Source organism: Taudactylus pleione, unplaced genomic scaffold (assembly GCF_031769625.1).
Source record: "Taudactylus pleione unplaced genomic scaffold, aTauple2 ptg000082l, whole genome shotgun sequence".
NCBI classification, from domain to species: domain Eukaryota; kingdom Metazoa; phylum Chordata; class Amphibia; order Anura; family Myobatrachidae; genus Taudactylus; species Taudactylus pleione.
Window position 1 is genome coordinate 4,473,190 of NW_028284484.1, and position 996,811 is coordinate 5,470,000.

The 996,811-nt window shown below is 44.0% G+C and overlaps 4 protein-coding genes and 1 pseudogene across 7 annotated transcripts in view; 2 read left to right on the forward strand and 3 right to left on the reverse strand.

Moving 5' to 3' along the window:
- LOC148532179 (1-phosphatidylinositol 4,5-bisphosphate phosphodiesterase eta-2-like) overlaps positions 1-64,048 on the reverse strand; it is a 695,515-nt gene extending 631,467 nt beyond the window's left edge. Inside the window, exon 1 of the mRNA XM_088468220.1 lies at positions 63,968-64,048. The gene's annotated coding sequence lies outside the window, so the exon portion shown is untranslated. The remainder of the gene's footprint in view (positions 1-63,967) is intronic.
- An 82,564-nt stretch (positions 64,049-146,612) lies between these two features.
- PEX10 (peroxisomal biogenesis factor 10) lies at positions 146,613-171,242 on the forward strand. The gene is made up of 6 exons (XM_088468234.1): positions 146,613-146,875; positions 150,906-150,986; positions 153,589-153,983; positions 165,666-165,841; positions 166,675-166,810; positions 170,049-171,242. Exons 1-6 carry the CDS (start codon positions 146,764-146,766, stop codon positions 170,115-170,117), a joined length of 969 nt encoding a protein of 322 aa, XP_088324360.1. The 5' UTR covers positions 146,613-146,763; the 3' UTR covers positions 170,118-171,242.
- An 11,445-nt stretch (positions 171,243-182,687) lies between these two features.
- On the reverse strand, positions 182,688-221,479 carry RER1 (retention in endoplasmic reticulum sorting receptor 1). 2 transcript variants are annotated; one of them, XM_088468199.1, is made up of 7 exons: positions 221,392-221,479; positions 199,937-200,024; positions 192,641-192,745; positions 190,606-190,705; positions 187,002-187,080; positions 184,617-184,752; positions 182,688-183,854 (listed from the first exon to the last, which is right to left on the reverse strand). In XM_088468199.1, the coding sequence occupies exons 2-7, from the start codon at positions 200,015-200,017 to the stop codon at positions 183,765-183,767; spliced, it is 591 nt and encodes a 196-aa protein (XP_088324325.1). In that variant the 5' UTR covers positions 200,018-200,024; positions 221,392-221,479; the 3' UTR covers positions 182,688-183,764. The 2 variants fall into 2 exon arrangements, with proteins under 2 accessions (XP_088324325.1, XP_088324324.1); XM_088468198.1 differs by lacking the exon at positions 221,392-221,479 and adding an exon at positions 221,086-221,299.
- On the reverse strand, positions 215,767-215,885 carry LOC148532182 (5S ribosomal RNA; annotated as a pseudogene).
- A 16,602-nt stretch (positions 221,480-238,081) lies between the features above and the next one.
- MORN1 (MORN repeat containing 1) lies at positions 238,082-973,537 on the forward strand. 3 transcript variants are annotated; one of them, XM_088468235.1, is made up of 15 exons: positions 238,082-238,160; positions 284,707-284,778; positions 304,101-304,199; positions 312,180-312,290; positions 314,062-314,152; positions 346,649-346,736; positions 421,060-421,156; positions 468,587-468,697; positions 539,813-539,936; positions 541,805-541,977; positions 684,187-684,335; positions 717,514-717,593; positions 911,090-911,166; positions 934,934-935,138; positions 973,481-973,537. In XM_088468235.1, the coding sequence occupies exons 1-14, from the start codon at positions 238,088-238,090 to the stop codon at positions 935,083-935,085; spliced, it is 1,497 nt and encodes a 498-aa protein (XP_088324361.1). In that variant the 5' UTR covers positions 238,082-238,087; the 3' UTR covers positions 935,086-935,138; positions 973,481-973,537. The 3 variants fall into 3 exon arrangements, with proteins under 3 accessions (XP_088324361.1, XP_088324363.1, XP_088324362.1); XM_088468237.1 differs by lacking the exons at positions 717,514-717,593; positions 973,481-973,537 and having other exon boundaries at positions 934,934-935,012; XM_088468236.1 differs by lacking the exons at positions 911,090-911,166; positions 934,934-935,138; positions 973,481-973,537 and adding an exon at positions 718,531-718,967.
- The last annotated feature ends 23,274 nt before the right edge of the window (positions 973,538-996,811 follow it).

A 996,811-nucleotide genomic window follows, 5' to 3' on the forward strand; every position in this document is an offset into this window, starting at 1 on the left:
GAAAGTCCATCAGCAGAAGGATGACATTTTGCCTCGTTTTTGGGATCCGAGTCAGGTGGGAAACCCAGAGCCGGACTCGGATCCAGGTCGGATCGGGAAGTTCGGGCCGGTCCGGATTTCTGAGAACTGGACCCGGTCATCTCTCATATATACAATAAAAGATTTACTTCATATAAAGGACTAAGGGGCCTATGGAGGTTCACTACAAAAAATTATCTGCATAAATTTATGTAGTGAACCTATGTACTAAAAGCACAATGCAGGAGACTTCACAGAAATCTCCGGCAAAGTGATAATTAGCGCTGCAGATCGCAGTCCACATTATTATCAATGGGTACTATGATCTAACCCCTGAACTCAAAAAAGCAAACCTTTTCGGAGTTTAGCCCTGGTAGTTTACACCATCTTCAGATGGTGTAAACTACTGTAAGCCTAAGTGTTGCTGTTTGGCCCAGTCATACCTCACAAAATTCACAACTGAAAAAGAGAGACAAATGAGCCCATGTCACTGGTCTGTCACATTGTGACTGGCCTGAGCATGCCATACCCTTTACTGGTAGGACACGCCCCATTTTGCCTCAGTTTTAGTGTCTGACAACCCAGTTTAAAGATAGAACCTTGTGTTATACAACTTCTTCCTCAGCTGGCTATGTTACAATTATTAGGGGTCTATTATGTAAAGTGGACATAGACTTTTGACCATCTGTCTCACCGCTTATCAAACATGGCATTCCATCATATTAAGATGAAAATTGTCACAGGGACAGTCTGTGCAGTAAAGTGCTGTCCCAGCGAGAACGTTTGCACCTTTCTCATCTGCAAACGACATCTGCAACTGTCTTTATTCCACTGCGTTTACGCTGGTTCGGTTTTATCACTCAAAAAGGGTGATAAAATGTGTTGATAAATGAGGCCCTCAGAGTCAGTGATGATTGGACATGAGAGAACTGGCTGGAAGGCGAAGTGGGGAAAAGCATCAAGATATCACCACTTCCCTGCTCTTTGCCACTTCGCCAGGTAAAAAGACACATAACTCCATCCACAGATAGTGTTATCTTCACTTCTCTCATCTAGAATAATGCCGTTCTTGCATGGCCACCATTAGCCACCATTAAAACCAATGGGATCTGCAATATCAGAACAGAGAAATTAAAGGACGGAAACATGGGTGATTCATCTGCATTTTTCTTTTAACTAAATATATGTGATACCCCCTAAGTGAGACTTGCCAGCACTGTAGGAGTTAAAGAATATTGCAGGGGTGAACTTTCTCTTCAGCTTCTGTCACGTGCATAAGGAAGTGGAGAACGTGCTCTGATTGGAGGAGCTTCAGAGTGGCTGTGGGCCTGATTCAGACTCGGACGCTAAGCCACAGATGCACGCTATGGGCGAAGTACGCATGCACGAACCAGTCACTGCGTTTGGGAATTGTGCGCTCGTAGTACACAGACTGGAAACTACTTTGAGTGACAGATAGTGCCGTTTGTGGGTGGTAACAGGTGAAGGTGCTTGTGAACGGGGGAGTGGTGCTGCAAACGCATGCGTGTCTTGGCGTCAAAACGGAGTTTTATGGGTGTGCATAATTAGCAAAGATGTGTCATTGTACACGTCACTTGGTTGTATTTCATCCTGCAGTGATCACAGTGCTTGCGGTGGAGTAGGGTCTACCTCAAGCGCTGCATGCAGCTCCGATGGCTCTTGATGTTACTGATTAATCATACAATTCCTGGAGATGACGTGTGTTAAGAAAGGAAAGTGGGCGTCTTTATACCGGCATGCGATCGCTCTGCCATCGCTCTCTAAGACATAGAGGGTGTCCTTACACCAGACAGTGCGATCGCGGAATTTGCATACCGAACCCCTTTTGGCTGCGAGAGAGTGCAGCTTAGCATCTGGGTCTGAATCGAGCCCTGTGTGTTTTGCATGCGAACACTGGCTGATAGCAGGATTTCTGGGCACAGGAAGTTTGGTGTGTGTGAAGAGAACTGGCTGCATGTGGAGACTGGACAGAGCAAAGAGCTGGAAGGAGCTCTAAGCATAAAGTCAGCACTGTGCTGAGAGCAGCAGGCGTGTGACAAGCCCGAAGGCAGCACTGGGCTGACTGGGAAACAGACAGCAGAGACATCGCAAAGTGGCTGCACAGTAAGTGTAAAACACTGGACTGGGAGGAGCAACAGTGACCTGTGTCAGTAATACAGTACAGCATTACAGCCGGATAATTACCAAGCAACCTTACACAGAATTAAAGGTTAGTATTCCATTACTGCAGCAGTGACTCTGATTAAATATTACAGCAAGGTACCTAGCTCTATTTGTAACACTATATTAGTGACTGACTAAATACTGCAACACTGTGTAGAACCCTGCACTCGTGTTATCATGTATCCTCCAGTTTACTTCTAAATACAAGAATAATCTATATATCTATATATAAATATATATACAAGCCCCCTTCCCGAAAAAAAGATAAAATTTGCAGCGCTGCGGAGCTGCAGCTCCCCCGCACAGGCATAGGAGACTGCTGTGGCTGCTGCTCGCTGTGTGCTGGGCTGCTGTGAGGGAGGGGGGGCGGCACCGGGCAATCTGTACCCGCCCCCCCTCTCGGCGCCCCTGTATACTATATATATATATATATATATATATATATACACATATATACACACACATACACACACACACACAGTCAGGTGCATAAATATTGGGACATTGACAGAATTTTCATATTTTGGCCTCTATTCACCACCATAATGGCTTTGAAATGAAACAAACAAGATGTGCTTTAACTGCAGACTTTCAGATTTTATTTGAGGGTAATTACATCCAAATCAGGTGAACAGTGTAGGAATTACAACGGTTTCTATATGTGTCTTCCACTTCTTAAGGGGCCAAAAGTAATGGGACAAACTAAACAATCCTAAATCTAACTTTCAATTTTTAATACTTTGTTGCAAATCCTTTGCAGGCAATCACAGCCTGAAGTCTGGAACGCATAGACATCACCAGACGCTGGGTTTCACCCCTGGTGATGCTCTGCCAGGCCTCTACTGCAAATGTCTTCAGTTCCTGCTTGTTCTTGGGGCATTTTCCCTTCAGTTTTGTCTTCATCAAGTGAAATGCATGCTCAATCGGATTCAGGTCAGGGAATTGACTTGGCCATTGCATAACATTCCACTTTTTAGCCTTAAAAAACTCTTTGATTGCTTTTGCAGTATGCTTCGGGTCATTGTCCATCTGCACTGTGAAGCGCCGTCCAATGAGTTCTGAAGCATTTGACTGAATATGAGCATATAATATTGCCCGAAACACTTCAGAATTAATTCTGCTGCTTTTGTCAGCAGTCACATCATCAATAAATACAAGGGAACCAGTTCCATTGGCAGCCATACATGCCCACGCCATGACACTACTACCACCATGCTTCACTGATGAGGTATGTTTTGGATCATGAGCAGTTCCTTTCCTTCTCCATACTCTTCTCTTCCCATCACTCTGGTACAAGTTGATCTTTGTCTCATCTGTCCATAGGATGTTGTTCCAGAACTGTAATGGCTTTTTTAGATGTTGTTTGGCAAACTCTAAACTGGTCTTCCTGTTTTTGTGGCTCACCAATGGTTTACATCTTGTGGTGAACCCTCTATATTCACTCTTGTGAAGTCTTCTCTTGATTGTTGACTTTGACACATATACACCTACCTCCTGGAGAGTGTTCTTGATTTGGCCAACTGTTGTGAAGGGGTTTTCCTTCACCAGGGAAATAATTCTTCTGTCATCCACCACAGTTGTTTTCTGTTATCTTCTGGGTCTTTTGGTGTTGCTGAGCTCTCCGATGCGATCTTTCTTTTGAAGAATGTTCCAAACAGTTGATTTGGCCACACCTAATGTTTTTGCTATCTCTCTGATGGGTTTGTTTTGATTTTTCAGCCTAATGATGGCTTGCTTCACTGATAGTGACAGCTCTTTGGATCTCATATTGAGAGTCGACAGCAACTGATTCCAAATGCAAATGTCACACCTAGAATCAACTCCAGAAATTTTACCCGCTAAATTGATAATGAAATAACGAGGGAATAGCCCACACCTGTCCATGAAATAGCTTTTGAGTTGATAGTCCCATTAATTTTGTCCCCTTAAAAAGTGGGAGGCGCATATAGAAACCGTTGTAATTCCTACACCGTTCACCTGATTTGGATGCAATTACCCTCAAATTGAATCAGAAAGTCTGCAGTTAAAGCACATCTTGTTTGTTTCATTTCAAAGCCATTGTGGTGGTGAATAGAGGCCAAAATATGAAAATTCTGTCAATGTCCCAATATTTATGCACCTGACACTATATATATATATATATATATATATATATATATATATATATATATATATATATTGAAATCCATAGTGTTCTGGAAAGTGCAATTGACTTTCATTATAAACGCTTATTAATGGATCCTCAACTTCTTTTGTGTTTGTGTGCTGATCAGTGAAGATTCAAGAGACATCTTGTTACTACTCTACTCAATTTATGGGAACAGTCAGCTTCTTGATAGACGTTTTATTGAGATATGCAAAGTTGGTTATAAATGCACTTATACTATAAGGTATACTGTAATCATTTAATGTGTTGTGATGTTTGTAGGAAATATTTCACTGAGGTTATTCACTTCACTTAGTAAGTATTGATGAGCTCTTTTATGTACATTTTCTAATTTCTGAAAAGTGATTGCTACTGTGATTTACTAAAGTGCCTTATTCTTGAACGAGAAGATATTTGTATACCCCTTGATGGTGATGATCTTTAATGCAAAGATGCATGTATATGTTTTGTTTTGAAACTGACAGTGTACTGTACTATAATGTTGAAATCTGCATATTAACAAAATAGAGTATATAGTTGCTGATTCTTACAGACCAACATCTTCTTCAAATAAACCAGCTTTCAATGAAGGCATCTGTTAAAAATACCTTTTGTGTAGTCCCACCTTCCTTACCTCTCTGAACCGCACCTTAGAACCTGTGCTCAGTGGAGAAATTCAAGTACCAGGTAAAGTGAGAACATTACTGTTTGAAATTACTCTGACCCCATTTACCTGGGTATGACAATTGGCGTCACTACAAACAGGATTCGTAGTCTAAAGTAAGGAGATTGGGAACCCAAGAGAAGATGTCAACAGACCAACCCACACCAGCAGAGCCGTCTGGCAGCGGAGCAGGACCATCAAACCCAGCAATGGTACAGATTAACCCAATTACACTGCCTTATTATTTCGGGGCCCCGTGGCACCCAACTTACAGTGGAGATGTCCATGGCACAGATGGGAACACCCTTACTGAATTCAAAAGTAAAATTCATTTGATGTTCCGATTGTACCCCCTGAGTGACCCACAGCAGGTTGAAATATTAATAGAACAACTCAAAGGATCTGCCCTTCGAGGAGTTACGTCCTGGCCATTGGATGAGAGGCAGAAAGTGGATCAAGTGCTAAAAAGATTAGCCACTCCATTTGAGACACGGACCTTATCGGCATTAAAAATTAAATTCTATGCTTGTAAATAGAGACCGGGTGAAACCTTTCGCAATTATGCCCTTACTCTGCAAGAAGCCTTACGTTCAATCCAGGCAATAGATACAGAAGGAGTCATGAATACGGATGAAGAATTAGTGATCCAACTGGTTGAAGGGGTTAACGGGGAAGGGCACCGATCCCAACTACGAATGCTGAGATGCAACTTCCGAAACACACATTTCAAAGACTTCAAAGAGGCAGTATTCAAGGTGATAAGCACGGTCGCAGACCGGGACATGTATTTTCTGGAAGAACTGGGAGTTCACAAATGTTCACATCCACCTGGGACTACTTGCCTGAACCCCGATCAGACCCTAAAGGGGAAGGATACTGCCTTACAAGGAATACAGACACCATCCATGGATCCTCTGCAAATGCTTAGAAGGCAGATGGAAGATTTGATGGTAGGGATGGCAGAGATGCAAAAAGAAGTACGCAGCATATCACAATCCCAAACACAGAGCTCTACGGAGCCAAGATGGAGAACACAGATCAGAATGGCCAATGACTGCTGGGAACAGTTTTGGAGCCAAGGGAGCAGAGCGACCGATCGCTCTGATTCACAAGGACAACCTATATGTAGAAGATGTAACCAGTGCATTCACACCGAACGCTATTGCACCCAGAGAGAGCCTTTAAACACAGAAGTCCTTAGGCAAGGACCAGCCCTCAGGAGGGACAAGCAGAATAGGTCCATGGATGGAAGAACAGCAGCCCAGAGATGTGAGTCTGGGCTCAATAGTACAGAATCAAATAAAAATTGCAGGCACACCACCTGCAAGCGATGTTACATCAGCCATAGCAAGAAGAGTTTCGGGCAAAGTCGTATGGTTCAATGTGCCACGCGGCCATGGATTCATAAAATGTGATGACACCAAGAATGATATTTTTGTTCATTATACGGCCATTCGAAAGAATAACCTAAGAAATTACCATCGTAGCCTAGGAGATGGAGAAATTGTGGAATTTTATGTCATCAATGGAGAAAAAGGTCTACAGGCAACAAATGTCGCTGGTTCTGGTGGTGCGCCAGTAAAAAGGCAGCAGATATGCAGCAAATTTCAAGTGCTATTGGCACTATCCACATCGCAGAGATACTCCACGCTACTACCAGCAAAACTGCCTATACCGTATAAGTGGAGAGGAGAGCGCGGAAGTGGAAAACGTGGCAGAAAGTGTACATCAACCACAACCTTTACTAATGAGTTGCTACTCTCCATCCATTTCAGAGCGACCATATGAACGCGCACAACTATATCTTGAAGTCTCAGAAGAAAGTGAATCATTGGGACCAATTGATCTGCCGGGGGGTGTTTAAGCTCGGTCCTGCCACTAAAAAAAACAAAAACCCATCGGCTCCTGCTCATCCATCGATGGCAGAGTACCATTGGTTATCTGCCATTAGTGGCAAAAGTAGTTGACTTCGGCCAACAACCATCAATGTGTTGTAAACATCGATAGTTGATTGGTACCTGTACTGTTGCCTTCCCTAGAGCAGAAAGCTGATTGAAGCACATTGTTGTGTGTAACAGTCTGTCCAATTGCATTACATCTCACCCCTCCCACACACACACACACACTTGTATATGTGGCCCTTCCTGTATTTTTGTCTGTATATGAAACCCCACCTGTGGCTGTGTGTGACTACATGTGTCCCTCCATGTATATGTTTATCTATATAATAAGTGAGAAAGTGTGTGTGTCTGTTTATTTGTTTGTCCTATATGCACGGCCAGAGTTTTCTACCTAACGCCCACAAATTTGGCATGGTGGTGTAGTTTGACCAGGATTAGGTTCTTGTCCAGGTTTGAAACACATCAGGGCCACCTACTGTCACACAATCCCATAAACTAGAACACTCTTAAATTACAAAGGTTCTGGGGCTGGCTTCATACACACACTGTCACCCTAATTTATGCCAAAGTGCTGTGTTATATCACTTTTCCAACAGCCGCATACATGAAATATGGCGTTAGTCAGCCCTCTGTGTTTGCATGATAAACTTTGCCTTTAAACAGTGTGCATTATTAGCATTTCACTCAGCGGCACCAGGGTTTTTAGCAGAGTGCCTGGCAGACTCGTGAGCAGCTCAGCACTCAATAAATTCAGACTGTGGCAGACAGCATAATCAATCCACAATCTTGGAGAAGCTTAGCATACAGAGATTACAAACAGCAGAGGAGATGAATCACAGCCTCACAGTGTCACTGCAGGCGGGCCCCCTTCTGTTTGGGAGCGGGACTCCATTTTTGGCATTCATCCCCTGATGGCAGCCCTGCTAGACATGGTCTTCAATGTTGGTCTGCAGAATGACTTCAGGGGATGATTCAGCTGCGAATGCAGTGACAGGGATCATGCAGATTCCCGATTATCAGGAATCTGCGTATGCACCTGACCCGTACTGCGCATGTGCAGCATGGGTCTGCAATCCAGCACACAGTCCGGCAGCAGACTTTCAGTGATTGACAGTCTGCGGCCATTTCTGAGCAGGGAGGGGGTTGCAACAGCCTCCATTTCCCAAAACAGAGGCATTTCACTGGGGGAAGTGGAGTGGCCAGGATCTCCGTCCGCTGACAGAGACTTCATGGCCTCTTTTACTCATCTTCAGTCAAGCCGGCTTGCGTGACCCCATGGTCAGTCAGCCGGCCAAAGGGATCCCAGATGATCTGATGCTGCATTCTTGGATGCAGCTCGGATTAGAAATGCATGCAGGAGATGTGACCCCTCCTGCTGCATTACCATGTTACAGCTATCGCAGCTGCTAACATGCTAGCAGCTGCGATAGCATATCCGTCCACAGGTGAATCACCCCTCTGTTCTGCAGTGATTTCTGAAACTCAAGTTATTTTGGAAGCTATACTGATTTCTGTTCTGTACCCCATTCCAAACGGTATGAGAGTATGCCTGCCTGCACTTGTGGTCGTAAAAACGCAGACGTGTCTGTCCATTTGAACACCATTTTATGGGCGTGCATAAATTAGACACTGCAATTGCATATGCAGCATGAGAGCTCTCTGCGTGCGAGGAGACTTGCAGAGTTTGCAACTGGTCAGACTTCTTGTAAATGCTGCGTGGCTGCCTGTTGTACGTCGATAGTACCAATGTTTACACAGAAGAGCGACATTGGATGGATATGAGAAGGCAGCAGTGGGTGTCTTTAGGTCAGCTGTGCTTTGGCAAGCATTAGCATATTTTTCCAACTGCGATCTGTAGGCGATTGCATTTGCGTCCTTTGCTGAATCAGGCTCTCTATGTGTGCCTCTATATGAAACCCTCCATGTATCTGTCTCTATATGTGACCATCCCTGTATATGTGCATTTCTTTATGTAATCCACTGTCTCTGACCCTGTGTTAAGTAAGAGGGGAAGCAGTTGGGAAGCCGACAGACGGCATCCCGACTGTCTAATCCCAGCAAGGGTTAAATGACTGGCATCGAAATCCCGCCGCCTGTTATTTTACCTACGCCGGGAGCCCGACACTCAGCATCCCAATCAAAGGTAAGTCGGGCACGGACAGCCGCGCATGGGGTTAGGTTAGGGGCTCCCAGGGGGACTCAAGGTTAGGCACCCCCCCTGGGAAGGTTAGGTTTAGGCTAGGGGAAGGGGGGGTTAGGCACCCCCGGGGGGAGGTTAGAGTTAGGCACCCCCCCGGAGACTTAAGTTTAGGCAGCGGGGAAGGGGGTTTAGGTTGAGGCACTTAGCGGTAAATCATACCGATCCCAGTAAGAGAAGAATATAGAAACACTTAGAATATACACCTTATTTGTTAAAACAAAAAAAAACAATGCAAATGAAATAAGAATTAGATCAATTGCAGAAACCAGTATTGATGTAAAAAAAAATATCATAGTAAAAAGCTCAGACTGAGGTGAAGGAAATGTCTGTTAATTTTGATCTTCCTTACATATGTCACTTTGCTACACATTCATTTTCTAATATGAATTTCCTTTACCTTAAGGTGCGTACACACGGTAGGATATCTATGAACAATAACGATATCGTTCAACGATATATCGTTCATATTGTTAATTTTATGCAGTGGACGACCAACGATGCACGCTCCCGCATGAACGATAACGATATCTATGATCGTTCATACATGCAGGCCAATCTGGACGATATCGTCAACTTTGCTTGTTCAGAGATGTGGCAGGAGGACTTCACTGAAAGATATCTTTAAAGTCGTTGGTGGTATAGATTGTTCCGTGTGTACCCAGCATTAGTCTGAATGTTTTATTATAATAAATTTAATATATTTTTATATCCACACTGGTTTATGTACTAGTTTTACAATTTATTGCATTTTGTTTTAATATATAACATGTAGTTTCTATCCACTGCCATGTTCTCCTGGGTTGGGTACGTTGTGTCGACAGTCACTAGGTCCACAGTGTGTCAACATGACAATGCCATGGCAGGGATCCCGACATGGGTGTAATGCTACTAAGGACATTTTGAACTTGTGGGTCTTATAACTTTACACATGCTGTAATAACCAGGGCCTTAACTGTGTGGTGCGACCTGTGAAATGGCACAGAGCACCACAGGGCAGGGGGCATTGTTTGTGCCTGTCAATTTTCCTATTTATTATCATTCTCACTTGTAGCTTCCCCTTCTTTTATCCCCAGCATCTCTTGGCCTCCCCTATCTCTTCCCTGGCACTTCCCAATGAGGCCATGGCCCTTTTTCGGGTGCACTATCTTATGTCCCTATTTGAAAAATGTGGTGGGGGGGGCGCCAAATGCTCTTTCTGGCACAGGGCACCTAAAAGTCTAGTTACGGCTCTGGTAATAACACCCTGAATGTATATAATTTGGTATTTATATCTTGTGCTTATTGTGTGTATGGCACTTTACTATTTTATGTAGGTTAAGTATATAGTAGGGTACAAATTTATCAGAGGAAGGAGGCCCAAACCGGTATGTTGCCCAGGGCCCCAATGGATGTCGAGATGGGACTGCTATATGTGTCCGTGTGTGTGTCCGTCCGTGTGTGTGTGTGTAACAGAAATAGCAGTACAATACAACAATTGCCAATAGTCCCAACCTTTTCTGGACTTTGCAGATTTTAATTGCTTATGAATGGTTTAACTTCTCAGAAAAGAAGTTTCAGCATATTTGAGCAACTGTTAGGTAGACTATAGGTGAGACTAAACAGTGATACGCCTGTCACACTGCAAGCAATAATCCGGGTTATGCTGAACTCACAGCAACCCAGGTTACTGTGCAGTGTGAAAGGGCCAGGTTTAAATAAGCCAGGTCGAGCCACCCGGCATTTCAACCCTGGTCACGATGCAGTATGAAAGGGTAGCCCGGGTCGATGCAACCCAGGTCCCAATCACAGCATAGGAAGAGCCGGCCCTTGGAGATGATCTCATCTCCAAGCACCAGCTAAGCATGTGATGGCGGTGACGTCATCGACCTGGCAATAAGCCGGGTCGGGCCGCCATTCTGAAAGGGGTCTCAGCCTGGTCACACCCGGGATGGACACATGAACAAAATCCTGGGTGCGACCCGGCATTGCCATGTGAGAGGGGTATAATGTTTGTAGATATGGATATTTTTTTAATACTTTTAATATACAGTACTTCTATAAACTCTACCTATGATATATAAGCATTTGCATATATAGTGCATGCTGGTGAATCCATGTAATACTTATTGTGTAAGCCAGACAGTGTAGAAAAGAAAAGAGACAATATAATGCTAAATTAAGTATGTACCAAGTGTATGCAGGCATTAGGGAAATCACACATCACAAAATTCATTCCAGGTGATCGAACATTTTTGGCTTAGTTTACCATGCACATAGAGCATTACAGCTCATTAACATCCCCCCTAATTACTGTTTTCTCATTTTGTGAGCCAAGAAAGATCTCCAATTCTGTATAAGCTCTTCAGATTTGCATATCATATAAAAACTGTCTTTGCTGAGTGTTAGCCAGCGTATACAATGGTCTATGAGAACCACATTCCCACTAGTAAACTGCTTTCGGAACATTATTATTTTTCCTTTCAAATGCCCATGTTGTAAACGGCCTTCAGAGTTTTTGTCCGCAGTTAATGAGCTCCTCAGAGTTTGGTTTGTTTGTTATAGGGCACTGGTGAAATCTCCTGCAGCATCAGCAGTAATCAGTATACACACATTAAATTACACTCTCAACAGAGGGTCTACGGCAAAGGAATCTGAATGGGTTGTTTTCCCCTGAATGCTTTAAAGATGCTGCAGAATAACAGATTCAAGTATCAGGTGTTACCATCCTTTGGAACAAAAGAAAAAATATTTTCACTGCAAGGAATGCAATCTTAAATGCTTGGCAATATCCAAGATTCAGGTCCAGGCAAGTTGTCTAGGCTATAATTCCATTACCTAGTAGGGATGAGGAATTACAGTACTGGAACAGAGGCTGAAACCCACACCTGGAGAGTTAATCGAGCATCTAATAGAAAAGTACAATCTGAATGTTGCTACTTTAAACCATGGAGTGAGTGAACTCATAGAGCCTAATTTACCAAGATTTCCCTTTGGAGGTGATATGACGCTTGATTTAAGCGCATATATTTTTGGAGACACATAGTGGACTGTGTGGGGGAACACACCATTAGAAAAATATAAAATAAATAAGCACGGTTCACTTGGTGCTGCACTGTAAGAAGACATTGAGGATTAGTGACATTTAGGCGCAAACATGGCCGGATTAACGGGGGGGGGCGTTCCTCCCTGGGCCCCCACACATAAGGGGCCCCCACACCCACCCGGGGTTAAAGTGGGCCGGAACAGAAGACTGAACCAGTTCCGCCTTCTCCGGCCCACCTAACCCTGGAGCCGCAGGGAGGCTCCATTTACCGGGCGCCCACTGAGATTTTGTTGCCAGCGGGCGCCTTGCTCATCACACTTGAGCTCCGACTTTCGACTCCCGCAGTGTGCAGTGCACAATGGGAGAGACGTCTCTCCTATAGTTCCGAAGAGCGGCCAGCAGGACTGACGCGGGAGCGGGAGCAGGGCTTAAGATAAGTATTGTGGGGTTTTTTGTGTAAGCGGCTTTACTACAGGGGGCATTGCTACAGGGGGCATTAATACTTGGGGCATTAATACTTGGGGCACTACTACAGGGGGCACTACTACAGGGGGCACTACTATCAGTAGCATTATTACATGGGGCATTACAATAGGGGGCATTGCTACTTGGGCATTATTATTGGGGGCACTACCACAGGGGGCATTACTACTGGGAGCACTACTACAGGGGGCATGACTACTGGGGGCACTGCATAAGGGGCACCACTACTGGGGGCTCTGCATAAGGGGCACTACCATTGTGGGCACTGCCACTACTAGGGGCACTGCATAAGGGGCACCACTACTGGGGGCACTGCATTAGGGGCACCACTACTGGGGGCATTGCATAAGGGGTACTACTGCTGTGGGCATTGTATAAGAGTCACTACTACTGTGGGCATTATGTGTATTAAGGGCACTACTACTGTGGGCATTGTGTATAAACGGCACAACTGTGGGCATTGTGTAAAAGGGGTACAACTATGTGTCATAACATGAATAAGGGACACTACTATTATTTATTACGTTATTTATATAGCGCACAGATTCCGCAGCGCTTTACAGATAATATTTTGGCCATTCACATCAGTCCCTGCTCCATTGGAGCTTACAATCTATGTTCCCTACCCCATCTACACACACATACTAGGGTTAATTTTTGTGGCATCCAATTAGCATGACAGTATATTTTTGGAGTGTGGGATAAAACCGGAGTACCCGGAGGAAGCCCACACAAGCACAGGGAGAATATACAAACTCCACACAGGATCGGCCGTGGTGGGAATCAAACCCACGACCTTAGCTCTGTGAAGCAGTATCGCTAACCATTACTCCATCTATGCTGCCCTATGTGGTATAATGTGAATCAGGGGCACTATATGTGGTGTAATGTGGATAAGATTGCGCAACTGGTGTGTAATATTTCATGCGGGTGCCTATATGTGTTTTTTTTTCATGTGGGTGTATATTATGTGTTTTTTTGTGTGTGTGTCTGTGTTTTTTTTCCATGTGGAGCCCATGGGCCCCATGTCACAATGAGACATAACCCCTTAGCACTCACTAGCTAAGATTAGCTAATCGCTGTTTATCAATGTACCATTTACGAGCAATACGGTCCCCATTGCGCATAACCCCATTTCATCCATATATAATAGGGGCCCCCACATGTTTGTTGCCCAGGGGCCCCCCACAGACCTTAATCCAGCCCTGGGCACAAATGTTCACTTAATCACAACGTCCAATCAGATATTTGCTTTCATTGGTTAACTTGATCTAGATAGATAAAAGCAAATTGCTTATTGGCTGTTCATAGTTAACATCATCTTAATAGCATTTCCAAGGACTCTGCTGCTCAGTAGTTGCCTATAAGCATGTCACATACTGTATGGTACAGTCTAGATCACGGGGGGAATGTATCAAGCCTTGGAGAGAGATAAAGTACCAACCAATCAGCTTCTAATTGCAAATTGCAAAGACAGCCTGTAAAATGACAGAAGCTCTCCACTTTATCTTTCTCCAAGGTTTGATACATGTCCCCCTGATACTCAAGTGTCGGTCCACGGCATCTAGTCACAAGTTGTTTGAATTTTTTACCAGTGGCAAATTTTAATATGAGTGGATAGAGTGACTACTTGGGGCCAGAGCTATCTGTAGGAGGTTTATGGTAGGAGAGAATATATTTCACATATGCTCTCCCCACTTGCTCCTTTTCAAATATTCTACCCTGCCACAACACATACCCTGCCCTCACTCCTATTGTAAGATCTAGGCGATGAAAGGATATGTAGGAGATGAAGGGTTGGAGACATCTATGACAAGGGATGGTGGGGTGGAGATCAACTATGACAAAGAGTTGGAGGGTGTGGGCATATGTTAGTAGAGTGGGGTAATATGTGATAAATGTAGAGCGCGGTAATACTGTATGTGGTAAGAGTAGAGTGGGGTAATATGTGACAAGAGTAGAGCAGGATAATACTGTATGTGATAAGAGTAGAGTGGGGTAATATGTGATAAGAGAAGAGCGGGGCGATACTGTATGTGATAAGAGTAGGGGTAATATGTGACAAGAGTAGAGAGGGGTAATATGTGACAAGAGTAGAGCAGGGTAATATGTGACAAGAGTAGAGCGGGGTAATATGTGACAAGAGTAGAGCAGGGTAATATGTGACAAGAGTAGAGCAGGGTAATATGTGACAAGAGTAGAGCGGGGTAATATGTGACAAGAGTAGAGCAGGATAATACTGTATGTGATAAGAGTAGAGTGGGGTAATATGTGATAAGACAAGAGCGGGGCAATACTGTATGTGATAAGAGTTGGGGTAATATGTGACAAGAGTAGAGAGGGGTAATATGTGACAAGAGTAGAGCAGGGTAATATGTGACAAGAGTAGAGCGGGGTAATATGTGACAAGAGTAGAGCAGGGTAATATGTGACAAGAGTAGAGCAGGGTAATATGTGACAAGAGTAGAGCGGGGTAATATGTGACAAGAGTAAAGCGGGGTAATATGTGACAAGAGTAGAGCAGGGTAATATGTGACAAGAGTTGAGCGGTGTTATATGTGATAAGAGTAGAGCGGGGTAATACTGTATGTGTTAAGAGTAGAGCAGGGTAATATGTGATAAGAGTAGAGCGGAGTAATATGTGATAAGAGTAGAGTGAGGTAATATGTGACAAGCGGGGCTGTCATAGGCAGATCAATGCTGCAGGCATGTGTAACAAGGGTACATGGAGGGACCAGGGAAGAAGTGCATGTGGCAGGATCAGACCAATTAAATGCTGTGTATCGCATGATGTACATTTGCCATGTAGTTTCACATGTAAAGTATAGGCTCACGATATTATGTAGCCCAAGCCCCAGATTGTCTTAATTGTCCACTACCTGCACCTTTGCTGAGCACTATCCCACACACATGGGCTGAGTGAGACATAGCTGTGCTCTTCAAATTGCCATGCTCTGGAGAGTTACAACTGCCGTTCGGCATCTAGCCCGTTCATATTCTCAGGGGTCTGGTGTCCTAGAGGGAAGCAAGGAAGGTGGACCATGCTAGGACACATCATTGCCCAGGTGAGGTGAAGAGAAAGGGATGTATATGATGCCAGATACTTATTTCTATTTGCAGAGCAAATATGAGATTTAATGTTGCCAATCAGACAAGACTCTGGCAGCAGTTAAAATGCACATTGCTTTGCTGAATCTTGTATGTTTGCACAGCAACATGTTTTATAAATGTAGCTAGTCATGTGTATGTGCAGAGCAGCATCAATAATAGTTAATAATAAGCTATGGCTAGCCTATATATCAAAGAATGTCAGATTTCTCATGAATTATGAAATAAGAAGAATTTGAATCCAAATATATCAGCTCAGAATTTTACCCGACAGCGAGTAACATTTAGATGTACCCATGGGCATATCTATAGTGGGTGCAGGTGGTGCATACTTGCCTATACTCCTGGAAGTCGCGGGAGGCTCACGATTTTTCGGGTAGCCCCCCGCAGCCCCGAAAAAGTAGGCAGATCTCCCGCATCCCGCCCACTTCTCAGTGAAGTGGGCAGCATGGGGAGATTTTCCTAGGAATTCACGGGTATGACGGAAGGGGGCGAGGCTAAAATGACGCAAATTGTGTCATTTAGCCCCACCCCCTCCTCCCGGACCCTCAAATCATGGTCTTTTCCTGTGGTGGGCGGGGCCTAATAATGTCTATAGTCCGACCCCGACCCCCCGAAGATGTTTGCAGAATCTCCTCTCCGGGCTGCTCCCGGGTAGGAGTTCTGCAAAGTCGGAAAGTATAAGGCGCTGCTATTGCTATGAGGCCCCAGACACAGGTCATATAGTTGTCTACCAAGTTCCCAAAATGTCATGCTAAGCAATGGATTCTGACTTGTTGCCAGGCCTAAATGGGGCAACATTCCATTTTCACTGAATGATGTGTGTACTGGATGTTATGATGGTAATGTAGGCCTGTAAGGTAGCATGATCTGAACTGGGCACTGTAATGTAGTATAATATGAACAGGAAGCACTATAGTATGGCATAATATGAACTGGGGCACTGTGGTGTGGCATAATATAAATCGGGGGCACTGAAATTTAAGAAATAAGAAATTGGGGCACCACAATGTGGCATTAAATTAAATGGGACCACTACAATGTGACTGTTATGAATGTACCTGCACTATTTGCATGAGACCCCTAGAACTCGCTGATGGGGCTCATGCAATAGGCAGGGATCCACAGAGAATAATTTACCCGGAGTAAAGCAGCAAACAAGGTAGGGGTTAATAGATGCAGATGTGTGCTGGAGTCTGCTGCTGGGAAACTGGCTTGATGGTCTGAAGACTTGCAATTAACTGGCACAGGCTGGAATTATGCTGAAGCAGTAATGCTAGATATGGACTTGATAATGGCAGGCCAGCTACTCAAGAAGATGCAGGTGGGAATACTGTGGAACCTGCAATGCTAGAAATGGATTTGATTGTGACAGACCAGCTGCTCAGGATGCAGGTGGGAGTTTGCAACAGAATCAGTACTTGATATAGTTGAACTGACAGGTGAATGCAGGTTGGAGCTTGTAACAGAATCAGTACTTGAAATAGTTGAACTGGCAGGCAGATGCACAGGTACACGCTGGACTGGACACAAACCGGAGGTGACACAAAAGGTAAGCTGGTGGGTCTTGGCAAGGCACAAACACGTAGCAGGATTGGACACGGGAACAGGCAGAATCCAGCAGGACACAGGAACACAGTTTAAGGAGCAAGGAACTGCACAGTGTGCAGCGACCACATGAACCTCGACTAGGTGCAGGAACTAGTAATATCACCACCAGGCAGCAACTGACTTGAATCCCTAATGAAGGGAGAGGTCTCCTGTGATTGGTCCATCAGGCTGAGGTCAGGTAACGAGACTATCAACAGGTGAGTAGCTGCTCATAGCAGCCAGAGTCCAGGTAGCTAGGATAGCAACTGAGAGCCAATCAGGCAGAGAGCCGCAGTGGCACAGGTAACAGTGACATAATAAGAACTGGAGGCACTACACTGTGACATGATGAGCTGAGGATACTTCAATGTTGCATAATATGTACTGGGAACATTGTATAGCATAATGTGATTTGCGGGCACTGTGTGGCATAATGTGTTCTGGCAGCACTAAAATGGGGCATAATGTGAACTAGGGCACTACTATGGGACATAACAATAGCTAGGATACTACTATAGGAAATAAAAGTAACTAGGACATTACCATGTAAAATGAACAACTGCTGCAAAGAAAGGTGTCTCTCAGTGGCGTAACAACGGCCCCCGCAGCCCCCGCGGTGGCTTGGGGGCGCCGGGGGCCGTTGCTTCCCCACTGCAACTTGGAAAACTGGCCTCTGAAGTGATCGGAGGCTAAGGAAGCCTCCGATCACTTCAGAGGCCAGCGTTCCCAGTGATGCAGTGCGCGGGTGACGTCATGACGTCACCCGCGTGCTGCGGAGCCTGTGCAGCTGCGCCTGCTGCTGAACTAGTTAGATCCAGTCAGCGTGGCAGCGGGAAGGACAGCGGGAGCGATGGATCAGGTAAGTACTGGGGGGAGGGGGGAAACTACTTTAAGGGGCGGAAGTTACTACAGGGGCAGAAGTTACTACAGGGACAGAAGTTACTACAGGGGCAGAAGTTACTACAGGGGCACAACTACTAGGGGCACTGCATATGGGCACTACTACAGGGGGTACTGCATATGGGCACCACAACAGGGGACATTGCATATGGGCACCACTACAGGGGGCACTGCATATGGGTACCACTAGAAGGGGCAATGCATATGGGCTCAACTACAATTGGCACTGCATATGGGCACTACTATAGGGGGCACTCCATATGGGCAGCACTACAAGGGGCAATGCATATGGGCTCAACTACAGGGGGCACTGCAAGTGGGAACCACTACAGGGGGCACTGCATATGGGCACAGCTACAGAGGGCATTGCATATGGGCACAGCTACAGAGGGCACTGCATATGGGCATAGCTACAGAGGGCCCTGCATAAGGGGTACTACTACAGGGGGCAATGCTTAAGGGGCACTGCTACAGGGAGCATTGCATAAGGTGCACTGCTACAGGGGCATTGCATAAGGGGCACTGCTACAGGGGGCATTGAATAAGGGGCCCTGCATAAGGGACGCTGCTACAGCAAGCATTGCATAAGGGGCACTACTACAGGGGGCACTGCAAGAGGGGCACGACTACTGGGGGCACTGTATAATGGGCACAACTACAGGGGGACTACGGTGGCACTGTATAAGGGGCATTAACTTGATACACGCAGTTTACATGTTATAAGCTATGTTCCCAATAATCTGGTTCTACACAGACATAGAATCTGTACAACCTATGGAGGGTTGGTGAAGTAGATCTTTCAGGGTGGGATGTAATGGGCATTACTGTGTGGCATAATATGCTATTAGGGGTATTAGTGTGGCATAATGTGTTATAAAGGGCATTACTGTGTGGCATGTGTTATAAGGGGCATAATGTGTAAGGAGCATTACTGTTTGGCATAATGTGTTGTAAGGGGCATTAAGGTGTGTCATAATGTGTTATAGGGGTATTAAGGTGTGGCAGAATTTGTTATAAGGGCATTACGGTGTGTCATAATGTGTAAGGGACATTACTGTATCTTGAAACCACACACCTTAAACGTCGTCTTTGGGTGTCTTTCTTTTTTGGGCAGGGGGGTGGGGGGCGCCTGAAACCTTTTGGCAGGTGGGAGCAAAATTTATAGTTACGCCACTGGTGTCTCTCTAGAAGTATTAGGGTGGGGGCCCTTTCAAAATGTTGCCATGGAGCCCATAAAGTTCTGGCTTTGCCCCTGAATGTACCTTAATGCCAGTGGCAGAACTAGCAGAGGTGCAGCCGGTGGCTTGCACCAGGGCCCGCTGTGGTGCAGGGGCCCATAGCCACCGCTGCACCCGTTGCTAGTGTCCCCCGGGCCTCACAAGTGTAGTGAGGCCCGCAGTGAGAGCGGTCCGCACTACACAGTAACAAACTGTGTTTCTTACAGCACCCAATGAGAGACAAACAGACTCTCATTGGCTGCTGTTTCCACGGAGGGAACTGGCTGGAGCTCACTCATGAGCTCCGCCTTCCGTCTCCCCCCGCAGCGGGAGATGGGAGAGACGACATGACTGTGTTTTTGTGTTTTTTTGTGTGTGTGTGTAAGGGGGCACGGGAACTGACACTGGCACAGCATAGGGGGGGGCGCTGCTAGGGGTGCTGTATAGGGGGGCGCTACTGAGGGCACTGCATGACTGCATGGGGGGGTGGCCGCTACTTGGGGTACTGTATAGGGAGGACTACTACTGGGGGCAATGCATAGGTGGGACTACTACTGGGGGCAATGTATAGGGGGATTACTACTGGGGGCACTGCGAAGGAGGGACCACTTCTGGGGGCACTACTGATGGCACTGCATAGGGGGACCACTACTGGGGCACTGTATATGGGGCACTACTGGGGGCACTGCACAGGGGGACCACTGCTGGGGGCACTGCATACGGGGGCCCAAAGCATATTCTTGCACCTGGACACACCACTTTCTAGTTCCGCCACTGCTTAATATGCTCTACAGTTTCCATCATGACATGTTCATGAACTTAATTAAAACATTTTTAATGTATAATTTCCTTCAATACTTCTTATAAAGCCTGTGGTAGAAGGGGCATATTCAACTTTCCTTTTTCACTTAGGAAAATGGCTCTGTGCAAAAATGTTTTTGCTTTCTCCCAATTCAATTAGGGGAGTTTTTGCATGGGAGAAAATTGGCTTTAAGGAGTTGGAAGCAAAGCAAACAAATAACAAACAAATAACTTTTGTATCTGGAACAATCCTTGTTGCACAGTAAGGTACATATCCAATTAGACGCAAAAACTTTGCGCACTGTTCGCTCGAATGTGTCACTTTTCGCTTCTATCGTGCAATCCAATTGCAAAAGACGCGATGCGGCATTTGCCCGAAAAATTTCCTTGGCATTAGCTGCAAAAAGTGCAGGTGAAAATGGGGAAATCTGCCTGTACCCCAAAAAAATGTCAAATAAGGTAGGGTAATAGTGTAAAAGTGTTTTAGTGGCCAAAATCAAAGGATTTGGGGTATTTAAATTGTGTCAAATGGCTGTTATATGCATTTTCTCTAACAGTGAAAAAATTATAGTAAGCAATATTTCTGGGGAAAAATAAATAAATTGTATGAGTATCCCAGTATCCCTGAAGGGCAGATGTATTAAGCTCTGGAAAGTGATAAACTGGGGAGTGATAAACTATCAATCAATCAGCTCCTACCTGTCATTTTTCAAACACAACCTGTAACATGACAGGAGCTGAATGGCTGGTAGTTTATCACTCCACATTTATAACTTTCCAGAGCTTAGTACATCTCCCCAATGGGATGCAGTCATAATCCCGGCAGTCGGGCTGCCGGCACTTAGACCGTAAGTACTGGGGTTATGGGGAGGGTTAGGGTCAGGGTTAGGCACTAGGGGGAGGGTTAGGGATAGACACTAAGGGGGAAGGGTTATTAGGGTGCGAGGAGGGGGAGGTTAGGTTTAGAAACTAGGGGGGAGGTTAGGTTTAGGGAGCGGGGAGGAGAGATTATGGGTATGGAGAGAGGCGGAGGGTTAGGTAAGCCTATGTATAATGAAATTGACACTTTACGTCTTTCAGACATAAAACCCCGGCTTTAGGCTGGCTCGGCGCCAGGACACCGAGCACAAACTGAAGTCAGGGTTTTCTGTACTTACTATTGTGCACGCTAGGCTGTTTTAGCAGGGCGCCACGCCCTGTCTGATTTTTAAAGGGCAAAATGCACCCTGCCCCTTTTAGCGGCGCCCAGTGCTAAAACAGAATGGCTGCTGCTGTTCTTCCGCCGCATGAATAGATGCCATGTGCACGGCATCTATTCACACCGCCGTCTTGTCACGCTCCCAAAATTGACGTCAGGGGGACTGCAACAATGACGTTGGCACCCTGCCCGCAACTGATCCTAATGGGAACACTACTTACTCCTTTCATACATGGGTGACGACCTGGGTTATTTCTGGGTCATCACCTTTCACACCAGACCCGGGTCTTCCAGTGACCCGGGTCTTCTGGCTTTCAGTGGATGCTTGAAGATGATGTCATCTCCAAGTGCTCTTGTCTGCGGCCAGTTACTTTCTTTTAGGTGTGACCCGGGTCATCAAGACCCTGGTTGCACCTTTCACACATAAGCCTGGTTGTAGACCCAGGTTGCAAGTCCTGGGAAAAAAATCTGACAGTGACCTGGGATTGTTAACCTGGGTCGACCCTCAGACATAAGGACCTGGGTTGATGCATGTTCACGTGCAAAAACCTGGGTTTTTTGGCTTGTGTGTAAAAGGGGTATTACTGTAGCTGGAAACTCAGTGGGTCATAAGTAAGCCACTGAGTCTCCAGCTGTTTTCTGAAAGCAAACGGCCTCTTGCAGTATATATTTTGGGTGCAAAATGTTTTGGAGTTATACAAAAGTTAATTACATTTCATTAGTTAATGTCAGGTTTTATCAGCATTCCATTATAATGAGTAGACATATATTATCTGAGACCACAATAATTTGTCAATAAAAACGAATTAGAAAAAAAACGTTTGGAAGTGTTAAAGTATTGGATGTTTAAAACACTTTGGATGTGTTCAAATATTGTTTAGCCACATTTCTAGCACACAACAGAAGAAACCCCACAGTAAATACTGCATAAAAGATAAAAGCAACAACAGACAAATACATTTTAGGCAAAATACAAAGTAATCAACATAAATTATAATAGTATAACTTGAAACAAATACATACTAAAATTCTTATTAAAAAGCACTAAAGTAAAGTTGACCACACATGGTCCAATCTAGTTGTTAAATGTTTTCTCATCGAATTTGTTAAGCAAATTGCTAACAAATGTTCCTTTGTAATTAAATGCAGTGGACAAAACGATCATACCCCTTTTCCACCAAAATTCCGGGTCTGGCCCGGAGTTGGAACAGAGTTCCCATCCATACCAGACCCGGAATTTAGCCGGCGTCGACTCGGGATATTCCCGAGTCGGTGCCGCTCACACCGGAGTCGGGTCTGCATAGACCCAGCTTTACCGGCGTGAAAGTGGACGCTTGGAGATGACGTCATCTCCAACCGCCACTGAAGCCGGCTAGCAGCGCACTCCAGGACATCGTGACCCGGAGTGCGCTGTTCTCACAGCAGGGTTTCAATGGCTACTCCCGTGTTAAACCCTGCTATTTACCTGGGTTGGATTGCCGGATCACTCGACCCGGCGATCCAACCCTCTCCTCTTTTACACTAGGGAGCTGCCCGGGTAAACCCTGCAATAACCCGGGTTTTAGCTGCGGTGTAAAAGGGGTATCACAAATCCAGTCGCACTGGGTGGAAATGTTTTCTACAAAAACAATCAGATTGAAACATGTAAATACAAATTATTTGATTAATCTCAAAATATTTATATGCCAGGTGTGCAGAGAAGGGGTAGCGGGTAATGATTACCCGGGTCAGTGTAGGGGTCAGGGATTGCAGGGAGGCATAGCCACCCCCTAACTATGCAGTAGCCATGCCCCCCACTATACTGTGGCCACACTCCCAAAACATATACATTTGAGAGATCTATGGGATGAGAGGATGTAGCCATTCTAACTCCCTTGACTACGCCCCCACACAACACCTGGGCCTGCCAGGAGTCTCTGTGGCCTTGCTTCCACAAGCATGTCCTTCTCACTTCGCTTTTCTCAAATGTGCCCCAGTATAAACTAAACTTTGTTTTCATTGTTGCATTTATTTTGCCCACCTTATATATATATATATATATATATATATATATATATATATATTTATATATATGCCATTTTCCTCACTATCCAGTGATGGATCCCAGCAGGCCAATAACATGAGTGGGGTTCTTGTGACCGCACACTACATAGATGAGCCTAGCTGTAGCAGGGGCAAACACAGGATTTCTAGAAGGGGGTTTCCAAATGCTTGATTTTAGAGCGAGTGTGGCCAGTCCATGAAGAGGGCAGAATTAGTACTTATCCAGCTTTAATATGCATCATACAAAGTATATTGTGTGTCATAATTCCAGCAGAATGTTTTTCTTCAGATGTGGGCATCATTCCAGAGCACTGGAGCAAGTCCGGGAGTCTGGGGGAGCGGTAGAAGAACCTAGCACTGCCCTGGACATATATATGTGTATATTGGTCTCCTTATGTACTGGATAGTGTATTATTATACAGTATTAATAATTAAACCTATTGATGGTCTATAGCAGTGCACCCCTAACAGTGCATGTTTTCCACATGTTATAGTTGGTGCACAGGTTATTTATTACTGGCTGATACATGTTAAAAGATACACAGGTGGTGCTAATCATTTCATTTGTGATACTGAGAAGAACATGCAGCGCTAGTAACATTCTATTATATTACTAATTCTATTGTGGTCATGTTGTGTGCTGGGGAGGGGGGTTTCCAGGCAGACGGAAACCCCCCTGCGTTTGCCTATGTGTAGATATTGGATACTGCCCAGCTGCTCTGACAGTGGGCCTGATTTTGTAAGGGTCGTAATTGCTATCCTTTGCAGATACGGTAATGCAGCAGGAAGCACCACGCCCCCTATGCATTACTTAACCGAGCTGCGTTGTTCAATGCATCATCGGTTAATCTGCGAACCATCGGCTGGCTGCGGTGACCCACAGGGTCCCGCAGCCGTCCGACGCAGTTTAGAGGAAGAGGCCAGGAAATCTCCATAACCCAACGGAGATCCTGGCTTCTTCTCTCTACCCCAACGGTGGCGACATGCCTCTGTTTCGGGTAACTGAGGCTGTCGCTGCCCCCTCCCCGCCCCCAAACGGCAATCACTGACAGTCTGCTGCCAGTTTGCGTGCGGGCTTGCAGACCCGTTCAGCACATGCGCAGAATGGGTCTGTTGCCTGCGCAGTTACCCATACTTCGGGAATCTGCGTTCAGCAGTGCACTAGCATGCACTGCTGATTCAGGCCCAGTGTTTGCATGCTACTCACGTGAAGGCATGGCTCATGCACCCAGTAGCACATTGATTTGTGGATAAAGCTGGTCATCCACCAATCTTTGTGCTAGAGCGGGCGGTCAATGCTATACTGTGTCATTTTACAAATCAATAATAATATATCCTTATTATTACATGTTTGTTAATTTCTTGCCAAAGGACCATATTGCAAAACAATCAGATTGATTAAAAAATTGACTGTTACCTGTATGCACCTTCATCACATAATCTGCTGCCAAACCACAATTCTCATTGGTTTGTACATTAGTAGAAACTATTATACTAATGTACAATGTGCAAGCAATTACTGTATATGTTCAACACAAGTTACATGTATCAAAAGCATAGATTACAATCGTTACAGACTACCAGCGATTACCAGTGTCTAAAGGAATATGTCTAGGTCCTCTGTTAGAACTTTCTAATAAAAAAAAAAAAAAAAACCTGTACAATAAATCCTCTTTATTGCAACTTGTTCAGGTTGGGGATGCTGGGAAGGAGTCTATGCTTCTTTGTGGACACTGCAATGAGACAGGTCTGAATGGTGCTGTATGAATAGAAACAGCTCCACTGCTGAATCCCTTTTGTATATAACAGATTTGGCAAGGAAAGAGCTACGGAGGGAATGGCTAGAGATGAATTCTCATCCTGTTATGGGTCACCGATCTGTCTGCAGATCAAACTTTCTTAATAAGTCTGCTTCCACAGATTTTCCTGCTGCAAAAGTTTGTACACTTTTTATTAATTCTAATTCCTCCTCTAATCTAGTCAGAAACAATTCCCATAATATAACATCCCAAACAATTAGCCAAATCTTTAGAATTTTTTCATACCCTGTGTTTTAGCAATAAATTGATATAACGTTAAAGGCACTCAGAAATTTGTCTGATGGAAACATTTTATGCCAAGCCCTGGGCTCAGCCATTCCCTTTCTGCAGAACATATTGATTTTGAAAGGTAGGAATTTGCAATTAGTCTCCTGTTCAAGTTTCTTAAGTGATCAACCAAAACTTGTGTGGAGTTCAGGATTTCAGGTTATTAAGGTGCATAGACCCATGCTGACCTTCCAAATCACCCCCCACCTCAGAGAGATGTATATCAGTACATACAGGATGGAAAACTTCTAAAGGGGGTATCCACTAGGTGATTTTTGCAAGCGATTGCACGATAACAACATCATTATCGTGCAATCGCTTGCAAATTGCGCATGCATCGGGCATGTTTTGGTCGGAAGCAACCAGCGATGCACGTGCATGCTGGTCGCTTCCAACATCTATCATCGCCCGTACATGCTGGTCAACCTGACGATCCCGTCAGGTTCAGCATGTGCGGGGAGGATGGATGTGCCTGGACTGAACGAGTGAACATTCAGACTAGGCACGTCACTAGATATACAAACGAGAGCACGATTGCAATGTCGTAATCGTGCTCTCGTTTGTATATCTAGTAGTGGATGCCCGCTTTAAGACCACCATTCCAGTGAATTTATTTCAGCAATCTGACACTGCAGATGGTATGACATAAACCTTTAGATTCCGTTCACTTACTAACATTTTTATTGCCCAATTTAATTTTCTATATTAAAAAATAAATAACATTAAAGTAAATGATGGTAAAATTTTGAGGCAAAAAGGTCATTTTTGATTATTACACATGCTGTAACTCTATGGGGGGTAATTCAATTGCTGTTTTATTTTGCACCTAATCTCCTGTCTAAAGTGGCGGGAGCAATAATTAATTGTTTGTGCCCATTACTTATTTCACATGTGACGCCCAAATGTACCGGGTTTAGATGTGTAAAGCAGCTGCTGCTACACCTGTATAAAGTACTGGGCACCCAAAAGCCAAACTTTTTGTGGATTTCTGCTCGCCACCTCAGCACGCTTGCTCGCTCTCCCAGAATTTCCAGGAAACTCTGTATCTTGAGGGGGGAGTTCTCCTTGATCTTGGGAGAATAGTCAACCATTCTGGATCCTGCCCACTACTCCCGTGAAGTGAGCGGTGGTGTAATGGCACAATTTACTGTGAAATGAGTGCTTATGGCTCGCCTCCCCAGCAAATTAGTAGTACAGCGAATTGTGGCATTATGACATGAGGGTGGGGACACAAAAATGCAGTTAGCAGGCACCATGCACCTACCCCTTCTCCTTGGGCCTCATCTTTCCAGAATGCCCAAGAGAGAAGTGGGTAGGTATGTAATGAAACACAGATGTCCTAGTTTCAATCCTAGGTTCTAGACTGAGAACCTTACAAACATCAATTTACTAAGTAAACTTAAGGATCTTAAAATGGAGGCTGCAATTCACGTGGCAGCAATTTTTTGCATAAATGAATGAGCTTTAATCAATATGTACTGTAGTTTCTGTAACAGATTTGATTTATTTTCAATGGTTGCCAATTATTGAGATAGTACCCTGTATTATGATAGAATGCAAGCATCTGAAGTTCTTTCTACACTTAATGTGGTAGTACTTAAAGAGGGAATCCAGCCAAAACTTAAAATTAAGTGTTGAGTAAAGTTCAATGAGTTAAAAAAAATAATAATAATTTGAATTACCGGGTATGAACTGTTTGCTGTATCAGCCAAAATTCCTGATTCCCTCAACAGTCCCACACCACACTACTACATACTGTATAGATGCCAGTGCTCCTCCCTGTAACCCTTCTGTTTGCTGAGGCTGAGCCATAGTCTAGAGAAGAGGCACATGTGACCATGGAAGATGCCAATTGGCTATAATAGTTTACATCTGCTCTGATAATGTACTAGATAAGTATTTATCATATCATGTTATGCGGGCGTGTAGTATAAAGGTACTGGTATAACAGATGGAGCTCAAAGAATGGTATAGGACCAATGCTTTTTTTTCCTGATAGTATCCAACGTTACACAACACTTTTTTTTGGTACAAATTTTAAATGTTATCATTTCTTCTTGCGGGGAAGGAAGACAGACCACCACACCCACGGGGTGGGGGGAATAACACCCAGACAATCCAGGAGTAACCACACTTTAGTTTAAAAATAAAGGCTTAATAATGTTTTTACAATGGATGAGATGAACATTTATAAAACTCATAAATAACTATTTTATTAATTACAATTGTTATGAATTAATTACACTTTCAAACATCCAAATATAACCCTCATTACTGGATGAAGCCCCATCTTTCTTAAATTGCTTTAGGTGAATTATTCTAAATATTCCCTACTAAAACCATTGAATTTTTTTAAACTGGGTTAAAAAAAAAGCTACAGTCAGGTGATAAATATTGGACATTGACAGAATTTTCATATTTTGGCCTCTATTCACCACCACAATGGCTTTGAAATGAAACAATCGAGATGTGCTTTAACTGCAAACTTTCAGATTTAATTTGAGGGTAATTACATCCAAATCAGGTGAACGGTGTAGGATTTACAACGGTTTCTATATGTGCCTCCCACTTTTTAAGGGGCCAAAAGTAATGGGACTATCAACTCAAAAGCTATTTCATGCACAGGTGTGGGCTATTCCCTCATTATTTCATTATCAATTAAGCAGGTAAAAGGTCTGGAGTTGATTCTAGGTGTGACATTTGCATTTGGAATCAGTTGCTGTCGACTATGAATATGAGATCCAAAGAGCTGTCACTATCAGTGAAGCAAGCCATCATTAGGCTGAAAAATCAAAACAAACCCATCAGAGAGATAGCAAAAACATTAGGTGTGGCCAAATGAACTGTTTGGAACATTCTTAAAAAGAAAGAACGCACCGGAGAGCTCAGCAACACCAAAAGACCCGGAAGACCACGGAAAACAACTGTGGTGGATGACAGAAGAATTATTTCCCTGGTGAAGAAAAACTCCTTCACAACAGTTGGCCAAATCAAGAACACTCTCCAGGAGGTAGGTGTATATGTGTCAAAGTCAACAATCAAGAGAAGACTCCACAAGAGTGGATATAGAGGAACAGGAACAGGAAGACCAGATTAGAGTTTGCCAAACAACATCTAAAAAAGCCATTACAGTTCTGGAACAACATCCTATGGACAGATGAGACAAAGATCAACTTGTACCAGAGTGATGGGAAGAGAAGAGTATGGAGAAGGAAAGGAACTGCTCATGATCCAAAACATACCTCATCAGTGAAGCATGGTGGTGGTAGTGTCATGGCGTGGGCATGTAAGGCTGCCAATGGAACTGGTTCCCTTGTATTTATTGATGATGTGACTGCTGACAAAAGCAGGAGAATGAATTCTGAAGTGTTTCGGGCAATATTATATGCTCATATTCAGTCAAATGCTTCAGAACTCATTGGACGGTGCTTCACAGTGCAGATGGACAATGACCCGAAGCATACTGCAAAAGCAACCAAAGAGTTTTTTAAGGCTAAAAAGTGGAATGTTATGCAAAGGCAAAGTCAATCCCCTGACCTGAATCCGATTGAGCATGAATTTCACTTGATGAAGACAAACCTGAAGGGAAAATGCCCCAAGAACAAGCAGGAACTGAAGACATTTGCAGTAGAGGTCTGGCAGAGATTCACCAGGGATGACACCCAGCGTCTGGTGATGTCTATGCGTTCCAGACTTCAGGCTGTAATTGCCTGCAAAGGATTTGCAACAAAGTATTAAAAAGTGAAAGTTAGATTTAGGATTGTTTAGTTTGTCCCATTACTTTTGGCCCCTTAAAAAGTGGGAGGCACATATAGAAACCGTTGTAATTCCTACACCGTTCACCTGATTTGGATGTAATTACCCTCAGATTAAATCTGAAAGTCTGCAGTTAAAGCACATCTTGTTTGTTTCATTTCAAAGACTTTGTGGAGGTGAATAGAGGACAAAATATGAAAATTCTGTCAATGTCCCAATATTTATGCACCTGACTGTATTTCCGTGATACTACAGTATGTTACATTACATTAGCAAAGAGTTACCAACATTAATGAACTAAAGATTCAACTTTTTGATGTTGCTGTCCCAAAAGTTCTGTGAAGTTTATTTTTTTACTACATACTCATATTCCATTTATAATTGATCATTAATATATGCATCTAAGGGCATGATTCAGCAAGGAACGCAGTTGCTAATACGCACGTAATTGGATGATTAATTCGCATTGTGCATGCATATGCATCACAGTCCACATACGCGAACTAGCAATTGCAATGGGAACTGCGATTGCTGAGGCTACGCAAACCCAGAGCAGAGTGATTGACAGGAAGTGCCATTTGTGGGTGGTGACGGGGGGTGGTCGGGCGAACTCAGGCGTGCCAGTGCATTTCAACGCCGTTGCATGGGCGTGCATAAATTAGCCACTGCGATACCAGACACTGCCTGAGGTCTCATAGCGTGCGCAGAAGTTAGCAATTCCTGAGTGAGGTCTGACCTGCCTTAACTGTGCGTATGGGTCCGATGTTACTCGATGTTACAGTTTGTTTTGCAAAGTTCCCCTAGTATATGGATGTGAGTAAGGGGAAGTGGGCATCCTTATGTTAGGAATCGCAATGTGAATGCAAACATTTAAATAGCACCACTGATATTAGCAACCGCGGAGCGTGCGTATAAGCAGAATTGCGATCATTGCTGAATCAGGCCGTAAGTCACAATGCGATGAAACTAAGATGCACCAGGAGACTGTGCTGTTTACATTGATATGTGACACATGTATATCGGTCTAAATCAGCATGCAAAGTGCTACGATGCAGAGGACGCAGCTTTTTTCCACGACAAGTTCTATTTACAGTCTCAATCACACACAGATATACAAGTGTCACATATCAAATTAATCAGCACAGTCTCCTGGTAAGTCCTAGTTGCATTGCATTAGATGCATTTTCGGCAAAAATGATAGCCCGACGCTAGCTAGCACGAGTTGCAGAAGACCTGGCTCACTCACGTTAGGCAAATCGCGCTGCACGTTAGGCAAATCGCGCTGTATGTATCTCAGGGAGGGAACATTATAGGGCTGCATGTGATGTGTTTCCCTTCTTCCCTACTTGGCCCACCCCAAACGAAGAGCAATGTAAGGTTCACGGTGTCAGCAATAAAATGAGATGTACTTACCTTTATAGAAGGGATCTTCCACTCTGGGGTAAAACATCAGGAGTATCACATGTGTATGCTATGGAACCACAACAAAAATGCCATTATAGTCAGTCATGAAATTATTATCCATCCACATAAACAAATTGTGCAGCATTGTGGGTAGATGATTAATTCGTATTATTAACAAAGATCTACATAGACATTGACAGAAAACTATGTTACCATTTAACAGGAACTATATTATATATATATATATATATATATATATATTTATTTAATTTTTTTAATTTTTTTTGGTAATGTATATCACCCATTGTTTTTATTATTGGGTTGGGTATGGAATCCCCATGGTCAGAATTCCGACACCTATTATGACAGTTATAACCTTTACCCTAACACTCCCATCCCACAGCCTAACCCTAACCCTTTTTACATTGTATATATGAGGTGTCCTGGTCATTGGTATATCCATAAGTCAGTACAGGAGGCTGTCTAGGGCAAAAACAGTTCATGTGACCTAGTCAAGTCTAGTGGAGCTAGATTTTGCTTTTGGGAGAACCTCATTAGGGATGGGGTTAGGGTGGGGGATATTACTCAGGAAGTGGATAGATCCCCTTCAGTTTCTGTACCCTGACACATCAGTTACTGTCCAACGTCATTCCCTACTATCCACGTGGGCATACAGGGGGAATATAATCTTGTGGCGAGTGAAGCGAGCCTGCAAGGTGACAAGTTTCTTTTTTTGGTGGATTGTATGGGCAGGGAACTGCACTTCTGCCCTCTCTGCACGTCACTTCCAGGTACAGAAACTGAAGGGGAATATACCTTTCCATATTACTCATTGAGCAGCTCCTTTCCGCTAGAGTGCACTGTGGTTGGTGATACTCCCGAGGTCAGAGGAACGTGTTTTGAATGCTGATTGGTGGAGACCAGCACATGCTCCTCTGACTCAAGCAGAAGGGCGGGGGCTACACAGGATGCAGCACTGCAGTCAGACAATAGAATGCAGACATGCAGAAGGAGGGAGCTGCTGCTTCCCCCAGAGCAAAAACAAGATGGAAATACATTGTTGTGTGCAACAATCTGCCCAGCAGACTGTTGGGTACGATGTAACATCATATGGACCTCTGCAATCTGTCAGGATTCTGACGGTCAGGATGCCAACTACATTCATTATTATTATTATTATTATTATTATTATTATTATTATTTTAATAGCATTTATTTAACTTTTTCAAATGATAGAAAGATAAAAGGAGATTGACAACATTGTTTAAAATTGAATATACATCCACTGGGAGACAGGAAGCAAAATATTGGACAAATATGTAATTCAAAATAATAACCTAAAGGCAATCATCCATTTTTATCTAATCACGATAAAGATTGTGGACATTGTTTAGGTTCTAGTTGTAATGAAAAGTAGAATTATATATCATAATGAAATGTTTGTGTACATTTTAGCAACCATGGAAAAAAAATATGTTTCAGACTACTAGAAAAAAGTTCCAAGTCTCTGCCTGGTATGGTAGACTAGCTGCTATCACTTGTGCTCTATAGTGGTCCGCGCTATAGGATTGTAATTTTACCTCTAGCTGCTATACACAAAAGAGGTATGCCAACCTCATACAGATAAATATTAATCACAAGCAGAGGTGCTAGCGCTGCAAGATAAAACTGTGATCTAATAAACGACTAGATGTTTACACTATTAATTGATTAATGGTTTTCTTACACTGGGACGTATGTATTAAGCTAAATGGTGAATATAAGATATATTATATATCACCATTTAGCTTAATTTACATACGTCCCAGTGTAAGAAAACCATTAATCAATTAATAGTGTAAACATCTAGTCGTTTATTAGATCACAGTTTTGCTTGTGATTAATATTCAGCTGCTATCACTTACCTTTAAAAGAGGAAAAGTGGAGATGTTGATCATAGGAACCAGATCTATCTATCTATCTATCATTTTATAGCATTTACTACAAAAATTATAGCTACAATATAATTGGTCCTACAAGCAATACCTCTACTTGTCCTCTTTAGAAGTTTTGATAAAACTCCCTCTTGGTGTGGTGAACATTTATGGGGGTATTTAATCAGTGGTGGTGTTTCGACCGTTCCTGCAACACTTAGATATACTGCAGATTTTTCTCATAGAGGTGTGATGGAGAATCTGTGACGCTGAAGTATCATAATAATTAAATACCCCTGTTGTACTGTAACTTCTACTGGGACAAGTACTGATGTAATTGATTAAACATTTTCTGCACAGTTCTGCATAATAAATGAAGGTACGTAGGGCAGGATGTACTAACACTAAAATGCGGTCAAACCTCCGAAAACTACCCTATTTGGAAGTTTGAATGCCTTTCCCAAATGTATCAAGCTCAGGATAGTGAAACTTTCCTGAGCTTGCATCTGATAGCATTGGCGTCTTTAGAGAGGAGGGGGCCCATGTGCATTGCCCGTCCGGGGCCCCCTCCTCTCTTCCCGGCGGCCTGCAGCAGACTGACGCAGCTGGCCGGCCACCAGAGCATTAGTAGGCACTAGAGTGTGCCCGGAGTCTACTGCGCATGCGCAGAAAGCCGGAAAAATGGCCACAGTGGCCATTTTTCCAGCTTTTTGTACAGCGCTGAGACCTGGCGCTGGACCACGGAGAGGTAAGTTCTAAATAATATAGGTGCAGGGTGTGCGGTGCGGGCCCCCCCTGGACCCGGTGGCCCGTGTGCACCGCACACCCTGCACCCATTATAGATACGCCCCTGCCTGATAGGCACCTATAGACGGCTTTGCCTAATAGAAGTCTATAAGCTATTTTTCTGAGACTTCCCCAAGAGGGATCCAATAGGAAACTTTCCAGGGTCCCTCGCCCATACGCAGAAGGATTCAAAGTTCATAAAACCAGAAGTCCTCACACCGCAAAAGGACAGCTCTAATCTGAAGAGCTGTCCTTTGCAGATTTAGTTGCAAATCTACATGCATGCTGCATTAAAAAATCGCCGCTATACATGCTGTAAGTGGCGGGATGTATCGCATTCCAAATGTGATGCTTGATACATCCCGCCCTTATAATGATTTTTATAATAATAATAATCATTTAATCTGTTGTGTTACCAAGAAAAAGATAACTACCAGTATGTTGTATCAGAATCGGTATGTAATGTCGGCTGTCTGGATGCCTCCTGTCAAAATACAGACAGCGGCATCCTGATGGTTGGTATGCCGACAGGGGTCGGGTAAGTATACTTACCCATCCCCTTTCTCCCCCTAACCTTAACCCTCCTTTCTTGTAGCCTAGCCCTAACCCTCCCCAGCCTGCACCCTAACCCTCCCCATTAGTGTCTAAACCTAAGTTTCCCCCCTTCGTGCCTAAACCTTTGGGTGCCAGGATTTTTTCAGCCGGGATGCCGCATGTCGGTATTGTAACTACATCCCACCTAAACCTAACCCTCTCAGGGCTGAAACTAAGGGCGTCCCGGACCTACCTCGTTCGGGCTGGCGTCCTTCTGTGTTCCGGTGTCAGGATTAAGATAGGCGTCTGTATTTCGACGCCTATCTTAAGTCCCTTGTTGGGCTTCCCCCGTTGGGATTTAGACCGGCGGCATCGCGGCCGCCGGTCTCATAACTACATCCCATTGTATCAGTTTGCAGTAAAACACTATACACAGGGCCGTTAAGAGCCGGGCCCCCTAGAAATGTTGCAGCGAAGTGGTGAGCCCCTCAGCCCGGCGCAGTACGGGCTGCTGATAGGAAAGAGGGAGGGGGGTGGCATTGGACCCGGGCCCCTGCCGGGCCCCCCCAGCAAGCCCAGGCCTGGGTTATTAGTACCTGCCCCCCCACCCCTCTTGGACCGTTTTATCTTCAGATATAAGTTTTGCTGCATTATTTAGTGTTAAGACCTGGAAATAAACTTTACTTTGAAGATGTCCATATTGGCAATGCTCTGCATGTGAAGTGATTTGAAGGAAACCGCTTTCTGATATCACTGAACTATAGTGTGTGTTTCTCTGCATGAGATTAATATTACACGCAGCTGTCATCTGCCAAACTCTTGTTATGTTGATTATTTCACTGCAACATTTTTTTTTCTAAATTATAAAATAAAATGGAAGATATACAACGTTTATAATAAGGATTTAAGGTAATTAAATTTTGTGTATAGAAAAATGACGTGTTTGTTGATTAACATGGGTAATTTGTACTATTGTAGGAGTAATTAATAATTGCTTTAATGATATGTGCATACCTTTTAGTCATCAGTACCTGCCAAATCCAACAAACAGTAGATGTGATTGTACTTTCCAGGGATTCTGGGGGAACAACTCTACGGGGGGGGGGGTGGTGATTCCATGGAGACACTACATCCCAATAAATTGTATAACCACTTTTTGCAATTAGATCTACTTCATTCTATTTTACAAACCCTAATCGCAGGGTTAGGCTTTGGGTACTTACCGTCTGAACAACCGTATCACCACACAGCCGATTGTCGTCATTATTAGCATATCGACATTTCATCAGTATCGACAATCTCAATGTCTATGTGGTCATGCTAAACATGTCAACATTCTACCGTGAACTGGATGAATGATGACTTTCCAACCATGAACAAAATATACGGAACCCCTACTACACAGCAACTAGTTTTAGGTTTTATTACATGATCTTCTAAACTCTTTGAAATCCTCAGAGATGAACGTCAGACTGTGCAATATCTTCAGCATCTCAAAGCGACAAGAAAGACAAACAGTTTAACTAATTTCCCAACACTAGTATATACTGTACTCTATGCTGTCAACAGCCCGAGAGGTGGACCTGGAGGCATTATCTGAGCAGGTAACGTCTAAGCAATGATTCATGTATTTTTCTTACCTGATGATATTGCTTTGGCATTATGAAAAAACTGACACTCAAAACCACCTGAATTATGAGTCTACCAAGACCTAGCCCTGCTGACATAACCTATGCTTCCTGCTTTGAACAGTGATTACATTTTAAAAAGATATATGATGGAGAAACCCTACCTCCATTCTTCATCACATGTGGTAAAGCTGAAATGCTAACATATAATGCAATAAATAACACATTTGGCAGAATGTATGATGCATCGCATATTGCAGGCCATAGATCCCACCACTCATCACATGCATAGTGGCATTTACTAACGCCGAATGCGTGTATATTACAACACAAAGGGCAGCTCTTCTGATAAGATCTGTCCTTTGCGTTGTGAAGACTTGCACATGTGTAAGCCACAGGGGATCAGAGAGGGATCCTTCGTATCAACCTCATAGGAACGCTGCGGAAAGCAACCCATAGGCTTCTATAGGCAAAGCCATCTATAGATGGGAACAAGCTTCGGGAAGTTTCACTACCAGCATATACCAGCACATCACAGCCCCATAGCATTCTATGGGGACTGCAGAGCCAGCGGGCCGCAGCGGTTATCTCCGATATCCACTGCTGCGGACCACGTTTATGTATATGGGGTTTGCGGTAAACCTCCGAAAACAGCAGTTTTCAAAGGTTTGACGCATTTTTAGGGTTGATACATACTCCTATTTTATGATATTGTAAGCTTGCGAGCAGGGCCCTCTGAACTGTTATTACCTAGTTGTTTTATTTTCAATTGTAAAAAGCACAACAGAATATGCTGACAGCATATAAGTAAAAGTTAAAATATAAATTTTAATAAATATATTCAATATCTTAGTGGGAAATTATTCCCCAATGCATACACTTTACACTTATCATAGAGAACCCCCACACATACTGTTATTATACAAAGATAAAGGCACATGGCATTATAAAGTATGCATTTTGCAAGCATTAAAATATGATCGTGTCAATGTCCAGCTACAAAAACAATTAAACCTGTCTATAAACAGTGCTCCTCACCATTTCCATTAACAACTGTATAAGGGGGGAGACGTTTAATATCCCGACAGGATACAGTGGTCAGAATGCCCACACCTGAATCCTGACACTTATCGGAATACTGGCGCTGACATCCCGACCGCCGGAATCCCAAAGGTAAGTAGCGGGGTTCGGATTGGGTTATGCACTAGGAGGAGGGTTAGGCACTAAGGGGGGAGGGTTAGGGTTAGGCACTGGGGAGGGAGGGTTAGGTTTAGGCACTAGGGGGGAGGTTAGGTTTAGGCACTAGGGGGGAGGTTAGGTTTAGGCACCGGGGAGGGAGGTTTAGGGATAGGGGTTCGTTTAGGATACTTGCCTATCAGCCGTTGGGATAGTAACCTAGTCGGGACGCCAGCATCGGGATTCCGACCGCCGGGATCCCGTACCCAACCCGTATAAGGTTGGGTATATTTTACAAATTAGCACCTTGTTGTTTGGGCGTATAGTTTCTTTGGTTGATTTATACTTGTTTGCTTGTTTACATTTTGCATCATACAGACTTATAAACCTTAGTAAAAAGTGGATTTTTCAATTTATTTATTTTCTTTGAAAAATAACCGTTTTCACATTATCTATTCCCTGGGAGGAGACTAAAGGTGGTGGTGGGGGATGATTCCATGACTGAGAGCAGCACATGATTAGATAGGGGTGTTAGGGTTAGTCACCACCAGGGGGAGGTTAGGGTTATGCACCACCGGCGGGGAGGTTAGAGTTAGGCCCCCCCCCAGAAGGTTTAGGGTGCGGGAAGGGGGGTTAGGGTTAGTCACCACCAGGGGGAAGTTAGGGTTAGGCACCACCGGGGGGAGGTTAGGGTTAGGCACCACTAAAGGAGGGTTAGGATTAGGGGAGGATAGGGGAGGGTTAGGGTACTTACCAGCCCCAGTTGGGTTGCAGAGCCTTCGGTTTTCTGGCATCGGTGTTTCATCCGGCAGCTAATCAGCCGCCGACATTACATACCAATTCCCTGAAAACGAGCAAATGAATAAAGGTGTGCGTCCTAATGTATAAAATAAATACAGCATGCTGCTTTCCAAAACTAAATTGCTGAACTGCATCTCATGTAAAACCACAATCTTTCACGTTTGTTTAAATCAGACTTTAAACTTTGTGCTATTGGGTCCCTGCTTCTTCCAGTGTCTAACTCTGCAGCTTCTTGCTAGCTTCCATTCTATACCTCACATTATCACCTGGCCACTGTCACATTCCACTACTAGGCACAACCTCATTGCCCCTGCCCCTTTTTGCATCAGCTGCTGATCCTTTTGTTATGTAGCAACACCAGTAGGGAGATGGGAGTAGAGGCTTGCGGACAGCAATTTGTGTGTGCAGAGATATTGAGACTGTCCTGGAGGCTTCAGCTTCAGGACTAGCTGTCCCCGGCTGTCATGATGGAGGTGGAGCCAGAGCTAGATGTTTTTATTCAGAGCCACCTGTCACAGCCACTGGGCGGCTCTGCATAAACACAAGAGGCTATGGCTCCGTCGCCATTATGATGGCTCAGCAGATGGCGCCCCTAGTGGAAAATCTGCCACTGTGTACATACCTCCACATCTCCCTATTTTGTCAATATAGTCATGATTCATGGACTTCAAAAGGGATGGGGTTTGCCTAAAAGTTGGTGTTTATGAGTGTGATTGGGTTGATGTGGGTGAAATTTGGACAGATCAGTGGTAGAGCTTATTTTGTCCTGATGTTAGTGTAAATGTTGGAAGGTATGCTTCCACAATCATATTATGGACAGGTCATTGCCTCCCACACTCCTGCTGTTTTGAGAATTCCAATGATTGCGCTATACTTGTCCACTTTCAAATTGGGGAAACACAAGCAGCAGATGAATCATTTTAACCAAACTGTACTCTGGCCATAGTCGAAATGTACATTAAAAATTTGCTATTTACTACACTGTTCTTTGGGGGGGTTTTTTACCTGGGAATTGAGCGACACTAAACATATTAGAATGTAAGCTCTCACGAGCAGGGACCTCGTCCCTCATATGCTTCTCTTTACATTTTCGTCTACTCCTTACTCCCCATAAGGGCACCTAACACGGGACTGCCAACTCCTGGCAGCTTATTGTGAGTTCTTTAATCGCTGTTGCAGCAATGTATATAAGTTGTGTCCTTGTTCTGCACTTCTGCTCCACAAGATGGTTTCTGTCCTCCCTGAGCTCGCCTTAGGACACCTGCTTTACGGTTTGACAGGTGTATCGCCTCAGTCAAACTCCCACAAGTACTGTAAGTTACTTGTTTCTTGTTCACTTACTAGTTTTATGTACTATGTAAGGCGCTGCGGAACACTTGTGGCGCCATATAAATAAAGGATAATAATAATAATTAAATGCAAGGTCTTCCACGCAGATGTAACTCATGCATAAATTAAGAAAGTAGCATCAAATATATGTATATAATAAGTGTCATTATATCCAGCACAGTTGCAATAGGGGTCCTCCGTGATTATGGCTGAGGCATGATTGCTGGGGCACGTTTGGCAGGAGCTTCAATGACCAAAGCAGTTCAACTTTCCCAAGCACTGGGGCATAAAGTAATGTTAGTATGGAACTCACAGTAATACACATCAGCAGCAAAGGTCACTGTGGGAGGAAGCACATACTCCAGGATTGTGCATTAATTCCAAGCAAGAGACAAGTCATTCCTTACAGACGGCAAGATCCATGTACTTTTGTGCCTTCAACAAGTTTAACAAAAGTCTAATGAACCAAGAAAAAAACCCAGAAAAAGAAACAGAACATTTGGCAACAAAGTATGCACAGATCTAACTGTTATATAACATGGGCCAATTTGTGACACTCAATTTAATGCAAAACACACTGGAATGTACGGCTTATAGGGTTGGTGAAGTCAGCAGTCAGATCTCAGCAGGGCGAATCGCTCTCTGCTTGCGTCTTCACACAAACACAAACGTTCCATTCCATTTGGGCATGTTGTGGCAGTAACAGCACAGTACTTAGTGAAGGTCTTGAGTGGCAAACGTCCATAAGAAGACTGCCACATTCTCCTGCAAGGAAGGGCGGTATCATATTACATAATTCCTTCCATGGTAAGTGGCAGAATTCCTCCTCAAATGCTCAATGAAAAGTACATTCCTGTGTGTCAGACAACACTGTTAACATGTATGTAAGATGTATACAGTGCAAGGTACATTGGGCCTGATTCGGAGATGTACGCTGCAGCAGCTGTGTGAAAATATGCTAATGTCGCAGGAACGCATTGAGATACCCACCTGTGGGTTTGCAAATCCAAGCATCTGCGTACAATGAGGAATCAATTGTCTCAGATCCTTCAATAATTACACTACTGATTAGCCCTATTATCGCACAGCATGGCCTTGAGTACTAAGACACCGGAGCCACTGTCACTGCTTATGGGATCGCAGATGCATGCTGTGACATGCCCCGAAAACAGTCGGCACACGCTCTTGTGGCTCTTTTAAAATGCATCAGTCTGCAGTGAATATAGCTGTGATCCATATCGCAGCTCCGAGGATAGGGTCATCGAGATGTATGGTGGGCTCTGGAGATTCTGAGAGGGTGTGGCCAAATTTGTGAGGTTTTGCCAAGCCCCCTACAAATAAAAAAAATGAAAAATACTATGTGCACTGCCCTGACGTGAGCATATGTCCTCCTCAACAGCTGGCATTTGTCCTCCTTGAACAAGCATGGGCCCAAGTTAATAGAACTGCCCCCCTTCCATCGCACCCCTTACCGAGGACTAGATTTGAAACACTTCTCTTTAAATTAGACACAGTAAAATGTCTGACTGCATTATTCATTGGTCTATTCAATAAATATGTAAGCTGCTATTGATGAGGTTCTGGTATAAAAGATAGACAGGAATTAAATAGACAATATCTAGATAGATACCAGATGTTATAAAGGCAATAGGTCGACAGAGACAAAAGGCCAACACAGTAAAGGTCGATATGGAAGAAGGTCAACAGGGTCAAAAGGTCGACGTAAAAATTGTCGATAATTTTTGTTGTTGACCTTTTGCCCTTGTCCACCTTCTTCCAAGTCGACCTTTACTGTGTCGGCCTTTTGCCTCTGTCGACCTATAGCCTGTCTAATATCTGGTGACTCTCTAGACATTGTCAACCTTTTTACTGTCTCTATAGTCCGGATACCATTGATGACTGGCGTTTGTGTTCAGTTACTGATGTTGTGTTTTGATTGGAATGAGGAGGGATATTATTAGACATAACAGATAAACTAGTCATTGTAGAAAGTCAGCGGCTGGCAACCATGACTATACACCATAGCAATCAGTAAGGGCCAGTGGACGCATCTGTGACTTCTCAGGGTTTGATGGATGCGTAAATACACCTCTACTTTTAGATGTATTCTTTGCACCTGGTGTACAGTAGATGTTACGGTGCACCAATGATGATGATGATGACTGGTATCAAACCAAATATACGGATGATAGGGGGGGAGTGAGTACTAATTACCTGGGCCTCAACTTTGTTGAGGGGCCCGAGCCAGGTGTGCAGAGGGAACAATGCCCCCCTACTCGGCACACGCTGCTGTGCAGTGACAGCCCTCATAGTAGTTTTCATTATTATTTTGAGGGAGTGGATCTGGCCACGCCCCATGAATTGGTCACACCTCCCCCATTACCTGAGCCTGTCAGTTATTTCTAAGGCACTGGATAGGGGGCGGGCACATCATAAGATGTGTACAAATCTCCATACAGGTGAATATATACATTTATTTCCAATTGCACAACATGGGATCACATGTACTCAAATTTCCATCCACCACTGCATCTGACCCATTATCTACAAAACAAATAATCTCTTTAGAATACTGTAGAGTACACATATACTGACTACAGTATTATACTATATCAATCTCAACAATTCTATGTTCTATTCTACAGTGTCTGCAACACATATATAACAAGCATTTGATGTTTTCATGAAAAATAATCTAAAATGTCTGAAGGAGAAAAGAATGACCAAAAAACAATCCAATTACATGGGCAAGGCGGTCATTTAAATGCTGAATGTAGGCAAGTGCCCACAGGCAAATGCCCACAGTGTTGTAAAACAACAAAGAGCCTATTGATCAAACATTGTTTTAAACTGGTCAGCATTCTTAAACTTTGAAGAGCTGCAGAAAACTTGTGTAAGAAGAATAATTACTAGAACTATCTACAACATAACTGCAAGCCCTTCCAGCAGATAGAACACAGAAACTGCAGCTTCAGTTCTTCCAAGGACACCCGCAAGTTGCCTACAGCAAAGTCCTAAACTGAGTCAATGTTAATCTTACATGTGTCTATATTTCAGACAGAGGGCTTTATACATGCACTGCTGAACGCAGATTCCTGATGGTCGGGAATCTGCGCAGGCGACGGACCAATACTGCGCACGTGCAGTACGGGTCCTGCGTGATCGCACTCAGAGCGGCAGCAGACAGTCTGCTGCCGTTTGTGGGCAGGGGGGAGCGTCAACGACCTCCGTTTCCCCAAAACTGTGGCTTGTTGCCACCATTGGGGGGGGGGGGGGAGGGAAGAGGCCAGGATATTTCCTGGCCTCTTTCTTGTATCTTCGGCGGCCGGCTTGCGTGACCCCATGGATCACTTAGTCGGCCGATGTTATCGCAGATTATCCGACGCAGCTCGGATAAGTAATGCATGCAAGAGGCATGACACCTCCTGCTGCATTACCATAATTGCAAGGTTGGAATTGCAAAGCTGCTTGCGTGCAGCTTTGCAATTCCATCCTGTGCTACATCAAGCCCTGAGATAGGCCCTTCTCTGTTGTAAACAGGTGTTTTTGCCAGAGATACGGCTTTTCTCCATTTGAGAAGTAGACCGAAATACTTATCAAAGACTTATAAAATTTCACATGTACTACAAACAGATCATTATTTTATGTACTGTAGAATGAATTCCTTGTAGAATATTTTCTTATGATCATTGAGCAACAGATGACATCACTCACATCTGGTGTGTTTAATTTTAAACAATTTTCACTTGGGTTGTATTTGAGTCATTGGACATCCCAGCAGTCGGGATGTCGGCGTTCAGAATGCTGATGCCAGAATCCCAACACCATTCAGAATCCTGCCTCCAGCATCCGCACTGTTGACATGCAAACGGTAAGTATTTTGGTTAGGTTTAGGATTAGGCGAGTTAGGGTTAGGCTGCAGGGGGGGGGAGTTAGGTTTAGACTGCAGGGGGAGGGGGGTTAGGTTTAGGCTGCAGAGAAGGATTAGGTTTAGGGGTAGGGTACTTACCGGCAGGTGTCGGTATTATAACCTTGTCGGGATGCCGGCGTCCTGATTCTCACCACCAGGATCCTGAGCACCGACATTTTGTACCCAAACTGTTTCACTTTATTTGAACACTCCAGCCACCTACTTCTGTGAGCAATGCCCTTCAAATATACATAGAGGACTGGACACATGAATATGTGAATAAAAACTATATTTAATTAAAAAAAATATGTATATAGTCTCATCCCACTAATGCAGTTGCACTCTGCTGTCCCTGTGTGCTCCACCTCATCCATTACCCATCTTCTTTCCCCCAGGTGATGTTCAATAGGGATCTGTATTAGGAGACACCACCTGGCCAGTAGTATCAGTCACTGTGTAATGCAGCATGCCCTGTGTTCCCTTAGCATTCCCCTGAGGGTTCAGTCTTAGGGGGAGATGTATCAAGCCTTGGAGAGAGATAAAGTGGAGAGAGCTAAAGTACCAACAAATCATTTTCTAACTGTTATTGTTTAAACACAGCATGTAAAGTGACAGTTAGGAGCTGATTGGGTGGTACTCTCACTCCACTTTATCTTTTTCCAAGACTTGATACGTCTCCCCCATATTATTTAAGGAACGTCTACCTAGAGGCTGAACCACGTGCAGCAGGAGTATGTATCACTTTGGTTTTGGTCCTGCCCCTGACCAAATCTCCTGTCTGGGAATCTGAAAACAAAAAGGTGGTAACCGTAAGCCCAACAAATAGCCATGTGTAGTGCTAGTGCTACCTTGAGGTTAACCTAGGCAGGTGCATATGGGGACAATGGCTAGGGGGGTACACAAAACACTGAATGAGTGACATAATATCACCATACTTGCCTACTCATCCGGGACTGTCGGGAGCCTCCCGAAAATCGGGTGCCGCTCCTGACACCCCGCAAGACTAGGCAAGTCCCCCGGAATAGATGCCGGCGCCCCGCTAACCCCCGCGCCAGCCGCAAAAGTGGGCGGTGCGGGGGTGTGATGACGCGATTCAGCGCGAATCACGTCATTGTAGCCCCGCCCACTGCCTTATAATGCCAGTAATATTGGCATTATAAAGCGGGGGGCAGGGCCACTATGACGCGATCGCGTCGGCACGCCCCCGCTCCGCCTCTTTGACCCACCCCCATCCTCCCTGCTGGACGGACCTGCCAGCCCCCTCCCGGATTCCCCTGCCGAGATGTCGGCAAGTATGAATATCACTCAGTGTGATATTTAATGCCATAGCAGCACGGTTGGCTGTATTTCCCCTTCTTGTTAGGGACCTGGAAGTGACGTGAGTGAGGGTGGAAGTGCAGTTCATGTCCATGAAGGCCAGCTAAACAAGTAAGTTGTCCCCACTTAAAAAAAAAAACTTGTCCCCTCGCGGTCTCGCTGTGCTCGCCACGCTACTCTCGCCACATGGTTATATTCACCCTCTATGCCCACTTGGATGGAAGGGAATGACGCTGGACACTGGCTGATGACGTCTGGGTCCTCTCCGTGAAGGGGATTTAGACACTACCATAGCAGCACCTCTACATGGAATGCAATCCACCAAAATGTAGGGGAAGAAGCAGCAGCTTCTAACATGATGGGCTGAGAGCATGGTGGTGCTTAACTATGATATCGTAGCCAAGTGTTATACTCCCACTCTAAGGAAGCTCCCACACCCCATCTCTCAACTGCTAAGGTAAGAAGTAATGAGGGTGAGGCGCCCCTTTGAGGTGCCCTTGGAGCTAGCACTGTCCCTCGTCATGTGGAAAACTTGCTCAGAATCCCTTCTCATTAGTATAATGAAGGATGTGCACATATGTGACAGAGAAATAGGCACATTCTTGCAAAGCTAGATGCATTGTAATGCATGGATATGTTATGCATTTAGTAAATGACCCTTTTCTGTTTTCTCAGTGTGACTGTTGTTTTCTAGCAATGCAAAGTCAGACCGGAAACCTGTTCTGAGTGGTAGAGGTATATAAATTCACTGTGTATTTGCCACACTGCTGTCTCCAACCTCAGGGTATAATTATCTTCCGCCAAGATGCACATTTCAAAGTGAAACAGACCTTTACTATACAAAGTCAAGACTCAATGCTCAGAGCAATGCATCAACATCCCTAATTCAATCATTAACCTGTATTCATGTTTTACAGCTTGTTTTATGAAGCCGATAAGAAGACAAACTCCAGCTTAACTCCTTCCTATCATGTAGGGAAGCTAAGTTGCAGCAGTGTCACCACTGTAAAAGACAAGAGAGGTGTGTCTTCTAATATTAGTTATACTGTGGCGCAAACCAGATTTATGGCTTAATAATTAGAATTAGAAGCAAATGAAGCGTCCACAGCATAACAAATTCAATTTACATTAAGAACGTGAATGTACTTATTAGCTGACAAATACTGTCAACCTTAGAATAAATTGTGATGTAAAAAAGCAATCAGTCTAGTTGTTCTGCCGCTGGTTATCAAAACTATGATACTTCCCAGGTTGTCAAATAAGCCATTTAAATCATGGCCAATATAAAACAAAACACACATAGCTACGATGGAGTTATACATTTCACATAGCCAAGACGACAAGGTGATAGACAAAAAAGTGAGTGCTTTATTTATACTTAGTGGTCTATTTATGGGCCAGTGGCAACTGTCATAATGTATCCTAGCATATTGTACTGCCGCAATTTACTATAGTAAGGCTCAGGTTATTGTCCAAAAAGTATTAAGGCATCATTTAAGCGAGGTATGGCTGCACATTTTCCCATGGTCCTGGCAACGCTCAGTTGAAATGGGGTGTGATACGACATCGGTCGGGATGCTGCCCCGTCAAAAGACAGACAATGGCATCTCGATCATCAGCATGCAGACAGGGGCTCCATGAGTACACGTACCCTCCCCCTTCACCCCCTAACCCTCCCCTCCTGCACCCTAACTCTCCCCGCGCACCCTCTCCATTAGTGCCTAAACTTAACGCTCCCCCCTAGTGCCTAAACCTAACCCTTCCCCCTTAGTTCCTAACCCTAAGATCCCCCATGGTGCCTAAATCTATCTTCCCCTGTCCACAGCCTAACCCTATACCCCCCCCCGACGCATAAGAGTATACTTAACCGTTATACCAATATTCGGGATGCCGGCTGTTGGGATTCAGGCATCGGGATCTCAATCTCAAACCGTCAGGATTCCCACTCTGCCCGTGGTTGGGGATTCAGACATTGAGATTTTGTCGCCCAGCATCCGAATTGTGAGAAAGCTACGAAGTAGCGAAACGCACGTCGGCAGTGTTGCCGATGTCTTTAATGTATTAGCAAATAAATTATCTGCAACAGTGCTACAACATCATATTGTCATCTATATGCTTTAGGATGACTCTCAATATATATTCTGACTCACTAGGGACGATGAAACAATAAATTATTAATCTATGTGTTACTCCATGTGTCAGGCAATCTGATAAGGAAGCGGTGTGACTAGTGAACCGCTATTCATATACATTGTAAATATTTAAGTTAAATAGATATATCCCAGTAATATCTAGTTACACCAATACTATCAGCACTGGTGAGACAGGTGCTATATGTGGCAAACTGACATTTAAGAAATGCAATTTATGCATCGACGATTTAACAATATATAAGGTGTCTATATCAATCAGTTCTGTTTTGCAGAGATTATTAGACACTGGAGTTATTGTAGGCAATTGTGACAATAACACTGTGTCAGGATTTAACAGTTATAAGATAGCAAGCTCAATAAGGGATCTAAAGTGTATTACTTTGCAAACCATTTTTATCCCTTTTAAATTGTTGTGGTTAACTAAAGAGTTACTTATGTAGTTAATATATGACATAGAATCAACTGGACACATATGAATCATAACAATCTCTGTTGCTTCTTATGCTCAATTGATATCCCCTTAACAAAATAACGGAGCATTATTAATGATGTATGTGGCACTTAATAATCTATTATCATAAATAGACACCGGGTAACAGTTTTTAAATCACATCTTTATTTTCTTGCACACTTTTTATTTTATTATGATTTTGCTTGCTTCTCATGTGCCTTATGCTGGATAGGATTAAATTTTTTTATTTCAATTCATTATTAAAAGTTATGTTTTAGAACATATATGTCAGGACTGCAACTATTTCAGTACATGAAGATAGACTACTTTTGCCAAAGTTCCATTGTGGTCATTGGAGGAGCTATCCTGCTTGCTGGCATGCTTCTCATTCAGGGGATAGAGTGTGATCATCTGTTTCCCAGGTGTCGTCAGGTTGTGGGATTCCTAGATTGCTCATTATTTCAAACATGATTCAATTTGGGTTACATGTTCTGAAACTTCCTATGGATCACAGACCTCTAGTATAAAGCCTGTTACTAACAGTGTCTCAGTGTCTGTGCAATATTGCTTTCAGGTCTTTTCTTGGACTCCTGCCAGATTCCCGCTATGCCTGTGGATTGCTGTGGACTTTTATATTCCAGATGAACTTCTGATGCCAGTTATCCGCTGCACTACAGAGACCAGCATTCCTATTGTCTAAGTCAGTGATTCCCAACCATGGTCCACAAGGCACACTAACAGTCCTGGTTTTAGTGATATCCATGTTTCAGCACAGGTGGTCAAATCAAAATAACTTAAGTACTAATTGAGCCACCTGTGCTCAAGTGTGGCTATCCTTAAAACATGGACCGTTAGTGTGCCTTGAGGACCGTGGTTGGGAACCCCTGGTCTAAGTATTGCTTTTTTGCTCCATGATTGTGCTTTCATCATTTTGCTGCACTTTACCTGTTGCCTTTTCGTTCCTGTGGATATTGAAGTCATCCTTGTTACAGTTGTCAACTGCACCGTTACAGTGTCATCTCCACATCACGGGGCTCAACCCCGCTCCATACTCTAGCCACACCACAGGGCTCAACCCTGTAACAATCTTCTCCGCATTACGGGGCTCAACCCCACTCCGTACTCTAGCCACACCACAGGGTTCAACCGTGCTACAATCTTCTCCGCATCACGGGCTCAACCCCGCTACAATCCTCTCTGCATCACGGGGCTCAACCCCGCTCCAAACTCTAGCCACGCTGCAGGGCTCAACCCTGCCCTGGAATCTCAATGTCTTACAGGGCTTAACCCTGCTCCGACTTCACTACTCCACAAGGTTCTCACTGCACTGCAGGGCACGGCCCTGTCCCGGAACTATACTATTCTGCAGGGTCCGCTCTGCTCTGGATTTCCATTACTACAGGGTTCTACCCTGGCAAAGGTCCTTAATGTCATCCTGAGGTGTTAGCCTCATACTGGACTCTGTGTTCTCTACCACATTAGTTCTTATATGTTAAAGACTGCATCTATATTTGGGGATTTTCTCCTATACTTATTATTGCATACATGAATCTCTGTGCTGTTTGAGACTTTATATGAGACCTTGCTGATTATCATTCTTTTGTAAATAAATTCTATTTTACTTTTATCCTGTGCTACTGAGTTCCATGAAAAGGTCATTCCTAAGACCACCCCAGTTTATTGTGCCTAGTAGGCCTGCCTCCCTCCAGGAGTCTCAAGTGTCAGCAGCCGTGACAATATATTTTCTACATTACCTGTGTGCACCCACAAGAGATTTCTTTTCCCTCTTCCCCATTCCCATTTGTTAAATCTACACTTTACCAATGATGCCACCTAATGTATGGCTACTCTAAATCTTTCTTAATTATGCTGAATAAAAGGCATTATACAATTGTATGGAAAGCATAAGTTAGCGGAAGTTCTGTATGGAAGTTCTGGGGCTTCTGGATGGATAAGGGTTCTGTGCATGAAGTTTAATCACAAAGAACTTTACATGCTGCTCGTATACAAAAGGTTCTTAATTAGGTCAGTTAATGGGAGCTGCCTGTATATCAGTGTGTTTATTATGTCACCATACTGTCACTTTGGATAAATGGACATTATAACCTACTTTATATTAACCTTCATCTAATATTCAGTTATATAATCTGCCAAATAACTAGAGAAACCCGCTGTACTTGCAAGTATCCATGCAAGTGCCCATGTGTCTGTCCAGTGCAGTGATGTTACAAGGACAGACTCCAACAGAACAGTGCTGGAATGTGGTCCTGTATTTATATGTAAAAGATTATAAATCATAGCACCCTCTCTGGATATCCATCCGTCCATATTATAACTGCCATTAAAGAATAATGGCTGCTGATCAGGCGTTTTCATTCAGCATGCAGTCTGCAATTAGGTCACAATGTCATAAATCTGAAAGCAGCTTTATTAAAAGGGGTGCTCCATGGGACAACCCTCTCCCCTTACAATAAACCCCATGCATCTTTCCCCCTTGGACATGCTCCAAGTCTCACAACGAAAGTATGCTAATCCACTGCGATTGCAATGCAATCTCAGCACTACATAGGGACGCCCACTTTACCTTACACACATCCGTAATGTTTAGCAGGACTGCGAAAGCATCGTTACAATCGAGTACCATCGCAGCCTCACGCACACTTGCACAAGGTCAGACCTTACTCAGATATTGCTAACTTCAGCGCACAATATGAAGCCTCAGGCTGCGTAGGGTATCGCAGTGGACAATTTATGCACGCCCATACAACAGCGTTCAAACGCACTGGCATGCCAGGGTTCGGCTGACCACCCTTCCCGTTACCACCCACAAATGGCACTTCCTGTCAATCACTCTGTGATGGGTCTGCATAGCCGCTGTGATCGCAGTCCTGATCGCAATGGCTAGTTCACACACGCGCACTGCGATGCATACGCATGCACAGAACGCAACAATCAGCCGATTGCATGCGTATTAGCAACTGCGTTCCTTGCTGAATCAGGCCCAAAGGAAGTTCATTGCTGAGATCAACATCGGCACTTAGAAAAAATGGGAGGTAGATATTGAAAGTGGCACCTGATTGGCTCCACTTAACAAAGAAAGAAAGATGTCCTGAGGTTCAACCCCTTTCCAAAAATCTGAAAAATCAATGTTACATAAAGATAAATCATTCTCTTTCTATTTTATAACTTTTTTTTCTTGGCTAAAAAGTCATGTTTGAAATAAAAAGGAACCTAAAAACAGTAACTACTATATTATTTTAATTATACACAGTTGTGCAGGAAATTAAGTGAGTAGTGGTAGAAGAATTTGGAGCCAATCAGAGCATTAGAAGTTTGACAGCAGCACAGAGTATGTTATCTATCAAGTCCTGTGTATCAATGTGAAAGGAAGTGGAAGTGAAGTACATAAACATTCATAACAGTACCCAGTATTGATTCAATGCTCATGTCAAACTTTTGTGGGTAGATTGTGATGTTAAACACACTGCACGGCGTATCAAAGGTTGGTAATATTGTTACAAGATATTTGCTTGCTGTACACATCTTTTTTTTTTTCCTTTCTATTTTTGTAATTTTGTTTTACCATCAATTAAAAAAAAAAAAAGATTTTCTGTCACAGAGTATACTATACATTTACTTTAGCCATAGATAAGAGGGACCTTATTCCCTTGTATGGCTGACACATTCCTACAGAGGCCTTTGTGCATCTCCTAGCATCAAGGTTTTTCTTGGCATAGTCTGCGTGTGTGCCTGTGTGTGTATGTGTAAGTGCTTCTGCTGATAAATACACTCAGCTTTCTGAATCTCACCTCTGCCTACTGCTCTATCTAAACTATAAAAGAACAAGGCTGTGATCACTCTGAACTATGCCACAGGTCTTTTCTCTCTTATCTGAAGCCTGATGCTAGTCAAACCAAGCAAGCATGACCTATACAGTAGCCGGTAGCCGGAAGACTAACCCTGCAAGTGTCAGTTGTGTTCTTTGGAATCTCTGGACCTGATTCAGACCCGCTCGCTAGGATACATTAGCCCGTAGCCCGCGAATTTTCGCATTGTGCGCATGCATACGCATCGCAGTACGAATGCGCGAACCAGTTCAAGAGATCTGGAAGCGTTCGCTCGCTGCGCATAGACAGCCCAGCAGAGTGAGTGACCAGAGAGAGACCGTTTGTGGGTGGTGACAGGGGCTGGCCATTAAAAACAGGTGAGTGGAGGTGCGAACACAGGTGTGCCTGAGCGTCTGAACGCCATTTCAGAGGCGTGCATAATTTATAGACCGCGTCATAGTACACGTCACCTGGCTGGTTTTTACACTGAAGTGCTCACAATGCTTGCAGTACGGTATGGTCAGCCACAAGCGATGCAATCGCATCCGATGGTACTCGATAGTAACAATGGTTGCATACACTTCCTGGAGATGACGTGTGCAAGTGGGCATCTTAAGACAGGCTGATGGGCATCTGCATACACAAAGTGATCGCACGCCAAGACATAGTGGGTGTGCTAATGCCTTGCCGTGCGATCGTCTGCTTACCCAAATTTGCATACGCATCGTGCGAGCAAATGCATCTAGCGAGCGGGTTTGAATGAGGTCCTCTGTACAATCTCTCATGTGAATGACAACATTATTTGTTTATTGGAAACAGTAGATTTGATTTGGCTAATTGACATTAGGATAATTGCAAATAATGCTATATAACCAGCTGTATTATTTTTGTTATTTTTATTGTCTTTGATTTGTAAACCAACCCAGTGTTCTGCAGCACTGGACAGTACAGAAGAAAAGGAGAAACAAGGTAGATAAAATAAATGTGGACATAAAATCACAGTGTAGGCAGAGCCAGTGGCGTAACAATTGCCCCTGCAGATACCCCGTTGGCTTGGGGGTTTGATTAAGAGGGGGTGCGGTGGCAGGGTGTTGATTTTGAGTCGCACTGGCAGCCAGCGCCGCCGTCTTCTAATGTGGCATCGGTCGCGAGCCTATCGGAGCTCGTGGACCTGCAGCCAATCAGCAGTGGCTGCCGGTCCGCGACCTCCGATTGGCTCGCGACTGGCACCAGAATGACGGCGGCGCTGTGTCTCTAGTCTCGAGGGTTGCTGCCAGTGCGATGCCAAATCACCACCTTCTGCGTTCCTATCCTCATGGGAGGGCTGGGTAACAGGCTGCTGGAGAGGGAGGGGCATAATAATGTGTAAAAGGGGCATTATAGTGTGGCATAATGTGTTAAAATGGGCATTACTGTGTGGCATAATGCGTTATAAGGGGCATTTTTCTGTGGCATAATGTGTATGGGGCATTACTGTGTGCCATAATGTGTTGTAAGGGGCCTTACAGTGTACCATAATGTATTATAAGGGCATTAGGTAGTGTGGCACAATGTGTTATAAGGGGCATTACTTAGTGTGGCATAATGTGTAAGGGGCATTATTGTGTGGCATAATGTATAAGGGGCATTACTGTGTGGCACAATGTGCTATAAGGGGTATCAGTGTGGCATAATGTGTTATAAAGGGCATTACTGTGTGGCATAATATGTTATAATGGGCATTATTATGAGGCATAATATGTAAGGGGCATTACTGTGTGGCATAATGTGTTATAAGGGGCATTACTGTGTGGCATAATGTGTTGTATAGGGCATTACGGTGTGCCATAATGTGTTGTAAGGAGCATTACTGTGTGGCATAATGTGTTCTAAGGGACATTATGGTGTGCCATAAAGTGTTGTAAGGGGCATTACTGTGTGGCATAATGTGTTATAAGGGCATTACTGTGTGGCATAATGTGTTATAAGGGTGTTACTGTGTGACATAATAATGTGTTATAAGGGGCATTATTGTGTGGCATAATGAGTAAGGGGCATTACTATGTGACAATGTGTTATAAAGGCATTATGGTGTGGCATAATGTGTTATAAGGGCATTACAGTGTGGCAAAATATGTTACAAGGGGCATTACTGTGTGGCATAATGTGTTATAAGGGTACCTTACTGTGTGGCATAATGTGTTGTAAGGGGTATTACGGTGTGCCATAATGTTTTGTAGGGGGCATTACGGTGTGGCATAATGTGTTGCAAGGGGCATTATAGTGTGCCATAATGTGTTATAAGGGCATTATAGTGTGCCATAATGTGTTATAAGGGCATTACAGTGTGGCCTAATGTGTTATAAAGGGCATTAGGGTGTGGCATAATGTGTTATACAGTTTATAAGGACATTACAGTGTGGCATAATGTGTAAGGGGAATTACTGTGTGGCATAATGTGTTATAAGGGGCATTACTGAGTGTCACAATGTGTTGTAAGGGGTATTACGGTGTGCCATAATGTGTTGTAAGGGGCATTATGTGTTATAAGGGCATTACAGTGTGGCACAATGTGTTATAAGGAGCATCACTTAGTGTGGCATAATGTGTAAGGGGCTTTACAGTATCACAAAACCACATACCGTTTTCGGGAGTGCGTGTGCCGGAGGCACACAAGCACTAATAAATATCTGATGGGGCATTATAGTGAATTCCATAAGTACGGGAGAAGGGTTGCAGGCGGAAGTGAGAGGTGGATACCAGAGACAAGGAAAGGTGCAGCTCAGAGGCAGATCTAGGGGGATGAGAACGAGAACATTTTTAGATAAGATTTCAGATGTATGTGTTATTGAGGGCTTCGTAGGTGAGGGAGAGTAATTTGAATTGGATTTTGGAGAAGCCAGTGCAGGGATTTGCAAAGTGCTATAGCAGATGTATAGTGGTGACTTAAGATAGATAAGATGAGGGGAATGCCAGATAGCAGGAAGTTGTAATAGTAGTTTTCCCCTGTCGCTGCGCTTGCTCCAGTCACATATGAAATGCGTACACCTCTGCAGTGTGCTTACTTGTGTATGCTCCATGCGCAGTGTGAGAACACACGTAAGATACGCTCCACACACATGGGTAAATTTAGCTCAGCATCAAGGTCTATATCAGTAAATTATCTGTTTGCTCCCAGAAGTCTTCAGTTCCTGAGTTTGAAGTAATAGCATGACTACATCTGGATATCTGCTGAGGTCATGGCTCGGCAAAGCCTTAGATAATGTACTGAACACACTTAATTTTATAGTCAAGCAATCACCCTTTGTAAATCTCATTATATTGCTTCTGGACACTTCAAAGTGACAGAGAAGAAGCTTAGTCATCGTGCCAGATAACATATCACACACATCTCACTACCCACCACCTGAATCTTTTTTTCTTGCAATTGTGTTTCCTTATTTGTGTCTGTACTCTAAACGTACTAATAACTGATAATAAGCTGTACTGGACATGAGTAACGACATAGCCCATAGATCACAGGTAGCATGATATTACTTACAGTTTTGACACCACTGATTGCAGTAATAGGCGATTCTATAAACTTATGTAAACAAAACAGAGATATAAGAAAGTCACCAAAAGTTCTGCAACTGTGAAGAAGTACAAATATAATGAGTGCTTTATACCGGGCACATAACTGAGGTCGTGCCGTCACCCAATTCTCGTTATGACATGCTGATGAATAGTTGTGTGAGGACCAGCACAAATCAGGGAGGTTTCATGTCCTTGAAAAAGACGTCGGAAGGACGTTGAAATGCGTAGGTGCAAGCATTATACTTCCCCATGAGATACTAATTACCTTCGGCTCCAGCCAGAAAGAAAGATCGGGATATCTGTCATCCTAAAAGCGAGTGTTATATTGGCAGAGCTGAGCAGCTCCTGCTAACCAAATACTCTTCAGTGTTTCTGGATTTACTGGCTATTTCATCACACGGAACTATGGAGCGGCTCCTCCGTGATATTTTCCTGCTCTCCGCTGTGTCGGGTAGAGCTCAGAAACCTGCCATACGTGGACTAATTCTAGTACCGCTACAGCCTTATCCTGATAATTTTAAAGACAGGTCCAGGTGCAACCGGACCAGCAGGTAAACTTATACGCTGCTACACGCTGTTTTTCCCAGAGACAATTTATTGAACTTTAGGCCTTATTCAGCAGTGCGTGCTAGATTCTCGATGATCGGGAATCTGCGCAGGCTGGTAACAGAGTGTCATCGATTGACAGCCTACTGCCATTTGTGGGCAGGGAGGTGGCGGCGATGGCCTCCGTTTAACGAAAAGGAGGCATGTCGCTGCCATTGGGGGGAGGGAAGAGACCAGGAGCTCTGTCGGCTGACGGAGATTTCCTGGCCTCTTCCTCTCATCTGCGGCGGCCAGCTTCCATGACTCCATGGGTCACCTGAGCCGGCCGATGTTATCGCAGATAACCTGATGCTGCATTGGACAACGCAGGTTGGATAAGTAATGCAGCAGGAGGCGTGATGCCTCCTTTTCATTACGATATCTGCAAGGATCGCAATTGCAAAGCTGCCTTGCTGAATCAGGCCCATTATCCCTAAAGCCTATTGTGCTGCTGAGTACATGCTTCCCCATGGGTTTTCATTATTTTTCTTAATTCGCATTTGGATATTCAACCTGAATCTGTTTGATCTTCGATACAGCCGATATTAGACATTGGGCCATATTCAATTAGAGGTGAAAAGCCGTAATCGGCGAAAAAGTTTTGCCTATTGCCGCTTTTCGCCTGTTCGGAACTTATCTCCAAATTCAATTCCAGCCGGAATATGCCTAAGCGGAAACTCAATGCAATGTAATAGGCGAAAAAGTATCTCCTTTGAATAGCAAAGGGTAAACGTCCCAGAACCTTTGGGACAGTCCCCCAAAGGCCAAATCTGGCAAAAACAAAAACAAAATAAAAACCAAGAACACCTCAAATAAGTACTTTCATTTTTGAGGCGTAAAAGTAAAAAGTGGGGGGACAAGCATAAAATCTAGCGAAATAGACTTTTTGGGGGTCTGCAAGGATGGATCAGGTGTTTTTGGGATTGCAGGTGCATGTAGCAGGTGCATTTTTGATATTTTTTAAAAGTTTACGTTAGAAACATTAAAATATGCTAGCACCCATTTTCAAGTACCCCAAATTTGACTGCACTACTTATTTTCACCAAAAAACACTGCTTTATGCCATTCTTCACTACTTTTGCAAAGACGCTAATAAGAAGCAATTTACACTGCTTAAATGTTTTCACCTCTGAAACAGGCGAAGGAGGCGGAAAGTCGGACAGGTGCAACTTCTCTGACTTTTCGCCTCTATTTGGATACGGGCCAGTATTTCTAATGTATTTTATTATGGTTTATAATTTTGTTGCATATTACATTTCTTATACATTGTAATTGATTTGAGTGATTCTAATTGTTACTTTTATGGTGCATACACACGGTCAGATTTTTCTTCAGATCTGAACGATAAGGATTTAAAAATTGTTCAATCGTTCATATCTGAAGGAAAATCTGACATATCTGACATATCTGTCAGATGAACGATTTGAACAATGCGCGTTTCCGATGGTCAGATAACGATATCTGACATCTGATGTGTTTGCAGTCAGACTTGGACGATTCCATTCATTTTAATGCAGTCAAAAATCGGTCAAATCGTTCAAATCTTTGGTAAAATCGTTCAAATCGTTCATCTGACAGATCTGACAAATCTGACCGTGTGTATGCTCTATAAGACTCTGTAACTGCCCTATTTTCATATTGTGGTTTCAGTGTATCAGTGAGAGTGACTACCTCAGAGCTGCATTGAGTCTGAAAAGATTTCTAATTCTTCAGCACCTGGGTTTTTTATTACAGTTTGCTATTTTGATTATACAAGTTCATGATATTTGCCGAAAAAATAAATGTAAATAATATCGTTAATAATAAACCTACTCGTAATTTCTGAGGAATAGGCTAAAACCAGCAAACCATTGTTGATCGCAGCTGATCCCCTTTCTGCTATGCTAACTAGTTTTCTAGCCACTGCGCCAACTGTGACCAGGAATGATATTGCAGTGTATACGCAGACCCATGGCGGACTGATTGACAGGAAGTGCCTTTGTGGGTGGTGACGGGGTAGGGGGGGTCGGGCGAACGTAGGCATGCCAATACGTTGGGACGGCGTTGCAGGGGCGTGTATAAATTATCCACAGTGATACCAGATACAGCCTAAGGACTCATAGCGTGCGCTGAAGTAAGCAATTCCAGAGTGAGGTCTGATCTGCCTTAACTGTGCATATGGGTCAGATGTTACTCGATGTTGCCGATTGTTTCGCTATTTTGACATAGTATACTGATGTGAGTAAGGGGAAGTGGGCATCCTTATGTTAGGCTGCGATCGCATTGTGTATGCAACATTTACATATCACCGTTGATATTAGCAACTACATTGCGTGAGTATAAGCAGAATTGCGTTCCTTGCTAAATCAGTCCCACAGTGCTGTATGTTAAGCAGCTTGTTCTGTATGTTTCACTGTGCAAATATTTACATTACGTGGTCTATTCGTCATCACTTCATTTCTACAAAAGCAGGTGATAATAAACATTTTCACCTGCAATTGTAGAAATTAAGTTATCGGGCCATTCATCAAGAAGGTAAAGCAGGAGATATCACAGATATCTCCTACTTACCTTCCTCTTACAGAATGGCCCGCTGTCCCTATACACTAGTATCACAGATATCTTCTACTTATCTTCCTCTTACAGAATGGCCCGCTGTCCCTATACACTAGTATCAGAGATATCTCCTACTTACCTTCCTCTGGCGGAATGGCCCGCTGTCCCCATACACTAGTATCACAGATATCTCCTACTTACCTTCCTCTTACAGAATGGCCCGCTGTCCCCATACACTAGTATCGCAGATATCTCCTACTTACCTTCCTCTTACAGAATGGCCCACTGTCCCCGTACACTAGTATCACAGATATCTCCTACTTACCTTCCTCTTACAGAATGGCCCGCTGTCCCCATACACTAGTATCACAGATATCTCCTACTTACCTTCCTCTTACAGAATGGCCCGCTGTCCCCATACACTAGTATCACAGATATCTCCTACTTACCTTCCTCTTACAGAATGGCCCGCTGTCCCCATACACTAGTATCGCAGATATCTCCTACTTACCTTCCTCTTACAGAATGGCCCGCTGTCCCCATACACTAGTATCACAGATATCTCCTACTTACCTTCCTCTTACAGAATGGCCCGCTGTCCCCATACACTAGTATCACAGATATCTCCTACTTACCTTCCTCTTACAGAATGGCCCTCTGTCCCCATACACTAGTATCACAGATATCTCCTACTTACCTTCCTCTTACAGAATGGCCCGCTGTCCCCATACACTAGTATGACAGATATCTCCTACTTACCTTCCTCTTACAGAATGGCCCGCTGTCCCCATACACTAGTATGACAGATATCTCCTACTTACCTTCCTCTTAAAGAATGGCCCGCTGTCCCCATACACTAGTATGACAGATATCTCCTACTTACCTTCCTCTTAAAGAATGGCCCGCTGTCCCCATACACTAGTATGACAGATATCTCCTACTTACCTTCCTCTTAAAGAATGGCCCGCTGTCCCCATACACTAGTATGACAGATATCTCCTACTTACCTTCCTCTTAAAGAATGGCCTGCTGTAGGTCACGTATGTGCACTGTGTGGAAAGATCCACTGCTCTGAAAGGAGCAGTGAAAAAACTTGGGGAGACAGCTGATTTTCAAATCAGCTGTCTCCACGCCTGAGCAATGATGAATTGCTCCGTCGCTCGCACTGAGTTAGAATGTTAATTATCGGGTATGTTTGGACCCGGATAATTAACACAGTGAATAGACCCCTTAAAGAGAGTTAAGTCCACAGACAGCGTAAAATTTTGTGTTTCATGCAAAAATAAAAAGTCATTTGATAAATATTTTTATGTCATCTTTTTACAATGAAATGTGAATGTAAAGATCAACTATTATTTATATACAAATAACATTGGTTAAACAATTCAAACCAATGGTCTGCATTTACTTTAAATGGACAATACTGCTAAAAACAAATTAAAATGATTAGTAGCTCCAGAGTGAAGGTGCGTATACACTAGACGATAGTTTATACGATTCGTCTGATTTCGAGGCATCGGAACGACAAATCATGTAAAATATGTCCAAATCGTTAGTGTCCACTCACAATCAAGATGCCGATACTCGTACCCGTGCCGTACATCGCATCTTCAAATCTTGCCTACTGCGAGCAAGATTTGCCAATCTCATTCACGATTTTGTGTAGATAGATTTTGTGCAGATTGATCTTTAGTCAGATTGGACACTTTTTAGCACCATATCGTCTCCTGGAGTGGCGGGGAGCTCGAGGAGAGTTCAAGGGAAATCGCTCAAGATATCGCATCGTGAGCACATTGGGTCTCATTCAGACCCGGTCGCAAGCACCAATGTGCTCGCAACCGGGCCGATGGTTAGCCCTGTGCACGCGCAGTGGCCGCACTGCGCATGCGCAAGCCCCGGAGCGAGAGAGAAACTCTCTCGCTCCGGAGCTCTCTACAAAAGGGGCAGCTGTCGATGTTGATCGACAGCTCGTCCCGTTTTTTAGGCGGGCGGGGGAGGTGGTGTCAAAAATGGAAGCATTCCTTAATGCCTACCGTTTTGTGGGCGGCCGCACTGTCATCATCAGTGATGTCAGTGGGGAGCTTCCCGCTCGATCAGAGCAGGAAGCTCCCTGGGGCTTGCGGTTGCTGAGACCCAACCTTAGGGTCTCGTCGCAAGCCCCGATGGTCGCGATGGTGTTCACCATCACGACCATCAACCAGGTCGGTCACTAAGCTGTGGGTGGTAACCCACAGCTTAGCTAGCGACCAGGAGGCCGCACTAAAAAAAGGAAGCGGCCGCCCTCATTCAGAGAGAGCGATCGCTTCTTGCGACCACCTCTGAATGAGGGCCATTGTCTAGTGTGTACGCACCTTTAGAGCTTGTGGAAAGTAGCTAGAGAATAGCAACCTGGAAGTGGAGCCTGGAGCAGCCTGGAATGAAAGTGTAGCCAGGCTAATAGAACCAGATCAGGCAAAGACTTTTGGAGGATGGCCTGGTGTAAAGAAGGGCAGCAGAGAAGCCACTTCTTTCCAGGAAAAACATCAGGGACAGGCTGATATTCTGCAAAAGGTACAGGGATTGGACTGCTGAGGACTGAGGTAAAGTTATTTTCTCTGATGAATCCCCTTTCAGATTGGGCATCTGGAAAACGTTTGTCCGGAGAAGGAAAGGTGAGCGCTACCATCAGTCCTGCGTCATGCCAACAATAAAGCATCCTGAGACCATTCATGTGTGGGGTTACTTCTCAGCCAAGGGAGTGGGCTCACTCACAATTTTGCCTAAGAACACAGCCATGAATAAAGAATGGTACCAAAACATTCTCCAAGAGCAACTTCTCCCAACCATTCAAGAACAGATTGGTGACGAACAATGCCTTTTCCAGCATGATGGAGCACCTTGCCATAAGGCAAAAGTGATAACTATGTGGCTCGGGGAACAAAATATTTGAGTCCATTGACCAGGAAACTCCCCAGAAATTAATCCCATTGAGAACTTGTGGTCAATCCTCAAGTGGCGGGTGGATAAACAAATACCCACAAATTCTGACAAACTCCAAGCATTGATTAGGCAAGAATGGGTGGCCATCAGTCAGTATGTGGCCCAGAAGTTGATTGACAGCATGCCATGGTGAATTGCAGAGGTCTTGAAAAAGTAGGTCAACACTGCAAATATTGACTCTTTGCATAAACTTAATGTAATTGTCAATAAAAGCCTTTGACACTTATGAAATGCTAGTAATTTTACTTCAGTATACCATAGTAACATGTGACAAAAAGGTCTAAAAACACTGTAGCAGCAAACTTTGTGAAAACCAATACTTGTGTCATTCTCAAAACTTTCGGCCATGGCTGTAGATTAGAACTACCAACTTCAACATTTTAATCGCAGTGATCGCAAACATTCCTGGTAAATACGCTGGTGGTAGCTGCACAGAAACAGCTGTATTGTTATTGGCTGATAATGCTGCTGCTTTACAATAGCCAAACACACTTTCCCTACCAGCAACTGCAACTTTTATTACACTACCTTATGTATCAAATGTTCCCCACACTTTTCAGAATGTAAGATCATTTGTTCAGGGCATCTTTACCTGGTTTATGTCATTGTATGTAATTTGTTTGTAACATGATCCCCTCTATGGGCCTGATTCAGCAAGGAACGCACGCTAGCAAACACACGCACCCAGCCGCTGCGAGAATGTGCTAATCAATGCATACGCACGGAGACCGCAGCACAAGATGCAGACGCCCAGCCCCATATTAAACTGCCCATCTCCCTTTACTCAAAGCCTGATCAGTACGCAAGATAGTGTAAACATCGAGAACCATCGACCACATTTGCATAATAGTGGTTGACCAGACCTCGCGCAGGATCTTGGCAACTTCCTGTGTGCGCCGAGTCTCATCACTGTGTCCGTTGCCACACTGGCTTAATTATGGATGCCCCTAAAATGGCGTCCCAACGCACAGCCACGCCTGCCTTCACATGACCACACCCGTCACCACCCACAAACGGCACTTCCTGTCAGTCAACATCTGAAGGGATCTGCGTACTCTTAACAGCTGTCACCGGGTAGCTCGCGCATGTGCAGTGCGATGCATACGCAGTACAAAAACATCGGCCAAGTGCGTGCTTCTCTCCTGTGCATTCCTTGCTGCATCATGCCCTCAGTACGGCTCCCAAGTGCGTTCACCGCTGCGATTACGCACGCAGTCTCACTGCGAAGATATGCTTATCCTCTGCGATCACTATGACGTCGCAGCACAACATAAGGATGCCCACCTTACTTTACATACATCCGTAATCAGGGGTTAAAGTGGGCCGGAACAGGGCGGAACTGCGTTCCATTACTTCTATTTGGAGACAGAACCAGTTCTGCCCAACCTAACCCCGGCGCCATAGGGAAGCTCTATTTACCGGGTGCCCGCTGAGATTTTGTTACCAGCAGGCGCCCGGCTCCCTCCCCGCAGTGCCAGATGCCTAGTATTTATGTGCTGAATGCAATATTTTCCTGAAAGGTCAGAAATTTGCATTTGTACCACTTGCATCACAACATTACACATGATTTGTTCACATGTATATTTGTACCCTTTAGCAGGAATCTGGGATTCTGACCGGCGTTGGTATTATGGCGCCAGTAATGTAAGAATCGGCATCTCGACCCCCGGCATACCGAACTCATACCCTTTAGCAGGATTTGATATCATTTAATAAATGAGAAACCACATGAACCAATAATATAGCAACAAACATGTTGATACAGTGATATTGCTAGAGGCTGAAAGGGAATCATCAGGAACTGATGATCTGACCACCTAGTACTGTACACAAAACTAAAAGATGGAGGACATGATTGTAGCCATTAATATTAACCATAGGATTATTGATGTATAAAAAACATCAGCCTTGGGCAAGTAAAGAGCATACAGTAACCCTGCAAAACATGCAAACAAAATAGCATTATGATTGAAAATAAAACTATAAAATAAATTTGGATAACGTGTACATATTTTAACAATAATTATCATCATCAGAAAATAATACATATGTAGCCATGAAATAACTATATAACAATAGTATATATGTGCAGAAATGCTAAAGAAAACTATGTGAAAATATTACATATATCCATATATATATATATATTTATCAAAGATAAAAGCGCAACCATGAAATAACTAATATCTATCAATAATACATGTGTAGCCATGTCAATTTTCCCACCTTGAAATAATATGTAATTTAAAAAGTAGATGTCTGTACTATATCAGTAACTATATAAGTAACCATGTAGTTGTAACTATCAAAAATATTTAGCAATGTAATAATAACATTTCTATAAATAACTGTCTAAAAAATAATGCTTAATAACCATCTGAAAATTATTTTATAAACTGTCTGATATTAATACAAGTGTAGCCATGCAATAAATCACTGTTAAAAAAATATGAGTAGCTATACAATGTGTCATAAAATAATACATTTGTAGTCATGTAATGCATATGTAGCCATGTAATAAGTCACTATTAGAAAATAATGAGTAAGCATGTAATATGTAACTGTCAGAAATAATACAGGTGTAGTCATGTAATACATAAATATCTATAAATAAATTATAATATATGAGTAGCCATATTATAGTAACTGTCTGAAAATTATATATGTAAAAAAATCACTGTTAGAAAATACAGATGTGTCCACTACACTTTGTTCAAATCATGCCAAATAGCCCTTTTTGTGCACCATGTACTTTGCAACTTAAACCACAAAATGCTTTTTTTTTTAAATAGGCTTTTCATGCGCATCACTAATGCAACAAAAGTACAATGCAAGGGTACATTGGCTATCACTGACTACTGACGCTGAAATGTCATGTTCCACTAGGCGCGATTCAGTCTCCAAGCTGGGTAAGAAAAGGCCAAAGACAGGTCCTATACGAGTAACCCACACCATACCTCACGCTAGGTATCTTTAGGCTTAATCTGTGACTTTATACCAATTCCTTTGAGACAAAAATACTAATCTAGTGTGCCTGGTGACTTTGTATGTGACTACTATGCAATAAAGATGGAAACATCAGTAAAAGCGAAATCTCTACCCGTGACAGGGCGTCTAAATTACTTCATGTGGTTCAAAAAATGCTATGTGAATGAGGGTACATCTGTAACATGAGTAGGCATGTAATATGTAACAGCCAGAAAATAATACTTCTGTAGTCATGTAATAAGTTACTGGTACAAAATAAAATAAGTAGGCATGTAATATGAAACAGTCAATAACAAAAAAATCTGTGTAGATATGTAAATAGGTCCCTGACAGAAGAAATGTAAAGCCATGTCATATGTAAAGGTCTGCATATAGCACATAAGTATGTGAATATGAAAATAATACATGTAGCCAGGAATTAGTAAATATCTGAAAACAATATATATGTAGACCCAGTAATAGCTAGCTGTATAAATACGTTAATAACCATCTGAAGGTAATACATGTGTAGCCACTGACTGGGTAACTATCTAAAAATAATACATTTGTAATGTCCACAGGCTGATTGCTCAGCCAATGACAGGCAGAGATAGCTACAGACATAAGATAATGCCGGGAAACTTTTAACAGTGTCGGTGACTTTGGAAGAACCAGGAATAGCAGCAAATCCCCTGCATGTCATTTACTGCTGCAAAGCCAGCATGCTACATTAGCAGTCTGTACACTGCAATATTCCCCTTCACTCTAACAAAAGAGCCATGCAATATCAGACACATACATTACCACTAATGGAGATGTCTGACCTTCTTCACGGACACCGTCTGGTGGTGAACTCCACAAGGTCCAGCTAGGATAAATCCTTCATAATAAATTCTAACCTGACATATCCCAAGGAGAAAGCTGAAGAACAACAAAGTTTCTTTCCTGCTTCCCAACCCACACTGAGCTCCGCTCAGTAATTCAGCCCCTATTCAAACAAGTCAGCTCCAGGGCAACAGCAAGTTCAATGTGGGAGGGAGTGTGCTCTAACGAGGGAGTTACCATCTCCTGTAAGGAAGACCTTTTTTATCCGGATAGGAAACCTGTTCTTCAGGTTAGAAGCTGCAGAAATATATCTGATTCCTAATATATCCATTTTTTTGCTAGACTACAGTGATAACAAATTCCCATTTGCCATCATTCGGAAACCAAAGATTGATTTAGGTAATAATAAAAAAAAAAATTATAGCATTTTTTATTTTTATTCTCATCACTTCCATCTATATATAGGTAACCTGTGGAACTGCATGTCCCAGCAGTTCTAGGACAGCTGAAGAGCAACAGCTTGCAGATCAAGTGACTGGTAGGAGTATACTGTTATGGCTAAACATGACAGAGGCAGGACCAGGCATATTGTGCATGTTTATTGTAGCAATGGAAAACATTACAGCAACAATTTAAAAAAGTTGTGTCATTGTGTTGCTGTGAATGTGTTTTTTTTGTGTAAATTCCTAGGGCCAGGCTCAGTGACAAGGGGTACAGGGGGGACACTGAGCCCTGAGGTTCCTAGGGGCCCTGACCACCCAGGTGCCCACCACTACAGTCCAGGATACTAGTGAAATATTATGACACCTCTGTGCTGCACTCTGTAGAGAGCCGGCAAAGTAACCCCTATTTTAGTTTAGATGGGTGAAACAATGGTGCATATGCACAAGACTTGTGACCTGGACGACGACAGGATGAAGCTTCATTAGATTCAACAATCATGGGGCAAGCATCGCACTGCTGGAACGGACCTATCCTGTCCGAGTGGGGACTTTGGATTCAGGTTCGGTGATAGGGGGTGGATAGTGTCATGAATTAGGGGCATATCTTCAGCTCACAACTTACACTAGTGTTTGAGTACCAGCACGACAATTCCTTCCAAACATTTGTGCTTGTTGGCAGCCTTCTTGGCACCCTTACTGTACTGTGGCCACATCTACACGACCCCTCCAACACATGTCCCAGCCCCTTGGAGCAGGGCGTCACAAGTGCTAAGTCATCAGTGCAAACAGACACACATTGCGAATAGAAGCGCAAGTGCCAAAAAGGCCACAACTTGCATTTACATCCATCTCAGAATGAGGTCCTGTATGCAGTGGCATGTTTATAATGGGTGCAGAGTGTGCAGTACACATTGGTCCCTGGGTCTAGGGGGCCTACACTGCACATCCATGTTCTTCAATACTTACTTCTCATGCAGTGCTGCACAAATCACCAGGAAAATGGCGCAGCCAGAGCCGGCCCTAGGTATAGGCATTCCTAGCAAATGCCACAATGAAGGGGCCTGTAGCCGGGCAGTACTAATAATGAGTCAAACTAACTCATTATTACAGTACTCTGCACAGGACATCCCGGGAGAGTAGGCAAGTATGGGCGCAATCAGAGCCGGCCATATTAATGAGGCCTTATAGGTAAGTGAAAACTGAGTACCATGTTTAAAGAGGTGGGGGGAGAGTGTCTGTAGAGTGTAGTGCGGTAGGCAGGGGCGTATCTATAATGGGTCCAGGGGGGCCCACACCGCACACCCTGCACCCATACTTTCTAATACTTACCTCTCCAAAGTCCCACATTGTCTGGAGAGGCACTATACAAAACACCTGGGAAATGGCTGGCACGGCCATTTTCCCGGCGTTCTGCGCATTCGCAGTAGTAAAGTGGCTGGGAAAATGGCTACCACGCCATTTTTTCCCTGTGTTCTGCGCATGTGCAGTAGACTCCGGGCACGGATTAGTGCCTGGAGTCTATTGAGCCCCTGTCAGCACTGCAGCCGCCAGAGAGAGAGGAGGGGGCCCCGGAGGGTGAGTGAACACGGACCCTCTCCTCTGTTAATATGCTCCTAGTAGTAGGATTATCTGCTAGGGGGCACCAGCCAAAATCTTGCACCAAATTAGTTAGGGCCGGCTCTGGGTGCAGCAACCATTTTCCCAGAGACCTGCACAAGCGTAGTAGACTCTGGCAAGGGCTAGAGTTTACTCACTTGCGCCACTGGTGAGAGAGACTGCACATGGGCCCACTTCTGTCTTAATACACCTCTGCCTGTATGTCTTCTACAAGTTACTGTATTTCATGCATGCTGAATCATGGAACTTTCTAAACATATTAAACTGTATTGTAGTGGATATAATAAAATGCTATAAGGAAGTAAAATAACAGGGGGGAAAAGTGAGAAAAAAATAGCAATATAAGTATGGAACAGCTCCGAATGGCTAAACTAAACCAACCAGCAAGTATGTGGTCTGTCTGCTTGTAGACATATTCATACTAACATTGTACTTCTTGCTGCCTCCAGGCATATAGATGGCAACCTGACTTATTTCATCCTGCTCTGGCTTTCTGAATGAATTATACTTGGCTCAATTAGTTAATTGATATAAACAAGCTTTTTACATTGATTAATTAATCACTTGAGCACAGTCTAATTCAATAAAAAAGTATATGCTAAGGCTGGGTGCACATCCAAGCATTATGTTCTCGCCCGATCCGCAAGTTGGTGCATGCACAGGGCCTGATTCACTACGGATCGCTGTTGTGATCGCAGCTGCAATTACGCATGCAGCCCCTCTGCAAAAATATGCTAAAGAATGCTATCGCAATGCCGTCGCACCTCCAGCATAGAGACACCCACTAACGCTATCCAACATCCTTAATACCTTGCAGTCCTGTGTATACATCGGGAACATTGAGTAACATCAGCACCTCACGCACAATTACAGCAGGTCTGACCTTAAGGTGTGTATCCACTATGCAACTAAGGGAAGACCTGGGTCGGATTAACAATGGGCGGGTGGAGCTACAGCTCCAGGCCCCCAATGAAAATAGGCCCACAGCATGCAGACAGTGCTGACAGAAAATATATATTTTTTCCTGTCACCACCAGCAGAGTGCGGACATCAGGAGAACCCAGTCCCCAGCCTATTCAACCCTGGACAATTCAAAAGCTCCGCCCATCCCGACGGGTGCCCGAAACATTGAACATTTACCTGAGGATCTCCTACAGAAGCCCTGCCCATTAGCTTTGCCCGCTCAAATGTCCCCCAGCACCCACCAACCAGAAGCCCACCCACTGAAGCCATACTCCTCAAAGTCCCCGTTTACCGAAGCTCTGCCCGTCATGCAGGATGCGCAAAATTCCGCCCCCAGCTTTCCAAAGCTCCACCTCAACCACTCGAAGCACCGCCCATTCACCATCAGCAACTTGGCAAAATGAGAGCACTTCCTGTGTAGAGATGCAGAGGCAGAGCTGCCTGCAGCAGGAGGGAAGGAACATGCATGCATTACCAAAAAAACCTTTGCACAGGTCAGTGCATACTTACTGACTACTGGGGGCAGCCAGGTCGGTGAGGCAGGGGTTGTGGGGTGGCAGGAGTAGTCAGTGAGGGGGCATGATGTTGTGTTCATGTCATTATGTCCACACCCCATGGTCCATCAACAGCTCTTCCGGGGATCAATAATGGGAGGGGCATGGCTAACTCAGGGAAATATGGCCAGACCCCCTCCTTACGAAAGGGAATGCTGCATCTTGACTCCTCCTATATGGACAGATAAGCTTTTATTATCTGTGTCTTGTAGGTGTGTTTTTCTACCATTTTTTTCCCCACTGTATTATTAAATTTTGCTTTTAAACCTATATATGATCCTGGAAAAAGGTTAAATTTTGTGGGACTGGTATGATCCCTACAAAGGTTTAAATTGTCCATTTTTGTGTTCAGAAGAACCCTACAGTGCTGAATGGTACACACTATGTTGCTTTTCTCTTTTCTTTGTTTTTTTTTTTTTACATATGTTATCTTGGTGGTCATATGATCGAAGAATTTTCCACCAGATAAGTAGTAGATCCTTTATCATCATTTTTGCACTTTTATGTTTAAATTAATTTTCTGACACTAGTAGGCGCTTCTCTTTTTCACTATTCCCACATATATTATATATATGTGTGTATGTATATATATATATATATATATATACACATACACACACACACAAAAATACTCATGTCAGGTTTCACACTTATGCACAGTATTACATCTCTTACATGGTATAGGCAGGTAGCAACTCAGTTTTTCAAAATGAGCGTGTCCTTTAGGGTGCACTGCAGCCAATAAGTGTCACGGCTGCCGATACTTGAGACTCCTGGGAGGAGGCAGGCCTACTAGGCACAATAAACTGGGGTGGCTTTAGGAATTACCTTTACATGAAATCTCGATAGCACGGAATAAAAGTAAATAGAATTTATTCACAGGAGAAATATAATAGCAACGTCTCACATAAAGTCTCAACAACACTGAGGTCACATAAGCAATAACGAATATAGGAGAAAAAAACCCATATAGTCTTTAATACAGAAAAGTTAATATGGTAGGGAACCCTGAGTCCAGTATGAGGCTAACACCTCAGGATGGTATAGAGGAGCTTCACCTGGGTGGAACCCTGTAGTGATGGAGATCCAGAGCAGAGTGAGCCCTGTGATGCGGTGAGGTCGGAGCAGGGTTGAGACCTGTGATGCGATGAGGTTGGAGCAGGGTTAAGCCCTGTGATGCGGTGAGGTTGGAGCAGGGTTGAGCCCTGTGATGCGGTAAGGTTGGAGCAGGGTTGAGTCCTGTGATGCAGTGAGATTGGAGCATGGTTGAGCCCTGTGATGCAGTGAGATCGGAGCAGGGTTGACCCCTGTGATGCAGTAAAAGACAGAGCAGGGTTGAGCACTGTGATGCGGTGAGATCGGAGCAGGGTTGAGCCCTGTGATGTGATGAGGTCGGAGCAGGGTTGAGCCCTGTGATGCGGTAAGGTCGGAGCAGGGTTGAGCCCCGTGATGCAGTGAGATCGGAGCAGGGTTGAGCACTGTGATGCGATGAGGTTGAAGCAGGGTTGAGCCCTGTGAAGCGGTATAGTTCCGGAACAGGGTTGAGCCCTGCGGTGTAACTAGAATCCGGAGCAGGGTTGAGCCCCATGATGCAAATGAAGGTTGAAGTAGGGTTGAGCCCTGTGAAGCGGTGTGGTTCCGGAACAGGGTTGAGCCCTGCGGTGTGACTAGAATCCAGAACGGGGTTGAGCCCCGCGATGCGGTGATGATAACTGTAATGGTGCAGTTGACAACTGTAATGAAGATGGGTTCGATGTCCACAGGAGTGAGAGGCAACAGGCAAAGTAAATAGTGCAGCAAAAGGTGAAACCACAGCAGTGGAGCAGAAAGCAATACTTAGGCAATGGCTAATCTGAGCTCTGTAGAGTGGCTGGTAACTGGCTTCAGAAGTTAAGCTGGAACATGAGCGGAGATATAGCAAAGTCCACAGCAACCCACAGGGATCTGGCAGGAGTCCAAGAAAGACTTGAAAGCAACGTTGCACAGACACTGAGACAGAGTTAGTAACAGGCTTTATACTAGAGGTCTGTGATCCATAGGAAGTTCAGAACATGTGACCCAAATGGAATCAGGTATGAAATAATGAGCAATCTAGGAATCCCACAACCTGACAACACCTTGGAAACAGATGATCACTTTAACTCTATTCCCTGTATGTGAAGAACTCCAGCAAGCAGGATAGCTCCTCCAACGACCACAAAGGAACTTTGGAAAAAGTAATCTATCTTTATGTACAGAAATAGTCGCAGTCCTGAGATCTGGCTGTGTCGGTCCTCATCCAAACATCGGTGAGTCGCCGCACTTTGGCTCAGCCTCTCCTGGCGCGCCAGCAGGTCTTACTGAGTCAATGTGCTGTGCTGCCAGGATCACCCCCAATAGGTCCCACTAACACAGAGCGGGGGCAAGCCTGTTGGACCAACAGTTGCCTCCCCTTGCCATATTCAATGGGGATGGGAGACTATTGAATTCCCATTGCTTGCCCCAGAAGCTGTGAAGCAGCCAAGGCAAGGCTGCTTTTCCCTCCCCTTTGTACTCCTCAACTTCTCCCCAGTGAATGTTCTTTGTTATTTCTCATTTTACATTATGATGGGACCCTGAAATTTTGAGGTAGGACCTCAAATTTTATAAATGATGGGTCCCTGGGACTCACATACTGTTCTGTAATTTTTGTGTCAGTGCGATCATTGTAGGTATGTATTTATAGATAGATAATGTGTGCATGCGCATTATATATATATATATATATATATATATACATACACACACACACAGTCAGGTGCATAAATATTGGGATATTGACAGAATTTTCATATTTTGGCCTCTATTCACCACCACAGTGGCTTTGAAATGAAACAAACAAGATGTGCTTTAACTGCAGACTTTCAGATTTAATTTGAGGGTAATTACATCCAAATCAGGTTAACGGTGTAGGAATTACAACGGTTTCTATATGTGCCTCCCACTTTTTAAGGGACCAAAAGTAATGGGACTATCAACTCAAAAGCTATTTCATGGACAGGTGTGGGCTATTCCCTCGTTATTTCATTATCAATTAAGCAGGTAAAAGATCTGGAATTGATTCTAGGTGTGACATTTGCATCTGGAATCAGTTGCTGTCGACTCTCAATATGAGATCCAAAGAGCTGTCACCAGTGGCGTAACTAGGGTCTGTGGAGCCCAGGGCAAGTTTCAGATTGTTGCCCCCCACACACACACACACTACAAACATATCTTCCGCGCCGAAGGCGCGCGCCAAAAATATGGGTGTGGTCACCTACCAGAAGGGGCGTGGCTACTGAATATGGGGCGTGCCAACATGACATGACACCCATATTTTGGCACATTCCTTTACATTCCATATGCACCTTACCTCTGCGGTGGTTTCTCACAACGTGGAACCTCTGAAGAAATGTATCCTCCCTGGGACGATGGCGTCTTCAGTCGGTATTCACTATTCATGTAGGTCACATCGTCCGGAAGATGCCTGTTCGTGTGGGAATAATAACAAAGTCATCATCATACAACAGCGGTTCAACCAGCCTCGTGCCTCCTGTGTAACTTCCTTTCCCCTGCGTCTCTCAGCCACACCATCATCCCACTGCATCATCCGTCAGCCACACCATAGCCTCCCCCCTGTGTCGTCTCACAGCACACCATCACCGCCACTCTGTGTCAACTCTCAGCACACCATCATCTCCCCCCTGCCTCATCTCTCAACATACCGTCACCTCCCCCCCTGCGTCGTCTCTCAGTCAGGCGATCAGCTCCCCCCTGCGTCGTCTCTCAGTCAGGCGATCAGCTCCCTCCCTGCGTCATCTCTCAGTCACACCATCATCTTCCCCTCGCGTTCTCTCTCAGCACAGACACACTGACACAGATACACACACACACTGACACATATATATACACACACACACTGACACATGTATACACACACTTATGTATTTATATATATATATATATATATATATATATATATATATATACATACACACACACACTGACATATTCACACTGACATATATTCACAATGACACATATACACACACACTGACATACACACATACATACACACTGACATATACACATACAGTACATACTAACACATAAACACACACTGAGGGCCGTAGGGAGGGTGGTGCGGCCGGTGCCTCCGCACAGGGCGGAATCCTCTAGCGGCACTGGCCACGAACTGCCCGACTCCAGAGAGGTCTGCAGAAAGTGACCTGCAGTGCTGCGCGGCGCACACCAGCGATGCCGGCGAAGATCCCCGTCCTCCACCCACCTCCGAGAGGAAAAGGTAAGCGCTCAGGGGGAGGAGGGGGGTGGGGGTGAGCGAGAGGGGCAGAAGTGCAGCACAGGGCGCACTGCCGTCCTGCTACGGCGCTGCACACACTGACATATACACATACACACACTGACATATATTCACACTGACACATATACACACACACTGACATACACACACTGACATATATTCACACTGACTCATATACACAAACACACACATATACACATACAGTACATACTGACACATATATACACACTGACATATACACATGCAGTACATACTGACACATATACACACACTGACACAGACACACACACACACATAGACACACGCTGATACAGACGCATACAGAGTACAGACACACACACACACTGACACAGATACACACTAACACAGATACACACACGCTGACACAGATACACACATGCTGACCAGATACATACATGCTGACAGTAACACATATACACACATGCTGACACAGATACATACATGCTGACACAGATACATACATGCTGACACAGATACACATATGCTGGCACATGCTGACACAGATACATACATGCTGACACAGATACACACATGCTGACACAGATACATACATGCTGACACAGATACACACATGCTGACAGTAACACATATACACACATGCTGACACAGATACATAAATGCTGACACATATATACACACGCTGATGCATATACACACATGCTTACACATATATACACACGCTGATGCAGATACATACATGCTGACAGTAACACAGATACACACATGCTGACACAGATACATATATGCTGACACATATATACACACATGCTGACACATATACATGCATGCTGACACAGATCCACACATGCTGACACAGATACATACATGCTGACAGTAACAGATACACACATGCTGACAGTGATACACACACGCTGATGCATATACACACATGCTTACACATATATACACACGCTGATGCATATACACACAAGCTTACACAGATACATACATGCTGACAGTAACACAGATACACACATGCTGACACAGATACACACATGCTGACACAGATACATATATGCTGACACATATATACACACATGCTGACACATATACATACATGCTGACACATATACATACATGCTGACACAGATACACACATGCTGACACAGATACATACATGCTGACAGTAACAGATACACACATGCTGACAGTAACAGATACACACATGCTGACACAGATACACACACGCTGATGCATATACACACATGCTTACACATATATACACACGCTGATGCATATACACACAAGCTTACACAGATACATACATGCTGACAGTAACACAGATACACACATGCTGACACAGATACACACATGCTGACACAGATACATATATGCTGACACATATATACACACATGCTGACACATATACATACATGCTGACACATATACATACATGCTGACACAGATACACACATGCTGACACAGATACATACATGCTGACAGTAACACATATACACACATGCTGACACAGATACATACATAGATACATACATACATGCTGACACAGATACACACATGCTGACACAGATACACACATGCTGACACATATACATACATGCTGACACAGATACACACATGCTGACACAGATACATACATGCTGACAGTAACAGATACACACATGCTGACACAGATACACACACGCTGATGCATATACACACATGCTTACACATATATACACACGCTGATGCATATACACACAAGCTTACACAGATACATACATGCTGACAGTAACACAGATACACACATGCTGACACAGATACACACATGCTGACACAGATACATATATACTGACACATATATACACACATGCTGACACATATACATACATGCTGACACAGATACACACATGCTGACACAGATACATACATGCTGACAGTAACACATATACACACATGCTGACACAGATACATACATAGATACATACATACATGCTGACACAGATACACACATGCTGACACAGATACACACATGCTGACACAGATACATACATGCTGATACAGATACATACATGCTGACAGTAACACATATACACACATGCTGACACAGATACATACAGGCTGACAGTAACACATATACACACTTGCTGACACAGATACATACATGCTGAAACAGATACATACATGCTGACAGTAACACAGATACACACATGCTGACACAGATACACTCATGCTGACACAGATACATATATGCTGACACATATATACACACATGCTGACACATATACATGCATGCTGACACAGATAAACACATGCTGACACAGATACATACATGCTGACAGTAACACATATACACACATGCTGACACAGATACATACATGCTGACACAGATACACACATGCTGACACAGATACATACATGCTGACACAGATACACACATGCTGACACAGATACATACATGCTGACAGTAACACATATACACACATGCTGACACAGATATATACAGGCTGACAGTAACACATATACACACATGCTGACACAGATACATACATGCTGAAACGGATACATACATGCTGACACAGATACACACATGCTGACACATGCTGACACAGATACATACATACTGACACAGATACACACATGCTGACACAGATATATACATGCTGACACAGATACACACATGCACATGCTGAAACAAATACACACGCTGACACATATATACACACGCTGATGCATATATATATATGCATATATATATGATGCATCAACCCCCCCCCCCAATACTTACCAGTGGTGAAGCTGCAGAGAAGGAGAACTTTCACTATCCGTGCCGGCAGCAGCTCTCAGCCTCTCAGGATCAGCAGGCCAGCAGCATGCTGTAGAATACCAGGAGGACTGCCTTGGAGGGGCTGCGCGTCTCTGCAGCAGCTCCCCCTACAGTCAGCACCAGCAGCTTGCTGCTGTAGTAACTCACTACACTGTACTGTGTAGTAGATTTCGTCGGGGGAAGTGGGGGGGGGGAGCGGAGAGCGGGCGGTGCGGGTAACAATGCCCTGGCTGGCGCCCCCCTCTGCTGGGCCTGCCACGTCGCCCAGGGCACAAGCCCCGCTCGACCCCCCTAGTTACGCCACTGGCTGTCACTATCAGTGAAGCAAGCCATCATTAGGCTGAAAAATCAAAACAAACCCATCAGAGAGATAGCAAAAACATTAGGTGTGGCCAAATCAACTATTTGGAACATTCTTAAAATGAAAGAACGCACCGGAGAGCTCAGCAACACCAAAAGTCCTGGAAGACCACGTAAGACAACTGTGGTGGATGACAAAAGAATTATTTCCCTGGTGAAGAAAAACCCCTTCACAACAGTTGGTCAAATCAAGAACACTCTCCAAGAGGTAGGTGTATATGTGTCAAAGTCAACAATCAAGAGAAGACTTCACAAGAGTGAATATAGAGGGTTCACCACAAGATGTAAACCATTGGTGAGCCACAAAAACAGGAAGACTAGATTACAGTTTGCCAAACAACATCTAAAAAAGCCATTACAGTTCTGGAACAACATCCTATGGACAGATGAGACAAAGATCAACTTGTACCAGAGTGATGGGAAGAGAAGAGTATGGAGAAGGAAAGGAACTGCTCATGATCCAAAACATACCACCTCATCAGTGAAGCATGGTGGTGGTATTGTCATGGTGTGGGCATGTATGGCTGCCAATGGAACTGGTTCCCTTGTATTTATTGATGATGTGACTGCTGACAAAAGCAGCAGAATGAATTCTGAAGTGTTTCAGGCAATATTATATGCTCATATTCAGTCAAACGCTTCAGAACTCATTGGACGGTGCTTCACAGTGCAGATGGACAATGACCCGAAGCATACTGCAAAAGCAACCAAATAGTTTTTTAAGGCTAAAAAGTGGAATGTTATGGATTGGCCAAGTCAATCCCCTGACCTGAATCCGATTGAGCATGCATTTCACTTCATGAAGACAAAACTGAAGGGAAAATGCCCCAAGAACAAGCAGGAACTGAAGACATATGCAGTAGGCCTGGCAGAGCATCACCAGGGATGAAACCCAGCGTCTGGTGATGTCTATGCGTTCCAGACTTCAGGCTGTAATTGCCTGCAAAGGATTTGCAACAAAGTATTAAAAAGTGAAAGTTAGATTTAGGATTGTTTAGTTTGTCCCATTACTTTTGGCCCCTTAAAAAGTGGGAGGCACAAAATGTAACAGTTGTAATTCCTACACCGTTCACCTGATTTGGATGTAATTACCCTCAAATTAAATCTGAAAGTCTGTAGTTAAAGCACATCTTGTTTGTTTCATTTCAAAGCCATTGTGGTGGTGAATAGAGGCCAAAATATGAAAATTCTGTCAATGTCCCAATATTTATGCACCTGACTGTATATATATATATATAAATATATATATATATATATATATATATTTTATATATATGTATATATATATATATATGTTTGTGTGTGTACTTAAATAAATTACAAAAAATATTCAGTGCTCAATATAACATAACAGGTGGTGCATACTTCATATAAGCGACGAGGGGACAGGGATTTAGGTGGTTGACGGTAGGCAGTAGCTATACCCTCCATGGTGCTAGCCACACCCCACAGTACAGGCCACACCCCCTATGTATACCACACCCCCACATCCGAAATTACACCCCATGCGGCATCATACAATAGGCCCTTCATAAATTTCAGCTCCAGGCCCATCTGGACCTTAATCTGGCACTGGGGAAGACAGTACGATTACGACATCGTAATCGTATCGTCGTTCCCCATCCCCTGCAGGGCCTACACTGAATGATTTGTCATTCAGTGAAGGCACCCTCACTCATCCCCGAACATGGTCAATCTGCAGATTGACCGGCATGTTCGGGTGATGATTGATGTCGGAAACGACTATCGGAAGCACGCATCGCTGGTCGCTTCCGACATTTTAGTGCCCGATTCATGCACGATTAATGGACGACTGAACAATAACGATGTCGTTATCTGCTACTGGATGTGCACCATTACTCAGAAATTGCTAACCTCGTCGCACGCAGTTAATTTATGCATGCCCGTGCAACGGCGTTCAAATGGCCAGGCACCACCCTGTCACCACCCAAAAACGCTTATGCTGCATATACAAGGGACGATCTTTTACCGAACGATAACGATATCGTTCAATGATAAATCATTCATATCATTCAATTTTATGCAGTGAACGATAAACCAACGACCAACGATGCGCATTCCTGCATGAACGATAACGATATCTATGGTCGACCGTACATGCAGGTTAACTTGGACGATTTTGTCAAGATTTGCATATAAAGACATGACTTCACTGAAATTTCTATCATAGATATCGAACAGTGGAGGTCATTCAGACCCGCTCGCAAGCAAAGGACGCTCGCAAGCAGGTCGATGTTGTGCGAATGCGCATGCGCGAGACCCGGCGAGCGACGAGGAATACGTCGCTCAGGGTGTCGCACCAAAGGGGGCATGCTGTCGATGGTGAGTGACAGCACGCTCCCTTTGGTGGGCGTGCCGGGGGCGTGGCTGCCAGACGGAGGCGTTCCCATGGGAATGCCTAACGTCTGAAGCCGGCCCCACTGACATCAGTAATGATCAGATGTCTATCACTCCTGGGCTTGCGGCAACGAGACCCTACCGCAGGGTCTCGTCGCAAGCCCGATGGTCGCGATGGTCTTGACCATCGCGACCATCTTTTTGGCTGCTCGCATATGCTGTGGGTGGTCACCCACAGCAATGCGAGCGACCAGGAGGCCGCTCCATTTACAGGGAGGAGGGCACTGATTCAGAGCGAGCTCTGGTCAGAGTGTTCGGCTCTGAATCAGGCCCAGTGTGTACACCCAAAATTGTTTGCTCTGCACTACAGAAAGTAGGAGGGAAATCTATCAGTGATATCTTTGGTTGTTCAGGTTGTACCCACTCCTCTCTGGCGGAAGCTCTAGCCACAGACCTGTGCGGCGGGCAAGTGTGTATCTATAATGGGTGCAGGGTGTGCGGTGCACACGGGCCCCCGGGTCCAGAGGTGCCCTCACCGCACACCCTGCACACATATTATCTAAAACTTACTTCTCCGAGGTCCCACGTCGGGTCTCTCAGCGCTTCACAAAGCACCTGAAAATGTCCGCAACGGACATTTTTCCAGCGTTTGCACATGGGCTGTGAGGAAATTGCTGGGAAAATGGAGACCATGCCATTTCACCGACGATCTGTGCATATGCAGTAGACTCTGGGCCAGAGTCTACTGATTCTGCGGTGGCCGGCCAGTCGCGTCAGTCGGCTGCCTGGGTGAGAGGAGGGGGCCCATGACGAGGGATGCACATGGGTCCCTCCTTTCTAAAGACGCCCCTGGCGGCCAGCCTGAGCATAAATGTGGCTGCAGATATTCTAGGAGCTGGATGTCAACAAGGATGCAGTGATGCACCAGACAGAGCTGCCGGTAAGAGGGCATGGGAGGCGGGCCCTGGGGCCCCAGTGACTGAGGGCCTGATTCACTATGGATAGCTATTCTGCTTATACACACAAAACGCAGTTGCTAATATCAGTGGTGATATTTTAAATGTTTTCATTCGCATTGCGACCACAGTAACATCGGACAGTTAATGAAGCCCAGACCTTACTCAGGAATTGCTTACTTCAGCACACGCTATGAGGCCTCAGGCATCGAAGTGGCTAATTTAAGCACGCCCCTGCAACGTCATTGAAATGCGCTGGCATGTGTGCGTTCACCTGACCACCCCCCGTTACCACCCACAAGCGACACTTCCTGTCAATCACTCTGCCATGGGTCTGCATATCTTCTGCGATCGCTGTCCCGATCACAGTGGCTAGTTTGCGCATACACACTGCGATGCATGCGCAGTACATAACAATCTGATTGCGTGCGTTCCTTGCTGAATCAGGCCCTGAGTCTGGGGGCAGATATTTGGTGGAGCAACTTCCCAGCATGTGACTGGGCATTTTGTGGTTTGTAGTCCCACACCAGTGGCTGCCTTACAGTATCTTGACTCAAATTCAGTCCTCAAAGACCCCATTTCTGGTGGTTTTCCTTTCCATCAGGGGTATCAGGATGGATCCCCACCCATACCAGGTGGCTTTCACCTCCATCAGGAGAGGACTCTGAGCCTCATGCTAATTGCACTATACAGGTCACTATCTTATCTGTGACTACAGCCCCGTAGACACTGGATGATTTATTTAAACGATATGAATGATATCTTTGAACTATATATATCGTTCAAATCGTCCAGTGTGCATTCACTTACCGATGAATTATGGGACTCCAGTACTGGCATTCCCCACCTCATGGCAGCCCTAGACATGGTCTCCAATGTTCGTCTGCAGAGTGATTTCATGGGGTGGACACAGTGACAGGGATTACGAAAATTCCCGATTATATGCCTGACCCATACTGCGCATGTACAGTACGGGTCTGAGATCCTTCACGCAGTCCGGCAGCAGACTGACAGTGATTGACAGTCGGCTGCCATTTCTGGCCAGGAGCGGGCAGCGATGGCCTCTGTTTCCCAAAATGGAGGCGTGTCGACGCCATTGGGAGGGAGCGGAAAGGCCAGGATCTCCGTCGGATGATGGAGATGTCCTGGCCTCTTTTACTTTTCTGCAGTGGCCGGCTTGCATGACCTCATGGTCACTAAGCTAGCCGAAGGGATTGTGTAATGCCTTCTGCTGCATTACCATATTACAGATATCGCAGCTTCTAACATGTTAGCAGCTGTAATAGTATATCCGTCCGCAACTGAATCACCCTCTCTGTTCTGCAGTGTTTTCTGAAACTCAAGTGATTTTAGAAGCTATACTGATCTCTGGGGGTCATTCAGACCCGCTCGCGAGTGCAGGATGCGCGCAAGCGGGTCGATGTTACCCCAATGCGCATGCGCAGGACGGAGGGAGCTCCGTCGTGCGCATGCGCGAGACCCGGCTAGCGACGGGGTAGCCGTCGCTCCGGGTCTCGCACCAAAGGGGGCGTGCTGTCGATGTTGATTGACAGCACGACCCCTTTGGTGGGCGTGCCGGGGGCGTGGCTGCCAGATGGAGGCGTTCCCATGGGAACGCCTACCGTCTGAAGCCGGCCCCACTGACATCAGTAGTGATGTCACTGGGAGTGATTTTGGCTCTGATAGAGCCAAAATCACTCCAGGGCTTGCGGCAGCGAGACCCTACCACAGGGTCTCCGTCGCAAGCCCGATGGTCGCGATGGTCTTGACCATCACGACCATTATCATGGACGCTCGCTATAGCTGTGGGTGGTCACCCACAGCTATGCGAGCGTCCAAGAGGCCGCTCCATTTTCATGTAGGAGGGCCCTGATTCAGAGCGAGCGCTCTGGTCAGAGCGTCCGGCTCTGAATCAGGCCCTCTATTCTGTAAGTCAGTCTGCTCCTAATATACCCCATTCCACACGGTATGAGAATAGGCTGCCTGCACTGTCATTTAGTCCTAATTTGTATAGTTATACAGGTTATAGACGAGGACAATGTAAAAAAAATGAAGGCTGCAGGTGTACTTCAGGGTCTTCAACCAGGGCAATGCTGGGTTTCCCAGCTAGTTCTTAATAATTAATAAATGCTGATTTACTGAAGTTAATAACAGTGAGAACCTGAGGGGCTTATATGTTAAAAAAAAAAGAAGTTCTTGGCGCATACCATTAGGGTAGGGAAGATAGTGGTGTAAGAAAAGTATAGCAAATGTGAAAAACAAATCTTTTGGGGTTACCAATAATATACAATACACATGATTTTATTTTTCAGAAACAGTTCAAAACTCACAATATAGCCAATGTAATCATCAAATTATATCACTGTATAATGTATGTATTATATCTGGCCAGATTATGTCCAATATAAATGTAGAAATATAGCTGGTATGGTGGGTCCAGTAATTTAAAAGTGCAGTCGACATGGATTATTTTAACAGGTAAAAGAAATACATGATCTGTATATATAACAGTCCTGCAAAGCGGTTAGTCAAAATAGAAAGAATGGTTCCAATTATCATGCAAAGCTTTTTCAAAGTCCCGAGAACTAATATTCCTGTATTCAGCCTAAACGGCAATAAAATTGCTAGTAGGGGTTTCTGATTATATGTTAAGACTAGAATTTTGGACTCATCATTTGCTGGGTTGCTAGCTATTTCCTCTCTCCCCTACCTTCCCATCCAAGGCTGCCATCAGAAATTCTGGGTCCCGGGACTGACAAAATAGGCAGCCACCCTTCCCGTGTTTCTGAAGCTCCAGTCCATTCTGTTTCTCCAGCTCCAGCCAGCCCCGTTCTGTCTCTCTAGCACCCTTCTGCCCCTTCAGCCATCACCCCGTCTGTCTCTCCAGATAGCACCCCCTCTGTCCCTCCAGCCAGCACCCCTTCTGTTTCTCCAGCCAGCAACCCTTCTTTCTCTCCAACCAGCCCCCGCATCCAGCACCCTGCAGCCCACAGACACTTACCTGCTCCTCTTCACGCTGTGGCTGGCTCTTCTGTCAGTGGTGCACCGTGCGTGATGTCATGATGTAAAACGCGTCTAAATAAAAAATAAAAACTTTATTGTACCAGGCACCCACCGGCAAGTGACTGCTTGGACGGACCCCACAGTAATGGATAGGATAGCTCTATCTACAACTGCTCCCTGTGCCGCTGCAGTGATCAGTGGGGTGCAGGCAGAGGTTATAGATGGATCTCTCTGTGCCCCCCTTACAACTGGTGCCCGTAGGGCAATGCTTTCATGGCCTCTGAGAGTTCCGCCACTGTGCAGATCTCCAGTTATTGGTGGTAGGAGCCAGGGGCGCCCTCTCTGTCCGGGCCTGGGTCTCCAGTCCCGGCAGTGCCCCTCTGATGGCAGCCCTGTTCCCATCTCTGTCCCCCCATTCTTACCCCTTTTCCTCTCGTCTCTCCCAATTCTTCCCCCTATTCATTCTGTCTCCCTCTATAATTGCCCCTATTCCTCAACCTGATTCTTGTTGGCTGCTTCTGGATGGTCACCGCAATCTACCGATCAAGTGTCCACGGTTGACCGGTCGATCACGATTGACACTTTGGCCACCCCTATGTCACAATAACCAGTGCTGCTTTACTATATCACATTTCTTAGTGAATCGCCTATTTTTGCTAAATATATTATTTGTCCTGATTTTGTACTAATAGAGGGCCTGAATCAGAGATGTATGATAATGCATTTGCAGCTGTGATCCTGGAAACAGCTGCTGTGCGAAAATATGCTAATGCTGTAGCCGGTGGGAAGTGTATGGAGACGCCCACTTGCAGCATCGCAGATCCAAGCATACACAACTACACATTGTACACAAATATACGCAGCTGCCGTCACAGACCATTTGATAATCAACCACCTGAGTAGACCTATTGCCATTCAGAATGACCATCTGAACTGAGACGTCAGAACCACTGTATCTACATATAGGCTCGCAGACGCAGGCTACAACACACGGCGAAAACGGGCAGGACACATCTGTGTTTTATGCCGCCACTTCCTGTTACATTCCCCAAACTGTCCTTGACTGTCAATCACTTTGCAAAGAAATCCTCTCTGCAAGCAGCATTGCAAAGGAACCTCGACATGTGCACAGTGCAACCGTGATGCATGCGCAATCGATTTTTAATCGCTCACCTGCGTACATATCGGAATAGCGTACATCTCTGAATCAGGCCCAAAGACGGAATAGCCATCCTAAGTACTTTAGGGGTCTATTTACTAAGCAGTGTTAGGAGACAGAGTGATAAGGTACCAGCCAATCAGCTCCCAACTTTCATCTCACAGGCTGTGTTTGAAAAATGACAGTTGGGAGCTGATTGGCTGGCACCTTATCACTTTCTTATCACTTTTCACTCTGTCTTCTAACACTGCTTAGTAAATAGACCCCTATGACATTTGGATCTGGATTACAGACATATGCAGTGATAAGGTATGGGGGAAAAAACAACATTTGAACAGTATAATGTAATCTCCCCAATGAAACTGATACACAGGGTATAATAACATCCAATTGTCTGAAGTCTATTCCCTTGACAATCAGTGTCAGAGGCATGTAAGCTGATAGAGTCTGTGCTAGTGATTTTCCTGTCATCAGTTTCTTCTTGCTGTATACTGAAGGAAAGAATGTGTTTGATACCTGATTTCTCTTTGTAATTGCTAAGAACTTACTTTTGTTTTCATGACCCGTATTCCCATTATTCCCATTTCACAACTATTTTACTGAGGAATTGCTTAACGTTTAAGTTTTGTTTTTATTTCTTTACTGAGCTCCCTAAGCTGTTTTGTGCATATTTAGTTGGTGCTATATTCATTGAAATTTACTTCTGTTTGGGAATTACAAGAAAAGAAAAAAAAATTACATATAGAATTTATCTAAAATTTATTCATACTACCTCCAGGGGCAATTTGGGAACTTAAAATGATGTACACAAGGCCAATGCAACATGATAGGTGGAGTAGCACCTGCAGGAGGATCCTGTCGCAGTAGGTGGAGCTAATACCAGTAGGTTAATCGATTCACTGGCAGGTGCAGCAAACAGCAGACCTTAATCTGGCACTGGGTCTCAACCACTGATATTCACTCACTGGTTTCATATTTTTTGCCTGTCTCTACCAATCTATTGAAAGATATTTAAGACATGGAGCATCCCAGTGACGGCCATACAATACAAGTAGCAACTTAATGGAATGTTTGATCGACAATCAGAATGTCAACAATGAGAAGGGGGACGGTGTGATGACCAAACCGGCATGCCAACATGGTACTAATGTGTAATAAAGCATCATGTTCTCAGAGAACCGAACTCACCCGAACATTCAATTCCGAGCCGAGATCCGAGTTGGCTCGGGTTTTCCCGCCTGACTTGGATCTCAAAACTAGGCAAAACGTCATCATCCCGCTGTTGGATTCTCGCGGGTTTTGGATTGTATAAAAGGTTCCCACGATCGTCACCATTTTCATTCTGGCTGTGGACAGTGAAGAGGAAGGAGGGGGCTGTGGTCGCTGTGCTGATAGGGGCTGGCTACTGATAGTGAAGAGGGAGGAGTGGGCTGTGATCGTTGTGCTGATAGGAACTGGCTACTGTTGTCACTTGTGTCAGGGGCTGGCTGCTTAATGTCCATAGGGGCTGGCTGTTGTCCTTAGAGGTTGGCTGTGCTGATGTGTTGTCCATGGGGTGCTCACTGTTCTATCCATCAGGGGTGCTCTTCATCTTCACCCCCAGTGTGAAAAGAATAATGTTTTTTTTCTGTGTGTGTGTGCACATCAGCCACACTTATCAGCAACGTAGCTGTGCAGGGGTGCTGCCTGTGTCATTTATCAAGGGGCTGCTGCCTCGTTCAGGGGTGCTCTCCCCCCAAGTGCCAAAAAAGAAATTACTAAATAAATAAAAGGGTTTTTTTTCTGTGTGTGTGTGTGCGTTATCCACATTTATCAGCAACATAGCTATCTGCGCAAGGGTGCTACCTGTATTGTTTTATCAAGGGGCTGCTGTCTCATTCAGGGGGCTGTTGTTTATCAAGGGGTTGCTGCCCCAAGTGTAAAAAAAAAGAAAAAAGTTTTTTTTTCTATGTGTGTGTGTGCGCATTAGCCACACTTATCAGCAATGTAACTGTGCAAGGGTGCAGCCTGTGTCATTTATCAAGGGGCTGCTGAGTCGTTCAGAGGTGCTCTCCCCCCAGTGTAAAAAAAAATAACAAATTAATAAGTGTTTTTTTTCTGTGTGTGTGTGGGCGTTAGCCACACTTATCAGCAACGTAGCTAGCTGTGCAGGGATCCTGTCTGTGTTGTTTATCAAGTTGCTGCTGACTCGTTCAAGGGTGCTCTCCTCCCCTAAGTGCCAAAAAAAATGTAATAAATCAAATAAGCAATGTGTTTTTTTTCTGTGTGTGTGCGCGTTAGCCACACTTATCAGCAACGTAGCTGCACAGGGGTGCTGCCTGTGTCATTTATCAAGGGGCTACTGCCTAAATCAGGGGTGCTCTCCTCCCAATTGCCAAAAAAAAAAATTAATAAATCAAATAATATGTTTTTTTTTCTGTGTGTGTGTTTTAGCCACACTTATCAGCAATGTAGCTGCGCAGGGGTGCTGCCTGTGTCATTTATCAAGGGGATGCTGCCTCATTCAGCTCAAGAAGCATCTGTAATGGTGGATTCCAGCGGGGACGAATTAATATTTTGTGAAGAAGAGGATGTACACACTGATGGGGTTGATGATGACGATGACAACATCTGATCATCTTACCTATGTTGTAAAGCCAGTTTGTGTATGGGATCATTGCCACCAATGTCCACTGCGCATTGGCAGCTTGTTTTGTGGGGCGTCCAAACAAACCAATCATTTCAGCCACAAGTGGCAGTCCCTGTCACTGAAGTGATTGGTTTGGTTTGTTAAACTGTGAATGTCTTGTTTCATATATACAACATAAGGGTGGGTTGGAGGGCCCAAGGACAATTCCACCTTGCACCTCTTTTCTTTGTATTATGTGCTGTTTGGGGCATTGCTGCCTGACATTTTGAATTTTTGGTTTATGAATGTCCAGAAATTGTAATGGCCACAGACAGCATCTCCTGCATGCCCCTTTCATTTTTTTTAAAGAAACTTCTGAACCACCAAATTGATCGGGTGGTCATCTGGCTGACATCACCTCTGCTGGAACAGGATTGGTGCGTCCCCCTTTTTCTACTTTGCTGATGTTTTCCTCAGGTGCCGGTGATAGTGTTCACACATGTTTCCGCCGGTTCTGCTGTAAGTCTCCTGTTCAAGTTGAGTATCCTGTTCCCAGTCTGCGTTGTTTTGCTCTTGCTGTTTGTGTCATCCAGGCGGCACGGTGCGCACTTCAATAACTTGCCGTTTGTGTCATCCAGGCGGCACAAGCCGCACCTCGGCACCCAGTTTTTGCAATTGCTGCTTGTGTCAACACGGCGGCACAAGCCGCACATTAGCGTCAAATGTACGCAAGCCAGTGTACTGCTGCCTGTGTCAAACCGGCAGCACAATGGTGACATTCAACCAAGGGTTCTCAACTCTCAAGGCTGCTACACGGCCCAAAGGCCACATCCTACTGCTCAGCCGAAAGGCCACATCCCACTAAGAGTTCTCAGCCCTCAAGGCTGCTACACGGCCCAAAGACCGCATCCTGCTTCACAGCCCAAAGGCCACCTGTCGTCACTCCTCACCAGTCCTCAAGGCTGTAATGGCCGCAACTTGCCAAGAGTTCCAGCCCTCAAGGCTATTGCGGGACTGGTTCCTAATCATAGCTCTGTATTCCACTATTACTCAGCCCGGTGGCTGCATCAACAATTAACTATCAACTATCAATTCTTAGTTCAGCCAGTGGCTGCACCAATTATCAAGATTCAACTCTTCTTACTTCAGCCAATGGCTGCGAAAATTATCAATCCTTCAGCCAGTGGCTGCACCAATTATCAAGTATCAACTATTCTTACTTCAGCCAGTGGCTACGCTAACTATCAACTATCAATTCTTACTTCAGCCAGTGGCTGCACCAATTATCAAGTATCAACTCTTCTTACTTCAGCCAGTGGCTGCACCAATTATCAAGTATCAACTCTTCTTATTTCAGCCAGTGGCTGCTCTAACTATCAACTATAAATTCTTACTTCAGCCACTGGCTGCACCAATTATCAAGTATCAACTCTTCTTACTTCAGCCAGTGGCTGCGCCAACTATCAACTATCAATTCTTACTTCAGCCAGTGGCTGCACCAATTATTAAGTATCAACTCTTCTTACTTCAGCCAGTAGCTGCACCAATTATCAAGTATCAACTATTCTTACCTCAGCCAGTGGCTGCACCAACTATCAATTTCTATATCAGCCAGTGGCTGCACCAATTATCAAGTATCAACTCTTCTTACTTCAGCCTGTGGAATCCGAACCGCTCCGAACATGTGGAATCCGAGTCCACGCAAGCCGCCGCTCGGGTGTTACAGCCTGATTCGGATTCCACTGCGAGGCCGAATGCCATCCTCCTGACATCGGATTCTCACGAGAGTACGTCTCTACATAAGGTGCAGAGACTGGGACTCGGCACCATTTCACCCGCACGCTGTGCACTGCTCTGCTGTCTGCATGCTGATGTATGCTGTGCTATACTCTGCTGATTAAGTGGCTGTTTCCAGAGACTCACAAGTGGCTGTGCTGGCAAAGTGACTGTGTAAGGGGGCACACTGCACACTGATGAATGCTGCGCTATACTCTGCTGATTAAAGTGACTATGGGCCCGATTCAGAGCCGCTCGCAAGCGGCTCGATGTTCTAGCCCTGCACATGCGCTGCGTCTGGTGTGCGCATGCGTGAACCCCACAGAGCGACTGAAGTTCAGTCGCGCCGGGGGTCGCAACAAGATGGGGTGACTGTCGATGTTGATTGACAGCTTGCCCTGTTTTGTGGGCAGGTAGGTGGCGTGGCGGGATAAATGCAGGTTTTCCCTTAGGAACGCCTGGCATTTGTAGGAGGGCTTACTGACATCACTAGTGATGTCAGTAGTGGACTTCCTGCTCTATTAGAGCAGGAAGTCCACTCGGGCTTGCAGCAGCCTAGTTCCTATCCAAGGGTCTCGTCACAAGCCCGATGGTTGCGATAATCGCAACGGTCTCCAGCCTGCTCGCACAAGCTGTGGGTGGTCACCCACAGCTTTGCGAGCGGCCTGGAGACAAAAAAAACACCCACAGACCCAGCAAGCGGCCAGAGGCTGTGAGCGGGTCTGAATCAGGGCCTACGTCCAAACTCACATGTGGCTGTGCTGGCAAAGTGACTGTGTAAGGGGGCACACTGCACACTGATGTATGCTGTGCTATACTGTGCTGGTTAAAGTGACTATGTCCAGACTCACAAGTGGCTGTGTGTGCAAAAAAATAAAAGTTTAAAAACGTAAAAAAAAAAAAAAAAATCAAAGAAAGTTAAAAATTTAAAAAATAAAAAAAAAATGTTTGTGCTGTGCTCCACTGTGTACACAAGCATTGTGACTCCTTGGGCTGTATCCCACTGTGTATACAAGTACTGTCGCACCTTGGGCTGTATCCGACTGTATACAAGTACTGTGACTCCTTGGGCTGGGTCCCACTGTGCATTCAAGCATTGTGACTCCTTGGGCTGTATCCCACTGTGTATACAAGTACTGTGACTTATTGGGCTGTATCCCACTGTGTATACAAGTACTGTGACACCTTGGGCTGTAGTCCACTGTGTATACAAGCACTGTGACTCCTTGGGCCGTAGCCCTCTGTATATACAAGCACCATGATTCCTTGGCCCATAGCCCTATGTGTATACAAACAATGTGACTCCTTGGGCCATAGTCCACTGTGTATACAAGCACTGTGACTCCTTGGGCATTAGCCCACTGTGTATACAAGCACCGTGACCCCTTGGGCTGTAGCCCTCTGTGTTTACAAGCACCATAACCCCTTGGGCCTTAGCCCTCTGTGTATACAAGCACCATGATTCCTTGGACCATAGCCCTATTTGTATACAAGCAATGTGACTCCTTGGGCTGTATCCCACTGTGAATACAAGTACTGTGACTCCTTGGGCCGTAGTCCACTGTGTATACAAGCACTGTGACTCCTTGGGCCATAGCCGTCTGTGTATCTGTATACAAGCAATGTGACTCCTTGGGCCTTAGCCCTCTCTGTATACAAGCACCATGACTCCTTGGGCTGTACCCCACTGTGTATACAAATACTGTGCCTCCTTGGGCTGTAGCCCACTGTGTAACTGTATACAAGCACTGTGACTCCTTGGACCTTATCCCTCTGTGTATACAAGTACCGTGACTCCTTGGGCTGTACCCAAGGGCGTATCTATAATGGGTGCAGGGTGTGCAGGGCACACGGGCCCCTGGGTCCAGGGGGGCCCTCACCGCACACACTGTGCCCATAGCATACTTACCTCTCCAGAGTCCCACATCGGAGCGGGGTCCGGCGCTCTAAAAACGACTGGAAAATGGCCGCCACGGCCATTTTCCCGTTGTTTGCGCATGCAATTAACACAAAAGTACTGTGACTCAGTCATGGTGGTTAGGCAAATCCAAATCCAAAGCTGGACGATGAACTAGAGCCAAATCCAAATCCAGCAAAAATGGACTGGCACACACACTCCGATTTATGTGTTTTTTATGTGTGGCACTACAGGTCCCAGCAGGTCCTGGATGATTTCTTCAAGCTTTAGCATGCTTTTTCAGCCATGGATATGCAGGCACTTGTAGTGCTAAAAGCGCCTGCATACGCAAGCAGTTTTATTTATTTGGCTGGCTGCATTTGTGTGAAAGAGGTGTGTGTGTCTGTGTAGGCTTTTGTCAGTGTGTGTGTATGTGTCTGTGTGTTTGTGTCAGTGTGTGTGTGGTGTGCTGAGAGACGATGCAGTGGGAGATGATGTGGCTAAGAGATGCATGGGGCAGGAAGTTACATTGGGGGAACGAGTGTAGTTGAACCGCTGTTGTAAGATGATGACCTTGTTATGAATAGTGAATGTCGACTGAAGACGTCGTCTTCCCATTGTGAGAAACCACCGAATAGGTAAGGGGCATATGGAATGGAAAGTAATGTTCACAGAGTGATGAGAAATGGGTGGCATGTCATGTTGGCACGCCCATTTTTAGTGACCACACCCCTTCGGTATGTGACCACGCCCATTTTTATGTGCGACAAGGGCGCTCATATATTTTTTCTATATGTGTCTATGGGGGGGCATGCCGTTCTTCAACTTACACTGGGCTCCAAAGATCCTAGTGATGCCTCTGGCTGTTTTTTTTCTAGGGAAGAGGCACACATCCCCCTGCAGAATAGGCTTGGACTAGGTGACAGGAGGACCCCATGCTTTGGGTTTTCTTCTTATCATGTCAACAGCACAGGATCATAACATTGAGCAATTGCCTGGGACTTGGCAGACTCAATTAAGCATCTCGTAAGTGAATGTGAGCCAAATATGTCATTTTTAATCCATTCATAATGGCTACCTGTTCTGCAGGTGCACCCACTGCTTCCAAGTCTGCAGGATCATTGCATTAAATGATGCAGTTGGACAGTTTCTCTTTAAGAAATGCCATCCTAAATAGTTGCTATTTAAAGGGACTGTAACCTTCCATATGTTGTTTGCTTCATTTTCTCCAGCACAGAAGAGTATATATGTTAGAAAACATTTTATATTATTTCAATTTCACCTGATCTCTTTCATTTCTTTGTGTCCTTTCTGGACTTGACCACTTCCCCAATGACATCATGTACCACCGCCATATCCTGCACATCGCCATTAGGTCATAACCTTAAACTATTATGTAGTGTGAAGATTATCAAATCTCAATTCTATTTACAGGATAGTTCTGGGAGGTGTGAAACAGATTTTGGGTGAAAGAAAGCAGAAGACTGGAAATGTAGTAAATGATGAATTTGATAAGCAGTCTTAATAGTACCAACATATAAATTGCACCATGTTCTGTATTAAGATTATTTGAATATATTCATTACTTAATATTTATATGAGAAAAGAAATACAAAGTAGGAATCCCTGTAAAATCTTGACCCGGATTGTGTGCAAACAAAGTTTTGGTCATTGGAACACTTACCACCGCCCAAAGTTATCATATCGCTCCTCAGGTGCCAGTAATCCATATGAGCTTCATAGAAATATTTTATGTCATTCAGAATACAAGGCCTTTAGTGCTTTGTGAGTGTCATGAAATTAACATAACATTTTTGTTTTTATTTTAATTACTTCTTTGTTTTGGTCAGATTTTGTTTCTTTGTAAAAAAATTTGCAAAACATCACTGCATCCTTAATATTTTCCATACAACTCATGTTACCATTGTTGTAAAGGATACAAGTGGGTAACAAAAAAGTACGAAGTAAGACCATATACCTGATTCTGTAGTTGCAGATATACAGTATTTAAGAAGAGTTTATCACCTCATTTTCTTTGCTAGACCTCACAGCCTCTTAATCTTCTAAGAGCCTCCATTATGAAAAAAACAAAGACCACATCAAGCAAAATCTATTTTAAAATATATTTATTATGAATTTTTAGCACAAGGAAAACAACACTTTATTTTTACTCTGCATTGTAAAATAAATTAGTGCCCACGATTAGCCGGAGGCTCTTACAAGCTTGTCCTATAAGAGGACCAAGATGGTGGAAGCCTCATGACCAGGGCCGGATTAAGGCCCACATGGGCCTGGAACTGAAAATGTTCAAGGGCCTATACTGAGAAGGGGAAGAGCTGTGAACGGTGCTGTGTGGGTGTGGTCAGAGTCACCTTGGTGTATACACCCCCTAAACTATGACCACAATGTATCCCTAACTACATAGAAATAGAAAAATTGCATAATTTAGTTTTTTGGGGGGGACGGGGGACTAGAAAAACTATTTAACTACTTAAAATGTATGGCTAGTTAGGCAGCTGGTATTCATTCTGTCATGTTGATGGGCCTATTTTTATTTGGAGGCCTGGAGCTGTAGCTCCATCCGCCCCATTGTTAATCTGGCCCTGCTCATGACTCACAAAGAATCATCCTCCAAGCACTCAGGAGAGGAAAAACTCCCTGTGGAGGAAACCTCTGGGGACCCATGGCTTGGAGGACTGCCCGTCCCTCTGGGCACTAGGAGGCTATGCAGAGTTATATTTCCAAACTTATTTAAAATGTGAACATTTGACACTAAAATGCAGTATACATTTCTCCACATTAATAAATAACATTGGCTGATGTCATTAATGTAGCTCCAGTCCACATCTCCTGAGATTACCCAATTTACATTCCTCACAAAGCTGCACAATTTTCTGAAGAGGATGGTCATCCCCTTTTGAGAAGCACCGAGTTTACCCGAATGGCTACTACATTTTGATAGATGTGCTGTGCTGCTAGAACCTCCAGTTATAGAAATAAACAAGCTCAAGGTCATATTTTAGAGTAGTCAAGCTCCAAGTCTGCAGGCACATCCGAGTGAAACGCCCTTGTCTTTGATGAGATACTTACCTCAAGAGGATATCTTTCCCTCAGTGGGCTGGGTGCAAGAGATGTATTTGGAGTATGTTAATGACAGCAATGATAATGCTATGTCAGTGTCCTGGGCAGTTAAGAGTGGTAGCAACAGTAAAGAGCTACCATTATGACATCACAGCATGACCTCACTCGTGAGATACTTACCTCAAGAGAATATCTTTCCCTCAGTGGGCTGGGTGCAAGAGATGTATTTGGAGTAGAGATGAGCGGTTCGGATTCTGTGGAATCTGAACAGCTCCGAACATTGGGGATCCGAGTCCACCCGAACCCTGTTCGGGTGTTCACCACCTAACTCGGATCCCCATTCGGGGCCTAACTGCGGCCGCCTGATGTCAGATTCTCGCTAGAGAATCCGACATCAGAGCTCCTATTGTGTAGGGCAGACCGCTGTGATAGCGGTCTGCCCTACACAGAACAAACACACAGCCGCCAGCGGCCGCTGTGTGTTTGATACAGCAGCCAATGAGAGTCACATAGACTCTCATTGGCTGCTGCACGGAGGGGCCGGCTGGAGCTCACTCAGGAGCTCCATCTTCCGGCTCCCTCCTCAGTGCGTGGATGCAGAGCGGACAGCGCGGGAGTGGGGATACAGGTACGTTTTGTTTGTTTTTTTACTTGTGTAAGGGCCGGGGGCGCTACTGGGGGGGGTCTGCTACTGGGGGGGTCTGCTACTGGGGGTGCGGGGGGGCCATACTACTGGGGGGGTCTGCTACTGGGGGGCCACACTACTGGGGGGTCCTGCTACTGGGGGTTCTGCTACTGGGGGGGCATACTACTGCATACTACTGAGGGGCCTGCTACTGGGGGGACTACTACTGGGGGGGCTGCTACTGGGGGGGCCATACTACTGGGGGGGGCCATACTATGGGGGGGCCTACTACTGTGGGGGGCCTGCTACTGGGGGGGCATACTATGGGGGGGCCTACTACTGGGGCAGCCTGCTACTGGGGCAGCCTACTACTGGGGGGGCCTGCTACTGGGGCAGCCTACTACTGGGGGGCCATACTACTGGGGGGCCTACTACTGGGGTGGCTGCTAATGGGGGGCATACTACTGGGAGGGCATACTACTGGGGGGCCTGCTAATGGGGGGCATACTACTGGGGGGGCATACTATTGGGGGTGCATACTACTGGGGGGTATTCTACTGGGGGCACTGCATAGGGGACCCTACTACTAAGGGGACTGCATAGGGGGCACCACTGCTGGGGGCATTGTGTAAGGGACACCACTACTGTGAGCATTGTGTAAAAGGGGCACTACTGTGGGCATTGTGTAAAACGGTCACTACTGTGGGCATTGTATAAAAGGGGCACTATTGTGTGTCGTAATATAAATAAGAGACACTACTTTATGGTGTAATGTGAATCAGGCCCTATGTGCGGTGTAATGTGAATAAGATTGTGCACTGTGACTCCTTGGGCCGTAGCCCACTATATAAAAAAGTACTGTGACTCTGCTGGCCGTACCCCACTGGGTGGGTGCACTACTTTTAATTTCTGCCACTGCTGTGTGGCAATGTGTCATAGATGTGCTTTATACTGTGGTGTCTGTGTCGTTGTGCCGCTGCTTTGTCGCTTAGTAACCAGTCAGCTCACTGCAACCTTTGGGCAATAATGTTGAAAACAATATTATAAGCTGTGAGGTGGTCTAAATTGACTGGAAATTAATGTTATTGAGGTTAATAATACTCTAGGAAGAAAAAAATGACCAATTTATGTGATTTTAGCTTTTTTTGTCAATTTTTGTAAAAAAATCCAAATCCAAATCCAAAGCCAGTCACCGCAGTTTGGCAAATCCCAATCCAAAGCCGGACGACGAATTAGAACCAGATCCAAATCCGGCAAAAATGGTCCGGCGCACATCCCAAATTTGGAGTATGTTAATGACAGCAATGATAATGCTATGTCAGTGTCCTGGGCAGTTAAGAGTGGTAGCAACAGCAAAGAGCTACCATTATGACATCACAGCATGACCTCACTCGTGTTCTACATTCCTTAAAGGAGAAGTGCACAAAATAATCTCTACTGATGTGTGATATGTTTATATTCGCCATCACCTCTGCTTCCCATGATATACCTGCCATTTATCACATATCTGTCCCTTTGCCATCTCCTTATTCGCCAAAGTTCTCTTTTACTGCATCCACTCATTGAATCAATCAGTTCCTAGCAGCTCTTTCTCATTCCATTAACCTGCTGCCTCTGTCCAATGTTTATTTTTCAAGACTGCTACTTGGGTAGAAAACAAGCAAGGGATTGATTTAATATAAAAAACACAATTAAAATGAAAATACTCTTAGGATGTTTATATATTGAAATGACATTAATAGCTAGGCTAAGCTAGTTATTTCTGCACCTCTATAGGTGTGAGCAAAGCCGAGCGAGGATTTCCTGCAGGATGACCAGCATTACACCAGCGTGCAATATTCTGATGGAAATGTGCTGCTAATTGAATCTCCCCGATAGTCTCTGTTCCCAGTATAGAATATAAATGGCAATGATGAAGATACAGTGGAGGACCCATTATGTCCATTATACAGTAGACTTTCAGGAATGATAAATATTCAGTTTAGCCTAATGTAACTTGATCAGTATGCAATATATCCCTGTTATTATTGGCCACTATACAGATTAGGCCCACTGTGCTAAATATACGTACACTCTGGGGGTCATTTAGAGTTGGCTGTGCTGGCAAAGTGACTGCATAAGGGGGAACACTGTACACTGATATATGCTGCGCTATACTCTGCTGAATAAGTGCTGTGTCCAGAGATTCACAAGTGGCTGTGCTGGCAAAGTGACTGTGTAAGGGGGCACACTGTACGCTGATGTATGCTGCGTTATACTCTGCTGATTAAGTGCTGTGTCCAGAGACTCACAAGTGGCTGTGCTGGCAAAGTGACTGTGTAAGGGGGCACACTGTACGCTGATGTATGCTGCGTTATACTTTGCTGATTAAGTGCTATGTAGAGAAACTCACAAGGGCTGTGCTGGTAAAGTGACTGTGTATAGGGGGCACACTGCTCGCTGATGTATGCTGTGCTATACTCTTCTGATTAAAGGGGCTGTGTCCAGACTCACAAGTGGCTTTGTGTGCAAAAAAAAAGTTTAAAAATTAAAAAAGACTTTTAAGAAAGTTAAAAATTTAAAAAGTAAAAAAAAACAACTTTTTTTTGTGCTGTACCCCATTGTGTATACATGCACCTTGACTCTGTGTGCTGTATCCCACTGAATATACAAGTACAGTGACTCCTTGGGCCTTAGCCCTCTGTGTATACAAGCACCATGACTCCTTAAACCGTAGTCCTATGTGTATACAAGCACCATGACTCCTTGGGCCTTAGCCCTCTATGTATACAACCACCATGCCTCCTTGGGCCTTAGCCCTCTCTGTATACAAGCACCATGACTCCTTGGGCCATAACCCTCTCTGTATCTGTATACAAGCACTGTGACTCCATAGGCTGTACCCCGCTGTGTATACAAGTACTGTGACGTCTTGGGCCATAGCCCACAGTGTATACAAGTATCATGACTTCTTGGGCCGTAGTCATCTGTATATACATGCACCGTGACTCCTTGGGCTGTAGCCCTCTGTGTAACTGTATACAAGTGCTGTGACTCCTTGGGCCTTAGCCCTCTGTGTATACAAGCACCATGACTCCTTGAGCTGTACCCCACCATCTATAGAAATACTGTGACTCCTTGGGCCATAGCCCACTGTGTATACATGCACCATGACTCCTTGGGCCTTAGCCCTCTGTGTGTCCATAACACACAAGTACTGTGAGTCAGTAGTGAGTGGCAATGTTTCATAGATGTGCTTTAAACGGCAGTGTCTGTGCCGATACTCTATCGCTTAGTAACCAGCCAGCTCACTGCAGCCTTTGGCCAATAATGGTGAAAATAATATTGTGAGCTGTGCGGTGGTCTAAATTGACTGTAAATGACTGGAAATTAATGTTATTGGGGTAAATAATACTCTAGGAACAAACAAAAGCCCAAATTATGTGATTTTAGCTTTTTTTGTCAATTTTTGTAACAAAATCCAAATCTGAATCCAAATCCAAACCCAGTCATGGTGCTTTGGCAAATCCAAATCAAAGGCCGGATGACGAATCAGAGCCAAATCCAAATCCATCAGAAATGGTCCGGCACACATATCTAGTTTATATGTGTTTTTTTCTGTGGCACTACAGATCCCAGCAGGTCCTGGATGATTTCTTCAAGCTTCAACATGATTTTTCAGCCATGGGTATGCAGGCACTTGTAGTGCTAAAAGCGTCTGCATGCGCAAGCCATTTTATTTATTTGGCTGGCTGCATTTGTGTGGAAAAGGTGTGTGTGTCTGTGTAGGCTTTTGTCGGTGTGGGTCTGTGTGTCTGTGTCAGTGTGTGTGTGTGTGTGTGTCTGGGGAAGTTATGTCGCTGAGAGACGATGCAGGGGGAGATGGTGTGGCTAAGAGATGCAGAGGGCAGGAAGTTACACAGGGGGAACGAGTCTGGTTGAACCGCTGTTGTAAACGATGACCTTGTTAATATTCCCACACAAACAGGCATCTTCCAGACGATGTGACCTACATGAATAATGAATGCCGACTGAAGATGCCGTCTTCCCATGGAGGATATATTTCTTCAGAGGTTCCACATTGTGAGAAACCACCGTAAAGGTAAGGTGTATATGGAATGGAAAGTAATGTTCCCAGAGTGACAAGAAACGGGTGGCGTGCCATGTTGGCACGCCCAATTTTTAGTGGCCACACCCCTTCGATATGTGACCACACCCATATTGTTCTGCGCGCCAGAGGCACGCATAAGTGTTTTTGTATACGTATCTAAGGGGGTGCGGGGGGCACGCCATTCTTCAACTTGCTCTGGGCTTCCTAGCGAAGAGGCACACATCCCCCTGCAGAATAGGCTTGGACTAGGTGACAGGAGGAATCCTTGCTTTGTGTTTTCTTCTTATCATGTCAACAGCACAGGATCATAACATTGAGCAATTACCTGGGACTTGGTAGACTCAATTAGGCATCTTGTAAGTGAATGTGAGCCAAATATGTAATTTTTAATCCATTCATAATGGCTACCTGTTCTGCAGGTGCACCAAATGCTTCCAAGTCTGCAGGATGATTGCATTAAATAATGAAGTTGGACAGGCTATCCAACCTCTTTAAGAAATGCCTTGAAAACCATCCTAAATAGGTGCTATTTAAAGGGACTGTAACCTTCCATATGTCGTTTGCTTCATTTTCTCCAGCACAGAAGAGTATATATGTTAGAAAACATTTTATATTATTTCAATTTCACCTGGTCTCTTTCATTTTTTGTGTCCTTTCTGGACTTGACCACTTCCCCAGTGACATCATGTACCACCGCCATATCCTGCACATCGCCATTAGGTCATAACCTTAAACTATTATGTAGTGCGAAGATTATCAAATCTCAATTCTATTTACAGGATAGTTCTGGGAGGTGTGAAACAGGTTTTGGGTGAAAGAAAGCAGAAGACTGGAAATGTAGTAAATGATGAATTTGATAAGCAGTCTTAGTAGTACCAACATATAAATTGCACCATGTTCTGTATTAAGATTATTTGAATATATTCATTACTTAATATTTATATGAGAAAAGAAATACAAAGTAGGAATTCCTGTAAAATCTTGACCCGGATTGTGTGCAAACAAAGTTTTGGTCATTGGGACCCTTACCACAGCCCAAAGTTATCATATCGCTCCTCAGGTGCCAGTAATCCATATGAGCTTCATAGAAATATTTTATGTCATTCAGAATACAAGGCCTTTAGTGTTTTGTGAGTGTCATGAAATGAACATAACATTTTTGTTTTTATTTTAGCTTCTTCTTTGTTTTGGTCAGATTTTGTTTCTTTGTAAAGAAATTGCAAAACGTCACTGGATCCTCTTAATATTTTCCATATAACTAATTTTACCATTGTTGTAAACTAGACATGTGGGTAGCAACAAGTACAGAGTAAGACCATATTCCTGATTCTATAGTAGCAGATATACAGTATTTACTGTAAGAAGAGTTTATCACCTCATTTACTTTGCTAGACCTCACAGACTCTTAACCTTCTAAGAGCCTCTATTATGAAAAAAACAAAGACCACATCAAGCAAAATCAATTTTAAAATATATTTATTATGAATTTTTAGCACAAGGAAAACAACACTTTATTTTTACTCTGCATTGTAAAATAAATTAGTGCCCATGATTAGCTGGAGGCTCTTACAAGCTTGTTCTATAAGAGGACCAAGATGGTGGAAGCCTCATGACTCACGAAGAATCATCCTTCAAGCACTCAGGAGAGGAAAAACCCCCTGTGGAGGAAACCTCCGGGGACCCATGGCTTGGAGGACTGCCCGTCCCTCTGGCACTAGGAGGCTATGCAGAGTTATATTTCCAAACTTATTTAAAATGTGAACATTTGACACTAAAATGCAGTATACATTTCTCCACATTAATAAATAACATTGGCTGACGTCATTAATGTAGCTCCTGTCCACATCTCCTGAGATTACCAAATTTACATTCCTCCCAAAGCTGCGCAATTTTCTGAAGAGGACGGTCATCCCCTTTTGAGAAGCACCGAGTTTACCCGAATGGCTACTACATTGCGATAGATGTGCTGTGCTGCTAGAACCTCCAATTATAGAAATAAACAAGCTCAAGGTCATATTTTAGAGTAGTCAAGCTCCAAGTCTGCAGGCACATCCAAGTGAAACGCCCTTGTCTTTGATGAGATACTTACCTCAAGAGGATATCTTTCCCTCAGTGGGCTGGGTGCAAGAGATGTATTTGGAGTATGTTAATGACAGCAATGATAATGCTATGTCAGTGTCCTCGGCAGTTAAGAGTGGTAGCAACAGTAAAGAGCTACCATTATGACATCACAGCATGACCTCACTCGTGTTCTACATTCCTTAAAGGAGAAGTGCACAAAATAATCTCTACTGATGTGTGATATGTTTATATTCTCCATCACCTCTGCTTCCCATGATACACCTGCCATTTATTACACATCTGTCCCTTTGCCATCTCCTTATTCGCCAAAGTTCTCTTTTACTGCATCCACTCATTCAATCAGTCAGTTCCTAGCAGCTTTTTCTCATTTCCTTAACCTGCTGGTTCTATCCAATTTTTATTTTTCAAGAATGCTACTTGGGTAGAAAACAAGCAAGTGATTGAATTAATATAAAAAACACAATTAAAATGAAAATACTCTTAGGATGTTTATATATTGAAATGACATTAATAGCCAGGCCAAGGCTATTTATTTCTGCACCTCTATAGGTGTGAGGAAAGCCGAGCGAGGATTTCCTGCAGGATGACCAGCATTACATCAGCGTGCAATATTCTGATGGAAATGTGCTGCTAATTGAATCTCCCCAATAATCTCTGTTCCCAGTATAGAATATAAATGGCAATGATGAAGATACAGTGGAGGATCCATTATGCCCATTATACAGTCGACTTTCAGGATTGATAAATATTCAGTTTAGCCTAATGTAACTTGATCAGTATGCAATATATCCCTGTTATTCTTGGCCACTATACAGATTAGGTCCACTGTGCTAAATATACGTACACTCTGGGGGTCGTTTAGAGTTGGCTGTGCTGGCAAAGTGACTGCATAAGGGGGAACACTGTACGCTGATATATGCTGCGCTATACTCTGCTGATTAAGTGCTGTGTCTGGAGACTCACAAGTGGCTGTGCTGGCAAAGTGACTGTGTAAGGGGGCACACTGTACGCTGATGTATGCTGCGTTATACTTTGCTGATTAAGTGCTATGTAGAGAAACTCACAAGGGCTGTGCTGGTAAAGTGACTGTGTATAGGGGGCACACTGCTCGCTGATGTATGCTGTGCTATACTCTTCTGATTAAAGGGGCTGTGTCCAGACTCACAAGTGGCTTTGTGTGCAAAAAAAAGTTTAAAAATTAAAAAAGACTTTGAAGAAAGTTAAAAGTGTAAAAAGTTAAAAAAAAACTTTTTTTGTGCTGTACCCCATTGTGTATACATGCACCTTGACTCCGTGTGCTGTATCCCACTGAATATACAAGTACAGTGACTCCTTGGGCCTTAGCCCTCTGTGTATACAAGCATCCTTAAACCGTAGTCCTATGTGTATACAGGCACCATGACTCCTTGGGCCTTAGCCCTCTATGTATACAACCACCATGCCTCCTTGGGCCTTAGCCCTCTCTGTATACAAGCACCATGACTCCTTGGGCCATAACCCTCTCTGTATCTGTATACAAGCACTGTGACTCCATAGGCTGTACCCCGCTGTGTATACAAGTACTGTGACATCTTGGGCCATAGCCCACAGTGTATACAAGTATCATGACTTCTTGGGCCGTAGTCATCTGTATATACATGCACCGTGACTCCTTGGGCTGCAGCCCTCTGTGTAACTGTATACAAGTGCTGTGACTCCTTGGGCCTTAGCCCTCTGTGTATACAAGCACCATGACTCCTTGAGCTGTACCCCACCATCTATAGAAATACTGTGACTCCTTGGGCCATAGCCCACTGTGTATACATGCACCATGACTCCTTGGGCCTTAGCCCTCTGTGTGTCCATAACACACAAGTACTGTGAGTCAGTAGTGAGTGGCAATGTTTCATAGATGTGCTTTAAATGGCAGTATCTGTGCCGTCACTCTATCGCTTAGTAACCAGCCAGCTCACTGCAGCCTTTGGCCAATAATGGTGAAAATAATATTGTGAGCTGTGCGGTGGTCTAAATTGACTGTAAATGACTGGAAATTAATGTTATTGGGGTAAATAATACTCTAGGAACAAAAAAAAGCCCAAATTATGTGATTTTAGCTTTTTTTGTCAATTTTTGTAACAAAATCTGAATCCAAATCCAAACCCAGTCATGGTGCTTTGGCAAATCCAAATCAAAGGCCGGATGATGAATCAGAGCCAAATCCAAATCCATCAGAAATGGTCCGACACATATCTAGTTTATATGTGTTTTTTTCTGTGGCACTACAGGTCCCAGCAGGTCCTGGATGATTTCTTCAAGCTTCAACATGATTTTTCAGCCATGGGTATGCAGGCACTTGTAGTGCTAAAAGCGTCTGCATGCGCAAGCCGTTTTATTTATTTGGCTGGCTGCATTTGTGTGGAAAAGGTGTGTGTGTCTGTGTAGGCTTTTGTCGGTGTGGGTCTGTGTGTCTGTGTCAGTGTGTGTGTGTGTGTGTCTGGGGAAGTTATGTCGCTGAGAGACGATGCAGGGGGAGATGGTGTGGCTAAGAGATGCAGAGGAAGTTACACAGGGGGAACGAGTCTGGTTGAACCGCTGTTGTAAATGAAGACCTTGTTAATATTCCCACACAAACAGGCATCTTCCGGACGATGTGACCTACATGAATAATGAATGCCGACTGAAGACGCCGTCTTCCCATGGAGGATATATTTCTTCAGAGGTTCCACATTGTGAGAAACCACCGTAAAGGTAAGGTGTATATGGAATGGAAAGTAATGTTCCCAGAGTGACAAGAAATGGGTGGCGTGCCATGTTGGCACGCCCAATTTTTAGTGGCCACGCCCCTTCGATATGTGACCACACCCATTTTGTTCTGCGCGCCAGAGGCGCGCTTAAGTGTTTTTGTATACGTATCTAAGGGGGTGCGGGGGGGCACGCCATTCTTCAACTTGCTCTGGGCTTCCTAGCGAAGAGGCACACATCCCCCTGCAGAATAGGCTTGGACTAGGTGACAGGAGGACCCCTTGCTTTGGGTTTTCTTCTTATCATGTCAACAGCACAGGATCATAACATTGAGCAATTACCTGGGACTTGGTAGACTCAATTAGGCATTTTGTAAGTGAATGTGAGCCAAATATGTCATTTTTAATCCATTCATAATGGCTACCTGTTCTGCAGGTGCACCAACTGCTTCCAAGTCTGCAGGATGATTGCATTAAATAATGAAGTTGGACAGGGTATCCAACCTCTTTAAGAAATGCCTTGAAAACCATCCTAAATATGTGCTATTTAAAGGGACTGTAACCTTCCATATGTCGTTTGCTTCATTTTCTCCAGCACAGAAGAGTATATATGTTAGAAAACATTGTATATTATTTCAATTTCACCTGGTCTCTTTCATTTTTTGTGTCCTTTCTGGACTTGACCACTTCCCCAGTGACATCATGTACCACCGCCATATCCTGCACATCGCCATTAGGTCATAACCTTAAACTATTATGTAGTGCGAAGATTATCAAATCTCAATTCTATTTACAGGATAGTTCTGGGAGGTGTGAAACAGGTTTTGGGTGAAAGAAAGCAGAAAACTGGAAATGTAGTAAATGATGAATTTGATAAGCAGTCTTAGTAGTACCAACATATAAATTGCACCATGTTTTGTATTAAGACAGGGCCGAAACTAGGATTTTTGTCACCAGGGGCAAGACAGTAATTTGGCGCCCCCCATGTAATTCCCCCTGCAGTAGTGCCCATATTGTAATGCCCCCATAGTAATGCCCATATGTTAATACCCCCATAGTAATGCCCCTGTAGTGCCCACCATACAGTAATGCCCCTGTAGTGCCCCACTCCCATATTAATGCCCCTGTAGTGCCCATGCTTTCATAGTAATGCCCCTGTAGTGCCCATGCTCTCATAGTAATGCCCCTGTATTGCCCATGCCCCCATAGTAATATCCCTGTAGTGCCCTTACAGTAATGCCCCTGTAGTGCTCATGCCCCCACAGTAATGCCCCTGTGGTAATGCCCCTGTAGTGCCCATGCCCCAATAGTAATGCCCCTGTAGTGCTCATGCCCCATTAGTAATGCCCCTTATTACCTATGCCCCCATAGTAATGCCCCTGTGGTAATGCCCCTGCCTCCATAATAATGCCCCTGTAGTGCAGCTTATTAAAAAAAAAATACTTACCTTGAACCCCGCTCCTGCATCCAGCGTCGCGTCCGGTCCGCCGGCTGCTCCTTGGAACTATGGGGGAGATGTCATGACGTCTCCCCCATAGTGCCCGTGGGGAGAGCCAGAAGCTGGAGTTCGGGAGAGAACTCCAGCCTCCGGCTCCGGCTACACCGCGTCGCTGCAGAGAAGGAGCCGGGCGCCCGCTGGTAATAAATATTACCAGCGGACCTCCGGCTTGGAGCCTCTCTGCAGCGCCGGGCAGGAGGTCACTGGCACCAGGTACAGCGGCTCACCCGGTGCACGTGCACCTCCAGCCCCCCCCTAGTTGCGGCCCTGATTAAGATTATTTGAATATATTCATTACTTAATATTTATATGAGAAAAAAAATACACAGTAGGAATCCCTGTAAAATCTTGAGCCGGATTGTGTGCAAACAAAGTTTTTGTCATTGGGCCCTTACCACAGCCCAAAGTTATCATATCGCTCCTCAGGTGCCAGTAATCCATATGAGCTTCATAGAAATATTTTATGTCATTCAGAATACAAGGCCTTTAGTGCTTTGTGAGTGTCATGAAATGAACATAACATTTTTGTTTTTATTTTAGCTTCTTCTTTGTTTTGGTCAGATTTTGTTTCTTTGTAAAGAAATTGCAAAACGTCACTGGATCCTCTTAATATTTTCCATCCAACTCATTTTACCATTGCTGTAAACTAGACAAGTGGGTAGCAACAAGTACGGAGTAAGACCATATTCCTGATTCTATAGTAGCAGATATACAGTATTTACTGTAAGAAGAGTTTATCACCTCATTTACTTTGCTAGACCTCACAGCCTCTTAACCTTCTAAGAACCTCCATTATGAAAAAAACAAAGACCACATCAAGCAAAATCAATTTTAAAATATATTTATTATGAATTTTTAGCACAAGGAAAACACTTTATTTTTACTCTACATTGTAAAATAAATTAGTGCCCACGATTAGCTGGAGGCTCTTACAAGCTTGTCCTATAAGAGGACCAAGATGGTGGAAGCCTCATGACTCACAAAGAATCATCCTCAAAGCACTCAGGAGAGGAAAAACCCCCTGTGGAGGAAACCTCTGGGGACCCATGGCTTGGAGGACTGCCCGTCCCTCTGGGCACTAGGAGGCTATGCAGAGTTATATTTCCAAACTTATTTAAAATGTGAACATTTGACACTAAAATACAGTATACATTTCTCCACATTAATAAATAACATTGGCTGACGTCATTAATGTAGCTCCAGTCCACATCTCCTGAGATTACCCAATTTACATTCCTCCCAAAGCTGCGCAATTTTCTGATGAGGACGGTCATCCCATTTTGAGAAGCACTGAGTTTACCCGAATGGCTACTACATTTCGATAGATGTGCTGTGCTGCTAGAACCTCCAATTATAGAAATAAACAAGCTCAAGGTCATATTTTAGAGTAGTGAAGCTCCAAGTCTGCAGGCACATCCAAGTGAAACGCCCTTATCTTTGATGAGATACTTACCGCAAGAGGATGTCTTTCCCTCAGTGGGCTTGGTGCAAGAGATGTATTTGGAGTATGTTAATGACAGCAATGATAATGCTATGTCAGTGTCCTGGGCAGCTAAGAGTGGTAGCAACAGCAAAGAGCTACCATTATGACATCGCAGCATGACCTCACTCGTGTTCTACATTCCTTAAAGGAGAAGTGCACAAAATAATCTCTACTGATGTGTGATATGTTTATATTCTCCATCACCTCTGCTTCCCATGATACACCTGCCATTTATTACACATCTGTCCCTTTGCCATCTCCTTATTCGCCAAAGTTCTCTTTTACTGCATCCACTCATTCAATCAATCAGTTCCTAGCAGCTTTTTCTCATTTCCTTAACCTGCTGCTTCTGTCCAATTTTTATTTTTCAAGAATGCTACTTGTGTAGAAAACAAGCAAGGGATTGAATTAATATAAAAAACACAATTAAAATGAAAATATTTTTAGGATGTTTATATATTGAAATGACATTAATAGCTAGGCCAAGGCTAGTTCTTTCTGCACCTCTATAGGTGTGAGCAAAGCCGAGCGAGGTTTTCCTGCAGGATGACCAGCATTACATCAGCGTGCAATATTCTGATGGAAATGTGCTGCTAATTGAATCTCCCCAATAGTCTCTGTTCCCAGTATAGAATATAATTGGCCATAATAAAAATACAGTTGAGGACCCATAAGATCTCTATTGGTTTATTGCTGATTAATACCTTAAACATCTTTACTTAACTTAACATTTAGCGTATCTAATAAATAGAGACAGACACAAATACAGCTTGGTTTAAAGGTCACAGCTTTCATTTACCAAATAATTAATTCACCTAACCGAGGTGGTCAGGAGATGCTGAATACTCAGTTCTAGCTTTCAAGCTGGAGACATACATGGAGAACGACTGAAACGCTCCCCCTAAAGACGCACTTACGTGGCGAAGGTCTCTCCTCCCTCCTGGGCCTAGTTCGAGCGCTTCCGTACAATAGCACTCGGGTCCCCTCGTACGAGAAGGACAAGCTCGCCATATTACATTGAGGTCCTGCGCCCTCACAATGCTCTCTTGCGCCAGAATAAAGCCACTGAGATGCAGCGTTTTCCCGCCATGCTGAGCATTCCCTGAATCAGGAAGAATAAGTTAGCACAACAAAACACAAGCAGCAAAGCTTTGGATGGGAGGGTGGGCTCCAGAATTGACAAAGAGGCTGATCACATGCACAACCACCTTTTATATACATAATCAAACAGCCACAGTTCACTCCATTGGTCAGATAACCAACCACCTGAAAAATAACTCAGCTAATCTACCTAATAACAAGTCTGTCAAGAAAGCCAATCAGCAAAAAAAACAGGATTATTAATTATTCTCAAATCTATACGGCTTTCGCCTGCTATTATTCCCAATATACTGTAGACCTTCAGGATTGATAAATATTCAGTTTAGCCTAATGTAACTTGATCAGGATGCAATATATCCCTGTAATGGTTGTCCACTATACAGATTAGGCCCACTGTGCTAAATATACACTCTGGGGGTCGTTTAGAGTAGGATGTAAGGCCTTTTTTTAGAGTGGAAAATGTGCTTTTTCAGACATCTCATGCACATGAAAAATGCGCTTTCCAGCGTCCAGTCAACACTCTTTGTGTATCCGTGACTTGTGCATCCTTGAGTCTGGAGATGCAGAATGCGGGAGGGAAGGGGCGTGTACATGCAGGAAAGAGGATTACACTCTGGCGCTGAATTGTAAACCCACAATTAAAATATAGTAGTTTGTTTTGGGTTTACATTCCAGCACTGGAAAGTAACCCTCTTTCCTAACATAACTCCAGGGTCTCTTTGGCAAGTAAGGCAAGACAAAGGAAAAGACATCTGCACTCAACACTATTCCAGGGAAACCCTTCAATCATTGAATAGAAAAGGGGTGCTGCCAACAGACAAAGGAAAATATACCATCCTGACCTGACAAGGAGGGGAATAGAAAAAGAATGTCTATGGTATGGGACACAACAAATGTAATAAAAAAATAACAATCAATCTTTATTAAATATGCACTAAAATGGCCCCACATGGGACATGACCAGCGAAATAGAGGTTAAAAATAGAAAAAGATAATTGTATGAAAATGTGAAAATAGTAGAAATTGGTGTTAATAAAAAAGAAAACCCTAGCTGTGTGACTGTATTTTAATTCTTGAGTCCAAATATGGGTGAAACTCTCAGTCTCTGTGTTACTTGCTTAAGTAGAAAGTAGCAACTTCAGTTGAGTGGCTTTATGGTCTTGAGAAACCACTCTCCTATAGTAATTATTGTAATTGTAAAATTGTGAGATCGTGTACTGTAGTTAATACACAAGCATGTATTGGTCAAAGGTCTTTCCACATATGTCCTTATATCTGGGCAATCTGAAGAGCCTCGCTATTATAGGGGATTTATTACGTACTCCCTTTGTGTTTAAATGTAAGCATGTGTCAATTCCAAGTATATTCATACATTTGTCCTTATATCCGGACAATCTAAAGACCTCACTATTATAAAGATTAATTACTCTCATGTATATAGGAGTTAGCATATAAATGAGCTACTGCTGTTGTAACTGTACTGTGGATAATATAACACGCCGACACAATGTTGCATAGCATAAATTAGTAACAAATGAAGGAGGTTCTACACACCCATTTTGGCTAGCAGAATGTCACAGTCATATTACTGGATATTAGTACTGGAACCGGCGCCCTGTGGAACTATTCGTCACAATAATAAAGTTGGTAGGTAAATAAACTACTGCTGTTGTGGCTGTGCTGTAGATTTGATTGAAGACTATTTTGCATTGTACATAACGCAGCAGAGATGCTAACTGTGTACATCTCTGAATCAGGCCCACAGTACAATGAGGTGTGAAAGTGGCAGGCAGCTGGTAATGATTTTCAACCTTTATCAACTCACAGCACACCGAACAAGATTTTAACATTGCTAAGGCACAACATCAGTACCCCACAGGAAAAAAAAACACATACATTGTCCCCAACGTGGAAAAAATACACACACTATCCCCCACTGGAAAAAAATATACACACATTCGCTCCAATGGGAAAAAATACACACATTTGGCCTCACAGGAAAAAAATAAAACACATTGGCCCCCACAGGAACAAAAAACATACTTTGGTCCCCACTGTAAAACAAACACACATTAATTATTGTCCCAGCAATAGACTTACCTGACCTGTCGGTAGCAGAGAAGGTAGAGGAGCTCTCAGTCCATCCCAGGACTGAGGTAGGGGGCCTGAGACTGGGAGGGAGCGGGGGAGGGAAAGCAGACTGGGATCAGGGAAATTGGGGCTCGAGGAGGGAGGAACAGCAGGCTAGGAGTAGGAGGGATGCTGGGACTTGGAGGAAAAAGAACAGCAGACTGTGAGATGGGGTGCTGGGTCGGGAGAGGGGATGAACAGCAGACTGGGAGATGGGGTGCTGGGTCGGGAAGGGAAGGAACAGAGGCCTGGGAACAGGGGTGCTGGGACTGGAAGGAGAAGTGACAGGAGACTGTGAGCACGGGAGTTGGGATTGGCAGGGTAAAGGACAACAGACTGGGAGAATGTGTGCTTGGACTGGTAGCAGGAGTGCCGGAACTGGGAGAGGGAGAAATAGCAACCTTGGAGAAGGGGTGCTGGGAGGGGGATTCACAGCAGACTGGGAGAAACACTACACTTACAACATACTTACTCTCCCAAATGTTTTGGGTAGCCCCCCGCACCCTCGGAAGAGTGTCCCAATCTCCCGCATACCGCCCACTTCCTAGTGCCGTGAGCAGGATGGGGAGATAATTGGCAGGAATCACTGCTTAGTATGGAGAGGGCGGGGCTAAATTATGGAAAATTCTGTTATTTAGCCCCGCCCCTTCTTACGGTCCCACAATTTGCAGCAATTTGCCATGATGGGGCGAGGCCTAATGACATAGGAGCCCAGCACAAGTTCCTGGACAGCAGTAGGTGGTATGTTTTGCTATTCTATCTTAAGTACAGTGACCAACTGCGACACTGAAGAAGGTCAAGTCGGCCTAGAACGCACCCATCGCTCCAATTCATCCCAGAGGTTCTCAATGTGTTTAAGATCTGGACTCTGAGCTGACCAGTCCATTTGGTCATTTGGTTTACCGAATTTTCTGTTTTTCAGTCCAGCGTCGCCCTGGAAACATGACAGGTGACATTGTCATTCTGATAAAAACATTTGTTGTTTGCATAGAACTGTAAGTGCATGGGCCTCCCTACAAAGTGTTCTTGTCAAAACCGCCACAGTAGTGGCCATTTGGAACTCATGTGCAATGGTGTGCATTTAGCTTGCCCTGAGATGTCCAATCACTTTTGTCTACATAGTGTATTAAGTGGTTAACAGATGTAATAGAATGCCAGTTACTAAAATTTGCACACAATAGTGCTAAAGGGTCTAAATGTAAGTTGAAGTAAAAATGGAGTTAAGGTAATTAAGTACCGAAACCCTCAAATTTTTTAACAGAAATTATGAAAGAATAAGGCCTTCTGGACTTTACATTTTGGACATTGGCCAGTTTCCTCCAGGATCATATGCATCATGGACTTGCAATCAGGAGATTCCATGTCATGCTCCTGAATTTGATATACTCACGCCTCCAAATAACGTCAGGCTGGGGGTAAAGCCCAACCCTCCGTCACTGGCTGGGCTCTACCCCCAGTGGGTGTCTATGGGTGGCGCCCCTGTTCGACTGCCCTGGTGACAATACATTAATAGAAGAAAAACATCTGGAAAGTCTTTGGACTACATTGAAAGTAATGGTCCCCAGTGTTTAGACATATCAGTTTTATCAGATCCCAATATAAACATTTTATTTTATAGGGTACTGAAGAAATAAATGATAATAAAGACATTAAAATATCATCTTTAGAAATGCATATTGAAACTAAAACATGAGATAATCCCAACTCTATGTGCGCTATTTAAAAAAATAAGAGGTTACCCCTTGTTACCCAAATTTTAACCATGCATAGACTTCTTTAATCCAAAAACCTAATAAGGATCTGACATTAATGTCGTCACACCGCCCAATCACCTTGCTAAATATTGATTTCAAATTATTATCTAAAATATTGGCAGATCGTCTTCAAACTTTTTTTTGCAGCTCTACTTACACCACACCAATTAGGCTTTACTAAAGGAAGACATTCAGTGAAAGGCATACGCACTGCAATAGCAGCAGTAATGGCAGCTAACTTACAACCCGTGACTCCCATCTATGCTCTTGAGTCTTGATGCCACCAAGGCTTTTGATATGGTCTCATGGCCTTATTTCCATGCGATTCTGGATAGATGGGGATTTCGTCCGGGATTTCAATCACTTAGCAAATTTTTTTACACACAACCAACAACATCACTGCTTATCAATGGAAGTATAGGGAAAGGAATAACGATGACCAGGGGCACTAGACAGGGCTGCCCACTTTCCTCTATGCTTTTTAACCTGGCACTGGACCCTATGTTAAGAATATTGCAAAGCTGGACATAATTTAAGGGAATTACTGTTGGTACAGAAACTGTCAAAATGACGGCATTTGCAGATGATGTTCTTCTATTTATCTCTGAACCCCGGAGAATGCTCAGCTCGTTAATAAGGCGAATATCGGAAATTGGATCAGTTTCCGGCTTTGAAGTAAATTTTGAAAAATCAAAGGCACTTTATTTAAAAAAGGGCTGTGCAAGGCCATCTTGGTTTAGAGAAACTCCAATTGAATGGACAACTAAATATATTTCTTATCTGGGGATCCAGTTACCTAAATATCTGCAAAACCTATACGCAATCAATATGAAACATATTTTACATAGCATCAAACAAGATATTGAGAGATGGAAACATCTCAACATTTCTTATATGGGTCGTGCCAATTTAATAAAGATGACTCTATTTCCTAGACTCCTCTATCCACTCCAATCTCTTCCTATCTTATTGACCAAAAGGGACACTACATTAAAAGAAAAACTGATGAGAACATTTATATGGAAGAGTGGAAGGGCCAGAATTGGTATGGTGCGACTTCAACAACACAAATCAAATGGGGGTATCAATATGCCAAACATTACTTTGTATGGTCATGCTGCACATCTCCGTTATCTGAGATTGGATTCACAACAAAAATCAATATGCCAACATGACATTGGAAACAGCCTTTTGGGCAATAATAACATTATATCCTTTTTACATCTACATGATGAGGAAATACCGGAATCGATTCAGACCAATCTCCTTTTAATGACTACAAGAAAGCTATGGCACATCTTATGCCACAAACATTCATTAAATCCATATTTTTCTTTACACCTCCCACTTCTACACAGCCCAAATTTCCAACAGGGTAATGCTGGACACCCCTTTACCTTATGGCATAGAGGAGGAATCACTTCTATTCAACAATTGACGGACATCACTTTAAGAAAACCCTTAACATTAACCCAAATTAGAGACAGATACCCAATTGTCAGTTCCTCACCACTATCAAACTACCAAGCACAACTCTACATAGCTCAACTCTCCAGAAAATTAGCTCCGAATGATTATATTAATGATCTAGATACTTTCCTCACTACGGAGAACCCTCAAAATAAAGCTATATCACGACATTATTCGTTCTTACATAATTCTCTAGATTATAATACTCAACACACAGGTTTGGCACAGTGGAAAGAATATTTTCCGTCTTTATCCATAGACCATTTATTACGTTCATTTGAACAATCGGTCAAGCTAGTGCCAGCAACTTCTTATACAGAACTCTTCTTAAACATATTACACAGAACCTATCTCACCCCTCATCGTAGACATGTAATGGGACTGTTGGAGGATTCTAATTGTCTTCGTTGCGGAGCACAGGACGCGGGATTAATGCACTATCTCTGGAACTGCCCAATTATACGATTTTTTGGGGTTTTGGTGGGAAATTATATCAATAGATATTTGGTGACTTGCCTTCCATTAACACCTGAGTGGGCAATTTTCGGTATCACACCTAAGGAAACTAAAGTACCAAGCGGGGTTAAAAATTTACTAATTATTATCTCAGCGGCAGCAAAGTAATGCATTTTGCAGGTATGGTTGCAGGCCACAGTACCTAACACTAACGATGTTTCAAGGAAAACTTTTCCACATCTTTCGAATGGCGTGGTTTGAGGCCCCGCTCCAGAAAGAAAAGTTCACGGAAATGTTCTTTTCCACTTGGGAAAGTTACATCAAAACGTTGTCCCAATAATTGAAAGAACAATTAGAGAAATGTTTTAGAAATACACTTTGGTATGAAACACGTATCTGTGCAAATGATCCCCCAATATCATTTTAACGTATAAAATTATCCCGCTGGGAGTCATGAAAAGATGTCAGGAACCCGGGCTTAAATATTACATATTACATAATACGAATTTGTTAATATCCATATATATATTTATATTGTTTTATTAACTGTATTGCAATGATGTATTGGTGAAGATATTTACTGATCATTTTAATGTATCAGATATCAGATGTTGACTTTTATATGTTCATGCCATAACTATGTAATTGCTTATATTAATATCTATTTTATATGTGTACTTTTGTACTGTTGTACACAATTATTATGCTTCAATAAAGAAACATTTAAAAAAAGAAAAGAAATGCATATTGGGGTGCATAGAGAGTGAATAGAAGGCTTGATTCAGAGCCGCTTGCTAGATGTATACGCTCGTACCCAGCGTATGCAAATTCGACTAAGTGACGGCATGGCAGGCCCACTATGTCCTGGCGTGAGATCGCTGTGTGTTTGTAGACGCCCACCAGCCTGTCTTAAGATGTCCACTTGCGCACTTCCTCTCCAGGAAGTATATGCAACCATCGGTACATCGGTTACCATCGGAATCGAACGCAGCGATTGAGGTTGACTAAACCTTACCGCAAGCACTTCAGTGTGAAATACAACCAGGTGACGAGTACTATGCCGCTGCCTGTTAATTATCCACGCCCCTGAAACGGCGTTAAGATGCTCAGGCATGCCTGCGTTCGTACCTCCACTCCCCCCGTTTCTAGTGGCCTGCCCATGTTACCACCCACAAACGGCTTCTCCTGTCACTCACTGTGCTGTGCAGTCTATGCGCAGCGAGCAACCGCTTCCAGTTCTCTCGCACTGGTTCACGCACTACGATGCATACGCATGTGCAGAATGCGAAAATCGGCCAGCTATGAGCAAACGCTACTTAGCGTCCAGGTCTGAATCAGGTCCATAATGCCTAATCTGTAAAAGCATATAAACGTGTTTACTAGGTAAGCCATATATGCACTGGCGTCACAAGGGGGGTACGTGGGTTGCAGGCCGCACCCGAGTGTCACCATCCGAGAGGTAACACTAAAGTGCTGGCTCTCCCGCAGTGACAGGACCCGGGTGCTGCATTACGTGCAGCACTCGGCTCCTAGCACAGTGAGGGAGCCAGCACCTCACACAGGCTGGTTTCCGGGGGCAGCCTGCACCTCCCCAGTGTTCAGGGTGTGAGGCCACGCCCTCACCTGCGAGGCCACACCACCTTATTTGTCGGCGAACGGCACTGCCACTCACAGTACAAGCTCCCCGCACCGGGTGCAAAGACAGGTAGGGACGCCACTGCATATATAGCTTTCAAATCCTCAAAGGAAGGAAGATTCCCCAATGGGTCGGGCACATCGTTGACAGTTAAGATGCCTTTTTCCTTGTAATGAGAGAAAAAAAGCATTGTCCAAAGCAGGAGGGAAGCAAGGGTTACCACAAAATGGAATGTATTTGGACTGGGAAGTTGAATCTCTAAGAAAATGTTTATGCACAGCCGGATTATGGGCCACATGGGCCTGTAGCTGAAAACAATCAAGGGCCTATTGTGAGAAGCACAGGAGCTGTCATTAGTGCTGTGTGGGTATGACCAGTATCATGTGGGGTGTGGCCAGTGCTGTGTGGGTGTGGCCAGTGCTGTGTGGGTGTGGCCAGTACCATGTAGGCGTGTACCCCCTCTACACTATCAGCCCCAATATAAGAGGAATTGTGTACAGACAATATGGGAGGTTCATCAGATCAGTACATAATCCATTCTACCACATCAAATACTGGTTATTTTACTAGAGGGATCCTTTGTTTGCATGCTATTTCTGTGTGTGTTGAGTACTAGAAAATACCAAACCTCCCAACTTTTGAAGAGGGCTGCGGGACCCTTCGCGCGCCGTAGTCGCGTGCGTCTGAAAAGGGAGTGGGGCTTCCGAAAAGGGGCGGAGCTTCCAAAAAGGGCGGAGCCTCGCGGAAACCCCCATTTTCGTCACTATAGGGGGCGTGCCCAGTACTCTCCAAGATGCTGGGCGCCCCCCAGGCTCTCCCAACGCTAGTGAACAGATGCCTGCCGTGCGAAGTGCACAGCATCTGTTCACCTTCTGCTCTGCTATGTAGATGCAGAGCAGCGGATGTGCTCTCCCCAACTTCCCCCCCACCGTGGGACACTGTGGCCCGCGGGTGGGACAGTCCCAGAAAAACGGGACTGTCCCACTGAATGCGGGACAGTTGGGAGGTATGAAATACCAGTAGCCACGCTGTAATGATCCTGGAGAAACCATGGCTGACATTACAGTGTGTGCTCTTACATGATTATGTTGCATTGCACATAATTTAAGATTCATGGCAGTATTGGTGAGTATTGAACCTATCCCTTTATCTATGGGCCTCTTACCCCTACTTTAGCACAGTGCCCTATGAGACTCTAACATGGGGGAAGCTAATATTACATGAACAACTGCATGTTTACTTTATACTATGTACATTATAAGTAAAGATTCTCTCTCTCTCTCTCTCTTCTTTTCATCATCTTTACTTCTTCAGGTGGTCTGCCACACCGCTATCTCCTCCCTCCTTCCCTCCTGCCTTTCTACTACCCACCTTATAGTAATTATTGGTCACTAAGCAGATCATTTGAATTTGGCTTAAGTCAGATTTGTATTGCTCATATTTGCTACTGAATTTTGTATTCTTTCCACCATGTACTGTGACCTTCCAATAACATTTCTGGAGAAAAAAAGAAGCTTAATATTATCTGGACACCAAATTACTGCTTATAATTGTCCAATCGCAAACTCATATATGGTATTAACTCCTGTCCCCTGGCAGACATTGTTCATAATCATGGGCCTGGGAACTGAACAGCATATTTACTGGCCCAAGTTACAAAGATTCCTCCTGCCCCCTAATCCATGAAGAATCTGTGCTATGGCAGAAAGGGTTAAAGTTGTAACAAACAAGAAATAATGAATGTAGCGCTAAAGCCCATTTGTCCATTCATCTATAGATCATTCTGAGCATCTGATGCAAGTTTTGTTTTATTAAAGAGCAAACACTGGCATGTCTGAAATAATAAGCTCAGCTTTAGGAATGGAACAGTACTGTATTCACGGTTATATGCATTATTAAAATGTGTCAAACTCAGAGGAAATACACTTCTGCTTTCTGATGGTTGTTTTTCTAGCCTCAGTAAAGTCTTATCATAATCCTCTAAATTGTTGTGTCAGGCTGTAACAATGCAGAACAAGTGGCTTCATTTCTGAATCCCTAAACACTTTGCTGCAGAGAATGAGGAAACTTCACAATTGCTCAGAAAATACACAAGATAATCCTTTATAAAACTGCAGCATTGGTAGGTCTGTGTCCATGATCCAGGATTTTTAAAAACATATTTAAGATACATAGAGATGTTTGTTGTAATATAACAATAGACAATGTACAGCAAAGATGCTAATGGGTTGTAACACTGCTATGCTGAGCTACAGTATGAGTAAATACATCATCTTTCACACATTCCCAGATTATAGGGGATATAACATCTATTGTATTCATTCTTTATATCCTGTGGTATCCAGTGAAATGGTAGGCAGTAACCATGTGAACACGGTTTCACATGTCGACAGACATCATGTCGGCATCCTCAGACTGCCAACATGTTACCAAAGTCGATATCTAAAATCTAGGGTCAGGCTGTGTGTGTGTGAGTTTGGTTAGGGTCAGGCTGTGTGTGTGTGAGTTTGGTTAGGGTCAGGCTGTGTGTGTGTGAGTGGGTTCCGGACTATAGACAGACAGTAATTAGTTCGACAATGTCTAGATAGACACCAGATGTTAGACAGTTAATAGTTAGACAAGGATAAAAGTTTGACACAGACAAAAGTCAGACACACTAAAGTTAGACATGTAAAAAGGTCGACAGGTACAAAAGGTCGACATGGTCAAAAGTTCGACATGAAAATGATCAACACAAAAATGGTCGACATTTTTTTGGGGGGTTAGGTTTAGTGTTAGGGTTAGGCACTTACTGGAGGGTTAGGATTAGGCATTTACCCCCACGGTTAGGGTTAGGCACTTACTGGAGGGTTAGGCACTTACCCTCATGGTTAGGGTTAGGCACCATGGGGTGGGTTAGGGTGAAGATTAGGGCTAAAAAAATAATAATTAAAAAATTTGTCTACCATTTTTGTGTTGAACTTTTGACCCTGTCTACCTTTTGTACCTGTCGAACTTTTTACATGTCTAACTTTAGTCTGTCTGACTTTTGTCTGTGTCAAATTTTTATACTTGTCTAACTATTAACTGTCTAAAGCTGGGTACACACTGACAGATATATTGGCCGATCAATTGATGTGTGTACCCGCAATATGTCGGTGAACGTCGGCGTTCACCGACATATCGCATTGGCTGTGCTGCACAGCCGATGGACAGATATGTCTGCAGACATGTAAAGACCGAGTCCGCACTAGTGATAAAATTAGAGTAGCTGAGAAATCACTAATACATAATTATTACCAACATCATGGTTCATCACAATACAAAATTCCGGATGACTCTAGGTTGGTGGTGCGCCCTAAAAATTTGTGCTAAACACATTTGAGAGTACTTTCTGCAAGAAGCAGAAGAGAAAAAGGACAAATATGCCTTTGTAGGGGCATTCTTGTGTGTGATGATTAATTTAAATATCGATGAAAATGAAATGATTAATATAGATAAAACTTAACATTTAATATGCAACTGTTTTTTTTTTTTTTAAAGACATTCTCCCCAAAGGGTGATGTGCACTTTGTGTGATACATAAATATAACAAGGACAAAAAAGGTGATTCGTCCAGTAAGGTAAAAACTATGTTAACAAGTGATCAGCTCCTATGTAGGGTAATGAATAATGTAGTTACCCCTAGTACAATATATAAGGAGACATATTGGATAACACCATGACATGTGTGTCGGCGAAAAATTATAGTAATATATTAGATCTCTGTTAATGATTGACATTTAAATAAATAATAGTCAGTCAAAAAATTCATAAGAACTACACCTTAACAGATAAAAGGAATCACCTGATAGAACAGTATGTCCAAAATGAAGAATAGGGTCATTGGAGTAGCAGCTTTGAAATCTATGTCCCTTAGTAATGAAATGACAAATGGAGATATCTAATGGACTCAAATATCAATAAATATCTGCTGATATTAGTTGCAGTGGCGAGGTCTGTGTCCCCATGTGACTGAGAAACTTGTATTATAGATTATTGCATTTAATCCAAAGATTGTTCATTCACATTAATATTTGGCATTCAGCAAAGTTACACAAAAAAAGGACAGGGTTATGTACCAAGGCACAAATATATATCAATGCACAAATAAATCCAAGCATATGTTAGATATGGAGATAATTAGTAGTTTGTCCAAACAACATTGGTAACATAGAAAAAAGCAGCAATGCATATACTGGATATTGACAGTGTCATCAGTGGTATACAATCGGGAAGCCGGCTGCCTTAATACCGGCAGCCGGCTTCCCGACTGTCATATCCCAGCGAGGATGAAATGTGGGGCGTCTAGATGTAGACGCCTGACATTTCCCCGATGCCGGGCGCCGCGAGTGGACAGATGCGGGGGTGGAGAGTTGGGTATAGGGCACCCTGGGGGGGACTTAGGGTTAGGCACCCCCCCTGGGAGGGTTAGGGTTAGGCTAGGGGGAGGGAGGGTTAGGCACCCCTGGGGGGGACTTAGGGTTAGGCACCCCCCCGGGGTACTTAGGTTTAGGCAGTGGGGAAGGGGGGGTTAGGGTTAGGCACTTAGAGGGGGGATTAGGGTTAGGCACTTGGAGGGGAGGTTAGGGTTAAGCACCCCTAAGGAGGGTTAGGGGTTTAGGTTAGGTTAGTCAATACTTACCTATCGACGATCGGGATTTCCAGCGCTGTCGGGCTTCCGCTGCTGGGAACTCTGCTTTGGTCGGCCAGGCGCTGCCGGGAATTTCATACTGATTCCATCATCAGTGATATGAAAAAAACTGCTGAAAGAGAAAAGTACATGTGCTAAATATCAACAATAATCACTGACATACATGGCATAAATGGGTACATGTGTAACAAGAGGATTCTGCTGAAAGAAGTAGGACGCGTGTTTCGCCAGGAGGCTTGGTCACGTGATCAGGTGACTAAGCCTCCTGGCGAGACACGTGTCCTCTCTGCTATTCCAACAGCATGCCAATCTCTGAACCACCGCACCAGCAGCCTTGACCCACGGACTGTCCCTGTGAGGTATCTTCCTATTGCTCACGTGCGCTCTCTCATCTGCGTCCTAGTCTGCGACTCCCCCTGCAATGCTGGTGAGTAACAGGGGAGAGACTCAGTTCTAATCTCAGACAGCAGAAGCGCTGTCTGTTGTTTCCCCTGGGATTAATGCTGCAGTCACTCTCTCATCCCCTGTTTGATATAGACAGGTGACAGCAGGGGTGACTCCACGTTAGTACATTCCAGGTCTTACTTCTTTCAACAGAATCCTCTTGTTACACATGTACCCATTTATGCCATGTATGTCAGTGATTATTGTTGATATTTAGCACATGTACTTTTCTCTTTCAGCAGTATTTTTCATATAACTGATGACACTGTCAATATCCAGTATATGCATTGCTGCTTTTTTCTATGTTACCAATGTTGTTTGGACAAACTACTAATTATCTCCATATCTAACATATGCTTGGATTTATTTGTGCATTGATATATATCTGTGCCTTGGTACTTGGCACAGATATATACTTGTCCTTTTTTTGTGTAACTTTGCTGAATGCCAAATATAATGTGAATTAACAATCTTTGGATTAAATGCAATAATCTATAGTACAAGTTTCTCAGTCACATGGGGACACAGACCTCGCCACTATAACTAATATCAGCAGATATTTATTGATATTTGAGTCCATTAGATATCTCCATTTGTCTTTTCATTACTAAGGGACATAGGCCCTCATTCAGAGCCGCACGTTAACAACAGTACGCTCGTTGCGTTCCGATGTTGACTAACCGCGCATGCGTCGGTGTTACACTGCGCATGTGCGTACGGCAGATTGCGTTTTTTTTTTCTCTCGTTCCTAAAATAGCGTACAGGAAGTGACATGTCAAATGTGATTGACAGAACAGGGCGTTTTTGGGTGTTGACGGGGGTGGAGATGAAAAAACGCAGGCGTGGCGAGGCGTTTTTGGGGCGTACATACATTAGCAGATGCGAACGTCAAATGTGTTCGGACCGTCTCATACGTCACTGGAACATCCGCTTTACCTTCAAAATGCTCGCACAGCTTAGGGTCAGGATTACTCGGCCACATTGGCGATGGCCTTCTCCTCCGTCCCGGGCCTCAACGATGGTGCTGCGATTAATCGCGGCTGGTCAGTAAAGTAATTAGTGTTGGATTGAAAACCGGCTTGGTATGTGTTTGGAAAGCAGTTAGCACAAAAGCGTACGCAGGTGGAAATCAGAGCTGCTAATGTCATGATTACACAATCAATTAGCGTACATTTTGGGTGTTTTATTTTGGCCACAATTTGTTGGTTATGGCCTATTGTAACAATAATGTCATCATGTTTTAATTAGCTCCCCTTTTTTTTGGTTTACTGTGGAATTTGCATCGCTATGTGATTTTTTAAACGTTCCTTAAAGAGGCCTTTTTTTTTTTTTAAGAGGGTCAGTTTTTGCCTTTAGGGCCAGGATTAAATGTAACCCATTTGTACAATAATGTCACAATACAATGTCAGTTTTTTGTTTTAAATTTATTGTTTAAACACAAACAAATTGGCCTAATATTTTTTGGCCTTTTTTTTGTGGCAAAGATATTTGTTAAAATAAAAATAAAAGCCATAACTGGTAACATAAACGTAAATAACAAATTTTTAAAAAATTCACAAGAAAGGAGAGGGAAGTTTTGACCAGAAAGGAATATGAGCCAAGCACAGAAGGAGTGTGGGCAAAGTCGCCATTGCTGTCACCGTTTTCTCGCCCGTTTGGCTGGGTGAGGGTGGGCGCCAGACCGGGTCCGGGATGCCATCGGGCTGGCCTGTCCAGAGGCAGATGTTGTGGCCTCTGGACTAGGCACAGGGCTAGGCACATTTGGAGGATTGGCTGATGTTGTGCCAGAGGTGGAGGATCCGGATGTTCCGGCAGGAAGGGAGGTCGGCTCCACCATGTGCTGGCGAACGAGCTGCTCCAGGGCATCGGCGATGCGGATGTTGGCCCTGGTATTTTCCGCCAGGGCCTGAGCAATGGTCACGTTGGCCGCAGCATTTTGCTCCAGGGCCTCAGCCACCCGTATCAGACTGGCGTCCATCCTCTGCAGAATCTCCGTATAGAAATCCGATTTAAAATTGAGTTCTGTGAGGAGGCCCACTGCCTGCGAGGGGGCACGCCCTGGACTGGCTTCTGCAGGGTCCTCAGCCGGATGTACTGGTTCCTCCCCTGCAGAGCCAGCAGAAATTCTGCGGCCAAGGCTCCCCTCTGGAGCAGACTCATCCGCCTCTGTCTCTGTTAGGAAAATTGCGAAAAGACTCACATTAGATTCTACATATTGGCACAATAGCATTTCCGAGTTGGTGACATCACAAGACTTACCTTGGCCAACATGAGGAGCCGCAAAGTCTGGCATGTCCGTATCCATGTTGGACACGCCAAACACCTCCACAGCCTGCACACACCCCTGTGCCAGCTCTTCTAAGTCTGTCAACTCCAATGACACAGGGGTGGGACCCCCACCTGTCCCCCTTGCATGCCTAGCCCTGTCGGCAAGTTTTTGCTTGAGACGATATTTGAAGTCTGCCCATCTGTGGAATGAAATTGGAACCATTATCCTTTGTTTTACAATGGGGTTTGTTTATAGGATGGGAAAGTGTTTACTTACCGCCGTTTGACATCCCGGGCTAGACGGACATAATCACCCACCCTATTGACAGCAACGGCGACCTCCTCCCACATTCTCCACTTCTGGCTTTGGCTCATATTCCTGGCTGCCTGGGGCAGGATGTCAACGCACTTCTGGATCAAAACCTCCATCTCCTTGCTTGTGAAATGTGGCTGCCTTTTTTTTTTGGCAGCTTTGGCGGGTTGACTGGGGCCAGCAGTCTCTTCCATGTCATCCTCCTCACCTATTTGGGTAAATATGCAGATTTAGCCACTTCACAACTTGCACAATATTATGTTTTAAAAGAATCATTGAGACAAAATGCATGAAGGCCTTACCGCCGGATTTTTGGCCATTGTTTCCCTGGTCTGAAGCCATGTCTCTGCTTCCAGAATGAAATCAACCAGAAATTAAATGTGATTTCGTGACGTATTTATACATGCGTCCTTAGTTTGCGGCCGCATCATTGATTGTGCGTCCCTATGATTCATCCTTAATTTGTGCGGGAAAATAAACACTATTTATGGCTTGGTGTGTGTGGAGTCGAGGTTGCGTTGTTGGATTGTTGGCGGTTAAGTTGGTTGGATTTGGTTGTTTGCGGTTGGAGGATTTGGCGGAGTTTGTTTTTTTTTGGTTTTGCTCCAGTTGTTTTGGTTTTCCGTTCGCATTTTTTGGGGTTTTTTTTTCCCATCGTTTCCTGATTTGGTAAGTTTTGTGCAGTCTAATTTGTGGCCAATTGGTGTCTACTTCTGGTTTTTGGTTTTATATATTTTTTTTTACACTAATTTCATCTATTTTAGTTTGTTTTGGCTTTCGGACCCAAAGACCTTTTTGTTGGAAATCTTATATATTCGAGTTGGGTAAGTCCATTTTTTTTCTTGCATTTGCGAACTAATTAACGCATTTTTGACTGTTGGTGTAGTGACTTGCATTTGCGAACTAATTAACGCATTTTTGACTGTTGGTGTAGTGACTTGCATTTGCGAACTAATTAACGCATTTTTGACTGTTGGTGTAGTGACTTGCATTTGCGAACTAATTAACGCATTTTTGACTGTTGGTGTAGTGACTTGCATTTGCGAACTAATTAACGCATTTTTGACTGTTGGTGTAGTGACTTGCATTTGCGAACTAATTAACGCATTTTTGACTGTTGGTGTAGTGACTTGCATTTGCGAACTAATTAACGTATTTTTCGAGGCTTATTCATCATGTAAACCAGTTTTGCTTTTCCCTTTTTGGGGTCCATTTGACCCCTATTTGACGTACGGTGTGCAATGTCGTTTTCATCGATGGCCAAATGTGTGTTTCGCCTATTTTATGTGTTGGCTTGCACCAATTTGACAAACAAAAAATCACCCTCTAAATTTTTGATGTCTCATTTTTGGCTTTTTTACAGTTTATACGTATCATGACAATACCCCGGCATGTAAGCAGCTATGGATGGTATCATAAAGCTAAGTTGTTTTATGTTACTTTTGGGGTGGCTCAAAAGCCTTACATTGTAAACTTTGAATTTCAGGTAGATCTGGGGCGAATTGTTCTGGCCCTGCTCCCGGAAGACGACCAACCTCAAACTCGTCCCAGGCGTAGGCATCGTAGGCATGCAAGGCCCCAGATATTTCGAACACGTGTCACCCTTTTTGGAATGCCCGATGATGAGGTTTTAAGACGCTACCGTCTACCTCCCAAAATCATCATAGACACTCTCTCATTAATAGAAAGTGATCTTGAGCGGCAAATTGACAGTCCAACAGCAATACCACCACTGACGCAATTTATGGCGGTGTTACATTTCTGTGCCTCAGGATCGTTTCAAACAACGGTGGGAATAGTGGCGGGCATCTCCCAATCCTCCTTTTCCCGGATCCTGAGGGCAGTGATGGAGGCACTTTTCAAGCACCTCCATCATTTTATTAAAATGCCTTTGGATATGGGTGCCCTTAGTGTGGCCAAGGCCAATTTTTACCAAATAGCTGGCTTCCCACACATCATAGGGGTTGTGGATGGTACTCACATACCACTTCAGCCTCCAGCACGGCTGGAGGCAATATTTAGAAACCGTAAACACTATCACTCCCTGAATGTAATGGTGGTATGTGATGCCTCCCTTCAGATCCTGTCCCTGAATGCTAAATTACCAGGAAGTGCTCATGACTCCTTCGTCATCCGGCAATCAGGGATATGGCAGAAATTAACCAACCTACAAGCTGGTGATGCGTGGCTTCTGGGTAAGTGGAGACCTTTAGTACATAACAATGTTCAGCTTGATACACAGTGTTCCTGATGTTGTCTATTTTTTTTCACAGGAGACAGTGGATACCCTTGCATGTCCTGGCTGCTCACTCCTTATTTGGCTCCCACACCAGGGCCACAAAGTGCGTATAATTCCGCACTTACAGCCACCAGGCAAGTGGTGGAGCGCTGTATCGGCCTTTTAAAAGGCCGATTCAGATGCCTCCACCGCTCTGGTGGCGAGCTCATGTATGTGCCGGATATGGTGTCTAAAATTGTGGTCCTGTGTGGGATATTTCACAACATTGCCATAAGGAGTGGTGTCCCAATGCAGCCAGAGGATGCCTTACCTGAGGATGGCCCCCCCGAGGTTGGTCGTAGGTCAGTATGTGGGGGGGCCATACGCGATGATGTGGTGGCCAGATTTTTTAGGTAAGTTGTAACAAAACTACAGTGTTTATACCTAATGTGTTTGTGTTTGTTTGCGAACATCTAATTTTGTGTTTTTTTTCTCACCATCTTCTGTTTGTTCACATAATCTTTGGCACTCCAACGCTCACTACTTCCTGCTACCCTTACCAAACCTGGATCTGGTCCTTTTGGGCATATATTCTGGAACCCATATTGCAACGCCATGTTTGTGGAATCATGTTGGCATGGTCCTTCGTCAACCAGTTCTTGATTTTTTGTTTTTATTTAATTATTTCTTGGTATGTGTTGTATTTGAATTTATCACTGTGTTCTTTTTTTGGGAGTGACCACTTTGTTTTCTCTGTTATGTTGTGAATAAATGTTTGGAGAGTGAAATGGTCTTCCTTTTTTGGGACGTTAACAGCAAGTGTAACCAGGTTAACACAAGTTACATTTGACTAAGGGGCAATCCAGTACTGACGCCAGTTGAGCTAAACTGAAATATGTTTTCAGCTTCCCAACCCACACCAAAAGGAAGCCTGGCCCAACCTTGGGATTTGTAAGATTGGCCTAAGCAGCTTGCGCACCAACTAGGAACCTGTAAAATGTAGAAATATGTAATTGACACTACACCCAAAAAGGGAAATGACATTGTTACTGTTATGTGTTTCTTGTGTCTGTTTGACATACAAAGACAAAACACAATCTAACTTTTAAAAGAGGGAAATCCTTGCAGGAACAGTCTACTTATGTCATGCTAAACTATCTTGCTTTTGGATTAAAAAAATGAGCCAGAACGTATATTTGTCTGAATAAATTTATTTAGAAACGTTAACAAAAAAAAAAAAACTACTGGCGAAGGAGGCCAGACAGCCGGTCGAGGGCCACCAGAATGCCGATTACATGTTGCCGCATCTGGCCCACACAATCCGCCACCTCTTGCCGACGCCTCTGTTCCTCTGTGGGTGAGAAAAGTGTGTGGGTTAATACAACAATAGGGAATCCACATTAAAAAAACAAAAACACAACCAAATCACTCCTAAACCTAAAAAAAAAAAAAAAAGGGGGTGCTGGCAAAAATACAAGGCCTAGGTACAAATTCCCACAGGTGTGATATGTGTATGTTGAAATCACCAGGAAGAGGTAAAGGCAAACTGCAAAATCACCAAAAGTCAAGCCACAAAAACACGAAGAAAGGCACGACACATGATTACATACAAACAGTTTGTGCTTTAAAAAAAACCAAAATAAAAACATACCGGGAGCCAAAACGGGAGCTCCGGAAATGCCTCCATGATCCTCCTCGGAGGATCCGTCATTCCCCAAAGAATGGGGAGGAGTTATGATGGACTCCGGGGAGGGGGTAATTGGAAGAGGGGTGGGTGGAGGAGAGGGGGAAGTGGGACGGAGGGGAAGGAGGCCCGACATTTCCGGGAGAGGGTCTGGGAAGGATGGGGAGGAGTGGGGAATAGGGGAAAGATTTGGGGTGGAGTGTTGGCTGGGGGTTGGGGATAGTGGCCGGGAACGCCGTCTGGACGGACGGTGACGGCGGAGTCTTGGCTGTCCCCCTAAAATATGTCAAAGAAATTGCGGTTAGTTTATGGACAAATCCGGGCACCAAAACTAAAAAAAAAAAAAAAAAACCCCAAAAAGCCAAATAGGAGTAGAATGAATAAATCAGAAATAGAGGGAAAACATGCACACGCAGATATGAGTACAAATAATAAATAGGACAGACAGGAAAACATGCACACGCAGATATGAGTACAAATAATAAATAGGACAGACAGGAAAACATGCACACACAGATATGAGTACAAATAATAAATAGGACAGACAGGAAAACATGCACACGCAGATATGAGTACAAATAATAAATAGGACAGACAGGAAAACATGCACACACAGATATGAGTACAAATAATAAATAGGACAGACAGGAAAACATGCACACGCAGATATGAGTACAAATAATAAATAGGACAGACAGGAAAACATGCACACGCAGATATGAGTACAAATAATAAATAGGACAGACAGGAAAACATGCACACGCAGATATGAGTACAAATAATAAATAGGACAGACAGGAAAACATGCACACGCAGATATGAGTACAAATAATAAATAGGACAGACAGGAAAACATGCACACGCAGATATGAGTACAAATAATAAATAGGACAGACAGGAAAACATGCACACGCAGTTTGCCCCACAAACACAAACATTACAACCACAATACATAACACTTACTTGCCAGGATCTGCATGCGAAAGCATGCCAGCAAGCGGGGCGTTCGCCGTTGCAGGTCGGACCACCTGCGCTCCAGCTGCCCGATGTTGCGGCGTGAGCCGAAGGACCGCAGGCGGGACCGTGCCTCCGCATACGCGGAGCGCTTCTGGCGGTTGGTCATGGGTTGAGGTTGGCTGGTGATCCGGCGATCCATGACCTCCGTAAGCACCAGCAGCTCACGCCTGGTGAATGCGGAGGCTCTCATGATGGCAATGGTGTTTTTCTTAAAAATCATTTTTGATAAAGTGTGTAAAAATTTTCTGATTGGCTAATGTATTTTGGAAATTAACAGGAGCAATTTTATTGGTTAGTGTATGAGTCATGTGTTCGACAGGGCCAGAAATCTCTGGAGAGTTATGATAGGCTTGATGCAGTGACATGCGTAAGCAAATTTAAATAAAGAAATGAACCCAGGGAAATATGCGGGGATCCACAGCAATAGAACAATTGTTTAATTGTGGTTCACATGTTTTTTGAACAATAAAAGCGAATGTTTCATCCGTACGTATTCTGCGGGTAAACACAAACACGGACAAGAGTAAAGTTTCTTGCATTGTGTTGAAAAAAAACAAACAATTAAGCTAATTGATACATCGATTGGCATGATACGATTGAGGGAGGTAGGCAGAATAAAGGAGCAGGTAATCGACATCTGACAAGGCCACTTCCTGTTTATACTTGTGCGTGCGTTCCTTTCAAGCCATTTCGGGGATGTACGCTCGCTATTTCGTACGCTCGTTAGTTAGAGGAGGGGTCGTCAGAGTTTAGGGAGGAATTTTAGATGCGAACGAAAATACGAGCGAGCCCTTGAATTTAAATATTTTTGTACGTACGCCTAACGTACGTGCGCCCGCTTGCGAGTGGGTCTGAATGAGGGCCATAGATTTCAAAGCTGCTACTCCAATGACCCTATTCGTCATTTTGGACATACTATTCTATCAGGTGATTCCTTTTATCTGTTAAGGTGTGGTTCTTATGTATTTTTTGATCGACTATTATTTATTTAAATGTCGATCATTTACAGAGATCTAATATATTACTATAATTTTTCGCCGACACACATGTCATAGTGTTATCCAGTATGTCTCCTTATATATTGTACATGGGGTAACTACATTATTCATTACCCTAAATAGGAGCTGTTCACTTGTTAACATAGTTTTTACCTTATTAGACGAATCCCCTTTTTTTTCCCTTGTTATATTTATGTATCACACAAAGGCCCTGATTCAGAGCCGGATGCTCTGACAGAGCGCTCGCTCTGAATCAGGGCCGTCCTTCCTGATTTTTAGAGCGGCCTCCTGGTGACCACCCACAGCTATAGCGAGCGGCCAGGAGGATGGTCGCGATGGTCAAGACCAACGCGACCATCGGGCTTGCTACGAGACCCTTGTGGTAGGGTCTCGTTGCCGCAAGCCCTAGAGTGCTTTCGGCTCAAACAGAGCCGAAAGCACTCCCAGTGCCATCACTTGTGATGTCAGTGGGGCCGGCCCCAGACGGTAGGCATTCCCATGGGAACGCCTCCGTCTGGGCAGCCACTCCCCGGCACGCCCACCAAAGGGGGCGTGCTGTCACTCAACATCGACAGCACGACCCCTTTGGTACGAGACCCAGAGCGACGGTTTGCCCATCGCTATCCGGGTCTCGTGCATGCGCACAACGGAGGCGGCTCCATCGTGCGCAGGCGCAATGGGCCAACATTGACCCACTTGCGAGCGCTCAGCGCTTGCGAGTTGGTCTGAATCAGGCCCTAAGTGCACATCACCCTTTGGGGAGAATTTCTTTTAAATAAAAGTTGCATATTAAATGTTAACTATTACCTATATTAATCATTTCATTTTCAGCGATATTTAAATTATTCATCATGCACAAGAGTGCCCCTACAAAGGCATATTTGTCCTTTTTCTTTTCTGCTTCTTGCAGAAAGTACTCTCAAATATGTCTGCAGACATATCTGTCCATCGGCAGGTGTGTACGGGCGGTCGGGAGACCGCCTGTACACACACAGCGGCAGCCGCAAGGAGGGGCGGGACACGCACCCGGCCTGCCGGGACACGCCCCCTGGTCCCTGCGAGCAGGCACAGATGATGGTTGTTCAGTGTGTACGAACAACCATCTTCTGCAGATATATCTGTATAGTGTGTACCCCTAGATTATAAGCTCCTAGGAGCAGGGTCCTCCTCCCCACTGTCTCACAGCCTTCTTCTCTAGCACTTCTATGACAGCCTTCACCTTCAGAGCTGTACTGTGTATGGAGAATTGTGTTGCTAATTGTTACTTGGGTTCTGTTTATATTTTGGTTACTGTATTGTAATTTAATGTTCTGTGTACCCTTTACTGTATGTACGGCGCTGCGGACCACTTGTGGCGCCCTATTAATAAAATAGAATAATAATAATACCCACCTTTACATCTGGTGTCTATCTAGACATTGTCTAACTAATTACTGTCTATCTCTTATACCACACCCGTGTGAGTTTGGTTAGGGTCAGGCTGCAGTGGGGAGGTTAGGGTAGGCTGGGGGGAGGTTAGGCACTAGGGGGAGGGTTAGGTATTAGGCATAGGGGTAGAATACTTATTGGAACACCGTTGCTCAGATGTCCCAGCCAGAACTGATCTGCACGTGACCGCCTGGACCGGTAAGAAGATGCTGAAGCTCCCGGGAGAAGGTAAGACACTAGACCACCAGGGACGGTTTGTGTACAATTTGTCATGTCAACATGTCATCCATGTAGACTTGATGAATGTTGACATGTTCATGTCGACAAGATAACTGTCAGCCAATTATACCATGGCTGGGCCATGGCTTCATGGGGAAGGGCCAGGGAAGAGCTAGGAGAGGCCAGGAAATGCTGTGGATGAAAAAAGAGGAAGCTACAAACAAGAATGATAATAAACAGAAATTTGACAGGCCCAAACAGCGCCCCCTGACCTGTGGTGCCCTGTACGATGGCACCGGCCGCACTACCCTAGCTACGGCCCTGATTGTTGGTGCATGTTACAGCTACTTACTGCTGAGTGCAACTGCTCCAATCCTCTCCAATCTGCCAATCCACTCTTATAGACAGCTGATACATATATATAATACCATCACTGTTTCTTTAAAAAGCATATTCTCAATTTCAGCCGGTGAAAGGCTAAAAGTCTCTCCTTTGTTGGGAATACAGATGTTCTGGCAGCCCAAAGGGTCCTTAGATGCTGCTCCTGTGGGATAAAGAAAGTGACAGTAATCATTACAGATCTGGCACATAATTCTGAGGAGTTGTATTATCAAATTTTGAAGCCGAGATGCCGGGAGATTGATTTTCTTTTACATGGCGTTTCGCTAACAGAATACTTCAAGGAACATATTCCAAGAGGGTTTAGGGTAGAGATGTGCGCCGACCCCCGTGTTTTGGATCTGGATCTACCCTGGTTTTGGATCTGAATCTGGTTTTGGATTTTTTTCCTTGGTGTTTTGTTTTTAGGTTTTGGATCTGTATTTTTTTCCAAATAATTATATAAACAGCTAAAACCACATAATTTGGGCCTGTTTTTGTTCCTACAGTATTATTAACCTTAATAACAATCATTTTCAGGCATTTCTAACCACCTCACAGCTCACAATATTGATTTCACTATTTTTCACCAATATAGGCCAAAGGCTGCAGCGAGCTGGGTGGCTAAAGTAAGCAACAGAGCAGCGGTACAAACGTTCAGCAGTTTAAAAAAATATCAGACATCTGTGAAACATTGCCACACAGCAGTGGCAGACAGGATGGCAGTTTAATAAACTATAATAATGTCAGGCGGCAATACCCCAAATTGTTCCACATGTAAAGGAAAGAGATGCAAGATGGAATTGTCCCTCCCACCAACTCTTATGTGGGATATTAAAAAGGACATGCACAGTTTAACAAACCAAGCACCTTAGCCACTAGGACTGACACTTTCGTGGCTCAACTCCTTGGTTTGTTTGGGCCCCCACAAAACATTTTTTGGAAGGACTACCTTCAATTATTAAGGAGGAGGTTGATGATGAGGGTGTTGGTGGTGGAGATTGCATGTTATGGTCCAACTGCTGGTAGCTGATACTGGACTGCTTGTTATTAATTTACAAATTATAATTTTGTTAAACAAATTGCATGAACTCGCTGCAAATGACGTAACATGGAGGAGATGCCTAGATGGTTAACGTCCCTTACTCTGCTAACTTTGGCTTTACAAATTGAACAGATGCCATTACAACTGTTGTCAGCATTTAGATTAAAATAATTCCACACCCAAGACTTTGCTTTACTGGCTTTCTTTTTATCATAAGCAAGAATTGCTGCCACTGGTGGCTGATTTACACAAACCACATCTTTATCATCAACTTCCACATTAGCGTCAGATAGGACACAAATTTCCCCTCTATCCTCCTTTTGCACTTCCTCCACACTATCATCCTAATTTTTTATTATTTCACCATCTAATACTAGCACAGCCGTCATGGTGTCAGTGATCCGCTGTGAAACTGGGTGACAGCTGTTATACTTACTTCCTCTATCAAAGGACTGTTTAATAGTCATTTTTTTTTTAAATTACTTCCGATCACGAATGAAGATGTTGATGATGATGCAGGTGTTGGAGATCGAAGGTGCTTGGATCCCACAGCGAAGGAGCAGGTAGGTGATACTGGACTTGTTACGTGTTGAGTTTTGGAACTTGGCAACATACACTTTGATATTTGATGAATGCGCTCCAAGTGATGTAACAAGGAGGAGGTTCCTAGGTGGTTTAGGTCCCTCCCTCTACTCACTCTTGCTTTGCAAAGGTTACATATGGCTTGACACTGTTGTCCGGATTGGGGTGGAAATAATTCCACATGTGAGAAGTGGATTTTTTTGTCTTTTGCCCCGGCATGACAACAATGGGCTTTGGCTTTTTCAATCCATGGGCAACAGCTGTTGCCTTACTTACACAAAGGACATCCTTGGCATCAACATCCTCATTACCAACATCCTCATCATCCTTAGCGCCTTCAACTACCAAAATATCCTCCTCCTCCATGTGCAATTCCACAGAAGTATCCTCGATGGCTACGTCTGCAAGATGTTGACTGCCCTTTCCCACATTACAGAGGGCACACAAATGTTGGAACTTGGAGGATCCTCCAGTACACTAGTATTTAGGTCTGGCTCACACATGGCAACTGTGGACACACTTGCACTCTCCTCAGAGATTTGTGATTTCGATTTCTCAGGACACACAGTTGGTTTTTCCGGAGCTGGCTTACTAATTTTAACAACTTTGAATGTTTTAATCGAACTACCACCACTACTACTACAAGCAGAAGGGCTATCAGAATCAGCAGTCTTCGTGTAGTGAATGGCATATTGCCATTTTTTTGTTTATCTAAAGGCAAATTTCCTTTCAATTGTTTTTTCTTAAGTTCGGTAAAAGTAGCTTTACCATATCGTTGGCATGACTTAAGCCCTGGGGCATGGGCCTTCATAGAGGACGAGGAAGTTGACGGCCTTGCACTGCTGGCGGCAGCTACAACATGTGGTTCTTGGCCTTGCTCTCCTGTCATGTGTCAGCCCTCCATATTTTCTGCGGTCTTGAAGCAGTGTCACCAAGCACCAATAGTGTAGCCAAGGTGCGGTTACAAAATTCACACACGTGCAGTCGTGCGCATACACTAAAATATTAGACCAAAAAAAGACAATTAATTTGAAAAAAAATTTCAGCTCCAGAACTTGGGCCCAGAGCAGCGATTGATCACGACTGGAGTGGGGCACCACTAGGTTGCAACTTAACTTGCATTGCTGGCTGGATACACGCACACACACAGACAGTAAAAGATAAAAAAAAAACAATTGATTTTAATTTTATTTATAATCAAGAACTTGGGCCCAGAGCAGTGATTGATCACGACTGGAGTCGGGCAGCACTAGGTTGCAACTTGCGTTCCTGGCTGGATCTTTTGCGGTACTGCGGTTAAGCCTAACACACACACACTCTCAGAAAAATATAAAAGACACTTTGATTGATTTTTTTTTCTTTTTAGCACGGCTGGAGTCAGGCAGCACTAGGTTGCAACTTGTGTTGCTGGCTGGATCTTTTGCGGTACTGCGGTTAAGTCTAACACGCATGCACACACGTAGAAAAATATAATAGACACTTTGATTTTTTTTTTTACTACATATATATATTTTTTTTAGTGCAGAACTTGGGCCCAGATGGACACAGCAGCAGCCCAGATGTATCTGCACCAGCCCAGATGGACACAGCAGACAGCACAGCACCAGCCCAGAATGGATCAGCAGCACCAGCCCAGGACACAGCAGACAGCACAGACAGCCCAGATGGATCAGCAACAGCCCAGATGGACACAGCAGACAGCACAGCACCAGCCCAGAATGGATCAGCAACAGCCCAGGACACAGCAGACAGCACCAGCACCTCTCCCAGCCCTGCACTACCCACCCTCCCTGTTCAGTCTCCACAGCCAGAGTGAAATGGTGTCCGTCGCGTGGTCCCTTATATACTGCATTGATCATAGAGACGAAAGCTCGCGAACCACGAGATATCAGTCTCTGTAGTTTTGCCTCGGTTTGAGATCCGAGTCAGGCGGGAAAAATCGAGATTGCTTGGATCTGCTAAATTTGGGGGGGTTCGGATCTCAGAGATCCGAACCTGCTCATCTCTAGTTTTAGGTACGGAATGTATAGACCAGCTGCGGTGGTTACCTGATTTCCGCCCTTTTAAGGTTCTCCCGGAGACTGTATATATATATATATATATATATATACATACATACATAAATATATATATTCCTGTACTCACAGTACCAGTAGCAAATGTCCAATGTCCAGGGGACATATGTACTACAGTGAGAGTTTTTAGAAGTGGAGATATTGGGCCTGATTCAGACCCGGACGCTATGCTGCGCTCGCTCGCATTGAAAACGGGGGTGTGGATGTGCGAACGCAGGCGTGCCTGTTCGTCAGAACGGCGTTTAATGGGTGTGCATAATTAGCAATGTAGCATCATTACACATGTGACTAGATTGTATTTTAGCCACTGCTCGCAATGTTGTGGTGGGAAAAGGCTACCACAAGCACTGCAAGCAGCTCCGATGGCTCTCGATGTTCCCGATTAATCCTACAACTGCCGGAGATGACTTGTGTTGCAAGTGGCAAAGGGGCGTCTTTATACAGATGCGAGCGCATAGTGCGGCCGCTCGCTATTACTTAGTGGGCGGCTTTACGTGACGCAGTGTGAGCACATGATTTAAATAGCCGGCCCTTTTTAGCAAGCGAGCGGACGCAAATAGCATCCGGGTCTGAATCAGGCCCATTGCCCATAGCAACCAATCAGATTCTAGCTATTATCTTCTAGAAGGTGCTAGTTAAATGTTAAGTAGAATCTGATTAGTTGCTATGGGTAACATCACTTCTAAAAACTCTCACTTTAGTAAATATACCCCCAGGTGCCTTCACAGCTAAAGTCACTAAAACATATGAAAAGGTGCAGTACTCATGGATCCCTCAATAATAAACAATCACAGTGGCATACCTTGCTTAAACATTCCAGTGTCTTTATTTCTTCACACTGTCATCAGGGGTTATAGTGTGAGGTAATAAAGACACTAACACGTTGCCGCTGTGATCGTTTATTATTCAGGTATCCATGAGTGCCGCACCTCTACTTATGTTTTATATTATATTCTATCCCACTAATATACTCTACTTATGTTTTATATTATATTCTATCCCATTAATATACCCCAATAATATTAATACACCCACATAGTATTACTACACCCCCACCCTGATAGCATTTATACCCCCATTATAGTAATCTACCCCACATAGTAATACTGAACCTCCGCCACTCCCACAGCATTAATATACCCCCATAATATTAATACACCCCCATCCCATAAATTTATATTGTTCCCAGATAACATTAATACACCCCACTCACAGACTGTATAATATGACCCCTTCACTTCCCCATATACTTACCTCAGCAGGAAGCAGGCTGTCTGTTTGTAGAGCTCTAGCGGAGGAGAGACCCACAGACACAGAGGAGAGAAGTGAAAGGGGTGGGGACTAGGGGTGGAGAATTACATTAATAGGGAACAATCCAATTGTACACGAAGGATGCGAGTTGCTGTTGCCACAGTGTTTAAACACCGACAGCGGCACCACATCTCACACCCCTCGTGGCTCGCTACCAGCTCAAATTCGCACAATTTTGCTCTGTGCCCTATGGGGCTGCAAGCATTTTTGTGCGAGTTCGGGCTGCTGTAAAGTGTGGCTGTTGCCGCAATGACTCACATCTGTAGAATAGAAGAATGGAGTCCCAACCGGTTGGTAAGTCTCTCTGTAAATTGCTATGCTAGTGTCAATAGCCAGCCAAGAAAGTTATGCTGGGTACACACTTTCAATCAGCTGCTCGATGTGTTTGGCCTGACGTCACAACTGGACGGGCATTTAAATTTGTCTGCCCAGTTGTGATGTTAGTGTCGGCGCTCCCTGCAGCCAGTGTACGGGAGCTTGGCAGGTCACCTGTGCACACATGCAGATGCGCCAATATATCTTTTAAATATATCGATATCGGCTATGTTTCAGGGCCAACCTGATATGTCCGTTAGTCGAACGTACAATATAATGACAAGTGTGTAGCAAGCATTAGGAAGATACTTGTGTTTACAAAATAGACCCAGAGGTCTACCTCACCTCTGCCACATATTTCATCAAGTGATTCCCCCTAGGAACCGCCTGACCAATCTCATTAGAATGCAGGAAATATTTTCATAAGCCATCTTATTTAATACCTCCAAATAAAAAACAACACTCAACGGCATTTTAGAGGTGTGCATAATTAAAAGACAGCATCATAGTACACGTCACCTGGATTGTTTTTACACTGAAGTGCTCACACTGCGTGCGGCAGGGTATGGTCAACCTCAAGAGCTGCGATCGCATTCGATGTTACCCGATGTACCGATGGTTGCATACACTTCCTGGGCATGACGTGCACAAGTGGGCGTCTTAAGTCAGGCTGGTGGGTGTCTGCATACATGTGATCGCTCTCTAAGAAATACTGGGCGTGCTAATGCATTGTTGTGCAATCACTGCCTACGCAGTTTGCATACACATCGTGCGAGGATCACATCTAGTGAGTGGCTCTGAATCAGCTCCCTAGTCCCTTCTAGACTACACAAAATGTGCTCCCATTTCCCGGAGCTGGATATTCTGAAGCTGGGTACACACTGGATACACACTTGCCAACATGTGTACCCAGCAATGCAATACACAACCGCACAATATATCGGACAGCTCCATCCACTATGCCGGCGTCGACATCTGGGTCGTTCCATCAGCCCTACATGCGGGCCGATGGAACAACTCCAATGGAGGCACATGGTCGTGCATAGTGAGTACACACTGGTCAATGTTGGACGATATGTCGGCACGATCTGCGACATAATGCCTAGTGTGTATCCAGCTTAAGGAGAGAACCACTTCATAGGAGTAGCTACCAGAAACCCACCATGGCAGGTCAAGTAGCCCTGAGAGGACAGGTTGCGAGGAACAACACTGATGTCTATGGATTAGAGATTGCACTAACTTGCAAGATGAAGCCAAAGTCTACGGAATGGAGAATGTAGAATGGTGAGGGATGAAATCGATATACAGGCAAACAAAGCAGGACTCTTGAAGCACCAGCAGAGAAACGAAATACTAACTTGCTTGTGCAAATTATAGCTAGTGAGGGTTTTATAAAGTCTGCATACAGTTGAGGTCTTATAAGGTGGGATACTATACGATGTATCGTAATATATATTGTCCGGCGCAGTTCGGAACAATATATCGTACACATTGTATAGCGTGTTCGACCGATCCATCGTTCCCGGCTGTCATTCATTGCATCGTCCCACTGCTGTCCTGCATGAGTTAGGATGGTGCGATCAACCATGTAGTATAGTTTGCGCCATCATACTCCAGATCGTACAGAGTGTACGGCGCGCATGATGTATTGCTGGATCGCACCATCGTATAGTGTGCACTCAGCTTAAGACCTAACCGATTTAACCCAAAGTTCTGATTGCAGTAAGTGAAAAGGAATGTGCAGTTGTCAGTGTTGATGGCGCACTGCCACCTGTCACCTGTAGATGGTACTGCAAGGATTCTCACACCCAAGAACTCCAAATTTTGTTGAAGGAACTCCGGCGTTATACATCAAACTTACAGTATATGCATACTTGCCTACTAACTAGTTTCAGGGAGATTGTAAAATGTGCTGAGCTATTGGGGTGCACACTATGGGAAGGGGGTTTGAAGGCTGCTACTGAGGTGCACACTACATGGGGAGGGAGTGTTGGACTGGCTGGCTATAGGGGTGCTCACAGCTGGGGGGTGGGATGGAAGCTTTCTATATCGGCCCTTACTGTGGGGGGGGGGGGGAGGACTGACAGTATCAGCTCACACTGAGGTGAAAGAGGTAGACTGGCTGGCTATAGGGGTGCACAATGCAGCTCACACACTGTCACTGCACGGGGGTCAGGGAGGTGCTGGGTGGAGGAGCAGGATGTGGAGCCGCGCTGCTGTAGTGACTGGTCTCTGGCCAGGTACAACATAAACAGCCCATGGCTGCAGCAAGTGCTTCTAGGCTGCTTGCCCGAATGCATCGAAAGTGACCCAGCCCGGTCAGCATACTCCTCCTGGTCTAGCCCGCCCCGGTCAGCATACTCCCCCCGCATACTGCATGCTTTGGACAGCGGCCACTGCTATCCACAACCCATACGCCTTGACATCAGGCCCCGCCCAACCAACTCACAAATGCACAGTGCTGGGCTTCGATGGGCCAGTGGGGGAAACCGGGGGATCCTATACACTTTTTGGGGTAGCGGGAGATTCCCGTGGAATGCGGGAGGGTAGGCAAGCATGCTTATATGGTGGGAATGTTCTCTATTTTTGGAACATTGTTCTTGACTTAATCCACCAAATAAAAAATATCTGTATACAAGCTGACGCATCTATCTTATTACTGAATAGACCCATGAACATGCCAATAAATAAAGTTCATAAAGAATGCAGCAAAACCAGAAATCGCAAAGGTTTGGAAATTACAAGGCAAACTGCAAGTACCTATGTCGGATATGGGTTGTATGTTCTATTTAATACCTATCCAGCTTACAGCATAACATAGAGTCCTGCCAGTTTACAGCATAACATAGAGTCCTGCCAGTTTACAGCATAACATAGAGTCCTGCCATCTTACAGCATAACATAGAGTCCTGCCAGCTTACAGCATAACATAGAGTCCTGCCAGCTTACAGAATAACATAGAGTCCTGCCAGTTTACAGCATAACATAGAGTCCTGCCAGTTTACAGCATAACATAGAGTCCTGCCAGCTTACAGCATAACATAGAGTCCTGCCAGCTTACAGCATAACATAGAGTCCTGCCAGCTTACAGCATAACATAGAGTGTTGCCAGTTTACAGCATAACATAGAGTCCTGCCATTTTACAGCATAACATAGAGTCCTGCCAGCTTACAGCATAACATAGAGTCCTGCCTTTCATAAAACTTGGAATCACTGTTAATAAAACTAGTCTCACCAATCCAGGGGCATTCTAGCACACTGCGCCTGTCACAACCCGTGCAGTTCCTCTTTCCTGCCTAGGGTGTCACTCTCTGCTCTGGTGCTTCTAGCACACTCTGGTCTGTATCTTTAGCAGTTTGTTGCATCAGCTGAGTGTGCTAGAACCACCAGAGCAGAGAAGTGATACCCCAGGCAGGAAGGAGGAACTGCACAGGTTGTGATAGGTGCAGGGTGCTAAAATGAACACTACAAATCTTTGCATGGTTTCTCCGATACTAATATGCCTTGCCTCCTTCTGGCACTTTCAGGCACCTTCCCACCCTCCCATCACACTCCCCTACAAAACATGACCTAAAGAGATGTATTTAAAAAGAGCCCAAGTATTGTGTAGCTGTCACTGACCATATCTGTAAGCAGTAATTGGTATAAACCTAAAATGAGAGATGAATGTGATTTATCCTTTTTGTCCATACAAGCTTATGAGGCTTGTGTACCGTTTCTCAGAATTTATTAGGTAAAATAAATGAGTTATATTGAATGTGAAATGCGAGAATTCTGATCTCTGAGCAATTACCTGATCTACTATTTTGTCAGCTTGGAAAGTACCAAGGCAACAAGTACTGTTATTAAAGCACTGGATGGCAGCAAGGACATCATACAGCTACATTGCATAAAGATATTATTTTTAGAAATGCTCAATAGGCCTAATCCAGAGTTTTGACACATTTATATCCAAAATGTAGATATAAAATGATGTGACTCATCCAGTGTTTTGGACACCCTCTAACCATTGTTACCATAGGAAACGCCTAATTTGGTCTAATAGTTGCGCTGGCTCTGATGTATCTTTGCTTACTAAGTCATTTTATTTGCATTACTGGTGGAAAATGCAGGATTGGTGTAATGATCAAGGCACAGAATGGCGATTGCGTTCATCTCTGAATCAGGCCCAAAGTACTTGGGAGACCCAGCCTTGCCAGGGAGCTATAGTTACACCCCCAATAGGGTGTCCACTCAGTGCTTAGCTACTTTAGAGTTCACTCAATGGGATATGGACATGCCCCAACAAGTCCATACTCCATCCCTGTATTGTGCCTGCATAACTCTTTGGTGGGGACCTATTCATGACGAATTAGGTCACTCTTGGCTTTTGCAAACAAAAGTCTGTTTTCTAGATTTTTTCAAACCCTCCCTATTAATACTTCCCAATTGCCAACATTTCAGTGGCGCAGTCCCACTTTTGACGCACTGTCCCACCCGCAGGCTGCAGTGTCCCGTGGGTGGTCAGGAGGTTGGAGGACACTCTGTCACTACTACTTTAGCTGCAGAGCAATGGTGAATGAATGCTGTGTGTATGTGCTCGACATTTATTTAGCATCAGGTGCCCGAGTGCTGGACTAGCCCACAGTGTGACAAGAAACGGGAGGGTGTGACATGTGATCACGCTGCCAAATCATCACACAGCGGCGGACATGGCCTATGGTGCACGAGGCCATGCCTCCTTTCGTGAGTGCAGCTAAGGGGTGTGTGAGAAGTCTGGGGACTGCACAGCAGTATATAGAGGGGAATGCCCATTATATACATCCAACACACAAAAAAATATTTCACAATAACACAGGAATATTATTTTATGGCATTTAACTAAGAATATAATAAACCATGTAATACATTTGTTGTCCTTAGTATCCCTACTTGTGTGGGTTACAATGAAGAACAACCCCATAATGCTTTTTTCTCTGTAGAAAAATAAGGTTAAGCTATATAATGTAATTTGTATACTGTGACTGTATATGATAGAGAAACAAAAATGCTAATTATTAGAAGCATAAATAGCAACAATACTATATTTTGTGCACAATATATGCATTTTGGTCCACAAAAACACATAATTTTCTATGCGTTCAGTTTGAATGCTATGTCTTGGTGCCATCTAGTGGCACAAAAGCATTACAGCAACATACAGAAGGTTAAAGCATTCATATTCAGCAAGCAGACAGCAAAGAAAATGATGGGTGAAGCAAGCTAGGTTTTCTGCAATGTTCATATTCAGAAAACAGAATCACCAGATCCCTAGACTATATCTATTAAAAGATATATTTAACTAAATTGGGGATTATTGTACACTACCAAGATAAGTGAAAATATATTAATATCTATATAATAATGTCGATATGGGGTTTCCAGTATAACAATTATCAACACTGAATTGTGATAACAGCAACTCAATAAATAGCTACTTTAAACTATATTTAATACTGAGTTGCAAATATAAGAATTGAATAAGTGGATGCTTTACATTGTCTCGAAAATATTATTATTATGACAGAGAGAAGATTGAAATCAGATGAAACCAGGATAGTATAAGCTGCAACAGTTTTTGCTGAATTTGACAAATACATCTGAAAATATTAAGATACTTTAGTATCAATCTATAAGAACTAATAAGATTTATATTACAAGAATCTACCACAAAGGTCAGACTACATTATAAAGCATAAAATATTACATTCTATTGAATGAAGTAACTTTAACAAAACAAGCTGGAAAATCAGTTCAGGATTGCCCTTAATGAGAAAACTGTTTCTTTATAACCCTCAGGTTACTCAGGATGTCCTGGGGGATGCCTAACCCTAAGTGTCCTTCCCCCCCGGGGGTACCTAAGTCTAACCCTCCCCATGGCTAACAGCTAAGACGCCCCGTACTTACCTTGTTCGGGACGGCGTCCTTCTGCATTCTGGCGATGGGATTAAGATAGGTAATTTGATGCCTATCTTAAATCCCGTGACAGGTTTTAACCACCAGGATTTAGATGCCGCTGCTGTAATAACTACATCCGAGTGACCATTCCCCAAATTGTGGGTGTGCCGAGGCCAGGGTCTGCATCTACCAATGCAGATTTCTAGGTGCGCTATATAAATAACTGGTAATAAATACATTTACAGGCATTGGCAGAGGAGTACCGTCACCCATTCTGAGAAAGCTGAGACTTACACAGATGGGTGATGACTGCGATCATTGCAGACAGAAGGTTTATGTTTTCTTCAGATGCCTCCTGTAGCATTAGCATATTCTAGCATCAAGCCCTATATATATATATATATATATATATATATATATATATATAAAAGAGGGATTTATACACTGTGGAAACCAATGGGTGGTTTAACAATGAACGGCAATATTGAGCGCTTGCCAAACAGCAGATACAGTTGATATTTGACAGCTGTGGTGTATCTATAATGGGTGCAGTGTGTGCGGGGCACACGGGTCCCCGGGTCAAGGGGGGCCCCACACCCATATTAGTTTAAACTTACCTGTCCGTGGTCCCGCGTTGGGTGTCAGCGCTGCTCAAAACGGCGGCCATTTTCCGGTGCTCTGCGCATGCACAGTAGACTACAGGCACACTCTAGTGCCCGGAGTCTACTAATGCTCCAGTTAAATACTCCGCCACGTCAGTCGGCTGCTGGCCTCCGGGAAGAGAGGAGGGGGCCCCACACGGGGAGTGCACACGGGCTCTCTCCTCTCTTAAGATGCCCCTGTCTGACAGCTCTAACAGTGGCCTTTCTATCAAAGCTGAGTGACATCACAAATGCTGTTTATGAGGGAACAAGTCACAAGGTCAATATACTGAGGGGAAATGTCACCTCCTGCATGTATTTTGCCATTGCTATCTATAACTTATTTAGATTCTATCATTTAGGGTAAAATAAGCTTACACTACATAGTCAGTAGGCATGTTAACGGGAAGCAATCGGGAAGCCGACTGCCTAAATACCGGCAGCCGGCTTCCCGACTGTCTTATCCCGGCATGGGTGAAATGCCAGGCGTCTAGATGTAGACGCCCGCATTTCCCCGACGCCGGGAGACCGGTGCCCACGCATTACGATCATAGTGATGCCGGGCGCCGCGAGTGGACAGCCGCGGGGGGGGGAGGGTTAGGTTTAGGGCTCCCGGGGGGGACTTAGGGTTAGGCACCCCCCCGGGAGGGTTAGGCTAGGGGGAGGGAGGGTTAGGCACCCCCGGGGGGGACTTAGGGTTAGGCACCCCCCCCGGGGGACTTAGGTTTAGGCAGCGGGGAAGGGGGTGGTTAGGGTTAGGCACTTAGAGGGGGGATTAGGGTTAGGCACTTGGGGGGAAGTTAGGGTTAGGCACCCCTAAGGAGGGTTAGGGTTAGGGGGGTTAGGTTAGCAGATACTTACCTATCCACGATCGGGATTTCCAGTGCTGTCGGGCTTCCGCTGCTTCGAACTCTGCTCCTGTCGGGCTGCCGCTGACGGGAATCGAACCGTCGGCCATGCGGCCGCCGGCCTATCATACTCATTCCATGTTAACAGATACAGTTAATAACTGACAGATCTATAGCAAGTCACATGATCAGCGAGTTAATGTTATAAATAACATCTTGCATTTCACTAATGCTATCAATTTAGCTATCATTATTTTCATATAGCATTTAGGTTAAAATAAGCATAACTTACATTGTGACATGTCTAATTAGCAGATACAGTTGATAACTAACAGTTCTATAGCAAGTCAAATTGTCAGCCTATTGAGGTTATAAATTACATCCTACCTGCATTTCTATCTATCTATCTATCTATCTATCTATCTATCTATCTATCTATCTATCATTAGTTTCATATATAACATTTAGGTTAAAACAGGCATACTGTACATAGTGAGATGTCAAATCAGCAGATACTGTTGTTATCTGACAGTTCTCCACATAACGATGACCTTTCTATCAAAGCTGAGTGACATCACAAATGTTGTTTATGATGTAACAAGTCGCAAGATCAGTATACTGAGGGGAAAAGTCACCTCTTGCATGTATTTTGTCATTGCTATCAATAACTTATTTACAATCTATCATTTAGGGTAAAATAATATTACACTACATTGTCAGTAGGCATATTAACAGATACAGTTGATAACTACAGTTCTGTAGCAATTCACACGATCAGCATATTGAGGTTCTAACTCACATTCTACCTGCATTTCACCAATGCTATCAGTCTCTGGGGCTTATTCATCATCGAACGCCGTATGGCCTCCGATGATGAAGTTTAGAACTCGCTGTGAGGGATACTTTAGTATCCAACTCGCAGCGTGGGAAGCCTGACACCGGAGCAATTCATCAGTGCTCCGGTGAGGGGACAACTGCTCCGAAAAGCAGTTGCTCCCGTGGAAAGTATCGCAGCTACATCTGTATCAGCTACTACTGTATCTGCGTTACTTACCTGCTCCCCGTCGTCCCGGCAATGCGTGCGTGATCTCAGGTCACGCATGCACACAGACGCCGGGAAGCTGGTGAGGAGGCGGCGGAGGGATCCTCATCGCATCCCCAGAACTCCTTCCCATAGGAAGCGACACTCGAGTGGTTTAAGGAGAAACATTTAAATGTGTTGGAATGGCCTAGTCAGAGCCCAGACCTCAATCCAATTGAGAATCTGTGGTCAGACTTGAAGATTGCTGTTCACAAGCAGAAACCATCCAACATGAAGGAGCTGGAGCAGTTTTGCCTTGAGGAATGTGCAAAAATCCCAGGGGCAAGATGTGGCAAGCTCATAGAGACTTATCCAAAGAGACTTGTAGCTGTAATTGCTGCAAAAGGTGGCTCGACAAAGTACTGACTTTAGGGGGGTGAATAGTTATGCACGCTGAAGTTTTCTGTTATGTTGTCCTAAATGTTGTTTGATTCACAATATAAAAAAAACACAACTTCACAGTTGTAGGCATGTTCTGTGAATGACATGATGCACACATTCAAACAATCCATTTTAATTCCAGGTTGTGAGGCAACAAAACATGAAAAATACAAAGGGGGTGAATACTTTTATCTATCTATCATGTAGATTTAAATAAGCTTACATTACAAGGTCAGTAGGCATATTAACAGATACAGTTGATAACTGACAGATCTATAGCAAGTCGCATGATTAGCCTATTAAAGTTATTAATTACATCCTACCTGCAACTCATCATTGCTATTAGGTTAAAATAAGCTTACATTACATGGTCAGTAGGCAACAGCAATGCTGGGTACACACTTATCCAATCCATGACAGATCAGACTGTTTATACAATCCTACTGCAGACATGCTCGCAGATTCTACATACAATCCTCGCTACTCATTTGTCCAATTTTTCAGCAGACCTCCAATCTGTGTCTGTTGAATCAGTCTGCTGAAAAGCTTTGAGCTGGCCCTGGTTCAAAAAATACAGGGAACAAACGTGTAAGGGTCCCCCATATTTGATGAACCAGCACCAGGTTCTTGGAGCTGGCACTGGTTCTAAAAATACGAGGAATAAAACAAGTAGGGGTCCCCCATATTTTAAGACCCAGCACCGGGCTCCACTATCAGGGGGTAATGCCACAGCCAGGGGACACACTTACCGGGGTCCCTCGGCCAAAGCATTCATGCTCCCTAACTTGTCAACCCAGACCGTGGGGACCCTCCCAAGGCCAGGGCTGAAGCCCAGGGCTATCCCTGGCACTCCTGGGCTGTGGATGCCGAGTTGATAGTCCATTATTATGTATAATATTGCATTTTACAGATGGAACTACAGGTCCCAGCAAGCCTCCCCCGCATGCTGGTACTTGGAGAACCACAAGTACCAGCAGGTGGGGCATTAAGGGCCCGCTGGTACCTATAGTACCCTTGTAAAATAAATAGTAAAATAGAAACATAACACCAAATGTTTTAATAATTTATTTTGTGCACCTTCACCTGGGGGGAGTGGCGGCCTTTAAGCTCTTTTTCATGGCACCCGCCCATGCAGGACTTCCGCGGCGTCTTCTATCTTCAGGAGCTCTTCTTTGCTCCTCCTCCACCGTCGAACTGACACTCGCTGCCTTGCGCTGGCTTATATAAGCCAGCATAAAGGGGCAGGGCGATGACGCTGCAAACCGTGATTGGCTTGCCGGCGGCAAACTTGAAATGTTTAAATAGGAGGCTACGCCGTCGTCCACTGCTGAACTCTGCAAGGTAAGCCACATCCCGCCGCCGCCTCCCGTGCCAATACCATTTCCGCCGTGTCCCGCAGCAGTGACGGATGGTGCGGGATCCCACACCGTCGCCTCGCTGATGGTGTGTTGGGCTGCCGGGACTGGAGATCGGTCGCCAGCTCCGGTCTCCACAGCCTACACACAACACTGTTCGCCTGGTCGGGTCTCCTAGTTTTTAAGCCTGTGACCAGGATCTGGTCTGCGGATCTGTCAGCGGCGGGTACACAGTTGTCCAATGTCGGGCAGACCCGTTGGTCGGGAGTCAAATCTCTCGAAGATTGGACAAGTGTGTACCCAGCTTTACAGATGATAACCGACAGTTCTATAGCAAGTCACATGATTAGCCTATTGAGGTTATAAATCACATCTTACCTGTATTTAACCAATTCTATTTATTTCCATATATTACATTTAGGTTAAATAAGCATATCTTACAGTGTGAGATGTCATATCAGCAGATTCGGACAGTGCCAAATTAACAATGGGGCAAATGGAGCTCCAGCTCCAGGCCTCCACATAAAAATAGACCCATCATCAGCATGATGACCAGCTGCCTAACTGGTCAGATAGTCAGCCATAAATTATAAGTATTCAAATTGTTTTTCTAGTTTTCTCACAAAATTATGCATTTTTAAAAATGTTTGTATGTAGGGAGACAGTAGGGCTGATACAGGGGCATATCTATAAAGGGGGCAGGGGGGCCCACACTGCACCATACATGCCTACTCTTCCGATTTTACGGGTAACCCCCCCACACCACCGGTAGAGTAGGCAATTCTCCCGCATTCCTGTCCACTTCCTAGTGAAATGGGCAAAATGGGGAGAATTTCCACGAAGATCAGGGGTCCCTGAATAGGGGGCAGGGCTTAATGTTGCGATTCTTCGAGAATCGTGTAATTTGACCCTGCCCCTATTTAATTATGCGCTGTTCAAGGCAATTTTCAGTGAGGGGGTTGGGCTTCATTATTCGAGCCGTCAGGTCGCCCCCCTTCTTGAATACTTAAAAGTAGGCAAGTATGCTCTGCACCCATTTATTTAATACTTACCTCTCTGGCGTCCCGCTGTATCAGTGCTGTACAAATCACCGGCAAATGGCGCGTCTCCCATTTTCCTGGAATTTTGACCATGCGCAGTAGGGAAACCGACGGAAAAATGGCTGCCTCACCATTTCCCTGGTGATCTGTACATGCGCAGTTGACTCTGGCGCAGCACTAGAGTCTGTTAGTGCCAAGAGTCTACTGCTGCGCTCAATGCGCTGCTGGCCACCGGGTAGAAAGGAGGGGACCCTGGATGGAAACTGCACACAGGCCTCCTCCTCTCTTAATACACCCCTGGGCTGATAGTGTATGGGGTGTACACATTCACGTGACTCTGGCCACACCCACATAACATTAATCACAACTCCTCCTCTTCTCACTATAGGCACTTGAACATCTACAGCCCCAGGACCATGTATTAATCCGGCCCTGGCCTGTGCAGTTTAGGACAGAAATTTTGTACATGATCAAAGGTACTGTGCTGCACTTGGGTGTTTGCAGCTGAATTGACTTAATTAACTTCAGTTGACCAACGTCAATGTGCATGCGATGGTGGTCGCAATACTCAATTGAATGGAAAAAGCATTTCCTTTGAGTCGGGAGCATCATTGCATACCTCCCAACATGACCCTCTCCAGGAGGGATACAATGCTCTGGTCCTGGACTTCCCTGGTAAGAGGTGGAGCTGCAGCACAGTTCAAAAGTCAAATAGGGGAACCTCACTAACTGTCATTTCACACGCTGCCAAACATCACTGGCTGGGACTCACTGGCAGTTGGTGTGACTCCCCTATTTGAATTTTGGACTGTGCTGCAGCCCCACCTCTGGAGCCACCACCAATCATAAATTACCGTCGAAGTCCAGGACCAGAGCATTGTGTCCCTCCTGGAGAGGGTCATGTTGGGAGGTATGTCATTGATTTGTGCTATCCCAGGTCATGTTGTCATGGCAACAGTGGCGGCTCTAGGCACGGGCTAGGAGGGCCATCGCCCGGATCGCAGCCCTGCTCCCTGCCTGAGCTTGCCATCAGCTGGTTGCAGTAGAAAAGCCCGTCCTCCACCCTCCCGCTGGCGTTATTGGGTAAGCGCTCAGAGGGGGGAAGGGGCGCGTTTATGCAGCACAGGACACCGACACTGGGCGCATGGAAGCCTAGCGGTGGTCCTGCATGGCAACATCGAAGCCACTAATCAATCTCTAAGTAGCTTGTGGGAGAGGTGTGCTACAGGTACCATTACATCTATAATGGAACGAAGTGGATAGATTCCCTTCAATTTCTGTACCCTGACGTCATCAGTTACGGTCCAACGTCATTCCCTACCATCCAGGTGGACATAAAGGGGGAATATAACCTTTTTCCTATCTTTAATGCGTGTGTGAGGCGCTCCACGACATTAGGGTGTCAGTCAGTCGCTATGGTAACGTTTACCCAGCTGGCGTCATTAAGCCCCGCCTTCCACGCTGACAGACGCAGGGTACACCCGGAAGTGTCACACAGGCGTCCCATCAAAAAAAATTACCGTTTGAGGATTTCGGGTAACCGGGACTAGGGGGATCCAAGCGGCCTCGGGTTATGAGGCATAAAGGAGCCGGCGCCAGAGCGCTCTCCCCCCCGGCATGGCCTTCTCTCCCGCCAACCAGCCTCAACTTATCCGCAGCAGCCAGAAGGATGAGCAGTTCCAGGGCTGCCTGAAAGGCCAGGCGCATGAGGCCTGCCAGACTGTCGCAGGTGAGTGCGGTATCCCAGGGCAGACGCCTGCAGTCCATTTCCCGTGACCTTACCCTATAGATGCATATAGCCGCATGATGGGTGCTGCTTCCCTCTGCCAATCACAGCTGGCATGTGTTACACATGTATAGGTACTGAGTAGCTAGTGTCAATGTACACGTTCTAGGAGGTGGCTTGCTGTCTACACATTGGGGACGAGGGGGGGTGCATAGATAGGTGGTACTCTTATTTAGGTTAGTTTTAAAAGTATATATCATCTATGCACAGTATAAAATAAAGTACCTGGTAGGTGTCTGTCCAGGGGCTTATTTATAATGGGTGCAGGGTGTGCAGGACACACGGGCCCCTGGGTACAGGGGGGGCCTGCACTACACACCCTGCACCTGTGAAACTTACCTCTCCGGTGTCCCACGTCGGCTCGGCCTGTAAAAACGGATGGAAAATGGGCGTCACGGCCATTTTCCCGTTGTTTGCGCAGTTCAGGGAAAATGGCTGCCGGTGACCTGTTCATGTGCTATAGACTCTGGGCACACTCTAGTGCCCAGAGTCTATAAGTGCGGCGCTGGCGCGCACCGCTCAGTGCGCAGCCAGACGGAGAGGAGGGGGCCCGTGTCGGAGACTGCACATGGACCCCCTCCTCTCTAGAAACACCCCTGTGTCTGTTTGTTCGGGCTAATCTCAAGAACCACTGCATGGATTCTTATGCACTTTTCACTATACTATAGAGCATGTGTCGAGGAAGGTTTAGGAGTATGAAACATTAATGTATGACAAAAGGGGGCTGAACAGTGACTATTTTACTGAAGAAAGTCAATGAAAAAATGTACCTCCGAGCGCTTTCTCAGCTTACGCTGCCTAAACTGTTAGCTATATCACAATGATGGCATTTATTTTACTGATCCAAAATTTCAGTTTTGCCATTTTTTTTACTGTTCCTATTTCATTTATATGAAAAGTGATTCTTTCATTTCGGTTCATCTTGAATAGCGAAGATGAAGTCACGCACATGGTGCCTATATATGAAGGCTATTGTTAGTCCCACAAAAAAATCATGAAAAGTCCTGTTTATCTATGGAAAAATCTATGTGGCAATATAGTTTTGTCTGGTGATTCAACTGTTTCCTGAGCTTGATGAGACTAACCGTGAAGATAAGTCTGATACCAAATGGTGGGGTACTGGCTAAAGTAGTATTCTCATATCTCACTGTGAAAAAAGCTTAATAGACACTACAACGTGAAGTGATCTATACACTATCCAAACTTCTGGTCTAAACTTACACTGGAAAGACCCATGAGTAGGTATACCAACTTGGACGTAAAGCTGGCCACATGGGCATACCCTGCCACTTGATCAGGGAGTTCAACAGTGGGATCATGAGTTCACATATGAGTGGCCATGTTGGATATGTGGCTGTTTGTTTCCCGTTGAGCAGACAGATTACTTCTGGCCGGTTAGAACATGATGGCTCTCACAGATAGCTCACGGTCACCTTTTGACTACATTTTCCTCTGATTTAAATGACCCTATTGGTTGCAGTGGGATTATCTATACATAAACACACACGTTTGACCTTACAGTAGGCTATTGCAATGTGAGTTTTACTTTGGCCATGGATAAAGTGCATAACAAGTAATACAGCATACAAAATTACAATTCGTGAATAGCACTGATGATTTTATTAATATAATACAAATTTTACAAGAGGCTAATGGTGCGTAAACACTGGGCGATTAAAGTGGACGACTGAACGATAACGATATCGTTATCGTTCAGTCGTCCACTTTATCGTCCATTTTTAACACAAAAAAGATGAACGACGACGCGCGTTCCCGCGGGTCGTTCGTCATCCTCGTTCATCGGGCTGACATGCAGGCCAACCTGACGACCTCGTCAGGTTGCTGCATGTCAGGGAATGGGTGAGAGAGCCCGGCGCTGAACGATATCGCTAATGATATCGTTCAGCGGCTGTGCTCAATGTCATGAACGACATTGAGCACAGCCTGCCGGGGACACACTAGACGATATCGCTCAGGGAGCATATCGTCTAGTGTGTATGCACCTTAAGGGCCCTATTTACTACAATCCGCATTTAAAATGTGGTTGTAGTGTGATATTTTCACCTAAATTCGCATTACAAATTTAGGAAATATTACAGGGATTTCTCAAAAATCCCTTGCAGGGACAGAGCTTGCGCTACAGCTCTGTTCCTGTGAATCCGGTCAGCTGTTCTCCTGGCTCCTGCACTGTGGCATCGGTCAGCTGTTCTGTGCAGCAGCTGACCAGAGTCTTAGTGCAGGAACTGGGAGACCAGTTGACTGGAGCCCCAGGTGACGTCACCGGATCACCGGTCTCTGGATGCAGGTAATTGGGTTTTTTGGGGGGTTTTTTTTACTATTTTTTTTTTTTTTTCCACCAGTGATCAGCTTGTGGTCTTGTGGAAACCCTGGATAATGGCATCTCCAGGTAGTGTTATTATCACAGGGCTTCCCTGGTATTTTTTAACAATATATTCTTAGTAAATCTCAGGCAGATCATATTTCCCATTACAAATATGGGAAATGCAATCTACATACTAAAAATATGCAAGTTAAAGTGCATAGATTAGTTTTTCATGAAAACTACTCTAATTGCCCTTTTAATAAATTTGTGATACTAAAATAATGTGAAAAGGGTGTGAAAACACCCTTTTTTTTTTCCAATTTTTTTATTAGTAAAAATAATATTGATAAATAGGGCCCTAAGGATGAACTCAGATGTATAAAACACTTTAGTAACATTAGTTTTAAACTGCAGCTTTTAGAATGCTTCCCAGAGATTAGATAAGCTGTTCAAATTTTTAGATCTTGGATATTGGCTGGAAATATTTCTTATCTCAAACAATAAGTGACAAATGACTCGCCCATCACACCAAAGGGTATTTCCAGGCTTCCTGGATGGTTCACAGTCCGAAGAATGCTCCAATGACCCGAGTCCATTTATTTTGATAAAATATTGTCATTAAATAAATTCCATAGGGTTATACCCCAGTTGTGCCTATTGAATAGGCCAACATTCAATACCAAGAGAACCGGCCTCTGTAAAGGGAGATATGCTGAGGGGAGAAGGAAGTTATCAAATATATCTGAAAGTGTGGCTTACGCTGTTAGGGTGGATTTAGCCATGGTCACACAAAGTCGTCTAGAATGGACGATGAACCCATAACAAATCCTTAATAGGAAAAGATTTGGGCAGAGTTGGGGACAGCCACTCTCTAATATGCGTTAATAAACAGGTTATCTGGTGCATTTCCAGTTTTGAGAATGCCAACCCTCCCTCCAATTTAGTCTACTTCAGGTATTTCCTGGCCAGTCTGTCTTCTCTTTTGTAAATATAAGCATTAATAACTGCATAGAAGTTGTTAAACCAGAAATTTGGAAGTATTTTGGGGATAGATCTAAACATTAGTATAGTAATTTGAGAATAATCATCATTGTATTAGCTGCCAACCTGCCCATACAGGAAACCTCATAATCGTCAGTATAGGTTTCATGTTTAGGAAGCAGATGCACATAAACTAATTAATTAAAGCTGCACCGCTGCTTACAGTAAATATGTCTACCATTCCCCTCCCTCTTCATGTAACAAACAATTTTCACTTATTTGCATAATTAAAACAAATAATGCAGATTCTTGGAAAGGTCTGCCTACATCATCAGCCTATACGTTGATGTAAAGCTTTTACGCTCCTTGTAAAGCTCTACTTTCAATATATGTAAAAGTACTAATGTGTCCCTTCCCTTCGGTGGAGGCCATAGCCAATACGTTCAGCCATAAGTAGAGATATAATATATATCAGGGTGGGAGAATTATCACATATTAGAGTTGCTAATAACATTTTAAAATAGGAGACAGCTTTCTTTATAGGCTTTGTTTAGTGGTTCTAAGGACTAAAGAAAAAAAAAATAATGTTATTCAAATGTAGAGAAAAAACAAACCATATGGGTTTTACTAATTTTATTTGGATTTTTTCATGTTTTTTTTTCCTATAAGGTGCAAAAAAGTGGCTGCAGTGGAGAAAGGAGGTTGAGCTGCTGTGTGATCTTGCCTACTACACTCTCACAACATTTTCAGGTAAATAATGCAAGAGGTGTTTCTTATAGGTTGGATACAGGATCCTGGTGGTCAGAATGCCGACAATGGAATCCCAACAGATTTTGGTAAGTATTCTATCCCCGCGGCCGAGCCCTGACCGTTCCCCTCCCGCGGCCGAGCCCTGACCGTTCCCCTCCCGCGGCCGAGCCCTGACCGTTCCCCTCCCGCGGCCGGGCCCTGACCGTTCCCCTCCCGCGGCCGGGCCCTGACCGTTCCCCTCCCGCGGCCGGGCCCTGACCGTTCCCCTCCCGCGGCCGGGCCCTGACCGTTCCCCTCCCGCGGCCGAGCCCTGACCGTTCCCCTCCCGCGGCCGAGCCCTGACCTTTCCTCTCCCGCAGCTTCCCCATCCCCCTAGTGCCTAACCTTAATACTCACCGTCATAATCTGTTGGGATTGTGACCATTGGGATCCTGACTACATCCTGTGTTCTTATGCAGTGTGTAAGGAAGTTCTTCGATAGAAAATAAATGTTTATGTTGGGCTGAAATCAGTTGTACACTACTTGGCAGAAAGCTTTACTAGTAGATGTCCTGAAGAGGAATTACCCCTTAGAAATCTGTATTTAGATTACAACATACATGCAAAAAGACATATGGTTTAAACTTTGCGTGGTATTCCAGCAGGTTATATTTGCAGACCTTAAGTTTTAATAATTGTGGTTCACCGTGTTGCCTGTTTGTGTAACTCTTTTCATTGTGTTTATTATACTGATCTCATGGGAGGTCATGGACCTTGTTGTAGGGTTAGGCAGCTTCAGGCCACTTTTGATGTTAAATATGGTTACCAATAATTTCATACTGTGCAAATTAGGTGCGAAGTGCGAGTTTGATTCTTGAAACTCAGACTTCGCATCGAAGCGCGCTTCCGAGAATTCTCCAATTCAATTTAAAAAAAAAAATTCTCTTCGCACTACTCGCCGCGGAGGGCTGCAAGTTGATTGCTGAATGAGATTTGAGAGAAGTGCATGAAAAAGTGGGGAGACCATCCTGGATCCCCCAAAATGGATTATTTCGTTAGCTGGACCCTATAGAGAAGGCTGTTTGTGGACATTAGGAAGGTACTGTAGGTTCTTAAATTGTGTCAAATGGCTGATTTTGTTTTTTGTTTTTTTTAAATGCAAGAAAATTATGATAAACTTTTTTTTTCTTTTAATCTCAAATTAAACGAAAAATGCAAAAAAAAAAGTAGGAAAAAGGTTATTTCTGGGGTACTTTGAGGGCACCTTGAAAAATTGCAAAAAAAAAATGATAAACAATTGTTTTTCATTAAAAAAATATTGTAATTAAATTTGGGCTGCCTAAACTAACGAAAAAGTTGATTTTGGGGTACCGTATATACTCGAGTATAAGTCGACCCATATATAAGCCGAGGTACCTAATTTTACCACAAAAAACTGGGAAAACGTATTGACTCGAGTATAAGCCTAGGGTGGGAAATGCAGCAGCTACTGGTAGTAATCCCTCCCCTGGTACTGCCCCCAGTAGTAATATTCCCCCCCCTGGTAGTGCCCCCAGTAGTAATACCCCCCCTGGTAGTGCCCCCAGTAGCAATATCCCCCCTGGTAGTGCCCCAAGTAGTAATCCCTCCCCCTGGTACTGCCCCCAGTACTAGCCCCCCAGTAGAGAGAGATGTAATAAAAAAAAAAAAAAAAAAACTGAAACCCCGCTCCTGGTCCCGACGCTGCTACTGGCTCCTCCGGCCGCTTTGCATTATGGGAGAGACGTCGTCATGACGACGTCTCTCCCATTACCCACTGCGGGAGCCGGAAGATGGCTCCCGCAGTGGGAGCAGCAGCAGCCGGCTGCTGATTACAACAAACACACAGCTGCCGGCACCGGCGGCTGTGTGTTTGGCACTTTGTAGTGCTGACTGAACTCCGTCCGGTCAGCGCTACACACGCGGTGCAGCTGTGTCACAGAGACACAGTCTGCACCGCGGCCCGCATGGTACACTACTCAGCTGCGTACCATGCGGGCATGACTCGAGTATAAGCCGAGGGGGAGCTTTTTCAGCACAAAAATGTGCTGAAAAACTCTGCTTATACTAGAGTATATACGGTAATTTGAGGACTATTTTTTTCTTTTATTTTATTTTTGCTTTTACCCCCTAAAAATGACATGTAATTATTGGACTAATTAAGCTAATTGGAAACTTCCAATTGTCTAATTAGCCATTAGGGGGGGTGTCCAAGAGGTTCAGCATAGTGTCCTGACATTTAAACCTTAAAATAAAGATTTTCCTTTCCATCTCTCACCCTCCGGTAGATGCGAATGGAAAGGTGCAAATTCAGTCTGACTGATTCAGATTCCAGTTGCTAATTGGATTGCAAAATGAATTCGGTATGCGAATTCCAAGAGAAAATGGCAACTCGCACCTAATTGGATTGACCCCTGTGTCTGCTATGCTTTTGTGGGTTTTTCCCAAATACTTGCATAAGCCTAACTCTGATTGTGTGGCAAACAGTAAATGACAGTGATGTACACTTCTCGGGAAGTACATTTTGAAAAATTGGCATTTTTAACCAGGTTTCTCCTTTTAGCAGCTCTGCTGTGACTGGTCTGACTGTACCTCTGTTTTCTAGGTTACCAGACTCTTGGGGAAGAGTATGTCAATATTGTCCAAGTCGATTCATCCAAGAGGAAGGTTCCATCCTTGCTGCAGCGCCTTTTACTCATCTGCTGTCACACATTATTCCCTTACCTACTGGATAAGGAGCTGGTACGCCTGGAACAAGAGCTTCAGATTGAAATAGATGGAGTACGGGTATCGCACAGCAGCTCCCAACACCGGTCCAGGATATGGAAATGGGTTCACAGAAAGATATCGGCTCTCACAGAGCAGCAGAAGAAGACTTTGGTGAAGGTTGTTTATGCTGCCAGACAAAGTATCGCCTTCCTCCGAAGGTTTCATCTGGCCACGTTCTATATGAATGGAATCTTCTATCATATTTCCAAGCGTGTTACTGGAATCACATATGTAAGTAGTCCTTTTATTTGTGTAAATAAATAATAATGGTCGTGTTTCAGTACCCCCTCTGACCTCCCTCTGCCAGTACTTCTGTAGCGATCTCACGGTCTTCGAACACCCACCAAGACCAATGACTGTCAGCTCCTAGCTTGTCCATTCTGGAACTAGCTGTTTAGACCATACATTGGATCCCTCCCATACAGATGTAGGGCCTCATTCAGAGGTGTACGCAGTTCATATACGGCTGCGATTTCTCACAGCGACGCCCACTGCAGAACTGCGCAGGTGGATCTGATCTCTCCACCATAGACTCCCTGAGCAGTCCATGACTGGCACACAGCCTCTCCTGCAGCTTTCTGAAAATGTGGCTGCGGTGCTGCAAAAAAGTACGTAGTCATATGCCGAGACATGCCTATGCCACTCCCATAACGTGACCCATGCCACCGTCTCTTTTTGCAATGGGATCGCAAACGCTATCTCAAGTCATATCCAGGTCGCATGCAAATCCAAATGCCATCACGCACATTGGTTGGCGCGTGTGCTGCAAGGGTTTACTAAGCTTTTTGCACATGTGCAGGATCAAATAATCGCTCAGCTGCTCAAACCTCAGAATCGGGCCCATTGTCACCACAGCCACCCTGCAGAGGTCCCAGCTGATGGTAAATGCTGGGTCAATGCTGCAAACTGAGTGCTTCACTGAACTACTAGTTTGCAAAATGTAAATACAATAAAGAGGTTGGATAAAACTCCTATCCAAAAAAAAAATAATCTCCCATAGTAAAATAAAAAAGTATAGTGTAATTCATTGCCATAAAGTGAACACAGTGCTCACCCAACCTGGAAAAAAATATTTTTGAGTATCTGTATATTCATAGGAATCATTTCTTTAATTTAATTCCAGGTCAATTGCAACATTAATTATGTATATAATCCTATTCCAAACATATGAAGGTGTGTCTATATTTGTGAATTTATGTATAAAACATAAAAAACAAACCCAAAAACGTCAACGGTACCTTAAAGTTGGTACACACCTAACGGATATATCTGCAGATGATGATTGTTTATACACACTGACCAACCATCATCTGGCTGGCCGTGGGGCGTGTCGCATCACCCTCCCCGCAGCCTTTGCAGCAGGTACAGTCGACCGCCCTTACACTATGATGCCTCATTATATCTGCAGATATATTGGGCATCGGCTGTGCAGCACAGCTGACGCGATATGTCTGGGAATGACGTTGTTCACAGACATATCGCTGGTTCACACTCGTCGATGCAGATCGGCCAATATATCTTCCAGTATGCACCCAGTATTAGCTCACTGGTGCTAACACAGGAACATACCAAGAGTTCTTTTTGCCAATAATGCACTATCTTGAGGGTTATGAATCCTTCATTGTACAATGCATACTTGCCTACTCTTCTAGAATTTTGGATAGCTCTCCTGGATCCTGTGAGAGTAGACCAGCTTCCCAGATCATTCCCACTTTCCCACTGAATTGAGTAGTCCAAAGTATTGATGACGTGATTTGAGGTGATGTAGTTATTATCCCGGCGGTCGGGATGCCGGCGCTAAGAATACACTCACCGGAATCCCGGTCGCTGGCATCCCAACGGTAAATGTTAGGTTTAGGGTTAGGCTGCTGGGGCAAGCAAAAATACGCAAAAAGTGGGCATGGTACTTCAGATGGGTTTAGCTTCTTTACGTGGCTAAACCTGGTTCATTTAGGAGTGTCAAGCCAAATCATGCCCGCTCTGAGCAACAGTTACAAAGCTCAATTACTAACGCGCGCCCAAAAACAATTGCCCTCCTAAGGGTGGTATCCAATTAGCCCGAAGTCCGGCCAGAGCCTGGCTCCTATCGTGTTTTTTTTTTTTCGAGACCTGATTTTTTTTTTCCTCTCCTCGAATTATTATCCAGAAAAGTGCTGTTTTTTTTAACAGCGTATTGGCGAAAACTCATAGGTCCGCGAACTTCTCAAGGATCCTATGTGTTTTCGGGCGAATTATCCTATTTGTTCGCCCAAAACAAATAGAGGGTAAAAAAAAATCCATTTTGCCTACAACAATTCCCCTGTCCTTCTTGAAATTTAGAGTAACTTTGCGGTTTGTGGGGGGGGGGGTTGTCTTATAATATTGTGGCTGGGAAGAATTATTGTGGTTAAAATGAATGTGTGTATATTTTGCAGGCTATACCAGTCCTATTGCCTTTATGCAATGTTTAATAATATGCATAGGACCATAAGCAATCATCCCCTGAGGATTTCCCTTCCTATACTAAACACAAGTTGCAGTAAGCTTTGCCCCCAATGAATCAATCTTCTTGAATCTATATGGGGACTTCTCAAAGCTCACAGACCCCCAGCTTATTTATCTCCAAACATTTATATTTTATATGAAAGTAGCCGCTCTTCCATTAACTCACCTACTACCCTCTCTGTGAGACACCACAGATTTCCCGCCTGGCAAATTGACCAAACATTTTTGCTTGTAGATCTGAGTCTGCATTCAGTGTACTGCAGTACTCACCAATTTGCACTCCCGTCATTCAACAAAAGATTGCCATTATGGACATTTAAATAGATTAGACCAGAGTTTCTCAAACTCTGCCATTACAGTCCAGGTTTTAAAGGTATCCAGATGGTTAAATTAAGTTGACTGCGGTACTAATTAAATCACCTGTGCTCAAGCATGGATATCCTTGAAACCTGGACTGTAATGGTGGAATTTAGGAAACTACAGTCTGGTGCATAAATATTTGGACATTGACAGAATTTTCATATTTTGGCCTCTATTCACCACCACAATGGCTTTGAAATGAAACAAACAAGATGTGCTTTAACTGCAGACTTTCAGATTTAATTTGAGGGTAATTACATCCAAATCAGGTGAACGGTGTAGGAATTACAACGGTTTCTATATGTGCCTCCCACTTTTTAAGGGGCCAAATGTAATGGGACTATCAACTCAAAAGCTATTTCATGGACAGGTGTGGGCTATTCCCTCGTTATTTCATTATCCATTAAGCAGGTAAAAGGTCTGGAGTTGATTCTAGGTGTGACATTTGCATTTGGAATCAGTTGCTGTCGACTCTCAATATGAGATCCAAAGAGCTGTCACTATCAGTGAAGCAAGCCATCTTTAGGCTGAAAAATCAAAACAAACCCATCAGAGAGATAGCAAAAACATTAGGTGTGGCCAAATCAACTGTTTGGAACATTCTTAAAAAGAAAGAACGCACCGGAGAGCTCAGCAACACCAAAAGACCCGGAAGACCACGGAAAACAACTGGTGGATGACAGAAGAATTATTTCCCTGGTGAAGAAAAACCCCTTCACAACAGTTGGCCAAATCAAGAACACTCTCCGGGAGGTAGGTGTATATGTGTCAAAGTCAACAATCAAGAGAAGACTTCACAAGAGTGAATATAGAGGGTTCACCACAAGATGTAAACCATTGGGGAGCCTCAAAAACAGGAAGACCAGATTAGAGTTTGCCAAACAACATCTAAAAAAGCCATTACAGTTCTAGAACAACATCCTATGGACAGATGAGACAAAGATCAACTTGTACCAGAGTGATGGGAAGAGAAGAGTATGGAGAAGGAAAGGAACTGCTCATGATCCAAAACATACCACCTCATCAGTGAAGCATGGTGGTGGTAGTGTCATGGCGTGGGCATGTATGGCTGCCAATGGAACTGGTTCCCTTGTATTTATTGATGATGTGACTGCTGACAAAAGCAGCAGAATGAATTCTGAAGTGTTTCGGGCAATATTTTATGCTCCTATTCAGTCAAATGCTTCAGAACTCATTGGACGGCGCTTCACAGTGCAGATGGACAATGACCTGAAGCATACTGCAAGAGCAACCAAAGAGTTTTTTAAGGCTAAAAAGTGGAATGTTATGCAATGACCAAGTCAGTCCCCTGACCTGAATCCGATTGAGCATGCATTTCACTTGATGAAGACAAAACTGAAGGGAAAATGCCCCAAAAACAAGCAGGAACTGAAGACATTTGCAGTAGAGGCCTGGCAGAGCATCACCAGGGATGACACCCAGCGTCTGGTGATGTCTATGCGTTCCAGACTTCAGGCTGTAATTGCCTGCAAAGGATTTGCAACAAAGTATTAAAAAGTGAAAGTTAGATTTAGGATTGTTTAGTTTGTCCCATTACTTTTGGCCCCTTAATAAGTGGGAGGCACATATAGAAACCGTTGTAATTCCTACACCGTTCACCTGATTTGGATGTAATTACCCTCAAATTAAAGCTGAAAGTCTGCAGTTAAAGCACATCTTGTTTGTTTCATTTCAAAGCCATTGTGGTGGTGAATAGAGGACAAAATATGAAAATTCTGTCAATGTCCCAATATTTATGCACCTGACTGTATGTATTGGACACTTCCTTTCTCTTTTCCTACGAGTGCCTTTCATGAACTGTCTCCTTGTGTAATAAAATATGCTCACTCCCCCTCAGGTAAGGGAATGATAATGCTTCAATACATTGTTTTGACATGTTAATGTTCCAAGGGTAACCTGAAAAAAAGTAACTTGGGCCCTACTGCTGAGGATGACTGTAGGAACATGGTAAGGGAAGTGATAGCTGGCAGATCAGTTTCCACCCTGATAGAGGAAACCGCCCATACTCTATTAGAAATGTAGACACCGCTAATCCTGGATGTTGGAGAAACTCTGGACAACGAGGAACCCTCTATTGTATAGGACGGTCTTACCTGCCAATCTCAATCTGGACATCTTATTCTTCCATTTATCTGTGTCATCATCTCTAGTCTTCCCTAGTTGTTGTTGGATATTTGCATATTGTAATCTTTGCTTTCTTCTTCAGGGTCTATAGGGATACCATGGGGATATTACGGTTGGAAGTCCAGGCACCAAACAGTTAAAGCTTCAGCTCCTAGGATGCCACTGGTCCTCATAGGCCATAGGCCTTCGTTTGTTCGTTTGGTGCGGCAGGAGGCAGTCCTAAGCTTTTTTTTTTTTCTTCTGTTTTATTTTATTTCTGTGTTTTTTTGGGTTGGCAGTACTAACCGTCTGAATTAAGACTCAGGTGCTGCGACTCGATTTGCCTCCGCTGGGCCACAACACCAGTAACTGGGCTGGTGACTTTGGAGCGTTGTGACTGAGCTTGCTAGCAGCAATGCTGCGCCCCAGACTGCAACCGGACGTACGAAGGTGTCAGGTAAGGCGATTCCTCGCTTACAGGGAATCGTGCGCGGCAGACCTTGCTTCTGATGTCAGATGCACCAGAAGCCGTTGCAGTCAGGGCCCAGGTTTGTCCGCGTCCTCACTACACCACCGGGGTCTTATCGTCTGACGCCGGGGTTCGGCAGCAGACGCTTCTGCTGCCATAAGGCCAGTGTACCCGGCTGGTTAACGCAGCTTGGGGGGAGTAGGTGCTCCCCCAGCATCTCCTCCCCCAACCCAGACGCAGTGCCTACGAAGGGTTTTGCGTGTCTGGGTTGTTCCGCCTACCCTCCACGTGTATATGAGACGCTCACGGTCCACTATCAGTGCACCTTGGTCTCAGGTGGGTTTAGGTCACTCTCAGGAGGGGAGCCCCCTATGCTGGTTTAATGTAAATTGTGTATGGCCTATGTGTCCTCCCAGGACACAATGGATGGTTTGTGTGTTGTCTGTTATAAAGAGCCACCTCACCAGTCCAGTTTACCTGTCTCTGGACAAGAGCCATCTTAGGTATCCTCTTTATCCCAGGTAATGAAGCAATTTGTGGATCATATGGCTGCTCCCACAATGCCTTCTTGGTTGGGATGTCCACAGCATGCTATGTTTGCACCTCTTATGCATCCTTCCTGGAAGGATGTTTATGGCCATTCTAGTCAGAGTATGGTACCATCTAATGTTGAAAACAGACCGGAAGTTACTAAGGCGCCTAAACGCAAGTCATCTTTTTATCAGTCTGCTCAACATATGGATTCAGACGCCTCATCTGAGGAATTGGATGATGCGCAGGGTTCTTCTCCAGGGTCTAAGTTGGTGGAGGAGGCCCATCCGTCCACCGTGGATGTTCCTTCTTTGGTGAGGGCGGTTAAATCAATCCTAGATATTCAAGATGATGAACCAGCTCATAGTAAGGCTCCGATGTTTAAGCACCATCGGAAGGTGGTCAAGACTGAGTTTCTTGTATCTGAACAGCCCACAGCTTATGGATGAGGCATGGAGTAACCCGGATAAATGTTTTTATATGAATTAGAGAATAACATAGTTGTACCCGTTCCCAGCTTCTGTATGTACTAAGCGGGAGGTACCTCCTACTGTGGATGCTTATGTGACGCATTTAATCAGGAATGCTACATTGCCTATTCCGTCAGCATCTTCGCTGAAGGATTCCACAGATAAGAAAATTGAAGCATGTCTTAAGGCAATATTTTCATCATCTGGAGCTGTTAAGGTGCGTACACACTTGCCGATATTTGAAATGACTGAACAATATCTATCGTTCAGTCGTTCACTATATCGGCCAGTGTGTACACTAAAACGATGAACGATAACGACAAACTACCAACGATGACAGGTCATTGTTCATTGTTGTTCATTGTTGATATTTGGCATTGGAGCCAGGGGATTACATGGTTTCCCTGGACTTTCAGGATGCATATCTGCATGTTCCTATTATACCATCCCATCAACCATTTTTACGGTTTGCTGTCCTTCAGCAGCATTACCAGTTTCAGGCTCTACCCTTTTTACCATCTACGGCTCCCAAGGTATTTACGAAAATGATGGCAGTCATAATGGCCTATCTCAGGTGTCAGGGAGTCCGAATTCTGCCATATCTGGACGCCCTTCTGATATTGGCACAGACTTCGGTTGTTTTACAAAGCCATCAACTGACCATAGCCTGCCTACAAAGGCACGGCTGGATAATCACTTGGAAGAAATCATCACTTTCTCCAGTACAGCATATGGTACATCTGGGAGCGTTGCTGGATTCTCTGGCACAAACGGTGTTTCGGCCAGAGGACAAGATTGTGGTGCTGTCATTACAAATACACAAGCGAAGGGAATCCATTCTGGTAGCAATGCAGGTCCTGGGATCAGTGGTATCCACCTTCGACGTGGTCGGGTACTGTATGCTCTGTTCCATTACAGGCCTATGCAAAAGTTGATTCTCTCCAAGTGGAACAGACTGTATCATCTAATAAGGTCTCAGAGGATCATTCTCACTCCAGAAGTTCGTCACTCTCACCTGTGGTGGCTGAAAAAGGATAATCTGAACAAAGGGTGCCCATTATGGATTCCAAATTGGGTGCTTCTCACCACAGACTCCAGTCTTCGCGGATGAGGGGGCAGTGACAGGTCATCACACCTTTCGGAGAAGATGGACAAATCAGGAAAGTCATCTGCCAATAAACATTCTAGAGCAGTGTACAAGGCACTTACCATGGCACAGGACCTGCTCCAGGGCAGGCCGGTCCAGATTCAGTACAACAATGCGACTACAGTGGCCTACCTTAATAATCATGGAGGCACAAGGAGTTACACAGCTGTATCCTCTTCCTCTGCGGCAGGATCTGCTAACGCAGGGTCCCTGCCAGCATGCGGACTTACTTCGTCTGGCTTTGACGGCATGGCTCTTGAATCTTCCATCCTAAGACCAAAAGGTTTTTCTAGTTCTTTAATTCAGATGATGCTTAGGGCACGGAAACCTGCCTCTGCCCGCATCTATTACAGAGTTTGGCATTCTATTGGTCAATGGTATTCCTATAGGAAGTATGATCGTAAGGTGTTCAGGATTTCCAGGGTACTGGCTTTTCTGCAGGCGGGGTTAGACGGCGTTCTCCGTCTGGCTACTTTGAGAGTGCAGGTTCCTGCACTGTCTGATTCCAGACGAAGATTGCCTCATTACCAGATGTTAGAATTTTTTCCAGGGAGTTCTGTGAGTCAGCCTCCTTTTTGCTCCACCGCTAGCACCGTGGGATTTGTGTTTGGTTCTACAAGCTGCCCCGTTTGAACATCTAGACTCTTCTGCTCGCAGAGTCTGATTTGTCAGCGCTTTCTTATCGCTCTCCCATTTTTTATTTTTCACCAGGATAAAGCTGTTCTTCGTACAAGGTTACCTTCCTAAGATAGTGTCCCGTTTTCATGTAAATTAAGAAATTGTAGTTCCAGCTTTTCAGGCCCCAGATCTTTCTGTAGGTGAAGCCTCCTTGGATGTAGTTCGTGCATTCCGTATCGATGTGGAGCGCACAAACTTTGTTAGAAAATCAGATGCTCCTTCTTTTTTTTTTTATATTACAGGTTGAGTCTCCCATATCCAAAATGCTTGGGACCAGGGGTATTTTGGATATCGGAATATTCCGTATTTTGGAATATTTGCATAATATAATGAAATATCTTGGGAATGGGACCCAAATCTAAGCACAGAATGCTTCTATGTTTTATATACACCTAATACACACAGCCTGCAGGTAATTTTATACAATATTTTCAATAATTTTGTGGCTCAAGCAAAGTTAGTGTACATACATGAAATTCATTTATGTTTCATATACACCTTATACACAAAGCCTGAAGGTAATTGTATACAATATTTTTAATTTGTGCTTTAAACAAGGTTTATGTACCTTGAACCATCAAAAAGCAAAGGTTTCACTATCTCAGTCATGCTAAAAATATTCCGTATTTCGGAATATTTGGATATGGGAGACTCAACCTGTATATGGTTTTCACAAACTAGGATGGCCAGCTAATAAGCAGACTCTGGCAAGATGGCTACGCATGACTATCTCTCAGGTGCACACAGGCTGATCTCCCTGTGCCAAGCATGGTGACGGCACATTCTACTCTGTCTGTGGGGCCATCGTGGGCATTTTAGTTGTGGTGCCTCTGCTGAACAATTGTGCAAGGCAGCCATGTGGTTTTCTGTCCAAACTTTTCTTAGGTTTTATGCCTTTGATACTTTTGCCTCTTAGGATGCTTCCTTTGGGCGACGAGTTCTCCTTTCTGCTCAGGAGCGCCCCCCCCACCCTAGGGGAACTGCTTTAGGATATCCTCATGGTATCCCAGTGGATCCCAATGGACCCTGAAGAAGAAAATTAGAGTTATGGTAGACTTGCCTAGATAACGCCTTTTCTTCAAAGTCCATAGGTTCCACAGGGCACCCACCCACCCTGACGCCCCTGGCTGCATGGGTAATTTTTTCTTTCGGTCACAGATTCCCTCATTTTGTGTAAGAGTGTTTCTGGTGTACGATTGTTCTTCCTTCTCCTCTTTCCTTCTCCTGCCGTGAGGCTTGTTAACTAAACTGAAGGCTTTTATGGCTAGGGGCGGGGTAGGAGGAGGAGGATCTGAGGCATCCTGGGAGCTGAAGCTTTAACTGTTTGGTGCCGGGATCTCTCCAACCATAGTATCCCCATGGTATCCCTGTGGACCCTATGGACCTCAAAGAAAAGGAGTTATCTAGGTAAGTCTATCATAACTTTAATTTTTGAGATTGGAATCTCTTTTCTCACTGAAAATGCATTATAGAAAATTTTTTGTGTAATTATATATTTATACAGTACCTTGCAAAAGTATTCACCCCCTTTGCATTTTTCATGTTTTGTGTGTTTATATTGTGAATCAAACAACATTTAGGACAACATAACAAAACTTAAGCGTGCATAACTATTCACCCCTCTAAAGGCAGTACTTTGTCGAGCCACCTTTTGCGGCAATTACAGCTGCAAGTCGCTTGGATACGTTTCTATGAGCTTGCCCCTGGAATTTTTGCCCATTCCTCAAGGCAAAACTGCTCCAGCTCCTTCATGTTGGATGGTTTCCGCTTGTGAACAACAATCTTCAAGTCTGACCACAGATTCTCAATTGGATTGAGATCTGGGCTTTGACTAGGCCATTCCAACACGTTTAAACCACTCGAGTGTTGCTTTAAAAGTATGCTTCGGGTCATTGCTGGAAGGTGAACCTCCGTCCCAGTCTGACTGAAACCGGTTTTGCTCAAGAATATCCCTGTATTTAGCACCATCCATGTTTCCCTCGACTCGAAAGAGTTTCCCAGTCCCTGCTGCTGAAAAACATCCCCACAGCATGATGCTGCCACCACCATGTTTCACTGTGGGGATGGTGTTCTTGGGGTGATGGGATGTGTTGGGTTTGTGCCAGACATAGCGTTTTCCTTGTTGGCCGAAAAGTTAAATTTTAGTCTCATCTGACCAGAGCACCTTCCTCCATACATTTGGGGAGTCGCCCACATGCCTTTTGGCAAACTCAAATCATGTCGTCTTATTTTTATCACTAAGTAATGGCTTTTCGCTGGCCACTCTTCCATAAAGCCCAGCTCTATGGAGTATACGGCTTATTGTGGTCACATGCACAGATACACCAGTCTCTGCTGTGGAACTCTGCAGCTCCTTCAGGGTTACCTTTGGTCTCTGTGCTGCCTCTATGATGCCCTCCTTGCCCGGTCTGTGAGTTTTTTTGGTGAGCGGCCCTTTCTTGGCAGGTTTGTTGTGGTACCATGTTCTTTCCACATGATGATGATGATGAATTTGATGGTGCTCCAGGGGATCATCAAAAACTTGGATATTTTTTTTAGAACCGAACCCAGAATTTTAGTTCTCAACAACTTTGTCCCTGACTTGTTTGGAGAGCTCCTTGGTCTTCATGGTATGATGCCTTTTGCTTAGTGTTGTTGCAGCCTCTGGGGCCTTTCAGAAAAGGTGTGTTTATACTGACAGATCATGTGACACTTGGGCTGGGTACACACGTAAAGATTTTCTGTTCAACCATCCAACTAGTTGATTGGTTGGAATGAAAATCTGGTAACGTATGGGAGTAAATGATGATCAGCAGTGTGCTCCTAAATGCCAGAAAACAGATGAAAATGGTCGTTCAGACAAGTTTGTTTAATGTTTGATCTAAACAATTTGTTCAAACAATAGTTCTTGTTCATTTTCCGGCGTTTGGGACCAAATTGCTGATTGTCATTTGCTTTCATACCTTACCAGATTTTCATTCCACTCTATCAACTAGTTGGATGGTTGGACAGAAAATCTTGACGTGTGCCTTAGATTTCACACAGGTGGACTTCATTTCACTAATTATGTGACTTCTGAAGGTAATTGGTTGCACCAGACCTTTTGAGGGGCTTCATAGCAAAGGGGGTGATTACACATGCCAATTTTCAGAATTATATTTAGATTCTTTTTTTTATATATATTTTTCTCATTTCACTTCACCAAATTAGACTATTTTGTGCAGATCCATCACATAAAATTCAGATAAAAAAAATAAATAAAAATTACAAGTTGCAATGTAACAAAAAAGGTAAAAAGCCAAGGGGGGTGACTACTTTTGCAAGGCACTTTATATGTTCTACCATATGCTTGCCATAGGAAATAAGGATTTGAATATACATATGTGTGTGTATATCTGCAATCGTGGCGTAATGTGCACGGCGCACGCTCCATCTATCACTGCGTGTGCTGTGCACATTAAGTTATCTGAAGATCACCGGTAATGAAGGAGGGTAAGGACTAGTAATGGGATGGGGGGCAGAGCGAGTTGGAATGCTGGGTCTATAACTACTAGGGGTGTGTGTGTGTGTGTGTGTGTGTGTGTGTTATATCAGTCTTAATATAAGGGCATGACTGTGCCCTTATAATTTATTCTGTCACTATTAATTTTACTGGCGTGATTCTTCTGCAGCTACGTGTCCGGGGACCAGTTGGGGAGGACCGTCTTGTGCGCAGGAGTTACAGCCTCCTTGGTGCGGTCTCGCTGGTTCATCTCATGCTATTGCTGTGTGTGCAGCTGTATAACTTTCAGCAGAAGCAGGAGGCTCAGCAGAAATTTAAACTCCATCGAAGAATGTCCTATCAGAGGTAAATACAAAAGGGCAACCATCAAATTAAGATCTTCACAGACTGAGGACCTGGGATAATGTCTGTTGTTAGAAAGTTACTATCCTTTGATTTCTACCCAAATCCTGATAGTTGACTGTAATGCTGGTCACACATGCATGCGTTCCCGAAGCTAAAAGTTCTTTCTCCCCTTCAGACCGCATGTGAAATCTGTAAGTAAATTTGGCAGGTAGAACACACTAAGCTTTCAACAAGAAAATACCCCAGTCTGATTTTATTTTCATTGGTAACACTCTTGGGCACACAATCATATTGGTGCTATACAGGCACTATATCAGTACAAGTTACCAATCTCTGCGTTGGTGTCACTGTGCATGGGTGGCTGCATGAAGCAAGTAGCTGCCAGGTATTGGTTCTTGCCTTTACTTCCTCCTCCATACCCAAACATGGCATGGTGGTCAGAACAGTGACACATTATAACTTACAGCATTGGGACAATGGTTGGAGTTTGTATGTTCTCTTCTGTTTGTGTAGGTTTCCTCTATGTGCACTGAAGTCCTCCCACACTCAAAAAACAAACAAAACAGCTGGGTTAAATGCACACTTATGTATGATGGCTTTGGCTTTATATTGAAGGAAATTTAGAATGTAAGCTCTTATTATAGGAATAATTCCAATAGTCTCTGTACAGTGCTGCATAATAATGTTTGGTTGCGCTATAGATAAATGATAATAAATGAATAAGTAACTTTGGTAGCAAGTAAGCAAATGGGCACATGTATTTATGTGGGAGTGTGGAAAAGGGCAGCCTCATTCTATACTATTGTTTAAAAATTCTGAATCTGTATTCCTAGAGCACCACCCCATGAAAAATCCTACCAGCGGACAGCAAAATGCACATTGTGCCTAGAACTGCGGAGGCACAGTACAGCGACACCTTGTGGTCACCTCTTCTGCTGGGAGTGCATTACTGAGTGGTGTAATACCAAGGTGAGAGCGGGCTACGGTTTAATCAGATTAGTCCAGTGGCTCCCAAACTGTGCGCCGTGGAATCCTGGGGTGCCTCGGGACACTTGCAGGGGTGCCTGAGGTTGGTGGTCCAGCACCAAATGAAATTTTTTTTATGGTCAATGCAATGTCAATATGTGGACAAACAGAAGCACAAACCTGTCCATCACCACATAACTGAGGCTACGGATGACGGGTCAGCACAATTTACTTCAATTTGCTAAAAAAAAAAATTCAGAATTTCTCAATAACAAACTATTGGCTTAAGGGTGCAGTGAAAACAATGCTGATACACCAGGGTGCCGTAATTCACAAAAGTTTGGGAACCACTCGATTAGTCATTTAGTTCCAGCACCTGTAGTCTCTTAGTTAAACAACACCTAAAAAATTACATTATAAATTCTTGCTAGGGACATATGTTAATGCATTTGAGTGCAGAACTGGTTTCATTTACCTATGTTTACAAGTTCTGCGATCTAAAAATTAAGGGTTAGGGTTAGGCTGTGGGGGTAGGTTAGTAGGGATAGATAGTATGTTTCATCTAAAATATATATGGTTTCATCCCAATCAGTGCTGGGGGTCTCTGAATGCATCACCGGACAAACAAACAGACCAATGAATTGTATATAGAAGATATATCTATAAATCTCTTATTTTCCCACACACTGAGATTTAGATTACTTTGAAATGTGCAATCTGATTTTATGTACATGTGACTGTTTTTATTGTAACAGAGGGTACAAAGCCTACGTTTATCTATTTATCATAATGTGGCATTAGTGACTCTTGAATAGTCGCATGGGGTTTGGCTCGGGCTCTGCCTCACAGCCATCTGCCTTTGGCGACGTATGCTAAACAATTATAAAATGTAATCACTCCGGTTCTCTTTTGATGTTAATGAAATTAGTTTGCACTTGTACCAGTTGTTCACAAAACAGCAGGTTCCCTATGCCCAAATCGGTGTCACGTGTGACGACCCTTATTCCCACACACGCATCTTGCAGAAAGCCAGACGTCACAGATGTGTACACAGAATGAAAGTGACACGCTATAGAAGCCTTATGTTCTGCAACAGGACTGTATGGTTTTCTTCATACGCGGTGTGATGTTTACTCATGAATTATGCTGTTACATCAAGAATAGTGTTGTACGCAGAATGTGCTGTAATTGCTTAATTAATTTCTATATGATGCGTCTTGGAAAAAAGAAGTGCCATCTGCTTTCCTGATTTACAGCACTCCAGAATAACACTGTACATTTTCATTGCTTAAATGGATCACTAAAGATAAATTCAACATAACTACTTCATGCTAATGTTAAAAACACTTAAAATAGTAAATTTATAGTTCATTTTCAAATATCTGTTTTAGTCCTTTAATTAGTATGGTCTGATTAGTCATATGACATTTTTGTACTATGAAAATTACATCTTAAGTAGTTTTAAGAAGATCAGTTCTTAAAAATACAAAATTCTGCAGGGTACAAACTATTTCAGCATGGAGCGAGGCTATACGACTGGACGCTCTGTTGCTGGAGGTATCCCTATAAGGTTTCTTATGTGACTCCTGGACATTGGGCCTGTATTAAAGTCACCCATGTATAGGAGGACTGGATGAGATCAGCCACTGTTCTCGGGTAATGAGGTTCTGTTAGGGAAGTTGGAAGATTTGCCATTATGCCTGGTAATGTTTGAATTGATTTAGATACGCTTTTTAATGCGCTATGGTTGATATTGTATGGAAATGACAGGATTGAACAATGGACTGTATGTGGAAGGAGAGGTAAAGGTTACACTGAGTTGAGACTTGGGAAACAGAGGAGAGAAGAAAATGTGACTTTGGCTGGATTAAAGACAAAGATTTCCGATTTAGAAATATTGAGTTTCAGGAAAGGAGTTATCCAGGGGAAGAGAGGTAAATTTGGGTATCGTCGGCATAGATGTGATCATGAAGGCCAAAGAAGCCTGATAAGCTTGTCATGGGAAGAGGTGTAGAGGGAGAAGAGGAGAGTACCAAAGACAGAACCATGGGGACCCTGAAGGGAAGGGAAAATGAAGCGGAGGTGGAAGTAGGTGTAGATAGGGAGGAGTAGTTGAATAAGTAGGAGGTGAACCAGGAGAGAGCTGAGTTGCGAAGCCCGATGGATTAGAAGGTTTGGAGGAGGAGAGGATGGTTAGTGGTGTCAATTTCCGCTGTGAAGTCAAGGAGTATAAGAACAGAGCAATGGGTCTCAAACTCAGTCCTCCAGGTGCACAAGTGTATTCATTGCTCACTGACACACCATTTTAAACGATCCACAGATGGAGCTGATTATTTCACGTGATTCTGTGAGGAGACCTGGAAAGCATGAACTGTTTGGGATCCTGAGGACCGAGTTTAAGAACTGCTGGAATAGAGTTCTTTTGAATTTGGCCATAGAGGGGACTTCGCTGACCTTTAGTAAAGGACAGTTTTGGTGGAATGAAAAGACAAAAAGCCAAACTGGAGTGAGGAGAGGAAGGAGCCCAGGCAATTGTAGATCACACTGTTAAGGCAAAATAAGAGAGCATGGACTTCAGCCCTGGAGTTTGGGCATTCTCAGTGGAGGGAAGTAAAGCCTGAAGCAATAACATGTTATAGTAGATGGACTCTATTTTAAAGCTAAAGTGGAAGTCAAAGAGCACAAAGGGAGGGTAGGAGAAGAGTTGAAGGTGGCTATGAGGTGGCATGGGTTGAAGGACTGGGAGGAGATGAGTGATTTGAATTAAGACTGTTTAGTTAGAGAGCAGAGCTGTAGGATAAGAAATTGAACTAGCTGATGGTAGAGTGTGATGTACTTCAGAGAAGCGAGAACATTTTTTTTGGAGTAACTGGCCAGAGTAGAGTGTCCCGCCAGGGCCAGTCATAAATAAGTAAAGTGTGTCTATAGCACATCTTGTGAATTAAATAAAAAACATTTCTTACTCATTGTTAAATATCCTGAATGCTACAGCAGGGACAGGCGTCCCTCTTTCTTTTTATCAGTGTAACTAGACAAACTGAAGTTCGATTACACAAATGACTGTGGTCCAACTACAGTAGAGATCTGTCATTTCAAGTTTGAATGCTGATCGAGTTTCTTCCAGAGTAAGTAATTTGCTACCACCACTTACTTCAATTTCAAAAGACTGTAGGCAGAATGAGGAAGCTGCATAACACTGTGCTCTTCATGTGATAACTGTTTTAACTCTTCATCTTTTCAGGCTGAATGCCCATTATGCAGAGAGAAATTTCACCCCCAGAAACTGGTCTACCTGCGGCATTACCGATGACTGCTTCTCTAACATCTCTACCCAGTCCGAGGGCTTCACGAGGCATCTACATAAGCAGCTGCTTTGCTTCTCACAATTAGGGTTGATGTGTTCTAACCCATTCCATGAAAGCACAAATACTCCATGCCAAACTAACAGTTTGATGTTTACAGGATGTGTACTGTCAACTTATTGTGGTTACTGGGTAAACTGTCAGTTCAGCATGTCCCAGTACATGACAGGACTCCGTCCATAGGCAATAAATCTTCATTTAGTCTCCAATACCAGATGTGTAAAATGATCATTTTAGATTTCTGGAGTGAATTTGTAAGTACTTTTGGTTTAAAGTACATTTGGTTAGGATATTCCCCAGATTAGCAGGATATCTGAGACACAGAAGGGGGTATCTGGTTCCCATTTCTGTTTCATACTTGGGAGATTGTATTCTCTATATTTAATAAGAGCAATATGCCCAAGTGGATCTGTATAATTATATATAACAGTGTTCTCAACAGCAGTTTGCAGGTAACCAGGCCTCTAACTGCCCTCGGCTGGCAGCTACAGGGCGCTGTGCTCCTTGCTATGTAAACTAGGCTTTGACTACCTGTTACTTTTCTGCTGCAAGAAATTCCAGTATCCACCTGGCCTATCAGCCTTAACAGCTAGAGAACCCCGGAGGGCTACCTGATTACAGTTATTTAGGCAGTACAGCAGCCCCTAGCCCTCGCAGACTAGCATGCTGTGCACATTTCCTAATACATACCTGTTTCTGAGATTCTAGGGTTGTATAATGTTTATATTTTCCTATTTCAGACATAAAAAGACAAAACCTAATTTTTTTTTTTATTTTTTTTTTAAGCAATGTTTTCCATACAGTAATACCTAGAAGTTTTGTGCAGCAACACATCACTAACATTGCTCATAATTTAATCTCCCTCCATGTCTAATGGTAATTTCCAGTTCCACTAATTTTAAATTAAAAAATAAAACGCAGTAAGCAGTTGTGGATTGACAGATGTAGAACAAAAATGTCCTTACCACAATTTTTGGAACGTATTCCATTTTCAGAAAACATCATGTACTTTTAAAACACAGAGGGGTCTATTTACTAAGCAGTGTTAAGAGACAAGTGATAAGTCTGTGATAAGGTGCCAGCCAATCAGCTCCCAACTGTCATTTCACAGGCTGTGTTTGAAAAATGACAGTTGGGAGCTGATTGGCTGGTACCTTATCACTATTCACTCTGTCTCCTAACACTGCTTAGTAACTAGACCCCCAAGGCTTAGTACATATACCCCAGAGTGTTTAATCAAGCTGTAACCAGTTTTCAAATGTGAATTTTTAGTGCAGCTTCCTTTGTACTGAGACCGGAATGAGAGAACATAAATATTTCATTGTCATGTAGCAATATAAGCTAAAGTGTCAGCCTAGAGCAGCCCTGCTCAGCTATAGACCACGTACTGGTCACCTAAACACAGTGCCTCATCGGTGGCATCAGTTCCAAGTGTTCTCATGAATATTGTTACAGCCAACAAATGACTGCTTCCACAGTAAGTAGGTGACAGGTTCACTCTCTCCAGCCTCTCACAAGAGTATCTTTCGCACACAAAATGAATTTAGGGCCGTATTCAATTTGAGGCGAAAAGCTGTTTTCGCGTGTTTTTGGCGGAAACTTTTTGCCGATGACGTAATTTCGCCAGGCGGAAAAGTATCGCCGTGTTCAATTTGAAAGAGGCGGAAAGTCAATGCAATGTAATAGGCGAAAAAGTTTTGCCTATGAATAGCAGGTGGAAAAAAGTGCAGAATTGGGGTTTTGGGGTGCAACGTTGTGGGACCCCCTGTGCAGCCTTCAGACAGTCCCCCAAAGGTAAACTGTGTCAAAAAATAAAACACTTAAGAACACCCCAAAAATCACTTTGAATTTGGGGGCAAAAAGAAAATTTGGGGGGACAAAGTTAAAAACTAGCGAACTTGACTCTGGGGGGGTCTCCAAGTATGCCCCAAGTGTTTTTTTCATTGCAGGGGCTTGCGGCAGGTGGATTTTTCACGTTTTTCTTAAACTTTAGCAACTTTAAAATATGCTGGCCCCCATTTTCAAGTACCCCAAATTTGCTGGGATAAGTTATTTTCTGCAAAAAAACCTTCAGAATACTATTCTGCACCACTTATACAAAAACGCTATTTAGCAGCTATTGAGCCCGTTTAAAAACGCCAAATCGGGGGGTATCATAGATAACCCCCATGTCAGAGCATCTTTTGTGGGGCTGTCAGGCTGATTTCCCCAAAACTGACAGTTCTTTCCGCTTGTGTAAGTTTAGCCGGGTCCCGTTTTCGCCTACTTTCAAATTGAATACGGGGATACGCGCGTGATGCTTTTCCGCCTACAACACACACGATGTAGGCGAAAAGTCTGGGAGGCGGTAAAGTATTGTGGGTCTGCTCAAATTGAATACGGCTCAATTGGGATTCCATTAGTTGAATATGAACCCAGTATATTAATTACTTGGGTTCCGGCATCCCACTAGGACAGTCGATATCTGCTGGCATCCTGTGATACTCTACTCATTTCCACTGCAGTGGTGGTATTGGACGGAAGCATCACAGAGCCAAGGCAAACATCAGCTGACTCCCTGCATGGGTGAAACACTAGAGCCCAGGCTACCACTATAACTGAATGTATATATTTGAGTGGAGTCCTCCATTAAACAACACTTTGATGTTTAACCTGTGCATAAAATAATTTGTATGTCCTGTTGTCACTGTACCAGGATATACACATCATCAATGACTGACTACTGCTTATCTCTGACCAGGCATTGCCAAAACTACTCCTAACTTGCACCTAATTGTATTGTTAATGTATTGTTTGACAAGACTGTTGATTTAATAATGTTTGATTAATATATACAGAAGTTTGGAAAAATGTGATTGATAATTACTGAATCTTTATCGTGTTAAAAAAAGTTTGCAATGGTTTCAAATGTCATATTTTTTTTTTGCAATAACTAGTTAATTCAGTAATGTTTTGCTATAATGGATTAAATAGAATGTGTTCGAATGAAATAATTTTTTTTTTTTTTTTTTTTTTATCAAACAAGGTTAGTGAGCAGATCATGTAAATATTCATGAGCCGAGCAGCTCTGTTTGCAAAGGAAACGATAAGCACAGAGAACTGTTCTTGCTTTGTATTCATTTATAGCAATAGGAGGCTGCAAACCTACAGGTATAACGAGGGGCATTTTTATTTCTTTGGTTTGTTTGCAAAGATTGGCTGCTATTGTCTTTAGCTGTTCACAAGCCAATTTATCAAGGGTAATCTGGGTACACATAGTTCAGCCTACTAACCTGAGACGTAAGTGTACAGCCATGGCCAACGGTTTTGAGAATGAGACAATTATTGTTTTTCAGAAACTTTGCAGCTTCAGTGTTTTTAGACCTTTTTGTCAGATGTTACTATGGTATGAAATGCTTGTAATTTTACTTCAATATAAGTGTCAAAGGCTATTATTGACAATTACATTAAGTTTATGCAAAGAGTCAATATTTGCAGTGTTGATCCTTTTTTTCAAGACCTCTGCAATTTGCCCTGGCATGTTGTCAATCAAATTCTGGGCCACATACTGATTGGTGACCACCCATTCTTGCCTAATTAATGCTTGGAGTTTGCCAGAATTTGTGGGTTTTTGTTTGTCCACCTGCCTCTTGAAGATTGACCACAAGTTCTTAATGGGATTAAGGTCTTGGGAGTTTCCTAGCCATGGGCCCAAAATTTCGATGTTTTGTTCCATGAGCCACTTAGTTATCACTTTTGCCTTAGGGCAAGGTGCTCCATCATGCTGGAAAAGGCATTGTTCGTCACCAAACTGTTCTTGGATTGTTGAGAGAAGTTGCTTTTGGAGGATGATTTGGTACCATTCTTTATTTATGGCTGTGTTCTTAGGCAAAATTGTGAGTGAGCCCACTCCATTGGCTGAGAAGCAACCCCACACATGAATGGTCTCAGGATGCTTTACTGTTGGCATGACACAGGACTGATGAAAGCGCTCACCTTTCCTTCTCCGGACAAATGTTTTCCAGATGCCCAATCTGAAAGGGGATTCATCAGAGAAAATAACTTTACCCCAGTCCTCAGCAGTCAAATCCCTGTACCTTTGGAAGAAAATCAGTCTGTCCCTGATGTTTTTCCTGGAAAGAAGTGGCTTCCTTGCTGCCCTTCTTGACACCAGGCCTTCCTCCAAAAGTCTTCGCCTCACTGTGCTTGAAGATGCACTCACACTGCCTGCTGCCATTCCTGAGCAAGCTCTGCACTGGTGGTGCCCCAATATTGCAGGTGAATCAACTTTAGTAGACTGTCTTAGGCATCGTGAAGCTTTCACAACTATTGAACCTCTCTCCTTGAAGTTCTTGATGATCCAATAAATGGTTGATTTAGGTGCAATCTTACTAGCAGCAATATCCTTGCTGTGAAACCCTTTTTGTGCAAAGCAATGATGACTGCACGTGTTTCCTTGCAGGTAACCATGGTTAACAGAGGAAGAACAATGATTTCAAGCTCCACCCTCCTTTTAAAGCTTCCAGTCTGTTATTCTAACTCAATCAGCATGACAGAGTGATCTCCAGCCTTGTCCTCGTCAACACTCTCACCTGTGTTAACGAGAGAATCACTGACATGTCAGCTGGTCCTTTTGTGGCAGGGCTGAAACGCAGTGGGAATTTTGTTTTTGGGATTAAGTTCATTGTCATGGCAAAGAGGGACTTTGCAATTAATTGCAGTTCATCTGATTACTCTTCATGACCTTCTGGAGTATATGCAAATTGCCATCATAAAAACTGAAGCAGCAGACTATGAAAACCAATACTTGTGTCATTCTCAACTTTTGGCCATGGATGTACATGAATACAAGCACACTGAAGCATAGATGTTAATGTAGTGACTTGCAACACATGATGAACCTTGATGATGGTTTGCAAACACAAACATGAACCATGTCTGCATATTTTCATTGTTTAAGACATTTATATATTTGTGATGGTAAATAGAACTCATACTTCTGAAAAAGCATTTCAGGGAGATTGTGAAAGCAATTTCTATGCAGAGTGTGCTGCTCTGTCCGAGAGGCGTCTCATACAATTTAAATCCAACTGTAAATGAACCCCAAATCAGTTACATAGTTTCACACCATAATGCAGCACAAATCCTTGGGCCCAAATGCCTGTTATTGATCCATAAAATAACATGGTTTATAAGATGAGAACTAGGTCTAAAGCTACCCATACATGGTGTGATATGCACCTTGGGACGTGACGTCCGATCCACTGGCCGACATATAGGGCAGTCCCCACACACTGAGCGATCCGCTGCCCTACATGATGGCACCTGCATAGCGCTGCACGGGATCGTACATCTCATTCCCAGATCAAGTGAACATGCAGTAAGATCTGGAGGTGCGATGTACGATCCCACGGGAGCGTGCACTGGCAGATATCATGTCCACACACGTCGGATTGGCTGCTATATTGCAGTGTATGGGCACCTTAATGGGTAAAGTACAGTGTGGCAAAAAAATATTTGGACAGCCACTGATTGTGCAAGTTGTTGCACTTTAAAAGATGAGAGAGGTCATAGGTACACTTTAACTGTGAGAGACAGAATCAGAACAAAAAATTCCGGAAATCACATTGTATGATTTTTAAATAATTTATTTGTATATTCTTGCGGAAAGTAAATATTTGGACACCTACCAACCAGCAAGAATTCTGGCTTTCACAGACCTGTTACTTTTTTAGGAAGCTCATCTATCCTCCACTTGTTACCTGTATTAATGGCACCTGTTTCAACTGGTTAACTGTATAAAAGACACCTGTCCACACCCTCAGTCAGACTGCAACCTCTCCACCATGGCCAAGACTAGAGAGCTGTCTAAGGACACCAGGGACAAAATTGTAGACCTGCACAGGGCTAGGATGAGCTACTCGACAATAGGCAAGCAGCTTGGTGATAAGAGATCAACTGTTGGCGCAATTATTAAAAAATGGAGGAAATACCAGATCACTGACAATCTCCCTCGTCCAGGAGCTCCATGCAAGATGATCTTGAGAACGGTGAGGGATCAGCCCAGAACTACACGGGGGAACCTGGTCAATGACCTCGAGAGCTGGGACCACAGTCACAAAGGTTACCATTAGTAACACACTACGTCGTCATGGATTCAAATCCTGCAGCACCCTAAAGGTCCCCCTGCTTCAGCCAGCACATGTCCAGGCCCTTCTAAAGTTTGCCCATGACCATCTGGATGATACAGAGGATTGGGATAAAGTCATGTGGTCAGATCAGACCAAAATAGAACTTTTTGGTATAAACTCCACACGCCATGTTTAGAGGGAGAATGATGAATGGCATCCCAAAAACACCATAACCACTGTGAACATGGGGGTGGAAACATCATTCTTTGGGGATGCTTTTCTGCAAAGGGGACAGAACGACTGATTCGTATTACGGAGAGGATGAATTTGGACATGTATCGTGACATTTTGGGGAAAAACCTACTTCCCTCAGTAAGATCATTGAAGATGCAACGTGGCTCGGTCTTCCAGCATGACAATGACCCCAAACACACCGCCCAGGCAACTAAGGAGTGGTTCCGCAAGAAGCATTTCAAGGTCCTAGATTGGCCTAGCCAGTCTCCAGCCCTCAACCCAATAGAATATCTGGAGGGAAAGTCTGTGTTGCCCAGCGACAGCCCCAAAACATGACACATCTAGAGAAGATCTGCATTGAAGAGTGGGCCAAAATACCTGCTGCAGTGTGTGCAAACCTGGTCAAGAACTACAGGAAACGTTTGACCTCTGTAATTGCCAACCGAGGTTACTTTACAAAGTATTGAGTTTAACTTTTTGATTGTCCAAATATTTTTTTTCTGAAAGAATATACAAATAAATTGTTTAAAAATCATACAATGTGATTTCCTGAATTTTTCGTTCTGATTCTGTCTCTCACAGTTAAAGTGTACCTATGATGGAAATTACAGACCTCTCTCATCTTTTAAAGTGCAACAACTTGCACAATCGGTGGCTGTCCAAATACTTTTTGTATGTAAATACTTGGAGAGAAGATGTAAGATTAGTCCAGCCTGAATATATTATATTAGTGTAATACTGCACAAGTCAGCAGTGGAATTTGTCCATTTCAATCTTTATAGCAATGGTCTTGAATAAAAGGTGCCAGTATGTGCTGATGACATGTAGTCATGTATTTGAGTTTAGTAACTTGCTATAAAAAAAATGTACATTAACAATGATGTTCCTGCAGTTGCACATTAAATGAATACAATTGGAGCAGGTGGAAAATTACTCTGACACTAAGCTAAGTGGCAGCACTGTGTCAGGCAGCAGCTGCAGCTAAAATGCTGGGATGCATAAAAAGAGGGTATAAATAACCACAATGTAAATATTGGACACCTCACTGTTAGGACATATGAGAAGTTGAGTGCTGGACAACCTCATTACAGAAAGGATAAATTAAAAAGGGTTAGAAAAGCTTAGTATACTTACTTTGGGAGGGGGGCACGGTGATAGGCACCTTAGAGGTGACCTAACTTAGTATTTATAACTACATTCAAGGGCCATAGAAAGTTTTGTCTTTTCACACTAAGGACTTCATTTATCAACAAGTTTTATCACTCACAACAAGTGATGAAACTCATTGCATATGATAAATGGTGCTCCAGCCAATCAGCTCCCAAGTGTCATTTTTCAAACAGATGACAGTTGGGAGCAGATTGGCTGGAGCATCATTTATCATATGCAATGAGTTTCATCACTCGTTGATAAATGAGGCCCTAAGTGGTTTATGGAACAAGCAGTGAAGAGTGGAGAAGTTGGCCATAGCAACAAAACAGCTTTGAAGTAGCCTTTAGTACAGTCTATAAATTAATAGGAGTGGATTGGTTGCTATGGGTAACTTCTCCACACTTTTCACTGCATGATACCCCAAAGGACCATAGATTAAAAGGGGACATCAACTGCAAATCAAAGACAGTTTCACTATGAGAGTAGGAATGGGTTATTTTACTGTAAGGGTGGTAAATATGCGGAGTGCCCTATCCCATGAGGTGGTGATGGGGGGAGATTGAGCCAGGGACTTTCCCATGGTCATATTCAGTGTCAGAAATCCCCCCCCCCAAGGCTAAATTGACAACTGGGACTTTTATCTTCTTCTGGATCAACACAATTTAAGTTTCTGAAAGAATGAACTTAATGGTCTGTGTCTTCTTCATCCTTCCTGTCAGCAGCATTCAATACAAATCAAAGGGGGCAAATTCCACAGATGTTCTAGTATATTAGAAAGATGCTATTGCTGCTGCTTGAGAAGCCAGAAAATATATTAATGAAAGGTCTGTCAATACAGACCACAAGTAAGATCCTTACCTGAAGTCTTGAAAGACATGAAACTGGCTTTATTTAGAGTACAAGTTACTTGGATCATTGTCCATGATCCCTTATGTTGTCAGTATATGTAAGTAGTTACCATTTCTGTCATTGCCGGTTTATAATAAGCCCCATCATTGTAAAATATACGTCCAAAGATTACATTTGGCAATGTTTTATTTTAAGACATTTCCTGCAGACTTACATTTTTTTGTGGATAATGTCCCGAACATACACAAAGACAAATAATAATAAAAGGTCACAGTTATTAAGGAGCAGTGTGTTTGTTATGGGGAAGATTCATTTTCATAACTTACTGGCACTTTTTCTATTTTCAACCTAAATCATATCCACTGCATCAATAAAGTGACTATTACATTCTCTGCAACCAGAATGAGGGGGAAGGTAAATAATGCTGTACTACATGGATGTGCCCAGAACAGTTTATTACCTAGGGCGGGAGTATGGGACAGCAGCAACTGAGTTTGGTCTGAGAGGCACTTCTCCAAAATTAGTTTAGTTTAAAATTTCTGCACAGCTGCAAGAGGACCAATTTCTCCCTACGGGTCAGGGACAAATAGGGGTCACCAGATGAGACAATACCAGCCATACATGGAATATATAGAATGTATCGCAGCAAGGTCAGACACGTGCATAGTAAAATCTCCACTTATGCCGTGCACATCTGAACTGATTCAAATAAAAACATTGTATATATGGCTTGTATGAAATGTCTGAGCTGGCTACTACAAGCGATACATTATGGATGGTGCAAATGCCTGTATAACAGAGCATCAACAATCATGCACTGACAGCCAGCACCTGTATTTAAAAAAGATACAAATTACTCTATGGTCTAAGTCTATGTCCAGACAGTTTTAGGAGCACATTTGAAGCTCTTTAATGCTTCAAATAGGATTCTCTCCATTTATATGAATGGGATTCTAGAAAAGGTTCAGAAGACTGCTTTTATTTAACAATGGTTACAGGGGGCAGGAGCTAAAGATTGCCCCATTTAATACATATCTGGACATGGTAATATAGTAATAATGATAATAATAATTAAAAAAAAAATTTACAAAAGTGAAATTTTTTTTTTTTTTTTTAAATGCAGGTCTGGATAAAACCTAGATGTCCGGTACAGAGACACCTGTAGGATAAAGATATCCTGCAAATGTGACTGCGGATTTTTTATTTTTTTTCAAACAAATTGTATATTAAGCATTGCAATTGTTCTGATATATTGCAACCCCACTCTCTATACAGTATATCTAGAATGCTTGGGACTCCAGGCTTCCCGGATCACGCAATTACTTTGTAGTCCTCAGAATGACCATGAAGATTGCTCAATAATAGGGTCTGTACAGCATAAAGTATTTACTTCCATGTGGGTTTCTGTACTATCTGCTGAACAGGCTTTTACATAATTTATAACATAGCCATCCACCCATTCCCCTATCAGGTCAAATGTATGTTGTGAATGGGAATTTGTGTGAAAAGCAACTAAAAACTTCTGTAGGCACTTAGCGGGCAAGCCTTATATGGAGATTGTGGACCATAGATAATGGTCAATCAAATTAGATACATATTTCCCTGCCATTATCACCCGCTAAAAAACCCTACATAACTCAACTATCGTCATTAACCAGCCTCACAGCCTTTAATTAGTCTAAATTTTTACCATAATAGCTCTAAAATGGTGGTTTAATATCATTATTACCATATCCTGGGGCCTTGAAACGTAATAATGGATCCTCATGCATTTCCTTCAAAATCCCATTTATTATACTAAATCAAAAGGTGATTAGTTTCTCCCATAGCCAGAAATACAAAGCAAAGTTCATTTTTGGCAAGGACAGATCCCAGGGTTAATAAACTATTTAAAGGTTTTGTATTCTTTTTTAAATAGCTGTTTTACATCTAAAATCATGAAAATAAAGACATGCAAATCAATGTTTTTACAAAAAATAATAATAATTAAAAAAAAAACCAGAATACCCAACAAGTCTGTCCATACCGTGTTGGTACTTTGCACAACACACATGGATTGTGTAAGCGGGAGGGAAGAAAAATAGAAAAATAATCTCAAACAATATTTAAAATAGGGCATCATATATATAAATTTATGTTTTGAAAGTAACTGAAAAGAAAACATTGTTTTGAACCATTAAGAGAAGTGTGTGTGTATAATCTCTTAAGTGTACCAGTTGTCTAAATACAGTAGAGGCAGCCATTTTGGTAACTGAACTAGTACTTGTGGAAATGCAGTCTATCCCTTCACTAGGAACCAGTGCTTTAAGTTTTTTACTCATGAAATGCCTCAGTGATGTGACTGGTTCCAAATGAATGGTGAGGCTCCATTTCATGTATTTAGGGCTTGCATACAAAATGGCTGCTGCCACTCTCTGAGGGTGACAGGCATTTTATATATCCAACAAAGCATTGAAAATAAAAAAGAGGAAATAGAAACAATCACAAGCATCAAACTCTCAGAACTCCAAACGCTGCTGTACCCCCATTAGTGACAGTTTGTCACTAATCTACCGTGTCACCATGTTCACTACAAATCATATTACTATTGTAACCAAACCCCTGCAGTTATTGTGTGAAAAACTCAAAAAAAACTTTATTGCACCAATTTAAGAAAATTGAATCTTATTATCTACTAATTAACAATCATGTTGCAAAATACAGAAAATCAATTTTTATCTACTTACAAGGAAACACTACTCTGAAATTTAAATAAGATATTTGAATATTACCATAGGTGTCAAACAGTCAGCCACTTGTCTATATTAAATTATTTTCTTAAATTATAAAAAAAGTAACCATGATAGAAGTTATAGAGCTGATAAATAAAAGAAAACCTGATCCAATACTGAAAGAATATTGTAGCATTCAGACTTCGATCATGTCAAAATCGAAAGTACCAAACACGATTTATCCGTTATGTGTAAATAATGGTCTTAATCATCATTCAGATGGTTTAAATGGCTTCCTACAATGTCTACAAGTCTTAAAATGATGCTTGGCATACAGAGTTTACTCTATATGAGATCACTAAGCATGCAGATATACAATTTATTGTTCTTAGAAAGAGGACATAAATGACTGAACTAACGAAAGTGTTTATACAAAAAGTCTGTCTGGCATGATATCTGTCTCATTCCTTTACTGACCGTTGTAACTGCAGGAAGAGAGAGTAGCACTGTCTCTTGCTTTCTATGCAGTGTCCAAGTGGTTTGAAGTCTCACTCAGAACAGAAATGCTACAAGCAAATTGGTAAATCTACATACAATCTGTCACTAAACAGATAACATTTTGCCTGGAAATAACTGGCATGCTTTGCCATTTGTGATTTTTATCCAGTTAACCTACTTTCAGCCATTGTCTAGTTTTCAATTTTGGGGTTTATTTGTCCTATAAATAATATAGTATGCCCAAGAAAAGAGGACTTTCACACCGGTTGCCACTGCTTATTGTTCATCCTAATATGCCAGGTAATGTTCATGGTTTAATAATCAATAGCGAACTAACAACCAGTCTAGTTGTTGCAGGTCTGAGCTTCATATTATACCTATAGATTTTAAATGGCCTGATGTACTATCCTCAATATAACTAAACAATATAAATCATTATAACTAAGTATAATATGTTGTGGCTATAACGAATGCATGAACCCAGTAAACTGTGCTATATAACAGTATTTGCTGTTATAAAGGACAATACTGTAACAATGACAGGCCCATCTTTGCCATCTTGTTTTCATGAACTCGTGGAGGAGCCTTCCAGTCTGTCACTAGGAGGTTATGCCGAAAAGAACAGGATGTAAGGAATGCACTGTATGATTGGTGTACGACCCCACCCGCCACAACAAATGCAGCAATTACATTATATAGGGAAATCAGTTGCATATCTGTGAGTGTTTCAGATTACTCTGTCATATCGAATCAGCTTTTACGTAAGTTATAGTTCTTTAAGCTTTGGAAATCCTGCTTTATTTGCTCTTCGCTATGTGCCGAAATACTTTGCCAGCCAAACTTTTCCATTATGTTTTTTAAATTAAAATATAATCGTTAGAACAAACTAAAATTCTGCCAGCATGTCATGCTATATCCCCCAGCTGTAGGTGGATAAGAATTATTGGATTCTACTGCATAGATATCACATTATGAATTAAATGGCTTTCATTCAGCTTTATTACATGTTGCTCTTAAAATATCTGCAACAACTTATTTTGGATTGGTTTACCACGATACTCAGAAATGGTAAGATATAGGTAAGTGGGATATCAAGTGCCACCAAAACTTGGCTACAACAGTCTCCACCAAACGGGCAAAGTCATATTGTTTCTGAGATGGCTACAACCAAAATAAGGGGAGTCATGGTACAAACAACAAATGCCACATATGACGTCTCCTGTCCGATCAAGTAGTCTATTTAAATGGCCTCCACCCATTTCAGAAATATATATAAAATAACTAAAAACACACTTTTCTTAATTTGGGAATTAATTTTCCCTTTTATGACATGAGAAACCCAACCCCTTCCAGTGCTATCAGAATACGTGTCTAAGGAAGCTATCAGCACTGTGAAATGCATGGAATGGAATATACGCCATAACCTGCTAGACAAAGTGCAATTTAAACATCATTCTAAGGTTTGTACCGCATATTGGAAAACTCTCATAAGACTACCAAGTCAAACGAGGCACTGCGGGAATTTGGTTACCAATAGGGTTTTCTGGTCAGATAGATAATCTAACCAAATGATCAAATGTATTGAATTAGAAATATTAGAAAAAATAATAAAGAGCGCTAAATTTGCTTAACGTGAACTAATCAGCTACACACATTGGAAGCAGCCATTTTGTAGCTAGGCCAATACTCATTAGAGCCTACGAACAAGTGACATCACTGAGGTATGAATTGTTTAGATAACAAAATGGATGCCTCCACAACGAGCTGGGCAAAGGTCTACCATGTAGCGGATCCACAATAGTTGTCTGATTGGATTTGTACACAGCGAATCTGATGCGACACCCTGCATATGGTGGGAAGGTAAAAACATCCTTAGCAAGAAAGTAAAGGCGAGCTACCAGCTTTTAAATTCACCTATGCATATGTGGATAAAAAGGCATTGATACAGTGGCTCAAAACTGGGTTTTTTTCTCTTTTTTTTTTCTTTTTTTGTTGGTTTAATTTTTACATAAGAAAGTCAAAAAGAAGGTGACAGTTTCTTTTAACTGGAGAATGGCTTCCCGGTTTCCTCCTTTCCTCTGTATTTCCGCTTGCCATGTGTGAATGGTATGTATCTGTACTTAATCATGTGCTGCAAGACAAAAGAACTTCCTGTTACGTTATAACACTGAAAATTTGAACTTTCAACTGTGCACAGCAAAACGACTGCTCATAGGAACATTTAAGTTACATTTACATTTCATAGAAGTAAACCTAACGGATTTAAAAAAAATAAAAAATAAAATCCAATAGGTAAATGGTAAAAACATAATAGAGGACAGCTCACAGGTCAACCTGCTTTCAGTGTTAGGATGCTTTTAGAAGTCTTTCTAAAGTGACAATTTGGACAAAGCCCGGGGTCTCCTTTGCCCCACATTTACTATGTATCCAAAGTCTTCTTGTATCTACAACGTGAATATAGCAACCAGTGGAGGTTCCAGTGGTGAGGCTGCATCGCAGTTCAAAATTCAAATAAGGGAGCTACACCAACTGCCAGGGAGTCCCGGCCAGTGATGTTTGGCAGTTTGGAATGGCAGTTGGTGTTACTCCTCTATTTGAATTTTGGACTGCTCTGGAGCCACCACTGATAGTAACTGGCTTTCAGTACAGTGGTGTTACTGAGGAAGTACTTTGTTTGATGAACAAGCAAATAGAAAGTGGATATACTTATACAGGACTACCAGTGCAGCATTAAGGTACACCTTCCTTTCTGTAAACGCCAGTTCTGCTTTATTACCGATCTGTGACACAAACTAATGACATATATAGCATTATACTCTGTCACCATTCCGAAACGGTGAGGATTTCAGACAAACATATGGGGTAGGAAATATTACTGTGACCTAGAACTTACCTTTATTTGTCTCTTCATAGTGATGCAGAACAGCATGATAAAATACATGACCAGGATGGGCCAGAATACAGGAACATTGAATGCATCAAAGAAGGTGCACACCATGGCGACAACGATTCCTTTAGTGGCTGAGTGCCTGCAATGAAAAAGGAAATCAGGTTTTCTGTTTCCCACAAATGCCTATTCCTTGTGTGAAATGGTACTAGATTACCGACCAGCTATGAATACATCTTTACACACTCACATTCCAATCTGCTCTATGGGATTAAGAGGTAAATGTATTAATAGTACCATTTAGTGTTCTGATAATGAATCTCCTGCTTCACTATGTATCGTAGTGAAGCATACAGCAATAGCACCAATAAGTAGTAACAGGTTAGCTGTTGAGAGCGAGGAGAGAAAACTCATCTTTCTGACAATCTCAGCAAGTCCTGTAGCTGATCAGCCTAATGATGAAGTGCTACAATATGACCCTAATACACAAGCATAAATGCGCGAGGTAGTCTGGAGCCGGCGGTAAGTAACACATAGCTCCATCCTCAGATAGTGCCATGTGTTAGGGGACAAGTGCTCAGCATTTCATCGCTTATTAAGTACCGCATAACACTTTGCCGGTGTTGGCTGGCTATAGCAGTGGCGCCGGCGGTAAGTAACACATAGCTCCATCCTCAGATAGTGCCATGTGTTAGGGGACAAGTGCTCAGCATTTCATCGCTTATTAAGTACCGCATAACACTTTGCCGGTGTTGGCTATAGCAGTGGCGTTCTTTACACAAGCCAAAATCTACATTTTCTACATGGCCAGCCTTTTCATATATTTTAGAGAAGCGGTAATAACCCAATTTTTCAACAAAAATTCAGAAAAAAAAAGGATGATCACTGCTTGATACATGTAACCCTACATTTTTTCCTCTGTGCAAATTTCCCTCCATATAATTACTTCCTATGAATGTGGTTAACTCCTGCATTATGTATTGTGCTCCAGACAGGCATTTGTAGCTTCATATTTATCTGGAGATGAAGGGTAAGGATTGTATGAACGTCACTTCTTATGCGGGCGCCTCTCTCTGTCAGGAATAACTGATTGGGGTCCTGCTGAGCACATTCATTGGCTACAAAATGCTTGGCACTATTTATGTACTGTACTGAATTGTAAAGACTTGGGTACAGCTCCTACATGTTCTTCAGGTAAGCGATGAGGACACACATACCTCTGATGTATTAATGACTACACAAGCCCAATACCATAGTGTAACTACCTATAGATGAGCATCTGGAAATACCTTCTATGGTACACATCTGTGGTTTGAAGCAATAATATTGATTACACTGGAACCCATGCTTATTAATTCATGCATGAAGAATGGGTCACCAATACTGGTAAGTCAGGTAATACAGTACAATAGTACATTCACAAATAGGGGTCAATTCAATTAGCCAGGAGGGGGCGAATTGCCGCAGAAATGCCCGCATCAGCACCTCCTTGTGGTCCAATCTTGCGGATGTTTGTATGCAGCCCTGTTTATCAAACTTTCGAAGGTGGCCAATTAGAAATATTGTCCATAGCAACCAATCAGCTTTGAGCTATCATTTATCTAGTACAGTCTATAAAATGTTGCAGTAGCTACAATCAGCTTGGTTGTTGTGGACAACACCTCCACTTGTCCTCTTTAGAAGATTTGCTAAATGCACCAATAATTTACTCCTAACTACTTTCTTCACAGAACACAGACGTCTCATTATCACATGTACAGAGCCAATCATATATAACAGTTTACCTTAAAAGTGCTCCTACACACAGAAATAACTTGTACAGCCTTTTTCAAGTCATCCACAAATATATGTATATATATGTAGAGAAATGTTAAAAACTAACGCTAACATACATCTCCTATCCTTATAGAACATAAGTAATATAGACTAAAATCAACAGTGCGCACATTTGGTGGCATTTCCACTTGCCGGAAGCCTCCGCCCCCATACCCAAACCACCCTCTCCACCTCTAATATATAAAGGTCGGTAATTGACCCCACTGGAAGTTTTCCTGTGGTGGGTGGCGCCCAATGACGTCATGGGGCTGCCAGAAGCAGGCAGGGGTTGTGTAGCCTATTGCTGCTGCACAAAGCCCCTTATCTTGGCGCTGATGAATCTGCCTTCTTAATAGGATGCCCCCCTCCTCCGCACCACACTGCTTAATACCATACAGGAGGACCACCACTGACTCCTCACTGTTTGTGTGTCTTTTGCCATCTTTCTTTGCTCCCATTTTATATTTTTGTTTGTGGGGACAACAATGTAGAATATACAATTTGAAATACAGAATTTAAAAAAAACTATTGGAAATTCCCTCTAGAAATCCTGCGCTTGCCCCGGACAACACTTACCAAAATTTAAATTCCGGCAGCCTTCTTATAAATGGACGAAACTCTTCATTTTGTTTTGTGGGTAATGAAGGGCCCTCATCTACAATAAATAAATATATTAAAAGAACAGAAAAGTACATTATAATGGATTAAACCCTGCAAATAAAACAGATATATATAAATATGGCAACACTCTGTCATGTCCTGCAGCTGACACAGACTGTAGGTTCCCCCAACTGTCCCAAATTGTCCTCAATTAGAACTACAGCTCTGTATTGGACTTATTTATGGAAAGACAATTTCCATGATGAGCAATCGGACTGGTGAACAGTTTATACCTCACATAACTAAATTGTATACAATCATTTACATCCCTTGGAAGAGAAGTAAAACAGATAAAATCTAATAGACCAGTGGTTCCCAAACCATGTGCCACGGCTCCCTGGGGTGTCACGACAGCCAGTGAACTAACAAGGACACCCAGCTTTTATTTTATTTATTTTTTTAAATAATTTTTTTTTTTTTGCACATGGGGGGAGGGGTTGGGGCGATATGTGGAGCTGACCGAAGGTGGGGGAGGGGTTGTTGGGAGCCATGAGTGGTCCTGTCAGTGGAAAGCAACAGGCAGTGAATTGCGAGACTGACTGTTGCTGCATGAGGTCCCACAACGCAGTGCGTGTATGATCTCACTTCCTGTGTGATCTGAGGAGCGATGCTGCAGAACTGCACTGGTGATCACAACTAAAAGGTAAGTAAGAGGGAGACCTGGAGAGGGGCAAAGGGAGAGACCTGGAGAGGGGCAAAGGGAGAGACCTGGAGAGGGGCAAAGGGAGAGACCTGGAGAGGGGCAAAGGGAGAGACCTGGAGAGGGGCAAAGGGAGAGACCTGGAGAGGGGCAAAGGGAGAGACCTGGAGAGGGGCAAAGGGAGAGACCTGGAGAGGGGCAAAGGGAGAGACCTGGAGAGGGGCAAAGGGAGAGACCTGGAGAGGGGCAAAGGGAGAGACCTGGAGAGGGGCAAAGGGAGAGACCTGGAGAGGGGCAAAGGGAGAGACCTGGAGAGGGGCAAAGGGAGAGACCTGGAGAGGGGCAAAGGGAGAGACCTGGAGAGGGGCAAAGGGAGAGACCTGGAGAGGGACAAAGGGAGAGACCTGGAGAGGGGCAAAGGGAGAGACCTGGAGAGGGGCAAAGGGAGAGACCTGGAGAGGGGCAAAGGGAGAGACCTGGAGAGGGGCAAAGGGAGAGACCTGGAGAGGGGCAAAGGGGAGAGACATGGAGGGGGCTGCAATGAGACACATGGAGAGGGGCAAAGGTTAGAGACAGGGAAAGGGACAAATGGAGAGGTATGAAGGGGGCTACAATGATATAACAATAAGCCAGGTAGGGCATTATTATTTTTCAGAAACTGCATAATACACAGTAAATTAAACTATAAATTCCTGTAAATTATGTCTGGAAATACAGTCAGGAATAATTCCCCCGCTGTAATATATAAGCAGATATCAGAGGTCAGCTTGGCCTATGCCTTGTATAAAAGCAATCAGCCATGTGTGAATATCTGTAGGACCTATGATGGTTAACAACAGTGTACTACAGCTTATAATAATAGAAATTACATACATTATTTTATATTCTGCTTCCCACTAAAGCAAGTAACATTGAATACTGGCACCATCATCAGTAAGTGTATGCAGCAGTCAGGCTGCCAACATTTCCAGGCTGAAAAGAAAAATCCTATTTCCTTTTTACCTTGTAGCTAAACACCTGCTATACTGTAAAGGAAATAAGCACAATGGTCTATACAACAGCTGGGAGCATTCTCCTACTGTAGTTTCTGCTTTGTCTAATTCAATTCAATCCATCTAATTGTACTATTAGCCTGTTGAAAGTGGGATACAAACCGTCTTTTTGCAATGCCACGGTACTTTACCGCCAGCTAATTGATACCCTGGGCTAATTCAATTAGCCTCAAAGTTGGAACTTATCAGTGTTTGTGGCCCAATTGCGGGAGGCGTTGACACATATAGGAAAAGAAAAACGGTGCTGAGGAGGGTGGCACTGTGAGCCCCTCAGCCAGGGACAAATCCAAGAGAGGAGATTGCTGCTGTTCAGGGCAACAGCCTCCCTGGTCCCAGTGTAGCCCAGTACAGAGCAGCGTGTGCTGGGCTGCTGGCAGGAAGCTGGCACTCATCGACCATTTGTTTCACCTGCCCCGGGCAGGTGAAAACATTTTGCGGATAACCAGCCCCGTTATCGCAGCCGGGGCCACAAACTCATAGGATCTGCATTAACACACAGACCTATGTGTGTTTTCGCCACTTGAAAAATATTTTTTGGTTGGAAAAATGGGAACCAATTGAATTGGACATAAAAAAAATAAATAAAAAAAACACAACACCCCCCCCCCTTTTTCGCACCCCAAAAAATATTGTGTCTAATTGAATTGCTTAGCTGAAAGCTTGATGACAATTAGTAACAATATTCAGCCCCTGTGACATAAACACTACCAATACTGAGGTGCCATACTGGTCTCAGAACACGAACAAGATGCTGGATGGGGAACATTTACATAAAAAAAAAAAAGGCAGATTCACTGCATATTTGAGACTATTTTTTTTTTTGCAGAGTATAAGTGACCAATTTTCTAATTGTCCCCTACAGTATAATACTTTCCATGTGAGGTGGGAATTATCGTACATGTGTGACCCTAGTGCTCTATTTAGATTTAAGCATTAGAGAGCAGAGTCAAATGAGTAACAAGGTTTGGAACCATGGTGGTATTAGAAGTCATGGTGTTGCCCGCTCTGAGGAAAGTGCCCTATATGGGCTGTAGGTCTAACACCCCTTAGCGTCAGAACAACCAATAACAACTATACCCTGGCCATGCAATATAATACATTATTTCCACAGAAAAGGGTTTTCCTATGGCTGATATCACCCTTTAACATTCTGTTATCTCCTGAACTGCATTTAGGGTACTGAAGTGGCTTACTGGAATGGGAACACAGACATAAAAAACTATTACAATTAAATTGTAATTAAAGTTTAAAGCAGCAATCCTATGAATAAATAAGTTTTTTTTTTTTTTTTAAATAAATCACTGTGGTAGGCTTTTGTTATTTACCATTTTCCTTAGGTGCTAATAAAAATAGGTAATTCAGTAATTTCCAAGATCATGACTCTATACTGACAAGCACAGTCACATGGTATATAATATAGTGAGCAGGATGTTTTGGAATGCCCCTCTGAGCATTGCAAAATCTTCCCCCTCCTTCTCACAACAAGCTGAGCCGAGTGTAACTGGCAGCTGTATTTGTCTACCATCTACTGGTTTTGTCCGTGGAGTGGTGCAGAGAGTTCATATAAAAAAAGGTATGGGGCCCATACATCTGAGGATCATTTATCTTGATGAATCAGGGATTCAAAATCCCTGATTTGCTGATTCTGGGTCGGGATCGGGGAATCGAGATCTTTCAACATGTTGAATATTACAGATTCAATGACCCCGCAGTCAGCAGAAGGAGATGTATATGGGCCATATAACTCCATGCACATTTGTTGTATATTGTTTTATCTTTGAAACAATAAAGTATCTAAAAAAAAAAAAAAAGGAAGACTGTACTGTACCTGAATCTTCCATTAAGGACGGGTCTACTTTAGGAGACAAGAATGCTATGAAGAGATTTAGGTGGTAGATACCCAAGGCATATGTTACTATGTACCAACCCTGCAGATGAAACACAAAACAACAAATACAATAAAAACTCAGAAAACAAACTATTTGAAGACTGTATATTATTTGCAAACGTCTTCTGAGCACCTGATCGGTTGCTTACATTTAGGAGTTTAAGCAAAATACTGTATACCTAATCCTGTTTTATTTACTTTTCCACTTAGGGAATTAGGGTTGAAAGAGAAGGCAGCTGTTCTTTCTACAGTTTATCAAAGGAGAATGCACTGGTGAACAAATGTCTGGACCGCATTCATATTTTAAAACTTTATTAGTCACATACACAGATCTATTTCAATTACTATAAAAACTATAATAAAATTAGACCCAACACTTCTCGCTGAGCTTACACCATTAATAGTAACAAATCTCAAAGTTCCCCTCTGAGATAGATTTAGTCATCTTTGTTTAGCAGAATCCAGGTGGATTTTCTGCCTTCAAACACTTCACCCAGAGAATCTCAATGAGGCTCTTGAATTTTGTATATAGTTTATATCTGGGGATTTAGGACAGCAGTAGTCAACATGGGGCTCCTACTGAGATTTGAGGTATAGGGAGAACGTATACACTGTCCGGTCAACGCTCTAGGTTACCTGAATCTCAGTGAGAAATGCATGAAAGGAAAAAGTATATAATTGACAAATTTATTTTAGACGATTCAACTGGGAAGATGAATCTTTCTAGAATAAAATCAAGATACAAGGGTAATCAGTCTCTATATTGGAAGTATCGGTTCTACTCTGTGGGAAGAGGAGGTCATAAGAAAACTCTTTGTGAAAAAAGATTAGTTTAACGAATAAAATAAGAAGAGATCATGATTAGAAAACTTGCACTCTGCCATGGCAAGATTTTTATTATTTATTTAATATAAATGGGAAAATATGAAATTTATTGTCACCATTGCATACATTTTGTTATTTACTTTTAAATATAATTTAACTTTTACTGGGCCGCATATAATATATAAATTATTATATATTATTTTTCTATACAAGCCAATATTTATTTATATAGGTATTTAAATATATGTGTTTATAGGAGAGTAAATATATATAATTATGTGCACAAAGAACTGTAATAGATGGAACAAGATTTCTATTATGGCACTAAACAATTGGAAAAGTAGAAGTTAAAATGGTAATAATCTTGAACCAATGAATGGAGTATTTATCCTATAAAAGAAACAGTTGGGAAAGGCATTCAACTTGAAATAGTCCACAGGAGTGGATGAAACGCGTTGCGGTTGTCATCCTGGACCTAAACACACTGTTCAACTTCTATTTTAACCCAAGTTTTCTCCATTTACAATGATGTTAGCAGACACGATTCTTGGTAAATGCCCGTGTTGTATTCCTGTCTATGGAAAGTACTAGCGAGTCTGGCCGATGGTGTATTTACTGCTATTTGTGTTTTCACCCGTGTTTGCCGTTAGTTAATCTCGGTTTGAAAAACAAGGCAAACTCGCCCATGAATGGCAGTTTGGACAGACATGATTCTTAGTAAATTCACCCCGCAGACTCCCTTGATGAGAACTGCCTGCTCTACTGCAACAGGTCTCCCTCTAGTGATAAAAAAAAATCCAAAAGTATCCCAACATTACAGTTTCTACTAAATCTCAACTTTATTGTAAGGAATAAAAATGTACATAATAACTACATATTAAAAAAAAAATTTACTCCTTGATATAGAATAAAAATGACAAGTCACACTGAAGTTCTGTGTCCTGTGGCCTCGTGCTTTCAGATGCTTATAATACCACTAACTGACTAAAGATATTCTTATATTTTACTAAAGAGGATCTTTAATCCACTATTTGTGACTTGCTTTCGACCTCCCATAAACTAGTGCTTACCCATTAATCATTGTGTGAATATGTAGAAGCATTCGCTACTCCTGTAAATATACTAATTAAAAACAAAATACACAACGTACCTGTAGTATATAAACCCTTATCATGTAGAGTATTCCTAAGCCAAGAGTCACCAACCATCGTACTGATGTGTACGGTGTAGATTTGTCTAGCCATGACTGGTAAATCTGAAAAAAATAGTCAAATATTTTAAATACTACAAGTAAACAATAAGAATACCACTAAATTATAGGACACCTAAAATACAAGTGGTTGTATAAAAGAGACCTACTAATAATAAAAAAAAAAATAACAACAAAAAAAGTCAGATTGTCAGGAACTTATTCAGAATGCCGTCCCTATGACTGCGGGGAAAATCTCTCAGATTCATCCGGTCAGCACTGAACACTGTAAGTGGCCTTTTAGTCCCAGAGTTAGCAACTGAATTCTTTGCAATGTGCTGGGATCTGAGTGACCAGATCTTATCGGACCCAATTACCATTGGATAAGCACACATCATTGGCAGCTTCCAATAAAATTTTAATCTACTGCATATTCACAAATGCTAATAGCAGCTCAGAGGTTTGAAATGTATACAACCTTGTTGTCAATCTCACTGCAAGCTACTGTTATCAGCCATTTTAGGCCCAGACATATTGGAGGCTCTTCAATTCAATGTGATGTGTTGCAGAAACAATCCGGAACAGTCATTAAAGCATTATGTGGTGATGTAACGTCACTCAGTTTTGCCTAATACAGAGGAACGCGTGAAAATGAGCGGGGGTTCCTTACCATGTTAAGCGGGGATGACTTGGCAGCATATCACAAAGGATTCAATTCCCCACTTCAATCAATATAGTCCTCCTTCAATTTTCTTCAACTGCCCTTACACACTGCAATTCTAATTGTCGGCAGCAGTTACTGAATATTACAGCAGTACAGACTTTTGTTGAGTGTATCCGCAGAAATGCGCGGGCTCGCGGTTTTGAAGGGGCCCTCCTATTTTTTTTTCTTGGTTGTAGCAGGCAAGATTCAGTGCTCCCTGGGGTTTCGTTATTTCGTTATGCTCGCAGGGCTACTGTGGCTTTTTTGGTTTCCTTATTAATGGGAGACGATCTGCAGCTTTATCTGGTCTCTGTGGCTTAGGCACTGCAGCTTTTATGCCTGGATTCGTAGGTATGTGTACAGCTAGGAATCACTGTTCTTGATAAATCTGTACACGGTCCTTTTCACACAGGCTCGTAATAGTGGAGCTCAACAGACAGCAGCCGAATCTACAGCTGTAATATCCATTAACAGCTCCTGACACTGGCCAATTAGGAGCCTTCAATTCATCCAAAGAGGCTCCTTACTACCAGAAAAAGGCTAAATGCACCTATCTGTACCAGGACGGTTTTATTTAAAACTAAAAGTTTTTTACGAACACAGTTTTTCTGACAATTTATTTAGGGATATCCAATTAGATGCGAAAGCAAAAATTTTTTTTTTAAATTGTGTGAAATGTCTGTTAAAAGCATTTTTCTAAAACAGTGAACTAATGACAGAAAGCATGTTTTTTGGCCAAAATAAATGCAGTAGTTACATTACACTAAAATGGGTAAATGACTAAATTTTTTAGTCATTTTTGGGCACTTTTACAAAACATAAAAAATACACCTGTAACTGCCACCTTCAATGTTTATAACACCTGTCCCATCCGTACAGCCCCCCAATACACCTGTCCCACTACTTTATACCCCGTTTTTCACCCCAGAAATGACATGTCTATTGGCCAAATGAATCTAATGAAAAAAAATAGTTTTACCTAAATAGTCATCAATAGGGGTTTTACCCAGCTTCTCACCTGCTTCAGGTTATAGCAGCTAATGGGATATTCCCCATTGTGTTTTATAAATGAATGCCATTCATTTCATCCTAATTGCAATGATATTTCTGTTCTAACCTGCGCTTATTCCACTTTCTGCTTACTATTTACCCTTTCAGCGCTGGTAGTAATATACCATTACTTGTTAGCAATTGTTTTCTCATCAGGAGTGTCTAATCTAGTCTCTGCACCAACAGCAGCTGCAACCAAACCTAAGGCACAGAACACAGGCGTAAGAATGACAATCTTACCTCTAATTAAGTTAACGCTTTCAAAAGTGGGTTTATCAGTTCAGTGAAATGAAAGTGGGGGGGGGCGTATTTAATTGTTTTTGTGCACGGCTGTATATTTGTGCGCCCGTTGGAGCAATTCATGTTTCTGCAGATGGCGTAAGTGCATGATTTCTGCTCGCAGCCTCCTGAGGTTGCGAGCAGAAATCGGAGAAAAGTCCCTCACCCTTTCAAAAGGTTTAGCTGCTTTATGCGTCTTTACCAGGTATATTTTTGTACAACATGTGCCACAAACTGAAACAATTGAATATTGCTCTGTCAGTATAGACCGGTGATCGGGAGCACAAAAACAACTAAATTCCCCCTTTCGGCGGCAGCTCTGATACCTACATACTCCAAGCAAGTAACATTGTCTAAAATAAAGTGGTGGTAGTGCCCAAAACCTAGGCCTTTAAAATTATATATTTCCAGAGAAGACAAGTACACAAAACTTATTCTAGCATTATACACAGGAGGCATGGAACAAATCTGCTGCTATAGATAGCATAGTTTAAAAGCACATTCATTATAATTTAAAAATATATATATATATATTTGTATTTACTTAATTAACATTGTAGTCTGTCTTATGCCTCCTCATAATCACCCCCCCATGAAAAAAATTATAATAATAATAAAATAAAGGATTGTTTTTCGCTTTTCTGTACTCCTGTCAGCCACAGATGATAGGACACTTTTACAGAAATGCTTTCTATGGTGCTAGCTAGGAGAGTGATTTCCAGAGATAGTTTATGGCACACACCCGATCCTACCTGCAGGATGACATCGCCCAGTTTCTACAATGGAATGTAGGACAGTATAATGAGTCAGCAATTCAGGTTACTTGATTGAAGGGTAAACTGCAGGGACCAGCCTCACCCTGATTTCCAACTGCTGAAAAGTTTCATTAACGGTGTCGTGCATTTTGGGCAAATACTTCTGGACTCAACATGCCCCTCATGTATAGCAAAGCAGCTGAGAGACGGCTCACAGTGTGCCTCAGCACCAGAAGACTCTGGGCCTGATTCAGAGATGTACGCTAACCCGATGGTTAGGGTACATCTCCGATGTTTAGGGGTCTGCTCAGGCCCAATTCTGCGGATGTGCAGAACAGGCCCTGCGATCTTGCTAACAGTCCCCCTCCAAATGGCGCCACATTATTGACATGCTGCACCGTTTGGGGGGGGGGGAGGGGCATGGCTGACCACCGTTCCCCGTAAACGGAGGGTGTGTCACCCCTGTTTTTCAAGAGGGACAAGGCCAGGGTATGCATCGGTGGACTCAGATTTCTTGGCAAGTGATCAGGCATGGGCCAGGCCGCAGTAAGCATGGTCGCGATGGTGATCCAACCGAGGTAGCGCCTACGGACACTGCACTAGGATCGCAACTGCAATCAACTGAAAATACCACCAGTAATTTATATACAAATGGAAATCAATTAGAAAGGGTCGTCTGTCATTAGCTGGAGATCAGCATGCTTCAAGGTACATAAACAAAAATTATAATAAAAAGTAATATATGGAGAACACTTGTTTTCAAATACACAGCAAACTAAATTCTATATTTTTGAACCTTTAGTAACTATGACGCACAGGTATAATGGACAAAGAGTAACATTTATCATAATGTTGATCAGATACTAACATTTTGTAAAAACTGACCCAAGTTTTCATTATTCTAAAAACATATTATATAAAAGAAAATAACATAAAACTATGCTGATAATCATGCTTTGATAGTGGGTAAAAGTGGGACAAAGGGGTAAATTTACTAAGATGGGAGTTCTATTTAAGAAGTGATGTTCCCCATAGCAACCAATCAGATTCTACTTCTCATTTAACTAGCACCTTCTAGAAGATAATACCTGGAATCTGATTGGTTGCTATGGGCAACATCACTTCTTAAATAGAACTCCCATCTTAGTAAATTTACCCCAAAGTGTCTGGTTCAGAGTTGTACACAACCAGATTGCTGGAGACCTGCACAGGATCCGTACTGCGTATGTGCAGGTCTCCTCCTGAGACTACGGTCACAGTGCACCTAACCCACAGTGACATGCTACGTTGGTTTGGGGTCGGTGAATGTGTGGCGAAAGGGAGTGTCCCGAAAATGAGAGTGCGTCGCCCCATTTTCTGGGAGTACCAAGGTCAGCGTCTTCCGATGCAGATTTACTGGCCTAGGCTGTGCAGCTGCAACAGCCGTTCGGTGTAGCCTTAGCCTCACTCTGATGGCCAATGCCGCCACCAGTAGTCACGAAAAATCACTCGGATCTGCGATGCAATTTGGGGTCTTTTGTCCTCAGACACCTCCTACTGCATTAGGAAATTTTAGCTGCGTATAGATGCTAACAGTGTACAACCCTGTATTAGCCCCAGAAAGCTTATAATGGCAAAAACATACTGTGGGCTCAGAAGAAATCTGTGTAAAGAGTGTATCATTTGCATCTGGACAAACCATGCTGCAAGGCACATTTTTATTTATTTTTCTTTGCATGCAGGGAAAATAACAGCTGCTCTTGAATGTAGCTTACAATTATTAGCCAGCTACACTGCAATGTATAGTTATCTCCCCCTGCAGTGCAACATGGTGTGCCAAACTGCCCCTTATGCTGGATGTTTCCCTTTTGCTAAATGCGGCTCTGTAGGCCAGCTTAGCTAGTAGCAGCATAACCATATAATATGTGCTGGAGGACAGAATAGCTAAGAACCAATTCAAATTATTTCTTTGCGTTTCACAAATGAAAGGGGAAGCCTACATACAAACAACTACAAAATGCACACAATGTCTTATTTGAGTAGATAATGGACCAGTAAACAGATTACAAACATTTCTCCCTCCTAGAAGTTCTCCTGTCCCCTGCCCATTATTACTACGACTGAGCGTTTGGCAGCCATGCCGGAGAAACTATTTCTCCAATCACAGCCTGCCCCATCTTCATCAGCTGTACAAGTCTGTGCAGCTGATCGTTCTCACAGTCCTCCCCCTTCCAGTCTATCAAACAAAGAGGGGGGCGGCTGGCAGTGAGGCATTGGCATAGCAAGAATCTTATTCTGCAGCCCTGGGATGATATAATAGCAGGTGTATAGTTAGTAAAGTGTACAGTAGTTCTAAGATCACACTTGGATTCCATGAGAGAAGTCTTTAGCGTATAGTGGTGGTGGCTGTTGTGAGAAGTGAGCAGGCAGTGAAGTCTGGCCACTGTTTGAACATGACCTAGCATGGTTGATGAGCCTGACTGTTTCTCCTGCAGGGAATTGCCCCAGAGGTTGTTTTCGTAATGCAAATTTCTCTAGGGTGGCGCAGACGTAGTTTTCCACACATGCACCCAGATTTGCCCCATTGTGCAGGAGTTTGGGCTTTATGCAGCGATAGAGTGCCAAGCATGGACTGGGCACTTTGGTGACCCTTGTTTTGTGCAGCAGTGCAAAAAGCAAGTTTTAATTTTGTGAAGCAATATTATTAAGAGGAGATAGATATGGGGTAGAGGACTATCAGTTGAAAAAAAGTGCATGCCACACCAAAACAGCTGTCGGGGCAAAGCTGGGCTGCTAAATGGTGATGGCCTCTGATGGATATGAACATGCTTCATTCTGCTACGTATCACTGTATTTGACTTCCATATTCTCCTAGATGGCTTGTATCTTTTTATATATTGGATGATGGATTAAATTAACCTTTTTGAATGTAAAATGGAGTGCTGGTTTCTCTTCCATAGTTTTTGTCTCTTTGGAGAAAGGTATAAATTATTAAAATGAGATAGATATGGGGTAGAGGACACATTTCCAGGCTATAAGTAAGGGCTCACAGCCATTTCCGCACTCAAAAGGATGTGATTTTTCAACCAATAGTGTTCCCGCTAGGCTGTTTCAACTGGGATCCGCGCCCTGCCTGATTTGAAGTCGCTGAAACACGCCCTGCCCTTATGGTGCGGGGAGAGCTTGGGAGCAGCAGAGAGCTGGGCACGCCCCTTACATTGATCAACAAGGGGCGCGTCTCAAGGACACACCCCTGTTCTAGTGACAACACCCTTTGTTCAGGCGCGTGCACAGAACAGTACCCCTCAGTGACAGCTGCCCTGCTCACCCTAGAAGAAACACCAACTATGCTTTTAATGGGACGCATTTTTCATCAGTCACTTAACATAGTCAGAAAAGCACATTCATAGGTGCACTTTGCTTCAAGCACACCAAATGTAATAAAAGGTAGTCCCTAAGTAACCTCACTCTCACCATTAAGCAGTATTTTAGAGGGGGAACCCCCCCAAAAAACTATCTCCATACTGACCTGCTGCATAGGGCGCTTCTTCCTTTTAAACCAGGGCACACATCTGCAGCTAGTGCACAGGCTTTGGCGAGTCGCCAGTACACACAGGCAGACGTGCCGATATATCTGCAAGATATATTGACATTGGTTGTGCTGCAGGGCCAGTCTGATATGTCTGAACAACATCATTCGCAGACATATTGGGTGTACACACCTGCCGATCCACTACCGACAAGAAGATTTGAGTAGGAGAGGAAAGAGTGGGTAGTCTGAGGGGTTTAGCTGTGATCTAAACTGCTGCAGTGACAGGGGCAGGATGTATAGAATCAGGGATCTCACTCACACACTAAAAGGCTTTGGGCCTGTAGCAAAGGAAATGCTTGCATGAATAAGAGTCTTCAAGCCCATGGGGTAATTCTAGTTAGGTAAAGTGTTATGAGCTGTGCAGACTACTGAGATACAAATCTAGGGGTAATGGGGTTGAGAGGGGGCAAGTAACTTGTACAGATAGAAAAATGTGGGGTTTCATAAGGACAGAGTTACTGGTGTGGGGCTGGTGGGGGAATGTGACCCTACAGCCATTTAGGTCCAGTCCACCACGTGTGGCCCTGCATAGTTCTCCAAAACCTGCTAAGTGGCTCCCCAGTTGCAATAATTGCTCAACCATGATCGTACATAATCTGTGTTCTTTGTAAAAAGGGCCTACCGACTTTATTTTGCCATTACTAGTTGATAAACACATTTGCATACATTATTCTGCATAATGACAGCTTCTCAAGCTATATGCATTTAACAAAACGATCAAGAGCTACCATAACAGTGCCCCTTGTGGTCAAAATAAGCATTATACTGAACAGAGCATCTCAGACAAGCATGATATTACTTTATTTAAACTATACACATTATTTCCATTATTTATTTTATATATATATATATATATATATATATATATATATATATATATATATCTCCATTTCTTTTACCTGCCCTAGCCTGGAGAAGAAGCGATATACCACCGACGGCTTGCCATGTACCGATTCTCCAATACTGTCTCCTTCTGACATTCTGTATCTGTGAAAACAACATGGAAAAGGATTTATACAAAGTGGAGGGAATGGAGCAAGCACTGAGGTAGGGAGAGCGGCACATGCACAGTAAAACCTATTCTGTGCATGCAGTTATGTGTTGAATGGGGCTTCTTGACATATTCGCCGATCCAGGCAGATGGACAAAGAATAAACAAGCACCAGCCGTGACTTTGATATATTGATGGCAAATGCTGCTGGCTTTATTTGATCTTTGGGACTGACATATGCAGTGTGGAATGAGTAATTACTGTATTGGGAAAAAGACAGACACATCAGACCAGTGGCCCAGACTACACATTCTATTGCAGACATTCAGCAGAAATTGAGGTTATACTCTACTTTTTTTCACATCTGGAATAAGCTTCTTTCGGTCAACCAACTGATCTGAAATGTTTGTGCATGGAAAACTAAAACCATTTGGAGGGCTGAACAATTTTCCAGTCTATTAGCTCACCAAGAACTAGTGACATCATAATGTGTCTCATTTCCTAGTGATGTCACTAGTTTCCAGTTAATCTATAAGCTGCATTCTCTTGAATATCAGAGGCTCGCAAAATGGCTGCAACCAGTGTTTATAGGAAACACGTACACTAAGTAACTCCACCTGTATATAGCGCCCTACGTTGGTACTGTTAAGACACTGCAGGATAGAGTGGATCATTTCAGCTAGTAACAAGCTAACGTAGGTAGCCATGAAACAATGCTCTAAACATAAAGCTAGAGTAATGGAAGTTTTTTTCTTGAGGGGAGGAACCAGAGTAACTTCTTTTCATGCGTGTGGTCTTTGGGCTCGATTCTATGCTGCGTGAAGTGAATAGCTCCGGGAATCAGCTCCCGGAGCTATTCAATACACCGCGCTGCTAACCCCGACTAAGGATTTCTTCTCGCACCCCTCTGGGGATCCGACAAAAGTCCAGGCGCGAGGCTGTTTTCTGCCCATCGCGCCTGGAAAACAGCATCGCGCCGGGAAGTTAGGTCGGGGAATGCCCGTTCTCGCGCCTTAACAGGGCGTTTAGTCACGAGAACAGGCATTCTCCGACTAAACACAGCACACAATTGAATAGCTCCGGGAGCTATCGCCCGGCGCTATTTACATCGCGGGCAATTGAATCGAGCCCATTGAGAATAGGAAAAACGACAGACAGCAACATAAAATACCATTAACTATGACAGGTGTAAATTAACTGAATATGCATATATTCTCGGGGCACCTTGGATAAAGAAGACTACAACAAAATAACTTTTTACTGAATAAAAAAAAAGAAAACAGAATAGAGATAGTAACACTTACACATATGGGAACATTATTAAAGCATAACAAAACTAAAAAAAACAAAAAACACAAAAGTAGTTTTCTTAAAACTTCAAGGGTATAATTTTATTAATAAATCCAATACTTTGATGCATATTCAACCAGTTACGCCCATGCGTACAACTCTGCACACGGTAATTATGTATTTAACTTGTCTGTATTAGTCTGTACTCATGTAACAGATTGTCCACTGTAGTCCCATTACCAGAACCCTTGTAGTACAATAAAAATAAAAGATAATAATACAGACAAATATATGAATTTAGTTTTGTGCATGCAATGCTGAGGCAATTACAGCCGCCGTGCATGGAACTCTGCGCTGGCTCCTGTGTGTACGCAAGTCCATTGTGTCTCTACAAGAGCTTCTCACGTGGTCATACTGTCAGCCTGGATTGAGTTGCATGAGCTAACCAGCATAATATCAGCTAATTAATGATAAAAAAGCCAATTACTCTGTAGAGAACAAACTGAAGAGTGACAATGCTTTGTCAAGGAAAAACTACAGTAACCACAACTACAGCTTTCCATGTTGGGAAATATATACAAACAGTAATACAGGAACTATTTACACTAAACACACACAATAAAATAGAAGAGGAGCCGATGTACTGCTATGGTGATACAGACATACCATGATAGCAGCCCTAGCAAACAGCAAAGCCCTGAAACTAAATATTTGTAATATATCCACAAACAAGTTTGGTCTCATGCAAATCTCTGTTTGGCATCAGATCACAAGGTGGGGACGTTTTCAGACTGTATGTAATAATGAGCAGATATACTGTAATATAAATGTTGTCACATACATTTGCTTCTTGAGCAGAGCTTAATAAATGACACCACTATTCGCACAGATCATACTACATATAACGGTATACCTACTAACTGATGCAGCAATGGGCACACAGCAGCCATAGTTCAGAGGTCATTACTAAAGGTGCATACACACACGATTTTTTTGAACGATTATCGTTAACAATATCGTTTATCGTTCAATCGTTGAAAAAATTGTTCACTTTCAGTTAAAACGATGGAGAGCAAAAAGCGCCCTGCCCTCACAGCCTGCGGGTGCCATCTTCACCCGTGGGTCGCAGTGTCCCGTGGATGGAGAAATGTGCGGTGACCCGGTCACCGCCGGAGAATAGACGCCGGGCGGAGAATAGACGCCGGGCGCATGCGCCTGGCATCTATTCTCCCTGTCTGCAGCGCTTGGGGGCCGCCCGGCGTGTCTGTAAGTGCCGGGCACGCACCCAAGAGTGACGAAAAGGGGACGTGTCTTATAGACAGGCCCCCTTTTCAATGACCATGCCCCCTTTTCAGGCACACGCACAAAGGTGCCCTCTCTGGCTCCGGTGCCCTGCCTGCCGCCGGAGCTAGAGTGAACACTATTCATGTTTGTAGTTTGTAGTTCAGTCAGACTGACCAACTGAACGATTTTCAATAAGGGAATATGCAAAATAATTTGTAGTTAAAAAAAAAAAAAATCGTTCATTACACTTTAGAAAATCTGACAGAAAATCGTTGTGTGTGTATGCAGCTAAAGACATGTACACATTAAGATGACCTAAAGGTACCCAAAACACATGCAATGATGATGAATTTCAATCAAAAGATCTTTTCACATTCAAAAATAAATGCAAGATTGTAAGAAAAATCTAATATGATAAAACTTACTGGGGAAATTCCTCTCAACAAGATGGACGCAATGTGCAGGTCTGGCACACTGGGTCCATCCACGTCGCAACTTGTGCCTCGCACCTCATAGAGGTGAGCAACAAAACTTGCAATGTTGTCGGTACTGTAACTGGCCAACTTGTGTAGCCGAGCACTGCCAAAATGCTCGGCAGCACATCGCCTGTAACAGAATTCCCCCCATATACAGAGTATGCACAAAATCTATTTCATCCATTGGGTGGAAGTTAATTAGCTGCGAGGTTTACCCTTGGCTAATTACTTGCGCCATGCAGAGCAATGCTATTCAATGAAATAGCATTTTCCAGCACAGTATATCAGGGGTTAACGCACACTAACCCACTGATTCCACGTAAAGTGCGGAATCAATGGGTTTTCCCCCCCCAGCGTTAAGCCCCAGAGGATGCCTTCTCTCGCTGACTTTTCCTCGCAGCACCAGGAGTCCACCTCTGAAGTTTAACGCGTGGGGTAAACCCTGCTGGGTAAATCTCCCACTGCGGGTAATTAAGACACTGGGCAAAGCTCACAGCTAATTGAATTACCCCATATTGTTTCACCTGCTACACACATAGAAATAGAATTGTTTTCAAGTACTGGAGAATCAATATTTTCAAAGGTAAACAATCAAATGTTTTATTAAATATTCCAATAAGGATCTTACATGTGACATACATGAGGCAAGAACTGTAAAGGCGCACATCCAGTAGCAGATGTGGTAACGACAGTACGATTAGGACATCGTACTCGTACCTCATCCCCTGCAGTGCCTACACTGAACATGACCAATCTGTCGTTATCGGCATATTGCCTGGCATGTTCAGCCGATAATTGATGTCGGAAATGGCCAGGGGAGGATTACATTGTTGTGTTGGTGGGCACTTAATGGTAAGTGATGAGGCAGCAAATAATGCTTCTGATTGGGTATAACTAATGCTTCCGATTGGGTATAACCCCAATCTGCAGATGAAAGACTCTGCAGTACCTGGACTCTCCCTATTTCATTTGGGGGGGCAGAGCTTTTAGCTTTGACTCTCTGGAGCTTACTTCCTTGCACAGTATGAGAGGCCTCCATTCTACAATGCTACAAAAATAGACTCAAGACTCACCTGTTTACTCCTCATGGATTTCACTAATGCCCCTTTAGTTTCTTTAAAAAAAATAAATTCAACCCAAATGCTTAGCTTGTTTTTTGCTGTTTATTATTACTTACGTTTATCATTTTTCTAAATGCTAATGTAAAGCACTTTGAGTCCTATTGTGAGAAAAGTTCTATATAAATAACTATTATTATTATTATCCTCACTTGAAGTGGTGAGCCATTAGGAAACTGAAAGTGATTTACTGTTTAGCCAACTATTAAAGAAGCATTAATGCATTACATCTAATGTACAACCACAAATATGTACTGAGAAGGCTTCTACATGCAATCCAGGTCAGGGGAATGTATGGTACATACAGAGAAGTACTAGAGATAATTGCAGTTATTTTATTATGTTTAGCACAATGGTATGCATATATTTATTGACTGCTACAACTGTGTGGCGAGGGTCAACTATATATAATTAGATAAAGTCAATGGGAACACTTCAAATTAATAGGAAAATACTCTGTGCCTTTAACATCTTACTATCTATAGGGTCAATTCAACTAGGTGGGAGTTGGGTCCTGTGAGGTGTACTCACATCCAGAATTGCATCTGCAATTACATTCCAAACTAGCAAAGATTTTTCGAAGGAAATTCCCAATTTTCTTTTGCGCATCAACGTGTGCAGGAGAAAAGGTAGGGAACATCTTTATTTTAAGTTAAACATTAAACATGTCGGGACAGAGAGCAGAACCTCTGGTACACCCCTCCCAATGAATAATCATGCACTTGGAGGGGATTAAATAGCATACTTTGATCAGAACATACATGTCTGTTTTCAGGTGAATTTCTCTAAAAAGCTCAATAATAGCTGAAAATGATGTGAGACAGTACATGTGGAGGTGTAAATGATGAGGGACAGGTATGGGAAGGTGTAAATGATGAGGGACAGGTATGTGGAGGTGTAAATGATGTGGACAGGTATGTGGAGGTGTAAATGATGTGAGACAGGTATGGGGAGGTGTAAATGATGTGGACAGGTATGTGGAGGTGTAAATGATGTGAGACAGGTATGGGGAGGTGTAAATGCTGAAGGACAGGTACGTGGAGGTGTAAATGATGTAGGACAGGTATGTGGAGGTATAAATGATGTGGGACAGGTATGTGGAGGTGTAAATGATGAGGGACAGGTATGTGGAGGTGTAAATGATGAGGTACAGGTATGGGAAGGTGTAAATGATGAGGGACAGGTATGTGGAGGTGTAAATGATGAGGTACAGGTATGGGAAGGTGTAAATGATGAGGGACAGGTATGTGGAGGTGTAAATGATGAGGGACAGGTATGGGGAGGTATAAATGATGTGGACAGGTATGTGGAGGTGTAAATGATGTGAGACAGGTATGGGGAGGTGTAAATGCTGAAGGACAGGTACGTGGAGGTGTAAATGATGTAGGACAGGTATGTGGAGGTATAAATGATGTGGGACAGGTATGTGGAGGTGTAAATGCTGAAGGACAGGTATGTGGAGGTGTAAATAATGTAGGACAGGTATGGATAGGTGTAAATGATGTAGGACAGGTATGGATAGGTGTAAATGATGTAGGACAGGTATGTGGAGGTGTAAATGATGTGGGACAGGTACATGTGGAGGTGTAAATGATGTGGGACAGGTATGGGGAGGTGTAAATAATGTAGGACAGGTACATGTGGAGGTGTAAATGATGTAGGACAGGTATGGGGAGGTGTAAATAATGTAGGACAGGTACATGTGGAGGTGTAAATGATGTGGGACAGGTATGGGGAGGTGTAAATGATGTGGGACAGGTATGGGGAGGTGTAAATGATGTGGGACAGGTACATGTGGAGGTGTAAATGATGTGGGACAGGTACATGTGGAGGTGTAAATGATGTGGGACAGGTACATGTGGAGGTGTAAATGATGTGGGACAGGTACATGTGGAGGTGTAAATGATGTGGGACAGGTACATGTGGAGGTGTAAATGATGTGGGACAGGTATGGGGAGGTGTAAATGATGTGGGACAGGTATGGGGAGGTGTAAATGATGTGGGACAGGTATGGGGAGGTGTAAATGATGTGGGACAGGTATGGGGAGGTGTAAATGATGTAGGACAGGTATGTGGAGGTGTAAATTATGTGGGACAGGTACATGTGGAGGTGTAAATTATGTGGGACAGGTACATGTGGAGGTGTAAATGATGTGGGACATGTATGGGGAGGTGTAAATGATGTGGGACAGGTATGGGGAGGTGTAAATGATGTTGGCCAGGTATGGGGAGGTGTAAATGATGTTGGCCAGGTATGGGGAGGTGTAAATGATGTTGGCCAGGTATGGGGAGGGGGAGGTGGAGGCAGCACAGACAGACAATGTAATGGTTAGCATTACTGCCTCACAACACTGAGCTTGTGGGTTTTATTCCCACAATGGCCCTAAATGTGTGGAGTTTGTATATTCTCCCTGTGCCAGCGTGGGTTTCCACCGGGTACTCCGGTTTCCTCTACCACTCCAAAATATTGTCTCCCAAAAAAAAAAAAAAATTAACACTAGTGTGTAAGTATGTGCGTGTACATGTGGTAGAGAATATAAATTGTAAGTGAATGGACAAAATATTTCATTCACATTGGTAGGGAAAATATTCCATTTACACTGTACATGTGGTAGGGACTATAGATTGTAAGCAGGGACTGATGTAACTGGAGAAAATATTCTCTGTAAAGCGCTGCAAAATATGTGTGCGTTCTATAAATAACTGGTAATAAATAAATTATGCGGGACAGGTAGGTGGAAGTGTAAAAATTTTGGACAGGTATATGCAGGTGTAAATGATGAGGGACTAAGGCTGGGTACACACCTAAACGACCAGCAATCATGCCGAAGTTCAGGGCAATTTGCCTTCACCCTGGACATCGCATGATTGCCGGTACACTCTTAAAAGATTTAATGAACGACGGAACAATCACTGTTCTGTCCTTCATTAATATGTACAGCCTGACTTGTTATATCGTGTGAGTGACTGTCCAGCACAGTCAATCACACGATACTGGATGCGACCGCATGAGAGCGCAAATCGGGCATACACACTGCACGATATGCCCGATTTGTTTTTCAGTATCAGCCAATCCGGGCCGATATCGTTCAGGTGTGTACCCAGCCTAAGGCTTGCTTCGTCACTCCCAACACACTTAGGGGCCTATTTATCAACAAGTTTTATCATTTGCAACGAGTAATAAAACTCGTTGCTTATGATAATGGTGCTTCAGCCAATCAGCTCCTGTCATCTGCTTGAAAAATTACAGTTGGAGTTGATTTATCATACGCAACGATTTATCACTCGTTGCGTATGATAAAATTCGTTGATAAATAGGCCCCTAAGTGTACTCCTCACCTGCACCTAATGCAGCCAGTTATTGCATTTGAACCAACATTCATGAGAATGGAGTCTGTCAGTTCATTATGTACTAATGACATCACTGAGGCTAATAATACTATATTACTTGCTGAGATACATGGCCACATCAGGCTGATAAAATGCTGGTTCTACATTGTTCCAGACCTGAGGTTAGCCTATAAAAATGTATACCACTTTGGGCAAGTTACAAGTCCATATCAAAATATGTTTCTATTGCTGCTGAGGAAGAGCTACAAAGATAGACAGCTAGTCTAATGCCGCGTATCCACTATGCGACATTACTGAGCGATTACAAGATTGCAATATCGTAATCATGCAATCACTCAGTAATCGTGCACATTAATGTCAGAAACGACTAGCGATGTGCGCTCCCGCTGGTCGTTTCCGACATCAATCATCGCCCAAACCTGCTGGTCAACCTGACGATAACGTCAGGTTGAGCATGTTAGGGGATGACTGATCCCCTACACTGATCGTTCAGTGTAGGCACAGCACAGACTGAGAAACGACTGCACGATTACAATGCCGTAATCGTGCAGTCATTTCTATGTCTGCTAGTGGATGTGCCACCTTAACAAATAACACACACAAATGCAAGAAACACACAGTATATCAACACGTCTCTTCACAGGTACACACACTGCTATATCGGTGACAATCTCCCTTTAAAATAGGCAATGAAAAGGTCAAAATAAATTTCATAGTTGTAATGTTTGCTTAACATGCAACATAGGCCACAAATTCACTGGCGCAAAAACAAGCCCATTAAGAACACAATAAAGCCCCAAAAAATATATATTAAAGTTGTTTTTTTAAATATTTTCTTTTGTGCTGGAGAATCCTGGTGACATGAACCAAATGAAATGAGAACGATACTATAGTTTAGTCCAGGGTTTCCCAAACTCCACCATTACAGTCCACGTTTAAAGGATAACCATGATTGAGTCCAGATGGTTAAATCATTAAGTCACCTGTGTTCAAGCTTTGATCCTTAAAACCTGGTCTGTACTGGCAGAGTTTGGGAAACTAGTCTAGTCTTTCTCTTCCCTTGTGAGTTTAGAAGATTTGGCAACAGTAGCTCAAAACCATGGATACCTGCAATATACTGGGAAATAATTCCCTATTAATCTTCTCAGAGCAACCCACAAGTAACAAACAGGTTAATCCTGTAAGTAACCATTATGGAACTGGCCATTTATTTATTACCAGTTATTTATATAGCGCACACATATTCCGCAGCGCTTTACAGAGAATATTTGGCCATTCACATCAGTCCCTGTCCCCGTGGAGCTTACATATACTTGCCTACCCTCCAGATTTGGTCGGGAGCCTCCCGAAAATCGGGTGCCGCTCCCGACCTCCCGAGATGGCAGGCAAGTCTCCCGGCTGCCGCAGACCCCTCCTGTCCCACCGCCGACCCCTCCTGTCCCACCGCAAGTCTCCCGACAGTGAAGGGGGGGTGGTGACGCGATTCGCGTCATTTTGGCACCGCCCCCCGCTTCACACTGCCTGTAATATCGGCAGTGTGTAGGGGGGGCGGGGCCAAAATGACGTGCTCGCGTGGCTCCGCCCGCAAAAACTTCTCATCTTGCTGGCCCTGCCCCCGTCTGCTGACCACGCCCCCCCAGTAATGCCGATCTGGCTGCTCTCTCCCGGAAGGGGCAGCCAGATAGTCAGCATGTATGAGCTTACAATCTATATTCCCTATCACATGCGCACACATATACACACTAGGGTTAATTTGTGTTGGGAGCCAATTAACCTACCAGTATATTTTTGGGGTGTGGGAGGAAACTGGAGTAGCTGGAGGAAAGCCACGCAAGCACAGGGAGAATATACAAACTCCGCACAGGTAGGGCCGGGTTGGGAATCGAACCCATGACCTCAGTGCTGTGAGGCAGTGACGCTAACCATTACACAGTCTGTGCTGCCCCATGAGAACTGCCTTGAGACAGCCAGTGGCCAACCTTCAGCCATTCTCCTCATGTCCTGCTGTTCTAGGTCTGGGTGTTTTGCTTATTCAGTGCCTTTGTGAAATTAATATCTTCATTTATTTTCCCCTCGATCCACACCTACAGTAGGAGCACTTTTAATTTGTGGAGGTATCTACCGAAAATGGCGTAGAGACACACACCTTGATGTGGGCTCGGTGGACCATCTAGTCTCACCGGGCAAAACCATGGCATTTATTAGTGTACTGTATATGCTTTGTAAAACAGGCACCACTTTCATCACAGAGACATGTCCCTGTGTAGAGGCTTTAAAAATTTTCCTTTTCTGAAATTTGCCATAAAGGTAACTCGGTCCCATTGAAGTTGGCCTTGAATCACTACATTGATGCCCATTAAGATAAATACATTACATTATTTATATATGTGGGGTGGATGGAGGTTCATATTTTGCAATGGCCCAAAGGTCTAGGAAATGCTTCATTTTGGCTGAGTGACGGACAGGTGTATATTGTGCACAATCAAAAATGTATCTACAACATGAAACACTCCATATACTGTATACAGGCAGTCACAATCAGCTGGGTTTCAAGACCTTTCCCCTAAAACTCCATTACATGTGAGCTAGCGTAAACGCTTTTGAGCTCTGCAGGCATCAAAGTGAAGACTTTTCAGAAGGGGTTTGTGTACTTATATTATTTTTTTGGACTGTCAGCGTTAAAGCACATGGATCCTTCCCTATAAAAAGAACTCCTGTGTTTGTGTGGCTTAATATTGTATAGTTTGAAAGTGAAATATGTAAAATAGTTTAAATACGTGTGTTCCTTCATTCATTGGGTGCCAAAACAAGAATGCAACATCGCCAGCAGGATTGCATGACAGTAGCAAGTCATTCTACAACACTAATATCTCATGGCCACGTTTGTAGGTCTATGTCAGGGGTTCCCAACCACGGTCCTCAAGGCACACTAACAGTCCAGGTTTTAAGGAGAGCCATAGTTGAGCACAGGTGACTTAATTAGTACCTAGGTTATTTTGATTTAACCATCTGTGCTTAAGCATGGATATCAATAAAACCAGGACTGATAGTGTGCCTTGAGGACCGAGGTTGGGAATCACTGGTCTATGTAGTGAAATGCTATGTTGGATTGTTAGGTAGGCTTTTAATGATGAAAATAATATTTCAATAAGAACTATACATTCAGTTTTCTACCATATCAATCATTCTCATTATTCAGCAGTGACAGGTATGGATCATGTCAGAAACGGCTTTCTCCAGTACAAATAGAATAACTGTTTAGGTGAGTATCCCCATTAAAGTATATTCAGTTGGGATGTAGTTATCCCAGGTGTCGGGATGCCGGGGTTGGAATCCCGACACCAACCAGAATCCCGGCACCGGCATCCCGATGGTAAGTAGTGGGGTTAGGGGGAGGGTTGGGGTTAGATACTAGGGGGGGACGAGGATGTGGGGAGGGAGGGGTAGGTTTCATCCATGTTGTGATGTCAGTGTTGGGATTCTGACCAGCAGGACCCTGAGCGCCGGCATCCTGTATCCAACCCGTTCAGTTAGTGTGAAGCTGAGTGACAGACACATAAAACACACACATACAAAGAATTAACTAAAAGGTTTCCTGGGGCTCTTTCACTTTTGTTTCTTGGATTTGAAATGTGATGTGCTACATTTTTGCCAATGCATTTACTGTACTGGAGTTATACATGTTAGACAGGTTAGCCATATGCATTAGGAAGTGGCCAGCGACACTGCATATCAAACTTAGGGGGAGGGGATTACAATCACTGAAAAAAAACCTCCACACTATAAGTTTGCTGTGAACTCAAGTTAACCGAGTTGAGTTTTGTTGACAGCGCCTGAAAAAAATGCAGCCATGTGCCACCACATATAGCAGCAAATATGTAAAAGGTCATTGGAGCCATTAGCACACCTTACATTTTTGCATCAAAGGCATGACACCTCCAGGATACACTCCAGATACTATGATCTCCAAGCCACAGGTAGTGAGCCCCTTCCCAAATCTCCACCCTATCTCCCTATCTTTCTTCCACTCTCTCATGACATTCAGAATTTGTTATTGAGAGCATGGCGTTATAATGGGATTTTGGTAATTACCGGTAAATCCTTTTCTCTGATTCCACAGGGGACACTGGAGGTGCTTACGCTGGGGTATAGAGGCGTGGATAACTGGAGCTGGCACTAATTAATTCAAAAGTGTGAAGCTCCTCCCCCTCTATTCCCCACCAGCCCTCAGTTTAGAAAATGAAGACCGAGAGAACAATAGGAGTGAAAAGGAGAAATATCACACAACAACAAAACCATACAACATACGGAACTAACAGGCAGGCGAAGAGCGCTGAGGTGGGCGTCCAGTGTCCCCTGTGGAATCAGAGAAAAGGATTTACCGGTAATTACCAAAATCCCATTTTCTCTTTCATCCACTAGGGGACACTGGAGGTGCTTACACTGGGGACGTCCCAAAGTTTTCCCTACGGGCGGGTGCACTCTGAGGAAACCTGCAGAACAAGGCAGCCAAAACTTGATGCTGAAGCCGCAAACGTATCAAATCTGTAAAACTTCAAAAACGTGAACAGAAGACCAAGTGGTATCACAGCACAATTACAAGGTGGAGGCACCTCTACCGGCCACCCGCGACGCACCCACAGAACGTGTGGAAGGAGCCGAAAAAGACCAAGGAGGCCGACTCATTGTTGACATAAGCCTGACGGATAGTCAGTATAAACCAACGAGCCAACATCTGTTTTGGAAGCTGGCCAAGCCCTCCGAACAGCATCATAGAGAACAGAAAGAGCCTCCGGTCTGCGGAGGGACACCGTCCAAGAAACAAATGTGAAAAGCTCGAACAACCACCAGGGTAGAAGGAACACCAGAATCCTCTACGAAAGAAAGCACCACAATAGGTTGGTTTATGTGGAAAGCCGACACCACCTTAGGAAGGAAAGCGGCTACTGTCCTGAGTTCCGCCCCACCCTCATGAAACACAAGGTAAGGAAGCTTATAGGACAGAACCCCCAATTCCGAGGCTGTGAGCCGAAGCCCAAAGTGAGGAGGAGTACTGTCTTCCAAGACAAAAACTTAATATCAAACATGGAAGACTGACAAGACCAGAGTACCAAGATCAAATAACAGGGTGCTATTGGAGGCACAAAAGGAGGCTGCACACACAAGACCCCCTGAAGAAACGTCTGCACACAGGAATGAGAGCCAATTTCCTTTAAAGAAAATGGAAAGAGCAGAAACCTGCCCTTTTAGAGTTCCAAGGTGAAGGCCAGAATCTAATCCCATCTGGAGAAGAAACAAAAACAGGGATAATCAATAAGTCCTAGACGGAAGGCCCCAACCGGAACACCATGAAATATAAGATCACCAGATGCTATGATAATGCGCAGCCGAAACAGGCTTTCTGGCGCGAAGCATGGTGGGAATAATAGAGTCTGGGATGCCTCTGCGTCTTAAAATATCGGTCTCAAGAGCCACCCCATCAACACAGCTGTGCTAAGTTGGGTTGTGCGAAAAGACCCTGCAACAGAAGGTCCGGGTGAAGAGGAAGGGGCCACAGCTCGTCTGCCAAGAGGGACCAAAGGTCCGAAAACCAATTACACCAAGGCCATTTCGTAGCCACGAGAATGAGTGAGGCCGACTTGTGTTTTATTCTTAGTATACGAGGAAGAAGTGTAATCGGAGGAAACCGGTAACGAAGTTGTAAGTCCACGGCACTGTCAGAGCGTTGACCGCCTGCGGATACAGAGTCCGTGACACGTATACCGGGAGCTGATGATTTAATCGAGACGCTATAAGATCCGCCCGAGAATGACCCCCCCAGCACTGTACTAGAGCCTGAAACACGTCTAGGTGAAGCTTCCATCCCCCGGGATGGATATCCTGACGACTCAGGAAATCTGCTTCCCAGTTGTCTACTCTCGGGAAGAAAGCTGCCGACAGGATCGCCGACTGACTCTCAGCCCACCTGAGAATCTAAGTTACTTCTCGCATGGCCATGCAACTACGAGTCCCGCCCAGGCGGTTGATGTATGCAACGGCTGTCGCATTGTCTGACTGAACTCTTACCAGAAGAGATGTCAGAACTGTGCTGCTTCTATGAGAGCATTGGAAAACGCTCTGAGTTCCAACACCTTTATGGGCCACAGTTGTTGCAGAGGAGGCCAACGACCCTGAAATTGATAGTCGAGGACCACTGCTAAGAGATTGCCAGATTGCGTTCACCAGAGGAGAGATAAACTGGTAACCGGGTTCAAACAGATCAGTAAATTTGAATTATAGTGTCTCGAAGGCAGCTATCATCTTCCCCAAAAGACGCCAAGAAGCATGGACACCTTCTTTGGTCTGAGAATGAACTGAACTAGCAACCGGATATCCCGGGCTCTGTCTTCCGGAAGGAAAATCCTCAGTGATGCCGTATCCAGAATTATCCCCAGAAACAGAAGTCTCTGGGATGGAATGAGATTTGTCCAACCGTGCTGTGATTAGAGTATGATACAGTAAGTCAGTGAGGTGTGGTCCAAGAGAAGAAATTCTGATGGAGCTTTGATTAATAGGTCACCCAAATAAGGAATTATGTTCAGTCCTGATTACCGAAGATGAGCAATCATAACTGACATAATCTTGGTGAAAATGCGTGGAACAGAGGATAATCCGAATGGCAAGGCCCGAAACTGATAGTAATTTGCAATATGGCAAAGCGCAGGAAGGCCCGATGCGGTTCCCAAATTGGAACATGAATCTTTGATATCCAGGGATATCAGGAACTCCGTTGGTTCTAAGCTTGCTATGACAGATTGAAGAGACTCCATTTTAAAACGATACATCTTCAGGTACCGGTTTAAGGACTTGAAGTTTAAGATGGGTCTGACCGAACCATCCGGTTTGGGCACTACAAAAAGGTTTGAGTTAAAACCCCATCTTGATTCACTGGAACCGGAACTATCACAGCCGATACTATTAGAGACTGGCTAGTCTCTTGTAGAACCTTCCGTAGGTATTTGCAGACTCGTAGTGACGAACTGAGCTGGAGGGGAGAATTCAAAGTTTATTTGGTACCTCAGGGAAAGCAGTTTGCAAATCCATGGGTCTGAAGAGGTTTGGTTTCAAACTTGTTGAAAATTCTATAAGCGAGCTCCCACCGCAGGAGATCCCAGGTGGGACGGAAGACCGTCATGCCACCTGTTGCTCAGCTGGCATCGGTTCCCATCTACGTGCAACTGTATGTAGTAGACCTCTACCACCCCTTGTCTGAGTGGGAGCACTTCGGGATCCACCACGAAAGGTCTGTGGCGCACTAAAGGACTGAAACGAGCGTCCTCTGTAAGTTCACCTGGGAACCAGAGCCGTTGAAGGGAGGAAGGAAGACTTACCCCCAGTGGCCCAAGATATCCATCTAATGCCGGCCCAAAAAGCATGTCACCAGAGTGCATTCTGCGTCGGCCTGCCAAGAACGCAACCAGGTAACGTCGGCCTGCCAAGACTCTGCAGCCAGAAATAGCATAAGCGGATATTGAACTGACTGATATACTTAGATGCTTCTCCTAGATAAACTGCAGACTCACAGATGTGTTCTGCTAGTAGATCCAAACCTGAAATGAACTGATCAGTCCAGCAAACCACAGCCTGGTTAACCCAGGCGGTAATAAGCGTAGGTCTAAACTGAGCCCCTGCTGCAGTATAAATACACCTTAGCTTTGACTCCAACTTATGATCAGAAGGGTCCTTCAGCAATGTAGCCCCCCATACTGGAAGCGTAGCCTTTTTTGAGAGACGGGAAACAGACGCATCAACAGGGTAGGGGGTTTCCCACTTTTCCATCATAGATGACGGAAAATAGCTGGATGGGAACCGACGAGGAATTTTGGAACCTCTTATCCTGATGTTTCCAGGCCACTGAAAACTGCTGTTGAAGTTGTTTTGAGAGCGGGAAAACTGACGACCTTTTTGGTGTTTCAGTGAATAACTCACACTCCTGGGAAGCAGGAACAATATCCTCAGGTACATTAAGGACCCGCCTGCTGCCAGAATTAGAGGTTCCACCCCCGTGGAGGTAGATCCTAAGTTTTGACCGACATCATTCAAAACATCCTGTAATTCACCTTCCTCGGTATCCTCATGTGCGAGGAGTACCTCTTACGAATCCTCTGATTGGAGGACGGTTATAAGAGGATGCTTCTGAGTAGGAAGTGAAGGGAATAGTAGCAGTGGTACCCATTTTAAGTCTACAGCACCTGGTATCCCCAGGCGGTCTCCCATCCAAGTACTAACCAGACCTGACCCTGCTTAGCTTCCAAGATCAGACGAGATCGGGCGTGTTCAGGGTGGTGTGGCCATAGGCTAACCTGTACCAGGCTGCCTAGAGACTTGGTTAACCCTGCCACCCAGGGGGGATGAGACTTACGAGCCTCCTTAATTCTGTCATAACACCTACCATGTCAGCAGCCCATGGAGGGGTGGGTGAGTTAGTAATGTCCATACTAAACAAGCATCACCTAACGTGGAGCCCATAAAATGTGGCTTGGTCTGTTTGTTGCTACACTTGGAACAAACAAACGTCTTTTGAGAAGCCTTAGACATTTATACATCACCCACATAGACAGTGCAGAAATAAGGAGACAGTATACTTGTATAGATGCAGACAGTATACAGAGACAGAAGGCTGATTAAGAGAGAAAACACCCTCCCATAGCAATAAATGCCCTGCTCTTTACTAAATGCACCCCAGTAGCACTCACAGCCCTCTTTGTGAAGGATCCTGTAGTCTAGGGATGCCTGGAGCAAGAGAATCCAGCCTTCTGTTACATATGCTGCACACCTCCTGAATCAGGGAGAGATGCAGTTATTCATTGAAGAAAACGGCAGGCACGCTGTTTTACACAGCTGTCTGCCGCGTGTAGAGGAGAGAGCGCGCGCGCTGGCTATGCTCCGCCCCCTTCTACATGCCCTAAGGGCTCCCATTATGGCTGCTATTAGCGGCATTACCTTCCCCCTCCGCGCTACACTGTCTGGCATAAGCGGGGAATGCTAGAGCCGGGAGCCGCGCTGAAGCGCTATTCTAATAACAACAGACACAGCTTATTAAGCTGTGTCAGGGCCGGGCAGCGTGTAGGGGGCCGGGGAATGCACAACTGTTACTCACTGCGTGTCCCTGAAGTCTCTCTCTCCATGCAGCAAAGCCTTCTCTTCTTTAGCTTCATGCTGTGTGAAGGCTTGCTGGGGCGATAAGGAGCTGTCAGGTGCTTTTAGAAAAAGCCCTGTGCACTCCTTCCTGATTTTTATTTTCATATTAAAAAACCAGGTAGCGAAGGGTACCTGTAGTGTAAAAGATGCATAAAATATTTAATAAATAAATAAAATTAAATGTATTGCTGGAGCACAGCCTGTAGTGACCAGCTCCTAGGGCACATTTTCTAAACTGAGGGCTGGTGGGGAATAGAGGGGGAGGAGCTTCACACTTTTGAATTAATTAGTGCCAGCTCCAGTTATCCACGCCTTTATACCCCAGCGTAAGCACCTCCAGTGTCCCCTAGTGGATGAAAGAGAAATAGTGGTCAATTTAATTAGCCGCAAGGAGGCTCACCAAGTGAGTAAGAGCAGTCATATGCCGCACTTACTGTAGCTCTGACCTCGCTGTTTTTGTTCGCAAACGCAAAGTGCTTCATTAAAAAAAAACACAAGTCCGTGATGAGCTTGGGCCGCGAGGAGGGAGAGTTCAGGTGCCGTTGTTTCTGTGCTGCTGCAACATCAAATCGCCCCCTCACGTCTAACTGAATTGACCCCTGAGTCTTGATATGTGTGTGATGTTCACCTTGCATAAATACTGTATACATGTAACTTGTGAAGTTTATGTATGCTCATGCCACTGTACACCATTCATTTGTACTTAAGCAGCCTCAATAAAAACTTGGTTGAAGAGAAAATAAAATCTTAGACTACATCCTGTTTTATCAGAGGGGGTTATATGCTAACCAAGTGCAAATGTGCAGCCAACTATAACCATCATTTGTTTTGACTGATCTAATGCAAGTACAGATGTAAGTAAGTGATGGGTGCCCAAAACAACTGTATAGCTCCCGGTCACTTTAGACGTGAGAAACAATTGAATTCCCCTCAAAGTCTTGTAAAATGCTTTTAAATTTCAGGCAAGATTAATTGCCAACTGTACCAAAATTACCAAGACTGTCAGGGTATTGCACTAACTTTGTGACTTCTGCGTCCCATGACATGTCCTAGGATAGGACAGCACAGACGGTGTAATGGTTAGCATTACTGCCTCACAGCACTGAGGTTGTGGGTTCGTATCCCACCTCGGCCCAACCTGATGGAGTTTGTATATTCTCTCTGTGCTTGCGTGGGTTTCCTCCAGGTACTCCGGTTTCCTTCCACACTCCAAAAATATACAGGTAGGTTAATTGGCTCCCAACAAAAATTAACCCTAGTGCGTATGTGTGTGAGCATGTGGTAGGGAATATAGATAGTAAGCTCCACTGGGGCAGGGACTAATGTGAATGGCCAAATATTCTCTGTAAAGCACTGTGGAATATGTGTGCACTATTATTTACTGGTAATAATAAATAAGGATAGGTGATGATAGATTATAGCACTCACAACCTAACGTCAGATGTACTGTACCCAAGAACAAATCTATTTTGAATGCTATTCACTAGAAAAAGGTCTTTTTTTTTTTTAGTAACTAAAATGAGCGGTTTACCGTCTGATTTGGCTCTTAGTTGTTGAATGATCTTCAGAGGAGTAACATACTAGGAACGGTGTATAGCATGATAAACACCAATAAATTCAATATGCTGCCCAATGATGAGCAAAATATACTAGACACTGCTAGGTGGCATGAATTTAGCACAATATGTAATGTTACTAAGTTAAGCATGTATATATCAATTCACTGCTTTCGTGAAATAAACAAAAATAAAAAACAAATTTTCCACTGGTACAACATCCACTAAGTTAGTCAATTCCCACAAAACATGTGCAGAGCGCAGTGTGCGGGCGTTTAGTTATACACTAACAATGCAGGAAAAAAGTATCCTGAAAATGTTACCAAACGCATGTATTCAGCGACAGAACAACTCAGTGTAACGATATATCATGCGCGTCGTACGTAGTGTTCATTCTATCACCCTGCACCTGTCACAAGCCGTGCTGTTCCTCTTTCCTGTCTGGGTTGTCACACTCTGCTCTGGTGCTTCTAGCACACTCTGGTCTGTATCTCAGAGGTTTGTTGCATTAACTGAGTGTGCTAGAAGCACCAGAGCAGAGTGTGACACCCCAGACAGGGAAGAGGAACTGCACGGGTTGTGACAGGTGCAGGGTGCTAGAATGAACACTAGCACACATACACAATCCGGTGTACAACGGTGTGAATATTGGGCCTGATTCAGAGCCGCTCGCTCTGAATCAGGGCCGGGCTTTTTGCTTTTTTTTTTTCTTAGAACGGCTTCCTGGCCGCTCTAACCGGGTCGATGGCGGCCATGATGATGGTAGCGATGGTCAAGACCATCGGGCTTGCGACGAGACCCTTGTGGTAGGGTCTCGTGGCCGCAAGCCCAGCGAGCTTTTGGCTCTAAAAGAGCCAGAAGCTCTTCACTGACATCACTTGTGATGTCAGTGCGGCCGCCCCCAAACGACATGCATTCTCATGGGAACGCCTGTTTGGGCAGCCACCCCCCCGGCCCACCCACCAAAGGGGGTGAGCTGTAACTCAACATCGACAGCTCGTCCCCTTTGTTGCGAGACCCGGAGCGACGGAGTGCCCGTCGCTAGCCAGGTCTCGCGCATGCGAACCGGCTCCGTCATGCGCATGCGCTGTGGGCCACCATCGACCCGGTTGCGCGTGCTCAGCGTTTGCGACCGGGTCTGAATCAGGCCCATTGTTACATGCTGCATGTAGCAGCATGGTGTCGTTCATTACATCATCCCATCTGTTGTGCAACACACAGCAGACGTGACGATGCGATAAACGACTGTCGTTCACACTTTATACGATCCGCGCCATATATCATTCCGATCCCTGTATCTTATAAAGTGTACCTAGCCAAGCTATATCTGTTTTTCCCTGGAAATAAATGTCACACTTTACTCTTGCAGCAATTTGAAGTCCTGCTATGTAGCTCGATAATATTTCAGATTATGGCCCGTATTCAATTTGAGGCAAAAATCCGCAGAAGAGTTTCGCCGATGACGTCATTTCGCCAGGCGGAAAAGTATCGCCGTATTCAATTTGAAAGACTTTCTGCATAGGCGGAAAGTCAATGCAATGTAATAGGCGGAAAAGTTTCGCCTATGAATAGCAGGCAGAAAAAAGTGCAGAATTGGGGTTTTTTGGCTCAACATTGCGGAAACCCCCGTGCAGCCTTCAGACAGTCCCCCAAAAGTAAACTGTGTAAAAAAAAAAAAAAACACAGAACACCCCAAAAAAATCACTTTGCATTTGGGGGCAAAAAAAATAAATGTTGGGGGACAAAGATAAAAACTAGCGAACTTGACTCTGGGGGGGTCCCCAAGTATGCCCCAGGTGTTTTTTTCATTGCAGGGGCTTGCGGCAGGTGGATTTTTCATGATTTTTTTCAACTTAACTTTAGCAAATTTTAAATATGCTGGCCCCCATTTTCAAGTACCACAAATTTGCTGGGATAAGTTATTTTCTGCAAAAAAACCTCCTGAATACTATTCTGCACCACTTATACAAAAGCGCTATTTAGCAGCTATTGAGCCCGTTTAAAAAACACCAAATACCTTCAGCAAGCCAAATCGGGGGTAACTATTGCTAACCCCTATGTCAGAGTCTTTTGGGGGTGTCAGGCTGATTTCCCCAAATCTGACAGTACTTTCCGCCTGATCAAGTTTCGCCGGGTCCAGTTTATGCGTACTTTCAAACTGAATACGGTGATTCGCGGGCACGCGCGTGATACTTTTCTGCCTACAAAACACCCTATGTAGGCGAAAAGTCCAAGAGGCAGAAAAGTATCGCGGATCCACTCAAATTGAATACGGCTCTAAAATCGGTATCTTTAACAAGGCTATTATAGAGTGTAGATATGCTCTCATTTTTGCACCTGCGGGAAACAAAAGCAACAAGGCTGTTAAGGGGGGGATGTGTATCAATCACGTTTGATTACGGTTAATATGACATATATAGGACATACACCCATTACATATTGGTAACAGTAAGAATACTGCAACTTTGAACATGTGTAGGTTATGAGGATGACCTGACAGCACCTGCAAATGCTACAGCATAAAGGGCAAAAGGGCATGAAATAGTAAAAGCATAGGCCTAGTAGTCTGCATCACACACACATGAAAGGCTGGAAAATAATGACAAGACTGTTGATGAAAACGGGTCTGCAGCAGCCTATGACAGTCCTATGCCTGGGTGGTCCTTGCAGTGACACTACCATACATGTGCCCTCCTGTTTATCTTCCTGGGGCACCCACCTACTAACAATCCAGGTACAGAAGAATGACAAGAATATAGGTCGGTGACATGAATCAGAAATAATAATCAGCAATAGCCTTACCGAGAAATGAACACAGAATAGGGTGATATGAAGCTGGAGGAGCTGGGACTTGTAGTCCTTGGGCCAACGTTACCAATAAATGAAACGGCTGTTAGGACTACAGTTCCCGGCATGCCTAGGAGCTGACCAACTCACTTCCGCCTCTCGCAAGGTATGCCGACGAGGCAGGGCGAGGGTCGCTGACATGGGGTAACGTGGAGTCGCGGCGCGCACAGCCGTCACGTAGCAGCAACAGAATTGGTTATGTGGTGCTGTGTGGCCGGTGCCGTGTGCTCGGTCACCGGGGGAGGCCCACGTTTTCCTTACCTGCCGCCTTCTCTGGTCCGACTCGGAACTGCTGAGAGCTCCTGAAGCTACACGTCACTGTCCCAGCCCACCGGCAGACAGGCGGAAGCAGCAGAGCGTCGAGCGGACGATGAACTCAAATATGGCAGATTACTTTGGCCTGTCAGAGAGATAGTGGTAGTAGTGTGTGTATAGTACAGTGCTATACTGTGAACAAGGTGTCATCTATTTATATAATGATAATACCTCTGCTATTCCTAAAGGTTAATAAACTGTGCATTCCTAATTATTAGGATGAGCGGGTTCTGATTATCGAAATCAGTGCCCTAGTAGCACCCCCCCAAATACAGTGCCCCAGTAGCGGCCACCCCCCCCCGTACAGTGCCCCCAGTAGCGGCCACCCCCCCGTACAGTGCCCCCAGTAGCAGCCACCCCCCTTATGCAGTGCCCCCAGTAGCGGCCACCCCCCTTATGCAGTGCCCCCAGTAGTGGTCCCCATATATAGTGCCCCCAGTAGTGGTCTCCCTATGTAGTGCCCCTTTAATCAGTGCCCCCAGAAGTGGTTCCCCCTATGCATTTCCCCCAGTAGAAGCCCTGCTATACAGAGCCCCCAATAGTAGCCCCCCTTATGCAATGACCCCCAGTAGTAGTCCCCACTATGCATTACCCCTAGTAGCAGCCCCACCCTGTACAGTGCACCAGTAGTGGCCCCCCCATACAGTGTTCCCAGTAGCGGCTCACATAACGGTTATCCCCAAAGTTGACAAGGACCCCTCCCTATACCCCAGCTACCACCCAATCTCCCTGCTTAACGTCGATGTTAAATTATTTGCCAAGCTTATTGCCAATAGAGTGAAACATTTCCTACCTTCTCTTATTCATAATGACCAAGTAGGATTTGTTCCTGGACGTGAAGCTAGGGACAATACCTAGAAAATTATAGCGCTCATTCACCACATCTCAAATACGGATGCCCCAACGATTTTGTTGTCTACAGATGCTGAGAAGGCGTTTGACAGAATAGACTGGAGCTTCATGTCAGGGGTGTTGGGACATCTGGGACTGGGTCCTGTCTGCTTTCTACGCATTCTTGCCTCCTACCGCTTCCCCTCTTCTCGGGTCAGAATTAATGGCTCCCTTTCTGATTCTTTTTCTATTAATAATGGGACTAGATAGGGCTGTCCTCTATCTCCCCTAATTTTTATTCTCTATATGGAGGCCCTGGCAAGGTCAATCAGGTTGAATCCAGATATATCAGGGTTTCGGCTAAGTAACAGCGAATATAAACTAGCTCTTTTTGCTGATGATTTATTGGCCATGATTTCGTATCCAGTTATCTCGCTACCAAACTTAGTTGATGAATTTAAGATTTTTGGAGACCTCTCTAATTTTAAGGTCAACTACTCTAAGTCGGTTGCCTTGAATATTATGGCACCTCCTCAGATGGTAGCAGGCCTTAAATCAGCGTTTCCATTTGCCTGGCATACTTCTCAATTGAAATATCTGAGTGTCATCATTAATAGGGACCTTTCTCGCTTATTTGAGACCAATTTCTCTCTCCTTCTAAATAAAATACATTCTGATCTACATTTGTGGAGGTCCAGGCCCTTCTTGTGGTTAGGGGTTCTCTCCCCAGGATTATGTACGTGTTGCAGACCCTACCTATTAAACTACCATCTAGTCGGTTTTTAGAGGTACAAACGCTGTCAATTTGTTTGGGAGGTAGTAGGCCTCGTTTGAAGTTAGACATCCTGTTCTGTCATAAAGACAAAGGAGGGCTACGTCTCCCTTATATTCGAGGTTACTACCGGGCCTGTCTCCTCCATAGAATTTTAGAGTGGTCCAGGACAGACTCCACTAAACAATGGGTGCAAATTGAAAACCAGGTGCTAGGGTTTCCTTTATCAATAGCTCCATGGCTTCCCTCCCTCCCCAGTTATTATTATTATTATTAAGTTTCTTATATAGCGCAGCATATTCCATTGCACTTTACAATTGTCAACATTGATAGAACAAAACTGGGTAATAACAGACAGATATATAGGTAGGAAGGCCCTGCTCGCAAGCTTACAATCTATATTGGTCCCACTTTAAATTGTTGGAAAACTCTGAAACTGTCTCCCTCGATGTCATCACCCCATTCTTCATTCATGTAATTTCTTTTTAACAAACAATTCCCCCCCGGGCATTGATGGTAAAGCTTTTTATTCCTGGTTCGAGGTAGGACTCTTTAGAATCGGACAGCTGATGAGGGGTGGCAGTTTTATTCCCTTTGACAAAATACGTGAGAAATGGACCCTCTCATTACGAGAACATTGGTGCTATCTTCAGGTGCGCCATTTTATAGGCTCGCTCCTTTTTCAGTTTTTCGCCTACCTCTTACTGTTTTTGAATGACTTTGTGTTGGCTCAGCCCCCCGACACTATTTCTCTAATCTATAATTTTTTGTCTTCAGACTCTAGCCTGCCCTTACCTAATTTCCCAAAAGTCTGGGACCGTGAAATTGGAGAAGATCTAGGCGAAGTTAAGTGGGGAAAAATATTTAAATTAGCCCATGCATGTTCTTCCAATGTTAGTGTCGTAGAGACCCAATACAAGCTCCTTTCCCATTGGTACAGATGTCAGGACATACATCTAAAATGGTAAAATGATAATAGGTGTACCTAATATCTGTTGGAGGTGCTCCAATGCCCCGGGCAACCCTCTCCATATTTGGTGACAATGCCCCACCCTCCAATCTTTTTGGAAGGAGGCTCTTACTCTATCTGCAAAAATTATAGAAAAAGCAGTCCCTACAGACCCTTTTGTTTTAGTTGTTCCATTTATCGTCCAGACCCCTCTCAAAATATAAGAAATCTCTGCTGTGTCATTTGAATAATGCAGCTAAAGCAGTTATCCCAGTAAGATGGCGTTCCTCTTCTCCAACGGTGATGGATTGGTTCCACAGGATAGATTTCTATATGGATATGGATGATATATTGACGTCTGCTGACGGGGGTTATTAATCCAATAGAGAAACCTGGTTTTGTTGGTTGGATTTTAAGGATTCTGCTACCTTTAAGGCTATTCTTTCCTGCTCTCCCTCCTAAATTTTATAGATATATTTTTCAGTGTGTCGGACTATGGCCTTTGTTAGCTGCTATTTGGGCTGTTCTGTAACTTCACTCTATATCTATTCTAGGTTTAAAAGGTTTATGTAAATATGAATTTACACCTTTAAATCGAAAGTGAGTACTTATCCCCCTCTTTTTCTTCCCCTTCCCTTTACTTCCCCTCCTTTCTTCCCTTTGTCTTGATGTCTTTTTGTTTTTATTTTATTTTCATAATGTGTTGGAAAGAACTATTGTTTTTTATATGTATGTTTTTTGTGATTTATTATGTTTTGATAATAGGTAATATGTTAGATACTTTTTCCAGTGGTTCTGAAAACAAACTGAGGGCCTGATTCAGACCCGCTCGCGAGCGCTGAGCGCTCGCAAGCGGGTTGATCTTGCCCAAGTGCGCATGCACACAACGGAGACTGCTCCATCGTGCGCAAGCGCGAGACCCGAATAACGATGGCCAAGCCGTCATTATGGGTCTTGCACCAAAGGGGGCGTGCTGTCGATGGTGATTGACAGCACGCCCCCTTTGGTGGGCGTGCCAGGGGCGTGGCTGCCCAGACGGAGGCGTTCCCATGGGAATGCCTACCATTTGGGGCCAGCCCCACTGACATCACTAGTGATGTCAGTGGGAGTGCTTTTGGCTCTGATAGAGCCAAAAGCACTCCAGGGCTTGCGGCAGCGAGACCCTACCGCAAGGGTCTCGTCGCAAGCCCGATGGTGGCGATGGTCTTGACCATCGCGACCATCATTTTGGCCGCTCCAAATGTTGGGACGGCCCTGATTCAGAGTGAGCGCTCTGTCAGAGCGTCCGGCTCTGAATCAGGGCCTGAGTTTCTCCCCTCTTTTTATTTAGCGATAGATCTGTCAATGTTTTTTGAATGTATGTATTATCTATATTTTGTTGAATTTAATAAAAATACAATTTGCACTAAAAAATAAATTTAAATCATCTGAGGAGAAACGTAAACTTGCCAATATGCCATTTACGAGACACTGAGTGGCAAGGAACGGCTAAGGTCTTTCCCTATGTTCATGACTAGTGGTTCAGCTTCACATGATGATGGAAGCTCTCCCAGAAAAATGAAAAGAGTTAAGCTGGCAAAAGCACAGCAAAGAACTGTGCGTTCTTCTAAGATATCACAAATCCCCAAGAGAGTCCAAGTGTGTCAGCAGTTGCGATGACTGACCTTCCCAACACTGGACGGGAAGAGGTGGCTCCTTCCACCATTTGCACGCCCTCTGCAAGTGCTGGAAGGAGCACCCACAGTCCACTTGCTGATATTCAAATTGAAGATATCACTGTTGAAGTACAACAGGATGAGGATATTGGTGTAGCTGGCGCTAAGGAGGAAGTTGACTAGGAGGTTTCTGATGGTGATGTGGTTTGTTTAAATCAGGCACCGGGGGAGACAGTTGTCCGTGGGATGAAAAAGCCCATCACGGTAATGCCTGGGCAGAAGACCAAACAATCCACCTCTTTGGTCTGGAAATATTTCTATCCAAATCCAGACAACTGTCTTGCCATATGTTGCGTATGTAAAGGTGGAATAAGTAGGGGTAGGGACGTGAACCATCTAGGAACATCCTCCCTTATACGTCACCTGCAGCGCGTTCATAAAAAGTTACTATCGAGTTCAGAAACTGTGGCTAAGACTGTAAGCAGTCCAGGGACACCTAAATCCCTTTGTCCTGTTGTATCCAAGCGCCTGCACACCACACCGTCAACTTCCTCGTCAATTTCCTCCTCAGTCAGGATTGGAAGTAGTCCATCAGAAAGTGTCCTCAGTGGCCTAAAAAATGCGGTTGTACCCAATGTCCACTTAACCACGGACAGGTGGAACAGGGCAGACTAAGGACTATATGACTGTGACAGCCCACTGGGTAGATGTATACGCAGCAACAACAGCAGCGTCACCAGTAGCAGCATCTCAGAAACGCCAGCTAGTTCCAAGGCAGACTACGCTGTGTATCACCTGTTTCAGTAAGAGGCACACCGCCGACCTCTTAGAGGAACTGAGGGAAATCATCGTCCAGTGGCTTACCCCACTTAGACTCTCCTGGGCATTTGTGATATCTGACGTCACCAATATTGTGCGGGCATTACATCTGGGCAAATTCCAGCACGTCCCATGTTTTGCTCACATTAGGTGGTGCAGAATTTTCAGAAAAACAACAAGGGCGTGCAGGAGACTCTTTGGGTGGCCTGAAAAATTTCTGGCCACTTTCGCCATTCAGCTACTGTGTGCCGAAGACTTGAGCGCCTGCAAACACTCTTGAACATGCCCTGCCATCACCTGAAGCAAGAGGTCGTGACGCGGTGGAACTCAACCCTCTATATGCTTCAGAGGATGGAGGAGCAGCAAAAGGCCATTCAAGCCTATACATCCACCTATGACATAGGCAAAGGAAGGGGTATGCACCTGACTCAAGCAAAGTGGAGAATGGTTTCCGTGTTGTGCAAGGTTCTCCAGCCCTTCGAACTTGCCACACGTGAAGTCAGTTTAGACACTGCCAGCTTGAGTCAGGTCATTCCCCTCATCAGGCTTTTGTCGAAGCAGCTGGAGAAAGTAAAGGAGGAGCTAAGATGAAGCGATTCTGCTCGGTATGTGGGACTTGTGGTTGAAGCCCTTCATTCATTTTGCCAGGATTCGAGGGTGATCAATCTGTTGAAATCAGACCTCTACATTTTGGCCACCGTGCTCAATCCTAGGTTTAAAGCCTACATGGTGTCTCTCTTTCCGGCGAACACAAGCCTGCAGAGGTGCAAAGACCTGCTGGTGAAAAGACTCAGCTGAAGCGGAACGTGACATGTCAACAGCTCCTTCATTTTCTCCCGCAACTGAGGCTGCCAGGAAACAACTTAGATATCCTAAGCAACCCACTGGCGGTGATGCAGGGCAGACAGGACCAAGTTTGGACATCTGGTCCGGACTGAAGGACCTGGCAACAATTTCTGACGTGTACCGTCACTTCATATGATGCTGTCACCATTGAAAGAATGGTGGAGTATTACATCGGTGACGGCATCCAAGTAGGCATGTCAAACAGTCCGTACCTGTACTGGCAGGAAAAAGAGACAATTTGGAGGCCCCTGTACAAACTGGCTCTATTTTACCTAAGTTGCTCCCCCTCCAGTGTGTACTCCGAAAGATCGTTTAGTGCAGCCGGGAACCTTCTCAGCGAAAGTCGTAGGAGGTTGCTTCCACAAAATGTGGGGAAGATGATGTTCCTCAAAATGAATAATCAATTCTTCCAGGGAGACCAGCCTCCTGAAAGTACAGAGGGACCTGTGGTGGTGGATTCCAACGGGGACGAATTATTACTCTGAGGATGAGGACAACACTGAAGAGGGTGAGGAATCGGTGGATGAGGACGACATCTTGCCTCTGTAGAGCTAGTTTGTGTAGGGACAGATTAATTGCCAACTTGTTTTGTGTGGCAGACCCTGGCGCTGAAATGATTGGTTTGTTAAAGTGTGCATGTCCTGTTCAACATTAGGGTGGGTGAGGGCCCAAGGATAATTCCATCTTGCACCTCTTTTTTTTCTTTGCAGTATGTACTCTTTGGGGCCTAGTTTTTCAAACTGCTATCCTGTCTGTCACTGCAGTGCCACTCCTAGATGGGCCACGTGTTTGTGCCGCCCACTTGTGTCGCTTAGCATAGTCATCCAGCTAGCTCAGTGCAACCTTTTGGCTTAAAAACAATATTGTGAGGTGTTCAGAATAGACTGGAAATTAATGTTATTGAGGTTAATTATAGTGTAGGAACAAAAAAAAATAAAAAATTCTGTGATTTTAGCTGTCTTTATGCTTTTTAAAAAAAAAAATACAGATCCAGAACCCAAAACACGGGAAGGGTGGTTTTGGCAAAACCAATCCAAATTCAAAATACGAAGAAAGACCCAGATCCAAACACAAAACTACTAATTAATTATATAACAAAATTTGTCTCAAAACATTTATAGGCCTGAATTCATTTAGCTGATTTCTGGGGGTGAGCCCAGCCGAGCACGAGTATTTGCTATTCAATTAGATGCGCACATAAATCCGAGGTGTCTCTCCATAGGAACTAATGCAAATTTTTGTTCCCATCCCTTTAGCAGGTGAAAAGTAGAGGAAATTAACTTAGAGGTTTTTAATTGGCATAATTTTTTTGGCCAATAATTATGTAATTTTTGGGGTGATTTTCTGCAAAAAAGCAGAATAATGGGTTAAATGAAGTGGGGCAGGTATATGGGGTGTTGTATTGATGGGATGGTTGTTTTTAAGCTTGCAGCTGGGAGTATTTTTTTTTAAAGTGGCTTACAATGACACATAAATCACCTTACAGTCCCTTTTATGCACCCAAAAATCATTGGCAGTCTTTACATTGCTGTAAAGCACTTGCTTTCTATAATTTTTTTCACTGTTATTAAAAAATGCAAAAATCTGCCATTTAACACTTCTAAAGAGCCAAAAATACTTTGCTTTTAGCCACTAATACCCCTTTCACACTGAAAATGAAAATCCCGGGTAATTCACTTTTACCTGGTAATTTGCTAAACAACCCGGGATTTTTCCCTGTGTGAAATGGTCATCCTGGGATTAAGGGCCTGATTCAGACCCGGACGGCAACTGCAGTCCGTTCGCAATTGCCGATGGTTGCTAATCTGCGCATGTGTATGCATCGCAGTGCGCATGCGCAAACTACACTGTGCAATCACAGATCCTTCGCTCGCCCAGCAAAACCAGCCCAGCAGCGTGAGTGACAGGAGAGGCCATTTGTGGGTGGTGACAGGGGCAGTCCAGTAAAAACGGGGGTGGAGATGCGAACGCAGGCAGCGTCATAGTACACGTCACCAGCCTTTTTTTCCTCTGTTTTCCTCGCAATGCTTGTGGTAAAAAAAAAGCTACCACAAACACTGCGTTCACATCCGATAGTGGTCGATGTACCAATGTTTTCATAAACTTCCAGGAGATGACGTGGAGCAGTGGGCGTCTCTGCATACGCTAAGGGGAGTCTGCATACACAAAGTGAACGCTCGTACTGGTACGATGGGCATGCTTATGCCTTGGCAAGCGATTGCTCCCTGCCGCGCCACTTTCAAATATTTGCATACGCATCATGCGAACGTACGCTCATAGCGACCGGATCTGAATCAGGCCCTAAATTCCCAGGTCTCTGACCCTGGTTTTTGCATGGTCGTAGACCCAGGAGTTAAGGGCCTGATTCAGACCCGGACGCTATTTGCGGACGGTCGTTCCAAAAAAGGGGACGTCTATTTAAATTGAGCGCTCGCTCTTTGCTGTTTGTTGACGCCTCTATGTCTGAGCGAGCGAGCAAACGAAAAATGCGCTCGCTATTTTGTAAAGACGCCCCTTTGCCGTTTGCATCATACATCATCTCCGGTATTTATTAGATTAATCGGGTACATTGAAAGGCATCTGAACTGCTCGCAGTGCTTGTGGTAGCTTTTTCTTACCGCAATCACTGCGAGCAGTTCAGGCTAAAAGACAACCAAGTGACGTGGTCGATGACGCTGCTTTACTAATTATGCACTCCCATTAAACACCCTTTTGACCGTTAGGCACGCCTGCGTTCGGGTCTCCACTCCCCCGTTTTCAAGCACCTTCCCCTGTTACCACCCACAAATGGTACATTCTGTCAATCAAATTAGCAGCCCCTCGCTGTTTTGCGAGCGCACGATTTCCGACCGCAATGACTGGTTAGCACATGCGCGTTACAACCCATACGCAGTTGTGCGAACATCGCTCAGAGCGAACGAGCGGCTGCTTACCAGCGGCTCTGAATCAGGCCTTAAGTCCCAGGTTGACCCTTTCACACTGGGAGAAAACCCAGGTTGAATAATGAACAATAATAGCCCTGGCACAAATAATGTGTTATCATCAGTAATTTATGTGTGGATCATAGAAGGTGAATACTTTATATAAAAAAAGGTTTATTTAAAATACCTGGTGGATATTCATATACAAGTAAAAAGGATATATACTTGCATATTTATTTATTACCAGTTATTTATATAGAACACACATATTCCGCAGCGCTTTACAGAGCATATCTGGGCGCTCACATCAGTGAGTGTATTCATTGTATTCAATGAATGTATTCATACAATGCTAAACATATGCAGTACTGACAATTCCGATGTTGTTATATTCCACTGTGCTAACCGCACATGGATAATAACAGCAGTTCCTTTAGTATTAATAAAAGTCAATTGGACAGTCCGTTCTCTTGGCCTGATTCAGACCCGGTCGCAAGCGCTGAGCACTCGCAACCGGGTCGATGGTGGCCCAGAGCGCATGTGCACGACGGAGCTGGCTCCGTCGTGCGCATGCGCGAGACCAGGCTTGCAACGGGCTTTCCGTCGCTCCGGGTCTCGCACCAAAGGGGGCGAGCTGTCGATGTTGAGTGACAGCTCGCCCCCTTTGGTGGGCGGGCCGGGGGGATTGCTCCCCAAACGGAGGCGTTCCCATGAGAACGCCTGCCGTTTGGGGGGCGGCCCCACTGACATCACAAGTGATGTTAGTGGAGAGCTTCCGGCTCTGTTAGAGCCGAAAGCTCTCTGGGGCTTGCGATGGGTGAGACCCTACCATAAGGGTCTCGTCGCAAGCCCGATGGTCGCGATGGTCTTGACCATCGCGACCATCATCATGGCCGCTCGCTATAGCTGTGGGTGGTCACCTACAGCTATGTGAGCGGCCAAGAGGCCGCTCCAAAAAAAAAAAAAAAAAGGCCGGCCCTGATTCAGAGTGAGCGCTCTGTCAGAGCGAGCGGCTCTGAATCAGGCCCTCTGTACAGAGTGTAGTTCTTGAGTCCTACGGGTGATTTTCTCCTAGCACCTCGCAGATGGCTGGGTGGTGATATCTTTACTAGTTTATAAAAAAATAAAAAACAGGTTGTTTAGCAAATTACCAGGTAAAAGTGAATTACCCGGGATTTTCATTCTCCTGTGTGAAAGGGGTATCAGACAGAAAATGGTAAAAAAACCTGGCAAGCAAAATTCCGGGTAAAAGCTGGGTTTTTTGCCGTTTTCTGTCTGAAAGTGGTATGACTTTTATACAGTTATCAAATGTTGGCATGTTTGTGGGTACAGAGTGATTTTCCCACACTTAACGCAGATATTACCAGTCGGAATTACTGCTTGACTGTCAGGATAAGAATTTTAAGTGAATCATGCGATTAGCAGGAGCGTGCATACATGTGGAATTCTTGTTAAGTCAACCTGTGGTAAACCAAGAGTTTACTGCGCTAATTGAATTTAATTATAGTTCTTCTAATCCAATAGGTAAGCTTGCAAGTAGGAACCCATTTACCTCTCCATCTGTTATTACCCAGTCTCGTCTTAATCATATTTCGTTCCCAATTGTAAAGCGCAACGGAATATGCTGGTGTTATATAAATGTACATAAATAAATAAAAGCATGAGCAATATTTTGCATACTCAGTTGCCAGCTATCCTATTTTTGGGGAGCTCTTATTAGTTTTACATTTTAATAAATATTAATATCTGCAAATTATTTTTTATTGTTCTTTGAAAATTATTTTATTCCTCATATTAAACAATACAGTAGATTTATTATTATTGCTTGAGTTGCTATTTTTTGGGTTACAGCACATTGTGGAATCGGTATGTTCTCTCCATGGTTGTGTGGGTATGCTTCGGTTACACCAGTTGGGAATTTATACTAAGCTCCAAAGGGGCAGAGACTGATGTGAATGATTACATAAAAGGGAACTGCATACGTCCCAATGGTCCTGATTGGGGACAGTAACACTTTGAGAGCTCTGTCCTAATTGGGATGGAAGGTAGGTGAAGTGATGCTTGAGTACAGTAAGGCATTAATCTTGCAAATGTGTCAAGAGACATGACTTCTAGGTGTATGATTCCTGGATAAAATACCCAGTAATGATGATGATGACGATACTGATATTATGGCCGATGACCTGATGGGCCGGTCCGGCCCAAAAACCTTGCTGAGCATCTGAGTACCCCCGGCGCTCTGCTTAGCCGGCATGCTGAGAAACGAGGGCGCGCTGAGAGGCCATGCCACCAAGACCACGATGCATTAGCTGTGAACATGCCCCTTTTCAGTGCACATGGAGGGAGGCTGAGGTTGTTCAATAGCCCCAGGATGTCCCTGCTAGTGTAGCTGCTGCAGTCTATTTGCATCATTTGATATTTGCAGCTGGTTCACCACAGGGAAGCAGATTTCTATTTCATATTTTTTAAAAAGGGGAAAACAACGGACATTTGTATTTAATCAAATTTAATTTATATCATTATTTTGTATTTCCAAGTGTATTTAATTGTAGTTTACATGAAAAATTTAACTAGTAAATTAATAGCAGACACAGACTGTCTTATGTATATGACAGTATTGTGTACAAATTCTTTACAGTAACTTTAGCATTTTCTATTAACATTGTTCAGCCCGCACTAACTGGCATAAACTAGATACTTATGCTACTGTTGTATCCAGTGTCAACCTGGGGCATATCCTACTAGGTTTTTTTGGAGTGAAATTGGCATATATCCTTCCCTTGAAAAGCAGAACGCATCTCAAGCAAGCTGCGTAAAATGCATTTTTAGGGTCATTTTGAGCAAACATTTTTTTTTGCATTATGAACCCATCTCTGCATTGGCCCCATTGTCTGGCTGATAGTCGCAGACACAGTCAGTTTACTACATACCCTAGTTACCTACTTTCTTGGAATTTCCAGGAGACTCCCGTACCTGGGGGGTATTCTAACTCCCTGGATAAAAACCAACCTTGCTTCATTTACTCGAGAAGAGGGCAGTACGAGGGGCTTCAGAATGTGATTCACTATGAATTGCATTATCGTGGACCTGAACAAGCAATTTAATTCTGCAAATAACAGCGTTATGTCATGGATCCACAATGATGTGATTAGTAGCCCCGGCCAGTCCCACCTGGTTCTTCTGGAGACCATATAAGAAAAGTAGGTAATTATGTTACACACACATAATCTTTCAGAGGTATCCGGTCAATATCCGACAGTCGGGATGCAGGCGCTTAGAATGCTGGCGCCGGAATTCCAACACCTGTCAGAATACTGGCGTCGGCATCCCGACGATAAGTACTGCGGTTAAGGGGAGAGTTAGGGATAGGTACTAAGGGGGGGAGGGGGAGATTAGGTTCAGGCATGAGGGAGGGTTAGGGTAGGGAGAGGGTTAGGATACTGACCGACAAGTTTCAGTATCCTAACCCTGTAGGGATCACAGGCACCGGTGTACCCAACCCCTTTCAGCATGTGATGAGAGAGGAGTCAGAAGGAGGAGGAAAGTGACACTGTACCATTAGATTGGCGGTCTTATAGCCTACCAAAGGGATTTCTACAAAAAAATATATATACAAGATGAGCAGTTCGGTTTTGACTCTGTTCTTTTCACCAAATTAGCGCAAGTTCGGATTTATCTTATTAACTATTCAAAACACGTGAGAGCCGGATAGCCAATAAGATGCCATTTTAGAGATCCGTGTAAAACCGAACAGCTCATCTCTAATATAGCTAGATAGACACACATACACATACTTTTTTTCATGGAAGTGTTGCTTTAAATTAATCCATTTGTAATGTTTTTGGAATTATTTCAAAATATTTAAATATTGACTTGAAATAAAAATATTTAAAAACACAAATTTCAAAGCGAACCTCGAAATGCCAACCGTTCTGGGCCCTTGAATGGGTGATACATTCTCCAGAAGCTTTACTCCTAACCTATGGGGCTGATTCTGAGTAGGGAGCAAAGCAAAAAATGCAAATAACTTTGTACATGGACATAACCATGCTGCACTGGTGGTGGGAGATATATAAAATGGGAAGCAGTTATTAGACCGGTGGACTGAATGCCGCTGGTCTAAATACTGATGCATAAAGCCTGACACGGAACTTAAGATAGGTGTCAAAATACCAATGCCTATCTTAATCCTGATGCTGGAAGACAAACGCCGCACCGATCAAGGTAAGTCTGGTGTGTCTTAACTTGAGCACTGGGAGGGGTGGGGGGGGAGGGTTAGGTTTAGGCACCGCCACCGCATACAATGTGGCTTGGTGGCCAACCACCACAGCAAGCATGCAATGACCAGGCTCCCGAAGCCTCAAGGGCTAATGGGGCCCGGAAACTACATGCAAATAATTGGGGCACACTGTTGCACTACTGCAGATGCTGCAGAGAAGTCAGATGAGCATGTGCTGATCTCTGATTGGAGGAGCCCATCACATGCTCCTCTGACCCATGGAGATCAGCAGCAGTAGTCCTAGGCTGAATACACACTAGACAAGTTTTGAATGATTTGCCTGATTCCGATAGATTGGAACAACAAATAGTCCAGTGTGTACACACTATGAGCGCTCCTGCGTCGTCCATCGCATCTTTAGGTCGGCCCTACATGCAGCTCAATCTGAAGATGCGACGAACGATGCCATGCATGTTGATACGGTGGGGGAACGACATATTGTGCGGCCGTTCATCAGATCATACAGTGTGTACGGACCGCACGACATGTCATCCGTCGCATCTTGGGGAGGGCCAGATTAAGGCTTGTGAGGAACCCTTCAAACCACACGGAGCCTACCCCACCCAAGCCACACGGAGCATACTGCTTCATCCCCGCCACGGCGCTGATTACTCACCTGACCTCCCAGCAGAGCTGCTCTCTAGTCCCCTCATCAGCATCACGGACGTGATGTGTCACGTGACGCCGATGAAGGCACTCAGGAGCCGCTCTGCGCTTTATGCAGCAACGCTGACTGTTCTGCTGCATGCAGAAGTACATAGAGCCGCGGCAGCTGAGTCCCCATCCTGAAACAGGTGCCACTGGACCCTTTGTGTTGGGGGGGGCCCAGGGTGACCACCCTTGTTGCCCCCCCTTAATCTGACCCTGATCGTTGGTCGTGTAATGTGTACCCACCTTTATAGTGGGAACTTCACATTGAGAACAGCAACAGGTAAGTGGAGCTGGGCGGCGATGGGATGTGAAGAGGAAGAGTGTGGAAGGGGTAATTGATAAGGTAGAGATAGATACCCTTCCGTTTCTGTATGATGACATCATCTGCCAGTGTCCAACGTCATTCCCTACCATCCGAGTAGGTATAAAGGGGGAATATAATCATGTGGCGAGCCACCGAGCCCGCAAGGGGCCAACTTTCTTATTTTCGTGGAAAGTGTGGGCAGAAACCTCTACTTCCACCCTAACTCACGTCACTTCCAGGTACGGCTACTGAAGGGGTTTTATACTCTTCCGTTATTGATATTGAGGAAAGTTTATAGTATAAGGGAGTAAGTTGTGCATAGTTTTTATTATGAGGGTGAGTTAAGATGAAGGGGGTCAATGCTTTTTTGGGGGGTTAATTAACATGAAGGGTTAACCAATTGTGAGTGCAGAGCCTCTGTGAGATATATATAATAATAATAATATTATATATATAATTATATTAATTATATAATATATAATGATCACAGCACTCATAAGTAAAAAATGTAACTCTGCAAATGTGACAGAATGTTAGAAATGGACTGCCAGATTCAGAGGTACGTTGTACTAAAATGTCAAACGATCTAGTCTGACCGGTTGGAGGCACTGGAAATTGTCTAAAACAGGCTGCTGTGATCCTCGCTATACACGGATCAGCAGCATCCTTTTCTGTTTGTGTTTGTTATCCCCGCATTATTTTTATATATTTTCCCATTATATGTACAATTATGTTTAATAAGTCTTAGTAAAGTTACTATCTTTTTTACTTTATCATTGTGTTAGTACATTGTCAATTCGACTCCATTCGGGCACCTGAACCCAACTGGGCTTATCCTTGCATTACAGCCGCATTTTTCACTTAACTTTACATTACAGTGAACTAGCACTTCTAGATAAAACAAACAACAGATTAACATTAATTTCACTTACTAACCAGGCTGAGCACTGCAAAATACCCAATTTATTTTGCATAATTAGCACTTAACCAGCTTTAATATGCATCATACAAAGTGTATCGTGTGTCATCATTTGTTGTGTTTCATAATTCAAGCATATACAGCAATCACAATAAGCCATTAAATGCGGCAGTAGGGCCATCCTGCCTGAGCTGAATGTTATTTCAGATGTGGGAACCATTCCAGAGCATTGGAGCAAGTACGGGAGTCTGGGGGAGCAGCAGAAGAACCTAGCACTGCCCTGGACATATATGTACATACTGGTCTCATTATGCACTGGATAGTGTATTATTTTATGGTATTAATAATTAACCCTATTGATGGTTTATAGCAGTGCACCCCTAACAGTACATGTTTTCCGTATCTCCTAGTTGGTGCACAGGTGTATTTATTACTGTCTGACACGTTAAAAGATTGAAAGGTGGTGCTACTTATTTATTTTGTGATACTGATAAGAACATGCAGCACTAGTAAAATTCTATATTACTATATCTATTGTGGGCTGGGGAGAGCGGGTTTCCAGGCAACCGGACCCCCCCCCCCTTCATTTCCCAATGCAGGGTCAGTGAAGTAATGTAGGGTATAGAGGGGTCAGTGATGTGGTGTAGGTTGTAGAGGGGTTAGTACACATGTTCTCAAACTCAGTCTTCAGGACCCCAAACAGTGCAAGTTTTCCATGTCTCCTCGCTGAATCACAAGTAAAATAATAATAATTAGGAGGTGGGGGGGGCATGAAAATTTGCTATGGGGCTCACCCAGGTCGACTTACGCCCCTGGTGTAGGCTATTTGCACAGTTATGAAAGATATGTATACCAACAGTGGAGCCTGCTGGTCTCTGCTGCAAACATAACAAAATAATAAGAGGGGGGCAGTGGGCTGAAGATTTCCCTAGGGTGCCGAGAATCCTTGCACCACCGGCCCTGGTTAGATCAACACAGAGCATGCACAGTTCAAACAAAAAGCAGACACATGCAATGTAGAGCGAGAGACGTCAGGGATCAGGCAAGTATATCGCTGCTGCAGGATAAACATCATATAGAATTGATGCCCATCCCTACTTTGTAACACTCTGGTGTCAGCTACATTTTATACTAAGCAACAATATTGTGAATTCAGGGTCCTCTCCTCAAGCAACCCGACCCTTTGAAAGTATTGATCCCTGTGCCAACTGACATACCCAAAGCCATTGCACCGAAGTCTACTTTATACAGGTGTATATGTGCACTGTAAAATCAGCAGCCTTAAGTCATCTCTGGAAAGCAGCAGTTTATATATAAATATATATATAGATATATATAATGAATAAAAAAAACTGTCTTAATAAGAAACCAAATTGTGACATAAAAAGTTATTGCTCAAAACCATTCACTTTCTCAGTCACTCTTAGTACAGTAAACAGTGATTAATAATGTGTGTGTGACAGTGACTGTGTGTCTTCTAGCGGGATAGTGGTTAACTTATACGCCGCGGCGCGCGCTACCTTGTCTCCAACTATCACGCATGCGTGCTGCGGCTGTTCTCCAACCGGCGTGCAGCTGCTCGCCTGACAAGTGCTCCTGGCTCATTGGTCTGTTACTTCCTTCATAGCCCCGCCCCTTAGTTACAGGACCGGCCCAGCGGCTGGGTTTGGTTGCTAACTAAACATTGCAACGCAAGATGGCGGCCCCCACGAAAGTTACCAAATCTTCTCACCAATATGTGGGTGATGTGAAAAAGCAGATGCGGCACGGTAATAAATGAGAGTTTGAGTAACAACAAAAATTATATATATATATATATATATATATATATATATATATGTATATATATAAATATATATATATATATATATATATATATATATGTGTGTGTGTGTGTATATATATACACATACATACACACAAGTGTGTAGTTTAAGGGTGGTGCAGTGTTGGTTTTGCTATTATAATTGTTTTGTTACTCAATGAAAGTGTATGGTGTAAGTCTTTTTGTCACTTCCCACTTATTGAAAACTAGTTTGCATAATATAAATTATTAACAACTCTTATGTTAAACTTAACACAAGAAGTATTGCCATCAATCCTATAGAAACAGCTGTTTTGGGAGGATTGCCCCTTTACTTACCAAGAGTATGATGAAAAAGGTATATCACAGTTATCTGTTGCGGCCCCTCAGGTATCAATTGCAAATAAATCCCCCAGAGTTTTTATGGGGACTGCAAAAATGGGCAACGTATCAAGCTCTAAAAAGCATAGCGTTAGCCATGGCAAGATCTAAATTCTTGATTCAGAGAGGCACTGAACACTAGCGCATGTTGCGTTGCGCAGTAACTTTGCCGGGTCTGAGCCTAAAAGTAAAGTGATCACGAGTGATCACTTTAATTTTTTTCTCATCACATCAGACTACCAGCGCCGCCGGAATCCCGTCAGCAGTTGGAATCCCTGCTCCAGAATCTTGACCGCTGACATCTTAAAGGTAAGTATTAGGGTTGGGGGGGGGGAGTTAGGGTTAGTCACTAGGGGGAGGGTATGGTTAGGCTGGGGGGAGGGTTAGGGTTAGGCTGCAGGAGGGGAGGGTAATTAGGGTTAGGCTGCGGATTGGGGGGAGGGTTAGGGTTAGGCTGTGGGAGGGGAGGATTAGGGCTATTCTGCGGGAAAGGCGATTTAGGGCCAGGGGAGGTAAGGTGATTGCCGGTATCCCGACCGCTGATACGTTTCCCTGCACAGTAATTTCTTATTGCTTTGATACATCAGGCCCTAAATGAGAATGACATAGGCAAACATGCCATGGCTTACGCAGTTTATTTTTCGGGTAATGTTCAGTTAGTTTTGTTAGAAGTTGTACTGATAATTTTACTAGTCAATGAAAAGTTTATGGTGCCTGTCTTTTTGGCACTCACCACCTATTGAACTGGAAAATGAACTCGTCAGCATCTGCAACACAATCTTATGGGTGAATTCTTGCTGTTGCAGATTGAGCACACTAGTTACTTTAAAGAGATTCAGGCCCTCATTCAGAGGCTGTCGCAAGAAGCGATCGCTCTCTCTGAATGAGGACGGCCGCTTCTTTTTTTTAATGCGGCCTCCTGGTCGCTAGCTAAGCTGTGGGTTGCCACCCACAGCTTAGCGACCGACCAGGGTGATGGTCGCGATGGTCAAGACCATTGGGGCTTGCAACGAGACCCTAAGGTTGGGTCTCGGCAACCGCAAGCCCCAGGGAGCTTCCTGCTCTGATCGAGCAGGAAGCTCCCCACTGACATCACTTGTGATGTCAGTGCGGCTGCCCACAAAACGGCAAGCGTTCACTTGGGAACGCCTCCGTTTGTGTAGCCACCCCCCCCACCCCGCCTACAAAACGGGCCGAGCTGTCGATCAACATCGACAGCCGGCCCTTTTGTAGTGAGCTGCGGAGCAAGAGAGTTTCTCTCTCGCTCTGGGGCTTGCGCACGCGCAGTGCGGCCGCTGCATGTGCGCAGGACCGAAACATCAACCCGGTTGCGAGCGCGCAGCGCTTGCGACCGGGTCTGAATGAGGTCCTCAGTCTTTTATTAATTTCATATCTTGCATGGTTGCAGTGCAATTATATTGCAGGTATGCAGGAAAACGTCTGTATTTGCTATGCAGGCATACAGTCTGCATGTAAAACAATTGCAGTATAACTATGCCATCTGCATATCATGGATCTAATTGTCATGCATACCTGCCTACTTTTGAAAAAGCATTTCAGGGAGGTTGTGAAAGCAGCACCTATGAGCGCGCTGTAAAGTGGGTGTGTACTGCTACATCTGAGAGGCGTGTCATATAATTGACTTACATCCAAATGTAAATGAGCCCAAATGCAGTTGGTAAGATCTATTTGTTGATGAAAACACACAGATACTTTTCAGAAAATGCATGTAGCCATAGGGATCATTACATACTTGTCTACCCTCCCGATTTGGTCGGGAGCCTCCCGAAAATCGGCTGCCGCTCCCGGCCTCCCGGGAAGGCAGGCAAGTCTCCCGGCAGTGCCGACCCCTCCTGCCCCCCTCCTTATTTACCAGAGAATGACCCCGGCAGCAGGGCGGCCTGTGACGCGATTCATGCTGAATCGCGTCATTTTGGCCCCGCCCCCTGCTTCACAATGCCGGGATTATCGGCATTGTGTAGCAGGGGTGGGGGCAAAATGACGCAATCATGTGGCCACGCCCCCAGTTCTGCCCACAAGCGCCGACCACGCCCCCGATTTTGCCGATCTGGCTGCCCTCTCCCGGATTGTCGGCATCTGGCAGCCAGATTGTCGGCATCTCTGGATCATTGTGCCTTATACCCAGTGGCAAACGCAGGATTTCTAAAGGGGGGTTTCCAAATGCCTGATTTTAGAATGAGTGTGGCCAGTCCAAGGGGGCAGAATTAGCACTTATCCAGCTTTAATATACGTCATACAATGTGTATTGTGTGTCATAAATCCAGCATACACAGGACCAGCTATCACAGTAACCCATTAGATGCGGCAGTAGGGCCAACCTGCCTGAGCTGAATGTTTTTATATTAGATGTGGGCTCCATTCCAGAGTCTGGGGGAGCAGCAGAAGAACCTAGCACTGCCCTGGACATATATGTACATATTGGGCTCTATAGCAGTGCATCTCTAATAGTGCATGTTTTCCAGATCTCCTAGTTGGTGCACAGGTTATTTATTACTGGCTGATACATGTTAAAAGATCCACAGGTGGTGCTAATTTTTTCATTTGTGATACTGAGAAGAACATTCAACACTAGTAAAACTATTATTTTACTATTTCTATTGTGGTCATGTGTGTTCTGGAGAGGGGGGTTTCCAGGCAGATGGAAACCCCCCCTGCGTTTGCCTATGATACCCAATGCAGGGAAATGATACTAATTATCCTATTTGTATGTATATCGCTCTGTTTTTAAAAAAAAATATAACAGCTTCATAATGGGGGTAAGGTGCAATGAGAGAGATTGCTGGTCTCTTTATGGAGACTGTTACTATTTCAGGGAGTCTTCCTGACAATGAGGGAGAGTTGGCAAGTATGTTTTCATGGCTGATCTGATAACTTTACATTTATGCCATTCACGCACAAAGTAATGGCCACTTGAGGTTCATTCACAATTTACACTTGTGTATTGTTTCTAAGTTTTCCGGGTCATGCTCATGTGCAGTGTCAGTTTCCCAGGAGGAGTCTTTCAAAACTGTGAAAGACTCCTTTGATATGCCCGGGATGTTACTCGAAGGGACCACGGTTATCACTACTGGAATCTGTATGTAATGCCGGAGGCTGTTTAGCTGTCGGATCAAATGCCGACAGCGGCAGATAAGACATCTAATCCTCCCCTCCCCCCCCCTAACCTTAACCCTCTCTTCGTGGTGCCTAACCCTAACTTCCCCCCTAGTGCCTTACCCTAACCTCCCCCCGTTAGTGCCTAAACCTCCCCCCATTAGTGCCTAAACCTAACCCCTCACTACTAGGGGGGTATCTAACCCCCCTAGTGGTGCCTAACCCTAACCCCCCCTTTCCCTACCCTAACCCTCCTGGGGGGTTGCCTAACCCTAAGTCCCCCCCCTGCAGCTACACACTGAGACACCCGGCTTACCTTCATTCGGTAAGTCAGGTGTCAGGATTTAGTGGTGGGGCTCATGATGGGCTTCGGGAATTCGACACCTATCTTTAGTCCCATGTCGGGATGTGACTGTCGGGATATCGGTGGGCGGGATAACGCCCGCCGGTATCCTGACTACATCCCATCACTGTCCCTGCAAGTTACACTTATTACATAATGGGAATATTCAAGTAAAAAAGTATCTCGGCTACTATGTGCATTTCCGGGATTTTTAATACATAAGCCCCTAAGAGAAGATGTCAGTAGTTCATGCTTGCCTACTCTCCCAAACTCCCAAATTTCTGGGAGTCCTGTCTGGAAGTAATGGGAAGAAAGGATGTAACACATATTACCTAAAACTTCACCCTGCATGTTTTAAAGTGTATTCTCATATGCATACTGTTGTGATTTGCTCATACTTGATATATACCGTATATACTCGAGTATAAGTCGACCCGAATATAAGCCGAGGTACCTACTTTTACCCCAAAAAACTGGGAAAACTTACTGACTTGAGTATAAGCCTAGTGTGGGAAATGGCAACAGCTGGTAGTGCCCCCAGTAGTAATTCCCCCTGGTTGTGCCCCCAGTGGTAATCCCCCCTTTCAGTGCCTCCAGTAGTAATCCCCCCCTGGTAGTACCCCCAGTAGTAATCCCGCCTTTTAGTGCCCCCTGTAGTAATCCCCCCTTTTAGTGCCCCCTGTAGTAATCCTCCCCTGTAGTAATCCCCCCCTGGTAGTGCCCCCTGTAGTAATCCCCCCCTGGTAGTTCCCCCAGTGGTATTCCCCCCTTTTAGTGCCCCCTGCAGTCATCGCCCCCTGGTATTGCCCCCTGTAGTCCCCCCCCCCTAGTAGAGAGAGACGTGATAACAATAAAAAAAAAATAAACACTTACCTGAAACTCCCGCTCCTGGTCCCGACGCTGTCCGCTCATGGTCCCGCCGCTGTCCGCTCCTGGTCCCGCCGCTATCCGCTCCTCCGGCCGCTTTGCATGGGAGAGACGTCGTCATGACGACGTGTCTCCCATCACCCACTGCGGGAGCCAGAAGATGGCTCCCGCAGCGGGAGCAGCAGCAGCCGCTGAGAGTCTGACAGACTCTCAGCGGCTGCTGATTACATCAAACACATAGCTGCCGGCTCCGCCGGCTGTGTGTTTGGCAGTGTGTAGCGCAGACCGAACTCCGTCCGGTCAGCGCTACACTTGACTCGAGTATAAGCCGAGGGGGACTTTTTCAGCACATTTTTTGTGCTGAAAAACTCGGCTTATACTCGAGTATATATGGTATATTATATTTCTGCTGCAACTACTCAGACGTATTTTGTCCCCTATTCCCATGAACTCCATGACCGGATGTTACTATACATCTATAGGCTATTTGATCATTTACCATAAGATTTCACTTTGTCACATGGAACACAAGTTTTCATATATTTTGTTCGTGGGCGATGATCTGGCTCCTAGATTTTACTAAAAAATTATCAAGCCCTGTTCTACATGTGAGTTTGTTATAATTTTTTCATACAAAGCATTGGGAGTTTTCATCGTATTATGGGCCTGATTCAGACCCGCTCGCGAGCGCATAGCGCTCGCAAGCGGGTCGATGGTGGCCCAGTGCGCACGCCAGTCAGTGCGGTCGAAAATCGTTTGTACGCAATATAGCGAGTGCCTGCTATTTTGAGTGACAGAATGAGGCGTATGTGGGTGGTAACAGGGGAAGGTGCTTGAAAACGGGGGAGTGGAATTCGAACGCAGGCGTGCTTAAAGGTCAAAACGGGCGTTTTATGGGTGTGCATAATTAATATAGCAGCGTCAATGACCACGTCATTTGTTTTTTTTTAACTCAGAACTGCTCGCAAAATAGCGGTTGAAAAAACCAACCACAAGAATAGCGAGCAGTTCATATCCTGTTCGATGTACTCGATTAATCTAATAAATAGCGGACATGACGTATGGTGCGAGCGGCCAGGGGGCGTTTTTAAGAAATAAAAGAGCGTATGTTTTGCTCGCTCGTTCAGACTTAGAGGTGTGAACAGACTGCAATGTGCGAACGGATCATTTGAATAGCCACCCCTTGTTTTGGAACGAACGAACGCAAATAGCGAACGGCTCTGAATGAGGCCCAAGGTTTTCCAGATATACGAGTTTCTTATGATGATGAATCTCCTGTTTTCTCCACTGCGATTACTGAGTGTCTCCTTACAGTTTACATGTTGCCATGTTTGCCATAGTTTGTAGATGCATGATGCAATGTCGCTTGTGAATTAATTGCATCTTCTGGGACTGATAGCATGATAATGTCTCCATGCATCTGATTCCTAATAGTGTGTTTGTTTAAACTTAAAGCAACATATTACACTAATTTAATTTGATGGTGAACAAGATAAAGGCAACCTGATATTGTATTTATCCATAGCAGAAACTGTAGTAATAATCTATTTTTCTTTTTAAATTCATGAATATACTAATTTATATATTTTGGTAATGAATTCTGAATATTTAGAATTTAAATCAATATTTGTATAGCATATCTCCCAACAAGACCCATTGACTGACTTTTCTGTTAATTTTCTAATTGAACAGAACTAGGCTGAGTCATATTTTATATTTCTACTTCAGGGTCCATAGGGTATCCACAGGATACCTTGGGTATAGGTGTGACGTCAGTCGCAGGGCACCAAAGAGTTAAGCTTTCAGCCTCCCAGGATGCACTAGGTCCCCCTCCTATACCCCGCCCCCAGGCCAAGGCACCTCAGTTTAGTTTGGTGCCCGGCCGGAGTCGGGTGCACCTGTTGGAGTGGGGGCTAGAAGAGCCCCTGAAGCTTATTCTTCATGCAGCTGTGGCTGCACAACTGGATGAACAGCATGGACAGTCAGTCCTGACGTCCATGCTGTCTTCCCTACACCCCGCCGGTACCAGAACGCCGGTACTGATCCGGGGATGCTGGTGGGCGTCTGGGGTCACAGCTAGCGGTGACCCCAGATGCTCCGGACCATGGCCGGATTCAAGGGGGACAGAGGTAAGCAGCGGGGTCCCGCGGTGGGTCCCCGCTGATCACATGGTCCTAAGTCCCCAGGCAGGGGGCTCCCTGGGGACTGGCTGCAGCGTGGAGCCAGGCGACCAACCTGCGCTTCCACTACCCCCTGGGACAGCGGACCGCAGCAGAGCGGTAGCGCTGCGGCGTCCCAGGGGTTAAATGCATGCCAGGGGAGCGCGCCTTCCCTGTCTCACAGCCGGCGCCTCCCCCGCTGCACACAGCCCTCTCTGCACTGTGCTGACTGGTCCTGTGTCAGCGCTCCTCCCCCAGGCCAGCTTCTCTCTGCTCCTCGGCGGCCATCTTCTCTGCAACGCATGGTGAACGCTGCTGGAAGTCTGGAAGGAAGCATCGTGGTCTGGGTCCCCCCGCATACCTCTCCTCCGCTGTGGCTCAGGTCTGTGTATGCAGCGCTGTGTCCTGCCAGGCCCTGTGTCTGTGTAGTTGAGTGATCAGCGCTGTTAGTGCAGGAATTGTTATTTCTCTGCATTGTATGTGACTGTGCTAGCGCTGCCTGTAACTATTCTTCACTAAACTGTCAGCTTTATTACTGTCCCTGTTCTTTCTGCTAAAGCCCTTGCGGTGCGGTGCTGCACGGTGGTCTCTCGCCTATTTAATACTTAATTGGTGAGAGAGGTCACATACGTGGTGCCATCATGTCTGAAAGTGATTTTCCCCTCCGGCTACAGTGTACCACGTGCAAAGTACCGTTAGCGGAGGGGGAGGGTAGCGCGGAGGGCCTTTGCCGGCAGTGTTGTCCATGGCGCGGCCTATTACGGTTACAGCACCGGTACAGGAGCCGCCCTGGGCTTGTTTCGCTCAGGCGTTAACAGCTTTAGTGGGCCAGTTAGCTCCGCAGCCCGCGTTTACTCCGATGGGTTTGTCCCAGCAGTCTGTGGTGTCGTCACCCATGCAGGGGTTCCCACGACAATTGGTGGTACCCCACAGTCTCCCTATTTCCCCGCTCCCGGGTTCTCAGGAGCCAGCGTGGGTTAACTCCCTGACGAGTTCTTTACAGCACTTGTCGGATGTATTGCAAGGGGAGTCTGTGATGCGGCCTCATAAAAGGCCGGTGGCGTCTCTGTCCGCTCCTTATGAGGATGACGAAGGGACGTCTGATGATGGGGAGATTCTGGATCCTTACGATCAGGAACCTTTCCATACTAAGGACGCTGATGCTAAGTCCAAAGTATATATTCCTGGACTTATTCGGGCGGTCCGCACAGCCTTGGTGATTGAGGACGAAGTTCCCCCAGCGGCTAAATCTAAGTATGCCTTTTTCAAAGATGTGAAGGGCGATGCCACAGTCTTTCCTCTTTCGGGTCAGTTGGTGGACCATTTAGAGGAGGCGTGGAAACAACCTGGCAAAAGATACCAGCCGCAGAGACGCCTGGCGGTGGCTTATCCGTTCGCGGATAATTATTTTGCTAAGTGTGAATCCTCTCCACAGGTGGATTCTCACGTGACCCGTCTTGTCCGTAGTGCCACATTGCCGATGCCATCCATGTCCTCCCTTAAGGATGCTACGGACCGCAAGGTAGAAATCTGCCTGAAGTCCGCTTATTCCCTTGCAGGGGGGGCAGCACGGCCGGCTATGGCCATTTGCTGGGTTGCCAGAGCGATGGAGCGCTGGGCGGATTCATTAGAGGCTTCTTTTGAATCCGACTGTCCGGCCGAACAAGCGGAGTTGATTGGCAATCTCCGTGATTCGGCCACCTACATCAACGAGGCGGCTCTAGACATTAGTACTCTGGTGTCTAGAATTTCTTCAGCAGCGGTAGCTGCTCGTCGCACCTTGTGGCTGCGATCCTGGAAGGCGGACGCAGATCCAAGAAAGGTCTGGAAGCGTTGCCGTTTACCGGAGAAGTTCTCTTCGGTCCGGATCTGGATAAGATTGTGGCCACGCTGGCGGCAGCCAAATCTGCTTGTCTCCCGTCGGCCGCTGCTCCTTCTGGTTCTGGACCATCGTCCTTTCGGTCATCTAGGGCCCAGGGCAGGCCCAAACCACAGTCGTTTCCTCGACAGGCTGGCCCTAAGAAATCGGGCAAGCCCCGGAAACAGGCATGGAGTACCAGACGTCCGGCCCCCAAGCCAGATGACAAGCCTGCGGCCTGACGGTCCGGGTCTCCCCTTGGGGGATCCCAGGGTGGGAGGCCGCCTGCTGCAGTTCTCCCGGTGTTGGTCGTTCACTACGACAGACACTTGGGTTCTGGAGGTGGTCTCTCACGGGTACGCCCTCTCCTTCCGGCACAGACCCCCGGCTCGATTCTTCACCACGGGTCTACCATCAGACCGGAACAAGGCTACGGAGCTGCGGAAGGTATTGCACACTATGCTCCAGGCTGGAGTTATAGTGCCTGTTCCATTCTCCCAGAGGGGCCAGGGTTTCTATTCAAATCTATTTTTGGTACAGAAACCCAATGGGTCATATCGTCCGATTCTCAACCTCAAAGCACTCAACAAGTCTTTGCGGGTCCCGAAGTTTCGGATGGAGACCCTACGGTCCATCATTCTGGCGCTGGAACCTGGGGACTACATGGTGTCATTGGACATACAGGACGCTATGGCGGTCATGGCGGCTTCTCTGCGGCTGCAAGGAGTCCGCATGTTGCCGTACTTGGACGACCTGTTATTGGTGGCAGGATCTCCAGAGCTCCTGTTACACCACTTGGACCTGACCATTGCACTGCTGCAACGGCACGGCTGGCTAATTAACTGGCAGAAGTCCACTCTAATCCCGTCTCGGAGGATTCTGCATCTTGGAGCCTTATTGGACTCGGGACAGCAAAGGATCTTCGTGACGGAGGACAAGATCTCTGCTTTACAGTCAAGGGTGCGCAGTTGTCTGCACAGCCGCCGGGTGTCCTTACACTCGGCGATGAGGTTACTGGGCTCCATGGTGTCGGTGTTCGACATGGTGGAATACGCCCAGTTTCACTCTAGACCTCTGCAGCACCTGATCCTGTCCAAGTGGAACGGGCTGCCTCAGTCTCTGAAGTTCCAGACGATTGTGCTCACCCCGGAGGTTCGCCTGTCCCTTGCGTGGTGGTTAAAGATGACCCACCTCAACAAGGGACGTCCGTTCTGGGTTCCAAATTGGGTCCTGTTGACAACGGACGCCAGTCTTCGGGGCTGGGGAGCAGTTTCGGGTCCACACTTGTTCCAGGGCAGGTGGACACCGACAGAAGCGGAGCTTCCAATAAATATCTTGGAACTCCGTGCGGTCTTCAATGCTCTCCTGCAGGCACAGCGGTTTCTCCAGGGTCACCCGGTGCAGGTCCAGTCGGACAATGCTACCACCGTGGCCTACATAAACAGGCAAGGAGGAACTCGCAGTCGGGCGGCTCTCGTAGAGGTCTCTCGGATCCTGGTTTGGGCGGAGCGCAATCTTCCGGCCATATCAGCGGTCTTCATCCCGGGAGTGCTAAATTGGGAGGCGGACTTTCTAAGTCGCCAGGACGTTCATCCAGGGGAATGGTCCCTGCACCCGGACGTTTTTCAACTACTGGTGGACAGGTGGGGTCTTCCAGAAATCGACCTCATGGCGTCCCGGCACAACAACAAGTTGCCGGTGTACGGGTCTCGCACAAGAGACGAAGGGGCGTCTCTGGTGGATGCTCTGTCCGTCCGGTGGACGTTCAGGTTCGCATACCTGTTCCCTCCGGTCTCCCTTCTTCCACGGGTAATCCGGAAATTCAAACAGGAAGGAGGGACGCTCCTGTTGATAGCTCCCGCGTGGCCCAGACGGCACTGGTTCTCAGACCTTCAGGGTCTGTCCGTGGACAGTCCTCTGCGGTTGCCGCTACGACCGGACCTTCTGTCTCAGGGTCCTTGTCTTCACCCGGACCTGACTCGGCTGTCTTTGGCGGCGTGGCTGTTGAGACGGCCATGCTGAGGTCCTGGGGGTTTGCCAGCTCTATGCTGTGTACCATGTTACGAGCTCGGAAACCGTCTTCCGCGAGGATATACCATCGCGTGTGGCATACGTTCTTCCAGTGGTGTCGACCGAGAGGTTATGCACCGCGGGAGTTTCGTCTGTCTCGGATTCTCGCCTTCCTGCAAGCGGGACTAGATCATGGGCTTCGCCTTGCTTCTTTGAAGGTACAGGTTTCGGCCCTATCTGTCTGGTTTCACCGTAGGATTGCTACAATCCCGGATGTGCGCACCTTTATGCAAGGTGTTCTCCGTATTCAGCCGCCCTTTGTTCCACCTGTGGCGCCTTGGGATTTGGCTGTGGTCCTGAGGACTCTCCAAGGACCGCCGTTTGAACCACTGGGCTCAGTGGATATTAAATGGCTAACAGCTAAGACTGTTTTCCTTCTGGCCGTTGCTTCAGCCAGACGTGTTTCTGAGTTAGGGGCTCTTTCTTGTAGACCCCCTTTCTTGGTTTTTTTCATGGGAACAGGGCAGTGCTCCGCACTCGGCCCGAGTTTCTCCCCAAAGTTGTTTCCCAGTTTCAGGTTAACGAGGAAATAGTTGTTCCGGCCTTTAACTCACCGGGTCTTTCCGTGGGTGAGGCCTCTTTGGATGTTGTGCGGGCCTTAAGGACTTATGTGGACCGCACTTCTTTGTTTAGGAAGTCGGACGCTTTGTTGTCCTCTATGGCTTCTGTAAAAAGGGTTGGCCTGCTTCAAAGCAAACTTTGGCAGCCTGGATCCGTATGGCTATTTCTGAAGCTTATCTTCATGAAGGCCTACCGGTCCCTCCTTCTCTGAAGGCTCATTCCACTAGGTCTGTGGGTCCTTCGTGGGCAGCTTGACGTGGTGCCTCGGCAGTTCAGATCTGCAAGGCTGCTACGTGGTCTTCTGTCCATACCTTCGTGAGGTATTACAGGTTTGACACCTTCGCCTCTCAGGATGCTTCCTTCGGGCGGCGGATTCTCCTTTCTGCACAGGAGCGTCCCCACCCTTAAAGGATACTGCTTTGGGACATCCCCAAGGTATCCTGTGGATACCCTATGGACCCTGAAGTAGAAAATATGAGATATGGTAAGAACTTACCCTTGTTATCTCTATTTCTACGAAGTCCATAGGGTTCCACAGGACTCCCGCCCTGTCGCACCTGTGCTGCAGATGGGCTTTGCTCTGGTCACCGGTTTTCCGTCTCCCTCTGGTGAGAATGTGATTCTTGTATGTGTCCAGATCTTTGTTCTCTCTCTTCCTTCTCCTCCTCCGGCCTATGGCTTGGTAACTAACTGAGGTGCCTTGGCCTGGGGGCGGGGTATAGGAGGGGGACCTAGTGCATCCTGGGAGGCTGAAAGCTTAACTCTTTGGTGCCCTGCGACTGACGTCACACCTATACCCAAGGTATCCTGTGGAACCCTATGGACTTCGTAGAAATAGAGATAACAAGGGTAAGTTCTTACCATATCTCATATTTTATTAATGATCGCATTTTGCAATGCGATCAGGGCATCCAGTACCGCTCATTGCAAAATGCGATCATACCGGCTGAATGTACTATCCGGCACATGCAGGGAGACGGGCTCCGAAAGGAGCCCGTCCCTGCGATGTGGCCGGAGTGCATGCGGGACTGCTGCGCATGCGCAGTCCCGCGGACTGCACATGAGCAGCGCCCATTGCCGGCGGAGGGATCTGGGGGATCCCTCCGCCGGCTGAGATGCGGTAAGTCCCCATAGACTACAGCGGCTAACGCTATCTTCAGATAGCGTTAACTGCTGGGGCCGATATCGGGAATGCTTCGCATTCCTGATATTGATACATTTGGCAGCATCGCATCCCCCATAGAAACCTATGGGGGAGGCGACTGCAGGCGGCAATGGAGGGATCGCAGCAGGTATCTCCGATACCTGCTGCGGTCCCTCTTTTATACATCCGGGGGATACTTAATATTTGAGGGTGTTTTCGGGGAATTTACCTAAAATTAACTTTGATAAATGGGCCCCTTACTATTAGGAGAGGGGTTGGGGAGGCAGACAGTTGGCGTAATTAGGCCCGCCTCTTTCTTGGAAAAGTCTGCGATTCGTGGGGCCACGAAGAGGGGGTGGGGCTAAATGACTTATTGTGCTGTTTAGCCTCGCACCCTCCTCCCGTACCCATTAAATTTCCCCATCCTGCCCGCTTCACTAGGAAGTGGGCAGGATGCGGGAGATCTGCCTATTCTTCCAGAGCTGCGGGGGGCTACACGAAAAAACGTGAGTCTCCCGCGACTTCAAGGAGTGTAGGCAAGTATCGGCTGTGCATTTAGCATCAAATACTTCAGTCTGCTGACCTTACTGCAATTGGAAGATAATACAATCCGCATATTTTAGAGTAAAGCAGGGTACACACTATGCGACTCTTGGCCCAACATGGCTATCTCTGTCAGATAGGGCCAATATTGTGTAATGTGTACACAGCAGCAGAGACTGACGGTCAGTCCAAAACCCATCAGATCGACTTCCGATATAGTGTGTACTGCACATGTTATGTTGTTCACGTCGTTATAGTATCTTTAAGAGAGAGCAGTGTGTACGGACCTCGGCCTGATGTCTGCCCATAGTTTATCATACACATCTTGATTGTGGGCAATTGTATTTAAATCAGCTGTGATGTCACTTCCCTTGGCTTGTCAGCAGATGACTGAGGGCCTGATTCAGTCCTGCTCGCGAGCGCTGAGTCCGGCTCCGTCGTGCGCATGCGTGAGACCTGGATAGCGATGGGCAAACCGTCGCTCCGGGTCTCGTACCAAAGGGGGCGTGCTGTCGATGGTGAGTGACAGCACGCCTCCTTTGGTGGGAGTGCCGGGGGCGTGGCTTCCCAGACGGAGGCGTTCCCATGGGAACACCTACCGTCTGGGGCCGGCCCCACTGACATCACAAGTGATGTCAGTGGGAGTGCTTTTGGCTCTGTTAGAGCCGAAAGCACTCTTGGGCTTGCGGCAACGAGACCCTACCACAAGGGTCTCGTCGCAAGCCCGATGGTCACGATGGTCTTGACCATCGTGACCATCTTCCTGGCCATTCGCTATAGCTGTGGGTGGTCAGGAGGCCGCTCTAAAAATCAAGAAGGACGGCCCTGAATCAGGGCCTGAATGTCATGTCAGTAGCACTGGTGTCACTAGGGGGATGCGGGGTGCGGATGGTGTCACCGAGCAGCCACAGTGCAGAGAAAGGCAGGGAAGAGGCTGAGGACATGAGATGCGGTCACGCCCCCAAGATTGGCATACATAAGGGGGCGTGGCTTTGTGGGATGAGGCCACGCCCCCTTGTGCATGCAGCTCCAACGTACAAGAGTATTGCCTTGCAGCCGCATTGGTTGTCAGATGGGTCAGTTATGTCGCTGGTCAGTAGTGCTGGGTAAGGTAGTATGCAGGACACCATTTGTGCAAGGAATTACACATCTCAGCATGCCTTTCACAGAAACATGTACTGTGGCAGGGCATGCTGGTATGTGTATTTCCATCTACATCACCACAAGTGAGTGCACTCAACTGTGCCCAAGTATTGCTGTCATTAGCTTCACCAGGCACCTGTAGCATCCCCATTCTCTTCACCTGTATCCAAGTATTAATGTCACGTGCTTCACCAGGCACCTGTAGCATTCCTCTTCTCTTCACCTGTGCCCAAGTATTGCTGTCATCAGCTTCACCAGGCACCGGTAGCAATAGCACCCCCCTTCTCTTCACCTGCACCCAAGTATTGCTGTCATTAACTTCACCAGGCTCCTGTAGCATCCCTATTCGCTTCACCTGTATCCAAGTATCAATGTCACGTGCCTCCCTTTTACGATGGCCCACAGTGTGCATACTCCTCCCCCCATGTGAGTGCAGACACCTGTGCCCCAGTATTACTATCATGTACCTCACCATGCATCTATCTGTGTCATCCCCTTCACTTTACGTTTTCCCTTTAAGATGGCCTGCGACAGTGTGCATACTCCTCCCCCCATGTGAGTGCAGGCACCTGTGCCCTAATATTGCTGTCATGCGGCCCTAATATTGCTGTCATGCGCTTCTCCAGGCACCTACCCGTGAGCAGGGGCGCCGGGGGGGGGGGGGGGAGCGGGTACTATTCACTCAGGCCCGGGTCCGGTCATGCTCTCCCCCTCCCTCCCTTACTCCTCCCACCCACACAGCAGCCCAGCACGCTGCAGTGGGAGACTGCTCACGGCTGCTGAGCAGCATCTGCAGCAGTCTCCTATGCCTGTGGGGGGGGAGTGAACACACTGATCGTGCCCCCCTCTGGCTTTGCATTGGGCTGAAGGTCTCACAGCGCCCCTCTCACCAGCACGCAGTGCCGCTCAAAAGTGCTTGTTTTTTCTTTTCTTTAGCTCAAGGGGGTGAGACCACGCCTCCCATAATTAGGCTACGCCCCTTCACCTGGGTCCGGACGGGCTCTCCTAGCCCCTGCCTGTGACGTCCTACTTCACTTTACTTCTTCCCTTTAAGATGGCCTGTGACAGTGGGGCTGATTCAGCAAGGAACGCAGATGAGAATTCGCAAGTACCTGGCCGATGTTTCCGCACTGAGCATGCGCAAACTAGCCAGTGCGAGCGGGTAAGGATATGCAGGCTACACGCAGACCCTTCTGATATTGTTTGTCAGGGAGTGCTTTTTGTGTGCCTGTGCGTTGGGACGCCGTTATAGGGGCATGCATAATTAAGGCAGTGCGGTGGCATACAGAGCCAGACGACTCGATGCACGCAAGAAGTGGCCAAAATCCTGCACGTGATCAGGTCAACCTCCTATTGTGCGTATGGTTCCGATGGTTCTTGATGTTACTGATGTTTCCGCTGTCTTGCAGACTACTCAGGCTATGAGTAAAGGGAAGTGGGCAGCATTGCATCTTATGCTGCGGTTGCTGTGCGTATGCATTGATTAGCATATATTCGTAGCAGCCGAGTGCGTGCGCACACTTGCGTTCCTTGCTGTATCAGGCTCAGTGTGCGTACTCCACCCCCCCATGTGAGTGCAGACACCCAATATTGTGGTCATGTACTTCTTTAGGCACCTGTAGCATCCCCCTTCACACCAGGATATTAAAATTGTATAACTTACAAAATAGAGAAACTAATATTGTGTAATAAATAGAAGTTGTTTATTTTTCTTTCCACTTATATATTTTATAATTTTTAATAATATGATTGGCAGCATAGTATGTTCCATTGAAGTAAATACAGTACACCGTATATGACACATTTGTTTCATAGACCATAGCTAGAAGTTTTTCCAAGCCTTTCAAAATATAAATACAGGAATGGACCACTCCAAGATGCTATGTAGCACAAGTTTTAAAAGTTCACTACCTATGCACCCATTAAAAGGATTCAGTAAGTACAGGGGAGAACAAGTCCCAGGCACAAGGAAGCAGTGTTGCTACAAGTAGAATGCACCCCTTAAAAAGTTTTACAATATAAAGATATACAATAATCCCATTATCCATGAGCCATGGTTTTTATAACATTTGAACAACCCCTTAAAAAGATCAACAATATAAAGATGTTGAATAGGCCAAGTTGTTATATCACACTGTTTTTACAAGCAGTAAGCACCCCATTAAAGTTTATTTATATAAAGAGTGAGATGGGGCAAAGATGTTATGTAGCACTGTCTTTACAAGTTCTATATCTATGCTGAAAAAAGGAGGGAAATAAAAATAATGGACCTAGGACCTGATTCAGCAAGGAAAGCAGTTGCTTATACGCACGCATTCGGCCGATTGTTGCGTTCTGCGTATGCATCACACACTGCATGTGTTCGAACTAGCAATTGCGATCGGGACTGTGATCACGGAGGCTACGCAGACCCATGGCAGAGTGATTCACAGGAAGTGCCGTTTGTGGGTGGTCACGAGGGGGGGGGGGAGGTCGGGCGAACACAGGCGTGCCAGTGCGTTGGGACAGCGTTGTAGGGGCGTGCATAAATTAACCACAGCGATACCATACGCAGCCTTAGGCCTCACAACGTACGCTGAAGTCAGCAATTCCTGAGTGAGGTCTGACCTGCCTTAACTGTGCGTATGGGTCCGATGTTACTGATGTTTAGCTATGTTGCCCAAGTATATGGATGTGAGTAAGGGGAAGTGGGCGTCCATATGTTAGACTGCGATCACAATGCCAATGTACATATCACCGCTGATATTAGCAACTCCTTTGCATGCATATAAGCAGAATAGTGATCCGTGCTGAATCTAGTTTGCTACATTGTTATTCATAATTTAATACCTACACCCCAATAAAAATTCTACATTTCTACTTTGCCTGGGCTATCATTCCTGATGTCCATAAATTAACTTTTCATGCTGTGCAATGTGTACTCTAAATTTCTTATATCTGATTTAATTACTCTCTTGTTCTCTGGGCCTGATTCAGACCTGCTCGCAAGCGCTGAGCTCTCGCAAACTGGTCGATGTTGGCCCAGTGCGCATGCGCACGAGGGAGCCGGCTCCGTCGTGTGCATGCGCGAGACCCGGATAGCGACGGCCAAGCCGTCGCTCCGGGTCTTGCTACAAAGGGGGCGTGCTATTGATGTTGAGTGACAGCACGTCCCCTTTGGTGGGCGTGCTGGAGGCGTGCCTGCCCACACGGAGGCTTTCCCATGGGAACGCCTACCGTCTGGGGCCGGCCTCACTGACATCAAAAGTGATGTCAGTGGGAGTGCCTTCAGCTCTGATAGAGCCAAAAGCACTCCAGGGCTTGCGGCAACGAGACCCTACCACAAGGGTCTCATCGCAAGCCCGATGGTCGCGATGGTCTTGACCATCGCGACCATCTTCCTGGCCGCTCGCTATAGCTGTGGGTGGTCACCTACAGCTATACGAGCGGCCAGGAGGCCGCTCTAAAAATGAAGAAGGATGGCCCTGATTTAGAGCGAGCACTCTGTCAGAGCGTCCGGCTCTGAATCAGGGCCTGTGTGTAAATCTGGTTCCATTTTAGCTTCTAGGTGAACGGATCCATTTCTCCATCGGCACTGTCATCTGAGATTACTATGATGTCTTCAAAGGGGGGCAGGAGGAAAAAAAGAAGTGATTTAAGGCCTATGGAGAATATTGATTTTTTTTTTTTTTTTATAATCTCATCCACATCCAAATGGCACATGCTTACTTCTTCTATATCACATGCTTACTTCTTCTATATCACATGCTTACTTCTTCTATATCACATGCTTACTTCTTCTATATCACATGCTTCTTACTTCTCCCAGTGTTTGAGATGATTTCATGCTGATGCACCTATATAGGGTCTGGTGTTTCAATGTGTTTCTCAACAGTGAGGCAATCATTTGTATTTGTACAAAACTGCAAAAAACCTTATATACAAAATTCATAGGTCTGTTTGTTTATGTGTTTGTCTGGCTGTCCAGTTATGCATTCGGACACCCCTGCACCAATTGGGATGAAACCAATGCGAGGTGGTCCAGTTAGATTCTGGCAGGGTTTTAGTGGGTTAGGGTGCCGGTTGGACCTTCCGTTGGTGTACGTTGGGCAGAACTTTGACCCGGAGAGCCTGTTCTGAGCCTTCCGCTGGATGAATTTGGATGAAAACCTCACAGAGTGTTAACATTGGATCCCAGAAGACATACTAGGGGGTAATGGTCCCGATCAGACCTCCTGTTGGTGTACGCTGGGCAGAACTTTGACCTGGGGTGCCTGTTCTGGGCCTTCCACTGGATGAATTTGGATGAAAACCTCATAGAGTGGTAACATTGAATCCCAGAAGACATACTAGGGGGTAATGGTCCTGGTCAGACTTCCTGTTGGTGTACGCTGGGCTGAACTTTGACCTTGGGATGCTGGGCAGAACTTTGACCCGAAGTGCCTGTTCTGGGCCTTCCACTAGATGGATTTGGATGAAAACTTAACATAGGGGTTGCAATTGGTCTGGGATGCCTAATGTAGTGATTGGGGTCCTGGTCAGACCTCACAGATTTGGACGACATCACTTAATTTGGATGAAAACTTCACAGAGTGATAACATCTAATTTGGTGTAATAGGGGCATGTGGTACAAGAACTCAGGGCTCGATTCAGAGCCGTTCGAGCCAGCGTATGCAAATTCGGCTAAGTTACGGCATGGCAGGCGATCGCACAGCAAGGTATAAGCATGCCCGTGCGATCGCTTTGTGTATATAGACGCCCACCAGCCTGTCTTAAGACGCCCACTTGTGCACGTCATGTCCAGGAAGTGTATGCAACCATCTGTACATCGGGTACCATCGGAAGCGAACGCAGGGCTTGAAGTTGACTATACCCTACCGCAAGCACTGCGAGCACTTCAGTGTGAAATACAAGGTGATGTGTACTATGACGCTGCCTGTTAATTAAGCATGCCTCTGAAACGGCGTTAAGACGCCCTGGCACGCCTGCGTTTGCAACTCCACTCCCCCATTTCTAGTGGCCTGCCCCTGTTACCACCCACAAACGGCCTCTCCTGTCACTCACTCTGCTGGGCTGTCTATGCTCTGCGCGCGACCGCTTCCCGATTTCTCGCACTGGTTCGCACACGCGCACTGCGATGCATACGACAATCATCCAGCTACAAGCGAACGCTTCTTAGCGACCAGGTCTGAATCAGGTCCTCAGTCACAAGTAACCACAGTAGTTTGGTCCAGCAGCTCTTGTGTACAAGGGACCTTCTCTCCCTCCTCTCCTGAGACTGCAGGAAGCTCACTATATCAACCATACAGACAGCAACAACTTGTTCATAATCCATTCTCGCAGGTATAATAACCAGTGTATATATAATAAGCATTTACACAATGCAATAACAATACTGTAATGGTGAATGAATATTGTCCTGCCTCTTCCTGTATTGTCTGTTCATTCCATCCATTTATTCTAATTAAGTTTAAATTTCTAGCCTGAAAGTACAATTATCTGACAGTGCTTACTGAGATACAATATCGGTGAGGAATCGAAAAGACCTAAACTATTATTGGGTAGTGTGTATTATGTATATCGGCCTTTTTCGTGATTGTTTTGGTCGGTCTGAAGGTTTAGTCGTTAGCATCGTTGAGCAAAATCTTATAGTGTGTACACAACTTTACACAAACAGTTCAAATTAGGGGTGAGCGGGTTCGGATTTCTGAAATCCGAACCCCCCCGAGCCCCCCCGATCCGAGGCCGATACGAGTCAGGCTCGACTTTTCCCGCCTGACTCGGATCTGAAATCGAGGCAAAACGTCATCATCCCGCCTTCCGAGTCTCGCGGGTTTTGGATCCTATATAAGGTACCTGCGTCGGCGCCATTTTCTCACTCGGCTGTGGACAGTGAAGAGGGAGGATGGGAGTTAGGGCTGGCTGGGCTGTGTAGTGTAGTGTAGTGCAGAGTAGTGTTGTGCTGTGCTGCGCTGTGCTGCTGTTGTCCACTACTTCAAAGTCCATAGGGGCTGGCTGTGTTGTGCTGTGCTGCTGTTGTTAATAGGGGCTGTGTCCACTACTTCAAAGTCCATAGGGGCTGGCTGGACTGTGTTGTGCAGTCAGTTCTCCATAGGGGCTGTGTCCACTCCAAAGTCCTGTGCAGTGTCCCAGTCCTAAAGGTGTGCTGTAGTGTTGTCCAGGGGGTGCTCTGTCCATCAGGGGTGCTCCCCCCAAGTGCTAAAAAATTTATATTTTTTGTGTGTTTGTGAATTGTGTGCGCAGTAGCCGCACGTGCATCAACAAAGTAGTGCCAAGCGTGCGCCTGTGTCATAAGTAAAGGGCCGGTTGGCTTGACCGTTAAAGGGTGCTGTAACCCCCAAAGTACACTCCAGTCCAAACCAAAAAAAAAAATTATTTTCTGTGTTTGTGAATTGTGTGCGCAGTAGCCGCACGTGCATCAACAAAGTAGTGCCAAGCGTGCGCCTGTGTCATAAGTAAAGGGCCGGCTGGCTTGACCGTTAAAGGGTGCTGTAACCCCCAAAGTACACTCCAGTCCAAACCAAAAAAAAATTTATTTTCTGTGTTTGTGAATTGTGTGCGCAGTAGCCGCACGTGCATCAACAAAGTAGTGCCAAGCGTGCGCCTGTGTCATAAGTAAAGGGCCGGCTGGCTTGACCGTTAAAGGGTGCTGTAACCCCCAAAGTACACTCCAGTCCAAACCAAAAAAAAAATTATTTTCTGTGTTTGTGAATTGTGTGCGCAGTAGCCGCACTTGCATCAACAAAGTAGTGCCAAGCGTGCGCCTGTGTCATAAGTAAAGGGCCGGCTGGCTTGACCGTTAAAGGGTGCTGTAACCCCCAAAGTACACTCCAGTCCAAACCAAAAAAAAAATTATTTTCTGTGTTTGTGAATTGTGTGCACTGTGGCTGCACGTGCATCAACAAAGGAGCAGCGCCAAGCGTGCGCCTGTGTCCCATAAGCAAAGAGCCGGCTGGCTCATTTCTTAAAGGGTGGTGTAACCCACAAAGTGCACTACTCTCCAGCAAAAATAAAAAAATATTTTCTGTGTTTGTGTGCGCTTTAGCCGCACGTATATATCAATATAACATAAATGGAGGACCAAACTTTCTCCGATAAAAATAAAATAGGGAAAGATCAAGAACCACTTCCTCCTAGTGCTGTTGCTGCTGCTGGGAGTTGTTCATCATCCCAGAGAGGAAGTAGGAACATCACTACTTTTACTAAACAATTGACCCTCCAACAGTCCCTAGCGATGAGGATGAAGTACGACAGCAGTCATCCTGAAGCAAAACGTATAACTGAGGCCTTGACTGCTATGTTGGTGTTAGACGTGCGTCCGGTATCCGCCATTAGTGCAGTGGGATTTAGACAATTGATGGAGGTAGTGTGTCCCCGGTTCCAAATCCCGTCTAGATTCCACCTGCATCCTCAAAGCAGCAGCGACAAGCGTGCGTCTGTCTGTTAAAGGGTGGTGACACCCTCAAAGTGTGCTACACAAACAATAAAAATATTCTTTTTTTTTCTGTCTTTGTGAAATGTGTGGGCTGTAGCCGCACCTGCATCCTTAAAGCAGCAGCGACAAGCGTGCGTCTGTCTGTTAAAGGGTGGTGACACCCTCAAAGTGTGCTACACAAACAATAAAAATATTGTTCTTTTTTTTCTGTCTTTGTGAATTGTGTGGGCTGTAGCCGCACTTGCATCCTCAAAGCAGCAGCGACAAGCATGCGTCTGTCTGTTAAAGGGTGGTGACACCCTCAAAGTGTGCTACACAAACAATAAAAATATTGTTCTTTTTTTTTCTGTCTTTGTGAATTGTGTGGGCTGCAGCCGCACTTGCATCCTCAAAGCAGCAGCGACAAGCGTGCGTCTGTCTGTTAAAGGATTACATCGGTGACAGCATCCAAGTAGGCATGTCAGACAGTCCGTACCTGTACTGGCAGGAAAAAGAAGCAATTTGGAGGTCCCTGTACAAACTGGCTCTATTTTACCTGAGTTGCCCCCCCTCCAGTGTGTACTCCGAAAGAGTGTTTAGTGCAGCCGGGAACCTTGTCAGCGAAAGGCGTAGGAGGTTGCTTCCACAAAATGTGGAGAAGATGATGTTCATAAAATGAATTATCAACTCTTCCAGGGAGACCAGCCTCCAGAACGTACAGAGGGACCTGTGGTTGTGGATTCCAGTGGGGACGAATTAATACTCTGTGAGGATGAGGATGTACACAACACTGAAGAGGGTGAGGAATCGGTGGATGAGGAGGATGAGGACGACATCTTGCCTCCGTAGAGCCAGTTTGTGCAGGGACAGATTAATTGCCAGCTTGTTTTGTGGGGGCCCAAACGAACCAATCATTTCAGCCACAGTCGTGTGGCAGACCCTGGCGCTGAAATGTTTGGTTTGTTAAAGTGTGCATGTCCTGTTTATACAACATAAGGGTGGGTGGGAGGGCCCAAGGACAATTCCATCTTGCACCTCTTTTTTTTCTTTGCATTATGTATAGTTTGGGGCCTAGTTTTTCAAACTGCCATCCTGTCTGCCACTGCAGTGCCACTCCTAGATGGACCACGTGTTTGTGCCGCCCACTCGTATCTCTTAGCATAGTCATCCAGCTACCTCGATGCAACCTTTTGGACATAAAAACACTATTGTGAGGTGTGAGGTGTTCAGAATAGACTGGAAATGAGTGGAAATTAAGGTTATTGAGGTTAATAATAGCATAGGAGCAGAAAAACCCACAAATTCTGTGATTTTAGCTGTTTTTATGCTTTTTTTAAAAAAAATACAGATCCAAAACGCAAAACCCAGAACCCAAAACACGGAAGGGTGGTTTTGGCAAAACCAATCCAGATCCAAAACACGAAGAAAGATCCAGATCCAAAACCAAAACACAAAACACGAAAAGTGGCCGGTGCACACCCCTAGTTCCAATTGATGTTTCAGTCACAACCTGATTGGAACAGAAGGTATTGGTTACATTAATAAATTGGTATGATATGCACTGTGTGGATTATACAGTGGGAGGTCCAGAGACGTCATAGCGGAATCGGTATGACATACCGCCGGACCTAAGCCCAGCGGATGAAATACCGACGCCGGAAGTCTGGCAGTTGAAGATCACGACGGCACCTGTTAAGTATCCTAACCCTCCCCTCTCCCCACCTAACCCTCTCTTAGGGGTGCCTAACCCTAACCTCCCCCCTTAGTGCTTAACCCTAACCTCCCCCCTTAGTACTTAATGCTAACCTCCCCCCAGAGATGCCTAAATCCCAGCTCCCTAAACCTAACCCTCCTGGGGGGGTGCCTAACTCTAACCTCCCCCCAGGGGTGCCTTACCCTAACCCCAGCTTTTCCCATAGCCTAATCCTAACCCTCCCAGGGGGGTACCTAACCCCTCCCCCTGCGGCTAACAGGTCCCGACGCCCGGCTTACCTACAGGTACATTCGGTACGCCTGGTGTCGGGATTGCGGCGTGGGGCTGATGATAGGCGTCGGTATTTAGACGCCTATCATTAGTCCCATACCGGGATTTCACAGTTGGGAAGCCGGCGGTCCGCATTTCGACCCCCGGCTTCCTGACAACATACTGTCACAGCAGCTTTATCAGTTCTCTAGAAGCAAGAGTTCTATAACTGCACATCCTGGATGCTTGCAGTCACATGCTCTCTCAGTTCAACATTCATCTGGAGGCTTAAGGATGCTGTGTTTGTGGTACTACTAATACATTTATTTGTTGATGTTATGTTCTCTTGGAATATCACAGGCCCAATGTTCCCCATACTTGCCTACTTTTGAAAAAGCATTTTAGGGAGATTGTGAAAAGCAGCACCTATGAGCATGGCGGTAAAGTGGGCGTGTACATCTACATCTGAGATGCGTGTGATAAAATTACTTACATCCAAATGTAAATGAGCCTCAAAGCAGTTAGTAAGATCTACTTGTTGATGAAAACACAAAGATACTTTTCAGGGTTTGCTCATGTATTGTGTTTTACTGGGAGTTCCATATAAGCGGCCACAAGAATTCTTATATGCAAATGCATGTAGCCATAGAAATCATTGTGCATTAAAGCCAATGCAGGGAAATGGCACTGATGGTCCCACTTGAATGAATATAGCTCTGATTTTCTTTATTACCTAAGTATACAACAGCTAGATAATGGGGTTAAGCTGCAATCAGGGAGATTGATAGACTCTTCAGGGAGTCAGGGAGATTGCCACTATTTCAGGGAGTCTCCTTGACAATCAGGGAGAGTTGGCAAGTATGATGTGGGGCAGCGTGAATATGTTCTTACTTTTGATATCCTTTTCGGCAGCACTTTTTTGCCTTTCACACCACAGCAGAGTGACAAGGACGCTCCCCCCCATCCCCCCACATATAGACAGTAAATTAGGCCAGGCATGTGCAGCAAGGTTTTGTCTTTTATTTACACCAGGGGCAAAATATACTAAGCGGCGGTTTGACGGCGGTTTCTATTCTATTCTAAACCCCAGCGGTTTGGTGGCGGGTTCTATTCTATTCTAAACCCCAGCGGTTTGGTGGCGGGTTCTATTCTATTCTAAACCCCGGGGGTTTGGTGGCGGTTTTGCAGCGGTTTCTAAATTACAGCCCTGTTCTATTCTATTCTATTCTAAAATGTGTTTTGACTGTGGTTTGGCGGCGGTTTTGCTATCTGCAGATTTACTAAGGCCAAAACCACTGCCATTAAAACACATTTTAGAATAGAATAGAACAGGGCTGTCATTTAGAAACTGCTGCAAAACCCCCGGGGTTTAGAACAGAATAGAACCCGCCACCAAACCCCCGGGGTTTAGAACAGAATAGAACCCGCCACCAAACCCCCGGGGTTTAGAACAGAATAGAACCCGCCACCAAACCGCTGCTTAGTAAATTTTGCCCTATGAGTGTGAAGTGGAGCACTTCACTTACATAGTAAATTGGTAAAAGTATTTGGTATAGCAGATAACGTATTTAAATAACAATTTAGTTACAGATGCAATCACTTTAATGTGGAATGGACTACTTTCAATAGTTAACATCTTAACTACGTAATTTACTTTCCCCCCCAAAATAAAAACGGTCAGAAAATGTAATTTAAAAAAAAATTAATTACGTTTACAATGTCTTTTTTTTTTCCATTAAATTTTATATTTTATTCTTCATAAACCCCCATTGCAAAATCACTACTCAACCCCAGTGGAAATAGTCCCCCCATGGCAAAAGATCACCAGCAGTATTATCTCCCACCCCACTAATTGTAATAGATCTCAATGGCCAGTCCCCCCCTGTATTGGTGCTCCATTCCCCTTGTGTAATTTTATAAGCTTCTGTAGATTTTTTATATATCTCCCAGGCAAAAATCTTTCTTTGTGAGACATAAAGCACTCTAACCCCCCCCCCCCCACCCCAGCAGTGCCAAAAGATATCCCCCCTCTCCCTGTGCCATGGCCCTCCCCCTCAACGTATTGCAGAGCAGGGAGAAGCACGAGGCAGTGAGGACTGATGCTGCAGCTGATCTCTGCACATGCAGAGATCAGCATGTCTGTGCTTGGAGGGGAAATGTCAGTGTATCCCCTTCTCACACTTTTGTTACAGCCACAGGATGTTGTTTGTCCAGGAATTCTGGAGAGCGATTTCGGTAATGATGTCGCTGGTCGCAGACCAACATCATTCTCAGTCCCAGGTGGCCACAGTAGGGGAAGGCGATGCTTTCTGCTCATGTGCAGAATGGATTTCCTTCATAACAAACGGGACAGGGGATGTAGCTCTTTGTGCATGTGTGCTTGTTTGTATTGCCCCAGTTGGTTATGGGGGTTGTAGTTTCTGCTGTGTCTGTGCCATAGTAATCCCTCTGACAGGCTAAGACCTAAGTGATAGGCAGGTTCGCAGTTGCAAGGTATCTCACGTGCTCATTGCTGCTAGCTGCTTTAAATAGCAGTTTCAGCACAAGATCATGCTAGTTATAGTGGTCCATGTTGTGTGATCTAACTTTGACTTCTACATGTGCTTTCACACTCTGCTACTTTTATGCCTCTTGGATTATAGGTTGAAGTCCATGTAGCTGGAAGATCACTCTGGCAAAGATCTAGGGGCATGGCAAAGATCTAGGGGTGTTTTAGTGCCGACAGTAGATTATCAAGGCTGTGATGTGGTCTTGCTTGGAGAAGTGATGAACTAGAGAATGTTACCTTGGGAGTTGTGTAGGCCAGCTATGAACTCCATGGAGACATGGATTCATGGCCTCTGTAGAATGGGCATGGCATCAGGAGCCCAGAGGACAGGGTTGTGGCACTGTTAACGCAAGATTTGTCAAAGTAGGCAAAAATACCCCCAGAATTCTCGAGGGCCAAATCAATTGTTTTCCAAAGCTAAGATTCCCAGCTAGTCCTGTCTCTGTTGTAGAACCTCCAGCTGTCAGCCAGGAGTAACAAACCTCTTGCTTTGGCCAGCTTTCTGAGTGCTACCACTTCAATCTGGATTTTGTCCTGCAGCTACGAAGAGATGGTTGTTCCTAGAATGCAGTGAAGAGAGAGTGCTAATGATTGGCTGCCTGTCTATTACCTAGATGAGCATAGGGGACTTATTGGGAGCCATTTGCCTCATGTATGAGAGGTTTTACTTTCCTTTTTTCAAATGGATTACATCAGATCAAGAAGATGTTTCCAGGTAAGTATGTATTCTAGACAGGGGTGTATCTAGGGTTCCGGGCTCCCCTGGCAAAGTAATGGACTGGCGTCCCCCACCCCCCATATTTTCTGAATTACACTCTGTACTTATAACGTCTCCCCAGCTAACCCCCCTTCTGTCTTCCAAACCAGCCCCCATGTTTCATCAGCCAACATCTCCTTCTGTTTAATCAGGCAGCATCCTTTCTGTCTCCCCAGCCAGCTCCCCTCCTGTCTCCCCAGCCATACCCCTCCTGTCTCCCCAGCCAGCTCCCCTCCTGTCTCCCCAGCCAGCTCCCCTCCTGTCTCCCCAGCCATACCCCTCCTGTCTCCCCAGCCATACCCCTCCTGTCTCCGAAGCCAGCCCCCCTTCCGTCTCCCCAGCCAGTCGGACTGGGGCACAAAGGGCCCACAGGAAAATACAGTGGAGGTGGCCCGCTGAAGCAGCATGGGTAGGTGTGGTCATCAAATAAGTGTGGCCAAAGAAATAAGAGCTTAAAGGATTGTGAATGGAGACAAGTGTGTTGCTGATAGAGCCTGTATTCCAAAAAGCGCACAAGAATGGGGGAAAGGGAAGTGCGAGGATAACCAGCAACAAGGAGAAGCGTCAGGATTACTAGGAGGAGGATGTAGTCAAAATATCTATGGGTGTAATGTGGCCTTGTAGGTGGATGAGAGGTGTAGTTAAGAGTTGCAGAATGTAACATAAAAAATGGGGTACCCATGTCTAAGGCTGGAGGGGATTAAGGTGGATGTAAGTGGGAGAAGGGGAGAATGGCTAGTTAGAAAGGAGTGGAGGAGGAAGTAAAGATTTATGTGAGTGAAGTAGGAAAAGTATAGAGAAAGCAAAGTGATGGGACATAGAAGGAGCAAGGCATGGTAATGTGAAAACGGGTTGGGTATGGGATGCCGGTTCTTGGGATCCCAGCTGCCAGAATCCCTACGCTGGCATCCCTAAAGGGCTAGTATACCAACACTTGTTGTTCGGTATGCTAACCCACCCCCTCTCCCTACCCTAACCCTCCCTCGCCATGTGACTGGATGCTGACTACTTCCTTGTGAAATCATAGGTTTGCTAATTCCTAGCCTTGTATACTGATGAGCCTGCATAAGCTGAGGCTTAACCAGCTGGCCGGCGCCGTCCTCGGTCGCGATGTGATTGCAGATGCAGCAGGGTGTGTCAGACACCTCCTTCTGCATTTGCATATTAGCAAGGAAGTATATATACTTGCCCATGTGGGTTTCATTACGTGGGCAAGACAGAGAGACAGTTCAAGGAGCGCATGGCCCAACATCGCTCTGCGATCAGGGCGGCGATCTCCTTGGGCAGTAGTGAATAACCGGTTGCTCGCCATTTTGCCTTGGCTTAACATGGGGTGGCTACTTTACGCTACCCCATGATTGACCATGTTCTTCTTACATTATGGGGTGGCAATAGACCTAAACGTCTGTTGCAATTAGAATCCAAGTGGATTTTCCTATTGGATACATTGGCACCAAGGGGTCTTAATGATTCCTTGGGCCTTAATTGTTTTTTAGAATCTGTACACCTTTTTGCTTACCTTGCTGCTTTTTTGTCACGGTCATTAGCTTTCTGTTCTGTTTTTTTTTTTCATGGGTATAGTCTGTGTCGTCACATTTTGTGTAAATTCTGTTTACCTTAGATATCATGGTATGTTTATTCGTATCATGAATGGGTCCTTTAGTAATTGTCTCATTATTGGTAGGGATCTATTTTGGCATTTTTTATCATGATGTTTATTTGTCATTTGCTTTTTTGATTTTAATTTTTAGTTGTATATTTTATTTTGATTGTTTTGTTCATATTTTTAGTTTGTTTGTATTGATTTATTGTGGTGTTATTGCTTACCATTATATTTCAGTGTTTTTTGTTTTCTTTTTTATATAGTCATCATGCTGTGCATACTATGTTGATGTACAGCATGAACTTGGTGCTTCTTATCGGTATGTTGTTGTCATCTTTGGCATTTTTACTGGGTCACATTAGTTGGTCCGTGGTTGTTGACATTGGCTGCCGCTTCGTTTTGGGTTGCCATGCCAACACTCTTTTCGGATCTGTATGTTGGTGTCGTCATTAGGGGGGCGCTGTCTGATGACTGCCATGGGGTTGCGTCATCTGGTAGCGTATCCCCGTGTGTTACCGGAAGTATGGTCTGCACCATACTTCCGGTAACACACTGGTTGTTTGGGGAGGAGAAATCACGCTATGGTGTCTGGTATTTAATTCTATATGTGTGTAATGTTTTACTGTATGTCAGTGTCTTGAAAAAGGAGGTTCGACCACCGAAACGTCAACCTAATAAAACTGAAGTTTGCTATGATGCAGCGTTTTTTTTCACACCAAGTTCCTTTGTACAGGTTCAGACTCAGGCAGCTCGCCAAGGAAGAGGTGTAGAGGAAGAAGAGAAGGAAGCCAAGGATAGAGTCTTGACAGACCATGACAGGAAGGGGAAATAGAGGAGAGGTAGGAGTGGATGTAGAGGCAGTGAAGGAGCTGTTGGCAAGTAGGAGATGAATCAGGTTAGAGCTGAGTCATGGAGCCCATGGAATGGAGGATATGCAGGAGCAGTGGGTGGTCAACAGTGTTCAATGCTGCTGTGATATTGAGGAGAAACAGAATAGAGAAGTGGCCTTTGAATTTGGCTGTGAAGAGGTCATTAATGACATTTGTGAGGACAGTTTTGGTGTAGTGAAGAGACCAAAAACTGGATTGGAATGGGTCAAGGATGGAGATCATAGAGGAATAAAATGATTGCATACACAATGAGATTAGGATATGTTATATTACTAATACCTCGCCACGGCCGCTTACCTAATTGATGAACAAGGCTGCCTTCAGCTAGAATTCTTTATGTCTCATACTGTAATCAGCTAGTTGAAGCTGAAAGTGAATTCGCTTTCCAATATGGTCCATTCCTCCTGGGCAATATAGGACATTGGTAAGTGGCTTGTGAAAGGGCTGGTCCGGTGGAGAGTGGGCTGGCGCTGTGCTATGTGAAGGGGGTAGTGGCAGCATGGGGCTATGTGTAGGTTAGCACTGCTTTACCTGAAGAAGCAGAACTCTCAGACAGTGGAGCCTACCAGGGATTTCCCTGACACCTTAGTGGGCCAGTCCGATACTAGGTCTGTCAGTGAATCAGAGTACATCTGGAGACCCCACTTCTGCAGCCGCTTTGAGATCCATTGCAATTTGGGACAGGACAGAACACTGATTATTAAAACAAGGTAGCATGAAACCACCTTGTTATGTTAAGAATTAGAGTGTGCAGTCCAGCCCCCCCCCCCCTCCTCTGTATTTGTGTCTATAAAGTACACTTGAAGGCAGCGGCGTCACTTACTTTGCTGACACCCAGTGTGGCTGGTAGGTCAGTGTGGACTCCTCCTAACATGCACAAGGGGACCTGGCCTCACTCCGCACATCCATGCCCTCTTATGTGTGGCAATTTTAGGGGCATGACCGCATGTGACACAGCCCTTTCTCGGCTTACCCAGCCCTCCAGGAGCTGCTGGGGGTAGCCCACAGCCTCTCCCCTGCAACTCTCTCTCGTTGTGGCTGCTCGGTGACGGCATCAGACTGGGTGACACCAAAATAGTAAAGCAGCTCTGCTACTTTGGTGTCACCCCTTCGGATGATGTCATCCGGTGCGGCCCACACCCCCCTAGTGACACCAGTGCTTGAAGGGTATAGACTCCTTTTGTCTGGTACTACCACCCCTCCCATCTGCCCTTAGGTGATTTTAATTAGTACAGGTTCTTGCATTGCTGTCTACATATAAGAATGGGCAGGGCCGGCTCGAGGGGTGTACGACCAGTGTAGTCGTACACGGACGCCACCCCATAGAGGTGCAGTCCTCTCAACCATTCCGATTTCAGCGGAACAGTCCCATTTTTCAGGCACTGTCCCGCTGTTGCACCCATGGGCCGAAGTGTCAAGGTTTGGGCATGCCCCCAAAATGGTGTCACCTAGGGGAGTGGTCTATTGAAATTAGGACATGCCCCCATTTTGGCCGCTAGCTAGGAGGCCAGGGGCACCAAATAATAATGGTACAGGGCGCTGCACCACCTGTAGTTAGCACTGAGAATGGGTACTCTTATAGGGAAGTCCTTGATAAATTGATATACTGTATTAGTATTAGGGATGTTAGGGATCCATCTGATGGGGTTCACCTTGACCTGGTAGATGGACATGCATTTATGGCCAAACATGTGCTAAGAACCTTATTTGTATTCCATGTTAATTGTAGAGTTTATCATAATTTTTTTGATTGCCAGTATTCTAAGTGCCTAGAGCAGGCCTGGCCAACCTGTGGCATTCCAGCTGTTGTGAAACTACAAGTCCCAACATGCCCTACAACAGTTTTAGCATTCCCTTACAGCACAACTGTGGCAGGGCATGCTGGAGACCCACAGGTTGGCCAGACCTGGCCTAGAGTGTGCACGTGCATTTTTTTTTTCTGCATAGCACTACAAGTCTTAGCATGGTACGTAGTAGCACCTATTGTTATATCATACTTGCCGGCATTTATCTCCCTCCTTCCAGGAGGGGACAGCCATGCTTGTACGGCGGAGGAGAAAAGGGAGGGGGGTTTAACCCCCTATTTTCCTCAGCACACTGAATAATACTTGCAACAATATATGAAGACTATATGGTCATAGAAATTCAGAGCTATTGGTTGCATGCATTTGCAAATACATGGGAAGCTGCTAGGCCACGTCACGGCTTCTCTGTCACTAGCAGTCCCTAACACTAAGGGGTTCACGTCCGGGGCGCAGAGCACCCCAAAAAACGTCCAGCCCGGGACCCCCCAGGGCATCACACGAAAATGGAAAAAGAGTGACAGTGCAGTGTAAAGTATACATGTGTGCGAGTAGTTAGTAAGTGTTGAAAAAGAGGTTAAAATATGTGAAAAAATTACATGAATAAAAAACAAACATAAAAGGTGATGTGAAAAGTAACTATGTGTATTAAGTGGTGATTCCCTGTGGAGGCCCAGCCAGAGTAGCTCGGGGGCCCTACGCCCAAACGCTTACCCCAAATGTAATATATACCAATTATAAGGCCTCATAATAAAGGCACATACATAAATGCATCCAAATTGAGAGCCAGCTTACCTGGGAGTCACCCCTGGGAACTCCAACTAGCACTACTATAACCAGCATGCCCTGCTAATGCTGGCTCCTTCATGCATCTCATGACCACAAGCAAAAAAATGGCAGCTGCTCAATCAAACTGGTAGTACTTTTCTGGTGCATGAAAGGGAGGGGTCATGCCAAGTAGAAAAGGTAGGGGAGTTTAACCCCCTATTGATCCTCAGCACACTGAATTATACTTGCAACAATATATGAACACTATATGGTAATAGAATTTCAGAGATATTGGTTGTATGCATTTGCAAATACATGGGAAGCTGCTAGGCCACGTCACAACTTATTTTTGTTTGTACGGCGGAGGAGCATGTCGCAGAGCATGGGGCGTGACCTCGCGGTCTTGGCATTGTGGCCCCGCCCCTCTTCACAATGCCGAGATGAACTGTATTGTGAAGCAGGAGGAGGGGCCACAATGATGCGATTCAGTCCGAATAGCGTCATCCGTCCCCCCAGCTGCAGTGGCTGTGTATGTGAATGCGGGGTGATGTAAGGGGGTGGCGGGAGAGTAGGCATGTATGTGTTATAAATATAACAAACCCTCAATTCGCTAACTGTAATAACAGTTGTCATACACAATTAGAAGTACAATTTGGAAAAGCTGCTCCACTTGTATGATCCTTGCCAGAAAATAGGGAATGGGTATGAAATACCGCCGGCCGCATTGCTGGCGGTTTGATTCCCGTCAGCGGCAGCCCGACATGAGCAGAGTTTGAAGCAGCGGAAGCCCGACAGCGCTGGAAATCCCGATCGTGGATAAGTGAGTATCTACTAACCTAACCTAATCCCCCTAACCCTCCTTAGGGGTGCCTAACCCTAACTTCCCCCCCAAGTGCCTAACCCTAATCCCCCCTCTAAGTGCCTAACCCTAACCACCCCCTTCCCCGCTGCCTAAACCTCAGTCCCCCGGGGGGGTGCCTAACCCTAAGTCCCCCCCGGGGGTGCCTAACCCTAACCCTCCCTCCCCCTAGCCTAACCCTCCCGGGGGGGTGCCTAACCCTAAGTCCCCCCCGGGAGCCCTAAACCTAACCCTCCCCCCCTGCGGCTGTCCGCTCGCGGCGCCCGGCATCACTACGATCGGGATGCCGGGCGCCGGTCTCCCGGCGTCGGGGAAATGCGGGCATCTACATCTAGACGCCCGGCATTTCACCCTTGCCGGGATATGACAGTCGGGAAGCCGGCTACCGCTATTTAGGCAGTCGGCTTCCCGATTGCATACCGAAAATAGATCTGAAATTGAGATACAAAACAACAGGACAAGAAGGCGTTGATTGTGTAGTATTTAAGACCCAATTTTGGATAAAGGTAAGTAATGTGCGTACTTTCAATATAAAGTGATCATGCTTATCTCATTGTGACTCTGCTTGAAGATGTAATGGGCAAAATTTACTAAGCGGCGGATTCTAAACCTCAGCGGTTTGGTGGCGGTTTGAAGTCGGGTTCTAAACCCCTGGGGTTTGGTGGCGGTTTTGCATCAGTTTCTAAATGACAGCCCTGTTCTATTCTATTCTAAACTGTGTTTTGATGGCAGTTTTGCCCTGGTTTTGGCCTTAGTAAATCTGCGGATAGCCAAACCGCCGCCAAACTGCCGGGGTTTAGAACCCGCTGCTTAGTAAATTTTGCCCAGTGGATCAGGACAAGTCCTTCATTGGATATACTTACTCTTCAAATTCAACACTAGATGGCGATGTCTCATAGCTGTAAAAGTCCTGTTTTGATCACAACCCAATTTTTAGTGGTGAATAGACTGAATTTCCTCCACTCCAAAGTCACAGGACTTACAGCAAGGTTGACCAAGCCAGGCTGCAGCGATCTCCCAAGCGGCTGTTTAATAAACATGCAGCGTGTCCGTCAGTGTCCCCACTTGACTGCAGCGGCAATAGATTCATCGGCAAGTGTCAATCCAACAACAGGTGAGTATCCACTGTTATTAAACTGCCGCTTGGGAGATCGCTGCGGCCTGGCTTGGTCAATCTTGCTGTAAGTCCTCTGACTTTGGAGTGGAGGAAATTCAGGGCCTGATTCAGAGCCGGACGCAATTAGCGCTCGCTCGTCCAGAAAATAGGGGTGGCTATTCAAATGAACCGTTCGCTCTTTGCGGTCTGTTCACGCCTCTAGGTCTGAACGAGCAAACAAAACTTGCGGTCGTTTTTTGGATAACTACGCCCCCTGGCCGCTCGCATCCTACGTCATGTCCGCTATTTATTAGATTAATCGAGTACATCGACCAGCGTATGAACTGCTCGCTATTCTTGTGGTTGGTTTTTCCTACCACAAATTTGCGAGCAGTTCTGACTATAAAATAACCCAGTGACGTGGTCAGTGACGCTGCTGTATTAATTATGCACACCCATAAAACGCCCGTTTTGACCTTTAAGCACGCCTGCGTTCTGATTTCCACTCCCCGTTTTCAAGCACCTTCCCCTTTTACCACCCACATACGCCTCCTCCTGTCACTCATATTAGCAGACATTCGCTATTTAGCGAACAAACGATTTTCGGCTGCACTGACTGGTTCGCGCATGCGTATTACGATCCGTACGCATGCGCAGTTGGGAAAACATCGCTCGGAACGAACGAGCGTCCGCTTACAAGCGGCTCTGAATCAGGCCCTCAGTCTATTCACTATTCAATATTGGGCTGTGATCAAAACAGGACTTTTACACCTATTGTATGAGACATTGCCATCTAGTGTTGAATTTGAAGATTATGAGGGGCATTCAATATGAAACATTAACTTCACTGTCGAAGTTAACGTTTCATATCGGAGTTTTTACCTGCGTTAAAGTATCGGGCGCGCTCCCGCTTATACCCGTATTCAATATAAAATTAACGAAAACGGGAAACTCCGAAGTTGGATTTGCGTAAAGTTACGAATTTTTCCTTAAAAAAATTGTAAGACCCCCCTAAAGTAGTAAAAACATGGGGGTTCACTATGGGTACCCCCGTTTTAGCCTTTAATTGAAAGTCGGGGATTTAAATAGCCGCAGCAGGTGTTTTTTTTCCCGACATTGAAGAAGTGAGCCAGAAGAGCACTTAGGTTATTTTTTCTCGTTTTTTTAAGTGGTCCCATCAAATTTGGGGTACATGAAAATGGGTACTAGCATATTTTTATGTCCCTAAAGTACGTTTTTAAAAATTCAGCATTTGTGCACCTGCCGCTATAATTCTATTCTAGAATACACCTGCCGCATACTTGCAGAATAGCCCTGAACCTATTTCCCTATTGTTAAACAATTTTTTCCCATTTTTTTTTTACCCCAATTTTTACATTAATTTTTTGGGGTGTCCCTATTTTTTTAAAAACTTTTTTTGACACAGTTCTTTTTTAAATGTCAGTCCCAGGGGTGCAGGCTATTTTTTTTAAGCCTGAACCCCTAAACCCCAATTCTGCACTTTTTTTCGACGCCTATTCAATGGTGAAAAGTTATCACCTTTTTTTAATCAAAGACTTTTCAAAACTGCGATAAGTCTTTGAAATTGAATACGGTGTAAAACTAAAACCTGAGATAATGACGTCATACCTCCGATATTAACGCAAAAACGATGTTATCGCACCCATATTGAATACCCCTGTATGAGTTGGTGAATCCAATGAAGGACTTGTCCTGATCCATTACATCTTCAAGCAGAGTCATATTGAGATAAGCATGATCACTTTCTATTGAATGTACGCACATTACTTACTTTTATCCAAAATTGGTCTTAAATACTATACAATCAGCGCCTTTTTGTCCTGTTGTTATGTATGTGTTATGTTTAGAATTAAGGTGTGCAGTCCAGTCGTCCCACCCCTCCCCGCAAACCTTTTTCACCAGATACAGATAATGCAGCGCTTATGTTCAGGTGTCCTGGGTGCCCCTCTGTTTGCTCTGTCTCAGTATTACTTTATTGTACAGGTGTCAAAATTCCATGGTGTTGGAGGGAGTTCTCCTAGCATGCCACATGCTATTGTTCCAGTGCAATTTGAACTGCATTACCAATATTCAGTGTATTGAATATGATAATACCAAGCTTTTTGCACGTTAAATTGGAATTAAATCAAGGTACAGAAAAATAGAAATTTTAGTTCAATTGGTCAGTTCCTAAAATTAACAAAATTTTCAGAGATAAAAATTCTAGGGACAAAACTATAAAAGCTGGGGCTTGGAAAAAATGATTTACAGCTATATATAAATTCCATAGACAAAAAAACCTGACCGTTTTACATGTCCCATTAAGACTTCTTACATATTATCTGAAATTTCAAAAAACCTACTGAATTTGTGACACTCAAACTAAAAAAAGCAATGAAATTACGATCATTAAGGCTGACGCCTAAATGGACATTTTCCTTGCGCAATACAGATATGGTATGCCATCACACACTGTGGTTAACTGCAGATTCAGCACTCTCACAGAATGAGATTGCTGTCACTCACAAAATGGTGGAGCTGCTAATTCACAGAATTGTAGGGGTTCCCTGTATTAAGCATAACCAGCACCAGGCTAATCAGAGCCAGTCTTGGTTGCCAAAATACAGGGGACGAGCGATGTAGGGTCCTCTTGAAAAAAGCTGAATTTTCCCATAGAGAATGGTGTTTAAGGGGCTACACCTCAAAAGCTATTAGAGGTACCGTGCTGAAATTTGGCATGGGCTGGTAGAACTGTCGCTCGGTGTTGCATGCAGGGCAAAAACATAAATAATGAGGACTTGGGAGTAATCTAAATTTCCAACTGTCAGTATTTTCTGACACTCAATTAGGACCACTTTTCTACTGTTCTCTATGCGGGCTTTTTGGGAAGGCATAACTTAGGGTAGGGGGCAAATTTACACTTTGGATTTGTTTTATTAGGTAGCTATTGTTCCAGGGTAGGTGCTTTTGGGGTTTAGGTAATTGAGAAAATTATAGTTTTTAAACCTCACAAATCCGCCATTATCGAGATAGGAAGTTTTAACCTGATGCGCAGCCTCAGTAGGAGCCTCCATTAGGTGTACTCAAGGTGGCTTCACTTTGGTGCACCAAGATGGAAAGTCAGTGTGGGTGGTAGTGGCGGTGGGCGCCATTTTTGAAAAGGGCACAGTGAGAAGTCAATGGTGAGAACAGCTCATTGGCTGAGAGGCGGAAGACTCGCCTCTCTCAGCCAATGAGCTCTCCCCACCGGGATTTCTGAACTGAAGTCCCAGGTGGAGTTGTCATTCGGGTAGTAGTGTCCTTAGAGGACACTACTAATGTACCAGGGTCCGCGTTTTTGCATTTTTTTTTTTTGCCAAGACCCTGGATTGCCTGAAGAGGACAGATCCACGTATAGGAAGAGGTGAGTATGGAATTTTTATTACAAGTACTCCATAGGATTATCTCCTGGAGAAGAGGACGGATTGGCTTCAGGGATACTAGGTGAGTATGTGAGATAGTGTGTGCATGTGTGTGTGTGTGTGCATGTATGTTTTAATAAAATTGTACTTTTCTACGGTGTGTGTGTTCTGTGTTTTTTTTAATATTGCTTTTGCTGTGGAACTACAGGTACCAGCAGTCCCGTAATGCCCCGCATGCTGATACTTGTGGTTCTCCAAGTACTAGCATGCGGGGGATGCCTGCTGGGAACTGTAGTTGCACAGCAAAAGCCAATATTTTAACTTTACTTGCACCACACTTTACACAATCAACCCGGCACCCACTGCCCAGGGCTGCCGGGGATAGCCCCGGCTATCAGCCTGGGCCTGGGGTGCCCTGGAAAGGGGGACCCTATATTGGGGGGTTTGTTTTATTTAAACACAGATGCAGGTATTACGGATATTCCGGATCCAAGCCTGCATCTGTGTGCTACTACCTCCCCCGGGTCCTAACGCCTGCTACACAGCCACCGCTAACGCCCGCTACCATCTCCGGTTCCCGGCCACAGCTAACGCCCGCTAACCCCTACCCACTCTCCCCGGCATCCCAGCCGCACGGCCGTGCCCTTATACTACTATTAACATAAGATGTGGACTTTTCTGTCAAAATGAAGACTCCAATAACATTGGGCCTGATTCAGAGGTGGACGCAATGTCATTGTCAAATGCTGAGGAGTGATTTTTTTTGCCACCGTGCATGCGTCACAGCCACACTGCGCACATGCAGCGATCATTTTTGCGTGCAATACTAGCCACTTCCCAGACACCACTCATCACTTTTCCGCAACATGTCTGATACTGTCTGACCTGATAGCCACAGCACCTTTGTGCGCATACTCTGTATGACGCATGTGCCGTAGGGGTTCTCAGTACTTTTCACCATTGTGCAGTTGTAAATAATCTTTCAACTACATTAACATCAGCATTACGTGCAACTCAAAATCAGGCCCCAAGCCTGGTGAACGCAAAACCAATAATGGAGAAGCGATCAGCACTGTATTATCAGAGTGACAGGCAGGGGTGTATCTAGGGATCCAAGCGCCCCTGGCAATGTAATGGACTGGCGCCCCGCCCCCTATGCAGTGCCCCCAGTAGTAACCCTCCAGTAGCAATCCCCCTATGCTGCATTGCCCCCATTAGTAGCCCCCGCTATACAGTGCCCTGGTAGTAGTCCCCCCTATACAGTGCCACCAGTAGTGGCCACCCCCCTAAATTACCCCGAGTAGTGGCCACCCCTATACAGTGCCCCCAGTAGTGGCCACCTCTATATAGTGCCCCCAGTAGTGGCCACCCCTATACAGTGCCCCCAGTAGTGGCCACCCCCCTAAATTGTCCCCAGTAGTGGCCTCCCCTATAGAGTGCCCCCAGTAGTGGCCACCCCTATACAGAGCCCCCTGTAGAGGGCACCCCCCCATAAATTGCCCCCAGTAGCGGCCACCTCCTATTTCAGTGCCCCCAATCTCCACACACACACAAAGAAAAAAAAAACTTACCTGATCCTCGCTCCTGACGCGACCGCCGCTGTCCGCTCAGTCATGCCCGCTCTTCTCCTGCATGGGAGAGACATCATACGTCATGACGTCTCTCCCATCACATGCTGCAGAGGGCGCCGGAAGACGGAGCTCATTAGTAAGCTCCAGCCGGCTCCCTCCGCAGACGATGCAGCAGCAAATGAGAGTCTGTCTGACTCTTATTAGCTGGCTGCTATTACAAACACACAGCCGCCGCTGGCGGCTGCGTGTTTGTAAACTGTGTAGGGTAGACCGCTACCACTGCGGTCTGCCCTACACTTGTGGGGCTGGGGGACATGTCCACCCCTTGGCTATTGGTGGCACTGCCGGATGGCGCCCCCCCTTTGGTCGGCGCCCCTGGCGAATGCCATCCTGGCCAATGGGTAGATACGCCCCTGGTGACAGGTTTTTGTTTTATTCATTGTATAGTTAAATATGTTGGCAAATCCATGAAATTCTTTATACACTTAGGGCCTGATTCAGAGATGTACGCTATTCCGATAATTACGCAGTTTATCAGATGACAGCGCATGAATCAGTCAGTACTAAGGTACCTTTGCAATGCTGCTCGCTGAGAGTATTGCTGCACAAAGTGATTGACAGTCAGGGACAATTTGGGGGAGGTAATGGGGAGGTGTGACACAAAACGAAGGCATGTCCGGGACATTTTTGGGGCATGTCATAGCCTGCCTATGTGATCCAGTACGTAGATAAAGTCGTTCCGACATCTCAGTTCAGGCGGCCATTCTGCATGGCCGATTACACTATACAACAAAGAAATACTTTTAATTGGTTTCCATTTTAAAAATAGTCATACTTTACTAATATGAGGTCAAGAAAAACGAATATGACTTCAGAATGTTTTCATTAGCTCTAGTTGTTGAGCTACACTGCTTGCAATAAACAGTACTACAGTAATATAGTTATAGTGAAAAGCAATTTTAAGACAATCTGATATTTTCTTTATACAACATAAATAACAATTGTTTTAATTAAATCATTTGCAAATAAGAACTAAAAATGAAACATACAGCAACGGCAAGTACTGTCTCAAATAGTGGCCTATTCATGAGAGCACTTTCTCTTTGCTTGTCGCTTGAACTCGTCTTCTGGGGCTTCTCTTGTCACTGTCCTACAGTAGTCAGCACTCATAGAAGCGTCCCACCTACCCTGATATCCAGTGGCGGGCTGGTCCGGGGGGCAGGGTGCCATGTGCCCCCCGGGCCGCAGCGTCATGCGGGCCGCGGGCAGTCTGTGTCACTGTGACACAGACTGCACCGCGTGTTTAGCGCTGACCGGACGGAGTCCGGTCAGCGCTACACAGCACAAACACACAGCCGCCGGAGCCGGCAGCTGTGTGTTTGCTGTAATCAGCAGCCGCTGAGAGTCTGTCAGACTCTCATCGGCTGCCACTGCTCCCACTGCGGGAGCCATCTTCCGGCTCCCGCAGTGGTAATGGGAGAGCCATCGCCATGACGACGTCTCTCCCATAAAGTGTTTTTTTTTAATTAAGTCTCTCTCTACTGGGGGGGGGAGCTACTGGGGGCACTACCAGGGGGGGGATTACTATGGGGGCACTACCAGGGGGGGATTTCTATGGTGGCACTACCAGGGGGGATTACTACTGGGGGCACTACTAGTGGGGTGGATTACTACTGGGGGCACTACTAGGGGGGTGGATTACTACTGGGGGCACTACAAGGGGGGGGACTACTACTACTGGGGGCACTACAAGGGGGGACTACTACTACTGGGGGAACTACAAGGGGGGACTACTGCTACAGGGGGCACTACAAGGGGGGCTACTACTGGGGGCCCTACAAGGGGAGGGGACTACTACTAGGGGCACTGCATAGGGGGGAGGGGACTACTACTAGGGGCACTACATAGGAGGAGGGGACTACCACTGGGGGCACTGCGAGGGACCACTGCTGGGGGCTCTATATAAAGGGCAATACTGGGGGTACTGCATAGGGGGGAGACTACAACTGGGGCCACTATTTAAGGGACATTGCGTAAGGGTTACCACTATTGGGGGCACTGCATGAGGGGGTGGACTGCTACTGGGGGCACTGCATAGGGGGTACCACTATTGGGGGCACTATATAAGGGGCTTACTACTGGGGGCACAAGGGGCACTGAACAGGGGGGACCACTACTGGGGGCACAAGGGGCACTGCATAGGGGGGGTCACTACTGGAGGCCTGCATAAGGGTGTTATCTCCTGTGGCACATGGGGGCACTGCATATGGGCACTACGACAGGGGGCTGCCCCTAATCTTTATTTTTACCTTACATTAATCCCATATGGACCCGCCTCCTCCCTGAAACACATGAGGGGGGGCGGCGCCGTAGCACGCACGTTCTTCGGGCACCCTGGCTACACGCTACTCCTCTGCCAGGGCCGCCTGCATGCATTTGCCCCCCAGGCTAAAAGTTGCCAGCCAGCCCCTGCTGATATCTTCCTTCCATTGCTGAAATGTCTTTGTGGAATCGCTCTTTGTGCTCGTCACTCACTGCACCGCACTTGTCAGAGAAGAAGTCCAGATAAGAGCCAAGAAAGTGTTTTTTTGTGTGACTTATTGCAGCCTACCTGATGATACTTTTCTAGAAGGTTATTCACAATCTCAACATAGTTTCCAGCTCTTCTGTTACCCAAGAAACTATGCACAACACCTTTAAAGGCTTCCCAGGCTGCTTTCTCATTAGGACTCAATCAATGCTTTCATCCTTAAGTTGACAAATTTGCGGCCCAACAAGGATTCCTTCCTAAACTTCAGCATCACTCAGAAGTAGATATTTTCCTCTCAGGTACTTTAAAGCGTCTCCATCTTTGTTCATCCCCTTTAAAAAGTTATTTGTAAGTGTGAGTTTGATGTGTAAAGGGGGCAGAAGAATTTTGCTTCGATCAACCACTGTGATGGACATTTTTTTCCATGGTCTACAATGACTATATGGCCTTCAATGACTACATGGCCTACAATGACTACATGGCCTTCAATGACTCAGCATTCCTGTATTCAGGTTTGCCAACCTATATATTCTCCAGATGCCAAACTTTCCTAGTATTTAACAAAACACCCCTACATCATCATAAATGGGCTATATCTCGGAACCAACAGCTAACTGGGAGTTTTAAATGTCGTATTCGTTCGTCGTCTAGAGAAATCAATTAGAAGTAACTATTTTCATGTCAGAAAGCTAATGCAGCAGGCCTTACATTACATCATGTTGCACAGTGTTGTGGAATGAACTGTGATTGGGTATTTGTACTCATTTACTTGGATCTGCTATGTCGCTGGTGGGCGTCTCAATGAATATCCAGTCTGCTACAGCATTAGCATATATTAGCACAGCGGCTGCATGTGGGATCGCAGCTGTGAATGCATTTAATGTACATCTAAATCAAACATTTGCTTTCATTTTGTAACTCTAATTGACAAGAGGTACTGTAATGTCTACACATGTCTCATCAGTGTTTACGAAGAATGTATAATAAGGTCATGTTTGTAGGTATAAATGTGCACACAGGAAGCCATTCTGAGGACTAGGGGCCGATTTATCATTGCCCACATTTTAGCCCAGATAAACATGATTTCTTTTCACTAAATATCAAGGTAATAAGAAATTATTTATCAGGAAAATGTATCAAAAAATTGTTTTGCAGGGACATGGACTCTGATAGGTCATTTTGTGAATGTTTTAATGCGGTCAAATATGTTCACAGCTATGATCCCTATGGATGGATTGGTTCTGATGGTTAATCCTGCAATGCTGAGGATCCAATGTTTTCTCACCATTGCAACTTTTTTTCCAATGTTCTACTGATATACAGTATTTGGGGGCAGGGGCAGGCAGGCTTGTTTGATTGGCTCCCATCTCCGGCAGCCAAACCTGTACGTACAGGAGATATGTGTACCTTCAGTTAAACCTCCCTGTATTTAAAACAGATAATTCTCAGCATGCTATACACAGGACTTGAACTCCAAACCTCATATACCACAGTCAGACACTTAACATGTGAGCTATTTACTCCTGCAGAGGAAGCCTTGTAAAAGTTAGTTCAAACCATTGTAGCTCTACGATCTTTAGCTGCACCACATAGCTCCGCTTAACTGCAATGGTTTATTATATAGTGTATGCATAAAGTACCATTAGATGCTGTTAGTCTAATTTAAAGTACCATAGCGTCATTTTCTAAAACATCTAGAGAAAAATGTTTTAATATACTTTGTCAAATAAATGACAGATTGTGACTGCTTTACTAAGCCATTTTACCCAAAAAGTTTTCTGTTGAAATATATGATTATAACATTAAGAGGAATGGGCCAAATCAAACTTTGCAGAGCAGATGTTGCATTGTTTCAGCGCAGTCCAAAAGAAATAATAATTACACAGAGAGCACATTGTCCTCTAAATCCACGGAGTCCTGTGAATTCCAATTTGCATGTACCTGCTTATAGAGGCTGACTTCATTCTAGGTTCTAATACACTGCCATCTGATACAGTGACTAAAAACAAGAAAAAAACTTTTAAGACAGCGTGATGTAAACATTCCATCTTTGTCTTGGCCGGCCTTGAAATTGACATTTGGTATAAAAAAACTACCCATGGCTTCATATCAAATTAATGTGAGTTTTCAGGACAACTTCAAGCTGCCATTGTAAAAGTTCTGGGAGAAAACACTGAATGTCAAAATACAGAGACTTAGATTTTCTTTGTTTTAAATAAGTTGAGTTTGACTATTTAATTATTTTTATCAAATTGGGATGACGAGGTTAGTTATATGATATTAATGCATGCTGTGAGATCTGCTCTACAAGAAGGGAATGCCAATGCCCTGTGCAGGACGGGTAATCGTCGCCCCTTACGCCGAGCGTGGCCGAAAATGGGGGTGTGGACTAATTACCATAGACCACACCTCCCGAGTGGTGTTATTTGGGGGAGTGCCCCGTATGGCACACCTTCCGTTAATGTCAGGCTGGTGGTGAGCCCAGCACTACATCAGTAGCTGGGCTGCCCCCAGCCCTCTTCCCGCACTAAATGCATGTGCGCGGCATCCTTTCCTCTTCTCCGGGGCTGGCACCACCGCACAGCTGCGGCTGTGGAGGTGCCCAACCTCCCGGCCGCCCGCAGGACACCTCGTCCCGTGGGTGGGACAGCGGGGCAGTGCCCGAAAAACAGGACTGTCCCACTGAAATCGGGAATGGCTGGGAGCGGTGCGCGTTCTCCATGGGGTGGCGCCCCTGTTCGACCGCACTGGTTGAACATGCCTCGAGCCGACCCTAAATAGGAGGAGCTGCTAAGTGATACAAAGTGATAGTTTTAAAGAGGATTGTAATGCTTTTTATCTTATTTACAAAAAGATCTTAGTGACAAGACATTTTTTCAGCCATTATGATTTCCCACATAGGCAGAAAATACTCTGACCACCTATAATGTATGAGAAAAGTGAGCTATTTCAGCTTCTATGGCTGCGCGCAAATTAAACTGGCAATCTTGCCGATGGTCGGGGCGATTTACCTTCACCCTAGACCATGCGAGATTGCCAGTACACCTTACCTGATGTAATGAATGACGGAACAATACCTCGTTCCGTCCTTCATTACACTGCACAGTCCTGCATATAATATAGTGTGATTGGCCATGCAGCACGGTATCGCATGCGACCCACAGGAGCGGGCAATTACACAGAAGATATGCTCGATATAGGATGTAGTTATTATACCGACATGCGGCATCCTGGCTGAAGAAAGGCGCCTGAATGACACTACCCGGCCAGAAGACTGGCGCAGGATTACCGACAGTTGGTGACATCCCGACACCGGAATCGTGACAACCAGGATGCCGAACGTAAGTATAGCGGGGCTGCTTAGGTCTTAGCCTTGCAGTGGGGAGGTTAGGGTTAGGTACCCCCAGGGTTGGTTAGGGTTAGGCACCACTGGGTGGGTTAGGTTTAGGCAGTAAGGGGGGAGAGTTAGGTTTAGGCACCAAGGTGGGGGGGTGTTAGGTTTAGGCACTAACGGGGAGGGTTAGTGTTAGGATGTAGAAACAGAGGGTTAGCGTTAGGAGGACAAGGGGGAGGGTAAGTATACTTACCTGACCGTTGTTGGGATCCTGAGCATCGGGATGTCGCTGTCAGTATATTGACAGCAGGCATCCTGACTGCTAGGATTTGATACCCATTCCGCTTGATATATTGTTCTGATCCGCCTCAGAATAATATATTGGACGATATATAGTCTAATGTGTACCCAGCCTAAGATGGCAATTGACAATATAATTATTGCTCATCCTTGATTTTGTTGTGACCAAGTGCTTACGCAGCATGTCTTACATTAAATCAAAATTTATATTTGCAATTGCTCTCTTAGGGCCTGATTCTGATTCGCATGCTGTGCCGATATGCACACTATATAATTGTATCATTTTTAAATATTGTGCATGCGTCCAAGCCACACTGCGCATGCTTCACATTTGTTATTGCACGGAGACGTGGGGTGATTCAATCATTTTTTGGTGGCTATTTGTTTTGGGTGCCCGATGAAACAATTCAATTGTTGCTCCATATAGGCGCGACAGCCGCTAGCGCCGGCATTTCTGCTTGCACCCTCTGGAGGGTGCGAGCAAAAATGTGCGATATACCTGTGGTGAGGATGCCCTAACAGCTGTTTGGGTGCCCAAACCAGGACTATAGGCAATTTTAGCCATTTTACACGTCAAAACCCAGTCTAATTTGGTGCACAGAACAATTGAATTGCAACACTGGGCACTCATTAATTATCGCTGCCCTCACAACAATTGAATCGCCCCCAGGGAGTGGAGATTTTAGTAGGCATTCCTGGGAGGTAACAGGGGTGGCTAGGCAGACACGGGCATGTCGCTGACAGCTGCTGCTACTAAAGACGAACAATGGCTCACACAGTATGCCATACTCACTGCACCTGCCACAGGGCTGGTGTGAGTTTCGATGGTGCTTCCAATGGTGCATCTAATGAAACACCTAGACGGTTTACTCCATTCCAAGACATGGCAAGTGGGTGTCTCATTTGGGCCGAGGCATTAGCATAAAGACGCAGACATGTCCGCGTGCTACTCAACATCAGGCCCTTAGAGGCAGTATTATCTTTCTTTTTTCATGTTATAGATGGTCAAGGTATCTTCTCTGTATGAATCTGGTGGAATGTGACTAGAACAGAGAAGAATGTTATCAAGCACAGAACCCCAAAACTCTACCTTCTCCCAGCAGAGCCGTCTGTTCAGTTTAGGCCCAGCTGTAATTATTCAGATCTTGGTTCTTCGGTTACTCCAGTAACTTGAACTCTGGGAAAATCAGAAAATATTGAAAGGTCTCCGGTACTTTGGTTCATGTGAGAATCTTGCTGTACAGTGAGTGCAGGGCCAACTCTACTACCTTTATCACTGGCTCACAGCCTCTGAAGACTGAATATGGATCATTTACATTATGCTAAATGGAATATGTATATACACTGACATTTTACATCATGATGATGGCTCATGAACATCAATAAAGCAAAGCAAGAAGCGTTTGTGGTCCATAGCATTAACACAAATAGACAGTATTGTTTTGGACCTTAGAATACTCTTACTGTTTATTAATTGTTGTTTATGTCTAGGATATGGACTTTACGTGTATGGAAACCCATTTTTCCGTTATGAGGGTGAATGGAAGGATGGTAAAAAACACGGTAAGATTTTTATTTCCAACCTTTTTATATTTACACAGTGATCCATAATATGGAAAAGACACAATGTACCCATACTGACTACCATAGGTTTTAGCAATACCAATGCTGTAGAACAGCGAAAGATCAGTGGACGGCACATTGCATATACTGTAACTAGTTCTGGATGGTGAAGACACATGGGCTATGGGTTAAAGGTAAAAATATTGACATGCAACTAAGAAGTGTATACATACAGTAGCTATAGCTAACATCTATTTGTAGCCATCATGCACTGCTAGTGATTTGCTCCTGCAATAAAGCAACCACCTATGTCATCATTGCCACAGCATTGTTATCCTTCCACAGGATTCAGTGGTGGACACTGGTGTTATAGTTGTTTAGACTGGTATGAACTGGTATTAAAATAAAAATGCTTTTAAGCAGTTCGAAGTACCTTGTGCGCTTCCACATGGCAAGAAACGGTCCCAAAATTCGCCTTCTGTACCCCTTTCTCTCATTCAATGTTCTACATGAAAGAGAATTTAGTGCTCTGCAGATTGGGACATCATCAGTGACTGAGCCTGTACTTTCCTAGGAACACCTTTACTCTGCCTACTTCCTACACTCTGTGGGGCTGATTCTGAGGTGGATAAAGAAGGTCCAGCAGCTGCGCCTGTTGGCGGTCGCCCATCTGCAAGTTTATGCAAATGCCGATACAAAGCCCCATTCCTTGTGTGCATTCGTGAGTTTGAGTGTGCAAGGACTGAGAGGCCCACTTTCAGCGGCTGTACACGCAGTAGTACAGATTGGTGCGTCTTTATACACGCCATCAAAACTTGTGCCAGCCCTATGGAAGGTGCAGCTTCTCTGTGCATGTATTGCCTCCTATGTGAGTGTTTGAGCGACTCCTATAACATGCCCATTAGACGAACTATCTCAGTGCGTGCACTAAGACACCTCCATGTCACCGCCCAGAAACGCCCACTGCATTTTCAGTACACTTCTCCGTGCATGTGTCTGAAATCGCAACTGCGACTCTGCATGGACACAATAGTGACGTTTGCGCGGTGCGAATTAGACACATGCACAGTAGTAAAAAAATCACTTTACTACATCCAACATTGACAGTATGCCCACCTCTGAATCAGACCCTGTGGGGTATATTTACTAAAGTGCAGGTTTTTAGAAGTGGAGAGGTTGCCCATAGCAACCAATCAGATTCTAGCTATTATCTTCTAGAAGGTGCTAGATAAATGATAAGTAGTATCTAATTGGTTGCTGTGGGCAACAACTCCACTTCTAAAAACCCACACTTTAGTAAATCTACCCCTGGGTGTCGTTGTAACGTGATAAAACCTCCTGTACAATCCTTCCTATACCTTCTAAACCTGCCTATACCTTCTAAAATTGACGCTATTTGCATACGCAGTCATACAGTAAAATAAAAGCCTTCAGACCTTGAACATGTGTTTCCAAAGCACAAAGTATATTATTCAACATAAAACAGTAGGTTACACGCTGTGATCTAAAGACAATTTAGCGCAAAGAAATTATACAGACCCAAGGTACAGTTATTACATATGCAAAAAAACAGTGATTAAACTTCAAACAATGAGAGAGAGAGAGAGAGAGAGAGAGAGAGATGTCTGCGAGAGAGAGAGAGAGAGAGAGATGTCTGCGAGAGAGAGAGAGAGATAATACAACCATACAAAGAGAGAGAGAGAGGGAGAGAGAGAGATGTCCGCGAGAGAGAGAGAGAGATAATACAACCATACAAAGAGAGAGGGAGAGAGAGAGAGATAATACAACCATACAAAAAGAGAAAGAGAGAGGTAATACAACCATACAAAGAGAGAGAGAGAGAGATAATACAACCATATAAAGAGAGAGGTAGAGAGAGAGATAATACAACCATACAAAGAGAGAGGGAAAGAGAGAGACAGAGAGAGAGAGATCAAAATACAATGAGAGAGATATAAATGTCTGCTGAGAGCACATGTACAAGATGGCTGGTGAGGGTGTGTGTGTGGGGGGGGGGTTGGGAATGATACATGCCCTATTGTCCAAACCGCATGGTCTCTAGACAAGCTCCATTTTGAAAATAAGAAAAGTCACATTAAGTTGTAACTGTAAATCATTATATCCATTAATGATTACAATTATAATAACTACAACAACCTATTTGACTTATACAACACCAAAACTGGGTAGAATTATAACTATAATAACAAGACTATTCCCAACTTCCATGAATCAAGCACATGTTTCAATGGGGGGTGGAGGGGAGTATCACATGTAATGCCATTGTCTAACCCACTTGCTGGTAGCCATCTTTAACAAAAACTGCAGTATCTATCTTACACACTAAGCGATACTAAGGGACACTAAGTCGGTATTGGTTGTGTAGGGATCGTTCAAATGCTTAACATGCTACTAATTAGCAATTTAGCGCTGTGTTTTGTGTACTATGTGTTTTTTGACAAATGGCGCTGTGTACTCTATTTATAAAATGGAGTCTTGTCGCCATTCGCAAGATGGCATCGCGCAAACCCTGTCTGCCAATCATCCGGCTTTGACAGTGTGTAAACTTCAACTTCTCCGCAAATGCCGCCATCGTACTCTATAAATACATGCAAGGGATCAAAGTTGCTTTTCACTGGGCAGTGGACGGTTTGTAACCGGTAAATGAACTTTTGTATATTCTTTCAGATTACCAAGTGCAGTGGCCACATACATGTGTGAGATTTAGGCTTCATGCATTTTCAGATTTTATTACTGGCATCACTGAGCCAAGGCATGAGCATAGTTAAAATGCTGCTGGTGTTAAGGATTATTGATCCCTATGTTCAAACATGGTGCTCAAATGGGGTGGCAAATAAGGAGAGGCTCCTGCTGTTGCCTGAAGCTGAGAATCTAGACATGTTGTTTATATAGTAAACAAAATGAAAAGATATTTTTTTTATCACTTTTCTAATTGTTTGTTATTTATGTCATTTTAATTATTTCTTATTTCATTAACACTTATTGATTTATCTTTACACATCTATTCTTTACACTTCACTATTACCTTTTTTCCCCCTTTTCGTGTGATACCCTGGGGATAGTCCATGGCTGAAATTTTTTGGGGTACCTTGCTTCTCGGACGTGAACCCCTTAATGTTAGGGACGCCAGTATAGAGGAGCCTTGACGATGGCTTGGGGCTTATTCATATATTTGCAAATGTATGTAACTAATACCTTGAATCTCTATTATCATGTAGGATTTAAGTATTTTTTGTTGATATTGCTGGAGTGAGCTGGAGGGAATCTTTTTTTTATTTTTATTTTTTTATGTTGTTTAGATAGACCTAGCACCTCTATTCTGTTCTTTCGACTCATTATTGACAAAGTCAGTCTGACTGCAAAACACAATAAATGTCAATAGTGCTGTAGCCAGCTTTTGACATGAGGGGGAACACTGTTGGAAAAATAGGCGACCAAGGCCCAAATGTTTCAAAATTCAAGTATTAACATGTAAATACATTATTTGCAACCAAATTATATCAATAATTACCCCTGACATTACATTAATATCCCCCCCAAGGTCGGTGTAGCTACAGTATGTGCAGGGAGTGCGGCTGCTATGGGGCACTGTCATCTCCTGAGCTTTGGCTTTTCTATTCTCACCAGAGTGCTGCTGCAGGGCATCAGCTATCACTGGCCCGGCAGGCTCAGTCTCCCTTTTTCCTCACTGACTGATTTATTAGTGAATCATAGCCTTTTTATATACCATATTATATCATAAACAATAAGGTTTAGGGAGGCTTTATAATTTTTTAAAGTATATATTATTTTGTTTATAATACTTACTATAGGCTAATCACCATTAATTTAATCCTGCATGTCAGCTAAGTAGCAAAATAATTTCTACAGGGGGCAGCCCTGTGAACATATTGCTATGGGGCCCCCATAGGTCTTGCTACGCCCCTGCTCACAGGGATGAATTGGGAGAATAATTGATGACACCGGGATGAATTAGGAAAAAGCATTGATAACACCAAAGGTGATCCTCCCTGAAATTAAACTGCTCAGCTCTCCATTGATAACATTAAATCAAAGAAAAGAAAATACTAGAGATAATAAACAAGAAAAGTATTGTTAAACTGTTACTTTTTGTGCTTATTAACTGCCAAATTCTTCTATTGTAAAGTGTATATATATATATATATATATATATATATATATATCTATATATATATATATATATATAGTTTACACACCCTTATTGACATTGTAGGTTTTTATAGTTTAAAGCCTGAATACAAGATAAATCATATTAATTCAAGAGAAACATAAATAGTCATTTATGAAAAACAAGTGAAATACTCAAACTTAAAATACGCTAGTTTTATAAGTGTTTAGTAAGTTATTTGTAGGTTTTTATTTTCATTTTCTTCCTAAAAATAATAGTGTGATCTTTACTTCAGTTTTGTTGATTATAAGATCACATTAATGAGGAATAGGCGTGTCATGATGGATCTCATTTTCAGGCTTCAGGCCCTGATTCAGTGTTGCAAGCAAACCACTCTATTCTCATACAAAAGCTACAATCCCTAGGTCCTCAGGACACTGTCTTATCCTGATTCTTATCCTACTTGAACCACAACCTCTCTGCTTCCTCTATCATATGGAGTACCACAAGGCTCAGTCCTAGGTCCTTTTTTTTGTCTATGCCACCTCTCTTGGTAAACTAATAAGTTCCTTCAGAATCCAGTATTATATTTATGTGGCATACCTTGATTTTCCCTTTTTCCATTTGTGTACCATACCCAGCTTGATGATCATTCTTTGTACCTGCACCAGCACGCCACATCTGGAGGAGCTGCATAGATATTTCATCTGGTTCTATTATGCTTGGTTAGTGTTCCCTCTAGCTCCGGCGGCAGGCAGGGAGCCGGAGCTAGAGAGGGCAATGTCTTGATAAAAGTGTATATCACTGAAACGTTGACATCTAGCAACAGTTTTGCTGTCAGTTCTTTGGAGTTGTAAAGTCTGCTAGAGTGCCTTCCGTCATTTTTTGGATATTTGCGCTGTTTGCATTTGGAACAGGCACCGGAGCCATACTCACTTGTATTGCGAGTGCCGGGTCTACTGGTATTCTATATATATATATATATATATATATATATATATATATATATATATATATATATATACACACTGTATGAAGGAGGGCCATACATTATGATTGCAAGTACTGTATACGTACTAAGCTAATAATTCTAATATTTATCTTTTAAATGATACCTATACCTTTCCTAACTTGATCAATTTATGCATAATAATTATTATTGTCGGTACCTGTTCTCAATAGATAAATTTATGCATGATTAATTAGTGCTTTCATGTTCATTTTCATTTATAATTTATTATTTTTATATTTTTTTTATTTCTTTTACATGTGTTTTTAACTTATTTATTTAGTTTTATTTATGTAGCTATGTGTACACAGGTTTAAATAAATATGTATTTTAGTTTAGGATTTTATCATACCCCAGGATTCTATCATACTCCAGTTCATTCTCTCTATAGATAAATATATCTATATGCATCTTGTTTATGTGCTGTCAACCTTAATATGAACTCCTTTTATAAATTGTTCTATATATGTATGTTTTATTTTCATCTATAGAATATATATACATTTGGTTGACAAGCTATGTAATTAAACAAATCGGCTCAATGATGTCAAGACTGCTGAATTACTAATTAAATTGATTCATGATTGAATACATGCTGTGGCCAGTGAGGACCGATGTATGCATATATATCAGACACTCAGTCTGAGTCTCAACATGCCTCTGATGAAATGGCCCTCCTGATTAACCAAGAAACGCATCAGGTGGTCTCTGTACCAGGAAGTGCTGCTGGAGCCGTGGAATGCGAGATGCCGGGAGTTGCCGCACAGTGTGTTAAGCTGCAGGATACAGTGTGTGCTCTGTCCTCACCAGCCAGACATCGAGCCGCTGTCACTGACCTGTCCCTCTATGCTGACTGGGACGCTGGTTACAGCCAACAGTAAGGTGACATCAGGTCTATATCTGGGGTATCAGTCCCAAGGATATTTGATCCTCAGATTTGGGTTCAGTAGCCAGGGGGCTAGGGTGGATTGGAGGCAGGAGACGGGGTGGTCGGATGTAGGTCTTCCTCATAAGCTATTCCCAGATATTTACGAGACCTATTCCAGGGTGCGGAGACTAATCCACTCAGTGGTGTTCACCAGTGACCCCTCCAAACGGGATATGGGTTTTTGCGGCACCGAGTGAACAGGTCGCAGCCCCTAGAATAGGTACCCGGGAAAAGAACCCACAATGGTGATTCCTGCCATCGGCAGCAATTTGGGATAAAATTGCTCCTACTCCAATAGAAGATGCATCTACTTCTACAGTAAATGGTATTTCTGTATTCAGCTAGTTGAGGATTGGAGCAGTACAAAAGATTCTTTGAGTGCTTGAAAAGCCGATACAGTGGAGGGAGGCCAGTTAGCAGGATTTGCGCCCTTTTTAGTGAGGGCAGTATTTGGATCAACTACAGTCAGGTCCATAAGCTTTTGAGTTGATAGTCCCATTACTTTTGGCCCCTTAAAAAGTGGGAGGCACATATAGAAACCGTTGTAATTCCTACACCGTTCACCTGATTTGGATGTAATTACCCTCAAATTAAATCTGAAAGTCTGCAGTTAAATCACATCTTGTTTGTTTCATTTCAAAGCCATTGTGGTGGTGAATAGAGGACAAAATATGAAAATTCTGTCAATGTCCCAATATTTATGGACCTGACTGTATAGTTGAAAAATTAAAAATAAATCTTCTATAATAATTGGAAAATCCTAAGAACCGTTGAATGCCTTTTAAAGAATTTGGTTGGGGCCATTCCTTGATGGTGTTTAATTTCTCTGAATCCATTTGTAAGGATTTCCCAGAGATGATGTGACCCAGGAATGGTACAGAAGATTTCTCGCAGATACACTTAGAAAGTTTCCCATATAACCGGTGTTTTCGGAGCCCTAAAATAACTTTGCAGATGATGAGACTTGAGATCCTTTGAAAAAATTAATATGTCGTCTAAATATACCACGACGAAGAGATAATGAACTTCTCTAAAAATGTAATTAACGTACCCCTGAAAGACTGCTGGGGCATTGCTTAACCCAAAAGACATAACCAAGTATTCAAAATGCCCATCCCAGGTGTTGAAGGCAGTCTTCCACTCATCTCCGTCTCTTATCCGAATGAGGTTTTATGCAACCTGGAGATCAAGTTTTGTAAAGATGGTGGCTTCTCGTACTTTGTCAAACAGTTCTGAGATGAGAGGGAGTGGGTACCAGTTATTAGTAGTAATGTCGTTGAGACCTTTGTAGTCAATGCAGGGCCTGAGACCCCCGTCTTTTTTTCTCAACGAAGAAAAACCCAGCCCTGGTAGGAGAAGAAGTGGGTCTTATGAACCCCTTGGTTAAGTTTTCCTTAATGTAGATTGACGTAACCTCAGTTTCCAAAACTGAAAGAAGATATGTACGGCCATGAGGTGGCATCTTCCCAGGAATTAAGTCAATACCGCAGTCCCATATGCGATGAGGTGGTAACCTATCTTCCGCCTTCTCACAAAAGACATCATCGAACTCACTGTATGATTCTGGCAGAAGGACAGAGTTTGGGTTAGGCGGGGAGTTGAGTTCTTGAATACCACTGGAACTGGTTCGTACAGGTAACACTTTGGAAATGCATTTGGTATGACAGTTAGCTCCCCAGGCCACTACTTGCATGTTGGTCCAGTCCAGAGTTGGATTATGGTTTTTCAACCATGATAGTCCAATGACTAAATCATGAGAGCCACTTAATAAGAAAAGAATTTAAATTTCTCTTGATGAAGGGCACCAACACGGAGAAAAATGGGTATGGTCTTGACAGATATGACTCCGGTCTGCAGAGTATTCCTATCTACTCCAGATAATACTACCTTACTCTGAAGGGGTTCTGTAGGAATTTGTAGTTCTTTAACAATGAACTTTGAAATAAAGTTTCCGGCTTCCTCCGAATCGATAAGAGCCAAAGGATTCCTGGTACGAGAATCCACTGAAAGAGAAACTGGAAATAGATGGTCTATTAAACGAGAAGATTTGGAGACAGCCCTTAACCGTACTCCTCTTTCAATGGTTAAGGCTTCTCGTTTCCCGGCAGCAGGGAGCAAGATTTCAAGAAATGTCCAAGTCCAGCACAGTGTAGGCAGAGTTGGTTTGGCATTCGTCGAATCCGTTCAGCGGGAGTCAACCGAGACCTGTTAACCTGCATGGGCTCATCCTGATGAGGAGAAGATGGATTACGAGTGAATGAAGAATAGGTGGACCGGGCAGGTGAGGGAACTTCTCGTCCACGACTGGCTTGTCTCTCCCGATGCCGCAAATCAATTTTTAATACAAAAAGAAATAAGGTTGTCCAATGTCTCAAGTAAATATCTGGAAACTAGCTTGTCTTTCATTCTTTCAGAGAGGCCATGTGGAAAGGCTGCTCTGAGGGCAGCATCATTCCACTGTACTTCAGCTGCGGTCCTTTGAAATGAGACTACGTATTGGCCTACAGATCGAGACCCCTGGTGAAGCTATAGAAGATCAGAGGAGGCTGATATGGATCTTCCTGGCTCATCAAAAATTCACTTAAAAGCTTTAATGAATTCACCGTAGTTGGACACCAGAGGATGCGCTCTTTCCCAGAGAGACGACACCCAATCCAATACAACGCCAGTGAATAAAGAAATAATATATGCAATTCTTGACCTCTGGGTGGGGAAATTTTGTGGCAGACATTCGAAATGGATTTCGCACTGATTGATAAATCCCCTGCAATTCTTAGGATTACTGTCAAAACGGTTAGGATGAACTAACTGAAGACGAGACTGGCAAAACTGGGATTGCGGGAGGACTGACAAAAGGAACTTGTGGAGAAGTCAAGGCAGTAAGCAAGGTCTGAATAGATGAGAGTTGATGGGAGACATCCTGTAGGTGTTGCCCCATATGCTGCTGGGTTGCCTCTTGAGCCTCCATTCGAGTCAACAAATTCTGAAGGATACCTTCCCCTTATGACACGGCGGCTTTCATTCGGGCTGTGCAAACTCTGGCACAGGGATTTTTGATCCTCAGATTCGGGTTCAGTAGCCGGGGGGGCTAGGGTGGATTGGAGGCAGGAGACTGGGTGGTTGGATGTAGGTCTTCCTCATAAACTATTCCCAGATTACCTAGTCCAGGGCGCGGAGTCTAATCCACTCAATGGTGTTCACCAGTGACGCCTCCTAGCGGGATATGGGTTTTTGCGGCACCGAGTGAACAGGTCGCGGCTCCTGGAGTAGGTAAATGGGAAAAGCAGAAGACAAAAGACCACAGTACACTAGGACCAGACACAGGTGGTAAGGAACTGGTATAAGCAGTCAGACTCAACTAGCGATGATACAGCTAGGAGGTATTTGCAAGGTGATCAGTATCCAGATGCTCCATAGCAGTATAACTGGATTGACTCTGGATACAGAGTAGTGATGACAGCCGTTAGTAAATCTTAGACGCTGATTAGAGGTGTTAACTGGTGAGCACCCAGACACTGAATAGAGATGTTTACTGATGAATATCTAGACGCTGAATAGAGATGTTAACTGGAAGCCGTAAGCACCGAAACCGGATAGCAGCATCATGTCCAAGGGGAGGCTTGGTATAGAAGCAGATACCCCCTCCTGCCCGACAGCTGTTTCGGTGGAATCCCACCTTCCTCAAGGGCTTCCCTTGGACATGATGAATATCATGAGAATTCACTGTTTTGTTATCATACTTGCTGTGAACAATATGCTGCTATCTTTTTCAATATAAGCACTTTTTGAAACTTTTATATGGTGGTGTGCTGGTCTCTTTTTGGCTGCTCTGAGTGAGCTGGAAGTTGAATGATCAGATTACTGTGATTGCAGCGCCCAAATGCAATTTAAAATGTGTGCGTTTTTTCTTCTGAAGTGTGTGTGTGTATATATATATATATATATAATACTAATGGGCTGACAGTGACAGTCACTCACTCATTCACGGTGTCAGATGCCGCTCCTCGGTTACTGCAGTGCTGCTGCACCACACAAGCCTCTCCCAGTCCCTAGCCGCCACCCGGATGAGATAGGCTTGTGAGACGATGATCTACTCATCTTGCGAGACCTTCCCAGTAGCTCTTCAGCTGCAAATCGGGGGACGGCGGGGGAAGCATAGTGTCTGAAGCTGGCCACACACATGGTGATGTGCTGACGATCAGCCGATGTGTACGATTTGCCGTGCACTCTCCGCGGGAGCTTCCCGGCAGTTGTGAGCACGATGTGGTCCATAATACTGCCAATTTGACTCCAATCTCACAATCCATCGGATTGTACAAATCGTGAGTTTCTGCTGGATGAATCTTTACTTTCCCAAAACAAGAGAAGAGGCTCTTCATGATTGGTGGGAAATTTAAATATGTGCACATTCTGCTCTGCTACTAGTGAGGCTATACCAGCTGAAACCTGTACATAGCTACTGTGCTCTGCTTTGTATTTGGCTTACCTTTTACAAAGTTTCTTCTACCTGCAACTGTGTGCAACTGCATTCTATCCTTGTCCTGATTTCTGTGCTGATGCATCCCTATCAGTATAAAGTGTCGGTCGCCCAAGCTGGGGTCCAATTGATCCAGGAGAGGGCCCAGCGAAGGAGAAGAACATGCTGGACTAAAGAGTGGCTGCAGTAAAGGGATACCCGCTCTCACTTGTCCCTGCTGATGGAGATCAAGGACAATAACCCGGACGACTTGCGCATGGATGAAGCCACTTTCCAGGAGTTGCTGATTATGGTGACCCCCCCACATCCGGAGGCAAGATACAAGGTGGCGGAGAGCAATCCCTGCTGAAAAGAGGCTGGTGGCTACCCTGAGGTACCTGGCTACAGGAAGGTCATTTGAAGACCTGAAGTTTGGAACACTCATCTCACCTCAGTCGTTGGGCATCATCATTCCAGAGACCTGTAAGGCTATCGTTAAAGTGCTGCAGTACTGGTATTGCAAAGCAAGAAAAAAAAAACACACTAAAAAATTTTTTTTTTCCTTTTTTTTTCAATTTAACTCTTTATATAACTGTCCGAGCCAATAAGGCTGCATAACAAAACCGTGCTACATAGCAGTCATGAACATTTGAGTTGCAAGAACAGTACACCAGATAATTTTAAATATATGACATAAACATGTGTATAAACAGTACAAAAGAGCATTATCACCAAATTTTATCAATCCCAATAGGCAGCATGCTGTTTGCTGTGCGGCGGGTCAGACACCAGATTAGTGTAATCACCACCGTATAGCATACAGCCTGCACCGATTGGGAGTGATGAAATTTGGTGATAGTACAGACAACATAGAAAAAAAAAAACAAGCTATCACCAAATTTTATCAATCCCAATAGGTAGCCTTCTGTATGTTGTATGGCGGGTCAGACACCAGACTGAACAGGCCAATACACACATGGCACATGTACAGATTGTGGCCCCAGCTTCCAGCAATCTGTACTTGCGCCATGTGTGTAGTGACCTTGTCCAATTAGTGTCATCACCACCGTATAGCATACAGCCTGCACCTATTGGGAGTGATGAAATTTGGTGATAGTACAGAAGAAGAAGAAAAAAAAAAATTAAGAGTAACGCGGCAAATCCTCCTCTGACTCCAGCAGAGCATTGTAAACGGTCCTGCTTGTGGTTGTGGTGCTGGGTGAGGGTACTGTTCTTGCAACTCCATTTGGGCTGGGGGGGCTGACCTAGGCATTTGGAACAGGGGAATAAAGCATAGGGTCAGTAATATAGGTGGAGTTGTGCAAATATCTCTTGAGGGATCGAATGAGAAGCTCATAGACGAGCCTATGGAAATTTTTGGAAGTTGCCGCATCCATTTTTCTCACCTGACTATTAATGTGAGCAGGAAAGTCGTCATTATCATTAGGGGCTTTTTGAAGGATGCTTTCTTTTTTGTAGAAACAACTCCTCCTTGGTGGTACCAAGGAGGATGACACTCCTGGTTCAATTGGTGTGGTAATTGTGGTGACGTTTTCCACCTCGCTGTCCCCGATCAAAGTTAGGTCCGGCGTGGTGGACAAATCAGGATCTTGACTGGGAGTCTATATAGGAAAAACATTTTAAAAAATAATAGTCATGTTTTTCTAAAAACATTTTTCCAGTTTCCTAACACCGTGGAAGAGCATCACTGAAGAGTTTGAACAACGTTGGAATTTCCCTAACTGCGGAGGAGCCATCGATGGAAAACACATCCGCATCAACCCACCTGCCAACACTGGATCATATTACTACAACTGCAAAGGCTTCTTCAGCATCGTTCTCATGGCAGTGGTGAATGCCAACTTTGAATTTTTGTTTGTGGATGTCGGCAAAAATGGCCGTGCTTCAGATGGTGGGTCCTTCAAAAAGACTGCTTTCTACCAGAGATTGACCAACAAAACCCTCCACTTGCCATCACTGGATGAGACAAAGCACAGCCTAAATTACGTTTTCGTTGCAGACGAGGCTTTTGCATTACATGAACATGTGATGAAGCCAGTTGCACAGAGGGGCCTGACCAGAGAGAAGAGGATTTACAACTATCGTCTATCACGGGCACGGCGCATTGTGGAAAATGCATTTGGAATACTCAGCAACCGGTTCCGCATTTTCCACACCACCATAAACCTACGTGTGGAGAAGATAGACTTGGTCGTGATGGCGTGCTGTGTGCTGCATAACTTTCTGTGAAGGAAAACTACCCAATGAGGACCAGTCCTAGCTAGGCCAGAAGATGTAGGAGCTCTGGAAGACATTGCCCAGTTTACATCAATGTCTGCACCAACAAATGCAACAACATCAACAGCACGTGCCAAAGAAGTGAGGGAGGAGTATATGGCCTATTTCAACGGACCAGGTGCTGTGCCATGGCAGGAGGGCTGTCTGCGAGATAAATGACTATAGTGGACAACTGTGATTGAGCAACTTACCAAAAATTCCTCAAACGGTGCAATCACTTCTGCCGCCTCCTGTTCTCCCTCTCGCTCGGCCATCAGGACCACTGACTGGCGTTGTGACTCTTGTTCGCTTATGAAACTTATAAGGTCATAGTACCAGAGTGTTGGCTGGTACACGTTGTCACTGCTTGCCCCAGAACTTTTGGAGTCATCCACTTTTCTCTTTTCTTTTATATACATGGTACGCAGGTTCTGTATTTTGTGCCGTACTGCTTTAATGTCAGCATCCGCAGTGAACCTTTTTGTGTACTCCAACAAGACCCCCAAAGCTGACAATTTTGCCGACTTGTGGTGGTACTGTCGACAGGGTATCCGCCAAAGACACTCCTTTTCCTGGAGGATCTCTAGGAATCCGGTTACAAACTCCCGTTCACTATCCACAGACATTGCTAGGAGGAAAAAATTAGGACATTTTAATAATCTACAAATGTGAATTGTTTTGTACATTTTTAATGTATATTTTTAAATTTAAAGTTTTTTGTATATTTTATTTGTTTTTTTGTTTGTTATTATTATATATTTACAGGAATTTAATGTTTTTTTAAATGTATTTTATACTGGTTTTTTTTTACAGGAATGTTCTGTGTTTTTACATGTATTTTATCATGCTTTTTTCCAAGGAATGTTGTGTTTTTAGATGCATTTTAATCTGTTTTTTTCCAGGAATGTTATGTTTTTTTAAATATATTTTAATGTGTTTTTTTACAGGAATGTTTTGTGATTTTATATGTATTTTATCATTCTTTTTTCAAGGGATCTTACGTGTTTTTCAATGTATTTTAACATGTTTTTTTCCAGGGATGTTTTGTGTTTTTATATGTATTTTAACATGTTTTTCCCCCAGGGATGTTATGTCGTTTGTCTATGTATTTTAACATGTTTTTCTTCCAGGGATGTTATGTTGTTTTTTCTATGCATTTTAACATGTTTTTTTTCCAGGGATGTAATGTCTATTTATATATATAGTAATATGTTTTATTTTTGTTGTTGCAATATATTTGTTTATGTTGGTGGCATACATTGGTTTATGGTGGTATATTCAAACATCATAAACTAATGTATCACAGCAACAAAAACAAATTTTATATATGTATTGATGTTGTTGTAATGTTTTAATATTTGTTGTTAAACTAAACTTTTTTTGATCAAATTAGAACATTTTTGAGTGATTTTTTTTTGTGATGTTAATTTATAGGTGTGAAATGACATTGGTGGGTAGGTGGGTGGCACACATTGGTGGGTAGGTGAGTGGCACACATTGGTGTGCAGTGGGAGGTTAATGCATGGCAAAGCCACTGCCTGCTGGAATGAGGCGGGCGGTGGCTGGGCCATGCATTTATAAACACATTGGTGGGTAGGTGGGTGGCACACATTGATGAGCAGTAGGAGGTTAAAGCATGGCCCAGCCACCGCCCGCCTCATTCCGGCGGGCGGTGGCTGGGTCATGCATTTATAAACACATTGGTGGGTAGGTGGGTGGCACACATTAGTGAGCAGTGGGAGGTTAATGCATGGCCCAGCCACCGTCCGCCTCATTCCGGCGGGCGGTGGCTGGGTGATGCATAATAGAAGTGGCTGGCACACATTGGTGGGCAGTGGGGTTGCATTAAATACAGTACCAATACTCACCAAACTGCTGTCAATTCACACTTCACTGTGCAGGCTCTCTCGTGCTTCCTTCTTGTAGCCACGATGCTGCAGAAAATGGCGGTTGGGCATATACAGGGTCCTGTCAGTCAAATTCCCCAAAGTACGATGAATCGTGACATACATCGTGAGTAAAAAAACCTCACAATTTGAAACAAATCGTATCCCAGATTGGCAAATCTGGCCTACAGCACGCCAGATCTCAAGATGCGAGGTGCAACCAGCAGGGGCGTGCATCGACATCGTGATCAGGAGTAGAACTTCACGATTTGGCCATATGTTACACGATTTGTCCTCACAATTCGTCCAAATCAGGTAAAAAAATCGCAATGTGTGTGGCCAGCTTGGGATTAAACCCCCCTCCCCCACCTCGGCATGGCCGCCCACCCGCCGACTCTACCGCCGCTGCATTTTAATACACAGTGGGGGGGAAGGCTGCACAGTGCAGTGGGTTGCTTGCTGGGCCGGCGGGTCCCCTAAGCCGCCAAGCCCCATAGCAAGCGAAACCCCTTGCACCCTCCATAGTTACGCCACTGCAGCTACGGTCTGCCTGCCCACCTGCCTGTATGTATGCCTCTGCTTGGTCCATCCTCTGAGTCAGACCCCAGCAGTGCCTGCACCCAGCAAAAAAACCCATTAGGCAGCCTGTCAGTGCAGTGTCCGGAGGCTGCCTCAGATAGGCACTGGTTACAAGATTTATTCAGCAGGGGGAGCGATCGTTCCCACTGCACCTCCACCCCCTTAGCTACGCCACTGAATGTCAAAATCTGGTCCCCCCAACAGACACACACATTATGTACATAGAGAGGGACAATCCCTTATAATGCTGCACAGAGAAAAACTGTGGAAATGGACTTTTGAGAAAGTTAAATAAAATATTTTCCTTTTATCGGATGACTGGTGTGCAGATGATTTTCTTGCACATTACTTGATCATATACAGGTATTAGCGGCTTGAATCCATTGTTGGCTCCCAACAGTTTTTTGAAGGAAGAGTGCATGAGGACATTGTTGGTGGGGCTTAAAAAAAAGATTCAAACTTGAATAAATTCTACTGTACATCAATTAATCCAAGACAAAGGCAAAACAAAAACTATAGAATAATTTGTCGCTATAACATCATATGGCAAAAACATGCTACTTAATTCCATACATGATAAATTTTTTGGATCAGTGGCCCCACTGTTTAATTTGATACAACTATTGATACAATTCCTGTAATGGTGCATACACACGGTCAGATCTGTCAGATGAACGATTTTTACCAACAATTTGAACGATTTCAGACAGTATTAAAATCGTCAAAATCTGACTGCAAACACAGACTATGGGCCTGATTCAGACCCACTCGCGAGCGGCTGTCCGCTCGCAAGTGGGTCGATGTTATGGACTGAGCATGCGCACGACGGAGGGAGCTGCGTCGTGCGCATGCGCCAGATGCGACGAGCGAAGGAAAGTCCTTCGCTCGTTGTGTCCGATCAAAGGGGGCGTGCTGTCAATGTTGATTGACAGCACGTCCCCTTTGGTAGGCGTGCCGGTAGCGTGCCTCCTTGACGGGGGCGTTCCCACGGGAACGCCTCCCGTCAAAAGCCGGCCCACTGACATCACTAGTGATGTCAGTGGGAGTGATTTTGGCTCTGATAGAGCCAAAATCACTCCGGAGCTTGCGGTTGAAAACCTCAACCGCAGGCTCCGGCTCGCAATTTCGATGGTCGCGATGGTCACGACCATCGCGGCCATCAAAATGCACGCTCGTATAGCCTGTAGGGGGTGACCCACAGCTATACGAGCGTCCAGGAGGACGCTCCATTTTCATGGAGCCCGGCCCTCATTCAGAGCGTGCGCTCTGCTCAGAGCGTACGGCTCTGAATGAGGGCCTATGTCAGATATCGTTATCTGACATGTAGGAACGAGCATCATTCATCGTTGCAGGCCCACATGTCAGATTTTCTTTCAGATATGAACAATTGAACGATTTTTAAAATCGTTATCGTTCATATCTGACAACAAGTCTGATCCTTTGTATGCACCATAAGAAAGAGATCCATTCTGTCCTTACTGCTTCCCTTGGCAGTACTGCTCTCAGTGAGAAATCTCTGGCAGTGAAAACAGGGTTCCTCTAGTTGCAAAGGATGACCCTTGGCAGCTGTTTAGGTCTTCGTGTGAAGAGTGATAAATCTGTGTAGTGTCCATGAATGTGTCTGTAGACATTAATTAGATCACCTCTAAGCGGAATTTAAGTAAACAACCTTGGTTTGTCAAGACTTTTATTATGTTTTATCACCTGAAGCCAGACTCTTTGCAGTCTCTAGTAGATCGATCGCCTTTATATTTCTTATACACAGATTGCCAAAATTGTGCCCCATATTCATATTACAGATGTGTTCCCGTACACTGAGCGTAAAGCCATACAATGCGAGAGGCTTGACGCGACTGAGACACTCCGAGATGAGTGGCTTACCGTATTTCTCTTTAAATTTTGTATCTTAGTCACATTGGAGATGCAGAAAAAAGCCGCTCATAGTGTTCTAGAGATGCTAGACTGCGACTTTATCCTGGTCAGTGTACGCTAGCAAAGCAGTTTTGTCACTTTCACTTGTTTTATCTAGGCAAAAACAATGCACATTTTGAGCAGACAAGACATTTTGTCAAGGCTCTGTCACCTAGAGGGGCTATTTGACGTGCCTGCAGCCACAGTATAAAAGGACACCTCTGTATGTAATCTGACCAGTAATGTGTATATAGCAACATTATATTTGATTTTTTGTTTGACAATACAAATAGAAAATTGCAGCGCTAAATGTACTACACAATTTATTTTAAAAAATATCACATTGAGTATAAAAATAAATATAAATAAAAACAAATGAATTTGTTGCTTGGCAAAATTAAATGTGCAAATATAAATGGCACTTAATAGTTAAAAATTGAACATGCATGTCAAAAAATTAAATGCTCATCAATGCAAGCATACACCCCGTTCAGGTACCGTCACTGTTCATGATACCGCACAAGTTGTTTGTGTATAGGCAGTTCCCTTGGAAATGACAACTTTACCAGCTTGATGCAATTCCAGTAAGTCCTGTATAGATGGTGATCCTGGTATTGGAACCGCACTGGACTTGCTATGAAGGTGAGGATAAATCTTCAAACAGCTGCAGCTGAGAAGTAATCCACAATGTCTTGAGGTAGTGCCGGGCTCAAGATGGAAATGGTCCCAGCCACACTGAATCTGTCTGTTCAGCCTTGAATCAACTGGAATTGCTGGACAACTCAATGAAAGATTCCAATAAGAACAAATTCCAAATGGATAGTCCCAAACACAGTGAAGATGCAGATCTGAAAAGGTGCCTGGAGTGGGGTGCTTCACCAACGCGTTTCACTGCCAAACTGGCAGCTTTTTCAAGGTTTGGCAGTGAAACGCGTTGGTGAAGCACCCCACTCCAGGCACCTTTTCAGATCTGCATCTTCACTGTGTTTGGGACTATCCATTTGGAATTTGTTCTTATTGGAATCTTTCATTGAGTTGTCCAGCAATTCCAGTTGATTCAAGGCTGAACAGACAGATTCAGTGTGGCTGGGACCATTTCCATCTTGAGCCCGGCACTACCTCAAGACATTGTGGATTACTTCTCAGCTGCAGCTGTTTGAAGATTTATCCTCACCTTCATAGCAAGTCCAGTGCGGTTCCAATACCAGGATCACCATCTGTACAGGACTTACTGGAATTGCATCAAGCTGGTAAAGTTGTCATTTCCAAGGGAACTGTCTATACACAAACAACTTGTGCGGTATCATGAACAGTGACGGTACCTGAACGGGGTGTATGCTTGCATTAATGAGCATTTAATTTTTTGACATGCATGTTCAATTTTTAACTATTAAGTGCCATTTATATTTGCACATTTAATTTTGCCAAGCAACAAATTCATTTGTTTTTATTTATATTTATTTTTATACTCAATGTGATATTTTTTAAAATAAATTGTGTAGTACATTTAAAGCTGCAATTTTCTATTTGTATTGCCTATTGAAGAGACTGACTATCTCTTATCTAGTAGCTGCTTGGAGCAGCAACCTTTGTCAGCGCCGTGTTGTTTAGTACCCTTTGATTTTTTGTTTATCTGTTCCCCACTTTAAACACCCCAAGATTCAATTACCTCTTGCAGCACAGCAGCTGATTGACCTCGTGGTCCTACTTAGTCTATTGTCTACTGGCATACCCAAGTATTTTGCTCTCCTGACTGTTTCCCATTTAATGTATAGGTGGCACAATGATTACCATTGGCTCTAAAAACATTGTATCATGCATTTTTGCTTCTGTTTTTATTTAATGTCGTGCTCATTGTTAATAATCTTATAACACTCCTTATCAAATATACTTGTTCTGTCATAGACCTTCTATAATATCATTATTAAAAGCCTCAAAAAGTACAGGGTTCCATACTAATCCCTGATGCAACCCATAAATAACTAGTTTCCTCTACAATACTTCTTGACTAACACTATAGTAATGGACAAACATATGGTAAATTATATAATCAATATATTTTAACATATAATAGAATGAAAGTCATTAGAGCCTGTAATGCTTACCACTTATACATTTTATTGCAGGTCATGGGAAGCTTTTACTTAGAGATGGAAGTTACTACGAAGGGGAGTTTGTGCATGGAGAAATTACTGGCAATGGACTGCATTACTGGGCAACATCAGGTTAGTTCCCATCTCATTAAATAGAAAACAAAAATGTCTGTCATCAAAGGCTCGTCGCTGTTCTATAAATGTGAGGAATCTGTCAGGGCTTCCATTACAAACATGGATTTTCATGGGTTTAATATCTGAACCACTTGAAAGTGTGCCTTGCGTTGAAGTTTGTTATGCAAAATAATTTATGAAGTGCCATAAAAAAAAGCTTTCACAGATGCAACACGAGCAGACTTACAGGAACATATGGCTTCATTTAAAAAGAAAAACAGTTTATGGCACTTAATTCTTAATGCTGATGCATACAGATTTAGTATTAAAATAGTTTTCTATTGGTCTGGCAGAAGTCATTACAGATTAACAAATAAAGAGAAATAGTGATACAGCATGTTTGGAGATCTACATGCACAACCTGTTTCTTATTACTGATGTGTGCTTATTCTAATAGAATTATACATGAATTATACCTGTATAGTCTGACAGCAGACCGATTTTCTTGGCTGCATTTGTCGTATAGATCAGACTGTATTTATCATAGTGGTCGATGTAGGCACAAGCATTGGGCAACACAGTTTAAAGGGTGCAAATCAATAGTATAATGTTTATTTTGTATTGATGTGCTATCATATACAGTGTTATCTACAAAAAATGTTTAACAGTTCAAGCTTAATCACTTATGGTGAACATTACTCACATTATATTGCAGCAGTGTTTAATTATAAAAAGAACACATACAGATAAAAGTGCAGATATTTGGTTTGCATAGTATGTACTAACCAGACTACACAACCAAGTAATACTCTTTACATATTGTAACATGGGGTGTAGAAATGAGGACACAAGACAGACACGTACTCGGTAAGGCAGTGTCTTTAATAGCTGCAGACACTGCACTACAGCATACATGTGCATAGGCCTGGACACACACAGGCACATAACAGAAAATAAGCAACTGAACATAAAAGGTCCCAACACTCCTCGTGCGTAGCAGTAAGCAGTGGCTTGCAGCCACAATTGGCCATGCTCTCCCAACATAGCCTTTGGTCCCTGGCACTACAACACTAAGGCCTACGAACCGGCCGCTAGTCAGCATCAGTGCAAAGAGCATCAGGTGTATGAGAGTTTTAAGCCCTTCCTGTGCTGCTGACTTCCTGCTGGCTGTGGGCGATCTGGAAAATCTGGAGTTCCATATCTCCACTTTGGTCTGTGCAGCTCGGAAAACCCAGAGTTGAAAACTAATATTGCAGCTGCAGAATGTGTCTGTCTTGTTTTAGTCTCCCTTGGAGGGAGCTGATCCCACCAGAATGTGGGCATTCAAGTGAGAGACAACCCTTCTCACCACAATGCATAGTTGCCTACCTTTGGCTTCTCCCCGGGAGAAGCCTTGGTAGGAGAAGCGGGTGGGCTGTGACGGGACCTGACAGTTTGCGCCATTAAGCCCCGTCCCCTTCGTGGCAAATTGTCACAAATGGCTTCTATTTAGATAGGGGGCGTGGCTAAATGATGCGATTATCTGAGAATCGCATAACTAAGCCCCGCCCCCTACACGGGGACCCGCGATCTCAGCTGAAATTCTCCCCATTCTGCCAACTTCACTAGGGAGTGGGCAGAATGCGAGAAAAGTGCCTACCCTTCCAGGTGTGTGGAGGGTTACCCGAAAAATCAGGAGCCTCACCTGAAAACTGGGAGGGTATGCATGTATGCCACAATATGCATAATGTACTGTGCACATGATGCAAACTAACACAAATAGAAAACAAAATACAGACATTTTATAATGTATATTAAACTTTCCCTAAAATAGTCTACTAGGGGTAGAGTTACTAATAATTATGATTGGCTAAGAGTGGTCTGACTACAGGAAGCCTTGTGGGTGACCTGTCAGACTCTGGGGAAGCGATGTATATACACGGCTTCTGTGTCTGTTGGGTTTGGGTAATCGTTTTTTTTTTTTAAAGAAGACCAACCAGGGAGTAGGTAAGTATGTAGTGTGAGTACGGGTGAGTGAGTGATTGTGTAGTAAAGTGTTAAAAAATGCGGTGTCGATGTACTGTATTTTGGTTAATAATTTCATCACAGTGAGGGTACAGGTGCCAGCGGCCTGCTGGCACTTGTGGTTCTACAAGTGCCGCATGGCAGACTTTCTGGGACGTGTAATCCCACTGTGAAGAACAATATTAGTACTAAAATTAACCCATTACCACTGCACCCACTGCCACCAGGGGTGCAGGAAGAGAACTGGGCTTTCAGCCCAGGGCTGGTAGATCCTCGGGAGAGGGGATCCCATTTTATTGGGGGTCCCCAATTTCCGAGGATTGGATTCCTTGGGCTGACCAGTTTGGGGTTTGTTTACATTATGAACAGGGGACCCCACGCTTTGTGTGTCCCTGCTATAGTGCAACCCCCCCTGGCTGGTTCAGCCCGGTGCTGGGTTTAGAAAAATAGGGGGGACCCCACACCATTTTTTTTTTTACCCTTTCTTTAACCAATAGTACAGAGGCACCTCACAGGTCACACTGATCTGTGTAGTGCTTCTGCAGAACACGCTGCTGAGGAGGTTGTGCATTTTAAACTTCTATTTTGTCCCAACTTTGCTCCATTTACGATCATGTTTGCAAACATGATTCTTGGGTAATTCCCGTTGTATACCTGTCTATGGAAAGCACTTGTGAGTTGTTTCAATGGTGTATTGACTTGTATTTGTGTGTTTGGCTATAATTTATTATTATTTATTATTTATTACCAGTTATTTATATAGCACACACAAATTCCGCAGCACTTTACAGAGAATATTTGGTCATTCACATCAGTCCCTGCCCCAGTGGGGCTTACATTCTATATTCCCTACCACATGCGCACACACATACACACTAGGGTTAATTTGTGTTGGGAGCCAATTAACCTACCTGTATATTTTTGGAGTGTGGGAGTAAATTAGAGTACCCGGAGGAAACCCACACAAGCACAGGGAGAATATACAAACTCTGCACAGGTAGGGTCGTGGTGGGAATCGAACCCATGACCTCAGTGCTGTGAGGCAGTAATGCTAACCATTACACCGTCATTTGCAGATAGTTTTGTGTTTTTACACCCGTGTTTGCCTTTAGTAAATCTCTGTCTTTGAAAATCAGGGGAAACACACCCAGGAGTGCAATATGAGACAGACATGATTCTTAGTAAATATACCCTTAGGTACTCAAACAATGGTTTAGCTTTTTTTGTCACCTCTTGGTCACAAATGTTATGGCAGTTTGCAGCCTTTCATTTTGATGCTGTTCAAACAATGGGCCTTATTCAGAGATTAACGCTAATGCAATCACAACTGCAATCTCTTAAGGACCGCAATAGCGAAAATGCTGATGTCTCCAAAGCCTCCCAGAGCATAGGGACGTCCACTGCTGTCTTCTCATATCCATCCGACAACCTGCAACAACGTAAACATCAGGAGCATTGACGTAGATCAGGCAGCCGCGCAGCTTCTGAGTGAAGTCTGGCCTATCTCAAACACTGCGCTCTCCTGGCACGCTGAGAGCTCTCATGCTCTGAAGGAGATCGCAATGGTAAATTTATGCACGCCCATGAAATGCCGTATAAATGGTCAGACACGCCAGCGTTTCCTTAGCCACTTCCCTTTACCTCCCACAAACACTTACTACCTGTCACTCACTTTGCGAGTGATTCCTCTGTGCGAGTGTATTCACAAACCTATCGCTGCGCGTTCGCTGTATGGCTTTCATGCATGCGCAGTGGCTAAAGATCGCTCAATCAGTGTAAATATCGGCATTGCGTAAATCTCTGAATCACGCCCAGTGTTTATGAGCTCAGGGGAGTTTCATAGAGTTATGATTTCCTCCAACACAGACACAGCTTGGAATGTAAACTAAGGGTAAGTAGTCTCTTCAGACCACTGTGAAATGTTAAATGCAAACCGTTCACACTGTTGTCTTTATTATGGTAACTTGATTTACATTTCCCAATTAAAATGTTAAAATAACAGACCTGAGTTAACACGAAACATTTGCTGCATTGATTCTGCTGAACTAAATCTGTAAATCAATGTCATTCATAGCTCATGGGATTAGACACATGAATATATTGATGATGTCTGAGCTGGTGATTTTGAGCTTTATCTTTTTCCCCCAATTGTCAGATAACTTTAAGCCTGCTTTAGTGTAAGTCTAATGGTGCACGTATATCTAATGGTACAGTAGTTGTAAATAAGGTTATCATGCATTCAGAAGCTTAGGTAATGAAATGAATTGACAACATAGCTTAGGGCATGAGTCCATAGTTGTTAAGAGAACTCGGAGGATGATGACAAAATGCCAAGAGAGCAAGTTAAAGGATAATCAATGACAGGCCTAGGACAAGACTGTCAACAAATGGCGTGCATGGGAGGATGCCAGTTGAGCTTAAACACGCGCATGGTGCCAGGTGCATCTCATCTGGAATGTGATGAATATGTGGCAGTAGGTGGTTTTTCAAATATGTTCTCTATGAAATTGAGAGATTACATTATTATCTAACTAAACAAGTAAATTACATCGCAAACCTGAGGGTACCCTTACCCATAGGCCACATTGTGTGTACCAGATGCTTCTAAAGCTAGGTACACAACATACTTGCCGATTAATTTACTATTCCTCCCTGGGAGAAGCCTGGGTAGGTGAAACAGGTAAGCTGAGTTGGGGACGGGGCCAAAGCGATCTCGTCACTAAGCTCCACCCCCTTGCAGGAATTCAGCACGATTATGCATATTTAAACTAGGGGGTGCGGCTAAATGATGCGATCCTCATGGAATCGCGTCATTAGACCACGCCCCCAATGCTCAGAACCGCCGATCCTCGCTAATATTCTCCCCATTCTGTCCACTTCACTAGGAAGTGGGCAGAATTTCGGGAGAAGTGCCTGCCCTTCCGGGGGTGTGGGGGGTTACCCGAAAAATCGTGAGCCTCCCACGAAAACCGGGCGGGTAGGCATGTACACACACTATATGATGTGTGACCCAGCAATGGTGCAATGCATTGTAACGATACATTTGAGCGTGATGTACACAGTGCTCAATGCGTGTACAATGGCTCCATGTGATGTTACATGCTGCATGTAACAGCATTGCGTCGTTCATTGCCTCATCCAGAACAGCAGATGGGACAATGCGACGAACGACCGTCAAGGACGACAGATCGAGCGTACACACTATACGATATGTACAACATACAGTTCCGATCCAAGTCATAACAATATATCGTATAGCATGTATCCAGCTTTAGACTTCATGCCCTGGAAGTTTCCTTTCTTATAGATGGTTCTATACAGTAGATATTTGAATTACATGAACCATATGTGTTTTAAAATCCCCACAAGCTAGTGGCGGAACTCCTGGAGACAATGGAGTCATTTGCTGCCGGGCACCAGCCCTGAAGGGGGCACTCTGCTCCATTGTCACCCGGCCATTCCATGTTGCAGTGCTGAGGAGCCGCATGGAGGATTAGCACCGCTGCTGATCGGCGCTCCACCTTTATGACCTGCTGCTGCCGGAGTGCTCTTTGGTCATGGACGTCACATAGCATGTGATCGCTGCGACCCTCTTGAGCACTGTCCGCGCACGCAGGGGGGTTTCTGGGTAAACCTGAAACAGAGTGTATAGAAAATCCTGCTCATGGACACTTACAATTTAGTGTAGTATTACATAGTTACTCGTGCTGAAGGCATGTTAAGTGTACCTGTCACCAGTAAATTATAATAGTAAATCAATAAATATATTTAGCAAGAAGTTGTGATTGTCATGAAAGAGCACCTAGTTCTCTTATATAGTGCTCCCAGTATGTAAATTGCTTGACTTGAACTCTGAGTTGATCTTGAGTCTGCCTTAACCTCCTGTCTACTGGGCCAGTGTCCCCTCTTACATATAGCTATCTTGCTGTTCTGGTACTCACAAGCTATTATAGGTGCACGCTCATATGCTATTATAGGTGCACTCTCACAAGCTATTATAGGTGTACTCTCACTCTCACATGCTATTATAGGTGCACTCTCACATGCTATTATAGGTGCACGCTCACATGCTATTATAGGTGTACTCTCACATGCTATTATAGGTGCACGCTCACATGCTATTATAGGTGCACGCTCACATGCTATTATAGGTGCACGCTCACATGCTATTATAGATGCACTCTCACAAGCTATTATAGGTGTACTCTCACTCTCACATGCTATTATAGGTGCACTCTCACATGCTATTATAGGTGCACGCTCACATGCTATTATAGGTGCACGCTCACATGCTATTATAGGTGCACTCTCACAAGCTATTATAGGTGCACTCTCACTCTCACATGCTATTATAGGTGCACGCTCACATGCTATTATAGGTGCACGCTCACATGCTATTATAGGTGCACTCACATGCTATTATAGGTGCACGCTCACATGCTATTATAGGTGCACGCTCACATGCTATTATAGGTGCAAGCTCACATGCTATTATAGGTGCACTCTCACAAGCTATTGCAGGTGCACTCTCACAAGTTATTATATGTGCACTCTCACATGCTATTATAGGTGCACTCTCACATGCTATTATAGGTGCACTCTCACAAGCTATTACAGGAGCACTCTCACAAACTGTTACAGTTGCACTCTCACACGCTATTATAGGTGTACTCTCACACGCTATTATAGGTGCACTCTCACAAGGTGTTATAGGTGTACTCTCACAAGGTGTTATAGGTGCACTATCACAAGCTGTTATAGGTGCACTCTCACAAGGTGTTAATGATGCACTCTCACAAGGTGTTATATGTGCACTCTCACAAGGTGTTAATGATACACTCTCACAAGGTGTTAATGATGCACTCTCACAAGCTGTTATAGGTGAACTCTTACAAGGTGTTAAGGTGAGATTCAAAGTTGGTAAAATTAGTTGTACGATTTCCCTTGAAATTCTTCCCTTGAAATTCTTCATAAGATGAGGTCAAATGGTGTACGATTGATCATCAAGATCATAGGATAAGATGCATAGAAGTGTATCAAATCGTACATGATCAGTTGAGATCTCTCTGCAAAACCAACTGATCTGCGATCCAACTAGACAACGGCGGGGACGCGCATCGGGGTCGCAGAAGACTCAAAATACAACTATTTGCAAACGATTGGTCTGTCCAACCTGTAGAAACTGCCAAAATCGTGTTAAAAATCGTCCCGTGTATGGCCAGCTTAAATGATGCACTCTCACAAGGTGTTATAGGTGCACTCTCACAAGGTGTTATAAGTGCACTCTCCCAAGCTGTTATAGGTGCACTCTCACAAGGTGTTATAGGTACACTCTCACAAGCTAGCATAGGCGAAACTAGCCATTTCATAATAGGTGGTCCCAGTTCTAACACCATAACTTATGTTAACTTTAGTGGCGCAGGTTTGAAAACAAAGTAACATGTAGTGTATGCACGCCGAAGGCGCGTGTCAAAAGAAAAAACTGATCCTGAAGAAACTGATCCAGACGTTGTCTTCAGTTAGTATTCTCTAGTCATGTTGGAGATTACAAGGTCCCAGAAGATGCCTGTTTGTGTAGGTAATACCGACGCCTATTTTAAGTCCCTTGTCGGGATATCCTTGTCAATATTGATATCATAACTACATCCCCTTTCACAAGCTAGGTGCACTCTCACAAAGTGTTATAGGTGCACTCTCACAAGGTAGGTGCACTCTCACAAGCTATCATTGGTGTACTCTCACAAGGTGTTATAGATGCACTCTCACAAGCTATTTTAGGTAGCAAGGAGATATTTTTTATTAGTGTATGCTTAGTGTAAAGGAGACAATGTCATAACACAATTCTCAACAATGTTATCTTTAACCTTAAATATAATCCTGTTTCTAATACCATCAATCAATGTTCTGAACTTACTGAAAAGAGAATGTTTTTTTTTTTTCTGAAAATATGTTTCCTTAGATGTTACTTTACAGAGCTTCTGCTTTGTATTACAGGAAATACATATTCGGGTGAATTTCTGGATGGAGAATTGCATGGCCATGGTGTCATGCAGTACAAAGATGGTGGAAGATATGAAGGGGAGTTTGTGTTTGGGATAAGAGAAGGTGAGTAACAATTCCAAGATTAATCACATGACTATTTTAGTGGGGCCACTTTACCATACCCCAGTTATGAAATGTTTTGAACATTTGCAAAGATCTTGTACCCTGTCATACCCAGACATATGAAAAGGCTCGGATTTACATTTATTTCTACCATTGCCACTTTTTCAGCATCAAAATCCTTAATTGTCGCAGCGCCTACTGCGTCCTACCTGTATAAAATAAATACATAGAAATAATTTATTGAATGCTTCATTAGTTTAATCCGTGAATTAAATTTAAACCGAGTGCAACCTGTATATTTGGCTGATTATCTCGCTGGCTCTCATGCACTGGCCTGTCTACAATGGGTTGCGAGTTTTGGGGGGGTTCGTTATGCGCTCAGAATTGAAACAGATGGGTTATTGGGAGCAGCTAATTCAATGAAGTGTCCAACCTCAGAAATGGTCATAGAAATTTAGAGAGAAGGTACTTGCGCTATACCTGAGTGTCTGGCTCCTTCGGTGTATGTGTCTCAGTTTCTGAATCTAGGGTATGGGATCGCGTATGTGCAATGTTGGAGGGGCAAATAATATCACTTATGCAGTGTTGAGTAAATACATGAACCTTTATTGTAGTGATAGAAGTAGTCACAGTGCTCCTAGACCCAATGCACGTATGCTATCCAAACTAGGAGAAAGGATGAGTATAATATAACAGCATGATGATGGGGTAATGTTGCCTGGGATCCCATACCCTAGATTCAGAAACTGAGACACATACACAGACGGAACCAGACACTCTGGTGTAGCGCTAGTACCATCTCTCTCTATAACAGGGGTAGAGTGTGCAGCGGGCCCCGCACCACACCCCAAACAGGGCCATCTTTTGTGTGGTATATTTGGAAAGAATGCCCCAGCGTAGGTGATAGTGAAGACTCTGAGCGCTCGCAAGCGCAAGCGATGTTGGGCCAGTGCGCATGCGCGAGACTCGGATAGCGACGGGCAAGCTGTCGCTATGGGTCTCGCTACAAAGGGGGCGTGCTGTCGATGGTGAGTGACAGCACGCCCCCTTTAGTGGGTGTTCCGGGGGCGTGGATGGCCAGACGGAGGTGTTCCCATGGGAACGCCTATTGTCTGGGTCTGGCCCCACTGACATCACAAGTGATGTCAGTGGGAGTGCTTTTGGTTCTGATAGAGCCAAAAGCACTCCAGGGCTTGCGGCAGACGAGACCCTACCACAATGGTCTCGTCCAAGCCCGATGGTCGCGATGGTCTTGACCATTGCGACTATCTTTTTGGCCGCTCGCTATAGCTGTGGGTGGTCACCCACAGCTATGCGAGTGGCCAGGAGGCCGCTCTAAAAATAGAGAGGGACAGCCCTGATTCAGAGCGAGCGCTCTGAAAGAGCGTCCGGCTCTGAATCAGGCCCTCTGTCTCTATGCCAGAGCCTGTACTATCTCCTACACAGTCGCCATTTTCTAAAAATATCACATGGAAGATTGTGCCGCTGGCAAAAGGTAGGCGGGGTGGACCATGTGACAGGGGATGGGTGAGAGCAGCACATGGTCCACCCCAGGAGTTATCACACCTTTGCTTTCAGGTTCTTCTGCTTCTCTATCGTACTTAGACACAGCCCCTAAACAGTTTTATAGCTTGGAGACCCAGGGGAAGTAAACAAGCCCTCCAATACTATACCTGTAACCTATACAAACACATTTGTAAATGTTTACTTGTAGCAATGTACAAAATCTTTATACTCCTTTTTATGAATCATTTCTTTTCATTCCATGTAGGACATGGGTTGTTGGTGGACAAAGATGGACAGACCTACTCCGGGGCTTTTCATAACAACAAAAGATATGGAGAAGGACAAATGACTTTCCAGTGAGTTTCTTAGTTTTACCCCAAATGTCTCTTTGACAAGAGATCCCAAGTTATTTGTTACATTTATGTGTGCTATATTCTATCACCTTACATGCAAATCTATAGAGCCTGATATTCTAGTAATGTAGTGGCTGTGTGTTAACCTTGGAACACTGGGCCTGATTCAGCAAGGAATGCAGTTGCAAAGATGCACACAATTGGTCGATTGTTACGTTCTGCGCATGCGTATGCATTGCAGAGCGTGAACTAGCAATTGCGATGGGAACTGCATTTGCAGAGGCTACGCAGACCCAGAGCAGAGTGATAGACAGGAAGTGCCGTTTCTGGGTGGTGATGGGGTGTGTGGTCGGGCTAACGCAGGCGTGCATAAATTATCCACTGCGTGGCTATAAGCAGCCATAGCACTGATAGCGTGCGTGCGTGGCTGTTAGCAATTTCTGAGTAAGGTCAGGGCTTGTGCAAGTGTGCATATGGGTCCGATGTTACCGATTGTTTCACTATGTTGCCCTAATATACGGATGTCAGTAATGGAAAGTTGGCGTCCTTATGTCTGGCTGCGTTCGCAATGTGAATGCACACATTTAAATAGCACCGCTGATATTACTAACTGCGGTGCGTGCGTATCAGCAGAATTGCGTTCCGTAGTGAATCAGGCCCACTGTTGCTATATTGAATTTGCCTTCATTACTTTATACTAATGGGGGGGTTTCCATCGGCAGCCAGCATTACGATACAGCAGTTTGGTATTTTACAATACTTTGGTGTTTTAATTAGTACCTATATATGTTTTGTCTTGTGAGATCTTCTGATATCATTAAAACTTTTAATAGATTTATTAAGAGTGCTCCTAAAAAAAAAAAAGAGCGTTTCCCTATTCTCTTTGATTGTTACTGTTGACATAACTCTAAGGGAGCACCATAGGTTTTCTATATTGGATACCAATTATCTATATCAGTTTATATGTATGTAATCACCCTAGTGAGACAGGGTGGGATCTGTGTAGCAACCTATCCCCATTCTTTTGCAATATATAAAAGTTGTCAGGAAAACTATACAGGGTCACATTCTGCCTGTGAGAGGACCTGTTGAATAACATGCACTGAGTGGTGTTGTATTTGATTTGAATGCACTGGTCTAATTTGTATTCACATTTGAGGTATGCAAACTACTTATATTTGGGCAAAGCAGAAAACCTCATACTTAGAGAAGTAAACAGGGCATAAAATGAATATAGATGTAGAAATAATGTGCACCTGTGTCCAGCAAGGGAACTTTATTTTTCGTCTATAAACACTCAGCTTGTGCTGTATGTCATCTAACGCTACATGTGTCTGCCAGTGGGATGGCGTCACACTGAGTGCGTATGGCCTGTAATCTGAAGGAACACGTGTTTTGATGTCATGCATTCCAAATGTGTTTCTAAAGCTCCCAGTGTAATGCTAGCTGGTTTTCTGGCAGAATTCGCTGTACACATATTTACTTTGCCTGGTTACTTAGCTGTTTTGAGCTGGCACAGATCAGACAGCAGGTGTGATCGGGTCTAACACAAGCAAGTGGCACCCATGTGATTTTGTTATCTGAGGAAAGGGATATCCCACAGAAGAGAGAGGGGCTGTGGTTCTCAAATCCACTGGAAGGAACACGTGGGCTAGAGTTCTGTGCAATTTACTGGGCTACACTCCAAAGCAATCACAGAGGACTCCATAACATCGTATATACTTACTGAATAGGGCTACACAGAAGAAACATTGAGTATGTTTTCTGGTTTTAACTTCTCATCCATAATTTTATGTCTCTGATGACTGTCTCTTGCTATGCTGTAAATCTAGATAATGGATCTGCCACCATAAATTATTATTTGCTGATTTAATAGTGACCGCACAATGTAACTTGTAAGATGAGCAATACTGAAATGAAAAAAGTTTAAACTTAAAAAGGCAAATAAAATTTGTCAGTAACACACTTTGCCCCCAATGAATAGAACGGGGAAAAGCACAATACTGGTAACAGTGAGCATTGGGAACTACTCCCCACTGCTAACACTCTCACAATGTTCTATGTTAGGTACAATTTCCTCCATGCCCAGCAGTATAACATGTAGGACCTTAATTAACGAACAATAATGGGTACATACTCATCTTTGCGGCCCTCTGCTGGAGGCGCTGGTTACGCTACTTACGTATCTTCACTAGTCAGTGAAGATACATAAGTAGAGTAAACTTGAGGAATTACCATTCGGCCCCTTGCGGGCACGGTGGATCACTTCGCTCACCACAAGGATATATTCCCCCTCCATGCCCACTTGGATGGTAGGGAATGACGTTGGACACTGGCTGATCTTTAGGCTACTTACGTATCTTCACTGACTAGTGAAGATACGTAAGTAGCGTAACCAGCGCCTCCAGCAGGGGGCCGCTTAGATGAGGAAGTACCAAATAATGTAAGTAGAATCAGACATGACCTCCTTCATTTATCACAGTGTACATGAAGCAAATCACTCCTGATTGGCTGCCCGGCAATAAAGTAGGCGGGCTCACCATTGATGAACTCGTTTGGCATTGGAAGTGGCTTGTGAGTCTCATCTACAGTATATGTTTATGTTATATGTAAGGATTATGGCCCTGATTCAGAGCCGGACGCTCTGACCAGAGCGCTCGCTCTGAATCAGGGCCCACCTCCATAAATATGGAGCGTCCTCCTGGACGCACGTATAGCTGTGGGTCACCACCCACAGCATATACGAGCGTGCAGGATGATGGTCGCGATGGTCTTGACCATCGCGACCATCGCCAGTGCGAGCTGAAGCCTGCGGTTGAGTTTCTCAACCGCAAGGCCAGGAGTGATTTTGGCTCTATCAGAGCCAAAATCACTCCCACTGACTTCTGAAATCACTCCCAGAGCCAAAATCACTCCCACCGGCTTCTGACGGTAGGCGTTCCCTTGGGAACGCCTCCGTCTGGGAGGCACGCCCCACGCCCACCGAAGGGGGCGTGCTGTCAATCAACATCGACAGCACGCCCCCTTTGATCAGACACTACGAGCGAAGGAAAGTCCTTCGCTCGTCGCGTCTCGCGCATGCGCACGACGGAGCTCCCTCCGTCGTGCGCATGCGCAGTGCAGACCATCGACCCACTTGCGAGCGGACAGCCGCTCGCGAGTGGGTCTGAATCAGGCCCAATGTCAGACCAGGAAAAGAAGAATATTTCAGGTAATTATTTGTTATGGCAACTACAAAAATACTCTAAAAATGCAGCAATATCAATAAATTATCAATTGGGCAACAATATTTATAACTGACCAAGTACTTGTAGTGGCACTACAAGAATCCATATGCACTGGCGCCCATGTGCATTCTGTTTAGTTCTACAAGCGCCACCATGCAAGAGCAGTTATGAGCGGTCAGTGCATGCTAGAACTTGTAGTGCCAAAATGCATATTACACTGGTACCCACTGGGCAGGGGCACCATGAAGAGCACCCTGCTAGTTGGCAGCTAGCAGGAAGTTCTGGGGCCCTAGAGAAACGGGCCTAAAGATTAGTAGCCTGGGCTGTTTGAAATGGGAAGGAAGGTTTTTATTATAATTATTTATTTACTTTTAAGTTCTAACAGACAAGATAGCTCACACACAGGATGAACCACCTTGTATTTTTTCTTGCAGTCTGAAATGCAGTATTGCAAACCACACATTCTTAAACGGTTGCATTTGTACAGTATAGTTGCCATTTGAAAAAAGAAAATCAGGAAATCAATTTCAAAACTGGCTATTTTTATGCCTCGCGTAAATCAGATGGTTTGCAGACCATATATATATAAGAAAAGGGGGAGTAGGATAACTGCGCACTGAGAATGGGTATGGTAATAGCGAGCTGCAGTAAATTATAACAGCTGACTCTGTAGATATGGGAATAGGTAATTTGAATTATATATTGCGCTCAGCTATACCTCGTGCCAAACTAAAGAACTGGTCCAATGTGGGCTAATTAAATTATTATAAGGGTATGTATGTTAAGAAAAAACGTTTTAATGGTAAAAGACATACACAAACTAGATATAAATCACTACATATAACATAAGCAAATAAGATTAGGTAGGGTATGGTAATGAGCAGAAATACCATATGATACGAATATATGGAGGAGATCAATATCAAACTGCTGAACTTACAAATGATTGCATATATCAAGATATGGTAATGGTGACTATGAGTGAGTATCAGAAATCAAATTGAGTCACTTCCAGAGGAATAATGATGCTTGCAAAACGGAAATGTAGGCAAAAAGTCTTGTGAATGGGGTTGTAAATGGTACCAGCGGCGTCCCGCTGATACCTGACAGTACTATAATGTAGCGCTGGTGGTGAGATGCCCGGGATGTACTTCTTGAGGAAGGGAGTACGGACTAGTCGGCAAGTAGGGGGTTAACTCCAACGGGCTACTAACACCTCTGGTGCAGGTACTGGCAGTATGCCTGATCCCAGACGCCTGCCATAAATGCACTCCGGAGCAGCTGTTGCCGTTGGTGTGAGGGGATGTTATGGTCGGGCTCTCTGAAGCCAATAACCATACACCCCTACCACACCAGAGACTTACCTTCCTTAACCTCGCCGCTGTCTGCTCCTTCCTCCTGCCGGCTGTGCTGGCTTGTGATGCGTGACTTCCCTTCTTCCTGTCTGGTTCTCCTGGTCTAGTCACATGTCCGTCCCTTCTCCTCTGTACGCTTCTCCCCTGTCTGCGTCTTCCGGGTATGGTCACATGAGGGCGATTGAGTCGTGGGTCGATCCGTTTGTGTGGACAGCAGTAATCCTCATAAAGATCTCCAAAATATAAATGTTTGTGATAGTCCTGTGGTGGATTCTTTTGTCACCAACGCGTTTCAGCCCGTTTGGCCTTTTTCAAGGAGTTGTGTGCCAGTAAAGGAGTACATTTTCTGCAGCATTATATAGGAGGGGTCTTCTACATGGGTTGGTCCTATGTAAATGCAGCATGTCCTGATTGGTCAACAAATTAACTCTAATTCCTCATTAAAACAGGGTATTACAGGTGGTTGAATGCTCAGCTGCATGTTATAAGTGCATAGCTGGTTATATGCATTGGCATCTTGGTCACACAATTAAATAATAGAATTCATTAAATAAATAAGTAAAGAAAGAAATAAAAATGGCAATGGGTGACTAATAATAATAGAATAGTAAGTTATTTTTGTAAATAATAGGGTATTAAGCATAAATAGATTAAAAATAAATAAATGTAATAAAGTAAAATAAAATAATTAAATAAAATGAAAAGGAAGAATTAATTCCCTATATATATATATATATATATATATATATATATATATATATATATATGTGTGCACACCTAAATATCTCAATAATTAGTAGTCGATTTGTCTATTGTATTGAGCGCAAGCACATACATACACAGAACTGTATATATATATATATATATAGATATATATATATACATACGCACATAAACATATATATCAACATGTATAAACACACATACTCGACCGCACACACACATAGTCACACTCCCATGTTGGTACAAATACTAATATGTCCCACAATTGGTCCTATGTCTCACAGAGAGTAAGAAGTATTGTATGTAAGGATTATAACGGTAACGATAGATCCTTTATACTAATCCTCAAGCGAAGGACAGATGTTCTTATTGAGTGTAGCTCTTTAGTCACTTTTTGCATATTATGGATTTTATTTCGTTATCCAAATTGTGTCCTTTTGGTGCGAATGTATTAAGCTCATACATCCATTTCAGCTCCCTTGTGTTAATTTTGTGTTCATAATTACCCCCTCTCCAATTAGGTGTGACTTCTTCGATTCCTAGGAATCTGAGTGTTTTGGGGTCGCTATTATGACAGAGCTTGAAATGGTTCGATAGAATATGCTCTACAACTCCTTTTCTGATGTTTGTGATGTATTCGTTTATGCGTATTCTCAAAGGTCTTGTTGTCCTCCCATTATACTGTTTACCGCATCCACATTCTAATAAATATATTATTCCTTTACTGTGGCATGTGATTCTGTTGGTTATTGGATATTCTTGCCTGTATTGTTGGATTTGAATGTGGTGGTGGGTTTTGTCGTTCTTTGTCCCATATTCTTACATCCTATGCATCCACCACAATAGAAAAATCCTAATGTAGGTGTATTGTTATCAATGGTAGTTTATATGAGTTGTTTTGGTGGAATGTGGTTGTGTTCTAATTTGTATTTCAAATCAGGTGCTTTCCTGTACACAATTTTTGGTTTTAATGGTAAAATGTCTGCAAGATTATCATCCCCAAGTAGGATCGGCCATCGTCTTTTTATGATTTGTTGTATTTGTTTTGCTTGTCTGGAGTATTGCGTAATGAATGATGGTGTTTCCGTGTCTTTCCGGTTCTTATCATGTTTATAATCGAGTAAGCTGTTTCTTGCTAAATGTTCTACTTCCTTGAATGCTCATTCTACTGTATGTTTGTTGTATTGTTTGTCCAAAAATTTAATTGATAATTCCTGTCCTTGTGTCTGGAAATCTTTTAATTTTGAACAGTTCCTCCTTAATCTGAGGAACTGTCCTTTCGGTATCGTTTCTAGCCAACGTGGATGGTGCCAGCTGCTTGACAAGATGAAACTATTGACATCCACTGATTTCCTGTAAGTATTTGTATGTACAGTTCCCTCTTCTATAAATATGTTGAGGTCTAAAAATGTAACTTGTGTTTTACTGTAATTAGAAGTGAAACATAGATGATTGTCGTTATTGTTAATCAAGGTTAGAAAGTTGAGCAATGTTTGCTCATCTCCTCGCCAAATGAAAAACACTTCGTCGATGTATCTTCTCCAGAGTACTAGATTTGCCCCAAGCTCAGATCGACCCCAGATGTTGAGGTCCTCCCACCAACTCATAAATAAGTTGGCGTAGCTTGGGGAAAATCTCGTACCCATCGCTGTTCTTCCCAAAGACATCCAATGGGAAGAACAACTATGGCTTGTGATGACAGACATTACTTCATTATATTCAATAATTGACCATACACAAGGTATTTCCAGCATTAGATACCATTTAGATAAAGACAATTCTTTAACAGATGCGCAACGAGATTTTATAATCAATAGTATTAATTTCATACTCAAACATAATTACGTATGGTTCGACAATCAGTTTTATCTGCAAACCACAGGTACAGCGATGGGTACGAGATTATAATCCTTACATACAATACTTCTTACTCTCTGTGAGACATAGGACCAATTGTGTGTCATATTAGTATTTGTACCAACATGGGAGTGTGACTCCTTCTCCATATATGTGTGTGGTCGTGTATGTGTGTTTATACATGTTGATATATATGTTTATGTGCGTATGTATGTATGTGTGTGTGTGTGTGTGTGTGTGTGTATATATATATATATACAGTTCTGTGTATGTATGTGCTTGCGCTCAATACAATAGACACATCGACTACTAATTATTGAGATATTTAGCTGTGCACACATATATATATATATATATATATATATAGGGAATTAATTCTTCCTTTTCAATTTATTTAATTATTTTATTTTACTTTATTACATTTATTTATTTTTAATCTATTTATGCTTAATACCCTATTATTTACAAAAATAACTTACTATTCTATTATTACTATTAGTCACCCATTGCCATTTTTATTTCTTTCATTTACTTATTTATTTAATGAATTCTATTATTTAATTGTGTGACCAAGATGCCAATGCATATAATCAGCTATGCACTTATAACATGCAGCTGAGCATTCAACCACCTGTAATACCCTGTTTTAATGAGGAATTAGAGTTAATTTGTTGACCAATCAGGAAATGCTGCATTTACATAGGACCAACCCATGTAGAAGACCCCTCCTATATAATGCTGCAGAAAATGTACTCCTTTACTGGCACACAACTCCTTGAAAAAGGCCAAACGGGCTGAAACGCGTTGGAAACAAAAGAATCCACCACAGGACTATTACAAACATTTATATTTTGGAGATCTTTATGAGGATTACTGCTGTCCATACAAACGGATCGAGCAGCGTCTCAATCACCCTCATGTGACCATACCCGGAAGAAGCAGACAGGGGAGAAGCGTACAGAGGAGAAGGGACAGACACGTGACTAGACCAGGAGAACCAGACAGGAAGAAGGGAAGTCACGCATCACAAGCCAGCACAGCCGGCAGGAGCAGACAGTGGCGAGGTTAAGGAAGGTAAGTCTCTGGTGTGGTAGGGGTGTATGGTTATTGGCTTCAGAGAGCCCGACCATAACATCCCCTCACCACCAACGGCAACAGCTGCTCCGGAGTGCATTTCTGGCAGGCGTCTGGGATTAGGCATACTGCCAGTACCTGCACCAGAGGTGTTAGTAGCCCGCTGGAGTTAACCCCCTCCTTGCCGACTAGTCCGTACTCCCTTCCTCAAGAAGTACATCCCGGGCATCTCACCACCAGCGCTACATTATAGTACTGTCAGGTATCAGCGGGACGCCGCTGGTACCATTTACAACCCCATTCACAAGGCTTTTTGCCTACATTTCCGTTTTGCAAGCATCATTATTCCTCTGGAAGTGACTCAATTTGATTTCTGATACTCACTCATAGTCACCATTACCATATCTTGATATATGCAATCATTTGTAAGTTCAGCAGTTTGATATTGATCTCTTCCATATATTCGTATCATATGGTATTTCTGCTCATTACCATACCCTACCTAATCTTATTTGCTTATGTTATATGTAGTGATTTATATCTAGTTTGTGTATGTCTTTTACCATTAAAACGTTTTTTCTTAACATATTTACCCTTATAATAATTTAATTAGCCCACATTGGACCAGTTCTTTAGTTTGGCACGAGGTATAGCTGAGCGCAGTATATAATTCAAATTATCTATGCCCATATATATATATAAGATTGCCCCCCAAAAAAGTGTGGTTTTGCAAAACACCTGGAAAAATGTCTTAACAGCGCATCACTAAAGCATGAATTTCATGCTTTTGCCCATATTTTATCACATCTGTGTGAGCAAGTCCATCAGTTTTACGCAAAACTCATCATACCTTTAAATTACTTTAACACATTCTATTATAAGGTGTCTTCTCATAAGTGTTTATCATAATCAGTTTTGTTAACCATAAGTGGTGGTTTGAAAACAATTAAAAAACACATGGAGGCTGCCTCGGAGCTACACGCAAGTCGGCCGCAAATTGCGGATATTTGTCTGTATGCAAAGTTGCAGCTGCACCGCCTCCTCCATATGCTTGAGAAAGTAACTATCATCACTATCAGTGAGCGTTTGCCCCAGTCATAAACCAGGTGCAAGACATCTATTTAAAATCAGACATAACTCTGCATAAACTCAACTCCGCAATTATGACTACATGCCCATGACATGCCCTCAGAACACATGCTTATGTGCCAACGCCCAGTTGCTACCAGGCTGGGCCCATTCAGCTGCAAGTAGAGATGAGATTGAGATGCGTACAACTTGGAATAGCTAATAAATGCTTATAGTTGTGTAGACTCGGTTACATAGCATACGCGGGATGTAATCGGCATTCCGGCGCACAGAATACCGGGCTGGAATCCCGACAGGAGTCAGAGTCCCAGCTCCAAAATCCCGGCAACTGTGATCCTGAAGGTAAATATTAGGGTTAAGGTTAGACACTAGGGTGTGGGTTAGGGTTCAGCTGTGGGAGGGGAGGGTTAGGGTTAGGCTGTGGGAGGGGAGGGGTAAGGGTTAGGCTGTGGGAGGGGAGGGTTAGTGCCAGGCTGTGGGAGGGGAGGGTTAAGGTCATGCTGCAGGAGGGGTGGGTTAAGGTCAGGCTGTGGGAGGGGAGGGTTTGGATCAGGCTGTGGGAGGGTTAGGGTTAGGCTGTGGGAGGGGATGGTTAGTGTTATTTCATTTCATCCCTCAGGCATGTGATATTTCATCTCTCATCCTGCCTACTGCATATAAACTCTGCATAGACCTTCATGCAATCATGTGCAGTTTTAAATGTATGTGATATTTCATCTCTTGCATAGATTTGTTTTTTCCTGTTTAGAGCTGTATTCAATTTGAGCGGACCCGCAATGCTTTTTCGCCTCCCGGACTTTCAAAACACGCGATATAGGCGGAAAAGTATTGCGCGCGTGCCCGCTTATCCCCGTATTCAATTTGAAAGTAGGCGAAAACGGGACCCGGCGAAACTTAAACAAGTGGAAAGTACTGTCAGATTTGGGGAAATCAGCCTGACACGCCCCAAAAGATGCTCTGATATGGGGGTTCTCTATGATACCCCCCGATTTGGCTTGCTGAAGGTATTTGGTGTTTTTAAATGGGTTCAATAGCTGCTAAATAGCGCTTTTGTATAAGTGGTGAAGAATAGTATTCTGGAGTTATTTTTGCAGAAAATAACTTATCCCATCAAATTTGGGGTACTTGAAAATGGGGGTCAGCATATTTTAAAGTTGCTAAAGTTAAGTTTAAAAAATTGTGAAAAATCCACCTGCCGCAAGCACCTGCAATGAAAAAAACACCTGGGGCATACTTGGGGACACCCCCAGAGTATAGTTTGCTAGTTTTTAACTTTGTCCCCCAACATTTTTTTTTTTCGCTCCCAAATTCAAAGTGATTTTTTTGGGGTGTCCTTAAGTGATTTTTTTTTACTTTTTGACACAGTTTACCTTTTGGGGGACTGTCTGAAGGCTGCACAGGGGTTCCCGCAACATTGCACCCCAAAACCCCAATTCTGCACTTTTTTCCGCCTGCTATTTATAGGCGAAACTTTTTCGCCTATTACATTGCATTGACTTTCCGCCTATGCGGAAAGTCTTTCAAATTGAATACGGTAGAGGTTCCCACAGTCCGCCATTACAGTCCACGTTTTAGGGATATCCAAGCTTGAGTCCAGATGATTAAATCAAATGGATTGAGGTACTAATGAAGTCACCTGTGCTCAAGCATGGATATCCCTAAAACGTGGACTGTAATGGCGGACTTTGGGAACCTCTGGAATACGGCGATACTTTTCCGCCTGGCGTAATCACGTCATCGGTGAAAAGTTTTCGCCAAAAACACGCAAAAATGGCTTTTCGCTCCAAATTGAATAGGGGCCATAGTATGTATTGTTCAGTGAAGCATAGTTTATGGTATACATCTGGCCTGGTTTTTGCTCATACTCAGAGAAAGTTATCTCCTTTGATCAGCATACCATTTGAGTCAGATGTAGCCTGTCTTAATCAAGGATACCACTCCTTTATATTCAGTATAGGGGCAGCTGGGGCTGTTTGGCAGTTGGGGTTAAAAGTACCAAGTGTTAAAGGCACAAAGTGTGATAACATAACAGTTAGTCAAACAGTTGAACAAACATTGACCAACATCTGAGATAATTTCAGATTAAAAAACTGATTTCCTTAAAATTTGTCTAAAAGTAACTTACCTAATATTCACCATGTACTACACATTTCTTTTCATATAAACTATTCTTTATATATTCTCTAAGGATATAACATCCTTAACTCTCCCTCTATCTCACCTCTCTGTGCTCATTGCAGCCGTATTGATTCACTCCCGCAATCTTAAAACTCATGAGCTTTCTTTTCATCATACATTGACTATTACAACCTCATTGTTTCACTATAAAAAAACTTTTACACACCTCCTACAACTATATCTACTTCTCTATCCTTCTGTTTTTATTATCTGGTGACATATCACCAAATCCAGCCCCCACACACATACACAGCGGTTTTAATATGGAATAAATACCCTGCAAACCCCATGTGTCCCCCATCACCCTCCAAATCAATAAATGTGCCTTATGGAATTCACACTCTGTCACAACTTATCATTATTTTACCTCTGAACATCTCTTTACAATAACTACTTTCACCAATTTCTACATTTACCTGAGACTGCTGGGTCACATCTTAACCATACAGTAACAACCATGGCTTTCCACAGACACCTACAGTAACAACCATGGCTTTCCACAGACACCTACAGTAACAACCATGGCTTTCCACAGACACCATACAGTAACAACCATGGCTTTCCACAGACACCTACAGTAACAACCATGGCTTTCCACAGACACCTACAGTAACAACCATGGCTTTCCACAGACACCATACAGTAACAACCATGCCTTTCCACAGACACCTACAGTAACAACCATGGCTTTCCACAGACACCTACAGTAACAACCATAGCTTGGCATAGACACCTACAGTAACAACCATGCCTTTCCACAGACACCTACAGTAACAACCTTCCTTTTCCACAGACATCATACAGTAACAACCATGGCTTTCCACAGACACCATACAGTAACAACCATGGCTTTCCACAGACACCATACAGTAACAACCATGCCTTCCACAGACACCATACAGTAACAACCATGGCTTTCCACAGACACCATACAGTAACAACCATGCCTTTCCACAGACACCTACAGTAACAACCATGGCTTTCCACAGACACCTACAGTAACAACCATGCCTTTCCACAGACACCTACAGTAACAACCATGGCTTTCCACAGACACCTACAGTAACAACCATGCCTTTCCACAGACACCTACAGTAACAACCATGCCTTTCCACAGACACCATACAGTAACAACCATGGCTTTCCACAGACCCCATACAGTAACAACCATGCCTTTCCACAGACACCTACAGTAACAACCATGGCTTTCCACAGACACCTACAGTAACAACCATGGCTTTCCACAGACACCTACAGTAACAACCATGCCTTTCCACAGACACCATACAGTAACAACCATGCCTTTCCACAGACACCATACAGTAACAACCATGCCTTTCCACAGACACCATACAGTAACAACCATGGCTTTCCACAGACACCTACAGTAACAACCATGCCTTTCCACAGACACCATACAGTAACAACCATGCCTTTCCACAGACACCATACAGTAACAACCATGCCTTTCCACAGACACCATACAGTAACAACCATGGCTTTCCACAGACACCTACAGTAACAACCATGGCTTTCCACAGACACCTACAGTAACAACCATGCCTTTCCACAGACACCTACAGTAACAACCATGGCTTTCCACAGACACCTACAGTAACAACCATGCCTTTCCACAGACACCTACAGTAACAACCATGCCTTTCCACAGACACCATACAGTAACAACCATGGCTTTCCACAGACACCATACAGTAACAACCATGCCTTTCCACAGACACCTACAGTAACAACCATGGCTTTCCACAGACACCTACAGTAACAACCATGGCTTTCCACAGACACCATACAGTAACAACCATGGCTTTCCACAGACACCATACAGTAACAACCATGCCTTTCCACAGACACCTACAGTAACAACCATGCCTTTCCACAGACACCTACAGTAACAACCATGGCTTTCCACAGACACCATACAGTAACAACCATGCCTTTCCACAGACACCTACAGTAACAACCATGGCTTTCCACAGACACCTACAGTAACAACCATAGCTTGGCATAGACACCTACAGTAACAACCATGCCTTTCCACAGACACCTACAGTAACAACCTTCCTTTTCCACAGACATCATACAGTAACAACCATGGCTTTCCACAGACACCATACAGTAACAACCATGGCTTTCCACAGACACCATACAGTAACAACCATGCCTTTCCACAGACACCATACAGTAACAACCATGGCTTTCCACAGACACCATACAGTAACAACCATGCCTTTCCACAGACACCTACAGTAACAACCATGGCTTTCCACAGACACCTACAGTAACAACCATGGCTTTCCACAGACACCTACAGTAACAACCATGGCTTTCCACAGACACCTACAGTAACAACCATGCCTTTCCACAGACACCATACAGTAACAACCATGCCTTTCCACAGACACCATACAGTAACAACCATGCCTTTCCACAGACACCATACAGTAACAACCATGGCTTTCCACAGACACCTACAGTAACAACCATGGCTTTCCACAGACACCTACAGTAACAACCATGCCTTTCCACAGACACCTACAGTAACAACCATGGCTTTCCACAGACACCTACAGTAACAACCATGCCTTTCCACAGACACCTACAGTAACAACCATGCCTTTCCACAGACACCATACAGTAACAACCATGGCTTTCCACAGACACCATACAGTAACAACCATGCCTTTCCACAGACACCTACAGTAACAACCATGGCTTTCCACAGACACCTACAGTAACAACCATGGCTTTCCACAGACACCATACAGTAACAACCATGGCTTTCCACAGACACCATACAGTAACAACCATGCCTTTCCACAGACACCTACAGTAACAACCATGCCTTTCCACAGACACCTACAGTAACAACCATGGCTTTCCACAGACACCATACAGTAACAACCATGCCTTTCCACAGACACCTACAGTAACAACCATGGCTTTCCACAGACACCTACAGTAACAACCATAGCTTGGCATAGACACCTACAGTAACAACCATGCCTTTCCACAGACACCTACAGTAACAACCTTCCTTTTCCACAGACATCATACAGTAACAACCATGGCTTTCCACAGACACCATACAGTAACAACCATGGCTTTCCACAGACACCATACAGTAACAACCATGCCTTTCCACAGACACCATACAGTAACAACCATGGCTTTCCACAGACACCATACAGTAACAACCATGCCTTTCCACAGACACCTACAGTAACAACCATGGCTTTCCACAGACACCTACAGTAACAACCATGCCTTTCCACAGACACCTACAGTAACAACCATGGCTTTCCACAGACACCTACAGTAACAACCATGCCTTTCCACAGACACCTACAGTAACAACCATGCCTTTCCACAGACACCATACAGTAACAACCATGGCTTTCCACAGACACCATACAGTAACAACCATGGCTTTCCACAGACACCTACAGTAACAACCATGGCTTTCCACAGACACCTACAGTAACAACCATGGCTTTCCACAGACACCATACAGTAACAACCATGGCTTTCCACAGACACCTACAGTAACAACCATGGCTTTCCACAGACACCTACAGTAACAACCATGGCTTTCCACAGACACCATACAGTAACAACCATGCCTTTCCACAGACACCTACAGTAACAACCATGGCTTTCCACAGACACCTACAGTAACAACCATAGCTTGGCATAGACACCTACAGTAACAACCATGCCTTTCCACAGACACCTACAGTAACAACCTTCCTTTTCCACAGACATCATACAGTAACAACCATGGCTTTCCACAGACACCATACAGTAACAACCATGGCTTTCCACAGACACCATACAGTAACAACCATGCCTTCCACAGACACCATACAGTAACAACCATGGCTTTCCACAGACACCATACAGTAACAACCATGCCTTTCCACAGACACCTACAGTAACAACCATGGCTTTCCACAGACACCTACAGTAACAACCATGCCTTTCCACAGACACCTACAGTAACAACCATGGCTTTCCACAGACACCTACAGTAACAACCATGCCTTTCCACAGACACCTACAGTAACAACCATGCCTTTCCACAGACACCATACAGTAACAACCATGGCTTTCCACAGACACCATACAGTAACAACCATGCCTTTCCACAGACACCTACAGTAACAACCATGGCTTTCCACAGACACCTACAGTAACAACCATGGCTTTCCACAGACACCTACAGTAACAACCATGCCTTTCCACAGACACCATACAGTAACAACCATGCCTTTCCACAGACACCATACAGTAACAACCATGCCTTTCCACAGACACCATACAGTAACAACCATGGCTTTCCACAGACACCTACAGTAACAACCATGGCTTTCCACAGACACCTACAGTAACAACCATGCCTTTCCACAGACACCTACAGTAACAACCATGGCTTTCCACAGACACCTACAGTAACAACCATGCCTTTCCACAGACACCTACAGTAACAACCATGCCTTTCCACAGACACCATACAGTAACAACCATGGCTTTCCACAGACACCATACAGTAACAACCATGCCTTTCCACAGACACCTACAGTAACAACCATGGCTTTCCACAGACACCTACAGTAACAACCATGGCTTTCCACAGACACCATACAGTAACAACCATGGCTTTCCACAGACACCATACAGTAACAACCATGCCTTTCCACAGACACCTACAGTAACAACCATGGCTTTCCACAGACACCTACAGTAACAACCATGGCTTTCCACAGACACCATACAGTAACAACCATGCCTTTCCACAGACACCTACAGTAACAACCATGGCTTTCCACAGACACCTACAGTAACAACCATAGCTTGGCATAGACACCTACAGTAACAACCATGCCTTTCCACAGACACCTACAGTAACAACCTTCCTTTTCCACAGACATCATACAGTAACAACCATGGCTTTCCAGAGACACCATACAGTAACAACCATGGCTTTCCACAGACACCATACAGTAACAACCATGCCTTTCCACAGACACCATACAGTAACAACCATGGCTTTCCACAGACACCATACAGTAACAACCATGCCTTTCCACAGACACCTACAGTAACAACCATGGCTTTCCACAGACACCTACAGTAACAACCATGCCTTTCCACAGACACCTACAGTAACAACCATGGCTTTCCACAGACACCTACAGTAACAACCATGCCTTTCCACAGACACCTACAGTAACAACCATGCCTTTCCACAGACACCATACAGTAACAACCATGGCTTTCCACAGACACCATACAGTAACAACCATGCCTTTCCACAGACACCTACAGTAACAACCATGGCTTTCCACAGACACCTACAGTAACAACCATGGCTTTCCACAGACACCTACAGTAACAACCATGCCTTTCCACAGACACCATACAGTAACAACCATGCCTTTCCACAGACACCATACAGTAACAACCATGCCTTTCCACAGACACCATACAGTAACAACCATGGCTTTCCACAGACACCTACAGTAACAACCTTGGCTTTCCACAGACACCTACAGTAACAACCATGCCTTTCCACAGACACCTACAGTAACAACCATGGCTTTCCACAGACACCTACAGTAACAACCATGCCTTTCCACAGACACCTACAGTAACAACCATGCCTTTCCACAGACACCATACAGTAACAACCATGGCTTTCCACAGACACCATACAGTAACAACCATGCCTTTCCACAGACACCTACAGTAACAACCATGGCTTTCCACAGACACCTACAGTAACAACCATGGCTTTCCACAGACACCATACAGTAACAACCATGCCTTTCCACAGACACCTACAGTAACAACCATGGCTTTCCACAGACACCTACAGTAACAACCATAGCTTGGCATAGACACCTACAGTAACAACCATGCCTTTCCACAGACACCTACAGTAACAACCTTCCTTTTCCACAGACATCATACAGTAACAACCATGGCTTTCCACAGACACCATACAGTAACAACCATGGCTTTCCACAGACACCATACAGTAACAACCATGCCTTTCCACAGACACCATACAGTAACAACCATGGCTTTCCACAGACACCATACAGTAACAACCATGCCTTTCCACAGACACCTACAGTAACAACCATGCCTTTCCACAGACACCTACAGTAACAACCATGGCTTTCCACAGACTCCTACAGTAACAACCATGCCTTTCCACAGACACCTACAGTAACAACCATGCCTTTCCACAGACACCATACAGTAACAACCATGGCTTTCCACAGACACCATACAGTAACAACCATGCCTTTCCACAGACACCTACAGTAACAACCATGGCTTTCCACAGACACCATACAGTAACAACCATGCCTTTCCACAGACACCATACAGTAACAACCATGCCTTTCCACAAGCACCATACAGTAACAACCAAAGTAGAATGTCAGAGGTGTAAATCATACTCCATCTTACTTGCTTACATAATGTAAAACAGGAATCCACCCATCTGTCATCCTAACCCTCTTTTCCATGCTCACTGTCTACCCCATCTGTGTCACCCCTGTGTGTCTGCCCTTCCCCTTTAGATTGTAAGCTATCACGAGCAGGGCCCTCTTCCCTCATGTGCTTTTCCTTCCTTTACTTATATTGTTATCTACACTATACTCCTTATAACAGCACCTAACCCTTGACTTTTGCCATCCTGCTACTGTTGCAGCAATGTTTATATACCATGTACTTGTCCTGCAATGTCTTATACTGTATGTCAGTGGTTTCTTGTTCTGTTCAACTGTTTATGTACTGTTCTGTACTTTGTTTTTGTACTTGTTAGGCGCTGCGGAACCCTTGGGGCGCCATATAAATATTACATTACATTTTTGCATATTAGAAGTATCATGTATTAGCCAGAACTGTCAGGGTTTGGCCTAGGATTGGCCGTTACTCACCACAGCGCCGACTTCTCCTGACTTCTCGTGCGGTTAGACGTAAGGTGCCGCAGCAAGTGACGCGCTGCGGATTATGCCTTAGGTGCACTTTGACATCCATGTGCTGCTTCGTGATTCATTACTGAGGTTGTCGTCATGGGCGCAGCCATGACAGTCTTCATCACCTGACTGACCCTCCGTCCAATGGAAGCATGGTCGTTGTCAGTTAACGCTGCCCTCCAATGGACTGCTACCTTAGGATATTTTATTGGGCTCTGGACAACAGGAAGTTGCCTGTACAACGTCATTACTAGTAGTGTAGCTTGCCGTCACTTCATTCCAGATTCCCTTGCTGTTCTACTCTTGAGTAATTTTTAGTTACTCTCCTGTGCCAGTGGTGCATCTGATACCTTGCCTGTGTACTCTGTACATCCTCTGAGTACAACCACAGCTTTACTCTCCTGTACCAGCGGTGCTCTTGATACCTTGCTCGTGTACTCTGTACATTCTCTGAGTACAACCACAGTCTCATTCTCCTGTGCCAGCAGTGCGTATGGATACCTTGCCCGTGTACTCTGTACATCCTTTGAGTACAAGTAGTGTCACTCTCCTGTGCCAGCAGTGCGTCTGATACCTTGCCCGCACGCTCAGTACAGCATCACAGTACAGAATCCTCGCTAGGGCCTCATTGGTGTTATCTCCCTCCATTTCCACCTGAATTGGGTACTGTGACCTGCTTGCTGGGTGCAGCATAAACCCATATCCCGCTTGGAGGGGTCACTGGTGAACACCTACCAGCAGATTAGGCTACGTGCCTTTGGTCAGGTCTCGCCAACATCCGATACTTGTGGATGAGGAGATCGTACATCCAGGCCCCTCGCCTCCGATTTCTTCCTCAACCCCAGACCTCAGCTTTCAGCTCCTTAGTTGGAGATCCTCCTGAGTCAGTTGTGACAAGAACAGTTTGGCTTGTAATAGAAAAGAGGGACATGGCAGCCAGATATTATGACAATTTAAAAGTGCATTTAGATATAAGGTGGATGCAGAAGTGTTTTTAGTGCCACATAATATATTGCTGCACAGTTAACATTGCCACACAAAATACAATTCCGAGCCACTTTGTTACTAATTTAAAAACTATGTACACATAAAACAGGACCTGCTGTTATTATAATTGCAGCTACTTTGCAGTCATGCTCTGGTCACTTAAAACATTTCAATTTGAATTGCTTGACAATTGTAATGTCAGGGTTTATCTACATTTGTCTTACAAATAGCACATAGTTAAACAGTCACATTTTTATGTATGTTTAGCTAGTTAATATTGATACAATTTATACAACAGGGAGACATCGCTACATATAATATACAAGCAGTAATGATTGTAGTAAAGATTCTGTATGCATTATGAGATAATGAATAGAGACATTTTAATGATTGTAGGTATAAGTCATTTATAGCAAAAGTACAGTGACCAATGAAAGCAAGTATTTAAAACCATAAATTTAGCCAGTACCGTGATTGAAGGGGTACGGTTTTTCAGAATGATTTAAAATTAACTAGCCGGTCGCATCCACTTGTTTTTAAAGAGACAGAGAAGGTCACAAATAGAAATATATTATAGAGCCCAGCATTTATTTTTTCGATAATGCCCCTGTTCCATGTTTGATGTTTGCACAGGTGCTGATGTAACTTTTTGAGGGATTGTGATACATCAGAGGAATGTGCATGTTGACAAAACTAAAAACATTGCCACTAACATTATCCTGCTGTTATTTCATATATGAATGTACTGTTGTAAACAAAACAGACAGTGGACAAAATAATGGATATGCCAGTATAAAGTCACTTATTGCACAGTGACATTGGGTCTACCAATATCTGTAATTGTGTAGGAGAGATGGAGCACCATCGTCCACTAGAAGGGTCCCAGGGCCTGATTCAGAGATGTACGCTAACCCGATGGTTAGCGCACATCTTCGATGGTGGGAGGAATGCACATGCGCAGTAGATGTAATGTGCATGTGCAGCCCTCCGACTGTGATGCCGATCAGTTTCTGATATCCTGCACGAAACCAGAGAATATATAACAATAGTAATTACACACTCTGGGTCTCATTCAGACCCGGTCGCAAGCGCCGATGCGCTCGCAACCGGGTCGATGGTTAGCCCTGCGTACGTGCAGTGGCCGCACTGCGCATGCGCAAGCCCCGGAGCGAGAGAGAAGCTCTCTCGCTCCGGAGCTCGCTACCAAAGGGGCGACTGTCGATGTTGATCGACAGCTCGCCCCGTTTGGTAGGCGGGCCAGGGGGGGTGGCTGAACAAACGGAGGCATTCCTTTCGGAACGCATGCTGTTTGTGGGTGGCCGCACTGACATCATCAATGATGTCAGTGGAGAGCTTCCTGCTCGATCAGAGCAGGAAGCTCCCTGGGGCTTGCTGTTGAACCTTAGGGTCTCATCACAAGCCCCGATGGTCGCGATGGTCTTGACCATCGCGACCATCACCCTGGTCGCTAGCTAAGCAGTGGGTGGTAAAAAAAAGAGGCACCCGCCCTCATTCAGAGAGAGCGATCGCTTATTACGACCGCCTATGAATGAGGGCCTCTATCCTTATCTAGAAGATATGGAGCTCATTGGAGCAGAGTAATTATATCTCAGATGAAACAACATATACCCTTACCCAGTGTAACCAACTTTTCGCCCCTTTGAAGTAGAGATATGTGGGTTCAGTTTTATTCGGTTCTTATCGCCAAATTCTTGCAAGTTTGGATTAGTTCAGATTTATCTTATTAGCTATCCAAAACAAGTGACAGCCGGATAGCCAATATGACGCAGTTTTTGAGATCCGAGCATATCCGAGTAAATCCGATCCATACATCTCTACTTTGAAGCCGTCTTCTGAAAACCATTTGGGCTTCCACACTTAATTAGTGAGATAGGAATTATACATTAGAGACCATTTGAAACGTATTAGCTGCTACTTTACAACATTAACAAATCCACAACGATATTTGTCCACTACAACCGAGAAGTACGCTAATTAGATTATTAACACACATTCTACAAGTGATTCCAATTTATGCCATACCCTGTCCTCCTTTTCCCTAAAAAATTAATTAACTACCAGAAGAAAAATTCTGAATAACTTAGATGAATTTCAGATATTATGACAGAAGAAACTCAATTAAAAAATTGGGGTAAGGATCTATACAAACGTAGGTCCCTCCTACAAAGGTGGATCAGAGTCTCATGGGACATCACTACTCTGGAGAACTATTCTAAACATAAAATCACACCAAAGGGCCTAAGACCCAAAGTATTTCCCACATTCAAACTAGCAACAGACAATCTTGTTAAGGAATGGGAATCCACATTACTCAAATGCTCTAATGATCTCATGTCCATCCTATCAAGCACAACCATCATTAGACAGTTGTGAGAATGAGATTGAGGATCTGGGTAAAAAACTTGAAAATTGGGAGAAAGACCGTGGTTTCCAAAAGAAATTTGAAAACAACAAAAAGAGAACTAGAAACTTACGAATTGACCATCATCAGATGTAAGAAAAACAAATTTAACCGGGACAAAAGGGATTTCCAAATAAGAAACATATTCAAATGGACCAGATCAGAGAATAACAAACAAATGTTTAGACAACAGGAAAACTATACGTCAACCCCACTGACAATTCCAGTTTGATCTTGAACAGGATACTGGATAGAGCCCTATCAGATGGGACAATTCTAAAACAGGAATCTGATTACCTTAAGACACCATATCCTAAGACACCTACATTTTGCCTTCTCCCGAAGGTACATAAAAACATCATAGAACCATCGGGAAGACCGATTGTGTCAGGCATGGGTGGCCTCTCAGAAAAAGTGGGCATATTCATTGACCTCTACCTGCAACACCACGTGCTGGGCTTGCAATCCTACATCCAGGATAAAGAGGATGTGTTACGCAAACTGCATAACATAAAGCTGGATGAACAACATTTACTGGTGACTCTCGACATAGAATCATTATACACGAGCAAAGAACATAACCTGGGGCTCTATGCTGTAAAATACTTCCTTATGATGGAAGGATATAATGATTTCCACACATTTCTACTAGAACTTCTGGAGTTTGTACTAAGTAACCAGGAGCAATTTCACATTTGGGGACCACCACTACCTCCAGATTAGGGGCACAGCAATAGGCGGCTTGTGCCCCCACCTATGCTAACCTTTTTCTGGGCTGGTGGGAGCGAGAGATTGTGTTCAGCGATAACTTCACGCAACATATAACATCATGGTGGAGGTATATAGATGACATAATCATGATCTGGGAAGGTGATGAGGAACTTCTGATGTAATTTATCAGAAGTTTAAACATAAATACAGTCAACCTGAAATTGACACACCTCATAAGTTGCCAATCGGTTCCCTTCCTGGATCTTAAGCTCTAAAAGACCCTACTGGCATGTCCATACGGAATTATTCTGCAAGGAAATGGCTACCAATAGCCTTTTGCGCCAGACCAGTGCGCACTTTCCACCCACCATAGAGAATTTACCCAAGGGGGAATTTTTGAGACTAAGGTGCAACTGCTCTGACAAGAAGATTTTTGAAAACAAATGAATCGAATTCACTGAGAGACTTTTGGAAAGAGGATATAGTAAACGATTAATTAGAAGAGCTCAGAAAACTACATCAGATATCCCGAGAGAGTCAATGATCTTCTCAGATAAATCCCAAAAGAAAAAAAAACCCTAAGAGAAACTTTGCTTTGTTGGTGATTTTTGTCAGGAGTGTATATTTATACATCAATGAGGAAAATCTCCTCATCTAAAGGATTACATACACATCGATGTGGATAATTTCCTCATTTTGCAGGATAATCTACATGCACATACATTGGATATTCTCCTCTTTTAAGGTTAATATATATGCCTACATATCAGTATGGATAACTTCCTAATTTAAAGACAAATGCATATATTCACACATCAATGCGGATAATTTCCTCATTCAGAGTATAATGGACACGCAAACACATCTATGTGGCTAATCTCATCTATAGTATAATGCACATACTTACACATCAATGTGTACAATTTCCTCATTTAAGGATAATGTACACACATATGTATGCATATAATCTCATTTAGAGGATGATTACTCCAACATTATCATTTGAAGAAATACCTGTATTTTCTATTAACCTGTGACTAAACACCGTACCATGCTAACTAATTAAGACCTTGATACTTATCTATCTACTATAGACTCAGAGATTCTCATCTCTGGCTTTCCGGTGGATATACCTAGACTTTCTATTTTCACCCTATCAAATGTTTGTTCACAGGACACGCATGGGTTAAATTTTACTTTCACCTGTTAATGTGAAAACCCTGAGCCTGCACTGATTGGCCATCTAGCACACTTGTGACTAGCCATAGTGATTCACACTGAATGGCCACTGAGCACACATGTGACCTATGAAAGGAACCATGTGACTCATTCAACCTATGGGAGACTGCTTCCCACTAACAGGTGATCAGGACTCAAACCCGGAAGCACGTACTTAAGGTAAGAGCTGATGGTTAGGTCTAGACTTGGGTGGTGCAAGGGACCTCTGACGTCACACCCACGTGATCCACGACCAATGGGGGAGGGCCAAGGATCAATACGGGGGGGCAAAATGTGGCCCCTCGCAGGCTCGCTTCGCTTGCCAGGCTTTGGACACGGTGGCTCACTACGCTCACCACAAAAATATATTCCTCCTCTATGCCCACGTGAATGGTAACACTGGAACAGTCCGGCCTTTCTGTAGCGGTCACTTGGTTGTGAATTCAGAGAGATCCCTTCTCCAACTAGGATCTAGCAGCAACCAAGAGCTAATGCTCTTCTCACTATGCAATGGTGAACAAGTTTCATAGCGGGCGAAACGCACGTCCAGCGGCAACACATGGATGTGGTCTGGCTGGTGCACACACTGACTACCTTCCCCTTCCCTGATATCTACAAAGGGTAACTGTATCACTTTACTCGGACCACTGTGTCTGCTCCTAAAACTACATCTATAGCATGCATTTTTTTCTAACTAGTGCTTGGACTAAATGCTATACCTACTGTAAATAGTAATCAGACCTATGCATATGGATCTAGCCTCTTTGTATATGTGTTCATTATTGTCTGAATTAAACAGCACTGTGGATTTAGCCTTTTTGGATATGTAACAATTTTGTCTTTACTAATCAGCACTATTGGCAGACTAATGTATGATTAGAGTACTCTGTTTCTTGGGATGAAGTCCCTGTGAATCTGTTATATGGGTGTACTATTTATGGACATGATTTTGGAATGATTAGATATCTTAGATGTGTCTGTGAATAGTGCGATACACTTTTTTATCTCTATGTGGGTGTACAATCTATGGATATGATTGTGGAAATATCCTGATTACTGCGAATACCACTCTTGGATCAATGAATGATATATACATCCCTGTGACCTAATGTGTAACAACCCACTTTGTGGTATTTAAGTGTGCTCTATATGATCATTTAATCCCGGTGGACTATGACCTAAATTTGTGAGCACATTATACCACACATATATACTCTCATTATTGTTAATGTAACATTGATGTTTCACTGCTTACAGATTTTCAAGACAGTGAAACAAATCTGCCCTATGCATCACCACCCACGTGTAATAGAGCTTAGTCCATCACTGAGACACCCTCACAATAGCCTACCTATACACCCTGTAACTGACGTAGATCACCATATATACAAATCTGAACCTTTACAATTGATATATACTTCTAATTTCAGTACCAATGAATGTATGTACCTAGGTTCATGAGGGGAACTCTGTAATAGAACAACTGTTCTTTACTATTGCTATATGAAATTTTCACTTTTGCTTTTGTGATTGCCCTTTCTTAGATTTATATGAGTAATTATATACACTAGATGTGACGTCTTCAGTTTTGACTGTTAGTGATACATATTGGATGTGACATCCATGTATATAGGAATCATACTGTATGCTGGTCTAAGGACACATATAAAAATTGTTGTATTCCTATTTCATATTTTCTAGAGAAACATCATTTTAACTGACTTTAATAACAGTTACAGAGCATCCGGAAAGTATTTACAACGCTTCACTTTTTCCACATTTTGTTATGTTACAGACTTATTCCAAAATGGAATAAATTCATTTTTGTCCTCAAAATTCTACACACAATACCCCATAATGACAACGTGTAAAAAGTTTTTTTTAGATTTTTGCAAATTTAATTAAAAAAAAAACAAAAACTAAGAAATTACATGTACATAAGTATTCACAGCCTTTGCCATGAAGCTCAAAATTGAGCTCAGGTGCATCTTGTTTTCACTGATCATCCTTGAGATGTTCCTACAGCTTAATTGGAGTCCACTTGTGGTAAATTCAGTTGATTGGACATGAAAGTCATACACCGGTCTATATAAGGTCCCACACTTGACAGTGCATGTCAGAGCAAAAACCAAGCATGAAGTCCAAGGAATTGTCTGTAGACCTCCGAGACAGGATTGTCTTGAGGCACAAATCTAGTTAAGGGTACAGAAAAATATCTGCTGCTTTGAGGGTCCCAATAAGCACATTGGCCTCCATCGTACATAAAGGGAAGAAGTTCGGAACCACCAGGACTCTTCCTAGAGTTGGCCGGCCGTCTAAACTTAGCGATCGCGGGAGAAGGGCCCTAGTCAGGGAGGTGACCAAGAACCTGAAGGGTCACTCTGTCAAAGCTACAGCATTCCTCTGTGGAGAGAGGAGAACCTTCCAGAAGGACAACCATCTCTGCAACAATCCACCAATCAGGCCTGTATGGTAGAGTGGCCAGACGGAAGCCACTCCTTAGTAAAAAGCACATGGCAGCCCGCCTGGAGTTTGCCAAAATGCACCTGAAGGACTCTCAGACCGTGAGAAACAAAATTCTGTGGTCTGATGAGACAAAGATTGAACTTTTTGGCGTGAATGCCAGGCGTTATGTTTGGAGGAAACCAGGCACCGCTCATCACCAGGCCAATACCATCCCTACAGTGACGCATGGTGGTGCAGCATCATGCTCTGGGGATGTTTTTCAGCGGCAGGAACTGGGAGACTAGTCAGGATAGAGGGAAAGATGAATGCAGCAATGTACAGAGACATCCTGGATGAAAACCTGCTGCAGAGCGCTCTTGACCTCAGACTTTGGCGACGGTTCATCTTTCAGCAGGACAACGATATCAAAGGCGCGGCTTCAGGACAACTCTGTGAATGTCCTTGAGTGGCCCAGCCAGAACCCAGACTTGAATCCGATTGAACATCTCTGGAGAGATCTGAAAATGGCTGTGCACCAACACTGGCGAAACTGCCCAAAGGTAGGTCTGCCAAGCTTGTGACATCATATTCAAAAAGACTTGAGGCTGTAATTGCTGCCAAAGGTGCATAAACAAAGTGTTGAGCAACGGCTGTGAATACTTATGTACATGTGATTTCTTAGGTTTTTTTTTTTTAATTAAATTTGCGAAAATCCCCAAAAAACTTTTTACACGTTGTCATTATGGGGTCTGGTTTGTGTGTAGAATTTTGAGGACAAAAATGAATTTATTCAATTTTGGAATAAGACTGTAACATAACAAAATGTGGAAAAAGTGAAGTGCTGTGAATACTTTCCGGATGCACTGTATATTTTTTAATTTTGTTTAATATACATATAAGAGTGCCCCAGAAAAGAGCCTCCTTTCTCTCCTTTGTACATGTAAAACTTTTGGCTTTAAGGAGCACCACCAACCTGAGTGATTCTCAACCCAGAATTGGGTTCATACATGCTTTTATATGTTGGTAAATAATATATGATTATACTATATGTATAATTTTTCTGTGCGGATTCATATACTTTTTCAACACACTGGAGTTCTCGTCAGACCTAGTTTTATGATGAATCTGGCTGCTTGGGCCACAGGTTGAAATTTTGTAGTCAGTAAATTCCACCCAATGTTGCTCTTTGCTAACGATGTTCCCTCAGAGTTCTATCACCTTACACATAGTTGCCAATAAAACATTAGCAAGTTGATCTGTCTTGATCACTGAAGCTCTAGCCGAATGCGCCTGAAGTATAACCCTCTTTCAAAGTCACTCAGTGCTCCACTTCCAGCCAGGCTAGCTGTCATTATAGGCAACCAGGGCAGTCTGACATTTTTATAATAACCATGACTTTTTTTTACATGTCATTGGCTTAATTTAATGCATGAGCCACTTCTTTATGATAGCCCTTCTGCTCAATAGGTTCAGTGTGCCATTTTCTGCCACCAGAACTTAAGGGAGATGTTGAAGCCCATCCTTTCAAAATGTAAAGCCCATTGACACCTTTCTGTTTGCAACCAACATTTTAAGCTATATAGACAATTTCTTATATTTTTATATTTCTACATTTCTACCAGTCATTAATGCTGTATTATCACTTAGTGAATCTGGAGTCCCAGGGCACAACACTTCCTCTTACACCCTGGCCAAAAATTGGGGATGTAGCTATTGATTGGGGCTTGTGATTGGTCCTCCCATGCACCCCTTCCCTCTGTCACCATTTATTGTTATTAACAATATTGATTTGTCGTGTTTACATTACAGAACTGGCAGAGAGGTGGGACACCATTGTAAAATAATTTACTTGGGTGGTTGTGTTTAATGCTTCTATTATATGATCTCAAAGGTCTGTAAATGTGATTTGTTGTTTCAGTGAGATTTATTGGGCGGTATTCAATTGTTTTCGCTGTCCGGATCTCCCATCTAAAGTGACAGGAGATTGCAGGGCGCTATTCAAATGCTTCACATTTTCGCGCTGATCGCGCCCATATCGGAAAGGTTTAGCCATGTAAAATGGCTGCCTCCGACCAAAGTGCTAGGCGCGATCGCGAAAAGTGCTGTTTGGGCACCCAAACAGGTCATTTTTCGGCCATTTCAGCTCGCACCCCTCTGGGGCTACGAGCTGAAATGGTGCACCGGCAGATCGTGCCCGACAGGAGCAACAATTGAATAGGTTCTGTCAGGAGCGTAAGGGGGTGAAACAATTGAATACCGCCCATTGTGTTGTTAGACCCTTCCTATTTATTTGTTTTCGTGGACAGGAATACTGACGTGAGGTTTGCGAGATAAAAGAGTGTTACCCTCCATGATATTACATGTCTGCAGATTATTGTACAGTGCTTCAGTGATACATTTTCTAGGAAAGAAAAGGCCAATATTTTTATTTTGCAAGAAGAGCTTTACAACTATTTATTCACTATATTATTATTAGAAATAATGTAAAGATTTGATCCTGAAATGTTTAGTAACAGTATATTTATTCCAAGGGCCTCTCTTGGGCATGCAATGCAAATCAACATCAACAAAATAACAATATTCCAATAAACAAATATTTTACAGGATAGAGGCAATGAGAATATTATTTATTATAGTCTAATTGTAGAATTCATTTATATTTTCTGCAATATGCTTTTTTACACTTTACTTTTATGTATGGTGTTGTGTGTTGCTGCCCACAAACCTTCATTGCCTTAACCACAAAAGCATAAATGTAAGCCAAAGGGGATACTAATAAACTCTGGAATGTAGAAGTCAGGTTATAAATCAAATACAATTTTACTCATATGTGCTTTGTTAATGGAATCAGTAGACCATCTGGGCTAGGCTGCTCTTACATGTTCTTAAATTCAGTATTTTTATTATTACCATATTGTACTATATATTTTAAAAGCAGAACATGCACAAAGTTATGTAAATAGCTTAGCAACAAGCTAGGAAGGAGACGTCTCTCTCTAAGTTGTAAAATAAAAATTCATGGTTAGCATGCTTTGTTTCAAAACTGCAGCTATGAGTGCAATTTTATTTGTATTTTTTACAGATTTTTACATATTTTATTTGTCACAGAAGATTTAATGTTTAGTTTTGGTTTTAAATGTACAATGATATTTGAACCAACGCCACATACATTCACGTATATTGTGTCTGCATGAAGTTCGCCATATTGTGGGCAGATACACTTATTCAGAAGTATGAATGACAATGAAAAACAAAACATGGAATGGAGCAGCTCGTTATACAGGTGTGCCCTCATACACCTGGCGTCTATTTGTTATACGGCGCGAGTGACCCGACGTGACTAAGACGCTCTGAGAGGAGTAGTGTATTGTAGCTTTCTTTAATTTTTACATCTTCTTTGCTTCGCCGGCACAATGAAACACCACACAAAGGAGCTCATTCAGACCCGCTCGCAAAGATGCCATCGCTCGCTGGCAAAAAGGGGCCGGATATTTAAATTAAGCGCTCGCACTGCATCGCGTATGAACGCCCACTATGTTTTAGCAAGCTACGACAAAGTGCGCTCGCAAGTGTCTAAAGACGCCCCCTTGCCACTTGCAACACACGTCATCTCTGGGAAATGAAGGATTAATCGGGACCATCGTGAGCCATCGGAGCTGCTCGCAGCCCTTGGGGTTGCCTTAACCTGCTTTAAGCACAGCGATCAGTGCTGGCTGAAATACCTGTAGGTGACGTGTACAATGACGCTACTTTGCTAATTATGCACGCCCTTTAAATGGCGTTTTGGCGGCCTGACACGCCTGCGTTTGCACATCCACTCCCCAGTTCACAAGCACCTTCCCCTGTTACCTCCCACAAACTGCACTATCTGTCACTCAAAGCAGCGACCTGATAGTGGCTTACATGGAACAAAATCAGGTCGCAACGAATGGCTTGTGCACGCGCACTGCGAATTATACGCATGCGCAGACGGTCAAAAATCGCACAGAGCGAGTGAGCGCAACTTAGCGAGCGGGTCTGAATCAGGCCCAAAGTGTACTAGTGACACTGGGCTGCTACTTTAACCACACAGGATTTAGTTTTAAAAATGTCGCAGCTGCAGCACAACGGAACCTGAGGGGAGGAAGAGCAGCGTCCGCTGTATCTGAGAAGATCTTACACAGATTCAGACTCAGCCGCACACAGATATACAAATGTCGCACATTGAATGAATCAGTATCATCTAGCAAAAGTAGTTTTGTCGCTCCCAGTTGTTTTATTTATGCAACACACATTTCAAATGAGAAAGATGCAAAAAAGGGGAAGACAGGGAGCGCTACTATGTGTTGCACTGGTGAACCTAATAAATATTAGAGTTGAATGATGTCTGAATAGCTTAAAATAAAAACATAATTTAATAATAAAAATGAGTCTGAAGAATGATATACATGATTATGTACAATGACACTAATTTATGAACAATTGTATCCACAAAATCAATAATGATAATAATGAATGGATGATGAAACAAAAATGTTAGTACATACTGTCCGAGTAATGGTTACCGTCCTGGTGTGAGCACCTGCTCTAAAATCACAGTTCGTCGCGGCCGGGAGAAGATGATGGTGGTGGAGTTGTAGTAAAAAAGATATATCTCTCTGGCAGCTTATATCAATAACGGTTCACTCAGGATGTGTGGGATATTCAGAACATATGCTGTCGGCTACTGTGAGAACTTCTTTCTCAGATGGAGCTAGCCATGGTGGTGGTGAACAACCGGTTTCCCACAGGTGTCAGGTGTAATATTGTAAGCCACAACTGGGTGATAACACGGAACAGGCTGCCCCGGACAATCCAGCAAGCCGCCCTGGTGAACAGCATCTCCCGCAGTGTGTGCACCGTCCATATAGATGCTCGGCAATGTGTAGCGGTCTCCAAGGTGCAAGTCCTGCAATCGAGCAACTGCTAGTGGCCGCAGGAGTGACCGTGGTGTAGGGACTGTCCAGCCGTGTCCAGCGGACTCCTGGCACATGTCTACAGTTCGGCACTGCCTTGTGGTGGCAGGGGTGATCGCGGTCTGTGGGATATGGATTTAAATGGATCCAGCAATGAAAGTGGTCTTGTAGTGAGAGTCCTAACGCGTTTCTCGGCCTTAAATCACTGGCCGTTTCCTCAGAGGCAATGTGACTTTGCCTCTGAGGAGGCAAAGTCACATAATCATAATCATGTATATCATTCTTCAGACTAATTTTTATTATTAAATTATGTGTTTATTTTAACCTATTCAGACATCATTCAACTCTAATATTTATTAGGGTCACCAGTGCAACACATAGTAGCGCTCCCTGTCTTCCCCTTTTTTGCATTGTTCATTTTATGGATTAGCCTATCTTTCAGGTGAGCTGCTTCTTGTTTGCACACCTACATCACTTGGTGCGCCCTTGTTGTGTTTTTCAAATGAGAAAGACACTCGGTGCAGCTGAGTCGCCCGGGATCTGGTATACCGAGAGGGGCTATTTGCCGCAACTTGAGCAACAGTGTATGAGGACAGATGTGCATGCTGGGATGGATAGGCAAAATTCTCATGACTTCGCAAAATGGCTGCCACCACTGCGTGGCAGATCCCTTTCACAAAACACCTTTTTAACTTATGATGACATGCATTGCCAGTCTTACTGACTGTGTAGACTAGCCCTTTCACTCCATCTATAGACAGATCTGTTACCATCAGCTTATATTGAAAACCCTAGCACTGAGCATTCACATCTGGACTTCTCTAGGCTCTTTACCTTGCAGAGGTCCTGTGCTTGTCATCCTCATGTTTCCACAAATTCAGGTAGGGGGAGTTCAGGGACAGTAATGTCATGTAATAGGATTCCCCCTTTGAAATGGACCATGTTATCCCTGCAGAAAACAAAACATCAGGAGTGTGTTTGTGAGGTTTTCATCTGGAATTCATGCATTTAATCGGTAAACGAAAACTTATACAGTCATACATATACATTGTGATGTAGATGTATGGATGTTTGCCATTAAAAGCTATAAACATCTGCATGAAATATATTATGGAAAGAGTGCATTGCATCTTATTGATGAGTTTGTCTCCTAAAGAAATTCATATGAACTATTCCGTGAACATCAAGTGTATGTCTACTGTCTTTTGCAGTGGCGGTGGCCATAGTTGAGCTTGGGCAGTAATAAACATGTATTATTCTGGATCATTACAGGAATGGGGATCATTATGAGGGAAACTGGGTGCTGGATCTACGTCAAGGACACGGTGTGCTGCACTGTTTAGATGGAACCATTTATGAGGTACATAAATATGCATATTATGTCTCATTTCATGTGTTTTCATCGTTATCAAATATTCTAGAAGATTATTTTTGATTGTGCTCTCACTTGGGGAGAAGTATCAAACCTGTGAGAGAAATAAAGTACCAACCAGTCTGCTTCTAAAAGAGGGTACACATCAGACGATATGTTGTCTAATCTCGTCTGATGTGTACCCATGATTGCGCGCTCCTGTCCGCCGACATCGAGGTCGTCACATCTAATGTTCTGCACAGCAGATGTGATGATCCACGGCTGACGGCATGTCCCTGGATGCGGCCACTGAACGATATATCGTGCGCTATATTTTATTGTGTGTACGGGCGACCAATTGTATCGTTACATCGTTGTCCTGTCTCAACAATCCAGGAACATTTGATGTGTACCCAGCCTAATGTTTGAAAAATGACAGAAGCAGATTGGTTTGTACTTTATCTCTCTCCACTTTATCTCTCTCCGAGGATTGATACATCTCCCACTTTATCATAACATCCTTCTGCATAAGTCTGCTCAGAAATATAAAAAAAATTGTAGAATTTGGAACTCTGTACATTACTGTGAGGCAGGTTTTTATGGATTCGAAATCAACGGATGATGTATTCTGCTATTTGAATATATGTTGTTTTATGGGGTTGGGTACAGGATGCTGGAGCTCAGGATCTCGACGCCGGAATCCTGACAGGATAAGTATCCTAACCCTACCCCCCCCCTAGCGCCTAGACCTAACCACCCCATTGCCTGAACCTATACCCCTCTGCAGCCTAAACCTAACCCCCCCAGTGCCTATACCTAACCTCCCCCCGCAGCCTAAACCTAACCTTCCCCCCTAGTGCCTAACCCTTAACTCTAACCCCCCCACCTAACCCCACTACTTACCATCGGGGTGCCGACGGTCGGGATTTTGACTAAATCCCTTTTTATGTATATACTTGCTGTTAAGGTACTCCTTCAAATAAACATGTATATACTGTAGGTATATAGTGTGAGGCAATCCTCATATCCAGGTGTTTTTGTTTCCTGGGACTGATCAGAGATGGACACAATTCCAACGTTTACGCAGTTGAATGATAATTGGTAATCACCAAATGCGTCAAGCTTCATTTTTGTTGTCTACAGTCAGGATTTATTTGAAAAATGACTGACAGGCAGGGACCATTAGTAGGTGGCAACTGGGGTGTGGCGACTCAAACACGGGCATGCAGGTACCATTTTTGGGGCGTGTCTCAGCTCCGGCGTCTCAATTCCCACTGCCGTTCTGCGCAAACATAGGGTCACTCAGAAGGACAATTATCGACTGATCTGCGACCGAGCTGCATCTTTTTAAGAAGTCCATTTGTGCCTCAATACAAAGCCAGGCGACTGCTAAATTTGCATATTTTTGTACAGTCGCTGCTTATGGAATCGCAGTCGCGATAACATTGATGCCCATCTGTGAATCGGGCCCACTGTCAAAATGAGTTCTGGATAAAGATGGGCAGCGTCTGTTTCTTGAGTACATACAAATGACAGGTGAACATGGCTAGCACAAATAATTGCTTTTCTCTTTTCAAAAAGACACCTAATTAGTCTTTGGTTTAGTATAAAACAGCACTTGGCAACCTCTATGGATGATATTTTATAATTACTAGAACTGAAAATGTAATCAAAATTCCTTTATTGATCATATTTGTTTAATTAGTCGAACTATTTTGAAGGTGATGGTGTGGACCACAAATAGGCCCCACTGTCCTCATTCCTACTGTACCTCCTAATTTTCCCTGAGATATGCCTGATGCCAACTGCACAATTCAAGTTATGGTTGTAGTGACTTGTGTTACATAGAAACATAGAATTTGACGGGAGATAAGAACCACTTGGCCCATCTAGTCTGCCATTTTTTAACCTTTTGGTAACCTCAACCCTATTTGATCCTTAATTCTTTGTAAAAATACTCTTATGCCTATCCCAAGCATGTTTAAATACTGTCTTAGTATCTACCACCTCTGATGGGAGGCTATTCCACTTATCCACTACCCTTCCATTACTGTGAAGTAATTTTTTCTCAAATTTCCTTCCTCCCTCCAGTTTCGGTGCATGTCCTCGTGTTCTAGTACTTCTCTTCTTTTGAACAATGTTTCCCTCCTGTACCTTGTTAAAACCCTTTATATATTTGAACGTTTCTATCATTTCCCCCCTGTCCCTTCTCAACTCCAAACTACACATATTAAGATCTTTTAGTCTTTCCGTAAGTTCTGTGCTGTAGGCCATGCACCATTTTAGTTGCCCTTCTTTGTTCGGTCTCTAATGTACTTATATCCTTCTGGAGATATGACCTCCAGAACTGAACACCGTATTCTATATAAGGCCATACAGTACCAATGACCTATACAGGGGCGTTATTACTTCTTTCTTCCTTCTACTGATTCCTCTAACCATGCAACCAAGCATCTGACTTGCCTTTCTCAGTGCTGTGTTATACCCTTTTTCTACCAAAATTCCGGGCCTGACCCGGAGTCGGAACAGGGTTCCTATCCGGATCAGACCCGGAATTTAGCAGGCGCCGACTTGGGATATTCCGGAGTCGGCGCCGCTCAAACCGCAGTCGGGTCTGCATAGACCCGGCTTTTCCGGCGTGAAAGTGGACGCTTGGAGATTACGTCATCTCCAAGCGCCACTGAAGCCGGACCAATCGGCCGACTTGCGTAGCACTGCAGGTCATCAAGACCCGGAGTGCGCCGTACACACAGCAGGGTTTCACGGGCTACGCCCATGTTAAACCCTGCTATTTACCAGGGTTGGATTGCCGGGTCACTCGAACCAGCGATCCAACCCTCACCCCTTTTACACCAAGGAGCTGACCAGGTTAACCCTGCAATAACCCGGGTCTTAGCTCCGGTGTAAAAGGGTTATTACATTGCTTACCTGCCTTTAAGTCACCTGAAATAGTGGGAGGAAAAAAAAAAATGTGTGCAGCATTTTTTGTTACAGCTACTGCCACACCAGATTCTGCTTTATTTTCACATGTAATTTATGGGATGTAGTTATGTTACCGGCGTCCGGAATGCCGGCCACCAGAATCCTGGCGCGGAAAGCCTGACTTGGGAGTAAAGATAGGCGTCGAAATACCAACGCCTATTTTTAACCCGATGCCGAAATCCTGACAGCCGGTATCCCGAATGAAGGTAAGCAGGGACTGGTTAGTGGTAGTTGCATGGGGGTGGGTTAGGTTTAGGGACTCCCGGGGGAGATAAAGGTTAGGCAACCCCCAGGGAGGGTTAGGGTTAGGGTTAGGCTAGGGCAGCGTTTTTCAACCACTGTGCCACGGCACACTAGTGTGCCGCGAACGGTCAGCTCAGCGCAGTTGTACTGTAGTGTGTTTTATTCCTGTGAAGGCCAATGTAGTGTGTTTTATTCCTGTGGAGGCCAATGTAGTGTGTTTTATTCCTGTGGAGGCCAATGTAGTGTGTTTTATTCCTGTGGAAGCCAATGTGTGTGTTTTATTCCTGTGGAGGCCAATGTAGTGTGTTTTATTCCTGTGGAGGCCAATGTAGTGTGTTTTATACCTGTGGAAGCCAATGTAGTGTGTTTTATTCCTGTGGAGGCCAATGTAGTGTGTTTTATTCCTGTGGAGGCCAATGTAGTGTGTTTTATTCCTGTGGAGGCCAATGTAGTGTGTTTTATACCTGTGGAAGCCAATGTAGTGTGTTTTATTCCTGTGGAGGCCAATGTAGTGTGTTTTATTCCTATGGAGGCCAATGTAGTGTGTTTTATTCCTCTGGAGGCCAATGTGTGTGTGTATTTTTTATGTGGGATACAATGTGTATGTTTTCACTAATATGGAGGCTCCATGATTTGTATATTGAGGGCTTTGGGACTTTTATTTGGCTGTAGTGGCTTGGTGAATTGACTAGGCATGCTGGCCATGCAGGCATTATGAGGGGCAAGTGTGAGGGAGAGTATATATTGCAATTTGCCCATTCATTACTTATGTTGGCCATACACGCTGCAATTATCGGGACGATCCGCCCGATATCGGCGGATCGCCACGATAATTGTAGCGTGGGGGGGGGGGGGGGCGACCGAGGGATAAATATTGCTCGGTCGGGCATGCTGGATTGTCCAGCATGCCCGTCCGATGCGATATTTCCCGGGAAACTGTCGGCCGCATCGGGCAATGTATGCCCAGCGCAGCCGACAGACAGACATTTCCTGTGTTCCTTCCTACGGAAGGAACAGGGAAATGTCTCCTCCCCCGGGGGCGGAGCTCGGATGTCGAGCTATACACTGAGAGATTTCTCTCATACATACAGTGTATGCCGACGAGATCTGCGGCTGGCAGCCGGCCAGATAAAATGTCTGTCGGTCTGACAGACATTTTATCTGGCAGTGTATGCCCAGCATAACTTAAGGTTTCAGCTGATGATTTTAATTTTATTTTATGTTTTTTTTTTTTTTTAATAAACATGCTGTATTCTGTATGTAAACATAGAGTTAAAATGATCAACAAACCTTTCCCTCTAGTCCGCAGCTCTAGTACCTTGTTCTAAACGTGGATGATATAGGCAAAAAGCTTTTTTCATTTTTTTAAAACATTTTATTGAGACATTTAAAAAACAAAACAAAATGCAGAGTCAACACATTAAGATACATAAATCGAAGAAAAAGGGTACATAAAATGCTCGAAGAGTAACAACTGGAATAATAGCAAAACCGCATAATGAATAACAACATACATCTGAGCAAAGAAATGCAGAATTTTAGGATTCTAAATGTGAGGGGTGGGGGAGAGGCAAAAAGCTTTAATGACAAAGCACAGCATCAGTTGTTATTGTTCAATCTGCAATGAGCTCACTGGTTCACATGGACATTTAAGCTTTCTGCCCTATGCCACCCGCCTTTAAGCCATTTTCTTAGTTCTGTGTGTAAATATATCAATATGTACAGAATATGTCTGTTAAATAGAAAGTTACAAACCCGAGCATATATGGGGGGAACATTCAAAGTCTGCACAGATAGGGCTTTGGTCAGAATTAAACCCAGCCAACATTCTAGCGCTACCACCGCCATCACCCAGCCAGTGCCGTCCGCTGCCTCTTACTGATGCCGGCCAATAGCTGCTGTGCTCTAGGATCCAGCAGTTCTCTCCACTGAATTGCGTTCTGTGACATGCGCCTTCTGTGCATGTGCGGCTCGATAGCCGCATCTTTCCTCCACGCTACTGCGCTGCTGAAGAAGAGGAGCAGGCAGACTGTCCAAGTTGAAGGGGCCAGGGAGTGGGTTAGAGCGACGGGGAAGGGGACAGAACGCCGGAGAGACATGAGGTTGGAGTGGAAGGAGGCTGCAATGATGGGGCAGGATGGAGTGACAGGGGGCAGGAGGATGGAGTGACAGGGGGCAGGATGTTGCATTGATGGGGCACGAAGATGGAATGACAGCAGGAGGCTGTAGTGATGGGGCAGGAGGATGGAGTGATAGGGAGCAGGAGGATGGAGTGATGGGGCAGAAGGCTGAAGAGACAGGCAGCATACATGAGTCTTGTTGAACCTCTGTGGAAAGACAGGAGACTGGAGTGATGGGGCAAGAGTATAGAGTGTCAGGGGGCTGGAGTAACATGAAGTTAGTGATGGGGCAGGAGGCTGGAAAGACAGGAGGTTGGAGTGACAGGGGGCAGGAGACTGGAGAGACACAAAAGGCAGGAGGCTGGAGGGGACATGAGGGAGGGGGGGCACCAACGGAACATTTCGCCCTATGCTAGAACTGGCCCTGAATGTAATGTGCAACATTTGTAAACCTGTGTGTGAATGAGTCATCTGAATCTGTGTACAGAGTTCTACGGTGCAGAGGTCGCAGCTTCTTCTCACGCAAATTAAAAGACAAAGTTGCTACACTACACTGCTTAGTTGCATCGGGTGTCTTGCGCACCCTATGGCATACTGAGGCTAGGGGGTATATTTACTAAAGTGAGAGTTTTTAGAAGTGGAGATGTTGCCCATAGCAACCACTCAGATTCTAGCCATTATCTTCTAGAAGGTGCTAGTTAAATGTTAAGTAGAATCTAATTGGTTGCTAATTGCTATGTGCAACAGCTCCACTTCTAAAACTCTCACTTTAGTAAATGTACCCCTAGGTGTGTGAGGACACATCAGTATATTAAATGTGATTCAGAAGCAGCAAAAGAACTTCAGTGAGTGAATGTGTATATGCAGACCATTATTTTGTGCTATAGTCTGTTTCAAGCTTACAGCTTACTTTTAACGCTCTCATGATCCATTAAGTGTCTTCTGACTTAATCCAGCTTTATGCTAATTGTATCCTGGATACTTATGAATAAAAACATTCATTATTTTCAAACTAGGAATCTATCACCAAGCTATGTTAATGTGTAGTGTACTAATATTGGTTGTAATTATCCTCTATTATAACTCAATTAGTGAGCTGCTTTGCTGCTGTTGATAGACACAACTATGTAGCTTACATCTGTGATTTCTCAGGCTTCCGTGAAGGGAAATCATTCCCTTACTCTACAGTTTTGTCAGGGACAAATGCTCTCTTTACTGGCCTGCAGTGTTTGTGGAGTATCCATCATTGTTAATTAAGTGTTGCATTCTTCTCTTCCCGATCAGGTGATATTCTATGTCACTGTGAGAGATGTAACATTTCGCCAAAGCCTTGACATATAGATTTGGTGCATTGTTTTTATTTACTTTAATACACCTTCATCAATATTCTATTGGGTGATTGACAAGTTGTATGTGGGTGTAGATGGAATAGGCCCCCAGGATCTATCATGCAGTCTGAATAACATACAAGTTAAAAGAACAGTAAAACTAAAAACACAAAAGGCCTATAAAGGAGTTACTACTATTTACAACATGTCTTGTCAAAAGTTGCCATATCTTGATAAAACTTGATATATTTGACTTTGTATTTACATTGTCTTTGCACTTGTGTGTTAAGCTGTGTACACACTGAGCGATGTGTATCCATCAGATCATGGGTACACATCACAACGATGTAATGAAGAACGGAACGATCACTCATTCCATCCTTCATTACACTGAACGGTGCCGCATGCGATAACATCAGTTTTGATGTGCAGCACATCAAACCTGAGGATGTCACATGCGACCGCGGGAGCACACATATCGTGTGTACACACTACACTATATGCACAATTCGGAATAACATCGCTGCAGTTTGTACCCATCTTAAGCCATAGTGCAACTGTGAGCAGGAGGCGCTGTCGGGCACAGTTTAGTGATATCTTACAGTGATAGGGTATCACAAATATTCAATTCTTTAAAAACCATTAGCGGTTGTTTGGTTATGTCAGTCCCAACTGCCAAGCCACAACAGGCAATGAATGGGCCTATAAAAGTGATGTAAAATTTATAATTTGAAAACTTATGTTTTGGCTGTCGCAACTAAGGGCCTGATTCAGAGCCGGACGCTCTGACCAGAGCGCTCGCTCTGAATCAGGGCCCTCCTCCTTCAACTTGGAGCGGCCTCATGGACGCTCGTATAGCTGTGGGTTACCACCCACAGCTATAGCGAGCGTCCATGATGATGGTCGCGATGGTCAAGACCATCGCGACCATCGGGCTTGCGACGAGACCCTCCGGTAGGGTCTCGGTGACCGCAAGCCCTGGAGTGATTTTGGCTCTATCAGAGCCAAAATCACTCCCACTGACATCACTACTGATGTCAGTGGGGCCGTACTCAGACGGTAGGCGTTCCCATGGGAACGCCTCCGTCTGGCAGCCATGCCCCCGGCACGCCCACCAAAGGGTGCGTGCTGTCACTCACCATCGACAGCACGCCCCCTTTGGTGCGAGACCCATAACGACGGCTTGGCCGTCGTTATTCGGGTCTCGCGCATGCGCACAATGGAGCTCCCTCCGTTGTGCGCATGCGCAATTTGGCACCATCGACCCGCTTGCGAGCGTCCTGCGCTCGCGAGCGGGTCTGAATGACCCCCTAAATACACTGTCAGCTACACTGTAGTGGCTGCCTCAACTAAACACACTGTCATCAAATATTCTCCTATTCACATTGCACTTCTAAATTGTCTTCATGCACTTTGCTGCATTCAGCTCTCTGTCCTACTGTACTTATCATTGATGATTCCTCATTCGTTTGGGTTCTTTATAATTTCCTTTAAAGCTCTTTAAAGGCATTCCTCTTATGCATTTCATTATCATATACTGGATGCACTAGTCATTTCTGAATTACTGCAGGCAGCCTTCTTTCAACTCAATGCCAAGTACAGGGGGTGGGTGTTGATTACAGATGGCCTCGTAGACAAGACTTGATTAGTAGTGATTTTAGCCTCACACAAGCCCCAGCACTACCTCATTTTCCATGGCAATGTGATTTGTAGGCTTTATAAATAATATTTGCTTTATATACATTTTTGATATTTTGAAGAAATGCAAAGTGCTTGTCTCTGACCTCGTTACAGGTCATCATATGAATAGATTCACTCTTATATTGCCCCAATAAGTTATCTCTCACTTACTGTCTCCTTTTGTGTATACTGTGTGGTTATATAAGCTTAAATAAAGAGAAAAAAGGATTATAAATAGATAAATTCACTCTACAACAGTTGAACAGCGAATCGGCACAGCATCTTTTCTTAAATAGCTGGTGTAGGCAAGGATGTGTCAAATCTGCTACTTGAGGTGGCACCGGCAGTGGCATCCTACTCGCCCCTGACCCAAACTACCATAAACTTTGTTAAAAGGGTTGTGTGCAGCCTCACGGACAAATATTGTCATTCCTAAAGGTGCATACACACGTAACGATTTTGTAACCAACGATTTTTTGAAGTGTAATGAACGATTTTTACAACGATGAATGAAAAATGTTCCTTCCCTTAATGAGAATCGTTATGTTGGACAGTCTGAAATGGACGATGAACTACAAACTACAAACGGGAGCGAGCTTGAACGATTATCGTTCACCGTTATAACTCAGGAATTGAACGATTTTTTGAACGATTGAACAATAACGACGTTAACGACAAATCGTTAAAAAAAAATCGTTACATATGTATGCACCTTAAGTATTAATATAACTACCAACACGGTAAATACTGAAAGAATTTTTCATATTGAAAAATAGCATTTCTGATATAAGATATATTCCTTGTTATGCCCACTACCCTAAAAGCTTGCTGTTTCAGACAGTGGCCTTAGATAGCCCCATTTTAAACCACTGATCGGCAATAGTAATCTCTCTAAGCCTTCTCCTGTGGCCCCTGGCTTCTTTCTGCTTTATTGTCATATTTCTTTGTTATAGCTTGTAACTCTTGTATAAGCTGCCTGCTAATATGATATGACAGACAGGGGTTGGGTACGTGGTGACGGTGCTGATGATGCCAGCGGCAAGAGTCCCGGCGGTGGAAATCCCAACGTATGCAGGTAGGTAATCTAACCCTTCCCCTAACCCACCTTTCCCACAGCCTAACTCTAACCGTTCCCTCCCCCTGCAGCCTTCCCCTAACCCACCTTTCCCACAGCCTAACCTTAACCGTTCCCTCCCCCTGCCGCCTTCCCCTAACCCACCTTTCCCACAGCCTAACTCTAACCGTTCCCTCCCCCTGCAGCCTTCCCCTAACCCACCTTTCCCACAGCCTAACCTTAACCGTTCCCTCCCCCTGCCGCCTTCCCCTAACCCACCTTTCCCACAGCCTAACCCTAACCGTTCCCTCCCCCTGCAGCCTTCCCCTAACCCACCTTTCCCACAGCCTAACCCTAACCGTTCCCTCCCCCTGCAGCCTGACCCTAACCCACCTTTCCCACAGCCTAACCCTAACCATTCCCTCCCCCTGCAGCCTTCCCCTAACCCACCTTTCCCACAGCCTAACCCTAACCGTTCCCTCCCCCTGCAGCCTGATCCTAACCCACCTTTCCGCAGCCTAACCCTAATCCTAATACTCACTGTCAGGATCGCGGCCGTTGGGATTCTGGATCCAGGATTCTGACTGCTGTCGGGATCCCGGCGCCGGGGTTCTGCCCGCCTGCATTGTCTGCGTCAGAATGGTGACTACATTCCGAAAGATAGGTGTCACTTCTTTATATTTCTGTTTTACCTTATTGCAGGGCAATGTGCAGCCCTTTTGAATGGTGCCCCGGTGTGTATCAGGTTGCCTATAACTGTTTTAAACACATCCAATATACAGCACACGTTTAATTATTAACATTTATCTTGTTAAGATTTATTTATATAGCATCAACATATTCCATTGCGCTTTACAATAGTGAACACATTAAATAAAGGAGATTGGGTAATAACAGAGAGGCAAGAGGGCTCTACTTGTAAGCTTACAAACTATAGGACACGGTTAATTGAAAAGTGGAGGGTAAAAAAACATTTTCAGAATACACAGTGTAACTACTGTGAGAGCATAATGTTTTTTCATATAGATTTCACTGTAATTTAATACTGTTCAGTACATTTACATTTCTGCAAAATTGTCTTTTGAGTTCTTGCATTATATCTGGAATGATTTTTCTATCGTTTCTTTATTCAAATCTCTTCCATATTTCCCATCATTACTTCTGTAAAGTCTTGATTAGTTTTTCAGAGTTTCTATGTTCGCTACTCTAACCTGTATCTCAGGTATAGTCTTTGCACCATTGCTTTCTAACATTCTGTTTTGTTCTATCCACTTCTCCTGCTACATTGAGTCATTACTATAATGAATGATTGCACCTCTGCTGTGTGTCTCACTGATGGAATTTGTCAGAAGCCATCTGACATCACTTATAAAGGTCAGGATTTTAGTGTTCCTGTCAACTGGATCTCAATAGGAGAAGTATTAGTTTGATGAGCTGATGACATTTCCAATATTGCTTTGGTTGTGTGTCCTAGTTCTGGTGTTTGATCTCTTGGCTCTTGCTCTCTGCTTTCCTCCCCGAATTTACATATCTACATTAGTTTTATCATCGTTTAATGATATTTGCAAGTGGACTAGAGCTTTGGCTATACCCTGACTATTTACTGTAACTTGGAGTAAGATTGTGGCCATCTAAAGCAGTACTCAGAAATTGCCACTTCTTGGGCAGCTGTAAGATCTGTTTTTGTTCCCCTCAACCCGAGTGACCTTTAATTCCCTGTAGCGAGACTAATGTCAAGCATTGCACCATTACTTACATGTCTTATAGGAATTGTTTTTACTGGATTAACCATTGATGGTGTCTGCATGCTTAAAATCAATAGCATGAAACCATCAACGGAGAACCATCGGTGGAAAACCATTGATGGTGGTTAATCGTCGATGTCCATCCCTAATATCTTGTATAAAAATATTTCTAAACCAAGTGGATGATGGGGAATTGGACCACAGTTTAATTGAAAAAGCCTCAATTTCAGCCAAATGCAGGACGGTAACTATCTTGGCATATGTGTCTTTCAGCAGCAGGATCATGTGTACCAGGTTTACGCGAGGCACATGTCACATATGGGTTGGGTACTGGATGCCAGCACTCGGGATCCCGGCGGTCAGATTCCCGACAGGGTTAGGATACCGACATCTGTCGATCAGTATCCTAACCCTGTCCCTCTCCCTAACCCTCCACACTGCCTTAACCTAACCTCCCTTCCTAGTGCCTAAACCTAACCTCCTCCCTTAGTGCCTAACCCTCCCCCTAGTGCCTAACCCTAGTATCTAATCCTAACCCTCCCCCTAACCCCAGTACTTACTTTTGGATGCCAACTGTCGGGATACTGGCGCTGGCATTCTATCAGGTGTCGAGATTCCGGCACTAGAATTCTAAGCATCGGCATCCCGACTGTCGGTATTATGACCGCATCCCGTCACATATATTTAGGTCCCACTTGCACCTAATCCATGTTGTAAACAATTTGTTTTATGTGCAATAAATGACTTATTAATTTGCATCTAAACTTAGAAAAAACCCTCTTTTGTGATAAAGTTCCAGTCTTGTAAAAAATAAGTTCTTCTTAAACATGCACACAAAAGCATAATATATGCATGAGCAACAGGGAAATCACAGATCCACATCGTCAGCAGAGTTCCAAACAGCCAATCGCATGCGTTTCGCTAGTGCTGGTGATTTCCATAACCGCTGTTTGAAGCTGTCCTGACCACCCACAAGTAATGCACATGTTTCAATTGTGTTAATACACCCTTACTGTACTCAGCCTCTTAGAACATATCCGCCCTCCAATCTCCAAATTTGTATAGGCACATATGCGTGTGCCCAGTGTTCCGGACATGTAGGGCCCTTACACTCAAAGTACGCTACGTCAACTGCCTTAGTACTCACCGTGCATCAGGCCCCAAATCCTTACCATGACAGGGACACTCGTCACCTGAGCTATTGCAGCTAATCACTTTACTCTGGACCAGTTACATCGCTAGGTCTCTTCATGACATCACTGAGACAGTGATATGGCATCACTAAGACAGTAATGTCACTTGTTCTTAATGGATATAGAGGCTGCAGTCTCAAGTATATATGTGCACCCTACAAAATGTCAGTCTCTACTAGAAGCCAGCTATCAAAGCTGCTCTTGCATTATACACTCTACAACTTCTATTTCTCTGTTTTACTTATGTTATGTTGTCATCTAGAAAGGAAATTCCTGTTATGATACAAATGGTTTAAGTATTTCTATCATCTATATTATTACATTTATTTCAATCTGTTGTAAGCATACTTTTCAGTTGACTTTGTTGCATTACTTTCTACAGTGTTGAGGATTTTTTTTCTATATACAAAATAGTTTGCATAAAGAACCACTAGGTGGCAGTGTAAGATTTCTTTATAGACTAATAATAAAATGGAATAGGTTAGATGCTAGCCGAGCTCCCTGCTGGGCTGTAAATGTTTACCACTACAGTTACATTTTCAATAGAAATGTGCTTAAAGGTGGAACAATTTCTTGCTGGGAACAATATCCAACAACACCGCCAACCAACAATGCTAAGTACTCCAGCAGATACTTAGAATGGTAGAGCGTGCATGGACGTCTTTTTTTTTAAAATCCATATATAAATGCAGAAATAACCGTGTACAAAAGAGAGAACTGTATTCATTGGGAAGAAAAGTGCACGTTTTATGATTAATATGTTTCTTTTTCTTTGCTTACTTTATTTGTTACATCCCCATTCCCTGTAGACACTTATGTGCCATTACTGTACGTTTGTAAAGTTCATTTTCATATTATCTAAAACTTGGTTTTGTAGGTCTTGGGGATAACGTCTGGGTATAAACTCCACAAGGGGGTAAGCAATAATGTGCAGAGATTATATTTTCTGCCTCATACTATCTGTGTGTCCCTGCAGGGAGCTTTAATACTGTGTCTGGACTTATGTAATAAAGAAACCCAGGGAAATGTAATTTCTCCATGTATGAAGGGACAAACACTCACGCATGGACCTGTCTGCACTGAAAATTATTTTATTTTGTAAAAGTTGACATTGTGATTGGGAAAAAAGCGGAAAAAATTCTGAATCCTGTGATTGGTAATGTGGCATAATGTATTAGCCTTGCTGTCTCGCAGCGCCAGCTCTTTGGGTTTAATCCTGAAATGTAGAGCCTAAACGGAGCTAAAATGCGCCCTGTGCCATCATAGCACCCGACGTCATGACATCAGGCACATGACGTAATTACGTTGCGTGGAGGGGCGAGGGTGGCAGCTCTGGTAAGTGCAGTGTTGACTGGAGCGTCCTGAGGATGCTCCAAATAGCTGCACAGACTGCAGAGTGACTGTCTGGAGTGTCTAAAGGGTGCTCCTGCGGCGCTGCAGCAGCGATTTTGGCTGCACCCTGTTAGCCATAAGCTAGGGCCATGGGACCCTGAGCTCTGTGCAGCGGCACCGGTCACATACCCCTAGTTAGGGCCCTGCTGACCTGGAACGTGCATATTCTTTTCACGTCTGTGTTAATAGAATAAATGGCGGCGTGAATTGCTTCATCGCACCTGTAATGTGCTGCGATTCTGACAGATTAAGCAAGTATGGGGTAGGTTTACTAAAAGTTCTCAAAAGGAAAAGTGTAGGTGTTGCCCATAGCAACCGATGAGATTCTAGCTACAATTTATCTATTGTATTCTTCATGGTGGCAATATATAAATAGAGACAATAATAATAATAATTCTAATAATAATAAAAATATTATAGTCTTAGTTGGTGAGTATTTACAAAATAGGTAAAATTTATTTCATTGATGTTTTGGTGTGTTTAGTTTAGCAGAAAACAAAACTGCAATTTTGGGCAAATTCTTTTCATAACAATCTTATGTCAAGTGCGACATAGCAGCGTACCTTCCAACGGTCTGTTTAGGCAAGACAGTCCCACAGCTCAGCACTGTTGTCTCCATTACAGGATAATTAGAAGTTATGCCGTGCGTTAGTGGCAGCCACAGCAGAGGAAGGGGAGGGGATCAAATCCACCCCCCCCACACACACACACCTCCGCAACGCATCGGCAAGTTGTCGGCACAGCTGTCAGTAGTAGTATACTAATGAGACTCACAGTGCAAGTGACTCACACTATAAGTGTCATGTATAGTGCTGCTGTGCCAGCAGGTCATGGTGATGAAGGGGTCTGCAGCTAGGCGACCATGTACGCCCAATGGCGGGCCCATGCCCATTCATCACCACAGGCCCCGGTGCTCTGACAGGTTCATGCAGTATTGAAGGGTTGTTTTTTGTATAGAAGGCCGGCGGATGGCGCAGCATCCCAGAAGCAATGAGGGTTAGGTCCCTATTTATTAATCCTTTTTTTTTTTTTACTAAAAAAAAAAAAATTTGAAAGAGGGTGTTTTCATACCCTTTTGACATTATTTTAGCATCACATAAATGTATTAAAGAGCTTTTGGAGCAGTTTTCGCAAAAAAAAAACTACTCCAAGCCCTTTTACTTCGCATATTTATAATGCATTTGTAATAGGAAATGCGATCTGCTTCCAATTTACCAAAGTGAATTGTTAAAAATACTCTAAAGGGGAACCCAGTGATAATAACACCACCCCCCATTTTTCCTACTGCAACTCCCTGCCTGATGTAATAAAAAAAAAAAGGTTAGAATAAAAATAAATAAATAACACTTACCTGCCCCCAGACCGGTGATCGGTGCTCTGGTGAGGTCCACTGGCACTCCGTGCTAGCTAGTCTCTGGGAGTATGCTGTAAGAGCAGCTGACTGGGTCACCAAGCACAATCCTGGAAACCAGCTGACCAGAGTCACAGAGGGCCTCACCAAAGCACCGGTTGCTGGGCAGGTAAGTGTAAGCTTAGCAACGGCAAGGGGGTGGGCGAGTTTGGTGCGGTCGCCAGAAGCAATCACGGGGTAGGGAGGTGAGAGCCGGAACGCGCATGCGCTGTCACACTGTCAGGGTGTTATTTGAGAAACATACCCTGAAAAGTGTGCGAAGAGGATTCGGCAGGGACAGTGATTTCTCTCAAGCTCTGTCCCTACATGCAACATTTCATACATCCTTGTGATGTATTCAACTATCGCATTGCGAATCCTGGCGATTTTATCATACCACAAACGCATCTGAGATGCGGATTGTGATAAATAGGGCACTCAGAGAGGGGCAGGATGACAATGCCCCCATGATAAATAGGCTTTTCCATACTTTGTATGAGGCCCACAGTGTACTAAAAGACTGTCGCCGGTGATAGTTGTCCAGCAAGGAAGCTTTGAAAAATAGGCAGAAGCCCTAAATTAATTGAAAATGTCCAATTGTCACAGTATTTAGTGCGTTTTGATATAGCTAAATAGACCCCTTAGTCTCTAGTGACCATATCTGTGTTCATATGCTCAAATTGTCTACATTGAGGTGACATCTGTGCTGTATATGCAAGTATCTGTGTGGGCAGCTTATACAGCTGTAGGTTAGGGATATACATATCTCTATATGCAGCATACACACGGTCAGATTTGTCAGATGAACGATTTGAACGATTTTACCAAAGTTTTGAACGATTTGAACGATTTTTGACTGCATTAAAATGAATGGAATCGTCCAAGTCTGACTGCAAACACATCAGATGTCAGATATCGTTATCTGACAAACGGGAACGCGCATCGTTCATCGTCCATCGTTCAGGCATGTCAGATATGTCAGATTTTCCTTCAGATATGAACGACTGAACGATTTTTAAATCGTTATCGTTCAGATCTGAAGGAAAAATCTGACCGTGTGTATGCACCATAACCTAATACAGTAAATTTTGTTATGTAACTAATTACTGGGAAAGTTAGAGCTCTATTTGTAAACTAATATTAGCTTCTTTATGACAACTTATTTTATTGCACTGCTTGCATAATAAATGAATGAACAGATTACAGTTTTATGATGACACCTAAATTGTACTAGCTGGATATTTTAACCTTTATTATTACAAGTTTTTTTGTTTTTTCAAACAATTTTTATTGACAGATTGACGAAAATACAAAAAACTATATCAGATACAAATATTTGATATAAAATATCCAATAACATACAAACAAATAAATATCAGTAAAATATACAGCAGAAAGGGGATGTAAACAAATATATGAGTCCCATATAGGAAACTTGGAAATTTGGTCATAAGGCCAACTGCATCATTTAGAAAGGTATTCCTGAACCCAGAACTTCCAATTGCACTACAGGTTTTTTATTGTTATTTTATATCTTTCTAGTATTTCATTTTATGTGCTTTTTTTTTTTTTAAACAAATAATGCTTTTAGTACAAAATAGACATTTTAATAGGACACTCTGGGGTCCTCTTACTGGGACCAGTGAAGACCTGAATGGATTAAACCTAGTCAATAGTCTCAGACTCGTATTGTAAAGGCTTGAGTGCCTGTATTAAGAAAAATACTGTAAAAGGATTCTACAGCCAGGGTGCATTACCAGTAAAAGCTAATAAAGATGGTTTCTGAAAATAGCAGGAATCATACAGCACCTGCACAGAACATAAGCAATAATGCATCTGCACCAACATACCAGTCTGTGACTCCATCAGAGGACATTGCAAGGTTAGTATCTGGCTGTGTCACAGACCCCAGGCTGAACACTGAGAAGCACACAAAATGAAGAATTTTATATATAGCCAGTTGTATAAAGCCTCCTACACATGTCTACAATATTAATACATGAAAAATGGATATTTACTAGCTGTAATTGTATCTGCCATAGACTAGACCGTGAACCGCTAGTTAGTTTCCTGTGTTGGGTCTTTATGATCTAACCTGGTCAAAGGTCTCGCTCATCAAAAACTGGATTATGTAATTGAATTACAGATAGACATAAAAATCAAAGAAAAAGATTACTCCTATGGCATAATACTTCTGGTCTCTATCCAATCAGACTGATAGTGTTACATATCTAAAAATGCAGTAGGATGGATGGGAGAGTAGATATTTCTAGGTTCTATTTTGTCTCTCATATATCAAAGATTTATGGGGATCACAGGACTGCCTATAGCTATAAACTCTAGAAGGCAATAAAAACGTTGTAGAATTTCCAATCCAATATGTGTATTAGATCACAGGGTGTAAACCTGGATGGAAGCAGCATTTTTTTTATATATATTCGTTCTTTTTTTTGTGGTGGTTCTCAGGACTACACAGTACAAGCACCTTTTTTGGACAATTTAATTCTGATAACTAGAATTTTTAATTCTGATAACAAGTTCCAGAAAGAAGAAGAAAATAGTTAAATTATTCTAGAAATTACATTTTTAGTGCTACTAAAAATCCATTTTATATATAACTAACTGGGATACCCGGCGTTGCCTGGGTTGAAGACTGGACCCTGAATTACACCTGCAGCCTTTATTTGTTTACATTGTCCTCACCTATAACCCCATTCCATTGGTCCTGAAAATGACCCCACTGTTTGCTAACAGGCATGCAAACAGTGGCGTAATTACTGTGGATGGAAGGGGTATAGCTGCTATGGTGCCCGAGCTGCCTCTGTGGCCTGCCGCTCCCCCTGCACCCAGTCACGCACACAAGGTGGGCCGGTCCAATCAGGGCCGTTGGATGGGGCCCGGGTGTCAGCGATGTTTATCTGGTGCCGGCCCGCTAGCTGATTACAGCTGGCGCATTGGTAGGCAGTCATGGAGAGAGACAGCGCCAGTCACGAGGCTCTCTACGCCCCTGGTTACACCCTTGCATGGAAACACAGAGGCTCTGGATTTAATATGAGCTTGCGTGGGTCCTCAAGTTTGCTCAGAGGTGAAAAGGATACTTTTGTTGCATTCTCATAAGTTTTTGGCAGACTGCCAATTTCCACTGGATTCAGCCCTGGAACTTGTGTAATTTAAGAGTATCCACATTTTTAGCATTGTATGACAGTGTGGCCCTGACGAAATTCAAACAAAGGCAAAAACCTAATCCTGGTCAAACTACGCCAGCATGCCAAATTTGGTGGAGCTAGGTCCAAAACTCTGGCCATCCATAAAAGACAAACAGCCAGACAAACAGCTTTCTCGCTTATTATATAGATTAGAGTAGAGCGAAATACACCTATATGCTGTTTGAGGAAACTTAACAGACTTCACTAAAGATGGGTACACACTATACGACTATATGAATGTGTGTACCGCTCCACAGTACAATACATCGCGTGCGGTGTACACACTGAACGATCTGGTGTATACCGGCGCGATGTATCATTACATGCTGCACATAACAGCACCAGGTCGTTCTTTGCATCGTCCCATCTGCTGTGCAGAACAGCAATGCGATGAACAACCGATCTGATATACACACTATACGCTGTGTACGATATATTGCTCCGATCTGCGTTGGGTATGATATATCGTATAGTGTGTGCCCAGCTTTGCAGTCAGTAAGGGTCATGCTGCGATTCTGCAATGCTTTGTTGTATGCAGAGGCACCTGCTTGTCCATCTAGGGCACCGCATGGTCCTTGGGATTGTCCCTGAAAAATCAGTGTGCACCTATTGTTGCGGCATTGCATATGCACAATCAAAGGAAAATGTCCAAACTACTTTCACTTTATAACCAGCCCCCATTGTCCATTTTAAAATTTTATTCCCAGAAACAAAAAATTGTTTCAGCTTCACTTATGTCTTAAATGAATCAGAATGAGAGGACATCAGGACTGTGGCCCCGATTCAGAGCCGGACGCTCTTTGAGAGCGCTCGCTCTGAATCAGGGCGTTTTTTTTAATTTATTGTAGCCAGACTCGCTAGGTTGTGGGTGACCGCCCAGAGCTTTTCCGGGCGGCCAGGTCATCGGGCTTGCGATGAGACCCTTGTGGTAGGGTCTCGTCTGCCGCAAGCCCCAGTGAGCTTCCGGCTCTAATAGAGCTGGAAGCTCACCAGTGACATCACTCGTGTCACTCGTGATGTCAATGGGGCCGCCCCCAAACGGCAGGCGTTCCTTCGGGAACGCCTCCGTTTGCACAGCCACCCCCCCTCCCCGCCAACAAAACGGGCCGAGCTGTCAATCAATATCGACAGCCGCCCCATCTTGTATAGAGCCAGGAGCGATGGTGCTGCCGTCGCTCGATGGGGCTCGCGCATGTGCACGCCGGAGCAGTGGGGGACCATCAACCCGCTTGCAAGCGCTGTGCGCTCGCGAGCGGGTCTGAATCAGGCCCTGTATTTTTTTCCTTGTGTAAATTTTAGTCTTTTATTATATTGGTTGAATTGCGTCTAGAAGTACTCTTACTCATAAAAGTGCAACAGGGCGACGCAAAACGAAACCCAATCTCCAGAACCTCAGAGATGGGGAAAAAAAAGGCTGTGCACCCCCTCCCAATCACGGAACACCACAAAAAATGTGACTACTTCACCCCTTTTAGTTAAGCAAAATTTTAATTTTGGATGTTGATGTAAAAGTAGGCTCACCCATGCGCCACATCTATAATTAGCAAGGAATGTCCCCAATCCACCCAATCCCCTCCCATCCGCCATGGAAATCTCTTGCACCCCTCCCCAGGCTCGGCTTTCTGTCAAGGGATCTGTGACCTTCCCAGTAAAACCAGGTACTTTTGTATTAAAGTAGGTGCACAACATCATAACAAAAGCAAATCCTGCAGCATTTGTGGTTTGTACATTACCATAATAAAGTTACACAGAAATGTTTGGCAGGCTATATATACTAAAATCGGAGTTCTGCCCTTATTCACCTCTGTTTAACGTCTATCAAAAACAGTAAGGAGAACTGTTGCAGCATCTGAGTTATTATGGGGGTTATATGTATTCACAATGTCAATCAATGGTGCGTGGATGCATGATGCATGAAGCATGCCTTTCATGTTATCACACTAGCAATTTGCCTGACGTTAGAAATGACTGGTAAGTGCTTTAGCTTACAATCATAGGAAAAGTTTGGGCTGTCAGTATTCTGCACTAGTCACCCTCAGCTTCAGAATGTCATGTCTTTCTGCCATGGTAATGTATGACTAGAATGTTATCGCAAGCAGTCACTGTAAACATGTGAGGTCAACACAAGAGCAAAAAATACAAAATATATATTATACTGTGGTTTTTTTTTATACATATAATTTTGTGATTTCATTTTAAAAATATATATTTTTGTAACCACAGAGTTTCTCAATGGTTACCTATGTATGTGAGACTAAAATGATTATGTAAATGTTCTTCAGCTATAGCAATCAATCAAGTATTGGCTTTAATCATTATAATTCAAGTTATGAAAGTAAATACCTGATTGGGTGGTTGGGCAACAGCAAAGCTAGGTTTTGCCAAGTTAACTTGTTTCCTAGCATTTAATATACAAGAACTATATTCTTTATGGTATCAGTTACAGCTGCCTAACTCCAATAGTCAGCCCTGTGGCAACAAAAAATCCAGACGTCCATGTAAATATTCACGCTCTTTTATAAATGTAAATATGCATACAAATTAGAACTCTGCCAATATCTCCAATGAAAAAAACGACGTGATACAATGTTCAATCATATTAGAGAGAGAGAGAGATATGAAATTGTGTGGTATATTGAGAGAAATGCCACCAACCTGATTGAACACACTTGATTACATGGCCATGCATTATTTTCCAAGAACCCCACACCTCATGCCTTATCTAACTCCTAATGTTGTTTGAACCTCATCACAAAGCCACAGCTGTATCACTCTACAAGTGTAAACAATAATATCTCTCACAGAGACACTGCTCACAGAAAAGCAGCACATCACTGCCTCACTGACAGGAGCATATCACTGCCTCACTGACAGAAATACATATTTCTGACAGAAAAATTTCAAGAAATGTCAAAATGAATGCATAACTCAAAGGACCTGACATTAATCCTTACCAAAGTTGAACAGGACATACTTGAGCAAGCAGTAATATTTGTTGCAGACATACTGGTGAGTGCTTCTTTGTTCATTACCAAAAATACAGATTTTAAAGGGTTTACAGTTTTACTCAGTCTTAATTTCCATTGCATTTCTGTATTATGGTAGCAATAGATGGAGTATGATTTTTAATGACCACAACTTTTTTTTAATAACTACTATAAATGATGCCTTTTTACTTACTGATGTATGGCAGTACTTGTTCTTTACTGTCCTACTTTACAAGCAATTTCTTCTTACCTAGGTTAAAATTGAGATTCATAAAATCCACCCTGAAACCTCCAATCTTGGTTTACTAGATTTTGGTTAATTTATAGTAGAAAAAGGACAATGGTTGAATAAATGTGGTGGCACCATTCACACAATGGAGAGATGCATTGTGTGTCCTGACCAAGACTTCTGGGACTCCAGCATATTAATTACATAAGAACTAGTGCAATCACAAGGACAACAGTTTGTTAGGTTAATCCCAATACACCTGAGAAAGCAGTTTTTTCATATACTCAGACCCTCCAACATGACCAACAGGTAGTAAATGTTCTGCTCCTAGGCTTCCCGTTTAATTGATGATTGCAGTCAGGGGCGCTGAGAGTGTCTACAGGTCTGGGTACTTTAGAAGTATGGCAAAGTCGGGGTGGTGTGGCCACGTCCCTTCAAAATGTAATAGGTGCCAGCGGTTGCACATGGGTCACCTGGATTTATCCCCCTTAGCAGCAGCTGACCTAGTCCCAGGCCCGGCTCCGCTGGTCCCCTCCAAAAAAAAAAAAGAAAAAAAAAGCCCAGGTCTGAGTAATTAGAACACCCCCCCGCCCCCCCCCCCCTTGATGCTCCTGATTTTTAGTTAATTGATATAAAATGTGCTTTTAACACAGGTGACTGTAATCATAAATTAAGTGGGATGGCTAGGAGCAAAGCACTGTGTACCTGGCAGAAGGGGACATGTTGGAAGGGGGTGTAGTTAATAGAATGGCGGACACGGTACTGCTGGTCTAAAACTCGACTCGTCCTGCCCGTCAAGGGACTTAAGATAGGCGTCGACATGCCGACGGCTATCTTAATCCCGACGCCGGAAGACCGACCCCCACCATCCCGATCGTCCTCTGACCGGTGAGTAGAACAGTTAGCCCGGGGATGGGGGGGTAGGTTTAGGGACCCCCGGGGGGACAGGGTTAGGCACCCCCCCGATGAAGGAAAGGGTTAGGCTAGGGGAAGGGGGGTTAGGGTTAGGCACTAAGGGGGAGGTTAGGGTTAGGCACCCCTAAAAGGAGGGTTAGGTGGAGGGGAGGGTTAGGTTACTTACCTCTCCCTGTTGGGAGTTTGACCCGCCGGGCTGCCGCTATTTGATCCGGCGGCTAAACAGCTGCCGGCATTACATACCGATATTCTAGGAATTGGTTTCAAATAAATTGATGAATTGTATTTACCTATGGGTCCTGAAAAGTGGTATAGGCATGGGTAGGTAATATTCCAAAATAATTGCAAATTACTAATCCACCTTAATGAAAGATCTTGAGTTAGGTTGCAAGAAACACAATGTGTTCACTGAATACTTAATGGCAGTTATTTATAAGTCTAACTTATTTTGGGTTAGATTCCCTACAAGATGTTACAAGATGTGTTTTTTACTGATGAACTGTACATGCATAACTTTTCGCTAAGAATGTTTTACACATAATCCCTTCCTATATGGTTTGCAGTCTCATTTTGTTACCATGTAATCCTATGTGAAATGAATCCCCCAGTTGTGATACGCTTCTGGCTTTTGTACAAGTTCAGCTCAATCCCATCTCTGTTACTGTGTTTCCTTCCTGTGTTTAGGGAGGATGTTCTGCTGTTTAACCTAACTGCTAATCACGCTAAACAGGTGTGATTCTGAATGGCATTCCTTCTGTGCAAACTATTACAGTCATCCCTCTCTCATTGTTATTTGTTCCAGAAATCACTACTAAATGACACTGGTTCTGGTCAGGTGACAGCATCTATATATCTATAGCCCAGCTATTTAACTTGTGGCTGGTGCAGAACTGCAAATCCTATCATGCCTTGCCATGGGCTAGGGTATCTATGGGCTGCCTATCATTTCTCTTGTGTGTGTGATTATGTATATGTATATAATGTGTGTTTACAGATATATATATATATCCGTAGCAAAGATTAGAAAGGCACTCTCAGACGTATATGTAAATAAACCATCAACACCGCATGTGTATGCCGACGTTTCAGAGGATTTTAACCTCTTTTATCAAGACATCATCAACCATGAATACAAAAATTAACAAATATATAGTTACTCACCCGTGCAGCACCTCCACGCTCCCTCCGTCCGGCGTCCATGACGTCATCGTCTGCGCCCAGACTCCCGCGTCACGGTGCCAGGCGGGGGGCGTGAACCAGAAGCGTGACCCGTGGATACATAGGCTTAATACCTTGTATCCATATGGGCTTAATGAAACCATGTCTTTTACATGTTTTTTATAATCATTCTAGTCTCCCTTCCTTAACATTTTTGCTTTGCGCTATGTATTATACAGTATAGCTATTTTTTATGTCCTACTGTGCTGGATGTTGGCGCTTTATTTACATTATATGTGTCTTTTTCTGTTCAGTTTCAGGTATATAGCAGTATGTTTACTATATGTCTTTTATGCTCCAGTTATTTTCTATTTATAATAATGGTTTTACATCTATCTACACGCAGGTTCTTCCTTGACCTGTCTTGTGTAGATAGGTTGCTATGGTGACGGGTCACGCTTCTGGTTCACGCCCCCCGCCTGGCGCCGTGACGCGGGAGTCTGGGCGCAGACTATGACGTCATGGATGCCGGACAGAGGGAGCGTGGAGGTGCTGCACGGGTGAGTAACTATATATTTGTTCCTTTTTGTATTCATGGTTGACGATGCCTTGATAAAAGGTTAAAATCCTCTGAAACGTTGGCATACACATGCGATGTTGATGGTTTATTTACATATACGTCTGAGAGTGCCTTTCTAATCTTTGCTACGGATATGGTTACAGTCTCAGGACTGTTGGAAGGAGCACCCAGCATCTATACATTTAATAGGAGTGCCGGGCAAAGGACTGCATATATATATATATATATATATATATATATATATACACACACATACAGTCAGGTGCATAAATATTGGGACATTGACAGAATTTTCATATTTTGGCCTCTATTCACCACCACAATGGCTTTGAAATGAAACAAGCAAGATGTGCTTTAACTGCAGACTTTCAGATTTGAGGGTAATTACATCCAAATCAGGTGAACGGTGCAGGAATTACAACGGTTTCTAAATGTGCCTCCCACTTTTTAAGGGGCCAAAAGTATTGGGACTATCAACTCAAAAGCTATTTCATGGACAGGTGTGGGCTATTCCCTCGTTATTTCATTATCAATTAAGCAATCCCCAGTAAAGGGTGAAAAGGAGAACTCTTCGTTTAGTCCCAAGCTTGTAGATCCAGTGACATTCTTGTTTAAGTAACAGTCTGTGTCAGTCTCCTCCTCTACGTAAGGGGGGTATGTGATCAATGGGTATGATGAGAAAGTCATGCATAGTATGTCCTTCCAAGGCAAAATGTTTAGCCACAGGTGGAGTATTCTGCTCAACTTTCAGAAGTGCCTTTTTTTATAGAGGAGTGGTGCATCGCAATCTTTTCTTTCAAAATACGTATAGTTGTGCCCACGTATATTTTCTTACATGGGCAAATAATCATATATGTGACAAACTTCGTGTCACAGCACATACAATGTTTTAGGTGATAAACAGTCCCATTAATGGATGCGTAAAAGAGCTGCCAATCCTCATGTAACGGCAGTTTACACAACCCGTGCACTTATAGGCACCTTTTTGCGGGTTGAGCCAATTACTGTTAGCAGAGCTTCTAGGACCAATATCTGAACGAGCAATCTGTTCTTTCACATTTCTACTTCGTTTGTAACAAAATAATGGTGTATCCTTACAAGCATCCTTATGGACTGGATCTGTCTGCATTATATGCAATGGTGTAAGATGGCACTTGCAAGCTGGCTTATTTTAAACCCTGATGGTATTTTTCATTAAATGCTTGGAACTTGTTTGCTAAATGGTATGCTGGATTTTTGTCCAATGTGGACTTGGATATAATAATTGCTGGCATCCTGGCACCCGGATCAATATATTCTAGTATTGTGTGCGTTCCACATTGTCCTATATACCTATACGATTTTCATTGTATATTTGGATTGCACCACGTAATTTAACTTTTTTGATGAATTTGTTTGATGGACTTATTTTGCTTTTGATTCATTTTATTATTCGTTTGGAGACACTAGAAGGACTATTTGTTTCTGTCTATGATGTATTCTGATATCAGAGATATAACGGGCACCAAAAGATTCCTAGATAAGGATGTGTCTAAAATCCTATTTGCTAATACATCCCAGCTAGCATTTGATGTAGACAGTCCTGCGGAGACTTTCTCTGATTTGGTTAAATTACGCAAAAGGATAGTTGAGCTTGAGCTTCATGGCTTAACTTTATCCCAATACCATAAAGAGGGGTTGATCCCAAGGGGTTTTAGAATCCGCAATCAACCCACTCTTGGTCGTTATAATAAAGAATTCTGCAGGAAAATGTTGCAAGATTTTAAATCAATGCAGCTTGGATTTAATGGTGTTAGTGGTGCAACAAGTTAACTGCGATTATAGAAAATGTAAAAAAGGACATTGCAGTGTGTGAGTCTGTTGGTATTGACACCTTGAAATATGACAGTAGTGTGGATTGGCTGGCCAAATTAGATGATGCGGTTGCTAAATTTAAAACAGATTTATTGTCTTTTAAAAAAAGTAAATATAAAAAAGTCAAAGAAGACTATAAAGATATGAGGGTATACCCTTGGTTGGTGAGTCAGATGACTAGACTCCCTTGGAGGGAATACGAGAAAGAAATCTGAAATTGAATTTACTGATATTGACACCTCACAGAGCGACTCAGATAATCCCACATTTAACAGAGGTCGTTTTTTAGGGGAGAAAATGTATACACGAGGCACATCAAAAGACAGGAAAGAAGGAAGAAACCCTGTAGGAGAGGGGGATACAGACACGAAAAAATGAGGGAGAGGTTACAGGGGAAACGAGAAATAACTGTTTATAATTTATCTGACTATGTGCTTTCCCAGCATGAGGAATCTGTGCTCTTGAAGGGTCTGTCTTTTATACAGACCTTAGACAACACAGTTTTGACTATGAAAAAGAGCTTTATAGTTTTCATAGAACTCTTAGACTCATAGACTTCTTTGCTAAGATAACTGTGATTATGTTCATAGACCATTTAAGGGTAGTAGTAACTTTTATCCGCCCTCATCTAATGCCTCGATTGAGACTTTCATGAGATTGATTAAAGCGGACACTTTACACTATGTACAAAGGGCTAAAATATCTCATTCTAATCTTACTAAATGTGAAAACTTAGCAATTAAGTCTTTGTATGAGAATACTTCGATTGTCATTCGCCCCGCCGATAAAGGCGGGGTGTAGTGATTATGAATCATAAGGATTATGTTGATGAAGTCATGTGTCAACTTTCAGATACAGTATGTTATAAGTCACTTACCTTTGACCCCACAGAAAATTATAAGAGGGAGATAGATATGATCATACAGATGGGCCATACTAATGGCTGGATTGATGATCACACAGTCTCTTTTCTGAAACAAGATTTCCCTAAGGTACCCCTTCTGTATATCCTACCGAAAATCCACAAGTTGTTAACAAAACCCCCCGGCAGACCTATTATCAGCTCCCGAGGTGCACTCTGTCAGAGTTTGTCCCAACTTGTGGACTATTATATTCAGTCGGTTGTCCAGAACAGTCCATATTTTTTACGAGACACATCTGATTTTTTTGTGTAAACTGTCATCTGTTGGCCAGCCACCCAAAGACTGCTTACTGATGACATTAGATGCCATCAGTCTTTATACGAACATTGACCACAAGGAAGGGATGCATGCAGTAAGGGAGATTTTGTCCTTCAGTCCACAGTATGTTGGTCCTCCAGTTGAGTTTATTTTACTTTTGATGGAGCTCATATTACATAAAAATAATTTTTTGTTTAACAATGCTTTTTATTTACAATTGAAAGGAACGGCCATGGGGTCGACTATGGCCCTATCATATGCAAATTTATTTATGTTTTGTTTTGAAAGATTACATATTATGGCCAATCAAGATTTTTCCCAATTCATTTATTTTTATGTGAGGTTTATTGATGAACTCTTCATGCTGTGGACGGGAGGAGAGACTTCTCTCAAAATATTTGTGGAGTATCTGAACCAATTACCGGGATCTATCAGATTTACTTATGCATTTAGTGCAGTTCAAATTGATTATTTAGATGCATGTGTTAAAATAATTGTTGATCAATTCTCTACGGAGGTCTTCAGAAAACCCACTGATAAAAACACTTTGTTGGCGGCTACAAGTTTTCATTCATTACCCCTGAAAAGGGGTCTTCCCTACTCTCAGTTAATTAGAGTAGTTCGGATCACCTCGGATGAACATAGCCTTTCTGAAGCTTTGGAAACCATTGGCAAGAAGTTCATTGAGAGAGGTTATCCTGTAAGAGAGGTCAAGAATGCAATTTCAAAATGGCTTACATTTAAAAGAGAAGATCTGCTTAAGCCACTTCAGAAGTTGGATGATGAGAAGCGGTTAGTTTTTTCCAGCACATATTCTATTACCTCAGGGTTAATTAGAAAAGCCATCTTACGCCATTGGCATATAATGCAGACAGATCCAGTCCTTAAAGATGCTTGTAAGGATACACCATTATTTTGTTACAAACGAAGTAGAAATGTGAGAGAACAGATTGCTCGTTCAGATATTGGTCCTAGAAGCTCCTCTAACAGTAATTGGCTCAACCCGCAAAAAGGTGCCTATAAGTGCACGGGTTGTGTAAACTGCCGTTACATGAGGATTGGCAGCTCTTTTACGCATCCATTAATGGGACTGTTTATCACCTAAAACATTGTATGTGCTGTGACACAAAGTTTGTCACATATATGATTATTTGCCCATGTAAGAAAATATACGTGGGCAAAACTATACGTATTTTGAAAGAAAAGATTGCGATGCACCACTCCTCTATAAAAAAAGGCACTTCTGACAGTTGAGCAGAATACTCCACCTGTGGCTAAACATTTTGCCTTGGAAGGACATACTATGCATGACTTTCTCTTCATGCCCATTGATCACATACCCCCCTTACGTAGAGGAGGAGACTGACACAGACTGTTACTTAAACAAGAATGTCACTGGATCTACAAGCTTGGGACCATGGTTCCCCGTGGACTAAATGAAGAGTTCTCCTCTTCACCCTTTATTGGGGATTAAAAACTGACATTCTTTGAATTATTTATAGATAGATAGTATACCGAATATTGGTCCAGACTCCAACGGTTTATTACATGATGCTATTGAAATGTATTTATAATGAATTACATCTTTATTAACAGTTATTCGATTATGAAATATTGCTACATTTCTTCATTTGTTCCTTATTTCATTTTTTCGGATGATTTAATGTTTTTGTATGATGGGTGTGCAGTGTTTATTTTTTATTTTTTGGTTTAAGACGTATTATGTTTATCCTATTAATTTTGGGGTAAATATTTTAAGTAATTGTTCAGATTAAGGGTACACTTTGTTTTATGGTGTTTTTGTAGTTATTTGTTTATTGATAGTTCCGTTGTCACATGGTGCACGCTGGCGCTACTTCCGGCATTCGGGAACCTCAGTGTCCTTCCGGGGAAACGCTGACAGCATGGTGGTTCCCTGGGGAAGGGTTTTAGAATCCGCACAGGAACAAAAATAAATTAAATCTGAGTTAATTACTTCTAATAATTTCGTTAACCAGTTTGTTCATCAATTCTAATGGGTATTATCCCCAATTAATTAAATATAACTGGTGGTGCACCAAAGGAAAAGTACAAAGTACTTATATGTGGAGTGTCGAATCACATAGAAATGACTCAACATAGAGAATTTTCCTTAGGTTGGTGCACTCTTATATAAGACATATTAATTTACGTTTAAAATTTAACTTTTAATTGAATATATTAAAAATTCTTATTTTTTACATACACAACATATATGTAGTCAATATACGCACATATATTACTACAATCACTTAAAGACAAGATTAGTCTTGATATTGAAAAAAATCCTATGTATGGCTCATTACATTTATTCTTTGAACAATAAAGTGAAATATTTTAACCACCGAAAAGATCTGTCCTATATCAGTTTATAGTTTGTGTTATAATACCGATTAACAGGTCTCCGTACATATAATTTAAAATTTGATCTACAGAAAGACACTAATTATATGTTTATATATATTTACTCAGTATCCTAATATGTATATAGGGGTGGTTAATATGCTGCAAATTAATCACACCCTCTTAATTAACCCTTGTTTTTTTGTCTAGAGAAAGGAAAATAATTGTTCCTATAAAGAATTCTCTATTTAATAATTTTGCTCCATATTTATTCCCCTCTCCCAAAGATATTATCTGTTATAACTCCCTCTTATATACATAAATCACATTATTAATAGATAATGTGATTTTGTTAAAGCAGTATTCTGTCAATGTAAATACATTAAATACAACAAATTATGGCAACACAATCATTTATCAGGAGTGATATTTTTCACCACATAAGATACTATGTAATAAATAGTGCCCTTGGATCATTATACCATAAATATATATATTAAGAGCACATATCAATTTGGAAATAATATGTATGCATTGGTCTGCTATTACAATTTTAAAAGGTATTGATCATTAGTCTGAGAGAGATTGTTTTAACAGTACTCTGCCTTAATTGGGGGAAGACCTCTCACCCCTATCACCGTTTACCTGATGGTATTGGACGGAGCAGAGGGAGACAGAGACCCCCTAAGTGCAGAGAAGAAGTGTGAATGATGGAAGAGAGGAGAGAGTAGGGCCGGTGTCTGCTGTCCCTGCTAACTCCGGTGTCCCCCTGTTGTGTATATCACAGTGCAGGGCAGAGCCGCCGGGGAGAGCGGGATGAGAGAGCCGGCAAATATAACTTGAAATCCTGATATAGGATGTAGGAAAGCAGCCAAGGGTGGGGTGTGCGGGAGCGATCTCCCGGTGTGCAGACCGCCGGTGACCAGGTCACGTGGGCGCCCTCATGCGACCTGTAATGCCGGCGCTGGCTGATGACGCGCGTTTCACTGGAGAGCTTGTTCACATCGGAGCCTACATTCTCCCAGTGACAGCTTCTCTTTAAATAGCCTGGGGAAATGTATTAATTATCTTATTACTCTCAGGGAATACTAACTCCACACGAAATAAATAAATTTATTAAACTAGCCATATAGTATTATTTAATAATATATGATCTTATTGAAAACAGTTAAATAAGTAGAATTAAAAAGGGATAATGTGTAAAAAAGATTTAACAAGTTGGGAAACCCCATTAATTAACTTGGATATAGACTTTAATTAGCCAATTAGACTTGTATCCTAGTTGTAGACCTATCTCCTCCAGGACAATTATAAACATATAGAGGCTGAATAGTATATACTATAAGTCTGACTGTCTAAAATACATGACAGCGAAAGACATAAAAACATTAAAGATTATTGCAATAGTATCCCTGTTATTGGTAACCACCTAGTAAAAATTTTTTTATATATTGTTATGCTTAGATGTTAGGTGATATTAATATGAATGAAAAAACAATTTTTAAAAGTAAGACTGAATTTAAACATTCTAAAAAATATACTAAAGAATATATAGAATATAAAGTGCTATAATAGTGTATGAAATTTTATTAATTGTATATTTACAGCAAAGTGAAAAAATAGTGCTTACAATTAATTATTGAAAAACAACAAAAAAACACAGTGTATAGTGATTAGAAAAGGGGGAAAAATTAATTTCTATTGAGATAAATTGAAAATAAAGTGTATTAATAGTGTCTTACATTCTATGTATTGTATATATCTACTATAAGGTGAAATATTAGTTTTTTGAGTTTGTGTGTAGTGATAATTTCTATGTGAAAAATACGTGTCTATAAGAGAAAATTTTTTAGAATTTTTTCTATAAAAGATAGAATTATTAAACATGGATTTATAATTATTAATATGGAACCGTTTACATACGTCAATATCACAGTTCCACAAATATATATAAACGTATCTACTATATTTGCAATAGTCATAAAAGAGTTTTTTAATAAAGTAGTACATATAGTACAATAGAAATAAAACTATAAGAAAAAATACAAGTTAAAAGGGGAAATTAATCATGTATCTTATACGAAACATAAAGAAAAAGACAGGAGAGAGAAAAGAGGGTAGTATAAAGCCCATTATAAATCAGGAGTTCACTTGTGTAGAGCAATCATGTTTCTTCTGGAATGGTAATAGATAATCCAAGTAAGGGGTGATAAAAAAAACCCCTATAAAATATTATGCTGGCAGAAAACTTCCATAATTATTGGATTCATTAAGACCATTGGGTATCAATGATCCCATTTTAAAAATCCATTTGCATTCTAATTTCAGCAATTCTTTTGTAATGTCACCTCCTCTTATACCCATAACCAATTTCTCGAGTCCAAAGACTCTAAGGTCTCTGGAATTTCATACACTATTATAGCACTTTATATTCTATATATTTTTTAGTATATTTTTTAGAATGTTTAAATTCAGTCTTACTTTTAAAACTTGTTTATTCATTCATATTAATATCACCTAAAATCTAAGCATAACAATATATAAAAAAAAAATTTACTAGGTGGTTACCAATAACAGGGATACTATTGCAATAATCTTTAATGTTTTTATGTCTTTCGCTGTCATGTATTTTAGACAGTCAGACTTATAGTATATACTATTCAGCCTCTATATGTTTATAATTGTCCTGGAGGAGATAGGTCTACAACTGGGATACAAGTCTAATTGGCTAATTAAAGTCTATATCCAAGTTAATTAATGGGGTTTCCCAACTTGTTAAATCTTTTTTACACATTATCCCTTTTTAATTCTACTTATTTAACTGTTTTCAATAAGATCATATATTATTAAATAATACTATATGGCTAGTTTAATAAATTTATTTATTTCATGTGGAGTTAGTATTCCCTGAGAGTAATAAGATAATTAATACATTTCCCCAGGCTATTTAAAGAGAAGCTGTCACTGGGAGAATGTAGGCTCCGATGTGAACAAGCTCTCCAGTGAAACGCGCGTCATCAGCCAGCGCCGGCATTACAGGTCGCATGAGGGCGCCCACGTGACCTGGTCACCGGCGGTCTGCACACCGGGAGATCGCTCCCGCACACCCCACCCTTGGCTGCTTTCCTACATCCTATATCAGGATTTCAAGTTATATTTGCCGGCTCTCTCATCCCGCTCTCCCCGGCGGCTCTGCCCTGCACTGTGATATACACAACAGGGGGACACCGGAGTTAGCAGGGACAGCAGACACCGGCCCTACTCTCTCCTCTCTTCCATCATTCACACTTCTTCTCTGCACTTAGGGGGTCTCTGTCTCCCTCTGCTCCGTCCAATACCATCAGGTAAACGGTGATAGGGGTGAGAGGTCTTCCCCCAATTAAGGCAGAGTACTGTTAAAACAATCTCTCTCAGACTAATGATCAATACCTTTTAAAATTGTAATAGCAGACCAATGCATACATATTATTTCCAAATTGATATGTGCTCTTAATATATATATTTATGGTATAATGATCCAAGGGCACTATTTATTACATAGTATCTTATGTGGTGAAAAATATCACTCCTGATAAATGATTGTGTTGCCATAATTTGTTGTATTTAATGTATTTACATTGACAGAATACTGCTTTAACAAAATCACATTATCTATTAATAATGTGATTTATGTATATAAGAGGGAGTTATAACAGATAATATCTTTGGGAGAGGGGAATAAATATGGAGCAAAATTATTAAATAGAGAATTCTTTATAGGAACAATTATTTTCCTTTCTCTAGACAAAAAAACAAGGGTTAATTAAGAGGGTGTGATTAATTTGCAGCATATTAACCACCCCTATATACATATTAGGATACTGAGTAAATATATATAAACATATAATTAGTGTCTTTCTGTAGATCAAATTTTAAATTATATGTACGGAGACCTGTTAATCGGTATTATAACACAAACTATAAACTGATATAGGACAGATCTTTTCGGTGGTTAAAATATTTCACTTTATTGTTCAAAGAATAAATGTAATGAGCCATACATAGGATTTTTTTCAATATCAAGACTAATCTTGTCTTTAAGTGATTGTAGTAATATATGTGCGTATATTGACTACATATATGTTGTGTATGTAAAAAATAAGAATTTTTAATATATTCAATTAAAAGTTAAATTTTAAACGTAAATTAATATGTCTTATATAAGAGTGCACCAACCTAAGGAAAATTCTCTATGTTGAGTCATTTCTATGTGATTCGACACTCCACATATAAGCATGGTGGTTCCGCCTAGTGACGCCACTTCCGGCGCGACGTGCGGTGATCTGTGTGCTGTACTCTGTTCCCTGGACACGTGTTTCCCGATGCCGTGGACCCGGCGGTCATGGTGACACAGGTGAGTCGCTTATAGTGTGATTCTTGAAGGGTATTTATATTGCCTGATTCATTGAGCATGTGACAGTCTCCCAAAGAAGGTGACCCAAAACAGCTGTCGGGACCGAGTTGGTCTTTGAGCATGGCTCCCCACACACCAGCTCTGCCACAGGCCCGAATATCTGTCTAATTTTGTGCTGAGTATTTTCATGTATTCTTATACACTTGCAAGATGGCTTATTTTTTATTTAAATAAAAAAATCATACAAACTTAGCACTATATATATATATATTTAAATTGTACAGACTCAGCACTCACCATATTATTCCAAACTGTACTTATAATTCCAGGGAATGTTAGTTCCAAAGTATTGCAATAATTTGTCAAGCTGACCAACCACATCACGGTCTTCCCATTCTGGTCAGTCCCTACGCTGACTTTCAAAAATATGAGCATTTGGCTCTAGGTATCACATAGATTTAAATACACATTATGCTTTTCTAATAGGTTTAGGTGCTGGCTCACTGTCTTAAAGAGCCAGTACCACACCCAAGCATACTACTAACTAATGGCAATTGGCTTTGACCCACGGCACTCAAACATCTGCGGTGCCAGTGGTATGTGACCACACCATTTAAATAAAAAAACTCTCTTTAAGCCAGTGCGCATAATGGTGAGTGCTGAGTTTGTATGATCACATACCACTGGAACCGCAGTGCTCATATTTTTGAAAGTCAGCGTAGGGACTGATCAGAATGGGAAGACCGTGATGTGGTTGGTCAGCTTGACAAATTATTGCAATACTTTGGAACTAACATTCCCTGGAATTATAAGTAAATTTTGGAATAATATGGTGAGTGCTGAGTCTGTACAATTTTTAAATTAAAAAAAATAAATAATTATATATATATATATATATACACACACACACACTTAAGGTGTCCAGTCCAAAAAGTGGTGTGACCATAATAAAAAAAAATTAAGAAAAGGGGTTGGCATAATAGCCACAAAAGTCAAAAAGTCAATTACGTACAGTAAATATAGCATTTGTTTGTCAGCTTCTTGATTTAACGTTACATCCCTAAAGACATATGCTCACACACTGAAACGTTGGCCTATATGTAATTTATTATTTTTTTGTGGCTATTATTAACACACTTTTTCATTATCTAAGCTCAGAGTGCCTTCTCATAACACCCAACTGTTCCACTTTTTGGGGACTGTCCGCTGTCCCACCTGTGGGCAGCATTGTCCCGCATGGGGGAGTTGGGGGGAGCACTCTCACACAGCGAATGCATATGGCATCTTCACAATGTGGGGAGAGCCTGGGGGCAGCCCAGCATCTACAGAGGGGCGGGGGGGGACAAGCCCCCAGGCAGGCCCGTTTTCGCAAAGCCATGCAACTTTTCAGGCGAGCAGGGTGACCAGAATTTTGCCTCCAATATGTTTCTCATCCCCTTCCCATAGACCAATTGAAAGAAAGAGCACACAAATGGTGAAGTATATTTAAACAGTCTCCATTCATAGGGATTCCATACGTACAGCAATAAAATGTATCACATGCATATAAAAACTTATCGCTTATTGGATCTCTGGAAGCTGTAACTGTGCCAGCTCACACACCGGGCTCGCGTCCGTTTTCTCTTTTGACTCAACCCTCTGTCTGGATGACAATGCCATGGCTGTACAGCGCTGATACCTGGTAATGTCCCGACTTATTTCATAGTTTCCAATTTCTACAAAAATCGAAAAAAGTGTGTACTCACCAATGATATTTTTCAAAACAGAAGATCAGTCCTATAATCCATGTAAAAGACTACAATCAAGTTGTTAAATATATATCTGCTTTTAATGCAAACATCGTTTTCAGTTAAAAAATATCAGGGTTTATTACAAGTAGAGTGCATGGTAATAATATCATGTAAGGTCCATACGAACAAGATGGTAACCAGCACACCACAATAACTTAAGTAAGTGCACAAACTTATTCCAGTATTATAGACATACAAAAAGGCAACCTAAAGCTCATCTTTAGGCAGTGTAATTTTATATCAGACTCAACAGTAGTTTTGATACAAGCACCTACATGCAAGGTTGCCACTTAGAACAATAAGCATACAAACATTATACATGTGTAGACATCAAAGATAATCATATAACAAGTTCACAACAAACCTTAATGAAGAGTAAGCATTAACCGCATTAAACTGAGGACCCCCCCCCATAAACTGGGCTCTGCCACATAAACAGAATCTCAGCAAAAAGAACATCAAACTAAGGGACGTATTCAGCAGTGCATATATGTGCACTGCTGTACGCAGATTCCAATGGACAGTTATCTGCGCAGGCGTCTGACTCGTACTGCGCATGTGCAGTACGGGTCCTGCGTGGATGCACGCAGAACGGCAACAGACTGGCAGTGATTGACAGTCTGCTGTAGTTTAGGGGTGGCAACGGCCTCCGTTTCCAGAAACAGAGGTGTGCTTCCGCCTTTGCGGGGAAGGGAAGAGGCCAGGATTGCCTGTCTTTTTTGTTGTAACTGTGGCGGCCAGCTTGCATAACCCCATGGGTGACTTAACCGGCCGATATTATCGCAAATTATCCAATGCTGCATTGGAAAACGCAGCTTGGATAAGTAATGCAGCAAGAGGTGTGATGCCTCCTGCTGCATTAGCAAGGACGGAATTGCAAAGCTGCCTGCGAGCAGCTTTGCAATTCTGTCCTAAACTGAATAAGGCCCTAAGACCAACCACTAAGTGATGAAAGATTGCAGCAAACAAACACGCCCATTCACATTTCCGAGCATCATGTAGCTAAGAAATAGTATACAAAATGGCTGCATTAAGCAAATGTAATGACGTTACTCATAGTAGGGGCAAACGCAGGATTTTCAAAGGCGGGTTCCAAAAGGTTGATTAAAAAAAAAAAGCAACTACTTATTTGTATGTATGTATGTATGTATGTATGTATGTATGTGTGTGTGTGTATATATATATATATACACATACACACACACATATATATATATACACACTAACATACACATGTATGTATTGTGACACAGTCAGATTAGGGGTCCCTCTCCTGGGTAGAGGACTCCTTCCTTACACACACAGCAGCTGGGAAACAGTACGCCAGTCTGGATTCGAGTACAAGCTGGTCGGCGCCAGTCTTTATTGTGCAATGTCAGAAATAACATAAAGAAAACAAACATAAATCCTAGCCCTGTCGGGGCACTAACTTTACTGGTGGTTCCCTCACTACCAGAACCTGGCAGGGCCTAATGCCCTCACCAGCAACAAAGGCACAGCACAACACTCACAGTTTAGGTTTCCAAGTGTCTCTGAGCAAACTCCCTGCCTGCTCTCCCAGGTGAGACACTCAGCCTTAAATGAACTAGGCTTATATTGGCCACTCTCAGGTGGAAACCCTAACAAGCCTGTTACCAGGCTGCGAGAACCAAAACCTGGAGTGGCCGTGGGTGGAGCCCTCCCTCTCCTCTCACCCACAACCCCCAGGTCCCAAACCGGCTTTTCAAAAAGCCAAGACTCAAGCCTGCTACACTGCAGACTTTCTCCTGGGGGTTTTAAAACACATAAGACAGGAATCTGGGACAAATGTACCTGCCACAGACCACTTTACCAGTGATCCTATCACATATCCCCCCCCTTTGTTTCGACCTGTGGGGCGGAACAACTGAAGCCCCCAAACAATGAACGCATGACAACGCGTCTGCATTGGCCAGCTGGCTTCCTGGCCTGTGTTCCACTGAAAATTTTAAAGTTTGTAATGCCAAGAACCATCTCGTAATTCTCGCATTACTGTCCTTATTTTCGGACATCCACTTCAAAGGGGCATGGTCAGTGATCAATTTGAACTTTCTTCCAACCAAGTAGTACCTGAGAGCCTCTAACGCCCACTTTATGGCCAATGCCTCCTTCTCCACTGTGGCATAGTTTCTCTCATGTACATTCAACTTTCTGCTAAGATAGAAAATAGGGTGTTCCTCACCCGCCTTGTTCTGGGACAGGACCGCTCCTATACCTACTTCTGATGCATCGGTTTGTACTATGAATTCCCTTTCAAAATTAGGAGTCATCAGGACTGGTTGGGAACACAACGCTACTTTCAACTCCTGAAAAGCTTTCTCTGTCTCAGGACTCCATTCTACCATGACTTTTTGTTTGCCTTTGGTCAGGTCAGTCAGTGGGACTGCCATGGTGGCAAAGTTGGGTATAAACCTCCTGTAGTACCCCGTAATTCCTAAGAAGGCTCTCACCTGCTTCTTATTCAGAGGCCGTGGCCAGTTTTGTATGGCATCAACTTTATTGAGCTGAGGCTTTATCAGGCCTCTGCCTATGGTGTATCCCAGATATTTTACTTCCTCCATGCCTAGACAACACTTTTTTGGGTTGGCTGTCAAACCTGCCTTATAGATGGAGTCCAACACTGCTTGTACCCTGGGTAAGTGAGACTGCCAATCAGGACTATGAATGACCACGTCATCCAGATAAGCAGCCGCATACCATCTATGGGGCCTTAGAATCCTGTCCATTATTCTTTGGAAGGTAGCAGGTGCCCCATGTAGCCCGAAGGGCAACATCTTGTACTGAAACAAGCCCTCTGGCGCTGAAAAAGCTGTCTTTTGTTTGGCGCTCTCGGTTAACGGAACTTGCCAATACCCTTTGGTTAGGTCAAGAGTGGTTAAATACCTTGCCGTCCCTAGTCTCTCCATCAGTTCATCCACTCTTGGCATCGGGTAGGCATTGAATTTTGAAACACTGTTCAACTTTCGGAAGTCATTGCAGAAACGCACACTCCCGTCGGGCTTTGGAATCAACACAATGGGACTTGACCATACACTATGTGATTCTTCAATAACCCCTAACTCTAGCATATTTTTAATTTCTTTCGACACCGATTCTCTTTGTGCTTCTGGTAACCTATAGGGCTTTAGATTAACTTTAACCCCTGGGTCAGTGATGATGTCATGTTTAATGACCGAGGTTTTCCCAGGTACGTCAGAGAACAGCACCCTATTTCTGATCAGAAACTCCTTTACCTCTTGTTGTTGAATTGCCGACAGGGTTTTTGCCACTGTCACTTCGGGAACTAAGGGCCCTGGATTTACTGGAGGGGCTCGGACGGCTGACAGTACTGTTCTATCTTTCCAGGGCTTTAACAGATTTATATGGTATATCTGTTCCGGCTTTCTTTTCCCCGGCTGGTAAACTTTGTAATTGACCTGTCCCACTCTTTCTAAGATTTCAAAGGGCCCTTGCCATTTAGCCAAAAGTTTATTTTCCACAGTGGGAACCAACACTAACACTCTGTCCCCAGGAGCAAAGCTGCATAACCGGGCATTGCGGTTGTATACTCTCTGCTGTGCCTGTTGAGCCTGTTCCAGGTGCTCTCTCACTATCGGCACTACCGCAGCAATTCTCTCCTGCATTTGAGAAACATACTCAATCACCATTTTGTAAGGACTAGACTGCCCCTCCCATGTCTCTTTGGCAATGTCTAGTAACCCCCTTGGGTGTCTCCCATACAACATGTCGAAGGGTGAAAACCCGGTGGAGGACTGGGGAACCTCTCTTATGGCCAACAATAAATACGGCAATAAGTAATCCCAATCCCTACCATCCTTGTCAACCACTTTCCTAAGCATATGTTTTAACGTCTTGTTAAAGCTCTCGACCAGCCCATCGGTTTGGGGGTGATAAACCGAAGTTCTTAACTGTTCAATTTTGAACAGGCGGCATATCTCTTTCATGACTTTTGACATAAACGGTGTACCCTGGTCAGTTAGTATCTCCTTGGGTATACCCAGCCTGCTAAAGACATGAACTAGCTCTCTGGCAATGGTCTTGGTTGACGTATTGCGCAACGGGATCGCTTCTGGGTACCTGGTAGCGTAATCCATTATGACCAGAATATACTGGTGTCCCCTGGCAGACTTCATTAAGGGTCCAACCAAATCCATCGCTATTCTTTCAAATGGCACCTCTATAATAGGCAATGGAACTAGTGGACCCTTAAAATGTGGCCTGGGAGCATGATACTGACACTCAGGGCAGGATGCGCAAAAGTCAGACACCTCTTTATGAAGCCCGGGCCAGAAAAACCTCTGCATTATTCGCTCAGTGGTTTTCTCTACCCCTAGATGGCCTCCCGTTATATGACCATGGGCCAGATCCAACACTGTTCTTCTGTAGGCTTTGGAAACTATTAGTTGTTCCACAATATCTTCCCCCTTCTTAGTCACCTGATATAACAAATCCTGACACATTGCCATGTGGGGATAGGACAAAGGACTATCAGGGTCTACGGGTTTACCATCAACTACTTTTACATTCTCCCTGGCTTTTACCAAAGTAGGGTCATTCAACTGCTCCACGGCAAAGACCTCTCTTCTGACCTCTAAATCAGGCAGACGATCACCTGCCACAACAACACTTCCCACCTCAATGGGAGGCACATCAGTTGGCGGGCCACCGTCACGCTCCGCATTCTCTAGTTCGCCAACCATAGTAGAAAAAGGGAATAACTACATCGACAACCTTCTCAAATGGATCGGGGTTGTTCACCTCTGGAACAAAACGGCTTTCCCACAACTTCCAGAAGTGAGCAAAGTCTCTCCCCAATATTGCATCGTACACCAGACCATGCACCAAACCCACAGAAACTATAGCAGAGCCACATGGTGTCTCGATGTTCACCTCGGCCGTAACATAATATCGAGTATCCCCATGTATGCAGGTCACACCAACAGTTTTCCCCTCACGCCGCAAGGGGTTCACCAGGGATGCTTTTATAAGTGTCACCAAGCTACCAGAGTCTAACAGTGCCTCTACTCGGTTGCCATCTACAGTGAGTACACACATGTGCTTATCAGTCTCAGCCTGCCGGTCAGCCGTACAGGCTATCTGTGCAAAGAAAGACCCCCTGCGTTAGACATGAGCAGTATCACATTGCATAGGTTCAGTTGTAAGTGAACAATTAGCGGCAATATGGCCGAAGCCACCACATCGGAAACACTGAGTCATATTAATGTCTAGTCGTTTACGGGGCAAGAACCTTCCTGGCCTGGCAGGCCTGTCTCCAGGTTCTACACCCTCAGTCTTAGGTACATTCCACCGCCCAGCACCCTTCTCCCCTGGAACAGTCTTACCAGTGTCTGTGGGAGTTCGCCAGTGCGCCATCGGGGCTCGGTGGGGCATACTTATCAGCTCCTCAGCCGCCACGTACCTCTCCACCAGCTCGACCAACTGGTCCGCGGACTTAGGGTCTGCATGGCTCACCCACTTGCGCAGGGTCACAGGTAATGATCGCAGGTACCGGTCCATCACGACCCTTTCCACGATCTGTGGTCCCGTCAGCGTCTCGGGCTGTAGCCATTTTGAGGACAGATGGACGAGGTCATGCATCTGTGAACGTGGAGGCTTGTCCCTATGGAACTCCCAGCGGTGGACCCGTTGGGCACGAACAAAGGTGGTGACTCCCAAGCGAGTTAGGATCTCCTGTTTTAGTTTTTTATAGTCCTTGGCATCAGCCAGGCATAAATCGAAATAGGCCTTTTGTGGCTCCCCAGACAAAAAAGGTGCCACCAGACTTGCCCACTGCTCCTTGGGCCAACTCTCCCTTTCGGCCATTCTTTCAAACGCGGTGAGATAGGCCTCCACATCATCGCCCGAAGTCATCTTTTGGAGGAAGTGACTGGCTCGTATGGAGTGAGTGGTGGTGGGAGGACCAGTATTAACATCTCTGGGCCGGGCGACCAGGTGCTGTACCACCTCTCTTATGGCCTGGCTGTTTTCCGCTAAGGCCTGGCGGGTTTCCTCGATGGCGACCTGTTGTTGCCTCTGGGCTGTCTCCAAGGCCAACAGTTGCACCCTGGTGGATTCCTGCTGAGCTGCTGTAGCTTCCTGCTGAGCCCTGGTAGATTCCTGCTGAGCTGCTGTAGCTTGGAGCAAGGCCTTAATAATGTCCTCCATTTTGTCCTGGAGTGTAGGTTGGAAGCTGAACCTTGCCTCTCTGAGTATTGGCTGACGCCTCCTCTATGGGACTCCAAGGACACAGTGTTATTTCCACACTCACAAATTGGGTGTCTGTCCCTTTAATTTTTAAACGGAAAGTTTTCCTCTCACTGCAACTTCAGTGTGTGTGTGGGTGCCCGCATTCTCCACCATATTGTGACACAGTCAGATTAGGGGTCCCTCTCCTGGGTAGAGGACTCTTTCCTTACACACACAGCAGCTGGGAAACAGTACGCCAGTCTGGATTCGAGTACAAGCTGGTCGGCGCCAGTCTTTATTGTGCAATGTCAGAAATAACATAAAGAAAACAAACATAAATCCTAGCCCTGTCGGGGCACTAACTTTACAGGTGGTTCCCTCACTACCAGAACCTGGCAGGGCCTAATGCCCTCACCAGCAACAAAGGCACAGCACAACACTCACAGTTTAGGTTTCCAAGTGTCTCTGAGCAAACTCCCTGCCTGCTCTCCCAGGTGAGACACTCAGCCTTAAATGAACTAGGCTTATATTGGCCACTCTCAGGTGGAAACCCTAACAAGCCTGTTACCAGGCTGCGAGAACCAAAACCTGGAGTGGCCGTGGGTGGAGCCCTCCCTCTCCTCTCACCCACAACCCCCAGGTCCCAAACCGGCTTTTCAAAAAGCCGAGACTCAAGCCTGCTACACTGCAGACTTTCTCCTGGGGGTTTTAAAACACATAAGACAGGAATCTGGGACAAATGTACCTGCCACAGACCACTTTACCAGTGATCCTATCACATATCCCCCCCCTTTGTTTCGACCTGTGGGGCGGAACAACTGAAGCCCCCAAACAATGAACCCCCCCCCCCATAAACTGGGCTCTGCCACATAAACAGAATCTCAGCAAAAAGAACATCAAACTAAGGGACGTATTCAGCAGTGCATATATGTGCACTGCTGTACGCAGATTCCAATGGACAGTTATCTGCGCAGGCATCTGACTCATACTGCGCATGTGCAGTACGGGTCCTGCGTGGATGCACGCAGAACGGCAACAGACTGGCAGTGATTGACAGTCTGCTGTAGTTTAGGGGTGGCAACGGCCTCCGTTTCCAGAAACAGAGGTGTGCTTCAGCCTTTGCGGGGAAGGGAAGAGGCCAGGATTGCCTGTCTTTTTTGTTGTAACTGTGGCGGCCAGCTTGCATAACCCCATGGGTGACTTAAACGGCCGATATTATCGCAAATTATCCAATGCTGCATTGGAAAACGCAGCTTGGATAAGTAATGCAGCAAGAGGTGTGATGCCTCCTGCTGCATTAGCAAGGACGGAATTGCAAAGCTGCCTGCGAGCAGCTTTGCAATTCTGTCCTAAACTGAATAAGGCCCTAAGACCAACCACTAAGTGATGAAAGATTGCAGCAAACAAACACGCCCATTCACATTTCCGAGCATCATGTAGCTAAGAAATAGTATACAAAATGGCTGCATTAAGCAAATGTAATGACGTTACTCATAGTAGGGGCAAACGCAGGATTTTCAAAGGGGGGTTCCAAAAGGTTGATTAAAAAAAAAAAAGCAACTACTTATTTGTATGTATGTATGTATGTATGTATGTATGTATGTATGTATGTATGTGTGTGTGTGTGTATATATATACACATACACACACACATATATATATACACACTAACATACACATGTATGTATTGTGACACAGTCAGATTAGGGGTCCCTCTCCTGGGTAGAGGACTCCTTCCTTACACACACAGCAGCTGGGAAACAGTACGCCAGTCTGGATTCGAGTACAAGCTGGTCGGCACCAGTCTTTATTGTGCAATGTCAGAAATAACATAAAGAAAACAAACATAAATCCTAGCCCTGTCGGGGCACTAACTTTACAGGTGGTTCCCTCACTACCAGAACCTGGCAGGGCCTAATGCCCTCACCAGCAACAAAGGCACAGCACAACACTCACAGTTTAGGTTTCCAAGTGTCTCTGAGCAAACTCCCTGCCTGCTCTCCCAGGTGAGACACTCAGCCTTAAACGAACTAGGCTTATATTGGCCACTCTCAGGTGGAAACCCTAACAAGCCTGTTACAAGGCTGCGAGAACCAAAACCTGGAGTGGCCGTGGGTGGAGCCCTCCCTCTCCTCTCACCCACAACCCCCAGGTCCCAAACCGGCTTTTCAAAAAGCCGAGACTCAAGCCTGCTACACTGCAGACTTTCTCCTGGGGGTTTTAAAACACATAAGACAGGAATCTGGGACAAATGTACCTGCCACAGACCACTTTACCAGTGATCCTATCACAGTATGTATATACACCATGCATAGACAAAAATGCCTCACACACCTACATCTATATAGCGTTCCCGCTAGGCTGTTTTAGCGGGGCGTGGTGCCCTGCCCTCTTTCTGGAAGGCAAAAAGTGCCCTGCCCTCCAGAAGGAGGGCAAAAAGCGCCCTGCCCTAACAGCCTGCGGGAACCGTCTTCACCCGCGGGTCGCAGTGTCCCGCGGGTGAAGAAATGTGCGGTGACTCGGTCACCGCCTGAGAATAGACGCCGAGCGCATGCGCCCAGCATCTATTCTCCCTCTCTGCAGGGCTTGGGGGCTGCCCGGCGTGTCCGTAAGTGCCGGCACGCCCCCAAGAGTGACGAAAAGGGGACGCGTCTTATAGACATGCCCCCACGTCTTATAGACACGCCCCCTTTCGATGACCACTCCCCCTTCTCGGCCGCGTGCCCTCTCTAGCTCCGGCGCCCTGCCTCGCGCCGGAGCTAGAGTGAACACTATCTATATGTGCCTGACATTCCACCATGCCATTTTTTAAACAGCAGGCCGCCTTACCTGTCCGTAGAAGAGTGCAGTCACGCCCATGTTAACTTCTGCTATACTACATAATGCATCTATATAAAATATCCTTATTAATATAAACATGCCTATTTGGGGGAAATATGTTCAGTTTTATAAAAAAATATCCATATTGATGCCATATAAGTGTAAATGATATGGAAACATAAACCTATATAAAGAATTGATATAAATCAAATACCTACAATAAATGTTAAGTTTACCATAAAAATTAAAAGCATAAATTTCATACATATGACAATATATAGCAGTGGAAAAATAAAAATCCCTCCAAACCCCTGAAAGCGAGTAGTCTAAACCCCTGGTTAGCATGCCGAAGAAGCGCTAGCAAGCACCATGCCCGCGACGCATCCTGCGCAACATCATCACTGAACAATACATCCCGCTAAAGCAGCGCAGCCGCCAGAACATGAAATGCGCCATGAAACGCCATTGCAAATGTCAATTTGAGCAAATGAAATTCAAATTGGTCCACTCAGCTACCGTTACCCATTTTAGCAACGCAACCAATCTATTCAGCAAACCACCGCACCATCAATCTGGTCAGCAGAGGTCATAGTCGCAGCAACACTTGCAGAGGAGGGAGAAGGGAGAACAGGCACAAAATTCATAGCCACATTTGCAGACGTAGAAGGAGAGACCAAGGGCGTAGCACCAGGACTTAAAAACCCCCTGCAAACCAAAAACGTGCCAAAGCTGACCCGTCGGGGAGGGGGGGGCCAAAGTGTTCTGCAAGTGTGTAGATTAATGCGCCGATGCTGGGGAGGTGGACGTGAACTCCGCTGTCATCAAATTAAATTTTTTGCCTTCTGACTGGCTGTGATGTATTAGTTATGCCTCATGCTCTGCTGCTTTTACCCATGCCAATAAGACCGGTGTTTGATTTTTAAAAATTGTATTTTTATGACCTTGACATAGATTTTTATACGCACGTTTTTAATGTTTTTGTGCAATCAGAGCCGTATCCGTGCTTTACAGATATATTGTGGCAATAGGTCCTATGAATTTATCCATCTGTGTATTTTAAGTAAATTAATAGGTCTTAATTGTGAAATGTGCAATAAATTATAATATTACTCCAGCAGCCGTTTACAAGTGCTCCTAATTTCTATAGTTGTGAGGTAATGGAACCTGTTGCACTACAGGTGCAGCATCACCTAGCGAACGTGGCCGGGGAAAAACATGTGAATTGCATAAATGCGCCCGCCGTACACACAGTGCTGATGGCGGGTGTAGGTGTAATCTAGCGTTAAGTGACCCACACCAGTGTCAAACGAAGGATTTCTAAAGGGGAGGGTCTCCCAAGAGTGTGGCCAGTCGCTGAAGAGAGAATAAGTAGCACTTATCCAGCTTTAATATGTGTCATACAAAATATTATGAGTGTCCATTAATTCCAGCATATAGAGGACCATTAATCATAATAAGCCACTAGATTCAGTAGTAGCGCCATCCTGTCTGGACTAAATGTACATATGTCAGACGTGGGCACCATTCCAGATCATTGGAGCAGTCTCGGGAAACAGCAGAAGCACCAAACACTGCCCTGTCCATAAATGGTGATAATGGGCTCTATAGCAACACATCTCTAACAGTGCATGTTTTCTAGATCTCCTAACTGCTGCACAGGATATTTATTACTGGCTGATACATGGTAAAAGGAGGGGCTATGTATTTCATGTGTGACACTAATACCCCTTTTACACCGAACAAATAACCCGAGTTATTGCCAGGTCGATCTGGGTTGAGGCTCTGGGCCTGATTCAGAGCCGCTCGTTCGCTCCGAGCGATGTTCGCACATCTGCGCATGCGTATGGGTTTTAGTACGCATGCGCGAACCAGTCAGTACGGCCGAAAATTATGTGCTCGCAAAATAGCGAATGCCTGCTAATTTGAGTGACAGGATGAGGCGTTTGTGGGTGGTAACAGGGGAAGGTGTTTGAAAACAGGGAATGGAGATCCGAACGCAGGCGTGCCAAACGGTCAAAACGGGCGTTTTAAGGGTGTGCATAATTAACAAAGCAGCGTCATGGACCACGTCAGTTGGGTGTCTCTTAGCCTGAACTGTTCGCATGATTGCGGTAGGAAAATCCTTTGCCTTTCGATGTACTCGATTAATCTAATAAATAGCGTAGATGACGTATGATGCGAGCGTCCAGGGGGCGTTTTTTTGTTCGCTCGTTCAGACATAGAGGCGTCAACAGACCGCAAAGAGCGAATGGTCAATTTAAATAGCCAGCCCCTTTTTCTGGACGAGCGAGCGCAAATAGCGTCCGGCTCTTAATCAGGCCCTCTGTGTGAACGGCTCCCCAAAAATATAACCCGGGTCGATTTACCGGGCAATCTTACTTGGGTTGAGAGCAGGGTTGAAAACGGGTTGTTCCCGGGTCATGAGGCAGTGTAAACGGGTGCTACCATGCTTATTTGACCCGACTAGCTCCAAAAGATGCTGATTGGAGCTTCTGGGGCACCGGCAGATGATGTAATTTGTCAGTGCCCTGCAGAGAGAGACGCACATGAAGCCATCGCTTGCCTGCCTTACCTCCTGCACCACAGCAGCCTGACCAGCAGCCACAAAAGCAGGTAGGCACACAGCCTGCCACAGCCGGAACTGCAGCCTGACCAGCAGCCACAAAAGCAGGCTGATACACAGCCTGCCACAGCCAGAACAGCAACCTGTAGCAATGCTGTAAGCAGTCCCCACCCCTTTCTTTTGTTGCCTTTTGTGACCATCTTTATCAGACCTTAAAACAGACCATATTCAATGACTTCTATAGAGAAAAGCAGAGATTTCCCGGGTTCAGTGTAAACGGGGCAAATCCGGGAATAACCCGGGTCGGGTTGCAGTGTAAATGGGGTCTGAAGCCGAGTTCGACCCGGGATTGACCAGTGTTCAAATTCCAGGGTCGGACCCGGGATTGTGGTGTAAAAGGGGTATAACAAGAACAGCTCTATCCACTGACACCACCACCGCACTGTATAGCAGGGCGGTGTAAGCCCTCTGGCTGTGATTGGTCATCATGTCACCCATGCATATGGACCTAAACTACAGGTCCAGCCTGGCCTGCCAGGAGCTCCCCTTCGCAAGCAATGGGCGATTGGCCCCGCCCCCTCCCGAAACACCGCTGACCCCCGCCGGGGACAGCAGAGACCCTGCACCAAGTACTGCACTGGTGGCGGGGACAAGCGGAAGCACCGCTGACCCCGCCGCCATCACGTGGGAGGCCTCCAAGGACGCGCCTGCAGCAGCTGCGCGGGCCGCGTCACTCAGGAGCATGCAGCGCGATGGAGCCTGTCACTGCTGCTTAAAACTGCCGGGAGCCCGGGCTGCTAACAGCCTACGGCTCCAGCACAGCTGCCCCGAGCCGTGACTTGGTCATGGCGCGTCACGTGACCGCCAGACGCACAGGGCACAGCAGGTCCCGCTCCGGCTGAAGAAGCCGAACGGGCTGATAGCTGTACTGGACGGTGGGGCATAGCAAGGGAGGGGAAGTGCGCGCAAGAGAAGGACATTTAGGAAGTGAGAAGAACACAGGGAAAATTAAAAGGTAGAAAGAAAGTACATTGAGGGACAGCAGCATAGACTGAGATATAAAGGAGGAAGAAAAGAATAGATTTAAGCATAGAAAAGAAAAAACAAAAGTCAGACTATGCACAATTTATACATTCAAAAGCACAGAGCACTTCCCTGACTCCTGGGCTGGAAATTTCCAGATCAAAGAGGAGGAGTCTTTGGCTAACAGACCTAATATACCCCCAAGGCCACACCCCCAAGGATCCCTATAGGCTAACACTAATGACTGACACTTAAAAGTCTTTACAGGTCTACTGCTCCCACAACTATGGAGTTTAAACTGGCTCAGTCAGATTGCACTTGCGTTACACTGTCCTTCTTCAGACTTCTTTTCCTTTCCTACATTCATTTTCCTCCTGTTCACTCTTACCCTCCTGTCACCCATTCCTCTCTCTCACATGTTCCCGATTATCCTCCTTTCTCTCTCCCTTTTCCTTTTGTTCTCCTTACATCTTCTTTCCCACTCCTCTCCCTGTTCCTTCCATCTCTCTTTCATATGAATCTCTCTCCTCTCTGGCTATCCTCCCTTTGCTCACCTTCATCTCTCATTTTACCACTCACCCTGTACTATTGCTCTCTATCTACCTCGCCAGCCACATGTTTACTCACTTTTCTGCTCAGTGCTATATACATATATTGTAATTTACACTATCACCTCAATATTCCAAGTTGTTCCTTACTTGAAATGTTACCTTTTTTTAACTTGTTACATCTGTTCTTTCTCAGCTTTTCAGCTCTCCAACTTTAACTTTCACACCAGTCATCCCATTAATTTCTTATTTTCTGCTTGCACCAATACACTTCTAGCCCCATGTAAGTGTTTATGCCCTATTTCCCCCCACTCAGCCTTCTACTTTCTGCATAACAGCCCCAAAGCCCTTCCTCATGCAGTTGCCCTCCATCCTACACAGTTCCCCTGTACCACTTTTCCAAACATTTTGATTACTTTACCACCACCCACATAGACCCTTTCACGGTGTCCCATGCAGACTTCTTCCTGCCCCATTTCCCCTACTTGCACTTATCAGCCTGAGAGTTTGCATCTCCCTATCTATTTGTCTGCCAAATTTATTCTCCATCCCTGATCTACTTACCCCAATTGCGCTCTTCCAAAATAAATTATCTCCCTGTACTTTGTATCACTTTCTGCATTTCATTATCTCTAACCTACTTTCACCCATTCACCAAGTTCACTCTCTCATTATCATTTTTTATTTAGAAATAAAACTCTGCAGTGCAGTGTCACCCATTCCTCTCTCTCACATGTTCCCGATTATCCTCCTTTCTCTCTCCCTTTTCCTTTTGTTCTCCTTACATCTTCTTTCCCACTCCTCTCCCTGTTCCTTCCATCTCTCTTTCATATGAATCTCTCTCCTCTCTGGCTATCCTCCCTTTGCTCACCTTCATCTCTCATTTTACCACTCACCCTGTACTATTGCTCTCTATCTACCTCGCCAGCCACATGTTTACTCACTTTTCTGCTCAGTGCTATATACATATATTGTAATTTACACTATCACCTCAATATTCCAAGTTGTTCCTTACTTGAAATGTTACCTTTTTTTAACTTGTTACATCTGTTCTTTCTCAGCTTTTCAGCTCTCCAACTTTAACTTTCACACCAGTCATCCCATTAATTTCTTATTTTCTGCTTGCACCAATACACTTCTAGCCCCATGTAAGTGTTTATGCCCTATTTCCCCCCACTCAGCCTTCTACTTTCTGCATAACAGCCCCAAAGCCCTTCCTCATGCAGTTGCCCTCCATCCTACACAGTTCCCCTGTACCACTTTTCCAAACATTTTGATTACTTTACCACCACCCACATAGACCCTTTCACGGTGTCCCATGCAGACTTCTTCCTGCCCCATTTCCCCTACTTGCACTTATCAGCCTGAGAGTTTGCATCTCCCTATCTATTTGTCTGCCAAATTTATTCTCCATCCCTGATCTACTTACCCCAATTGCGCTCTTCCAAAATAAATTATCTCCCTGTACTTTGTATCACTTTCTGCATTTCATTATCTCTAACCTACTTTCACCCATTCACCAAGTTCACTCTCTCATTATCATTTTTTATTTAGAAATAAAACTCTGCAGTGCCAGACTGGTATCACATAATCATACAAAACAAATTATACATAGTGGCTGACTGACCAGGAGCGAACACTAAACATCAACTTTAATTCTGCCCTTTCCTGTAACCAGACACCCCAGGATACATACTGTAAGAAATGCCGACAATCAAAATGTCGGCAATCAGTATGTGGGCCCCAGAAGTCAGGGGACGGGATTATGTTGACAGTCGTACTGCTGGCACCCATGAAATGCTTTAAGAAGCACTTGCCTCCTGGGGTCCCCTGACATTTTGATTTTTGACAAGCACACTGCATATAAAGAGACACATACATATAGACAGGGTTACATGTGTGACACATACATTCAGACAGGGATACATATAGAGACACATGCATACATACAAACAGGGTCACACGTGTGTGCATATATACAAGCAGGGTCACACATGGGTTGGGTATGAGATCCCGGCGGTCAGGATGCCGCTGGTCAGAATACCGACAGCAGCATCCCAACAGTCAGAATCCTGACATCTATAAGGAAACAAGGTAAATCTAACCCTAATCCCTAACCCTCCCTCCCCGGTTACGTACACCTAACCTCCCCCCTAGTGCCTAAACCTAACCTCCCCGCACCCTAAACCTAACCTTCCCCCTAGTGCCTAACCTTCCCCCTAATGCCTAATCCTAACCCCGCACCCTAAACCTCCCCCTAATGCCCAATACTTAATTTCGGGAAACCGGCAGTTGGGATCCTGCTGCAGGGATCCCGACACTGTCGGGATTTTGGTGACGGCATTTCGTCCATTGGCATCCCGCATGGCGGGATACTGACTACATCTCATCACGCACACTTACATACAGGGTCACATATAGGGGCAGACAGATGTACAGATGGACCTGGGTACCTCTCATCACCAGTAGCAACTCTCCCTCCTCCGTCTTGCCAGGGCAGAAGTTTAACAAGCAGGTGTAGCCCCACCCCCTGCTTGGGTCAGAGGAGCCTATGCTGAGCTCCATCAATCAGGGCTCAGCACACGCTCCTCTGACCTCAGGGTCTTAACATAGGCACATTTATGCTACCACCCTAGCCTGTTTCTCCACCCCCCTCCCTGCCACTGCCGTGATCCCCTCCCCGATCTCTAGTACCTGGCTGCACTGCAGTGATCAGCTCTGGAGGAGGAGGAGGAGAATGGCTCCAGTAAGTTCAGTATGGCACTGTTAGGATCTGAGTTTGTTGTGGACCAGGGGTGGCCTAAACAGATTTAAAGTCCAGAATATTAAGAAGATGGTGATGATTAGAAACTGTAGTGAAGTAATAATAAACAATGTCCGGTTAGTGGCAGAGCTATAAAAAGTCTTTGTAATCCAAAAGGGTTACTGCAAGGCTGCAGACTGGAAAACAGTTACTTGATTGATACTGGTGAGGTGATATCCAGAGAGGTATAGAGTAATTGGATTAGCAGCAGCTGATGAATTGAACTGAGATGGCTCAGTGTAGAAAACAGAGCTAGGTAAATGGAGGCAGTGTAGGTTCAGGGTTAATTGTACACACATCATCCTTTGGCAGTGAAAGGGTAAGTAGAAGGTGCAGGATGGTTGAAGCAGGAGACTGGGAGCAGGCAGAGCGGTGCAGGCTACTTGGAAGCTGGGATCCAGCAGGAATGCAGGTGAGCACTCAAACAGACAGGTTTACTGGGGCACAGGAACTCTCTCACAGCATACGCTGTGAAACATGTTACACTGGCACTATGGGAAGCTCTGAACTCCCTTAAGTACCCAGTGCAGAATCGTGATAGGTCAGAGAGAGCATGTGACATGCCAGGACTGGAGCAGCTAAGTCACATGACCAGAGGCAAGATGGCGGCGCCCATACCAGAGTGGAATGGAAACACCACCAGGCCTACCCTGGCCAGACTGACACAGTGCCCGCGGAACACTTTGCACAGTCAATGCCCGCCGCCAGACACCAGCCCCTCCGCCGGAAGGACCACACCACAGCGCCCTCACAGGTAATACCCATCGTCCCCTATGCTGGGAAACCCTGGTTGTGACAGTACCCCCCTCCTTATGGGTGGCCTCAGGACACTTACCATGCTTCTCTGGATGGGCAGAGTGAAACTTCCTGATGTGTAGGAGTACAAATGTCTTGGGCATTAGTCCAGCAGCGTTCTTCCAGGCCATAGCCTCTCCAGTCCAGAAGATATTGCAACTGACCCCTTCGGACACGGGAATCCAAGACTTGGGACACTTCAAACTCCACACCTCTCTCAGTTTGGACATGGGGAGGAACTGGAAGGACTTTGAGGAACTTGTTGAGAATCAACGGCTTGAGTAGGGATATGTGGACAGAATTAGGGATTCTTAGGTAGGAAGGAAGTTGGAGATGGTAGGAAACTAGATTAATTACTTCAGTAATGGAAAAGGGTCCAATGAATAGTGGGGCAAACTCCATTGATGGAACTCTGAGGCGCAAATTATGGGTGGATAGCCAAACTTGATCCCCGATTGCATTTGAGGCACTTTCCTTTGCTTCCTGTCTGCCTGAATTTTGTAACGTGAGGTCTTTTCCAAATTTGTGCATACTTGGGCCCACATTGAGGCAAACCTCTGTACAGTGTCATCCACAGCCGGTACGTCAAAGACAGGCAGACTCCGGAATTCAGGGCCTCGAGGGTGAAGACCGTACACAATAAGAAATTAGTTTGATTTGTGGAGGAATGGTAGGAAGCAAAATGCGCAAACTCAGCCCAGGGAAGAAATTCAGACCAATTATTTTGGGAGGAGATCCTGGTTTACTCTCTCAGTAGATCCATTGCTTTGCGGGTGATAAGCCGTAAAGAAATTAAATTTCACCTGTAAAACAACCGAGCGCTCTCCAAAACTTCGCTACACTTGAACAACACGATCCGAGCAAATCTCGGCAGGAAGTCCATGGAGACGAAATATGTGTTGAACAAAAAGATGAGCCAGATCCGATGCAGAAGGTAATTTCTTCAGAGGTACATAGTGAACCATTTTTGAAAATCGGTCTATCACGACTCAGATGGTGGTATGGCCATCAGAATTTGGTAAATCTGTTATAAAATCCATGGAGGGGTGTGTCCATGGGCGAGATGGAATGGGCAGAGGTAAAAGTTCACCAGCTGGGGATTGACGAGGACTTGTGCTGTGTACATAGGGTACAGGAAGAAATGAACTCCACTATGTCAACTTTCATTGATGGTCACCAGTAAGATATTCTTAGGAACTCCAGTGTTTTCCGAATGCTAGAGTGACCTGAGAATCGTGAAGAATGAGCCCATGTAGGTAGCTGCTTCCTTAACTCCGGGGCCACAAAAGTTTTCCTAGTAGGAGGTTGTAGTTGTATTGCAGCAAATGCTCTTGACTATAACACTGGAGTACTACGCAAAATCTCAGAATTGTCACAGGACGGGATCTTGACAAGGCATCATCCTTTTGGTTGAGAGCTCCTGAGCGGAAATTCAAAGTAAATTGGAAACAAGCAAAAACTATTGCCCATCCGGCCACATGAGGACTCACGCACTGGATATTTTTCAAGAACAGAAGATTCCTATGATCTGTGAAGACGGTAAAGGGGAATTTAGGCCCTTCCAAAGGGTATCGCCATTCCTTTAATGCCAATTTAACGGCTAAAAGTTCTTGTTCTCTTATGGCGTACTTTCTTTCAGCTGGAGAGAACTTCTTAGACAAGAACCCACATGGATGGATTCGATTATCCTCAAATCGTTGTGAGAGGACAGCTCTCACTGCCTCTGAAGATGCGTCCGCTTCTAACAGGAAGGGTCTATCGAAATCAGATTGTCTTAAGACTGGAGCTGTTATGAAAGCCTGCTTTAGAAGTTGAAAGGCTGTTTCTGCCTCAGGGAGCCACAGAGCAGGCTTGGCATTGTTGCGGGTTAGAGCTGTAATGGGAGCCATTAAAGATGAAAATCCCTTGATGAAACGTCTATAATAATTGGTGAATCCAAGAAGTCTCTGAACAGCCTTCATTGTCTGAGGTCGAGACCAGTCCAAAATCGCTTGAACTTTTTTAGGATCCATTTCTAGACTGGAACCGGAGATGATATAGCCAAGGAATGGTACACTAGGAACGCTGAAGACACATTTTTCCAATTTACAGTAGAGATGGTTCCTTCTCAGACGAGACAGGACTTCTTTTACATGTTTGTGGTGTACCTCTAGGGATGAAGAAAAATCAAAATGTCATCTAGATAGACAACAACTGAAGCGTATAATTTAATTGACAAAACCTTGGAAAACAGCAGGTGCGTTGCACAACCCAAAGGGGATGGCAAGATATTCGAAGTGTCCATCTCTTGTATTGAAAGCGGTCTTCCACTCATCTCCTGCGTGAATACGGATAAGATTATAGGCCCCTCGTAAGTCTAACTTGGAGAATATGATAGATCATTTGACTCTATCAAATAATTCTGTAATCAATGGAAGTGGATATCTGTTCTTAACTGTAATATTATTAAGGCCTCTGTAGTCTATACGCGGTCTTAGCCCACCGTCTTTTTTAGCAACAAAAAAGAAACCTGCTCCAGCAGGAGAAGTGGAAGGTCGAATTAATCCTTTCTTCAGATTCTCCTGGATATACTCCGACATGGCTTTGGTCTCTGGCAGGGACAAAGGATAAGTATGACCATGAGGAGGCATTTTGTCAGGCAGTAGATCGACTGGGCAGTCCCATTTTCTGTGAGGAGGTAAAACATTAGCTTATTTTTCAGAAAAGACATCAGCGAAGATTTGATATTCTTTAGGAATTGTTGGAAGTACTGATGATGCTGTTTTCCTCACAGGTCGTACTTTGGCAAGACAAGATTCCTGACAACTTGTACTCCATGAGAGAACCTGCATAGTGCACCAGTCAATCCTGGGATTGTGCTGACGTAACCATGGTAATCCTAGAATAACTTCATGGGAAGCCTTGGGTATCACTAAGAACTTAAGATGCTCAGAATGGAGTGCTCCAATACGAACCAAGACTGGCTGAGTCTCCTTAGAGACAGTTCCATTTAACAGAGGTCGTCCATCTACAGAGGTTAGGGAGATAGAGTGATCAAGAGATGTACAAGGAATTTGTAGCTTGTCAACAAAACTGGAGGACACGAAGTTTCCTGCTGCTCCAGAGTCTAACAGAGCAGTGACAAAAACAGGTTTAGGCTTAAGATCTACGGCTAAGATCAAGACAGAATCTTTAGATTTTGGGGACAGACTTATTACTCCTAACTTGATGTCCCCAGGACCATTTAGGAATGGGCGTTTCCCGGCTTACGGGAAAAGGAGACCACCAGGCGCCCCTAATCTCCACAATATAGGCAGAGTTTTTTAGAATTCTTCTCTGTCGTTCCTCTTTAGAGAGACGGGTAGGATTCAGCTGCATGAGCTCTTCATCTGTAGAAGAAGGAGGTAGGTGTGTAGTGGGGGTGGCTTGTAACGGTAAGTTCCATGCTTCACAGCCTGGCGTTCCCTAAATCGTAGGTCAATTTTATTGCAAAGAGAAATCATATCGTTAAGATTAGTTGGAAGGTAGCGGGTGACCAAATCATCTTTAATCGATCAGAAAGTCCATACCAAAAAGCCGCGGTAAGGGCTTCTACATTCCATTTGAGCTCTGATGCCAAAATCTGAAACTGTTGGCTGACAGGACGGGTTCCTTGTTTTAAAGTCATAATACTGGATGAGGCCGAAACTGTTCTTCCTGGCTCATCAAAAATCCTTCAGAATGATGTTATAAATTCAGTATAATTGTCCAGAAGAGGGTCAGAACGCTCCCAGAGCAGAGAAGCCCAGTCCAGCGCTGAGCCGGCCAATCAGGACATGATATAGGCCACTTTAATTTTAGCAGAAGGAAAGTTATCTGGTAAAATGCACATCGCACTGATTAAGAAATCCACTACATAACTTGAGACTGCTGTCAAATTTACTTGGCCGTAGGTAGGTGCAACCGAAGAGATGTTCTGTAACCTGTATTATCAGGCAGAGGAGCATGTGTAACCACTGTAACATTTGAAGCAGTCAGAGTAGTTTGCATGATATCTTGGCGTTTAACCATTTCTTGGAAGAACTGAGCCATTTGGTGCTGCATAGTTTCCAGGTTTTCCAAATGGGTTGCTATGCTCTGAATAAAATTTGTTCTGGACTCCTGACCCATGGGGCCAGTGCCAACTGTTAGGATCTGAGGGCCTGATTCAGACCCGGTCGCAAGCGCTGTGCGCTTGCAGCCGGGTCGATGGTGGGCCAGTGCGCATGCGCACGACGGAGCCGGCTCCGTCGTGCGCATGCACGAGACCCGGATAGCGACGGGCACTCCGCCTCTCCGGGTCTCGTAACATGTCGATGTTGAGTGACAGCATGCCCCCTTTGGTGGGCGGGCTGGGGGAGTGGCTTGCCAAATGGAGGCGTTATACACAAAGAAGAAATACAGGTGCACAAATCCAAATTAACTGATTATATATAAATAAATACATTTTGCAGTAAATACAGTAGAGGTTTTTGGCATAATCTTGGCCAAGTTTATGGGCCTGCCCACCATATCCGGGTAACCTCTTGTCGGGCAGGTCCCTAACATACTAAGGCTCAAATCCAGAGCGCAGGACACCCCCAAACTAGCCCAGCTAAACCACCCAAGGCACCACTCTAATAAGAAAAGTGAAGTGTTAAGAGCAGCCGTTGATTGCATATAAAGAATAAAAATAAAAAAGTGAAATACATATATATACAAGACACAGACAGTGAGGTATTAAAATGTGTTAAAGGAAAATGTGTTATACTGCGGTGCCCTGAAGCAGATCAGCAAAGCAATGTAGGGGGACCCACTCCCCAAAAATGAACAAAAGCTGCACTACACAGTCTAAATATTAGCAGGACTTACCTATATTGTGCCCTGACTGGTGTGCATATTACATTGCCAGACTCTATGCTGTAACCAATGTAGTAGAGGTGCTAGTCTGAGTGGGAAGTGGCTCAGGCTTCCCAGGTGTGCAAATCAATGCACTAATTAGTTTACAAAGAAAATGGATCTCAGACTGCACACTCTGGACAAATATATATATAATTGGAGGTGCTACCTGTGGAGACCATTGATATATACACAAAGAAGAAATACAGGTGCACAACTCCAAATTAACTGATTATATATAAATACATTTTGCAGTAAATACAGTAGAGGTTTTTGGCATAATCTTGGCCAAGTTTATGGGCCTGCCCACCATATCCGAGTAACCTCTTGTCGGGTAGGTCCCTAACATACTAAGGCTCAAATCCAGAGCACAGGACACCCCCATACTAGCCTAGCTAAACCACCCCAAGGCACCACTCTAATAAGAAAAGTGAAGTGTTAAGAGCAGCCGTTGACTGCATATAAAGAATAAAAATAAAAAAGTGAAATACATATATATAAAAGACACAGACAGTGAGGTATTACAATGTGTTAAAGGAAAATGTGTTATACTGCGGTGCCCTGAAGCAGATCAGCAAAGCCATCTAGGGGGACCCACTCCCCAAAAATGAACCAAAGCTGCACTACACAGTCTAAATATTAACAGGACTTACCTATATTGTGCCTTGACTGGTGTGCATATTACATTGCCAGACTCTATGCTGTAACCAATGTAGTAGAGGTGCTAGTCTGAGTGGGAAGTGGCTCAGGCTTCCCAGGTGTGCAAATCAATGCACTAATTAGTTTACAAAGAAAATGGATCTCAGACTGCACACTCTGGACAAATATATATATAATTGGAGGTGCTACCTGTGGAGACCATTGATATATACACAAAGAAGAAATACAGGTGCACAACTCCAAATTAACTGATTATATATAAATAAATACATTTTGCAGTAAATACAGTAGAGGTTTTTGGCATAATTTTGGCCAAGTTTATGGGCCTGCCCACCATATCCGGGTAACCTCTTCTCTGGCAGGTCCCTAACATACTAAGGCTCAAATCCAGAGCGCAGGACACCCCCAAACTAGCCCAGCTAAACCACCCCAAGGCACCGCTCTAATAAGAAAAGTGACGTGTTAAGAGCAGCCGTTGACTGCATTTAAAGAATTAAAAAAAAAAAGTGAAATACATATATATAAAAGACACAGACAGTGAGGTATTAAAATGTGTTAAAGGAAAATGTGTTATACTGCGGTGCCCTGAAGCAGATCAGCAAAGCAATCTAGGGGGACCCACTCCCCAAAAATGAACCAAAGCTGCAATACATAGTCTAAATATTAACAGGACTTACCTATATTGTGCCTTGACTGGTGTGCATATTACATTGCCAGACTCCATGCTGTAACCAATGTAGTAGAGGTGCTAGTCTGAGTGGGAAGTGGCTCAGGCTTCCCAGGTGTGCAAATCAATGCACTAATTAGTTTACAAAGAAAATGGATCTCAGACTGCACACTCTGGACATACATATATATAATTGGAGGTGCTACCTGTGGAGACCATTGATATATACACAAAGAAGAAATACAGGTGCACAACTCCAAATTAACTGATTATATATAAATAAATACATATTGCAGTAAATACAGTAGAGGTTTTTGGCATAATCTTGGCCAAGTTTATGGGCCTGCCCACCATATCCGGTAAACCTCTTGTCAGGCAGGTCCCTAACATACTAAGGCTCAAATCCAGAGTGCAGGACACCCACAAACTAGCCCAGCTAAACCACCCCAAGGCACCGCTCTAATAAGAAAAGTGAAGTGTTAAGAGCAAGAGGTTACCCGGATATGGTGGGCAGGCCCATAAACTTGGCCAAGATTATGCCAAAAACCTCTACTGTATTTACTGCAATATGTATTTATTTATATATAATCAGTTAATTTGGAGTTGTGCACCTGTATTTCTTCTTTGTGTATATATCAATGGTCTCCACAGGTAGCACCTCCAATTATATATATATTTGTCCAGAGTGTGCAGTCTGAGATCCATTTTCTTTGTAAACTAATTAGTGCATTGATTTGCACACTTGGGAAGCCTGAGCCACTTCCCACTCAGACTAGCACCTCTACTACATTGGTTACAGCATAGAGTCTGGCAATGTAATATGCACACCAGTCAAGGCACAATATAGGTAAGTCCTGTTAATATTTAGACTGTGTAGTGCAGCTTTGGTTCATTTTTGGGGAGTGGGTCCCCCTACACTGCTTTGCTGATCTGCTTCAGGGCACCGCATTTTCCTTTAACGCATTTTAATACCTCACTGTCTGTGTCTTTTATATATATGTATTTCACTTTTTAATTTTTATTCTTTATATGCAGTCAACGGCTGCTCTTAACACTTCACTTTTCTTATTAGAGCGGTGCCTTGGGGTGGTTTAGCTAGGCTAGTTTGGGGGTGTCCTGTGCTCTGGATTTGAGCCTTAGTATGTTAGGGACCTACCCGACAAGATGTTACTCGGATATGGTGGGCAGGCCCATAAACTTGGCCAAGATTATGCCAAAAACCTCTACTGTATTTACTGCTAAATGTATTTATTTATATATAATCAGTTAATTTGGAGTTGTGCACCTGTATTTCTTCTTTGTGTATATATCAATGGTATCCACAGGTAGCACCTCCAATTATATATATATATGTCCAGAGTGTGCAGTCTGAGATCCATTTTCTTTGCAAATGGAGGCGTTCCCATGTGAACGCCACCATTTGGGGCCGGCCCCACTGACATCATGAGTGATGTCAGTGGGAGAGATTTCGGCTCTGTTAGAGCCGAAATCTCTCTGGGGCTTGCGGCAACGAGACCCTACCACAAGGGTCTCGTCGCAAGCCTGATAGTCGTGATGGTCTTGACCATCACGACCATCTGCCTGGCCGCTCGCTATAGCTGTGGGTGGTCACCCACAGCTATGCGAGCGGCCAGGAGGTCTTTTAAAAAAAAAATAGCCCAGCCCTGATTCAGAGCGAGCGCTCTGTCAGAGCGAGCGGCTCTGAATCAGGGCCTGAGTTTGTTGTGGACCTGGGGTGGTAATAGGAGCAGACACCTGAACAGATTTAAATTGAAAAGTGGGTTTTTTAATGGGTGAATTTGCAGACATGTACACGGATAAAATAAAGTCCAGAATATTAAGAAGATGGTGATGATTAGAAACTGTAGTGAAGTATTAAGAAACAATGTCCGGTTAGTGGCAGAGCTAATAAAAAGTCTTTGTAATCCAAAAGGGTTAGTGCAAGGCTGCAGACTGGAAAACAGTTACTTGATTGATACTAATGAGGTGATATCCAGAGAGGTATAGAGTAATTGGATTAGGAGCAGCTGATGAATTGAACTGAGATGGCTCAGTGTAGAAAACAGAGAGCTAGGTAAATAGAGGCAGTGTAGGTTCAGGGTTAATTGTACACACAGGTCTTTTGGCAGTGAAAGGGTAAGTAGAAGGTGCAGGATGGTTCCAGCAGGAGACTGGGAGAAAGCAGAGCGGTGCAGGTCACTTGGAAGCTGAGAACCGGCAGGAGCACAGGTGAGCACTCAAACAGACAGGTTTACTGGAGCACAGGAACTCTCTCACAGCATACGCTGTGAAACACGTTGCACTGGCAACTATGGGAAGCTCTGAACTCCCTTAAGTACCCAGTGCAGAATCGTGATAGGTCAGAGAGAGTATGTGACATGCCAGGACTGGGGCAGCTATGTCACATGACCAAAGGTAAGATGGCGGCGCCCATACCAGAGTGGAATGGAAACACCACCAGGCCTACCCTGGCCAGAATGACACAGTGCCCGCGGAACACTTTGCACAGTCAATGCCCGCCGCCAGACACCAACCCCTCCACCGGAAGGCCCACGCCCTCACAGGTAATACCCGTTGTCCCCTATGCCAGAAATCCCTGGTCGTGACAGGCACCTCTTTCACTCTGCACAGTGGGCCTGATTCAGAGCCGGACGTTATTTGCGCTCGCTCGTTCAGAAAAAGGGTCCAGCTATTTAAATTGAGCGCTCACTCTTTACGGTCTGTTGACGCCTCTATGTCTGAGCGAGCAAACGAAACATGCGCTTGCTATTTTGTAAAGACGTCCCCTGGCCGCTCGCATCCTACGTCATCTCCGCTATTTATTAGATTAATCGAGTACATCGAAAGGCGTCTGGACTGCTCGCAGTGCTTGTGGTTGGATTTTCCTACCGCAATCATGCGAACAGTTCAGGCTAAGAGACAACCAAGTGACGTGGCCAATGACGCTGCTTTGTTAATTATGCACACCCTTAAAACGCCCGTTTTGACCGTTTGGCACGCCTGCGTTCGGATCTCCACTCCCCGTTTTCAAGCACCTTCCCCTGTTACCACCCACAAACACCTCATCCTGTCACTCAAATTAGCAGGCACTCGCTATTTTGCGAACACACGATTTCTGACCGCACTGACTGGTAGGCGCATGCACATTATAATGCATGCGCAGATCTGCGAACATCGCTCGGAGCGAACGAGCGGCCGCTTACGAGCGGCTCTGAATCTGGCCCAGTGTCTGTACAGCACCGTGCAGCAGCTCTCCTGCACTTTGTCATGTGGTATCTGCTGTGGGCTGGAGCTATCTCGCGGGCTGCTCTGCTTATCATTTCAGATGTAGGGGGGGGCTGGGGAAGCATGTTAAAAAAAAAAGTCCCCCCACTGGACAGGCGGGGGGGACTTTTTATCCCTGTGATGTCTACAGTCAATCCGCCCCTGGATATATTGTTGTGATGCGGATAGCAGATGAGACGATGCAATGAACGACTCAATGCAGTTATATACAGCATGTAACGATACATTACGCCATTGTACGCCAGATTGTGCAGTTTGTACAACAAGTACAATGTATTGTTACTTTGCTTCGCACCATCGCTGGGTGTCACCATCGTATGGTGTGTACCCAGCTTTACACTTAAGAGGAATTCAATTAGCTGCGGGACTTACACTGTGGCTACAGCTCCCAGAGCTATTCAATTACCAGCCTGTTTTCTTGTGGATATCGTGTGGCAACCCATAGATTTCGGGATAAGTTCTTGTAGCTGTTGATTAACCACTCACGGTCAGATGCGTTAAGTCCTGAATGCCCTATCTACTGCGGATTTCTGTTCACACCTCAGGAGAGTGTGAACAGAAATCTGCATTAAGTGCAGCCTACATACTGTAATTGAATAGCCCTGGGCACATGACCCGAGATCTACAAGCCTCAGATAAGTACAATGGGTAATTGAATTTGACCCTTAATCTTGGCTCATCTTGTCTGATTGATCTTTTTGGAATCATAACCTTGTTCAGTCAACCCATAGATTGTAATGTGTCACGGTTCACTAGGAATTCCCCTGTGTGTGTGGATTTACCAGAATGATACAGCACCACTTCAGTATAATTGAACCAGTCAAATTTATTGTCACACACAGGGTACAGTGCAAGTAAGCCAGTATTAGCAGGCTGCTGACACAGTAAATCAGGAATATGAGTAGTAACAATGTCCAGGAATGCACTATTGCATGCAGGTAAATAGGAGGCTTATTAAACCACAGCAGAATACTCTATGCAAATGATGACAAAGGGCCTGATTCACTACCGATCGACACTACCACGCAATTGGCTGATTGTAGCGTTCTGTGCATGCATCGCACTTCCCGTGCGCGAACCGACCACTGCGATCGGGGCTGCGATCACAGTGACTACGCAGACCCATCGCAGAGTGATTGACGAGGAGTGCTGTTTGTTTGAGGTGACGGAGAGGTGGTCGGCGGAACACAGGTGTGCCAGTGCATTCGGAAGCCATTGCATGGGTGTGCATAATTATCTACTGCGATGCCTTACGCAGCTTGAGTACTCATAGCGTGCGATGAAGTTAGCAATTCCTGAGTAAGGTCAGAGCTTGCTTGTGCAAGTGTGCATGAGGCTGCGATGGTACTTGATGTTACCGATGGTTTTGCTGTCTTGCTAAGGATTACGGATGTGTGTTAGGTAAAGTGGGCATCCTTATGTTCTGCGATGGCATAGCGATCGCAATGGATTAGCATACTATCGCAGTGAGACTGCGTGTGTAATCGCTATTGCAATTGCAGTTGTGATCTGTAATGAATCAGGCTCAATGTCCAGGAGTGCACTGGTATATGCAGATAAGCAGGAAATGCAAATAATGATATAGAGCTTAAATGTTGTAGCAGAGTAAGATGCACTTGGAAAAGCAGACTGCTGAGGTAGGGTCAGATGCACTTGGAAAAGCAGAATGCTGAGGCAGAGTCAGATGCATGTGAAAATAAGAATGTTGTAACCGCGTCAGATGTACCTGGAAATGCTGTGCAGATATTCAGGAAAATACTGGAAGTTGCATGCTGAGAGGCAAAGTCGAGCAGGTGTTCAGGAAAGCACTGGGCAAGTCGTACTTTGCCAAAATAGAGAGACCAGCAGTCCTAGGAGCATATCCAGCAAGGTAGGCAGAAGTACAGGAGACAGACACAGGGAATCTCATATTAGGAGTCTGACACCAAGATACATACACGGTGGTTCTGACTGCAACTGGCTCAGATGGGAGTGAGCAGCAAGACTAAAGGGCCTCATACGTCTACTGGGCAATCCGCCGATCCCCAATCAGAGCGGAAACGCTGATTTGCTGGATGGAAATGCCAATTGGCAGCCATCGATGGTCACCGATCCATCGTGGAATCTGTGAAATTCTACATGTTAAAAATTCCTGATTTGCTAATCACGATCATATTTTGATCATGATCAGCAAATCAATGAAATCCAACATGCTGGATTTCACCGATGCTCCGATGTCTGGGGATCGAGGAATTGCTGCAATCCGTCGCTAATGTATGGGGGCCTTAATTAAGGCAGTCTCAGGTGCAGCTTATCAGCCAGGTTGCATGCTTACAGAAACAATCTGCTGCTCTGATGGTGTCACAAGCCGTGGCAGCGGCTTGTTTCCCACCGGCTCGGGACCTACATTGACTCAGAATCCAGTTCCGCTGATTACCAAGCGCCGGGGATGCTACAGAGAGTGACTCATACTCCATATGCTGCTGATTGGCTGCTCCTCCTATTTGTAGCTTCCAGATTCATTCCCCCTCGCCGGTTATAGAGTTTCCTCCTACAGCTCGGTCTGGTTGTTCCAGCTATCCTCTGTGATTGTCTACACTTCAGCCGCTGCTTCTATTTACCACTCTCCGTCTCCCTCCACGCTGCCTTCCAGGCTTCAGCAGGTAGCTCAATTATTCAAGACTGTTGTTCCACTCTGCTCTGATTGCTATTAGCTTGCTGTCTGTTTTCACCATCCACATGCTGTGCTCAGTGTATGCAGACCCAAGCCTTTGGGTCCGTGCTTCCTCTGTATAATCAGCAGCTACAGCTTTCTCAGCCCTACTGTGTGTAATCAAACTGTACATTTACACCTGAACTATTCACCATCCACATGCTGTGCTCAGTGTATGCAGGCCCAAGCCTTTGGGTCCGTGCTTCCTCTGTATAATCAGCAGCTACAGTTTTCTCAGCTATACTGTGTGTAATCAAACTGTACATTTACACCTGAACTATTTTCAGCCTGTGTTATCCTGCCCTCCTGGCAGGCAACTCATCTAGCCAAGAAATCCTGCCCTCCTGGCAGGCAACTTATCTAGCAAAGAAATCCTGCCCTCCTGGCAGGCAACTCATCTAGCCAGAAAATCCTGCCCTCCTGGCAGGCAACTCATTTAGCCAAGAAATCCTGCCCTCCTCACAGGCTACTCTACAAACCAAGTTTTCTTGTCTCATCTGGTGAGACACTTTTCCATAACATTTGGTGGATCGGTCTGCTGACCATTCTGTCATTAAAGTGTGTACCCAGCATAACAAAGGCTACTGCCGGTGATGGCTATGGTTGAGCATCGCTGGCAGTAAGCGTATATGGGATAGATTCCCTTAGCTTTGCAGATCGGATATAAGCTCAGCGAATTCTGTCACCATATAAAAGCATGAGGGTGTAGGCTGTGTGCACAGAAATCTTAGGTCATTTGTAAAGTTATTAATAGTGTACAGTGGGAGTGCACTATTCTTTGTACAACACACATTTTTCTAACATTGGGATGATGCCATTAGAACTATATTATTTACAGGACCTGGTTCATATAGCAGGCAATTCAATTTTCTGCAATGTGCGACGGCTGCAAACATCACTGATAATTATTGATGGTAACATTGCTCATGAGGGTGCAAGGTAAAATTAACAATGTGCCGCTGTTGGCAACACATCGCTAACACAGCAAATAGTTGAATTTCTCCCATAGTAGCCCATGTAGAGATGAATGTACGCCTGCACATGTTCCGGAACCCGGTGTATACAAGTACGGGCAATGATGTACGCATTTTAGTCAAAACTCAACTTAGGACTGGCATACAATGCAGCCATGTGCCTGGGCTGTGATTGGGCTTTCTCAAGTAGAAAAAGTTCAGAGAGGGAGTGTCAATGGAATTGTGGGCTATATAGGGGTGGCAGTGAGAGTTCGGGTACGTTACAAGACGCATAAAACTGCATATTGGCAAATATATGTAATTTTTCAGGTACATGATGCGGGAGTATCTACGGACATGTAGCATTCATCTCTGCATCACACCCATATTAATGTCATTAGTACGGTGTGATTCTGTTGATGCTGAAGCCACAACATTTATTAAAACAAAAAAGAACAAAAGAGAGTCAAAAGAAAAAACTTAACAAAGGCACTATTATTTCACAGTTACATTTATATCTAATATTCAGCGATGGAAATACTACAAGTAGAGAAGTAGTAACCTTGAAGGGGCCTTGCTATTTATGGGCATATTACTGGGCATTCTTACTAGCAGACATTCCAGTGGGCATTACATGCGGCTAATGGGTGTTTCTGTGGGCATTACTACCTACATAATTTCCCTCTCATGCTACATTAGCATGTTGCAATGTTCCCCAGTATCTAACCATTTATTTGACTTCACATCAGAGAGGCATCCCTGTAATTTATTTTCCCATTATTAGCAACAATCTAGAAAGGCAGAAATAACAATAGTGGTTTTCAGGCTGTTTAACTGCTGTGTGTAATAATGTACCGAAAGCCTTTATGCACAACATTTTATGTAGATAAATTTCTTTATAGCTCTGTAGCAGAAATCAATTGGAAAAGTTACAAAAAATGCAGAAGCCTATTGCAGCATGTTAGCATTATGTATTGTTTTGTGCATATATAATATACCATGGGCTGCCACAGGTAATTATAAAAAAAATGGTCTAATCGTGCGAGGCGTGGCCACGCCCCCTTCAAGAAAAATAAAACACAAGTTTTGCTCGGTGCTGTGCGCTGGCGAGGGGAGGCGCTCTGAGCCCCCCAGCTCAGCGCATAACCAGTGGGGGGCACAATCAGCTTGATCGCTCCCCCCACAGGCATAGGAGAGTGCTGTTGCTGCTTCATAGCAGCCACGAGCAGTCTCCCAGTACAGCCCAGCACACAGCAGCATGTACTGGGCTGCCGTGATGATAGAGGGGGGAGCGGTACCGCACCCGGGCCACCGCCGGGCCCCTCCAGCAAGCGAGGGCCCGGGTAATTTGTGCCCGCTCCACCCCCCCCTCTTGGCCCCCCTGGGAAACGTTACCAGGGATCTGTACTTGGGCTAGTGCTTTTTAATATCTATATTGGTGATATTGTAAATGGCATTGAATTTTCGGGGCGAAAAAATTAGGATTTGTTGTCAATTTTTTTTATCATGTATCCTAGGATTATTTGGCCGAAAGCACATAGGATCCCGATAACTGCCGGCGTCGAGACGGATTTCCGGGCTAATTATATAGCACTCAGGGGATCCATTAGCAGCAGTAATTTTCCGCTTCTAATTGGATACCGGCCTTATGCCGGGTACACACTGGCAGATATATTGGCCGATCAATTGGCCGATCAACATAGTGTACCAGTTATATCTGTGAACGACGATGTTCACAGACATATCGCGTCGGCTGTGCTGCACAGCTGATGCCCACTATATCTGCAGATATATTGGGCATCGTGCTGTGTGTATTGGCATAGGCAAACGCAGGGGGGGTTTCCGTCTGCCTGGAAACCCCTCTCCCCAGCCCACACCATGACAACAATAGAAATAGTAATATAATAGAATGTTAATAGTGCTGCATGTTCTTCTCAGTATCACAAATGAAATAATTAGCACCACATGTGGAATTTTTAACATGTATCATCCAATACTATATAACCTGTGCACCAACTAGAAGTTCTTGAAAACATGCACTATTAGAGATGTACTGCTATAGAGCCCAATATGTACATAAATGTCCAGGGTAGTGCTAGGTTCTTCTGCTGCTCCTCCAGGCTCCCGGACTTACTCCTATAGTCTGGAATGGTGCCCACATATAAAATAAATACATCCAGCTCAGGCAGGATGGTGCTACTGACGCATCTAATGGATTATGGTGATCACTGGTCCTGTATATGCTGGAATTAGTACACAAAATACATTTTGTATGACTCTTATTAAAGCTGGTTAAGTACTAATTCTGCCCACTTTATTGACAGGCCACACTCGCTCTAAAATTAATCATTTGGAAACCCCCCTCTGGAAATCCTGCGTTTGCCACTGACGGGTGCCCGTACACTTGCAGCAGAAGCTGTGGGGATGGGGTCGCAGCACGCTCCCCGGCCAGCAGGACCTGCGGTCAGAGACAGATGATGGTCGTTTAGTGTGTATGAACAACCATCATCTGCAGATATATCAATGTTATTCTCTTGTTATTCACTGTGAGATACTTAAAGGACAGCTATGCCCCAGGGGTCTATGTACTAAGCCTTGGAGAGAGATAAAGTGGATGGAAATAAAGTACCCACCAATCAGCACCTGTAATTTTGCAAACAGCCTATACAGTGAGTTAGGATCTGATTGGTTGGTACTTTATCTCTGTTCACTTTATCTCTCTCCAAGGCTTAGTACATAGACCCACCCTCCAGTGAGGTAAAAATAACTTGTTCTGCAGGTGTACCCTTATTGCAAACCATGCAGTGACTATGGGGCTTGAAGGCGATGAAGGTTCCCGTTTCATGCATATGGACTAGAGGCCAGAGAGGGGCTTCACTGCACAGACTCTGGTCCCGGATGCCAGATAAGCAGATCGGGACCCTTGCCGTCTCCCAAATTTTTAATTTGCTTAGTCTCTGGCATCATTGAGATCTGGGGATGGAGAGGGCCAAATTGGAGGTGCAGGGATATGTAGTTACTGAATTACAGCCCTGTGGCAAAATGCAGCAATACTCAGCTTTAGGATACAAAGGGGAAGTCCACGGTGTCGTGATTTATGGAAAAGCTCAGTGTCTTGGCTACCCACCTGCTTCTGCCTATTCATCCAGGAGCCAGGAGAACTCCCAGAACTTTCTCTGGGGCCCTGGGATGCAATCTTAAACTTCTGTGTTAACTTGACATCTGAATGCAGCTCTGTTAACAATTGAAGTATTACCGTCCTACTGCAGTCACTTTACTTGCTTTCAGATCACTGGCTCTGCCCTTGACTATGAATCCACCCATACATACAGTGCATATCTACAGAACATTTTGCTCAATCTGTCCTTCATTGTCTGCTGTGGTAGAGAAACAGCTGCCTCCTAATATTTAGTGAAGTAGAAACACTTCATTTATGTCATGGATATAATCCAGCCATGTAACACCCAGGCTTTGATATAATATATTTTTTATGTTGGTTTTTCTTGTAAGTGTAAAAATGTAACACTGTCTATAGGGGCTGGGTGTGTTCTCTAAACTACAGGGATCGTTCACAGCTATCAATGCATCTGGACCACTGCCCCACCAGCTAGACAGGAGATTAGAATTGTTATTTTTAATTTTACAAAATTCAAGTGAGTGAGGTGTCGGGAAGTGGGTTCTGGGGTGAGGGCAGTAGGCTGAAGCTTTGTCTAGGGCATCAAGAAACCTTGCAGCAGCCCTGCCTACCCTAAACTACCATTGGGCAGCTTTAGGTGGCGGCCACAGGAGGGCGTCGCTGAGTCTACAAAAAAAGGTTGTCTCTTTCAGTCCCAGACAGGTTGGTTTAGTGTGTGTGGGGGTGGTTTTATTGAGTGCTAACAGGGTTAGTGTATGTGTGTGTGGATATAATGAGTGCTGGCAGGGTGAGTGTATGTGGAGGGTAATGAGTACTGACATATATTGGAGCACAGATGTGTGGCATAAATATATTGGAGCATGGATGGTTGGCATACGGTATTGGGGCACAGGTATATGGCATATAAAGAATTTTTTGCACATGTGTGCCATATGTTTGGGGCATTGTTTGGTATAATTCATGGCTTTGTAGCATACAATCACTTTCTTGTCAATTGTGTGGCATATGTGTGGAATATTATGTATTGGGGCAAAAATGTGTGACATATTATGTATTGGGGCACAAATGTGTGGCATATTATGTATTGGGGCATAAACGTTTGACATATGTATTGGGGCACAACTGTATGGCATACTATGTATTGGGGCACAAATGTATGGCGTATTATGTATTGGGGCATAAACATGTGACATGTATTGGGGCACAACTGTGTGGCATATTATGTATTGGGGCACACATGTGTGGCATATTATGTATTGTGGCATAAACGTGTGACATATGTATTGGAGGCATTGATGTGTAGCATAATTATGAATTGGTGCTACATCTATGTGGCATATAATGAATTGTGGAACATAACATATTATGAAGTGGGGCCAGGGTTATGAGGCACAGTATGATTTTGGGGCTCTGCGGTGTTGGATATTATAAATTAGCATCACTAATATGTGGCATAGTATGAATTGGAGGTAGCAGGGGCAGTGGGTGAAATGTTGCCTAGGGTGCCTCGACACCTTCCACCGGCCCTACCTAAACTTGGTGCAGAATATGTGTCTGGAAACAGGCAACGTTGTGCTTATGTTTATCTCTATATAGCCCATAGTTGTGTCGACCCTCCCTCACTGAATTTTACCAGTATGAGAACACCTTGAGCAAATCCAATTATATCTCTTTGCAGGGGTGTATCTATAATGGGTGCAGGGTGTGCAGTGCACACGGGCCCATGGGTCCAGGGGGGTCCACATTGCATACCCTGCACCCATTTATTTATTACTTACCTCTCCGGAGTCCTTCTTTGGCGTGAGCATCACTGTACAAATCGCCTGGAAAATGGCAGCCACAGCCATTTTCCAGGCGTTTTGCACATGCGTAGTAGGGAAATCAACTCTGCATCAAACCTTTAAATCATCATTCTCAATAGTTTATCTCCATTATTATGTGGCTATGAAAATCCCTACAATTTTCAGCGCTGGAACCTGTAGCAATTAGAGAACAGGACCACAAAATGTGACAGTACCACAAAAATAGCCCTCAATTTTCAGGTACAGTATGCTTACAGGTAGCCATTGTTTCAGTGGCATTGTGAAATGTCCTTGTTAGACGGCAGTGCACTTGATATTGGCCCAAGCACAGTTGCTATGCAGCATGGCGTAAGGTTTCACCTAAAGATTTTCTGATTACATCATTATAAAATCTCACGAATAATGACATGATCACATGGGTAAACATGTGTAAAGAGTACTTTCAAGTAGTTGGTTCACATCTTTATTTAGCTGGGGCAACCCCCACCCTTGTTTGTGTGCATGACATTTGGGTTTGGGGAAGAGAAGGTAATGTATGGCATGGTATTGTAATACAGTTTTCTATATGCTCCTTTCCATATATGTGGTGATGACTAATTATGCTAATAACCATACCTCCCAACTTTCAGGTCCCCCGAAGAGGGACAGATCGCACACCGTAGGAGCGCGCGGCCGAAAAGGGGTGGGGTTTTGGGGAAAGTGGGAGGAGCCTGAGAACCAGGCGGAGCCTCACTGCTTCCCCCATTTATGTCACTATGGGGGCGTGTCCAGAACTCTCCGAGATGCTGGGCAGCACCCAGGCTCTCCGTATACTGGTGAACAGATGCCGTGCACATGGCATCTGTTCTCCTCCTGCACATCCACTGCTCTGTATAGCAGAGCATCGGTTTGTGCTCCCCCCAACTTCCCCCCCCACCGCGAGACACTGCGGCCCGTGGGTGGGACAGCGGGACAATCCCAGAAAAAAGGGACTGTCCCACTGGATGTGAGACAGTTGGGAGGTATGTAATAACTAATAATGTTGTTTAGTAACATTGCTGAAGGGGCATATATGTCATAAACTACAAAAACCCAAAGTTGCCTGCTCTCCTGAAATGTCCGGGAGACTTCTGAATTTCTGGAAGCTCTCATTATCACTTGAGGGCCCGTTACAACTGCAATGTATCACCTCTCACATGTTTTGCATTCTGGAACGGATATGACTTTCTAGTCAGTATACTGTCATTTTTGCTGTGCTGAAGATGACCAACCAAGTACATTAAACATAATATTTTTATATTATAAATATGTCTAATGCTCACTTCATATTGACTGTTGCTGTCCTTTATTGTTGTCAGGAGTATGAATTTATGGATTCCAAAACTATTATATTTGTTTTATTATATTTGTACCTATAGCAAAGTACATTTTTTCATATTTTCTTGGGTCTTTACTTTCCAGATGTCAGTAAATATGTCATTTACTCTCAGTAACCTAGAGTGAAAACTGAGTGATGATCTAACAAGTACTGTATAACAATGACTATGCTTCTATATGTATTTGCTAGGACTTGAGCACCTTTTTTTTAAGTCTTCAAAAGTAAGAACACACACACACAGGAAAAGAAGTGAAGTGGGTGGGTTTAGAACAACCTATAGCCAATTGGAAGATTACAAGGCACAGTGGGCCTGATTCAGAGCCGGACGCTATTTGCGCTCGCTCGTTCAGAAAAAAGGGCCGGCTATTTAAATTGAGCGGTGGCTCTTTGCGATCTGTTGACGCCTCTATGTCTGAGCGAGCGAACGAAACATGCGCTCGCTATTTTGTAAAGACGCCTCCTGGCCGCTCGCATCCTACGTCATCTCCGCTATTTATTAGATTAATCGAGTACATCGAAAGGCGTCTGAACTGCTCACAGTGCTTGTGGTAGGATTTTCCTACCGCAATCATGCGAACAGTTCAGGCTAAGAGACAACCAAGTGACGTGGTCGATGACGCTGCTTTGTTAATTATGCACACCCTTAAAACGCCCGTTTTGACCGTTTGGCACGCCTGCGTTTGGATCTCCACTCCCCGTTTTCAAGCACCTTCCCCTGTTACCACCCACAAACGCCTCATCCTGTCACTCAAATTAGCAGGCACTCGCTATTTTGCGAGCGCTCAATTTCCGACCGCACTGACTGGTTGGCGCATGCGCATTACGACCCATACGCATGCGCAGTTGTGCGAACATCGCTCGGAGAGAACGAGTGGCCGCTTACGAGCGGCTCTGAATCAGGCCCAGTGTGCAGTATTTCCTCTGAGTGCTCACACAGTCCACGTTAGAAGGGCTAGCTGGAAATGGTGCCTACCCAAGCCTTTCGCATTCAACAGCAGCACAGAAAAGTCATATGGGGCTATCACACTAGAGTGGCCATGTGCGATGTCAGAGCTTGCATTTGTCAGCAATGAGGGCAATACATCCATCATGTTGTATAATGCAATATGTGTACATTCCAGGTGTCTGAGGTGACATTCTACATATCTGCTTATTTATCACCTAAGATAACAGTAAGGAACACATGCCTTCCTATTACCAGCAGGAAAAAAAGCCTGAAGTAAGGGCCTGATTCAGTACGGATCGCAACTGCGATCGCAATATTGATTACGCACGCAGATTCACTGAGAAGATATGCTAATGTCTGCAATTGCTATGTCATACACAGCCGATTATAAGGACGCCCACCTTACGTTACACACATACGTAAAACTTAGCAAGACTGCGGAACCATCGGTAGCATAGAGTACAATCGCAGCCTCACGCACACTTGCACAAGGTCTGACCTTACTCAGGAATTGCTAACCTCATCACAGGCAGTGAGTACACAAGATGCGTATGGCATCGCAGTGGCTAATTTATGCACGCCTCCTGCAGTGGAGTGTTCGCACACGTGCACTGCGATGCATGCACAGAACGCAGCCATCGACCGATTGCATCTGTGATCGCTGCTGAATCAAGCCCTGATACCTGTGCCTGAATGTAAAGTTCAAAGATGTTAGTTGCACAAAGTGTACACATAACCCAAAAACTCACAAAGTATTTCTGAAAATAGGAGCCTAGTCCTACGAATAGAATGAAAATAACCTTCAATTCCACCTGCTTCTCAGTTTAATTAGTGAAAGACTTCCCTAGGTTTGAGTTTCCCTCTTTGTATTGTACATAAAGGAAGCCTAGACTTAGCCATGTAATTGCAAGCAGTAAGTGCCACAGACGTCTTGGCAGCAGGATAGGGCTGCTGCGTACCCAAATTTTGAAGATGTTTTGTTGTTTTGCAGAACATGTTTCACACTTGACAGATGTATGAATACACATTGTTTTGAAATTCAAATTGCAAAGCAATTCTCAGTGTCAAATTCTGCAGCAGCTGCTCGATAAGAAAACATAGGCAAGAAAAGACAACCAATTACAGCACTTTCTTTAAGGGAAGATATTTGCTTATAAGGTGGAACATTTGTCTTACTGAAACTCTTTTTCCCATCTAATTCTTTTTTAAGGGGTGCACGTTGCATAATCTTTGAATATTGTGTGGTCTGCCATTCAGCTCTGAGGGGAATAGTAACAGGGTATTTCTATCAAGTTGTTCATTTTCTAGGCCCACCCAGTTTGCTATTGAGAAGTCACAGAAGTAATCCCCTCTTTATGAAACAGCAGGCATTGCAGCCCTAATTTAGAACCAATGTGCTTTTTTTTTTTTTGTCATTTGCAGGGGCAGTGGCGAAATGACGTTTTCAGTGGACAAGGAACTATGATTCATTGCTCTGGAGTAATTTATGACGGCCCATGGATCAATGGGCATCCTGCTGGTATGCACGTTATTATGCTATCCAATTATGTATAGAAAAACAGTGTAAACTTAATGCACTGGCACTTTTTAATTAATTATTGTGGGTTACTTTTGGTCTGTGTCTCTCTGGAACTCTGTGACGTGACAACAAGCCCAGTACTGACTGAAACCGACTAATAATACAAACAAAAAGTATACTAAACGCTAACTATAATAGAACAAAATGACACTTACTAAGACTGCATTTTAATACCAAAACGAGTGTGACAAGGAAGCTTTTTAGTTTTATTTCAAAGGAACTGACGCCTTTGTTGCAACCAGTTACAAATCCCAACCATCTGTTGTGGGTGTACAGGATTAGAGGAGACTTAAGGAAATTGATTGTTCTGTAATAATATATATTATTTTTCTCCTGTTATTTGTGTGTAAAAGCCAGGTGTGTAAGGAAAAAAAAGTAGCTCAATTTAATACCTTTTATTTATTTTCACAAATAAGTCAGATATTGGAAAGAAATTTACATAGACTGAAAAGCAGAAACAAATGCAGATATACTTCTTTTGTTGTCAAAATTGTGTTCATTGTAGATTGTAGATACAGCGTTAAAGAGAACTCCTTATGTATTTTACCAATTAATAGGAAGATAATCTGCAATCATTGTTATTACTTTTCTCTTGCCTTCTGGCAGTGGCGGGCTGGGCCGGGGGACAGGGTGCCATGTGCCCCCGGGCCGCTCTATCACCAAGCATCGCGGGCCGCCTCCTCAGAGACAGCAAAGGGCCCTGGTGGTCCAGTGTGCTGCACTGCTTTGTTGCCGCCACGGCTGCATTCCGACTTTGACTGTCGGCGGCAGCCGCAGCCACATGATCTTAATGTGTCCTGCGGGCAGCTGCAAGCCACCACCAGGATAAGGGCTGCTGCTGACAGTCCTGCCCGGGCCGTGCAACTACTGATGATTAGTGCCACTGCGTGCCTTCCAGCGCAGTAAACTCGTGGCATGCAGTAGTTTTTTTTTTTCACAAAGACTCGGCGCGTGTGACGTCATGACGTCACGCGCGCCGCAGAAGAAAGAAGAGGAGCCGAGTGAGCAGAACAGAAGCTTGCAAGGTAAGTGCGGGGACTGTCTGGGGCCATAGAAGATGGGCTGCTGGGGCCATAGAAGATGGGCTGACTAGGGACAAAATGTGCTGACTCTGGATTCAGAAGGGGGGTTGCTGGTTCTAGGGACACAAGGGGGGGCTGCTGGGGCTGGCTATAGACATATAGACACAGAAAGGGGGTTTCTGGGGACACAGAAAGGGGGCTGCTGGATCTGGGGACATAATGAGGACTGCTGGGGCTGGCTGGGGACACAGAAGGGGGACTGCTGGGGATAGAGACACAGAAGATGGGCTGCTGGAGATGGGGACACAGAAGGGGGGCCGCTAGGGATGGAGACAGAAGGGGGGCTGCTGGAGCTGGGGAAACAGCAGGGGGCTGACTGGAGAGACAGAAAGAATACTGCTGGGGCTGGCTGGAAATGGAAAGACACTGCAGAAACATGTAGTGCAGTGAAAGGAGAACATTGAAGGGGTTTTGTGCCCATACCTGCCTAGTGACTCTCTCACCCTGTCACCCACAACATCTTCCCCACATACACTTACCTTATCACCTACTAGATTTGCTCCTGCACACTCACCCTGTCACCTAATATTCCTGTCCCCGCACACTCACCCTGTCACCTATAATACCTGTCCCCGCACACTTACCCTGTCACCTATAATTCCTGTCCCCGCACACTCACCCTGTCACCTATAATTCCTGTCCCCGCACACTCACCCTGTCACCTATAATTCCTGTCCCCGCACACTCACCCTGTCACCTATAATTCCTGTCCCCGCACACTCACCCTGTCACCTATAATACCCCCGCACACTCACCCTGTCACCTACCATACCTGTCGCCGCACACTCACCCATTAACCTATCATACCTGTCCCGGGATGTAGATTATTATTAATATGTACATGCATATATATTATACACACATGTACAAATATACACACTACATAGTGTGACACAGTTAGGTTAGGGGGTCCCTCTCCTGGGTAGAGGACTCCTTCCTTACACACACACACAGCAGCAGGGAAGCAGCACACCAGTCTGGATGCAAGTACAAGCTGGTCGGTGCCAGTCTTTATTGTACAATGTCAGAAATAACATAAAGAAAACATAAACATAAATCCTAGCCCTGTCGGGGCACTAACTTCACAGGTAGTTCCCTCACTACCAGAACCTGGCAGGGTCTAATGCCCTCGCCAGCAACAAAGGCACAGCACAACACTCACAGATAGGTTTTCCAAGTGTCTCTGAGCAAACTCCCTGTCTGCTCTCCCAGGTGAGACACTCAGCCCTCAACACACTAGGCTTATATTGGCCACTCTCAGGTGGAAACCCTAACAAGCCTGTTACCAGGCTAAGAGAACCAAAACCTGGAGTGGCCGTGGGTGGAGCCCTCCTCTCCTCTCACCCACAACCCCCAGGTCCCAAACCGGCTTTTCAAAAAGCCGAGACTCAAGCCTGCTACACTGCAGACTTTCTCCTGGGGGTTTAAAACACATAATGACAGGAATCTGGGACAAATGTACCTGCCACAGACCACTTTACCAGTGATCCTATCACAATAGATATAATATATGGATAATAAATAATGTAAATGTATTAAACATTTATACTCTATCTTTCTATAGTTTTCTGTCAGTTTTTTTTTTTCATTGACAAACCAGGGCCACTTGCTTGTGTTTGCCCCCCAGTCTGAAAGTTGCCAGCCAGCCCCTGCCTTCTGGTAGAAATTAGGCATACAGTAAAGCTGTTTTTAAAACTTCTATATTAGGAAAATGTAGGCAAAAGTTTTAAAGTGAGTTTGAAAAGTTCCTAGTCTTTTCTATTCTAATGCCGTCCATTATTCATGGCAAGAGACTTGATAGCCAACATAGGGCCTGATTCAGCAAGGAACGCAGTTGCTAATACTCATGCAATCGGTCGATTGTTACGTACTGCGCATGCATTGCAGTGTGCGCGAACTAGCAATTGCGATGGGAACTGCGATTGCAGAGGCTACGCCGACCCAGAGCAGAGTGGTTGACTGGAAGTGCCGTTTGTGGGTGGTGACGGGGGGGTCGGGCGAACGCAGGCGTGCCAGTGCGTTTCAACGCCGTAGCAGGGGCGTGCATAAATTATCCACTGCGTGGCCATAAGCAGCCATAGCACTGATAGCGTGCGTGGCTGTTAGCAGTTTTTGAGTAAGGTCAGGGCTTGTGCAAGTGTGCATATGGGTCCGATGTTACCGATTGTTTCACTATGTTCCCCTAGAATATGGATGTGAGTAAGGGGAAGTGGGCGTCCTTGTGTCTGCCTGCAAACGCAATGTGAATGCAAACATTTAAATAGCACCGCTGATATTACCAACTGTGGTGCGTGCATATAAGCAGAATTGCGTTCCATAGTGAATCAGGCACATAGTCCATAAAGCATTCATAGTTCATTGACGATTTTCACCTATTTTTCCCAATCTCAGCCTACAGTAACTTTTAGTATAGGGATCAATAGGTTCAGGAACTGTGGGTGGAGCTATAGGAAAACTAAAAAAAAATATTATATATACTTATATATGGTATATGTATTATATATACATATATTTAGTATTTAAAAAACTAGGCACTCAAAAGCGCCTTTAAAATAAAACTTATGGAAAATAATACTATATATATATATATATATATATATATACACTACCGTTCAAAAGAAATTTCCTTATTTTTGAAAGAAAAGCACAATTTTTTTCAATGAAGATGACATTAACTTAATTAGAAATACACTCTATACATTGTTAATTTGGTAAATGACTATACTAGCTGCAAATGTCTGGTTTTTAAAGGAACATCTACATAGGTGTATAGAGGCCCCTTTCCAGCAACCATCACTCCAGTGTTCTAATGGTACATTGTGTTTGCTAAGCGTGTTAGAAGACTAATGGATCATTAGAAAACCTTTGAAAACCCTTGTGCAATTATGTTATCACAGCTGAAAACAGTTATACTCGTTAGAGAAACTATAAAACTGGCCTTCCTTTGAGCTAGTTGAGTATCTGGAGCATCATGTTTGTGGGTTCGAAATGACGCTTGAAATGACCAGAAAAAGAGAACTTTCATGTGAAACTTGACAGTCTATTCTTGTTCTTAGAAATGAAGGCTATTCCATGCGAGAAATTGCCAAGAAACTGAACATTTCCAACAATGGTGTGTGTACTACTTTCTTCAGAGAACAGCACAAACAGGCTCTAACCAGAGTAGAAAGAGAAGTGGGAGGCCCCGGTGCACAACTGTGCAAGAAGACAAGTACATTAGAGTCTCTAGTTTGAGAAATAGACACCTCACAAGTCCTCAACTGGTTTTCCTCATGAAATGGTACCCGAAAAAAGCCATTGTCAATGTCTACAGTGAAGAGGCGACTCCAGGATGCTGGCCTTCTAGGCAGAGTGGCAAAGAAAAAGCCATATCTGAGACTGGGCAATAAAAGGAAAATATTAATATGGGCAAAAGAACACTTGGAAAGGGGAAGATTGGAAAAAAGTGTTATGAGCAGACGAATCGAAGTTTGAGATGTTTGGATCACACAGAAGAACATTTGTGAGACGCAGAACAAGTCAAAAGATGCTGGAAGAGTGCCTGATGCCATCTGTCAAGCATGATGGAGGTAATGTGATGGTCTGGGGCTGCTTTGGTGCTGGTAAAGTGGGAGATTTGTACAAGGTAAAAGGGATTTTGAATAAGGAAGGCTATGACTCCATTTTGCAACGCCATGCCATACCCTATGGACAGCGCTTGATTGGAGCCAATTTCCTCCTCCAATAGGATAATGACCCAAAGCACACCTCCAAATTATGCAAGAACTATTTAGGGAAGAAGCAGGCAGCTGGTATTCTGTCTGTAATGGAGTGGCCAGTGCAGTCACCAGATCTCAACTCCATTGAGCTGTTGTGCCCATCAAGCCAATCCAACTAGTGGGAGGTGCTTCAGGAAGCGTGGGGTGAAATTTATTCAGATTACCTCAACAAATTAACAGCTAGAATGCCAAAGATCTGCAATGCTGTAATTGCTGCAAAAGGAGCATTCTTTCACGAAAACAAAGTTTGAAGGACAAAATTATTATTTTAAATTAAAAAAAATAATTTCTAACCTTGCCATATATATATATATGTTCTATATAGTTTGCAACTCATTTGATAAATAAAAGTCAGTTTTCATGTAAAACACAAAATCTTCTGGGTGATCCCAAACTTTTGAACGGTAGTATGTATGTGTGTGTGTGTGTGTATATGTATATGTAATAAAAATGGGAATTAAGTGCTTCTATTCAGTGGTGTAACTTCATCCCAGGTGCCCGGGGGCAAGATAGAGTTGGCACCTCCTTCCACTCCTTAACACTGTCGACACATAGAGGGTGCAGAGACTAGGAAACTGAGAGCTGGACGTGTTGACACATCGGGCAGCTTCGGGATGGATCTCTAGCCTGCAGGGTGCCGCTCCAGGTGACATCAGGGCATTGACGGACAACGGAGACAACGCTATAAGTTGCCCTATTTAAGGCCCTGAACATAGAGCATATTGAGAAAGCTGGGTCAGGGTAGAAGACTGCCCATTCAGGGCTGGCACCCAGGGGCAACCATTCTCTGGCACTTCTGCCACTGCTCACCGCCTCTACTGGGTAGAAATTGACTCTGCTTCCTCTCTCCACTCTTGAATCTCATTTAATTAAATATCTCATTGCACAAAACAAAATCTTATTTAGCACATAAAAGGTGTTGAAATAGTGTGGCTAACTTGCATTCAGTTATCAGAGGGCTTGATTCAGCAAGGAACGTGGTTGCTAATACGCACGTTCTGCGCATGCGTTCGCATTGCAGTGCACGAACCGGCCGCTGCAATGAGGACAGCGATCGCAGTGACTACGCAGACCAATCGCAGAGTGATTGCCCGGAAGATCCATTTGTGGGAGGTGGCGGGGAGTGGTCTGCGAAACGCAGATGTCCCAGTACGTTCGGACGACGTTGCAGGGGCGTGCATAAATTAGTCACTGCGATGCCCTACACAGCCTGAGGACTCCTAGCGTGCGATGAAGGTAGCAATTCTGAGGAAGGTCTGATCTTGTGCAAGTGTGCGTGAGGCTGCGATGGTACTCGATTGTACCAAAGGTTTTGCAGCCTTGCTAAACATTATGGATGTGTGGTAAGTATAGTGGGCGTCCTTATGTAGTGCTGTGATGGGACAGCGATCACAAAGAATTAGCATACTATCGCAGTTGACCTGCGGGCGTGATCGCAATTGCATACGCAGTTGCGATCCATAGCGAATCAGGCCTAGAGTCCTCAGTTTATCCACCTTATCGCATTAGAAGATGCTGCATTTTTCACCCCTGCTGCTAGCACCATCTTAGTCAAAAATCCTTTTGCTTTCGTGTATAAATAGTTGTATTAGTTAAAAATTTGCACAACGCAGCGTTTGCACTGTAGGGCCACAATTTTGCACTTTTGTAAAAGACTCGTGGGTAATAGGCTGTTATGATAGAGCATAGAGGGTCTGATCATGAATCGTACACAGTCCACACGGAGATGTAGTCCTGAAGCCGACGCTCTAAATCCCGACCACAGGCTTCTAGACACTGTAATCCCGGCGTGGTACTAATGACAGGCGTCAAACTCGACGCCTGTCATTAACCAGACGCCGGAAGACAGGTGCCCGGCATACCGAACAAAGGTAAGCCGGGCACGGGGGGGGGGGGGGGAGGTCTAGGTTTAGGGCACCCGGGGGACTTAGGGATAGGCATCCCCCCAGAAGGGTTAGGCTAGGGGAAGGGGGGGTTAGGGTTAGGCACCCCCGGGTGGACTTAGGTGTAGGCAGCGGGGAAGGGGGGGTTAGGTTTAGGCACTTACAGGGGGGATTAGGGTTAGGCACTTGGGGGGGGGGGGAGGGAGGTTAGGGTTAAGCACCCCGAAGGGAAGGTTTAGACTTAGGTTAGCGATACTTACCTTAGGACGATCAGGATTTTCACCCTCGCCGGGCAGCCGCTGTCTGAATTCGAACCGCCGTCCATGCGTCCGGCGGTAATACTTACCACACCCTCCACATGCAATGCCTTGTTCATGTAATTGAGCAATTTTTTGCAACTACAGATGCGCTAAAATTTCTGAAAACCTCTACGGCATATGCGTCACACAGTGTGTGCACTCAAAGGTCTGGGAGGTGGCTAGTAGTGCACGCAAAATGGTCCGTTCTGTGGGTGTGTTATGGGAGTGTCACGGACGTGTCAGTGCAAGTGGCTGTGCATACACAGATGCACAGCTGCAGGCATAGGAGCCCTGGTCAGACGGAGAAACTGCTTCTTCCATGCTTCGATGGTGCAATTGATTATGTTGTCTAAGGACGCAGCATTCGGTATTACAGCGTGCACAGATGCTAAAAGTGGCCGTCTCCTTCCTTGCATATTCGGCCGAACGGATATACACAAAGGCAGGAATGTATAGTGTTATTTGCATGAAGTCGCAGACAGGCGACCACCAATACACTCTGCTCCGTGCACTTTTGCATGCAACTCAAAATCAGCACCAGAATGTCTATACTTATGTGATACCCTACAGTCATAACATATCACGTTTATTTTTCTGGTAGCTGCACACTGCAGCAAACTAAAGCCCCCACAATCGTCTGGGGTGCAAATAAAGTTACAATAGGAGAGAGGACAGATGAGTGGGCGGCAGTTGCCTGAAACGATAGTTAAAAACAAGAGAAGCATTAAGACTGTTAGGAGGGGAGCAGAGGCGTCTTAAGAGAGGAGGGGGCCCGTGTGCATTCCCCATCCGGGGCCCCCTCCTCTCTCCTCGGCTGTGCAGATTGCTGGGGAAATGGCACGGAGACCATTTTCCCGGCGATTTCCTCACTGCGCATGCGCAAAACACCGCATGGCGGCTGACATTTTCCAGCGTTTGGGGCAGCGCTGAGACACTCGCCGCGGGACCTCAGATAAGTAAGTTTTAGATAATATGGGTGCAGGGTGTGTGGTGTGGATCCGGGGGCCCATGTGCACCGCACACCCTGCACCCATTGTAGATACGCCCGTGGAGGGGAGGCACCATCTTGTATAGAGTGGAGGTGGGTGGAAAGGCAGCTGCAAAGCGAGGGGGACATCTTGAAAACAGCAGCAGAGAATAAACTCTAAGGGCCTTATTCAGAGCCGGACGCTATTTGCGCTCGCTCGTCCAGAAAAAGGGGCTGGCTATTTAAATTGACCGTTCGCTCTTTGTGGTCTGTTGACGCCTCTGTGTCTGAACGAGCGAACAAAACATGCGTTCTTTTTTTTGTAAAAAACGCCCCCTGGCCGCTCGCATCCTACGTCATCTCCGCTATTTATTTGATTAATCGAGTACATCGAAAGGCGAATGAACTGCTCGCAGTGCTTGTGGTAGGATTTTCCTACTGCAATCATGCGAACAGTTCAGGCTAAGAGACAACCAAGTGACGTGGTCGATGACGCTGCTTTGTTAATTATGCACACCCTTAAAACATCCGTTTTGACCTTTTGGCACGCCTGCGTTCGGATCACCACTCCCCGTTTTCAAGCACCTTCCCCTGTTACCACCCACAAACGCCTCAATCTGTCACTCAAATTAGCAGGCATTCGCTATTTTGCGAGCACATGAATTTCGACCGCAATGACTGGTTCGCGCATGCGTATTACGAGCCGTACGCATGCGCAATTGTGCGAACATCGCTCGGTGCGAACGAGCGGCCGCTTACGAGCGGCTCTGAATCAGGCCCTAGGCTCGGACAGAGAGATACTGGGGTACATTTACTAAAGCTCGATTTTAGATTTAAAATAGATCAAAATCGGTTAACAGCGATGTTGTGTTTCTGAGACTAAATCACACATTTACTAATACTAAAAAAAAACAAATAAAAAATTGGCTGTTAGTAAATGTGTGATTTAGCCCCAGAATCACATCGATGTTTAAAATCAGTTCAAATCAATTAAAATCGACCTTTAGTAAATATACAGTACTCCCTGAGAGAGAAGCAGCTGTCACAATCACAGAAAGCTTCCAAGTGAAAGAGGTGGATGGACAAGTTGCAGGGAAGTGATGAGCTGCAGAAGTTTGGAGTGCCAGCGATTTTCCTGCTGAGGGGAAGCTGTCCCCGCAACATGCTGCTTGGTGAATATTACATGTATCCAAGCTTCACATAGTCACCTACATTTCAGAGACACTAACTAAAACTCGCCAAAGGTCAAACTACTAAGTGATATATTATTTGAGTGACGCTGACACTGTGACTGCAGCCATACCTTGAGAACCAAAGAGGAGTTAACATTGAATCCATCACACACATTTGTTACAGACAGTGCAGCAACTGTGCTTGTTAGTACTGTATGTAGGAGTCTAAGTGTTATTCTCTTATGCTAGCCACCCATTACCGTGTACCAACTGGCCACAACGAGTACTCTAATGTTTTAGACTAGAGAGAATATTTCTTGCTTAATTGTTAAGTTTAATATTTATGTGTAGGATTTAATTGTCATTTATTTGTTACATTGAGGGATAACACTTTGATTATTTCTATTGCGATTGAATTAGGCCTATACCAGATCTCAGAATAAACTGTCTTATTCTTTTGCATCATATCTGTGTTCCTATCTCTGTTAACCTTGGGGATGACCTTGCCTCTCTGCTGGGACGGGTACATCAGTAAATTATTTTTAGAAGGGGACCATCTTACATCAAGGTGCCTCCACTCTGCACGTACTCAGTGCATCTACCCCACAAGCCTCCGGGGTATCACACATACAGTAGGTATACCATTTGAAACTGTTTTCCCAGGACATCTTTTGAAATCTGCAACGTGGACCAATTTATTTAATCTGATTTCAAACTTAAATTGCATCAGAATTGGCAAAAATACTTTGATTAGAATAATGTAATTTTTGCTAAATTTGCCAGCCAAGAAATTAAAGTGTAGGTTTTCTCTTCCAAAAACACTGAGGACCCCTCATTTGTGCTGGGCATTCATATATCTGTAGGTTGTGCACATTTACAATCAGCTAACAAACGTTACTGTATATTCTTAAAACAAAATAAATATACACTTGTTCTTGAATAGCATAATCATTTTAGTATACATAAAACACAGTATTAAATTGAAATGCTAGAAGCCAGAAATTACATCTAAACATCATAGCATTATCAAATTATTTGGGAAGGAGTCCTTTGTGCACAATATGTAATAACAAGAGTACAAGTCAGTTGGGTAATAACGTTGGCACGTCACAATAGGTAATTGAATGTTTTGTGGGCATAGCAGCAAGGTTTACAAGGAGTGGTTACATAAAACATGCCAAACATAGACATATTAAATAAACAGTGGATACGGAACATGGGAAAATGGAAAACAATGCAAGGATTAATTCCCAAGCTTTGGTGACCTTATCATAAATGGAAGGAAAGTTTTCTGTAATTTGGCAGTAAAACCTTACAATATGTTGGCAGAAATTAGATCTTTCCTTTTACTCTTTAATTTTTTACAACCATTAGAATTGAAGGCCTGGGGAACATGAAGCCTAGCTGGTAACCGCATTTAGTCCCTGGTACAGTTAAATGGAGTTATATTACAGCTCATTCATAAGCTTTGAAGGTCAGCTACATTATTGTTTATCTCCCATTAGTTATGACAACTCTAATCCTTCAGTGTTCTTGTTCAGTCTGTCATTTTAAATGTAGCAATCCAAGAAAGTCCATAAACAATACTATGATTACTGAAACGACAATCTATAGATCTGCCATGACTTGGACGGGTGTATGAAGAGTGGAGGGTATCCAGTTTATATTGTATTTCAAGTATGATGCCATTATTCTAAGTACAGTAAGGGGATAGGGGAAGAAAACAGGGTGCATCTAAGGGCAGAGTATTTTTGTATATCCAAAAATCAGCACACTCAGCGTGGTGCCAGTTGTGTTGTATGGCACAATATTGTCTAAAACGCTTGTTGGAAGGAGTTGGGTATGAGATGCCGGCGCTCAGGATCCCGGTGGTGAGAATCTCGATGCTGGCATCCTGACTGATTTAGAATACCAACACCGGCCGGTAAGTACCCTAACTCTACCCCTAAACCTAGACTGGTGTCTGGATTCCAGCGCCTATTAATACTTTATATTAAGCATAGCTTAATATAAAGTATTGTGAACATACAAAATACACAAATCTACGCATGTCAGGATCCAGAAACCTCATTGTTTGAATTATATTGAAATAAACTACAACAAGCAATTCCAGAAACTTAAGTTGTTGGATAAAGCAAAACAAAATCTATTATATAATGTTTATACTTAATGTCAGTATATTGAGTAGGAGGTATAGTATTGAAGAGACTAGGGCTGACAGAGAGTTGTACACAAGTTCAACATCAGTTTTGCAGACAGATCTTATGTGTCTTCTCTCCAGAACTGAGAACATGAACCTATGAGTTGTATGAGTCATATGTAACCCAGTCACATCTCCAATTGTTGGGGAAAGGGCATAACTGGGTGGTAATGGAGCATTCGCTCTTGGCTAAGTTTATTGATGTTGTGTCCACACAACCACGGGCAGTGCAGAGTTAAAAATACATCTGCATCCATGTGTGCGTCTCTTGCCGGTATTGCTTCTGCAGCTTTATATTCCGATATCCAAAATACACCTGGTCCCAAGCATTTTGGATATGGGAGACTCAACCTGTATTACATATTATCACAAGGCTTTATTAATGTGAAGGTCCCGGGACAAAGCTTGTGAGAAAGCTCTTTCCTGGCGAATAAGAAGCAGACGGCTTCCTGCATCTGCGATGTCCTCGTTGCTGGGGGTCAGTCTGCACATGCGTCAATAAGTAATATAATTCTTTCTAACCCGTAACCCATTTTTCTGCTCTGCCTGGAGTCCCAGCACAGCTGATCCCGAAAACAACATCATCTATGATCAGCTGAGCTGCACTGAACTTTCAGTACGTAGGTTTTACATACAGAACGTTAATTGCAGCTCAGCTGATTATAAATAACGGATATTGGCTCTAGGATTAGCTGTGCTGGGAGGCCGGCCAGAGCAGCAGGATCATAGAAAATTCAGTGCAGCACAGCTGTGATCATAAATGGACAGACATCTGCTCCGGGATCAGCTATCCTGGGAGTCCGGGCAATGCTGGGGGGGAGGCACAGCAGCAGAGGAACTATGGCGGGATCTGGAAAGAGGTCATTTGTTTAGAAGGGCTCCTTCCGGGAAAAAAATCAGTTTGATCTGGGTAAATTCGGGCTGATTGCATTTCCCATTGAGCCAAAGTAAAGGTCCACACCGTGAATTTTGGAGGGCTCCAAGTGCAGCATATGGAACTTATATGTCAATAGGAATATCCCCCCTATCAGTGCAAGGATTTGGTAATTATACACTGGACAGTCCTACTTATGACTTATGCAAGTGTTATCTACTGTCATCTGGTAATTATATACTGGACAGTCCTTACAACTTGTGAAAGCATTATTGACTGTCATCTATTGTCATCCACGTATCCAGATGTATTATAGGAACAGGCATTGTGTTTGTGTGCATTCACAGTAGGGTGAAACATTGCTCGCATTTTATTGCATTATACTGATTTTATTCGATTTTTATAGCATTAAAATAACACATGTTGTTTATTGAAACCGTGAATATTTGTTTGTGAATATTTATCATCAAAGCGCTACTATTCATTCTTGTTCTCTTGTGTATATGTATGGGCCCGACTAGCCCTTTACCTATTAGCTGCTTGGAATAAACAACTCACTTCAGTGCCTGTGCCAAACCTATTGGTATTTCCTTCTTGCGTTGATAAATATGCCCCTAAATGTTTTCAGACATTACCTTCCACCACTTTGCAGTAGTGCTAGTAGTTTACTTTGAAAACAACAGGGAGTGAGCAGATTGAGCAATAATTCTGGTAGCCTAATAATGAATGGCCACAACCATCTTAAAGGGCAAGGTAATCCATGCAACCAGCAAAAGGTAAAGCTGACCATAGCCTTCTCCAGCTTCCACTGGTGATAGCTGTGCCATGTTTAGTATGGGACATCCTATTTATAAGGGCCTGATTCAGCAGCGGACGTAATGCCGATATTTACACAGATGAAATGATTATTTGCCATTGCGCTTATGTGTAATTAGCACTACACATGCATCTCGATTGCGTACATAAATTAGACTCTGCGATTTCATTCGAAGAGCTATAAAGTGTTTGTGGCTGGTCTGACTTGCCGTACATGCTGCGTGACTGCTTGATGTGCGACGATGGTACCGATGTTTACGCAGTAGTGCGACATTGGACAGATATTAGAAGGCAGCAGTGGGCGTCTTTATGCCGGCTGTGCTGTGGCATGAATTAGCATATTTTCGCTGCTGCGTTCTGAGTGAAATCTCAGCTGCAATCGCATTAGCATTCACAGACCCTAAGAAGGACCATGGTGGTATACAACTGCTAAACAGCTATCCCTATATTGTTAGTTTCATCTGAGGATGGGCAGGAGAGGAAAAAAAAAATCCATTTAAGTTTACATATAAATATGTTTTTTATTTTTTCCTATCTTCTAATAATGTTAATGTTCTTTTTTTCCCATGTTTTTTGAAGAAGCTGTTAGTCCAGTGCAGGCCGGGCGCATGTGTGACCCAGCAATGATGACTCATGTACGCGCAAAGGGGATCAAACTGGCCGATGAAGCCGCAAGAGTGCTCTACCCGCTGCCAGCCAGTATTGCCGGCCAGCTGAACTGCGCTCAACTAGCCTGCACATTTTATTTTGTTAAATTGTGGCCATAGAAGATTTTTTTTGATCTCTGCGATAAGCGTCAATAGAATATTTGTTTTGTCCTGGCAAATAGATAAATAAATCATTTAGGGAGGTACAGTACAGTGTAATCAAAGTTATAGTAAAACTGTTTTCTGTTGGTAACGGACGATGAGGCAAATCATCATTTGATGATTTAAAGACATCAGTGTGAAAATGATTGGTCAACCTAGGGGACTCATAAAACGTTCTAGTCAGATATATGATCTCCAAACTGGCAACAGAACAAAATGACACAGTGTTGTAACTTGTAACTAGGTGACAATGTTGTAAGTGAATGACATAATGGCATAGCTGAATGACTTGACGTATCTCACTACCTGAATTATATAATGGTGCAGCTGAATGATGTAATGGTATGGATCATTTATATAGTGCAAAGTGCCTGAAGAATTATTTGTGACATCTTTGAATTAGTACTTTCTTTTCCATGGACAAGGCTAAAATACAGTCTTTTCTCCATTATAGTAAGCTCTTAGAAGGGCCCATTATATATTTGTGAGAAGTGCACGGACTGAGCTACAAATTGACTGCTTAAAGGAGTATAGTAATGACTCAATGTGCAGCTGCCGCATCACAATGTACTAACTCAGCTGTATATTTATTCCCAAACATACAGTATATAATAAATAGCACATTGCTGTCTAAACTACAACTATAAACATTCCTATTGATGGTAGCGAACATATGATTTGTGTGTGGTATGTTAGCTCGACATTTATCACATCGATGTACTTAGCATGTCGACAGTGACTATGTTGACATTCTTCATGTCCTACACAGATGACATGTCGACATTTAAGAATGGTGACTCAGCAGTCACGTACCTGGTCGCAGCGGCTGCAGCTGCTCCAGGGTTTTCTTCCAGGTCCCAGCTATAACTTATGCAGCAATTCGACATCTGATGAGCGACGGTTCTGGCAAGTATTTTACCTCTATCCCTAACCCTCCTGCTAGTACCTAACCCTACCTCCCAGCAGCCTAACCCTTACATCATCCCTGCAGCCTAACCCTAACCTCCCTTCACAGCTAACCCTCCCAGCAGTGCCGAACCCTAACCGTTGGCATTCCAAGAATATCGAAATCTCACATGACATAAAACACCTGGATGACACCCTTTGCTAAATAATATTGGGCCTGTTTCAGAGTTGTACGCTTATTGCTGCATGCATATGTGCTGATGCTGCAGGAGACGTCTGAAGGAAAAAGGCACTGTCTCAGATGCGATGCCCATCCCCGACTCTAATCCTAACATTACCCCAAATGCAGCCTAACCCTCACCTCAGCCTAGTCCTGGCTATAAATTTATTTGTCGACATGCACAATGACGACATAGCGAATGTCGGCATTATGAATATTTTTACATCCGGAATGTCGACATTATGGTATCGACGTTCTAAATGTCAGCCTGATGACTTTGTAATGTCCAGTGCTCTTCATTTCTAATATATAGCTACTACATATTATTAATAAATCATAAGTGTAACATGTATAGTAAGTGACTTACCTTCAATGTGGAGGATGATGTCGGTGTCTGAAGGTCAAAATGATGCTTGGCTCTTCCCTCTTTCAGTGATCATTTACTGCTGGAGTTGAACAGGAGCAGGGAGGGGGGATTGGGGGTGCTGCATATGGGGGGGAAGGGTTTGGAGAGAAGAGAAAGCAGGAGAGCAACCTGTGTGGGGGAGGGGTACCACGAAGGGGTGTTTAAAGCTATGGGAGGGGAGAGAGAGCAGGAGAGGGGACCTGTGTGGGAGAGGGGGGTTGCTGAGGATGGAGAGTTTGGAGCTGTGAGAGGAGAGAGCAGGAGCAGGGAGCCTGTATGAGGGACGGGGAGTGCAGCAGATTGGGGGAGGGAGTTTGGAGCTGTGATGGGTCAGAGCAGGAGCAGGGAACCTATGTTGGGGAAGGGGGGTTGCCATGGATGTAGGGGGGGTTTGTTTGGAGCTGTGAGGAGAGAAAGCAGGAGCAGGGAACCTGTATGGGGGATGGGGGGAGGTTCACAGGGTGCCGCGGATAGGGGCAGGGAGTTTGAAGCTGTGAGGAGAGCAGGACCAGGGAACCTATGTTGGGCAGTGGGCTTTCCCTGGATGGGGGAGGGAGTTTGGAGCTGTGAGGGGAGAGAGCAAGAGCAGGGAACCTGTGTGGGGTAGGGGGGTCGGGAGGTGCCGCAATAGGGGAGGGAGTTTGGAGCTTTGAGGGGAGAGAGAGCTGCTGTGTGTCGGCACTGCACTGTACTGTCAGGATGAATGGAGGAGCTCTGTCTCACGAGATGACAGCTTAAGCACAGAGCTCCTCCAAGCCGCGGACCTATGAGAATATCCAGTGGGCTGGCATTGCCTTTCAGAAAAAAATAATGAGTAATGAGGTACTGGGGGCCAGGCCAAATGCGGCATTCAGCCCCACAGTACAGTCGGCCTCACGGGAAACTTCGCGGTGACTTTAATGGGCAATCTACCCCTGGTCTTCTGTGCGGGTGTGATCACATTACAGTGTGCATGGGCACTAGCAAACAATTGTTCAGTCTGTGTAAAAATCACCATTGCATCTATCTCTGAATCAGGCCCAATATACCCTGTATGTCCTGGGCTTCCTGTTGAGTTTCCTCACTGTGGTACCCCTGTCCGTGAACAGCGCTGACTTCCATGGGACTTGCCTCCTGTTCACCAAGGGCATGTGGCTGAGTGGAACATGATGCTGGAGAGGGATCACTATAGCGTTGAGGAGTGGTGGCCAGAGTCTGCCTTCAGGTTCAGCTTTGGGATGAACATCGGAATCCGATGGTTACTAACCATCCATGTTTGTGTTCCAATGGTAGTTTTTTTACCATTTGATGGTAGCAGTCTGATGTTTGCCACCATCAAATGGAAACCATTCAATGATGGTTGTTTTTATTAAATTTCTTTTAGCTAGGCGTCCCCTGGCTACTTCCTGACTACTGTGTCTGCATCGTCTGCATCAGGTCATCTTCATGGGTTTGTTGGAGGCTGTCTCTCACTCTCTGTATGCCTCAGATGTAACCCTGCTCTGCCTCTGACTCCCTCACCTCTCTAGGCTGCTGCTAAGCAACAAGGCACATTGCTATCTCTGATTGGCTCTAACTGTCTCAGAGAGCCAATCAGAGTGCAGCCCTTGACCTGCAGTAACAGTCAGTCACTCACATAGCACAACAGTTTTTTTCTGTTACTTGCTTCATTCCAATCCTCAGTTTCAGATGCTCTCTTGCTCTTTCAGCACCCTGGCCAGCTTCTGTACAGCAGCTTGGTGCAATATTTTGACTTGTTTCACTAAGATTGTCACTGCTCAGCTCCCTTTTTTCGCAGATGAATGGTTCATACCCCTGAACCTTCCTCGGCTAATGCTGTATACACCTAAACATTCCTCGACCAATGCTGTGTCACTGCTCAGCCCCACTTTTTAACAGATGAATGGTTCATACACCTAAACATGTATTGTCTGTGTGTCGTGAAAACCCCATCAAAAACAGTCCAGTGGTTTGTGTATGTACATGCATAAGGGAGCGCCCTTAATGTATTATTACAAACTAGCTGTTGCCCATGGCTTTGTCCACAACCAAATCGCTTCTTCCAACATTTGTTTCATTTGAGGTGCTATAGTTGTATTTCTCTGCATAGCACCTCTCAGCAGCTCTCCCTGTCCCAGCTCCTCTCCTCCCCGTCCATTCCATCCCCGTTCCCTATATATATATATATATATATATATATATATATATATATATATATACTTAGTCCAGCTCTTCTCAATATGGCCGGGTGGCGGCACAAGTTACTCACACACTATTGCAGATGGTGCAGCACTCCATCCACTAAAAAAAACACTGGCATATAATGGTCAGCAATGTTTCAGTGCCTTTTTATTGATGTCATCAGGCTAAAATATACAAAATAAAACTCACCTTAAGTAGCTAAACACCATACACAATGTGAATGCTGATGCCGGAAACGGGCCCTCACCCGATGCGGCAGTGCATAAGCAGTTACGTCATCTCGTCCGATGAGTTACATGTGTCAACCCATCACCATTACAACACCAAACTTTATCAACTTTGGAGCAGCAGAACATTCATTTGCAATATGCAAGAGAATAACAATATAATACTATATAGTTCAATTATATATTGTTCAATGTAGTTCAATTTAAAGAACATAGGCCCTGATTCAGAGCCGGACGCTCTGACAGAGCGCTCTCTCTGAATCAGGGCCGGGCATTTTATTTTTCAGAACGGCCTCCTGGCCGCTCGCATAGCTGTGGGTGACCATGATGATGGTCGCGATGGTCAAGACCATCACGACCATTGGGCTTGCGACGAGACCCTTGTGGTAGGGTCTCGTTGCCGCAAGCCCCAGAGAGCTTTCGGCTCTAACACTTGCTAGCAAAGAACAAAGACATAAATTTCTGACCCGCCGACAAGGGAGGTTGCTCTTGTCATATAAAATACATCTGACTATATAACAGAGATTGAACGACAGTTAAGCGATACGATAACATTCCAAATGTTGGACAAGGACCCTACTACTATCTTTAAAAATCCCTTACTTCGATATTACAACAAGCGGTGAATGAAGAATTAATTACTGCTAATCTAATGGATGTACTCATACCGGCATATCCCATAGTTCCGATTAAGTCCACAAATCGTTACAGAATCCACCGGGACATCCAATAATTGTCGCTACTAAATCATTGTACCAACCAGTAGCAGTTTACCTTGACAGTCTATTCCAACCTTGCATTCAATCTCATCCCAAATATCTACTTGACACTACTATTTTGTTGCGAAAATTGAAGGATTTACCTACAATAGATTTGTTGTCCCTCACAAAATGGGTTTAAATACTATGAAACAGGGGTCACCCTAAATATACAGGTCCTTGTATAAATTTGGTTATGGATTTACTGACAGAGATCCTTACAAAAAAAATGTCAGTTTGATGGGAGGTTCTACCTCCAGTGTGTTGGTCCAGTGTGGCCCCATCATACGCTAACATATTTATGTTAGAGATTGAACAGGAAATATTTTTCACTGACATTTCTATATCAGTGCCACAATAAAAAGGCACTGAAACGTTGCTGACCATTATATGCAGTTTTTACATGTATGTATGTATGTATGTGTGTGTGTATATATATATATATGTATGTATATATATATATATATATATATATATATATATATATTATATAGTAACACAGGGCATTGAAGTGAAGATTCCTGACAGGCTGATATTTTTGGCAGGACAGTGGCTTTTTGACAGCAGCAAACGCTGCACCTTAGCATACGTGAGTTTAGGCCTGCACACATACAATCACATAACATAAAATAAACAAACAAACATAAAAGTCTATGGGGTAAATTTACTAAGATGGGAGTCTTAGTAAGAAGTGATGTTGCCCATAGCAACCAATCAGATTCTACCTCTCATTTATCTAGCACCTTCTAGAAGATAATACCTGGAATCTGATTGGTTGCTATGGGCAACATCACTTCTTAATAGAACTCCCATCTTAGTAAATTTACCCCTATATCTCAGCACTCCTTGAGCTAATGTCTGTGGACCCTCCAGGTCCTGGCACCCTAATCCTAACCTCCCCCAGCCTATCGCCTGGCTAGCCTATCCAGCATCAGGAGCAATGAGTAAGAGGTGAGTGAGAGTTTTAAACCCTTCCTGTGCTGCTGACTTCCTGCTGGCTCTGGGTGACCTGGAAAACAAGGAGTTCCATATCTCCACTTTCAGCTGTACAGCCCAGAAAACCTGGAATTCCAAACTACTATTGCAGCTGCAGAATGTGCCAGTCTTGTTTTCCTCTACCTTGGAGGGAGCTTATCCCATCAGAATGTGGGCAATCCAGGTGAGAGACAACCCCTCTGCCCACACATCCCCCTCTTTTCACTTTTCCAAGCTTGCGGAAGTGCACTTTTCCTTTCACGACAGCCAAGACCATTCAGCCTTCTGAACCACCTTTCCAGGCGTATCTTCTTCATACCCCCTGAACGTAGTGCGTTCTGCCAGAAAAGCAACCATCCTTTTTTTGTGGACACTGGGATCTGCTCTTTTCCGCTGCCCCATAGACAAAGTATCCCTCAAAGAGCCAGTGCGACATCCGTGCGGTCTAGCGAGAAGTACAGGGACTGGACTTTCTTCTCACTGGAAAGCTTGTCACCATGCCTGAGGAATGCGATACGGTCGTTGCATTACGCCAACCCCTTAAGGTGTATTTATCCCGTGCTCTATTAAGGCAGCGCACCCTGGCAGGGAAGAAAACACAACCTGAGTGAACTAGAGCCGCCAAGCGAACTAAAGCGGCCCCCAGGAACCCGAGGTGTGGCGGTTTCCAGCATATCCAAGGCAACATCTGTATTGGGTATGACACCTCTGCAAATATTTCTGTCTGGCCGTAACTGGGCAAAGTGTTGCAGGTTTCTTTCCTCAGACATTAATTGCGCAGAGGTTTGCTCTCTAAAGAGGAAGCTGTGCTTTTCCTCTTTTCCCTTTTCGGAGGTAGGATCTTGGAGACTTTACATTGGCATTGTCTCTGTAGTTCCTTTAAGAGCTCAACAAATCCTGGGAAATTGCATCCCAATATGATAGGATAGGGGAGCTTAGAACCAAAAATGGTGACCACCTCATAAGCGCGTCCCTTCATGGAGTGGCTCACTCACAAAAATGTTTCTGTGGATCCATGAACGCAGAGTACTTCAACTAACCCTGGCATCTTTTCCACTGGCCTGGGCAGGACAGCCTCTGAGATCAGGGTTAGCTCCCTCCCTGAGTCTATAATAGTTGGGAGTTCTTGGCCATTCATTAACAAAAGTTCCCACATTAACAGAGGTCTGGAATCCAGGCGTACCATCATGCAAAAAGTGGGGTACGTAGCGCCCATATTAGCAACCCCACACTCCATAGGGACAGTCTCATCTTATATGACTTGGCTCTCTGCACTCATAGCAAACAAGCCTTGCATCTCCAGTGGAGTTTCCGTGAGGAGGGGTGACAGTCGGGGTCACAGGCCAATGGGGTGCTATCTTAATGAGTCACTCATTTCCTGGGTTCTTTTGTGGTATTTTTGTCATATTTCCTGCGGTCCCATACCGCTCCTATACTGTAATTAATTCCTCTAGATTTTTAGGATCAGCGTGTATGACCCAGCGCTGCATATTCCATCCTAGGGTTCTTATCCACCATCTCTACAATCTAAGCGGCAGTGCAGTCTTCTGGCTGGAGCCAACTCCGCCCCTGTCTGGCCAGTTCTGCAGCATGCTTCAGAGTAGGAAACCCTGGTAATAGGGCACATTCATGGAAATGCTGCACTTTCCCAGAAGGAGTGAGACCTGACCTGGCCAGAATAGCACTTTTGACTAGGTCATATTTCTCCACATCAGCAGAGAACAAATCAGCATAGGCTTTTCTGAACCTCACCCGTGAGACAGGGGGGCAAGTCTTTCAGCTCAAGGGCGACCTGGAAAACAAGGAGTTCCATATCTCCACTTTGAGTTGTGCAGCCCAGAAAACCAAGAATTCCAGACTTTTATTGTAACTACAGAATGTGCTGGTCTTGCTCTCCCCTCCCTTGGAGGGAGCTTAGCCCACCAGAATGTGGGCAATTCAGGTGAGAGACAACCCCTCTCACCACAATATATATATATAGAGAGAGAATTCAGGAGGGGGGAGGGGCATGGTGTTTAAGGGGCTACACCTCAAAAGCTATTGGAGGTACTGAGCTGAAATTTGGCATGGGTGGGTAGAACTGTCTCTTGGTGCTGCATGCCTGCCAAATTTCAGGGCAAAAAACATAAAAAATCAGTCAGTTTTTTCTGACACTCTCAATTAGGACCACTTTTCTGCTGTTCTCTATAGGGGATTTTTGGGAAGGCATAACTCAGGGTTAGGGGCAAATTTAGACTTGGGGTTTGTTTTATTATGTAGCTATTGTTCCAGGGTAGGTGCTTTTGGGGTTCAGGAAAATTAGAAAGTTACAGTTTTTAAACTATTACCTCAAGAATGCGCCATTTTACAGATATGAAGTTTCAACTTGTTGCGCAGCCTCAGTTGGTGCCTTCAGCAGGTGTACTCACTGTGGCTTTACTTGGGTGCACCAAGATGGCTGTCATTTGAGGGAGTTAGCGGCACTGGGAAAGTGGTCCTAATTGAGAGTGTCAGAAAAAACTCACAGTTGGAACATTAGATTACTCCCAAATCCAAATTTTTTATGTTTTTGCCCTGAAATTTGGTATGCTGCACCGAGCGACAAGTCTACTCATCCATTACAAATTTCAGCTCAGTACCTCCAATAGCCCCTTAAACACCATGCCCCCCACTCCGGAATTCTCTATGGGAGAATTCAGTTTTTTTTAGATTCAGCCTTAGGCCCGTATTCAATTAGAAGCAAAAGCTGAGATCCCTGAAAAAGTTTGGCTGAATGTTACTTTTCGCCAGGCGGAAACTTATCTCCGTATTCAATTCCAACTACTTTTTGCGTACGCGGAAACGCAATACAATGTAATAAGCGAAAAAGATTTGACTCTGAATAGCACGAGGAAAGAAGTACAAAATTTTTATGTGGGGGTGCAAAGGTGGGGAAACCCCCCAGAACCCTTGGGACAGCCCCCAAAAGGATAACTACGTCAAAAAATCCCTAAAAACAAAGTGTGTAAGACACCGAAAAAGTACTTTGAATTTGGGGTTGAAAAAGCACAAAGTGGGGGGACAAGTTCACAAACTAACGAAATAAGGTTCTGGGGGTGCTCTAAGAAGGGGTCAAGTGTTTTTGAGATTGCAGGTGCTTTACTGAGTGAGGAACTTCACTTTTATTAAAACTACACTTTAGAGACATTAAAAGATGCTTGCACCCATTTTCAGGCACCCCAAATTTGGCAGAACTACTTATTTTCTGTCTAAAAAAAAAACTGCGTTATGCTATTCTTCACCACTAGTGCAAATATGCAAATTAGAGACAATTGTGAGAACTTAAGTACCCCAAACAGTTTTATTAGGACTACTCGACCACTACCACATTGATCTCCAATGTTTTTGCATCTTTTTGGGGAGGTTCAGGCTGATTTCCCCGATTCTGACAATACTTTTCACCTGTTCTGACTTCGCATGTCGCCGTTTTTGTGTCTTTTGGAATTGAATAGGGCGAATAGCGGGTACATGCACGATAAGTTTCCGCGGCTAAAATACGCGATGTAGGCGAAAAGTCCGTCAGGCGAGACTTTATTGCATACGCGAAGCTAATTGAATACCGCCCTTAATATAAGGGCATGACTGTGCCCTTATAATACAGTACATACAAACATTAGAGAGAGAGATGCTAGAAAACCGACTCAACTACTAATAGCAGATGGATGGATCAGGTAAAAATTAATATCACACTAGGCAATCGTTAAGACCAAGCGAGAATGGTGTGACACTTGCATTCACACTTTCAGTGGTTATATCCCTGTAGGTGACTACACTTATTTGTACAGAACATTTCTGTTACCTATTAGGCCTCTGTAGTGTTGCAGAATGGGGCAAAATAGAAAATGCTTTCTCTCTCTTTCAAGTTTTTTAACTTTAGACTCAAGTTAAATAAACAGCGTGACTTTCCTACTTAGGGTGTATAACGTCTGTATAGTTTTTCAAGCTCTGTAAACTAAAAAGGATTGAAAAACATTTCAATGTTTTTCTATGGGCCGTATGTGCATTTTTTAAATTTTCCTGAAATTCTGTAATTGCTCTTGTATGTTCTTTCTAATGATAAAACATTGTAGGTCTTTAAAGATCCAGAATTTTGTGGAACATGCCAAAATATTTAAATCATAAGAAACACATTGTTAGCATGTAACACATGAAAATGCCTGCGTTTACATACAATAAAATGCATCCAAGTTAATTGCTAGTGGATACATACCTTAAGGTAAGGATCATTTATTGAGATTGGTAGCACATGGTATTCACTACTTCACTGCTTAGCACATAGCTTCAGTTTTAATTAAGAAATAGTTGGATCTGACTACGCTAATCACTATGGGAGTCCCACCAAGCGACTACAATATATTAACTGGGGACCCCTATTTGAAATAAATATACACAAAGAGTATAGAGAGCGCTCAGGGGGATAAACTCGCTTCAATTGTTTCTAGCAAAGCACATGAATATAAATTGTTTATTTAAAAAAGATCACATAAAAACAGACAGAAATACAGAAATATATATAGTACATAGATATGTAAAAAACAATTGCTTATTCTTTTCACACTGAATGTGACTGTAATTATAGATAATTCAAAGTATAACTTTGCAAAAAGAGCAGGTGTAACTTAGTAGCAAGTATATATATATATATATATTATATATATTGTAATAATCCTGTTTATAATATAGCAGCATAGTGTTTTTAATGATGCAAAGTAATCTTCACTTGCAACACAGTGTTCAATGTTCCTCAACTGAGGAATAGACACATTATGATAGAACACTGTATAAATAAATTCCCCCTTGTAAGTAAATAAAATAATAAAATATACTTATATCATCATAAAATGTGTGTATATATATATATATATATATATATATATATATATTACACAAGTAGAAATGCCCTAATTGGAGGAGAGGACACAGTACAAAATACAATTGAAGACGATATAATTCAGAAAATAAAAAATACAAATACGTAAAAAATATAAAATTATGGTATTCTTGAATACATAGAAAAATTCTGGAATTCCCAAAAATATATTGTTAATAGCCGTATATTTAAAAATTGAGGTGTAGACAGTTAATATGTAATTAAGCGGCGTCCTGCTAGATAATCTTACACTTTAAATTCCTAGTGCCGATCAGGCAAACCTTTGACCGCTATGTTGAAGCAGGATCCCCTCCGATGTCAAATGCCCAGGTGGCCTCTGATATAATCTCAGGCTAGGGTGTCACACTGTCCCGGGGGACGTAATCCTTACCGACGAGTGCTGCAGTGTTCACGCTCCCCTCCAGTGTAGTGCCCAGGTATATTCCGATCCGGCTCCTACAGGGGCTTCAGCGTGACCTAAGCAATGCTTGCTAGCATAGGGGGCGATTCAATACAACACGAATTGAATAGCGCCAGGAGCGAGCTCCCGTAGCTATTCAATTCAGTGCACTGTGGGGTTGGAGAATGCTGGTTATCGCACCTTAACAAGGGTATTAACCGGCATTCTCTGACCAAAGTGCAGCTGTTAGCGCCGCGCAAAGCAGAAAAACAGCTGCGCGCCGGCACTTTGGTCAGATTTCCTTAGCGTGCCCCAAACAGCGCGGTGTATTGAATAGCTTTGGGAGTTCCCTCTCCGCCGCTATTCAACATCGCGTTGAATTGAATCGCCCCCAATGTCTTTGTTATTATAAGGCACATATAGTCAAATATAAGATATTGGTACTATGCCAAAATAAAGCACTAATGTGTTTCACCCCGCCAGGGGCTTGGTCAGAGATGATGGGCACAGCTAAAGTTCCGATTTTTTATTTCCCCGACTCATATGAAATTGGAAATCCTGATTGGTTATAAGAATTTTTCACATTATGGAGCCTTTCAGGGTCCTAAAGATCGACCTCTCCTCCATATATGAAATGTAAAATATACAAATGAATAAAGAATAAAAATAAAAATATACAGACATGAAAAATAAAAATAAATTATATAAATAAAAAGATGTATCATCTCCTTTATTTTATTCCTATTCAATGATGGTTGACCTTTGTGGATATCCATAGGTTCTAATGTGCCACACTGCATATATGTACGTTTGTATAAGTATACAGTATACGTGTTTAATAGGATATTGTTTCCATTATGTTTAGAGAAGGTATTATCTGTGTTCTTAATGTAACATGTACAGTATATTATTGAATTATTATAAACTCAAAAGGGGTATTAGGGGTATTGATATTATATGTGCAACATGGATTATATTATATTTTACAGATCTCATACTCTAAATAGGTATGTATAGGGCATATGGCATATAATTATGGTAGGATCAGTTGTGACATTCAAAATTGCAGGCTCCTATGTAACCCCCAAGAGTGAAAACCGCAAGGTTAAAGAACTGACTAATGTCACTATTATCCAAATTATCCAAAAATATGTATTCTCCATATAATATTCCAAGAATGTCAATGCATATATGAAAATATGGACTTTTTAGATTAAAACTTTAGACTGAGGGGCTGATGTGGTATCATAGTATGTTAAAAAGTGATGGAGATAATATAATAAAATCAGATGAACCTTGTCACGACTCTAGGAAAGTTTGTGTATTCTCCTGTGCCTCTAGTCGAGCCGCTAGACTATGCAAGGCATGAGCCCCTGAAGCCTGATCGTGTTCGGGATTGATCAGGCCTGTACAAACTGTCACGACTCTAGGAAAGTTTTTCCTCCTGAGATGGATCAGACTCTGCGGACTGAGACTGTGGTAGCAAGAACTGAGGGGGTTTCAGATAGCTTTTCTTCATAGGAGAATTAAGACTTGAATCTTCGTAGCTTTTGAAAGAACACAAGGTTTTATCGAACAAACAGTGATGATGATGGGTAGAATCAGAACAAAAGTCCAGAACAAAGAACATGAACCTATAACAAGAATACAGCAGCATAGTAGGAGTGGGATGACTGGTAGTGCATGAACTCCACAAGCAGGGCACTAGTTAGATGATGCTGAGTATCCTCAATAGACGGAGGCAGGAATCCTGAGTCCGAGTCACCGGGGTTCACCCAGTAAGATGAGACGGGAATCCTGGGTCAAAGGTATAGAGGTAAATCAAGCTAGACTGTGACGTCATAGGCTTGCGATGAGAGTGAGTTTTATGTACACAATGTTGCGTCGAACTCCAGATATAGTACACTGAGATGTGTCACGGTGATATGAACAAAGTACACAGATGTGCATCAATGGGTGCTGCGGGCTTTGTATCCAAAGTGGCGTCTACGACATGGAGCAGGACACGAGGATAACAGGAAGTCCAAGATCAAAAGATATTAGGATCCAAATACTAGGACTTGAGAAGACATTGTACAGGCACTGAGTGATCATCCAGGAAGTGTTTTTATATGCAGTGCCTGTTGCTAATTGGTGATTGAGTCCCAGCTGACTTGAGAACTAGGAAACACAGGAAGCATCTGGCTACAACAAGATGGCCATGCCCATGAATTGGAGACTCAGTGGGCAATTTTAGAGGAAGACTTCATACAGCTCTAGGGATGCCAGTGTTACGAATCCCAATGCCTACTCCATGTGAGACCACAAGAACCCGGCCAGCGTTCACCAGTACTTAGGCGGCCGCCTGGACTTATGCTCGGGGTAGTAGCAGCTCACATGGAGGTACAAGGGATTCAATAGATTAAAATGTACAGTTGGAACAGGTGCAGGTGATGGTAAGGCTTTAAGGAATTGAAGAGTGGATATTTGACCAATGGTATGATTTGAAGTGGTTTAAAGTAGCACTGCAGCCGATGATGCGGCAATAGTATTGATGGTGCTGCAATAGTGTTGATGGTGCAGCAATTGTGCCGATGGTGCGCAATAGCCGTTAGTAAACAGTCTAGTCTTTGGAAATGGCTTTGGAAGCCAATGATGCGGCAAATGTGCTGATGGTGCGGCAATAGCTGTTAGTAAACAGTCTAGGTATTGGCAATGGCTTTTGGAGCCGATGATGTGGCGAATGTGCCGATTTTGTGGCAGTTGTACCAATGGTGCGGCAATAGTGCCGATGGTGCGTCAATTGTGCTGATGGTGTGGCAATAGCTGTTAGTAAACAGTCTAGGTTTTGGCAATAGTTCTGGGAGCTGATGGTGCGGCTATAGTGCCGATAGTGTGGCAATAGTGCTGATGGTGCAGCAGAAGCCGTTAGAAAACAATGTAGGATTTGACTGTGGCTTGGGAGCTGTATGAAGGCTGATGAGCTGATGACAGCACGGGGGCTGCTTTTTGCTGCTGGGAAGCCGTATGGAAGTTGATGAACCGATGGCAGCACGGGGGCTGCTTGGTGCGGCTGGAAAGCCGTATGGAAGTTGATGAGCTTTATCACAAGGAGAAACAAACAAACTGACCATGCAGCAAAGCCGATGAAACTCACAGACTCTCTATAGTCGGCACAGCTGCAATAGTCCATTGAGTATAAATAGGCTGAAGTCCCAATCAGGTTTGCACTTGTGGAATACATCACTTCCTGAGGCATGCCGATCGCCTAGCAACAGGAACAACTGAAGTAACCCTGTCCTGTCTGGGAAACCTGTTAGAAGGATTCAAGTTGTGGCCGCGACTTGTAACAGCCAGTCAGCATGGAGGAGAAGTCTGCGCCCTGCGACTGGAGCATTGCCGTGAAGAAGTCCAGAAGTCCACGAAGTGGAGAGCAGAGGTAAGTAATGCTGTTGGCTTGGCTCTCCATCGGGACCTGATGTCAGTGTTCCTGACAGTACCCCCCCTTTTAAGGGCGGACTCCGGACGCCCCTTAGACTCCAGTGGAAATCTGGAATGGAAGTTGTGCATCAACCTAGGGGCATGTACATCTGCAGCCTTGATCCAGGACCTTTCTTCAGGGCCATGTCTTTTCCAATCCACAAGGTACTGTAATCGTCCTTGGTACCAACGGGAATCCAAGATCTTAATCACCTCAAACTACTCCCCGAGCAGTCTGCACCAGTGGAGTAATGGGAATCTTGGCATGGAAGCGATTAAGTATCAACAGCTTTAACAGGGAAACCTGGAAAGTGTTTGGAATTCAAAGAATAGGAGGAAGCTGTAATTTACATGCCACAGGGTTAAGAACTCGTTTGATCGGAAATGGCCCAATGAACCGAGGGGCGAATTTCATGGTGGGCACCCTGAGTCTCAAATTTTTAGTTGAAAGCCATACACGATTGCCAGTAGAGAATTTGGGCACAGCAGAACATTTTCTGTCTGCAAAAACTTTGTAGCTATGTGATGCCTTTTTAAGGGATAACTGGATTTGTCTCCAAATCTTTGCAAAGTGCTGTAAAGCAGAACTGGCAGCAGGGACTTCCATAGTGGATGACGATTGGAACTCAGGAATGTGCGGGTGAAATCTGTAGTTGGCAAAGAAAGGACATTCATAGAAGAATGGTAATGGAAGTTGTGGGCGAACTCTGCCCAGGGTATCAAATCTGCCCAGTCATCCTGAGAAGAGGGCAAGTAAATCCTGAATAAAGTTTCCAAATCTTGATTCACCCTCTCTGTTTGTCCTTTTGATTGAGGGTGGTAGGCTGAAGTAAACTATTATTTGATTTGCATAACCATACACGAGGCTCTTCAAAAGCGGGCTACGAATAGGACTCCACGATCCGAGATTATCTCCTGTGGTAGCCCGTGCAAACAAAAGATCTCTTGAATGAATAGTTGTGGCAACGTGGCAGCAGTAGGTAGACATCGTAGAGGGACAAAGTGAGCCATCTTAGTGAAACGATCCACTATAACTCCCGTATGACGGTAAACCCTCTGGATTCTGGTAAATCAGTGATAAAGTCCATCGACAAATGTGTCCAAGGTTTAAATGGAATTGAGAGGGGATGGAGTAACCCTGCAGGAGATCGTTGAGAGTTTTTACGTTGAACACACTTTGGACAGGACCTAATAAATTCTTGCACCTCAGTTTTCATGGAGGGCCACCAATACTTCCGTTGAAGAAAGGAGTATGTTTTCCACACCCCCGAGTGGGCAGAGAAAAGGGAATTGTGAGCCCAAGATAACAACTTGTTCCATAGGTCGGGAGCGACAAAGGTTTTTCTCTGAGGAGAAGTAGGCGATACTTCAGTGGTCGCAAAGGCCAGAAGATTGACAATGGGATATTCTTGCATTGAAGTTTGCTCCTCTTTCTCCATCATGGACCTGGACAGGGCATCAGCTTTGATATTCAAATATCCTGGGCAATATTTCAAGACAAAATCGAAACGGGAGAAAAAGAGTGCCCAGCGGGCCTGGCAAGGATTCAAGCAGTGAGCCGACTTCAAGTATAGGAGATTTTTGTGATCCATGTAAATAGTTATTGTGTGTTTTGCTCCTTCTAACAGGTATCTCCATTCTTCTAGAGCCAACTTAATGGCCAACAGTTCTTGGTCCCCAATGGAGTAGTTTCTCTTGGCAGGATAGAATCTGCGTGAAAATAACCCACAGGATATGAGCTTCCCACCCGGAGATGTCTGAGACAAGTCTGCTCCCACTCTGTACACAGATGCATCCACCTCTAGGACAAAGGGTTTTTCAATGTCAGGTTGTAGAAGAATTGGTGCAGAGGAGAAGGCTTGCTTGAGAGTATGAAAGGTGGTAAGGGCTTTTGGAGACCAATCAGCCGGATTGGCTCCCTTTCGGGTCATAGCTGTGATAGGCACCACAATAGTGGAGAAAGACCTGATACATTTTCTGTAGTAGTCTGAGAAGCCAAGAAATCTCTGAATAGCCTTCAACGAAGTGGGCATGACCCAATCCTGGATAGCCTTGAGTTTCTCAATGTCCATCTGCAATTCTCCCCCGGAGATCACGTATCCAAGAAATGTGATGGTATGAACCTCGAAAACACTTTGATAATTTTCCAAACAGATGGTTGGCACGCAATTGGAGCAACACATCCCTCACATGTTGTCGGTGGGTACTGAGGTCACTAGAAAAGATAAGAATATCATCCAGGTAGACAATTACGAACTGGTATAGAACGTCCCGGAAGATCTCATTGCCGAATTCTTGAAACACCGCAGGGGCATTGCAGAGACCAAAGGGCATCACTAAATATTCATAATGACTGTCCCGGGTGTTGAACGCGGTTTTCCATTCTTCCCCTTCACAAATCCTTATCAGATTAGAAGTTCCTCTGAGGTCTAGTTTAGAGAAGATATGGGCACCCTTAACCCAGTCGAAGAGTTCTGTGATGAGAGGCAATGGATATTTGTTCTTAATGGTGATGTCGTTAAGGCCTTGATAATCTATGCATGGCCGTAACCCACTAGCTTTTTTCTTGACGAAAAAGAACCCAGCACTTGCAGGAGAAGAGGAAGGCTGGATAAATCCCTTCTGTAGATTCTCTCGAATATATTGGAACATGGATTGGGTCTCAGCAATTGACAGGGGGTATGTACGACACCTGGGACGCTCTTTTCCAGGCATCAGATCTATGGGGCAATCCCATGGCCGATAAGGTGGCAGTTTATCGTCCGCTTGTTCAGAAAATACATCGGCAAAGTCCTGATACTGATGGGGAAGATTGTTAGCAAGAAGAGCCCGCAACTCGAACCACTCGATCCAGGCATTGCTGATTTCACTGGGAGCTCCAGGACAGAATCTGAGCAGTAGACCAGTCAATATGAGGATTGTGCTGACGTAGTCATGGCAATCCAAGAACTTTTTCATGAGTGGTGGCTAGGATGACTAGGAGATCTATCTACTCCATGTGTAGGGCTCCAATTTTCATTTTGAGGGCCTTGGTTGTATGGGTGACTATACCGTTATCGATCCGTGTCCCATTGACCGCAATGAGAGTAATAGGATGAGACACAAGGTAAACAGGGACAGCTAGTTGCTGTATAATAGACGAAGAAATTAAATTTCCGGCCGCACTGGAATCAATTAGGGCGGCAAACTCTTAAAAGTGGGACTTGATATCCTCAGCGTAGACAGGAATTAAACAATCTTGATTTGGGAAGTATGCAGCGACAGCCCCTAGTCTGACCTCCCCCTTGCAGACTAGGTTGGTCCGTTTCCCGGCCTTAAGGACACTTATTCAGGAAATGGTCGCGGGCGGCACAATAACGGCAAATTCTGTCGACGCCTACGCAATTTTTCTTCCTCAGTTAATTTAGCCCGATTGACCTGCATGGGTTCTTCATTGATGGAAGTTGAGGTGCGCGGCTGAGGTAGTTTACGATCCCTGAAACAGTCACTTCGACTTTTTTCGACACCCCGTTCACGTATACGTAGGTCAATCTTGACACTGAGGGATATCAGGTCTTCCAGGTTGTCCGGTAGATCCGGTGTGACCAGCTCATCCTTGAGCCTGTCAGAGAGACCATTTCAGTAGGCGGCTTTCAAAGCTTCGTTGTTCCACTGTAGCTTGGCTGCTACTGTCTGAAACTGGACGACATATAGTCCAACAGGACGAGACCCTTGCTTTAATCAGAGAATGTCGATGGAGGCTGCGATCCTCTTGAAGGAACAAATAAATTCTTGGTAATTCGAAACTAGCGAGTCATTTCTCTCCCATTGTGGAGACACCCAATCCAATGCTGTCTCAGTCAAGAGAGATATAATATATGCAACTTTAGCTCTAGGAGAGGGAAGATTCTGTGGGAGAAGTTTGAAGTGCACCTCGCACTGGTTAAGGGACCCACGGCAATTCTTGGGGTTGCCATCAAAACGGTTTGGGGTCGGGAGACGTAATTGAGATTCAGCAGTCCTTGATGTCGGAGAGGCCGACAAAACGGTCGCAGTAGGCAGAGGAGCAACTTGGAGCTGGTCCAAATGCACTGACAGTTCTTGTAAGCATTGGAGTACTCATGCTTGTGTATTCTCCTGTGCCTCTAGTCGAGCCGCTAGACTATGCAAGGCATGAGCCCCTGAAGCCTGATTCTGTTCGGGATTCATCAGGCCTGTACAAACTGTCACGACTCTAGGAAAGTTTTTCCTCCTGAGATGGATCAGACTCTGCGGACTGAGACTGTAGTAGCAAGAACTGAGGGGGTTTTAGATAGCTTTTCCTCATAGGAGAATTAAGACTTGAATCTTAGTAGCTTTTGAAAGAACACAAGGTTTTATTGAACAAACAGTGATGATGATGATGGGTAGAATCAGAACAAAAGTCCAGAACAAAGAACATGAACCTATAACAAGAATACAGCAGCATAGTAGGAGTGGGATGACTGGTATTAGTGCATGAACTCCACAAGCAGGGCACTAGTCAGATGATGCTGAGTATCCTCAATAGACGGAGGCAGGAATCCTGAGTCCGAGTCACCGGGGTTCACCCAGTAAGATGAGACGGGAATCCTGGGTCAAAGGTATAGAGGTAAATCCAGCTAGACTGTAATGTCATAGGCTTGCGATGAGAGTGAGTCTTGTGTACACAATGTTGCATCAAACTCCAGATATAGTACACTGAGATATGTCACGGTGATATGGACAAAGTACACTGATGTGCATCAATGGGTACTGCAGGTTTTGTATCCAAAGTGGCGTCTTTAGGTGCTGCAGGCTTTGTATCCAAAGTGGCATTTATGACACGGAGCAGGACACGAGGATAACAGGAAGTCCAAGATCAAAAGATATTAGGATCCAAATACTAGGACTTGAGAAGACCTTGTACAGGCACTGAATGAAAATCCAGGAAGTGTTTTTATATGCAGTGCCTGTTGCTGATTGGTAATTGAGTCCCAGCTGACTTGAGAACCAGGAAACACAGGAAGACTATGGTTACAAGAAGATAGCCGCGCCCATGAATTGGAGACTCAGTGGGCAATTTTGGAGAGAGACATACAGTTCTAGGGATGCCAGTCAGCATGGAGGAGAAGTCTGTGCCCTGCGGCTGGAGCGTTGCCACGAAGAAGTCCAGCGGCTGCCCAAGCCCACGAAGCGGAGAGCAGAGGTAAGTAATGCTGCTGGCTGGGCTTTCTGTCGGGACCCGATTTCAGTTATTCAAAGATGATGGAAATGGTATACTAAAAACAAATGAACCTAATGTAAAAGAAAAGGGAAGGAAATAATCTGTAGCAGGAGACCCTTTGCTCAATAGGGCATTCAGGTCTAGGGAAAAGGAAGTTTTTTCTATATATTTATTATAGGAAAGATCTCAGATCAGAGTCTGTGCTTCGGCCTAGTGGGTGCAAAATTTTGAGATTATAGATCCACGGCTTCTTCCTTAGATATTAAGGTTATTTAGTCTCCTCCTCTCCAAGGTCTGAGTACTTTTTTGACTCCAGGGAATTGAAGACCAGAAGGGTCACCGTTATGGACTTTGGCAAAGTGTCTGGACTCACTATGAGTGTCCAATTTCTTCTTTACATTTCTGATGTGTGCAACCCATCTCACACTCAGTTTTCTAACAGTTTGACCTGTATACTGGAGGTCACAGGGGCACTCCAACATATAGATGGCTCCTGTCGTGTCACATGTTATAGTTTCTTGAATTTTGACGGTACTGCTAGTGGCTGACTTAAAAGTGGTAATAGTGGTACTGGTCTTCCTGCTTCCTGTGATTTTATATGCTGGGCTTATTTTCAGGTTTATTTAATCCCCTGACAAGATACATATGATGTCATCGTTGTACCTGGCCCAGGTGACAATAAAGTCCTGATAAGGATTGTTGTCCCAGATATAGGTGTTCTCCCATGCTGCAATGAAAAGATTTGCATATCCCGGGATGAACGTTGTGCCCATTGCAGTTCCTCATATTTGCCTATAGTAACTGCCATTGAACTCAAAAGTAATTCTGATGAAGTACGAAAGTGATTGCATACATGATGAAGTTATTCTGGACCTCTTTAAGCCCTGACTCTCGCTGTATGATCTTACCTAACTCTTTGCAGCCCCTGTTATGGTCTATTACGGAATAGAGGGAGGTGATGTCACATGTAATGAGGGTGTATTCTTTTTTCCACATTATATCTTCTAATATCCTTAATTCATGAGCAGTGACCTTGATATAACTTCTTTGTTTCTGTACCATCGGTTGCAAAGAATTATCTATGTACTCTGAAACATTTGAGGTAACTCAATTGATACCGGCCACTACTGGCCTGCCTGGTGGATTTGTTGGGTTCTCGTGGATTTTAGGCAGCTGGTAAAAAAAACGGTATAACCAGGTTGATGTTATATAAATATTGATGTTCCTTTTTCCTTTGTCACATCTATTAGAACTTTAAGTTTTTTATTGTACTTATCTGTAGGGTCTTTTTTTCAGAACATCATATGTCTTCATATCTAACAATAATCTTTCGGCCTCCCTGACAAATGCTTTTTTATCAAGGATAACCAAACTGCCCCCCTTATCAGTGGGTTTGGTAATGATGGAGTTATACATTTGTAACTCCTTCAGTGCTTTGGATTCTGCCACTGACAGGTTGCTAGATTTATTGTTCTTGTGATTTTGCATTTTCTCCAGGTAGGGATAGAACCTAAATGTGTGTGTTTAACCGATGTAGACCCATGTTGCAAAATTGATTTTTTTTATCCATAAAGAACTTTTTTAAAGTCAATTTTCTCACATATTTATGGAAGTGTTGAATTTATTCAACACTGTCAGGGGTAAATTTAATTCCTTTGCTCAGAAGTCAGAATATGTTTACTCAAATGAAAGATACCTTACACTTCTATTGTCTCCTTGTTTTGGGTCTAGCTCCTAAGTTTCTTTCTTCTTCCTCTCCTTCCTCTTTTCCTGTTCCTCTTTTTATGTCCATGGGTGTATTTCCCTGGAATTTGAAGCCCCGTCCTGGAGGATGTATGTATTACTGGGCCAGTTCTAAAAAATTGTCCATACAGTACAATCATCCAGGTTTTGTTCATTTTTAAATGTTGTTTTATTTTTAACAGTCTCAATGTTGGAAAATAATCTTTCTTGCAGTGTACCCATTCTATGTTCTTCTGTTTGGATACCCTCCTCATTGCTTCTCTTAATAAGAGAGCTTCTATTGCTGTACTTTCTTTCTCTGGGTTGGAAGGTCCTTCTTCCTATTTTGCTCTCACCCATGCTGTTTTGATTTATTTTCCACTCTCAGTTTTAATTAAGTAAATTCTTTAGTATTTTCTTTATTTGTCTGTGTGTAAAGCTGGACACATACCATGCGATCCTGTGTTTGACTGCACAATGTAGCTTCACTTACACTATCATTTACTTCTAACTCCCCACAATGGCACCTAATTCTTGGTTGCTTACGCCCTTCTGCTTATTTAAGAGCTCTGATCGCTAATGCGGCAATGTTTATGAACCATGTCCTTGTCCTGCATTGTTTTGTACTGTTAATAACTGTTTTCGGGTTGGGTACGGGATGCTGGTGATTGGGATCCCAGCGGTTAGAATCCTGATGCGGGCATCTCAACAGGGTTCAGATACAGACAGATGTCAGTAAGTATCTTAATGTTACCCCTAAACCTAACCCCCCCTACCTGCACATTAAACCTAACCTTCCCCTAGTGCCTAAACCTATCTCTTCCTGCCTAGTACCTAACTCTAACCCTCCCCCTAGTGCCTAAACCCTAACCCTCCCCCTAACCCCACTACTTACTGTTGGGATTCCGGCACCGACATTCTGGGCGCCGGTATCCTGCACACCGAGTTATAAACTACATCCCCTGTTTTCTTGTGTGCTCATTTGCTTATGTACTTTGTAATGCGATGTGGCATCCTTGCGGTGCCATATAAATAAAGAATGGTAATAATAATAATAATAAAATACTGAACGTAATAGCACTGCGTCGCTTGTTGCATTGTCCTATCTGCCGTGTAGGACAGCAGATTGGACAATGCAATTAACGACCATCGTGAATGAAGGATTGGGCGTATAGACTATATGATGCATACGCTATATTATTTCGATCTGCGGCAAAATTATATATTGTATGGTACATCGTATAGTGGGTACCAAGTTTTAGTGAGTGATGTCACTAAATTTGGGTGGGAGAGAGAAAAAAAAGTGTGTAATCACCTTCAAATATATTAAACAAAAAAAAAAATCAAGGTAGACCGAGATTAAAATCCAACAATCATGATAATATATCAGAACCTTATCATAAGAGGAGGTCCAATAGTGGCTCACCTCCCATGGGATTGAGGGATTTTTTATCCAGGGACAAGAGACTGAGACATCATCAGCATCCAAATCCGTTTACCCCCCTAAAAAGTTACACACCAAAAAGACAGAGACCTAAAGGGAGAAGAGGAAAGTGACAAAAAAAGAAGGAGAAGAAATTACATATAAAGACAGGTGGGTTTAACTTATCTAAGAGTGAGTTCACCAAATTAGAAATTGAAGTGTTGAAAAAAGGTTTAAGTCAGGGGTGGGGAACCTTTTTTCTGCCGAGGGCCATGTTGATATATATAACATTATTTGCAGGCCTGGTTCAGGCCACGCTCCTCCATGTGATGTCACTTGGGGGCGGTATCACAATCCTCGGTGATTACAGCAATGGGAGCTGTAAGGCCAGTGGTGTGACCACGTTAAGCGTCTTAAGGACGCTTCAGCCGGCACTACTGCATAGATTCTGGCTGCAGGGTGCCATTCTAGGCACCTTGCTAGCAAGATGAGGCTAGCAGAAAAAAGCTCAATGGGCCAGACCAAACGATTCTCTGGGCCTTAGACGGCTCCTGGGCGTGAGGTTCCCTATCCCTGGTTTAAGTTATGCACCTAATCAGGAAATCAATTTATTTGATTTATTTTTGGATTTCAATAAGTATACGAGGACACTATGTAGAAAACACTACTTTGCAAATAAATCTCTCAAAACTCTAACAGGAACTAATCATCCCATCTCTTTTAGATGCTGATGATGGAGGGAGTTTATTAATCCTGGAGGAGTTACAATCAGAGTCTGCAACTACCCCCAGGAGAGATGAGCCCATTTATGATGTTCAGAATAACCTAGCCTTCACTAAGAAAAACATATTTAAAAAAGTCATAATTCTTTCCATTAGAACACAAAAGTTCTGCTATTACTATCTTTTATAATAAAACTCTTGAAGATTTTAGAACACTTTGCCAGACTAGAAATACCAAACAGAAAGGAAATAATCTGACTAAATTGGAGCGGAGTGCCCTCAAAAACCTCAAGAATGATGTGTCAGTTGTGATCAAATCTGCTAACAAAGAGGGTGGGATTGTAGTACAGAATCGAGAAGACTATATTACAGAGGGCTACAGGCAACTAAATGATGAAGATTTTTATATCATTCTGGACAGCAATCCCACCCCCAAGTTTCAGACACAACTTCGGAGTTTACTGGATGATGGAGGGTAGCATCACAAAAGATGAAGCACAATTTTTATTTCCTTTACACCCTGTTACACCTATATTTTATCACCTTCCGAAAATTCACAAATCACCGATAGCACCTCTTGGGACATCTATTATTTCCGTTGTTGGGTCACTTCTAATTTGTCACATTATGTGGATATACACCTACAAGGTCACGTCTCCAATCTTAGATCATATATTAAAGACACTACTAATATACTTCAAAAAATGCTAGGACTGAAGTGGACTCCAGGGTGGGGATATTTAACCCTGGATATCCAAGCTCTGTATACTCATATCCCCCCATCAAAAAGGCATAGAGGCTATTAGGCATTATCTATGCTCAGATGATAATCTATCAGTGGGTAGACGTGACCTTGTATTTAATGACATTCTGTTCATTTTGAAACATAATTATTTTCTTTTTGAGTCCACTTATTATTTACAAGCACTGGGGATGGGAGCCAGGTTTGTGCCTAGTTACTCAAATCTCTATATGGGTCACTTCGAAGAAGATTACATTTGGAGCGGCCAATATTTAGATAACCTGGTCTTCTATGGCCGTTATATAGATGATTTTTTCATTATTTGGAAAGAAGGCCTAGGTTTAGCACTTGAATTTGTTTACAATTTAAACACTAATCCTTTTAATTTAAAATTCACTCACACTTTTGATTTGGAGCACATAGACTTTTTGGATGTTACCATCTCCATCGATGAACATGGTGTAGTTGTAGCATCCCACTATATGAAACCTGTAGGAGTAGGAAACTATTTTCACTTTCATAGTGGACATTATCATCCCTGGATAAAAAATATCCCTAAAAATCAGCTCCTCCGCCTTAGACGCAATTATGAAAAGGTGGACGACTTTAAACAATAGATGGAAAGTATGCTTAATGACTTTAGGAGGCAAGGGTACCCTGAAAGTTTACTTGAAGATGCAATCAACTATGTATACCAAACATCTAGGTCAGAACTATTAAGGGTACAGGGTACACCTAGGAAGGAAGATTCCAGCTGTAAGAGGGACTTTTCTACTCAGAAGCGCACTTTCGTACCTAAAACTAGAGAATGTATTCCCTTTACATCTAAATATAATAACAAGTCAGGACAGATTAAAAGGATATTTAAGAAGATGGTTGTTCTTCATCTTTGACTTTATATTTAGATCAAGTAATATTGGGTCAGATTAACAAGCACTGGGAACGCATTAGGACATGGACTTGCAAGGGACATCTGTCGCTGCAGGTCCTATTCTGGTGCGGACTCTACGGCATATATTTCTGAGTGAGACCATTGGAGTCTCTGTGGTCTGTCGTGATCCTATCTTCTAATGACTGATGGTCCCAATCATCTACCTCACTTCATAATAATAAGAATACATCTTATAGTGTATGTGTTTTTGAAATAAATGTTTTTTTATATATAGTCAGAAGAAGCCTTTATTTAATTGGTCTATCAAGCGCCATCACTTAATATATATTTTTCTCACCATTGTAGCGCCGTTTTTTTCCTTCCTTTCTTCAAATATATTATGTTGCTTCTTACTGAGGCTTCATATTTTCTGCCAAGATGAGATTATTATTTATTTTTTAAAAGTCCCTGTCAATTATTTTAAACCATTTTATCTTGACAATTCCATAATTCAACACAAGGAATTAGTAAAGCAAAGTAATTTTGTTTTCTTTTTTATAAGTTTTTGTAAAAGGTTATGATTAATTTTTACACTCTTATTGATTACTTATATATATCTATTTTAAAATATTGTTTTGCAGACATAAGTAGTCCTTGTGCTAATATTACTGTACTTTAGTAATGTACTCTTATCACATTAATTAGATATAGATTAAACCAGAAAACAAATTGATATTACCAGGGGTTTAACTAGCTATTTGATGGACCCATATCAAAAGTTTGTAAACTACAGTTTCAGCATAATTGTATGTAACAAACAGCTTGATACAGTGGTGTAAATTCATCCCAAGTTATAATGTGGTGCTCCCCCCGTCACAGCCGCTGACACTGTAATATAGCAATTCGCATGCAGACAGGCTATAGATAGACAAAGGCAGCAGCTGATGTACTGACATGGAGCTCTCCACTAGTGTATGGTGGCTCCTCAGGTGCCGGGAAGGGGTGCCATGTATTGGGCGGCCGTGACGGTACACTCCGGTTACATAGTTACAGCCCTAAGTGGAGTGATTATGCTGTGGTCAATGGAGTAGGTGCCCCTTCAGAGCTGGAGCCCGGCGGCAGGCACCTCCATTGTCTACCATAGTTCTGCCCCTGGCTTGATACATAGGCCCCCTAGTATCTATTCTTTTCTTTCTCTTGGTCCATAATATAGTCAAACAAACAAACAATACATTTCTTAGTGTAATATTTCAAAATAAAGTAATAGGTCACCCTGCTGTGTACAATAATATTTGAGAAGGTGATAAGATAAAAGTCCAGTAATAAAAGTTTTTCAGTCCAGTATTTAGTAGATACAGACTTACCGACTTTCTGTCTGCCCCCTTCAGGACAGGGCAGCATGGTCAGCTTCCTCCTCACAACAGGGGCTTGGCATCACAATAGTTGGGCAGTGCAGGGGGCATGGTGGCTCAATTACATCATTGTGGCCCCACTGTACAGAACTGATATTACATAAACTGTAAACTATGGGGCGGGGCTATGATGACACGATTCAGCATGAATCGCGTCATCACCCCCCTGGACTGCCCACTTTTGCTCAGGAAGTGGGTGGCCAAGGGGGGAGTGTAGGAGGGTGCGGCCACTTCAGCGGTGGCCGGTTCCGGGAAACTTGCCTAGTCTCGATTTTTGGGAGCCTCCCGGCCATTCCGGGAGAGTAGGCATGTATGAGTAGATAACTAATATGTAATGTTTTAATCACTGTAGTATACCATGTAGCACTTATGTACAGTACAGTAATATCTACCTATGTATCTCTTTTGGGTAGCATGGATGGCATAGTGGTTAGCATTACTCCTTGACGTCATGAGTTCAATTCCCAGTCATGGTCCATATGTGTGGAGTTTGTATGTTTTCTCCATATTTGCATGGGTTTCTTCTTGGTACTTTGGTTTCCTTCCATACTCAAAAAACATGTTGGTAGATTAATTGGATTCTGACAAAAGTAATTAACCTTAGTGCATGTGTTGTATGTTAGGGACTTTACACTTTAAGGGGTAAATTTACTAAAGTGAGAGTTTTTAGAAGTGGAGATGTTGCCCATAGCAACCAATCAGATTCTATCTATTATCTTATAGAAGGTGCTAGTTAAATGTTTAGTAGAATGTGATTGGTTGCTATGGGCAACATCTCCACTTCTAAAAACTCTCACTTTAGTAAATATACCCCTAAGCTTCAATGGGGAAATAACCAAAAAAAAATTATATATATTTTCTGTACAGCACTGCATATATTAGTGGGCCACACACTGTCACATAATCTCTAAAAATGGGGACATTCTTAAATTACACAGGTTCCAGGGCTGGCTCCAATTGGCAGTCTTCTAAAAACCTGTGAGCAAGCTACAAAAGTATAATTTTAACCTCTGCAAACTTAATGACTCATGCAAGTTCATATTAAATCTAGAGCCTCTGTGTTTGTATGCAAAGGCATAACTAGAATTTTGTGGGCCATATAGCAAGATCTTAAAAGGCCTGCTGATTGGCTGCCAGTCTGCGGGCTCTGATTGCCTCACCACCGGCACCAAATCAACATCGCTGACACCCGGGCCCCCCTCAATGGTCCTGTATGGCTCAGCCCACCCTATGTGCACCCACAGTAGTTACGCCACTGTTTGCAAGCCTGTTAGCAAACAGTGGGGTCCATTTCAGGATCAATAGAATGGGGTTTTAGATGAGGACAATGTATCCCAACTAGTTAATAATATCAAGAATGAAGAACGACTGTTCTGGTACAGATTAGAACCGGTGTGCAGTGAGGCCAGATAGGTGTTGTGGATGCTGAACAGTTTGCAGTATTCTAGGTACACAAGGTTTGATTTCTAGTGGATTAGGAGGGACTAAGGAGACCCAACGGTCATGGTACATACAATTACCAATGTTAATGTTAGGTGGGTGATTTCAAAGAACTGAGCTGTAACCTAACAAGGTAGTGTTTTCTGAAATACTTCCTGTGCCAAATGTTACACCTGAAAGGCAGTGAGAGCTAAGAAACAACAAGCAGTAACAGCAAGCATCTGCAAAGTGAATTAAATACTAGAATGCATAAAAGGTGGTTTTAAAGACACATGATGCAAGGTAAACATAGTATTACCACTGTATAAATCACTAGTTCAACGACATGTTGAATATTGAGGGAGAAGTCCAACTGGTTTACAGCAGGTGGGCAAATGTATTAATATAAATTGATTATAAAGAAAGGAAATAAAAACAAAGTTCTTATATAATGTGCCCTCAACCTCATCACTTATAATATCGTGACTCTGGTCCTATTGTTTTTGTTTTGGGATTTTGTCTTTGCTGATGTTTCAATCTGCTACTGTATTTCCTTATGTCATTAGTTCCAAGATGTGTAGTGTTTTTTTTTTTATATCATCTAGTTTTTAGTACCATTTCTGTAAATAGGCTTTTGTTCTTTTTTTGGGTAGTTGGAATTGTTTTCTTGTTATGTCTTTATTTTTTTCAACCAATAATCAATAAAAATACACCTAATTTAAAACTGACTATGTAGCTATGGGGTTTATGTATCAAGCAGTAAAAAGCATGGGGAAGTGGACCAGTGGAGAAGTTGCCCATAGCAACCAATCGGCTCCTACCTATTATTTTATAGCCTGTACTTGATAAATGCTACTTCAGAGCTGTTTGGTTGCTATGGGCAACTGCTCAACTGGTCCATTTCTCAAAGCTTTTCACTGCTTGATACATGATATTCAGCTTACCAATTATCTAAGAACTTGTGACATCACCTTACGCCTCAATGATGTGACTAGTTATTACTAAATTGTTAGGCTGCGTTATCATGAATGTTATCTCACTACCTTCCCACAAAATTACTGTCTCTGCTATGTGTACTGTGACAAGTCCACTTTTCATACCGCAGAACTGAACCTGTGCAGAGTACATAGGACAGACCTTTACCTGAAAGTTATGTTTTATTGTGCTTCTATAGGCAGGAAATATTTGTGTATGTATGTTTAGAATGAGGTGTTCCAGGCAATATAGCTCTCTGTGCTTATAAAATGACCTTAGCTAAAACGACAAACTGTGGCAGTTACTGACTATTATAAACAGATGGCACTTGGGAAGAATATAAATCATTCCTTACTCTTGACATCACTTTTTCCCTGACCGGGGCCTGTAAATCACGTCACTGCTCTAGAACTGTATTTCCACAGTATGTTTCAGTTAAACTGCATGCAGCTCTTTAATTATGTCTCTTCTGAAAGTGACTGATGCACATCACCAGATGTGGAATATTTCCCGGTGCTAGACATCCTCCAGAGACTGTAATTATTATATCCCATGTGCACACTGTCAAAATGCCAAAGTAGACTGTATTTGGAATCTGAATGTGGGAGCCATTTTTTGACTGACTGGAAGAACACATGGAGTATGGCTAAGCATGTCAGTTATCTATATCTGGGAAGCTGTATGCTGGACATGACATTCTGCATACTTCTGATTATGACAGCTATGAAGGTCAATATGTTTAACATTCTCTCTGTGAAACACATGAAAGCTTATTACTGTAAAGTCAGAGATACTCTCTCTCCTGCTGATGTATTATGATCATCCTGTATCTGAGCCACAAGTAGGCAGCCATAACATGGTAACCGTTAAAATAGGGAATTAGTTGTTTTAATTGAAAGGGTTTACTAAGATGATGGTTTATGTGGTAATCACATATTAAATTCCATGCTAACAACCTCAATCATTTCCCAGTAACTTTAAACACTGATGATCAATATAAAGGTCCATGGGTGTAGACATATGACTCTCTGTACCAGTCACGGTCTGCCAAACTTGTTTTTATAGGGCAGAAAACCTCATAATGGAATGAAAACTAACAGCATGTCAGGAGACTTCTGTGCCCCAACAGTGGCTAATAGAAAAACCTTAAAATAAATTGAAAATATGCTTCAGTACAGGGCTCACTTTAGCATCAGGGACGTGTGTGGGTGTGAAAAGGTTAAACAGAAATATACCACCTGTTCTGTCTAATAATGATAAAACTCATCACCAGAATTATATCATACACTTACCATTATATATCCAGTTTCAGAGCTGACACTTTGTCAAAGTCTTCAGTTACTCCCTGAACAATCTCATAGAAGACTCACAACTTAAATTAATTACAGTTACTATTAACCAAACAGTTACTTGTCTTAAATGTAGTGGTATAAAAAAAAAAAAAAGAAAAAAAAAAGCCAGACAGACACAAATTATGTTACCTTTCAAACATTCATTGCAGCTGACCAACCTCTATAAGGTCACAAGAAGAAGTTGTGTGTGTATTCTAGTTTGTTTTATGACCCCTTTATGATAATTATTCAATAGAAATATAATATTAACATCCAGTAAACAGAGTTTACATTTACACACATAAGCACTGCAAATATTCTATGTTATCTATCAGACTGTTAGCTATCATTGGCATATCTGATGTGGTTTGGTCCCTTGCTTATGAATATATACAGAGAGCTTCTCAAATATTAATTTGAAAATGATCAGCTTTGTTTAATGTACCTTCCATTGCAATTAAAAATATAAAGACCTGTGATGAACACATTGCCTCTATCCAAGGCAAACACAGTGTCGGGTGTCCTCACAGCATAAACAATTTGAAATTTAATGGTGGTGCACTTTCATAAAAAGAATATTAGGGGGTATATTTACTGTAAGTAAAGTGTAGGTTTTTAGAAGTGGAGTTGTTGCCCATTGCAACCAATCAGATTCTACTAATCATTTATTTAGCGCGTTTTATAAGATAATAGCTAGAATCTGATTGGTTGCTATGAGCTACAACTCCACCTCTAGAAACCTGCACTTTAGTAAATATACCCCTAAGTGTTCTTGTAATCCTGAAGATAATGTTAAAATACACTGAAATGTTGATTGAAGACTGTGACTCCTAACATCCTTTTCATCAGAGTGCCACACCATAGGATTTCTCTCTCTCTCTCTCTCTCTCTCTCTCTCTCTCTTTTCTTATTTTTATATATATATATATATATATATATAAATGTGTGTGTGTGTGTATGTGTGCAGGGAGGGGGAGGTTAGGTTTAGGCACTGTGGGGGGAGGTTAGGTTTAGGCATCGGGGAGAGAGGGTTATGATTTATGATGCGGTAAGGGGGGTTAGGTTTAGGCACTAGGGGGGAGGTTAGGTTTAGGCACCGGGAGAGAGTGTTAGGGTGCGGGGAGGGGGAGGTTAGGTTTAGGCACTGGGGGGGATCTTTCATGATCATCACATTGGTGTTCCAAATGGTCTGAAGTTAGTGAGAGTTGAACATATTTCTAGAACAAAGAGAGGAGGGGATCATTTTAAAGCTCTTTGTAGACATGAAGTATTTTGGATGTTTAAAATGAACTCTATCTTTCCGGAGGGGCTAAATGATGCGGTTGCATTGAATATGGCTATCTGATTCCTTATATATCCAAGTCTTATCTTCTGAATAGATAAATATCCTATCTATCCCCCCATGTCTTTCCTTCTTGGTTCATTTTTAGTGTCTTGTTATAGTTTGTGGCATATTTCGGCTAATGTATGGCTCTTGGTAATGTTTTTTCTCAGACCTGTGCTTGTCTGACTAGTTAATTTCGCAATTGGGTTAATCTGGTTGGTTGGTTTGTTTTTTGATTTTTTCACACCTAACACGCTGATATGTTTTCTCTATAGGAATAGAGCACTATCTGCTCAATAATAGTAGCATTATGACGTTATGTTTTTGCATTATGACGTGACCTGGATTGTACTATTAATGACAGGTCATGTGATCGGAACGGCTGTGTATTAATTGGATGGTTCTTGCTTACCGCTGTAACCATGGAGCGTTATTAATTATACTCATGTAAGAACACGTAATTTAGTCTTGAGTTAGTATTGGAGCTAACCCATCCTACCCGATGTGTTTCTTTTATTATGTCACGTGACTGGAACCACGGGCTAAATAAGCATCCTTCCTTGTGTTTGTACATGTGACCGCCAGGGAATAATGATGTACTGGCGATCACCTGATATTCGGGTCCTATTATGAGATGTCAGGAACTATCTCCATGTTTACAGTCATAAAAAGAGTGCTGGATTGGAGGATCTCTGTACTCCATTACAGCTATACTTTTGGTTACATAATTAAGATATTAAATAAGTGGGACTGGCTTCTTCATCCTTCATCTGTTTATTTATTTTCTTAGTTTTTATCAGTATATTATTCATCCGTTTTTTTATTTTCGTAGTTTTTATCAGTATATTATTAACGTACACAGGTGCTAATTATCTGCGAATAGAGCAGAGATATACAAGTCTGATTAAGGGGCCCATTTATCAAAGATCATTTGAGATAAATTCCCCGAAAACACCTGTTTTCGGAGGTTTACCTCAAATACTTAGTATCCCCCGAATGTATGAAGGAGGGACCGCAGCAGGTATCGGAGATACCTGCTGCGATCCCTCCATTGCCGCCGGCAGCCGCCTCCCCCATAGGTTTCTATGGGGGATGCGATGCTGCCAAATGTATCAATATCGGGAATGCTTTGCATTCCCGATATTGACCCCAACAGCTAACGCCATCTGCAGATAGCGTTAGCCGCTGTGTCCTATGGGCACTTACCGCATTTGAGCCGCAATGGGCGCCGCTCATGTGCAGTCCTCGGGACTGCGCATGCGCAGCAGCCCGGAATGCGCTCCGGCCACATCGCAGGGACGGGCTCTTTTCGGAGCCCGTCTCCGTGCATGTGCCGGGTCATACATTCGGCCGGTATGATCGCATTTTGCAATGCGATCATGGGCGATACTGCATGCCCTGATCGCATTGCAAAATGCGATCCTTAATAAATGGGCTCCAGAGTTACCTTTGATAAAGCTGCCGTTGTGGTGCAGTGAAACGTGTCAGGAGCACCTTTTTTATGTCACACCCGCTGGAGGAACTTTGGATTTTGCTGTGCAATGCCTGAACCAACTTCTGCTTATATTATCCATATTCTGCTGCTCCATTAAACTGCTTGGCTCACCAGTGACTCTTACCTACAAGCTCAATGTGCTATTTGAGGACTATACTGTGGATATACCATCTCCACCAGACGGTATACGGACTGGTAATTCTAATAGCGCTCGCGAGCGGGTCTGAATCAGGCCCATAGATTGTAAGCTTCACTGGGGAAGAGACTGATGTGAGTGGCCAAATATTCTCTGTAAACCACTGTGTAATATCTGTGCACTATATAAATAACTGGTAATAAATAAATATATGAAAGGAGCCCAAATATGGTTTTCCTATCCTAATTATATTTTAAAAATGTTGTATTTTTATATGTAATCATAATCATACACATTCTTTTCTTTTAATTGTAGATATTGCTAAAAGGATGATTATCTTGGGAGAAGACGTACTTGATATTGTCCAAGGATTACCTGTCACTTTTCATGTACAGTTGCAGAAAGAAGATGGTGAAATTGCTGCAAGTAAGAGATGAATATGAAATGTACTCTGATTATTTTATATTTTGATTATAGCGTTTCAGAAAGGTGAAGGATCCTTTTTCAATAAATGCTACTTGCTTTTAAATAAGATGCTGTTGTAATCAGGACCTGAAAATTGTGACTGCCCTTCCTGAAACACCAATACATTTTTATGCTTACACCCCAGCCCTACAACTATACTTCTAAGTGGTCCTGACTTTCACTATTAAAATAAATAAGTAAATAGAAATAATATTTCCCTAATCTATACACAGTTATGGTTGTAATGTGTAAATAGGTAAGACATTAAGGGACATATTTATCACATACTTGCCTACTCACCCGGAACGGCCGGGAGGCTCCCGAAAATCTCAGCCTCCCGGAAAAGTGAGCAAGTCTCCCAGCCGGCCGCATACCCCCGGTACCCCCCCACCCGCAGCCCCACCCACACAGCCCCTGTGTTCACAATGATAATCTCAGCATTGTGTAGCGGGGCCATATCGATGTAATCGCACGGTTATGCCCCGACTCCGGACAGAATTCCACCTCATGACCCCCGCCATGCCCCCTCCACTTTTCTGCGCCACGCCCCAACCTCCTGCTATGCCGAGCTGGCTGTCCCCTCCCTGGCCTGGGCTCGCCCCCTGAGTTATGTAAACGGGTGCGTGGCCCCTTTTTGGACACACATCAGGAAGTGCGAAGCTCCTAAATCTGAAATAACAAATGTTTGGAGGTATGTGTGCGGGTGTGTGCGATTGCACTGCTCACCCACCCTGGTTCTGCCCCAAGTAGAGGGGCGCATGGCATACTATTTTTCCTCGTTTTTGACCATTTTTTTTTATCCCGGTATCCTATTTGTTCGGCCGAACAAATAGGATTTTTCGGGAGAAAACACATAAGATCACGGATTTATGTGTTTTGGCCATCACAGCGGCGAATACATTGCACTTTTCGGGGATATTTTTTCGGGACACTTCAGGTCCCGAAAAAAATCCCTGATAAGTGTCGGCATCAGCCCGGACTTTGGGGCTAATTAGATAGCCACGGGGGATCCATTAGCACCCGAACAATGTTCGGGGCTAATTGGATACCACCTTTTGTCTACACACAGTGAGTGCAGCAATTTTATAGCCTCTAATTCCTAGAACATAGGATGAATTAATATGAAAATAGCTGCCACTATTAGTAATTAACATGTGACTCCCACCATTCAAACATGCAAAATCTGGACAAAATAAACCCCCATCCCCTTCCACCCCAAAGGTTTACTTTGGGATAAAATGCCTTCCAGTTTTGCATAATCTCCTCCCACTTCAAATTCTATGACACGGGACTATCACACCAAACTTCGCGAGGTTGGGATGTTTGTTATCAATGTGAAATGGAAGACAATGATACAAAAATTACATATCATACAATTTCTACTCCTGGGTCCTTAGGGATCCACAGGTATACCTTGGGGTATAGGCATGGGCTTGTCCATGGGCACCACACAGTTATAGCTGTCATCCCAGGATGCACCGGGCCCCCTCCTATACTCTGCCCCCAGGCCAAGGCACCTCAGTTTCAGCAGGTGCCGGATGGAGTCGGGTCACCGCACAGGGGACGTCCGTGCTACCGCTCCAACACCCCCGCCGGCGCCGACCATTGGTAGTGATCCGGGGAACTCAACAGGCTCTTGGACTGTGGCTGGACCTACGGAGGACATCAAAAGGTAAGCAGCGGGCGTCTGCGGTAGGCGCCCGCTGTTACACAGTCCAGTGTCCCCAGAGCTGGGGCCTCCCTGGCGACGGCAGTATAGTGGAGCTAGGCACTGAGCCTGTGCTCACACTAGACCACCAGGGATACAGGGCTGGAGCGTTATGGAAATGCTCCAGTATCCCGGGGGTTAATGGCCTGCCAGGGGAGGGCGCCTTCCCTGTTCAGTACAGGAGGCCCCTCCCCCCCCACTGCTCTCAGCTCTTTCCACTGAGGTTTGGCTGGCTGAGGCAGCGATCCTCTCCCGGGCTCGCCTCCCTTGATTCCTCCGGCGCCCATCTTGGATGAGCTCAGATGCTAGTGTCACGGTGCGGAGCCTGGGTCCCCCTTACATACCTCTCCTCCATAATTCCAGGTCAGCGTATGTAGCGCTATCACTACCAGGCTGCTGGTCTGTGTAGTTGATAGTGCAATTAGTGCAGGCAATTTCTGCATTGTAGGTGACTGTTATGCTAACGCTGTGTGTCTGATATCTCTCCTGTCAGCCATTTTACTATCCCTATTTCTTCTTCCTGTTCAGTCCTGTCGGTACCAGTACTGTCAGAGTGGGAATTTGTCTCACAGTTTCAAGTGTTAATTACTGTGGGGAGGATCACATACAGTACCTATATGTCAAGTGAGGATTCTGTATACAAAAAACAATCAAATTCTTCAGTGCTCTGTAGTAGGGGTATGTAAAAGGTATGTACCTTTTACATACCCCTACTACAGAGCGCTGACGAATTTAATTGTTTTTTTGTATACTTATTGTGGCCAGTTCATGACAACACTGGTTTAACATTTTTCAGCTGCTCTATTTCCAGCGCTGGTTTGACTCAATCTGCACTTATAAGTGAGGATTCTGTGTCTATTGGTGCACCTCTTCTATTTTCCTGTTCCAGGTGTAAAGCAGGTGTAGGGGAGGGGGTGGTACTTGGGGATGGTGTATGTACTACATGCTTAGCCATTCCTGGTACCTCTGCTGTTCCCAGCACCTCACAGGAACCTCCTTGGGCTTGTTTTGCACAAGCTTTGAATGTCCTTTTGAACAGGTTGACAGCCCCCCCTGCATTTCCCCAACTGGAGTTCGCACAGCAAGCGGTCGTCCAGTTCCCCGTACTAGGGGTTCCAGGACATATGGTGGTGGCGCAGTGCCCCCCTCAACAGGTTCTTACTCCGGCAGACCCTGTTTGGGTGAATTCTGGCCCCCACAGTGCAGAATATTACAGAGCAGGATCCGCCAAGACTTGATAAAAGACCGTTATTGTCATTTCCAGTCACACAATATGATGAGGATGACGGGTCGTCTGATGATGGCGAGATTCTGGATTTGTCTGACACTCCTCAATTAGGGCCGGAGGTTAAATCTAAAATATATATTCCAGGTCTCATATGGGCGGTCCGTGCGGCCATGGTCATTACTGACGACAACCTACCTACAACACCTACCCATGCTTATTTTAAGGAGGTTAAGGGTGCTGCAGCAGTTTCTCCCCTATCTAGTCAGCTAGTAGATCACTTGGAGGAGGCGTGTAAATCTCCGGAAAAAAGATTCCAACCTCAAAAACGTCTGGCCCGTGCAGACCCCTTTGCGGAAGATTATTTTTGGGAATCTCCTCCTCAGATGGATTCTCATGTGACGCGCTTAGTAAAGAGTGCAACAACCAATGCCATCCATGTCTTCTCTGATGGATGCTACAGACCGCAAGGTGAAGGTGTGCCTTAAATCTATCTATTTCCTCACCGGAGGAGCATCCAGACCAGCTATGGCAGTCTGCTGGGTGGCCCAGGCTATGGAAAGATGGGTGGACGCATTGGAAGCATCGTTTACTTCGGAGGTTACCAGTGAACAGGTTGTGTTAGTGAGTAATCTCCGGGATTCCGCTGCGTACATTAATGAAGCGGCCTTGGATTATAGCTTTCTTACTTCTAGGATTTCTGTCACTGCTCCTTGTGGTTACGTTCTTGGAGGGCGGATGCTGAATCCAAAAAGGGCTTGGAATGCTTACCTTATAATGGGCAGGTCCTGTTCAGGCCCGCTTTGGACAAGATAATGGACACACTGGTGGCCTGTCTACCTTCAGCCCTGACGCCACCTGGGTCTAAAAACCCGTACTTTCAGCCCTATCGCCCACAGGGACTACCTAAGGTGCAGTCCTTTTCGAGACCTTCAGGTCCCAAAAAGATAGCTAAGTGGAAGAAACAGGCTTGGAGTATCAGACATCCGGCTGCCAAGCCGTACGAAAAAACCCTCAGCCTGATGGGTTGGACTTCCCCTTGGGGGATCCCAAGGTGGGAGGCCAACTTCTGCAATATGCCCAGTGCTGGTACCAGACCACCACAGACACTTGGGTAAGGGAAGTGGTATCTCAGGGATATGCCCTCTCCTTCTGCAGCAGGCCTTCCTTCAGATCCAGAGAAGGCTGTAGTGATACAGGAGGTGGTGCCCTCTATGCTCCATACGGGAGTCATAGTGCCTGTTCCGTTATCCCTAAGGGGGACAGGTTATTACTCCAACCTCTTTCTGGTTCAAAAACCAAATGCATCATACTGACCTATCCTCAACCTCAAGTCCCTGAACAAGTTTCTAAGGGTCCCTCAGTTCCAAATGGAGACTCTGCATTCTATTATCTTAGCTATGGAGCCTGGGGATTTTATGGTGTCTCTGGATATTCAGGATGCCTACCTGCATTTCCCCATTGCCAGGGCTCATCAGCGTTACCGTTTTGGCCTTTCCACGGCCCCTCAGGTGTTTACAAAGGTAATCGCGGGCATGGCGGCACAGCTGCGGTTGCAGGGGGTTGCCTGTTACCTTACTTGGATGACCTTCTGTTGTTGGCGGGGTCACCACAAGTGCTTAACAACCACCTGCAACTGACAATATCGGTGTTGCAGGCCCACGGCTGGCTAGTGAACTGGAAGAAATCTTCCCTAATTCCTTCACAGAAGATGGTCCATCTGGCAGCATTGTTGGACTCTCAGCAGCAGACGATCTTCTTGACTAAAGAAAAGGTAGCCCTGTTGCAGTCCAGGATTTGCAATTGTCTACAGAGACGCCAAATGTCTCTTCACTCGGCAATGAGGTTACTGGGTTCCATGGTGTCGACGTTTGACATGGTGGAATATGCCCAGTTCCATTCCAGGTCTCTGCAGATGTTGATCCTCACAAGATGGGACGGAATTCCCCGTCAGATAAAGACACAGGTGATCTTGCTCTCTCCGGAGGTATGCCTGTTTCTGACTTTGTGGTTACAGAAGTCTCATCTCAACAGGGGACATTCGTTTTGGATTTCGGATTGGGTCCTTCTAACAATGAATGCCTGCCTGTGGGGTTGGGGTGCTGTGACGGGCCCACACATCTTCCAGGTATGGTGGACGTCAGAGGAATCTGTCTTGCTGATCAATATATTGGAACTTCGGGTAGTGTTCAGAGCGGTGCAACAAGCAAGACTCTTCCTGCAGGGAAAACCCATGCAAATTCAGTCAGACAACACCACCATGGTGGCTTACATAAACCGAGGAACCGAAGTCAGGCAGCTCTAAAGGAAGTATCCCACATTCTGACTTGGGCGGAAGGCAATCTCCCAGCCATCTCGGCAGTGTTCATTCCGGAAAAACTCAACTGGGAAGCAGACTTCCTCAGCCATCACGATGTACTTCTGGGAGAATGGTCTCTTCACCAGGAGGTATTTCAACTCCTAGTGGACAAGTGGGGCCCTCCCGAAATAGACCTTACTCCCTCCAGACACAACCGCAAGCTGCGGGCGTACGGATCGCGAACAAGAGACGCAGAGCTCTCCTGGTAGACGCTCTGTCGGTACGGTGGACCTTCCAGTTTGAGTACCTGTTTCCTCCTTTCTCCCTTCTACCTCGAGTACTTCGGAAGTCCAAGCAAGAAGGTGGCAAGATCCTGCTAGTGGCTCCTGCGTGGCCCAGACGGCATTGGTACTCGGATCTTCAGTGTCTCTCCATCTACACTCCGTTGCTGTTGCGTTAACGTCCGGACCTGTTGTCTCAGGGTCCTTGCCTTTACCCGGGCCTAGGTCGTCTGTCTTTGACGGCGTGGCTCTTGAGATTTCCCTCTTAAGGTCTAAGGGTTTCTCCAGATCTGTGGTAAATACAATGCTCCGAGCTCGGAAACCTGCTTCAGCTAGAATTTACCACAGGGTGTGGCATATTTATTTTGAGTGGTGTCGCCCTAGGGTATGATCCTCAGGTGTTTCGGATATCCAGAGTGCTGGCTTTTCTACAGGCGGGCTTGGATCTAGGTCTGCGCCTCACCTCACTAAAGGTGCATGTCTCTGCCCTGTCGGTGTGGTTTCAACATAGGATTGCTCTGCTTCCTGATATCTGTACCTTTTATGCAGTGTGTCCTTCGCATCCAGCCTCCCTTTGTCCCTCCGGTGGCTCCTTGGGATTTGGCTGTGGTTTTGAGGGCGCTCTAAGGTCCTCCATTTGAACCATTGGGTTCCGTGGATTTGAAATGGCTTACGACAAAGACATTGTTCCTTCTGGCTATTGCTTCAGCCAGAAGAGTCTCAGATTTGGGGGCTCTCTCCTGTCGCCCTCCCTTTCTGATTTTTCATTCGGACAGAGCGGTACTTCGGACCCGCCCTAGTTTCCTTCCTAAGGTGGTGTCTAGTTTCCACATTAACGAGGAAATTGTGGTCCCAGTCTTTAATTCATTGGATCTCTTGGCTGATGAGGCCTTTTTGGATATGGTACGGGCTCTGCGGATTTATGTGGACCGTACCAGTTCTTTACAAAAATTGGACTCTTTGTTTGTCCTGTATGGATTTCACAAGAGGGGTTGGCCTGCCAATAAGCAGACTTTGGCACGGTGGATTCGCATGGCGATCTCTGAGGCTTACGCTCATGAGGGTCTTTCAGGTGCCACCCTCTATCAAGGCTCATTCTACGAGGTCTGTGGGTCCTTCGTGGGCAGCTTGCCGTGGCACCTCGGATGTTCAGCTTTGCAAGGCGGCTATGTGGTTCTCTTTCCATACTTTTGTCAGGCATTACGCATTTGACACATTTTGCTTCTCAGGATGCTTCCTACGGGTGGCGGGTTCTCCTTTCTGCGCAGGAGCGTCCTCTCCCTTGAAGGATACTGCTTTGGGACATCTCCAAGGTATCCCTGTGGATCCCTAAGGACTCTGGAGTAGAAAACAAGAGATATGGTAAGAACGTACCTTTGTTATCTCTGTTTCTACGACGTTCTTAGGGTCCACAGGGCTCCCGCCCTGGTGCCCTGCGCTTCTGTAGGGTGTTGTTCTGGTTGCCAGTTTCTGTCTCCTTTTCTGTGAGAATGTGAATCTTGTGTGTTCCAGACTTTCTTCTTCCTTCTTCTCCTCCTCCGGCCTATGGCTTGCTACTAAAACTGAAGTGCCTTGGCCTGGGGGCGAGGTATAGGAGGGGGGCCCAGTGCATCCTAGGATGTCAGCTTTAACTGTGTGGAGCCCATGGATAAGCCCATGCCTATACCCAAAGGTATCCCTGTGTACCCTAAGGACTTCGTAGAAACAGAGATAACAAAGGTAAGTTCTTACCATATCTCTTGTTTTTAAGCTAAAATAAAGACAAAACCTTAAGTTTTACCTCTTTATCTGAAAATAGGTATCATTGCATCCTGCAGTGGATGCTTCTGTAAACGTAATGATTCTGAATTCTGATGTATTAATGACCTGAAATAAATGTTTCTAAAATCCACATTGTACAATAAAATCCTGTATTTTATACCAGCATCAAGAAGAAAGTAATATTCATGTATCATCTGTGCTTCTCTCCACATTTTTCCTTACTGAGGCACAAAAGGTAATAGCAATTTAAAACTCTGCATTACTTTCATTTATGGCTTTCTTTTTGTTCCATAATAGAGAGCTGTAAAACGTAAAATCTACATTGTAGCCTTATTGTAATAACTGCCTGCATGCTCAATTGTGTTTGAAATCGGCAAACATTTAACACTCTTCACTTTGTCCTCACACACCATTAATAATCTTCACATCTACTTTATTAAATATAAGAAATTAAAAAAAGTCTTAATTTCCACAATGTGAACTTCGACTTTGAATTTTTCTCATGCTGAATGGCTCATGTAGTATACATTTCATGTAATTGTAGATTACCATGGAGGATACTCCAGGCCCTCAATATTAGGCCCTTGAGAGGTTTCAGATACAGTTGATAAATGTACGGTATCCACCTGCAGATTGTCCTCACTGCATTGGAATGTATGAAATCCAAATACTGCACACAGCAAATTTAAATGACATTTGACAAAAAATGTCTTTCAAACATAACCAAAGTTTTAGCAAGAAATTTTGTAATTATACTTTTATTTTGTACCTTTTTCAAATGCAATTGTATCCACTGCAGCTTGTGTTGTCTGTGTCTTGGGCTCCTTGCCATTACCACCCTAGTATCACCTCTGCATATAACTGACTGATAAAGGCATAATATGCTACATCTTTATAAAACATGATAACTGTGCAGGTCTCAGATATTTAATCAATAACTAGTTAAAGTTGACATACTGTATACAGTACAAAAGTATCTTGGTTGTCGTAGCAGTTAACATTACTGCCTCACATCCCTTAAGTCAGGAGTACAATTCCATACCAAGGCTTTATCTGTATGAAGTTTGTATGTGCTCCCGGGGTTTGCGTGGATTTACTCCAATTGCTCCGGTTACCTCCCACACTCCAAAAACATACTGGTAGGTTAATTGTCTTCTGACAAAAAAGTAATCCTAGTATGTAGTTTGTCCATGTGATAGGGAATATAGGCCCGTATTCAATTGGGCGAAAAGTCAGAAAAGTTTCGCCTGTCTGACTATCCGCCTCCTTCGCCTATTTCAGAGGCGGAAACTTTACGTGCGCATCCCCTCTTTTCTCCCTATTCAATTCCTAAAATGGCGAAAACGGAAAGCAGCGAATGCGGAACAGGCAGAAAGTACTGTCAGAATTGGGGAAATCAGTCTGTACCCCTAAAAAAGATACACTTACATAGGGAATCAATGTAGATGTGTACTAATAGCCCTAATAAAAGTGTTTGGGGTACTTAAGTAGTTTAAATTGCTTCTTATTAGCGTCTTTGCAAAAGTGGTGAGGAAAGGCATAAAGCAGTATATTTTGGTGAAAATTAGTAGTATAGTCAAATTTGGGGTACTTGAAAATGGGTGCTAGCATATTTTTATGAAGTGAACCTTTTAAAAATGTCAAAAACGCACCTGCGACATGCACCTGCAATTCTAAAAACACTTGACCCATCCTTGCAGACCCCCAAGAAGTCTATTTCGCTAGTTTTAATGCTTGTCCCCAAAACAAAAGTACTGAGGTCATTTTTTTTGTTGATTTGTCCTTTTGGGGGGCTGTCCCAAGGGTTCTGAGTCGTTTCCCCACGTTTGCACCCCAAAATAACTATTTTGCACTTTTTTTCACCTGCTATTCATAGGAGATACCTTTCCGCCTATTACAATGCATTGAGTTTCCGCTTAGGCGAAATCATCCTGGAATTGAATATGGAGATACTTTTAAAAACAGGGGGAAAGTCCGAATCCGCGGAAACTTATCTCCAAATGGCAATTTTCACCTCTAATTGAATCCGGCCCATAGATTTAAGTTCCACTGGGGAACCAGAGGCAAATGCAGGATTTCAGAGAGGGGTTTCCAAATGCTTGATTTTAGAGCGAGCATGGCCAGTCCATGAAGAGGGTGTAATTAGCACTTAACAAGCTACTGTATAGTCTGCGTCATACAAAGTGCCGTGTACTGTATGTAATATTTCAGTCATATACAAGGCCAGCAATCACAGTAAGACATTAAATGCGGCAATAGGGCCGGACTGCCGTAGCTGAATGTTTTTTTCTGGATGTGAGCACCATTCCACACTGGTCTATAATATAGGCTATAGAGCAGTGAGTCTGAAATATGAACCTTCTCTATCAAACACATTTCTATTATTATAAAATTGGAGCCTGATTTAAATTAGGTTACCAAGCACATTTACGTAATGACTTAATCACAGATTTGACACGTACACGTCACACCTAAAGTGTACGGAATGCACCCCAGCACCCAAAGAGCACCAGGAGAGAAGAGGACCGGAAACAGAGGAGGGTAATTATTAGTACTGGGATGGGAGGGGGAGCAGGCTGACAGAAGGGGGCAGAGAGTAGGAGGTAGAGGGCAGAGAGCAGGAGGGAGAGGGCGAAGAGCAGGTGGGGAGTGGAGGGGAGTGGGCAGAGAGTGAGCTGGGAAGGGGTGAGTGAGACGAGACTGTCAGCCGGCTGAGGTTGAGATCCTTAACCACAAGTAGATCATTTAAATGACATAAGTGGTCAGGAAAAAAGTTAAACATCCCATAATAAAGAGACATACATAATACATTCTCCCACCTCATGTTAAGATGCCTGTCTCTTCTTGGTGGCAGCTACAGACTTGACAGAAGTAGCTGGTGCCACTGTGCATGTGCGGAAGCTTTGTTCTGTTCTTTGTAGTGCATGTTGTGGTGGTAGCTCTAATAAAATCATGTTCTATACTCCTGCTATTGTGGTCATGATTCGAACCATTGGCCAGGGGTAGGGGGAAACACCCCCCATGTCTGCCAAGAGCTTCCACAACCCCAGGTACTGATGGAGGCATGACCTAATTGTGGGAGGTGTGGCTCCTTAGTAAAAATGTTTTAAAAACATATGCGCTGGGGAGGGGGGTGCTGTGAGTCTATCAGCCTAGTGCAAATCCAGGGGGAGGGACGCGATCAGTGTGATCACTCCCCCCTAACAGGCAGAGGAGAGGAGACTGTTGCTGCTGCTCAGTGGCAGTGAGCAGTCTCTCTGCTCCCATTGCAGCCTAGCACACAGCAGATAAGAGAAGGGGAGGCGGCATCAAACCCGGGCCCCTCCAACAAACCTAGGCCCAGGTAATTAGTACCCGCCCCCTCTCGGCTCCCCTGCTCTCCCCCCAATGTTTTCCTGAGGGGTCTGATTTGAGTGACTGAAATATCCTCTGGAAAATTCTGTGGAATATGTGCCCAATGTAAATAAATGTTAATAAATAAAATAAATATACATAGCATGAACGTAAAACATGCTGTCCATTTTTGCTCTTACTTTTCAATGAGGCTTTATTGAATAATAGTTTAATAATTCCCTTCATTGCAAACTCAGCCTTCCCAATATTCCTGAGAGAAAATAAGACAGTTAGGCCAGTCCCAAATTTGCCAACCCCAGACCCAAGCCTTAGGAGTGCCCTAGACACGAACAACAAAAGCAGACCTTATGCTCCCTGATACTGCAATGCAGCCCCACTCCTGCTTCTCCAGTTTGTTCTGTTCGAAAGCCCCAGTACAACCTATAGCAATTTTCTATGGGCTATCTCTAATAGAGTATATATATATATATATATATATATATATATATATATATATATACATTATCATTTACTTGTCTTGAACAGCTGCCATCTTTAAGAGCATTGGTTCTCAAACTCGATCCTCAGGACCCCACACAGTTCACCTTTTGCATGTCACCCAGCAGGTGCACAGATGTATTCATTACTCACTGACACATTTTAAAAGATCCACAGATGGAGCTAATTATTTCATGTGTGATGCTGTGAGGGGACCTGGAAAAATGCACTGTTTGGGGTCCCGAGGACCGAGTTTGAGAACCTGTGTTAAGAGTCTGACTGCAATGAGTTCTCTGTCTATTGGCATCCTCTTCCACCATGTCACAAACTTTGCATCATTGGATTTGAACTATAGATGTGCGCAGACCCCTGTGTTTTGGTTTTAGTTCTAAATCTTCATTGTGTTTTGGTTTTGGAAAAAACATTCTCAAATGTTTTTGTTTTGGATCTAGATTGCTTTAGAAATTGATAAAAACAGCTAAATTATGTTATTAGACCTGTTTTTGTTCCTACAGTATTAACATCAATAACACCCATTCATCCATCCATCCATCCCATACTTGCCCCCTGCACCCCTGGAATAGTAGGCACTTCTCCCACATCTGGCCCACTTCATAGTGAAGTGGGCAGGATGGGGAGAATTTTCTCGAGGAACAGCAGTCCATGGGTAGGGGGCATCTGGTCCCCCCCATCACCGCCCAACTGCTTCTCCTCTCCGGGCTTCTCCCAGGGAGGATTAAGAAAAAGTAGGTAAGGATGCCATATACAGTAATTTCCAATCAATTTTGACTACCTCACAGCTCACAATTTTGTAGTCACCAATATTGGCCAAAGACTGTAGGGATCTGGCTGGCTAAACTGAAGCTGTGTACACACCTAAAAGATATGTCTGCAGATTGACTGATCTGCGATGATGGTTGTTAATACACACTGAACAACCATCATCTGCCATCTGGCCGTGGGTCCCACTGGCCGGTATACAATCGGGAAACCGGCTGCCTTAATACCGACAGCCGGCTTCCGACTGTCATATCCCGGCGAGGGTGAAATGCCGGGCGTCTAGATGTAGACGCCTGACATTTCCCCAACGCCGGAACACCGGCGCCCGGCATCCCGATTGAAGGAAAGTCGGGCGCCGCGAGCGGACAGCCGCGGGGGGGGGGTTAGGTTTAGGGCACCCGGGGGGGGACTTAGGGTTAGGCACTTAGAGGGGGGATTATGGTTAGGCACTTCGGGTGGAGGTTAGGAGGTTAGGTTAGTCTATACTTACCTTAGCGACGATCAGGATTTCCAGTGCTGTCGGGCTTCCGCTGCCGGGAACTCTGCATTTGTTGGGCAGGCGCTGCCGGGAATCGAACCATGCAGCAGGCAGTATTTCATACCGATTCCCACTGGCCGGGGCTCGCGTTGCGCCCCCCCCCAAAGCGGCCTCGGCAGCATGTGTATGGCTGACCGCTCGTACACACAGCTCTATGTGGAGATTTATCTGCCAGTGGCTGTGTTGCAAAAACAACGCGATATGTCTGTGAACAACGTCGTTCACATATATATCGTCTGTACACACTGGCTGATGCACCCACGATATATATTGGCCGTTCAATTGAATGGCCAAAATATCAGCCAGTGTGTACCCAGCATAAGTGACAGGGCAGCGGCACAAACACATGTACTGTAGGTTTATAACACATCAATGAAACATAGATGCTCAGCAGTGGCAGACAGGATGGCAGTTTAGTATACTATATGACTCTATAGAATATTTTCTTTAATCAAGAACTAATAGTCTTAATGTAAAAGCCTAGTAGAAAAAGATATTATATATACTGTAATATATTACCAACACACTTCTCCAACCTGCAAATCAGAAATCACAGGCATCAGGCCAATATAGGCAATTCAAGCCAGAGTAACAGGCTAGTACAAGAAATTTATAATTTAATATCAAATAATAATTATCAATTAAATTAAACATCAGCAGCAGCATAAACACATGGCAGTTAAAAAGCATATAACACATCTATAAAACATAGTGGCACAGCAGTATCAGGCAGGATGGCAGTTTAATAAAGTACGGTATACAACCCTACAGAATGTTTACATTAATCAAAAACGAATAGCCTAAAATTAACAGAAAATATAATATCAATACACTTCTCCAAAGCCACTAACATTACATGCTGCTAGTAGGAGTGAAATTATTACATAAAAAAAATGCATCCCCCCAAAAAAATCAGTAATCAGCCCTGGACCTATGAGCAGGTGCGCCGACAGCCGCGCGGTGCTAGGGTGAAGGTGCGTGGCCTAATCGTGGGAGGCGTGGCCACGCCACCTTAGAAAAATAATTTTTACAGCGTGGCATAGCAGCGCTGCGCGCTGGGGAGGGGGGTGCTTTCAGCCCAGTGCATAGCCAGTGGGGGGCTCAATCAGTGTGATCGCTCCCCCCACAGGCATAGGAGACTGCTACATGAGCAGTCTCCCAGTGCAGCCCAGCACACGGCAGCATGGGCTGCTGTGATGTAAGACGGGGGGAGCGGTGCTGGGCCTCTCCTGCAAGCCCGGGCAATTAGTACTTGCCCGCCCCCTCTCGGCGCCCATGCCTATGAGCCTGGTCTATTATTGGAAAATAAGGTTAAAAAAATGGCAGAGGGTTCCCCCTTTTCTGCGATTACCAGCACTAGACTGAACCAGCTGGAGGGATAATGCCATAGCAGGGAGACACACTCCTGTCATAACATTAACCAGCCCAAAACTGGTCAGCCCACAGCTGGAATTCCTTGGAAAGTGGGGACTCCAAAAATAAAATAACCCTCTTCCCCCCTTCGAGGAACAAACAGCCCTTTTACGCACTCCCTAGGCTTTTGGTACATGGGTAATCGTAAAACAATAGTTAATAATATTGTTCTTTGTACTCTGGGCTACAGGTCCCAGCAAGCCAGCCCTGGCATGCCGGCACCAGTGGAACAAGTGCCAGCATGCCTGGACATTAAGGGCCCGCTGGTACCTGTAGTCCACCTGTAAGGAAAATATTTAAAAAAGCATAGTACCTGGACACCAAATGTGGTAATCCTTTATGTAAAAATCCTTTGGTGGACTCCTCTTCGGTCCATGTGGACATCCATAAGGCACAACTATTGCATTTCCCCAGTGAACCCTTCATGCCCCAATCCGACACTGCTCTTGATGGTTTTTTCTTTTACTTGAACCTACTCCTACATTCTGGCAACATCCCCTCCCCATGTGCAATTCATTACAGAGGGGGGCCCCATAGCATGCACTTGCTCTGGGCACCATGAATCTATGCTATGCCTATGAGGACAGGTGAGATCTATATACATGTAATATATAATGTAGATGATGACTCCATGAATTATGCATCAGACGTGTGTGCAATAGTGCAGTATAATATACTATTTGTGATGTTATTGGGTATACTACATTACTGTACTTGTGTGTAGGTATAGGGTATTCTCAGACAGAGGGCCTAATTCAGAGAAGTACGTAAACCCAATGTTTACGCAGATCTCTGGTGTTTCTAGATCATGTGTGCAGATCAGCACTGTGATGTAGTTCACAGTGTCCCAAGTTTGGGCGCAGCAGCAGGAAGAGTTACAGAAAACGGGGGGGAGGGGGTATCGGCCCCATTTTCTGGGCGTGCCGAAGCCAGGCATCACTGGCCTCGGCTGTGTGATTTAACTATATGCCCTGAGTAACTTGAGGGTTACTTAGATGTCCCATGGTCAGCAGCATATCACAGAGGTCGGCAGTGGGTGTCTTCTAATTCAAGACGCTTCCTGCTGCTTTTGCAATTTTCAGCACAGCTGCTGCTTACAAAGACACAGTGGTGGTACTAACTGCGTCCATCTCTGAGTCAGGCCCAGAGTTCACTATATATAACCTATCATTGTAAATAATATGTGCCCTTTTTCATGTAGATAATCCTCCTATTCCTACTTTGTCACATGTAGCCACCTGGAGAGAGGCCGCAACTTTTTTAACCCATACTTACCGACTTGTAGATCTCCTTTTCCGGGAGCAGCCTGGATAGCTGCTCCTGCAGGCTGGTTTGGGGGCGATGGGCCGGGTTGGTGATGTAATGAGGCCACGCCCATTTCCGGGGAAAAGTCCCGTGATTCGCAGGTCCGCAAAGAGGGGGCGGGGTTAAATGATGCAAATCGCGCCAGTTAGCCCTGCCCCTCCATCACGGACCCGCAAATTCCCCATTAAATCTCCTCATCTAGCCCGCTTCAAGTTCACTGGGAAGTGGGCAGGATGCGGGAGATCTGCCTATCCTTCCGGGGGTTACCCGAAAAATCGGGAACCTCCCGGGACTTTTGGGAGTGTAGGCAAGTATGGTTTAATCACAGCTGAATGATACCTGATTTCCAGGTAATAAAAACCTGGAAGTTATCATTTAGCAGGCAAAACTCCATCATGGCAAAAAACAAATGCATCTTACTAGATACAATAACTCCTGTGTTATCTGGACCTGTATACACCATGGCACTGAGTCTACCAGCATCTGACATTTCAGTGCCACATTTCAAAAAGAAACTAACGTCTAGTAGACGGTGGTAAAATATGCTATCTCTCAGGTTGTGTTTCGGAATATCCCATATATTCTTGATTGGTTTAATCTCTGCAGAATGAGAAGTGCACAACATATGGACAAAATCAGTGTCATGCTCATCAAACTTAGGTGACTGCACATGTTCTTTGTATGGGGGCATGAAGGATGATTCATATACCCGTATCACCTTACTCCACTGCTTGTTACCTTTGCCCTTTTCATTGTCGTACTTGTACATTGCCAGATGTGATAACTGGTTTATAACTGCAGTATGACTATGAAATCGCTATATGGATTTTTTGTTGTGACTCTTTTTTTTTTTATGTTTTTCCCTTTGAGTTCCATGTTGACATCACCTTAAGCTGGTTACACATTAGACGATGTGTACCCAGAATGACATTGCTGGCGTCGGGACCCGATGCCGATCACACTGACACAATTGCTGATGCTAGGTCTGACAGGGGGAGTGATGTGTCATGCTGCATTCTGCAGCATGACATCGGGCTTACGGGGGCAATGTCACTACCCCTGGGGGCGCGCATATCATGGATGCACACTAGACAATGTATCCGATATGTTGCTCTGATCCGTGGGAACGGACGACATATTGTCTAGTGTGTACCTGGCATGAGACCATATTGCTCAATAAACATTAGCAAGTTTGTCACTGAAACTCCTTCCATCCCTCTTTCAAAGAGGTCTGCTCTTCTAGTCATGGTAGCTATAATTATAGGCAGCCCATACAGTCCATCATTTTTTAACATAACCATGCTAAAATTTAATGACCACATGAGTCACACCTCTGGAAGCTCTGACTTTCAATAAGCTTGTTGTCACCTCATTGGCCCTCAGTGTTTGTTATCCATTACCTGTATTTGTATCAAATATATGTACTTGTGTGTGCACGGTATGCAGTCGGGAAGCCGGCGGACCTAATCCCGACAGCCGGCTTCCCGACTGTCATATCCCGGCAAGGTTCTAAAGACAGGCGTCGATATGCCGACGCCTGTCATTAGACATACGCCGGGAGCCCGGCATCCCGACTGAATAGACGCCGAGCGCGGATAGCTGCGGGAGGGGGGAGGGTTAGGTTTATTGTTCCCGGGGGGGGGGGACTTAGAGTTAGGCAGGCCCCCGGGAGGTTAGGTTTAGGCTAGGGGAAGTGGGGTTTAGCGTTAGGCACCCCCGGGGGGGACAGGGTTAGGCACCCCCGGGGGACAGGTTTAGATGGTGGGGAATGGGGGGTTAGGTTTAGGCACTTAGAGGGGGGGATAAGGGTTAGGCACTGGTGGTGAAGGTTAGGGTTAGGCACCCCTAAGGGAGGGTTAGGGTTAGGGGGTAGAAATAGGTTAGTATATACTTACCTTAGGACGATGAGGATTTATTCCTCTGCCGGGATGCCGCTGTCGGGATTCCAACCGCCAGGCATGGGTCCGGTGGTAAATCTTACCGATTTCATGTGCACAGGTATGTCAGCAAGACAGAGATTGACACAATCTCACGCCGATCTGTCGCCCGGCTGATCAACAGCAATACATAATACATCAACTAGGTGGTATGTGTACCACTTTAGTGCTGCCAGTCTTGTGTTCATGACTGTCCTTGTCTCCACTCTTATGTGTCATGACTTGGATTGCAACAAAGACAAGTGATAGTGTTACAATTACCATTTTGAGGCAGTCATTTTTATTTATAGGTTGCCACCTTAGTACTGTACGAGGGGTGATTGAAAAGTTTGTGGCCTAAGGTACAAGTATGTATTTGTAGGCAATTTAATTGCATTATTTTTCAACATAACCCCCTTGTAGATGTACACACACAGGCCAGCATTCGAGGAGCAGCATCTTGTACCCTCAAAAACTGATTAACGGCATCAATTACGTTATCATCCGTGGCAAAATTCAACCACTGAGCCTTTCTTAAGTTTGGGGAAGACGTAGTAGTCAGAGGGTGCAAAATCAGGTGAATAATGTGGGTGTTCAAGCAGTTTGGACCCCAAATTCTGGATGGCAGTCATGGCCACCAGTGACTTGTTAGCTGGAGCATTGTCTTTGTGGAAGAGCACCCCTCTTATCAACTTCCCATGACGATTCTTCTTGATTTTCCTGTCGTAGCTGCTTCAAAAGATCAGCGTAGTATGTCCTGGTGATAAGTTTACCCTCTTCAAGGTATTCGACCAGCAGTACTCCTTCTGCACCCCAAAAGATGGAGGCTATCACCTTTCCAGCAGACACCACTGATTTTGCATTCTTTGGAGCTGGATATCCCTGATGCTTCCACTGTTTTGATTGTTCTTTAGTCTCAGGTTGGAAGTCTCATCCATGGTTACAAATTGCTGAAGAAACCTCTCAGGATCTGCATCAAACAGAGCTCTACTGGTCTTTGCCATAGTGAGACATTCCCATTTGTGATCAACACTAAAAAGTTTTGGGACCCATCGAGCTCAAACTTTTGTCATTCCAAATTTGTTGTGAATAACAGCATGAACACATTCCTGGGAGATACACAGATGTTTGGCAATGTAACACTCTTATTCTTCGATCTTCCAATATCATGTCATGGATTTTGTCAATGGTTTCTTGTGTAGTAACAGTGATGGGCCTCCCAGAATGGGGATCATCTTCAAGGCTCTCCCTTCCTTGTTTGAATTCTGTTGCCCTTTTCCCCACCATGCTGGAAGAAAGAACAGTCTCTCCTAGTGTCATAACCATGTCCTCATGGAGCTCTGTGGGTGTTAACACTTTATGACGAGGTAGCGGATGATTGCGTGATAAGCAACTACGTCCATTTCTTAAAAATCTGTCATCCTGTCCATTTCATATGTCTGTAAAACAAAAACTACAACAGTTATTAACTTGAAACTTATGTAATCCTAAAAGACAATCAATTTTATGTGAAAATAATAACTGTAGCACATTTCACTGTACAGGTTGAGTCTCCCATATCCAAAATGCTTGGGACCAGGGGTATTTTAGATAAAGGAATATTCTGTATTTTGGAATATTTGCATTTAATAATGAAATATCTTGGGAATGGGACCCAAATATACACACAGGATGCATTTATGTGTTATATACACCTTATACACACAGCCTGCAGGTAATTTTATACATTTTCAATAATTTTGTGGCTCAAACAAAGTTTGTGTACAGAAATGAAATTAATTTGTTTCCTATACACCTTATACACACAGCCTGTAGTTCAATTTATACATTATTTTTAATAATTTGTTCCTTAGACAAAGTTTGTGTACATTGAACCATCAATAATCAAAAGTTTCATTATCTCAGTCATTCCAAAAAAATCTGTGTTTCGGAATATTCCGTATTTCGGAATATTTGGATATGGGAGACTCAACCTGTACCTTAGGCCACAAACTTTTCAATCACCCCTCATATAGTTTAAATTCTTTAGCAAAAGAGCATTGATTGACTGTGTCAGTGCTATTGCCATTAGTTAATCAGCTGATACTGTCAATCATTCCAATGGTGATGCTGGAGAGGAGCGGATGGGAAGTCCAACTGTCTACCACTATCTGCGCTTGTCACTTGAAAACAGTAACAACATAAGAAGAGCAGTTTGTCTTTATTGGAATTCAACCAAAAAGTACAGTGGTCCCTATATTACATGGACATTACTATTTAGATTTTGCTCAAGCTGGTGTCAACCTTTTGCTCCTCTCAGAGGACCACTCATTCATTGTCTTTAGCTTACAATGACATTTCAAGATCAGAGTACCAGAACGTAGTGGTCAGACAAAGTATACATGTGCTAGTCAATCTAGTGAACAGTAATTACCATGCATGCAAAAACTATCCTGGTACATAGACTGTGTGAATGCACTGTTCTTATTTTATGACAGAGGCTGTAGAAAAAGCACCAAGAGAAAATTGCTGCGGTCAGGAGGGCTGTATGCACACCGTGTGCAATGTTTTGTCCCGACACTACTGAATATGTTGTTTTGCCTTCTAGTTAAATATCTTCATGTCTGCAATGAATGCAACTATCACCACTTCCCTGATTCAACTCTGTTTCAAAGGATATAGAATGAATGGGTATATTGTAGAGATGAGCAGGTCCGGTTCCCTGAGAACCACACCCACCCGAACTTCCAGTTCCGAGGCAAGAACAGAGGGCCTGATTCAGAGCCGGACGCTCTGACCAGAGTGCTTGCTCTGAATCAGGGCCCTCCTACCTAAAATTGGAGCAGCCTTTTGGACGCTCGCATAGCTGTGGGTTACCACCCACAGCTTATGAGAGCATCCATGATGATGGTCGCGATGGTCAAGACCATCGCGACCATCGGGCTTGCGACGAGACCCTGCGGTAGGGTCTCGGTGACCGCAAGCCCTGGAGTGATTTTGGCTCTATCAGAGCCAAAATCACTCCCACTGACATCACTAGTGATGTAAGTGGGGCCGGACCCAGACGGTAGGCGTTCCCATGGGAACGCCTCCGTCTGGCAGCCACGACCCCGGAACGCCCACCAAAGGGGGCGTGCTGTCACTCACCATCGACCGCACGCTCCCTTTGGTGCGAGACCCATAACGACGGCTACCCCGTCGTTATTCGGGTCTCGCGCATGCGCATGACGGAGCTCCCTCCGTCGTGCGCATGCGCACTAGGGCACCATCGACCCGCTTGCGAGCGCTCAGCGCTTGCGAGCGGGTCTGAATCAGGCCCAGAGTCCGGCTCGGCTTTCCCCGTCTGACTCGGATCTCAAAGCAAGGGAAAATGCTATCATCCCACTGTCTGTTTCTCGCAGATTTTGGATTGTATAAAAGTCCCTCCCCATGGTGATCGGCGCCATTTGCTTGCTGTGTCCCGGGCTGCCAGGGCTGTGCTTCATCCAAGAGGGGCTGCTGTGTCCATCCAGGGGCTGCTGTATCCATCAAGGGCAGGGGCTTCTGTGTCCATCCAGGGGGTCTGCTGTGTCCATCCAGGGGTTGTTGTGTCCATCAAGGGCAGGGTCTTCTGTGTCCATCCAGGGACTGCTGTGTCCATCCAGGGGTTGCTGTATCCATGCAGGAGCAGTGGCTGCTGTATCCATCCAGGGGTTTATGTGTCCATCCAGGGGTTGCTGTGTCCATCCAGGGGCTGCTGTGTCCATCTAGGGCAGGGGCTGCTGTGTCCATCTAGGGCAGGAGCTACTGTGTCCATCCAGGGCAGGGGCTGCTGTGTCCATCCAGGGGTTTATGTGTCCATCCAGGGGCAGGGGCTGCTGTGTCCAACCAGGGGTGCTCTGTCCATCCAAGGGTGTCCAGTGTATAACAAAAATAAAAGCTAATAATAATAATATAAGTAATAAAAAAATAATATATATATTTTTGTGCTGTACCCCAGTGTACTATATTATTATTATTTTTTTACTGTGATGCTGCCGGTCAGACCGCAGTGTAATATTCATACACGTATTGTTTGTGACACTGTAAGTGGTAGCGCAGTGTATAATAAATATTGTGACACTAAGTGGAAAATGCAGTGTATTCAGAAAAAATATTGTGACACTGTAAGTGGTAGTGCAGTGTGTTATTCTTTTCTTATTCATAAAAAATCTTGTGACACTAAGTGGAAACTTCACAATTTTACAATTTAATAACACCAAGTTAGCAATAAAAAAATGCAACTTTTCACTTCTTTCCTCAATCATGAATAAATGCCGACTACAAGCCCACCACAAAGTGTTAAATAAGGTGCATAATATATTAAACATAATTACATCACAAACGCCTCAGCTGATATTCACATAAACATATTTTGAAAAGGTAAAAATAGAGATTATGGTTTAAAAAATGGAATAAAGCAGCTAAAACTGCATTCTCTGATATAGTGTCCCTACTCCCTACCCATGGCCCCTCTACCTGAATTTCAGAGGGGCAACTCCGTGCAACCGTATTCCAGAGTGCGGCTCCTCCTCCTGTAGCCCAGGTCAGAAGATGTGTAGGGGGTGTGGTGATATGGACTAAAATGGAGCTCACATCCACTAAAGTGTGAATCCCCAATCTAACAGGGAGCGCAGCTGTAATTTATACACAAATGATGAGCTTGGGTGCTTGGGTGCTGGTATAATCTGGGGTGATGGTATAGGCTGTGGTAACGTTATAAACTGGGGTTATAGGCTGGGTTGATGCCTGGGCATAAGACCAGAAAAGCCACATCTTGGGTGTGGAATTATTTTAACCCAAATCCTAACAACAGTTGTGAAGGTATCTGTACCATTTGTAAAGCCTAAATTAGTAGAGATAGTGACCTTAACCAGCTAGGAATTTCCACCCTGTTACATCATCCAACAAAATCGTTTTTGCAAAATTCAGAAACTTTGTCTAAAAAAGTAATAACAAGCAGGCCAGCATCAGCTAGCTCCTTTCTCTCTGCTAGATCCAAGCACCTTCCATCTTCACCACTAACACCTTCATCAACAATATCCTCCATCATGAAGCGACTGGTTTGTTTGGGCCCCCAGAATACAAGCTACCGATGGGCAGCTGACATTCCTGGCAATGATCTCTACGTGCACAAACTGGCTTTACAGATGCAAGATGTTGTCGCCATTATCATCATCATCCAATTTCTCACCCTCATCCGTGTATACATCATCCTCTTCACACAATATTAATTTGTCCCCGCTGGAATCCACCATTTCAGGTGCCTCTGTAATTTTTGCACATAATTGATGGTAAAGGTCATAGTATTTGTAGTTCATTTTGATGAACATCTTTTCCACATTTTGAGGAAGTAGCCTCATAGACTGATCACTGACAAGCTGTGCTGAAAACTCTTTCTGAGTATACACTGGAGGGTGGGCAGCTCAAGTAAAGCAAAGCCAGTTTGTGCACGGGCCTCCATATTACCTTTTTTCCTGCCAGTAGTCAAACGGTCTGTCTGACATGCCTACTTGGATGCTATCTTTAAAATTTTTTAAATAGTTCTCAACCATTCTTTGAATGGTGACCGTATCAGATGAAGTCACGGTAGAGGTGTCATTAATTGTAGGGAATTCTGACCCGACCAGATGTCAAAAGTTAAAACTTGGTTGTGTTGACTCATCTCCATTACCAGTGGGTGTTTTGAAAGTTTAGTTTTTTTCTTGGCAGATGCACTTGCTGGAAAAACTGAAGGAGAAGCTATGGCTGCATCACGTGCCACTTGAGCTGACAATTTGCTTACCAACAGCTCTTTACATCTTTTCAGATCTGTGGACCTGATTTAGACCCGGTCGCTAAGAAGCATTCGCTCATAACTGCCGATGGTTTGCATTGTGCACATGCATATGCATCGCAGTGTGCGCGCTCAAACTAGTCCGAGCGATCGGGAAGCGTACACTCGCTGGGCATAGACAGCCCAGCTGAATGAGTGGCAGGAGAAGCCATTTGTGGGTGGTAACAGGGGCAGGCCACTAGAAACGTGGGAGTGGAGGTGTGAATGCAGGCATGCCTGAGCATCTTAACGCCGTTTCAGGGGCGTGCCTAATTAACAGGCAGCATCATAGTACACGTCACCTGGTTGAATTTTACACTGAAGTGCTCGCAGTGCTTGCGGTAGGGTATAGTCAACCTCAAGCACTGCAAATATATCTGATGGTACCCGATATACCGATGGTTGCATACACTTCCTGGAGATGACGTGCGCAAGTGGGCGTCTTAAGACAGTCTGGTGGGCGTCTGCATACACAAAGCGATCACACGCCAAGACATAGTGGGCGTGCTTATGCCTTGCCATGCGATCACCTGTCTTGCTGGGTGTGTGCCAAATTTGCATACACTGGGAACGAGCGTCCACTCCCAGCAGCTGCAGCAGCAGGCATGGCGCTCAAGGATTCTCAAGAAAGACACAACGTAAGACTTAAACCTTAAATTTTGCATTTGCTCTGTTCCACTTGTCCACATATCTGTGCTGGTTAAGTGGACTATGGGTACAACGGCAGTTTGGAGGCCACTAACTTTATTTTTTTTTATGTCCCTGTACAGGTTGAGAAATGCTTTTCAAGTGGAATCTTTGCAAAGGATTATTTAACAGTCAATTGTTTTGGAAAGCACTACTAGTAGTCTTCTTGGTCCCCTTCTGGGATGAAAATCCACACCCCACAGCAGGCAGGGCGCTCAAGGATTCTTCTGGGGCAAGGACTGATGTGAATGAGTAAAATATTTTTTTGTAAATGCCTCCCCTCCTCCACTGCTGCCACTTAGCTTAGTCATCCAGCTAGCTTGGTGCAAATTTTGGGCTTAAACTGGATGAAAACAATATAGTGAGCTGTGAGGTGGTCAAAATTGACTGGAAATGAGTGGAAATTAATGTTATTGAGGTTAATAATACTATAGGAACAAACAAAAGCCCACATTATGTGGTTTTAGCTGTTTTTATAAATTTTGGATAAAAAATACAGATCCAAAACCAAAAAACACGCAAGGGGTGGTTTTGGCAAAACCAATCCAGACCCAAAAACATGAGGAGATACAGATCCAAAACCAAAACACGGGGGTCGGCGCACATCTCTAGTATATTGTACAAATGGAGAAGCAATAAATTGACAGCTTCTATAGAATACAGGATACGGGTTGTAATTCACCAGTGTGGGATGCAATACTGTATGTTCCTAAAACATGATATTATTGACCTCCTACAAACGCCTTTACAATTATCTATGAAAGATGAACAGTGTCTTTTATAGGCAAGATTTGTCCTTGGAATGCTTGTTATTGGGAATCCTAGTCACAGCTGTCCTTGTTTAATGCTACAATGCAGTTGGATTCTAGATGTTCACAAAGAATGATCAAATCCAGCTTACATACAAAAGTCACAGTACTCTGCTAAATATTTTTCTCACACAATAAACAGCATTAGAGAGCTTCCCAGACTATTTAACTATACACATCTTTATGCACTCACAGAAGACACAGCTATTCTCCTATACAAACAGCTGTTTCATTTGATTAAATAGAAGTTATACTGAAAATTTCTGAAATGCAGCTTATTTTAAAATGAATTTATGTTGAGTACCATTTTCTCACTTAATAAAACTTAGCATGAGGGGTGTCCCAGCGCATATGGTCCCTTTCTTGATGATGCGGAGCAGGATGTAATGTCAGTCAGATTGTTATTCCCTTGAATTCAATTTTGGAACCGAAAAGGCAAAAAAATAAAGCAGTGGTGTACACCAGTAGTTCTCAGCCCCAGTCCTCAAGTACCATCAGCAGGTCATGTTTTGTGGGTCACATGTCACTTTCACAGGTTTTGTGGCTGATTAAAAGTAGGTTAACTGGAGAATTAAAGTCAGCCAGCCACAGAATCTGTGTAATTCATATGTGGCTGAATTAAAGGGATGATATGGAAAGCCTATGTACATGGTGCCAGTTGTGTGGCAGTATTAAAACCAAATGCTTATACAAAACAAAAATATATATATTGTAGATGAGGGCATACCCCTGTGTTCTGATTTTGGTCTAAATTGTCATCGTGTTTTGGTTTTGGTTTGGCAAAACAACCCTTAATTGTTTTAGTTTTGGTTTACTTTTAAAATTGATAAAACAGCTAAAATCATGTAATTTGGATTTGTTTTTGTTCCTACAGTATTATTAACATCAATTGCATTAATTTTCAGTAAATTTTGACCACTTCACAGCTCACAATATTGTTCACCAATATTGGTCAAAAGTTGCAGCTAGTTGGCTACACTAAGCGATAGGGCAGCAGCACAAACACAGTTTAAAAAAATATGGAACATCTATAAAACATAGTGTTACAGCAGTGGCAGACAGAATGTCAGTTTAATAAATTATATCACCCTAGAGCACAGGTTCTCAAACTCATTCCAAACAGTGCATGTTTTCCAGGTCTCCTCACATAATCACAAGTGAAATAATTAGCTCCACTTGTGGATCTTTAAAAATGTGTCAATGAGTAATGACTATACCTGTGCACCTGCTAGGTGACCTGAAAACGTGACCTTAGTGTGGTCCTGACGACCAAGTCTGAAAACCACTGCCCTAGAGCATGTTTTTTATTAATCATGAAGTAATATCCTAAAAGTAAAAGCCTAGTAGTAAATATAATGTATTACCAACATAGTTCTCCAAACAGCAAATCACAGGCCCACACCCAGTACAGGTGATTAGAGGTAGAGTATTTAGTAAAAAGTAAAGCATTTATTACTATAAGAAATAGTAAATCTGAAACATGGAACGAATTATTCAAAATCAAGCTTCCAAATGTGAGTTTTCAAATGCAAACTGAATCCAAACAACAAATCATAGGCCTCAGGTCAATACAGGCAATTCCAGCCAGAGTAGCAGCATAGTAGTAAAAATATAATAATAATAATAATAATATAATAATAATAATAATAATTAACTTCTGCGACCAGCAAATCGCTGACCTCAAGCCAGGACAGTTAAATGAAGATGGAATAACATTTTAGTAGTCTTTACACCAATACAGTAAGGTGGGCGAAACACATAATGAAAAGTGGTGAATGATGGAAGGGTCCTTCAGCACTCCCACCCACCCTTATTTTGTAAATTAAAATGGACATGCACATTTTAACAAGACCATGCACTTCAGAGAAGGGACTGCCACTTTTGTGGTTGAAGTGCTTGGTTTGTTTGTGCCTCCACAAATAAAACATTTTGGTTTGGTTAAACCAAGCTACCAATGAGAATTAAGGCTAACGGTGTTAATCATCCACAAAGTTGATGATGTAATCACTCTCATCACTGTTGTTAATATCATTGTCATAAAATCTTTGCTCATCCCCACTGAATTCCACTGTCACAGTCTCTGTTTGTAATTTGTTGGCAAAGATATTCCTCATAGAATTTGAAGTTTATTTTGATTAACATCAGGTTTTCCACATATTTTGGAAGTAGCCTAAGCATGATCGCTAACAAGGTTCTCTGCTGTGCTATAACCTTGGTTGTGCTATACAGTGTGTTATACACACTGGAGGGTGGGCATTTTAAGTACAGATGTGTCCACTACATTTAGCCTAGCTACCTTGCGCATTAAACAGCCCTTTTAGTTGCACTATACCGTGGCGCGACTCAGTAGGGTGGAGCTTCTTTTCATGCAACCTTTTACGTTAAAATGTGTCTTATTTGCAAAGCTGCAGCTGTTTCTGTATATGCAAAATGCTATGTTACAGTGTCACAGACGCTGAAAGTGTAAAGTAGCATTTTGCATGCAGTCGCACACAGTATATAGGCATGCTGCATGTCATTTTAATCAGCATAAGCTGCTTATGCATCCTATTCACATTGCTTTGCTAATAGGATGCATTTTAATGTAAAAAGTCACAAGAAAAGAGTCACATGGCACTCACATGTAATGTGTAACATGACTTGTAGCACACGGAGGATAAATTAATGTGGACATCATAGATAGTATAAGGGACTCCAAATGGCTTTTTTTTCTTTTGAGTATTCAAAGGCACTGTGTAAGATGCTAGTTTGTACATTATCACTAAAGTAATCATCCACCATTCTATTGGTGCTTACTGTATCAAATTGAGTCATGGTTGAGGTGTCAATATATGTCAGCAATTCCTTTAAGCCTAACCATATGTCATAATGTTTCACTCTGGTGTGATGAGTTGACTTATCAGTGGGTCATTTGGAGGAGATATATGTCACTTGAGCTGACAATTTGCTTGCTAGAAGCTCTTTGCATCTGTTAAGATTTGTATCAATTGGAAATAGAAATAATACATAGGACTTAAACCTAGAATCAAACATGATTGGCATTATGTAGTGACCCAATTGCAAAATGTTGCAAACCCTTTGGTCCTAGAGAAGTAAATAAAGATCTTGATTTACAAGTCCAACATACATGGAATTGCTTAGTTTCATCTCGTCCTTCAGCTGCTTTTCCATTCATTTAATTAAGGGTATGACCTGACTCAGGCAGGCTGTATCTAAGCTCACTTCATAGATTAAAATTTCAATGGTTCCAGTAGCTTGCATAAAACCAATAGTTTTCTCCAGTGTGCTGCAGTAAGGTAACATGCCCCCCCTCTCCCTATACTATGGCTTTATGTGTACTTCTTGATGGCGTGTTGCTGTTGCTTCAGTCCATAAGCCTTTAAAGGGTGAAATTTCACCTGGTTACTACCTCTTACTTCAGTTGATGGCATGGCAAATTAAATTTTTCTTGCAGCTGTGCAATGCTTTACATGCAGTTGCTGAATGCCAATACTGCTCACAAATTTTACAGGCCACAGCCAGCATCTCCTGCACAGACCTGTAATTTTTTAAGAAATTCTGAACTTCCAAGTTTATTGCGTGCACAAAACATGGTATGTGTTCAAATTCACCCAGTGGTTATTCCAGTGCCAGATTAAGGTCCAAGTGGGCCTGGAGCTGACATTTAGAAAGGCCTATTGGGTGTGACCAGCACCGCGCATGGTAGGGGAGGGGGGATAGCTAGTGATGTAAGGGCCAGTGTTGTCTGCAAAGGGGACGCGGCCTGTGCCTAATGCCTCCCCTCAAAATCCTCAATCTCCCTCTTGTCTTCACTTAGATAAACAGTGTACTGAGAGTCTAGAAATGAGCAAAAGGGAAACACCCCTTGTTAACGTGAGAGAGACCTTAGCATAATAGCTATGCTGAGATTTTATATCTAGACACTATAGTGAGATCAAATGTAAAAGAGTCACAAGGTGCAGCACACATACATATTGTGTGTGTGTGTGTGTATATATATATATATATGCAAATATATACATACATAGACACATAAACTGCTGTCCAGCACTCAATATACAAAAAAAACCACAATGTTCCCCATTGTCCTGTTCAGATGAGCGTTCCATTCAATCTTGTATAAGAAGGTGACAGTTCTCTGGGACATTAAGGGGCCCATTTATCAAAGGGGATTTGAGGTAAATTCCCTGAAAACACCTGTTTTGGGGGGTTTACCTCAAATACTAAGTTTCCCCCGGATATATGAAGGAGGGACCGCAGCAGGTATCTCCGATACCTGCTACGATCCCTCCATTGCCGCTGGCAGCCGAAGCATTCCCGATATTGGCCCCAGCAGCTAACACCATCTGAAGATAGCGTTAGCCACTGTAGCCTATGGAGACTTACCGCATCTCAGCCGGCGGAGGGATCTCCCAGATCCCTCCGCCGGCAATGGGCGCTGCTTATGTGCAGTCCCTGGGACTGCGCATGCGCAGCAGCCTCCAGCCACATCGCGGGAACGGGCTCCTTTCGGAGCCCGTCACCCTGCATGTGCCGGATCATACATTCGGCCGATATGATCGCATTTTGCAATGCGATCATGGGCGGTACTGCATGCCCTGATCGCATTGCAAAATGCGATCATTAATAAATGAGCCCTTAAGAATCAAACATATATTTTTTATAAGTTCACATAGCACAAAATCACTGCAACGTTTTGGTTACTGATACACCGTCATAAGGAATTGATGCACGCGGTTTCAGTTTATTATCAGTCCTTAATGATGGTGTTTCAGTAGGGGCACTCTTGGATCAATGAAGTAGTGCCGAGATGTCTTCCTTGTATTAATACAGAAATACAGTGTCCATATACACAGAACAGATGGCATTCCAATGGACTTTATAGTGAGAAAATGTTAATTTATTGCTGATGTTTTAAGGTCTAAGTGGCCTTTTCATCAGGGTGTAAAAAATATACAGTATATATATATATATATATATATATATATGGACCTCGGTCACTTCAGCTGGCCCGCCCCCAGAGATGCCCTGCCTCCGATTACCACCCATCCCATTATACTTACCCCTCCTCGTTCCTGATCCTCTGTCTTCATTCCCGTCATCACAGTCAGGTATTCACATGGCCTATCTGTGCGTGTGTGTGCATGTATGTGTATATGTGTATATATATATATATATATACAATCCAGATAGGCCGCACTCCACGCAAATATAAAACACACAGGGATGTGATTAAATCACCACCGACGTTTCGAGCACCTTGATAATGGGGCAATAAAGGGCCCCGAAACGTGCGTCGGTGGTGATTTAATCACATCCCTGTGTGTTTCATATTTGCGTGGAGTGCCGCCTATCTGGATTGTAAACTGGGAGACAACCACGATTGTCTTTCTGTGGAGGGCACCTGCCATCTAATTTATCTTATTTTTGGAAGTGCCATCCGTGGACATTATATATATATATATATATATATATATATATATACACATATATATGTATGTATGTATGTATGTTTTGGTGTATGAGTATATAGTGTGTGTGTATATATATATATATATATATATATATAAAATCACACACATTCACAGTATATCCTGTAACAGAAAAGGCACTCACAAGCGAGAGCATACCTTTTTTATAGCCAGTGAGGCTCAGTTTGCAGCACATCTTGTCCCCGATGATCAGCAGAAGAGCAGTAGGACACTTCATATCACCCAGTGTGGCTGCCTTCACGGAGAGCAGGTTGGTGCATATAGCCTGCTTTTAGATCAGTCTGTACTAGTGGCCGGTGCCGGCGGTCACATGACGCGGTGAAGGCGCCCAGGCCCCAGACACTATACTGTAGGGATTGAATTGCTGGTGGGATGGTGGAGGTCCGGCGGAGTTTGAGTTGGTGGGGCCTTGGACAGAGCTTGCAGGCAGACTGTGACGTGCCGCTGTAACAGTTAAAAAAAAATCCTGTCTACAATACAGCGGCACAGCTTGTCCTGTGGGCCTATTTTAATGGGGTGGCCTGGAGCTCAAGCTCCATCCGACCCATTGTTTATCCGGCCCTGGGTTATTCTCGTACAATGTTAGTTTTATTATTGGAAATTACAAATCCTGAGGAGAGTCTTAACTGGGTAAGCCATTTTGCTAATTTTCCAACAGATTGACACTGGCATGCTTCTTTGTGAAGCTAGAGATACAGAGAGTAGCCTGTCTGTGAATGAGCTTCCATTGTGTATTAGCTACTGCTGCTGAAGGCTATACGCCCACCCAGTTGCTGTCACAGTCATGTAATCTTTAGTTTGACCAGTACCACTTGTCAAAGATCACACACTCATTATCTGATATTAATTACTCATTCACTAAGAAACCCAACCCCGTTACATGCATTGTTGTATATTGTCACAATCCTTTCCCTATGCATCAACCAGTAAAATATCTCGATTATAATATACATGTGAAAACCCTCTTGTTAATGATTTTGTAATTTATGCAACTGTTGTGTATAAAATCCCTTATTACCTAGTACATTGTCAGAGGGATCTGACTGATATTCCATGTGCTAACCCTCCATGTTACTCTGCGCAGAATAGTGGAGGTATTGCTTTAATAAAACCTATATCTGTTTTATCACAAACTGACAGTCTAAGATTATTACTTATCATAAGTATAATGGCATTTTCTAGGCAAAGATTAACTTTTCATTTAACATCCTGATGCAAGTGAGGAACAGCTGATTTACAACCAGCAACAGCAGCTCTACCGTGCAAGGTTTCTTCTTGGAGTCATGGATTGCATTAGGGGAGTCAGTTTTCCTTTGCAAATTGGATGCAGGAGGATTACCTCTGCTCGCTAATGAGGAAGTTGATGACAGTGTTGTCGGTGGAGATTGCATGTGCTGGGATTTATCAATGCTGCTGGTAGCTATTGCTGAACTGCTTGTATATGATTTTTCAGATTTTGATAAACATATATTGATGAAATTGATGCAAATGATGTAACAGGGAGGAGGTGCCTAGATGGTTAACATCACTACCTCTACTTACTTTGGCACTACAAATGCCATGGATGCCTTGTCAAAAGTTCTCAGGATTTGAGTAAAAATTTTACCTCATGGATGAGGTGGCTTTTTTGGTCTTTTGCCTAGGCATGACATTGTGCTTCTTATCACTGGAATGAAGTGTTGTCACTGGTGGCTTACTTAGACACAAACAGCATCAGCCTCCTGAATTTTATCAACTTGTTCTTGTCCGACATCATCATTATTAGAGTCATATACACAATGCTCCCCCTCATTCTGTTACACAGTTACAACTTCCAAAGTTGCATCCTCAATTTATATGTCTACACCATCAACATCATTGCTTTACTACTACTCATCCTCACATTTTCAGAGGGTCCAGAAATGGTGAAAGGAGGCTTCACTAGGATTACAGTGTCAAAATCAGAAATGTCAGACTCACACAAAGCATTCATGGACTCCCTTAGACTTTCCTCAGTAATCTGTGAAGTTTGTGCCCAGACAATTTGTTCTTCAACCTTGGTGTTCTTTTTGTGCATTGATTTGCCTGCTTTAAAGGTAACACATCTAGACTCATAGCGAGAAGGTGTTGAATGCGAGGTTTCAGAAGATCCCTGACTGTTTGGCCCAGGCTATCACAATAGGCATTCTATTGCATGAAAGAGCAGTAGTGGAGCCACAACTCATAAAAAAGGCCATGGCCTGAGTCTTTCCTTTCCACTGCGTTTGATGTATGGCATCAGGGCTGTAACTATGGGTGTGCGACTGGTGTTGTTTCACAGAGTGAAGAGCCCTGTGGGCGGCACTGTTGCTGCCCCATGACCCTTGCTCCTGGCTAGCATATATATAATATAGTTATTATTCTGGAAAAATAGGTTCAGGAACTGTGGGTGGAGCTACTGGGGGTGGAGCTATAGAAAAACAATTATATATATTATATATACTTATACATATTTATAATATTTAGAAAAGAAGGCACTCAAAAGGGCCTTTAAAATAAATCTTATCCTATGGAAAATACATTTTGGCCCAGGACATTATGTCATAGTTAATGAGAGGTTCAAGAACTGAGGGCCTGATTCAGACCCGCTCGCTAGGATGCGTTCGCATGCAGGCATCAGCAGCCTGAGTATGTAAATCCTGCAATTGCAAGCAAGACAATAGCACGCCCACTATGTCTTGGTGTGCGATCACTGTATGTATTTAGACGCCCACCAGCCTGACACAAGGCACCCACCTTCCCTTCGTAACATACGTCATCTAAAGGAAGTGTATTAAACAATAATCGGTAACATTGGACCCATGCGCAGCAATTGTGGCTGACCATACCCTACCGCAAGCACTCCGAGTGCTGCTGTGTGTAATTCAGACATATGACGTGTATGCTGACGCTGCATCTTAATTATGCACGCCCCTGAAACGGCGTTCAGACACACAGACATGCCTACGTTCACACCACCACTCCCTTGTTTCCATGGACCAACCCCTGTCACCACCCACAAACGGCTCATCCTGTGACTCATTCTAGCGGAGCGTCTATGTACAGGGTGCGAATGCTTCCCGATCTCATGGACTAGTTTGCACATGTGCACTGCGTCTTGTACGCATGCACAGATTGCAAACATCAGCAGGCTACGTGCAAATGCAGCCTAGCAAACGGGTCTGAATCAGGCGTTGAGTTCCTGCTGAAAAATATCAAAATATATATATATATATATATATATATATATATAAGTCCACAAAATGAAGGCACTACTCCTTGTTTCAATATTCTTATCACAAAACGTATTTATTCACCACCCAGTAAACACAACACCATCACTGAAGCATATTGTCCATCCATTGAAAAATGCATGTAAAGCAGTTCATATAACAGTCAAGATACTTATGAAATCAATGTCTGTCGACTTCGGTCCACTTCAGGGCCGTTCTAGACTCACAAAGACTTATCAACAATCCAGCGTGGTATACAGGTAAGGCGCAACAAACCCCCATATTAGCAGGACTTTTAAACCTTGGCCTTGATCTAATCATCATCACACCTGTGTATCCGGCTGGTGTGCGTTCCAGCCGTCTGCGCATGTGCATGTTTGGTTCCGTCTCCTCTGTCCGCCCCGTGCTCCCGCGAGATAACAAACCTACAGCCCTCCTCGATGACGCACACTTCCATGTGACCATCAAAACATACGGAGAGCTTGCCAGCGTCACTGCGTTATCATGGCAACTCAATTTGTTAACTCATGCACTAGCATCACTGCGTTATCATGGCAACCCAATTTGTTAACCCATGCACTAGCGCACTTATTCATATTATTAAATAAGGGAAATCTGTTTATCAATCCATAAGTACTTATATCGCTAATCCTTACTACTGGGGGGTTGTATGCCTCACCTATAGTCCAAACTCTAGACATTATAATTATATCACTATACAATGTGAAATATCTCACCTTTTACATTTAATGCTATCACTAAATATATTGAAAAACATCTATTAAATATTAAAAGATATATTCGTGCAAACCTATTAACCAATCTCTTTATATTACCTTAATTATACAAATAATGTATGCTTGAATCCTATAGACCCATTTTCACTTTAGGAACCATTGTTAATTACTACATATACCAATGTGTTATATTCACATGTCTCCACATTAGATCTGGATTAACAAGAAAAACAGACAGAGTATTTTTATAAGAAGCAACGGTAGTTAATGTTCTCATTCAATCCCCTAGGGGCAATCGTATTCAGATTAAAAATCCACCGTGCTTCTTTTTGCAACAAATACTTTTCACGGTCACCACCCCTTTCTAACACTGGGACATGATCAATTAACATGCTTTTCAACATCGATACATGATGTCCCTTTTGCATGAAATGGCGAGCTACAGGTTTATCGCTTCTACCATCATTGATGGCCTGCCTAATTGACATTCGATGATTTGCCATCCGTTCACGGAATGTTCTTACAGTCTTTCCCACGTAATAAAGGCCACAAGGGCACATCAAGATGTAAATAACAAAGGTGGATGTACATGTTAGCCAATGTTTGATCCCAATTCTAATTCCTGTATGTGGATGCGCAAAGTCCTTGCCAGGGATCATGCTGCTGCAAGTCGTACAGCCTAGGCAACGAAAACATCCCAATTTCTTCCTTTGTAACCATGTGCCTTCCATTTTCTTGTGGAAATTTTTTGTTGGTTGCATAAGCAGCTGTTTGAGATTTGGACCTCTCTTAAATGCTACTACTGGCTTCCTCGCCACACTTTTGAACGCCACATCTGTGCCTATTATTGGCCAGTATTTGTTTACCGCCTTTGCAAAACCTTTTGCTCTGGTGTTATACTGGGTGGTTACTATCATTCTGTCACTAGTTGTTTTCTCACTCCGTTGACTTTTCTCCCGATGAATATAACGAGCTCTACTCAAACATCTGTTCACCACTTTTTTGGAGTTAAGTGTAATAAAGGGAGAAAGTCTTACTGTATTTAGCGGAGATAGAACTGAAAAATGGATGGACAAGTTGAATGCAAATATTGAAAGATATAAAAAAGATCTTATAGCATTCAAGAGAAATAAACTTGAGGTAGTACAGAATGATTATAAAAATCATAATGTATACCAGTGGCTAACAGGTGATGGTGCTAGGGTACCCAGACAGAGATTTAGGAACAATAGACGTAGACTGCCATTTTCAGTGGATTCGTCATATTCCTCTTCTGAGAGTGAAAAGAATGGTCGCCTACCTCCAAGTGGTAATACTCCTTTTTTAGGGACCCCGCAAATGGTAGAGGTAGAGAGTATAGAGGACTTTGCGCATCCACATACAGGAATTAGAATTGGGATCAAACATTGGCTAACATGTACATCCACCTTTGTTATTTACATCTTGATGTGCCCTTGTGGCCTTTATTACGTGGGAAAGACTGTAAGAACATTCCGTAAACGGATGGCAAATCATCGAATGTCAATTAGGCAGGCCATCAATGATGGTAGAAGCGATAAACCTGTAGCTCGCCATTTCATGCAAAAGGGACATCATGTATCGATGTTGAAAAGCATGTTAATTGATCATGTCCCAGTGTTAGAAAGGGGTGGTGACCGTGAAAAGTATTTGTTGCAAAAAGAAGCACGGTGGATTTTTAATCTGAATACGATTGATTGCCCCTAGGGGATTGAATGAGAACATTAACTACCGTTGCTTCTTATAAAAATACTCTAGTCTGTTTTTCTTGTTAATCCAGATCTAATGTGGAGACATGTGAATATAACACATTGGTATATGTAGTAATTAACAATGGTTCCTCAAGTGAAAATGGGTCTATAGGATTCAAGCATACATTATTTGTATAATTAAGGTAATATAAAGAGATTGGTTAATAGGTTTGCACGAATATATCTTTTTAATATTTAATAGATGTTTTTTAATATATTTAGTGATAGCATTAAATGTAAAAGGTGAGATATTTCACATTGTATAGTGATATAATTATAATGTCTAGAGTTTGGACTATAGGTGAGGCATACAACCCCCCAGTAGTAAGGATTAGCGATATAAGTACTTATGGATTGATAAACAGATTTCCCATATTTAATAATATGAATAAGTGCGCTAGTACATGGGTTAACAAATTGGGTTGCCATGATAACGAAGTGATGCTAGTGCATGAGTTAACAAATTGAGTTGCCATGATAACGCAGTGACGCTGGCAAGCTCTCCGTATGTTTTGATGGTCACATGGAAGTGTGCGTCATCGATGAGGGCTGTAGGTTTGTTATCTCGCGGGAGCACGGGGCGGACAGAGGAGACTGAACCAAACATGCGCATGTGCAGATGGCTGGAACGCACGCCAGCCGGATACACAGGTGTGATGATGATTAGATCAAGGACAAGGTTTAAAAGTCCTGCTAATATGGGGGTTTGTTGCGCCTTACCTGTATACCACGCTGGATTGTTGATAAGTCTTTATGAGTCTAGAACGGCCCTGAAGTGGACCGAAGTCGACAGACATTGATTTCATCAGTATCTTGACTGTTATATGAACTGCTTTACATGCATTTTTCAATGGATGGACAATATGCTTCAGTGATGGTGTTGTGTTTACTGGGTGGTGAACAAATACATTTTGTGATAAGAATATTGAAACAAGGAGTAGTGCCTTCATTTTGTGAACTTGTTTGCAGAGGTATCAATTGTGGATACTTCCATGAAAGAGCACACCCAGGATGAATATATAAGGACAGTGCATAAGCCTACAATTGTGTATATATATATATATAATAAAGGGATCTAATGTTATTTATAAAACAATCATAATACACCTGGGTAAAATATGCGTACTGAATTACTACAAAGTGCAGATCACAGCTGTGCTGTGTGACTAAAGGATTAAATTGGTGGACACCCTATTTAAACAGATTGTTGAGAATGCCAAGCCAGCCCTTTGACAAAATCTGAATGACGAAACGCGTAGAGACGTGGCTTGGCTTACAGACGACCCGATGTGGAGTAGCTGCTTGCCAGTGGTCGATTTCATGCTTCACAAACTTGCGGTAGTCTGACCGCTCATGTTGGTACGCATATTTTACCCATGTGTATTATAATTAGGGGTGAGCAGGTTCGGATTTCTGAAATCCGAACCCCCCCGAGCCCCCCTGATCCGAGTCAGAACCGAGTCAGGCTCGACTTTTCCCGCCTGACTCTGATCTGAAATCGAGGCAAAACGTCATCATCCCTTCCAAAACCCGCGAGACCCGGATCCTATATAAGGTACCCGCGTCGGCGCCATTTTCTCACTCGGCTGTAGACAGTGAAGAGGGAGGGTGGGAGTTAGGGCTGGCTGGGCTGTGTAGTGTAGTGTAGTGCAGAGTAGTGTTGTGCTGTGCTGTGCTGCGCTGTGCTGCTGTTGTCCACTACTTCAAAGTCCATAGGGGCTGGCTGTGTTGTGCTGTGCTGCTGTTGTTAATAGGGGCTGTGTCCACTCCTTCAAAGTCCATAGGGGCTGGCTGGACTGTGTTGTGCAGTCAGTTCTCCATAGGGGCTGTGTCCACTCCAAAGTCATGTGCAGTGTCCCAGTCTTAAAGGGGTGCTGTAGTGTTGTCCAGGGGGTGCTCTGTCCATCAGGGGTGCTCCCCCCAAGTGCTAAAAAAATATTTTTTCTGTGTTTGTGAATTGTGTGCGCAGTAGCCGCACTTGCATCAACAAACTAGTGCCAAGCGTGCGCCTGTGTCATAAGTAAAGGGCCGGCTGGCTTGACCGTCAAAGGGTGCTGTAACCCCCAAAGTACACTCCAAACCAAACCAAAAAAATATATATTTTCTGTGTTTGTGAATTGTGTGCGCAGTAGCCGCACGTGCATCAACAAAGTAGTGCCAAGCGTGCGCCTGTGTCATAAGTAAAGGGCCGGCTGGCTTGACCGTTAAAGGGTGCTGTAACCCCCAAAGTACACTCCAAACCATATAACAAAATATTTTTTCTGTGTTTGTGAATTGTGTGCGCAGTAGCCGCACGTGCATCAACAAAGGAGCAGCGCAAAGCGTGCGCCTGTGTCCCATAAGTAAAGAGCCGGCTGGCTCATTTCTTAAAGGGTGGTGTAACCCACAAAGTGCACTACTCTCCAGCAAAAATAAAAAAATATTTTCTGTGTTTAGCCGCACGTATATATCAAATCGATATAACATAAATGGAGGACCAAACTTTCTCCGATAAAAATAAAATAGAGAAAGATCAAGAACCACTTCCTCCTAGTGCTGAAGCTGCTGCCACTAGTCATGACATAGACGATAACATGCCATCAACATCGTCTGCCAAGGCCTATGCCCAATGTCATAGTAGAGGGCACATACAATCCCAAATGACAAAGTTCAGGAAAATGACCTTGAAAAAAACATTTAAATCATCTGAAGAGAAACGTAAACTTGCCAATATGCCATTTACGACACGGAGTGGCAAGGAACGTCTAAGGTCGATCCCTAGTATGTTCATGACTAGTGGTTCAGCTTCACATGACGATGGAAGCCCTCCTCCCACTAAAAAAATCAAAAGAGTTAAGCTGGCAAAAGCACAGCAAAGAACTGTGCTTTCTAAGAAGATATCACAAATCCCCAAGGAGAGTCCAAGTGTGGTGGTGGTTGCGATGCCTGACCTTCCCAGCACTGGATGGGAAGAGGTGGCTCTTTCCACCATTTGCACACCCCCTGCAAGTGCTGAAAGGAGCACCCACAGTCCACTTGCTGATATGCAAATTGAAGATGTCACTGTTGAAGTACAACAGGATGAGGATACTGGTGTAGCTGGCGCTGAGGAGGAAGTTGGCGAGGAGGATTCTGATGGTGATGTGGTTTGTTTAAATCAGGCTCCGGGGGAGACAGTTGTTGTCCGTGGGATGAAAAAGCCCATCACGGTCATGCCTGGGCAGAAGACCAAACATTCCACCTCTTTGGTCTGGCAATATTTCTATCCAAATCCGGACAACAACTGTCTTGCCATATGTACCATATGTAAAGGTGGAATAAGTAGGGGTAGGGACGTTAACCACCTAGGAACATCCTCCCTTTATACGGCACCTGCAGCGTGTTCATAATAAGTTACTGTCAAGTTCAGAAACTTTGGCTAAGACCTTAAGCAGTCCAGGGACACCTAAATCCCGTTGTCCTGTTGTATCCAAGCGCCTGCAAACCACACCTTCAACTCCCTCCTCGTCAATTTCCTCCTTAGTCAGGATCGGAAGTAGTCCTGCAGGCCATGTCACTGGCATGACTGACTCTCCTATCCGGGATTCCTCCGGAGGATCCTGCATTGCTACGCCTCCTGCTGCCGCTGCTGCTGTTGCTGCTGCTGGGAGTCGTTCATCATCCCAGAGAGGAAGTAGGAACACCACTACTTTTACTAAACAATTGACCCTCCAACAGTCTTTAGCGAGGAGGATGAAGTACGACAGCAGTCATCCTGAAGCAAAACTTATAACTGAGGCCTTGACTGCTATGTTGGTGTTAGACGTGCGTCCGGTATCCGCCATTAGTGCAGTGGGATTTAGACAATTGATGGAGGAAGTGTGTCCCCGGTTCCAAATCCCGTCTAGATTCCACTTCACTAGGCAGGCGATACCGAGACTGTACAGAAACGTCAGAAAAAGTGTCCTCAGTGTCCTGAAAAATGCGGTTGTACCCAATGTCCATTTAACCACGGACATGTGGACAAGTGGAACAGGGCAGACTAAGGACTATATGACTGTGACAGCCCACTGGGTAGATGTATCACCAACAGCAGCAGCGTCACCAGTAGCAGCATCTCAGAAACGCCAGCTCGTTCCAAGGCAGGCTACGCTGGGTATCACCGGTTTCAGTAAGAGGCACACCGCCGACAACCTCTTAGAGAAACTGAGGGAAATCATCGCCCAGTGGCTTACCCCACTTAGACTCTCCTGGGGATTTGTGATATCTGACAACGCCACCAATATTGTGCGGGCATTACATCTGGGCAAATTCCAGCACGTCCCATGTTTTGCTCACTCAATAAACTTGGTGGTGCAGAATTTTCTGAAAAGCGACAGGGGCGTGCAGGAGACGCTTTGGGTGGCCCGAAAAATTTCTGGCCACTTTCGCCATTCAGCGACTGCGTGCCGAAGACTGGAGCGCCAGCAAACACTCTTGAACCTGCCCCGCCATCACCTGAAGCAAGAGGTTGTGACGCGGTGGAACTCAACCCTCTATATGCTTCAGAGGATGGAGGAGCAGCAAAAGGCCATACAAGCCTATACATCCACCTAAGACATAGGCAAAGGAGGGGGTATGCACCTGACTCAAGCGCAGTGGAGAATGATTTCCGTGTTGTGCAAGGTTCTCCAGCCCTTCGAACTTGCCACACGTGAAGTCAGTTCACACACTGCCAGCTTGAGTCAGGTCATTCCCCTCATCAGGCTTTTGCAGAAGCAGCTGGAGAAAGTGAAGGAGGAGCTAAGACGGAGCGATTCCGCTCGGCATGTGGGACTTGTGGATGAAGCCCTTCATTCGCTTTGCCAGGATTCCAGGGTGGTTAATCTGTTGAAATCAGACCACTACATTTTGGCCACCGTGCTCGATCCTAGGTTTAAAGCCTATGTGGTGTCTCTCTTTCCGGCCGACACAAGCCTGCAGAGGTGCAAAGACCTGCTGGTGAACACACTGTCAGCTGAAGCGGAACGTGACACGTCAACAGCTCCTTCTTCATTTTCTCCCGCAACTGGGGCTGCCAGGAAAAAACTTAAGTATCCTAAGCCACCCGCTGGCGGTGATGCAGGGCAGGCAGGACCAAGTTTGAACATCTGGTCCGGACTGAAGGACCTGGCAACAATTTCTGACATGTCTACTGTCACTGCATATGATACTGTCACCATTGACAGAATGGTGGAGGATTACATCGGTGATAGCATCCAAGTAGGCATGTCAGACAGTCCATACCTGTACTAGCAGGAAAAAGAGGCAATTTGGAGGCCCCTGTACAAACTGGCTCTATTTACCTGAGTTGCCCCCCCTCCAGTGTGTACTCCGAAAGAGTGTTTAGTGCAGCCGGGAACCTTGTCAGCGAAAGGCATAGGAGGTTGCTTCCACAGAATGTGGAGAAGATGATGTTCATCAAAATGAATTATCAGCTCTTCCAGGGAGACCAGCCTCCAGAACGTACAGAGGGACCTGTGGTGGTGGATTCCAGTGGGGACGAGTTAATACTCTGTGAGGATGAGGATGTACACACTGAAGAGGGTGAGGAATCGGTGGATGAGGATGACATCTTGCCTCCGTAGAGCCAGTTTGTGCAGGGACAGATTAATTGCCAGCTTGTTTTGTGGGGGCCCAAACGAACCAGTCATTTCAGCCACAGTTGTGTGGCAGACCCTGGCGCTGAAATGATTGGTTTGTTAAAGTGTGCATGTCCTGTTTATACAACATAAGGGTGGGTGGGAGGGCCCAAGGACAATTCCATCTTGCACCTCTTTTTTTCTTTGCATTATGTACAGTTTGGGGCCTAGTTTTTCAAACTGCCATCCTGTCTGCCACTGCAGTGTCACGCCTAGATGGGTCATGTGTTTGTGCCGCCCACTCGTGTCGCTTAGCATAGTCATCCAGCTACCTCGGTGCAACCTTTTGGACATAAAAACACTATTGTGAGGTGTGAGGTGTTCAGAATAGACTGGAAATGAGTGGAAATTAAGGTTATTGAGGTTAATAATAGCATAGGAGCAGAAAAACCTACAAATTCTGTGATTTTAGCTGTTTTTTAAAAAAATACAGATCCAAAACACAAAACCCAGAACCCAAAACACGGGTGGTTTTGGCAAAACCAATCCAGATCCAAAACACGAAGAAAGATCCAGATCCAAAACCAAAACACAAAACACGAAAAGTGGCCGGTGCACACCCCTAATTATAATTGTTCAATAAATAGCATTTGATGCACTATGGTGCGCCCTCTTTATATTATTTGGTTTTAGAATGATTTACCTGAGAGGTGAATTCGGGTGTGTGAAGGGGAGGATGCCGGTCTTTTCACTCGTTGTGATCTTGGTGCAAGCGGACCAGCTGGGAAATTTGCTGGAGCATTTTAGAGTGGTCTGCATATGGAAACAATCTGAACTGGGACTTGTGGTTCCACAAAGACTTGTGTAAGAAAGACTAGCGTATTGACTTATATTTATATTTATGTATAAATATATAAATTACTGTGGCGACCGGTGCCTTCACAAACACAAAAAGGTACCTGCATACCAAGTGCCGCACAAATATGTTCTTGGTTATACCAGGATATTGAAATAATTTTTTCATTGCATAAGTAGGTTTTATGATTTTTTTTTTTTTTAAATAATGTTATTGGTTTATATTCTAAAATAGCAATTTAAACCACAATACATTTTACATACTAATGAAGTAATATTTTAACAAACTAAAGCCATTATGTTGACAGCATCATTGATGTTTTCCAGAAACCACCAGTAGACTTCATGTGTTAATTGTCCAAAGCATTATATTCCTCGTTTATAGCTGAGTGCATAAGCACCAACTTCATCATTTTCCTTACCTATCATACAAGGTGCACTATTCATATTGTTAGATTCATTCCTTGGGGCACGCATGAGCCATGTAAAACTGAAGGAGTGACACCACATGTTTCTGAATGGTCATACACTATATTGAGCAGTAATTTGCTGAAGCAATCACTGACAGACGCTGGTGCAATTATTGTCTAAAGAGTCTATTTCAAATAATGAAATGACTAAGAGCCTGAAGAGCACTGGAAATATAAAAAGGTTGATGTCTGCAGCAGTGAAAAAAGAAATTGCCAACGTCACATTCAAACCAATAACAGGATTTCTGAGCTGACATAAACCAAACATTGGTAAACTTATAGATATGGTAAACCTATAAATAAAGACAGGCGCAATTGACAATATAAATGCATTTATTAGAAATAGGTTTATAGAACTAGCAGATTACAGATCTGTGATACAGCGTGAACAACAAGCCAAAGTTCCATTACCGCAAGGTTCTTGGTGCTTGTGGCTGGGACCATCTTAATAAAGTTCACTGTGGTGGATGAAACGTGTAGCTGACAAAACCGCCCGTGCGCCCTTTAAGTGCAGCCAATGGGACTTTAGCTTGTCCTTCACATTGTATCACTATTACAATTGCATCTGTTCATCAACTTACTATTAGCATCTTACCTCTTCCTGCAGTACTAACATCAGATTGCTTATTTAATACAATAATTGAGCTGCATGGGGTTGTTTCTCGCATCAAAAAAAGGGACTATTTTGCTGTACTTTTCCAAATACGGGACACTCCCTGCTTGATTTACTAGGATCAATTTATTCCATCATTGTCCCTCTGATTCTTAGAGTCTCCATCAGGACACGTGGTGTTTGTTAATAGTGCATTTCTCATACAAAGTCTTTTGACCAGCACTACTCGCCAGAACGGCACCCTGCTTGCCAGATGCATGGGCTGTGAGGGTGTGACTGTGCTGCCCCCAGGCCCTGCGCCCTGGTCGATGGCACTGCTCTCACACCCCTACCTACGGCCCTGATACCAACCACTGCGCCAATTGTGCCTGCCCAATCATGAAAAGTCGACTAGCAACCTCACATACTGTTATATATGGTATAAATGGTAATACAAATTAAGCAAGTTATTTAATTGTTCTGCCCTGCCTATCCGTGCACATGTAGCATTCATTCAGGGAACCAGTCTCAAGGAGTTCCTAGTAAGGGCCATTTATATTCTTCCCAATTTACTGTTCATATAAGTAGGTAAACCTATGTGTTTATGGTATGTATGTACTCAGCACAATCGGTGAGCCTGATTCAGAGATGGACGCTATTGCAGAACCGCTGCGACTTTGTACACAGCAGCTGTGCAATAATATACTAATGCCAGAGGAGGCGTCTAGAGTAAACAACCGCCTACTGCTGGCATTGCAGATCCGAGGGCTGCGTTCAAGGATGCAGCATCGGATCACTCTGCGTGAACAACGGTCATCTCAGTAACCCTAAGGCTGGTGTTTCTATGCTGCCGGGGTTAGTGATGCTGCATCGGGAGATGCAGACACTGGCCTCTGCACGACATCAAAATCGGGCCGACGCCCCCATTTTCGAGAACGCTGTCCGCCGCTACCTAGTCCCATCTTACAAACGGACTCAGCATGTTAATCATGTTGGCACTGCGAGCAATCTCGCAGAACTAAATCTGTACATGCACAGTGCGAATCATAACATTTGGAGATTTATGTAAACTATTGTGTTTGCATACATCTCTGTTTCTGTTTGGTATGTACAGTATGATCTGTGTATGCTACTCATCTGTAAATGGACTATAACCAAAAGTCCCCCCTGGTGGTATTTTTTGTAAATAGTTTGCTCTAAAGGATCATTGTGTTTGGGGGTCTATAACAGATATAGGATATCATTATTTTTATGAATTTCTACTCTGCCAAAATGTAAGCTATTTTTTAACCACTTAATTAATTTCTTGTACATATTAAGCATAGATTCATATTTGTCTCCTGTTTTCTATTATTTCTGATGCCGTGCCTTTTAGTATTGGAAGTGAAGAAACATGCATACTGAGCTATGGTGCACCCTTGAAGTATAGTTCATATAAAATATATTTTATTCATTTCTTAAAATGTATATTAAGTGCATTGATTATGTATAAACCCAGTGAAATAAAAAAAGAAAATAGAAAAATTAGAATAGTGTTTTAAAGCACCATTAGTGCTTAATCTTGTGTAGACAGCAAAGGTGCCTATCCACTAGACGATTAAAATGAGCAATTGAACGATAACGATATCGATATTGTTCGATCGTTTGATAATCGTTTGAAAATTGTTTGCAGATTGTTTAAAAAATTGATCTTTTAGACATCTATGATCGTGCAAACATGCTGGTCAACATGACAATAACGTCAGGTTCAGCATGTTTGCAGATGATTGATTGTGCCTACATTGAACGATACTCTCTCAAATTACCGTCCTATCTCCCAGCTCCCATACTCCTCCAAGCTACTTGAGAGACTTGTCTACACCCGCCTCACACACTTTCTTAACTCACACAACTTATTGGACCCACTTCAGTCTGGCTTTCGTTCCCAACACTCCAGAGACAGCACTAACTAAGGTAGTAAATAAGGTAGTCACTGCCAAGGCTAAAGGCCTTTACTCACTCCTAATTCTTCTAGATCTCTCTTCTGCTTTTGACACTGTTGACCACTCAGACAAACACTACAATCCCTAGGTATTAAGGACACAGCTCTTTCTTTGTTCTCTTCCTACCTATCTGATCGCTCTTTTACTATTCGTTTTTCTGATTCTGCCTCCTCTTTGCTACTTCTATCAGTTGGAGTACCGCAAGGCTCTGTCTTAGGTCCTCTACTATTCTCAATCTATACCACCTCTCTTGGCAAACTAATCCGCTCTTTTGGATTTCATTACCATCTGTATGCAGATGATACTCAAATCTACCTATCCTCTCCAGATTTATCACCATCTGTATTGGTCCGTGTCACTGAATGTCTTTCTGCCATTTCATCTTGGATGAATCTCGCCACCTGAAACTTAATATTTCTAAAACAGAATTAATTATATTTCCACCGGCCAATAACAGTTACCAACCTGATCTCTATCACTGTTGATAACTTGACAATCCACCCTGCCCCACAAGCTCGCTGCCTAGGTGTCAGACTTGAGTCTGAACTGTCCTTTGTTTCCCACATTCAATCTGTCTCAAAATCATGTTGCATACATCTAAAAAACATATCCAAATTTCGACCATATCTCACACAAGACACTTCTTAACTCATTATTTCCTGCATTGACAATTGCAATAGTCTCCTTACTGATCTTCTCAAAAACAGGCTATCGCTATTACAATCCATTATGAATGCAGTTGGGAGGCTTATCTTCCTTGCCAAACATTCATCATCTGCTGCCCCGCTCTGTCAGTCCCTCCATTGGTTGCCAGTTTTCTACCATATTCGATATAAATTACTTTTACTTACACATAAGGCTATTAACCAAACCACACCAACATACATCTCTTCACTCATCTCAAAATATCTCCCAACCTGACCTCTCCGCTCAGCACAAGATCTGCGTCTCTCATCCCCATGCATTACTTGCTCCCATTCACGGTTACAGGACTTTCTTTGGGCTGCACCCACTCTATGGAATGCTTTACCATGCACAATAAGACTTTACTCTAGTCTCCAATCCTTCAATCATTCCCTGAAAACTCACCTCTTCAGACAAGCTTATCAGATTCCAGAACCGCCCATATAACCTTCATAGCTTCCATATCTAATTACATCCCCTTTCACAGTCCACACATAACCTCACACATTGTCTTTCTTTCACATCCTCCTGATATTTGGCCGACATTCCTGTGTGACTGGATCATGCAGCCTGCCAAGAAACTCTGCATTCTGGCTGGACCAAAATGCAATATATAGCACCTATACTTTTGTATCAAGGCCTATATCCCTCTAGATTGTAAGTTTGTGAGCATGGCCTTCGTACCTATATGTCTGTTATTACCCAGTTTTGTTCTATTAATGTTTCCAATTGTAAAGCACAACGGAATATGCTGCGCTATATGAAAAACTGTTAATAATAATAATAATAATAATAATAATAAATCTTCTAACTCCTTGAAGCACTGACAGCCCCAGCCATCTCTCAGCACCCCATTCTCTGACACCCTCAGCCATCTCTCCAGCAACCCATTCTCTGACACCCCCAGCCATCTCTCCAGCACCACATTCATTGACAGCCCCAGCCATCTCTCAAGACCCCATTCTTTGACATCTCCAGCCATCTCTCCATCACCACATTTTCTGACCCACCTAGACATTGCTCAGCATCCCATTCTCTGATATCCTCAGCCATCTCTCCAGCACCCCATTCTCTGAAACCCCAGCATCTCTCAATCACCCCACCCAGCCATCTCTCCAGCACCACATTCTCTGACACACCCAGCCATCTCTCCAGCACCACATTCCCTGACAGCCCCATCCATCTCTCAGCACCCCATTCTCTGACATCTCCAGCATTCTCTCAGCAACCCATTCTCAGACACCTGCAGCCATCTCAGCATCCCTTTCTCTGACAGCCCCAGCCATCTCTCAGCACCCCATTCTCTGACACCCTCAGCCATCTCTCCAGCACCCCATTCTCTGACACCCCCAGCCATCTCTCCAGCACCCCACCCAGCCATTTCTACAGCACCCCACCCAGCCATCTCTCCAGTGCCGCATTCCCTGACAGCCCCAGCTATCTCTCAGCACCCCATTCTCTGACATCTCCAACCATCTCTCCATCACCACATTTTCTGACCCACCTAGACATTGCTCAGCATCCCATTCTCTGATATCCTCAGCCATCTCTCCAGCACCCCATTCTCTGAAACCCCAGCATCTCTCCATCACCCCACCCAGCCATCTCTCCAGCACCACATTCTCTGACACACCTAGCCATCTCTCCAGCACCACATTCCCTGACAGCCCCATCCATCTCTCAGCACCCCATTCTCTGACATCTCCAGCATTCTCTCAGCAACCCATTCTCAGACACACTGCAGCCATCTCAGCATCCATTTCTCTGACAGCCCCAGCCATCTCTCAGCACCCCATTCTCTGACACCTTCAGCCATCTCTCCAGCACCCCATTCTCTGACACCCCCAGCCATCTCTCCAGCACCCCACCCAGCCATTTCTACACCACCACATTCCGTGACAGCCACAGCTATCTCTCAGCACCCCATTCTCTGACATCTCCAGCCATCTCTTCATCACCACATTCTCTGACACACCTAGCCATCTATTAGCAAGCCATCCTCTGACACCCGCAGCCATCTCTCAGCACCCCATTCTTGGACACCCACAACCTTCTCTCAGCACCCCGTTCTCTGACACTCCCAACTATCTCTCAGGACCCGATTCTCTGACATCCCCAGCTATCTCTCCAGCACCCCATTATCTGACATCCCCAGCCATCTATTGGTACCCCATTCTCTGACACCCCCAGCCATCTCTCCAGCCCCTTATTCTCTCACACTCCCAGACATTTCTCAGCACCCCATTCTCTGACACCCCCAGGTATCTCTCCAGGATCCCATTCTCTGACACCCTCAGTTATCTCTCTAGCACCCCATTATCTGGCATCCCCAGCCACCTCCCAGCATTCCATTATCTGACACACCCAGCCATAATCCCCAGCACCTCATTCTCTGGTAATCCCAGCCATCTCTCTGACACCACATTCTTTGACACCCCCAGCCATCTCTCCAGCACCCCATTATCTGACACCGTCAGCCACCTATCCAGCACCCCATTCACTGACACCCCCAGCACCCCACTCAGCCATCTCTCCAGCACCACATTCCCTGACAGCCCCAGCCATCTCTCAGCACTCCACTCTCTGACATCTCCAGCCATCTCTCCATCACCACATTCTCTGACACCCCCAGCCATCTCTCAGCACCCCATTTTCTGATATGCCCAGCCATCTCTCCAGCACCGACACCCCCAGAAATCTCTCCAGCACCCCAGTCATGTCTCAGCACCCCATTCTAACAATCCCAGTCATCTCACCACAATGTGCTAGACTTGTTCTGGTTTCCTTCCACATTCCAAATATATATACAGTTATGTTAATAGGCGCCTGATTCGTTTGTATATGTGTCTATGTGATAGGGAATAAAGATTGCAAGCTCCACTGGGGCAGGTACAGACATTTTCTCTATAAAGCAATGCATAATATGCATAGTTCTACCTTCATTTTGTTTTTATTTTTTTGAGGGGAAGGGGGTGGCTTTGGTTGTGGTCGAGCCAAAATCATATTAGCTAGTTCTGACACTGTGCAAGCTGGTAGAAATGGACCATCTACAAATTTCTTGCCGGGATACTACTATATTTGATACAGCTTATTGTATCAAGCTGAGCAGTTTGTATACTATACTTTTCTATATTAAATACAGTGTCCTAAATGCAAAAATAGACAGTCTACAAATTACTTGAATGCCAGAATCTACCACACAAAGGGTCTCATTCAGACCCTGTCGCAAGCGCTCGCAACCAGGTCGATATTAAGGCCCTGCACACGCGCAGCGGCCGCACTGCGCGTGCGCAAGCCCCGGTGGGAGAGAGAATCTCTCTCGCTCCGGAGCTCACTACAAAAGGGGTGGCTGTCGATGTTGATCGACAGCTCGCCCCGTTTTGTAGGCGGGGCGTGGGGGTGGCTACACAAACGGAGGAGTTCCTGACGGAACGCACGCCGTTTTGTGGGTGGCCGCACTGACATCTGCAGTGATGTCAGTGGGGGGCTTCCTGCTCGATTAGAGCAGGAAGCTCCTTGGGGCTTGCGGTTGCTGAAATCCAACCTTAGGATCTCGTCGCAAGCCCCGATGGTCGCAATAGTTTTGACCATCGCGACCATCACCCTGGTCGGTCGCTAAACCTGTGGGTGGTAACCCACAGCTTAGCTAGCGACCAGGAGGCCGCACTTAAAAAATCAAGCGGCCGCCCTCATTCAGAGAGAGCGATCGCTTCTTGTGACCGCATCTGAATGAGGGCCAAAGTCCTTGCGTTGGACATGTCTTGCCTTGAAGATAATATACTATTTCCAACAAAGATGGTGTTTGTATCAGAGAAGGTGCGGGAGACTTTCAATTTTTTGGGTAGTCCCCAACAAACCCGGTAGAATGGGCAGATCTCCCACATCCCGTCCACTAGTTTGTGAAATGGGCAGGATGGGGAGATAATACAGAGAATCACGGCTCCATAGTGAGGGGTCAGGGCTAAAATGCTGCAAATTGTGTCGTTTTAGCCCATCCCCTCCTTACGGAGCCATGATTTGTTGCATTTTGCGCAATGAGGGTGGGGCCTAATTATGTAAATAGTCTGCCCCCCCATGTGGCCATTTGCATCTCCTCTCTGGGCTTTTCCTGAAGAGGAGAATGAAAAAGTAGGCAAGTATATGTTGTATAAAGACGTCATGTTCAATGAAATAGTATCATAATTGTGTTATTTAGCTTCAATTTTTCTGTCAAGAATTAAATGGAGATCAAATCACAATTTAGGTCACATAATTACGAGAATATAATTGTAATTGATTCCACTGTGTACTACTAGAATATATTAATGCCATCTTAAACACTTGATGGTTTGCCTCCTAATCCACTTTTTAATATACTAGTAGCTAGTGGTTGAGTCTTTATTGATATATTTTTTTATATATTCACTAGAAAACAGGACTTAGGGCCTGATTCAGAGCCGGACGCTATTTGTGCTCGCTCGTTCAGAAAAAGGGGCTGGCTATTTAAATTGAGCGCTTGCTCTTTGCGGTCTGTTGACGCCTCTATGTCTGAGCGAGCGAACGAAACATGCGCTCGCTATTTTGTAAAGACGCCCACTGGCCGCTCGCATCCTACGTCATCTCCACTATTTATTAGATTAATTGAGTACATCGAAAGGTGTCTGAACTGCTCGCAGTGCTTGTGGTAGGATTTTCCTACCGCAATCATGTGAACAGTTCAGGCTAAGAAACAACCAAGTGACGTGGCCGATGATGCTGCTTTGTTAATTATGCACACCCTTAAAACGCCCGTTTTGAACGTTTGGCACGCCTGCGTTCGGATCACCACTCCCCGTTTTCAAGCACCTTCCCCTGTTACCACCCACAAACGCCAAATTCTGTTACTCAAATTAGCAGGCACTCGCTATTTTGCGAGCGCTCGATTTCCGACCGCAATGACTGGTTTGTGCATGCGCATTACGACCCGTACGCATGCACAGTTGTGCGAACATCGCTTGGAGCGAACGAGCGGCCGCTTACGAGCGACTCTGAATCAGGCCCTTAGTTCTTGAAGTCAAACTATCAAAATGAGGAATTGGTTATCAATGCAGGATGTGCACTGAATGACTAATTTTGGCCCACACTACTAATATTATAATTTTTTGTAAAAATGAGCAAATACACACTTGCCTCAGTCGTACAGTGGGCCTGATTCAGACCCGCTCGCGAGCGCTGAGCGCTCGCAAGCAGGTCGATGTTGCCCAAGTGCACATCCGTCGTTATGGGTCTCGCACCAAAGGTTGCGTGCTGTCGATAGTGATTGATGGGAACGCCTACCGTCTGGGGCCGGCCCCACTGACATCACTAGTGATGTCAGTGGGAGTGCTTTTGGCTCTGATAGAGCCAAAAGCACTCCAGGGCTTGCGGCAGCGAGACCCTACCGCTGGGTCTCGTCGCAAGCCCGATGTTCGCAATGGTCTTGACCATCGCGACCATCATTTTGGCCGCTCGCTATAGCTGTGGGTGGTCACCCACAGCTATGCGAGCAGCCAGGAGGCTGCTCCAAAAAGGAGAAGGGACGGCCCTGATTCAGAGCGAGTGCTCTTGCAGAGCGTCCGGCTCTGAATCAGTGCCAGTATTTCTGTGTTCTCTAATGGATGTGCTGAACACAACAGGGTTCTGAGTCCAGTAGTGAAAATGTTAAATTTTCACATATAGAAAATTGTCATTTTTCTGTGCACAGCAAGAATTTTGTCCTTCTCACCTTCTTAAAAGCATTCTCATTCAGTCGAGGTTTCCTCAATCAGCAAGTAAGATTTAAAATGAAGACTGCCGAAAGAATATAATGTAAAAAAATATTTTCTTTGAATTTTACAAGGTTATTTATAAACAGAGATTAGAGTGAAGTAAGAATGCATTTTCATTATGTATCCAGTGAGAAATATTTGGGGCTTTCTTTGTGTGCTGTCTTGCTTCGTCTTGCTCCACTGGAGAGGAGAAGATATTTGTCACTTGGAAAAAAAAACGAAAAAAAAACCTTTCTGTCTTTGCCCAACACCTCTAATACAAACTTTTACAATGAATCACTTTATAGGATATTGAGGCCTAAAGTGAACCACCACCTACACCTACAGTGGAGGTCATTTAGTAAATGCAGGAAAAGCACTCCACAGCACTGATGGATGATTTTGCTGAACAAGGGGGCACATGGTCATTTTCACTCTGCAGAAAGACACGACTTTTGCACCAGACATGAATTTTCACCAGATCTATGAAGCGAGGTTCATCTCCAGTGTGCATGCCATGCACTGCCTGCTGCTGCCTCTGAGTCTGTACTGTACTCAGCCATCTCCCAAGTCCTGCTCTAGGATCCCTACTTGGCACCCGACCCACACTGAGGGAAATGCCATTTCCTTCTGGATAAGGAGTAATTTAGGCCCACTTAGCACTTGCAGTTGTGGATGGTGCTGTACAATGCAGTAATGTTTCCTATTAGTCATTGCTTACACACATTGGCTGATGCAGTCACCTCTAAACAGCCTTTACTGCCCAGTCCAAGCAAGATGGACTTTAATGGGTTAAGTGTTTTTTTTGCGGGGGGTGCAAGTTTTAAGTTCTAATGGGCCAACATGTATGTGTGGTCATCTTATCACCTTTCAAACATTGCTTTTGTGTGTCATCCTTGTGTCATTCTAGGTCAGGCCTGGCCAACCTGTGGCTCTCCAGCTATTGTAAAACTACAAGTCCCAGTACACCCTCCCACCAATCAGCTGGTAAAGCATGCTGGGACATGTAGTTTCACAACAGCTGGAGAGCCACAGGTTGGCCAGGCCTGTTCTTGGTCATTACTCTTTTGAGGCTGTATTTGTGCTCTGAAGCCTTGATAAATGACATCTTTACGCCAAGGGCACTATTTGTAAAAAAAAAAAAAAGAGGCAAAATTGCTTTTCCGTTATATTGCTGCTTCGCGCAGAACGGTCAGGAGCTGGTCCGAGAGAGAAGAGTCTAGCTGGCAGCTGCGGCTGCCCTCCTTTTCCAGCTCTGCCTCCTACTTACACTGCCATGTAGAAGTATGCATTGACACCCCCTGGACTAACCCGTGAGCATGGCTGCACTCACTCTCAGGTACAGCAATATTTAAGTTGTCTTCCTGAAGACAAGGGTCCCACAACACCCAGTATGCTACTTATATAAAATACTGGAAAGGTTGTCAGGGGGAGATATATACAGTATATGCCTCTTGTTTTTAGCTTCTGTCTGGAAGACAGAAGCTGATTAGCAGCCTTGATTGGTGTGTCGAAAAGGGGAGAGGGTCACGATTGCGGGGGGTTGCAGCGGCCGGTCAGCGCATGTGCGGGCACCTTGTCACTGTATTTTTTTCCGAGAAGAATACAGTGATAAAGCTGCAGAGGGGATTCGCAGGGTGAGCGTTTTATCGCAAGCTCTGTCCCTGCAAGGGATTTTTAACAAATCCTTGTGATACTTCCTGAATTCGCAATGCGAATTCAGTCGGAAATATCACACTACAATCTGCATTCTAAATGCGGATTGTAGTAAATAGAGCCCTTTATGATTATTGTGATTATTGAATGTAAGTGCTGTGCTAAAGACTTCTGCTTTCTGAGAGGGACGTTAGGTGCTTCTACTTTGAGATAAGGAATTATTTTGTTTAGTTAGAGGTGGACAGGCCTTCATTTACTTTTATGTTTTATCTGTCTGCATGTCTGTCTGTACATTGGGCCTGACTCAGAGCCGCTCGCAAGCGGCTTGATGTTTGGCCACTGCGCATGCGCCACGTCCGGCGCGCATGGTCGAGCCCCGACGAGCGACTGAACTTCAGTCGCTATGGGGCTCGCTACAAGATGGGGCGGCTGTCGATGGTGAGTGACAGCTCGCCCCGTTTTGTAGGCGGGTAGGGGGGGTGGCTGCACAAACGCAGGCGTTCCCTTAGGAACGCCTGCCGTTTGTAGGTAGACCTATTGACATCACTACTGATGTCAGTAGTTGACTTCCTGATCTCCGATATCCATGATACATTCATGGGATACTTAATAATTGCGGTTATCCCCTGAAAACGTCTATTTTCCAGGAATATCCCGCAAATATTTTTTGATAGATAAGCCCCAAAATTGCATAACTGATCACTCCCCATTAAAACCTATAGGTGCTGTATCGATAAGAGAAGCTATAAGAAAACTCAGTTAAATCATCGATTTCACAACAGTTTTCTCCTCTATAAATAGGGAGAAGGGAAAAAATGTCTTTTCTCCAGCTGAAATGCTTGAGAAAAGATGTTTTTATGATGACTAAATAGAGCCATTCTTCTGCTATTGCGGGGAAATTGTTATTGTACAGTAGGTATGGCTGGTGTCTGTGCTTTTCTTTTCATTTTTTCAATGTCATGTTAGGAAACAAGAAAACAATGTTTTTATTATATAATGTAGTGAACATGGGATTGGGGAGTTTGGAGTTCATTAGAAAACATTTATATAAAAACAAAATTGTCTATTCTTTGTTATTTATTTCTACAGTTTTGTTATAATGGACAGAGGACTTCAGGACAATTATCCATTACAGTGGGGTCACAAAGCTGAAAGAAGGTTTAACTTTGATGTGTTTATGCCTCTAAAGATTTTCCACCCCTCTGCATATTGAGGTGCACTTTTAATTTGTGAAGGTGTATCCTAATAACAGAGTAAGCTTGTATTGACACATGTTGGGTGGCCTTGTATCACAGTGGTGCAAAACCATGACATTTAGTTCACATCAATTGTTATTTGTATGTTTACCTCAATCATACTTGCCTACTTTCAGGGAGATTATAGACCTGGGGTGGGGAACCTTTTTTCTGCCAAGGGCCATTTGATATATATAATATTATTCGCGGGCCGGGTGCCGGCCACGACCCTCCATGTGACATCACACCGGGCAGGGCCACAATCACCGGTGATTATAGCAATGCCTGGAGCATCCTGAGGATGCTCTGGGGAGCTGTAAGGGCAGCAGTGTGACCATCTGAAGCATCCTAGGCACTGCTGCATAGATTCTGGCTGCATGATGCCATTCTAGGCACCCTTTAGCCAGATGAGGCTAGCTGAAAAAGGCTCAGAGGGCCATACAAAATGGTTCCGGGGGCCTTATACGGCCCCCGAGCCTGAGGTTCCCCATCCCTGTTATAGATGGAAGTAAAGAGGTCATTGTCAGCTCTCACCGAGGGGCGTGTCTATCTCCACCTATGAGCGTATCTATTGCCACTCAGGGGTGTGTCCTGCAGTGGCAGATGAACACTAGTACTGGCCTCATTTATCAACTAATTTTATCATTCACAACAAGTGATAAAACCATACATGCCGACATTTCACTCCCTCCTTCCGGGAGGGAGCTGTCGGGCTTTGTAGGCGGCGAAAAAGGAGGCGTGGCCCAGCAGTGACATATTTGGGGGCGAGGCATGGGGGCTTGACATTGCGATTGAGTCATTGCGGCTCCGCCCCTATCCACAATGCCGTTATTAATGGCATTGTGCGGCAGGGGCGAAGCCACGATGACGCGATTCAACATTCAACGTAATCGGCCCCTCCGCTTCTCAGGATTTTTACAGTAAGTGGAGTGGGGCAGATGGGTCGCTGGTGCCCGGGAGGCTTGCCTGCCTTTCCGGGGGGCCGGGAGCGGCACCCGATTTTCGGGATACAACTCTGTGTATGATAATGGTGATCCATCCAATCATCTCACAGCTGTCATCTGTTTCAAAAATGACACTTGGTAGCTGATTGCACCATTATCATACGCAACAAGTTTTATCACTCGCTGTGAATTATAAAACTCATTGATAAATGAGGCCCTAAGCACAGTACTGGTTATACACTGACCTCACAGCTACATCACATGGCTACACACTGACCTCACAGCTAGATTACACAGCAAGGCTAGACACTGACATCACAGCTACATCACACAGCAGGGCCACATACTGACATCACAGCTACATCACACAGCAGGGCTACATACTGACATCACCGCTACGTTACATACCTGGGCTAGGCACTGATTTCACAGCACCATTACACTGCAGGTTTACATACTGTGATAGGATCACTGGTAAAGTGGTCTGTGGCAGGGACATTTATCCCAGATTCCTGTCCTATGTGTTTAAAATCCCCAGGAGAAAGTCTGCCGTGTAGCAGGCTTGAGTTTCGGCTTTTTGAAAAGCCGGTTTGGGACCTGGGGGTTGTGGGTGAGAGGAGAGGAGGGCTCCACCCACGGCCACTCCAGGTTTTGGTTCTCTTAACCTGGTAACAGGCTTGTTAGGGTTTCCACCTGAGAGTGGCCAATATAAGCCTAGTGTGTTGAGGGCTGAGTGTCTCACCTGGGAGAGCAGACAGGGAGTTTGCTCAGAGACACTTGAAAAACCTATTTGTGAGTACTGTGCTGTGCTTTGTTGCTGGCGAGGGCATTAGGCCCTGCCAGGTTCTGGTAGTGAGGGAACTACCTGTGAAGTTAGTGCCCCGACAGGGCTAGGATTTACGTTTATGTTTTCTTTGTGTTATTTCTGACACTGTACAATAAAGACTGGCGCCGACCAGCTTGTACTTGCATCCAGACTGGTGTGCTGCTTCCCTGCTGCTGTGTGTGTGTGTAAGGAAGGAGTCCTCTACCCAGGAGAGGGACCCCCTAACCTAACTGTGTCACAATACTGACATCACAGCTACATTACATAGCAGGGCTACATACTGACATTAGAGCTACATTTCACAACAAGGCCACATACTGACATCACAGCTACATTACACAGCAGGGCTAGACATTAACATCACAGCCACATTAAACTGCTAGGCTAGACATTAACATCATAGCTACATTACATACCTAGGCTAGCCACTGACATCACAGCTACATTATACAGCAGGGCTACACACTGACATCACAGCTACATTACACAGCAGGGCTAGACACTGACATCACAGCTACATTACACAGCAGGGCTAGACACTGACATCACAGCTACATTACACAGCAGGGCTACATACTGACATCACAGCTACATTACACAGCAGGGCTAAATACTAACATCACAGATACATTACACACATGGGCTAGACACTGACATCACAGCTACATTACACAGCAGGGCTACATACTGACATCACAGCTACATTACACAGCAGGGCTAGACACTGATATCACAGCTACACTATACAGCAAGGCTACATACTGACATCACAGCTACATTACACAGCAGGGCTACATACTGACATCACAAATACATTACACACCTGGGCTAGACACTGACATCACAGCTACATTACATTACACAGCAGGGCTAGACACTGACATCACAGCTACATTACATTACACAGCAGGGCTAGACACTGACATCACAGCTACATTACACAGCAGGGCTACATACTGACATCACATCTACATTACACAGCAGGGCTACATACTGACATCACAGCTATATTAGACAGCAGAGCTACAGTACAGTACATACTGACATCACAGCTACATTCCACGGCAGGACTACATAGTAGATACTGATATCACACTTCGATTACACAGCAGAGCTACATACTGACATTATACTTTATGCATATTACACAGCAGGGCTACATATATAGTACATATAACGTAGCACCTACATTACACAGGATCACTCAGCAGCAGTGGCCAGCAGTGCAGTGCTCCGCAGCCAGGACCCGTTCAGATGACGAGGCTGAAGTGGCACAGGAGAACAGTCTGGGAACGGAGACAGTCCCTGTCCGCATGCACACAGCAGTGGGAGGACACCGCCGGTTCCGCTTCCGAAGGGGCACCCAGCAAGGCTACTAGGAGTGCAATGCCACCCCGTGTAAAGAGTATAGGCGCACATCCACTTGCCGATTTCTATGAGCGATAAACGATAACGATATCGTTCAATAGCTCATGAATCGTGCACATTAATGTCAGAAACGACCAGCGATACACGCTCCCAATATTAATGCACCTGATTGTGTATATATTAGGGGTGTGCACCGGCCACTTTTCGTGTTTTGGTTTTGGATCTGGATCTTTCTTCGTGTTTTGGATCTGGATTAGTTTTGCCAAAACCACCCTTCCGTGTTTTGGGTTCTGGGTTTTGTGTTTTGGATCTGTATTTTTTTTTAAAAAAGCATAAAAACAGCTAAAATCACAGAATTTGTGGGTTTTTCTGCTCCTATGCTATTATTAACCTCAATAACCTTCATTTCCACTCATTTCCAGTCTATTCTGAACACCTCACACCTCACAATATTGTTTTTATGTCCAAAAGGTTGCACCGAGGTATCTGGATGACTATGCTAAGCGACACGAGTGGGCGGCACAAACACGTGGCCCATCTAGGAGTGACACTGCAGTGGCAGACAGGATGGCAGTTTGAAAAACTAGGCCCCAAACAGTACATACTGCAAAGAAAAAAAAGAGGTGCAAGATGGAATTGTCCTTGGGCCCTCCCACCCACCCTTATGTTGTATAAATAGGACATGCACACTTAACAAACCAATCATTTCAGCGCCAGGGTCTGCCACATGACTGTGGCTGAAATGATTGGTTCATTTGGGTCCCCACAAAACAAGCTGGCAATTAATGTGTCCCTGCACAAACTGGTTCTACGGAGGCAAGATGTCGTCCTCATCCTCCTCATCCACCGATTCCTTGGATAAAACAGGAAAAAGGGATTTAGGTGACCCTGGACTGCTTACGGTCTGAGCCAAAGTTTCTGAACTTGACAGTAACTTTTTATGAATGCGCTGCAGGTGCCGTATAAGGGAGGATGTTCCTAGGTGGTTAACGTCCCTACCCCTACTTATTTCACCTTTACATATGGTACATATGGCAAGACAGTTGTTGTCCGGATTTGGATAGAAATATTGCCAGACCAAAGAGGTGGAATGTTTGGTCTTCTGCCCAGGCATGACCGTGATGGGCTTTTTCATCCCACGGACAACAACTGTCTCCCCCGGAGCCTGATTTAAACAAACCACATCACCATCAGAATCCTCCTCGCCAACTTCCTCCTCAGTGCCAGCTACACCAGTATCCTCATCCTGTTGTACGTCAACAGTGACATCTTCAATTTGCATATCAGCAAGTGGACTGTGGGTGCTCCTTTCAGCACTTGCAGGGGGCGTGCAAATGGTGGAAAGAGCCACCTCTTCCCGTCCAGTGCTGGGAAGGTCAGGCATCGCAACCGCCACCACACTTGGACTCTCCTTGGGGATTTGTGATATCTTCTTAGAACGCACAGTTCTTCGCTGTGCTTTTGCCAGCTTAACTCGTTTGATTTTTTTAGCAGGAGGAGGGCTTCCATCGTCATGTGAAGGTGAACCACTAGTCATGAACATAGGGAAAGACCTTAGCCGTTCCTTGCCACTCCGTGTTGTAAATGGCTTATTGGCAAGTTTACGTTTCTCTTCAGATGATTTAAATGTTTTTTTCAAGGTCATTTTCCTGAACTTTGTCATTTGGGATTGTATGTGCCCTCTACTATGACATTGGGCATCGGCCTTGGCAGACGACGTTGATGGCATGTTATCGTCTATGTCATGACTAGTGGCAGCAGCTTCAGCACTAGGTGGAAGTGGTTCTTGATCTTTCCCTATTTTATTTATATCGGAGAAAGTTTGGTCCTCCATTTATGTTATATTGATATATACGTGCGGCTAAGGCGCACACAAACACAGAAAATAATTTTTTATTTTTGTTGGAGACTAGTGCACTTTGTGGGTTACACCACCCTTTAAGAAATGAGCCAGCCGGCCCTTTACTTATGGGACACAGGCGCACGCTTGGCACTACTTTGTTGATGCACGTGCGGCTACTGCGCACACAATTCACAAATACAGAAAATATTTTTTTATTTGGTTTGGAGTGTACTTTGGGGGTTACTGCACCCTTTAACGGTCAAGCCAGCCGGCCCTTTACTTATGACACAGGCGCACGCTTGGCACTACTTTGTTGATGCACGTGCGGATACTGCGCACACAATTCACAAACACAGAAAATATTTTTTTATTTGGTTTGGAGTGTACTTTGGGGGTTACAGCACCCTTTAACGGTCAAGACAGCCGGCCCTTTACTTATGACACAGGCGCACGCTTGGCACTACTTTGATGATGCACGTGCGGCTACTGCGCACACAATTCACAAACACAGAAAATATTTTTTTATTTGGTTTGGAGTGTACTTTGGGGGTTACAGCACCCTTTAACGATCAAGCCAGCCGGCCCTTTACTTATGACACAGGCGCACGCTTGGCACTACTTTGATGATGCACGTGCGGCTACTGCGCACACAATTCACAAACACAGAAAAAATTTTTTTATTTGGTTTGGAGTGTACTTTGGGGGTTACAGCACCCTTTAACGGTCAAGCCAGCCGGCCCTTTACTTATGACACAGGCGCACGCTTGGCACTACTTTGTTGATGCACGTGCGGATACTGCGCACACAATTCACAAACACAGAAAATATTTTTTTATTTGGTTTGGAGTGTACTTTGGGGGTTACAGCACCCTTTAACGGTCAAGCCAGCTGGCCCTTTACTTATAACACAGGCGCACGCTTGGCACTACTTTGTTGATGCACGTGCGGCTACTGCGCACACAATTCACAAACACAGAAAATATTTTTTTATTTGGTTTGGACTGGAGTGTACTTTGGGGGTTACAGCACCCTTTAACGGTCAAGCCAGGCGGCCCTTTACTTATGACACAGGCGCACGCTTGGCACTACTTTGTTGATGCACGTGCGGCTACTGCGCACACAATTCACAAACACAGAAAAAATATATTTTTTTTAGCACTTGGGGGAGCACCCCTGACTAACAGAGCACCCCCTGGACAACACTACAGCACCCCTTTAGGACTGGGACACTGCACAGGACTTTGGAGTGGACACAGCCCCTATGGACAACTGACTGCACAACACAGTCCAGCCAGCCCCTATGGACTTTGAAGTAGTGGACACAGCCCCTATTAACAACAGCAGCACAGCACAACACAGCCAGTCCCTATGGACTTTGAAGTAGAGGACACAGCCCCTATGGACAACAGCAGCACAGCGCAGCACAGCACAGCACAACACTAATCTGCACTACACTACACTATACTACACAGCCCAGCCAGCCCTAACTCCCACCCTCCCTCTTCACTGTCCACAGCCGAGTGAGAAAATGGCGCCGACGCGGGTACCTTATATAGGATCCAAAACCCGTGAGACTCGGAAGGCGGGATGATGACGTTTTGCCTCGATTTCAGAATCCGAGTCAGGCGGGAAAAGTCGAGCCTGACTCGGATCGGGGGGGCTCGGGGGGGTTCGGATTTCAGAAATCCGAACCCGCTCACCCCTAGTATATATAATATATACACGAATGCATAAATGTGAGATATATATATATATATATATATATATTTAATGTGCAAAGGGCCCGGTATATACCTTGCTCCAGGTGCCCTCTGGAGGTGGAGATCCCTCCCCTCTATACAAACATGGCAGAAAGGTCAGCGGCACTCAGGAGACTTCTTATAAGTGAAAAAAAGGTGTCTTTATTTCGCCGTTTCGGGGCAACGTGACCCCGTCTTCAGGAACACATTACCGTATTATCATTGTGTGTGTTCCTGAAGACGGGGTCACGTTGCCTCGAAACGTCGAAATAAAGACACCTTTTTTTCACTTATAAGAAGTCTCCTGAGTGCCGCTGACCTTTCTGCCTTGTTTTTATATATATATATATATATATATATATATACCGTGTTTGTGTGTGTAGATTATATATATATATATATATATATATATCTACACACACAAACACGGTATATATACAAGTCAGGTGAATTTTCATATTTTGACCTCTATTCACCACCACAATGGCTTTGAAATGAAACAAACAAGATGTGCTTTAACTGCAGACTTTAAGATTTAATTTGAGGGTAATTACATCCAAATCAGGTGAACTGTGTAGGAATTACAACGGTTTCTATATGTGCCTCCCACTTTTTAAGGGGCCAAAAGTAATGGGACTATCAACTCAAAAGCTATTTCATGGACAGGTGTGGGCTATTCCCTCGTTATTTCATTATCAATTAAGCAGGTAAAAGTTCTGGAGTTGATTCTAGGTGTGACATTTGCATTTGGAATCAATTGCTGTCGACTCTCAATATGAGATCCAAAGAGCTGTCATTATCAGTGAAGCAAGTCATCATTAGGCTGAAAAATCAAAACAAACCCATCAGAGAGATAGCAAAAACATTAGGTGTGGCCAAATCAACTGTTTGCAACATTCTTAAAAAGAAAGAACGCATCGGAGAGCTCAGCAACACCAAAAGACCCGGAAGACCACGGAAAACAACTGTGGTGGATGACAGAAGAATAATTTCCCATGTGAAGAAAAACCCCTTCACAACAGTTGGCCAAATCAAGAACACTCTCCAGGAGGTAGGTGTATATGTGTCAAAGTCAACAATCAAGAGAAGACTTCACAAGAGTGAATATAGAGGGTTCACCACAAGATGTAAACCATTGGTGAGCCTCAAAAACAGGAAGACCAGATTAGAGTTTGCCAAACAACATCTAAAAAAGCCATTACAGTTCTGGAACAACATCCTATGGACAGATGAGACAAAGATCAACTTGTACCAGAGTGATGGGAAGAGAACAGTATGGAGAAGGAAGGAACTGCTCATGATCCAAAACATACCACCTCATCAGTGAAGCATGGTGGTGGTAGTGTCATGGCGTGGGCATGTATGGCTGCCAATGGAACTGGTTCCCTTGTATTTATTGATGATGTGACTGCTGACAAAAGCAGAAGAATGAATTCTGAAGTGTTTCGGGCAATATTATATGCTCATATTCAGTCAAACGCTTCAGAACTCATTGGACGATGCTTCACAGTGCAGATGGACAATGACCCGAAGCATACTGCAAAAGCAACCAAAGAGTTTTTTAAGGCTAAAAAGTGGAATGTTATGGATTGGCCAAGTCAATCCCCTGACCTGAATCCGATTGAGCATGCATTTCACTTGATGAAGACAAAACTGAAGGGAAAATGCCTCAAGAACAAGCAGGAACTGAAGACATATGCAGTAGAGGCCTGGCAGAGCATCACCAGGGATGAAACCCAGCGTCTGGTGATGTCTATGCGTTCCAGACTTCAGGCTGTAATTGCCTGCAAAGGATTTGCAACAAAGTATTAAAAAGTGAAAGTTAGATTTAGGATTGTTTAGTTTGTCCCATTACTTTTGGCCCCTTAAAAAGTGGGAAGCACATATAGAAACCGTTGTAATTCTACACTGTTCACCTGATTTGGATGTAATTACCTGCAAATTAAATCTGAAAGTCTGCAGTTAAAGCACATCTTGTTTGTTTCATTTCAAAGCCATTGTGGTGGTGAATATAGGCCAAAATCTGAAAATTCTGTGAATGTCCCAATATTTATGCACCTGACTGTATATATATATATATATATCTCGTGTTTATGCATGTATGTGTGTGTATATATATATATATATATATATATATATATATATATATTATATGTGTGAGACATACTCAGCAAACATACAGTACACACACACACACACAGCATTCAGCTCATACACACATGGCATTCAAACAGCATACATACACATATTGAAGCATACACACGCAGCATACTTACTAAGTATAAACACAGGCACACATATAACATCCTAATAGCAGCTTTTCCTACTGCTAGTTGTGGACGTGCTCCTAGATGCCGGGCTGCTGGGCGGCAGCGATCTTCCCTCAGGCTCCCCCCCGCTCACTCTGAGAGGACTGTGTAGAGATTGCGGTGCGCTGCCCGGACCCTTACGGTTTAGCTGTCAGCTCTTCCGTATCAGGTGATGTGAAAGCCACCTGACGCATAAGCGCTGACAGCGCTAATGGTAGCTGAAGGGGATAGTGGGTGGTACACGGGCTGGTGCAGAGACGGAGACAAGGAAGAAACCCCCCATGCATGCACTACTGGATCTGGACATTGGCCAACGGCACCCCCCCCCCCAGTACCTTCGATCTGACGGCGCCCAGGGCACATACCCTGCCCGAACCCCTTTAGTTGTGCCACTGTACTCCACAGCATAGTGATCCGGGAGTCTCCTGCAGGATGCGGGAGGGTAGACAACTATGACCATTGAAGGCAGCTTGTTTTTTGGGTTGAATGAAAAGTAATGAGGATGCAGCCAATCAATTCACTATGATCTAGTGATATCACAGAGGCATGAGCATGGCCACCAAGAGAGGGTGGGAGACTTGGAGACGTGGCCAACTGTTGGTGTCTTCTGCAGAAGCTGCACGCTGTCCCAAATAGGGCTACCTTGATGTTACACCTCTCTGGCATGCCTGGACACCCTGAGAGGCCTGGGTACTTTAGAAACCCCTCCGTGCACCTTGGTATGAGGCACATTTTGTTTGATGCCACTATAATAACAGTAATGTTATTTTAATAGAGTTTTTCTCTGAATAGGACTCAATGTACAATTTAAAAAACACATGATACAAAATACATTTAACTAAACATTAACAGACAACAGCAAAGAGAGATAAACAAGTAAACATTTGGAGGTTTTTTATAAAGAAAATAAAGGGACTTTAATATCTAGTTTGATGGTCAGGTTTAGTGATCATTTAAGCAGTATGGGCCTGATGGCGAGGTGAACAGAAATTGGGTTTTAAATGCTTCTGCATTGCGTGTACAGAAAAAATGTGTATATTGTAGTGTACATGCTATATCTGGGCGCTTGGTTTGCTTTGGGCACTAGCACCAGCTTATACAAATATGATTGGATACAGGCATATATTTGCATACGTCAAACTTTGCTTATGTGAGTATGCTCTGTATATACTTCAGAGTATGTGCAATACGAAAACATGCAAGATAAGGCACATGGGGTTGGGTACGGGATGCCAATGCTCGGGATCCCGACCCTGGCATCCCAACAGGGTTAGGATACCAACACCTGTCAGTAAGTATCTTACCCATATCCCGAAAGCTAACCCTCCTTCACCGCTGCCTAAACCTAACCCTCCGCAGCCTAAACGTAATCCCCCCCCCGCAGCCTAAACCTATCCTCCTCCCTAGTGCCTAACCCTCACCCTAACCTCACTACTTACCGTGGGGATGCCAGCGCCGGTATTCTGACTGGTGTTGGGATTTAAACTACACCCTGGCACATGTATTTGTACAAATAGAAATGTAGCCACTAGCCATACATTTGTTTCTTCCTTTAAATATCTCTCTACCTCTCCCTCATTCTCTCTCTCTCTACACTCATACTTAAATATCTCCCTCTCTCTCTTTCTACACACACACTTGTATATATGTTTTTAGATTTCCTTTGATGAATCCTCTTTGATAAACTGTTCATTAAACAAAGAAGTAATATATGTTTAGTGATGTGAGCAAGATAAGGACCAAAATACAATTCTGTCTTCTAGATGTACTATATCAGTTCATGTTATCTGCACCTGTTCTACAATGGCAGCTGGAATGAAAATTACATCAGGACTCCTGCACAATTCTTATAGTACATAAATATATTTTTACTACTGCCTCCTCTAGCTTTGCAGTGCTCGGCTATAAATAAACAGTCTTTGAAATATGTTTCTCGGACTCTGTACCACAATTCGTGCTATGGTGCCATTTTCAGACTGCAAAAACTAAATCATCCTCTCTCCTTGAACAAAACAGCCTGCTACAGCAGCTCACACATAAATAAGCCAGAGATTTACAATTCCTTGGATGGAACCTGTGTGAACCTTACAATGCAGGCGCTTAAACACTAAATAGGTTTTTAATAAAGTGAATTTCTAGGCGTCGCTCTTTTTTAGACTAGGTTGGAATCAAGGTCAGTGGATTTTTCACACTGCATTCGCCATTTGAAATGCTTTTATGTAATGGAATAAGAAAGCTTACAGTAAGTGGACTTTTCCAATTATATTAAATGATCAGCCAGTACTTGGTTCTGAGTTGTTTCTTAGTTTGATTCTTCGTAAAACAAAATAAGAGCAACATAAAGGGGCTGATGCACAGTAGAACACAAGTCAGTTGTAATTATACCTGCATTGCAGAGCTGTATGCGTCTCTGCAGCTGCACCACCCCTATCCGTACATAACCGTCATCATCATCATCATCAGTGCACACTTGCAGCAGACATATCCTGGTGTACGCAACTGCGATTACAAACACAATTGGCCAATTGTTGCGTTCTGCATATGCGTATGCATCGCAGTGCGCGAACTAGTGAGACTGCGATCACGATGACTACTCAGACCCATCACAGAGTGATTGACAGTTAGTTCCATTTGTGGGTGGTGATAGGGGGGGTGGTCGGGCGAATGCAGGCGTGCCAGTGCGTTTAACGCCGTTGCAGGGGTGTGCATAAATTATCCACTGCGATGGCCTACGCAGTCTGAAATCTCATAACATGCGTGGTTGTTAGTAATTTCTGAGTAAGGTCAGGGCTTGTGCAAGTGTGTGTGAGGCTGCGATGGTACTCGATTGTACAGATTGTTTCGCAGTCTTTCTAAACATTACGGATGTGTGGTAAGTAAAGTGGGCGTCATTGTGTAGTGCTGTGAGGGAAAAGCGATCACAATGAATTAGCATACTATCGCAGTTGAACTGAGGGCCTGATTCAGACCCGCTCGCAAGCGCTGAGCGCTCGCAAGCAGGTCGATGTTGCCCAAGTGCGGGTCTCGTTATGGGTCTCGCACCAAAGGGGGCGTGCTGTCGATGGTGATTGACAGCACGCCCCCTTTGGTGGGCGTGCCGGGGGCGTTGCTGCCCAGACGGAGGCGTTCCCATGGGAACGCCTACCGTCTGGGGCCGGCCCCACTGACATCACTAGTGATGTCAGTGGGAGTGATTTTGGCTCTGATAGAGCCAAAAGCACTCCAGGGCTTGCGGCAGCGAAAACCTACCGTAAGGGTCTCGTCACAAGCTCGATGGTCACGATGGTCTTGACCATAGCGACCATCATTTTGGCCGCTCGCTATAGCTGTGGGTGGTCACCCGCAGCTAAGCGAGTGGCCAGGAGGCCGCTCCAAAAAGGAGGAGGGACGACCCTGATTCAGAGCAAGCGCTCTGTCAGGGCGTCCGGCTCTGAATCAGGGCCAGAGTGCGTAATCGCTATTGCATACGCAGTTGCGTACGGTAGTGAATCAGGCCCACAGTCATATTTCCACATATGCACACCTCTGCATATCCACAGTTCCAATGACACACCCTTGCTAAACTATGTCTATATGCAAACCCAGTTACAACCCTTTCAGCAGCAAGTGGAGATGTGACGCTAGCACGTGCAGTGCGAAAAGTTCCCTCCAGAAAGGTGAGTTTCATCCTACAGTACCGGCTTCAGCCCATTAGTATCTGAAATGTATTCATTTGGAACGTTCTCTTTGAGCTGCTAGAAGGTGCAATCTTGGAAGCATTTGCAGTGCATATTTATTCATATATTTGCCTCGGTGATGTCCAGACAAAGGATTTCATTGGAGGAGGTGATGAGCCATCATTGGAGGATGTTATATATGTTCCTCCTCCTGTACTTACTTTGGAACATGCCTCTTTTTTCGCAGTTACGGTATCTGCCTATCCCACCATTTGTGTTCCGCCGGTGGGGTGGCTCCATCCCCCTATTCACTCCTCCTTACCCTCACCTGTCTTTGTCTTCTAATTGTATTGGGGTATCAATCCAGGAGTCCCAGTCTCTACTGCAGTGTGTGCACTGTAACCATCAGAAAGGAGTGGGCACACTTCATACCCACTGTAGTTTCCATTCAAATGCATTCTTCTATAAAGTAGGTACTACTGTGTGGTATAATTTGTATCACTGGCACTACTGTGCATGGTATAATGTGAATAAGGGATACTACTGTGTGAAATAATGTGAATAAGGGGCATTGGTGTGTGGAATAATGTTATTAAGGGCTCTACTGTGTGGCATAATGTGAATTGTGGGCACTACTGTGTGGAATAATGTGAATAAGGGGCACTGCTGTGTGGCATAATTTGAATAAGGGGCACTACTGTATGCAGTGGCGGAACTAGAGAGTGGTGGGCCTAGGTGCAAGAATATGCTCTGGGTCCCCTCCCATTCCTTGTACCCCTCACCCCAACATTTTTTCACCACCCCTCACTGCCCCTCAGTTATTAAATCCAGTCTGTCCAGCTCCAGCATGTCTGCCTCATTCTCTCCCCAAGCCCAGCATGTCAGCCCCATTCTCCCCCCAGCCCCAGTGTGTCAGCCTCATTCTCCCCCCCAACCCCAGCATGTCAGCCTCATTCTCCACCCAGTGTGTCAGCCTCATTCCCCCCCCAGCCCCAGCGTGTCATCCTCATTCTCCCCCCCAGCCCCAGCGTGTCAGCCTCATTCTCCCCCCCAGCCCCAGCATGTCAGTCTCATTTTCCCCCCAGCCCCAGCGTGTCAGCCTCATTCTCCCCCCAGACCCAGCGTGTCAGCCTCATTCTCCCCGCTAGACCCAGTGTGTCAGCCTCATTCTCCCCCCTAGCCCCAGCGTGTCAGACTCTCCCCCCCAGCATGTCAGACTCAGCCCCCCAGCATGTCAGACTCATTCTCCCCCCCAGCATGTCAGACTCATTCTCCCCCCCAGCATGTCAGACTCATTCTCCCCCCCTCAGCGTGTCAAACATTCTCCACCTCAGCCCCAGCATGTCTCGTTTCCCCCCCCAGCGTGTCTCAGCTATGCGCCCCCCCTCCCCCTCCAATACCACCGCAGTCGCCCCCGATGCCGCCACTTACCTTGTTTCCTTGGCTGCTTCGCCCTCGCTGCTCCTCGCGATCCGCGGCTCCTGTCGATCCTCTCTCTCCAGCAACCCGGCCCCTTGTTATGACATGGCGCGTGACGTCGCGCGGCGTGTCATAACAAGGGGCCAGGCCACGGCGGGTGTGGGACTGTAGGTCAGGTCATGTTGGAGCCACAGCAGCAGAGTGGGCCCGCTCCAGCTCCAACCATTTACTTACTAGGGACCAGGTCGGCGGGCAGCGGCACTGTCGGATGCAGGCGGCCATGGGCCCCTGCACCACAGCGGGCCTCGGAGCAAGGCATCGGCTGCACCGCCGCTAGTTCCGCCCCTGACTGTATGGCATAATGTGAATTGTGTGCACTACTGTGTGGCATAATGTGTATAAAGGGCACTCCTGTGTGGCATAATGTGTATAAGGGGCACTATTGTATTGCATAATGTGTATAAGAGGCACTACTGTGTGGCATAATGTGAATAAGGGGTACTACTGTGTGACATAATGTGAATAATGGGCACTGCTGTGCGGCATAACATGAATTGTGGGCACTACTGTGCATTGTATAGTGAATAAGGGGCACTGATGTATGGCATAATGTGAATTAAGTGCACTGTTGTTTGACATGTGAATTTTGGGTACTATGTGTGGTATAATGTGAATTGGGGGTATTATATTAATGTTAGTTTACTGATTTAAATATAAATATAACTGTGTACATCAGCTTTAACGATGTGTCCAAAATTTTGCCCTTCAAAATTAAAATCTTCAGTGGTCAGTATCCTGCCCGAAAAAATCCTACAGTGAACACTACATTATATCAAAAAATGATGGTCATTCTTTAAAGCCTTTTAATGATACCTTCAGTATTAATACTCCATCATGTCCATATAACCATAATTTTTACATACACAATACATGTGTTCTTAATTACCTGCTCTTCTTTTTCCTGCTTAAAGAAACACAGACCATCAGTATCTTCCTGGTCACTGCTTCACCTCTAAGCTTCCACCTCAGCATACTTTGCAGAAGGCTCAGTTGACAATAAGCTGCTGTTTCGCGAAAAACGGCTTATGCGACAAAATGCTTGCGCAATCCTATTAGCCGCGGTTTTCGTGGGTGGGAATTCTCCATAGCGCATTGACGAGATAATCTAAATTATCGCACGACAAGTTATTGCTTTATCGCGGCTAATTGAATCCCCTGCTATGACTAAATATCCTGCAAAATCCATTGTGAAAGGCTTATTGAATAAAGCCCATAAAATGTAAAGCTTTGCCAGGACTCATTTTATTATCTCTCTATGAGGTTGATCTGGGACTCACATTTTGAAAATAAGTTACAGTATATTAATTTCTATAGGGTACATGTTTTTTGTTTAATTTTTGAGTTGTACAGTAATCATATTGCAAGTAATTTAGTATAATCATTCCAATATCCACTTGTTAGTTTGACTACAAGTGCAGTCGTATTGGTGCTCCTGCCAAAAGGCCTGATTCTGATGTGGAATGATTTAGCATCAATGCTAACATATGTAAAAGCAGCAAGTGGCGTCTGTAGTAGAAAGATGCCTCCGGGTAAACTTCAGTGATTCACTGTTGCGTGCGAAGATGCAGCCATCGGATCACTTGCGTGAACATCGGACATCTGAGTAGCCCTCAATTAGAGATAGTCGCTTCCACTAGGAATTGCAAAAATGTAAAAAAAATTAAGTTTTTTTTGTATATAATTGCACTATACAATATGTACAGGTGACCACTTATTGTAAAAGTAAGACTACCCATATTTTTAGTGTTTCCTTACAAAAATACACTCCAATATACACTCCAATAAGCAGTGTCGGACTGGGGCGTGAAGGGCCCACCGGGGCCTATGCTTAAGGGGTGTGGTCATCCACCAGAGGGGGTGTGGCCAGCCACCACAGATGCTTGGCTAACCATTAGGCAAATCTTGGTGCAGTTTCTATAAAAGGTAACCAAGTCCCATGCTGCTCAGTGGATCTGCTCCACAAGGTAACTAGCTGTCTAATAGAGTAACAATCTATAATTTGAGGTCCGGGACCTGACACCTAGAGGAGGTGGTGGGCCCACAGGCAGTGGGACCCATCGGGCATTTCCCCTGTACCCCTGTGGGCCAGTCCAAACCTGCCAATAAGTGATACCTAGCAATAAATGTATTGCATTGAATAGTTTTCTATTTGTAGTAACAATGGGGTCGTGATGGCTTTGTAATGAATGCCTTAATAAATATTACTTGCCCTTTACAATTTTGTCATTTCATGAGATCCTTAATAAGCACTCCTTTTATACTGTGTACATGTATTAAAAAATGTAATGGATTATTGATTATAACAAAATCACCTGTACAGTATTAGTATTTGCTGAAATAATGGGGCATATGTATGAAGTGATAAAGTGGAGAGTGATAAACGGCCAACCAATCAGCTCACAACTGTCATGTTACAGGCTGTGTTTGAAAAATGACAGGTGGGAGCGGATTGGTTGGTCGTTTATCACTCTGCACTTTATCACTTACCACAGCTTCATACATCTGCCCCATTATCTGAAATATGTTTCATTGTGTTTCCATAGATGAAAATGGGCGCGTTTTGAGAATCAGTGCAGGAATAAAATACACACCACCCAGCAAGCATCAGACTACCAACTTTTTGGAATTGATTGAAGATTTTGAGGAAAAGCCAATCCTAACACCATTGTAAGTGCCATAAAATAAATAAATATGTAAAATAATATTTAACATGATAAAGTTGAGATTTATGAAATAACTGTAGAAATGATGAAATGTATCACAACAAACAACCCAGCAGCACTGGGCTGCTCCTGGTACTCCTGGCCAGTGGGTATTAGGGCAATCGTATCAAATTAGAATGCAAGTAGTTCTAAAGCTGCAAGTGCCAGTATGAACAATAGGGGTGGGGTACATTATCCCGGCGCACACAATGCCGTCGGTCAGAATCCGGCCGCAAGAATCCCGATGCATGCAGGTAAGTCATTTAACCCTTCCCCTAATCCTACCACTAATCCACCTTTTCTGCAGCCTATCCCTAACTCTCCCCTCCCACAGCCTAACCCTAAACCTAACCCTAATACTGACTGTCAGGATCGCAGCCACCGGGATTCTTACTCCTGTTGCGATTCTGGCACCATTTTGTGCGACGGGATGCCGACTACATCCCCTGAGCAGCACTGGGCTACTTCTGGTACTCGTGGCCAATGGGTATCAGGGTAATCCTATCAAATCAGAGTGCAAGCAGTTCTAACGCTTCAAGTGCCAACATGCACTCACAGCCCATGACTGTTCTTGCATGCATCACTTGTGGAAATACAAGTTGTCTTTAGGTGCAGCAGCAGGATAATTTTGTGGAAGCCAGTTTTCCGCATTCAGCAGAGGGCGGCCCAGTGTTGAGTAGGCTGGGATTTTAGAAACTGAAAGGAAGCTGGGTTATTTTGTTTTGGGGGGTTGTACAACTGTATTTATTCATGCAATTTCTGACATGCAAGATATCTCTACCCACATTCTCTTTGAGGCATCCTGCCTGGTTTTTATTTTATCATTTTTGTATTATTATTATTATTATTATTATTATTAACTATATAGCATTTGTAGGCCATACGCTTAGTGGTTTGCATATTTACCAGGAGTAAAGTAAATGAATAAACAGGTCTAGTAAATTCGCCTTGTGCACAGACCGCAAATCATAGTGCCATATCCATACAGTTTTGCAAAACTAAACTTTAGTAAATTTCCCCCTAAGTTGTCATTCATTACTATGGGCAACACCACCTTTTATAAAGCTGGCCACACACTAGATCAACTTTCATCCAACCATCCAACTAGTTGGCTGGCTGGAATGAAATCTGGTAATGTATGGGAGTAAATGATGATCAGCAGTTTGCTCCTAAATGCCAGAAAACAGATGAAAATGGTTGTCAGAAAAGTTTGTTAAATGCTTGATCTAAACAATTTGTTCAAACAACAGTTTTTGTCCATTTTCTGGCGTTTGGGAGCAAATTGCTGATTGTCATTTGTTTTCATACCTTACCAGATTTTCATTCCAACCAATCAACTAGTTGGATGGTTGGATGTAAGTTGTTCTAGTGTGTGGCCAGCTTTAGTCAACTATGAAATACTTTTCATGAATGCCCCTCTGTAAATCCTATTTTTATGTGCAATCAAAACGTGTCCAGTTCTTAAAGGAAATTTATCATGGGAAAAAGTTAGTTATAACATTACAATCAAAGCCTGGCTATGGAACACTGACATCCTATGAGACACCACTGCCAGATTCGTACCTGCACTATTTACCCTCTCTTCCCCTGTCCTCTCATGTACCATTTTCAATTGATTCTTCTGACTGCCCTTGTCTCTGTTACACAGAACTTTCTCCTCAGGAACCCTTCTTCTAATTTCTAAGGGTTTGAAAATAACAGTAATCAAATACAAGCCATGAAGTTACAAAGTAATCTAACTGGGGATTTATTTTTATTAATTACATTTTGGGAACAAGGAGGGAGTGATTTGTTTTTTTTTTACTAAATAAATTGCAAACTTTGTGTCTACAGTGGCTATGAATGTATGAAATATCCTCTGTCATATTTTAATCACGAGAAGCAGCTGCTGGAGACTAGCTGTCCTTTAACAAGCCAATCTGGCATGCAGTCATCTAACAACCAGCTCCTGACAGCTGATGAGTCTCACCACGAGATTGCCGGGGATCTCTCTAATACGCTTGATGGTGAGTTAATGAAAGACTCATAATTGTGATATAGCTGGGACAATTAGCATTTTATGACTTACCAATGTTGCTGTGCATTGTTTAATATATTCTTGTATTTATTGATTTTTTTTAATGTTTGAACATATGCATATGCAATGCTTTAGTATAGTGTTTATGGTTAAATATTTTTGTATTCAAATATTCTTAGCATACAAAAAATGTACACCAAAGGGTTCAGTTGAACCCAAATGCATCCAAATGTTTTAAATATTTTCCCTGCACTTGCTCATGACGGAGCCGCCAATCTGGATGAATTTACCATAGGAGAATGTCCAGGGGAAAGACTGCTCCTTATAGCCCTTTGGCAGAGCAACATCATAGCAAGGATGTTTTTAGACCTTAATCTAGGTTGATGCTGAGTACTTGGTTTTGGACTAGGGCTAATGTTTAGTTTCATTTAAATTATATATTTTTCTGTGTGATAATTTAAATAGAATTACAAAGAAAAAATACATATATTTATTATCTTTGTATGAAGTCCTATTATTTATGACATACATGGTTTTAGAATTACAGTATCACTAGGCAATTGGTGGTATCCAATGTTATTAAGTCAATCACCAGCAAATGGCATTTGTAAAATGCAAATATGTTAATGTGTGGTGACCAAATTGGAAACTTTTTGTTGGGTAAAGCTATTTATTTTTTACCTTTTAGTGTTGAACCTCAATTAACCATATCTTAGATGGTTTCCCTCTTCATTCAATTTCCATGTTTTGACAACGTGCTTATTTCATAGAGCAGTGGTTCTCTACCTAAACAATCAAGTATCCCCAACAGGTCATGTTTTGAGGATTTCCATCTGTAGAAGCATGTGGGATAATCACTGACCCTGCAAAATACATGATCTCACCTGTGTCTGATTAAAGAAATCCAGAAAACATGATGTATTGGTGGTACTTAAAGACTGGAGTTGAGAACCACTGTCATTTAGTATAACTACAGGTTGAGTCTCCCATATCCAAAATGCTTGGGACCAGGGGTATTTTGGATAACGGAATATTCCGTATTTTGGAATAATTGCATATCATAATGAAATATCTTGGGAATGGGACCCCAATATACACACAGAATGCATTTATGTGTTATATACACCATATACACACAGCCTGCAGCTCATTTTATACAATATTTTCAATAATTTTGTGGCTCAAGCAAAGTTTGTGTACATACATGAAATAAATTTATGTTTCATTTACACCTTATACACACAGCCTGAAGGTAATTTTATACCATATTTTTAATAATTTGTGCCTTAGACAAAGTTTGTGTACATTGAACCATCAAAAAATCAAAGGTTTTATTATCTCAGTCATGCCAAAATTATTCCGTATTTCGGAATATTCCGTATTTCGGAATATTCCGTATTTCGGAATATTTGGATATGGGAGACTCAACCTGTACTGTATTACGTAAGTAAATGTTATGAGACTTTCATAACTGATAAACCTTAAATTTTATGGCTTGGTGTAGGGGAAAAATAAACCAAAATTTTAACAAAAAATATATAAATTACATTGTTCTTCACTAGTTGAAAGTGATCGCTGATTATTAACCCAAAATATAATCAATTAGTTTTCACATGTATAGATATACCAATTATCTATACAAACATTTTACAATGACAGACATCTTATAGAAATCTGCATTTTAAGATTTTGTTACCCTCATGTTGCACTGTCACTCCATATGAAAACATATGTACATATATATATATAATACAATACCTATATTGCGCTACATCAACCAATTTATCTTACAATTCAAATATAAAAAAAATACTATATGATTCGTTAAAAATTCTTTTTAGTAGAGACTGCTTCCCCAAGTGCGGTCTCTTGCCAGTATGAACCAGAAGGGTTCTACGGAATAGTGATCTTGGGGAGTGCCAATCTCCAATTATGCAGGTTCAAATTCTCTCTTGATATTTTCTGTTTTAATGTCCATTTAAAGGGATGAAGACGAAGAAGGGATCCACTTTCAGTTTCTACAATGATACCCTCAACCAGAGTACACCCAATGACAATCAATCAGTTTCTGTTTGTTTTGTTAACATTTGGTTTTATTTAAAACAAATCAATGTAAAAATTAATAAAAACTTACTTATCGTGGCCATTGTGGGTTGGATGTTGTTACTAACTCACTGTCACCCCTTAATGGTAATGCTCCTACCTTAAATAGCAACATCCGTACCTAGATTCGTGCATCGTAGCCGGAAGTGGGACTGCTCACCTGGACCAGCGGCGCATTCTGAGTGACGTCATCACTCAGATCATTCAGTGGCTGTCACCATAGTTACTGAAAGTAACATTAACAAACAGAAAAGAATATTTGTAAAAAAAACTATACATAAGCAGCCAAGAAAGTGAAATATACTTTAGGCTAAATACGTACCACTAAACTGGTATGCTGTAAATTATGAATTACCTTAAATATGCCCTAATGGCTAAATAAGTTGCATCTTAATTGTAAAAAGATATCTATATCATATTATATATCAATATAGAAAGTAACCAATATACCTTATACATAACGCAAACTGATTGATATGTTATATTATTGCAAGAGGGGATAAGAATACATCCAATTAACCTGTTATCTATTAGCATTTGTGACATCCAGTGTAAACTGTAAATTGATCCTAGTATATAGCCTATTGATGATAATCTATTCGCTCCCATGTTACAGACCATTATAATATCTATATAGTGTCAGTCATATTTAATAATAATCTTCACCGGTGTTTATATTCCTATTCGTGGACATCTACCTTCAAGTCGTATATTACAATCTAAAGTAATGGTATAGCTTCATAGACTAAGCTATCCTTAACTTCATAAAAGTCCCCAATCAGTAGATCCACCGGCTCTCTAGCTGAAGTAGTTTAAGGGCTCGGTCACCACCCCTAATCATGTTAGACACATGGTCAATCATATGGTAGCGCAATGCATATAATGGGTGAGGGGCTAAACAAAAATGTCGGGCTACCTGCTGATCACTATGGCCATTGAGTAATGTGGCCCATATGGCGGACCAATGTACCACCATATGTTCCTTGAACATACGCTCAGTTTTACCTATATACGATAGGCCACATGGGCATATAATTTGGTAAACCGTGTATTTAGTATTACATGTCAATTTATAATTAATGGTGTACTTCCTCCCTGATAACGGATGGAAGAAAGAATCACCAGAAATCATAAAACTGCATGTAGTGCTCGTGCATCTGATGCAGCCCTTTTTGCTGTAAGAAAATTGCTAGTATTGGGGCTCTTGGGTCTAGTTACATTAGGTTTGTCAAATAATTCCATAGATTACGGCCCTTCTTATAACTAGCCATTAGTTTAACCTCCTGTAAATTGAGATCCGAATCTGATTGAATCATTGACCGCAATTTTTTAGACGCCTTATTGATGTTAACGCTAGCTGTGTTAAACTGAGTGACCCATGGTAATGCTTTAAGTTTACCATTTAAAAATGTTATTTTGTTTAGATAGTAACTCAATCCTATCCATTTTTAGTACTTTAGATTTGGCTTCATTCAATAGGGACATATCATATCCTCTCTCGTGAAATTTCACTATCATCTGGGCTAAAGCCATAACACGATCTGATGTGATGCATTTGATATGCAACAACTGTCAGAAGGGGATAGGGATGGAATCTTTTCATGTGCAAAATGTTATTACGATCTGTAGGCTTTGTATATAATGATGTCTTTATACTGCCATTCTCCAGTGAAATATTAGCGTCCAAAAATTTAACAGATGTTAGACTAGTATTATAGGTAAATTTAATGGGATGGTCCATCGCATTATGCTTGTCAATGAGCTGACTGAACTGTAATTCGCTACCACGCCAGAAAATAAGTAGGTCATCTATGTAATGACTGTAATAAACAATATTATTACTGATGACTGGGTCCTGAAAGAACACATCCCTCTCCACCTCAAACATAAACATGTTGGCGTACAATGGGGCCACACTGGACCCCATCGCACAGCCAACACGTAGTAAATAATACTTACCATCCAACTTAAAAAAAATATTAAGTATGAGGGAGAAGAGGTCCAGAATCAAATCCATGTCAGGTCCCTTATAATTGGGATGTTCCGTACCATTATTTTAGACAGTAGTATACGACATGAAGGTAGATGTCCACGAATAGGAATATAAATGGCTGTGAAGATTATTATTAAAAATGACTGACACTATATAGATATTATAATGGTCTGTAACATATGAACGAACAGATTATCATCAATAGGCTATATGCTAGGATCAATTTACAGTTTGCACTGGATGTCACAAATGCTAATAGATAACAGGTTAATTGGATATATTCTTATCCCCTTTTGCAATTATATGACATATCAATCAGTTTGCGTTGTGTGTGAGGTATATTGGTTACTTTCTATATTGATATATAATATGAAATTAAGATGCAACTTGTTTAGCCATTTATTTAAGTTAATTCATAATTTGATTATTAATTTGTTTATTATGTTGTCTCTATTACAGCATATCAGTTTAGTGGTATCTAGCTTAAAGTATATTTCACTTTCTTGTCTGCTTATGTTTTGTTTGTTTTTTTACAAATATTGTTTTCTGTTTGTTAATGTTACTTTCAGTAACTATGGTGACGGGCACTGAATGATCCAGGTGAGCAGTCCCGCGTCCAGCTACGATGCACAAATCTAGGTACAGGTGTTGCTATTTAAGGATGGAGCATTACTATTTTACTTTAGCCTGAGGACAATGTTGGTTTAGAGGCACTGAAACGATGCTGTGTACATGTTATGGATTAAAACTGAATTCAAGTACCATGAGTGCCGCGTCTGGTGGATGAGTATATACTGTAATATATATATATATATATATAATAATCGAGTTTTGAAAGGCATATACATATATCCCTAGTATCATTTAGACCAAAATAGGATCCAAAAGCATTTGACAATTTGCATACAGTATATCCCTGGTATAGTCATAGATCAGAATAGGATCATAATGCAATTAACAATATAAAAATGTATATGTCACAAGCCGCCGCACTGGAATTACTGTGCGAGGTGAACGCCGGGCAAGCGTTCGCTGAATCTCCCCCTACCTCCTGTCCATCATGCTGAGGATCAGTCCGGATTGGCTCCTACATCTATATCCTGCTGGCGCTTACACTTCTCCGATGCCGGTGATAGAGTTTTTGTGTTTCCGGTTCTGGCTTGGTCTCTTGTCTTCCAGTTGAGCTCCAGTTTTTCCTGCCTCCTATATTGTTGTTCTGCCATTTGTGTCATCTAGGCGGCACAGTTTTGCATATCATCATGTCATCCAGGCAGCACGGTCCGCAAATCTGTCCCCTGCCGTTTCTTTCATCCAGGTGGCATTGACAGTACTCTGTGTCTGGAGTATGCATTACAGCGTCAGCTTCTTGTGTCAACCCGGTGGCACAGGCTGCACTACAGCGTCAGCTGCTTGTGTCAACCCGGCGGCACAGGCTGCACTACAGCGTCAGCTGCTTGTGTCAACCCGGCAGCACAGGCCACACTTCAGCGTCAGCTGCTTGTGTCAACCCGGCGGCACAGGCCGCACTCCAGTGACTTTAGTGCGCAGTCCTATGCACCAACACCAGTGACTTTGTTACAGCTACACTTTGCTGCCGCCGCATCTACCTAAGTCATTCCAGCCCTCAAGGCTCCTACATGGCCCAGAGGCCGCTTCACATTCTGTGGCCCACTGGCCACAGCTTGCCAAGTCATACCAGCCCTCAAGGCTGCTACACGGCCCAGAGGCCACTTCTTATTCTATGGCCCACTGGCCACAGCTAGCCAAGTCATACCAGCCCTCAAGGTTGCTACACGGCCCAGAGGCCGCCTCATATTCTACAGGGTGAGCTGCAAACATGTGCCTTTGGTCTTCCCTCAGCTAGCCCTGCACTGCTGACTGTTGAAGGATTCTTTGCCACTTTGGGCCTCCTCTATGATGACCTGGACAAAGCGGCAATGGCAGAGGCTAGTGTCAGGTCTCTGAACAGAAAAACAAAGCCGCAGAGGACTACTGTACAGAGTTTTGGAGATGGGCAGTCGATTCTGGCTGCAATGACCCAGCCTTGCAAAGCCAGTTTCGTTGCAGACATGAACCTGGTTATTCGCATTGACCAGCGGCTACGTGAACGCCGAGTTGAGAATACGTTGCCTTCTCTGCCTCCGCGATTTCCGTTATGGGTAGCTCTGCCCGAGTCTGAAGAACCAATGCAACTGGGAGCGTTACGTCTTCTGGCCCAAGAGAAATGGAGAAGAAGTTTGTTGGGTCTGTGCCTGTACTGCGGTGGTAGAGGACATATGGTTTAGCTTTGCCCACTGAAGTCAGGAAAAGGCAAGGTCTAGATGAGCTAGGGGAGGTACATCTAGGCCGTGCATCCATCTCCCTGGTAAATTTTGTCCCTATTACCGCAGTCATCTCTCTTTCTAACGATCAAGTCTCCGTTCCTGCATTCATTGATAGCAGAGCTGCAGAGAATTTCATGGACGTAACCTTTTTCAAGACCTTGGGCCTGAAACCAGAGCCCTTATTCACAGCTGTGTCGTTTATTGGTCTGGACGGGTCAAATCTCTCCAAGCTTCCAGTCATCTGCCGGACCCCTTCATTGCAATTTGCTGTTGAAGCTCTGCATTGGGAGGAATTGTCATTTCTACTACTTCATTGTCCGCTGGCCCAAGTTGTCCTGGGGTTACCCGGGCTGAAAAAACACAACCCCGTAATCCTGTGACAAACTGGTGAAGTTCTTGAGTGAGGATCGACTTGTTTCTCCGGATGTTTTCCTGTCCTGTTCATCTTGCTGCCACTGTCTCAGCTGAGTCCACGTCCATTCCTGCTCCTTACGGAGATATGGGCGAAGTTTTTTCTAAAAAGAATGCTGATGTTCTGCCGCCTCATCATCCTTTCGACTGCCCCATCGATTTATTACCAGGTGCCAAGCTTCCTAAGGGCAGATTATATGCGTTGTCTATTCCGGAAGATAAAGCCATGTAGGATATATTCAAGAGGCTCTGGATAAGGGATTCATTTCTCCTTCTAAATCCCCAGTGGGAGCGTAGTTTTTCTTTGTCCAGAAGAAGGGTGGATCCTTCCGACCCTGCATTGACTTTCGCAGACTGAATAAAATCACAGTCAAGAATACTTATCCCTTACCACTCATCTCCGTCCTCTTCGACCAACTGTGTGAATCTTTTCTAAGGTTGATCTTAGAGGCGCATAGAAACCTATCCTCATCAGAGAAGGAGACGAGTGGAAGACGGTATTTAACACTCATTCGGGACACTTTGAATATTTTGTCATGCCGTTCGGCCTCTCCAATGCCTCAGCCGTCTTTCAAGATTTCATTAATGAGGTGTTAAGGGATGTCTTGGTAGTCTTTGCAGTGGTCTATCTAGATGACATCCTTAACTATTTGAAGTCCATGGATGAACATCGTAGACATGTGAGGCAGGCCTTACAAAGGCTACTGAAGAACAGGCAGGTCGCGGCCCTTTGGACAGGTGTCTCATACTGTGGGAATAGAGACAAATAACCATTGGTCCTGATGGTTTACAGTACTTCTACAAGAAGTACAGAGAACTAGTACTCGTATGAGTAAGGAGTAAATGCTTGAGGCACTGTTGGTCCATGGTTTGGCACCAGCAGCTTACACTGAAGGAGTGGAGTAATACACACAATTGGGTCAGTAGATGGCAGAACAACACACTCAGGCAAGGTGTTAGGACGATCTGTTGCACAATGAGTAAGTGCTTGAGGCACTGTCTGGTCACAGTCTGGCACTAGCAGCTTATACTGGAGGAGTGGCAAAAGATGCACAATTGCATCAGCAGGTGGTAGAACAATGCCCAGGCAAGGGTCTCTAAACTTCCATCAAGGATTAGGGTAAGATAGGGTCAGCCACCTGCAGCACTGCACTATAGCAGTGGGCACCCAAACAACCCAAAAAAGAGCTTAAACATTTCACAGTGCACCATTTCACTGCTGTTTCATTTGTTTTATTATTTCATAATTTTCCACTTTTTCTGATCTTCTCTTCAGGATTTTAAGAATGTTTGTTTACACATCATCCTCCAACCAACCTCTCCTTAGGCAGGCCTCACGAAAAGTGTTACAAACTTCCCCATCAACAGTCCTAAGGTCTTCAAAGGAAGTAGGACCTGTAACAGTGTAAAGCAAACTTCGGAGATAGAAGCATTCAAAATTTGTAGGCTGTACATTGTAAACACGGCCAAGAGCTTCTGTTGCTCTGATACCAGGATGACCATCTACAGCGACTCCCTGTTTTCTGTGCAGAAAAACTTTTGGAGAAGCATTCCATGTGTAATATTTTGGCAGCTCACAGTACAGCATGGTCCTTGCAAAGTCATCATTTTGACACAGTTGGAAGAAAGAAGTGAATGTTGTTGCATAATTTGGTATAATCAGAGAGCTGAGAATGCTGGCAAAGCCTGCTAAAGCTCTATTTGATAATAAACATTAAGGTCATGACAAAACATGACAACACAAAATGCTTGCTCCGAGGCCCTACCCATATTCCGTGAGGCCCCACAATGAGCGTCCAGCAAAAATTGTTTTTTAATTAATTAAAAATTAACAGTAATTAATTTCTATTTAAATTTTTTTTAGTTGCCTCCGCCGTGTTTTAATACGCTTGTGTGTAAAATTTCACGATCTTCACTTGTAAACTGTGGATTTGTATAGAAAGACAGAAGTACAGAAGGACAAATTTTTGCTTTGATATAGTAGAGAAGATAGAAAAGAAAAAATAGTAGATAAGCTAAATCCTTTTCTAATTCCGTACCTGACCTATCAAGGACGAAGGCTATGCAAAAATTGTGATTTTTCATTAATTAAAAATGAACAGTAATTCATTTCGATTTAAAAATTGTTTAGTTGCCTGTGCCGTGTTTTAATACGCTCGTATGTAAAATTTCACGATCGTGGCTTGCAAACTGTGGATTTGTATAGAAAGACAGAAGGACAAATTTTCGCTTTTATATAGTAGTTAGCTGGAGTACCCGGCGTTGCCCGGGATTTTAAAGATGTTTGTTTACACATTATCCTCCATCAAATCTCTCCTTAGGCAGGCCTCACGAAAAAAGTGTGACAAATTTCCCCATCCACAGTCCTAAGGTCTTCAAAGGAAGTAGGACCTGTAATGGTGTAAAGCAAACTTCGGAGATAGAAGCATTCAAAATTTATCGCATGTACAGTGTAAACATGGCAAAGAGCTTCTGTTGCTCTGATACCAGGATGACTGTGTACTTCCTGGTTGCTGGATCGCACTATGAAATGCACAGCAACTACTGCCAGTTCGTTGTGCAGCTGTTTCTGGCATTCAGAGTCTCCACGGTGTATAAGATTCATCCAATCGGTTTTACCCTTCAGGGGTTGGCAAAGGAATGAACCTGAAGTAGCCTCTGTGCGTTCCATAGTCCAGCAACCAAGGAGTTAGACAAAAAAGTTTGGTGGCCACTGTTGCCACCATCTAGTTGTGTTAGCTCACGCATGAGCAAGTTTAAATAAAAATTTGTGCTGCAGAGCTGTGTTTTTGCATCCCAGTATAGTTGCCATCTTTATGGGCCTGATTCTAAATCAGATCCATCTCTCCTCATGGATGCAGATAGCAATTTGTACCATATTCAGACTCATAATAAGACTGGCTTAATATCAATAATGGTTATAAATTCATACAGCATTTAAAAAGGTACTGTAAACTCCACGCGAGAGCCATAGTAAATGATGTTCAGAGACAGATTATATGCAACAGAATAAAATTCCATAATTCCTTAGTATGTAGCAAAATGCATGTTATAAAATCAAATTTTGAAATTAAACAAAAATAACATTTTAATATTTTTATTATTGACCTTGCAGATGGCCCAAGAAGAATGGTGTCCAAATCTGCATATAACAATAAACCAAACAGGACAATGCTTTTATTCTTCTTTGGTGATTTAGGTGTAGAACCATGAGAGATCTTGACTTGTAAACTGTGGCTTGTAAACTGTGGATTTGTATAGAAGGACAGAAGGAAAAATGTTTGCTTTTATATAGTAGATAGTACAGATAGAAAAGAAAAAATAGTAGATAAGCTAAATCCTTTTCTAACCTGTAGAGGGCGAATGCTATGCAAAAATTGTGGTTTTTAATGAATTAAAAATGAACAGTACTTAATTTTGATTTCTAATTTTTTTAGTTGTCTCCGTCGTGTTTTAATATGCTCGTATGTAAAATTTCACGATCTTGGCTTGTAAACTGTGGATTTGTATAGAAAGACAGAAGGACAAATTTTCACTTTTATATAGTAGATTATTTATTATTATTATTTTTTTTAGTGGTCTCATGTTGAACGCTTACCTAATTACACACCTAGAACACATATATTGCAGCCACCATATACAATCATTTAGTATCAAAATGCACACACCATTGTAATTATTCTCAGTATTACATAACTCCTCCTCGAAGCGCTTCCCGCATATTACACATTATACTTTCTATTTGTTAATAAGAAACACGGAAGCAGCTCCAATACATTAGGTGCGCTTGTATTATTATTTTATTTGCACACAGGCAAGATGTTAGGACGTACTGTTGCACAAGGAGTTGGCACTTGTATTACACACAGGCAAGGTGTTAGGATGCACTGTTGCACAAGGAGTTGGCACTTGTATCACACACAGGCAAGATGTTAGGACGCACTGTTGTACAAGGAGTTGGCACTTGATTCTCGGAATAGGGGTTCAGCAATACACAGGGTAGCGACAATGTTGCACAGGCAACTTCCTTCCATCCGGAGACTGGCTTAGCTAGCGACCAGGAGGCCGCACTTTACACCACAAGCGGCCGCCCTCATTCAGAGCGACCGCTTGAATCTAGCGATCGACTCTGAATGAGGACCATGGTCCAGAGGAGCGTTCCTGGGTTCCAGAAAGATCTTTGCATGCTCCTACGCTGCAGAGAAGATCCTTTGAGATCTTTCCAGATAAACTACGCTCTAGGGGTTCCTTGACCCCTTGTCAAGGGGGGGCTACTGTCACAAGCCGCCGCACTGTGAATACTGTGTGAGGCGAACGCCGGGCAAGCATTTGCTGAATCTCCGCCTACCTCCTGTCCATCATGCTGAGGATCAGTCCAGATTGGCTCCTACATCTATATCCTGCTGGTGCTTACGCTGCTCTGATGCCGGTGATAGAGTTTTTGTGTTTCCGGTACTGGCTTTGTCTCCTGTCTTCCAGTTGAGCTCCAGTTTTTCCTGCCTCCTATACTGTTGTTCTGCCGTTTGTGTCATCTTTCTCCTTTCTTCTTTTTTCTTTTGCCTGTGCAATACTGTATATATTCTGCCGTTTGTGTCATCTAGGTGGCACAGTTTTGCATATCATCTACCTGCCGTTTGAGTCATCCAGGCGGAATGGTCCACAAATCTGTCCCCTGCCGTTTGTGTCATCCAGGCGGCATGGACAGTACTCTGTATCTCGATTACGTATTACAGCATCAGCTTCTTGTGTCAACCCGGTGGTACAGGCTGCACTACAGTGTCAGCTGCTTGTGCCAACCTGGCAGCACAGGCCACATTACAGCGTCAGCTGCTTGTGTCAACCCGGCAGCACAGGCCGCACTCCAGTGACTTTAATGCAGTCCTACGCACCAACACCAGTGACTTTGTTACAGCTATACCCGGCTGTCCCGTATCTAGCCAAGTCATTCCAACCCTCAAGGCTGCTACATGTTCCAGAGGCCGCTTCATATTCTACGGCTCACTGGCCACAGCTTGCCAAGTCATATCAGCCCTCAAGGCTGCTGCACGGCCCAAAGGCCGCTTCATAAGCTACGGCCTTCAGGCGCACCTAGCTAAGCTTTCTATCAGTACTCAAAGTGGTTGCACAGCCTCATCCAGCCAAGAATTCCAGCACTCAAGGCTGTTGCAGGACTATACTCAAAAAAGTCACGCACATGCCCTAACAGTATATCTGCATATATTACTGGTATCATTAGATCAAAATGGGACCACATAAAAACAACATTGAAAATCATTACTGTTAGTCAACTATAGGACTCCTATATAATAAATAAAAAATGTAATAACTTACTTAATTTAAAATGTAGGAACTATGTAGGAACAGGATGGCATGTAGTACAGTATGTCCTTTAAACAGCACTTGTTATAAACATCATTAACCTTTTTAGCTCACCATATTGTGGTTTAATTTTAAAACATACTTTTAGGTGTGTGATACTTAGACTAAGGAAATTGGCTGCTCCTAATACAATATATATTTAGTTTTCAGGTCAAATGATGAATGACCTATCCAGCCTGATGTTTCTTATTGTCTCTATTTAAACAATAGACAATAAGAAATTTATATCTGCGTACCAAAGGATGATTTCCATAATGTCTATCAATAAGGCTGGCAGAATTCTGAACGAACTGTAACAAAGGGCTAAGGCGAATATTCTGAATCACACTAGATTCCTTATACAATTCCCATGATTTAATTGTATCCGTTTATGTTAAAGTAAAAAATAAGAATACACAATAGTGTAAATTTAGCAAGTACAGTAACTGTAAACACACTAGATTTTCCGTACAAAGGCCCTCATTCAGAGCCGTACGCTCTGAGCAGAGCGCACACTCTGAATGAGGGCCACCCTCCATAATTATGGAGCGTCCTCCTGGACGCTCGTATAGCTGTGGGTCACCACCCACAGCCTATACGAGCGTGCAGTTTGATGGCCGCAATGGTCGTGACCATCGCGACCATCGCCACTGCGACCCGGAGCCTGCGGTTGAGATTTTCAACCGCAAGGCCTGGAGTGATTTTGGCTCTATCAGAGCCAAAATCACTCCAACTGACATCACTAGTGATGTCAGTGGGCTGGCTTCTGACGGTAGGCGTTCCCTTGGGAACGCCCCCGTCAGGGAGGCACGCCTCCGGCACGCCCACCAAAGGGGGCGTGCTGTCAATCAACATCGACAGCACGCCCCCTTTGATCAGACACAACGAGTGAAGGAAAGTCCTTCGCTCGTCGCGTCTGGCGCATGCGCACGACGGAGCTCCCTTCGTCGTGCGCATGCTCAGTGCAGACCATCGACCCACTTGTGAGCGGACAGCCGCTCGCGAGTGGGTCTGAATCAGGCCCAAAATCCAATTATACATGATTTTCAAACACCACTAAAGTATTGCACCAATCTAATAAAGCCATAAATCTGCGACCCAGAATACTAAATATCCCAGCTGATCAGGAGTCTGAGCACATTTCCATATCCAAAAAGAGGTAAAACCCCATATGATATAGTGTGTTCCATACAATTTATTAGACAATGAAATAAAAACCATAATGCTCATCCATAAAGAATTAAAGTATAAGCTTATCTGAATAGTCAAAGTGGAATGGACCAAGTGGCTTTTAGAGGAGAGGGGTCCAACAATCTCAATGCATTTTGTCCCTGTATTAAAATCTGGACAATAAGTACACACCCCATAATTATACTATACTATATGCTGTAAAATAGCGGACTTCTCGGGGCCCCGTTCTCTGATCCGAACTAAGTGCCGCTTTTGTGCAGGTACTGCCGTGGGATTAGCCGGCAGATCTCTATTGGAGCGATGTCTGCCGCATGATGCAACCTAAGTGACATCTTTGCAATTCTCAGCTCTCTGCCTCTTGATCCGGGCAGTGACACGCTGCCTGGTTAACATGTCTCCTCATGCCAGTGCTTTGTCCACGACCTGTCACAAATGCGCTCCGTAATGGAGCAATTTTTCAGTGTCCACAGTCTCTTGTGAGGAAGAGAAACAACACAATTTGGTGGGTATATTGTTGTGGAGATAAGGTCCAGTACCCTAACGCGTTTCTTCCCTTATGGGATTTCTTCAGAGGGATATGCAAAATTTGGGAAAACTGTGGCATTTAAATGATGCTCAATTGATATTAAGGTACTTAATGTGCACCAAGAAAACATTCAAAGAACAAGAAAGAAGAAAAGATGAGTCGTTTCGGTGCACTCTGGGAAATGATTCACCGTAATGATGAAATAGTAATTCTGGAGTGTCCTATATAATAAAATATAACTTTTATTAATAATGTTCTAAAAAAATGTTTGAAATAAATGAACAGGCGAAATAATTAAAAACTATATATTGAGAGTGAATAAAGTATAGAAAAGTGAAATAAAATAAGTAGCTGTGACCAGGTGTGTGTGTGTGCATTCATTAATCAAAACCTGTTATTGGTCGTGGATATTCTCAAATTGAGAAAAGAGAGGAAAAGTCTAAATCTAATATGATATATTGATATATAATGGGGTAAGTATCCGAGTTATTGCATCATATAATATTACTTGAATCCAATAGGCAGCAACTCAAGAGACAAAATGATTACCCCTAGTGTAGTATATTCCTTTCTGTCGGATGCCGAAATAAAATTAATGTAGATTCAATGGAATCAGTTATTAAAGGGCTTTATCATGAAAAAATCACTGTCTAGTAATATTTATTATTAGGGCTTATTACTGCCCGATTTTAGTATCAACCCAAATCAGGTTGGGATCCCTGTAGTTGCTATATATCAGCTAATCTCATAAATATATAGACCAAGAATATTTTATCAGGATACAGGAAGTAACTGATATGGATAAACTGCAAATCATTAATCTATCAGATAGAGTTTTAAACACCTCAGAAATAAGTGTCCTTTCTAGAGGACTCACTTTCTCCCCTACCAAGGACATGAATAGGTTTGATGTTGAGAAGGATTTGCAGTTATTCATAAGAAAACTCCTTTTAAAGAAGTTCTTCAGTCAAAAATCTACTCAATAGTAGATATGGAAATCCTGGAAAAACAAGCACTACAAGATCTAGAAGATTTAGAGGAAGAATCTATCAAGTGTCAAATAACTAAGGATTCTCGCCCGAAAATGAAAAGAAAATCGAAATTTACTCCACCTCTTAATATTTGTCCTCAAGTACAAGTCTTCCAAAATTTAGTCTCAAGAGATCTAGACAATATTATAACAACAACATCCAACAAATTTAAAAAGATAGACAATTTAAAATATGAAGAACAACTTGCTTTGAAGGAAATAGAAACCTGGAAGGAAATCATCATTAAACCATCAGACAAGGGGGGCAACATTGTTCTATGGCCCCGGGAGTTATATCTCGCAGAGATACATAGACAACTAAATGACAAAGATTGTTACAAGCCTCTGATCTTTAATCCAACAGCTAAATTTAAAATTGAATTCCATCAAATAATTAAACAAGCATTAGATAAAGAGATTATCAACCAGGATGAGTACAATTTTTTGTGGGTTGAAAATCCTAAGGTCCCTACCCTATATGCCTTACCAAAAGTGCATAAGAACAAAAAGTGCCCACCAGGTAGACCTATAGTCTCTGGGATAGGAAGCTTGACGGAAAATGCCAGTCGTTATGTAGATGCCCACTTACGAGATTTTGTGTTACAATTACCCTCTTATATTAGAGATACAACCAATATTCTTAATAAAATACAAAATTTGACTGTATCCAAGGAAACTTGGCTATGTACATGTGACATGGAATCGCTCTATACCAGTATTCATCACAATATTGGAATAGAAGCAGTGAGATACTTTTTGAGTATGGAAAGAGAAAATGATCACAACATATTCCTGTGTGACCTGTTGTAATTTATTCTAACTAAAAACTATTTCATTTTTAATGAGAGTTTCTTCCTACAGACCCGAGGTACAGCGATGGGAACTACGTGTGCACCAACTTACGCTAACCTGTACCTCGGGTGGTGGGAGAGAGAATATATTTTTAATGACCAACTGGAGAGATAAACTAAACATGTTAACGCATTGTATAGATATATAGACGATGTCCTCATAATCTGGGAAGGACCACATGATGAGCTTTTTGAATTCATAGCGATTTTGAACAACAATTCTCTTAATCTCAAGTTAACGATGGATACAAGTCAGAAACTAGTGACCTTTCTAGATCTTCAAATAATGATAACAGAATCAGGGGAGAAAACCACAGATTTATTTCGTAAGCAGACGGCTACGAATAGCTTACTACACTTTGATAGCTTTCATCATCCAGCCACTAAAAAAGGAATCCCAAGGGGTGAAATGCTCAGAATGAAAAGAAATTGCTCAGAACAAGAAACTTTTGACATGAGAGCAAAAGAACTAAGTAATCGCCTTCAACATAAAGGGTACAGCAAAAAGATCATCAAAAAGGCATATAAAACTACCAAAAATAGAGACAGAAGAGATCTTCTGACCCCCAGGACCAAACCAAGGATTCCAGATAAAACCAGATTTATAGGTACCTTTTGTAACCAGTGGAAAGATATAAATCATATTTTACAAAAACACTGGCATGTCCTTCTGTCAGACAAGGATCTAGCAAGGGAAATAGGCGAACAGATGCACATTACCTGGAGAAAATCACCCAGCATTAAGGATAAATTAGTACATAGCCATTACTCAGAAACATCCAGCACTTTAAGAGAGAAAATAAGTGGATGTTATCCTTGTGGGCACTGTAAAGCATGTACTTACATCAAGAAAACCAAAGTATTTGTGGACAGATATGGACGAAAAAATAACATCATGAGCTACATTAACTGTGACACTACAGGGGTGATTTACTGTCTAGAGTGTAGTTGTAAGAAAAAATACATCGGTATGACTAGTAGAAAATTAAAACAAAGACTTTTGGAACATATAGGAAACATCAGGAATGCCAAAAAAGATCAAGCCAAATTTAAACAACTTACTAGTGTGGCAAGACATTTCTCCAAAAACAACGGATGTAATTTAAATGACCTTAAAGCCTATGGAATCGAAATAATACAATTAGAAATAAGAGGGGGAGATTTGACACAAGAACTCATGAGGAGTATTCTTATGAATACCTTTACTCCGAATGGTATGAACGATAATAAGAATTATACAGCATTCTTAGAATAAGTTTTTTGGATCTGAGATAGAAGGAGAAGAAGTATCAATACAGACTCACTCAAACATTAATACTTACCTGCAGATTATCCACTTTTGAACCTACCAGCGATATTGGACATAAGGAGAATGATATTGAAATAATGAACACATCATATTTCATTTAGATATTAGTACAACCTACTACTTTATGATTAATATAAAGGGGATGTAGAACTCTGGATAGATTCCATTAAACATTTGTTCATGGACTGTCTATGAGTAATAAGACTAGGTGTCACACTTGTACGTAGAGATATTCTCAATATTAATATTCTCAGATTCCAGGATAGCACTATATTTTTTATTTATGTTAGGATGTTTTTTCACTACATTTTTTCACTCACCAGTTATATTTTTTTCACACATATATGGATCTTTGATGATCCTCTTCATTTTATTTTATCTATAGATCATTTTCTATTTTATTGGGAACGTGGTCACTGCACTTTATAAACCCCATATACACTGCACTGTTTCAATTGATGAGATTTATTATAGATATTATATATTAATTCACTAAATACACTGCACTTTTTCAATTGATGAGAATTTTGGTAGACATTATACATTATGATGCACTTATTATTTTATTAATATTACTTAATTTTATATAGTCACATATACATTTTTTAGTTCACTACACAGTAAAATATTTCTTTTTAATATATTGTTACTATTGACTTTAGCGATGGCTTTTATGATATATAAATATTTAAATATTAATATAACCTAATGATATGAGATATTATTTGATTTAATTTTATCTTAATACATCCATCCACTATCAGGAATAATATAACCCATTTTAGGATAACACTTATATATACTTTAATTAACAACTATTAATTAATAGTAATATGTTAGTAATATTAGCTGAGATATGTGTTCTTAAACTAAATATATTAATATAGGAATCATTATTGGGTCTTTGAAAATAATAACAATCATTTAAATATTATTATTAAATAATAACAACAAACATTTAAATATTACTAATATTACTATAAACAACGCGGGTATATAAGAATGATATACATCATATGAGATCTGAATACATCCGATTTATTCCATTCCTGCCTGAATAAATATACCTACCAATGAAAAGAATGAATCCAGACACACCCCTATGACGAATGCGAACAAGAGTACTTAAACCGGATCTGAGGTAACAATCGGCTTACCTTGATAAAGCCTAAGGGCGAAATGCGCATCGGGACCTAGCGTGCCACGTGTGTGTGTGTGTGAAATTGGAAAAGCCTTCTGTGTAGTAATGCCGATTGTATAACAAAGTTATGCCGATTATGTAACAGTGTTACAATACACCATCAGCGTTTGTAGTGAACTAACAATATTCAATGGTGCCACATAGTTTAAAAGCACCTCCGAGCAGGGAATAGATAACACAGCCCCTGAATAATTTTTAGAGCTGCAATATTCAACGGCGCTGTAGTATTTCCGACTAGGGAACAGAGAATACCAATACATTTATTAGAGCCGCTATATTTCAGCAGCTTTCCTAGGAGACTATCTATGTGTGCCAATACTGCGCTATTATCATGATTCCATGTCTAGCAGGGAGTTTTCAACACGATTCCTGATTACCTGATATTATCCACTCATTCCACTAACCATTTAGGTGACTGATACATATGCTTTATTAAACATTACCAGTACGGAGGATTAAAGGGATAATTTATACACAGTACTTACATCATTAACAAAGTGAACACTATCTGTTAGAATTTTTTTCTATTGTTTATTAAATTTGCCCTATGTTTCACTGTGTGTCTAAACAATTAATAGAGCCGCAACATTTCAGCGGCGATCTTAGAGACAGCTAACCTATATCAAAGCTGTATTATTAGACCATTTTGTTTGCGGGGTTCACAGTTTCACCTCCAATTAATATATATCACACATTTGTGGAATAGGTCAGCTAATCTGGACTATATGCACATTTAAACATCAGTACAGTGCATGATAGAGGGAGACTTAATTCTCAATACAATGGTAATTATTATCAGATGATACCCTCCCTATTGCAGTGTTCATACACTGACTACAATTAACGAGTGGTTCTTTAGGAATCATTATCCTGATAAAATATTCTTGGTCTATATATTTATGAGATTAACTGATATATAGCAACTACAGGGATCCCAACCTGATTTGGGTTGATACTAAAATAGGGCAGTAAAAAGCCCTAATAATAAATATTACTAGACAGTGATTTTTTCATGATAAAGCCCTTTAATAACTGATTCCATTGAATCTACATTAATTTTATTTCGGCATCCGACAGAAAGGATTATACTACACTAGGGGTAATCATTTTGTCTCTTGAGTTGCTGCCTATTGGATTCAAGTGATATTATATGATGCAATAACTCGGATACTTACCCCATTATATATCAATATATCATATTAGATTTAGACTTTTCCTCTCTTTTCTCAATTTGAGAATATCCACGACCAATAACAGGTTTTGATTAATGAATGCACACACACACACCTGGTCACAGCTACTTATTTTATTTCACTTTTCTATACTTTATTCACTCTCAATATATAGTTTTTAATTATTTCGCCTGTTCATTTATTTCAAACATTTTTTTAGAACATTATTAATAAAAGTTATATTTTATTATATAGGACACTCCAGAATTACTATTTCACCATTACGGTGAATCATTTCCCAGAGTGCACCAAAACGACTCATCTTTTCTTCTTTCTTGTTCTTTGACACAATTTATGAGTTTGGTAGCACCACATCCCAAATATGTAGATAGATTATCAATATATTTTGAACAATTGGAGAAATATATACTCATCAATAATAGGGATTGGAAATATATCACCTATTCTGTGCAGATCTTTCATTCACTGAAGATAGACCAAGAAAACATTCCCTACACTATTATACCACTACCACCTGGAATCCAGTCACATTGTCGACCGTTACGAAGATGACATTCATAATGTCCACACCACAATGTAGACGTTAGAATGTTGACATGGATCAATATGTCAACAGGCAGCATATCAACATCCTCAGAATATCGACATATTCACAATTTCTCCATGTGAAATGTCGACATTCTCATGGATGCCGATTGGTTAGGTTTAGGCACTGCCGGGAGAGTTAGGCTGCGGGGGAAGGGGGGTGTTAGGTTTAAGCACTAGAGGGAGGGTATAGATAGGATTAAAATACTCACCTAAACCACTCCGTGAGAGGTCTGCCCCGGTAGTGACGGTCATATGACTGGCAGGACCCAGAATCAGCATTGGGACCAGGTAAGTGACAACTGGGCCTCCTCAGGTCTAAAAATTGTATAATACAAAAAAAGAAAACAAGCAGGATTGTGTCGGTATATGGAAACCAAGACAGAAACATGCAAAAATTTCACTTCATGCACATTTTCTTGCTGCAAAAACCTGAATCAGAGCCAGTTTAACACTTCATAGGGAATTTGGCAAGTCTGGGGGCCCCTCGCACATCCCTGCAAAAAAAAATTAAAAGATAAATTGTACATAAACTGCAAATGAAGGCAATTCTTAAAACATATTACATTAACTTTTTCAACAACACATGAACAATGGGGTCAAAGGATCCTATTGGAAGGGGATATGGAAACATACACAATGGTGACTGGGGGGACAATGACCATGGAGGCATACTCACTGGGGCCTGAGGGGGGACATGGAGACATATACACTGGTGACTAGGGGAAATAGGAAACTGCCCTCAATCAACACCTCATAGTTATCTGTGGCTGTTAATTAGCAAATGTAGATTTATCTTAATTGGTCAATAACATTATTTGCGGTAACTGATTAATTATAAGATGAACACAGGCCAATTCCAAATATTTGAGTGTGCCTTGTCAGACTGATGCATGAAAGTCCCACCAGGTGAATACAGTGGTAGGGGCGCATGCTTAAGGTGTGTGGCCATCTACCACAGAAGCTTTGCCAACCATTAGAGAAGACATAGGGCCTGATTCGGGTTTACATGCAAACACAATGTGTACAAATCCGATGTTTGGGGATCTGTGCATGCACAGGACCTGGTCTGCGCATGTGCAGAACAGGTCCTGCGTGATCGCTCGCAGTGCCCACTTAGCTGCAGCATAATTGACATACTGCGGCATTTGGGGGGTGGAGCTGGGGGTGGAGATTGGGACTGTTCTAACAAACGTGTGCATTTCGCCCGCATTTTGTAAGCATGGCTGGCCCAGGGACCCGACTGACCAATTCCGATGGCCATTCTGCGTAAGCTTCGGCGTACACAGAACAGCCGAAGGTTACGACCGCAGCACTCGGATCGTGGAGGCATGCAGAAATGCGTCTGTTTCGTAAAGACACCTCCTGCTGCATTTGCAGTTTAGCTGCATGGTATTGCACAGCTGCTTCCTTGCGGTTGTGCAATACTGTAAAAATCTGAATCAGGCCCATAGTCTGCAAACAACATGTATACCAGTGCAGAGGCTCTTTATAAATATATGTAGTAAATACTGATAGTTCATGCAGTATAATCTACCATAATCTATATATGGTGTATAATATTAGGACCATAGTGCTGGTAATGCAAGACAACATTAGATCTGTTAACCCAACCACTAATGTTGATTGGCAGGAGGGCAAATATTGGTGTACCCACGTTCATCCATGTTCCTGCTGTACCAGGTAACTGACCCTCTAATTGAGTAACAATGTTTAATTTGAGTGCACCATCTGGAACCTGACATTAGAGGAGGGAGTGAGGCTCTCAGGCAGTGGGTTCCTCCAGGGATTTTCCCTGTACCCCTGTGGGCTAGTGGGCTAGTACGACCCCGTGAGTGTTTTTGCCAGCATTCATATAGTACAGATAGTGTGAAGAAGAGAGCAGTAGATATTGTGCTACCTCATTGTTTGGAGAGATGGGGCTCAGAACAACGGAATGAGACATCAAACCCAGACCTATTCCAGGGGCATGAATATGTAATGTGATCAGATATGATATAGCCTCAGACATATGCTATAGTAAAATGTTTCTCATTACCTGGGCACGTTGGAAACACCCATAAAGGAGATTGTCTGGAGAGCTCTAAAGGATATTGAAATTCCACATATGTTGTAGAAATTCTTTCCAGTGTTCTAATGCATTTTATGTATTATTTATTTAACAGATTGCATGAAAAAGTAAATCTCAATATTATGATTCAAAATACACCATCCCCTAGGTATATTAGTGCTTGAACTTCTGGTAGAATGAATAATAGTTTGCATCCCTCGAGCATGCTGCTGGTAACATGGAGTAGAGGTATTATATAAATAATATATTACCAACAGAATTGAAAACAAATATATTTGTTTCTTGGGAGGGAAACGCAAACATTTTAATTGCACGGCCAAATAATAGCAGGATAATGTAGTTTCTGAATTAATTTTGTTTTTAGATTAACCGCATAGTGACAAAATGTGCAGCTACAGTTCTGCTGCATTGTGATGGGATGTGCGGCAATCACCAGTGAGCAACAAATCACCATTTACTGTACACCCACAAATGGTTAATTATGACCAAGTAAAATTCTAGTGTGGACGGGGACTTTAGATTTAAGTGTTCTGTGTATTGGTAATTTTCTTTAGACACTGGGGCCAAATAATAATAGAGTATGTTTATTATTTAGCAGGATTTAAACCAACATTTTTTTTCTTAAAAGGAAATCTAACCTGCTTTTGCCTAAAAACAAACAAACTAAAAAAAAAAATTTGCACTTTTTCAAACTAGGGGCCTGATTCAGACTTGGGAATAGAGAGAGATCTCTCTCTCAACTGATCATCTTGGTGAAACCATGCTGCACTGCAAGTGTGGGAGATTTAAAATGTGCAGAGAGATTTAGATTTGGGAGGAGTGTTTCCAAACTGACATCTAAATTGTAGAGTAATAATAAAGCTGTGCAGTATTTGTGGGCTACATGTAAAAGCAGCCAGTATTTACCCTCCATGCAAATTTTTTTTTAATGTATTTACACTATACTTACCAACATTTCACTCCGTCTTTCCGGGAGGGAGCTGTCGGGCATCCTCGGCGGGGGGGGCGGATCGCGGCAAAAAGGGGGCGTGGTCAGATGATGACGCAAATTGGGGGCAGAGCATGAGGGCGTGACATCACGATTGCATCATTGTGGCTCCGCCCCCTCTTCACAATGCCGTTATTAAAGGCATTGTGTGGCAGGGGGCAGGGCCGTGATGATGCGATTCAGCACGAATCGCGTCACCGGTCCCACCTCTGCCGGGATTTAATCTGAAAAGTGCAGGGGGGGGAGACGGATCGCTGGAGCCCGGGAGGCTTGCCTGCCTTTCCGGGGGGGCCGGGAGCGGCACCCGATTTTCGGGAGGCTCCCGGCCGAATCGGGAGGGTAGGCAAGTATGGTTTACACCCCTTGCATTGCAACATGGTTTGTCCAGGTACACAGTTAAGTGCTATCTCTCTCCCTATTCCCAACTCTGAATCAGGCCCTAGGTCCCTATTACATTTGGCTCTGTGTCAGGATTATTATTATGGGCTTTTTTTTAGTATTCAGATGGCATTTTCTTGATTTAGGATAATTGCGGAGAAAAATCCTTTTCACTCCATAATGGCATCCAGACTACTACTTCAACAGCACATTATCATATACGTGTAGGATATTATTGTCTGCTTTAGTTTGCATCATAGATGTATAATCCATTTAACTACAAGTCTCCCCATACCAGCTCTTCTTGGTGGATATTCCGCAATGTTATTGTTCTTACTGTAAAGAACCAATTCTACAGCTGAGATTACATTTGTTTTCTTCCAGGCAGCCACATGGGATGACAGTGTGTCCTCTGCATGGACTGTGGGTCTGATTCAGCAAGGAACGCACAGGAGAGAACGCACACACTTGGCCGATGTTTTTGCTCTGCGCATGCATATGCATTGCACTGCGTGTGCACGAGCTTGCCAGTGCGATCGGATTATGGTACGCAGACTACACGCAACATGTATGCAGACCCTTTCGTAACTGATTGACAGGAAGTGACGTTTGTGGGTGGTGACGGGGGGATGGTCAGGCAAATGCAGGCGTTATAACACCGTTACAGGTGCGTGCATAATTATGGTAGTGCGGCGGCATACGCAGCCATAAAGTAAGCTGTACACAGGAAGCGGACAAATTCCTGCGGCAGGTCAGGTCAACCACTATTGTGCGTTTGAGTCCGATGGTTCTCGATGTTACCGATGTTTATGCTATCTTGCATACTGATCAGGCTGTGAGTAAAGGGAGATGGGCGGCTTAGTATGGGGCTGGGCGTCTGCATCTTGTGCGTATGCATTGATTAGCATATTCTCACAGTGGATGGGTGCGTGTGTCTGCATCCGTGCGTTCCTTGCTGAATCAGGCAATGTGTACTGAACAGGGTGCCAGACAATTTTCTGTATGCATTCCTTTACAATGATCACATCCCCATCCCATAATCCTTCAACATATTCTCTTTAGTGTAAGCAAACTTTAGCATCACCGTCAGCCACACTTAAGTCTACTACAGTATAATTCTCCTAATTTTCAGAGTGCTGTATTTTTCTTTATTAGCACTCATTGTTTAATGATACATTAAGAATTAATGTTATCACTATTGATAAGTCGTCATTCTATATACTGTATAGAAGAAAGAAAATCTAGTTTCACATGTGCAGGTTAATTAGCAGCATAACTCAATATTCACTCCTCATTTCTGCTCATTTTTAATGTACTAAAATAGTGCCATTGCACCGGTGTTGGAATGTCTGCAACGCCACACCAAATACCCCCAATTTACCCCCATTTTTTCCGAAAAACTAATATTTTTGTTTGCAGCTCCATAGGGGTGCATACAGGGCGGGTGCTAGGTGTCTCGGCACCCAGAGCCATCCCATGTTCCCCCTCCGCTCCTTCGCTCACTGCGCCGTCCCCCTGAGCATAACATAATAACGGCAGCAAATGGGTGGGGATCTTCTCCAGCTGGACCCCGGCCGGCACCCCTGTGCACACACGGAGCCGGCCCTGAGTGCAGTATATTTGTGCACCAGATTGTGGGTATAGCCAACATCGCCCGAAATTGACTCGACCCAACAGACTACTTGTAAACTTTGATTCCAAGGGTTACACCTTAAAATTGTTAAGATACACTAGAATGTTCTTGTACATCGCTCTTTACTAGAATTTCATTATTTCTGCTACTGTGATATTCTTAGCTACCTCATTTGCTATTCCTCCTCCATGACAGACATTTTGTCTGAGTCACAGGGTCGGCTACCTACTCGCAAACTGAGTCACAGCTTTGAATCTATTGTCAAGAATACACAAGCATTCAGTATTCTATTGTCTCTATGAAGCTGCTCTTGCAGTTTGCATCTGACAGTGATTCACTGTGACCCTGCATAGCACACAACAATCATATTGTATACTAAGCACAGACTCCTGCAACATGCAGGCTGCAGGGAGGAAAATAGCATTTACATGATATTATTGCAGTTTCCACACAGGTCTTTAACCCGACTAGCACAGAGAAAATCTATGGATCACTTTCTATGCCGATGGTTACGTTTTATCTTTATCTCAGACTCAAACACTAACAGGATTCCATTCATAAAGTGTATTGTTATTAAAATATTCCATACTGTAGAGCTAATGCAGATGGTGGTTCTGACCCAGTCATTTCCCCACTGAGGTGAATATCAGCAAATTGTGTTTCTGTGCCATCTGTGATTTCAGAAAGAGATGGAGATTTGCATTCCAGGTTATTATTTCTACAGTTGCCACCCATTGCTTGCTTTTCACACATTGTAAAAGGTAGAGAGACACGCTTTTGTATGTGAAAAAAACCCAATACATACTTATGTCATTTTGGAGGAGCCTCTGTAACTCAGCATACAGGAACGAGCTGCCAATGGTTTTTCTGTAGGGGGGGGATTAAAAGTAGCTCAGACTCTTCTAGCAGCACACCACAATGGGAAGACGGCATTGCCACAACCCTGTGGACTTAGTTTATCTGTCTATGGTTACAATCGGTCAGTGGCGTAACTAGGGGGGGTCGGGCAGGGTCCGGCCTGCCCTAGTTAGCCACAAGTGTAGCTCCGACCGCAGTGATTGCGGTCGGCGCTATACATTTACACAGGACCGGCGCTAGGCTTCCAGCACCGGGCCTGTGCTGCACACCTAAGCCCGTTCCCTCCCCCTGAGCGCTTGCCCAACAGCGTCAGGCTGTGCATAAGGCTGTGCATAGATGTGACGACGTCTCTCCCATGCAAAGCGGCCGGAGGAGCGGACAGCGGACAGCGACGGGACCAGGAGCGGGAGTTTCAGGTAAGTGTTTATTTTTTTTTTATTCTTACCACGTCTCTCTCTACTGGGGGGGGACTACAGGGGGCACTACCAGGAGGCGATGACTACAGGGGGCACTACCACGGGGCGATTACTACAGGGGGCATTATCAGGGGGCGATTACTACAGGGGGCACTAAATGGGGGGATTGCCACTGGGGGAACTACCAGTGGAGGATTACTACAGGGGGCACTACCAGGTGGGATTACTACAGGAGGGGATTACTACAGGGGGCACTAAAAGGGGGGATTACCACTGGGGGAACTACCAGGGGAGGATTACTACAGGTGGCACTACCAGTGGGGGATTACTACAGGGGGCACTAAAAGGGGGGATTACCACTGGGGGTACTACCAGGGGGGGATTACTACTGGAGGCACTGAAAGGAGGGATTACCACTGGGGGCACTACCAGGAGGAATTACTACTGGGGGCACAACCAGGGGGAATTACTACTGGGGGCACTACCAGCTGCTGCCATTTCCCACACTAGGCTTATACTCGAGTCAATAAGTTTTCCCAGTTTTTGGGGGTAAAAGTAGGTACCTCGGCTTATATTCGGGTCGGCTTATACTTGAGTATATACGGTAGTCTCTGGAAGGGCAGGAGTACTAGCAAAAGCTCTAGGCTAGCCGCCCCTCCCCCTCTTACCGACAAAAGCTTGTCTCCCTCTTTGTGTGTGACCCCTGCACATAATGTATCTCTTCAGTAACCTAATACTTGTTATTTCAGCTTTTTATAATCTACAGAGAAATGTATTTGATATTGCTAAATATGATCTCATATGTTGTTTGCCCAATATGCTTTTGTGCTAGGTGGCCTCAGCTGCGCCCCCCAGATGCTGGCGCTCTAGGCAGCTGCACACTAGACGATTTTTATGAACGATATGGATGATAACAATATCGTTCAGTGTGTATGCATTGAACAACCAACGATGTGCGCTCCCACGGGTCGTTAATGATATCTTTTGTCATCCGTACATGCATGCTAATCTGACGATATCATCAAGAATTGCCTGTTCAGAGATGTGGCAGGATGACTTCACTGAAAGATATATTTAAATATATCTGTCAGTGTGTACACCCAATATTGTTTGTCCTGCACTGAAGAAAGTTCAAGGGAAATCATTTAGCAATATCATTCATACAGCACATCGTCTAGTGTGTATGCCACTTTAAGATGCCTAATGGTAGTTCTGGCCCTCAGTACGAGGCATCTACATGCTATAGGACTTATAGAAGAAGCTAGAGCTTTAGTTACATCTCTACTGTCATTATAAAACATTTAAGCCGCGTATCCACTTGCCGATTAAACAGAGCGATTGAACGATAATGACATCGTTATCGTTCAATCGCTCATTAATCGGGCATGAAAATGTCGAAAACGACTAGCTGGTCGTTTTTGATATCAATCATCGCCTGAACATGGTCAATCTGCCGATAACGACAGATTGGGCATGTTCGGGGATGAGGGAGGATGCCTGCACTTAACGACATATCGTTCAGTGTAGGCACAACAGGGGAAGAGGAATGACTGTATGATTACACTGTTGTAATCGTACTGTCATTCCAAGATCTGCAAGTGGATACGCACCTTTAGAGTAGGGATATAATTTTATCGAAACTATCGATATTCCATTACGGCACACGTTGTATATCGCATGGATTGATTCTACCGCGATTATATCTTTTGGAGCCCATAAACTGCCTGTGCCAGGACTACTTTGTGAGAATTACAGCATGCTATTACCCTTGATTTGCTGACTGACATCAGTAGCCACTCACTATTGACTTGTGTGACTTGTGTGCAGTAAAACAATGATTTAATAACTTGTGGAGTGAAAAACTTAATAAAAAATCTAATAATGTGTGCATCGCTATGCAGTATGTTTCGCTAAATGATAGAAGCGGCTGCAGGACAGTTTGCAACTGCTCAAGCGCAGAATATCGACAATGCAAAGCATCAATATTATTTCCACAATTATTACTCTTATTCGATTTGCATGTGCCTATACTGTATTGAGTCGTATGATCAATTTGGCACCCACGATTGTCCATCGGTAATTGGGAAGAATAATAAAAAAGAAAAGAAAATGTAACATTTACTTACATGATTGGCTGATTGGTCACCCAGCAAACATCCCAATCTCAGCCAGCAGACAGCCACTTGTGTCATCATTCAAGCTAAGCACTAGGGGTCAGAGGAGCATGTGTTGAGCTCCTCCATGTGCTGAGGTCCTATATACAATCCAGAGAGCAATTATTTTTTTATTTTTAATAGTAGAGTTATCTTACAAAAACAATATGGGGGTACAAAATTAAAAAAGGGTAATTGGCATAGGAAAAGGAACAATGTGTGTGGGAGAGGGGGTGGACAGGGCACACCAATGCAGATAAATAAACAACATGTTATATAATGCACATAAAAACACATAAATCAAAAGGTACATGAAGCACATTTAAAAAATAATGGAGGACAGACAAATAGATACAAACAATTATTAATTAGCTAGAGGGTCAACTTCGGGAGTTTCATTCATGTTAAATGGTGGAGAAGGCATAATGTAGTCAGATTTTTGTTATGGACGGCCTCACCCTCTGTTACATATTTATGCCATGAGAACCACTTCAGGAAGGGAGAAGATGGGGTCATGGAATACGAGACATCTCTGCTTTCCATTTCAAAATGAAATTGGGTTTTGGAGAGGGGGATTTCCATTGTTGGGTGATGGTAGCTCTAGCTGAAATGAGCAGATAAAAAATCGGCTTTAGGCTGTTACGATTCTCACACAAGATGAGATTCATAGGACTGCTGACCAGAGACAAGGCTAGATGGAGATGTGGCAGTCCTTCCACTACTGGTACTTGTTGGAGTGAGGCTGCAGGTAATAGTACTAAAACAGGTGTAATGGACAGGGTACACCAGCAGCCATAGATGATGGGTCTCAGGAATGTCTAGGGACTACGGTGCAGCTAGGACACCAGACAAAGAGTGGCTGGATAATAATAACTAGCTGCTAGGCAGGAGATACCGGGACTGTGGTATTGCAGATTTTCAGACTGGACAAGACAGGACTGGCAAGGTACAGAAAAGGACTAGACAGGCAAGATACAGATAAGGACTGGACAAACGAGACACAGACAAGATACAATGATGAGCCAAGAACACTGGCAGTAGTACAGAGTTCAAGGTGTGGCCTAGCAGGCCAAGGTGTGACTAATGAGCCTAGACGGTAGCAGACTGAGACTTGAAATAATGGAGTGGCCTTGAGGACCAATGTGCGACTGGGACACACCGATGAGACCTTGAGGGCCAAGATGTGGCCTTGAGGGCCGTGTGTGTCTGGAACACACCGATGCGGCCTTAAGGGCCAAGATAAGACAGGAACAAACAGAGCGACCTTGAGGGCCGTGTGCAACTGGAACCAACCAATGCGGCCTTGAGGGCCGAGTTTCAGCTTTGAGAGCTGAGGTGTACTTGGCAAGATGCGGCCTAGTGGCCGAGGTGCAGCTTTGTGAGCTAATATGTACTTGGCAAGATGCGGCCCAGTGGCTGAGGTACAGCTATGTGAGCTGAGATGTACTTGACAAGATGCGGCTCAGTGGCCAAGGTGCAGCTTTGTGAGCTGAGATGTACTTGGTAAGATGTGGCCCAGTGGCCGAGGTACAGCTGTGTGAGCTGAGATGTACTTGGTAAGATGTGGCCCAGTGGCCGAGGTACAGCTATGTGAGCTGAGCTGAGATGTACTTGGATGTGGCCCAAGAGCCGAGATGCGGCTATGATAGCCGGGATGGAGTTGACTAGGATGCAGCTTAGTCGTCATGATGCGAATGAGACAGCCGAGGTCCGGCTACTGAGCTGTGATAGTACTAACACAGTTCAAGGAGCTAAACGGCAGAAAGGAGTACTCAGACGTGGCGGGAACTCAAACTGGAGGCAGCAAGGTGGAGAACACTGCTGGCAGAATAGCTGGGAATAAACGGACACGGCTAGATGCAGGCTGAGGTGCAGGAACCAAACAGCAGACAGGTGTACTCAGACATGGCAGGAACATAAACTGGAGGCAGCAAGGTGGAGAACACTGCAGGTAACATTAGCTGAATGCAGACTGACATAACTAGACAGGACTGTGGTAATAATACAGCAGGGCTAAATACTGACAGGATCAGGCTACCATAACAGTAGAACTTGGTAGACCGGCAAGAACTCAGGTAACTGTGAACAGAGCAACATACACTGGTAGTCAGACAGTATAATGGAATGGAGTGCAGGGCTGGCTGTAACTTATGAGATGTAGGATCCAATCAGAGCCATCTCCTGCAGAGAGCCTTCCACTAATTACAGGCTAGTGTGCAGCTGGGTTCAGTACACAGAGAGACAATTAACTAGTGTGCAGCTGAGGTCTGCACACAGACAGACAGGTAAGATTATAGCTTAGAGCTGTAAACAGACTAGACAGGATTCCGGCTGCCTGCAACAGCCAGACATGGCAAGACATGATGCAGTGTCCCAGTCGCAACTATGACTGGGAACTGCCACCAAGAAGATCTGCTACTACAGATCCTAACATAGGCACTGCAAAAGGGTACCAGTGAAGTAGGATCCAGAATAAGCGATATATTCTACACGTTGTTTATATGATTTTAAACACTTATACCCAAAAGGGGCGTAGAACAGGGCCCAAAGAGCAATTCTAATTACAGCTATACAATACAAGCAGCATTGCAATATATATGTGTCATCTTATTTGCCAAAATACACAATGGGGGCGATTCTATTCAGCGCAATGCTGAATAGCCCCGGGAAGGAGTTTCCAGAGCTATTCAACTCAGCGCACTGTTAAGTCCAACTAAAACCACTTAAGTTGGAGAATGTTGGTTACTGCGTCTTAAGCTAGGTGTTTGGTTGTGGTAACTGTTTTGTTTGTATGCTTGTATATGCGTTCATATGGACACTGATGCATGGGTTACAACTGCTTTGCTTCTTTATTCAGCCATTTGCAAACTATCGACATACTGTACACCAGACTACACCCACTTCCCAGCATTCCCCATGGTCCTAGGGACCGTCACTGAAGATTCAGGCTTTCAAATACAAGTTAGGGAGTGTCTACAAACATAAGACATATCTAATGCAATAACATCACATCCTCTTTTCTTTAAAGATAAGCCCTGTATCCTTTAGTGCATCAATTCAACAATGTAATATGTTAAGAATATCATCTAACATGTTTCAATAAGTCTCTTACGTCTGCGATTTTCTCTTTTGGATCATTCATACACAGTCTGTGTTTCATCAACCATGTTGGACCTTCCTTGAATGATGGTTTGTTCACCGTTATCCAGATTATCATACATGTCAGATGAAGGATATTATTCAGTCATGTTGTCTTCATGTTGGTTAGGTTGAGATCTTAAATCCACCCAATTTCTTCTTACTTCTGTTCCACACTTTGTGTGTTTAATATAAGATCTTGGTGCTACTTGTGCTTGCACAGTACCTTTCTGCATCCAAATGCCTTTCTAATAGTCTCTGAGATGGACAGTTTTTGTTTCACCTGTTGTCGTTCCTTACTCAGTCTGACTAATGTTGAACTATGCGTTTTAAGTAGTTCATTATGTATTGGAAGATTTGTTGTAATTCTCCTTCCCATCAACATTTGTGCTGGAGAGAATCCATTCTGCAGAGGTGTACTGCGGTAGATTAAGAGACTTTTGTACAATTCTTCTTTACCTTCCTGTGCATTTTTTATGAGACTCCTTACAGTTTTTACTGAACTTTCCACCAATCCATTTGAACGTGGATAGTGGGGACTTGACATAGTATGGACAAATTCCCAATCATCAGTAAATTGTTTAAATTCAGCACAGAAAACTGAGGACCATTGTCAGCGAACACCTCCATAGAAACACCATGCCTTGCAAAGATTGACTTCATGCAATTGATTACAGCTTTACTAGTAGTTGTATGTAGTGTCTTCACCTCAGGATAATTAGAATAATAATAATCAGTCACACCAATGTACGTCTTCCCATTACAATCAAACAAATCTGCGCCAACCTTCTGGTATGGTCTCTCTGGCACTGCATGAGGACTCAGCGGTTCGACTTCTTGCTTTGGTCTATACATAAGACATAACTCACATGTAGCTGTTGTCTGTGCTATGTCTTGGTTCATTCTTGGCCAATACATCACTTCACGTGCCGTCCGCTTACATTTTTCTTCTCCTAAGTGGCCTTCATGTATCTTGCACAGCATAGTTTTTCTTAGTCGTGCAGGTATGACAAACCTATTGCCTTTGTATATGATGTCATTGACAACAGTAAGGTCACTGCGGTACATCCAATAATCATGAATTGACAGCGGACAAGCATTTTTTTCTGCTGGCCATCCTTTCAGAATGATGTCTTTTAACACTTTAATTTTGTCATCTGTCTCTGTTTCTTTTCTAATCTGTTCTTGTGTTGCAAGAGACACTGGGAGAGAAGCTACAATCAAAACCACATATGCTTCTATCTCTTTGTCCATCAGACTTCCGGAACCTTCACTTTTGTCCACAGCACGAGAAAGTGTGTCAGCAATGTACATGTATTTACCGGGACAGTACAGCAATTGTACATCATATTTCTGTAGTCTTATAAGCATTTGTTGAATTCTTATGGGACAGTCATGTAACGATTTAGTCTTGATAGCTACCAATGGCTTGTGGTCAGTTTCTACTGTAACGCTTGACCATACACAAATTGATGAAATCTCTCACATGCATAAGTGATTGCTAGAAGTTCTTTTTCTATTTAAGCATACCTTGTTTCAGCACTCGTCAATGCTCTAGATGCATAGATTACAGGTTGCCATGTATCTTCATTTTCTTGCAACAATACAGATCCTAGGCCAAATTGAGAAGCATCTGCTGAAATTCTTATTCTTTTTGCAGGATCAAAGAATCTTAGTACCGGTTGCACTGTAATGGTCTGTTTCAATTTTTGCCAACTTTCTTCTTGTTTATGTGACCACATCCACTCATTATCTTTGTCCAATAACCATCTAAGAGGAGCTGATTGTTCTGAAAGTTGAGAAATAAATTTTCCTTAGTAAGTAATCATTCCTATGAATCTTCTGACATCATCTTTGTTGTTAGTACGTTCCATATTCACTATCGCTGATATTTTCCTTGGGTCAGGCTTTACACCTTGATCTGAGAATACGTCACCCATAAAGGTAAGTGTTTTCATGCCAAATTCACATTTGTCCTTGTTTAGCTTTAGATTCACTTTTCTGGTAAGTTCCATCACTTGTCTAAATCTAGAATCATGATCTTCCTTTGTAGAACCCCAGATAATAATGTCATCCATCATTGTTTTAACACCTGGAATATGTTAAAAAATCATGTGTATTCTTTTGTGGTATACTTCTGGAGCAGACAGTGGGCCTCATTCAGAGGCGGTCGGAGGACGCAAGCGGTCGCTCAGAAACTGGGCGGCCGCTTGCATCCTGACCGCCTGCCTCTGTTTCGGTCGTTAGGCTGTGGGTTTACACCCACAGCTCTAACGACTGCTAGGGTGATGGTGGCGATGGTCAGAGACCATCGCGACCATCGGGGCTTACAACGAGACCCTAGGGTAGGGTCTCACTTGTCGTAAGCCCCGGAGAGCTTCTGGCTCTGTCAGAGCCGGAAGCTCTCCACTGACATCACTAGTGATGTCAGTGGGGCCTCCCCCAAACGGTAGGTGTTCCCATTGGAACGCCTGCGTTTGGGCTGCCACCCCCCCGACCCGCCTTCCAAACGGGGCGAGCTGTCAATCAACATCAACAGCTCGCCCCCTTTGGAAAGAGACCCGCTACGACCGGCGCTGTCGGTCATAGCGGGTCTCACGCATGCGCACGAAGGAGCCGGCTCCCTCGTGTGCATGCGCACTTGACAAACATCGAGGTGGCCGTGCAGTCTTGGACCGTACGGCCGCCTCTGAATGAAGGCCAGTATCCCATATGGTAGTCGATGAAATCTGTATCGACCTTCTGGTGTATTAAATGTACACAGCTTTGAGCTGGTTTCATCTAGCTTCATTTGCCAGAATCCTGAAGATGAATTTACTGAACCATTTTGCTCCCGCAAATTGCGACATGATTTCATCTCTGGTTGGTAATTTGAAATGTTCTCTTTTAATAGTAATACAAATGGATATCAGAGGCGCTGTCTAAGCTGCAGGTCCAAAGGGGGTAGTCAGCCCCCTAATAGATATACAAGTACAAGAAATATGGTGAACCGCGCTATTATCAAATGGAATGCTTCAATATCTTTCAACATTAAAAAATAATATGCATATTCATAAACATGGGTAATATATTCATATAGAATATAAATTGTTTAAACATACACAGCGGCTTGGTTGAGTGTAATCAAATGGTTTAATATCAAATAAAATCACATAACAAATTGGAAAATGTAATAAAATCAATGAGGATCACCTCATATATAGTAAGCAAGGTTCAGTCCAATGCAATGGTGGGTCCAATAAATTATATTGGCATGAAAGGGACAGTCTTGTGACAATCATATGGTTCAAGTTAATTGTAACCTGTTGTATACAGACATGAGTCACTGTTCAATCCGGATTAATGTCCAGCAATAAATAATTACCAGCCTCCAGTGGAGCGTCACGTCCTGATAAAGTCCAAAACTAGGCAGTGTATTATGCGTGGTTCCAGATACAGGAGTGGGCTGGAATAGATGTGTTAGCCGGTCCGGAATCAAATTAGTGATATCCCAATTGGAATGATGGTGGGGGGAACAGCCAAACGCGTTTCAATGTGGAATAACCCACACCTTCTTCAGTAGCAATGTTCCCATATCTAAAATGAAGGTCTTATATACCCTTAATTGATTACAAACGTTATGCAGCTGATAGAAACAGACTGCATAATCAACCAAGCCGCAATGCAGATTCAACATAAACATCCTCCATATCATTCAGAATATTAAATCATGCATATAATCTAGTCATAATATTTAAAAATTGGATTAGAAGGAAGAAACATACCAATATATCAGTATCATAAAGCTTATGTCTATGATCGAGTCCCAGGTCACGTGATGTAAACAAAGACACGTGGAATTTCCTGTCCAATAACGTGTTCATAAGGATCGACACTAATGTCTGGTATCACATGCTGTCGATCTGCTGTTCATCTAGACAGCCTTGGATTAGTAGTTTCCATAGTAGAAGTGCCTGACGTGATGCGCATTATATTTCCGGTCACGTGATCCTATTGGTCACGTGAATCGGAGCTTTGTTACAACGTCATATTCGTAGCTAGGTAAATCATGTGATTTAGCTGACTGCATATTTTAAGTCACTTGTATAAACAGTGTATGATACCCAGATCATCTAATAACATAGTAGATATTAATCCATAAATAAGAAATAATGTATACACGATCAAATTCATTATAGTTAGGGGTTATTGATTTCTCCTTTAAAGTAAGATAATCTCACATATCAAGATATTCATAATAATATTGTAGTATACTACATAGATAGAAATATGAGATCGCAACAAGATATTAAAATCAAACCTAAACAAATGTGGAAGAAAAAAATAATTAAATATTTAAAAATAAGATATTGAAACATTATATATGTACGTATTAATTATCTATGTATATAAGCACATTTATTCAGATATTCGATATTAATCCCCTGATAATCAGATTAGCTTGAGTATATAAATTTAGATATTAAGCAGCTTGCATGATAGATTCATAACAAAAACCTTTGATGGCTTCATAATAAACACATGGGACCAAGTATTGGGATAAACCATAGGATGGGTATGGTAAGGATCCTATCTTTCTGTATTATTCCATCATATAAATGTATTCAATTCAACTGCTTCATTAAGACCTCCTGGATATAATGAATTGAACTTGAACATCCAAAAAACCTCCTGGCGGCAAAGGATCTTATATCTATCCCCGCCTCTTGAGGTCGTCTGGATCTGTTCAAGCCCCACAATTTTAAGAGATGTGGGATCACTATTATGTATATGCAAATAATGGGATGACAGGCTATGGGTGGAGACCTTATTCAAAACATTGCGTCGATGTTCCATAACTCTCCTCTTGAGCGGTCTTGTGGTGCGGCCTACATAATGCAGACCGCATCCACAGGTAATCAGATACACAACGTAAATAGAGTCACAGTTAATAAAGTTGGCAATAACATGTGAGTCTTGTCCATAACCCAAATCCACCGAGGTAGTCTTCTTTGGTATATAAGTACACATAGTACATCTATTTTTACCACATCTGTGGAAACCTGATGGTCTTGAAGGTATCCATTGTTCAACATTTTTTAATATAATATTTGTATTTAAATGTTGAGTGGATTTGAGATGACTGGGTGCTAGGATCGTTTTTAGAGATCTATTTTTTCTATATACAATAGCAGGTTTCGATGGTAAAAGTTCTCTCAATACATTAACATGTAACAAAATCTTGTAATTTTTTTGAATAATATCTTTAATTTCCTTATGACGGGAATTAAATTTACAAACAAAAGGAATTGCTCTATTCAACTGTTCAGAGTTCGCATCATTGATATCTACATTTTGAGATCTTTTGGTCTTTTTATATTGAAGTAAATCGGATCTTTCCATCAAACTAACCTCTTCAAAGGCTTTAGAAAGAATATAATCAGGGTACCCTCTATTTTTGAAAGCAATAAGCATATCTTGCGCTTGTAGTTTAAAATTATCCATTGTCGAACAATTTCTGCGTAATCGCATAAGTTGACCCTTTGGAATGTTGGTCTTCCATGGGTGGTGATGTGCGCTTTTGAAATGAAGATAAGATTGAGTGCTTACTGATTTTATATAATTAGATGAAACAATATGACCATCTTTGATTTCCAAAGTTAGATCTAAAAAATTAACATGATCATAACTAAATTGATGAGTAAAGGAAAGGTTAAATTCATTGTGATTCAGTGAAGAGATAAATTGTGAGGCAGAGGAAAGATCACCATCCCAAATAAAAAATAGATCATCAATGTAACGGCCATAAAAGACCAGACTCGCGCCGAACCCGCCACTCCACACTTGACAGTCCTCGAACTCGCCCATGTAAAGGTTGGCATAGCTCGGCGCAAATCTGGTCCCCATAGCCGTCCCGATGATTTGAAGAAAATAAGTGTCCGAAAAAAGAAAATAATTGTGAGTGAGAATAAAAGAAATACAGTCCAAGAGAAAAGTCTTATGTCCCTGGCTCAGATCTCCATCCCGAGTAAGTGCAGAAGATATACTCTGAATCCCACGTAAATGTGGGATATTAGTATATAGAGAGGAGACATCCATGGTAAGAAACGCATACTCTGAATGTTAGGCCGCACCACAAGACCGCTCAAGAGGAGATTTATGGAACATCGACGCAATGTTTTGAATAAGGTCTCCACCCATAGCCTGTCATCCCATTATTTGCATATACATAATAGTGATCCCACATCTCTTAAAATTGTGGGGCTTGAACAGATCCAGACGACCTCAAGAGGCGGGGATAGATATAAGATCCTTTGCCGCCAGGAGGTTTTTTGGATGTTCAAGTTCAATTCATTATATCCAGGAGGTCTTAATGAAGCAGTTGAATTGAATACAAGCTAATCTGATTATCAGGGGATTAATATCGAATATCTGAATAAATGTGCTTATATACATAGATAATTAATACGTACATATATAATGTTGTTTCAATATCTTATTTTTAAATATTTAATTTTTTTTTTCTTCCACATTTGTTTAGGTTTGATTTTAATATCTTGTTGCGATCTCATATTTCTATCTATGTAGTATACTACAATATTATTATGAATATCTTGATATGTGAGATTATCTTACTTTAAAGGAGAAATCAATAACCCCTAACTATAATGAATTTGATCGTGTATACATTATTTCTTATTTATGGATTAATATCTACTATGTTATTAGATGATCTGGGTATCATACACTGTTTATACATGTGACTTAAACTATGCAGTCAGCTAAATCACATGATTTACCTAGCTACGAATATGACGTTGTAACAAAGCTCCGATTCACGTGACCAATAGGATCACGTGACCAGAAATATAATGCGCATCACGTCAGGCACTTCTACTATGGAAACTACTAATCCAAGGCTGTCTAGATGAACAGCAGATCGACAGCATGTGATACTAGACATTAGTGTCGATCCTTATGAACACGTTATTGGACAGGAAATTCCACGTGTCTTTGTTTACATCACGTGACCTGGGACTCGATCATAGACATAAGCTTTATGATACTGATATATTGGTATGTTTCTTCCTTCTAATCCAATTTTTAAATATTATGACTAGATTATATGCATGATTTAATATTCTGAATGATATGGAGGATGTTTATGTTGAATCTGCATTGCGGCTTGGTTGATTATGCAGTCTGTTTCTATCAGCTGCATAACGTTTGTAATCAATTAAGGGTATATAAGACCTTCATTTTAGATATGGGAACATTGCTACTGAAGAAGGTGTGGGTTATTCCACATTGAAACGCGTTTGGCTGTTCCCCCCACCATCATTCCAATTGGGATATCACTAATTTGATTCCGGACCGGCTAACACATCTATTCCAGCCCACTCCTGTATCTGGAACCACGCATAATACACTGCCTAGTTTTGGACTTTATCAGGACGTGACGCTCCACTGGAGGCTGGTAATTATTTATTGCTGGACATTAATCCGGATTGAACAGTGACTCATGTCTGTATACAACAGGTTACAATTAACTTGAACCATATGATTGTCACAAGACTGTCCCTTTCATGCCAATATAATTTATTGGACCCACCATTGCATTGGACTGAACCTTGCTTACTATATATGAGGTGATCCTCATTGATTTTATTACATTTTCCAATTTGTTATGTGATTTTATTTGATATTAAACCATTTGATTACACTCAACCAAGCCGCTGTGTATGTTTAAACAATTTATATTCTATATAAATATATTACCCATGTTTATGAATATGCATATTATTTTTTAATGTTGAAAGATCTTGAAGCATTCCATTTGATAGCGCGGTTCACCATATTTCTTGTTCTCTTTTAATAGCTTTGTTTAAATCTCTTGGATCTACACATATTCTGAGTTGTCCATTTTTCTTTTCCATAATTACTAAGGAGTTCACCCATTCAGTAGGCTCATCAACTTTTTCTATCACACCCAAAGCTTCCATGTGGTTGAACTCTTTTTGTAGTTTTTCTCTCAGTTCAAATGGCCCTTTTCTACAGGGGTGTATCACTGGAGGAACTTGTGTGTTTTTATTTATCTTATGCTCACCAGGCAGACATCCTAAGCCTTCAAATACATCACTGTATTCTGTAAACACTGATTTGCACTTATATTCTACTTGTGATGCCACTATAAAAACTTTCTTTATCAAGTTAAGTTTCTCACAGGAACTTAGGCCCTCATTCAGAGCCGCTCGCTAGCGGCCGTACGCTCGTTCCGAGCGATGTTCGCACATCTGCGCATGCGTACGGTTTTTAGTACGCATGCGCGAACCAGTCAGTGCGGCCGAAAATTGTTTGTACGCTATATAGCGAATGCCTGCTATTTTGAGTGACAGAATGAGGCGTATGTGGGTGGTAACAGGGGAAGGTGTTTGAAAACGGGGGAGTGGAATTCGAACGCAGGCGTGCTTAAAGGTCAAAACGGGCGTTTTATGGGTGTGCATAATTAATACAGCAGCGTCATTGACCACGTCACTTGTTTTTTTTAAAATCAGAACTGCTCGCAAAATAGCGGTTGAAAAAACCAACCACAAGAATAGCGAGCAGTTCATACGCTGTACGATGTACTCGATTAATCTAATAAATAGCGGACATGACGTATGGTGCGAGCGGCCAGGGGGCGTTTTTATCAAGTAAACGAGCGTATGTTTTGCTCGCTCGTTCAGAGGTGTGAACAGACTGCAATTTGCGAACGGATCATTTGAATAGCCACCCCTTGTTTTTGAACGAACGACCGCAAATAGCGAACGGCTCTGAATCAGGCCCTTAGTCCTAAGATTGGTTGCACATCTCTATCCACAATCAGTAGAGAGGTTTTAAACTTTTGTCCTCTGTATTTCAGTGTCACTAGGCATATACCTTTTACAGGAATTTTCTCACCAGTATAGCCTGCAACTGTCACATTGGCTGGATGAATTTTAGGTTTTACTCTCAAAGTCTTATAGTCTTGAAAAGATATTAGATTAACCTGTGCGCCTGTATCAAGCTTAAATCGAATGACAATCTTGTTCACTGTTAAAGGAACAATCCATTCCTTCTTATCTGCACTGCAAAGTTCAATGGAATCCACAAAAAAACTCTTCATTCTCAGCTTGTGTAACAGTGTGCACTGTGTTTGCTTCACTTTTGGTTTTACAGCATTTGGCAAAGTGATTCCTTCTACCATATTTCATGCAGGTTTTACCATTAGCTGGGCACATTTTAGGATTGTGATTATTTCCACATCTATTACACATTTCTCTGTTATACTTATACAGCTTCATTTTAGAGAATGGTGTTCTGTTTGACTCTGTTTTCTTCACCACATGTACAGCACTGTCAGTTACCTTGTGTAGGGTTTCAGCTTGAAACTTTGTCATTTCTGCAGATCTACACATACTGTATTCACTGCCTTATCTAGTGTTAAATCTTGTTCTCTCAGCAATCTCTCTCTGAGTCCATTATCAGGTATTCCACATACAATACGATCTCTAATCAGTGAATCCTTTAAATCACCAAACTCACAGGTTTTGCTGAATGATTGCAGTTCTGTAATATACTGATCAAATCCATCTTCATTCTTCTGATCACAGGTGAAAAACTTATATCTTACATATGTCACATTTTTCCTTGGTACAAAGTAGTCTTCAAACTTTTGCATTATCGAGGATAAAACCATATTCTGCCCTTCAGCAAACTGAAAACTATTATAAATGTCCAGCACATCCTCTCCTATCACATGGAGGAAAATGGATGCCTTGGTTTTATCTTCCTCGTTATCTGCTCCACATGCAGTAAGGTAAATATTAAACCTTTGTTTAAATCTTTTCCAGTTTTTAGACAAGTAACAGACATTTGCATGCCTGTTGGAGGAGACAGCTTATCCATTGCTACTCACAGCTTGATGTGACAAGAGCACAAGGTATAGTTTTCACACACCAAGTATCACAGCTTTGCAGACTTTTGCAGGATCATCTCCACTCTAAGCACTAGCAGAGTCCATTTACACTTCTTCTGACACCAGTCTTCAGGCAATGCTTGAAGGTTATGAGACTAGAGAAAAGTCTTCTTGTGCATGGGAGGACATTTCAAAGAGTGGGTGCATCCCAAAAACAGTCCTGTAACCGTAAATGTGAGCTGGTGATGTGTGAAGATGAGAGACGCAGATCTTGTGCAGAGCGGAGACGTCGGGTTGGGAGATATTTTGAGATAAGTGAAGAGATGTATGTCGGTGTAGTTTGTTTAATAGCCTTATGTGTAAGTAAAAGTATTTTATATTGAATTCGGTAGAATACAGGTAACCAATGGAGGGATTGACAGAGCGGAGTAGTATTTATCAATTATCAGGCTTCAGATCTGAAAATTGTAATTTCTTATCGTCACTATTCATGACAATAAGAAATTATATACTGCCTCAATGTATTAACATTCACATGCAGGGACAGTGGCTTTAGAAGAGCCTCTCCCTTTAATGTGTTTGGAGTTACAGCATCAGCGGTCTCTTCACTCATCTTTCGGGACTCCTGTGCATTCGTGGTCTACTGGCCATGCATGTGCTGCAGTTTTGCTGGGGAGGATCCCTCTATAAAAATTAGGGAATTAGTAGTTCATAGGCTACTATAAGATAACACAATCTGGCAGCTATGCAGCCCTCTTAGAAACCTCTGGGGGCTGCAGCTGCTGTCAGAAAAGGAGGGACCTCAACATATATGGTTCATTCAGGAGATCAGGGGTTAAAGTGGGCCGGAACGGAGTGGAACTGAGTTTTGTCACTTCTATTTGGAGACGGAACCAGTTCCACCTCCTCCGACCCTCATCAGCCCAGCGCCGCAGGGAGGCTCCATTTGCCGGCCGCCCACTGACAATTTGTTACCAGCGGGTGCCCGGCTCCCTCCCCGCAGTGCCAGCCGGAGGCTGGTGCTCACTCCTGAGCTCCGGCTCCCACAGTGTGCAGTGCACTATGGGAGAGGCATCATGATATCTCTCCCATAGTTCAGAGGAGTAGCCAGGTAGATCGGATGCAGCAGACGCAGGAGTGGGGATTAAGATAAGTATTGTTTTTTTGGGGGGGGGTTCGCGTAAGAGGCTTCGCTATAGGGGACATTACTTCTGGGGGCAGTACTACTGTGGGCATTATTCAGGGGCCATTACTACAGGGAGCACTAATACAGTGAGCATTACTACAGGGGGCACTACTACAGGGGGCATTACTAATGGGGGCACTACTACAGGGGGCATTACTAATGGGGGCATTGTATAGGGGCACTGAATAAGGGGCACCACTACTGGGGGCACTGAATAATGGGCACTACCACTATGGGCACTGCATATGGGGCACTACCACTACTGGGGGAACTGCATAAGGGGCATTACCACTACTGGGGGAACTACATAAGGGCTACCACTACTGGGGCACTGCATAAGGGGCACTACCACCGCTGGGGCCACTGCATAAGGGGCATCACTACTGGGGGCACTGCATAAGGGGCACCACTACTGGGGTCAGTGAGCACTGAGCACTACCATTGTGGGCACTGCATAAGGGGCACTACCACTAATGGGGGCACCACTATTGGGGGCATTGAATAAGGGGCACTATGACTGTGGGCACTGCATAAGAGGCACTACCACTGTGGGCACTGCATAAGGGGCACTAACACTGTGGGCACTGCATAAGGGACACTACCACTACTGAGGGCACTGCATAAGGGGCACCACTACTGAGGGCACTGCATAAGGGCCACTACCACTACTGAGAGCACTACATAAGGGGCACCACTACTGGGGGCACTGCATAAGGGGTACCACTACAATGGGCATTGCATAAGGAGCAATATTGCTGTGAGCATTATGTGTAAGGGGCACTACTGCTGTGGGCATTGTATAAGGGGCACTATCTCTGTGGGCATTATGTGTATTAAGGGCACTACTACTGTGGGCATTGTGTAAAATGGGCACCACTGTTTGTCATACATGAATAAGGGACACTACTATGTGGTGTAATGTGAATCAGGGGTGAATCAAGATTGTGCTGCTGTGTGGCGTAATTTGAATTGGGAATACTGTTGTGTGACCAAGCCCCTTTCTTTTGAGACCACGCCCCTTTGTTCGCCTCGCGCCTATGGCATGCGCTGTCCCTTTTTTTAAAAAAAAGCGCCGTGGGGGGGTGGTGAGTTCCACCACTTCTCTAAGATCACTTTAAGCACTGCAGGAGATACTTGATATTTGCGGGTTTCCCCCGAAAACCGGTGTTTCGTAGTTTATACTGCAAATATAATTTGATAAATAGGCTCCTAAATCTCTGGCGAATTTGAAATACAGACCCACAAAGCTGTTGACTACACAATCCTGATCTTTCCCCAATATTTGATGTCTATACAATGCAGACCCACAAATCTCTAGTGACTTTACATGTGCAGATCCTAGTTTTATTATGGCTACACAGTGCAGACCTCCTAAATGTCTGGTATATGCAAAGCTGCACCTACTCACACTCACACACATTGGGTGGCATCGTAGCCTAGTGGTTAGCATTTTTGTGTCGCACAGCACTGAGGCCACGAGTTAAGTTCCCGACCAAGACCCTACCTGTGTGGAGTTTGTGCTTGTGTGGGTTTCCACTGGGTGGCCTGGTTTCCTCTCAAACAACATAATGGTAGGTTAATTGAATTCTGCAAAATAAATAAAAATATCTACTTCCCTGCACAATTCAAATCATGCTGAATTGAATCGCTCCCTATGAATTCCGCCACATCAAACTCAAATGACCTGAAATTCCTATAAAACTTAGTAAAAGTCACAATAACTCAATACTGCCCTAGGTAAAAATTCTACATTAATATTTTCAACCTTTCATTAGACCCTATTAAACACACAATGATATGCAATGTTAAAGGTCCATTCAGGAAGTTTTACTTCATAGTCTGGTCTATGTGAACTGTGCATAATGAGGGATGAATGGGTAAACAGTTTGGTTGGGGGGTATGATGTAGCATGTACTGTATATAATAACTGAAAAGTATTTCCTGTTTGTAGCTTCTGAAACTTTATGTAATGTTATGTCTGGTCTACAACAACACAACCATAAAATAGTGATTTATGTGTTTGCAGACTTTGCAATTAAAATGCACCTTGGGCATGTCCCGAGCCTGCTGTTTATATTAGCCTAACAGGAATACTTAAGGCACAGCACTAATTGTGATGAAAAGGGTCTGAATGTGTCTGAACTGTTTCCCTATTAGCTTTGTTTAATGAGTCTCTAATTCTCAGTGCAATATGCAACATGTCATTGCAGACACTCAGGTATGGCTATAATACAGTAAACCAAATGTAGGGGATTCCAGTATTATCTATTTTTAAACATACAAAGCTGTTATATGGCATTATGCAGAATCTATTTTTACATAGCCATTATTGTGCAGAAGATATAGTAAAAAATGTTAAGCTTCACATGAGCACACATTGCACCTTAGATTTCACCTTAAAGCTGGTTCTTGGCACTGTAGAACTCAATCAGTAAATTTTTTTTGTAATAGATTTTTATAGAAGCTCACTTGTGTTTCCACTGTGCAATATAGAGTTAGCCAGTTCTTGGCTGCAGGTAACAGAAGGGGCTATATGGTGGGGTCCTATATGTTGCGAGCATGGTCATAAAAAGAGGGTGAGAGGTATCTGGGTAGTAGAGCTGGTGCTTACAAGGTAAACAGGCCTACTGTAGGGTTCAGGTTCACACAGACAAGACAGCAGGGAAGATACAAGGGTATATTTACTAGATTTTAAGTTAGCAATACAATACACTGCAATGACAATAAATTGCAACTTAATCAATTGCTAAGTTAATAAACAAAACACCTATACTATATATACCTGGGAAACAGGGCTATACACCCTGTGGGCTGACAGATGTAATTCATATCCACTACGCCCACCCACAGACAAAACTCTCAGGTGCAATGTTCTGTAAAAGCATGACTGAGCTTCTTAGTCCAGCAGGAGTCTAATTCCCCAACGTCTGGAATTTGTCCCATTGGTGAATTTGTACCCCAGTCTAGCTGGTATCCTGGGTATTGGATCTGAAGTTCATCAAGCTCCGAAATACTAAACTTTCAGAGCTTGACAGCGGGAATCTATGCCATGTTCAGATGGCGTTTGTTCCTGGATACTCACTCCTTCCTACAGGGAGGAGGTCCAGGTTGCGAAAAGGGATCCTTTTACATCCTCCGCCCCTGTCTGACTCCCTCTGCTGGCCATTGGGAGCTTTGTGTGCATGCGTGAACCCCAGTTCGTGCATACACCGCTGAGTCAGATGGGGCAGCGCTAAGTTTCACTGTTACAAAAGTAGCAGCGATAGGGATTGCGGGGACAACTGATCTTTGGATCAGCTGTCTCCGCACTCAAGCAATGTTGATTTGCTCCAGTGTTTTAGTATCCGCCGCTGCAACTCCGCAAGTGCTTGATAAATAGGCCTCTTAGAGAGAAGAAGAAGAAAGTAGAGAGGATACACTGCCACATATGGACTTCTTGTAAAACTGTTAGTTCACCTGATTACATTCTAGAAACAAACATAATTCCACACAATGCACAACACTCTTATACATTCTCCATATGAAGCTAACACCTATCACCCCCAATTCATGCTGATAATAACCATACACATCTCAAAATCAGAGAAATTGCACATATGCAATTACAATTTTTACAAATTTCCAGCATTGTGACATACAAAGCAAATGTTGCCACTGTAAGTTATTTCCTTAAAACAGGTTTATAAGATAATGTGTAAAATTCCTAGTATATTCTTAGATAGTTGCCATCCAGTTCCTATACTTCATTTGTTCACTTGTGAGTTAGAATGATTAATGATGGTTGGCTTTTTAGGCAAGATAGGGTCAGTGTCACACTTTTCACCATTTGGGTGGCATACCCTCCATACATTCCTTCCCACCTGCCCAGTTTACACAAAGTATCATTAATCAAATCAAGATTTGAATAGTATGTAAATTTAACAAAGAAAAATAAGCAAGTATTTGGTTGGGTAACTCTTTTAACTTTTAAAATGCATTTTATATGGTCTACCAATAATTTTGCTTACCACTAAAGAAACTCCCTATGCACTAAAGAAACTTGCCAAATTAGACAGAACCAATACAATAATTAATTAAGACTCTATTACCATTTCAACTGTCTAAAATATTATATTGTCAAATTAGAAAGAAGCAATATAAAAAAAAAATCAAGACTATTTTACAATTCCAGGATTTTTTTTTTTTTGTTATTGTAAGCTTTTATTATTTTGTTTTTCTGTCCACCAAAATATATTTACCATTCAAAGAAAATGATTTATGATTAATGTTAAATTCAGAACACTCAAGTTTTCATTAATCTAACTAGCAATTGTAATTTAAAGCAGAGTTATATACTGCAAAAGACCATTTAAAATTCTGATAATGATGAAATTAATATCTGTACGAGTTAAACTAGTTAAACTATTTTTATGACTTTACTTAAAATGCCCACTTTTACTTTACAATAAAGTTACATTTATTCTATATGACATTATTTTTGGAGAAAATTGCAATACTAAATAAATATGTATTAAACCAATATCATAAATTTGTTAACATGAAGCAACAGGTGTTTTTGTTTAATATAAGTGGTTTTAGTATATACAATTATGATAAAATATGCCAAGTTAATGTGGAATATAATTAATTCACTTCCCTGATTGATGTCAGAAAAGTAAATAGACTATTTTGTTTTTGTTTTTTTATTATTTTTGGAATTGAAAGAAAGTTATCAGTGGAATATCTGTGAATTTATTAATGTGATATATAAAAAAGTTGTCAACAGATAATAAATTAAGATAAGTTATACAATAAATACATATATATTCCAATAATGGATGTTACCAAAATCAAACCCAAATATCATGAGCATGAATTTTCCATTTATTAAAATCATGAACTCTGCTGTCCACCTCATTTTCCTCTCTCAGCGCTTGAATGCTGCTGCTCCCCTCTGTCAGTCACTCCACTGGCTCTCTAATCCTTTCAGAATCAAATTCCAGCTCCTCCTCCTCTGCTTCAAAGCTGGTAAGAAAATGATAAGTTCCGTTCTACTGAATAAAGTATAATAGAGAGCAGCTCTATCAATTAACATCTTTGGAATAAAAACTATAAAATAAGCTCTTGAAAATGTAAGTGTATAAATTGTGTATTAGCGCAATACTTGTAAAAAAAAAATTTAATTATTTTAAATGTTTAAGCCTCCTTTGCACATGTAGACAGTCCATAAAAAAAAGCAAATTTTTGGGGTTCCCAAATATGCCAGTTGAATATATGGTTAGATTTGGCTGCAGGTTGGTCTAACTGACTCTCCCTGTCTCTGCCTATCTTTCTCTTGCATCATATTTGCTGCCGCTGGCTGGTCCCCTTGTACTGCTTGAGAGATCCATCTGTGTGTACACTCCCTACTCGGGTGCGGCGGATGGAATATGCCACGATGGTTTATTTTCGCTTGTTGGTGGTTTTTAGTGCACTGAAAATACGCTCTGCTTTCCTGCACTATGGCGGTGCAGGCGTGCCGAGATAGATGCTCCATCTTTCTGTGCTGCTGGTGTTCAGTCGCACTGTGCAAGCGTTGTAACGGAATTTCTGTTTATGGTGTCCCAAAGATACTGTAACTTGCTGCCTACTCGTTTCAGGTTATGTGCCCTTTACCAACGAAAGCATATAGTGTTATTAATCAAAAAGGGAAGTGCTGCTTAGCACTTCCTGTTTAAAAAGGCGGGTACCATGCGACTTAATTCTTACATGGTACTGCCATAAAAATAAAAGGTATTGCGCATAACATTAATTATGATGGTGAGTTTAAAATTTAAAATGAAATGATTAAAGATTAATGTGTAAATAAAATACATGTAAAAAGGAAATAAGAATAAACTATATGTTAAAAGTATGTTACTAATGGTCAAATATATAACTTGGAAAATCTTCGTAGTGTTATAAAAATGCATTCATTTCTATGTCTATATTTAGACCCTTAGGTTGAAATGAATGCATAGCAAAGATCCATTCTGTTTCTTTCCTTCATAGTATTTCTGAATGATTTCCTCCTCTCCAATTATTTGGAACTTTTTGGATTCCTATGAATATCAAATTCTTTATTGTGGTGGTCACAAAAATGTTTGGATACGCTGGGAGGAAGAGAATTTTTTTTAGTAATAACCCTTATGTGCACAATATAATTTGCTGGAAACGCTACATAGATGATCTGTTCTTCATATAGGATGGTCCAGAACAAGCTCTTAATGCATTTAAAGGGCACACAGCCTGAAACGCGTAGGAAGCCAGTTACAGTATCTTTGGGACACCATAAACAAAAATTCTGTTACAACGCTTGCACAGTGTGACTGAACACCAGCGTCACAGAAAGAAGGAGTGTCTATCTTGGCACGCCTGCACCGCCATAGTGCAGGAAATCAGAGCATGTTTTCAGTGCACTAAAAAACCACCAACAAGTGACAATACACCATCGCGGCAAATTCCATCCACCGCACCTGAGTAGGGAGTGTACACACAGACAGATCTCTCAAGCAGTATAAGGGAACCAGCCAGCAACAGTGAATACGACGCAAGAGAAAGGTATGCAGAGACCGGGAGAGTCAGTTAGACCAACCTGCAGCCAAACCTAACCATATATTCAACTGGCATATTTGGGAACCCAAAAAATTTGCTTTTTTATGGACTGTCCACATGTGCAAAAGAGGCTTAAACATTTAAAATAATCTTTATTTTACAGGTATTGCGCTAATATACAATTTATACACTTACATTTTCAAGTGCTTATTTTATAGTTTTTCTCCTTCAAAGCTATCAATCATACTCCTCCCTACATCTCCAGCCTCATTTCCTCACATACTTGCTCACACTCTCTTTGTTCTTCTAATGACTGAGGCCTCACAACCTACCTGATTACTTCTTCCCACTCTCGCATTCAGCACTTTTCCAGGGCTGCTCCCATCCTCCCAAATGCCCTCCCACATGTACTTATGCTAACTTTACACTATAATTATGTATTTATGTGAAACTGTTAATAATTGTACTGGGCTGTACACATGTAAGATATTATCAGTTGTCCTGCTCCTGTTTGGTGTTACGAAACCTTGTGGTTCCTTATAAATAAGCTCTAATAATAATAATACAATCTGCTAACACAAGACCACCAAGTTTGTTTTTTCTACCTCTTGAAACTTATTTACATACAGTATACCTCCAACAGGAACTCTTTTTGTGTGCCAGAGTAATTAGACATTATTCTGGGGCCAATTGTGGTCCCAGAATAATGGTGCACAGACACTTAGGAACAAAAGTGCATGGATGCTTAAGTTCAAAAAACAAAAGGCTGCTTGGGGTCCCAGAACAATGGCACACAGCCACTTGGGGTCCCAGAACAATAGCAGAAGCTTCTGGGGATCCCAGAACAATGGCGCACAAATACTTGGGGAACTAGAACAAAAGCACACATCTTCTTGGGTTACCATAACAATGGCACGTGGAAATTTAGAGCTCCACATCAATGGCTCATGGATGCTTGAGGACCCAGTTAAAAACAGGCTATGATATTATCTGTGAAAACCTGCTCTAAAATATAGTTAATTTATGACACAAATGGTGACAAAGGAACATGAGCATTTTTGCATCCTCATTTTTTCCATTTACAAATGATATCTGAAGACTAAGAAAATACTCAAATTTTAAAAATAGTCCGGAAGTCTTGTGGAGCTCACAGCAATTAACACTCTATGCAGCTCACCAACTCACAAACCTTTTAGCTTATCGTATATTCATTCAATACAGGCCTAATAATTAATAATGTATATCCTTACAATTTCCAGAATAACTGCAATATTTAATTACATCTTCACTACATGAATAATAATGCAGAACATAAGTTGTTGGTTTCTTTCTAGTCCACAACAGTTATCAATAATAGAGGTGATTTTTCAGGTCTTTATATACTATATACTTTATAGTATAATATTAGTTGGCGACTTTGCCAGAGGCTTAGATAAAATATTGCACATGGTATATAGTTATGAAATTACTTTTGTAAACTTAACAGATCAACTTGAAAATAAACAGCAAATCAATATTTTCTCTATGGATTCTTGTCCATGGGTTGTTATAACCGAATTAAATTGTCCCTATGATTGTCTTAGTTAATTGTATATTGGCAACTAACTGTCATTGAGCAAGTATGAAAGTTCACACTATTTTTTAGCAGTATTTTAATAAAAAAATATTTAATTTGTAACAAACAGTAATTGAAAGGGAAATGCATTACTGGTGCATATCTTAACCTTTTAGACCTTAAGCTAAGTTATAGAAACCATTTATGTTTATGACATGACTGGTAATTTAAATAGTCTATTAATGATTCAAATGAGAGATAATATATTACTACTTCATCATTAAAATTCATTTTGTTGATATGATAAAATCATAATTACAAATCTTTGTAAATATACAGTTTATGTGAAACTTGGATGCATAATTATAAATATGCCCTAAGAAGGTGACTTTTGTTTTGTACTAACCACTGCACTGTGCAGCTTTTCTAGTTCTGCATGCTGGGTTCAATTCTCAGTGACATTTGTTGATTCATTCTATTAAAACAAGATTTATTCAGGGTAAGTCTATTAAACATAGTTAAATTCCATCAGTATTAACCCTATTGGCCAGGATATTCAGAATGTACTGTCTTATATACACCATTTGTGTTTTGCATAACTTATGTTTAAACTTTACATTTGAAATGTAAGCTTTTGATTTGCATTATATTTTGTTAATGATTCTCTATACTACATGGGAATTGTGTAGTATATTGGGCCTTTAATACAGTGGTTTATTGGTTTACGGCAGTATGTCATACTGCCACTTTTAATTTTTCACTTTATCCACTGCTTACATAGAAATAGTACACTGTATACGTTCAGTATATATTAGGGGTGAGCGGGTTCGGATTTCTGAAATCCGAACCCCCCCGAGCCCCCCCGATCCGAGGCAGATCCGAGTCAGGCTCGACTTTTCCCGCCTGACTCGGATCTGAAATCGAGGCAAAACGTCATCATTCCGAGTCTCGCGGGTTTTGGAACCTATATAAGGTACCCGCGTCGGCGCCATTTTCTCACTCGGCTGTGGACAGTGAAGAGGGAGGGTGGGAGTTAGGGCTGGCTGGGCTGTGTAGTGTAGTGTAGTGCAGAGTAGTGTTGTGCTGTGCTGCTGTTGTCCACTACTTCAAAGTCCATAGGGGCTGGCTGTGTTGTGCTGTGCTGCTGTTGTTAATAGGGGCTGTGTCCACTACTTCAAAGTCCATAGGGGCTGGCTGGACTGTGTTGTGCAGTCAGTTCTCCATAGGGGCTGTGTCCACTCCAAAGTCCTGTGCAGTGTCCCAGTCCTAAAGGGGTGCTGTAGTGTTGTCCAGGGGGTGCTCTGTCCATCAGGGGTGCTCCCCCCAAGTGCTAAAAAAATAATATTTTTTGTGTGTTTGTGAATTGTGTGCGCAGTAGCCGAACGTGCATCAACAAAGTAGTGCCAAGCGTGCGCCTGTGTCATAAGTAAAGGGCCGGCTGGCTTGACCGTTAAAGGGTGCTGTAACCCCCAAAGTACACTCCAGTCCAAACCAAAAAAAAAATTATTTTCTGTGTTTGTGAATTGTGTGCGCAGTAGCCGCACGTGCATCAACAAAGTAGTGCCAAGCGTGCGCCTGTGTCATAAGTAAAGGGCCGGCTGGCTTGACCATTAAAGGGTGCTGTAACCCCCAAAGTACACTCCAGTCCAAACCAAAAAAAAATATATTTTCTGTGTTTGTGAATTGTGTGCGCAGTAGCCGCACGTGCATCAACAAAGTAGTGCCAAGCGTGCGCCTGTGTCATAAGTAAAGGGCCGTCTGGCTTGACCATTAAAGGGTGCTGTAACCCCCAAAGTACACTCCAGTCCAAACCCAAAAAAAAATGATTTTCTGTGTTTGTGAATTGTGTGCGCAGTAGCCGCACGTGCATCAACAAAGTAGTGCCAAGCGTGCGCCTGTGTCATAAGTAAAGGGCCGGCTGGCTTGACCGTTAAAGGGTGCTGTAACCCCCAAAGTACACTCCAGTCCAAACCAAAAAAAAAAATATTTTCTGTGTTTGTGAATTGTGTGCGCAGTAGCCGCACGTGCATCAACAAAGTAGTGCCAAGCGTGCGCCTGTGTCATAAGTAAAGGGCCGGCTGGCTTGACCGTTAAAGGGTGCTGTAACCCCCAAAGTACACTCCAAACCAAAAAAAATATATTTTCTGTGTTTGTGACTTGTGTGCACTGTGGCTGCACGTGCATCAACAAAGGAGCAGCGCCAAGCGTGCGCCTGTGTCCCATAAGTAAAGAGCCGGCTGGCTCATTTCTTAAAGGGTGGTGTAACCCACAAAGTGCACTACTCTCCAGCAAAAATAAAAAAATATTTTCTGTGTTTGTGTGCGCTTTAGCCGCACGTATATATATCAATATAACATAAATGGAGGACCAAACTTTCTCCGATAAAAATAAAATAGGGAAAGATCAAGAACCACTTCCTCCTAGTGCTATTGCTGCTGATGGGAGTTGTTCATCATCCCAGAGAGGAAGTAGGAACATCACTACTTTTACTAAACAATTGACCCTCCAACAGTCCCTAGCGATGAGGATGAAGTACGACAGCTGAGGCCTTGACTGCTATGTTGGTGTTAGACGTGCGTCCGGTATCCGCCATTAGTGCAGTGGGATTTAGACAATTGATGGAGGTAGTGTGTCCCCGGTTCCAAATCCCGTCTAGATTCCACCTGCATCCTCAAAGCAGCAGCGACAAGCGTGCGTCTGTCTGTTAAAGGATTACATCGGTGACAGCATCCAAGTAGGCATGTCAGACAGTCCGTACCTGTACTGGCCGGAAAAAGAAGCAATTTGGAGGTCCCTGTACAAACTGGCTCTATTTTACCTGAGTTGCCCCCCCTCCAGTGTGTACTCCGAAACAGTGTTTAGTGCAGCCAGGAACCTTGTCAGCGAAAGGCGTAGGAGGTTGCTTCCACAAAATGTGGAGAAGATGATGTTCATAAAATGAATTATCAACTCTTCCAGGGAGACCAGCCTCCAGAACGTACAGAGGGACCTGTGGTTCCAGCGGGGACGAATTAATACTCTGTGAGGATGAGGATGTACACACTGAAGAGGGTGAGGAATCGGTGGATGAGGAGGATGAGGATGACATCTTGCCTCCTTAGAGCCAGTTTGTGCAGGGACAGATTAATTGCCAGCTTGTTTTGTGGGGGCCCAAACGAACCAATCATTTCAGCCACAGTTGTGTGGCAGACCCTGGCGCTGAAATGATTGGTTTGTTAAAGTGTGCATGTCCTGTTTATACAACATAAGAGTGGGTGGGAGGGCCCAAGGACAATTCCATCTTGCACCTCTTTTTTTTCTTTGCATTATGTACAGTTTGGGGCCTAGTTTTTCAAACTGCCATCCTGTCTGCCACTGCAGTTTCACGCCTAGATGGGTCACGTGTTTGTGCCGCCCACTCGTGTCGCTTAGCAAAGTCATCCAGCTACCTTGGTGCAACCTTTTGGACATAAAAACACTATTGTGAGGTGTGAGGTGTTCAGAATAGACTGGAAATGAGTGGAAATTAAGGTTATTGAGGTTAATAATAGCATAGGAGCAGAAAAACCCACAAATTCTGTGATTTTAGCTGTTTTTATGCTTTTTTAAAAAAAAATACAGATCCAAAACACAAAACCCAGAACCCAAAACACGGAAGGGTGGTTTTGGCAAAACCAATCCAGATCCAAAACACGAAGAAAGATCCAGATCCAAAACCAAAACACAAAACACGAAAAGTGGCCGGTGCACACCCCTAGTATATATGCACTACTGTGTACAAACATCTACATCTTCTGGTGAAATGACCTGTGAAATCTAGATAATTGTGGGCTCAGTGCACTTCATATTGTGGCCTCATGCATAAAAAAAAATTTGTTTTGCCAGATTTGATATTTAAATGTTACTGTATCCAGGGGTGGAAAGAAAACATTTATAGAAGTGTTCCTGAGTTACCCACAGAGTATTTTCCGCCTGAAAAAAAAATAAAAAATTTTTAAGTGTCTTATTTTTATTGATTTTGAAAGTCATCCAATGATAACAATTGAAAATACAACAATACAAGCCATGTACTGTACATTTGTCATGCATACATGACAAATGTACAATACATGGCTTGTATTGTTGTATTTTTGTACATGGCTTGTATTGTTGTAGGAGGCTTTCAACTAAGCCTCACATCAGATTGGACAGCATGGTTGGTGTAATGGTTAGCATTACTGCCTCACAGCACTGAGGTCTTGTATTCAATTCCCACCATGGCCCTAACTGTGTTGATTTTGTATATTCTCCCCATGCTTACGAGGGTTTCCTCTGAGTACTTTGGTTTCTTCCCACAATCCAAAAACATACTGGTAGGTTAATTGGCTCCTGACCAAAATTGACTCTAGCGTGTATGTGTATGTTTACATGGGGTAGGTAAAATAGATTGTAAGCTGTACTGGGGTGCTGCGAAATATGAATGTATAAATAAATAAATAACTGAAGTTGTGTTATGACATTAATGTGCAAGAATTGTGTTTTGTATTAAGCATTGATGGTTGTAGATATTGCACATTGTTGCAGTTATTCCGATTAACATTATTGCTGAAATATTAGTGTATGGTGTTTCCAACCAAACATTCCATATTTTATCAAAGTCTCTATTTAGGTATGTTAGTTTTTGAAGGGATATGCATTGATTAATCATTTTGGCTGTTTCTCATTTAATGAAATGTTATATATGTTAATGTTATAAATGTTTAGCCAAGGCTAAAGGCCATTATTCACTTCTAATTCTTCTAGATCTCTCTGCTGCCTTTGACACTGTTGACCACTCTCTTCTCATACAAACACTACAATCCCTAGGTCTTCAAGACACAGCCCTTTTTTGGTTCTCATCCTACGTATCTAATCGCTCTTTCACTGTTCGCTTTTCTGATTCTACCTCCACTTCGTTACCTCTATCAGTTGGAGTACCACAAGGTTCAGTATTAGGTCCTCTGCTTTTCTCAATATATACCACCTCTCTTGGCAAACTAATCAGGTCTTTTGGTTTTCAATATCATCTGTATGCAGATGATACTCAAATCTACCTATCCTCCCCAGATTTGTCACCATCTGTGCTAGTCCGTGTCACTGAATGTCTCTCTGCCATTTCATCTTGGATGTCATCTTGCCACCTCAAACTTAATATTTCTAAAACAGAACTAATTATATTTCCACCGGCCAATAGTAGTTACCAACCTGATATCTCTATTACTGTTGACAACTTGACAATCAACCCCACCTCACAAGCTTGCTGCCTAGGTGTTATCCTTGATTCTGAACTGTCTTTTGTTCCCCACATTCAATCTGTCTCTAAATCCTGTTACATACATCTAAAAAACATAGCCAAAATTCGACCACTGCAAAAACTCTAATACACTCATAATTTCCCGCATTGACTATTGCAATAGTCTCCTTATTGGTCTTCCCAAAAACAGGCTCTCCCCGCTACAATCCATTTTGAATGCAGCTGCGAGGTTGATCTTTCTTACCAAACGTTCAGTGTCTGCTGATCCACTCTGTCAGTCCCTCCATTGGCTGCCGGTCTTCTACCGTATTCAATTTAAAATACTTATACTCACACATAAAGCTATTAACCAAACCACACCAACATACATCTCTTCACTTATCTCAAAATATCTTCCAACCCGACATCTCCGCTCTGCACAAGATCTTCGTCTCTCATCCCAGCGCATTACTTGTTCCCATGCACGGTTACGACTTTTTTCGGGCTGTACCCACCCTGTGGAATGCTCTCCCACACACAATAAGACTTTCCACTACTTTCCAAACATTCAAGCGTTCTCTGAAAACTCACCTCTTCAGACAAGCTTATCAGATTCCTGGACCACCCACCTAACCTTTTATAGCTCCCTATCTAACTCTCTTCTTATAGTAAACACCTATCACATGTTCTCTGTCTTCAATTTAACATCATCCTAACCCTAGGCCAAATTTCCAGTGTGATTGGATTATACAGCCCACCAAGAACATCTGCAATCGGGCTGGACCAATTTGCAATATGTAGCACCTATCCTTGTGTATCAACACCTATTTCCCTATAGATTGTAAGCTTGCGAGCAGGGCCCTCTTACCCTTATAAATGTCTTTTATGTATGTATGTCTTTTACAACCCAGTATAATGTTAAATCAAATTGTAAAGCGCGACGGAATTTGTTGCGCTATATATGAAACTGTTAATAAATAAATAAATATACAGTACTTGCATGCAGTGCATAGGACTTCAGCCAGGAAAATCTAGGCAGCGGTATCTGTTTCAGGTCGTCTTCAAGAACCAGTATACAAATCCCTAGGCTTTTTAAGAGCATTAGGGTGTTTGACCAATAAATCTCAGTTTTTGTGCAAGCCCAGAACATTTAGACTAGATTGACTCTCTTCGAATGCATGTGTCAAACAATATGAATGCTTTAACTTCCATTGTATATAGTAATTTAAAAGTACCGTATAATATGTTGTGTCCAAAATTTTCACAAAAAAGTCGATACTATCTACTTGTTCTCTCCTCTCTAGTTTTGTTGTTGACATCTATCACCTCTGAGATACATTTTCCCAATTCTTTGATAGCTTTTGTGCCTGGCTCATTTACTTTCTACCCTCTGGCCTGCCTACTCTAATACTAGCCTATTTCTATATTCCCTTTGCAACCCTACTATCTCTTCTGCCAAAATGCTTATTTCTCTTACTTCCCTCTTTGATGGCTACTGGTGGATTCCATTTCCCACCCACTGTGATGGTCACTCCCTAGCATTTGTCTTCTCCTGATTCTTCTCAATATCTAGGCCAGTTTGGACTTTCTGCTATCCAACCACAACCTATTCTACTTCAGCCACATCTTACCTTATGCTCCCAATCTCCCCATGACTACCCTGCTGCCTACCCTGATCAGGCAGTTTCAACACACATCTCCTGCATGCTCCATTGACCTTTCTGACACATTTCTTCTTTGATTCACTACTTGGGCCTGTTTCTAAGTCGCACACAATGTCGATATCAGGTGCAGTTGCATGTATCCAAGAGTCACAGTTGTGATTGAAATGTCTTTAAAATGTAATGGAAGTTCCTACCCAGTGAGTGGGAGGTGGTTGTGATACATCTTATGGGTGTTGAGGCCATACTCTGCCAGAGAGTCTACACTTACTGTAGCATGGAGCTGGTGCAAGTTTCACTGGTGCATATAAAGGCACACAAAGTGGTATATGAGTGTCTAAAGATGCCCAAAGTGGGCGTCTCGGTCCTTGCAAATCTTGCAAAAGACACTCAGACACTGCAGCTTGAAAATCAGAACCAGCCCCCTTATCTGTCAAGCCCCTCTTTTATTGTTTCTAATTGTGCACATCCTCTGTGTGGGTCCACTATCAGTAGCAGTCCCGCTTATTCTGTTCTCAACACTCTACTTTTCTGCTACTTCAGCCTACAGTACCACATCTACACTGACAACACCCAAATCAACCTCTCCATCATACAATAATTGTACTACCTTGTGTAACCATTACACATAGATATCCCAGTGCTATCTAAAAAGCTCAACATCTCCACAACATCTTTTCTCCTCCCAGAGTCATCACCTCCCATCAATCTCCCTAGTCGTCAATAAATGCCACAATTTCATCAGTCTCTCTAGCACGCTGCCTTGGTTTTACACTTTATTCCATTCCCTGATTTGTTAATCTAACATCCAGTCCAGTCACCTCTATCTTAGATACATTCAAAGAATTTGCTCATTTCTGACCCAATATGCTGCCAAAACTCATATTCACTCTCTTTTCATCTCCCCCCCTTGACTACTTTAATCTCCACATATCTGACATTCCCGTCACTCATCTATCCCTGCTTCAATCCATATTGAATCCTTCAGCAGGACAGATCTTCCTCTCTTGCTGCTCCACCTCTGCCACACTACAGTTACAAGTCCCTACTCTGGCTCTCTTTGTCCTCCAGAATTTAATTACAGTAACACTATTCATCTTTTCCTACAAAGCCCTCAAACCCCTCCACTCCTTCCATCATCTCAAATCTCATCTTAAAATGCTCTCCCTCTTAGATATACTGTAGCTCTGACTTGCATCTCACCTCATCTCTGCTACCCACCTCTCATTCCCACCTACCTACCTTCTGCGCTAGTACACACTTATGGAATTACTTATCACACCTATTCAGACTCACTGACAGCCTTCACATCTTTAAAAATTCTCTGAAAACTAATATCTTTATTAAAACTAATCCTACGCCCACATGTAATCCCCACACTAATAGACTCTTACAACTTTCCCAATCTACACTCTGAGCTACACTTGCTTATTGTTTCATCTGTGTTCTTTACCAATTAGATTGTAAGCTCTTTAATGAGTCTTCACTGTCCTGTGTTTCATGTTTGCTTTTTTTTGTCTATTTTGTATGTCCCTGTTTTATGTTTGTCCTGTTTTACCCACTGTCCAGTGCTACAGAGTATTGTGGCCGTATAAATCTACAAAAATTAAAATAGTAAAATTCTAATTTGCATTACTTGCTTATTTCTATCTATGGAATTTTACCTAGGCTTCTACAGGTTTATTAGATTTCTTTATATCCCTCAGTAATACCTAACACTCCCATTGCATTTTATAATTACCAGGGTTTATGCTTTGACCAACCAACTTTTCAGAACAACTTAATCATTGTGGTTAGAGTAGTCTATCTAATATTATAAATGTATTAGATAATTTTGCCATCTTGATGCTTATTTCTATAATGGCCATCTCTAATAAGCAATCACTACAATTAGCAGATTGTTGTTGTTTTATCATAGTATATAAATACATATAAAAATTAGGGAGCCTACCCTTACTCTCTGGATTTTGCTAATTACTTAGGCTAATTATTTGTGCATCATTCCTCCACATAAGATTAAGTACATGTTTAGATTAATGGAAAGTATAATGAAGGATTAAGAGTATTGGGAAATGCACCATGAAATTTAGTAAGTATAATCATTTGATTAGAGTTAAGATATTTCAATAATGTGTTGCTATTTGAATTCTTAAGTGGCTATATTCATCTATAAAAACTAAAGTGGTATCAGGATCTAAATTTATTTAGCCATTGGGTACAGAAAAACAGAAATGTTTTTCTCACAATTCAATTTTTCAGATATTTTAAGTATTTTCCATATTCATAATAACCTCAAGACAGTGAAGTCCCAAGGTCAACCAAGTAAAAGACCTTGGCCCTCATTCAGAGCCGGACGCTATTTGCGGTCGTTCGTTTAAAAACAAGGGGTGGCTATTTAAATGATCCGTACGCACATTGCAGTGTGTTCACACCTCTAAGTCTGAACGAACGAGCAAAACATACGCTCGTTTATTTGTTAAAAACGCCCCCTGGCCGCACGCATCCTACGTCATGTCCGCTATTTATTAGATTAATCGAGTACATCGACCAGCGTATGAACTGCTCGCTATTCTTGTGGTTGGTGTTTGCTACCACAAATTTGCGTGCAGTTCTGGCTATAAAATAACCCAGTGACGTGGTCAATGACGCTGCTGTTTTAAATATACACACCCATAAAACGCCCGTTTTGACCTTTAAGCACGCCTGCGTTCGGATCTCCACTCCCCATTTTCAAGCACCTTCCCCTGTTACCACCCACATACGCCTCATTCTGTCACTCAAAATAGCAGGCACTCGCTATATAGCGTACAAAGGATTTTCGGCCGCACTGACTGGTTCGCGCATGCGTACTAAAAAGCGTACGCATGTGCAGATGTGCAAACATCGCTCGGAACGAGCGTACTGCCGCTAACGAGCGGCTCTGAATGAGGGCCCTTGTCTGCATATAGAGTACTGATATATTTTCTATGGGCAGCCCTTCCTGAGCCCCTCAGTCTCCACATGAAGCCCCAACAATCTTTGCCATCAGCCCACTTCACTTGCCATCAGAACACCCTGCACTTGCCATCAATACCCTTCTACAGGCTACCAAACCCTGCCCCCTCCACATGCCTACAGATGACTTCCACATATCATCAGACTCCTCCACTTTCCATCAGATGACCTCCACATGCCATTAGACCACTCAACTTGCCAGCACTTTCCACATGCCATCAACCCTCCCCAAATGTAATTAAATCCCGCCACATATCATCTAACACCTTATACTTGTCATTAGACCCCATCTGCATGCCATCAGACAACCAAGACATGCAATGTGACCCCACATACCATTAGACCCCTCCACTTGCCATCAGACCCTTAACTTACCACCAGTCCCATTCCACTTGTCACCAGACCCCCACCACATGCCATGTGACCTCCTCCACATGCCATCAGAACCTATCCATATGCCATCAGAACCCCCCCCATTCACTACCATACCTTCCTATATTCAGGATTTTTCTTGAGTTTGCAGGGCTGGCAGAAGGTCCATGGGCTCTGTAACTGTTTATCTGCAGCAGAGCAGACAATCTCTGAGCTCGTTCCCATGAGGCTGCTGATCTCCAGGTGTCAGAGAAGCATATGATTATCTCCTTCAGTCATTACTCAGCACATGCTCCTCTGACTTGTGCACATGCTCCTTTTCCCTTTCTCATAAGAGTGACTCAGAGTATGTGAGCGCTGCAGGAACCTCCACACAGCAGCTCTCAGTGTTTGTACTAGGTGTGTACTAGTTAATGCAGCAGCACCAATGCATACCCCACAGACACACATGCCAGTGGTAGCTGGCAGACCGATACCTACCCCCTAACAGCATCCCCCCATGTCCAGTGCCTGGGACAGGTGTCCCATCAGCTCTCATACCTTACACCTGAAAGGCATTACTGAATAAAAAATAGCAGCTGAATTTACCTTGTACCTCAAAATGGATAAGCACTTGATCAGTCATGAATGTGAGGTGCAGGATAATGAGAGGTTATTTAATATGACAAAGCTTTAGCTAGGTGGATATGCATTACATGGCCGGATCTTTATTTTTAAGCATGCTTGGCATTGATCAAACCCATACTTTCCAGGTACATTTTGTATGAGAGCTCATTATACAGCAACCTACATTAACCTCTTGGTTGCTTATACACAGTGGTTTTTCAAAACAATGTTATCAAATGTGTCTATGCATGATGGAGTCATAATAAGGGAGGGGAGAGGTAAGGTGAGCACCCTCAATCATTTAAAAAATGTGTCTCCTATGCACATATATAAGATACATAGTTCGATATATATAATAGTATTTGCAATGTGTTTCAATTGAGATGATTGTTTAACTGCATCAGTGACACTGAAATGGAACAAAGCACAGTACATGTACAGGGCCGCAACTAGGGGGGCTGCAGGTGTACGTGCACCGGGTGCCGGATTATTCAGGCACCGATGTCTGGCAGGGGCGGGCGGCATGAGAGGTCACCCCTTTGGCCACCAAACCTACTGTACACCGCCCCGCACTTGATCCAGGATAGTCGCACTTACACTGGGATACTCGGCGCCGAGGAACAACTACACAGTCAGAGTCTCGTGAGATGATGATGTCATCATCCCGCGAGACATGACTGTGAGCTAGGGGGCGGAGCCTTTTCACTGTCTAGCCAAGTGTCAAGTGACAGTGTAAGTGTGCCTCATATCTGCCCAGCAGCCCACTACATACCCAATCATAAACACCCCATGTTAACTTATTAATGTAACTATATATTACCTATATCTATATAAATTATATATATATATATATGTATGGTTTGGACAGGGGACAAAGCATTTATATATATATATATATATATATATACATATATATATATATATATATATATCTGTATATAGATATATATATATATATATAGCTCCATATATCTATACATAAAGTCCAGAAGTGCCGCACTCACAGCAATTGTAATAGAATAATTAGCACATACACAGGGTGTATTTCAACATTTCAATCTATTGATTTTCTTTAGGAAATATTTCCTTAAGAAAATCAATAGCTTCTTTTAGTGTGACTCTGGTCAAATAACCCGGGTCGCGCCATTCACATAGCAACCTGGGATGCACAACCCGGAAGTAGGCAAACGCAGGGGTGGTTTCCGACTGCCTGGAAACCCCCCCTCCCCAGCCCACACCATGACCACAATAGAAATAGTAATCTAATAGAATGTTACTAGTGCTGCATTTTCTTCTCAGTTTCACAAATTAAATGATTAGCACCATCTGTGGATCTTTTAACATGTGTCAGCCAGTAATAACTACACCTGTGAACAGCATTCGGTATGATTTACCGCCGGCCGCATGGCTAACCCTAACCCCCCCCGTCCCCGCCGCCTAAACCAGGGGGGTGCCTAACCCTAACCTCCCCCCCGGGGGTGCCTAACCCTAACCCCTCCCTTCCCAAAGCCTGACCCTAACTTCCCGAGGGGGTGCCTAACCCTAAGTCCCCCCCGGGAGCCCTAAACCTAACCCTTCGATCGGGATGCCGGAAGCCGGTCTCCCGGCGTCGGTAAAATGACAGGCGCCTAGAGTTAGACGCCTGTCATTTAACCCTCGCCGGGATTAAGTAGTTTGGAAGCCAGCGGTAGGCATTGCGTCCGCCGGCTTCCTGAACGTATACTTTGTGAACCAACTACGAGATGTGAAAACATGCACTGTTAGGGGTGCACTGCTGTAGACCATTAATAGGGTTAATTATTAATATTGTATAATAATACACTATCCAGTACATAAGGAGACAGATATGTACATATATGTCCAGGGCAGTGCTAGGTTCTTCTACTGCTCCCCCAGACTCCTGGACGTGTGTGAGGTTCTGGTTTTGTTGTGGGCCCGGGGTGGTAATAGGAGCAGACACTGAAGCAGATTTAAAAATAAATGTGGAGCTTTTAATAAGTGGCTTAACAGACATGAATGTGGAAAAACAGAAAGTCCGGGTATAGCACTAAAGCGCACTTGGGAGCTGGAGTGATGCAATGGGAAAAAGTCCAGGTAGTGATAACAGAAGGCAGTCCAGTATTCCAGGTTTTGTGAGGCTGAAATGAATTGCAGGCTGAAGAAATAATGTCCAGAGGAAGGTGCAAGTGGAAGCAAGGTGCAGGGTAACAGCTGACACAGTTACCTCAGGCAATGGGGAAGGCAAAGGAGGAGGAAGTGGAATTCCAGCAGGGTGTGGAGCAGGTCAGGTAAAGCAGGCTTAGGCAAAAATCCAACAGGCAGGCGGACAAGCTCAGGAACTCTCTATCAGCTAGCGCTGAGAAACACATTGCACTGACAATACAAGGGAGCTCTGAACTCCCTTTTATACCCAGCGCCCAGCCGTGAGTGGTCAGAGAGTGAGCATGTGACACGCCAGGATTGGGGAACTAGGTCACATGGCCAAAAGCAAGATGGCGGCGCCCATCCCGGAGCGGAACGGAAACACCGCCATGCCTACCCAGCACAGAGTGACAATATGCCCACACAGGACCGCGCACAGTCAATGTTCCCCGCCAGGCACCAGCACCACCACCAGATGCCCCCCCGCCACAACATCCGCACAGGTGACACCCGCCGACCACCATGCCGAAAAACCCTGGTCGTGGCAACTTGCTCCTATGCTCTGGAATGGAGCCCACATCTAAAAAAAAAAACATTCAGCTTAGGCAGGATGGCCCTACTGCCACATATAATGACTTACTGTTATCGCTGGTCCTGTATACGCTGGAATTATGACACACAATACACTTTGTATGACTCATATTAAAGCTGTATAAGTGCTAATTATACCCTCTTTATGGACTGGCCACACTCGCTCTAAAATAAAGCAATTGGAAACCCCCCTCTAGAAATCTTGTGTTTGCCACTGCCGGTTCAAACCTTTCACACTGAACCAGGACCCGGGTCGTACAGGCTTGCTCCGGCAATAACCCAGGGTTATCCGCTCTGTGTGAATGGGACCCTTGAAATCTTTAAATAAGATCTATTTAAATGTGTGTCAAAAACAGAAATTGCATTTTCAATTAAAATTGTAGCTACTGTAAATCTGCCCTCTACCTCTCTTCAGTGCAGAGTGCCAAATACTGTTTGGATGGGGCTATTTGGAAAGGGCAATGAAAAATTCAAATAACAATAGCTTAATTTTTAATTTACTATTAAATTAAGTTAAGTTATGCTGGAAGGTCCATTTTAATGATTAATAGATTTATTCAGAGTGTATTATTTTTTTGATAAATACAGGTATACATAACTGCTAATTTTGTTTACACTAATTCTTTTATTAACTATTTTTGTTTCATGCAAGCAAGATTTAGTTATATTCCTGTTGTAGTGTCATGATGGCTCATTTTTCTTTTTTAAATTGCCAAAATCATATTAACTAGAATACAGAGAAAACATTTGTTTATTGTTTTAGCCATTGTTAAAGTGAGTATCTTAATTGTAAATGTACTTTTCATTCAATGAGATAAACTGTTTTGTTGACATGCAAAACTTAAATTGTGTCTAATTTCATGTTAAGTTCAAATAATTTCTAATAACGAATGCAAACAAGCCCATCTTTAAAAGGTGGAAACGTTCCAGATTTTATAATACTATTATTGGTTAAATTACAGTAACCAGATTTAGCAACACAGCACATTGATTCTATGGACAAAACGATAGTTATATTTAGTCTGTTAACCTTTGATAATTCCTCCCACAGCTGTAAATTGTAGGACGGTTTTTATGCTAATTGTTGTCAGTGGGGTTTCTGCCATAGCCCCTCAGTAATTTAAACCCATTGCATCATAATGCAGGTGCTGATAATTGCAGAACTGCTTTATTATTGATGGATTGGCTGCATTTTACACTGGCGCTCTATACAATTTATTTTTAGATCACGCTCGAAGATATGCTATAGAAGCTCCATTACAAAAAAAAAGAGACAATGTTGTCGACAAATACATGGGATAAATGGATTAAATTTGTTATTTTTTTCAGTGGTATTGTTAATATTATATGTCTAAATATTTATATCCTCTAATAATCATTAATAATGCTTAATGCAGGTTTGATTTTAGGTATCTTTTTGAAGTTTTCAATTTCATTTACCATTACTTTAGCAGTTTTGTTTTTTTGTTTATGACAGTTCTACACTTAAACATAAGCTTTTATACGCCATCATTTGATAACAAATATATTATTATAATAGTAAGCCTTAGATAGCATTAGTACTTAATACATAGTATTGACATTATATTATTGATCAGTGTTGTGCTTATTACACTATTGTACTGTACTTATGCTTCTATTGAGTTTGTAACTACTGAAAATAAAGAACTAAATACAAAAATATACGCAACATTTTGTGCTACTAATGTACACGTAATGTGCACCACAATTTAGTTTTTTACTTAAATAGGATGATTGCTTGTGACTGCAGTTTATATCCATTTTCATATTACTTATCTGATTTTATGGCAAAATAGTTTGTACAGATTTGTGAATAAAGATATTTCTGGATCAGACAGGCCGGCTTTAAATTAATTGTACCCTTAAACATGTTGAAAGCTTGCTATGTTGTGAAGAGGATATAATTATGAAATAGAAGTAAATCAAGTTATCTTTCTAAGGAAAAATATAATCAGGGAACACTTGAAGATTGGAATTTACCTTTTTGGCAAAGTGTTATTTGCTTATACTTATCTATTTGTTTCCTTGGATTATCATGTTGTATAAGGTTCTGTGAAGTAGATAAAGAAAGCCAGGTTTGCATCTGATAGATGTATCATCATTTTGGAAGAGCATCTTCTTTCTCAATTAACAATCAAGCACCAGATGCACAGTAGAGTACCATAACATGTTTGTTTTTTAATCACGGTATCACACAGGGGAACCAGCCTGATAGCATCTGCTTACATCCTTACCTGCTGCTACCTCCAAGACAATACCGTATGCAGTAGCTTCATAGCGTGTGAAGATAGCATGTGCCTTAGGTGAATTGTTTGCTTTCTCGTATGGAGATGAGCCTGCAAAGGCACCTGCACAGGGAAAATACCTAAATTCAGAGTTCTCAAGTTAGAAGAGGAGAGATACTGTACACTTCTATATGTGTACATTATGCAATGCATTGTGTAATTTGTACAGCATTCGCAAACACATTTATTTTCTCATCAAATTCCTTATTTTATTCATCTCCAACAAGTTTGCTTCTGTTTTCACATGACTTTTTCATCTACTGTAAGTAAATTTACCCATATGCACAATGATTTAAATAGCTGGTTTGCTTTTAAGACCGCAATGGCTGTGTACATTTAGCCAAAACAATCACAAATACAAATCATCATCAGAATTTCCTAGGGATGAGCGGGTTCGGTTCCCTGAGAACCGAACCCACCCGAACCTCGGGGATCCGGGGCGATCCGAGCCCAAGCTCGGATCTCCCTGTCTGCCCCGGATCCCTCTCCCGAGGCAAAACCTCGAGATCTGCTGTCGGATCTCGAGGTTTTGCCTCGAGCGGCCATTTAAAAAAAATGCCTTTGCCTTTAATGGGCAAAGTGCTGATTGGCTGACAGAGCCGTCTGTCACGGCTCTCAGCCAATCAGCATTATGGTGCTCATTTGCATGTAGCACGGACCCGGGAGATCTGTGCTACATGCATCTGTGTGATTGACAGTGACACAGAGCACAGATGGGTCAGTGAGACCCGTCTGTGCTGCTGTGTATTTCAATGACACAGATGCACGCACGGACCAGGAGATCCGTGCTACTTGCATCTGTGTCATTGACACAGAGCACTGACGGGTCCGTGAGACCTGTCTGTGCTGCTGTGGTAAAACAAAAAAAAAACCTGTGTAAAAAAAGAAAAAAATGGCGTGCCCCCCCCCAAAAAAGAGCAACCAGCGCCGGGCATTAGTGACCCAGTGCTGGGTGTGCTTAAATACAGGGGACAAACGATGTAGGGGTTCCCTGTACTTAAGCACAGCCAGCACTGGGCTAGTCAGAACCAGCGCTGGTTGCCAAAATACGGGGGACAAATGACATAGGGATCCCCCGTATTCTGCGCAACCAGCTCTGGGCTCTGATCCGGTCCTGGTTCTGGTAATACAGGGGAAAAAAATGAGTAGGGTTCCCCTGTATCTTCCAGAACCAGCACTGGACTTTTTCTAGTGGGGGGCTGATGCCACAGCCAGGGGAGCCCTTTCACCGGGCCCCCCAGCCGCAGCATCAGCCCTGACCGCTAGTCAGCCCAGGCCGGGGATCCCTGGAGAGCTGGGGACCCCCCCAATAAAGGGGTCACCCTCCTGGGCACCCCAGGCCCAGGCTGATAGCCCCGGTGGCGGGTTGATAGTGTGGTGTGGTGTAAATAAAGAATATCAAACATTGTCTTTACAAGTAGAACTGCAGGTCTCAGCAAGCCTGCCCCGCATGCTGGTACTTGGAGAACCACAAGTACCAGCATGCAGGGCATTAAGGGCCCACTAGTACCTGTAGTTCACCTGTAAAAATGTTTTTACAAAAAACACAGGACGCACACACCGTGACAGTATAAGTTTATTAAACATACATACACACACACATGTACACATACATACTCACCTATGTAACCCTGTAGCATCGGTCAACTTGTCCGGTAAAGTATCCATAGGGGACCTGTGAAAAAAAAACATGCTCACCATCTCCTATGTGAGGTTCTGTCCTGTTCGTTCCAAAGTAGGTATCCCCGGGACTTGCCAAAAAAACAAAACGAAAACCTGATCCACGAACTTAGTACCGTTCTATAGAACGGTACTTCCCGAATGAGAGCTTAGAGGCGGGGTATCACCATGGAAACCCCGCTGCTAAGCGTTCATTGGCTGAGAGAGGTCATCCCCCGTCTCTCAGCCAATGAACGGCTCCCTCCATTGTAGTCAATGGTGGGAACCGCAGGGTAAACTTTAATAACCCTGCGGCTCCCACCATTGACTACAATGGAGGGAGCCGTTCATTGGCTGAGAGACGGGGGATGACCTCTCTCAGCCAATGAACACTTAGCAGCGGGGTTTCCATGATGATACCCCGCCGCTAAGCTCTCATTCATTCTATAGAACGGTACTAAGGGTCTCATTCAGACCTGCTCGCGAACGCAGGATGCTCACAAGCGGGTCGATGGTACCCAAATGCGCATGCGCACGATGGAGGCTGCTCCGTCGTGCGCATGCGCGAGACCCGGCGAGCGATGGGGAAGCCGTCCCTCGGGGTCTCGCACCAAAGGGGGCGTGCTGTCGATGGTGAGTGACAGCACGCCCCCTTTGGTGGGCATGCCGGGGCGTGGCTGCCCAGACGGAGGCGTTCCCATCTTGACCATCGCGACCATAATCATGGACGCTCGCATAAGCTGTGGGTGGTAACCCACCGCTATGCGAGCGTCCAGGAGGACGCACCAAAAAAGAAGAAAAAACGCCCTGATTCAGAGCGGGAGCTCGTTCAGAGCGTCCGGCTGTGAATCAGGCCCTAAGTTCGTGGATCGGGTTTTCGTCCCGGGGATGCCTACTTGGGAAGGAAGAGGACAGAACCTCGCATAGGAGATGGGGAGTATGTTTTTTTTTTCACAGGTCCCCTATGGATATTTTACCGGACAAGTGGACCGATGCTACAGGGTTACATAGGTGAGTATGTGTACGTGTGTGTGTATGTTTAATAAACTTATACTGTCACGGTGTGTGTGTCCTGTGTTTTTTTGTAAACATTTTTTTACAGGTGAATTACAGGTACTAGTGGGCCCTTAATGCCCTGCATGCTGGTACTTGTGGTTCTCCAAGTACCAGCATGCGGGGCAGGCTTGCTGAGACCTGCAGTTCTACTTGTAAAGACAGTGTTTGATATTCTTTATTTACACCACACCACACTATCAACCCGCCACCCACCGCCACCAGGGGTGGCGGGGATAGCCCCGGGCTATCAGCCTGGGGTGCCCTGGAGAGGGTGACCCCTTTATTGGTGGGGTCCCCAGCTCTCCAGGGATCCCGGCCTGGGCTGACTAGCGGTCAGGGCTGATGCCCGGTGAAAGGGCTCCCCTGGCTGTGGCATCAGCCCCCCACTAGAAAAAGTCCAGTGCTGGTTCTGGAAGATACAGGGGAACCCTACTAATTTTTTTCCCCTGTATTTCCAGAACCAGGACCGGATCAGAGCCCAGAGCTGGTTGCGCAGAATACGGGGGACCCCTACGTTGTTTGTCCCCGTATTTTGGCAACCAATGCTGGTTCTGACTAGCCTGGTGCTGGTTGTGCTCAAGTACAGGGGACCCCTACGTTGTTTGTCCCCTGTATTTAAGCACACCCAGCACTGGGTCACTAATGCCCGGGGCTGGTTGCTCTTTTTTTGGGAGGGCACGCCATTTTTTTCTTTTTTTACACAGGGTTTTTTTTTTTTTTACCACAGCAGCACAGACTGGTCTCACGGACCCGTCATTGCTCTCTGCCAATGACACAGATGCAAGTAGCACGGATCTCCTAGTCCGTGCGTGCATCTATGTCATTGAAATACACAGCAGCACAGACAGGTCTCACTGACCTGTCCGTGCACTGTGTCAATCACACAGATGCATGTAGCACGGATCTCCCGGGTCCGTGCTACATGCAAATGGGCACCATAATGCTGATTGGCTTCCTGTCTGCCACTGCAGTGCCACTCCTAGATGGGCCACGTGTTTGTGCCGTCCACTTGTGTCGCTTAGCATAGTCATCCAGCTACCTCGGTGCAACCTTTTGGCCTAAAAACAATATTGTGAGGTGTTCAGAATAGAGTGTAAATGAGTGGAAATTAATGTTATTGGGGTTATTAATAGCGTAGGAACAAAAAAAGGCCCTTTTTATGTGATTTTAGCGTTTTTTAAAAATTTTTAAGAAAAAATCCAGATCCAAAACACAAAACCCAGAACCCAAAACACGGAAGGGTGGTTTTGGCAAAACCATTCCAGTTCTAAAACACGAAGAAAGATCCAGATCCAAAACACAAAACACGAAAAGTGGCCGGTGCACACCCCTAGAATTTCCCCAGGGCTTTATCTTGGGTCAGTGGTGATTATCAGCATGGAATAGATGACAGCAGACCTAGAAAACCACAGAGAAAAAACATGATTCAAATTTAGAGACACCAGAAGGCAATGTCAGGCCATATACAGCAACAGCCAGGCAGATGCAGCATCGGATTAGTTTCCAGTCTAAAGCCAAGGTCAGGGCAGGCAGATAACAGACTCGACCAAGAGCCAGGAAGGGTAAAAAACACCACAAGCACCCAGGAACGTAATGGGACCTATAGCAGGCACTCCACAGCACATGCTCTAGACCAGCGATGGCTCCTACACTCTTAGATGAGGGGGGCTGCTGCCGCTGAAAACAAGAGGGTCACTCACCTCTTCCTGGCCGGGTCCCGGCGCCTGCGCAAATGATCTGTCAGGCGCCAGGACTGGCACATGCGCACTAGCGGCTGGGAACCGCATATGTGCATGTCACCAGCTTCCAAAGGGCTGCATCATCTGCAGACCCTAGGAGCCGATTAGGGCTGGCAAAAAGGCAGCCGCTCTCTGCTAATAGCAGCCCGGACAGGCAGTCCCAGGGGGGAAGACACCTCCCCATGAGACTGCCTGTTGTATATGTGAGTGACAGGTGGCACCATAGGAAGCCACTGCCAGTCACAGTGTAGCCAGTGCAGTCACGGACTGCACTGACTACACTGAGGTGGTGGATTTTACTGGGGGGGAGACTGTAGCCTCGCAGCCCCTAGACAAAATCCGCCACTGCTCTAGACTTATATAGTAGAATAATGGTATATGTTCATAATATCAACATTGTGAATGTCGCGAAGAGGATGTCAACAGATGATGTGAGGGTTAGGCTGCAATGAGTGTTAAGGATCAGCAAAGCTCACCCCTGCTACGGACATCGTCATGCTTGACATTAAATCCTCACGCTCGACATTCCACGCATTGACCTTCACTATGTCGACATTCTGGCAATGTCGACATTATGTCACTATTGATGAGACATGTAGACCTCTCGTGTGAACATTCTACATTACGACATTCTGAATGTCAGCAAATTGTACTATATCCAGAATAACATCCATGGGCTTCTCCACTGGTAGCATTTCTGCCAATTACCTGAAGTCAGCTGCACATGCTCACAAACAGCTCAGTTATAACCCTTACATGCAGACATGTACACAAAGGTGCTATCTAGGCCCCTGTATGCTGTATTCATCTTAGCTTGAATGACTGGAAAATACAGGCATCATGTCAGCAAAAAGTAATTATTTTTCTTGACTGTTGTAAAAGAGCCGACTTTATGTCTGTATGGCTGAGCTTGTGGATCTTTCCTGGCATCACTGGGGCCTGTTATTGTGGGCAGAAACTGAACACTCACACTAGCTTAGATGTGGGCAATAAGCAGCCCTCCAGTTGTTGTGGGACTACACATCCCAGCATGCCCTGCCACAAATATGCTATCAGGGCATGATAAAACTGATAAAACTGTTGCAGGGCATGCTGGGATGTTTAGTTCAATAGCAGCTGGATGGCGGGTTATTGCCCACTCCTGCTGAGCTGATTGTCCTAATTTTCTATCCTTATTTAACCATTATGGACCTCATTGAACCTATCATGTTTTCAATGGGATCATTATTGTACATCAGAGTTGTTTTAGGTTCACATGCTGTAATCATAGTTCATTTGCCTGATATTGCCACAGTATGAGTGTGGCCAACATTAATTTATTTATAGTCTATCAGGGATGTACCATAAATGATATTCTATAGTAATATATTTGAATAAATTACTGTAAATGACAACACTGCATATTATAAGGAATATACAATATCTCAACTTTAAATTGTCATATATATATATATATATATATATATATATATATTGTGATAGGATCACTGGTAAAGTGGTCTGTGGCAGGTACATTTGTCCCAGATTCCTGTCATTATGTGTTTTAAACCCCCAGGAGAAAGTCTGCAGTGTAGCAGGCTTGAGTTTCGGCTTTTTGAAAAGCCGGTTTGGGACCTGGGGGTTGTGGGTGAGAGGAGAGGGAGGGCTCCACCCACGGCCACTCCAGGTTTTGGTTCTCGCAGCCTGGTAACAGGCATGTTAGGGTTTTCCACCTGAGAGTGGCCAATATAAGCCTAGTGTGTTGAGGGCTGATTGTCTCACCTGGGAGAGCAGACAGGGAGTTTGCTCAGAGACACTTGGAGAACCTATCTGTGAGTACTGTGCTGTGCTTTGTTGCTGGCGAGGGCATTAGGCCCTGCCAGGTTCTGGTAGTGAGGGAACTACCTGTGAAGTTAGTGCCCCGACAGGGCTAGGATTTACGTTTATGTTTTCTTTGTGTTATTTCTGACATTGTACAATAAAGACTGGCGCCGACTAGCTTGTACTTGCTTCCAGACTGGTGTGCTGCTTCCCTGCTGCTGTGTGTGTGTGTAAGGAAGGAGTCCTCTACCCAGGAGAGGGACCCCCTAACCTAACTGTGTCACAATATATATACATATATATATATATACAGGTTGAGTCTCCCATATCCAAAATGCTTGGGATGAAATATCTTGGGTATAGGACCCAAAACTAAACACAGAATGCATTTATGTTCTATATACACCTTATACACACAGCCCTGCAGGTAATTTTATACAATACTTTTAATAATTTTGAGCATCAAAAAAATTTGTGTACATACATGAAATTAATATATGTTTCATATACACATTATACACACAGCCTGAAGGTTATTGTATACTGTATTTTAATGATTTTGTGCTTTAAAAAAGGTTTCACATTCTCAGTCACACTAAAAATATTCCGTAATTCGGAATATTCTGTATTTCGGAATGTTTGGATATGGGAGACTCAACTAGTGTGTGTGTGGATATATATATATATATATATATATACATATACAGTCAGGTGCATAAATATTGGGACATTGACAGAATTTTCATATTTTGGCCTCTATTCACCACCACAATGGCTTTGAAATGAAACAAACAAGATGTGCTTTAACTGCAGACTTTCAGATTTAATTTGAGGGTAATTACATCCAAATCAGGTGAACGGTTTAGGAATTGCAACGGTTTCTATATGAGACTCCCACTTTTTAAGGGTCCAAAAGTAATGGGACTATCAACTCAAAAGCTATTTCATGGACAGATGTGGGCTATTCCCTCGTTATTTCATTATCAATTAAGCAGGTAAAAGGTCTGGAGTTGATTCTAGGTATGACATTTGCATTTGGAATCAGTTGCTGTCAACTCTCAATATGAGATGCAAAGAGCTGTCACTATCAGTGAAGCAAGCCATCATTAGGCTGAAAAATCAAAACAAACCCATCAGAGAGATAGCAAAAACATTAGGTGTGGCCAAATCAACTGTTTGGAACATTCTTAAAAAGAAAGAACGCACTGGAGAGCTCAGCAACACCAAAAGACCCGGAAGACCACAGAAAACAACTGTGGTGGATGACAGAAGAATTATTTCCCCGGTGAAGAAAAACCCCTTCCAAACAGTTGGCCAAATCAAGAACACTCTCCAGGAGGTAGGTGTATATGTGTCAAAGTCAACAATCAAGAGAAGACTTCACAAGAGTGAATATAGAGGGTTCACCACAAGATGTAAACTATTGGTAAGCCTCAAAAACAGGAAGACCAGATTAGAGTTTGCCAAACAACATCTAAAAAAGCCATTACAGTTCTGGAACAACATCCTATGGACAGATGAGACAAAAAACAACTTGTACCAGAGTGATGGGAAGAGAAGAGTATGGAGAAGGAAAGGTACTGCTCATGATCCAAAACATACCACCTCATCAGTGAAGCATAGTGGTGGTAGTGTCATGGCGTGGACATGTATGGCTGCCAATGGAACTGGTTCCCTTGTATTTATTGATGATGTGACTGCTGACAAAAGCAGGAGAATGAATTCTGAAGTGTTTCGGGCAATATTATATGCTCATATTCAGTCAAATGCTTCAGAACTCATTGGACAGCGCTTCACAGTGCAGATGGACAATGACCCGAAGCATACTGCAAAAGCAACCAAAGAGTTTTTTAAGGCTAAAAAGTGGAATGTTATGCAATGGCCAAGTCAATCCCCTGACCTGAATCCGATTGAGCATGCATTTCACTTGATGAAGACAAAACTGAAGGGAAAATGCCCCAAGAACAAAAAACCGTTGTAATTCCTACACCGTTCACCTGATTTGGATGTAATTACCCTCAAATTAAATCTGAAAGTCTGCAGTTAAAGCACATCTTGTTTGTTTCATTTCAAAGCCATTGTGGTGGTGAATAGAGGCCAAAATATGAAAATTCTGTCAATGTCCCCATTATTTATGCACCTGACTGTATATATATATATTTATTAGATATCACCTTTTACTTTATCTACGGCCTCATTATTTTGTATGGTGACAGAACTGATTAGGAAAATATGGAGTGCATTATACCCCATAATCTAGAATTTCTCACCACTAGACCCTACAAACCATGCTTCCACCTGTGAAGCTGTTCACATTTTGAGCACATGTTATCTGGTCACCTTGAAATGCTTTGGCAGTGAACCATAGCCCAATACTATGGCAATATATTGATTGAAGAAATGTATTGTGAAAATGTATTTATGTTAATACCCTAATCTTTAAATGGATGAAATGATAGGCTATATTGTTGAGGACTTGCGTTCAAGGGGATAAACACGTCTCTATAATAATAAACTGCCCATAGACTGATGGATAATACATTTCAATTTAAAACTAATGTGTTTGGACTTCGTTTTAAACAGTCTGACTTTCTTAATTTTTTTTTGTCTGGTACATTACAATACCTCATTTCCTAGCTATGCTAATTTCCTTCCGTACCATCTTTCATCTTGTAGTTAGATGAAGTTCAAATGAAGACAATCTTTTTATCTGACTTTGCTTTATCCCTGGTTATTTCCATTCTCTACTTAGCTTGTAAATTGCAAATATTAAGCAATTATGTTTAACTTTCCATTGTCTAACCTCTAAATTCCAATGTACTACATTAATTGAGATCATTACATAATTACAGGTGATGTCTACACCATGATAAATTCTCCCCAATACTTGTATTAAATTGTAATCTTTTTATCACTTCTTTTATATAAGTGGCTTTCTGGCTAATTGAGTCTGGCTTTAAAGACTAATGTGGTGTGTCTGGTCACCTTTTAAAGAGTGAAATCTATTATACTCTGTGTATTACCCTCAGGAACCATAACACATTATTAAGAAAAGAGAAATGGTTTCTCGATGGGAAGAAATATTACAGCGCGTAGACTAGGTTATAAACAGAATATCTATTTACAACCTATTATTAAGAATCACATTTGCAATTTTACGATATGACATTCATTCTCTTAGAGAATTTACTTATTCCTAGGGTTTCCCTTCCCCCCGACTTGCACCTTGATGTCCTACACAGCTGATTAGTGCAGTGTAATTGAGATAGTTGTAAAAAGATAATTAATTGACATTTTGCTTGCTGAGAAATCTGTCTGGCCTTTCTTGGTTTTAAGCCCTGTCATCCCGCTGCCTTTCACTCCCTATGGTAACAGTACGACCTTTATCTTGCTGATCATGTCATAATTGTTCTCATTAAAACAGACATGACAGGATTTAACAAGTAATTTAGTGACTGTGATTCTCCAGGAGCTTAGCAGGTTTATCATTTATTTTATTGTTAAAGATTCTGTCTTATGAAAAATATATATTACAGTATGTGTGACTGTATTAATTTTGAAATGAAGAGTGACTAAAGAGATTAAGAAAACGAGATCTCTGAGTCCTCGACTAATGAAGACACTTTTGGGGGGCTGGGAAATCACCAATTAAGGGTGGGTACACACTAGAGCGACGGGCATTCGTTCTGACATCGGAACAAAGGTCTGCAGTCAGCAAGCTGATGGTCGAAATGCCAACCGCCTGCTTCCCGACTGTCATATCCCGGCAAGATATTAATGATGATAGGCGTTGAAATCCCGACGCCTATCATTAGCCCTACTCTGCGAGACCGACGCCCGGCATACCAAACGAAGGTAAGCCGGGCGGCAGCAGCAAGCAGCAGTGGGGGGGGGGTTAGGTTAAGGGCTCCAGTGGGGACTTAGGGTTAGGCACCCCTCTCGGGAGGGTTAGGCTAAGGGAAGGGGGGGTTAGGGTTAGGCACCCCTGGGGGGAGGTTAGGTTTATGCACTCCCCTGGGAGGGTTAAGTTTAGGGTGCGGGGAGGGGGGGGGTTAGATTTAGACACCCCTGGGGAGAGATTAGGGTTAGGCACTTGGGGGGGAGGTTAGGTTTAGGACCCATTAAGGAGGGTTAGGGTTCATGGGGGGAAAGCTTAGGGATAGATTACTTACTTACCGTGCCGAGATCTAGTCCTGTGAAGCTTCCAGTGTCGGTATTACATCCGCCGGGCTGACGTTCGGCGGGATTTCATACCGATCCTGGAACAAATACCCGTGATAAGTGATTGTGCGTCCATACTGTTTAATGAACGATGGAACGATCACCGTTACCTCAGTCATTAACAATGCACTGGCCGCTAGCAATATATGCACATCAAACTTATCGGCCATCGCTAGCGACCACGGGAGCGCGCGATCATGCGTACACACTGAGCATTGTAGGCGATATGTTGTTACGAAATGGCATATCAGCCCGACATCGCTGCAGTGTGTACCCGGCTTATGTAGCAAATATGATAAAAACACAATATACAGTATATGAAATCCTTAGGTGAAACTAATATATAACCTTTAGCATAAATGGATGTGACTCATTTTAAATCCTCCAACCATCTCCACATGGTATTATTTCAGATGGGGTTTTGACACTGAGATCTACACTGTTGTATTCAATCCTGCTCACTAGCGCACGGAGGGGGGGTTTCTAATTACCCAGAAATCCCCCCCCCTGACCAACCATTTTTTTTCCTTCAGAGATGGAGACAGCCTTGTCTCCACTACTAGGGCACTATATAAGGGGCACTGCATAGGGGGGACCACCACTTAGGGCACTGCATGGGGAGACTACTTCTGGGGGCACTATATAAGTGGCACTACATAGGGAGGACTACTACTGGGGGCAGTATATAAGGGGTACTGCAATGGGGGGACCACCACTTAGGGCACTACATAGGGAGGACTACTACTGGGGGCAGTATATAAGGGGCACTGCTGGGTGCACTGCATAGGGGGGACTACTACTGGGGGCACTATATAAGGGGCACTACATAGGGAGGACTACTACTGGGGGCCTCTGTCACGCGCACCTACTTATATATGTGTGTGTGTAGACATATATAATGAAAACCCCTCCCTGAGAATCCTGCGTTTGTCCCTGCTGCTTGCTCAAATTAGTAGGGTCCTCTGTTGAGCAGCCTCTATAATCATATGTACATGTTGGAGAAGATGAGTAGCTGATGCACAGCTAGGTGTGACAGCCATAGCCTGATTAGAAGAGTGTCACAGTAAAGCATGTGGGGGAAAACCTTCTAAAGCTTAGTGAAGTGGAGAAGTTCCTTATAGCTACCAATCAGCTTCTAGAAAATATTAATGAAGTACATTCTATAAAATGATAGGTTGAAGCTAATTGATTGCAATGTGCAACTTCTACACTTGTCCACTCCTTAACTTTTTAGAAGATTTGATACATTTACCCATTATTAACTGGTTGTCATTTCCAGCCTTGTACTGAATCCTCAAGAGCTCAGATCTCCTTATGATCGCTGGTCAGAAGAGGCCTGTTTGTATTGGCATTAGCTATTATATTTTAAATTTCTGTATACTATAATTTTTAGACCATGCCCTTAAAGGAAAACTCCTCATGAATTTAGCTTTCAGTGGAGTTCACCAAATCACCATAATATAAACTTTACCAGTGGTGTGGTGAGCCTTTACTGGTTCCATGAGGCTCCATGGGTTTAGCACTGCTTTTCTTGATTCTTCATTAACCGACCTTTTCTGGTCTGCACAGCAGATGGAACAATGCAATAAACGACACTGTGCTTTTACATGTAGCATGTAATAACAACACATGGTGCCATTGTATGCCATATCATGCACTATCTATGTATTGCTACATCGCATCGCACCGTTTCTGGGTCACACCACCATATGCTGTGTACCCAGCTTTTGGGCCGTATTCAAGTAGAAGCGAAAATTCCGTTATTGGCGGTAATTTATCAGCCGATGACGTCATTTTCACATTTTTCACTTTTCCCCATATTTAATTTCAAAGACTTTTCGCAGGTGCCAAAAACCGGGGATACGTTTTCACCACTGAATAGGTGGCGAAAGAAAGTGCAGAATTGGGGTTTTGGGGTGCAGACTTAAAAAAAAAAGTACCCTGCACCCCTTGGAATGTCCCCTAAAAATAATGTGTCAATTTTTTTTTATTTTTTCGATAGGACACCCCAAAAAAAGTAGTTTAGTTTTGGGGGCGAAAAAAAGAAGTTGGGGGACAAACTAAAAAACTAGCGAAATAGACTCGGCGGGGGGTCCGAAAGTATGCGGCAGGTGTTTTTTAGAATGCACTTGGTTGCGGCAGGTGGATTTTTAATGATTTTTAAAAAATCACTTCATGGACTTACAAATATGCTTGCACCCATTTTCATGTACCCCAAATTTGATGGGACTAGTTATTTTTTTTAAATGAAGCTAAATCCTATTCTTCACCACTTCTTTAAAGACGCATTAAAGCACCTGTTGCAGCCATTTAAAAAACCCCAATTTGGGGGTACCCATAGTGATCCGCCATGTCAGGTCATCTTGTGGGGGGGTGTCAGGCTGATTTCCCCAAAAGTGACAGGACTTTTCAATACTTACCTTTTCGCCGGGTCCCGTTTTCGCCGATTCCTAATTGAATACGGGGATACGCAGGCACGCACCCGATAATTTATCCCGAGGAAAACCTGCGATGACGGCAAAAAGACCGCCTCTAATTGAATATGGCCCTTAGTCTGAATTTGCATTATGAACTTGTGATATCCAATTGAAAAGTACATTTGAAATTCCTTTCATTTCTTTCATAAAGTATTGTTTATATATTCTCTTTGCCATCTTATTTCTTGAATAAATCATCATAGTAAAAGTCACATCAGGACAGTCTTTATTTCATGTGTCACATTTATACATTTTAATAATTGAAATACATTAATAATTGTGCTTTCCCTTATGGAGCAAAAAACCATCCTAGCTATAGAAATGGTCAGCTGACGATTTCCAGCGCATATGAGGTTATATAAAAATCATACTTATCAACTTCTCTTATCTAGTCTCTAGGATATCTGAGTAGAGGGAGATTTGTAGTTGTGGTGCTATGAATCGCTATATGACACCAGCAGGGCAGAATACCGCAATGTGCCTTATAATGCTGCATGGGTGGGGCGCAATGACGCAATTCAGAGTAAATTGCATCACCGATGGGGTGAGCTAGCTCAGGTTTAACTAGGACCACTCTGGTTCGCCTACCTCCTGCCATCAAAAGCACAATTCTCCCACCCTACAGTTGCTACCTGGTAGGTCAAGAACAATAATGCAAAAATAGGAAGATGGAGTGAAAAATAAAAATTGGATTTGCGCTGCGCTGCACTTCCCCAAGTTTGCATGTTTCTAAATGAACTTGTATGTGTGTACAGTTTTCTCTAATATGTGTACAGGTTGTGTCTCCCATATCCAAATATTACAGAATACGGAATATTCCGAAATATGAATTTTTTTAGCATGACTGAGATAATAAAACCTTTTGCTTTTTGATGGTTCTATGTACACAAACTTTGTTTAGGCACAAAATGATTAAAAATAAAGTATAAAATGACCTTCAGGCTTTGTGTAAGGTGTATATCAAATATAAATGAATTTCATGTATGTACACAAACATTGTTTGAGACACAAAATTATTATAAATATTGTATAAAATTACTTTCAGGCTGTGTGTACAGTATAAGGTGTATAGAAAACATAAATGCATTATGTGTTTAGATTTGGGTCCCATTCCAAAGATATTTCATTATGGTATGCAGATATTCCAAAATACCCCTGGTCCCAAGCATTTTGGATATGGGAGACTCAGCCTGTATATACAAAGTTAGAACCTGCAATATTGTATAGGAATGTAATATTCATACATAATATTCATACATTTTACAAAGTTTTATAGGTATATTTACTAAACTGAGAATTTTTAGAAGCGGAGATGTTGCCCATAGCAACCAATCAGATTCTACTTAACATTTAACTAGTACATTCTAGAAGATAATAGCTAGAATCTGATTGGTTGCTATGGGCAACACATCCACTTCTAAAATCTCTCACTTTAGTAAATATACCCCGTAGTCTGTAACTGAAAAATATATCTGCAAATGTAAATACCTCACATAAAAGTACAACCTGCTATTTCACATGTAGGGATATGTAACAAACTTTTCCTTCATTATTATAAATGTACTAAAGCGATAAATAAAATACTATACATTGCTCTGTCACCCACATACGACAATTAGGGGCCTATTTACTAACCTAATTTCCCACCGATAATCATGGACTTGTAATTTCCACAGGATTTAATTAAGTAGCCTTTCAAACAGAGGCTAAGATATCTCCTGCGTTAGGCAACCTAATGTTGCAAACTGCAGCACCCATTATTGGCAATGGTACCTTGCCGCTGACACTGATAAAAACAATTTATTAAAAATAAAATTATACAATTAAACCTATAGAGTTACTGGATTACTACAAAAATCTGCAGATCTAAAGTGCATATTCTAGAACAATGTTAATGTCTACAGGAGATTATCATACAGTATATCATGCAAGTTCTGTGAAATTATAAAAAAACACGCCCCCTGAGTGCATGATGTCATGCTGAGGGGGTGGGGCCGCCAACACTGTACTTCCTGGAGCATCCACAGGATGCTCTGGGGTACTCTACAGGCTGCAGGCACCCTGCTAGCCAGATGCAGTGACTGTAGGGCAGCGACTGTGTTGTCCACAGGGTTCTATGCAGCGACACCACTCGCGCACACCCCTAGTTACAGCCCTGTAGATAGATAACAATCACTATGGTACAAATAGGTAAGAGAAGCCAATAAACAGTTTGTAAAGGCTAACCTTCTGAACAGAGGCACTTTAAGACAGGAGGGGGTCTGTGTGCAGGCTCCAATCTTGCCCCCTCCTCTCTGGCGGCTTAGTAGACTCTGGCATTGTGCCAGAGTCTACTGCGCAGGTCTCCGAGAACATGGCGACCGCCGCGTTCCCGGGACATCTCGACTGCACATGCGCAAATCACTGGAGAAATGGCCGCGGTGGTCATTTTCCCGGTGATTTCTGAAGCCAGCGCCGGACCGACGGAGAGGTGTATACTTAATTGGATGCGGTGTGTAGGCCGCACACCTTGCACCCATTATAAATACACCCGTTTCTGAATACCAATAAGCACAATTCACAGTGCAGTCAGTTGGGGTCGTAATTTGCTTGTCAACATTTAGATTGTTGATAAGCAAGACCTTGGATGGCAGGCGCTGGCATGTCGGCAAAGGTGAATCAGTGTGCTTGATGGTACTAAGACCATCAGCCTTATTGGGTTCTATTATCTACTATTACCAGTGACGTGCAGTGAGGTCAATGGCTGGGAAGGCACACATGTATAAAAACACAGTTTTTATATCAAAACTCTGGAGCATGACAGGGAGTTTGATAGGGGAGGGAGGGGAGGTTGAGACCTGCTCCCCCATTCCTTACTGCTGGAAACTATTGCAGTGTTAAACTTGGTGCTGTTATGTAGCTCGGGACTGATTTACCTTTGTAAGAGTGCCGCTGAGCTTGTGCACAGCCAGTGGCTTTGACTCCGGAATTCAACAGAGGGGAAAAGGAGACATACTCCCTTACTAACCACCTTAATTCGTAACAGTGTGTCTAAAAACTGTCTGATCTTTTGATGTTGCAGGTCTGAATTTTAATATGCAGGGTCGGACTTGATACATTAATATCAATTGGATAAACAGTAGCAGGCATTTTGGAATTACTGGATACTTATGAAACAAGTCTACTCTACATAGAGACAACTCCTATATAAAGGATTACAAATTGTGCTGGGACTAATGCATTAAGTGTAGTCTATTTGTATGTTTGTTTGATGAAGAGTTACTCTCTCATTGATTTATAATATGCGTTTATAATTGTTGTTATTTTTAAGATTACATTTTGTCTGTGTATAAACCACACTTCTCTTTTTGATCAGTATTCTCAACTTGGTATAGCACAATTTAGTTTTAAAATTATCTATGATAGGGTAGGGAGTATGACAGGGGAGGCTCTGCCTCTTCCTCGTGTCCATAGGCCCCCATTGTAAAATTACTTCCCACCCCTCATTGGCAATAGACCCTCCAGTGGTAATAGAGCCCCCCCACTCCCTTAATAGTAAAAGATATTCTGTTGTATAACCCCATCACCCCTGGTGTAATATGTTCCTGTTTTTTTGCACTTCATGACTTTAATATACCCCCCATCCCCTACCTCAGTGCATGTAGAGTGCGCCTCCCAAGGGGTATTACTCCCCACCCCAATAGTGAAATACCCGTCCCCTTTCCCACATGCAGAGCGCAGCTAAACTTGTGTCAGAAAGTAGGCTGATGATCAGTCCTCTATGCTGCAGCTGTTCTCTGTACCTTTAGAGACCAGACAAATAGTGCTCATGGGGTTTCCCCTCCTATCACTTTCCCTGGCATATGTTCTCTATAATGCCGTTCGCATGGCATTCTGGGGCGCGATTTTGACAGTGATGTCGGCGGTCATGGGCTGCTACATCACTGCCTGGGGGGCCAGTGTACCAGAACAGAACATGTGCAGAACGGATGTCCTTATTAAAAGCCTGGGGACGCAGCGAGGCTGCACGGTCGCATGTGATGCGACTGTGATGCACTGTGATGCATGTGATGCGACTGTGTTAGCTAAAGCTTAGCTGGTTGCGGTGGCATCCCATGTGATGTGCCAGTTAAGTGGTCGATAATATTATCCATTGTCATATGTGGGTGACTGAGACCCTGAGTCAGAGTTGTACGCTAATGCAAAAGCATTTGTGAATTTTGCCGCTTAGCAATTGCTAAAATATGCTAATGCATCAGCCAGCAGACTTTGTATTGGGACGCCCACCAGGTCCCTCACAGCTGCCTGCAACGGTGTACACAAACACAGCATCTGGTGCAGATCCTGAAAACATTGACTCCTCGAATAAGTCTATGGTCAGTCAGAATGGCCGCGGTAACTGAGTTTGTGTTTGCGATCGGAGATGCTGGCTAGTACATGCCCAGGAAACAGCCCCGACATGCCTGCGTTTTGACTGGTACTCCCCATAACCACCCACAAAATAGTCTCTTCCTGCCAATCAATTGCGAGTGAATCCTCGCAGTGAGCTTGACGGCAATTAATTTGTCACTCATGTGCAATTAGGCTGTGACGCATGCACAGATCACCGATAATCGCTCAACTGCATAAAAATAGGCATAGTGTTCAACGCTGAGTCAGGCCCTGCATTTGCAAGAACATTTTTTTGCTTCATACAGACACTGGTCATACCAACTTATTACAGTTCTTTATTTACTATTTCTCCTCTAGCGCCAGCTGCATAAAAATAGGCATAGTGTTCAACGCTGAGTCTGACCCTGAGTTTGCAAGAACATTTTTTTCATTCATGCAGATACTGGTCATTCCCACTTAATACATTTCTTTATTTACTATTTCTCCTCTAGCGTCAACTGCAGATTGGATCATTTTGTTGTTGTTTTTTTCTCTCCTAAATATTGCTGCATTACCTATGTACAGTATATAACCCATGACAGTCTGCAGTTATCTTGATGCTCTTCGTCTACAATGGTAGATCATCATTAAGTTTCATCAGTATTCCAATTTCTGTCTCCTCTTCAGTGACCTACAATAAAAAATCAACCTCTTTTTTTATGATTTAAAACACTTGGCAAACTCCTACTTAATCAGTAATGCCTTCATATATGCTAACTCTAAATCCCTTGAAGCTTATTGTAATTAGAGATGTGCGCCGACCCTCGTGTTTTGGTTTTGGATCTGGATTAACTGTCGAGTTTTTGTTTTGCAAAACCACCCTCACGTGTTTTGGTTTTGATTTTGGATCTGTGTTATTTTTTTTAAATGATAAAAACTGCTAAAATAATATAATTTGGCCTTTTTTTTGTTCCTATAGTATTATTACCCTCAATAACATTAATTTCTACTCGTTTCCATCTCCTAGCTCACAATACTGTTTTCATCCAGTTTAGACCAAAAAGTTGCACCAAGCTGTTTGGCTGACTAAGCTAAGCGGCAGCAGTGGGCGGCACAAACACGTGGCAGTCCAACTTTTATTTACTTTGCCTCACCAGCAGGACTATTCTATTTTAATTCCTGATTGCTCAACTTGGTCCGGACCATATATGTCAATATACTGACTGATCACCCACCATTGTGGTTTCAGCCTAATTAGGCTGATACAGCCGCTGCGCGGCTGCTGAGGGATGTTTATACAAGCACCCGTCTGTCACTACCTCTCGGTACAGCCCGGCCGGGATCTTCCATTCATAGAGCGGACCACGGGGATCGCCCTCCAACATACTTACTAGGCTGCCACCTGGTAATTAATTATGAAATTATTCTTGAAGTTGGTTCAGGTAAGAGCCTTTTTTCCTGTTTATTAAACACGGAGATCCTGTATGACTGTCATACCAACCATTATTTATAGAAACCCACGGACTAATTGGGTCAGTATGCATACATATTATCAAATGGGCTTATGTTTTCTGAATTGAACTAAATTTACTATTTTTTTTGACTGTTTTAAGCAATATCTCTTTGGATGTTGGAACAAACCAGATACTGTTCCCATATACATAATATACATAACACCTGGACTTTTTCTAAGAGCATATTTTGCACATCTTCGCAACTGAATCTATTAGAACAACATCAAACTGTTTTTTATATTAAGTATTCTGTTTCTTTACATTTTGTATGTTGCATTTTATACAGATTTACAGGATTGATTATTATTGCTGTTGCAGCGATTGTTTCTGATTTTGTATCATTTTAATTGGATCTGTCTCCATGCAGAACATTTGTTACATTATTTTATGACATTTTCTATATTAAATACATCTGTGAAAGCGCTTCCATTTCTTTTCTAGGAAAGAGAATGGTACTGCTGTGGCAGATAGGATGGCAGTTTAATAAACTATAACAATAATGTTTGTTATCTACACAAAAAGACAGCAATGCTCCAAACAGCACATAATGCAAAGAAAAGAGGTGCAAGATGGAATTGTCCTTGGGCCCTCCCACTGACTGGAGTAATGCTGGTGTCCATCTGCCCATTTCGATTCTTGAACGGGTGGATGAACTATTAATGTGGCAGCACACAAAATGGAAGCTCTGATCAGGAATGTGGCAGAGGGATTTAAAGTCTGGTATGAAACATCTTTTATTGTGCTTCTTGGATTACATATGGGAAGGCTGGGAGGGGAGGAGGGAGAACATCTCCAGATACCATCACAAAATAGCCTCTCCATTTGGTGCTTCAGTTGCATCTGACCAAACATGGCTGTTATGATCAAGGAAAGCCAAGCTCACCAGGTTGGTATCTACAAATCAAGCTTGACATATGGCATAAGAGTATTTAGCAAGTATACCTACAGTATTTGTGATTTTAGTTGAAATACTGTATGAAACAAAAAAAAAAAGCAAGCGTCAGAGCAGCGGCACAAATGCACAGTGCTTATATAGATACACTGGGGTACGGCCTGCCGTGTCACAGTGCTTATGCAGATACTCTGGGGTACGGCCTGCCGTGTCACAGTGCTTATACAGATATACTGGGGTATGTCCTGCAGCGTCACAGTGCTTATACGGATACATTGGGGCATGGCCTGCAGCGTCACAGTGCTTATACGGATACACTGGGGCATGGCCTGCAGCATCACAGTGCTTATACAGATACTCTGGGGAACGGAAGCATACACTGGGCTACGGCCTGCAGCGTCACAGTAATTATACAGATATACTGGGGTATGGCTTATATAGATACACTGGGGTACGGCTTGCCGTGTCACAGTGCTTATGCAGATACTCTGGGGTACGGCCTGCCGTGTCACAGTGCTTATACAGATATACTGGGGTATGGCCTGCAGCATCACAGTGCTTATACGGATACACTGGGGCATGGCCTGCAGCGTCACAGTGCTTATACGGATACACTGGGGTATGGCCTGCAGCATCACAGTGCTTATACAGATACTCTGGGGAACGGAAGCATACACTGGGCTACGGCCTGCAGCGTCACAGTAATTATACAGATATACTGGGGTATGGCCTGAAGAATCACAGTTCTTATACAGATACTCTGGGGTACAGCCTGCAGCATCACAGTGCTTCTACAGATACACTGGGGTATGGTCTCGGGGTCACAGTGCTTATACAGATACACTAAGGTGCGGCCTGCAGCATCACAGTGCTTATACAGATACACTGGGGTATGGTTTGCAGCCCCTGGATGGACAGCACAGCACACCCCTAGATGAACAGCACACCCCTGGATGGATAACACACTGGATGGACAGCACACCCCTGGATGGACAGCACACCCCTGGATGGACAGCACATTGGATGGACAGCACACCCCTGGATGGGCAGCACACTGGATGGACAGCACATTGGATGGACAGCACAGTATACCCCTGAATGGACAGTACAGCACACCTTTGGATGGACAGCACACCCCTGGATGGACAGCACATTGGATGGTCAGCACACCCCTGGATGGGCAGCACACTGGATGGACATTGCACCCTTGGATGGACAGCACATCCCTGGATGGACAGCACAGTATACCCCTGAATGGACAGTGCAGCACACCTCTGGATGGACAGCACACCCCTGGATGGTCAGCACAATCCTGTATGGACAGCACACACAGTCCGCCAGCCCTCCTTCCCTGCATGGAGACTCAGCAGCAAATGGTGCCGATCACCACGGGGAGGGATTTATATGCAATCCAAAACCAGCAATATTCTGATGCGGGATTGATGACGTTTGGCCTCGTTTTGGAGTCCGAGGAAAAAAAACAAAGCCTGACTCAGATCCTGCTCGGATTCACTATGTGTGTCTGGTCTCTGAGAACCGGACCCGCTCATCTCTAATTGTAATATCCCAACCTGAAATGCAGTAAAATTTTATGTTCTTTTTTTTGACAATATAATCCTTGTCATAATGCATCTATCCTGTACATCAGGAATGCTGAATTCATCCAGGTCACTACACCACACTGAGAAAATATTTGAATGTAAAAAGTCAGCCATTTGTAAAATTAGGGGTACAAATTGCCATCTGCTCAGGGTCGGAATGGCCCACAGGAGAACAGGAGAAATCCCCGGTGGGCCAACTGCCTGTGGGCCCCTCCTTCTCCCTTAAGGGTCAGGTTCCAGACTGTACACTCCAATAATTAATTTTTACTCTATTAGTCATTCAGTTGCTTGGCAGAGCAGGACCATGGACTGGGGGCTGACATGGGTCCCTACCGTTGCATTCCTCCTGGTGAGCCCTTCATGCCTAAGTGAAAACCGAAAATAATTTGCTATTAAATAATGTTAAGTAGATTGTACTGTGTATGTCCTAAAATATATGCTTACCTTATAATTTTTTATTTATTTATTTATCTCCTTGAATAGCTGAGTTGAAGCACAGTATTTAAATGTGTTTAGTGCATGCATGATATAACACAGCCTTATAAAAATGAGATTTTCAGACCATTACATACAGTAGGTGCCTTCTGGCACAATCTAATAGGAGATAGAAAGATATCGCAATTTGTGCTGTTTTCAGCCTGGCATATTTCTATTGTGCCTACAGCCTTTGAATCGATATATTATACAGATCTTACTAATCAGGATTTCCAGGTAGAAAATGTTTACGTGTACAGAAATTAAATGATGATAATACAATTCTACTTCTGTCCGACTGGCAAGAGGTTTATTAGCTTGGTTCTAAAAGCAATCCTTCTAATAAATTAGAATCTGATCAGGTCATATTTAATTGGAAAGAAAGGAAAATAAAATCAACTAATGTGTGCGGTAGGTAAAATATTTACAGTTAGTGTGTAATACCAGGGTCAGTGCTGAATACACCGAAGGCGAGAAAAGAGGTATTCTCCAAAAGCATATAAATACACAGAACAACTGTCAGACTGGTCATCGTTGTCTCTTCTGTTTTTGAAGAAAACTGTAAAGGGAAATTTTTTTAAAGCATTTTTTATTCATTTTTAAAAGGAAATTCTACAGAAAAGTGAACTTCACCAATCTGATAAAATGAAGCTAAGCTAAACAGTATTTTAGAAAACAAAATGAAACACTCATATAAATAAATAGGTTTAATAGTAATAAGTTGGACTTTGATGTTTTAAGCTGTCTACTGTGTGTCTTTATAGCATGGCTGGAAATCTAGGTACATATTGATTTTCTGGCTGTGTGTGTGTGTGAAATGCGTTAGCAGTGTGTGCAAATTTGCATCATTTGATGCCTGTAATTAACACTATACATTAGGCATTTTTGAAGATGTGAAATGTTGGTTCTTTGGTGTAAGATTCATTTGAATTACTACTGAAATAGTGAATTTAACTCCGGTTTCCATTTCCTATGTTTGTGAGATGCACAGAAACATATCAATACGTCTGTCAAAGTACAAAAAAGTATGTAAAAATTCAACCGGAGTTAGGGGCTTAATTATAGATGGTCACCTTTGCTCCCTTAATGCGCCTAGGGAAAGTGTATTTTTTGTATATATTTAGTGAAATGGATCACAAGGGTCATCCAAGCTGATAAACAGTAGTGTTTGTGCCAGGTGCATAGGATAAAAGTGTCTGCACAATGGCTTAGAGATATGGATTGGTAGTGTTAATAATGAATGCTAAAGTCATGTTAGCCTATTTGTACATGACATAATAATGTAATAAAGTGTCATATGCATGATAGAGAATCTTGCATTGATTTTTAATAAATGTGTAAAATACATTTTTAAATATTTCATTTATATAAATATGAACACTTCCACTTCTGTTGTTTTCGCTGTACAAATGGTAATCTTCTTTTCTACAGTAGTCCAATGGGAAATAATTGGCAGTTAGGTAAGGCAATGTAAACAATAAAACGATATCTTAATGATTTGAAGTTTCCAGGCAAATTGGGACATCAAATTGTGAAGATCGTTCAGTATGTACCGGCAATTGTGCTTCCCGCGGGTCGTTTGATATCTTCTGGTTGGCAGTGCTGCACAATCAATTAGAAGATTTTGTGTACAATGACATGCTGCTAAATGCATTGTGCGATGTCATTGTGTCACGTTCTAGCTATGGAGATCCTCTACAGAGGGATTGGAAGTCGGGGGTCCCAGGTTGGGAAAGGAACCGGAGACGAGGGGCCTGGATATATGTCTTCCTCATCCACAAGTACCGGATGTTGGCTAGCCCTGACCAAAGGCGCAGAGTCTAACTTACTGGGAGGTGTTCACCAGTGACCCCTCCAATTGGGATTTGAGTTTAAGCTGTACCCAGTAAGCAGGTCGTGGCCCTTTGGTCAGGTATTTGGCACAAGTGGAAAATGGAAGAGCACAATTTCAGGTAAAGCACAGGAGAACGATACTGGGAAATTGCACTTGGGTGACGTACTGAGTACATACACTGTGGATCCATACGCAGAACTGGCACAGGAGAATGACACTTAGGATATAGTACTCGGATGACGTACTGAGTACACACACTGTGGATCCAGACACAGAACTGGCACAGATGGATGACACTAGGAGATTGTACTCGGATGACGTACTGAGTACACAAACTGTGGTTCCAGGTGCAGAACTGGCACAGGAGAATGACATTTAAGAGAAGGTACTCGGATGACATACTGAGTACACCTCTACCCTCTTGTGCTTCTCCTTACTATAGTGTCATTTACTTCTTACTCACCACTAGGGCACCTAACACTTGGTTGCTTATCTAGGTGATATGGTCACTAATGTAGCAATATATATTATCCATGTCCTGTATTGTATTGTTCTGTAAGTCACTTGTATACAATTTGTTTTTGTACCTTGTAAGGCGCTGCGGAACACTTGTGGCGCCATATAAATAAATGCTAATAATAATAATAATAAATACACACACTGTGGATTAACACTAGGAATATATCACTAGATGAAAGGAGCTTGGAACCTGGAATGTTGCAACAGCAAGTATTCACTGGAAGAAACAACGCTGTACAGGTAACTTCCTGTTGTCCAGAGCCCGGCTAAATACCCTAAGGTAGCAGTACATTGGAGGACATTGTCAGCTGACAGCAACCAATGCTACCATTGGGTAAAGCGCTAATTAGGTGATGTAGGCTGTCATGGCTGTGTCTATGATGGCAACCGCAGAAACCAAATCATGGAGCAGCACATGGATGTCCTCGCAGAATCCAGGCATAATCTTCAGCACCTCACTCACCGCCGCACCTGGCGTATGACCGCTTGAAAGGTCAGGGGAAGGCGGCACTGAGGTGAATAACTGTCTATCCTAGGCCACAACCTGAAACATTGTACATCGCGGATACATCGAGCCCGACACGAGCCGCATAGCCCACTTCTGCGGTCGTCTCAGGTTGTCTGTCGGCAGACCCCTAGTACGTCGGGACTCTCAAGGACAACACCACAGCTCCAAGGAGACATTATACCCAAAGCAGAACGGTAACTTGTACACTAAGGAACCCTAATGGAAACACCAGGTACAGACTCCACAATACACCGGAGTCACTACCCCACATATCAGTGGAACTGACCACGGGCCCCATATACAAGGTAGATACCTTAAGGAGAAGTGGGTATTAACATCATATGGTGACATTAGTCTGATCACAGCACCAGTCCAATCAGGACACACAAGGAACCTTGACTATTTTACACATCTATACACTCCACATGCACAGTGAGTAAAATGCTTCAAGCGTATCGCTCTGCACACTATTTAAATTATTTAAATTGTATGTTCCTACCAGGATATGTTTTATGTTATATAAATGTTGTATAGCGGTATTAGTTCAATTCTTTATCATACTGTGCATCATCAGTACATTTATTGTATATCTGTTAAGACTTTTGAATACTTGTTTATTGATACTATCCGTATAACAGATCTATTAGTTCTGTACATTTTACTCTGACCTTTAATAAATTCATTTTATCTGACATGTAGTGTGTACATACTATGGGCCTGATTCAGAGGCGCTCGCTCTGAATCAGGGCGGATTTAAAAAAAAAAAAAAATCCGCCTCCGGGCCGCTTGCATAGCTGTGGGTGACCACCCTTGTGACGAGACCCTTGTGGTAGGGACTTGGTTCCCGCAAGCCCGAGTGAACTTCCTGCTCTAATAGAGCAGCAAATTCACTACTGACATCATGAATGATGTCAGTAGGGCCGGCCACAAACGGCAGGCGTTTCTTCGATAACGCCTCCATTTGTCCTGGCACCCCCCTCCTCGCCTACAAAACGGGGCGAGCTGTTGATCAACATCAACAGCCGCCCCGTTTTGTAGCGAGTCACGGAGCGAGTGAAGTTCTCACTCGCTCCGGGGCTCGCGCATTTCGCTCACACGCACGCACTGGCCGACCATCGACCCACTTGCGAGCGCTATGCGCTCGCGAGCGGGTCTGAATCAGGCCCTATATTATTATTATTATATTATCATTATTTTTATTCATCCTCATTTTAGACAACCCTTGTGTAATATCATGTCTATATCGTTTATATAATATATATATTTTTAGTCTGCTCTGAACTGCCGATTCGGCTATATATCACAGTGTTTAAATCTTTTATGATCACAGGTCTCGGGCTATTGTATGCGCTTAGGGCCTGATTCAGAGCCGTTCGCTATTTGTGGTCGTTCGTTCAAAAACAAGGGGTGGCTATTCAAATGATCCGTTCGCAAATTGCAGTCTGTTCACACCTCTAAGTCTGAACGAGCGAGCAAAACATTCGCTCGTTTATTTGATAAAAATGCCCCCTGGCCGCTCGCACCATACGACATGTCCGCTATTTATTAGATTAATCGAGTACATCGTACAGCGTATGAACTGCTCGCTATTCTTGTGGTTGGTTTTTTCAACCGCTACTTTGCGAGCAGTTCTGAGTTAAAAAAAACCAAGTGACGTGGTCAATGACGCTGCTGTATTAATTATGCACTCCCTTAAAACGCCCGTTTTGACCTTTAAGCACGCCTGCGTTCGAATTCCACTCCCCCGTTTTCAAGCACCTTCCCCTGTTACCACCCACATACGCCTCATTCTGTCACTCAAAATAGCAGGCACTCGCTATATAGCGTACAAACGATTTTCGGCCGCACTGACTGGTTCGCGCATGCGTACTAAAAACCGTACGCATGCGCAGATGTGCGAACATCGCTCGGAACGAGCGTACTGCCGCTAGCGAGCGGCTCTGAATGAGGGCCCTAGTGCCTAGTTTTACCATTTCCGCATGTATACATAGTGAGGTTCTGTAGTGCCCTCACTGAACAGAGCAGCTACAATTACAACCTGACCACCACAGATTATCGATTTACCCCCCCTCATATATTGTACATTGTACATCGAACCATCGTACCACTGTATTGTGCAGTGTGTACGCATGGTTCGATATGTCAACCCATCGGCCGGCGGATTGGTCGGGAACACATCGTTCTGATGTATACCCAGCCTAATTCAGAAAGGCAGCCACAACTTCATGCAGTAGAACCATCACACTTATTAAGTACTTTCAGCTGGAAGGTCAATATGAATTCAACCCTCATAAACAGCTGATAGTGTTGTTGTTTATCACCATCATGATTGCATATTATACCAGCTCTCCAGACTTGTAAATATGTCTCCTAAATGTTGTAGCTGTGGATGTGATCAAATCTAAATGTGTTGCAGTTGTAGTTGTTTGTACTCATCCTTACTGTACTCAACTTACGCCTGTCTTAAGATTCAGCCATTTCTGTTGTATGCGAATTCAGTCAACGATCCTCAAATGTCAGGCCCTTTTGGTGGCATGTACAATACAGAAATTTACATCTTATGCACAAATAATTGATGTATGTCCAACTCTAAATGTATCTTAATATGTTTAATACTTACAAAAAACAAAATATTTCTGCATCTATTAAGCCTCAAACACATGGACAACATGGCTTCATTCTTAGCTGCATTCAAAAAACTGAATAAACTGCTATGCAGAGTGGATCTTCAATACATGATTATTCTAAACAATTATATATTGGTTTGCCATCTGTTTTTCATATCATATGTGTGTATTGACTATGATTCAATGATTCCTGTGCAAAGCTGTTTTCTACCGCTGGAATGGATCCATCCCAACATGGCCTCCTATGCACCTATCCCAGCTTGGTCCACAGGGGAGCCATCTCAGCTTGGTCCACTTTGGAGCCATCTCAGCTTGGTCCACTTTGGAGCCATCTCAGCTTGGACCACTGGAGCCATCACAGTTCAGTACACTGTGGAGCCATCTCTGTTTGATCCACTGTGGAGCCAACTCACTCAGTCCACTGTGGAGTCATCCCAGCTAGGTCCACAGTGAAGCCATCCCAGGTAGGTCCACTGTGGAGCCATCCCGGCTAGGTCTACTGCAAAGCCCTCCCAGCTAGATCTACTGGGGCGCCACCCCAGCTAGGTCTACTGTGGAGCCATACCAGCTAGATCTACAGTGGAGCTAACCCAGCTAGCTCTACTGTAGAGCCATTCCAGCTCAGTCTACTGTGAAGCCATCCCAGCTAGGTCTCTGTAGAGCAATCTCAGCTTGATCCACTGTGGAGCCATCCCATCTAGGTCTACTGTGGAACTATCCCAGCTAGAACTACTGTGGAGTTACCTCAGCTCGGTCCACTGTCGAGTCATCACAGCTAGGTTCTCTGTGGAGCCAACCTAGCTAGTCCACTGTGGAGCTATCCCAGCTAGGTCTACTGTGGAACCATCCCAGCTAGGTCTACTGTGGAACCATCGCAGCTAAATCTACTGTGGTGCCATCCCAGCTAGGTCTACTGTGGAGCCATCCCAGCTTAGTCTATTGTGGAGCCATCCCAGCTCAGCCCATTGTAGAGCCATCCCAGCTTGGTCTACTGTGGCACCATCCCATCTAGGTCTACTGTGGAGCCATCTCAGCTAGGTCTACTGTGGAGCAAGCCCAGCTTGGTCTGTTGGGGAGTCATCCCAGCTAGGTCTACTGTGGAGCCATACCAGCTTGGTCTACTGTGGAGTAATACCAGCTTGGTCCACTGTGGATGTATCTTTGCATCTATCCTGTTTCTTTTTATGGCTCATTTTGTGTATATCTGTTTATATGTCTTATTTTAAATGTGAAAATGCTGGTACTGACATTCACTTTTCATGAGTCATTATGAAAAAAAAAATGTATTCAACCTCGGATAGCCGCAGCATTCTGGATACTTAGATGGAACACAGACCCAAATCCTAACATTGACCTTTAATGCACATGTATAATTGCTAAAGTTTTACCCAAAGTACAATAGCTGCTGTTTTTCTCCATTCATCATCCATCCACAGTATGTCACTAACAGTTCTAGCACAGAATATACCTATGCAATTGTGCCTTGAACCTTGCCCTAAGCCTTGGGGAAAATGAAAAGAAGTGGGAAATTGGCAGTTTTCTTAGCATACATTCTCATGCTAAATTACCATCATGTCTGTGAGGAAGTGGGAGAATACAATATTAGCCTTTAGAACCTTTTCTCCATATTGCATTTATTCATGTGACAAGCCAAACAACAGACATTTACGTGTCTGAGAGCTAGAGAACAAAGCCCAGTGTCTAGCATTCATATTTACAGACTGTGACTGAAATGGACATGGATAATTGCAGCATATTGTTTTAATTGGAATCTGTTGTTTAACCCAATGGGATTTAATTTCAGGCGGACTATGGCATCTAACATATGCTTTCCAGTTGAAGTGTTGTTTCTGATGCGTCTGGACATTGTGGATTGTAATTATTTGCTGCTGCTTTGTTTGAGTGTGAAGGGAAACAATATAGATGCTGATTCATTGTTCCGAATAATATAACCTAATCTTCTCTCTTGTAGTTTAATTCTATTTCATGAGTACTACTTATACACTGCAGTTAGCATGAATAGGAAGATATTGTGATCAGCCGTCAGGTTTTTCGACTTGCGTGTCAAATTAGTGCCCATTTGTTTTACACTACGTGTTTAGATCTAACTTTTTTTTTTCTTGAAAGAACTAAAGCAAACTATTATACAGCTTTTTGCTGCTTTATTTTGTCAACTTGCACAGTATTGCTTGGGCCAAACAGTTATAATCATCATCTGGTCTATCATGAATAACAAACCAGCTCATTAGTGTTCATATGAAATGAATACTTATTTGTGAGTGGTCTATTTGAATGTGAAGTGTTTGGTCAGTCTTTTTACTGATGCATAGAATGACAATAATTGTTTTTATTATTACAGCTTTTTATAGGGCGCCTAAAACTTCTGCAGCGCTGGGTAGACATAATTCACGTAAACTTACATAGCTTGAGTAACAAAGAAAGAAAAGGTAAAATAAGATATGATTATTAAAAAAAATTAGTCACATTTCAAGAAATATTAACAAAAGTAAATAAAATGATATCTAGGGTAGTTGAAGGCAGTAAGCATGGCATGTTAAGATGAAAAGAATGTGCCAGTGAACATGTGCGCCGAGACGGGGGGTCGGGTACAAATTATCTGGGACCGAGCTTGCTGCAGGGCCCCGGTGGGGGCCTGGCTCCTGCACCGCTCCCCTTCCCTCTTAAGTCACAGCAGCCCAGCACACACTGCGAGACTGCTTGTGGCTGCTAAAGCAGCAGCCGGAGCAGTCTCCTATGCCTATGGGGGGAGCGATCATGCACACAACGCCCCCCTCCCCAGCGTGCATTATTATTTTTTCCGAAGGGGGCGTGGCCACGCCAGCCACGATTAGGCCACACCCCTGTCACCTGGGCTCGACGCAGCTTTCGTCGGCCCTGCCAGTGAATAAAAGTAGGCTTGTGGAAAAAGCAGGGTATTAAATGAGGGTAGAAGGGGAGACTGGAAATAAGAAAAGAGCTGACCTTCTACAGGAAAGGTTGGAATGGAAGTTCAAGGAATGACACCTAAATGGGAAATATGTGGGGTACATGATTGCCATTTTCTTCTTTTTCCCCCTTCTGGAACTCTCACTGAGGGGAAATGCAGGTGGTCATAGGGGACAAGGTTGGTTCTAGATCCAGCAGAGCCAGGGTGAAAATTTCCTTTGGTGCCCCCGCCCATATGCATGGCAAAGGTCACTCGTATTTTATTTTATATAAAAGTATATTTGCATACTTGTTCCTGCATAGTGTACTAAGTACTTGTTATTAGTATTTTTACTGATCCTTCTATACCCTACACTCAGAGCTGCCATCAGAAATTGTGGGGCCCAGTACAGGTGAAACAGACAGGGCCCCCCGTCATCATCCCCCCCAACTACCCTCTTCCCAGCCTCCGACCCATTGGAAGCACTACCTGCTGACATTACACTGCCCAGTAATATTGCTCTACACTACTTGCTAATATTGCTCTGCACTACATGCTAACCTTACACTACACGCTAATATAGCTCTATGCTACATGCTAACATTCAGGGCCGGTGCTACCATTAGGCAGCTTCCTAGGGGTGCCTCTGAATCTGTTTACAACAAGCATGAAGGATATCTCTGATGTAGACATCCTTCATAAACATTATGCTGCCGGAAACTGCTGGTGTTAGGTGCAGTCACTGCTTTCCCCTTACTCTCTAGGCTAGTTTGTCACATGTGCTGAGCTGTCATTCTTCACCAGGGGCGTCGGAACGATTTTATGTTAGGGGTGTGATGACACGTAAGGGTCACGTGGAGTGGTGTGATAACACATAATGGGCATGTGAAGGTGTCTGATGGCATAAAAGGGGAAAGTGTTGGGATCTGATGACATGAAAGGGGCAAGCGGTGGTGTCTAAACACATATAATGGCCTGAAACTTGAGACATGAAGTGGTTGTAACCATACTGCGAGGGAGCACTGTTGCTGCAGAGCAGCGGGTGAATAGATGACGTGCGCAAGGCATGTACACAGTGCTGGGCATGCCCTCAGAGTAATGAAAACCGGGCATGCTGCGAGGCCATGCCTCTTTTTCAGACGCGCGCCTTTGGTGCGTGCAAGGAAGCCTAAATTTACATATGTTGGGAGGTATGAGAGCACGTTATATTGATTGATATTTTTTTTACGTGCTAGGCTTATGAATGCATATTTTATTGTTAATCAGACGTATTTGTTATTAAATAACATGGACATGACTGTTTTATAATTTTTTTAAAATTTAAAGGCCTTTAGAGCAGATGTAAATAGAATATGTGGCTTTTTTGGCGGCAATTTGCATTTACTGATTGTGCATACTAGGGGTGAGCGGGTTCGGATTTCTGAAATCCGAACCCCCCCGAGCCCCCCCGATCCGAGGCAGATCCGAGGCAGGCTCGACTTTTCCCGCCTGACTCGGATCTGAAATCGAGGCAAAACGTCATCATCCCGCCTTCCGAGTCTCGCGGGTTTTGGATCCTATATAAGGTACCCGTGTCGGCGCCATTTTCTCACTCGGCTGTGGACAGTGAAGAGGGAGGGTGGGAGTTAGGGCTGGCTGGGCTGTGTAGTGTAGTGTAGTGCAGAGTAGTGTTGTGCTGTGCTGCACTGTGCTGCTGTTGTCCACTACTTCAAAGTCCATAGGGGCTGGCTGTGTTGTGCTGTGCTGCTGTTGTTAATAGGGGCTGTGTCCACTACTTCAAAGTCCATAGGGGCTGGCTGAACTGTGTTGTGCAGTCAGTTCTCCATAGCGGCTGTGTCCACTCCAAAGTCCTGTGCAGTGTCCCAGTCCTAAAGGGGTGCTGTAGTGTTGTCCAGGGGGTGCTCTGTCCATCAGGGGTGCTCCCCCCAAGTGCTAAAAAATTTATATTTTTTGTGTGTTTGTGAATTGTGTGCGCAGTAGCCGCACGTGCATCAACAAAGTAGTGCCAAGCGTGCGCCTGTGTCATAAGTAAAGGGCCGGCTGGCTTGACTGTTAAAGGGTGCTGTAACCCCCAAAGTACACTCCAGTCCAAACCAAAAAAAAAATGATTTTCTGTGTTTGTGAATTGTGTGCGCAGTAGCCGCACGTGCTTCAACAAAGTAGTGCCAAGCATGCGCCTGTGTCATAAGTAAAGGGCCGGCTGGCTTGACCGTTAAAGGGTGCTGTAACCCCCAAAGTACACTCCAAAGCAAAAAAAAAATATTTTCTGTGTTTGTGAATTGTGTGCACAGTAGCCGCACGTGCATCAACAAAGTAGTGCCAAGCGTGCGCCTGTGTCATAAGTAAAGGGCCGGCTGGCTTGACCGTTAAAGGGTGCTGTAACCCCCAAAGTACACTCCAGTCCAAACCAAAAAAAAAATTATTTTCTGTGTTTGTGAATTGTGTGCGCTGTGGCTGCACGTGCATCAACAAAGGAGCAGCGCCTGTGTCCCATAAGTAAAGAGCCGGCTGGCTCATTTCTTAAAGGGTGGTGTAACCCGCAAAGTGCACTACTCTCCAGCAAAAATAAAAAAATATTTTCTGTGTTTGTGTGCGCTTTAGCCGCACGTATATATCAATATAACATAAATGGAGGACCAAACTTTCTCCGATAAAAATAAAATAGGGAAAGATCAAGAACCACTTCCTCCTAGTGCTGTTGCTGCTGCTGGGAGTTGTTCATCATCCCAGAGAGGAAGTAGGAACATCACTACTTTTACTAAACAATTGACCCTCCAACAGTCCCTAGCGATGAGGATGAAGTACGACAGCAGTCATCCTGAAGCAAAACGTATAACTGAGGCCTTGACTGCTATGTTGGTGTTAGACGTGCGTCCGGTATCCGCCATTAGTGCAGTGGGATTTAGACAATTGATGGAGGTAGTGTGTCCCCGGTTCCAAATCCCGTCTAGATTCCACCTGCATCCTCAAAGCAGCAGCGACAAGCTGTCTGTTAAAGGATGGTGTAACCCTCAAAGTGCGCTCCACAAACAATAAAAATATTGTTCTTTTTTCTGTCTTTGTGAAATGTGTGGGCTGTAGCCGCACCTGCATCCTTAAAGCAGCAGCGACAAGCGTGCGTCTGTCTGTTAAAGGGTGGTGACACCCTCAAAGTGTGCTACACAAACAATAAAAATATTGTTCTTTTTTTTTCTCTTTGTGAATTGTGTGGGCTGTAGCTGCACTTGCATCCTCAAAGCAGCAGCGACAAGCGTGCGTCTGTCTGTTAAAGGGTGGTGACACCCTCAAAGTGTGCTACACAAACAATAAAAATATTCTTCTTCTTTTTTCTGTCTTTGTGAATTGTGTGGGCTGTAGCCGCACTTGCATCCTCAAAGCAGCAGCGACAAGCGTGCGTCTGTCTGTTAAAGGGTGGTGTAACCCTCAAAGTGCACTCCACAAACAATAAAAATATTCTTCTTTTTTTTTCTGTCTTTGTGAATTGTGTGGGCTGTAGCCGCACTTGCATCCTCAAAGCAGCAGCGACAAGCGTGCGTCTGTCTGTTAAAGGATTACATCGGTGACAGCATCCAAGTAGGCATGTCAGACAGTCCGTAACTGTACTGGCAGGAAAAAGAAGCAATTTGGAGGTCCCTGTACAAACTGGCTCTATTTTACCTGAGTTGCCCCCCCTCCAGTGTGTTCTCCGAAAGAGTGTTTAGTGCAGCCGGGAACCTTGTCAGCGAAAGGCGTAGGAGGTTGCTTCCACAAAATGTGGAGATGATGTTCATAAAATGAATTATCAACTCTTACAGGGAGACCAGCCTCCAGAACGTACAGAGGGACCTGTGGTTGTGGATTCCAGCGGGGACGAATTAATACTCTGTGAGGATGAGGATGTACACAACACTGAAGAGGGTGAGGAATCGGTGGATGAGGAGGATGAGGACGACATCTTGCCTCCGTAGAGCCAGTTTGTGCAGGGACAGATTAATTGCCAGCTTGTTTTGTGGGGGCCCAAACGAACCAATCATTTCAGCCACAGTCGTGTGGCAGACCCTGGCGCTGAAATGTTTAGTTTGTTAAAGTGTGCATGTCTTGTTTATACAACATAAGGGTGGGTGGGAGGGCCCAAGAACAATTCCATCTTGCACCTCTTTTTTTTCTTTGAAAAACTAGGCCCCAAACTATACATAATGCAAACTGCCATCCTGTCTGCCACTGCAGTGCCACTCCTAGATGGACCACGTGTTTGTGCCGCCCACTCGTATCTCTTAGCATAGTCATCCAGCTACCTCGGTGCAACCTTTTGGACATAAAAACACTATTGTGAGGTGTGAGGTGTTCAGAATAGACTGGAAATGAGTGGAAATTAAGGTTATTGAGGTTAATAATAGCATAGGAGCAGAAAAACCCACAAATTCTGTGATTTTAGCTGTTTTTATGCTTTTTTTTGAAAAAAATACAGATCCAAAACACAAAACCCAGAACCCAAAACATGGAAGGATGGTTTTGGCAAAACCAATCCAGATCCAAAACACGAAGAAAGATCCAGATCCAAAACCAAAACGCAAAACACGAAAAATGGCCGGTGCACACCCCTAGTGCATACACATTTTTTCTCAGATGCTGTCTGGCTTGTGACAGTGTATTATTAGGAAGCTGGAGTGGATATATGTGTGAGTGGCTGGGCGGAGGGTTTGGGGGAAGCAGGGGCGACATTGTGAACCTTTGCCTACGGCACCTTGAAACCTTGCATCGGCCCTGCTAGCATTACACTGCACACTAAATTGCTCTACACTACATGCTAACATTACACTACACACTAATGTTGCTCTACACTACATGCTAACATTACACTACACACTAATATTTCTTATCACTACATGTTAACATTACACTGCACACTAATATTGTTCTACACTACATGATAACATTACACTGCACACTAATAATGCTCTACACTACATGCTAACGTTACACTACACACTAATATTGCTCTACACTACATGTTATCATTACACTACACATTAATATTGCTCTACACTACATGCTAATATTACACTACACACTAATATTGCTCTACACTACATATCATCATTACACTACACATTAATATTGCTCTACACTACATTACACTACACATTAATATTGCTCTACACTACATGCTAACATTACACTACACACTAATATTGCTCTACACACTACATGTTATCATTACACTACATATTAATATTGCTCTACACTACATGCTAATATTACACTACACACTAATATTGCTCTACACTACATATTATCATTACACTACACATTAATATTGCTCTACTACATGCTAACATTACGCTACACACTAATATTGCTCTACACTACATGTTATCATTACACTACACATTAATATTGCTCTACACTACATACTAACATTACACTACACACTAATATTGCTCTACACTACATGTTATCATTACACTACACATTAATATTGCTCTACACTACATGTTATCATTACACTACACATTAATATTGCTCTACACTACATGCTAACATTACAGTACACACTAATATTGCTCTACACTAGATGTTATCATTACAGTACACATTAATATTGCTCTACACTACATGCTAATATTACGCTGCATGCTAATATTGCTTTACACTACATGTTATCATTACACTGCACGCTAATATTGCTCTACATTACATGCTAAGATTACACTACACACTAATATTACTCTACACTACATGCTAACATTACACTACACACTAATATTACTCTACACTACATGCTAACATTACACTACACACTAATATTACTCTACACTACATGCTAACATTACACTACACACTAATATTGCTCTACACTACATGCTAACATTACACTACACACTAATATTGCTCTACACTACATGCTAACATTACACTACACACTAATATTGCTCTACACTACATGCTAACATTACACTACATGCTAATATTACTCTACACTACATGCTAACATTACACTGCATGCTAATATTACTCTACACTACATGCTAACATTACACTACACACTAATATTGCTCTACACTACATGCTAACATTACACTACACACTAATATTGCTCTACACTACATGCTAACATTACACTACATGCTAATATTACTCTACACTACATGCTAACATTACACTGCATGCTAATATTACTCTACACTACATGCTAACATTACACTACACACTAATATTGCTCTACACTACATGCTAACATTACACTACACACTAATATTGCTCTACACTACATGCTAACATTATACTACACACTAATATTGTTCTACACTACATGCTAACCGTTTACTACAGGGTCATTTTGCTCTACACTATGGGCCTGATTCAGAGGCGGTCGGAGGATGCAAGCGGTCGCTCAGAAACTGGGCGGCTGCTTGCATCCTGACCGCCCACCTCTGTTGCGGTCGTTAGTCTGTGGGTTAACACCCACAGCTCTAACGACCGCTCGGGTGATGGTCGTGATGGTCGTAGACCATCGTGACCATCAGGGCTTACGACGAGACCCTAGGGTAGGGTCTCCCTTGTCGTATGCCCCGGAGAGCTTCTGGCTCTGTCAGAGCCAGAAGCTCTCCACTGACATCCCATGGGAATGCCCCCGTTTGGGCTGCCACCCCCCCGGCCCGCCTTCCAAACGGGGCGAGCTGTCAATCAACATCGACAGCTCGCCCCCTTTGGATCGAGACCCGCTACGACCGGCGCTGTCGGTCGTAGCGGGTCTCACGCATGCGCACGACGGCGACGGCGCTGTCGTGCGCATGCTCTGTGGGGGGCCATCGACCCAGTCCGAGCGCATCGGCGCTAAAGACCGGGTCTGAAAGACCCCCTATATGCTAACAATACACTACACACTAATATTGTTCTACACTATGGGCCTCATTCAGAGGCGGTCGTAGGATGCAAGCGGTCGTTCTGAAACAGGGCGGCCGCTTGCATCCTGAACGGCAGCCTCCATGTCGGTCGTTAGGCTGTGGGTTAACACCCACAGCTCTAATGACCGCTAAGGGTGATGGTCGCAATGGTCAAGACCATCGCGACCTTCGGGGCTTACGACGAGACCCTAAGGTGGGGTCTCGTCAACCTTAAGCCCCAGGGAGCTTCCTGCTCTTTTTCAGCAGGAAGCTCCCCACTGACATCACTGATGATGTCAGTGGGGCCGCCCCCAAACGACAAGCGTTCCGATAGGAACGCCTCCGTTTGCCCGGGCACGCCCCCAGCCCGCCCAGCAAACGGAGCGAGCTGTCACTCAACATCGACAGCTTGCCCCGTCTGCTACGAGACCCCTAACGACGGATCACCCATCGTTAGCCGGGTCTCGCGCATGCGCACTGGAGCAACATCGACCTGGTTGCGAGCTCGTAGAGCTAACGACCGGGTCTGAATAAGCTCCTATATGCTAACAGTTTACTACTACATGGTTATTTTGTTCTACACTACATGCTAACATTACACTACACACTAATATTGTTCTACACTACATGCTAACATTACACTACACACTAATATTGTTCTACACTACATGCTAACAGTTTACTACATGGTAATTTTGCTCTACACTATATGCTAATATTACACTACTCACTAATAATCACACTACATGCTAACATTACACTACTCATTAATATTGTTCTACACTACATGCTAACATTACACTACAAACTAATATTGTTCTACACTACATGCTAACATTACACTTCACACAAATATTGTTCTACACTACATGCTAACATTACACTACACACTAATATTGCTCTACACTACATGCTAACATTACACTACACCCTAATATTGCTCTACACTACATGTTATCATTACACTACACATTAATATTGCTCTACGCTACATGCTAGCATTACACTACACACTAATATTGCTCTACACTACATGTTATCATTACACTACTCACTAATATTGCTCTACACTACATGCTATCATTACACTACACATTAATATTGCTCTACACTATATGCTAATATTACGCTGCACGCTAATATTGCTTTACACTAGGGGTGTGCACCGGCCACTTTTCGTGTTTTGTGTTTTGGTTTTGGATCTGGATCTTTCTTCGTGTTTTGGATCTGGATTGGTTTTGCCAGAACCACCCTTCCGTGTTTTGGGTTCTGGGTTTTGTGTTTTGGATCTGTATTTTTTTGAAAAAAAGCATAAAAACAGCTGAAATCACAGAATTTGTGGGTTTTTCTGCTCCTATGCTATTATTAACCTCAATAACCTTAATTTCCACTCATTTCCAGTCTATTCTGAACACCTCACACCTCACAATAGTGTTTTTATGTCCAAAAGGTTGCATCGAGGTAGCTGGATGACTATGCTAAGAGTTACGAGTGGGCGGCACAAACACGTGGTCCATCTAGGAGTGGCACTGCAGTGGCAGACAGGATGGCAGTTTGAAAAACTAGGCCCCAAACTATACATAATGCAAAGAAAAAAAAGAGGTGCAAGATGGAATTGTCCTTGGGCCCTCCCACCCACCCTTATGTTGTATAAACAGGACATGCACACTTTAACAAACCAAACATTTCAGCGCCAGGGTCTGCCACACGACTGTGGCTGAAATGATTGGTTCGTTTGGGCCCCCACAAAACAAGCTGGCAATTAATCTGTCCCTGCACAAACTGGCTCTACGGAGGCAAGATGTCGTCCTCATCCTCCTCATCCACCGATTCCTCACCCTCTTCAGTGTTGTGTACATCCTCATCCTCACAGAGTATTAATTCGTCCCCGCTGGAATCCACAACCACAGGTCCCTCTGTACGTTCTGGAGGCTGGTCTCCCTGTAAGAGTTGATAATTCATTTTATGAACATCATCTTCTCCACATTTTGTGGAAGCAACCTCCTACGCCTTTTGCTTACAAGGTTCCCGGCTGCACTAAACACTCTTTCGGAGTACACACTGGAGGGGGGGCAACTCAGGTAAAATAGAGCCAGTTTGTACAGGGACCTCCAAATTGCTTCTTTTTCCTGCCAGTACAGGTACGGACTGTCTGACATGCCTACTTGGATGCTGTCACCGATGTAATCCTTTAACAGACAGACGCACGCTTGTCGCTGCTGCTTTGAGGATGCAAGTGCGGCTATAGCCCACACAATTCACAAAGACAGAAAAAAGAAGAAGAATATTTTTATTGTTTGTGTAGCACACTTTGAGGGTGTCACCACCCTTTAACAGACAGACGCACGCTTGTCGCTGCTGCTTTGAGGATGCAAGTGCAGCTACAGCCCACACAATTCACAAAGACAGAAAAAAGAAGAAGAATATTTTTATTGTTTGTGTAGCACACTTTGAGGGTGTCACCACCCTTTAACAGACAGACGCACGCTTGTCGCTGCTGCTTTGAGGATGCAAGTGCGGCTACATCGCACACAAGTCACAAACACATTAAAAAAATAGTTTTTTATTTTTTGGAGCACTTTGAGAGTTACACCACCCTTTAACAGACAGACGCACGCTTGTCGCTGCTGCTTTGAGGATGCAAGTGCGGCTACAGCCCACACAATTCACAAAGACAGAAAAAAAAAGAACAATATTTTTATTGTTTGTGTAGCACACTTTGAGGATGTCACCACCCTTTAACAGACAGACGCGCGCTTGTCGCTGCTGCTTTGAGGATGCAAGTGCGGCTACAGCCCACACAATTCACAAAGACAGAAAAAAAAAGAACAATATTTTTATTGTTTGTGTAGCACACTTTGAGGGTGTCACCACCCTTTAACAGACAGACGCACGCTTGTCGCTGCTGCTTTGAGGATGCAAGTGCGGCTACAGCCCACACAATTCACAAAGACAGAAAAAAAAAGAAGAATATTTTTATTGTTTGTGTAGCACACTTTGAGGGTGTCACCACCCTTTAACAGACAGACGCACGCTTGTCGCTGCTGCTTTGAGGATGCAAGTGCGGCAGCAGCCCACACAATTCACAAAGACAGAAAAAAAAAGAACAATATTTTTATTGTTTGTGTAGCACACTTTGAGGGTGTCACCACCCTTTAACAGACAGATGCACGCTTGTCGCTGCTGCTTTAAGGATGCAGGTGCGGCTACAGCCCACACATTTCACAAAGACAGAAAAAAAAGAACAATATTTTTATTGTTTGTGTAGCACACTTTGAGGGTGTCACCACCCTTTAACAGACAGACGCACGCTTGTCGCTGCTGCTTTGAGGATGCAAGTGCGGCTACAGCCCACACAATTCACAAAGACAGAAAAAAAAAGAACAATATTTTTATTGTTTGTGTAGCACACTTTGAGGGTGTCACCACCCTTTAACAGACAGACGCACGCTTGTCGCTGCTGCTTTGAGGATGCAAGTGCGGCAGCAGCCCACACAATTCACAAAGACAGAAAAAAAAAGAACAATATTTTTATAGTTTGTGTAGCACACTTTGAGGGTGTCACCACCCTTTAACAGACAGATGCACGCTTGTCGCTGCTGCTTTAAGGATGCAGGTGCGGCTACAGCCCACACATTTCACAAAGACAGAAAAAAAAGAACAATATTTTTATTGTTTGTGTAGCACACTTTGAGGGTGTCACCACCCTTTAACAGACAGACGCACGCTTGTCGCTGCTGCTTTAAGGATGCAGGTGCGGCTACAGCCCACACATTTCCCAAAGACAGAAAAAAAAAGAACAATATTTTTATTGTTTGTGTAGCACACTTTGAGGGTGTCACCACCCTTTAACAGACAGACGCACGCTTGTCGCTGCTGCTTTAAGGATGTAGGTGCGGCTACAGCCCACACATTTCACAAAGACAGAAAAAAAAGAACAATATTTTTATTGTTTGTGTAGCACGCTTTGAAGGTGTCACCACCCTTTAACAGACAGACGCACGCTTGTCGCTGCTGCTTTGAGGATGCAAGTGCGGCTACAGCCCACACAATTCACAAAGACAGAAAAAAAAGAAGAATATTTTTATTGTTTGTGTAGCACACTTTGAGGGTGTTACCACCCTTTAACAGACAGACGCACGCTTGTCGCTGCTGCTTTGAGGATGCAAATGCGGCTACAGCCCACACAATTCACAAAGACAGAAAAAAAAAGAATATTTTTATTGTTTGTGTAGCACACTTTGAGGGTGTCACCACCCTTTAACAGACAGACGCACGCTTGTCGCTGCTGCTTTGAGGATGCAGGTGGAATCTAGATGGGATTTGGAACCGGGGACACACTACCTCCATCAATTGTCTAAATCCTACTGCACTAATGGCGGATACCGGACGCACGTCTAACACCAACATAGCAGTTATACGTTTTGCTTCAGGATGACTGCTGTCGTACTTCATCCTCATCGCTAGGGACTGTTGGAGGGTCAATTGTTTAGTAAAAGTAGTGATGTTCCTACTTCCTCTCTGGGATGATGAACAACTCCCAGCAGCAGCAACAGCACTAGGAGGAAGTGGTTCTTGATCTTTCTCTATTTTATTTTTATCGGAGAAAGTTTGGTCCTCCTTTTATGTTATATTGATATATACGTGCGGCTGAAGCGCACACAAACACAGAAAATATTTTTTTATTTTTGCTGGATAGTAGTGCACTTTGTGGGTTACACCACCCTTTAAGAAATGAGCCAGCCAGCTCTTTACTTGTGGGACACAGGCGCACGCTTGGCGCTGCTCCTTTGTTGATGCACGTGCAGCCATAGTGCACACAATTCACAAACACAGAAAATAATTTTTTTTTTGGTTTGGACTGGAGTGTACTTTGGGGGTTACAGCACCCTTTAACGGTCAAGCCAGCCGGCCCTTTACTTATGACACAGGCGCACGCTTGGCACTACTTTGTTGATGCACGTGCGGCTACTGCGCACACAATTCACAAACACAGAAAATATTTTTTTTTTGGTTTGGACTGGAGTGTACTTTGGGGGTTACAGCACCCTTTAACGGTCAAGCCAGCCGGCCCTTTACTTATGACACAGGCGCACGCTTGGCACTACTTTGTTGATGTACGTGGGGCTACTGCGCACACAATTCACAAACACAGAAAATTATTTTTTTTTTGGTTTGGACTGGAGTGTACTTTGGGGGTTACAGCACCCTTTAACGGTCAAGCCAGCCGGCCCTTTACTTATGACACAGGCGCACGCTTGGCACTACTTTGTTGATGCACGTGCGGCTACTGCGCACACAATTCACAAACACAGATAATATATTTTTTTTTGGTTTGGACTGGAGTGTACTTTGGGGGTTACAGCACCCTTTAACGGTCAAGCCAGCCGGCCCTTTACTTATGACACAGGCGCACGCTTGGAACTACTTTGTTGATGCACGTGCGGCTACTGCGCACACAATTCACAAACACAGAAAATAATTTTTTTTTGGTTTGGACTGGAGTGTACTTTGGGGGTTACAGCACCCTTTAACGGTCAAGCCAGCCGGCCCTTTACTTATGACACAGGCGCACGCTTGGCACTACTTTGTTGATGCACGTGCGGCTACTGCGCATACAATTCACAAACACAGAAAATATATATTTTTTTGGTTTGGACTGGAGTGTACTTTGGGGGTTACAGCACCCTTTAACGGTCAAGCCAGCCGGCCCTTTACTTATGACACAGGCGCACGCTTGGCACTACTTTGTTGATGCACGTGCGGCTACTGCGCATACAATTCACAAACACAGAAAATATTTTTTTTTTTGGTTTGGACTCGAGTGTACTTTGGGGGTTAGAGCACCCTTTAACGGTCAAGCCAGCCGGCCCTTTACTTATGACACAGGCGGACGCTTGGCACTACTTTGTTGATGCACGTGCGGCTACTGCGCACACAATTCACAAACACACAAAAAATATTATTTTTTTAGCACTTGGGGGGAGCACCCCTGATGGACAGAGCACCCCCTGGACAACACTGCAGCACCCCTTTAGGACTGGGACACTGCACAGGACTTTGGAGTGGACACAGCCCCTATGGAGAACTGACTGCACAACACAGTCCAGCCAGCCCCTATGGACTTTGAAGTAGTGGACACAGCCCCTATTAACAACAGCAGCACAGCACAACACAGCCAGCCCCTATGGACTTTGAAGTAGTGGACAACAGCAGCACAGCGCAGCACAGCACAGCACAGCACAGCACAACACTACTCTGCACTACACTACACTACACAGCCCAGCCAGCCCTAACTCCCACCCTCCCTCTTCACTGTCCACAGCCGAGTGAGAAAATGGCGCCGACGCAGGTACCTTATATAGGATCCAAAACCCGCGAGACTCGGAAGGCGGGATGATGACGTTTTGCCTCGATTTCAGGGCCGAGTCAGGTGGGAAAAGTCGAGCCTGACTCGGATCGGCCTCGGATCGGGGGGGCTCGGGGGGGTTCGGATTTCAGAAATCCGAACCCGCTCACCTTTACTTTACACTACATGCTAACATTACACTACACATTAATATTGCTCTACACTATATGTTATCATTACACTGCACGCTAATATTGCTCTACACTACATGCTGACACTACACTACACACTAATATTGCTCTACAGTACATGTTAACATTACACTGCACGCTAATATTGCTGTACACTACATGCTAACATTACGCTGCACGCTAATATTGCTCTACACTACATGTCAACATTACACTCCTCGCTAATTTTGCTCTACACTACATGTTAACATTACACTGCATGCTAATATTGCTCTATACTACATGCTAACATTACACTACATGCTAATATTACTCTACACTACATGCTAACATTACACTACACACTAACATTGCTCTACACTACATGCTAACATTACACTGCATGCTAATATTACTCTACACTACATGCTAACATTACACTACACACTAATATTGCTCTACACTACATGCTAACATTACACTACACGCTAATATTGCTCTACACTACATGCTGACACTACACTACACACTAATTTTGCTCTACACTACATGTTAACATTACACTGTATGCTAATATTGCTCTACACTACATGCTAACATTACACTACATGCTAATATTACTCTACACTACATGCTAACATTACACTACACACTAATATTGTTCTACACTACATGCTAACATTACACTACACACTAATATTGTTCTACACTACATGCTAACATTAAACTTCACACTAATATTGTTCTACACTACATGCTAACATTACACTACACACTAATATTGCTCTACACTATATGCTAACATTACACTACTCACTAATATTGTTCTACACTATGGGCCTGATTCAGAGCCGCTCGCGAGCGCACAGCTCGAAGTATGTGATCTGCGCATGCGCCGCGTCCGCTACGGGGCTCGCTACAAGACGGGGCGGCTGTCGATGGTGAGTGACTGCTCGTCCCATTTTGTAGGCGGGTGGGGGGGTGGTTGGCCAAACGCAGTAGGACCTACTGACATCTCAACTGATGTCAGTAGTGGACTTCCTGATTAGAGCACCACAGGGTCTCGTTGCAAGACCGATGGTCGCGATTATCACGATGGGTTCCTTGCCGCCCGCACAAACTGTGGGTGGGCTCCCACAGCTTTGCAAGCGGCAGGAGTCAAAAAAAAAAAAGCCCACATTACCTGCGAGCATCCGGCCTATGCTAACATTACACTACACACTAACAAATCAGACCTCAGATTTGACTACACCACCACCATTATTAAAAATCAAACCCCATATCTGAATTCACTCCCCTCCCATTAAAATTCTTATCTTAGAACTGAATCCAAAACCCCTCTATTACAAACCATATCACAGATCTGATTTCCCCCCAATGTTTGTTGAGCTTCACCAAATATTTTAAAATAAGTAAAAGCAATTCTTAAATGCAATCTGCCCCCTGCCTCGTTTATGCTCCTCTCTCCCAGTATAATCTAATTAAAATAAACATTTATTCATTTTATACAATGTAAAGCAGACCTCAGATCTATGGGGCGACCCAATTGGGAAGCAGTCGGGAAGCCGGCAGATGCATTGCCGACCACCGTCTTCCCGACTGCTTAATCCCGGCAAGGGTTAAATGACAGGCGTCAAAATAATAGTAGCAACCACTAATACCTCTGAATCTCTATTATGTAGGATTTAAGTATTTTTTGTTGACTTTGCTACAGTGTGCTGGAGGGCAAATCCCTTTTTTCTGTGTTCAGTGTAAACCCCACCCTTTACAAGCACCTGTGCTATGTCATTAAGCTGATATGAGCAACCACCATATTTTTTGTTTGCAGTCTTGAGAGGCATGAAGGGAGCCAGCATTAGGAGGAGGTGCTGGTCCTTATAGTGCCATGTAGAGGTTTCTGGGGTACCTCCAAGGTGACTTAGCTTTCAGCTTATACATGTGCTGTTATAATGCAGTACACCAATTTGTAATTATATGACCCAGAGTGGGTGCTACTATTATGTAGCAATAATTATTTTGGGGTGAGCATTTGGGAGTGGGGCCCCTGGAGTTGTTCTGGCTGGACCTTTTTCAGGGCATCACCACTTAATTCACATAGAATATTTTTATAACTTTTCTAATTGTTTGTTTATTATTTATGTTGTTTTAATTCTTTCACATTTCATTAACACTTATTGATTTTTCCTTACACATCTATCCTTTACACTTCACTATCACCTTTTTTCCGCTTTTCGTGGGGGGATGGTCCTTGGCTGGAATTTTTTTGGGGTACCTTGCTTCTCAGACGTGAACCCCTTAATGTTAGGGATGCCAGTATAGAGGAGCCTTAACGATTGGCCTGGTGCTTATTCATATATTTGCAAATGTATGTAACTAATACCTCTGAATCTCTATTGTCATGTAAGATTTAAGTATTTTTTGTTGACTTTGCTACAGTGTGCTGGAGGGCAAATCTCTTTTTTCTGTGTTCAGTGTAAACCCCACCCTTTACAAGCACTTGTGCTATGTCATTAAGATGATATGAGCAACCAGCATATTTTTGTTATGATCATAAGTATTCCTGCATCATACAATTTGATAAAGCTAACTGAGTCCTCCCCAATCCAGGATTCCACAGAAGAATCCTTGAGCACTACACCTGCTGCTGCTGGGAGCGGATCTTCATCCCAGAAGGGGACCAGGAAGACTACTAGTAGTAGTTTAAAAAGACAATTGACTGTTAAACAATACTTTGCAAGGGGGAGCAAGTATGACAGCAGTCACCCAGTTGCACAGCAGATCACTGACGCCGTAACATCTATGCTGGTATTAGATGTGCGTCCAATATTCACCATTAATGCAGTGCATTTTAGACAATTAATTGAGGTCCTGAGTCGTCCCCGCTACTAAATCCCATCTAGTTTCCACTTCACTAGAAAATCAACTCCCAGCCTGTACAGGATGTTAAAAAAAAATCTTAATTATACGAACATGCATATGTATTTTTTGCACATTTCTCTTCTGTATTTTTGATATATTGGGCCAAATGTAATAGGGTGTCAGTTTTAGTAACAGTACAAACTCGCACATTCTCGCATTTTTTAAAGGTGCGAGTTTGTGCTGTGACTCACAAATTCAACAGCCTGTGAACTTTTCAGCTCGAGGCTACTACATTTGCGAGTTTAGGCAAGTTTTTCCCTATGTAAACTGACGCCTTTTAATGCGAGTTATACAGTAGCCATCACAGATCAATGAGATCCGTGATGTCTTCTGTGTCTGTTTTAAAAAAAAAATGACGTGCAGCCCACTCCAGAAGCCTCACCAGCCCCGGGCTTTATAAAGCCTATCCTGGTTCTAAAAATACAGGGGACAAAATGCGTATATTGTATATTAAGAACCAGCACAGGGCTTTCTAGATCTGGTCCTGGTTATGGAAAAATAGGGGACAAAATGAGTAGGGATCCCCTGTAAATTCCATAACCAGCACCACTCTTTCTAGTGGGGGGTAATGCCACAGCCAGGGAAAACCTTTCACTGGTTTCCCCGGCCAAAGCATTACCCCTGGCCACTAGTCCGCCCAGGCCGGGGATCCCTGGGAAGTTGGGGACCCCCCCAATAAAGGGGTCCCCCTCTCCAGGGCACCCCAGGCCTAGACTGATAGCCCGGGGCTATCCTCGACACCCCTGGGCGGTGGGTGTCAGGTTGATAGTGTTTTAGTGTATTGTAAATTAGTGGTTTAAATATTGTCGTTAGTTGTGGTACTACATGTCCCAGCAAGCCTCCCCCGCATGCTGGTATTTGGAGAACCACAAAAACCAGCATGTGGGGCATTATGGGCCAGCTGGTACCTGTAGTTACACAGTCAAAGAAACACAACACACACCATGAATGTAAAAGTTTATTATAATATACCTGCACACTTACACTCACACTCACACATACTTACCTAGTTTCCATAGTAATCCATAGGGGTACCTATAAAAAAAAATCCATACTCACCTCTCCGATACGTAGGTCACATCCTCTTCATTCCAAGTAGGCATCCAAGGGGTTAAAATATAAAAACGAGCATTACCGAAACCAAGCCGAACTGAGTAAAGGTATGTGTGTACACATACCTTTACTCCGCGTGAATGACTGGAGCACACGTGTGCTCCAGTCATTGTAGGAGCCACCAGCCAATCAGCGGGCGTCTCCGTCGGAGCTGGTTGCTGATTGGCTGTGTGTGGTCAACCTGTCTTCCCCATAGTACTTCAATGGAGAGAACTCTCCATTGAAGTCTATGATGGGAACCGCGACATTGTATCTACTGATGTAACAACAAGGTTAATCGAGGTGAATGGGCGGACTAGCAGTCAGGGGTAATGCTTTGGCCGGGGAAACCGGTGAAAGGTTTTCCCTGGCTGTTGCATTACCCCACGCTAGAAAGTGCGGTGCTGGTTATGGATTTTACAGGGGACCCCCTACTCGTTTTGTTCCCTGTTTTTCCATAATCAGCACCGGCTTTGCAAAGCCCTGTGCTGGTTCTTAATATACATGGGACCCCTATGCATTTTGTCCCCCGTATTTTTAGAACAAAGACAGGCTTTATAAAGCATGGGGCTGGTTATGCTTTGGTGGGGGACTGCACTTCATTTTTTTGTAAAAAAAATATGTTTTACATAACTACACATAGAAACATGCACATATCTCATGGATTTGTGTATGTTTCTGTGTTAATCTGACCTGCTCAGGATATTTTTTTTATTTATTATTAACAGTTTCTTACATAGCGCAGCATATTCCGTTGCGCTTTACAATTGTAAACATTAATAGAACAAAACTGCGTAATAACAGACTGATATAAAGGTAAGAAGGCCCTGCTCGCAAGCTTACAATCTATAGGAAAATAGGCATTGATGCGCAAGGATAGGTGCTATATATTGCATTTTGGTCCAGCCAGAATGCACAGTTTCTTGGTTGGCTGCATGATCCAGTCACACAGGAATGTCTACCAAATGTCATGAGGATGTGAGAGAAAGACGATGTGTGAGATTGTGTGTGGACTGTAAAAGGGAAAGTAATTAGATATGGAAGCTATGAAGGTTATGTGGGAGGTTATGGAATCTGATAAGCTTGCCTGAAGAGGTGAGTTTTCAGGGAACGCTTGAAGGATTGGATGCTAGAGGAAAGTCTTATTGTGCGAGGTAGGACATTCCATAGAGTGGGTGCAGCCCGAAGAAAGTCCTGTAACCGTGAATGGGAGCAAGTAATGCATGGGGATGAGAGACACAGATCTTGTGCTGAGCGGAGAGGTCGGGTTGGGAGATATTTTGAGATGAGTGAAGAGATGTGTGTTGGTGTGGTTTGGTTAATAGCCTTATGTGTAAGTGAAAGTATTGTGTATTGTATATGGTAGAAAACCGGCAACCAATGGAGGGACTGACAGAGCGGGGCAGCAGAAGATGAACATTTCGCAAGGAAGATAAGCCTCGCAGCTGCATTCATAATGGATTGTAATGGTGATAGCCTGTTTTTGGGAAGACCAGTAAGGAGGCTATTGCAGTAGTCAATGCGGGAAATAATAAGTACATGGATTAGAGTTTTTGCAGTGTCTTGTGTGAGATATGGTCGAATTTTGAATATGTATTTTAGATGTATGTAACATGATTTTGAGACAGATTGGATGTGGGGAACAAAGGACAGTTCAGAGTCAAGGATGACACCAAGGCAGCGAGCTTGTGGGGCAGGGTGGATGGTCGAGTTATCAACAGTGATAGAGAGATCAGGTTGGTAACTGTTACTGGCCAATGGAAATATAATTAATTCTGTTTTAGAAATTTTAAGTTTTAGGTGGCGAGATGACATCCAAGATGAAATGGCAGAAAGACATTCAGTGACACGGACCAATACAGATGGTGATAAATCTGGGGAAGATAGGTAGATTTGAGTATCATCCGCATACAGATGGTACTGAAATCCAAAAGAGTGGATTAGTTTGCCAAGAGAGGTGGTATAGATTGAGAATAGCAGAGGACCTAAGACAAAGCCTTGCGGTACTCCAATTGATAGAGGTAGCGTAGAGGATGCAAAATCAGAAAAACGAACAGTAAAAGAGCAATCAGATAGGTAGGAAGAGAACCAAGAAATTGCTGTGCCCTCGATATCCTGAAGCAGGTCTATTATTTGGGGCCTTTTGGATATCTTTTTTTGCAAGTCTAAAACAGACACCCGATTACATTGGGAGAGTTGATTGTTTTCAATGGGAAAACATCTGGATGCAAGTTTGATAATGAGGATTTTTAGTAACTGAAAAAATGTGAGTTCTATTGAACTGACACGCTATTACATTGTAGAGTTGTGAGAAATTGTGAGTTTAGCACAAAACTCGCAATTTACCAAAACAGACACCCTATTACATTTGGCCCATTATGTTTGATGTCTATAAGTTGATGTGATGCTCAAAAAAAGTGATTAAATAAAACAAAATGTAATTACTGTCCTCCAAAATGCCGTTGAACCCACTATCCACTTAACCACAGATATGTGGACAAGCGGAACAGGGCAAACATGACTGTAACAGCCCACTGGGTGGGGCATTGCCTTCAATTGCACCAACAGCAGCATCTTTCAACGGTTCACTAAGAGGCATACTGCTGACAACCTCTTAGAAAAACTCAGGGAAGTCATTGCAAAATGGCTTACCCTGCCTGGACTCTGACAACATCACCAATATTGTGAAAGCATTACAGCTGGAAGAATTCCAACACGTCCCATGTTTTGCTCACACAATCAACTTGGTAGTTAAATTTTTCTTTAAAAATGACAGGGCCGTGCAGGAGATGCTCTTAAAAAATGGTCTTAAATATTTTGGACATTTTCACCATTCAGCAGGTGCATGTAGAAAATTGCTAGAACTGTTGAATTTGCCTTGCCACCAGCTGAAGCAAGAGGTAGAAACAAGGTGGAACTCCACCCTTTATATGCTTCAGCTGATGGAGGAACAGCAAAAAGCCATCTAAAGCTACACATCGACCTATGACATAGGAAGAGGAGGAGGAATTTACCTTACTCAAGCTCAGTGGAGAATACTTTCTGTGTTGTGCAAGGTGCTGAAACCCTTCAAAGTAGTCACCTGTGAAGTGAGTTCAGACACTGCCATCTTGAGTCAGGTAATTCCCCTAATTAGACTGTTGGAGAAGCAGCTTGAGAAACTGAAGGAAGAGCTGAAACGAAGCGATTCTACAAAGTATGTCAGATTTGTAGATCAAGTACTTTATTCGCTTCACCAGGATCCAAGGGTTGTTATTATCTTCCAATCGGATCAATACATTTTGGCTACCATGCTCAACCCTAGGTTTAAGTCATATGTTGTGTCTTTCTTCCAAATGGACACAGATCTGAAGAGATGCAAAGAGCTGTTGGTGAGCAAATTGTCAGCTCAAGTGGCACGTGATGCAGCAATGGCTCCTCTTCCAGTTTTTCCACCAAGTGTGGCTACCAGGAAAAAACTCAGCTTTCCTAGGAGACCCACTGGTGATGAAGAGGAGTCAACACAACCTTTTAACATAAAAAATACAGAGGCACCGGTAATGGGGGATTCCAGTGGGGACAAATTAATATTGTGTACAGATGATGTACACACTGATGAGGTTGAGGAATCGGATGACGATGGCGACAACATCTTGCCTCTGTAGAGCCAGTTTGTGTACGTAGAGATCATTGCCAGCAATGTCAGCTGCCCATTGATAGCTTGTTTTGTGGGGGCCCAAACAAACCAATCACTTCAGTAACAATTGGCAGTCCCTGTCGCTGAAGTGATTGGTTTGTTAAACTGTGCATGTCCTGTTTAATATATACAACATAAGGGTGGGTGGAAGGGTCCAAGGACAATTCCATCTTGCACCTCTTTTGTTTGCATTATGCACTATTTGGGGCATTGCTGACTCTTTTTGTGTAGACAACTAACTTCCTGTCAGCCACTGCAGTGCCACTCATTTCCTAGGTGTGCCATGTTGGAAGCCGCACTGCCACAGCCGCTGAAATCTTCTACATGCAGTTCATAATTCCCAAAAATGTCCAGAAATTGTTATGGCCACAGACAGCATCTCCTGTATGCCTCTTTCATTTTTAAAAACTAATTCTGAACCACCAAATTGATTTGGTGGGTAAAACATGGTATATTTTCAAATTTACCCAGTTATTTTTAATTTGTATGTAGGTGACTCTAAGTGGAATAACTGGATAATGTAGATGGTGGGTGTCATGTGAGAGACCAGAAATATGAGCAACAGCACAGAGCATCTTCCTGCCAGGATGTGTCCAATAAAGTGCAAATACCTTTAATACAGAAATTAGTTGTGTATATTGGTCACATACATACATATTTACATGGTACATACCATGCATAAAGCAGGCTGAGGTAACCTTAGGCACTCCACCCATTGTTGACAAACAACTTCCAGCAGGCCCGGCAAACAGCACAGATTCTGGGAGTTGTAGTTCAGCCAGGGAGCTACAGGCTGCTTTCCTCTGATGTAAACTGCAAGTCTTGGTCCCAATAATGCCAACAACCTCCCTGAGCACATCTGTTTACAGTGTGTACTATTTAGCAGCACCTTCAGAAGCAAGGCCTCCGCATCTCTATTAGATGTATAAAAAATACACAGCGTATATGGACTGAATCAATATTCAATGAGATGTGGCACAAAATGAATGCCCTCACTGTGTGTTAGCCACAGGTGCTCTGCAGGTGTCACTCATGTGGTCAGGTTTTGGGTGATTTTTTGCATAGGGCTTCAGTGAGCCTGCTCCCATATACGCCCAAAACATCTCTGTGCTATGGTGCAGACACTGTATAATATCTTCTGAGAAACTATCCTCGTGCGAATACCAAACCTCATCTGGATCAAAGATGTCTTTCAGGAACTGAAGAACTTGATCCTACATTGATCATCCCTCATCAATTTTCTTTAGACTAAATACATTAAAATAAATAGATTTACAAACTAATCTAAATGTTCCATCCTTTCCCTGTCTATAACCACTACAGAAACCTACTCCAACTCCCTCGGGCCTCTGATCTTGTTCTTGATTAATGAAAACATTCTTGGTTTCTCTATAGGATTCTATAGTTTATTAAACTGCATAATGTCTACCACTGAAGTGCAACTCTGTGCCATGTTGGAAGCTGAATTGCCACATGTTTGTGATGCCCACTGCTGTTGCTTAGCTTAGTCAGCCAGCTAGCTTTGTGCAGCCTTTTGGCCTAAACTGGATGAAAACAGTATTGTGAGCTGTGAGATTAATAATACTATAGGAACAAAAACAGGCCCAAATTATGTTATTTCATCTGTTTTTATTATTTTTTAGTAAAAAATCCTGAACCAAAACTAAAACTCGGGTTTTTCAAAATCAAATCCAAACACAAAGGAGATACAGATCCAAAACAAAAACACGGGGGTAGGCGCACATCTCTACTCTGTACCCTACACTACTTTAGTGACCCCTCCATAAGCTACACTCCACTGTAAAACATCACTATGCTACCTCTGCACACTACATCAGATACAGAGTAATAATGGAAAAAAAGACAAAGGGTAAAGTGGGCAACAGACACTGACATATTAGACAAGGAGAGAGCCTGAAAAAAGTAAAGCACTAGGAAAAGGTAGGGGAACAGACACACCAAAGAGAGAGGGAGGATAGTGAGAAACTAGAAAAAGTAAAACAAAGGGGAAAGCGGGCAAAGGATACTTACAAGGCACACAAACATGGGAAGGGAAAATATGGTAATCTAACACATGTACACTCACCCATGTAGTAGTCTCCATGATCTACATGATAGCTCTCTAGACTTCTGTCTTCCTCTGGCAGTCCCATGATGTCACTGGTGCTCCTGGAACCTGGAGAGGCCAGTCACTGGCCACAGACCAGAGAAGAGGCAACAGCTTCAGCGAGCAGGAGGGAGGCAGCACCACAGAGCAGGGGGGAGGCTATATGCAGCAGGAGGAAGGCAGCACAGACCAGGGGATAATGAGGGATAGATGTGGGGGACACCACAGAGAAGGGGGAGGCAGTACAGAGCATCGAGGGGCAGTAGAGTTCAGCAATGTAGAGTATACAGATGTGTCCTCATACATCTAGCCTCCTTGCGCATTTAACAGCTCTTCTAGTTGTGCCATGCCATGGCGTGTCGCGGTAGTGCCGAGCGTCTTTTCGTGCAACTTTTTCCCTTAAAATGAGTCTTATTTACCCTGGCAAAAATAAACTGTGAGGTCTGTGGCTTCTGGAATCTTCACTCCACCCGGAAACACAGATCTACTGTAAATCAGCTGCTGGGAATATTACATAGACAATTTATAAACTTCCTCTGCTCCATCCCGTCCAATGGTTTGTGATGCATTTGTCCTCTTCATATTGCCTCACCATGTTCCGCACTGCCTCCCCCTGATCTGTGGTGCCACCCCCTGTCTATCCCAACTTTTCCACTGTCTGTGCTGCCTTCCTCAGCTAGACTACATACTGCCTCTCCTAAGGAAGAAAGCCTGTATCAGGGAGAGGCTGCAGGATGGAGCAGAGGAGACTGAGAAGCACTGGCAGCAGCTGCATGATCCAGATCAGGAGGGGAGGACCAAGGGGCAGAGCAGAGGAGAGGCAGCAGCTGCATGGCAATGGACCGGGAGGGTGAATGTGGAATATAGAGACTGAGGGGCCAGGCTGTCTCTGGCTGTGCCCTTCCCGGCTTCATCGCTCTGGGCAATGGCCCTGTCAGCCCGATCCTTGAGCCACCCCTGACTGGGGAGCTCAAGTATTTTTACCCCGTCCTTCTTGCACAATGCAAATTTCAGGATCATGACGAGATTCACTAGAAAGTGGGCAGAATGCGAGAGGGTGACCTTCATTCGCTGGATTCCAAATTTCAGGAGTTCCCCAGACATTCTGGAAGCATAAGTAAGTATAGTAAGCATAGTGGGGAGGTTAGGTGGCAGTCAGGTAGGCTTTAGTGAACAGGGCAGTTTTGATGAAGAATCTGAAGCTTTAGGGTTGAGGGAGAGTCTCACAGAGAGAAATAGAACATTCCAGAGAGGGTAGCAAAGTGGGTGAAATTTTGGAGGTGAGAATGAGTGTATCCATATAGATCTATGCATAGGACTCAAAAGACAACACAATGTAGAAGGAAAGAGAAGTATAATATTATCCACACACATACTGTATATTGCATGCATACACTTACCGGGGCTGAGGAGAGGAGGAGCTGGGCCGCCAGACAGTAGACGCTATGATAGGAGCTGTTGTGCCTGAGCATGTGCAGCAGTTCCTCCACAGCAATCTGCTTGTATAATGGCCCTGATTCAGAGCCGGACGCTCTGAAAGAGCGCTTGCTCTGAATCAGGGCATTTTTTATTTTTTTTTGAAGCGGCCTCCTGGCCGCTCACATAGCTGTGGGTGACCACCCACAGCTATAGCGAGCGGCCCGGTTAATGGTCACGATGGTCTTGACCCCGACTTCCACCCTTGTGGTAGGGTCTCGTGGCCGCAAGTCCCAGAGAGCTTTCGGCTCTAACAGAGCCGGAAGCTCTCCCACTGACATCACTGGTGATGTCAGTGGGGCAACCCACAAACGGCAGGCGTTCGCATGGGAACGCCTCCGTTTGTGAAGCCACCCCCACACCACGCCTCCAAAACGGTGCAAGCTGTCGATCAAAATTGACAGCCGCCCCCTTTTGGTGCGAGATCCGGAGCGTCGGAGCGCCCGTCGCTAGCCGGGTCTCGCGCATGCACACGTCGGAGCCGGCTCTGGTGTATGCATGCGCAATGGCCTAACATCGACCTGCTCGCGAGCGCATAGCGCTTGCGAGCGGGTCTGAATCAGGCCCAAAGTACAAAGAGCGCACTGCCAATCAGGGCTCTATGTCTGAGGAGCTGGCGTTCATGTACAGCAGCTCCAATCACGCTAACGTCATTGTATAGATGAGATACAGCTGTGTCCAACTAAGAATAAATTATTAGGTCAATCAGGAGGGTTTTATCACTCTTTGCAACTCATTTTAGACTATGCTGGAAACATGCTGGTAATTTTTTAATATAGTTAAATAAGGTTTAATGGTTTTATTGGGGATAAATAAGATAAAGGTGTTATTTTGATCATATGTTGGGCCAAATGTAATAGGGTGAGAGTTTAGAAAATGTGAGAGTTTAGCAGTAAACTATCACAAATCTGGATGAGATTTTAAATCATTAGAGTTTTTTGAGTCTGAAAAACATGCGAGTTTACTCTGTTGCTTTGTTCTCAGACTCTATTAATTGGCTGAGTTTAAAAGTGTAAGAAAACTCTCAAATTTTCTAAACTCTCACCCTATTACATTTGGCCCTAAGTGCCTGATTCAGAGGTGGCACTATTGCAGCCACGGCCGTGTCTTTTTACACTAATGCCGCAACCGACGGGCTTCCTTTTGAAACACCCACCATCGCTGTGCGCATCTAAGGCATCGGTTGCACCATCGGAGATTGCACCTACCCCATGGCAGGTGCAATTCCTCCATCTGAACATGGTCGACGGGGTCAGTTCAATTGCGCCTTTGAATGCAGTCGTTAATCGCGACACGCCAGCATCTGGCTTGTGGGCTACTTACAGTGGGTGTTTCTGTTACATCCCAGAAACACCCACTGTAATTGCATGGATTTGCGTGCAATTTTGGTCTGCATCTTTGGGGGTGATTCAGTCTCAGACACTATTGCTATCTTAGCTGCTAACATGGTAGCAGCTGCGATAGCAATATTATGGTAAAGCAGCAGGAGACATTATGCCTCCTGCATGCATTACTGATCCGAGCTGCATCCTTGGACGTAGCATCGGATCATCTGCGTTATCCACAGCGGGCTGACAGACCAAAGGGCCACTCTAGCCGACTGCCACAGATACACAAAAGAGACCAGGAAATCTCAGTCAGCCAATGGAGATTCTGACCTCTTCTCTCCCCCCCAATGGCGGGGACTTACCTCTGTGTTCTGAAACAGAAGCCATCGCTGCCCCCTCCCCACCCAGAAATGGCAGCAGACTGTCAATCACTGACCGTCTGCTTCCAGACTGCGTGTGGAATCGCACATGTGCAGTACAGGTCATGCGCTGATGTAGAAGAGTTACAATCAGAGATGTGCACTAACCATCATTTAGCGCGCATCCAAGGCAATTTCTAGACAATCTGGCTCCCAGTGCAAACATTCAAAATGCGCCCCCCCACCGTCACCGCTATCTTCAAGATCAATAATATTCTTGAGTGTGCCAAAATAGGAGCGTGGCCTCACAGCAAGGGGTGTCGTCTTGTGAGAAACCTTCTACTTATGCAGATATTTTAATTCATTTCCCTAATGAGGGTTGGTCTGTTGAGGGGATGGGGTCTTTGGAGGAGGGTAAGATACTCCCTCTTCTTAGGGCCTGTTGCTAGCCACTGAGGGGAGGAGGGCCGGCAACAGAAATCTTGGTGGGCGATACACTCTTTTTGGGGCCCCCATCCCTCTACACTAGGTACAGGCCAGTAAGTTTGAAACTCTTTTCTTACCTAATGTACAGTATATGGTAGATTCTCTGCAATGGGGAACCTCTGAAGAATTTGAGCCTCACTGGGCATCGTCTTCAATGTTACACATTGTCTGGAAGATGTCTGTTTAAGTAGAAATATAACCAATGTCATCATCATAACTGACGATTAACCAGATAATATATAGTAACAAAAGTTTTTGTGCAAGGAAAATGTGAAATTCCCTGATCAAACAATTTCTGTGTCTCTCCAGACCTCCCTACGTCTCTCCATCCCCAGGCCCCCCTGTCACTTTCCAGGCCCCCCGTGGTTCTCCAGGCCCACCTGTGTATCTTCATCTCCAGGCCCCCTTGTGTCACTCCAGGACCCCTTGTGTCTCTCCATCCACAGTGCCCCTGAGTCTCTCCAGGCCCCCTGTATCTTTACAGACCTCATTTCCCCAGCCCCAGTGTGTCTCAGCCTCATTCCCCAACCCCCATGTGTCTCTCAGCCCCATTTCCCAGCCACAGTATGTCTCTCAGCCCCATTCCGCAGCCTCTGTGTGGCTCTCTGCCCCATTCCGCAGCCCCAATGTGTTTCTCAGCCCCATTCCCCAGCATGTCTCCCAGCACCATTCCCCAGCCCCAGTGTGTCTCTGAGCCCCATTCCCCTGCCCCAGTGTGTCTCTCAGCCCAATTCCCCAGCCTGTCTCTCAGCACCATTCCCCAGCCCCAGTGTGTCTTAGCCCCATTACCAGCCCCAGCCTGTTTCACCCCCATTCCCCAGCCCCAATGTGTCCCTCAACCCCTTTCCCCAGCCTGTATCTTTGCCCCATTCCCCAACCTGTCTTTTTTCCCCATTTCCCAGCCCCATTATGTCTCTCTGCCTTATTCCCTGGCCCCAAAGTGTCTCTCTGGTGCCTTAACCCAGCCTGTCTCTCAGCACCATTCCCCCAGCCCCAGTGTGTCTCTCAGCCCCATTCCCCAGCCCCTGTGTATCTCAGCCAAACCCCTCCCTTTCCCAACACTTACTGGCTGCTCCTCTCCTGTGTTTGGCTGCCCGCTGCTTTGGCCGGTGTCACCGTGCAGGCTGCTTGTTATTGCAGCATGCATGGAGAAGGAAGATCTCCGGTAGGCAAGCTGTGGAGGGGGTGGAGGCGGAGCCGCCAGTGGTGACTGGCAAGCTCCGCAAAGGCTTATGGGAGGAGCTGCTACGGCTGGGCATGCGCAGCAGCTCCCCCGTCGTCTATTTGTTTCTTTTACCTTAAGTAAGCTTCTGCAAATGTACAGAAGTTGTAATATTGTAAAGCTGCCCAATTGGAGCTGAGCTCCGATCGTGGCAGCGGGCATAGGTGAGGGACCGGCGGCCGCAGAAGACTGTAGGAAACTGCCCAGTGAGCCCAATCTACCCCTGCTTGGTGTCTGACAGCTGCCAGCAGGGGTCAGGGGTGGGGCGCATCTTTCAATCTGCTGCTTTGTGCGGTAACCACAGGGAAGTATTGGCAGTGTGACTCCTGCAGACTGAAAGCATTGCCCACTTGCATGCAGCATCGGCATAACATGCACCTCTGAATCAGGCCCTAAGGGAGTTAATGAGGGGTTAATGAATATCAATTTAGTTAATACATGTTATGGGGTTTAACTATGTGAATGGAGTTGTAAAATGATGCTGAATGAGTTAATGTTTTTTCATGAGGGGTTAATATATGATATTGTGTGGTGGGCACAAATATTGTCTGTATTATATGGTAGTCATACAAATGCTGTCTGTATGGTATGACTGTCACTAGGATGCTCCCTATATTGTATGGTGGCAATAATAATGCTTGGAAAATTTTATTATAACTACAGTAACTGCTAGGAAATTGTATTTAACTACTACTACATTGGTTCCACCTACAGTTGATTTAGTCCCACCTATATGAGGCCACATACATAATTTTTGTAGGGTCACTTTAAGTTCCCAATCTGTCCCTGCAGGTGTGTAACCCAAAATAAGATAAAATCTCAGACAGGCTTGCTTATCTTCTGTTTTTTTTGCGCAATTTTTGTACTAAATAAATTATACACAGTGCTGCAAATGCAAAAGCACTTTTGTCCAACTCTGAATTACTTTTATTAGGATTTGCATAACAATTACTATTAAGTTGCTTTATAAAATGACAGAAAAATGGCAGGCCAGCATACAGTAATTAGTCTATATGCCTGTGTGTTCTAGATATTCAAAAGTACATATCTGTCATAGGAGTCTCTAAAGTCTTGTTAGTCTTTGTCTGTCTCTTAAATTATATAGAATGTGCAGAGATTGCCCACAGCCTATGTTGGAAGATCAAAAGATACTTCTTGTATTGTTGATTTGACAAGAGTATTGAAATTTCTCAAAACATAGAAGGAAGAGACAAAGAAATCATATATTCCCCAACCGGATAGACATGTAAACATTTAATGTTGGAGGATGGTAATTGGAAAGAAGGCACACCGTGATGTCTTTACTTGTCTTTTGCATACAGTAAAACATAACAATCTCCAGCCATGCCAAAATGCACAGTTGCCAATATTTTTAAATATATTCCAAGAGCACCTTATAGAGTATACTGTATATCTGTGTGATGCCTACAGTACGGACCTTCATCAAATCTTGGAGAACTGCAGTACAATCTACTTCAATTAATTTCTACTGAATGTGACAATAGTGTACTTTATAAATTTTACATAATAACTCAGACACTAGATAATAAAAATAGATGGTAAAAAAACCCACACAACTAAAATGTAGAAAAATAGGAATTTTATTGTTTGAATGATGAATGACTGAAAAATATGGACATTTCCACAGAAACATCTTGAAACCTAGTAATTTAGAGACAGTTGGCAGCTGCCTTGGGAAGGGATGTAGGGTGCCAGAATTCTGACCACCGGCATCCCGACATTAAGTATTAGGGTTAGGGGGAGGGTTAGGTTTAGGCTGCAGAGGGGGGGTTAGGTTAGGTTGGCGAGGGTTAGGGTTCGGCTGCGAGAAAGGTGGGTTAGAGGTTAGGGTTAGGAAACTTACCTAATTGGATTGGGATTCTGATTGTTGGTATGCCACTGTTGGTATCCTGACCGCCGTATTCCCATACTCAACCCCTTGGGAATTGTAATTTTAAATGCCAGTGGAACAGCTCCCCTAGTGGCCAAATCATACATAAAACAAGACATGTTACTGGTAGACTAGTACGGAATCGAACAAAATATTGTATTTAGAAGATCTGATAAACTATTCATGACCATTTCAAAAAGATTTTGACTGCACATCATATTATAATTATTATATACTAGTGCTACAGGTTTGCTAGGTTCTGGGCTGAGCCACTCCCAACTGTTTTTAATTTTTTTTATTACCATGATTATTTATCTGAAAGTTTCTTCCTAAGCCTAGGTCTCTCATGTGCCTGAATTTTTCTCAGGACTGTCACCGCTTTTTTCAGCTGGAAACCATTTGCTCAGAATTATGGGATAACTCTACTCCAAACTAAAAATCTAGATTTTAGATGAGTTCAATGAATTAAAATAAATCAACAAAATTATATATATCTTGCAGTTTATATTTTCTGGCTGTGGCTGGTCCCTGATGTGTCTAATGTTCCCATGCTACTTTGGAAATGGGAAGGTGATAGCGGAGAGGCAACAGTACCTGCTGGATTTTTTTTATATCAGAATAACGGTAGCAGTAAAGAACAAAACGTTCTGGATCCATTCCGGCTTCAGGGATCTCAGCGGATTCAGTGGACCGCAAACACAAGGTTATTATCATTTCAAGTGTTAAGATAAATCATCAAATTTCACCCAAAATTAGCTCCTTTTCCTCCTCCTTCTTCTCCTCTTCCTCCCCTCTCATTCCATCCTTCATTACCATGCACAGCGCCACATGCGATATCATTCGGTTGGCCGTGCAGCACAGCTGACTGGAAGATATCGCTGGTGACCGCGGGAGCGAGCAGATTGGCCGTACACACTGAACGATCCGACTGATATGTCGTTCTGATTTGGCCGTAAACGACATATCAGGCCGATATCTCTCCAGTGTGTACCCAGCTTAAGACCTCTGACAGCGCGGGTGCTGTCACATAAATGCAAAGTACTCTACACACAGGCGAATATATGCCTTTAGTTTCATGCACAGAATTGCATTCGTCTTTCGTTCTTCTCTGCATCAGCCCCAATATGTGATAACCATCTGGTAACTAAAAGCAGAGCCACGTCTGTATAGTTTGGCACCATAATCGAACCAGTCATCCCCACCCCAACGCCATTACCTCTCTGCCATTACCATATCAGCCTTACTCCCAACTTAATCTCCTGCCCTGATTCAATCCGCTATCTCTAATTGTCCCCAGTTCTCTATGGCACCCTGACTCCACTTAGCTGCTGTTGTGCTTTCCTACTGACTCCTCTCCACTGACAGCAATGCAGTGCTTGGGGGAAGCATGTGGCTGAAGGTAGAAATCCTCTTCAGGGATCAAGGATGGGCAGGATGCCACCCTATTGGCCTTCGACCTTGTGCATGAAGAGCCACAGTTTAACTGCGTCTTCAAAAGTGTAGATTGCATTGTCTGTGGAGGGACTTTTTTACTATTATAATAGGTTATATTAAAAATTACAATAAAATACTGAGCAATCTCATTAATTGTTTAAAGAACGCCATATAAATATCACAAGAGAGACTAAATTACTTAGTTATTAAAAAATAATAGTCCAATTAAGGTACTTTTGTGACATTATCTTAATTGGCATAACACACAGTTAATGATGCACTCATTTCCATTCAGAGTAAGTGAAAATGAATGTATCATTAACAATGTGGTAGTTTATTGTATATTATTATAAAGTAGTAGTCGCTATAACAAGCAAAATGGGTTAGGAGTTAGGTTTTGTGATCCATAGATTTTTTTGTGAAATTCAACAGATAAAATTCAAATTAACACAGCAAGAATGACACAAAACAATAAATGTAAAAAGGCATTTCACAGACAAAAACAAAAGGTCGTAGGTACAATAAAACCTTGTAAAGGCTAAATAATGCAACTTAACATTACTTGAAGTTTGAGTATTAGTAATAATAAGGAGAATGACTGAGGGTGAAGGGACTTCCCATAAGACACGAGTGTTGTGGAATACATGGTGGTAAGGCAGGGAATACCAAACGCTGAGACAACACCGGCGCCAAAATCCCGACATGACTCTGGATGCTGACGTCGGGTTCCCAGCAGATGGCATCACGATTGTAAGGACACCGCAGAAGGTGAGTATCAGACGTGGTGGGGGGACTTAGGTTTAGGCGCCCCGGGGGGAGGTAGCGTTAAGCTCTGGGCAGGGTGGAGGTTAGGGTTAGGCTCCGGGCAGAGGGGGTTAGGTTCAGGCACTACCGGGGGGTGGGGGGTTAAAGTTAGGCACTAAGGGGGGAGGGTTAGGGTTAGGCACAAAGGGGGAGGGTTAAGTTTAGGCACTTCCCGGGAGGGTTAGGATTGGGGGGCGGGGTAGGATGGGTTAGTATTAGAGTACAGGAAAGGACGGTTAGGGGGTAAATAGGACAGGGGAACATTACTTACCATTCCTCTGTCGAGATTTGAACCATCGGGATGCCACTGTCAGTGTACTGACAGTCGGCATCCCGTCCATCGGTATTTCATACAGATTCCCCCAGAAGTACCGCCTGGTTGAACCAAGAGGTAAGTTGGAAACCTTTTTTGAGAACTTCTTTTGTATGATTCAGCAGCTTCTGAATATAAGGTAAAAATGCATACAAGAAAAAAAAGATGAAAATTTCCCCCCAGCACTCTGCACATAGACCTGGAAAGAGATTTGTGTGGATAGTAGTTGGCACTTCCTGGTGGTAACGGCGGTGGGTAGCCTGATGCCCCAATTACTAATGGGCTGTAAGATTATAACCAACAGAGGTCAAAGTTCCACAATATTCCTATACCTCAATTCTCACACCTCCAGGTGTTACGCTATATTCACAAAGTGAGGAAACATTTTAACATTCCACAATCTCTACTAATCCTTCCACTAATCTACTCTTGCTGTATGCTGCACTTACGGTACATCTGGACTCACAGATTTATGTTGGCAGCCCCTAATGTCCGAGTCCAGAGTGGCATCGGGCCGCGAGAGGGGTGAGTTGCAGTGTCGTTGCCAGCGTTTCTATGCCGTTGCAACAGCAATTCACCCTCTTCACGGCTAATTGGATTGAGCCCTAAGGTAAGGTTTGCACATTACAGTACTTCTTTCTCAATTTACAGCTCACAAATATCTTAAATGCCAAAATTAATTAAATTGAATAAACATTTGGGGCCTGATTCAGGTACCACATCTGCGTCTTTATGTTAATGCCATGCCCAAATCAATTCCTAGGGAAACACCCACTTGCGGCATTGCAGATTCATTGCGGTGCATCTTTAGACTTGCACCAGCCCTATGGCAGGCACAATTTCTCTATCTCAACATGGTGTTAGATTTCTAACAACATAAAATGTGAGATGAAGAGCACCCTGGAAGTCGGGGATTTAATCTCTAACGAGCAACTTTATACCATCCAGGCTTCAGTAATTGTGTACTTTAAGTTGTTATATTTATTTTCTTTGCATTGTTTTATTTTTTAATGTATATGTGAGATAAAAAAGGAATCAATAATAAAAACAAAAAATACAAAACAGTGATAAAAAGTAATCTAAACAGTCCAACTGGAAATACAAAAGGGGAGAAACTATAAGGGGTGCAAAGGTGCTGCGCAATGGCCTCTGCTCCTCCCGGAGACCCCCAACTATGCACTGTGCATGCTCAGAATAGGTCCTCTTGAGAGCTGCGCAGTGTGCTGGGTAGATGAGAACAGCCCTGCTGGGCCCATACCTGTTTTACTGCTGTTAAAAGATAACAAATATGTCTTGATACCTAGTTTATAGCAGAGTGTTAATGATCAATGATTTTATACAAACCTATATCCCCCTTATCACTTATCTTAGCCACATAGCAAGATAGCTGACAGATGTCCAAACCAGTCCTTTAGGCCGAAAAGATTATATTAACATTTATTGTAAATACTTTTCCCTTACAGGATGCAATAGTCCTGGAAATATAATGTCTACATTCACACAGATCTCTCCGCTTAGCTTTGAAAATGTTTTATACAAAAATAGCACTAACCTGGGCTACATAAAGATGATTCAGCACAGCTTCCTGTGGCTTTTGTCCCACTCAGAAAATAGGTTATAAATGAAACGTACAGACAAACCTGAGTCTTTTGTACTTGTTTTAGGAACTTTGTAGCAGTGGGAAATCTCTCTCTGATCACGCCAGGCAATCAATGGGATATGTACATGGGAATTTTTATAATGAATTATGGGAAAGTTATAGGGAGTTTGTGCTTGTGGGCAACTGTATTGTTACTGTAGATGTGGTAGAAATAAGACCCAATGGTAATAAATTGTGTTATGCCTGGATTGTGTTAGTTGACTTGATACATAATTAAGCCTGTGTCTCATATCAGCTTTCATACTGTGGGAAAAATGTATCACAATCTGCATCTCAGATGCAGATGGCATGTGATAAATCCGCCCAAAATCGCAATGCGATATTTCAATACATCGTAAGGATGTATCAAATATCACATGCAGGGTCAGAGCTTGCGAGACAGCTCTATCCCTGCAAATCTCTCCCTGTACTTTCCAGTGGTTTTTTTTCACAAAAAATACCCTGAGAGTGTTGCCACGCAAGCACCACCGGCTACCATCCCCCCCTAGTGACCCCAAAGTGACCGTCCAATGGGAAATAAAATCTGCTTACTAAAATATATTTATGTGCTTGCAGTAGTTTTTTTAATAAAATACATTTAAGTGATCCTAAAATAATGAGAAAAGGTGTGAAAACACCCTGTTTTCACATTATTTTAGTAAAAATACTATTTATAAATATTCCTGTGTATGTGTTTGAGACCCTTCGAGGAGTTTGTGTTTTTGTAGCTTCTTTGTTTATATTAGGGAGTCTGCCGGCAACTACTGGAGAGTGGGCAAGTATGGTCTGCATATAAAGTTTACATTAATATGACTGTGGTTTGATACCAAAATCGAGGTTGGCTGCATGTTGTAAAATGGAGTTATATTTATGGATAATTGACTTACTAGCTTTATTATTGTGAGATGCCTGTAGATAACAGAGGTGTTTGTATAGTTTACAGGTATACTATAAACAGTGCCTATATTTATTATTGTCAAGGATTAAGCTTATATATTGAGTGTATTGAGTGTAATGCCTGTACAGCATATAGATTGTATATGATGGGACAGCAATGTTGTGTCCATGCGTTCCACAGTGTGTAATGATTCTTGGTGATAACAATATACAATCATACTTGCAATAGCCGGGAGGTTCTCAAAAATCGGATGGCGTTCCCGGCCGCCCGCAAGAGAGGGCAAGTCTCCCAGACCCTGATTTGTTTTGTTTGTTTTACATTTGATGTATTATTAAGTTTCCACACTTTAGTCCATTTTTTTCTTTTCTGTAAATTACTATACATTTGTTTTATACCCTTTGGTATATCAATCTGCAAACAAGAATACCGTTACTTGTAGACCACAGGTAATATTTCTAATGAACACAATGAACAAAACCGGACCAATGACCAAAACCTAATATACTATGGTGGTTATCATCCCTCCCTACAAGACCCTGTTCTTTATCGAAACATTTATCCATTTCAATATGTTTGAGTCAATTCCAAGAATTATAAATTTTCTACTTATTTTATTGTGGGATTCCATATAAAATGCCTTGCTAAAAGTCATTTAAATTTACAGATACACCCTGATTTATCACTTTAATTAATGAGTTCCACTAGCTTTGTTTGACATTATTTCCCATCAGCAAATTCATACTGCACTCATATCATTTGTTTCTAAACTGGCGATGGGCGACATGTGGTCCTAGGTACACACGTGCCCATCAGCTTTCACTTATGGTCTTCAGCGCCTTCCAGCTATTTGTTTGTTATAGCTTGTAACAGATAAAATGCTTGCTGATGTTTACAGATAGGTATCTATTTCTTTAATTAAATGTATTGATTTCAATTATTACTAAGATTAAGTGTAATGTGTGGCCCGTTGAAGGCTGGAGAGCCACGTAGTGTATCACTGATCTAAATAGCCAACTATTCTAGTTTTTATGAGGTGGTTCCATTAATTTCCCTACTATTGAGTGAAACGGGAGCTTGTATATTTGCCTTGCTTGTTGCTTATTAGCTGTATGGTGTTCTATTTTAGTTTGGTGTTCTGTTTAGTATTTTTTTTTTAAATTGTGTGTTGTTTTTTTCATATTAACATATATTAGCATATTTGTTTACGAATATACTAAACATAAAGTTACTCAGAATAACAAATGATTAATGTTAAGCTAACAAACTCACTTCTCTATGAATACTTAAGGAAATGGACAATAACATATTGTCTCTCGAAATGCATATTCCATAGTTTGTTATTAAGCGATTACTATTGTCCATAATAATACAAGCCATTATAATGCTCTCCAACCTCTTCCTTTTATTACTGACTAGAAAGAAACTGTAACATCTCCTTGGACTTTAGAGTGCATTAAGAAATTACAATTATGCTGCCAGCAATTTGGTTCCTATTCATTGCCCAGGGCATTAATAGTGCTATCTCAGCTAAAGCTAATGCTGAGATGGAATGTCCTTGTAGTTGTAAAATGCTTAACTCTCTTCTAATGTATTGCAATTAGAAAATAAAGACCTTTCATGGAGAAAGATGGATTTTTAACATATAAAACCAAGTAGTGTAATTTGAGGTTCTTTTCAGCTGTGAATGCTTTAAAGTTCACAATCATATACTGCAACAAGAATGATCTAAGAGGGTGCTTGTATTCTGTTTAATATCAGTCTTACCATCTTTACTGATGATAGATTGATGCTGAGGGATTTCCCCCTGTTAATATCAGGGTGGCTTTTAGCTGTAGGCTTGCTTGAAGGGCACCTGGTTCAGACAACCTCCATCCTTGTTTTAACATGAGTGCTACTTATTTTGTTTCAGAGCGCTTACAGTAATTTATCCTTATCCACCCCACTGGGCACATGGACATCAGCAGGGCCATTGAGAACCGACAAGGGCCTGGGTACTGAGGGGTGTGGCCAAATATGGGAGGAGAGACCATGCCCCTCCCCAAAAAATGTGGAAAAATTCTGTGTGCGGCATTGTGAAGTGCAGCTGCTGTGCATGCTACAAAGAAGGACATAATATGCGGCACTGCAAATCAATGCTGTGCATGGCCCCTGGCACGACAATCGAGAACTGCCAGCTGAGCAGCAAAGCATTTGCATTAAACTAGTAAATAAAATAGGGATAAATAAGGGTGCAATTTTGGAGTTGGAGCAAATAAAAAAAAGCAAGTAACTTTGTGTCTGAATCAAACCATGTTGCACTGCAAGGGGTGTAAATACATGTATTTTTTTTTTGCAGAGTAAATACTCTCTGTCTTCGCACGTAGTCCACAAATATTGAACACCTATATGTATACACTGCATTTTAGATCTGCCCCACTTGCAGTGCAACATGATTTTACCAAGGTACAAAGGGCCTGAATCACTACTGATCGCAACTGCGATTATGCACACAATCGGCCAATTGTTGTGTTCACATGCGTATGCATCGGGACTGCGATCGCAGTGACTAGCCAGTTCCATCACAGAGTGATTGACGGGAAGTACCCTATTGGGGGTGGTGATGGAGGGGGTGGTCGTCAAAACGCAGGCATGCCAGTGCGTTTGAACGCCGTTGCAGCGGCGTGCATAAATTATCCATTGTGATGCCATACGCAGCTTGGGCTTTCACTGCGTGCAATGAGGTTAGCAATTCCTGAGTAAGGCCAGACCTTGCGTAAGTGTGTGTGAGGCTCCGATTGTACTCGATGTAACCAATGGTTTCGCAGTCTTGCTAAGTATTACAGTTGTGTGTAAGGTAAAGGGGGCGTCCTTATGTTAGGCTGCGACAGCATTGAGATTGCAATCATTAGCATATCTTCGCAATGAGAATGCGAGCGTAATCGCTATTGCAATAGCGATCCTTACTGAATCAGGCCCAAAGTTACTTATTGTCTTTTGTGTTGCTCCTGGTGTCATGTGTACAAATCAGAGCCATTTCTTCTACTAAACCAGTTCTATAATGCAGAGACCATTTTGATGGTATGCATACAAAGCAAAGCTCATCCAAATGGCCAATCCACAACAGAAAGCCTCTTCTGATGGAAGATATTCAAAGAAATATGACTATTCCCCAGTATGCGTACAGTGTAGTAGGCCCCATTCTGGTAGAAAATACAGTACAACCTATTTTGGTGGCACACATACAAAGTAAAACAACTCATTTTTTTTTCAAAAAACAAGCAAACAACAGCGCTGTAATGTTTTGGAGAAATTTGGGCTGTAATTAATGAAAGCAGCCAATCAGAGTTTATTGAAGTTTGCTTGACTAATAAAATAGTTTTGTCCAACGTATATTTCATTGACGTGGAAGCTTCTTACATAATCACATAGCATCAGTGATACCAGTGGTCTGACACAACTCTGTTAGGAATCACTGGTCTGTAGGGATTGCCCTCTCCACTCTAGTGCTTGGTGCTGAAGGTTCCTTGATAAAGCTAATTTTTTACATTCTTTTGTATGACTGTCATGAACTAATTCTTTAAAAAATATATAATAATTTTCTTTATGAAATAATTACAGGTCTTAACATTTTTCACATAGTTTTATACCCTCATGTTGTAAATCTGTTAACTGCCCTAAGGAATTGTTATTGCAGTGATAACACTATCATATATTTATAAACGACGTTTTTTTCATACACAAATATGAAAATTAATTTTGTAGCATATTCCGTCTATTTAAACGAGTTGAATTGGTAAAATGGAGCAGATGCACAGACTTAAATACTATGGAGTCCATTTTGAAAACTATTGATCAAATACTTTCATTCAGATATGACTGTTTTAATTGTTTGTTTAAAATATTGATGTAAAATCTAGTAGTACACAGTACTTTGACAGCAGCAATCATGCTGTAATCAGAATTAAGGTATTTATTTTTGTCTCAACGCATAGGTAAAGTAACAAAAAAAAACAAGGTTATCTAGCTGTATTGATAGGGGTTATTTTACAGGGGAAGCAATCGGGAAGCCGACTGCCTAAATACCGGCAGCCGGCTTCCCGACTGTCATATCCCGGCAAGGGTGAAATGCCGTGCGTCTAGATGTAGACGCCCGCATTTCCCCGACGCCGGGAGACCGACGCCCGGCATCCCGATCGTAGTGATGCCGGGCGCCGCGAGCGGACAGCCACGGGGGGAGGTTAGGTTAGGCACCCCCCCGGGAGGGTTAGGCTAGGGGGAGGGAGGGTTAGGGTTAGGCATCCCCGGGGGGGACTTAGGGTTAGGCACCCCCCCAGGGGACTTAGGTTTAGGCAGCGGGGAAGGGGGTGGTTAGGGTTAGGCACTTAGAGGGGGGATTAGGGTTAGGCACTTGGGGGGGAAGTTAGGGTTAGGCACCCCTAAGGAGGGTTAGGGTTAGGGGGGTTAGGTTAGTAGATACTCACCTATCCACGATCGGGATTTCCAGCGCTGTTGGCCTTCCGCTGCTTGGAACTCTGCTGATGTCGGGCTGCCGCTGACGGGAATCGAACCGGTAATGGGTATTTCATACCCATTCCTTTTACAGAGATAGATCTGGAGGATATTATACACTGTATATAATGTGTCAGGAACACAAAACAGTAATCACTTACTCTGGGCTACTGTCTAGAAACCATAACTGGATTTAAAAAAATAAATTATATATATATATATATATTTATATATATATATATATATATATATATAAACACACACACAGGTTGAGTCTCCCATATCCGAAATGCTTGGGACCAGGGGTAGTTTGGATATCGGAATATTCCGTATTTTGGAATATTTGCATATCATAATGAAATATTTTGGGAATGGGACCCAAATATAATGACAGAATGCATTTATGTTTTATATACACCTTATACACACAGCCTTCAGGTAATTTTATACAATATTTTTAATAATTGTGTGGCTCAAACAAAGTTTGTGTACATACATGAAATTAATTTATGTTTCATATACACCTTATACACACTGCCTGAAGGTTATTTGATTCTATATTTTTAACAATTTGGTGCCTTAAATAAAGTTTGTGTACATTGAACCATCAAAAAGCAAAGGTTTCACTATCTCAATCATGCTAAAAATATTCCGGATTTCTGAGTATTTGGATATGGGAGACTCAACCTGTATATACACATACACACACAGATTAGTAAAATGAAGCTAAAAGTTATATGCATCCTGTACAGTGGTTATAAAAGTATAACTAGTCATACACTTTTGCCATTTTCACATTTTAGTGCCTATTTAAACATCAATTTTTGGGGGATAAATGCAAATTTACAGTATCCCCTAAATGTGTCCGGGAGGGAGCAGCAGATATCAGATAGCCTCTATGGGTTTCTATGGGTGCTGCTTTTTTGGCAATCTTACCAAGATCCACTTGGCTGCGGTAGCTAACGGTATCCCCAGATGGCATTAGCCACTGTAGCTTATGGGTTACAGATTGCAAGAGTTAGTCATAAGAAATTCCAATCATCTAGGGTCGGTAATTAATATATATGCTCCTTAAAATTCTCATACTGTGCAATCAAAATGGATTTATTTGGAAAGATTGAACACTGATCAATATAACATACTGAAAAGTTAAATAAAAACAACAGTTCTAAAGTGTTCTCTTAATTTAAAAAAAAAAATAGTTTTTTTTAAAAAAGGTAATATTTGTGAATGTTACTATTCACCCCCTTTGCTAAAGTACATCTAAGTAAGTTTTGCCAGAAAGTATGTGGGGAATTCACACTGAAAGGGACAGACGATTCTCTGGTCTGATGAGACCAAGGACTATGGCCCTCATTCAGAGCCGTACGCTCTGAGCAGAGCGCACGCTCTGAATGAGGGCCGGGCTCCATTTTCATGGAGCGTCCTCCTGGACGCTCGTATAGCTGTGGGTCATCACCCACAGGCTATACGAGCGTGCATTGTGATGGTCGCGATGGTCGAGACCATCGCGACCATCGAATTTGCGAGCCGGAGCCTGCGGTTGAGGTTTTCAACCGCAAGCTCCGGAGTGATTTTGGCTCTATCAGAGCCAAAATCACTCCCACTAGTGATGTCAGTGGGCCGGCTTCTGACGGGAGGCGTTCCCGTGGGAACGCCCCCGTCAGGGAGGCACGCCCCCGGCACGCCCACCAAAGGGGGCGTGCTGTCAATCAACATTGACAGCACGCCCCCTTTGATCGAACACAACGAGCGAAGGACTTTCCTTCGCTCGTCGCGTCTGGCGCATGCGCACGACGGAGCTCCCTCCGTCGTGCGCATGCTCAGTCCATAACATCGACCCACTTGCGAGCGGACAGCCGCTCGCGAGTGGGTCTGAATCAGGCCCTATATCCAGTGGTTTGTCAAAGCCACCGATCATCAGCTGCTTTAACAGATAGCTTTAAATCAGCAATAGGAATGAGCGCTAAATAAGCCTTTGATAAAAGACAGACAGCAAATATGCCCCCAATTTTTGTCAGGCAATGATTGGTGCTTTGATTGGCACAAGTCTAAGATTGGGTATAAAAAAAACTATTCTGTCAAAGACGTAACGTAGAGGGTGTAACGTGCCAGTGCCTAAGGTAGGAGGTTGGAGAAGAGGCAAAGGCTCAGGCAATGGATTTGTGATATTTGTTTCTCTGTATTTGGGGGCCCATAATTGAGTATTGAACTGATAGGTGACAAATGTCACGGCCAGGGTATTTCAGCATGGCACTAGGCGGGTGTTACCTGTGAGGTCGTTGTGGTGCGGGCTGTCTGGTGGCGGAGCTGGTGTCTGGCGGGGGGCTTTGGCTGCGTGCGTTGTTGTACGGGCCTGTTGTCACTCTGCGCTGGTAAGGCCTGGCGGCGTCTCCGTTCCTTTTGGCATGGGCGCCGCCATTTTGCCTTCTGGCCATGTGATGCGGCTGGCCAATCCTGGTGAGTCACATGTTCCTTCCGGCCAGTAACAGCACGGCATGGGGTATTTAGGAATGGTCAGTGCCTTCCTTCTTTGCCAGTGCAACGTGTATCTCAGCCTAGCTGAGAGGGAGTTCTCTGTGCTTTCCTGTTCCTGTGAATTCGTTGTCTGCCAGTCTGCCTGTCAGCTCCTATCTCCCGCTGGACTACCCCGCTTCCTCCATCACCCTTGCCCATATCTGAGTGCCTGAGCCTGCTGACATCCTGCTCATTTGCCTTAGTTCACTACCTGCATACCTGGCTATTATTTTCCTGCATCACTACCTGCATACCTGGTTGATTATTTTCAGTCTCACTACCTGCACACCTGGACAGCTCTAATTGTTTCTACTTGGACATTAACCCATTACTCCCACCACAGAACTCTTGTGCACATTTATATATTCCTGGACTTTTATTTACTGCCATATTTTGTGTCTACTCAAGCACTTATTAAAAAACCTAGTTTTTTATTCAAATCCGCTTCTGTGATCGCTCCTGCTACCACCCCGGGTCCACAAACAACCCAGAACATAACAACAAAGTCATACTGTACATATGTTTAATGTGGCTCTGTATTATGTTTTGTCTGGCCAGAGCCATTTTTTGACATGTTTCTGGCAAGTTAATCCTTGTAACAAATCACTGAAACGCGCCATTGATTTTTCTGCTAGTCCTCAAAATGTCCTTCTATTACATCTGGCAACTTTAAATGGAAAGTCGCTGGAATCTCAACGCGATTTCCAGCGACTTCAATCTAAATTCTCAACCTATTACCTGCCCCCCATGGCTCATTTCTAAAAGCCATAATTTGATTTATATATATATATATATATATATATATATATATATATATAATGGAGTCTGGGAATAGTGGAGAGTGAGGGGTATTTTTGTGGGCGAAGTATGGTGTCGGAGAGTGGTGGTAGCTAAGGAGTATTACAGGGGGTAAGGTATGATGTGCAGGAATGGTAATGAGTGAGGGGAATTGCAGTGGGTAAGCAGGTGCTTGCTTGGGGAGGGGGGGTGAGAATTACTGAGAAAACCTGCTTGAGCAAATCACATAATCTGCCGATGTCTAGGATCCTCCTGGTTAGTATCGGAGTTAGATGAACTTTTACACATTGTCTACAGTGTAGGTTATTATTGTTTGAGGATCTGCCTATGTTCCTCCATGCATGTGTTATTTATGAGCAAAGATATTCTGGACATCCCAGAAACACAAAATAAATGCATCAGACACTGTCACCCTCTTGTAATGTGCCTAAAAATGGGTGATGACCACCTTATCAACATTTTGGTTTTTACAATGTTGACATCTGTATTCAAACAGGTGATGTTAGCTTTATAATTTGCATTATATATCAATTAAAAAAATTGGGCTTCAAAGGATTTATGGTTCTTCAAAAGCTAAGTAGAATAGAACCAACTGTACCATATACTAACAGTTTTGTAACTAGAATGGTGCAACGTACTGCTTCCATGGGAGCATACTATAGTGCCTACCAAAATGGTGGGGGTTCAGTCTTCCCTTTTGCTCAGAGCACTAAGTTGTTTGCACATACTGTAGCTTTACCTACCATGAACAATGGTAATGGGGGGATATTACAACACCTTTGCTTTGAAGAATAAAATTGATGAAGATACAGACAATTGCAGTATCTATATGTCTAAACCTCACTTATTTAAATATATTTAGATATAAAAACAGCTGTCATTGCAACTAAAGGTGTCGCTACCAATTTTAAAGCAAAGGGGAGTATGTGTGGAATTAGCCCTGATGCCTTAATTCATACAAAAATTGACGACCTATTCATGCCCCATGCTACCAATGAACACAGGAACTTGGGAGGCCAATCAAGTTATTTTACATAGAAAGCTGCTGTATGCGTGGCTCAACTAATGGGGACTGTTTGAAGATCTGCTGTGATGGTGACTGAACTTGTACTGTGTGCCATCATCAATTGACTCCACTTGGTCCTATGTTATTGAGTATTTACCCTGAGCGCCGAGGGCCCAAATCCATCCACTTAGTCACCTACGTGAGCTGCCGGTTTGGACAAAGATTCGTTCAGGATGAGTAGCCAGAGCTACCTATTACATTGGGCAACACACATGAAGGTTAATATATTGTTAAAGTTCTTACATGCATTAAAACACTGGTTCCTCTACAAATAAAGGAATATTTGTCCAGGGTCCACCATTAGACTTCAAAGAAATGGGACTTTGAAAGGAAAAGCCCTCAAAGAGTATTTATTTCAATAATTTTGTGTCCAAGGAAGACAAGAGACAATCAGGTTACTTGATTCTTGGATCCTCTTAGTCAAGCTATATAAGTCAATGATATTCTAATGTTTTAAGAATAGACCTGAGCCATAAGCTGCTAAATTTTGGTACATGGGTACACGATGAAAAAAATAGTTTTGTCTTGTGCTTCTCCCTTAAGCTGGGTACACACTTATCAATGTGTGCACCCAGCGATGCGATGCCCCACAGGCCGACATATCGGGAGGCTGGTACACATTACATGATCAGGTGCCTGATCACTCAATATGTCGGGCACTGGTTCCATTCACCTGCCTGGCGTCGGCAGGTGGGTTGTTACGTCGGCTCTACATGCAGGACAACTGAATGACCCCGATGGAGGACCTGAGGGAGTGCGCATAGACGGTAATAGTGGGTTCACATTTATCGATATGGACAAAATGTCAGCCCGATCCGCTGGAACTAATTGTGTACACGCCTTTAGGGGTATAAGTGTGTGTTTTTAGAAGTGGAGTTGTTGCCCATAGCAACAAATCAGATTCCAGCTATTATCTTCTAGAAGGTGCTAGATAAATGCTAGAATCTGGTTGCTATGGACAACATCTTTAGTTCTAAAAACCCGCACTGTAGTTAATATACCCCTTAGAATCAACTCGTTATATCTTACATTTTGGATACAAAACCTAATACTGCCTCTTGTGTTTTGAAAAGTATTATAAGGCAAATTAATGTGTTCATGCGCCTGGGCTGCCCTGTTTGTTCCCAATCGTCGCATGTTTTTTATGAGATTTTCTATATAACTTCATTGGCCTTTGGTGCAAGCTTGAGTGTACATTTTAGTACAGGAAGACATACTTTGATCCTGCAATTGTGAAACAGATAACTGATGTCTTTTTAAAAATTTTTGTTTTTACCTGCAGCAGAATACCCCAAGATCTCCATAAGTGAGGCAGACGCCTCTTTAGCCCCTCCTGACAAGAGAGTCGAAATGGGCCAGGCTGTTTTTGAAGATGTCATATTTGGCCCACTGCCAGCCAAGTTTCTCAATTTTTTGGAGAATACTGAAAAGGTAAGCAGTACTAGTAACTTTGCTGCACTTCTTATCATCTCTCAGTTTGGAATGAACATATATTTGTGGAAAGTGGCATTCCACTGAATAAAATATAAGTCTTCATGCAGCTATATGCAGCTCTCACAATTATTTATAACAAAACCCCCTCCCAACTACATATCAAAAAGCATGTGTCTTCATGGAAAATAAAAATATTGTGCTTTGAAGAAGGTCTGTGTGAAACAACATGGTTGTTTTTTTTGTCCTGTTACCTACAAAGGATTATTCAGATAATAAACAGGAGACACATCACCACAGCAGTTGGCAGGTGTCAAAAAAGAGATAATTGACTGAATGAGTACAAAGAAGTCACAATTTCTGTTTCTTTGTATAACAGCAAAAAGGCACATTTTACTAGTGCGGATATTTTTTCCATTAGCGGAAGGAAGAAATGAAGCATGAAAAGAGGAGAATGTTTGTATTTAAGAGAAGAAACAATAAAGATCTTTTCCTGCAGAATGGTTGTAGCAAGGTTCATGTGATAATAATTTTGATATGAGACCACGATCTGGTTAGATAAGGCTTAGGCTGGGTACCCACACTACACAATGGTGTACCTAGCCAATGGGACGACGCAATGGAACGATACATCGCATTGTCTGTACACACTGCACAGCGCAGTGGGTGGTGGCGCGATGTGTCGTTCCTTGCTGCAATTAGCACCATGTCGTTGTTCATCACATCGTCTCATCCGCACAATATATATTTCCGATCTGTGTCGAAACGATATATCGTGTGAGAGATCGCATGGTACTTGCAGCAATCTGGTCACCACAAATTCACATTTTCTAAATCATCAGCACACTTCCTGCTACTTACTAATTATATAACGCAAAGGGCGGTATCCAATTAGCCCCGAACATTGTTCGGGTGCTAATGGATCCCCAGGGCTATCCAAATAGCACCGATGTCCGCCTTACGCTGGCACTTATCGGGGCTTTTTTTGGGACCTGATATGTCCCGAGAAAAAAATCATGAAAATGCCGCTTTTTCGCCCATGAAATGTTGAAAACACATAGGTTCGTGAACTTATCACGGATCCTGTGTGTTTTCGGGAGAAATATCCTACTAATCTGTCCAAAATAATAGGATAGGGGTAAAAAAAAAATCGTAGTCGAAAAACAGGGATAATCAACAAAAAATCCCAATTTTTTGCGATCGTGGCTAAATGGATACCTCCTAAAGATATTTATTATATGAATATCTAATTTCAGATTTAATTGCAGATTGAAAGTGTACCTGTTACCTATTTTCCTCCTTTTATGGACACCCTATGAGATCTCAGAGTGGAAGTCCGAGGGACAAGTGTTTATGGCGTGACGATGTGATTCATTGCGCAGTGGGGGGCTGGGCTATAATGACAAGAATTGGATTGAATCGCTGTATCACACTCCCAGCTATCCGTATCGCCACACAGCCTTTTCCAAAAGATATATAGGGCTCTATTTAAATAGGAAAGCAAAAAATGGCATAAATACATCACCGCTTTTCGCTTTCCTTTTATCTCCGTATTTAATTTTTTTTGGAGGTGCTGAGATATACCTAGTGAATGTCTGTCCCAGTGAGGTGATAAAGAAGCTCAGTGACAGTGCCTGCCATATTTTTGCAGAGGAGAAAGATGGCAGGTGCAGTGTGTATGCGCCGGAACTCACTGCTACATTGAACTAACCAAGAATATTGATACAAAAATATTTATTGACAAAATGGCAACAATGTATCTAGTTTATAGAACTGCAGTCCCTAGATCAACATGTATATTCACATAGCAGAGACCAATTGACACTCTGTATACATAACAATATTAAAAGTAATAAAGCACTGATTCCCAAAAAGCAACAGAAAAATAAATGTCACTGATAATAGAGATTGATAATCCAATCATAGGCAAAATTCCATGGATTAATTGAAAAAGGGTATCTTATTAATTAGATTAAAAAATAACAAATAGACTCTCCCTCTGGAAGAGTGACTGTGACACCGCAATGAATGAGTGCTTTTTGCGCTCGCTCCGGGGCTCGCCCGTGCACACTGGGCCACCATCGACCCGCTTGCGAGAGGGTCTGAATCAGGCCCTCTGTCCAGACAGTGGCAATCAGCAGCACAGCACAATAGAGCCAATAGCGCCTGGCTATCCAGAGAATAGCAGCAGTTCAATAAGACAACCTGTGAGCCTTGACGCATTTCTCCTCAATGTCAGAGGTTTTTTCAAAAGGCAGGATGGATCCCTCCTCATTTGGATGGGTTTATATATCCACAACTACCAATAGCAAAGTTACATGTCCAGCAGGACACAATCACTTAATTAACAACATTCTCCAATATTCTAATAACATACATGGCAATATAACCACCTGTGAAATATAAGAATCAATATTACCTTGTTTGTTATTTTAAGTTATTTAATTTGGGTACTCGAATGTTTAAAAATATGAATTTATATTTAAAAATAAAAAATAAAAGATAAAAAATAATAAGTATATATATAAAAATATAAATATATATCAATAATTAAAATACAATATAATAATGAGAATATGTTAACAAGACATATGCATATAGAATAATATTACATAATAAAAAAAACAGACACGTTTCTGCTCCTATTGCTATATACTGTAGATACATACCTCCCAAACGCCCCAGTTTCAGCGGGACAGTCCCACTTTTCAGGCACTGTCCCGCTGTTTATGTATTAATTAAATATATCTGTGATATTTAAGCACTCCTAGTTCATTTTGCAATTTCCATAGGCTCTATAGGGGTCAGCAACCCCCCCCCCCCCCTGGTGAGCAGCTTTCAGATTCACATACCGTCTTGGTTGAAGCACCCACTCATTTGTCCTGTCTAACCTCTAAATAGAGACGGATACACCCTGTGGGGAAAAGAAAGCAACACACACATAAAGAGGAGACAGAGATGCAGAGACACACGAAGAAGGGCAGAGAGGCTGTTACAGACAGGGGAAGGAGAGAGGCTTCCACAATTAGGTAGAGGCTTGTGCAGGCAGGGTATGGACATTGAGGCTGACACAGACAGTGGAAGGGCAGAGAGGATGGCAGAGATGGGATTGGCAGAGAGACTAGTGCAGACAGGGGAAGGGCAGGGTGGTGTAGAGAGGGGATGGAGAGAGACTGGCACAGACAAGGGACAGGCAGAAAAACTGGTGCAGGCAGGGTATGGGCATTATCTATTATGTATGTTGTATAATTGATTTTGGTTATTTATATTCATATACATTTTTTGTGTGTTTTTATACAGCAACCGATTGCTGTGTAGTATGATCAATCAATAAATCAAAAACATTTGTAATTCACATGTATATTAGTGCAAATCAAACAGACTTTTTGTAGAGAGGCTAGTGCAGACAGTTAAAAATAGGAGAGGCTGGGGCGTGGCTTAGCAGCCGTCTTGAGCGGACGACTTCTGGAGGAGCTCCATCCTTCGGAGACAATTTTGGACACTTCCACTCATTTTCCTATCCCAGGGCACCCACCTGTCTCTTCTGCACTGTGCGATGCCACACGGGGGTCCTTTTCCGGGCAAAATCAGGATGCAACTGCCCTGTGCTTCCTCTGCGGGCCTGCATCAACGAGGTCTGTGGGAAGCTGTCCTGCCTTTCCCCTCCACGGCAGTGGTCCTCACTGCTCTGGTCTCCAGACCCCCGCTTGACTCTCCCCCTCGGCTGCCCTCGCCTCCACCGGCATCCACGAAACCAACACTACATAGTCTTTAGCCGTGGCGGATGCTGGAGCCGGTGAGCCCCGCCCCCAATTAGCCGCATCAGCCAGCCTGGCCAGACTGCCTGTCGGAGCCTCCGCAGCTTGATCATTGGCCCTGAGGCTCTTGAGTGAAAGGTGAGCCCTATTTGTTTTCTGGCCGACAGCTGCCTTGCAAAGGGGGACTGCGGTGACTCTTACCCCTGCTCAGGTGCAGCCCTCTGTGACATTTTTTTTTGTCTCCTGTAATCAGCTGTGCAGTGTACAGAGGAGTTGATTAACATTTTATTTGTATACTTCAAGACCCCTGGGACTTATTAACAATCCATATTTTTTAATGGCAGTCATTAGCCACCTCTAGACTCTTTTTGTGTACCTTTGTTCCCCCCTTATGGTCTGCTCAAGGATCTACACCTCATTAAGTTGATTTTCCATTTATCAACTACACTGCTTATTATCTACCGACTTCCTCGATATATAATTTTTTAGGTGGACTGTTACAGTTTGTTATGCTCTGAAGTGTCGCTCTCTCTCTCTCCACCCGGAATCCTTATAGCCTTGCATACTACTTACGTCTACCCTGCTATTTTTTCATCATGCACAGAAATACTAATAAAGGGAAGAAAAATACACAGCAAGGTATCATGCAACATCTCTCCCGTCCCGATTCACGTCATTCAGCTGACTCTCCTCCGGCCTCTCCAGCAGACTCCATTCATGCAGACCCACCATCAGGCTACTCTTTTGCAACTAAGAATGACATTCAAGCCATGATTGGGGAGATTAATAAAACCCTAACATCCAATTTTCAGCAATTATCCGTGGATCTCTGCAATGAGTTGGCCTCCCTTACCAGTTGCACTGCTGCGGTAGAAACCCTAGTGAAATCTATCTCAAGGGATCTACATGATGCTTCTTATGACATTGATTTCCTATATCGTGATCTTGAGTTTCTTAGAGATAAAAATGAAGATCGAAAACAGAGAAAGACGAAACAATCTAAGAATCAGGAACATCCCAGAATCTGTACCTTCTCATGACCTGGAACCATACCTTATACGTTTATTTAGGATGTTAGTTCCGTCTTTCTCCGATCAATCCCTACATATTGAAGGTGCTCACAGAGCCCTTCAGCCAAAGCTTAAAGACGGTGATCCTCCTACGGATGTCGTATTGAAATTCCTATCCTTTACAGTCAATGGGCTCTATTTATTAACATTTTTACTAAAATAAAGTGAAAAAGGGTGTTTTCACACCCTTTTCACATTATTTTAGTTTCACCTAAAGTTACTACAGGGTATTTGGAGTAGAATTCCTAAAAATTCTACTCCAAGCCCTAATTGTCACTTATTTTTAGTAAGCAGATCACATTTCCCATAATTGTAATGGGAAATGTGATCTGGCCAAAGTTACTAAAAGTAAATTGTGAAAAAATACCGGTGAAAGGCCTGTGATACTAACGCCACCTGGAGTTGGCGTTATCCAGGGTCTCCCCCGGTTACCAGACTCCTGCTCTGCTCTAACGGGCAGAGCAGAGCCCGGGGCTGCCCCCAGTGATCAGCTGTGTGGTCTAATCAGACCACACACTGATACACTGTAAAAACAACAACAACAAAAAACATAGTAAAAAAAAAAAAACTTACCAGAGTTCAGAGAGTGATGTCCTCTCTCCGATCAGCTGGTCTCCCAGCCTGCACTGATGCCCGGTCGTCACCTGATCGGGTCCCAGTGCAGTATGGGATGTCAACTGACCAGAGCCACGGAGGACATCACCGGAGCACTTAACACTGCAGGTAAGTGTAATTAAGGGAGAGGGGGTCGCAGGGGATGGGGGTCCGCAATTGTGGGGGTGGGGCTTAGCGACAGGGGTGGGGCTTAGCAACGGTTGGTCGGCGCATGCGTCGGCACTTGTCACAGTATTTTTTGCGAAAATACTGTGATAAGGCTGCTGAGGGGAATCGCAGGGACAGAGCTTTATCGCAAGCTCTGTCCCTGCAAGGGATTTGTAGTAAATCCCTGTGATATTGCCTGAATTCGCAATGCGAATTTAGTCTGTAATATCACACTACAATCTGCATTACAAATGTGGATTGTAGTAAATAGAGCCCAAAAACCAGGTAGTGAATGCTAGCAGACAAATCCAGCGTATCTTCTTCGATGGCTCCGACTTGCAGATCTTCCAAGACCTGGCTCCTTCCACCATTCTCAAGCGCATGGATACAAATATAAATGGGGCTTCCCTTTTCGCTTAATAGTCGAAGTAAATGGTTGCCCAGTGTCGGTGAGAGACCCTAAAAAGGGCACAGAATTACTCCAGAGACTCAAGCTTCCTGGGACTGGTGGCTCTCCTGCCCATGGTCTAGCCAGATCTCAGCCTTGTATGTATTTTACAATGTTGTTTTGTATAAGTGCCCAATTTGGTACTCAATACCATTGGACATGAGTGTTTTGGGTCTTCTGCTTCTACCCCTGGCTGTAGGTAATGATAAGGACTTATTTATGTTCCATTTCTGAGCTACAGTTTTTGCCTCGTTTGGTCTATTTGAGCCGTACGGAAGGGGTGGAGGTAGCAACCCTGCCTCTGTTTATCCTTCCTGCTGTCTATGCATCCGTTCACATTATGTTCTGACTATTGGTTTGAAATGTCTGTTTATATGTCCTTTATGATGTAGGTATTTGACACTTTATTCACTGTGTTTTTACTATGTTAATTCCGAGTGGATAGTGTCCATGTCACTCACTGTCTGCTACCCCCTTGTACATTGGGACCAACTTGCGAGCATCCCTACGCTCATTTATTATCAGTATCTCATTTTTATTTAGCCCTCCCAGCAACTAGGACCCTTTAGGTCTACTCCTATCAGGAATTGATCTATTCCCTCTCCTCCCTATAGGGCCCACCTATTGTGAACATTAATCTGTTTCCCACAGAGTAAAATTGTTTGCATTCCCCCTCTCCCCATCCCCTCTTGTTCTAGCCCCCTTTTTTTTTTCTTTCTAATTTAAGGTACCACACTTGGAATTTACCTGAGGCTGAGCTGAGTTTTATTGTGTATCCGGTACCATCATGGCTCTAAATGTATTATCTGTAAATGTCAAAGGGCTTAATACCCCACTTAAACGTTCTCTTTCTACTTCAGGGTCCATAGGGTATCCACAGGATACCTTGGGATATAGGCGATGGCGGCAGACATCCAGGCACCACAGAGTTAAATTTTCAGCCTCCCAGGATGCACTGGGGTCCCTCTCCTATACCCCGCCCCCGAGCCTCAGGCCACTCAGTTTTCGTAGGTGCCTGGCCGGACCAGTCGCACCATACAGAGGGGGGTCTTTTTAAGGCCCCTGAATATTTCTTCGCAGATGTGGCTGCACAACTAGAGTGCTCCAGCATAGGACAGTCAGTATTGACGTCCATGCTGTCACTCCTACACCCCGCCGGTACCAGAACGCCGGTACCGATCCGGGGATGCTGGTAGGTAGCTGGGGTCAAAGCTAGCGGTGATCCCCGGCTACCTGGACTGTGGCCGGATGCACGGGGAACAAGGTAAGCGGCGGGGTCCCGCGGTGGGCACCCGCCGGTAACACAGTCCTGTTTGGTCCCCAGGCAGGGGGCTCCCTGGGGACCGGCTGCGTGTGGGGCCAGGTACTGATCCTGCGTCTTCCACTAGACCACCAGGGACAGCGGGCCGCAGCATGTGCGGTACAGCGCGGCATCCCAGGGGTTAATAGCACGCCAGGGGAGAACGCCTTCCCTGTCTCACAGCCGGCGTCTCCCCCGCTGCACAGTGCCATTCCACAGCGGTCTGAGCGGGCTGTGTCAGCGCTCCTCCCCCGGGCCCTGCCTTCTCTCTGCTCCTTGGTGGCCATTTTCTCACTACATGTGCTGGGGATGGCAAACGCTGCTGGAAGCTGATACAGATGCCATTGCGGTCCGGGTCCCAAGCATACCTCTCCTTCAATTAAGGTCAGTGTGTGCAGCACTGTTTCCTACCAGGCTCTGGTCTGTGTAGTTGATCGCAGTGCTTGTAATGCAGGATGTTATCTGTGCATTGTATGTGACTTAAATGCTAGCGCTGTTTGCCTGTACTTTCATTGCTGACTGTCAGCCTTTTCCTATCCCTGTTCTTCTGCTACAGCCCTTGCGGTGCGGTGTCGCAGGGTGTTTATTACCTCACAGTAAACGTGGTTTTTCTGTGTGGGAGGTCACATACGCTCCGTTCACACTCCTCATGTCGGAAAGTGAACGAGGATATCCTCTTCCAGCTATAATGTACTGATATCATGTGCAGTTAGCGGAGGGATATGTAGACGCTGAGGGTTTATGGAGGGCATGTTGTATTATATATCACGCCCCATTTCTGTCACTGTGCCTGCACAAAAAAAGGGGACCGCCCTCGGCTGGCTAAGATGCTTACAGCCTTTGTGGGCAACGCCCCCTGCGTTTCCCCATAGGGGTTATCGCAGCCTGTGGTGGTCTCATCACATGCAGGGGTCCCTGGACAGTTGATGGTACCCCAGTGTATCCTGCTTTTCGCCCCCCCAGGTCTCGCAGGAGCCTGTGTGGATGAATTTATTGTCCAAATGGTATAGCACCTGATGGACGTTTTACAGGGGGAGTCACCATTTCGGCCTTCTAAACGGCCTTTCGGGTCTCAGACGGGTAAAGACATGACGTCTGATGACGGTGACATTATTGACTTTTTCAGACACGAGCCCCTTAGTGCAAAGGAGGCGTAGTCTGGGTCTAAAGTCTATATACCTGGCCTTCTACGGGCAGTCCGTGCAGCTTTGGTTATTACATATCCCCCGTGGCTAAATCCAAATATGCCTTCTTTAAGGATAAGGGTGTTGCCACTGTAATTCCTCTATCTGGTCAGGTGGATCATTTAGAGGAGGCGTGGAAATTCCGGGTAAGCGGTTCCAGCCTCAAAAATGGTTGACCTTTTGCATACCCTTTTTGCGGATAATTACATTTCCGAATGGGAGTTACCTTTACGGGTAGATTCTCATGTTACACGCCAAGTGAGGAGTGCTACATTGCCCATGCCCTCCAGGTCCTCTTTGAAAGAGGTTCCAGATTGCAAGGTGCAAATATATCTAAAATCCAATATTCCCTTGCTGGAGGGGCTTCCAGGCCGGCTATGGCCGTGTGCTGGGGGGCCAGAGCCATGGAACACTGAGTAGGTAACTGGATCTCTGCACACTGACTCTCCAGCAGAGCAGGAGGATAGTGGCAAATTCTCAGAGACTTTGCCCCGTTCATAATGAGTTGGTCTTACATATAGCCTACTCCTTTCCAGAATCTCCTCGGCAGCAGTAGCGGCTTGCCGCTCCCTGTGGTTGTGCTCCTGGAAAGCGGATGCAGATTCCATTTGGAATGCTTTGCCTTTTACGGGACAAGTCCTGTTTGGCCCTCATCTGGACGCAATTGTGGCCCTGCAGGCAGCAGCTACGTCTGCGTGTCTGCCATCGGCTACAGTCCCATTAGGGTCTGGGACTTTGTCTTTTCGGCCCTGTGAGGCCAGGGTAAGTCTAAAATACAGCTTTCCAAGACAGTCAGTAGCCAGGAAATCTGCTCAGCCATAAGAACAGGCTTAGAGTACAAGACGTCCTACTCCCAAGTTCGACTATAAGCCTTCAGCCTCACGGGACGGGCCTCCTCTCGGGAGCCCCCAGAGTTGGAGGCCGGCTTCTCCAGTTCGCCCAGTGCTGGTGTCTGACCACCACGGACACTGGGGTAAGAGAAGTATTTTCTTGAAGGTATGTCCTCTCTTCCCGGTAAAAGCCTCCCAGACGGTTTTTCGTTACAGGTCTTCTGTCAATTCAGGACAAGGCCCTGTAATTTTTGAGGGTGTTACACTGTATGCTCCAGGCAGGAGTTATAGTACCTATTCCGTTGCCCCAAAGGGGAACGAGGTATTACTCCATCCTCTTTCTGGTACAGACACCCAATGGGGCTTACCAGGACATTCTCAACCTCGAATCCTTCAACAAATTCTTAAGGGTTCCTCGGTTCGGGAGAGGGACCCTGCATTCCATCATTCAATGGAGCCTGGGAATTTTGTGGTGTCGTTGGATATATTCAGGGTGACTACCTGAATATCCCTCTTATCTTAGCACACCAGTGTTTTCCTCAGGTTTGCAGTGGTCGATAAGCGTTTCCAGTTTCTGGCATTGCCCCTTGGTTTCTGGATATCCACAGGTTGGCTTTCCTACAGGTGGGCTTAGATAACGGTCTTCGCCTTGCTTACCTGAAGGTGCATGTTTCTGCCCTGTTAGTATGGTTTCAGTGTAGGATTGCTACTCTTCCTGATGTCCGCACCTTTGTGCAGGGTGTACGTTATATTCAGCATCCCTTTGTTCCACCTGTGGCTCCTTGGGATTTGGCTGTGGTCCTTAGGGCTCTCTGAGGACCGCCATTTGATCCACTGGGCTCAGTGGATTTCAAATGGCTTACGGCTAGGACTGTATTCCTTCTGGCTCTTAATTTGGCCAGTAGGATCTCAGAATGGGAGGCTCTGTCATGTAGACCTCCCTTTTTCTCATCTTTCCTAGGAACAGGGCAGTGCTTGCCTTTACTTCCCCAGTCCTGTCTGCTGGTGAGGCCTATTTGGCTGTGGTACGGGCGCTAAGAATTTAAGTTGACCGTACCAGTCCATTTAGGAAATCAGACTCTCGGTTTTGTCCTTTCTGATTTCCATAAAAAGGGTTGGCCTGCCACTACGCTAACTTTGGCAGGATGGATTCACAGGTCTTCCTGTTCCATCCTCTATTAAAGCTCTTCCACTAGGTCTGTGGGTCCTTCGTGGGCAGCTCGACGTGGCGCCTCAGCGGTGATTGGCAGCCACGTGGTCATCTGTCCATATTTTTGTAAGGTATTATGCTTTTGATACCTTCGCCTCTCAGGATGCTTCCTTTCAGCGGCGGATTCTCCTTACAGCACAGGAGCGTCCCCACCCTTAAAGGATACTGCTTTGGGACATCCCCAAGGTATCCTGTGGATACCCTATGGACCCTGAAGTAGAAAATATGAGATATGGTAAGAACTTACCCTTGTTATCTCTATTTCTACGAAGTCCATAGGGTTCCACAGGACTCCCGCCCTGTCGCACCTGTACTGCAGATGGGCTTTGATCTGGTCACCGGTTTCTCCATCTCCTTCTGGTGAGAATGTGATTCTTGTGTGTTCCAGACTGTCTTCTCTATCTTTTTTGTTCCTGCTCCGGCCTATGGCTTGTTACGAAACTGAGTGGCCTGAGGCTCGGGGGCGGGGTATAGGAGAGGGACCCCAGTGCATCCTGGGAGGCTGAAAATTTAACTCTGTGGTGCCTGGATGTCTGCCGCCATCGCCTATGCCCCAAGGTATCCTGTGGAACCCTATGGACTTTGTAGAAATAGAGATAACAAGGGTAAGTTCTTACCATATCTCATATTTTTACACAAGACACAATACTCATCAGGGGGATATTATTTTTCTTCAAGAAACGCACTTTAAGAAATCCTCCCACCCCTCACTTCCTTCCAGGCGTTACCCTACTGTACTCTATTCCTCCCACACTTCAAAAAAACATGGGGTGGCTATTTTGATAAAGGCCTCGGTCCCCTTTCAGACCCTTACCACCAAGTATGATAACAAAGGGAGATATATTATCCTAGTCTGTCAATTGGGCCCCCAAATATTGACCCTGGTGAATTTGTACGCCCCTAATGTTAGCCAGGGTGCCTTTTTTCGCACGCTCTTTACCGAGCTTCAAGCATCCCGCAGAAGTATTGTCTTGGTTGGCGGGGATTTTAATTCTATCCTGTCTGCAGACTTGGATAGCAGTGGCCCACGTCATTCTTCACTTCATCGTCACCCACAGGGAAACCTTCGGAGTCACATGGCCGAGACATTTCTCTTTGATACGTGGTTTGTACATCACCCAACCTTCAGGGACTACACCTTTTATTCTAACCCTCATGGCTCATACTCGTGCATTGACATGATTTTAGGCTGTAGTGGCTTATTGCAAATTTTGTCAAAAGTCAATATTATCACCTCTGCCTGGTCTGACTATTCCATAGTTTTGGCCTCTATAGACCCATTACACTCACACAAGGGCCGCCCCACATGGAGGTTGAGCAAAACTCTTCTCCGTATCCCTCAGTTTAAGGAATATCTGATATCCCAGATAGAAGACTACTTTGCCACGAATATTACTGAAGATGTTCCTTACTTCACAATTTGGGAGGCTCACAAAGCAGTTATTAGACGATCGATAATTAAGTACGTGACACATAGAATAATGCAGCAGAATGAGAGAATAACTGCCCTCAATACTCAGTTGGAACAGCTTGAACAAATTCATAAACAAACACATTCTTCAACCAGCTTCAGAGTGACAGAGGTAAGCTTCAGTCCCTTTTAGCTGAGCGTACTGAGAAATCCCTCCGTTGGTTGAACCAAAAATTTTATGAGAAGGGGAATAAGGCGAACACCTTATTAGCATCCAGACTCCATTAATAACACTTTTTATGATTATTTACAAATCTTTATATAACCTTAAAAAAAATTAAGCGAGTCTTAGTGCGCCCTCATCTGTTACTCAGGCATACTTAGACGCATGCAACCTCCCTAAGTTATCTGGCTCGGCAATTGCTGAACTAAACTTTCCCATCTCAGATGAGGAATTTGAGCTAGCTTTAAAAACACAGAAACCTTCCAAAGCACCTTGCCCAGATGGCCTCCCTATATCATACTACAAGACATTCTCGGGTTTGTTGTCCCCACAGCTGATCAATGTTTTCAATAAAATATTACTAGGTGAACGCTTTCATGCAGACTCTTTAAAATCGGTAGTGATTGTAATTCCCAAACCTGGAAAAGATCCCAGTTGTTGTACAAATTATAGGCCAATCTCTTTGATCAATGCGGGCATTAAATTATTCGCGAAAATCTTGGCCAATAAGTTGAATTCATATATGGTCCATTTGATAGATGCTGATCAGGTCAGCTTTGTACCAATGAGACAGGCCCTCTACAACACAAGGCTCACTGTCAATTTAATCTCATATATCCACAATCATAAAATGCCAGTGATCCTCCTATCATTAGAGGCAGAAAAGGTCTTCAATCGCCTCTCTTGGGCTTTTATGTTTCAGTCCTTGGGGACTTATGGCTTCTGGGGAAGCTTTATGTCTGCATTGTGGGTCCTGTATTGTCATCCTACTGCCTCTGTTTCCACCAATGGACTTTCCTCACCTGTGTTTGGTTTAGACAATGGTACAGACAGGGGTGCCCTCTTTCACCACTACTTTACGAATTAAGTATTGAGCCCCTTGCAGCCCCTATTAGAAGGAACCTTAATATTAAGGGTATTTCAATTCAAAACTCTCAATACAAACTCTCACTATTTGCAGATGACGTACTAATGTCACTGTCTTCCCCTTGGATTTCTCTCCCTAACTTGCAGGCTGCACTCACACTTTATGGTAGTTTGGCAGGGCACAAGGTCAATACTGTACAACAAAATCAGAGGCTCTGGCATTTCACTTCCCCCTCACCACTATGCAACGTTTAGAACTCAATTTCGACTACATATGGCATCCTAAATCTATTAAATACTTAGGGACAAAGACATATGACCAGTTGTTTAAAGCTAATTATGTTCCCCTATTACAAAATCTCAGAACAGATTTGGCTAGATGGGCTCCCCTTTAGATATCCTGGACTGGCAGAATTAACTCAATTAAAATTAATGTTTTGCTCAGGTTGCTTTATTTGTTCCAGACAATTCCAATAGTGGTTCCGGCTTCCTTTCTTCGTGCTGTTCAGTCTTTATGTGGCACCTTCATATGGTCAGGTAAAAACCCAGACTGAGCTTAGCCAAATCAGCGGTTAATTAGGGACTGGGGCTCCCTATTTTCGAGCTGTATTTTCATGCCACATTATGGCTTGGCACACGCCTGAGGGTCGCAAGAAATGAGTATCCCTTGAAAATGATGTGGTAGGCCATCAGCTGGTCAGTTTTCTTCAGTGGCTTCCCCCCAACCTGAGGCCAGCCTTGGTCCATGACACTCCATATGTACAATCTGTCCTGAGGGTGTGGGACAGTCTGAACAAGAAATTGGATTTGGTGCCTTACCCATCACCCCTTACCCCTCTTTGGCATTATCCCCACTTCTCGTTAGGATGTATGACCTCCTCTATGCTTCCCTGGTCCAAACTGGGAATAACTATACTATTGCATATATCTGGGGATTTCGCTCATCCAAACGTCGCAGTGATTTGCGCTAAATTCAAAATGGAGACCACATTCTATTTTGAATATTTACAGATTACCAGTTTTGTACACTCCTTGAGTAAATCTAAAAAGCTCAGGTATCCCATCCCATTTGAATGCCTGTGTAGTTACGATTCAGGGAGCAGAGGTGCTGTTTCCATTTAATATTCCCTTTTGGCCGACCCTCCCACTGATTTTAAAGAGCCCTTTGAATATGCCTGGGAACGGGATTTGGGTCTAAATCTAACCGTTTAAGATTGTTCTAACATCAGACATTGGGTGTCCAAAACATCTATCAATACTAACTTCAAGGAAAATGCCTACAAAATTTATACACGTGGTACATGGTCCCTGAAAAAGTACATCTTATCTTTCCAACCACCTCAGATTTATGCTGGAGGCACTGTGGTCACAAAGGTACATTTATGCATATCTGGTGGGACTGTCCTTTGATCGTTCCCTACTGGAACAAAGTCCTTGCCCTTATAAGTAGGGTTCTTGGATTTTCCTCCCTAAAGACCCCCTAAATACCTTACTGTGTAAACCATTGAGAGGGATTTCAAAGTCCTTAACTAAATTTTGTAACCATGTTTTTAATGTTGCCAAACATTTAATTGTTGTTCAATGGAAGCAATCTGCTGCTCCTTCTTCACAGGCACTTAATAAAATATGGTATACAGCTTCCATGGAATACATTACTGCCCTGCTCCATGACTCAGTAGATAAATGTCATGATACTTGGGGCCCATGGTACCTCTACTTCCATAGACAAATCCCCGGTACTGTATAATACTGCTGTCTAACCCCACTACAGATTGTGGGTTTTTCGTATGTTATTATTTTCTACGGGTTATTATTATTATCATTTATTTATATGGCGCCACAAGTGTTCCACAGCGCCTTACAAAGTGCATAACCAAATTGTAGACTAGTGAATTACAGAACAATACAATACAGGACATGGATAATATATATTGCTACATTAGCGACCATATCACCCAGATAAGCAACAGAGCACAAGCAACCAAATGTTAAGTGCCCTAGTGGTGAGTAAGAAGTAAATGACACTAAAGTAAGGAGAAGCACAAGAGGGTAGATGGTCCTGCTCCTGAGAGCTTACATTCTAAAAATGTTTATTCCGATCTGTAAGAGTGTATGCCTTTTCCCCCCCCCCGATCCCATTCCCCACGATGTTATTATTATGTTGTTTATTTTAAATTGTGTAGCGAAAAAAATTCAATTGTTAAATTTTTATTGTATCTATGTTTTTATGTCACACAATGCAGCAATTGTTTGTTTATGTATTATATATATTGATGTTGTATAATTCAGCAGCATGTTTTCCACTTTTAAAAATAAAGAGATAAAAAAAATAAATAGGAGAGGCTGGTGCAGACAGGGGATGTTCAGAAAGGCTAGTGTAGGAAGGAAAGGACAGAGGGCCTGATTCAGCAAGGAACGCAGTAGTTAATATGCACTCAATCAACCGATTGTTGCATTCTGCGCATGTGCATGCATTGCAGTGCGCGAACCGGCCACTGTGGTCGGGACTGCAATCGCAGTGACTACGCAGACCCATTGCAGAGTGATTGACAGGAAGTGCCATTTGAGAGTGGTACCAGGGGAGGTGGTCGGTGAAATGCAGGCGTGCCAATGCGTTTGAACGCTGTTGCAGGGGCATTCATAACTTAGCCACTGTGATGCCATACGCAGCCTGGAGCCTGATAGGTTGCGTGGAAGTTAGCAATTTCTGAGGAAGGTCAGAGCTTGTGCAAGTGTGCTTAAGGCTGCAATGGTACTTGATTGTACCGATGTTTTCGCAGTCTTGCTGTCAGGGTTCAGCCTAGGATCGGCTATCTCTTACCTCCGTGCCGGCTTCCCCTGACTTCCTTGTGGTCAGACGTCTGGTGCAGTGATGGGCGAGATGCTGAGTATTCTGCCTTAGGTGCTTTCTGTGGACTTCCATGGTCGGCTGTGTGTGTTGGGGATCGGAGTTCCCATCATGGGCGCCGCCATGACAGTTCTTCTCATGTGACAGTCCTCCTAACCAATGCTAGCATGATCTCAGTCAGCTAACGCTGTGCTCCAATCATCTGCTACCCCTGGGTATTAATCCGCCTCCAGAACTCCAGGAAGTGGCCTGATCAACATTGTCACTCCTAGTGTTGTAGTTGAGGTCTGTTCCAGGCTCCCTTGGAGCGCTCTTCCTAGCCTAGTTCCAGTGTTTTCCAGTGAGCAGCAGTGTGATCTACATCTCTGTCTGTGTGCCTAAGGTCTAGTGTTTTCCAGTGAGCAGCAGTTCGATCTACATCTCTGCCTGTGTGCCTAAGTTCCAGTGTTTTCCAGTAAACAGCAGTGCTAATACTTACCTGCCTGTGTATGCTGTTCCTGTGATTGCAAACTACAAGGTTATCCTGTGTGTCTCACAGTTGCACCACTGTGCACTCTTCTCCTTGTTTACTAGCTACAAGTGTTCCATGTGAGCAGCAGTGCTAATTACCTCTCTGCCTGTGTGCCTAAGTTCTAGTGTTTCCCAGTGAGCAGCACTGTGACCAACATCCCTGTCTGTGCATTAAGTTACTAGTGTCTCCTGTGGGTTACAGAGCAATTACATCCTAGCCTGTATATATATATATCACCTGTGCCACCCTGTTTTGCAAAATGCGTCCACACGCCATCTCCCTGTGTATCCCTTGTGTCTTACCTGTGGTGCTAAAGTGGGTCTGCACTCTACTCCTTGTGTTTCCCTCGTGTGCCACCCCGCAGTGCAAAAGTGCGTCCATACGCCTTCCCCCTGTGTATCCCTTGTGAGTTAACCTGTGGTGCTAAAGTGCGTCTGCACAGCATTTCTTGTGTATTCCTCTACTGCCACTCCGTGTGACAAAGGGCGTCCATATGTCACTCCCGGTGTCTTCTCAAGTGTCATTCCCAGTGTACCTCTTAAGGTGTGATTCCATTGAACCTCAGTTTTACTGCTAATACCTCTCTAGTGTCAACCAAAATCAATATAATATTCCGTATTTCGGAATATTTGGTTATGGGAGACTCAACCTGTATAGGTATGTATCCATGGCAGTCCAGAATTTGTATATATGACTGGACCATGTTATTTGTTTAATTAACGTACAAGCCCACCATGTATGTAAGCACAGAACCTGGTATGTGTACATTTCCCAATCATAAAACATAAGATCACAAAAGAATAGGGACATCATCACACATCGATAATAGATAAAGAACCCCAAATTATTTGTTGATTAGGGGGTGCTGCCGAATGACATAAAGTATAATTGTTTGCAGGAGTACCAAGAAAAGAAGAAAAGATATGTCTATTGTACGACGCACAGTAATAAAAAATCATTCTTTATTAGATATACACTAAAATGTCCCATTATGTAACATGACCAGCGAAATAGAGGTTACAAACTAGAAAAAGGGGGAATAAATGTGACAAAAATCGAAAATTGTAAAATAAAATGATAGAGTATTCTCTCTGTGTGACCTCCTAATTATTGCTCAGATTAATCTGTTTTTGAATCTCTAATACCCCTTTCACACCAGAGCTAAACCCCCGGGTTATTGCAGGGTTAACCCGTGTAGCTCCAGGGTTGGATTCCCGGATGGAGTGACCCAGCAATCCTATCCAGGTAACTTGCAGGGTTTAACACGGGAATAACCCGTGAAACCCTGCAGTGTAAACGGCTTGATCTGGGTCTGGGTCGTGCCGCTTGCCTGCCGATTGACTGGCTTCATTAGCGCTTAGAGATGAAGTCATCTCCAAGCGTCTACTTCAATGCCAGAAAAGCCGGGTCTCTGCAGACCCAGCTCTGGTGGGAACGGCACCGACTCAGGAATATCCTGGGTTGGCACCAGGGAAATTCCAGGTCTGATCCGGATTGGAGCCCAGTTCCAACCTCCGAGTCAGACCCAGAATTTCAGTATAAAAGTGGTATTAGTTAAGTTGTAATTCTCTATGTCTGGAGTAACAACAAGTGATTGTATTTAATAGCTTCTGATTTCATGAGTGCTATTTGAGTGCTATGATGGCAATCGTCAGGTTAAGACTCCTTAGTAAGGTTAGATCCCGCAAATGTTTAATCCCTAATAAATCAGTAATGGTAAGCCGCAATTAATATTTATAGTGCCTATATGATTTAATATGTTATTCATATATAGGAGAGACTCAATCTCCTCATTAATTATATGCAACTAAGGTTACCACGTTATTACAGTGAATGTTAATTGTCAATATATGTTCACATGTTGTGGCTCATTATTTATCACATTTGCATTCATATTGAGGTAATTATATCATTTTGCTCAGGTATGATCTTAATCTCTATCATACATATATCCTCCTTACTTTGCATTCATTTATGTTGTTCCCCCTGTGTAATCACACGCTGCAGCTTTCCTCAATCTGAATAACTGAGGAGTTATATGAGAGTAGCCTTAATAATTATGAGGTTAAATACAATGTGTTAGGAGCACCACATGGATCAACTTTAGAATACTTAGGGCTTTCCCCAGTATTAATATTATAACTGCAATAGTTGGGTTCTAAAGGGCTATGTGATTCTGTTTTCCCTGTATTAGAGCATTTCACATATGTCCTGCTCATGATACACGAAGCTGATTCCAATATGGCTTTTACAACTCCGATCTTATTCAGATCACTGCATGGATACAATGTTACAAAGTAAGGAGATTTGGTAACATTAGAGTTTCTCCACAATTACACGTCCTACTATAGGGCAAATTAACAAAGTGTAATCACCTTTGACATATGAGGTTCGGATTACAACATTTTAAAGTTTAAACATAAGAGGTGCACACAGCGGGTGTGCCGATGCGCGTTTCGCTGTTAGTCAGCTTTATCAAGGCAAAGTTCTTTCTTTGTACTCCAATCATTAAACAAATGATGGAGAACAATAATATGTGTGGAAAAGAATACAGGGAGACTATCCTTCAGTTACACAAATCATGATCATATTGGCAAGATCTGACCATTTCCCATGGGGACCTGTCAAAACAATTGGCAGAAGACTATACTCACAGGGTGACAGCACTCATCTGTTGGATTTCTGGGTATATCAGTAAATGATCAGACTAATTATACTAAGTCCCCCCTGTGGTGCCTAACACTACCAATGCACCCTAAATATATATATATATATATATATATATATATATGTAACACAGTCTGCTGGCACTCTCTAACTACTGAACAACTTGCTCTGGTGCACCAAATAGTAATGCAATGTAGTCCAACCAAATGAAGGGCACTCAGAGTCGACAAAGAAGTAATAATCCATATGTATTAAAAAATTCAAACGTTTTCAGGGTCTCAGCCCCGTCATCAGGAAATACACATACAACAGTTGTATGTGTATCTGATGACTAAAGTGCATCAGTACTTCATTCCAGGAATACTCTCAAATATCATCCCTCTGTGTAACAGTGCCTTAGTTAGGCACTCTCCCCGGGCCACTGATATCTCGAGTCTCTATTCACATGGACCGAGTCTCTATTCAAAGGACCGTGACCTGCCTGCAGGCTGCAGCTAAGCCCATATCCCGAACACCTGGCGAACACCTCCCTGCAGGTTAGATTCCGCACCATTGACCAGGTCTCGCCAACGTCCAAGTTCCGTGGACGGGGAGCTCTTGTATCCAGGCCTCTCACCCCGAGTTCTTCCCAAAATCTAGACCCCAAACCTGACACGTGCTAAACATTCTGGATGTGTGTAAAGTAAAGTGGGCATCCTTGTGTACTGCAGTGGCGGAATTGCGCTCGCAATGGATTAGCATACTATCGCACTTGAACAGCATATGTGATCGCTATTGCATTTGCAGTTGCGTTCCGTAGTGAATCAGACCCAGACATATTTACATGATCAGAAAAAGGAAAGAGAAGCTTGTTCATGTGCAGGAGGTTGGCACAGATAGGAAAAGGGCATAGAGATTGGCACAGATAGGAAAAGAGACTGACACTGATGCGTGTGCAAATAGGCTGGCACAGATTAGAGAGGAGGTACGGTAAGAAAGAATGACAGAGAGCGTGAGAAGAGACAGGTATACATACTTTTCTTCAGTCCTTGCTTCATCTGCACGTGGTGGAGTGCACAGATGCAGCAGCCCATTGCAGGAAGAGACGAGGCATTATGGGGCACTAGCTAGCTTCTGACCACCCTCCAGACCTGGATTATCCATTAGCTACCAGTAACTGATTTCTGACTGCCTACCTGTGTACCGAACTTTTGGATTTGTCTCTAAGTAAGTTTAAGCCCCTCCGCTAACAGCAACTGAGATCCAACCCCTGAAATGACATCACTGCAGACTCTAAGCTGTACACTTCACAAAATAATGAGGCCTACAAAATGGATTATACTGGATATGATGCAGAATCTACTGAAACCCCACCCATAGAGTCAGCTTGTGCAACAGATGGTAGAAGTACAAGCTGACGTGACCTTGTTACACACCATGGTGTTCTTTATATAAAACTGCCTGAACATTTTGCCTGACCCTGACAAGGAATCTTGGGTGGCTTTTCCAGAGAATTGGCAAATTTATGACACAGATGCCTTGAAGGCGGGTATGATCCTGTCCCTACTGAAAGATGAGGCCTTGACCTGGGCTACACCCTTGTTGATGAATAGTGAATCCAGTACTGTTGTCCATGTCCAATTTCCTGACTGATTAAGCTAATAGAGTATATAAAAAGGTGTCTGACTATTATGCCAAAAGAGTATATACAGAGATGTCTGACTATTGAGCTATGACAGACAGAGCCTTATCTCTTGAGTAACAGGGATCATGTTTTCACTCCAGTTCCACCTATGTCTACTTGTAAATCCGAACACCTGGTTCCAGACGTGGGATCAAAAAAGGAACCTGTGCAGATAAGGGAAAACAGCATATAAAACAGAACATAACTGGAGACAGCCTTTGCTTTTACTGTGCCTCTCCAGATCATTTCATCCAGCAGTATACAGTGCGGAAGTCTACCAAGAAAAAGATTACTTTAGACACTCTATACAAGAGTTTCTGTGCTTCCATGAATTGTCCTTAATAATTTCAGCCTCTATTTTCCCTGCCATTGCCTTGCAGTCACATATGGAGTTTAATTTTCCTAAGAAAATTTCTAAAGCTTACCAAACTGAAAATTAGGCTACTGTAAATGCACAATTCTTCCTCCTCAGCAGCCTACTGGCCAGCTCAATCCCTAATGCTGCATACAATCACCTCAGATAACAAACAGGTCCCGTACTTCAAGGACTCAGACAGCACAGACTCTTATGATGATGATTCTTCAGTACAAACGGTTCTGGACTCTTGTATTTTTGGATGAAGACACACAGTACTGTATCTGGTTTCCTGGAAGGGATTACAACAAGATGAAAATAATTGGGAACCAGCATGGGTCATTGATCCTTCTATCCTGAAAAATGTTCATTCTTGTAGCCTAATAAACCAGGACCTGATGATGTCTGGAATGTGCTTGTAAAGAGGGGAAAGGTGTTAGAATTGTTGGAAGGAGTGCCCTCCAGTGCTGCCTCCTCCCAGTACCACGACAAGGTACTGTAGGCTGATTCAGCAGTCACTAGGACCCGCCAGAGTCAGTTATTACGCAGGTCTGACATCTGACATGTGCTACTGCACATGCCCAGCATCTCCACATGTCTTTACTCCCTGCCGTTCCATGGAGATGATCAGACCCAGGATACTCAAAGCATACAGAGCAGCAAGTATACTGTATCACCACCGCTAGTGTCTAGGGCACCTGTGCTACCATTCACCGATGTATTTATGCAATCACGCCCGGCGCAATACAATACTCAGCAAAATTACAAGCATTTCATAAGTGTCAAAGGCTTTTATTGACAACTACATTAAGTTTATGCAAAGAGTCAATATTTGCAGTGTTGACCCTTCTTTTTCAAGACCTCTGCAATTCGCCCTGGCATGCTGTCAATCATGAAATGCGTGTAATTTTACTTTAGTATACCATAGGAACATCTGACAAAAAGGTCTAAAAACACTGAAGCAGCAAACTTTGTGAAAATCAATACTTGTGTCATTCTCAAAACTTTTTGCAATGGCTGAACACTGCCAGGGGCAAACACCGAATTTTAGTGGGGGTGGGGGAGAGAGAGATGGTGGGTGAGAGGAGGGAAAGAAAGGGAGAGAGAGGGGGCAGAGGGAAAGGGACAGAGAGGGAGGGAGAGGGGGAGGAGGAGGCAGAGAGAGGGAGGGAGGGGGAGAGAGGAATAGATAAAGAGTCAGTGAGAAAGAGAGGGGAGGGGGGAGCAGACAGAAAGGGTGGGGGGAGAGGGAAGAGAGGGAGGGAGGAGGAGGCAGAGAGAGGGAGGGATGGGGAGAGACAAAAAGAGAGAGAAGGAGAGAGAAAGGGAGGGTGGGACAGAGACATTTAGAGAAGGAATGAGATAGAGAGTGGGAGGGACAGGGAGGAAGATAGAGAGGTAGGTTTAGGGAGGAAAGAGAGAGGGGAGGGGGGAGATAGAGGGAGAGTGGATAGGGGGAGAGAGGGATGGAGAGAGAGGGACGAGTGGGGGAGAGAGAGAGAGAGTAAGATAGGGAGGGAGAGAGGGGAAGGAGGAAGGGACTGAGAGAGCGCTGACATACTACCTGTTGCAGCATCTGGTTTCTGATGAGCAGGCACTTCACAGCATTAGGTCTGCCCCTACCCATATATCCGCGAATCACGGCATTATGTCAGCAAAGGGGCAGGGCTTTCATCGTCAGCCACAGTTCATCAGTGAGTGTGCTGTTTTGCTACCAGGAGCTGGCCAGGGAGGGTCCAGAGTGACCAGGTTCTGGACAATGTTTGCGGCAGTGTGGGGGCCCCTGAGTTTCCGCCCCATCCGCCCTGCCTATAATCCGGCCCTGGTCCCATCGTATAGCGGCAGGTGCATATTTGAAGAATTTTTAAAAATCATTTTAGGGACTTAAAAATATGCTTGCACCCAATTTCATGTACCCCAAATTTGATGGGGATAGTTATTTTTCCCTAAAAAATTGCTAAATGCTCTTCTGCATCATCTTCTTCAAAGCCCCATTTATGCACCTGCGGCGGCTATTTAAAAACCCGGCTTCCATTCAGCATGCAAAAACAGGGGTACCCATAGTGATCCCCCATGTCTGGACATCTTTAGGGGGGGTTCAAGGATGATTTCCCAAAAATTCCTGTTTTTATTCGCCACTCCAGGTTTTGCCGGGTCTCGTTTTTGCGTCCTTTAAAATTGAAAACAGGAAATATCGGGCACGCGTGCGATACTTTTCCACCTGGAAAACAGGCAAAGAAGGCGAGTGGTCCAGCAGGCGAAAAGTCTGGACTTTTCTCCTCAAATTGAATACGGGCCCAAGATGCATTTTTGGCAAAAAAAGTTGCAAACAAGACGTCTGGTGCTAAGAATTGCACAGGACCTGTCCACTCACTCCAGGCATCTCGCGCTGTATGAGGCTAGATGTATGAGGACACATTTGTGTGGGTGAGGTCAGACTTACAGTAAGACTATGGAGCAGGAGCACAGCTAAAGCAGTCTACGGGAAATTCAGTAAAGTATTGATATGCACTGTGCACATGGCATTGTCCTAAATAAAAAGCTGCTTGTTTTATTTGTTTCATTTTATCAAAATGTTCTTGTTTTCCAAAGCATTGTATATCCTTTTACACCTTTAGATACAAATAACTTCCACTGCAAAATTTACTGTATCAAAGAAGCTTATTGTTCTGTTTTTCTTTCTAACAAGTCCCCCTTCCAGCACTTGACATCTTATTCTTGCACTAATTCTCCTTCCTCCTAAATTATATAATTCACTTGTGAGCTTTGTTGAGTCAGCTGGGAGGATTTATCATGGGGAGGATGTACAAAGATTGTAGAATGCTACCACCAATGACCACTGTGTGTTCACTAATCTGGCAACACCTCCCAAAGTTCTTTTACCCGTTGAAATCACTGTACAGTAATCGCTTTTTCTGCATATCAATTAATATTCAGCATGGAACACCATAATCAACTCCGCTCATGAAATGTCACAATAACCCATGCACAATCCACAAAAACAGGTGCAAATAAAAATAGAACAGCTGCATAATGTCACAAAAGGAAAATGGTATCTGCACTGCACTTCTGCATTTTTCCGCGTTAGCAAAGGATTATTCATGAATCACTTGCAATGGCAAATAATGACTTACTGGGAGCATTACTAATTATCTGTCTTGGCTTTTTCTTCATGTATAGAGATTTGACATGCAAGAGAAATGCGTTGCTGCCTTTCAGCTATTGTCATGTAGCAAACTGTCAGGGACTGACAGCCACAGTGTCAGTAACTTCAATGAGGGCTGATCCTTTACCATGCCACAAAGGCAATGAATAGCTACAAAAAGCAGATTGCCCAAAAGTTTTGCCAAAGGGAGAAGATTTATGGGTTTTTAATGTGCAACATAATGTGAAAATATGTACATTTATATCACTTATAGCTGTTTAACCTAACTTTAATAGTATGGTCAATGTTTTAAATGCTAAATGTAGCTGCTTAGTAATTCTTAGTTATGTCTCTTATGTAAGTGGTATTTATTTCCAAATAATCCCATGTAGGAAAGATACATTTTTTTGAAAAATTGGAGAATAACTTTCTGTAATCTACTTGACCACAGGAGCTATAAACTGCCTCTCCAGCCATTGATTATTATACGGTTTAAAACATATGGGGGCCTATTCATTATCCTTAAAAGTTGGTGAAAATATAAATTTTTACCTCCTTTTGTAAAACTGGGCCTCCTTATTTCCCAATTCGTCAAACTCCAGAATTTGATTGCGAGAATGGACGCCATCTTCCTATAGGAAGGCATACCATGTTGCATCCCTCCACCCCTGTTTGGCTCCCTCTGCCAGACATCGGGCTCTTCATGCACATATGCGCACTAGCGAGTCAGACTCGGCAATGTTAAGTTTCACTGCTACAGATTAGATGTCTCTGCACGGGAGCAATGTTGAATTGCTCCTGTGTTTCAGTATCCCCCGCTACTTCTCGCAGTAAGTTGGATACTAAATTAGCACTGTTGAATGGTAGTGCTTAATGAATACTGTAAGTCCATTAGAAACTGTTGTAGGGCAAGCCTACTATACCCAGGGCCAGATTATAGGTGGGGCAACAGGGGTGGTCCCCCCGGGGTCCCCACATATAGGGGGCCCCCACACACTGGGCTTCATTCAGAGGCGGCCGTACGGTCTACGACTGCACGGCCGCCTCGATGTTTGTCCAGTGCGCATGCGCACGAGGGAGACGGCTCCTTCGTGCGCATGCGTGAGACCCGCTACGACTGACAGCGCCGGTCGTAGCGGGTCTCTTTCCAAAGGGGGCGAGCTGTCGATGTTGATTGACAGCTCGCCCCGTTTGGAAGGCGGGCCGGGGGGGTGGCAGCCCAAACGGAGGCGTTCCCATGCAAACGTCTGCCTTTTGGGGGAGGCCCCACTGACATCACTAGTGATGTCAGTGGAGAGCTTCCGGCTCTGACAGAGCCAGAAGCTCTCGGGGCTTACGACAAGTGAGACCCTACCCTCTATGACCATCGCGACCATCACCCTAGCGGTCGTTAGAGCTGTGGATGTAAACCCACAGCCTAACGACCGAAACAGAGGCGGCCGGTCAGGATGCAAGCGGCCGCCCAGTTTCTGAGCGACCGCTTGCATCCTCCGACCGATTCTGAATGAGGGCCACTGTCCCCAGCCACATCCCCCTGATGAACCATTTTTTTTTCTTTTAATGAAGCCGCCTGTCTCGGCCCCGTGATTAAGCTCTGCCCCTCACAAATTTGTCTCCTTCCTTCTTCAAAGACCCACAAATTGCTCCAGTGCAGTGACCTGGTCCAACTTCTGCTGCTGCTTCTGCCTCTGACACCAAAAGACTAGTAATGAATATGTGGATTTGTGTCTATGTATGTATGTATATATATATATGTGTGAGTGTGTTTGTATATGTGTGTGTGTATATATATATATATATATATATATATATATGTGTGTGTGTGTGTGTGTGTCTTAGTCTCTCACTCTCTCTGTCTCTCTCTCTCTCTCTCTCTCTATATATATATATATATATATATATGTTTATATATGTTTATATATACAAACACACACCGAAGCAGCACCCCACCATCCATGGTCGGACAGGAACAGATGCTTCACTTTCTATCTTTCAGCTAAGGTCTTGCAGCATGGATCCCACTGCTTTTTCCTGGACGATGCCACATTAACTTATTGCCCTAAGTACCTATGAAGATCAATATGTTGTATCATTACACACCATTATTACCAGTTGAGTTTGAATATTGAGGTCTTGATAAAGGTTCAAGCAAGAACCGAAACGTCGACCAACCGCATCTTGTTCTACGCTGTTTAGAGAAATTGCACATCCAAATGTGATGTTTCAGTGCAAATAAAATTTACTTTTATATTAAAGGAGAGTGCATCCCTCCTACAGAGGATATTTCTGTCTATATACTGTATATATGTGTGTATATAAATATATATATACACACATATATGTATATATATATATATATATATATATATATGTGTGTGTGTGTGTGTGTGTGTATATAAATATTGATGGGGCCCCCACAGACCTTAATCCAGCCCTGACTATACCCTGTAAACCTACTGTGTTTTAAGTAGTTATATATTTGTATTATATTTGGAACTAGTTGGGAGCCCAGGGTTTTGCACACATTGTTTTGTATCATTAGAACGTATTCCATGGTTGTCACCCACTGGACCCTAGAAACATACTCTGGAACATCAATTGTGAACCTGACCTACAGATTATGTACCTCTGTCATAGATCACCTTTCTTCAGAGTTGCTCACAATTACTGGGAATTCTCTAAGCGGTTACAAGTCTCTAAGCATGAGTAGAGGACATGGCCACCAATGCATACAGGGGCCAGGGAGGTCAAACCCGAGAGGTATGGTCATGCCCGCTTCGAGAAACTATAAGTAAAAATGCCCCAGAATGGGTAATTATCCTCCTTTACATTTTCCCTTTTACATTACCCAGGGGGTAATTAGTACCCACCTCCCAGTGCTTTTACATAATATGATAAACCCAACACATATTATTCCTTATTTGCATAATACCCACAGGGATGTGCAGTCACATATTTTTTTATTTAGTATTTGCCCTAATGGACCTTACAGTCTAATTTTTATATCACAGACACACACAGCAGTTAGTAAGAAGCCAACTAACCTACCAGTATGTCTTAGGTCCAAAACAAAGCACCTAAAATGGAGACATTACAATATCTTTCACATACAAGTTGCTAGTTTGGAAATTAATATAGTTCCTTTGAAACTTACAGAAGACATTGTTTACTCCCTTAACTTTCCCTCAGAATATGTGAAGAAAAAAAAACATAGCAGAAATAAATAGAGCATTACTTAACCAGACAGAAACATCAATGATGCACTTGATACAGTCATTGAATTTCAGCTATCATCCTTGACTCCATTGCCTTCAATCATAGCCATGTTATCTCAGTCTGCTACAGATTTGTGCTCTTGTGAACCTTGAGTAATTCTTGTCATCATGGTCTGTCAACCACAGCTAAGAAGCTTCAGAGGTAGCTTACTAGCTTACAAGTTGTAGGCGATGCTTGTATAAAAATGCTTGAGTTACTTTGTTTTAAGAAGTTTAGAGATCAACTTTATCTAGTGGCCAGCAGCAGCACTTCACCAAAAACAAAGTGTATTTTACCTTTTATACTCATACCCCTTTTACACCAGAGCTAAAACCCGGGTTATTGCAGGGTTAACTCGGGTAGCTCCTTGGTGCAAAAGGGGACAGGGTTTGATTCCCGGGTCGAGTGACCCAGCAATCCAACCCAGGCAACTTGCAAGGTTTAACACGGGAATAACCCGTGAAATCCCGCAGTGTAAACGGCACGATCCGGGTCACGATGACCTTGAGCGCACCGGATCCCGGCCGATTGGTTGGCTTCAGTGGCGCTTGGATATGACGTAATCTTCAAGTGTCCACTTCCACGGCAGAAGAGCCAGGTCACTGCAGACACGGCTCCAGTGTGAACGGCGCTGACTCGGGAATTTCCTGGGTTGGCGCCGGCTAAATTTCAGGTCTGATCCGGTGTGGAACCCTCTTCCAACCTCCGGGTAAGACCCGGAATTTAGGTATAAAAACAGTATTAGTCTGCATGTACTGTTCTAAAGTAATATGTATACTGTATATTGTTTATTAGTGAAAGTGTAAAAGCAATAAAAGGAAAACCACAACACTGCAATTCTGTGAAACATTGACTTTGGAATATTAATACTTCCAAGCTCTGATTATGTAAAATATATGTGTTGCCAATAAAAATAACCACATATATTGCACATTTAATGAACCAGAAAAACAGATGCAATAAATACATAATATTGCTCTACAGTGTAATTAAAAACAATGTAACATTCAGATACACATGAAAGATCATTAATAACCGCACATACTCTCTGTATGTGCAAAGATTTTCTATAATTAAAATGGATTTAAAATAAGCTTCCAAATAGTGCTGTAATCAAGCTGAAGGTTCTTATCTTAACACTGTGTATACTGAATGATGCTAATGTAAATAATGTCTCTCTGAAGAAATCGTTTTCAAAGATGAAATGCGTAAAGGTCTATTGTAGCTTGTTTTTAGATGCTGCACTTTTTGTGATTTTAGGAACTTCACTGCTGAATGCTGGCATCTTTAGCGTTGCTTCAGGCCGCACAGCATTGTGGGGAAAGTGTTTATACATACACTATGGTAACAAAGGGAGTCATGCTGGTCATCAGAGTCTACTCCAACAATAGATGGTACTGCTATGAGTCCATGACGTGGTGTACTAATATGCTGAACCACTCACCTAGGAGGCCATGCTCAGACAGAGAAACAAGTTTCAATGGTCCGACCAATGGTGCGTCTCAATCCTTTCACAGTTGGACGCACGCATGTACACCAGGGAAGGGCTTTGTAGCAGCATTAGCATAAAGTCACAGAAGTGACTGCGGCAAGAGGCCTGCGTCCGACTGAATCAGGGCCATAATCAGGGCAATCATGAATTAAATAAGGAGGCAGCTAACACAGATAACTCTCTGCTGGGGAAATACTATTTTATTAATATATTTGATGGAACATTTTTGTTTAATTTTTTTAAGAGAGCAATATTAGTAATTCATTATAATAAAGGGTAAATATTAATTGTTAATTGGTGTTTAAAAATATTATTATGATAGAGGAAAAATTTATTATTATCTGGCTATATAAACAATGCCCACATCATAAAATAATACATTTTGCACCGTTCTAAAAACATTTTTAACACCAATTAAAAATGAAGTGTTAAGTGTCCGGAGCTATTCAATTATATCCCTTGGTAAACCCTGTGGCAAATGAGTGGTAAAGCATAGATTCCAGGCTAAGCGCCCGCAGATATGCAGATACCATGTGCAGTGAGTCAGCGACTAACCCAGAGGGTGCACTTAACGCGGATTCCTGTTTGCACCCTCCTGTGGGGTGAACAGAAATCTGCATTAAGTGCACCCTCGGGGGGTTACCACGGGCAGTAATTGAATAGCTATGGGCTCTTAACCTGTGAGCTAGAAGTCTGCATTAAGTTCTGCGGCTAAATGAATTTCCCTCTAAGTGTATCGGGAGTCTTCTGGTTAGCCATATAGGTGATGCAGTCATAATCCCGACTGCGGGGATACCGGCGCCGGAATCCCGACATCTGTAAGAATCTACCAGGAATCCCAAAGGTAAGTAGCGGGGGGAGAGTTAGGGTTAGGCACTAGGGGGAGGGTTAGGTTTAGGGTGGGGGGAGGGGGAGGATAGGTTTAGGCACTACGGGGGAGGTTAAGTTCAGTCACCGGGAAGGAATGGTTAGGGTTATGAGAGTAGGAGGGTTAGGATGCCGACCAACAGGTGTCCGTATCCTAACCCTGTTGGGATGCTGGCGTCGGAATTCTGACTGCTGGGATCCTGACCACAGGCATCCCGTACCCACCTCCCAGATAGATACGGTGGTAGCAGGTTTTTTGTAGTTTTGCTTAAAACCCCATGAAAAAGAACCCACAAAAGCAGTGTAAAGCAGATGGATATCAACAGTAGTTTACAAAAGCCCATTACAACGCCTGTCTAGTAAATTCAGTTGTTTGAATTTGCAGGTGATGTGCAGGGGTTTCTGAAGCCCTGCAAAACCGATGCTTTGTAAATTTGCCCCATAAACGTAGTTGACAGTAACATATTGTGCTGGTGTAAACTCCATTGCCACTTATATTTTGCACTGAGAAGAGTGGTAAATATAAGTGGCAATGGAGTGTGCCTTTCTGCCAGCCACATTTTGCCCAGAGCATCCACCCAATTTTCAATTATACCCTAAAGATTTCAGCCCATTACCTGTATTATGGTAAGTAAATTGAACAACTTTAAACTGATCTTTGCTTGGATCAGATTACCATTTTGCTATAATGAATTCATGTTTCGGGTATGAAGTGGACGAGGATAGAATAACCTGAAGCCAACCAAATCTATAGCAGCACATAGTTTTCTAGGGAATGAGTATGCAGATCATATGTAGTCGTTGGATTGTGTAAATGAGGACAGAGCTACATTTGATGGGCATTCTCATTACAGGAGAGAGGAATGGAAGAAAGCAAGAGGCTACAAACAGAGTTAGTGAATAGAGCACAGGTTCTCAAACTCGGTCCTCGGGACCCCAAACAGTGCATGTTTTGCAGGTCTCCTCACATAATTACTAGTGAAATAATTAGCTGCACCTGTAGATCTTTTAAAATGTGTCAGTGAGTAATGAATACACCTGTGCACCTGCTGGGTAACCTGCAAAAAGTGAACTGTGTGGGGTCCTGAGGACCGAGTTTGAGAACCACTGGAATAGAGTATAATGATTTGAGGCTCCCATGAAACTGATGTCTAAACATTGCTTCTCCAAATGAGATGACGCTCATACCTCCAGCTCGTTGGCTTTTCCTTCTTATAATTGGCGATTAAAATGTTCAGAACCGTTTGCACAGGGACATTTTAAGAGATGATTAAAATATGACAATATGACTCACTGTGGGCCCCCTCCTCTCTCACCGTGTGGGTCTCCGGTAAAATGGCACCTGCGCGCTTTCCCAGGGACAGCAGTACTGCGCATATGCGAGTCACGGATTTTCCCAGTGACACTGCCACCATTTTCCTAGTGACCTTTGCTCCTCTGCAGCGCCAGTCCGGCGCTGCAGAGCAGCTCTACTGGAGACAACGGATAGGTAAGTATAAAGAGTTAATGGGTGCACCCTTTATAGATACACCCTTTCATTTGCCTCATTCTGTAACTGACAGCGATATTGTGCTAGTTTAACCAGTGGAACTTGGCCTATGATGTTCATGTTTCTACTCAACTCACACCACTGTGCAGAATGCATTTACTGTGGTCGTCCCAAATCTATTCTTAGGGGTATATTTACTACGGGTTTTTAGTAGTGGAGATGTTGCCCATAGCAACCAATCAGATCCTACTTAACATTTATCTTCTAGAAGATAATAACTAGAATCTGATTGGTTGCTATGGGCAACATCTCCACATCTAAAAATCTGCACCTTAGTAAATATACCCCAGAGACTATAAATTCTCCAAAATGTGAATTTACAAATACAGCACGGAATGGCATTCTGTGGAATGGTGAAGCAAATAGAAAGATTGTATGTATATAAATATATGTATAAATCAGAGCCGTAACTAGATATTTTGGTGCCCTGTACCAGAAACAGCATTGGTGCCCCCCAATAGTCTAAACAGGGATAGTGCGTGCCGCTGGCGTGCGGCCCACAAAGGTTGTGGTCTTGTAGGGAAAGGTAGTGGCCATACTTTAGTACCCCCAATTCACATTACGAGACACAGTAGTGCCCCTTATTCACATTACACTACATAGTAGTGTCCCTTATACACGATACGCTACACATCAACAATAGTAATGCCCCTTACACATTATGACCACACAGTAGTAGTTCCCCTTACACATTACGCCACACAGTAGTAATGCCCCTTACACAATATGACAACACAGTAGTGATGCCCCTTACATATTACGCCACACAGTAGTAATGCCCCTCACACATTATGCCCAATGTAGTAATGGCCCTTACACATTATGCTCATTGTAGTAATGCCCCTTACACAATATGCCCAAAGTAGTAATGCCCCTTACACATTATGCCCATAGTAGTAATGCCCCTTACACATTATGCCCAAAGTAGTAATGCCCCTTACACATTACGCCACACAGTAGTAATGCCCTTTACACATTACGCCACACAGTAGTAATGGCCCTTACACATTACGCCACACAGTAGTAATGCCCCTTATACATTATACTCAAAGTAGTAATGCCCCTTACACATTATGCCCATAGTAGTAATGCCCCTTACACATTATGCCCATAGTAGTAATGCCCCTTGCACATTATGCCCAAAGTAGTAATGCCCCTTACACATTATGCCCATAGTAGTAATGCCCCTTACACATTATGCCCATAGTACTAATGCCCCTTACACATTACACCCCCCCCAAGGTGTCTTTCCTAAATGTAACCCTTATCTGTAGCTGTATAACAGATTCTGCAGCGCGTTACTGTGGGTGGGGGAGCCGCAGTCTCTGTCTCGTCCAGTTGCACCTTTCCATGCAGCCCAGCGCCGGAGGAAATTAGGAATGGCTCCTCGGTGCAGGGACTGTGGGACTGGATGGGAGAGACGTCTCTCCCAGTCCCTGAAGACTGCAGGAGACGGGCCAGGGAGGGGGCTGAGCACATGGGACAGACAGCTGCATTGCTACCCGGTGCCTGCTGTAATGTGTATTAGTAGTAGCGGTGTGCCTGACAGCAGAGGAGCCGGGCACACCACTACTATTAAACATGTAGTGGGCAGTAGAAGACTAATGGCTATGATCGGGGGTCGAGGCGGCCGGTTCTGCCCGCAGGGCATGAGCGCTCTGTGCACCACCCTAGTTACGGCCCTGATATATATATATATATATATATATCAGTCTATCTCTATGCTATCTCTACTTCTTAGATATATATTTTTTACATTGCAGAATAGAAAAAAGGCAAGTGGAAAACTATCTGCTGAAAAAACTGAGAAAATAGTCTCACAAGAAAAGATTGAAGACAGCAGGTAGGTGTGAATCAGTATTTCTGTCGCTCAGCTGGATATGTTTCCCTCTCATACTGGGCTTACTTTCCCTGAAGCCTTTTACAGATACTTCTATTTTGGTAAATAACATATTCTTTCTAGAATGAATAAGTCCTTCCCTGCATTCCACACTTGGCAACCCCCTGGAATGTACAGCAAAGGGTGAATTACTAGACGGTGCACTCACTATTAAAATAATAATAAAGTAAAAATGTGCATTTGTTTTTTATTGAATATAATTTTGCAAGGTTCAAAGGCCCCCTCTCCCCCAAAAGAGTAGGGCTGGTAAATTTGGTCAGATGGAACAAACACAAGCAAGTGTCCCATGCTCAGCATCTCGCAAGGCGTATAATGAAAAATGTACTGTGGTTTGGCTAATGTGGCTGTGCTTTTATATAAGCAATTAAATATATATAAAACAATCGAAGGGATGCCGGGTGCCGTGAGCGGACAGCCACGGGGGGGGGGGGGTTAGGTCTAGGGCACCCGGGGGGGAATTAGGGTTAGGCACCCCCCCGGGAGGGTTAGTGTTAGGCTAGGGGCAGGGAGGGTTAGACACCCCCGGGGGGGACTTAGGGTTAGGCACACCCCAGGGGACTTAGGTTTAGGCAGCGGGGAAGGGGGGGTTAGGTTTAGGCACTTAGAGGGGGGAGGTTAGGGTTAGGCACCCCTAAGGAGGGTTAGGGGGGTTGGTTAGGTTAGTAAGTACTTACCTTAGGGATTATTGGGATTTCCAGTGCTGTCAGGCTTCCACTGCCGTTTTGTCGGGCTGCCGCAGCCGGGAATCGCACTGCCGGTCATGCGGCAGTCGGCTATTAATACCGAATGCCCCAGTTCCTATGTTTCATGAATAGTTGAGTCGCTTGGCCTTGTTTCCACGTCGAAGGTATGACTTTTTGGCTGTAATTTTTCCATGAAGACCACTTCTGGACAGACTTCTCCAAACAGTAGATGGGTGTACCTGATGGCTCTGCTGGACATCTTCCGATTTAGAAGAGAAGTAAGCATGATGCGTCTTTCAGCTGATGCACTGTTTCCTTGGCCGACCACTGCGTCTACAGTCCTCAATGTTTCTTTGTGCTTCTACAAAAGAGCTGGTTCAGCACATCTTGAAACCCCAGTCTGCTTTGAAAGCTTTGCCTGGGAGGGACCAGGCTGATGCAGTATGACTATTTTGTGTCTTGTTGCTGTGCTCACCTGTGACATGAAACTGTCTTCCACGACCTCACATTTGTAGCAGAGTTTGACTGTTCCTCCCCCAATTTTAAGCTGTGTTTCAATCTACATATGAAAATGATGATCATTATCAACTGTTTGGTATGATTGGTTAATCATACACCTGACTATAACTCTACAAAATCCCTGACTTTGTGCAAGTGTACAGTACTTATAATAATTGATGCTGTTTTGAAGGCAAAGGTTGGTCACACCAAATATTGATTTGATTTAGATTTCTCTTCTATCCATTCACTTCGCATTTTGTAAATTGATAAAAATAAACTATTAACACTTCTATTTTTGAAAGCATTCTTACTTTTCAGCATTTTTTCAACACCTGCCTAAATTTTTTGCACAGTATTGTATATATAATATATAGTTTGCATTCTAGTGGCACATATATACAAAATAAAAGCATCCAAGTGATCTCTATACAACACAGAGAGCATTCCAGTAAACAATATACAGTTCAGAGGGCATCCTAGTGACCAATATACAATACAGGGAAGATGTCACTAACATCTATAGCAGTGGTTCTCAAACTCTGTCCTCAGAACCCCACACGGTTCACATTTTCCAGATCACCCAGCAGGTGCACAGGTGTGTTCATTACTCACTAACACATTTTAAAAGATCCACAGGTGGAGCTAATTATATAATGTTTGATTCTGTGAGAAGACATGGAAAACATACACTGTTTGGGGTCTTGAGGACTGAGTTTGAGAACCTGTGATCTATATAATACAGACAGCATTCTAGTGACATATATACAATACAAAGAACATCCTAGAGACCTCTGTATAAAACAGAGAACATAATAGTAAACATTATACAGTACAGAGAGCATACAAGGGACCAACAGTGAGCATTCTAGTGACATTTGTACAATATGCAATGCATTCTAGTGACCTATCTAATATATAAAATTAATTGGTTTGTTTGTTTGTCTGTCTGTCCGGTTATGGATTCGAACACCCCTGCACCAATTGGGATGAGACCAACGCGAAGTGGTCCAGTTGGATCCTGGCCAGGTTTTAGATAGGGTTAGGATCCCGGTCGGACCTCCTGATGGTGTACGCTGGGTAGAACTCTGACCCAGGGGATCCTGCTCTGGGCCTTTTACTGGATGGATTTGGATGAAAACTTTGCAGAGGGGTGGTAATAGGTCTGGAATGCCTAATGGAGTGGTGGACGGAGTGCGTCGGGCAGAACTTTGACCCAGGGAGCCTGTTCTGGGCTTTCCACTGGATGGGTTTTGGATGAAAACTTCACAGAGGGGTGGCAGTTGGTCTGGGATGCCTAATGGAGTGCTTAAGTTCCAGTCGGACCTCACAACAGAGTGCGCCGGGCAGAACTTTGACCCAGGCAGCCTGTTCTGGGACTTCCACTGGATGGATTTGGACAACATCAGATAATAAAACTTAATAACTTGAAGATATACCCCTGCACCACTTGGGATGAAACCTACGCGAGGTGGTCCAGTTGGATCCTGGCCAGGCTTTAGGGGGGTTAGGGTCCCAGTCAGACCTCCTGTTGGTGTATGCTGGATAGAACTGTGACCCAGGGAGCCTGTTCTGAGCCTTCCACTCCACTGTTCCACGCCAAGACATAGTGGGCATATAGGGAAGGAGCGGTTGCGATACTGGAGCAGGAGCATTCGCCATCTGATGATGGTGAATGCTCCTGCAGTCTAGCTCCAAAAATATTGTATTTTCGGAGCTTGATGAATTCTGTCCCCATACCAGTGTATAGGGACAGCGGGCCATTCCGCAAACAGAAGGTAAGTAGGAGATATCTGTGATACTAGTGTATGGGGTCAGCGGGCCATTCTGAAAGAGGAAGGTAAGTAAGAGATATCTGTGATATCTCCTGCTTTACCTTCTTGATGAATGGCCCCGTAACTTAATTTTTACAATTGCAACTGTAAGTGTGCATTTCCACCTGCTTTTGTGAAAATTAAGTGATGATTAATAGGCCCCTATGTTCTTTCCATTTCATTGTGTTTATAAAGATTTGTCTTTGATCAGCATACTTAGGTAAAGTAAGCCGAAATGTTTATTTGAAATGACTTGATTTTTTGGGATCTGAAACATACATCAATGTGACCACTTCTTGCATAAGGGGTCCTCCAAACACACAGACAGCGAGATGAAAGAGCTATAGTCTTTTATCTGTCTCATTTGCTTTCGCCGTAGGAAGACACACTGATCGTACAGGGGCTCAACAGCAGCCATTGCTACAAGAGCCTAGTATAACTGTTTGGCCCTGTCAACTTATTGGTATTGTAATTGGTAATTGATGTTATTTAGGACCATTATACAGTTACGTGCTTACGCCTAAATCGCAAGTGTATAATGGACCCTGGAAAGAGGCGCCTTTGCTTCGCTTTCAGAGCTGACCGTATGCTCAAGATCAACATATGCAGCTCTTTTACTTTTGGAGAGAATAGTAATATATATATATGCAGGGTGTACTCACTGTGGTATTAATAAATATGAAAGTTATATTGCACAATTTATACACAATATAATGTTATTAATAACTAATACAGTTACTTTCAGCATGTCAAACTAGACTAAAATGCAAAGACAAAATTAAACTATTTATTACATTCAAATCAGTACACATGAGAGGAATCTACCCTTTTACAAGATTAAATATAAATATTCTTTATTTAAGAAAGTAAGAATTTTTGGTGCATATGCAAAGAGCAATTTATGGGAGAAAAATGGTGCAAATTGCAATGGAGTCCTACTCTACATGAGCCCAATGTGTTCAATGCTAGGAAACCTTGTTTTCGAGATATACATATAGAAGATGTGGATTGTTTGTGAGATATTCATGTGGTATGTGGTATGCAGTCGGGAAACCGGCGGACCTAATCCCGACAGCCGTCTTCCCGACTGCTTTATCCTGGCGAGGGTTAAATGACAGGCGTCTAAATCTAGGCGCCTGTCATTTTACCGACGCCGGGAGACCGGCGCCCAGCATCCCGATCAAAGGTATGCCGGGCGCAGACAGTCACTGGGGGGAGGGTTAGTTTTAGGGCTCCCGGGGGGGACTTAGGGTTAGGCACTCCCCCGAAGGGACTTAGGTTTAGGCGGCAGGGAAGGGGGGGTAGGTTTAGGTACTTAGAGGAGGGATTAGGGTTAGGCACTGGGGGGAAGGTTAGGGTTAGGCACCCCTAAGAGGAGGGTTAGAGTTAAGGGAGGGAATTAGGTTAGTCTATACTTACCTTAGGGACGATCGGGATTTTCACCCACGTCGGGCAGCTGCTGTCGGGATTCCTACCCGGTGGTAGATCATACCGATTCCATTCATGTAGCAGCAAGTGGATTGTTTTTTAGATTTATACATAGAGCGCCATATGGATTTGTTATGAAATATGGTTCATGGTGCAGCTTGTACTGTGTTGTGATACACATATAATGCATACTTACCTACTCTCCTGAGATGTCCAGGAGACTTTGGAATGTTAGGGGAGTACCCTGGACCTACGATAGAGTTAGTAATCCTCCCACATCTCGTCTACTTCCTAGTGAAATGGGTGGGATGAGGAGTATAATTTTGCAAATTGAGGGTCCAAGAGGAGAGGGTGAGACCAATATGATGTGACTATGAGAATTAGGTTATGTTGTCCCCTCCCCTCTTCATAGAAACGTGATTTGCGCCATTATACTGCATGTGGGCAGGGCCTAATGACAAGAGGCATCTGACCACCGCCTCTTCAGTGTGTTCGGTTGCATCTCCCTTCTGGGTTTCTCCTGGTGTTTAGATCTACAAAGCCGGCAAGTATGATATAATTATGTTAAGGAAACTGTGCTGAGATATACATATGAGTTTTATATGGAGACTGCTAGTTTGAGATACAGAGTTATTTTGAGATAATTCCAAGGGTACATGGTTGCATATATGGGTAATGATGGGAATACTGTGCATTATTGAAAGAGGTATTGTACCTTGTACTTTGTACCTTTGTACTTTTAGCATTTAGAGTTGGTGTTGTGAGATATACTGTAGGTCTGTGAGTAAAAATGAGAGTTGTAGTTAGTAATGATGAGAATTGTTGCACTTGTGCATAATAGGAGGATTATATTGGCAATTGTAATGGAATTTGGGACACATACACACATACATGATAAAGATACATTTATAATAATAATAATTGTATTTATATAGTGCTTTTCTCCAAGAGAACACAAGGCATATTCGGTATAAAACTAGTAAAGAACTCAGGGCTGATTCAGCGGTGGATACTAATGTTGTGCTTGTGATTCTTTCGGATTCGCTGCTGGAATAATATACAAATGCTAGTCTCAGCCTTCCCCTTGTGTAATTGCGAGCGCCAGAGACGGCAAGCCCTTAGTTGCCCACTTTAAATGTCCATGGACAGTGGAAATTTGCCACTGAACTCAAACACCCCACAATCGGCAAACCATCTCAATGACCATCGACACTTACGACGCCCTATGTCTGACGCAGTGTCTCCTTCTGAGCTTTCTCTAATCATGGCCGTTTAAGTTGCAGTTCTGCGATTGAGAATGCAGCCTTGTTCCCTAACACGCCTTTTACGATCCCATAACATGCCCATGAGATGGCTTTTATTTGCGTACACATCAAGCCACCTCCTATGTATGCCCATAGCTGTCTGCTGCCAGCTCTATGACAGGCGATTCCCTTCACAACATCTGTCTCTGCTTACACTAATACCCCTTTTACACCAAAATCCCGACCCTGGAATTTGAACACTGGTCAATCCCGGGTCGAACTCGGCTTCAGACCCCGTTTACACTGCAACTCGACCCGGGTTATTCCCGGATTTGCCCCGTTCACACTGAACCCGGGTAATCCCTGCTTTTCCCTATAGATGTAATTAAAAATTTACTTTTTTAAGGGCTGACAAAGATGAGGTCACAAAAGGTAACAAAGGAGAGGGGTGTAGACTGCTTACAGCATTGCAGCAATGATGGCAGACGGAGCACATGTGGGTATTCCCGATGTCCTCACTGTTTTCAGCTTTCTGTTGATTTCAGCAACAGAGAATTGGATGCAGCTTTTTATGATGTGGTACCTTGTGCAGGGTTCGAGGAGGAGAGCGCAATTCTTGGCTGAGAAGGCCAGATTTCGACGCCAATATTTGCGCAGGAGGAGAGGACTGATTTCAGCCAACATCACCGCCATGATGAGATTGACCACAATGAGAAATCGAAGAATGTGGGCCAGAGACCGCCACCATGGAGAAGCTTTCATGCTGACTGTAGAAGCATTCCAAGTGGAGCAGTAGCTGGAACACTCTCGGATGTCACGTGCCACCTTTTACTATATATTGGAATTACTGGCACCAGCACTGATGAGATGCAGACCACCAACTACCGAAAGCCCATCACCACAATCAGAAGATTAGCCATTGCACTCTGGTGGTATGCTACCCCCGGAGAGTATCGCACACTCTCCTGTCTATTTGGTGTTGGGATTGGCACAGTCTGCAAGATCATTTACCAGGTGACGCGGGCATTAGTGGATACCCTGTACCAGCGCTTTATCTCCTTGCCAGAAGGACAGCGCCTAGATGAAACCATCCAAGGCTTCATCAGGCGTGGGTATCCGCAGTGTGCTGGTGCCATAGACGGGACCCACATTTCCATCATCGCCCCCCATGAAAACCCTGTGGATTATTATAATCGTAAAGGGTGGCATTCCATTATTCTTCAAGCTGTTGTGGACCACCGATACTGGTAAGTAAATTTGTACAAATTATTCTTTCATATCTACTTTTATTTTATGTTTTTTGTTGGTAGAATACTCATTATTTTTTTTATTTTTTTTAGTTTTACAGATGTTTTTATAGGCTGGCCTGGACGGGCACATGACGCCAGAGTACTAGCCAACTCTGACTTGTACAGCATAGCAGAGGAAAAGCAGGGTGGATGGCTTTTCCCTAGAGAGGTAAGAATATATGCTCCTTTTTCTCTTTATGTCCACTATTCTTATGTGCTTTAGCAAAATATGCAGTGTGAAATGGTGCAGAATGCATGATATTCCAAAGTATTTGCCAACATATATATTGTGCTATAAAATACATGAAATTTTTGAAACCTACTTGACCACCATATGAATACACCTTATGCCACTTCTCATTATAGTGACCATATTTTTTGTTTAACAGAAATCGGTGACCGTAGATGGCGTGGAGGTCCCGGTCCACATCATTGGCGATGCGGAATATCCTTTGAAGCATTGGCTAATGAAGGGTTATACACAACATGTACAGTTGTCCCCGGAAAAGGTCACCTACACTCACAGCCTTAGCTCTGCCCGGATGGCTGTGGAAAATGCTTTTGGACATTTAAAAGGACGTTGGCGCTGTCTCATGAAGAGGAATGGTGGACCTAAAAATCATGCCCCATGTAGTAGCAGCCTGCTGCATACTGCATAACATTTGCGAAATTCAAAAGGACCACTTCCTTCCCGAGTGGAATGTGCAGGACACTGAGGTGGGGGGCATTACAAGTGATGCAGCAAGCTACATGGGGGAGCATGAGGACAGCGCCGAGCTCATCCGGGCCACCATTTCCAAAAACCTTCCCTTATTGATTTAAAATAAAAAGGCAAAATTTGATATTCCAAACATGTTTTTGGTTTATTTGGTGTTAAAGTTTTTTTTTTTTACTTTAACCATGTGCATATATTGTGTTTTTTAATAGAACAGTTTTAACACATTCTCAGATTGTAGAAAAAGTACAAAAACAGTATAAAACATATGACAAACATCGTATGCCCAGTATAAAAAAAAAGTGCCTTATAGATCCCTGCGGGCAAAACAATATACTATAAATATAATATACTATAAAAGTAATAAAAAATGAAAAGTGCCATCACACAATAAACATGATACTTTTAGCCACACAATATAAAAAAAACAAAACTAAAATAGAACATGTACCGTTTGGTACAACGATAAAATATTTAAAATGGCCATGTTTACGGCAATTTCCTATACACTGTAGACTGTGGTGACTCTTGGTTTGTTTGTGTTGTGTTAGGGTTAGTGCTGGGGTTGTAATAATTGGGCCCCATATTGCACTGCCCAAATCTGTGTTCTGGGTACACTGGGGCCTGTGGTAATGGCTGTGTTTGGTTTGGATAGCCACGACCAAATGTGCGCTCAAAAAACAACATCTGTCTCTCTTGCATATCCATTAATTGCCTCATAAATGACTGCTGCATTTCCCTTTCGGACTCTAGAAACCGATCCAATCTAGCATCCTCCTGCCTCTGAATATCGGCATCCAATTCACGGAGATGCTCCACGATCACAGAAGTCATCGCTCTAGCCGCTTGCTCCGACCTGTTGAGCTTCTTCTTTTTGGGTGGCACATTGTAGACTGCAAAGGGGAGAAACAAAAAAAAAATATATAGTATGCACTGAGCCGACATAAAGATAGCAGTGGTGTTTGCCTACATGTGCTTGTGGCCTTCTATCTACCTGCATGCTAGCAGCACTCTGCAACAGTTACCCTTTGGATTTAAGTGAATGTAGTGTGTGTTAGTGTAATGTGGGTGTTTTTATTTTTTAAAATAGTTACTATTAGCGCATAGCGGAGGGGTCTTTTTAGGGGGCGCAGTCTCTGAGCTTGTTTCAACTACCTCATCTATGGTGGAAGCGATACTGTCAGCATTCACAGATGAATCCATCCTGTCAGCATTCACAGATGAATCCATCCCACTACCTTCTCCAGGTTCATCGGTCAGTAGGAGCTGTGATGTTGGTCTGCTTTGCGAGGACGGCAGGGTAACCTGTGTAGCCGGTACCTCTTGACTATCCTCCTGCTGGCTGGAGCAGGATGGCGCAATTGAGGAGGACAGTGCTTTGGGATTTGAAAGCGCTGTATTTCCAAAAGCGCTGTAGCACAATTGGTAATGCACCCATTCCTTGCGGCCTGCACCACTTTTGTTGCGGTTATGATCGTGCACTTTAGTGAACTGCTTACGCAAGGCCTTCAATTTATGGACTACTTGCTGCTGTGTGCGTTTTATCCCTCGGGACTCTGTGCCAGTCATCTGGCGTTTAATTTCTTCCTCCGCCCTGATGAGCAGTAGCTCTCGTATATCGGCATCGGTCCAGTTCGATGCAGCACACATGCTGCTGTAGCAACAGGGTGTGGCTCAGGCTGCTGTTATGGCTTTGTATCAGCCTGCGCTTGTAGGTGCTTAAGGAACAGGCTGTGGGTCAGGCTGCTGTTATGGCTGTGTATCAGCCTGCGCTTGGAGCTGCTGGTCAGGCTGTGGTGCAGGCTGCAGTTCTGACTGTGGCAGCCTGTGTATAGCCTGCGTTTTGTGGGAGTTGGTCAGGCTGTGGTGCAGGCTGTGTGCAGGAGGTTAGGGTGGCAAGTAATGGCTGTGTGTGCGTCTCTCTGCAGGGCCCTGACAAATGACATCATCTGCCAGCGCCCCAGAAGCTCCAATCAGCTAATAGCAGAATGTAGCCGGGTAAAATAATCCGGGTAGCACCCGTTCACACTGCCGCATGACACGGGAACAACCCGTGTTCAACCCTGCTCTCAACCCGAGTAAGAATCCCAGGTAAATCAACCCGGGAAATTATTCTGGAAGCCGTTCACACAGAGCATCGACCCGGATTGACCCGGCAATAACCCGGGTTATTCGGTTGGTGTAAAAGGGGTATTATTGGTACACATGTGCCATAGGGGTTTCTCCAACCTTTTGCGCATGTGCAGTACCAGATAGTCACTCAACTGCACAAACATGGACCCAGCGTCCACCTCTAAATCAGGTTTTCAGAGTAAAGAAAACTTGATGATGTATTGTATCATCTCAGCTACACTTATTTTATGTGTAGGATTGTTTTTGAAGACTGTATACATAATATCTTAAATTAAGTTTTGCACCTGTGTGTAATCTAACCTTTTACATTGTAAGCTTCTCTGTCCCTGTGGTGTGTGTTTTGTATTTAAGTATACAGTCAGGTGCATAAATATTGGGACATTGACAGAATTTTCATATTTTGGCCTCTATTCACCACCACAATGGCTTTGAAATGAAACAAACAAGATGTGCTTTAACTGCAGACTTTCAGATTTAATTTGAGGGTAATTACATCCAAATCAGGTGAACGGTGTAGGAATTACAACGGTTTCTATATGTGCCTCCCACTTTTTAAGGGGCCAAAAGTAATGGGACAAACTAAACAATCCTAAATCTAACTTTCACTTTTTAATACTTTGTTGCAAATCCTTTGCAGGCAGTTACAGCCTGAAGTCTGGAAGCATAGACATCACCAGACGCTGGGTTTCATCCCTGGTGATGCTCTGCCAGGCCTCTACTGCAAATGTCTTCAGTTCCTGCTTGTTCTTGGGGCATTTTCCCTTCAGTTTTGTCTTCATCAAGTGAAATGCATGCGCAATCGGATTCAGGTCAGGGGATTGACTTGGCCATTGCATAACATTCCACTTTTTAGCCTTATAAAACTCTTTGGTTGCTTTTGCAGTATGCTTCGGGTCATTGTCCTTCTGCATTGTGAAGCACCCGCAATGAGTTCTGAAGCATTTGACTGAATATGAGCATATAATATTGCCCGAAACACTTCAGAATTCATTCTGCTGCTTTTCTCAGCAGTCACATCATCAATAAATACAAGGGAACCAGTTCCATTGGCAGCCATACATGCCCACGCCATGACACTACCACCACCATGCTTCACTGATGAGGTGGTATGTTTTGGATCATGAGCAGTTCCTTTCTTTCTCCATACTCTTCTCTTCCCATCACTCTGGTACAAGTTGATCTTTGTCTCATCTGTCCATAGGATGTTGTTCCAGAACTGTAATGGCTTTTTTGATGTTGTTTGGCAAACTCTAATCTGGTCTTCTTGTTTTTGTGGCTCACCAGTGGTTTACATCTTGTGGTGAACCCTCTATATTCACTCTTGTGAAGTCTTCGCTTGATTGTTGACTTTGACACATAAACACCTACCTCCTGGAGAGTGTTCTTGATTTGGCCAACTGTTGTGAAGGGGTTTTTCTTCACCAGGGAAATAATTCTTCTGTCATCCACCACAGTTATTTTCCGTGGTCTTCCGGGTCTTTTGGTGTTGCTGAGCTCTCCTGTGCGTTCTTTCTTTTTAAGAATGTTCCAAACAGTTGATTTGGCCACACCTAATGTTTTTGCTATCTCTCTGATGGGTTTGTTTTGATTTTTCAGCCTAATGATGGCTTGCTTCACTGATAGTGACAGCTCTTTGGATTTCATATTGAGAGTCGACAGCAACTGATTCTAAATGCAAATGTCACACCTAGAATCAACTCCAGACCTTTTACCTGCTTAATTGATAATGAAATAATGAGGGAATAGCCCACACCTGTCCATGAAATAGCTTTTGAGTTGATAGTCCCATTACTTTTGGCCCCTTAAAAAGTGGGAGGCACATATAGAAACCGTTGTAATTCCTACACCGTTCACCTGATTTTATGTAATTACCCTCAAATTAAATCTGAAAGTCTGCAGTTAAAGCATATCTTGTTTGTTTCATTTCAAAGCCATTGTGATGGTGAATAGAGGCCAAAATATGAAAATTCTGTCAATGTCCCAATATTTATGCACCTGACTGTATATGGCTATCTATTCTTAATGTATACATATATAGCAAAGCAAACATATGTAAGTGAGTGGCTATAAGGAATGTATATGTACTATGTATATGACATCTTGCATATCATCTATGGCAGTGTTTCCCAACCTCGGTCCTCAAGGCACACTAACAGTCCTGGTTTTAGTGATATCCATGCTTGCTACAGATGGTTAAAGTAAAATAGCTGAAGTACTAATTAAGAGACCTTTGCTCAAGTATGGCTATACTTAAAACCTGGACTGTTCATGTGCCTTGGGGACCGTGGTTGGGAGCCCCTGGTCTATGGTAAGTCTGAATAATATATGTAGTGACACATATGTCTAAAATAGAGTTAATATAAAGCAGAGAAGGAATTATTTTTATGGGTGAACCGTAAATTACCTTTGTGAGTGGTTAATAAAAGAGATTAATGGAATTAGTTATCAAATGGGGTCATTAGCATATTTGCCTCTCTATTAGCTCTTTTTGGACATAAGCCATCTTTTTATAGTGCTTCAAAGAAAGAAGCTCTTATTCGATAACACCCATGTTCTATGTATCCTGGAGAATAGATCCCATACCTGTAATATTATTTCATCGTAGTGTCTGATATTTGTGACCTATTGTTTGCAGCTAGAAAATAGCACCTGCAAGGTTCTCATAGAGTGTCAGCCAGGCATTCAGAAATGTTACGCTAGAATAATCACGCTGTCTGTGGACACATTATCAGTGAGACTTTGAGATCTATGACTCAAAAGCTCTGGGAAATGTCATGATGACCTCTGCCTCAATCATTCATCCTATAATCTGGCTCTGCATTAATAGCAGACCAGCAACCATTGTGTCTTGTACTAAGGAGCTCAGCATGACAGCGTCCTTACTAACATGTCATCCTGTCTGGGAGACCTTAGTGAGACAAAAGAAAAAAACAAGTGAAATAAGGTACAAAATAATACTGTATTATTATAGAAATCAGTGGAGGATTTTATGTTTACATATTCTACATAGACACCTGCATAAAATAGTCATCAATAATTATTTTATACTGTCATAGAAGAAAATAGATGGAAAATATTCACCACTGGGTAATAAGTCTTATTTATTTTTCATACTTATTTTCCTACAATTACTAAAAATATTCAAGTTACTCATGCATGATTTTTACACTAGATGTGCCTCAAAGCACAATCCCTCCCATAATAAAAAAGACTTATTATGTAATTATTATTATTTAAGTTGATGCAGAAGAAAGAAAACTGCCTCCCCCCCACACTTTCCAAGAATGTGTACATTTATATGTATAGTTGCACGTTATGTGCCCCCAAACTGCAGGAGCTATGAGTGTGGACATTGTGATTGTCGACAGTTTGACTACATCCCATTGCAGAACTATCTTGGAGGAAAAGAACAAGACGGTGGGGATCAAATCATGGAATTGCCAACACAGTCTCCAGACTTAAACTCCACCGTGCTGGTCAGAATGAACTGGACTGAAGGGTAAAAGCAAAGCAACCTACAGTACAAGTGCAACACATTTGGGGGGGTTCCAGTAACAGCGTATGGAAGAACATCCCGGACAATGGGCCTGCTTCTGATGTGGATGGTATTGCATAGTCGCAGGGAAGCAGCTGTGCTGTACTGTCCAACTAAATTGCAAATGCAGCAGGAGGTGTCTGTAGTAAATAGACACATCCGGCATGCATCTGCGATCCAAGTGTAGCGTCTGTAGATGATGCTTCAGATCAACATCGACACCTGGTTGCTGCCCTCGGGACAGTCTGCGTAAGCTGATACTAACTCAGCCTGACCATCGATACCCATCTGCCAGGTGCAGGAAGTTTGCGTCCGCCGACGCAGACCCTGGGCTCAGTTTGCCTACAGAACGGGGACAACATGCCCCCGCTTTGTAGAACGGTCATGGTTACTACACCCGGTTCGCCCCCAAAATATCAGGGGGGGCTGCGGGCGATCACGCAGAGCCCATTTTGCACATCTGCAGAACGGGTCCTGCGCCAGCACAGATCTGGAACCATCGGATTTGTATGTAAACCATCAGGTTTGCGTACAAATCCAAATCAGGTCCAATATTTAATTTCCAGTGTGTTCAGTTGTGATATCTACAAGAGGTGGCTAATTTGAGGAGTAAAAGATTTCAATTTTGTTAAACAAAATTTTTCTATGATTTTGTTTTTCTTATCTCCAGTTGTTTGTCAGTTCTGTACTTTAATTCCAGAAAACATTGAGACATTAAACTGCGTAAATTTCAATAAAACCTAAAAAATGTGGGTATTGTAATATATTTGACCAGTAGTGTACACTCATTCTTTAACTGTAGTCTTGCTGTATAGAACATGACGATCCTTATATATGTCACATAGACTGTCTACCAGGACTACAAACTTGATAAATTATTGCTGAATATGTAAATATTCCGAGATTTCATATGAAGATATCAAGATGGGTGTAATATAAAAAGTCGACATGGATATCAACAGAATATCGAATGGAAAGCATGTCGATATGTGAAATTTCGCCATTTACCAAATGTCGTCAACACCGAAATAACATTGGCATTGCTAGAATGTCGACAATGTGAATGTAGACAGTTGGCATGTCGACAATGTGTTTTTCCAATGATTTGTCAATTAACTGTAACTCTAACACTAAAATTGACTGTCTACATTCTGTCCATGTTCACATTCTGAATGTCGACATGCTGTACGTATACCATCAAGAAATAATATTGTTATAATATTATTGACTATTAATTTTGTAAACATATTATCAGTGTACAGTCAGTAACTGCATTTCAAATCCTTTCTGGAGAGAAACAGTTAAATATAAATTGAGCAATCCCCCCACCTCACCACCACAATAGATTTTTTTTTTTTACTTTTAATATATTTGTTAAGTGAATTTTGCTTCAGCTTCTTCATAGGGCATTACAGATTCCAGTAGGCCTCATCATGCATTGAACATACTATTTTTACGTTGGCTGCAATCTTTATGTTAGCCCAGGGAACACACAGTACATATAATCGATGCTCTGTGTGAACAGGCAGGGTCTGCTGGAGTTCCAGACAATTAGGTCACCTAATGCACTTGCAGCTGTCTGATGCATTGATCTTCAGCACTGTCTGGAGCAGAGCATCCTTATAACCCACATCATGCTTTCATTCATTAGTTTTCTAGAAGAGCAATACCCTGCAGGGCTGGCCATGTTGGATGTCTTTTTTTTTATTACTGTAGGATGATTATAAAGTCATCGCTTTTACAGAATGCCAACATGCTGTTTGTGTCTATATCTTCGCATACTGTCTAACATATTTCCTATGCTATTTGCACATTCTTGAAAAACTACTGAGGTTGCAAAGCAGCGAATATGCCATTCACTGCTGCCGACTTCATGCTGCTTAGTAAGGTTGCTCATGCTAGCTTAGTCCAATTTCTGTATTTGTTGCTAATGTAGCCGAGAACAATCTCTGTTTGTTTGCTAAAGGTACAATAACTATTATAAAAAAAAATTTCACTCACCTGTATTAATCAATAGATGAGTTAGTGTATATATTTGACTTTGTCTACAATTTGCATGGCCCTAGTACATTGTTATGGAATGAATATTTGCATGGCCCTAGTACATTGTGATGGAATGAATATTTGCATGGCCCTAGTACATTGTTATGGAATGAATATTTGCATGGCCCTAGTACATTGTGATGGAATGAATATTTGCATGGCCCTAGTACATTGTTATGGAATTAATATTTGCATGGCCCTAGTACATTGTTATGGAATGAATATTTGCATGGCCCTAGTACATTGTGATGGAATGAATATTTGCATGGCCCTAGTACATTGTTATGGAATGAATATTTGCATGGCCCTAGTACATTGTGATGGAATGAATATTTGCATGGCCCTAGTACATTGTTATGGAATGAATATTTGCATGGCCCTAGTACATTGTTATGGAATGAATATTTGCATGGCCCTAGTACATTGTTATGGAATGAATATTTGCATGGCCCTAGTACATTGTTATGAAATTAATATTTGCATGGCCCTAGTATATTGTTATGGAATGAATATTTGCATGGCCCTAGTACATTGTGATGGAATGAATATTTGCATAACCCTAGTACATTGTTATGGAATGAATATTTGCATGGCCCTAGTACATTGTTATGGAATGAATATTTGCATGGCCCTAGTACATTGTGATGGAATGAATATTTGCATGGCCCTAGTACAATGTGATGGAATTAATATTTGCATGGCCCTAGTACATTGTGTTGGAATGAATATTTGCATGACCCTAGTACATTGTTATGGAATGAATATTTGCATGGCCCTAGTACATTGTTATGGAATGAATATTTGCATGGCCCTAGTACATTGTGATGGAAATAATATGTGCATGACCCTAGTACATTGTTATGGAATGAATATGTGCATGACCCTAGTACATTGTTATGGAATGAATATGTGCATGGCCATAGTACATTGTGATGGAATGAATATTTGCATGGCACTAGTACATTGTGATGGATTGAATATTTGCATGGCCCTAGTATATTGTTATGGAATAAATATTTGTATGGCCCTAGTACATTGTGATGGAATGAATATTTGCATGGCCTTAGTACATTGTGATGTAATGAATCCTAATTGATTTTTTTTAACTCCATACCCAGTGGTTTGGGCAGTTTTGATGAGCTCCTGCTGGAGATTAAAATCATTTAGAGGGAAAAAATTTTTGCAAAGCCTTTTTTTGTTGTCAGCAGTTCCACTATTCATTAACTGCTTGTCTCTATGAGGGACATAGCCCTAAATATGAATGTCAGTTGTTCCATGGCTGGAATGAGCCTATAATAGATTAGGTACTCGGGCGTGAAAGCAGAGTATTGCCATATTCCTTCATGAAGCTTTAGTGCTGAAGTTCATTGATACCTAAAGTATAAGAAGATGAACAGTTAAGTATAAAAGGTAACATAAAACATCTTAAGATACACACACAACAAAAACCATAAAGCTAATAAATCTGTGCAAATTAAAATGCATAATGTACTGTACATGTTATAACTTAGGAACCAGGGAAGCTTTAGATAAGCAATGGAGGAGTTATGTATAGATCTATAAAAATGATCTAAGAATGGACAAAGACAGGACAGTGGGATTTGGATATTGTAACTTATTTAATAAAACATAATGATAATGGGGGTATTTATGACCTATGAATGGAAATAACCATGTCTCGTTGTTATGTATGCGCTGATGGGTATGACTACACAGTATATAAGTTTGCTTGTGGTAGCTGACAATCTGAGAAGGCTTTTAGTCATCTTACATGTACATGTCATCTATGCTAAGTTCTTAGCATGGTTAGTGCTGTTTGAGGAAACTGCAATACAGCAGTGCCCTAGACGATGGAGATGTATCTAAATACCCTACAGATGTGTCCACATACATCATACCTCCGTGCACTACATTTCGCATTAAACATAACGTGTGAGCGGTGTGCGTAAATGTAGCGCTGAGCGTCTTTTCGTGCAACTTTTTGCCTTCAAATGTGTCTTATTCACATAGAGGTGCAAATAGGATGCACACGCAGCTTCTGTTGATTAAAATGATATGTGGCATGCCTATATTTTGTGTGCGACTGCGGCTCTATCTGCATGCGAAACGCTACGTTACAGTGTCGGCGGCTGTGACGCGTTAACATAGCATTTTGCTTGCAGATACACCCGCAGTCGCACACAGAATACAGGCATCCCGCATATCATTTTAATCAGCCGAAGCTGCTTGTGCTTCCTATTTGCATCACTTTGCTAATGAGACGCATTTGAAGGTAAAGAGTTGCACTGAAAAACGCCTGTCGCTACCGAGTCATGCCACTGCATGGAGTGACTTGAAGAGCAGCTTAACGCACAGGGAAGTAAGATGTATATGGATAGGTCTGTATCTCACCTTCACATAGTCACATTTCCAGACTGTAGACAGATTGCAATTAAGTTGCGTGACTTGTGTTACTATAGTGCCAATGCCATTATCCCAGGTATGAGTCAGGATTTTTAAAGATGGTACGATTTACCGTAGCCTTCTTGTTCATGGTACACCAGCCAAGAAAATGTTCATTATACACTGGCCTTCAGGTATATTCAGAGACCCATGAGTATTGATGGATTTGGTGCTATCAGCCAGTGTTTGCACTACCAGTACCAAGGGTGCAAAGTTTAATGTATTGGTGGTTTTTGCCAGGGACCCTCGCAAGTAGGTTTGGACTTTTGTGCACCTGGTACTAAATCCAGGTAGTGGTCCCCTGTGCTGGTTACTAACGTGATAGAAGTGGTAGCAATCACTAAGAGATGTCAGCAAGCATGAGTCTGGTACACTTAGATCTTGTATAAGTCACATGGGTTTGACAATGAAAGTCTAGAACTAGATGGAGTTGGTACACTAGGAGGTCTCAGATAAACCACAGGGTATAAGTAAAAATGAGCCACAAACAAAGCCAATGTCAAGATACCAGGTGATCACAAATGTGTCATGGATGTAATTCAGAGAACAGTCACGAACAATCTGTGTCATACACATGATCATACCAATATAGAGTCTTAGTATGTTGGAGCTCGGTAGTGAGCCAAATACTCTGGAAACCATATGCAGCCAGAGCAACGTCTAAATAAGGAATCCAGGTTTGAACATCCTGCCTTTGGTGATGGCAGCGATAATGTGACTGCAGGGATAAAGCTAGGGGTGTGCTGCTCACTTGCCCCTATAGCAGAGGGCAACAGCCTCAGAGTCAGTGTGAAGCAAGCCAAAGCAGCGCAAAGAGCTGCCGCATTTAGAACTGGTAGGCACAAGTATTATATAAGTACAGAGTTTTGTGCCAGGTATGCTGATCAGATTAGTTTACTACTGATAATGACATTACTGCCATTTATACAAAATTCTAGCTAACTACTGATAGTAATGGCCATAATTTATAACAAACTACTAGATTACTACTGATGGCAGGTTCGGTATATTATCTGGACATTCATAATGTTGACATGAGAATGACGACATGGGGATAATGTCAGCAGACATGTCGCCATGTTCGCCATGTCCACAATCAACATGTCAACATTGTTGAATTATTGAAATGTTCATAATGCCAACATTGCATTTTTAAGGTATCCCTAAACTCTAACTCTAATGATACTGTTGACATGTTCACTATTTTCGACATCTTGTCCATGTCAACATTTTCCATCTTAGTTGTTCTCATTGTCCATATAATGAATGTTGACTTACTGTGTGTGTACCATTATTGGCATGTACGCAAGCTACTAGATCACTACTTATGGTGATATTACTGCCATTATTACACATTACTAGATCACTACTGATGGTGATATTACTGCCATTATTACACATTACTAGACTACTACTGATGGTGATATTGCTGCTATTATTTAGAGATGAGCAGGTCCGATTCCCTGAGAACCGCACCCACCAGAATTTGGAGGATCCAGGGCGATCTGAGTGCAGGCAAAACCTCGCGACCCCTATGTCGAGTCGTGAGGTTTTGTTTTCAGCGGGCTTAATGCTGATTGGCTGAGAGAGCTGTCTCTCAGCCAATCAGCCTTAAGCCCAGTGAAAACTGCACAAAAAGAGGAAAAGAAAATGGCGCCTGCCATCCCCCGCCACCTGACACCGCCGGCACCCCCACTACCAGAATCCCCTGCTGCCGACACTCCTGCACTGCTGCCCAACTTACTGAGGACACCGTCAGCGACCCCCACACTGCTGACACTCCCACAGTGAGGATACCACCAGCACCCCTGCACTGCTGACACAGTCAGCCAACCTGCACTGAGGACACCGCTGACACCCCCGCTCTGCCAACACCACTGGCACCCTGCATTGAGAACACCCCTGTACTGCCGACACAGTCAGCAAACCTGCACTGAGGACATCGCTGGCACTGCCGACACAGCCAGCAAACCTGCACTAAGACACCGCTGGCACCCCCACATTGCCGACACAGCCAGCAAACCTGCACTGAGGACACCGTAGGATACAGTACCGCAGCACTGCCATTCTATGTACTGAGGACACCGTCAGCAACCCCGCTCTGCCGACACTGCTGTCACAGTAAGTGCACTATTGGTGTATCGGACCCACACTGTATAACACACTGTATTCGTGTTGGAAATTAGAAACTGAACTGCCACATGTTAGTGCCGCCCACTGTGTCACTTAGCTTAGTCATCCAGCTAGCTGGATGCAACCTTTTGGCCTTAACTAGTTTAAGCAGATAATATTGTTAGGTGGTCAAAATTGATTGGAAATTACTGGAAATAAATGTTATTGAGGTTAATTATACTGTAGGAACAAAAACAGGCCAATTTTATGTGATTTTAGCTGTTTTATGATTTTTTAAGAAAAAATCCAGATCCAAAACCAAAACGAAAACAAAACACGGAGGTGAGGTTTTGGCAAAACCAATCCAGATCCAAAACCAGGGTAGATCCAGATCCAAAACCAAAACACGTTACTAGACTACTACTGATGGTGATATTACTGCTATTATTCCACATTACTAGATCACTACTGATGGTGATATTACTGCTATTATTACACATTACTATATCACTACTGATGGTGATATTACTGCTATTATTACACATTACTAGACTACTACTGATGGTGGTATTACTGCTATTATTACACATTACTAGATCACTACTGATGGTGATATTACTGCCATTATTACACATTACTAGATTACTACTGATGGTGATATTACTGCTATTATTACACATTACTAGACTACTACTGATGGTGATATTACTGCTATTATTACACATTACTAGACTACTTATGGTGATATTACTGCCATTATTACACATTACTAGACTACTACTGATGGTGATATTACTGCCATTATTACACCTCAATAGACTACTACTGATGGTGATAATACTGCTATTATAACACATTATTAGACTACTTCTGATGGTGACATTACTGCTATTATTACAAGTTATTATACTACTACTGATAGTGATATTACTGCCATTATTACAAATAACTAGACTACTACTAATGGTGATATTACTAATATTATTACAAGTTACTAAACTACTACTGATGGTGACATTACTGCCATTATTACAAATTACTAGACGATTACTGATGATGATATTACTGCCATTTTTACTAATAACTAGACTACAACTGATGATGATGATATAACTGTCATTATGACACATTACAAGATCAATACTGATAGAGAAATTCCTTGCCATTATTTTTAGTGCTGTGCATATTGCTATGGATGCTCATATTACTGGCCCTTTTTACAAGTGCACTGCATATTACTAATTTTACTACTCATGGTCACATTGTTGGCCATTATTACCAAGGCTCTACATATTACCGTTGCTTTTAATTTCTTGGCATCATTGTAAGTATTGTGCATATTGGTGGCCAAGTACTGTATATATTACTTCTGTGACAATATTACTAGACATCAACACTCTAGAGAAATCATTTATACTTTCTATACTAAGTTTAGCTATTGGCTTGCTGTGGTAGTTCTGTGTAGTGAGCACATACAGTATTCATGACATGATGTAGGCTCAAATGCACAGTTGGTGCACCTAGCTCGCAAATGACATTTCAGTATGTGTAATCCCAGTAGCAGCAGCAGTTGCGTATCATACTGAAGGAGCAAGTTGTATACTGTAATATATTTATAGGAGTCTCTTTTTCTGTTTGGTAAAATACTTTATTGAGTGCTGGCAGTGCAGAAATAAAAACAATTGTTATTGAAAAGATATCAGAATGAGCTAAAGCAGTTACAGAAAATGTAAATCACTGGACGCCTGCTATCATCAGCTGCTTAAGTAAAGCAAGGCTCCTAGTGAGCGCTGCTGCTTGTTACACTCTCTCCAGCATGTTCTTCATTGATTGAAAATAGTGTTTATGATCTCTCTTCTCCATTGTTTAGAGTCAGCAAGCTCTGGTTATCTTGTCATTTCACTATTTACTGTACATGTGCATTACAATGCAGGTTTTAACCATTATAAAACCATGAGCAAAGTAGTCGATGAAGCAGAACCTGGTGTGAAGAAAAATGCAGTGAAATAAAGCAATATATATAATGTTCTCTCACTTGTTATGAACAGTATGTCATATTAAATTCATTTTCTTTATATGATAAAAGCCACCAGCCACTTCCACGTTTGAGATATTGAACTGGATTGTACTGGTAACAGAACTGGTGAAAGAACAAAAAACACCTTTGTGAGGCTAGTGAAGGGCATGATTATGGAACCACCAATACTGTAGGTACAATAATAAGTACAAGTTGGTCACTACCCAAAGTGCATGAAATTAAGTACAACCAAGGCTAATGAAAGAAGTATACTGTATATTATTTCTATTTTGTTTGCTGTTATTTTTAAGGGATCATATCATTATTTTCAGAGTTGAGCATACCTCATATATCTCCATGTCTCCATCATTACCATCTTTGCACCCTTCAATCTCTCTCATTCAGACTCTCATATCTCTCCCATTCTCATCCTACTCTCATTCTCATCCTAGTAATCTCTCTCATTGCCACCTCATACAGTATTTCTTATGCTCCCTCATTTCTCTCCCATTACTTACTCATAGCATTCCCATTGCCATCATATCTCTCTCATTGTCATTCTCATATCTCTCCAATTGTCACCATATCTCTCTCCTTGACGTCCTCATATCTCTCCCATTGTCATCCTCACATCTCTCCCATTGTCATCCTCACATCTCTCTCATTGTGATCCTCATATCTTTCCCACTGTCATCCTCATATCTCACTCATTGTCATCCTCATATCTCTCCCACTGTCATCCTCATATCTCTCTCATTGTCATCCTCATATCTCTCTCATTGTCATCCTCACATCTCTCTCATTGTCATCCTCACACATCACATCTCTCACATTGTCATCCTCATATATCTCCCATTGTCATCCTCATATCTCTCCCATTGTCATCCTCATATCTATCCCACTGTCATCATATCTTTACCATTGTCATCCTTATATCTCTCCCACTGTCATCATATCTCTCCCATTGTCATCCTCATATCTATCCCACTGTCATCATATCTCTCCCATTGTCATCCTCATATATCTCTCACTGCCATCCTCAAATCTCTCCCATTGTCATCTTCACATCTCTCCCATTGTCATCCTCATATCTCCATTGTCATCCTCATAACTCTCCCATTGTCATCCTCACATCTCCGCCTTTGCCATCCTCATATCGCTCCCATTGCCATCCTCATATCTCTCCCATTGTCATCCTCATATCTCTCCCATTGCCATCCTCATATCTCTCCCATTGTCATCCTCATAACTCTCCCATTGTCATCCTCATAACTCACCCATTGTCATCTTCATATCTCTCCCATTGTCATCCTCATATATCTCCCTTTGTCATCATCATATCTCTCCCTTTGTCATCTTCATATCTCTCCCATTGTCATCCTCACATCTCTCCCATTGTGATCGTCCTCACATCTCTTTTATTGTCATCCTCATATCTCTCCTATTGCCATCCTCATATCTCTCTCACTGGCACACTGAAATCTCTCCCATTTTTACTTTTATGTCTCTCATATATGGCTCATTAACACCCTCCTACTGTATCTGTCTCATTGTCAACCCATATTTCTCTCATTGTCATACTGATATCTCTCCCATTTCATCCTGTCATACCTGTATCAATGCCACACTGTCTCAAATCTCTCTAATTGACCCCTCATATCACTCCCATTGCCACCCTCATATATCTGTCATTGCCACACCCAATATCTCATTGACCCTCATATCAGCCGATAACTGTCACAAGGCCTCGTCCCACTATCATCTCTACATCTCTCCCACTGTCATCCTCATATCTCTCCCATTGTAATCCTCCTATCTCTCTTATTGTCATCCTCACATCTCTCCCATTGTCATCCTCATATATCTCCCATTGTCATCATATCTCTCCCATTGTCATCCTCATATCTATCCCACTGTCATCATATCTCTACCATTGTCATCCTTATATCTCTCCCACTGTCATCATATCTCTCCCATTGTCATCCTCATATATCTCTCACTGCCATCTTCAAATCTCTCCCATTGTCATCTTCACATCTCTCCCATTGTCATCCTCATATCTCCATTGTCATCCTCATATCTCCATTGTCATCCTCATATCTCTCCCATTGTCATCCTCATATCTCTCCCATTGTCATCCTCACATCTCTCCCTCTGTCATCCTCACATCTCTCCCACTGTCATCCTCATATCTCACTCATTGTCATCCTCATATCTCTCCCACTGTCATCCTCATATCTCACTCATTGTCATCCTCATATCTCTCCCATTGTCATCCTATCTCACTCATTGTCATCCTCATATCTCTCCCATTGTCATCCTCATATCTCTCTGTTTGTCATCCTCACATTTCTTCCATAGTCATCCTCATATTTCTCCCACTATCGTCCTCACATCTTTCTCATTGTCATCTTCATATCTCTCCCATTGTCATCCTCATATCTTTCTCATTGTCATCCTCATATCTCTCCCATTGTCATCCTCATATCTCTCCCACTGTCATCCTCATATCTCACTCATTGTCATCCTCGTATCTCTCTGTTTGTCATCCTCATATCTCTTCCATTGTCATCCCCATATTTCTCCCACTGTCACCCTCACATCACTCCCACTATCATCCTCACATCTTTCTCATTGTCATCCTCATATCTCTCCCATTGTCATCCTCATATCTCTCCCACTGTCATCCTCACATCACTCCCACTGTCATCCGCATATCTCTCACATTGTCATCCTCATATCTATCCCATTGTCATCCTCAAATCTCTCCCATTGTCATAATCATATCTCTACCATTGTCATCCTCATATCTCTCCCATTGTCATCCTCATTTCTCTCCCATTGTCATCCTCATATCTCTCCCATTGTGATAATCATATCTCTCCCATTGTCATCCTTATATCTCTAACACTGTCATCATCATATCTCTCCCACTGTCACCTTCACATCTCTCCCATTGTCATCCTCATATCTCTCCCCTTGTCATAATCATATCTCTCCCATTGTCATCCTCATATCTCTCCCACTGTCATTCTCAAATCTCTGCCATTTTCGTCATCATATATCTCCCATTGTCATCCTCATTTATCTACTATTGTCATCCTTATATATCTACCATTGTCATTATCACATCTCTCCCATTTCCATTCTCACATCTCTCCCATTGTCATCCTCATATCTCTTCCAATGTCATCCTCACATCTCTCCCACTGCCATTCTCAAATCTCTGCCATTTTCGTCATCATATATCTTCCATTGTCATCCTCATTTATCTACCAATGTCATCCTTATATATCTACCATTGTCATCCTCATATCTCTTCCAATGTCATCCTCACATCTCTCCCACTGCCATTCTCAAATCTCTGCCATTTTCGTCATCATATATCTTCCATTGTCATCCTCATTTATCTACCAATGTCATCCTTATATATCTACCATTGTCATTATCACATCTCTCCCATTGCTATTCTCATATCTCTCCCATTGCCATCCTCATATCTCTCCCATTGTCATTCTCACATCTCTCCCATTGCCATCCTCACATCTCTCCCATTGTCATCCTCACATCTCTCCCATTGTCATTCTCACATCTCTTCCATTGTCATCCTCATATCTCTCCCATTGTCATCCTTATGTCTCTCCCATTGTCATCATCATATCTCTCCTATTGCCATTCTCACATCTCTCCTACTGTCATCCTCACATCTCTCCCATTGTTATCCTCACATCTCTCCCATTGTCATCCTCACATCTCTTCCATTGTCATCCTCATATCTTTCCCATTGTCATCCTCATATCTCTTCCACTATCATCCTCATATCTCTCCCACTGTCATCCTTATATCTCTCCCATTGTCATCATCATATCTCTCCCATTGCCATTCTCACATCTCTCCCACTGTCATCCTCACATCTCTCCCATTGTCATCCTCACATCTCTCCCATTGTCATCATCATATCTCTACCATTGTCATCCTCACTTCTCTCCCATTGTCATCCTCACATCTCTCCCATTGTCATCCTTACATCTCTCCCATTGTTATCCTCTCATCTCTCCCATTGTCATCCTCATATCTCTCCCAATGTCACCCTCAAATTGTTATCCTCATATCTCTCCCATTTTCATTATCATATCTCTCCCATTGCCATCCTTATATATCTCTCACTGCCATCCTCATATCTCTCCCATTGTCATCTTCACATCTCTCCCATTGTCATCTTCATATCTCAATTGTTATCCTCATATCTCTCCCATTGCCATCCTCATATCTCTCCCATTTTCATTATATCGCTCCAATTGTCATCCTCATATCTCTCCCATTCTCATTGCCATCATCATATACCTCCTATTGTCATCCTACCATCTCTCCCATTGTCATTCTTTTATCTGTCCCATTGTCATCCTTATCTCTCCCATTGTCATCCTCATATCTTTCCCATTGTCATCCTCATATCCCTCCCATTGTCATCCTTATATCTCTCCAATTGTTATCCTCATATCTCTCCCATTGCCATCCTCATATCTCTCACATTGGCATTCTCATATCTATCCCACTGTCTTCATATCTCTCCCATTGTTATCCTCATATCTCCCACATTGTCATCCTCATATCTCTCCCATTGTCATTCTCATATCTATCCCACTGTCTTCATATTTCTCCCATTGTCATCCTCATATCTCTCCCAATGTCATCCTCATATTCCTCCCAATGTCATCCTCATATCTATCCCATTGTTGTCATCCTCACATCTCTCTTATTGTCATCCTCATATCTCTCTCATTGTCATCCTCATATCTCTCACTGCCATACTCATATCTCTCCCATTCTCATTGCCATCCTCATATACCTCCTATTGTCATCCTCCCATCTCTCCCATTGTCATCCTCTTATCTGTCCCATTGTCATCCTTATCTCTCCCATTGTCATCCTCATATCTCTCCCATTGTCATCCTCTTATCTTTCCCATTGTCATCCTCATATCTCTCCCATTGTCATCCTTATATCTCTCCCATTGTTATCCTCATATCTCTCCCATTGCCATCCTCATATCTCTCCCATTGGCATTCTCATATCTATCCCATTGTCATTCTCATATCTATCCCACTGTCTTCATATCTCTCCCATTGTTATCCTCATATCTCCACCATTGTCATCCTCATATCTCTCCCATTGTCATTCTCATATCTATCCCACTCTCTTCATATCTCTCCCATTGTCATCCTCATATCTCTCCCAATGTCATCCTCATATTCCTCCCAATGTCATCCTCATATCTATCCCATTGTTGTCATCCTCACATCTCTCTTATTGTCATCTTCATATCTCTACCATTGTCATCCTCATATCTCTACCATTGTCATCCTCATATCTCTACCATTGTCATCCTCATATCTCTCCCATTGTCATCCTCATATCTCTACCATTGTCATCCTCATATCTCTCCCATTGTCATCCTCATATCTCTCTCATTGTCATCCTCATATCTCTCACTGCCATACTCATATCTCTCCCATTGTCATCTTCACATCTCTCCCAATGTCATCCTCATACCTCCATTGTTATCCTCATATCTCCCTCATTGTCATCCTCATATCTCTCCCATTGTCATCCTCATATCTCTTCCATTGTCGTCATCCTCATATCTCTTATTGCCATCCTCATATCTCTCTCACTGCCACACTGAAATCTCTCCCATTTTTACTTTTATGTCTCTCATAGGTGCCTCATTAACACCCTCCTACTGTATCTCTCTCATTGTCAACCCATATTTCTCATTGTCATACTGATATCTCTCTAATTTCCTCCCTGCATACCTCTATCAATGCCACACTGTTTCAAATCTCTCTAATTGACCCCTCATATCACTCCCATTGCCCCCCTCATATATCTGTCATAGCCTCACCCAATATCTTATTGATCCTCATATCAGTCGATAGCTGTCGTAAGGCCTCGTCCCATTTCCGTGCGCACACCTTTGGTATGACATTTGCAGGAGCATGTCCTTGTGTCACACCCCCCGGAGTTATCTCAACAGCCCCACTCTGCCCCCATAAACATGAAAGCAGGCATCATCCCCCCAGCTCTCAGGCTGCCCCCCCACTGACTCTCAGGCAGTAGTACCCATCATGCTGTGCCCCCTGTATTTATGCCCCTTATGCAGCGCCCCCTGTATGTGCCCCTTATGCAGTGCCCCCTGTAGTTTTGCTTTTTATGCAGTGCCCCCTGTATTCATGCCCCATTTGCAGTGCCCCCTAAAGTAGTGCCCCTTAAGCAGTGCCCCCAGCCCAGTACTTATCTGACCTGTCTGTCTCCTGCTGCCGTTGCCTCTGACCTGATCTAACTAGATCCAGCAGGCGGGCAGGGCAGGCTCCTCACATCGTGGGTGATGTCATGACATTACCCACGCACTGCATCACTGGGAATGCTGGCCTCTGAAGCGATCAGAGGCTTCTTTAGCCTCTGACTGCTTCGGAGGCCAGTGTTCACAGCTACAGCAGGGGGAGCTGCATCTCAAAACCTAAAGAGCCACTTGCTGCTTGAGAGCCGCAGGTTGACCACCCCTAAAATAGGTAATTGATGAGAAAAGTGTTTCAACACAGATGGCAGCAATCATAAAGTAGGTGTGAAGTCCAGGATCAGAGCATTTTGTAACTTGTGGAATGGGTCATGTTGGAGGGTCTGCTACAGCGTACAACGTTCATCACTTTTTACACGCTGTTCTGCTGCTACTCAACTGTGCATCCTGCTTTATGCTATTCAGACAGGAAGTGAGGAAATATGTACACACCTACTATATGAACACAGCATTATTGGGCATTCTGCCTCATGGCTCAGACATTACTTTGAAAATACTGTTCTGCAGCCAGATTAGCCTTATGTGTTTACACACAGAGGCCCTGATTCAGAGCCGGACGCTCTGACAGAGCGCTCACTCTGAATCAAGGCCGTCCTTAATTTTTAGGGCGGCCTCCTGGCCGCTCGTATAGCACCCACAGCTATAGCGAGCAGCCAGGAAGATGGTCGCGATGGTCAAGACCATCACGACCATCGGGCTTGCGACGAGACCCTTGTGGTAGGGTCTCGTTGCCGCAAGCCAGAGAGTGCTTTCGGCTGAAACAGAGCCGAAAGCACTCCCACTGACATCACTTGTGATGTCAGTCGGGCTGGCCCCAGACGGTAGGCATTCCCATGGGAACGCCTCCATCTGGGCAGCCATGCCCCCGGCACGCCCACCATAGGGGGCGTGCTGTCACTCAACATCGACAGCACACCTCCTTTGGTGCGAGACTCGGAGCGATGGTTAGCCCGTCGCTATCCGGGTCTCGTGCATGCGCATGACGGAGCTGGCTCCGTCATGCGCAAGCGCATTGGGCCAACATCGACCCGCTTGCGAGCGCTCGTGAGTTGGTCTGAATCAGGCCCAGAGTGCACACAGCACTCTAGACAGCATCTCTGCATCTATACCTACAGCCAAGCTGAGCTACACAGTGCGAGGCTCTTGGGAGCACGATCTGGATAATTAAAAGGTGGCATACTGTGTGGACTAATAGTGGGGTGAGAGAGTTATCAGCTCACTGTTAAATTCAGTACAAATGTGTGAATAACACCTTGATGTATACAGCAATTACTAACAACCATGTTACTGCCAGTTTCTATCTGCGGCATCATTATTTTTCATACTGTGGACATTGGGTTACTGATTGCATTACTAGCCTGATATATTTTGTTAGTTTACGTTTCATTGGCTCAGAGCCCTAAAAAGTGTACTACCCAACATTCCAAATTTTGGCAGAACAGTCCCCACGCCCCGTGCAACATATTTTTGCCCTTTAGAGTAGATCACCAAATCCATAAGTCTGGGCTACAGGGGGCATTGCATAAGGGGAACTATTACAGGGGACATTGCATAAGGGGCACTAGTACAGAGGGCCTGCATAATGGGCACTACTACAGGGGGGCCCTGAATAAGGGGCACTACTACAGGGGGCATTGCATAAGCGGCACTAGTAAAGGGGCATTGCATAACGGACACTACTACAGGGGGCATTGCATAAAGGGCACTAGTACAGGGGCATTGCATAAGGGGCACAACTACAGGGAGCCTGCATAATGGCCACTACTACAGGGGCATTGAATAAGGGGCACTATTTCAGGGGGCATTGTATAAGGGGCACTATTACAGGGGGCATAGCATAAGGGACACTACAGGGGGCATTGCATAATGGGCACTACTACAGGGGATCTGCATAATGGGCACTACTACAGGGGGCATTGCATAAGGGGCACTATTACAGGGGGCATTGCATAAGGGGCACTACAGGGGCATTGCATAAGGGGCACTAGTACAGGGGGCTTTGCATAAGGGGCAGTATACAGGGAGCATTGCATAAGCGGCACTACTACAGGGGGCATTGCATAAGGGGCACTAGTACAGGGGCATTGCATAAGGGGCACAACTGCAGGGGCGTACATAATGGGCACTCCTACAGGGGGCATTGCATAAGGGGCACTATGACAGGGGACATTGCATAAGGAGCACTAGTACAGGGGGCATTGTATAAGGGGCACTACTACAGGGGCAATTGCATAAGGGACACTACTACAGGTGGCATTGCATAAGGGGCACTAGTACAGGGGCATTGCATAAGGGGCACAATTACAGGGGGTATTGCATAAGGGGCACTATTACAGGGGACATTGAATAAGGGGCACTAGAACAGGGGGCCTGCATAATGGGCACTACTACAGGGGGGCCCTGAATAAGGGGCACTACTACAGGGGGCTTTGCATAAGGGGCACTACTACAGGGGGCATTGCATAAGGGGCACTATTACAGGGGGCATTGCATAAGGGGCACTAGTACAGGGGCATTGCATAAGGGGCACAACTACAGGGAGCCTGCATAATGGGCACTACTACAGGGGGCATTGCATAAGGGGCACTACTACAGGGGGTATTGCATAAGGTGCACTATTACAGGGGGCATTGCATAAGGGGCACTACTACAGGGAGAATTCAATACGGGGCACTATTACAAGGGGCATTGCATAAGGGGCACTAGTACAGGGGCATTGAATAAGGGGCACAACTACAGGGGGCATTGCATAATGGGCACTACTAGAGGTGGCATTGCCTAAGGGGCACTATTACAGGGGGCATTGCCTAAGGGAAACTACAGGGGGCATTGCATAGGGGGCACTAGTACAGGGGCATTGCATAAGGGGCACAACTACAGGGGGCCTACATAATGGGCACTCCTACAGGGGGCATTGCATAAGGGGCACTATTACAGGGGGCATTGCATAAGGGGCACTAGTACAGGGGGCCTGCATAATGGGCACTACTACAGGGGGGCCCTGCATAAGGGGCATTGCATAAGGGGCACTAGTACAGTGGGCCTGCATAATGGGCACTACTACAGGGGGGCCCTGCATAAGGGTCACTACCATAGGGGGCATTGCATAAGGGGCACTACTACAGGAGGAATTGCATAAGGGGTACTATTGTAAGGGGCACTGCATAAGGCGCGCTAGTACAGGGGCATTGCATAAGAGGCACAACTACAGGGACCCTGCATAATGGGCACTACTACAGGGGGAATTGCATAAGGGGCACTATTACAGGGAGCATTGCATAAGGGGCACTAGTACAGGGTACATTCCATAAGGGGCACTAGTACAGTGGGCATTGCATATTGGGCACTCCTACAGGGGGCATTGCATAAGGGACACTACTGCAGGGGTCATTGCATAAGGGACACTAGTACAGGGGCATTGCATAAGGGGAACAACTACAAGGGGCCTGCATAATGGGCACTCCTACAGGGGGCATTGCATAAGGCGCACTATTACAGGGGACATTGCATAAAGGGCACTAGTACAGAGGGCCTGCATAATGGGCACTACTACAGGGGGGCCCTGAATAAGGGGCACTACTACAGGGGGCATTGCATAAGGGGCACTACTACAGGGGGAATTGCATAAGGGGCACTATTACAGCGGGCATTGCATAAGGGGCACTAGTAGAGGGGCATTGCATAAGGGACACTACTACAGGGGCATTGCATAAGGAGCACTAGTACAGGGGCTTTGCTTAAGGGGCACTAGTACAGTGGGCATTGCATATTGGGCACTCCTACAGGGGGCATTGCATAAGGGACACTACTACAGGGGTCATTGCATAAGGGACACTAGTACAGGGGCATTGCATAAGGGGAACAACTACAAGGGGCCTGCATAATGGGCACTACTACAGGGTGCATTGTATAAGGGGCACTATTACAGGGGACATTGCATAAAGGGCACTAGTACAGAGGGCCTGCATAATGGGCACTACTACAGGGGGGCCCTGAATAAGGGGCACTACTACAGGGGTCATTGCATAAGGGGCACTACTACAGGGGTCATTGCATAAGGGGCACTACTACAGGGGGAATTGCATAAGGGGCACTACTACAGTCGACATAGCATAAGGGACACTACAGGGGGCATTGCATAAGGGGCACTACTACAGGGGATCTGCATAATGGGCACTACTACAGGGGGCATTGCATAAGGGGCACTATTACAGGGGGCATTGCATAAGGAGCACTACTACAGGGGCATTGCATAAGGGGCACTAGTACAGGGGGCTTTGCATAAGGGGCACTATTATAGGGAGCATTGCATAAGCGGCACTACTACAAGGGGCATTGCATAAGGGGCACTAGTACAGGGGCATTGCATAAGGGGCACAACTGCAGGGGCGTGCATAATGGGCACTCCTACAGGGGGCATTGCATAAGGGGCACTATCACAGGGGACATTGCATAAGGAGCACTAGTACAGGGGGCCTGCATAATGGGCACTACTACAGGGGGCACTGTATAAGGGGTATTACTACAGGGGCAATTGCATAAGGGACACTACTACAGGTGGCATTGCATAAGGGGCACTAGTACAGGGGCATTGCATAAGGGGCACAATTACAGGGGGTATTGCATAAGGGGCACTATTACAGGGGACATTGCATAAGGGGCACTAGTACAGGGGTCTGCATAATGGGCACTACTACAGGGGGGCCCTGAATAAGGGGCACTACTACAGGGGGCATTGCATAAGGGGCACTATTACAGGGGGCATTGCATAAGGGGCACTAGTACAGGGGCATTGCATAAGGGGCACAACTACAGGGAGCCTGCATAATGGGCACTACTACAGGGGGCATTGCATAAGGGGCACTACTACAGGGGGTATTGCATAAGGTGCACTATTACAGGGGGCATTGCATAAGGGGCACTACTACAGGGGGAATTCCATAAGGGGCACTATTACAAGGGGTATTGCATAAGGGGCACTAGTACAGGGGCATTGAATAAGGGGCACAACTACAGGGGGCATTGCATAATGGGCACTACTACAGGTGGCATTGCCTAAGGGGCACTATTACAGGGGGCATTGCCTAAGGGGAGCTACAGGGGGCATTGCATAGGGGGCACTAGTACAGGGGCATTGCATAAGGGGCACAACTACAGGGGGCCTACATAATGGGCACTCCTACAGGGGGCATTGCATAAGGGGCACTATTACAGGGGGCATTGCATAAGGGGCACTAGTACAGGGGGCCTGCATAATGGGCACTACTACAGGGGGGCCCTGCATAAGGGGCATTGCATAAGGGGCACTAGTACAGGGGGCCTGCATAATGGGCACTACTACAGGGGGGCCCTGCATAAGGGGCACTACCATAGGGGGCATTGCATAAGGGGCACTACTACAGGAGGAATTGCATAAGGGGTACTATTGTAGGGGGCACTGCATAAGGCGCGCTAGTACAGGGGCATTGCATAAGGGGCACAACTACAGGGAGCCTGCATAATGGGCACTACTACAGGGGGAATTGCATAAGGGGCACTATTACAGGGAGCATTGCATAAGGGGCACTAGTACAGGGTACATTGCATAAGGGGCACTAGTACAGTGGGCATTGCATATTGGGCACTCCTACAGGGGGCATTGCATAAGGGACACTACTACAGGGGTCATTGCATAAGGGACACTAGTACAGGTGCATTGCATAAGGGGAACAACTACAAGGGGCCTGCATAATGTGCACTCCTACAGGGGGCATTGCATAATGGGCACTACTACAGGGGGGCCCTGAATAAGGGGCACTACTACAGGGGGCATTGCATAAGGGGCACTACTACAGGGGGAATTGCATAAGGGGCACTATTACAGCGGGCATTGCATAAGGGGCACTAGTAGAGGGGCATTGCATAAGGGACACTACTACAGAGGGCATTGCATAAGGGGCACTAGTACAGGGGCATTACATTAGGGGCAAAACTACAGGGAGCCTGTATAATGGCCACTACTACAGGGGCATTGAATAAGGGGCACTATTACAGGGGGCATTGTATAAGGGGCACTACTACAGGGGGCATAGCTTAAGGGACACTACAGGGGGCATTGCATAAGGGGCACTACTACAGGGGATATGCATAATGGGCACTACTACAGGGGGCATTGCATAAGGGGCACTATTACAGGGGGCATTGCATAAGGGGCACTACTACAGGGGCATTGCATAAGGGGCACTTGTACAGGGAGCCTGCATAATGGGCACTACTACCGGGGCATTGCATAAGGGGCACTAGTACAGGGAGCCTGCATAATGGGCACTACTACAGGGGGGATTGCATAAGGGGCACTACTACAGGGGCATTGCATAAGGGGCACTTTTACAGGGGGCATTGCAGAAGGGGTACTAGTACAGGGGCATTGCATAATGGGAACTACTACAGGGGGGCCCTGCATAAGGGGCACTACCATAGGGGGCATTGCATAAGGGGCACTACTACAGGGGGAATTGCATAAGGGGCACTATTACAGGGGGCACTGCATAAGGGGCACTAGTACAGGGGCATTGCATAAGGGGCACAACTACAGGGAGCCCGCATAATGGGCGCTACTACATGGGGCTTTGCATAAGGTGCACTATTACAGGGAGCATTGCATAAGGGGCACTACTACAGGGGGCATTACATAAGGGGCACTAGTACAGGGGCATTGCATAAGGGGCACAACTGCAGGGGGCATGCATAATGGTCACTCCTACAGGGGGTATTGCATAAGGGGCACTTTTACAGGGGACATTGCATAAGGAGCACTAGTACAGGGGGCCTGCATAATGGGCACTACTACAGGGTGCATTGTATAAGGGGCACTATTACAGGGGACATTGCATAAAGGGCACTAGTACAGAGGGCCTGCATAATGGGCACTACTACAGGGGGGCCCTGAATAAGGGGCACTACTACAGGGGGCATTGCATAAGGGGCACTACTACATGGGGAATTGCATAAGGGGCACTATTACAGCGGGCATTGCATAAGGGGCACTAGTAGAGGGGCATTGCATAAGGGATACTACTACAGGGGGCATCGCATAAGGGGCACTAGTACAGGGACATTGCTTAAGGGGCACAACTACAGGGAGCCTGCATAATGGCCACTACTACAGGGGCATTGAATAAGGGCCCTAGTACAGCTATTACAGCGGGCATTGCATAAGGGGCACTAGTAGAGGTACATTGAATAAGGGGCACTAGTACAGTGGGCATTGCATATTGGGCACTCCTACAGGGGGCATTGCATAAGAGACACTACTACAGGGGTCATTGCATAAGGGACACTAGTACAGGGGCATTGCATAAGGGGAACAACTACAAGGGGCCTGCATAATGGGCACTCCTACAGGGGGCATTGCATAAGAGGCACTATTACAGGGGACATTGCATAAAGGGCACTAGTACAGAGGGCCTGCATAATGGGCACTACTACAGGGGGGCCCTGAATAAGGGGCACTACTACATGGGGCATTGCATAAGGGGCACTACTACAGTGGTCATTGCATAAGGGTCACTACTACAGGGGGCCTGCATAATGGGCACTACTACGGGGCATTGCATAAGGGGCACAACTACAGGGAGCCTGCATAATGGGCACTACTACAGGGGTCATTGCATAAGGGGCACTACTACAGGGGGTATTGCATAAGGGGCACTATTACAGGGGGCATTATATAAGGGGCACTAGCACAGGGGCATTTCATAAGGGGCACTACTAAAGGGGGCATTGCTTAAGGGACACTACTACAGGGGGCATTGCATAAGGGGCATTATTACAGGGGGCATTGCATAAGAGGCACTACTACAGGGGGCATTGTATAAGGGGCACAACTACAGGGGATACTGTAAAAGGGGCAGTAACTTGATATACGCAGTTTACAGGTTATAAAGTATGTTCCCAATAATCTTGTTCTAAACGGACATAAGAACTGTGCAACCTGTCTTGAGCTGAGATGACAGACTGGTAGGAGTGGAGAGAAGGGTTGGTGAAGTAGATCTGTCAGAGTGGGATGTAGTGGGCATTACTCTGTGGCATAATGTGCAATGGGCATTACTGTGTACACAATTTGCTATTAGCGGTATTACTTAGTGTGGCATGCTGTGTTGCATTATATGTTATAAGGGGCATAATGTTTAAGGGGCATTACAGTGTGGCATAATGTATTGTATGTGACATTACGGTGTGGCATAATGTAAAATATGTGCATTACGGTGTGGCATAATTTGTTATAAGGGCATTACTGTGTGTCATGTGTTATACGTGGCATTATTGTGTGGCATGTGTAAAGGGCATTGCTGTGTGGCATAATGTGTTGTAAGGGGCATTACGGTGTAGCATAATGTGTTATAGGGGCTTTCCGGTGTGGCATAATTGTTATATAGTGGCATTACTTAGTGTGTCATAATGTGTAAGGCAGAGGTTCCCAATCACGGTCCTCAAGGCTCCCCAACAGTTCATGTTATTGTGATATCCATGGTTGAGCACAGGTGACTTAATTACTACCTCAGTCAATTTGATTTAACCACCTGTGCTTAATCATGGTTATCACTAAAACCTGAACTGTAGGGAGCCTTGAAGACTGCGTTTGGGAACCTCTGGTGTAAGGCACCTTACCATATCTTGAAACCAACAGCTTAAAATTCGTCTTTGGGTGTGTTTGTATTTTGGGTGGGGGGGCACCTGAAACTTTTTTGGCATGGGGGAGCAAAATTTATAGTTACGCCACTGATATCAGACGCAATTAATTGGATAATTTTTCCTGGAAACCAATCAGATTGGGGTATGATCCATATTTCTGGCATGCTTCTGCCACAGAGATAATCAATTATGTAAGTTGCTCCATTGCTCATATTAAACTTAATTTAGTAAGGTTCTGTTCATGTTTTCTTATCAAATTCACGTGCCAGGGAATTTCACTAGTATAAGCATTACATAACTGTTTAACAGTTATGTAACTTGCTATTGATAACTGGGAATAATTTATTGCTAGTGAAAAAAGGCAAGTAGTAACCAAAACTGGTGGTGGTCAGAAATTGGGAATCAAGAGTGAGTGTGTGATATAACAGTGATTGATTTTTAGACAGAGCAGGTGGTTGTTTTTGTTTAACCCTTTGTCACGCATTTTTTTTTTTTGGAAGCTGCACAAAGCACACAGGGTATTAATTACAGTGATATTATAATTTAAAAAAATGTTTGCAGTGTTTTATAAAAATGCATGTGTGATCAAGACCTGTATAACAATTGTAAATGTACTATATTTACTTTACAATGGACCTCATTACAAATTACAGTATATTTACAGTTTCATTAGTACATAAAATGACCTCTATATTGACCTATATATTAGGGTCTAAAATACTTATTTGGCAACATTACTTATTGGATAATGTCAATTAGAAGGCTTTTTTCAAAGAGGTGGGGAGTTAACTTTGAGGGGATCCTATCGCAATTAAACTAAACGTGTCCGTGTAAAGAGTTTAAAGCCTTTATGGCCTTTTCAGACCAAAATGGTTATATATGCCATGATTTATCATATGTGAAATGGATGACCACCCAAACTGGGATTACTGAGCATCAAGATCAGTATATTTGTGCAGTATATAGACAGATTAAAACTTGATTTGAACCTGTCTTTAAACTGCAGTGACTACAACCCTAGCTCCTAAATTCCTGATATTGACCAATAAAAAGTGTGTACATATGAATATTATAAACTACTAGCTGGGATACCCGGCGTTGCCCGCGTTGAAGACTAGACCCTGAAGTAGACCTGCAACCTTTATTTGTTTACATTGTCCTCGCCTATAACCCCATTCCATTAATACTGCAAAGGACCCCACTGTTTGCTAACATGCATGCAAGCAGTGGGGTAACTACAGTGGGTGCAAGCGGTGCGGCTGCTATGGTGCCCGAGCTACCTCTGTAGCCCGCTGCTTCCTGTGCACCCAGCCATGCACATAAGGTGGGCTGGTCCAGTCAGGGCCGACGAAGGGAACCCGGGTACCAGTGGTGTTGATTTGGTGCCAGCCAGCCAGCCAGCACCCGCAGGCAGACATGGAGAGATAGTGCTGCCGGTCGTGAGGCAATCAGAGCTCGTAGACTGGCAGCCAATCATCAGTGGCTGCTCCTGATTGGCTGCAGGTCAAATTGCTCGTCACTGTCTGTCCATGTCTGCCATTACCTGCCGGTGAGCCAGCTGTATATATCCTGGTGGCCCGGTACCAAATCCAATGGCACACAGGGGGAGGCGAGAGGCTGCTGCAGAGACACGGAGAGGTAAGTTGCTGGGGGGCATAATTTGTAAGGGGCATTACCGTGTGGCATAATGCTATAAGGGGCATTACTGTGTGGCATAATGTATAAGAGGCACTACTACTGCGTGGCATAATGTGCATAAGGGGTACTACTGTGTGGCATAACCTGAATGGGCTCTGTGTTGCATAACATGAATGGACTCTGTGTAGGGGCAAATGTATGTGTTTTTTTACCTCTGGGGGGAGCCTATTAAGATCTTGCTATGTGGCCACCTAAGTTCTAGTTACAGCCTTCCACGCAAACACAGAGGACTGACAAATATATATGGTCACTTTAAAAAGTGCTAACTCTGGATTTAATTTGTACTTCCATGAGTCATAATAAAGTTTACTCAGACTAAGAGATTAAAAGGACACTTTTGTAGCTTTCACACAGGTTTTTGGCAGACTGCCAATTTCCACTGGCACCAGCCGTTGTACCTGTGTAATTTAAGAGTGTTCCCATTTTTAGGGATTGTGTGACTGTGGATGGCCCTGATGAAGTTCAAACATAAGCAAAAATCTAATCCTGGTCAAACTACACCACCCTGCCAAATTTGGTGGAGCCAGGTCCAAAACGCTGGCTGTGCATAATAGACAAACAGACAGACGCTTTCTTGCTTATTATATAGCTATATCTATAGAGAGATAGATAAAGAAACAGTTCGATATAGATCGATAAATCTATATTCACAAATATAGAACATTCCCCTTCTCATTGAGGAGACAATAAATAGTACTTCTCAACAGGACATGTTTTTCCTCTAACCTAGAAATACAACAGTGACTGCTGCGTTATTGTATGGTTTTTAGAATTCTGGCTTACAAATATAATATTTTTTTTAAAGTACATAATTTGTAAAGCTATAAAAGGGGTATTTTTGAATCCTTTGTGTGAATACAATTTGCACAGTATCAAAAGTCATAAATCACTTAAAATAAACATTTCTGATTTCAGATTTTAGTTGTATGATAAGAGCGGTCCTTTTAGGTGGCAATGAATGTTACTCCACAGTTCTGTATTCATGTGGCACTACATTGTAATGCATTCATATAAATGGACTATTAGCAATGGTAAAATTGTAGCCTGCATGTCTGAAAGCTTTGTGTTTCTAGCTGTATGCAAGAATTTATATAACGGAAACTCCTTTTCCTTGGCACGGCTGCAGACATTTTATATTCAGCATGCTTGATTAACAAGCCGAGATCATAGGGAACAATTTGCACGCAAATAAAAAATTGGCCTATTTACCACTCAAGATGTCCCTATTTGAGTCCAATACTGTTTGTTAAAGAAATATTGTTTCACCTGAAATTAGATGCAGCTGAGAATTTTTCCTTCAGCACGGAATACAGTTTTTCTGTATTGCCATCCAAACCGCTTTCATATTTTTCTTTATAGCTAAGATAGGTTGAGTCTTAAACAGATAATGACAGTCCTATGACGTACAATTTTTTTTAATTAAGTGTATTTTATTGATTTTCGATAAAACAAACTATATAAAAAAAAAGTAGTAAAAAAACCCCAAAAAACAGTGCAGAAATACAGTATTGGTCAAACGGACACAGAATGGACAATAAAAAGAATCACATTGACATGTATAAAAGAACATTACAGACACGCGGTTATGCCACCATTACAGACATGCGGTTATATATATATATATATATACAGGACGGCGGCACTCGGATAATCTCAGAAAGGATCACAGAGACCTCAAATGTGGCTTGAATTTTTCGGTTCATGCAACCTTCGTCAGGATTCCTGATGAAGGTTGCATAGACCGAAACGTTGAAGCCACATTTGAGGTCTCTGTGATCCTTTCTGAGATTATCTGAGAGTGCCGCCGTCCTGTTTGTACATATATCGATTTCTCATGGAGGGTAACGATACTGGATCAGAACCTCTATACACTCCTTCCTATACCTTCTAATATCCTGCCTATACCATCTAAAGATGACGCTAATTTGCGTACGCAGTCATACAGTAAATAAAGACTTAAGACCTGGAATCTGTGGTTCCAAAGCACAAGTATTATTCAAGTAAAAGTACAGTCAGTTACACGCTATTGATCCAGACACAATTCGGCGCAAAGGAATTATACAGACCCAAGTACAGTATACATACGCAGCGTTTCTGGACCAGATGTAAGGCATCAGCAAGAAGCCCCTCGTCTATCAGCATTCAGCACGAAGACTAAAGACCCAGTGTTTGAGCACACATATTTATACCCCCCCAGAATAGACCGGACAATAGAGAAGTTTGTTGCTGATATCATTGGTTCCAAGGGAGGAAGCATCTGTTACAGAGAATTTAACAGGCTGGTTCAAATAGACTCACCCAGCCTCTAACAGCTGGGGATCTCTGCCCTCCCGCCACATGCAACATCCTAACAGTTATTTATATCATATACATTTTGTTGCTTGAAGTCTCTGCGGTCCATAACTCGAGAATGCATGATGCGATCTCCCCACCGATATCACCGGAATACTGTGGAAAGAGTACGCATCAGTACAAAACCAAACACGGCTTACTTAGCATGTATATAACCTTAGTTACCAAACAATCTTTATTTCATAGCATTTATACTAAATGAACAACTTAAATGTTATACCTTAAAGCTTATGAAACCTTGTATGTGAATATGTAATGTGTGAGTATGCGGGGTTTGATATAAAGGCGCTAGTTAACTTGGTGTGGGTGCGTGCGCATTTAGCTACTAAACGGTGTTTTCATATTGGAATTTATGCATTCGCTAATATGCGACTAGTTAACAGCGCAATTGTGCGTATTACTGTGTATATGAGAAATGATGAAAGATGCAATCGCATGGTGCTAATAGTAATATCGCCATATGTACTTAAATGTGAGTTTATCTAAAATGGCGCTTGGGCGGCCATTCGCAAAATGGTGTCTTGCGATCTCATCTCCAAGATGGCGTCTTGCGGCCAGTCGCAAGATAGCGTCGCCGCGATTCAATTTTAAACTGATCTTGTCTCAGCCAATTATCCAGCTTCGACAGTCCACCCTTTGATAGCAAACAACATGCTATCACAATCTACTTTTTGAATTTAATTTAGGCTTACATTTACATATTATTTAGTATTATTGTGGGATGGCACAAGGTGGTTCTTAATCCATCAATAATGTGTCTCTGGGTGGGGACATAAAACTACTATTATATGCACACTGCGGATCTTGGAAGATCATGTGAAAGGTGTGGGAATGCACCAGTCTTATAAAAGCAGTCTTGAAGGGGAATTGAGACTTTACATTATCTGAGGTGTTCTAAAAATAACATTTCAATAATACATTCTATGCACGTCTAAATATAATACATCAAATGATGGTATTTCCTAGTTCAGGGTTGTAATGTAGTTCTATATTTACCTCGGTATTCATATTGTCATTACTGACCACCATCATAGTTTCGTTCTTGAGTTTTATTCTATTTTTACATTTTCCACACTTCAATACAATAGGAACACACCGGACACATATGCCAATTATAATGATGACAATTAGTATAAGGATCAAGAATTTGCCTATGCTAGCGATCACTTCCTGGACCCATTACCCAAGACCTGAGAACCATTTTACTGGGTTCAGCCATGAAACCCATCCTTCTATCTCTTCCCCTACTTCAGCCACTGAAGCGTTATGGTTCTTACCAAACTCCCATTTTAGCTGCAGAATTTCATCCATCTTTCGGTCTATCACCTCCTTGGGGTCACTGGTATCATTGCTGACATAGGTGCAACATTTTACTCCGAACTGGGTGGCTAACGTTACGCAATACCCTCCAGTAACAGCAGTTACATAATTCAACACTAGCCTGTGTTGCACCAGTTCGTTCTTGTACGCTTGCAATTCTATCCCTGTATACCTGAATGTGTCATCGTACATCTCGGTGATATTATCTATCAATTTAGCAAGTTCCTGATTATACCTAAAATTTAATGTACCCCGAGCAATCCTGGTGCGATCCAATGCGACTAAAACTTGAAAGCCAGTTGTCTCACTGATTAACTGAGTGGCTTTATGCACGTCACCAGGTATCATATTTCTTTTGCCTCTGTTTTCATATTGTGTGTGAAGATATGGTGACAGTGTGTTTTTATGTATACCAAGCATTTCAACATGTGTGAGGGTCATAACTTCTGGGACTACTCTTCCCAGGTAACACAAACCTTCAGAACTCGGGGAGAGCCATTTATACGCTTTTCTTCCACATATGAAATATACATTATCAGGGAGAACATAAGGAATGGTATGCATCATTATCATTAAGCACATTTCCCTTGCAAACAATCCTATTTCTGGGTCTTCCATATGGTACATGCAAGTTTCTGGCTGTATTATTTTAGCACAATAACCATTTGGCACCTTACCAATAATTTCTTTGATGGAACTCAATGTATACCTATACCTAAAATGTTTCCCACCAGATTTAATTGAGCGTAACAGATCATGGTTTATGGACTCATTATCAGTTCTTTGTGAGAAGGTCATCGTCTGATTATTCCCCGTCACTTCCCAACTCCCGGGTTTATTGGGGTTGGTTATGTTTAAACACAAAAGCGATCTATCTACTTGGAATTGATAGAGTTTGAAATGAGGTGGTTTGGATGAGAAGAATTTTCCATCCAAGGTTTTCCCTTTCTGTAATTCTAAACTTTCCGTGATATTCAGTGGAAATGGCACCAACCCTACATTATGCTGTCTCTGTGGCACATGTGAACACACCCAGCAATCAGTTTGATTTAACTCTTTGCCTACCATGCTATGATAATCCTCTAAAGGATACCCACCCCAGTACAGGTTATATTTAGGTTGGCACCGTTGGATACAGTTCTCATCAACTAGGGACCCACATAGCTCACAAATACAGGAATCTTCAGACGATAAACCTCCACCGTCCCAGAGTATCCGGAATGACAGCCCTTTTAACAATAACAGTACTAAGATTGGTCAGACACTCCCCTGATTGGCATTGCACTCCTCCTGACTCCACTCCAGCACTGCCATCAGCTCCCATTTCCTCGATCGGTCTCCCATCACAGAAACTGGATATCCCCGAACCGACCAAGATGGTGAACACTCTGAAAGAGAATATGAAAATGAACACAGCAGGCCCGTCCATTGTCACAACAAAACCTGCAAGTTTCTTTTAGTTCAGGTATCTCACTACAACCTTTTCAATCCTCCTGGAACAAGCTCGCGAGCGACAGGTCCACACTATCAGCCCTGTCTCTGACTTGTTTCTTCACCGGTTGATTGACCTTTTTGCAGTGAGTGGAATGGACCCAGGTATCTCTCTCGGCCACCTTCAAAGATATAGTACTCGTCAGCAGTACCTGGTACAGACCTTCCCACCGATCAGTCAAACAACCTGAACGCAAGAAATTTCTGATCATTACATATTCTCCTGGTTCAACATCATGACAGTTAGTTTCAGGCATATCATTAGACAACAATTTCAGTTTCTGCTGCTGTTGCTTTAACTGCTTACTCATTGATATAAGATACTTTACAGTTACCTCATTGTTACCCTTTAGGTCTTCCTGTGGACTTATGATCAAATGAGGTTGTCTACCGAACAATATTTCAAATGGGGACAGATTCAGAGGAGGTCTAGGAGTGGTCCTTATGCTATGTAGGACCAAAGGTAACACTTCTGGCCATCCTAGTCCATAAATCTTTAGTTACACCACCAGGGCGTCCTATTATTTTGGGTATTGATTCTCTCACCTCTAATTTATCTGCTTTTGTTGTTTATTTTCTACAGGGTCACGCTGTTGCTCAGAGGTCACATATCTGAGACACTACCGATCTGTTAGGAAAATTAAAAATTATCACTTGGCAATCTAGCTATGGTTTTTTGCCGCTAGATGTCCAGGTGCTCTATACTAACATCCCCCATGAAGCAGGGATATCTGCGGTAAGGAGAATACTGGATAATGATGTAAACACCTCTGAGCAACAGCGTGATTTTTTGGTGAACTGTATTCGATTTATTTTGACACGGAATAATTTCATTTTTGACTCCACCAACTACTTACAGATTCCCGGAATGGCCATCGGCACCAGATTCGCTCTGAGCTTCGCGAATATCTATATGGGCGAATTTGAAGATCTTTACATTTGGGATGGACCAGCCGGAGCGGGTCTGGTGTTCTATGGCCGTTATATAGATGACCTTTTTTTCATTTGGGATGGGGATGAAGATTCTGTTGTGCACTTTACTAATTTCTTGAACACTAACACTATGAATTTGAAATTTACATCACATTTTAGTCATGTTTCTATTGATTTTTTGGATGTTACACTTTCAGTGGTTGATGACAGAATCATCTCGACTCTCTACACAAAAAATGTTGACTGTTGTTCATATTTACATTATGATAGTGGCCATCATCGCCCGTGGGTCCAAAATATTCCAAAAAGCCAAATGGGTAGGATTAGACGAAACTGCACTATAGATGCAGATTTTGAAGTGCATGCAAATAAACTGAGGGATAATTTTTTAGACAGGGGTTATCCCCTTGTACTAATAGAGGGAGCTAAAAGTTATGTCGAAATGGCTCATAAAAATAAATCTATACAAAATATAGATTTAGATATAGAGAATACTCCGATTGAATCTAGTGAGATACCAAAAAGAGAAAAAACAACTGAATGGGCCAATAGGTCTAGGGACATTAAAACTGGTAAAAAAGATACTTCATTATCATTTATTTCCCAATTTAATAACGAATCCAGACGGATTAGCTCAATAATTAGTAGGAACTATAAGATCTTAAATACCGATCCAATACTCTCTAATTTTATTGCACCTAAACCAAGTATTATTTTTAAAAAGAACAGAAATCTAAAAAGTTTTTTGGCCCCAAGTACTTATTATAGTAATAAGACAACATCTGGAAAAATCAATACTTGGATCCCCCAGAAACCTCAAGGTTGCTATACCTGCAATCATACGAGATGCCTAACATGTAAACATGTTGTCAACAAAAGTAAGCATATAATATCGGTTAAGACAGGAGCCATTTTTGAAATAAATTCCTTTATTAGCTGTGAGTCAACTTATGTTGTGTATGTACTTAACTGTAACTGCCCGATGCAGTACGTGGGCCGCACCACACGCACTCTGAAGGAACAGTTCCGCGAACATAGACTTAATATCATTAAAGGCAAGGAGACACATAGTGTCTCTCGACATTTTTCAGAGGCACATCATAATAATCCTGATTGTCTCAGAGTTATGAGGGTGGAGATTATAAAGAAAACTTTAAGAGGAGGTGATAGATATAAACTTCTTTGTGAAGCGGAATCCAAATGGATCTTCAGACTTCAATCACTATCTCCAGATGGCTTAAATGAAGCCTTGGAGTTCTGTGATTAATTCCTCCGTTGGGTATGGAGATTCAGCTGGTACTGGTCCATATGTACTGTGCGGTCAGTGGACCGGTGCCAGGAAAAAACCTTCATTTCTCTTGCCAACCTCAAGAGATTTTTAGACCCCTCTTCACACACATGTATATGTATGTGTGTATATGTATATGTATTTATGTGAATATATATGTGTGTGGGAATGTATGTATATACATGTGTACATCTACCTCTGATCGGTATACCGAATATGTCAATTAATATAACTTTATTATCTAAGGCTCGCTCTTTCCTCTTATCTTTTCGCTTGCAGTGGGGATGTGCATTATCTTGCTCTCGGTTAGCTCACCCATATGCCCTAGTTGCTCTGGGCTACCAGCATATGACTAGACATTATTTTCTCCGTACAGTGTTTCTCCCTGATATATCGGTTGGGTCTCTTTAGAGATAGTCCCATTCTCATATCTTTAGCAACATTTTATAATATCAGGTGTCTCTATTCGATAAACCAATTCTACTAGGATCGATATTGATATTTGGATAATTGGTGCTCTTCCATGAGTCTAGTATTACTACGGATGCTAAAATATGTCATCAGTATTCCATTAGCATTATTAGCGTTATACTATATTTACATCATTCAATAATAATATATATATATATATATACGTACATATGCATATCTGTGTGTATATATATATATATATGTGTGTATGTGCTTACATGCATGTATGTGTGTATATGCATTTGCACTTTTATGGTATGTGTATTAATTCAGTTGTTCACTTATTTACTTTATTCCAGTTCATGTCCAACTTATTATGTTAACGATATACTGGAATTCAGGCCTTCATTCAGAGCCGTACGCTCTGAGCAGAGCGCACGCTCTGAATGAGGCCCGCCCTCCATGAAAATGGAGCGTCCTCCTGGACACTCGTATAGCTGTGGGTCACCACCCACAGGCTATACAAGCGTGCAGTTTGATGGCCGCGATGGTCTTGACCATCGCGACCATCGAAACTGCGAGCCAGAGCCTGCGGTTGAGGTTTTCAGCCGCAAGCTCCGGAGTGATTTTGGCTCTATCAGAGCCAAAATCACTCCCACTGACATCACTAGTGATGTCAGTGGGCCGGCTTCTGACGGGAGGCGTTCCCGTGGGAACGCCCCCGTCAGGGAGGCACGCCTACCAAAGGGGGCATGCTGTCAATCAACATCGACAGCACGCCCCCTTTGATCAGACACAACGAGCGAAGGACTTTCCTTCGCTCGTCGCGTCTGGCGCATGCGCACGACGTAGCTCCCTCCGTCGTGCGCATGCTCAGTGCACACCATCGACCCACTTGCGAGCGGACAGCCGCTTGCGAGTGGGTCTGAATCAGGCCCTCAGATGCTATTGTTCGATGGTGATCATCGATGGTCAGCTACATGTTTGTTAGATATAGATAGGCTATTTTTTCCTTTCTCTTTTTTCTTGTCTCTTTTTTCCATTTATTTTATTTTAGTACACTACTCAGGATATCGCAAAGTAGCTGATTCAGCACAGGCGATGTTTCAATTAATCATTAATAATGAAGCTCTAACTATATAATTTATATTCTCCGATGGTCTATATTTCTCTGTCATGTTTATTGTTGGGACATAAGGGTAGACAGCTAAACATATGGTCACACTTGTTGACATATGGGGGCTGAAATAGGTATGCTTATATATGCATACATACGTGTTATATGCACATAGCTATATATGCATACTATGTGTATCATCATACGCCTATCACTAATTGATTTTAGTTGATTTAATAAACATTTTTCTTTTTTCTATATTTATTGAATGTTTTGTGTTTAAGATGCCGTAAGGAATATTAAGAGTATATTGGTAAATGATATGAATACATCTTTTTGGAACCGACCGTTAAGGGTTAAGGAGAGTTGGATGGTTAGTAAAGTAATTATCTAATTACCCAATGGGTTCCACCCTGATACACTATATATATCATCTAGCCATGAAGGGGAGCATTACAGCTTGAAAAAGGCTACAGTAGTAGCCGAAACGCGTTGCTGCTCTCCATACCAGCCACTGAAGCTACTATCCATCTGGAACCAGGTGCCGCCACATTGAAAACTAGCCTGAAAGTTTTTTCCTGCGAGATTTGAACCACCGTTAGACCATTGCCCCATCCGCATCCTCCGGTGCCCACTCCAGGTACGGATCCAGGTCACGTGGCCGCTGACGGAGGTCCCGGCGGCTGTAAGCACAGGACGGGTGCTGACGCCGAATAAGAGACCAACAAGCGGCTTGCAGACCTGTCGGACATCAATGCTTAGCACATCTTGCTGAAATACACTGGTAATTTTCAGTTACTATTTCCTTTGTGAAAAGGACGGCATGGTCCCTATCTACAGGTACTTATCGACAGCCTTAAATATTTAAGTACCCAGCAGAACTTTGCGTGACTGTCTATTGCACAATAGGGTACTTTTCTACATGTTATATACAGGCTCAACTTCGGGAACATATGGTCAGCCTCATTAATCACGCTTGAGATTGGCTATATCACTAGTGACTTTGATACAAAACTGGCATTTTTTCAACGGGTTCCACTAATATCATTATTGATACATTGTTGGGGATAGCTATCAGTGGCTACAGGCTTCACCAGTGCCTTAACAATTCACTTGCTACAGCATTATATAGCTCATATCTGCACAGGTATATGGTGTAGCTATTCTCACAGGAGAGTGTGTTTAGATCTGGGAGCCTGACCAACTCCTACATTTGCATGCTTGTTAATTTCCTGTTTGCTATGAGCTTCTAGCAGGCTTGCTTATTTTTTATAATTTTCATATTTATTTTTGTGTTTATACATGTGTCTTTGTTTTTTATTGTTATTATAATTTAAGCATTAAATTATTTTAATACAGTGATGTGTTGTTCTTATGTCCCAATATAAATATCAGAGCACAGTGTTTTTCTCTTCTATTGTTTATGCTTGTGAGGTTGGCAATCACCTCTTTTAACACTGCTGCACTGGTATTTGAATCACTGGCTCATTAGCGCTGAGGTGTTTCTTGTGAGTTCACTAGTCCAGTCTCTGCCATGATTTTACTTAACTTATTTTTAATAGTCCCGTTCATCCTCTCTACCTTGGCACTGGCTTGCGGTCTGTAAGGGGTATGAAGTCGGCTATTAATACCCATCAGCTTACACATATTTTGAAAAACATCACCTGTGAAATGAGTACCCCTATCACTCTCGATGATTTTAGGGATACCGTACCTGCATACAAATTCCTGAACTATTTTCTTGGCAGTAAACGCAGCAGTATTAGTGGCCGCTGGGTAGGCCTCAACCCAGTTAGAAAATACGTCTGTGCACACTAATACATACTTAAGGTTCCTGCAGGGTGGTAATTGGATGAAATCAATTTGTATCACCTGGAATGTGGGACGGTTTGGTAGGGATCGCTTTCCCTATGTTCTTCCTCAAGCAGGTCAGACAGGACATTACTATCTTTTCTGCTTGTGAAGATAAACCTGGTGCGCACCAGTATGCCCTCACCAACTTGCACATACCTTGTTTACCCAGATGAGTCAGACCGTGTGCTGCCTCAGCCAGGCTGGGGTAATATGCCTTGGGGGCTACTGGCTTACCTTCAGAGTCCCTGGAGTCCCTCCAGAGCCCGGAAGACTCTTGCCCACATCCCTTGGACTTCCAAATGGATTTTTCCTGAATTGAACACAAATTTTGCATCTCAATTAATCTCAGCATATCAATTGTTTGGAAAGACATAATTTTTCAGTTGGAGAAAACATTTTTAACCCTGCTGCCCATTTTGCAGCTTCATCGACTCTGTTGTTGCCCAGTGACACCGGATCATCCTCACATGTATGGGCTTTACATTTAATTACTGCCACCACTTTGGGCAGTTGGATTGCTTCCAAAAGATGTTTTATGTGTCGGGAATGTGCAACTGGTGTGCCTGCTGCTGTCATAAAATTTCTCAGTCGCCATAGAGCCCCAAAATCGTGCACCACCCCGAACGCATACCTCGAGTCAGTGTAAATGTTAGCAGATTTGCCTGCTGCCAGTTCACACGCTCTAGTTAGTGCTACTAACTCTGCCACCTGGGCTGAGTGAGGAGGACCAAGAGGCTTAGCTTCTATGATGTCTGTGTCATTTACAACAGCATAACCTGTATATAATTCACCTGTGTCTGTTTGTCTATGACAACTCCCATCCGTATAAAAGGTCACATCCACATTCTCTAAAGGTGTGTCATGTATGTCAGGTCTAGCAGTAAAGGTCTGATTCAGATATGTCATTCAATCGTGCGTATCATTATGTCTGCTGAACTCACCCCCCGCCAGCAACTCCTCTCCTTCCCCCCTTTGTACATCATGTTGTACATATGGTAAATACGTTGCTGGATTCAGCGTGCTGCAACCTTTAACAGTAATGTTTGCGGGTGCGATTAGAGCTAGATCCCATTTGGTAAACCTAGCTGAAGAGACGTGTCTGGTTTGAGCTGAGTTCAACAGAGCAGATACAGCATGGGGAGTGTAGACAATCATATCATGACCCAATACTACGTCCTCACTTTTACTCACCAATAGAGCGGTAGCTGCTACACTTCTCAAACAGGTGGGGAGTGATCTTGCCACAGTGTCCAATTGGGCACTGTAGTATGCTACAGGCCTACTGGCATCACCATGTTTTTGTGTAAGGACACCTGCAGCACAACCATCGGCTTCCGTACAATACAAATCAAAAGATTTTTCATAATCAGGTATTCCCAATGCAGGAGCTTTTGTCAGACTATCCTTAAGATGAAGGAAAGCCTGCTCTGATTCCTCTGTGTGTACGACACGATCGGGCTTTGAGGAAGAGACTAATTCCTGTAAAGGTAAGGCCAAAATAGAAATACCTGGGATCCACATTCTACAGTATCCACACATTCCCAAGAAGGTACAAATTTGCTGTTGATTCTGCGGCAGTGTCATGTTTTGTATGGCCTGGATTCTATCCGTTGTAAGATGTCGTAAACCCTGGGTTAGGCAGTGTCCCAAATATTTTTCTCTGGATTGGCACGGCTGTAGTTTGTCCTTAGCCACCTTGTGTCCTGTATGCGAGAGATGAAGTAACAAAAGTTCAGTATCATGTAAACACGACAAACGAGTCAGAACATAGCAATAAATCGTCCACATATTGAATTAGAACAGATCCATTGGCAGGTTGGAAAGATTGTAAACAGTCGTGCAATGCCTGGGAGAAGATACTGGGGCTGTCTATGAAACCTTGGGGTAACCGTGTCCATGTGTATTGTAAACCTCTGTATGTAAATGCGAATAGGTACTGACAGTCAGGGTGGAGAGGCATAGAGAAGAAAGCAGAACAGAGGTCAATGACAGTGAAATGGGTTGCGTTTGGTGGGATCTGCATCAGAATGATAGCTGGATTTGGCACTACAGGGAATTGGCTCTCTACAACCTTATTAACACCTATAAGGTCTTGTACCAGCCTATAACCCCTCCCACCACTCTTTTTCACTGGAAAAATGGGACTGTTGGCTATACTAGCTGTACGAACTAAAATTCCCTGTTGCAATAATCGCTCAATTATTGGAAAAACCCCTAATTCTACCTCCTATTTTAGTGGGTACTGGGGATTTTTTGGAGCTTGCCTACCGCCTTTTAAATTTACCATTACAGGGCTTACATTTGCCATTAATCCAGTGTCCTGTCCATCCTTAGTCCAAAGGGAATCTGTAATTTGGGACAACATTTCATCTACCTGGGATGGATTTTCATTTAAACTTGTAGAGTGATACATTATCCTTTGGGGAGTGTTCAATATATCCCGCACCTCATGTGCAACTCTCTCTGGGATATCTAAAAATACACCATCAGGGGTGCAGTATATAACACATCCCATCTTACATAACAAGTCTCTTTCCAGCAGGTTAGTAGGAGCGGCAGCAGCCAGGAGGAAAGAATGCCTGGTATGCAACGGCCCAATAGTAACCTCTGTGGACTTTGTTAAAGGATAATGTTCCACTTTACCTGTTACACCCATTGTTGGTACTGTCTCGTTGGTCATCTGTAAATTAATGGGAGATTTTATCACTGACCTGGTCGCCCCTGTGTCTACAAGAAAAGCATATTCAGTACCAGCTACATCAACCATCATGACCGGTTCTTCCCTAGTACTTCCCGTTAACCTGACTATCTGTAGACTACAGGTATGACCTGACCCCTAGCGTTGGCTACCATTCTCCAATACAGCATTTACAGCCACAATTGGCGCTGGTGCCTGTTGGACATTTGCTGGTCTCTGTGCATATCCCTTATGGGGATATCCAGGTCTTCCCTGACTTGGGGTTCCTACTCTTTTTACTGTACAGTTTCTACTTTAAGTGTCCTGTTTGTTTACAGTTAAAACATGTTCGTGTATCGGGTGAGAACGTGCTGTTGTGAGGTTTGAGCAGAGGGTAAAGGTGGTGGATATGGGTAAGGATAGGGAGGGTAAGGGTATTGTGGGGGATAAGAAGTTTGTGAGTAGTATGGGACCTGTGGTTGTGTCGGGTTAGTGGGATAGAGTTGTGTTTGTTGATGCGTGGGGTTAGTGAGGGCACATACTTGTTCAGATGTAAGTGTGTGTGCAAGTGCAAGTGTGTCAGTTGGCTGTGATGTTACCGTCATTCCCTCCAGAGCTTGGATACTGACAGCCATTAGTTTTTCGCTCTGGGCTTCTCTCTTCTTTGAGATGTTTTTATCATGTTCGATGGCGGTTTCCATGAGGGTATCTATTGTGAGTCCCCGCCAGCCAGGCTGTGAGGTCTGAACCCGGGTTTTTAAACTCTCTTTCAGACCGTCCACGAGTACCGTGACTATCATTCCCCTGTGGTGAGTGCTATCTTTAATATCCTCTATCCCAGTGTACTGGGTGATAGCCTGCAGTGCTCGGTCGCAATAATCTTCTGCAGATTCACTCTCCTTTTGCTTAATGGTGAAAATTTTGTTCCAGTTAACTACTACTGGAAAATATGTACCCAATTGAGTTACAATGCGGGAAATGTTACCTTGGTTTACTTGGTCGGTTAAGGGAACGTCACCATCCAATACACAATCCGTGATAAATTTTGTCACGTCGGTATTGCGTGGTAGACAGGCCTTTAACACCACACGCCAATCTTTATTAGTGGGCTCATGTGAACTACACAAATTTCTCAAAAATCTTTGACATTTGGCTAGTTCCTTTTTGGGATCGGGGAAATCATTTATGATGGAATTTAGTTCTGCTCTTGTCCAAGGACAATGCATTACTACTTCCCTCGTGGGCACTATAGTGTTCGCATCTGCATTTCCATTTGGAACGGTTATTGTCCGAATGGGATGCAGACCGGTAGCACTGCTACCTTTGACCTGGTTACCTGGCTGGGGGTTTAGTCTGCTGCTGCTACGTATGGTATGAACAACTTCCTCTACAGGTGCAGAGGGTGTTAACACTTCCCTTGCTGTTACCGATGGAGATGGCGGGACCACTCGTGATTGTGGTGATGCAGCATCTATCATCTGCACAGCATGGGAAATGGCAGACATTACAATAGGCTCATCATCCACATCATAAACATTTTCTTTATGGTTGCTTAAGAGAGGGTACAAATTGCTTGCTACATTTTTATGAGAATTTTTGGTAACTGTACTTGCACCTCCATCCACATAAGGTGGGGGAGGTGAGCTTGAACTGCTGGCAATACTGTCCACAATGCTACCTTGCCGCACATGCGTGCCATTTTGCAGCTCGCCCATATTGCAATTTAGCGTCATGGATGTATTCTCTGGCAATGTGCTCGCGACGCTAGTTTGCGTAATTTGCACATTTTTAAGCCATTTATCCCCTTCATGCTGCCACAGTTTTAAACATTCATAATATTTAACCTTTTTCTCTCGGGAGCGCATCAGACTGATGTGATCCCGGACATTATCTAATACATTTTTATCAAAACTACCAATTCTGGGAAACGGTCTAACACTCTTCATCGTCATTTTAAACCATACATCACAATACCTTATCGCATAAGTACCGTACTTAGTATGCATAATACGACGAGCCGATCCGATCGGCGCCTCCATTAGCAGCACATCATTGTCTAACATCTCTACTGTTTGTGCGGCTCCCATTCTGAGACAAAATCCTACACTTTTCAATGAAGATTTAAACTGGTGAAAGACAATCAAGATACTTTCACTTACCTGTGGACGATTTAAGTCGGCGGCGCCCACACACCTGGATAAGATTTGAAAAAGGCAACTTCCACACCCGGATAAGATTTAGTAAGGCAACTTCCACACCTATGGAAGTTTGTATGTCGGCCACTTCCACGCACCTCTCTGCAACAAAGACAACATGTACACCTGCTACTGTGTGTAGAACGGTAAAGCTGCTTACCGAGCGACTAGCACTTAGCCCTTAAAGGTCATACGGTACGTTTAACTGTAGGGAACAAGTTACCCCTACCAACAAACACTCACTGTTACACACTTTTTCCTGCACAGAAAAATACACGTTAACCCAGATATTGATAATAATTGAAAAATGTAAACCTCAACGGCTTTGTCTAAAACACGTGGCAGCACAACCGGAAGTACGTATACGCTATTGTGCGACCAGTCGCATACACAATAATGCGACTACCACACAACCGTATGACAACCTTTAGCTGCGTACACAAAAGTGCGTCTTTGCTGTGCGCAAACCTGCGACTCAGCCGCGTACTCAATACTGCGGCACCCCTTTAAACGTAAGGTTCTATCAACAGAGGAAAACATACTTTTTCCTCTCTTGTCCCTGGATTCTAGTCAGCTTCCTTGATTCACACGGAGAAGGATAGCGATGTTTCAGCACAAAGCGGTTGCAGGTAAACCCTGCATGTGGCCACTCCACCCTTTGCTGAAATATCGATAGATGTATGTACCGTGTGAGCAGGTAAGTGACTTCACTACGAGCCCCCAACTAACGATACTGGATCAGAACCTCTATACACTCCTTCCTATACCTTCTAAAGATGACGCTAATTTGCGTACGCAGTCATACAGTAAATAAAGTCTTAAGACCTGGAGTCTGTGGTTCCAAAGCACAAGTATTATTCAAGTAAAAGTAGAGGTAGTTACACGCTATTGATCCAGACACAATTTGGCGCAAAGGAATTATACAGACCCAAGTACAGTATACATACGCAGCGCTTCCGGACCAGATGTTAGGCATCAGCAAGAAACTCCTCGTCTATCAGCACTCAGCACGAAGACTAAAGACCCAGTGTTTGAGCACACATATTTATACCCCCCCCAGAATAGACCGGACAATAGAGAAGTTTGTTGCTGAAGTCATTGGTTCCCAGGGAGGAAGCATCTGTTACAGAGAATTTAACAGGCTGGTTCAAATAGACTCACCCAGCCTCTAACAACTGGGGGTCTCTGCCCTCCCGCCACATGCAACATCCTAACAGTTATTTATATCATATACATTTTGTTGCTTGAAGTCTCTGCGATCCATACCTCGAGAATGCATGATGCGATCTCCCCACCAATATCACCGGAATACTGTGGAAAGAGTACGCATCAGTACAAAACCAAACACGGCTTACTTAGCATGTACCTTAGTTACCAAACAATCTTTATTTCATAGCATTTATACTAAATGAACAACTTAAATGTTATACCTTAAAGCTTATGAAACCTTGTATGTGAATATGTAATGTGTGAGTATGCGGGGTTTGATATAAAGGCGCTAGTTAACTTGGTGCGGGTGCGTGCGCATTTAGCTACTAAACGGTGTTTTCAGATTGGAATTTATGCATTCGCTAATATGCGACTAGTTAACAGCGCAATTGTGCGTATTACTGTGTATATGAGAAATGATAAAAGATGCAATTGCATGGTGCTAATAGTAATATCGCCATATGTACTTAAATGTGAGTTTATCTAAAATGGTGCTTGGGCGGCCATTCGCAAAATGGCGTCTTGCGATCTCATTTCCAAGATGGCGTCTTGCGGCCAGTCGCAAGATGGCGTCGCTGCGATTCAATTTTAAACTGATCTTGTCTCAGCCAATTATTCAGCTTTGACAAGGGCACCCGGTGATTGTGTATACAGCTGTAGAGTGTATATATATATATATATTATACAGGCTCGTACTGGCCTGCAAGGGATTCGGGTACTCCGCGGTGGGCCCCAGTGACTCTAAGCCCCTCCCCCTACCATGGGTGGGCGGGGCCTATAGTATTGTCAGTGTTTGCCAGGATTATCCTTTATACAACAAGGATGCAAGGCAGGGGTACCCTAACAACGGTAATATGTTGTTTTTATTTTATAAAACCCTGGGACTCTCACTCACTCTGCAGCACTCGTTTGGAGGGGACGGAGCCTTCAGAGTCAGGGGGAAGGGCCACTGTGCACTTCTGCCTCTGTGGCTATGCCTGTTGGCTGTATGATTGGTTAGACAGGATGTCACAGAGATGTGGGGGTGGGATCTGAATGATTGTCCAGCCTGAGAGATTTCTAAATTGAGAGAGCAGCAGCTGCAACATCAGCGCTGCCACTTCAGGGAGGCAGGAGGAGGCCTGGAAGAGCCCGTTATCAGCCGGGGAATGGACCTCTGTGTGCTAGCCACCCTGCAGGGGTGAGTATGGGAGTGTATAGTATACTGTATCTGCGACTGATCCCATCTCTCTCCCACCCCACCCCCTGAAGCTCAGTGTCACTCTGTACCATAGGGACCTCCGTGATCAAGCTAATAGCGAAACGCGCGTTGGGGAGAAACGAGTGCCCGCGGCTGTACGGCACGAGGCATCGGCATCACCTACTAGTACCCAACAGGACTCCGTCTCTACTCACCTCCTAGGACTGTATGGGTTCCCGGAGGTAAAGGTTCGCGAGCGGTAGTCCCGCGCGGTGAGACCATTCTAACAGCATAGACTTTACTTGCTGTGCTCACCAGCGCATGATCTATCCGCAATTATCCGCACTATATCTGTTTATTTGTATCAGCTTTAGTGTAGTTTTCACTTATTATATTATACGGTCTATACCTGTTCATTTGCATCTTACCTGACCATTTGCATCAGTAACAGCATTGACTATACCTGCTGTGAAAAGCATAGACTACACTTGCTATGTTTATTTGCTGATAATCTATACCTGATTTCGGGCATTGTATCTGATTGTTTGCATAAGTGCCCTTCATTTTTATGTCACTGTCAATAATTGAATATATGGTTCTTTTTGTGAAATTCACCTATTCACGGTATCTACACATACTTTGGATCTGTGTGGATATTAATTTTTACGTTTTATAGCCCTGTGCACTTTCATTAATGTCAATAGTTGTTATAACTTGAATGATTTACTGTGCTATTTTTCTAATGGTTATATTTCATACTTCTTAAAAAATAAGTGATGTCACTACTTAAAAGCCAATTAATCACATAGGGCTCTCTATAATCATATAATTTTTGTATTTTCACATGTGATTTATGGTCTCTTCTCACTATTTGTTCTATCGCTCTATTAACTGCGGACGATCTCATTAGAGTAGTTCTCTCATTGGGTGTCCGATGCGATAAGTATGACACCAAAAAGCAGAAACGAAATGTGTGTAAAGCCCCCAATTAACTGTTGTTTCTAAGGGCAACCTGCTCTCCGGCAATCTCTCACTCTTCACAGATAGCTATTAGCAGAGGTGAAGAGAAGTAGAATGAGGAGTAGCAGTCCTATGCTCTGACCTTTTCTATTTTATTCCACACTCAGACATGTTATGAACTATTTATTAATGGGTACTAATAGACTATTAGCAGATATTTAATCTGTATTAAACTAATTGATTGTAATATATCAGATCTCATATTTCGCTACCAAGGAGGATATTACACTTGCTGCTTCATTTTGCAAAAATAAGATAATATTTATCTCAATGCAAGTGTCCCTTTCTTTTTTCTTTTTATGTTATATGTTGTAGGTAATTTTGTATGTAATTAATTGAGTGTCTACTTGGTCTAATTAAGTCGTCTAATTATGCGACCTACTATTTTTAAAAATAATCATTAAAAGTTATTTTTTAGGGGCTTGATTGGACCTATTCCAATTTTCCCTTATGTATTTGATCAAGAGTGCTCACCAAATAGAGTTTCTTCTTTCTTTTCTTTTATACCATAGGGAACAGCACAGGGACAGTGTGGGATATTCGTACTAGTAGTTACCCTGCTGTCTCTCTATTGTCCTCACATCTCTCTTTATCTGTCATCACTTCTTTTTCTCTGTCTTGCCCTCATCTCTCTATTGTCCCTACCTCTCTCTTATCCTCACCCTCCTCACTGCCCCGCTCACATCCTCACCGCTATCTCTCTTGTCCTCACCTTTATCTCTCTCTCTTGCACTCACCTCTTTCTCCCTCTTTCTTGTCCCCACATCTCTCTCTTGTGCGACAGTGCTGACACTAATGGGGTGAGCTGTACTAGTAGTTGCCCTGGCTGACTCACTGTCTTGTCCGCTCACTCTCGCTTGTCCTCACTTCTGTCTCTTTCTCTTGTTTTCAGGGACAGTGTGGAACATTACTGGGGTGAGCTATACTAGTAGTTGTCCTGGCTGACTCTCTCTCTCTCCCTCTTATCCCCACCTCTCTCTCATTTGTCCTCACCTCTCTCTCTCTCTCTCTTGTCCTCACCCCTCTCTCTCTCTTGTTCTCACCTCTCGCTCTCATTCTCTTGTCCTCACCTCTCTCTCTCGTCCTCACCCCTCTCTCTCTCTCTCTCTCTCTCTCTCGTTGTCACCTCTCATTCTCTTGTCCTCACCTCTCTATTTTGTCCTCAGGGACAGTGCAGGAGACTACTGGGGTGAGCTGTACTAGTAGTTACCCTGGCTGTCTCTCTCTCTCTCTCTCTCTCTCTCTCTCTCTCTCTCTCTCCTCTTTCTTGTCCCCAGCTTTTTTTCTGGGACCTATTCATGTAGGTTTTGCAGTTCGATGCGATATATAGCTGAGTTAAGTAGCAATTTATATACTCTTACCTTTCCGATGAAGCGATGCAAAATCCAGGGCACCTTGATCCTGTTTTCAACTGCAGACCTTGGAGACTGCAGTGTTGAATCCAGAATCTCTAGTGCGCATGCGCCAGCAGCACAGCGGCAGAAGAGGGACAAGGGGAATGAGTGGGCTGACTGAATCGAGGGCAGCGGGGAGTATAGTCTGAGGTGACCCAGCATATGCTGGGTCACTTCATTAAGCAACACAAAGAACAGCGCTGTGGCGAGGTGGGGGCACAGTGGCCAGCTGTAGGGCCAGCAGTCTGAAGGGACTCTGCGTATGCTGGGTTTCTTGAGCTATATGCAAAACAGTGAGGCGGTGTGGCTAGGGGCAGAGCGAGCCAACAGCAAAATCACCAGGTAGACCAGTTAAGCAAAGTGAAGTTACTCGGCATATGCCAGGTCACTTCACTATTATACTCTAGTCTCTGGGAATGTTGACAGTCCCGGTAACACACAGGGAGAAGGGGACTTTTTCTCCCTCTCACTTTCTCCCTGGCCATTGCTGATTGTCTTCCCTGCTCTTCTCCCCTGCTCTTCTCCGCCATCTGGAGTTGGAGAAAAGATTTTTAGAAGTGAAATGGAAAGCTGAGCTCTCCATGCCTCTATGAAACGCTCTCCCCATACTAGTGTATGGGGAAGCGATGTCTATACTATTCAGGGGCACCGCTGGAGAAATCTGAGATTTCTCCATAATTAAAAGTTAACTTTTAATTTATTTACACACATACAAGAGTGCCCCCAACAAAGAGTCTTCTTTCTCTCTTTTTGTCTGAAGGTTATGACATTAAATGATTCTTCAAGGGAGAAACCAAAAATACATATACAGTAAGTGGGTCAAGGGGAAGGGGGGGCAAAGCAGGTAGAGTAGTATGCGCGCAGTCCCACACCTGGTTCCAGAAAAGGTGCACAGCCTGGCACTTCCAAAGGCGGTCCCAGAAAGTTGCCTCAGCTGACCCATATCTAAATCATTTGGAATCTGCCCGAATCCCCATATTAAAGAAACTACATGGAGTAAAATGTATTCTGTGAAAAATAAAAAAATTATCTCCTGGTAGCGAACACAGGCAGTGTCCACTGTTCGTCTGGACGAGTACCCAAGTCAGTGTCACGTTTAAGCTAATGAGATCTTGTGATAGAGGATTAGGAGTTGAGGTCTCAGGTTGGGAAAGGAACCGGAGACGAGCGACCTGGATGTATGTCCTCCTCATCCACAAGTATCCGGATGTTGGCGAGACCCGTCCAAAGGTGTGGAGTCTAATCTGCTGAGAGGTGTTCCTCAGTGACTCCCCCAATTCGGATTTGGGTTTAGCTGCACCAAGCAGGCAGGTCACGGCCCTTTGGTTAAGTATCCGGCATAAGTGGGAAACGGAGGAACACAATCACAGGTAAAGCACAGGAGAAAGGCACTAGGAGTCAGTACTTGGATAACGTACTGAGGGCCTGATTCAGACCCGCCCACAAGCGCATAGCGCTCGCAAGCGGGTCAATGGTTGGCCAGTGCGCACAAATTAAGGGGCCGTGGTCTCATGGAAAAAGCTATAACCATGACACACACCCCTTTCTCGTCACTCTGGGAACACTGCTTTTCATTCCATATGCATCTTAATGCAGTCCCCCCAGTAGTGCCCCTTATACAGTACCCCCAGTATGCAATGTCCCCCAGTAGTGGTCCCTCTTATGCAGGCCCCAAGTAGTGCCCCTTATACCCTTATACATTGCTCCATCGCGACCATCGGGCTTGTGACGAGACCCTTGTGGCAGGGTCTCGTGGCCGCAAGCCCCAGAGAGCTTTTGGCTCTAACAGAGCCGGAAGCTCTCCACTGACATCACTTGTGTCACTCAACATCGACAGCTCGCCCCCTTTGTTGCGAGACCCGGAGCGTCGGAGTGCGCATGCGCTCTGGGCCACCATCGACCCAGTTGCAAGGGCTCAGCGCTTGCGACCGGGTCTGAATCAGGCCCTGTATGTCTCCTTGGTATCATTGCTGATATTGTTGGTTGTTCTTTTCCTCATCTTAAAAGAAAACCTAGCACAAATATGATTAGTGGATTGAATCACAGGCTGTTTATTCATATCTACTAGAGACTGTGAAGTGCAATGTTATATGATGCTTTACTCACCTGGTAAACTTTCTTGTCCATATACAGTGAAGGAATAGACACAGTATTACCTGTATCTGCCTGTCTGTCCCACATACACAAACAACCATCACTCAAACAATAATAGCAGTGACACCAAGCAGTGGAGTGAAAATGTCTGCAGACAATTATTTTCCAAAATCTCTGATTTTAAATATTTGTGGTAAGGGACGTAAAAGGGCAACATGCTGCCTGCCAGGTGGTGTATATTTGACACAATCCGGTGCAAGTGTTCCTCTGTGGAGGACGGCGAGCCGGGGGGTTCGGGTGACTATGGGAGTGACTGAGTAGGTCACCTAGTTGCTGCTGAACCCAGGTTTGGCTAGACCAGCCCAGAGGTGCGGAGTCTAACTCACTTGGTGGTTTTCTCCAGTGACCCCTCCAATTGGGATTTGGTTTACGCCGCACCAAGTGAGCAGGTCGCAGCCCTCTGGATGGGTACCTGGGATTGGCAGAAGACCGGAAACTATATACAATGCTAGAACACTGGAGGTGAACAGAATGCTAGAAAAGAGCAGAGTGGACTCAGGGAATATATTGGGAATGCTAAAAATGTGGGTGCTGACTCCACAGACAAGACACAGAGAGAAGACAGGCATATACTGGGAAAGCTAGAAATGCTGGTACTGGACAAAGGCAAATACTGGGAGAGCTACAAATGTTGGTACTGGATAAAGGCAAAATACTTTGGAGAGCTCGAAATGCTGGTTCCTTGACAAAGGCAAAATACTGGGAGAGCTAGAAATGCTGGTACTGGACAAAGGCAAATACTGGAAGAGTGCTGGGAGGTCCAGTTGTGAGCTAACTAGTGATTAGCACAGTGAGACACAGAGAGGTAGACAGGCTGGAAATGCTAAAAGGTGCAGCTGGGAGCTAATAGTAATAGCAGGTAATCTGACACTTCAGTGACACAGGGTAATAGCCACAGAACTAACAGCACTTAACAAGACACACAGACATAGAAAACATGAAAGACAGGATACTGGGAGAGAACTGATCTCTCAGACTGAGATTAGCATGGAAGCTAATACTGGAAACTTTAGAGAAATGTGAACAGGCTGAGCAACACTCTGAAGGAAATAGCACAGAGCAACAGTGGTGACTATCACAGGCACTGGAACAACGAAGTTGAACAGCAGTTACTTGTTCCTGGAGTCAGGCTTAAATACCCCTGGGTGGCTGATCATTGGATCAGAGGATCAGCTGAGTGACCACAGGACTAGCATTGGGAGAGACTAATCAGGTGATATGAGCCAACATGGCTGCGCCCATGCCAGGCACCCCGGAAACCAGGACGCACACATGGAAGCCCTAGCGGACCCCAGGGAGAATACTCAGTCACCTCTCACCTCCACTCCCAGCGTCTGGACACCTAAGCCCAAGGACACCAGCGCAGAGGTGAGTAGCGGCCGATCCCAGGCCGCATCCTGACAATTTTGTGCCATAATCCACAAACCAACAGTGCCCATCAACTGGCCACCTAACAATTAATATCTTGTTGACAAAGTGGGATATACTAATCGAAACAGTGGGCAGAGAACCTCTCCAGGGCTGCCACCTAGCCAATCTCAGGGTTCCTCCCCCAAACGCACAAACAAATTAACATAATATGTATGTTATATAAGATAGATAACATATATAAGGGTGCACTCTCCAACCCATTAATGGCTTTTACTATCAGATAGGCTTCATGTGAATCAATCTTTGTAGCTGTTTGTGATGGAAATGTTAATTGATTAATCTGATGGCCATCTGCAAACAAGAGCCTTTAATGATATTACAAGTCTGTAGAGTACATCTCTGCACCTGATTTTTTATATTTGGAATCTTCTTTGTACACTGCAACCCCCTCCATCATCTTATTGAGAGTGGCTGTGCTGTGGTGAGTGTGCCTGTCGCTTATAACTATCTGCCCTCCCATGCGGAGCATAAGCATCTTTTGTTCTGCACTTCTACTTCTGACCACCTCACATTCACCTCCCAGTCTCATATTTCATCTGCATGACCTATCACTTAACCCTGAGAAATTAGAATACTCCAACTGCGTACTAAACTTTTGTTACATAGCAGGACCAGCAGCAGAATCAATGCTGTGATCATGACCATTCTGTCTGACTCCTATGGACCTATAGTGTTTAATATGCACTGATCACTATGCACTGAAATGTTGCACAATTAAATGTTCAGAGCAGAATCCGTTCTGATGATACGCGACCTATAAGCTACTTATTTAGAAAGCAGACTTTCTGCTTTTATTAGTAGAGAATATTTTTATTCATGAAAACAGTGGGTCCCCAGGTATAATATTATGTGCATCTTCTGTAGTTATAAGTGATCATCTTGATTGCATTGAGCCTTTATTGTTGTATTTTTAACGTTGCTTATTCTCGTACACGGTCAACATATTGCAGAGATGATTTCAGTAAGCGCTTCAGGCAATTTATCTCTGTAACTCCAATTTGCTTACTTTTAGAAATGTTAATTGCTATGGTAAACACAATCTTATGTTTCTGGACAGGATAGAAATTGCAATTTATAAATAGCTATATCCCAGCTTTAAGAACTTGAGCAACTGAATAAAGAAGCAACTTCCCGCATTACAATTACATTTTCAGGAATAGAAACTATGAAGAATAATGCTGTCATTAGTACCCATTAATCTGTTTAAAAGAAAAGGACTGGTGTGATTTTGTTTAATTTGGTATGTCGGAACTACACTCTATCATCTGACGCCAACGTGTCTGCTATTTAATGACTGGCTGTTGCATTTTAGAGACGATCTACTAAGTTATTTCAAATATATCACAAGTATTAAGCCCAAGAATGCTTTATTTTTTTCAAAGAAGATGATTTCTAGAACAAGGGGACACACTTTGAAACGGGATGATGTAGACTGAAAGGAAACATAGTTATGTGGGTTTAAAAAAAAAAAAAAAGGTGCTGGATACATGACACAAATATACTGGTGTGTTAGACTTTGATAAAAAAAATATTCAAATATATAGAAAATATTAAGGAAACAATAAATAAAATTTTTTTTCTATCTAAGGGGCAAATTAAATTAGAATTGTTCGGCTGCGCACATATATAGTTATCCTGTGCACCTCTATAGGTGCGAGGAGAAACCAGCCACGTAGCTAGTCGTGATGTGCTGTTCTGGAACAAGACATCACGGCCCGAGCCGAAAATGTAACTGCCTCCTATTCAAATGATAAATACAAATGATAGAAATTATGTATTTAAAGAGCGATGGTAGCTTCGGAAGAAGCTAGTAGCTGATTGGTTGCTATGGGTATCTTCTCTAAGGGGTAAAATTCCATAGGTCAGTCTGAGTCAGTGACTCTCTTTTTGAACCGAGTCTAGGGGCGGTTCCACCTACGCCGCATAGACCTCTTGAAAGCCAGTGACTCGCAAAACAAAAGGGAGAGATGGAGCCCTCGTGACACCATAAATAAAGGAAGCCATCGCTTGAAACATGCAGGGGCCAAATTGGAAAATGTCAATATTGCATCCCCCCATTACAATTGAAGAGCAGAAGTAGCCTCCAGGTAGCTATCTGAATCAGCTTGACCAGGAAATCAATGCTCGGCTATCAGTTGCTGGTCTAAACAGCAGCGACTGCGAACCAAAGCAGAGGTTGAAGTCGAGGCAACCGCAGATTCTCCTAAGCAGTTTCAGGGGGAGGCTTCCCATGTCAATCACAGCTACAATGATGACGCAATCAAGATTCAATGCAACAGAAGCATAAATCAGGCAAAGGGCAAGGTATACTATAGCTGTACAACAGCCTGAAGAGGATCACTCCATTTTAGCCACAGCCACCAATACAGAAGGTACAGAAGCAGACCGCAACACCAACCCCATGTAGCTGATCCAGACCAGCAGGAAACCTTTAAGGTGTCTTTGCACCAAAATGGGTCTCCTGTCAGTCATGTAGGACATTATGAACAAGGGACGAATTCCGGTGGTAGTCTTGGCTTGATTGACTCTACAAGAGGTGTAGATTCTCATGAGATGCCTCACAGGTCAAAAGAATCACAATCCTGGGATTCCCGAAACTTCAGTATTTAAAAATAAGTCTAGGATTGGAATTCCTAGTATTTAGTTAGTGTTTCAGTGATGTCACTGGTTCCATTTAAAGCGATAGGCCACATACCAATTCACTTTTTGTGTAAGGAATCTTTTTAAAACGATTGTTCTGGTGGCATATTACAGGGCACCATTAAAAAAATTTAATGCGGCCATTGCTTTTCCATGCTACTCATAGGGGCATTCATAAGAAATCAAGGGTCAAGCCCAAGCCATGCTCACTTCATGGTGCATATGCTCAATACAATGACAAATAACACAAGCAACACACATTACTTATAGAATGTGTGTGTGTCCCAAATGCCATCAATTTGCCTGACACCATGCCATGTACTCTACACAGATGCTATCCACTGTGCCACACATGCCCTTAATTTTTCCAGGTCTTTCCCACATGCCACCCTGAGTTCCTCGCAGATGCAGTAGGTGTACCAGGAGCCTTACACACCCTATACAATACCCACCAGCACAGTCCATGGTGATGTTGGCAGTAGGGAGTGATATTCTGGTCCCTCCTTATATAGACCTTCATATCTGCACTCTGTATTATGCCTCTATGCATCACAGTCCATCAGCAAGTACCATAGCTACTCTATTCTGCTATGACTTACCTCTTACAAAAGGGAACATGATCACTTGTGGCATTCACTGTTTCTTTGTCACTGTTAGGTGAATTTAGGCATTTTGATACTAGCTAGTCTTCTTGACAGATATGCACTCACCCAGGAGTGACAAGGAGTCATTGAGTACAATGAATCCAATTTTCTTTCAGGGTTCACCACTGGCTACTTCCCACCCCTTTGTGAGCGGGATCACCAGTACAGGGCCTGATTCGGGCCGGAATCCAGTGTCCACTGGACCGGCAGACATCGGCATTTCGGGCATCGCGGTGCGACGGCGGGAGACGGGGCTGGACGAGCTTGCATCTGAAAAGATTCAAGCTCGTCCAACCAAAGACTCGGATTTTGAATATGGCGCTGTTTGCGAGCCAGTAATGGCTCGCGGGCGGACAACCAATCTGGTTCTGGCATAGCGAGCCGTGATTGGCTCGCCATGCCAGAACCAGATTGGCTCTCTGCCCCCTCGCGGCTCCATATATTAGGCGCTGCTGAGCGGGGTGAGTCAGTCTGTTGGCGGGGATCAAGAGAGGAGGATCGTCAGCGAGGAAGAAGAGCTCCAGAGTCGCTGGAAGACGCCGCGATCAACACCCGAAGGCAGAAGTACCGCGGCTGAACAAGGAAGGTGGCGGCTGGTGGCGGGGAGCAGAGCCGAAGCTGAGGACCAGAGAATTCTGCAGTGGTGGGAAGTTAAAGAGCTTCACGTAGTTCTCGACTGCAGACTCTCCCGACGAGAAGGGTAGGCGGCCGTGGGCCACCTCTACATATCTATAACTCCTCCCTAGACCACCAAGGAGTCGGGCAGTAGGCCCATGGCGCAATCAGGTGCAAGGCCTGAGAGGCAAGGAGTCGGGCGCTATGCCCGGGCCTATAAGTGGGCATTAGGCCCTATAGCCTTTAAGAACCACAGTATAAAGTGGTCTGGGCATTAGGCCCAGATCACTGGACAACCACAGGCGGCCCCACAGTATAAAGTGGTCTGGGCATTAGGCCCAGATCACCAGACTAGATAATAACAGGTGGGCCTGCATTATAAAGTGGTCTGGGCATTAGGCCCAGATCACTAGATTGCACAAGTAGGTGGGCCTGCATTATAAAGTGGTCTGGGCATTAGGCTCAGATCACTAGATTGCACAAGTAGGTGGGTCTGCATAGTAGAGTGGCCTGGGCACTAGGCCCAGATCACTAGAGACCGCCCACAAGTAGGTGGGCCGGCATAATAGAGTGGCCTGGGCACTAGGCCCAGATCACTAGGTATCGGCACTGGTAAAGGGGCTTCTGTGATAAGGTAATCTGAGTATTAGACCCAGATTGCCCGTGATAGCCCTTCCACACCTTCTTCATTGCTAAGGTTGATTCTACCCACCACAGATCTTCTCTAATACAAAACAATACACAGTATTGCACAATTTTCATTAAATATGACATAGAAACCTGCAGCAGTCATCCATTCATTTTATCTTCAGTAGCTGCCAAACCCGATCGGTAGTTGATTAAAACTGTCCGGGGGTGTGTGGCTTGTTCTGTCAGGCCTAATAGCTGTCACTTACAATGTTACACCCCTTATATTGAGATCTCTGCACTGTTTTGAAGGCATGTGAATACATGTGATCTCCACAGCAGGGATGCGTGTGTGTGAGTGCGCAGGGGGGGGGGGGGGGGGGTTGTTTACAAGCTAATATGTCAATGGATTGTAAGGGTTACTAATCCTTTCATTCTAGAAAACACAACAATCATGACCTTGTTTACTAGCAACCTTTTAAAGCAGAACCTACTAAATGCTGGCTTCAAGTGGCCTTAATATACGTTTGTGTCTTGTCCCTATAACGGATCCTTTCTCGGATCTCTGATTAAACACAGTAAAAACTTAGATGTCTACAACATAGGACAAATCTACAATCTTCAGTAAATAAATAATATATCCAAGACAAGCTCATTCATTGCTAGTTATCCAGGTCAACGGGTTAAAGTAGATGAAAATTCCTTGCATATTGCCAAATTTTACAATGTGCCAGAGACAAATGTCAGGTCTAAATGCAGTCAGCTGCGTGAGGTAGACTTGGCTTCCTGAAATTCACCCTGGGCTCTCCACTACATGAAGGTACAACAGCAATCTTCAGACTTGTCTCACGTCCCCGTCTTTTATTGCTGTATTTTACTAATCTTAATTGCCTGGTTTTGATGAAGAAAACATGTTCGATTGCAAAAAAAACAATCCAGCATGCCTTGTAATGTATTCACAATGTCTACAAAAACCGCCTTCCCTGTAATTACTTGTTCGTAGGTTGGTAATACATGACAAATGGCAGTATGTTGTTTTTCAGAAAAGTTGCATTGTTTTTTTTTTCACCGCTGTAAGGATTTAAAGGGAGCTAAACACAAGTTACACAAATGTGAGAGGTAGTTTTGAGATGGAGATTTTTTAAACCACATATTGGGATTTCATCTCCCTTGTACATTGTTTAACTAACTTGTGGTATTAGAGTAATTTCTGCAGACAAATAGAAGTAGGTGTCTGTTGTGTCACAGAAGGGGTGTAGCATAGTATTATAAAAGATGAATAAAATGATCACTACAGAGATGATTTGAAGAGACACCGTAAAAGTAATTAATGACCCACAAAATTGCAGTGCAAATTGTTTTTATGCAAATGTGCAGTTGCATCATTGGGGTCGGTGACAATGGGTGCGCCCAAAAGATTCCCTGCGTGTGCCCAAAAAGAGGCGTGACCTCACAGAGACTTTCACCGCACTGCTGGCTCCTCCTCAGTGAGCGGTAAACAGGCACTACACAATAACATCATAGTGCAGTACCCGGCTCCTGGTCGCTGATGAGGAGCCGCCATTTTGGCAGGGCCGGCAACAGAAATCCTGGTACCCTAATGTCTCTGATGTGCAGCAGAGTGGACAGTGGTGCTTCAGCTTAATGCCTGTACTTGCAGGCCACGCCACAAGCTTGCTCTCCCTGCTTGTCTCCTCATGCACCTCCTAAGTAGCAATGGAAGCAGGGTGCAGAAGGGCCTTCCGTCTATGGAGCAATGCCTGTAATGACGCTGACGCGCATTTGCAGCACCAGGTGACGTGTCCTCAAGTGGTGCATGGGGGTAACCAAGGGGGTTACCCTGGCATTGATTGTCTGTTGTTGTCTTGTTGGGCCAGCCAGTGGGTTCTGTACATCAAACAGCGGTTGGTGCCGCGGCCCCTAAAGATTTTGGTTTTGTATCCCCTCTGAACCTTGGGACCCCTCTGATCTTCAGGGTCACTGTGGGCTTCGGGGTCCAGGACAGGTATACCCCCCCCGTCATCGGGCCTGCATTTTGGTGTTACCCCCTCAGAGGGTAACACCCGGTGTGATCCACACCCCCCTAGTGATGCCACTGCCAATGTGTACCTACTTTTGCGCAATTGTATCTAGTTGTGCAGGGAAGTGCAGACATTTTTATGCCAAGATGATAAAGTGTGTGGAGAAACAAAAGTTTGCATGATCAAATGAGGGGAATTGAGCGACTTAGAGCATTCTTTACTTAGTATAGTACAAGCATGCAAAAGCAATATTGTGATGAGGTGGAGAGAATACATTTATAGGCCTAAGCTGCTGGGGGCCTCTGGCCATCACTCCTTTCTGTTTCTCCGGTCCTGTTGCCTGTCTTCATCATTATCTATCTCCCAGTGGAATGTACATATTGCTTACTGCAATTATTTTACTGCCACAGAAAAAAATACATTTGTTTTATAAGGGAATTGTAATGTTTACAGGACATCACTTGTCAATGATAGCGAAGAATTGGAATGGTAATGAATTGAAATGGGAGTTTAAATGCCAGCCGTATCTACCTATGGCCGGGTAATGCATTTTGTGTTGAAATTCACATATTTTGTAAGTGCTGATACCACAAATACTTCCCAACATTTTAGTTCCTGCAGGTTGGGCACATGTTATGAGGTCGCACCATGCTGGAGGCGTGGTACATCACCCATGGGCAAACTTAGCACGTCTGAAATTCTAGGCTGCTAGTAATACTCCTTCTCTTCACCCAAAAACAACCCTGCACTTCCACCCCAAGGGCCGGTGAATATCACTAGCTTGTTATGGTAAATAGCACACATCTCCGAACTGTCCTGACAGGACAAAAGTTCTGAGTGGGAGAGTCCACTAAGATCAGGACTATCCCTCCTAAATCAAGGCACATGATGCTTATTGCTGTTTGATACACTGCACAGGGATAACTGACAGTGGTACTGGGTTGTACTGTGCAGTCAGATTTGCTACTCATACGTATAATGTAATCTATTGGTAATTTAAATATTCTTCTTCAAAATGCATTAACTGTAAGTCCCAGAGAGTAAAGGTGCCTATACACGGTGCGATATAGCAGCCGATCCGACGGATTGGTACGATTTCTCTGCTATATCGGGGTCGTGCATAGCACTTCCAGATCTTGCTGCAGGTTCAGTTGATCTGGGGATGAGATGTGCGTTCCCATGCAGCGCTATGTGGGAGGGGGGGGGGGATGTTGAGGCATATCGGGGACCGCCCGATATGTCGGCCATCGGAACCCCCGTCGCGTCGTAAGGTGCGTATGGGTGGCTTAAGTAGAACTGCATAGTCTTGCTCTTGCATCCAATATACAGAGTACTAGGAATTGTACTGTACTTTTGGTCAGTATTAAAAAATACAGACACTCTTAGAAACAAATGTGTAAAACCTTGACTTGTATGTGGAAGTTAAGGACAGTATGGAGTATGTTATCAATTTTAAAAGTACTATAACCTCAACAAATGTCTTTGCTTAAAGGAGTTGTCCTCGCTGAACTTTTCTTTGGACCTTCGTCTGGTAATGCCACAAAATATTTTTTTCCATCATTCTAACTTTTTAATAAACGTGGTTAGTACAAGTCAGTAACTCATTTTAGGATAATCCAAAAAACAAATAGGACAACAGCCAGAGCTTTGATGATTGAAAAGACCTCCTCGAATTGATTAGTGAAACTGATATATGACCACTTTGCTACTTAAAGAATACGTAATCATTATGTAGCAATGCAAGCGGTATTCACCAAACTGAATGTAAAACAAATTGTGCTGAAAGTAAAAAAACAAAAGGGAAAAACCAGGTGAGTAGTCTGACTTCCTATGAAAAATAGATTGGTAATCCTATGACTGGACTAAGGGGCTCATTTATCAATGATTACATACTTAATGCAATCTGGGCGAGATATTATCGCCCATGATCTTATTGCAGTATGCATTCATAGCACCAAGATGTATTAACTAGCATTTGCAGTGACGGTCTCTGAAAGGAGTCCTTCCTTGTGATGTGCTAGGAGTGAAGTAACTGTGTCAGCAGTCTCTTCACTCCTATGCCAGGACTCCTGCACATGCATGGTCTACAGACCACACATGTGCGGCGACTATTGCCTGGAAGGTTCCTCCAGAACCCTCTCCTGGTAATTTTTGCGATGTGTAGCCCATAGGCTACAGCAGCGCAATGCCATATTTAGATGGTGTTAGCTGCTGGGGCTAACCTCCACAAGTAAATCCGACAGCATTGCATTCCCTGTAGAAATTTGTGGGGGTTGTAGCTGCTGTTGGAAATGGAGGGACAGCAGCAGGTATCAGAGATTTTTTTTGTGGGCATACCCTGGGTGTTTTCAGGGAATGTGACACAAATATGTAATGATAAATGGGCCCCTAAGCGTAAAACATCCACAAGTACCTTCTTGAGCCCACCCTTCTCCTGGAAGAAGTGGTATCAGCAACCATACTCTCTGCAAGGGTGTATTACGATTTCTTTTAAAGATGCTCATGGTCCCCCGTATTTTGGCTTTAAAACCATTTTCGTGCTGACTTAGCCCAAAATTCTTTGTGCGTTTTTTGTGTTGTTATAGGTATTGATTTTGAATTTCATTAAAAATGGCCAAAAACAGGTTCTTATTACGGTACTATTAATATCTTAAGTGTTGTTCATTTTATAGTCATTTACAGTAAATTTTTTTGTAAATGAGCACCTCAAAACTTTCAATATTTTCTTTTGTCAACAATATTGTCCATAGCTCTCTGCATAATATAATATATATTAATTAATAAATTAGAAGAAAAAAAATCATTGATGACGAGAAAGAAGATTAAAATGGTGGCCCAGACTCCAGGGCAGCTGGTGCCAGCATCAGCTTACCTATTTAATGGCTGTATTTTCTCTTCAGGGGCTGAAAAATAATCAAGCGACAGATGATAAGAAGCACACTCAAGGGTCTAAGACAGGGTGTTACACACATTTTTTTTAATATTATCTAAGAATAATGTAATTAATAAGATGAGTATATCATTTTAAATTTCAATTATTGCATTTAATTTAATCAAAAGTAGAGGTTATTATTATCACTATCATAAGTATTGATTGCAATTTTTGCAGATCATAGGGCTTCTCCTTTTGTCGTTTTTTTTTAACGATACTGAGTCAGACTTCACCACAAGTAGCAGCAGGACCGTACACACAATGAATGATGATGTGCTACCAGACTCTTCTGCTGCAACAGAGGGGATGGATTTTTTTTATATTACACACAGTATTTGTGTTGTTTTTTTTGGAGGAGGGTCCCCTATAAAATAATTATAAAATAAATTTAATTTTACATTTTTCTTGTTCTTTTTGCTAAGTGGACCGAAATAAATAACCTATAATTGTTTTAAAATATTATGTGTACTTTTTTTTATTTTGACATGTTACATGTTAAACAGATTCAACCACTAAGCACCAATTCGCCCAAATGATCAAGAGCAGGAGACCTAGGGGATGTAGAGGAGGCTATAAAAAACCATGCAAAAACATAAGACCAAGTTGAGGAATGAAGGGAACTTCAATCAATCCTCCAAGGTTCTTACAAATAAAACTGTTATTGCCAAGGGGTTGAAGTTCACCCCTGCAACAAACCCTGATATGTTTGAGCTACTTGTGTACCTAAATAAATTTATGTGAGATTTATGCCACAAAAAAAGTATTTTAAGCTAAATGGAACAGTAGGTGCTCCTATTGTATTGTTTAGTGATGAGAACATGGCAGTGGAGATTTATGAAGAACTCAGCAAAGAAGGAAGTACTGATAATGGAGATCCCCATAAAGTTATATTGTTTGATCTCAGAGTGAATGAATGGAAAAAAAGTTTTTCAAACATGGTGCGAGTTTTACCCAACCCAACATAAAAGCCCCTATATTGAGACATTCTACACTTCAACTCTAGAAGATCTTAGGAAACTGTAAGAAAAATCAAAAATGGATAAGGAAGGAAAATTTAAGCACCAAGGAGAGGCTAGCAGTCAAGGCCCTTAAAAAAGATGACAAAGCGGCAGACAAGGGTGGGGGTACAGTTATCCAAGACATAGGGGATTTTGTGTCAGAGGCCTATTGTCAATTGAACAACAATAAATTCTATTAAAAACTGACCTCTAACCCCACTGCTGGCTATTTACAGGAGTTAAGGCATCTGCTATCTAAGGCCGTGGGGGCTATATCCAAGGAGGAATATCAGTTTATCTTCAACCCCTTTCCAGTTATCCCCACTTTCACCTCCTGAAAATCACAAATCACTTTCCTAACCACCTGGTTGTCCTATAATTTCAGGTGTTGGAACCCTTATCACCAATTTGTTTGTAGATTCCTTTTTACAGACCCACATGGTCTCCCTCCAGTCCTACATCAGGGACACAACCGTTTTCCAGCTTGTGGGTGATGTGAAGTGGCGGCCAGGCTATGTCTTTTTGACGTGTGATATTTAGTCACTATGTACCAACATCCCCCACCAGGGGGGTAGAAAGCCAGCCACCCCTTCTTGTCCTCTGATGTGGGATTGGAGGGGCAATGACGTGAGTTTATTTTGGATTTGATATTTATTCTTTCACACATTTATTTTTTGTTTAATTCACAGTTTTATCTTCAAGTACATGGTACCGCCATGGGCACCTGTTTGGCCCCTAGCTTTGCCAATTTGTACATGGGCCTCTTTGAGGAGAAGAAAATTTGGGGGAGACCTTTTGGGGTGAACCTGGTGCTATATGGTCGATACATAGACAATCTTTTTATTATTTGGGATGGGGATAATACTTTGATTTCTTCTTTTATTGCACATTTAAATAAATATTCGTTTGGGCTTAAATTCACTCACCCTTTTCACATTAGCAAGATGATCTTCCTGGATATAGCCCTTTCAGTTAAGGACAATCTTATCAGTACCAAAACTTATAAAAAGGAAGTAGACTGCCATAACTATCTTAATTATGCCAGTTGCCACTACCAGAAGTGGAAAAAGAATATCCCAAAGGGACATTATCTACGGTTGAATAGGGACTGTTCCAATGAGAGTGAATTCCTAGAACAAGCAGGCACCTTGACAGTAGCCTTTGAAGAAAAAGGGTATACGTAGAAGATTCTAGAAGAGGAATTGGATGAAGTCCTGCAGCGAGATAGGAGTTCCCTTTTCTCGCTGAGGACTAAGCCATATACAGAGCCTGAGAATTTGAGTTTAAATAGATTACCTTTTATTTCTTCCTATAATATATGTTCTAATCAGATTAAAAAGATTTTCAAGAAGAATTTTCCAATCTTAAAACATGATAAACTGTTATCCCCCTGTTTGGAGGATCACCGTCTGTTATTTTTTGGAAAGCTAGGAGTCTAAAATACCACCATTCACCAAGAACACAGGGTGGATGCCCACTAAACCCAAGAGTTGTTTTAGGTGTGGCAAACTTTCCTGCATTACTTGCAAATTTAGATTGCATAGAAATGAAAGATGTATTTTATCAACTCTCTGCACAGTATTTGAAGTGAGGAATTTATTAACTGCCAGTCGACCTATGTAGAACTGCAACCATAGTTTATCCAGAAATGTCTCTGCCAACCATGATGGGAATATTCCGGTATTATAGGTCCAGGGGATCGAATGCGTCATGCCCACTGTGAGAGGTGGTGGCAGGTACACACAATTATGTAGAAGAGAGGCATATTGTATATTTTCTTTGGGCTCATTGATGCCAAATGGTCTAAAGCAGTGGTTCCCAAACTTTTTTGAATCACGGCGCCTTAGAGTATCATTATTTTCATGGCACCCATAAGCCAAAAGTTTGTTATTGAGAAATTCAGAATTTTTTTTTATTAATTATGCTTACCTGTCATCCTTAGGTTCAGTTATGTGGTGGTGGACAGGGATGTACTTCTGTTTGTCCACATATTTTATGTTTTGGACTCTTACATTGACCATAAATAATTTGCTTTGGGGCTGAACCACCAACCTGAGTCACCCCTGCAAGTGTCTGTTGGAACCATTTATATGATTTTTATAACTGTACCAGTTTTTTTTCTTGCAATATTATTATAGACTGTATTTGTAAAGATAAGACATGTGTAAGTGGTATCCATTTACTGTTATTCTTGAGATTTGATTGATTGTTGTGTACATATCCTAAGAACATACTTTGAACTAATTGATCCACACAGGTGAATATAATAGGCAATCAGTGAACTTGTGGCTGATTGGCTTATTTTGTTTATTAGTTGAAGTCAGTATATACCAAGTGGAGCTGCTGTTTATTAATTCAATCTCAGGTAATTTTAATATTATTGCACCTAGTTTTCTTCTTTAAATTATAAAATAAATGTAACTTTATATTTTCTTGTTCTATTTGCAAGTGGGATCGAAATAAACATCCTATAATTGTTTTAAAATTAAAATAAAAATATTATGTATACATTTTTCTTATTTTGGCCTCGGGCTCAGTTGTAATCTTCATTACTGTTGATATTAACAATTTTGACATCATTGTTATAGGCATCATCATCCTCATTGCTGATGTCAAGAAGATCATCATCTTCTTCACCCAATATTAGTTAATCTCTACTGGAATGTAGACTTTCATGCGCATTTTTGAAGGATAACTATACCGTTCCTCAAACAATTTGTAGTTCATTTTGATGAACAGAAATTTCTTTCCATTTTTGGTTAGTGGCCTCCTACATCGATCACTCACAATGTTTCCTGCTGTGTAAAACACTCTTTCAGAGGTTCACACTGGGGAGTGTGCAGCTTACATACCCCATAGCTAGTGTGTATAAGCTGCTCCAAATTTCCTCCTACCCCCCCCCCACCTCCCAATTCCAATGGTCACTCTGTGATGCTACTTTTTGTATTGGCATTAAAGTATTCCTCCAGCATTCTGCAAATTGGCACTGCATTACAATGAGATGTGGTAAAGTTGTTACTGTCAAAATTGCCCATTTCATTTAAGCCTGCCCAGATGTTTTTTCTTGGCAGTATTATTACTACTAGTAGTAGTAGCACTGGTAGAACATGAGGCAGAGGATGTGGCACTTTAGACCTGATCCATGAACTTTCTCACAAGGATCGATTTACATGTCATAAGACCTGAGACATTTGGAAAACAAGGTATGACTTAGGACTTACGCCTAGGATCAAGTATGGTTGACATAATGTATTCATCATTTTGCAACATCTTGCACAAACTTGGGTCATTGCATAGACATTGATCTTCTAGGTCAACATACTCTGCAGAATCACTTGCTTTCATCATATTCTACCTCAGCTTCTCTAAATCTTTTGAGTAGTTTAATTGAGGGTATGACTTAACTTAGCTGGCAGTGTGAGAACTCATTTAGTTTGTAACACTTTCAAATAGCTTTAGTAGCTTGCATAAAATTGAAAGGATTCTCCAGTGTGCTGCAGTAAGGTGAAATATCCCTCTTCTCTCTATATAACGGTGAGATATGTAGGTCTTGATGGCTTGCTGCTGTTCCCTCAGTCGCTCAGCACAGAAAGGTTTTAACAGTGTTGTGAGACAAATACGAGAACAAATAAGTAGTTAAAAAACAAACTTGCAAACAATATAAGTAAGATTATTTTTCAACAGGGTGGAAAATCTTAGAGGTCAATCCTATTAACCGCGATGATCTTGCCGGTGCAAGTCATCGCGGCAGTGGCCGCACTTTACGGCAGCCCGGATTCACCAAATTTTGTTCGCAGCCCCATAGGGCAGTGAGCAAAGTTTAGCGAATTCAGGGTCAAGTTGGGCTGCGAAGGGTGAGATGTGCCGGTCCATTGCCGGCGTTTTAACGCCGTTGCAACGGCACATCGCACACTTCACGCGGAATAGGATTGACCCCTTAGAATCTAGCAGACTCTCAGCCTGCCTGCCCCTAACTCTGTCTGTCTAGTATCAGCTTCAAGTTTATTATAATTATTATAAAGACCAGTCCGGTTATGCACGCCTCTGAAACGGCATCTCCACACTCAAATTTCTAGCGGCCAGCCCCTGTCACCACCTACAAACGGTTTTTCCTGTCACTCATTCTACCGAGCAGTCTATGCACAGCGAGCGAACGCTTCCCAATCGCCAATTGTTTGCCAGAATGCAAACAATTGGCTGGCTGCGTGCGAACGCATCCTAGCGAGCTGGTCTGAATCAGGTCCTGAGTCCTTATGCTGAAGAGGGAACAAAGATCACTGGTGTTTATTAAAAAAAGTGAAATGTATTTTCTAACACAAGTGTCAGAGTTGCAAAGCAGCCAGATCTTGGACATCTGTAATTACTGATAGCGATTCATTGCCTACATACGCAATTGTCAAATGTCAGATGAGTGTCCTAAAAGTGCCCTTATATATGATCAAAAAACCACAAGCAAAGAGAATTATGGGAAAATTATGTTAATCAGCTTCACCTCAGGATTGGATTATGCAATCAAAAACACGCAAGAGTCGAGATTTTAGGGAAAATGGCGTCTTGCTTTGTTACAAGGTCTGAATTTGGCACGAAGATCTAATTTCTATTTGTCATTTGCACTCAATTCTTCTCGCCAACCATAATATATATTTCAGACTACATCCCAAGAGTAAAAACAGCCTACTGACACTCATGCTCACAAGCCATTGTACAGTGAAAGGATTATCACATATGGGTAAAATTGATAGGAGGCCTTTAGGAGGGAATTATGGGATGGACAAAGCATGGCTGTCTACTGAAACTCCTTCTCATTCAATAGTGCTCGCATCTGGTTTCAGCTTCTGTTTACAAGGAGGTTATGCCTTTATATTTAATAATTAAATATAGTGTACATTATCACCTGATTATCACTTTTTTCCAAGTATTCATGTCATTATTTCAGAATTATTTGAATTTTCAGCTCTTCACAAATATTATTTGCAGCTCTGAGGTAGGATGCAGTATTATCCGTATTTTCTAAATTGTTTGGGCTCAGCACAGAGCTTGTTCTATCTTCAATGTGCCTTTTTTATATGGTATAAATAAATCATTGCTATTTTATCATCTTCTTGATGTTATCTATAAAATGTATAAAATATTAATGCCTTGCAAGTGGAAATATGCCCCCATAAATTCACACTGTATAGTGGGCTTCTGAACATTTCTGAACAGCACTTAATGTATAAAGGGAAGTTTCAGTTAAAATCGACCTGTCACCTTACAGTAATGGTTCCATGAAAGCAGAATATATAAATAAATATTGTTTTACCTTGTCTGTTTTGTTTCCTTTATATTCACCTCTTTTTAAAACACAGCATGGAGTTCCAATGGTAGCTGACTGACCCCCTGTCCCTCCATCAGTCAAATACTATGGCTATGTTAGTGAACTCTTGATGGAATTAATAGAAATACTAACTCACAGCTAGCTATTTTATTTATACTCTTAAATAGCTGCATACACTTTTCAGCATTTCTTCTGAATAGATGAAAGCAGTAATTTATACAGTATGAAGGGACTAATGTATGATAGATTTGATGAGATACGCAGGAGATATTTGCGATGCAATGGGTACGGGATACCAGTGGTCAGAATCCTGAAGCCGACATCCCGACCAGGTTACAATCCCGACGCCTCCAGGTAAGTAAACCTAACTTAATCCCTAACCCTCCCTCCCGGTAGCCTCAAACTAACCTCCCCCCCTAGTGCCTAAATCTAACCCTCCCTCCCCGCAGCCGAAAGCTAACCCCTCCTGCAGCCTAACTTTCCCCCTAATCCCAGTACTTACATTCGGGATGCCGGCGCTGGTATTCTGTTAAATGTCAGGATTCCAGCATCAGCATTCTGAACACCGGAATCCCAGCAGTCAGGATTATGACCGCATCCCATTTGCGATATGTTTTGCATAAAGCATTAGATACATCTCTGTGATCGCAAATTGATTTTGCAGTAATAGTACAACCTCTTACATGGTTTGCTCTCTTGCTTATTTCCAGTGGCAGATTTTACCTAGGGGCTGCAGCCCCCCCAGTAAAATCTGCCACCTCAGTGAGCCAGTTGCAGTCTGTGGCTTCCCATTGAAAGGCCTACCTGTCAGTCACATACACAACAGGCAGTCTCAGGGGGGAGGTGTCACTGGAGATAACTGCCAATCCAAGCTGCTATTAGCAGAGAGCGGCTTCCAATAGGAAACCGCTCCTCTGCCTTTCAGCCAGCCCTACCCGGCTCCTACAGATTGTGCAGCCCTTTGAAAGCTGGTGATATGCGCATGCAGGGTTCCCCGTTGCTAGTGCGCATGCACCGGTCCTGGTGCCTATCAAATCCATTGCGCAGGTGCCGGGACCCAGCCAGGAACTGGTAAGTGCTTCTTCTGTACCCTCTCCGTCTCAGCAGCGGCAGCCCCCCTCATCTAAGAGGGTAGGAGCTGCCACTGCTTATTTCCAAACCACCATCCATACAGGCTGACATTCTCCAATATCTCTCTTCATAATAGAGAATGACACTCGGGTAAAGGTAGGCTTTCTGTCACCTGGGGCAAAGACTTAGCTCAGTCCCCCCATGGTATGGACAAGTGAACAGAGGGGGTGATTCAGTAGTGGACGGAATTGCAATGCCGCACGCAAGCAGCTTTGGAAATCCATTAAAATATGCAAATGCAGCAAGAGGTGTCTGACATCACATGCTGCCTTTGCGATCCCAACACTGCGACCTCAGCCGCAGGCTGGGATAACCATCGCGACATCCTCCCACTGGCTACTTCTCCACAGTGCCGGATCCCCCACACCCCGCCGCAGATGCCATCTGACCCTCCCGCACCCCACCGTGGAAACTACCGAAGTATAAGATAATGTGAACATGAAAAGCAGCATCGTTTCTGTTTCCATGCAAGTGTTTGAAGGGAGTGACCAAAACTTCATGAGATTGTCACCTCCACTCATATCCACTGAATTAAAGGGTTGTTTTATAGATTATAATTAAGGCAAACTTTCCTTCTCCATTGTATTCCTAAATGCACTGGGACCATTGATTGTTGTCTGACTAGGGCCTACGTGTATGGATTGTGCACACCTCCCAACTGTCCCGATTTCAGTGTGACAGTCCTACTTTTGGGTCCAGGTGTCCCAAACATAGGCAGGGGTGTTCCGCGGGCGGGGGAGGTTGGAGGGCACTCTGACACTGCGCCGGCACTGGGATAGGCTGGGGGCTGTCCAGCAACTCCCGGAGCGCTGGGACAGCCCCTAGTATGAGGAAAATGGGGGCGTGGCTCGCAGGTACAGTATTTCCCATGAGGTCACGCCCTCTTGCCGACAAGACAGACTCCCTAATTTCGTGTGCACACAATTGTCCAGACCTCTACCTCACAAACGTTGAGAGGTATGGATCGAGTATGTTCTCCCTGTGTTTGTGTGGGTTTCTTCCAGGTGCTCTGGTTTCCTTCCACAGTTTTTGTGATGATTCAAAATATTAGAACCACTGGAGCAACAACTGATGTGTATAGGTAAACATTCCCTGTACAGCATACTTGCCGACAATCTGGCTGCCTCTTCTGGAAGGAGGCAGCCAACTCGGCACAGCGGTGGGGAGAAAAGGGGGCGTGACTCATTTTCGGGGGCAGAATAGGGGCGTGGCAGCGTGATCGCGTCATCACAGCTCTGCCCCCTCTACACAACGCAAATATCGGCATTGTGTAGCCAGGGGCGGGCCACGATGACGCAATTCAAATCGTGTCATCAGCTCCACCGACCCAGCCACTTTGACCAGGTAAGAGGTGACGCTGGCCGGGGGGAGTGGACACAGGTGGGGGGTGCGGGTAGGCTGTGCTGGCCGGGAGACTTGCACCCTCTTCTGGGGGGTCGGGAGCGACACCCGATTTCGGGAGGCTTCCGACCATTTCGGAAGGGTAGGCAGGTATGCTGTACAGTACTTTATAATATGTTGGTACTATATAAATAATAGTATATAGATGTGTATATACATATGAGTAAATATATATACACACACATATGTAACTGCATATATATATATATACATTCATATCTACATATATATAAATTTATATATACATATATATATATATATATATATTTGTGGAGCAACTTGAAAGGAGTGCAATTTGTGGACGAACTTGAAAGGAGTGAAGGAGAGGTGGGTAAATTGAAAAAGTGCAATATTAGGTAACAGGCCTTTGTATCAAAAGGGTTAGGAAAGCCACAAGGAAAAGGAAGCCAGTGTGGTTGGGAAAGAGGTGGCAAGTATTGTGAAAGCAAAAAACATGGCCTTTAGGAAAAACAAGCAGACGTAAAATAATTATGACAAAGAGGTGTATCTTGTAAAACAGGAGGAGGCTAAGAAAGTAATCAGATGTGCAAAGGCAAAAGCTGAGGAGAAAATGGCACAGTCAGTGGGTAAAGGGGGCAAACTTTTTTTAAGTATATAAGTGAAAGGAGAAAAACAAAAGGTGGAATAAAAAGACTAAAGACAGAAAGCGTGAGTCTTGTTAAGGGAGACAATGTAATAGCTGATCATCTTAATAATTATTTTTGTTCTGTATTCACTACTGAAAGAGAGGGCAAGGGGCCACAGTTAAGTTGCAGGTGTAACCAGAAAAATGAGGTAGGAACAAGCACATATATAGAGGAGAAGATCCTAACAGAACTCTCAAAACTGAAAGTGGATAAAAAAGATGGGATACATCCAAAGATATTAAAAGAGCTTAAATGGGTGCTAGTAACACCATTAACACCTTTTAGAATGTAAGCTCTTACGAGCAAGGCCCTCTACCCTCTTGTGCTTCTCCCTACTTTAGTTTCATCTACTTCAAGTTCTTACTCACCACTAGGGCACCTAACACTTGGTTGCTTATGCTCTGTTTTTTATCTGGGTGTTATGGTCGCTAATGTAGCAACATATATTATCCATGTCCTGGTCCTGTATTGTATTGTTCTGTAAGTGTCTTGTCAACAATTTGTTTATGGACTTTGTAAGGTGCTGCGGAACACTTGTGGCGCCATATAAATAAATGATAATAATAATAACAGAATTATTCAACCAGTCACTAGCTACTGGAGTAATTCCAGAGGACTGGAAAAGAGCAAACGTTGTTCCACTGCATTAAAGTGGAAGCAAGGAAGAGGCAAGCGACTACCGACCAGTGAGCCTTACATCAGTAGTAGGGAAATTGATGGAAACACTCTTAAAAGAAAGAGTCGTAGATTATGTAAAATCCAGCAATTTGCAGGACCCCAAACAGCATGGATTTACTGGGGGGAGATCATGTCAAACAAATCTTATTGACTTTTTTGACTGGGTGACTAAGGAAATAGATAAAGGGGGTACCATAAATATAGCTTATCTAGACTTTATAGTAAGGCTTTTGACATTGTTCCACATCGCAGACTGTTAAATAAACTGGAAAGCATGGGATTAGATACAAAGATAGTTGAATGGATAAGATCATGGCTGCAGGATAGGAAACAGAGAGTGCAGTCTCAAGTGGGAAATGTTACCAGTGGAGTACCTCAGGGATCTGTACTTGGACCAGTGCTTTTTTATATCTTTATTTGTGACATTGCAAATGGTATTGAAGGGAAACAAATCTTACTGCGCTTGGCACTTCAAATATAATACATTTTAAAGATCTATATCAGGTTAACTATGCCTTTTTTGCAGATGACACAAAGGTATGCAACAGTGTAGACCATACTTGCCTACCCTCCCGATTTGGTCGGGAGCCTCCCGAAAATCGGGTGCCGCTCCCAACCACCTGGAAGACTAGGCAACTCTCCCGGAACCAGCCGCAGCCAGCCCGCACCCCCCGTTGCTGGCCACTTAGTATGCAGTCCGGGGGATCAGATGACGTGATTCGCGTTAAATCGCATCATCGAAGCCCTGCCCCCTGCAGTACAGTGCCTGTATTACAGGCTCTGCACAGTGGGGGGCAGAGCCACGATGACGTGATCGAGCCACCACACCCTCCACTCCGCCCACCTACTTTGTACAGAGTGTCGTCCAGCGACCACCATACTTTTTGTTTGCAGTCTTGAGAGGTATGAAGGGAGCCAGCATTGGGAGGATATGTGCCATGTGGAGGTTTCTGGGGTACCTCCAAGGTGAGTCAGCTCTCAGCTTATACTTGTGCTGTTATTATGCAGTACACCAATTTGTAATTATATGACCCAGAGTGGGTGCTACTATTATGTAGCAATAATTATTTTGGGGTGAGCATTTGGGAGTGGGGCCCTCGGAGTTGTTCTGTCTGGACCTTTTTCAGGGCATCACCACTTAATTCACATAGATATTTTTTATCACTTTTCTAATTGTTTGTTTATTATTTATGTCATTTTAATTATTTCTTATTTCATTAACACTCACTGATTTATCTTTACACATCTATTCTTTACACTTCACTATCACCTTTTTCCCCTTTTCGTGTGATGCCCTGGGGATGGTCCTTGGCTGGAATATATTGGGATACCTTGCTTCTCGGACGTGAACCCCTTAATGTTAAGGATGCCAGTATAGAGGAGCCTTTACGATGGCCTGGCACTTAATCATATATTTGCAAATGTATGTAACTAATACCTCTGAATCTCTGTTATCATGTAGGATTTAAGTATTTTTTGTTGACATTGCTGCAGTGTGCTGGAGGGCAAATTCCTTTTTTTTCCTGTGTTATGTATAGTTTGGAGCAGAGAAGGGAAAAGGGGGACATGATAGAAACGTTCAAATATATGGTATGCAATCAGGAAGCCGGCGGACGTAAGCCCGACCGCTGGCTTCCCGACTGCTTTATCCCGGCGAGGGTTAAATGACAAGTGGTTCTTATCTGCCATCAAATTCTATGTTTCTATGTATATACACATATAAATATATACATATAATATGTATATACATATATATGTTACTGTATATAATATAAATATATATATAGTAGTAATGAGCATATTATATCTATAGAAATGATAAATAATTGCTTTCATGAGCAGGCTGGCAGCACCACAGGTTGACCCACACAGTCATTCACAACAGCATTTGGTCTTCCTTTAAACTCCACTCGCCTCTGACAACTCACTGCAGCCTTGCTAACTGAAGAGATACTCGCAAGATGATTATGTCATCTCGCGAACCCTCAGACCAGTAGCTCTGCAGCTGCAGTGAGGTGGGTGGAGACAAAGTGAGTGACCCGTCCCACACAGTTCGTGTGACCCCCCTACCTGTCCCCGCTCGCCTGTGGAATTTTAATAAATGGTGAATAAAGTCTGCATGGTGCAGGGGCTTGCTTGCTGGGTCGGCGGGCCCCCTAAGCCGCCAGAACCCATAGCAAGTGCACCTCATGCACCCTCTATAGTTACACCAGTGCATAAACTCCTTCCCTTGTGTATATCTGTGCGGCCGACGTGTTATGGGAGTGTCACAGGCGTGTCAGTGCAAATGGCTGCATTCCCAGACGCACAGCTGCAGGCAGGGGTGCCTTGGGAGGGGGCCCGTGTGCACTCCCGGTGCGGGGCCCACTCCTCTCTCCCTGGTGGCCGGCAGCCGACTGACGCGGCTGGCCAGCCACCGGAGCATTAGTAGACTCCGGGCACTAGAGTGTGCCCGGAGTCTACTGCGCATGCGCAGAACACTGGAAAAATGGCCGCAGTGGCCATTTTCCAGGGTTCTGAGCAGTGCTGACACCTGCCTCAGGATCACGGACAGGTAAGTTTAAAATAATATGGGTGCAGGGTGTGCGGTGCGGGGCCCCCCTGGACCCAGGGGCCCATGTGCCCGCACACACTGCACCCATTATTGATACGCCACTGGCTGCAGGCATAGGAGGCCATGGTCAGTCGGAGAAGCTGCACCTACCATAGAGCTGGTGCAAGTTTCTGTTTGTGGTGGAGCAAAGTTTCCCACCTGCCGATGGAAAGAGTTGTTACTAAGTGCAGATTAGGCACACAAATGTCATTTTGTATAGTGGGATTATTTAAATGAGACATGACACACTTACTGGTGTATCCCTTACAGACAAATCCCCACAGCATTTAATTATCCATCAGTTCAGAGGTACTGACGACCCACACATTGTACCATTGTACCTTGCATTTCTTAAAAAAAACAACACATTTCTGTGCACAGTAAGGGATCTATTTAATAACAACCTAATCACTGCAATATAAAAATATCTACCTTCTGTATATTATGTGCCAACCCAGAAACTAGGGACAGAATGATTTTGCTGGGTACTTCCTAGCTCTGTGAAGTGGACACAAACCTGGAATTTATGTTAGCAGATAAGCAGATAAGCAGGTTCGCACACGTAAAGAAGTGTAGGGGGTATATTTACTAAAGTGCGGGTTTTTAGAAGTAGAGTTGTTGCCCATAGTAACCAATCAGATTCTAGCTATTATCTTCTAGAATGTGCTAGATAAATTATAAGTACAGTATAATCTGATTGGTTGCCTTGGGCAACAACTCCACTTCTAAAACCTGCACATTGGTAAATATACCCCTAGGTGTCCAGATTTGTGACTCGTAAATAACCCTTAGTATATTAGAAATAGCCAAAAATAAAGGGCAACATGATTCTACTTCTAGCTAACTTTTTTTAAATGATTATTTAACTGGACAATACCTTTAATAATCCACTTTCAGACAGAAAATGGCAAAAAACACGGCTTTTACCCGGCATTTGCATGCCAGGTTTTTTTTGCCATTTTCTGTCTGAAACCCCTTTCACACTGAAAATGAAATTACCTGGTAATTCACTTTTACCTTTAATTTGCGAAACAACCTGGGATTTTTCCTTGTGTGAAAGGGTCATCACGGGACTAAATTCCCAGGTTTCCGATCATGGAAAAAACCAGGGTCAGAGATCCGGAATTTAGTCCCAGTTTGTTTAGCAAATTACCGGGTAATACCCCTTTTCCACCTAAATTCCGGGTCTGACCCGGAGTTGGAACAAAGTTCCTATCCGGATCAGACCCGGAATTTTGCCGGCGCCTACTCGGGATATTCCCGAGTCAGCGCCGCTCACACCGCAGTCGGGTCTGCATAGACCCGGCTTTTGCGGAGTGAAAGTGGTCGTTGGAGATGACGTCATCTCCAAGCGCCACTTAAGCCGGACCCATCGGCCGGCTAGCAGCGCACTCCAGGTCATCGTGACCTGGAGTGCGCTGTTCTCACAGCAGGGTTTCACGGGCTACGCCCGTGTTAAACCCTGCTGGTTACCTGGGTTGGATTGCCGGGTCACTCGACCCGGCGATCCAACTCTCTCCCCTTTTACACCAGGGAGCTGCCCGGGTTAACCCTTCAAAAAACCGGGTTTTAGCTCCGGTGTAAAAGGGGTATAATAGTGAATTACCCAGTAATTTCATTTTCAGGGGTATAACAAAAAAATAAGGTTTTAATGTTTACAGATCCTTTTGGAAGTGAAAGTGTTAAAAAAAATTATATTTTCTCTCTCCACCATGTAAACTGCTTTTTAATTAAGTGTACTGCCATTAAATCAGTCATTAAGCAGATACAGATGGAGTCAATTAATACTTTTTTTATTTTTACCCTTGAATGAATATTCAGTGCTGCTGCAATTGTTGAAATGATCTCTAATATTATTTTGGGTTGTTGGAGAATTCTATTGTTTTTTTATCACTGTATACCTTGATGTATGTATTTTAGTTAATGGGTGATCGGACATAACTTGCAGGAATGGATCTTATTAATTAGGATTTGTTTTATTTCTAATAATTGTGCTAAGTTATATTTTGTTCCTGAGTCACTGGTGTACACACTGCTGATGTCAGACGTTGTGGAGAAAATTTTGCTACTGCACATGCATCTAAGTTGTGTCCATACAGAGTCAGTTGTAATTTCAGGCGCATGCATGTAGGTTGTGTACAGAGGGCTTGATTCAGAGACGGACGCTCTGAAAGAGCGCTCGCTCTGAATCAGGGCGTTTTTTTTTTTTTGTTCGGCCTCCTGGCCGCTTGCATAGCTGTGGGTGATGCGAGCGACCAGGTTGATGGTCTTGACCATCGCGACCATCAGGCTTGTGATGAGACCCTTGTGGCAGGGTCTCGTGGCCGCAAGACCCAGAGAGCTTCTGGCTCTAATAGAGCCGGAAGCTCTCCCACTGACATCACTGGTGATGTCAGTGGGGCCGCCTCCAAACGGCAGGCGTTCCTTCGGGAACACCTCCGTTTGGCTAGCCACCACCCCTGCCCGCCTACCAAACGGGGCGAGCTGTCAATCACCATCGACAGCTCGCCCCCTTTGGTGCGAGACCCGGAGCGACGGAGCACCCGTCGCTAGCCGGGTCTCGCGCATGCGCACTACGGAGCCTGGCTCCATCGTGCGCATGCCCAGTGGGCAAACATCGACCCGGTTGCAAGCGCTCATCGCTTGCGACCGGGTCTGAATCAGGCCCTGAGTCACAGTTGTAATTTCAGGCGCATGCATGGAGTAGTGTATTGAAAATGTAGTGGGCATTCTTGGGTGGTAACAGGGAGATGTCTAATACCCCTTTTACACCAGAGCTAAAACCCAGGTTATTTCAGGGTTAACCCGGGTAGCTCCCTTACTGTAAACGGGGAAAGGGTTGGATTGCCGGGTCGAGTGACCCCAGTGGCAAACACATGATTTTGATAGGGGGGTTTCCAAATAATTGCTTACAGAGCCAATGACTAAAAAAGTCTAACCACAATAAGCCTGCAACATACACTTTATTGTGTACTTCAAGTGTTTTAATATAAATAACAATAAATAATATAAATAACATGGCATCTGGGCATAAAACTTGCACAATGTGATTTTTAGCAACTGCGCATGTGCGAGAACCTCAGAAAGCCAGTATGGCAAGTGTGTTACCCTGAGTGTACACACAATGATGCTGCTGCGATCGGATCAAATTGTATTGAAAATTGAGCGGCAGAGTGATGGGCGTTCCTGGGCGGTGACCTGAAGTGAACGCAAAAAGAGTGTCTCATGGGCATGTTATTGGAGTGTTGTGGGGTCATCAGTGAAAGCTGCTGTGTTCTCAGATAGCCGCAGCTACAGAGGTCATGTTTAGACGGAGAAACTGCGCCTAACTAGTCAGGGTCAGAACGCAGCAGCGCAGTGGCGTAACTATACATTTTGCACGCCACCTGCAAAAAAAAGTTTTTGGCGCCCTCCCCCATGGCATTTTGATACTACTAGTGCAGGGCTGTTTGTAGGCAATTTGGCTCCTAGTGCGAACAGTTAAAAATGCGCCTCCATCCCCCACAGACAGTTTACATCATTTTTCCTCCTTATAGTAATGCCCATTACACATTATGCTACACACCGTACAGCTAATTATTACACATTATGCCACATATAGTTATGTCCCTAACACCATTTTATTGCCCATAGTAAGGCTTCAAATTACTTTTCAATTACCTTCACATTGCTAGCGGTCTCATGCTCGTTGCCAGGGGTCTCATGCTCATTGCCAGGGGTTATATGGGAGAAGATGCAGCTTTCTCCATCTTCTCCGGACTGCTATGCACTGTGTTCCCTGACAGACACTAGAGGTCAAGTAGCACCTCTAGCGTCTGTCTCCTATTAGGCGGCGGCCATTTTTGGAGGATATTTTCAGCAGATTCCATGCGGACAGCTAGACAGCATGGAATCTGCAGCCCAGCGTCCCTTACCTGTCTAAGGAAGCGGCGGCTCGGCTATTAATCAGCCCGGGGGGCACAAGGTACCCTGCCCCCCGGCCCAGCCTGACACTGGGCCAGGGGAGGTTTCCAGGTACTCGGAAACACCCCCTGTGTGCGCGCCTGGACCCGGCAATCCTACCCAGGTAACTTGCAGGGCTTAACACGGGAATAACCCGTGAAACCCTGCAGTGTAAATGACGCGATTCGGGTCACGGTGACCTGGATCGTACCGCATGCCTGCCAATTGGCCGACTTCAGTGGCACTTGGAGATGATGTCATCTCCAAGCGTCCACTTCAACGCCAGAAAATCCGGGTCTCTCGGGAATATCCTGGGACCCTGCCAGGGAAATTCCGAGTCTGATCCGGATTGGAACCCTGTTCCAACCTCCGGGTCAGACCCCGAATTTTGGTATAAAAGCGGTATTACTGTATGCACGTAGTGGTGCACTTGCTTGCGGGCACAGCATACAAATGTGTCCATTGTCATCTAGAATCAATACGCCATGCAGAGCGATATGCGCAATGCAATGCGACTACTTTGATATGTGACACTTGCATATCTGTGTGCGACTGAGACTGAAAATGGAACTTGGTATGGAAAAAAACTGTGGTCGTTACATCAAAGCACTTCGTATGGTGATTGATAGACTCAATCAAACACAGATATACAAGTGTCACATTTAAAATGAATCAGCACAGTCTCCTGGTGCGTCCTAGAGGCATCACATTGCGACTAAGATGCATTTCAGACAAAAAAAAGATGCCCGATGCTAACAGAGTCTCATTGGTCCAGGCGTGCCAAGAGGGACTGCAGGAAAGATGAGTGAGGACACATCTGTAGACGCACCTAATTAAATTGAGCCCTTAGTCTCTTGAATTGCATCTACAGATGTGTCCTCCCTCGTTGTTGGTCAGGTTGCGTCATAGAGTTGTGTTATGAAAATACCGTGGAAGGGCACAGTGAGAAACGACTGAATCCACGGCATGTATTACACAGCTTAACCACTGGGTGGCCAGTGCCCCACTAATGAAAACTACTGAACTGAGGGCCTGATTCAGAGCCGGACGCTCTGACAAGAGCGCTCGCTCTGAATCAGGGCCGTCCTACCTATTATTGAAGCAGCCTCCTGGCCGGTCGCATAGCTGTGGGTGACCACCAACAGCTTATGCGAGCGGCCAAAAGATGGTCGCGATGGTCAAGACCATCGCGACCATCAGGCTTGCGACGAGACCCTGCAGTAGGGTCTCGCTGCCGCAAGCCCAGGAGTGCCAAAAGCACTCCCACTTACATCACTAGTGATGTCAGTGGGGCCGGCCCCAGACGGTAGGCATTCCCATGGGAACGCCTCCGTCTGGGCAGCAACGCCCCCCAAAGGGGGCGTGCTGTCACCATCGAAAGCATGCCCTCTTTGGTGCGAGACCCATAGCGACGGCTTGGCCGTTGCTATTCGGGTCTCACGCATGCGCACGACGGAGCTCCCTCCGTCGTGCGCATGCGTACTAGGGCACGATCGATCCGCTTGCGAGCGCTCAGCGTTTGCGAGCGGGTCTGAATCAGGCCCTGAACACAATAGCAGAGTATGGAGATAGAACTATCTCCATACCCTGACAGGCGTAATGCTTGTGGACATAGCCGCTATAAAGCCGCAAATGTAGAGTATGGCAAACCACCATAGCAGCTGTGCACAGGGGTTTTTTTTTAACGTAAAAGTCGCAAACATGGCCGCTAATATGTTGCACTGGCAGTTTTTAATAAAATTAGATATTTCCATGATGAGACTTGAACTCAAATTCAATGCCGAAATATACTCTAAAGGTGCCCACACACGAAACGATTATCTGCACAATTTCGATGCATCAATGATAAATCGCTCAAATTTGAGAAAATCGTACAGTTTCCACTGAGTGATAACGATCTGATGTGTGACCCTGCGGGTCGTTAATTGTATCTTCAGATCTTACCTACTGCAGGAAGGATCTGGCAATCTCTTTAACAATGCACTGGAAATCGTTAAGGACGCACGATAGGTCGTTAGTATATTGTTTGTCAAAATGAACACTTTATGCACGATATTGTTTGTCCAGGACTGCCAGGGAGTCCAAGGGAAATCGTTAACGACATTGCATCGTTTGCGAGTCGTTCAGTGTGTGGGCACCTTAACAGCTCACAACACAGTGTCTTATTACATGCAATAATGTTTCAGACAGTGGCCTTATTCAAAGTGTGAGCTTCTCATTCTGCACAAGCACCTATGCAATAGCAGTGAGTTAATCAGGGCCATCAGAAAGGGAGGTGCACAGCACCTGAATAGTTGGCTTCTGCGGCTTAAAGGCCCCCATACATCAGAGATTGATTGCAGCAGTTGTGCAATTTGCAATCGATTGTGTATAAAAATCTTTCAGTTTTTCAATCGATTGTGGCAATTCTGCAATCTGCAAGTCCCCATACATCAGAGATTGATTGCAGCAATCGTGCAATTTGCAATCGTTTGTGTATAAAAATCTTTCCCTTTATCAATTAATTGTGGCAATTCTGCAATCTGCAATCGATTGAAAAAGGGAAAGATTTTTATACACAATCAATTGCAAATTGCACGATTGCTGCAATCAATCTCTGATGTATGGGGGCCTTAAGTGGTATGTTGAATGCTTAGTGAATGCACATGCGTCCACCTCTGAATCAACCCATATTAACACCAGGCAAGGATTTTATGGTCTGGCCACAACATGTTCTAGAAAGGTGTAAAGAACCCCAGCTGACAGTGTTGATTTCCTTTGCTCCTGCTAACACGTTTCCCATGCATACTAATTAGGTTGCTTCCCAATTTTAACAATCACCAGCACATTAGTCAAGATTGGTTAATTAAAACAATGGAGAGCACATTCCTGCCTGGATAATCGGTTGCTACATAAATAAGGAGAACAGATCTTTGCTCTCCCAGGAATGTCTGAAAGACACATAAAGGGTTTGATTCATAGTTGGCGTGTACACATTTGTGTTTGGTCCAGACTCTTCTAAATGGGGAAAAAATGCATAATTTCTGCTGAATTTCCAATCTCTAGGTAGCAACCCCTGTTATATATAGAGTAAGCTGGGAATGGCAGTAAAATGGCTAGCCTTCATTTACTGAAAAGGAAGTTTAGTCGAAATAGGTGCTTTCGGGCAGCTGTAATTATCCCCTGTGCTTGTCTATGGGTCTTTTCACTCACACTGTACTTACTGGTAAGGCCATTTGGTCATCTTTGGAGATGATTTTCTTAGGTGGTAATGCAGCTTTAAATCCTATCTACCTCTTAGTAAAATTTGTACATCTGTTGAAGCTGTCACATTTTCTGCACTCTAATAAACGTACAACAAAGTACTACTCTGTTTTCTACTCACTTTATATAAAGTCTCCCTGTGAGACGAAACATGTTAGTATTTTTTTTGGAGCAGATACTATTATTATAGAGATATCTGCTGTTTATACCCTCTCTACCTACATTGTTAGTGAACACCTCATATGGCAATACCCCTACCATTACCGCCAGTGCCAGATTAATGTCCACATGGGCCTGGAGCTGAAATATATGAAGGGCCTATTGTGTGCCGCTGCAGCAGTGTGACTGGTGATGTGGGGTTGTGACCAGTATGGTGTAAGTGTGATTTACATAGGGGTGTGGCCTATACTGTGGGTGTGATTAGTCCCATGGAGGGTATAGCTGGCGTGTACCTTCAACCTTGTGAAAGAATGTAAGCTGTATGGTCTTTCCATGAGTGCTAGAATTGTTTAGATTAATTAAAAAAAAACAAACATAGAAATATGCTAATAATTTTGGATATAAGTGTACATCCCACAGCCCTACCCACTGCAGTAAATGGTTACATTAACTGACTTCTTAATATACACAATATATGATAATTGATGCCGATCCAATAATATCTTGCTCAGTGGGGGCGATTCAACTGTTTAAAATGCGGCAATTTTTTGGGGGGCGCTCGACGGAACAATTCAGATGTTACTCCATTCCAGTTCGGTAGCCGCCGGCTACGGCACCCTAAACAGGACTATTTCTATAGTCAATGTTTCAGTCCTCTAAGGTGTTCTTGATAAAAGTCCATAGCAGAGGACTAAAATGTTGTTTATAGACCTTGTTGTCTCTCAATTGTTTATGGTGAAATGGACATTTTTGACAGTATACAGTGCCAGACTAGAGGTGTGCGACCAGTGACACTGCACAGAGCTCTGTTTGTGGCACCGTCACTGCCCCATAGCCCTTGCTACAGGCTAGCAGGGTGCACGGAACAGCACCCTGCAGCCAGTATCACTGATGCAGTGCTGCCAGGCAGACAACCTGCAGTCTGTGCAGCGTTCTGAAGGCAGTGCTGCACTTCCAGATGCCGACGAACCCCCTTCCCTGCGCGATGGCTTACCAATTGTGTGTGTATATGTATGTGTGTGTATATATATATATATATATATATATATATATATATATATAGATATTCTTAATGATATTTGTTATTATTCTATTAGATTTTGGTGAAAGTCAATTTTTCAGAGAATGACGGCAATGGATAGCTTAGAAAAACCAATACGCTTCCCTTTATACACAGTCAGATTGATGACAGGGTAGTTTCCTGTAGGCATCCCCTCATACCAGATGATCACCTGACAGTATCAAAAGCAACCAATTAGATGTTTGAAAAGTATTTTTACATTTAACAAAATCCTTTTAATAAAAATGTTTTACTATTTCAAGCAAATTAATCAATAACAACCAATTCTAAAAATGTTTTAGAAATCATTGCTTACATAAATAATTTTCTGGAGATGTGTTCACACTTTACTGATGATGGAAACATCTGCCACCCTCTGTCCTTCCCTCCAAACACCAATATATATATATATATATTTATGTGCGCCAACACAATTTGTTTATAATAGTTCAATAACGCCTTAGTTGTCCTGTTAAGTTTGTCAGTGGTCGAAGTTGGAGGATAAGGTTCTTCTTATTGTTTCTACAATGAGACCCTCACACCAGAGTTCACCCAAATATGCAATAATCAGTTTCTGTATACTTATGGGTGATAATGCAAAAGTGGGCTAACTTGCTGTTAAAGAGCTCTTAGTCCTGAAGAGGAGGGACATCAAGTTATTAACATCTAGCCCATATAGGCAACTCTGCATGTGCTATGTAAGATTTTTAACCTTTTTAATTTTTATAATAAATAACTATGAATCAAGTATACAGAAACTGATTATTGCATATCTGGGTGAACTCTGGTGTGAGGGTCTCATTGTAGAAACAATAAAAAGAACCTTATCCTCCAACTTCGACAACTAAAAGAACACGCACGCCCGAAAAGGGGGTGTGGTCATGAAAAGGGGGCGTGTCTATAAGTCACGTCCCCTTTTTGTCATACTTGGGGGCGTGCCCAGCGCTTACGGACATGCCGGGCAGCCCCCAAGCGCTGCAGAAAGGGAGAATAGATGCCGGGCGCATGCGCCCGGCGTCTATTCTCCGGCGGTGACCAGGACGTCACCGCGTCACCGCATGTTTCTCCACCCACGGGACACTGCATCCCGCGGGTGAGAACGGCACCCGCAGGCTGTGAGGGCAGGGCGCTTTTTGCCCTCCTCCTGGAGGGCAGGGTGCCGCGCCCTGCTAAAACAGCCTAGCGGGAACGCTATATATATATATATATATATATATATATATATATATAGTTATAGGGTCTGGCACTCCTTCAATAAAACATATCTTGGTCCGGTGCCCTCGCAAAAATAATAGACTCCAGCAAACAAGGTGCAGGACATACCAAATTACACTACAAACTGGCAGCCAGTGTGTAGTGTCTTTTTGTATGTCCTGAGTGCCGCACCTTGTCTTCTGGAGTGTGTGTATAATTATAAATAATATGCACACAAACATAAATTTACAGGAGCCAGACAATGACCTGTGGAAGCTGGAAAGTTTAGCTGGGTGTGCTGGCTGGGCTGCTTCCCCTTTTGATCTAAGCGACTGGTGGACACAGCTTTAGAGCAGAACGGTTAGGTGGCGGAGTTTCCAATAACTCGGGGGTGGGGCTTCGGCGGGTCCGAGGTGGGCGGGGCTTCTGGGGTCCGGTCCACCAGCCGAGGGGAGGGTGCCAAGGTGTGTGAGAATGGGCTAAGATTCGGCCGGCCGGGAGGTGAATGAGCTGGGCTGTTGGTGGTGACAGGAAAAAACTGCAGTCAGTGTTTCCTGTGGGCCTATTCAATGGGAGGCCTGGAGCTGCAGCGTGGGATGTAGTTATCATTGCGGCGGTCAGGATGCCGGTGCTCAGAATACCGGCGCTGGAATACCAACAGCAGTCGGAATCCCGTTTCTTGCCGGCATACCAATGATAAGTATTAGAGTTAGGGGGAGGGTTAGGTTTAGGGTAGGGGTTAGGCACTATGGGGAGGGTTAGGGATTGGCTGCGGGGGGGGGGAGAAGGTTAGGGTTAGGCTGCGAGGGGAGGGTTAGGGTTAGGCTGTGGGGGAAGGGTTAGGGTTAGGCTGCGGCAGTGTCGGACTGGGGCATGAAGGGCCCACCAGGGGAATGCAACCACAGAGGCCCATTAAGGGGCATGGCCAGTAGGTGAAAGGGGTGTGGACATCCAATCTGAGATGAGTGAACCTACTTGGCAGCACGGGGGGGGTTATGGGCATAATCAAAATTTATTGGAGAGAGTCCCCACAACCTAGTTGCTGTCACACGCTGGCCTGGAGACCCCAGAATCAGACCCCGTCGCTTACCTGTGCAGGCGCTGACCCGCGCTGTCTTCCGGCTCCCGCGCTGTACGCTCCTTCCTCTTCCAAGGCAGTCTCCGCTGTTGTCCTCTGGAGGGTCCCGCTGCTGTGCTGCTCCCATGCCGGCTCCTGCTGACCGCTGGTCCCCGCTGACTACCTCCAGGAAGCGCTGTCCTCCGGTCCATGGGCGCGGCCGTCTTGGATTGCCCATGTGACCCCACTACCACCAATGAGGAGCCTTCTCCTTCTCTCTCAGCCTGTCAGCTCCCAGTGTCCACTATAAAAGGATCCCCAATGCTCACACAAGTTGCCAGTGCAACTAGTTTCTTAGTTTAGCTAAGCAAGCCTTCCCACTGCGCTCCAGCCGCTCCACGTAGCAACTCAGCTACCAACGTCTACCCACGGCTATCCAGCCGCTCCACGTAGCCACTCAGCTACCAACGTCTACCCACGGCTATCCAGCCGCTCCACGTAGCCACTCAGCTACCAACGTCTACCCACGGCTATCCAGCCGCTCCACGTAGCCACTCAGCTACCAACGTCTACCCAGCCGCTCCACGTAGCCACTCAGCTACCAACGTCTACCCACGGCTATCCAGCCGCTCCACGTAGCCACTCAGCTACCAACATCTACCCTCGGCTATCCAGCCGCTCCACGTAGCCACTCAGCTACCAACGTCTACCCACGGCTATCCAGCCGCTCCACGTAGCCACTCAGCTGCCAACGTCTACCCACGGCTATCCAGCCGCTCCACGTAGCCACTCAGCTACCAACGTCTACCCACGGCTATCCAGCCGCTCCACGTAGCCACTCAGCTACCAACGTCTACCCACGGCTATCCAGCCGCTCCACATAGCCACTCAGCTACCAACGTCTACCCACGGCTATCCAGCCGCTCCACGTAGCCACTCAGCTACCAACGTCTACCCACGGCTATCCAGCCGCTCCACGTAGCCACTCAGCTACCAACATCTACCCTCGGCTATCCAGCCGCTCCACGTAGCCACTCAGCTACCAACGTCTACCCACGGCTATCCAGCCGCTCCACGTAGCTTCCTAGCTACCACGTTACTGTCGCATTCCTCAAACTCCTGTCAGTTCGCTGCACCCTCTCATGCGGAGAAACTTAATTAAGCCAAGTCTCCTCCAGCGAGCGTCTGCGCCAAGTAATACAGATCCAAGGCCCAGTCCGGGAACACAGCTCCTGAATTCCATGTTTGTGACAGTTTGCACTGGCCAGATGGACTCGGCAAGTGGTCAAGGATCTGGGGTAGAAGCCTCGCAGGATGTACTATCCCGTCTGGAAAGACAGGAGACCTCTCAGGCTCAGCTGATCCAATTTATCCTAGATATGTCGTCACGCCTGGACAACATTCAGTCCTTACTGGCTCATCCCGCTCCCGCTGGCTCCCAAGCCGCCTCTCCTCCTGTGGTGTCACCTGCTCCTCCGGTTCTACCTCCTGCTCGTCTTCAGCTCTCCCCTCCGAGCAAGTTCGATGGCAACCCCAAATTATGCAGGGGTTTTTTAAACCAATGCGAAATCCAATTCGAGCTACAATCCGCCAACTTTCCGATGGCCAGAACCAGGGTGGCATATATCATCTCTCTACTCTCTGGCCAAGCACTTGATTGGGTCTCGCCCCTTTGGGAGAAGTCGGATCCCCTGCTCTCCAACTACCCCGAATTTGTTGCTACATTTCGCAAAATCTTTGATGAACCCTGAAGAACCACTTTGGCATCAGCTGATATTCTACGCCTCCGTCAGGGCAGCAGGACCGTCGGCCAATACGTAGTCCAGTTCCAGACTCTGGCTTCAGAACTCAATTGGAACGAGGATGCCCTCATCGCTGCCTTCTGGAGTGGCCTTTCTGAAAGGCTCAAAGACGACCTAGCTTCCCGTGACCTTCCAACCAGTTTGGATGGGTTAATCTCTCTCTGCAACAAGGTGGATCTCCGTCACAGGGAGCGTGCCTTGGAAAGAGGCAGATTTGATCGTGGAAGGCCACGTCCAGTTTCCCGCTTACCCTCTCCTCCTCTGGGCGAAGAACCCATGCAGGTCAACCGCTCTCATTTATCGGCTGAGGAGCGGCAGAAAAGGCAGAAGCAGAACCTCTGTATGTACTGCAGATCTCCTCAACATTTAGTTAAAACTTGTCCCATTCGTCCGAGAAACGCCTCCTCCTAACTTATGAAAGAGAGGTTAAGTTAGGAGTTGCCATTGAATCACAAAGGAAGTCTGATTCCACCATCCAGGCTCATTTAAAGTGTCCTCGAGGTTCCAAAGCTGTATTAGCTCTCCTGGATTCCGGAGCGGCAGAGAACTTTGTCACTACTGACTTTGTCCAGAAGCATCAAATCCCCATGGAAGCGTTGCCTCGAGTCATCACTTTAACCGCCATCGATGGTAGTCGCATTTCTAGTGGAACCATCACCCATCGTACAACACCACTTAAACTTACAATTGGGGTGCTCCATTCCGAACAACTATCCTTCCTAGTGATTCCCAAAGCCTCTCATTCTTTAGTCCTCGGATTACCCTGGCTACAGAGACATTCACCACAAATCGATTGGACCACCATGCAAATAACCTCCTGGGGTTCCAATTGCTTCAAAGGCTGCCTTCAGCGGGTAATACCTATCAGATCTTCCGTTGTACGGGATTCTACAGACCTGTCCAAAGCCTACGATGGGTTTCAGGACGTCTTTAGCAAACAGAGCGCAGACCTGTTACCTCCCCATCGTGATTGGGACTGTCCCATAGATCTGATTCCCGGGAAGAATCCTCCTAGAGGCCGAACCTACCCTCTATCTCTCCCTGAGACTCAGGCCATGTTGGAGTACATTACGGAAAACTTAAATAAAGGCTTCATTCGACCTTCCACGTCTCCAGCAGGGGCTGGATTTTTCTTCGTAAAAAAGAAAGATGGTGGCTTGCGCCCGTGTATTGACTACCGGGGTCTTAATGAAATAACTATTAAGAATCACTACCCTCTTCCTCTCATTACAGAGTTATTTGATAGAGTCAAGGGAGCCACAGTTTTTTCCAAACTCGACCTAAGTGGAGCCTATAATTGAATTCGTATCCGTCCAGGCGATGAATGGAAAACAGCCTTCAACACCAGGGATGGGCACTACGAGTATCTCGTTATGCCCTTCGGCCTCTGTAATGCTCCGGCCGTCTTCCAGGTTTTCGTCAATGAAATCTTCCGGGACCTCTTGTACAAGTGTGTGGTCGTTTACTTAGACGACATTTTGATTTTTTCTCAAGACCTCCAAACTCATCGAGACCAGGTCAAACAAGTCCTTCTGAGGTTGTGGTCCAATCAACTGTTTTGCAAATTAGAGAAGTGTCTGTTTGAGGTCTCAAGTGTACCATTCCTGGGATACATCATCTCCGGAACAGGCTTTCAAATGGATTCGTCAAAACTACAAGCCATTCTCGATTGGTCTCTTCCTTCTTCCTTAAAATCCATACAAAGATTCCTAGGATTTGCCAACTATTATCGCAAGTTTGTAAAAGGTTTCTCGACTCTGGTAGCTCCGATTACAGCCCTCACCCGCAAGGGAGCAGATCCAACTATATGGCCCGTCGAAGCTACCTCTGCATTTCAACTTCTTAAGCAAGCCTTCATCTCCGCTCCCATCTTAAAGCAACCAGACTCCACCCGGCCCTTTATCCTGGAGGTGGACGCATCCTCTGAAGGTGTCGGTGCAGTGCTCTCCCAGCGATTTAAAGATGAAAAACTTCATCCCTGTGGTTTCTTTTCCCGGAAGTTTTTGCCTGCAGAAAAGAACTACACCATTGGAGATCAAGAGTTACTCGCCATGAAACTAGCCCTCGAAGAATGGCGATATCTTCTAGAAGGAGCTCATTACCCCATTACCATTTTTACTGACCATAAGAACCTCCTTTATCTTAAATCTGCAAATTGCTTGAACCCTCGTCAAGCCCGGTGGGCAATGTTTTTCTCCAGATTTAACTTCAAAGTCTCCTATCGCCCCGATTCACAAAACCTCAAAGCCGACGCACTCTAACGTTCCATGACGAGCGACCCTGATCTACCCATGGAACAGCCCCAACCAATCTTGAATTCAGCTTTCTTCGCCTCTACCCAATTATCTTCTATACCCCCGGTTGGGAAGACTTTCGTCGCTACGGAACTCCGCAAGAGGTTACTGCATTGGGCTCATGCTTCCCGGTTCTCTGGTCACTTGGGTATGGATAAAACCGTAGAATTTATCCAGCGGTCCTATTGGTGGTCTTCGATGAAAAAGGACGTCAGGTCTTATGTGTCTTCATGCATCAAATGTGCCCAACACAAGATACCTCGGCAGGTTCCACACGGTCAACTCCAACCTCTTGCAATTCCATCTAAGCCATGGACTCACCTATCTATGGATTTCATCTCTGATCTTCCTCCATCTCGGGGCCACAACACAATTTGGGTTATTGTGGATCGTTTTTCTAAAATGGCTCATTTCGTACCACTTACTGGGCTTCCGTCTGCACCTCTACTCGCCCAGAGCTTTATAAAAGAGATCTTCAAGCTCCACGGCCTTCCTCAAGAGATCATCTCCGACAGGGGAGTACAGTTCATAGCGAAGTTCTGGAGGTCACTCTGCTCAGCCCTTCAGGTAAAACTCAAATTTTGTACCGCTTATCATCCCCAGACCAACGGTCAGACCGAAAGGGTCAATCAAGACCTGGAACAGTTCCTGCGCTCTTTTGTCTCATCCTCCCAAGATGACTGGATTGAACTTCTTCCTTGGGCCGAATTTGCCCACAATAATCATTATCACACGTCCACCAGCTCAACTCCTTTTTTTACAGTTTTTGGTCAACATCCTCGAGTGCCAGATTTCCCTCTTCTTCCAACATTAGATGTGCCTGCGGCCAAAATGTCCCTTCAACGGTTCTCCAACATCTGGGAAAAGGTTCGTTCCTTTCTGACTAAAACGTCAGCCCGGTACAAGAGGTTTGCTGACCGCCAAAGACAAGCGGTTCCAAATTTCCAACCTGGGGATATGGTCTGGCTCTCTACCCGAAACCTAAGACTCCGAGTACCCTCTATGAAATTTGCTCCGCGATTCATTGGTCCATTCCCAATCATCAAAGTCTTGAATCCTGTGGCTTACAAGTTAAAGCTTCCTCCATTTCTTCGCATTCCAAGTTCTTTCCATATTTCTCTTTTAAAACCACTAGTCTTAAACCGATTTCAGAAGGTCCTGCCTAAAGCTTCTAGTGTTCAAACACAGCAGGGAGAGGAGTTCGAAGTTGACAGAATCTTAGATTCCCGTTGTTGATACAACCGTCTTCAATACCTCATCGACTGGAAGAATTATGGTCCGGAGGAACGAATCTGGATAAATGCCTCCGATGTCCATGCACCCCGTCTGGTCAAAGCGTTCCATATGAAATTTCCTCATAAACCAAGGAAGTGTCCGGTGGCCACTCTTGAAGAAGGGGGTACTGTCACACGCCGGCCTGGAGACCCCAGAATCAGACCCCGTCGCTTACCTGTGCGGGCGCTGACCCGCGCTGTCTTCCGGCTCCCGCGCTGTACGCTCCTTCCTCTTCTCCCAAGGCAGTCTCCGCTGTTGTCCTCTGGAGGGTCCCGCTGCTGTGCTGCTCCCACGCCGGCTCCTGCTGACCGCTGGTCCCCGCTGACTACCTCCAGGAAGCGCTGTCCTCCGGTCCATGGGCGCGGCCATCTTGGATTGCCCATGTGACCCCACTACCACCAATGAGGAGCCTTCTCCTTCTCTCTCAGCCTGTCAGCTCCCAGTGTCCACTATAAAAGGATCCCCAACGCTCACACAAGTTGCCAGTGCAACTAGTTTCTTAGTTTAGCTAAGCAAGCCTTCCCACTGCGCTCCAGCCGCTCCACGTAGCCACTCAGCTACCGGCGTCTACCCACGGCTATCCAGCCGCTCCACGTAGCCACTCAGCTACCAACGTCTACCCACGGCTATCCAGCCGCTCCACGTAGCCACTCAGCTACCAACGTCTACCCACGGCTATCCAGCCGCTCCACGTAGCCACTCAGCTACCAACGTCTACCCACGGCTATCCAGCCGCTCCACGTAGCCACTCAGCTACCAACGTCTACCCACGGCAATCCAGCCGCTCCACGTAGCCACTCAGCTACCAACGTCTACCCACGGCTATCCAGCCGCTCCACGTAGCCACTCAGCTACCAACGTCTACCCACGGCTATCCAGCCGCTCCACGTAGCCACTTAGCTACCAACGTCTACCCACGGCTATCCAGCCGCTCCACATAGCCACTCAGCTACCAACGTCTACCCACGGCTATCCAGCCGCTCCACGTAGCCACTCAGCTACCAGCGTCTTCCCACGGCTATCCAGCCGCTCCACGTAGCCACTCAGCTACCAACGTCTACCCTCGGCTATCCAGCCGCTCCACGTAGCCACTCAGATACCAACGTCTACCCACGGCTATCCAGCCACTCCACGTAGCTTCCTAGCTACCATGTTACTGCCGCATTCCTCAAACTCCTGTCAGTTCGCTGCACCCTCTCATGCGGAGAAACTTCATTAAGCCAAGTCTCCTCCAGCGAGCATCTGCGCCAAGTAATACAGATCCAAGGCCCAGTCCGGGAACACAGCTCCTGAATTCCACGTTTGTGACAGTTGCCACATGGCCTCCACATATGATTTAATCCGGCTCGATCTATGCTCATTGACACAAAATATTGAATTTAATTGCTGTATTGTTGATCCTTTCTTGTGTTATATTTTGGGGAGACACACTGGCAGTGTATGTCCCCAAAATATAATACTATATGGATTAACAAAACAGCAATTAAATTCGTTTGTGTCAGCGGGATGTAGTCGGTATCCCAGTATTCAGAATCCTGACAAGTCAGAATGCCGACAACGTCTAACGGTAAGTATAAGGGTTAGGGTTAGTCTGCAAAAGGGGAGCGTAAGGATTAGGCTGAGGGGGGAGAGTTAGGCTGTGGGAGGGGTGGGTTAGGGTTAGTATTAGAGTAAGGGTTAGCCTAAAAATATTGAATTCGCCAACATTTTCACTGTAGGGATCCTGATGCCGGCATTCTGACCACCGGAATTCTGAATGCCGGATGCCGTACCCAACCCGTGTCAGCAAGTATAGACACTGCACAGTGCAGCAGTGTGCTCCAACCTGGGGTCCCCCTGAGAGAGGAGGACATGGGTGGCCAGCACTGTGTTCACGCTACAAAGTTCAAAAGTGAACTTTTCCTTTTGTGTGCAATGTGTGGTGTGAATACATTTCCAGTCACACATTGCCCCACATTCTGACCCATAGCAGGCAGTATGCAACGTGACACGCCATTATGTTTGTGTACTCCCCAGCACCTATCCTATAATTACTTCCTCCCTGTCACTGCTCCCAGATGACTTCCTCCTGCTCCTCTATTTTGTTCCTTTTTTCTCAATGCAGGTATATACATATATATACACATATACAGTATATATACAGTATATAGATTGATAGAATATCTAGAGAGGGAGATAGCTGTATATGTTGTACACTCACCATAGTGCAGCCAGGCAGTGCATTCATCCATGACTATCAAGAGAGAAGCAGGTCTGTGTACTGGGGGCGTGGCCAAATCCGGGAGACATAGCCACACCCCCTCCACACACAAAAAAAACTTATACTGAGCCCGAGGTTAATAGTGAACTTCAGCCAGGGGAGGAGGGTACACCTGACAGATAGGGTCTGGCCACTCGCCACGTGTCCCCTTATACTGGCTCTGCCCCTGCTCCCGCCAACCCTGTCAGCAGCAGCGCTTCTAATGATGAGAATGACTGCAAGAAGGGAGCTCCTGCAGCAACCAGTGCTCAACCCCTCCCCTGTGACGTCATCACTGATTCCTGAAAATGGAATCAATGGTGGTAGATGGAGCCGGCCGCTCACTGCCCACAGACTGCAGTTGCCACCGGGTCAGCCAACAGCCTGACTGCCCGGCAAGCAGCTGCACAGACACAGTAAATGTCTGTAAATAACAGGGCTGGTGAAATGCGCTAAGCCCCGCCCTCTGACAATAGAGGGCGTGGCTATATACCACCGGGGCCCACCTGGGAATTCCCCGAATCTCCGGCAGCCCAGTCCGAGCCTGGGCTGCAGGAGGGGAAGGTTAGGGTTAGGTTGTGGAAAAGGTGGGTTAGGGTTAGGACACTTACCTACTTGTGTTGGTACTCTGACTGTCGGGATGCTGCTGTCTGTATTCTGACAGCCAGCTTCCCGACCGCCAGTATCCCATACCCAACCCCGGCCAAGTATACCTACTGTGTCACCTAAGCCGGATAATACTTTGGGATACTGTAGTCTGCATTACAACCACCACTTCTTTGGGACGATCAGTTCTTTAAGGAGACTTCCATAGGTTTGGCTATCCAGTCCTTATACCTAACTGGGTTTATTGATACCCTCTGCAATAATGCCCCTTAATGTACTATGAATTTATTTTAGTTGTTGCTATACGCATTAAACCTTTTTTAATCTTATTGGTCTGCTGTAAATCATTCATGGTTACAAATATAATTACAGATTTTTATCCACTGATTATTTCTTAGTAACGCACTTTAACTAGTTTTATTTACAGTTGATCTGTTAAAACTGTCACATTTCAAGCATTCTGATAAATGTAGCACAAAGCAGTACTCTGGGCCTGATTCAGACCCAGACGCTATTTGCGGCCGCTCGCTGGCTAAAAGGGGCCGGCTATTTAAATCATGTGCTCGCACTGTGTCACGTAAAGCCGCCCACTAAGTAATAGCGAGAGGCCGCACTATGCATTCGCACCTGTATAAAGATGCCCCTTTGCCACTCGCAACACACGTCAACTCCGGCAGTTGTAGGATTAATCGGGAACATCAAGAGCCATCGGAGCTGCTCGCAGCGCTTGTGGTAGCCTTTTCCCACCACAACATTGCGAGCAGTTCGGGCTAAAATACAACACAGTCACGTGTGTAATGGCGCTACTTTGCTAATTATGCACACCCATTAAACGCCGTTCTGACGGTCGGGCACGCCTGCGTTCGCCACACACCCGTTTACAAGCACCTTCCCCTGTTACCACCCACAAACGGCACTATCTGTCACTCAAAATAGCGGCCCGACTGCGAGCTACGGGCGAGCACTTTCCCATCGCAATGACTGGTTTGCGCACGCACATTGCGACTCATATGCATGCGTAGATTGCGGAAAATCGCTCAATGCGAGCGAACGCAGCATAGTGTCCGGGTCTGAATCAGGCCCACAGTTTTCTACAGAAGATAGCTTCAAAATGATGGCAACAATGTTAGGAAAAATACTGGAAAAAAGGATAATAATACTAGTAATGATAATACATTTTAAAACCAGGCACAGACCAACAAAACATTTATAGCCTTTGGAAACAACCCTTTTTCAATCAAAAACTGTTTCATTGTGTAAATACAAGCTGCATGCATTTTTAAGTAATGATAGAATGATAAAAGCATTGCAGTAATATGTAAAAAATGTCTGCAATGTGAGATAAGAAAGCAGCATTTGTAGTTATGTTCATTGTCCTGCGGTAGACCACTTGCTATGATGTATCATCTATTGGGACACATGTAACAGGAGTTTACAGAGCTGTATTGCTTACACATTGTGTTAGGAATGCTGTGTATTACCTAGTTGCCATAACAGGGTTTGTACATAAGCTGTCAATAGACACACCCAGGCCCTTCCAAGAGTAAAATGAGTTTACATAAAATCTTTTTGTGGGGTACTCATTAGTAAGGGGTAAACAAATGTCTCTTCCCATGGGGAGTATAAGCCAGCTGAAATGTAACTTTCGTGTTGCTGTAAAGCGACGGCTCCTTATTAGCAGGTCATATTGAGCCTGCTTAAAGATTTCCACACCTTTTTATAGTTGCTGAGGGAGGTATAGTTTTACATTGCGACATTTTATTTTTTAACGTTAAATAGTGTTGTATAAAAATCCAATCGTTGTGCATAAACATGGGTACTTTGTGTATTCATCCATTGTTAGGTCTCCTTCGTGGGTATGATGATTTGCTCCGGTGGCAGCAGCGAATTAGAATGTTAATTAACATCATGAATAGGCCCCTTAGCCTTTCTATTTATATATTGATTTTAGAAACTTATAATGTTCTAGATGTTAGCAACTTCATTACTGAATTACAGTTGCCTGTAGTGTTCTTTCTTTTTAAGCATAAAGTATATTCTCCAAATGCTAGGCAGTCAACCGATTGGACATGAAGTGTAAAGGTGGGTACACTTCCGGCAGATCGGTCCGACATATCGTCCACATTGGCAAATGTGCACTCACCATGCGCGCTCCCGCAGGTTGTCCGTCGGGGTAATTCCGTCGGCCTGCATGGAGGATGAAACGACCCTACTGACGATGCCAGGTGAAGGGAGCTTGTGCCCAACATATTGGGTGGTCGGGCACCGGATTGTGTTTTGTGTACCGCCTGCCCGATATGTCAGCAGTCGGATCGCTGGGTACAATACAGTTGTGCATGAGCGAATTTCCATTATTGACTGCGCATGTGCTGCAAATAGTAGGCAATAGTTACTTTGCAATTACTACATACTGTACCATCAAAATGCACTGCCACTATTCAATGGCTATCTTGCATTGACCATCCCTACCAAACGCTATATTACACTTACCTACTCTACCGAAAGTTGCGGGAAACTCCAGATTTTTCAGGTAGTCACCTGCACTCCTGGAAGAGTACGTGACTCTCCTACATCCTACCCATTTCCTAGTGAAGTGTGCAAGATGCGGTGGTATTTACTATTTACGGGCAATTGTGAGTCCATAGGGAGGGTGCGGGGCTAAAATGATGCAAATGCCTAATTAGTACATAAAGAGCCTGGCCCTGCCCCCTAAATGGTCAGCTGCATCTCCTCTCTGGGCTTTTCCCGGAGAGGAGAATTAAAATGTCGGAAAGTATGCCCTATTACAGTGTTTCCCAAACTCATTCCTCAGGGAGCACTAACAGTGCATGGTTTCCATTTTTCCTAGTTGGTGCACACGTGTATTCATTACTGACTGACACATTTTAAAAGCTCCACAGGTGGAGCTAATTATTTCACTTACTCTTCTGTGAGACCTGGAAAACATGCACTGTTAGTGCTCCCTGAGGAATGAGTTTGGGAAACACTGCCCTATATACTAGAAAGTGGAAAGAGGAATAAGCTTATCAAAATATAACCAAATTGATACCCCTTTTGGGGAACTCCATTGCTGTACTGTCTTGTAGAATGTTCCCTCCCGCTTCTTTCTACCATTGAAATACATACTTGGTACAGTGATATGCAATCACATTCTTTTTCAGTTATAGAGCAGGATGGTATTGCTGCCCGCATTCCCCTCATGATGTCACTGCGTGTTGCCTGTACTTCAGAATTTGAGCATTAATGTTCTTAGGAGAGAATGTGTCCCCTTTATCCTCAACAAGTGATTACATTATTCATCGTACCCTGACAATTAATGAGCAAATGCTTTTTTTTTTTTTTTAATCAGCAGAGTTTGTTCTCACTTTGAATTAAAGTACATCATAACTTTAACCACAATGCATTTACGCAAATATATAGCAGTACATTAAACTGTGTCGGCCATTCTCACAAAAATCACTGAGTGCCAAAAATACAGCATGATCCTATTGGTCCTTTGTTTTTGCAGTACCTGTGTCATGCATTCATCCCACAGGTCACCTGCAAAATGTAATTATGCCATTGCATAGGGTTGTGTATATTACTAACCCACACAGAGCTAGAGCATCTTATAACATGTGCTAAAGACGACAGGAGCTTTTCATGTCGTCCCATAAAGTTTCACAATTAGAAGCAGCTGGGCCTAAATAGCTTAATAATTACCATACTGATTAGGGGGCTGAGGGGCTGACACATTTTGAAAAGCATTATTTAACAGCAGTCACAAAGTTTAAAGTGTTGTTAAGATGTTTGAAACCAATTAGATTCATATAAATGAACCCCAAAGATGTCCTAATCAGGAGACTACTTGTAAAACAGGAATTACTTCCAGATAAGAAAGCACATTTGGGCCTCTGAAAAGATGTTCTTGTCGCTTGAGCTCGTATCCACGCTAAACTCGCTCGCCCTCAGAAATTGCTTCCAAAATATCATTCAGGTCACCCAAAAAAAAAAAAAAAAACCTGTCTAAATTGGAAAGCCACAATAGAAAGAATTAGATTACATTTCAGTATCCGGATAGACCTCAATGAACGCTAAAACAATACCAGAATTGAACGTAAGAGAGGCAAGTGATATAATGATTTGGATACAGGGCCATTGATTAATGAATCAGAGCAATGTGGGTGTAGCTCTAGGGAGGAATAAGGAGAATTTCTTTCTATAGCTGATTGTAAGATTTTCGTTGGAGGCTGTCACATTAGAATCAGTTATACAATGGGCCATTAAAAGAAAAAGTTACAACAGCATCTGTCGTTATGCACTGACACTGGCAGTGTGTCTTTATATTCAGAAAACTTTATTTTTACTGAAAGAGGCAATGATAACAGGAAAAATATTTTTATTTATATATATATATATATAATATGATTATTTTTTTTAATTGTAATGCTTCAGTGCCTATTTTTTCAAACACTGTCATCAGGCTAAGATGACAACAACTAACAACAACTCACACCTTATATAAGAGAGTGATCATTCACCTTGTGGATGCTACCACCGGAAGCGGGACCACTCACCCAGTCCGGTGTCCCGGGTGTAAGCGATGTCATCATCAACTGTGATGTGTCATCCGTGAGCCTGTCACAAAGGAGACCATAATACACTGAAAAAATTGAATGACAGTACAAAATAGTTACAAACAAGTTTCGCCTTTTGTGTACTATCAGAGCCGTAACTAGACTTTTTGGTGCCCTGTGCCAAAGAGAGCCTTAGCGCCCCTCCCCCCAAATTATTAAATAGGTACATAAGATAGTGCACCTGAAAAAGGGACATGGCCTCATAGGGAAGAGACAAGGCAGCCAGTAGATGCTGGGGATAAAAGAAGAGAAAGCTACAAGTGAGAATGATAATAAACAGAAAATTGACAGGCCCAAATAGCGCCCCCTGCCCTGCGGTGCCCTGTGCCATGGCACTGGTCGCACTACCCTAGTTACGGCCCTGGGTACTATAATAAAATAAGCATCAATCAGACTAATACCGAGACGGCACCCAATTGAAGCTACATTAGTGTACTAATATATATAGTGGAGTAATTAACCAATTCCATGAACACTGGCAATATAATATAATATAACCCACTAATAGCAGCATATGTGCAGTGCCGCACAGACATACCGCAATATATGCATGTTAATAACATGGATTCCACAGTCTTATTATAACAATATTGTGACAAATCCTCATCTAAACTAGCAGACATATGCAGATTAATATACAGTAGATAGAATCTAACCATCATGTAGTATATAACTACACATTTTATATAAAGTTATTTAATCCCAGATGATCATTAAGTCCCTTGGGAACAAGGGTTCCTAACCTGTGTATCCATCTGCTTTCTGCTTGCAACAATTTCAAACCCCGATTACCACCGCGCAATGAAGGGGGGGATATAATCGATCATCCTATAGCGTAGTGAAAACAGAGGGATGTGGCATAAATGCCGTGCTACTGGCTGATCGCTGTTGCCACTTATAAGGGCTGCTATGATATCGGACCTATGGGCCGTCATGCATTCTTTAAAAGAGCGTTCTGTCTTCCCTATATAAGAAAGCCTGCAAGAGCATATATCTGGTAGACAGTATATTTGGTATTGCTAGTGAGCCTATGATTAATAAAGAAAACTTTACCGGAATGGGGATGGCAATATGTATCTCCTGGGATCATGTAACCACAAGTTGTGCATGAACATCTGACACAACCGTTTTTACATGTAAGGAAATTGACCTTCATTTGATCTTTGAGTTTGGTAACATCTCTCTTCACTAAATAATCTTTTAGACTTCGGCCGCATTTATAGCTGGTCATCAGTTTAATGTTCTGCAGACCTAAATCAGTGTCTGTCTGTACCATAGGCCACATAGTCCCACTTGCTGGGCTATATTATGTGACCCATGGGAAAAGGGCAAGTTGAGTACCGGCATCTCTATGTTTAATAGGGAATCTCTATCTATCCTAAGAGTTTATTTTTGGCTTCTGTTAATAAATTGATCTTATATCCCCTGTTCAAAAATGTATCCATCATTAAATCCATTTGGGCTTCCACAACTACAGTATCTGATGTAATTCTCTTTATACGCAGACACTGCGATTACGGGAGACCTCTCGTTAATAATTTAGGGTGGTAACTAGGCATATGGAGTAAATGATTGCAATCAGCCGGCTTGGAGTATAAAGATGTAATTATTTCTCTATTGTTGATCATTATCTGGACATCTAGAAAATTTACTTGTGTATCACTAATAGTGTAGGATAATTTCACAGGATGGGTTACTCACATTATGTGTGATAATTACATTAATTCTTACTACCTCTCCAAAATATGAGGAGGTCATCTATAAAATGTGTGTAGTAGATGATATGCTTATCTATTGACTCATTAGAAAAAGTATATCCTGTTCAACCTCAAACATAAAAATACCAAAATAGTAGTTTTTGGTGCAAAGCTAGCTGGGATAGTCTGAGGGTAGGATTGGAGAGAGATATAAGTTAGAGGGGGGAGAAAGATAGAAAGATGGAAGAGCAGCAGTCCACTGTTTATATGATAAGAAAATATAATTTTTTTCTTTAAAAAAGAGGGTCCAACCCTCTGTAAAATGCACTTCTGGTTAAATTTCAATCAATGATAAGGCAAATAAGTATCATATCATATCCGGATAGAAAAAATAAATACTTTCTTATCATACCTTTCAAAGATGAAAAAATTCTTAGTGAGTATCTCAGTCTTTAGTTCCATTATTAGATCCAAATGCGGACCCAAATATTGTGGATGACCCAGGAACCGTTGAATCGCAGCCCCATATTGTGTGAAACTGTCGTATACAAACTAGTAATGTCAACGCTACATAGCCATGTATTCTCATCCAAAGATGGAAGGTTCCTAAGTTGTCTCAACAAAGCAGTAGTGTCCAGTAAATACTTGGGGTGCGCTTGGATACAAGGTTGAAATAGAACAGTGGTAGCCAACCCTGGTCCTCAAGAGCTACCAATGGTGCATGTTTTGCAGGTCTCCTCACAGAATCACAAGTGATATAATTAGCTCCACCTGTGGATCTTTTCAAATGTGTTAGTTAGTAATGAATACACCTGTGCACCTGCTAGGTGGTCTGGAAAACGTGAACTTTTGGTAACTCACGAGCACCGAGGTTGGCTACCCCTGAAATAAACTGTCCAGGTAAACGGCCACTTGTGGAATAATGATTTAGTAGGCAATTATGGGGCGGCCTGATGGCTTGTCTAGAGATTTGTGCACCTTTGGAGTAGTATACATAATCGGAACCAATGGATGTGTTGCTATGAGAGCGTCCATTCATTTTTGAGTGACATGTTCTTCATCAACCACTCGCTGTAATAAATTTGTTAGAGACTTTTAAAGGCAGTGGTGGGATCTTTATCCAGCAATCGGTACGTCACAGTGTCACTCAGTTGTCTTTCTCAGTTGTCCTTTCTAATTTTATTATGTAGTCCATTGTATTTTGGATAACAAGGGCTCCTCCCTTGTCCTTTGTCTCTGTTGTTTTCTGGTTGTTTTAAGGCTGCATACTCTTCTTTACTAAAATTGCTCCTCATTGGCGGTGTTGTTTGCACAAAGGAGTCCACTTCCTGATCAATGAGGCACATGAAAGTTTTTGTGATGACATTAGATGACTCAGGATCAAATGTTGATCTAGGTTGCAATTTGACCAGTGCTTGTGGTAATGGGGTAGTCATATTTGGTTTGGGAGGAGATTTGAGAAAAAATAATTTTAGCTTCAGCTGGCGTTGTAAGCATTGCTTGTCAGTCAGCCATTGGAAGGAGTCAAAAGTATTCATTGGAACAAATGAAAAACCTTTCGATAAAACGCGGTTTTCAATAGGTGCCAATTCATAGCTTGATAGATTAATAATTATATCCTTCATCCCCGTGGAGGACTTCCACCATGAGCTCTGTCTCTGCCACTGCTTTCCCTGTCTGGTGAAACATCTATTCCTTCTCCTATCCCCTTGGCTCTTGTAATAAATAACTTCTTGAGGTCGCTCCAAGTTTTTTGCTCGGATGTTATCTCAAACTCACTAGCTGATATAGAAAATTCATTGGATGACTCAGGGTCACGCTCTCTTCTATGTCTTCTACTAAAGAAGGGTTTTCTGGTGTCTGATTGGTGTGAGTTGTCAGTCCAGCGGTACACATTATGGTTATCGTAGTCACTATCTACCTTACTACGCTTTTCTTTTTTGAATTGTATTATGTCTCTTTTATACACTTACAGTTGGTTGCTTAATTTCTCATGCCAGTTTGTGCTGGTGTCATTTTAAAGAATACATTTGTGGATCTTCTTCTTGATGTCATTCATTACTTTGGTGGATTGTTCAATAATTAAAAGGATTAAATCCATGGAACATTTATTTAAGTATTCCGACCAACTGTTTACAAAAAGTAGGGTCATTGCGCCCTATTCTGGGGCACTTACGAACTTCCAGCCACAGATATTTTTTTGTCTCGAAAGTAGTCGCTCAAAAACACACAATGGTAATAGAAATCAATTTCTTTTTTTTGAGTAGTTTGAGTAAATCATGGTAAGTATCATTCAGACACATGGCTTCCTCTTGTTCATTAAGTTTTTCTTTAAACAATATAGTATCAGCTTCTGGTTCTGAATAACTACATAGGTTGCCCACAGGTTAAACAAATTGGGTGAAACCCATGGTTTCTGTAGAATTTTCAACAGCAGGCATATTGCTTTTGGTGTCATAAATTGGCTCAGTCACAAAGCATGTAAAATTGTCAGTCATATATTACCAAATTGCACAATCCCATTAAATCCACAGTGTTACAGTCTCAAGGTGTATCAAGTGCAAATATAAAAACAATTATGTAAGATAAACTCTTACACATCCAACTAAATGCATCCACTAGATGACAGATATTTACTCTCTATGGTCCGGTGAGCCTTGACCAGGTAGCATGCAAATGCCAAATGAAAACCCCATATGTAAACCACAAGCTTGTCCGGCTCTCCCAGATAATAACAAAATGCTTGGTCAGGTGCCAGAAAAAATAACTCAACATAGCTTCCAAATGGTGCGGCACTCCAGACAATAATTACATAACAGGCAATTTATATTGCAACGTTTCAGTGCCTTTTTATTCAGACACTGTCATCAGGTTAAAATACAAACAACAACTCTCACCTTATATAAGAGTGATCATTCACCCTGTGGACGCTAACACTGGAAGCGGGACCACTCACGAGGACATAGGAGCCTCAGTACAAAATAGTTAAAAACAAGTTTCGTCTATTAGGTACCATAATTAAATAAGCATCAATCAGTCTAATCCTTGTATTGGAGATTTAGAGCTTGGATTGGAGAGGCTCCAAGTTTTAGAACGAGACAGTTGCCAGAACAAGAAATCACTTATTTCAATTTGTGGGAACTTTATGAAGTGAAATGTAAGAACAAGTTATACGAATAACACTAATCTCAACTTTATCACTTTAATTCCCATCTTTTCAAAGCTCTAAAGTTAGCCGTAGACCAAAATCTGAACCCACATCAAGTTTTAACCAAAGACCTAAAATTAACAAAACCCTAGTCCAAGATTAACATTAAATCTAATGTTGCTTTAAATGTTAAAATATAATAAACCCTCATCATGTAGCAGTGGAAATATTTTTGATCTCTGGAAAACCTGATACTTTTGGGATACAGCTCAAAAAGGTCTTTCTTATATTTTGCATTTAAATTCTCTTAATTTTAAAGTTGTTTTATTCACTGTTAATAGCACAAATATTAATATTTTCATTAAACTTGTGTTTCTATAGAACATTTCATAAATCTATAAATGTGCTGCTCATCTATAATGTATGTACTTACATATCATTGTCATACTCCTGAAGCAGGAGAGACTGTTATGCTGTCAGAATCTCTGTAGAAAGAGGCAGTGGGATAACTGCCGCAATTAGGGATAGAACAAGATATGTATGTAGGCTGGTAGTTGGGAACCTCTGCTTGAATTTTGAACAGGAATGATAGAGCAAAGTGGCAAAGTATAAATGAAATTGTACTCTTCATTTTCCAATAGAATTTTAAACCTAGAAACATTTTTTTTAAATATATTTAGGGTTTATTTTTCTTTTATCAGCCATAATATATTATGACTGATTAAAGGAATGCCTTTAAAAAATATTTCTTGTTTTGTAAACGGAATTATACTGTGATGATCCACAATTAGAAATCCAAATATAAAAAGTGAAGTTTATTTTTCTTTTTTATTGTGAATTGCACTACAGGTCATTTATGAAGCAACTAGATGGTCATACATCAACATACATGTCTATTCTCCACTCTCAGGGGACGCCCCATTAACTAGATTTGCCCATAAGTGTGCGATGAGGCAGTAAAATCTCCTGAGGCGCACTTTGTCACTTTAGGAGCACCACTTTCAAAGAAACCTTTTATATTTCTTTTAAAATACTAGAGTACAAGGATATTTTATTATATTGCTCAGAGTGCATCCTTAAATGTGCTTCCCTGCCAACGTGCAACAAAGAGGCACAACATGGATCCCATAAAAGGCTTAGTATGAGACCCACCAACTGTGATCTGGTACAAATGTGGAGGAATGTCCTCTCCACCTCTTTATCTCATTTTACTGATCTTGCTCCACAAAAGGAAGTATAATTTCTGCACTGGTGTGCAAAGCTGGTGTACATTACTTAGTAAGGGACGCCCCCTACCCTGCCTATACATTCCCCTCTGAACAGGGGTGTATCTATAATAGGTGCAGGGTGTGTGGTGCACACCGACCCCCGTGGGACCAGGGGGGGCCCGCACCACACACCCTGCACCCATATCATCTAATACTTACCTCTCTGTGGTCCCGCATTTGGTATCTCAGCCCTGCACAAAACACTGGAAAATGGCCACCGTGGCCATTTCTCCGGCATTTTGCGCATACAAAGTGAGGAAATACCGGGAAAATGGCGGTCGCGCCATTTCCCTGGGGACCTGTGCATGCACAGTAGACTCTGGGCTCAGAGTCTACTGATGCTGCGGTCAGCGGTTAGACGCGTCAGTCTGCTGCCGGTCGCCAGGGAGAGAGGAGGGGGCCCCGGACGGGGAATGAACACGGGCCCTCTCCTCTCTTAAAATGCCTCTGCCTCTGAATGTGCAAGCTTCTAATCCTCCAAAAATGTCATCGTATTGCTTTGTAAACCCATTTACTTTGGAGGAAATCAAGGTATACAGTGGGTCCAAAGCTGGTTTTATGTTTCATAAAGTATGTAAACTTTGTGCAGATCTACTCTGCGCATAGAGCCATAGACATCGGCTGTATCACAGTGGTATGTCTTGATTCATTAATTCCTACTTTAGTTCAGGCTACCTAGGTTGTCCGGAACACTGGGACTGATTTGGAGTAGTATGCAAACCCGATGGTTTGAGTATTACTCCAATGAAAGAATATTGGCGCATGCCCAGGATCTGTACTGCACATGCACATGTCTTCTATTTCGAGATCACTCGCAGTTCCTCAAAGTCGCAGCCTGATTGACAGGGTGCAGCCATTTGGGTGCTAGGCCTACCTCTGTTCTGAAAAAGTGCTGAGGCCAGGGTCTGCGTTTTCCGATGCAGACTTCCTGGTTTCAACTACGGAGCTGCAAGGGGCAATCTGGGTAACCTCAGTGTTACTCAGATTGCAGATGGACCCGCAGAAGATCCAATGCTGCGTCTTAGGACGCAACACTCAGATCTGCAATGCTGTCAGAGGTGTCTATTTAAACCAGACACCTTCTGCTGTATTAGCATATTACTGTAGTTATACAGTATTTCACAGCCGCTTCCCTGCAGCTCTGAATCAGGCCCACTGTCAGATAACTAATAATAAAAGTTATCTCTTATTTTACAACTGTATTGAAAACAATATAATTTATACACAAATATGTTGTATTTCAGTTCTCTCTCCCTCCTCTATTTCTTCCCCTATTTGGCTGATACATCTGTCATCAGTTCATGTTTACCCCACTCTGGTTTATTTAGCAGCTCTTGCTGTGCAAATTTTTTTTTTTAAGGGCACAACCAGCTTTGCTCCAAACTGTTGGAAGTAGTGCACTCCTGCCCTGCCTCCTTCCAGCATCTGACAGGTAGGACTGAATCCGGCAGTCACTAGGACATGCCAAGGGTCAGCTAGAGAGGTCTGACCTCTGACATATACTACTGTGCAGCATCTCCACGGGTCTTTAATCCCTGGTGTTCTACATAAATGGTTGGATCCAGGAGACTCTCTCCACTTTGGAGCCTAGCAGTACCGCTGTATTTCCTGTAACTACACTATACCATCACCGTGTACACTACCAGTGCTACCATCCACCAGTGCCAGTACCATGATCACACCCAGGGCCTGATTCAGACGCGCTCGCAAGCGGGTCGATGGTGCCCTAGTGTGCATGCGCACGACGGAGGGAGCTCCGTCGTGCGCATGCGCGAGTCCCGCATAGCGACGGCCAAGCCGTCACTATGGGTCTCGCACCAAAGGGGGTGTGCTGTCGATGGTGAGTGACAGCACGCCCCCTTTGGTGGGCATGCCGGGGGCGTTGCTGCCCAGACGTAGGCGTTCCCAAGGGATAGAGCCAAAAGCACTCCTGGGCTTGCGGCAGTGAGACTCTACCGCAGGGTCTCGTCGCAAGCCCGATGGTCACGATGGTCTTGACCATCGCGACCATCTTTTTGGCCGCTCGCATAAGCTGTGGGTGGTTACTCACAGCTATGTGAGCGTCCAGGAGGCCGCCCCAATTTTAGGTAGGAGGGCCCTGATTCAGAGCGAGCGCTCTTGTCAGAGCGTCTGGCTCTGAATCAGGCCCCCAGCGCACTGTAACACTCCTAGATTTCCTGAACTCCATGCTGCCACAATCCATATGTTATACCTACCACTGTTACACCTGTGATATTCCCTATGTCATATGCTACCTTGTGTTCTACCAGATATAATAAATCTAACAGATGGTTAAGCTGTACCACGTGTGGACTAAACGCCACCTACACCAACCACTGCGTTCAGGGCCGGCTCCAGGGGTCTGAGCACCCTGTTCCGGCCCGGTACATAGTGCAACCAAAATTGGGGGCGTGGTCTCAATACCATAGGAGGCCTGCATGGCATGCCTCCAAATAACGACAGGCTTGGGGTAAAGCCCAGCCCTCCGTCACCCGCTGGGCTTCCCCCAGCCCTCTGCGCGCGGCATCCAATCACACTCCGGGGGTCCGGCGCCGCTGCACAGCTGCGACGGTGGGGGTCTTCAGCCCACAGGTGGAACAGCGGGGCAGTACTGTCCCGCTGAAATCAGGATTTTGGGGAGGGGTGCGCCCTCTATGGGTGACGCCCCTGTGCGACCGCACTGGTCGAACACCCCTAGAGCCGGCCCTGACTGCGTTATACACCTATTCAATAGAACTCACATTCTAAGCAGATATATTATACTCTGGTGCACCAATTTGTCTGGAGAACTACTGCACCCACCACAATCCGCTTCACACTTCATATTAACATCAGCACACAGGTAATATAATTGATCACTCTGCCATTGCTCTGCTAATAGGTTACGGACTCAGGGCCTGATTCATTAAGGAACGCTATTGCTAAAGCATACGTAGACGGACGATTGTTGCGTACTGTGCCTGCGTATGCATCAAAGTGCGCAAAGGCACCACTACGATCATATTGCGATCACACAGACCACGGAGAGCCATTGCAGAGTGATTGACAGGCAGTGAGCATTTGGGGGTGGTTACAGGGGAGTGGTCAGAGAAACGCAGACGGGCCTGTCCATTTGAACGCCGTTGCATGGACGGCCATAAATTAGCCAGTGCGATTGCATACGCAGCCGGAGTACTTACTGCGTGCTGCGAGGTTAGCAATTTCTAAGTAAGGTCAGGGCTGCTGTAATTCTGCGTGAGGGCTGTTGGTACTCAATGTTACTGATGTTTATGGAGGTTTGCAAGGTGTTACGGATGTGAGATAGCGGTAGTGGGTGGTATTGGGCATCTCTATGCTGGCAGTGCGACGGCATTGCGATAGCATTCATTAGCATATTTTCGCAACAGACTTGGGTGCGATTACGGAGCTGCGATTACAATAGCGATCCTTAATGAATAGGGCCCCAGTGTGTTACTCTGCTAATACAAACAACATGAATTCATTGATACAAACAACATTAAGTGAGACCATTCTACCATCTTACAGGCCAATAACACTGGTCTACAAAAATAAACTTTTTTTTCTTTCACAAGAACTAAATAAACGGAATCTAAAAGTATTTTTCATGCTGAATTTGAATATACATTCAGATTTTTTCTATCAGGCAGGACATGATGATAAACAGTTTACGTTTAAAGTTTTATAAAATGAGTACTTACGTAAGTCTAAATGATAAATATATATTCTGCCTGACCTAACAAGTTGTAGATGATGATTTTTCTGCATATTTTGCCTTTGGGATGTCTCTCTTCATGGTCCAGCAATAGTCAACCAGCATACTGTAACTCCATTGCCTCGGTACCTCTTTTCCATCATAGAAATCCGCTGATGGAAACGATTACCATGCTCATCATCACTGACAGCCCTTAGATTCTCCGGTAAGAAGTCTAGGTGGGAGTCCAAGAAGTGACATTTTAAAGACATGCTGAATCCCATCTAAGCCAGAGTTATCACTTAAGGTCACAAAATCTGGACACTTTGGTACAGGAAACTCTTCACTATGTAAGACAGACCTCAATGCAGATGGCAAGTTAGGATAGCCAACTGTATGTATTGTTTTAGATGTACTGTAATTCCTCTAATGTTATTTAAGCAGAAATAGCAATTGGTTGAATGGTCCTTCGATTCCCTCCAAATCATAGGAATTGCAAACGGTATATTATTATTATTATTATTATCATTTGTTTATATGGCGCCACAAGTGTTCCGCAGCGCTTTACATAGTACATAAACAAATAAGTAACCAGCGACTTACAATACAATATAAAGCAGGACACGGACATGGATAATAAACATTCTTATATTAGCGACCGAGTGTTGGTTGCCCTAATGGGGAGTAAGAGATGAATGAAATTACAGTAGGGAGAAGCACAAGAGGGTAGAGGGCCCTGCTCGGAAGAGCTTACATATGATGTGAACTGTGGAAGGCTGTGCTGGGATCACGAGTTTGATCCCAGCATCAGCCGACGTGCAGGGGCAGGCAGGAGGGATGTGTCCTCTGCGGGACACATCCGTTGCCGGCGCTGGGACAGTAATGTCCCTAGCGTCGGTGCAGATACCGCAGGCACCAGTGCCGGCGGTACTGCGGCGCCGGGAGAAGCTTGGCTCCGGGCGCAAGCTCAGCGGAGCTTGGCGCCCGGCAGCCAAGAGGCGGCGGGTAGCCGGCGCTGGGAGAGAGTACTTGCTCCCAGCGCCGGTCAGGCATTGGGCGCGGCGGGCGTTTGGCTCTGGCCGCGAGCCAAATCTGGCTCGCGGGCCAGCAGCCAATCAGAGGCAGCCGCGACGAGCCAATCGCGGCTCGCCGCGTCATAGCCCCGCCCACTCGCGCCGTCTTGTATTAGACGGCGCAGAGCGGGAAAGGTTAGTTCGGCGGCGGAGAGGGAGGAGAGAAGACCTCCCGAAGAGTGGAAGATCGGCGCGGCAACAGGGGCGGCGGCCGCGGAAGAGGCCAGAAGACGCCGCTGTCAAGAGAGAAGACAGGCGGCGCCGGCTGGAGGAAGAGAAGAAGAGGCGGCGCCGCTGGCCAGGACGGGCCAGCGGCAGAAGAATGCGGCTGAGGACCGGAGAGGACTCCGGGGGTGGGAAGTGAAAGAGCGTCACGAAGCTCCCCCCCACAGCCTCTTCCAACGTAGCAGGTAGGCCCTCCGTGAGGCCCACCATATACCCCCTCCCTAGACCGCCAGGATTGTCGGGCGTTGGGCCCGTGGAGCGTTGTCGGGCACTAGGCCCGTGGGTAATTAGGCGGGCACAAGGCCCGGGGCACTATAGTGGGCATTAGGCCCTATAAAAGGATTGGCCCGTAATAAGGTGTGAGTGGCCTGGGTACTAGGCCCAGGCCACTAAATGATCAAGTAGGCGGGCACTAGGCCCGTGGCCATAAACCAGGCGTAGGCCTGTACCCATACAGGAGGGCACTAGGCCCTATATTTGAGCCCCAATAAAAGTGGTCGGGACATTAGGCCCAGGCCACTACCAGAGCCCACCGTTAGGCAGGCCACTAGGCCTGAGCTGCAAAATAGAGCGGGACTCTGGGCAGTAGGCCCAAGTCCCTTGAGTACCCCACAGTAGGCAGGCATAAGCCCTGAGCCGCTGGTAAGACCCTGGGCGTTAGGTCCAGGGCCCTGAGCCCATTAGGTAGCCCCCGCATAGATGATTAGAGGTGTGAGCAGTGGTGGAGAGCTGTACGGCTTCCACCCATGAGGTAGTGGTTTCCCCAGTCACCGAGAAGAGGAGCTGGCCAGCTCTGGATAGGTAGCAGACATTTAAAGGGACAGCACTGTGTTTTGCTCTTGTGTATTTAGTCTGTGTTTGGTGTTCCGTGCAGGGCAAATGTTTAGTTTTGTTATATCCGTCGCACTACACACACTGTAGGTTGAGGGTGATGCCGTTTTAGTATGTGTAGTTGCTTGACATAGGTTTAGGCCCTGCACGGCTGTGTTGTGTATCTCCTTACAGGGACCTGTAGGCGAGTGAGCGGACGAAGAGCAAGAGTGGACACGGTGAGAAATATCTGTGTGTACTGTCTCTCCCTGTTTGTTTGTCACTACCTATCTCCTTCCTTCTGGGCGGACGGTGAACCTTGCAACCCGGTGCAAGGACGGATCTTCACCTGGTGCGTGAGTACCGATAGGTGAAAATTCGGGATCTGAGGCCAAAAGTGCCAATGATGATCTTCACTTAAAACCTGAATTTATCCCCCGGTTCAGTAGGGCGCGTCGGTCGACGTGAGGAAGGACGGTACTCACCTCGTCTCCTTCCCCCTAGGTCATCGTGTCCGTGTTCTATTCGGAGGTTCCAGGACCGTCTGCTCAACACACGGCCTGAAGGTGAGAGGGTGCGACGCAAGGTAAGTAACAGACGTACACCTGCACGGCAGCAGGCATTGCACCTCACCCGCCCCTCACATTTGGCGTAGTCGGCAGGATCACGGACACGATGTGGACCACCGGCAAGAGGACCCCCCTACGGACAGCTCCGGAGTGGAACCATCCCCGGGCGTATGAGGACAAGAGTGACTGGATTACGGTGTCGGGAGAAGACATCATGAAGATGGTGCAGCGGTCGGTACAGCGCGGCAAGGAAGAGCGCCGGGAGAAGGGGCGCAAGAAATCAGCTGTGACCCCCTGCAAGACGTGTCAGCGGCTGGGACATGTTGCCAGCGAATGTCCCTGGAGAGAGTTTAGGGCGACAGAAGAGGAAGAAATGTCCCCGTTGGAGATCACACAGATGGCCCAGCAAGCGGTCCAGAGATGTGGTCAGAAGAACTCTGTGAAGAAGAGACTCTGGTGTATGCTCTGCGGAACCTATGGGCATGAGCATAATAGCTGTCCACGTGATGAAGAGTGGCACCAGGAGAATGAAGAATTCCGGTGTGAAGGATGTGGAGATCCAGAGCATGAGCTTCGAAGATTGTCCGTGGGACGAAAACCGGATGATCTTGGATGGCCGAGCCCAGAAGTGGATAGAAGAAGCCAGGGAAGTGGAGCAGAAGAGCCTGCTGTAAGTACGTTCGCAGGTGCCCATTGTTCCTGAGCAGGAGCCGAAGGGTAGAGACCCCTTTGTGATGAAGATGGCAACAGCACCCCCGTGCTGGAAGTGTCGGCGGCAGGGACACTTGGCCCATGAGTGTCCCTGGGAAGAGGCAGTGACACTGTTATGCTCCGAAGAGGTCCCAGTGAAGAAGGATCCTTGCCCGCAGAGGACGGATGTGGATGACTGGGAGGTGAAGATGCCACGCTATAAGGAAGAGCGTGAAGACCCAGTGGCAAAGAAGTCTAGGATCTCCCCATGCTGGAAGAGTCCGAGACCTGGATACCCGGAGATGTCAGCGGAAGAGGTGGAGTACGCTGAAGAAGGAAAGTGTCGCTTGCTGCAGGAGTCTGTGGAGAAGAGTCCAGACTCATGGAAAATGTCGGCGGAGACCCGGGAGGAAGAGGATGCCCCGGAGGAATCGACTATTGGGTGGTGGTTAGTGCCACACGCTGAATTCAGTGAAGATGCCCCAGACAAGTTGGAAGAAGAGTGGGTGGCTGCGGCACCCTTAGAAGAAAATTCCCCATGGTGGCCCATCGTGAGTGGCACTTCCGAGTTGCCACTCCCACAGAGGATTCGCAGAGTGAAGTCAGGAGGTACGAAGATGGAGAGCCCGGAGCCAGTGGAGAAGGAATGTGGGGTCATAGTCGGTCCCGGCTGGGCCCTTGAACAGATCCTCGCTGGAGGGACCATAGAATACCCTGACCCGCGGACGTTGGAGATGGAGGAAGACTTTGTAGGGACTACAAAGGAAAAAGGGGGCGGAAATGTGGAAGGCTGTGCTGGGATCACGAGTTTGATCCCAGCATCAGCCGACGTGCAGGGGCAGGCAGGAGGGATGTGTCCTCTGCGGGACACATCCGTTGCCGGCGCTGGGACAGTAATGTCCCTAGCGTCGGTGCAGATACCGCGGGCACCTGGTGAAGGGACCGCCTGGTCCCTTTCACCAGTGCCGGCGGTACTGCGGCGCCGGGATAAGCTTGGCTCCGGGCGCAAGCTCAGCGGAGCTTGGCGCCCGGCAGCCAAGAGGCGGCGGGTAGCCGGCGCTGGGAGAGAGTACTTGCTCCCAGCGCCGGTCAGGCATTGGGCGCGGCGGGCGTTTGGCTCTGGCCGCGAGCCAAATCTGGCTCGCGGGCCAGCAGCCAATCAGAGGCAGCCGCGACGAGCCAATCGCGGCTCGCCGCGTCATAGCCCCGCCCACTCGCGCCGTCTTGTATTAGACGGCGCAGAGCGGGAAAAGTTAGTTCGGCGGCGGAGAGGGAGGAGAGAAGACCTCCCGAAGAGTGGAAGATCGGCGCAGCAACAGGGGCGGCGGCCGCGGAAGAGGCCAGAAGACGCCGCTGTCAAGAGAGAAGACAGGCGGCGCCGGCTGGAGGAAGAGAAGAAGAGGCGGCGCCGCTGGCCAGGACGGGCCAGCGGCAGAAGAATGCGGCTGAGGCCCGGAGAGGACTGCGGGGGTGGGAAGTGAAAGAGCGTCACGAAGCTCCCCCCCGCAGCCTCTTCCAACGTAGCAGGTAGGCCCTCCGTGAGGCCCACCATATACCCCCTCCCTAGACCGCCAGGATTGTCGGGCGTTAGGCCCGTGGAGCGTTGTCGGGCACTAGGCCCGTGGGTAATTAGGCGGGCACAAGGCCCGGGGCACTATAGTGGGCATTAGGCCCTATAAAAGGATTGGCCCGTAATAAGGTGTGAGTGGCCTGGGTACTAGGCCCAGGCCACTAAATGATCGAGTAGGCGGGCACTAGGCCCGTGGCCATAAACCAGGCGTAGGCCTGTACCCATACAGGAGGGCACTAGGCCCTATATTTGAGCCCCAATAAAAGTGGTCGGGACATTAGGCCCAGGCCACTACCAGAGCCCACTGTTAGGCAGGCCACTAGGCCTGAGCTGCAAAATAGAGCGGGACTCTGGGCAGTAGGCCCAAGTCCCTTGAGTACCCCACAGTAGGCAGGCATAAGCCCTGAGCCGCTGGTAAGACGCTGGGCGTTAGGTCCAGGGCCCTGAGCCCATTAGGTAGCCCCCGCATAGATGATTAGAGGTGTGAGCAGTGGTGGAGAGCTGTACGGCTTCCACCCATGAGGTAGTGGTTTCCCCAGTCACCGAGAAGAGGAGCTGGCCAGCTCTGGATAGGTAGCAGACATTTAAAGGGACAGCACTGTGTTTTGCTCTTGTGTATTTAGTCTGTGTTTGGTGTTCCGTGCAGGGCAAATGTTTAGTTTTGTTATATCCGTCGCACTACACACACTGTAGGTTGAGGGTGATGCCGTTTTAGTATGTGTAGTTGCTTGACATAGGTTTAGGCCCTGCACGGCTGTGTTGTGTATCTCCTTACAGGGACCTGTAGGCGAGTGAGCGGACGAAGAGCAAGAGTGGACACGGTGAGAAATATCTGTGTGTACTGTCTCTCCCTGTTTGTTTGTCACTACCTATCTCCTTCCTTCTGGGCGGACGGTGAACCTTGCAACCCGGTGCAAGGACGGATCTTCACCTGGTGCGTGAGTACCGATAGGTGAAAATTCGGGATCTGAGGCCAAAAGTGCCAATGATGATCTTCACTTAAAACCTGAATTTATCCCCCGGTTCAGTAGGGCGCGTCGGTCGACGTGAGGAAGGACGGTACTCACCTCGTCTCCTTCCCCCTAGGTCATCGTGTCCGTGTTCTATTCGGAGGTTCCAGGACCGTCTGCTCAACACACGGCCTGAAGGTGAGAGGGTGCGACGCAAGGTAAGTAACAGACGTACACCTGCACGGCAGCAGGCATTGCACCGCACCCGCCCCTCACAGAACCATTTTTCCAGACAGTGAGAAGCCTAACATATGATACATCCATATATGTGGGGCCCAGTTTTTAGCCAGATTACCAACTTTACACCCAAAGTAAAGTTCGTAACACTTTTTTACAAGTGGCATGAAATTTTGCCATTATTGAAAATATTCTAACAACTAATACATCAAATAATTGTGCTGACTGGCTCCACCTAAGGCAGAGACCTAAGGCAGAGACTTGATGTTAGGGTCTAGGTGGTGAAGGGACCCTGTCTGGTGAGGGGACCAGAGTTGGGGAATGTTAAAAGGGGTTTTGAGTTCACAAGTATCAGATAGTATATGTGCAAGAGGTAAGGTTTGGAAATAATAATTATGTATGCGTCTGGGTTTAGACAAAAAAACAGAGGTGATACAATGGCAGTAAGCTATGGTAATAAAACAGTGTAGAGTTAGAAGTGGGGTACAAAATAATGTGCAAAGACAATATAATGGCAGAGGAATAAATGGGAAATGAAAGAGAGAAAATGCAAATAAAATGACCAAGTTACTTTGTCCACAGTTTTGAGGTAAGAGGTGCAGTCAGGCTGTACCAGTTGAAGATGGTTTCTGGGTGTCTTCATCTATTGCTGTCACAATTCTCAAGTGGACAGTGGATGCTTGATCATACTTTGGGATCAACAAGCAGGCCCGCTGAGAGCCGCGGCGGGCCCGGGTAATAGGGGGCGTGGCCTAACCGCGGGAGGCGTGTCCACGCCCCCTTCCCGAAAAAAAAAAAAGATATGCAGCGCCACTGCGCGCTGGGGAGGGGGGCACTCTATGCCCCTCAGCCCTGTTCAAAGCCGGGGGGGGCGCGATCAGTGTGATCGCTCCCCCCCACAGGCATAGGAGACTGCTGTGGCTGCTGCTCAGCAGCCACGAGCAGTCTCCACTGTAGCTCAGCACACGCTGTGTGCTGGGCTGCTGTGAGGGAGGGGGAGCGGCGCCAGACCCGGGCCCCCGCCGGGCCCCTCAGGAAGCCCGGGCCCGGTTAATCTGTACCCACTCCCCCCCCTCTCGGCGCCCCTGCCAACAAGACCTAGTACAGAGACGCAGAGTCTAACATGCTGGTGGTTTTCACCAGGGTCCTTGGCATGGAGGTTTGGTCTTAGCTGCACCCGACACGCAGGTCGCGGCCCTCTACGTTCCCTAGTACAAGTGCTGGTATACATGAGAAGGTACATTGAATGCGAACAAGACGGAGTCAACAAGTTAAGTCAGAACCAGGCGGACAGTGCAGTACCAAGGATCAGACACAATCAGGTCACTGGGAATAGCCAAAGTCAAAACTGAATCACCAATCGCAGTACCAGGGAAGAGACGGATACAGATCACAAGGGAAGCCGAGGTCAGGAACAGTATACACATGAACACAAGTATGCTGGTGTAGGTATGAGCCTAGACTTTATACCACTGCTACTCCATCTGAATTGCAGCTATCCCAGGTGCAGGCCTTGTGACAGCGAGTGATAAATTAAGTGTGGGCATGGGCTTGAGCCAGAGAGATTCTTGGGGTGTGTGTATGTGTAAGCTAGAGAGATACGGGAAGGTGAAACTGGAGCCAGGGAGATACAGGGGGCTTGCTGAAGCCAGAGAGATATGGGGCGGGAGGGAGCTAAAGCCAGAGAAACAAAGAGTGGGATGAGGCTAGAGAGACATAAAGCTGGATAGACATAGAGGGGGATGAGGCTGGAGAGACATAAAGGGGGATAAAGCTGGATAGACATAGAGGGGGATGAGGCTGAAGAGACATAAAGGGGGATAAAGCTGGAGTGTCACAGGGGGATGAAGTTGTAGAGACATGGGGAGGATGGTGCTAAAGTCACTGGACAGACATGGGGTTTGGGGCTGGAGAGACAAGGGGGATGAGCAGATGCCCGACTGGTCTGTACCTACTGGGGAGGGATGGGAGTCCAAAAAAATATGAGCCCCAAGATTTCTGATGCTGGTCTTGCTACGTGAGATCTAAAAAACAAATGTGAATATTTATAATATCTAATAGTGCTCCACATCCAGGATTATTCCAGTCTACAATTGATAAATCATTCCTATCAGGGCTTATTGACAATTGGTAATCTCGGCAATTAATGTTGCCTAATTAGGTTGGAGAGAGTCCTTTATTTTCAGTATCTGTATGCGCTATGAGCATGTGCAAGGTGTCAAAATGGCTCCTGAGCTGCATTTAGCTTCTTGCTTAAAACAAGAGACACCTGGTTTAGAATAATGATCATTGATCCCTGTGGAGAAGTTCACACTACGTTCATATTGAACTCTAAATGGAAACATAACTGCCATTTGCTGTATTTTTCTTTGCTAATTTTTCATCAAATATTCAATATGAATGCTGTATGCACATCTCCATAGGAATAGATGGTAGCTCTTCCACAAGATGTGTATATTGCATTAAAAATGGGGCTGTACACAGCTCAACATGGCGGTACAGTCAGCATATAAAATTCAACATTTGGATATGATTGCTGAATCCTACCTGTAATGACATTCAATGAAACCTTGGAAAAGCCAGATATAAAATATTTGACAGCAATCAACTTACTCAACCTCATAGATTTTTACTGATTTCTATGACAAAACTCAATGAAGCCTAGAACACTAGGTACTAGTGGGTGTCTCTGACCTGGAGACTGGAGTATGTTAGAATACATAGCCACTTAAGAACAATATAAATGGTTTAAGAAAGATCATATAAAGAAGAGTTGAGTATTGGAATTCTCTCACAGCCTTTGAGGCTTTGCTATGTGAAAAATGTATCAATGCACTGCAGGAATCCTCAAAAACTAAATGCAAAAACAATTTGACTGTTTTTTTCACCAGGAAGCAGAAATGTTTGATGTTTAATATGAGCTGTGACAACCCAGAAGTAGCAAGCCATCAGACCTCACTGACATGCATTACTAATCTCCAGTTTGTCTGTGGCTGAGAGAGCAACATTATTATATTATTGCCTTCAAAAAGTAAATGATAAATATGTAAATTTTAATGACCGAGTCAAAAACAATCTGGAAGAACCATAAATGATAGATTGTAATCTTACAGATAATACGCATGCTGCCAGTTGTTTAGGAGTAGAGATGTGCGCGGATCCCCGTGATTTGGTTTTGGCAAAACCACCCTCAAATGTTATGGTTTTGGTTTTGGCAAAACCACCCTCAAGTGTTTTGATTCATTTTTGGTTTTGTATTTCTTTAAAATTGATAAAAACAGCTAAAATCATGTAATTTGGACCTGATTACATGCAATCCAAAACCAGAGATTCAGTTTTTAAATTCGAGCTCCGAAACACCTGAGCCAGGGATCCGAGTGGGGACTCAGTTTGACTCAGTTTGACTCGGAACCCCAAAGTTCGGGTGTATTCGGTTTTTAGGAAAGCCGAACCGCACATCTCTATTTAGGAGCCACTTTCAGGGCCTCATAGGAAATGTATAATTAGGTTCCATAACCTGGTATGAATTGTATGTGATTTTAGATCATTATAGAACAGAATTAGTATTAAAATAAAGCTGGAGTGTGTAGCACAGGCCAACATATTGTATTAAAAAGTGCCATAGGATAGAATGCCACAGATTGTCACATGGCAAGATATGGTATCAAAATACAGTAGATTAACACTAACATACCATACTGTGTGGTAGCACTGAGTAATACATAGCGAAACACAATACTATGTGCAATTAATGAGCATAGTAGAATGGCACAAGGCTGTTTGTGGTATGTATAAGCAAGATAAAGTAACACAAGAAATTGCATGGAAACATATGCAACAGGGCATATTCATGCCAAGTGCACAAGAGAAGAAAATAAGAGTACAGATGTCATTTTTCCATGGCAGCTTAGAAATGACAGCAAACGCCATCTCTATTCTTTGCACCATTTTTCAAATGGTGAATACCAGCAGTATTTGGATCATGAATGTGCCAGGCATTGCTGCTTGCTGGAAGTAGAGCAGTAAGAATAAACTAATGTTTTATCAGGACATGGGCACACTGGTAAAATGTGTCATTTGCATAAGAATTGTGTAATGTAATAAGCTGGCCACGTAGACCAGTACTTCTCACTGGATGTGTCAGAGGCAGTAATGTAATTCCTGGAGGAAATAGATGTATTTGCCTCCGGTCACCACGTGTTGGGAGAGACACTGAGAAGGCCCCTCCTAAATACCAGGACCTGCCGCCTCGGTGCCTGGTATTTGTAATCTTACCTATGTTTGTGCTGCTTGTAACATTACAGATGCACCGTGTAACCATGCCCACTCCTGTGCTATGAGTCTGTATGTATTGGGAGCTTGGCACTTCGGAGGAGAACATCCCTCCGGGCGCCAGAGATGAAGTTCAGCCGCTGGTCAGAAAGAAGGACACAGTGTTGTAGGCTGCCCTTCATCAAACTAATTTTTTCAGGGGCTGTCCTGTGGGTTGTACGCTGCTCTTCATCAAACTAATTGTTACAGGGGCTGTCCTGTGGGTTGTACGCTGCCCTTAATCAAAGTAATATTTACAGGGGCTGTCCTGTGTGTTTTAGACTGCCCTCATCAAAATAATTGTTACAGGGGCTGTTCTGTGTGTTGTACGCTGCCCTTCATCAAACTAATTGTTACAGGGGCTGTCCTGTGGGTTGTACGCTGCCCTTCATCAAAATAATTTTTACAGGGGCTGTCCTGTGTGTTGTACGCTGCCCTTCATCAAACTAATTGTTACAGGGGCTGTCCTGTGGGTTGTACGCTGCCCTTAATCAAAGTAATTTTTACAGGGGTTGTACGCTGCCCTTCATCAAACTAATTTTTACAGGGGTTGTCCTGTGGGTTGTATGCTGCCCTTCATCAAACTAATTTTTACAGGGGCTGTCCTGTGGGCTGTACGATGCCCTTCATCAAAGCAATTTTTACAGGGGTTGTACGCTGCCCTTCATCAAAGTAATTTTTACAGGGGCTGTCCTGTGGGTTGTACGCTGCCCTTCATCAAAATAATTTTTACAGGGGCTGTCCTGTGGGTTGTACGCTGCCCTTCATCAAAATCATTTTTACAGGGGCTGTCCTGGACAAAAGTCCATGAAAGATTATGTTTGTCCATGAAAGATGACGTTTTGCCTCTTTCTGAGACCCGATTTTTGGCGGGGAAAATCAGTGTTTGGCGGGAAAATCCGAACTAATCCAAGCCTGCACATCCCTAGTCTCTGCTACTGTGGTAACTCTCCTTTTGATAAGGATGAGAGCTATGGCTTCTACTGGATCGGTGGCTGGAAGAGGAATCATATCTGTGTGGGGGAGAATGATCGGATTCGTGACTGTACCGACTTTGGTGAGGCGGATAATGTGATGGCGAGTACCTGGGTTGGGCCATCATTGCTGTGCTGGATCCATGAGGGGCTTCCGACCTATAGAAGTTATTCATCATTGCTTGTCTTTGAAGATTGTCTGGAGAAGAGTAAGATCTCAGATAGTTTGGAACAGGAGGTGAGTATTTTGTGAACTCCCCATTGCCATCATGCATGCGGTCATGTGTTGATGGACTGTTTCCAGTAAAACTGCCATTTCCTTGTGGTGAGTAGGCTGCACTATTTGCTTCTGCGTAGCCATGGCTGCTTCCTGATCTGAATTAAATTTCAGCGGCCTCCCAAAGAGTTTGATTCCATTTAACAAACTCATTCCATGGGGAACAGACTCCTCATGTTTTATTTATTTGTCTGTCCGTTTATGCATTCGGACATCCTTGCACAGATTGGGATGAAGCCAATGTGAGGTGGTCCAACTGGATCCTGGCCAGGTGTTAGAGGGGTTAGGGTACTGGTCTGAACTCCCGTTGGTGTACGCTGGGCAGAACTTTGACACGGGGAGCCTTTTCTGAGCCTTCCACTGGATGGATTTGGAAAACTTTACAGAGTGGTAACATTGGATCCCAGGAGACATACTAGGGGGTTGAGGTCCCGATCGGACCTCCCGTTGGTGTACGCTGGGCAGAACTTTGACCCGGGGACGCTGGGCAGAACTTTGACCAGGGGAGTTTGTTCTGCGCCTTCCACTGCATAAAAACAGCGGTGGTAATTGGTCTGAGATGCCTAATGGAGTAGTTAAGGTCCCCGTCGAGCCTCACGGCGGAGTGCACCGGGCAGAACTTTGAGCCAGAGAGCCTGTTCTTGGCCTTCCACTGAATGGATTTCTATCTATAGTAGAAGCATGGGGTGGGATTTGATCATAGACCCACCGGTGTCTTCCTTTCTTTATGTATCAGTTTGACTGTTTTTAAAAAAGATTTAAATTCCCTGTGAAAATACAGAGTCCTTAATAACAGCTGTTTTCAGCATTTCCACAACAAAGTGGAGATAGTGCGACATAGAGAATGAACTGTAGGACCTCTGAGATGGAGAAGGCCTGGAGGGACTAAACTCTTTTTAATGTTTGATCAAATTTACTTTATCAACTGACAAGTTTAGTCTGATGGAAAAAGTCACTGTCATTATACTGTATGTGCATAAGGTCATCTCTCCAGGACAATATTTTCCTAATAGTTGCACAGTTTCGGTTGTTTACTTTGACGAATCAGAAAACAGCATAATCCGGCCACTTAACTTACAGATTTACATTTAAAAAAATGAGCCCAGCCTTGTCTGTTGAAGACATAATAAATAAAAGCAGGTGTGAAGGGTTAGACCAGAAAACAGCTGTATATGACGGATGTGAGCTGACTTCTCCATAGCTTCAGAGCTCAGAGTCTTTAATCCCTGAGGTTCAGTGTGAATATTTCCTTTCTGACGCAATGCAGAAGGAATAAAATGGAGTGCAGCATATGGAGGGGTTTCTAAATCACAAGGACTATTTTATCAAAGTTTGAGATTAACCGATTAGCTGCCATGAGCTTCCATGAGTAGAAAATGTAATAATTGCCTCCCGAGTCTCTGAAGGGCTAACCCCTTCTGAGAAAATAGTAGTTCAGCCTCCGCCATTAAGCAGGATTACAGCAGATAAATGGCTAAATGTGACATACTTTTATGTTGTTAAACACCAATTCCGCAATATTTCTCTATCAACTATTTTCCCACTCATGTATAGAAAAGTAATGCTAATAATGGCAGGGGAGTATGTAAGTGCACCGTATGATGTATGAGAAATCGCCTTTGAATGGAAGCTAGATAAATCGAAATGTAAGGAAAGTGGACCCAGGAAAAGCACTATTTACTAATTCATAAGACCGATACACCTCACACTCAGACAGTTCAGTATGGGAGATGGTGTCAGAGGGCTAACATGGTAGAATCTGGATTAATATTTGTAACAAGTATGCGGATTAGAACAGACAAAACAAAATAAATAATACACCAAATACCAGGGGAAAAAAAGGGAACATACCAAAAACAAAACAAAATCATTGAAAGCACAATAATTCCCGTGATCCAGAGTTCAGACGTTTTTTTTGTTCTGAAAATTGACCCTAATTCACAAAAATATTTAACTGCCATTATATATTTGTAATTTTGTTTAATCCTTCCTGTGGTACTTTTTCTTAGCTGACATTATTTGTGCAGCAGTTTCTAGAATGCTGCAAATAATTTTAATTATGTTACTCACTAGCAGCAGTAGAAGAATGGGGGGGGGGGGGAGAATTGGCTCCACAGTGCTCCCTAATTTACACTTAGATTTGCGTCTTTGATGATGTGACCCTCAGTCAGCACTGCGAGTCTCAGAACCAAGACGTTTAGCGGGGTTCCTTGGGTATGCTGTAGAAATAATCTCCGCACTTATTTTGTGCCAGTTTACTAAAACTTGTGACTTTATAGATGTTGCCTATATCTTTGATAGAAAAGAAGAGATTTGCACATTTGAAACAGTAAAAACAAATATATTTTCTATTATAAATTGAGCAGACGGCTCTGGTCCATTGCTTAGTTTCTCTCTGCAAAATTAATTGCGCAGATTTGTTTTACCTATAAAGTACTGTATATATTATATGCCAAGTGGATCCCCACACCCAGAAAACAATTTGCAGCAATTCTTACCACTGCAATCAGAGCTGGCACAAGCTAGGAGGCTGCGTTTGAGACTTTTCGTGGCCCTGTTTGTCCTAACTTGAGACTACGGGGGTATATTTACTGAAGTGAGAGTTTTTAGAAGTGGAGATGTTGCCCATAGTAACCAATCAGATTCTAGCTATTATCTTCTAGAAGGTGCTAGTTAAATGTTAAGAAAAATCTGATTGGTTGCTTTGGGCAACATCTCCACTTCTAAAAACTCTCACTTTAGTAAATTTCTCCCCACGTATCCTGTGCCCACTGCAGTTCATTCATACTCACCTCCCGCGATTACACTCCAATTCCCGACCGTGGTCGCAGAGTGTTGCAAGTCGGACTTGAGACTGGAAAAAGACATGGACACTGCAAAAAGTCTATAGAAAAAATCGCAACTTACAGTTGCACTAACTGAATAAGGCCCATACTGACTGGAATTATATTTTGCAATAACAAGATTAACAAAATGTATTACATTACAGTAATATACACACATGGATGCATAAGGATAAACAAAAAAAATCATAGTAATACCCTAATGTTTATAAGCATAACTATACCATTGTATAAATACAAAGCAGTAGATATACTGTATAGCAAACATTTACAGAAACATAGACACATATACAAACAATAGGAAAGACACACTGCAGTCCAAATTCATCACATTTGGTATCCGTAACAATCCCACAATAGGCAACGTACACACGTACACACTTATAGCTTCTTGTTGAGTGGCATTAAATATTTTGTATAAACCTTCTCTGACAGTCTGCTTTTTATTTCCAAAGCTGTCCGCAGCATCATATAAATACATTTTTCTTTACACCACGCAGTGCATAAAAGTGCTGAGTTGGGGGAATGAAAAAACAGATTAAAAAAACCCCACTGTTGACTATTGCGCATTTTTAAAAAAAAATTCACGATCCCAGAATTATTAAGGGTTTTTTTTAATACAAGGTAGGAGATGTAAAATTACAGTAATTACATTCTGATATCAGGAAATATGGAGCTTACTAATTTAGCTAACAGAATCTAAACTGGTTCATATAATATATTAAAACCTTGATGGAAGCAGGATGTTGCATTTCCGTGCTTTCCAATATAAAGCGTGTTGTTTATTGTTGCTTCCATTTTAACTGCACTTATAAATTTACTGTTCTTTTATGTTCTGCGTCTACACATTTTTAATATTCCTGTGATTCATTTTGGACACGTCATGAATTTGAAAGTTAGTTAAATTATTGAACAATAAAAATGGTATAAAAATAAAGTAGGAAGCCAGGTTCTTTATTTCTCCCCATTTTCTTAAGGGGGAAGCATGCACATTCTCAGGCCTCGGTATATACATCCTACTATTCTGTTTAACTATATGACAGCCATCACTTTTGTTAATGAAACCAAAGAATTAGCGAAATCACGTTATTTCTGCAAACAAACTGATGGACCTGTGTTACTGAACCCACATATTGCTGTTTGGAAAAAGTAACAAATGTGCGATATGCAACTTTTTGCTGAATGCCATCCAGGAATATTGCAGCCAATTAGGAGTCTGCTCAGGGCTTGGAAAGAAAAACAGTATGCAAATGACACCCGCTGTTCTTTAAAAAGAGATAAATGTACTCTCTAGGTAAAGGTATTGCTACTAAAGGGTTTTATTGCAAACTTTGGTTAGTAGCAGAAGAGAGATAGAGAGAGAGAGAACTCACATCACACAGTATTACCTCCACATCACACAGTATTAATTCCACATCACACAGTACTGTGTCCACATCACACAGTATTACCTCTACATTACTTCCTCATGTCACACAGTACTACCTTCACAACTCAAGTACTGTGTCCACATCACACAGTATTACCTCCACATCACACAGTACTGTGTACACATCACACAGTATTACCTCCACATCACACAGTATTACCTCCACATCACACAGCACTGTGTCCACATCACACAGTAACATCACACAGTACTGTGTCCACATCACACAGTATTACCTTCACATCACACAGTACTGTGTACACATCACACAGTATTACCTCCACATCACTCAGTACTGTGTACACATCACTCAGTATTACCTCCACATCATACAGTGCTGTGTACACATCACACAGTATTATCTCCACATCACACAGTACTGTGTCCACATCACACAGGACTGTGTCAACATAACACAGTTTTATCTTCACATCACACAGTACTGTGTCCACATCACATAGTATTACCTTCACATCACAAAATACTTCCTCCACTTCACACAGTATAGCCTCCACATCACAGAGTGATGCCTCCAACTCAGTATTGCTCTCACATCATGCAGTATTGCTTTAACATCATGCGGTACTGCCTCCACACTGTATTACCTCCACATCACAGAAATGCCCTCACAACACACATTATTGCCTTCACATCACACAGTACTGCTTCTGCATCACACAGTATTTCCACCCCATCACACAGTACTGCCTCCACATCACACAGTATTGCCTTATTATCACACAGTACTGCCTCAACATCACACAGTATTGCCTTATTATCACACAGTACTGCCTCCACATCACACAGTATTTCCTTATATTATTACACAGTACTGCCTCCACATCACACAGTATTGCCTTATATTATTACACAGTACTGCCACCACATCACACAGTATTGCCTTATTACTACACAGTAGTGCCTCCACATCACACAGTATTGCCTTATTATTACACAGTACTGCCTCCACATCACACAGTGTTGTCCCCACATTACACAGTAATATGTTCAGATGGATAATCTGTGCTTCCATAGGGCTGGTGCAATGTTCAATAGTGCAACTGATGCATCCAGTGGTGCATCTTAAAGTGCACAACAGCTGATTAATACTGCAGCTGAGGGGCGTCTCTGTATGAATACCATTGGTTGCGGCATTATCAGTATTATGTGATGCAGAGCATTCCACAGAGTGGGCAACGGTGAATGGGAGCATTTAAGGCATGTGGATAAGAGACGCAGCTCTTAGGAAGAGGAGAGGGGGCTAGATGGAAAGTGGAAAGGGCAACCAGCAAAAGCAGTTGAGGCAGAGGACACATTTGCAGGACCAGATGTAATCATAATTCACCAGGGGGGCAATGACATACAGTAGGCAAAAGGAAATCATTGGATAATATATACAGTGTATATATATATATATATAACAGAGAGAGATGGCTTTCAGGTGCAGGTGCAGCCAGACTGGAATTGTTGCAGAGAGAATGCAAAGAGAATAATTTTCTGTGACATTCATGGGAATAACTTCATTGGTAGATACTGGTGTAATCACACTTCACACCGAGAGTAATCCTCTTATGATCAACGTTTACTTTTTATTCAAAAAAATTTGTCAGGGCAAGGATATATAGTAAAAAAACTTACCTTTATAGTATAAGATCCCCGTGATTAGAGAGCCGACTCCCGGGTCCAGGTGACGTCACCAATGACGCAACGCACCTTGTGGATTTTGGGCTAATTACACTTGTTGTTTTCTTTCTATTGCTATCTCAAGCCACAACGGGTGCTCCTGGGTAATGTCAGGGGACGTGCATCGCATCATTTGGGACGTCACCAGGACTCAGCGGGCGGTAAACCCTAACACTAGTCACCTCCTGGCCTATCACCTGGGCAGCTTATCCACCATCAGGTGTCCTGTTCACGCTACCTGACACAGTTTGAAAACAAGCTGACAGGTGTCAACAATCAGCTGCTTAACAACACTGGCCAAAAGAAACACCTGGCCTGGATTCTCTCCAGCTACAACCCTGCACACTCACATCACACAGAACTGCCTCCACATCACACAGTACTGCCTCCACATCACACAGTACTGCCTCTACATCACACAGTACTGCCTCCACATCATACAGAACTGCCTCCACATCACACAGTAGTGCCTCTACATCACACAGTACTGCCTCTACATCTCTCAGTACTGCCTCCACATCACACAGTACTGCCTCCACATCATACAGAACTGCCTCCACATCACACAGTACTGCCTCTACATCACACAGTACTGCCTCTACATCACTCAATACTTCCTCCACATCACACAGTACTGCCTCCATATCATACAGAACTGCCTCCACATCACACAGTACTGCCTCTACATCACACAGTACTGCCTCTACATCACTCAGTACTGCCTTCACATCTTACAGAACTGCCTCCACATCACACAGTACTGCCTCCACATTATACGGCACTGCCTCTACATGAAGAGCAGAACTATGGGAGACAATGGAGGCGCCTGCCACCGGGTGCCAGCACTGAAGGGCACCCCCTCAATTGCCCACAATATATTCACCCCACTTAGGGCTGTAAATATGTACCCAGAATGTACCATCACGACCGCCCAATGCATGGCACCTCTTTCTGGTACCTGAGAAGCTGTCATAACCATATACTAGAGTCCGACCATCAGATGCTCCGTGTCCGACCATCAGATGTTGCTTCCGTCTATCTATAGCCTGTCCCCGCTCACTGATGTCGCTGCTCCTCAGCAGTTTCTCATGCTAGTATGACTCAGGCACCCCCCCTCACCCACAACTCCCCTCCCACTCCTTCCTGGTGGCAGCTCTAGCTGCTGGTAAAAGGGCATGATTGTGACTGAGTCTGGGGGCAGATCTTGGTGGAGCAATTTCCTGGCATGTGAAGCAGTCGGCAGTAGACTGGGCATATTGTGATTTGTAGTTCCACCACAGTAGCAGTCTTACAGTATCTTGACTCAAACTCAGTCCTCAATCCCCTCTATCTGGGGTATCAGGTGGGCTCTGAGCCTCATGCTAATTGCACTATACAGGTCACTATCTTATCTGTGACTAACACATAGCTGTATATACCAAAAAACGTGGGGGATATCCTGCAAATTTACTTTAGTAAATAGGCCTAATAAATATAATAGAAAAAAATTCACATATTCTACAGTATATTAGTGTTTTTGTGCTTATGGACAGACAGATAGATAGATATGCACCATATTTATTTTTCCTTTTTTTAAGGGGGGGCACCAAATTATAACTTGCCTCCGGGCGTCTGGGATGAATTTACGCCACTGCTCTACATCACACAGTATTGAATACACATCACACAGTTGTGCAGCCATATCACTAAGTATTGCCTCCACATCATACAATGCAGCATCCTATCACATTAGGCTTCATCTGTCAGTAATTGTAACTTTCCATGTTTTATTTTCTTAAAACATTGCTTGTTCTTGAGGATATAGGGCCTGATTCAGAGCTGGACGCTAATGCAATGGCAACTCCGTATTCGTACGCAACGCAGTTGCAGAAATATGCAAATGTCTGCAAAGATCACCTGCGACTACGCATACCTTCGTAAACATCGGTAACATCGAAGTACATCAGTGGCCATCTTACCGTTGCGGCATGTCTGACATCCCGCAGCCATGGCAGCTCTTCTGACATGCAGAGCTGTGTATGCACTCGCAGTGACTACTTTATGCACGCCCATGTAACGGCGTTTAGACGGACAGGCACGCCTGCGTTTTTGTGACTACTCCCCAATACCACCCCCCAAACGCTGGCAGTCTGTTACTCACTTGGTGATGGATTCCTCTGTGCATGCGTGATTGCAATGCGACCGCAGCGCATGCACAGTGTGGTGCATACAGGGCCGGCTCCAGATGTAGCCACACCCTGTGCCCGATCTGTATAAAACGGCCCCAAAATGGGGCGTGGCCTAATTACCATAGGCCACCCCCCAAGTGATGTTATTTGCATGGCACGCCTCCCGTTTAACGTCAAGCTGGGGGAGAGCCCAGCACTCCATCAGCCCATGCTACCGACCAGACCCCCCACGGGACACTTCGGCCCACGGGTGGAACAGCGGGATGTTGGGAGGGGTGCGCCCTCTATGGGGTGGCGCCCCTCTTCAACCGCACTGGTCGAACACCCCAAGAGCTGACCCTGGGTGCATATGCATGCGCAATGGCAAATAATCGCTCGATCTGTGAGAAAATTGCATTAGCATCCTTCTCTGAATCAGGCCCAAAGTGTATCTTTATGTGTATCTTGCTCTTGGGCTGTTGCAACAAGAAATTTGTTTTCCCTAGCCCATATGCACCCATAAGAAGCATTGCATACAGACTGCCATCTAGTAGCACAAATCTTAGATTGATCTGCTATACATATAAACACAACCGATTAATTGTGTTTTTGTTTTGTGATAGCAATAGCATTTGTGGGACCAATAGGTTACAGGCCCGCTTCATAAATGACCCTCCTGTCCAGTAATAGGCAGCACCATGTACTAAGACTCTAATGTAATTTCTATCACTTTCTATTATTCGTTCCTGAACTTTCGTCTTGCTCAGGCTTTACCTCTCCATTTATCTCTGTTTTTAATTAAACCTACAAGACAAATAAATCATCTGCCACCTTGCTTTCATGTAAAGTATTGCTTAAGTGCTTATTCTTTTTTATTTCCACTTTCCGCCATGGGATCTATAAATCAGTGTATGATTTGCATTTATACAGTTCCTTCACTACCAGACACATTGAACTGCAGTTCTGTGAATAGATAATTCAAATAAGATGCAACCACAAGCAAAGATTAATTTTTTTAACTTTATTTATACCTTACATATGCAGCCATAATTATTCATAAGTTATTATCTTAGGATATATCGCTGATTGTTATCTCTGAAACCATTTACCAAGTGCCATTCTGCAGTTATCCAGATACAGAGTGATTTGGATGACTAAAGCATAGTATTTATGGGGCTAACTGGTATGATTGGTCAACAGTTATTATTATGTTGACCTGCATTAGGTCAAAATGATAATGTTGACATGGTCGAATTGCTGAAATGCAACAGTGATCCATAATGAATCAGGCCCATTATGTGATCATCTACGACAAACATTAAACCTGTTCTAAAGTGCACAAATTTATAAAAACCTCAAATGAAACCTTTAACAGATAAACCGGTTGCAAAACAACATGATTGGAGTTGATTTAGGGCCCGATTCACTACAGATCGCAATATTGTGTACGCACGCAGTTCAACTGCGATAGCAAGTTAATCCATTGCGATCGCAATGCACAACATAAGGACACCCACTTTATCTTACACACATCCGTAATGTTTAGCAGAATAGTAAAACCATCGGTACAATCAAGTACCATCACAGCCACACGCACACAATTCCCTCACAGCACTACATAAGGATGCACACTTTACTTACCACACATCCGTAATGTTTAGCAAGACTATGAAACCATCGGCACAATAGAGTACCATCGCAGCCTCACGCACACTTGCACAAGCCCTGACCTTACTCAGAAAATGCTAACAACCACGCACGCTATCAGGCCTCACACTGCATATGGCATCGCATTGGCACGTCTGTGTTACCCGACCATCCCCCCCCCAGTCACCACCCACAAATGGTGCTTCCTGGCAATCACTCTGCGAGGGATCTGTGTGGCCTCTGCAATCACAATAGCTAGTTCGGGCACGTACACTGCAATGCATACGCATGCGCAGAATGCAACTATCAGCCGATTGCATGTGTATTAGCAACTGTGATCCTTGCTGAATTATACCCTTAGAGATGAGGCAAATTGGCTGCAATTTGCACCTGGAAAAAAAAGAATTGTTCTGCAGGGGGAAAATGAAAAATGCAGAAAATTATTTATAGTTACAGAGATGCAGCCTGGCCCAACTCAGCGTATTACGCAGAGTAGTAATAGCCTTACCAGTAGGTGCAGGCAGCATGTACAGTACAATCATGTTGTATTTGCAGTCCAAGCCCAGAAAAAGTATTTGCACCCCTTGCAGTGCAACATGGTATGTTCAAAAGGGCAATTTGCACCCAAGTGATATTTTACTCCAACTCTAAATCAGGGCCATTATAAACTATATACAGTGGTGTAACTAGGGTGCCCACACACATAGCGATATACTAACGAGCCGACGATTTGTCAGATTTCCCTTGAAATTCTCCCCGGCAGCTCAGCACACGATCAGCACACGATATGCTGCCCAATCTTCATCCGATCTCCTGCAGCCAGACTTTTTTATAGTGCATTGTTTCCTAGATTGTCAGATCTGCCGTACTGCACAGCAGATCTGACAATGCGATGTGCGACCTGCGGGGGCGCACATCGCATCGTGATCGTGAGTGGGGCATTTTTTACGCGATCCATCGTTCCAATGTGCCGGAATCGGGCAGATCGGGAAAAAAATCGCTATGTGTGTGGGCACCTTTAGGGGGATTGAGCGGGGCTTGTGCCCTGGTCGCCATGGCAAGCCCTACAGAGGAGGGCGCAGCTGACAGGGCATAGTACCCGCAGGCCCGCTCTCCCGCCCCTTCCCCGCCACCAATGTGTCCTGCCTCTCCTTTAACAAGCAGGCAAATGTGCCTGCTAGCCTGGTGCTGCCTGTAGGGGGAGCTGCAGCGGAAGTGCGCAGCCCCTCCTAGGCAGTCTTCTTCCTGGACTAGAGCTGCCTGCCGTCTGCGCTGGTGAGGACTTGGAGTGAATGTGCCTTCCCCAGCGCTCTCCCTCTCCCACAGGTAAGTTATGCAGGCGGGCGGTTCGGGTGGATGGCTAAGCTGCCGCGGGGGGTGTCGGCGGGTGGATGGCTAAGCTGCCGCGGGGGGGATGTGTCGGTGGGTGGATGGCTAAACTGCTTGGCCCGGGTGGATGGCTATATTGCCACTGGGGGGGGTTAATTGTGGTGCCGGGGGAGGGGGTATGGGGGGGGGGCTGCTGGGTGCATTAAGGGGGAAATAAGTGTGTGTGTCTGTATAGTGTGTATGTGTTAGTGTCAGCGTGTGTCAGTGTGTATATGTGTGTCAGTGTGTGAGTCAGTGTATGTATCAATGTGTGTATGTATATATGTGTCTGTGTCAGTGTGTGTATATACAGTCAGGTGCATATATATTGGGACATTGACAGAATTTTCATATTTTGGCCTCTATTCACCACCACAATGGCTTTGAAATGAAACAAACAAGATGTGCTTTAACTGCAGACTTTCAGATTTAATTTGAGGGTAATTACATCCAAATCAGGTGAACGGTGTAGGAATTACAACGGTTTCTATATGTGCCTCCCACTTTTTAAGGGGCCAAAAGCAATGGGACAAAATAAACAATCCTAAATCTAACTTTCACTTTTTAATACTTTGTTGCAAATCCTTTGCAGGCAACTACAGCCTGAAGTCTGGAACGCATAGACATCACCAGACGCTGGGTTTCATCCCTGGTGATGCTCTGCCAGGCCTCTACTGCAAATGTCTTCAGTTCCTGCTTGTTCTTGGGGCATTTTCCCTTCAGTTTTGTCTTCATCAAGTGAAATGCATGCTCAATCGGATTCAGGTCAGGGGATTGACTTGGCCATTGCATAACATTCCACTTTTTAGCCTTAAAAAATTCTTTGGTTGCTTTTGCAGTATACTTCGAGTCATTGTCCATCTGCACTGTGAAGCGCCGTCCAATGAGTTCTGAAGCATTTGACTGAACATGAGCATATAATATTGCCCCAAAACACTTCAGAATTCATTCTGCTGCTTTTGTCAGCAGTCACATCATCAATAAATACAAGAGAACCAGTTCCATTGGCAGCCATACATGCCCATACCATGACACTACCACCACCATGCTTCACAGATGAGGTGGTATGTTTTGGATCATGAGCAGTTCCTTTCCTTCTCCATACTCTTCTCTTCCCATCACTCTGGTACAAGTTGATCTTTGTCTCATCTTTCTATAGGATGTTGTTCCAGAACTGTAATGGCTTTTTTAGATTTTGTTTGGCAAACTCTAATCTGATCTTCCTGTTTTTGTGGCTCACCAGTGGTTTACATCTTGTGGTGAACCCTCTATATTCACTCTTGTGAAGTCTTCTCTTGATTGTTGACTTTGACACATATACATCTACCTCCTGGAGAGTGTTCTTGATTTGGCCAACTGTTATGAAGCGGTTTTTCTTCACCAGGGAAATAATTCTTCTGTCATCCACCACAGTTGTTTTCCGAGGTCTTCCGGGTCTTCTGGTGTTGCTGAGCTCTCCTGTGCATTCTTTCTTTTTAAGAATGTTCCAAACAGTTGATTTGGCCACACCTGATGTTTTTGCTATCTCTCTGATGGGTTTGTTTTGATTTTTCAGCCTAATGATGGCTTGCTTCACTGATAGTGACAGCTCTTTGGATCTCATATTGAGAGTAGACAGCAACTGATTCCAAATGCAAATGTCACACCTAGAATCAACTCAAGACCTTTCACGTGCTTAATTGATAATGAAATAACGAGGGAATAGCCCACACCTGTCCATGAAATAGCTTTTGAGTTGATAGTCCCATTACTTTTGGCCCCTTAAAAAGTGGGAGGCACATATAGAAACCGTTGTAATTCCTACACCGTTCACCTGATTTGGATGTAATTACCCTCAAATTAAATCTGAAAGTCTGCAGTTAAAGCACTTCTTGTTTGTTTCATTTCAAAGCCATTGTGATGGTGAATAGAGGCCAAAATATGAAAATTCTGTCAATGTCCCAATATTTATGCACCTGACTATATGTGTCAGAGTGTGTGTGTATGTGTCAGTGTGTGTATCAGTGTGTGTATGTGTGTCAGTGTATGTGTATCTGCATCAGTGTGTGTCTGTGTGCTAAGGGACAACGCGGGTGAGAGCTAATTGCATGACTGAGAGACGACGCAGGAGCTGGAGGTGATGGTATGCTGAGAGATGATGCGGGGGGAGGTGATGGTGTACTGAGAGATGATTCAGGGAGATGATGGTGTGTTGAGAGACCACGCGGGGGGGTGATGATGTGGCTGAGAGATGACGCAGTAGGGAAATGATGGCATGCTAAGAGTTGACACAGGGAGGGTGGTGATGATGTGGCTGAGAGTTGACACAAGGGGGAGGTGATGGTGTCCCGAGAGACAACGTAGGAGAGAGATGTTGGTATGTTGAGAGTTGATGCAGGGGGGAGGTGACTATGTGCTGAGAGATGACGCAGGGGGGTGATGGTGTGGCTGAGAGTTGACGCAGGGGGGAGATGGTGTGCTGAGAGATGACGCGGGAGGGAGACGATGTGGCTGAGAGACGGTGCAGGGAGGGAGATGATGGCATGCTGAGAGATGACACAGGGGGGAGGTGATGGTAAGGCTGAGACGATGCAGGGAGGGAGATGATGGTGTGGCTGAGAGACGCAGGGGGAGATGATGGTGTAGCTCAGAGACGATGCAGTGAGATGATGGTGTGGCTGAAAGACGCAGGGGGAAGGAATTTACACAGGGGGAACGAGTCTGGTTGTCCCGCTGTTGTATGATGATGAGCTTATTAATATTCCTACACAAACAGGCATCTTCCGGACGACGTGACCTACATGAATAATGAATACCGACTGAAGACGTCGTCGTCCCAGGGAGGATGTATTTCTTCAGAGGTTCCGCATTGTAAGAAACCACCATATAGGTAAGGTGCATATGGAATGGAAAGGAATATACCCAGAGTGACAAGGAATGGGTGGCGTGTCATGTTGGCACATCCCATTTTCAGTAGCCACGCCCCTTCTGGTATGTGAGACGCCAATTTTTTTCCGTTTAGACATCTATCATCGGGCAAACATGCTGGACAACCTGATGATAACGTCAGGTTCAGCATGTTTGCAGATGATTGATGTGCCTACACTGAACGACTGCTCGTTCAGTGTAGGCTCATCACAGACTGACAAACGGCTGCATGATTACAATGTCATAATCGTGCAGTCTTTTGCCTGTCGTCTAGTGGATGGGCAGCATTACTTAAACCCGGGAGGCGGATCTGCTTGGCTGGGCCTCCAGACAACAAGGGAAGCCCATCCAGGTTGGAGAACTCTGTGCAATGTAATAGCTCGCCTGCCCCTAAAATTTGCACTAGATCTATTGGTCTAACGGATTAAAAGATTCTTTGCTATCTGAAAATGCTACTGGCCCCATGCCTTATGCAATGATCACTTAAGGGGCCTATCTATTAGCAGATGTATTTCTGAGCGATGAAAGACAAAAGATATCCCTTGAAAATTCCGGTGGCTGTGCTGAACGATATCTGTCATGTACATGACAGATTTTGGCAAACGACGAATGATGAATGATATCGCATGACATCATTCAGGGAGTGGATTTTTTTTCTCTGCAGCGCTCTGTAGCTGCTGCTAATATCTTTCGTTGTTCACCGCATATAAACTGCACAATATTGCTAATATCGTATAGCTATATGCGATAATTGACCAACATGTTGGAGAGATGATAGATGCGATTTATCGGCCGGGGGGTGCACATCTGTCATCGTTCAAGGCCTATCCATTAGCAGATATAATGAACGATTGACTGATATATCGTTCAATCATTCATTTTATGTGCTAAGGGATAGGCCCCTTTAGGGTAGGTACAGAATGACCCAGACACAATACAAAAACCTCATTGTATCATTTCAGCAACAGGGAGAGGAACTAAAGTTGCAGGTGCAGTCACCATTAGGGATTAACATGTCACTAGATAATTGCACAACTCATCTGCTCAATGCTAGTTAGTTAATCTTATAAATGTCAAATGCTACATTTATCTTTCATAACCAGTCATTATTTTCTATCTGGCCGGTTTGTGACATTGTGGTTTTTTTTGTGAGAATGAATGAGAATAAGACTGAGACACGCACAACCCCAGGGGTTACAGACATAAAGACATTTGTTTTTCAGGTAAAGGACAAAACTCCGACATCTGATTATTTGTTTAATGTAATTTGCAGCACTGGAGGGGGATAAAATAAAGAAGTGGAATAATGCTCAGCTTCCATGAAGTAGCTGCTTAAAAGTTGCAACAGATGAAAAAGTTGTTCTCAACATAATATAAATCAATTATGTTATTACTTAGGCTGTTGCCAATTTCAAAGGTGTTGTGGTGTAGTGTAGCTACAAGGAGGATATTGTCAACCAAATTCAAAAGGTTAAGGGTTTTTCAGTAGTCATAGCAAAATCTACTCACTGTAAATAAGTAAATAAGTGCTGTGATTAATACGGATGTTGGCTGTGTCTTCAATTGACTGGTGGGATTAAGAGTGGGGAAGAAGCAGCCAGCATTCATTACAGTCATAGCAATGGCTGATTTTCCTCACTAAGAGCCTGATTCAGCTCAGGAAGGAATTGCAAAGCTGCATGCAGGGAGTTTTGCAATTCCGTCCATGCTAATATGCATATACAGCAGGAGGTGTATGAAACCCCCTGCTGCATTTGCGATTCCGGTACTGGACCGAGGTGGATGGCGCCGGGCCACCGGCTAGCCGAGTAATCCTTGCCACTCCCCTAAAACAGGGAGAACACCCCTCCTATGCCTCTGTATGTCAATCAGGCAGAGACATAGAAAGGGCTGTGTGCGTTCCCGCAGGACCCGTTCTGCACATTCGCAGAATGGGTTCTGTGCACGCGTAGATTCACGATAATCGGGACTCTGCGTTCAGCATTGCACATACGCGCAATGCTGAAACAGCCCCTAAGAGGCTAATTCTGAGTTAAAAGCACAGTATCTGGAACAAACCATGATGCATTGCAAGTGCCTACGTGTTTTCTCCTCACCAGGAGAAGAAAGGAGATGCACCTGACGGAACCACCACCATCATCGCAAAATCTGGTTTGGTGGGGAGGGGTGGAGCTAAACTGATGTGATTCACATCATTATAGCCCCTTCCTACAGTCCGGCAATTCCCGGTATTATCTCTCCATCCTGTACATTTCACTAGGACCACCTGAAAAATTTGGAGTCTACTGCAACTTCAGTGAGAGTAAGCAAGTATGGTGCAATTGCAAATACATCTATTCTTTTGTTTGCATGCAGGGTAAATACTGGCAGCTTTCACATGTAGCCCAAACATGCTGGACAGCTTTATTTTACACTGCAATTTACATTTCAGTTTGGACATTCCATTCACAAATCTATATCTATCTGTACATCTTAAATCTGCCCCACCTGCAGTGCAACCTGGTTTTACTTTTTTCTTTGCTCTCAACTCAATATAGGCCCCTAAATCCCAAACAACTAAGCAGCATTTATGTAGCATAAACTGTCCGCTGGAGGACTTGGACAAGCATTTTTCTATTTGTTTAAAACAGCTGGAGTGTAGGGACAAGCAGAGGACCTATGAAGGGGAATTTAATAAGTTAAAGGTATAGTAAAAGGAGAAATATTTTCCAGGGAATTTTTGGGGTGTCATTCCACCCTTACCTTTGGCAGAATGCCACATCAACATACCTATAATATACACCTAAGTGTGGTATATAGAGATCCTGCTCCAGCATAGTCTACCAAGTACATTGTACAGTAAATATACAATTGTGAAGGGAAGTAGAGCTGAAGTTTTATGGAATTTTTGGATGTTTTTGTTTTTTACTTGTTTTTCTATGGACCTATTTCCTGACATGGCAGAATCAAATAAGAAATAAACGGAATGTAGTCAGCATACCGGCATGCGGGATGTCAACGTTCTAAATACCATCGCCAGAATACCAACCGCTGCCATCCCGAAGGTAAGTATCGGGGGTTAGGGTAGGGTTAGGCAGTAGGGGGAGGGTTAGGAATAGGCACTAAGGGGCAAGGCCGGATTAACGTCTTTGGGGGCTCCTGGGCAACATACTTGTGGGGACCCCTATAAGTAAAAATAAAAGTACACACACATTATATATATAAACATATGAACATATACTTTATATATATATATATATATATATATAAAAACATATATGCATATATATACTTGATATTCCAGTATTTTACATTTCAAAAAATAATAAATGAATGCAGAAAAAAAGATACTTGAGCAGGGGCATTTTAAGAGAGGTGCGGGCCCGTGTGCAGATTTAGTGCGAGCCCCCTCCTCCCTTTGGTGGTCTCACGGTGAAGTAGACCACAGCACACTGCCCACCTTACCTGGCTTTGCCCTGGTGATCGTGGCCCCGGCGCTCCCTTCCATGGACTCTAGTTCAATTCTAAATCAGCGCCAGCCGTGAGTAAATGACAGTTTGCTGACCAGCAGCCGATCAGGGGCGGCACACACTGCAGCCACTGGCAGCTTTGGCTGTGGTTTGAACAAAGTCTCGAGAGATCTGACATCATACTCTCACGAGACTGTGACACAGTTACTGTAGAGAAGCTCCTTGGCAGTAGATACTGTATAAGGGAACAGCTGACTGCCGAGAAGGATGACTGACGGCAGCGGAGATAGCTAAATGTTGTACTCCGGATTTAGTTAGTAGTGGGGACAGGGACAGTGTATGGGGGCCCCCATTTAAAATGCAGATTGTAGTGTGATATTTCCGACTGGATTCACATTGCGAATTCTGGCAATATCACAGGGATTTATTAAAAATCCCTTGCAATAAAGCTCTGTCCCTGCGAATCCCCTCCGCAGCCTTATCATTGTATTTTACATAAAAAATACAGTGACAAGGTTCTGCGCATATGACGACCGCCCCCCCGTGGCCACCCCTTTCCCCCGTGACCCCCCTTGTGGCCGCTTCCCCCTTCCTCCTGCAACCCCCCCTTATTTTTACTTAACTCCAGTCAGGTTATCACTGCTTCGGTGATGTCCTCCCTCCGGGGCTGCGGTCAGCTGGTGTCCCATCCTGCACTGTGACCCGTTCAGCTGTTTAATGCAGCAGCTGACCAGGGTAACAGTGCAGGAGCCGGGAGACTAGCTGACAGGAGGGAGGACATCACCAGAGCACTGATCTCCGGTCCCTGGACTCAGGTAATTTTTTTTTTCCTTTTTTTTTTTTCCTTCAGCAGTAATCAGGTTGTGGTCTGTTTAGACCACACAGCTGATCACTGGAGCCAGGCTCCCGTCTCTGATCTGCCTGTTAGAGCAGAGCATGAGTCCGGTAACCGTTATTATTACAGGGCTTCCCCCGATATTTTTTCACATTTTATTTTTAGTAAATCTGAGGCAGATCACATTTCCCATTACAATTATGGGAAATGCGATCTGATTACTAAAAATATGTGATAATTAGGGCTTGGAGTAGAATTTTACGAATTCTACTCCAATTGCCCTTTAGTAAATTTAGGTGAAACTAAAATAATGTGAAAAGGGTGTGAAAACACCCCTTTCCACTTTATTTTAAATAAAAATAATGTTAATAAATAGAGCCCTAAGATACATAAGACCAAAACCCAGCTACAGCATTGTGTGCCAAGCACCACCATAGAAGTGGTATACCTCATTCTCTTTGTGCATTTTTGTATTTAGAAAAAAATTGTATTTTAACCTTTTACACTGTGGGCTACCTGTTGTCTCATTCACAGGACTGGAGGAGTCACTACACTTCAGCAGTCTAGTCTTTTTTTTTTTCAATGACCATTGCAGATAAGCATTACTCTATACTTAAGGATGCACTGTTGTCCTTGGCTATAATGAGAGATTGTGTGTGTGCTGAATACATGGGTTCCTCTGCCTAGTGAGCCTGGAACAAAAGTTGTAATCTGTCTATAGCTGTGTGCTCCAGTCCACAGACACACAAAGATCACTCTATATTCCAAATTGCTAATGTGGTGTTTACCAATGGAATATTTTCTATATTCAGTCTAGTGGTTTTATCAAATTTATAGTTTTGGTTCTAATATTAATGTACAATAGACAGTTATACATTCAGATATTACAAGGTTGTGCTCTTTATACATTTTAGTTATTAATTCCAATCATTTATGGATTTTAGGTATATTTTGATTTATCACTATTTTATAGTTCTAATTCTAAGTGTATACTATACAGTAAGAAGTATTTGATGTTGTTGTTCAAAAGCATTTATCTTATAATTATATTTTTATTATTTTATGTATACTGTATATATATATCTATTGTAATATCTTTAGAAGAGTTACTGTTATTTCTGTGTCTTTACTTACAAATATCAGAAGATACCCAGTTAGATGCTGCAGTAATTTACGGCTATTCAATTACTGTACAAAGCCTTTTCCAAACACAATATAATTTCAGCTAACAAGCATTAACCAATAGGTTCCGGGAAAATACCCAGAGCTATTTGCATACATTTGCATCACCTGCAATAAGGGCACTTACTGGATTTCTGTTCGAGTCTCTTTCAGGCTCGAACAGAAATCCTCACTAAGGGCAGCCTGCAGACACATCGCGGGCTGCGACAGGTTGTAATTGAATTGCCCCGGCTGACCAATTAGCCTGTGGTTAATTACCACGGCTAATTTAATCCGGCCCTTAGTACGTACTGTATTTGTATTTCTTTGCATACTTTGGCATAGTTTGTTTAGAAAACTTGAAATTAAATAATGTCATAAAAAGGGATAGGCCTGGTTTTCTGTATGCAAATGAACAGACAGATGACTGTTTATTTCACTTCATGTTCTCTTTATACTATAAAATACAAACTATATTATCCCATCACTAGTGAATGTTACTTGATGCCAACATAATTTCTGCATTTTATGTTTTGCTAAATATATTTTATAAAATGCTGAATCCAGACATTTCCGGCTACAGCTGAACTGACTGTACAGAGGATAAATGTCAGGTTTACATATAGTGCACAGCAGGCGGTATGTCCTTCATAAAACCAGCAATTAAGGTGATAACTTCAATTAATTCCCCCAAAGGAAACATGTCATTGATGCAAGACATAAACCAAATGATAAAACCCCCAGAGGCTGCTTTCTCTGCATGAATAGTACATAGGTTATTGGCCTCAGTGACAAAGGCAAAACATAAAATATTTCTTGTTTTTTTCAAGGGCAGTAAGAACAGACATTGGTAATTATTGCACTGTATACGCCATAAAATACAGATTTGCTAGACATGTGCTTTTGTAGACTTATTGACTTTTCAGGCTGGACTGCATAACAGCGACAGACATTGTTACACTTGCCATTGCTGGCTATCTGCTTACAGTATGCGGAAATAACATAAAAGCTGCTTTCCTTTCTATCTGAGTTTACTAAGGCCAAATGTGTAGTTTAAGAAGGAAAAATGCAGCCACATGTATAACGCCGGGTACATATTGGAGTGACCAGCAATCGTGCCGTTGTCCAGGGCACCCCTGAACCTCGCATGATTGCCGATACCGATACACCATACTTGCCTACTTTTGAAAAAAGCATTTCAGGGAGATTGTGACAGTAACACCTATGAGTGCGGCGGTAAAGTGGGCATGTACTGCTACATCTGAGAGGTGTGTCATAATACTGACTTACATCCAAATGTAAAATGAGGCTCAAAGCAGTTAGTAAGATCTACTTGTTGATGAAAACACAATGATACTTTTTGGAAAATGCATGTAACCATAGGGATCATTGTGCCTTATACCCAATGCGAGGACATGTTACTAATGATTCCATTTGAATGTATACATCTCTGTTTTTTTTGTATATAACAGCTTCATAATGGGGGTAAGGTGCATTCAAGGCGATTGCTAGACTCTTCAGGGAGTCAGGGAGATTGCTACTACAGTATTTCAGAGAGTCTCCCTGACAATCAGGGAGAGTTGGTAAGTATGCGGTACACACTACAGCGATTAATGAACAACGGAACGATCACTCCTTACTTCCTTCATTAACATACATTATATCATATTGCTAGCGTTATCATCAGGTTTGATGTGCAGCACATGCGTACTCCCCGTGAAGAATAGACCCCTATGTGATCTACTGTAAATAACACTTTAGGCTGATTCTCTAAATTTTAGTTTGAATAAGAGTAAAGGTGCCCACACATATACCGATGTGCTCACGATACGATTTTATGGCCAATTTCCTCATGAACTTTCACGGGAGCTCCCTTGCCGTCGTGATCACGATTTTGGAAAAAAGACACCCAATCTGTCTTACGATCTCACGATCTATCGGATCGTACGCATCGTGAGATTGGACATAACAAATCGTGAGTTGAAAAAAAAAATAAAACAGGCTCTTGACTATTGGAGGGAAATTTAAATAGTCATAACAATGGGAGGGGCTAGCTTGGGAGTATAAAAAAAGCAGGCACCCTAAACTCTGTGTACATTCTGCTCTGCTACTAGATGAGGCTAGGTGTATTCCTGCTGAATCCTGTACATTGCTAATGTGCTCTTTGTATTTTGCTTGCCTTATACAAAGTTTATTCTACCTGCAAGTGTGTGTTACCTACCTGCATTCTATCCTGTTTCTGAATTCTGTACTGATGCGTCCCTATCAGTATAAAGTGTTGGTCGCTGAAGCTGGGGTCCGGGAGATTAGGAAGAGGGCCCAGCGAAGAAGGACGAGAGCATGCTGGACCAAGGAGTGGCTGCTACAAAGGGATACCCGCTCTCACATGTCCCTGCTGATAGAGATCAAGGAGAACAACCCGGAGGACTATCGGAACTACCTGCGCATGGATGACGCTAGCTTCCAAGAATTGCTGCATCTGGTGACCCCCCACATCAAGAGACAGGACACAAGGTGACGGAGGGCCATCCCTGCTGAAGACAGACTGGTGGCTACCCTGAGATACCTGGCTACAGGAAGGTCACTGGAAGACCTAAAGTTTGGGACACTCATTTCACCTCAGTCCTTGGGCGTCATCATTCCGGAGACCTGCAAAGCCATCGTAAAAGTGCTACAGTACCAGTATTGCAAGGTAAGTTAAAAAAAAACACCACACATTGGTTTCTTGTGTAAAGAAAAATGTTTTTTTTTTCTAAAACAAAGAAAAAAATAGCCTTCATTAAGTAAAATGTGCACTGACCTGCAGGCAACTGAAAGTGTGCACTAAACTGTGTGCAAAATACTTTTTTATTACAACTTTACAAAAGAACATTATCACTAAATTTTATGAATCCCAATAGGTAGCCGGCTGTATGTGATAGGGTGGGTAAGACGCCAGTTTGAACAGGTCAATACACACATGGCACAAGTACACATTGTGGCCCCGGCTTCCAGCTATGTGTACTTGTGCCATGTGCGTAGTGACCTTGTTCAAATGGCGTCATCACCACCCTATCCCATACAGCAAGCACCGATTGGAATTCATAAAATTTGGTGACATTAAAAGCAAGTCAAAAAAACAACCAAATTAAATATCACCAAATTTTATGAATCCCAATAGGTAGCTGGCTGTATGTGATAGGGTGGGTCAGACGCCAGTTTGAACAGGCCAATACACACATGGCACAAGTACACATTGTGGCCCCGGCTTCCAGCTATGTGTACTTGTGCCATGTGCGTAGTGACCTTGTTCAAATGGCGTCATCACCACCCTATCCCATGCAGCAAGCACCGATTGGAATTCATAAAATTTGGTGACATTAAAAGCAAGTCAAAAAAACAACCAAATTAAATATCACCAAATTTTATGAATCCCAATAGGTAGCTGGCTGTATGTGATAGGGTGGGTCAGACGCCAGTTTGAACAGGCCAATACACACATGGCACAAGTACACATTGTGGCCCCGGCTTCCAGCAATGTGTACTTGTGCCATGTGTGTAGTGACCTTGTCCAAATGGCGTCATCACCACCCTATTCCATGCAGCAAGCACCTATTGGAATTCATAAAATTTGGTGATATTACAATATAGAAAAAATTTACATCTGTGTTTATTGGGGCGACTCATCTGCTGCATCCAGCAGAGCATTATACAAGGTGGTGCTGGTGCTTGGGGTGCTTGGTGGGGGAGTAATATCTAACTGGGCAGGGGGGGGGCGGACATACCTATTTGGGGCAGGGGAAAATAGCATTGGATCTGCAATGTATGTCGAATTTGAGATATTTTTGCTCATACAGCGACTCAAGAGGTCGTAGTTTAACCTTAAAAAATTTCGTTGGATATCTGCATCCAGATTTCTCAATGTGCTGTTCACATGAGCTGTGAAATCATCAATTGCATCTGGGGGTTTCTGCAGCAGCCGTTCTGCGTTTTGCAAAAAATGGTCCTCTCGTTCTGTAAAATTCTCCTTTCTGCCTTTTTTTTTCTTTTTTTGGGGTTGTTGTGAAGATGAGGGTCCAGGTGGAACTTGACTTTCCACTTGTGTGCTATTCTCTGGATCACTGTCGCCACCGAGCAGACTGAGGTCAGGTGTTGATGTTAAATCAGGGTCTTGGGTGGGAGTCTATATAGGGAAAAAAGATATAAAAAATTTTATAGTCATGTTTTAACATCTTTTTTCCTATTTTTACAGTTTCCTAACACCGTGGAGGAGTGGACCAGCATCGCGGAAGATTTTGAACAACGTTGGAATTTCCCTAACTGCGGAGGAGCCATCGATGGGATACACATCCGCATCAACCCACCTGCCAACACCGGATCATATTACTACAACTACAAAGGATTCTTCAGCATCGTTCTCATGGCAGTGGTGAATGCCAACTACGAATTTCTGTTTGTGGATGTCGGCAAGAATGGGCGTGCTTCGGATGGTGGGTCCTTCAAAAAGACGGCTTTCTACCAGAGACTCGACAACAAACCCCTCAACCTGCCCTCACTGGACCAGACAAAGCACGGCCTAAATTACGTTTTCGTTGCAGGCGAGGCTTTTGCATTACATGAACATGTGATGAAGCCATTTGCACACAGGGGCCTGACCAGAGAGAAAAGGATATACAACTACCGTCTATCCCGGGCACGGCGCATTGTGGAAAATGCGTTTGGAATAATGAGCAACCGCTTCCGCATTTTCCACACCACCATCAATCTACATGTGGAGAAGATAGACTGGGTCGTGATGGCGTGCTGTGTGCTGCACAACTTTCTGCGAAGAAAATCTACTCAACGGGGACCAGTCCCAGCTAGATCAGAAGATGTAGGACCCCTGGAGGACATTGGACATTTGACATCTGTGTCTGCACCACCAACTACAACAACATCCACCGCACGTGCCAAAGAAGTGAGGGAGGAGTACATGACCTATTTCAATGGACCAGGTGCTGTACCATGGCAGGAGGACTGTCTGTGAACTACTGACTAAATTGGACATTTGGGATTTAACAACAAAAACATTAAGGATTTTGGTTTAAACTGTGTCACTACTTACCAAGACTTCTGCAACCTCCTCATCTCCCTCACGCTCAGACATCAAGATGATTGATTCCCTTTGAGGCTCTTGTTCACTGATGAATGACATCATTTGGTAGTACCACAGCGCAGGAGTATATATTTCATCTGTAGCCGCTCCTGATTTTTTGGAGTCATCCACTTTCTTTTTTTCTTTGATGTATACTGTCCTGAGATTTTGTATCTTTTGCCGTACAGTTTTCAGGTCTGCATCAGATATGTATTTTTTTGTATACACCAACAGTTCCTCGAGTGCGGCCAACTTGTGCGACTTGTTGTGGTACTTCCGAGAACTGATCTTCCACAGACAGTCTTTCGAGTGCAGGATTTCAATGAATCCTGTAACGAATTCACGTTCTGAATCCATGGACATTATCTATGAATAAGAAAAAAAAGGACATTTAAATATTTGTGTATATAGTTTTGTAAAATGTAATGTTGTTATAGTTCACATTTTTAATTTTTTAATATTTTCTTTTTTACAGGTTTTTAAAGGTTTTTTTTGGTATTCTAATCATGTTTTCTTTTACAGGAATGTTATGTGTTTATTGCTTGGTAATATAATGTTTTTCTTTGTTTGACAGTATGGGTTTTCCACCTTTGGGCCTGTCGTTGTGGTAGAACTACAGATCCCAGGATGCCCTAAAAACAGTTTCAAAGGTGGGTGGCAGGTCATCCTGGGATCTGTAGTTCCACCACAGCTGGAGACCGAAAGGTAGAAGACCCCCAGCTTTAAATAATGTGTGTTTTTAAATGTAATGTATGGTGTTTTTTTTTGTAAAAAAACGTGTTTATTTATTTATTTGAGGTATTACACACATTGGTGGGCAGTGGGGGAGCTTAATGCATGACCCAGCCACCGCCCACCTCAATACGGCGGGCGGTGGCTGGGTCATGCATTTATTGCCTGGGGGCACACATTGGTGGGCAGTGGGGGAGCTTAATGCATGACCCAGCCACCGCCCGCCTCAATACAGCGGGCGGTGGATGGGTCATGCATTTATTGCCTGGGGGCACACATTGGTGGGCAGTGGGGGAGCTTAATGCATGACCCAGCCACCGCCCGCCTCAATACGGCGGGCGGTGGCTGGGTCATGCATTTATTGCCTGGGGGCACACATTGGTGGGCAGTGGGGGAGCTTAATGCATGACCCAGTGACCGCCCGCCTCAATACGGCGGGCGGTGGCTGGGTCATGCATTTATTGCCTGGGGGCACACATTGGTGGGCAGTGGGGGAGCTTAATGCATGACCCAGCCACCGCCCACCTCAATACGGTGGGCGGTGGCTGGGTCATGCATTTATTGCCTGGGGGCACACATTGGTGGGCAGTGGGGAGCACATATTGGTGGTCAGTGTGGTTGCAAACTGTACAAATACTCACCAAATATCCAACAAAACAAGATTTCAGTGTGCAGGCTCCCAAAGTGCGACTGTCTTGCTCCATACACGATGCTGCACAAGATGGCGATGGGGCGTGTCCAGGCTTCTGTCAGTCAAATTCCGCATTGTGTGATGAATCGTACGATTCATCGTGAGGAAAAAAAACCCTCACGATCGGCGTCCATCGGGTTCATGTTTGGCTAATCTGCCCTACAGCACGGCAGATCAGAAGATGCGATATACGACTAGCGGGGACGCGCATCGGCATCGTGCTCGTGAGTATAAACTCACTATTTGTACTTTTTTTACCCGATTCGTTGTCACGATTCGTCGAAATCGGCCAAATCGTGTAAAATGTCGCTATGTGTGTGGGCACCTTAAGGAGTAATGCATGTCTTTATATGACAACTATCTGTGTAGTTTATATAGCAAATGGAATGGTATGATGCATGTTTATATATTTGATTGTTGGCTGGGAAACTATATTATTTACAACTTTTGAGACTGTATGTTGTGTTTGTTTATACTTGTGTTTATTTGTTTGTTTTTTAATGCTTTTAGTGAATGTTGTTTATGTGTGTTCTTTACTTTAAAATAAACATAAAGAAAAAACTAATGGTGCATACACACTAGACGATTCGCTGCAAGAGCGATATCATCTAGTGTTTCCCTGGCAGGTGTGTGCTCAATGTCGTTAACGACATTGAGCACACACTGAACGATATCATGCACGATATCATTCTGTGCCGGGCACCCTCACTAATCCCCGCACATGCAAAAACCTGACAATATCGTCAGGTTGGCCTGCATGTTCGAGCGATGGACGACAAAGACCAAAGACCTGCGCATCGTTGATCGTTATCGTTCATCGTTTTTTGAGTAAAAACTGGGTCATATAATGAACGACTGAACGATATTGTTATCGTTCAAATTATCGCCTAGTGTGCACTAGGGATGTGCAGGCTCGGATAGGTTCGAGTTTGCACGCCGAGTTCAGATTTTTCCCTCCAAAAAAACGGAACTCAGAAAGAGGCAAAACGTCATCTTGCATGGACAAACATCATCATTCCTGGACTCCAGGAATGATGATGTTTGTCCATGCAAGATGACGTTTTGCCTCTTTCTGAGTTCCGTTTTTTTGGAGGGAAAAATCCGAACTCGGCGTGCAAACTCGAACCTATCCGAACCTGCACATCCCTAGTGTGTACGCACCTTAAGAAGGATCAGAAGATGGTGATGGCACTTTTTCCCTATATAGATAAATAAATTAAATAATATACTTTTTTCTTTATTATTTATCAAATAGAAATCTCCCCCTGTAAGCCCAATTCTAGGCTTGCAGTGCAGTCTGTACTATATGTGTGAATCAGCTGAGTCGCTCAGCTTCCGCAACAACATATTAATGGTGAGTTGGGTAGAAAAATATTTTCTATTACTGCTGTTATAGCTATTACTATTTATATTTATATAAATCTTTCTTATCACCCATTCTGACAAACACACCCCTTAGTGTTTGTTTTTAAATACGTTAAGCGGGTGGAAATCCACTTTGACAGGTTAGTGCTCAGCATATATGAGAATAAATGCACCTTTATACATTTCATTTTTTGAACCAAATAATCTGAAAAACAACGTATGTACCAAAAAGATTTATTTGGAGGATATTCTGTGTTGGATGAGGAGCGCACTGCGCTGTCTCCACCCATCAGTGAGAGCCGGGACCCGCTGTGACTCTGTCAGGAGGTCTGACCTCAGACGTCTTCTTCTTCATGTGTCTTTCTCCGCTGCATCAATGTTAAGAGGACATTCCCCGAGACTCTCCCCAGCATTTCTGCCATACAAGGCCATACAGGTGTCCCAAACACTGTGTACCACCACCCCCTGTCTAGTGGAGCACAACGCCACACACCACTAGGGTGGATGCTGCGATTGCACCTGGCACACTACAATACTCAGCATACCCAATCGCTCAAGGCTGTATCTAATACCCAGTTATATTGTACCTGCTTTATCCCTGTGTCTACAACCACTGGTTAAGCTGCATCACGTGTAGACTAACCACCACTAGCACCTTTGCTGCGCACTTCACTAATCCAACGTGCACCATCAGTACTCCCATGGCTCAGAGTACAGTTAAGAGCCCCGACTTTGCTAATACTCTGCTAATAGGTTACAGACCCAGTGTCCTAACCCTGGTCACTGATAATATTCTGAAAATATGGTACAGTAGCTTTTGAAATGTTAAAGCTCCATCTTTTCCAAGAATTGTTGCTGGGTAGAGGTACATAAAATGACAATAATATCATCTTACCCATTTTCACGTTGAAAAATAAGCACTAGCTGTAACCATACATAGCATCTGTACATAAATATATAATTTCTCTTTAAGTGCGTTCTGAATGAAGAATACAAACTTGACTGCAAGTGTAAGTATTATTTGTCTTTGAAAGAGAAAAATCAAAGATAACCAAATGCTCTTTTATATAGTTGCCAGCAAATTAGCGATACATATTTAAAGGAAGCCCTGATGGAGCAGCATCATTCCTGCTAATGTATGTTCCATTGTTCTCGCATTTTAATCAGCGCCTTTAGAATCTACTTGAACACAATACTTTTGAACTCTTTTCTTGTTCTAGATTTATTTTCTAAAGCCCTGGGGGTTCTGTAGAAACTCTTAGGATTCTTGTAAACCCTTTTATTTCCCTTTAAAGCTGGCAGACTGACAGGTTTTTTAGTTATTCTCAATGCTAAATTATTTATCTATATTCCCCTCCCAGCTCTGACTTCTGAATCTTTAACATTACTCCTGGGATATAGCTGAGGCCTTTTTTCCATTTAAAATGGAGACGTTTGTATATTTTTCCTGTTTTGTTTTCTTCATCATGAAACTTGCGATGGCGCTGGATAATTAATGGCCTAGTACCTGTTTTGCAAAACAATTAAGGACTAGCTGAAGTGCTGGGAAATGATGTTTCAATCACCTTTTACTCTTCTGTCCCTAAAGGATTTTCATTGTTTGATGTTATTGTGATTTGGTTTTTTTTTATGCGAAATATTATCTTTTTTCATCCGTCTCCAGGGAATTCTATTTTGTTGAATCAGTCTCCCTTTGTTTCATGTTTACATCTTTTTCAGAGCATTAATTTCGTTGTAAATGGCTTTTTTGTACAGGGAACTGTGAAATCACTTCTTGCATATATTTTCCACATGGTCTGCTCCTTCATTCATGACATACATACCCTTCGTATATACACTATATATTCAGAAGAGATGCAGCATACACATTCAAGGCTAAGTACAAGGGTATTGCTTTGTTGATGGTAATATGCCTTTAAGTAGCTCAGTCTGCTAATATGCTAATTAGAAAACCGTCTCTGGATGGTTAGTACATAGACACTGCATGTTACAGAAACTTTGATGGATGTTTCACTCAGTACAAAACATAGCAGAAGTTTCTTCTGGGTAAGTAATGATTGTAGTGAATGTGACAGTATCATATTTGGATTATTTATGGGGACATTTAGGGGCATATTTATTAATTATCCATATTATATAATTATACGTTCTTATTGATGAATATCATGCCAATTTAAAATGAAGGCTCTCAGGTATTTAACATTAAACAGATAAGATGGTGTTAGCTGCTGTGGTAAAGTTCCTAAATTTGGCATTGTAGCACTATGGGGACTGAATTTTTTCTGTTACCTGCTGCTGTTCCCCGAACATACATTCAGGGGATCCTTTGATTTTTGCAGCTAGCTAAGTGTTTTTGTGGGATATCCTGCAAATATTATTTGATAAATATGCCCCTTAATATTTTAGCAATATCTCTTGATCTGTTGGATATTACATTACTCTGATTCCATAACTTGCCAGGAATTTTGGGAGGGTGAAGGTTGAGTGTAACATAACATATTAAGGTGGTTGCCCACATACTATCGGAAGCGGTATGAAATACTGCCGGCCGCATGGCCGTGAGTTCGAATCACGGCAGCGTGAGGCAGACAGCTGGAGAGATCCCGGCAGCGGCAGCCCGACAGCGCTGGAAATCCTGATCGTCCCTAGGTAAGTACTTACTAACCTAACCACCCTAACCCTAACCTTCCTTAGGGGTGCCTAACCCTAACCAGCCCCCCCGTGCCTAACCCTAAAACTCCCTCTAAGTGCCTAAAATTAACCCCCCCCCCTTCCCCGCTGCCTAACCCTAACCTTCCCCCGGGGGTGCCTAACCCTAACCCACCCACCCCTAGCCCAACCCTAACCCTCTCGGGGGGGTGCCTAACCCTAAGTCCCCCCGGGAGCCCTAAACCTAACCCTCCCCCCCTCCATGGCTGTCCGCTCGCGGCGGCCAGCATCCCTTCGATCGGGATGCCGGGCGCCAGTCTCCCGGCATTGGAAAAATGACAGGTGTCTAGATTTAGACCCCTGTCATTTAACCCTCGCTGGGATAAAGCAGTTGGGAAGCCGGCTGTCGAGCTTACGTCAGCCGACTTCCTGATTGCATCCCATACTATCAAGTCTTGTCATTTATTTTCACAAAATGAAAGATCAACATTTGTGTGGGTGTGTTTGGTTTTCAGCAAAACCAAAATGCTCAGCATGGACTAATATATGAGTATGTGTGCGCAGAAAGGAACGGCACTCTAAAAACAGTTTGAATGCATAAACAATGTTTCCGATCTGCTCAGGACCCTTTATCAAGGTATATACAGTATGACAGCTTGACAAATTTTTCTAAAATCTAGCAGCCAGGATGAAAGTGTAGGAGCCAGTCCACCGTCCCCACAAAAAAATTACAGATGTAGGGCTAATGCAAATGCGCGCTAATAGTAATGACAGCTTCCGCAAGCAAATGGATAATGGTGGGGCGGCCAACTCTGAGTACTGGTGACATCCGTGCAGCTCGGATTTAGGCCCTCATTCAGAGCCACTCGCTATTTGCGGTCGTTCGTTCTAAAACTAGGGGTGGCTATTCAAATGAACCGTTCGCTGTTTGCGGTCTGTTCACGCCTCTATGTCTGAATGAGCGAACAAAACTTGCGGTCGTTTTTTGGAAAAATACGCCCCCTGGCCGCTCGCATCCTACGTCATGTCCGCTATTTATTAGATTAATCGAGTACATCGACAAGGGTATGAACTGCTCGCTATTCTTGGGGTTGGTGTTTGCTACCACAATTTTGCGAGCAGTTCTGACTATAAAATAACCCAGTGACGTGGTCCATGACGCTGCTGTTTTAAATATGCACACCCATAAAACGCCCGTTTTGACCTTTAAGCACGCCTGCGTTCTGATTTCCACTCCCCATTTTCAAGCACCTTCCCCTGTTACCACCCACATACGCCTCTTTCTGTCACTCAAATTAGCAGGCATTCGCTATTTTGCGAGCACATGAATTTCGGCCGCACTGACTGGTTAGCGCATGCGTATAATGATCCGTACGCATGCGCAGTTGGGCTAACATCGCTCGGAACGAACGAGCGTCCGCTTACGAGCGGCTCTGAATCAGGCCCTTAGTCCCTGATGGTTCATATTTTGGAATAGGTTTTTGATAAAGGTGAATCTCTTGTGTTTGCCATGATCTTTGAGTGAGGCACTGGGGAATGTAAACTGACAAATGATGTACTTGATAAGAACGTTAAACATAGCTCTCTTAAAAAAAAAAGTTACAAAAACAGTGACTTTATTATTCTTATAGAAATTAGTGCAGTTCCAGCTGTATTATGTAGAGTAATGATGTATTCATTGATATTAGGGCATTTATGGGCTCATGATTTCTGGATTCATAACATAAGGAACCCTGTTACAATGCCTTCATCATAATGAATAGCTTATCCTTACAGTTGGTCTAGCACAAGCCTCCTATTATCTCTGTACTGTGTATAAAGTACTCTACATTTAAACCATAATTGTCATGGAACATCTCCGTGAACTATGGTTTGACTGCTAATATGCCATATGTAATTATACTTTTAGCTTCTGCACTGTAATACAAAACTAAAGAGTTATATACAATTAGATTTTCTTTCACATGCATTTCATATTCATGACATGCTACAAGGCATTTTATATTTATATAGTCAGTGGGGGTTGGGTACGGAATGCCGGCGCTCGTGATCCTGGCGGTCAGAATCCCGACGCCGGTATCCCGATAGGGTTAGGATACCAACACCGGTCGGTAAGTATCCTAACCCTACCCCTCCCTCCCCACCAGGGTTGTCTTAACAGCAGTGTGGGCCCTTGGCAAAGCAATGCACTGGGGCCCCTACTCACCCACCCATTCACGGGAAAAAAATTAAAATGGTCAATACAATTAAACCCTCATCAGACCTCCCACACATGCAGAGAGACTCTGTCTGACTGGTCTGAAGCTGGCAAATGCAGTGAAACTGGGACTGAGGTGAGTACTCGTCACGGGGGGGAGTGGAGGAGGTTAGATCAGAATACAGTGCACTGGCAGCCGTCTTGTAAAAATATCACAAATTTACCAACTGGCCGCGGCTGCAGTTGGACAGGTTGGTGGGCCCTTGCAAGCTTTGGGCCCTTGGGCAACTGCCCAACAAGCCCAATGGAAGAGATGGCCCTGCTCCCCACAGCCTAAACATAACCCTCCCCCCCAGTGCCTAAACGTAACTTCCCCCCCGCAGCCTAAACCTAACACTCCCCTCCAGCAGAGCCGTAATTAGACTTTTGGTGCTGCTTCAGAAAGAGCATTGGCGCTCCCCCTCCATTTTTCAAATAGGGACATAAGGCATGCACCCAAAAAAGGCTGCAGAGACATTAGGGATGGACATTGGAAAGAGATGGTTAGCAATCATCGATTTTCCTGATCTGATGGAAGTAGTTTTTTCTTCGAATTGCGGATATTCCATGATTGCCAGCCATCAAATGCTGTTTGCTGATGCCCATCGGAAGGCTGATAACTATATAAGGACACACGGAAGTGGTGTTTGCAGCTCAGCCTATGTGCGAATGCATGAAGCTCCGACTACTTCTGCACATGCATCCATCTGCATAACCATCCATCAATGGTTATACCATCAAATGGTTTTGATGTGATGGCTAGTAACCATCGCATAACTTGATTTGTTGTCGGAAGCCCAGCTACCATTCCAAACCTGGCTTCCAATGTCCATCTCTAAGAGATATACGGCAGTCATTGGATATATATTGGAGTGTGAGCCAATTCGGGGGAAGTGGCTACGTTCCTTTAAAAAAGGTTAATAATACCATGCACAACAACGTGATTGCAGACATTTCTCCTAAGCAGCAGCTCATGGGGACCCCGCCAAGCCCCTGAGACAATTCCGGGCTCAGGTAATTGGTACCTGCTCCCCCTCCCTTCTCAGTGCCCCTGCTCATTCATGCATGTTTTGTATGTAAAGGTGTTCACAAATGTTTTGTACTGCACTAAGGTTTGTTGTGTGGAGCACTGTTGATGACATGCTAACCTTTTGTACTAGGTCTAGTCCAGTCTAGAATAAACAAATCCTTTTCCGGTTTAGACTGAAATCTTAGTATTGACCTTAGTTTATATACCCTGACCTACAAAATCTTACCTTTGATATTTGACCACTTCATAAGAGATATGGAAAACATTCAAATCGATTTGAAAGTTGATTATTTGTGGCTGGGTCAGAGACCTTGCAGTGCAACTTTGATGTTTGGAACAGTTTAATATGGGTTAGTAGCAGTGGCGGAATAATGGGTCAGGCCACCCCTAGGCACAACTTTATTGGCCGTCCTGCTTCCCCCCTGCACCAGAGCAGCTAATTAACTATTTTTATGTATCAGTAGCAGCAGGAGATGGAGAGTCGTTGGTGGCAATTTGTGTGTGCAGAGAGGTTGGGGCTGCGTACTGGGTCCTGGAGGCTTCAGCTTTGGGACCAGCAGTCTCTGGCATAGGTGGTGCCCCTAGGCATGTGCCTAGTGGGAAATGGTTAGCTGCTCATAGTTAAAACAAAAGACATTAAAAGAAAATATATACCATTTTTTTATTGGAACAGCTTAAATGATTGGGTTTCAAATTCAAGTTTGCTATTCACGTAGAAAAATGTTAAAGATACTGCACAATGCAGCCGTTTCATCTCAGATATGTTTGAACCGGCTCCAACATGGTCAAACCAGTTTTTTAATCTGTCTAAAGCTCGAGTCAATTGAAGAACCACTTTGAATCAAATTGGAGCATCTCCATACCATGGGCCTGATTCTGAGTAACGCACAAGTCGCAGTGCGCACGGATCTTGCGGATTTCAGCGTACTGCACATGCGCCAAAGAACGGAATTGGCATCTGTGCATGCTCCGCATCAGGTATAAGCACATAGATGGAGTCCGCTAGTATGTACGGACTGATCCTTCCATTGATGGAGCGTTGGAACTGGGCATTTCTGGGCAGTAATTGGGCAGTGACAATGCGAGCATACAGATCTCTTCTGTCTCATAGGAGGGTCATGGCCGTGTATGCCCACTTCTGTGCTCAATCATAGCGTGCAGACGGAAATTGGGCATCTGTTTCACAGGGACCTTTTGCACCCAGCATGTGGTGGGTGCAAGTCCAGATACTGATGATGACGGCTACGAACATAAAAACAGTGGACAGGATAGGCTGCCCCATGCAGGTACAGAGGTTGTTAATATACATGAGTGAATATTCATAATTAGCATAAGAAAGGAAGTACGCTATCGCAGCTGAACGGAATACTGGCTGCAGATGAATCAGAAAAACCCAGTGCCGGACTGGGCAGCTGGCACTTCTGACAGATACCAGAAGGGCCGATGGCCTCAGGGCCGGCTGGAGGAGTGCGACTGCCACTCTGGTTGGCTGGGATACTAAGAGTCGGGGGCGTGCCACGAGGCCAGGCCCCTTTTACTCGTGGCATGCCCCCCATGAATCTTAACCACGCCATTTTGCGAGCGCGACCACCGTAGGTGAATGCACAGGGGATGTAACAGCCCCAGTCCGTCCCTGGAAACACCTATAAGCCTCTCACAATATCTACCATTATATGCCTATCTATAGGACATGTCAGTTACTGTAACATTCTTTTCGCTCCATCTCAGCCCACGGGGACCCATCTGGTTGGTAGGCCAGTATCATGTAACATCAAGGGGCTTATGAAATAGCCTGCGAGATGCAGGCCCTGGCAAGATTACATAAGCCCCCAAGTGTTTAGCCGATATTATTAGAATCAATGTAGAATATCAAGTCCAATTAGAATTTTTTTGTCGTAGTTGTCATCATGGATTTGCTTACTTTGCACATACATCTTATTTTACAGGATTCAATTAGAGTAGATGGGACTGGGAAATGACAGTCAGAGAATGAGTGTGTAACAGAGCAATAACGCTTTGCTTGAATGCATACAGTTTAGTGGAGAAAAGAGATCAGTAGATAGGTTAATGCTGTAATTATAGAAAGTTTATGGCAAAAGGCAATTGGGGTTAATTGCTGAGCAAGAAAGGGCAGACTGTGTCAGTGAGCGTACATGGATGCATTATCAGGCGGGAGGGAGGTGAATAAAGCAAGTGAATGAATAAGTATGGGAAAATATTACATTAATTCCTAATCATGGTGGAGGAGTACAGATATAAAAGTGAAAGGAACATAGCAGTAAGATGAGAAGTGTACGCAGAATACATTAAGTTTTATTCAGGGACGTTTCGGCTCTATCATACAGACAAAAACATAAAGGTGTTTTTCTACAAAAACAAAGCTGATTTTTTAGGTATGGTTCTGACAGGCATAACATGATACTGTTTAAACTATCTTGCTCTGTCGCAACATAGAAATCAATACAATACTGTAAGTACTTATTAGGGAAATAACAATGACTTGGAATAAATAACAACTCAGTGCTTAACACTAAAGCTGCATACACACACAACGATTTTTTTAATGAACGATTTGAGTAAACGATTTTTTCCCTTGAAAAAATTTACTAAAATCGTTTACTAAAATTGTTCATTTACTAAATGTCATGAACGATTTTTATGAACTACAAACGATTTTTGCATATTCCCTTAATGTAAATCGTTGAGTTGACAAGTCTGACTGAACGACAAACTACAAACGACAAACTACAAACGTGAATGCGCATGAACGATAATCGTTCATCGTTTGACTCAGAAAGTGAACAATTTTTGCCATCCATTATCGTTAAACGATATCGTTTAACGATAATCATTAAAAAAATCGTTGTGTGTATGCAGCTTAAAAGGCCCAAAGAAAATGCTCCTGCTGCAAAGGCGAGATCTATAATACACGAACCTCCGCTCTTTGGTTTTGTTTCTAATTCATCATCGTGTTTTGGTTTTGGCAACACCATCCTCAAGTGTTTTGGGTCAGATTCAGTTTTGGTTCAGCTTTGGATTCCTTACAAATAAATAAAAAAAAATGATAAAAAGCGTTAAAAGAAAAAATCGATAAAACAGCTGAAATCAGGTAATTTGGACCGTTTACATGCATCCAAAACCCGAGTTCCAAACTGACTACAGAACCGAACCGGGACTCGGTTCAACTTGGAACCCCAAAGTGATTGCGAACTAGGACTCGATTCAACTGGGAACCCCTAAGTTCGGGTGTATTCGGTTCGCATTACAGGAAAACTGAACCACACATCTCTACTACAAACATTCAATTATTGTATATAAGTGTGAATATAAAATAATTGAATGTTGTTTTTGTGTACATATATACACACTTATATACAATAATTGAACGTTATTAATTATGGGGGCAATAATAATAGATTTTTTAAGCAATCAATGTTATTTTTTTTTATAAAAAGTCAGTATTTTATTATTGGGGTAATTTTACTTTATTATATAGTTAGGCAATAATATTTTATATTATAATGGGGCAATGTATTATTTTGTATTTTGGACAATATAAATATTTTATTTGCTTAAGGGGGCAATACTGTTTGACTTATAAAGGAGGCAATTGGAATTTTTGATAGTAGCAATATTTCTTTCACCAGCATGCACTTGCAAACATTGAATAGTCTCATGACAACAGCAATGACTTTGATAGGCTATCACAAATAACAAAATGTATCTATAAATGGATACATAAAAATATGCGCACAACTCTGCGGTAGCATACACAGGTAGTTTATCATTTGAGAAATGTGTGACCCCGTCTGTGCAGCGCACCTCTTGCTGGAGGCGCTATGTTCCATGTGATATATTTAGGAGATGACACAAGTGAAGAAAATAGAAATGGCTCTGGCACCTGCACTGGTACTATCTTTCTGAAGATATAACACAAAAGATGGCACCGCTGGAAAAAAGGTAGAGGGGACCCGCTGTAGACATACCTTTCTGGATGCCAGTATTCTACAGATCTCTTACATGCTTCATTCCACTGGCATATTTATAATAGGTGCAGGGCATAATGACCCAAGGGTCAAGGGTCGCACCACACACCCTGCACCCATTATATATACACCAGTGGAATTAAGCATCTAAGACGTATATAGAATCATGGGCACAGAAATAGGGGGAGGGGATGGCCTAATCACCCGGGCCTGGGCCTCTTTGAGGGGTCTGGGCCAGCTGCTGAAGGGTACAAATGTCCCCCTTTGCATAGTATTTACCAGTATTTTTTAGGGGGGCATGGCCACGTCTTCCGGGTTTGGCAACGCCCCCTTCAGTACCCAGTCATAGTGGCTGTATCAAATGCCCAGTGTAGAATACAGTGATCAGCGAGAAAGATGATCTCTAAGTAAAAAACTGATGTATTCTGACAGATAAAATGTATACGATTCCAATAACCTTGAAGTGCATCTACAGCCATTTTGTACTGCAGGTTGAAAGTTTTTTATGAAAATGTAGCCTATGAATTCACTAGGAACTACAGTAGTAAGAGCACTCAGGAAGGAAGCATAAAATGGCTGATCCAAAACTGTGAAGACAAATGTGCACTTTACATGAATTTGCAGCAGGGATTATGTTGAGGGTTGAGTCTGGGTGTGACTGTTTTATTCAGTCCTGTTTAAGTCCTGGTTAATCTTGTTTGTGTGACATTTGGTTAGTATTAGAACAATGATTTAACAAGTAGCCTGACAGCATCTCTACACCCAGTCTCATTTCATATCTGCTGCAGAATTTAGAAATCGTTCTGAAAATACATGAATGTGTTTTACAGTATTTGTACAATGTTTGCAATTATCCAAGCGAAGCTATTATAGGATTAGCTGGATTCATTGAAAGACATAAAAAGGCTAGTGCCTTAGGTGACAGTTCTTCACCAGAGGAGAGGATGTAGCAAAGCTTCTGACATCCTGTCATTGACAGACTAGCTATTTTCCCAGGTCTACCGCGCTCCTGATTTGTTGTATGCATAATCACCTCTCTTGTAACTTGGGAACGCATTGTAAAATGGGAACTACAGTCTTGTAGTCATGCACCTATGTAGCCGTAACCACTAGAGAGGCTCAAATTATTTGAAGAAATAGTGACTGAAATTCAATAGAATTTAGCTGGTTCTGGGGTATAGTACAGTATGCTGTGCAGTTGGCCAGTTTGATATGGTTTGGTAGAAGTAACCATCCTCCCATTGAACTCCTCACCAGTTTGAAATTTGCATTTGCCGCTCTTAAAGATATTAACATAAGCCATAAAATGATGCCTGCTTGAGCTTACATTACTAAATAGTTTCGTATTGTTATCAGTTTCAGTTCATTCAAACAATGAATATTATTCAGGAAGAGTTAGAAAAACATATTTATTGGAATGAAATTGTGTGAAATTCCCCTGCAAATCTAAGCACCCCCAGGATGTATCCTCAAGGGGCCGCAGTCTCTCCATTTCCGAATGTAAAAGCAGCCATCCTAGGTTTCTTTGGGGGCTGCTAAACTATCACATGTACCAAGCTTACGGAATGTGTTGCGAACTCCCCATCCCCCGATGTATGCGCAGCCAGACAGCCTTGCATGCACAGCAGACATGCGGGGTCCTTTCCCAGAAGCACAGTACTAGCGTACTTTTTCAGCTCTTAGGCCGGGACGGGCTCTTGTCATAGCCCAAGATTATAAATTTAAGAAAAAATATTAATTTTTTCTTTGTAATTTTGCAACAAAAATTCTCATCACAACTGCATTATACTGTATATGCAGATTGTGGTAAATAGGAGGTATTTCAAATCCCGGCAGTTGGGATGCTGTCGCTCAGAATACCAATGCCGGAATATCGACAACAGTCAGAATCCCGGCACCGGCATCCCCTTGGTAAGTAGTAAGGTTGGAGTTAGGCACTAGGGGGAGGGTTAGGCAATAGCGGGAGAGGCTTAGGTTTAGGCATTGGGTGGGAGCTTAGGTTTAGGGTGCGAGGAGGGGTAGGATTAGGGATAGGATTAGGATAATTACCAACAGGTGTCAGTATCATCATAACTCTGTTAGGATGCTGGCGTCGGGATTCTGAACACCGGGATCCCGAACGCTGGCATCCCAAACCCAACCCAATAAATAGACCCCTAAAAATACTATACAATGTAGGCATTAAGCTCAAACATAATCAAATCTATTTACCTTCCTCTAGTTTTTCTCTTTTAATGTATTTTGAATTGTCAAATGGGTTAGAGAACCACTTGGATACAATTTGAAACACATCTAATAGACACAACACAATATACATTTCACGGTTGTAACTTTGCTAATTATTATTGCATATCACTTCTACATGACTAAACACTGCAGAATAACTAAAGTGCTCAATACATTTGATAGAGAAATATTAGTAAAAATGTATTATTTTAATAATATTGAACAACTTCTTTATGTGAATCTTGGTAATAGATGCCTCTAGTCATCCACCTCTGCACTTTGTGTCTTATATTCTTTTGTTTTCAGCATTCAGTAATAAGTATTATGGATCTTTTTTTTTTTCTTTCGGTTTTTGAGATTCAAAGATTTATTAGATCTGTCTGAGAACTTCACAGGTCAGAATTATTGATTTTGGCATTTCGTAGGAAGACTTCAGTTTTGTAGTAAAACATTGATTCCAATATAGTCTCTCGTCGGGTAGGTGTCAATTTGCTTTATGTACCAGAAAAAAAATTACAAAGCATTATTTATTACTTTTGGACTGAACAATGTAACAACACCAAACCACATTGATGCTTTCTAGTCAGAATCAAGATGGGTTGGAAAATGAGTGTGCATCATTCAAAAGGCCCCCACTGGGAGCACCGTGACTGTAAAGCAGTCACTCCTACAATCCCATCTGGTACTATGCTCTGTTACTATGTATACATTCCAGAAAATGATCTCTTTTCTCCAGTCAATAAGAAAGAAATTTCTTCTGACGTTATGTTATTCCTATTGCACACTCCCTATACTTCAACTGCATCCAGTTGGCACTGTGATCACCATGACTGCACTCAGGGCAGAATGCCTTGTCTAATCACATACCGAGTGCTGAAGTGTTTTCTATCATACATCTCCACATACAATGCAGAGCTTTTACGTGTCTTGTTCCACTTTACAATGTTACAGCAAAAATACTGTGCCAATCCCTACCAGATGACCTTTACGGAGCTTCCATGTGTGATTCCATGCTATTCGTCACTTGTTTTGTATGAATGTGCCTTTCACTGGCAAGACAACTTATTTTGGCAACTAAGGTAAAGATGCCAAAACATTCCATATCTCTAGGCATCCACATATACATATACATATTAATATTATTAGTATTATTATTATAATTTATTTATATGGCACCACAAGTGTTGTGCAGCACCTTACAAAGGTCTGATTCAGCAAGGAACGCAAAGGAGATAACACACGCACTTGGGCAATGTTTTTGCTCTGCGCGTGTGTATGCATCGCACTGTGCATGCGCAAACTAGCCAGTGCGATCGGGTTATGGTACGCAGACTACACGCAGTGTGTACGCAGACCCCTCCGATATTGATTGACAGGAAGTGCCGTTTGTGGGTGGTGGCGGGGGGTGGTCAGGAAAATACAGGCGTTATTCTCGATGTTACCGATGTTTACGCTATCTTGCGTACTGATCTGGCTGTGAGTAAAGGGAGATGGGCGGCTTAATATGGGGCTGGGCATCTCTGCATCTTGTGCTGCGGTCATCCGTGCGTATGCATTGATTAGCATATTCTCGCAGCAGACGGGTGCGTGCATCTGCTAACGTGTGTTCCTTGCTGAATCAGGCCCAAAGTACATAAACAAATAGGGGACCAGTTACTGACAGTACAATACAATGCAGGACAAAGACCTGAATAATATACATTGCTACATAAGCGACCATAACACCCACATAAGCAGCAGAGCATAAACAACCAAGTGTTAGGTGTCCTAGTGGGGAGTAAGAAGTAGATGAGAGTAACGTAGAGAGAAGCACAAGAGGGTCATATTTTCTTGGTTGCTGCATAGTAAGTCAATCAGACAGATTTAAGTGAGTTGTGATCACTTGCGTATCTATAATGGGTGCAGGGTGTGCGGTGCACATGAGCTCCCTGGATGCAGGGTGGCCTACACTGCACACCCTGCACACATATAAATCGTATACTCACCTCTCAGGAGTCCCGCGTCGGCTGCTTCTGCAGACTGAAATCACTGTGATAATGGCGCACAAGAAATGTCCCCAGGAACACAAGTCTACTGCGCTACCGGCGAGGAGGGGGCTCACATTGAGGCTACATACGGGTGCCCCCTCCTCTGTTAAAACACCCCCGGTTGTAATGGTCCTAAATAGGTATTTAGTGTCAACAAATGTCATCATTTATCCTTTCAACGGTTATTATGTCGACATGGTTAAAATGTTGACATCATAAATTTCAACACCGGGAAAATGTCAACATGGACTGGATTGTGTTGTGGTTACCGTTAGGGTTAGGCTTGCATGAAAAAGATTGATGACATTCAGACCATGTCGACATTTTATCAGTGTCAACATGCTGAATGTCACCCTAATTTACCAAACTCCTTAAATCAGTCAGGTGCAGACTTACATGGAAGACACTACAAAGCCATAAAAAATAATTTTATAAAGTCTAAAAATAATTCTATAAAGTCTGGACCTGGACCCCAGAGACCTATTGCCCCCAAGAGCATCTACCTCTTCTGCCCACCCCTCAGCATGGCCTTGCCTTTTGTGCATATTTATTGTGTGTAACAGATTGGTCCATGTATGCTGGAAACTGCAGCATTGAAAGATTTCTGTTTTATTTATACAACCACTTACTTATTACCAAATACACCCAATTTCCTTTTTTTTTCCAGCAGACAAACCATCATCTACTGTACATATTTTCATACATCATCTACTGTACATATTTTCATACATCATCTACTGTACATATTTTCATACATCATCTACTGTACATATTTTCTATACATTAAAAGTACAACCTGGACCCGTATGTACAGTCCTTATGGCAGGGCTGTACAAATCACCTGCTATTTCAGAGCAGTCACATAGATTAAAATCTGTGCAAGCTATAACAGTAGTACGGTGCACACCTTAGGGGGAACAGTGTGTAATATGTACATGTTAATGTGCCAAGAGGGCGAGAAAGTGCGTTGTCACTTGATTTGCATATAGGTGTCGGGAATGTGTTAAACATCAATAGATCGCAGTGTGCCAGAATTCACATTAGAGGTGGCAGAAACTTTCTTCGTACACACACAACATGCAAAAGCAATAGGATGAGAAACGCATTGGCATATGTACTGTAACTAACAGATACTGTACCTGCTTAATATATATTACTCTAAGATATTATGGATTTTTCACATTTGGGAAGTGAGTATTAGACTGAAAACTGAAGACTTACAGTAGGACATTAGGAATTTTAGCACTTTTTAAAAAATACTTTATGCAACACAGATTCACCCCTAGCACATATATTTTATATTTTAACCAAATGTATATAGAAAGACCGAAATGAAAGACTAATAACGTAAAACTTTTTAATGTTGTGTAATATTAAGTACTAACTGTAATGATCAACATTGTCTGGTATTTTTTTTCCACCCTGTATCCAAACCTCTCACCTTTTCTTTCCATCGCTCTCCACCTTTTCCCCTTTTCTTTCTATCTCCCCTTTCACTCTCTTCTCACATCCCACACACTTTCTCCCCACCACTCCTTCCCCCTCCCTCACTGTTTCTCTCTATCACCATCCCCACATAGAACATCTCTGACACTGTCATTACATTCCAATGTGATTACATCATTTTTTATCAGCAGGCAACTTTATCATATAGATGATATAGAACTTATAATGTATGTGTATTTTTTCTATCAAATGCACAGTTTGCAACATGTTTAGTTTTATGGGACATATTTTAATGTGTCCAGTAAGAAAAAAATGTGTGTGCTTACTAACTGTGGGTTATACCTCGCCATAGAGAAATGTCCAGGATAGAATGTGAGTCAATCATGTGACTCTCACTTCCAAACCTGGGTTGTCCTTGTTAGCCAACTACACACAGCTGGCGCTGAGAACCCATTCTAGTCATGCTAAGTAGTGCCATGCATCTTGGGTTTCCCATTCCCTTTAAGGCCATGCGCACACAGATTGTTTCTACACCCTTCGCTTATATGTCCTAGTTTTTTGACAAGAGAAAATGGAGGAGAAATAAATACACCTATAAAGATGAGTGCTTTCTTTAAAGAGTTGATTGATTGTGCACAAGGGCATTTGAAGGAGGATGACAGGACATGTTCTACTTTCCCTACCCCTGCTTAGTAAGTAAACATGTGCCCGAAATTTCTATTTATCCAAGGAGGTCAGTGATTTCTCATCCATTCTACTGTTAAAGAACAGAAGGGATGGAGGATGGCTATTAAAACACTTGAGTGTGTACATACCCTCAGTCTTTTTTTTTAACCTTCAGCATTTGGTGTTACTATTACTGTCAGTGAGGAGGTACAGGGCTCTATTTCCTACAATCCACATACTGAATGCAGATTGTAGTGTGATATTATCAGGGCAATATGTAGGCAATATCACAGGGATTTACTACAAATCCCTTGCAGGGACAGAGCTTACAATAAAGCTCTGCCCCTGCGAATCCCATCCGCACACTAGTCACAGTATTTTTGGAAAAAATAGCATGACAAAGTGCCCGCGCATGCGCCGACCAGCCGCCGCTGCTACCCCCCGGTGCTAAGCCCTGCCCCCAGCGCTAAGACCCGCCTCCCGCGAGCACAGACCCCCGCGACCCCCCTTCCCTTAATTACACTTACCTGCATGATCCGGGCCTCCAGTGATGTTCTCCATGCCTCCGGTCAGGTGATATCCCATACTGCACTGGGACCCGATCACCTGATGACCGGGCTGCAGTGCAGTATGGGAGACCAGCTGACTGGAGGGGAGACATGACCCGGAGGCCGGATCACCGGTCCCTGGAGTCAGGTAAGTAAAAAAAAATTTTGACAATTTTTTTTTTTTTTTTACAGTAATCAGCTTGCCTCCAGGTGGCGTTATTTTCACAGGGCCTCCCTAGGTATTTTTTTCACAATTTATTTTTAGTAACTACCAGACAGATCACATCTCCCATTACAATTATGGCCGGCCGTTCAAATTGTATTTAAAATACAATTGGAGCTGACAATTATCCCCCTCTGGATTCGCCAGTGTTCTAATAATCTCTATGTGTTAACAAGAGAATCTTGATGACCACCATATAACATGGATAATGATGGTGAACAATATACAATACCGTATATATGGAATTCTGCTGATCTACATCCAATACAGAGAACAATCTACTTATAGTACTGTACGTTTTTTATAAACAGACATTATTCTAGAGTGGCTTCTTTATAATATAATGTCCAATATCTAGTGGCGGAATCGGTTTGTAATACCGCCGGACCTAAGCCCAGCGGATGAAATCCCGCCACCGGAAGGCCGGCAGATGAAGATCCCGACTAGGGTAAGTCCCCTAACCCTCCCCTCTCCCCCCCCTAAACCTAACCCTCCCTTAGTGGTGCCTAACCCTAACATAAAGAATGTAAGCTCTTTCGAGCAGGGCCCTCTACCCTCTTGTGCTTCTCCCTACTGTAATTTAATTTATCTCTTACTAGCCACTAGGGCAACTAACACTTGGCTGCTTATGCGGGCGTTAATGTCACTAATATAGCTATGTTTATCCATGTCCTGTATTGTATTGTATTGTATTGTATTGTAAGTCAATGGTTACTTTTTTGTCTATGTACTTTGTAAGGCGCTGCGGAACACTTGTGGCGCCATATAAATAAATGATAATAATAATAATAACATCCCCCTTAGTGCCTAACCCTAACCTCCCCCCATGGGTGCCTAAACCTAACCCCCCCTCCCCACACCCTAAACCTAACCCTAACCTCCCCCAGGTGGTGCCTAACCCTAACATTTTTGGTGTACAGTATTTCACTTTGGGGGTGAGGGCCAAGGAGTGGTAAGTCATTATTTAGGATTGCCACTATATATTTTGGGGCCTATTTATAATCACTTAATGGGCCTGTACACATGTGGAAACGCTAGTTTATGCATATTTTATTTTACGGGCCATTCTTTATTAGTGGCCTGATAGGACAATCTAATATTCAGCAAACGCTGCGAGTTTGCTTGCGAGAACAAATGTCATCTTCAGATGGTTCTCGGAGTCCCGCTCCTTCCCTCCGCCACCTACTCGCTGCCTTCCCAGCGGCATTGCACATGCATGACCTCCGGTCATACCTGCCCAGATGCAGGCCACTAGGGAGGTAAGTAACTCTGCTACTTCTGTAGCAGTGCTACTAATTGCGGGGACAGCTGCTTTTTGGAGCAGCTGTCCCCGCACCAGAGCAATGCTGAATTGCTCTGGTGATAAGTATCCCCCGTGGAGAGATAGATTCTTAATCCGGCCCCCGATGATGAATAGACCCTTATAGGTGGATTGCATTGTAAAGCCACTAGAGATCTAGGGATACATTTACAGAGTGTTAGGGGGGATTGGCGGCCAGTACACTGCTCTGCCTACTCTCCAGGAACTTGCAGGAGGCTCTCAGTTTTTTGGGTAACCCCCCGCACCCCTGGAAGAGTAGGATCTTCTCACGCATCTTGCCCACTTCCTAGTAACCCCCCCTTTCCCTAGCTTAACCCTAACCCTCCCAGGGGTGTGCCTAACCCTAAGTCCCCCCGGGAGTCCCTAAAACTAACTCTCCCCCCGCGTCTAAGAGCTCCCGACACCCGGCTTACCTACGTTCGGTATGCCGGGCGTCGGGCTTTCGACGTGGGGCTAAAAATAGGCGTTGGTATTTAGACTCCTATCTTTACTCCCATGCTGGGCTTTCACTGTCGGGATTTCGGCGGTCTGCATTTCGACCGCCAGCATCCTGACTATATCCCCTAGTGGCTACTATACCAAATCTATACCAGTGAGTTTGCTCTGCAGGGCCTGATTCTGCCTTGAGAATAAAGTAAGAATGAGCACCTAACTATGTACCTGGACAAACCATGTAGCAATGCAAGGGGGGCAAATTACATTTTGTTACAAATTATATACATTTTGTTTGCATGCAGAATAAATACTGGCTGCTTTTGCATGTAGCCCAAAATGCAGGACAGCTTTATTTTTACACTGCAATTTAGAGTTGAGTTTGGACACACACCTCCCAAATCTAAATCTGTCTGCCAAGGTGCAAGGTCACTTGTTTTTTTTTTTTGCTTTGCTCCCAACTCCGAACCAGTGCCAATACGTCTAGTAGGATAAGCAGTCCCTATCCAGTTGTGAAGTTGTGCTCTAATCTTGAAACTGTAATCCTTAACATCAACACATTTTGCCATATTCCTTTTATTACTGTACAATATATATTTTGTAAAATTTTTGCTCATTTTAATGTTGATATATTTTTTTAAAGTAATTTTAAAGGAAAAAAAATAAATTTATTTTCAGAGCTACTGCTGTAATATGCAGAAGGCTGGAAATGGGTTTTGCTTTTAAGGAGAGTGGTAACATCATGGTATAAATGCACTCAGTGTGTTCATGCAGTAGACTACATTACATATGATATTTTTTGACCTTTTCATAACCTAATCTTTTTTTTTTTTTTCATATCACTCATTTCAAACTATGGGAGCATATAAATTGTAACACACAGCATGCAGCACATATTATTGAAGGTCATTATTGTTCTTAAATATTGAGGATTTATTAAGAATCTACTAGTACAGGATGTTTATGTTTTAGACATGTTTTTAAAAATGTGTAAACTTTTGTGGAGTTTTATAATGCTAATGTGTAAAACTGTTAACACATGTTATGCAATATTTATAATTTGAATCCCTTATCTTTCCTTGTCATTTCTGTAGTAGAGTATATAAGCAGTAACCCTTGTGGAAGTTCATCACAAGTGCCTGGAGGCAAGGTCTCCTCCGGTGTGCCCCACTCAACCCCGCCACATACTGTTGTTGTAGTGTGGGCGACAGTATAGCCAGCATTTGAAGTGTAGGAAGGGACGCACAGTGTTAAGAGCTATGTGCTCCCTCCCTAACAGTACAGGCAGCGTGCACCCAGACTACAAAGACCGGGTGCCCAAGACTGCGGGCTCTGGTATTCAACTTCTTGACACTACCTCACCCAACAACTAGCGCCTGGATGTGAATACTTCTGCTGCCTTTGGGAGTTACACTACACAGTAACATGGCAGTAACTGCAATGCAAACCTTGTCAAAACGGTTAGGTTTAGAACGAGGTGGTGTAGTGGACCTCTGATATCATAACCACGTTACTTGCGATGAAAGGGAGAGGGGCAAGGTACAGGACGGGGGGCCAAAAGTGTCTCCTGGTGAGCTCGCCTCACTTTGGGCATGGTGGCTCGATTTGCTCGCCACAAAATTATATTCCCCCTCTATGCTCATGTGGATAGTAACACTGGTAGTGGACCTGCCCTGCTGCAGCGGTCACGTAGTTGTGACGTCATGGGTCCTTTCTCCAACTTGGATCTAGCAACAACCATCCCTAAACACTACGCAAACCTCTCCACCTTCAACACTGTTACATCAGGTCTACGTCATTGGTATAGTTAGGTGTGGTGGCCATGGAATTGTGTAGAGTATACATGCCTCCCCTCAAATGTGTCTAACAAACGAAAAACATAGGCAAAAGGTCTGCAACATACTGTACATTAGCTTTGAAAAGTGCCCTGTGCCCTTAAAACATATTGCACTGCTATAGTGCATAGTAAACTCAGAATAGCTATTTAGGTATTGGCTCATATTCTCTTCCTGTAGCCTGATGCGTCAGTATAGACAATTGAACACTTCAAGTAGATGCGGTAATCAATAAATAACTTAAATGTAAGTGAAAGAACATACTCAAGAAAAATAATGTACTGTACTTGTTTGTGGTGTGTGTTCATGTATCACATACATCACATTAAGATAGACTTCCCTCTTAAACTGTAGCAATATACTGTTTCTCTTTGCGTGTAGAAGGTTCTTGTTTAAACTTTATTTTTCTATATGTTATTATTTTTAAAAAGTAGCCTCCCCATGGTTGTGGCTTAACATGACCTAGGGTTTGTTCAAACACGTATATTGTGACTTCGCAAAATGTTAGCGGTAACTAAACATATAAAACAAGCAGTGTCCTGTTTAATTTCAGTTGCAATCAGTGCTGCCAAGAAAACTTGACTTTGTATCTGTGAGGTCTTAATGGGCAACTAAACCTCAAATTTTACTCTTCACATATGATCCATGTAGGTAAAACACATTGTTGAGATGTAAACTGACATTTGAACATTAAGTATTAACTCCCATCCTAACTATAGGCAGCTGTAGCCCATCTCACATCTACAGTATAGTCATCAGTTAATGTAACATCACTGGCCCTTTCTCTGTGCCGGAATCAACCAATCCACACTGTGCAGTCCTGCAAAGAAGGTCTCCTGTCCGCCACTGAGACATTTATTTATTAATGTCTGACACAAATAACAATCTGCATCACCACTTATTGCAGAGATGGAGATTTAAGTTGTGCTGCTATTTACTAATCCGGGGCTCCATGTGGACCAGCACCTATGCAAGGGTTTTCTTTCCTTGACTGGCTTTGTTGTGTCCCACTGTTACAGGAGGACCCCACACTGTGAGGTTCCTATTATAGAGTGACCAGTAGAGTCTGATATAGCTGTTGTTGTTTGCAACTTTTTTGGTGTATAGTACGTTTCACTTTGGGGGTGAGGGCCAAGGAGTGGTAAGTAATTATTTAGGGTTGACACTATATATTTTGGGGCCTATTTATCATCACTTAATGGGCCTGTACACATGTGGAAACGCTTATGTTATGGGCCATTCTATATTAGGGGCCTGACGGGACAACCTAATATTCAGCAAACTTCGGAGTTTGCTTGCGAGAACAAACGTCATCTTCAGATGGATCTCGGAGTCCCGCTCCTTCCCTCCACCACCTTCTCGCTGCCTTCCCAGCGGCTTTGCACATGCATGGCCTCCAGTCATACCTGCCCAGATGCAGGCCATGAAGGAGGTAAGAACGTTGCTACTTCTGTAGCAGTGCTAATAATTGCGGGGACAGCTGGTTTTCGGAGCAGCTGTCCCCGCACCAGAGCAATGCTGAATTGCTCCGGTGATATGTATCCCCCGTGGTGAGATGGATACTTAATGTGGCCCCCGATGATAAATAAACCCTTATAGGTGGTTTGGACTGTAAAGCCACTAGAGATCTAGGGATACATTTACAGAGCATTGGGGGGGAGTGGCAGCCAGTACACTGCTCTAGTCCATACTTGCCTACTCTCCAGGAACTTGCAGGAGGCTCTCAGTTTTTCAGGTAACCCCCGTGCACCCCTGGAAGAGTAGGCACTTCTCATGCATCCTTCCCCCTTCCTAGCGAAGTGGGCAGAATGGGGAGAATTTTCCCAGGGATCAGTGGATCGCGTGTAGGGTGTGGGTCCTAATGATGAGATTCTATGAGAATCGCGTCATTTGGCCCAACCCCCTATTTAAATATGTGGGATTCACAGCAATTAACTGTGATGGGCGGAGCTTAATGATGCAGATTATCTGGCTCCACACCCATCACCGCCCACCTGCATCTCTTCTCCAATGCAATGATAGAAGACATCTCTCATGTCCCTCAAAAGACATATTAATGCACAACTGGTGCACAAGGAACTGTGCAAAAAATTTTATAAGCTATAGCAACCATGAAATAGGATCTTATTTTCTAAACTGCACCAAGTAAGTAATTGTAATTAGGTGTTATTTTTATAGTATGTTTCTATACAGTAACTGTGCATCATTGTATTATTAAAGTAATGTTATGCAAATGTTTCCATATAAAACAGCCCACAATCAGTGGCGTAACAAGGGTATTTGGCGCCCAGGATAAGATGAAAAAATGGCTCCACCCAAAAAAAGTGGGGGCATAGCCACATGCCACAAGGGGCGTGGCCACAGAAAAATGGGGGCGTGTCAGTATGACAAGCCACCAATTCTCGTCACTTTGGGAACAATCCTTTTCATTCCATTTTCATCTTAATGCTCCAGGTAGTAGTGCCCCTTATGCAATGCTCCCAGTAGTAGTGCCCCTTATGCAATGCCCCTAATAGTAGTGTCCCTTATGCAATGTCCCTAGTAGCAGTGCCCCTTATGCAATGCCCCCTGTAGTAGTGCCCATAGTAGTAGTGCACCCTTAGCCGCCGTTTCAAATAGCAACGCCAGAAGCCCAATCATCCAGGATCCTGACCGGGGCAAAACGTGCCTAGTCCTAACCTCCCCTTCCCACACCCTAAACCTAACCTCCCCAGGGGGGTGCCTAACCCTAACCTCCCCCCAATGGTGCCTAACCCTAACCCCCTTTCCCCGTAGCCTAACACTCCCTGGGGGGTGCCTACCCTAATCTCCCCCCAGGGGTTTTAACTCTCCAATCCCCGGGCTAAGTATCATACTTACCCATCTTCTTACATTCGGAATGAAGGGGTTCGGGATGCCAATGTCGGTGTCCCGATCTTCTTCTGGATATCATAGTTGGCATTATGCCGGGCATCAAGATTCTGGCGTCAGTATATAGACGTCCGGGATCCTGTCTCTTGGCATATTAAATGTATACCCCCAGTAGTAGTGCCCTTTATGCAGTGTCCCCTGTAGTAGTGCTCATTATGCAATGCCCCCTGTAGTAGTGCCCCTTATGCAGTGCCCCCAGTAGTAGTCCTAATGCAGTGCCCCCAGTAGTGCCCCTTATGCAGTGCCCCCAGTAGTGCCCCTTATGCAGTGCCCCAGTAGTGCTTCTTATACAATGTCCCAGTAGTGCCCCTTATGGAGTGCCCCAAGTAGTGTCCCTTATGCAGTACCCCCAGTAGTGCCCCTTATACATGGTCCCCAGTAGTGCCCCTTATACAAAGCCCCCAGGAGTGCCCCTTATTCAGTGCCCCCAGTAGTGCCCTTTATGCAGTATCCCTAGTAGTGCCCCTTATACAGGGCCCCCAGTAGTGCCCCTTATGCAGTGCCCCCAGTAGTGCCCCTTATGCAGTGCCTCCAGTTGAGCCCCTTATGCAGTGCCCCCAGTAGTGCTGCTTATGCAGTGCCCCCAGTAGTGCCCCTTATGCAGTGCCTCCAGTAGAGCCCCTTATGCAGAGCCCCCAGTAGTGCTCCCAGTAGTGCCCCATATACAGTTCCCCCAGTAGTGGCCCTTATGTAGTACCCCCAGTAGTGCCTCTTATACAGTGCCCCTTATACAGGGCCCCCAGTAGTACCCCTTATACAATGCCCCCAGTAGTAGTGCCCCTTACATATAAAACGCACAAACACTCGTACTTACCCGAATCTCCGCTCCTGCGCCTGCCACCGTCCACTCCTCCCGTCCCGCTCGGCACTATGGGAGAGACATCATAACATCTCTCCCTCACCCACTGAGGGAGCCGGAAGGCGGAGCTCATGAACGAGCTCCAGCCCGATGCCGGCCCTGGGTGCAGCAGCCAATAAGAGTCTGTCTGAAAAACACTGCCGCCAGGTAGTACATTCAGTCAGTGAATGTACTACCTGGCGGCGGCGGTGGCGTGTTTGTTTTAGTGTATAGTGGGTGCCGTTGTCGGACTCAGCGGTGGCGCCCCCTCCCCCGCCACTGGGTCTGATGGCGCCTAGGGCACGTGCCCCTCTTGACCTCCCTTAGTTACACCACTGCCAACTGCTGGTGAAATAAAATTTTACTTGCAACCATTATGCTCCCACCAGTACTGTGAGTAATAGAAATATCCTCTTGCTAGGGTTGTACTTAGCTTTGTTTTTATCTATTGTACATTACAGCAGGTTGAAGTGGGACTTTTAGACATAGCAGACTACTAGCATAGGGAATAATCTGTATATGTGTCTGTCTAAGAATCAATTAGTGAAGATACAGAATTTAGGGATGATGAATGAGCCAGACAGAAATATTGACTTGTGATTGATTCGCATTGTACTACTGCTGGGACTTCCACAAAAGTACATATTGTTTCCAGAGTCTTTTTTTTCCTCTTTTACAACTACAATAATAATAATAATAATGATAAGAAGAAGAAATACATGCAGCTTGATATTGATATGCAGTTTATATAGGTTTACATGAGAGAATTTGCAGTCTGTCTTTTGAAAGCAACCCATACGATGTAAGGGCCTGATTCAGCAGAGGACGGAATTGCAATGCTGCTCACAAGTAGCTGTGCAGTTCCGTCCTTGTTAAAATGCAAATGCAACAGAAAGTGTCTGACACCTCCTACTGTATATGCGTTCCCAGCACTGCAGCCGAGGTCGCAGCCTGAAATCACCATCGCAGCCATCGATCGTGATGCTAGAGGGTACCAGCCAGCTGAGTAAGCCTCAGCTTACACAGGCTGGCCGGCATGCGAGGCCAGGAATCTGTGTCCTTGGACTTAGGCTCTGGTCTTGACATTCCAGAAAACTGGGGAGACGCGCCCCCATTTCTGGAAACGCAGGCCATCCCCGCACAGCAAACGCCTCTGCCTGTCAGTCAGGAAGAGGGATAGCAGGGGCTGCGAGCGATCTCATAGGACCAGAATGGGTCCTGCGCAGGCACAGATTCCTGATAATAGAGAATCTGCTGAACCAGGCCCTAAGTTGCAAACTGAATGCACTACAGTATGTAGTTTGAACCGTGGGTCAGATATCCTCTTTATTGTCAATAGTTTAATCTTGTAAAACAGGGGGTTATATTTACTAAAGATCATTTTCTCAAAGCAGCCAATTCTAATCGGCTTTGAGAGCTGGATTTAATAGGGCAACGGTAATACACTCATTAACAGAATATACCCAAATGAGCTATCTCTGTTGACAGGGCAAGGATTCTCTGCCATATGTCATACTTGTCCAGCCGCACTGCAGATTCATGCATCTCACTCCACTGACCACATTGATTCCTCTCTCTCTGCCCAGTACAAACCCACCTTCTTGTTGGGGCTCCCATTCTCCTCTGTTGCTTCCTCTCTTAATATGTATGATTGATGCACCATAAGTCTGTACATATGGTGTCAGAAGGGGTTTCTGGGAAACAGAACCCACCACCCTTAGTGCTTTCCTGACAAATTTTTAAAGGATCTCATGGACCCAAAGGCTGTGGTTGGAAACCAAAGAACGTCCTTCCTAAGTGCCCCAACAACCTTTATCCCCACAACTTGCTCATCCCTCCACAAAAATCATAGCTCCACTTGGATGTGGGTGGATGAGCAGCAGTGATCTCACACACAACTTCACTTCTTCCTCTGTGTCCTACTGTAACTGTATGGTGTTAGCCATTGGTGGCTCCTCTCCCTCCAAAAACCTCCACAAACACGTGCAATGCTGGAGATGGCAAGGGCCAGTTGCAGGATTTCTAGAGGACATGGGGCCTGATTCAGAGGCGCACGCTATTTGCCTGCGCTCGCTCTGAATCAGGGCGACCCTATTTTTTTTTAACGGCCTCCAGGCCGCTCGCACAGCTGTGGGTGACCACCTCCAGCGTGTGCGTGCGGCCTGGCGATGGTCGCGATTATCGCGACCATTGGGCTTGCGAGGAGACCCTGTGGTAGGGTCTCAGGTCTCGCAAGCCTGAGTGGACTCTATTAGATCAGGAAGTCCACTACTGAAATCACTAGTGATGATGATCAACATCGACAGCCGCCCCATCTTGTAGCGAGCCCTGGAGCGAGTAATTTCTCACTCGCTCCGGGGCTCGCACATGCGCGGTGCGCATGCCGCACGTGCGCAATGGCCCACCATCGACCCGCTTGCGAATGCTATACGCTCGCGAGTGGGTCTGAATCAGGCCCATAATTTTTATTAGGATCCCATAACATTAATTACTGAGCATACATAAGCAGACATTGGACATTCAAAATGTAGAGCATATTATCCTTTTATATTACAGCAGTGACTTAAATGAATACGTTGCATGGATTAGTTTTGTTTTCTTCAGATGTCTATTACCTATCAAGACATACACACTTTTACTGATGGGTTCTCTGCAAAACAGATGCCATTCCTGGTAGCTAATGTACAGTATATAGACTCCCTTTAAGATATGTACTGTACAGTATAGCCCAATGCAAATCCCCTTTTGTTGCAGCTAGTGTATAATACAGTACAGACGGCACACCTGGCGGCAAGTGTAAAATAAAGATCACCTCATGATCGATATTGTAAATGTAAATCTTACTTCCTGTTAACTAGAACACAATAAGGATCACATTTCTGGTAGGTAGACTACAATATAGAACACCTTTGTAGTAGCTAGTGTACAGTACAAACCCTTGATGTGACTAGTGTACAGTACAGACCCTTTGGCTAAAAGTTAGTGTGTGTTGCTGTGTACACACTGGCAAATATATTGGCCGAATTGTGTACCAGCGATATGTCTGCGAATGACATAGTTTACAGACATATCACGTCAGCTGTGCTGCACAGCCAATGGCAGGTATATCTGCAGATATATTGGGGCATCGTGCTGTGTGTACGGGCGGTCAGACGACCAGTGGCTGGTGAACAACACCAATGCCTTCCTGGTAAATGGTGTACTACACTGCACAGTTTATTGGTATTACATGTACTTTCCTCCTTTTTAATATTTTCTATTATTGATTGACGTTTCCCCATTTCCTTTCCTGCTTTGAACTCATTTTGGCTGGCAGTTCAATACAGTAGTGCTACCATTCAATTATAGCTGAGACTGAGAAAAGCATCGGAACCCAGTTGTTGCTTTGTGGAGATGAGGACGGTTGGCAGCAGGGAAAGTGAACAAGACTCCATTGAATTTTAATGAATGGAGTTTTGCTTGGTGCAGTTTTATAATAACATAGATATATTCAGTTCTTTGATTTAGATATATCGTAAGATACAGGCGGCTCCAAATACACACATAAGAGAGCATGTACAGTATTGCAACATCATTTTTCTAATATGTTTGGGGTGCAAAATGCATCACAGTTCTAATGAGGCCCCTTTTATGTGCAATTAACTTTATAGTGTCCTCTCACATGCAAAGTAATACACTTATACCTCTTTTCCACCAAAAACCCAGGTCCGACCTGGGTTTTTGGACATGGTTCCAACCCTGGTCAGACCCAGGTCAGACCCATTTACACTGCACCTTTGATCTGGGTTACTCCCAGGTTAGCCCTGTTCACACTGAACTGCCCTGCTAAACCTGTAAGGTCATAAAAAGTGGGAGGTGAATGCTCCACAACCACCAATCCGCTCATTTTAGGCATGATCCAGGTCAGATAACCCAGGTTGCACCGTTTACACTGCACCATTACCTGGGTCCATCCTGGGTCCAACCCTGGTAGCTACCTGGGTTGGATTGCAGGGTCACTTGACCCAGGTTATTTTTGAGGAACCCTTTTACACTGAGCTGCGACCCGGGTAGACCCAGCAAAAACCCAGGTTTTTGCTCTGGTGTAAAAGGGGTATAACTGGAGCAAGGAAGAAGGGGAATATACTGAATGTACATTAGGTAGCTGAAAACTATTACAGTAAGCCCTGACACCATAGTACCTGGGGTAACTTCAGCCCTCAATTACCCCCAGCAGGTCACATTTTCAGGATGTTATTAATCATGCACAAATGAATTAATCTGTTTGATCAGTAATTTTTCCACTTATTCCTGAAAACATGACCTGTAGGTGGTACATGAGGACTGGAGTTTAAAAACCCTGTCCTAGCATATATCTGTAAAATTGATATAAAGTCAAACATAGGAGAACTAGAGTTGTATTCTTGCAGAGGATGGGATTATATCATTATAAAATATTTATGCTTTAAAATGTTCTGTGAATAGAAATATTCAGTAGTACTGACAGAATTAGATAAGAATTAAACAGTGTCTGAACTCATTATATGGTGTACTATGTTGAATTTACACTGAAAGTTGCGGAATCTGGGTCAAAAATTTTATTTACTATGGAAAAAGTTCTAACTTCTGTCAGCGAGACATTATAAAAATATGTGAAACGACTGCTGTTGAAACTGACATCTGTCTGTGAGATGAGCACCAAATTAATGAGGCTCTCAGAGAATCACTGCAGTTCACGTATCAGGGAATGGCAGCAGGAAGGTGCATTGTTTAATCATGTTTTGTGTCAGTGTATCGAAATACCTCACTGTAATAATTTTGCACCATATGTTCAAGCTTGTGAATTGAGGAATGTGAAAAACTAAACAATTCACACACCTTTAATGTGATGAATGGAATCCTGCACCCCTATGCATTTTTCCTTACTCTTTTAAGTCCTGTCAGCTAGAGGTGGGATAAACTTTTCCTACTAACAATCTCTCTGAAATGCCAATGAACCAATTGAAGATACACAGTATATTTGTGTTTGAAGCTGCCACAGGCTATTAAAAGGTATAGAACTGCAAAACAAACAAATGAACCGGTTAAACAGAAACAAAAAAACAAGCTGTTCTTTTAAGGGCTTCCTCAGCTATAGGGAATACAAATAGCTTTTTTTGTTGTGGTTCCAATGTGAATTTATCCTCTGTTCATTTGTGATACAGAATTTGTGTTAAAAAGTAAAGTTTGATTAAGTTTTATCTCCACCTGAGAAAGCAACCCACTACAGTGGGAATCGGGGATGTAAAGGGAAGAGTGGTGAACATATGTGCTCCATTATAAACACTTATTTCAGGAATATTATTTATGTCATTGACATGTATACAAACATGTCATGTTTATATTAAAGTGACCATCCGGGCTTGCGACGAGACCCTTGGGGTAGGGTCTCGTCTACCGCAAGCCTCAGGTAGCTTCCTGCTCGAACAGAGCAGGAAGCTCCCTACTGACCTCACTGGTGATGTCAGTAGGGCCGTCTACAAACGCCAGGCGTTCCTTCAGGAACGCCTCCGTTCGGCCACTCCCCCACCACTCCTGCAAAACGGATGTTGATCGACAGCCGCTCCGTTTGTATCGACAACGGAGCGAGTGAATTTGTCACTCTCTCCGGGGCTTGCGCACGTGCAGTACGAGCGCTGCGTGTGCGCATGCCCTCACCATAGATCCGCTTGCGAGCGGGTCTGATTGAGGGCCCAAGTCCGACAGTCTGGGGGAGCAGCAGAAGAACTTAGCACTGCCCTGGATACAGTATATATGTATATATTGGTCTCCTTATGCACTCAATAAGAGTATTAATAATTAACCCTATAGATGGTCTATAGCAGTGCAACCCTAAAAGGGCATGTTTTAGAGATCTCCTAGTTGGTGCACAGGTGCATTCATTACTGGCTGACACATGTTAAAAGATCCACAGGTGGTGCTAATTATTTAATTTGTGATACTGAGGAAACATGCAGTAACATTGGATTTTATTACTATTTCTAATCTGTTCATGGCGTGGACAGGGAAGGGGGGTTTCCAGGCAAGTGTAAACCCCCCTGCGTTTGTCTATGTCAGTTGTAGATCATTCATTGTTGCAAATCTGAGTGAGTCTATGGTCAGCAAATTGAGTAAACTGTTTTTGCTGGGGCACTCTTTTGGGAGCAGCACTGGTTATATAAATTTCTGTATGTGCAATTAAGGGTATTCATACCAGTTTACACAAATCTACACATCTGTAAAAAGTACACCGGTTCCAACTATATCCAACTTTGCTGTACGAGTGGGGTGAAATCAGTGCTCCTTCCTAACCCCAAAATTCTTATTTGAGTCTATGCTCTTGCACAATGAAAGTGGGGATTGAGACGTCGGAGCCATATTCTTTGTCTACGAGATTGCAGTCGAAGGGTGAGGCATGCCCCCAAAACGGTCACGACAGATCTGTGTTCCTTACCGCCACTCCCCATTACCACCCTCAAATGCTCCCTGACTGTCAATCACACTGCAAACAAATACTCGCTGTGAGCGACTACGATAATGTACATTAACGCATGAGCAGTACGACTCAGATCCATGTGCAGATGGCTGATAATCGCCCAACTGCAAATACATTGGCATAGCTTACAGTTCTGAATCAGGCCTAATGTGTATATACTAGGTGTTGTGGCTTACTTGTGGGGAACAGTACTTTTAGAATAGAGGGCCTGATTCAGAGCCGCTCGTAAGCGGCCGCTCGTTCGCTCCGAGCGATGTTTGCCCAACTGCGCATGCGTACGGATCGTTATACGCATGCGCGAACCAGTCAGTGCGGTCGAAATTCATGTGCTCGCAAAATAGCGAATGCCTGATAATTTGAGTGACAGGAGGAGGCGTATGTGGGTGGTAACGGGGGAAGGTGCTTGAAAACGGGGAGTGGAGATCCGAACGCAGGCGTGCTTAAAGGTCAAAACGGGCGTATTATGGGTGTGCATAATTAAAACAGCAGCGTCATTGACCACGTCACTGGGTTATTTTATAGTCAGAACTGCTCGCAAAATTGTGGTAGCAAAAATCAACCACAAGAATAGCGAGCAGTTCATACCCTGGTTGATGTACTCGATTAATCTAATAAATAGCGGACATGACGTAGGATGCAAGCGGCCAGGAGGCGTATTTTTTCAAAAAACGACCGCAAGTTTTGTTCGCTCGTTCAGACCTAGAGGCGTGAACAGACCGCAAAGAGCGAACGGTTCATTTGAATAGCCACCCCTATTTTCTGGACGAGCGAGCGCTAATTGCGTCCGGCTCTTAACAGGACATTATACAGATATATTAGTTACTAAAAAATGACATGTATTAAAGCTGTCTGAGAGATTCCCTGTTTAAAAGATATACTGTAGTTCATCAACTTAAAGGGAATACACAGCTTATGTGTGCTTGAGCCCCCCAAATATTCATGCTGTCACTACCCATATCTATGGTAAATTTATGACCGTGGTGAGCACCCCCAATGATTTTAAAAACATTGGCGCCTATTTTTCAGCCTGTGATATTTTGCATATTTCGGGGACTGCTTCATAGGTGTTGTATGTACTCGTGTATTTTGTATTCTACATTCCTGAACGTCTAGATTTATCCTACATAGTATTCAGTTTTTGTTGTGTATCTTCTCATAAAAATAGAATTTTAAAAGATATATGTAATTATGTATGGAAAAGATCTGTCACCTTAAATCCAGTGTATACATACATCCAGAACAAAAATGAATTATTCATCATTATGAACTCCAAAACATGCACACAATGCCGTAGAAGGGTATCTCTGCTCTTTTGACCAGCACCCCCCTGCGCATGTGACATCATGGCATAACCACATCAAGCACTGGGGGGTATTGGGAGCAGGAAGATGGCTGTCGGGTGTGTCCTAAGAATGCACCCTGTAGATTTCCATGTAGCGGGGTACCTCTTCAAATTGCTGCTGGGGTACCAGCCATACTGACTCCTTGGCTGTACGCACTGGGCGGTGGCATCAGTCGCACACCCCTTGTTGTGGCGGGCCCTTCATGCAGTCTATGTAGGTGCAGGATTTACATCTAGTAGTAGTGTAACTTAAAGATCTCTGTAACTCAAAATAGAATATACAGTACTGTAAAGGGGTGTTCTTAGCTTGCATTTAACACTTTTTATATCTGTACTCCTTTAACACACGTGCAGGTTATCACATCAGATCCGCCTAACCAAGCACAAGATGTTGCAAATGCAATATAGGTTTAACTACAAATATGGACAAAAGGGTCCTGTTTCCCAGTTGGGAGTAAAGCAAAAAAGAGCAAGTAACTTTGCACCTTGGTAAAACCATGTTGCACTGCAGGTGGGGCAGATATAAACGGAGCCAGGGCCGTAGGTAGGGGTGTGCAAGCATTGCTACCACCTAGGGCACAGGGCTCTAGAGGGCAGAACCGTCTCTGCCCCTTCATCGGTTTGGCAGGGTGCTTGGAACGGTACCCTGCAGCCAGTAGTACTGCTTTAGTGTTGGATGCTCTGGCAGTGTGTAGAGCTGCTGGGGTGCCCTGGCAGCTATACACTATCACCTACCAGCAGCCCCCCCACCTTCCATGATGTCACTGGTTTGGTGGAGGCGGGCGGTTAAGGGCGGCTTGGAGGCCAGCTCCGCTGCTGAAATGTGCAGAGAGATTTGTATTTGAGAGGGGCATGTCCTAGCTTAAATATAAATTGCGGTATAAAAATATAGCTAGACAGCATTTGTGGGTTGCATGCAAAAGCAGCTAGTATTTACCCTACATGCAAAAATAATACATGTATATGCACCCCTTGCATAGCAACATGGTTTGACCAGATGGGATGGGTACGGGATGCCAGAACTCGGGATCCCGGCGGTCAAAATCCCGATGCCGGCATCCCGACAGGGTTAGAATACCAACACCTGTCGGGAGGTATCCTTAAACCTCCCCCTCTCCCTACCCTGACCCTCCCTGGTGTCTGAACCTAACCTCCCCTCCCTGCACCCTAAACCTAACCTCCCCCGTAGTGCCTAAACCTAACCTCCCTTCCCCGCACCCTAAACCTAACCTCCCCCCTAGTGCCTGACCTAACCCTCCCTCCTTAGTGCCTAACCTTTACCCTCCCCTAGTGCCTAACCCTAACCCTCCCCCCAACCCTGATACTTACTTTTGGCATGACAACAGTCGGGTTGCTGGCACCGGGATTCTGACAGGTGTCTGGATTCCGGTGCTGGTATTCTAAGCGCCGGCATCGCCTGTGTCAGGATATTGAATGTATCCCGACCAGATGCATGGCTACTTTCTCTTTTTTTGCTTTACTCCCAACTCAGATTCAGGCCCAGGTTATGCACGTACGCAATGTGACAATAGTGCACCAAGGTGAAAATTTACATTGTGCATTTAGGCCTTTTGTTCAGGTCTCTGAATTACTTATCCACATGGTTGGTTGAATAATTATAGAAAAAAATAATATAAATAAAGCATACTTATACGTAGAGTATACATTACTTTACCTTTAAGTATTTCCAAGTTTGGGGAATAGTTTTCTGTTTTGTCAGTTCTAAAGCATACAGTAGTTCTGTAACTTTTATATTATTTAGGTTACCTTATAAATAATAATTCAGTTATTAATGGTTTAAGGTATCTGACATAGAACCTGTGAATCCATGATTGGCATTGCGCCTTACGTTGCACACTTCCTGTATCCTCTGAGAGAAGATGAGGTTGCAAATTCGGCTAAGTGATGGCAAGGTATTAGCACACCCACTATGTCTTGGCTTTGTGTATGCAGATGCCCACCAGCCTGTCTTAAGACGCCCACTTGCGCACGTCATCTCCAGGAAGTGTATACAACCATCGGTACATCGTGTACCATCGGGAGCATTTGCAGCGCTTGAGGTTGACTATACCCTAGCGCAACCACTGCGAGCTCCCTCGCTGATAGGTTCAGATATCTGGAAATAAACATTGTGTCAGTTTAGTACCAAACATGCCATGTCTATCATGTTGTATACTATTAATATTAAATACATGCATTTTATATCATAATTAATAACTTTAATATAAACCATAATGTGCAGGAACCTTTTATGATTGCATGTATATTTATGATTATATGTAAGTATGCGTTGTGTGTCTTCATGCAGTGTAAAAGGTGCGCTGTGTGTTTCTAGTTATAATTGCAACTGTATATATATGTGTGCACGCATTATGGCTACCCATGTGATCGTTTAAGTACATACACATATATATACACACACACACACACACACACATATATATATATATATATATACATACACTCATATATATATATACACTCACATATATATATATATATATATATACACACACACACACTCATATATATATATATATATATATATATATATATATATATATTTATATACATATATATATCCTCAAACTGGTTATTATTTATTTTACTCCTATCTGAACTGAAAAAATTACAGACAATGGGGTTTTGTCCTGTTCATAGATGGAGCCAGCTTTGGCATACAATCTGATAATTTTAACAAAAGGCTCTCCTAATACAACTGTTAGTTCTACTTAACTACATCAGCATTGGATATAAGGCCTACATTTGTTAACAATAGCTACACGTCTGGCAATTGTTTATGAATCAACATTCAGGACACTTTTATTGTGCATATCAGTGTCTGGGTTACATTTCAATTACCACAGACATACTGTGTATATATTTGAAGTAAACACTCACAGTATCTTTGTGTATTCTTGATTATTTGTCACAGACATGTCTACAAGACAAGTCTGTCATCACTGAATATATGAAGTCTTTAAATATATATATTTATATGTGTATCCGTGCGTATGGGGTATGATAGGATTTTAAACAGTATGCAGTGGTAATGCGATCGCACGATGCTAATAACAGCATATTAGCATCACATACCATGGTTTCATGCTGACGACACAAGATGGCGTAGTCAGAGGCAACCTAAAATGGCATCGCTCGATATTAATTTTAAGATCTGGTCTCAGCCAATCATCCGGCTTCGACAGACCCTGGTAGTTACATGGGTTGGATTGCCAGGTCACTTGATCCGGGTTATTTTTCTGGAACCCTTTTACACTGAGCTGCGACCCGGGTAGACCCAGCAATAACCCAGGTTTTAGCTCTGGTGTAAAAGGGGTATTACTGCACTCATCTGACCGAGCTACAGTTTATTAGTAAATTGTGTCAGTATTTTCTATCACCACAGTAAAAAAATGGAGTCCTAGGAATGCAATTATTGTGGTTCCACTCAGGGGAACAGACAACGTGCTGCTGTATAGTAAATCAGCGTCTAAAAAGTGTATTAGTGCAGTAACTTACTGTGCAAAAATAAATTAACTGCACCAGGGAACTACAAGGTCAGTGCTGATTTACTTTGGTATGCCATGACGTACACATGGGAATAGGAAGTTAATTACTGTCAAACCTTTGTCTATTATTAGATATAATCACTAATTCATGTATTGTTTTTTCTGTTTTGAATGATTTACTGTTGTCCTATAAATATTGCTTAATGTTTTATTATTTACTAACTGTTCATCTTCTCAACATTAAACATGTTTTGATGTATTCCCCCACTTTTTAGGATTGAATGTTGGTTAAGGACAGAGAACAGTTTACCTATTGCCAACAATTTTTTTTTAAACATATGTCTTGTTTTACTTTGCACAATGCAGATAAATCTTTACTGGTTATTTTCTGTACACTTACATGCTTATGCTTCTATGTTTCAGATCAGAGCTAATAAATAAAGAGCGCAAGGGGAGAAGAGAGAACCCTATGGAGGACAGCAGTAACACTGCCAGGCCAGGTAACATAACCATTTATTCCAAAGTTATAATTTGTGGCTGACCCAATATTCATAGGTATGCAGTGACTACATTTGCACCCTGTGCCACCTCTGCCCCCTAAACGCATGACGTCACTCAGAGGATAAGGGCTGACGGCACCCGGAAGTGCAGCACTGCCTAGAGCATCCTAAGGATGTTCTGAGCAGCTGTACAGATGGCAGGGTGAATGCCCAGAGCATCCAGAGGACACTCCAGGCGGCACTACCGCAGCAATATTGCTAGCACCATTCCAGCCATCCTGCTAGCCATAAGCAGGGGCCGTGGAGCAGCGACAGTGCCGCCCACAGAGCTCAGCGTTCTGTGCGGCGGCACCGCTCGCACACCCCTAGTTACGGCCCTGTTAGTATGTATCTAAATATTGTGGTAGAAGCACTGAAGAAGTCTCCAGTAAACCCAGGGCCCTTGGTTCCCGAAGTGACAGTAGCTAAAACCCTGTCGGCAGTTCAACAGCAGGAAGTTAAGGAATTTATTAGCAGAAATAGAGTTTTGTTTTCAGATAAACCGGGCAAAACCACAGTCATTAAACATGACATAATCACTGACCCAGGGGTTATGATTAACCTAAAGCCCTATAGATTACCAGAAGCTCAAAGAGAATCTGTAGCTAAAGAAATTTAAAAAATGTTTGATTTGGATGTAATTGAAGAATCGCGTAGTGAGTGGTCAAGTCCCATTGTGCTTATTCCAAAACCTGATGGGAGTGTGCGTTTCTGCAACGATTTCCGAAAATTGAACAGTGTGTCAAAGTTCGATGCCTACCCTATGTCTAGGGTGGATGAACTAATTGAAAAACTAGGAACAGACAGGTATTTAACCCCTCTAGACTTAACCAAAGGGTATTGGCAAGTGCCGTTAACTGAGAATGCCAAAGAAAAGACAGCCTTTTCTGTACCAGAAGGGTTGTCCCAATACAAGATGTTGCCCTTTGGGTTACATGGGGCACCGGCTACCTTTCAAAGCGTGATGGATAGAATTCTAAGGCCCCATAGACAGTATGTTGCTGCTTATCTAGGTGATGTGGTCATTCATAGACCTGATTGGCAACCTCACTTGCCCAGAGCGGAAGGAGTGTTTGACTCCATCTATAGGGCAGGATTGACAGCCAACCCCAAAAAATGTTGTCTAGGGATGGAAGAAGTAAAGTATCTTGGATACACCATTGGCAGAGGTTTGATAAAGCCACAGCTTAATAAAATTGAGAAATACAAAACTGGCCACGACCCCTGAATAAGAAGCAGGTGAGAGCCTTCTTCGGAATTACTGGGTATTATAGGAGATTTATACCCAATTTTGCCACCTTTGCAGTCCCACTAACTGACCTCACCAAAGGCAAACAAGAAGTCATGGTTAAATGGAGTCCTGAAGCAGAGAAGGCTTTTCAGGGGTTAAAAATTGCATTGTGTACCCAACCAGTTCTGATGACCCCTGATTTTAACAGGGAGTTTGTTGTGCAAACTGAGGAATCAGAAGTAGGCATAGGAGCGATCCTGTCCCAGAGTAAAGAAGGTGAAGAACACCCTATTTGTTACTTAAGCAGGAAGTTGAATGTACATAAGAGAAACTATGCTACGGTCAAGAAAGAAGCGTTGGCCATAAAGTGGGCATTAGAAACTCTCAGGTACTACTTGATGGGAAGGAAGTTCAGGCTGATCACTGGCCATGCCCCTTTGAAATGGTTGTCAGAGAACAAAGTGAGCAATGGGAGAATAACAAGGTGGTTCTTGGCTTTAAGTTTACAGTCGAACACAGGCCAGGAAGCCAGCTGGCCAATGCATGTGCTTTGTCACGTGTTCATTGTTTGGGGGCTGCAGTTGTTCCGCCCCACAGGTCGAAACAAAGGGGGGATATGTGTCAGAAGTACTGGAGAAGTCTGGGATGGCATATATGTGTGTCCCAGATTCCTACTCTATGTGTTTTAAAAGCCCCAGGAAAAGTCTGTTATGTCTAACAGACCAGAAGTGTCGACCTTTGGTAAAAGCCGGATAATGGGTCCTAGGGGTGTGGATGTGAGAAGAGAAGGGAGGGCTCCATCCACAGGCCATTCCAGGTGTTGGGCCTTTCAGTCTGAGAGCAGGCTGATTAGTAGTTGCACCTGGAAGTGGCTCAGATAAGCTGTGTTAGGTTTTGTTTCAGTGTCTCACAGACACTGAGGTTTATTCAGAGACACTGTGATATTTGAAAGTGCTGTGTTTGTGTTTGTGGTAAGACAGTAGGCCCTACCACTTGTAGAGAGGGAATAACCTGTCTAGTTAGTGCCCAGATGGGCTAGATTTATTTTTATGTTTTGTTTATTTTGTTGTGTATATTGCACAATAAAACTGGTTCCGACCAGCTTGCACGAAAACCCTGGACTGGTGTGCTGTTTCCCTACCCCGACTATATCACACTATGTATTCACTAGTGACTTTTATCTCACGCCTCGGTAATGACACAGGTTTCTTTAACCTGTTTCGTATGCATGTTTCTAACTTTTGAGGAACAAATCCCTCGTGATATACCGTCGGACATCCCCATCATCATCATCATCATCTTTGATGATTTCCAACATCTTTATTAGTAATTCACATTTTCTTTCTGCCTCTAAAATACTGTCTGTAACCTCCCCCCCCCTTGACCTCTAGCTGCTCTGTTAATTTCCTCAACAATCCCAGAAGTTCAATCAATAGGACCGACATCTAAGAATTAGGTCTCCACATTAATTACTTGTACTCAAAGAAAGAGGTGTCACAGCAGGTGGTGACACCCGGTGCGGCACCTCTAGTCCCCTCGTGTGTGCTGAAGGGGGCATGGCCTTGTGCCCGTGAGACCGGACACCTGATTTGTACCATTTAGGGGCATGACCGTGTCCTCGTCACGCTGGGTCTTGCCCCCAGCCTCTCCAGGACAGAGCATATGACACTGCACCTCTTCTTGGTGACACCACAGAAGGGAGTGACACCAAAATAGCAGAGCAGCTCTGCTATTTTGTATCACCCATGGTGGCCCGCACCCCCCTAGTGATGCCACTGACTCAAAGTAAACACAGAAACCTATTTCCAACAAAACTGCATTGACATTAATAAATGGGAGTACATAGGGGTATATTTTAGCACAATTCATATTTTAAATGCAATTGTGATGTGATAATATCACATCACGATATTTGATTTATCACTGGGATGTATCTAAAATGAGGTGCTGGGACAGAGCTTGCGAGAAAGCTCTGTCCCTGCAATGTGTCTGCATTAGGCATTCGCAAAACTAAAAGTCTTCACCTACGGGGGCACACACTGCACATGCCCATTAAGGCAGTGCAGCGCGTGGAGTAGGATCATGCAGCCTGTGTCTGATATAATAGAAAATAAATAGAAATAAACTTACCTGCACCCAGGGATCTCTGATCGGTGAGCTGCTTCTGTAACCTTATTAACTGATCTGTGTGGTCAGTTGAGGTGCCGGCCAGGACTTTCACTGCACTTTAGCTGAGACCACACAGCTTCAGCTGATCATGTTAACCTGGGTACACACCTGATAGATATATCTGCAGATGATGGTTGTTCATACACACTGACCAACCATCATCTGTCACCTGGCCGGGGGTCCCGCTGGCCAGGGGTCGTGTTGCTCCCCCTTCACAGGTAGCTTGTGCAGCAAGTGTACCAGCAATCGTCTGACCGCCCGTACACACAGCATGATGCGCAGATATATCTGCCATAAGCTGTGCTGCACAGCCGACACAATACGTCTGCGAACAATGTCATTCAGGGGCGTCACAAGGGGGTGCGGGCCGCTCCGGGTGTCGCCCTCCAAGGAGGTGACACCAAAATCTGCACACTCATGCCTGCACCCCCCTGCCGTCACACTCCTGCCCGCACCATTCCCCACCACCATATTCCTACCCGCACCCACCCTCCAGCCGCCGCAGGGAGGCTCCATTTGCTGGGTGCCCGCTGAGATTTTGTTACCAGCTGGTGCCCGGCTCCTTCCCCGCAGTGGCAGCCGGACCCTGCGGACCCTGGAGCTCACTCCTGAGCTCCAGGTTCCGGCTCCTGCAGTGAGTACTATGGGAGAGATGTCATAACGTCTCTCCCATAGATCCGAGGAGCGATCAGACCAGACGGCAGCGGACGCAGGAGCGGGGCTTAAAGTAAGTATTTTGTTTGTATTTTTAATTGTATTTTTATTTAGAGGCACTACCACTTGGGGCATTTCTACTGGGGACACTACTAATGGGCATTACTAATGGGTGCATTACTACTGGGGGCACTACTATAGGGGACATTACTAATGGGGGCAGTACTAAGGGGGGCACTACTAATGGCATTATCACTGGGTCCACTACTAATGGGGGCGTTACTACTGAGGGCACTACTAATGACATTACTACTGGGGGCACTACTATAGGGGGCATTACCACTTGGGCCACTACAAATGGGGGCACTACTACAGGGTGCGTTACTAATGGGGGCACTACTAATGGGTGCATTACTACTGGGGGCACTACTAATGTGGGCATTGCACAGGGGGCACTGTATAAGGGGCACTGCTACTTTTTGCACTGCATAAGGGGCATCACAACTGGGGGCACTGCATAGGGGGCACCAATACTGGGGGCATTGTGTAAGGAGCACCACTGCTGTGGGTATTGTATATGGGGCACTACTACTGTGGGCATTCTGTACAAGGGGCATTAATGTGGGCATCATGTAAAAGGGGTACTACTGTGTGTCATAACATGAATAAGGGATACTGTGGGGCGTAATTTGAATTGGGGATACTATTGTGTGACTATGTTCCTTTTTCCCCGAGACCACAACCCCATTTTGTGCACCGCGCACCTTAGGTGCACGCTGTCCTCTTATTGACAAATCGCAGAGGAAGGGGGAGTTCCATCACGTCTCTAGGACCACTTTAAGCACTGCTACCCAGAATGCCGGACACGATGTCATGCCCGCCGGGTGCGCCTGGCACTCTGGGATGAGCACAGTGTGACTGCTGGACTGGTAAGGGGAGAGAGTTCGCGGAGCTGCGCACCTTTTTTTTGGTGGAGGAGGGGGGTGGGGTATCACCCTGACTTACAGCGCCAGGTGACACCAACCCTAGTGACGCCACTGACGTAATTCACAGACATATCATCTGTACACACTGGCCGATGCAAACACGATATATCGGCTGTTCAATTAACATCCGATATGACGGCCACTGTGTACCCAGAATTACAACAGCAGCCCACCTATCAGAGATGCCTGACACACACACACACGATGGTAAAGAAGGAGTTACAAATCTGTATCCGATCACTGGCTAAATTTATGTCAGCCTCAACTAAATGTCAACGTTATCTGTTCCTTTATAAACTATATATTTTTCCTAACAAAGAGAAAAAAATTGTACCCCATCATGTCATGAATACGATAAAACTCTAGAATGGGAGGAAATAGTTAACAATAATATCGGAAATGTTTTTAAGCTTCATTTTGGTGTAAATTTGCTACTTCTTGTATCTGCTTATAAATGTAATTTGAAGAAATACAGTTAACTTTTTAGAGAAATAAAAAAAAGATTGTATTTTATACGTACAGCTGTCTGCGCTAAAACAATAGAACTCAGATTGTATAGCATTTCCAATTGATTGTAAAAATCAAGGTCCATCACATAGATTGTTAACTTGATTCCAATTAACAGTGACATGTAAACACATGGGATATGCAAGCGGAACGGCGGTACAGTGCAGTAAGTAAGCACAAGGATTCCATAATAACCTTTGCACCAGTAATACTCCTACACAACTGACATTGAGGTGGGGGTCTTTCTTACTTGTAAAGAGAATGCACTGTTCTAGTTAAAAAGCCGCTGTTTTCTATTTCAAAATGAATAACACACATGGCAGAATACCTCTGCAAATATCTTTTCTTGACATGATACATGTGGAAAGTGTAGATCATGACCCATATCTGTGATGTGTGAAAACAAAAAAACATGTTTTAAGAAATAAATTTGGCCTTTTTATTTTACCCATTTTCTAACAAAAGTTCTCTTGTTCTGTTGATACAGATGATCAATCGGCCAGATTACTTGTCTCAGTAATGCCAGGGCGGTTATCCCTACTTAAACTATGCTTCATTTCATTACATAGCACAGACAGTTCATTTACAATCCAGCATTAAAGGCTCTTTAATGGGGAATACCTCTGCCCACCTGTTGCGAAACTAGAAGAATAATTTCTCTCTGTTTGTTTAATGAAACATCTGACTATAAAGGTATTTCTGCTAAACAGATAGTCTGTATTCTTGACCCAGTTTTGAACAGGGAGGAATTTGAATGGTAGGATGACTTATTATTTAAAAGGAACTTAAAGGGAATGCCCAAGAAAACTGTAGTTACCATTAAAAAAAAAGTTTACAGTAATTGAAATATTTGCATTAAATATAAATGTAGTGCCTTTTATTTTTATATTTATGGTTCCTGCCTCTGGGCAGTTGGTGGACAACAGAAAAAAAGGGGATTTTCCCTCCAGCACACTGCAGCAATCCTATCGGACGTGAACCCCATAATGTTAGGGACGTTGGTATAGAGGAGCATTGACGTTTGGCCCAGCGCTTATTCATATATTTGCAAATGTATGTAAACCAATACCTCTGAATTTCTATTATCATGTAGGATTCAAGTATTTTTGTTTTTGCTGCAGTGTGCTGGAGGGAAAATCCCCTTTTTTTCTGTAGCTCAGTGTAAACTAGGGGCGAGCGGGTTCGGATTTCTGAAATCCGAACCCCCCGAGCCCCCCCGATCCGAGTTCGATCCGAGTCAGGCTCGACTTTTCCCGCCTGACTCGGATCTGAAATCGAGGCAAAACGTCATCATCCCGCCTTCCGAGTCTCGCGGGTTTTGGATCCTATATAAGGTACCCGCGTCGGCGCCATTTTCTCACTCGGCTGTGGACAGTGAAGAGGGAGGGTGGGAGTTAGGGCTGTGTAGTGTAGTGTAGTGTAGTGCTGCTGTTGTCCACTACTTCAAAGTCCATAGGGGCTGGCTGTGTTGTGCTGTGCTGCTGTTGTTAATAGGGGCTGTGTCCACTACTTCAAAGTCCATAGGGGCTGGCTGGACTGTGTTGTGCAGTCAGTTCTCCATAGGGGCTGTGTCCACTCCAAAGTCCTGTGCAGTGTCCCAGTCCTAAAGGGGTGCTGTAGTGTTGTCCAGGGGGTGCACTGTCCATCAGGGGTGCTCCCCCCAAGTGCTAAAAAAATAATATATTTTCTGTGTTTGTGAATTGTGTGCGCAGTAGCTGCACGTGCATCAACAAAGTAGTGACAAGCGTGCGCCTGTGTCATAAGTAAAGGGCCGGCTGGCTTGACCGTTAAAGGGTGCTGTAACCCCCAAAGTACACTCCAGTCCAAACCAAAAAAATAATTATTTTCTGTGTTTGTGAATTGTGTGCGCAGTAGCCGCACGTGCATCAACCAAGTAGTGCCAAGCGTGCGCCTGTGTCATAAGTAAAGGGCCGGCTGGCTTGACCGTTAAAGGGTGCTGTAACCCCCGAAAGTACACTCCAGTCCAAACCAAAAAAAAAATAATTTTCTGTGTTTGTGAATTGTGTGCGCAGTAGCCGCACGTGCATCAACAAAGTAGTGCCACGCGTGCGCCTGTGTCATAAGTAAAGGGCCGGCTGGCTTGAACGTTAAGGGTGCTGTAACCCCCGAAAGTACACTCCAGTCCAAACCAAAAAAAAAAATATTTTCTGTGTTTGTGAATTGTGTGCGCAGTAGCCGCACGTGCATCAACAAAGTAGTGCCAAGCGTGCGCCTGTGTCATAAGTAAAGGGCCAGCTGGCTTGACCGTTAAAGGGTGCTGTAACCCCCAAAGTACACTCCAGTCCAAACCAAAAAAAAAATTATTTTCTGTGTTTGTGAATTGTGTGCGCTGTAGCCGCACGTGCATCAACAAAGTAGTGCCAAGCGTGCGCCTGTGTCATAAGTAAAGGGCCGGCTGGCTTGACCGTTAAAGGGTGCTGTAACCCCTAAAGTACACTCCAGTCCAAACCAAAAAAAAAATTATTTTCTGTGTTTGTGAATTGTGTGTGCAGTAGCCGCACGTGCATCAACAAAGTAGTGCCAAGCGTGCGCCTGTGTCATAAGTAAAGGGCCGGCTGGCTTGACCGTTAAAGGGTGCTGTAACCCCCAAAGTACACTGCAGTCCAAACCAAAAAAAAAATTATTTTCTGTGTTTGTGAATTATGTGTGCAGTAGCCGCACGTGCATCAACAAAGTAGTGCCAAGCGTGCGCCTGTGTCATAAGTAAAGGGCCGGCTGGCTTGACCGTTAAAGGGTGCTGTAACCCCCGAAAGTACACTCCAGTCCAAACCAAAAAAAAAATTATTTTCTGTGTTTGTGAATTGTGTGTGCAGTAGCCGCACGTGCATCAACAAAGTAGTGCCAAGCGTGCGCCTGTGTCATAAGTAAAGGGCCGGCTGGCTTGACCGTTAAAGGGTGCTGTAACCCCCTAAAGTACACTCCAGTCCAAACCAAAAAAAAAATTATTTTCTGTGTTTAGCCGCACGTATATATCAAATTGATATAACATAAATGGAGGACCAAACTTTCTCCGATAAAAATAAAATAGAGAAAGATCAAGAACCACTTCCTCCTAGTGCTGAAGCTGCTGCCACTAGTCATGACATAGACAATAACATGCCATCAACGTCGTCTGCCAAGGCCGATGCCCAATGTCATAGTAGAGGGCACATACAATCCCAAATGGCAAAGTTCAGGAAAATGACCTTGAAAAAGACATTTAAATCAGCTGAAGAGAAACGTAAACTTGCCAATATGCCATTTACGACACGGAGTGGCAAGGAACGGCTAAGGTCAATCCCTAGTATGTTCATGACTAGTGGTTCAGCTTCACATGACGATGGAAGCCCTCCTCCCACTAAAAAAATCAAAAGAGTTAAGCTGGCAAAAGCACAGCTAAGAACTGTGCTTTCTAAGAAGATATCACAAATCCCCAAGGAGAGTCCAAGTGTGGTGGTGGTTGCGATGCCTGACCTTCCCAGCACTGGACGGGAAGAGGTGGCTCTTTCCACCATTTGCACGCCCCCTGCAAGTGCTGAAAGGAGCACCCACAGTCCACTTGCTGATATGCAAATTGAAGATGTCACTGTTGAAGTACAACAGGATGAGGATACTGGTGTAGCTGGCGCTGAGGAGGAAGTTGGCGAGGAGGATTCTGATGGTGATGTGGTTTGTTTAAATCAGGCTCCGGGGGAGACAGTTGTTGTCCGTGGGATGAAAAAGCCCATCACGGTCATGCCTGGGCAGAAGACCAAACATTCCACCTCTTTGGTCTGGCAATATTTCTATCCAAATCCGGACAACAACTGTCTTGCCATATGTACCATATGTAAAGGTGAAATAAGTAGGGGTAGGGACGTCAACCACCTAGGAACATCCTCCCTTATACGGCACCTGCAGCGCGTTCATAAAAAGTTACTGTCAAGTTCAGAAACTTTGGCTAAGACCGTAAGCAGTCCAGGGACACCTAAATCCCGTTGTCCTGTTGTATCCAAGCGCCTGCAAACCACATCGTCAACTCCCTCCTCGTCAATTTCCTCCTTAGTCAGGATCGGAAGTAGTCCTGCAGGCCATGTCACTGGCATGACTGACTCTCCTATCCGGGATTCCTCCGGAGGATCCTGCATTGCTACGCCTACTGCTGCCGCTGCTGCTGTTGCTGCTGCTGGGAGTCGTTCATCATCCCAGAGAGGAAGTAGGAACACCACTACTTTTACTAAACAATTGACCCTCCAACAGTCCTTAGCGAGGAGGATGAAGTACGACAGCAGTCATCCTGAAGCAAAACGTATAACTGAGGCCTTGACTGCTATGTTGGTGTTAGACGTGCGTCCGGTATCCGCCATTAGTGCAGTGGGATTTAGACAATTAATGGAGGTAGTGTGTCCCCGGTTCCAAATCCCGTCTAGATTCCACTTCACTAGGCAGGTGATACCGAGACTGTACAGAAACGTCAGAAAAAGTGTCCTCAGTGTCCTGAAAAATGCCGTTGTACACAATGTCCACTTAACCACGGACATGTGGACAAGTGGAACAGGGCAGACTAAGGACTATATGACTGTGACAGCCCACTGGGTAGATGTATCACCTTACGCAGCAACAGCAGCAGCGTCACCAGTAGCAGCATCTCAGAAACGCCAGCTCGTTACAAGGCAGGCTACGCTGTGTATCACCGGTTTCAGTAAGAGGCACACCGCCGACAACCTCTTAGAGAAACTGAGGGAAATCATCGCCCAGTGGCTTACCCCACTTAGACTCTCCTGGGGATTTGTGATATCTGACAACGCCACCAATATTGTGCGGGCATTACATCTGGGCAAATTCCAGCACGTCCCATGTTTTGCTCACACAATAAACTTGGTGGTGCAGAATTTTCTGAAAAGCGACAGGGGCGTGCAGGAGACGCTTTGGGTGGCCCGAAAAATTTCTGGCCACTTTTGCCATTCAGCGACTGCGTGCCGAAGACTGGAGCGCCAGCAAACACTCTTGAACCTGCCCCGCCATCACCTGAAGCAAGAGGTTGTGACGCGGTGGAACTCAACCCTCTATATGCTTCAGAGGATGGAGGAGCAGCAAAAGGCCATACAAGCCTATACATCCACCTATGACATAGGCAAAGGAGGGGGTATGCACCTGACTCAAGCGCAGTGGAGAATGATTTCCGTGTTGTGCAAGGTTCTCCAGTCCTTCGAACTTGCCACACGTGAAGTCAGTTCAGACACTGCCAGCTTGAGTCAGGTCATTCCCCTCATCAGGCTTTTGCAGAAGCAGCTGGAGAAAGTGAAGGAGGAGCTAAGACGGAGCGATTCCGCTCGGCATGTGGGACTTGTGGATGAAGCCCTTCATTCGCTTTGCCAGGATTCCAGGGTGGTCAATCTGTTGAAATCAGACCACTACATTTTGGCCACCGTGCTCGATCCTAGGTTTAAAGCCTATGTGGTGTCTCTCTTTCCGGCCGACACAAGCCTGCAGAGGTGCAAAGACCTGCTGGTGAACACACTGTCAGCTGAAGCGGAACGTGACACGTCAATGGCTCCTTCTTCATTTTCTCCCGCAACTGGGGGCTGCCAGGAAAAAACTTAGGTATCCTAAGCAACCCGCTGGCGGTGATGCAGGGCAGGCAGGACCAAGTTTGGACATCTGGTCCGGACTGAAGGACCTGGCAACAATTTCTGACATGTCTACTGTCACTGCATATGATACTGTCACCATTGACAGAATGGTGGAGGATTACATCGGTGACAGCATCCAAGTAGGCATGTCAGACAGTCCATACCTGTACTGGCAGGAAAAAGAGGCAATTTGGAGGCCCCTGTACAAACTGGCTCTATTTTACCTGAGTTGCCCCCCCTCCAGTGTGTACTCCGAAAGAGTGTTTAGTGCAGCCGGGAACCTTGTCAGCGAAAGGCGTAGGAGGTTGCTTCCACAGAATGTGGAGAAGATGATGTTCATCAAAATGAATTATCAGCTCTTCCAGGGAGACCAGCCTCCAGAAGGTACAGAGGGACCTGTGGTGGTGGATTCAAGTGGGGACGAGTTAATACTTTGTGAGGATGAGGATGTACACACTGAAGAGGGTGAGGAATCGGTGGATGAGGAGGATGAGGATGACATCTTGCCTCCGTAGAGCCAGTTTGTGCAGGGACACATTAATTGCCAGCTTGTTTTGTGGGGGCCCAAACGAACCAATCATTTCAGCCACAGTTGTGTGGCATACCCTGGCGCTGAAATGATTGATTTGTTAAAGTGTGCATGTCCTGTTTATACAACATAAGGGTGGGTGGGAGGGCCCAAGGACAATTCCATCTTGCACCTCTTTTTTTTCTTTGCATTATGTACAGTTTGGGGCCTAGTTTTTCTAACTGCCATCCTGTCTGCCACTGCAGTGTCACTCCTAGATGGGTCACGTGTTTGTGCCGCCCACTCGTGTCGCTTAGCATAGTCATCCAGCTACCTCGGTGCAACCTTTTGGACATAAAAACACTATTGTGAGGTGTGAGGTGTTCGGAATAGACTGGAAATGAGTGGAAATTAAGGTTATTGAGGTTAATAATAGCATAGGAGCAGAAAAACCTACAAATTCTGTGATTTTAGCTGTTTTTATGCTTTTTTTCCAAAAAAATACAGATCCAAAACACAAAACCCAGAACCCAAAACACGGAAGGGTGGTTTTGGCAAAACCAATCCAGATCCAAAACACGAAGAAAGATCCAGATCCAAAACCAAAACACAAAACACGAAAAGTGGCCGGTGCACACCCCTAGTGTAAACCCCACCCTTTACGAGCACCTGTGCAATGTCATTAAGTTGATGTGAGCGACCACCATACTTTTTGTTTGCAGTTCTGTGAGGCATGAAAGGAGCCAGCATTGGGAGGATGTGTTGGTCTGAATAGTGCCATTAGGAGGTTTCTGGGGTACCTTCTAGGTGAGTCTGCTCTCAGCTTATACATGTACTGTTATTATGCAGTACATTAATTTGTAATTATATGACCCAGAGTGGGTGCTACTATTAGGTAGCAACAATTATTTTGGGGTGAGCGTTTGGGCGTGGGGCCCCCAAGGTTGCTCTGGCTGGGCCTTTTTTCAGGGCATCACCACTTAATTCACATAGATATTTTTTTATCACCTTTCTATTTATTTGTCTATTATTTGTCATTTTAACCCCTTACCATTAACACTTATTGATTTATCTTTACACAACTATACTTTATACTTCACTTTCACCCTTTTTTCCATTATTCGTGTGATGCCCTGGGGATGGTCCTTGGCTGGATTCTTTTGGGGTTCCCTGCGTCTCGGTCGTGAACCCCATAATGTTAGGGACGCTGGTATAGAGGAGCCTTGACGTTTGGCCCAGCGCTTATTCATATATTTGCAAATGTATGTAAACCAATACCTCTGAATATCAATTATCATGTAGGATTCAAGTATTTTTGTTTTTGCTGCAGTGTGATGGAGGGAAAATCCCCCTTTTTTCTGTAGCTCAGTGTAAACCCCACCCTTTATGAGCACCTGTGCAATGTCATTAAGTTGATGTGAGCGACCACCATACTTTTTGTTTGCAGTTGGTAGACAATACAGGTACAGTGTTGGTTCCTGTCCCTGGGCAGCACGTAGATACAGGTACAGTGCTGGATCCTGTCCCTGGGCAGCTGGTGGATACAGGTACAATGCTGGTCCCTGTCCCTGGGCAGCTGGTGGATTCATGTACAGAGCTGATTCCTGGCCCTGGGCAGTTGGTGGATACAGGTACAGTACTGGTTCCTGGCCCTAGGCAGTTGGTGGATACAGGTACAGCGCAGGTTCCTGGCTCTGGAAAGTTGGTGGATACAGGTACAGCACTGATTCCTGGCTCTGGAAAGTTGGTGGATACAGGTACAGTGTTGGTTGCTGGCTTTGGAAAGTCGGTTGATACAGGTACAGCACTGGTTCCTGGTCTCAGGCCCTGGTATAGTTTGTCCTCAGCTAAGGGTTCAGTAGCTGGAGGGCTAGGGTGAGTTGGAGGTAGGAGACGAGGTGGCAAAATATAAGTCTTCCTCATAGGCTACTCGCAAATGTTGGTGAGACCTGCTTCAAGGCGCGGAGTCTAATCCACTTGATGGTGTTCACCAGTGACCCCTCCAAGCGGGATATGGGTTTCGCTGCACCAAGTTAACAGGTCGTGGTCCCCGGAGTAGGTATCTGGGAGTAGCAAGAAGACCAGGACAAGACTATGAATGTACTGGAGGAACAACTAGGAGGATCAGCAGGATGAGGCAGATAGCAATGGGAACAACTCTGGGGTTCCAGACAGAGTTTAGCTGTACTGGGGAGCTAGATGCTAAATGGCGAAGAATACTGCTTCAGTGATTTGGTCGCTGAGTAGCAATGGGTAACAGCGTGGAGGTTTGACAATGTGTAATGGATGTTTCAGGTGGCTGCGTATCCATATGCTGAATAGAGATGGGTGACAGCTCGAATTAACCAGAAGCTGTATAGCGATGTTAGCTAGCAAGGTATCCAGATGCTGAATGAACACTAGAGAATCAAAGTTGTGCAGGCAACTTCCTGTTCCAAGAGTTGAACTAAAATACCCTTAGGTATTGGTTGAATGAGGCAGCTGACTGACCGCAGGCTACCAGTGGAGGATAGTAGTCAGATGACACGAACCAAAATGGCGGTGCCCATGTCAACGCCAGTGTCAACCAAGATGTTCACATAAGGATTCTAGCAGACCCTGAGGAGAAAATTCAGCCACTACTGGTTCCTAGGCCTGACATCCGCAGGCATCGGAGCACGCAGACGCCGGTGTAGGGGTGAGTAGCGGCCGATCCCATGCCACATCCTGACACCTGGCTCTGGAAATTTGTTGGATACAGATACAGTGCTGGTTACTGGCTGTGGAAAGTCGGTGGATACAGGCATTATGGTGTCTTTCCTGCATTCTACACTGAAAGCCACACTAGTGTGTAAAAAATATAGCCCACCCCACAATTTATTCCATCATGCTGTGGTCATTTATTTATATTTCCAATAAAACAAGTAATCTGTTGGCAGAGTAGACGCATGACGTCACAAAGTACAGAAATGTGACTTTTGTGCTGCATCTCCATGTTTTTCTGAGTTTGGAAATGACCCCCACTAAGAAGTTAGATGGAAATTTATGTATCAAAAATATGGGGGGGGGGGGGGGGCTGGCTGGCAGCAGCAGCAGCCGCCGCCGCCTCATCCTCGTTGCGACTGTGCAGACGGGCCGCGCAGCTTCCCGAAGTGCCCACCTGCCGACGCCGTCAGTTGAATTTTTTTTTGTACAGAGAAGAGTCGACCCGGCGCACATGACATAATGCCGCACTGCTGAAGAGAGGACAGAGGAGCCGCGGCCCGTGAGAACACTGCAGCAACAAGGTAAGAAGTGGGGATTGGGGGCACAGAAGGGGACCTGACGGGGCTGGCTGGGGAGTGGGTACTTAGAAGGGGGGACTGGCTTGGCAGTGGGGAACATAACAGGCTGGGGCTGGCTGTTGAGTGGGGGCACAGAAGGGTTGGCTGGGGAGTGGGGACTTAGAAGGGGGGCTGCTGGGGAGTGGGGGACATAAAAGGCTGGGGCTGGATGGGGAGTGGGGGCACAGAAGGGGACCTGCTAGGGCTGGCTCTTAGAATGGGGACTGGATGTTTTTTTTCCCTGTGGAAGCCAATGTGTGTTCTTTTAATATTAAAAATAGTAAAAGCTGTCAGTGGCGACAGGGCTGTGAGGGGGGAGAGCTGGGGGGGAAGGGGGGGCGCCAGTCCCTTATTTTGCCAGGGGCGCTCTGACCCTTAGATACACCCCTGTCAGCTGTAGTCACGCCAAACATCCCCTCTCAGCGTGCCTGGTCCCGTGAGACTTTGCTAGCACTTGGTGTCTTTATTGCATCTTTATTTTGCCGAAAAGGCGTCATGGTCGAAAAGCACCTAGGACGCACAAGGAGACGGGATACGGTCAATATCCCGACCACGGGGATTCTGGTGCTCAGAATGCCAGCGCCGGAGTCCCAACACTTGTCAGAATCCTGGCGCTGGCATCCCACCTGCCGGAATCCCAAAGGTAAGTAGCGGGGTTGGGGGGAGGGTTAGTGGTTAGCGTTAGGCACTAGGAGGAGGGTTGGGGTTAGGCACTAAGAGGGGATGGTTTGGTTTAGGGTGCGGGGAAGGGGGTGGTTAGGTTTAGGCACTAGGGGGGGAGGTTAGGGTCAGGCACCGGGGATGGAGAGTTAGGGTTAGGGTAGGAAGAGGGGGAGTATTAGAATACAGACAGACAAGTGTTGGTATTCTAACACTGTCGGGATGCCGGCGTCAGGACTCTGACCGCCTGGGTCCTGAGCGCCGGCATCCCATACTCATCCCCAAAGAGACAGTGCTGATTAATTTGATATGTGACACTGGTATATCTGTATGCGACTGTCTCTGAATCAGCATGCAAAGTGCTACAATGTAGCGGCGCAGCTTTATTCCACACCAAGTTACGTTTACAAACTCAGGGCCTGATCCAGCAAAGAGCGCACAGATGCACCCGTCCGCTGCGAGAATATGCTAATCAGTGCATACGTCTCTGTGCGGATGCAGACACTCATCCCCATACTATACCGCCCATCTCCCTTTACTCACAGCCTAATCAGCACACAAGCAAGGGCGTCTTAATATAGGATTGGGTCCGTGTGCACTCCACGTGCGGGGCCCCCTCCTCTCTCCCCGGTGGCTGGCAGCCGACTGACGCTGCTAGCCAGCCACCGGAGCCTTAGTAGACTCCGGGCACTAGAGTGTGCCTGGAGTCTACAGCGCATGCACAGAACGCCGGAAAATGGCCACGGCGTTCTGAACAGCGCAGATACCCGACGTGGGACCACGGACAGGTAATTCTAAAATAATATGGGTTCAGTGTGTGCGGTGCGGGGGCCCGTGTGCCCCGCACACATTGTATCCATTATAGATACGCCACTGCAAGCAAGATAGTGTAAACATCGGTAACATCGAGAACCATCGGACTCATTAGCATAATAGTGGTTGGCCTGACCTGCTGCAGGAATTTGTCCGCTTCCTGTGTACAGCTTACGGTATGGCTGCGTATGCCGCCGCACTGCCTTAATTATGCACACCCCTATAACGGCGTTATAACGCCTGCATTCGCCTGACCACCCCCCGTTACCACCCACAAATGGCACTACCTGTCAATCAATATCGGAGGGGTCTGCGTACACACTGCGTGTAGTCTGCATACCATAACCCGATCGCACTGGCTGGTTCGCGCATGCAAAGTGCAAAAGCATCGGCCAAATGCGTGCGTTCTCTCCTTTTGCGTTCCTTGCTGAATCAGGCTTTCAGTCTCACACAGATATTCAAGTGTCACATATCAAATGAATCAACACAGTCTCCTGGTGCATATTGGTCAGATCACATTGCCACTTAGATGAATTTCAAACAAAAAGATGCCCGACACTAGCAGAGTTGCACGGGACCTGGCAGCTCACTCACACCAGGCATATCGCGCTGCATGGCGTACTGAGGATAGATGAGGAAGGACACATCTGTACATTTAATTTACCACAGTTATCACATTTTTGTCTGATAATTGACAGCCTGGGGCATAGCTACCGAGGGTGCAGGCAGTGTGCGATTCAGCTTGGATCACAGTTGCTAATACGCATGCAATCGAACAATTGTTACGTTCTGCGCATGCATACGCGTCGATTACGCGTGCACGAGCCGGCCACTGCAATCGGGATTGCAATCGCATAAGCTATGGAGACCCATCGCAGAGTGATTGACAGGAAGTGCCGTTTGTGGGTGGTGACGGGGGGAGTGGTCAGGTGAACGCAGGCAGGCCAGTGCGTTCGCACGCCGTTTCAGGGGTGTGCATACATTATCCACTGCATAGTCATACACAGTGTGAGGTCTCATAGCGTGCGTGCCTGTTAGCAATTTCTGAGTAAGGTGAGGGCTTGTGCAACTGTGCGTATGGGCCCTATGTTACTCGATTGTACCGATGATTCTGCTATTCTGGTAAGTATTAAGGATGTGCATATGGTAAAGTGGGCGTCCTTATGTGGTGCTGAATTCGCATTGCGATCACAGTGGTTTGGCTTGCTATCGCCTCTGAACTGCGTGTGTGCGCAGTATTGCGATCTGTAGTGAATCAGGCCATGTGACAATAGGATTCTTTTCTGTCCTGCAAACTGCACACTTCAGCCTCTGACTAGAAAGCAGTTTGCTGCAGGGCTGCAAAATCACATTGGTTCCTATGGGTTACTATCCTGGAAGTGCGCACCTAATGTATACTCGGAATTAACATACTGTACATGGAATAATGCAGCACAATTAAGTTTGCACAAATAGACAGATATGCCCATTGAGCACATAAACGTGTATGTGAACAAACGTTCTGCATAACTATTTCCATGATTTCAGGCTGGGATGGAAAGTAAAAATGTAACTTCAAAGTCCTGCTTACTTATAGCTATTACATTTTACTCCTAAAATCTGTTTTTCAAAGCCTCACTTATACCCCTTTCAGACATACGACCCGGGAAACTTCCTGCTCAGACCCGGGAATTTATCCTGTGCAAAATCCTGGGTATTTGGTCGAGACCCCCTTTTCACACTACACCGCCTACCCGGGAAATTCCCAGGCAGACCTCTTTCAGACAAGAGCAGGGTTTTTTGGATTACCTGCCTCTCCTCTGCCGTCTGCCCCTTCTAGCCTATCCCCTCTCTGACTGCCGCTGATGAAGTCATCAAAAGGCAGCCGGCCAATCCAGCCATTTTTAATTAATTTAATTTTATTAATAAAGTATTTGTTTTATCCCCTATTTGCTGCCCCCCCACCCCAATGGAGAAGAGATAGAAACCCTTCCGTTAATGTACTGCCCTGGTGGTCCAGTGGGAGTGCGGGCGGCCCGCTGTGCCAGAGACCTGTCGGCGGTCTCCAGCGCTGGCGGGTGTCCCCGGCGTCCGGCTGGGGTCCTCTGTGTTACAATCTACAGCGACACAGCCACCGGCGCGGGGGGTGGTGAGCGGCAGCGCTGAGCGTCCTATAGGACGCTCTGCGCTGCCAACTGAAAGCAGCTATGAACGTCTGCGCTGCCAAATCAAAGCAGCAGTGCTGAAGTGCTGAGCATCCTATAGGACGTTCTGCGCTGCCAATTCAATGTAAAAGCTGCTTGGTGCAGCCCATGAATAGTAAATTCCCGGGTAGCACCATTCAGACATAAGCAGGGTAATTTCCAGGGACTTAAGTCCCGGGAAATTCCCTGGTTGATTGAAGGGTCGGCTACCTGGGAACGTGTTCTCGGGTAGGTACCTTTCAGACATACGCGGCAACCCGGGAAGTTGGCTGAGGCAGGCCAAATTCCCGGGATTCTCGATATGTCTGAAAGTGGTATAATACTGCTTATACGCCTAAATCCTGGGTCTGACCAGAGATTTGGAACACAGTTCTAAAACGGGTCAGACCCAGGACAGACCTTTTGTATTATTCTTGGATCGGCTCCGTTCACATTGCAAACGGGTGCAGTGGAACACTTCTCCCGGCGCTTGGAGATGACATCATCTCCAAGCGCCTAGAAACCCGGAATTCCCCATGCTGTAAACGGGACCCGGGTCGAATGACCCGGGGTACCTGTTTACACTGCAGGGGGTCACGGGTTGTTCCCATGTAAGACCCTGCAAGTTACCTGGGTTGGATTGCTGGGTCACTCGAACCGGGAATCCAATCCTGGCCCCTTTTACATCTAGGAGCAACCCGGGTTAACCCTGCAATGACCCGGGTTTTTTGTCTGGTGTAAAAGGGGTATTATTTTTAAGTGATGAGTGAGGGAACAATAGGACTGTTTTTATTACAAGTATAATTTTTGTACCATCTGCTTTTATTTAATACATTGCTATACATTGCTATTGAGCCTTGCCTTATAGACAATGCATGAATTAGTGGCAATGGATCCCCACTGAAAGTATAGTTCAGGCCAGGCCAACCTCTGCAGCTGTTGTGAAACTACAAGTCCCAGCATATCCTCCCACCGATCAGCTGGTAAATCATGCTGGGACTTGTAGTTTTACAACAGCTGGACAGCCACAGGTTGGCTAGGCCTGGTATAGATCAACATCTTATCTTTACTATCTCAAAAGAGGTATACAAATCTGCTGGTATTAGGGGTGTAAGAGGCTGTGCAAGCAGAAATACCTATTTAAAGTCTCCATCCTTTTATGCCGATTTAAACATCTTATTCCCCAACAATGAATCTTGTTTTGCATGAGGGTAAAATGTGAGATGCTTTCCAGTTCTTAGCTCCTATCTGACGGAGCTAAATTTTAGGGCCAAATCAATTAGATGTGAGGCTGGTGAGCTGCCATTGTGACTCTGTGGAAATATCTCCAACGGCCCCGCAACTCACCTCCCTCCCGGCCTGATGTCGCCCCAAACTCGTGGATTTTTGTACGGGGGCTGTGAGCAGAAATCCACGAGTCCGGCAGTACCATAAGTGCGGTATATAACAAGTATGATGCATCTAATTGAATGGACCCATTGTATCTCTGCAGTCACCACCTTGCACAAACCCATATAAATTACACACATGACATAATAGTATTTACACGGTACCAACAAAAAATCACTACTTTTTATTTAACACAAATGTTTAATGATGTTTAATAACCAAATAGCAATACAGAAGACGAGACATAATAAAATAGTTCAAGTTTAAACACTCAATGTATAGAATAGTACAGGTATTCTTCACATTTGACCAGTTTCGATTTTAATGGGGAGGGCAGAGGGAAAGGAGGGTAAGGAGGATGGCAAACCCCATGGAGTAATGGAGAAGGGGAAGGAGAGGGGAAGAACAAGAAAGGCAAAAAGGAGACACCAGCATGGGGTGAGAGGGTCTGTACCAGGAGGGCTGTACTGACAAACAATATTACTACTTTATAGAATGACCTTAGCTTCATTTCTGCAACATTTCCGACTTATGAGAATTTTTATATAGCTTTTTCACTATATGTAATGTCCCTCAAAAAATAATTTTGGTGCCTTCCCATACATGTCCTATTAATACATAGGAAGGGAAAAACAATATACATCTATGTATAATTATTATACTAAGACGCATTTAAACTATAAATCAACAAGCCTTCCAGTTGTGAACTGCAATCCCCTCCCGCTAGAGACACGTTCACATTTGCATATGACACTGCAAAGATGGTGCCCATTGTGCCGCAGCGATATTTAGGTAATTAAAAACATTTTGTTTGATAATAAGCAAAATATAAACACTAGAGATTCAGGGTGCACATGAGATTCATCTATGCTAATAACGGACCCTGTTTGCTCTGCTCTTGATAGAGTGTGATTACTGCTGATTAGCATTAATAGAGAGGCTTCCACTCCGTCTTCTAATCACAGGTGTTTGATTAGCATTGTGCTTCCATATCAGGGACATCTGTCTTATCATTGCTTATTCTACTTGTAGAGTGGCCAATTACAGAGTTTGGAACCACTGCACAACTTCCTAATTATTTTTTTAGTGCTTATTAAATGAAGGGAATGGTGTGCTGATTGCAAAAACGTTTTACGCTACAGAATACCTTTTACCGTGTGAGTATATTTTAGAGACAGTGGTGCAGATGAAGAGCTGCACCCAAGTTTGTTTTGCAGACAGATCTTGCTACACATGCTCCGTAACTGTACACAACTCAGCTGCATCTCCACATAATACTGGAGGGGCATAACTGGGTAGTAAATTGGGCATTTGCACGTAATTTTTAGGTTGGGTGAATCCGGTGTGTGCAGATGGAATTGAGAGCTACAGCATACTGTACTTGCCTACTCTCCTGAAAGTTGCGGGAGGCTCCTGAGTTTTTGGGTAGCCCCCCCTACCCCGGAAGAGTAGGCAGATCTCTCACATCCTGCATCCTAGTGAAGTGGGCAGGATGGGGAGATTTTACGGGGAATTTGCAGGTCTGTAAGGAGGGAGCGAGGCTAAAATGGTGCAAATGACGACTACAGTCTGGCTCCAACCCACAAAGTTTCAGCAGCATCTCCTCCTGGGCTGCTCTCAGAGAGGAGGTTGGTAAAGTCGGTAAGTATGAGCTACAGTATGCTGAGTAGTACATACTCAGAGATCGCTCTGATTTCAGCAGGATCCCTTGCACCAAGGATTGGGCTTGTACATATGCGTCCTGATAATGGCTGACAGCTAGGAACCCAGTGTATGAATAGGGTTGGTGAAACTTCATATGAATACATATATACAAATATTCTTTGTGCACCCAATGCAGGTGTGATTAGGGCCTACTCTGCATCAGCCCCAGTATTTAACATTTCAGTTCAAATTGACTATTGTAACGATATAGAACACAGTTTGCCACCTACTTTTCAATTCAGGGCTCCTAACAAGCAGGGTCGGACTAGCCCACAGGGGTACAGGGGAAATCCCCGGTGGGCCCTACTACCTGAGGGCCTCACCTCCTCTTCTAATGTCAGGTTTCAGACAGTGCACTTGAATTATATATTGTTACTCTATTACAGAGTCAGTTACCTGGCAGAGTAGGAATATGGATGAACAGACCATGCAGTGTAGTATCCATGTTGTCTGCAGGCTATGTACTCTATAATGGTAGGCCAAGCCTCTGCAGTGGCTGGTAACACCCCTATGGAGGCTGGCTACACCCTTTAAGCATGGGCCCCTACCACTGCCTTCCCCCGGTGGGCCCTTCATGTCCCAGTCCAACATTGCTAACAAGTGTTTTTATCTCTGTCTCCTAATGTTACTGGCAAGAAGTTCAGGTAATATATGCATTGGCACTTAACTCGGATGGGATCCAGCGAAGCTTCTCCAGCTTTGCAGATCCGCCATTGAAGAACACACAGTAACGCTGTCTCAAGGGCTTCACTTTCCACTGCTTGATTAATACTGTACATACCTCCCAACATTTAGTAGTTAAAGATCGGGACCCCGCGCATGTCTGGAAAGGGAATGTAGCCTAGCTGGAAGAGGCATGGCCTTGTGGCACGCCCCTGTTTCCACCACTCTGGGGGGTGCCCAGTGCTAATCGAGCAGCTGGGCTACACCCCAAAGATCACCACCCGCACTATTTAGAAGCTGTGCATATGTGCACTATTCAGTATTCGCCTGCTGCTCAGCGGAGATCGAGTGCTCCTCCAGCCTCCCCCACCCACGGACACTGTGGCCCACGGCTGGGATAGTGCCCGAAAAGCAGGACTATTCTTACTGAAAATGGGATGGATGGGAGGTATAAATAGAGCATATACTGATGTCCGTAAAAGGATATGGGGATGTAATAAATGCCGAAAATAGAGAGACTACTAGAGATACCAGTGACCTCTCTGCTGTATCCCTCTTGCTATTACATAGGAGGAAGCTTTGATAATTCCATCCTTTGAAAAATCCAGAGAAAAGGGTTTATAAATAGACCCCTAAAAGTCAAAATATGTACCTTAAAATTGGGGATGGGATCATAGTGATGTAAACTGGAACAACTCTGGGTCTCAATAAGACTTGTACACAAACCCAATGGTTTGCGTACATCTCCGATGTTAGAAGATGGGCGTATGCACAGGATGTGTACTGCTCATGCGGCGATCTTCTAGTGCATGATCTTGCTCAGTTCCCCAAAGCCGCCGCCTTACTGAAAGGCTGCAGCCGTTTGGGGGCAGGGAGTGGGTGGAGCCGGTCTGAGTTGCCATAAAAGGGGGTGTGTTGTCCACATTTTCTGGGAGTACCAAGGCCAGGCTCTGCTTTGGAAGATGCAGATTTCCTGGACTCAGCTACACAGGTAAGACAGACATTCTGGGTAGCTTCTGGCTTTCTCAGATGGCCGTTGCTGCGTCTTCAGACTGCGTCTGCGTTTTCGATCTAATACAACTCTCTCTTCCTGTTCTATCAGTTACAGTCTATTCCATGTCCCACTAGCTCGTATTGTCTCAGCATTGCCCTCTTCCTCTAGATAGTAAGCTTGCACAAGCAGGGCCCTCTCTATCTTATGTCTGCACCCCCTATGCCAAGCTTGTACTGTATGTGCTTGTTCTGTTTTATGTGTGATAATTATTTTGTAAGATTTATAATTACAGGCCTGACTGATTTATATAGTGCGCATCTTATAAGATGTGACATTCCAGTCTAACGCTGCTTTTTGATTTCCTCTTCCACCAGGGGAGTATGTGATTATGGCTGAAGATGTTACCAGCTCACCATTCCTCGGGCACACCCTTCCAACTGCCTTTAAGCTCACTAGAATAGTTCCTGAAAAAGACAAAGGAAAAAGTCATTGGAAATCCGGGATGCTCAGTGTTCCTACCTTGTGACGTGTTTACTTTTCTTCTTTGTTATCGATTATTATTATAATCAAATAAAGCAAGTAAGTATGAGGGATTACAATTGGATCCTGTTTGCTGTGGAGTTTTCTCATCCACCCGTCCTTGGTTTTTGTGTGGTGATTATTGCTGTTTGGGTGGAAAAGCTTCATTGTCAGCGTATGCAAGTGCCACAGTAGGTGGTTGTGGAGTATTGGCTAGGGTGAGACTATAGTGTCACATCCCAATGAATGGTACAGCTGAAGGCAGTGGCGTCACTAGGGGGGGTGCAGGTGTACCAGTTGACACCTTCCTAAGGGGTGACCCCCAAATAGCAGAGCTGCTCTATTATTTTGGTATCACCCCATTGGATGCTGTCACCGAGCAGACCTGCAGCGGGGATGGATGACGCACTGTACTGGGAGAGCCTGGGGGCCTGGGAGCTCCCGGAGCTCTGGTCAAACCGCCGGCATGACAAGGAGGGGGCGTGACACGCAGTCGCATCCCCCTAAATGGCCCGTATCAGGGATCATAGACAGCTTTTTTTCTCCAGTTTATTTAAAAAAAACCAGTGTGCTTATTTTCAGGATCCAATTTCATGCTAAGTGGTTTAGTATTTTATCTAAGTTAAAATTGTATAGTCATTTGGTAAGAATCCTAAATATTCTGAGTGTTAGAATAGAACTGACCCAGCTGGGGAAGACTTTGGAGCTTTGTCAGCTTAACAGATATTGCAATATTTGGAAGTAACATTCCCTGATTCTTTATAGAATGCTATTGAGAGTGTTCATAGTTATAACTTGTTAAAGACACAGAAAAAAAATCAGTGAAATAATTCCTTATCCACAGTTTGGAAGCTGGTATACTTGTATCAATCTTTAACTTCAGACACTTTTTTCCACAAAATTGTGTGTGTGTGTGTGTGTGTGTGTGTGAGCTGCCAAAACAGCCGTGGAGGCATGGACTCAGTAACTACAGTATTTGTATTGCTTATATATCCCTGATGACAGTGTGTTTATATTATATAGTGCATTTATATTAAAAGCACTGAAACGTTGGAAACTTGGGGTTTGATTAAGAGATGTATGCAAATCCGATGGTTTACGTAAATCTCCAATGTTTTGGGGTCTGCGCATGCGCGGGATCTGTTCTGCACATGTGCAGAACGGGTCCTGTGATCCCCCAAGCCACAGCATGATTGACATACTGCATTTAGGGGGTGGACCGGGGGTGTGGCTGGCCAGTGTTTATGGAAACGGGGTGTTTCACCCCTGTTTTGCGGGACAGACGAGGCCATGGTCTGCATAGTTGGACACAGATTTTCAGGCCTCGCAGACTGATATGAACTAGTCAGGCTGAGTAAGCGATGGTGATCCGAGGCAACGTCTACGGACGCTGCACTGAGATCGCAGATGCAGCAAGGAGGTGTCCCATTTCCTATAGACACCTGCTGCTGCTATTACAGCATGCCTTACCTATGCTGCTGTATTTTTTACATTTCTTTTGAAGGCAAGAAACTGGACTTCCGATTTATGCCTGTGGTAGACTGGTGGCAGTAGTGCCTTCACCCACCACTCACACCAATGTCACTGTGTGCTCTGTGCTCAGACTGCTATGTAACCTATCCTATTCACCCACCACTCACACCAATGTCACTATGTGCTCTGTGCTCAGACTGCTATGTAGCCTATCCTATTCACCCACCACTCACACCAATGTCACTATGTGCTCTGTGCTCAGACTGCTATGTAGCCTATCCTATTCACCCACCACTCACACCAATGTCACTATGTGCTCTGTGCTCAGACTGCTATGTAGCCTATCCTATTCATCCACCACTCACACCAATGTCACTATGTGCTCTGTGCTCAGACTGCTATGTAGCCTATCCTATTCACCCACCACTCACACCAATGTCACTATGTGCTCTGTGCTCAGACTGCTATGTAGCCTATCCTATTCACCCACCACTCACACCAATGTCACTATGTGCTCTGTGCTCAGACTGCTATGTAGCCTATCCTATTCACCCACCACTCACACCAATGTCACTATGTGCTCTGTGCTCAGACTGCTATGTAGCCTATCCTATTCACCCACCACTCACACCAATGTCACTATGTGCTCTGTGCTCAGACTGCTATGTAGCCTATCCTATTCATCCACCACTCACACCAATGTCACTATGTGCTCTGTGCTCAGACTGCTATGTAGCCTATCCTATTCACCCACCACTCACACCAATGTCACTATGTGCTCTGTGCTCAGACTGCTATGTAGCCTATCCTATTCACCCACCACTCACACCAATGTCACTATGTGCTCTGTGCTCAGACTGCTATGTAGCGTATCCTATTCACCCACCACTCACACCAATGTCACTATGTGCTCTGTGCTCAGACTGCTATGTAGCCTATCCTATTCACCCACCACTCACACCAATGTCACTATGTGCTCTGTGCTCAGACTGCTATGTAGCCTATCCTATTCATCCACCACTCACACCAATGTCACTATGTGCTCTGTGCTCAGACTGCTATGTAGCCTATCCTATTCACCCACCACTCACACCAATGTCACTATGTGCTCTGTGCTCAGACTGCTATGTAGCCTATCCTATTCACCCACCACTCACACCAATGTCACTATGTGCTCTGTGCTCAGACTGCTATGTAGCCTATCCTATTCAAGTGACAGCGGGTCCAAAGTATCTCTCCCCGCCCCTTACTGGCTGCGTGCATGGTGCCACACCTGTCTCTTGCATTGATGATTTCTTTACATTTTGTTTTCATTAGCTTCAACTAAAGTTATTGTTCAGCTTTACCTTGACGGATCGAGATGAAACAAAGTGCTGGTTATTTCTAGGCGTTTCCACTACATAATGTGCAGTTTTCATGAAAATCAGTTCAGTAGTTTTTTGCGCTAACTTGTAACAGGCAGACACAATGTTCTTATTATATTAGTATAGATATACCTGTATATACCGTATAGCAAAGCAGACAAGTAATGCACACTTTAATTTGAAATGCAGTGGGTGCATAGTCATAAATATTTGAATACCCAAATATTTTCGGTAAAACCAGAAAAAACAGCACACCTAATTTGCAGATAAAAATGTATAAATCACCAAGCAGCATCAAAATGGTGAATAACATCAAAATAATACTATCAGGCACAAAAAATATATAACATGCCTGAAGAAAAAGGCTTAACACAAAATAATTCTGCGGTATAGTGTGTATATATAGACGGATAATTATATATACATATATGTGTGTGTCTATATATATATATATATGTGTGTATATATATATATATATATATATACATACAGTATATATATATATACTGTATATATGGACTCAATATATATCAGACTTAAATGCTTCTTTAAATCTCGTTAGGTATGTGCTGTTTGATGCTGGTTATTTCTAGACCTTTGTTATTCCTGAACATGTTATTTAACTGTCCCTATTTTTAATGGTATAAAGATACTAGCAGAGGAAGAAACCTCGGGCTGATCCTGACCTGGTATGGCCTTTACATGGAGCTTTTCATAGCTCAGACGTTCCTGGGAATGCTCTGGGGCTTACTTCTCATAGTACTCTCTAACAAGTGTCCACCAGTTGCTGCTGTCTTTTGGCAGAATAGTGGCGTCATGAGCCTTACTGGCTGGCAGCTGCCAGTGACAGGAATAGGTGCAGAATGGGTGAGGTATAGTAAGTGACTACCTAGGAAAATATATTTGTCAAAGTGGAAGAAAACACATATACATCTCTTTTTATGTGTTGAGTGCGTTATGGAAGGTTTTATTTTAATTATATGTACTGATCATCCGATTGACGTGTGCCGTGTAATGATTGATATGTAATGGCTAGTAAAATGTATCATTTTGTCTTTGTCATTTCTTTTTATTCTTAAATGTGTTGCATTGCATTGTGTAAGATACAAGAGAAAAATAATTGTTTTCACTTAATGGCACAATTGATTGCTTATCGCATGGTGCATTGATTGCACTGTTTGTGCTTACTGAAGAGCAGTTGTGGGAACCTATTACACTTTGGGGGTACTGAGTGATTGATAAGTACTAAGCTTACATGGTATTTGGAGGATGACTAATTCTACTTTTAAGAAAGCCTCTATTACTAGGTACTGTATATGTCCAAATCTTTAGAGTATACATGAAGGAAATATATCCATAATTATTATCTTTTATGTATATGGTGCCACAAAGATTACGGAATGCTGTACATAGGGATAAAACATACATCAAAGTCCATAAGTACAAAATGGTACAGACAAGAACAAAACTTTAGATTATACTTGTTGAAAGAGGAGAGCGCTACAGATAAGACTCGAGTCTTCCTGTTCTCAAGGCAAGCCTCATACTGTGGGCCTGATTCAGACCCGCTCGCGAGCGCTGACCGCTCGCAAGTGGGCAATGTTGCCCAAGTGCGCATGCGCACGATGGAGGCGGCTCCACTGACATCACTCCAGGCCCCACTGACATCACTAGTGATGTCAGTGGGAGTGCTTTTGGCTCTGATAGAGCCAAAAACACTCCAGGGCTTGCGGCAGCAAGACCCTACCGCAAGGGTCTCGTCGCAAGCCCGATGGTCGCGACGGTCTTGACCATCGCGACCATCATTTTGGCCGCTCGCTATAGCTGTGGGTGGTCACCCACAGCTATGCGAGCAGCCAGGAGGCTCTGAATCAGGGTCCCTGTCCCAAGATGACCGCTGTGGTCACTACTGAGCATGTGCAGGGGCCATCTTGTCTTTGCTGTGTTAGAGTGACATGGTTGGCGACAGAAGTCTCCTATTTAGTTCTTATGAGACTCTTGGTTAATATCTGCAAATACTGTAACGCTGTTCTAGCATCCTGCACCGCTATCTGCAGACAGCATACACTCACCAGGGAATAGGGGAGATAGGAGAGAGAGAGAAGACAGAAATAGAGGGAGAGGAGATAGAAGAAACAGGAATAGTGGTAGATAGGAATAGGGGGGAGACAGGATAGAATATTTGAATAGAGAGACAGGAAAAAGACAAGAATAGGGGGTGACAGAAGGAGGAGAAGATGGGAAAAGGAGGAGATGGGAGAGGCATACTTGCCTACCCTCCCGATTTGGTCGGGAGCCTCCCGAAAATCGGGTGCCGCTCCCGACCTCCCAGGATGGCAGGCAAGTCTCCCGGCTGCCGTGGATCCCTCCTGTCCCACCGCAATTACTTCTATAACCCCGGCAGCGAAGGGGGCGGTGACGTGATTCGCGTCATTTTGGCACCACCCCCTGCTTCAAACTGCCTGTAATATCGGCAGTGTGTAGCAGGGGCGGGGCCAAAATGACGCGCTCGCGTGGCTCCGCCCCGCCCGCAAAAACTTATCACCTGGCCGGCCCCGCCCCTGTTTGCTGGCCACGCCCCCCCAGTAATGCCTATCTGGCTGCTCCCTTCCGGAAGGGGCAGCCAGATAGTCGGCATGTATGGGGAGAGGGCAAAGACGTGAATAGAGGGAGATGCAACAGGGAGCATAAGGGAGATGGGAATAGTGGGAGGCAAAAGATGGGAATAGTGAAAACAGCGGCTTTGCAAATCCAAGCAACTGCTTACAAAGACTGCAGTGTGTCTCATAGGTATATTAGCGATAATCGCTCAAACTGCGTAAACATTGGCATTATCATCTCTGTATCAGGCCCCAAGTCCTAAAGCCCCAAAAATGCCACATTATATATAGTAATGCGGGCGTCGTAATTCGCCAATGCCGATCAGCGATCAAAACCGCAGATTGGGCATTAATGATCGGTGATCCATCAGGGAATCGGGGAAATACTGCATGTTAAAAATCACTGATTTGCTGGTCCCCATACTTTTTTTTTTAGGATCGGCTAATCCGAGAATTTCTACAAGCTGGATTTCCCCAATCTCCGAACCAGGCGTCAGGGGATCGGGGAATTGTGTCAATCAGTTCCAGATGTGATGTATGGGTCCCTTTAGGTCCAGAGTCTCAACATTATGAGCCTGATTCTAAAGTGGGAGTAAAGCAAAAAGAGCAAGTACCGTAACCATGCTGCAATGCAAGGGGTGTGAATACATTTATATTTTTTTGCATGCAGGGTAAATACTGGCTGCTTTAGCCTGTAGCCCACAAATGCAGCTTTATTTTACATAGCAATTTAGATTTAAGTTAGAACACAGCACTCTCAAATCTAACTTTCTCTTCACATTTTAAATCTGCCCCACCTACAATGCAGCATGGTTTTACCAAGGTGCAAAGTTACTTGCTCTTTTTTTGCTTTACTCCCAACTCAGAATCAGCTATTATATATTTCCCTCAGACCCAGTGTCTCCACATTACATACTTGCTGACATTCAGCTCCCTCCTTCCGCACACAGTGGGGGGCGTGGCCGGACAATCGGTCCATTTTGGGGGTGTGACCAGGGGCGAGGTCACGATGACGCGATCGTGTGGCCCCACCCCTAAAATAATGGCATTGGGAAGCAGGGGGTGGAGCCACGATGACGCGATTCATGACGAATCGCGTCATCGGGCCCCCCGCTGCAGGGGTTTCTAGTAGGTAGTCAGGAGGGCAGGCTTTTTCGGGGGGTCGGGAGTGGCACCCGATACTCGGGAAGCTCCCGATCAAATCGGGAGGGTAGGCAAGCCTGCCACATTATATGTTTCCTTTTGCCTCAATTGTCTACACACTATATATGTCCCTCAGGCCAACAGAGCCGTAGAGAGACAGCCCAGGCCCAAGGGGAAGGGGGCGTGGCCCAATTGAGGGAGGCGTGACCACGCCCCCTTACAAAAAACTTATTTCAGCTCCACGCTCAGTGTGATCGCTCCCCTTCACAGGCAGAGGAGACTGCTGCTGCTGCTAAGCAACAGTGAGCAGTCTCCCACTGCAGCCCAGCCCACAGCACAATGTGCTGTACTGCTGACAGGTGGGTGGGAGGAGGGGGGGCGACATCGGACCCCTGCCGAGCCCCTCCAGCAAGCTTGGACCCATATAATTAGTATCTGCTCCCCCCCTTTTGGCACCCCTGCATTCCCATTGTCTCCACATTATGGGCCTGATTCAGAGGTGCACGCTTTTGCAGCCACGACTGCGTCTTTATGCTAATACCACGGCCTATAGAGTTCATACAGAGACACCCAGTGCTCTGCACATTAAGACGCACCATTGGTCGCACAATCAGAGATTGCACCAGCCAAATCAAGGTGCAGAATCTCCATTTGAACATGGCCCCCGGTGTCAGTGCAACTCTGTGGCTGACCGTGACATATCCGCGTCTGGCTAGCTACTACCCATTACCTTCCAGAAATGCCCACTGACATTGCCTCTCTATGCGTTCAACTTCTGCGTATTTTGGCAGTAACCATTGAGATGCATGTGCAGTGTGACTTGGATGCACGTACGAGTAATGATTGAGTATGTGCGGCATCGGCATAGCGTGCATAAATCAGGCCCTATATCATTCCCTCAGGCCCAGTGTCTCCACATTATGTATTCCTTCAGGCACAGTCAGGGTGCTCATTTTATTGGCACCCTAGCTAGGCAAAGCTTTTGCCTAACACACCTCCCCCCCAGTACACACTTCCCAGCTGCTCACACATTTTGTAAAAATTTAAAATTAACTCTTACTGTACCTAGTCCTGTCTTTCTGGCAGGGCTGCTACCTAGGTGCAATGATAATAATCTGATGCAGATGATGTGTGTGGTCAACGCTGTCCAGCATCAATTTATGTACATAGTCATGTGACTGCAGTAACAGCAGTAAATTATTTTACATTTCTTGATGTTTTAATAATGAATTACTAGTATTTTGGACCTGTCATCTGAGCCGCTAGCTTTTGTGACCACTGTTGCAGAGTTTTGATCCTCTCACATCTTCCACTATTCCCATCTTCTCCCTTTCCCATCTCCCTCTATACCCCCTCTCCCAATATTCCCATCTTCTCCCTCTCCCATCTCCCTCTATAGCCCCTCTCCCAATATTCCCATCTTCTCCCTCTCCCATCTCCCTCTATACCCCCTCTCCCCCTATTCCCCCTCTCACATCTTCCACTATTCCCATCTTCTCCCTCTCCCCTCTCCCCCTATACCCCCTCTCACATCTTCCACTATTCCCATTTTCTCCCTCTCCCATCTCCCTCTATACCCCCTCTCCCCCTATACCCCCTCTCCCATCTTCCACTATTCCCATCTTCTCCCTCTCCCATCTGCCCCTATACCCCCTCTCCCCCTATACCCCCTCTCACATCTTCCACTATTCCCATCTTCTCCCTCTCCCATCTCCCCCTATACCCCCTTCTCCCCGTATACCCCCTCACACATCTTCCACTATTCCCATCTTCTCCCTCTCCCATCTCCCCCTATACCCCCTCTCCCCCTATACCCCCTCTCACATCTTCCACTATTCCCATCTTCTCCCTCTCCCATCTCCCCCTATACCCCCTCTCACATCTTCCACTATTCCCATCTCCCCCTATACCCCCTCTCACATCTTCCACTATTCCCATCTTCTCCCTCTCCCATCTCCCCCTATACCCCCTCTCACATCTTCCACTATTCCCATCTTCTCCCTCTCCCATCTCCCCCTATACCCCCTCTCACATCTTCCACTATTCCCATCTTCTCCCTCTCCCATCTCCCCCAATACCCCCTCTCACATCTTCCACTATTCCCATCTCCCCCTATACCCCCTCTCACATCTTCCACTATTCCCATCTTCTCCCTCTCCCATCTCCCTCTATTCCTATCTTCTCCCTCTCCCGCCTCCCTCTATTCCTATCTCCTACTTGCCTACTCTCCCTTGATCCTGCGAGAGTCTCCCAATTTTTCAGTTAGCTCCCTGCACCCCTGGAAGAGTAGTCACTCCTCCCTCATCTAGCCCACTTCCTAGTGAAGTGGGCAGATTGGGGAGAATAATAGCAGCAATCATGGGATCTGTGAGGAGGGGTGGAGCCTAATTACATAATGATATGATAATTGCATCATTTGGCCACACCCCCTATTTAAATATGCACAATTTGCAACTGGAGGCAGGATCTAATGGCGCAAATAGTCCATCCCCTCCCCATCTGCGACTCCTCCTCAGGCTTCTCCCAGAGAGGAAATTAATAAGGTATGCAAGTATGCTCTATCTACTCCCATTTCTCCTTATTCCCTTCTTCCCCTATTCCTCTCTTGTCCCTCTCCCATCTTCCGTCTCTTCCCTCAACTGTCTCTCTCTATACCATTCTTCTCCCTCTACTTCTCATCCTATTCATGTCTTCTCCCATCTCCCCTTATTCCTGTCTTCTCCCTCTCCTATCTCCCCCTATTCCTGTCTTGTCCCTCTCCCATCTCTCCCTATTCCTGTCTTGTTCCCTCACCCATCTCCTTCCTCTAGTGCACACCCTTCTGCCCCCTCTCCCACTATTCATGTCTTCTCCCTCTCCTGTCTCACCCTATTCCTTTCTTCCCCTATTCATGTCTTGTCTTTCTTCCATCCTCTGTCTCCTTCCTCTACCCTCTCTCTATACCCTTCTCCCTTCACTCCTGTCTCACCCTATTCATGTCTACTCCCTCCCCTATCTCCCCTATTCCTGTTTTATCCCTCTCTCGACTTCCGTCTCCTCTCTCTACTGTCTCTTTCTATGACCTTCTTCTCCCTCTACTGTCGCACCCTATTCCTGTCTTCTCCCTCTCCTATTTCCCCACTATTCCTGTCTTCTCCCGCTCCAGTCTCTCTCTATTCCCTTCTTTCCCTATTCCTGTCTTGTCCCTCTCCCATCTTCCATCTCCTCCCTCTACTCTCTATACCCTTCACCCCCCTCTCCCATTCCCCCCTAGTCAGCCACAAGAGGGGGTGTGATAAGCCACCACAGTAGCTTGACTAACTATTGGGAAAATCTTGGTGTGGTTTCTATAGAAGCAAACCAAGAATCAATGTTTATCAGTGGTCCTGCTCCACCAGGTAACTGACCCTCTAACAGAGTAACAATGTACAATTCAGTGTACAGTCTGCAACATGACACCTAGAGGAGGGGGTGGGCCCTCAGGCTGTGAGGCCCACCGGGGACTTCCCCTGTACCCCTGTGTGCCAGTCCAACCCTGCCCCCTATTCATGTATTCTCCCTCTCCAATCTCCCCCTATTACTGTCTTTTCCCACTCCTATCTCCCCCTATTCCTGTCTTACATAGAATTTGGTGGAAGATTAGAGCTGCTTAGCCCATCTAGTCTGCCCTTTTTTACCTTTTGGTAACCTCAACCTTTGTGCTCCTCAGTTCTCCTTCCGCTCCTGTCTCTCCCTATTTCCGTCTTCCCCTATTCCTGTCTTATCCCTCTCCCATCTTTCCTCTCCTCCCTCTGCTCTCCCTATACCCTTCTCCCACCTCTCCTGTCTCACCCTATTCATGTCTTCTCCCTCTTCTATCTCCCCCTATTCCTGACTTGTCCCACTCCTATCTCCCCCTATTCTTGTCTTGTTCCTCACCCATCTCCTCCCTCTAGCACACATCTTTGAATCAGGTCCTTAATTTACACTGGAGACACACTGAATATTATACATAATGAGTGGACTGAGACAAAAGCATAATAAAGGGACAAGGCTGAAAAAAAGGCACACCATGGACATTTAAGCGTGGATGAAAGATAAAATGTGAATAGGACAGCAAAAACAATTGTATTCCCATTGAGTTCAAGTCCACTTTTCCAAGCATACAGTATTTTACAGTTGGTTAAAAAACATAAACATTAATATAGCCCCAGTTCTACTTGCATACTCTTCTGTTTCTCTTCTCACAGGAAATGTAATTAAATAGTAAATACCAATGCTAGATATTTGTATTATTTTTTTGGGTAATAATAAATCTGCCAACAGTCTGTAAACAGGACTCCAAAGTAAGATATAGAAATTAATTACTTGTTACTGGAGATTACCTGTACTTTGGATAAAGACTTATTGGGTGTGGCCATAATTAACTGCAAAATATTACATTATCTATTTTGTATTGACAATTGCTTATATGATTAGTTTCCTCCTCCTTCAATATGTATATGTGAAAGCAGTTTCTGAGGGATTGAGGGCCAGATTCAGGGCCTGATTCAGACCCGCTCGCAAGCTGGTCGATGTTGCCCAAGTGCGCATGCGCACGACGGAGGCGGTTCAGTCGTGCACATACGCGAGACCCAAATAACGACGGCCTAGCCATCGTTATGGGTCTCGCACCAAAGAGGGCGTGCTGTCGATGGTGATTGACAGCACGCCCCCTTTGGGGGGCATGGCTGCCCAGACGGAGGCATTCCCATGGGAACGCCTACCGTCTGGGGCCGGCCCCACTGACATCATTAGTGATGTCAGTGGGAGTGCTTTGGGCTCTGATAGAGCCAAAAGCACTCCAGGGCTTGCGGAAGACAAGACCCTACCACAAGGGTCTCGTCGCAAGCCCGATGGTCGCGATGGTCTTGACCATCGCCACCATCATTTTGGCCACTTGCTATAGCTGTGGGTGGTCACCCACAGCTATGCGAGCAGCCAGGAGGCCGCTCCAAAAAGTAAGAGGGACGGCCCTGATTCAGAGCGAGCGCTCTGTCAGAGTGTCCGGCTCTGAATCAGGGCCTCGGAGCGATGCAATATTGTCAGAAGGCATCTGAGGAGAATAGACGTCTCCTGACAATATTGCAGATCTGAAGATGCGACATCAGATCATCTGCGAGACCATCGCCCACCTTGAGGTTATTAGGGGGAGGGGGCCTGGACTGCACACTCTAGCTACTGGTAATGGAATGTGCTACCTAGCTGAGACTTAGGGGTAAATTTACTAAGATTCGAGATGGTCTCGATTTTCAATGAGATTCATCTCGCTGGAATTCGCCAAAACTCAGGTGATTTAATCACTTTTTATCTCTCAAATTTACCAATAGGTGATTTGAGGCAAATCGAGTTGGCCGATGGTGAAGCAGAACGAGATATCTCTCCCGAGTATCTCGTTTTGCAGGAGATTACTCACCCGAGATTGCAGTGTTTTCTCTCTGCAAATCTCTCCCAAGCTAGCAGCCTTTGCATATCAGTGAGATATGTGCAGGCTGCTTGTGTGTTTGTCCTGTAAAAAACGGGTTAAAATCTTTAAAAAAAATTACGTGGGGTCCCCCCCAAAAGCATAACTAGCCCCGGACTTGTCAGCCTATCCTGGTACCTACAATTACAGGGAGCAAAATGAGTAAGGTTCCACCATAATTTAGGTACCAGCACGAGGCTGCAGGGCCAGTCCTGGTTTAAAATATAGGGGAGCAAAAATTGCGTGGGGTCCCCCTATATTTAAAACCAGCGCCGGACCCAAAACGACCGGGATGTAATGCCACAGCCCGGAGACCCTATTACCGGGTCTCCAGGGCCAAAGCATTATCACCCCAAGCCGCTCAGGCCAAGCTGGGGATCTCAGAGGAAGTGAGGACCCCCCCAAAAAAGGGGTCCCCCCTCTCCCGAACCCCAGGCTTGGTCTGAAGCCCGTGGCTCTTCCCCGCACCCCTGGAGCGGTGGATACGCGGGTAATAAAGTGTTAATTAGTAATAAACTATTGTATTTTACAGTGGAACTACAGGTGCCAGCATGCCTGCCTTTTGGCACTTGTGGAACTACAAGTGCCAGTAGACGGCCGGCACCCGTACCCCCACTGTAAAATAAATACAGTAGTTAAATAAAGACAGTACACACACACCGTATAGAATATAAGATTATTACATACACCTATCTCATTCACACATTCTCGTACTTACCTTCTACCAGATGTTTCAGTCCCTGTAGAATCCAATAGGAGGACCTGCAACAAAGATCCTATACTCACCTCCTCCCTCACGCTGGTCTCCGTAGCATCCAGTGGGGTCTTGGCAAAACAATAACACGCTTACCCAAAACCAAACGGACTAGTATTGGTATGTGTCTTGTCACACATACCAATACTATGCGAACGCCAGCTGACGGGACGTCGTGGGGTTTCCCACGTCCCGCCAGCCAATCAGAGGCTGCTTCACATATAGCGGACTCTCATTGGCTGGGGTACATGTGGGTTCCAGGCAAAGAGAGGCAGCTATATGTAAAGCGAGCTCTAATTGGCTGGTGGGCCATCAGCTGGCATTCGCGTAGTATTGGTATGTGTGACAAGACACATACCAATACTAGTCCATTTGGTTTCAGGTAAGCGTGTTATTGTTTTATCAAGATCCCCCTGGATGCTACGGAGACCAGCGCGAGGATCAGGTGAGTATACGATCTTTGTTGCAGGGCCATACACACAAATTTCTACTTTACTTGGAGAAGAGGACAGAAACATCAGGCAGAAGGTAAGTATGTGTGATTGAGGTATGTGTGTATTAAACTTTTATTAAATATGGTGTGTGTGTCATGTCTTTGTTTAACTATTTATTTTACAGTGGGGGTACGGGTGCCGGCCGCCTGCTGGCACTTGTAGCTCTACTGTAAAATAAAATAATTTAATACTAATTAACACTTTATTACCCCCGTACCCACAGCCCAGGGGTGCGGGGAAGAGCCCTGTGCTTCAGACCAAGCCTGGGGTTTCGGGAGATGGGGGCCCCCTTCTTGGGGGGTCCCCACCTTCCCTGAGTGGCTTAGGGAGAGAATGCTTTGGCCCTGGAGACCCAGTAAGAGGGTCTCCTGGCTGTGGTATTACACCCCAGTTGTTTTGGGTCCGGTGCTGGTTTTTAATATAGGGGGACCCCTACGCAATTTTTTTTCTCTATATTTAAAACCAGGACTGACCTGCAGCCTGGTGCTGGTACCTAAATTATGGTGGAACCCTACTTGTTTTGTTCCCTGTAATTTTAAGTACCAGGACAGGCTGACAAGTCCAGGTCTGGTTAGTCTTTTGGGGGGGGACCCTACGTCACTTTTTTAAAAAACATTAACCCTATTTTAAGTCTTTATAGCAAGAAACATACACAAATCACAATGATTTCTGTATGTTTCTGCAAATCTCGTACCTCAGAAGGTTGAGAGATTGAAAAGTGATTTTGCAAGAGAGTTTGCTCCTATCTCACTCGAGCTTGTCATCCCGATTCTTGGTAAATTTGAGAGATGTAACTTTTAGGTGATAAGTACCTCCGAGTTGACCCAATGGTGATTTAAGTCGAGTTGGCTATCCCGATTTTAACTAAATCGATCGAGACATCTCACCCAAGATGGGACATTAGTAAATTTGCAAGCAGGAAAAAAAAAGAAAAATTCACCCGAGATGGTCATCTCGACCTATTTTGATTCTTAGTAAATTTACCCCCTAGTACTACAACATAGACAAAAAGAGAGCAGATGCACCATACAACCATTAGAGTTATAATAAATGTAATAATAAGTGAGAAACACTATCATTTTCCGGTCTGCATATTGTTTAGTCTTTTGCTTATTGGCAAGTCCGTCTTTGGAACTGGCCAATAACAGTCAAATGAATTTCTGGAAGAGTGGATCTGATCACTTTTCTTTGTAACATGAATTTCTGAGGAGGCGCAAGTGGAATTTGTGATACTTTACAACTCTATCTGCTTTTCAACATTACTCATGAAATGTTCAACAAGACCATTAGCATGTGGACACAGTGGAGTAATTTTTTTATGTCAAGTTCCAAAATGTTTCATAAATTTACTGAAATCTCCACCTTGAAGTAGAATAAGTAGTGCAAATTGTATGTAACGCTGGAAAGACAGATGTGGCAGATGTCGAAAATATTATTTCAAGAACAGGATATTGTGAATACTCATCCACAACCACTAGTATGTGTTTACCATTACCAGGTAAGTCAGTCACCCTTAATGGTTCTGTTATCTTGTGTAGAAAGAACGGCGCATATCATACAATTTTGGATTTCCGATTCAACATGTTGCTCCATGGAGAGAAACCATACCACGCCACGTAAAAGTTGTTTGAGCTTTACAATTCCTAAATGACTGGCATGGGCAATGTCAGTTACTCGCTTTCTCAAATCAGCGGGAGTGATAGTTTTGTCTCTTCTTGAGAATGATTGATTCATCATGCACTGTTAGTTCTTGACAATGCCTATGAATTGCTCTACAGTCATGTTCCTCATCTGTTGAAAATATAAACTGTCCCAGCCGCCAATCATTGGAAATAATAGTTATTTTTTACTGCAGACAGAACTTTAGCTGATGAAGAGGCCTCTTTGATGCTGTCACTAGTAAGTGAATCAGGAATTCAATTGTTGATAATAAAGTTCACATATTTCTCCACTGAAATAGACTGCGAGATGTCAGAGGGTGTCAAGACATGTAATCTGATGGATCATCAGTGCCAGCTCTATGAATGATGAAGAAATTGTATGCCTGTAATTGTAAGCCCCATCGCTGTATCCTTGCTGGTTGTTTGCATTTCGGATTTCCAAAGAGTGTCACCAGTGTTTGGTGATCTGTCTGGATGTTAAAGTTAATGTCGTATAAAGGGTAAAAGTGTTCACAACCCCACTCTACTGCAAGAGCTTCCCTTTCTGACTGGGAGTAACGGATTTACATCTCTGTGAAATTACGATTAGCACATGGTACAATTTGATGATCCCCATGGGTATCTAACGGAGTCAAAATAGCTACTAGCCCCACAGGACTAGGATCCACAATATGTTGTATTTACCATGCAGTTTTGTAATATGGCATTGTGACACAATCTTTCAGACATCGTTTTATGTCATGAAAGGCTTGTGATTGGCAGGAAGTCCATAAGAACTTAGCATGTTTCTTATGAGCTACCTAAGTGGGATTGCCAGAGTGTAATTTGGAATGAACCAGGAACAATAGCTGGTCATCCCAAGAAATTACTTGACTTCTACTGCATTGTTAGATTTCACAATACACGTAATAGCTAGAACTTTTTGCAGACCAGGACTCACCCCATCTTGATATAGATTTATCTTTATTCAGTGTCAAATTACCGGCTTGAAGACACTGAAAAACTTGACAGAGCCATATCATGTTACTGGCGTGGTGTTCTGAAAACCAGAGTATCATCACTGTAATTGATGGCATTTTGAACTGGCTGTATAACTTGACGAATAGCATTTTAAAACACTTCTGCTGCCAATGAAATTCTAAATGACAGCTAATTTTATCTCTGTAACCCAACATGAGTTGAGAATATTGCTATTTGTAGTGACTCTTCATCAATTTCCAGTTACCTTTGCTTATATCCAATGTTAAAAAGAAACAGGCAGCTGTGAGTCTATGTATAATATCATCCATGGTAGGAGCTATATTGTGCTTCCTTTAAATGGAAACATTAGGACAACGCATTTCAACTCATATTCTTACTGCATTTGGATGACTTGATATGAGCACAACCACAATAGATAATACCCATGGTGTTAGATACTATTTCAATTATATCTAAGTCTTCAAGAGTCTATATTTGCTCTTCCACTTGTTTCTTTATGTTGATCAGAATACGTCAATGTTCTTAAACAATTTGTATAATGGAGTGATCAATGTGAAAATGAACTTGATAGTCTTTCAGTTTCCCAATTCTGTGAAAACGATGATCATACTCTAGTGGTAAAACATCCACATCACTTTGTATTGCTTTGGGTTCATGTATCACAGGAGTGGTGTCACGGATGTGTTTGGTTGTGGACCCAGACTAAGGGTTCTGGCTGGAATGACATCTAAGAGGTCTGGGCAGAAGCTGGGAGGTCTTATGTAACTTTTCCTCATGCAGTCGAGTGGCTTAGAGAGGAGTGGTAATAACTGATACTGGACCCTGGAATACTGGACACCGGGATTGAACTGGAATACTAGACACTGGATTGAACTGGAATACTGGACACCAGGATTAAACTGGAATACTGGACACCGGGATTGAACCGGAAACTGGAGCCAGGAGCGCTGGAGATGGAAACTGTGCTGGAAGCCACTGTGCTGAAGAATTTGAAGAATTCTCTATCAGTCTGCAGCAGGATACAGTCAGCAAACCACTGGCCCCAGAAAACTACCAAGAAGCTTCCGATATACCCCTGGACTGCTGGGGATTGGCTGCTGTGGCCAGCTGCACCCATAATGAGTTTTGAAAAGGAACTCTTGTGTGCATCCTGAGTACTAGCAAGCTGTGGAAGTGTAGAGATAATAGCAGGCACTGCGAGCAAATGCATCTTCATGATCTCTGCAGTTCAAGTCCAGAACTGCAAACACTGTTCTAATCAGGAATCTGCAGGCTTCACAGACTGAAGAGCTTTCAGGTTAATAATCAGCCTGAAAAGGAAAAGCACAGTCTCATTCTCACAATGGAGATGTTGCAGCCTGTATGCTGAGCAGACTTCCCAGGCAAATCAGAATATCCTGACCCACAGGACAGGTTGCAGAGGTAAGTCATAAGACAAACTAATAGCATATGAGAAAAATGAGTTAGGATAATGACAAGTGGAACTGGGAGTGTCATGTATTACTCGAGTGGAACTGGGAGTGTCTTGTATCACAGGAGTGGAACTGGGAGTGTCATGTACTACTATATGACAGGAGTGGCATTGGGAGTGTAGGACACAATCTGTATAAGACCCAGGGGCCTATTCATCATATGATAAATGGCCCGGTAACCATGCGGAAATGCAAGTTTACACATATTTAGGTTACCGGGCTATTCATCATCAGGGGTCCTGAAAGTTTTCAGAGTTTGCTTCCGAGAACAAGCGCCATCTTCAGACTGCACTTGCTCTCGTAACCCAGTGTGTAAGTATGGGGGGTGTATACTGAACATAATGGGTATGGAGGTGTTTGCTAAGCACTGTTTGGGTATGGGGGTTGTGCGTCTTCTGGGCAGTGTGTGTTTATGAGGGGATGTATACTTGCCTATCCTCCCGCATCCTGAGGGAGTCTCCTGGTTGAGTGCAGGACACACCTTGAGTGGCAATATGCCCACAGGTGGAGTTAGACATTCCCTTTGAGCAGAGCATGACACATCCCATTAACAGAGCAAATTAGTTTTCAAAAGTAGGCAAGTATGCTGTAACATGAACTAGATTTATTTGTCTCCAGATTACCACTTGTGTCAGCATGTATTGTATTGCACACTTGCATCTGGTTCATGTCCTGCTCCATGTTTGTACCATGTGTTTCTAAAAGTTCAAGACTTCTAGCATATTGCTGCACCCCTGCATCATTTCTGCGCAACTTTCCAGATGGACAAAATGCAATTAGCTGCTACTTAATTTCATCTTCAACATCATGGAACTGACATGTTCTGGCAAGAATCCTTAATCTTGTAATATATGCATCAACAGATTCAGTTTGCAGTGGCATGGCTGTCCTAAACAGGTATTTTGAATTTGATAGGCTGTATTTTGGAGCAAGGTAGGCAGTCCCTGAATTTGGTTTAGTCCCTAGTGCCTGCCTCTGGCATATTCTCCTATAGTTAATATAATATAGTTAATATATAGCCAGTTGTTATGTTATGATGTTATTTTTTTCTTATAGCAATGAAGCTTTAAGGGCCGTATGCAATTAGTGGCGAAAACTGAAATTTTTTTCGCCATTGGCGAAAATGGCCGTTTTTTGCCAAAAACTGGAGATAAGTTTTCTCCATCCCAGACCAGGCAAAAAAAAAAGCAAAATCCCCATTTTTAGCTAAAAATGTGGGGATTTCTTTCACAACCCTTTGGACACCCCCCCCTAATAATAAATTATCCAAAAACATTTTCGTAAGTTGTGCACTTTGGTGAAAAACAACCGCGCAATTTTTGGGGAAAAAAAAATTGGTATAGGGGGACTACTACTGGCATTGCCCCAGTAGTTGTCCCCCTATGCATTGCCCCCAGTAGTAATCCCCCCCATGCATTGCCCCCAGTAGTAATTCCCCCCATGCATTGCCCCCAGTAGTAAGCCCCCCCTATGCATTGCCCCTAGTAGTCTCCCTATGCATTGCCCCCAGTAGTAATCCCCCCTATGCAGTGCCCCCAGTAGTAGTCCCCCTGTGCATTGCCCCTAGTAGTAGTAATCCCCCCTATGCAGTGGCCCCAGTAGTTGACCCCTATGCATTGCCCCTAGTAGTTCCCCTATGCATTGCCCCAGTAGTAATCCCCCCCTATGCAGTGCCTCCAGTAGTAATCCCCCTATGCATTACCCCTAGTAGTCCCCCTTATGCATTGCCCCCAGTAGTAATCCCCCCCTAATGCAGTGCCCCCAGTAGTAGTCCTCCTATGAATTACCCCCAGTAGTAATCACCTCCCTATGCACTGCCCCCAGAAGTTGTCCCCATATGCATTGCCTCCAATAGTGGCCCACCTATTTGTCCTTTAGTGACCTGGGCCTAATGCCCAGTGCACTCACACCTATTTAGGGGGCAGATACCTTCAATTGGGCCTAATGCCCCCTATGTAGTCTGGGCCTTGTGCCCGTCTATATCCTCACAGGCCTATTGCATGAATTTATCCCACGGGCCTAGTGCCCGACAACCCTGGTGGTCTAGGAAAGGTCAAATACTGAAGTTTCCCGCTCAGTGGCGTCTAATACAAGATGCCGCAAGAGGGCGGGGCTATGACACGGCGAGCTGCGATTGGCTCATCGTATCTGCCTCCTATTGGCTGCAGGACCTGGAGCCATGTTTGGCTCGCGCCCAGTGCCAAACAACCGCCGCCGGCTTCTTGGCTTCCAGGCAGCGAGCTCCGCTTAGCTTGCGCCTGGAGCCAAGCTTCTCCTGCCGCCACTTTACCGCTGACGCTGGTGGAGGGGACCAGGCGGTCCCTTCACCAGTTACCCGCTCCAGCTGCTTACCCGGTGCTGGGGACACATCTCCTCTGCATGCCCCTGCAGCTGTGCTGATGCTGGGATCAGACACTCGATCCCAGCACAGCTTTCCACAGTAGCAGCCAATGAGAGTCTGTCTGGCTCTCATTGGCCGCTATAACAGACAGCGTCTTTCCACTGGGGACACGCTGTGCCGCAGCCAGCTGTCAGGGATTGACCACAGCACAGTGCGTCGGCTTTATTTCATAGCAGGGAAAGACCGGCAATATTGAAGCATCCATCTTGCGGCAGTATGAGCGTACCCCTTCAATGCACTGGTTAGGCTGATTTCACTCTATTGGGGTCAGCGGCACCTCTCGACCGAGCAGGATGAATGGTGCATTGGCAAGGCCGCATCACTTGCTTTGAAAGAGATAGTTGGCCCTTGCAAGCTTTAAGATCACACTTGCTCTTGTCTGGGATAGTTGGCCCTCGTAAGTTGTGATATCCTTTTGGCCTAAGACAAGTGGACGCTGGTTGTTTGCCGTTCTTTCTTCTGCCACCATACCTACCATTGTAACAAAAGAAAGCTGACCACTTAATTTTACGGCATAACTTGGTTTCGTGTGTTTATTTTAGTTAAGTCTAGTTTAAGTTTATGGGTCACATCTATCATCTGACGATAGAAAGTTTAATAGTAGTGACCCTCTCAAAGTGTTTCTTACACTTTATAAAAACCATGTCAACACTCTGATGCTGGGGCTCTAGAACAGGGTACAGTATGTGTGAACGGACCAGCACACGCGCTTACTGATCAAGGTCGCACAGACCATAAATCTGATGGCTACATAGCCAAAATATGCTTCTAGAAAGTCTAAAACAACATACCTCATATGTCTAAAAGTCCAATAACATTTAATTAGTGCCCCCTTCCATACACACTCTTTTTGGCTTAAATTGTTCTTCAAATTTCACTTTCTGTGCCTGTGTTTTTTGAGGATTTTTTGAATGCCAACTCTTACATTTCAGTAACATAATACGTATCCATATAAAGGGACATTTTATGTACATTTTATTTATTGAAACGTGTGTGTAATGTTCAAAGGTCTATGTAGGGTGCTGCAACAAAGCACATCTAAATACTGCTGTAGAAAATGGAACAGATGTTCATAAGGCACCTTTGTGTGTGTGACGGGCACACACAGTCATCCTTCATCTTACCCATGGATTCTAACCATCTCCATTTATATGCACTTTCTCACCTCTGCTGTGTAGCTAAAGTTGGCTGGAGTTAGCGGTCTGAGCACAAAGGAACACTGTTAATCAGCAAGCGGGCATATAGATCCATTCTACATAGCAATGCATTGGACAGCAGCCAGGCTAATCCATACCAGTTATGGGAGTTGCGGAGGAGCAAATGCCATACGACAAAGGTAGTACTACATAATGGTAACAATCTATTAAAACCAAAAATCCCAATTTATTATGAAATAAAATTGTACCAGTACAGGACTGTTAACTCCTTGCTTGCTTGACTGTTGTATATACTTCCCAAACTATACATTTTGTTGTTAAATACAATTGCATTGCTAGAACGAGGCGTCCAGCTAAACAAGTGCAAGTTTTATCTACTGTAAACTCCGGGGATGGTCCTCACTCTCAGCCAGTGCTCCTGTAGATGGAAATCACCATGGGTAGGATCCTGATATAGCACCAGGTCATTGTTGGTAACTGTGACACTGGTCCTGTTAATTTCAAGACGGGTGGGTTTAAGTTTTTATACTCACTCCTTCCTTTGAGTAACAAAGCATTCTGATTCTGAGTCACAGGCAATGCCGATGTTCACGGATTGAGCGATTTTCTGCTACTGAGCGTGCGCGAAAATACCCTCAATATGTTTACAGCGCATGTGCTACACTGTGTGTGCGCACAGAGGCGCAGGCTACCATTAATACACACAGTATCAGAGATGTATTGGAAATGTGGGCGTTCCTGGGTGGTGACTGGGAGGTGGTCATATGGACACACGGAGATCGTCCATCTTATGGGTGTGTTATGGGGGTGTCTCTGAACTGGTTACATACACAGATGCTTACTCACTCGTATTGGATGCCATACTCAGAAAATCTGCACCTAGCATGGGGCTGGGGCAAGTTTTGCAGATGTGACCGATGGTGGAGCCTAAAGATGCACATGCACAAAGTGGGCGTGTCAGTCCTTGCACAGTAAGATGCACGCTTGTACACCAGCAGAAGGGCTGATACTAGCATTAGCATGAAGTCGCAGACGCAATTATGGCAAAAGGCGCTAAAGTGGTGGCAGCAGTGTGAGACTCAGAATCAGACCTTGCACGCTGCAGATCCGATGCTGAGTCTTCTGGTGCAGGCAGCATATCTGATAAGCCAGCAGTGGGCATCTTTTACAAAGTACAACACTTGCGCCATTAACAGATTCGCTGCGACCGAAGACTCATCACTGATCCACACTGCGTCCACTGCTGAATCAGCCTTTATGTTATAGTTTAAAGCATTGATCTACTGCCTGTGTTGTTGTGGAAGACAGAAAACCTTCTAACATGGTCTAACCCTGGTTACAGACCATATTAGAATAAGTATAACCCTAATGGGGCACACACACAGGACGATCGTCAACGATAACGATATAATTGAACAATCAACTATCGTGGGTCCCTATGGTAACCTGGTCGATTTCGACCATGTTGGCCTGCATGCACGGTCTATGGACAATATCTTTATCGTCCATACGTACCCACGCATTGGAGGTCAATGGTGGGTTGGAGGCACCAAAAAATGCACGATATGAACGATAACGATTATCGTTATTGTTCATATCGTGCATTTTAATCGTATCGTGTGTACGCACCGTAACATTTTGTATTTCACCTTCAAAAGATATAACTACTCTTAAGTGCAGCCGAAGTAGTGATGGACGGTCCCAGCAACTTCCCTTCTTACAGATGATTAAAAGAAAGTAAAGAAAATAATATTAATACAGTACAGTATGTACAATTTATGTGTAGAATTGTTAGTAATAGAATTTGTGAAAATTATATTACAATCAACTTAATAGTAAAAATTTATTAACTTTTAGAATTAATGGTCTAGTACTGCTAATTATCTCTCATAGGTCATCTTCATTATGTGTTCCCCATGTTTAAACGGGGTGGGAACTACAGAAAAAGGGCAACACTTGTGGAAGATTTCAATGAATATATAATGACATGTAGTATGGTTACCTAAAGATAATTGTGAAAGAGCTCTTCAAGATTTAGTTTTCCTTTTTATTTCTCCTTGCAATATTTATATTGTGGTGAGAGGGGTCATAGCCATAACTAGAGTGGTGTGATCTGTGCCATGGCACAGGGCACCGCAGGGCAGGGGGTGCTATTTGGACCTGTCAGTTTTCCTGTTTATTATCATTCTCACTTGTAACTTCATCTTCTTTTATCCCCAGTATCCCCTGGCCTCCCCTATCTCTTCCCCATAAGGCAATGGCCCTTTTTCGGGTGCATTATATTATATCCCTATTTGAAAATTGGGGGGGGGGGGGGCGCATCTGTAGTACATCAGTCAATCAAATTGACTGATGCGCTACTTATGTCAAGCATGGATATCTTTAAAACCTGGACTGTTAGGGTGTCTTGAGTTTGAGAACCTCTGGTATATTGTATAAGAAAGTTTTGCTATTACTAATGGCACCAGGCAGAGATGTCTTCTCTCGCCCCTGATATTTGCGCTGGTCATTGAACCTTTGGCAGAAACCATTCACCTATCCTCGGGCATTAAAGAAGTATTAGCAGTTTTGGATGACTAACATATTCTCACAGTATTTGTCATCCTTCTAGCATTAACATTCCCCCACACATCATTTAAAAAATCTTCAAAAAATATCTCTCCATAATCTCTTAATCTAATCTAAACATTAACCATAATCTCTTCTGAAACTTCAACAAAATAAAATACTTGGGAGAAAACAGTACATCATTAACATATATCAATCTCTAGAAATACAACTTCTCCCAAATCATCAAATCCATAAAACTGGGCCTGGTCAGGTGGCATAGACTGTTGTATCCAGGTTGGGTAGAATTGTGGTAAAGACTGCTCAATCTATTACAAACATTTCTGATCTAGGAGGTCATAGCTACTTAATCCAACTGCACAGATGGTTTGGCCAGTTGCCTGGAAGAACACTAGGGTGTAACACTAGGAGGTCTGAGGTTTCCTGGATATCCAACTGTAAAGGTTTTTCTCTGGCTTAAGATACCAGCCAAGTAGAGACCAGCCTAGTCCTCTCACATCCTGCCTTCAACAGTTCATATAAACTTTTAGATCACTGTAGACTGCATTTTAGAACTACCTCCATTGGCACTCACCAGTGAGTGTGACCCACCCTATGGAACAAACTTTGATGAGTATGCTATTCTGATTTATTAAAAGCATTAGAATAGTAAAGGATGGAGAATAGCCTTTGCGCTCCCCTGAAGGTCCTGCAACAAATATTTGATTTCCCAATGAGGAGACCTATTGAATACCTCTCTCCAAACCAGAGACCACTAAACTCTTAACCCTGTTTGTCCCTCTTAAAATGCATAATCTCATTCATCTATAACTTACTGTTAAACGCAAAACAAGCTACTATTCCGGAATATGAGCTCAGTTGGGAAGCAGATTTGGGCAGGAGCTGAATAGGCTGAAGGTGGTACCTTGTTCTCACTAGATCAAGGGTCTTCAAACCGTGACCCGCGGAGCTGCTCCCCATGGCCCACAGATCAGGGCAACCGTGGTCCCAAACAGCAGCCGACATTACGATAAGTCACACTGACTTATTATACTGTATGCCATTGCACTGCCTGCCACCAGTGCTGCAGCCGCGGCCTGAACACTGTCAGTGATTGACAGTCCAGGCACGGCTGGAGAGGGGGAGAAGGGACCGCTCTCTTTTCTCCTCCCTTTTCAACTCCCCAAGATTGACACAGCCTTGCTGGAGTCTGTGCTCGGCTGGAGGGGGAGGAGGGGCCGCGCTTTCGCCTCACCTCAGCTCCTCCCCTCTCCCCCTTTTGTTCCCTGGCTTCCTCCCCTCTCTGAAAGGCTGTGCATGGGCGCCTGGGATCTGAAGTCTCAATCTTGTGACCTTCCCCGGCATTATGTCCAATGAGGAGCCACTGTCCACATGCTGCACAAAAGTTCTGGGCCCAGGTAAAAAAAAATTAAATACTGTATGTTAGTCATCCACTGTCACCTTCTCCCTGTCACAAACTGCTTTCACCCTCTCCCTTTCGTTACCCTCTCCCTGTCACACATTGCTGTCATTGTCCCCTTCACCCACTGTTTTCACCCTCTCCCTGCCACCCAGTGCTATTACCCTCTCCCTGTTGTCACCATCTCTCTGTCACCCATTGCTGTCATACTCTTGGAGAGTGCTGTCACCACTGAAAGAAGACTGCCCTGGATTGGAGGATCCTGTCACTGTTGTTAGGGCAGGCAGGGTAGAAGACAGCCCCTGTCGAGGGGTCGCCTGCAAGGCCCCCTGGCAATTACAAATCCCTTTACTGTGCCTGACTAAGGAGGTTGGGAAAGTCAAGAGTCTAAGTGCAGCCTGGTGCGGTGCTCTGCATTCCGTGCTGTGACTGTTCCAGTATCAAGGAATCTGTTTGGGCAGAAGAGCCCCTGCAAGTGGTGAGGACTATGCTGCCCCATTCCCCCCTAGTAATTAACCAGTGCCCGTAATCTGTTCATCTCCTCTGGGTTTATCTTGCATAGTAGGGTTAGTGCTGCCTCTGAGTAGCTTGGAGGGGAAAGAAGGCTCCTTGCTAGCCTAGTATCCAATCTAAGGGGGTCAGAAAAAGGAAAGGTTATCCCCAGCCTCTTGTATGTAAGGTGTGGAAATAGGGGGGAAGTAGGAATAGGTTACCCCTTCTATTCCCCAGAGTCATATTGGTTATTCCTCCTGTGAACCTCCATCTCATGTCTGGGAGGGAACGTGATTTGTGGGTGTTGGCTCATGTCCGATGCCACTGTGAGTGATGTACAATACTTCATATGTTTATCCTGAAACTAAATGTCATGCCAATGAAATGTATTTTTCTTTGTTTGCAGTTCGTCTGTTATATCTTTCTGTAATGATGTTTATTGCTCACTGTATTATTCAAACACTTATTTAATGCTAAATCTATACCTGCTTAACTACTGTATTACCTGTCTAGTATTGCTTTCTGGTAGCTGATAAACTCTTAACCCTGTGTAACGTCAGTTGGCAACCATTTCTTGATCAATGAATTGTGTTTGGGACTGTTAGCCATTACAGCTGGAGTACTATAAGTACCAACCTAACCTGCATGTGCATTATTGTGCTTGGATCTATTTACTTTGCATAGACTATTAGCTGTTACAGCTGGAGTACTACAAGTACCAACCTAACCTGCATGTGCATTATTGTGCTTGGATCTATTTACATTGCATAGACTGGTAGCTGTTACAGCTGGAGTACTACAAGTACCTACTTGATCTGCATGTGCATAATTGTGCTTGGAGCAATTTACACTGCATAGACTGTTAGCCATTACAGCTGGAGTACTACAAGTACCAACCTAACCTGCATGTGCATTACTGTGCTTGGATCTATTTACAATGCATAGATTGTTAGCCGTTACAGCTGGAGTACTACAAGTACCTAACCTGCATGTACATTATTGTGCTTGGATCTATTTACATTGCATAGATGGTTAGCCGCTACAGCTGGAGTACTACAAGTACCAATCTAACCTGCATGTGCTCCAAGCATTATTGTGCTAGGAGCTATTTACACTGCATAGACTGTTAGTCATTACAGCTGGAGTACTACAAGTACCAACCTAACCTGCATGTACATTATTGTGCTTGGATCTATTTACATTGCATAGATTGTTAGCCGTTACAGCTGGAGTACTACAAGTACCTAACCTGCATGTGCATTATTGTGCTTGGAGCTATTTACACTGCATAGACTGTTAGCCGTTACAGCTGGAGTACTACAAGTACCAACCTAACCTTTATGTACATTATTGTGCTTGGAGCTATTTACACTGCATAGACTGTTAGCCATTACAGCTGGAGTACTACAAGTACCAATCTAACCTGCATGTGGTCCAAGCATTATTGTGCGTGGAGCTATTTACACTGCATAGACTGTTAGCCGTTACAGCTGGAGTACTACAAGTACCAACCTAACCTTTATGTACATTATTGTGCTTGGAGCTATTTACACTGCATAGACTGTTAGCCATTACAGCTGGAGTACTACAAGCACCTACCTAACTTGCATGTGCATTATTGTGATTGGAGCCATTTACACTGCATAGACTGTTAGCCATTACAGATGGAGTACTAAAAGTACCAACCTAACCTGCATGTGCATTATCGTGCTTGGATATATTTACAATGCAAAGACTGTTAGCCGTTACAGCTGGAGTACTACAAGTACCTAACCTGCATGTGCATTATTGTGCTTGGAGGTATTTACAGTGCATAGACTGTTAGCCGTTAGAGCTGGAGTACTACAAGTACCAACGTAACCTGCATGTACATTATTGTGCTTGGATCTATTTACATTGCATAGACTGTTAGCCATTACAGCTGGAGTACTATAAGTACCAACCTAACCTGCATGTGCATTATTGTGCTTGGATCTATTTACATTGCATAGACTGTTAGCCGTTACAGCTGGAGTACTACAAGTACCTAACCTGCATGTGCATTATTGTGCTTGGATCTATTTACATTGTATAGACTGTTAGCCGTTACAGCTGGCGCACTACAAGCACCTACCTAACCTGCATGTGCATTATTGTGCTTGGATCTATTTATATTGCATAGACTGTTAGCTGTTACAGCTGGAGTACTACAAGTACCTAACCTGCATGTGCATTATTGTGCTTGGAGCTATTTACACTGCATAGACTGTTAGCCCCTAACCTGCATGTGCATTACTGTGCTTGGAGCTATTTACTCTGCATAGACCGTTAGCCGTTACAGCTGGAGTACTACAAGCACCTACCTAACCTGCATGTGCATCATTGTGCTAGGAGCTATGTACTCTGCATAGACTGTTAGCCATTACAGCTGGAGTACTACAAGTACCTACTTAACCTGCATGTGCATCATTGTGCTTGGAGCTATTTACTCTGCATAGACTGTTAGCTGTTATAGCTGTACTACAAGTTCTTATCCAATTTGCATGTGCATTAATTGCTTGAAGACTGTTTACTGTTACAGCTGGTGCACTGCCATGGCTACATAGATTGGGTGTGGTTTATGTTCAGTCTCAGATAAATGGACATTGTATAAGTACAGGTATTCCAAAATAGTCATAGGTAAATCCTTCTCTCTTGTTTGTGGTCATTCCTATTGCTTTGCCAACTGAGGTCATCGGTAGAGGACAGGGAGGTGTTGAGTAATCAGCTTGGTGTTAACTTTTGCAGGATTGTATTCTGTTCATGATACATTTCACTATTATTAACTTATTTGGAAAAAAATAATAATACTGTGTTGTATCCTCCTTCTGGTATGGTTACTGTGTCTGCAAAAAGGGAACATTAGCAAACTTGCCTTTCTGTCACGGTGTGTCCTATCTTAGTTACAGAAGAATCGGTCACCAAAGCACTCTGAACACATTCAAACCTGGTGCTAGTGGTGCAGCACTGTACATACCAAGACTAAACCAGTACACCACACATAATTGTTTGAGGTCGGGGCAGAGTCTAAACATCGCAGTACAACTTAGTGACCCTTGGACTTCATTGAATTTTTTTATGTGGCCCACACTGTCTTAAAGGTTGAAGACCCCCTGCACTAGATAATGGTTTGTGAGTTGCAGGTAAGTTTGAATGCAGCCACATCTAGCGATTTTTAGCTAACTGCACAAGCAGCGTATGTATCTTTATATACGTATGGGCAATTCTGGCCTGTACACATCTCTCTCGTTTCTCTGCGACTGCTGAGTTGTGAGTTATCCTGAGTGGTGTATATGCACAATGCTCACCACATTGATTCAAATCTCCAGCACCCAGCTTGGGGTAGGTGTAACTGGCAATGATAGTGATGATATACATGTTGGTAGCTACTCAATCACTTCAGTAATATCACTCAGGTGCATGTAAGGGAGAAGCCGTGACACGGCCGGGAGGCTTAGCCATATCTTTGCAATATATGCAACTGAGATCTCTGAATTATTTACCACCATGTAGTTTTTCAAATCTTATTGCTGATTTCATTCAGCGTGCTGGGAGATAACTTTTTGTTGTTTCAATGATAGTGATGATGACTGCTGTCCCGGACTGAGGAGGTGCGATCGCATAGATGGGTAGAATCAGGCCATGTATATACAATAATCTCAATGCAGCCAGATGCCTGGTAGCCAATCAATGAAAGTGCCCCTCCTGTAACTAGTCTATAGTAAGATTTGGTGGGACTTTCCCTAAAAAGCGGTCGGGAGGTATGGTAAAGCACTGCATTACCATACAGTAGGCACTGTATAGATAAAGGTTAATTAGATGAAGTGATGAGTGTGGGTTTTTTTTATGCATAGGGGAGATTGCATTAGGCTGAGCTCATACTTTGGTGTATTTACTAATATGGTGGGTTGGATGTTTGGTAGTATAATGCTGGCCATACACCTACATGATGAGTGCCGATGCGACTCACTGTGCCGTTTTCCCTTCAACTCCCCGGAGCTCCCTGGCAGTGCCTGCCGTATGTTTTTGTGCTAATTTCACACATGATTTACACATGATCCGTCGTACAATCACTCGTCACTATACGACGGATCGTGATGCGATTGGTCGTGTGCCGCACATAAAAACATGTCATCATGCGATAGATCGCGCCTAAATTCAAATAGAGAGCTGTGCTTCACTAGGGGGTTGCTGGGATTGACTGGGGGTATAAACAACAGCAGCCATTTTAAGGTCTCTGCAGTTTCTGTTTTCTCTGTGATTAGTGAGGCTTGGTTTTTACCCTACTGAATGCTCCACATTGCTAGCTACTGTGCTTTGCTTTGTATTGCCTGGCTTTACAAAGTGAAAGTGCTTTATTCAGCTCTATTTCCTGTGTTCTATCCTGGTCTTTTGTGGTGATGGATCCCTGGCGTCATAGAGCTCTGCTGTCCTATGCTGTGGTCAAGCTGAATAAGGAGAGGGCCCAGTGTAGGAGGAGGATTAGGTCCTGCTTGACCAAGGATTGGCTGCTGGAGAGGGAGAGACGATCCTACATGACCCTGCTGACGGTGATGAGGGAGAACAACCCGGACGATTACCGCAACTTCCTGCGGATGGATGAGCCCACATTCTAGGAATTGCTGTGTCTGGTGACCCCCTATATCCAGAAGCAGGACACCAAGTTTAGGATGGCCATCACGGCCGAGGAGAGGCTCGTGGTGACTTTGAGGTACCTGACTACGGGACGCTCCTTTGAAGACCTCAAGTTTGGGACCCACATTTCAGCTCAAGCTTTGGGACGCATTATCTCAGAGACCTGCATGGCTATCGTGAAGGTGCTGCAGTTCCGTTATTGTAAGGTAAGATAAAACACACACCACACTGGTTTTTTTATACTTAAACAAGATCATTGTTTTATTTAAACTTTTTTAGATTTTTTTTGTTAATTTTGGAGACAGAAAAACTTTTTTTTGTGTTTTTCTGTGTTTTTGTGGCAAACATGGCCTATAAAATGTATAAAACATAAATTGTATTTTTAAATATAATAAACATATCTATTATAAAATGCTAAAAGTATCACCAAGTTACTCAATCCCTGATAAGTATGGTGCGGTATGTGCTATGGTGTTTGCGGCCCAGATTTCAGGGGTGCAAACACTTGCTGAAAGTGCTAACTCAGGGCCTGATTCAGACCCGGTCCCAAGTGCTGAGCGCTCGCAACCGGGTCTATGGTGGCCCAGAGCGCATGCGCACGATGGAGCCGGCTCCATCGTGCGCATGCGCGAGACCCAGATAGCGACGGGCAAACCGTCGCTCCGGGTCTCGAAACCAAAGGGGGCGTGCTGTCGATGTTGAGTGACAGCACGCCCCCTTTGGTGGGCGGGCTGGGGGGGTGGCTGCCCAGATGGAGGCATTCCCATGGGAACGCCTACCGTCTGGAGCCGGCCCCCTGACATCACAAGTGATGTCAGTGGGAGAGCTGTCAGCTCTGTTAGAGCCGAAAGCTCTCTGGGGCTTGCAGCAATGAGACCCTACCACAAGGGTCTCGTCATAAGCCCGATGGTCGCGATGGTCTTGACCATCGCAACCATCTTCCTGGCCACTCGCTATAGCTGTGGGTGGTCACCCACAGCTATGCGAGCGGCCACGAGGCCGTTCTGAAAAAAAGAAAAGACCAGCCCTGATTCAGAGCGAGCGCTCTGTCAGAGCATCCGGCTCTGAATCAGGGCCACAGTGTGCCTGGCCCCATTGAGATGCACTTCCAGCATGTGTTCATTAGCCGCCTGAGTCTGTGTCACAAACACCATGCTGCATACAGCACCATACTTATCAGGGAGTGTGAAACTTCCTTAGTACTGTGCAAAACTATGCCAACATTACACACAGTAGGTGGGACCCACATCACAATTGAGCAAAATAATTTTACTCATCACTTTCACGTAAAACTGACAAAAAACTTGACATCGAAGGTGGAGAACTGGGTTGGTGGAGGAGGTTGGAAGGAGGAGGTGGGGGCGGTTGAGGAGGTTGGTAGGAGGAGGTGGGTGGGTGGAGGTTGGTAGGAGGAGGTGGGTGGGTGAGGAGGTTGGCAGTAGGAGGTGGGAGGGGGATCAAGATGGTAGGGTGGTACTGTTGAGAAGAATAGTAGGTGGGTGGCGGCGTGGTGAGTGTAGGGGGGACAGGAACTGCTGACGGGGTTACAATGCTAGTGTCCACTGATAGTAGAGACTGGCGAGCTTTGAATATTAGGTCTGAGGTCACTCTCAAAATGCATTTGTTGGTCTTGGACCATTGCTCTAAGTGCTGCACTTACATATGCAGCAAAGTGGTCATATTCGTCAGGCAGCTTTAATAAGGCTTCTCTGGCCTTTTGTAATAGTGGGTCATCTTCCTCCTGGGTATTTTTTGTTTTCCGGCGTTGCTTTTTGGAAACTGGAACTGTTGGGGTTGTTGCCTCCACACTTTCATCCCCACTTCCGAAAAGGTCCGGGGTGCTGGGGATGTCAGAAGTATGTTAACAGAGAAAATGAAAACAAATGTCATATATTAATTTTGTTTTCTATACTTTCACAGTTCCCGACAAGCACGTAATGGTGGATAGCCATTGCAGACAATGGGAAACATATTAGGATTACCCCACTGGCCAACAGCGGGTTCTACTACTACAAGGGATACTTCAGTATTGTTCTGATGGCAGTGGTGAACGCCAACTACGAGTTCCTCTTCGTAGATGTGGGGAAGATGTGGATCATTTTATGACCGGCTCACCACTAACACCCTGCATTTGCCTCCAGAGAGGCTACCAAACATGGCCTAAATTATGTGTTTGTGGCTGACAAGGCATTCGCCCTTCATGAGCATGCCAGAAAGCCATTCCCACAGAGGGCCTTGACTCATGAGAAGCGGGTGTTTAATTACCGCCTATCTCGTGCAAGGCGTATTGTGGAAAATGCTTTTGGGATCTTGAGCAAACGATTCCGGATTTTGCATAGCCCGATAATCTGAAGGTGGAGAAGAGTGACTGGGTGGTGGCAGCTTGCTGTATACTGCAGAACTTCTTGCGCAATAAAGCCACCCAGCAAAGGATATTGGGCACAGCTGCAGTGGAAGACAAATAAAATCCGGAACTGGGTGCTCCGTTCCCCTCAATGGAGGTCCCCGCGTTCATGGAAACTGGGAGTGCTCTGGCCAAAAAGGTCAGAGACGAATATATGCTGTGGCAGGAGGAGTACATCTAAAATTTTGTTTGGTAGGACTCAAAATTTATAATTGCTGACATCTCACATTGCTGGGTCTCTACTTATCAAAGATGTCTCTCCGGGTTCCCCCACATCCTCCTGCTGCAGGCTGCACTCCTCGGTCTCTGGCATCACCTGAACTGAAGGACGTACCAGATTCTGCTGCACCACAAATTGGAAGAGGTCATAATACCACAGCTTCGGCTATAAACGCTGTCAGTCCCTGCTCCGGATCTCTTCAAATTCTCCACCTTCTTGTGCTCTTTTCTGAAGGATGTGCGTAGGTTTTGGATCTTGGTGCGCACCAAGTTTATGGAGGCATCAACGTGGTACAGCTTACTGAATTCTGCCAGCACAGTATACGCTTGGTTTGTTTTCTGTTTGTTGCTGTACGACTTGGATTTTTGGCGCCAAAGACATTCATGCTGCCTGTAGAGCTCGAGAAACCCTGTGATAAATTCAGGCTCACGATCCAGGGACATGCTTGAAGAAAATAAAAATAAAAAACATTTAAAATGAAATGGACTAATTCTGGCCACCCCCAACACCCGGTAAGCAGGTCGCAGCCCTTTGGTCAGGTATCCGGCACTAGTGGGAAACAAACAGAAGAACACAAACTCAGGAAGACACCAGAGAGGCGCTAGAAGTAATTTCAGTAATCAGTACACAGAGTGAGACTTAGGGCCGTATTCAATTAGCGGCGATGTTATCGCACCCGCGATAATTTATCACCAATTTTCCATGTAAAAATGGAGAAAACTTTTCTCCATTTTAAAAAAGGGGGAAAAAGTGCAAAATCCCTATATTTGTGTAAAAATGTAGGGATTTCTTACAGAACCCCTAATGACACTTTAGCTAAAAAAAAATTCAGTAAATTGCGTACTTTGGCAAAAAACGACCGCTGAAATTTTGGTAAAAAAACACCTGCGCCAGCCACTTCCGATGTTTAAAACACTTGGCGCATCTTTATGGTCCAATACTAAAAACGCATTTTTCTCGAAAAAAAAAAAATTGACCGGAATTTCAGCGGCTGTTTTCAATTTTTTTTTCTGTCAAAGTATCATTAGGGGGGCTGTACCCAGACGTAGGATTAAGTACTGAGTGCACTGTGAATTCAGATTCAATTTAGTGTACTGAGGGCCTGATTCTGTAAGGATCGTAATTGCAAAGCTGCTCTTTGGCAGCTTTGCAATTGTGATCCTTTGCAGATATGGTAATGCACAGGAGGCATCAGTGGCAAACGCAGGATTTCTAGAAGGGGGTTTCCAAATGCTTTATTTTAGAGTGAGTGTGGCCAGTCCATAAGTAGGGTAGAAATAGCACTTAACCAGCTTTAATATGCGTCATACGAAGTATATTGTGTGTCATAATTCCAACATATATAGGACCAGCGATCACAGTAAGCCATTAAATGCAGCAGTAGGGCCATCCTGCCTGAGCTGAATGGTTTTATTTTCGATGTGGGCACTATTCCAGAGTATTAGAGCAAGTCCGGGAGTCTGGGGGAGCAGCAGAAGAACCTAGCACTGCCCTATACATATATGTACATATTGGCCTCTATAGCAGCACATCCTTAACAGTGAATGTTTTCCAGATCTCCTAGTTGGTGCACAGGTTATTTATTACTGACTATTACATGTTAAAACATCCACAGGTGGTGCTAATTATTTCATTTGTGATACTGAGAAGAACATAACAGCATTAGTAAAATTCTATTACATTACTATTTCTATTGTGGTCATGGTGTGTGCTGGGAAGGGGGGTTTCCAGGCAGACGGAACCCCCCCTGCGTTTGCCTATGGGAGGCATCATGCCCCCTGTGCATTACTTAACAGAGCTACCATAGGGTCCCGCAGCTGGACGCCACAGTTTACAGGAAGAGGCCAGGAAATCTATGTCACACGAAGAAGATCTTGGACTCTTCCCTCACCCCTCCGTTTTTCGGGTAACGGAAGCTGTCGCCGCCCCCTCCCCACCCACAAACAGCAGCAGACTGTCAATCACTGACAGTCTGCTGCCAGTTTGCAAGCGTACTCGCAGACCCGTTCTGCACATGTGCAGAACGGGTCTGGCGCCTAGCGTGCACTGCTGAATAAGGCCCTGAGTGCACTGTGATTCCAGACACAATTTAGGATACTGAGGGCCTGATTCAGGAATGAACACACGGATGCAGATGCATGCACGCGGCCGCTGTGAGAATATGCTAATGAGTGCATGCGCACGGCAATCGCAGCAGAATAAGCAGACACCCAGCACTACATAATAACACCCACTTCCCTTTACTTGTGTCGTCTATACCTGGCAAGACAGCGGAAACATCGGTAACATCGAGAACCATCTGACCCATACGCACAATAGTGGTTGACCTGATCCTCCCGCAGACTTCCTGTGTGCAACTAGACCTCAGGCTGTGTCCGCCGCTGCAAAGGCTTAATTATGCACGCTCCTGTCCAAACGCACAGGTACACCTGCATTTGCCCGACCACTCCCCCGTCACCACCCACAATCGGCACTTCCTGTCAATGACTTGTCCCTGGGGCTGCAGACTCCCTGCGTATGCATATTCCATCGAAAACTACCTGGTTCTCGCACGCACACTGCGATGAATACGCATGCGCAGAGCAAATCCATCGGCCGATTGCGTGCATCTGCATCCATGCATTACTTGCTGAATCAGGCCCTGAGTGCACTGCATCCAGACGCATGGAGAGCATGGGGAAAAGACACTGAATGAAGTTCTGAGGGCAGAAATTGATCCTGTTACAGGGAGAACTCAAGCGGAGATAACTGGTAGTAGGACTAAAACAAACTCAAGAAAAAGATAATAGCACATACGGGTATCTTGGAGCATTCTAGGAGATGCCTAGATAATGCTGTAGCTGAGAGTCCAGTCAAGGAACTATAATCATAGGACGCTGGAGTCCAAGAAGCGGGCAAACATGAAATGATGAGGCTGGACATCCGGACATAGATAGGACACCGGAGTAGCCCTGGAAACCAGACGCAGGCTTGTTCGAAGTAGCACTGATAAGAATACACAATGGGTAGTCTCTGGTAGCAAATATAACTCGAACCAAGACCAAACAAAAGTATCACAGTCACTAGGGAAACGAAGTTGAACAGCAGCTTCCTGTTCCTGGAGTCAGACTTAAATACACCTAGGCAGTTGGTCATTGGAACAGGAGATCAGCTGAGTGACCGCAGGACTGCCATTGGGAGAGACTAGTCAGGTGATATGGACCAACATGGCTGCACCCATGCCCGCCACCACGGGAACCAGGACGCACGCACGGAAGCCCAAGCAGACCCTGGGGAGAATACTCAGCCACCACTCACCTCCACACCCAGCGACTGAACACCTAAGCCCAAGGATCCCGGTGCAGAGGGGAGTAGCTGCTGATACTAGGCCGCATCGTGACAGAGTACAATGGCTGGGTTGTTTTTTCAGGGGTTGTGTTGTTGATTTGTTCTGGTGGTAAATGGAAAAAATCAGGCTATGCATTCACCCATTCATGTGCAAAGTCCATACAGCCATTTTACTGCAACCTAAACCATACCCTTGTATGTGGTTGAAAGATATGATTGTCCAGTGATTGTATATGATGTGATTTACAGTGGGTGCTGGAATAGCATTTATTGGTGGGTGTGGCAGGAAAGGGCTAGTAAAGTTAAGTACTTTTCATTTTTTGTTAATATCATTGTGCAGAGAGGGGAACAAAGTATTTGGACCTTGGTGTCCATTGTGAGTGGGGTTTATGTTGTGAGAGCAGCAGCTATTTGCTCTGTCTCCCTTTTCTTTAGTCCTTCTTGCTGAATGCGCTTCTGAAATTGGACACTGTCCCAGTGCTCCATACTCTGTTACAGCCCAAAGAGCCGCAGCATTCACTGTACTACAGTGAGTAAGTAGCCTTATGGGTGCACTACAATGCCCAGCACACCCTGTATGCTCCAGCCTGCCGCTGTATGTCTCTTTTAATACTGTGGCCCTGATTCAGAGGCGCTCGCAAAAAGCGAGCACTCGCTCTGAATCAGGGCGGGCGCTTGGTTTTTTAGTTGCGGCCTCTTGGCCGCTCGCATAGCTGTCGGTACCACCCACAGCTTATGCGAGCGACCAGGATGATGGTTGCGATGGTCAAGAACATCGTGACCATCGGGCTTGCGACGAGACCCTTGTTGTAGGGTCTCGTGGCCACAAGCCCCAGAGAGCTTCTGGCTCTAATAGAGTTGGAAGCTCTCCCACTGACATCACAGGTGATGTCAGTGGGGCCGCCAACAAACGGCAGGCGTTCGCATGGGAATGCCTCCGTTTGTGAAGCCAGCCCCTGACACGCCTACAAAATGGGGCGAGCTGTCGATCAACATTGACAGCCGCCCCTTTTGTTGTGAGCCACGGAGCGAGTGCTTTTTGCGCTCGCTCTGGGGCTCGCACACCGCGCGTGTGCACTGGGCGAAATGCACTTGCGAGCGGGTCTGAATCAGGCCCTGTGTGTATAACACTGCTGTTAACCCCTGCATTGCCTCCATTAACCCTGTACCTGCTGTTACCAATAAAACCAGTACCCTGGTTAAGGATCACTGTGTGGTCATTGCACAATTCCACTGGGCTTATTGTTAACTTCACCAGTTCTACACCAAGAGGACATATGAAAAGTTTATCGGTAGGAGAAAGGAACATCATGAGTACACAGAGTATCAGAAAACGTAGGTGCTGGGTGCACCTTGCTTACCTTTTGTCTGACCCTCCATGAGGTTGACACTTCGGGGGAAGTGAGCTGTTCTGGGGACATGATGACTATTCAATGCGAATTGCATCATTGGCCGCCTGCACCACCAACTTCACTCGGGAAGGATGAAGGGTGGCTCCAACCTCTGGGAGGCTTGCCCAATGTTACACGGGTAGCCGGGAGCGCTACCCATGTAAAAGGGTGGTGTACCTGCACCAGCATATAGGAAGCTACTTTTTCATGCACTCACAGCTCCCCTCAGTTGCTGAGATGACTTTTCTGAAGTTACTGTTGAGAAAGAAACAAATTGTATGCGCATCCTGGAATCCAACAAGCTGTCACCCGAAGCTTGAGGTTCCTCTCCACAGCCAGGGGCGTATTTATAATGGGTGCAGGGTGTGCAGTGCACACGGGCCCCTGGGTCAAGGGGGGGCCCGCACCACACACCTTGCACCCACATTCCCGTCGTTTTGCGCATTTGCTGTACAGGGAAAATGCCCGCCGCGGCCATTTTCCTGGTGACCTGCGCATGCACTATAGACTCTAGTGCCCAGAGTATATCTCAGTGCGCTGCCGGCCGCCGGACTGAGAGGAGGGGGCCCTTGACAGAGACTGCACAAGGGACCTTTCTTCTCCACGCCCCTGCTGCAGCCATGTTTCCTATGATGATTCAGTACCTGATTCAGAGCGGGACGTAAATCCCATCTCCGCTGCATCTTTGTACATAGTGAAATTGGAAACATATGCTAATGCCGGAGCCGCGGGCTTTTGTACATAGACGCCCACTGCCGCCGTCTCAGATCCGCCACTTGGTACAAAGTCACAGCACTGTTTCGCACCATCTACATTTTGGGCTGCTAAGCCAGGGCTGCGTTTGCAAGAGTGCTTATATTTTAAGTGCTTAATTTAAAGTGTAAACTAGAATTTTTAAATTGAAGCCGGAGTTATTCAGGAGTTATTACTAACTATACTTCGACCTGGGAAAGACTGATGTGATTTTTCATTTCTTATCATCCACAGGTAATCTAACTACTGCTCCCAGCATATCTTCCTGCATGGTGTTTCTTTTACACAGCCTTTAAAATTGCTAGGACTGGTTTTTAAAAACCACCACACTACCACCATGCCTATGGATTGTGCCTGTACCTGGATTCCTAATGCTGCTCACATCCACCATGACCTCCTCATGCAATCTGCTTATCCACCCCAACTATGCCATACCGAACGACGCAGCAAATTGACCCCTCTAATGGACCTTGGTTGTGGCCCTAAATCTTGAGGCTTGGTGAAATTTGGATCAACTCATTGTCCTTTCCTCTTAAGTTTAAACTAACCTTTACATAAATGTTATAATACTGTCACCCTTGTATCCAGCCCATTTGTGTCACCCCAGTCTGTCTGCCACCTCCCCTTAGAATGTAAGCTCTCACGAGCAGGGCCCTCTTCCCTCATGTGCTTCTCCTTCACTTGATTATACTTTAATATACAACAGTACCCCACCCTTGGTTGCTGACACTATGCTGCTTATCTAAGTTTTATGCAGCAATGTATTAATCATGTATCTGTCCTGCATTGTTTGTACTGTTAATAACTGTTTTCTTGTGTGCTCATTTGTTTATGTACATTGTAAGGCGCTGCGGAACCCTTGTGGCGCCATATAAATAAAGGATAATAATAATAATAATAATAATAATCTAAGTTCTTCCCTATGGTTGCTTAGAATGTCTGTCGGAACTAAGATGCCGGGGCCGGTATTACTGCGCACAAGGACGCAGTCCCTGGTTCTGACTTGCCAGCGTTTTACTTGCCACCCCTCATTACCTTCCACAAACACTCACTACCAGTCAATTACTATGCGGTCACATCCACACTATGACCGCCATCTTACATCCCTCGCGATACATAGGTTGTGCAACACAGAACCATGCGCAGTAAATAAAAATTGGCCAACTGCAAAAACATTGGTATAGTATAGTATCTGCCTCTGAATCAGGCCCTCGGGTACTTGATTTCTGTACTTTTATTCCATTATATTCCAGTATATTGTAGTTATTTACAGAATTTGTATTGTTTTAGTTTTATGCTTTTAGTTTGGGGTATATTTTATAACATATGTTTGTCCCTATTTGCAACTTGCAAAGGTTTTATACTGAATAACTTATTTTTAGCCTTATTTTAATTTGTTATTGGTTTGACGTGATTGATCAAAGTAATTAAAATAACATTGAATTTAGAATGATAGAGGTTAATTAAGTGTACAGTACATTCTTGGGTTATTAGAAACAGTAAATAATACCATGACATATTGTGTTTAGAGGCCACATGCATTATAGTGGTCACGGATCTTTGCAGAGCTGTCAGATCAATCAACCAATCAACATTTTATTCTTTATAATATATGAACTGTAACAGCGCTCCCAGTATTAAAATCATGATGTCACCGATGGCACAGAAAGTGTTAAATGCCCAAATAACCATTTGTAACACCAGAACATTATATAAAGGAAATGTTTACAATGGTTTTTTAAATGATATTCCATCAGGAGAACTCTGATTAAAACATCTGTTCTGGATAGAAGCTGGTCAGATTTTCTTCTTGGCTTCCTGTGCTGCAGTTATGGAGAATGCTCTATGCTTAGAAAACATACTTGAGAATCAATGTTACACAGCTCTCTAAGCAGAAAAATATTTCCTAATATCGTTTATAGCCACTGAATCGCTTTTTTTTCTTCTTCTCATACAGCATTTTGTGGCCATCACATACTATGCATGTGGTGAATTAATACAAACCACACTTTATCTAGCTCAGAGCATGGGAACTAGTGGTTCCAGCTGTTGTTGAATTATACCTCTTAAGGGTTATCTGATAAAATGGGGCAATGTGCACAAGAGAGCTGCCATTTATGTCAGCCAGGTTCTTTTACTTTTCTTTTTAGTACATATCACCCTTGCCTACTAGCACTGATAGATCCAGCAGTGGCGGGGATTCAATTTTAAGTTTTACAAGCATGCAAGCTGCCTTTGGCTGTACACTACATAGATGTGCCTGAGGCCAAAGGTGTTTTACTATAAAAAAATGTTTTAAAAGATTTGTATTACTACAGAGATTGATCAGAGGGCTCTGCTAAACAGTCCTCCTAAATAAAGACTGTGGGGTAAATTTACTAAAGTGAGAGTTTTTAGAAATGGAGATGTTGCCCACAGCAACCAGATTCTAGCTATTATCTTCTAGAACAGCGATTTTCAACCGCTGTGCCGCGGTTCCTAAGTGTGTCACCAGGAGATACCCCACGGAGCTTAACTGGATCTATCCAATTCCCTAACTTTGTGCCGGGGCAGCGCTGAGCTCTTCCAGGTGGCTCAGCCGCTGCCCCAGGCCGTGTCAACGGAGACGCGGCGGTGTGACATCATAGGTCACGCACGCCTCGTCACTGTCCCGCCTGCACAGTACTTCTCACTGCTGATGTGACAGGCTGCTGCAAGCCTGCACCAACCAGGGCTGTGGGACTGAAGGATCTGCCCAGTAAAAGGGCATCAAGACGCTACCGAGGGACAGGGGGCTCCAGGTAGGGGATCAATATGTATTATTTTGCTGTCTGTAGGGCCAGTGTAATTGTGTTTTATGTGGGGGCAATGTATATTATTTTGCTGTCTGTGGGGCCAGTGTAATTGTGTTTTTTTATGTGGGGCAATGTATATTATTTTGCTTTCTGAGTTGGATAGTGTGATTTTTTTTTTTCATTTGTGGGCCAGTGTTTTATTTTGCTTTCTGGAGGTACCAGTGCAATTGTTTTTATGTGGGGACCATGGCCCTGATTCAGAGCCGGACGCTCGCTCTGAATCAGGGCTTTTTTTTTTTTAATGGACCCGGCCTCCTGGCCGCTTGCTAAGCTGTGGGCCCCCCTCCTCTGCCCTACAAATTCAAAGTGCAATGGGTGACAGAGAGAGGTAGAGGGTGACAGGGAGAGGCAAGAGGTAGACAAAGAGAGGCAAGAAGGTGACAAGGAGAGGGTGACAGGGAGAAGCAGTGGGTGACAGGGAGAGGTGACAGACAGTGGGTGACGGGGTTAGGGAAGAGGCAGTGGGTGACAGGGAAGAGGGTGATAGGTGACAGGGAGAAGCAGTGGGTGACAGAGAGAGGGAGAGGGTGACAGGGATAGTTGACAGCAATGGGTGAAAGGGAGAGGGGTAGGCAGTGGGTGACAGGGAGAAAGTGATAGGTAGAGGTGACAGGGAGAGGGTGACAGACAGTGTGTGACAGGGAGAGGGGAGAGGCAGTGGGTGACAGGAAGATAAAGTGGGTGCCCAACACATTATACCACACTGTAGTAACCCCAACATTATGCCACCTCTAGTGCCCACACATAATGCTACACTGTAGTACCCACACATTATACCACCTGTAGTCCCAACACATTATGCCACCACTAGTGCCCATGCATTATTGTTACGAATCGCACTGCCTGCTCCATGTGAGACCCCTAGAACCCTGCTAGCGAGATCTTCTGCCAATAACAACTGCCCTTTGTTCCCTTAGAACTAGGATACGTTCACCGGTACTTAGGCGGCCGCAAGGACTTATGCTCAAGGTAGTAGCGGCTCACATGGAGATGCAGGGGAATTCAATAGGTAAAGAGTGTTCAGTTAGGATTGACACAGTTGATGATTATAAGGATATCGATGGTACAGATGTTGTGAGAGCACAGTTTGGTTTTTTGGGCAATAGCTTGGGAGTCGATGGTGTGGCAGCTGTGCCGATGGTGCAGCAATGGTGCTAATGGAGCGACGATGGTGCGGCAATAGCCGTAGATAAACAGTCTAGGGTTAGTAAATGGCTCTGAGAGCCGATGTTGTGGCAACTGTGCCGATTTTGCAGCGATGGTGCCGATGTTGGGGCAATTGCCGTGGATAAACAGTCTATGGTTTGATGATGGCTTTGAGAGCAGATGGTGCAGCAAGTGTGCCGATGTTGCAGCGATGGTGCCGATGTTGGGGCAGTTGCCGTAGATAAGCAGTCTATGGTTTGATAATGGCTTTGAGAGCTGATGGTGCGGCAAATGTGCCCATGTTGCAGCGATGGTGCCGATGTTGGGGCAGTTGCCGTAGATAAGCAGTCTATGGTTCAATAATGGCTTTGAGAGCCGATGTTGCAGCGATGGTGCCGATGTTGGGGCAATTGCCGTGGATAAACAGTCTATGGTTTGATGATGGCTTTGAGAGCAGATGGTGCAGCAAGTGTGCTGATGTTGCAGCGATGGTGCCGATGTTGGGGCAGTTGCCGTAGATAAGCAGTCTATGGTTTGATAATGGCTTTGAGAGCTGATGGTGCGGCAAATGTGCCGATGTTGCAGCGATGGTGCTGATGTTGGGGCAGTTGCCGTAGATAAGCAGTCTATGGTTCAATAATGGCTCTGAGAGCCTTTTTTTTTCGCAACTGTGCCGACATTGCAGCGATGGTGCCGATGTTGGGGCAATTGCCGTGAATAAACAGTCTATGGTTTGATGATGGCTTTGAGAGCAGATGGTGCAGCAAGTGTGCCGATGTTGCAGCGATGGTGCCGATGTTGGGGCAATTACCGTGGATAAACAGTCTATGATTTGATGATGGCTTTGAGAGCTGATGGTGAACGTTGGCAGCACGGGAGCTGCTGGATACGGCTAGGAAGCCGTTTGGAGATTGGTGGTAGCACGGAAGCTACTTGTAGCGGCCTGGAAGCCGTATGGTGAACGATGGCAGCACGGGAGCTGCTGGATACAGCTAGGAAGCCGTTTGGAGATTGGTGGTAGCACGGAAGTTACTTGGAGCGGCTAAGAAGCCATATGGTGAACGATGGCAGCACGGGAGCTGCTAGATGCGGCCAGGAAGCCGTTTGGAGATAGGTGGTAGCACGGAAGCTACTTGGAGCGGTTAGGAAGCCGTGTGGGAGTTCAGTGAACCGGAGAACAGGAACAACCTGACTCTGCAGCCAGGCCATAGGCAAACGCAGGGGGGGGGTTCCATCTGTCTGGAAACCCCCGTCCCCAGCCCACACCATGACCACAATAGAAATAGTAATATAATAGAATTTTATTAGTGCTGCATGTTCTTCTCAATATCACAAATGAAATAATTAGCACCACCTGTGGATCTTTTCACATGTACCAGCCAGTAATAAATAACCTGTGCACCAACTAGGAGATCTGGAAAACATTCACTGTTAAGGATGTGCTGCTATAGAGCCCAATATGTACATATATGTCCAGGGCAGTGCTAGGTTCTTCTGCTGCTCCCCCAGACTCCCAGACTGCTCCAATGCCCTGGAATGGTGCCCACATTGAAAATAAAACCAGTCAGTTCAGACAGGATGGCCCTACTACCACATTTAATGGCTTACTGTGATCGCTGGTCCTCTATATGCTGGAATTATGACACACAATATACTTTGTATGATGCATATTAAAGCTGGATAAGTGCTAATTCTGCCCTCTTCATGGACTGGCCACACTCACTCTAAAATCAAGCATTTGGAAACCCCCTCTAGAAATCCTGTGTTTGCCACTGCAGGCTGAGGGAACTCACAGACACTCTATAGTCATACTTGCCAACTCTCCCTCATGGTCAGGGAGACTCCCTGAAATAGCAGCAATCTCCCTGTCTCCCTGAAGAGTCTAGCAATCTCCCTCATTTCATCCTTACCCCCATTATGAAGCTGTTATGTTAAAAAACAGAGATATATACATTCAAATGGGATCATTAGTGTAACTTCCTTGCATTGGTTATTATAAGGCACAATGGGCCTGATTCAGACCCACTCGCGAGCGGCTGTCCGCTCGCAAGTGGGTCGATGTTCTGCACTGAGCATGCGCACGACGGAGGGAGCTCCGTCGATGCGCATGCGCCAGATGCGACGAGCGAAGAACTTTCCTTCGCTCGTTGTGTCTGATCAAAGGGGGCGTGCTGTCGATGTTGATTGACAGCACGCCCCCTTTGGTGGGCGTGCCGGGGGCGTGCCTCCCTGACGGGGGCGTTCCTAAGGGAACGCCTACCGTCAGAAGCCGGCCCACTGACATCACTAGTGATGTCAGTGGGAGTGATTTTGGCTCTGATAGAGCCAAAATCACTCCGGGCCTTGCGGTTGAAAACCTCAACCGCAGGCTCCGGCTCGCAGTTTTGATGGTCGCGATGGTCAAGACCATCGCGGCCATCAAACTGCACGCTCGTATAGGCTGTGGGTGGTGACCCACAGCTATACGAGCGTCCAGGAGGACGCTCCATAGTTATGGAGGACGGCCCTCATTCAGAGCGTGCGCTCTGCTCAGAGCGTACGGCTCTGAATGAGGGCCTATGATCCCTATGAATTTCTGAAAAGTATTAGTGTGTTTCACCAACAAACAGATCTTACTAACTGCTTTTGGGCTGGTTTACATTTGGATGTAAGTCAGGTTGAGGACACGCCTCTCAGATGTATCAGTACACGCCCACTGTAACACGCGCTCATAGGTGCTGCTTTCACAATCTCCCTTAAATGCTTTTTCAAAAGTAGGCAAGTATGTCTATAGTCTGCACAGGTGCAATAGATCAGTGAGTATAAATAGGCTGAAGTCCCAATCAGGTTTGCAATTGTGGAAAACACATCACTTCCTGAGGCGTGCCAATCTCCTAGCAACAGGAAGAACTGGAGTAACCCCGTCCTATCTGGGCATACTGTCAGAAAGTGTCAAGTCGTGACTGCGACTTGTAACAATTATGCTACACTGTAGTCCCCACACGTTATGCCACCGGTAGTGCCCACACATGCCACCTGTAGTGCCCTCACATTATTCTACACTGTAGTCCCCACACATTATGCCACCTATAGTGCCCACACAGTGTACTCACCAGCAGCATCCTCAGGCAGCCGGCAAAGCAGCAGTCAGAGCCTCACAAGAGTTACACAGATGAGGCTGCGCTGCTACTGGGTCAAGAGGAGCATGTGATGGGCTCCTCCAATTAGAGCTCAGCACATGCTCCTCTGACCCCACTGCAGAGACTACTGGTATTTATTACCCAGCAGTGCACTGCAGTGCTGAGCCTGACTGCACTGTTATCTGGTCACCTGCGTGTAGCTGCCGGCCGGGCCAGTCACAGCCTTGATGACTGCCCGGCAAGCAGCTGCACTGCAGCCTGCCATACAGGCAGTGTGGACCCCTATATTGCGGTGGGCCCCGGTGCAGTGCATCGGCTGCACCGCCGGTAGTTCTGCCGCCGCATGCAACGCAGTTGCTAATATCAGTGGTGCTATGTAAATGTTTGCATTCACATTGCGAATCGCAGCCTGACATAAGGATACCCACTTCCCCTTACTCACATCTGTATACTTTGGCAACATAGCGAAATAATTGGTAACATCGGACCCATACGCACAGTTAAGGCAGGTCAGACCTCACTCAGGCATTGCTTACTTCAGTGCACGCTATGAGGCCTCAGGCTGCATCTGGTATCAGTGGATAATTTATGCACGCCCACGCAATGCCGTCCCAACGCACTGGCACACCTGCATTTGCCTGACCACCCCCCCGTCACCACCCACAAATGGTACTTCCTGTCAATCACTCTGCCATGGGTCTGCGTATCGTCTGTGATCACAGTCCCCAACTGCAGCAGCCGGTTCCCGCACGCGTACTGCGATGCATACGCATGCGCAGTATTTAACAATCGGCGATTACATGCGTATAAGTAACTGCATTCCTTGCTGCATCAGGCCCTAAATCTTGCACTGAAAAACAACACGCACAGGACCTGATTCAGCAAGGATCGCTATTCTGATTACAAGTGCACAACGCAGTTGCTAATATCAGCGGTGATATGTAAATATTTGCATTCGCATTGCGATTACAGCCTGACATAAGGACGCCCACTTCCCCTTACTCACATCCGTGTACTTTGGCAACATAGAGAAATAATCGGTAACATTGAGTAACATCGGACCCATACGCACAGTTAAGGCAGGTCAGACCTCACTCAGAAATTGCTAACTTCAGCGCACGCTATGAGGCCTCAGGCTGCATCTGTTATCGCAGTAGCTAATTTATGCACGCCCGTGCAACGCCGTTGAAACGAACTGGCACGCCTGTGTTCGCCCGGCCCTCCCCCGTCACCACCCACAATGCAGTGCAAAATAATTAGCCGATTGCGTGCGTATAAGCAACTGCGATCCTTGCTGAATCAGGCCCATAGTCACACTGAAATTGCAAAACTCTATAATTAAAATTTATAAAATTAAAATAAATGAACAAAGTATAAAACAATGTGCACATGCCATTGGAGATGTACGTAAACCATCGGGGTGTGTATTCAATTGCAAGAACTGAGCCAACCATATGTACGGGAATAGTGCGCACTTCACTACTCCCGTGCATTGTGGAACGGAGAGATTTTTCATCACTCCTAACGACTTGATATTATACGCACTAAGGGGTAAATTTACTAAGAATCGAGTTTGGTCGAGATGGCAATCTCAGGTGAGTTTAGGCATGTTTTTCATCTTGCAAATTTACTAAAGACAAACTCTGGTGAGTTTGGGAGAGATTTCTCTGTTCTAACTCGTAAAACTTGTGTGAGATCGCAAACTCGAAACAACTCACCGGGCAAACTCGGAAGTACTTTTCATGAAAAAGATGCAACTCAGGAATTTACCAAGAGTCGAGATTACAATCTCGGGTGAGATTGGAGTAAACTTGTAGAAAATTAAAGTTTTAAACACTCCACCTCCTGTGCTGCGAGTTTTACAGAAACATACACAGATCGGTGTGATTTGTGTATGTTTCTGCATGTGTACCTATTTGAAGGTGTTTTTATTTTAAAAAAAATTACGTAGGGTCCCCCCCAAAAGCCCTGGACTGCTCAGCCAGTCCTGGTTCCTAAAATTATGGGGAACAAAATGAGTATGGTTCCTCCGTAATTTAGGAACCAGCACCTGGCTGCAGGGCCAGTGCTTGTTTTAAATATAGGGGGAAAAAAAATGCGTAGGGGTCCCCCTATATTTAAACCAGCACCGGACCCAAACCAACCGGGGAGTGATGTCACAATTGAAAATAAAAGTGGTACCAATATGGATTACAAATTGACATAAACAGTCAGTATATAAACAAATGGTTGCAGGATAAAGGCTAAAATGGGGATTCGGGTATATGCAGGAAAGACATGTCCGTGTAACTGTGGTAGTGTAAGCCTCCCGGTCCTTGGCTTGTCCTCCAGTCCACTGCTAGCCACGCCCCCCTTCCACTTGTTGCATGGACTCCAGAGCCAGTCACACCAACGGTGAACCAGCGTGCACGCTCACCGCCGGAGCGCCCGCCGCAGCGGCTACCATTTACCATCTGAAGCAGCATTACAAGCGCTAGCAGCAGACTGGAGGACAAGCCAAGGACCGAGAGGCTTACACTACCACAGTTACACGGATGTGTCATTCCTGCATTAATGACAATCATTACACAAGCACAACAAGGTAGGAGGTGCGCGCTCCCATTTAAACATACTGCTACCTTGTATTCATCACTTCAGCCAACGAGCTACTACTTGCTACAATTGTGACCAAAGTACCCACATATTACAACTTCTACACTCCATATCAAGATTATCTGGACTATCTAACTCACTATTGATTTTAATACATTGTTTTACATTGTACTGTCATTGTATATATCTACCTAATACCCAAATCCCCATTTTAGCCTTTACCCTGCAACCATTTGTTTATATACTGACTTAATACTGTTTATGTAAATTTTTAATTCACATTGGTACCACTTTTATTTTCAATTTGTATTCATTGCATACTATGGACCTGATTCAGACCTGCTCGCTAAGGTGCGATAGCGCGCAGCTGCGGCGAGCGAGAAAATGCAAAGCAAGTGATCGCTCGCACCGCACAAAGCAAGCGGGTAAACACCCATCACAATGAAGACACACCCACCGGACCACGTAACAGAACGAGAGACCACTACACTCGTAGTAGTCTGACGGACGCAGCCGTCACCCTATGCGGCCATCGCGATTACTTGGCAGAGTCATGTTTTCTCATCTACGCTTTCGATGGCCCCTTTAATTGCTTCTAATGCTATTGCAATCAGTATAAATTCGCACCTTTTTTTTTTTTTATTCTAACTCACATAGGCTGGAGTTAGCAAATTGGACTTACCCCAACTTTGTCTAATTATATATTCTCGTTCTCAGTATATATATATATATATATATATATATATATATACCAACCCAGAGTTATAGATATATATCAATAACCCTATATATATATCTATACAAATATATATATATATATATATATATATATACATATAGATAGTCCGGCACTCTCAATTCATAATGTTCAAAGTACTGGGGTGTTTTTAGGGAAATTCATATAGAGGTTCCCATAGATAATAGTCTAGCCTCTTTAAGAACGAAGAAAAAACACTCTCCAGGTTTTCAGCAAGATTATTCAGTATTTAATGATTAAACCAACATAATTTGCCAACGTTTTGGTCCAATATGGACCTTTCTCAAGGCACAATAGCTTCTAAACATCAATGGTTCACTCAGCGTTGGTCTGTCAGAGACAGACCAGGACATTCTCTGACAGACCAATGCTGAGTGAACCATTGATGTTTAGAAGCTATTGTGCCTTGAGAAAGGTCCATACTGGACCGAAACGTTGGCAAATTATGTTGGTTTAATCATTAATACTGAATAATCTTGCTGAAAACCTGGGGAGTATTTTTTCTTCTTTCTTAAAGAGGCTAGACTATTATATATATATATATATATATATATATATATAATATATTATATATACATTACAAATTACATATATTTATTTATTATTATTTATCTATTAACAGTTTCTTATATAGCGTAGCATATTCCGTTGCGCTTTACAATTGGAACATTAATAGAACAAAACTGGGTAATAACAGACAGATATATAGGTAGGAAGGCCCTGCTCGCAAGCTTACAATCTATAACATCTATACATATATAACATAATAACGCAAACATTGAATGAGATAGTTCTACTTTATTAAGATGTTACTTATAGAATATTAGACCTAGAGGAGTGGGTGGGGAGGCCAGTTCAGGGATGGGTGATGAGGAGTGGGTGGGGGAGGCAGGTTCAGGGATGGGTGATGAGGAGTGGGGGGAGAGGCAGGTTCAGGGATGGGTGATGAGGAGTGGGTGGGGGAGGCAGGTTCAGGGATGGGTGATGAGGAGTGGGGGGAGAGGCATCTTCTGGGATGGGTGGGGATGATGGTTGAAGGGAGGCATATTCAGGGGTGGTTGATGAGGAGTGGGTGGGGGGGCATCTTCAGGGGTGGGTGGGGAGGATGGTTGGGGGAGGGAGCTTCAGGGGTGGTTGATGAGGAGTGGGTGGGGGAGGCATCTTCAGGAGTGGGTGGAGAGGCCAGTTCAGGGATGGGTGATGAGGAGTGGGTGGGGGAGGCAGGTTCAGGGATGGGTGATGAGGAGTGGGTGGGGGAGGCAGGTTCAGGGATGGGTGATGAGGAGTGGGGGGAGAGGCATCTTCTAGGATGGGTGGGGATGATGGTTGAAGGGAGGCATCTTCAGGGGTGGTTGATGAGGAGTGGGTGGGAGAGGCATCTTCAGGGGTGGGTGGGGAGGATGGTTGGGGAGGGGGCTTCAGGGGTGGGTGGGGATTTGGCTTGACGAGCCCATTCTCTTCTTTGATGTAATCCTAAGAGTTTTTAAACAAAAACAAAAAAAAACATTTAACATTTTGCCATGACTCAGTATACATTTCTGAATGTTTTAGAATGATAAATGTCCAACAGTGTTTTTTTACAGTTAATCCCATCAAAATCCAGACTCATGGTAAGCAGAATTACACATGTTTATTCAAACATCATATCCAGATCTCCCTGGTTTAGCAGACCAAAGGCATGAGCAAGGTTTTTATTTTAAGCCAAATTTAAAAAACCAGAGGATTACATACAGACACCTGTGTCACCCATGTTACAATAATCCACAGACACTGCGTAAACTGTAACCTGACACTCAAATTGTCAGCCATCTTTTACATTTAAACAGATATGTCAGAAACCATGTTGATTTACAAATAATCCCACACACACACAAACTCACACACACACCTAATGACTACAACAGTTGTGCTAATTTTTCAAACACAGTATTGAAATTTGGACATAAAACTTGTTGGCAGCCATTTTAAAATAAAAGAAAAATGTCTGCAGACCTTAAATTGAAGCAAACAAACAGGCCATCTAAATCATGGAATATTAAACATAAACACACACACACACACACGCAGATAGGCATACACAACACAAAGCATACACCACGCAATGCATATACAACGCATTACTTACTTTGGCGCTTATCTGACCGCAATTGATCCAGGAGGGCTGGGGTCTGCCTCCGGAGATCCCAACCACCTCCTCTCCAGCTGCACTACAGTGCGGTGGAAGCCCATGCGGAAGACCGTCCTCCTCACCTCCGCGTACGCCCGCATTTCAATGCGATTGGGCACATGCGGGCCCACTGGCCCCAGGCGCCGGTCCATCACGTCTCTGTGAGGACATGCAGTTCCCGTCTGCTAAAACTGGAGGATCTCATGATGGCTGTGACAAATATTACAGTGTGCAAACTTTATATCAACTAGGGTGCAGTCTGATTGTTTGGCCATTCAAAAATGGAGGATAAACACAGCACATTTCTTTAGTTAATACATCTATAACAACACAACACCTATCATACATCATGTGACTCACCTCATTCCACAGCTAGGATATACCTGTGCGGCCAGTAGGACACTACCAACACTACGCAGCTCCTTGTGAAAGTGTTTGGAATTGTGAGGGGCGCTTTTAAAGGGTGTGTTGGTCGCTTGTGCATTGAGTAGTGCACTGTGTGGGAGTGGCACATAGTACCAGGCACGTACACATATTGCTAGAAATAGCAACGCCAGTTATTTTAAAATTTGCAGTCATGGATTCTGAGGAGGCCAGTGTAGAGGACTGCATGATTGATATAAATGATTTTCTCGACGAATTTGGTTTGGGAATAGCATCAGAAACTGAAATTGTGGACACACTTCCAGATGTGGCAGAGAAAAGTGTGCCTGAGGACACACCAGATGATCCTCCTCCAGCACCTACAAACACATCACCTCCAAATTTGGCTGCCGCATCAGATGGAACGATACAAGGTCAAAAGAAACCTTGTCAGCTTACAGATACCCTCATCCAGGTGGCACTAACCAGATTCACTTCTGGACATAAGAATCCTTTATCTGTAAGGAAAAAAATCTGGGTGAAATTTGCAAATATCATCAATTGGAAGCACTCCACTCATTTGGAGGCATCTTTTGTTCGTAAAAAGTTTATTATATAAATTTCTATATTTGGGATACTGTCGACGAAATGTTTTTGTTTATAGTTTAGTTTACCAAACAAAAAATGTGTTATTAAAAAATGTGTTAGCCAAATGGTCAATATATCTATATCACTCATAACAAGATGTTTTTTTTTTAATTGAAGCTAAATTTATCAAAAGGTGGAGTGACCTTTGCAGTCGCCTCAAGTCAAAGCTGATTTTGTGGAGAAAACACTTTAATGGGCCAGGGGGTCCCCTCCCTGACACCTTGGCTTTGACCCAAAGGTAACATCTACTTTTGGGGGCCTTAGATGGAGGTTAGTGGAGGAGGCAAAAATAGACCATCAGGAGCCTCCACAAGATGACCCACATGCTGAGTCTGGTAATTATTTGCATACACCTGTCTCTGTATCTGTCTATTTTTGTATTACTTAATAATAATAATTGTTTTATCTACCATTTTTTAGGAAGTGACATGGCTGAAAGCCTTCAGATGGATGGGGTAACGGCACAACCTCCATCAATTGTGCCTCCCCCATCCTCCACTGCTACCCTTACCCAAGTCCTGGATGGGCTTAGAGTGGCAGTGTTAAGGAAAACAGCAGCCATGGAGGCTGTCCAGGCCAGCATGTTGGAGCAAAACTCCTTTCTAAGGTCCATAAGCCAAGATGTCAGGGATATCAAAGAACATCTGAATGGCCCAGTAGAAGGTGAGGTGGACCAGTGCCCTGCTGTGGCTGGACCGAGCCCCTAGCGGAGTCCACAACGGTCCACCCGGATCCGCAAAATCAGCTTTCCAGAGTTGGCTGCAAAGAAGAAAAAATCCGATTGATGATCTTGAATGTATTTCACCCAGAACTTTCCAAATGTATGTTTTCAAAATGTAATCTGGTTAGTGCCCCTGAAAGGCCCACAAGGAATATCTTGATATTGTATCGTTCCATGTGATGGGCCTGCCACATTTTAAGGTGATTTGTTTGTAGGAGGTGGAGGAGGCACATCTGGTGGTGGCACTTTCCTCGCCCACATCTGCAAGTGTGTCCATATCTTAATTTTCTGATGGTAATCCTAAACCAAATTCGTCCAGAAAATCATGTATTTTTAATGTTGTTTGTATTTTTATTTATTAAAATCTTATTTTCAATAATGCATTTATCAAAAATGTTAATGAGAACATTTATGGATTTTTAAAAATATCCAAAATTAAAAAAAAATAAAAAATATTTCATATTCAATGAAAGAATGTTTTTTGTACCTTCTTCCAACAGAAAAAAACACAATATCTACTATGGTGCTTCAAATCCGACCCTGGCCTGCAACAGTATTGCTAAAAAGGCATGTATTTACTCTGGAATGGGATGCTGGGATGTGCAGTTCCACCCAAAAAAATTTTTTTAAATCACTTTAACAAAAACATGTATTTGTGAACATTAAAAATATAAGAACTATTGTTTGTGAATAACATTTTTTTGGGAATTGGCATCTTTCTTAATATCCAAGTAACAAACAAAAAGGGAATAATACAAATAAAAAATATGCTAATTTACGCATCCACTTTGCTATTATACAATGCAATGAGTAACAACTGCATACATCGGCAGAGGAAGAAACCATCGGCTGCACACGCAGTGTTTGTGGTAGACCCTCGGCTACCACAAGCACTGCAAGTACTTCCATCGTAATAGATGCGAACTGACGTGTACAATGACGCGGCCTTTAAATTATGCACACCCTTGAATCTCCGTTTTGACGGTCAGACACACCTGCGTTCGCAGCACCACTCCCCCCGTTCACAAGCACCTTCCCCTGTTACCACCCACAAACAACGCTATCTGTCACTCAAAGTAGTGGCAAGTCTGTGTACTATGAGCGCACAATTCCGCATTGCTGAAGTTGGCTTGCGCACGTGCATTGCGAATTATACGCATGCGCACTGAGCAAAAATCGCCCAGCAGCGAGCGATCGCGCCGTAGCGAGCGGGTCTGAATCAGGTCCAATGTACCCATTGGTCTTAATTTTCATGTATAATATATTTAGTGTACTTATTAAATATTCTATTGACTACACACCACTGCATATTTAATCATTAACCCTATGTTGCGCTTACGATTAGACACAATTTTTCTTTACTATTTATCTTTACTCTGGTGACAACAGGAAATTCACTGGTGTCTATAGCCGCAGCATGATCCCAACCCAATCTTTCCCATATCCTACTCCCCAGTAGCGCACTACACCGCTATATATATATATCTAGGTTTCACTTTATGATATCTCCATTCATGTTTGTGACCTATGCTAGACAACATATGCAGTAGATTAGTAGTAATAATGGAATGTAGTTTATATCGCGGTGGTTGGGATGCCGATGCTTAGAACGCCGGCACTGGAATCCTGACACCAGTCAGAATCTCGTTGCTGCAGGCATTTTGATGGTAAATATTAGGGTCAGGTGTTAGGAGGATTAGACACGGGCTAGTTAGGGTTAGGCACTAGTGGGAGGGTTAAGACTAGGCTGCGGGGGGGAGGGTTAGGTTTAGGCTGCAGAAGGTCGGTTAGGGTTAGGCTGCGGGGAAGGGAGGATTAGGTTTAGGCGATGCCAGATTAATGTCCACATGGACCTGGAGCTGAAATTTATGAAGAGCTTATTGGTGTGACTAGTGATGAGGGGGCAGTGCTTTTGGGCAGTATCGTAACAAGTCGGCACTGCACCTTGAGCCGCCCCGCCCCCTACTCCCATGACATCATTATATCATGCCAAGGGGGTGGGGTTGCCTGCATCACTGCCAGCCCTGTAAGTAGAGCTCTGGATGCTGAGGCCGCTCTGTAATTGCGTTAGTGACTACAAGATAATGTTCCAGGCACCCTGCAAGCATAGGCAAAACTAGACATTTAGTAATGGGTGGTCCCAGTTCCAACCACTTGCCAGAACTTATGTTACCTTCAGTGGTACAAGTGTAAAATATCTGTTAAATGAATAGTCTGCGCGCACCCAATAAAATAGGCATTTCTGTTACAAGGGGCGTGGTCTTTAAAAATAGGGGCATGTTATCATGACACTCCACCCATTTCTCATCACTATGGGAGCATTCCCCTATATTCCATTCCAAATACACCTCCCTCTGTGTAAATTAATCATCCAGCCTCCCTCTGTGTCAATCAGCCAGCCTCCCCCTGTGTCAATCAGCCAGCCTGCCCCCTGTGTCAATCATCCAGCCTCCCATCTGTGTCAGTCAGCCAGCCTCTCTCCTGTGTCAATCAATCAGCCGGCCAGACACCACCTGTGTAAATCAATCAGCCAGCCTCCCCCTGTGTAAATCAGCCAACCTCCCCGTGTCAATCATCCAGCCTCAACCTGTGTTAATCAGCCAGCCTCCCCTGTGTCAATCATCCAGCCTTCCCCCTGTGTCAATCAGCCAGCCTCCCCCTGTGTCAATCAGCCGGGCTCCCCCTGTGTCAATCAGCCAGCCATCCCCATGTCTTAATCAGCCAGACTCCCTGTGTCTCTAATCCTCTATCTCTGCAGCCACCAACCCAGCGCACACTTACCTCCTCCTGCTACTTGTTGTTTGGCTTCCCCTCCTGCAGTGCCGCTCATGCCCAGTCCTCTCCCCTGCGCTTCTGTTGAAGTTCTTCACATGATAAAGGAACGCAGAGAGTGCGCGGCGTGACATCATCACGCCATGTGAGGGAGTCCTGTTGAAGTGATTAGATGCAGCAGGGGAGGCGGAACTCAGGAGGGTCGAACAATTAGTGCTAGATGGACCGTCCAGATCCTTATCGGACCGGCTGCAGTGGCGGGCCGCGGATGGTAAGTGCTTTAAATGTGTGGCAGGCTAGCTAATGGGTGGTCCGGTGCACCCCCCGACCACCCCTTAGCATTGCTGGCTGTACTACACTACCTCAATCAGGGCCGGCTCTAGGGGTGTTCGACCAGTGCAGTCGCACAGGGGCGCCACCCGTAGAGGGCGGCACCCCTCCCCAGCATCCTGATTTCAGTGGGACAGTACTGTGGTGCTGTTACATCCACAGGCCGAAGTGACCTGCGGGTGGTCAAATCGGGAGGTTGGGGACTCCCACCGCCGCAGCTGTGTGGCGGTGCTGGACCCCCGGAGAGCCCCCGGAGTGTGAATGGATGCTGTGCACATGCGCGCGGCAACCATTCACTGACGGGGGAGGGCTGGGGGAAGCCCAGCCAGTGACGGAGTGCTGGGCTTTACCCCCAGCCTGACGTTATTTGGAGGCATGCCATGTGGGCACGCCTCCAAATAACGTCACACAGGTGTAACTATGTTAACTAGGCCATGTCCCCAAAATCGGTCATGCCTTCTCAAGTGCTGGCACAGGGTGCTCCGAACCCTGGAGCCGGCCCTGACCTCACCCATCACCAGGACCAGTAACAGAAATCTTGGGGCCCAGTATGCAGATATCTCTGGGGCCCCCCTCCCAAATCCCTGCCACCGTCATCCCCATTCTGCCTCCATATTTGCAATGTACATATTGTACTATTATCAACCCAAAGTGAAAGTCTCTCTCTTTCAAATACACTTGTCCCCAAAACACAATTAAGATCCAGCTATTAAAAAGTCGACATGATCGAAATAGGCAAAAAAAAGTCTTAACAAATGCAACTTCTGCTAATTTATATATATATATATATATATACATACAGTGACATATATATATATATATACAGTGATATCTATATATATATCACTGTATATATACAGATCAAAGAGGTATGTGTATATATTGTGATAGAAGCACTAGAACAGTTTTGAATGGCTTCTATGTCTGTCCCAGATTCCTGTCCTATGTGTTTTAAAACCCCAGGAGAAGTCTGTTTGGAAAAACAGACTAGAAATGTCGACTTTAGAGAAAATCCGGAATGGGTCCTGGGGGTGTGGATGTGAGGAGAGGGAGGGCTCCATCCACAGGCCACTGCAGGTATTGGGCCTTTCAGCCAGGTAGCAGGCTCGTTAGGGCTTGCACCTGAAAGCTGGGTTTTGTGATAGCTGAGTGTCTCATACCTGGGAGGGCAGGCCCGCAGGCTAGTTTGCTCTGAGACACTGTGTGATACCACCTGTAAGTACTGTGGACGTGAACTTATTTAGTCTTCTGTAAGTGAGGGAACCTGCTGTCTAGTTAGAGCCCAGACGGGCTAGGACTTTTGTTTGTGTTTTGTTTTATTTATGTACCCAGTACAATAAAGACTGGCTCTGACCAGCTTGCACAAGAACCGTGTTTCTCTGGCTGCTGTGTGTCTAAAGAGGGAGTCCATCTACCCAGGAGATGGACCCCTATCCTGACTGTGTCACATTTGGTGGAGAATGTGGGCAGCACACCGTGAAACTGCAGCAAGGTAAAAAAAATTCCTTTAAAATTTAAAGGAACAGACATGTAATTGTGGAATCCATGAAGGTGGTGTCAGCAGATGCTTAGAGAAGCCAAGATTCAGCTTCCAACCTGCACCTAAAGATAACATGGAGGACATTGTTAAGGCCTTCCTCCAAGCTACGGCAGCTCAGCAGGAAACAAACAAACTTCAGCATGAGGCTACCAGAGCTCAGCAGGAATCCACCAATGTGCAACTGTTGGCCTTGGAGACAGCCCAGAGACGACAACAAGTCACTATCGAGGAAACCGGCCAGGCCTTAAAAGAGGAGAGATGCAACCACTGACCCTCCAACCCACACTCGCTCCATACACACCAGTCATTTTTTACAGAAGATGACACCAAGTGATGATGTGGAGGCGTATCTCACGGTATTTGAGAGAACCGCAGAAAGGGAGTGTTGGGCAAAGGAACAGTGGGCAAGTCTTGTGGCACCCTTCCTGTCTGGAGAACCACAAAAGGCCTACTATGATTTGTGCCTGGCTGATGCAAAGGACTATGAAAAGCTAAAACAGGAGATCCTAACTCGCTTGGGGGTCACCTCGTTTGTTCGTGCCCAACGAGTCCACTGCTGGGAATTCCAAATGGAAAAGCCTCCATGCTCACAGATGCATGATCTCGTCCATCTAATCACAAAATGGCTACAGCCCAAGACCCTGACAGCACCACAGATCATCAAAAGAGTTGTGATGGAACGGTATCTGCGATCACTAGCTGCATCTCTGCGCAAGTGGGTGAGCCATGCAGACCCTAACTCCACAGACAAGTTAGTTGAACTGGTGGAGAGATATGTGGCGGCTGAGGAGCTTTTGAGTCTGCCCCACCAAGCCCCGATTGCGCATCAGCGAACTCCCATCGATACGGGTAAGACTATTCCAGGGGAGAGGGGTGCTGGGTGATGGAATGTACTTAAGACTGAGGGTATGGAACCTGGAGATAGGCCAGTCAGGCCAGGAAGGTTCCTGCCCCATAAAAGACTAGAATAATAATGTGATTCAGTGTTTCCGATGTGGTGGTTTCTGCCATATTGCGGCTAATTGTTCACTTACCTCTGAACCTATGCAATGTGATACTGCTCATGTCAACCACAGGGGGTCTCTCTTTGCACAGCCAGCCTGTACTGCTGACCGGCAGGCTGAGACAGATAAACACGTGTGTACTCACTGTAGAAGGCAACCAAGTAGAGGCTCTGTTAGATTCTGGTAGCATGGTTACACTTATGAAAGCTGAACTGGTGAACCCCTTGAAGCGTAAAGGGAAAAACTGTTGGTGTGACCTGCATACATGGGGATACTCGGTATTATATTACTGCAGAAGTGAACATCGAGACACCATGTGGTTCCGCGATAGTCTCTGTGGGTTTGGTACATGGCTTAATGTATGATGCAATATTGGGGAGAGACTTTGCTCACTTCTGGAAGTTGTGGGAAAGCCGATTTTGCACAGAGGTACATCACCCTGACCCATGTGAGAAGGTTACTGGTGTAGTAGCAGAGGAAGTTTCTTCAGAGTCAGAGATGTTCCCTTTTTCTGGTATGATTGGCGAACTAGAGAATACGGAGCATGATGGTGGCTCGCCAACTGATGTGCCTCCCACTAAGGTGGGAAATGTTGTTGAGCCAGTTGATCGTCTGCCTGATTCGAGGCCAGAAGAGAGTTTTTTTCCGTGGAGCAGTTAAATGACCTTACTCTGGTAAAAGCCAGGGAGAATGTCAAGGTGATCGATGGTAAACCCATAGACCCCAATAGTCTTTTGTCATATCCTCACATGGCAGTATGTCAGGATTTTTTGTATCAGGTGACGAAGAAGGGGGAATATATTGTGGAACAATTAATAGCTCCCAAAGCATGCAGAAGAACAGTGTTAGATCTGGCCCATGGTCATACAACGGCAGGCCACCTAGGGGTAGAGAAAACCACTGAGCGAATTTTGCAGAGGTTTTTCTGGCCCGGGGTCCATAAAGAGGCATCTGACTATTGTGCATCCTGCCCTGAATGTCAGTATCATGCTCCAAGGCTACATTTTAAAAGTCCACTAGTCCCATTACCCATTACACTGCACAACAATGAAAATGTTTCCGGTGTGAAAATAGTTACTTCTAATTGATTTCAGTATGCAAAGAATGAATATGACATTTAAAACTCTCAGTTAGCTCTGAGTTCCGAGATATAGCCCATTTATGACGATGTAGGGGTATTCCTAGTGAAGTGGGCAGAATGGAGAGATCTTACCAGCAATCTACGTTCCGCGCAGAGGCCCAATTAAATTATTCTGTTATTTGTCCCCTCCCCTATTCAAATATATGCAATTCACGGGATTACCCACACAAGATAACTGTGGTGCACTGAGTGACAAGCATAGTGAGCGATTCCACCAAGACATTTCAGCAATGGAACAAAGATATCAGGGTAGGGGAATCACTACTGTTGGACAGTGACAAGAGATGCCCCAGAAGAGGAGTACAAGCGACAAGCAAAGAGAAAGCACCCCCATGAATAGGCCACTATGGCCCTCATTCAGAGCCGTACGCTCTGAGCAGAGCGCACGCTCTGAATGAGGGCCGGCCTCCATGAAAATGGAGCGTCCTCCTGGACGCTCGTATAGCTGTGGGTCACCACCCACAGACTATACGAGCGTGCAGTTTGATGGCCGCGATGGTCTTGACCATCGCGACCATCGAAACTGCGAGCCGGAGCCTGCGGTTGAGGTTTTCAACCGCAAGCTCCGGAGTGATTTTGGCTCTATCAGAGCCAAAATCACTTCCACTGACATCACTAGTGATGTCAGTGGGCCGGCTTCTGACGGGAGGCGTTCCCGTAGGAACGCCCCCGTCAGGGAGGCACGCCCCCGGCATGCCTACCAAAGGGGGCGTGCTGTCAATCAACATCGACAGCACGCCCCCTTTGATCAGACACAATGAGCGAAGGACTTTCCTTCGCTCGTCGCGTCTGGCGCATGCGCACGACGGAGCTCCCTCCGTCGTGCGCAAGCTCAGTCCAGAACATCGACCCACTTGCGAGCGGACAGCCGCTCGCGAGTGGGTCTGAATCAGGCCCTATATTAGATAGTACTTTCGTATGCTGCATGTTTGTTTCATATGCTGCATGTTTGTTTCGTTTTGTGTTCTTATTTGTGATTGATTGAATTAAAATAACTGTTATTTATTTTCTATCAAGAAAATATCAGATTATTTTAAAATAGCTTTTCACTATGACTATATTACTAATGTACATACAGTATAGTGCAAGTAGTGTAGCTCAAAAAATAAAGCTAGTAAAACATTCGGAAATAATTTTATTTTTTCTTGACCTCAAATTAGTAATTTATGACTATTTTTAGAAAGGAAACAAATTAAAAGTATTAATTTGTTGTACAGTGTTATTGAGGTGCCATTTGAAAGAATAGCAATGCATTTGGTTGGACCCTTAATGAAGTCGGCCCGGGGCCATCAATATATTCTAGTGATAATAAATTATGCTACCAGGTACCCAGGAGCGATACCATGAAGAGTTATGCCGCCTGTTCAAAATCGAAGAGTTAAGAACTTCGGTCTATCACCCCCAAACCAATGGGTTGGTGGACAGGTTTAACTAGTCGTTAAAACATATGCTAAGAAAAGTAGTCGACAAGGATGGTAGAGATTGGAATTACTTGTTGCCTTATTTGTTGTTGGCCATAAGAGCAGTACCTCAATCCTCCACCGGGTTTTCACCGTTCGATTTGTTATATGGGAGACATCAAAGGGGGTTACTAGACATTGCCAAAGAGACATGGGAGGGACAGTCCAGTCCATATAAAACAGTTATTGAGCATGTTTCCCAAATGCAAGAAAGAATTGCTGCTGTGGTGCCGATAGTGAGGGAGCACTTGGAACAGGCCCAACAGGTACAGCAGAGGGTATACAACCACAATGCTCGGTTACGAGTCTTTGCTCCTGGGGACAGAGTGTTGGTGTTGATTCCCACAGTAGAAAGTAAACTCTAGGCTAAGTGGCAAGGACCCTTTGAAATTTTAGAAAAAGTGGGGCAGGTTAATTATAAAGTTTACCAGCCGTGGAAAAGAAAGCCAGAACAGATATAACATGTAAATCTTATAAAACCCTGGAAGGATAGAGCAGCACTGTCAGCCATCCGAGCCCCTCCTGTAAACCCAGGGCCCTTGGTTTCCGAAGTGACAGTGGCAAAAACTCTATCAGCCAGTCAACAGCAGGAAGTTAAGAAATAGAGTGCTGTTTTCTGACATACCAGGAGAAACCATGGTCATTAAACATGACATAATCAATGACCCAGTGGTTAAGGGGATCATTCAGACCCACTCGCAAGCGGCAGTACGCTCGCAAGTGGGTCGATGTTCCCCACTGCGCATGCGCATGACGGAGGGAGCTCCGTCGTGCGCATGCGCGAGACCCGGACTGCGACAGCCAAGCTGTCGCTCCGGGTCTCGCCCCAAAGGGGGCGTGCTGTCTATGGTGAGTGACAGCACGCCCCCTTTGGTGGGCGTGCCGGGGGCTTGCCTGCCAGACGGAGGCGCTCCCATGGGAACGCCTACCGTCTGAAGCCGGCCCCACTGACATCACTAGTGATGTCAGTG

Coding starts and splice junctions, on each gene's coding strand:
- PEX10 (XM_088468234.1), top strand. CDS start 146,764: ATGGCCTTCTCTCCCGCCAACCAGCCTCAACTTATCCGCAGCAGCCAG. Junction 153,984..165,665: donor GTGTTACTGGAATCACATAT/GTAAGTAGTCCT, acceptor ATTCTTCTGCAG/CTACGTGTCCGGGGACCAGT. Junction 165,842..166,674: donor CGAAGAATGTCCTATCAGAG/GTAAATACAAAA, acceptor CTGTATTCCTAG/AGCACCACCCCATGAAAAAT.
- RER1 (XM_088468198.1), bottom strand. CDS start 221,198: ATGCCGGGAACTGTAGTCCTAACAGCCGTTTCATTTATTGGTAACGTT. Junction 190,706..192,640: donor TAAGGGTTTATATACTACAG/GTACGTTGTGTA, acceptor TTTCATCTGCAG/GGTTGGTACATAGTAACATA. Junction 187,081..190,605: donor GTCCTTAATGGAAGATTCAG/GTACAGTACAGT, acceptor TATTTATTGTAG/ATGAGGGCCCTTCATTACCC.
- MORN1 (XM_088468235.1), top strand. CDS start 238,088: ATGGCGGCCCCCACGAAAGTTACCAAATCTTCTCACCAATATGTGGGT. Junction 238,161..284,706: donor GAAAAAGCAGATGCGGCACG/GTAATAAATGAG, acceptor GTTTATGTCTAG/GATATGGACTTTACGTGTAT. Junction 717,594..911,089: donor GAAAAGATTGAAGACAGCAG/GTAGGTGTGAAT, acceptor TCTATGTTTCAG/ATCAGAGCTAATAAATAAAG.